The sequence below is a fragment of the Typopeltis vanoorti genome, chromosome 9 (genome assembly GCF_054136105.1).
Source record: "Typopeltis vanoorti isolate ZY-2024b chromosome 9, IOZ_Tvanoo_1.0, whole genome shotgun sequence".
Classification (NCBI taxonomy): domain Eukaryota; kingdom Metazoa; phylum Arthropoda; class Arachnida; order Uropygi; family Thelyphonidae; genus Typopeltis; species Typopeltis vanoorti.
The window spans coordinates 76,824,994-77,951,506 of record NC_143557.1 but is presented as its reverse complement, the minus strand read 5'-3'; the positions used below and the strand labels follow the sequence as shown (position 1 = coordinate 77,951,506).

Here is a 1,126,513-nt window from a genome sequence, read left to right as displayed (position 1 = left end):
GAGGCAGAGATACGTTTTTATCTGTTTCTGTGCTGCATCAGTCCATCCCAGTATGACCTTCCGAGATATTAAAGCTTCGGGTCGTAAATCGGCATGCATTTGACACGGGCGGAACCACTAGATCAGCCTCGTACATGGGTTTTCAACACACCAACTCTGCACTCGCTCCGCTAAATACAGAGAGAAGAGATGACAGCTTACACACAGGGAGAAAACATGGTGACAAAAAAAAGAAAAAGAGTAAAAAAACGCGGTTTCGTCGGAAGTATCTTTGCCTCGTGCACATCCCAATGCATATACGTAAAAAACTATCTTGATTTTTTTTTTCAAAAAAAAATGAAATTTTTGTGGGTTTCGCTCCGTAGTTAGGACTGAATCAATGATGTGATTACCGTTACATTGAACTTATAACATCTTGTAAAGAGATAGTGTGGAAGCTAAATATTAGTTGTTGTCATCTCCACGACTAACATGCGTGTCTTTACCACTATTTGAATCACAGAATGACATTAATGCAATTAATGTACTATATACAATAATTTCCATAAAATATTTAAATAACAATTGAAAGATTTAAAATATCTGATAGGTAACAAGAATTCTGCCGGATTCAAAAGTTGGATTATTGTATCCATTTAAAGATATCTGCGTGATATTTGATATCAGTGCTGACAATAATTACTCAGCTTAATGGCACTTTGTAAAAATACGGCTGTCATTTTTTCTTTTTATGATTGGCGGTGCTTTTGTTATACAAAGACCTCCGTTGGTAGTCTTGATGTGTACTAATACTTCGTCTTATCGTTATTTTCAAAATCCGTGATACAGATATGTACTAATAAAGCTAAACCAGTGACATCAAAATTATAATTAATATTCTGTTACTGCGTACTCATAACGCATTTAAAACATACACACGCGCGGACATATCTTAACAATGTGGAACGTGCAGGAGATGTTATCTTCAAGGAGTCGAAAACGAATATTTCAATAATGTGCAGCACGTTCAAGATACAATCTGAGAGTTCATTTTAAAACGTGCGTTGTACCAATGGGGTGCGTGATGGTAAAATCATCATGATATATATTTTGACAAACCAGGAAACGATAAATTGTTTGTCATTGTTTTCATATCGGTGGAAGGTTTAGAATTGAACATTCCGCAGAAATTTTCTTAAGTCGAGATACAGGAAATTGAAAAATATCCATTACATGGTCATAAGCAAGAAAATTTCGAAGTAGTGGTAATTTCTTAAAATTATGCACCCTTAGCGCTTTCCTTATATCCAGGTAATATGGAGTACATTGAGTCAGGCGAGTGTGTTATGTTTGTCAATTGCGTATATTCTCTGGCCGGTTAACAAATTTGAAGAAAATAAAACCTCGGCAGTTCTGTATGAGACGGATAAGTCACCATTAAGTTGAAAATACTTACAAATGTACTCTTCATGCAACAACGGGGATTGAACCCAGGTTTTTTCCAATCAAAAGGGGTATCGTCGTTACCGCCTGAACTACGACCCTTTTAGACAAGGGTAATGAGAGCCCCATAAATTGGTGTTAAAAATCGAAAACTTCTCCATCTTGAAAGCTTTTACTTGAAACAGACGCACGCGATCGTAAATCTCCCTGATGCATCTATCGTCCCTAGACGCCCTACAATCAAGAAAAGGGAAAAAATAGAGCATCTCTCATTTTCTGTCTGTCTCTCTTTCTCCCCCCCCCCTTTCCGATCTTTTACTAGACTGTTCTCTGGTAACCCTTTCGCCACTCTCTCTCTCTCTCTCTGTGTATATGTGTGTGCGCGCGTGTACCCTCATCTTTTGGGACTCTGCGTCTCTTCCCGCATCGTCGCCGATAATTAATGCATAGCAAGGGAGTAGTTGGGTCGGTCGAGCCGTAATTACGGGGCCCGACTGTTACACCTGCTGTTGCCATTAGCCGACTCCCAGGCGGCAGTCGCCATTCACCGCCGAGACCCACCGCCACTGCTGTGGAGAAAAAGCGTTATTACCGTCGCCTCTCAAGGGAAGCGGTTCTCCAACAGCTACGGCGGCTCTACTTTATTAGAATCCTTTTCAGCAGTTCTTTTAGCTCGTGCAGCTCGAGATGGGCCGCTACCTCGTTGCCATGAGCTCCAAGGGCCCATACCCTGGGGTGCTAGGCAGTTTTGCAACGCGAACTTCTCGGTTGAACGTCTTAATTTGCGTCCCTAAACTTGAGTACAGCCGACTTGGGATTTGGTGTATGCTACAGAAATAGACGGTGGCGCCCCAATGCGGTAGGTAAAGGAATTACAGCGAACCGAATTTTATTTGTTTTATGGTTGGAAGCAACGTGAGCAGTTTATGCGTTTCATTGTTCATGTGTTTTTATTAGTTTCTTCTGTTTTATAGCATAATTTACGTAAAATTAGTTTTTTAGGTGACTGTTCTAAAAGGAAATACCTAGTAATTAGACTTGTTCGCCGCAATATTTATACAAGATCTATTATGAATCTGTAGGGAAAATTATATGAATTTATGTCAAAATTAATAAAGATATAATTGAAACTTGCTAAGTGAGATTCCTTACTTATGACATGTTATAACTTTCGTTTTCTTGAGGCTTTCGATATAGAAGTACAGTACAGTACACTGAACTTGGGTGATAATTAGAGCTGTTCTATCTACTGACGTGTGCAAAAGTTCACTCCGGTTAATTGTACACATGTTTCTAGTTAAGTGGTGGTTTTATTTATTCAATTAATGAACGAATGATGTATTAAAAGAAAAAAAATACTACGTATTCGCGATAAATGCTTTCATTTCAGAAAAAACTAGAATACGAAGCAAGTTAATTGACAATTCTTCAAAAAATCAGAGTCGCGATTCTGTTATCGACTATCGTGAACTAGTTTATTCAACTTCTTGACAGTTTTTATTACAATTAAAAAAAAAAAAAAACGTGTACATTTATTGGGACGCAAATGAAAAGAATCACAGAATAACTTAATTTTAAAATTAAGGTGGATACTATTTAAGAAATTGTGAAAAAAATGTTATGACGATTTGTGTGTCCAAATATCTCAAATATCCAGGTGAAAATTCTTACTTGATGGAAGAACAGACAATAAACAAAGGGCAAGATATACTACTAGAACTGAGCCAACTGCGGATTCGAACCTAATTCAAAGAAATTTAACGCATTAATCAAAAAGTTGTTTCGCCTGTGGCAAGTGTTCAGAGAAGTATAATTAATCAATAATTAATTAATGTTTTGGATTAAATTTTTCAAACAATTTCATATAAATGCAACTGCAGTGATGTGTGGCTTCTTCGATACTCTTAATTGTAAACCAAAAAGAAAATAAACAGCGAAAGAATGTTTTAATTAAGAAGCAATTTTAAACTTGAGTTCTACAAACTTTCCACGTATAAAGCAAGAAAAAATTGTAGACGAAGCATGTAGAATCTGATGATTGTATCATCTTCCCTACAGCATTCATATGATATAATAAATTATTTCTTTCTGAGAGAGAAAGACTTGTGATGAGTCAGACTCGTAAAGGAGAGGGAAGCTGAGTATCAAGCAACTGAACGTTGGCAATTTTAAACAACTTTAGGCTGTGGAACCTCAACTTTGTCCTTCGAAATTCCCGTCATTTATAAAATAAATTCTAACTCTTGTTTTTTTTTTCCCTCTCCTCCCCAATAGTAACAGTTGCCGGTCTAGTTGACCGTGCGGTTAACGTACCCGCTCTCCAACAAACAGGCTGCGGTTTCGAATCCCGCCGCGAGAATGGATGTTAGTAATCGTCTTTAAGTGGGAGATGAATTTCATCGCCTGGTCTCTTATTGGAGGTCTGAAGTGGCTTAAAGTTCCATGTTTGGTCTCTAGAACAGGGTTTCCGGACTAAGTAAAAAAATAAATTAAAAATACAAAAAATATATAAAATTTGATTTAAAAAAATGCAAATATGCTTAGCTCACCCATGGTACTAAATGTACTATCGGTTTGCAAATAACCGTTCGCCGGTAGGAGCAACATCAGAAAAAAGTCATTATGAATCTAAGATACCTCTGTTGAAAGAAATATAGATTAAACAAGGAGCTCGCATCATCTGAAAAATGGAATTAGAAAGAGTGCTTTTTTTCTAAAATTTTTTTTGTCATTAGCTATTCCAAATGCGAGAAGATGTTCTAGCTTATAGTGCACAGAGTATAGTAAAAGGATGGAAAAACTGAAGAAAGAATAAAATAAAATAATGAGGGATTTATTATCCCCTTAACTGAAAAAAGAATAGTGATTTGGATATTATAAAAAGCAGATGGATGGGTGGGGCAAATGTCCTAAAAATTTACTTTTGCTAATTGAAGTTAACGGGGTTATCAGAATCCCACTGATGAACTGTCTGGAATCAGTATTCAAAGAAATATGAAGTATATATATATTCTAGAAATTTTATTTATGTATCGCGAAACCAAACTAAATTTGCAGTCAAACTGAAAAAGATGCAAATAAATACAAGAAGCAATGAATATGCAAACTAATTTATAAACCTACTATAAATTAGTACTGTTGTACTAAAAACAGTAATCTGAAAATTCTCCGCAATCTAAATAGGTTTTTTTTTTTTTAATTACTTCAGGGTCCTAAATAAGTAGGATGGTGGTCTCACTCTGGATAATGACCTAAAGATATTCACAAACATCCATACACAAGATGGTTTCAAAGCCACATTCTCTTAATTGAAGAGCAGGTACGACATCCACTAGGCTAAGCAGGCCGGCAAAGAATACACCAGTGGGACAGTGATATAAATTCATGCGAAAGAATGAGGCAGAGATTTTTAGCCAGACTGAGGAGATTCTTCCAGATTAGACAAGAACGGCTAATGCACAAAATGCCACTCTGGAGATGAAAATATTCGAAGAGTGTAGTTGGGAAACGTGAGATGAGTAGCGACTGAACAAGTTTCTAGAATGTGTATAAGGTAAAAAAATGGGCAAAATCAGAAAATCTTAGCAGAGAGAGATTAGTAAAATATATGCAGATTCAGAAATTAATGCAAAATTCATTGCAGTGAGTGGAAATGATAAATTTTGGCATACCAAAGGAATCTGTATGGTTTCAACATGCAAGGAAAAAAAAAAAAAAAAAGAGTCAAAATTGACGAATTTAATGCATCTTCTGCATCCCACACTGACCATGTCATCAATATTTAGATAAGGATTTAAAATGGCGTGCATAGACGAAGAACCCTATGACTCGGCCGTCCTCCTTGAAACATGCAGTGATCGTTTTAGAACGAACTGTTATCCAGTGGACATTAATACTCGTAAAAACATGCTTAGGCTTAGTTGCATATTGTTAAGTATCCTTAACCTAGGAGATCTAGGGCGCGGGGGGATAGGTTTTCGCTTTTCTTATCAATTCTAAAGTTGTGTGTCTTCTTACTGGAATAAAAAAAGTCAAACTTTTGTTGCATCTACCTCCAACAAGAAATGGATAAGCCAGTAAAGTAGTTTTTGTTAGAGCACTAAAGGGCAATTGGGGTTAATTGACGATGAACTTCGTAGGTATCTCCAACGATCTAGATTCGTTTTGAATATGTGAATCAAAGGGGGGGGGAAGAGAGAGAGAATATAACAAAGCTTGCAAAATGGATGATTGAAAGAATAACAGATTTTAGACGGATAGACAATACTGATTCCCCACTATGATGACTACCTCGTGACATCGTAAAGATGGATTTTCTTGGATAGTTTCAGCTGCTTGATATATCAATAATAATAAAAACAGTTTCTTTAGAATATGTGACCAAAGAGAACAAAGAAACGAAGATTTCTTTTATATCCAAACTTGGTCTTGATATAGAAAAAAAAATGCAAATGGTGCAATAGAATAATAATTTTTTTTAAGGCAATAACATTAATATAAAACTAATGACAAGAACAACAAATAGTTTAATTAAAAAGGCTGAGGGTAAAGTGCGAAATACCATCAAATGCCAAAACCTCAAGAATGCATGTGATGCGTAGATAGCAGCAGGGTTTCTAAGAGCAAACATTTGATGACAGGTATGGTGTTTTAGGTGAATGTTTTTTCAGAGTCTAGAACATGTTCACAAATGACACATGAGCTCGTGCGAACTGGGAATGAAATAAAATCACAACCACCAGTGACAATTTTTTACCATCGAGAATTATTTTACTGAAGAAAGCTCTCATTTGCTCTGCGGGAAAAGCGAATGATCAAAGTATCATACTGCTGTTCACTCATTTAGAATCATCTGCGAATTAAATTACATGGTAATTTAAGTAATACTTCGTGCTCAATAAATGTTTGTTCTACAGAACAGACATGTGTTGGACAGTTTATCCACTCTATTCAGTGGTACCGCAATAAATCACACAGGTTCACAAGTCACTGGATATATTTCGAAATGACAGGATTAAGAAATACGACTATAGCGTACTTTCCCAACGTAAGTCCATGTAATTTCATACTCTGACACACACACACACACACACACACACACACACACACTACAATGAGAGCGCATCTCCTTTGGAGGTAAACCGTTTTAAGCACAAACAATGTATGGTATGTTCCTTTAAATCGGTTCCTTGCAGTTATTCAAAAACTAAATTTAACGATGGAATTTCCGGGTAAGTACAATGGCCGACAATTATAAGAATGGCAGCATATATAATAAAATAAAACTTGCTGCTACTAATTCCCCCATCCCCCGATTTTCGTCCAAAATGAAAAAGTTCTCTAACATGGGAAGAGTTTAACCAGTTTGTATTCCTTCATATTACATTAGTTTCGAGAATTCTCTTAGAAAAATTGTAGTATCAAGGATCTGAATCCGTTAATATTTTCAACGTGAGTCTCGAGCTCAGTCGATACCGACCATGTCCTCTGAATGGAAGAACCAGGATTCGAACAAACTTCAAGACACGTTTGTTCGAACCCAGAATTTTCATACCGACTAACTCATCTTCAAGCGAAGATGAGTGATCCCATCTTACATGAAGGTGGAGTGTTTTCCTTTCCTAAAATTCGGTTATTAAGCAAAACAGACAAACTGGCCGAAACAACCAAAGGCATAATACACTGGTTTCATAGCTTTAATTGCTTCGGCCGTAAGTAATAAAAATAGTCTCGACTATTCACAGATAATTGTTCCAACTACATTGTACTAATAGTAAAATATAGACACTAAGTACTACTAATAACTCTCTAAGAAAAAACCAACTTTCGATTTATTTACTGGACCACTTTTACACCAGGGTGTCCACCCCACCCCTCTTAATTTTTCCCAATTTTTTTTTTTTTTTTATGATAATCGTCTTTCAGGAGGACATCATTATTTAAGATAATAAAGAGAGGGTCATCATTTATTTTTTTAAAAAAAGCACGGCAATAGGTTATAAACTATTATCCTGGAATATATTTGCATAGTAGCGTGTTTAAGTAATTTGTTAAGTTGCAGTTTTGCAGTTCTGTCGCTTGGAAAGACTTTGGTAAATAACATGGAATTTTGGAGGCCTTTGAAGCGAGAACGTATCAGCTTATATCCGAAGCATGGTTCCCCCCACCCTCCTCACAAAACGGATAAGCCAACCTTTGGAACACTCACGATTGCAATTCCATGCGGTATTAATCCAACTACAGTACTACTATGCATAATATCATGAATAAAATAATATTTCCAGCTCGCAACAAATGGAAACGTAAATCTAATATATCCTCTATGCAGTTATCTGTCAAAGATATTTGCAAATTTATGTATCGATCAAACTTCTCACTCCTGATAAAGACTGAGCAGTGTGTTAGGGCATTTATTATTGAAGGATAAAGTTGTTTTATATTTTGCCTTTTCTTAGAAACATTTCTACAATAGTGCAGATTTTTATTTTCTGCTGGAGGGTTACAGAAGATGGCTAGAATTACAAGTCGCATCTCTTTAGTCTACCTTTTCAGTTCCCACATTTAGATAGAACTGATAAAATAAACGAGGAAAAAAAGAAGTTTACTTTTTTTATTTATTTTATTTTTTTCGGTCTGACCACACAGAAATAGCTGTGTTGAGATAAAGGGATTCAAAACGATCCCCTGGGGATATGCTGGTCTCATACTTGCTATATGCAATTACTGGGAGGCAACAGGTCAACAATTGATATTTCAAGATATCGAAACGAGCCAAATTTTTGAAGTTTTTGCCATAAATACCAGTAGTTGAATGATAACTTTAATGTCATTTGCGATAGAGAATGATAACAAATGCATACGTTCTACTGGTATAGCTCATTGAAAAACTTTAAAAAATATTTCTTTTCAATTGATCTTAAAAGATCTTACTTGTGAACAAGGACAGACAGACAGACACACACACACACACACAATACGGTTCACTTTTCTTTGAAATTGTTTTTCGTGTTGTAATGGATTTTGAGATAGGAGTAAATATCATTGTAAAAATTAGGACTTCTGTGAGGAGTATTATGCCTTCTAGTATTCTGTGAGGTACCGCTCTTAAATTATTAAATTCCGCAAAATTATGTCAACGGGTTGAAAGTTGAAACAAGCAACGAAAAGGTTTTTAAAATTTCTCAGACAAGTTTCTAGTTTTGTAATTTCCATAGATAATACTACAATATATTTATTTATTTTGAAGTTAGAAAATGGAGGGGACGATAACAGGTGGTTACGCATTTTGAGAAAAGCACTTATTAGATTCGGTTTGTCAGTCTGTGTGCAAGTTATTCCGAGATTTCAAACACTAGATTTCAATAGAATCTGGTATTTGAAATCTTTCTTGTTTCAGTTGGTCCACTAAGAACAAAAAAATGGATCTATATTATATATATTGGTAATAACTCCACTATGGCTACCTGGCTTTCAATTCCATCCACGAAACACTATAAATCTATCGTGTTAATACCGTAAGGGAGCTAAGGTTAGATGATCCGACAATTCTATTTTAGAGACCAAAACATGGGATACATTTTTTAAAATTCTTTTTCAAAACATTTAAGGCTTTAAATGTATAGAATAGTGGACTTTCTCTTAGGATGAATACCAGGATGTGTTAATGTGGTTCAATTTTGGTTTCAACCGGATGATTTTATTAACGAAATTTGGCTCGACAGATCAATTCGAATAGATTTTTAAAAATTCCGTACTAGCTAGATGAAATTTATTGAAAAATGGTATATTTCGAATTCTTTAAAATAAATGTTTCAACTGATCATTTGTAATAGGAGCTCGTACCAAAATTCATAAAAAAGGGTCGACGAGTCGATAAATGCTACAGATCACTGCATTTTTAGAAAATGCGCCACCAAGCGATAGAGCTCTCTGAATAGCGAAAAACTGTCATGAACATCAAGAAAATGTGAAGAACTAGAACTTCAACGCTAAACAATTCGAATTGCATGTAAAAACTGCACCGTATGCATAAGAAAGCATGCTAGCGAGATGCGTATTTGGCCATACGTTTACGCTGCAGTACAGTACTGCAATTATCGTGAACCAGTCATTGATGCAAGACCAGATGAAGCATCCCCCCCTCCCGTACTAATTCCATTTTATTGAAAAAAAAATTGGATTTAGAGTGATAATACTGTCTACCGCCTTGATGAAGTTGAATGAAAACATTAGAAAAACAAAATTATATTAAAAGGTAAATTTGCTCCAAACGCCTCAGTTGCTATCAACCATTCCCTTTGATTGGAAAGATCGTAGTTCGAATTCGACTAGAATGGAATTAAATTAATAAATATACCATAGGTAAATAACTACTTACTGGAATCCAATTTTTTCCAACGTTTCATAGGCATTCCCGGTATCAAACGAAGAGAAAACATGAATAATTAAACAGAAAAATTTAGCAATGTGACACTAATGATTTAGTGAGGTAATAATCGTCAATTATTCCAATCTAAATTTAAAAAAAAAAAAATCAAATAGGGAAAAGAAATTTGCAAGACAAAAGAATACAAAAGGCAGCTTGAAGTACTATTTCACATAAAGGAGATCATGTAAGCAATTAAACTTAAGTGGTTTGAGCGATTTAAGAATGCTTCAGAGTTTTCTTTGTACAGCCTTTGTGTAAGCCTACCATTCAAAGAATCCATGTTTAGAGTATATAGCATGCTTCGCAAGACCAAACTGCTTAGTTTCATGTATGTTTGTAATTGTTATGGTTTTGCAACGAAGAGAGGGGGAGGATTATCTGGACTGACCAAAATATAATCAATCACAACAGCAATGAAAGTCCAACGGGGGAAGCTTGTCTTTGGGTGATGGAATTTAAGAGGACATTTTGCGAATATCAGGGAACGCTACTTTACTTTCAAGTGGCCTGATAATTTTAAAAAAAGGTTCAGATCCTCCTTTGACATATAGGATTGAAATATGATCAATTTCTTCTTAAAAAGGAAGATGGAATCCCATCACTGTTAACTGCTTGGTTAATAAAGACTCATTAAGTCATTATTGACTTCATTAATGAAGAGACTTAATGTGATGTAATAACGACCACAAATATGCTCACGATAAATTAGAAATTTAATTTTTTTTTTTTTTTTTTTTTTTTTTGAGGTTATAGCCTTTCGGCTATTTAGGGGCAGCTATATACGCCATCATTTAGGGAAAATACTGAGCAAGATGGTTTCCCGTTGCCTTCCTTGCCATACTATATCCTATGACTGTAGCCTGTGTGCTCACGGGGCCGGTTTGCCTGCTTGCGGAACGAGCTGTCCAAGACCAGCTAACTTGGCTATGGCTGAGAAAAATCCTTCAGCTCCTCACGCCGTCGACGGGAATCGAACCTAGGACACTCCTCCCACAGGCATATGGGTGTGAAGCGCATAACCACTAGGCTAACCGCGCGGACGGGAATTCAATAGCGTTTCTTTTTTTGTGGGGGGGGGGGCTCACGCGCGATAAGTATGATGGTTCGATTGTGCATGGATGTAGTGTCCAAAAGAAAACTGAAGCTCTCATCTGGTTGACAAAGAATCAGGACATCTAATAACAGTAACTGACGATTTCCTCCATTTCTATTCCATTATATCAGCGCTATTTTTTTCTGGGATGGGGCTGACCTGCAAGCGTAGGGGAAAGAGGACTTCACATATAGCATTCCCCCTCTGTTTGTTGATCCTAACCAGCAAAATATCCAGAATATAAGTCCGAGTTGGACATCCCCACTATATGATTTCAGATCCACAAATTAGGTGTTCCTTTAAAGCTAGTAGTTGAGTGCACCGGCTGTTCGACCTTCTAAACTCTAATAACTTTCTATCTTTTACTACTTTTATAGAAAAGTCATCCTGGCATATTAAGAACAGTATAGATCTCAAAGACAAGATCAGTAGATTTCACCTGGACATCTGATATGATGATCAGTTTGGATACAGTTCCCATATGTTTAGATATCTTTAGAGCAGTGGTCGATATAACATTGTTAGGGGTAGATTCGGGCTCAGGGGTCGATAGAAAAATATAAGACATCATTGTACGGGTAATATTTAATTCGGTTAACTTGAATTATCTCCATTCTGAATGACAACGCAATTAAGAGTGAATCGTGGGAGTGACACGAATAGGACCTGTAAGGTTATGAAAATAGTTACGGAGGCCAATCAAGTAGGCCAAAATGACGTATTTACCAATAAACGGATGTCGGTGGTTCCCGACATATAAGGAAGATTGTATTATTGTTGTTATCTAAATTAAATTTTATTATATTATTTATTCTCCTACCAAATATGTAATGTTAAGAAGGACATCAAAAACAAAAACGTATCCCTTTGACGTTAAGCCAATATAATAATATATATTATATTATACATACAAGAAACACTAACTATAAAATAAACAATCTAAAAACTCACATAAGCGTCTTTTTTGCTTGTCCTATTATAATTACGTAATAGTAAAATAGAAGGGGTCGATAAAAAGTCAAGAAACTCTTGAAGGGGTCGACGGTCAAAGAAGTTTGGCGACCCCTGCTTTAGAGGATACTATGGATTTATTCAAACTAAATTTTTTAAAAACTAGTCTTAAACAGGAACAGATTTCTTATGAAAATACTTTACAAAAAGAACCCTAAACTAGTATTAAATTACTATCTCAGCAGCTCCGATGGTTTGCGTTTACCTCCCGAATGGCAAATAATACTCAACTCTGCTCGCCTTTAATTTTATTTTAAGAATCTCATTAAGAAAAAAGTAAACCCCGGGAATAATTGCCTGTTGTTACCTTACTAAAGCATTAATGTCACATTGCTGAATTTGCCATCATGCGTGCATATCACTCTCTTTTATTCATTTCATGTCTAGGATTCCATGGAACAAGAACAAATTTTTTTATCACTAAATGGTGAATTCAGGGATTTTTTTTAATTTATTTAATTTAGTTTAATAAATTGCAACTAAGTTGCAAATTCTTGCAACTAAATTTAGTTTAATAAATTTAGTTGCAAGAAAACTATCAAAAACAACTTTCAAAGCTAAAAGCATGGCGGCCATGCATTCTGATCTCTAGCAAAAACTATTGGCGAAACTTCTGCCCAATACTACTCGCACCACTATTGCATCATCATCACCCACAGAAAAAGGCAATCTTCCGGCTACCGACTTCTCCTGTACTGTTGATTTTGGAGAATGTTCCCCCAACCATCCCACGTACTCTATGCTCAATGCGTTCTTTCTCGAAAAAGAAATCAGAAGAATATTGCTCAAATTGGATAGCAAAAAAATCTGACGCCGATGGCATTCCTCTAACTGTTCTAAAAGGTCTATGCTCCAGAGTTGCCTTTCATTCTGTGTCGTCTTTGTTTGCACTTATGAACTTTAACGGTATGAACCTTGCAATATGGAAATTAACTTATATTCAACCTATCCCTAAAAAAAGGGAGACAAATCGATACTGTCCAATTTCTCTTACTCCAGTTCTTGCCAAAGTAACGGAAAGAGCCATTAACATCGAGCTCTGCTATCAGCTGATAAATGACCACCAATATGGGTTCCGTCACTGTCGGTCAACAGGTGATCTTACTTATGTCATCCACATCTGGACAAATACCATGGAAAAGTTTCGCAAGTCCCCTGATATCTCCAAGGCCTTTGACCGGATCTGGAACAAAGACTTGTTAAGCAAACTCCCATCATTTGGTTTACCACCCCACCCCCGACTTCTGTACTTCAACTTCCAGCTTTCTGACTGGACGCTCTTATCTTCTAAGTATATAACCAGTGCAGGGAGGAGGTCCACAAGGCCTTGTTCTTTCACTCAACCTATTTTTTCTATATACAAATGACTACTCCGGCAGATCACCAACTCAATTCATAGTTTTGCTGATTAAAGCACATTACATTCCTCCCTTTCATTTGACAAACCCGGCAATGCACAAATCACCACAATCTCCAGAGCCCTAACCACAACCTTAAATACAGATCTCCAAAACATTCAGTAGGGTTTGGATAATATGTATTTAACAAAACACACCTCCCTCTTATATCACATAAAAAAGAACATTACTTTTGACAACACCCAAATCCCCATGTATGATGAGATTTATCTTCTTGGGATAACCCTAACTTCAAATCTCTCTTGGCACAAACATATTACAAATATTGCCTTCGCTGCTTCCAAAAAATTAAGTTTTCTTTTTTGCTCGAAGCGTTACTTAAACTCCAAAAAACTTCTAACTTTATACAAATCACAATTCCTTCCGACCACTGAATATTGCTTCCATATATGGGTGGCCTCCAAGACCTCCCTAAAGAAGATACTATGTACAGAAAAGGGCAGTCAGACTGATCAATGATCCCTTACTCACTGATATACACTTCACTCACTTTCTGCTGATTGCATCTTCTACGGCCACTGTTCATCAAACTGGCATCAATAATACTCTGTCAAATCAGTTCAAACGAGTGCAGCAACAAACCAACACTCCCTCACGATGCATCTGCAAACTCGCAGAACAAATTTGAACAAAATTTCTCCTCCTCTTCGTTCATCCCTTTCACTGCTGCCCTCTGGAACAATCTACGATGTTGTGTTTTTCAAGGAAAACAATTCACAGCTTTTAAAAAAAAATGTGAACAAGTTCCTTCTTGCCCATCCACGGTACTATAGTGGATCAACCTCTCGTGGATGGGTTTCTCCATAAAATATATAATTTTATGTACGTAAGTTGTTCGTATTAATTTAACTCAATTCATGTGTACTTACGTTTCCATTCTGAAATAAATCTCGTCTAGGATGCAACAACCTTCAAAATTTCAAGTCTCGACTAAAGGTAAGTAAACCAAGCACGGACAGAAAGTGGAAGATGTCTCTCTCTTGAAACAGTAATTCAGGTTTTTCTTCATCGCTTCATCAGAAGAACATGCACTTTACAGGATTTATTAATACATTGGCCTCCCAGCTTTAGTTGCTTTGGCTATAAATTCAGTTGTCATGATTATGAATGTCGTTGTTAATATATTTGATGCGTTCGAATGAAAACAGGTTCTCAAATATATGGCAAAGATGTCTCCATAACGGAACATTAAATCTCTATACATTAAAAAGAATAGGAAAATAAAATAGAAAGATTAAAGATATCGAAAGTGGAAGAAAAAAACATTTAAGGGAAAAAAAAAAGCTTCCTGAAGAATTAAGTAGGATTTAAAAAAAATTCAGAAGAAATGAGATAAGGTAGTGAAAGAGGAAAGTGTAATTTTTTTGATCCCGGAATAGGAAAATGATAGAACGTTCTGGCAGAAAATCCGGATTGTTAGTCTCATGCATAATTATCAGCCTATAAAATCTTTCCGAGGCCGAGCTCTATTGCTAGTATTTCGGCTATTCAACATAATGTGATGTTTCAAGAGCCTAGAAGATAAGCAAAAGGGATAAAGACTCCGACAAAAATTATAACGAAAACTTTGTCTGCTACTTAGTTAAAGGGCTGACATTAAATGGATGAAATCGTAAAGGTTGGTAAGAGAAGACCAGCCTACCAGGCATTTTCTCCACTGCACTCGAAATGTTATGGAGACAGTAGTACTCCAAAGAGATCGCTACTAGCCGATAATGAAATATCTTGTTTTTAAAGACTATACATCAGTTTAACCTTTAAAAATAAGGCAGCTCAGGCCAATGTACTGCCCATGCATTTGTATGTGTGTGAGAGAGAGCCAGCCATCTAGCTTATTTGTTTTATCAGGAGGCGACCCCACTTCAGTCGGTTAAATCTCAGGTGGAAAGGTGTAAACAATGTTATTCCTCACGCTATAAGGGATTCGAACCTGGTATTTCTGACTAGGCCTAGTAGTGGTATAGTTTTTTACTCCATCCACCCCTTGCCATCCACAAAAGTTTAATGTTCATTTACATTAGGAAACTGAAATTCCCCATCCAGACTCGCTATGATTGTTTAAAAAAAAAAAAAAAAAACGTGATCTTACGTTGTTCAGATCGCCGAGCACTTTTTTTTTTTTATAAACATTCATAGTGCCGCCTCCCAACAGCGAATTGCCTTAAATGTGGGTGAACGATATCGACTTTATGCATGACTTGTTTTTTTTTTAAGAGGTATTTCACTATCAACTAAAGGAGAGCTATCCGAACTATCACAGGGGATTATTAAATAAAAACGTATACCGTTGATATGATAAAAACAGGAAAACATTTCGCTTGAAAACTCTTAATATTTAATCAACTTAAATTAATACAGTAGTCAATACTGTCAGTAGTTGATAGTAAGTTTATCCAAGGTGCAATTGTGAACAATCAATCGCTGCCGAAATTGGGCATCAGGTGATTCCAAAAAATGCACAATGAATTAAATCAAAGTTCTTTTTTTTTTTTTTAAGCCATACTTGCGATAACATTTTATTCTATACAGTTAGGTACCAAACATTAAGATACATTACGTATCTTAATGCTATTCTTCCTTGCCATTTTGTTGTCTTTTTTAATTAAAAATATTACCACGTGCATTTTTCAATGGTCAAACGATGGACCACGATATCTTCGACCACTTCTATAAAATTTCCGACTTATATCGCCAAAATGAACTCGCTCTCTACTCAATCGTGCCTTTGATTAGATTTAGGCCCTTATAGATAAGAGGACGATGATATTTTCTTCTTCTTTTTATCGATCCCACACTATACACGAATCCAGGACTTTGACAGCAGCTTTTCTTAGACAACTTCGTTCATCAAAGAATGTTCAGTCCGATTAAAGTGGCTGCCAGCCTGGTTAGCATATCTACTCTCGAATATGCTAGTCACTCAACTCACTGTGGTATGTTAGATGGTCCCATACAACCATTCTCGCCTATTAGGATGTGTTCATTTATCGTCTTCCCCTCCGTGGAAGGATCTTTTAATTATGAGGAATTTTCCATAACGTACTTGGTTGTGATGATGGTCATTGGTTGATTATGAGAAGAACGAACTTCTCCCAGGGCTTTTTCAAATGAATGTAAATTAACTGGTCGCAAACAGAGATGGCAAGGTTTTTGTCTTCCACAAACAGAAACCGATCCTGAAAGAAAAAAAAAAAATCACAGCACCTTCCACTGTCAGTCAGTGAGTAAATAGAATTTACATGTAGCCAAAATATACAAGAACTGGGAAAAGCGAAATCTGCAGTGATTTAGATGAAATGTAAATATAATCTACTTCCAATCATTGGTCTACCCATTATACTAGTATACCACATATTTTGAACCTTTGCGGAAAGTGCTGCTAAAAACAAGATCTTTAAAAAACCAATATCTTTAAGTCGAATAACACTGAATACATTATTACAAACAGCTTTACCGAAGAGTTCTAAGAGTGAATGTCATCTGGGTGCAAACTAATTTTCTTGCCCTTTACGCATGAGATTAAATCAAATGCCTTGAATCGTAGTTGCTAGTCATTTTGCAATCTGAAAGACATATCCTGCTTTTCTTTTTTCTGAACTGTACAATGACGTGCGAGTTTACGACAAAAGTTGTGAGCACTGTACCAATTGGCAACAATCATGATCATTCCGCTCATGATTGCGCAGCAAGTCATGATTTCGGGTTCTGACAATTAAAAAACAGTTACAAACAAGCTGACTAAAGAATAATTAAAAACATCCAACATCCAGTAAGGGAAACATTTTTAATTAATAATTAAAAGTAACTTAACTCATTAATAACTGACTAAATACACCCGTGTCCAAAACCTAAGGACGTTATTTCTGAAAATGACAACCAAAATTCAGACGAATCAGCTTGTGGCAATTTGTATACTTGACAATTTCGAGTAGAATTTTCGGGTACACATTCCAATTTTCGAATCGCACGTAAAGGGGTCACGTGGTAGCGTTCAACAGAATAAAAGGCAAAAGGCTATGTTAAGCGAATTGTGTTTGAAAGAAGCTCTTTTCATGAAGGAATAAAGTTGCGAATTTGGATGTCTTGAAACGTCTCAAAGACATCACTAGATGATTTCACGCGGGAAAAGAATTATCGGAAAGCACATGAAGGCCACAGAATTATACTGATATTGCCTGAGAGTTTGGAATCCCACACAGCATTGAATCCAGCCTCTGAGCAGCGTTTCAAAGCAATGGAATGTGTTCCAGATGTTTGCTTAGAGGTCGCCCGCGCTCTACCACGGAGCATGAAGACAGATTTTTGGTTATAACGGCAAAACGTAATCGACGCACCTCGGCAGGTCAGTTTGCAAGTCGGCTACATTCAAGCACAGATATGCGGATATTTTGACAAACTGTGGCAAGACGTTCTGCTACAAGAGGCCTATATCCCCGCAGGCCTGTAGTCTGCGTCCCTTTATCCACAGCTCATCATAGCGCACGTTTTCAGTGGTGTTGTATCTATAAAAATTGGATGAACACCAATGGATAAATGTACTCTTTACAGATGAGAGTCGTTTTAGTCTTTCCTCGACACTTGATCTGGCGTGAAAGTGATACTGCTTACCATCGCGAGAACATTCTTGAAAGGAATTGATACAGCAATGCTGAGGTCGTGATGTGGGGAGACATTATGCTTAATCGACGCACCGAGCTACAAGTGCTGGAAAAAAAAAAAAAAACTACAACCGGTGAACGACATCGAAACGAATTCTTCCACGTCATAGTCGATTGTTCCTTGGTGGCGTAGGCAAAGAATTTATTTTTATGGATAATATCAACGCCACATCGTACATGAGCAGTGGAGATACTTCTGGGGACTGAGGATATCAATAATCGAGTGACCAGCACGTTCTCGAGATCTGAACCCTATAGAACACGTTTAGGAACGCAATAGGGAGATGCACTGCTGCTAGAAAATCTTCTCCAGAAAACAAATAAAGCCTTATTTTGTTCTGAAGAAGGAGTGAGCCAGTTTGCTTCAAGAACTTCTGAATCACTTAGTGCTAAGCATTATGAGAGCTACATCGCAGTTTGGGGTGGACATATTCCATATTGAAATGTCTCTCCACATAGTTTTCTGTAAGCACTACATTAATTCCTTAACTACGTCCTTAGGGAATTTGTAACTTTTGCCAAAAACGTATTACAATTTAATTTGTACGAAATTTATAACACATTTTTGTGTAATATAGTTTATGCTGGCATTTCATGACTACAGCCACTTTTTCTGTAACGAATTCATGAAATTTATTTCATATAAAAGCAAAAATGCAATTCGTTCTTAACTATTGGACAGCAGTGTATATATGATAGATAATTTAAGTTTCATCTTTAGAAATTTCTCACTTTGAAAAATATAAGAAATTGGCAAGGTTCGAAGGGGAAAGATATCCTTCCAAGGGAGATGATCTGATTTCTCTCCACTCCTACTCTCACCTCCAGGTGATGAACTCCGGAACTTGTGGAACCGAGTACTAACTACAGTGCAAAGCTTGATCAGGTACAAAACAATAGATCAGGGTGACTTAAGGGAGTTGGAGCCCTTAAGGTGCAGATGCACCACCAAAATAGGCTGCCAATGTCCGGTAAACAACCTAGTTGAAGATGTTCTTACTCCAACATCTCAAGGATAAAAGAAATCGAACTGTCACATCGGTGTGACAAGAACAGGTTAATGGATATTAGGTCAAGGAAAGGAAAGGGAATGAAATAAACGAGAGTATTTGGAAAGTTGAAGTTTGAAATGGAAGATGTATTCATCCCAAATACAAAATGTTAACAAAACGATAACAGAAGGAAATATCAAATGAATAGCAGAAACAAAACACATTCAGATGAAACATATCCAGAGTGGAGTTAAATGAGAAAGAGCAAAAACTGGAGTAATGATTTTTATTAATAAATTAAGGTAAACATCCCGCATTATAAATATGGGATGTTTTTATGCCTCTATGTCCATAGAGGAAGGAAGGAAGAGAAGACGATAACAGTGCCTTCTATTCAGACTCACAAAAAGTAAAATAAACTGGCATGACTATTCAATGTCAAATTAGGAAACATCCCACGTGGTACAAATGCAGGAACGAATGGTGAAGTCACATGAAATAGAAATGGATAAAGACTTCAATTTCTCCATATAATGACTTAACAATTACTAACACGTTTATCAAGCATAAAGATATGCCATAAATTCACGTATATGTTTGAGTTTCTTATGAGATACGAAACTCAAAAAAGCATAAAAGACTATATGCTTACTAATAGGAAAACATCTAACATAATACCAGATAGCGGCATCTTCATATGAGTAGAAGGAAAATCAATCAGATCATTATATATTACAAGGAAAATTGAGAAGATCCTCAAAGATGGTTTAAAATGAACCAAATCAAAGCAAAGAAAAATCACCAGGAACTTTTTTGTCTTCAGAGTTTAACTTTTGGATTACAAAAGTATTAATTATCTCTATAGACAAAAAATAAAGGAAAAACTAGAACAAATAAAATAAAGTGAAGGCACAAAAAAATTTTTTAAGACAAACTTTATAAACCCAAGGAACTATACAAGTTCGTCTAGAACAGGCTTTAACAAACATTCATGCCCATAGAGGAATTCGAATCCACAATTTGTTGTAGAGCGGATATGATAACAACTCCGGCAAACAGACTGGCATATTGAATAACTTAAAAACCATATTAATAAGTGCAGCCACAGAATGCCTTAAAATAAAGAATAAAGCCATTAATTATAAAGACAAAAGAACAATGAAAAAAAAAAAAAACATTGGATCACTTAATAGTTGAACTGGAAAGAGGTCATATAGTATGTATGATTATATAGTGGGTGCCGAAGTAAAAGAAAAGTTAAACTTGAAACAAAAAGAAAACCTTGGCTTTACTTCTTCCAAAACTTATGACAAAGTAGTAATGAAACTAAAACTGATACAGTGCAAACTACTAACCATACCGCTAAATAAATAAGATTCACCTATTGCTTGTTTGATTTCTTGCAAATTAAATCAGGAAAATCTCCATGAGAAGATGTAATAAATATAGAACTTTTTTTTACATATGCAGGCATCCTGTTCATCAGACGATTGTTATTAGAATTAAGAATATCTGGCAGCGAGAAAAAAGAACAAAACGCTGGAATTAGGCTATTATAATTTCAATATATAAAGAAGGCGATAAGTATAACTGAAATCTATACAGGAATAAACATCCCAAATGCGAATAACTTCAAAACTTAAATCACGCATAGAATATCAACTTTGTGAAGAACAAAATGGTTTCGAAAAGGACGATCATGTACTGACACGATACACGACGCCCTAGCATCTAGGGCGATTAAAAGATTATTCGAACACTGACCACCAGACCTAAATCCCTGAAGGTATAATTGGTGGTTTGAAATCAGCCTAAATGATAAAGTGGAATAAAGGATGAAAGATTAGGGAGCGCAGCAGAAGATGTATTCTCTCCCTCCCTCCCTCCACTCCATTTGAAACGTTAAGAGAAAAGTGTGCGATACAACTGGGAATGTTTGAGGAGATATAAAAAAATATAAAAAATAAGAAGGCTGTACTGGAATAGATAAATTATAGGTGAAATCCATGGCTAAAATTTTCCCATAAGATGTTTGCTATTCAACTGATTTCAGTAACCACACATTGTGAAAAGAGGAGCATATCGATCTTAAACATCTGTCAATTCACAGAATGACCAAATAGAAGTGTCGATTTTGATAAGAAAAAAAAAAGTTCTTTAGAATGATGGTTTTGCATTTTTCGAAATGCTAGTGTACATCGTGTGTGTTAATTCTGGCGTATTTTTAAGAAACGTTTATGTAATTGCAAAGAAGAAACATATGGCCACTGTAGGAGACCAACTAATTCAGATTTCTGGAAATCTGGGAAAGTCCGAGAAAATCCTCTTGTTCGTTGCAGAGTTCGAACCCAATTTTTTCAACCTATGAGGATGTATCCTACTGAAAATACCAGGAATCACTAAAATAATCACGGCTAGAATGAATGCAAAAGGGAGGGGGGGTAATTAAGCCATCGATTAAACACAAAAATTCCACGCGATAATTGTTGAGTATGAAACGGATATTAAGAAGACGGCACTGATAAAAATTTCTAACTTGTTACTAAGTTACAATATTCGATAGGCTTAATACCTGAAAGTGTGTTAATACATTATGACTTTGAGTAGTCAAGTTATTTGTTCGTAAAACACACTCGGTCTGAGCGGAGATTTTTTATTATTATGTTGAAATTCTTGTGAGTTCCGGTATAAATACCACATCATATTGAAATAAAAATATTAGTTTCACAATTCTCCACTAGGTTTCCAGTATATTTTGTACACTTCTTTTGAAGAGTGTTAAGATACAGCTAAATGACAAGGGATCTAAATTTAATGTATTAAAGCCGGAATGGAATCAAGACTAAACAATGGACGCGTGATGGCCTCTTAAACCTGTTTTCAACCGTTGATTCCACTGCAGCTTTGGTACGCTAAACTCTTTCGTCGTTTAACTGATATCTAAAAACTCTCCCGACAATGTATAAAAAGATATACGAAACTAGTTGAGAGGTGCAAAAACTAATAAAGTTTTATCACAAAATGACGTGGTCTTTATACTGGAACTTGGAAAGAAACCCAACAACTGTCTCATAACTTCTATCTATACGTACAGAAGTTATGGGGGACAGATACATATCATACGAAGCATATCGAACAGCAAAGCTCTTCGATCTGCTTTTGCATTTAATAATTTCAAATCGAGGCGAAGAAGTGCTGGCTATCACCCCATCCGTTTCGATGACCTTTAGTCAAGTTGCTGGACAAGCGAAACTGAACTAACAAGATGACAGATGAGAAATAATTAGTATTGCCGGAATTAGAGATGAAGCAACTAAGGCTATGAGATTAGTGTATCTATTAAGAATGCATATTCTCTGGTCGATTTGTTGTCTCGTTTTGCAAGAGGAAACCATACACCTTCATAAAAGTTGAAATGCATAAAAGAGAGAATATAAAGAGAGAATGCAGAACAGTTTACTTGAAAAATTACGAAGCATGTCACAAAGAAAGGTCTGTGTGAAGGGATGACGTAAAAAGACCACAGGTGCAGTAAATGGAGACCAGCAAGTAATTAAAGCGTTTAAGATAGCACAATTGAAAATAAAATGCAAATTACAATTTAGTATTAAAATATCTAATTGAACAGACATGACCACTGAAGATGAAAGGAGGGAAAAAATGAGGAAGGAGTGAGAATGTAAAATGAGTATTAAATGTGTGGCCACATTTTAGTGAGTTAATGTGCTTTTCTAACGATGCAATATAAATGGAAAGAACTTTTCACAGGTAATTGCGAGATTATTTAGATCGATGGCTTTCCTTTTTGTCATTTCATTAAGTCGTTTATTCATTTCAAATGAAAACTACGATGCTGTCCGAAAGGCTACTAAGAATTTCGTCCCGCAAGCAAAAGTGTACATCGGTTCTTCGTGGGTTCTCTGACCTGTTTTGTGGATACAAAGCCTGAGTTTCTTGAAGAAATCTTTTTCACCGTCGCCTGTGACCAACTAAATCAACATCGGCTGAAAAGAGTAAGAAAAATGTTATTTCCACCACAAGTTAGAAAAACGACACTCCTATGCCCACCTTGATATCTTGTTTGAATACGGAAGAGTATTTCGCCTAAAGTCAACTTTAAAGTCCACAGAACAAAACGTGAACATATCTAGGACTAATAGACTGTACTGTCTGCAATGATTCTAAACAGCCCAAATAAAGTACGCTCACTGTTAAAGCACTGATCAGACCATACGAACTATTGTGATCAGATTTGATCACCTCGTACGCTCACTGTTAAAGCACTGATCAGACCACACGAACTATTGTGATCAGATTTGATCACCTCGTTTTCATTGTGATGCGGAAACATTGGAGAGGGTTCAGAGACGAGTGACTAAGACAATATCAGGAGTCTGCAATATTGGCTAAAGAGAAAGGTTGAAGGAATGTGGATTACAGAGTTTGGTGGATAGGAGGAAAAGAGTGATACAGACGTTTTAATGAAAGGGAGGTTTATCGTATTAATGCAGAGGGGAATTATAACAAGAGGAGAAGAACCAGAGACCATCCCTGGTTGACCAGGGATGACCTCTAGTTCTTGAGTGAATGGAACGCATTACGGAATATGTTGTTAATGCTGGGAGTGTTAAGGATTTTAAGATTCAGCACGATAAATACGTTGTCAGTTGAATGAAACTCCTACGATGAGTCTACCAATTCCATGGAGGGTGTTAATAATAATATTTCAATAAGTTGGAGACAGTGATCATGTAAAATGCTCTACGACTGCTGCATATACCGACAAATTAAGAAAGGAACAAACAGACTCGTTAATGAGCAGCAATCCAGGAAATGAGCAAAGGAGCAATTTCAAACAACCGGGAGTTTGAAATTGCTCCTTTCAAATTGCTCCTTTGTGTGGAACTCACTAGGAGGTCCACACAAGACTATATACGGAACTGTCGACGAGCACGAAGTTCTATTTCATGCAAACGGCGAGTTTCTGATGGTATGGGTGCTCTGTTACATTACACTCCCTGCAGATTGGTATGCATCTGTCGTGATGTGGATGTACGATGCCGACGTGTGCTGTCAGAGTGATAAAACGGTGTTGCCAGGAGTGGTTTTGTTCGTCCACGTCCGCATGCCATACAAAACGTTCCCGGTATTTCTGTAGCGCAGTCAAAATCGACTAACGTTACTTTGAGCCGTGTTGACTTTCACGTGCAACATCCTTCACTCCGTCATATCCCATCTTTTCTGACGTTAAATGATGTTTCTCCTCCGACAGTGACCACACGCGATTCAGACATTCGAACTATTTTCCACAGGGAAGACATGCTGTGGTCTTATACAGGCTCGTTGCCGTTTGGTTTTCTATTCTCTATTCAAATTCTTGACTTCAACAGAGCGATATCATTACTATTAGATCTAATCAAGCAACAACTAAACAAACACGCAAATGAATAGTCCTTTGGCCAAAGTCTTTTTCTCGTCTTATGGACAAATATAGGTTAAGAAATTCTCCATTAGCGATGGAATGATATTTATGATTAATACCTGCAAAGTATTATTTTTAGGTGCTTTCTCGGAATGCATAAACGTCTATTAGGATCGCTTGTGGGTGTCGGTTTGTTCCCATGCAACAAGTGGACCGAATGCAATTAATTCAAGTTGTTTATTTTAAATTGGAGATGGCGCAAAAAGTATTTTTATGATGCTCCAATCATTTCTACAGAGCTGTATTGTTATTGGTAAAACTGCCTATCTACTAGTTACTAAGAAATAATGGAGAGAAATATGAATATTTCTCAAGACACACGAATCATGTGTCTTTCTGTCTAAAATTTCTTACCTGCGATCTTACATTCATCGTGCCCAGATCATTATTACAATTAGCAGTTCAGAAAATGGATTTATAGACCAAGTGACTTTAGATGAGAAAAATATTAAGAACTTGCAACCACAAAACTGCAGTTAGAAAAGTAAATCAGAGTGAAAAATAGCGCTGACAAAGGAAAATAAAATTAAATTAAAGCTAGACAAGGTAGTCCGACATAATCAGAAAAATACGAATAAAAGCGTTATGAAGGAAAATTTTAAAGCAGGTGCAGTGGGAGAGTTTCAGAAAGAATAGAAAGGAAAATGCAGAAATCCGTTCAGGATAATGATGCATTTCGAGTGTAGCACTACTTCAGTTTCTTGAAAAAGCAAACTCAGGCCATGTTATATATCCTGAAGGTCGGTTTCTGATAGGTTTTGTGTCTGTGTTGAGGAATGAAGGTGAAATATACCATCTTCAAGACTGATTAAGATAGTACCGGGTGAAAAACCCTTGAAAAGGATCCTTCACCAATCGAAATCAAACAAGGTTCTTTACGCATTACAAGTATACATATCTTCACTGACTAAGAACTGAAGAATCCAAGTACCAACCAATAGGATCTATGAAGAATATGATCATTAGCTTTCGGTAGAAGTGGAAAAAATAACTCATTACCTCTTCTCGGAGAGCAACCCATTTTAAACTTTGTTTTTCAATAAAGGTTAAAATTGTTATTGATAAGTCATTTAAAGTTTGAGGATAACTAGCACGCATGTCTGTGGCTACTATGAGCAGAAACAACCAATACCTAGCAGTAATAGGTTTCTATACCGTTCACTCACTCAAAAGGAATAAGCACTGAAGCTTTTAGGCATTATCCATTCATTGGCACATTAAAAGATTTGTAAAGACGCTCTATTCTATTGCTACGTCCGTCATATCGCCTCCGACATCTACGTCTTACTACTACACGCACAATAGCCAAGCCAAGAATACATAACCGCCGCTCACCATCACGGCCAGAGCTTGCCGTAAACATATGTCTACCTTGCCATCAAATGACTTTCATTAGCTTCATTAACTCTCCATTAGGCCTCATTATGTAAGAGCGCTAGCTGGAGATAATTACCACTGTACCTTATGTATGTGGTGCACCTTCCCCACCTCTGCCTCACCCAGCTAAGATGATAGATTTTTCTCTGCTACTGACACAGTAACTACTGACAAGTGTTAAAACACATACACACACAAAAAAAAAAACCCTCTTCAAAAGAAGTGACAGTCTTTAAAAGGAGTGGCAATACACCCCTTTGAATAATTGACTGGGGAATTTTCAGCAAGCCGGACACATCATTTGTCACTTAGTACAAGCAGAGTTATGTTGAACTTTAGTCAAACATCAGATAACATACAATTTATGGAATTTTGAATTGTTATTTTCGATGAATCCTTACACTTTCTTAAACAGAAATACCCGCCCACTTTAGTCAAAAAATCTGAATAGTCTTAACTGGCTAATTGATAATATCGGCGAAATTAAGATACTTATAAATTTTTTCAAAAACAACTCCCCTCCCCCAGTTAAGAAGTAGAACTTTTTCCCCTTCTTCTATTAGAGTTTACAGCATGCATAAATAAGGAATCCAGTAATTCCAGATTAATAGATAGTTTACACGAAACAAGTGTCATCACGCAATAAATTTTTACTGTAAATGAAGATTAAGCATAAGAAAAGAATCAATTAGCAATCGTGAATTCATTTGACAAGTTTTTGATGTAATATCAGGTTTTAAATATTAAATTTGAACTGTCAGAAAAATGGAGTCAACAGCAACCTGGACAAGTGTTGTCCGGTTCAAAACGTTACAAAATACTGTCTGTAAAATATTCTTGTATTAAACGTGTCCTGTTTTAACGGGGGAAAAAACTGGTTGATTAATTTGAAAACTGTCGAAAAAAGAAATAATGTGAAAAGTTTCAATTATCAGTTCTTTCTATTGGCAAATATAAAGAAGCAATGCTATTAGACACAATAGTTATTGGAATGCAAATGAACGAGAAAAAAAAATCGTACGAATAAAATACACAAAAAACAATTCTGGCTATAATAATGCCTTTGCAATTCTTTTGTATAGCAGTAATGAGTTTTGTTCCCGTAGTTAATTTTTCTTCACAACAGGCGGATGGCAGAGCTAGGGAAATGAACGAAATCCAAGTAAGCGTCGACATTAATGCCGGCTGGCACAACCTTTATTACTCTAAAAAGACAGTGTCGCCAAAGGCAGTTTAAAACTGGAGTTTTCAACACAGCAGCAGATGGCGTAGTGTCTTGTAAAACGGGAAGCTCAAAGAATTATGGGAATACTCGATTTTTTAGGACAAGTATGCATACAAACGAAGATAGGACCTGCGTGGAAAGATGCAGCCTCGCTCCCAGGGGACTAATGGGTCCGCATTACATCCGAGGCGCGTCGTTGAAATATTCATGCCTTTCCCAGAGGGCGTGAGTCGCATACGTGCTTCATAAAAGTTTTCACATCAGTTTTTTTTTTCATTTCATACCCCCCAAACGCTCCCCCCCTTATCCTCTCCCAACACGAGATGAAGTTGGTTCTTTAACAACACTGCAGAGTACGACCATCTATTTTGCTCGCGATGTCTGTCATTAAGAATTTGTCTTTTCATTACTTTTATGGCCTCCGACGTTTTAATGGACACTGCCGTCATTTTCCGGCCTCGCCTAACTACGGGAGTTATATCAAGTCCAACTTTCTCGTTCGGTTGCTGCGGCACAGGCAGGCAGGCGCGCAAGCTTTCAGTAATGAACGCCAAAAAAGGTGAAAATTATGCAGCCTCGACTCTTACGCTAGGTTCACATGGGAATTTATCTATTAAATATATATCTCAAGGAAATAGATGGGTGGCGGTTGTGGGAGTCCGGTTGCCAAGGCAACGTCGGAGACCCTTAAGGCATGCAAATTACATGATGACTTCGAGGAGCGGGTTGTGCGGAAAGCTGGCTCAGGCTAACCGATGGTCGGATTAGGCCAACTGTCATGGCATGTGTGAGGCGCACTCGGCTAGCAGCAGATGAGCCCCGTAATGAAAGAGGAGTCATTTCGGGGTATTAAAAACACGCCTTTGGGTCGGAAAGTAAGAGGTAAATATGGCGAAGGACTGATGAATACAGATAACCTGCTGTGGACCATGTCTGATGAGACTCCGCAGTCTCTCATGGCAAGGAGCAGCGCAGTACATGTCGTTTCACATATATTTTTTTGCTCTTTCTTTTCATAAATACCTTAAAAAACATGTCAGCGAACGAAGTGGGGATGCATTTAATATATTCTCCACACCTGTAATTAGTATCGGATGCCAAGTAATGCAAAGAAGTCGTTCTCTTTCTCTAGAGTGATTGTTAATATTGTTATCATTACAGCGGGCGATCTCATTGTCAGAGAGGGATGAAAAGCTGAAAATGTTCCTCCACCCCTCACTTAATATTTTTGTCAGCACAGGTAGGAAAAAAAACAACTATGAATCAAAAAGTCAACTGAAACATATTCGGTGCGATAAGAATGAACAGTGTCATTACGGAATCACAAAGGATTAATAGAATTCGTTGCCATAACAACTGGTAAGTTGCTGTGTTCGGCGAGCTAAACACCTTGTTTACAATGGAGTATTTTGGTGATACAGCAATTGCTCAATGAGGGAAAGACAGCGAGGTAAAGAAAGAATGAAACGAATAAAAGAACATGTTGGCATAAATGTAATTTTAAAATTACCATTGGACTATGTAATAAACAGCAGCTTGGAACATTTCTTTTTGTTCAGAATAAATCAAAGCTAGAAGTCTTTTGTTTTTTTTAAATTCCTATTCAAATTAAATCATGAGGTCTTGGTACCCCCCCTCTCTCTCACACACACAGACGAGCACTTTGTATGACGTGTGGGCATCAATATTGTTTCCCCACTGTACTAATACCGATCACATGATTGGAGTGTATAGCACGCACAGTTACACAGAGAAACGGAGAGTCATTTGAATTCATTCCGTTTGTCTGCTGAGTTGATATCTGAACTATCAGCTGACCATGACAGACGCTTAAGTGTCCATCGGCAAACCAGTGTATTCAAGTCTTGCTTGATGCGTAACACTGTCATATTCGAAGCTTGTTCACGATCATATCAACCAAAATTCTTTCATAACTTCTGAAACAATTTCTGCAATAAACTAGCGATAGTTCAACTCAGATTTCATGATGCACAAAACACTCCCAAAAATTTTGCCAGATAAATTATTCTTGAAAGATATATTTATGAAACAATATATACTGCGATAAGACTTTTTCTTAAAGAGGGCGCTTGTTAGTTTTGAAAAATCCACACTTGTTTGCTAAATCGGTTCTGGTCACTGAAATCAAAGCATCACCGTTTTGCTTTTATTTACAATGTCAGTGAATCATGCCAGAATGTGTTCTATCAATATTGCATGCGTTTGCGGGGAAAAAACAAGTTAATAAATAAATAAAAAATGAAAAAAGGTTGGACGTTCTACATTTCTGAGAGAGCCCGTTGTCACCAGATCCTTATGGATCATTACATGGTATCATTATAACAGCGACATTCAGTTATTTAAGAGTCGAGAATCCACATCATTTGTGGATTTTCGACAAATTATGCCATTGCCAAAAAAACTTCTAAGTTCTTTTGGAAACGGCTCTTATATTTCATAAGTTACTGAATGGCTTAAAAATAGCTAGATGTTACAAAGCAAAAGTTCAAAAGAATGTTTTGATTTGTGTGAAAACGAAACACAAGAGAGACAAATCATCGGACATTTTGTTTTCATCCACTCTTACTAAAGTGAACGAAGTAGTGGTGATTCAGCAATGGAAAATCAATGGAGTTCATGACTAAATCTATATTATAGTACTCAAATACCCCGAGAAGAGCAATTGTTAATCTTCTTTATTAGCAGCACTATTTCGTTCAAACAAATTAAGTGATATACCGTTATTCAGTCTCATCACGTTTTAAGGTCTAACTTTATGCAAAACAAAGCAACGTTGTACTAGAATACAGATATAAACCTACAGTTTGTCGTTCGTTAATTTAGGAAGGCTTCGCCGCCGTAATGTAACATGCGACACTTATTAGTGAAAAGGAGGCCGAATGGATTATGATCTGAAGGATTAAAATGGGCAAAAGACTTAAGGATTTCGCACGCGATTTGGCAGAAATATGTAGATATGCCCACGTATTCCACAAGACCAATAATCATATGCAATTCCGATAATACTGTTTGAATTATTCAAAGAAAGAAGAGTGGGTAGTCTGTGTTATATATGACCCAAATGATAGAAATTACGAGTGCTTAATACTTCGCAAAAAAACAATAGTCTCTGTTAGTAACGAACTTTATGGACATTGTTAAGGCATTTCATCTAAAACTTGTTCAGATAGCGAAGGTTGTAATCGTTAATGAATCAAAAAGAAGCGACATTTGGCCTCTTTGAAGAGATGCGTATACCTGCTTGAAATTAATGTACCAAACGAAAATTTGTGCAGCGTGAAATTTCTATTTGTGCTTATTCCAAGATGGAAGTGTTTTATGTTTGGATAACAAGAAGATATTAGACATTTTATACGAAATACGCTATCAATGAGTGTTCTGCATCTGGATATGTAATATCCAAATGTACGACATCTTGTACCACAGATGGAGCTTCCAACCCATTCCTCAGAAATGCCTGAGCATGTTCATATCTATAATTTGCACGCAAAAGTGAACTGGATGAAGATTATTTGCTTCTCTGGACTTCAAATTTCAACCTGTTGGATTTCAAGTGTGGTAGGAGCGAGGAATCATCATGGAAGAACTTTATTATCAACGAATGGAAAATAATTTTCTTTATTTTCTCATTTTAGACAGAGGTCTACAGTCTCTGCTGATATTCATACTGAGTTGTTGCAATCGGACGAACCGAACTGTTTCAAGCTGTTATCAGTTTTGAAATTATGAAGTTAATTCTGATTAACCACATGGAATAGCTACAATGACAGTTTCTGGAAGAAATGCTTCTTACAGTAAGCAATTTGGCACAGAAGGCATGCAATGAAGATATGAACGTATCTGAATCATTTCTTTTTTAGACAGTTTATTCCTTATGTGCAAAGCTGAGAAAAAACCTTAGATAACAGAACTGCTATAAATATGAAGACAATCCAATGACTTTTAGGGGGGAAAAAAATTAAATTTCCTGTTTTAAGGGAAACTTCTAATATATGCATGTATGAATGAATGACACTAATTGCCGAGTTATTTGAGAAGGGAATTTATTCGAGAAAACCTAAAGAATTTTGACGGTAGTCTAGAACGTGTGCCCTTTTCCGCATACTTGATCACTTAACTACAGAATATATTTTGAATCCGTTAGAGGAAGTGGATTCAAAATTAAATCTACAATTGCTTCAGTGCCCTGTCCAAACTTTATATTAAGTTCCCTATAGTAAAAAAATCTTTTCCCCTACCCCAAAATGAAACCTTTTGGGGTAGGGGAGAAGAGAAGCGTTTGAGGATCGTGAAATTCAATATAATGAACTGATATCACTGTCGCGTAGCCAGCAGCAGTCGCACAGGATTATGAAGATTGCTTCATATCCTGCTGGAATACCCTACGAATACAGCCCTGAATAAAAGTGGAGGCTATGCAAATAACCAGGTTTTAATTTAAAAAAATGTCAACAGAACAGAAAGAGCCAAAAAATGACAGATGGAAAGTAATAGTAAAGTAATAGTTGGCCGAGGGGATAGCTTCAACCTACATGTTCAGGCTTTCAAGTTTCAATTCTATGCGACGCGAATGCCTTTTAGATGTTAGATTTTCATTGCTCGATAAGACTCGCTCCTTAGTGGCTTAAATAAACTGTTGGCGTTCATTATTGAAATCCTTAGCTCATGCATGGAACTAATGTTCGTGTGGAACGTGTGGAACATTTTGTCGTGGACCACCATAAAAAAAAAAATAATAAATTTTCCACTAATAAATATCATGCACCATCCTCCAGCGAAGCTAAGTAGCAGCAGAACACAATCGCTTGCTTATAATATAAACCCTAAATTCCATTTTTTTTTTTAAATAACTAGCCAATTTGATCCACATTTTAGTTTAAATGGAGTATTTATTTTAAAAAAAATGCCTATTTCACTACATGAATATTTCTGTCAGAAAAAAATTCAACTAAATGATTCGGTACAAAGCACACGTCTCCAGAAAATTGCAAGGACCAGTTATCCATAAGCTGTTTTTATGTATTAGTGTTAGTTGGTTGGTCAGTCAGTTGTTATAAGGAGAAGAAGTACTGGTCTTAACAACACGCACTTTTCAGGTCGATCCCTAGTTCGTTATCACAACTTTCTTTTCAAAGTTTTGATACTTTAACGGCTCTTTAAATCCGGTTCCTGATTTTAGCAGCTCCTAGATCAGATTCCCGATGAGCCCGTAGCTTAGTCAGTTTTGACGATGATTTTGGTTGGAAAGACCTAGGTTTGAATCCCATCTAGGAAGCGAAGAACCTTTATCAGGGCTTTTCAAATGAGGGCGAGTCAGTCGGTCTCCTATAGAAGATTTTTGTCACTAAAAACAGGCCACAACGCACACAATTAAAGAGTAGTTACTTCGGTAGTAAATCCAAACAAAGTAGATTCACGATATTCGTTGATTTCCAAATCCAGTTTTCACCTTAGAACCCCCCCCCCCCCTTCCCACACACACAGATTGAGTTCTTTGATTTCTCAGACTGGCTTTACATCAATACTTCATATTCTGAACTTAAAGTCTCTTGCTGGCCTACGTTTTTCACCCCGGTGTTCTTGTCAGACGTTGGCTGTATATGTTTTTTAGCTTAATCTGTTTGTAGGATGAAAAATCAGGTTATCCGAGAAGAAAATTCCTCTACTTCCGTAAAAGTCTGACTAATTTTCAGTTGAATATGTCCTTACCGATATTTCCCACATTATGATGATAATGCGGGAAACTATCATCATAATCGCTATATGCGCCAAAGGGTGCATGTAGTCCATTTGGTAACTGCATCAGCCTTTTAGTTATGCAGTTACCAAATTATATGTTAGCCTGATCAGAGATTAACATAATGAATATAATACAATGCTTCTCAGTAGTAGAGACTTGCGATTGTATTTTAGAGTTTTGACCTCGGGATTAAATAAATCCGACCTAAGGTTAAATAAAACTTGAAATGGAGAATTTAAAAAAAATTAATTCAAGTTATGCATTATATTTATGACGTACGCTTTCCGATCTCATTTTATTTCTGCACAGGAGGTACTAAACGTAAATAGCAAGGTACTAATATTTTAAAAGAATGCTACGTTTTAGTTTTAAAATCGGAAACGTGGCCTTCACAAACAAGACAAAAGCTTCTGATCACTATTAAATGTATCTCCAGAGATCCACAAACTTCCTCTAAAGAAAACACCAAGCTTTTTTCTCCTTTTATCAAACTTTTTTTTATATTATTTATTCTTCTGTCGAAAGAGCACTGAAACAAGAAGGGACTTGAAATGTGTTAAAAAGGTATTCATCGCGGATACCGCGAAATCTCCGGAACCACCACACAGAAATAAGACCTTATTTTTAAATTGAGCTAATTAAAATATAATTAGTTCAACAGGGTATTGAATTGAGAAGGAACCACGTTTTTTTTTAGCCCCCCCCCTCTCTTTTGTATTTAATTTGTTTTTGACACAGTTTCAAGTTTTGCTCTGAGAACTGTCTTGTATTGTTTCTAGCTTTTTTCTACAAAAAAAAAAAAAAAAAAAGAAATTAAAAGCCGAGATCAGCTATTCTCCATAGGAAAGGAAGCAAATATTACCAAATGAGGAAAGAGAGAAAAAATAAACACACACAGGAATGAAATTCTTGACAGCGGGACGACAATTTATTTGCATTGGGAGGAATGTCCTTCGACGCAGAACTATTGGAATTTAAAAATGAAAATATGTCCAACAATGAAAAAAAATTCTAATCTGAGATGATGGTAAAGAGCAATGTCGAAATCCTATTAGCTGGATGTGGCTACAAATCGAGTTTTTCTTTCTTTGTCTCTTTATTTTTGATGGCAAGATGCAAATCTAGTTGACAGAAAGAAGAAAAGATGCAAAACAACATATTTTCCTCTCAAGGTCTCTAAAATAGAACATGTAATGTTGACTTCTTGATCCTTATCTAATGCTATTAACCAATCAAAACAGGAGTAATTATACATGCTCAGAAGTGGTGAAAAATTAGACATTGATGATAATTACTCAAGTGTACTGCGTGCACTCTTGCAATAGGATTTGTTGCTTATTTTCCTAAACTGACCAATTCAGTGTGAATAACGTGATATATACTTCATAGTCTGCGTTTCTTAAACAAATGGAAACGGCCAATTAATACTACGCAAATATTCAGCAGGAAAAAAAAACAAAAAAAAAAAAACTTTTTTTTCTGAGAAAAAAATAATAATAATAATGCTACACGAACAAGTTTTTTTTTTTTGTCCTTGCATGAACTCTGATTTTTGTGCATTTTAGCAAGCTGATTACGAATAAATATTTATCTATCACCCAGCATTTTGTCAGAAAATCACATTAACGTTGCACTACGATTGTTCCAATATCATATTAACAATTTTAATTTAAAATCCGCCATTATGTTTGTCAAGATCTGCTAGGCAGAATTTTGCTCATGGAGAGAATTTATATTTTACGAAATAAATAAATAAAACAGTGCATTTCTTCCTCTCTCATACTGTTTTCTAGACTCTGTAGTATATATTTTTTCTTTTAGATGAAATAACTTTTACAAATAAAATCTCAGATGTTGATTATATCATCTCACGTGTATTTTACATAAATATACGCAGTTTTGTTCACATTTTACTAGTTTATTTTTAACTAACATACTCTTACAAATACAATAAATGTCCTCTTCGCCTTCACAGTATTTTTGAATAAAATTGTATTTACAGTTTGCTTGTATAGGAAAAAAACAAAACATATCCTTAAACTATGGCTAACGGCGCTATGTAATTTTTGTTTGTAAAGGTATGCAATCTGAAACTATTTAACACGTGTTGTGTTAAACAAAATGTAAAGGTTGCGAGATTTAATTGTTTTAGCCGCTGTCACCATTGGAAGTTGATTTTTCAACTTTTCTACGCCTGTCCCCGTTCTAAATCCAAAAGAACAGTGGTGCTACACCCTTTGAAAGGCTCCACAAACTACAAATAGCTTTTTTTTTTTTATTCGTAAGCCTTTGAAGTAAGCTACAGAGAAGCCGAATGCTATCGCCATGGCAACAGTGAAAGTAATATACTTGGGAGAGATGAAAGCCCATTATGCAAACGAGGACAGCCAGGCTGGCAGATGTGCGAGATGGAAGTACAGATTTCTCAGTGGTCACAAGTTATTGTTCTTGAGAAGGGCTAGGAGAAGAAATTTCAAACGCTCCTACACTTGAGTAAGGTAGGGATGGTAGAGATTATTTCCTTTTTATATCGACGCATTTGTAGTAATGCTGGAAGCTAGATAGTGCCGTACGCTGGGGTTGAAATAGTCGTAGACGTTTACTTAGATGGGTGAAATGGGTCTCCATAGGCGGCGCTGATGTCGCAGAGTGTCTAAAGTTTTGTAGTTCTGTGCGATCAGAGGTATTTCACTGGCAAACGGAAACATACAGTTAGCTAATCTCTCTATCCATCCCTTTTTACAGTATGTATAGACAGATGGAGGGAAAAAATTCTCATTTCTTACAAATTTAATGTCTATGCTTAAATTTTATAATTCGTAAATTCTCAATACAGAATCAGCACAAATTCATCTTCTTTTGATGAATTTCTTTACAGTATTTGATAAATATTTACTTATAATGCGAGGTTTTCAGGTGAAAATTATAAAATCAGCCCATTAGTTGTATTACGCTGATTGTATGATGGAATCCGCCATTGCTTTAACTGAATACCTGCTATTATATCTCATTGAGCCATTAATATTACCGGCTTCAGAAAGATGCATAAGTACCTGTAAAGTATCCTGTGTTCTTATCCTACAATTATTTTGTGTTGGCTTCACAGTAACAGCGATTTTCACGGAATGAAGTTGTCATTTCAAAATAATCATATTCCGTGAAAATCTGCGTTTCATTCCGTGAAAAACTATTTATGGACATAAATCAGGTATTCTAAGGAACAGTTTGTCTGTTTTCTAAGCTGGAAAAGTTTACTCCCACCCAAGCTTGGCCTGAGCTTGAGGGATCCATGGTGCACGTTAAAAGCGAAAACCTCCATGGATGCTACAGTTTAACTGAAACCGGAGAAGTTACAGAGCCTGTATACTTTTTTTTTCCCGGTCAACTAAAGCATGGGCCTAAGGCCCCTTGATTTAAGATTGAGCCACTTAATTCGAAACCAATTAAAAATCCAGTTTCATTTTGTTACACATGAAATCTGAGCACAGGCTTCTGTGTTCAATAATACATAGTTATTTACCGAGTCCACTAGAAACGCACAGTAGCAATTCTCCATATGAAAGGCGGAGCTATATTAGTATTCCGAATAGTCATGGCTAAGGTGATTATTTAATGAACAATATGTTATAGCTGTGCGTAAAATGGATAGTAATCGCTAATTGCAGAGTCTCTCTCTGACCACACGTCCATTCCTTAGAAATTAAAGGATTATGTAATATACCATAATTCTTAAAATGAAGAAGGAAAGAAAGGCAATGTTTGGAATAAATTTTCCTCAACCATTTAGGAACGGTTAAATCAAAATAGTGAATACACCGCATCCATTAGTACACAATACCTTTCTGAAGAAAAAAAAAAAGAAAAAGAAAAAAACGCCTTAGTGTTATTACTTAAATAGAAAACACTGGCTTTCTAGCACGCCTGTTTTAAAAAGGTTCATATATGAATATTCACATGCCATCTTCGTACAAGAGACGCTACCGAAGCGTTTTTTTGTGTACACTTCGACACGGAGGTTAAAGGCGAACTAGTCTAATTTCTGTATTTAGCAGCAAAGTACAACGTCTCTGGAGTTACGTTACATTAATCAATTTTGCAGCAAACGGATGAGAAGCCAATGGAACCAGTTCAATAGTAGAGAAAGGGAATATGTCATCTATGTGCCTTTGCTTTCGCCCTTAGGGAAATTTCCTCGCTTGTCACCTGCTGTGCGAATTCACCATCATCTGCTGAGGTCACTGCTAGCAAGACAACAAGTCACCCCTCCGCTACATTACCAGGCAAAAGGTCTATCACTTGTGGCTACGAGAGGTTCTAGTAGTACACTACAAAGATACTATTAACACTCTGCAGGATGTGCGTTATGCTGGACACGAAGAACAGTAAACGAGCCAATCAACCATCCTGACAGCTTTCATTTTTAATACTTGCACGGGAAGTGGAAGCATCAGTCTCTTTCTTCATCTCGGATCTCTTTCTCTTCTCAGTACCTCCCTCTCTTGTGATGTCATCACCCAATGAACGCTAATACAGTGAAAGAATCTCAACATCATGTTCATGTGCTATGCTTAGTGGTCAAAACTATTGCGGGAATTTGAGGAGAAAAATTCGGTTAAGGTTCGTTCGGATTTTTAAGCCTCCCTTTCTCTTATTTGTCACAAAAAAATAAATCCTCCAGAAATATTCCATAATAAACTGAATTCCTATAAACCACAACTCACAAAAATCGCCTATTATTTTATCCATAAAATAAAAACTATATTAAATAATAAAATTTATGTTTATGTAATTCTCACCTACAAAAAGTTGGGTGGCCAAGTTTTTGTTTTAAATATTTATTTTTTTGTTCACATAATCAAGAGACCAAACATGGAATTTTCTGACGTCCCTCCAATAAAGGGAGCAGTGATCTCACACCGAATGAAAATTCATCTCCCACATAAAGGCAATTACAAACATCCACGGCTATGGCGGGTTTTGAACTGCAGCTTGTTGGGAGAAGAATGGATAGCATGCTAACTAGTGGGGCAACCAGGTCAGCATTATTATTAATAAAATGTTATCGTATTTTTATTAAAATACATATATAATATTAGGGCATTTTAACCGTGTCAATTATTAAATAGTTACTAAAATTCTTTATTTTAATAACCGTTAGTTTACTATTCTTGTGGATCTGTCCATTAATACGTTTACATGTAATGTGCTTTATAATGTGCATTACAACCAGCAAAATAGGCTTGCATCATAGACCAGGTTGTTTTGGGGTATCTATTCAACCGACCGGCTAGGACCAAACGGAAAGCATATTTTGAAATGCGTTGCAATTAGAGTATTCCTCGGGATGTTGGGATTAGTTGCAACAAGAGTTACAGTGCCAGCAAGTAACGGATTCTAATGTTTTGGTTGCAAATGATCTAGAACATAACATCTAAAGAAACTCAGGAAAGTATATTTCACCATTTCTTTTTTCCCATACCAAAAACTAGTAGGAGAAAACTGAATAATTCAGAGTAACGGGTGTTCAGTACTTTGTACTGGATGGTAATATTGTTAGCAGTGTTCCTGAACTGGTCAGCAAATAAAAGTCCCAGAGCATCGTTTACTGGAGTGGTTATAGCCTAGTTTAAGAAAATCAATGAGTCGAACTGCCTTTAACCTTTATCTCTAAAGAGATGCTCCAAGTACTGTTGCAATTTATTCAGATAGATTCAAGACCTCCCTTTCAACAACATGCACTGCAAGCGCAAATATCTAGATTCATTGCGGACAGGTATTTTTTTCGTTCCATGTTATCTGCTTTGCCTTCTCTTAGAGATCTTCCTAAAAGAAGAACTTCTTTATCGCATCAGAGAACTCTATTTTCAGGACATCTTGAATTTCGCCATCTTGTTCCCTTGGTATGGATGAGCAGATAGATATGCCTGAGGTTATACGACCATCAAGAGAAGCTTGAATTGTAGAAACAACACATGCCAGTTTCAAATTTTAATGTGGTCGTTGCCAAACTTTTCTACACTTAATCATGGATTAATAGGAATTTCAATTCACTGGAACCCATAACCTTTGCCAGTGATCAGTAATACAAATTCTGCGTCTATAGTACTACTTAACAGAGTTTATTTGTTTCTTTCGTTTATTACTGCGAGAAATTAGAGAGATTTTTGAATGCAGTTCGCGATTTATTGGGATGCTTCGTAACCTTGGGGGTTACGACGGTTGCTGAACGGCCTGAATCTCCACCCAATTTTGGATGCCGATCATTATGACCAAACATTTCTCATTGGTTGGCCCCTACAAAACGGCATTTAGTACAAATTTTCGTTTTATCTGGCCTCTAACAAGGATGATGGAGGGTGATAGTATGACCATAACTATGACAGAGAACTCGCTTTCACAATTAAAAGCATGCGAGTGGATATCTTATGAATGAATATGAAATTTAACCGAGACTGCAAGCTTGATTTGTTTGCAACAAATAAGAAATCACGTGCAAAATAATATTTTTATGGCGAAAAAAAGCAATAAAAGAGGTATGTTTGCCGGAAACCAAATATTTATTCCTAAAAAAGCAAGAAACTTTTTTTTCCCCTCATGAACTTGAGTTGCGGCTTGGATTGATACTATAATTGTCGTTAACTGGAAATAATGTTAATCTAGTGCGTGCAGCCTCAATATTTTGTTTATTTTTTTTAAATCTATGACACTGCAATTTGCACATTGATGAATATTAATCTGATTTCTTTTTGAAATTCTAAAATGAAAGAAAGAAAAAGAACAAAACGAGAGCATTTATCATTTCGTCATGCTAATGAGGATGTAAATAATAAAAGAGGGATGCTATGTATAATTAATATGTCAAACCTATCAGAATATATTATTGACGATATGTCGTTCACGCTTATATAAGTTCATAATTAAACACTGAGTGTTCTAATAGCATTCTTTAATTTCTAATAATTTGTTACATTTTATGTAGACAAATTTTTTTAGGTGGTATATGCAAGTCGTCGCACAGCACGAGATCACTATTGACTCTCCTTATTGAAATGTTTATAGTTTAAAGTTTTCCACGTTTATTCTCTACAGCAGGGTACCTAGATTACCAACTTTTAACCCATCCAACTAATATCAATGTGCTATAGGTTTACAACTTTTTGTGGACGAAATAAAAAAGAAAAAACAAACTAATATATACATCATTATATTTCCATATATCAAAAGTATTCAAGGAACTAATAAAGTTAATCAACTTTATTCTACTTAATATTGAAAATTTTGTCCCGATTCCACAGTAGTGAATCGTGACAACTCACAGAAATGATTCTACCAATTTTATGATTATAAAATACTCATCTCAATATCCCAAGTTGATTAATCTTTAGAGAAATATACTAAACCAATGTAGTGCATAACGAGGATAACTAAATTTATTTTCGTCTTTATTTATGAAGGTAATATTTATTTTCTATGTGGTTATTGTATTATGTTACACGCCGTGGAACATTATGCAACCAACAGGTTGTGAGTTAGGGTTCTGCCGTGGCGTGAATGTTTATGAATATATTCAAGGTGGGAATAGAAAGGTCATCCCCGGTGTGGGACCACTATCCTGATTACTAGAGGCCTGGAGTAGCTTGAAAACGTTTCATGTTTAGTCTAACAGCAGAGTTTCTGAATTATGTAAAAAATGGAATATATATAATTAATAAAAAAAAGTACTTAGTCCACCCACGGTACTTGGAATGTACTATAGGTTTACAAGCTTTCATCGCCGGGAATTACATAAGACATCGATGTGCTGCCTTCACATCTTGATCGCTGGCATCTCCCCCCCCTCCCCAAGTGTCAATCCGATGGAGCGAAAAGTATGGACTGTGCATGAAGGATGTTACAGAACTTCAAACTGTAATGTTTGAGCGTGTGTCAGCAGAGAGACAAATGTTTGAGTAGTAATTCAGCAGTCAAGATTAAAATTTCACTTAAATAACAATGAGATTTCATGTTACTGTTGCACGCGCACTTTTCAGTGGAAAACAATTAAAAATGCTGAAGATACTTTCTTGCACGCACGTATATACGTGCTACACTTACAAGTTATTATTATAGGCTACTCCAAGGAGTCTTTAGACTCACTGATAGAGGCCCTAATCATCATGTCAAGAACTATCCAACATGTGCGCAGTATCTATCATCCTTTACTTTGAACTCATTCACAGTCATGGCACCCACAACAGACTCTGGCAGCTTATTCAACTCATTCATCACTCTCCAAGCAAAAAACCTAGTTCTAACACCCTTGCCAACCACACTCTCACTCAGTCTCCATCCATGGAGACTGAGTGAGAGTGTGGTTGGCAAGGGTGTGGTTACTAGTTCTCCCACCACCAGACCTGTTCTGAAAAATTTCCTCTGAATTAATTTTGTAAAAACCTCTCAGTAATTTGTATGTCTCAATCATATCACCCCTTTTCTGCCTATCAACCAGTTTCTGTAGCCCACAAATCTTCACCCTGTTCCACAGGCCTGCTACCATCTTGGCTACCCTCCTCTGGATTCTCCCAACCTCCTCCTCATTGGCAAGAAACCCTGGCGCCCAGATTCTGAGCGCAGTAGTCAAGATGGGATCTTATCAAGGCTCGATAACCTGCTGCTCTGCTCCTCAAAGTATTCTTCTGTAACCAAGTACGAGTAATCTGATGAGCTGCTTTAGCCACTTTTGCTATGTTCCCCCCTAAACTTTAACTCCTTATCCACTTATACTCCCAATTCTCGGACTTCGTCCGTTTTCTGGAGGGCATTTCCTGTATATCACCAATGTGGTATACAGCTAGTAATCTTTCACCCCAAAATGCATTACACTTTACCACATTAAATTGACATCCATTCTCCTTTGCCCAGTCTGCGAATCTATTCAAATCAACCTGCAGAATTTTGACATCATCTGTATTAACTATTGCTCTACTCAACTTTGCATAATTGGCAAACAACTGAACAGTTCCTTTCCTATATTGTTAATGTACAAATTAAACAGTAGCATCCTAGAACAGAACCCTGCGGCACACCACTAGTTACAGACCTTCTTTTGGCCTCTACGCCTGAATAAACTACTCTCTGATATCTCTCCATCAACCACCCTCCTATCCACTCTGATGTGCTGCAGTTTACTGACCAGAATTCCATGTGGTATCTCAAAGGCCTTTGCAAAGTCTAGCAGACTATCACTATAAATCCATTACCCTTATCCAATTCAGCAGTCACTGTATTGTACAGTGAGCAAGTTACTGAGGCATGATCTACTCTTCAAAAAACCATGCTGTCCCTCCCCAACAGTAGCCCATCTATCCATTCCTGTATTTTGCTCTTGACCAACTTCTCCAATACTTCGACAACGACTCCTGATATGCTGATCGGTCGGTAATTTTCTACCTAAGTTTTGGAGCTTGCTCTATGATGCAATGGAACTATTTTTCCCCTCTTTCTACTCCCTCGGGACTAACCCAGAGCTGAGACTTACGTTAAACAATAAGGTCAAGGGGCACTGACAACTCCCTCGCCTCGAGTAAAACTCGAGCTGGTATACCATCCAATCCTACAACTGTATTCACATTAAGGTTCTGTAATATGCTATGCACCTCCATTTCACTTACCTTAGTTCCCATATAAGTCTTTACCTCTCTCGTTCCTGCAATATCACCACCTGGATGATACTCTTGCAAAATGTTTACTTAGTAATTCTACTATTTTAGTTGATTTGGTTACCTACCCACCATCGGCATTCCTTAAAATCATTCTGCCGTATGCATTCTTTCTTTTACTTGCAACATATCGAAAAAACTATTTGGGATTCTCTTTGGCCTGCATTAACTTCCTTTCATGCTCTGCTTCTGCCTTTCTTACCATCGTGCATTAATACTTAACTTCAGCGGTTGATGATAGCAGAAGCACCCTGCAGTTAACTTGGTGTACGGAGTATCTTAAATTTTATGCAAATAGTTCACCCAATGCACTTCGAGAGAGAGAGAGAGAGATATGAATTTGAGAAACTGAAATGTTATGCTAGCTTGTATTACATGTATATCAAATTTCTATGCAGTACTAAAAGAGGAAACAACGAAATGTCTTCAGTATTTTTAATGCATGAACGACAATATAAATGATTGTGAATTTCTGAATAATTAAGTGATAAAATTATTTAATGAGGTCAGTCAAAATTGTGCATATTAGTATAAACAAGCAATTCTTTTGTTACACAAAACTATAAAATAGTGAATCTTAACTGAGAATATTAAGCTTTTTTTTTAAATAAAAATACATTCATATCTTAAAAACATTACATACGTTTTTAATTTATTTTCAATTATGAAGAAATGGTGAAAAGCTAATAATTCGCACTGCTTTATGAAATATTTAGTTGCTTGGCAAACATAAGCCATTCAGCAAATAACTTTTTCTCAGAAGAAAGATGTGAAGAAGTGCACAAATTATTTGTTTTCGCATATTCAACAATTAAGAACCCCAGTACTCAAATGGTCATGAAAATGCTAAGAAATTCATTACAGGAAATAGCAACTACGAGAAGGAAGGAAATGTTTAGAAAAATGTGATGAATTTTCTAACATCTCAGAATGGAGCGCATAAAACCTTCACTTAGCCATCGAGGCTGTTCGCTTACAAACGCATGTTAGCGATGATTTTCATTGTCCGATGTTAGACTACGACCTTGCCTAATGAAGGTCTGAAGCGGTATATATAGATATATTTAAATAAATCTGCAAAATAGGATTTTCGACATGTGTAATTCTTTAGCGCTATTTCACAATATTTTCTAGATTGCCATTTAAAAATAAAAAAAAATAAAATAAAAATCCAATCTTTATCAAGTTGAACAGCTGAGATAATACAGAAGTATGCGTAGGTGACGATTTTAGACAACTAAATATAGAGAATATAATAATATAATAAATTAATTTAATTTAATTAAATAAATTAAATATAATAATAGAGAAGTATTTTAGTCGATTTAGGGCAAAAAAAAAAAAAGAATATAATGAAGAAGCCTTTCCAAGTTATAAAAGGAGGACGTTTTAAACAGCCATTTCCAAGTGATAATAGAGGATGGAAAATCTAAAATCCGAAAAACTAGGCAATAAAAAGGAACCATTAACACAACTATTATTTATGTACGGTACGTGTTTCTGTTGTAAAAAAAAATGCGCCTCATCCAACAGACTCCAACAATGGAACGTGATCATTCACGTATGACTTTATTTTCATGTCAATTCAACTGTGAAGTCTGAACAATGAATGCCTTAAATCTAACATTAGGATTTCAACTATCTTCAGGAGCATCATTTCCATCTCCCCCCCCCCCTCCTCGCTCCCCTAGTTGAACGAGATTCACTCTATGCTGTTAGCAGTGACCGGTTGAAAAGGGAAAGAATCTCCGGCACCCACCCGGTAGGCGACCAACGACGTCTCACTTGTATGCGTGCCATATTTCAATCTTATTTCCTTGTCTTTCACTGCTGAATATCCTGGTCGACGCGCGGTACGACGATAAATCTCTTGCTGTTCCACTCACTCTCGTCCTCCACACTTACTCTAGGGGGTCTGTCGCCACAGGAGACGCGGAGGCCAGGGTTACTCCACACTGGGTCAAACATGCAGAATTAAGTCCTCAACGCCTCGACAACTCTGCGTTGGCGAAGAGTGTGGGGGGGGAGGAGTGGACATCTATGACCTCCGGACTCCCTACCGGCTTATGTACTTGCGGGAGGTGGTCAGACCACTTCGGCACCCCCATTGGATTCTTCCTGTAGTAGCGTGGTTTGCAAGCAAACGCTTTTGACTGCCCATTAATCGCTGGGGGGAAGAGACAGAAGGTTATTTCTGGTAGAAAGGTCTTGTTAGGTGCAGGGGGAGGGGTTGAGCTGTCCTTGAACGTCGTTGTGGAGGATGTCTTCATTGTACAGAGGGAGAGACAGTAGAGGGTGGCTAAAGACGCAAGGCGAAGCATCACAAAAGGCCGGTAACAATGAAATAGGCAGGAGGGACCTTAGGGTGAATCGACTTGGGAACTAGGTAGCCAAGTTTGTCTAATAAACCGCTCCGAATCACAGCGTGGGGGACAATGAAGAAAGTTTCGGAACCTACTAGCACATGCATGCTTTCTCTAACACGTGTATTTTTCTTTTACCAGCATTTGAATTTGCTTCAAGCTGGGGAGCGATTTTCCCCCTACTCCTTGTGTGAAATGCCTTACGTCATTCTATAGGCATAACAATGAACGACGATGAGTGTGGCACGCGTTGATCAGTGGCTCGTGAATTTATTGAATGTGGCGTTTTCATCAGAATAATCCAAAAAGGAATGACCAACTTGTAGAAAATTTGACTTGATCATTCTTTCAGGGCAATTCCATTCGCTCGAAGATTTAACGATCCGTTAGATTCGATTAAAACAAGCGATGTCACTTAGCAGTTTCCACCAACAAATTTAGATAGTCTAACCTAACATCAGTACCTCTCTCTCCAGCAAAAAAAAAAAAAAAGTAAGTCTTCTCGGGGAGTTGGTAAACAAAGGGTATAGTTAGTTAAGTGCATTACTTCACAGCATTTTTATCATTAAATAATATGCTCCTGACTAAAGACGTCTAGAATTACTCCTACTGCTCATTGATTGTCACTTGTGGTTCGTAATTAAGGGCAAGGTTTTTCTAAATAAAATACTTCTATTCCCCACAAACACTTGCCCTTACAAAACTAGGCTAAATAATATGAATTTTTAAACCATGGCTTTTTACATTATTCCCCCCCCCCCTTTTCCCTACCAATACAAATTGTGCAACACCTGTTAACGATTTTTAAGTTGCTGTTAGAGCAAAGAGAATCCAAGGGTGTGGCATAATCTAGAGGAAACGACGTAAGCGTCCTCCAGTGGCAAAAGCGATAACTACTCATGTAAAGGTCTTCTAGTGCGCCTCGAGGTTACCAGTGTTTAAACTCGTACGGTTGTAAAAGTCAAGTGAGTTTTACGATTAAATTTATCAGCCAAAGACGTTCGTCACTTTTATTACGTACTTATTGTTGAAGCCGGCGCGTGAGATGCATGTAGCGCGCTAGGCGAGAGGTAGCATATGCTCATGTAAATGCTGGTTTCAGAATCTCTTTGAAAGTTCGGCCCCGATAAATTGAATTAAATCGAGGTTAATATGTTAGTAAAGTTAAAAAAATTCACCTTTTAGCTAAACAGGACTCAGCAGATAAGAATTTGTTTTTCCGTTTCCTTTTTTTTCTCCAATTCCCGCTTCCTTTCAGCTGAGAATTAAATACACGAGATGAACAGGATAGCGAAAATTTAAATATTTGAAAATAAAATCCTGTTAAGTTCTCCACAAAGAGAAAACAATAAAAAGATTTGCTGAAGCCTAACAAATATCCGGAAGTTTTTTTTTCATTTTTTTTTTTTTCAAAGAAGGAATTTAATGTTAAAACAAGAAATGCTATTTTCTGAGCCGTGTAAAATATTACAATATAATTAAAAATAAATTATTATAAATTATTCTTATATAACATTTATGAAATCGACCACCCTTTTCGCGACTTCCACATCTTTGGTTTTTTTTCTGAAACAGGAGTTCCAAAATGACACTGAAGTGGAATGGACAGCGCGATTAGTTTTAGCAGATTTCCTTTTAGCGAAAGATTTTCTTCAAGCTGAATCTGTCCACTGCTGGACGAAGGTCTCCCCCAGTTTTCTCCATTCCATTCTCTTTTCAGCTTTTTTTCATCCGATGCGTTCTAGCAATCCTAACAATTTTCTCCTCTTTCCCTTTGACTACTACCATTCACAGGGCTCCCACTTTATTAATAATTAAGGCCATCTTGTGTTGTTAATGTTACAGCCCGCAATATATCTTGCGATGTGTCCGGCCTACCCTCCATTTTGAATGCATGACGTATATGACGTAAAACATTTACCGCTGGTAAATTAACGGGATAAATGTATCAATACTCACTAAAGTTAGCGAGTGGATCGAATAGCGCTCCTGTATTCGCACTTGGACAGATTCCGCCCTCCCCCGTTTAACTACAATCTTTTTTTTATTTTAATCCCGAATCAGCAAAGTCCACAGCAATTCAACCGAAAAGAAACAGCATTTAGCAGCAACTTTTCAAGTTAATTTAGTTTACAGTGCATTATGTTCTGAAGAATTTCGGAATGCGGTACTGTTTAGCGTTCAAAGCCATTTTGTTGTATGGAATTATTGAAGGAAATAGTAGAGGACTCAGTTTAAAATAGAAATGGGCACTATAAACAAGACTTTCAAAAAAACATTTTTAGAAATGGAACCAAAATTGTCAAAGTACAAATAATACGTAATGTCGAAATATGTCCATTTCGACGTAATGACATTTTCCAAATATCAATGAAAGTCATCAATATAATTAAGTCAGATATAGATTATACCACTAGTTATATGCTAATCTTAGAATCAAAAAAGCATAGACGTGATCCATGACACGTAGAAATGATGATGCTACCGATATCTAAATTGAAACAGCTGGAAAATCTAGATTAAGGCCAAAATCTCACCAAAAGGCAGGCAGGCAGATCCGTACCGATTTTGGATATTAAGGCCAGTAGTCACTTTTAGGCATTTTGGGAAAGGGATGTTACAGTAAAAGGAGATAATAGGTTCGAATATGTAGTACGTAATACGACTTTTGAAACCTAGCAATGGAACTCGATGATTCGGTAATAACTCACTAATCCCGAATTCATAAACTAATAATCAGTAGTTAATAAGAATAATATAATAAGAAAAGATGAAACGAATTATGCGCAAGGAATGAAAAACAGAGCGTGACAATGTCACAATCTATCGTAAAGAATTTTGTGATCTCATCATTAAGACCTAAAGATGCCAGTCAATGCTAAATATGAAATGCCGTTAAACCTGTTATTCTGTAAAAAGGAATATACAGAAATAATTTTTTAAGCAACAAATGTTATCCAGGACATTGGTGCAATCCAATCAACAGCCACTCGCAATTCAAAGGAGTTACAGAATCTTCACTATGTTGATCAGCAAACTCGCATAACAATAGAATAAAATTTCAACTTCCGAAGTATAATCATGTTTAAAATTAATGCCAAGATAAGGTCATGCAGTAGGCATATTATGTATGTAAATTATCTTTGCTCGTTTGTCAGTTTTTCACGAGGGGGGGGGGGGAGAAGATCTATGAGAGTAGAATCTTCAGCTCAAGGATGAAATGCAAAACACGTTACAGATATTTTACCTAATGTCAAACTTTCCAATATCAAAAGAATTGAATTTAAGAATTATTTTAAAGGATCCCAAATTATAATCAAAATCTCACTTCCATGGTATTAAATTGATGGTTTATTGGCTCAAGGACAGCAAATGATATTAAGTGGAGAAAAAGAGAATTTCACAATATTCTTATAAGGGAAAAGAGAAGTTTAAGAACTCGTGATGTATATAAAGGGAACAGCTAATTCTAGATATCAACAGGAAAAAAAAAAAAAAAAGAATTACAAGACGCCGTAATAAGATTTGCAGATTAATTCTGATCTCTCTCTCTCAGTATTAAACACTTTACAAATAGCGCAAGGTTGTGCTGGGGATAGGTCGTTCTATAAATTGAAGTTGTCCAAGAATCCAAAAATATTTTAAAAGCAAGATTATTCGGAATTGTGTATGGAGTCTCCTCCCCCAGATTTAATTAACTGAACTTTAAACAAACGAAAGAGCTAAAAAATGAATATATCACAGCAATTACGACTTTGCACTATCCTAAAATTGGCATTTTTCCTTTCATATTGTCATTAAATCAACTACATAGATTACCGAACTCACAGACAACACTTCAGTCTGGGAGACGCAAACCAATGCAATCATAATAAGAATACCTAAGTGCTGAAAAAGAAAAACGAATATAGTAAGTGATCATTATGCTGTTGCCAAATATTCGAAACTTATCTAAATACAAACATGAGATGCAACGAAATGAGTGTGTTTGGGGGAGTGTGTGTGTGGGGGGAAACAACAAACTAATGACGAAAATGTTAAGCACATCCAGAAAATTCGATGTAGTGCGATTGAAATTAATAACTTAGTATCCATATGAGTTCAATGGCAGCAGAATTCAAATAATGCGACGAAGAACAAAGTTCTGTTTCTATTTCTTTATTTTTACCAAACTGAGTCGATAAAAACAGAGATCGGCTAAAGCAATTGAGGCTCTGAGACTTCTGGGTACTCATGTGTATCTTCATGAAACAAAAGTCGGTTTGTCTATTTCGTTGAACTGAATGAAAACAAGAGTTTCCTGATAGAAAAATACTATTTCAGAGATTTCATTAGTGGAATTAGTTTGCGTTCTTAATCTTTTACGGTTGAGTTAAGAGTGCTAACCACGAAACGAGTAAGAAAAAAATTCTTGTATGAGGATCCTGCTCTTTATCGTATACTTATTACTAGTAGCATAATAATAAAAAAAAAGGGCTTTTTAAAGTGATCTTCCGACTGTTTACAACGCCCTTCATGTGTAATTTAGTTATCAGAGCTGCAAGGTAAAGGCTGACTGCAATCCAAACAACTGTTAATATTTAAAAGACTTTTGGAAAAAAATAAAATAAAAAAAGAAAGAAGCACGTGACTGGAAAGTAATTTCAAACAGTCTCCCGACAGATGCCAACAGCCAGTCTTTTATCCAGTAAGGAATTACAAGAATATTTGTGTTCAGTCCCCGCTCCTTCACCCCGGCTTGATGCGAGATTGTTCCAAGACAGCAGCGAATGTTAAGAAGTTGAAGCGATGAGACATGGGGTTACAGGTTCTCCCTTTGATGCTGCGAGGTTTAGCATCGCCTCGTGAAGTAACAGTCTCCCAGTGGCGGACATTCTTTCCTTTCGCAATTCGCGATTATTCGATTAGTGCTCGGACGGTGAACAAAAATCGCTAAATGTAATCACGATTGTACCCCCCACTGAGGATGAAATAACGAGAGAGGGGCTAATAAAAGTTCGAATGCACTGCCCCAAGTGCTTATCAACGGAGCACAGTCACTCCCAAGGGAAATGATTTTGCCTCTCCGTCACTATCGAGGCTTTCAACGATATGCAAGAGTTCTAGCTTGCTGCGCCAGGGAAATATATTTTTTTTCTTTTTTAAGAGCAGAAAGAGAGAAGACAGGGAAGGAGAGGGAGAGAGATCTGCAGGTTTGTGAATACCTAATTCCTTGCTGCTTCCGGGCTGCTGACTTCTTTCATTTACTGTTGATTAGCAAAGAGGTCTGTCGGGAATTTGGATGTACCAGTTGGGGAGAGAAGAGCTGCTGGAATATGAAGTAGAAATTACATTTTAACCCGACATGTGTGCGCGTGCACATACCGTCGGTAGCTTTCAGGGGAGTCCAAAGAACCTAAAAAAAAAGAAAAAAAAAGCAAGAAAAAAGAAAACGCAGGGAGAAATGTTACAGGGATTAGGACGTCATTAGAAGATGAGAGGAATTGCTGATAAGACAACCAAGAGATGCCAAAATGATTTCCCTCCTCATTTTTATTTTAGGATCTGTTCAGAAGTAAAATACTTGTACGTTTCCAACTGGTTGTAAGCGGCCTGTGCGATGTCCATTCAACCAAATTTTCTCTGCTTGACAACAGTGCTCTCTATTTACAGATCGACGACGCTCTACTTCACGTTATAAGTCGCGCATCTGTCTCTCTCTTCCCCCTTCCATCTTCGCTCCCCTTTTTTTTCACCCGCCACCTGAAGAAGCTAATCATCCTTTCAGTTGAGAGGGCTTGCTCCGTTTACTTAACATGCACGCACACGACCACCTCGCACACCCTTAGCTTCGGAGAAGATTCAGTGCAACAAAATCGGTGGTAGGTTTGATGCTAAGCCTGATTAATGAATGGATTGTTCTCAATTTATGTCTTTTGGATTTTTTTTAATTAGGAGACATATGGATAGCCTTATATTCAGCTAAAGAATACAGAGAGGAGGGAGGGAGGGAGGGGAGGCGTGCATTTTGATTAAAGTACACGAGTTTAAAAATAGTACAAAATCAATAATTACTAATACAGGGGCCATCCACGTATTATCCGTTACATCTTTGAGTCATAAGCAATGTCTAGGATAACGACAAATCATCTATAAGTGAAAGCTAGTCACGCAAACCTTTACCACACTCCTCAGTCACCTCTGACCTCTCTACATAACGGTCCCCATACTTCATTATAAGTGCGTTCCAGTGTTGCGGAAGGCGATGACTGATTTACATCATAGTGTATTGTTGATTAGAAAACATTATGCCATCGACAAATAATGCATTTATTAGTATGCAATCTAAATATGTAGTTATATTATATATATAAATTATTATTATTTATTATTATTTTGGTTATTTAAGATGCAGACTAAAGAGACTTCCCCACCTCCACGCACATACTCCTAAAGAGATATGATGCATCTTAGATAACAAAAGAAAAATGCTTTCACTTTTGGATTTTTTTTTTAGTGACGCACACGAGTATGTGCTGAACACGGGTTATTCAATCTCACAGCATTCTAACAGGAGTTACTGCCAAAATAGACAGTGCGTTAGTGATTTTAACTACATATTTAGATTACACATTTTTAAACAGGCATTATTTACCACAGAACAATAAATGCTGGAAGCAGACGTGTACACGCGCAACACACGAATCACAATTCCAAATCAAGCGTCCCTGAAATACGTCACAAATACCAGAGTTGCTTGGTGACGGTGCTATGACAAATGCCAATACATACAGATCACGTGATTTGAGGTGCACTTAATAGTTTCGTAATCTGGATGTCTATTTAATGATTACCTCTTCATTTGAACCCTTTAAAATAGATGCAATTAAGACATCATATCTAAGAAACGAACGTAATTATAACTAAGCTCCTTAAAGGTAAAAGAAGAAAAAAAAAAGGTAATTATAAACAGCATGCGGAAAACGCAGCGCCCAAATGAAGTCTACATGGCTTTTGCCTTCCTTGCCACCATTCGACTGGATGCTGCGTTCTGTCAGGTTGTGACATCTAAACATTATTAACGATCCCGACTCCGACTTTGCCAACGATTATTAATGATTAAATTATGCCAGAGATAAAGTCGCCATCTTTTGTGTGGTTCTGCCAGCTAAAATTACCTTCTACACTTTTCTAATGTATTCAAAATGGTGTTGCTATTAAGTCTAAGGCCAATCCACTAGCATCACATTGAAATAGTGTACCCCCTAAAAAAAAAAGGTGGAACCCGCTTAATACCCCACAATCTTCCCTTTATTTAATCGCCTATCTGTAATGCAATGGGTCGTTACGTTTGGATCTGTCCTCTTATGATAAATTAACCATTGACATATTATAGAGTTTTTACCGTTTGCTCATGCAACTATTACTACTTTACACCTCCATCAATTATGGGGATCACAGGATAATTGTTTCCCTCTATTAATCACTGTCCGAAGATAGAAAATGAACCTGTCACCCAAGCCTTTTCCTTCGCAATCACAAGGTGCAGGGGTAAAGGGGAGAAAAAAAAATGAGTCCATTAAAGTCAGAAGCTGTTAAAGATCAAAAAGGTTGATGGTAAGGACGATTTAAGTTTTTGTGACAAACTTCGTTCATTTTTCTCCCAAAGAAATCTGTTCATTCACTAACTGGAAAAGCAGTCCCACTTTCGATATATTATAATCAGTGTGACATTGTATAGAGAAATGAATGGTACTTCGCCTCTAATTAATTTCTCTCTCTCTCTAATCACTGCCAAGCTTGCAACCCCTTTTCACCCTTTACGTTTCCGCCTCTTAAACCTCAAGACAACAACGAGCAGAAACTGCAGTCTTTGTAATCAAAAGCTTCTATTCCACTGATCCCTTTCCACGTTGTGTCGAGCAAGCTGAAAAATGAACACATCATGTATGGATCATAAAGAGAGAGACAGCCCAGGTCGATGACTCCATTATGAGCTAATTATCGTCTGTTAATTTGCTTGTAACAAGACGACACGCCATTTATCCGGGCTAGTTATGGCTAACCTTAACAAAGGAATCAACATGACACTGTATCAAAGACGCCCTGAGAATGCAGTTTTAAGACTCACATAAGGTGAGACAACGTTCCGGTTAGTTGACCACATTTTTTTTTTTTTTAAGTAAAAAAACAACTTATTTAGTCAATTCAATTATCCAGGAGGCTGTTTACTTTATCTACTTTGATTAACGTGATTATTTGCAACGTTGCAATCAAAATCAGCCATTTTGAAACGTCTGAATAGCAACGTAGTCGTTTAAATTCACCGTGAACTTATTCAGCCCATCCTGTCAAATTCCAGCAACATTATATTCTCTCCTAACCGAGAAGACTTGTTTCCTAAAGGTAACCAAAACATAGTGCTTCTACTCCCAATCATGGGTAGATAATTGAAGGCTGATCTTGTATAATCAATCAAAATTTGCAAGCGAGAACAGGGGGAAGTATTATTTAACAAAAAAAACACTCCAAGACTGATCAGTTGTTGGAAATTTCCTGGCAGGTCAGTCGTGCTCCTTAATCTCTATACCACTATGAGTGTTAGCTTGACCTCTGCTGCACAACATCTAGACAAGGGTTTTAATAGATGGAGCGCAGGGGAAATATTAATGAAAATGGAATCGAACAGCAAACGCGATAAATGATCCTCTAAGTCGATCCAGTGCACAGGAATTTGAAATACCAAGAAGATTCAGGTTGTTCATATGAGTGAGGATACATGTGAGAAGCAAAATTAGGAGTTTAATTATAAAGAGAAAATTACGAATAAAAATTGAGGATCAGAACGACGTTTGGAAGCTAAGTACGTACCGAGGTCAACGCTACCAAGGAGTGGGAGAGTGGGGAGATGGCCCAGAGCGCTAGACCAGTGGGAGCGTTGAACTGGTTCACACTAACTTGATTACAGATTTTAATCATGTGCGGTTTTAAACAGAAATCCAGTTTTATCATTAATTTAAAGCAATTTTATTACATCAAGAACTGAGCTACTACTGAAAGTGATATACTTAAATGATATATTATAATACGCATGTTTGACACCTGGCTCAGTATTTTAAAATTCAATATTTGTCAGTTAGCATATAGATATTTCCTTTAATGTATAATGAGTGGTTAATTCCAGAATTTGCTGAAGACTGATCTAAAGATCAGTTAAAAATTGAGAGTAGCTTATGAATTCAACGCGATGCCAGTAAAGTGTGAGGAATATTTTGTTGTTTTTCAAGTGGCTGATTGTTTCATTAACTGATTGCTTTTGGTTCCACTAAAAAACCAAATCGACTTCTAACATACCCTAGTAGTATTACGCTTATTTCCATAGGCTGTATAACAGAAATTGTGTAATTAGTAGAAGTCTTGCAGATGCAGACCTAGAGGACTTGTCTCCTAGCGACAGGTTAAGAGAATAATAGACTGAAAACTGTCAGCATTAAATTAGAACTGACGACGGATTCCCCCTCCTGCACCATTAATTGTCGGTCTCCTGAATCAGCATCCGAATTGAACAATAAAGATATTTTGGTTTCAATAAAACTTTAGCATAGATATGCGGGATGTTATTGGATGCTGCAAAACCGTCTATTACACTAATTTTTTTACTTTTACGGATTTATTTTTGTCACTTATTTTCAACACAGTGTCTCTTCCTTATGCAGCCGATATAGATATTCGACCAAATATCTATAAAATCCACATCTTAAACAGTTTAAGTACAATTTAGTTTTGCTGTCTAATAAACTTTTAACAAACAAGATAAGTTCGTCTTCCGATTTTTATCTATCTGTAATTCTGAAAAACAGATTCGATGAAGAACAATATATGTGCTGTTCTCAAGAAAAGCAAGGTATGGTGAGAAGAGAGAGAGAAGAAAACCTACACACAGATGGCGCTACACGTTAATGCGTTACACGCGTGTGTGTGTTTATCTAAGACTAAATAACACAACCTGTGACAGAAATAGAAAGAAATCCTGCCTACAATAAAAATTATAAGACGAAACAAATCTCTTTAGATAAGACAGGTGTGAAAAAATATCTTGGAAGAAAGAGGGGGGGAAGTCAACGTTCGCAGTCAATATCAAATAGACAGAAGGTTGTTGAACTATCATTGTGCCCCACCTGCTCGCCACTGCAGTGAGATGCGAAGCATATCGAACAGACACGGAGGAGAAGGGGGAGGGAGGAGAGAGAGAAGGGAAAAAAAAGGGAAAAAAGTTATAAAATTTAAAACTCCATCAAGTGCAGTACCTTCAGGGCCCAAGCTCTACATGTCGGTGTAAATCTACCAGTAATTGGGAGGAGGTGCGTTCGCTTGCCCTCTCGGCAAGTTAATTGGTTCAAGCCCGTCATGGTCCAACTACAGCTGTCCGTTGCTACAGATATTGTCATCCTCTAATCAACAGATGGAGGCCATCACGTACAAGAGTGATTGTCAGTGTTGCTCCTGGAGAGCTCAAAAGGCACTGTGGAGGGGAGCACGATAGCTGTCTCTCACGAGCGCGCGAGCTCCTGCTTTATTAGTCCGAATAAATGTGATAACGAACTTGGTGGACAGAGCGTTATTTACAGCCATTCCTTGTTATTTCGTCACACAGTAGCTCAGAGTTATTTGTCAGCTTCCGCTATCACGGACATCAATCCAGACGTCTCCATGGTTACACACTGATTTATGCCACCTAATAGCACGACGTTTTTCACAGTCCAAACAGATATCGTACCAGAACAGAATCGACCTTAGCGTATAGGATTATAACACCTTATAAAAAACAAACAAAAAAATCTTGCTGTCTGTATAGTCAACACTTATGCAAGGAAAATCAACGTCTTTTATTCCTTTTCTCACCAATGTTTCTCTGGTGTTCTTTTCTTTTCTTTGGAGGTTTTTATTGTAGCACTGTCATCAATTTAATTTGTGTTTTCTTCGCGAAGAACGACATGGACACGATTTTATTGTTTACACGTGGCTGTAACAAATTTAACTCTTGGTAGCATGCGATAGAGGTTATGCGTGCAGATCAGCAAAGGTATGTTTGCGTGCAGTACTGTGAGAAGCGTGAAACGAGATGATGACGGCCAATATATGACCACACGATAAATATTTGTGTTGCTAGTGTCAAAGAAAAGCTGCACGGATGGAATGGCCATTCCGTGTAACTACGGCTAAATTTTCAGTTTTTTTTTTAATGAAGATTATAACAATAGAGTTAAAACCATAAATACATTTTCAGGTACGTTTTACTAATGCCAACGTGTAATGTAAAAGGAGAAAAAAAAGGAGTTAAATTCCTACCTGTTTTTATAGGCATGAATGAAGGATAAATATACAAACGCGGAGGAATTTTCCGTAAGACAGTATGGCATCTAGCTTTGGGCTTTAAGTTATTGCCAAGATTATTTTAAGTTTAATAACCTTGTCCATCAAGACTGTGTCGTGTCCTGTTTCTGGGCTGCGTCTATATGAGAGAAAGGGTCAAAACCTATTTAACTTTTTACTTCTGAGAATGTTAGTGAGTGTGGCCCGGATATTTGCAACTGCGTACAGCCCACCCGATATAAAAGGCCTTCTCAGTTGTACCAGGTAGCGCCTAAGGCTGACCACCTTGGTTTTCTAATATTCATTACACTTTGGCACTAACAACCTTCCGGGAAACCAAAGTTGAATAAAAATAATCTTACTCCTCGCCAATTACAGGCAGACAAATGATAAATAGCTGGTGCGCCTACTGCTGTTGCCGCCAGCCAAAGGGTGCTTTAACAGGTTGAACCACCAACTGAACCTTAGCTAAGCCTACAAAAGAAGAACAATTTTGTTTTGCTTAGAATGACAAGAGCGAAATACGACACCCTAGGCATTCTCTTTTTCTCCCACCAAAGTGTTTTAAATGGTACTGGGTGTGTCTAAACAGTATACTAATCCAGTTGGTTTCCATTATGCGAGCAGAGGGTCGGAGTCTTAATAGCAGACAAATGTACAAATCACTATCATTAGAGAGTCTTATTATGGGCACGTTGAATATCAAGCCAATTTAGGCACAGAAATCTTCGCGAACGAACTAAGCTAATGATGCCGCCGTACACATATCGTATCTTACTCCTTTGGAATACTCAATGACAAGAAAACTATCTGAGGGACAGGTTTCTATCGGAAAACGAGATATGCGCTATCACCGTTCGCATGCACGTGAGTGTGTGTTCTCCAGCTCGTTGGGTTCGGGTTACACGAGATAAAACAGAAACACGATTACGCTTTTAAACTATTCTGGTGGCAAGCTAGTAGGAGTGGATATATTGGGACGGGTATAACATTCGCAAGAGAAAAATGAGCAAAAAAAAAAAAAAATTAAAAATTGTTTGCACAATGTAAGAACGTGTTATGTTTAAATTTATTCTTCTGTGAGTTATCATTGGATAACGAGTGAGAATAGAATCTCATCTTTTGAATTAACGAAAATCATTAACCTAATCCTGAACATGAGATCGTAAAACACTCACCTCATCTTTGAATTAACGAAAATCATTAACCTAATCCTGAACATGAGATCATAAAACACTCACCTGTTGCCGGGAGAGAACGCTCAAAATCACCAGCGGAAGGATTGCTGTGCGAAGGGCAACGACGCCTGTCTAAATATGGCAGCAAAACACTACAGCGACACTGAACTGATCGCGACCTCCGGAGCAAGAAATAATTGGATTACTGTCGGTTGAATGATCAAAATACGTTAGTGTTGATGACAAGTGTGACCTTGCATAAGAAGTGTAATTTCATGGGCGAACGATCCCCGATAAGTAGGAAGCACTCCCCTCCAGTCCATCCTCCTTCACAAACAATGTCATTTCTTTCATCCGAATTCGCTCAAATATTATTGGAATGTCAAGTCTGGCTGTATTTTCTCCCCCTCCCCAAGTGTTCATTACAGGTCGCACGCAATTCCATATCCTCCCCCCCCCTCTCAGAGAACATACCTGTTCCCTTTGATGACATCTTTATTGGCTAGACAGCTGGGTTTTTGTGGTTATGAATCTTTTGTGTAGGAAAAGATTTCTCAATTCCACCAACACTATTAAATAGAGAAAGATTCGATAAAGGCGCATACCAACCGCTTCCTTCGCCCCCGCTGTCTATGCATGAGCGGCTCTATATCAACATAAGCCCGAGGATTTCTGTTCCTGTCAGTCAGTGGAACCCAAGTCCTGCTTCATTCGTACATCTCTCTGGATTTCTTTTTTTTTCCCCCGTCCCTCTCTCTTGATCGCATTGATAGCAGTCTAGCACATCATTAATCACTGCCGTAGTCAATTCATGCCGACACTGTTTGTTGCTAGAGTTTACCGAACTGATAAAGCGGCAAGTGACGCTAAAACTAGCAAGTTTACGGAGTAGCCTTCCATTCCAGTTTTTCATAGAGTGACTGTCAAGATCGAGACTTAACCAGTAATCAGGTTGTTTTTTTAAAAACTTTATTGTTGATTTTATTGCTTTTCTGATAGCAATCTAAACGAAAGAAAGCATACGTTTTGAAGAAAGTTCGGCTAATTGACGTTCCATTAAATCCCATATAGGTATCGCAAAGTTACTGTCAATATGCACATTTTTGACGCAATCCTAGCAAAGAGGATTGGCTGATTATAGAACATTGATGCTGCTGCTGCTGCAAAAACAGCTACTGTTCAAAGGTTTCACTGTTCACACACGAGGTGGCAGATGAACTTAATACAATGTAATGATTGTATCGAACAAAAACCTGCGCTTCAAGTATATTAAAATGACATTTTAAATATTCTACAATGCATACTCTTTCATCGAGAACTTTGTCTTAAAATGAATAATCAATGCCACTGTCGATATATTTACAGAATTCATCAGCGAAGAGTTTCAGTCACTTACTGAATTATGTGTCGCATTTAAGCATATTTTCAGATTCATGTTCAGTGTTATTTATTGGTAATAATGAAGTTCTTCAAGCTGGGATTCTTTTTGATCTCATGACGTTTGATTCTCAATCTATTTATGCGGAAAAAAGATGCAAGCAGATTTAAGTCGGAAAGCACCGCAGATGTTTTTATGTCACCAACAACTAACCGCTAATTCTATCCGAGTATGATGCATATCCCGTTAATGAAAACGCCGAACTAATGGTTAATTCCTAATATAAGTGAAGACCACACAGCATAATCCTCAAATCTACCATATGAACGTAGCACTTTGAAGAGAAGCTCTTAACTGGATGTGTTTATTTCTGTTTGAAAAAGATAGCTAGTCTTCCTTGTAATGTTGTTCGGGTATTTTCTAGTTGCAGAAGAAGCAATCAAGAGGTATTTTGAAAGTTCCATTCCTTATATTAGTGCTTTGAAGATCGTGGTTGACAGTTAACATCCCTCCTTTAACAACTCTGCAATTTGTTAGTCAATGAGGATATTACAGGAAATTTTTCAATGATCTGTATTAATTTGTTATGTCAATAACTATTTTTTAGTCTAAGCTCAATCCAACCTTAATTTTCTGCTGTTTAAACTATACCCTAAGTTAATGTAATATGATCAGACTTAATTCTTTAATAGATGGACGCGATTCCTAGTTTGGCTCTATTTATCAATCATTAATGTAATAAATTAACCCAAAGCAACAGTTTTAGTACTGTTGGTGGAATTGTAAGCAACTTCTGAAAGCATTTAACAGAAAGTCAAATTAATTGAAAATGTTTTCTAACTAACGAACATTTTTTCCCCTGCTTAAATGCAGTTTAAGAGCTGGAGCTTTTTATTAGTGCTAAAGTATGCATAAACACTTCAAATTTCGCTCAAGTTTTGTTGTTCCGAAAGTTTTATTGCCTCTCAGTGTTTTTGCTGCCGTCGTAATTAATCCTAAATTGAATATTTAATCCTTGCACAAGAGTCCTTAAGTAGTTCTTTCTTGGTGTTCCCATGGAACACGAAGCAACAAGAAAATTAAGAGAAATATCGAGAGAGAAAGAAAACTAGCTATTTCTGAAGGTACCTAACAGTTATTCAGATATGTAAAAAACAGTATGAAATACAAGACAATTGTAAAGGAATTTGCATCAGAAATGCTGTAAGAGCACACGTAACAGCACTGTGATAGGACAGTGAAAAAAAAAAAAATTTAATTACCGCAAGAACTTTCCAAAGCAGCCTTTCTTAATTTTTTTTTTTTTACCCTGGAGGAATATTTTTCAGATCTCAAAGAAACCCTGCATAAAAAATAATTATTATAATATATATACATACTGGGGGGTTCCTCCCCCCCACCCCGAGTTCCGGACTGGTAGGCCGGTTCTCATTGAATTCTGATGACTCGAATTTTGAAAACTCGACACTCACGGTAGCCCCCGAGTTTCAAAACGTTACAAAAAAGCTTATCATTTTATATTATAGAGTAGATATTATAACACACACAATATTATTTATACGATATTTATTTATTTTCAATCATGAGCTTTCGCAAAACCCCGGTTGAGAAACCATAGTCTAAAGGCCAGGGACTCTTCAAAGACGTTATTAAACTGGTGGTTAGTGAATTCAAAGCTTCTCTTAATTCAAGTAAATAGCAAAACATTATTATTACTTCCGAACCTTTTTTTTTTTCGTAAAAATGTATTTAATAACATATAATGTTTAATATATATATATATATATATATATTAGGATATTAGGATAACCAAGCAATTTTATATGCTTGGTTATTTTAGCTCCTAATCCCAAGTATGCAAACAATTAAGTTTGCGCCTGAAACAAAGTTCAAGTCTAAAGATGGTACAACACCAGGGCAACTCATTGTAAAGGTGGTTAAAGCTTTGATCACTATTCTTAGTATTTTCCCATAATGTAAAGCACATCTCACTAGAAGATGTATACTGCAATGCATTATGGGTGGGGTCACTACCCAGACCGGTTTCGACCTTTTTTGAGGTCTCCTCAGTGAGTAGCTAGACCCTAAATACCAAGGTTTTAGTAATACAAAGCCTTATCAACTTTACCTATATAAGTTGCAACAAGGTGTACCATCTTTAGACTTGAACTTTGTTTCAGGCGCAAACTTAATTGTTTGCATACTTGGGATTAGGAGCTAAAATAACCAAGCATATAAAATTGCTTGGTTATCCTAATATACAATATACCCAAGTTAAAAATTTATTCCCATCAATATCTCCTCCAGAGATTTTTATTAAAACTTAATACACCTTGTTGCAACTTATATAGGTAAAGTTGATAAGGCTTTGTATTACTAAAACCTTGGTATTTAGGGTCTAGCTACTCACTGAGGAGACCTCAAAAAAGGTCGAAACCGGTCTGGGTAGTGACCCCACCCATAATGCATTGCAGTATACATCTTCTAGTGAGATGTGCTTTACATTATGGGAAAATACTAAGAATAGTGATCAAAGCTTTAACCACCTTTACAATGAGTTGCCCTGGTGTTGTACCATCTTTAGACTTGAACTTTGTTTCAGGCGCAAACTTAATTGTTTGCATACTTGGGATTAGGAGCTAAAATAACCAAGCATATAAAATTGCTTGGTTATCCTAATATACAATATACCCAAGTTAAAAATTTATTCCCATATATATATATATATATATATATATATATATATATATATATATATATATAAGGTGTAAAGAGCAATAAACAAATAAGCAATATATATATATTACTGAATTTTAGATAAGACCAATTTCCTTAGGAAAATTAGCACATACTATCAGACCTTACTGTTAGTATAAGCCAGTGCCGCATGCAGAATTTTCTAAGGAGAGTGACTTTAAAATTAAGGGGATAAAAATCCCTTGTTTAAAACAACAAGGGATTTTTATCCCCTTAATTTTAATTAAGGTCGCCAGAAAAAGAGCCGTTTGGCTTTTCATCTTAGAGAGTGACTTTGTTTACTTTTTCTACGACACACCGAATGGTAGAGGGGGTTCATTTCGGTGTATTGATATTTCGGCTGAGAGGTATACGCACATCCATCATAAGGTCCAAAGGGAAATCCAGATCACCATTGTTGTTATGATATAAATTTTCATGTCTATTGAGGCAAATGACAGATGTAGAAAGACATCTAGAAAAGAGCAGAAAAATGACAAAAGAAAAACATAGGAAGAAGAGACAAAAGAAAAAAAACGAAAAAAAGGTTAATGACGTACTTCATGAAGATATGAACAGGTAATCTGTAAACCAGTTGTTCAAAAGTTTAGTTCATGTTACAAAATAGTTTCGGAGACAAAAGTATATTCACTCTGAATGCGATTTCGAACATTCTATCCTTTATATATTATATTTATTTCTCAATAGCATTCAATTAGCATATAAAAAACATTACGAACTTATAATACAAGTAATTGTCAGAACGAATCTTTCGAGAGATTCTTTTAAAACTTCTTTATATTTTCTTTCCAGCTTTTCCCCTTCTGGACATCCGTATACTTATAATGGGTAATGTATAGGGATGGTCCATAAGTCACGAAGGGGTTTAACATGTGAATAACTCATAACTAATTAAAAAAAATCTCCTTTGTATTTCATTGTAACAAAATAATAATAAGTACGCATCTACCAAATACGATTAAATTTTTTAATCGAAGAAACTTGATGTTACTATAAGCAACATCACTACATCCTATCTTACCAATATTGATGATAAAAACCCAAACTGTCACTCTGCACAAAATTCAGCTTTGGAATCTATCCTAGGAAGGGGTTGCATGCAAAACATAGTCACTGAGCTGGGAGGGGAAATGGGAATAAAGAGACGATGAAAATAAAATAATTAGACAGACGCAGGAGCAATGAGAGAGAGAGAGAGAGAGAGAGAATGCAACACACGAAGAAAGATCACTTTTAAATAAATAAACGACACAAAAAAAAAATGGCAGATATATTAAACACATCTAATGTCGCAACATGTTAATTGCAGTTGCGTCTCAGGAGACCATCCCCCTACCCCATTACCACCCCTGTCTAAGAATGGATTTTCTAGGGAATTAAGACCATGCTGTAGGCTAAGGATCAAGTTGACATTTCATAGCTTTTCATCTGTAACCTTTGCACGGAAGGCAACATAAAAATACCTGACAAAACAGCGGGCAATTTTCTTGATTGCCGCAGCCTTCAGCGGCAAACTATAAAATATTAGAAAGTGAGCGAAGAAGCAACATTGCCATGCAGGTGCGTGTTCCCAGCACATGTAACAGCCGATTATTAATACGTACACCTTATATTACGGCATTAATTAAAATCCCACATAACCGATTTGGACTCATTTCCAACGTCCGATCTCATTTATTTTCCTGTCCCATCGAAACATACTTCCACCTCTCGGTTGTCCCCTTGCTTGGGAGCGCGTGCTCGAGCTTCCCCTCCCCTCAATCCTGTGAAAATTTCCTTCCTCCCAGTTACTACAATCTTAAGATATTGTGATAAGAAAGCTTAATAAATATTTCAACTGCTACGATTGAAGGGTTGGAAATCTAATAATTCAAAGCTAATATATGCCTTCGGTGCCGTCTGAAGATAAATTCCCAAAGAATATAGCTAATGTACGATTGAAAGGCGGGGAGGGAGGAGAAAAAGACATTTATACATCCTTTATAAGCGGCATCTTCATTTTCTTTGTTAACTACTGCCACCTGGTGATCACAAACCTCAATTTCTCTAGTAGGGATGCAAAGGGCTAATTATGCCATACGGAGTGGAGGAAAACAGCTAAACAAACCAAGCGTATGATATCCAGAAAAATGAATGAAATCGATTTTCTTTTACACCAGTGGAAAGAACTAAAACACTGCAGACACTAGGGTATAATTTTAAAATTATTTACAGCAGATTTCTTAAAATGAATCTGCGCAAAGTAAACTTTGAAGAAAAATTACATATTAAAAAAAAAATAATAAGAAGAAAGATGGAAAGTATCTTAACCGGCAGTGCTAAGAGAACGAGGAAAGCACAAAAGGGCTCTTGGATCAATATTTCTCAGGAGACCTCAGGAAAAAGTACGGAATAAAAACAGTTAATCCCTCCCCAGTTTACTAGTGTGCGCACTTAAAAACATTTAAGAATAAAAATTTGATTAGTAATTATAATGAACAGAGGAGGAGAGAATAATATTGTGAATCGTAGCGTTACCCCAAGGGGTAAAACAACAGAAGACTTGTGTAGTGAGATACTCCAGTTAGGAGAAACAATGACATCAACTTGGAAACACACATGAAAAAAAAAAAAATTAACACCAGGGAGTCACTTTAGCGAATGCGTTTTTGTGCTAAGTCGATATTTTAATACCGAAACGAAACTATGAAGTGAGGAAAATACATAAAGTCTAGTTAGCAGAGGCTAAATACATTTCCATTAGAAGAAAAAAAAAAAAAACGATAACTGAGTGCTTTTTTTTGCCTGCTTTTCTTTAGAATGATATCCTTTATAAAGAACAATTGTAATCAGTTGGCTTCGGTTTAGTTGATTGAACATTAGTACACTTGATAAAACGGTTCATGTTTTCAACATTTAATTCTAAGGGAACGAAAGTAAAAGAAGAAATGGGTGCAGAAAGTATACAGTAAACATAAATGATTGACAACTGAAAATTTTGAGAAGTCTGGCGAATTAGGTGAAGAGTGACATATCATCAACATTCATAAATATAAGTAACAATGAATTTTAGGTAACAGTCAGTGATGTACTCGAGTCGTGTTTAACTGTCTACCATGCTCTTTTATCACTGCTGGGGACAAAAGGGTTGGAAAGAATGGATATTCAAAGAAGACGGGGGTTGAGAATTACTCCCACATTTCTATTATCCATGGATATTTCTTTCCAGGCGAAAGACGACCAATTAAAAATGAATGATTTGGTAGCAATTTCGGAGAGCAAGTTGTAGACAATACCAGAAAGGGTCTGTCATCTTTGAGTGTCTATTTATTCCGCCTGTTTTCGAGGGTAATAACCGTTGAAGGAGATAAAAGCTGTGGGGCAACTGTATTCAAGAGAGTCTTCACAACTATAGAGAAGTCTTCTTGTTTTACCAAAGGCTAATATGTTGTTGTCAAAGTGATCGATTCCCACTAGTCAACTGCTTCTACTCCTCTATTTATTAAGCTTTTTTTTCTTTTCTTCCAGTCCATCCGAACTCGTTTAACCTCAAAAAGTAGAAATGATCTCCGATTTATGTGTACAAAATTCCTGATTTGCGATTCTACAAGCTAAGTGTGTGTGTGTGTGTGTGTGTGTGTGTGTGTGTGTGTACACACACAAATAAGTTTCCACAATCCGGTATTAACTCCAAAGTTATTTTTTTATTAATCTGGTAGACATTTTTTTTTTAATTTGGAACCTTAACCGACTCGTATTAAGCAATCTCACAATTCCATAACTTGTGCTATGCAAAGAGCCTTACCAGGAGCTCTTTAGCCCTTTATAATGCTTTCAAAATGAGATGAGGATTTTAAGTATATATTACATAACAGAAAAATGTTCCTTTGTTTGTTTTCCAAAAAACATTCCAGTATGACATGAATGGATCCTCACTTTGTGTTTCATTACAAAAATGAGCTATATTAAGCGAACATTTGTATAGTATATTGATTTAAACTGACTTTTTTTTTTTGCTAGAATTTGTAATGAATTTTGAAGCCTATTTTCAGATCAATATTCGACTGATAAATTTAATTATTAGAAATCGAAAGCCGATTCTTATTGAAATTAAGTAAATATAGGAAATATTTAAGCATTTCACTTCACCTACTGTTTAAAGGAGACACGTTCAATTTTCTAAATATCAACCTAAAAAGTTAAGGCCAGACACTACTGAAAGAAGACAAAAGATTTCATTGTAATTATTCAAGAGGACAATTAAGATATAGAGTGGCATCAGCAAGGATGAATATACATTTCTTTAGTAGAAATGAAAAGATTTCAAACAATAAAGGCAACACATATTCCCATGTGAAGGGCTTTATCCTAGCACGGATGCCTATAAGTCAGTCGTCTGTGTGGAAAATTATTTATACCAAAGACACCAAAATATGTTCATGCAACTGTCCGAGCGTGACACCAAGGCATCTAATTTATCCAAATTTCTTTAATGCCTAGAGCTATAGAAGAAATACGTCGTGATTAAACTGGAAACAACAGCGTTCCGTAACTAGCTTGGCAGCCAGGTACTCCTGCAGTGGTCACACTTTCAGCTAGCGCCTTATGAGATGCCTGTCCCATTCACTTCGACCAAATGGTCGAAGAATTGTTGCCTAAATGGTACCCTTAACACGCAGAAATATGATCAAGCGCATCCCTCTAAGCATGCCCACGTTTCAGGTTATCCTCCCATCTCGCAAATCACGGCTGGGATGTGCGAATATCACGAGATGTCGTTTGAGGAAAGAGACAATGGAAAAGCTCTCTTATTCAACTCTCCTACGAAGCGATGGAAGTCACATGATGTGCTGTTGCTATATTTTTTTTTTAAAAATATCCTTATTATAGTGCAATAATATATTCTTTAATAAAACGATATTAAATAAAAGTAATCATTTTATGAGACCGAGCTGTTAAAGTAAAGATTTATTTTTTATAAAATGTATGCTTCAGAGGATAGGTTGTGGATTTGTTATAATCTGAAAGGGAAGGGAAAAGAGTTAATTAAAAAAAAAAACTGAAGTAAAAAGTGAAGGAGTCTAAAATACGAAAAAGTGTTACATAATTTGTGATATAGTTGCAACTGACTGTTGTAGTCAGGAGCCACTATTTTTATGATAACTTACAGTGGCCTAGAAAATGCAGTTAATGGATCACTGATTCAAAGGATTCATATATTTTTTTTAGTGATGTTTCTTTCCAACGGGCAGTAAGAAGTTTAGTTTCTTACACGTGAATTTCAGGAGTAATTTAAGATGCATAAAAAGACCATAGAAACTTTTTATTTCAGCTCAGAAGTTGGCATTTAGATGGTGGTTTTATAGTCCTCAATAATGATAATTATTTTAAAAAAGAAACAATTGTTTTAATTTAAAAAAAAAATCATATTCTAACTTCCTGTATTGCTTCTTGTTTGTTTTAGTGTTTTTTTAATCGCTTATTTCGTGCGGAGCCATTCAAGGTAAGGTAAGTCTCCTGAAAATCTAATCAGTGTTCATTCATTCATCTGTTAACTAGAACGAAGAGTTTGGGTTCGGTTCTTTATGAATCACCTCGTTTGGTAGTTAAATGCAATACAATGTTTTGTAATTATACATTATAGCGCCAGCATAAAGAATGCTATTTCTTTCAGATACAGAGACACAAGATCGAACAAAAAATAGAAAATTCAGTTAAATAATGCAGATTTAATCACCGATTTTAAGTTCTGATTTATTCTAAAATAGGAGTTCCTAATTTTGAAAGTTTTATTGGGAACAGTGGTATAAATGACATTAAATTTAGGCTTAACAATAAAAATATTTGTAAGAATAGAAATAAAAGCTGCAAATGTTTTTAATCACACACTATCAAAATCACACACACACATAGAAAGAGTTCATAATATCTATAATTAACATATTCAAAATAGCTCAAACTAGAATTCTATAGAAAGAGGTAGAACATTTCGGTATTTAGGCACAACTTTTAGTCAAGATGGCATATTATATATGGAAACAGATCAAGTGAATAAACTTATATGGAATAAGAGAAATTAGCCAAACACTAAAGTAGCTTATACAGGAGACAGCGTTCAAGCTTAAGGATCTGAGAGCTGGGTTAGATATAAAACAGTTGATCAGAGACAGAAGACCGCAGATTGTTTTGAGAAAAATAGAGGGGATGAATAGATGGCATGAGTAACAAAATAATCTTTAAGATTAAGATATTAGGTAGGAACTCGACATTGTTAGCTCTACTCACATTCTTGAATGCCAGTAATTCAACACAAAAAACAAAGATGAACAATTAATCTGCAGTATGTTTGGAAGGATGATGGAAAGAAAGAATGATTTTGATCTTTCAAAGCAGAGATTATGACATTACATCACATTATTCAAATAAGGTTAGGAAAAATCACTGATTTTTCACAGACAGATACAGCAGAGTTGGGTGCAAACTAATGTGTTAAAGATGTTATGGGGACTGAAATGTAGATTATGAAAACAGATTGAGAGCGTGTGGACTGCAGACACTAGTAGACAAGGAAAAAAAAAGAGAGATGATATAACTGAGACCTATTTCTGAAAGGGCCATACAGGATACCAGTAGATCGAATTTTTTCTTTAATGGATTGGAATGGACTGACTTCGGAGGTGATAAGTGCAGATAGTGTGAATGAATTCAAGAAAAGCATGGCAGCTGATGTGTGTGTTGGGGGAGGGGTCAATGAGTCGAACTTCCTGTAGGTCTCTGATGGTCGTAATGATAAAGTAAGATACAAAATACACTTATGGCTTACTATAATGCAAAGGCTTAAATTTTGGTCAAAAAGGCACGACTCATACTGACTGTTATGATATCCGTTCGTAAATTTGGGAAAATGTTCAGTAAAGAGAATAAAGCATTCTGAAAGTTGTCTGCTTGCCTCCTTAATGACTTTTGGAGGCAAACTTTCAAAAACTGAAGACAATACAAAACCAATGCTGGATGAACAATGACGGAAGTCTTTGAGTAGAGTCAGGTCTTGCAACCGGTTACAGTACACGTAAGTCCAATGACTACTTCAGCCAAATGAAAACATCTTATACAGGCTGCATAACAATAGAGAAAAACATACGTCATTATCACGGATATTCCCTTCGAAAGTAAGAACGTAGAAGGAAGAGCAGCTTGACTGCTTTGCTTTACAAAGTACATTTCATATATGTTTAACCAAGACGCACCTGTTATTTGCTAAGGAATAAGTGATGAATGACCCAATGCTAACAGGTGCGTTATGAAACACATCTGTCTTCATTACAAAACAAGGACGAAAAAGAAAATTGTTTTCACCTGCCTGTGATATCAAACTAAGCATAAAGAAAGCAGTTTATAACATTTCTACAAAGACTTAAAACTATTTTTGCCTTCTGGTGAGTACACAAGTGGTTTATTTTTCACAGACAGATAACAGCAAAGAACCAAACTATTTTGGAAAAGATGTACAGGATGTCATGCTAAGTATCGATACTAACATGAGATTTGTTGTTCCGTTAAGATTTAAATTACCCAGGCTTCAAAACATGCTGATATTATCTTCTACATAAATAATGCTGAAAAATATAACACGAGCGAGAATTTCGCCCTGCCTGGGAAGTCGCCCAGTTCTCATATCCTTTTTTTTTATGCTGCTGTCAGTTAAATGTTAGTCGCATCGGTTTATTTTTAGATCATAAGATAGAAAAGTGAGCTAAAATGCATCGAATACTTCAAGGAGGTGAGAGGAAGGGCAGCTGGTGAGTTGTTTTGAAGAATTCCGGACAAAGCAATTAAGGCCAGTGTATTATGTCAGTTAAATGAGTAAAGCGGGTTTGCGTATGAGACGAGCTAACTCGCCTTCGATCACGAAAAGTGCAGCGAAAGCATCTTATTCTGCTAATAATGATTCTTGAATATCATCTCAGTTAACTCTCTCTCTCACTCACACACACCTGGCCAGAAAATACACACGTCCATATATTGCTGACTGGTTGGCTGGATAGCGCACCTGTTCTCCAACCAATGGCGTGAGTATTTGAATCACACTGTAGCATGGATGAGTCTTTAGGTGGTAGACGATTTTCTTCGCCCGGTGTGAGATTGCCGGATACCAAATGCCTGAAGTTGCTTGAAAAAACTCTAGAGCAAGATTTCCGGGTTATCTAATCCTTAACCCACTCACTGCACTAACGCACTATACATTTGAGCCTTGTGTCAGTGGGATTCATAAACAGTAGCTTGAATGCGGCATGGCATGGATTCTATTGGTGTCTGAAAATTTCCAAGGTAATTTAAAATGCTTGTTTTATAGCGATAAATAGATCTGGAATTGGAATGACAAGCGAAGATGACCGATTTCGCCATCATATTCCCCGAATAATGGCAAAAATTTGGTCCCCTGAATAGGTGCAATATCATCTTAAAAATGGTCATCGCTTTCAAGGCAGCAGTACTGTGCTATGCAATGCAATTAAGCTGAACTATTACTTTAAATGCATAGCAGCAAGTAGTTATTCCTTGATTAGTAGTTCCAAGTCGTATCATTCGAAGATTTGTCTTGCTCGTAAAACAAATATGGGACTGATGTCTCCACGGTATCTTTTTCGAATCTTAAGTCAACTCTTGCTGCTGTTGAAGCATCGTTGTTTCTTTTTATAACGAGTAATATCAATAGGATAACGTGAAATGAAAACTTATTTAGGTAATATGACTAACCTAAGATCCACTAATTTATCTAGCTTTCATTTGAGAGCTTGATATAAAAGAAAGCAGGGGGGGGGGGATCTCTTATTATTCAAGCATCAACAACTACATAAGTACACCCATCTTATGCTTTTCATTCCTTTCTTCTGATTAGGTATTGCATGTTTTCCCGTAACTTCCTAACTTTGTTTATATCTCCCTTCTTTCTGTATAGTTTCAGTATTATGCTTATTATTTTTTTTTCCCCTCCGCTCCACGTCGTTTTCTAATTTTCGGCATTACTATTTCTTTATTTCTACAACAAAACCAATAAAATAAGTTTTAACATTAATGCCCAATAGTAAACAATCAGTCGAACCAAGTGTTTCGCATTAAACGATAAAAAAAAAAAAGCAGTCGTATTTATTAGTTGCTATTTTAGTAATGAAATCTGTATTCATCACCAAACTGGTTGCGAAGATGTCTGTCATTATTAAATCTCATTATCAGTAACTAATGATGTACATCATTAGGTCACTGATAAATGGTTATATTCACTCACATAAAAATTAACTACATAATGCGAAGCATAATGATAACAATTAATCCATAGGTTTTAATTAATTAAAGTTGCATAAGATAGTGTGAAGCTCGTGATATTATTTACTCTGTCCATGCTCCTGTGTTGAAGTAAACGCAAAAAACCAACAATGTAAACTGAGCTCTAAAATATTACATCAAGATTGTCTCCAGTCACGTTAAGATGTCTATCATTCAGTTGACTACGGGTTAATAATTTAACAAGGTCACACTCTACCAAAATTCATTAAAATCTCAGGTGGTTTAGGAGGATCAGTTAGTAGTCATAAGACGTTCTTTTGTATCGAGTGTCATCATTAGAGAACGTAAAAACGAGCGTATTACATAAAGCATTTGTCGCTACTTATTTTTCTCGCATAAATCTTTTTTAATTGATGGAATCAATTACCAGACGTATTACAATACATATTCAACGAGGAAGAAAAAAAGCCTGAAGCCCATAACACGCCATATAAGGAGTGTATTCCAATATTCAGTGAAGTATTCAAGTTGAACTGATTCGCTTAATATTCCTCATGATATCGAAACAGCTGTAGGCATAAGCAGACATTGCACATCATGGTTTTTAAGGCACTGTGCAAGTACATGCCGAGTTTTAACCACATTGACGCCAAGAGCTGCTACCACGCCCTTGCCGTAAGCCACAAGTATAGCATAGGATTCTCCTAAAAGGACCGAATGCTGTAGAGAGAGAAAAAGGCTTAATTTCAGTGCACACATCGACTCTAAGAAGCTTTCTTACATCCATGAATGCAACGTTTGGTCACAGGCGCATACAATGGTTTCGTATATGCAAGGCACGAACGGTCAAGTAAAGAGATTGATTTAGTTATGGAGCACAAGACAACGTTGAATCTCACCAGAGACACCAGAGTAATGGACCGTATTCATAGAGGAATGAATACGGTCCATTAATAATAATTGTTTTTATGGCGTTAATTCTATTGGGATGTTGTTTCAACTGTGCGACAAATATCTGGAATAAAGAATTATTATCAAATATTTAGCGATATTCGAAAAATAAACCCTTCTAAAATTAGTGAAATAATAAAGACCAGAAGAACATAAATGGATGGTTTATTTTTTAAACACAAGGCCAAGAAAATTCAGTGAAAAGGCGTGAAAGGTTGCAAACCTATAGTACGTTAGTATGATGGATGGTGGTGGTCTCACACAGGAATATGAAATCCATCTACCACCTAAAAATACAAAGACGATTCTAATAAAATTTTGGATAAGGAATTTTTTGGGGTTCTCTCTCTCTCTCTCCCTCCCCCTCCCTTCAGTCACTAGCACTAATAATGCCCAGGCTGTAAGTCACGAACTCCCATAGGGAAAACAGCGGTTTATAACAAGCCAAGTAAGATGACTCGACAGTGCCAGCAATTCAACCAAAAGGTGTGGTTCCATGGTAGATGAACGCCGTCCGATGCGAGGCCGCCATCCTACTTACTAGAAGCCTGAAATGGTTTAAAAAAAAAAAAGTTATGTTTGAACCTTTCCAGATCAGCTTCCGGATTTTAGCTAATCCGTATTGCTGGTATTAATGTGCCATTAGGTCGACAAACATTTGTGGTTGGGATTAACATAGAGATTACGAACACTTGCACAGTATTCTCAAGTGCTTTAAGGACCGAGTTTGAAAAACACCTGAAAGGTGAGAAAATAAAAAAAAAGATGGAAAAGACAGGGTGAAATTCAGCATAGCTCAACAAGGAAACGACTTGAAAGATCTCACTCACACACACACTTCATTTACAAAAAATTTGTTAGAACAGCTCAGTCGTTTCTTGTTATTGGACCTAATTCTTATTTTCAGTATACAGTATTCAAAAAAGAGATTTAAACATATAAATCGTGTTTGGATTCTGACCCATCCGAACATCCCAAACTCAGTCAAATTCAATTCAAGTCAACCTTTATTTAAATGTAATGGTTGGAATAATGGCTCAGATACCTAAGGTCAGTCAGTACATTATGTCTATCAACTGCGTGTGTTTTCAGTTTTGCGAAGTAAAAACGCCGCCTCTGTATGAGAAAGGCTAACCCGCCTTCGTTGGAAAACTCCTTATAATGGTCGCATCCCGGACGGAATTCATCAAATCAGTCTTCCCAACCAAAGGGTAAACTTTGCGACTGCACTAGAGACGCACTTATCAAGTAAATATTTTTGAACCTCACCGACTGTGTCACAGCTGTTAATCAGACAAATTTTCTCCCCTGATTGACGTTCTTGCAGTTCCTGAGCCGAGGAATCTTTGTAAGTGCATTTTCAACTGAAGATGAGTTAGGCGGTATGATATGTTGAGGGGATATGAAAAAAGAGAATCTCGGTTTTTGTTCCCATGAAATACACAATAACAGCATTAATACATCGGCTTCATAGCCTCATTAGTTTCTGCAATTCAACTCTTGATTCCATTTATCTTCGGACTAAATTCTTGATAGATATGTCAGTGTTTCAGAAAATTCCTATATTTCAAGTAAAAAAAAAAAATTTTACTTCTGATCAATCAGTATATGAAAACCAATAGAAACTAGTCTCGTGCTCGACGTAAAATATTCTTAAAGCATAACCAAGAAGTTTCTTATAAATTGACTATTGTTGAATCTGCAGCTTATCCAGGACCTGATACCAGACGATCCTTAACTCGGTTTCGAATCTGAACTTGTAATCCATGACATTTGCAAATGTGAAGGGAGCACAGCTTTGCTGTCAATATTTCTCTGATAAAGAACGATATTCCAATATTAAAAAAAAACAAAAAAACTGACCGTCTATCAATATTTAACTCTTTAAATCCATCTACACACAAACTCTACTTTAAGCTTAATTAAAATGGGAGTGGCAAAAGCCAGAAACTCCAACAACTGAAAGTGAGTCAGCAGATCTCATGCGGCTATGGTAGGGTATTTCCTCTCAGAAACTCTGGTTTTTATCCTGTAAAACAAACAAACCAATTAGAGAAACACATGCAATTAACAAACACAACTCTAGCTTCATAGATTTGTAGCTGCATTGACCATTACTGCACACTTCTACCTCACATTGATTACACAATGAATCTAATCTAAAATATCAAATAATGATATCGAAGATTTTTTTTTCAGTTACAGAGAACAGACCACGATGAAAGAAATGCTGATCAAGTATTAGTGTTCACAGAGAGAGAATTTCAGATTTTTCTAGTCCTATTTTTAGCTTTAATCAGCTAATCGCATTAAATAATTAATTGTATAACTAATATTTATTTTTCGAGAGTAAAAGATTTAAACAAAAATCTTTTGTTTAGTCTTTTTCAAATACTGTAATTATTAAATATCAATCAAACTAGTTAACTTTCTAATTAACTAATGTTCACGTTACATGGCATACCCACATTTTCGTAGCCTGGTGTTTATTTAGGAAGGAAAAACAAAATTGAATACGAATTTACATTCACTTTGATTTAGTAATAATGAAAACCTTTCAAAACATAACAACTTTTTAGGCTACTGGGAGGTACTTTTTTGGGTGAAAAATTTAAAACTTCGCCAGGATGGCCACTCCTGTCTATTTATTGATAAGCAATTTCATAAATGGATTCATTACCAAGTGGTAGATTCGGATCTGCAATGCAAACGAAAACTTCTTGCTAATTACTGATTGTGATCAATTTTTTAAGTGAGGCCAATCTGTTGCCTGTAAATTGCGCATGTTTTTTGGGAGGAAAACCCTTCCATCTCTGCATGAAACTGGCTAACTTGCCTTCAGATGGAAAAAAAAATCTTCATATATTAATTCGATTCGATCCTAGGTATTATCAACCAAAGAGCATCATCGATTGTCAAATGAGCCTACGGAGGTTCTCGCGGCCATTGTAACTGTTAAAGACTTGTGCATATCTTGTAACATCACTTCTGTATGTCTTTTGTGATTATTTCATAGGCATTTGCTATTCAGTTAAAAAACACTAGGTTGATTGCTTGTATTTAAAAATTGCAAACAAACTGATTTTGAATTCTTGTATAGCTTGTACATTTCATCTGTTAAGAACGAAAACACAACTTCCCAACAGTTATAGTTCGTTTTCTTGACAATCGCTTATTAAACCACTAAAAAGAGGCATACAAATTCATTTTTGATCATATGTAGATTGGATTGACCATCCTGTCTTAGGAGCATCAAGTTTTTAAGAAGCCAAGTTACTTAGGCATAACACAGGTAGAGAAAGACGAGATAAGAACTTATTTTTTATATCGATCAAAAGGTTATTTATTGACATCTACCGAGAGATGTTTAATCTGTTGCAAGTTCAAAACACGAAGAACTTTAAAATGATTCAACTGTTTTATAAATGGCACTTTATAGTATAATGAATTTAATAAGAAAAATGTTTGATAAATACGTTTGTATTTATAAGGAAATTCCGAATCAAAATGAAAACTAATCCATGAAATTCGTCCCAATTTCTCATTAATCCTCAGACGGTTAACCCTAATTATGAGTTTCAGACAATTTAATGCAACCGGCATACCATTCCTCTGTTGCATCCCTCTAAGGGTAATTTATGCATGCAGTACGTGTTCACCAAGCCGGTTTTTGTCTTGTTTTTAGAGATTAAAAACCTTCTACCACCGTATGAGACCGGCTAATTCACCTTTAACTTAAAGCTCTAATAAAGATTTCTCAGACGGGATCGAATCTGGGTCTTTCGATTAAAGACCCGATGATTTATACAACAATGAAGCTCTGTCGGTAGCTTCATTGTTGTATAAATTATGCTGAAAATCGGCAACAGCAGTAAGATTGTCTACATAATATTCAATAGTAGTCAATTCATCAGTTTTCGTCAATGTACCATATGATGGCGAACTAATGCATACGCAGAGCTACTTGTCTGTCATTTAGATAAATAGCTGTCAGTTGGACATAAGAATACGATATTATCAAGATGATTAAAGTTTTGAATACATTCCTTTTAATACATATTGCATAATTTTGACTCTCTTAACACATTATTCGTTAGAAAATAACCATAATTTTTGATTAAGATAAATACAGAAATGAAGCACATGTTTGAAATATTTGACTTATTATCGTAATTATTTGAATCCAAAAAATTGTATTCCCAATCAAGTTTGGGAATAAAGCACGCCTCAGTTTTTGAAAAATTATCTTTTCTATGGTGTTATAAAATTATTAACTATAAAAATAACAAATGAATGGCTAATTAATATTATTAAAAGGTGCTCCTATTAAGTTAGGCAAATCTATAAAATGGCAGTTGACCATTTTGGTCACCCAGTGTGAGGTTATCCAAGAAAGGTAAATTCACGTGTTTACCCATTCGTGGGTGACATTCTTGTGAAAAGAGCGAGTATCATGGGGGGGGGGGAGTTAGTACCGATATCATTAGGTGGGTTTCTACAGTAAAATCTTAAGAGAATAAAAATTGTCAGTTTAAAATCAAAATTGAATTACTTTGCAAATTTTATCCCAAACGTTAAACTGCATTAAAATCTATCAACCAAGCAAAGATGTTTATATATGAAAATAAAGTGACACTAACAGGCACATGACTCATCGTAACTAAATGACGCACCTCAAAATGAAGACATGAATTGTCTCCGCTTTGAAGATACCGCCGAAATGTGAATATACCATTATGGTTTTTGTTAGTGCCGTATGGGTTCCAAAATAACGTTTCTTCTCAAGAACCATAAAAATCTTAAAAAGGACATTTTTGGATAGGATAAAAAAAAGAAAGGTGATTATTTTTTCAGAATCAGCTTGGTACCTGTGTGTACGTTATAGATAGAATACAAAACTAAAAAAATAAAATAAACAAAATCAGAATTTCATTGACGACGAGCTTTGAGTATATCAAAGAGAGAAGTACTGAAAATAAAACGATGCAGAGAAAGTGCTGAACTCGTCAAAAATTTCAGTGCTTAAGGGTGGACTTAAGCATAATTTCAAATGAAGACAGACAGTACACAACAAAAACATTAAATAGGATTTGTAATTGCTATTCGAATAACACGAAATGGAATTCTTACAGTGTTTATGTTCACTATAGTCATAAATTATATTCCAGCTCTAAAAGATTTTATGGCCAACTAATAATACAGTCTGGCAATCGCATGTAAAAAAAATAATAAATGAAAATAAAAGTAACATCGAATGCGCACCGTCGAGATTCTGCTATTGAGACACCCGTAGCTTAAAAGAGTTGCAACGGTTTCACATATGAAATTAAAGTTTAGCGTTTAATTATTAGTTTTGTGTCTTAAAGGTCCATGTAATAAGATCAATGCAGCAAACATGTAATGTTTAGTGTCGAGACTCCCTTCCATTTGCCTGGCAGAGCAACATCAATTAATTCGTCATCATTATTAGTCCAACTTCCTCCATTCTCCGAACCCTTGAGGAATGGTGCTCCAACCACCTGATTTAAGGGATTTAACTACTGGGCGGAGGGAAAGGGCAGACTGGTCACGAATTTATCTCCTTGACGGCTGGTTCGGGACTTCTTTCTCGTCCTGGCAAAGCACTAATTTATACCACAAGTTGGGCTATAATCAAAATAGAATTATGGCTAACAGTAGAGGCTATTGCATCCATCCAAAAGAATGCACTGACTTCTTTTTTTTTTTTTTTTTTGCACCTGACAATTGATAGCTCGTTTCGGCTTGGGTGTTATCCAGTTTTCATACTGTGTGATGACGGGAATATCCGCATGACCTCTAACAGGATGGGTCGCAAAATAACCAAGGAAATGGAACGAAGAAAATGACGCAGTGAGCAGTTATTTCAATTTTTGAAATGAAATTATTTTGCACTATACAATGTTCAACTGGATTCGGGAAGCTAATTGCTGAACATCAGAACTAGAAAATATTTTGAATCCTAATATTTTAGGACTCGAATATTGAAGTTTACCGATATCAAAATTTCTTCTTCTAGGTATAGGAGGTATTAAAATAGCGATTAGAACTGTTTGTTTACATTTTTAATATGCTATAATGCATTAAGTCTATAAATGTCAAGATTGATTAAGTATAGAAAATTTAACTATCCCCTCAGTATTCTTTTATGGCGAATAAAAATGCGCTACTGAAAATTTAACTAGTCATTGAAAAGTAGTCAATCTCCCTTAAAGTGTGAAATCGCTCCTTTATTCCTCTTCCCCTTAGATAAGGAAAAACCAGATTAGCTTAGGTACACGACAAGGCCATTTACGACGGATAAATTTAACGGCTCACGTGCAGTTCTTAAATCCTGCTAGCTAAGCAAACTGGAAATACCAACCATCTCACACGCGAGTCATTGTCACGCGATATTCATCCCCGTGACGTCACAATTAACACTCGAAATCTGCACCATCCCATGCTGAATAGTACAGTGATTTTAAGTCACCATGACATCCCAGGAAATCAAAGCCTAGAACGACAAAAATCCAGTTTAAGGTTGCTTTTTCGTTCTTTCTAAATGTGTTTTCTACAATTCCAAAAGGACTCGTGATACCTTATTGTAGTTTAACACTCTACAGGATCCATTTTATTTTTTCACCTTTTGTAGAAATACGATCTTTTTAAGCCACTAGAAGTATGTTAGGTTTATCTTTAAAGGAATAGTAAATATTTTCTGTAATTGAACACTTCCATATATTAGTTTGCTGGACACATTACCAAAGTGGGAGGTCAGATAACATCTACAATATTTTCCTTCCCTTTTTTTATCGATGCTATTAAGGGTAGATAACTTTTCCTAAAGTTATTAAGCCCTTCATCTCTATTAATGAAGTTAATGAGGAGACAATGGCTATGAAACAGTCATTTTCCAAGTTAATTGATCGACTGCTTTCTACAACGGAGACATAGATGGGAAAGCTGATAGCAGATGAAATAGATAACGATGCACTTCATCAACGAAAGACGTCAATGAAGCCTACTTCGTTTTGTACTTGGGTTCACAGGGGTAGAGGATAGATCGAGTAGATAAATCCAGAAGCAATTTATCGCTCTATTGAAAACAGCCACATGATATGACAAGTTTCCTGTCACCAGAAAAGCTGCCATATTTTGCTACTATCTTCATAAATAAAAAAAAACAACTTCTGCTCGTTCAGGGGGTAGGAAACTAATCCCCGAGGGTTTTCTCACAGTACCGCAAGTCAGTTTATAAAAATTACTGGCCATGTAGCAATCATAGTAGGAAGGGGGAAAATGATAACAAAGAAGTGTTGTCATGTTGAGTTCCAGAGATTCATTGACTTAATCCCACCCCTTAATCTATCCCCTCGCCAAAGAAAGGTGAGAAATTACCTCTACAAAATTCTTAAATCTTGTTCCGTTATTGCTTTCATAATTGGTTTTCATATAAGGCATGCAATTTATGTTTACAATAGCTTGACTTATTAAGGAATTTGTTGTTATTTGTTTTCTATATTATAAAATGGGGTTACTTTGGCAGGTTTTAAGGCGTTTTGACAACAAATTCTAAATTCTACAGAGAAAACAAAAATAGCATTATAATAAGTCGCTGAAATAGGACATATCACGCAAGACATTTAACAGTGAATGATATGGTACATGATGTTTTTTTTATGATGCCGAAGTAACCCAGTAAATTTGAGGTTACACTGAATTAGTAAAAATTCGAAGCCTAAATAAACATACTCACATTAGCATCCAAATCAGTATAAAGTCACTTTCGAGTAGCAATTTAACTTTGTAGACTAATTAAATGTCAGGATTTTGGTTGAATTTTTACGTCAGAAACTTCACATAAAATTCTTATAATTTTCATAATTGTATGAAATATAGATTGTAGATTGGTATAGCAAACTCTCGAAGCAAAGAAATTATTGAATTCGATTCTGGGTTCTAAAACATCATTTAGGCTAAATCTCCACCATTCTTGAGGATGGCCTAGAGATTTGCTGTGAGCAGTAATCAGTTTAAAGAATTCTACGCAATATTTGGAGCCAACACCTGGTTTTTTACTTGAGACCTTCCTCTCCCTCCTAGTAGCAACAATAGTTGCTTCTGCTAGAATATCCAGGTATGGTCACCTACGAGTTTTTGTGAAAATATCGTTATAACTTATGTCAGTTTAAATCTATAAATCAAATGAATAAACGCGAAATAAATAAAAATTTTGATAAGCTATCTACCAAAAGAATTCCGTTTTCCTGCACATATGGATTAAACTGTCCGTTCTGAGTACAGATCGTTTAATACGACACTGAAAATTCTTGATTTACGTTTGTTTTTCTGCAATTGAAAAATGAAATTAAATTTGTCAAATTGATTTATATAATTGATGACTAGCGCTTCACCTATCTGATTTTATATACTTATAATTAAATTTGGCCGTAATCTCATTTAATTCACATGCGATAATTAATCAGTTGAGATGGTTTTATTTTCATTTTTTAAAGATTACGAACGGAGGAGCTCCAAATACTTTTTATTTCCTGTCTAACAAAACGAAACTATTTTATACTCTGTGCACGTCATCAAGTTTTCAATTTATTTCTGGCCATTTCAGGTAAATGTGTAGATCCGGTTAGATCGGTGTTGAACCCGAAGTATGTCTTAGCGGTCATATAGGATTTAGGTCGGGGCTATGTCCACACCCAACGTTTCAGGAGGCGGAGGAAGGTGTACATAGTAAACTACTCCCATGGCTACTTATATGGACGCAACAGGCCTCGCCACAAAATGATGTGAAACTGCATTAAAAAGGGCGACTACGTATGCACTTTACACAGAGCAGAGCAACAACTTCGGGCTACCGAATTAATGAATCACTCTTAAAAAAAAAAATCACCTTTTTCCCCCACAGATGGAAACTTTAAACCATTAAGTAATTGGTTTAATGGCCTACATTTCAGCCACGTTTCTTCATCAGCAAGTTAAATAGAAGAGTATATTGAAGGATTAAAAGTTCCCAGCTTCTAAATGAAGTTCGAAGGAAGATAAGATGGCCATTGAAAATAATCAGTGATTAAAACAAAAAAATATAAACAGGAGGAAGAAAGAGATGCAACATAAAGAGGAATGAAAAAGAAGGATGTAATGGGGGGAGGGGAAAGCAGAATAAAAAAAAACGAATAATAAAGGGGAAAATATATTAAAAAAAGCAACACAAACAAAAATCAACAGGAAGTAATTAGGATCAAATAATAAAGTAATAAGATTTATCTTATTGAAATAAGAGAGAAATGATAGAAAACAAAAAGGGAAAAAAAAAGAAATGTACAAAGAAAAAAATTCAAGATAAACTGTAGCAAAATGTAAATATTTAAAATTAATCAAAATAAAACATTTGTACTGCTTGGTTTAAGCTCATTTACAAACTTTTTTTTTTATTAATTTACTCTTCCTCTGATTAACTAAGTATTCTTATCTAAATTGGGCTATCCTTATTTTTTTAATCCTTTATTCTGTTCATTCTCTCCCCTTGATATTAACACCTTTTGTTAATCCACTGTATTGCTCTGTTCAAAACTGCAATTTATGACATCACTTCAGCGTTGCCTATAGTATTAGAGAAAGGTCTGTTGGGATAACGAGAGCAGGTCACCATCCCTTGCACTTTAAATGACAATTTTAAGATGTACATTAAACCGAGTTGGTGTTGCGATTTTACACAAGGTTCAAACAGAAGATTTCTATTCTCACTGCGCTTTCTTTATCCCTTCCTTAAAACGCTAATGTTAGTCCACTTAAAGTGCTCTGTAACCTCTCCTGATCCACATGTTCCTGTCAGGTGACATTTCGTACACCTGTCCTCAAATTCAAGTCCTGAATTTCCTGTTTTTCCAGCCAAAAAACGAGTCACGTTCTAGCTATTTTTTTCCTCTTTTTACGCCACTTGTGAAGATGTAACCTTGGCTACGGAAAGCCCAAACGATACACGAGATTGGGATAATCAACACGTTAATTGTGTGATTTAAAAGGTGGTCTTCCGATGCGCGTTCTAGTTATCTCTACATAGTGTAGAATGAGCCTGTCGGCCGTTAAAAAAAAAAAAAAAAAAAAAAAAAAAAAAAAAAGAAAAATGCAACAGATTATTGATTTAATTTTCACCCCCCAGCGTCTTTAGAAGATAATGCATCGAAGATTTTTTTTTTTTTATGACGTTCCCGGACCAATGACCAATTTTAATTCCTTAGGTAACAAGAAGCATATTAAACATGAAAAATAAAAACAATACGAATAAATTGCGATGCTTATTTAGCTGTTAATACTGTCTTTGTTAATTAGCTAAGTATGCACAATGATTATGTTTCGATTTTTAATTAGCAACTTCGTCAATTATGTTTCGAGGGATCCTTGGAAATTCACGAGATTGACGAATGAAATCGCTTAATTTAACCATCACTCTATAAAGCCGTTTCTAAGATTATTCTAATAACTATTCAGCTTTCAAATAAAACCTATTTCTCACATTATTTCTATTTTTGCACTTGACGTTTGTCTACGTCCGATGTGTATCCGAAGAGCTCACTGTACGAAGTAAATATTGGTCAATATTTGCTAATATTAAAGTGGTGACATTTTTCCGGATAGTAATTTAAACTATAATCGCCTTCGACGACAACAGCGAGCATATTTCCCATCTTTTCCTTAATTTTTCCACACTCAATCAAAGCCGTTAATGAAAATCTGTGTAAAAATGGTTTGATATAGGAACAGAAGTAGCAACACAGTTTTATTTGTTCCGCTCCGTCTTCTAACTACATTCCCCTCTCTTCTTCCCCACACCCGACCATGCATCAGGTCAACTACGTTAAATCACGGGTGACAACGACCGCTTACCGTTAAATCATGGGTGACAGATCGATTGGTGGGTCGAGAGCCGCCACACAACCTGATACTAGAGGGCAGTAATGAGGTCTGCTTCGGCTGGCAAGCACAAGTAGCCAACGTGATAACGACACGATGGTTACGGGGAGGGGGGGGGAGGAAACTCTCCCATTGGTGAAAAGTCGGAGACTTCCAGAAACATTTGGGATTTACTCAAACACTTCATTAAATGGTGCGAAACCACACACACTTAAATTGGTGGCACACCACACCACACTGGTGTTCTTCACAGAGGTCATTTACACTAAGTATGTTTGAAGCTGGAAAACAGAAGACACGCACGCGACACAACATTAAAAGAAAGAGGATAAAAAAAAAAGCAATATCTCCCCTTCCCGTCGTGTTAGGTCGATTTTACCCTTCCGCTATTATTACAGAACGCGTTGCTACCTGACTTCCGGAAGGCTACAGGTGTTTCTCTGTCCATCTGAATGTTTGATAACAAGTCTTGATAGCTCTATTGCTAACTGAGATTATGTAGCAGTCTGGAATGCCCCACCAGTGGTGACCTTAGGGTAGGGATGTGCATTGTTTGGAATATCAAGCAAGGAAGTGGATTCCCTCCCACTTAATGACGAATATGAAACATCCTATCAATAACAGGATGTAGGGACGAGTTTTTTCCTCCCCCGAACACAAATTAAGATCGGTTTGTATTCCTGAACTTTGTGAGAGATCAATAACTTCTCTTCTACACTCTTTCTTCCGCATTTCTTTTGCTTTCACCTTCCACAAAGACAACCGTGGTTTCTTTAAAAGTTCCAGAAAATGGATATATTTAAATAGTTATTTATACAGGAAATGGTATATTGATCAACGAACTAAGTGGCATTACTATAATAAATAAATACATTTTTGTCAGTTGCATTTTCTTGCAGATAGTAGCGGCAATTATACACCGAATTTCCTCCCCGTTAATAGAATTACTCTGTAGCTTCATTAAATGTAGAAACTTTTAAGAAAACACACATGATAAATAAAATTACAGCTCTTAATTCGTCAGATATATTTTACCAATTTTCTATTATATCATAAATTTAAGGTTAAGTTACGTGATATTTTTTGACAATTTTACAAATGGATAATATAAATAACTGTTGCCAAATTTTATATACACGTTTCCATGAATATGTTAGTTGCTTTAATAATTTGATATAAATACCTATTAGCACCTTACTTCACTTCGCTCTCGAAGATTTTAGCATGCTTGCTTTGAAAAGCAGATTATTGAGGTGGTTTCAAAACTTTAATGCACTTGATAATCAGATGATGGCACAAATGTTGATGTGGTAAAAATTACGTAGCGGTATTTACAGTTTCAAACTTTCCTTTCTAGAGAAAATGAAGTAAGTTTCAGCTTCAAAATCAGGCAAGTTTGAAATTACTTTCAGCGAGCGTTGTCCCCCCCCCCCCCCGAAATATAGAGGAAACAACATTCTATATGTTCCTTTACTTCCACTCAGACTATTGCACTATCAATCACGATTCATTTGTGGTCGTGAATAACAAGTAAACAATAAATACACGCACACACACACACACACACACACAAAAAAAAAAAAAAAAAACAGTGTTTATAGATTTCCTTTTCTCCCACAAACATTCATCCACCTATTATTCATAGAATGCTGCTTAAATAAAACATGTAAAGTTGTTACTTTTTAGTTTTCTACCTGTTGAGAAATTCCTTCTTCCTATAGCTCTACAAACAAATCAAGCCTCGGCTTCCATTCCTACCTATCCTATTACCGTACTTTTTCTATTCGGAAAATGCATTACTATCTTCACTAATGGCATACTTATCCATCGTTTTTTTGGTTTTCATTTTAATGAAAAAAAAAAAAAATACTATTTAGAGTTTCTCAGGAATACTTTTTTCCTGAAAACCAAGTAGTGCCCACTACAACTTCGAACTGGATTAAACTAGATATCGTGGGTTCTTTGTCGAGTTGGTTTAGCTCATGGTTGTATCATCCTCTTCTTAGAGACCCTTATCATTCACTGGATCAAATATTTTTCTAAGAATTTTTCTTTTCAAAGTTGAAATCAGATCCTCCACCCTTGCTGCAAATATCCAGGTTTCATATCTAATAGGTAGCAATTGGACGAATTATACATTTGTATATTTGTATCTTAGTTTTCCAATAAATATCTCTTGACGTGAATACAGATGAGAGAGAAAAGGACTGGTTACTCTTATCTTCTTTATTCTGCACTTTTCTATTGACAAAATTTAGCTGTGTATTTACGAAATTTCATCTTAGAGGGCAAAGAGCGGATTATGTACGTTTATTTTTTTTTTTACAGTAAATACCCGCAATCAATATTTAGCGTTTGTTATCCATAAGAGAGAATAAAATGAAGAGCTCTCCCTGAGCAGTGGAATAATAAAATAAAAAAACACGAAAAAAAAATCATTGCACGACTTCACAGGATTGGTGAAGACCGAGCATTTCAGTGTGTGATGTCTTAACATATTAGAAGCGGACAGCATGAGACCTCAAAGTTAAAACAAATTTCGTTTGCAGTATTTTAAAAACAAAGATGCTTCCTGAATGCTTAATTTATCGAAGTAAACAACAACAAAAAAAAAAAAGTTTATCGCATAGATTTGGAATTACGGCCAAAGCAAGTAAGGCCAAGATGGCTAGGCCGTGTATTATTCCTGAAGGAACAGATGTAAAGTAGTAAAAATAATAAAACCTGACTGAAAAGAAACACGTTCGCATTAAACGCCGATAAACCTTAAAGCCAGTGATGTGGGGAAGAATTAACGTGAATCATTGGCGGGAGTCACAGAAAAAAAAAAAAAAAAATACAGGCATCTGGATAGCGCAAGAAGCTCTTTTGGTGGAAACAATAAATGGTTTCGAATTCGTCTAGGATGCGAGGGGCCTTTATATGGACCAGCTAAAATAGAGGAAGCGAGTCTCATATGAAAGTAGCAGGATTTTACATCCATTTAAAATATGCAAATATTTCCTGACTGTCACCAAATTAAATGGTGTCAATAGGTACTCTTTAATTCGATCTTGCTTGCTTGAAGAGGCATGAAATGGAGCTAAAGTCTAAAAGCTCATCAGTTATTCCTTGAATTATATGACAATAAAACTTCGAATACAGAAACCTGTTTCAGTCTTACGAAATATTTCTTGAAGAATGCAGCAGGAGGGAGAATGATTCAATCCGAGAGTAATATAAAGATGGGTGAACAACAGTGTGTCAACTAGTTTGATTAGAATAATATGAAGAAACCTTAGCGATGCGTTAAACATCCGTCTGTTAAATGCAGATGGATGTGGGGAAGAAAGAACAACGGTATACCCTTAGGCAATGCGGTGACTCATAACACACTCCTTTAGGTTGTTTGTACAATAGCTCGATTATAAGCAGACCTTCCACTTAGATCACATGCTGAGCGAGCGACTACTTCTTTACGAATGCCAGCCATCACTCTGGTGGGCTACATCAAACCATTCTTTTGATACTTAACAGTTGTATTTATAAACGTGCAAGAAGGAAGAAAAAAAAAAAAAAGAAGCAAACCATCAACTTTGACTCTCACTTAAGTTGTATTATTACTTAAGTACGAAATTAATTTCGTTATTATGCAAATTGATCAATCGAATATATCGTACTTTAATAAAGCATAACGTTAATACACAAAGTTCTAAGCTATATACCTAAATAAATTTGGTTTCTCTTTGATAGTAAAATTAAATTCACAAAATATTCCTTACAAGCGTGTTAACATAACCGAAGAAAAGATAAGAGTGGTGATCACATTTAAAATTTTCCTTTATAACAAGAAAATTAAATGAAAATAACAACAGCGTATGATAACTCTGTGATGAGCATTACTATGATGTTACAATAATTATCGCAATATTTACTATAGCATGCAATGGGCATTTTTTTTTATTCGTTCGCCCATTTACGAATATTTATTATTAAATGTGTGAATAGTTACATTATATGTAAATTTCAATTAAAGCAGCATGTTTAATTATAGAATTGCATGCTTTATTAAATAATTTACGAGTATTATTAAATCAGGATTCGCTTCTGTGTGAATATAAAATTTAGTACTTAAAATTTTTTTAAAAAAGGGGAAAAATGTAATGTATTTGCAGTATGATTGGGAGGCGATAACATTAATTAGGAATCTTCAAATTCTGATTCCTGAATGGCCATTCTGGGAGAAAGAGCGCATGCGCGCCCACAAAAAACAAGTGGATATGGGCGATGGATAAATTTCATAAGTTCTAATCATTAAATGTGCATCATAACAGAGAAAAAATATTTCAGAAGTTTTTCATAAACGTCAATAACAAGCCAATTAACCCATATATCAGGAAACTGATGATTATAATATTACAAAGCATTTAAAAATTTTATATAACCATGCATACTACTCCTAAACGTTACCCTGTAAGGTCTCACCTTGGGTAATTATCTTCAAGTTATTGAAGTGTACCATATTGAGAGCCAAGACTGTCAAGTGTTTGTGGATGAAGTCAGAATTTTTCTGAGTTGGAGCTAAGACTAGCAGATGACCATCGTAGGCTTTTATTGTTCCCATTCTTCAATTATTTTTTTCGCAATCACTGAACACAAGATGCAAATACCTATACTTCCACGCAGTGTTTAAAAAGGGATTGTCACAAAATTAGAATGCAACTGAAAAATTCATATATATCTTAATAATTCTCTAATCAATAAAATTTAACCGTGGAATTTCTAATTAAATATTTTCGATGTTTGGGTGCGTTTCGCAACAAGCAGTAAGTATCTGGGTAGATACTTTGTTAGCAAGTATATATATATCGAATGTTCTCGTTGGATTAATTTTAATGCGATTTGGTATCAAGATCTCTACTTAAAATATCACGGTTATTCTTTACGAAGATGGCATCTACAGAATGGATCGTAATGTATGAATCGATTAAAGACTTGCAGTATTTTTGCTTCTTAGCAAGATATCCCAGAATGTAAATTTTTGAATGGTACTAACTCTTTATCGCCATTTTTTTTTTTTTTTTTTGCAATATCGTTGTTTTATTATTTATTTATTTTGTTATGAGAAAATTGAGTTTCTGTAGGATTTAAGCAGTATGGTGATAGTTGAGATACTCATCTCAACTATTTCATTTCCTTGAATCCTATGGCACATCAGTAATTCGTTGTCGCGTCTGAATCTTCCAAAATTAACAGCAGCCGAAATTGTGAAAGCAACGAGGATGACACAGTTAAAAAAAAAAAAAAAAAACTATTACCATCGATGTTCTAATCTGAATCTTATAAGAGTAATGAAAAGAGCTGAAACATCTAAAAAAAAAAAATGGTACAAGATCAAAAGAAAAATGTTTCACGGTGAATTCTTGTTATCATTTATGTCAAAAAAGTAGTCATATCGTTGTAAAATTCTGGCTAAAAACCAAAATTTAAATTAACATTATTGCTGTTCTAATATGTCAGAATCTCGTCTACCAATGAAGGAATCAAAAGATTGTTTTATGTTTTTCGTCTCGTTATGTGAAGCCAAAAAAAAAAAATGGCTACGCATTAAGGGCTACCCAATTTCCTGATAAAAGTGTACCGATCGTTTTTTCCAAAACGATCGGTACACTTATACAGAATATATTTTTCATGTATTCTATTAGCCACGTTTAAAGCCTACTAGAATCACGTATCGCAAGATCACACGGTATTTAATTAGAGGTGTGACACCGTACATTGCGTGATGCATTTACATGTAACTTACAAGTGTTCGCTTTTATTACGGTGCGTGCTTTTTTTTTTTTTTTTGGTTGTTTGTTCGTGTATTCAATGATCATTATGGAGAGGAGAGCGTGTTATTTGCATGCGGGAAAAAAAAATCTTTCTCTGAAACTATTTCAGAAACTGTTAATTGATTTAAACCAATGCCTGAGTGTTTTTTTATGCATCCAACGATCAAACATGCTGATTTCAATGTAGTTGTCCATTGTTGGACTACAGAAATGCACCAGAAAATAAAATTAAAAAAGGAGAAAGACAGACATATAATCAGCAAGGGGCCATGTGAAAGAGAAAGGAGAGGGCGATAATGATTATAATCTATATACAGTAGTTTCTCTCTCTTCCTCTGATAGAGGAATGTTTTTGTCGTGTTGACGACAAGAGTAATAAGCACATAGGCACACCATCAATAAATCTAAATTACCCGAGAGCTTTACGTGTTTGTGGTTGTAAAGGGTGACATTTACAGAAGTAAGTAAGTGAAAATTACCCCTGTCACCCCGTAATTCTGCCGTCCTTGAGTGACGCACCCCTTATTACCACCTGTTTGGAGACTGAGATTACAGTTGTGTCTTGGACTGGCGGTTTTTGCATCTCGGTTCCTATATCAGCATTTCTTTTTCTCTTCCTTTTTGGAGGCCCTTTGGTTGATCACGGCAGATGAAATAAATTCTCCGGTATGAATACAAATATGCTCCGACTAATAAATTTCAACTGTATCCGGATTCTGTGAGGTCTATTGCTGACCTGGGACTGCTACCGACTCGGATTCTCATTCTTGGGCAGCGAGTGAATAACGATGTGAGAAATGCTTTGTTGCTGGGCTGGTTTTGTTCGAGTTTTTTTTCTTCTTCTTCTTCTTCCCACCCAGGAATCCGTTGTTTAGCTGACATAAACCGTGGGAATTATTTGTTTTTGAACGTGGTGGGGATTATTAAGCAACTGTGCATTCAGACCACCCAGTACATTAGACACTTGACGAATAACCCGTAAGTGGAATGAACTTATTAGCAATGAACTCCGAAGGCAAACTGTGATAAGCTTCATGCTGATTTAATCTTCTCCAGTTCCACAACAAACAATACATCAACTATTGTTGATGCATTATTAGACGTTTCCTTGGTGACAGCTCGAACGTAAGGCGATTGTCAAAAACTGTTTTCTTCATATTTAATTCGAGGATTTGGAAATTATGCAATTATGAACAACAGACAGTACGAAACTGAAATTTGACAACTGAAGCGATATCTATTTTCAATGCTGGCATGGTTATGAATTTCAAATGAAGCTGTACCCAACCAGCGTTTATTATACAAGAATATTAACATACCACTAATCAAGATTTAAAACCATTCTACTTACTAAATCCACCCGAGAAATCATATCTAATAATAAACATGACAAAAAGGGATAAATGATAAATAAAATTTTGCCACAATAATAAGAAATAGGTTCACTGCATGTCAATGAAGTTCACTGACTAACCAAAAGACCAGATAACCTTAATTTTGCAACAATCGCACGAGGATTTTGCAGTAGACTAGAATACCACCGCGACTTTAGGCCAAGTCACTTAGGAAGTTGCACTTATCAGACACTGAATAGCAAGTAATCACCGATCACAGTTCATATTAACTTTTGCTTAAGGATATGAAGCAATTTGTGATTCTTACAAGGTTTGTTTTTTCATTACGAAATGCTAAGCCAGAGAAGGTTTCTGAACATCTACTTGTTGCAGCCAAAATATATCTTCATGCCATGCGTTATCTATTTCAAATGCAAGATCCTGCTCTAATTCTGGCCAATAATCCCACACACACAAGTACTGCGATACTTGTACATTTTTCTATACCTTTCCCAAGTTAATAAATTAAACAAAGCATCTAAAAATCTCAAACTTTTTTTTCTATGTACTCAAATACAGTTTTTGTAATCAATGAGTTTTTAATCAAAATTTCACTGTAGAAAAAAGTTGGGCGTCGAATTTTTTTAAAAGCGATTACACATATGAAATGTTAGGAAACTATAGAACATTTAATGCGCCAAAAGTCGGATAGGTTGGCATTACCAGCACATCATGGTTACAGTATTTGGGTATCGAGTTCATTAAAACTGAGGGTGCCGGGGCTTACGACTCGCAAAGTAAAGTGAAGAAAATAAATAAATGAACGAATACTTATTTCGAAGCAGTTTCTTGCCACGAAATTCTGTTAGCATTTGGCAAGATTCAAGTTTTTTTTTTTTTTTTTTTTAATGCTACTCGAGATTTCCTATAAGCAAAAGTCGTGTCATTCCAGAAGATGAAAATTAGGATCTGAATCCAAGGTTTATAGGTAACAAAAAAGGGAGTGAAGGGATTATAGGTTCGTTCCATAACATTGATATATATATATATATATATATATATATATATATATATACATACACACACACACACACACACACCAAATCATTGATATAAAGTGGGGGGGGGGATTTTGCAATGATACACCAGATGTCCTGACGTGCAGATGTATACGATAAAATCACAAAGAACCTTAGCTCAAATTTAAGCCAGTTAATCCATATCTTCAGTTTCAGAAATAAATTTCCTAAGTTATTCATTTTTATGCGATAAAAGTGTATTGATGTTAACGATATTTATATGTCAATATAAAAAAAAAAAAAAAAAAAACAAGTTTATAAAGATGTTGCTATGCATTCTGGCGATACACTTAATCGCTAAAATTAGATGCAATGTTAAGTAAAATCTGAATGTCTAATAATCTTATGGCAAAAAGTAAAGTGTTCCCCGGTCACTGATGCTACTAATTCACGCTTAAGGAAGATTAACATATTTATCGCGAAAAGCTTGCTACACTACACTTTGCACACAAGAACTGGCAGTAAATATGACTGTATGATGGTATCTAAAGAGATACAGCACTTATTGGAATTGTACTGCAAGTTGATTTAGCAAGTAAGCAAGCTGAATGCACCGACTAAAAAAGAATTTGCTTCGCTTGAGAATTAGCACTTTCGCTATGAATTAAGAACTATCCAGAGATGAAACCAGAGTGATGTTTATAAGTAAACTTTCCGTGTCGTAACAGAAAGATCTATGTTCAAGTATAATAATACTACCTAATCATAATGGTTTCTTCATTTGTACATTACCAATGACACTCCTGCTTGCGATGTTGAGATGCTTTCAAAATCCTTTCAAAATCTTAGGTTTTTATCGAACACGGCATGCAAACTTGCCACAATCATTTCGATTACTATTTTTTGCTTTCTTTGGATTTTAAGGAGACAATCTTCTTGAATGTGGTATTGCGCCTTAGATCTTATTGCGGCTATTTTCAATCCAAATTAAAAAAAAAAAACTAATCAAAGAAACCTTAATCAAAAACTAATATAAGGCGAATACACGGGCTTTTGATCGTGTCTTGTAAGTAGTGCAATACTAAGGCAACTCTTACTGAAGGTTATATTTTAGTGAACTATCAATTTTGAGTCAAAGCATAAACCGTATTAGCTGTTTTGGTTCAATTTCAGCCCAGCATTGAGAGAAACATTAATAAAGGGTTTAAAACTAACAATTAGTTTGAGAAATTTCATACTGAAATGGCAGATTTATTCCTATCAAAATCTTAGGTTTGTATCGAACACGCCACGCAAACCTGCCACAAGTCAAAAATGTAATGTCTTTGATAATCATGCAGTAATTATTTAATTACCGCAAGATATTTTATATGTATAATACTATATATTCCTCTCGGAGGCTCGATTCATGCAATTTTCCAACAGACAGCCTGGTTAACTTCAGCATGTATTTATGATCACCTCGAATAATAGTCCTAATGAAATCTCTTTCACCATTTGAAATAAGTGACGTCGGAAGAAAGGTAATCTTTGGTTGGGAAGACCTGGATGTTTGTATCCCATCCGGATCGAGATCTTTCAAACTGAGGTCACCATTATACGACAAAAGTATAATGGGTCTTTCAGATTAATAGGCCGAAGAACACACACACACACAATTTATAGACAGTCCTTTTATTACCCAAATTATCTCGATATAAAAACTTTTTTTTTTTTTACCGCGCAACCAATCCTCGGTATAAATACTCTGTACAGCTTTCTTGTACAGAGTATTTATGATAAATGTATTTTTATATTTTCAAAGCATTCTCTCTCTCTTTCAAGTACCGTTTATTATAAAAGTCTTCAATCCATCTCACTCCGAGTACCACTCTCACCTTTGGATTCGTAATCCTAATACACACGTTTTAAGATATTTTCATGGTTGCCCAACAAGTTAGCCATAATTCGACTACTTCCCTCAAAATTTGTTAATTACGATCATGAGTTCGTTACCATCCGCGCTGATACCCAACGTTTCATCGATGTCTACTGTACAAATAAGTAATTTATGTAACTAATCCAATAACCTTTATTTTTCCTAGTTTCCCCAGTCTAAAAAAATTACTATTAAGAGTAAGTAAAAGATGTTCTAATAAGAGATATGAATAGTGGAACATTTTATTATATCTAGAAACAATCTTGATTCCTATCCAAGAAATAATGGAGGCAGCGTATATAGCTGCGATTTAATATAGAAAAACAGTTGTATATAAAATAGTTCGGAGTGAATCTATTTTGACTGACGACATGAGGAAAAAAAAGAAAAAATCAGAAATATAAAGTTCAACGAGAATCGTAATATTATTCAAGGGAGCTGAACTGAAGGCACACACAACTTAGTAAAAGATTGTGTGATTCGTATCTCCCTTTCCCTTCAGTTAATTTAATTTATTAAAACAGGCTTGACAATCTTCATCAAAACAAGGTTATTTAGACCAGCAGAATGACAATGCTCATTGGTCAGCCTATATAAGTCGTCAAAGCATGAAAAGAAAAGATTGACGTACAGCAGGTGCATTGAAAGTCATTCTAAATATAAAAATATCGGTCATTTTTCTAAAATAATGAATTCTCATAATGTACATTAAGTTAAATTAATCGAGTAAATCGCGACAGTGAAAATAATTTCTCACAATCAGTCAATTCACTTTCTGCCTTCAAAAATCGAAGAATCATAAGAGGAGGGCAGAAAATAAGAGCTACGCGGCAATTGAGCGTTCAAAACGTTCCATGTATTTTTAACATAACATCTTCCACGAAAATTAAATCAAAATTATTCTAGAAAACAGTAATCGAATAGTTTTAGAATGCCTAATATAAACTTGCAAGTGTGTGAACAAATCATCGTGACTAATTTAGAACTATCATGACGATTTGACTTCCATCTTGGTGGTTTCAGACCACAAAAAACTATCCAGTAAATAGGCCTAATAGAGCACATTTACAACCATTAAGAAGGTTCGACGACAGAGGCACCCCCACATGGATCATTTACGAAATTAAAATTATCCAGGAAACATATCTTTTGTACTAGGCCTGATCTTTAACACACAGTATCAGTAAAAACTACAATTTACTAAGAACTAAGTACAGTGAGCGGTCCATTTTCGCTACATGTCTTGTTCTCATAGAAAATAAATGGTGTTTTCTTCCTCTGATGACAATATAATTTAAGACTGCTGGAGTTTAGTATTCCTAATGGCTGCACATCCGAACACCTCTTTCTTGCACACTCATACATATACAAATATGTGATGTTGCGTTTCTTCATATATCATGCAGTCTGATGATAGAGGCTGTCGCCTAAACCCCCGATTAGTGTTCTGCAGTTTCTTGGTGGGCTCTCCGTGTGGCCTTTGACGTCACAGACTAGACTCCTGTTTGGTTACTTCATCATGACACCTAGACCAAGGTTAGTCATTGTTATATCTTCTCGTAACCATTTATTCTTTGGTAATTTGAATATTGCATTTGAGTTTTGGTCTAGCCATTAAAAACGTTTTCAAAATAATATCAGTATTTCGAAAACGTTTTTAATGGCTAGATACGAAATATATCAAGCCAATAATAATACTATATAAGCTTGATATATTTCGGATCAGGATATTTTCTATAGTCAAATGCTCTTCGCTGTTAAAATTTATTTTGGGCTTACAAAAGGAGTATCACCCTATCTTCTTCCACCCACGTCCCCTAGGCATATAATTTGGGCAAGCAGAAACCATATTTAGCCTGTGTGTTCTCGATCAAGATGTTTTTTTAATATGAAACATGTAGAATAGATCACTCACATATTCGCTTCGCAACAACATAAAAAACGGCATCTCTTACTTCCCTTTATTGATTCAAGCACTTCTTTATTTCTCATTCAAGAGGATGGTGTACCTAAACGGCAAAAAAAAAGGGGGGGGGAGAGAACCAGGCCTTTTCTGGAATAACCGAGTTCGATTTTATTTTCAGATACCCATGTGAGAAGACGGAAGTGCATATATATTAATATTCAAAAAGGTTTTGTATATTTTATTGATGTTATCTTTTGGACTCAAGTTATGGGGGAGGAGAGGGGGGTGGACCAACAGTGAGCGATGAATAGACAGATAGTATAGTAAAATTCAAATTCTAAAATTCATTTAAAAGACATTTCATTAGTGAACAAAAAAAATTATTATAAACAGATCTTGTTCCCACCACCCACCCCAAAAAATAAGTACTTTTATTTATTTTAATTTGATTTCAAAAGTGGCACTCACCTTGTCCAGCCACCCCATCTTGAGTGCCACAATCTTCGGTTGTACATAAACCCTCCTGATCCACAACGCTATCCTCATCAAAACCATCATCCATTTCGTCACCTGCAACAAAATTATTTTATCTGTAAGTTTGAAATTGTTACCTGAATAAGTAATAAATATTTTCTCTATGGAAGGGGGAAAAAAAACACTAAAAAAAGTTAAAATAGTAGGATTACATTACTAAATTGGAAAATAGGTTTCAACAATATTATCTTAATTATCCTGTAATTATTAGAAATGAACTGCAATTAGCACGGCGACACATATATAGCTCAAACACCAAGTTACAAGAACATGAAAAAAAAAGTGTGTAAAGACGACATTCACGTTTAAAGCAAATATTTATTTCCTCTGTTTTATCCCTCCCAAGCCCTGATTTTGAAAAAACTTTCCGCATTAAAATGTATTATAAGTCTTTCTTTTAATTCGTGGATTATTACATAAATCTCAATAGAAATTACTTAAGTTTTGTTGACGTAATTTATGAATGTAAAACACACTGCTGGGTGAAGTTTGAATTCATAGCAATTTTATTATCAGTTGCATTTTCATATAATTAGATAACATAATCAAATATTTCTTCCTTATATAGTAAAAAAGCCCTCCTCTGTTCTGGCAGACAAAAAAAAATTCATATTTTATTTTAGCTTCTGTGGAGAAAAGAATTCATTCTAAGTTTTCAACTCATATTTTCTCTCTCTCTTTTTTTTTTTGGGGGGGGGGGTTAAGTCCCTCTCTTTCTGACTTAGCTATTTCTTCCAAGCAAGAGATCAGGTATTTCATCGTGAGAATATTGATAGATCAGCTCTAATAACATCTATTAACTTTCTGAAATTTAGTCCTTATATAAACTGAGTCTGCATATTATCTCTTCAGTTACCTACCCTGTTGCGATTAGGATAACAGCATGCAGCGAAATAATCAGGTTCTACTGTTATTTAACAAGTATGATACTAACTTGGATTTACTCCTACATTTCAGAACAATATGTATGAAGGGAGAAAAATAACATACTACAAGTTGTGTTAGTGATATTTATCAGCCAGGACTTTACATCTAAGTTTGATTAACTGCGAAAAAAAAAAAGAAATCCGAGGCACAGGCCAAATATGATATCAAAGTTCAATGCATAAAAAATAAATTCACACACTGGATGTAAATCTCGAAAAATCAAAGTACTGGAGTAAATGAAGATAATAGCACACATTTATTTCAACAGGTGTACAGCAGGCACTTCAAGCCTACAATAAACGATTAAGCCTGCAGACCATACATTTCCTACCCTCCCTTCTTAACAAAAAAGCAAAAAAAAACAAAAAAAACTTGCTTCATTCTGAGTTCCTATTGCAATTCGCTATTCTCACCATGTAACATTCGTTGCTCACAACCTTTGGACTTTCCCGAATGCGCGCGCGAGGGAACATCCTCAGAAATGACACCACAGAAGTGGACACGTGTCTGGCTCTAAAACGAAAATCCCTTTTGCGCTCTTTCCAGGGAAGGAGGAAGGTGGACCCGCCTCAGCCGCTACTTGGTTGCAATCATAGCAGTGACGGTCGACTGTGATTTAATGATCATTTCGCCGACCCCGCATCGTGCGTCGTTTCGTCCCTTCCTCTAACGCCCCATCAAATCAATAACATGGGCGTGCGGTTAACACTGTTAGAGCAGCATTAACCGTCGACCGCGCCGTCACCGTGCAGTCGGGAGAGGTAACGGACCGCCATTACATTGTCGCAATTTTGGTCAGCTCGGTGACGACTCACAAAACAGGTCAGGAGGGTTTTTTGTTATCTTAGTTTGCGATTCGAGTTCCTTACGGGCGAAACGTCGGGGGCGAATCCGGGAGATTCTTCCGCACATTGGATACACTCACAGAGAGCGTAGTTGCGATGAACGTGGACAGAATGGGTGCCGGCTGTGACCACGAGGTCGTTTCGAACGTACCTTTAGTGAACAAACTCAGCCGGTTTTCAGTTTCACCTCGCCACCTGAGCCGCAGGGAAGGGGTGGGGGGGGGAGGAGAGATGGTTACAGGTAAGCAACCTGTGCAATACGATCTACCCCTATTCAACGTACCGACACACGTATACAAGGGAATGGTGCAGTAGCGAGTTTTCCCCCCAACGAAACAGCCTATGCTCAAGGATGCTCCGACAGAGCGAGTGCGTCCCCCTCCTTCCACCCCTCCATTATCTCATTAATGACTAAAGGTAGGATAGAAATAATAGAAGTATTCACTCACGTTTAACAGCTCTGGGCTTGGCTTGCTTCCTCCGTGACATGGCACAACAAACCACCCTGGCTACACGGGACTACCACCACAACACCGTCCTCCGAGTGCGGGCTGTCGTCGCCGACTGCTACCGATCCGTAGAAGAAGGTAATACACACCAACACACGCACATAAACTGTTGACTGGCGGAGAGTCCGCCCCTACCTTCGGCCGAGTGAGTGAAGGGAGAAGGGGACTGGTATTCAATATAAACTAGGATCCAAGCATGTGGGCTTGCTACGTCATGACGACAGCGTCTCAGCGGGGCACGGCATCCCCGCAGGAAATGAGCGCACGCGTGTGTGCTGACTGCAAGCGCGAGAGAGAGGAAGGCAGAGGAACTGGGCGCCCTGGGAATTGCCGAGCAATCGAACGTATACCACGCTTGGACTGCACTCTACCGTAGTGTGTGTGTGTGTGTGTGTTGGAGGAGGATTTTTTTTCTTCCTTCTCTCTGTATTAATTGTTTGTCCCGTGTCGTCACGGTGACCTCTCTGGGGTCACCATGAGGTCAACAATAACAGGAGATTAATTTAACGTTCGTGAAATTTAAAAAAAAAAAAAATCAAACCCAAGGGCGAAAGAGACACAGGAGGGAGGTGATCGGTAAACTACTAAGACACACACGTGTCTCCCCTCAGTATTTTTCTCTTCCTTTGGTCCGGGCTTGCGCACTTGGCTGTCGTGTGGTGAAAGACTGGCCTGTCATTGGACGAGAAACTCAGGTGTGCAGTGTATTGGCTGGTAAACGGGTTGATGCGAGCGTGGTTTAACAACACCTAGAGAGGGTGGGGATCTCTCTGTCACCGTTCACTAAGCATAAAATAAACACAAGAATAGATCTGCCGTGAAGGATTATGGGTAACAACTGCAGTTTTGCAACGTCCGGGGACGTGTTATCCTCCCCCATTTCCACAACAAAGCGAAAGGCATTTCTTGTCATTACCGCGTACATTAAAGCACGTGCCTGTGGACAACACTTTCCTATAACAGTAATTATTAGAGAGATGAGTGCCTTAACTGTTCTATCACGTTATTACAACAAAACAACGCTAGCCAAATACGTCATTTTATTGATTAAAACTACTCGCATATACAGTCTTATTTTTACTGAATAATGTCGATTTCGCGTTTCCATGACTACGCACGTGAAAATGTCTGCGTTGTGATTGTGATGTCATTGCTGTTTTTCAATGGTTATCTTGTACAAGTAAAGATCAAATTTCACGTTGTGTTTTCAGAAGGCAGCAACACAATGGTGTAGAGTTTTTGGAATACAGTCTCTGAATTTTTTTTTCCTCTTTATTTTTTAATAGCTAAAAAAGAAGCATTCCCCGTATTTTAGATTGACAAATTGGCAATTTATTTTCAGTTATCAAAGAAATAACCTGACTAGTATGCGAATTCCTGTGCAATACGAAAACACGAAACGCCATTTCTGTCCTCTCCTTTTTATCCATTCGAAAGGATGAGGGTTTTTAATTAATAATTTTGCTCATTTCCAGATTATGACAAACTTCACAAAGAAAATATTCTGTTGTTACGACTGCCGCGGTCCAAACCACTGATGGATAAATTCTTTCTCGCAAGATACCAAATAACTGTATTTTGTTTATTACAGTATATCCAAACGATATATATATATATATATATATATATATAATTTCGATGTGTAATATATAGCTTTATACACCAAATAACCCAGTGATAGCGCGCGCACACACACCCACTCAAAGCTGGACTATGTGCTTTTCACAATTTAAAATCCCTATTCTAATATATCTCAATTTCATGGGTTTTACACCTGGGACTGCTAATACTCTGGTTTGTCACAAGAGCGTATAATACACCTATCCTCCCTCTCTCTTGATAACGCTACTCGCCGAGGTCAGGAACTCAATAGCTCTGTTTAAGCCAGCCATCGTGCCTTCCCAAATTAACGAACAGAACTTACGGCCTTCAGCTACAGGTAATAAACTAGACGTGCAAAATACTGATATTTGCCTGTGTACCTACACTACTGGTCAAAAATATTGTCTGATTCCTCATTCTGTATTTCAGTATGAAAATATGCAGACAAAGCCATTCTTAAAAGAAGGGATGGGTTGGAATTACGGAAAGAGTTTTGTTTCTGTCAATCAGTATATTTTCTGGCCGGTTTATCTGTTTTGCAAGAGGGGAACTTTTCGTCTGAATGAGACTGACTAACCAATTGAAAACTTCGTATGGATATTCTTCGTTTTTTTTTTTTTTTGTTGTTGTTGTTGTTGTAGCGAAGACAGAATACAAGGCATCTCTACAGTCTGCTGTTTCTATGTGTAATAATTGCACTTCTTGATAGAAAGCATTCTTAACCGAGGAAGGTTTCGATATTTTTCACCAGTGTTTATTATATGCAGACATAAATTATTAATGCTCATATATCTTGCGATATTGGTCTGCATTTTAACAATTGTAAATATTGATTTTAATTTCTTGTATCATAACAAGCGGTGCGTGGAAAGGGGGAAAACCACATAGTTGAATTTATGTGGACCGTATTCTAAAGTCAAGATATACAGTTGCTCTTTAGGGTACTTGAATTAAACTTTTTTTTTTTTTTGAATCATTCCTCCTCTATTAATGTCCTTTTCGATGTATGTGATCACTATGGAGATTATTCAATTTATATACGTTTGCCAGCCATTCCTACATGCCATGTATTTTACATGATCATCCACTTTATTCATGCAGGGGGGGGGGGGACTTTAATCCATGTAAAAAACGAGTGCAGAGTAATTTATGGAAATCAGCAGTATCACCAGCGAACAGAGATTCACTTTTCGGTAATCTGAGGGCCTGGGAGGAAGGGAGGGACATGACAATGTCAAAAACATATTTAGCATACAGCATATTTAGCATACTGGTTCTCTGGAAAATAGCCAGGCATCTGGCTATTTTCCAGAGAACCAGATATCACACGGACTCATAATGAACAGTGGGGAAGATAGGAGAATAAATGCAATTATGAATTAAGATTTGATGCAACTATAAGGAGTATTATATCTTTCTTTTCAGAAGAAAGAATAGATGAAAACGCTTCATGGAATTATTGCAGTACAACTATGAAAAGGAGAGGAGGACAGAAAACCAAGAACTCATTTTCGAGTAATTCTTTAGTGAAATTCCTTAATGAAAATCTTTGGGTCTTTAATCTGTGTAAAGACCCAAAGATTTTCATTCTTAATCTCGATCGCGCATGATGTTCAAAGACTATACCAAACATGCGCAAAAATCAATTGTCATTCTTCGTTCCCAGGGAAAAAAAAAATCCTTATACGATCCTAAGTGGATTTTTTCATTCCCAAATTGCATATAATTGCTTTTCCTTTAAAAAAAATCATAAAAGAAGAAATCATTAGAAATAGCTCGAAGAAAAACACAGAGGGGTTATCAAAGACTACGTGATCGTCCTTGGTCGTTAATTCGCAAATCGTGTGATTTTTTTCTCCCCCCGTCGGATGTTTGTGAATTAGAAACGAACACCATTTTTTTTTCTCTTATTTTTTTTACAGTGTGTTACGAAGGCGGACCTCAAATTTCTTTTCTTAGTCGCTCTTCTATTCTGTTCACAGCGATTATCAAACGGTCATTGGGTGCAGACAGGCAGAGTTTTCAGTCAGCTTGCTGTTCAAGTGTTGGTGACAGTTGGAATGATGGATGTACACAACCGGATCTTTCATTATGATAATTCGTCTGAATACAGACACAAAAACATCTGCCGGATTGTTATCAGTATGCTGTCAAGAATCTACACTAAGAACGTTATCTATCTATCTCTCTATCCATCTATCGATTTATCTATCTGGTGTAGTTTAATTTCATCATTCCGTGCGTGGGCCCCCAACTCCACCCCTTCACTTACATGTTCTTGACATCTCCTACAAAAGGTCAACTGGATTTCTTGAAGTAATTCTTATCTTAAGTTCGTATAATCAATTGAATACAGCATCGTTCGTTAGAAATTAAACCTTATCTTTTGTTTTTCTGGCAAGATTATTATTGGAAACCAAAAACTCTTAAGTATGTAAAGGTGTTGTCTGTAGATCAAGGGGTGTTTCGTCTTCAACTATAGAAAACAATGTCAGAAGTGCAGCAAGTAAGAAGACTTTTAATATTGGATACACCCAAACCAATCAGATTTGAGTGACTAATCATAAACCTCCCAGACCTGCTTTCATGTACACCAAGGTTTTTTTTTTTTCGATCTAATTTTTTTATTGTATTTATTATGGGTGAAGTCGAATTGAATTAAGTTTATTTAATTACTAACACTACAACATTAAAATAATTCACTGACTGATTAAATGGCGGAATAAATATTGTCAATAATTAGATTTTAACATAAAAACAACCAAACAAATTCTCGAAATATACCACACATTCTTCGTTTTAATACTTCATGTAATGACCAAGTTGGCTCGAGACCAACTGTTGATCGCGTAGCACGTTCTGTGCATTTCAAGTTTATTTAATTCTACATAGTTTTATGAAATGAACTAGATGTGTGCTCGCGCAACCTATTGTTATTCACATAATACGCTGAGCGCACGTTTCAACAAACGTGGGGTTTCCACGAGGCAACGCACGCGATTAACACCTGTACGAGTCACGATTATGTCGTTTGTCAGCACATAGGCTATTAAAAAAGCTATAGAAGATCATGGAAGTATAATGAAATAAAGGCTTCTCACAGTTGTCTTGATAATGAATCCAATTTATGTAGAGAAAGCAAGTCTATGATGGAATCACGGAACTTCCTTTTAAGTTGTAAATTAAATTAATCTGTTATCCTTGTTAGCTTCATAATTTATATATGGATATAGAAAAACCTTTCTGGGATAGCAATGGCATTAAAGAATAGCAAGAAAGAGTTGCGTGTTTGGTAGCTAATACGAAGAATTCATTGCTTTCACGGTCGCTTCAAATATTCTCAAGGCAGCAGGAATATTGGAGCGAATCGTGGCTGACGATAATTCGTTTACAGAACACAACAATTTCCTGTTGGGTCCAACGTTGGCTGTAATCAAAAATAAAGTAAATAAATAAATAATAATAAAAAAAAAAGGCAGCAGAAACGCAGAGTTAGTTTCGGAATGCTTTCAATCGGTTATAAGCAGATTAATTCTTCCTTCGGAGAACACCGAGGTATATTTAAATTTTCTGAAACAGAATTTTCTCGACATTTTTTCCCGTCCCAATCTTGGGAGACATTTTAATCAGCATTTTTCAAACGACAGTCCCACTCGTACACAATTTCCCTAATAAAATTAGTACATTACTGCACTAGACAAGAATATAAGCTACAAATTGATCTGCGATAAGACAAAAAAAAAGAAGAAAAAAAGGTTGAATTCTTGGAATAATTATACGGGGAATTTCCATTGCGATTAAAAATCCTGATGTGTCCAGTGGTAGTAATGGAAAGTTCAAACGTCATGCGGTGTTTGATGGTTCTGCTAGATTATTTCCGTGATAGTTATTCCTGTCAAGTACGTACCTGTGATTTTGCTTATCAGCTCCACATTCTTAGAAGTGTAAGCAATTAAAAGGGTAATTATCGATCATTATTAATTAGCAGCTATAATTACTGTAACCTATATCCACTTACTGGTCGCTTTCTTGGAAATTAGGGTTGGTTTAGACCTGCCTTGCTATGAAAGTATGTTTCTTATCTCAATGATAAGCATTCCCCCCCCCCTTTCAGTATAGACCACCCTAAATATCTAATGGAATGATGTGACAATGCATGATTATGAACCCGGTTATAATATTAATGTTATTAATTACTACTTATCGACAATAATTTGCTTTATATGTTGAATCTCCAAGGATTTTATTTATCTGTTAATAAAAGGAGATTAAAAGAAACGGGACATATAAAAATGAACTTGCAGTTAACTTTTTATTTGACAAAGACTGGCATGAAGATACAATACACTGAACCATCTAAATACGCTTTGCTATCATCTTCCACCACACTTTTTTCACCGTGTAACCTCATTGCATCCAAGCTTACGGATTGTGCAGTGAACAACAGGGCAAAGGTAGAGTCAACAAGCAAGAAAGGTTATGACGCTAAACTAAGATGGTTCTGGGCTTCTATGAAAAAAGCCTTTGAGACTGCTGAGCTATGGAGAACATTTGGAGAGAATGACTAATAGAGATAACAGAATTCATAAGCATGTCAGAAAATACCAGCAACAATTGAGATGAGACAGAGAAATGAAATTGGTATGGTAAGTTGCTTTAACTTGCTATAAAGTACAGTAAAATTACTTTTCCTTGGGTAAAAGTGAGTCTCCGAATATATAATTTTATTCATCAACTCTAGGATTGTCGAAAACATGTTATCTTAAACTTAAGGATGAAAGTTTTTTTGGGTTTTTTTATAAAAATAAATCCATAATCTTTTTTTATTTCAAATCTGCAGTAACAGCTGTTGTGTGTAGATGCATTTTGGAAACTGCGTTAAGCATCTCTTTATTATTATTATTATTTTTTTTTTTATATCTGATCAACACACGAAAGGCCATAACACCTACAGCACTATTAAGTGTCGTGTGTGGGGGCAAGTTACAATTGTTAATTCGTCCATTCTTATGTAAGTTTTGCTGGGACTGAATTTTATGGAAATTTCGTTCTTTAGATCTTTACAAATATTTTTTTGTTTCTAATCCGACCATTTCTACCAGAGAAAAAGTATGTGAGAATTATAGCTTTGGATGGTGAAATGGGAACTACGCAATGGCAGGATGAAATTATTAAAATTTGTATTAACATATGTATAATATTTCAATCCGACAATTTTTTGTGGCAAGATTTGGCAAAACAAAGAATATTTTTTCTATACATACGCTAAAAACGGGACAATGATAAGCCATTGAGCCTAACAAGCAAGAGAAAGATGACATTAATTATTATTACGTGACACCTCCAGGGAGTACAAAGACTCATCGATGGAGAGCACCTATTCTACAACTCTCCGTCTCCACCACTCAATCCACCAACTACAGCGAACCTCATCAACTACACCAATGCCATCTACATCTATCTATCTATCTATCTATATATATATATATATATATATATATATATATGACTCAGTGGCAAAAATATTAGCAATATTCCCTTCCACTCTAGTCCCAATACTAAATACAATCCACCAGAAAATACATCAACATGCAGATGTGTCTCGAGTGTACTGAGAATGGTATGATAAACAGAAAAGATTAACTCAATATCGGCCATGTGGCCACAAACAGATGGTCGATGAGAGAAGCCAACGAAAAGCGTCAGGAAAGCAGACATGCTACAATTAGTCAAATGACTGCTCGGCATAAGCAAAGATATGACAGCAAGCGACGATGTCATTCCTGTCTAGGAAAAACATGCACGTAAAGTAGATTGAATAATGTCTATTTAAACATTGCGATGCATGTGAGGAACACTTCTCACAGGATAATATGCTACGCGTTACAGGATATGTATTATTCAAGAACAGCTAGAGAAACATAACAGCGACTTCATCTTAATGGATTTAATGAGATTCCCAAATCTCAATCCCATTGAGCACCTTTCGGATATGGAGGCAAGAGATGTTTGTGATAGAAACACGTTGCTAGCTAATATGATGACATGGCAGAATTAATCAAGTTCAACTGAAGTGTTTCCGGAACTTCCTAAGATCGATGCTTAGTGTATCGACACTTTTCTGAAGGGTCCTGGAAATCCAATCAACTATTAGGTGGCAATCTGTAATAAACGGGCAACTCAGTGTATGTGATGGGTTTTGGGTATTTGAAATTACGGCATAAGCCTAAGTTTATGAAGCCAGTGGGTTATGTCTGTAATTACGTTTGTTTTTCTGTCCGATTTGTCTGTTTAGTTGGATGAAAAATGTGAATTTCCGAGGACAAAAATCATTCTACATCCATGTGAGATTAGTTAACTAACCTTTGGATGCAAAAAAAAACAAAAAAACAACCTTATGATGTTCTTCATAACTTAATTCGGAATTCGAACCAAGTTTTTCCGATCAAATTCCATTGATAGTAACTGAGTTACAGACACTCACACAGTGTCCGCATTTTAGTAAACAATTATAAAATATTAAGAATATGTATGAGAAAATTCTATGCTTTGCTAAGTATTACTATGTCAGCCATGGAAACCGAATTAAAAATCAAATCCTGCAAGACTGGATTTGACACCCACTGTGGCACAGAGATATTCAAAAATTCAAACATGGTTTGAAAGCAAGCCATGTTTGATTTCTAGGAAGACAATTCCCAGTTTATAAAACTTTCAGCACCGACACTACTAGTGTATTATAGGTTTTAGGCTTGTCAAAAGGGCTCCTCGGATCTCTCTTGACCATAGAGGTATACTTGATTGATTGATTCATCTCATCCATCCCTTTAGGACGGGTAGAGTCTCCTAATGAGGGGTTCACTACGAATTTTCAATACAGCCGGTTCGTCATTCCTTGCTGCATCCCCTAAGGGCAATATAATCATGACTGTAATCCGTGTGTGTGAGTGTTCACGGGGCCGGTTTCCTGTTCTGGGTGGGGTGGGGGGAGAGAAAAATCCCCTGCCTCCGTATGTGACCGGCTAACTCACCTTTCATAGAAAGAGACCAGATACATTCCCGTTCCTGACGGGAATCGAACCCAGCCCTTTCCGACCAAAGGGCTTCGTCTATACCGACTGAGCTATGGAGGCTCGAGGTACTTCCCATTCCATAATAAAATGTTTAATTTAATTTTTTTCACTTCCTTATATATTACATATATAAAGAAGTAACCTTACATATATTTGACAACAGTCCATAATACTTGTACTTCATCTTGGATTAATCTACATTATCTCTCTCCTCCCCGTATGCAGATATACATATTCCATGGTTTCTTGTATTTTTTTGAAATTGCATATACTACTACTACTTATCTTCATTTTTTTGTAAACAGAAGTAGAAAAAGTATTTTCATGTAGAAAAGATATTTTCATGTTTCGTAAGTGTTACATCGTGAAGTAGACGAGAAGGATCACTTTTCAAGAGTCCGGATCTTCTCCCAAGTGTTCGGATGCTGGTAGTGTATTTTATTTTCCATAAGTATGAATGTTTATAATACAATTTTAGTTTTTTTTCTCCCTAAACTGATATATAAATGATAAATTGTCTTTTATAATTCCGATTGAATATTACGCAAGTGTACACATTTTTAAAAAATCAAAAGTGTGTTCGAAAGTAAAGACAATTTACCTCATTTCAATAGTAGTGATTTCTAAAATAATTTAAATCAAGTATTACGCCGAAATTTTTTTGCGAAAATACAAAAATCGTTTTATTCGAGAGATAAAAATGATTTATATACTATAAAAACTGAGGAACCCAAACAACATTAAACATATCAAATAGAGAAGAAATTTAAAGGAAAAAAAAATGATGGTCTATTTGCTGATTGTCATTCTAATAATAATCGTCATCAACAAATTACAACTACTACTACTCTCTCTCAGCGGTTTGAAATTTTTATGATGTATTCGAATTATTAGATTTCTTAAGAATGCAAAATCGTTTTTATCTTTGAAATTTCAGATGGTTCTGGCTAGAAATATAGTCAAATTATTTTAACGTGGTTCATCGTGTGTACGGTTTTCATTTAATTTTGAATTTAAGATCATTTATCTCGTTTTTCAAAATAAATTTCCAAAATTCCATCAACCTCAGTTAGGGACTATATGATAGTTGTCTGTTGTACTCTCCTCCCCAGAGCTATCTGAGATTGGTTAAAGATGGAGATTGAATGCACAGCAGTTTTCAACGTTAGTTCGCACTAAACGGAGCTGCCTGCATCTTTTGGAGAATAAAAGGAGTTAGAGGATTTATTTATTTTCAATTATTATTTATCAGATTATGCAATTAAAGATTTTAAAGATATGTTTTTAATATATATTTAAGAATTAATGCAGAAAAAAAAGATCAGTTTGAAATAAATAGGAATTATTCATTGTAATAGATGCTTGCTACTTTTTTATTATTGGAAATTGAAAATTACGAATTCATGAGTGCAGTATCTTTTAATTTGTAAACATATACTTTCTTTTAATTTACCTGACTCCCGAAAAATTCCTTAATTAACCTTAATATCTCGGAATTGAGGGAAAAAATGAAGAAATCACAAACTCTGATATATTTCCAACCTGTTATGGACTGAAAAGTCGTAAAATAAAATTAATATATATAAAATAAATGCATAATTGACTAGTGTACTGTAGTAATCAGCAATTTTTCATCAAACATACACATTCAAGTAAAGTGGGAATAACCAGGTTTTTTTCGACATCCGGAATAAACTGATTGTTGGGCTCGTTGAGAAATTAAAGTTAAAATTTGTAACGCTTTTCGTAAACTGTTGCTTTCCTCACATGTTTAGGAGTATAGTAATTGCACCACTTCAGGACCTTTTTTTTTTAATGTGACTCCCATTCACGAAAGTTTTAAACCTTCATGCCTTCTATTTTTATTAATTTTATATTTTTATTCATCTTATAATTTTTTTCCATAATGCTGAAATCCGGCTCTAGAGATCCAACATGAGGGCGGTTGAAGAGCGGACATGCTCTTACCACTTAACAAACCAGACCGGCCAGGGATAAACCATAATTCTATTTGGAAAACGAACTGTCATATTTAGGCATGTTTACGGAAGTATAAACATCGCATGAGCACGATGACGATACCCTTTGCATGCAATGAGGTGAACGGAGTCAGAGAGTATAATGATCTTTTCACTAATAACAGTCTGTCCCCACGGAACGAGGAGAACTGAGTCAAGTAAAGGACCCCGAACTTGCAAGAGCAGAGCACGGAGTTTAAAGTGCAGTAGGAGAAAGAAAAAAATAAAGAAAGAAAAGAAGCACGTACCAAACTTAAGAAATCTAATATCAACTGCATCAATCGAATGACCTTCGAATAGAATCGTCACAAGCTCTTTGAAAGTTTCTGTGACGAACGGGTTACTAATATGCCATTAAAATATAACCCAAAGGATACCGAAAGGGTATAATACCCCATAAGAGTGTATTCTTCAATACTTTCTTCCGGTTGTCACATCCTGATTGTGGTGCTCTGTTTTAATTCCATTAAGTATTGCTCAAAGGTCCGAGGCCTTCCATTATTACTTATTTCAATTCGTTCCACGACTCTATCGTTCTAATGATGAAAAATGGATTGTCTCGTCATTAAACCCATCTCCAAACAAAACACGTCCAGAATGGGGTCGTAAGTTGAAGTACAGCCACTTCGAGGATGTCTGAAAATTGAGAACATGACAAAGCACAGCTACTTGGTTCTGTCTTTCCCTTTTAATTCCACTAAAACATACATGACAGGCCTGTCATCGTTTGATAATACTCTGGTAACATTCCTTTTGTAAGAATACGTAAAACACACTTCACAGGACTGTTTTTGCAATGAGCTCATCAAAGGAAGGTCAGACAGTGAGAAATCGGCCTTAGGATTTATTTATTTAGGGTCTGCGTTTAATGCACTTTAAATTACCTGTTAGATTACCATGTTTAAAAGTACTCATTGAAAAATAAGACATTAAATGGTGTTTTCTTATTCACTACTCCCAATTTAATGTCTCATTCTCTTCGTGACTAAATTCTCTCTATTGTTCTATGCTGTTTAATGCCACTTGGGTCATTATTTTTTAATAGAGTACCAAGTAAATATTAATTACTTACACTTAGTAGGTTAGTAGATCATACATACAACGTGGATTGTGTTAGGACACACGGCCCAGAGAAGTTACATCAGCCAGAAAGCTAAGGAATACTTTTACAGGTTACATGATACCTTACGTGTCCTTCTCTTTGAACACATGATAACAGTAACACATCCTATAACCATTTAAAGACAACTTACATTAAAAACGAAGCAAACGTCATATTAAAAAAAAAAAGTGTTCGTTTATCTGTACAATTATAGAGAGCAGACAACAAACAAGGATTAAAACCTTAATTGTTAAAATCTCACGAAGATAATTAACACCTTGCACTGTTTTATTGCTATTAAAAAATGACAAAAAAATTGCATACGATCATGCAACGTTAAGTGTTATGCCGCCTCCCCCCCTTCCCAATCGCATCATTCCAAAACGTTTGAATACCATGTAAGTTGAGTTCAGCCCAGATAGAGATAATTAAAATAGGAGATAGACACTTAATCAAGTCGAAGTGGATAGGCAGTGATAAATGTGTTAGGTCTTTGTCATTCAAGATACCAAAGAAAATCTACTTTGAGAATGTCGTGTGTATACGCTAATACAGTTAGTTTATTAAAGAGAGAGAGAGAGAAGGAAAAGAAAATTAATAGCAAAGGGAAGGCAGATAGTTCAGTGTAAACAAAGACAGGCAACAAATTAAGGCTGTCTACAAGTTGTCACTGTCATGAGCGATGTGTGCGTTGATTATATCTGGTGATAGCGATTCTTCTATTAGACTATTAAGAGGTTTTAAAAACTTATTGAAGTAATTGCCTATGAGTAAATTTGTGTGGTTTTTTGGCGGTTCGTTTGATCTAAGATTGTTATTCACTGCTTATAAGAAGAATCTGTCGCATGTGTGTTTTTATGTATTGCTCATACCTAGTTTTTCGAGGCTGAAAACAAAATCAGATGTTTAATGATTTTAAACTTTTTCAATCTGATGCTTTTTTTACTTACTATAAGTGGATGTGAAACGTCATTGAAGAAGCCAATGAATGCTAATGATATAAATATATATCTGACGCATGCAAAAGCATGTGTTTCTAGATGATTTTCTGCTTGTAATCATGAGCGAGTTACTTTATGCTAACGTCATCTTGCGTATATTTCTAGCTGATGTTTCGTGATGCTCGGATCGTGTTAATGAAGTGTTGTGTGAGTTAATACATAAAACATTGATGGTTTGTCGCTACTGGCATAGAAAAAGAAAAAAAAAATCTAGGCGCAATTTAGAGCAAGTAAAAAAGAGGGAAATAATATCGCTTAATTTCTTTTTTCTTTTTATTTTTATATACTACATATAATGCGAACCTCAGTTTACGGAGATATACAACCCATAAAAATTTAAACAAAACAAAAACGCTGTTTAATGGGTTTATTAACGAGGGTAAATCATTAATTAATAACTGTCCTTTCAGGCCCACTTAGGACTTTGTCGCTTGCACTTATCGACACACGTGCCTATCAGATCAAGTTCTCAGGGGAAGGTGATAAAGAGAGCATAGTAGGAACGCCAGCACCTTGTTGCTGGTAGGCTAAAGTGGCACTGGGTACGCGGCCTACTTGCTCTGTTAAGAAGATGTTTTTTTTTATTTTTTTTATTTTTACTTATTGGGAAACTAGGACATGAATTGGCTTCTGCAGTATCGTATAAGCAACATTCACATCTAATTATAGTTAATAAGACAGGGAATAATGTGACTCTCATTAAACAGCCACTATCTGGAGTTGGTTCTTCGAATATTTTCGAAACAGCAGATAAATTCCCCCCCTCCTCTCTCGCTTATCTTTTTTATCACATAAGAATGAGCAAAATTATTGAAATTTCGAAGTGCCATTTGGGAGGTTTAAAGTTCAAATTTCAGGTCCTCGAGTGGAAATAACAATTACAGAAGTATCAAATGAAATACGTCATCATAAATGTGAAAAGAAAATAGGAACAATGATATCTATAACAACCTTGACTACCTTTCTTAAATAGACTTAATCATGCCCTGTTGACCCAAGTCCGGTAACGAGGGGTGAGGAGGATGAATTTTTATGCTTATGATGTCAATTATTAAATGCAAAAGACCGAGTCAAAGTATTAATATTATTTTTAAAAAAATAATAAAAACATAGGAAATAAACTTATTGTTGGAAGAATGCGTTTTCAGTCAAGAACTAAGAAACTGAATGTTGCTTCCACGAGGTACCAAGTTTTTATTCATTAATTATTGAATTAATGAATAAAATTGACTACCTTTCTTAAATAGACTTAATCATGCCCTGTTGACCCAAGTCCAGTAACGAGGGGTGAGGAGGATGAATTTTTATGCTTTTAATTTTGACTCGGTCTCTTGCATTTAATAATTGCAAGAGACCGAGTCAAAGTATTAATATTATTTTTTAAAAAATAATAAAAACATAGGAAATAAACTTATTGTTGGAAGAATGCGTTTTTTCAGTCAAGAACTAAGAAACTAAATGTTGCTTCCACGAGGTACCAAGTTTTTATTCATTAATTATTTAAGTTTCTTCAGACACCAACTGAGAATACCACTGGATCCAAAATGGATGGCAGCGATTATACTTGTACATGCTATTAACTGGAGCTTCCCCTTGGTCCAAATTATCGTTATCTAAAGAATCTAAACTTGAATTGCTATAAATAAACCAAAGTAGAGACATTAAGGCAAAACAGCCTGATTTTCTAACCTTAAAAGCTACACCCCCTTAAAGTTCCAAAAGGGTTAAGCAATCGTATCGCCACACCCGTCACAAATGCGTGACACTCTGCGATCGGTATGACACTTAATTGGTGTATTCAGACAGGTCTGGAGAGAAGGGGACAGCCAATCTCCATAGAAATTACTAGAACTCTTGAACAAACAAAGCTTACACGCATATGGAGACACACCCATGTCACAGACAACTTTATGTCAGAGGGGGACCTGTCCGGGAGCACAACAAAACTAAAGTAGATGGATTATTCTATAACTCAACAGTCGGATCTCTTTAGTAGGAACCGCCACGTCCAACTATTACATACTGCGAGACGTTTTTCTTCTTCGCACACCATTAAAACTGTGAAAAATTAAATATCCCCTAATAGATATTCCCTTTCGTCATTTTAATCAACTCCATATAAAGAAGTTAAGCCTATCTCACGCCATCAACCTTATCTCTATCGTTTACTCACCTCAGATCTTAAAACTCGTTTTATTAGCACTACCATCATTTCGCCCTTTAATCTCGAACCCCACGAAGCTCATTATTCGCTGGGTTTACGTATTTCAATGAGATAACCGAATCTTCCCAAACACGCACCCGCCTCTCTATTGATATGCAAGTCATGCTTGGACGTCAAGTGTGAAACACTCCAAGTCCTCTAGAGATCTTGCACCTGTAGCCTGAAGCCTCTTCAGCTTCCTCTATTTATGTCTGCAAATGAGATTTTCAAATTTTTCCTAGATGAGACTGAATTTTGTTTTTAAATTCTTCTGTAGGCTAAACGGAAGAATTAGAAAAGCAAGAAATGGAAGACTGGTAATCTTTAAGCAAACAAAACAATAGATAAGGCTAATCTGCATATTTGTTCTAAAGATGTGAGAAGAAAAAAAAAATCAATTTCCCTACTGGGGAGCCCAACAGAGAAGATTTGCTGTTGTGGTCATATATGCAATCCATTTATATTATAAATTCTGAAAGTATAAAAAAAAAAACGAAATATATAAATCACTGAGTTAATATGAATATTGCACAACTGCATTATAAAGTACACTATGTTGCCAAAAGTATTGGGACACCCGAACTTAAGCACATCATTATCGGGCATGTATGTGCATGTCATTTGCTTAAGTTGAGGTGTCCTAATACTGTTAGAAACATGGTATACTTTATAATGTAGATATGGTCGAATAGTACAACAAGGTATTCTATAAATAGGAGTGGAGACTGCAGTATGTTTATTTACATGCAAAATTTCAGAAGTGGAACTCACGTGGCGTATTCACGTTTGAGATTTTAAAATTCGTGGAATTTTAAAAGCATTTTTTTTTTTCAAAGTACTGAACATTATACATGTAAATTAAAGTAAAAGGTATGGTGACTATCTCCCCCCCCCCCCCCTAATCTTGCCGAACAAATTGCTCCAACTGCAGCAGAATAACCGTAGAGTTCTAAGCATATACAAGACAAAAAAACCAGTGAAGTAAGATCAAAAATTTTCAGGTTGATCTGATACCACTACTGCAATTGGTCGCTACTTTATCTCCGTACGTAGAGTAGCTTCTAGACGTCCTACTCGTTGTTTATTTTCAAGTTTTAACCTGCGTTATTCAGAAAAAGTAATTATATTGTGTCCTTTGCGATGATGATTACATACAGAGGGTGCGCAAATACAGTACAAAAAATACAGTATTATACATTATACTGTAACATACGCTTTATTGTCTGTGTGTTTGTTGCAAGAGTGAAAAATCACCGTTTCGGAGAGAACACCCTATCTTCGAATGAGACCGATGGTTCAAGGTCTTGGCGATTTCTGCTCTAAACAGAAAGAAAAAGATGAACGAGAGAGAGGACAACGAGAACTTAAATATATGATTTTTGTTTTTTCAGTTTCAAAATGTTGATCACTTTTATTTATGCAACTACGCAGTATGAATTAATTTTCAATGGTCAACTATTGTGAGAAAATATTCAGATTTTGTATGAAAGATGAGCAGCAAAAATAATTCTCGAAGTGGTACGTAGGGGATTGATTTATCCATTATCAAATGCTCCCAATCGCTGTGCATTATAATGTCGAACTTTCTCGCCAAAAATGGCATGATGGTTGTTGCATTTTTCTTACTTCCCACATCAGGCATCGTGCGACTTTTTTCTTTTTCAAAAACTGAGGGAAGGAAAGTTTAAAACATCATAAATAAGTGGAAATAATCTCAAGTCAACTGTATTATGCCAAGTTTAAAACACGTGACTCTTACAATTATCAACAATACAGAGTCAATGTTAGGCTCCCTATATGAAGGAAAGGAACTACTTGAAGGGAGAAGCGGGGGAAAGTACTCGTTATCTTACAGATAAAATGAAATACAATCCTGAAACGGTCTGTTCAGCTAAACCGTCATCAGAAATTTAAGAAGAAGAAGAAAGAGAAAGAAATCTGGAGAAACAGAAAGGCATTCCGCAGAGCCGATTTCTACCAGCTGACTTTATTCAATGGGAGAAATTGGAATTTGGTGACAACCCTGAATGCATTAAAAAAATGTACTACATTCTTCGAGCTGTGAAGCATGGTTATACTCTGATATCAAGGATAATACTTCATTAACTACGTTATCCAGCGTGTGTGTTAAAATTTGGCATCGCCAAAGCAAAACAGATTATCAGAAAAATTATTTGATTGGAAGTGTTTATTTTGATTTAGAATTTCAGGTACAAAAAAAAATTCGTCTTTATTTATACAAGTTTTTATAACGCGAAACTTGTTTTAAAAAAAAAATCTTCGTTTAAAAAAAAAAAAAAAATCGGCAAACCTTCCGACTTCTAGAGGCGCGGAATTCTATGTTACACACCTAACCGAATTCAACACTCAGTTACATGAAGTTGATATGGACAAGCAACTCCCATACTAAAATAGAAGCACTTCTACGCCTGTACAGTACAGTATGTCCATTGTCATAATGGAAATGAGTGTCATTTGTAGCGTGGACACTTCCCTGTAATTTGTATCCGTGTAACATTCACAGATGTTAGTCAAAGTTTACCCACGCTAGCAGACCATAGAAATGTGTTATTACACAGATTTCTTCAGTGAAGCACATCAGAAAACAACACAGCAACGAAACACGAACAAAATTTCCAACCCTAACTAACCCTAGCAGAATAAAAAGAAGAATAGAGAAAGTGGGGATGGAAAAGGGGAAAGTTGCACCTGCTACAATTTGCAGTAATCATTTCATCCTTCTTCTTTCTCCCTTCACTATGTTATCAAGGGTACTGTTTAAGCCGGGATGAAACCACCTATTTCCTTAGGCATAAGTAGCTGGCGAGTTAAGCCTAATGGGATGGCGACAGCAAAGACGCCAATTTACTGGCATCCCCTCCCCGCCTGATCATTTTGCGTTAGCTATTTAGAGTTTATTGGGGGTAGTCAGGCTACCGCAGCATCTGTAAGAATGGTGTCGGCTTCCTTTGATCTTCCCCCTGTTTTACATCGAGATTTCACCACGGAACCAAACGCAATGAACACACAGACTTACACATGGAACTGCAGCGACATCTAACGATAAGATCTCAGGGCGCCTATAACAAATGCGAGCTGTCATTTTTAGATATAATAATTATTGTTTATGTATACGGCATGCACTGTTTCTTTCTCTCTATCCGCATGTTCTGCAAGTTTTTCTAAGGGGGCCAACAAACTGGGGGGATCCATTTGGGTGCGGGCTGTCATTCTCCAGCTGTCAAGTACCTGAATGCTTATCGCTGCCGCTTGTACACCTTCCATGTAAGCCACCCTGTAGATCTTGCGTTGTGATGCTTCGGAAAACAGGATTGTCCACCAGGAATGAGCTATTCTGAGCACGTTTTACATAATTTAACAAGAAGTCGGGGGAAAATGCTTATTGTGTTGTTGACAATATTGGTGTTACTCTCTGCTTTCCGCGAGATGGCCATAGAAAGTTTTGCTTCATGTATTCATCCTTGTTTAAAAGACTGCGCAGACATTCTTGAAACTTGTTTGTGATTAAGACAGATATGTTGTAACTTAGCAACGCCTCAGGTGAAACGTTTTATGTTGCTTTTTTAACTGAAAAATGCGTCTGACGTGGCAGCGCCATCTAGTTGCAAAATTTAACACACGAGTAATAGCTTAAAGTGCTCCAATAATGAGACATTTTCGCAAAAAAAAAAAAAAAAGAATCAACTTCAAGGATGGAAATTTAAAATAATTTCAATATGAAGGGAATAAAATGGCACTGAACTACTTTGCTGATATCCAATTCGTTACTATGAAGCCATTTAGGTAACTAAATCGTCAATAGGCATTTTGGCGATTAGAACTATTATATCATGCCGATTCACCATTCCAGTTATTTTGGAATGGTGAATCGGCATGATATAAAATGGCGAACTTAAGTTTCCTCTTGACCTTTGTTGATCATAACTTCAATATTGTAATGACGCAACGCACTGGACAAACATTCCATTCGGCTAAGTCCTGAAAACAAATTAAAATAAAAAAATTTGAGAAGAAACAAAAGAATAGTTTGGACAAAGAAACGAGGAATGCGCCTGCAGCAGTGAGTGATTTTTTTTTTCTTAAATGAACAAGTGTGGACACAATATGCTTTTATAATAGGCAACAAGAAATATATTTAGAGAAATGAAAGAGAGAGAGAAGGGGGGGGGGTATTTTAGAAACAACCAACATTTTATCAAAATATAACTTCGTAATAGGAACAGAAAATGCGTTTGGAGCAGACAATGCAGAAAATCATTCTAAGTAAAGAGCAATGATTATACTGAAATATGCTTGAACAAATGAGGAAAATTATCTTAACAAGAAGAAAATAATAACTTCCATGAAAAATAAGAAACAAAAATGAAACTGTGTCCGATATGGGTAACGTTTATCATACAATCTTTTTGACTTCTTTCAAGAATTAAATGAGTTAGTCAAGTCTCATCAGTTATTCCCAGAAACTGAGATTTTTGTCCCGCAAACAGACAAATTGGCAAGAAGAACACTCGCAATTTACAGACCAAATATACTGGTTTTAGGTACTTCAGCCGGAATTCTAATTAAAAGCAACCTAAGAAACTAAGACAGAAATAATAAGTACGTTAGAAACAAGAAGCACTAATAAAAAAACACGAAAATAACAGCCTACAAAGCAAGTTGTTTGAGTTATATGAAGATAAGAGGTTAGTTAATTGTTAAGAATTTGTAAGAAGCGTTTGGGATTATCGCAGTCCGGTTTTCCAGCATTTTATTACTACACAATCGAGAATTATACCGTCATTTCTATTTAAGTTTGATAAAATTCTTAAGACTTCCAAAAATAATATGACTCAGAAAAAAATAAAAGACATTAGAAGAGAATACTCTTCTAATGTCTTTTATAATGTTTTTCATTCTCAAAGGGAGTAAGCAGTATATTCACTCTTTTAGCCACACTTTCTTGGCAATCGGTAGGCAGTCATTCTCCATCTCTCTCTTATCATCGCGTCGAATGCATTCCGACGGAGCCTAAATGTAAAAGGGTGTATAATACTACTTAGTATTTATTTGTACGAAGTCGTGCATATTCTCGGATGATTTTGCTGAGTTTTGGGATTAAAAACTGCGGTTTCTTCATTTCTTCACGAAGGGGTGGGGGGGACTCTACTTGCCTATTCCAATGGTCAACAACTTCTGAATTCGGCTATTCTACTAGCTAGTAACTGGAATCGAAGATTCTATAATTCTTCCTTCAGCAAACCTAACGTCATTAAAGTTATCATGAGACAACGTAGGCATGAGTTTCCCTTTATTTATTTTTTAATGATAATCTCACACACATAAAAGTTATTCAACCTATAGTAAATTAGTACTAAGAAGGGTAAACATTTGAAGAGAGAAAGAAACCTGTTGACACTGGAAAACTCTTACAAAGAATAACAGCGGAGGAAATGAACGAAGAAAAAGAAATTTTAAAAACAATGAATTGTCGCTGTGTATGTCTTTACAGATTTAGAGCAAAGTGTGGGAAAATCCACTGACGTCAATTTTCGATGAACAGTGACCACAGAAATATCCGTGGAAAACACACACAGCAGAAGCGAAAGTCTGTGTGAATGAGAATAGCTTGAAGTAGTGACAAGCGTCGTTATCAACCTAACTGCTTACTTCTGCAATAATGAGTCAATCATATTTAGGCAGCTCTTAGAAGCACCAAACCACAAGTTAGTAATTATATTCAACATATAAATAAATTTATAATTGAATGGATTACTTAACCGTTCAGAAGTAGAAATGGAATGAAAAGAGAAAACCTGATTTTGTCTATACTTATTATACTGTATATTTATGACAAGGAAGACTTGAGAAGTATCCCAAAAAGTGAAATATATTGCTCTCTAGTTGTATAAAACAAGTCTTAACTCAGGAACGATTCCACGGAATGGAAAGAATGAATGATAATCCCCTTGTGCATGGGTGGTGCAAAAATTGATCTTCCGAGCTATCAGTATATCTGGAGGAGGTGATGAAAATTTTAGAAAAGATGATAAGAACTAGCACACAAGAATAAATTGACAGATAAGCTACACTTGGCAATAAACATCATGGATTTACTAAGTGGAGGTCATGTCTAAGTAATCTGGTCATGTTTTATAATAATATTATGGCTGAGTTGGATGACCATGGATACGCTACGATACTGTTGGACTTTTTGCTAAGGCATTCTCATACTGCCTAATTTATGCAATAAACAATGAAAGGTTGTTGCATAAATTAGAGGGTATAGAATTGAATTATAAACTGTTCACTTAGATAAATGGTAGCTTTTCGGATGGTGGAGTGTAGATTATGAGGAGAGATTGAGAGTATATGGATTAGGTACACTGGTAAGCAGGAGGAGTGATAAGATACATCCCTATAAATTTTCAGAAATTTAAGAAGGATGGCAAGAGGACAAAGGGACATCCTTGGAAGTTGAGCTTGTGTGCGGTATTAAAGGTGTGACAACTAGATTTTTCTTTCCTAGCTCACTCACTCACTCACTGCTCTAGTGAAACAGCTTATCTCTTGAAGTGGTGAGAACATCTAGCGTGAATGAGTTTAAGGGAAGGTATGACAACTGGTTTAGGTGATTGTGTGGTCTATCTTGATGAGTCCATGACTCTCTGGAGATCTCTGATGATGATGATGATGATGATGATGAAAATGCAATTATTACTTTGTCCAAAATTTGGTTATTGTCAAAGTAAGAACGGAAGTCTTCCGTCTTAGAAATAATGAGTGGGCTGGTTTCTCTAAAATGGAAGTTAACGAGGTTATCAGAACTTGGTCGGTAGTGATGGAGATCAGAATTTAGAGTTATAGACGTGCAGTATATATTCTAGAATTAATGCTGATTTGTGTATGTCAAGGTTTGTCAAATGAGAAACGAAGCATACTGTGCTGTCATAAAAAAAGGGAGTAATCGATCAATCGATTACAGACTATGCACGTTATAGAACCCGTGCACATGAATGCACCATGTGGGGGTACATTTGGCGGTTCAGAAAGCAGTTTATTAACATTTTTCTTGAAGAGTTGGAGGTTGTAGTTGATCAGGAACATTTCTCAAGGAAGGCTGTTCCAGAGAACAGAGGTAGATGGAATAAATGAAGAAGAGAAAGCAGTTTTGTCGTGTTTGAAGTTGTACTGTAAATGGATGTTGGAAAGCTGCTGCTCTTGTATTAACAGGCCAAACACAAAATGGAGGAATGACGAATGCCAGTTCAGTGGAGCAGTGTCCATTGAAATATCTGCACACAAGACACAGTTAAAATGGCACGTCTGTGAGACAAAGGTTGATGTGAATCATTGAAGGAAGGAAGGAAAGATCATCTATGAGCAAATCGCTCTCCTCTGGACTGTATCGAGAATTTTAGAGAAGGTTTTAGTGCACTATTCCAAAAGTGAGAACAGCATTCTAAACATAAGTGGAGTTAGAATCTGTATTGAGTTAGTAGCTAGATCGATAAAAAAATGTCTTGAGTGGCAAAGAATTCCTTGTTTTTTTAAAGACTGAAGAATCTATTAATGTGATGTGTTTATGCACAGAAAGAGACTAGAGGTGACAAAGGAGACAAAGGTTCAAGGAGACAAAGATTGATTCTGTTTAATAATTTGTGTGTTACTGGGAGTAAGGAATGAGCGGAGTTCCTTTTATGAAAAAAAAAAAAAAGGCAGAACTGTGTTTTGGTAGTAATGAAGGCGGTAAGGGTATCCTCGCCCGATTAAAAGATAACATAACGATCAGTGTTGACAGCAATAGTTGCAGATATTCTTGAAGATTGGAATATCTGAGAACTGCATGGTTTGTCGAATGAGTAGGATAAATGGGGATTTACTATCATTATCAAAACTATGGAGAGGATCAGTGGTGACTGAGAGTAGGCCATTTATGATAAGAGAATAGATGATAAAACAGAGCCTGAGGCACTCCTTTAGTGCTAAAGCTCGAAAACACGGATCAATCCACTATGATGCGCAGTGAAAACCAAAGAGAAAGCCTGCTTCCCAGCTACAGAGGACGGCAAGGATACCAAAGTGAAGACACTGAGAGGGCCTTGATGCTAGATACAACCGAAAGTTCCGGAAATGTCAAGAACGAAGAGCATATGTTTTTCCGAATCTTTCCATGGAGACTGACGTAAGCTAAAAGCTTGGCCATGAATAGGTTGTTGGCTGAATCCATACTGGCGGATGTTGATTGTCTGATAGGCCTGTAGGTAGTGGAGATGACTGCTGATGACTTTATCCATTATTTTGGAGAGGAGTGAGGTGATGATAATCGCTCGGTAGGTTTATGGCAGACTTTTTATCTCCCATTTTTTGGAATATGTTGGATGTATGCTTGCTTCCACGCATTTGGATAGATGCCAGCTAAGTACAAAAGATTGTAGGGACGATATAGGACAGTTGCTAGCTCTCGAGTGCAACGTTTGCGTACAGTTATAGATACCATAGTAAACACCTGAATAGGCGCCTTAGTTATCTACGCTTGAGATGGAGAAGAATGATGCTGGGGGTCTTTATCTTTAGGTATTGTAACACTCAGGATGTGTGTGAGAGAGAGAGAGAGAGAGAGAGAGAGAGAGAGAGAGAGAGAGAGAGAGAGAGAGAGAGAGAGAGAGAGAGAGAGAGAGGGTACAACAGGTAATATTTGGAGAAGACATTGAAGACATGCGTTTTCTGCTATTAGCCGCTACGAAGTCTGATCTGAATTTGCTGATGACTGTTTTGCATTTATTAGGTACTTAGCAAGGTATGAAGGGCTTCTTGTTGCAAGCTACCCAGAGTAAGTTATGTTTCTTTTCTTCAACGCTTTAGAGCACCTTCTGTTGAAGCAAGACTTGAAAGGTGGACGAGAATTTTGAGTACAATGGAGAAATGAAAGCCTTTATATGCCGATAAGGATAATCTCCTCGCTCAGAACATGTGTTTGGGTCAGAACAGTGGCGGAAGAGGTCGTTTTGTAGGTCGTCCCACTTGGTACCTTTGTAGAACCAAAGGACACGAGGTTGAGAGTGGTTGGATGAAAGACGTTCTGTGTGACAGGAAATTTGCACAAGACTGTGATATGAGTAACCGAAAGACCGACATCTACCGTATATCTGGAAGGAGAACTGGTTAAAAAGAGGTCGAGGGTGTAGCGTGGAGAGGATTATCAGGAATTCGGAATGGTAGAAGTACGACTTACGTTAAGTCATCGCTTACAGGTATTGGAAAAGGGAAGACAGTTGGAGTTGTGGACATCAAGGTCACCTTTAGGAAGACGATTTCTCTATTTGGATAGCTGCGTGGCAGAAAGTCGAGAATCGTGGACGGTGAAGACACGAAAATAGTTTTCAGAATTTAGAGAGGGCCAATACAAAAGACTGATTGGAAAAAGGAAATCTTAAGCCACAGAAGGTCAAAAGAAGGGGATTGGAAATTAGACATTCTATGGTAAGCAATGTCGGGTCTCACAAAGGCATCGGTATCACTCGATGCAATTTGGGTTTCTGTCAAGAGAAGATGTCTGGTTCGGATGACATTATGTTGGCGTTTATTCCACAAATGTTGGTGAAATAGATGTATTTTTTTTTTTTTTAAGGGATCCGCATGTTGTGCTTGGTTTGGCATTTTGTTGAAATATATTTTCAACATAACTTTGAAATAAGTTATAAAAGTCAGTAATTTATTTTTCTTATATCATCCATAAGGCAGATACTTAAGGAAAACATTTCCTCTTGATAGACAATGGAGGAATCCATGACTTGCGATTACTTATTAATTGAGATGTTTCTAAGTGGTATACTTGTTAATGGATTTTTCCTTTTGGATGAAATGAAGCCAGAGCGATGAGATGGCAGTTTTCCAATAGAAATTTGTCATCCTTCTTAGGAACAGGTTGGATATAGGCTAATTTCCAACCTGCACGATAAATATCAGTAGAATGGAAGAGCATAAATACGTGACAAAAAGACCTTTGGAGGAAACTTTATTGTACCATAGAAAAAATACCATCAGGGCAAGAAGACGTTTTAGTATTCGGATTGGACAAGATTCTTCTGATCTCTTTCTAAATAAAAATCAAATGAGGGACGTTGGATGTTGAGTTCGTTCGGAATCATAGGAGGACATTTACCAAGAACAATCTTGCAAGAATTGGAAGAGGCTAGGATATTATTATTATTATCGTGTATAACGATACAATAGAACCATCGAAGAAAGAGGTAGAAACAAGGTGGGACAAAGTTACGGCTAATAGTTTTGCCAAGCGACAAGAAATCACGCTTTTCAGTTGCGAAACATAGGCAGAAAAGGAAGAAGATTTCGATGTTTCTAGAATAGACTTGACGTACTTTTGGAAACAGAAAGCTTAAGTGGAATGAAAAATAAATGTTTCCTTGACTATAAGAATTGCTTTAGTGATGAATCTCGGTGCAAATTTTTGTCTCAGAAGAAAGACAATGAACAATAATCCAACCAAAAATGAAATTTCATGTGCTCTGCATTCTTATGAATGTTAGAAACCTGGGGATCCAAGAAGTTCTGTAAGTGTTGTGCGATGGAAGGAAAAATGAACACTCAGTGGTAATCTGAATGGCCTTACAGAGAAAACGACATCCATAAGAATGACGAAGGGATCAAGAGTATTAGGAGAGTTGTTTATCTGGTTTAAGTAGACATGTGAACAACTTGTATGAAATCATTGGTGAGGGCAAATGCCCCCGGATTCTCTAATGCTAAGCCAGTGAAGTTGTTGAAAAGGTAGGCCAGTTGGAGTTGGGAATGTTAAAATCTCGCAGGAAAAATTATTTCGCTATTAGGAAAATTGGAGTGAAGAAAACAGAAATAAAAAACAATAAGGAAATCAAAATTTATAACCATTCGTGCCATTAGTAAAGCGATAGACAGAACAAACGAATTTTACAGAATAAAGTAAAGAGATTTTTAGTGAATGAATAACAAAAAGAGGAATTAAGTTAAATGCTCGCTAACATGGAATTCAGAAGAAGATTTGATAATTACACTACACCACATTGTCTGTTAGAAATCCGTAGTTTCAAGAAGGTTCTTTGGTCAGATTTCGATTCCCGTCTAGAACGCGAAGAATCTTTATTGGGGCTTCTCAAGTGAAGTTCAGATCGCATAAGGTGACAGAGTTTTCCTCTCGGAAATCAGGAGTTACTCTGATAGTTAATAAATTCCATGCAGATCAGGAACTGCTTAATTTCTAATTTTTAGATCTCAAAAGATTCTCTAATATAAACAGGAAATGTATCAAGTAAAACAGAAATAAGAAGCTAAACAGTTCATGTGGGTGTGAGTAAAGGAAAAAGAGAAAGAGAGATGGAAAATAAAAATAAAAAGTTTTGGCAATGAAAATAAAAAACAGAAGTACATAAGTCGTTACTTTTTCTCTCTCTCTTAGCAAATATGAAAAATACGTTCGGAGAGTTAGTTAAAGTGGTGTCTGTTAGGAATGTGACCGTAGATTCTCAACTTTAGACGACGGCGGAACTGAAAAATACCATCTTGGTTGACCTGCATCTTCCTAAAGCCAACGGGATCGGTTATGTGTGCGTGTGTTTTTGGCATCTTCCGTATGACTAATGATTTCCAATTTCGAAAGCATCAAGTCCACACAGCACAGGGTCCTTTATGTGTATACGCAGATCGGTGTAGTAGCTGAGGGGGAAAGGAAAGGAACCCCCCTTGATAAATGGGGGTGCACAGCAATAGGTTGGTGACTTTGCTATCATTAGAAGTGCTTCCATTCTGGAAAAGGAGCCTGGTGGTGATACTTAAAGTCTTTATAATGATCATCATTAATCACAGTTTATCAAGACTCCGTCAACCACCGCCCGACTGCTGTTGTCGGCAGGCGACGGCAATGAAAGAAAATTACACAGTTAACCTCCCTCTTCGCACAGACCGGTAGCTCTTGTCAGGAGATGCGGGCAGCCACGGAACTTTCAGATCGAGGTTAATCTTCTTTGTTTGAACTCCCCCTCATCGCAACCCCCCTAAAAATATTTTTATGACGACGAAAATATCGGAAGTGTCACCACTTTGTCCAAGCTGTCTCGGGTTGGGTCCTGAAGGATGAAAGGAGATAAATGTTTTGGAACTAGGGCAGAGTCAGTCTTTACACGCACGGTGTTTCCTGTTCGGTGTTCTTTGTACTGCATCGCTTGCATCGTCATCCACTATAAATACTTGTATAGAATTTTATCTGTAAACAAATTAAAAAAACAAAAATAAACTAGAGCAAGACTGGATGTTTTCTGTATTCTCTAGTAGAGGGCGTTCTACTATTGAATTGCAAATATCTTCTGAAAGATGACAGTTATGTTTATTAATATGAAATGAACCGAAGATTAAAAATTACACTAAAATTATCATAGTAACCTTATATTAAAAAAATAGATTTTTTTCCTTTACTAAGTATGGCTATAAAATGACAGTTTACTGATATTTTGTTCTGTGTTTGGAATTAATTCAGCAACCCTGTCAATATGTGCCGATCATTGACATTCTTAAATTATTTTCTTCAGTCGATGCTTCAGCCAAGGAAATGAAACTTCTGGGGTATTTTGAATCCCTTTCGAATTCTCCGTGTCATTATTGTACACAAACAAATATACCTAAAATGAATAAGACAGACAGACAGATCTCTCGACAGGCAGATAGACTGATGACAGAAGAACATAATTACATTTATGTACACAACGGGGAAGGGAGAGTTCAAACTACTGTCACCATATAATTTCCTTAGAAATTTGTACTAACAATGCATTACCATGGTAACATACGCCAGTGCATCGAACGTCGCCCTTGCTGATGACACCCAAGGGTGTTCAGGGGTATGTCACGAGCGAGCTCTAATTACTAATGCAGATGTTGCGGACTTTGAGGACGGCTCTACTGCAGAGATTTTCCCCAACAGTAAGGCTTAGCTTGTGAATGAGTAGGTGGAAGGGGGGGGGGGAGATTTGAATGAAGAGAAAGAAGAAACAACCATCAAAACAATGCCACTAGGTTCTTAAAATGTCTTAAATGGACCAATTATACACTAACATACTAACATAAATACAAACGTTACAGATGAAATTTGAAATAATTGCAGATGCAACTAGACGATCTCAACGTTATGATGTTTATGAGCATTTATAACGGTGTGGGTTGGAACTAGCGGAAATGCTGGGAAAAAAACTTGGCAAAAATCTGTTTATTACTCATTTGCAGTGTATGAATGACATAGGGAAGACGTATCATTTTGCATCCCAATAATCAAATCCTACAATACAACGTAATGATGCAAATACACGAGAATACAATAATTTCGCAGATTTTTTATATTTATAGAAAAATAATAATTAAAAAATAATAATAATAAAAAATTCATTCTAACAATTGAAAACCAATACTGACACTTTTAAAAATCAAAGCTTAAGACGCCATTGTGGGATAGCGAAATGTTCTATTTCTCATCGAGGAAGATCGGGCGTATAAGTTGAAACCGATGGTTCACAATAGACTCGGTTAACTGAGCGTATCGGGGTTACCAATTAACAGAACCAATCTCCTTACCCATAATCCATTGGGAAATATCTGACCAACGGGGATGGCTTGGGAGATGTTTAGAGGTTAGTTCACGATACGAAGATCGCTGACGAAGTTCGAAGAGGTCATGCAGTAAATTACGGCCATTAGACGGAGTCCTACCTCAGTTGCTAATTAATAAAGTAGAGCAATTTCGGATAGGAAGGACACTTCGACGGACAAGACGACGTCGATCGTCTCGCTCTCTGTTACCACATGCTCTGTCCTAATTGCTGATATTCTCTTACTCTCCTAATCAATGCATCGTGATAATTAATGTTTAAAACGCGTAGCAAAGATTATATAATTTATTAAAGCCCGCATCAACTCTATAAATTTCAATCCTGTCGTATACGCCCTTATAATTTATTTTTTTTCCCTTAAAAACACCCCCCAAAGAAACTTCCTGTCAAACTCACCTCTCATACGGGAGATTACGAACTGCATACAAATTACCAAGTGGTGTCACTGTCTGATGTCACAGCACCAGCTTTCCCACGTGCGTGGAGCATCATCCTGACGATAGCTGCAAGTGGAAAAGGGAAGAGGAGGGGTCACTGAGTTCATATGTATCCACAAAAAAAAAAAGATAGCGTTGTGCGATTATTTTTAGTTAATCGATAACCTCGATTGATTTCATCTCAACATCGTTTGATCTTTTGCGGTAGATGGATCGGTCTTAATTAAAATTTCTTTGTTGATTATTTCTGTTTATTTCGTATTTATATCAAAGAAATTAATAGTCGCTCAATAGAACTGTGTTTACATCACTCGTTTAAAAGAGAGAGACCATTCCATATATAGATTTGATCATTGAGTTCAATACGGTGTTCCACTACTAATTAACGGTTCAGTAATTATTCAGCAATTATAATCTCTCTCTCTCTCTCTCTCTCTCTCTCTCTCTCTCTCTCTCTGTTATTAGTGAATACAATGGTAAATTCACATAGGCTTAGTAATCCGCTTTGTAAATGAGCATGGCTAGGATTAATTTGTGCGATTTTAGACATATTTGAAATGCGGAATCTTCTTGTTCTCCTACCCCCAATACCTGCATAATGTTCCGTCTGGAACACACCAAAGATACTCGACACTAATCATCTCCTCCTCAAACCTACGCACGTACACACAATGATATTGCAATATTTCTTGCTGGGAAAACAGACCTACGTTAGTAGCGCACACAAGTTCCTCTCAAGAACTCAAGTCTGGCAGCCAGATTTCAGTTAGTCCCTTGAGTTCTTTCATTGGATCAACTGAGCTTTCGCTTCCACCATTATGGAGTTTCGTAACATGATATTTATACCATAAATTGACACTTACACGTGACTGAAATGATTCCGTATATTTTTATATATTTAAACAAAGTAGAATAAGTAATCCTACGAGAAAGACAATAAAAGTTATCGTTCGCATTATTAAAAATTAATGTTTTATGCAGAGGTTCTCAATAGTAATAAGAGTTCAACCGCACAACGATTTCCCCTGGCACCCGCTTCTGTTGTCATAAAGATGTATTACGTCTTTCGCTATAGTGTTTTAAGAAGCGGCTTTGGAGATTAGTAGATCACTGTCGGCTTAAGGACAAAGACCCCTTGAGACAAAGGAATTTAAAGAAGGTTTCAGAATTTAACGAATGTGTGTTTTCAGAATTTCACTGTTTTGCAAACTTCTATTGTTTTAGAAATTATATATGATTAAAGCAAGACAAAAACATTGGGCCTGAAAAACCAGTGATTGTGTGTGGTTTCATCTAGGTAGGGCTTACTGTATTAAAAAACCGTCTGTTTCTTCGATCTTAGAGCAAATGAATGCCTCAAAGTAAAACATGGGGAACTTTGATGCTATGTGTGTGTGTGTGTGGAGGTTACATTTCTGTTTTCTCAGTATATCGAATATAGCAGATTGAAATATAACCTCAATACAAAGAACATGGAGATAATAATATTAAACAACAAATCTCATTAAAAACAAAGAAGATGTATGGCCATCGATATTATTTTTTCTCACAAACCACAAAAACTGAAGTGTATTTATAGAGAGGTACTTCACTGGTTCTGTAAAGGCTGTTTCTCACACAGAATAGCTACGACTCCAAAAATATTCAGAACATCCTACGATGTAAGCTTATATGTAAATGCTCAAATATTAAACAGTCTCAAAACGCACCTACCTTTCTACACATTATAATTCGACACATTTAGTTACTATGCACCATATTTCACTCGAAATGAAAACGAAAATAATGCAAAACATAACAGAACGTACTACAAAAATTTCTATTATTATTGATCTACATAAGTCAGATGAGCCTCCGTAACTCAATCAGTATAGACTAAGTCCTTTGGTCGGAAAGACCTGGGTTCGATCCCCGTCAGTGGCGTGAGGAACCTTTATCTGGTCTCTTTCGGTAAAAAGTGAGTTAGCCGGTCTCCTACGGAGGTAGGGGAGGGTTCACCCGGAAAACTCTGGTTTTTCTTCCCTCAGAACAGGCAAACCGTCCCCGTGAACAAACACACAAGCCTACAAAGACACCTACGCTCGGAAACGACTGAAGGGATAAATCACCATCATCACATAAGTCAGAAAAGTAACCTTTATTCTTTTATCAAAACGACCCGAGTTCCAATTCCATAAGGATGCGAGGAATAGTTCGAGGCCTTTTTTTAAACCAAAGCTCAGTTAGGCGGACTCAGACGGTGGCGATAGGTTGCGTTTTATCTCTCGCAAAACAGATAAACCGTCGCTAAACACCGCAGTGATATCTGAGACATATCTTATGTAATATAATGTAATATACACTGGTGTCCAAAAGCTAAGGACGAACTACCTTCTTACCTCTATATGAAAAAAGCTTCATGACTACAGCCAAATGTGGACACAAATTTATTGTCAACATACTAATAAATTATATTACACAAAAAAAGTGTTATAAATTTCGTACAAATTAAATTGCAATATTTTTGGCAAAATTGACCAATTTCCTAAGGACATGGTTAAGGAATTACAGTGCTTAGAGAAAGCTATGCGGAGAGACATTTTAATATGGAATATGTCCACCCGAACAGCTCTCACAATGTCGTACCATGATTAGCACCAAGTGATTCAGGCGTCCTTCAAGCCCACTGGCCCACTCCTCCTTCAGAACAAGGATAAGGTCTTGTTTGTTTTCTGAAGGGGGGGGGGGATTTCGAGCAGCAATGCATCTCCCTATTGCGTCCAAAACGTGTTCTATGGGGTTGAGATCTGGGGGAGCGTGCTGGCAACTCGATTCGATTATCGTCGGTCTTCAGAAGTATCTCCACTGCTCGTGTACGATGTGGTGTGGCATTGTCATCCATATAAATGAATTCCTTGCCTACAGCACCACAGAACAATGAACATGACGTTGAACTTCGTTGCAATTTCGTTCACCCGTTATAGTCCCCTTTTCGCAACAGTTGTAGCTCGGTGCGTCCATTAAGCATAATGTCTCCTCACACTATCCTCGCAGCACCTCCGGATCTATCCCTTTCAAGATCATTCTCGAGATGGTAAGCAGTACCACTTTCACGCCAGATCAAGTGTCATCTAGAATCGACAACGCATATGTAAAAAATAAATTAGCCCATTGGCGTCTTCACCAATTTTTATGGACACAACATCACTAAAAAAACGTGCTCTATGATGAGCTGTGAATAAAGGGACGCAGACTACAAGCCTTCGGACGTATAGGCCTACTGTTACGGACATGTCACAATTTGACGAGATATCCGCGTACCTGTGCTTGAGTGGAGACGACTTGAAAGCTGACCTGCCGTGGTAAGCCGATTACGCTTTGCTGTTATAACCAAAAATCTGTCTTTATGCTCTGTGGTAGAGCGATTCAAACAGCTGGAACACATTGCAATGGTTTGAAACGCTACCCCAAGCCTGGTTACAATGTTATGTGAGATTCCAAACTCTGTGGCAATATCAGTAATTCTGCGGCCTTCTTCAAGCTTTCCAATAATTCTTCCACGCGTGAAATCATTTAGTAATGTCTTGGAAACATTACAAGACATCCAAGGTTGCAACTTTATTCCTTGACGAAAAGAGCTTAGAACACAATTCGCTTAGCGTAGCCTTTTATCCTGCTGACTGCTATCACGTGATCCCTTTGTGTGCGATTCGAAAATTTGAATGTGTACCCGCTTTCTACTCGAAATCGTCAGTTATAGAAATTTCAATAAGCTGATTCGTCTGAATATGTGGTCTATTACGATCTATTACGAGGGAGGCAGCTGAGACCACGAGACGAATATCTTTTATCTCTTATGCAGTGTTCGTCCTTAGGTTTTGGACACCAGTGCTTAAGAGATAAAAGACATTCGTCTCGTGACCTCAGCTGCCTCGTTGTCGAAAATATAACAGACGTTTGACGTCATCAACCTCTTAATTTACTTTGTAAATCTTAATGAATACACCAATGTTAAACTTTACTGCAATTGACGATACTGATAAAATTATGGTTTCATTTTAGTTTTCAGGCATTGTAAAAATAATTAAATAAGTAAAAAAAGATGGATTTTCGGAGCTAAAATTACAATCCAAAGACTGCAATTTGGTATTGCGATAAGTATACTTAGTCATTTTTATAATATCTGAAGAGTACTATGGATCATATAATGGAACTATTCGGTTTTTGATTGTTTTATTTAGAATCATTGGTTAAAAATATAAGAGAAACCAGGTCAGTGATGCTTGCAGGGCCATCGTTAGGTTAGATCGTGCCCTGAGGCAAGCAATTAAATATCGTCCCTGATTGATTGTAAGACAAAAATATAAGAAAATCTCCAATTCCTATTTTGTTTTTATTACAAGAGAAACATTAATGCAAAACGATTACATAATAATATTAATTAAATGTTTGCTCTACGGGGATATCGCACAATAAAACTGTTTATAAGCTCTTCTAAATTTAAATTATAAACTATGTCCGCCTTTATCGATATACTTGCTAGACCAACCAATCTTTCTTGGGTCATTGCTGTTCGCAAATAATTTTTAATCAGTTTAAGCTTCGAAAAAAAACTTTCCGCACTTGCTATGCTAACATGAATTGTTAACACTTCATGAATTGTTAACCCTTAGGGCGGTGGTTACGTTGGGATATATATCTACAAGATTTTAGTTATATATATATAATAAAATTTGGTGAGGATCACTTTTCTTTTGTATTATTGTTGAGAGAATTTTTAATTCTTCAAATAAATCTATTGCATCTACATCAGGTGTAAAATATCTTGTTGCTGTATAATACGGTGCCTACCTCAATATGGCTGAACGAGCACCCTTATTAAGCGGCGCCGTGAGGCAGGTTGCCTCTATGCTACACCCTGTCGACGGTACTGGATACCTGCCATCTGTCAACAAGTTATGCCCACTCTCCTTTACTGTGATCGCAACTGTGGGACTCCTATGTTCTTTTCTTGAAAGTTCATAAAGAGTATTAATGCTCTATTCAAGGTGAAATCCAGAAAGAACTGAATTTTATAGGGATGTTCCCAAGTAGCCAGGACCTTCTAAACTAGGAAAAAATAGTAGATGTTATCTTCATGGTCAGTTATGTAGTGGTAAGTTTCTCAATACTATTGTGATCCTTTACTATCATTACAACTGAATATAGATCTGTTTGTAGTTTATGTAATGTAGACAGTTTTTACTGTTATTTGCATCATATATAATAATGAACTGCTTCAAATTGTTTTGTCAATTAAAAGAAAAATAGTGCCGGTGTAGGGCAGTCACCGCCCATCGACATATTTTTTCTTTGGTGAGAAAGTATGCGAATCCTGTCTACTGAAGTGAGAAACTTCAGTAGACAGGATTCGCATACTGTCTACTGTCTACTGAAGTGAGAAACTTTACGAGGACTTTACAATGACAGTGCTCGTAAAACAGCAAAACCAGACGAATAATATGAAATTAACATAATGCACTGCCTCCTATCATTTTAGTTGCTTGGCCGTAATTACAATAATCTCAACTCAAGCCACTAAACTGGTCGAGATTATCAAAACTGGAATAAATTCAAGTAAAGCTCCCAAACTGCTAACCAGTTGGCCCAGTGGATAGCGTCTCTCACCTCTCCAACTTATAGGTCGTGGATTCAAATCCTACTGCAGTATGGATATTAATGCATATTGCCTTGTACAAGACCACCACGCAGCGCTTACTGAAACTCGAAGCGGCTCGAAAAAAAATTCCATGTTTGGTCTCTAGAGAAGAGTTTTCAGGTGATCTAACGCTTACCTAACTTTAATGAATTGTGCCATATACGTTTTCAACGTTTTGTAGCATTTTGACTGATATTTAAAATTGACTGATATTTAAAAAATGTCATGTTGTCATGCCTAGTGTGAAGTTTATAAACTGAACACGGAAAGCGAACAAAACTTAAACATTTTTTTTACTAAAATAAAGAGCCAAAAGGCTTCAGTTCGGCGATGCAAAACTTATAAAAATCAAGTGGATATTAAATCCAGCATTATTTCAAAGCTGAATGCAAAAACTATGAAAGTTTCGTACGAAATTTGACCAGAGCTTACGGGAATACACTCGCTGGCATTTACGAGTTGCCCTAGCCGGACCTTATAGGAGACACGATCGCTTTGCCCAAGCGTCCACATATTCGGCTCCTATTGGTCCATTTGGATAAGGTTTCACTGGTCCGACAACTGTTTCGAACTCATTGGTTCTCCTCAGAAACCTGGCAGAAATCTTAAGAGAGCAAAAACTTTCTTTCAATACTAAGGAACTTGAAACGCCGGAGAGGTGTATATTTGACAGCTGTCAGCTGTTTCAGCCTGCAATATATGGACGCTTGGGACATGTTCGGCATGTCCTCATTCTGATTTTTATACTATCCACTGAAGGTCACGAACTAATGACAAAATGAGGACGCAGCATAGAATATATGTATTGTTTTTAAAAATAACCTTTTCGAAACCACAAAATTTCATTTAGATCTGTTGTAAAAATGCTATTTGGTATTACAGATAAAATTCCTTAGACCAGACAAAAATTTTTATGTGAACTATCAGAGAAACAGCATTTTCTAAACTATGAATTAAGCAATCGATGTGTCATCTTTGCATGGTGGTGGTCATAATGTGGACAGCCATATTAAGTACTAACTAGTTCGCTGTCCATAAAAAAAAAAAAAAACTTCTAATCCATTCCGACATAATCTGGAATAACTCTAAAACTAGTTTGATTGCAACAGATGAGAAGACCTACGGCACATCACGATGCGGTCTTAATCGAAAGCAAACCTTACGGTGGAATGAACAAATCAAACAAGCGGTCATTAGAAAAAAACACTTTGGAAACTATTTGTTCTCCAAGGACGTAGAAGATTATGAAAGATACAAAGCTCAGCGGAAAGTAATGAAAGATCGTTAAAGTAGATAAAAGTGAATCGTGGGAGGAATTTAGAAGATGTACGAAGGTAGACCATGATGAAATACCTTCGTACATCTTCCAGGAGTTTTATAAATTATTAAAGAAAGCGAGAAACCCATGTCCCATAAGCTTTATACAACTAAAGGTTGGAATACAGCTGAAAAATGCAAATAGAATCATGGAAAGGTCGAGTGAATATAACAGAAGTCAGCTAAATCTGAAATCTCACTAGTAATGCTACATCACAATGTTACAATAACTTTCAACTAAATGTAGATTCCTACACCGTCCAAGATTAGTGTGAGTGCAAAAACTAATGACTTGAACCGATTGACTAGCAAAAGTCTTTATTTAATGCTAGGAAGAGTTCACTTGCGGATCCGTTCACCTGGACTATGGCGTAAAGATTACCTCGCAGTTCACAACATATGAAACTCACTGCAGAAGAGAAAAGACTCCCAGCCAATGTATTCTCAATTATATTTTCGCAACATGCAAGGCTCATACCGGAGAACCCATCTGTACAAATTTTGACGTAATTTAGGAATATTTACTTGACGTTTATTGTAGAATCACACGATAAATTGGTTTGATCAATTTTGTTATTTAGAACATCTTTAATATTAATCATCTAAAGATTTCAATTGTAATTTAAAGGCTGTCAATACAAATTCAAATGACAGGCTTTGGACATGTTTCGTAGATCGAATGAGTTTTGATGGAATTCGGATTTGTGAGCTTATTAAAATTTATCGATAGATTTCGATTTAATCAGTCAAAAAGATAAGCAGATTTAGAACATACTTTGATATTATTATTATTATTATTATTATTATTAGATTATTTTCATACTTGTTTATCTGGAAATAATGTTTTATATGCGTAATTAATTGTCAAAGGAAAATACAAACATCGTAGTCCATGTGAGAAAATTTCGGTCTCTTTCCCGCGGGTGTTCATATTGTCCAATTTAAACTAAAATTGAATTCCAAACGGGAGATAGTTTCATCAGATCATTTCATCACTCGTTTATTCTTACTTGGGTAAAGACAACAGTTCTGGTTAGAAGTTTAAAGCTCTTGTGAGACGGGCTTGTGCTCATTCAGCAATATAATTCACTGAGACTATGATAATCATAAATCTGTGATCATAATAGTAGAACATATTCCGGGAAGTTTAACCTTGGAGTTCTTCAAAATCTTTACATAAATAATTCAGCAGCGTAGCACAATACATTTTAGCAAGCGATTGGTCCTTCAGAAGATAAGTCATCATCATCACAGTTCCACTGTATTCCACCACACACACACACACACACACACATACACACACACACGCACACACACACAACTTATGCATCGTTAAAAAAAACCTTTCAATTTACACAGAGATACTAATTTAAAATGAAAAAAATGTAAAAAAAAAAAAAAAAACCTTATAACAGCGCTAGATTTGATAAACAGGTGATAGAGCAACTTCACCTTTTCTCTTGGCGATCAAGGTTATTTTCACAAGAATCAAATCCAGTATTCTAGTTATTTATGTCACTGGTTATTCTAAAAATAAAAGCAAAGTCTGATTTAAGCTCTTATGTTTCTTTGCACCTTTCTCGGTGTCTGCTTGTTTGTTTTTAGATGAATTCTCCTATAATACCATCCTATTGGCTAATGTAAGCATCCTCCAAAATTTGCTTTTAATGCATATAATGCGGCCAAAAATTACTAATTTCAGGTTAAGGTTTCTTTGACCAGACGTTGCTATAGGTTCGCATTTCTTCGCAAATCAAAGCAATTGCTTTGATTTTATCTCAGGAACTTTTTCTTGAATTTTATGGGCTATATGACTGGTGAATTTATGCAAATAATTCACTAGAGAAGTTGCAGCATATGGTTGAAATACGTGTATACTTCAATAGTGACGTATTATGGACAGCAGGATCATCGACTGAACGTAGGATGGTATTATAATAAAACGCTTAATTTCTTGTCGCATTATCTAATCGTGATATCACTTGAAATGCTAAAGGGTTATTTAGGAACTTTGCAATTTTCTTGACAAAGCAATTCTCAAACATTTAAAATTCATCATTTATTAAGCCTTCCAGAAAGATATTTGTGTTTTTTTTTTTTGCGATAAAGCGCTTCAAATTCACTAGTGCAGTTTCTTGGCTGAGATTGCACTTGAAGCCACACACATAAAGTTATTTCACGAAAAAAGGGAAGTAAGACGATCATTGCATGGCTTTAACCCTGGGGCAGTGTGCTCTTCTTCGAAAATGTGGGTCCTGCCAGGTATCGTCTTCCAGAATAAACCGGTCTCGACAAATTAAACACTTGATCTATCTTTTTCAATGAATATGAGCAACACGTTCAACAGGATATCTTTAGTTATATCACGATTCACCAAGCCAGATTCCCCCCCCCCCCCACATTTTACAGTAACACACGCAAACGACAATGTCTTGAAGATAAGATACTCATATTAGATTGAAAACTGCCTTCACTATTATTTATGCTGCACTTATCTTCAGTTACCTTGAGATTATCATATAAACTAAGAAATCTGTTCCTTATTGCGACCTCCATAAGATATGACTTTTGACTCTATATCTAGTATTTAGGCGTTCAGCAACCCATTTTTTTCTCTTTTTTTTTATTAAAATGGATCACGCTTACTTATAAATGAGACTTTAATGCTAGAGGATTCAACAGAGCGAATGCTATCTCTTAAGTTTTTTTTTTTTGAACTTTTTTTTTCTTGATAAACTAGAGAAAAAAAATGTAAGAAATACTTGATTCGTTCTTGTCATAACCACAGGCTATGGTGACCACTCATGATTCGCTTTTTTAATTTGTACCATATTATAATCTTTGCTTCTAATGACAACTTCGATGATCTTTGCATAATTTTTACTTGTACGTTTAGACCTCGAAAATATGACGGATGATATTTTAGGGGATAAAAACTAAAACAGATGAAGTACTGAACACAGTGATCACTGAGCGGCGCTGGAAATGACATGTCTCAGTAAGCCAAGCAAGTTAATGAGGGAAGCAACACAGATAAGCGAAACAATGTCATGAACTGCCAAATTTGTAACGTGCAGGATTGCCGCAAATAGCGAACTTTTATTATGGATGACAGTAACTTTGACATATGGTATGGTTATGAATATGTACAAATTAAGGAGGAATCCTTGAAATATTGCACATGAAAACGTTTCTCTTAATAATAATAATAATAATAATAATAATAATAATAATAATAATAATAATAATAATAATAATAATCTCTAAACCTGATAAGATATCTATGTCCCATCGTTCTACAAATTTTGATACCTCTCTGGTCAAATGTGTCCTTCAACAGGCCAATCATCTAGAAGTATCTGGGGAGGGGTAGGATCAGAACTATAAGGAGGGTGATCACTCTTTCCCAATAATTTTGGTGTTGTTGAACAGGATCGACTGCGTGTGTGTGTGTGTGTGTGTGTGTGTGTGTGTGTGTGTGTGTGTGTGTGTGTGTGTGTGTGTGTGTGTGTGTGTGTGTGTGTGTGTGTGTGTGTGTGAGAGAGAGAGAGAGAGAGAGAGAGAGAATAAGTGTAGTAGGAAGAAACACTTCAGACTACACGCAAGAGTTGCAACGTGTCGTGATATGGTTCAGTACTGACAACGTGGCCTAATAAAGTTACGGAATTTCTTTGCTAACCCCCAGAGCATCGTTGATTTTTTTAGTGAGATTATCTTCTTTGACTTAAATGTTCATAATTAAACTGGCTTCCGTTCTCAAACTTATCAGATGGGAGATATCGAAATATTTGTTGTTAGTTGACACAAATTGTCTGCTGCCAAATAAAATACCGGATTATTCTGAATGCTGATCATTCTTCGAATATCCTAAAAACTTTTCTTAAGTAGTTTTCCCTCCAATATACTGCAGATTTTAGCTCTCTTCTCATGGTAACTTCGACTGTAATCTTGTTCATGTTTCCTTTTCTATAGATATACTTTCACCCAGCCAATCTGTGTCGTCTTTGATCATTTCCACTCAATTGGGATGATATACCCAATTTCTGCGCCTCTTTTCCATGGTCGGTCCAATCACTGTTTTTTCCTACTGCTCAAATTGCTTCCAATTAACTGAAATAATATTTGCTGGAATAAGGAGGCTTCATCCCTCCCTCTCCATACCTCTCGACCACTGTCCAAGTCTTGGTTCACCAAAAAGTCAAAGCAGTCCAAGATATCATACCTGAAAAACTCTAGCTTCGTACTGAGGCCACACTACAGCTTGCAACATCTGCAAAAACTATCAAACAATCCAAATTACTAGCCTGGTCGGATGGTGGTTAACGTATCCACTTTCCAACCAACAGGCCGTAGGTTCAAATCCTGCTAGGGGCATGGATGTTTGTGATTGTCTTTACGTGGGAGATGAACTTCATGGCAGGTGTGAGACCACCGACCCGCTTACTAGAGACCTGAATAAAAGTCCCATGTTTAGACTCTAGAGCAGGATTTCTGGACTGTGTAAAATACAAATAACGATACAAAAAGAATAAATGAAAATAACAGAAAGCAATAAAAATTTTGAGCCAGCCCATGATAGTGATGTGTCATAGGTTAATAACTTGTCGTGGGTCGGAGATATAAAAAATCTGATTTTCGAAGGGACAAATGCAGAAACCTTGCCTTCTACTCAAACGGTAGCCAGCCTTCTGGTCCGTTGTAAGGTTATTGGGGAGTAACTTCCATGTTAAAGAAAAAACACCCTCAGACAATCAAGTAAAATCACAAATAACCTCCAACTATATCGCGAACAACTCACTGCATGTTTCCTCCGGTTTTTAGCCAGAAAACATCAGAAAAATTTTACACTAGATTCCAGTAAGTCTTCATATCCTCATGCTTTCCCTAAAAGGTGCGCATAATTTACTCAACAATTTAGTTCAATCCTATATGGTCTATTTAAGCTGCCATGCTCTGGCATGTATATCCAGTCCATTCTGAAAGAGAGAACTTCTTTCGGAATGGACAGCCAACTTCTTCACTATCCGGAAGCTCATCAATTAATTATTAATCCAAATTGAGTTCTGCCACTCTTGTTCTATAGATCTCTTAACCAATCATACTCTCATTTTGACACAAACTTGAAAAAGGTTTGGAAAAATGGAGAAATTCATATGACTGATCTTGACATTTCCAGGGAATTCGATCGAATCTGACAAATATGCCTCCTTAGCAAGTACTATTTTATGGTCTTCTTTCCACTCAATGTAATTGAGTTACTACTTTCCTCTCTGGTTATTTCGGGACTCTGCTTTCGCCCACACGTTTCCTTTGATACATTAATGACCGCCACTCATTAATCTCAAATCCTTTCCACAGTTTTCCTGATGAGGATACAATGCATTCTTCATTGACATTGGCAAACGTTGTAGTGCTTAAATAATTCAAGCTTCACGATATTCCATAACTTAAACGCTGATCGCCTCACCATTCTCCAAACAGGGCGAAGGTAATCTAGTGAATTTCAATGTTATCAAAACAATCCTGTCTCGTTTCTAGTAAGAAATATTTCACTCTGATATTCAGATCTCCAGTAAAGATTACATTTGCTTTTTTGGCTGGTTTTGGCCTCAAGCATTTCTTGGAACAAACAAATATATCACATCCACAATATCCTCAGCTTAAAAAAAAAAAAAAACTTGGTGTGTTCTTATGTTCAAGACATTAGTTCTTACCTGCACAACTCCTACCCCTGACATTGTAAAAATCCTAAATCCAACAAACCTTAGAAAAATGTTCTCACATTTGAAGTGATGCACTAAAAACTTACCCAAGAATTCTTGATATTACCCAGAAGAGGATAATCCGTTTAATAGATTCTCTCTCTTCCATACAGCCTACCTCCAATCATTTCCCCATATAGATGCTACGTTTTCACATTGTCATTTCTATAGGTGTTTTCATGGGAGCTGCTCCATAGAACTGATCACCATGTTGTTCACTTTCCTCTTATCACACAAAAGCACGAATACTTGATGGTCAACATCCACATACAATTCAGCTTTAAACAAACCGAACCAACCCTCATCATCCTTTTTTTATTTCATGTAACTTTTTTTTTTTTTTTGTAACAGCCTATACCATATAATTTTCCCCAAGGATTCGTACATCCTTCGTCTGTTCAAGAAATACGTCAGCAGGTTCATTCTTTCCCCATAACAATTTATCCACACACATCGTTGCTATGCTATAGGTTTTGCCACCTCGCATGTGAGGCTGTGATATATACGTAATTTTTATTATCAAACAGTGCCTAGTTAAGCTAATGTTTTAGCATACTTGTAATAAAGAACTCTAACCAACCGGATCAAAAAAAAAAAAAAAAAAAAAATTCAGTTTGAAATTCTATGCCATGAAATACACAGAATCAGTATTTTTATTTGTATGAACAATTGGTTGTACCTCTAATTTACTGCCCGAAGTGATGAAATCTCTATCCATATAAAGGTCTCATATGGATGTGGCAGTGTTTTCCTCACGGAAATTCGTGCTTTTCAACCCGCACAACAGGCAAAGCAGCCAGAAGAACACACACGTCATTTACAGACATAACAGATTGTCCTCAAAGCTCTTAGTTGCTTTGGCCGTAAATAGAAAGGAATCATCTGCCAATAAACGCCACCTGATGTTACGTTCTGTGTCAGCCCAACATACTTATTCCTTTGGCACCGGGTACGCCATGTTTTGAATGCCGATACAGTATATCTGACTGCTTTTTTCATAAAATAAATACATAAAGATACGAAGAACATTAAGGATTTATCTTTTATTTGTATATGCTAATATGTTTGTAACTAACACTGTGATATATCAAATAAAAATATTGCCAATGACTTTTCAATTAGCCCTTGTATATAATTATATGAATAACAGGTTATAATTACGGCCGAAGCTAAGTCTATGAGGGCAGTTTGCCATTTTGAAAAATAAGGGATCCTGCCACCAGTGTGAAACCGAATAACACTTTCAGCCGTACATTGCAACATGCAAGTGGCGAAGCAATATAACATCGGCATCTGTATATTACAGGAGTGGCCAACATTCCCAAGTCCAAGATCCACATAGGACGTTTTTCAGGTGTTCGCAAGCTGCTAGATATTTTCTAAAAAAAAATTATTAAAAACATGATAATTATTGGACAAGCTAAGTTATGATCTACTGCTGGATAGTAGTAGTGTCACTCAGAACAATTGTCGTATGCATAAGGTATTTTGTTAATTCAAATTTTCTTAGTTTTTTATATTTATCTGTATTTTGCGAAAAAAATGAGTACAGTATATGCATTTATATGTATGTAATTTTATGTACGTTATTGTATGTATTGATATGTCGCAATTGCATAACATGAATGCAATTGCTATCTCAAATCGCAATTGCATTCATGTTGCACATTTGGTGTTCCTGCAGTTTAATAATGTGAAAATTAACTTGCATGTTTTCTGGGTGTTCCATATGTTAAGGAAAAAATGGATGACGATAAAACGGAAAATTTTTCATAAAACATTGTGTGTACTTTATTAAATCTGAGAGTGATCAACATCACACATATTAAGTACTTAGTTGCTGTTCAAGAAGTACTAAAGAAAAGGCGGAAGGACAAAAAACGATTAACAGAATTAATTTATTTAATGTATCATTAATGAAAAAAAAAAGTTGCCTGATCTTAAGTGATTGTTGAAAGAAAAAAAAAACTCCTAAAAGGGCGTGTGATAGGACAGAGAGAGAGAGAGACTAGAGTAAATCCATTGCTTTACTTCCTTATACATAAACTTCTCACTTCTTCAGCAAAGTGAGCTGGTTGTGACAACAGATTGATTAAGAATATCTGCTTCCAGTTCGCAGTGTACCCTCCCACTGGGTTTCTAAAGGGCATCTCATGCTGGGAGACAAGTAAGGGAGGAGGCTTACTTTTGTCACCTGTCGCTGGAACTGATTGCAGTCGAATTCTGTGCACGGAACACATCCAGGCATAATCCAGCAGAACACACACAGGCCATGATCAATAATTTCTGACGTTAATGAATGGCACTGATGGCATTAGGCCTAAGAAAGCTGTTCTATATGGGGGTGGTCCACTAAAGAACACATACACCAGAGAAACTGACAGATTTTAACGAATACGCATGCTAGGACATTGCAGTTCAGGATTCTAACGAAATAAAACCTGGAAAGGATTTCTGTATTATAAGCGCTGTGTATGTCTTTGTACCATGAGATCTAGAATTGTGAGGCAACGTTGGGAAGTTTGAGTCATTTCTCGTACTCCCCTACATTGTTAAAAACAATACAGGGAAGGAGGAGAAATCTGCTAACCTCTTTTCTCCAACCAGTAGTCTGCAGATTTCCGGATTGAATTTTGATAGAAAATTAAAGCTGTTCCCAAATATGAAACATGATGTAGCTGCAGACGTTTAGGAACAACAGTTGGAAATTATGAAGAAATGCAATTAAAGAATTGTAGAAACAGTTGCGTGGTTTATGTGTTCCTGAAGAGAGTATTTATTTTCCGGCTGAGGCTTTCCAAATTACTTATGCAGACTGAATCACTCAATCCTGAAATAAATCACATATAACTTCTAATTTTCTTGAAGAAAAGCTAATTTATTACTACGGAAATCTCACTCCCTTTTCTCCAAGAAGCTCTGAGAAAGAAAATTATATCTTCCCAACTGTATACGTTCTTTTATACTAAGCTGGCATGTATACCGATACATGAAAAAAAAAACAACTCATATTCATGCAATTATAAAAAAAAAAAAAAAAAAGTGACGTCTGCAATCAAGCTATTGACCTCAGCCTCACTTCAATCCTTTTCGAATGCAGATCACTAATATGAAACTTCTTTACTACCTCGAGTACCACTAATTAATCAAAGATATTACCGGTGTAGATTTTACCACACTAAATCCAATACAGTACAAATCGGTTGAATATTAGAATACTGTTCATATGTTGGGAGTGGTGCGCCAAAAACTTTCTTAATCCTCTTGATGCTATCCAGAGAGAGAGAGAGAGAGAGAGAGACTTGGGTTCAAATCCCGTTTGTAGTGAGAGGAATCAAGTAAAACAGACAAACGAGTAGGCGAATCCGAGTATTTTCAGAATTCTCATTAACTCACTTTGTTATTGCACGATAGATCACAGACGAAAGGAAGAAATAAAGAAAATAAAAGAAAACAAGTGAAGAAAATAAAAAAAAAAAAGGTTTGAGAACCGTTATTCTAACATACAGCTCCTAGGAACGGAACAATGAATTCGTAATAAAATATGACGCGGTTTGGGTGAATTCAGGGAAAGAAAGCCATGAAAAAAAAAATCTAAAGATAAAGCTCAAAAATATCGATAAAAATTAAAGTTAAGAGACCATCACATAATAAAACGCAAATGTGCTATGTTTGTGTGTCCGCGCGCAAGCGCCATGAGGTTTGCAGAGCGGTTCAGTCAAATATTCGGCAGCAGAATGGCGCTACTAGAAGAAGGTCCATCAATTTTGCGTGTGGCATAGTTGCTGGATGACAGCCGCTAATACGATGCTTAAAGGCGAATATTTTGAACTCATTAAGTGACCAACTCTATGACATCATAAATGCCGACTAATTAATGTGAGTGTGACGTGCCGGAGATGGGAAAACGCTGTAGAGTAATCGCCAGCCGTTTATCTCTCGCTATTCCTTGTAGAAGAGAGGAAGAGGTCATCACTTGGGTGTGAGACGGTGCAGAAAATACGATCCGTTTGAAACCTGCCGTTAAGCTGATATTTAACTACCGGAATTCCTTTATGAGAACTACTGGTTTCTCCCCTCTTCCCCTTTTATTCCGAAAATCTAGAGAAACCCTAACTGAGCAACAAGTGACATGAGGTACACTACGTTATCAAAAGTCAACGTAAAGTATGCCTTGCACTTGTGATTAAAACACTATATTATTATTACTACTATTACATGACGTCTCCAGGGAGGCCAAAGACTCATCGAGGGAGGTCATCCATTCTACAACTCTCTGTTGCCACCACTCAATCCACCATCTACAATGAAGCGCACCAACGCCATCTACCGCACACCACCACCACTAGTATTTTCACAGACAATCACAAACATCTATGCTCACGGCGGGATTCGAACCCGCAGCCTTTTGGCTGGAGAGCGGATACGCTAAACACTCAGCCAACCAGGCTGGCATATATGGGGGATACGAAAGAATGTATACAATAAAACTGTGTTTTTATTGTATACATTCCGAAGTATTGTATACATTTCGAAACTATGAATACTATAAAAGTTCTGAAATCGGTATTAATATTTTCACTAGGAGATGTGATTGTTCGCACATCATCATTCGTTTACCCTTGCGTATATGCCCACATCGCACCATGCCAGTTTTCGAAATCAAATCCGACTAGAATGGTAGTCCTTATTCCAGTAGTCTGCGCCGTCTGTTAATTCTGTATATTCTCTGGCTGGTTCGTCTTGTTGTTGTTATGTTCCATCGAGTCGTTTTCGATTCCTGGTGATTCTATGAACTTACATTCCCCATTCAGATCTGTCCCCGGCCATATCTTTCAGAATTTCCAAGCGCATTCCAGTTGCTTCTTTAACTCCATCCACCCATCTAATTCTTGGTCTTCCTCTTCTCCTGCTTCCATCAACTTTAGAAAGCATCATCATCTTCTCCAGACTGTTGTTTGCTCGCATAATATATCCGAAGTATGGCAATTTTGAGGTAAGAAAATTTCGAATTTTCGGAAGATGAAAAAAAAAAAAAAAAAAAAAAAAACCTCAGTTCCATTTTAAAAGTTCTCGCGTCCTAAACCGAATTAAAACTTTCTAGCTAAAGATTGACACTGAGCTATAGTTTTTGTCATAAAGTGTATTTTAAATCTCCAATTAGATTGCTGCTCCATAACCTCCCATGATATACAGATCCAAATTTCACTTATACACCCTCTGTCCAAAAAGAAACCTAACTTTTCGAAAATAGAAGAAACTAGTGGCGCCACCTGTTGTATCTTTTTGTTGTCGAAAGCGGCGACCTTCATTAATGTGGTGTCAACTGTTTATGACATTTGTTTCGTTAGAAGCCGAGTTATAGTGCCAATAGTGACAGTGTGTTTTGACGAACGGTCGGAAAATCAGTTTCAAACAGAGAGCTGAGATTGACTTTTGTGTTAAACTTGGTAAAAGTTTTACCGAAACGCATCAAATGCTTAAAAAAGCATACGGTGATGAATGCGATTTTAAAGTGGTCGTGAGATGCTTGAGGACGACGAAAAGCCGGGCCGTCCAAAAACTGGACTGAGCAAAGTTAACATCCAAAAAGTGCGTGATTTCATCAAAGAAAACCCGAAATCGTCTGTGAGATTGATTGAAGATGAATTGGGGATTCCAAAATCAACTGTGTACAACATTTTGACCGAGAGTTTGGGCCTTCGTAAATTGAATTCGCGATTTGTTCCCCACAAGTTGACCGACGACCAAAAAATGTATCGAATTGAACACTGCAAGGACCTCATTAAAACCGCTAGTAAGAACTCAAACTTCCTTGAAACGATCATTACTGGTGACGAAACGTGCTGTTTTGAGTATGAGCCCGAAACAAAGCGCCAGAGCTGAGTGGAGACCATCAGAAGAGGGCATCCGAAAAAAAAGTCGCTTGGATAAGTCAAAATAAAGACAATGCCGATTTGTTTCTACGATTCCAAGGGCATTAACCACAAAGAATTCGTTCCGCCTGGCCAAACGGTCAATGGTGAGATTTATCGAGAAGTTTTGAAGCGATTGATAGCGAGAATTCGTCGCGTACGACATGGATATCGTGACGACCGACCGTTCGTCAAAACACACTGTCACTCTTGGCACTATAACTCGGCTTCTAATGAAACAAATGTCATAAATAGTTGACACAACACTAATGAAGGTTGCCGCTTTCGACAACAAAAAGATAAAACAAGTGGTGCCACCAGTTTCTTCTATTTTCGAAAAGTTCGGTTTCTTTTTGGACAGAGGGTGTACGTAAATGATGTGATTATTGTGCAATGAATATGATCTGCAGGATTTCTCATAAAGCATTTTGCTTTCTGATTAATAGCAATAACTGTGAAGTAACTGCTACAGCCACCTAGTGGTAATTCATATTCACATGCAAAAAAAAAAAAAGTTTCAGGAACTTGCCCTACCTTACTGCTTTGCATAGCCTTTGACCCACTGGTAATTTACCCTGTAACCAATTTGAATTCAAGCAGAACATTGTGACCATAGGTCGAGCCGAGTGCGTTTGTAGAATATATTAAAGTGTGTCCCCATAGTCTCCATTTTCCTTATAAGAGAGTGGTTTTTCCTATCCGGATCCACGTGAGAGACCTTTTTTTCCCGTGACTGTGTCAATATTAAGTCTACTCTGCAAAGCCTCCATCATAATGGGACTGTTCCGAACTATTCCAGTGAACGTTATCGTATTTACTGAGTGCGAAACGAGGTGTTGAAAGACCATTACAGTACGCAGCTCACACCTACACACACAAGAGAGAAACGCCAAAGAGGTTGATAGCACAGACTGGGCTATGTACATAAACAAGTCTCTGCAAGAATAGCAGCATTAAGAATAGACACGTCCGCTGGGTGTCTGTAACAGGTAAGCGTTGTTAGGCCTAAACCTTCCATTTGGGTTACGATAATGCCCGTTACGTGTAGAAAATAACATGGAGCCCACTTTCGTGATAAGGAATATATCAATAATATTTGTCAATGCAATGTCGTTTTTCCTCTTTTCAATGGATTCGACATAATCGGAAAGCATTCTAATATTAATGATATACACGTTACGTAATCAGCAAAATAAAGAAACGACATTAAACGACATTTTAAAACCACATATTAAAAAAATAAATAAAGAGGAAATTCGTTATACGCAGGTGCGTATAGCGAATTCGTTGGAACAGTTCACTCATATGGAACTCTTAGTAAAACGTCTTAGAAGCGTTTCTAGATTCTTAATACTGACAACATCTCGGTATGTTTTCGAAAGGAACAATCGAATAAAACAAAATCTTTCTCCGACTGACTTAACACACTTGCGGTCACTGACTTCGGAAGTAGTGGGCTTGTCGCTTTCTCTAAAGTTTTCTTTTTTTTCTTTTTTTTCTGCATGCATAAAATTGTGATAAAAAGTGGACATAATTTTAGTATGGAACACCCTCAAGGGCTTAAATTGTTTATGTGCAGGGAAGCTCATCACTTCCATGTGCTATTCCTGACTGATTCATGATCGAGTAGATTGGCCTAAAGGCTTTCCCTTAGGTGTTTCCATATCCTGTCCGGTAATCTTTTGCTAGTTACATAAACACAATCTTCAACACGTGACCGCCATTAATCTATCGCTAATAGAGAGATTCTAAAATGATTATTATTTACGCTGATTGCATCGACATAACCGTAAGCTGAAATACCACATATAGATTCCAAGATCTAAAACGTTTCACTTGGTCTGTTCAAAAAAACCTTGTTCTGCATTGTAAACGCCTGATAGCAATGTAAGTATACTATTTGTTGTTCGGTTTGGATGTTTTATTAATTGTTAAAATGCTTTAGGAATAATGAAAATAACAAGAATAAATTTAGAGTTCAATGAATTCTAATCTGCAAAATGTCCACAAAAAATCAAGTACTTTTAAATGACAATTTCAACGCTACAGAAACAGTCCGTAGTGCAGAGTTAAACACCGTATATGTTGCTCTTCAGCGGTTCTTTGATATAAATATTAACAATAGGAAGAATTAGTTTTGAATTATTATTATTATTATTTGACACCTCCAGGGAGTCCAAGGCCTCATTGAGGGAGAGTGTGCCAACATCATCGAACGATTGGACCCCTTCCAACTACTAACCGCGCTCAAACTTACTTAACTGAGCAATTAGTAGCAGAGGCTCTACCAATCGACCAACCTTTGCCGGAATGGGAACGCATTTACAAAAGAATGTTTTTAACTATTGTAATTTTTTAAAAAAAATTAGAAATGTGGCAAAACACAAGACCTCCAGTAAATTTCGTTGTGGAGTGAACACAATGATTTAATAATAGTATCAATAATGTGTCTAAACAAGCAACGTTTTCTAAATCTCGATCATGACCCCCTCCGCCCCCACTGGAACTTAGAATTCAACAAGTCTATACTTCAAGAATAGGAATGATACTGTTTGAATGCTATATTCAGACATGAGGCAGATTCTCTCCAGAATAAATCGCATAGCTTTATTTTATATTTAGCACTATGCACAGATACGCAGCTTCAAAATAATCATAAGAATAAACGGATCCTCTTTTGATACTGTTAGTGTCAAACGCTATTATTCACCAAACCCATCATAAAGATTCTCATATAGGAGGACGGATGCTGATGGACTTCATCTTATCATGTTCTTTTCTTGTCAATATTCCAGAAAATAAAGCAAAGATCCTAGTTGAAGCTCAGAGCCATCTCCACCAGGGTACAGTTAGCAGTGTAATCAACCACAGAGACTGGGCTGTTCCAACCCAGCTCTAAAGCCACCAATTGACGGGATCTATTCCCCCCCTCTTCCCCAAGTGCCTGTACCGTACTCCTGGGGACTGACTGAAATCAGGGCTATCGATCACTACCGACACCCAGCCTATCCCTTTCCTACCCGTGGCGCTCGGCTACCCCCCCATGGGGTTTAGCATGGAAACGTGAGTGTCGGCCAGTACAGCAATACAAGCCTAGCTGGGAAGCTGTGTTACTCTGTGACCGCTTCATCCGGGGCTCTGGAGAGCTCAGCTATTGTTCGCATTATACCCCAGATTCCGCCTTGTAAATGGCATTTCTGTAATTAGAGGAGAAAGTGGCTAAAGAAAGTTTTTTTGTCAGGAGGTTTGCTTTGACGTTCAAACTGCCGCTTCCCGTGTGGGTGGTCGATTGTCTCGTTGCGTTAGCACACACCAGCGTGCTCCGGAGGAAAGAGAAAGAGAGAGAGAGAGAGAGACTACAACGAACGGAACAACGACAAACCATTATTTATAATATGAATACTCTTTTGTATAAGGTGAAGACCTCTTTTAAAAGAGGGAAACGCAACATTTCCACATATGCGCAGTAATTTTACGGTAAGTTAGAATCCTAGAATGCTAGGGGAGAAAATTATTTAAAAAAAAAAAGAGAAATAAAAATAGAGATGTGACGTCACTCAAATTCCTTAATATTCTCTCCTGTGAAAATTTTTACAGACGTTTAAGTTAAATGGAGAATCAAATAAAAAATTAAAACAAAAAACTACGTTTTTCAATTCAACAATGAGCAAAAATAGTATCCTATTCTATTGCGTGAGCGATGGTGGATTTTAGAATGAAGATTTCAACAATGCGTCGAGATTATGGAGACACGTTTATAGAAAATCCTAACAACGTATCATACAATCCTGTTTTTTAATTATTTTATTGCATAGAATTTCAATTAAGGTTTGCTATAATGCATTGTTTAAAAAAAAAGTCGCAATAACGCTAATTGTTTTATCCACTGATAAGTTTTATTAAACTATTCTTTAGTCTCCAAAAGGAAATCGCAAGTGATTTATGCTTCTAAGTTAATTATTTAAGCATATAAAGTAACTATATAATACAGTTACACTATTTGGAAACAATAATGATAAAGCACTCTATATATTGACACCAATTAGAAAACCAACCCATGGACTACAATCATTGCCCTTAATAGTGGCGAAGATCTTTTTACCATCGTCTATACGGAATCATTTTTTTTTCTGACGGCAGAGGTCACGGAATGCCCTTTAATTCATTCGTCACTTTTGTTCTTCTTCAGATTTTTTTTCCCCCTTAGAAAGAAAGGCTTAGAAAAAGACAAGCAGTTCTTTCTATCGACCTTGAACAATCAACTACCTTTCACATCACCTCGTAGGCAGTTTTATTTATTATTTTTTTTTTGTGTGTGTGTGTGTGTGTGTGTGTGTCGTAATTAAGAATGGAAATAATGAAAGTGAGACGCCCTAAAAAAAATTAATCTTAGAAAACGATACTCCGGATCGCAAAAAAGGGCTTCTAAGAAATGAAGCCTACAGGGTAATCTCACACAATGATGCTAATGATTTTTCCTAAAATATAATAATGATAGATCCGGAGAGAATGTAATGAAAGGACCACCTGTATCTTTCTGTCTCGACACGTCCAACTCGTTATACTTAAATGGTGACAAGTTTTCATTTTACTTGATTTTTTCTATGATCTCATGTTATCGGCTCCTTAGAAGGACACAATAAGAACATGAAGATCACGAAGCAAGTTTTAGGAGTAACATTTTCTTAGAGATTTTTTTTTCTTGTTTCATTTTTTTGCTTCTTTGTTCTGTATAATTATATCTTTTGGGTGAACTAGCAATAAGACTTGAAAATAGAATTATAGTGTTCGTCATCACGATGGAAACAGCTGTAGGAGTCGTTAATTTTGAATTCTTTTTTTTTTTTTTTTTATCTCCGTGACACTTGTGTATAATCAATTGGAAAAACTTTAACCTAATTTACTGAAGACTTTTCATCATTATACAAGACACTGTGACAATGCTAGTGATGGGTTAGGGGATCTGCAGCTGATTCTCGAGAAAGGATGGTAATTAGGCCACTCGACACCAAGCCACCCTGTATTTTGCGACGGAGTACATAGCTATTTAGAAATGAGACTAAAAGTCACCTATTTTTGTTCTTGAATATTTTCTTTCTGCTTTGCATGCGGCACGCAAGAGATGCTGACAACAATGGTACACATTTCATTATTGTTGCCACACTGTCTAGTAATGAAGGTAATACTGCACGCTTTACAACAGGAAAAGAATCGGATACAATGACAAAGCAAATAAATCACCGGAACGAATTAATTTTTAATGCCAAATGCCACTATCTAATGAACTATTTAACAAATTAGCAGATAGAGCTAATACTCGAACAATAGTTAAATAATCATACTTTCAAGTAAAGTAGGATCGCTCATCAAGGTAGATGTTTCTTCCCATTGCCTGCTTGCTAGAGGTCTAGAGAACAAAGATCAGGCAGAAGAAATAAAAAAGTGTATATGCTGACAAAGACCAGAGCCACATTTTTTATTTGTTTTCTATCTGTTATAGTGATCTCTAGACCAGTGATCATCCACCCGTTATTTTGCTCCGTTTCAGTACCTGTTTAGCTTTGTTAGCAACGGTCTTTCGGAAGAAAAGATGTTGTAAGTTGGATTGTAATCGCCGACTAGAGAAACTGTTATTTCTTTCTCTCTCTCTCTCTCTCTCTCTTTTCTTTCTTTTTTTTTTTTTTTAATGACTATAGAAGTCGCACTATTTCCGACAATAATAACAGTTGGGGGTTAGTAACACTAAATGGCAGAAGTTGATTTTTGTATCTTTTCAACCAGAAGTCTACAAATCAGTGGTAGACGTGAACTCAGCTATCTGTTAAGGGTGGACGCCGACTGTCTACTGATTTCCAAAGTTAGAACCAAACGCGTTCCGGCCAATCTCTTTGAGAAATAAAATGACGTCAGAGACTTCATTTTATTTCTCAAATATTTTTTGGTCTCTTATTCTTATTCTCTGTAGCATCTTGAAGGAAAACTGAGTATTTCTATATGCATATTGCATAGGGTGCACATATGCATATCGATTAGATGGAATGTATTTAGCCTTATATTTAAAATATAAATTAAAAAATATAATTTGTGCCACGTTTGGGTGTAAATAAGTTATCAGCCAGGTTATCCCAAGAGGATTCCAATTTTTTTTTAATTATAATTTTTTTAAATTATTTTCCAAAATCAACCACCGGATAATCAGTGGTAGATTTTACTGTAAGTTATAGAATGGGACTAAATTATGGATGTGGATATTCTTATTTAGTATAAAAAGTCAATGTCATCAATTGTCCCAGGAGCATAGTCATTAGCAACAATGTCCTTTGATCGGAAATACCCCAGTTTGGCGTGAGTTTAGTTGTGGTATTTACCAGCGTTTCAGTTGATAAACGTTTAGCCAAATTGAAACAGCTTTTTAATTAAAGGTGAGTTAGATGGTCAGGCTTGATACTTTTCCATCAGACTGTATTAATTTCACTTAGATGGTATTAAGAGAAATCTGCTCTTTTATGTTCTATTTATTTTTCTAGTTCCAACACGCATCAGATTTGTTACAAACCATCTACTAGGATCACGTGACTTGTTTGTTACAAATGTTCGTTTCACATATATTTGTCGCTACACTGAATAAATCCAAGTGTATTGTTTATGCGTGTGTGCAAAATCTCTTTGTTGTGGTCTCGATATTTATGAGGAAGTAATTTGTGTTATTACTGTGAAGAGGACGACGTACATCAGCGATGAATGAACTACTAATGAAATAGGAGGTGGGTTACTGTCAGACCAGATTCGACAAACCACCTTTGTTATGTATAATATTACTGTGCCCAGTAATTTTATTCTAAGTTTCGGGGATTGAGCTTCCCAGTCGACGATGCAGATAGTTTAGTGATATTGTTTTTTTTTTGTTTTTTTTTTGGGAGGGGACGATCACAGGTAGCAAAATCCTCTGTTATAAAAGGAATTAAAGCAAAACCAACCCTTCCTCCATTAGAGTAGCTATTGTCGACAGACTGAGGCTCGCCGAGGAGAATTAGGAGGGAGGGGCCAGAGTAGATGCGAAATGGGAAGGCGCTATTGACTTGATTATAGTGATGACAGATTCATACAAGTGATTTGCTACCATGACAACCCTTAACAATAACATCCTGAAAAATTAGATTCTTTACATAATATAGAAATTATGCAAGTAGACCTAGATAATTATGATGCTCTGAGTTCATGTAGGCAGTGGTAGTATGCTTAAGGGATGGGGTTTCATTCCCCACGCACATATCGCAGAGGTACGAATGGGCGTTTCATAATTTTGAACTTAAGTTGCTGATAAGATCTCCCAAATAGTGCTTTTAAACGGATTTTTTTTTTCTTTTTCGGACATGCTGTAAACGTTCGACGAACTCTTCTGATGATGGGAGAGATAAAAAATCATCCTTATTTTTCCAGGAAGCTTTAGAGACTTGTTTTGAACGAATAAAAACTATTTTATTTTCGACTATCTTAGAATAAAGTTGTTCTTCCTTTCAAAAACTTGCGCTTCAAATGTATATAAAGATTCAAATGAAAACACCAATACGTTTCCATAATTTTCTCACTTCATCGAGAAAGCCTGATTAAAAGTTCTTGAGAATGAAATAGACTTTCTATTTCATTCTCTACGTAAGTCAAGAATTATTGTTTCATCTTCCCAAGTTGTGATCAAGTTATATAAGCTATATTACAAGCTATATAAGGCGGAATCTTTACTAACTGTAGGTATTTTGAAAAGGATTTCTAATGTTCATGTTAGGCGAAAATCCAACTTATAAAATCATGATTACTTCTATGGTTGCTAAAAGGAAAAGATGCACTAAGCTGATTTTTAATGCAACGAGCAGGTCATAATAATTCTGTATATTTTGTTCCGCACTGTCCAACTTTGTTCGTAAAGACTCGCGTGAAAATATCCAGATGATTGCTTTGCATGCTACCGCATTCAATCGCTTAAAAAAAAGCACAAAATATAACAGAATTTATTATTTCGGGTCAGAATACCGCTGTGGTTGATTACGGGTCCAACTACAGCCGAAACTATTTCTACAGAATTACTTCCACAATAAATCAATTGGTCGATTATTAAATCATAAAATACCAAGAAGAACAGGACCCGCATATATTTGACAAATCTTAAGTCTAATCTCGCCAGCAATGGCAAAAACTTTCTTCCAATGGTTGTTATCAAGAGAAGCCTTAGTTGCCCCTCTCTCTCTCTCTCTTCTCAGTTTAAAACGTCCCAGCACAATTCTAAGCGAGCTCTTAGCATATGTTTCTTGAGAGAAGTTGTGTGGTATGCTGTGTGGTATTCAAGAAACTGTGTGGTACACATGCAGTTTTTCGTCGCTTTTTCACAGTGCCAGGATTTTAAATGCAAATATTTTTCGAACCAAATTTCTGATGGTTAACCATCAACAATTTGAGATTTTTGAAAGACTTTTTTGAGCATGTGCCCGATCATGTCACTCGAATCAGCAGATATCAAGATGGCGACAGTTCAATAAAAAGCTCACTGTATTTTATGGTGTACGCATAATTTGAGTCGGTGATTTGTGTCCAACTCAAAACTCGACCTGGGCTAATCTGCGATAATAAATGTATCAAGTGTTATCATAATCAACTTAAAAAATCTCGAGAAATGTGTGTAGATATTCTAGAGAGTTGTTTCTTAGACAGATAGCTAGGAAGGAGACAGGCAATTAACTGGCATAATTCATGGCCTCATAGCATTGATTACGTCGGCTGTAATTCCAAACATCCATTCTTTAGATTTTTTTTTTTTCCGGAGTTGTGCAAAAGATGAAGTGTACGCATCAAGAACATTTTAGTACAAAATCAAGTGAAAGACAAATATAGAAACATCGTTGGAACACATGTAAGAAGAGATGAAAGAAAACAAACTGAAAATGTCGGCTCAAGAAATTTAATAATACGCATAATAAAAGATCACCTTCAGTGAACAAACAGTTCAAACACTATAGAATGACATGGAATTTCAAAATATAAGAACTACGTACTAGTGAAATGCAGTACAATAGACTGTGGGATGCCATTAAAAAAAAGCATTACTGCTTGCAACTAACAACTATAACATGGTCTCTAATTGAAGGTAAAGAAAGACAGTAATTGCGGTTTAAGTTGGGCCATGTACTAGCAGCCTCTTTCAACAAGCGCTCAAATCTGAAGTGAAAACAGTATGGTAGACGAGTCTTAGACCAGAAGATTCTGTAATCAGTGTGTACTCCATGCTGTGCTAGACCGGATTTCTCAGGCTTATTATAGATGATATAAGAGTGGTATTCCTGTAATCATTTCTCAACAGAAAACATCCTCTGACCAAAGTAAAAAAGAGAGCAACCACAAGGAACTTGGTAAACATCTGAGAGGGAAAGAGAAGACCATTTATCCATGGTGGGAGAGTTGGTTGACAGGAAAAAGAGATGGGCACTAGATTACACTCCTTGAAGATCTTCGAAATGGGTTCAGCATTTCCAGCAAAACATACAGGTTCAGGGGTTCTTAAGAATAGATCTGAAAGAGACGAAATGCGTTGAATCTTCTGTGGAAAGAAGCCATTCTGTTGCACTGCATTGCCTTGTATCTTATTTTGAAATCCATTGTTATTTCTACCTTGTTTGGATTGTGAGCTCGCTGAAGACGACCTGTTAGGTTCCGAATGAAATATTTTTATTCGATTTAATAAATGTTATTAAACTTCACGTGTCTACGTGTTTCAGTTTCATTATGCTAGAACTGCCACAAAAGGCAACCCACTCCATTAATTAGTACTTGTCTTGTTTTTTTTTTTTCTTCAAAATTAAGATAACATTTTTGCTGGTATTTAAAATGCAAATATTTCCATTTAAAATAGCAATTTTTTGTTGGACTTGCTTTCCCCCCTCCCCACTGGTGTTAGGCACAACGGCTTGAAACGACAAATAACACAAGTGTGTGTTCTTCTGGTTTACCTGTTTTGCGGGATGAAAATCCCGAGATACCAGGAGTTCGTTTATACTGACTGAGCTACAGAGGCTCTTCTCTGATCACACTTTGTAATTCACTCTAACTCCAGCAATGATTTCTCAAATGCACTACACCGCATAAAATGTAAATTAAAACTATACAAGGCAAAGGCAAAAATACTTAATATAAGGCAAGTAAATAATATGTTTCAATATAAAAATCAGTAGTAACATATTAATTTGTCGATAGTTAACAATGATTAGCAAAGGCTACTGCTTCAGGCAAATTTAAATATGATATTTCACTAGTCTAAGAAACAGTAATTCTAAGTTTTGAGAGCTTGAAATACAAAGTCATTAATTTGACTTGTAGACAACACGGCAAAGATAAGGTAAAAACAATGGAAGATTTTTGGAACCTAAAAATAGTAACAAGGGCTCCTTTATAGGAAGTGTAGACTGAAACAATGACGTTATCATTCTTTTAAATAGTTAATAATTCATTTATAGAAAATAAACATAAAGCTGACTTTGAACACATTTCATAGCAGTTATACGTACTGAAAAAGAATAAAGTATGAATTAGTAATTCATAGAGTTCGCGCTGTGTCATCCTAGATGGACACAGGCATGTGGAAGACCAATAATAATAAACAGTCAAGTGTCACAGCAATGACAAGCGAAGTACTGTAAAAAGTCCCAACTATTCTTATTACAACAATTATTAGGACTGGAATTCGACCTGCTGTAACTTTGATTCAAAGGTGGAAAGTGTATCCGTCATTTTTTTATTCAATAGAAGTCATCAACTGGATACAGCCTGCCAAATTTCAAATAAAATAATAATAAAAAACAGCATTTAAAAATGCCTGAAAACCTCTTCTTCTCTTCAACCTCCTCCTCCTACTCCGCAGAAACCTTTCCAGGTTGCATCGTTCGAATTCTGGATTATATTTAGTTGTGTCTTACCTTGTTCGTGGTTCTATGAGAATTTCAGCTCAAACAGAAATGGAGAAATGTAAAGGGTGGGGGAGGGGGAGGGTAAAGTATAAAAGATACTTCTACAAACTCCCATTACGATCGAATCTGGAATATAGCTATTTCCAATCTAAATGATTAAGGTCTTCTGAAAAATTCAGCCAAACTAAAATAAGGGAAGAATGAAAACGAGATCACGTGCTATGCAGACACCTCCCCAACTCGCACTGTTCAACTGATTTCCACTAAATTTAGAATATGGCTGTTTCCGACATGCATAAAACCTCTTCAGAAATTCACATAACCGAACTAAAGGTAGCATATGGTTGTTTTTTTTATGTCTCTTATGATCCACAACCTTTTCACACAGCAAGATCGAAATGGATGGCCAAGGACGAAACAAAATGCTATAGACAATACTGGTCGCATTTTTCAACCGATTCCAACCAATTATTAGTTATTTGCTTCACCTAAAATTAAATTATATCTCATAAAAACATCTCATATGTAAAATTTGAGACAAACTGTTAAGTAAACGGAAGCTGGCTACGGGTAGGGCTACTTGGCTGATATTATTGTTTTAATTTGCAAATGTAAACTCTTCCATGAAATTCGAGAGAAGTATAAGAACAGAAGCGAAACAATGCTATTAATTACTGAAAATAATGTCAATAAAGTAGCCATATTTGAGTTGCAGCCACCTGCTGCTGCTTTCTGCATACTCCTCTCTTTTTTTTTCTCACCATATGAGATAATGTTCCAATCGTAGACTGATGCTGCGGCTGGAAGTTGAGCATCCATGAGTTGGGCAATAAGCATATTCCTCGATAGAAGGTGCAATTCGAAGGAAAAAGGCCAAATCCTTGGACTTCGCGATCTTCTTAATGTCTGAGATGACGGCAACAATTTACATTTCACCATTATCAAGAGCAAGAAATGAATCGAAAGAAAGTATTCGCAAAGCCAACGCATCAATGAATTCGAATATGATAAGTAGGGCCTAGAAGGAGTTAAGACAGTCAGGACGACTGTTGTATAAGTAGTGATATGTAACACCTGAACTTACAACTTGGGATTTGTTCCTGATAAAAGGCACATAATGCTTTACTGGCGAGCCTCAGTAGCTCAACTGGTACAGACCATAGGTTCTTAAACTTTTTTATCCGCGACCCCTTTTCATAAGACGAAATTGTTGGCTATTCGAAATTGTTAGTTTAGTTTATTATTATTATTATACCGTGTTTAGTTTATTATTATACCGCAGACGGTATAATAGTAAACTAAACAAATATACGAGAATGAAAGGTTATAATGCATAATCATTTCAACCATTTTGTAATAAGTATTCAATTTGCTCGCGTTTGTTAATGTTTGTTGCGACTGACCCACAGTTTAAGAACGGTTGTTATAGACCAGGGATCGGCAACCTGTGGCTCCGGAGCCGCATGCGGCTCTTTGAATGAATAATTGCGACTCTTCGTTATTAAACAATCTATTTTTGAATAATGCAAAATGAATGTTATTTATTAAATTAGAAACTAAAAAACCTAAATTTAGCATTTGCAATAAATTAAGGACATTTTACATTAAGTCAAGGATATTTTACAATTGAAAATAGTACATGCGATGCTGAAAAATGTAATACTTTCATGTTTGAACTCTTTGAAATCATACGCGATAATCCTTCTTTACATTCTATTTACATTTTACAAAAATTCTACTTTATGGTGGATATGACTTCCCGTTTAAACGCACAAAACTGCAAATACAGCAGTTTTGCTTTTAGAAGTGATTTCGTTTGAACAAAAATTATATTTATTTGCGACAGACTTAGAGAAAGGCACATTATTACATTTTTCTACGTTGAAGAAATATCAACAATAACAAGCTGATAATAATTCCATAAATTTAACCTTTTTCAAAGAAATTGTGGCAAATATGCGATCTCCATTTAATGGGAGATTTGAGGAATTTAGAAAGAACAAGGCAACTATGTCATTTTTATTGCGACCACTTGAAATTAATCCTGCCGCATTAAATTTTTCACCTTTTGCTGGAATTGATGAGGCCGCATTTCAACTTCAGTTAGAGGACCTGAAAACCAAGGATTTGTGGAATTCAAAATTTAGAAATCTTAAAGCTGACCTGGAGGAGTTGGAAAGACAAAAATCTACTCTTGCAATACAAAAAAATGGTCTGAAATAGAAAATCTTAAAAAGCAAGATCAGATTGTATTTGACACGTGGAATTGTTTACCGGACACTTACATTCGGTGATTTCAAACATACGCATTTGGCCTTCTATCGATTTTCGGATTGACATATTTCTGTGAGCAAATATTTTCTAATATGAATTTTATTAAAGTAAGTTGAGAAACCTACTAAACAACGTGAGTCTTTCGTCATGTTTGAAAATGAAAATTACGGCGTATTCGCCGCATATTGAGAAACTCCCAAGAAGTTCAACAGCAAAAGTCGTACTAAGAAGATATTTTAAATTTAAAAAAATTAAAAAAATATGTTATTGGATTTTATATATATGTTTTTGTAAAGAGGAGCAAATCTTTGTCTTATTATTTAATATTTAAAAATATCATATAATTTCGTGTGACATGCCACTCCTGTGTTTTAAAAGTATGATAACGTGTTACTATAAAAAAAAAAGCTGAATAAATAATTTAATTATAATATTTTTCAATGTAGTTCCTAAATTTGAAGCAGTGATGGGTAATTAAATAGTAAATCAAATACTCGGTTCAATCCGCATAAAGAATATTTTCTTTTTCTTTGATAAGAAAGTATTAATTTATTTTCCATTATTTAGCTATATTTTAATTTTTTAACCTGCACAAATAAATCCACATGTAAAAATCAACATTCATAAAATAGATTTTTAATTAAAATATACTAATTCTGCCGTACAAAACGAACACCGTGGACCACACAAAAAACCGGAGAGGGCCGCATGCAACCCGCGGACCACTGGTTGCTCATCACTGCGTGCGGCTCCCTAAATTTTTTTTTAACAGATATAATTTTAAAAATGACTCTTCAATCCAAAAAAGTTGCCCCGTTATAGACGAACCTTTAGTTTGAAGGACGCCGGTTCGCTTCCCGTCTATGACGTGAACTTTTATCAGATCTTTTCAGTCAAAGGGTGAGTTAGCGTCTCATACAGATGTAAACTGTTTTCGCACAGAAACTCGGGGTTTTGGTCCCTCAAAACAAGCAAACTGGCCCCGTGAATCCACAGATCTACAGGCATAAATACTTATTCTTAGGGGATGCAACAAATGAGTGGCGTGCCAGCTTCTTTAATTCGCTGTGACCCCTAATCAGCGGACTCTACCCGTCCTAAGGGATGGATGAGTTGAAGAAGAATAAGAATGGTTTACTGTGTATAAAGTAGCTCCATAAATAAAAACATTTATAATTGGCCAGCTTTATATTAAACTCTGCATTTAAACACTAACTTATTTCACGCGACTATGGACCCAAGAAGAAACTGAAAACTTCTATGAACACCTACGAGAAACATTACAGAAAAAAACAACGTACACTATAGTGTGTGGGGATTTCAATGCAAAGATTGGTACAGGATTTATTGAAGAACATTGGACCGTGGGGGAAAGGGGAAAGAAATGAACGAGGTGAACTCCCAGCAGAATTTGTAGAAGCAGAAAGGCTGTACATTATGATTTTTTTTTTTAAAAAAAAAAAAAAAGAGAACTGGAAAAAGATGGACTTGGCAATCTCCAAATGGAGAGACAAGAAATTAGATTGATTTCATTCTAACAGATTGCAAAAGAATAATAAAAAATGTCGAAGTCATTGGGAAAACCTACTGCGACATTCATTCAGATCACCGTCCAATAAGAGCCACCCTCAAAATACAAAGAAAAAATGAAGAACGCATACGAGCACAGTTCAAACATAAAAAACGCTCAAAACAGATAAACCCAGAAGAATTTAGAAAAAATGTGGAAGAAACTGACTGGAAATTAAAAAATGACATCGACGAAGATTTAACAAACTTTAATAATCAGTTAATGAACTGCAAAGAAAGAGCCTCCTGTGAACTTCCTCCTAAGACCAGGGAACGCCTATCAGCAAGAACGATAGAACTATTGAAGATTAATAGCATAAAATAGTATAAAAAGAAGAATATTGAAAGATACAGGAAAAGACCACTTAGAATATAAAATTATCTGTAAACACTGAGGCAGAATATCAAAGACGACTATAACATATATAGAACGACAAAATTAGCAGAAGCAGCTGGGCTCCGCAGTAGTTTAAAAAAGTAGAAAATTAAATAAATCTAAAGCAACTACTACCATCAGTCTTCATAGACAATCAAGGAAACAGACATACAAACAGAGATGAAATGGAAAAAATAGCAAAATCGTTTTATGAGAACCTTTACTCATCTAAACAAGTAATCACAGCTCCGGTTCCGAAACTGGAGCTATGATTACTTGTTTATCGAAAATTTTGAAAATTTGAAAATACCATCTGTCCTACCTGAAGAAGCGAAAATGGCTATCCACCATATAAAAAATGACCGATCACCAGGAATTGACGGTATAAAATCTGATGAATTTAAAATTGGTGGACAAATACTCTTTAAAGCTCTAGCAAAAAGATTTACCCGATATATACAATTAAGGAAAGTACCTACTGAATGGAAAACATCAAAAACCATAATTCTGCATAAAAAAAGGTAATACAGAAGACATCAGTAACTATAGACCCATCTGTCTATTAGCACACACATATAAAATATTCGGCAGAGTCATCCTAAACAGAATACAAACCTCCATCAACGAAAATAGCTGCAAAGAACAGGCCGGTTTCAAAAAAGGCTTTTCGACAATAGACCACCTTCAAACAATTACTCAGCTAACAGAAAGATGCAGAGAATACCAGATTCCACTTTGTCTTCTTTTTATAGATTTTAAAAAGGCATTTGACACTGTCGAACATAACGCAGTATTCCAAGCTTTAATAGAACCATGTATAGAAAAATCGTACATACAACTCATAAAAGATATCTACAAAGAAGGCACAACAAATATCACTCTTTTCAATCACCCGATTAAAATTAACTTAATTAGAGGAGTATCTTATCACCTAATCTCTTCACATCTACTCTGGACAGCATCATTCGAAAAATTGACATGAAAGGTGGAATAAACATTGATGGTGAAATGTTAAATATCCCACTATTCGCCGATGATGTGGTATTAATATCTCACGCACCCAAACTCTTAGAATCAACGCTGAATGACATAAGCCAAATCTGTCAAAAATTGGATTGGAAATACATACGGATAAAAGATAGATAGATAGATGAACAACAAATACTGTAAAGATTATATAATCACTGTAGAATCCCATACCACTGAAAAAGTTGAAGATTACATCTACCTCGGTCAGTCCATAAAAATAAATAATGACATATCAGATGAAATAGCAAAGAGAAAAAGAGCTGCTTGAATAGCCTTCAAGGAGCTCTTTTTCGTCAAGGACAAAATAAAATCAACAATTACCAACCAAAACATAGATATAGAAATAAGAGTCCATCTTTTCAATAGTCACATCTTACCAGCATTAACTTACGCAGTGAAATATGGAACACAACTTTAAAAGAACAAAGCTTAATAACAACTCAACGTGCAATAGAAAGAAGAATGTGCAATATAAACAAAATAGACCACGTAAGACACACAGAAATCAGGAAGAAGTCTGGACTCACAGATGTAATAAAAGCAATCTACAACAGCAAAAGAAGATGGGCAGGACATCTCGCCAGAATGAGAGACAACAGATGGATAGTCAGAGTTACAAACTGGTATCCGAGAGATACCAAAAGGAAACCTGGAAGGCCGACCTTAAAGCGAAAAGATCCAATGATCAAGAAAGTAGGAAGAAAATGGAGAAGAAAGGCACAAGACAGGAACAGCTGGACTCTTTACGACCTGCAGTCATGGAGAAATCCTGACTGAAATCACATCAAGGTAATGGATCCGAAAGACTCACGGCATTGTCCATCGAACCATCGCTAAGTCGTCCCTGCTTGCCAGTTAGTTTTTGGGAAGTTATATTATTTATTGAAATTATACTATTTAAATTTATACTATTAATACTATCTAAAATTAACTATTTTGTACATTCGCGGGCACATTACGCCATTTATTACATGTAAATTGGGATGTTGTATAAAAAAAAAATTCTTTCTGTTTCTTTCCTGGTCAGTGCTTCGGGACTGACCAGGAAACTCTTTCCATTTCTCAGTTAAATAATGTGTTTATCTAATATTCTTTCCTTCAAAAATATTTTAAAAAATAAAATAAAATCACGTTCTTATTACTATCATTATGTTGAAACGAGCAATTCGGATCGCATACAAATTTGATGGAAATTCCATCTTGAAGTTAATGACTCCTCACTTCGCAGATGAAATTGAGACCTTTGCTTATATAAGTCAGGACTCTTTTTTGTCCTCTCTGTTTGTATATTCTCTGCTAGATACAAGCAGCAGCTGTACGTCTTCACTTAAGGATGCTTTGTATACTAAGCACGTGTGCCGCTTTTATATTTGTTGTCGTCGGGAGCAATTCCCTAAATATATTCATAGCATAACAATAGATACGAGGGTCAGAGAGTTTAAATGAACGCAATAATGAAGATACAGCAATGTGGTGGAACTAAAATCTTTCCATTATGTCTTCTAAATATCTTTTGGATTTATCTGTTTGCTTATTCGTGTTTCTTGTTTGTTGAACATTCTTTATCGAGGTATAACTTATTATCTATTTAGCTATAGCTGATTTTAATTTAAAATTACTAAAAGAAGAAAAGCTACTTCATAAGTCGAATTTTAAGCCTATTTATGGATTTCCCTAACCAGTAGCTAACGTTTTAAGAACGCTCGCTGATTGTCACGAACGTGGTCAGCGTGTCTCGTGTATGTTTTGTGCTGCGCCCATTTCACTAAAGACATTCAAATACACTGAAAATAACTATGTTCAGGATTAAATATTAAATATGGTGTTTTAAAATACATTAACGTTGCGAAATAAAATGTGTAATCATCGAATGAAGCCAAGAATGCAAAGCAAATGTTTAATAACTTGTTTATCGAGAATTAACGCTACTTGGCAATATCAGATGTTTGTAAAAGTCATCTATCAAGATATGTTAATGTGTCAGATAATAATCTATAGACACTCTTAGGTTACTTAAAGTAATATCGGAGTACATTATAAAACTTCCGTCCACTTTTATGATATAAAAAAAGAAGGGACGATCTGTTTAATTAATGTTCGCAGCAAAGCACGCAAAGCTGCTCCCATTATATACAATCGATCGAAATGTCTATAGCAAAAATAGGAGAATTAATATTTATTGAGGACAGGTAATCGCTCTCTCTTTCTCTGTTCGTCACTTACCAAGTCGGGCGATCAAGACGTACGATGCAGAAATTATGAACAAGTGGACATCTTCAACGTGACTTCCTTTCCAAAGTCCACAGACAGGGCAGGAATGGTTCGCTATCATGCGTCTTTAAGTCTTCCCCTTCGCTTTTTTTTTAACCTTCTTCCGGTGACAAGAGAAAGATTTTATCAGTGGTCGATGTCCCGAGTGTAATAGTCACTAGGTGTCACCACCAGCTAAGCGGTATTCACAGATGCTGTGTGTGCTAGTGAGTTAAGGTGATTAGTATCGCTCAGAAAATATGGGGATGGTCGTGAGTGGAAATCGTAATGGGGCAAATGTTAAGGAACTCTTGAAGTGAAATTATGTCCAGTAACATCTATAGAAGGTCGCCTTATCAATAAAACTTCACTTGGAGAAGAAATAGGAACAGTTCAAATGTTAATTAAACTAGTAATTTTTTTTTCTTTCACACGACTTTCTCACTGTATCAGAAAGCGTGTGTTAGATGAGTCTTTATAATGGAGAACTTTTAAGAATTATGGGGTTCATACCGTTGGTGTTATGCTAGAAAAAAAAGTAACATCAAACTTCAAATGTAGTTTAGCTGGAAAGGAATGTTAATAACTCATTCGAAGAACAAATTTAATAAAGGCGAACCTCAAAACAGTAAATTCACTTGACGAGGATTTGCTAAACGATAGTTTGTGCGTTTTTTTTTTTTTTTTTTTTTTGTTTGGAGGAGGATCAGTTGATTAGCTGGTGAAATCAATCTGCTTCGAGGCTTGAGGAATGAAGAGTGATCGAAGCAAGTCAGGAAGAAAGTTCGTGTGGTAGATTATTTTTGACATTAATACGATTTAGGTGTTTGCATTCTGCATTCCGGTTGAGTGTAATTAAAACACAACTGCAACACGGAACTGAAAACTGATAGCGCCTCACCTTCACTTTTCAAGCAAACGATTTTTCTTGACTATTTTGACAAAAACGTCAGCATCTACCGCAGCTAATTATCATATAAATGGCCTTCATGGGTGGGAAAAGGCACCTTTACGTGTAACCTATCAATATGCGCATGTCAGACGAAATGAAGACACGCATACGTGGTAGGATATTCTATCTTGGGTGGCAATTAAAATTCGTGCGAGGGACTGATAAATGATATACTGCAGACTATAGAAATGCAAGGAATAGTGCGGCTGCTAGCAACAGATCAAACTGATGGAAGGGGCATTAAGATTTATGAAACATAAACAAAAACAGAAATGCATACATTCGGAACTGATTAAAATGAATGAAGAAATCCCGTACTCAGAAGCAATTTAAATCGCTTTATACAAAGACCAGTTCAGGTACATCGGAAGTAGCAGTTATTAAATGAAGATCTGATGAAGGCCAACTGACTGGGACTAGAATAATGTGACATCAGCGAAGCAAACATAATAATCAGATTCTGTTTTGCGTTTATAGCTTTGTCATGCTATCTACGTACTTCTCGCGAATCTCCTCCCCATTTATTTTATTATTGTGTTTTACTGCTCCGTTTTGGTAGGTGTTGATCCCCCCCCCTCTCCAACCTCCCCTTGAACTTTCATTATCTCCAATACTGCTGTTTTATCTTTTTATTTGTCGTTATTGGGCTTTATAGTTTCATTTTTGTTGGTGTTGATTTTTTTCTCTCGAATTTCCTGTGGAAAGTTCATTATGTCGAACACTGCTTTCCTGTCGACACAGCTTTCTTTATTTTCATATCGCCTTCTATTTGATGGTACACTTTCCTGCCAGTCATGGCTAACATTGCAACGAAGTCTTCACGTACAAGGAATAAGACAAAAACAGAATGAAATAATTGACAAAGTATGCTGCGCATTAGCTTCTCCTTGGAAAAATGGTTCATACCCCGAACCCCTATATCTTGACCCATTGGATTGGCATCCCAAAACACAAAGAAGCATTAGTCCCCGGGGGGAAGATTCATCCCAACGGATGCTCTTGACATCAAATGTTTCCGCCTCCATTGTTTTCGCCTTTCGACAATGACCAAGAGAGAAAAAAAGGAACGAAAGCACCTTCTACATACACGAGTGTCCACTAACCCTATATCCAATCATTAACTCTTCGCTCTCTCCCAACACCTGGGGTGTCTAGCTAGCCGTGAAAATTCCCGCGGCTCTGAAAGAAAGCAGTGATGGGTTATCTTTTCTTGAAGGGTATTAGAAAAAATACCTCCCTTGTCTCCGACGCCATAAGCGTTTTTCTCTCCTTTTTTCGAGGAACCTGGAGGACATGCACGTGCGAATACATCATCCACTTACTCCATCTGTCACTATCATATGTTACGACTTGGGACTAATGAGGCTGATATGGAGCAATCATAATCTACCTGTGACCAACTCTGGTCTCCCCCCCCCTCCCATGCCCAACAGAAGGGTTAATGATAATTATCCCTCTCTGGTCCGTCAGACAGCGGGGATAATGAAGCCCGTATTAGGTTCGTTGCTCCGCCAGCTAATGATAGTGTTGTACTTACTAAACCGCACGTGTGTTAGCACCATCCCGGTGTTCGCGCGGTTTTTGTCAAACATTACAAAGGAGGCGACGAGGTAATCGCTCGCGTGGCTCGGGCGCGAGGAAAAACGTCTACTGAAGTTACCGTAGTCGATGCCGCTTCTGTGAATAGCAGAGAAGTTCATCGAATCACTTTCGGATTCGAAACAAACTCAAAAATGCTCGATTGAAGATTGTTCCCAATCACAGCACTTTTCTGGGATCATTATATAAAAATAAAATAACATAAATCAGCTGAAACTAGTTTCCGCTAGAGACTGATAGTACAAGCTCCATCGAAAACTGTCTATAATGATGTTGGTGACTACATATTGAGTTTCACGTGACTCGTAGATACCCCACGATAGCAATTACCACGTCCAGAAATTCTACCAACACGGCGGCTGGTAATAGCGACCCAGTATTTATAACGTAACATTTGACACCAAGAAAACCTGCTTTTCTTCAAGTGTGACCGCTGAGCACTTCAATGAATGGAAACTGCTGTTTCCTAGAACAAACATTTCAAATCCCCTTTTGCAGACTAGTTAATAACGTTTAATAGCTAACAGCGTCTAGAGTTTAACGATCTAACTGTAGGCACAATTTATACGTCGCAAGATACGTTAGATAAACGTTTTTATGATAATAACATTTGTTGAGTTTTTTTTTTCCCTTGTAAAATGCACGGAACACTTAAAAAAGCATAAATACAATTTAGTGATAAGTTGAAATATTAATAACTCAAAATTTAATTAAAGCGTAGTGCTCCGGCGTGAAAAATAAGTTGATCACCTTTGCAAATAACATGTTTACAAATGAGATCAAATCTAGCTAAAAGGGGGGGTGTCTTGTTTGCTTCAATTAAAGTCTCATTTAACTACAAGAAACATTTTGCCTAATTTGATTGATTGGTGTTGGATTTAAATGGATTGGAAAGCAGAGTTGATTTCTTTTATTAACGCTTTTTTTTGGGACGGTAGAGCATTAATACTCTGCAAGTAACGTTCTGTCATAATTCCTTTCTAACATTTTTTATGTAGGGGTTTGGTAGTCTTAAAAAAGGTTTAAGAAATGCTGTATTGTTATAAATAGACTACCTAAAAAGGCGAGCCTTCGTCTATACCTACTTCTCCGTAGCTCAGTCGAAGTATAGACGAAGTCCTTTGGTCGAAAAGAGCTGGGTTCGATTTCCGTCAGTGACGTGAGGAAACTTTATCTGGTCACGTTCGACTAAAGGTGAGTTAGCTAGTCTCATACGGAGGTAGAGGATTTTTTCACCCCGAAACTCGGGATTTTCGTCCCTCAGAACAGGCAAACCTGCCCGTGAGCACACACAGATTTACAGTCAAAAAATACATACTTAAAATACCTCATTGGAGGACTTAACCACTCCTAAGGGACGGATGAGGAAAACTGGGGAATCCCACACGATAACAACAACCTAAAAAGTCATATTTTATAACAATTTGTAAAATGTAAATATGGAATTTGAGTTAGGTAAGAATATTAAAGGTAACATCTGTTACAAGTGATCGTGTAAGACTGCTGTCTGGTGCTTTTCAAATTATGTGTAATTTGAAATGTGTAACTAAAGAATGGATTTTTTAAAAAATTGTTGTTGAGTTACACATAATTTGTTCATAATGTCAAAACAATTATGTATTAATCTCATCTCATCTTCCTTATACCCTCTTTTACCTTGCGGTGTCGAGGGTCCATTGATCATCGGACATCAATCCGTTTACAGGATAAGGTGGTCAGTCCTATGCCCCGGTATATCCTATGGCCTGTAGTGTTAAGTTCTCAAGGCCAGTTTGCCTGCTTTGCGGGATGAAAAACCCCAGAATAAACTGAGGAAGAAACCCTGCTGTCCACGCCCAAGACTGGCTAACTTGGCTATGGCTGAGGAAGATCCTTCAGCTCCTCACGTCACAGACGGGAATCGAACCTAGGACACTCCTTCCGCAGGCATATGGTTGCGAAGCGCATAGCCACTAGGCTAACCGCGCGGACTTATGTACTAATTAGTGCCCAAATAAAAAAAAACTCTATATAAATTTTTCTCTACGCTTATAAGATACAGTAAGGTTGCTGGTTGCATAGTTTATATAAACCAATATTTTGTTTCTTCGTTTTTCTATTTCACTTCCTATTTTTGCGAGATGCCAAAGTATCATTATATTACCTTTAAACAGAAGAATGTGCACAATGTTACAGATAACGTTCACGTGATTAGATTTAATGACATATGATTAATGGAGAAGTATTTTACAGGATATAATATTCATATTTTGTTCTGCGTTACAAAATGCTACATATGTAATTAAAATAGGTTATGCGTTACGACTGCCATGTTCAAGCTAAAGGCTAATTATGTAATCTTGCTGGCCGATTCATTCTGCATAACGATGCTACTTAGATTTCGTTATAGATGAATGCGTGTGAAAACCTCCGATTAAGTGAAAACTGAGGTTTGACTTAATCGGAGCGAAAAACCAATGCGTTAAGAGGACCTGAAGATACTTGAATGAGATCTTAAGTGTAAGGTGTGTGTTGCGCGTTTTTTCGGTGCAGTCAGGGCTCGCCGCAAGTCAGCTTAATGACTGAGAATTCCCTGTGTTGTGTCAAAAATTAAATCATTAAGAAGCCTTAATAAGAACGTCGCAAGGACCCAGAACGTCATAAAAATTAATCTCGAAGTAAAAAGCTGTCATAATTAGTGTCGTAAAGCGAACGCTAGTGGTGCACTGGTCCATCGTAAAATTAATCCCGACATAAATACTTGTGGCTTAATTAGCTTCATAAAATTTAATTTTCACCTGTTTATAAAGATTGCTAGCTTAATTTATGCAGCAAAAATAAGAGAAAAATCGCCATTGTGTCCACTCCATACGCCTATGCAATGCATGGACAAAATGCGATTTCCTTTGTAGTTTTACTATTCGAAATTTTGGCAGCTAAAAGAAAAATATTGTTCCGATGTGTTGAAATTTTAACGCTTACGAATATGCGCAACTATTTGCTCCATCCCGTAATTCACAACATAATAAACAACAGTGAAAAGTACACTGCTTTATCAAAAGGAACGACATTATAATTAATATATATTTAATAAGTACTGTGCTCCTGAAACGACGCACAAAAAAGTGATGATTCAGGAAGCTTTTAATATCATAATTCAATATGATGCAAGTGATACCAAGAGGTACTATAAACGATTATCCTACAGATTTTTAATAGAAGAGATTGGGCAAAAATAGAAACTAAATATTTTGCATCTTGGAACTATATATCTTATTCAAGACCTGGCAGATATGAAAAATGAAGATAAATAATAAATGATGTAAGTCCAAACGAGCCCTAAGATATGTTGAAAATGATAATAGCAAGTATGATACTTAGCTACGATCTAATTCTACATGTGTAAGTCACCAAGTTAACAAGAAAGGCAATATACTCGTATACAACTATCACAGACAACGTTATTATCTAAAATTATTATGTGTTATCAGCAATAAGTTTTTAAATTTTATTTGTTTATTTACAAGGATTAAGTTATATTTATAAAAGTGTCAAGGATCTGATTCTTATATGCGTATTATTTAAGTATCAGAGAGCCTTGACAAGTTTGTTACGGGCAGAAAAAGAAGTGATTGAGTCCTGCTCTCTTTCTTTCCAGCCCATCGCAGTTTAGCAACAGAACGGAACTAAATATGTGATAACAACGTTTTGGGAAAATTAAGAATGTCAAGAATCCATTATATTTTTATAGGCCTCACTGATAAATCTGTAACCGTTTCCGATCAGGTTTCACATTAACCTATTTTAATACGTTTACATAACAAATGCATCCACCGTAAATAAGAAAACAACATCAACAACACCAAAATCCACTATTCACCATTACTATAACTACTGTAACTTATTTTAATAAAGCTTTATAGATGTATGCTTTTAGATCGATTATCTGAGATATTGATCTCATTCTTAAAACTCCACTAGCCACAAAAGAATACGAGAAATAGTAAAATAGTTCAAAAAAAAAAAAAACGTTGATATATAATAATAATAATAGCTGAAATAGCAAGACCTTCGGATATATGTAGACATTAAATAGTAGATAATAATAAGAATAAACCACAATAGTGAATTACATATGAAACCTAAGTAATCGTGAAATCGATATTGAAAAAAAAAAAAAAATTCATCTAATTATAATCAGAGAATATACTAAAGTGGATTGCTTTTATCTGTTAATAAAAGAGCGGGGGGGGGGGGAAGGACACCAGATAATGTCTGAAGAAAGCTTTATTTGAATAATCTGGGATATTACTGAATGACAAAATGTCAGGAAGATATTCTATCTGGAACACACACGGATCAGAGGCTGTTCTTGTAAATTATGATTACCCCAATGCAACTCAAGCAAGTAATATTATGCTTGTGAATTGTGTTTCCGGCCGGCTTGCCGATTTTGGAAGGAAAAAAAAAAAGACTTTCGGAGAAAACACCATCATCCCCGTTTGGGAATAGTTAAATCTGCTTCAGAATAGAGTTGAAGAGAGAGTTTATATAGAGCTCGTATAAAGTTTCCTGGAATCCCAGGCGGAATTCGAATGTAAGGCTTTCCAGATAAATTCTCTATGGAAGTACTCGTGACAGAGAGGTTAACGCTAGGAGTAAAGGATCTGATAGAAATATTCACCTAGAGTAATAATTTGGAAAGACTGTTTCGTGCTTGAAACAAGAGAAAAGCATCACACAGAATAATGTAACAGATCGTGTTACATTATTCTGTGTCATTTTTTACATTATTACGATATGACAATCTTTGTAGGTTTTTATTTTATTTTATAGTTAGCTCTTTTATTACGGTGAATCTCTCTTGACCAAAAGTCATATCTTAACGCTACAGTTTAGACAACGAAGTACTACCAGCTTGTACCGTATAAACCAGTGATGCCCAACGTGTACCTTCGCGGGCTGTATGTTTCCAGTAACTCAAAATTTTCACACGAATTCAATGGAAGTGGGGGGGGGGGGTCTATTTTATTTGTTTTGAAGTCCTACAATTTTTCTATTTACTTCGAATTAATTTCTTGACTGAAAAAATTTCAACAATTCTTACTTGCACTGCGTACTTAAAAATAATTAAAAAAAACATGACATATTGCATTTAAAATTCATACATAGCAATAATAATAATGATAAGCTTTCGAATTCTTGCAGATAACATTAGAACTCATATTATTCACGGAGGGACAGCATTTCTTATATATTTTCTCAAATACGTAATTTCTGGATATTATATTCCTGAACACACATCTGGTTACAGGAATTATTTAAGTCTTAACGGGCTGAGTAAAAAAAATTGGTCTGGATTTGGTCCACAAACTTTGCACTGGGTGCCAGTAGTCTAAACACTCTTGACATCACAATGGAACAGCAGTCAATGCCCAACGTGAAACAACAGAATCAAAATCGCCATACTCATATTCACCACCTAACTTGATTACGCTCTCCAAGAAAAAGATGGAATATTACAATTCATTATCTATCAAAATCTAGTCCGAACTGTTAGTAACTTAACTAGTGATGTAAATGCTACTAAACAGAAAAGATTTATGGGGACTTACCCTGCATTTGTGCTTCCGCAACACTTTTGGTAATATAGTGTGCGTTAATACTCTATTAACAGAAGAGATCCGTGACAAGATTTTCCTTTGCAGATGATTAGCTCTGATCAATGTCGAAGATAAGACACAGACGCTTCATAAGAAAAATAAATGAACGTAAGGAAAGTACTTGCGATACTGGTTCAACCACAATAACATAAAGAAAAACAAGCAAAAAATGCATAGTTTCAATAAAAAATGGGAGGTGACAAACTCAAGCGAATGAGGATTTATCGGAACGATGAACTGCAGATGACTTCCCGGCCCCTTTGCTCAACAAAGAGGAAAACCATACAACAAACTCAAGGGGGATTTACCTTCACTTTTTAGTGAAGAGTAACTTTTAACTGAGGTTTCGACTTGAAACATCACTATTGTGCATTATATGGATCGAAGCACGATAATACAGAATTATGTGCAATTAACTTAAAATCCAAAAGTGTAGCCAAAATTTGGGATTTATCGAAAAGAATTTTCGAGTAACAGGTACTACTTTTGTACACCAAAACATGGTCAGTACAACTAATATATCATATTTAAAATGAGCCACAACATGAGAAACTTTTAAAAAATACTGTTAAATATCCTTTCAGTGCATAGAAATTGTAATGAACCGAAACAAAGTCAAGCATGCACCTCAGAGCTAAGTTCATAACCCTGTATGCCAATAATTTAGCTATAAAGCAATTAACAATTTATTCACACTAAGATGAAACGTTTACATAGTTAGCTGTTGATACTATTTAAGTAGTATCAACAGCTTAAATAGTATCAAGCTGTTGATACTACTTAAATAGTATCAACAATTTAAGTAGTATCAACAGCTTTATTAGCTTCATCTAAACCCTACACTAAGAACTGCCATCATGAAAATAAAACTAATGAGAAGCATCTTCCTTAAGCAATCAGCAGCAACATCACACTTGACGATTTTTTCTGTCAGTCTTACCTACAAAGAGGTTAATTAACTTATAGCATATTTACTGTTTTAAGGATACTTGTGACATAGGACTGAATGATATATGCACGTAAACACAAGAAAGATATTTAATTAACCATATATTTCGATCTGGAAATAGCAGCCCATCCTCATTGGTATTACAAGAACAGTTTAAAAAAAAATACAAGCTAGAATACTGACAATAGATCTTTAAAAATAGAACACGCCGCGTAATGTTATATCACTAAGTATTAAGTATAAAACGGAATATTTTGAAGTAGAGACATGATTGGGAAAAAAAAATTAATGAGTAATCTTGATTAGACTTTCCCGGATTTTTGATATAGATATACAGTCATTACGATTCAGGTTGGGACGATGGAGCAAGGCCTCCACGCTTTCCTTGAACAAACATTCGAACCTATAACGGGATCTATGTAAGAGGCGAGTCCTGGACCAAAAGATGCTGTGGTCAGTTTCAATCCGTGTTGAGCAAATCCAGACTTTTCAGGTTTGTTGTGAAGAATGGAGGATTCATGTTCTTGGATTCTTTTTTTTTCAAGAGAACGTCCAGTCTGTCCAAAATAGGACAGACTGGACGTTCTCCTTGCATCATCGTATAAAGTTTACTATGGAAATAGAAGAAAACAACCAGTTATCTTTTTTAGACGTTCTCCTCATCCGGTCATCTTCAAATATTCTTACAACTACAGTATACAGGAAACCAACGTTCACAGGTCGTTATATTCTTAAAGAATCAGCCCATCATTCATATAAAAAAACAGGAATTATAAAATGCCTCATCAGAAGAGCCAAAACTAATTGTTCTACTTTTGATTATCTACAGAAAGAACTTTCTACTATCCAACAACACATGAAACTCAATGGCTTTTCTAAAAAAAGTACTCAACATCTTCTCAATTCTTATAATCCTCCACAAAACAACAAAGTTTCAATACGTCGCGTGCCTATTCCTTATATCTCCGGTATTTCAGAACATATCGCAAAAATTTTAAAGAAATATGATTTAACAACTACGTATTCACCTATTAACAAATTGTCTTCTCATTTTCCTTCTCCTAAAGACAAACGCTCAACTTTATCTCTTCCTGGAGTTTATCAAATTCCTTGCAACTGTGATCTCTCCTATTTTGGACTGGACGTTCTCTTGAAGAAAAAAGAATCCAAGAACATCAATCCTCCATTCTTCACAACAAACCTGAAAAGTCTGGATTGGCTCAACACGGGATTGAAACTGACCACATCATCTTTTGGTCCAGGACTCGCAACTTACATAGATCCCGTTATAGGTTCGAATGTTTGTTCAAGGAAAGTGTGGAGGCCTTGCTCCATCGTCCCAACCTGAATCGTAATAACTGTATATCTATATCTATATCAAATATCTGGGAAAGTCTAATCAAGATTACTCATTAATTTTTTTTTTCCAATCATGTCTCTATTTCAAAATATTCCGTTTTATACTTAATATTTTGTGATATAACATCACGCGGCGTGTTCTATTTTTAACGATCTATTGTTAGTATTCTGGCTTGTATTTTTTTAAAAACTGTTCTTGTAATACCACTGAGGATGGGCTGCTATTTCCAGACCGAAATATTTGATTAAATAAATATCTTTCTTGTGTTTACGTGCATATATCATTCAGTTCTATAGCATATTTGATTTTGTTGGGAAAGATATAATCCCGAAATCCTCCTCCCCTGCTTACTGGAGGCCTGAAGTGGAAAAGGTTCGATGTTTCGTCTCTAGAACAGGGTTCGGATTATGAAATAAATAATAAATATACATACAATTAATAAAAATAGAAAAAATCCGTCCACGGTACTAATGATACTGTAGGTTTAGAACTTTTCGTGGGTGAGTGTTACATAAATATATATATTCCATTTTCTCTATTTGTATTGCTAAGCTCATGGTCTGTCAAGACTAAATAACATGTCTTCTTGGAAAAAATTAGTGCTCTGATAGGATGGTAAATTCTATGTAAACAGTGTACTTATGCCTATCAACTGCGTGTGTTGTTATGGTCGATTTGCCTGTTTTTCGAAAAACCCGAATTTCCGAAAGAAAAAATTATGCGACATCCATACGAGACTGGCTAACTCATATTCAACTGAAAAGCACTGATAAAAGTTATTCGCGACCTAAACGGATTTAGAATCCAATTCTTTCCAACCTAATGGCGTCATCGAAACTGACTATATCTTCAACCGAAGAAGAAGAAAACACCAATCATGCAAATGCCTGGACTAGTTACAACAAATTCAAAATAAGTGTTTCCATTGAGGAAACTTGCCGATGGCTACTAAGACATGAAAAGACAATAATGTGCCTAAATCATTGACGTGCATGATGATGATTATGATGAAATAACTTATAACTTTCAAAGGAACGCCTTCTCAATTGCCTTATTATGTAGTTATCATTACGACAGCAGTACGTGTCTGTAGCAGGTGGGAAATGTTTTCTAAGGCAAGATTAATTTAAAATTAGCGAAGAAAATCTAGAAGGCCTATCATTAACAATAGTAAAAAAAAAAAAAAAAAAAAAAAAAATTGACATTTTAATTGTTGATTTAATTTTGTTAAATGTTTGTACAGTTTTGCATTTTGCTGAAATTTTGCTAAAATTATTTCTTTACACGTAAGTAAATAGTTTTAGCAAAGTAAAGTACTGCATTTCAAAGTATGTTTTTTTTTTTTAAGGGGAAAAAAGCTCAATGCAAAGCGAAGCAATGTAAAGCGAATATGTGTACACAAACAATAAGTTTTATTTTAAAAAAAGCAGGAGAGAAAAAAACAAAACAAAACTTCACATTAGTGACTGCTGGCGATTTCACGTCAAAGTTGCATTACTGACATCAATAAGTGATCATCGAATTGTTAGGAATGAGCGAGTGAGAGACAGCTTCTTAGTATAGAAAAATATATTATATTAATGACGGCTTACTGAAGTCACGATAGCACAAACGTCCACATTTTCCTGTTCCTATTCTGACACCTCAATTTTTTATTTCTCTTCCCACTGCTTAACGGCGATCTCCCGGTAGTTTATAAACTTCCCGGAGATCACGCTCTTCTATTTCTTGCAGCTACTTCGCAAAAGACTTTCCAAGCGAACACCTATGCGTGTTCGTTTTCCGCTGCGACGGACACCGAGTCTTATGAGGTTTTCTACAGGTCTCTTTGGACCTCCCTCATCGCCTGTCACCACTCGATACTGCCTCCAGGGAGGGTGAAGTCGTTCTTAGGAGTTGTTCGTCCAGATTCACCTCCTGGCGTTTGTCGGTCGGCATTAGACCATTCCAGAGTTGGATGTAGTGATAACCTCTATCCGTATTCTAGCGTGTCGCGATCTGCGGAATCACATGTTCCCTTGTGAAATGCTTCCTCTGCACTGACGTGACGTCATCGCAGGAATGACGTCATATACGAATGTTTCATTACAAAAGGAATTCCAACCACCTACCTCACTCTCTCTTTTTGCATTTAATACTCAATTATATGGATTAAAATAAGAGTAAATAACCATTCTGCACACTGGTCAATTGTATCATTTTGTATCCTTAACTGTTAACTTTACTGATGAAAAGAGCTGAAAAAGGTTTTATCTTGGCATTAAAAGAAAGGATAATTAATATATGTAACCTATCGATTAATTATCTAAATTATAGATTCTTCATTTCTGAACGTTTGTGCTTTAAATTGTAAAAGTTTCCTTACTTGGTATATAACGACAAATATTTATTCTTTCTGAAAATATTTACGGATAAATATCCTTTCTTATAATTATTATCTTTACTAAGCTGCATTTATATCTCTGAAAAAAAAAAGTGAACTGTGACAAAGGAAAATTTCATAGTTAAACCTTCTTAAAATACTGTTGTTAAAATCTGAATCATTACGTAAACAACATTTATCCAAATATGTGCAACAACTGATTGGATGTTGAATTCCTTATCAAAGTAAGTTATGGTGGTGCTGAAATTGAAACGACTCAAGCCTTTGAAATAGTTCATATAGATCAGTTATTTTCAGCCTGTGCGTAGCGACAAAAACATGTCACAGAGAAATAAAGAAAGAGAAAAAGGGACGAACAAGAACCGATAAATATAGCGTAGTGGAATTTAAACCAACATTCAAATATAAGAAAAAAAATAGAATTAGTCTAATTTACATCAGATTTACGTAATTTAATGGATCTAATGTAAAACAAAATTTAATTTTTATTGAACTTTTGACTAAATATCAAATTTCGAAATCCCTCCGATGAAAGCAGGTTTTTACATGCATATAAAATAGCGCAGAGAATAAAGAAACGTTAAAAAGCATAATTGAAAGCAGAAGTGGAGCAACAAGTTTTAGTTAAGATCCATATACCATTTCATGGAGATTCCATAAGGATTTTTTTTCTATGAAATTTCATCATAATAGTTGTGTATATATTCTGTGAAACGCACCCAAAAACGAGTTATTGTAAACTTGCTATCCCTATTTAATTATTATTAGGGATGTTAGCCTGGATGGACGAATAGTTGGCGTGTCTGCTCTCCACGAATCCTGCGGTTGGCATGGATGTTGGTGATTATCTTTATGGGATCGAGAGATGAATTTCATCGCTCGGTGAGAAGAACACTTCCCCGCTATTCAGAATTGAAAAAAAGATATTATAGGAAATGTTTCTGGATTGCATTAAAATATATAAAATTCATTTAGAAAATAGAAAAATCAGGATATAGCAAGATATTGCTATGTCTTGCAGGAACTGTATTGAAAAAGAGTAAAAACTATAAAAACTTTTAAAAAAATGAAATTATCGTTTGACGTTAATATACTCTCTCTCCCTCTCTCTCTCTCTCTCTCTCTCTCTCTTATTCACTCACTCCTGTTTCTCAAAAATGCCACATTTTTGAAAACTGTATGAACATAAATCTATAAAGTGATAATTCCAGCATAAGCTGCAGCCAGGATTGTAAAATGCAAGTTATTTATTTCTTCAACGTACTGTTCAGCAGTAAGATTTTGAAGAAACATTCATATAATTTATACACTATAAGTTGTTGATTTGTGCTAACATGCAGTGGGTTTCCTTCTGTTAAATTGAGGAAGCAGAAGAACGTTTAAATGGAATGTTCTTCGTTCCCCAACACCAATCCCACGTCATATAATATGAAATCCGCTAGGAAGACCATTACAACTTCTAGCAAATAGAACAGCGCGTTCTGAATACCAAGTATTGTACGTAGATTATATTACAGCCTTACAGTACATTAATCTTAGCTGTTAGGATCGCCAATCCTTGAAAAAGCCATCAGTTCTTCAAAATCACGCTTTGCCACGTATGATTAATAGTCTGTAGTAATTAATAGCTGCACAATCAACATCTAAATTGAGAGCGAGAAGGAAAGCTCGTTATTAGACTCGCTATTACCATAGTAACTGTAGAGGTGTTGACACTGTTGCAGTCCTACGTTTATTTGATATGTAATACATCGCATATCCAAATGTCCGATGACAATCTTCACAGTCTTAAGAATATCCCCAAAAGGGAGTTAACATCTTGACGGTAGAGTTTCTCGCAGACTATCAACCCCCTCAAAACAGTAGATGCCGTAAGCAGCATTAGATTAAAATGTAGCTCCGAAAACGTGACCTTCGTTATAAACACAGAGATATTTTCACCCATCTTCATTAATTACTTCTTAGATAATTAAATGTCGAAAGTTAATCCACCAAAATTACTTGCATGATAGTGTCCACCCATTGAGTGTAGGTCCTGGTGCAGTCCTGTGTGTACAATAATGGACTAGAACTCCCTCCAACAATAGAAAACTCCATCGCGACTTCAGTAACGATGTATAACATATATTCTCCGAGTATACAATTAAACGACGGTATATTATGCACCGTGCTACTTAAAAACTAACAGAACAATAGCGATTTCATTATAGTTGGAAGAAAATAATCTATTAACCTGCTGTGTGCTATAATTACTGTTCTAGTTAAAATTGAGCTCGTGGTTAAGAAAGTTTAAATCTTTAATCAGAAACAGTCTCCATAATTTGCAACGAGTGGAAGCGTTAAACGAATGGAATATAGGAGTGTTATCGAAATGCTTTAAAGTATAATACAGGGGTTACTAAAAACGAAAGCAACGCTGCAACTTTATTGCAATGAAAATATACACAATAGATTCCAACTCCTACTTACTTGATGCATTTATTTTCAACTTTTTAGTACAGGTAATAAACTTCAGATCTGCAAAACCACATACTATTCTACTAAAAGTTATAAGACATCCGTTAGAGTATAAAAAATCGATGCGATTATTCAATATGTCCATTTTCGCATCTAATAAAGGACATCTATATAAAGTACATCTACGAGTATATGTGCTTAATTGTGACAAAATTAAACATTCTCAAATCTACAGTTGGCAATGTGTTCATAATGAAAGTCCAAAGAATACAGTGAGAGAAGGATGCGACCCAGCAGGCTTAATGTTCCTTCTCAGGGAATATCGGCTACTGACTGACAGGAACTGATGTTCTTTGAGAAGACTGCTTACCTCATCTCAACATGAAATCTGTGTACAGAGAATCTCTCTCTCTCTCTCTCTCTCTCTTTTTCTTTCTTTCTCAGTGTGTATGTGTGAAGATGCGAGCAACCATTAGCAATCCCATTTGAGTGTCCTCGGCATGGCTGCATGCCTTGAACTTGAACACCGAAGAGCTGCAGTCCATAAGCCTTCGTGTATAGGCCAAAGCATACAAAACCTGAATTGTGGAGAAATGGAAATCAAACCTTTGGAGTGATGGATCTTGCTGCATTCTTTTCCAGTCTCATGAACATTCCAATATGTAGCAGATGCCTTGATAACCTTTTACTTAAGTACGTCTCAACGATGAAGCTGGAAGTAGTTGTGTTGTGATGCGAATATTCTTCTCGTATTACTGATCTGGTCCATTGGTTGCAGTGCATAGTAGTTAGCATTTTACTAATGCTTTAAAGGAGGTAAGCACCACCACCAACCTACCAGTCTTCTACCAGAAATTAGTAAAAAATCTTTCCCAACGCATTAAAGCATTTATTGTGCCAAAGGAGGGACAACACACTACTAGTTTCTGTCGATGAAGACATGTTTCGTTTATATCTATGTGTGTTTCGTGGCTTTTGGTAGGAGAATGTATCTGAGTCTAACTCTATAATTGGAGTCTGCATAAGAACCCTATGTGAAGCAGTATTTCTCGCAACATGGAACCGTTTTAAATATTCTTAGGTGGTCTGTGCGTAGCTGTTTGTTCAGAAGTTTTTCTAGAATATCATATCTAACATGATTCCCTATTTTCATTATTTGCTCCTGAGCATTTCCAGTTTGAGTATTTCTATTTATTAATTCATTAAATTTCATACCTGTCATAAGCTGGGCTAATGAATTCCAATTCTTAAAAGATTTAGTGTTGAAGACCTGGGTACTGAATTTCAAGAAGAGTATCTTTTTCTTCGGGACGCGAATGAATGTCTAAATAATGAACACCAGACATCTAACTTTATATGTGGACTTGGTAAGCAGAATAAATAAGTTAAGTGGTGAGATAAAGAAGCCTTTTGGGATTCTCCATGGAGCACGTGGTAGGTCGCGTGTCTTTTGGTTAGAAAGGCCTAGATTCTACACATACCGGCCACTGAATTAGAAACACCTTTTGCAGATGTACGTTAACGTCACTTACGTAGCATATATGCAAAATACTTGGTCACGTGCGTCATCACATGTTCTAGGCAACTATTTAAGAATGATGCTGGTCGGTAATTGTCAACAGTGTTGATCACAATAAAAAAAAAAAAAGGCTCTTTCGGAGTTCGATAAATGGCTTATTGTGGAAGCCAGTCTGGCTGATGCCGCGATTTTGAAAACAGCAGAGCTGACTGGTTTTTCAAAAGGTGAAATATCCCGGGTGTTTAATGAGTGGAAAAATAACCCGCATTGCTTGTCTAAAAGGCATAACTATGGTCCTAAGACAGTCTTCAGGAATGAGATCGCCGTCATCTCAGAAGGGTTATACGGACAAACAGAACTTCCTGTGTGCAGCAATCGATCGAAGCATTTAATGAAGGCTCTTCCCGACTCATATCTCACCGCAGAGAATTGATATGGATCGGTATTGGAATCACGTGCCTATATGGAAGTCACTGATTTCTGCGAAGAACCGGAAAGTTCGTCTACAGTGGTGTCAGGAAGGAACACTAGAAAAAAATCATGTGGTCCGACGAGTAACGGTATACCTTGTTCTGTACGACGGTAGTCAGAGAGTTTGGAAGGAGCTCCATGAAGCATGAACCGTCCAAGGAATATTTGAACATTGTTGCCGATCAAGTCCATCCTGAAATGTTGATTTTTTTATCCAATAGGTGACTGTTGTTTCATGGACAACAATGCAATGTCCATCTCCCAAGAATTGTTCAGCAGTGGTTCAGCGAGGCATGACAGTGACTTCCACCATTTTCCTTGGCCACCACGAAGCCCGGATCTGAACCTCATTAAGAATGTATGGGACATATTAAAAAAACACATCAGAGCGCAAAGTCCTCTCCGTCAAATCTGAGACAGTAAAAGAACTGTCTGGTGAACGTCTGGTATGCTGTAGACGTAGATGCAATCCGACACCTTGTAGAATCTCTGCAAAACCTCATATTTACTGTAATTTGGGCTAATGGGAGTCGAACACTGTATTAAACCAACGTTTCTAATTCATTAGCCGGTGTGTGCAATACTACAAGAATAAGAAAGGATATCGAAATTCGAAGATATGCAGAAGGTGTTACGAATTCGTAACAGAATACATTACCAAATGATGGGATAAGTACTGTATCTCATCAGTTGGTAATGAACTCATTGGTTTCGGCTTCTCAATTAAAGGGACAGGGTAAGAAGCAGACAGTACTGACTGCAGATGAACGGCGAAGCACAATATGGGATAAAATACAAAAACGTCAGAAAGAAATAACCGTTTGCGATAATATTTCCATGCTAAATAAAAGTCTTAAGTGTGGCCATATTTGTGTCACCTGATAAGTGGTTAGATGCAGACTTAGTTTTGATAGTTCGTACCGGAAAAATGTTAAACGTTTTTTTTAATGTACTTTTTTTTTAGCATGTATGCAAGCATATCATTCGTTTTACTTGTTTGTCAAAACTGCTAGCATTTTTCTTTGCATCACTTCATTGTCTTATCATAAGTGGGGAGAGGAAAATGCAAGTGCTACATGGTTTTACTGTACGGATGGTTTCGTATATTTCTTTCTTTCTTATAGTTTTGCCATTACAAGAATAAGAAAAGATTTGTCAAATATGCCACATTGTTCTTGAGTTATCTTACATTATTCCTGTTACACCACTGAAATGACTTAGGTGCAATATAATTTTAAAAGAGAATTCTGCAATTTGGTTAGAGCAATAGGTGGCGATGACATCCTTCCTTTAGTTGGAAAGACTTAAATTTCAAATCCATCTAGAATACGAGGAATATTTCAACTAAATGTCAGTTAGCCGATCTCATAAGGCGATAGCAGTTTTTTCCCTCTGGATAGGCCAGAAAACACACGGAATTAGAAGACATAATACACTGTCCTAATTTTATGGCCATAGTTGGTTCCGAATTATCATTCATCCGCAATAGAAAAATAATCTCAATCACGATGTCTGATATTTGAAACGAAAGATAGGTTGATTAAGCACACAACCAATTTGAGATAAGTCTTGTATAAATAAGTAGAAGGATGCTTGACTATAAATGGGAAATAAGAAGGAGTTATATACAAATAATTATCCTTAAGAAATTAAGTTTTAGATATTACTAAAATTTTTCTGGTGAACGCCTGAGTACAGAATGGCAGGATGAGAACCGCTGCAGGAGAACATATCTAAGTTCCAGAAATGAGTTATTAGGCTACTCACGTTCGCGGAAATCCTTCACGCACCCTAGCTGCTTACACGGTTATCTCCCACAGTTATCAGCATTATCTATCTCTGTTGATAGAAACCACTGTTTAGATATATAAAGTTAGCTTTAATGTAATTGAATTAGCTACGATTAAAGCTAACTTTATATATCAAGTAAAAATTTATACATCAAACGTTGATTCATCCAACATATTTGTAATTTTCCACTGTTATTTTTTAAGATTATTTATAAATAATGCACGACGTTTATGTAAATAATGGGAATAAGTGTAGTACACTATTTTGAAAAATGGAGCAGCCAGAGGATTGAGGATTCAATCAGTGTGGCTAGGAAGTCAAGAATATCATTTGCGAATATACGAACATTACTTAAAGAACAAAACTTTCGTTTCTAGACGTTTTCTTAATTACAAAAAAAAATCATTTATAGTTTCCTCCATACAATCAATTTTAAATTTCATTAATTTAAACAAAATTCTTATTTATGTTTCTTTAAAGCTGATTTTTTACTATACTTTACTTAATCCTCTCTCTTCTACCTTTCACGGTGTCGAGGTTATTCTCAGACTTTTCAACCGCAACCGCTTCGAGGATAAGATAGACCTATGCCTCCCGGTGTGTCCCATGTCTGTAGAAGTGTGTGTTCACGGGGACGATTTGCTTCTTCTGGGGGACGAAACACCCAAGTTTCCGGGTGAAAAAACCCTACTTCTGTGAGACCGGCTAACTCACTTTTAGTCGAAAGAGACCAGATAAAGGTTCCTTGCATCATAGACGGGAATCGAACCCAGGTCTTCTTTCAACCAAAGGGCTTTGTCTACACCAACTGAGCTACGGAGGATCAAGCTGATTTTTTAATTATTAAAAATTAAAATTAGGTTCTAAGAAATATATCTGATAAGACTGTCATGCAAATTTTCATCCCTTCCCCTTAGACAAAATTCTTGTTGAAAACAACACTTTTCTACTCTTATTCCCTCCCCCCCTCGGAAATATGGAATTTTTCCTCTTCCTCCTTCTTGTTCTAAATCCTAGGCTCATCCCTATAATGTATTTAGCGATCTGGTCCAACTCTTTTCTGAATGAAAGAAACGTTTTTGTCTTATTTCAAAATGCTAGTTTTCACCATATTCAACTATTTTCAGAGTTTGCCATAGTTTGATGCCTTGACTTAAAAATTTAAAAATTACTGATGATTGGCGACAACTGCTGCTTAAATAAAGAATGTAACAAGAAATTATTCCCCCCCCACACACACATGAGCACTTTTAGTATATCAAGAAAGTGTAAAATTATACAAAATATTCTCCCAACAAACCAGGATTATCGCGTAACCCGAGTTCTTGGGAACCAGTTGTTATAACTTGTCATAACTAGTTCTCAGGAGCTACTGAGAACTAGTTATGATTTACACTTTTCTAAAAATGTAAGGGTATGATATGCTTATCAGATATCCCTCTGTTTGCTTTTTAATAGCTTGTGAAATCCTTAGTGATTCCTTCTGGAGAACGCAATGGGTATTCGAAGCGAAGTTATACTAGTACTCGTACAAATGCATTTAAATACATTACATCAATGAAAGAATTGAATCAAACACTTATTACATATTAAAATAACTAAGTTGAAATCTAGTTCTTATCAAACGACACCTGTTCTTCAGCTATCCGCAGAATTATTCTGGAATTTGAAACAACGCCATTTTAAAAGATTTTTACATTTCTGGTCACCAACTTAAGTTTTGTTATGTATATATAACAAGGTTTCTTTCTTACTTTCAACTAGTAGCATCATAAAAGTGACGAATGTATTCTTATTATTTCTTCTTCTCCCTTCTACGTGTTAGGCCTACTGGCCTGTTACAGAGCTATCTTAAGCCCTTCTAAGTCGTACCCGTCCCGAGGATACGGTGATTAGCCCTATGCTTCTCGGTATTTTTATGGCTGTAGCTGCGTGTGTTCATAGGGCCGGTTTGCCTGTTTGCGGGATTAAAATCCCCAGATAACTGGGGTGAAAAACCTTGCTGTCCATGCCCAAGACCGGCTAACTTGGCTATGTCTGAGAAGGATCCTTAAGCTCCTCACGTCAACGTCGGGAATCGAATCCAGGACACTCCTTTCCCCTGGCATATGGTTGCGAAGCGCATAGCCACTAGGCTAACAGCGTGGACTCAACTCTTATGTATGGATTTTAATATATTTGTATATATATTTTGATATAAAGCACAAAGAAAGTTTATACATAAGAATATCATGTTGCAAATAATTATTATACTGTGTACAACATATTATTAAAATAATAGCTAACGTGCGTGTATTTTTACACATTAAAAGGTTTTTAATAGTAATACAGGGTAATACACTCGTATAGAACCAAATCCAAAAATTCTGTTAAAGACCAGAAACAGCGGTATGGATTCATCTAGAAGCACTTGTGAATTGTCGAGCCACTCAAAGTCAGGTTAGTGTCCTGAACCTGATCAGTTTTCATTCATTCGTTTGCGAACGCAAACTTTGGGTTCGGGTCTACATGAATCACGCCGTACTCTTCAGAAGAGGTTGTTCAATCAAATGAACAGTAATATCGTAAAGAAGCAGAAGTTGATAAGAAAGAAGAAACTTATTAACATTAGATTTGAAAACTGTAATCTTTAGGAAATATATTACAGAGGAGACTATATAACAAAGACAGCAGTTGAATGAGTAAATGAAGATGGAAAAAAAAGTATTCTGTGAGTTTGAAATTGAATTATAGGCGTAGTGAATAACTATTGCATACGTGTTAAGAAATTTCGAGGAGAGTGAGGAAATTACAGATGCCGTTTCTGATCAACAGTGACTATGGAAATTTTTGTAAAATACTCAAGCAGCAGAAACTGAGCAATTGTGTGAAAGAGAGTGTATTTGCGGAAGACCGGTCGTTAATTAACCTAACTGCTCTCTTCTGCGAATGAAGTATTTTAAGGAGCTCCTAAAGGTACCAGCCGAAATGGGGGGATAACATTCGATGGTTAGATGGTTTTGTGATTTTTATGAAGTAGCTGTTTAGAGATTGAGGAATATCTTGAGTGAAAGAGAAAACCTAATTTATCAGATGTTTATATACATTGTATTGAAACAAGTATTTGAACAACCCGCATTTTCTAGTTAGAAGTTATAGACATAGCACTATGAGAATAATTTACGGGCTTCGATAGAAGTACTATATCATAGGAAATACCCAAGATGACTCAGAAAGCTGACATCCAAGGACTAAAAAACCGGAATGAAAATCTCAGTAAACCGATTTAAAAATGATCAACCACAGTACAAGAATCTACAGGGATTTAGGTTAGCAGCAGCTACACTTTCGGGTACTATGAAAGGTAGCTACATCAACCTTGGCAATCAACAGCGCATGCTACATTGGTGTAAAGAATATCGTGTCTAGTCCATAGAGCGTTGAAAGTCTGTGATATGGAGCAACGATTTATGCAACCGCCTTTTCTCGGTCGGATGATTAAGTGTGCGAATGCTACGAATGCCTGGGGGTCAAGTTCATCCTAATTGCGAAGTTTAGCAGAAGAGAAGTAATGGTTTAGAGATATTTCTCTAGTATAGACTGAGATGAATTATACCGCACTATATATGTTATTGCGACATTCTGAAGAAAATGATGGGAAAAACTTGAATTGCAAAGCACCAATCTCAACTCAATGGAATACGCCTTTGAGATAAACTGATACGTCTGGTGCTGCCCAAATCAGTGAGTCCAACAACGATATATGCACTAATGTTTATGTTGAAGAAAGAATAGTGCCAAAATACCTGACTAGTATTATCATAACGAAACTGGTGGAGAATATTATACTTAGAAGGAAGAAACGTGTCAGCAGGGCGAGGAGGGCCCATACGCTATCGAGATGCTTCAATTTAAGTTACTCTGAAATGTAGTGTTATCGTAATACTTATGTGTGTGTGTGTGTGTGTGTGTGTGTGTGTGTGTGTGTGTGTGTGTGTGTGTGTGTGTGTGTGTGTGTGTGTGTGTGTGTGTGTGAGAGAGAGAGAGAGAGAGAGAGAGAGATCCAGCATTGAACTTTTCAACTGCGTTAACATCAGAATCAGAATGCATTTCTTTGGGTTTCTATGGAAAGTTATTTCAGGTTGTCTTTTTGAATCTTTTTTTTTCGTAATTAATGGAGGGTTTCGATTTTCAATACTGTTATCTTTATAAAACGATTACAATGTTAAACGTGTAGAAAGGCTTATGCTGTTTTATTTTTGACGGTATATATCGTCGTCGTCCGGTAGCATCCTCTAGCAAGAGGGTTGCAGCAGATGAGCAGCTCTTCTCCATTTCTCTCTGTCTGTTGCTTCCATCATTCTTAAACCAGTCCATTCCACGATGTCGTTAAACCACTCTCTAGTTGGTCTTCCACGTCTTCTCTTCCCCTCAACTTTCCCTTGTAATATAGTTCTTGTCAGGTGTCCCGAAGAACCTCTCAGAAGATGTCCTGCAAATCTAGTCTTTCTTTGCATAATATTCTTTAACAGTGTTCTTTCCATCCCAACTCGTCTTAAAACTTCTTGATTTGATATTCTTTCTGTATAGCTAATCTTTTCCATCTTTCTATAACACCACATTTCCAATGCATTAATTCTTTCCATATCTCTCTTTCTTAGTGTCCATGACTCACTTCCATAACTTGCAATACTCCAAACTGTTGCTTTAACTATTCCAATTCTAACGCCTATTTTAGTGTTCTTATTTATTAAAATTCTCTTCATTTCCATAAATGCCGATTTAGCTTTGCCTATTTTATTTCTAAGTAAATAATAATTTATTAACTTATTGCTGATATTTCGCTGGTGTTATAACCAGCATCTTCAGAGCACAAAAACACGGTTTGTCACAATACGCGAGACTACAACAACATGGTGTAATCAACGGACTAGTTAGGCACCCTCTATCTGAAAAAAAATTGCAGTTACTATACAAAGACTAAAGTCCTAAAAAACAGAGAGAAAAAGCCGGTACTAGTTCTGTTTTAAGATGACTGTCTCCCAGATCTTAGGCAAATTTATACAGCCATATTTGTTGAGATTTGGAGTATGTTTCAAAGCTTCTATTGCTTCTAAGAACAATCTCTCCGATTTGTAAGGCCCGACTTGCTATAGTGATAGTGCCGGATGTAAGTCCGTAGTAAGCTTCATCACACGAGCAGGGTACTTCGTAGACTCCTGGATGTGATAAAGGAGGATTGCTGTCCTTGGGTGAACGGACGAGAGTTGCTAATTTGACACACGGTCTGAATACTGTGCGTAGTTCATGCTTATTAAGAATTCTAGATATCTTTTCTGATGTGCCTTTAATGTATGGGATGGTGACTGTTTTGTTGTAGTTCACTGTGGTGGATAGTGGAAGGGGTTTCTTAGGAGCATTTAGTATTTTGTTTAATCTATGCGGATTATATCCATTGGCCAAGAAGGTGTGGCGTAAGTGAGTCAGTTCAGCAGTAAGAGCATTGTCATTGGAACAGATTGCTCTCTCTCTGTGGGTTAGCATTTTTAAGACACCATACTGTTAAGAAGGGTGATGGTGTGATTGTTTGTGTAAATATTTCCCTGTATGTGTGGGTTTTCTAAAAACTGAGAATGATAAGGAATCATCTGGAAGACGTGTGATAAGTGTATCCAGGAAGGGCAGACAGTGATTAGCTTCCAGTTCCATTGTAAAGTGGATTTTAGGGTGCTGGCTATTTGAATACGCTAAGAATGTATCCAATGTCCCTGGGCCGTGTGGCCAAATAGCAAGCACATCGTCAACGTAGCGTAGCCAAAGTGTTTGTTTGAGAGTAGCTGTATTGATAGCTAGTTTTTCCAGGTGTTCTATGTAGAAGTTGGCTAAAGGGGGGGGGCATAGCTGTTCCATGTAATTGTTTGTATATTTTCCCTTTCCATGCCCTTTCCCTTTCCAAATAATTCAAATATATCAGGGGGAAAGTGTGACTTTAGTAGATTAAGGTTGATATATACCGTCAAAAAAAAACAAAAAACGATTACAATGTTAATTAACCTGAAAAATGCCATCACAACAGAAATGAATTTTTAAAGGAGCATAAACAGTGAGTTCCCTCCCAATGCACTAACGCCAACATTCCACTAATGAAATATATTTATTGAGCAGCATTTACAAAATATCGCTGTAATTACTCTGATGTACTCATCTTTTGTGCGTTATTCCGCTAATATTGTGATAATAGTGGGAAATGAAATCAAAGAAAAGCTTCTACAGCAGAGGTAATAGAAAACTTCATTTGTACAAGCATAGATCCAATCTCCCTACACCTTCCTCTGGACACATTATTTACCACTCTATATCTCCCCGCCCTCATAAATGCAATGGATGGAACTCATAAAAGAAACTTGCTTAGAAAGCAGGAATTAATATTGGGACACAAACTTAAAAGGGACATTCTTTCCCACTTGCATTTCCACAAATTTCTGCAGTGACAGAGCATATATCCTTCCCTGATCCTACATTGAATTTTTCAACTGTGCAGCTAATATCAGAATATATTTCTTAGGGTTTCTGTTAAAACTTACTTCAGGTTATCTTTCTGATTTTTTTCCCAGTATGGATTTAATACCGTTTTCGATTTTCTGTTAGCTTTTAGATCTGATATGAAAATCGCGAGTGCATTGCTCTGCAAAACTTCTGATCGTTTCATCAAAATCTCTTTAAACTGCAAGGCGATTTTTACATCACTATAGGAACACTCAAAAGTAACTTTCATTGAATAGGTGATATTATTGCTATTTTTTGTGATAGTATACATATATGCTCGTATATACTGTAGACAGTATATTGTGTGAGATGGTAGAGAAATGGGAGAACACAATAATGCAAAAATACTGAACAAACATACGCATTAAAAAAATATAAAAAATCAATAATCCCAAACTTGATAATCCCATCACGGAGCGTCACGAGGCCACTGCAAGTTACTTGCCACTGCTATTAATTTTTCAGTACTCTCTGTCAGAAATCACTAGAATCATCTTACACACATCGGTAATATTCTTGGTCAATGAGTGGGCACAGGTTTCCTGGTCAGTGAGAGCGTGCCGAACGTCAAGTCTTCAAAGAAACTATAATCTAGAAATGTATTTTGATTAAGTCAGTTGCAAAGACGTGCTCAGATCCCTGGTGCGGACCAATTTATCAAAATGCTTTTGTACGCTTCCTTTCTTGCGAAAAAGTAGTTTGTATTATTCACTTGTCATACAAAAGCTCTGTCTTCCTTCTTGCAAATCAACCTATTTTTTTTTTTTTCTTTTTTCTTTTTTTTTTTCATACGGCGTGTTCGTTTTTCACGCTTGTCATTTCGAACGCTAACAGAGAGGGCGCTGTTTTCTTATGTCTAAAAACGAGGCGTTTCTAGTTTAACCCTTTCAAGTTTTCGGAGATGGGATTGTTACAACAATTTCTAATCAGCCTTCTCAACTGCTAAGTGACTGCTTGACCTGGTCCGATGATGGCATTAGTTTGATTAAACGATGGGGTAAAAGCGTCTCAGAACATACTTAGACACCCCATTCTTTCCTGTTCTGCGATGCTTTGACAGAACAGGCTTTCATCTAAGTGAGGAGCTACAAACAAGTTTAAACGTCCCTTTTGATCACCCAAAAAAGGTTTGGATTTTTTTTCCCCTAGCCAATCTTGACTGTTCTAAGTGAGTAGGTATTTAGTTTTAACATGTTGTGACGGCGAATCCATTAACCTAAGACGTGAAGAGAGTTTTTTTCTTTTTTGTGCCTACGTTCTACATTCTGTTCACCTGATTCGTTATCTAATGCAAGTAGTTGTTCTTGAATCGCTAACAGCAAATTCTTAAAATATTTTGCAATGAACAATATTCACAAATCGAACTGGATTGCATTGGAGACAACATCGGAGATTACTTTCTAAACTTGTTTCAACATCTCAACAGTAAAGACACGCTATCTCTTTCGTTCTCTTTTTCTTCACTAACGCGTTCCTTACGAAACTTTGATTTCTCTAAATATCATTCTTAGACATTTGGGAGGATATTCCCAATCTGCAGAAGTTGTCCACGTAAAGTTCATTTCTCACTCCATTTTCAAACCACCCCTCTCTCCCTCTTCAATAAAAATAAATTTACGTCGAATTTTAAATTCGCTGAAACTTATAAAGAATCCCAAATGACTGCTGGTGATGAAATATACAAGGAAATGAAGGGGTACACCCGTTAAATATTTTCCTATGTGTGAGGTCACCTTCTATGCGATAAGGAGATACCATGATAAGCATGAATTCCCTGTCCGTCCCCCAAGCTCTTTTGCTATCCTTTCAAAGGCAGCCAGGTATCATTTATCTTCCAGAGTGTCATTTGTTTATGTGCACTAATCGGCCGTTGTTATGCCGTGGATGGTGCGATCAAGTTTGGTGATCGGATCCCGTAGTCGTGATTCGGATAACAATCTGCCATTACTGTATGGCAGCCCGACGTATCATCAACCCTTCACATTAGTGAACTTTAACGTAAAAGCAGCGGGAGGAGGAGGATATGATACTGTATTATCATTCCTGACAGCCAGATTTATAGAATACTCATTTAATTCCAAAAAAAGTAGCCGTAATTTCCATGTAAATGAGGTTATTTGGTAGATAAGGGCGGAGTTAGGAGTATAAAACAACAGTTTCCTCCCATATCATCAACGGCGAGTGTTGAAAGTGTTTTATAGCATTCTGGTGAGTAAGAAATGGTCATTCACACTACGATTTTTTTTTTTTTTGCGTAAACGCTCTCAAATGGCTCACGTACACCTATTCTTTTTGTAGTGCAGTGTATGTTATAAAAGCAGGTCTACTGATTCTTTTTTTACAAACTCCTGCCTAATCATTTTCTCTGTAAGACCAAATATCGCATCTTCAAATAAGACATTACGTTTTCCCTGTAAATTTTAGAGGAATATAGTATAATCCTTTGCATCTAATGCGGTGTTTAATCCCGTAGGAATTCGACTACCCTATCTTATTTGGCACTTTTCCCTATTGGTTTCTGCAACTGCGTCACTACATAATCTGCTTTTGCTAAACAAACCTATTTTACACCATAGTGCTTGAATAAACTTTTAAATGACGTCAATAATGTTATTCCCTTACTATTTCGCTTTGGGGGAAGGAAGCACTGAAGGTTAACTTCCCCCATAACCAAACAAGAACTGGGTTATTCAAAGTCATGGTTTAATTTCAAGAACTAAATCATCTTTAACAAGAGGCTTATCTGTATTGATACATCGGCAGTGTGTCCGTTTGAGATACGAAGGGTCGACACGCACATCTTAGCGAACCGCACACATTGTGCATCGGTAGAGGACGAGATGACAGTTTTGTGGGAACTGGCAACTCTTTTATGGTCTGGACAAATGATCGGTGGGCGCCAAGAAAGCCACCAGCGGGCCTTTCTATTCTTAGGTGGATAGCTAACGTCAGTCAGTCAAGAGCGTGCAGCAAAGATACACATCACAAGACACTGTTACGACTTCCTTAAATATATCCAGCAAGCGGGCTCGAGAATCGCAGAGGAGGATGACAAACAGTATGGTTTGATGTGTTAACCACGAACTTTGCTGAGATGAATGAAGTAAGAATTATGGTCTTGTCGTAAATTGCACAGCGATTATAGAAATATACTACGCGAAAATGTTAAAACGTAACATAGCCTATTACGGATCGTGAACAAATGCTAGGAGTTTCAAATATATATTTGCGAACGTACATAGCAAACAAAAATAATAGTACTGGACTTTATTGTTAAAATATTATGAGTTGACACTGTTCGAATATTGCTAAAATTCAAAGTATTGTTAAAATATTGTCCACTGAAATTTATTTTATAGATGTCGTTGTTTAAATAGCATTGCATACCGCTTCAGTTATCGTAAAATTTCACTGTCAAGTGAAATATAGAATAGTTCAAATGATCATGTGACCTGCTTTCTGACCAGTTGAAATGGAATAAAATGTACAATAGATTTTAGTTAAACACGTGACTAAGCTCAGAGATGCATTTATTAGATTTGTAGTTCCACCAGTTGCGCTTTTATCCCATTAGCGTAGACGTGGAAGTGTCAAATTGTTGAGCCCAAGGAACGGTCAGCGATGAGATTCCATGTGGGGTTTGCTCTTTCCCATGGGCAGGGACCTATTAGAGCTATTTATATCCTGCCTTACGCCTTTGCACGCTGCTGACGGATTGCTTCGGATGAAAGTGTTTTTATGAAATCCCCTGGAGTCAACCGGTTGCTGTTGAACGCGATCGGTACCTTTGATAAAGCAAAGATAAATGTTCTTCGATATTTATCACCTGCGATTTTAATGGACGAAAGCTCTTCGCACAATTGGCTTTCACATGATGCATGAAGTTTTAAAGGATAAATGTACTTCTAAAAACTGAATGAAAAAGATGCCACCATGGAGAACACATAAAACGTCTCTTATGTTTCAATTTTCCAACTTTAGTTGATTTTAAAGGCTTTACTGCTGCTGCTGATTATCAATATCAAATCAACGTAAAGAAAAAAAATGGATTAAAACGTAAATAGTTGAAAATCCACATTAAGCAGAGAAATCTGATGTTACATAAGGGGAATTGGGAACTAACAATTGAAGTGGGGAGTAGCAATTGTGACTAATTGGTCAGTTCTTTCTGATAATGATATCGAGCATTAATAATGGTAGAAAGGAAACGTCGTTAGTACTTTTGAATTAGTATTATATATAGTATCACCCGAGCAATTTTAGGTGAAAGAATTCCATGGCTCACTTTAATAATCAGTCGATATTTCAATTATTCCTGGTCTATAGCATTCGCAATGTGACATCCATTTCTGGCAAACCTGAGCTAAACTATTTCCTGATATTTAGTTTCTGGAGATGCTGAGATCACACAATAATCTCACAGCTGGTGGCTTTATAATAGCCACTGGCTGTGTGTGTGTGTGTGTGTGTGTGTGTGTGTGTGTGTGTGTGTGTGTGTGTGTGTGTGTGTGTGTGTGTGTGTGTGTGTGTGTGTGTGTGTGTGTGTGTGTGTGTGTGTGTGTGTGTGTGTGTGTGTGCCAATGGCCGTCGCCACAAATAGGTTGCCTTTCTCACTTCCGGTGAAGCCCAAGTGTTATTTTATTCCTTAAAACTATAATCAATCACGCTGAAAAGGCGTTTCCCCTATTTCTATTTCTTTTTTTCCCCTTGCTCGCATCTCATATTACAAGCAACTATTATTTACCTGCCATGACAGAAACTAGAAACTCTTTTTTATTTTTATTTCCCCCTCTGACCAGGATACAGTCTTTACAATGTATAGACAGTTAAATTATTGTAGTTCGATAATCAGAAGAAACAAATTACGTACATTATTTTCTTCTTTTTTTTCCCCACTGGTTGGAAGAAGAGCGATCGTATCGATAGTCATTCTATATGGTTAAGAAAGATACGCTGCGATGCTTTATTTCCCGTGTTTGATTACAATTCGCAGCTATAGGAAATCCAAAAGGAGGCGGAGTACAAATTCCAGTGCTGAATTCAATACGAGGTTATTCACTCAAAAAACGATGTATGCAGGTTGCAATGCAACTAAAACAGCCACTGGCTACTTCGTTCTGCTGTAACCCTTTATTCACCAAAAGTCTTCGACAGAAACTTGTTGACGTTCAGTGACCGCCGCATATCATCTTAATCAGGGTTCTTTTATACTTTTTTGTGTAATTAGTAACTTAACGTTGTGTTGCCATCGTAAACTGTTTCGTTAGTAATTTATAGTTGACTTTATGTTCGTGTCATTATGGGTGATGGATCATCATTGGGTCTGCTTTGATCACCTGTAAATGAGGATCAGGAATATCAAAGAAGGTGTTCCCTGTCACTCAACTGCATTATCAAGAAACTTGCTCTATGGGTACTGAGAAATTCAACTGGTTTGCTGAGCGGTGGTCAGTCTATGCCTCCTTTTAGAAGCCTACTGGAGTGGAAAAAAGACCAGTCTGCAACCAAACTTTGCGAAAAGCTCAGTTTTTATGTTCTTCTCTATTGCTCATGCTAATTAGAGTCGACATTTTATTCAGAAAAATTGCTAACACTTTCAACCACTTTAAGTAATTTCTCTGGTTCTCTAGGTAGAGGTCACAAGAACACAGTGGGGATATTCAATAATACATTCGTCATTTCTGCGATGTTTTCTATTTTTTCTCTCTCTCTCTCTTCTCTTCCTCCAATGCTATTAAAGGCTTTCTTCCCTCTCATTTTCTTTTATCTCTCTATTTCTCCTTCTGATTACACTTTCAATTTGTGGTTCTTTCGATATTTTATATGAATTTCTTATTTTCTGTCTGAATACTTTTTTTCCTAATTGTATATTTATTTATACTTCGCCTTCTTATTTTCTTTCTTTCTTTTTTCGCTCCTTCATTCTTTCTTTTCTTCACTTCTTTATTCTCTCTCTCTTTCTCTTCGCGTATCATTTTAATTTTCTCAGAGATTTTTGTCACTGCATCTTTTTCCATTGAACATTATCTTTCTTTTCATTATATTTTTTTCAATCGTTTTTTTTTTAGAAAAACTTAAAACTATTTTATTCCTTTTTCCCTTCTGAAAAAAAAACAAGGCCAACAGTATCTGATGATCTTGTTCACCCTTTCTTCCCAAAGACCTCTTTGTGTAATTAATAACCAAACCGTTGGTAACGCTGCCTGTCCTCACCTTCTATATGAATTTCTAAGCCCAGATAAAGGCATAGATATTACTGTATAATCCGATGACTTATCGAGGTGGTCATCAGATTATGTAGTAATGTCCTTATTTAGGAGAGAATAGGGTAAATTTTGACTACATACAGCAAACGGATGCCTAGGTAATAGGTATTAATACCAAAGATTCATACCTTTTAGCTATGCCGGTAGAATGAAAGCGGCCAAAGAAGAGATTAACATTACTACTCTTTGACGATGTTAATGACCTAAGTGCAGCAACTCCATTGATCTTGTTCCAACTATCCATTGATAGACAGAGAGAAATTTCCGACTATACAACATTATCCTCTTTGAATTCGGAGCATTAAATGAGGGAGCTCCAAAATTTAATTCTATTAAAAATGGTACCTCGAGTAAGAAAAAAAAAACATTCTTTTCATTCCTTAAACAGGCGAAATCAGGTAATACTGTAGGAACTGAGCTCTCCGATTCGATTTTCTTTTTTCTAGATGTTGTTCGGGTATATGTGGTGACAGTGAAATGTGCAATAACTGACAGCCCCTAACAAGAGCCTACACATGCATCTCGTTCACTAACACAGCATGCCTACTTATGAACGTGCATCACCTTGACAACCAACGTATATCAGATCATATTTCATTATTACAGAGGACCCGTGTTAATGTATAAGCGATCTGTTCTACCCTTCTGGATGTATGTGATAACCCCCATACTCGTGTGTAAGCAACCGTTGGTGACGTTGCCCTAAGGCCGCGAGATGGAAGGAAACGGTACTCTGATAAATGGTTGGTAGAAAGAGATTAGGTTGATGGAAACTTGTTAGCAGTGGATCACGTGGGATGGAAACTGTTATTTCAAAATGATACTTGTGTATGTGTCTGGAATGGGTTGGTTGTGTGTGTGTGCGTGTGTGTGTTCATGCGAGAGTAGGCTCCTATGCAAGAAAAGGTGACTTGGGAATTATCTGGGCGTCCTGTTAAGACCACAACAGTTTGACAGTAGATTTGAGCGTCTGATAAAGCAGCAGGACGTGGAAAGAGGGAGCTGGCGGAGTAGCTAAATGATAGATGATGATATGCACAAGTAGGAGTAACGCGTTTTTACAAGAACTCGCAACACACAGTTACGAAGATCGATAGGGAAAAGAAAGTGTCCTGAATTTTCTTTACTATATCCTCCTGCATACCTCTCTGGATGCTTCGTTAAATAATCTTCAAAATGACGCCTTAGAAGGAACTGAAGATTATTTGGTGAAGGTCATATAACGAATATTTGACTTTCAGATACTACTCACGCCAATGCAGCCTTCGGAATTGTGATCGACCAAAGCATCTTCTGTTCAATCCAACGAATTTCGGTCGAAACAGAAGCTGAATATCTTGGCTGTGCTTTATCATGACCTAAACAACCTTATTCTTCATAATTCTTTAAAGACACTTCCATTTTTATGCCAAAGTATCGGATGATATCAAATTTTGTTTTCGTTAGTATTTTTTTAAAATTATTATTATAGGAATGAACTTACGTGTCATTATTTATACATTAAGAGCAGAAGTTTCCAAATGTTTCGGTCGGTGGTACAGTTTTAGAAAATAGCATGTCTTTTATTTCCATCTTTGAGACAACCCAAAATTGTGTTCTGCATCTTTGAACAATCGCTGCAATCATAACGTCTGAGAGAACTATGCGATGACGAAAATGCGTTAGCACAACTGGTAAATCAAGATTGAATGATCAGATGCTAGTAATCATTCTCAATTTGCTGTACACTCCTTTCCATCGAAGTTAAGGTACCACTTTGAACTGTCTAAGAGTTAACAATTTCTGAATTTTGAAACAGCTTTTACAGTCTTTGAGTGCGAGCATTTTCGTTTTGGAAACTACTTACAGACGACTCCCCCCCCCCCCCATTCCCCCAGAAAGTATCCTGATCCAGTAACGTAGTGGGAGTAGTATTTAATTCAGATAATTAAAATTTCATTTTATTCAAGTTCTTGATAATTATAAACGCAAATTTTTATTTTTATTTTTTAAATAAAAATAGCATGTGAAGTTGAAATATGGCACCCAAAGTTGAAATACTTACAAGTAAAATTATACTTAAAACCGTAAAATTTTTATTAAATCGGTGTAAAAAAAAAGTTATCGAAAACACTAAATTTGTGTTGGAAAAAAAAAAAAAAACTTCCGCTAGCAGAATGAACTAAGCTTCGACACGTCTGGTGTCCCCAGAATTACAAAGAGGACTTCTTGTTGCGAAACATTGGTTTTTAAGAAATTTTTTTAAGTTTTGTCCAAAATAGAGCTTGAACATTAAGAGCTAAAATATTTTAGAACCTAAATTAAGAATCCGTGAAAATATTTATTTATTTTTACTGAAAAGTTTTTGGTAACCCGATTTATTTCAACTATATTTCGAATTTGAGATATACCAAATGCAAGCTTTGCTGTAAATGACAGCTTTAAATTCGTTAACATTTAAAACAAATATGGAAATAACTGGAGACAATTATAAAAGTTACGCAACAGAATTCTAAGCGTTATTATCATTCCTTACCAGAGAAGCTGAATCTAGATCAGTTTTTAGTATCATGTTCTAGATTATTTATTATTATTTGTAACAAGTAATTTAATGTCATTTCGAATTGGTTTGCTGTTAAAAATAGTCCAATTGAAACGATACTGAACTGTTTGTTGTTATTGTTTAGAATAATTACTACGAAACAACTAAGGCTATGAGACTGGCGATTTTGTCTGTAAATTGAGTGTGTTCCTGGCAACAAAAATGGAGATGCAGCAAATCTCAGTGGCGAACTTAATAACAAATGTCTTTAAATCTAGTCTAACCAGAGTGGAATAATTACTTCGTATATTTTCGAAACGTTCTGCTTAATTTTGCTGTTGCAAATAGTCTGATTTAAAGAAAAATCGACACGGTCAAAAAATTATCATAAGGATTCCAAACACCCAAGTTTATTAACGTTATTCTATCTACTACTGAGTTATAATCTGACAAATCGAATATATTAAGTGCTTATGCATTTTTCGAAATACGCCTAAAAATAAGTAAAATGTTGTTTTGCAGTATGCACAAAATCTCAAAAAGTGTGAGCCGTATTTCTGTCTACGACGTTTGAATCTCTAATAAGAAAAATTTTCCGGAAACTCCTTTTACAGTTTTATTTAAATATTCGTCATATATGAAACTGCTAACTAACACAAAGATTTCTGAGGTGGTGTAAAACACGAATGCCATTTCTTATCTACTGCTTGAAGTCTCAAACAAAGCTGCGACTTCAAGTGGTAGAAAATAGGAGAGATTCAGATTCCACAAGATGCAGTCGACAAATTTACTGCCACACCTGGAAATAAAAATGATAATAAAATATCGTAATGAGCTGCACTGTATTTAAATATATTAATCTCATGTATGTTTATTTTCTTTCTGTATTTTTTATGTGAATCTCACCCAAGAAAGGTTGACTATAATCGAACTACGATTCGAGACAGCAAATATCAAATCAAGAGATGGCGCTCTGTTCTCACACTAAGCGATACGTGGTTCTTAGAATTCACACCTAGTTCGTTATCGTAAATACAGAAGGCATCTTGCTTTTTTTTTTCTCCTGATTTTTAGTCGCCTCACTAATAGCAAAAACTCCTTTCCTCACTTTTTTATTTTTATTTTTTTATCCGTTCAACCCTACGCTCATTCATATGTATAATAGGCGGAATTTCCATAACTATAAGCAAAAAGCCTGTCATTGTAAGCTTTTATTTATCACTGAGAGATTCTTAAATTGGACCTAATTTTTGACCAAAAAAAATGCCTCGTGGTTATAAACCTTAAGCCTAATTGCAGGTTATCGTTCAGGTAATTTCTGTACGTGGTGATTGCCTACATAAAAATTATCAGTAAAAAAAACCAAAAAGGCGTGGACGTACTGAGAAGATTAATATTTTTACTCTCTAGAATTTAGTATTTTACAAGCACAAAAACCGTGTAAGTGTGTCGTAATAGTTTATGCGCACTTTGGAGTGTAGGACTAAATTAATTTCCTCGATATTATACGCTAATTACCATTCTTGTTTGTTGTTGGGAATGCAGGTGCTCCGATTATGGGCTATTAACATTAGGATAGCTTTCGGTTCCCTCATGATGAGTGGCTATTGGACTACAAATGTAAGGGGAGGGAAGTCGCATTTATGTGCAGTTGTCATTAAAGATCCACCACTACAAGAGAGAGCCGACAGAAGCCTGTCATTACATAATTGCCGACAAAGAGCTACTTACACAATAGCCACTGGCTCTAATACATAACGCTGATCCATTTTTATCTCTTACTGCACTTACTGCGTAGTATTATTAATTTCTCCCCCCCTTTTTCCCCTTTCCCCTCTTTCGAGTGCTGTTAGCGATTGTTATTGACAGTCATTTGAAGCTCCACTAATCTGATGGCGTTTCACCTTGACCAGCGCGTGCCTGTTGGTCAGTGTCACAGAAGAGCATCTTAATTGTTGGTGTGAAATCGCCATGGAAACATGACTCTGCTCAACAGTTGAATGAAGCGTTGTACAGTAATGGCAATATTGGACTTTTGGTTGTTGGCTTGTGCGCATGTTAAAACAATTGTTTCGTGCTATGTTAGAACATTACTGCTTAATGAACATTCGATGGGAATTTCCAGTTGGAGAACAATGGAAATAAGAGCGTGCAACTTTCAATTAAACGACAAACAAATTTTAAGAGTTCATTACGAACAAATTACTCGCCCTATTAAGCGAACTTTTGAAATATTCAAATTTATATTTTAAAAAACTTCTACTAGTTTTGATTCTCCAGTTATCTTATACAGTAGTTATTTTACATATAGGTGTAAGCATGAATTTTTTAATTTTATAAGGCAATAAGATGCTCGGTAATATGGAAAAAATAAAATGGTAATTATCCTTTTTTTTTTTTTTTTTTTTGCTTTGAAGAACAAGAAAAAAACTCGAGTTAAATACGAGTGTGTCAGATTAAAATCCCAAAAAATTTGTAAAGTTATGCAATTATGTAATCACCTTACATTTGGAAATGACTTTATAAATTGAATAGTTAATCAACTATTCAACGATTTGATCTTTAAATATAAGGAAAGAATTTTTTTTTTTTTTTTTTTTTGCGGATTTGTTCCACCAACCTTAAATTCTTCGCTAGCGATGTATCAAAGAATGGTTCGTTGAATAATTCGTGAACTTCTACACCAACATGAAATGGGTTGAGGATTTATTTTTCAACATAATGAGAAGAAAGCACGGTTGTAGGCATGTCAGTCGTGAGGAACATCTTAACGATTCTTTATGGTAAAAACAATGCAATAATAAACGACTAATCATGCGAAATTCCATTTGCTATTATCACATACACACACAAAAATAGTCAAATAGGGCACGACAAATTATACAAAATCCTACTCGCCACGAAAAAATGTGCTTACTCGCTCAAGATCTACTCCCCCCCCCATTTGTGAAATAATATATCCCAATAAGTCAATAGGAATACCATAAAGTGATTAGTGGTGCTGTATCATTGTTTGGGGAACATTTCCATTGTGTGAGAACCAATCCAAGAAGGAGAAGTCAATATGAAGAGAAAGAAGAATAAAAACAACACTTTTTTTTTTTTTTTAAAGTATAATTTTCTACGTTAATTTTTGTTACTAGAATGGCCATTTGTGTTACACACATTCCTTTGTGTTTGTTAAAGCTAAAAAATCTTGTTTAGAAAGTTTTTTTTTTCTTAAATAAAAATATCTATTCTGTCTACTGTGTAGCAACTACTCGCCAGCTGGTAAAATCTACGCGAGAGTATTTGTTGAGCCCTGCTTATCACATATTCCACTGAAAAGTCAATGAAACAAACAGTTAATTTTTTCTATCGTCTCAATCCCAAAGAGGGCGAAGTGTTTAATTTGAAAATTGTACAGTTTTGGAGATCTAAGCTGTAGTACGAGTTTCCTGGCTACAGTCAACAGGTTCAATACTGTTATTGGTTACAACGAGTGCATTAAATGGCATGGTTGGTGATGTGGAGCCTATTAATCATTAATTCAATCAAGTATGCACCTTTCGTGAGAAAAAACAAAAATAAATGGTTGTCTTCCAATAGCTGAATTCGCAGTTTATTCTTCTAGAAGTAGTTATACACCGTGTAACTGTCGGTCCATGTGATCTAAGAAAATCCATCATTAATGAGAAATGCTCCGGGTGGGGTGGAAAGAGAAAGTAGACTCTTTGCTTTCCTTCCTAGTAATAAGACCACAACATCGCCAAGTTCCGTGTAAGTTCTCACAGTTCGTAGTTACCGTAGCTATTATTTCCGCTTGTCTCCTTTATCTGTTTGTAAGCTCATTAAGCGTGCTCTTGACCGCACACATACATTCACAGGCGGGAGGATTACTCGAGGAAGCTCGAGTGGCCCCCCCCCCCCCTTTCCCTCTCAATGACTGGCGCGTGCTCACGTTCCAGCCAGATAAAGAATGTCCATCTCTCTCTCTCCGGCTGATATGGAGTTCTGATAAGGTGCGTAATTAAGGTCATTAAATTGAAAATGGACGGAAGATCTTTCATCCTACAACATGTCTGTCACGTGCATCTTCTCACCATCTTTCAGATAGCCCCATGCTCAATGACCTCCCCAACAACTTGAGTAGGTTTCACTGTTTCTACAGCGCACATTTTATTGCTAATTGTGTTTTGACCCGTCCCGGGCGACTGATGATAGTAATTGTTATGTAAATAACACAATAATACTACTTAAACCGCATTAATTACTCCAAACAGTGGCAGATAATAGAACCTGTAGACATTGATTGACGCCTGACCCCGGCCGAGATGGCGCTACTTATGACCCTCCCACCTGAGGTATTTTTGTACTAAAGAGGTCATATCATTTTCCCAAGAGAGTTGAACGACAGATTGATGAATGTGTCTATTTGACCTTCCTCACACGTAAGCCGCACAGATACCAGTTTCTCTCTCTCTCTCTCGTTTGTCTATTAGCTATCTTTTCTACTAGCGGCTCTGACGGGTGTCTATTGTAGCTAAGCGGTAAATTAATAAGATATTGTACTGTTAGAACGCACGTTATATAATTGTTGGCTCGGAGTATTAGCTGGAGCCATTGATTACGCACTTTGATAGACTGGGAATCAAAACAGCGTCATGTATTGTCATCTTTGCACTAAAATGTGTTATGTCCAATGGACACTTTGGATACACAAACCTGCATCAAGTTTACTACGAAATATCCGGGACTTGCCAGCACGTTTCTATAGTATAGTCCTTTGTTTATAATACATTCGTAAACATACGGATATTTACTTATTTCCTGTGGCTATTAAGTGCACGTTTTAAGATTATGTTTGTATAATTAATGCTGAACATTTCTCGTCTAAATGTCCACTTATTTCATTTGATTTGGAGACGATTTTGAAAATTAACAAATATACTGCTGAGCGATAGAAGAATTGCGAAAATTACCGTCAAAAAGAACAATCATTTTACTGAATACTGAATGATTACTTTGAATATTGATATGGATGATAATACTATGAGATGATATGAATAATACTACTGAATAGTAGTCATTTTACTGATAACCTTTACTATTCATTAAAGCGACTAGCTTCATTGTTTTTTAATAACCTCGATGCACTTACAGAAATATGTCAAGATTCTGACGTGAATAGTGTACACGATGTGATTTACAATTATGTCTTAATATTATATATATATATATATATATATATGTTAAAGATACCAAGTTATTTTAAATATAAACCTGGTTTTTTACTCCATTTCCCAAGTAAGCAAACAGACAAGTCAATCAAGTTTACGCCTGCAAGTGTTGCAAGTCTAGCTGATCCTGCACGTAGTGCAAGACCAAGGCAACTCGTGGTAAAGGTAGAATTAAGCTCTGATCACTATTCTTAATATTTACCCTTAATGCAGAGCACATCTCCTGGAGGAGATGTATGATGCTATGTATTAAAGGCAAGGGGCCACTACCCAGACCGGTTTCGACCTTTACTGAAGTCTCATCAGTGGGAGCCAGGCTAAGAAATACTAAGTTTTAAGTAATACAGAGCTTATAAATATTTTGCCAACACAAGTTACTATAAGGTGCTTTGACCTTATTAAATAAAAATCTCAGGATGAGAGGTAGATGTCGAAAGTTTTTTACTTTGAGTATAATATATATATACTGTATATATATAAACGTTTCTACTTCTTAAAAAACACGCAAATAAGGTAAGGAGATGGGGTGGAAAAGATAATAGGAATAAGGATGAAGAAAGAGAATGCTTTGATGACTCATCTGTTGTCATCCACGTAGGCCGACAGGAATTTGCGTACTCGTTAACGTTCCAGCGTACCAGGACATCGGCCTCTCACATATGGCCTATTCAATAGCATAGTTAAATAAATAAATAAATAAATAAAAGATAAGGTTAACCCGTTTTTCTGCAAGGCGTTACCTTGTTTAATTTAGGATAAGGCGAAGATTGGCTGTTTTACCCCTCATAACCTTCCTAGCGATCTGGCTCGGTCGTAATGAAATAAGCTTATATCATTAAACCCTCATGGATTATTTCTGTCATGTCCGCTCATGCAGCGACTGAGTAAATAAAGTGACCTCTTATCTAGACCGCACTAAGATCTCCTGTAGTCCACTGCGTCAGGCATGTGTTCGGTGTGCTGTGGGTAGCCTACACGATTCATCCCCTTCTTGAAAAATATCCAGGAACAAACCCACCTTCGTGACATTCTCATTTTTAGTGACATGTTTTGGACAAAGTATCTTGCAGGTAATTAACAGAAATGTTCTTCTTAACTCCTCCGTCTTTTCTGGTTTCCTTTATGCGTTTTATAACAGATTATGTTATGAAACTTTTCCTCGAAATTCGTCAGAAACAGGTCAGCAGAAATTGTCGGGAAAAGAAGAACTGAATCATTTGATTTTTCGGGAACTTTCGGCGATCAACTGAGCAGAGAGAAAGTTTCTTATATTTAAACGTTTTATTTGTTTGTGGCTTCGAAAATCATACCATTTATCTCGTTTTTCTTCATGTTGCTCGGTGACCTGAATAACGAAGGTTGTCCTATAACTGGCAGACATTTTTGGAGTTAAGTTTCTTAAAGGAGGTAATCTGGGTTAGAGGTAAGGGTTATTTTATCGTGCAAGTTTATTGTCCTTCGACGAGATTTACAATCCTTCGGACAGCTTTTACAGCCTTCGAAACAGATTTACACCCATTCGAAATGTGCCTGCACGGTTTAACACATATTCAACGGCTCGAGAAAGTTATCGATAATAATGAAAGTTGAGTATAAAAAACGCATTCACTCGGAAATCGATAAGCATGGAGAATTTTTTCCATGAGACTTTTTTTTTTTTTTTTTTCATTCATTACTAAGTTAGCCGGTATAAATACATGCTGTGAATGCTGTGAGGGAAGAATGCTTTCAGGTAGTTTCGTAACACAACAGGCTAACTGACCGTTAGACTCAGTTGAAGCGTGTATATTATCAAATTCTAAGTACAAATAATGGTGGTCATTGCTTATTTACAATTTATGTCTAATCTGTACTGGAAAGCGTATCAAACAGTTGAAAAAACAATGATTAACTATGTACAAAGTTAATTATTGGAGCAAGCATGGATAGCTCGGAAATTTGAGTGTCATGTCTATTTCAGAAGCAATGAAATGGTATTTACAATTCAAAGTATCAAACTTCTTTATATATATAAGAGAGGATCACTCCACATCGAAATTGGTGATATGATGGAAAACAGTATTACAAAAAGAAAAACAGTTAATTGATTTCTGTCGAATAGAGAATTCACCCAAATGACGGTTTGAAAGATATACATAGCTGCTAATTCTATTTATTTTTTAAATGTTGATCACACCCAAGCCTCTAGTATTAACGGTGCGATGGTATACCAGGTGCACTCTTTTATCTCGAGAGTTTATTTAACACCAAGAGAAGGTAATAACTAATCGTCAGCCATTGAGTTGAATTCATTCCTCACTAGAAGGTAATGATAAAGGTTTGCGGGCATTAGCATTCTCATTATGTGTGCAACAATTAGCCCTTTCAAACTTTCCAAACTATTCCCTTTGCAATTAGCAGTCTACAAGTCTTTGAGCAGTTTAAGTTCAAAGTACACTTGATCCGCAACCTATTTGTCTTATTTTTCATTCTGTCCGTTCGCGTTGATCCCTATTGCAATCCGTAGTCCACGAATGTAGTTTACAGCGTGCACTTCGTTATTTGCTGACTAGAGCTATGTTTTTGTATTGTTTCATTACCCTATCTTCGTTTTCAGCAACTGTTGCACTCAGCTCGCGCCTTTAATTTTATCGCGCATTCTAAATAGTGACATTTACCGAGTTATTTACAGAGATAATAAGAGAGTATAAATAGTAAATTATTATATTTTCTTAATATAGTCAATAGGCATTTTGTTATTAAGTTCGAAACGGACTTTCATTGCATTATTACTTGCATGTGTTCTTTAAGAAATAAAAAGCACAGTTCTTTGGAGATCATATCTGCATTTCTGTCCATCTGTGGCTCAGTACGATCTCGAAATATGGATTTTGGTGAAATTTAGTATTTTTGATGATTAATAAAATTCATTAAGAACACACAAGGTTAACGTGACAGATATCACGTGTGTACGCTTAACCAAGTGCTGTAGCATCGCTACATACATTATCGTGAATCCGACCACGTGGTGGCAAGTAGGATATTTATTTAGATCCATTTTAAAGAAAAAAGACAACCTAAACTGCGTGGGCCATATCATACTTTTCTACGTGCTCAATACTCCGTTTCAGTAATTTAGTATAGCAGCATAAATCATTTAATGGATTTTAATAAAACTTCATATGGAAGGTTATCCATTAAAATTCATTACGCATATAATTTAATACTGATCGTTTAATTAATTTATTAGCTATGTCCTTAAATCTCCGTTGTAAGTCTGTAAGTCATTATTTGAATCTTTCTGAAAGATTAAATTTTAGTTTTTATCCAAATTTTTTTCCGTTTTTTTTTATTTTTTTTTTATAATCTTCATCTGCAAATGAAATTTTGATCCCTACGTACTCATAACAAACAAGGGAGATGATCCGAAGGAATCGTTGGAACGCACATTTTTAGGTTCGTTTCAAAATAGCTGCTTTGTTGTCGAGTCATTCATTATACACAACAAATGAACTTTTAGATACTGCTTGGCTTAATTCATGAATTTAACTATTGACATAATTTCGTATTGATTAGGATATGTTTGCATAATTTTACTTCTACAAATGGTCCGCTTTAAGCAAAAACGGAAATATTCGAAAACCAGTGCTTAATCTATTTCTCGCCAGAGGGTAGTTTTAATATGAGTAAGGATGGTCAAATTGAATTAAACGGTGCTATACATATTGCGAAACACACCTAAAAATATTATTACAATTATATCAAATGCTTTCTAAGACTGAAACGCGTGATATAACTGATTGGAGAGGATTATATCCAAAATGTAGAAATCACCAGATGATTAAAAGTTAATATTATACAAGAAAGTGTTTTCCCCTGCCTAAATAGTGAGCAGTAGTATTATTACCCTATTCATCCATTAGAAATAAACTCAAACTGATCGGGAATAGATCTACAAAGTGACGAAAGCATCAGAGTCGAAGCAGACTCTATCCCATCTTCAAGCTACCTCAGAATGGACTGTAGCGTAACTCTGTTGGGAACAGAGTTGTGCTGTCATTCCAAGCTGAGTGCAAGGGTAATCTCTGCCAAAGGAGGTCCAACAGGATATTAGGTAGGTAGTCATAATGTTTGGCTCATGAGTGTATTTAAATGTTTTATGCTACATATATCCTACAATGTCACATTTCTCAATGAAGTCGATACGTAATTTTAAGGATGCTATAGCACTATCGCTACAATGATGCTAAATCAAAAGCTTTAAATTATCCTAAATACTTTTTTAAGGCTAGCAGAATCAATTTCACTCGAACTCAAGCCGCTACTAAGACACACATGGAAATTTTACAATTCCGAGTCACAGTTCTAATAATCTACCTGTGTGTGTGTGTGTGTGCGCGCGCGCGCGTGCATTGTTTTTCCAAAAGTTCTAGGATACCCGAGAACAAACACATGATATGCAAACACAGCAGGATAACCAATTACACCTCTTTCAACAGAGGACAGCGACTCGATGTGACATTAGAGGTCTTAGTGCTCAACAGGTTTAGTAAGATTCTCATCTTCCCTGTATATGGAGCATCATACGTAAATGCGAGGTCAAAGGCCATAACAATGTCAAACTGACATTGTTATGGCCTTTGATCAGACTGTATTTTTACACAAACTGCATTAGAGGTTACAAGTTTTGTAAAAAGTTTCTCCTGCAAAGGATATTATAATACACAATGCCTCATATCCTATCAGGGGTGGGAGTGCACCACCAAACGCTCTTCCTCGAGTTCTAATCTTTTCAACAATAAACAAACAGCTACAGTACAGAGAGTACAAGAACAATGACACTAGATACATAACGATTGGAAAAGATTGCCGCTTTCCCAAATTTCAGTTTTCCAGCTGTCCAACGCTCATTGCAGGCAAAGGAAACAGCATTATGAATCGATGTCCCATCGTGTCGGATGGCAACACCGTAACATACGGTTAGTGTGATGAGTGGATCTCATGATCATGTTGGCTGTTCAATATCTGAACCCCGTTGTCGACAAGATGCACCTTCTTCACATTCGCAGTTTATCCATCTGGTAATGATTACTTTAGATGACTAGCATTCCAGAATAGTTACCATTCTGGAATGCTAGTCATCTTCATGTATACCAGAAGCTGACTGTGACTTTATTAGCCTGTTAAGTCACCAGATCAGAAGCTATTTGAGCATATGTGAGATATACTCAAAGATATACTGCAGCACATTCCAAAGCAGTTTGCGGAGTAAGATCGAGTCTATAGGGTCAACATCCCTGTAAAAGGCAGGCTCTCAGCATCTGGAGTCCATGTCCCAACAACTTGTAGCAGTTCTAAGGAATATAAAAATGTTACTTTATGTTCTCTTAAAGATCACTTGAAATTTAGTATAATAGCATTCAGATAAACTGCAACCACAACATTATACCAATGGTATATGAAAGAGAAAAATGGTATTAGTGGCGTCACTAAGATATTGTTAATAACTATAAACAAGGCATCATTAACAAAAACGGTAATACGAACAATTCATAAGGTGTTATTACTAACAGTTTTCATGACTTACATTCTCCCAAGGATCTATGAGAGTGATATAACCAGAGGAAGAAAGAAACTGAATGAAGAAAAGAAAAAAAAATCCAGAGAAAAGAACCATGAATTAAGTCGGCAGAAATCAGACTACCATCTTGTGAAATTCACTATGGGATAAGGAATGAAAGTCATCAGTAAAAGCACCTAAGGAGCTGTAATAACTTGGTGTTTGGAATGAAGTAACAAGGTGGGTATAAATAAGTTTATCTTATAAACAGTAGTCGACACTCCTACCGCACCGGTACATAGAAAAGAATAATTATACGCATGAAATATTTTACAAATCATAAATTTATCCTGCTAATCTGAAATGCAAGAAGAGTATAGGGTCTTGGTCACGAATCCGATAAATCCTTCACGTCTTGTGAACACAATTCGAGTTGGGAAGGGTTTTGTGTGAAAGGAATTGTACTTCTCTTTAAATACGAAACAAAGGAGACTACTATAGTGTAACTAAGCATAGTTGCTGATCAAGAGTCCCCATAAAGGTACTTCTTCCTCAAAGAATGTACTGTTTCAAGACGATTATATTACAGTTGACAGGCTCGAATAATGATGCAGCTAGGAATTTAACTCATTTTTTCTGTGTGATTTCGTTTTCACATTTAAATTTAATTTGACTGGAGAATCAGAGTGATGTCAGAGAAGTGTTTACTCAAAGAGCATTTGACAAAATAGGTGTACAGCGAATTAAAATATGGTTGAGAAACTACTTTAGTGCCAAGTACCTACAGATCAATATAACTGGTATAACTCACAGCCGAGTTATTCCAATTTAATTGAAAAAAGAAAACAAAACTTCGCTCCTATACCATTAAAACTTTAGAAAAAATAGTGCATGCTATTTTTTAATTTATACATTTATTTTAATATGACTCTGGGTCGAAGCATATATATTATTAATAAGTAAAAAAATTACAGGAATTATTGAGACTGATATATTTGACAGATAACACATATTCACTGATTTGTATGAAGACTAAGTAAAGCCTGAAACTAATTTACTGCTGAATATGTAAATACACAGATGCACAATGTCATATCTCAACAAATACAAAAGCAAGGTTTAAAAAAATATTCTGAAATCCATAGAAAGATCTGAGATCTCAAACAATACAAAAGGAAAGCTTAAAAATGCGTGTTAATCCGGGGTTGTCTACGATTCTGAACGAGACTAGGAGCAATTTGGCATTGTTATTTTTTGCGTGACGAACTCCCAATATTATAATTTAGGGGATAATTCATACGTTTTAAATGAGATTCTCATTGCAATAGGTGTCGTTACGTTAATCCATGTAACGACACCTATAATAACAGTATTTTATTACAAGTTATGTACGTTCAAATAATGACATTTTATTATATCTTTTTATATTCAATAACTATTTTTAAAGGTCTTTTTTTTCTCATCTCCAGATCGCAAGCACATTTCATGTTCTCTTTATGATCAACAGGAAGATGTTAGTGATGGATTTCGGTAATTCCCCTTCCAAAACTGCTAGACAAACAAACAAAAAGAAAATGAGTCACGAAAATAACAAAATAAGCACCTTATATCCAGAGAAATGAAAGTAAAAAAAAGAAAAAAAAAAACCGAACTCAGCTAGCAAATGTGAAACTTTAACCGCTCGTCCAATCATTTGACGAGTTTTTAGAATTATGTCCAAGATCTCCGGCATCACGCATCTACCTGACAAAACTAAAAAGACGGAATCATAATTAAATCCGCTAATTGGTTCCTTCGGTATTGAACTCTAAGAAGAGACCAGAAACCAAGTTTTTTTTTTTTTTTTTTTTTTTTTTTTACCCTCAGAAACGCAAGCTGCTATTTGAATGATGACATGCCTAGCAGAAGTCCCTAACGGTAGGCAAATGTATCTGGAGGAAAGTGTCAAATGTAACTCAAGCACTGCTTGATAGATAGATGAGACAGACCAGAAAGATAAAAGTCCTAACAAAGGACAAGCGAAGCCGTTCTTAGTGATCCATCATTTATCTGAGAAGGCTGGCTTTGTTCTTATCCGGTAGCTATTACCTTGACGCCAGCCTTCACCTTCCCCCATCGTTCATTTTCTTAGTGCTGAAGATGACGCCATAATTAGGAGGTTTATCGATGTCTATCCCCCCCTTACCATTTCTTCCCCTCCGCCATCCTCAGCAGTTTCACTGTGACAATCAGGGCCCAGCAATGTTTTTCCAAACAACAAAAAAAAAAGTTATCGTTTTTTATTATGTAGATTTGTATGCGTCTGCACGCCACATATCTAACACATTCGGATACATGGGTAATGTATGAAGAGAAATGATGTGCGCAGTTGGGAATGTAATACCTATAAATTGGAGTAATTGTGCGATGATTGTTATATCTTATTTAGAGGCTTTACAAATTCGCTCATCAGTCAGACCTCTGCATTAGAAAGAAATGGACTTGCAGATACCTTGCAACAATAAACGAGTGTTTCAATAAATTACCATTGTTGAATGTGCGGCAATGTTTAAATAGAATAATGAAACGTGTCCACTACAAAGACTTTAGGGACGACTGTGAATTGCCCTTTCATTTTAGCCTAATATACAGAATCTATTTTTCCTCTTCTAAGACCACCAGTTCTAGAACTCAAAGCAGAAAAATGTGTTCATGTTTTCCGCATTTTTTCCTCTGAACAAACAAACCTAACTTACCTGTCTGATAGGTGATATTTAACATCACGTGCTACGACAGAAGGTGGCAAATTTTTACACGGCAATTCCCCCCTTTTAAAAGCGAGATAGTTTCTTGTCCTATGCCACGGGTTCGGTGGAAGATTAAGGAATAGATGACAGCACTGTCGCGCATGGTCGCCCAACCACGACCTGTCGCCAAAAAAGAGAGCGGAAATTGATGCTGATACGAAGAAGTGCAGAACACGCATCTCCCCCATCTATAAAGCATGACTGTTTGTAGTTTACGTTACTGGCAAAGCATTTTTACGAGTGTCACCGTTGAGGAGTAGCAGCACTGACTGGGTAGTCGCAAAGAAAGCAGACAGGACATAAATTATAATCTCTGGAGGTTCGAACCAACACTTCTGACCTCCGCCATCTCCTCCTGCAGTACCGGTGTAAGAAATTGACTGCATTATAAAGGCGGTGGGGCTGCCTGTATGCATTTGGCAGCTGAAGTTGACACCACACTCTGTCTTCGTCCGCTTCTTTTTTTACCAAGGTAGTTGGGTCGACGGCAAATGTTACGACTATCCCTCTGTCGACACACTATTGAGGTTAACTGTTGATGGAATCGAACCAAACTACCCCGATCTTTCTGAAGTACGGCTACACAGTGTCGGTTCTCGGCAAGCTATCGGTAATTCTTATTCCGTGCAACGCTAGCGATAGATCAATCGACCATCTGTAACAATTCGTTAGTAGGGCAGATAAATAAAAGTACCTGATTGTTTAAAGGAAATGCGATTGTTGTCCAATTATGCAATTAAGATAAGGTTGCCTGTTTGTTGCACCAAATATTTGTTACACCGAATTAAATAATGTGTTGTATGCTTTTCACGTGACACTTAGAATGTTCTTTTTATCGTTTTCGTCGCTAAACGACCAAATGTTAAGTTCCTCATTCCCTCCCGGACAATCTATTGTTATGAATGTGAGGCCATAATCTTTCCCAGATTAAAAGAGCATATAATGTTTTGAATTTGCTGATATACACTTAATTGAAATAGTTTTCTTGTTGAGATATAAATCAGACGACTGTTGCTTAAGATGAGAGCTGATACGTGTGGAATTTATCAACGAACAACTACTGATTACAGTAACTAATAATATCTTTTGGCCTCCTAACGACCAGTAGATATACCAAGCAATGGACTACCCTACGCTAAGCATACATAACTAGACAAACTCGCTGCTATTCATCCAAGCCCCCTTTACCCCTGCTGTTATGTATTCACAGCCTTTACCTGTCATGAATATTTAGTAGACAGAGAGATCATAAAAGTGTCTGTCTCAGTGATATACTCCTCCTGGTGGTTAAGGGAGAGAGGACATTCAGAGTCTACCGTCCGGAAGTCTCTAAAGGTTGATGGAAGGGGGGGGGGAACACCTGCACGCTCCCTCAGCGGACAGTATGAAAGGCATGGACTTAGTAGAGCCTGTGGGTTTTGCTAATGGTTTAGGAAGTATAAATATCTTTCTTCCATCTTGAGATTTTTTTCTCTGCATAAAAAAAGATCGAAACAGAGCAGTCTTAAGAACTGAATTTTATGGATGATTTCAACAGTGCTTATTAATTACAAATTCCAGAGAACCCAGAAATAGTTCGTACTTTCCTGTGATATTTCATACGGACATTAATTCTTTCCTCCATCCTTATTCATTCCTTTGTCTCATATGAGCTTTTGAAGAAGAAGAAAAAAAAAAGCGCTACCAATTGTGTAACACCACAATATTAAGACTGGACCATCTTAAACATATAAGAATGTAATTCTTCTTAGAAGCTATTCTCGTTGCCAAAGAAATGTCAAGCGCATATGCTTAATCTACATTTTAAATAAAATGTAAATCAAAACTTTATTTATTATTTTAATTCACTTTCAATTTTAAGCAAAAAGCTTTAATCATATGTAAATTATTCGTGCTGGCAAATTGATTCATCAACTTTTAACAGAATAAAATTAAAATTGGTGAGAATATGATTAAGTCCCCATGAATACGAACTCCTCCCGAAAGTTCGACGGATAGCTTAATTAAAATTAGACAGCTGCCAGTTTCAGGATGGCACACTTCTGGAAGAATAGCACGATATTTAGTTAGAAATACCTGGATTCGAATCCCATCCAATTATAGCCAGCCTCATAAGGATGTGGAAGAATTTTTGTTCTTCCGAAAACAAGGATATCCCTTCCTCCTGTACAAAAACACGAACATTTCTCACAGACAGAGAAATGTTTGTGAGAGAACACGTGCAATTAACAAACATATCTCGCAGTGTATACGACAGCTTTACTCAGGGGAAGAAAAAGGAAGTGCATTCTGTTAAAGAATCAGCTTACATGGGTAAAAAGATGTGGAATATTTTACACACAGAGAAGACAAGACTTTTTTTTTTTTTGTCACTGTCTACCTATACACTTGTGAGCCAAACCTTGATCACACTGAGGATCTATTTACAAAGACCAGAAAACAGTTTGACATGCAGAGGCTGATTCATAAGTGTCTTTTGCCTAGTCGGTGCCTGCTGCGGTAGATCTATAAAACAGGATGTACTGGTTTCCGGGATGCCTTAATGCATGAGTCAGAATTGGAGCAGCATCCAATGTTTAAGCGAATGTCCCTTTCTTTCCCTTGGTATAACACGTAACTTAAAAGCCAAAACTATGTACTAAAAAAAAAAACATATGTAAATTCCTCAATTACAAGTGATGTCAGGGTATTTTTAGTGCCTGCTGAGCCCTTCGGGAATTTTGCACTACTTGATATTCTAAACTAACCAAGCTCATTACAAAAGACATCCACGTACGACTAAGAAATGAATATGTCTAAATAAATATCTATGAAACTTAAGGTTCTATGCAAATATTTAGACCGTTGCTATGACTTATGGAGCAACATTTATTTCCTCTTTCATTCTTCATTTCAGATACCAAGTGATTGTTTCTATAGTTGACAATGCGGACACTCGAAACAAAATCCCAACAAATATACATTCGCTAAATAGCTACAGTAATAAACTGATCAATGGCAATAGTGGTTCGCAAAATAAGATATTTTAAGGATCAAAAAAAAAAAAAAAACGATGCAGTTGCATGTGTGTCGATAAGGTATAAACAATAGTTTGATCACAAAAAAAAAAAAAAACCTGAAGGTATTACTGATTTAATATACTGCTGTTTAGGAAGAAGAAAAATCATCGCAAAAAGCGACATGCACGCATCCACATTTAGGAAGATTCCGATCAATGAAATTAGGTACGACGTGTTAAGCGCACCATCATATATTATTAGAAGTGGTAGGGGTTAGGTGGCGCTGCGTCATTTCTAATAAAAATCAGAAGATAATGCACTAGAAAACTGATGCTGTTGCTATGAAAGGGGAAGAAATTATCGTTATATTTACTCTCCCAGAGAATACACTTGTCATTCTCTTCAGCGAATGCTGCTGTATATTGGTAAAGCAAAACAATGGGATATTATTTTTATCAGCACTATTTCTTAAATCGGCGAGGTGTCTGTGTGTTGTCACCAGAGTTTTTTTTTTTTTTTTTAATACACAATTTAGTGATTGAGAGATCGCACTTAGACTTTTGTCCTGAAAAACCCTTTTTTAAGGCACATGAAAACGTTCCTTAAAGTACCTATTGTGTTCAGGTCCTTGTAACTTAATGTGCTGGAGACGTTAATGCTATACTGGCAGTAATGTCAGTGAAAACTCAGACTACTATAATCAGGACAACGCTATAAATTAATCTTTGTTATATTTTCCTGCACCATATGCATTAGGAATGTGATACTTTAATTTTAAAACTGCTACTTAAACAACGGCTAAATATTTTTTTTTCATAGTAATATACCATTCTAAGGTGTAAAATTAATTTTCCTTAAGAATTGTTGAGTACTTAAGGTTAAACTCCTCAACGTTTTTTTTATGAAAACTATAATCTAGACAGAGCATCCAGGAAGAGTTTCCACAAGTTATTTTGAAGTATATGCTTCCATTAAATGGAAAAAATAAGCCCGTCTTCTGAAATTTCACATAATTTGCATAAAACAGTTTTTTTCCCAATAATTAAATCACTGGAAATGCTACAAAAGTTTTCGACCACTCATTTTAAAGCTTGTCTTAAATTGCAAAGTCAATGTCGGATTTTTCCGACATCGGGGTGGGGAGGGGTATTTAAGAGGAAATTTGCAATAATTTGCACACATACAAAGTCCGGTTGTAATGCAATACTTCTATAAGGTTGAGCTCATTAATGAGAATTGTACTGTTTCCAGTAACGTGATTTTGTGAATGAACTGTGGTCACTGTCAAGCTTTTAATTGGAAAAAAAAAGTCTAGTGCTGGAGATTTAAATTTTTTTTTTTTTTTTTTGCTACTACAGGAAGCGTTTTCATAGCACAGGAGCGAAAACGAAGCTACTAATTCCTTTCCATTATAATGCTCTAGGTTCGAATTCTGTTTACCACTAGCCCGCGAGAAAGTTTCTATTAAAAAAAAAAACTTTTTTAAGCGAAGGTAAGTTAGCAAATCTTTTACGAAGCCGGCAGGATTTTTATATTCTGCAAAACAAGGCGGAAAGCATACACAATTAACAGGTGTAATATACGCTAGCTTCTCAGCTTAGTTGCTTCGACCGTAATCCTAATCAACACAATCCAACTCTAGGCACCGCAACAATTCGATTTATTTATCTCTGCCTCAAGTTAGTAAGCTGCTGAAGAATTCAAAGTTAAATTATTACCAATACTGGCCAGGTTCAAAATTAAAACTATTAGGAATTTATACTGCCCACACCCAAGTATATTAATGAAGTTTTATGTTCAAGAATTTGAAACACGATAACCTTTGTTACCATAAGCCACATGTTTTATTATATTTATTTTCTTTTGTGACGCACCTATACCGAAATATCCAATATTTCATAAATGTATTTTTTTTTGAAATCAAGTTTCATGAATTTAAAGTATCAGTATCATACAATAAATATTGAAAGAATAATCAGGGGAGGGAGGGAGGGAGGGAGGGTTAAAGAAGCGAACTGTTTTAGGAGAGAAATACATAAATAATTATTCGAAAATATGTTTCGGTATAATGAAATTGAAAAAGAAACAATTATCTTATAAACACCCAATTCAGCAAGTGTTCTTCCAGTTGCAAAAAAAATTGAAAATCTAAATTAAATATTTTAATCGATACCAGTTATAGAACCTATACCATCAGTAAGTTATTCGAGTTAAGGCAACCTCCCCATTCCTCAAGGATTTTTGCTATTTTTATATTATGAAGAGCAGAAATAATATACTATTAAGTAATTAAAAGTACTACAATCACTGTGTAATGTTCTGAAACTATTTTAGAGTATTAACGAAATTTTAATTCCATCCCATAAGTCTTCCTTTATTGCCAGACAACAATACTCGATTTTATATATATTTTTATTATATACAATTATAGGCATATTTTTGCATCAAGAATTAATGAAAGAAAATTGAAATAATACTTTAAACTCCATAAACAGTTTTTCTAATAAAACAGAAGCGAGCAGAAGGACGGGTTATAGAGGTTCCTATAAAGACGCAAGGTCTGCGGAGCAATGATTTACGGTTGAGAGTTTACAGTGAGACAGACGTCTATGGGTCTGGCAGTCACTATATTGATTGGTATGTACTACACCGCACATTCCTCCTCTGGGAATCCTTACAGCCGATAAACGGTGCGAAAAGGGAGTTTGACCACAAGAGGCGCTGAGAGATGTCACAAGAAAATGGAATAGTACTAAAGCAACGTTCCGGAAAACAGCAGCTCCACCTGCCAGCTTGTGTGCACGCTTCGGAAAGCGAAGTAGTGGAGCCCACCTAGCGACAAAGAGCAGCAGTAATACTGTTACGGCAACCGACAGTGGAGGTAGATTTGGACATCAGTGAATCATCGTGGGACAGAAAAGGAAATTTATACGCACGTGTTTATACAGAAGTTTACGTCATAAGTAGATACCACTCCTGAACGTACGAGAAGTAGTTCGAATTTATTCTCGGGGACAAGGAAAATTGTATCTTGATAGCAGATGGTCGCCGTTAGGGTGCGCGACTATAAAAGAAACGGAATAGGATTCGTATAGAACTTTATCCTAAAATTAGACTTTGTTGATGCACAAAGATCATTTGATATCAGGAATGGAAGAAAAGACGAAAAGGATATTTACACAAAGAAATGCGTATAAGTCACTTCGATTTTGAAGAGATACCACCTGCTGAAAAACTTCACCTGTTGACTGCTTTATACGGAGCAAATCAAATTCGCTTTATTTTTGTTTCTTTGTTATAAAAGAAATGGCAGGAAAGTTTAGTTTCATTTTTGTGCAAACTTGTGTTTGGCTTACTTTACTTAGAATTAAGGACGATTGTGCTAAGCTGCGATAATTTCTAGGAATTTTGACACCCATCTTCAAATTCTTGAATAAGTGCTTCTGTAGTCGGAAAGACTTGGATTTTAATCCTGTTTAGGAGGACAGGAACCCTTCTAGAGGATCTTCGAGAGAGAGAGAGAGAGAGAGAGAGAGATTACCGGCAAACAAACCGGCTGAAGAATATGGACGCAATTAACCAACACAATGCGCCTGCTCAGAGTTAGGTGCCTCATGTAATTTTAACCGATCCCAATTTCTAACAATTTGATGTATTTGTCAAAATAGACACGTTATCAATGCAAAAATAAAATAATGGCAGTGTAACAGTAAAATTATAATAAACAGTCGGTTCCGTAATTAGCTACGTCCAGACATTCCACTATAATTAGTGAGACCTGTTGCACAAATATTCAAACATATTTATTCAATTGCTGCTCGAATTTTCATACAAGTGATAGATAAAGAAAAGAGTTTAAAACTTGCATAATGTACAAGTAAAGAATATATTCTCCAATGATTAACTATATGTAAATAGCATTATTCTGGAATCAGATTTCATTAAACTTAATTGAATACAGACTATCTCTATGAAAACAGGATAATATTAGAAGCCGCATGTGTGTACTAACTTCAAAATAAATAATCAGAACGGCGATATACATAGTATAAAAAGCAATCATTACTAAGGCTAGACAAAATTTATCATTTCTTTAAAGGCGAATGCATCGCATGTGGAATAAACATCGATACATAATAGTTTGAAATATATATCGATTAATTAAAATTCGATTAATTCACCTTTTTATAAAAATTATTTAAAATAATAACCTGAAATTCTATACGCCGTAATTACCATGTATTGGTAGTCTGTCTATTATTTTTATTTACATATACGAGATTAAATCAAATGCTCCGAAAGATATGATGGGAAGTTATATATGATATATAAATACTGAAATATTATACTAATTAAGATAATGACTAATACTATAATCACTTTTGATATTACAGTTTGTCTGTTAATGTAGCCTTTGCAATACTGTTCTCAAAAGAGTTTATAATAAGTCACATTAATTAATTCTCTATTTTATATTTTATTTTATCTAATTAATTTCATATTTTAAATTATCATGTATTGGGCTTGGACATATCCAGTTATAAAAAATCCAAATGCATTTTTTAAATTATATATATATATATACGTATATATAATCTTCATATGTATTTGACTAACATATTTTCACAGGTAAAAAGACATTTGTAAATCATAACAGGCAATTAGAATCTTAATATTAGAAGGTACACATTACACAACTGTGGACACTAATACTCCAAAATGCCCTTGGGTTTTGGAGATAACAGAATAAAAAGATTTACGTACAAAGTCATTACTGCTAACTTGATAAAACCTCTATGAATCAACTGCGTGGTTATGATATAGATTCTTTAGTCAACGTGCTATAGTTAAAAGAAAGAAAGAAAAAAAAAAGGTCACAGATAACCTAGTGGAGCAGTTTTTATGGATGAAGGGCAAGACGTGATCCCAGATCTTAAATTCTCGCTTGTAGATCATCCAAACATCTAATCTTCTATTAAGCATTCTTTTCACACGTCACTACGAATGGCCAGAGAGCAACTGATGGATTCTACTTCCATGGAATGCGACTGAGAAACCTGCAGGATATGAACTGCACCAGGAATTACTTTGTTTTATTCCCACTGTGTGTTACTTAGTAATAAGACGGATTCAGCTGACTCCTGGCATACGAATGGTCTTGACGCGCTAGATTTACGGGTACAACCAGGTAAAATATCCAGTTTTGAGCGAGCAGTTTCTGGATATCAAAACACCCGCTAAGCTGGGGTGGGGGGGGGGGGAAAGAGAAGTAGAGGAGGTTCTTTCATTATTGTTCTGCTTATTCTGTCAGGTTTGCCGCAGGTATAACCTGTGTTTGAAAGTTGCAACATGAATTTTCCAGGTACACTGAAGAAGAGGAACTAACGTACGAAGTTATATGTCAGATATTCATGGGGAAACGGCGTTCTTTCATTTGGAATACTGGAAAGAGAACTCACGCTACTATGCAATGAGAGAAAGAGAGAGATAATATAAATGTAAATATATTTGTTGCTAAACAAACGTAGCGGAACAAACTATATAAATAGAATCTGAATAGAATCCATGCATACCAAAATGCACGTTCTTCTCTGTAGACAGGAGTAATTAGTCAGTACATTTGGTATTTTTGGGAACTATGGAATAGATTCCGAGATCTGCTGAGAATCTCAAGTTCATTCAAGGTGTGATTAAAAAGCTTGACTTAGAAAAATTTAGCTCTTGATGTGGCCACAAAGAGACAAGAATAAAGTGGATTCATCAAGCCTGCAGAGACAGTCCACTGAATTGAATTTAGTTAAAGTTATTGTTCATTAAGTAGTTGTGAGAGTCCATTTCGTATACCATATTCGTAAATAATAACATGAAAAGGGGAATGCATTGTTCAAAGTATAAATTTCATACAGAGGCTATGCTATAAATGGAGATTACGTTCGAAGAATTTCAGAATCGCCTATATATAAATTTTATTTCCCTGTGTGTGTGTGTGTGTGTGTGTGTGTGTGTGTGTGTGTGTGTGTGTGTGTGTGTGGAAATAAAAGAAAGTTTATAAACACGTAAATATATATTCAGAATCGATAATGTTTTGTTCGCTGTCTTTAAATAACAGTTAAGTGGTGCATCAACACTTGTTCGTTTACAAATACCAAAAGTAATCTGTCGATATTCCGCCATCCCTGGTACCTCCTTTCTATCTCTTTTATATTCTGCAATATCATTCAATCTGCTTTTTGTTCATTGCATAAACCTTTTCAGGAAAATAATCTAAATTATTATGTTTTGAATTTCTCAAAAATCTTCGTTCTTGAGAAATTATACCGTTATATTTTTGAAAATCAATCCATGATTCCTTTTCGGTCGTTGTTTTCTTCCTTCAGACGGTTCATCCGCAGTTAATTTTCTTATGCCCTGCTTCATAAAAATGGAAATGAAAACATGAAAATATGCAGCACAGATACTCAAAACAGCACTAGTTAGGCAAAAATAGTCACCTTTTCCATGAATTATTGGTTCACTGCGCGCTACTGAAATTAAAAAAACAAACAAAAAAAAAACGAGAAGAATTCTTATAACTTTGAGTCCTCAATTGCTCAAATGTATGGCCAACTTTTAATATTAGGTGCTCACGATTTAAATTGATTCTGAAGTATGTATCCATAATACGCACTGTAATGGACCAACGCATGTCTGACCAATTGTGTAATATTTTGAAGTTTTCTTTTTCAGCATAACATGCAACTAAAAATTAAACACACAAAATGAAACAAGATGATGTGCGCCAACAGAAAGGAGTTATCACAAGAGTACTAAGACTAGCGATATTCTGATTATATATACAGATAGTTTAAACTTTTCGTTATGTCTAGAAGGTTGTATTGAGAACATGCTAGACACTGTCATCATACATGGTTCTGAAACTTTGACACTATAAAAATAAATAAATAAACTATTAATTTACGACTGTATTTTTTGAATATGCGAAAGCTTCTACATTTCGTGAGGGAATCTATCATGTGATAGAGGAAAAAACAATGATTTCTGTAATCAGCATGTTCGAATTACTAAAAGATAAACTTTTTCAGATCTTATATCATGCAGCGTTTGTTATAAGAAGTACAGAATAACAATTTTGTTATTTTTTAATTCTTCAACAAAAAACACATAATCTGTTTAGATCATGCCTCCCAGATTTTATCGGCAGAATTGTCTGCCATGTTCCCCGTGGTAGGCGCAATCCTTACTATTTTTAACGGTGTCAGCTACAATTTTTAAATATTGTAATTGTTATTTCTAGAACAGTGGTGTATATAGTTCACACAAGTCAGGGATTAACACAGACATCTTATACACCTCCGTGATATCCGGTCGTTGATGGGATTAAGGTCAGAAGCCAGTGGTATATTCCATTATTCGACTCTTCAAATTATCCAGCTCCACCATGAGTTTGTGAGGTTATATAAACATCAAGAAATACCGTGGCACATTGTTCCCCCCCCCCCCTCAAAAAAAAAAGTTTTCCCAGATCACAACAGATCCCCCACCAGCTTAAGCCATAGAGCAACACATGTTAGTTCTAAATTCTCATGCACTCATTTTTAAACCCCCGAACGAGGTTTGAACGTGCATAACTCAATCGGCCCTTAGGCTGGAAACAACTGGATTTAGAATGGATGCGGAGAACCCTAATCAGAACTTTTCAACTGAAGGTCAGTTAGCCGGTCTCATACGGAGGAGGAAAGGTTTTCCTTCCAGGAAACCGGATGCGTATGAGGTGGAATTGTAAAGGTGTTACTAGAAATTTCAGCAGTTAAAATGAAAGCATTTTTAGGTTCCACTCCCTCCACACACAAATATAAATACTTGCTTTTATCTACTATACATGCTTCCAATGAGCACTTTTATTTCGGAGTTATAATTTGCTAATCTGGAGAAGATAATATAGTGAGTGTACTACCGGTTAGATAATCCGAGAACCCTGTGCTAGGAACGAACCTGGTATTTTTAAAGCATGTCTAAGCCTCCAATAAACGCGGTTCTTTTCTCACCCTGGAGGAGGAAAATTATTTAAAATAAATCTAAATCCAAACTTCCAGTCTTTTTACTTAGGCTATCCAATCGACCAGTCAAGCCTACAGATAGTGAAAGGAAAGGCTCTCACATTTCTCGAATTTCGATCCTTCAACAAGATGAAGAGCACGCGCGCGCGCGCGCGCGCGTGTGTGTGTGTGTGTGGAGAGAGAGAGAGAGAGAATCCATAACGAAACAGATCATTATGGATTATCAGAATCCAGGAAGCGAAGACTTTTCTGTCTGCAGGCTACTTTTCAAGGAAGGCTGAATTAATCAGTCTTGGACGGTGGGAGAGAGAGAGAGAGAGAGAGAGAGAGACCAACTGACAGAAGATAGGTAACTTTACAGAAAACACCAATGAACAACTGCCCAGACGCTGTTTAAAAATATCACCCCTACAATAATCATCTGTAGTATATTTCGCTCTATTACGATAACTAAACGAAACCACCAGATTGAATTTTAGAGTGAAGATTTACTTAACACAAATATAATCCTCTCTGGTGGTGTCTGAAACATGGAAAGAAATTGTCATTTTCTTTTGAGTTAACAGTTTACTGCAATAAATAGGAAGAATTACTGAATATACAGTACTTATTTGATGCATCTATCAAATGAAAACAGGATAAACTTTATGTTATGTGAAAATCTAGGTTAAAAAAGCACAAGGGAGAACAGAAAAAAAGAAAACTAAATTTTACACTAATAGCAATTTGCATTGATGCATACAAGAAGAAGAAGGAGGGGAGAGACCGCGACTTTGAAAATATTAAATTTAAGGTTAGAATGAACAGCAATCCTTTGAGATACAAATTGCATACTTCTCTAGATTTGATAGCTCAAGTAATGGCATGCAGAAGATTTTAGTGCAAGTCTATTTACGCGAAAGGAGGTGAAAGAGATGTGGGAAGTCTGTATCACACATGTTTCAGGAACTAATTGAGGACGAAGTTAAAATATAAGAATGGAGCAACTGGCGAAAATATCATTACGACTTAGCAGGAGGTAAGACAGAAAATTGTCCTTCATTGATGACACACCTCCTGCGGTGCAATAATCCGATGAACATTTCAGTTATCAATAAACAGTGACAACCATTAGTATATATCTCTGAAATCGTATTCAGTGTATTTATTGCTATACTATTTAATATTCTCAGAACAACTGTAAAGAAATCATTCACATTCTTCTTAAGAAAATAATCCTAACGTTATCATCGCCATTCAAAACATTTTATGCTTTCTTCCGGGTAAGTCTCACTGAATTCAGTCTTTTACATCAAAAAGTATAAGTGTTAAAAATGAGGATATCTAAGTAAGACAAGTTTAAAGTTTTTGACATCTTAAAAGTTAATTTTTTCTTTTAGCAGTTAATGAATGCTTAACCTACTTAATACAAGGATGAGTTAGATCACCTACTGGCTGGTTGTAGCAGAAACAACGTGATATAAGTATTATAAATAGAGTAGTAGTATTGAAAAAACATGCATTGCAAAATCAATAGTAGTGACACCTCGTGGAAGGTTTAGCAATCACTTTCTTTTATTCTAGGTTTTTTGCGAAATTTTCAAAATTTAATTCCTTGCATGCTGTACTTAGATGTGAATTCAATTTAAACAATTTTAATCAGCATATTTTAAAAAACAAGTAAAAAAAAGAACACTCATTTTCTTTGCTGACTGCTAAAGATGGGAGAAAGGATGGTAAAAGAATACATAAAACCCAGTGAAATATGAACAGCAAACATGATATTATTCCTGATATTTTCCCAAAGCAATGTTAAAAACGCTTCTAGGACATATAAGACATCAATACGTTTCTTCCTTCCACTTTCAAATAAATCCTTTTTATGCGGCAAACATTCCCAACCACTGAATCATAATGCAGATATGAAAGTATTGCATCCAGATTTATTCCAAAAAATATTTTTTTCCCCTTTACGCTTCTGTGATAAGATAGGGTGCATTTATCGAGAGTAGATACTTAACTTGATGAAGTCCAGCGTCTGTCCACGAGAAACGTATCGCGTTGTTCTCAGAGAGAGAATAAACCATTCCAGGATATTCAAAGCAGTAGACAGAACGACATTTTAGAAACGTGAGAGCTGAGTTAAACAACAGTAGCAATTTAGTTACAATTCCACTTAAACTTCATTGTTAGATTTACACACAGTAACAGTTTAATCAAAGCTTTAAATTACTTTTCACGTACTTAACAATGCTCTCTCTCAAGCTTTCTTTAGTTTTCAATTCTGAGCGCCTAATTGACGCTCACAATAAAGTTTCAACACAAAGCAGTAATTATTCTAATTACTGTTGAAAAGTTCGTCCATCTTTCTTTATAACGTTTTAATTCTATAAGTGCAGGCCTAATATTACTTTTAAAGATTTTTTTATGCTTTCTTTGAAGTGCTTTAAAAAGATTTAAGTTATATTTCAATTATTTTGCGAATTAGTCTCATTGATCAGCATGAAAAGTGAACTTTTGCGAGATTTGAATTTATTTTATGGTCAGCAAGCAATACACGCAATCAACTTAAATCAAAAATGGCGGCACAGTTACTTTCTTTCTTTTGCTTGCAAAGCACGTGTCATTTGGAAGCCAGGAGAACTAATTCTATCTACACCACCCTTGAGATAGAGAGATAGAGAAACAAGTGTTTGACGTTGTCGGAAGAAGTCGCTCATCGCTTAGGACTAATGACAGACCGCAGACTCTATAAAGGTACAGTTATCTCATCATTAAACTCTGACAGTGTAATTCTATGATTTATAAAAACGAATTACTCTAGGGGTCCCCTTCTAATTAAAGTTTTCTTCTGATGGGTGTAAATTATTCCCCCGTCTCCTCCCCTTCTACAGCCGAATCTCCAAAGTATTTAGCACTCCGGATATCTCTTTCCGTCTCTCATCGGCAATTAAGGTGCTAACGTCCGCTGGGAACCTGTTTTTTAAAGAAAAATTTCTAATTATCATCCCGATGGGTCAGCGAAAGGTGTTAAAAACGGTAAAGGTAATCACCTTAGTTTCAGATAAAGTCTGCAAGTTTTTATAGCTTCATCATCCGTGACGTCATTTCCAAAACAGATTTTAACTATAATCTCAATTTTCATCGGGAGTAATAAAATTTGTTCCCAGTATCAGTTTCTTGCCTTTTGAATGAATATTTACTCTTTATTCAATATCCACATCCTCCAGGATCCTCAGAAAACCGTATATTGCGTGAATTTCCAATAGTCATCTTTCCCGCCTATAGATGTCGCTAAAGGAAGAATTTTCTTTCGTTCTACTTTTTTTTTTTTTTGCCTTAGGATTGATATACTTTTTGTGATATGCATTATAGATGCATATCACAAAAGCAGTGAGAAAAAAAAAAGCAAAATGACTGACACCAGAAAGAAAGAGAAGTATACAGAATCAAACGAAGTGAAAAACACAAACAAGAATTGAACGTCGACTAACTTACGAATTATGCAAGGATCGTCCCCCTCCCACCAACTGTAACAGACCTAAGGTATTGTAAAACGATCATTTAAAACTGTACTGGCTATTTTAGTTCCCATACTAGTTACTGTTACCAAGACCTTCTCGTGAGGAACAAGGCCAAACGATTTTGCTTTGACACATCATCTCCTCAAGCGGACTGAGGTCAGGCAAAGGTCAATCGAGTGATAAATACAAGCGACTATAATTAGATGCAAAATAATTAAGTTTCTTCCCTTAGGCTTCGTAGATCTAACGATGAAGACTGCACCGTCAAAAGCTGGCTTTGATTCTGTCTACAAACCCTTAATTCTGCACGTGAGAATTACAGTTGCCGTCTCGTATACAAAGGCCCTTAACTATAGGGCTCTGCAGTGTAATAATAACCCTTCACAGAAAGGTATAAGATGACTAAGTAATGACTTTCCTCTAGTCAAACATATTCTGCAAGAATGTATTCGACAACTATATCAAAAATTAAGCGAAAATAACAAAATGACAAACACATATTTGTTTCATTCTTCGCATTTGCATGAATAAAACTATTTATTGCCTTCTTGACCACTGCTTAAACTTTACTGACTTTGTTGCAATGGATTCATGCGTACTGGTATTTCTTAACTTTTTTTTTTTTTTTTTTAAACCGACTTCCCTGTTTGGTTAAATTGAATTCTTTACGCTTAATCCTTTACGATTATTGGCAGGACATTCAAACCTATCCTGCCAATAATCTTATTTGAATTTAAAAATGCATTAAATAACACATATCGACAAAAAATAAAAGCAATATAACTTTAAGAAAAATATTTATTTGAATCTTATTTTTATTTTATTTTTTTTTTTTTTACATCACACATACATTATTTGCTTGAAGTGCTATCAATGCTATCATTATATCATGTTATCATTAAGGCAGCTTGCTTGTCAAAAGTTTTAGGATTCTGAGCAAATGTGAAAGATAACGTAGGTAAAAAAAAAAAAAAAAGGCAACAGGTATAATCCATTTCTAATATTTTTTTATTTATTTTCCAAATAGAAAATTATAATGAGGAATATGCTTTTAAACTATTCGCTCCGCTCTGGCTCTCGACACACCTTCCTAGGAGACATGCTCCACCAGTGACGAAACCACCAATGTATACCACAGCAAAAGTAAAGGAATGTTGTTCTCAATACTGCAAATGAGAATTTATTCTAATCGTATTGGTTGTGTCTTTAACTAAATGGCATCTTATACTGCCCAAACAAGTAAATGTCAGCGTTATAATCCCGAAGATTCAGATTTTCTTTTCAATGATTTAGAACCAATGACCAGAATGAAAAAGCCAATTCCTCTATACATTCGGTGGCACCGTCATGCTTATTACTTAAGTACGGAAAATAGCAACGTTATCAGTCGGTAATTTTATAATGTACTACCAACTGAATGAGTGCACAGTGTATATGAAAAACAGGGAGGATTCAATCTGAGATATGCTGGTTCGAATACAACTTAGAATACAACAGCGCAACAGCACACTTATGAAGTGTTGCTACTTTGTCCACAGAAGAGTCACAGCGGTATTTTGTAGAAATAATTCAACAAGAGAAAGAACCAACCGTAAAGATTTCGCACATTATTAAAACCAGGCCGGTTATAAGAGATTAATGGCAATCAATAGCACGACTTCTACGATCTACACGGCAACAAAATATTATTTTTGCATTATGAGTGTTCTATAACCCTTCCGACTCTGATACGCAGGAGACGAGAGAAATCGGCAAATTACCGGCCCCGGAATCTGACTGTGTAACATATATTTTTGTCTTTCTCAAAGCCGGTCCATACGTGCTGTAGAAGGGTGCAATTATTATTATTTTTTCTTTTTCTTGCACCGAGTCCGAACCTCTCTCGTTGTTCCTGCTAGTACATATAAGCTTTCCATCATCAAACATTTGAAAGTACTTAGACTAAATATTTTAAGTATTTCTAGTTTTGCAGTTTAGAAATACCTCCGCTGAATTTGTTGGCTAGCAGAAGGCTTACGAAAACCCTGTATTTGTGAGAATTCTTCTCTTGACAAAGCATTTCCAACAAACTTTTACTGCCTCAATCCATCCTTGGAGAGCGAGAGCTAGAGAAAGAAAGAGAGAGAGAATATTTTTAGTTCGATCTCGCGAACTATCTAAACCTCAAAATATCTTAATCTTATTGGAAAGCAATGACGTTAGAGAAGATCGAATGACTCGATTGAATGGGTTTGGTATGCATGTAAATCGGATGTAAAAGCCGTTTCGAGGCAATAAATCCTGCTTCAGAGGTAATCCAAAAGATAAAAAAAAAAAGAAAAGAAAAGAAAACTGAAAAATAAGAAATTCTACAAACACAGTACCAAGTTTGCTTGTTAAGCTGATACAAGCGCCACCTTACGACACTAGACGATAACAGAAAAGTGAATTTTACTTTGGCCATTCGGTAAATGTTTTTTCCGTGTAGAATTAGATCTGCAAATGTAAATATTTGAAAACGTGGCTGTGGGTTCACTGGTGAATTTGCAAAATCTATTGGTAGTAAGGAAGAACCAAAGGAGAAAGAATCCTCAGGGGTATTTTACTGGTCCAAGGGTATCGGTTCGAAAAGACTTTATTGTCATCCGTTTTCTAAGTGAAACACGATTCCGCCAATCCCTCCCACCTTTGCCTTCCCCCTTCATCTCTCTCTCACTCTCTCTCTTTCTCTCTCTCTCTCTCTCGAATACCAGAAGACCAATTCTTCCAGAACTTTGGCGGGTATCACCTGCAAACGGAGTGAGGTTATGCCCTCTAGCGGGCACGTGCCGCAGTGTCCTTCGGTCAGAAGTGACATGTTTATTCCCACCCACCGACACCCGGCAGATAGTACTTCACTGCACGGCTGTCAAGAATCACTGCGATGGGCATACTTTATTCATAAAACTAGAAAGCATCTGTCTAGGAAGCATGTTACCGAGAAAAGGCAATCTCCCGTAAAACCCCCACCTTCTTCCCCCTACACTCTCTTTCGTAGCCCGAAGGCCTAGGGGGCAAGTGCCCCTCGGACTGTACCGGCATCAACGTGATAACATGTCCGGCTCTCTCTGGAGGTAGCTCGCAAGACGGTGGCAGTCGCTATGGTAAGTCTAGGCAGACGATATTGCCATCTCATACTTTCATTTATAAACAGTTTTGCGTAAAAATTCCGCCAACAGAAATCCCTTGGCAGAAGACGATCCATCACTGCCAAGCCAACTTTGCATGTGCCATCGGCGCAAGTAATTCTACGTTTATGTCTGCAAGGATGCGGCGTTTGCGGCATAGGGCCCCAAGGGACCCGTCACGGCTGCGAGAGGAGAAGACGGACTGCGCCCTCTGGGGGGGAGTCTGCTTCAGTATGCAGATGTGAGGAGCCGTATCAGCTGTTTTGCAGGCGGCTAGATCTCGCGGCAGTCGACCGCCCTGCGTGCTAATAAAAAGAGCTAAAAAAACTGCAATCCTTTTTTATCTTCTTCAAAGTGTGCGGTGTATCAGGGAGAGAGCGAGCATTACCACTCTTAGTACATGATTGACTTAGAGACCCCCCTTCTTTCAGCGTTCCATTGCAAACAACCGCTACCTCGTCCTCCCTGAAGAACTAGTCCTAATCTTCTTAACGCACGGATGCCCTGCGTTCACTAAAATATTACAATATCATTTATTTTATCTTATGGTTATGTCTTACCGGAGAGCCTGGTGTCTTTCCCGTTGCCACGCATTTTTTTCTCTCGTTTTTTTTTTTTGTTTGTTTTTTTGTTTTGGCCTGATGAAACATTTTCTACTTGAAATTTGAGTTTTCAACTCTTGGCCAACAAGATGTCTTCAAAATCTCTTTAAAATGTCACCTCTCAGAAAACCAAATTATTTTTTTAAATATTAACTAGTTTACTTCTGTTCACACTAATTCCGATATGGAATTATTATTCATAATAATTCTAAAGAAAAGTAACTAAATTCCCGTAGTTTAAAACATTGAACTTGGAAGTAAACAGAATAGTACATTATACTGAGAAGTTCTGTTTCTTTTTCATTCCACTCCTGCTTTACGTCTTTCATTCCCTATACAAAACGTATTATTGATTATTTGAAATATAAGAGGCCTAACAACAAAGCAACGAGATCATCCTAATAAATATGCTGTAAATGAAAAAGTGCCTTTAATTACTGCGATTACCTTCAAAGCAGTTCCATTCTGCAGAGCTTTTACAGCTTCCAAGCTTCCAAATAAACATGGAAATCACTGCCAATTTTTTAAAAACTATCTTATTTTTCTGAATATCTACAATGAGTTGAAGTTGTGATCCTTAGAAGGAGTTTTCTAATTCTGAGAACAGAACGAAGAACTGGACGGAACCGGATCCTGTGAATTATGGTGGATATTCTATAGCCATGTTGAAAATGTTAATGTTTAGTAAAAATGAACATTATGGTTTTCTCTTAGGGATCTTTTGTTCTTCTTACATCATTTCATCAGTAAAAATGTCTACATTTCGTTAACAAACCTCTATTTTGTTAATATCTTCATCGCAAGGTGATGTTGTCGGGCGTCCATCTTATCTTGGCATCATATTAACGCCTTCTCTGCCATGAAGAAAGCATTTTGCTCATTCAGAAACATGGCGTCTGGATACTAAATTTCAGTAAAAATATTATGCTGATTCTCTGTTTCGAATATCTGTCATCGATTTCATATTTTAATGCATTTCCCCGAAGCATTAAGGTAAATTTGACTGTTAAACAGCATTCGAACCGATCTCAACTTCTGTCAGTCTTGTTACTTCATTGTTAGACTTCGACTATGCATGCAAATTTATAGAGAATTTGAATCTAAACTTTACATGCTCTCTCTCTCTCTCTTGAGAAAATTGATATAGGACTGTGTTTTAGAATTAGAATTAGAGTTCACAAGTTGTTCTTCCCCATTGAGAATTGCAAGGAGATCTCGATTTAAGAAACTGGTTATGGAAGATCATAAAGTGGGAATGCTATATATACCCTGTAAGGTTTGTCAAATGAAGAAAAAAAATGGAGATTATCACAAAAGTTATGGACAGAATTTATGGTTATCGATGGTGGGGAAAAAACTGAGGAGAGAGAGCATCCGCCATGATACGTAATTGTGAATGAAGAGTGAAAAGTACCAACCCACCTCAAAGGGCAAACGCAGTCCCTAATATAATAGTTTTGTCCACAGGCTTTAGTGCCAGCCCCATCGAATGCCACGAAATGTCAATAGCGGCTATTTTCTGTTTCCGAGACTCGAGACATTTTTTTCTTCTTCTAAGTCCTAGGGCTACATAATTTTACTCATGGAAATTATTTTTTAAGTATATATGTTATTTATCATTTATTATATTTTTATAAAATGCGTCAATAAAGAAAGAAAAAAGCTGCCAACCTCCTTCAGGGAAGACACTTGAAGAAGAAGAAGGAGTCAAAAATTAACTTTGATATCTGATTGGTTCTTTGGTGATACATAAGTTGCTATGAAATTGATTCACGTATAAAAGAACTATTGGCAGTTATTCGAATTAAGATTCCAGCTTCGAAAGCCATCTATATACAATCTGACTTAACTTTCTTGTTTTACAGAAGTTTAAAACTGATTGATCAGTCTTAATTCTTTTTAAGCTACTTAAAGGTTCCCGCAGCACTTCTTTTAAAGCGTGATTCGTGCACACGTTCTAAATGCGTCATCAATTTCACTATAAAACATGAAATTTGCTTTGGACAATAATTGCATTGAGTCACTTCCTCATTTATAAATTTCTTGAGTGTTTCTAAACTTCAGATTTTATTTTCATTTTGAAACTAATGTGAAGATACTAAACTTATAAAATTAATAAAAATTAACATTTATAAATAATTTGTTTTTTTATCTTATCAAGTTATCAAATGTGATCCAAATTTAAAAGTAGAAATGAAAAATAATAACTTCAACAACAGTATGAAAGTCCGTTGGCTACTGGTACTGATATTTTGTTTTTGTTTAACTAACGAATCGCCTGAATACAGTGATATTATTCCGTGCACGGACCGCCTTAGAGCGGATAAGTGTAATAAAAATATTTATTTACATGTGACTGTTTTATAGTCATATCAGTCGCATAATGATATGATTGTATCATATTTAAATTAAACACAAATAGATGAATAAAATAACGAATAACACTGTATTCATTGCAGTCCATAAATGTTATAATTCGATACAATACTCATTTTCCTAAAATTAAAAATCAGAATAAATTCAACATCTTTCTGTTTCAGATTTGTACATTGAAATTTGTGAAATATCTCGAGCCAAGAAAGATTCGACAGATTTCCTGGGATAGAAACCATGGTGCTGATGATCATTAATTAGATTGGCTGTGGATTGAGAGTGACGGAATATCTGTATTGCTAATAGCTGGTAGACTTCCAGGTGATGAAAAAATTAGCCGTTGATACCATCTCCATGATTTTCAAGATCTCTCTCTCTCTCTCTCTCTCCACACACACACACACACACACACACACACAAAGTTGATGAAATAAATACACACCTGCAGTTTTAGAACGAAATACGCTGATATGTATATATCTAGCTTCCCCCATGGCTGTACGCCTATGTAAGCATTCCAGAGGACCACTGTACATTTGTTAATGTCACATGGAGCAGTACTTAGGGACTTCGAAAGACATGTTTAGGAGGATGCAATATATGTGGCCTATCTGTTTCTGATGCAGACTTGGATGGCCGAATGGAGAGGGCGTACGCTATCCATTGTCCAATGAGGTAAGGGAGTGACCATACGGCATCAAGGAAGATATGGCAATGTGACAAAAATTGATCCTGATAGTGGTATCATAAAAGATTTCAGCACCAAACCAAATCAGACCAGTGCGTTCAACAGGCAACATTATCAGTCAATGGAAATACAAGGGTGCTACCATGAAACCCAAATAGGAAGATACAAGGAGCTACGTCAAGAGAAGATCAAAAAGCACTGGGAAGGATGGTACTGAAAAGTTGGAAATCCAATGTGGAAACGATCAGTCAACAATTCAAAGAGTGCACTAGGATTCAGGTTAGCAGTAGGCGATTACAAGAGTTGAAAAGTCTCTTGTAATCTCCTACTCTATAAGTACAGTTCTTGCAGTAACATGCGGTCACAATATAGAAAATGTTTATTAATCAGCACAGAGTTCGATTTCAAGAAAGCAGAATACCTTTCAACAGGTGTGGGTCAGACCAGTGCGTTCAACAACAGTACACAAACTAATGAATAAATATTTGGTCATACTAAAGAAATAAATGTTCAAAAAACCTGGCTCGTATTATTAGAAATTGGTAGAGGATGCCTCGAATGGTGGAAATTGTGATAAGGTTCAAACGGAGAGGGAACACGCTAATGAGGTGTCTGCAATTTAAGTTTATCTGAAATAGAGTACTGTAAGAAATACAGTGTTTAAATTAGCAGAGCATAATTAATTTAATATATATATATATACATAATTAATATATATATATATATATAATCCCAAGTAAGAAAACAGTTAAGTTTGTGCCTGAACGTAGTTCAAGTCTAAAGGTGGTGCAACACTAGGGCAACTCATTGTAAAGGTGGGTAAAGCTCTGATCACTATTCTTAGTATTTTCCATAATGTAAAGTACATCTCACTAAGAGACGTATACTGCAAAACATTATGGGTGGGGTCACTACCCAGACCGTTTTCAACCTTTTTTGAGGTCTCCTCAGTGAAAGCTAGACCCTAAATACCAAGGTTTTAGTAATACAGAGCCTTATCAACTTTATCTATATAAGTTGCAACAAGGTGTTTTAATTTTTAATAAAAATATCTGGAGGAGATATAGATGTAAATTAGTTTTTTACCTTGGATAATGTATATTAGGCTCTGTATTACTAAAACCTTGGTATTTAGGGTCTAGCTACTCACTGAGGAGACCTCAAAAAAGGTTGAAACCGGTCTGGGTAGTGACCCCACCCATAATGTATTGAAGTATACATCTCTTAATGAGATGTGCTTTACATTATGGAAAATACTAAGAATAGTGATCAGAGCTTTACCCACCTTTACTATGAGTTGCACCACCTTTAGACTTGAACTACGTTCAGGCGCAAACTTAACTGCTTTCTTACTAGGATTACGAGTAAAATAACTAAGTTTATAAAATTACTTAGTAACCCTAATATATATATAAGTCTAATTGAGGACTTATTGTTTTCTATCCTAAATATTATACGCATGCCTTTTATCTGTCATTTTAATTCTACATTACTTTCTTCTATCTAGACATTATTTTGATTTTTAGTTTATACAGAACCGTCTCTCCATGACAACAAATCACGTAGGAATAGAATATACTGTACGGCAGTTATCAGAGACAGATTATTACCCTTTAGCTAATGATAAATATTTGCTATTCCGAAAAATCATTCCCGATGAAGAAAAGGCTATCATGTGTTTAATGGCACTTTTCTAATTCACTGGCAAGGGATGGGGGGGTAACTTTTTTCAAGTTCTCAATTACCCAACCTCATCTTCTGTTCTGAAGACTTTAAACCAAACTCACCTTTAATAGCTGAACGCAGAAGACTGGGCGTGATCTCATCACGTTCTTAGTTGAGTAGCCTGGATTTAATTTATAACAGTGCACAGCCCATCACTGTTACTGCGGTCCTGCGGAATTACTGACTTCCAGGAAGAGGTTATCAGTTGATATAAATGGTTCTAATTTAATAACCAGTTGTAATCCGAAAGTTACATAGCAAATTAAGGAGTTAGGGATGTGCGCCTATCTATAACGTCATACAGGAAGTGAATCGCTATTTCCTGGTATTTTACAACCTAACTATACTTCTATGGAACATGTTCTGTTTCTTGTTCATATTTATTTGAGAGCCGCTTGAAGATGACGCACATTGACTGTGCGTCATCTTCAAGTAAAGGACGTTCTACTACGGTTATTCTTCTGTTTACACAACTTATAAAAAATCTAAGCCAAGTAATCGTCTAGCACAGACAATCACATTTCAGAAACGCCCGATTTTCAATATCTTTGCCACTTTATTGTCATTGAGGCGTCAAATATCAATACGACAAGTTTAGGCGAGAGAAGAAACGCGTGATTCGTCTTGTTTTCCAGTAGTGATTCGAAGCTGACTGTACGTCTTTCTGCAATATTTCTATTTATTGTAGCGATTTCTTTTTTCGCCGGTAAAATAGACCCGTAGATTTGGTGCTCCTACCAGTTATGACTTGAAAACATACGCATAAAATAAAAAAAAATAAATAAAAAAAAAACATTTACGTCCAGGAGAGGCAGAAAGTGAATAGTTCTGTTTATGCGAATGCTATAATTTTCTAATAAAAATTAATCGAAAATGATCTAAGTACAAATTTTTGATATTTAATTTATGATAAACACCTATTGCAGTAATTTGAAATTCTAATTTAAATTATAGCATTCATGGCTTTCCGGAAACTCAGAGTTGTTCATTCCGCAAAATAGGCAAACAAGCCAAAGCACAATTTAACAGATACATGCAGGCATTCAAAATAACAACAGTTTGCCATGGAAACACTATCAGACATAAATCTTATTGGGTGAACAAACTGTTAACAATTCACATGTTATAGATGATGGCAGTTAGCGATTTATGGATGTCTCTTAACGAATAGAGTACTGGCAGCCATTTCGAAAATTCCACACTTTTATACCTTTAACTTTCTACGTGGAGGGGCTGACTGATGAAACTAAAGGGCGATTTTCTATGTAGTCGTCATTTACACGTGTCTGATGCCAGAAATTCCAGCATGAAGGCGTTATCCAGAAATTTCCTTTAAAGATAGATCAGATAAATCGCATATTATTACAGGATATGTCAGGTTTTATAACACGGATGAATACATCTTAATTATGTGGTCCTAATCAGTTTTCCCCAAATTACTAGCTTGCGAGCAACCAGCTGATGGCTTTGCCTTGGACATCTCAGAAATACATCACTAATCGTTTAGCCATTGTCACATCAAGAGTGATCTTCGTATTGCGTGGGAATTGCTGTGAGAACCTGGTTCTAAAGTGTACGGCACACACACACGCACACACACACACGTGAGTTATACACCTTTTTATTTTATTTTTATATACCTCTTGTGAAGGGAAACTTTACAACTAATTACACCCTATTTCATTTTTTTCCCTTTTTGCATATGCTAATTTTCATTACTAAATTAATTAAATCACACCTCATGATTTCACTTAACTGGTGTTTTAACTTTTATTTTTCATGTGGTTTTTAAAGTGCTTCATATCGTCCGGATGTGGAACCGTCCTTGAATATAAAAAGACAAGCAAAGTGGTATGAATAAATAAATGGATATCAGTTACTTTAATCATTAATTTATTAATGTAAACAATGAGAGAGATAATTAGGACCCTTATAACACAAAGATAATTTATGATGACGTCACTTCGAAAATACTGATTAAAAATCGCTAGGAAAGAAATGACTGAATGTAAAACTATGGAATCACCGTCATCAAACGATGAATCAGTAACATTAACAAGGTAGTAGAGAAAAAAAGGCGTTCACACCCTACTTCTTAGGTATGTATGTCTATGTCACGTATGTGATTCTGAAACATAATTGCCTGTGGTGGAAGAACAAACCAATAAACTCATCAGAGCGTTTCGAATATCTGAATCGGTGTCGAAATATAGGCGCAGCATTGTTCATACTTAACTCAGACGATATTCTTGAGCTTGTATATGCTATAATAATAAGCAAAGACATTTATACACGCAATCGAAATAAGAGAAATATTCAGTTCAAATTTCTGGACGAATATGGAGTCACCAGGAAGTTTTTGTAGGATACTAAGACACTGTCGTTTAATGTCGAGAACTCTACTGCGAAATAAGAAAATAATAAATACTTAATTGGTATAAGCTAGACTCACTTAAAAAGTTACTCAACACAAAAGTCATGGAACTAGGAAAGCTGTATGAAAATGTCTCGGAACTATACAATTTTAATGTGCTGACACCACTGAAGTATTATCTCGTTACATACAAAGGAGTATTCTAGTTTTTATTAGAGCAGCAGACACCTTGAAATGTCCCATAATATCTTAAAAATCTTATGACGTGGTATTTTAAAGATTAACCTATTTTAATTTTTTCGAAAAAAAAAAAAAAGAAATACTACAAGTTTAAACAGTAATAATCGATCCAGAAATACGTTTTTTTGGAAGACAGGTTCAAGTAAAGGAACTTTACTTGAACCTTGAACCTTACTTGAACTTGAACTTTACCTCATAACAGAATTACGGGCTCATTTAAGATTTAAGTGTGAATCTTACATATCAATGATGCGAGTTTAGCAAGTAATTAGAACGTTTGTGTGCGTGTGTGAAGAGGGGGAGGATAAAACGAAATGAATGTATTACATTTCATTTAAACGAAAAAAACACACACATTTATATTTAAATGAATTACAGTGATTTCATTTTATTAAAAATAAAATGAGATTACCGTAATCGCATTGAAAAGTATTTAAATATTGCGATATGGAAGTGTTCAAGAAGTTAATCAAGAAATTTAAGGAAACAAGGGGCATAAAATCTCTCAGCAGCAGTAATATTAGTTGATACCACTGATACCAGTTTGAGCATTATGTACAAGACAGTCACTGAACAAATTAGTATTGGCACGCGGGCTTCTGCAGTATGGATATACCGAGTACAGCAGCTCCATCAGGTTAATAATAATTATAACAATACTGAAATAATGAAATCCTAATATCATCGTGTTCAGGCAGTGAAAGAAGGAAATGTCACCGGTCGTTTTTGGCATGTCCGGTAGTTGTACATGTGATTAGCATTAAATCAAAATATGATGAGACTTAATCTATTATTTTGGTTCATTGTGCGTTCTGAAACTAGCTAACTCGCTTGAATATAACGACACAGAAAAGACTTTTCGCATCCCTGAAGAGACTGGAACTTAAGTCTTTCCAGTTGAGATATGCATCCTCGCAAAAGTGAGATATCGGCAAATCTGGAAGGGATTGATAAATTGCAGCTGCTAGGGTTACGTGGATCCTAGTAAGGATTGCACTTCCTTTTAAGGAGACATAAACACACGGATTGTTATATCATAAACAAATGATCAGTGACCATAGCTGTCAACTAAAGCATTAAGGAACCTATGGGGTTTTTAGATGGAAACCTATGGGTACGAACAACACCACGGTACCATTTCCGTTTTACTGTGCAAAATATAATTTCTGGGACAGCTAATTAAACTTGTGAAGTATTTATTTTGAAATCACCTTCGGCATACCTGGTATGATAAAATAATCAAATATTCTGACTGATATATTTTTTTTGTGGCTGTCACGGATTTAATGAGATGGCGCGTGTTGAAAATTGTCATATGCAATAAGATCATTTGCTTTACGTTTGTTTTGCAGTAGAGGTGTTCTGCATCTAATGACATTTTATTTTAAAAAGTATACGTAGCATAGCTTTAATTAAAAAACGAATTTAGTTAGAAAAATAATAAATATGTAAATATACAACTGCACCCTCTTTAACGATACAGCAGTAAGTGCAATATTATCTATTCTGAATCCACGTGGTTGACTAGCGATTCATTCTTAGCACTTCCTATTTATGAAGTACAGTTTAAAGACGCGCACAACATTTGGTTACTTATAATGATGTAATTTTAAATTAGGATAGGATACCATTTCGGATTTTTCGGTGTCTGTTATGACTTTTGACCGTGGCAATATTTAAGCAGGGAATAGATATACGAGAAATAGTCAGAGTACATGCCGAATGTTTACATTTCAAATCCGTAATTTAGAAATTGTCGGCGATTTGAAGAAACAACTCGCAGACCACTCTCGTAAGCAACGCGATATCGGTTGTGAGGAAAAAGTTGTAATATCATTTGATATGCGTTTCCATCACATTTGATAAGATGTGATGGAAATCTTCATTAAATGTTCATTAAAACTTGTGGAAGATTTGAGACATCTGAGAAAAACTCGCCCTCTATTTTAATCCGAGCAGATTTAAATCTGCTCGGATTAAAATCTTGTTCTGCATTGCTAAGTAATTTGTCTTTTCTTACTTTTCTGTCGTTATTTTCAGTGAACTCAAAGAAAAAAAAATTCACATTTGACGTCGTTATGGTCACTGCCGTACCTGATATGGTTTTGGCAATGATGTCTTCTGCTAGAATAAGTGGTAGGGTCGCAGATTCTCTTTCCACACAAAGTTTGTAGGACAATCACAAACATCCATGCCCACGGCGGAATTCGAATCCGCAACCTCTTGGGTGGAGATCGGACATGCTAACCACTCGGCCAACCAGGCCGTGAAATGCAAGAAAAGATTTAACTCCAAGGATTTGTGTAAATGCTTAAAAAGAAAAGCTAAGCAAAGAAAAGAGATCTTCAGCTTCATTTTCTAGTATTTAATCTCTGAGAATCAAGTTGATTCGTTTATTATAAGTCAAAAGCGATTAAAATTATTATCGTGGTTTTAATAGGCACTTAAGTGCCCACGACCTTCCAAGTATCGCTGGATTTAATATCCGTAATTAGAGGATTAGGCGACTAGTTTTATGCCTACAAGAGTATTCTTTTGTCCGTAAATTGACTGTCTTCTACTGGCCGGTTTGCCGGACGAAAAACCTTTCCCGAAGGAAAACCCCCGCCAACCCCGTATAAGACTGCCTTACTCACCTCCAGCTGAAAAGCCCTGATAAAGGTTCTTCGCGTCCTAAACGGGATTCGAACCCATGTCTTTCCAACCAAAGGGATTCGTCTATACCGACTGAGGTACGGAGGCTCTGATAAGACTATACAATATCATATTAATATATTAAATGAGAGTAAACTTATCCACAAAAGAGATCTTATGGCTATCAGCATCAGAAAAATCCCAGAAAAAAAAAAGGATTCGAATCCTAAATATTTATATTCAGCAAGCAGGCCGTTACCAAAGCAGAGAAAGAGAGAGAGAGAAAAAAATGTCTAAGAAATTAATGTACTCTTAATTTTCAACGGTTTAGTAAATAGCCCCCTTTTTTTTATGAGTGCTTTCTAAATATAAACTTTCGGGAATAATTCTTCCGTTCGCTAACAATTATCCCAGCAAGTATGTAATTTACAGTAATTTATAAGGCATTAGCAACCCCTCTCGTCAGAATAAAAACAACCTAATTACACACAACTTCAGTAAGTGTCTAATTAGATCCTACTAGAGTTTGGAATTAATTTAAATTTCCGGTATAGGGTGATCAATTTTAGACCGAATAGCCTAATAATTGATAACCCTAAAGTTTAATATCACATTTGATCAGATATCGTTTATCAGATTTACTCGCCCCTAACTGTATTACCAACTCAATAGACCCCACCCTTCGGTGGTGTTAATGATATGAGCTGAACACAGAATCTATCTTCTTCTTTTCCACCTATTAAAACATTACCTTGGATGTTAAAGGCGTCAAACGGTCCATTCTGTAGCACTCACCAAAGAGTATTATGAATGGTTTGTAATTGCCCATTTTCTATAACAATCTGTGGTAATTAATATCAAAATTATGAATACGGACATAACTTATTAAGTTGAGTTAATAATAACTCCTCTGAACCTTCCGAGAAAAACTGAAACTATTATAAAAAAAATAAATAAAATAAAATTACGCAAACAAATAAGTGTGCAGATTTAAAAGACAATTATCCAGTAAAGAGGGCGTGGTATTTTATAAACAATAAAAAAGCAAAGTACTAGAAGGACGTCAAGTGATGACAGGTGTAAACAATAACTATCGCAGTGTCGCTGACAAATAAATGGGTGGATTGTAAATGAATTAATGACAGAATTGTTAACTACTAAAAAAAAAGAAAAAATAGATTAAAAATTTACATACATATCTAAAGTACATATCTTGATTCAAAGTTTAAAAATATTCAGTATTTTATAAAATACTGAATATTTTATATTCAATTTTCCTTAAGTTGGCTTCCTGCAAACCTCATTAATGATAATGAGATTAATCCTATGACAGTTAACGCGCGTGCTCTCCGGCTGGCATGTCTGGTTTTCAGACGGAAAAACCAGAGTTTGTTGTTATTATTAAGTGGGACCTCCATGAGAATATCAGAACTAATCACAGGAGGCGCTCGATCTACACTTCACTCTCCAATCGTCACATACGAAAGTGGTAGGGTTTTTTTTTCTTATCCCTTCCGAATGCGAAGGAAAAGCCGTAGCTCCAACTAATACTATCTAATCCATTCTATCCATTAGATAATTTTTGTTATTAACTGCCTAAATTCCCCTGATGGGTTGCCTGTTTTGCGAAACGAAAAACCATAATTTTCAGTAGAAAAAAACCTGTTATTTCTGCATCAAACCGAATAAATGACCTGTTAAAAAGTCCTCATAAATGTTCAAAAGGAGTTGTCATTTCTCTGGAAATTGTTAGGATCAGCCACTATTAACAAATTTTTCTACATTATATATATATATATATATATATATATATATATATATATATTACTGAGTTATTAAACCACACATATAGACACAGATGATTACAATGAGGAAATCAATACTATAAAAGGTGCACAACAGGCAAAGCTTTCGCATTCGCTGGGAAAAACTGTTAACTCCGTTCTTAACTTTGGTAGCTAGCTAGCTTAGCGCGTCAGCAAACTATTTTTGTAGGAAACTCGAAAACTTCAATATTTCTATGGCAACAAAGCATCGTTTTTACCAGTTAATTAATCATAGCTCTAGAAGTGGGCAGAACGTCCAAAGGGTTGATGCCAAGACACTCGAAAGAACCATCTTTAGGGGATTCTCACAGCGTGCTGGGAACACTAATGGCACTTTATCGCAACTTTGTCTGAGCTGGTTATAAGCCCATTTTGTCTTCATTAGGTTAAGGCGACACTTGTGCAGTCTGTAGCCCAAGGTTGCTATTGGACTTGGAGATTAACCCCATCTACCGACATATAAAAATTGCTACTTATTAATTATGTTGACTATATGTTTTAACAAGCAGAGACAGGTTACACCTATGTACCTGGGTCAAGTCTTCGCACGTGTCTGTGTATCACAATGACATCAAAGTCAACCGCTTGCGTATTAGCATTAGCAACAACCAAAGTGTTTATCTCTCCAAATTAAGGTGTTCCTCTAACTATGTTTAAATGTCATGCTGTAAGATGACATATTATTCATTAATTTTGATAACCCACACATTTCTTAGCCTTATCGACTTTCCTGGCCTCCGATGATTTTATTCATCGATTCACTGCTGAATGGAAGAGTTGCAGTTGTTAAAATAATTTGCCGATATTTATAGAATTCTACTGTATAAACTGGAGGTGAATGAATTCTTGACACAAACGACTCCCTGCCCATTTCTTTAACCTTGTAAAGGACAAAAAAAAAAAAAAAAAAGTGATCATAACATTTGTACTTTTGTATTCTTAACCAAATCGCGTTTAACATTTTCTTTTTTCTCTTTTATTTTTTTAATGATATCCCGATTCCAATTGGTTGTAAATCTTTCGTGAGTTGGGGCAGCACTTAGAACTGTAGGTGGATTAGAAACCCTACTCTAAACACCACGATGGAACTTTTCAAGCCACTTCTAGGCTACATAAGTAGGATGGTAATCTCGTACAGAACGAGATTATAATCCTATTTCATCAGCCACCTAAAAACATTCACAAAAATGTCGGGACTGGAACCTAAATTCTTAGATCACAGAGAGCAGAGACTAATAATTCAGCCAACTAAGCCCTGGAAGTAGGAGGAGAACATTTCCGATGTCTCACCAGCTTGAACAATGAATGGCTATTTTGCTAACTTTTCACTACATTGTTTGGCTTTTATTCCCGTGGACAATTTCGCCACGAGAATCTCAATGCAAAAAAAGCTTCCATATTTGACTGATATCCTGAAGTTTTTCTATATACTCTAATTATTTAGCAATCAAGTGAAATTAAATATTTAAAATCACAATGACCGTGGAGACAGTGCAAAGCTCATGTTTGTAATATATATGGTATGCAAAATCGGAACTTAACTCTGGTATAACGTGTGCCTGGAGAAGGCAATGTGACTGCTCCTCGAATCATATCATGATCTCTTTTATTCTCACTATTTATTTATTTATTATCATTTTATTTTATTTTATATTATATTTTTGCTTTGTCTTTCAATTCATCGAAAATCATATTCATCATATCGAAAATACCTATCATGCAAGTAAAACATTGAGAAATACAATTCCATTTTGTACATGCGCAATAGTTGTGACAACATTTAGCGATATGTTAGGGAATGACCGACTAGTTAAGTGCCTCCAGGACAACGCTATACATAGGGAGAGGTGAACCACACCCCTCAGTGGCTGCTAATGTTTTTGCCTTAATTCTTTACACATATGTCAATTTGATTAATGAACAGTGAGTCGTTGCTACACTTTTTTTCACGTACAGTTAATATAACAACAATAAAAAAAGACACTTTCAATGTGTCTTGTTGCTGGATAGGTGATACTCGGCACTTGTTGGGGTTCCCACTGACAGGACATCGTTCATAAGCAAACTATAGTCGTTGACAAGATGCATGTTTGTCGACCGACCCACCTTGACTTTTTTTTATTTTATTTTTTATGGAAGTGCACAACTTGGAGTTGTTCATAGTCATTCATTCGTGAAAACTCTTTAACATCTCTCCCAAATGTAATTATACATCAGTTTTTCTTCTCAAAAGTTCATTCATAGACTTTTCATAGACTTAATATAAGTTTCTATTTGTAACTCTTCCAAGTTTCGGTACTTTCGAACAGTGCATGCATCACCACCATCCGGTTATTGTTTATAAAGTTTAAAGGAACAAATAATGAAAACATGAGAAGTTTACCACATTTTACCGAAGCAGCTCGGTTAAAGTTCCCAATGAGTAAAGTTCTTGCCAGATGTTGAACTGTGGTTAAGTAGACGCTCAATTTCCTGAGAATCGTTTTGTCCACAAGACGTACAGCTAACTGCAAGATTGATGCGACTTCTATAGTGTGACACCTAGATGGGCGCCACATGAGGTGGGGTCAGGACGTGATGGGTTTTAATCAATGCTGCGGACAGTAGAAGTTTATTAAAAGACAGGTGAATAATTCGACTAGGAGATTTTATCATTGAGTTAATGAGCACTTACACGTTGTCTATAATGCTACCCTCATATTTTACTCGCTTTGCACGGCAAAAATACTGCGATACTAAACGGACGTCTTTAGGCTTCATCCAATTGCAGATGGATACTACTATTCCCTCCCATCATTACCGAATTTCTTGTTTGTAAACCACCCTTTCTTATCCCTGTCGTTTGGCCAATTATTTATGATTCAATGACCGAACTCCTTTAACTAAATGACTTTGTTTCTGACCTCCCCTTCTATCCCTTTCCTTTGAAAGGATGTCCTTATTATCTGCTCCATAGACATGACTTGACTAATTTCAGGTCTATCTGTACTTTTAAGTTCTTCAGCTGAGGAGCAACAACAATGATCAAATAGGAGAGAGAGAGAGAGAGAGAGAGAGAAGTGCCACATAAGTATTATTGAATGGAAATTTATTTTTTATATTATTTTTACTCTTTCAAGTCGCAAACCCATCCACCACTACACACGAAACAAGCTAACTCACCTTCAACTGAAAAAAAGTTCCTAGGATTTTTTATGTCCTAAACGGGATTCGAGCTTAGGACTTACTAGTCAAAGGCATTTTCGAAACCGACTAAGCTACGAAGATATATATATATATATATATATAATATAGTAAATCTGCCTGTTCATCCTTTTTTCAGATGAAAAATTACATCTGCCAGACGATCTGCCAATTTATGCAGAATTCGTAGTGTGCAGTGGAACTGCATGAACAACTGCTCCGTCAACAGCTCTCTCTCTCTCTCTCTCTCTCCACCACACGCATGCGCGCGCGCGCGCGCACGCACACACACACACACACACACACACACACACACACACACACACACACACACACACACACACACATATACATGTGCACTTTGGCCATTTATATAAACATGCTATTTTTATGTGAATTTCACCCACAAAAGATCGTAGATTTAGATAGGTAGGATAAGGTTAGATAATCCGATTTTCCAGCTTTAGACGAAACATAGTACCTTTTGTAAAGCCACTTTATGCTTCCAATAAGCAGTGAAGTGGTGGTTTCAAACTGGGGGTAATGAAATTCATCTACCATCACCTAAGACATTTCGCAAAAATCCATGTTCGCTGCAGGATTTGAAGCCATAACCTGTTAAATAACCTGTTGAAGCCATAACCTGAAGGACATCGTTAATGGCTATATATAACTATTAAATGCTTTCTGCTAAAATATTTGAACAACGTAATCTGGGTTGCTTTTCTGAAGTACTTTCTGGCTTTCTTGGCGAGGCGATAGTCTTCGACTTCAAATGGAAAGTTGGAGACGATGTTCAAATATTTTAGAAGAAGGCATTCGTTATAGATGTGGAAAACGTTATACTGTGGAAAACAACGATGGTTTTCAATTTTACAAGAGACAGAGGGATGAATAGATGAAGTATTCGGAATTAAAGCCCGAGGAATCCAAGGAGAAGATTAGATTTATATCTTCGATTGTGTGCATGCGTGTGTTTGCTCACTTATTCCACTATTTGATTTGTGTGGAGAAAACTGGAGTTTCCAGGAGTAAAACAACTATCATCAGAAATAATGCGGAGCCTCCACAGCTCAATAGGTATCGACGATGTGCTCTGGTTGTAATTAGTTATATCTAGCGATGTCTCCACTTCTTGGGTGGTTTAAAAATCCTCAGATTTTCCCAGCAAAAGGGCATAAGAAGATGAAACATTATGAATCCGAGTAATTGTAGTAGAAAGTATACTACGGGTCAAAGAGTTTTTATAGAAAACAGTGACATTTTCACTGTTGCCATTCTGTTGTCTAGCAATCAGTGCTGGATCCAAAGGGATGGGGGATAGCGATTTCTTCCTATCAAGAAACAAAAGAGAAAAACAATATCGTGAATCTTTAGTTAAATAACGAAAACCTAGGAGGTATACACTTTTACGATTAAAAAAAAACAACAACGCCTTATACACTCAATGGACAAAACATCAGAGATTCATCAGACTACAAGACTCTGGTCCACTCTACAGAGGTCCAATTTTGATGGTCCCGACACCAGGCGAGGCGCAATGCCGATGACGAGCTGTCAACAGTGGTATACGATTGAAGCATCGGCTCCTGTAGCCCATAGTATGCAGGGTATGCCATATCATTCGAATGCTGACGCTGCTTAGACCTCCGACACTGAAACAGAATGCGATTTGTGCCGCCGTTGTCCTGCGGTTGGTCTGTACGAGCCTGTCCAGTCATCAATGGTGTGTGGTCGGACACCACTTGCTCGCTGGAACGTCCGTTGATGGTATATTCGCGGTAGACCCTTGATATACGGTTGCCCTCGAGAACCCTAGGGTTCTTACCACTTGGGCGATAGAATGACCCATCTATCTTCCGCCGATAATACGTTCACGATCAAAGTCGCTAGGATCGACACATTTATTCATGTTCGTCGATTGCGATACACTATTGGGAAGCCCGATGTCTGCCTATTTACGGCGTGCGTTCGGTTTGGGTACGTTTCACTCTGCGCGGAGGATACAAGTACCAACTTCCCATCATCCTTATCTCTAATGTTTTGTCCATTGAGTCTAAACTTTAAGCTATCCCACTTATACAGAGCAAATTATTTTAAAACATTCATGTCTTATGTTGGATTCTAACGGAGAGCTTTGTCTGTAAACAAGCAGTGGCTTATATCAGCTGAATACCGAAGCAAGCGGAGTAAAAATTAAATATCTGAAATAAATGTCATTAGTAAAAAAATTGAAGTAAATTATCAGATCCAAGCCATCGACAGTCCCTATGCAGGAAAAAAAAAAAAAAAAAAAAAACTTCATTTTCGATAATTGTTTTCTTAAACGCTGAAAATTTTCTTGGATTGATTCTTTCAGTTTGTCGTTTCCCCTTCCCCTTTCGAATATCGGATTCCCTTTGCAAGTGGGAATATAATTCTAATTAGCTCAATCCGGAATAACATGAATCTATTAGATTCATGTTATAAGCTTGAATCGATAATCTCATCGAAGTTTTTGAGAGTATGTAAACCAGTGCTAAGTAATGAATTGGTAGACGAAAAGCGATAAACAGGCTTTCCTATTAAAATGTATACATGGTTTCTTAGCAGCGTCAGGAATGTTCACATAGGATGAATCGGACCTACTGATATCTCTGTAGGGAAGAAAAAAAAGAATGTTCATAAATAATACTTAATATCACACAATATTTAATCAACTACAATCTAATATTTCGACGCTGCAAGCAATTATAACGTACCTAAATCTGCTTGTCAAAATGTGCAGAATATTATAGTCAAATGAATCATGCTCCGGTCCCCAAAATTCAACCGACCAGAAGACAGGTGCAATGAATAGTATAAGAATACAGAATCGGTAGTAGTCATTATTGAGGAACCTAGATGCATTATTGCTACAGAAGAGCCCAACAACCGAACACCTTTCAGATACCAGCAGAATCCGCGCCCAGTTGGATCAAGACATATAAAGCATGTGAAGGTTTGACACAGTACTCATCACGTAGGTTCCTAATGTTCTGCCCAGGATGTGCACCCAGACAGAATGAAGGGGAAGAGAGATAGATAGATAGATAGATATATAAAGAGAGAGAGAGAGAGAGAGAGTGACAATGGAGTACATTTCTTCTTCTTCTTCATGTAGCTTCCTCAGTGAGAGGATGCAGCACCATGTCCTTCCAGTTCTCTCTGTTGGTGGCTTTCCTTTTTGTTTCTGCATAGCCATGTGATCCTGTCCATGATCTTATGTCCTTCGTTTTTTTTTTTGCCTCTTGATCCTTTTCCTATAATTTTTCATTCTAAAACTGTTAGTATCCTCTGTCTTGCTGAACCTCTCAGTATATGTCCTGCCATTCACATCTTTCTTTGGATCATTTCCTGTAATAAAGAGATCTCTGTGTTCTCATTCTCTGTAGGACATCTGCATTTGTCACATGTTCTGTCCATGGAGTACACTGAGAAAATAATAACTAAAAGCGCTCTTTTTCACCGATCTATTTCAGTGTTCACAGTTCATTGATCAACAAATATGTCAAATACTTCAAGTGTTTTTTTTTTTTTCATTTCAATTAGATGTACACAATCTTTATGAATTAGAATACAATTTTAATACTTCTGCTTATTTCCATTGTTTTTCAGCCATCTGTTGTAGTTCTATGCTATTATTAATCAATGATTACACCGATTATTAGGTGATATAATGCTTTTCGGAGTTCGTTAATTCTAAAAACTTTCTTGATTCTAAGGACAGCACTCTGGTACTTGAGATGTGAACCTTTGTCAGTTAATATTCACTGCATTATTTTCAGACAGTTCGCTTAAAACATGAAAACAGTCCGGAATGAAGTGACTGCATCTGTGGCTGGGTTGTTCCATTTATTTCTAGGTTGATCTTATTTGAAAGATACCTAGGTGTAGTCGCTAGACCATGAAACCCGAAGTTTGCGATTGAAAATTAAGTACTGTCATTCTCAATTTTGAAATACTGAAGGCAGCTAGTTACGTTTATCTACGACATGAAGAGGCCATTTTTCATTGGAACAGCAGAGCGACCATGCACAACATTCAAACGACTGAAATCTGACATTACATATGTTGCATAGTGTGGACTCAAATCAGTGTCGTGCTGAGAGTTCTCGGGCATCCATTATAATAATAAACAAGTAAGAAATGTAAGGAAATAATAGCAGACAATCAAACGTTGCGTTTCGTAAATGAATTCTTGATTAAATGGCATTTATCAAAATAGTTGGAGCATAAACATACGCCAAATTTTGTCATTCAATGGTCCTATTGATATTTAAACTGAAAAATGATTCAATAAATTTTAACAGAGATCCTAAAATACCAAATCTCATTAAATTCCATTCAGTGCCACACGTTCTAAACAGTTCAATTATAACGGGAAAAATTAATTGTTCGTAAACCATTTCTTGGACCTAAGACTAAAAAAAAAAAGATCCATCAACGACTCTTGGACCTACGACTAAAAATCACTGTACTACAGGGTACGCTTGTGACTAAATACTCCAGAGTTACAGAAGGTTAAAATAATGTTAAAAAACTGTCGATATTTCTGTCGTTTTCGCAAGAACTATCATACTGCCTGTGTCAGTCTAGATCAATAAGAGCAATAAACTGGCAGCACTTTTATAAAAAATTAATTAATTAATTAATTAATTAAAAAATATTGCCGAATTTTGCCACTACAAATAGTCGGAATGAAATCAAAATCAAAGCTCAATAAATTTTAAGAGAGGTCCTAAACACCAATTTCATTAAACTCTATCCAGTTAGGACGGAATTATCAATATGTCCGACTTTTTTTACCAATTAAAATAATGTGAACAAAACCAAAGACAAACTACATGGATATATTCTCCGTTATCATAAATCTCAAATATTTTTCAAAATTCTTTTCTTGTGGCCATAACACAAGACAGTTTTTGCCCCTTTCTGTCCCTGCAAATGGTCAGATTGCAACAAAATTAAGTTGGCTCTCCACAAAGTTTTCTAAGGATTGTGAATAACCGAATATCAACAAAATCCATTTATAAAGATTCTAAGAATAACCAGCTTATACGGACAAAACATATACATATACGGACAAAACGTATCTAATAACTACTTCCATGTTTATTTAACGCACCTAATGAGCATGTCTGTGTATTTCCATATGCATCTGTGGTGCATATAGAAATGCACCACAGATGCATTTTATAGCAACCATAATTGTTATAGTTGTTTATAACATAAATATTATAATTGTTATAGCAACCATAACCCATCAGAAAATATAAGCAGGAGCTTCAAATTTTGGCAGCAGCATAAAACTGCCCATAAGAATTGCAGTGCTAAAACCAATAAAAATTGGGACCCATCTGGGGAAGATATAAAGAGGGAAAAGTTTATCCTACAACATTAACTAATGAACATTTTAAAAGATATTTCTTATTGATCTGAAAATTGTGTTTCGCACATACGTTGCACCCATAGCAGCTGTTGCGCAGCCATCGAATGTTATAAAATAGCTCATCTCCAATCCCATTATCCCTTGAGTGTTAGGTTCAATGGTCCGTCATGGCCAAATAAGATGGCTTCTTTGAACCCTAATTAAATGCGCTTTCTTATAGGGTGGTTAATCATATCGGCATAGTTTGATGTCTGTCAATTGCGTGTGTGTGTGTTCTTCTAAGCGGTTTGCCCCTTTTGCGGGATAATAAACCCTTTTGTTTCCGCAGGAAACTAGGGTGTCCATAAGTTTCTTCGCGTCAACAGGATTCGAACCTAGGTCTTTCCAACCAATGGCCATTATAGAAACTAACTGAGCTACGAAGACTCTTATAAAATAGAAGTAAATTTTACAACTGTGCCATTTAACTTAAGAATCTGAGGAAAAATTGCTTATGGATCGCCATTTCGTTTATCATATTTCAGAGTTTTCTTGTTATAGCTACAATATTTCTATCTTTTGTAAGAAGTGAGCAAAACAGAATATTGGGCTATGTCTGGTTGGCCGAGTGGTTATCCGCTCCCCCCCCCCCCCCCCAACCAACCAAGAGGCTGTGGCCACGAGCATATGAATGTTCCATGTTTGGTCTCCAGAGCAGGAATTGCGGACTATATAAAAATAAATTTTAAAAATGCCAATATTTATATATATATATATATATATATATATATACGTGAGCTGTTCAATAAGTAATAAGACTAATTTTACTGTGGCGAAACCACTCATCACAATATTAATTTCTGTGGAATAAAGAAATGTTGCTGTCTGTATTAACAAAAGAGGTTGATAGATGGTGCATACGGGCTGATGTGCAAGAGTGTCACGTGACTAAACGCAAGTGCTCATCGGCGCGCCTACGAGGTGCGACCAGTCTTCGAAATGGAAGCGTCCTTGGAATAGCGTTATGCGATTAAATTTTGTGTGCGTTTGCAAATCGGCATCGGACAGTTGTAACATGATACGCGAAGCTTTCCACGATGAAGCAATGTCGAGGGCAAGTGTTTTTCGCTGGCATAAAACTTTTAAGGAAGGAAGACAAAATGTGGAAGATCTTGAATGTGAGGGAAGACCTTCAACATCCATCACAGAGACAATGATCAACACAGCAGCGATTATCATCAAGCACGTCAAAAGGAAGCGTCCATTGCTGAAGAATGGCTTCTTACTGCACCACGATAATGCAAGGCCACATATTGCTGGTTGTGTAGTGGACGTTTTGCAGAAGAACAACACAGATATCCTACCACATCCTCCATACAGTCCTGATCTCGCACCGTGCGATTTCTGGCTGTTTCCACAGCTCAAGAAACCACTAACAGGCCGCCATTTCGAAAGCAACAAAGCATGTGCAAAAGTAGCGGAGGCGGTTTTGAAAGAACTCTCAAAAAACGGACTCTCACATGTGTTTAAGAAGTGGACGCAACGTTGGGACAAATGCATCGCGTCTCACAGTAGTTACTTCGAAAAAGACCATGTAAATGATGACGATTAAAGATAATCTGTTTTCTGTATAAATATAGTCTTATTACTTATTGAACAGCCTAGGTATATATCAAATTGATAAAAATGGAAAAGAAAAATCCACAGCCCACCCACGGCACTAAGGTTTACACAAAAACCTTTCCTGGGTGGGAACCACATAAAAAGATAAACAAATACATAGCATGCAATTTAAGTAATGGGTGCAGCCGAAAAGGCTCTGTTTCTGTTAATTCAATTTAAACAAATTTATACCAAGAAAATAGCATGTCTGTGGCAGAGAGCCATAATTCAGTAAAAAATAAAGGCAGGAGTTTCAAGTTTGATCAGAATTAGAATGCAAATATATCAAAATCGGACTAGAAGGTTTGGGTTGTAAAGAAAAATGTATAACGGGGCCTCGAGTCTTATGCATTACTCTTAACAGTTATTTATCTTACGTCTCTCTCTCTCTCTCTCTCTGTGTGTGTGTGTGTGTGTGTGTGTGTGTGTGTGTGTGTGTGTGTGTGTGTGTGTGTGTGTGTGTGTGTGTGTGTGTGTGTGTGTGTGTGTGTGTGTGTGTGTGTGTGTGTGTGTGTGTGTGTGTGTGTGTGTGTGTGTGTGTGTGTGTGTGTGTGTGTGTGTGTGTGTGTGTGTGTGTGTGTGTGTGTGTGTGTGTGTGTGTGTGTGTTACTGATTTAAATTCTCTACCTGTTGGGAACTTTGATCAAAGCAACCAGGATCTTGATTCAGCAAGTATAACAATAAAGCAGGCGGATTTAATATATCTAGGAAAGTAGAGTTTTAGAAATATTATAAGAGATTAGTAAACGCCATTAACAGCAAATGCTCGACGTATGCTGTTTCGCTAATTATAGGCACATAACAAGAATTCCATCAATACTTATAAGTGACAAGTATCTTACAGTCATTTAGTTTGAGAGCTTGAAGCATTAGAGAGGGATGAGTGTCTCGGATACGATATTATTATTTTCATTTTAACATAAAAAGCTCTCATATTTTATCATGTCGATAATTTTCTGTCTTTTCAAAATTTACAAAAATATCCAATAAACGATTCTCGTATTTGTTGGAGAAGGTTTTTATTCCCTCTCTCTCTATGGAGAAAAATGTTATTAGATCATCTGATGCTAGATCAGATTATCACCCAACAATTGGATCCAAGCGGTAATTTATTCGAAAAAAAAATAAACAGGGAAAAGTTAATAGACACAAATTTGATATTTCTAAATTACAAAATGCTGTAAGGAATTTAAAATAAAGGAAAGTATTATTATTTTTTTTTTACCAGAGACTTCCAGGGAATCAGGGACTCATCCATGGAGGGCACATATCACCCACACCAGCGTTGAATTCATTCACACTACCTGAACTCACCCACCTCCCAAGGCAATCAATTCCAATCATGCACCGCTCTCAGAGAGAAAAATCTAGCTCTCATCTCTTTCTTGACTGCACTGATTCTTAACTTCCATGAATGTCCTCTCGTCCTCTCCCTACCCGCCATAAATGAAAAATTTCATCTACTGATATCCTATATAGCCCTTTCAGAAGTTTGAACTTCCCTATCATACGGCCCTTCTTTCTATTGTCTACAGTCCAAAAATTTTGAATCTGTCCTCATAATATACATTTCAGTTCCGATATCTTTAACACCTTCCTTTGTACTCTCTCCACTGTATCTCATCTCAGAAACCAGAAGATCGGAATTGCATAGTCCATGTGAATCTTATGAAGGCTTTGGAAAGAAGTAAAATGACTTCCTCACATGTCAATGTTCGTTTCAACATTGCACTTATCATCTGAGTTGCACATTTGCAATCTTTGTTGTATGGCCCCTTAACTCCAGCCTCTTATCAACTAAAACTCCAAGATCCTTAGCCTCATCAGTTACTTCTAGCATAATATATCTCATTAAACCACATGTATAACTTTACATTTACTGACATTGAAATAGTCATTTTCAAATGCCTACAATTCAGTCTATTCAAATAATTATGCAAACACTGCATGTCAGTCGCATTCTTAATTACACTGCCTATCTTTGCATCATCAGAAACAGCTATATGTTTCCTGGCAAATCCTTCCAGACGTCATTAATGCAAAGACAATTAATTCTTGCGGACTCATCCCCACCATACATCACTTTTTGATATCTATCAGTCAGCCATTCCATTCTTTTATCCATGCTAATAATTTATAATCCAATAAACGGAAACAAGTAAAAAAAAAGTCCTTATACAGTGAAACATGTTGCAGGATATGCTGAAAAAAAAAAGAACGGTTATCAATGGAAACCTGGAGAGTAATTGATAAAAAGAAGAAGAAGATAAGCTGAAATTATGAGCAAAAATCACATCTAGAAGAAACCGAAACGAAATATTTTGAACAAAAAAAAGTTAAAAGAAATACTAGGAAAATAAACACCAGTGGTGTGAAGAACTGGCAATGAAGGCGCAACAAGCTGCAAACAAACTCGTATAATAGTAGAGCGTTATACAGTTATTATAAGAATTATTTCTGGAGACGCTGCGCAAAAGAATTTCCCAGCGGAGGATCTAAATTGAAAAATTCTGGTATTAAAGAAGAATAATTAGAAAGGTGGAGACAATACTTCATTTAAATCTTAAGTAAACAGAAGTAAAAAAAAATTAATAAATAAAAAGGAGTAGATTAGTGACTTGGTTGGCCGAGTGGTTAGCGTATCTACTCTCCAAAACAGGCTGCAGGTTCGAATCCCGCTGTGGGCATGAATGTTTGTATTGTCTTTGGGTGGTAGATGAATTTCATCGCCCGGTGTGAGACCACCACTCTGCTTATTGGAGGTCTGAAATGGCTAAAACTATTCAATGTTCGGTCTCTAGAGTAGGGTTTCCAGAGAACAAGTAAAAATTACAAGAATTAATAAAAATACAAAAAAAAAAAAAATTTCCTTTCCCCTCCCACGGTACTCATGTACTATACGTTTACAACCTTTAGTGGAGAAAGTCACATAAAAAAGATGAATTAAAAACACATACCAGTCCATCACATTCAGTGGTGATAAAAAGGATCATTAAAGAAATAAAAAATGGGAAATGATCTTTGGGAAAAAGAGACATTTCATAGAGACTGGAATACAGGCATAATAGTAACAATTCCCCCCCCCCCCAAAAAAAAGAGATTTAGGATTAATAATTAGATGGACATAACCTGCTATGTGTTATTAAGTAAGCATTTTTTGCAAGATTATCCTATCATTTCAAGAATTTTAAATATTTTACATGAAGGCATTAACACATAAATATAATAACTAAACAGTGGTAAATTTAATTATTTTTTATATTTATTATAAAAAGGTCTCCGATTCCTTTGCTAAAGGGTGCATGTGGAGGCTACTTCAAAATGAAGGAATGCCACAGAAGATAATAAACCTCATAGAGGAGGGTGATAATAAATTCCAATGCCGGGTGCCGCATGATGGATATTTATCACAACCATTCCAAACTTTATCTGGAGTACGACAAGGATGTCTGATATCTCCCTTATTATTATTATTATTATTATTATTATTATACTGGAACTAAATCATGTTTTAAAATAGAAAAATGACGCATACCAGAGGAATATCATGGATATCCGAAATAAACTAACCACATTAACAGAAGAATAGCTGAAAGTTCATTTGAAAATAAATACAAATAAAACGAAAGAAGTGAGAATAAATGTGGATAATAATGTACCGAGTACAACAGCAAATGAAAAAAAAAAAAATCAAATTTAACATATCTCGGTAGTGGTTATCCACAGATGGCGGAGCTGCTAGAATACAAAAAGCAAGAGGTACATATGCTAAACTTGATGGATTTTATGGAAAATGAAAAATATTCAGACACATACCAAAATAAAAATATTCAATTTATGTATTAAATCAGTCGTTTATGTCGATGTGAAACATGATTCGTTTCACAGAAAATACAAAAAAAGCTATAAGCATTCATTAACTGATGTCTGTGATATACTTCGAATATGGTGACCTCGAATTATTACAATTAGGGTTTCTGGAAAAAAAAAAAGAAAAAAAACGAATCATCAAAAAAGTCAAAGTGGAAATAAGAAAATGAAAATTCAGGTGGATTAGACATACAATTAGGAAAGATAATCAAGAAATCTGCCATGTGGTGCTGGAATAGAATCCACAAGAGAAGCGAACCGATCTTTTCTAAAAACATGGACGAGACTGATTTGAACAGAATGTGAGAATCAGAATTCTGCTAAACTAAAACCAAAGAGCGATGATAATAGGACGATGAAAAGTATTTACGGATGCTGATAAAAGCTGGGATGGGGGGGAAGAAGAGAAAGAAAACATGTTAACAGGGTTCGAACATATTAGACAATACGTCACACTGCTTCTCAAACATTAATTTATTTTTATAGTATTCAATTCATTTCAAATGCAATATTCATCTGCAAAAAATGACACGAAAGCAACATTTTCTGGTCAATTATAGGAATCAACGCCGCGTAAAACCGCATTAAAAGGAGATTTTCCCATGATAGGAAATATCCGTCATCCAAAAACGTGATTCACCATCTGTTAAATATCTGAAATTTCGGTTTATTTATTAGAATTTCAAATGGGTTATGGCGAAGCATACTAATAACTAATTTGCTAATATACTAAAATAACTAATAAAGCATACTAAAAAAACTAATTTGCAAATTAACAGAAATTACAAAATCAAAAGTCAAAATGAGAAAAAATTTCATAACTCTTCCCTTATTTTGACTCTGTTACGTAGTGGATACTGCCTGACAGCGCTAAGCACACGCTGTCAATAAATCATGTTTCCGTTCTTACCGATAGGTGACGCTAGATGTCGATACAAAAAAATTACATTATAATTAAATTAAAACAATCCGGATTTTAATATTTACCTTTTATAATATGAAAAGTTATATGTTAACAGCATTTGTTGCTCTAAAACTATCTCTAAAAGCTAGTGATGATTGATGAGGATCTGTTTTCTATCTTCATTTGAATGCATATTAAGACATCTGGTACATCTATCTTGACTTTGTCATTTTCTTCGCTTTTTGACAATCCAAAACAAAGGTTGGACAAACAGTGAACTTAATTCACCATACAAACTTTCCTATCGGTGGGAAATTCTCCAAGGGAAAAATTTTATCCCAGGCACAAAAGGGGAGGGAAGACAGGGGAAGAACGGAAGATTTAGCCTAATAACCGAAGATTGTTTCGAAAAATACTTTTCACCAAACTTTGGCAATGACTCTTGCACATTTCCCTCTGGAAAGAACGAAAGAAGATATTGGCCTATCAGTGCAAGTAAAGTTCTTCCAAAAGTGCCTGTAGTGTAAGGGAGATTCCGTATTGTTCTAGAAATACCGACAGACAGCCTTAGATATCGGCCTCACTAGCCCCGAACACACATTTATTGGTGATAAGCTATGTCGTGTGAGAAGTTAATAAATCTTGCGTCTGTCACACTCAGGCTATCGCCCCTTTTATCTGTGTTCCCTGCCTCGCGGTTACAGATAGTGAACGCCAGCTCTCTCTCTCTCTCTCCCGCGCGCGCTACCAGGAGTCCCCCAAGCTGAGACCGACGGCATAGACGGGGTTCGAAACGTGAAAAGATACAAATTAAAAGGGGCTGAGTTCCCTTAATTATGTCACGTGTCACCAATGCTAAAAGTTCATTATGGAACGCCGCGCATTTCTTTGATTGGAAAGGATAATTATTGACAGGTGTGATTGGTCTTCGCGGTGCTTTCACTAAATTTTACTGTGATTCTTTTACCCCCCTACCCATCCCAAGCTATTGGGAAAGCACGTACTAAATTTGGGTTGTAGCCTAGGGTATTACGGAATGCATGCATAGTTGCTTACAAAACAAAAGACAACACTGAGTCTGTGTTTTATGCTAATGGACAACACTTTGGGCGGAGCAAGTATTTTGCTTCGGGGCTGGGTGGAGACAATTTCAGTGCTTTAGAGGGTCAGCCGTTGCTGATTTCCACCTCTTTTTTCTGGGTAGACCGGGAGTTAATATCTCTCGTCTTCGAGTTGGTTGTGAACGCAACATGTGCTGAGTATTAATTGCTTCTAGGACAAATATACATTAAATAGCTGCCATTATACATAGTTCTTTTATGCTGTATTTTCTTCCTCCACCCTAGTCTCTATCTTTCACTCTTTTCTCAACAAACGTCACACCTATCATTAATACCTCACCTAACGACCATTGGTCTGTGGATAATTTATTGTTGCTCTGACATACATCTTTATTGACGTATCGTAGTTCCGATGTCAACACTTATTTCAATCAATTAAAAGCTATGTCTTTATTTCCAAACGACACAACTCTTAATAGAAAAGTGCTTGCTTGAAGCTAATATCATGACAATGCACACTTGATATAGGGAGAGAATAAAAAGAAAATAATATTTAATAAACTTCTCTGTGTATGAAAATAAATATTAAAACAATACGCACTTTGCTCAAATATGTCGATATCGAGAGAAGAAATAAGAAAAATACTAGAAAAATCTTAAAAGTGGTTGTTCTGATTACACTTTATTAACGTATCGAAACAAATGGGGGGGGGAGAAATATTTCATATTCATCTTGCCAATGAGAGAGAGAATATGCAATCACCACTATTATCAAGTGCATTGAACCCAAATCGCTGAGTTATAGACTTTGCTTACCCCCCCCCCCATCCCAACACACATCCCACAAACATCTTATCAAAGACACTCCTTTCTTTTTTTGCTTCCTGCTTACCTCTCGAACAGCTCATCTATATTATTTCCATTATTACAATTCTGGAAGACGACAACGCATAAAGAAGCTGGTTGATCCTTTCATTAGACCACTGCTACTGCGATGCTTGGCTGCGGTCATGCAGTTCGGATTAGACACATACAATCACGGGGCGTACTCACTTCATAAATCTACATTTCTAAATGAGCACTTTTGGTACAGGCCGTAATTCTTGCAGAAGATGACGCATGTTGAACTTGGTCGACAGCAGAGTCTATGAATACTTTTGATGTCGATGAGATATTACACTCTGATCCATTTAGGTGTGCAGGCAAGTGTGCTATAATTGGAAGTCCGCCGTACTAGGGAGAGGTCAAGGAAGAAAGAAAAGAAAATAAAGAAGCTTTTTGTTTAGCAGTAGGGTGAACAACATCAGTTCCACCGAAGAAATATTTCTATACGATCAATTACCACAGCAATATTAACATGTTCAGCCCACGAAGCCCTTTTCCAAATAAAAATCAATCTTCCCTTTGAGACGTACTACTTAAGCAATATATATATTAAGAACATAAGCTCTGACAACAACAACAGCAAGTTATATGAGATCAGCAATTCCCAGATTATTTTAAAACCGGTAGACAATGTGGATTAATGCATAAACAACCCAATGAAGAAATTACAGCAAGAATAACTGAAGCAATTACCGTAAATGAAGTAATACAGTACAAGCTATGAAAGCTTGTAGCTTTATTGAAGAGATTCTAGTGTGGTTAGTGGGTTATTCCTACCAAATGTAGTTGACTCAATATAAAATACAGAAACCACGTAATGGAGCTGTTTGCTATTCCCTTCACCACACACACACATACCTGGAAAACATGAATATTCTGGAGATGCTCCAAAAACTTCTAAGTGGGATTCATAAACTTTGCATGGTTACAAAAGATAATGGGGGACTGTATACTAAAAATCAAGTAAGGCTGTCTTCCATAGGAAAACAGTTGAACTGATGTCCAAAATTTTTATTTTGAGAGCAATAGGATTTTAAAATATTTTTATAAAAACCTTTAACAAAAAAAAGGAATTGCATCTAGGATTAACGAAAACAATATACTTAAATGGGTGTATGCACTTCGGTTAATATTTTTTAAACCGAATTTTTTTTAATATGTAAATTTATATATAGGCTCATCGGAAGATTCGACCATACGAGATATTATTATTACAGTTTTCGTAAAGTAGCCCCCCACCCCCCGTTGAATGATTTTAGAAAGTCAACAAACTTCTGTAAGCAGCAACGATATACTTTTTCACATTCACTACGTAATTATTTTTGACTATGATAAAGCTTGGCATAGAAGATATTCGTTAATATTCATTACGATAAAATAAATTTAAGCTACAAATGTCACATAATGGCTCCCTCTGTGATCAAATATAAGGCCCTAAGCTACTTGATGAAATTCGGTTATAGGAGACAGTTATTCTTACTAAAATTCATAACAAAAACAAACTTTAAGTACATAGTTATCACAGCCGGCTCCACCTGAGTATCAGGTTCTCCATTTTGTTTTATCGTTTCTATTTTCTTGATGGGTATTATCTAGGCTGATCACTCATGATATATGTCATGTGTAAGAGAAAGCCAACTTCAAGGATTCAAGAAACATCTGATTCATTTGTTTTCTTTTAATTTCATACTGCCCTACTTTTAAGTTGCTAACAACAACCATGACCTTTGATTACCCATGTATTATGCATTCTGTAATAAGGGCCTAGTTTATTTAGATTGCATGTTACACGTTGATTTTAATTTATGTTTGAATAAAATTAATATTAAATTCTATCTCTCTCTCTCTCGCTCCTCTGTGGAAACACTGAGGAGAATAAAACAAAGTAGCAGGAGCGTCTGAAAGGAAGCTCTTGCTATCTTGTTTAATAGAATCTCAATTGACTATTATGCATGTACCGATACAATAGATATTTATCGCAAAAAAGGAGCATTTTGTGGAACAACATTTTCAGCTACTGCCAAGAATTTTTCTACATCTCAGATTTTAATTCGAATAATATGTAATTTCGAGATCTAGGTAAATGTCACTGTTCTGCAATAATAATAATAATAATAATAAATAAATAAATAAATAAAAATAGAGGATATTAAATACCCAACCTTATTTTAAAACTGAATATATATATATATATAGAAACTGAAAGTTTCGCAAATTTGACCAGGGAGCTTATGAGAATACAATCCTCGGCATCGGAATTGCTTTACCTTGCCACCACTTAAAAGACACGAGCACTGCCCACACGTCCGTATATTCGCCTTTTACTATTTAACAAAGGTTTCGCAGGCTAGCTGTTTCAAACTAGTTGGTTCTCTTCAGAGACCACGCAGAAATCTTAAGAGAGCAAGCACTCTCATCCAATACCAAAACAATCCTATGATTCAAACCAACTTCGAAACAGCTGTTAGTTGTATATAAAAATAACCGAAATGAAGCCCGTATGGCTCTTTCGTTGATTAATAATAATAATAATAAATCTTGGTGAAGACTTAATAGTTAATGATGGCAATAACGGACTGTGTATCTAAATCCATAAGTGTAAATACAGTAGGCATCAAATGGATGAATAGGGAAAATAAGCAAGTATTATGGAAGAAGAGAAGTTTAAGGAGAAAATACAAACTTGGAAGAAGTGAACAGTAGTGACAAGTATAATAAGAAAGAGGAAGTTACAATATGCGAAAATACTAGAGAAACAGCTACCAAAAATCTGGGGGAGTTTTTCCGTTATGCGACTGGCAAGAGAAAAAATGACTACGAGAGGATAATTCTGTTGGATAGAAAGGGGAAGTTATAGCGGAACTATTTAATGATAATTTTTGTCAAATATTTTCAAACTGATGGAAAATATAGTCTTGTAAGGGACAGAAAGTTGAGGGATCAGTCCCTCAACTTAGTCCCCTAAAGGTAAATGAGGTGGAAGTCTAATTTGTAAGGTAATCTCGATGTGAATAAGGCAGTTGGACTGGATGAGATTTCGCCAAGTGTTATGAAAGAATGTGCTAAGGAATTGCCATTGATTTAGTTGTTTAATGACAGTCTTGCGGCTGAAAGGATCTCCACCGACCGAAAAGCCAAGATTGATTTACTGCATAAGGGTATTCAATTACAGATCTGTTGCATTTCTGGAGCGGTTGTTAAACATTTCAGGATAGATTGGTCACAAAGAAGGCAGGGGACTTGGAAATTCTGTATACAGGTTCACATCGGTTTGTTAAAGAGAGATCTTGTTTCAACAACCTATAGCTACTTTTTATAATGAGGTGACTACAGTTGTGAATAAGGGTAATTCAGATAGGAGATATTTCTTGATTTGCAAGGCATTTAACAGACTACCATGTCGTAAATTAGAGTATAAGTTACGACAAATTTTCATTTAGTTGAAATGATAGAAAACTGGCTCTCGCAGATATCAAAAGTTGAGTATAGAGGCGTTGTGAAACTTCCACAGACACACATCTGTGGTAAGTTCCACAGGAATCTGTCCTGGAATTTGTATGTTATTGATATTGCGAGTGCTTTGAAAGATTATATATAACTGTTTGCATACGATGTAAAGTTGGACAAAAGTATGGGGAATGATGTTAATGTATCGGCGGTTAAGAACGATTTGAACAGACTGGTTATATGGGTAGATGAGTGCGAAAAATACAGTTGTTCAACTTCAATAAATGTAAGGTCCAGTACTTGCGAACTAGGAAATGTAACGCTATATATCACATTGGTGGCGGTGTTGCATTACAAGAAGCGAAGGAAGTGAGGAATCTTGGGATAGAGCGTTGAAGTTCAAAGGACATACTGCACAATCGATTAAAACAGAGGCAATGCTACATGTAGTAAGAGGAAAAATTTAACAAGTAAAGATAAGAAGATGGTCACAGTACAAGGCTCTGATTAGAGCCTTGTACTGTGGGAGAGCCTTATAGACCACACCTGGACTACTACTGCTATTATTAATAATAATAATTATTATTATTATATTAACACTGTCTTTAATAATAATATTTATAAATGATAGTAAAGCTTAATCAGCTGCAAGCATCGAATAAAACGAAAGGCAGTGGAATATACTAAACATGGTACATTTTCGTTAAGGAGCTATATTTCCTATTCCTTAACGACAATCATCCACTACATAAAAACGTTCACAAACAATCCATGCGGCAGTGTGGGATACGAACCCATAGCCCATAGGTTGGAAAGAGGAAACGCTAATTCACTAGGCCAATGAGGCGGAAAACTGGTATCGAAAAACAGATTGACTTATCTGAAATTAAGGTCAACGTAAATTAATATTCACGATATCGATAAGTGATAGGGAATTGAATCCCTCCTCTTTGCAGACAGAAGAAGCCGCTGGCACAGTTGAATGACATTGCTTTCCCCCTCCCTTAGCCGGAAAAAGCTGGGTTCGAGTTCCGTTAACAACGCTGGAACATTTTTATAGGTTACATCTAAAGATGCTTTGGTTGGTCTCGCCGTCGCACAATAATTTTTTTCCTCGTGAAAAACAGAAGCTCAATCGATAAACACATGATTGTAATAGACAGAATACATTCACCTTGTGGCCTTAGCTTCGTCTACATTAATACTAAATCACTATGAATAAATCCTTCAGATAAAGCTGCCACTTAATAACTTTTACGATACTTCAGAGCAGAAGCATAATGAGTGTCTATGAAAGGTTATAGGATGCTACAAGCGCTATTATAAAATGACCAAGACCAGCTGCAGATAATGGCACCCGTCTATTGAAGGTTTCGTTTCTTCCTCGGAATATATGTTAATATTTTGTTATTAGAATTACAAAAAAAAAATATTTTTGAAGTTTTTTGATATTACATTCACTATCTCACCTGAGAGATAAAAAAATCTGTATAATTCCTTAATATTCTTTATCACAAAAGAGCACTTTAATACTTATTATTCTTTCTGATTATTAGGAAATTCTATGGATTTTTTTTCTTTCGGGTGAGCAATAAATGTAATTGCACATTGAAACGATGTGTATCACACTAGTTGAGTTGTATTACAATAGGTGGAGAAAGCAAGGGATATTGAAATACCGTTGAATAGGAAGTTGGAACAATATGTTTTAATGATGGGTTAATATCATTAAAATGACATTTTGATAATATCTTGCTAGGAACTTATATACTAAGAGTTATATGAAAATATGGATCTTCTGCTGCGCCAACTTTTGAAAGAAACTGTGCAAATAGAATAGCTGTACAAATCTCATATAATATTATAAGACTGGATACTTCGCTAGAGTTTTTTTTTATTTTTTTATTTATTGAACAGGAGAATTTGTAATGACATGGAAGAACTAGGACTAACTGTTGACAAGGTTAACAAGATCAGTAATAACAGAGGACTTCAACTCAATTCTAGCAAGACAAAGATCATGGTTCTCAAAGGAAAAACAAACAGAGAAGCTCTTGAGAAACAAGTGTATCTTAATGGAGAAAGAATTGAGGAAGTCAGCAAGTTTGAGTACCTGGGATGCATTATTAATACGAAGAATTGCTGTTCAGAAGATGTCAGAAAAAAGGTTAGGAATGGCTAAAACAACAGTCAGAGACCTGTCTAAAATCTGGAAGGATAGATCTATCTCCATGGGAACAAAGTTGAGGATTTTAGATGCAGTTGTTATTCCAACAGCGACTTATGGATGCGAGACTTGGAACCTAAAGAAGTCAGATAAGAAACGGATATCTGCTTTTGAGATGTGGTGTTACAGAAGGCTGTTGAGGATATCATATACTGAAAGGCGTACAAATGAATGGGTGGTAGAAAAGATTAGTAGAACTTTAAGGCTCCTTTAAGGATATTGACAGAAGAAAGTTAAAATATTTTGGACACATAGAAAGGATGGAAGGAGGACTTCTCAGAACAGTAATAGAAGGTAAAGTTCCTGGAAAAAGAGGCAGGGGTAAACCATCAATGAGATGGATGGATGGCGTGTGTGGAGTGACTGATCTTCAGAGAGTTGAGGCTGCCAGAAAAGCAAACAACAGGACTACATGGCGAGGCCTGGTGTGGAACATCACCTAGCATCGGAGTGACCATATGGCATCTATAGATGCCCAGTGAACATAGAGAGAGAGAACAGGAGAATGCTATGCTTATCATTGCCTATCAGTTATTCAAAGAATGATACTTGAAATCGCTTAATATCAACGGGAATTGGTGAATTGACGACATGGCAAGAGAGAGAGAGAGAGAGAGAGATCTTTGGAACAATATTACCAGAATTACTGAAGTTAAAAAAAAATCAGAAAATGAAGAATGATAGTCTAAAATAACACACACACACACACACACACACACACACACACACACACACACACACACACACACACACACACACACACACACACACACACACACACAGAGGAAACTACATCCAAGGGTCTGTCCTGAATAAAATGGGAAGACAACGTGCAACTTGAGGTGTAATCTACGAGAAATAGGAACAAAGCGAGAATGCATTAAGAGAATGGCACAAGACAGGACTCGGACAAGTTCTCTGTAAAACATCTACAGTTCTGGTCGGCGAAATCTCAGATTCTTACTCTCTTGTAAATCGGATAAACCGGCCACACAAATACAAAGCGGACTACAGCAATAGGATTAACCACCCTCTCATAACATAAATTAGATTTATGACGCCAAGTTACTTACATATGGCAGACTATTGGGTCTCACGTTACCGGAAGGTGGGATCGTATTGGATATACCACACATATATAACTATTCCCTAGAATAATCCAAACAGTACTACTAAAGAAGCCTTATTAAAGCTGGTTAAACTGAAGGTAAATCTTTACTAGTATTTTAAAAATAGCTTTCCAACTTAAAGACTCCTTTTACTTGGTGAATTTTGAACTTTTGTAATGATCGTAGAAAAAAGGAAAAACTATTCTGAAAAAAAAAAATCAAAATAGAATGTTCTTAACAGTATGCTTATAAACTGATGATTTATCTCATTAATACACTATTATGTTTTACTATAGCAGACGTACGCATGTGTGTGTGTGTAGTGTAGTGTCTATCCTTTCCCATTTTTTAATCTATCTATGTATTTGTATACTGAAAGCGAGAGAGCAAAGTATTCTGAATGTATTCATGATCACTCCATGCAAATAGACTGTGCTAAATTCCTTATTCGTCATGGCAACCAGTGATTTAAAAAGAAGTCTCGTTCACATCTTAATCCTTTATTGACATGGGACATAGCTACTTATTTCTTATATTCAGCACTGAAACCAACCGGTCCTAACATCCCCCGATGACTAAGTATCAGTAAAGAGTAAAAAAAAAAAAATAATAATAAAAAAAATGGCAAAGATAGTAATAGTCTCTCTCTCTCTTTCTCTCTCAGATCCTGCTCTTCTCCTCTTTAATACTCCAATAACACCAGTTCTAATAGTAGCAGGAACACCCTTGTGGTTTATGTCGCTGTGCGCACTCTCTCTCTCACTCCTCGGTGCAGAGATTTTACATGCATTTCAACGCTATCCTTTCCCGTACTTTATTGAGCCACTGTGGACCACCTTGTGAGCCGAAGTATCCCTCTGAAGTTCATCTGCATCTGGTATTAGCAGCAGACGGGAATCTGACTACTCATCTAGGTTTATAAGATGGCAAGATTACACCGAGACACTTTGAAGTCTTGATAGCCCTGCGCCGGTAAATGGAAGGGTGATGAATTCTTCGCCAGCTACGATGCTGCCTATATGCAAGGATAGGCATATTAAATGGATAGAGTGATGTTGCATTTTAGTCACGAACTAAAAAAAAAAAAAAATCATCATAACAGTTTCTGAAATGAGATAAAATTAAAAATATGCTTATCAAGATTTTATTTATAATTATCGCCTTACGTTGTTTAAGCAAAGTTTGAGATTAATAGAAATAACTATGGCAAAGTTATTTTTATTAATATACATATGCACGTAAGCTTGGCTAACATCCGCAATCTTCTATAATAATACAAGTTTTAACACAGTGTGAACTTGTGCATGATCGGGATTCTCGTATTAAATTTGATCGTTTATCGCTAGGTGGTGCTAGAGTCAATGAAGAAGAAATTTACAAAGTATTTCGTAGTAATTTTTTTAGCGTGTTTTAATTAAAAACACTACAAATTAGCCTAACAAAAACACCTGTTAAGTGACAGGTTCCTAATAATTTTCGTGAAATGGAGCGCAGTTGTTTGTCTAGATATCTAGAAACATCCTTATTATTCTTCTATCGAGTTACATCAAACGCGGCGCGTGACCTATTTGTTACCTCGAGGACCCGACAACCCTATAATATTTACGTAACAATCTTCCGAGGTCAAATTAATGAAATTTCCAGCAGATAATAAGGTCGATAGAGAAGGCCGTCAAGGAGAGAAGCTAAATTACTAAGCTCACAGAAATATATTGAAAGAACTCGATACAGCTGCTGGTGATGGCGAGACAGACTGGTAATTACATAGAAAGATTGTCACTTCAAATACAGATTTATGGCTATGTTTATCTCTTCGCCATCTGGGAGGACCACATGGACCTAAGATGACACGTTCCCACAGGGAAAGCTGTCTGTGAATACAAAATCACAAGTCGCTCTCTCTGGTGCGAGAATGACTACGTCTTTATTCAGGTTATACGTGTGTGCCTTCGCTCAGCACGTGGATCGAGAGAAGTGTACGTTACAAGAGATCCATTCCCTTAGTGAGACTATTAAACAGGTCTGCTCAGTCATCTATTCAGCGACTCCCCCCCCCAACCCCCATAAGAGAGTGTCCTACTGGTGGACATTGTTCCGATCATATGAATATAACTATTGGTTACAAAATTCTTTTATATTTTAATTCTTTCTCTTGACATGAGAACACCACTTATCACTAACCCTGTTATTTAACAAAGGATGTTGTAAAACAGTTAGTCCTGAAAAATATGACTTTAACTGCAATATCAGAAACAAAAAATGTAGTATCATATATTTCACGGACACCTTCGAGAGGAACTGATCAATAATTATTCAGTGAGAGTATCGACTAACTACTGGACTTTAAATCTCATTCTTATAACCGTAAGAACAGTTAATAATGATTAAGATATTAAATTTTCCTAGGTTCATTAATTGTTCCTATTAATTATGAACATTATAAAGAGGCTCGGAATGCCTCGATTGATCTTCAGTGTATTATAGAGTAAATCTGTCCTTGTAATACGAATAATCTGTATTATCTGGACAATAATGTGTAATTCGAATTCAGTTTATTAAAATTTACTTTAATTAGTGCAATTTCAATTACACTTTTCTGTTTATCAAATAACTCACATATCATTTCTCGATCTATCAATTAATAAATGATTAGATCTGTTTTTCATTTGGTAATTCTTTTAATCCTGTTTTTCTTGAAGTCTTTGGTTATCCCATTTTCTTTGTCTATTCCCCATCCCCCCAAGTGTCTCGGTAGCTGAGTCGAAAAAAAAAAAAAAAAGGACAATGCGAAATTTGCCCGTCGGTTAAAAAGAAGAACTCAGTTCGAACACCGTCTAGGACGCAAAAAACCTTCACATGTACTTCTCAACTGAAGCGAATTAGTCAGCATCATTTGGGATTTTCATTCCCCACAAAAAACAAACAAATCAGCCGGACATAATATACTGGCTTTGGCCTTAGTTGAATTATCAGTAATTCCAATAAAACTCCCTCCGTGTCTCTCTCTCTCTCTCTCTATGGTTCTTGCGATCGGACAGTAGTCAAGCGTAATGTACAAATAAGGAGTCATTTTTCTTTCTCTCTCTCTCTCATAAACGGTATCTGTCTATATTATATCTACTGCGAATCACAAGAAATACTTTTATAGCGAAACACATATAAACTGTGTCCTGACACGGAACATTACTACAGATTATTCACTTGACCTACTGATCACAAAATGAAAGCCCACACCGAGGCAATTCTCAGAAAAGGTGAAAACTCATTCCAGAGAAGGATTGTTTAGGCGTGGTCCAGACTTATGCATCCAAAACAGGTAGTGCATAACGTGAGAGGAGGCAATAAGTTGTCCTGAACATCACCCTACGCCACACGATCAGTTCGTAACGGGGAAACTAATCTGAGTGCGTGAGTGCGTGCATGTGGGTATGCGCGCGCGCGCACTTTTCTGCTGATTGAAACAGTTAGTGAGAAGCACACAAATCTATCTATAAGTATGCAAATCAGATTAGCTGACGACTAGCGTCAAAAAGCAAACCAAATGATTATAACAACAGCACTTTCTTCTTGAAATTTGACATTGAAACTTTTGGAAAAATAAGAAAATTCTGTAACTAAGTAAACGAAACAGAATGCAACAAGTCACCTCCACGGGCAGATTTATGTCCGCACACAATGACCTATAACCTTCAGTGGTTCTCTGTGTATCGGCGGGAATGAAGTAATTCTGCAACACACACACATGAGAACGAATCATCACTATCAGTGAAATTATGATTCGTCAAGTAAGAGTGTCTGCGCGAATCTCAAGAGCCCGATAATTGAAGTATAAATAATATCATTGGAACTGTTAGCGATTCCACCTTCCGTATGCACCAATTACTCTTCCATAAATCTTGTTAGTGGTGTCAGGCGGGGGTAGGGCCCTGAAGTCGTGGCTCGTCAACGGTATCTCTAAACTCATTTGGCCACTTGTGTCTCAATGAAGTTGAATTATGTGGCTATTAGTTACTTACAGACACTGACAGAAAAACTAATTGGTTCATTAAGTTTCATAGCCTTAAGGGAGAGTGACGTCACCCTACCTATACCTAAAGACCATGAATATATCGAAGGAGTTAATTAATTCTTTCCCTCTCTCCTTCGCAAGACACCACTAAATGGCCATGAGGGGAGAAAGATGGAGATGACTGATATTGCCAATATTTGTATCTGCCATTCTTTATTTGGACAGTAGGAAGCCCGCATGGCCGTCAAGCTGCGGAATGTATTTTGAGATTCAGAAAAAAAAGCGAAAAGAATAAAACAATTAAGAAGAATCGCCAGAATATTTCCTGCTATTGATATATGTAAACTTCATAGCACGTAATCGCTTTTCTACAACATCCCATTGTAATTGAATTCTACACTGACTCAGTGGATGGCAGCGATGAGAACAGTCTTTATTGTGTAGTTGAATGCATAATTTGTTCATATTAGTTCATATTACTTACCCGAGCATGGACAGCAACATGCTGAACTACTGCAGGTACCGTATCAGGGTCAAAACAGCCTTCGAAACTTGCTGGCGGGTTTGACTGACATGCCAGCTGAGATAAGTTGTGTTAGTGAGGCGTGTTGGACGCGATACATCACAGGTGACAACACAACTAACACTCTCTACTCAGTGACCTGTCCTTTAGAGTGCTTCGGGGAGCTGCACAGTCCCTATGCTTTAAAATTCTATGCCAAAGCCAAACTCTAAAATATAGTTTCTTAGTTCAGTTACTTCTCTGATTTATTTAGCGATTTATCGTACCTCATAACTCAACCTTCCAGAACTGTGATGGTGGTCATTATAAATTAGACACAAGAACTGCCCAACTCTGTCCTTCGAATCCAGGTAACCCAATTTCTGTGTGCTTGGAAACACATGAATGGAATTAGCTCTCTCTCCTTCATTCTCGCTCAGATAGACAGATAAAGAGAGAGCAATAAAGGAGAAGATATAAGCCAGAAACACAATAGGAATCGGAATGACTAGATCGATCGATCGATAACACACACACACACACACACACACACACACACACACACACACACACACACACACACACACACACACACACACACAGAAAAAATTAATTGCTGACAGAAGGACATACAATAGGCAAAAGGAATGTTAGACAAAAATATAAAAACTGAAGAGTGACATATGATGATACTTCTATGTCCAAAAAAGAACGACTTAAATGCTATTGTTAAAGTGAATCTGATACCAGCAGCAGCATGTTTCGTGGACACGCGTCGCAAATTTCAACACTTAAATGACTCGATGGCTTGTGATGAACTAAAGTGTAAGGATTCCTTACTAACACATACTGCATATTCCACAGCATCAGTTCAGATTTGATCGAACAATTTAAATATGCTCTTTCATATCCACGTTATCCGTGCAGTTAGCCTAGTGGTTATGCGCTTCCCAACCATATGCCTGAGGAAGGAGTGTCCTAGGTTCGATTCCCGTCGACGATGTGAAGGTTTTAAGGATCTTTCTCAGCCATAGCCAAGTTAGCCGGTCTTAGGCGAAGAGAGCAGAGTCCCCCCCCCCCAGTTTTTGCCTGCATTGTGAACACATAGGATATAGTACTTAATCCCTCATTAGGAGAGCTCAACTAGTCCTCAGGAGCGGTTGAGGAACGGGGGGTGGAACCCCACACGAATAAATAAAATATCCACGTTGGCCTTTCCTGTCAATTAAGCTGTCCATTTAATAGTAATCACATTTTTATCATAGCCGTTTTTTACTTTTGTTAGAATTATGCCAAAGTGTAATTATACAAGATGAGGTGAAACCACTAAATATTTCAGTACTAGCTAAGAGCGAAAATATTTGTATGTCTGCTTAAACTGCATATTTTATATACACTGCTTAGAAAGAAGTTAACGGAGACACCACAGTGTGTGAACAACAGCCATGGCGCCCACCTTAATTAAGATGTGGGACCTCCTTTCGCTGCGATGACTGCAGCAATCCTACGAGCATTACTTTCCACAAGCATACGATAGCGATCAATAGGAATTTTGGGCCATTCTTCCTGCAGGCATTTGAAGCGGACGTCCCTTGACCTCACCTGACGCTTAGTTCATCCTACAGATATTCAATAGAGTTAAGATCAGGACTATGTGGAGGCCATTCGTGTGTGGTGGCGTTCATGTCCACAAACCACCACCACCACCACCACTGGCAGTTACAGCAGCAGTCTGAACGGTGCATTGTCTTGCTGAAAGAGACAATGGTCAGTTCTAAAAAAAATGCCAACAAGTTGCATTGTTCAGATACCTCTTGGAGTTCGATGTTCGTGGCACCACAAACAGAAGTCTGAGGCCAAACCAGGAAAAACAGGACCATACCATCACACTGTCACTTCTGAATTTCATAGTTAGGGTTATGCACCCTAGTAAGAGACGTTTACCGGGCATCCGAAACACCCATCTAATCTGCTCGGTAGAGGGTGTAGCGTGATTCGTCGCTCCATAGCACAGGCTTTCCAAGCTTTTATGTCACTCTATACAAGCTCTTTGCACCAAATAAGACGACGTTGCATGTTAATTCGGGTAATGTGGGGCTTGCATATTGCGGTCCTACCATGGAAACCCATGTAGTGAGCCTCGGTTCTGAATGTTTTTTTGTGCAGATTCGTGTTCCAGTCGATGTCAGGAACTCCGCATTCAATATGTTGGCCGACAAATGGCGGTTTGCATATTATCTTTCGTAATAGCACTTTCCCTACGATCACTTTTGGTGAGAGTGATGGGTCATCATTAGGGGTAACAGTTGCAATCGACTTCCTGCGCTTCCATCTGAGTATGGTATCATTGATTGTTGACTTAGGATGGCCCAATTTGTCAACAATTTGGCGAACAGATAGCCCTGTAGCATGGCATCCTATCAAATCGCCTCTTTCAAACTTCGTCAGTTCCCTTTTGGTAGCCATTTCGCTCGGACACAGTTGCACAACTTGGAGCATCATATTCCTCCGCTTTATACCGACTACAAAACGTGACTCGTTGCATGGCACGATGCACCTTGCCCGTGGGGGGATGTCCGTTGACTTCTTTCCAAGCAGTGTACGTCCTGTATATTAAAATTTTACATTTGGGATTCTTGCAATTACATGTCAATTAAGTGGAGAAGACAATGTAATAGGACTATTATAAAGATTATGAAACACGTGATGTTACCACTAAGATAATCTGAGATCTGATTCAATTAAAGAAAAAGATAATTCTTTCCTTCTGCTGATTAAAGATGAAATGAATTTGGTTAATCAAATTTTGATCATTCAAGTTGATCTACAGAACAGATGAAACGGTACTGAAGAGAAGTTCCTATAAAAGCAGCGATTTTAAAGTAAGCATTATTAGAGAAAACCTACTGCACTCATAATAGCCAGCGGATGTGTATTAGATGATTTTTCGTTGTCTGGTGTTTCACTTTGCTCAATCATGACTGCAGTAGAGTTTGAAATCCATCTTTCCTTTTTCTTTACTTAACCTTTTCGCCAGTAACGTAGGTTGTTGGGAGTGATGTCCTTGAAGACCTGATGGGATTATGCGGAAATCCCACATCTAGACAGTACATTAATAGACAAAGCAGTCCGCGCGGTTAGCCTAGTAGCTTTGCGCTTCGCAACCATATGCCTGGGGAAGGAGTGTCCTAGGTTCGATTCCCGTCGACGACACGAGGAACTTAAGGATCTTCCTCAGCCATAGCCAAGTTAGCCGGTCTTGAGCGTGGACAGCAGGGTTTTTTCCGCCAGTTTATCTGGGATTTTTCATCCCGCAAGCAGGCAAACCGGCCACGTAAACACACACACACACACACACACGGATTACAGTCAGGAATACTGACCGAACCATAGGCCTGATTCGTCAGCTATGCCGGTTCCGGAGCCCGGATAAAATTTGGGGGGACTGAGATGGTGCCGTACCTCCCTATAAAGGGGACTCACGGCCATTGTACACATACAATAATTATTATTATTAGGCTATGCAACTCGAGCAATGTTTCTCGCCTACTTTGAACGTTCACATTTAGTCCAACAACTGACCACGAAATATCAAAATTAAGTATTGAGTCTAAGTCAATTCTTCTTTGGCCGTAATGATTCTTGCAATTTTATTACAAGAGTCATCACGGCCAAAATCCACATGTGTAACTCTTGAGAACTGGAATTGCACATGTTGCATATTATCGATTTGACACTTTTAATTGATAGAGGTATTTAACAGAACATAGTTTATCAAATGTGAACTGGTGAATCCAACTAATATAAAATCTATAACACTTTGAAAATATTGAAAAATGCCCCCGAAGAGACGGTTTTACGTGGGTTCTGGAAAAACCAGTTGAGTCGTTTTATCCGTTTTTATGCAAGTTATTCTGGAATTACGACTGGATGGATTTTACCGAAATTTATTATTTGGAAGCTTTCAAAAAATTGTCAAGCTATTCCTGTTTTTGTTTCATTCAGGACATTTTCAGAGATATAAATTGGAAATATATCGACATTATACATTACAATAATTCCGCTCTGATTGGATGGAATGAATAAAATTTGTAATTTAAGATGCACATGCGTGTTGTTCAAATCTGGTTTTAATTGGCTCATTTTTAATGGCAAAACCTTTAGAACTAATATTAATAATTCGCACCGGCTAGATGGAATTTAGTGAAATTTGGTATTTAGGATCAATTTATTATTATTTTTTAAATGTCACTTCCAACAAGAGAGGTTACAGATCCTATAGCAAATCGATGTCGTGTACGGACAGAAATTAAGAAAGAAGGATTCTGTTGATGTCCTTTTCTTTGATGTCCTTTGTGGAAGGCTGCTCTAGAGAACAGATGTGGATGGAATGAAGCATGAATGGAGTGGCCACTTCGATGGGTTAGCAGTTAACTGTAAATGGATGTTAGACAACAACTGTTACTCATGATGTTATGTAGGTTTAATAGAAACGGTAGGGGGGGTGATGGGAATGCCAGTTCTGCTGAACAGTGCCCATATATTATACCTAGAAAAGGCGCAATGCAAAAACAGGCCGTCTATAACTAGCTGGAAAGAATTTGTGAGAGAGAAGTTGTTATAATCGCCATTAAAATCGGATCTTTCAAATGGACCATTTTAATGACAAAATTATATATACTCTATATATAATTTTGATAAAATTACGATCAACTGTTATTGTGATAATGGATGATATCACTGCACAAGAATGCAATTACGAAAAGCATCTTTTCACGATTTTGTGAAACAGATAAGGAAATGGTGAAAAGCACCTTTTCACCATTTCCTTTCCTGTTTTCTTCTTCTCCTTCCCCTTCTCCGGATATACCTCTATAGGTGGAATGTTCAACCGTTTCTGAAAATCTCCTGATAAATTCAGTTTAATTGGGACTCAAATGAAAGGAGGATGAGGTCGAGGTGCGCTTTCTCCATGAACACCTTTTCTTGTCCTCTAGTTAAACCAAATTCAGTTAATTTTGGAATACAGACTTTTCTTCACATTACTGTCACTCTAAAAAAAATTCAACTAAATCGTACTAAAGTGAATACGTGACGGAGGTAGAAGATAGTATCCTCCGCAGATACACGTAAGTAATCATTCAACCGTTTTTGACTAAATTAGGAATGCTGCTTGTTTCTTACGTTGCTAAAGACCTGCTTTGTTGTACAACTAGACCAAAGTTGAAGGCAGGGTTGAAAAGGAGAGAAAGAGAGTCAATGTCGCAGATTAAGTCATGTCGCATGGTTCTACCAAATTCGACAATTTATTCCTGATTGTTTTATCTTCATCTAAATAAACAAGGTTCTATTTCATAAAAAATCTCATATATAAAAAAATATATATTTATGGTGGAAGCAGGAGGTTAGCTATTTTTTAAAACGTGGCTACTTAGAATATAAATGTCACTCTGAAATCGAGCAATAGAACAACAGCAACAAAAACGACACTAATTTAAGTTAAGGGGATAATAAATCATTCATTATTTTAAAGCCGGATACGAAACTTGGAGATCGAAATCTATCGAAATCTATCGAAATCGAAGAGTTTTATGCCGAAAAACTATCGGCAAGTCCAAGTAAGTCAACACCTGGGTGGTACAACACTAAGGCAACTCGGAGCAAAAGTGGAGTAAGCTCCATCACTATCCTTAATATTTTCTCATAATGTAAAACGCAGCTCCTAGGAGATGTATTACTGTTTTACATTATGAGGAGAGGTCACTACTCAGACTGGTTTCGACCTTTATTGAGGTCTCATCAGTGAATATGTAGACCTGAAAATACCAAGGTTTAAGTGAACCGAACTTACATATACCCCTACTAACGAATTGCCAGACCGGTGTACCCATATATTATTATTATTACTACGATCAAGAGCCAAGAAATTGCCTCTTGGCTCTTTATCGTAGTAACGACACTAATTATTAATAATAATTCCAGGATAGCTGCTTTTCTAAAATTTAGCCAGCCTTTCTATGCTTTTTTTTTTCTATGCTTCGCTTTCTATGCTTTTTAATGTAAATCACACCCCGCGAAACCACAGCACATTAGTACGAGGCTAAGGGTAAGTAATCTGAAAATCCTGCTGCAGAGATCAAATTGTTTAAGTCACTTTAGTTACCATCCAGAAATTCATCTACCATCTCAAGACATTTACAGATATCCACGCCCACGGTGAGATTCGAACCAACAATCACGGAAGGGTGGAAGGCCGGTACAAATTACCAGGGCTCGACTATGTTGAGTCCCGGGCTCAAGGGAGGCAACAGTAGGGAGATGAGGAGGTTGAATTTTTTCCACCAAGGTCCGAACTCTCACTCGTCGGCTCTGCCCAAACCTTTGGTTGGAGAGCGGAACGCTATCATACTTGCATTGCTTTTTTCCCCTTACGTATGAGGTATGTTTTTACGAGGCAACATATTATTCCGTCAAGAAAAATAAAGGACTTGTAAATTAATATCGTTGACGTCCACTATCCTTTACTTACTACTAAGTGGACCTCAATCAGTGGCTTTCATGGTCACTATCTATTCATCCAACGTGGAGTCCTTAAAGTCTTCCTGTCTTAAAATAATTTTGACATGTGCACCAATAATATCCTATAGCAGATATCAGAGAGCCCGGAAACCACTATGGCAGAATATTTTGGCCATTTCGATAACCATTAAGTCATTTTTCTTAATAACTTTAATGATCATAACTCCAAATGTTTTCTCCTTCCCTATCTATTCCAATATTGACTGGATAAGCTAGCACAGATGCCAAAACAGTTATTGTCACTGAATTTACTTTGACTTTCTTCAGGATGTATTTTTAGTTATTCTGAAAGGTAGCTAGCGCTTAAAACAACTTTGTGCCTCTTTGTAATATCGAAGTATCATTTTACTCTCACATTCACTAGGTACCTGAGATTGTTCCATTCTTTTAGTCCCACACAGGCTTCCTTTCTTCACTTCATATCTGAAACTGGAAATGGAAACACATCCGTGCTGTAGTCATTTAACATACTTGACCGTTTGATGCGAAATTGAGATTCTTATTTCTGTGTTGACTTTCACATCAGTTACAGCTAAATTCTATAAAGAAAAAAATCCTTTCCTTTTTTTTAAAAGAACTACTTATGCATTAAGTGCTATGCGAGTGAAACACCACGAGCTTTGTTTTTTTCTTTTTGCACATTTAGACTAAGTAATCCTAAAAAATAAATAAGGTTACTTTTTATTGTCAAATAATAATAAAATATATTTCAACATGGGCGAGCTAATAAAATGCTAAAATGTCAAAAAAAAAGCATCTTTATCATCCACCTTCTAGCATTTTTTGTCTGTTTAAGTTGAAACCAAGTTTGCATTTGCGGATTTACAATTATGAAACATATCTGCATGTATTTTTCTGAAATAAGCAAGTCATCTGTAGAGACAAGCAAGCAAGTCTCTGAAATATTTGAATATACTTATTTATGAATCCATTTATATTTAAATTGAACCAAATCGCATCAATATTAAAGTCTTCATCCTATCAAAAGTCTGAACTCCTTAGACTTTTTATTAAAATGCTGTGTGTGTGTGTATATATATATATATATATATATATATATATATATATATATATATATATTCACGAACTCTGAAAAGTTCGTGAATAAATTTATTCACATTAAATTAAAATAGTAGGAATAATTACAAAAAATCTATCGACTTTCTTCCTGTTTTTTATTTGTTATGAGAATATGGTTACTAGTTTTATGTAAATTTTACAACCTATTATTCGCGGAAGCTACACACAATCTCTCTATATATCTATCTATCTTTCCTTTTCTCTCAGATCAATAGGCACAGTACGTTCAAGAATCTCTGTGGCTGAATCGTTTTTCCTTCAAGAGATTCAGAGACAAAATCTGTTTGCTAGCCATCTAATTTCTATCTGTTCCCAAAAAGTGAAGTAATATTTAAGTGAACATGCTTCATGTCGGATGATGAAAGAAGTCCAAATGACGGTGGATGTGTGTGATTCCATCAACCCAGTAGTACCCCCCTGAGCTCTGTCGTGGGGAGACCACACACACACACACACACACACACACACACACACACACACACACACACACGCACACACGCACGCAAAATCAACCGTAAAAGTCACACAGTTGCAGACAATAATACAAGTATTAGGGTTTAGAGCCACGAGATGGCGCCAAATGTCTGCCATACTTTCTTCCGAAAGCCTTGGTTCGTTGATAGCTTGAGCGAGCTCACTATCAGTGACGGCTAAAGGATGGAGCTTGACTATTCATCTGTACGTAAAAAAAAGTTAGTTAGGGCTAAAGGAGCTCCACCTATTCCTTTGAGGAATAAAATGCGTTAAAAGATTTATTTTGTTATCTTATTCTTCATATATCATTAGCATCATGGGTAGGCTAAGGAGTTAGAATCCGGAAATTCTGATGTGGCGATCAAACATTTTTTTTTATGCCTGCAATAAACAGGGTGATGGTCTTACACCGATAGATGAAAACTGTCTCCCACCTTAAGACTTTCACAGTCATCCAAAACACCGTGGGATTCGAACGAATCGCCTGTTGTCTGGATAGCGGATACAATAACCAATTAGCAAATCAGACCGGCTAATTTTTTCTTAAAATAAAAAAAAAGACAAGCTTTATAAACTCATTGAGCTGCCATACTCATCTAGAGCAGACCTTTTCACACATCATACACTATTAATATTATATTAAATATATATCAGTTTTAAATTCGCTTATCTCAATCGGTAGAAAGGATTTTTCAAACATAAAAACCTTGTATGTATGCATATCTATTTCAAAATTAAAAATAACCGAATTCAAAAATTCAGAAATGAACCTTGTTCTCAGACATTTACAGCGTTTCGGGTATGCTAGTTAAGTACAGTAAAATATAACCGAATCTATCTCTGTGGGCTACTCATAGAAACCAGGGACAAATTCGGTTATTGTTGAGTTTGCTTACTTTTTCCTAGATAATAACCGAATTTGTTCCTACGTTCTATGAGTAGATGAAGAGTGAAGTAAAAGCTGCTCGTGTTCTTACAATCTAGGAAGATAATAGAGGAATGATAGCGGCTTGATAAGCGAAGCACTGTCCAGGAAAATACCTAATGGAAAAGGCAGAAACAGAACGTTATGAGACACACAAGCGTAAGAATGTTTTAGCGTTAGGGCAGTTGCCAAGGGTTCCGGAGCGTTAGTGGCAAGATATTTTACCGATTATCGAAATTGTTCCACAACAAAAGGTGCTTAGCTGCGAATTTGCCAAAGAGCGCTAAAAGCCTAGCTACGACGCTGAGTGATTGGAGAATCCGTGAGAAGCGAGTCATCAATTAATCCTACTCTGGATAGCATAAATCATTCTTAGGAACTAAATTATAATTAGAATAACCATTATGAATACCTGACGTCATTAAAATATGGAAATGGTGAAAAGAAACTGCGAAAACAGTGAGCAGGCCAAAAGACCTGCGAGAGCGATAGAGGAGGAGGAAGAAATAGAGAGAGCTGGAAACGGTTGTGCATTTCTCTTTTATCAGTGGATTCTCTCACAAATCTTTGCTGCGTGCGTGCGTGTGTGTGTGTACACTAATATACACATAAAATATTTAACTCGTACGCAAATTAAGTGTACTAGCTCTTATTATATAGGTATAATCCATTACGAGTTGGGTTGATCCTAAATACGCTAATTAAGATGTAACAATACGACCCAGACGAACACATAATTCTTCGTATATTATTTCTTATTTTTGAAATTATATTCGCTTAATGTGGTTTCGCTTTAATACGATTATTTTCAAAAATGCACCTATTACGTTAAGTAAGGCGTCGCTACTGTTCAGCTCCCGCTGCTGAATATGGAGGAGGAGGAGGAGGGGGGGGGTAAGATAAAACACTAGCATACACACAGAAAGAATAAGAATGAGAGAGGAGGAGGAGTGGAACCCCTTTAGAAAGATAACTCTGCGTTCAAGAACACGTCATTACGAATCTTTTTTTTTTTTTTTCCCTTCTTCATTACTCCACCCTGATAACAAACAGTGAAGGGATGCAAAGAGTTTTACATCAAATTACTTCACAGATCGTAGCACACCGTGGGAGAAAGTGGGAAAGTCGAAAAGCTAATTAACAAAATTTATGGAAATGTCCAGACAAGATTTGTAAAGTGCTACTGAAGGAACAGTTTCGATAATAAGACAACGAGAAAGAGACTTGTTTGTAATAGCAAAAGAACGATGTTGATAGTAACTGAATACAGGCATGCTAAGAACATTTACATTGCAACAGGTTCTGGGGAATTCATTCGTTAAAAAACAGCCATCATTAATTCATCATCGTTCATCATACTTCATTATCGGCTTGATAATCTCGAAACGGGGCTCTCATAAATAAAGAGTCACGGAATTCGCTTGTGTCGAAAGCCATGTACAATGAGTGTCGTGTGCAGATGTAAGCAAACACAGCTTTATACAGAGCTCACGATTCATTCCGATAAACGCACACACACCGAACAATGTTATGACAGTTCGATATGCACACCGAATTGGGTGTCATTTCGCGTCTGCAATATTTCCATTGTTCCTGTTAAGGCACAATTAAAATTCAATTTAAATTCAAATAATAGACAGCTAATTAGGCTGTAATAAACACAGAGCCTGACAGATGTTCCTGTTGTCTGTTTACGTTTGCACAAAAGGAAAGTTAAAAAGGGGAATTGAGTCGCAAGGCTTATGATTAATAACTGAAGTGGAAGTAAACGCTGCACGTTAAAAAGAAATACCGCTCTTAGCAGAGTCAAAATTCGGTACGTCAAATGCTTAATGAATTAAAATTTAGACAACAAGACGAAGTCAATAAAACAGAATGTCTTTTAAAGATCACAGGTCAGATTTATGTCGTGGGTCTATGTCACACTTAAAGGATATTAAAATTACGGGGTTAAGAAAAACTAATTTTTAAATGCTACAGCGATGGCCCTGAAACTTCAGCTGACGACTTAATTCTGATCCTATTTCATTTGTTTTTATTATAATAATAAGGCTCAGTAGTCTGGAATATGCATAAATATGAGTATATCCAAAGCAGTAGCTCAGTCATTAGCTATATTTAAAGTTACTGAGAATTGCGAATGGAGCGTTATATCAACATATCTCTAACATTTCAAAGAAATAGGAAAAAATTAACTTTTGAAAGCAGCATTTGTTAGCATCCAATCGGTCGGCTGTTTCATTTAGAATGTTATCTAAAAAGAAAAAAAAATCATCGAAGTATGTGAAAATCACTGAGCGTACAGATGGTTATTCGTGTCAGATAACATTAGTGAAGTACGAGAGATCAGTAAGTGTAGCAAACAAACAATGCAAATATCTTTTCAAAATTGGGCGTGCCAACAAAAAATAAAATAAAATAAATAAACAAAAACAAGTAAAAAAAATTGGAAAATATTTTTAATCAAATACAGTACGGGTTTGTTTCCTTGTATCTGTGCTGTTTGCCAGTTGAGAAACTTAAAACGCGAAGAGAATCAGCAGTGCGAACACTCGCGCGCAAATAGCAATTTCTGACGACTATCTCCTTAGAGAATATGCCTTTTCGTAAGCCTAATGGTGTCGGATCAAATTATGTTCATCGCCTCCTTCACACCTCCATTTGGCGCTCGGTGTTCACTTACAATCCAGACTAAGTTTGTGTATCTGGCATCTCTCTTCGTGAATATTTGCGAATTTGTAGCTGATTTTCTTCGGACGCTTTCGTATTAAGTAAAGTCGGCATAGGAAAACGAAAGAGATGAGAGAATGAAATTACATCGCGAGAGAACAAATAATACTTGGCATCACCTCAAGTCGTAAACAACTGATTCTAAAAAAATAAAAGAAAAAAAAAGAAAAGAAAAAAAAGATAAAAAAAAAGAACCAATGACAATTCAGAGATGAGTTTAGATGATGATCTTCATTTCATATAAAAAAAAAGTACACTTTCTGACTCTTATTTAGAAATGAAAGCCTGCGAGAGCAATTTTTTTTCCCCTTTCGGGTACCTCCCCTTTCCCACCCCTCAGCTCCATGTCTACTTAAAGTGCGTGCAATCAGATTACCTTGTCATAAATTCATGAACTCCAAGGACTTTTGTACGACGAATTGTTTTTGTCTTTTCTTTTCCTACTTTGCCTAATAAACAGCAAGATATTATGGACACAAAACATCGCTCTCTGTCGCTTGCCTTAATTCTTCTTTAATCCTTATTCATACCGGCGCGAAGCACCTTAAAAAAAGAAACGAAAGAGTGCAATCTCACGCGGATATGAAATGTTTAAAACATGGGCTGAAGAGAAACATTATTCAACTGATTATCAGAGAAAATAAGAATAAAACATCGTCCCCCACGTATTTATACAAAGGGCAGTTATTGGTGGATTTGGGCTTGACTGGTTGTGAGCCGAACATGGCAATGCAGAGGCGTGAAAAAGTAATTATTTACGAAATCTCATTAGCACATTTAAAACATTAACAATCCAAATTGAAAAACCATCATAAGGGGTAATTTTAGTACTGCCCCATTACTAAAGGACATGAGAGATAAAAGGGTTTACAGAACAGGAGTTATCGCCCTCCATTTTTATTTTGTTGAGCAGCTATCATTTAAAACGAAATAACAATCCTCTTAACACGGTAACATTGCATTAATCTCGACATGAGTAAATCTTACATAACGCAAATCACAGCTTTAAGGTCAGACTTTATTTCGCTTGCTCAGGCAATCTTGTATTGTAATGATTCTTGAACATATCGGTGTACTTTGTCATAACCGTAGAAATGTCATCTTGCCTTAAAGATGAAATTTTGGTTTAGAAAACGGAACGAGATCAAATTATTTAGGTTTTTTTTTTTTTTTTTTCCTACCCGAAGTTACTGTGGATATTACAATATGAGGAACATTCATTATTCATGGTGTCCAACGCTGTTTTAGCCCTCCACTTGTATGTCCATTTGTGTAAGACTTCTACTCGCAATTGTTGCTGTTGAACTCAGGTGGAGAGCCTGATGAACCTTTTGACCACAGAGAAAAAAAAATTAATGGCGTCTAATTCTTCATGATCATGATGCTCATGGTTACTCTTATTTGTCTTAGTCTCTTTTACAAGATAATTTCGCGTTCTCCTTAATTTTGTAGGCTACCTTCCCGATCATCCATAATCTCAAGACCTGGAAGATTTTTTTAAGAAACTCAAGGTCGCTCGCAAAAATATTTTTAAGATGCTGATAATTTAATGATACGATTCTGATTTTATTTATTTAATGTTAATTTTTTTAGCAATGTTGATACATCTGCCCATTATATGTTAATGTTTAAATTAAGCAACAATTTCTTGCCAAGTCATAAGACATAAATCACTTCAGTTCGTTATTTTCCAATAATAGCTCTTTTGGTGTTCTTTTAAACTAAAAAAAAAAAAGCCTCCTACACGCTTAACGGAATTTCCTTCACGTAGGGAACTAGCATCGATTACTTTATATCATCAATGCAATTTTTTTAATGTCTCAATCTTTAAAAAACTAAATAAATGGGGACTTCCTTGTGTAATACTGGTTGGTATCAATACTCAATAGTCTTCTACACTCAACAGCAATATTCTCAGTGCACACCCGAACGGCTGTGCAACATGAAATGCACCAAACACTTTGTATACTATAATAATAATATATTATGAACAAAATATCACTAAGTTATTTTGTTTCATATGGTTTCTCTATTTCGCGTGGCAATGCACTACGTGAAAGACTACAAGTGCTTCGCACTCGAAAAACGCTCATCCCCGTAAAAAAACAAAACAACAAAAAAATAAATAAAATGAATAAAAAAAATGTGCAAAATGTAGTTCGGAAATCAAAGGGGTGGTTACGATAATTTAAAGACCACACTCTGTACAGTGATCATAACTTGTTTTTCGAATTCTCCTTGACCTGCGTTCCATCCTTTTACCCTAAGAAAGACAGAATAAGATAGACAGGCTGTCAGAGATAGCAACAACGCAAATGTAAATGACACGAAAAGAAACAACCGAATCCTCGAGACTGGCGATGCCATGAAGAAGTTCCTCCAAACATCCTTCCGATCCCTGCAGATTGTAGGTAAACAGTACCAAAACTTGCAAGAAGCTGTAATTTTCTTGTCATAGCAGATAAAAGGTGAAGAGAAAGGTGGGTCAAGATTTAAAGCGTGCGCCAAGCCACTCTTCTCCTAGCAAACGGTAATTGTGTTCAAGATTTATATCTAAATAACACGTGTAGTGACGGGATGACTAAACATCCTCTCGACTTTGCTTACAACCCCCTGTATTTTGCTTACATTCTATTTTGCTTAGATTCCTCTGATTTGCTTACATCCGCTTATCTGTTTTTTTTTTCCTTTCACTTCTTCCATTAATTTCGTAATTGCTCTATCACTTCAATTAACGAATGAGAATTGCAGCCACATAATAATAACCTGGGTATGAGATTATCACTTTCTGTTACAGTGAGCAGATGTTTCCTGTTCATTACAACCTTTGCTCGGCTCAGTGTAAATAGAGAGGTCTGTAAAATTACTTCAGAAATGATTGGCGAAAAATTCCTAACATACGTTTAAGTGTTGAATAGTTCTGCTGATCGGAATCGCATACCAATCTTAAATTATACTCCCTATAATGCGTCTGTTAACGTTTGGATTTCGCAAATATTTAACTACTGAATAACGATTTTAATGGAGTATTAAGTGGTGCGAGGTTTGATCAAAACGTTCATGGCCTCGTGTTAAAATATCAAAACTTCGACTGTAAGTGCTTAAGCCCTTTTTTTTTTTTTTTTTTTTAGAAATTATCTCTTCCATGCGACTGCATCATCATAAAAAAATTAGTTGGGATATTTATAGGATATTTTTGATTTTTATTTTTGGATAATTTAGTTGAGAATCAAAGGACTGCAAATTCATTTAAAAATTATTTTAATTTAAATTCAAAATTTTATGCATATCTCAATGGAAATGAATTTCCATTCAATTTGTCTTGCTCGAGTACCTTCTTGATCAAGTAGTAACGCTAAGTATTCAGCCAGCACACCTCATCCTGAGTTGATTACGTGGCGCTATAGAGAAACTTAAGCGTCTCGGTTATTATTATGATTTCAACATGCCAATCATTCAAAATCATATCATGGCTGTGGCTATTTTCTAGAGTCACGAAGTGACCGGTCATCCTGATCGATGTTCGTCTTCACATACCTTTCCCGTTCCCTTTTAAGAGCATCACAGCCCTCTTTTTATAATCTTAAGAGAAAGAAGACTAATAAGACGTTGCTAAAATCTTATTTGATTTTCGGCTGGTTTCATGTTATGAATAAAGGAATATTTACTGGCCGAATAAAGTTCTCTCTTTTCTTTTCTTCACCGCCCCCCCCCCCCTCCCCCCGCCAAATATTATATGCTTCTCACATTTCAGTTCCCGGAAGAAAAAACAATAAAGAATACTCGAGATTTTATAATGAATTTCGCAGTCATGCATTTGAAGGTTTAAAGCTATAAAAAATATAATAATAATAATAAAGAATCAGGATGTGTAAATGATCTCGATCTCAAGGCTCAATTTTAATGACCTTCCTTAATATCGCAAAATTTTAAAAATTGAGACGATATCAAATAAAAACAAATTCGAGTATTATCTTCTTAACTATATAGTCAAGTGGCAAATCTTGCTGACGTATATTCTCCTAAATGATTACAGCATTTTCTTCTTTATCAAGAAGCTAGTGGTTTAAAATTCACGTGGCATCAAATGAACTCTTACAACGACCAAAACAAACGCAAAAAAAAAAAAAAACCGTACTAGGAAAAAGTTCGGCTTTCTGAATCTATAATAATTCTTCTGTTTTATTCTTCTTCAATGAATAAGAATTCACTTTCTGTAATTGTTGCAAGTGGATTGACTGATCGGATAACGTGAGTAATAACGAGCTCAAAAATCTGGATATCACAAACATGCTCTCTCCATTTTTGATCTACGAAAAAAAAAAAAAGAAAAAAAAAAGCAGTCTATTTGACGGATAGCATTTTCTTCTGGCCAGTGGTTATAAATTAAAGATGGCAAAATCTCAACTTGCAGAATTTCCATTTAGCCTCTGAGTAGTAGAGTGCCAGTTGGATATAATTGAACAATTTAGCCAACAGAAGTCCAAAATAAACAGCTTTCTTTCAGAGATGCTTCTTAACTGAAACTAAGCATATTTGGATGTTTATGATAGATCTTTAAAACATTTATGTTGTAATTTATGTAAAGGAACTACAGTAATGAGAAAATTCGAAAACAGAACACACAAAATACACGCTAGTTTCTATATCTAACATATATCCTCTAGAGGAGCACACATTGATGACTGATTTGTGCATCAGTGGTAAACGTTTTACCACTGATGCACAAAAAAAAAGTTTTATTTTTATTTTTTTAAAAGAGTGTCTGAAGAAAGTACGATCCCCATTCCTTCAATGGTTGATAAATGCGTACACTCCCGCGATATAGGATCCGAATTGTGAAGAAGTGGCCCCACCAGTGGTTAGTAATGCATAGGGTATGGTGGGTCACTAACATGCGACCAAGTAACCTAATATGACATCGATGGAATTTTTGCCTGTGGACAGGGATATGCTATAATACCACAATGATCTAAAACTTCTGAGGCTATTTATGTTGCTATTTATTTAGTTTTTATAGTTTCTTTGTCTTATTCTTAGAAAAAGAAATCAAACAGCCAAAGTGATGAGCAGTCATCTGAAGTCCCCCCCCCTTTTTTTTAAATAGTTTTCCTTTACACAAATAAACTAATCTCTTGCTGTATTTCTTTCTCGTGTCGTAATTAATAAAAATCATTTCTTCTGCGCTTAATCTATTCCTTTTTTTGTCTTTTCTATTTTTATTTTAGCAATTTTAATTTCATATTAGCATTTAAATGTGTCGTAATTAAGTTATAATTTTAATTTAAGCACTCTAAATTAATTTGCATATTAATTCAGAAACAAATTATATTAAACCGTAAAGATGATTCTAAAGTTGCTTTTTTTTTTTTTTTTTTTTAGAATTAGAAGTGAATTAGTCATTTGGAATCAATGACAGTAGATTAAGCAATAGTGTGAATTATTCTCGGATTGACATTAAACACACAAAACTGAATCGCTAACACATTCTCTGATCACAAGTGACATGTATACTTCCTCTCTTACGCTTCAGACATCCTCCGAGGTTAAAAAAAAAGAGAGAGTATAATGATAAAAATTTTAGTTTTTGCATATTTTAATTAATTTTTTTTTTAAATGAGGGATTGGTGAGTGGAAGTCTGAGGAATCAAATGAAGTTTTCGCCCCTCGTTGACCACCCAGAAGTGGCCCACTGGTGGCTGAATATGGGTGTGGCGTTTTGCGCATGCAAGTCTTACATCTATAGTGCTATAATCTGTGTCAAATGAAAGAGCAGCCAATTAACTGGCGTAATGAAGGGCGCCAGTAAAATACAGGAAAAAAAATCCTAGTACATACCAAATATAAAAAAGCGGTGGGAATGGATTCAACTTTTTTTGTGTGTGTGTTTCCCAACTTGTTTATCGCGCTGCATAATATTAAAATAAACGATGATTTTGTATCGCTCTAAAGGATATTTCACACATTATTATTATTATCATCGAGCGATAAAAGTATATACCAGCACTTAAAAATCCTTTTAGTTGTAATGTGTGTATATGAACTACTAGTGCCATCTAGGGGCTCTTTTTGGAAAACTACAGTGTCGCTCTCTTCCACTTAGCTTATTCGATAATTCAACTTTCTAGAAGAAAAATAAAGGCTAAATAAGGCATTCGGCACCAAAATTCTATTCTGTGTATGATCTTTAAAACACCGAAATGATGTTTAAATTAGGTGAGATGAAGACGGTGCCTTTCCATAATACATAACATAAAAAAAAACCCGGATATATCGTAATGGGAATCAACAGATAACAAGAAAGTCCTTGTTGTGGTCTTGACATAAGTTTGCGCTGAGTTTAATATGAACATGGTCAGTTGTAGATAAAGAGCAGAAATGGCACTCAAATTCTCCCAGTGCTAGTGGATGTGCTACTTCTGAGGGGGGCGATGAGGGGGACTTTTAGGGTTTTTTTTTTTTTTTTTTCATTGTGGTTTTAATCAGTGTTATGTTATAATTCAAAAAATAGCATTCTTTTTGTTTAAAATTCACATCAAATTTTTAACTTTTATTTAGAATTTATAATATTATTTTCGTCTGATTGCTTGAAGGGAGAAGAGCGCACTTTGCCACATCCCCTCAAAATTATCCACAGCCCTCGCGTGAATTGGCTAAATCATGAGAATCGTATTTTAATACGTTCAATATTCGGCACAGAAAGTAGAAGCGGTCATAATTTCTCGTGCTAGCATCCATATAATGGATTTTCCTATTTTTAGGGTAATCTGTTAAAAACATAATAAGCTTAGTGAATCCTCTGAGAATTTTCCAACATCCCTTTAGGGATCTGCATCCCCCATTTGAGAACATCTGCCATAAGGAATTTTTTATGCTTTAGAAATATGATATAATTACTCCTTCCCTATCATTCTGGCGTTTTCCTTCACATTCCCCCCCCCCCCCCCCCTTCAAAGTACTGACTTGACTTGGAAGAGAGGGATAAGAGTGGAGGAAAATCAGCTAAGGGAATTTTTTTTTTTTTTTTTTTTTTTTTCTTACGGAGCAACGTTCTGCTTTACACGTTTGAGTATCACCGACTGCAGTCATGGGCCAAAAGGAGAAATCATGCTCAGTAAACAGAAAAGAGAAATGCAAGAATTATGAAAATTTAAATCTTCTTAACACAAAAACAAAATTCTCCAAAAAAAAAAAACCGCGTACAAAATTGCAAGTTAGAAACACCCAAAATAACTCATATTAAGTTAAGCGACAAAGAATTGGCTTTGAAAGATTCAAATCGTTAGTGTATCGCATAACGATAATTTTACTGATCGCATTCAACGTACGAAATCTCTTTTAAACTCTGTTAAGTTCTTGTTACCGCATTTATTTGGTCCTCGAGTTCACACGAATCAGTCGAAAGTTTTGGAAACCAATGCACGTTCTTCGATACGTATCCTTGAACTTTATCGATCCATTTTGTTAATACTAAAGTTAATTAAGTGACTGAACATGTAAAGTTATGTAAGGAAAAAAATAACATATTTCGAGATGATTATCTTATCCCATCTTCAGGGTGAACATCTAATGATTGAACCATTACATGAAGCAAGAATGAAATGAAAGCAAACGTTGCAAATACAAGTCATATATATTAATTATTTTAAATGCTCTGTGGCCAGCAGTGTAATACTATAAGAAAACTAAGGAATAAATTAAACAAAGCCAACAGACAGTAAGGTACAAAGGTTCGGTACACACACACACACACACACACACACATATATATATGTGTGTGTGTGTGTGTGTGTTAAAGATACCAAGCAATTTTATAAACTTGGTTTTAATCCTATTTTCACAAGTAAGCAAAAAAGCAGGTAAGTCAAGTTTGCATACTTGAGACCTGAAGTATTTTCAGGTCTGAGGCAACTCGTGGTAAAGGTGGAGTAAGATCCCATCACTACTTGTCTTAGTATCTCCACTAATGCAAAGCACATCTCCTTGCAGACATGATGCTATGCATTAAGGTAAGGGCCACTACCCAGACCGGTTTCTACCTTTACTGAGGTCTCGTCAGTGGGAGCCAGACCCTGAGATGCCAAGGTTGAAGTAATGCAGAATTCTTAAATTTTACCTATACAAGTTGCCACAAGGTGCTATGACCTTATACCAAGGAAAGTGATCAGAGCCTACTCCACCTTTTACCACGAGTTGCTCAGACCTGAAAATACTTCAGGCGCAAACTTGACTAACCTGATTGTTTGCTTACTTGGGAAAAAGGATTAAAACCAAGGTTATAAAATTACTTGGTACCTTTAACGTATAGTATACCCAAGCTCTATATATATATATATGAAAAAAATTGTAGGGTAGTGGTAGCAGTTTAAAGGTATCACCTCTCAAAATTTTGAGAGGTGATACCTTTAAACCATCACTGCGATTCAAATTAGATTGATTACGAGCTTCATAACATTTTTTTTTTAATGTCGCTCAACTTGGTAAGAGTTGGTATGCAGAACTTTTGTTCCAAAGAATTCTGTGGCTAGCAGAGACTCCATGTTCAGCACTCACCTCTAGAATTCTAAAAGAACTGATAAACTCTGGAATGTTCCAGAAAAGGAATTTAACCTTTAATGATAGGAAGGATAAAAGAGATCTTATTCAGTGGCTTGAAGGTTGTCTGGAAATGAGATATTTTTGGAAATCCAATGCTTCCTATTTCAGTAGACTGGTCTTAGAGTGTATCCGTCTGATGATCCGAACTCATGAATTACATCCGTTTTCATATCTTGAAAAATCATTCCATCTTTAGAGCGAAGATATAGTTCACTATAAAGATGGGATGAGATGCTCCTCACGAATGTAATTTTACTTGTATAATTTATTCGTTAAGACTATTAATGCAACATTAACACATTTTGTTTTCCATAACTATGGTTTCTCTGCAGCTGCAGGCATGAGTCGAAAATATTGTGTTTGCTAACTGCGTATGCTCACTCGCCAGTTTATTTTGCGAAAAGAAAGATCCGAGAATAAGGAAAGCAACAGACTTCCCATCTCCATCTGGACCAACTAACTTAACATCTGTTGAAAAAGTAAAGAAAAATGTTTCTCAGATCCTAGAGAATTCAAACCTCTTCAAAGTAAAGATTATATTATCATTCTTCCAAGTGCGCTACTCAGGGGTGAGAACCGAACCCCCCCCCCCAATAAAAAGCCTCTAATTTCTGCTGCCTATCGATTAAAAAAAAAAGCCATTCGAAATTAAACAACAGATTTAGGAAATTTCATTTCTAAATATAACCGTATGAGAACAATGTGACCAGAACCGGAAGTACGTCATTGATGAAAATCGGCTTATTAATTTTAATATTATTAGTTACCGTTTGTCCCACAAGATGAGATACGGTGAGTATAAAAGAATATATTTTACTCGTTCAAAACAACTTGTTCTAGTAAATGCATTTTACTCTTCTGTCTTTTTCCTTTTAAACGATATCCGAGACTTGATTTTACATCAGAAGTCTTTTCAAATTAGCTCGAACACAGCATCAGACGTCATTTTGCAGTTAGAAGCTATGAACTTTATAGGCTTACAAAGTGAGTCTAGATAATCACGTGCACGTATTCGCCCTTTGCCATTTGTTACTACAATAGTTACCTCATTTATTCGCAAAGCTCATCTGTCTTATATAAAAAAAAAAAAAGTAAATAAATAAAAGCTCATAAATATGCTACCGAACAAATTACCTTCGAAGACTCCGACCCCTCCACCCCTTTACATATTCCGACACTTTGGACACACTCTTTACAAAGCAATCTTAGTCTCCAGCGATTCCCTGAGGGTGTCTGGAAATCAGAACGCTCCTAATTGACAATCCACAAAGAGCATCTCTTGTAAGGAACTAACCGAATCGAACTTTAACATGACAGAGGATGGAGGAGACAACGAAATTAGCTCCCGATCTTAGTGAACAGTGTCTTTCAGTTCCCGAAAGTGTTGATTAGTCCGAGTTTCCGTCTTGACACAGGCATTAGGTCTTATCATATTTCTTGTTATGGTAATCCCGCTGGCTGTACCTGGCGCGCGCGCGCGTACACACACTTTACGGTAGGAAACGGTTGCAGGTGGGATAGTAGCAACTCTAATAAGGTGTTGAGCTCGCTCCATGTAACTAGCCGTTCGCCTCGCGAGAGGTTTCTTGCAATCATATCCTAACTCCATCTCATATTGTAAATGCAAGAGAATAGAAAAGGCTCATTTGGCTCTTCGAATGCTGATGGCGAGAGAGAGAGAGAGAGAGAGAGAAAGAATGCTTGCCGCTACAGATAATAATCGTTACGAAAATAATCAGGTGTCAATGTACATTGTTATAGTGAAGCACCTTTAGTTTTTCAGGATTACTTCGACGCGCATACCCGAGCTCATTAGGAAGGTGTTTTCGTATAGTCGTCGTTCCGTTCGCTCTATTATTACGATACTTCAATTCGTTTCCGTTCAAAAGTCGAAGTTTTTGTTTCTTCAACCTCCACCGTTCGACTATGGCTCTGATTGAAATATTCCTGTGATTATGTATCGTTTCTTTGCATTTTGTGTTTTCTAAATTTATAGAGTTTTTCATCTCATTTGAATAAAATATTTATATTCACATATTCTCTCTCTCTCCTCCGCATCGCTTTTGGATCTCACTTTCATTCATTATTTGTTTTTCTCCTTCAATTTTTTATTATTATTTTTTACATTCGTTCTTATTGTTCATGATTTTCTTACATCATTCTTCCAAATTCTCTTTCTTTCTGTTTCCGTTTGGTCACATATATATTTTTTTTTCTTTCTTTTTTCCCCTGTCTGCTTACACACATATATATATATATACTCTTTTTTAAACTATCATTCACTGCCTTTGTCAACTAAAATTTTCCAATTTATCTTCACATCAGCTAAATATATTTAACTCGATAGCCCTTCACGATGAAGTTGTTGTAAATCTAAATTAGCAGACATAATTATCTACTTAGTTTTAATTATCTACTTGTTTTAATGATCGGCTCTTTTTAATTATCCAATTGTGTTTAATCACCGAAGCGGTTAGAGCTTGCATATTATGCGTACGCAATTTAACATGCGAAGAACACGACTCGGACCTAAAACTGCCCAAGATAATTAAAGGGCATTCGTTCGTCCGACGATGGAATGTCCAGTTAAATCCAAGAAGGCAATGGAACAAGGTAACGACAATATCAAAGTCCACGTGACCATACAGAGATCTATTGAACGTAGGTCAAAGTATCAAAAATAAGAAGCATGGGAGTGAAAGGTACTTGAACTGTTAACACAGAAATTCCGACAGTTAATGATATCGGATTACAAGTTTTTAAATAAGATAACTAAATTATTATCAACAGGAAGGGGACTACTGTTTTCTCTCTCTCTTTAGCACATTAAAACCAACTAATTAAAATGTCTTTTTTCGTGGTGCTGAAATTAATTTTACGTGATTATCGTATAATTCGATATATTAAATCAAAATCCGCAATCAAAAAGAACAAAAACAAAAACAAATCCAATGACTTTGAACACGTCTGAATCTATCTTATATCAATTAATACTGTAACAGTAACTAAAGATCTGCAAGAGTTACCACTTGCGTTTAGACGTGTTTAAATTCTCTTGTTTCTTTAATATACTACCATGCCGCATTCAAAAATTAAGACGCTGAAACACCAGTACTGATTGCCTTCGTGATGTGTGGCATATTTAAAAACTACATGCATCAATATCACTTGCATGCAAGAAGTAGGTGCTTCGATTACTATGGATGAGAAATGGAAGACCTAGCATTTAAAAAAAAATAAAATAAAATAAAAAAAGTAGGTTTTTCATTATTGCTGCACGTCTTGTAAAGATGATCTGAATGAATTCAAGAAGAAAAGGGCAGTCTAAGACGTTCTGGGGTGCTAATGATGTGGAGAAAACCCAAAAAAATACAATAAATTGTTACTTCTGTTTAACTAATTCTTAGGGATTTTCTATAAACTTTGTCTTTTTCTATGTCTTTGTACTTATGCGACAGCAGAACAACAAAGTTATGTCAAGAAAATACAATCTCTGCAAATAAAGATTTTACACCATAAAGAAAGCGAACATAAAACAGGGTCCTCTCGTTAAACTCAAATATTTCTGCTACTATTTCATATTAAACCGAGTTTTATGAAAGAGCTTGGTTAAAGCAGGAGACAAAAATGGACCAATTATAATACCTAAGTGCAACGTTTTCAAAAATTTCAGACCCAAACTGGTGGACTACCGAATTACGGAAGTATTAAAAGATGAAGAAATGGAAGTCTCACTAAAACAGAACTGGAAGTCTGAGAGATTCTCACCTAGAGTTTTTTGTTTTCTTTCCTTCCTATAATCCTTGGTGTGGTGAATGAAAAGCTGGGTGACCATAATATCAAGATAACGAAGCAACCATATCACGACAAATGGAATGCCAGTGTGATGGAAAATTATCGTTAGTTTCTTCACAGAGAGCAATGTAAAAGTGCTTACAAGAAGAAACAAAGTATTTATAAGCCTATTTAAATGTGTGCATTTAAAACTTTTTTTGGTGGAGAGGGGGTTGTTTCTCGTGCTTATTGTATAGTCAAACATGGAAGAGCTTTGGGCGTTTATATGAAATTTCAAAATGCACTTTTTTCTAATTATTAAGTATGTTTTTTAAATCACTGAACCGTACTTATAAAAAAAAAGGACCCAAAGTCTTACTATAGCTGAGACACCCCCCCTCCAAACTCTAGTTTTAAAGTCTATACATAGAATCGATCGGATTCGCCCTAGTGTTGTTACGCAGTCTTTCAATACGGCAATGACAATGACTAAAACCTTGATTTACGTAATCTTTGCGAATTATCCATTTAAGTGTGTGATGAAATTCGAACTTTTTATTTATTTATTATTTTTTTTTTTTTATCATCGAACCGTCTTTGACAAAATTCGCACCTGCTTTCTTATCTCAGGTGGCTACAAAAAAAGTAAACATTAAAAGAACTTATCTAATTAAAAAAGCTATCTAAACCCATGTTCAGATCATTATTCACTTCAGTCTACCGTAGCCACCTTTGTAAGGAGTATCTCGAATCTTGCCCAACCTGTGTAATTAAGGATCGTTAAATTACGTTTTCTAGTAAATCGTGAATATTTAAGAGCCTTGTCTATGCATCTATATATTCCCTGTGTCACCTCCCATGGCCTCCAGCACGTATCCTTGTTTGTCGTTCGGCCTATAGACTGATATAATCTGAATGAGAAGACCTGTCGATTTCCAAAATTATCACTAAAGGCTTAAGTCATTGGAAATTATATCTCAGAAATGTCGGAAAAAAAGACAGGTATCGGTTATTATATTATTCAGTTTCGTATATAAAATGAATCTCTCATTCATGAATTATCTAATGTGGAATGTCCAAGAGAGAGAGAGAAAAAAAAAAAAAGGGGAAAAAATACTTCGAAATTTGTCGCACATAATATTTTTTTAATATATTTTTTTTATTCATTCGAGGAGAATTTTTCTTAATATTCAGTGGGACGGGATATGTGCAAAGAGGTCTTCAAAGAGCGGGAGACATTCAAAGTTTTGGAAATATAATATCTACCTAAATGTCTTAGTAAATGCAGAAACGAACGTCAGTTTGCATTAAACGACTCTATTCTTCATTAAAATAAATTTGAAGCAACCTCAAGTTATTCACACATTTAACTACTTCAATGAATTTTTGTGCCGAACAACTACGTTTCTATTATTATTATTTTTTTTTAAATTTTTTTTTTATTATTTATTATTTTTTTTTTTTTCGTAGAGAATCTCTTTTGTTTGTTAATGAGCCTGGTTAGAGATGCTAACCGTTTTTCATTTCGCAGAATATTCACTCTTTTAATAATATTTTCCAAAACACAAAAACCTAAAAGTTTTGATATCTTAAAATAATAAATTATTTTCATTATTCAACATAAAATGTTGTAAATAAACTATGTCGTATTTTCTAAATATGTCTAGCGCAACACCCAGCACTATCTTGTTTAAAAACAAGCTTTAAGTTCAAGATGAAATACAGGGCAAAGTTTCCAGTTTGTTTAACTTTTGGCGACTTACAAAATTCCAAACCTTTCATAGAGATAACATAAAAAAAAAAATACAAATTACAACGAAAATTATGCTAATATGAGATAAATTATGAGACATGTGATAAATTTTTAATACGAGGTATCTTTTCAGTTTAGCCAAAGTAACACTGGCTAAATTGGATATTAAAAATAATACAATAAAAACTCCGTTCCATTTAACATTATGGGTAACATTTTTGCCTATTACAGACATAATATATATACTATTGTTCGTAAACGCGTGTTCTAGAACAGTTTGCCTGTAATAAAAAAAAAGTCTCCGCCTTAGTCCTGTTAAGTCAGCCTTTCTCGAAAGTTTTTTTAGAAAGCTACATTTATTACATATGACATTTAACTTCTTGTCTCTTCGCCAGCAAAATAAAGTAAAACTATTTTTACCACAACGATGAGGTTTGTATATTGCGAATTTTGTATTTATTTATTATTATTTATTTTTATTTTTATTTTCGATGAACTGAACCAGAAACGAAGATGTAAAAGACTTGGTAATATTAATATAATAAATAACCTTCATATAAATAAGTATATTATTATGCACTTATATAAATCCTCCGCCCTAACAAAGATATGTCCTTCTTTGCAAACAAGTATAGCTGACAACCGTAATCCTCATGTGGAATTTGGTAGTCTAATTTTCAAACGAACTATTCCTGTGTATACACACACACACACACACATATATGAAGATACAAATTTTTTAGATTTTAGGGAACCTCGTTAACCACCTTCCTGAATATGCGTACATTTACGACACCTTTCCGAGTAAAATTTGGTGAATGGAGTATGAAGCATGTTAATTATTATCCTCAATATTTAACCTATCCAAAGTTTTTTTAAGTTAACAAATCTGCGTGAATTACCTAATGATAAGAACAAAGTTACATTTACTTCTGAAATCAATGTTTCTTTGTTTTTTCCATTCTGTACAGATTTTATGCATATTCTGCAGAAAATAGTACATGGTATATTTTCTCGCTATTTTTATAATTATTTTTATTATGTACTTTGGTAGTCTAATATTTATTATCACTTTGATCTTCTTTCAACTTGTATCAAGTAAATAAAACAGTAATAAGAAATCAACAAACACAAATTAAATCAAATATTATAGCGACTGATCACAAATCACAGCCCAACAGAATCGCAAATTAAGCCCAGCAGAATATTCAAGTTTCCATCTCTTTAATTATCTAACTTTAAAATTAGAAATCCTGATAAACAAAATCAGCCAATCCATCTATCTTTCTATCGTATTCAATATTTGTTATTGGCGCAAATTCTACATGCGTTGTAAGGTAAAAAAAAAAAAGAAGGAAATAAAAGTAAAGAAAACACACCACACATCCGCAATCTCGATATGATAAAAATGCGGCAGTCAACAGATGAATAGAGTAAGAAGCCTCTACCAGATTTCCTCTCTCTCTCTCGTCAGTAGCTGGTTGTTTTGGCAGCCGAATATTGAACTTGTTAAATTATGCATGGACAAGCAGTCCTTCGACGTAAAAGAACGCTGCCATTTGCATGTGGGGACTGTCGGAAGGTATCAAGAGACGGGGATGTTTCAAAAGCATCACGTTGGTTGTACTTGGATATTCGAGAAGCTTATTTTTCTTTCTGTCTTGATATTTTGACTTACAATATTTACATACAGGATTAGCTCTCAACGTTTCCTTTTAATAAAACATCAACCTTACTTGGGAAAAATCGTTGTGTGCAGATCTGTCTTTATCCGTAACCGGGTTTGCTATTTGCATCTTGTATCTTCCTTAAGCAGATCAGAAGTAATGTGGACATATCTGTAAGCCAGAAAAATGATGAAAATAAAGTTTAAAAGTAAATTACAGATTTTGCCAAGAAACGCTATTTAACTGCATACACAGGCTAAAAAGTTGGAATTAAAATTAACACTAAACTTTTATTTTCTAATTATACTTAACTCTTCACCATATTGATTATTCACATTTAAATTGCACATTTTTTGTTCATATTAGCACAATATTTATAGACAAACAGCAATACTGAAGCGAAGTTTTTACTTTGTTGATCACAGCTACAGTAGCGAATTACAAACACTGCCAAACGACAATACTGAACATCTTGGTAAGCGAAAATATTCAGTTTACATAGTTTAAGTAACTCAACACGATTCAAGCTATATATAAATAAATATCAAAATTCCATATTTTAGGATTCTTTTATTATTTAGTTTACGTACTATAATTAATAATTTATTTATGGAATATACGTATCAAAATCAATAAATAAATGCATATATATAAAAGAATTTATGTATTAAAATTAATCTTTAAAAGTTTTTATTACTTATTAAGAAGAAAAGTGCTTTTGCATGTTTCTGTGAGGCATTTCTAATATAGTACGCAAATATATTACGATAAAGAGTTGTATTAATTTCAGAAATATAACATAAACAAATAATTACCGTTACTCAACTAACGACTTACTACTACAGACTAACGCCATTACGCATAAAGTTGTCAAGTTCCTGAGACTTCAGCGCCACATCACACATACAGGCAAGAAACTAATATTTATTATTTATTATTAAATTAATTATTATTATTATTATTATTATTCCTAGCACCTCCAAGGAGTCCAAAGACTCATCGCGGGAGGACACCTACAACTGTCTCAACCACTACACCGAACCTCTCTCTCTTTATATATATAGAGGTTCGGAATATATAGATTATATCGAATCTCTCTCTCTCTCTCTCTCTCTCTCTCTCTCTCTCTATATATATATATATATATATATATATATATAATTTCGCAGCGGTCTCGAAATCATTCTAAATGAAGCCGTGTTTCTTTAATTACTTTAATTTTTTTAATAATTAAAAAAAAATTTGCACACAAATTTTTTCAGCACATTGTCCAAGAACAATGTTTATAGTGCGACGAAGTGCAAGAACGCCTGTTTCATAAAAGGTAACAGTCCCAATGAGGTGTACTTTTTTTTTCTTCTGACTTTCTTAACATCTGTTGGAAATAAATATCTGAAGAATAAGAACCTGCAACGAACTAATCTTCAATAGTTCTTCTTGCATAGAACGACAATGAACAATCAGCAATGATTCTGAGATTACTTCTTTTTTGTTTCAATTATATCTCTGATTTCGGTAGCATTTTATCTGCGTAAATAGCTAAACTGCGAGGTATAAGTTTAAAGGTCTAATAATATTTCAATGAATAAATATTTCAATATAATATAAGTAGCATGTTGGAACTTTTACGTGTATGTAATTATTTAAGGAAGAATAAATTTATCCCTACGTTATAGCCAAAAGTCAAACTAATCTCCATATTGAGCATTGCCAGTATTGTTAAGCAGAGTGGATAGCGTACCTGCTCTCCAATCAACAGGCAGCAGGTCCTAATCTTGTCGTGCGCATAAATGTTTTTGCATATCATTGATGTACGAAATAAAGGCACTGTGTATGAGAACGTGTGATTCATCTTGAAAAAGAAAAAGTGTCATGTGTGGTCCATATTTGAGCAGAGTTTGCGGGATATATAAAATAATAATAATAAATGAATCCGCTAATGTCTTCTATTCCCCGAAGGGAGTAAGCTAGGCCGCTTAGTCCTAATTGATTTTTGTAGACTAGATGATTAGACAATCCCCATCCTTAGCCAATCTTATATAGCTGCCGCAATAATTTTAATAGGCATCCGGAGATGAGATGACGATAGTTGTCTTCCTCCATCTCGTGGTCTCGAATCCTGACACTATAAAAATAATATAAAAACAACTTCCTTAGCTTACCCTCCCCCCTTGTGGTTTATAACTTTTCGTGGGTGGCAGACACACTAAAAGAAAAAGTATCTAAGCTTTGAGAACCCGCTAGTGTAGAATAAAGAAATCCCATTTCGAATGCAAACCCTATATATCCATAAGTTTCCTTGAAAATGCATGAAATAAATTCTTCACTCTGCAGTCACCGAATCTAGTGGAAGGTATATTTTCCTCCCTTCACTAATTAAGATGTGGAATAATTAATTATTGATATTTTGTATTTTGTAACCTGCTAGCAGCAGTAAGTGCTCTTTCTGAGGCTTCTCTGCAACAGCTTATATGGGTTGATGAAAGCTTGAGTGCTTTCAATGGATCAAATGATTAATAATGAAGGGGATACAAATCCTTTGATGTTTATCTGCCAGTAAGCGAAACTCTAAGAACTAGGACTAAGATCTATGAATTTCATACCGAAAAACTATCGGCAAATCCAAGTATAAGTAACCACTTGGTAGTACACACCAAGGCAACTCGTATCAAAGGTGGAGCAAGCTCCCTCACTATCCTTGATATTTTCTCATAATGTAAAAACACAGCCCCTAGGGGATGTAATACTGTAATTACATTATGAGGAGAGGTCACTACCCAGACCGGTTTCAACCTTCTTTTCACTTAAACCTTGTTATCTTCCAGGTCTACCTACTCACTGATGAGACCTCAAAAAAGGTTGAAACCGGTCTGGGTAGTGACCTCTCTACATAATGTAATTATAGTATTACATCCCCTAGGGGCTGTGTTTTTACATTATGAGAAAATATCAAGGATAGTGAGGGAGCTTGCCCCACCTTTGATACGAGTTGCCTTGGTGTTGTACTACCAAGTGGTTACTTACACTTGGATAGTTTTTCGTATGAAACTCATAGATCTTAGTCCTAGTTCTTAGAGTTTCGCTTACTGGCAGATAAACATCAAAGGATTTGTATCCCCTTCATTATTATTAAGGTTGCCAGAAAAATAGCCTTTTGGCTTTCATTCTATGGATTAAATGATTGTTTGAGCCTTACGCTGTGCATAAGGTACTAATATTAATATAAGAGAATACTTTAAACGAAGCATCTAATCAAAGACAGATTTTCACCTTCTAATTTTGGAAATTTATTTCTGAATGATCTTATTTGTGTCAGGTTTATCAGAACTATTTAAACTATTTAATTACAAGCTTTATCTTATATCTTATATACCTAGACTACACACACGGGACACACGCTTTTGCTTACGGTAAGTTGAAATTATAAATAATTAACTATTTAATAACAGCAAAAATCTACCTTAAAAATTGCAACATTTGCCAACGGAAATTTTGAATCCAATTTAAAGATAATTAATATCAATGAAGAAAACATGCAGAACATTTTTAAAAAAAAATTCTGAAATAACTAGCACTTATACTACTTATTATTTTTAATACTAGTTTTTATAAATGATATAATTGTTTTCCAATTTTATACAAATAATTAAGTTTGTTAAATATATTATGAATTATGAAACATGCTGTAGAAAACACACGAAAACCTTTTACTGTAATTGCTTAAAGATGCTCTAGAGTAGTATTTCTGAGACGGAAAATATGACATTTTTCGAATATCCATATTGAGCAAGTAAATAAAATTGCAGAAAGACTTGAAAATTACGTGGACTTGTACTGCCATCTGCTAACAAATGTCATAACTAAAATTATATGTATTTATCAGATACAGTATACGAATTGTTCCAATCGAAAGGAATACATTTGGGTTGGACCACTTTTTTTTGGTCATTTTTTTTTTTTTTTTCAGGAAAGATTTACAGCAATAAATCCCTAACGATATGTCTTTTTTTGAAAAAAAAGTTAAAATATAAAGAGATAAGAAGTAATAAAAATATAACCTATAAATACTATGTTGGATATATTTCATTATAATCGCATTCCCACGTATCTTTCAGATGTCCATTTTATTATGTTCCTGATGTACTATTCCCGCAAATTTTATATGTATTATTTGCCGCACCTTAAGGTAATATTTAGCAAATTTAAAATAGAATAAACATTTGTCTTTACGTTTCTATTTGTTCTTACTAGATGGCATCACATTATACCCATGAATGCTAGATTTGTGCAAAATATATTATTTTGTATTTTCGAAGGTCCTGTATAGTTAATTGTTGTACATTAATTACGCATTCTCCAAAGTAGTGGGCGAAGCTATTTATCAGTAACTAACCTTTTGAGGGCTAGTAGACAGTCAATCTCCATTTTTAGTCGTTTCTAAACAGCTGATCCGAACGCTATCACTCAATTTAATAGTCTTAGGATATATTTTGGTCGCTTACCCCAATACTATGTATAATTGTCTGAAATACCGAGTTTTAGAAGTCTGAATTCCCTTTACTAACCATTCTGAACACGATCTTTGACGCTGCAAAAGCAGGCTGACCATATGTACCGTTTTGAATTTTTTTTTTTTTCTTGGCCGTCCCCTTGTTTTAATAAAAATGCCAATTTTGTCCTGTTTTTTAATAAAAACCATAAATATACTTTAATATTGGGCAATCATAAATTATTATTCATAACCTATAATCATATATCGATATCATGGATACCAGTAATTTGTATAACCATGGAGTGGCATTGTTCGATACTAAATATCGATATCAGCAGTGATTTATTCAGAGAAAATAAACAAAATACATGTTGGCAACACTTGCGAGTCTCAGATGCGGCGTCTGTTCTGCTGTAGCGTTAGTTTTTGTTTTGCCTGTATGCTAACCGGTGGCATTGTTATTCAATACCGGTGGTTTAAATTTCATATCTTTTTAGTTTTAAGTCTCATTTTTTAAAGCTTTAAGTCTATTGCAATTTCAAAGAGGCGAAACTGAAGTTTTAATGACGATCTCCAGAAAGAATTCAAATTTATTAAACTGGACAAGCTAAATGAAAAGAAATACCGGATGGCCTGAGAATATTTTCTGTTATGAACAGCATGGGATCAAAGGAGAGATCTAGATTAAGTGTTGAGACAATGAGTGCTATGTTAGTTGTAAGAGTAATGGACTGTGAGAAATTTTATGATAAGGTGCTGAAAGACCGAAATTTGCTGCGTACGATCACTTCATCGGAGAAATATTCATGGTATGATCGTGGTGAAATACAGTCCTCCTCTACGTCTACATTTTTGCATGGGTCCTAGTTCTGTTACTGAAGAATAATGGTAAGCTCAATATGTTTATGTAATAATTTTTTTTTATCGTCTTAATTTTTTATGAATACTGATTATTACATAAACCCCGTCCCGTTTTGGCTATTCCAATGACCCGTTTTTGTCTCAAAGAAAGTCTATGCAAAAGGTACCTCGTGGAAGACCTCCAGAACTTGGAACTCTTCCTTTCGGTAGCCTGACTAATGCTTCTGATCTTATGACCAAAACACCTGTTCTGAGAAAGTCGCAGAATTATCCTAGCTAGTATGAAAGCCTTCATTTTTGATTCTTCCCAAAATTCACAGTTTTGCTGATGATAATATTATTTATTCATCACAGCGGCAGTGCTAGGCTTTTAGCGCCCTCGGCAAATTCGTATTTAATCGCCTTTTATACAGTGCAACAATTTTGATAATTGATAAAATATCCTCAAACCCTTGTCAACTACAACAATGTCAAAGTGTTTCTATGCCTCTAATTCATCCTACTCGTTTGAGCATTGCACAAAGCTGTGCAACTCAGACATCCAAAATTCTGATTACCTGAACCAATGCCTTAATCTCCTTCAAAAATCCTTCAATGAGGACAAGGATAATCTGGTCGCCTTCACTGTTAACAAAATTCGCAGTCTTTCCTTTTCTCTCATTAAAGGGATCTCATCTTACCTATCCTCATTAATATGCAGGTCACAACAGGATAATGATTGACTTGGACTAACGTTTTTCTCTTTAGCTTCTCCTGACATAAATTCATCATATCAATAACTTCCTCAGCATATAGATAAGGGGTTCAAGGTTATATCGTAATGTGTAGTGTTCTTGCAAGCTCCTGATAAGTATTTTCAGTTATCGTTGATAAAATTACTTAATATTGCTTGGTTTTGTTTCCCTTGCGTATTTTAGTGCGTCTATTTGTGTGTTTTTGGTGTGTTATAATTTATTATTTGATAAAACACGTTGCAATAATTATGGCACCTGTACGAAGGAAAATGGCGGCCAGTAATGAAGGTTCGCCATCGTTATCAAAGAAAGGTAGCATAAAAGAAATGAGTCAGTGTACTAGCTGTGAAATGTACGCTTTGAGGAGTGCGGTCGGAGTGTGGTTAGATGATAATAAAGGATTGAATGTATGTAGAAAATGTAGGGAGAATGAGGAATTGAAGTGTATTTCGGATCGTGAGTGTGATATTTTTGTCAACCTTCAGAATGAAGGAAATAGGGATATGACAAGAAACGGCAAGGTTGTACATGAAAATTGTGAGAGTGTGAATGTAGAAAGTGTGAATGATAGTATAAATGGTTTCTCAGAGAACAAAAAAGATGAGATAGATGCATTGAGTGAGATCGCGTTGTTGAATGGTGCTATAGAAAGGGCAAAACAGCAGCTAGAGTGCATGAACAAAAGTCGACTGAATGAACCAACCAGTAATAAAAGGTATGACAGGAAAAATAGACGTATGAATGTGAACATGAACAAAATGAAGGATAGAGTGCTGTATGGAGACTCGTTAGTACGAGGTGTGTTAGTAGAGGATTTGACAAAATCGTACCAACTTGGTGCGACCATAAAGGATGTAACTGAGTCTATTAGAGAGCAAAAGTAAAGGGTGAAAGAAATGATTGTTGTGGCAGGTACGAATGATTTGAAAGGAGATAAAATGGAAATGATAGAAGACCTGAATGAATTGTTTGAGGTTGCAAAAGAAAAGAGTGAGAGAGTTAGAATGATTAGTCTTTTGCCACGGTATGACAGTGAAATGTTTAAAAGGAGGGTCATAATTGCGAATGACTTTATGCGTGGGTTATGTATGACGAGTGGTGTGGAATTTGTGGACGTGTGGAGTGAGTTTGATGGGCGAAAGGATCTATATAAGATGGATGGCCTGCATTTGAATGGTTACGGTGTAAGAAGACTTGAGAGAGTTGCTGAATGTAGTGGATGTGCAAATTCAGGGAAACTAGATTTGTTAATGGGAGGAGTAGATATACAGTCCTTAGGGAGGCAGTTGAATGTAAGAATGAATATAATATGCTAGAGCAAATAAGGACAACAAACCAGAGTGGAATAGTTAATATAAGGCATCAAAGTAGGGTTGGGGCTAATGGGAGTCTTAAATTCATGTACACTAATACTAGGAGTATTAGAAGCAAGAAGGAAGAGTTTTTGGCCATGGTTGGCACTTCCAGACCACAGGTTATTGGTATTAGTGAAACCTGGCTGACTGTAGATGATATAGCTAGTGGGATTGAATGTGATGGGTATAGTGTGTTCAGGAATGACAGAGAGAATAAAATGGGGGGAGGAGTATTGTTGATGATAACTGATGAGCTACAGCCAAGGAGAATAGAAATTGAATTGCGGGATAGAGAAAAGAGCACATTTGAGGCCATTTGGTGTGAGATTGTGGCTAGCAGAACTAAATATACAATTGGGTGCTGCTATAGACCAGGTGATGGAAAAGATGGTGGTGACAATATGCACAAGCAAATAAAAGAAATGAGTGGAAGGAGGGTGATTATTATGGGAGATTTCAACTATGGTCGCATTGATTGGAGTGAGGAGAGGACACACGGGAGGAAGGAATTGGATTTTATGCGGTTATTAAGGGATAACTATCTGTGACAGCATGTAATGGAAAATACTAGGGGTCAGAGAGTGCTTGACCTAGTAATTACATCTGAGGATTTGGCTGTAACAAATATGACCACATTGCCACCAATCGGTGAGAGTGATCACAGGGTCTTGACTTGGGAGGTGGCTAAAGGTGTAGAATTTTCAATTAAGACAGGGTACATGTGGAATTATCAGGTGGGAAAGTATGACAAGCTTAGGAGTTTGATTGGCTCAGTGCCATGGCATGTACAACTGCAAGGACTAGAAGTTGATAGTGCATGGGAGGTAGTTATGAAGTGCTTGCATGAAGCAATGGCTGACTGTATACCTACAGTCCGAATAATAAATCAAGTAGGGGTTAAATGGATGAATAACACCATTAAGCTTGATCTGCAAAAAAAGAAACAACTATGGAGGGAATTTAAGGAGAAAGGTGACCGGCAGGCACATGAACGGTATAAAGCGCAGGCCAGAAGGGTGACGAGTGTGAGTGATAAGAAAAGCAAAAAAGGATTACAAAAGAACATTGGCCATGCAGGCTAAAGATAATCCTAAACAGTTTTTTAGATATGTAGCAAGTAAAAGGAAAAATGTACATGGCAGAATGATTTTAAAGAATGCTGATGGTAGGGAGGTAACTGAATCAGTTGAGATAGCTGAGTTACTGAGTGAACACTTTGCAAGAATATATCATCCAGGTGGTGACATTGCAGAAACGAATAAACCAGTAGATTATACGGGAATTGTGGTGAATGAAGTGGAGGTGAGTAGTCTATTGCATAACCTCAATGTCAATACATCTGTGGGATTGGATGGTATACCAGCTCGTGTAGTACGAGAAGCAGCTAAAGAATTGTCAATACCCTTGACCATTTTGTTTAATTTGAGTCTCGGGTCCTGGTTAGTGCCGAGCGGGTGGAAGGAGGGGAAAATAGTTCCGCTGCATAAAGGTGGTTCCAAGACTGCTGTTGTAAATTACCGACCGATTAGCATATCAGGAATCATTGTCAAGGTCTTAGAGAAATTAGTCAAGAAAAGAATACAGGATTGGATAGATGAAAATGGGATATTGTATGGGAGACAACATGGTTTTGTGAAGGGTAGATCATGCCTCAGTAACTTGCTCACGTTTTATAACACAGTGACGGTTGAACTGGATAGGGGTAATGGGTTTACAGTGATACTACTGGACCTTGCCAAGGCCTTTGACAGGATACCACATGGAACCCTAATCAGTAAACTGGAGCAGATGGGGATAGATATAGGGTTGGTAAGATGGAGAGGAGGGTGGTTGAAGGAGAGATACCAGAGAGTGGTTTATTCAGGAGTGGAGTCAAAAAGACGTCTTGTGACTAGTGGAGTGCCGCAGGGCTCTGTTCTTGGACCACTGCTTTTCAATTTGTTCATCAATGATATTGGAAAGGATTTGAGAGGAAGTGTTCACTTGTTTGCTGATGATGCAAAGTTGGGTAGAGCAATTGTAAGTGCACAGGATGTCAAAATTTTAAGGATGATTTGGATAGTTTGGAGGACTGGGCTAGGAAAAATGGATGTCAGTTTAATGTGGCAAAGTGTAAGGTTATGCACTTTGGGGCGAAAAGAACAGCAGCAGTATATCGCATTGGTGGAACCGTACTCCAGGAGATTGATGAGGCCAGGGATTTGGGAGTGCTGGTGGATAGGGAGTTGAAGTTTAGGGGGCACATTGCAAAAGTGACTAAAACAGCTCACCAAATGACTTGGCTTATGAAAAATACTTTAACATGCAGAGACAAACAAGTTGTTGTTCCTCTGTATCGAGCCTTGATAAGACCCCATCTGGACTTCTGTGCCCAGTTTTGGGCACCAGGGTTTCTTCGTGATGGGGAGGAAGTGGAGAGGGTCCAGAGACGAGTGACCAAGATGATAGCAGGTCTGTGGAATGAACCTTATGAGAATAGGTTGAGGATTTGTGGGTTGCAGAAATTGGACGATAGGCGAAGGAGGGGTGATATGATTGAGACATTCAAATTACTGAAGGGTTTTTATAAGATTGATCCAGAAGATATTTTTGAAAATATGACTGGTGGTGGGAGGACTAGGGGCCATGCATGGAAGCTGGGCAAGAGCGTGGTTGACAAGGGTGTTAGAGCTAAGTTTTTTTACTTGGAGAGTGGTGAATGAGTGGAATAAGCTTCCAGAGTCTGTTGTGGGTGCTACAACCGTGAATGAGTTCAAGGCAAGATATGATAGATACTGTGTGAATGTTGAATAGTTGTTCCAGACATGATGTTAGGGCCTCCCTCGATGAGTCTGTCGACTCCTTGGAGTTTCCCGGAACAATAATAATTAAATAATAATATAAAAATCTAGGCATTTTCTCTCTTTCTTTTCTACTCACGACAATATTTCCACCCTCACCTAGCTAATAATTCCATACAAATCCATCTATTCTTAGAATACTGTTGTTTGGTGTAGTGCACCAAAAATCTCCCTAAAATTCTTGATGCAGTTTGGAGGAGAGCAGCTTGGTTCAAGAATGATCCACCCCTTTCTTCAACCTTTATCTCGCAGGTGTAATATTTCTGCACTGTAATTCAATAATACAGCTAATTCAATGGTTACTGTGCCACTGAACTGGCAACCATTCCTCTGCTTTCTGTTAGGCCTTTTAAGAGCATCAGCAGCTGCACTGAAAAGGGATGTCTAGCATCCCTTTTCATTGCCACTGCAGACCGTTGTTCTTCTACCTCTTGTGCATGAGATCAATATATAAATAAATATTCCCACTATCCCTTGCCTGATAGGCTCAATGACCTCTGGGCCAACTAACTGGACTTGTTTGAAACCTAATTAATGCTTTCATAGGGAGGTTATTCTGTCTGCACAGTGTATGGAGACTGTCAATTGGGTGTTCTGGCAGGATTGCCAATTTTGTGGGATAAAAGGGTAGAGTTTCTGAAAAGGGGAGGGCCTGCTTCCTCCATCAGAGACTGACAGTCACTCTGAGTTAAAAAAAATCCTGATAAAGGTCCTTCGCATCTTAGATAGCATCCAAATCCAGATCTTCCCAACTTTCTTCGGGTGACATCGTTAGGCCACCCGAAGAAAGAGCGTCGTGAGTTCGATTCTACTCGCTGACTAGAGGAACTTTATCTAAACCCTTTTTCGAGTGATTCGATCTCTGGCACTGGCAAGTTGGTTTCTTATCCCGGAAACTCAACAAAATCGACTGTAGAACCCACACTATTTCAGAACATTAAAATATTGGGTCAGGGACCACTAGATGGCGGCACTTGTTAGCCATCTCTTCACTGTATGCCTGCTTAAATTAGTGATAACCTTGGGCTAACTATCTCTGATTGCAGGCTCGAATTATTCCATGCTTGCTGCGCAAGCTCATTACTTGAGAAAGAAGTAATATTTATTTGTTAATAAATGTATGCATTTATAAGAATTCCATTTAGGCTTTTATTTTTGTAGACAGAAGACGTCTTATGCTTGCTTATATCGAAGGCCGATGCTTGCTCGTCTAGTCAAAGCTACTTTGGCTTGCTCGGTTGTTGGAGCTTCCAGGTCCTCGCTGCAGCACTGTGATTTCATGCGCGCGCATAGCCATTTCCGCTCCCTTCACGTCGTCTTAAACAGGCAATACGCAGTCAAAGTAGCTCTAGCCAGTGAGCTTCAGCAAGCCTTTACAAGTGTATATTTTCATAAATATACCCAAGTTCATAAAGAAGAACCGTAGGGTAGAATTTGTATTCAAGTAGCAAAATTGAAAAAGATAGAATATCATTTAGTAAAATGAATGTTGTATTTGTATGATTAAATGTACATAAATTTCTAAATACAGTATATATAGTTTTAAATAATCAGTAATTCATTATTCCCTAATCAGGCTTCAATCACACCTCTCACTCCTTGAATGATAACAAGAGCAAGTGTGAATTTCAAGACCAGCATTCGCCCATGCTGATTGGCTACCAATGGAGATAGAACTGCCCACTCAGTCTCCTAAAGTTAGATAGGGCTTGAACGACCTCGCCTATTGCCTATAAGGGAATAAAAGGCATTAGCTGATTGTAAAAAAATTTCATGACAAGAAATAGTGTTATCAGCATTCCATTATTTCTTTCAGGATTGGTTCACAGATGCATATTGCCCTGATTCCGATCAATCTGTGATCACATATAAGTCATCTAATTTTTATTTCCAAAAGAAACTATAATACCTTATCAAATAATTCGGGAGCACAATGGGAAAAGGTCTAGAAAAAATGCATTACTTTATTTAGTTGAAAATATTATTAGTAGGTTTTGAAGTCTTGTTGTAACGTTCGACTAAATTAATCCTCCTTTGATTGGATCGTTATTAGAATAGTTAATTCATTACACAAAGCCAAATTTTTATATGCATTTATGCATCTTGTTGTCTACAGTCCTAAATTGGGAATTTCCCCAAAAGTGAAAAATTAAAATTAAAAATTCACGCGCTCTGTAGCTTAATGGATCTGGGGCTTGCTGGAGGCTTAGAACTTTTTCCAAGCCTTATTCCCGAGTTAGTCAATCTCTGGAATGAGCAAGCGTTTTTTCTTCCAGAAACTGTTTTTTTTTTTTTTGTCTCGTAAACTCAAGAAAATCGACCGTAGAACCCACGCTATTTTAGACAAGAACAAATCCTGTTAGGTACCAAGAAATGGCAGCATTTGTGTTTGTTCAGCCCTTTTAGTTGGAAAGACCTGCATTCGAATCCCGTCAATCACACAAAGAACTTTTGAGCTTTCAATTGAAAGTTAAGCTAGCCTATCTTATACAGAGGTGGATGGTGTTTTGTCCCACAGAATCAAGCAAACCAACGACATGAACACACATCTCTAGTTCATGTTTACTGTTGGACAAGGAAGGCAATGGGAAACCACCTTATCCTTAGTAAAGTGCTTTGCTATTCCAACGAATCTTTGAAATTGATGCAACTGAGAATCTGGTAATGATGGGGAAGTTAATCATATCTGCAATGCCTTCCAGGAATAAACTAGTTTATATCGTTCATAGATTGTTTGCATCCTAGATTGTACATGGAGGAACTCAGTACATTCAGGTTTAATTCACATCCTAGATGTGAATTAAACCTGAATGTACTGAGCAACTAAAGAGGAATTTGGACAGTCAGCTACAAAATGCAGAAGGAAGTGCCTCAAGAGTCTGACAACGGCCTTTGTATGCACGACTTGATCAAGAGCTTAGAGATGCTAATGCAGAGCATCAGCCATGACTGTCATGAGTTTATCCACTGCACTCATCAAGATAAGTATTGAGGAACTAATATTGTTAATGAAGTAGTAATGGTTCTAATAGAGGTTGATCCTTAATGAATGAAAGCAATGGATTAGCTGCTGGATGCATTCTGATATGTGAAGATAGCATTATGATGTGCGGTTTTTCTCAGTGTCAGGTCCACAGGTAATATAACACTGGACAAGACACAATTTGCCTCTGAAATGAAAATAGCGATTCTTTACTAATTTCGACGTGCTGAACGCAAAAATGACAATGCAGACAAATCGGCCCTTCATAACACACGCAATTTACAGACAAAAAAAAAAAAAAAATCTAGTGGTGGTGGGCAGTAGATGGCTTTGATGTATATGATGTTAGTGGTGGAGAGTTATAGAGTAAGTGTCCTCCCTCGATCTCCTTGGAAGTGTCTACTACTAATAATAATAAATGTTGATTGGCTTTTGTTCAGGAGAGACTCAGACCACATTGCACACATAGGTATCATTTGGCAACGCCATAATTCAATCTCCTGATTACAATATTGCATCAATCAATCATACATAGCACCTCCTAGGAGCTATTTCATTATTGGCTGATGTAATGCAGTTGAGTCATGACATTAAGATGATGCCATCATTGATATAAAGTGAAGTCTCATAGGGTGAGCGTTTGTGCGATACTCCCATTTACTCCTACGTCATTACTACAAATCACTACACAAGCGATCCGTGCAGCGTAAATCCAGTAATCCTTGGAAGTGTCTACTACTAATAATAATAAATGTTGATTGGCTTTTGTTCAGGAGAGACTCAGACCACATTGCACACATAGGTATCATTTGGCAACGCCATAATTCAATCTCCTGATTACAATATTGCATCAATCAATCATACATAGCACCTCCTAGGAGCTATTTCATTATTGGCTGATGTAATGCAGTTGAGTCATGACATTAAGATGATGCCATCATTGATATAAAGTGAAGTCTCATAGGGTGAGCGTTTGTGCGATACTCCCATTTACTCCTACGTCATTACTACAAATCACTACACAAGCGATCCGTGCAGCGTAAATCCAGTAATAATGATGTCTCGTACTTGTATTGATATTAATAATGCAAATAACTTTTGTTACATTTGCAGGGAAGTGACGTTTGCAAGCCAGAAAAAGGCCATCACTCTATTAATGAAAACGTCGTATGAGCTTTACTTCGAATATAGGATTGGGGACCAGGACCAGGCCTGGTCCCTACACATATACTGTGGTATGTGTGCTAGAAATCTTCCAAAGTAGCTGAAAAATAAAGTGTCGATGCCATTTGCTGTTCCTATGGTTTGGAGGGCGCCAAGCAAGTATCGTGCAAATGACTGCCACTTCTGCATGGTACCACCTGTTTTCAGGAGACATCACGAGGAAAAAGAAGTGGACAATAGTGTATCTGAATATGGCATCTACTTTCCAACCAGTTCCGAATGGCGAGACTTTCCGTTCCCAAATCCCCAAAAGAATTTTCCATTGATTGAGGATGATGGGGAACGGATGATGGTTTCTCCTGAGCCTTCGGTGTCTAATGATCCATGTCAGTTAGATTGTGTCACATATTATTACACAAGAACTGAACGATCCTGTTTGCGATATGGAGCTGTTCAAGGTTAAAGTGAAGTTCCTGGGATCAAGACTTCTACAATGGATTTCCTGGCCTGCGAGGAAATCTCTGAAGGTTGAAGAGAAGAACACGAAACACCCAACACTGGCAGAAACACAAAATTCTGCTATCACCACTAGACATCAAACTCGATCTGATAAAAAAAACTTTGTAAAAGTCATGAACAGGAATGGATCAGCTTCCAAGTACCTGGCTGACAAATTCCCTCAACTCAGCAAAGTGAAAATTAAATTAAAGAGGAAGAGCTTTTGTGGGTTCTCAGATCTGAGCTCTTTATTGACAAGATATTCAACAACCTGCTACAGGGTGATGAGAAAAAAAAGCTTGGGATGTACTTCATCTGGTGTCAACCAACTTCCTTGGAAATATCAGGGCAGAAAACTCCAAGTAACTGGTTGTGGACTTGTCACAAACTTGGCTGCAGAGGATTCATTTCAATCTACTTAAAAAATACACTTGCTCCATCCCCACTTGGATTTTTTCCCTGACAACTGCGGCATGGTTAGTGATAAGCACAACGAACATTTCCATCAGGAAACTGTAATGGCAGAAAAAACAATACCAGGGGAAAGTGATCCACTTCCATGTTGGCTGCTTGCTAGAGACTATTCTGAGCAGCTATACAAACATCAGACATAGAAGCAGACATTTAACAATATATGTGATGAGTATACACATTAATCTATCATATAAGAAACTATTGCAGATCTCTCACAAACTGTAGCCAATTTTGCATTTCCATTGTCATATTCATGTTCAGTACCTTGAAATCTACAAGAAATGACCAAATTAATCTGGGGGGGAACACGACTTTATTAAAATTTTGTTGTCCAGTGTGATCATGACTTAAGCTCGCTCTTTTTTTTTTTTTTTTTTGATCATTTGAGCAACTGAGTATTTTTTAAAACTTAAATCTTACAAGAGGTTATAAATCTATAGCCCATTATAGCTATAGATGGGTTAAGGGTTACTATGGTAATTTTAAAATATTCTCCCTCACAGCTTCTACATAATGCTCCATGTTATAAAGCAATGATTATAAAGACATGGTCTGAAAGGAATAACCTAGCTTTGTAGTGACCAGCAGTGATCTCCAATCTGAATCAAAATAACATCCGTGAGACAAACTGGAATGCTGAATTATGACATGGTCAAAGAGAAAGCAGAAAGAGAATAATACCCAAAGCTTTGTAATAAAAGTTAGTTAAATGAGTTATGGCCTGAGGCAGGGAAACACCATTTGTTTCTGTGCAGCATAGATTGGTTATATGCTTCCCATAATGTTTGAATATATATTCCAAATTAGTCTTGTTAGGTACAAGACTAATTTGGAATATTTTTCTTATGACAAAATCCCTCCACACACACAGCGAATCATCTGTGAATACCCTCAATTTTCTAAGAACACATTAAAAATCTAGAGCCAAAGTAGAGCGAGCTATAATTCAATATTGGCCTGATAAGTGAATTATTTAAGAAAATCATAACGTCTTCTACAAGTGAAGCTTCTTTTAATTAAACCATTAATCATCTTAACTTTACTGGTTGTGTTGACTTAGAATGATTTCTCACTTAAATTCACTATCAACCAAAATACAAAAAACCTTCTATACTCTTTCTGGAGCCCCTCTCATTTGCATCCATCTCTGATTACCTTGTTAACCATATCACATATTATATTTATACCCCCCCCCCCCACACACAATTAAATTTTATTCCCTGTTTCATTGTCTATTTTTACAAATTTTTAAGATAATCTTGAAGAAAAGGTCATCTAGACAATTTACTAATATGAACTATGATTGCTGTTGTATTATGAATCATATTAATATAGGGAGAGATTTTTGCTCTTAATATTTGAACCTAAATTACTGATGAATATACTAAACAATAACTTCCCTAAAACTAAAAACCTTGTTGGTACTCTGTGCATAACCATCTCAATCGTGAATATCTTTTCTAAACATTCCTTATCCCCTGCCCTGTCAAATCAATTTAACTATTTCACTAAATAATTGTCAATACCCATTTGGTGCATTTTAATCAGCAGGTTCATATAAGGAATACTATGGAAGGTGTGCTGAAGTTTGAATAAATTACATCACACTCTTACCATATTTCTCTCATTACTTCTACAAAAAAGAAATTTAGCATTTTTCAAAAGCACTTTACCATCTTGTATCAAAAGGAAGGCCATGACTTGCTCATTAAGGGATCATGATCAAGGATATTCTGGATCTAAATTTTAATTTTTTTTACAATATTTTGTAAATGGGAACAATTTAAAGTCATGACCAGCTTATTCTAACGATTTATTATTTTTAATAATCTTAATGTGCATCACATGTACACCTACTTGCTATACAGGAATAAAAAGGCATTAGCTGATTTTTTTTTTTTTTTTTTAATGTGCATCACACTTCGTACTTTTCAATCTTTTGGCTTTCTTTCTTGTACATTAACACAATGTAATTATTAAATTCCACCACTGTTACAGCAGAATCTTTCGTAGTCATATGCAGAAAGCTTTGTTGATACTTTTTTTTCCATCACATATTTATAAAAACATTATGATCAGTGTTAGCTTTCTTAGCTGTTGTTCAAATTTAGATCATTATGACAACAAATTGATTTAGTGAATAACAAATGTTTGCATTTGGCACATTTATAAGAGCTGATTTTTTCACATCATACCCATTCCAAAGTTTTCTCTTATGGGCATTTCTTTGAGAATTTGACTATTCATCCAGCATACTTTAAATGCGTCATTCACTACTGGTGTTCCTACCATTAAATTATGTTTTCAAAGTTCCTTTGTCATACCATCAAAACTAGCTTTTGTAAAATTCTAACCTTGTTGCTTTCTTGTCATTGTGCTCTCACTCTCCTTTTAATTTCAAATTCAGTACAATAGTTAAATAATCACACTGGTTTTAGGTAATTGTACTACAGATAGTACAATTACCTAAAGGTGCGAGTTGTGAATCAGAGGAATTGTGAATTTAGTCTATTTGCAAGCAGCCTTTATTGTCTTAGTTGCTTCAAACATATATTGCTTTAATGAGCTATCACAAATTAACTGTAGAAAAATTGTTGCATATTCTATTTTTAGCTGTTTTTTTTCTTCCAGTCAGTGGCATAAATATTAAAATTATGCATTAGCAATATACTTAATTCTCATGTCTCATTGATAAATGTTCCTTAATGTTAACTGCTAGATTCTCCTGTGATAAACACACACACGTCCTTACACTATGAAATACCAACCTCTCAAACTCTTCCTCCTCTCTTTCTTAGCTGATAACATTATAATTAAGATAACAAAAAATGCCACCTTTTTTGATGGAAAATTTATAGCAGTTTTCAGGGGGAAAAAATTCCTCAGGAAATTGGATTGTAATTACAACATTAATTCCTGACTTGAAAGATACAATTAGCACAAAAAATTAAAAAAATAAGTTTCTGCAATTTCATTTAGAAAATAGAGACATTAAGCTGCATATTGCAGGAGTTTTTGAACTTCACTCTTAAACCAAGTTCAGGTCTTGCTCATGTGATTTCTTCCAGACACAATTCACAAGAAGAAAAAATGCTGTTACTCTTTTACACCAATCAAACTTAAATAAGAATGATTGTCCCAAACTCCCAGTTTTGGAAAGGTAATCTTACCAAACATCCCACAGAGTTGTAATTATATATATAATTGCATTATCCTGTTATAGACAGGGGTGTAGTCGGGCCAGGGCAATGCCCTGGTACTTTTTTAAAATTATCAAAATTTTTAAATTCATTATAATAAATTATAAGAATTATAATAATGATGCTTATAATGCATTTCCAGCTTTTGGTCAAAAAATAGCAGCTTGCCACTCTTGTCATTTTCGTTTCAGAAAACAAGGCATTCTCTCTGCCATATGGCTGTTGCAATAATAATAATGCCACACTTCATGCTCTGGATTTTTGTTTCCAAGGTCAAAAAATAGCAGCTTGCCGCTCGTCATTTTCGTTTCAGAAAACAAGTTAATCTCTCTGCCATATGGCCGTTGCAATAATAATAATGCCACACTTCGTGCTCTGGATTTTTGTTTCTAAGGTACTATTTCTTTCAGGACTACATCCCTGGTTATAGACTAAGTAATATTGACCAGCTCTCCTAATGATTTATGATAGGTATTCTATTTTGTAACATTTATTTTTATGAGTTACTTTTTGACTGAGGAATAAATACCCAGACGAATAGAGATAAGCAGGTTATTATACCTCTTAATGGAGCCTTGGTAAAATCCCATCTTGACTACTATGCACATATCTGGGTTTCTTGGAGATGAGGAGGCAAAGGGAAGGGACCAAGATGGTAGCAGGTCTATGGAATGAGGATAGGCTGAAGATTTATCAATTACAGAAACTGGTTGACAAGCAGAAAAGGGGTGATATGATTGAGACATATAAATTACTCAAGGGTTTTTACAAGATTAATACAGATGAAATTTTTCTGAACAAGTCTAGTGGTCAGAGAACTAGAGGCCATCCTTGGAAACTGAGCAAGAGTGTAGTTAGTAGGGGTGTCAGGACTAGATTTTTTGCTTGTGGAGAGTGATGAATGAGTGGAACAGGTTATCAGAGTCTATTGTGGGTGCCATGATCATGAATGAGTTCAAAGCAAAGTATGATAGATACTGCATGAATGTTGGATAGTGCTTGGCATGATGTTTAGGACTTCCCTCAATGGGGGAAAGCCCTAAATGAGAAAAGAAAATGTCCAGGAAGGCTAATTTTTCCATCATTTTCTTTTTCCCATGGTGAAGTTGATACATGAGTGTAGGTGTTGATTTTGGTCTGAATGTCAGCAGAGATGCATAGGCCAGATGGCAAACACATCATCTACATATTGTACCCAAAAGAAAGGTTCAGGGTTGTCTTGAAGAGAACAGGGAGTTTTTCAAGATGTTCTAAGTAGAAATTGGCAAGTGCAGGTGATAAAGGACTTCCTATAGCGATTTCTTCAGTCTATAGAATTGGTTTCCACACATGAAACAGTCTGAGTGCATGACAAAGTAGAACAGTTTGACTATGACTGAGGGAACTCCTCTGATAACATCAAGAGTGTCAGCCAGAGGTACACTGCTAAATAAAGACTGGATGCCAAAACTGACCATGATAGGCTGAAATGTTAGGTTTTGTATTTTTGTCAGAAATTCTGATGAATTTTTCTGAGGTTTATGTGTGGCCTGTACAGGAGCTTAAAAGATGAGCTAGAAATCTGGCTAAGTGACAAGTGTGTGTGGGGGGGTCTATGCAGTCAACTATGGGTCTGAGTGGGACTTCTTCCTTATGGATTTTTGGTAGGTCATAGAAACATGGAGTTCTACCAAAATCGTTCTTCCATTTTTTGATAGTGTCTTCATCCCAACTGATCATTTTGTTGAGTAAGGAATAAGTTTGTTGATATGGCTATTGGTAGGGTTCTGAATAACCTCCTGGTAAGTGGTTTGATCTTGTAATAGAAGAAAATGTTTGTTGTACTTGGTAATGTCCATGATTACTATAGCTTTTCCTTTGTTTAATATGTGTAAACATTACACAGATGATGTGTGTTTATGATGTGGAAAAATGGGCTTGTGCATAGTTGACAGTGGTCAAAAACACATGACACCTTTGATTTCATCAACAAAAAGAAGGCACACTGAAAAATAAATTATATAACAAACCTATGTTGAGTAGCACCAACATACATAAAATGGGTCATGATCAATCATTAGTTTCAGTTCAGTTGCTCCTGCTGATAAGACCAACAAAATCAATGAGGATAATTAACTCCAGAAGTAAAAATCTGAAACTATTGAAGATGCTTTGGTCCTAAATGCTACTGCTGACAACTTTTCTATATCGAGAGGACAAAACAGAATGAATATTAAACAAAATCATCATGCATTAGAAACACACTATTATTTTGTCTTTCGTTAGTATCCATCATTTGGTAATGCAAATATGCTATGCCATTATGTAAAATATATATTAGGAAACTTAGTAAAAATAAAAATGAAGTGTGTTTCCAGATCACTATAGTAGAAGAGCTTAGGTATTCTACTTTAAAATACTGTAATATATAATAAAATGTAAGATTTAATAAAATAATTTTTCTGACATAAAAATATTGGATGATCAGGTTCTGTGACATGAAAACTTAAATGTTATTTGGATCAGATATAGTCACACTATCACCATCATCATAAATGAAGCTAATTTTATAATACTCAGTATACTGCTACTTTTTTTTAATACATCACCTTAGTTTTTGATGAAAGTATTACACTTAACAAAAATTAATAAACATAACACAAATATATATCATATTCTACATAATGTTTTCACTTATGAAACATAATTTCCCCAAGAAAATGCCTGTAAATATCCTACACACTTACATGCAGCGATGGTACACAGATAGGTGCTCCTCAGCAAATAGTAAATTTAGTGGCATACCTACTACAAATTAAGTGACAATGATGTCAGTTCATGAGAAACAATTAACTATTAGTTTGAGTGTCCATTTTGGAGTTGTATAAAAATAAATGACACATTTTTCAAGACTTAAACATATTTAATAAAATATAATTAAAGCCCATAACAGCATTTTTATGTACAAATATCATTATTATATAAAATAAATACATTACAAAAATACACATTTTTAAAGCTTACTAAATAACATCTAAGTACAATTCAAGTCTTCATTTACTTAATCAACAGTATTTAAATTCATATCAAAGAGAAATTTACAGCATTCATAGAATATTTATACAGTTTTCACATTTGTAAATCATAAGTAAAGGTAAACTGATAATCATTTTTTCCCCCCAATATTTCTTAAATTGTTATTTAATGATGAAAATCATACTGTTAACACATTTAAATTTCACTATGAGCCCCAGAACTTGTTTAGTATCTTGATTACGTAGATATGTTCATATTTTGTTTACCAAATAAAAATGTAGTCAAACTTTTTTTTAAGTGCAAAAAACACTGAATAAAAATAAACAAAATATACTGCATGATATATGAACCCAAGAACGTTTCACTGTGCATTTATATATATTTTTTAATCCTTAATTTTTATTTAGTTTGCATGCATTTTGTTTCCAAGAAGTCAATAATGATCATATACATCAGTAATCATCACTTGAATATTAGAGTTCAGAAACACGTTTTCCATGATTTACATTTTCATTGAGGTATTGAATTTTAATGAATATTCAGATAATGCCAACAAAAATACAGAAATCTACCATTATAATTTTAGGCTTATCCAAATAAGCAAATAATTTTAATTTGATGGTAATACATACATTAACAGAGATTGACTTCCAGCAATTTTGAGAAATTCCTTAATTTAAATTATAACAGACAAGAAATTATATTATTGGTTTTAATCCTATACGTAAGCAGAAGTAAACAAAGTTTGCAGATGACGTACTTTCATAACTAGGTTACTTGTATATAGAGACCACTGACTTCACAGCAATTAGCCTTAGTATCCCAGAATGCAAAGCACACTTTGTTTTGGATATATTGTTATTCATCATGGGAAGCATCCCTTGTCAAAAGGTCAAAACTAGTCTAGCACCTAGACCAGTTTTGACCTTTATTGAGGTTCTTCATTATGAATAAATTTAACCTCTCCTAAGGTTAAATTGATGCACAAATCATATTTTCCATACAAGTAGTAAAATGGTGTAGCACCATTTTTAAAATACTCTGGATCACAGAGTATTATCAGAGAATGGATTATCCCATAATTTCTTGGACACCATTAGTCACAGTCAACCAGTTACAATACTGGCAATGGTCTTCATTAATACCAGTACAATTAATAAAGTTATAGTGGAAGTAAAGGATATTATCAATAATTTGTGTGCCAAGGAACTTTTCTTATACATTATTATTTTGTGTATATTTAAATACTATTTTTGCTTTCTATAAATTGCAATTTCAAGCTGACGATATTTTAAGATTAGTCCATATAAGGAGAAACTATTTTATGATTTGAACAAGATGATTTTATATATATATATATATATATATATATATAGATAGATAGATATTTAAAAAAAATTTTTTTCCAGTTCATAATGTGAAAGCCTAATTAATTTCATTATAGTCTATACTGGAAAACATTTTGATGCAGAAGACAAAATGCATTCACAGAACTTGTTTGGCAGAAATGGACATTTATTACAAATGAAAATACCTGAAAGTTCAGATCATAAAACAAAGAAAATAACTATATACACGTAGTGGCTCTACTAATGAAGTACTAGTGAAAAACACAAGTAACTGTTACAGCCCAACCTAAAAAAAAATTTCTACATGCTATAGAAATTTAAAATTTAAGTCATATTTTAGCCAAAATTTACCAAGGATTCAATCACCTTGATCACTTCTTGTATCCCACTTGGCTCTTCATCATGTATAGTTGCTGCAATATCATGCACAAATTCTGATTTTGCTCTTATGTCCTGTGTGTCAAACTCAAATTATAAATAATCTTTTATGCTTGTAGTCCAATGCATGAACTGCCTTTTGTAAAGATGACAAATAAGATGAGATGAGTAATATAGACCCACAATTGAAATGTCCTGAGAGTGACAACTGTATATGTACAGAAGTGAAATAATTTGGTTTATTTTAAAATCACTGCAAGCTCAAATGCTTTGTTATATGATCTCAACTTCTAGGCATTTTTTTAAAGTCTCAAACTGTTATTTACCCCTAAAGCATGGGTAAATGTAGTTAGTGAAGTGTGTGTACTAGTTCTTTATGTCTAGCTACTTTCTGTATGCAAGATACCAGAAACTAGTCTTTGAGAAAATACTGGAGCTCACAGTACACATTTCTTAAACTATGCCACATGAACTACTACCACCACCACACACTTCAGCACCTATGACCTTTCCAAGTATTCTTGAACTTCTCAACTGTAACTCGAGGATAAGGTGGTTAGTCCTATGCCTCCCAGTGTGTGTCCTATGTCTGTAGATGCATGTGTTCACTGGGCCAGTTTGCCTGTTCTGGGGGGGTGGGGGTGGGGGTGGAACCTCGAGTTTCTGGGAAGAAACCTCCTCCCTTTGTATGAGACCAGCTAACTTCACCTTTTATTGAAAGAGATCAGATAAAGGTTCTTCACGTCACTGACGGAAATCGAAAACTCAGGTCTTTCCAACCAAAGGGCTTTGTCTATAATGGCTGAGCTACGGAGGCTCATCAATAGGGATTTCAAAACTACAGTCTGCAAAGCCTTTGGAATTGCCTGCCCATTAGTAAGGGGGGGGGAATAATTACAGTGAGCTGCATACAATCTGACCTCCTTGATCTTCCCCAAGGAATTGTTTTGTCTTTGAATTGGAGCTCAGCCATTGGTCACACTTTAGTCATGACAATCCCATTATTCAAATCAACCAGCCAGCCCTAGAAATGAAAGTGTTTGTGTGTGTGTGTGTGGGGGGGATTTGATGTTATGTAGCTCACCATACAGCACAATCATGTTTCAGTGTATTATAGATGTATGATAGTTTATAAGGCAGTGAACTAGAGTTATTCAGAAATAATTAGTTTATCAAAAGACAGTATCAAAAGACAATATCAAAAGTCCTATATAAGTAAGACAAAGGCCTTGCTAAGGCCTTTATCTTACTTATATAGGACTTCAAGTGTAAAAAGAGAAGATAAACAGTAAAAGAATAATAAGGTGACAACCACCATAACAGACCATTTTGTTTAATTTGAGCTTCAGGTCTGGGTCAGTCCCAAGGGGGTGGAAAGAAGGGAAAATAGTTCCGCTGCACAAAGGTGGTTCCAAGGCTGCTGTTGAAAATTACCGGCCAATCAGCATAACAGGAATCATTAACAAGGTCTTAGAGAAAATAGTCGAGAGAAAAATACAAGATTGGATAGAAGAAAATGGGATACTGTATCGGGGACAGCATGGTTTTGTGAAGGGTAGGTCATGCCTCAGTAACTTGCTCATGTATTATAACACAGTGATGGCTGAACTGTATAAGGGTAATGGGTTTACAGTGATTCTACTGGACCTTGCTAAGGCCTTTGACAGGATACCACATGGAATTCTAATCAGTAAATTGCAGCATATGGGGATGGACATAGGGTTGGCGAGATGGATAGGAGGGTGGTTGACGGAGAGATATCAGAGAGTGGTTTACTCAGGAGTAGAGTCCACAAGACGGCCTGTGACTAGTGGTGTGCCACAAGGATCTGTTCTTGGACCACTGCTGTTTAATTTGTTCATTAATGATATAAGAAAGGATCTGAGAGGAACAGTTCATTTGTTTGCAGATAATGCGAAGTTGAGTAGGGCAATAGTGAATGCAGATGACGTCAAAATTTTGCAGGATGATTTGGATAGATTGGAGGTCTGGGCTAAGGAGAATGGATGTCAATTTAATGTGGCAAAATGTAAGGTTATGCATTTTGGGGTGAAAAGATTGGCGGCAGTTTACTGCATTGGTGGAACTGTGCTCCAGGAAATAGATGAGGTACGAGATTTAGGAGTGTTGGTGGATAAGGAATTTAAACTTAGGGGACACATTGCAAAAGTGGCCAAATCAGCTCATCAAATCACTTGGTTGCTGAAGAATACGTTGACAAGCAGAGACAAGCGAGTTATTGTTCCTCTGTATCGAGCCTTGATAAAACCCCATCTCGACTACTGTGCCCAGCTTTGGTCACCTAGGTTTCTTCTTGATGGGGAGGAGGTGGAGAGGATCCAGAGGCGAGTGACCAAGATGATAGCAGGTCTGTGGAATGAACCTTATGAGAACAGGTTGAGGACTTGTGGGTTGCAAAAATTGGTTGATAGGCAGAGGAGGGGAGATATGATTGAGACATTCAAATTACTGAAGGGTTTCTATAAAATTAATTCAGAAGATATTTTTGAGAACAGGGCTGGTTGTGGGAGGACTAGGGGACTTCCATGGAAACTGGACAAAAGTGTGGTTAGTAAAGGTGTTAGAGCTGGGTTCTTTACTTTTAGAGTAGTGAATGAGTAGAATGCACTCCCTGAGTCTGTGGTGGATGCTGTGACGGTGAATGAGTTTAAGGCGAGGTATGATAGATACTGTATGAATGACGAATAGTTGTGATGAATATGATCTGGGGCCTCCCTCGCTGAGTCTAATGACTCCCTGGAGTTGCCTGTAATAATAGTAATAATAAAGTTATGACATTTCTAAAAATACCCAGAATTCTCTTTCTGGTTTTGCCATAACAATGGTGTAACAGTTTTAGATTCATTCAAAGACACTTGATGTCTCTGTCAAAGTATCTTATGGATCAGCTGAAGATAGCAAATGTGATGGAGTTGAGGTCTCACTTCTTTGGTATTTGATATCTGTAATATGCTCTTCAGTGCTTTGTTCAAAGACAGACTGAGAAGTCTATCTTTGAACTTTGAAAGATGCCATAGCATGGCATCTTTCAGTCACACTATAATTAGTAAACTTCTTGATATTTCAGGGATTGTGTCATTTTACAGATCAAAGAAGTGATCTCATTCTGATGATAGGAATAAATACTGTTCTAATTTTATATTTTACTGATTTTATATTTTTGTGAATTTCATTGAAATAGAGCTAATTTAGTGAAGAGTAATAAAACATTCAATTTCTTCATCACTTGAAGTACATTGTGTGGTGGTTAATTTCTAAGAAGTCTTGAGATGTTATGCTCATTGTAGCCAATCTGAAAAAAATGTGTTTCTTAGAAACTAGAGTCTTTTGGCTAGGCTCCTACTTGCCAGTCATGAGAAGTTCTTGCTCCCAGTATTGAAATGATGCCCAGTTTTTTTAGGTCTATAATTGTGGACAGAGGTACAGTAGAGATTGGAATTTGAAAGATTGACATTTTAAATTTACAAGATTCTTTGGTCAGCTTTAGATTAAAAAAAAAAAAAAAATATTGGCCTCCAAGTTCGTAGATAAATTTAATGGTAGAATGTTAGTTGTTAAGGAAATTCATGGCTCTAGGTCAAGAAGATACCACCAACACATATTTTCCATATTTTTGGAATGGTATTCTTCCAGGATCATTTTCTCAAATGTGTCCATGTAAAGATCCACTAAAAAACAGGACTTCCCATGGCTAATCCTGAGTTTTGTTTATATAAGGAATCATTATACTTAAAGTGCTTGATAAGATAGTGTTTAAAGAGCATCATGATTTTCTTGGAAAGATTTATCTTGTAGTAGTATACGAAGTTCATCAGTTGGGATGTTGGTAAACAAACTGACTATATTGAAGTTAGCTAAAATGTCCTGTTTATCAAGACCAATGTTACTGATAGTGGAGATAAATTGTTCAGTTTCAACAAAAGGCAGCAACTGTCCTGCCAGTGCCTTTAATAGTTTTGCTAGATATTTGGCAAAGAATGTAGGAGAATTTATGGCTTTAATTATTCTTTAACTAATCTTTAGTAGTATCATTATCTATGTTTGAATTATGTATATATGTTAAGGAGCTATGTGATTTTGTTGTCATACTCTTCTATATTGAGAATAATTGTAGCATTGCCTTGATCCATAGGAAATCCTACCATTTCCTAGTGGGAAATAGTAATGGAAATTACTATTTCCATATTGTTTTTAAACTTTTTATAGCAGTCCTTTCTAGATGTGTGAGACTGTTCACTGGCAGTTTCACATCATCTCCAATTTCTAAGAATCACCCTTCTGCAGAATGGATACAATGGGTGCAACAACTGAAGACTTCTTAAAGACCAACACCATATGATGCACCTCCAGTGATGAAGAAATCAAAGGTTTTATTACTCTTCCCTATATCTGTTTGATTTCCATGAAACAAAAATCTTTGGAGAATATAAAATCAAAAAAAGGATTTACTTCTTTCATCAGAATGAGATTGCTACTTCTATCTGTCAAGCCTATATAACCTCTTGAAATATCAAAGAGTTTACCAACTGTGGTATAATTGCAAGATGCCACACTATGGACAGACTGAGAAATCTATTGAACAAAGCATCAAAGAGCATATTGGAGATAACGAATACCAAAGGCATGAGACATCAGCTCTGTCATCACATTTATTCTCTTAAGCCGATCCATAAGATACCCTGACAGATAGATATTAAGTTTTTGGAATGAATCTGAACTGTTACACCATTGTTGTGACAAAACTGAACAAAAAAAAAAAAATCTGGGAATCTTAGAAATATCAGCAGATCTGAACACTTAAATATAAATCCTAGTTGTCCTGGTTGGCTGAGTGGTTAGCATATCTACTCTCCAGTCAAAAGGCTGTGGGTTCAAATTCCACTGTGGACATATGTTTGTGATTGTCTGTGGAAATACTAGTGGTGGTGGACGGTAGATGACGTTGGTGTAGTTGCGGTTAGAAAGAATGAGCTGTAGAGTAGGTGCCCTCTCTCGATGAGTCCATGTATTATCACCTAGCTAATCAAACACACGAGTGTGAACAAACATGCACAACAACGAATGCATGTTTAGACATAATTTTAAATCATTAGAATTCTATGTAACTCTATGATAGTAGTCACCTTACTAATCTTTTAGTGTTAGTCTATTAGTTTTCCTGGTTGGCTGAGTGGGCAGCATATCCGCTCTCCAGCCAAAAAAGGCTGCAGACTCAAATCCCCCCCCCCCCCCCCCATGGGAATGGATGTTTGTGATTGTCTGTGGAAATACCAGTGCTGGTTGCCCGTAGATGGAGTTAGCATAGTTGCAGTCAGTTGGTGATTGAGTGTTGGAGACAGAGTTGTAGAGCTGGTGCCCCCCCCCCCCCCCAAAATGAGTCTTTGGACTCCCTGGAGGTGTCAAATAATAATAATATATAACAAGAAATATACAAAAAAAAAAAATATATATATATATATATATTTGAATATATATTTTTTTGTATATCATTTTCAAATAGAAATTTAAATGAATCAGCATCTCAGTAGTGCCATTGGCAGTGCTGATATTTTGAATGGAGACCAGATCTGGGTTTGGTACACACACACACACACACACACACACACACACACACAGGCTTTTCAACTGAAGGTGAGTTAGCAGAAATGGCAGACAAGGTTTTTCCACCTAGAAACTTGGTTGCCCATGTACAGAATAGAAACTAACCAGAGAATACATGCACTAACATTGCAAACTTCTATCTTGATAGAAGACATTAGAGAAAACAGAATTAAACACTCATTATCAAAATAATGCGACAAAAAAAAAGTGTTATTTGGCTATAACACACCACATATAAAGGAATATAGGATGGGTGTTGGTATGTTCCTTTATGTGTGGTATAACGGCACATAAGATGAATGAGATGCAGGAGAACCAAGCTTCCACTGAGAGTAGAAACTAGGATGCATTTAATAATGACATTACTATTATAGTCAGCAGTGGATTTGCACAGGTTAAAAGTAATTAGTCACAATCATGTACAAAGATCAAAAGGAATTGCCTACCTAGTCTATACAAGGAAATTTCCATCTCCAATTTTATTGTTGAAGGTGGCAGGGAAGCAGCATAAGTAAAATAGTTATATCACATGTAGATATGAAGATGATTTAGAAAGTGCTCCTAAATTTAATTTCCTGAGGTAGCAAATAAAGACTTGTGAAAAAAATGATAGAAGAACTTCCTTAAAATATAATAATATCAAATGGCAGTGTAGCAGCAAATGAGACACCTGCCTAATCTTATACACATAGAGCAGTTACAGAACTGATAGTAAAGGTGAAACTAAAATTTATCTGCAGTTAAAGAAAAAATGCTACTACTAGTAATGCAGTTATACTGGCAAAACTAAATTATAGTAGTTATGCCCTACTACTAGTAATGTAGTTATACTGGCAAAACTAAATTATAGTAGTTATGCCAGTATAACTCAATTGAGAAAGAGACTTAAGTTCAAATCTGTGACAAAAAACTTTTCTAGGCCTTTCTCAAACAAAACTAAGCTAGTTTAAGTTGGTCTTATATAGCAAATATTAAAAAATTGTGCATATATTACACAAATAATGCACAAGAACATTGCTGAAAGTTTGAACAACAATTGGGCTTAACTAATAGATAAAAAAGTTTGGGTATTATTGTGCCATTTTCTGTCTAGTCCTGATTAGAATCCTGACTAATCAAATCAACTTGTTAACAAATACTGAAAAAAAAAATTTAGAATATGGGTATTGCCTGAGCAAATCAAGAACTTTGTATTTTTCTTCACAAAATTATACATCCAAAGTAAAGTATTGTGAATTCAGTGCACAATTTTTTTAATAAGATAGTACAACTCTTATTTATTTTAAAATAGAATATCACAAAGTAGCAATTAGGAGCTAGGCTTCATTAGAATTTGTATTATAATAATAATAGAAGGGCATACCCCCTTCCCATACATTTACCAACTATTTCCAATGTACAAGAGAGGTTCTCTACATTGAAGGCAAAGCACAGTGAAGTCAAGGATATTATAAGCCTTTTTAGGTTTGCAATTCTTGGCTTTGCCAAGAATATCAATCATTCTGTGATGGTGTCATCTGTATATTTATCACCCTTTGATCTACTACAATTTTATAATATATAGAAAAACAAATTTTATCTATATTGCTACATTCAATATTAAGCGAAACAATCCTCCTCCTGTTTTTTGGTTGATTGCTTATAAATTTTTAGGAGCACTTCTATAACAAGATACCATTAAATCAACAGTTCAAAAATTCTTCTAACATTAACTTTTGTTTCATAAAAATTGTACATATCAGATTTTTTTTTTTTTTTTACATATAAGTTAGGCTTAATAAGCACAATTTCTGAACACAAAATGAAATTCCTGAATATTGTGACTTGCCACATTAAAATTTCCCAAACTGTGCACCATTAAATAAACAAATTACTATTCAGCATATTAGGTTTAAAGAACAAATAGCAATTCCAGATTGGCAGTGCATTTTTTATTTATTTTTTTTTGAATCCCAGTGAGTTATGGTGATGAAATATATCAACCATCATAAACTTCATATCTATGTTATTTCAATTGTATCTTAATCTACACTGGTGTCCAAAACCTAAAAAACACTATTTCTGAGATACAATTGCAAATTCAGATGAATCAACTTGTGGCATGTATAACTGACAATTTCGAGTAAAAAGTGGGTACACATTCAAATTTTCAAATTGCATGCAAAGGGGTCACATGGTGGCACTCAATAGAATAAAAGGCAAAAGGCTGCACTAAGTGAACTGTATTTGAAGGAAGCTTTTTTCATGAAGGAATAAATTTGCAAACTTGGATGTCTTGTAATGTCTCAAAGACATCATCTAGATGACTTCACGCATGGAAAAATTATTGGAAAGCTGCAGAATTGCTGATATTGCCAGAGAGTTTGGAATCTCACATAGCATTGTATCCAGGCTGTGGGTGGCATTTCAAAGCAATGGAATGTGTTCTTCTAGATGGTTGCCTCACTCTAACATGGAGCATGAAGACAGATTTTTGGTTATAACAGCAAAATGTAACTGATGCAATATGGCAGGTCAGCTCTATTCAAGCACAGGTATGGATATCTTCATAAACTGTGGCAAGACATCTGTGACAAGTAGGCCTATATGCCCCAAAGCCTATAGTCTGTGTCCTTTTATCCACAGCTGATTGTAGAGCACATTTTCAGTGCTGTTGTATCCATGAAAACTGGATAAGACACCAACGAGCTAATGTACTCTTTACAGATGGGAGTTGTATTATTTTCTCCTCCGATTCTAGACGACAACTGATCTGGTAAGAAAGTGGTACTGCTTACTATTGCAAGAATGTTCTTAAAAGTATAGATACTGTGGTGCTGGGGTCATGATGTGGGGAGGCATTATGCTTAATGGATGCACTGAGCTACAAGTGCTGGAAACAGGGACTATGACTGGTGAATGATATTGCAACGAAGTTCTTCAACATCACATTCAACTGTTCCATGGTGCTGTAGGTGAAGAATTCATTTTTATGAACAACAATGCCACACCACATTGTACATGAGTGGTGGAGATGTTTCTGGAGACTGAGGATATTAATTGAATCAAGTAGCCAGCAAGCTCTCTCCAGATCTCAATCCCACAGAGAGACACAAATGGGTCACATTGCTGCTCAAAATTCCTCCTCAGAAAACAAACTAGACCTTATCCTTGCTCTGAAGGAGGCGTAGGCCAGTTTTCCTCAAGAACTCCTGAATCACTTGGTATTAAGCATGGTACGATGTTGTGAGGGCTGCACTGCAGTTTGGGGTGAACATATTTTATACTGAAATATCTCTCTGCATAAATTTCTGTAAGCACTGTACATTAATTCCTTAACTATGTCCTTAGGAAATCCTTAACTATGTTCTTAAGAAATTTGTAACTTTTGCTAAAAACGTATTTAAAATTTAATTTGTACAAAATTTAATAATACATTTTTTGTGTAATATAATTTATTAGTATGCAGGCAATAAATTTATGTCCACATTTGGCTGTAGTCATGAAAATGTTTTCATATGCAGGTAAAAATGTAGTTCGTCCTTAGCTTTTGGACACCAGCATATTTGCTATTTCAATTTCAGTAGTATACTTTGCATCCATGTTTTGCATGATGGAAAATCATGGCCGATAGGGTAATTAATGCAATGGTTTTGAGTCAAAAAAAGTGCTGTAACATGTACACTTATTTCTATCATTAAATGAAAGTTCAAAAGAAAAGAGAAGAGAGAAAAAAAACATACTTTTTAATTTCTTGGGTTCCATCCAAAAAATGAAATTACATGACAGTGCATATACATAAATATGAATTCTAGACTTAATTCCATAAAAGTTATAAAAAAGTATCATGGCATCTATACATGGAATAATATTAACAGATCATGAATTAGAGTATTATTAAATGGTGAATGATTTCAATTTACCTACAGATTCTTACATTAAAAAAATATTCACTATAAAAATAATATGACTAGAATAGAAATGTTAAACCTAATTATGGCTTTGTTACTCTATAAGTGCATTTTTTTTTATTCTTTAAGATAGGAAAAATGTTACATGAATCAAACTTTCAAACTTTAAACTGCTGTTACATAACTCAATAATTTTAAATAGCAAGCATGAGAAAGCTTCATTTCATTTACATCATAATAAATTAAAAGATGGTTTTTCAAATAAAATAAAACATTTGAGACAGACTACAGACATGCATTATCCTCCATGTAAAATAATTATGATAATTACTAACTCCTGAAAACTTTCACCCAATCTGAAACTGTGCATCACTAGGAAAATCCAGTTTACTAGCTTCTAAAGTACACTATTCATAAAGTCATGCATGTAAGTGACTGATATTTCATTTTCTGACTCATTGCAGAAGCTGTCATTGAACCTAAAAAATGGTGTATTTAATTCCTAAATGACACATTTCAGTAGAAAGAATGATATTTCAAGAATGGAAGTAATAACTATGTTCATGCACTTTGCCATTAAAGCAAGGTGAGTTCAAACCAAAAACCCTCCTTAAATCATAAGCAAACTGTGTTATTTTCTCACAAAAGAAAATTCTTAGAGCACTGTTCACTATACTGAAGTGAACATGAAATAAATTCAAATCTCCTTTAGGAATCTTATAGGCTTTTTTTCAGTTAAAGTTAAGTAAGTCAATCTCAATGGAAATAGAATCTAAATAAGTTTTATCAGAAACAACTGTTTTACACTTGCAAAAAAAGTTTACAGCATACAGATTATGCTCTTAGGACTGACTGCTTTATCCCATTAAAATTAGGACAGATATCAAAAAAACTTCTCCATACCTTGGCAAATAGGTACAAGAAGCTGAAAAGTAGGTATTACAAAACAGATATACAAATGCATATTACAATGCTCTCTGATGCAAGTTTTTTTAATTTTTTTGCAGAATATTTAACTCTTAGTCCATCCACAGGACTAATATACTATAGGTTGCAAACCTACTACAGGTTTGCAACCTTCTGAGGGTAGAACACAGTATAAAACAACTCGACACACTGATGTAAAAAATAGTCTAACACACCTTTTGAAAAAACATAGACATGCTCTTGCCACTAGTTGACAAATTCAAAATAACTAGTTCACTGATTCAATGAATCAGTACTTCAAAGAAATGCTAATATTTTCAATGTAATAGAGAAGACAGACATACTTTTACGTAATGTCATGATTTCCTCTGACAGATTATGTAAATTTCCAGATTAGACATTAGTTATCAAATAACTCATGTGTATGGAAACATCTCACAAGCGATGTTTGGATATGGCTATTCATTCTTTGGCTTCACTGAATGAGAAAATTAAAAGATCTAGCTTTTCAGTCGTATAATGCATTTATGCAATACATGATCCAGTAGTAATTTTTTGTGGATCAAATTTATTATCAGAAAGGACCTCTTTAGAATTTGTAAATGTATTTTGTATCTTTCTTGTTTCAATCACATACATATATTTACACTCTGCACTTATGACTTTATGAATGTCCTAGTCTACTTCTGTGAATGTATTACAACTTCAGTCACCTGAGGAATTATGTAACAAAATAATTTATTTTCTTCAGTATGGAAGAAAACAATGCCAGCTCTGAAACTTTAAAGTGATGATCAGTTTTAGATGTGATGAAACTTTCAGGAAGGTTGCTTGCTCTCGTGCTACTCCTAATATAATGAACATAAGGTTTTTTGAATCTCTGAAATATAAGAATAACTAGTTTTAGTGGTTTTAATAATTTCAAATTTAATTTATTGGTTATTTATCTAATACTTTCCTCAGAATGTAAGGGAAAAATGAATAGAACATCATTTTTTTATGGTCAGATTTTTCATTTTGACCCTCTCATCATCAGTTGATGTCTCCAAACTGTCTGTGTCAGGCAAGGAATAAGTGTGGGAATGAAAGCGTCTACGTTTCCGCCACTGTGTAGATTGCTTTGTACGGCAGGAACAAGATAGAGTGCAACACGTAAGAAGTATGTTACCAGCAATGCTAAGTGTAAGCATCACAATTAAAGTAATAAGAATTCCTAAAAATATCCTGAAATATATAATTACACTGTATCAGTACAAAACTGATTAAATAAATGATATCGCATATAGCATATTCTTAAAACCAAGCTGGTAAATATAAAGGTAGTTTTATGCAATATAATGAATAGTCATGCAAAAATTAAAACTTAGCATTCATCAATACAAATTAAGATACTTCACTTTATAAATAATCAGTTACATACAGATAAAATCAATGAAAGATATTTATTATAAGTTTGGCATGAAATAAAGCAACCTACTCTGATGTTTGAGAATTATTTCTACAACACATAAGGAGACTACTACCTGTGTAATGTATTTCTATTCACTATTCAATTCACTATTTCTATTCAAATTGCATAAGCAATATTACTACTGTAAATTACTAAAACGTTCAGAAGTAAGCATCCTCATGAAATTCCTGATATGCAAACTCTCAAGGGATGCACAAATACTGTGATAGCATTACATAATAAATTTACATTACTACTAACTTCCTTATCAACAATTTTTCTCCAAATTAGTCTGTTATCCTACAGTGTTGTCAGATCTTGTATTTTGAATCTTTGAAGTTATCCAGGCAGAGAATGTGAGTCATACCATGTGCTAGAAATTAATATTAAAAATACATAATATAAATTATCTTTAATATTTATATAAGATGAAAATTTCTCAAACTTTTAGAAGAGAGAGAGAGAGACAATCATTCTGATTCAGGTTAGGCCTATGTAAAAGGGCTTTACAACTTTCTTTGAAAAAGCATTTGTATTTAAAACTGCTTCTATGGAGAAGACAAGCTTCAGTCCCCAGGATACTGTGTTGGTGTCAATCCTAAGGTGCCAGACGAGATGTTTGAGGTTTCACATATTCAATGTAGTACTGATGTTCATTAATTCTTTTTTTCCCATAGAACAGACTACTTGCCCAAAGTGTGTCAAATTATATTGACAATGGATCTGGTAAACATCATCTAAAGACAGAGACAACAGTTGTCTTCTCTTTGATCTATTTCCTGCCATTTCCTTTGTTCACTGACCTAGGGCACAGTTTTCTTTTGAAATTTATCACCTTTCAATAGAAATTCATCTTGTCTTAACTGTACAATACCTGGTATATATTATCCTTTATTTTATTATTGTTATTATTATAATTTCTTTTTACTTCTTTAAGTAACAGTGTGCATTGTATTCGTTAAGTGTGGTAGTCAAAATTCTGTATGCATTGCATGCTAGTTTTTCTTGATTAATGTCCACTTAATCACCCCCCCCCCCCGTTTTACTAAAAGCTAATAAAATTCGTTGTTTTCATAAATGTCTTTACAGATGATTCATGATATGAATTTGATTTAGCTTCTGTCAATGCAAACATCAAAAACAAAGATAAATTTTGACTTATTTATTTGTATTTATTTATTTATTTTTTAATGTAATAAGACAACTGTACATCCTCTTGAGGGTATATCAGGAAATTTATGATGATGATGTAGTAATAGAATGAGAATTAACAAACTGAGATTTGCAGATGACATTGTTATTATTGAAGAAGATGAAAGAGAACTACAAAAAACACCGAAACTGTTAAATGAGGAAGGGAAGAGATTAGGACTTGTTATGAACTTGGAAAAAACAAAGACAATGGTATTTGGTGAGAAGAACATGAAACAAAAGATACAAGTGGCTGGAATTGATACAGAAAATGTAGAACAATTCACATATTTGGGAAGTAAACTGACATATGACTTGGACTGTAAAAAAGAAATAAAGATCAGGATTGCAAAGGGAAGAACAAATCTGAAGGCCATGGATAACATCTGGAAAAGTAAAGTGATCAGTCTGCAAACAAAACTAAGAGTACTAGAAACATGCATCTTCAGCAGTGTACTGTACGGATCTGAAACGTGGGTAATAAATAAGGAATCAAGAAAAAGAATTTTGGCATTTGAAAGAACTTGTTACAGGAAGATTCTAAGAATAGGATGGGTACAGAAAATCGCCAATGAAGAGCTCTATCAAAAGATACAACCAAAACAGAATCCAATGCAGAAGATTATAAAATTGAAGCTGCAATTATTTGGACACATCTGTAGAATGAGTGAGGACCGGAAGATAAAGATATTTATGTTTGGTATTTTGGATGGTTTAAACAGAAGAGGTAGACCATACAGGGAATGGATAGATGATATAAAAGACTGGTGTGGAATGGGTGTACAAAAACTGCGACATTGTGCACTGGACAAAGAAAGGTGGAAGAAGATAGTGAAACAGGCATCAGACATCAACTGGAAGTGAGCCCATTGTTCGTGATGGTGATGTAGTAATACCAAATATAAAATTACTGTTTAAAAACTAGAATGTATCCTTTTTTTTATTTTCCAGTTTTAATACAAAACACAAATAATTCTATGCAGTACTTCTCACAGCATTTTAACAGCTGTATTTTGTGATATCACATTTGAAGAAATTCAGTTCACTACCATGAAGGCTTTGTGCTTTTACTGTTTGCAATTTGCAATAGCTTAGAATAGCATTGGTCCTTGTCGGGGATCTAAATAGCAAAGTAGGAAATGATTGTCAGACATACAACAATATTTTGAGAAAATTTGGAGAAAAGAGCAAAGCTAATAATAATGGCAAACACCTGTTGGATTTCTGGTCAGGACATGGACTGGTTATTACTAACACCATGTTCCAACAACAATGTGCACAAATTCACATGGAGAGAAGAGGCAAGGAATAAGAACAGTCTCATTCACTATGTTACTGTTGATAGTGATTTTTCTCTCTGGTCAGGACACTAGAGTGTACAGAGGATTTTAAATTGGAAGTGATCACCATTAGTCTACAGCAGCATAAAATTGAATGTCATATTGAAAAGAAAAACATGTAAGAAAGTTTTAAAGCAAATAAAAGTTAAACAGATCTCAGATGTGAACTGCAGACTAAAATACACAAAGATTATTGAAGAAAAAAAGAAAGAGTTTTAGAACAGGAATCAAACCTTGGAGATTCAGTGGCAAGCCTGAAGCAAGTCCATTGATTGATTCAACCAGAGAGGCATGTGGTCAGGTTGTCTGCAAGGACAGAAAAATCAGAACTTCATGGTGGTCACAGGAAGTTAAACAGGCAGTGAATGAAAAGAACAAAAGCATATCAAAAGTTCCTAGCAAATAAGTCAGCTTGTGCTCTTAGAGAATACAGAGACAAATGTCATCATCAAATTCCTAGCATGTACCCTCAAGGGGTGTACAGGATATGATAGTACTACATGAAAAATTTACATCATTACTAACTTCCTATCTACAATTTTCCTCCATCTACAATTTTCCTCCAAATCAGTCTGTTACTTGTCAAGACTCCAACATTATCAGATCTTATATTTCTATCGTCTAAGGTACTTTGTACTGTATCAATCCACCTATATTTTGGTCTTCCTCTGGGTCGTTTTCCTGCCAACCTGGCAGAGAACACTTGTTTTGCTAATCTTTCCCATTCTGTTTAAGTGACCATACCACCTGAGATTAGCTCTGCTAACGCATTCCCGGATGCTGACAATGTCAAGTTCTTTCCTAATATACTCATTTTTAATATGATATTGCCATTGATTCCATCTGTTCATGCCTCTAATCTTTCTCAGGACTCTCATATCTGTGGTCTCTAGTCTTTGGTTAAGTGTTTTACTTCTGACCCAGCTCTCAGATCCGTAAGTTAAAACTGGTTTGAACACTGTCTTGTATACAGCTAATTTAGTGTTCCGACTAATTTCTCTCTTATTCCATATGAATTTATTCAATTGACTGCCTACCATACCAGCTTTGTTGATTCTGCTGTCTATTTCCAAATTTAATTTGCCATCTTCAGTAAAAATCATGCCTAAGTAGCAGAAATGTTTTACTTGTTCCACAGGTTCCCCATTCACAGTTGACATTTTCAACAATTCTACCAATTTTCATTCTCTTTGTCTTTTTAATGCTGACCTTCACACCATATCTATTACAACAGTTATTCAATTTAGTCAGGGAATCTTGCAAACTTGTAGCGGATTTATTTAGAAGTGCAACATCGTCTGCATAAAGCACAGAGCTGACATTAACACCTCCAATTCTGATATCATGTTTAATACCACTTTCCTTCATAATGTGATCTATATAGATAATGACAGAGGGGATAATGTACACCCTTGTCTCACACCAGATTTAACATTAAACCATCTTCCTGTACTTCCTTCAATTCTAACTGCTGACTTACAACTCAAATAAAGACTAAGTATTGCTTGATATAATGCCCCATTGACACCATATAACTGCAGTGTATTGAATAGCTTCTCTCTTGGCACCTTGTCATATGCCTTTTCCAAATTGACAAAACTTAAATACAGATCTTTGTTATATTCCCATGGTTTCTCAACTGTTTGTCGTAAAGTGAAGATCTGATTCTGACAGCCTCTATTTGGCCTGAATCCAGCTTGTTCTTCACCAAGCTTTTCTTCCACAATTCTTCTCCACCGTTTCTCAAGTATACTTGCATAGATCTTACCAGGAACACTCAGTAGGGAAATACCTCTGTAATTCTCACATTCAGTTTTATTTCCATTTTTATATATTGTTACTATTACAGCTCTACTAGTATCATTGGGAATTTGTCCCTCTGTCCAGCCCTTCTGAACTATGCAGTGCAGCCACTGTAAGACTTTTATACCACCATACTTCAGCATTTCTGGTCGAATATCATCTACTCTTGCTGCCTTTCCACATTTCAAGCCTTTGATGGCTTTTTCTACTTCAAGTATGGATGTGTATTCCTGATTGTATATCTGTTGAGAGTTTTTTTTACCACTGTGCTCTCACTGCTTGTTTCATTTAGCAATTTTTCGAAGTAATTACTCCATACTTCAAGGATATCTTTTTCTCCTGTTTTCATGTCACCTTTATCATCTCTAACTCCTTTTACAGCACTCTTTCCTCCATTTCTAAGCTTCTTCAACAAGAAGATAACAGAATATCTTACCACCCTCTTGATATTTATTTTCTATGTTCTTGCCAAAGTCCTACCATGACTTTTGTTTAGCTAGTTTTACACAGTGTTTTGTTTTCTTACATTTGTCTCTGTATTCTCTAAGAGCAAAAGCTGACTTATTTGCCAGGAACATTTGATATGCTTTCTTCTTTTCCTTCACTGCCTCTCTAACTTCCTGTGTCCACCATGGAGTTCTGATTTTTCTATCCTTGAAGACAACCTTACCACGTACCTCTCTGGCTGAATCAATCAGGATTTTCTTGAAGGCTTGCCACTGGATCTCCAAGGTTTGGTTCCTGTTCTCAAACTCTTTCATTTTTTTTTTCCCAATAATCTTTGTGTATTTTAGTCTACAGTTCACATCTGAGAGCTGCTCAACTTTTATTCGCTTTAAAACTTTCTTACATGTTATTCTTTTCAATATGAAATTCAATTTTATCCTGCTCAAGACTAAAAAATAGTGGTCACTTCCAATTTCAAGTCCTCTGTACACTGGTGTCCTGCACCAGGGAGAGAACATCATTATCAACAATAACATAGTCAATGAGATTTTTCTTATTCCTTGCCTCCATGTGAATTTGTGCACATTTTTATGTTGGAACATGGTGTTAGTAATAACCAGTCCATGTCCTGAGCAGAAATCCAACAAGTATTTGCCATTATTATTAGCTTTGCCCTTTTCTCCAAATTTTCCCAAAATAATTTTATATGTCTGACAATCATTTCCTATTCTGCTATTTAGATCCCCAACAAGGACCAACTTTTCCTTTTTCATTGTGTCAGTTGCTTTTTCTAAAGCCTCAAAAAATTCCTCCACTTCTACCTTAGAAGAACCTTCTGTCAGACCATAGACACAAATAAGTCTCAGTGTCCAATTCCCATTCTGATATTTGCCCACATCACTCTACTTGAGACTGCCTGCCATTCAAGAAGATTAGCCTCGTATTTTGTGTTCAATACTATGTCTACTCATTCTTTTCCTTGATTGTCATTTCCTGAATATAACATTTTGTATTTATTGCTCCGAAAGATCTAACTAGTTTTTGTCTTTTTTGGTTTCAGTCACTCCTATTATGTCGATCTGGTACTTATCTAATTCTTCAGCTAGCTCCATTTCTTTGCCATCCATTCAGGTTTCTTATGTTGATATTACCGATCTTTAACTCTGGTGATGTTGAGTTGGGGGCATGCTTTTAGATTTGTTCCAGTAGCTGACTTTTCGAATTTCACCCTGGTTCCCTGGCGAAAACAACGGGGGCCTTGTTTAACCGAGCGATGCCCCAGCTGGCATGAAATTTTGTCATGTTGTACCATCATTTTCTATATTGGTTTAACCCAATAAGAATACAATTTGGTCGGCTAAATCCCAAATTGCCAGCCCATCCTCGTTCGTTCAGTATCCAGGTAGATACCCAACAGGGTGCACCACAAGAAGGTGAGGATTGGACATTAGGTCAGAAGCCCTGGTCGGTTCTTTGCATTCCTTTAAAGGTTATGTGGAGGTCTCCTCTCAGTTATACAGCTTTGACCCTTAAGCATCCTAGAGACAAATGTAAGAAAGCTAAACACTGTGTAAAACTAGCCAAACAAAAGTCATGGGAAGACTTTGGTAAGAACATAGAAAATAAATATCAAGAAGGTGGTAAGATATTCTGGAGGTTGTTGAAGAAGCTCAGAAATGGAGGAAAGAGTGCTGTAAAAGGAATTAGAGATGATGATAAAGGTGATATTATTATTATTAAGAGAGACCTCCAGGGAATCAGAGACTCATCGAGGGAGGCCACATACTACACGCACACCAGCTATCATACTTATTCTTGAATTCATTCACACCGCTTGCACTCGTAACATCCAATGTAATCCATTCCAATCATGCACTATCCTCTGAATGAAAAATACAGCCCTCACACCCTTCTTGGAGGCCTTCATTCTAAGCTTCCAAGGATGCCCTCTCGTTTTCTTTCTCCACCCTCCATAAATTGAAAAATTCCCTCAATTGAAATCTTGTATGATCCTTTCAGAAGTATGTAAGTCTCAATCATATCACCCATCTTTCTCCTGTTTGCTAGTGTTTGCAGTCTACAAATTCTCAATCTGTCTTCATAATCAATATTCCACAATCCTGATATCATTTTTTACACTCTCATTTGTACTATCCCCAATATATCAGAATCACAATGGAAACCAGACCTGTGCATAATATTGAGTAGTATTTACAATCTTTGCCACATGGCCCTTAAACTTCAACTTCTTATCTATTAACACTCCAAGATCCCTAGTCTCATCAGTTTCTTCTAGCCTAATCCCACCAATATAATACAACACTGAATATCTAATCATGCCGAAGTGAATGACTTTACATTTACTCACATTGAACTGACACCCATTTTCCCATGCCCATAATTCCAGCCTATTCAAATCATTCTGCAAGTACTGCATATCAGTAACATTCCTGATTAGCCTACCTATCTTTGCATCATCAGCAAATAGCTGTATGTCGCTTGTCAAATCCTTCCCAATATCATTAATGTACAGATTGAATAACAGGACCAAGCACTGATCATTGTGGTACATCACTTACCTTAAACCTTTCAGACTCAGATCTCCCGTATGCTCCTTTTTGATATCCGTCAGTCAGCCATCCTCTTATCCATTCTATTATTGTATAACCCAAACTCATTTTCTCAAATTTATGCAACAGTCTACCATGCTGTATTCTGTCAAAAGCCTTATCAAAATCCAAAAGTATCATGGTGTATCCATTCCCCTTGTCTAGTTCAATGATAACATTGTTATAGAATGTGAGCAAGTTGCTAAGACATTACCTTCCCTTAGTAAACCCATGTTGTTCATTGCAAAGTAGAGATAACTGTCAACCCGTTTCTGAATGTGAGCCCTAACCAATTTTTCCAAAATCTTCACCACCACTCCTGAGATACTAACTGGTCGATAGTTGGATACATCGATCTTTGCACCACCCTTGTGCAATGGAATTACCATACATTTCTTCCATTCCTGCAGAATCTTGCCTGTTCCGAGACTCATATTAAACAGCCTGGTCAAAGGGGGGCCAGTTCAGCTGAACTCTTTTAGCACATGTGCTGAGAGTCCATCAGTCCCTATTACTGAATTCTTATTCAATTTGTGCAACAGCTCTAAAACCTCAGCCTCACACACCTGCATTTCTTCATCTAACGAAGAGGTAACAATGAGCTCAATGGTGCATTCACCAGGTTGACAGCTTTTAAAAAATGGGTACTCATTAACTGAATAACCTCTTCTGCATCTGTAACCATCACGCCATCTGGATTTATAAGAGTTATTCTTTCATATTCATTCTTTCTTTTACTTGCAGCATATCGATAGAATTCTTGTGGATTGTCTTTAGCATGCAGAGCCAGGTTCTTTTCATACTCAGACTTTGCTTTATGTACAACACTTGCGACTATTCTAACCTGCTGCTTATGATGTTCATAACGGACGTCATCGTTATGCAAATGGTATTCCTTCCACAACATCCTTTTCTTATGAATTTCTTGCTTAATAAGATTACATATCCATTTGATTCCTACTCTATTTAATTTTTCGAACTCTCGGGACACATTCTGATATAGCATCATTTAAGTATTGTTTAAATGCTTCCCATGCACTGTCGATATTCTTTCCATCCAGCAACTGATCCCATTCCACTGAACTCAGTATACTCCTCAGTTGGTCATAATTTACTGCTTTGCAGTTCAGCACGTAACCTTTTCCGAATGGAACATTCATAAACTTAGTCACTTCCCATGGATCCACACAGTTAACCTGTTGACTTTGCGCTTCGCAACCATATGCCTGGGGAAGGAGTGTCCTAGGTTCGATTCCTGTCACCGATGTGAGGAGCTAAAGGATCTTCCTCAGCCATAGCCAAGTTAGTCAGTCTTGGCGTAGACAGCAGGGTTTTTTTATGCCTGTTTGTCTGGGATTTTTCATCCCGCAAGCAGGCAAACCGGCCCCTTGAACACACAGGGATACAGCCAAGAATACTCAGAGGCATAGGGGTGACCATCCTATCCTTGTATTTCGGTTATGAAATCCAAGCATGCTTGGAAGGTTGTGGGCCTTAAAGGCCTGTTAAAGCCATTGAGATAGATAGATAGATTAGTCACTTCCCATGTGAGTACAGCATGATCACTGTCACCAACCAGAGGCAGAATAGTTATGTCTTTAACTGAAATGCCCTCTGACATTAAGCTTCTCAACTACTAGAGATGAATTTAATACCAGTCTTGAATGTTAAAAATCAAGTTCTGACACTATATAATCAAATCTAACACTCTTTGATATCAAGTTCCTTCTCTCCATATGAAAACTGGAGAAAAAGATATTCTTGAAGTATGCAGTAATTACTTTGAAAAAGTGCTAAATGATACTAGTAGTGATGACAGCACAGTGATAAAAAAAAACACTGACCAGGCATGCATTCAGGAATACATATCCATACTTGAAGTAGAAAAAGCCATCAAAAGTCTGAAATGTGGAAAGGCAGCTGGAGTAGATGATATTCAACCAAAAATGCTCATGTATGGAAGTATAAAAGTCTTACAGTGGCTGCACTGCATAATTCAGAGGGCCTGGACAGAGGGACGAATTCCAAATGAATGGAGTAGAGCTCTCATAGTACACATATATAAAAAGGGAAATAAAACTGAATGTGAGAATTACAGAGGTATTTCCCTATTGAGTGTTCCTGGTAAGATTTACACAAGTATACTTGAGAAATGATTGAGAAGATTGTGGAAGAGAAGCTTGGTGAAGAACAAGCTGGATTCAGGCCAAATAGAGGTTGTCAGGATCAGCTTTTCACTTTACGACAAATAGTTGAGAAATCATGGGAGTATAACAAAGATCTATATTTAAGTTTTGTAGATCTGGAAAAAGCATATGACAAGGTGCCAAGAGAGAGAAGCTATTCAAAATGCCACAGTTGTATGGTGTCAGTGGAGCATTATATCAAGCAATACTTAGTCTTTATTTTTTTTGAGTTATAAGTCAGCAGTTAAAATTGAAATACAGGAAGATGGTTTAATGTTAAATCTCGTGTCAGAGAAGGATACACATTATCCCTCTGTTATTCATTATCTACATGGATCACATTATGAAGGAGAGTGGTATTAAACCGGATATCAAAATTGGAGATGTTAATGTCAGCTCTTTGCTTTATGCGGATGATGTTATACTTCTAAATAAATCCGCTACAAGTCTGCAAGATTCCCTGACTAAATTGAATAACTGTTGTAATAGATATGGCATGAAAGTCGGCAATAAGAAGACAAAGACAATGAGAATAGGCAGAAGCATAAAAAATATCAACTGCATTGTGAATGGAAAACCAATAGAACAAGTAAAACATTTCGGCTACTTAGACACGATTTTTAGTGAAGATGGTAAATTAAATATGGAAATAGACAACAGGATCAACAAAGCTGGTATGGTAGGAAGTCAACTGAATAAATTTATATGGAATAAGAGAGAAATTAGTCAAAAAAACTAAATTAGCTATATACAAGACAGTGTTCAAACCAGTTTTAACTTATGGATCTGAGAGCTGGGTTACAAGTAAAACGCTTAACCAAAGACTAGAGACCGCAGATATGAGAGTCCTGAGAAAGATTAGGGGCATGAACAGATGGCATCAATGGCAATATCATATTAAAAATGTGGATATTAGGAAAGAACTTGGCATTGTTAGCATCCAGGAATGTGTTAGCAGAGTTAATATCAAGTGTATAGTCACTTAAACAGAATGGGAGAGGAAAGATTAGCAAAACAAGTGTTCTTGGCAGGAAAAAGACCTAGAGGAAGACCCATATGTATAGGTGGATTGATATGGTAAAAAGTGCCTTAGAAGATAGAAATATAATATCTAACAATGTTTGAGCCTTGACAGGTAATAGATTGATTTGGAGAAAAATTGTAGATAGGATGTTAGTAATGATGTAAATTTTTCATGTAGTATTATCATATCCTGTACACTCCTTGAGGGTACATGTCAGGAATTTGATGATGATGATAGAATAGTATTAGTTCTATGGGACTTTAAGACAAGGATATATTTTCTGTAGTTTGTTATAATGCATATCTAATGTACAAACAGAAACTATGGAAGTCTAAGTTAGATTATTACAAGATTATATACGACAATTGTATAGCTAACTCCCTCAACTTTAGCAAACTTGTAGGGACCATAGGAATAATTTGCCATAGGAGATAGTTTGCTGTTGTGAATTTGTTTTGTATAGCATTTTATTTATTTAGCTTACTTACTTATGTATCCTGTTTGTGCCCCATGGAATATAAGATAGAGATGCATTTCTTCCCAATATCTGTCCTGAGTCACCGGTTTGGCTTCTCTCCAGCTACTTCAGCCAACCATTCTTCTTTCCTTTTCTGTCATTCTCTGCCAAGTTAATTTAGGCCTTTCCATTTTCCTTCTGCTGTCAAAGCAATTCTGCAATCTCTCATCTCTCTGCTGTCCATTCTCAGTATGTGTCCAATCCATTTCCATCTGTTTTTTTTTTTCTTTCATCAGTGATACTTTTATTTTTTGCTCGGTCAGCTTACATTAGTCTTTGTCGGTCATCAGTCTGCTTATAAAAGTCATTTATTTAGCACATGAGTAAAAATACAGAATGTTAATGAAAAACTGAAAGTTCAGTTAACTAATCATTGGCACTATTTGGAAGTAAATGCAAGTTCCTAAGGCCTCCAAGGGAAGGAATGTGTGAGGCAGTCAGTGGCACACTTACTACATCTGTAAGTTGCCTGGTCCTAAACCTGTTTAGCTGGTTGGTGTAAAGGTAGATTGAATCTTGGAAGTTTTTGATATTTGGATCTGTGATCAAATACTGTTTTTAGTTTATTCCTGAGTCCTCTCTACATGTCCTGGGTATCATCAGCTGGTATTTCACAAGCAAGATGGAAGATCTGGAGATAGCAGCCAACTGGAAGTGGAGAGGTATCTTAATGTATAGGAAGGTTCATGTTATTTCTGATTTTTATTTACTTCTTTGATGGTAGCTTCTTTTCTTGTCTTGTGAAGCATGGAGGAGTGATGTGGGGAAGAACATGCAATCATGGAAGAGGAGTAGATCTTAAGGTATCAAAGATGGTTCTCATCGTTATGCTGAATTGTGTCCACAAGAATCACATGGTAACTTCAGATCCAAACTGGCAAGCAACACTGTTGCTGGGAAGACCAGAGCTACGGCTGCTGTTCTAAGAATAGAAGCATTACAACTCCAAGTTACATCTGTGAGTTTGTTTATGATGTTGCTCCTGGCAGATATCTTTAACTTACTTTTTTTCATAAATTAAAGATTAAATTAAAAATTTAATCCTTTATCCAAGCGTAAGAGAAACCAGTTTGCACCTGAACTATTTTCAGGAGCAACTCATATAAAGAAGCTAACAAATTCACATCACTTACCTTAGTTTCACATAATGCAAAGCACATATCCTTACAGATATGTATAACTGGTTTGCTTACACTTAGATAAAGGATTAAACCAAGAATATCATTTCTTGGTATCTTTAATTTACAGTATAACCAAGTGGAAAAATTTACAACAATTACTTTTTTTTCAAATGTTGTTGGTATGTGAAGCTGCGATCAAGTGTGACCCCATGATAGCAAGGGTACCTTCATTGAATAAAAGTACAGCATTGTATCTATGGAACATTGGCCAGAACTTTTCAGTACCTTGTTGTAGTGAGCAAGCTTTTTGCTGTAGTGAAAGCCAGCTATATATCTCGTTAAGGATTAAACTAAGATTTCGGTTTTTATTATAAACTGTGATTAACAGAAAGACTAGTTTTCACAATCTGTTTACCTATCATATAACATTTTTATTTATGCAAAATTTACCTTTCTTGTTGTGGATCACTTTCTTTTAAGTGTTTTTCTTTGATAGTTTTTTGGATTAAACACTGTGCAGCTACAAACAAACAGAAATATGAAGTTAGCATTGCTTTTTCCATGTTTATATTAACAAAAAAATATGTTAATATAAATCAAAATACTATTTCACACTAACTTTAATGAATAAGAACAAAACTTAATAAAAAATATGACTTGAAAAGTGCTTGAAGAAAAGAAGAAAATTAAAAGATTCATAAACCAACAAATAACACTTTATTCAGAAAAATAATCACCTTTGCAACCAATGATCTTTTTCCTAATGAGATACAATTTTATACCACCACCCTCATAACAAATATTAAAAAAAAATATTGTTGGAACTGAAAAAACATTCAATTTCATATCAATGGGTCTTGGTTTCAGAACTGTCAGAGTTGTGCATATGATTTGCCAGCAATAAGAAAAGGTGATAATCACATAGTGAAATGTCTACAGATGGAAGGTGTGATAGAATTTCCAACTAAGGTTGTAGAACTTGTGAGACTTCACATTACCCAGTGCAACTGTTTATGGTATGTTTATTGAAAGATAACTGTGTATCATTCATTCTGTATAAATAACATGTAGACATCCTGATTTACGCTCGTGCATAGACCCACACATTTCCGTGTAGGCATTCAAAACCAAAATCCTATGGAACAGGTTGGTTACTCATTATTCCAGGAGTGTCTTATGCCTGTAGAAGGGTGTATTCATGGGGCTAGTTTACTTGTTCTGAGGGATGAAAAACCTGAGTTTCCAGGTGAAAAAACCCTCTACCTCCATATGAGACTGGCTAACTCACCTTTAGTTGAAAGAGACCAGATAAAGGTTCCTCACGTTATGGATGGGAATCAAACCCTGGTCTTTCTGACCAAAGGGCTTCATCTATACTGACTGAGCTACAAAGGCTCTAACACAGACACAATTGAAAAATATTTAATACTTAATCTATCTTATTTAAATATTTCTTAACTGTGTTTAAGTGTTACTTATACAGAACTTTTTTGAGCAGCATATCATGAATCTGTTGATGCACTGCAACGATGAGCAATTACTCAGCATATGCTGAGGAAATGCCCATTTGGAAAATACCAGCTGATTACAACAGACATGCAACAAATTTTTGGTGATTTTTGGGGTTCAGTCTGTGCACAGGTTTTATTTGATAATAACCACTGATTGTTTGGTGTGTTGTATGTGAGCTATTTTTGTGTCAGACATTAGTAATCAGTCTAAAAATAATTCATCATTGTGACAAGATCAGAAAACATTAACTTACTACATAAATATTGGGTGACCAAAAAAGTTTACGTGGTAAGCACTATAGCAGTGAAGGCATGATATTATGTTAAACAAAATACTGCATGGATAAATCAAAACATTTATTTTTAAACATAACCCATTTTAGCCAGAAATTAACAATCCATATTAGAAAAAGAAATTTATGCTAATTAGTAACTTCTGACATTTCGCTCATTTACTTTATTAAAACAATAGTTACATACCCTACTTTCTTAAACATATTGTTTGGTATTATGGCCAAAGCAGCTAAGGCTATGAGGCTAGTGTGTTTTGTGTAGACTGTCTTCTGGCTCAATTGCTTGGGTTCTTCTTCTAGCCTGTTTGTCAGTTTTGCAGGATAAAAAATCGGAGTTTCCAGGAGGGCAAAAACCCAGTCACTCCCATATGAGACTGACAAGCTCACAGTCAATTGAAAAGGTTTATAAAGATTCCTTGCATCCTAGACAGGAATCAAATGTAGGTCCTTCTTATCCAAGTACCATAATCACTATCAAATGAACTCTTCAAAATGTGACCTATGTGAGAACAGGAACACCATGTTTAATTAAGAAAGTTATAGTGACAAAAAAAAATGTCTATCTCTCTCTCTTGCCCCCCACCTCTCCATATATACACAGATCCCATCCTATTCCCTCTTGCCTATAATCAATGACCTGTTATAGCCAAGTAACTTTGCTTCTTTAACCTAATTAATGCTCAGATAAGGTGGTTCAATCCTATCTGCATAGTTTCATGACTATTTACTGCATGTGTTCTATCTGGTGTGTCTGCTTTGCAAGAAGAAAAAAAGTCACCACCTCAACATGAGAATGGCTTCCTCATCATCAGCTGAAAAAATCTGACAAATATTCTTTGCATCCTAGATGGGATTCAAACCCATATCTTATTTCCAACTAAAGGACATTGCTGAAATTGACTGTGCTATGGAGACTCATATATATATCCTTCATAGTTCAGTCAGGTAAGACAATGTTGGAAAGTTGGAAAGACATGGAGCTGAGCCTCATCTAAGGATGAAAAGAACCTTTATAAGGGCTTTTCAACTGAAGATGAGTTAGCCAGTCTCATCCACAGGTGGAAAGATTTTTTCCTAATGGAAACAGGTTTTTATTCTGCAAAACAGGTAACTCAATGCAGTTAACAGACAAAGCAAAGTATATAGATAGTATTAACTACTCTATCAAAGTAAATTAGGTTTCCACAAAACATTACCTGCATGATAGACCACTGAGCCTAACACATAAGAGGAAGATGAAGGTGCATACATGTGCACACACACAAAGCAAAGAGTTCAAAAAATAATGAAATAATGTTATAGCACCTGAAGTGTAAGTGGCCTTGGAAAACATGTAGTCTTATAATCGAGTCTTTTACAAGTTTTTAGTATGTAAGAGATGCAGTAATTGAATTTTTGAGGCAATAAAAATGTGAGAGCTACTGAAATTCCCCACCAATTATAAGGTTTTTTATGGTGAAACAACTGAGGATGCTAGCACTAGATATCAGTAAACATAAAGAACAATAAACAGGAATGGCAGAGTTGATATTAATGACTATTCACAAAGTGAGTGTATGTACTAATTCTTATGCAAACAATAGAACTCAAAGTGTTTCAGCATGTTGAAACAAGGCTTCAAGCTTTCTATAACAAATCACTCAATTTCTAGGCCAGTTAAATTAGGTATTGCACATACATAAATTCTGAACAAAACTAGACCTAAATTTAAGCAACTAATTAGATCATTTTCCGGTTACAATAAATTAAGACTCCAGATTTAAGTCAGCAATGTAAAAACTGTATTTTTCTTATAAGTTTTTCTATAAACCAGAACAGTATAATTATAGTTTAATATAATTTTCTATATCATTAAACTGGGCCACTAATAGGCAGGGATATACAACCTCTCCCTGTCAAGTCAACCCCACCTTCAAGTGGTGTAGCATGTTTCCAAAAAAGGGCTCTGGCATTTCCAGTGAGCATTCCTGCAGCAAAAAGATATCTTCCTAGTTGGAGGAAATGCCAACTAGACTACTAAGTGGTAGATGACTTTCATCTCCAAGTGAAACACTACCACCCTGCTTATTGGGGGCCTGAAGTGGTGAATGCTATGTTTGGCCTCCAGAGGGGGGGGGGAATTCCACCCCTCCATGAACTGTCAGTGATACCCATGACTAACATACTTAGAGACCCAGACCCCCCCCCCCTCCATTATGAGGTCACTACAGTTAGAATGGTGGTAATGCAGGCTGGTCACTAGATAGCATATGGGCCCAAATCAGTCAGTAATGAGTCAGGAGGCTTCCCAGTCAACTGGTACATATTCCTGCTGTCACATACTCTGCCAGGTCATGCCTAGTGAGGGAGTGTGAGTAGTCATATATGGGAGGAATTGTTGAGACCATGGAGACTACTTGCTGTCTGTATGGGTGTCATGTTCACGAGTCTATCCCCACTCTTTCCTTTCATCTAATAACAAACCATAAATGAAAAATGAAACAAAGACAGCAACACTATGAACATAATAAATCACCCTCAACAACCAGTTAATCCAAACAATTCAAACCAAACACAATATTCCAAACTTACCAGGAACCCTAAAAAAATCATTACTACTTATAGACCATCTAAGCCAGACACCCTCCCTTCTTTTAACAGAAATTCAAATTACACTACATCAACAACGGTTCACCTTCATTGCCCAAATTATACACTTCATGATTCATTTTGCCACAAAGATGGCACCTGTGCCTTTGTACACTCTAACACTGCTTGCCAGAGAATGCCAAATTTATTATAATCTCCTGCTTTCAGTCTCCTATGGCTGAAGGTTTCCTTGTCCTACTTAGTAACATTCATCTGCTGCATTTACTGGTCTCCAAACTCTGAAAACCACAAAGACCTCTTCGCTTTCCTCTCCAAGAAACTTGACCATCTACAATCCAGCTAACCAAACAGCAAAGTCATCATCCTATGCGATTTTAATGTCCACAACTCCAAATGGCCCCCTTCTCCAACACAAGCAGACATGATGTGGAAGTTTTGGCTATAAGCAACAATCTAACGCAAATCGTGCAGCTACCTACCTGAATTCCAGATAATCCCCTCCATCCACCAAATATCCTTTATCTTTTTTTTTAACTAGTTCTTCCAGATACACTGTAGAAGTTACCTCTCCACTTGGCAACTCAGATCTCACAGAACACCCCTCCTCTGACCACACCCAATCTTGTGTCTTCTGGCACTACAAAGGTACAAAGTGGAATGATCTCTGAACTACTACTCTTCTTTTCCCTGGCATGACTATTGCTTCTGATCCAGACTCCTGCACTGGGTGAGTCACAGAAATCATCCTCAGTGACATGAAGGCATTCATTCCTCATTCCATCCACTTTCCAAGCCCTGATTCAAGATGTATAAAAGCAGTCAAAGAGAAAAACTCAGCTTACTGCAGATGGCTTGCATCAAGAACCCAAGCTTCATACTCAGCCTATGCAGAAGCATGCAATAAATGTAAATCAACTATCAGCAAATCCAAATCCAACTTCATAAAAGTCACTAGCAGACAACTTATCTCTTGTCGAAATGGTAGCCATGCCTTCTGGTTTCTTGCAAAACCCATTGGATGAAACTTCTGCTCACATGTGCTCTCACCTCTCTCCCATTCAAATGGCACCACTGTTACAGCACCCAAAGAAAAAGCAGACAACCTAGCATCACTTTTCTCATCTAACTCATGCATAGATGACAAAGTCAAATCACCTCCTTCCATACCAGCAACTGAGCACCATATGTCTCCTGTAGCCTTTTGGCAGAAAGACATAAGAAGAATATTAAACAACCTGAAACTACAAAGCCTGGTCATGATGGCATCTCTCCTACTGAATTCAAACATTGTGCTCCAGAGGTAATACCTGTCCTCTCTGCAATCTTCTATTCTCAGCTGGCACCTGTCCCATCTCATGGAAACTAACATATATCCATGAGATGGGATAGGTCCATTTCAAAAAAGCCTACTGTTCAACTACTGACCAATTGCAATCACCTAAATCCTCTACAAAATAATGAAGAAAGTTATCAATAGTCCACTTTACTACCTAGGAGCTCACCAGTTAATCAGTGACCACCAATATGGATTCTGCCAATCCAGATCCACAGCTGATATCTTAGCCTATATCACCCACTGCTGGACATATGCGATGAAAAGGTTTGGTGAAATGTGTGCTGTTTTTCCTTGACATTTCCAAGGCTTTTGATTGTGTTTAGCAGCAAAGCCTGCTTTGCAAACTGCCTCCCTTCGGTCTACCTGCCACTGTAACTGTTGGCCTGGTTTCTCGTTGGTTGCTCACTGCATGTCATAGTGGATGCCACCCTCTCTTCGAGCTTTCCCACCAATGCAGAGTACTATCTCAGGGCTCTATTCTCTCACCTGCCCTCTTTCTCTTATACATAAATTACCATCCTTCAGTGTGGTAATGATAACTTAGTCACCTTCAATGGGACTAAAATGTAGTCCTGAATTTTCTCTTGCAAAAAAAGGATCTCAGCTCACCTTCCCTCATCCTGAGTAACACACGACAAACAGACAGGATGAAATCTCTTTCTTTGGACTGACATTTACCTCCAACTTCTTTTGGCACAAACACATCATCATATCAATAGCTTCCTCAGGTTCGATAAAATTAGGCATTCTTTTCTGCTTAAGAAACTACTTTACACACACTCAGCTGCTAAACTTATAAATCCCGAATCTGCCATCATTAGAATAATGTACACATATTTGGGTGGAGCACCTAAAACCTCCTTAAAAATTGATGCTGTCCAGAGGAGACAATTTGGCTCATAGCTGGCCCTTCCCTCACAGACTCACTTCGACCTCTAGCTCACAGATGCAATGTTTCAGCTGCATGTCTCTTCTACAGGTACTTCCATGGTCACTGCTCCATTGAATTGGCAAACATCATTCCTCCACTTACTTTTAGGTCTGTTAAAACAAGAGTAGCTGCTGTCCAACATCCCTTTACAGTACAACTGCAAACTCACTGAACCTGTCACTCCTCTTCCTCATTTATTCCATCTACCTCTGTCATCTGGAACAGAATTCCTCATGAGGTGTTTCCCAACAATTTCAACCCACAGCTCTTTCAGAAGAATGTCAATAGGTTTCTTCTTTCTCAACCCTCATCTACACCTTACACACACTTATGTGCTATAGGTTCTTGTACCTCTTGTGCGTGGAATAAAAAATAAAAGAAAATACATACATACCTTTATATAAAAGAGAAACAGAGATTGAAAATGAACTTAATTTACTAAAAAAGGAATTTTGTCAACAATGGTTTCTCTCTTATGAAGATTGATAAATTTATCTCTCACCGTCGTTCACCTACTATTGAAGATTCTTCTTCCCCAAGAGAATTTATATCTTTGCCATACATCAGCTCTCTCTCCCAAAAACTGGCAAACATTCTTAAGAAATTCAACATTAGAACTTGTTTCACTACGTTTCCAAAACTTCGCTCCATACTAAGTAGACCTAAAGTAAAACATCTCCCTCTTCAGTATCCAGGAGTCTACAAGATCATGTGTGAATGTGGCAAACCATATTATGGTCAGATGGCTAAATCTATCCTTTTACGTATTGAGGAAGAGACATATCCCACAATAGGACCAGAGCTAGCACTCTTTCAAGCCACGTTCTCTTCTCTATTAACTCGGATGAAGCGGATGAAGGCCACCAACACCTCGTAGACTGGCTGCAAACTTTTAATATACATGTGTTATGATGAGCTCAAAAGAAAGATAATCAAATCTAAAGAAATATCCCTCTATTCATCCCATATAAACAACATCCTTAGCTACAATCTTTCTGATGTACACATTGCCACAATCCAGTACTGGTGCTCTCGTGATAACTCACGCACGTAGTCAACTTCAATTGGAACTCCAGCACACATTCCTGTTTAAACTGTACTACAGTCTTTTATATTAGATCTGTTGATACAATTTTATAATGTCTCTGTTATTTTTTATATAATTCTTTGTCTTTGATACCTGAAGAAGTTGATTTTTTTAACGAAACTAGTGGTATCTCAGCATTAAACTTTATTCTTTTTTTATTCTCGGTATTATAGTCATTCAAACTAACTTATTTTTCATAACATTATCTACTGAGTAAATATGAACGCCGATATACCTTTATATATATGTGTGTGTGTGTGTGTGTGTGTGTGTGTGTATATATATATATATATATATATATACAGGGTGTTCGGGATAAATTTGACATATTTATAATTAATTATATTTTTCCGTAAGTTACATGTATTAACACACACTTCTCTTCATTTAAAAGTTTGGACCCTTCTTCATTCATATACAAGATGTCAGAAAGGATGGATAGCTGGAACCCACCTGAATCATGGAAGAGAATAACTTGTATCATGATGATTCGTGCCCGCCATCAAAATAAGGATATTACGACTGCTGCCCAATGCTCCCTGAATACAGTAAAAACAATCAGGCATGAACTAGAGACTTGCAATGGTGACTACGAGGATGTAGCAAGAAGAAAGATCCCTAGCAGACGATCTGATTGCGTTCGTACAGCAGAATTCCTCGCAAATCTGCAGGAACAGGTGTTGAAGAACCCTGGCATTGGAATTCGGGCTTTGTTCGTGGAGTTGCTAACTGTAGTCAAGCCCTGGATAACAAGGGTAGCCAATGGTAGGCCGTATGTATGGCAACAGGATTCGGCCCCTTGCCACACCTCTGGGAAAAGTCAAAAATGGTTGTCTGAAAATTTCTACGACTTCACCAGTCCAAATGTTTGGCCTCCAAACTCCCCAGACCTTAACCCCATGGATTATTTTGTATGGGGCGCAGTTGAAAAAGACACCAATCGCACTTCCAGTAATACAAAAGCCCAGTTAATGGATAAAATTAAAACAGTTTTTGCGGCCCTTCCCAGGGAGACTGTAGCATCAGCTTGTTCGAGGTTCCGAAGCAGAATTGAAGCTGTGATCGATGCTAATGGTGGTTATTTTGAGTAAATCTTGTTGATAGTATTGTAATTAACTCTGCCTGTAATGTTTTTTTGTTAATTCATTAAATTTAATAGATACAAAGAAGATTTTCTTTTTCCTTACGAAACTGTCAAATTTATCCCGAACACCCTGTATATATATATAATATTGCTGCTATTCTTATATTTTAAGGAAGGTATGACAGTACTAGGTTCAGAACATATTAGTTTCTGTTTCATTGGGCAATATTCAGTTTAAATAAGTTCTCCTGAAAAAAAAAAGATACTGTAGAGCAGGGTTTCCCAAACTGTGTTCTGAGGAAAGCGAATAAGTGTTCCACGAAAAATTATCAAAATTAATATGAGCCTGAAATGGTTTTAAATGCTGACAAGTTCAACCATGTTTGAGGATCAGGTGCTGCTCATTTTGTGGGTGGGTTGTGCTATTAAGGCCGGCATGCACTGGCCTTGACTCAGCCGCAATCAGTTGTCGACACCTACGCGCACGAGTGAAGTATGGAGGTACTATTCTAGGAAGTATTCGGTCACAAGCAAGGTCTATGCAATGCACTGCTGCCTGGCACACCTGTAGTGTACGCTGTCATATTTTTGCGATGCGATACAGCCTGCTTCAGCGATAGTGTGTGCTTAGCTTTGCATTGAATACGAGACCGATAATACTCGACTCTAACCAAGGTGTTCCATTAAAATTTCAGGATTTGTGAAGTGTTCCGTCATAGGAAAAATTTGGGAAATGCTGCCATAGAGAAACTGACAGAAGGTTACAGTCATTTTAAGTTATTTTATCTACACTATTTGTTTTAACTGTTTGCATAATTCAAGTTTGGCACACAGCACTATTATGTAAACTTTCATCTTATGATCTGTCTTCTGACTTCTGCAGCTAGGTTATCAGCTTTCTATGGTAACAAGTGTTCTGATCTTTCACCTATTCTTTTCCTTCTAGATATCAAGCCTTCTTAGGAAATCCAATCTGCAGTTCTTCACATGATAGTACAATGCATTCTTCTATCTCATTTGACAAATTAAATCATTCTTCAATGCAGTGCTGATAACTTAACATCAGTGATAACAAGCTCAATCTTGTCTTATCTCACTAAAAAATAACTCTTAATTCCAGTCTTCTTTTTAACAATATCCATATCTCAAGAGAAGAAGAGTTTTCTCTTCTTGGGAGAACTCTAACTTTTTCTTGGTTTAAACACATCAAAAGGTACTGCCTCATCAGCATATGAGATATTAGGTTTTCTTGTTCACATCAGATGTTATGTTACTACTGCACTACAACTATTAAACACTACACAAATCCATCGACCAAGTGAATACTATTCCCTCATTAGGATGATGTTACTAAGAGCTTGTGCCTTTACAGCATACAATCATGAGCATGATCCCTGGTGTCTTGATGAGCCATTAAGGTTTTTCATTAGGGCAAGTTAGTCCAGTTTCATGTGAAAGTTGCAGGGATATTTTTTCCCTTTATGGAAACTTGGGTTTTAATCCTATGAAACAGGCAAACTAGCCAGAAAACAGTCAACTCCCACTACTACAGTTGAATGCTGATATAGAAAACTCAATTTCTAGCATCAATGTCATGCTGAAATGAACTTTATTACAGCAAAATGGTCCCATGAGTTCACTATAGTGAGAGCCAGCATTGGCTTCATAACCTTAGCTGTTGTTATTATTATTATTAAAAACTTCAATGGAGTCAAAAGACTCATTGTAGGAGGTTCCACTGTTGCACACACACACACAGTTTATTGTACTGTGCCTTAAATATGTTCACTATCTCCATGCTCATCACACTCTTGGGCAATGAATTTGCCATAATTCCAATTAAACCACATCAAACCAACAAATTCATAAAAAATACTTCAGTCTGTATAGACATTAATGAATCACCTGTCTTTAATTCCCTTTACTCTCTAAGAAATGAAAAAAGAAAAAAAAAAGATGATATATAATTAAATATATAAATGCAGGCCTGGTTGGCCGAGTGGTTAGCGTGTCCACTCTCCAGCCAAAAGGTTGCGGGTTCGAATCCTGCATAGGCATGGATGTTTGTGATTGTCTTCCACCTTCATACATTCATTCACCCAAGTATAGATACACTCTTCCAATATGGACTGGGTCACCATGAGAGTAGTAGACCCAAACATCCCTCAATGGGAGAGACCTTCACCCTGCAGTGGATAGAAAAATAGGCTGTTCATCATTATCATATATATATATATATATATATATATATATATATATATATATAATTTGTTTTCCTATAAAAATTTCAAAATTTTCATGACAAATAATTCATCTTCCAAACTATGAAAGATGCACAAAATTTTTTTTTGGTGTTCAGTGTTTTTTATACAGACTTCAAACTTTAAAAACCACACTCTTTTAGGAGGATTGGCAATGGAATCCTATGGATTGAAGCATCAAATAGCACAAACGTTGAAATTTTCTGTCTGGCTTCATGTAAAATGTGAAGTATGCAATTAGTTCCATATTTTATAAAAATGATTTTAATGCTTCCAAATTCTGCATGCTTTCTGCACTGATTTCCATAAATTAAGGAACAAAGAGAAAAACTGAGATAACTCGGGGAAGGGGGTATATGAAAATCAGGTATACTATAGTATGGTTATAGTATACTTATAATATACAAATGAGTGCACAGTTAGCAGTATATGCAAATGACCATGCCATATACGGGCATTTGGGAGTGGGTTTCCATTTTGTGTCTAGAGTAAGAACACGATTCATGTGTTAAGCCTTAAGTGCTGGGAAAAACTCATGATAAAAGTTGAATAGAGTGAAGCAGTACTATGAAATGATTAAAAACAGAATTTAATGCCTCCAATATCCATTATCTCAGTGACACAGATCTCCATAATAGGCCAATTTGCAAGAACAAGGAACTCTATATACACTTGTAACTGAGAGAGGAGGGAGTTTGTCTTTAGTGAAGCAGATAAGTGTAGCTAGTTTTAAGTGTCAGTGAGTCAAAGCTTCTATTTTTGTTTTATTATATGCTGTGTTGTCCATCATGGCACTGATGCGTAAAATGATGGGAAGTGTCAATGTATACATTTTTTTTGTTGCAACATGTGGTAAATGTATTCACTTTGTAGAACCATTAATAGTGCAATGATTGTATTTCTTTAAGATTCTGGATATTTTTTCTGATGTGCCTCTTATTATTTTTCTCTTTATTCCTTAATTTATGGAAACTGGTACAGTTGCATTTTCATCTAAATGAAATCCTATTGATATGCAGAAATATTAATAGGACAACTTTATGCTTTCATTTAAGGAAAGCACAAAGTTGCTTTATGTATATTTTTAGTTGCATTTTTCCTAAATGCCTAGTTGTCTAATTGTAATGGTTGTGTGCTTAATTGTATGATTTCAAAGCTTTTATTATATGATGTGTTGTACATCATGGTATTGATGTGTAAAACAAGGGTGGGAAATGTGCACAATTTTTTTGTTGCAGCATTTTTGGGAAGGAGAACAAGTTTGTTGTAAGTGTTTTGAGAGCAAATGCCAGAAGTGTGAGGTGAGCAAGAAGAATGACATTGTCGAAGCGAAAGATAAAATGCATGAAAATGCGATTGTGAGGTTGATGTTGTAAGTGGTGTGAGTGACTGCAAGAATGAAATGGTGGAAAATGAAGAGAATGAACAGATGGTAATGAAAACATGGCATACTTAAGTTAAAGTTCTCCAAAGAACAAAACATGAAATTGAGTGAGATTGAGAAAAGCCACTAGGCTTTTCTCCAACCATTCAATGAAAGCATGAAAGAGCAAAAAAATCAGGAAAGGATTTGAGTTATATATGCCGATTCATTGATAAGAGGAGTACTTAAGAAGAGTGTGATGAAATCATGTTTTCCTGGTGCCAAGATTAAAGATGCTAGTGATGATGTAATGATACAGAGAGTAAAGCTGAAAGATGTTTCTTTTTCCTGGTACAAATGATTTAACAGTGCATTCAAAAATAAGAAGAGTGATCAAGTAAAAGTGGTGAGTTTGTTGCCATGGTATAATAGAGGTGAACTGAGACAGAGAGCTTTAACCTACCTACTGGCCGCGGTGGATGAAATAGTGAGACCAAATTGCACTTCTTATCGATGTTATTCAATGGGTGTCACAGAATTGTATCCAGATTTAGCTGGACGTCATGGCTGGTTGGGGGATTAATCGTGAATGAGTCAGTGCAGATTGCGCAGGAGGAATGGTGTGGAGTGAGTTTGGTGGAAGGAAGGATTTATATAAGGGATTCATTAAATAATTACTTGACTTGCAGGATGAATGCAGGTTGAGTAATTATTATAGGGGATTTCAACTATGGGGACATAGAGAGATGGCTAAGAGTGCTGGATCTGGTAATAGTAACAGAGAACTTGACAGTAATCAATGTAGCTATGTTGCCTCCACTTCAGGGAAATTGATAATGTAGTCTTGACCTGGGAGATTGTCAGACATAGAATTTTCTGTAAATAACAAATATACATGGTATTACAAAACAGGTGATTATGACAAGCTGAGGGGTTGGCTTTCAGCAGTGTTTTGGCATAAGAATTTGGAGAGGAGAGTTGTTGGTGGTGCATGGAAGATGGCCAAGGGAGTGTTTGAAAAAAGCAGTATCAGACTGTATACCCAGAATCAGAAGGATAAATCAGGTAGGAGTCGATGGATGAATAGCATCATTAAGCAGGAGTTACAGACAAAGGAAAAGTTATGTAGGGAACATTAAGAAAGAGATTATAAGAATGCTCATGAGCAGTACAATGTACAGGCAAGAAATCAAGAAAGGTCATAACTAATTATGAGAGGAAGCTGGCTGATGAGGCCCAAAGAGTTATTTCACTAAGTGGTAAGTAAAAGGAAGATTAATTATGGAAGGATGACTTTAAAAAATACTAATGGTGGGGGAGGTAAAAGAAGCAAACCAAACTGTTGAATTATGAGTGATCATTTTGCAAGGGTGTACCATCTAGGTGGTGATGCTGCAATGTCAGACATGACTGACTAATGGGAGACTAGCAGCTGAAGAAATGGAGGTGCTCAGAATATTGTAGAACTTCAAACCTCAACCATTGAATTAGATGGCATACTGGCCCCTATGCAAGAGAATTATCAGCTCTTCTGACCAAACTGTTTAGGCCTAGTACTGAAAGGCACCAATGGAATGGAAAGTGGGCAAAACAGGCTACATAAAGGAGGCTCCAAGTAGCAAATTATACATTAATTAGTATCTCAGGAGTGTTGGTTAAGGGATTGGAGAAATTGGTAAAACAACAGGAATAGATACTTTAGATAGGAATAAGATACTTTATAAAGGACAACATGATTTTGTGAAGAGTATGTCTTGACTTGGTAATCTGCTTACTTTTTATAATAAAGTAACAATGGAGTTGGATAAGGAAAATGGCCACTCAGTGATATTGCTAGATTTTACAAAACCATTTGACAAGATTTCACATAGAATTGTGTTGTATAAATTGGAGCAAATGGTAATGGATATGAATCTGATGAGATCTAGATTAGAGGGTATCTGATGGACAGATATCAAAGAGTGGAGGAATGGAGTCTAGGAGAAGTGAAGTAACTAGTGGCATACTGAAAGGATCAATACTGTTGTTTAATTTGTGCATTAATGAAATAGGATATGATTTGAAGGAGAAATATTTGCTGATGATGCAAAACTGTGAAGCGCAATAGTAAATGGCTGCCAGTTTAACATGGCCAAGTGTAAGGTGATACACTTTGAGAAGAAGAGATCACACACTGTGTACTATATTGATGGAATTGAACGGCAAGAAACTAATGAGGCCAGCAAATTGGGGTGATTGTTCACAGGGAATTGAAGTTTAGAGGGCATGCAAAGATACCCAAAACAGCACATTACATTATGTGCTTTTTGAAGAACACACTAACAAGCAAGGATAGAACATTATTGCTTCTCTTTATAAAGCTTCAATAAGGCCGCATCTGAACTACTGCATGCAAATCTGGTCACCTGATTCTGTGAGATGAAGTGGTGAAGATCCAGAGGTGAGTGACTATGAGAGATCTACGAAATGCTCCTAATGAGAATTAATGTCTGTGGGCTTCAACAACTGGCTGACAGGTAAAAATGAGAAGACAATGAAAGGGACATATAAATTATTGAAGGTATAAATTAAAGATAGCAAGAAATTATATTCTTAGTTTCATCCTTTATCCAAGTGTAAGCAAACAAAGTTTGCACATAGAGTCACTTGTATATTGAGGCTAATGACTTACCAATTGCCTTACTATCCCATAATGCAAGGCACGTATCCTTATGGATATATATAACGGGAAAGGGTTTTACAGGATTGATAATGAAGACTTTTTTTTTTTTTTCACATGGCAAGAATGAGAGATCACTCAAGGAAATTGTGTAAGTGTGGTTAGCAAAGGTGTTAGGACTAGATTTTTTGCTTGGAGGATGGTGAATGGGCTGCCAGAAGAAGTATGATAGCTGTGTAAATAATGGCTCTCCTAATATGTCTTCTTACTTCATGAAGATACACATATAATAATAATAATATTCCCTTGTAAAAAATACAGAAACTAGTTTCATGCTTTCTAACTGCATTTTTCTGTAAATGATTATCCATATTGCCTTGTAACAAATGTGGAACTAATTGAACACTTCACATTTTACATGTAGCCAAAAATAGATTTTCAACCTCCAGGCAGCACAATACCACTCAAGTGGAGGAAAATGACTATTCCATAGTATTCTATGGCCAATCAACACTTAAAAGAATACAGTTTTCAAAGTTCAATATCTTTACATTGTTAACTGTAAAAGAATGCAAAACAAAATTATTTATTGTTAGTCACCTTCCAATTAACACCCAGTGGCAACTAACATATCGTCATTATTTGAATAATACATACGTTTGACTATTTGATAAAAAATGATGCAATTACATTGAAAAGCATTATGAGGCAAGAATGCTCTGACAAGCATTTTGGAATATTTTCCTTCTAAAAAAGAAGCTTAAATACAATGAGTCGAATGTTAGCATCAATGAAGAGAATATAAAATATTTCTATGACATTGACATTAAAGTCATCATACAGGAGAGGTTAATGTTGGATTTGTAAATATGTCAAGTCACATCATAGTATACTTACTTTCGAATAATGGCATTTTATTAACATTTTGACAAATACCAGAAACTGGATCACATGTACACTCATGTTCACAAGAACATCTTTCTGTGCAGTCTTGACCATAGGATCCAAGAGGGCATTCTGCAAATAAATCAGGATAAATATACAATCTTGCCCAAATATGATTAACACTTCCAGTACAATAGAATAATATACTTTGACAAAACACACTGCAGTAGTAAAAAACATTTCTTTTATATTAAATTCTAAGCGCAGTGAAAGAGATAAGTATCCCAAATATCTTACAGAATCATTTGTTAAACAGACTTATCTTCATAGGTACTAAAACCTTAAGATATCAGTCGCAAAGTAATGATAAACCGAGTCAAGAATTCCCCCCCCCCCCTTCTATTTTGTCTGATGTGTCTTCTTAATTTAGAATGGATATAAAGAGTCAAGTAATTTTGTTGGTGTCACAGATTAGACATATCCAATATTTTTTTTTTTTTTAGAAAGAGTAATGCTGAAATTTTCAAAGACTGCTAGACATAGGAAATGTTTTGTGGTTTCTCAAAATGAGTCTTGTTGATATCACAGAGGATGACAAAAAAATATCAAAATGCACTTGATAAAAAGTGGTAATATGAACACGAATAAAAAAAAAAATTCTGAAACATACAGGAAAATCTAAGGAGATGATGAAATAACAGTGATCATCGTTTTATTCTTGATTTTTCAATTCTAACTTCTAATTTTCAGTGAGTGAGCACATGAGCATTTTAGGGATAGGCAAGATTAACTGTATTTTAATAGGATGTGCTCTATAATTACTGGTAGTTCAATTTCTATTAAGCTAAGAAAAAAAAACAATGATGGTACAACATGACAAAATTTCATGCTGGCTGGGGCGTCGCCCAGTTAAACAAGTCCCCCGTTGTTCTAGCCAGGGAACGAGGGTGAACATCGAAAAGTCAGCTACTGAAACAAATCTGAAAAGCACACTCCAACTCAACATCACCAGAGTTAAAGATCGGTACTATCAACATAATAAGCCCAAATGGCAAAGAAATGGAACTAGCTGAGGAATTAGATAAGTACCAGATCAACATAATAGGGGTGACTGAAACAAAAAAGACAAAAACTGGTGAGATCTTTCTGGGCAATAAATACAAAATGCTATATTCAGGCAATGACAATCAAGGAAAAGAAGGAGTAGTCATAGTCTTGAACACAAAATACGAGGCTAATCTTCTTGAATGGCAGGCAGTGTCAAGTAGAGTGATTTGGGCAAATATCAGAATGGGGAACTGGACAATGAGACTTATTTGTGCTTATGGTCCCACAGAAGGCTCTACTAAGGTAGAAGTGGAGGAATTTTTTGAGGCTTTAGAAAAAGCAACTGACACAATGAAAAAGGAAAAGTTGGTCCTTGTTGGGGATCTAAATAGCAGAGTAGAAAATGATTGCGAGACATACAAAAATATTTTGGGAAAATTTGGAGAAAAGAGCAAAGCTAATAATAATGGCAAATATTTGTTGGATTTCTGCTCAGGACATGGACTGGTTATTACTAACACCATGTTCCAACATAAAAATGTGCACAAATTCACATGGAGAGAAGAGGCAAGGAATAAGAAAAGTCTCATTGACTATGTTATTGTTGATAGCGATGTTTTCTTGCTAGTGCAGGACACCAGAGTCTACAGAGGATTTGAAATTGGAAGTGATCACTATTTAGTCTTGAGCAGCATAAAATTGAATTTCATATTGAAAAGAATAACATGTAAGAAAGTTTTAAAGTGAACAAAAGTTGAGCAGCTCTCAGATGTGAACTGTGGACTAAAATACACAAAGATTATTGAAGAAAAAATGAAAGAGTTTGAGAACAGGAATCAAAAATTGGAGATTCAGTGGCAAAACTTGAAGAAAGACCTGACTGATTCAGCTAGAGAGGCATGTGGTGAAGTTGTCTGCAAGGATAGAAAAATTAGAACTCCATGGTGGACACAGGAAGTCAAAGAGGCAGTGAAGGAAAAGAAGAAAGCCTATCAAAAGTTCCTGGCAAATAAGTCAGCTTGTTCTCTTAGAGAATACAGAGACAAAATGCAAGAATGCTAAACACTGTGTAAAATAAAACTAGCTAAACAAAAGTCACGGGAGGACTTTGGCAAGAATATACAAAATAAATATCAAGAAGGTGGCAAAATATTCTGGAGGTTGTTGAAGAACTTAGGAATGGAGTTAAGAGTACTGTAAAAGGAGATAGAGATGATAAAGGTGACATGAAAATGGGAGAAAAAGATATCCTTGAAGTATGGAGTAATTACTTTGAAAAACTGCTAAATGAAACAAGCAGTGATGACAGCAAAGTGGTAAAAAACACTGACCAGGCACACAGTCAGGAATACATATCCATACTTGAAGTAGAAAAAGCCATCAGAGGCTTGAAATGTGGAAAGGCCGCAGGAGTAAATGATATTAGACCAGAAATGATGAAGTATGGTGGTATAAGTCTTGCAGTGCTGCATTGCGTAGTGCAGAAAGCCTGGACAGAGGGACGAATTCACGATGATTGGAGTAGAGCTCTCATAGTACCCATATATAAAAAGGGAAATAAAACTGAATGTGAGAATTACAGAGGTATTTCCCTACTGAGTGTTCCTAGTAAGATTTACACAAGTATACTTGAGAAATGATTGAGAAGATTGTGGAAGAAAAGCTTGGTGAAGAACAAGCTGGATTCAGGCCTAATAGAGGCTGTCAGGATCAGATCTTCACTTTACGTCAAATAGCGGAGAAATCATGGGAATATAACAAAGATCTGTATTTAAGTTTTGTTGATCTGGAAAAGGCATATGACAAGGTGCCAAGAGAGAAGTTCAAAATGCTACAGTTATATGGTGTCAATAGGGCATTATATCAAGCAGTACTTAGTCTTTATTTGAGTTGTACGTCAGCAGTTAGAATTGAAGGAAGTACAGGAAGATGGTTTAATGTTAAATCTGGTATGAGACAAGGATGTACATTATCTATATGGATCACATTATGAAGGAAATTGGTTTTAAGCATGTTATCAAAATTGGAGATGTTAATGTCAGCTCTTTGCTTTATGCGGACGATGTTATACTTATCAATAAATCCGCCACAAGTCTGTAAGATTCTCTGACTAAATTGAATAACTGTTGTAATTGATATGGTATGAAGGTCAGCAATAAAAAGACAAAGGCTATGAAAATAGGCAGAATCATTGAAAATGTCAACTGCGTTGTGAACAGAGAACCTGTGGAACAAGTAAATCATTTCAGCTACTTAGGCACGATTTTTAGTGAAGATGGTAAATTAAATATATGGAAATAGAGAACAGAATCATCAAAGTTGGTATGGTAGGAAGTCAATTGAATAAATTCGTATGGAATAAGAGAGAAATTAGTCGGAACACTAAATTAGCTGTATACAAGACAGTGTTCAAACCAGTTTTAACTTATGGATCTGATAGCTGGGTCAGAAGTAAAACACTTGACCAAAGACTAGAGACCACAAATATGAGATTCCTGAGAAAGATTATAGGTATGAACAGATGGCATCAATGGCAACATCATATTAAAAACAAGGATATTAGGAAAGAATTTGACATTGTCAGCATCCAGGAATGTGGTAGCAGAGCTAATCTCAGGTGGTATGGTCACTTAAACAGAACGGGCAAAGAAAGATAAACAAAACAAGTGCTCTCTGCCAGGTTGGCAGCAAAACGACCCAGAGGAAGACCAAGAGATAGGTGGATTGATACGGTACAAAGTGCCGTAGACGATGGAAATATAAGATCTGATAATGTTGGTGTCTTGACAAGTAACAGACTGATTTGGAGGAAAATTGTAGATAGGAAGTTAGTGATGATGTATTTTTTTTTCATGTAGTACTATCATATACTGTACACCCCTTGAGGGTACATGGCAGGAATTTGATGATGATGACAATTCAGCCAAATGACAAAATAATTTATATGTGGATACAGAAAAAAGGATTTCCTTAGAGAATGTAGATGTTTTAATTGCAAATATTTATTGAAAAAAATTAAAATACAGACGTAATAAGATGTGAATGACAGCTTGGAGTATATATTTTTTTTTATTTTTTATTTAAAAAAATTTTTTTTTTTATTTGGGGTGAACAGGTTCAAGAAGAGCTTCTTTTTTTTTTTTTCATGCATCCCACCTAACTCAGCTTTTGCCAAGTGCTATATGGATTGCATTGGTTAGAATTACAGCTGAGTTTCCAGCTGTAATTGTAACCAAAAAAAATAAATAAATAAAATAAAATAAAATAATAATAGAAAAAAAAAGGTATTCTCCAACTATTTGGGAAATGTGCACCCAAAGTTTATTGCACAATGTTTCCAAAATGCAGGGAAAATTTCCACCGAACTGGTGGAAAATAATAAAATATCTCCCAACTGGAAGAATAAAATTTTCTAACACATCCAAAACAAACTCCAGTACTACTTGTTTCCTCTGAAAAAAAAAAAAAAAATGACTTAACACTTCAATGAACACTGCACATTCACTTTGGGAGAATCTCTTTCTAGTCATACCTAGAATGGTAAATTTGAAAACTGTGCCTGTCCACATTTTCTGAAATGAAACATGCTTCACCTGAAAATATGAGTGATGAGGAAACTGCCATCAGTCTTTTCACAGGAAAAAATGAATTCAAAATCTTTCAATAATCAGGAAAGATAATACCGCCATTTATGACCGATCATAAAAATTGCCTGCAAGCCGATTACAACAATGGGCGGTGTGTTCTCAAAACTGAACGAAATAACATCTGTGTTGCAAATGTTAGTGACCAATCAGCAAGGAAGTATAAAGAAAATTTTTCTGCTGAAATTGAAGATCAAGGTAGTCTGTATCCGGTTCTCAAATCTATTACTACTGAATACTTTCTTCGCAAGTTCGTATTGCAGTGTGCAAGTACTTGTTCTGAAACCGGAGTGCCGTGATTTTTTTTAAAAGTAATAGGAATACAGAGTTAAAATCTAATATGAATAAGAGACAAGGCACTTTGTTTAATTTATAATAATTATAATAATATTATAAATATATTTGGTGATCAGAATGGGATATGTCAATGAAAATCAGCACAAATTAATTTAATGATGTTTGCCTGAAGAAACTACGACATGCTACAATATTTCATTAGTCCAGTGATTGATAACTAATTTAAATGTAATTTATATTTGTCAACATGCCACACCCTATACATAAGTGTACTAATACTCTTTATGATTATGCCATAATTAATTATTAATACTTATGTTAATGTATGAACTTTAAAAAAATTTTGGAAAGTATTTACGAGTAAATTTGTTTGGGCCGGGCCCTCGGAAAAAAAGAAATCAGCTAATGCCTTTTTATTCCCGTATATAGGGAGTAGGTGAGGCGGCTTTTAAAAAAAGAATTCTTCTTACTCTTTTAACTAATTTTATAATTAATATCTGATTTATTTCGAACTGTTTAATTTTTGTTACTGAACATTTTATCAAATCATTCTTATTACAATTGCTTTTACGTTATTTGATACGGTTTAGTACTTTTCTTACAGGTATTGTTACAATTCATATTTACTTTTGTGTGTTGCAGTCTTTTTTTACTATTTTGCATTATTAATTTACTTTTATATTATTCGACATTTCTTATTTATAATCTTATTGTTTTTCATACTAAAGTTACCTTTACAACACAATTCTATTTGTTTTTATTATAGCTCTGATAATATTCAAATATTGGAATTTGAATATTATTGAAAAAATACCCATGGATCCTTGTTTAAAGACAGAAACTTTAACACAAGGAGGAGCGAGTACTTCTGCTGACACATCTACTCGTATGATTGGAGAAGATATGGAATTGCAAACTGTGGTTTCTTCAAAAGTTAATATTAAAGAACAAGAGTCATCTAAGAACAGACCAAAATGGAAGTACCATGAAAGTTATTTAAATTATGGATTTATGTGTATTGGCAATACACATACTCCTGATGCAATGTGTGTTTTATGTAATAAAATACTAGTAAACAGTTCTTTGGCTCCAGCTAAACTTCGTAGGCACTTCGAAATGAAACACACTGATTACAAAGGAAAAGATATACATTTTTTTTAAGAGACAACGTGACTCGCTAGAAAAATCTAAACTTCAAATGGCTACAATTGCTACAACTGAAAATGCAACAGAGGTGTCTTTTCGCATGAGTTACCACATTGCACTTCATGGTGAGGCTCATACAATTGGTGAGACGCTCAATAAGCCTTGTGTGAAAGTCACTGTATCATGCATGTTAAACGAGCAGGTTGCTAAAAAAAATAGATGCAGTACAATTATCAATTAGAGTTTGCTATAGTTGACCATATTTATTCTCTTAAACCATTGTGAATTCTACAAAAAGAATTTTACTATAGATGTAATTAGTATCAAATTTCATTCATTTATTTTTTTAAAGCAAAATTCAAATAAGGAGAGAGCTATTACAGTCCATTCTCAACTAAAGAAAACATCATTAAATTCAATCACTATAACAATCTACTGAAATTCTCATTCCGAGTCCTTTAACAACAATGTTATTTATGTTAACAGAAATTCACTGGAGCAAACTTGCCAGTGTAAAAAAGCTTTTAGTCACTAAAAGTTTGCTATAGTGAGAATCAACTGTATTAGAATTAATGATATGGTTGTAGTATCACAGATATTACAATGTAATTTACCCTGATGGCAGAACTGTCCTCTATAGCCAGGCTTACAAAAACACCATCCTGTAACTGGATCACATGTACTATTGTTAATGCAATGACACTGCCTCTTACACCCATCTCCAAACGAACCAACTGGACATACTAAGAGAAAAGCATATATCAAAAGCATTACAAATATTCTGAATTTTAAGACTATCAATAAAACTAAAAGTATACATTATATGGTCTTCTAATACTATAATAACTGAAGTAAAGTCCTAATTCTCATAAACGAGTCTTTCCCCTTGCTATTTTGATAGCAAATGTTTAAGTAGGCCTATTTTCTAAACATGTTGAGTCCTAGGTGGCAATTGAAATACAGATACATTACCAATTTGCCATGACCTTTAGTTCCAGAGCCTTACTGGATTAGATGCTTTCCCAGACCAATGGAGGTCACATCATAATAATTCACCGATACACCTCTGACCCACTAATTATACCCTTACCATGTTTCTAAAGCACCATGGCTCATCACAAAGTTAAATATTAAATATAAATTAAATATGAATTAAATGAAATATATACATCCAATACAATAGAAATTATACAGATTTATTAATGGTTGTACTTGCAAAAAGTGTTGCAAGAGTACCACTTTCATAGTGGTATAATTTATAATTTTACTGGGATTGTAGAGCTAATAAAAAGGTCTAGAAATTGAACACTGCAGACTACTGTTTCATAATAGATCCTTGATGGTGCAGGGAGATCATCTGCTATAATTTAAGTTGAAGCCATAGAGTATCAGATGAAAGCCTACTGTTCTGACATACATTCTTATTGGCTGTGTTTTTAAACATTTATCCAAGCAAGCAAAGTTGTTTCATGGGCTTTAATCTTTCTCTGTGTAATTTTTCATATGTCAAACAAAAATTCATTAGCTCTTGTTCCATTAATAAGATGCAGTGTTCTAGCTCTTTGATTAATTCATCCATTTTCATCACTGTCATCTTCATGATTTTTTTTTTTTTTTAAAGATTCAAAACAATATAATTTCAGAGTTAGTATAGCAATGAACAACATGTGTTTGTTCATCAATATTCATTCACTTGGCCAAATTTTCTCAATTAAGCCTACTTGCTACCCTCAACTCCATTAACTCTTTTTCCTACTCATAAACAACACAACTTTTTTCTCATTTTAAATTAAAGAAGTCTAGAAATTACATTCTTGGTTTCATCCTTTATCCAAGTGTAAGCAAACAAAGTTTGTGCAATGAAGTAATTTCATGACAGGTCAACTTGTATATAGAAGCTAATGACTTGATATCACTTCTGGGTCTAGTATCTCAAAATGCAACACATATCCTATGCATAATGGGAAGGGCCACTACCCAGAACGGTTTCGACCTTTAATGAGGTGAAAAAGTAAAGGGGTGGTCATCATAGGCCTAGAGCAGTTAGTATAGGGGTGCAAGAGAGCCTGATAGTATTAGGAGAGAGAAAAGACAGACAGATAGTATGAGAGACAGAGAAAAGGCATCAGCTCATTTATATCATCACTAGCATGATACCTGTGCTTCGCTACGGTATTTACCTACTGTAAATCCATTTCAACTCCAAAAAACTTTCCTTTGATTGCAAGGAACAATTTAATATAGCAATACCCTGTACAGCTTTCCCTTGCTTAATGCGGATTTGATTATCACGTCGAAATTAATTGCGGCAATCCCTTGATATACGCGGCAAGAGTTTTGATTAATGCGCCTTTAACCCTGAGGAGCTCTCAGCTGATCTGACAGATACAAGCAAAATGTTTAATAGAAATATTCTTACACAATTCATTGTATAGCTTGGAAGTCATGAGTAGCTGTGCATTCACATGTTACGAGTGATATTCAGCACTGTTTTTTGCTGTCAGTTTGGTTTAACACGTTATGTAAAGGTTTGTGATATTTGAGAGTAAACTGTATCTGAGAGATACCACGACCTCCGATGTCAGTATAGTATGGTTAGTTTTTTTTTTTTTTTTTTTTTTTTAAATTCTTTGTTCAATAATTTTTTGATTGTAACTGAAAATAAATAAATCATCATGTATTAACACAGAGAGCCAAAGATTTATTTATCATGCATGTCCTCTAGGAGACGTGCTTTACATTTATGGAAAATACTAAGCAAAGTGATCTGGAGCTTACTCCATCTTTACTATGGTTATTTATGCTTGCATCTGCCGAAACTTTTAGTTTCTATATATTTGGCACAAAATTCTAGTAGTTTTTCTATTTGGCTTTGAAATAATGTTGGATTCAATATCCACTTAATTTGTACCATCATGTATTATATTTGCAGTGTTTTTTTCTTTATGTTTCATTACTTGTTTGCCGAAGTATGGAGAGTCATTTTGCTTGTTATCGTAGAATTTATGCCGATAAGAAAAAAACTAAAACTGCTCAAAACGACTCTTGATAACTTCTTTTGATAAAAAAATTGCAGTAAATAATGTAGGTACAAGCATTTATTAAACATTTACTTTGCATTCATTTTTTATCTTTCCTAAAAGAGTACCACATAAAACGAATTATTAATACGGTAATCGATCATGGACAAATTGTAATTTTTACAATTGATTGTTAGATTTGATTAACGCGATTTTGATATACGCGGTAACATTGAGGGATTAATTAGCCGCGTTAATTGAGGGATACCTGTAATTATTAAAAGTCATGGTTCCAAAGAATGACATGACCAATACCACATTCATGTTCAAGTTGAAATCCCCTTTAATTTGATACCTTACATTATATTTTTAGACATTTGTACATAGAATTTGATATTTATAGATGTTTGTTATTTAAAAACAATCAAATTATAATATTTCTGGATATATAACATTTTTTGTTTTATAAATTGTTATAATAGAGCCCTGTGTAGCTCAGTGGATGTGGCGTTTGCACACCACCGCACTTGGCCGCACGAAGGAAGACTTCATTTCGAGTCTAGTCGGCGACTAGAGGAAATTTTTCTAAGCCTTTTTTTGACCGGTTCCCGAGTTAGTCGATCTCTGGCACGGGCAAGCAGGTTTTTCCTCCCGGAAACTCGGGTTTTTCGTCCTGTAAACTCAAGAAAATCGACCGTAGAACCCACATTATTTTCAGACATTAAATATATTGTGTTAGGGTTAGGGACCACGAGATGGCGGCACATTTGAGCCGTCTCTCTTCACTGCGTACCGCTTAATTAGTGATAGCTTTGGGCCATCTGTCTCTGATTGGGTACCAGTGGAGATTGAACTGCCCACTCAGTCTCCAAAAGTTAGATAGGGCTAAAATGGCCTCGCCTACTCTCGTATACGGGAATAAAAAGGCGTTAGCTGATTTTTTTTTTTTTTTTAAATTGTTATTTTTTAATTGGATTTGTGATATAATAGCTGTGATATAATTAAACTTTCTCCTAACGACTGCTAAACTGCTCAAAACGAACTCTTGATAACTTCTTTTGATAAAAAAATTGCAGTAAATAATGTAGGTACAAGCATTTATTAAACATTTACTTTGCATTCATTTTTTATCTTTCCTAAAAGAGTACCACATAAAACGAATTATTAATACGGTAATCGATCATGGACGAATTGTAATTTTTACAATTGATTATTAGATTTGATTAATGCGATTTTGATATACGCGGTAACATTGAGGGATTAATTAGCCGCGTTAATTGAGGGATACCTGTAATTATTAAAAGTCATGGTTCCAGAGAATGACATGACCAATACCACATTCATGTTCAAGTTGAAATCCCCTTTAATTTGATACCTCACATTATATTTTTAGACATTTGTACAAAGAATTTGAAATTTATAGATGTTTGTTATTTAAAAACAATCAAATTATAATATTTCTGGATATATAACATTTTTTGTATTATAAATTATTATTTTTTAATTGGATTTGTGATATAATAGCTGCGTTATAATTAAACTTTCTCCTACAGTAAACTTAAACACTCTCCTCTTTGCCGACAACCAAATAATAATTACAAATTCTGAAGATAAACTACAGAAAGCTATTTTAGATCTAAATGAGATATCCAAAGATTATGGTATGATAATATCAACAGAAAAATCAAAAACTATGGCCTTTAAAGGACAAGATCCAGCAAGAATTAAAATAGTAATAGATAACAAGATCTTAGAACAGGTGAATTCATTTAACTACCTAGGATGTACGATCACATATGAAAATGAAAAAGTTATAAACGTAAAAATTGCAAAATATTTAAAAATAACAGGTGTAATTAACTCTATATTTAAACCAAACCTAGTTCAAAAACAAACCAAACTGAAAGTATACAATACATTAGCCCTACCAGTCTTAATGTATGGAAGCGAAATCTGGACAATAAAACAAAAAAGACAAACAAAGATTAACAACAGCAGAAATGAAGTTTATGAGAAAAACTGCAAAGTATACCCTATTTGATCACAAAAGAAATGAAGAAATTATGAAAGAATTAAACCAAGAACCAGTAATAGAAAAAATTTAAAAATATAAACATAAATGGATGGAACACGGTCAAAGAATGAAAACAGAAAGATTACCAAAACAAGCCTTAAATACAAGCCATTAGGAAAAAGAAAACCAGGACATCCTCTTAATGACTTCTAAGGCCAGAACAGGCTATGCTAGGCCTAAATCCTTGATATGTATGATGATGATGATGATGATGATGATGATATAATAGCACAGTATCCGTGCTTTGCAAAAGTAAATGAAAACTAATAAAGTATATATGGTTTGAATAAAGTGAAACATGTTGATGCAGAAAAATGATAAAGTGAAATTCGAAATATAACATTTGATGAAAAAATAACAAAGGATTATAGTGAAAAAAAATAATGTGAAAAATACCTAAGAAAAAAGGGAGAACCACCAATGTGGTCTACAAAGAGGTCCTTAAGTAGAGCACATTGGTGGTTCTCCCTTCAGGGGCTAGAATCACCAGGCTGCTGGGTGAGCTCACTCTGAAGCACTCCACATAGAACTGCCCATGTGAGAAGCAGTCGTCCTTCAAGTCAATCCCTGCCATCTTCAGCCACTGCCCCTGAGACTTGTTGATGGTCACAGCAAAGCAGACCTTGAGGGGGAAACTGCAGCCTCTTGAACTTGAATTGGTACTTTGATGATATGAGTGGTATGAACACCGACTACCCTGAGCATAGCCAGTGAACACTGTGGTCTCAATGATGTTCCCATGGAGGGCCTTCACTTGCAGCCTGGTGCCATTGCAGAGTTTGGCCAGGTCAAGGTTCCATAGCAACATCACTGAAGGCCCCCACTTTCAGGAGAAGCTTGCGTGCTGGGAAGGCAGAAGAGTTGAGGAACTCGACAGGGTAGTGGACTGTGTCATCCACGTCATGGGCTTGTTTTTCTTCTTCTAGATGTTGAACTTGAGTCTGTTCCAGTAGCTGACTTTCACTGCTCACCCTCGTTCCTTGAAGAAAACAGCAGAGACCTTGTTTAATTAAGGGCAATGCCCCAGCCAGCATGAAATCTCACTGTACCATCATATATATTTCTGGTTTAGAAATACATATGAAAGTACAATTTGGTCAGCTAAGTCCCAAACTATCTCATCCTCAACATCTAGACGAAGAAAAACAAGCCACATGTTAGAAGAAACAAAGATATGAACCATCAACATATAGAGTATTAATGGAAACAAAACCAGAGTCTTTTTTTTTTCTTCTTATTTCTAGCATTATGTCACGCTTGGTGCAGGATCTGCTGATTAATTAGTTGGGGAGTGGAGAGTGTGTGTTGGAGACTGTATGTGTGTATATATATGTGTGTGTGTGTGTGGTGTGTGTGTGTGTGTGTGTGTGTAGTTGTATACATGAATGTATGAAGGTGAAAGACGATCACAAACATCCATGCCCATGGTGAGATTCGAACCCTCAGTCTTTTGGCTGGAGAGCAGATATGCTAACCACTTAGCCAACCAGGCCAAGGTTAGCTGAACAACTGAATAGAAATTAGAAGACAACTTACAAGAAAAAAAAAAAAAAGTATTTATATATATCAATATTTGACATAGAAAAAAGTCATCAGAAACCCAAAATATATAAAGGTGGATAAGAGTACACGATGTTCAACCAGAAATGATCAAACACAGGTATAAAGTTTTACAGTTGCTACTCTGTATAATTCAGATGGTTTAATGTAAAATCTGGATAAGATAATGGTGCACAATACCTCCTGCTCTTATTAATCATCTCTATGGAACACATTATGCAGGAAAGTGGCATTAAACTTGATATCAAAATTGAAGATGTTATATTCTTCCATAAATCCAGTACGAGACTTCAGTCTTATTTAAATTGAATAAGAGAAAAAATTTGGCATAACAATCAGCAATAAAAAATAAAAATAAAATGAAAAAAGGCAGAAACATGAAAATAACTGCATCCTGAATGGAGAACCTACAGATCAAGGAAATATTTCAGCTTTTTAGCATGATTTTTAGTAAAAATGACAAAATTAAATATGGACACAAACAACAGAATAAGCAAAACTAGTATGGTGAGAAAGCGAATTGATTAGCAGTGATGAGTGGAATGGGTTGATGGAAGTAAATGTGATGACTATCAGTTTTAAGAAGTATGATTATGATAGGCATTATGTGAATATTAGTGTGGGCCTCCAATGACAGGAATTCATAGAAATGTCCAGTTAATAATTACAATAAATCAGTCATATGACAAATAATATACTAATTAAAGAAAACTACTGATAACAAAATAATCAAGAAATATTAATTTTGTTGGACTCATAATATCTGAATACTCCTTTAGCACATATATCAGTATATACTCAGGAACACCTGAGGTCTATTATGTGTTAAAGCTAGACAACTGAGAAGAGATCACCACATAGCCTATAAGGTATGCAGAGAACTGATCTGATAGCAATAATGGTGGTGTAATTTTGGACTGGAATGGAAGTTGTCCAATTGAATTTCCAAGCATGAACAGAAGTTCATGCTTGGAAATTGAATAGCATTTTCCAGTATATGAAAAATTAATCTCTTCAGAAATTAGAGACAAGTTAGAAATGGAAGACAGAGAGGATATCTTTTAAAAGAGAAATAAGTTTTAGTAGTCATTAATCCATTTATTTCAGTTAAAGCTGAAGGGAATTTTATTGAGATTTCCAATTCATATAGAAATGGGCCCAGTAAAGTTAGTTTATTTAGGATTCTCAGTCTGAAAAGTGATTCAAAGTTAGTTAGTTATTTCTTTAATGAAGTGTTGAAGCTTTCATATAGAAAATTAATTCATTCTTAAGTGATGATATGATTGCTAAAGTTTTAGTGAACTGAAACTAAAACTGTTATCTTTTATCGATAAGGATAACTTGAAACTCCTTTTCAAGTTATCCTTTTCGATAACTTGAAAAGGAGTTTCAAGTTATCGAAGTGTCTTGGAAAAAGACACAAGAGAAAGACTAACACAAAAACTCTATATGACAGCAGCATAAGTTAAACTTTCCCTTGTGTGAACTGAAGAAGGAACAAAAAGTTTCTGTAGGAGGCAAGAGACTAAAGTTCCAGAAGTTTTGTCCATATACAGGATAACTATTAGATTATGTGATTGAAAAGAAGTCATGTACATTAGAATATTTTTCTTGCTGTGATCTGAAGAAAATATTGACATTTGCATAGTTAAGTTATACTAATTTGATGTTGTTGTGTGTGTGTTTTCCTTTTGTAAATTAAACATTTTTATTTTGGTTATAAGGTGTGGGAAGACTCGATCTCTTAATGAGTTTCAATGGTTATTAAGTGGTTAACTTATATATGAGATATCCTAGGATATGGAATCAATGTGCAAGTTGGATTTGGAGTTTATTATCTAGTATTTCCTTTTTATTTTGAATTTGAGAGTTAAAACTACTCAGAGTGGAGGATTTTACTAAGGGTGCAAGTTGATAGCATTACATGCATGAAAGAAAGAAAGAATAAATTTTTTGAATGGCAAGCAATTTCAAGTAGAGTGATGTGGAAAATTTCAAAATGAGACAGACTTGTGTGCCTATAGTCACACAGAAGGATCTACTAAGAAAGAAGTAATGCATGTTTTTTAAGAAAGGGCATTGAAGAAGATAACTGACTTTAAAGAAAAGGGAAAAGCCAGTGTCTCAATGGAGATCTAAACAGCAGAGCAGGAAATTAATACAGAGAGAAATATTGTTTGAAAATCTGGAGAAAAGAGCAAAAGCTAATAATAAACACCAAAGTGCTTAGTAGATTTCTGTTCAGGAAGTAAACTGGTCATTGCAAACACCACCTTCCAACATAAAAATGTGCATGAAATCACATGGAAAAGACACACAAAACATTATATGATTCATCCAGGGAGGTATGTAGTGAAGGTCTACAAAGATGGAAAAATCAGAACTTCATACCAGACTGAAAAAGTTAAGGAGGCATTGCAGGAAAAGAAGAAATCAAATTGAAAGTTCTAGGCAAGTAAGTTAGCATGTATTCTAAGATAATACAGAAAAAAATGTAAGACATCTAAGCAGCATAAATGTAGCTACACAAAAGCCACAGGAAAATTTGATAAGAAGATAGATATCAGGAAGTTGACAAAATGTTCTGGGGCCAATGAAAATGATAAGGAATGGAGGAAAGAGTTTCCCATGCATTTGACCATGGGCATCTACAGATGCCGTATGGTCACTCCGATGCTCGGTGATGTTCCACACCAGGCCTCGCCATGTAGTCCTGTTGTTTGCTTTTCTGGCAGCCTCAACTCTCTGAAGATCAGTCACTCCACACACATACGCCATCCATCCATCTCATTGATGGTGTACCCCTGCCTCTTTTTCCAGGACCTTTACCTTCTATTAGTGTTCTGAGAAGTCCTCCTTCCATCCTTTCTATGTGTCCAAAATATTTTAACTTTCTTCTGTCAATATCCTTAAGGAGCCTTAAAGTTCTACTAATCTTTTCAAACACCCATTCATTTGTACGCCTTTCAGTATATGATATCCTCAACAGCCTTCTGTAACACCACATCTCAAAAGCAGATATCCGTTTCTTATCTGACTTCTTTAGGTTCCAAGTCTCGCATCCATAAGTCGCTGTTGGAATAACAACTGCATCTAAAATCCTCAACTTTGTTCCCATGGAAATAGATCCATCCTTCCAGATTTTAGACAAGTCTCTGACTGTTGTTTTAGCCATTCCTAATCTTCTTCTGATGTCTTCCTCAATTCTTTCTCCATTAATGTACACTTGTTTCTCAAGAACTTCCCTGTTTGTATTTCCTCTGAGAACCATAATTTTTGTCTTGTTAGGATTGAGTTGAAGTCCACTGTTATTACTGATCTTGTATGTCCATGCGGTTAGCCTAATGGCTATGCGCTTCACAACCATATGCCTGGGGAAGGAGTGTCCTAGGTTCGATTCCTGTCGACGGCACGAGGAGCTTAAGGGACTTTCCTCAGCCATAGCCAAGTTAGCCGGTCTTGGGTGTGGACAGCAGGGTTTCCCCCCCAGTTTATCTGGGGTTTTTCATCCTGCAAATGGGCAAACCAGCTCCGTGAACACACATGGATACAGTCAGGAATACTTAAGACAATCCCTCCAGCCATAGGTCTGAATTTTCAGCTATGCCGGTCCCGAGCCCAGATAAAAATAGAGGGGATTGAGGTGGTGCGTACCTCCCCATAAAAGGAGCTCACAGCCGTTGAATCACCACACAAAATGAATGAATGACTGATCTTGTTAACTTAATTAAGAATTTGTCCTAGTTCTTCCTTGTCATTACAGAGGAGTACAGTATCATCAGCATACCTCAGATTACTGATCAATCTACCACCTATCCTAATTCCTGTCTTGAGCTCATCCAATGCTTCACGCATGATATCCTCAGCATATATATATACTAAACAAGTGAGGAAAAAGTGAACATTCTTGCCTAATTCCCTTTCCAATCTGAAGGCTTCTTGTTCCCTGTAGAAGTTAGCTATCAACCTGATATTGTGTTGAGGAAAACCCATTCTTTTCATTACTTCCCACAGTTTTCCATGCTGAACACAGTCAAAACTTTAGAGCAGTCTAAGAAACACATCATCAGTGGGAGTCTAAATTCTTTATATTTTTCTATGATCTGTCATAGAAGGCAAAGTATCTGATCTCTGGTGCCCTTACCTTTCCTAAAACCTGCTTGTTCCTCAGACATCTCTGCCTCAATCCTATTTATCATGATCTTCAATAAAAATCTTGCTTGCCCTACACACACACACACACAGGGTGATTACAATTAAAGTTCGCATTTCGAAAGGCTGTAACTGAGTAACTACTCAATGGAACAATTTAATATTTAACATGATGATGTGTGTGGCGATGGAATTTTATTCTGCGCAAAAACCAATGTTAGTTCTAAAAGTTGCCACTAGGGTGATACATGGTGCTGCAATACCATAGTGGGTAATTCAAAACATGGGTACATATGCTGTGTGTTACGTAGTTACACAACAACGTGTTTGATATGCTGTCCTCTGTTGTCAGTAACATGCTGAAATTGCAAAATCACATGCTCAACCACAGAACATAGTTTCAGTCAAAATGTTGTGGATATGGCACGTAATGCCAGTTTTAAGGTCAACTAAATTGGTTATGTGTCCATGATAGACAACATCTTTGAGATGTCCTCAGTCACAAGTCGTAGGGATTCAGATCTGGCGAGCACACTGGCCACATTATACAAAAATGGAAGCTGATGATTCTGTTCTTGGTAAAATGTGTCTGAAGCAACTGCTTGAGAGAGGTGGCAATGTGAGGAGGAGCACCATCTTGCATAAAAACTGTTGAATCCAGGCACTGATGCTGTTAGAGTGTTGGAATCACCCAATTGGCTAAGTTGTCGATAAAATGCATATCGATGGCCATTAACAGTGCAGGTAATGAGATAAGCAGGACCGAGCTCCCTGAAACAAAAAGGTTTGATAATGAATTCTGCTATAAAACCAACCAAAAGGCGATCTTCGGTGAATGAAGCAGAATATGTCACACAATGTGTGGGTTTATGGTTGCCGGAATTCTGCAGATGTGCATATTCACAGCAGTGTCCAGATGGAAGTGAGGTTCATCAATCCAGAAAATGTCCCACAGCCAGTTGTTGTCCAGTTCAGTCCAAGCAAGAAACTGTAAATGTCTCTTGTGCACCCTGGTCAGGATTAAGCAATTGCTGAACGTGGGAAATCTTGTAAAGATAACAGCGCAGAGGCTTACAACTTTGTGTGCTGTGCTTACAGGTTTCTAAAGACTGTGCAATATGCTGTGTGCTGCTGCTTCCTATGACATTTGCCATCCTTTCTTTCTCTAATGCTATGGCTACTTCCTCCACTGACTGCCATTGGATGGGCTTCCGTAATCTGCCAGGATTGACATCTAAGGAATCTGTCTCTTCAAATTTCTGAATCATTTTGCATACACCATTTGCAGTCATTGGACCCATTTTTAATCCCTTTAATATTCTCAACTTTCACAATGCTGTCAAGGCACAGTTGTTATTTTGGTAAAACAATTTCACGAGAAGTGTTCAATCCTTTGGTAATGGTGACATTGTGCTTTAACACAATGTCTACTAACAGACAATGAACTGACACATTCTGTAGCTAACTGCTTTTATAGCAGCTTCTTTCAAAGCATACATCATCAGGGACATTCGTCATTTGCATAAATGGTGTGGTTGCAGCATTTCACTGCATACCAGAAGTGTCATACATAATTCATATGTATTGAGCACCATAGTGGCAACTTTTAAAACTAACGTTTTTGCACAAAATAAAATTTCATTACTGCATGCATCATCATCATCATCATGTCAAATATTAAATCTTTCCGCTGAGTATTTACCCAGTTACAGCTTTTCGAAATGTGAACTTTAATTATAATCACCCTGTATATGTTTTGAGGGTAGATATCAGGAATTGGATGATGACTTGAATAACATTGGCCTGCTTTTGTCTTAATAAGTTATATAATTTTTTTTCTCTGATCTATGCTAGACTGAAAATAAATAATTTAATGAGGGATAGGATACTGTAGTCTTTTTCTGTTTATATACAATAGTTTTGCAACACCACTAACAAGAACATTATTAAGACTACCAGTACAGAGTTAAGAATATGACATATTGCAGTTAAGAAAATAATTCTGACATAATAAAAATCAATTACTTCTTACTTTGCATACAGTTTTTCCCTGTCCATCCTGTGTCACAAATACAACCCTGCTCACTACACTGTCCATGTTGTGAGCATTCCTGATCACAAAAGAGTTGATCACATTTTGGGGATTTCCAATGAACATGGCATTCACAACTTCCTTTGACACAGTGACCATGTCCACTGCAGTTTTGTGGATCACAGTAGGGTTCACGAACACATAAGATGGTGGAAACTTTGCGAGCACATGCAAACCTCTCATCTGGACTAAAACACGAACACATTAAAATATTTTATTATAAGCAGCTTTTAAAGATGAAAACAAATAGAAGGTATGTAAAATTAAATTACAAAATTCTGTAATAAACTACCATTTCTTAATATGAATTTAGCATTTGCCTGAAGGGCAGCACTTCCCATTTGTAAATATAATTTTGTTCACTTTATACAGTGAATTCATTATACTCATGTTGATGTTTAGTGGAGCAAACACATGTCTAAAGATAATTACTAACTAAATTTATTTTGCTAATAAATTATTAAAGCAATATTTCACCTTAGTTATCAAGGCATCTTCATGGACACAAAGAAATACAACTAAGCATGCACATGCAGGCAGCACAAAGACAAACACAGACTGAGTATGAAAGGCGAGATTCTACCATCCTGACTGGCATCCTCCTGCTGAAGGTCTCAAGATAATGGTTTCACAGATTGTAATAAATTGAGGCAATGAAATTTGTTCAGATCTGACAAATGTAATAAAAAATTGCAAGGTGCTGCAACACCAGAAATAATATACTTCATTGCTGGAACCTTTCAAATGGACTAAAATGTCATACTTATGTGTTTACAAAAAAACCTAAGTAATGTTCTTTCCAAGAATTCAATGGTCAGTGTTGACCATGCTAACCCAGAATTATGTGATTTGCATTTTAGATGCAGTTTGTGTTTGCTATTAATACTCTATGGTTAAGCCAAGTGGGCTGAAGTAAGCATGTATTCGGCTGTGTATTCCAGTTTAATACACAGCCGAAATGTTTGGGGCGAACTGGAACTTAATATTCTGATGACATATTTGGAAATACTAGATATATATAAGGAATTGGAACATTTTTCTTGGTGTGCTATCAGGGGGTAGATAGCATGTAATTATCTACAACTCCTTGGATAAAATGAGAACTACACCCATTTTGCTGCATCAGTGAACAAAGTGGGAGAGCTCTGCTGAATAGCATTTTTATGATACTCTATTTGTCTTTAGGATGATGAGGTGAGTTCTTTCAAGAAGGTAGGCTTGCAGTACACAGAACTGAGAGCATATCCTCTGCTGTTCAGGTAAGTTGAATATCCAGAAAGGATAATATTTCATCATCATCATAACACTAATTACAGGTACAGGCCACATTGGTCTGTTCCGGTCTCATTATCCATAATATTTCTTCTTTTCATTTTTTGCTACAAAAGTATTTGGACACCTTACATGCCATGCAAATCTTGGTCTGTGTAAGTCTAGTAATAAAAGGTGGGATGTGCTGCATGTTTTGCACTGTACTCTATGTCAAGATGCCATGTTCAGCTGAACTGATAGACTTCTAATGCAAAATAGTAGTTGGCTGTCACATCAGTGGTCTTTCTGTCTGAGACATTGCTACCTGTCTCAGTTTAGCAAAATCCACCATCGTTTATGTTAATTGTAGATGGAAAGTTGATGGTACTACCACAGCATGAAAATGCCCTGGAAGGCTACTGACATTCACTGAACTAGATCAAACTCTGTCTCGGAATGTTTGAGCATTTTGCACAGCATCAGTAATGGACCTTGCACTCAACCTGCAAAATGCTGCAGGGGCATCTGCCAGCACTAAAACCATCTGCAGAGAGTTGCATGCCTTGAGTTACCATGGCAGAGCTGCTGCAAACAAGTCCCCCCCCCATGCCAAATGATGCCTAGACTGGTGCCTTTCACACTGTTCTTGGACCATAGATGATTGGAAAGCAGTTCTGTGGAGTGACAAATCATGCTTCCAAATGTTTCACTCTGATGATCATGTTTGGATTTGAAGATTACCCAGGGAATGGTTCCAGAAGACTGCATCATTCCAATTGTCACATTTAGTGGAGATTCAGTAATGGTATGGAAGTGTTTCAGTTGGTGAACATGCCCAAAACTGATGTCTGATAGCTACCTGAACATCCTAGACAACTTCATGCTTCCAACACTGTGGAAGTACTTCAGCAGTGACCCTTGCATGTTTCAGCACAACAATGCCCCATGCCACCTGCACTGTGTGTCCAAAACTGGTTTCCACAAAACAATGTTGAAGTGTTGGCCTGCTGGCTCAGTGCCAAATTCACCCCAGACTAAGTGGCTGTCATTAGCATCGGCAATGAGGGTAGTTTTGCACAAGGAATGGAAGAACATCCCTGTTGCAATATATCAGAAACTGAAAGCATGCCCTGAAGGGTAGTTACTGTCATTCAGGCCAAAGGTAGTCCCACTCGGTACCAGAAATGTAATTTAAGCACATTTTTGTGACCACAACCACGTGTTCAAATACTTTTGTCAACACAGTGTATAATTTGGTTGTGAAAATTATCGATTTTTCACAACCTTGATTTAATTTCATCAAAAATTCTGTCCTTTTTCTTTTTTGACAAAGTTAAAGAAATTGCTTGATAGTCAAGATTTGATAACTAATTTTATTCATATTCCTTTACCAGCAGATCATCCCAAGTGCAACTGAAAATGTTTTCTCTTCAAAATGTTCTAAATAGCAGTTGGCTGGGGGAGGGGGACTCCCCACTGCACCCTTTGCAGTGCCTTCAGTCTGTTTTCGGATCTTATTTTTCAGCTAAAATAACCATAAAATATCAAAAAGTCAAACACATCAATTATACTTGAGGAAAATCTTCGTAAAAAAGTTATATCTCTCCATTTGGAGACTGTTGGTAGACAGGAATATGGCATCATAATTAATTATCAAATCTTAGCCATAAAGTAATTTCTCTAACTTTGTCAAAAAAAAAAAAAAAAAATTGATGAAGTTAAAATGGCTTATACTCATATGTCCCATATGTGCACTTAGAAGATGTGACAAAAACCTTACTGTTTCATAGGGGAAGTAACACAATTCATGGCCAGTTTTACATGGTCAGGCACACTGAAGAACCAAGAGGCTCTTCTGTGATGTATACTGTTCTCCTGATATAGTTGGAATCTTTGCCTTTGTGATAGATTCTGGTTATTTTAGTTGGAAAAAATGAGCTCTTCAAACAGATCAAAGGCACTGCAATGAGAGGTCCACCACCCAACTCCTTGGTTAACTATAATTGGAACATGAAGTTTTCAATCTCAGCCATTGCTCTGGATCCACAGCTTTGATGTTTCTGTCATATGCCTTCATTCAGAATCAGAACTAATCAACTTCCTTGAGAAAAAAAAAAAATAATAATTCCACTTTCAGATTAAATTTATCATGAAAAAAGAAAAGAAAAAAACTCAGTTCATCATTCTTAGTAGTAGAAATCTGGTGTCAGAAAAACACTACTCGGCAGTGCTCACACTCTGTTTCATTAACATAGCCGAATGGCTACAACCCTCACATCATTCAAACAGTTACAGATAATTTTCTACTACTGCTGAGAGAGAGAAAGAGAATTCAATATTCTTCAATATTCTGATGATTCATTCAGGAATGAATCATTAGAATATTGAAGAAGTTCCAGTTTAACTATCATATTTAAACCACACAATTTTTTCTCTTTTTTTACCTAAAACAAGCTCCTCTTTTTTTTTACTCAGCATATTGTACTGCTTCATAGAAAAGAGGTAAGCAAACACCAGGATGATATCTGATATTGTTATTCTGGTCTAGCTTAACATGGTGTCAATAATGAACATAAACTCCCTGAAAGGACATCAAGGTCATTCAAAAAAGCAGTTTTTAGGCATGAACATGATGTTCTCTTATGCTACCCCAATTGGAATCAGAATAATGGTTTATGCATGTCAAAGGCATACAAAATTCTAAACTTAAATGGCATTGATTAAGGGTTTGTTTTTCAGTTCACAAATGTTTTTTTAATACCATAAATACATGTTCAAGAAGGTAAAGTATAAGTTTTGAAATTTGATAGGCAAAGATGAGATGCAAAGTATAAAATTGATGGGGAAATTTTGAAGGAGGTGGAAGAGAAGAGATCTAGGAATGGTGGTAAACAGGAACCTGAAGTTTGGAATCACCTTGCTTTAGTTGTGAAATCATCACACTGGACTGTGGCAATGATAAAGAGAACCTTACATACAGAAGCAGAGGTTATGGTTCTACTGAATACATACAGATTTGATCACCTTGGATTTTACGGAGATAAGGATATACTGAAAAGGATCGAGAAAAGATTGATGGTACAGAGATTATCTAAGGTGGTCTCTAATATGTGAAATGTGGAGTATGAGGACAGACTGAAGAAATGCCATTTGCATTGCCTCATAAATAGGAGGAGGAAACATGACTCTACATTAAGGTTAATGTGGAAAAGATTTGCATGAGAGAGAGAGAGTTAGAACAAGAGATCATCCCTGTAAACTATATAAAGAGGATGTGAGCAAGGGGAAGGGGGGGTGAGGAGCAGGTTCTTTGCAAGAAAAGTGGCATGCATTACTTGAGAGTGGTGAGCAGAGCAGTTAATGAGTTTAAGGTGCAGTGTGAAGAACTTAGCGACAGCGGGCCTCCCATGATGTCTTTTGACTGCATGGATGTCTGGTGCTAATAATAATAATAAAATCTGGCATTTTTCCACTTGAAAGATTCCCAACAATGAATTTATTTCTAGTATGCAGCACTTGCTTTGAATAGTTAACCAACTGTTGTATGCTCTTATCTTTTCATACTAGTTACTTTATATATCTTTGTATCACTAAAGATGGACTGAGCTATTTACCCTGAAATATTTGTTTAATTTTAGCAATAAAGAAATATTTTTAAAGTGCATTTATACCAGGAATGTAAGCACAAGCTCTTTTATGATTTATTTTTCAAATGGCAAAAATGCTCAAAGCACTAAAACTGTATAGTGTGAAATGGAACCTAATACAGAGAGAGAGAGTATCCTGCCAAAATTGATGGGACACATGCAGATAAATATGTCTTTATTGATGGATACATAATGTGTTAGTCCATCAATAAAAACATACTTATTTATCAGCATGTGTCCACTGAAGCATAATAAATGCTTCAATACATATTGGAAGACTTTCTATTCATTTCTGACAGAAAATGATAATGTTCTATTCCTACATCAAAGCATTAATCAAGTTCTACTGATAAGGACTATCTTGTCTGTGTCCCCTTTTATCCTACAGATGTTCTTCTGGGTCCAGGTCAGGCTCTATGCTGGCCACTGCAATATTCTGCAAATGGAAGGAATTAAGAGTGATACCACAGAATTTCCACAATGCATGTATAATTGTACAGAACACTGCTGGAGAAATTAGTACTCATGATTCCATGCACTATGGACAAGTGGATTCAATCCATAATCCTGTTAAATTGTGAATGAAACTATGTAGTGTAATTTTTTTTCATTCACATTTAACATTGCTTATTATGTATTAATCATGATTTGTATAAAAATTATTTATTATTCCTTAATTAAGGATTACTATTTAAATATTTATTCTAAACTTAACCTACTATTAATTTATTAAACAATAATATGTGTAGAATTTATGATAACTAAAATATATATATAATGTAAGGAAAGGTATTATTATAATTAATTGTATACGTAATGAAAGAGCTGATTAAGTAGCTCAAATATTCTGTTTATTCTTATTTGTGAAAATTTAACGTTATGTAATCACTCATGTAGTAGTAGAGCATTGTATTACATTAGCGAAATGTTTGCATTCATTTGTTGTCATGGAGACGCATGAAATAAACAAGCACGAGTCGAAGAGAGCGTGACCTTCGGACTGAAAGGAGAAGAAAAAATATATGAGATTTTTAATTAGAGAGAAGAGAGGAAGTTTTTGCGGAGCGGGAAGGAAGGTAGGATACAAGCAAAGGAAGTGGAAGAAAATTATAAGTTCTCTAGGGCAGAAATTCATGAGAATAGTGTTTAGAAGTGAGCCAAAACATAGTGAATCATATACTTAGTTGCAAGTGTAGTCAGCTGTGTTGTAAAAGAAAATTAATGCCGTAACCGGATAAATAAAGAACTGGACATTCAATGGAAAATTCTGATTAGTTCCAGTTAGTCTAGGATTACGTCTTAATTCTATGTTGCCCTGAGAAGAATTATATTGAAATTAACTAGTTTGAGAAAAATAAACAAAGAAAGATATCAGTGCCTTATTGATGTGTTTATTAGAGTAGTGAAGCGCGATTAACAGTAGTTCAGTTAAATCATCGGAGAATTTTTATTAATGTGTTCTGCTAATGTAAATAAGTTAATTCATAAGTGTGCTCACAATTAATTGATGTACTGAAGATTGTATTTGGTAAGAGTAGTCATACTTGTTTATTCTAACATTAACATATCTTCGAAGTTCAAAGTCCGAAATAAGATTGCTTGGAATATTGTCTACCTTGATTAGTGCTTGCTGTGAATTTAAACATTAAGTACAGCTGATAGATATGTGGAGACTGATTAAATAAAAAGTTTTGTTTTATTAACTTGAGTTAAGAAGGCTTGTGATTTTGAAGCTGTGAATTGTATGTGAAAGTTTAGAACATTGAATTGCCATGAGTGACTTAGCAAGATGTATTAAGTTGATTGTATTGTTTCATTTTAAAGCAGAATTCTTGTATTTGTTATATATATCATATATTAAATGTCTTATTTTGTTAATCTAATTATTGTGTTTGCCTGAATTCCTTTTTATTGCACCGTTCATAAATATTCGAATCTTGCAGGAACCCTGAGTGGAATTATTATTATTATTATTATTATTACCACGGGCTACTCCAGGAGTCCTTAGACTCATCGAGGGAGGCCCTAAACATCATGTTCACGCAGCTGTTCAACATTCTCAAAGTATCTATCATACCTTGCCTTGAACTCGCTCACTGTCATAGCACCCACAACAGACTCTGGCAGCTTATTCCACTCGTTTACCACTCTAAAAGTAAAGAACCCAGCTCTAACACCCCTGCTAACCACGCTCTTGCCCAGCTTCCATGGGTGTCCCCTAGTTCTCCCACCACCAGTCCTGATCTCAAAAATATCATCTGAATTAATCCTATAGAATCCTTTTAGCAATTTGAATGTCTCAATCATGTCTCCCCTTTTCCGCCTATCAACTAGTTTCTGCAACCCACAAATCTTCAACCTGTTCTCATATGGTTCATTCCATAGACCTGCTATCATCTTAGTCACTCGCCTCTGGATCCTCTCAACCTCCTCCCCATCAAGAAGGAACCGAGGTGACCAAATCTGGGCACAGTAGTCGAGATGAGGTCTTATCAGGGCTCGGTACAGAGGTACAATAACTTGTTTTTCTCTGCTCGTCAAGGTATTTTTCAACAACCAAGTGAGTTGATGAGCTGATTTAGCTACTTTCGCAATGTGCCCCCTAAACTTCATCTCCCTATCCACCAACACTCCCAAGTCCCTGGCCTCATCAATCTCTTGGAGTACAGTTCCACCAATGTGGTATACTGCTGCTAATCTTTTCACTCCGAAATGCATAACCTTACATTTTGTCACATTAAATTGACATCCATTCTCCTTAGTCCAGAACTCCAATCTATCTAAGTCATCTTGCAAGACTTTGACATCTTCTGCATTCACTATCGCCCTACCCAACTTTGCATCATCAGCGAACAAATGAACTGTCCCACTTAGACCCTTCCCTATATTGTTAATGAACAGATTAAACAGCAGTGGTCCAAGAACAGAACCCTGTGGCACACCACTAGTCACAGGCCGTTTTTTGGACTCTACTCCTGAATAAACTACTCTTTGATATCTCTCCATCAACCACCCAGCTATCCATCTCACCAACCCTATATCCATTCCCATATGTTGTAGTTTACGGATTAGAATTCCATGTGGTATCCTGTCAAACGCCTTTGCCAGGTCCAGCAGTATCACTGTAAACCCATTTCCCTTATCCAGTTCAGCCGTCACCTTGTTATAAAACTTGAGCAAGTTACTGAGGCATGATCTACCCTTCACAAAGTCATGCTGTCCTCTGTACAGTATCTCATTTTCATCAATCCACTCCTGTATTTTTCCCTTGACTACTTTCTCCAAGACTTTGACAACGACTCCTGATATGCTGATCGGTCGGTAATTTGCAACCATAGTCTTGGATCCTCCTTTATGCAGTGAAACTATTTTCCCCTCTTTCCACGCCTTCGGGACTAAGCCAGACCTGAGACTCAGATTAAACAACATGGTCAAGGGCACTGATAATTCATTAGCCGCTTCATGCAAGACCCGTGCCGGTATACCATCCAATCCCACAGATGTATTCACATTAAGGTTCTGTAATAGACTATTCACCTCCACTTCATTCATCACAATTCCCATATAAACTAATGGTTCCTTCATTTTTTCAACGTCACCACCTGGATGATATACTTTTGCAAAGTGCGCGCTCAGTAACTCCACTATATCGACTGGTTCAGTGAACTCTTTACCATCGTCATTCCTTAAAATCATTTTGCCATGTACAGTTTTTTCTTGCTTGCAGCATATTGAAAGAACTGTTTGGGATTTTCTTTTGCTTGCATAGCTAGTTTCCTTTCATAATCGGCTTTTGCTGTTTTTACCACACTCGTTACCCTTCTGGCCTGTACTTTATACCGTTCGTGTGCCTGCAGGTCACCCCTTTCTTTAAATTCCCTCCATAGTTGTTTCTTTTTTTTGTAGCTCAAGCTTAATGGTGTTATTCATCCATTTAACCCCTCCTTGTTTCACTATTCGGACCTTAGGTATACAATCAGCCATAACCTCCTGTAAATGCTCTTTGATCACTTCCCATGCTCTATCGACGTCCAGCCCTTGCAGTTGTACATGCCATGGCACTGATCCAAGCAATCTCCTAAGCTTGTCATACTTGCCAGCACGGTAATTCCACATATACCCTGTCTTAATCACAAATTTCACACCTTTAGCCACCTCCCAGGTCAAGACCTTATGATCACTCTCACCAATAGGTGGCAACATGGTCATATTCATTACAGTCAAATTCTCAGATACTATTACCAGGTCAAGCACTCTCACACCCCTAGTATTTTCAATTACATGCTGTTTCAGATAGTTATCCCTTAATAATTGAATAAAATCCATTTCCTTCCTCACATGTGTCCTCTTCTCCTTCCAATCAATGTTACCATAGTTGAAATCCCCCATAATAATTACCCTCCTTCCACTCATTTCATCAATTTGTTTATGCATACCATCTCCACCATCTATTCCATCACCTGGTCTATAGCAGCACCCAACTGTATATTTTATTCTGCCAGTATCAATCTCACACCAAATAGCCTCAAATGAACTCCTTTCACTATCCTGCAATACTTCAATTCTCCTTGGCTGCAGTTCATCAGCTATCATCAATAACACCCCTCCCCCAATTTTATTCTCTCTGTCCCTCCTAAACATACTATAACCTACACATTCTATCCCACTAACTATATCATCTTCCGTCAGCCATGTTTCACTAATGCCAATAACCTGTGGCCAGGAAGAGCCAATCAAGGCCAAAAATTCTTCCTTCTTGTTCCTAATACTCCTGGCATTAGTATACATGAATTGCAGTGTTCCCTTTGTCCCACCCCTATCTTGATGCGTTATTCTAAATATCCCATTCCCATTTTTTGTCCTTATTGCTGGCTCAGGTACATTATATACATTTTTACACTCAACTGTCTCACTGATGTCTGGATATCCACTTCCCCCCTCCTTGGTAGTTCTAGTTTCCCTGGTTCTGCACATCCATTTTCACTTCATTCAGCAACACTTTTTCCAGTCTCCGCACACCATTCAAAGTCCATTCAAATGCAGGCCAAGTCCATTCAAATGCAGGCCATCCATCTTGTATAAGTCCTTTCGCCCATCAAACTCATTCCACACCACACCACACCGTCCGCATAACCTGCGCATAATATCATTTGCGATTATGGCCCTCCTTCTAAACTCCTCTCTGTCATACCGCGGTAACAGACTCACCATTCTAACTCTGTCACTCTTTTCTTTCGCTACCTTTAACAATACTTTCAAGTCCTCTCTCATAAAAAATTTATCACCTTTCAATTCATTCGTACCAGCCACAATTGTTATTTCTTTCACCCTCTGTTTTTGCACTCTAATGCTCTCACTTACATCCTTAAATTTCGCACCCGGTAAGTACGATTTAGTTACACTCCCATTTATTACTCCTCTTAATAACGAGTCACCATACCACACTCTCTCCTTCATTTCGGAAACTCGCCCACGCTGTTTATTTACGTTAGCCGAATCACTCTGGAAAGAGTTTTGCAGGTGCTCTAATTGCCGCTGCGCATCTTGTATCACTGCGTGCAGCCTAGCGATCTCACTTCCTACAAATAATTCCTCATTTTTTTTATCATTCAAACCATTTTCTCTTTCTGTATAATTGCTCTCGCTCTTTCTTAGATCACCGCTCACATTGCCATCTTGTACACCGCAATTCCCTATCGATCCACTATTTTCACTCGCATTCTGGCTTTCTTCAACCATAACTGTCTCACAACCTGACACATACTTCGACTCCTCACTTTGCATACACTTTCTACACATTCTCCCACCACTATCACTTTCAATCCATACTCCAGCCTCATTCGGGAATGCATACATTCCACACACATCACATTGGACTAATTCTCTCACATTATAGTTTTTGAACAATGGCGTTGTATTTTTGGAAGCCATTATCTTACGTCGCATTGGCGCCATTTTCAAATATATGAAACGTATCGTTAAAGACTAAATTAATTTACGGAATTTACACCAAAATCACACAGACACACAACAAGCTACCAAATTTAGACAATATTACGTTATGATTTTTAACATATATTCTAATTTCCATTCAAAATTGTACTTAGCTTTCGGGAGCTCCCTGAAAACACGACCGTTCCCCTGGCCCTCTAGCGGCGAATAGTAAATAATTCGGCCTAAATAAATGAGGAGACTGCTAACTTAATTAAAATTTGATCCTACTATTTTATATAGACTAATCTAAGAATAGGGTGGCGCAGTATAATTATAAATTTCCCTACTTTTGGATCGGTGATCAATTTGCAATTAGTTGTTATATTGATAAGAGTGACTTGAACCAAGATGGCGGATTTAGAACATAACATGAAAATAGAACGTCACGACAATCCTACATCATTACACTTCACTCTCTCTCTCTCTCCAGGCATCTTTCATACCCAAACCTGTCCATCAAACCATAAGAGCAGTTATTCCACAGTCCAGGGTTCTGTGTGACTTGGTCCATGCCAATTCAACATGCATTTGTTATTAACAAAGGTTTGTGGATTTCAGGTCTTCTTTGAAAAATTCACTATCTCTACATGTATATTGTGGCAACAGACAGAAAGCTGCATGTCCGGAGTTGCTAGCTAAAACCACTCTGGAATTGACTGTGGCTGCTTCTTCATGGCTGAGATCAGTTAGTATTTTAAGCCTACCTGAACCTACTTGTGCTTAGCATTACATGTGGATTTGGGGTGCTTATAGTAAATAGACATTTTCTCCAAATGATATTGATGATCATTCCTTCTCTGAAACCTATTAACTCTGTTTTTGTGTAATCACTATTTTGGCATACAAGATCAAAATGACTTCTGAATGAATGTAAGTATCTCTTTTTAGGTTAAACTCTACATGTGGCATAGTTATCTATTTTCATACAACTGGAGAGATGTCATGTGACTTTTTTTTTTTGTAAGAGACTACAAATTATATTTAAGCTGACAATGGCAAATGTCCCCATCCCCCAAGTCATTCCAACTACCCACATACAATGCCCCTTTTGCCAGAAAGAGATCAGAAACTTATTGTCTAAATTAGACACAAAAAAAAAATCTCCTAGTCCTGATGACATTCCTCCAATTGTCCTGAAGGGCTGTGCACCAGAAATGACTCCTATCCTATGCCACCTGTACATACCTCTTACTCCACTGGTATATATATATATATATCCTAAAGCCTGAAAAATGTCCTATCTTCAACCCATTCCTAAGAAGGGTGACAAATCACTGCCATCTAACTACCGCCTATCTCACTCACCTCAATCCTATCTAAAGTGATGGAGAAAGTCATCAATTCTCAACTCCTATGCTACCTCGAAGTCACCCAGCTATTAAGCGACCACCAGTACAGATTCTGTCACTGCTAATCAAAAGGAGATCTACTCTCATATATCACCCATTGGTGAATCTCAAGTGTTAGCACTTGATATCTCCAAAGCTTTTGACTGGGTCAGGCACAAAGGCTTACTAAGTAAACTTCTATCATTTGGACTGTCTCAGGACTTCTGCAGTTGGATTGCCAGCTTACTGTCTGGAAGCATACTGAGTGATGGTAGACGGTTCCCTATCTTCTCACCATCCGACTAATGCTGGAGTCCCACAAGGTTCTGTTTTCTCTCGCCAACCATCTTCCTTCTGAATATCAATAACCTACTTCAGTTGACCTCCAACCCAATACCCAGTTTTGCAGATGACAGTACACTGCACTCCTCCCTTTCATTTGACAAACCTTACTCTGCACAACTCACTTCAACCTACAGAACATCAACAGAACACCACTACCCTCAATTCTGAACTCCAAGCCATCCTTCAATGGGGCTCAGATAACCTAATCAACTTCAATGCTAGTAAAACCCAGTTCTGTCTTATTTCTCACAAAAAAGAACCATTTTCTCCCAATATTATTTTTGATAATACTCAAATTTCCAGACAAGATGAGATTTCTCTTCTTGGAATTACCCTGACCTCAGGCCTCTCCTGGCATAAACACATCACAACCATTGCATCCTCACAGCTTCCAAAAAACTAGGATTTCTCTTTTGCCCAAGACATTACTTCACCTCTAAACAGCTGTTAACCTTATACAAATCACTGTTCTCACATTTGGAGTGGGGCTCCTAAAAGCTCCCTCAAAATGCTTGACTCAATACAGAGGAGAGCAGTTAAGTTGATAAATGACCCATCTCTTACCAACTCACTTTCACATAGACGTTTGGTCTCTGCAATTTGTGTATTGCACAAATATTTCAATGGCAAATGCTCATCTGAAATAGTATCAATAATTCCCCCACTTAGTACTAAGCCCATTGGAACACGTATAGCTAGGCCACTCAACATCCTTTCAAAATACACCTTAAAACCCACAGAACAAGTTTTAAATGCAGATAACATTATCTGCATTTATGCAGATAATGTTATCTCCTTAGAACATTCACAGTGATTTGTGTTCTATACGTTGCCCATCTAGTGAGCACATTTTTATGCATCTGTCAATATATTGGCATACTTTCAAGTTCTTTTTTTTTTGGTAGAATTTTCTTGTAAAACTAATATTTATGAACTTATAAGAGTTATTTAGCTGTATGGGTTAATATGCAGTGCCTGTTATTTTCAACATGCTAAATGACAGTAGGCTCGCACCCCAGGTCATCAGTTAGTACATCATTCTCTGCAAAACGTTCATCTCTTGTGACATTACTTTCTCTGTTCTCGCAGGATTGCAGCAGAGGAGTGCCTTCACATCTCTCACAAGCTGTTGCACCCTAACGCAGCATGGCTGACCTGTTGTTTGGCAGTGAGATATATCTTATCATTATATCTCATTATAACAGTTAATAATCTGATATAATGAGATATAATGATAAGATATATCTCACTGCCAAACAACAGGTCAGCACTGTTTTAAGCACTCTTTGGCAACCCAAAGAGTGCTTAAAATTCTACCAATTTTAAGAAGTTGAAGTTCTAGAGTCGCTGCACATTCCTGTAGTTCCCTAGCATTCTTAGGTGAAGCATGATAAGTCACATAGAGTTTGTCCATGAAATTCTTAAAGCGATTCACTCCTGCCACATTGTTCACTGTGTCACTAACAGACAATTCAAGGCAATGGCTAGCACAATGTCAGAAAATAACACTAGGAAACGTTTTTTGCATTAGCCTCCTTACACCATTACACACACCAAACAACACGGCTGCACCATCACGAGTTACAGACAATAAATACTCCTTTAAGTAATCTTTAGATAATCCTAAACACTCGCGATGACTAATTAAAGAGTTTAGAATTCCTCTAGCAGTTACATCTGATAATTCGATCAAATCTAGGAAAGGACTCACAGGAGCCGAAAGTTCAGTAAGAACTACATGAACAATAACAATCAATGTTGTTGTGTTACTCACAGTTGTCGATTCATCAATAAGTAACAATATTTTGTTCTTGGAGTTCACTATATTGTCTATTAATGTTTTTCTCATTTCATTTGCGATATGGCTCAAAATGTTAAAGTAAGCATTTGCAGAACGAAGAATACATCCCATGTCTAGGCCATTAAGTTCCTGTAAATTTATTTCGTATTCAAAGTTGTTAAATGATTGATTTCTCCTCGCAACTTTGTAAGCAGTTAGAAACACTTTTCCTGTTACGTCTTTATTATGAGACAAAGTATTTAGGAAAACTTTCTCAAATGTTTCGTTTTTTTCTTCATATTTTATTTTTTGGCATGCTTTATGTGCTGCACTCTCCTTATGATCGTAAAATTTTTTTCTTAATGACATTAACTGTTGTTTGCGAGATTCTCCAACTGCCCATCTGCCAATTCTCCATTTGCCCACTCTGCCGAAATTTTCGTTCCCATGTGTTTATCGACGGCAAGACTTCCGACATTACGACACACTTTACAGTCAAACATTTTATTCTTGACGTACAGCCACTCGTTTCTCTCGCAGAAGTCATTTTTCTGCAAACGTGTCCAACATTCAGGCCAATCATTATCAGAATCTGCTTCCTTTTGACCACGTTGATCTTCGGTCTTGGTTTTGTGATCTTCTTCACCAAGTGTATTTTCGGTGCTAGTTTTCTGTTTTACAGGCTCACAAGTAGATTCAACAATTTCTCCTTCTTCAGCCTTCCTTTTTTTTTACTCATTGACATAAAGTAACTACTTATTTTACTCATTTTTGAACAACGTCTGCACTGATTTAACTTAGATTAATTCAAAACTCACGTGAACACCTGCCTGTTGCAGAGTGAATATAGAATTGATCAACTGATATTGGAAGCAATCGAAAGTGAACACAACTTCCTGTTTCCAGTTGCGTACCAACCTATGAAACAGGAAAGCAGGGTATCAACTTATGAGTAATCAAAACTGATTACTCATAAGTAATCAGTTTTGATTGCTTATTCAATTCGTGAACACAATACCATCTACCGGAATATTTATAATACATTTTGCTGTAAATAAATCGCAAATTTTTAAAAACTTAAGAAAAAAGGTGCCGGTACTGTGTACCGTTGAGTACCGCCAGAAAAAAAGCACTGGTTCCATTACATACAGTTGGTTCCATAGGTAGCCAATTATATATCTATCAATATCTCAGGGAGTGTGGTTAAAGGCAGAATTTAGGAATGGGTGAATAGTAATATGATGCTCTTGGGAGGTCTTGCCCTAGTAATTTATTCACCTTCTATAATCAAACGTCAGCTGAGTTGGATAAAGGAAACAACAACATCATGATACTACTCAACTCTGCAAAGGCATTTGACAAAATACCATATGGAACCTCTATGAACCCATACGAAGCATGGATAGGAATAATATATTTGTTTAAAGTAACCGAAAAGATTGCTTCAAGAAAACAAGAGCAGAAATCAGTTACTAAATAAACAGCAACATGTAGCATACGGCTGTTTAAGCTACTAAATAAAAAGCACATGTTTTAATACTCACCACAAATCTGAAGGATAGTTAGCAACCGATCCATTTACAACAAAAGTTGCAGAACCACCTCCATCTAAATTAATAGCATTTACAACACCCAATTCTTTCATAAAATTTGTCATTTCCCACAAGGAAGCTCTAAAGTGAAAAAAAAAGAAATATATTTTACATGCAAAATTTGAAAATTATGGAAATTGTAATTCAAATTATATTTATCAATGCAAATAAGAAACACATGAATATATAATACTAAAATCTTAAATGATTGTTCTTACTATACTTATTTGTCCTTTTGTAGCTGTTATGACTCTCAAACATGTATCAATCAATACTTTGAAACAAACATAAGCACTCATTTAAACTACTTTTTCATGATATCGCAAGCTGTGATGCAAGAGTGTAGCAAAAGCTCAGTCTGTTCGAGCTCTCACTTATGCTCAGTCTTTTTTGAATTTCTCATTACTTTAAGGTATTATGTAAAAGCATGGAGATATAAAACAAGAGCAATCTGCTTACAGCAGTGACACAACAATATCACATACAGCAAGGACTGCATACTTTCATTGCTTTGATAGTGAAAAAAAGGAACCAATATAATAATAAAAAGTAGGCTTCTCATTACCAATACACATCATGTAAAGTTAATTTGATTCAATGACTTCTGGGAAATTCCATTGTAAATCTAAAATATCTGGATTTACTATGAAATTTTTAATAAATCTAGATACTTCAAGAAAACAAGAGTAGAAACTCAGTTACTAAACCATCAGCATCATGCAGCCTAATGCTGATTATCTTCAAGTGTTGATGTCATAATACCCACACCTCACTCTTTAGATTTTTAAGCACCTATTCCACCATCATTGTAAGATATTTTTTCCCATAATGAAAAATGTCAGCAATGTATGGGAATCTTTGAAAAAATGCTTAAATGAGGCAGTATCTGAATGTATCCCTAGTGGTTTAAGAATAAATAAGTTTCGGGTGAAATGGATGTGCAACCTTATTAAGCAAGAGATCTACAAGAAGAAGATGTGGAAAGAATATCATGAGACTAAGAGTGAGAGAAGTTATGAAATATATAAAGCTCAGGCCAGAAAAGTAACAGTATTGTGCAGAAAGCTAAATCGGAGTATGAAAAGAAATTGGCCATGCAAGCTAAAGGCAATCCAAAAGAATTTTATCATTATGCCACAAGCAAAAGAAAGAATGAATGTGAAAGAATAACTTATTGAATGCAGATGTTACTCTAGTGTCGGAAACTAATGAGATGGTTCAGTTAATGACAGTTATTTCTTTGCTAGATATATCAAACAGGTGTATGTAATATGGTGCACAGTGCTACTGCTGCACTGGATGCAGAGTTAGAGGTTCATGAAAATAAAATGAAGAGCTGTTGCATAACCTGGATAAGAATTTATCAATAGGGACAGATGGAATATCAGCCTGTTTGCTAAAGAAATGTTCAGCTGAATTGGCTAACCCATTCACATGTTTGTATAACTTGAGTCTCAGCTCAGGAATGGAAAGAATGTATGATAGTTCCATTGTACAAGGGTGGTGCAAAAACTGATGTGTCTAACTACCGACCTATCTGTATCTCTGGTGTGGTAGTGAAGATTTTAGAGAAGTGGATAAGAACTCACATACAGAAATGCTATACTCTGCAAAAAGCAGCATGGGTTTACTAAAGGAAGGTCAAGTTTTAGCAATTTGCTCATATTTTATAACAATGTTACAGCTGAATTGGATAAAGGGAATGGATACACTACGATAATGTTGAATTTTCTTAGGCATTTGATAGGATAGCACATGAAGGGTTGTTGCATAAATTGGAGAATATGGGATTGGAATATAAACTCTTGACTTGGAGCAGAGGATGGTTGACAGACAGATATCAGAACGTGGTATACAGTGGGTGTGAATCTGCCAGATTTAAGATGGCCAGTGGTGTACCTCGGGGTTTAGTCCTTAGGCCATTATTGTTCAATTTATACATCAATGACATCAGGCAGGGTCTAACATCAGATGTGCAATTGTTTGCAGATGATGCAAAGATAGGCAGGGCAATCAGGATGCTACTGATATTCAGCACTTACAAAATGATTTTAATAGGCTGGAAAACGAAAATGGCTATCAGTTTAATGTTAGTAAATGTAAAGTTATGCATTTTAGTGTGATTAGAGTTCCAGCAGCATATTATATTAGCAGGGTTATGCTTCAAGAAATGGAGGAGATAGGGATCCTTATGCATTGATGGATAGGAATTTACAGTTCAGAGGTCACATAGCAAAAGTAACAAATACAACTCGGAGAATAATTGCGATGCTGAAGCGAACCTCGACATCTAAGGATAAGGAAGTCATTTTGTCTCTTTATAAGGCTTTGATAAGATCACACCCAGATTATGGTGTGCAGATTTGGTCACCCAGGTTCCAAAGGGATAAAGAAGCTGTGGAAAGGGTGCAAAGAAGAGTTACAAAGATTATATTTGGATTAAGGATTTAGATTTAGATTATGAGGACAGATTGAGAGTATGTGGATTATGGATTCCAGTTAACAGGAGAAAGAGGCATGATAGAAGTCTATAAACCTTTGAATGGGTGTTATAGGATATTGTCTGATGAAATTTTTCGTTATATGGAAGATTGTCGAGGGAACATGGGGGCATCCATGGAAGTTTGTTCACAGTCAAGAAAGGGGATAATAGTTAGGTTTTTCTCCTAGATTGCAGTGAGTGAATGGATTAGTTTGCCTTTAGGGATCATGAGTGCATCTAGTGTATATGAATTTAAGGGAAGGTACGACAGATGGTTTGGGCGATTTATAGCCTCCCTCAATGAGTCCTTGACTCTCTGGAGGTCTTAGATAATAATAATATTAAAGAAGAGATGGAATTTATTACAAAAAATACAACTTTTAGTGACTACAAAATTTTCAGTCAAGTTTCTTAACCATTCTAAATGCTATATCAGAAAGAAAATAAAAATAGAATAAAATTAAAAATAATAGTGAGCACATGTAAGAATATACAATGTGTAAAAATATGTTATATGGAAAAGAAGGACCCAATCAGTAAAGCCAATTCCAACAATTCATACATTAATAACTCTCAAGATTTCTGGGAATAATTTGTTGCCAACTGGCTTTTTGATCAGCTTACATGTAATTATTAAATATCCTTCTGGCTGATACATTAGAATTATAATGGAATGATTTTCTTATCCTCCATCTATTCATTGGACACAGATGCCGTATGGTCACTCAGATGCTCAGTGATGAACCACACCAGTCGGTCCTGCTATGTGCTTTTCTGGAGGCATCAATTCTGAAGATCAGTCACTCCAGACACATCCACCCATCTCAATGACAATCATAACTTTCCTCTTTTTCCAGGAACTTTACCTTCTATTTACTGTTTCAAGAAGTCCTCCTTCCATCCTTTCAATGTGTCCAAAGTATGGAATTCTTAATTTCTTTTACTGGAGGGAAAAAGAAAAAAAACCCTAATAGACATCTTAGATTTGAACTTAACTTATGGGCAATAAATAAAGTTGCTGAGTCTATTAATTTTCCACTTTGTAAGCCTGAAGAATTTTTAGTCACTTTACATGTTACTTTACAGTTTAGAGCTTAATGATGGCTATACAATCAGATGCCTTTGAGAAAGGAAGATTTTGTCTTTTCTACAACTTGGTCCATATACAAATTAACCAGATTATCACAGAGTGCAAAGAGCTCAGTGAAGTCATTTCGGGCACTAATGCAATTAACATAATCTGAATTTTTAGGAACCAGTGTTCTAGTATTTCAAGAATTTACTGCTATATTCTCCAGATTTTAAATAACATGCAAAACTACTGAAGACAGTAGTTAAGAAGATTAATGAGGCAAAACTAAAATGAAAGACCTCAAAATTTGAACTATTTCTTGAGAAAGTGACATTCCATCTTTTTGAATTGTTAGTTACATTGAAGATGATCTGTAAATTTCAGATCAAAATATTTAGATTAGTAATAAGCTTTATTATGTCTATGTGTTCATAGCCTGTCATAATATATATTACACCTCAAGAGTACTTTTTTTATAGGTATCTAAATCCACCAAAATTACTTTAGGAACATTATAGCTTAGGAAGGTATAAACCATGATAATGAGAACATTAAGGAAACTTTCCCTAAGTAACAATAAGCAAATTAGAAGGTAGGTAGAAGGTAGGTAGGTATAGTAAACTATTATAGGTGTTTTATCCCAAATTATTCACAGCCTACCTTAGTCTACTTACTGATCTTACAAAAAAGGGAGTAGTGCATCAGAAGGCCTTTGAATAGTCTTAGGTCTATTTTGAAAAATCCATCTATTTTGATGTACTCTAAGTTAGGATCTAAGTTTTATATTATATTTCCACTGATGATTCATGAAGTTGCATAGCAGCAGTTGATCAATTTGAAGAAGATAAACTGAAGCTGGTAGCATTCCCTGTAGGAATGCTTAGCAGATCAGAGAGGAATTGTTCCATGACGGGGGGGAAGAAGCACTGACCCTAAAAGCTAAGAGGATAATTACTTAAAGCCTCCAAATAAGCAGTTGGATAGTAGTCTCACAATGGGTGATGAAAATCATCTACCAGCTAAAGACTTTCCCAAACTTCCATGCCATTGTGAGATTTGAACTTGCAGCCTATTAGAAAGCGAGTATGCTACCCTCTCGACCAACAAGGTCAGTCATGAAATTTTGTTAGCCAGTCAGAATGTTGAATTTTAAGTGGTATACTTGTGGCAGAGATATAGACTATATGAACTATATAGACTATACTTTCTTTTGTCTTCTGAAGACAAAAGAAAGTTTATTACTAATTATATAACCAGATATTTAGTTGTGAAACTTACAGATCTTTGGTGTAAGTAACAATTCAAAAGAGGTAGAATAATGACAATGGACTTCATAAGTGAGCAACAAGACGTGCTAAAGTAGTCACATTACCACAGATGTGAAGCTGATACACATACAAAAAATATTATGATTCATAATTAATAAGGATAACATTTTCCAAAATTTCTCATAAGAGAACACAGATATTTACAGTTCAAGCAGTGATGATGACTGTTTCCCTATCAAAAATTTGGGAAAGTCTTATCTTTATTTATTTTATTTATTATTATTATTTGAATATGTACTGGTTTCATATTTGCTGTACTGTAAACTCTCTTACAAGGCTTGTTTCTCCCTTATGAAATACATTATTATTACATTCTACATTTCTGAATTGTCAGTTACACTAAAGATGATCTGTATGTTTTAAATCAAAATATCTGATTATTTAGATTAGTAATATTTTTTTCTTATTTTTTATAGGTATCCATTCCACCAAAAAGTTGTAAACCTGTTGTGCATTAATACAGTCTAAGCATCATATAATTCAGGAACTCTGCTCTAGAGATCAAATATCCAACTTTTTTTTTTCAAGACACTTCATTGAGCAACACAGTGGTCCTACATTGAACGTTGATGAAATCCATTACCTAAACACATTCATAAACATCCATGCTTGCAGCAGGATTCTCTCTCTCACACACACACACAACCTACCGGTTGAATAGCAGAAGTGCTACTAACTTGGCTAACCAGACAGGTATACATCCGAGGATATAACCTTCCACCACCACGACAATGAGTTTTACTTTCACTAGCTCAGTGTTAGGGGTATACATTATTACATATTCCAAATGTTCTGCATTTGAGTGCAATTTACACCACAATTCTTTATTATTATTATTTTTAATTATTTCAGTATGATGTGTGTACTAAGTTCTCATACAGCGACACTGCATCTTTTCTAGTTTATGTTATTATTTTATAATTAACAAAATAAATAATAAAATAACATTTAATTAAAAAAATAGATTTTTTAAATTTCAGACTGGTTTATTAAGTCTTATTCAGTTACTTTTTAAAAAACTAGAATTCTATTATAAACTCTCTCTCTCTCCTTATTCAATTAAAAAAGTAGATTCTTAACTGTGCACAAATTCACATGGAGAGAAGAGAAAAGGAATAAGAGAAGTTTCAGTGACTATGTTATTGCTGTTAGTGATGTTTTCTCACTGGTGCAGAACACTAGAGTGTATGTACAGAGAATTTGACATTGGAAGTGATCACCATTAGTCTTGAGCAGGATAAAATTGAATTTCATATTGAAAAGAAAAACATGTAAGAAAGTTTTAAAGCAAATAAAAAGTTGAGCAGTTCTCAGATGTGAACTGTAGAGTAAAATACACAAACATTATTTAAAAAAAACAAAAAAAAAAAAACAATGGAGTTTGAGAACAGGAACCAAACCTTAGAGAGTGAGTGGCAAGCCCTGAAGAAATCATCGACTGATTCAGCCAGTGAGGCATGTGGTGAGGTTGTCTGCAAGGATAGAAAAATCAGAACTCCATGGTGGACACAGGAAGAGGCAGTGGAGGAAAAGAAGAAAGCATATCAGAAGTTCCTGGCGAATAAATCATCTTCTGCTCTTAGAGAATATAGAGACAAATGTAAGAAGGCTAAGCACTATGTAAAACTAGCTAAACAAAAGTCATGGGAAGACTTTAGTAAGAAGATAGAAAATAAATATCAGGAAGGTGGCAAAATATTCTGGAGGCTGTTGAAAAAAGCACAGAAATGGAGGAAAGAGTGCTGTAAAAGGAATAATAATAATAATAATTATTATTATTATTATCTGAGACCTCCAGGGAGTTAAGGATAGAGGATTTTTAGATGGAGTATTAGAAGTGAGGAGTATATGTAATAACAGATAACTAAATTAAGAAATTTAAATAGTAAGCTCAGATAGGTTGCCTTGAAGCATATTATAATGTGAATATGAGTAGGTTATTACTCATCGAGGGAGGCTATAAATCACCAATCATCTAGCGTGTGGGTGCAACACACTAGATGCACTCACTACCCTTAAAGACAAACTATTCCACTCACTGCCCTCTGGGAGAAAAAAACCTAGCTCTTACCTCTGTCTTGACTGTGAACAAACTTAACTTCCAAGGATGCCCCCCATGTTCTCTTGACAACCTTCCATATATCGAAAAATTTCAGATGATTCCCTATAACATCCATTCAAAAGTTTATAGACCTCTATCATATCACCCATCTTTCTCCTGTTAACCAGAGTCTGTAATCCACATACTCGCAATTTCTCCTCATAATCTAAATCCCTTAATCCAGATATAATCTTTGTAACTCTTCTTTGCACCTTTTCCAAAGCTTCTTTATACCCTTGGAACACAGGAGAGCAAATCTGTGCACAATAATCTAGGCGTGGCCTTATAAAGAGGCAAAATGGCTTCCTTATTCTTAGATGTCAAGGTTTGCTACAACATCGCAATTATCCTCCGAGTTGTATTTTGCTATGCAACTTTTGCAATGTGATCCCTGAATTGCAAATTCCTATCCACCAATATGTAAGGATCCCTTAACTCCTCCATTTCTTGTAGCATAATATGCTGCTGGAACTCTAATCACACCAAAATGCATAACTTTACACTTACTAACATTAAACTGATAGCCATTTTCGTTTGCCCAAATAAAATTCAACCGAAGGATTGAAACTTTGTGTAAGTTAGCCTGCTTGTGCGACGTATGTAATAGCAGTACACATTAACTAGAAGTTCCGTCGGAATGATAAACAGTCAAAACACTACCCCATTGTGAACGTGTGAAAACTAAAAAATATATAGTAAATGTTGTTATGGCAGTTTCAGATATTATGAAATTTGGTTGAAGAGAATTAGCATTTCAACTCAACAATTGTCAACTTGCCTTTGTCATTGGGTTGCGCGATCTTTTGTTAATACCGCCCCAATCATATGCACATCTTCACAGCTGCTTTATCTCTACTGGTCTACCACTGCTGTCTGTTTTGCGCTCTGCTTTCACTTCTCATTAGTCATTCATAAAGGATTGTTCATTACGTATCTCAAGTCTTGTAAATTACTGGTAATTTTTGCTTGAAATAATGGGAAAGAAGATGATGCTATTTGGATAGATGACTTCGATGGTGTTTTGACAATGGGGGTGGTGTTTTGACTGTCTATCATTCCGACAATTGTCGGAATGATAGACAGTCAAAACACCTGGGAATCTTCTCAGGATTCCCAGGTTATCTGACTCTTAGTCCATCCACCCACTGTATTATAATCTACTATAGACAACAAACCTTAAAAATATCCATGTAGAGTAACACCTTTAATTATCACAACAGTTATACATGGATATTTTTAAGTTTTGTTATTTTATGTTTGTTGGATTATAGTACAGTGGGTGGATGAACTAAGAGTCAGATAACTTGGGAATCCTGTTCTAGACACCAAACATGGAACTTTTAAAACCATCACTACCTCAGTCTTCAATAAGCATGTGACAAACATCCATGCTATAGTGGGATTAACAGATGCTATTTGCATGAGTAAACTAGGCAGGCAAAAAAAGAGATTCATACACAATGTGAAACAATTTTTTTGGTTTCCCTCATTCTGCTATTAAAATGATCCTACTGAAACTAAACTTGAAATAACTAAATGATTTTAACAGAAATCCTAAATACCAAATTTCATTAGCTTTGATCTGGCAAGGGAGAAATTATTATCATTTCAAATCATTCTGCCAATAAAACAGCTCAATTATAGTGGAATTGGTGATAGGAGGGGGGGGGAGGGAGGCAGAGTTCATCAATGAATCTTGAAAGAACACCTCAAAATCACCATTGAAGCATATCCATGACCAGATAGACTTCATCGTCAGACTTCATAACTATATGCACAATACAGTGTGATACTGTTCACAGTCGAATTTTTAATTGTCAATCAAACAGGGGTACTGAATAGTAGTATGCTAAATATTAAATAAACTAATATTCATATTTGAGTGCAAAACATAACAAAACTTCAAACTGTTAGTGACTAATTTTGCCACCATAACTGGACTGACTTAAACTGAAAAAAATGTCATAAATTTAAATAGAGAACCCAATAACCAAATTTCACAAAATTCTGTCCATCTAGTGTGTAATTACTGCTATTAGTTTGAATCACTTTGTTAAATTTCATCAATAATAATGATCCAACAAATCAAATTAAACCAAGTCGACATATTCTAGTGTACATTCTCAATACCAAATTTTATTAACACATTGATTGCCATTAACTTAACTTGTAAACTTGCTGCCAGTGCCAATACGTTGGTAGTATTTTTTCTTTAAAAATATATAATTGTTGATATATTTTTCACTTTGTCACTGTAACTATGTACTTTTCTTTTGAAAATGTATTTTCTAAACTTGTCTGGTTATATTACTAGTTGAAAGTTCCTAGTCCCTCATGGATAGAGAGTGTGAGACTAGTATACTAATATTCAGTATGAAACATATGATACAAGATAACTTGTAGGGCAGTCAACATGTTAAATTCCATCCAACCAGAGTGGCATTATGGCAATAAAATCCACCTGGCAAGAGTCCAGGAATGACTTGTACATGGATGGACAAAATGTATCTACTAAGTGCTGTACATCTAAAAATATTGTCATTTATCAATGTTCATTTGAATCTTCTCAGCCAGATTTAAATCTAGAATGCATTTTGAGAACTTAAACTACACCAATGCTTTCAAACTATCATCTGATAATTTGTTCTGTACTTATTTTTAATGAAACTCATTAAAAAAAAAGTTCATACAATAACTTGTTAAAATTAAAAAAAAAATACTGTACGCAGTTACACTAAGAAATTTGTATTACAAATGTTGCCTTGCTACCTATAGTACACATGAACATTCAAGTAGTACACTTCATAAAGCATTTGCATTTCATATGCCAATTGGTCAAGCTTATATTTGATTATATTGATTATATACTGATTATATTTGATGTTTTGTATTTTACTTTTCTTTGTTGTTTTACAATTTTCTTATGGAAAAACATATTAAAAATAAATAAAGATTTATCTTTATTTACTTAACGCGTGTTCATGAACAATATCTGATATTTTTTAAGCCAATCTAAAAAATGAGAGCAGAGTTTTGGCATGCTCAGAGCTATATATAGTTCTACAGCCACTAGGTCCAAACCTCTGTGTTAACATGACTTCTGTTAAAATCTTTACAGGATAAATGAGTGCTTACCCTTCAATTCCTGTCTTTCCTTCTACCTGTAAAATAACAATTCTTCCCTCTGAATCATGTCCAACTGCTGTTCTAGCAGAAATAACATCTACAAATCTATCCATAGCACCTATAGTATAAATGAGTTGTATTTAAAAATAGTTTATTCTCTACATTATTAAAAAAAATCACTGTATTCAACAATTGGTTAAAAATATTGATATAATACAGTCTCAATTACTTTACCATAATTAGAAAACTAATGGAATAAAATCAAATTTCTGAATATGGAATAGTGTTACCCCCCCCCCCAATCCATCAATGGGGAAGGGAAAAGCATTGCAAGTACAATGCTTTTATTTTATTATTATTTTTAAAATTTTGAGAGGACTATAACTGCTTGTAATGAAATTGGATTTTATAGTTTTTAGTTGTATTATGTCCTTCCCCCTCCAAAAGAATAACGTTGAGCTTTTGCACTTTAGGCATATTTTTGTGATGTTTACTAATAAAGCAGAATGAATTTGTTATTATGTCATGCTGTTGAACTAGGTGATTGTGGCACTAATAGTGGATGTTCCTTTATCTGACCTAATGTCCAATCCTCACCTTCTCGTGGTACACCCCAACAGGGTGTACCACGAGAAGGTGAGGATTGGACATTAGGTCAGAAGCCCTGGTCAGTTCTCCGCATTCCTTTAAAGGCTATGTGGAGGTCTCCTCTCAGTTATACAGCTTTGACCCTTAAGCACCCCATATTTAGATTTATATTTTTATATATACATATATTAACACTATACAGTATAATTCACATAATATCAGTATTTATGTTAGATCACAAGGACTGGAAGTTGATTTTATTAACAAATTTAATTAATTCTATGTTATACTTTTCGATAACTTTCTGTTTTGACACTGGCCACTTGTCTCCGGAAGTGATGATGATGATGTGCTGTATTAGGGGCATCCGGATGGAGTCCAATAGCTGACAGTCGTAAAGTATGTGGTCAACAGGCTGTTGAAAGTGTGGACTGCAGATGCATAATGGTGATTCCAGGATATGAAATCTGTGTAGATAGTGTCATAGTTTTCCATGTCCCGTTAGTAGCATTGTGAAACCTGGAGAAATGGCGTTGTTATTTCAGCCAGAGTCTGCTTCCGATGTTAGGAAAAAATTCTTTTGTTGTTGATCCGTTTTTTGATGTTTTCCATTCTTTTTCCCGTGTCTAGGCTTTTCTCTTCTGCAAGTGTTTTTATAGCATATTTCAAGAATTTCTGATAACTTGTTTCTAGCCATTCGTTTCTAGCTGCTTCTTTAGCTAACTGATCTGCTCTCTCTTTTCCTGCTATTCCAGTATGCACTTTCACCCAGCAGAACTTGATTTCTTGTCTGTTCTATTAATGCAATATGGTTGTTCTGGTTTTTTATGCAGTCTATAGTGCTTCTACTATCACTATAAATTGTTGCCGTCTTTTGCTGAGAGGTGTTTAGTTCTAATTCCTGGAGATATGTATGTGACTGAACTATAGCAAGTTGTTCTGCTTGGTTGTTGGAACAGAGAAAATGCAGTCTGTAGCAGCATTCTTGTATAATGGACTGTCTGTTGTATGCAGTGAAGGAACAACCAACATTCCTTTCGGTTTTGCTTCCGTCAGTGTATATTTGGAACTCGTCACTTTCAGAGCTTTCCTTCTCCTTAATATTTGTTTTCTTTGCTGGGTGAGGCCACTTACTGCAGTGAAGCGGACGTTCGTAGCTATTTGGATCTATGTTGTAACTTTCGATATATCTTCCGGGAGTGACTTCATATATATAAGAGATAATTCTTGTATTTTCAGGCAGATCGGTGTTAGAGCTGCAATAACGCAAGTTGCCTCGAAACATATCGTCCTGTATCCTTTAATTATGTGTATGGCTATAAGGCATTGAACGCTGTTTAGTTTTTGTCGGTTTATCTTTGATTTTAGTGTATGTTTCCAGGCAGATGCAGCATAAGATATCAGTGGTAGTATAGGACCGGTATATATCATTTTTAGTGCTCGTGGCCTAATCCCCACTTAATCCTTGCCGACTTAACTAGGAGGTTTACTATTTGTAAGCTTTTTTCAGCAACATATGAGATGTGCTTATTGAAGATGAATTTTTCGTCTATTGTTACTCCTAGGTATTTTAGTTCACTGGCTACCTCAAGAACTTCTCCGTTTAGGAAGACTGTTACAGATTGTTTTGATTTTTTTCCTGAGATGTGGGGCACTTTAGACTTGGTGCTATTGAAGGTCACTTTCTTCTCGTGTGCCCACTCTGCAATTTTAAAGAGTTCTTCGTTGGCTGTTACTTCTAACTGTAAGCAGCAGCGTCCCCGAATCATTATCATTACATCATCAGCGAAGGCTATGACTTTTGTTTCAGCAGTGACAGGAAGTCTTAAAGGCAGTACTGGATGTTCCAGAAACCTGGCCCACAGCAGGAACCTTGAGGACAGCCTCGTTTGACTTTTTTAGTGTCATAGTTGCTCTTATGTTTGAAAAATAATTTTTTGTAAAGGTAGAGCAAGTTTTTAGGGCATTTTAAATCTATTAATTGATTGATTATGGCTGGCCACCACGCAGCATCGAAGGCTCCTTGTACGTCGAGTGAAATCAGTAGTACGTCGTTTTTTTTGCTGTAGACTGTGTTCTGCGAACTCTTTCACCTCCATAATCGCGTCTACTGTGCTGGACTGAGGTCTGAATGCACATTGATTGCTGTTTAATAAGTTTCTTGAGTAGACGTAGTGCATTATTCGGTTTATTAGAAGTTTTTCTAGTACCTTACCAGCGACGTTTATGAGGCTGATTGATCTGTATTTGTTAATTTCATCAGATTTTTTTTTTTCCCGGTTTGATTATAGGTATAATTTTTGAGTGTTTCCATATTGAAGGAAATCGTCCTCTTTTTACGCATTTGTTGTAAACTGTTGTTATGAATTCGGGGAATTCGAGAAACGCTGTTAAGAGTATGTCACTGATTATTCTGTCTTCTCCAGGAGTTTTTTTTGGATCCATTGATCTTAATATTGACTCGATTTCATTAGTTGCAAATGAGTCATCATCAGGAAAGTCTATATCTGTTTCCATTCTTTGTCTGTAAGTTTTGTGGATTTCTTCATCTGTTGATTCATCGTCATCAGGAATAAACTTCTCTATCATAATAGCTGCAGTTTCTGCAAAGTTTTTAGTGTAGGTGCCATCTGTTTTCTTGATAGTATAGGTGTTGTCTTGTTCTTGCTAATTTATATATGCAATTCCAAGGATTTGATAAGGTTGACACTGTACAAAATTTTTTCTATGATTCTGGTGTGCGTGTGTGTGTGTAGTAGGTGGGTAAATGCACATGTGCAAGTTTTCAACAGACTTTAAGGAAGAAGAGTATTCTTACATTCTTGTAAAGGATATTCAGGAAAGGAAGATTTATTTTTTAACATTACAACTAAAAAAAATTCTTAGCCTACCTATGGTACAAATGTACTGTAGATTTACCTTTCGTGGGTGGGAACCACAAAAAAGAGCTCAGCTTATTATAAACAAGTTACACTAAAAGTAGGGAAGCCCCCCCCCCCCCACCACCACCACCACCAAAAAAGATATATGGTATTTAAATTATACTACCACACAAATGACTACTATGGAGGGAGAGGAAACCAAGTTAACATATTATATGTGTGCATACAGACACACACATACATGTGTGTGTGTTTTGCTAATCTTTCCTCAAATAATGTTGGAGTCTTAACAGGTAACAGATTGATTTGGAAGAAAATTGTAGATAGGAAGTTAGTAATGATGTAAATTTTTCATGTGGTACTATCATATCCTGTACACCCCTTGAGGGCATGTCAGGAATTTGATGATGTGTGTATATATATATATTTTTTTAATGTGAATCTCACTAACTTAAAGCAATTAGTCAGTCTATACTATATTAATTAATTAGTACTACAGGCAGGTTAAGGGTTAGATAATAAAATAAACTGATCCAGAGACCAAACATTGGAACTTTTCAAGGTGATGACTTAATGCCTCTAGTAAGCAAGGAGGTAGTCCTATATTAAGTGATGAAATTCATCTTCCATCTAAAGACATTATGTAAATGTCTTTAGATGGAAGGGATATTCTATGATGATATTTGAACCCACCCTGCTGGTTAGAAAGCAGACATGCAAACCAGTACAGTGAATACTACACCTTTTTTTTTTAAAACAAAATGTGTTGATTTTCATAAGCCTGTGAGCATGAAATTTGATATCAATCTATCATCCACTATTTTTAAGGAAAGCAAAATAAAAACCTGATATACTAATAAAATTTTAATTAAAAAAAATTTTTAAATTGAACAATGTAAAAATTTGTGCTGTTTTTTTTTTCATCTGTAAGTACTCTTCTGGAGTCTGCCCCCTGAAAGCAATCAAAAACCTAAAATGTGGAAAACATTTTACGTTTTTGATTTCTGATCAAATATCATCTAAGTAGATGATATCTGATCAGAAATGCTCAAATATGGCGGTATAAAAGTTCCACAGTGGTTACACCATAATTCAGAATGCTTGGTCAGATGGTCGAATTCCAGATGATTGGAGTAGAGCTCTCATAATGCTTATCTATAAAAAGGGAAATAACACTGAATGTGAAACTTAACTGAGGAATTTATTCAAGTTACTTGAGAAAATGCTAAGAAAAATGTGGAAGGGAATCTTGGAGAAGAACATGCTGGGTTCAGGCAAAACAGAGGATCAGATTTTCACTTTAAGACAAATAGTTGAGAAATCATGGGAATATAACATGGACCTGTATTTAAGTTTTGCAGATATGGAAAAGGCCATGACAAGGTACCAAGAGAAAAGCTGTTCACAGCACTACAGTTATATGGCATAAATGGGATATTATATTGAGCAATACACAGCCTATATTTGTATTGTAAATCAGCAGTTAGAATTGAAAGAAGTAAAGGAAGATGGCTTGATGTTAAATCAGGTAAGACAAGGGTGCAGCTTACCTCTGCTGTTATTCATCATTTATATGGATCAGATTATGAAGTAGTATTAAACCTGATACCAAAATTGGAGATGTTAATCAGGTTTTTACTTTATGCAGATTTTATACTTCTAAATAAAGTCTGCAGGATTCCCTATCTAAACTGAATAGTTGCTGTAATAAATTTGGTATGAAAATCAGCAGTAAAAGATAAAGACAATGAAAACATGCAGAAAAATTGAAAAACTCAACTGCAACTTTCACTAAACTTTTTTTAGTAAAGATGACAAATAAAATATTGAAATACACAACAGACTTAGCAAAGCTAGTATGGTAGTAAGTCAAATGAATAACTTTATATGGAATAAGAGAGAAATTAGTCAAAATACTAAATTAATTGCCCATTTTAACTTATGAATCTCAGAGCTGGGTTAGAAATAAAACACCTGACCCAAACACTAGACTACAGATACGAGATTCCGAGACAGATTTGGGGTATAACAGATGAAATCAATGGCAGTATCCTATTATAAATGAAGGATTAAAACACCTGACCAAACACTAGAGACTACAGATATGAGATTCTGAGAAAGATTTGGGGTATAAACAGATGAAATCAATGTTGAGAGTTTATTTTTCACTTGGTTAGACTATAATAAGTTTAGTTTAATCCTTTATCCAAGTGTGAGCAAACAAAGTTTGCGCCTGAAAGTATCTTCAGGACTGGGGTAAGGTAGTGCAACACCAGGCAACTCATTGCAAAGGTGGAGAAAGCTCTCTCATCACTCCTATGAATACGGAGTAATTTAATAATAAGGTTGCACACCCTTTGTCAACTCCTATAGGTTAGGATGACCTCTCATTGCTTCTGCCTTTGTATCTCCACTACTGGGCCTGGCTCCCACTGACGAGACCTCAATAAAGGTCGAAACCGTTATGGGTAGTGGCCCTTGCCTTAATGCATAGTGTTACACATATCTGCAAGGAGATGTGCTTTGCAAGGAGTGATGAGATCTTTCTCCACCTTTGCAACGAGTTGCCTGGTGTTTCACTACCTTACCCCAGTCCTGAAGATACTTTCAGGCGCAAACTTTGTTTGCTCACACTTGGATAAAGGATTAAACTAAACTTATTATAGATGAAATCAATGGCAGTATCCTATTATAAATGAAGGGTTAATAAAACAAGGGTTCTCTGTCAGAATGGCAGGAAAAAGACCCAAAGGAGGAGCAAGATCTAGGTGGATTGATACAATAAGAAATGCCTTAGAAGACAGAAATATAAGATCTGATAAAATATTGGAGTTTTGACAAATAACAGATTAATCTGGAGGAAAATTGTTGATAGGAAGTTGGCAATGATGTAACTTTTTCATGAAGTACTATCATAACATCCTTTTCACCTCCCAAGGGTACATTTCAGGAATTTGATAATTATGGCATTATGTTCATTTTACAAGAATAGACTATTAACTGTATGTAGTCTATGTGCATTTTAACTTAGTAAATTTTTCTTTTTAAATTTTCTCTTTACATATACATTTAGATCTGTGTACTGTATTGTTTAAGTTTGTTTATAGCTGTGTTAATGACTATGTTTGCAGTTCCCCCTAAGCATAACTGGCTGAAGAGCAGCAGACAAAGCATTCTGTAATATCTATTGCCTCCTTTACGATTCATTTAATTGTCCATTATTTTTTGTGTGTTCACTCTAATGATGCGATGAGATACTCATCACAAAATATGTGTTTTATTCATGACTGCTATACCTATTTATCACTACTTTTAGTGCATCATATGTACCCCTTATAAATAGTATAACCTCTAAATAGGATTTTCAATTTTCTGTTGCTATCTGGTTACTACTGCTTTGCCTTTATCAAGCCTTGTAATGGGGATGTTATTGTTTTCTCTCCTCTCTAATCTTCCCTTAAGGGAAGACAGCCTGAAGAGCTGAAGGAAAAACATTAAGCACCGGCTGTTTGGTTTTATAAAGTATATGTGCAATTTGAACTTGACAGCTTCATGAGGTAAGGACTATAAGGAATGGTTAACATTAATTATAAAATCAAGAATATGAGTGAATCCTTTTGAGGAAGAGTGAAAGAATTCATTCATGGAATGCTGAATTTATCATCTATTAGATGATGCTTTGAAAGATTAAAAGGTCATTTAATTATGTATCAGAAAATGAAAAACTGCTATTTTTGCAAATTCTGCAGTAAACCATTAAACTTCTGGATTAGCATCTGGCTAAAAGATCACCAGTGGATTTTAGAGAAATGAAAATGACATCACATAGACCAGATGTCTTAATTCAGCATCTAAGGCTTTCTTTTATTAGCACAGCATAGTCAGTTTTAAAAGTAATTGTTCACACTCATAAAGATGATGGACTTTGATACATCTGAATTGTTTCAATTACCTAAAATCTCAGATTAAATGTTCTATGAAGAAATGTTGCTTCATCAAAGATTCCATCAATTTTAGGAACAAACTGCATAACTTGATAGGTTAATTTAACAGAATAAGACAACTGAAACAACTTATTTTTAATCACCATGCTAATATTTTGCTAATAATCTCACTAGCATCAATAGAACAAGATTGACATACTCCTAAAACCATTATAAGACAATACACAACAATGTGATGATCAAAGCTGGAAAATATAAGGGTTTACAGATAAACATATCTCCATGCACATAGTGATTGCTGAAAAAACACTTCATTACTCATAACTCTCTATATCAATACTCAAGACCAAATCATTCTTATTTAAGTTTGGTTAATGTATAAAGATTCTCATGATGATTTAAACAACATGCAAACTGAACTGTAAATTTTTCAAATTTGTACATTAGTTCAAAGAATTTCACAAGACTTCCTATAATCAGCTAAACCTAATCAAGAATGATTTGATATCCTTCTTAAGTACACGAGGGAAGTCAATATCTACAGCAGGAACACACACACATTCTTTTTCTTTTCTTCAACAAATGTTCATCAACAATTCATATTTTTCAGCTGGTCATCCCATTGTAAATTGCTTAATTAATTTTATATTATTTTCTGATAGTTAAAAAATTATGATGATGACATGAAATTACTAGTGAAATAGCATAATTTTATTTTTGTGTGCACCTCATTCAAAAAAGATGTAATCCTATTGTACATCAGCATCATAAATAAGCTAAGGGTTAGAAATCTAGAAATTCTGTTTTAGAGACCAAACACAGTCTTTTCAGTGACAATGTCATACAAAAAATTTTCCACTCACATTTGTTTCAGATTCTTGAATACTCACTGAAGAACTATTACATACTTCTGACATATGATATTAGCAATTGTCTCACTCAAAACAGTTTTGTTTATTATCACCTGCTACAATACATGATAATTTTTTTTCTTTCTTTCTCTCTCTCTTTGATCACATTTCAACATGATTGTGATTGATTGTGCTTGGTGCTGTTCAATGCCTGCTCTTCACCACTGGTCATAAGGCTCAGGCTAAATAACCAGCTAAATAACTTGCATCTGCAGTTTGCTTGTAGGCATACAGGCCAAAATTGATCAGTAGCGAGCATATACTCATTTCCTACAATCTTTTCTACACTGATAAAAGCCAATCGTGGATATTTCTACAATGAGAAAGTGAATCAGTGCATACTGTTCATCTATAGAAACAGTCTCCTCTTACTGAATCATTTTCATTTGATGTGTATAGATATGTATCTGAAAGGAAGTATGCCTTGCATCAGTGGATACAGAGGCAAATGACATCAGTCTAGTTGTGAAGATGTGCCATGAACAATATAATTTCAAGGCAAGTATAATCAATTCATAGATCATATGAATAATAGTGATCTTATGAATTTATTTTACCAGAAAATGAATTAACGCTATGGCTAAGACTAGGTATGTTATAATGAGCAAATGTTATAGTATGTAACACTGAGTGAATTCACCACAGTGCTGTTTGCTGTTGTAAGAGCTGATTGTATTCAAAAGTTATAATCTATTTCAAAGAAAAATGAATACTGAACTACCTTTACTATGAGTTATAGATACAGGGTAGGCCAGAAGTAACAGGAAAGTTGCCAGAACAATAATCACTACAGTTGTGGATTCTCTGACTGCTCTGTTAATTCTGGGCAACACTGTATATTAACTAATCAAGATCAACAAAGTGAATTTTTTTTTAAATTCAGTTATTCACTTACCAGTGTCTTCTGTTTTTTCATATTCTAAATACTTGCTACTATTCACAAATGATTCCCCCTGTCTTAATAACCAAACCACACCTCCAACTAACTGGAGAAAATTCCCATGTTTCACTTCTTCTTCTGATAAATAACTGAAAAGGTTTTATTATTATTATTATTATTCAAAATTTTATAATGAATTAAAATAAACAGCATATGCACAAAATGATAGAATTTATTAATTCCTACATATTTCCTCCCTTGTTACATGGATATTGTGAGGGAGAAAAGATTGGCTAATAACATTCAAAATTGACATGTCACACAGTATGTGTTTACTTACTTGTGTCTCAATCACAACTCAATAAACAGGAGAACATCCAAAGAAAACAATGTTTATTTTTTGTAAGTTAACAGTGGGTTACATAAATCATTCATTAAAAAAAATAAATAAAACTATGAACAGTTCATTGCGATTGCTTCCCAAAGCATGCAATCAGAATGGTTTATATCTGGTGTCCTAGAGTTTCATGTGTTTCAAGGAACAGATGATGAAATTTAAATCTCACTGAAGAATCTTGGTGCAGTTCCAGAGAATGTCTAGTATCAGTGGTAGAAGCAAGGCTAGACTCATGATATTCCAAGAATCTGATGTAGTCCAGCTATTCCTAGACTAATCTCAGCAAAATGGCTCATCTGTCCAAAATAGCATATGAAAGGAAAAGAATACTTGATAAACATCAGACAAGAGAGAGAGAGAGAGAGAGATGGTAAGTTATCCATGGTGGATGGTAGAAAATAAAGCAGTTGTTTCCAAAATGGTTTGAAAGTGGTGCATTCAAACCTGTGAAGAACCTCTGTACTATTTGTCCTGATATTCTTTTAAGGAAGGGTACGGTAACTCTTTTTACATCTGACTGAAGTCAGGGTGAGGAATGATATTTATAAATTTTCTGGATGGCAGCATGTATCATATCTATTAACATTTATGGTGGTTTTAGTTTACTTTTTCCAACAGAAGAAAATCAGTAGAACAGATGAAGTGAACCTCATGTATAAGTTTCGATAATACCGGTCTTCTCTAGTGGATGATTATTAAAGGACACTTCAACAATAAAATCTTCCTTTAATTACAGATTAATAGGTTCATCAAACCTGTTACTCCCAGCGATCTTTTATTTCCTCCACCTCAGTTCTGTGGAACAGTCTTCCTTACAAAGCATTTCTCTTCCAGCTCTTCTTGAAGAGCTGGAAGTTGCTGAATATCAACAGATTGCTCTTGACCCCAGCCCTCAAAGAGCATTTATTTGCTATAGGTCTTGTGGCTTCTCGTGTATGGGAATGATGCGCGTGCACACACACACACACACACACTAGGAGGCTCTGCCCCTGGCACCCCCCTCCCCATGTTCCAGACTGGTAGGCCATTTCTCCTTGAATTCTGATGACTCGAATTTTCTCGAAGACTCAAAAGGGGTTTTGCCCCCCCCGGGAGTGTCTTAAACCGCTGAGGAGTGTCTAGGTGAGCTAAAATTTTGAGCTTACTCAGCACCTAGCAGATTGGTTATTGTGTCAACCAATCCAATTGAATGTTGTCACAATAACAGATGGCTTTATTACAAACAGTTGTTACATGTTTTCTGGAACTGAAAATTTGAACGTGGATGTTAGGAGAAAAATGCTAATTGTTTTTTCTTTTGCTTGTGCAGTATAGCATCTGTTGAGGTTGCAAAGTTTTTTTAATGGTATAGAGACATTTTTATTCTAGTCTTCAGAAACAACAGACAGTAAAAAATATCTATTCCTGAATAAATATGAACATTGTGTGTATTATAAGACGTTGATCTAAACAAAATACCAGCATATGTGAGAGTGATAAGACAGAAGAACCGCTGATACTAATAAAAAAAAAAAAAAAAAAACTAAATAAATAAAAAAACCTTATGAATTTAGGATTCCCGAAAGTGTGGATAATTCCAATAACGATCGGATGTTATGCATATTGAGTCTCAGTAAACAAAACAAAATTCTTGGAAAACGGAGCGAAATACACAACATGTGCAACAAATTTTACGAGATGATGTGCTGCTCCATCAAACTATATTTATTCCTGCAATACTCTCTCTCTCTCATAAGCTTTTTTTTTTAAATTATGCCATCATAAATTCACTTATTCATGTTTAGAATTTATAGGATCGTGCTATTCGCTCTACTCAGCAACTTATAGGGCACACATATCACAAATGATAATTATTCTTTACCATTAATGAAAGTGTTTCTACTCGCACTTATTCTTTCCTATTCTCACATGTCTTATAAATGATGGTTCACACATTTTCATCGTTGAGTATTTCAAATATACCAATCAAATACAGCATTCTCCTTCATTGTTGTTTTCTAATAAATCCTAAAACAAACAGATTGTTCCTCCCTACTCTATGCAGAAGTATTCAAAGTTATCCTGCAATTAATTGCATTGGATCAATTAAGATGAGTGCTGATGCACTATGCCCTTTCAAAACTTTCACACATCGATAAATGAAATCAAACGGTCATGTGCGTCCAAGAGGTGGGGGGGGAATTCCCATCGGGATCGATTAAAAAATTCCACAAATTATAACCGTAAAACCAACCCTGGGAACACTTTGTCTGTCTTAAAATTTTATTATGGGTTGGCCTGTTGCAGGGTAGCCATAGAATACGTGTTTTATTGCAGCAATAAAACACATCTTCCTGTTTTTGGTTCAGCTTTTTCTGATTTTGAACGGTTACCAGTTAGTTTGTCCTGTGTCTAGTGAGTTACAGAGTGACAAAAAATACATTTTTAAAAGTGTACCATCATCATCAAATTCCTACCAATGTACCCTCAAGAAGTGTACAGGATATGATAGTACTACATGAAAAATTTTCATCATTACTAACTTCCTATCTACAATTTTCCTCCAAATCAGCCTGTTACTCGTCAAGACTCTAACATTATCAGATCTTATATTTCTATCGTTTAAGGCACTTTGTACTGTATCAATCCGCCTATATCTTGGTCTTCCTCTGGGTCATTTTCCTACTAAGCTGGCAGAGAACACTTGTTTTGCTAATCTTTCCTCGCCCATTCTGTTTAAGTGACCATACCACCTGAGATTAGCTGTCCTAACGCAATCCTGGATGATGACAATGTCAAGTTCTTTCCTAATATCCTCGTTTTTAATATGATATTGCCATTGATGCCATCTGTTCACGCCTCTAATCTTTCTCAGGATTCTCATATCTGCGGTTTCTAGTCTTTGGTCAAGAATTTTACTTCTGATCTAGCTCTCAGATCCATAAGTTAAATTAAAACTGGTTTGAACACTGTCTCGTATACAGCTAATTTAGTGTTTTGACTAATTTCTCTCTTATTCCATATGAATTTATTCAATTGACTGCCTACTATACCAGCTTTGTTGATTCTGCTATCTATTTCCATATTTAATTTACCATCTTCACTAAAAATCATGCCTAAGTAGGTGAAATGTTTTACTTGTTCCACAGGTTCTCCGTTCACAATGCAGTTGACATTTGACATTTTCAACGATTCTGCCTATTTTCATTGCCTTTGTCTTTTTATTGCTGACCTTCATAGCATATCTATTACAACAGTCATTCAATTTAGTCAAGGAATCTTGCAGACTTGTTGCGGATTTATTTAGAAGTATAACATCGTCCACATAAAGCAAAGAGCTGACATTAACATCTCTATTTTTGATATCATGTTTAATACCGCTTTCCTTCATAATGTGGTCCATATAGATAATGAATAACAGAGGGGACAATGTACATCCTTGTCTCACACCAGATTCAACATTAAACCATCTTCCTGTACTTCCTTCAATTCTAACTGCTAATTCTAACTTACAACTCAAATAAAGACTAAGTTGCTTGATATAACGTCCCATTGAGACCATATAACTGTAGTGTATTGAATAGCTTCTCTCTTGGCACCTTCTCATATGCCCTTTCCAGATCTACAAAACTCAAATAGAGATCTTTGTTATATTCCCATGATTTCTCAACTATTTGTCGTAAAGTGAAGATCTGATCCTGACAGCCTCTATTTGGCCTGAATCCAGCTTGTTCTTCACCAAGTTTTTCTTCCACAATTCTTCTCAACTGTTTCTCAAGTATACTTACATAGATCTTGCCAGGAACACTCAGTAGGGAAATACTTCTGTAATTCTCACGCTCAGTTTTATTTCCCTTGTTATATATGGATGCTCATGAGGGCTCTACTCCAATCATCGGGAATTTGTCCCTCTGTCCAGCCCTTCAGAACTATGCAGTGAAGCCACTGCAAGACTTTTATACCACCATACTTCAGCATTTTTGGTCGAATATTATCTACTCTTGCTGCCTTTCCACATTTCAAGCCTTTGATGGCTACTTCAAGAATGGAAATGTATTCCTGACTGTATGTTGAATGTTTTTTACCACTGTGATATCACTGCTTGTTTCATTTAGCAATTTCTCTTAAGTAATTACTCCACACTTCAAGGATATCTTTCTCTCCTGTTTTCATGTCACCTTTATCATCTCTAACTCCTTTTACAGTACTCTTTCCTCCATTTCTATGCTTCTTCAACAACCTCCAAAATATTTTGCCACCTTCTTGATATTTATTTTCTATGTTCTTGCCAAAGTCCTCCCATGACTTTTGTTTAGCTAGTTTTACACAGTGTTTAGATTTCTTACATTTGTGTGTATATTCTCTAAGAGTACAAGCTGACTTATTTGCCAGGAACTTTTGATATGCTTTCTTCTTTTCCTTCACTGCCTCTTTAACTTCCTGTTTCCACCATGGAGTTCTGATTTTTCTATCCTTGCAGACAACCTCTCCACATGCCTCGCTGGCTGAATCAATCAAGGTTTTCATGAAGGCTTGCTACTGAATCTCCAAGGTTTGGTTCCTGTTCTCAAACTCTTTCATTTTTTTTTTTTTTTATAATCTTTGTGTATTTTAGTCCACAGTTCACATCTGAGAGCTACTCAACTTTTATTAGCTTTAAAACTTTCTTACATGTCATTCTTTTCAATATGAAATTCAATTTTATCCTGCTCAAGACTAAATAGTGATCACTTCCAATTTCAAATCCTCTGTAGACTCTGGTGTCCTGCACCAGGGAGAAAACATCACTATCAACAATAACACATTCAATGAGACTTTTCTTATTTCTTGCCTATTCTCTCCATGTGAATTTGTGCACATTTTTATGTTGGAACATGGTGTTAGTAATAACCAATCCATGTCCTGAGCAGAAATCCAACAGGTATTTGCCATTATTATTAGCTTTGCTCTTTCCTCCAAATTTTCCCAATATATTTTTGTATGTCTGACAATCATTTCTTACTCTGCTATTTAGATCCCCAACAAGGACCAATTTTTCCTTTTTCATTGTGTCAGATGCTTTCTCTAAAGCCTCAAAAAATTCCTCCACTTCTACCTTAGTCGAGCCTTCTGTGGGACCATAGGCACAAATAAGTCTCATTGTCCAGTTCCCCATTCTGATATTTGCCCACATCACTCTACTTGAGACTGCCTGCCATTCAGGAAGATTAGCCCTGTATTTAATGTTGAATACTATGGCTATTCCTTCTTTTCTTTGATTGTCATTGCCTGAATATAACATTTTGTATTTATTGCTCAGAAAGATCTCACCAGTTTTTGTCTTTTTTGTTTCAGTCACCACTATAATGTCGATCTGGTACTTATTTAATTCCTCAGCTAGCTCCATTTCTTTGCCATTCAGGCTTCTTATGTTGGTAGTATCGATCTTTAACTCTGGTGATGTTGAGTTGGGGTGTTTTTTAAGATTTGTTCCAGTAGCTGCCTTTTTGCTATTCACTCTGGTTCCCTGGTGAAAACAATGGGGACCTTGTTTAACCGGGCAAGCCCAAGCCGGCATGAAATTTTGTCATGTTGTACCATCATTTTGTATTTTGGTTTAAGCCAATAAGAATTACAATTTGGTCTGCTAAATCCCAGCCCATCCTCGTTCATTCAGTATCCAGGTAGATACCCAACAGGGTGCACTACGAGAAGGTGAGGATTGTAAGGTCAGAAGCCCTGGTCGGTTCTCATTAGGTCAGAAGGGCTGGTCGGTTCTCTGCATTCCTTTGAAGGCTATGTGGAGGTCTCCTCTCAGTTATACAGCTTTGACCCTTAAGCACCCTAGGTAAGTGTATGTAATTACACTTACCTGAGGTGCTTTATGATTTTTTTTGCTTTTAAACTGAAATAATTTAATTTAGGATTAATTAATTAGTTGATTTTTAATAAAATATGCCGGTCAATTTTTTAATATATGAAATTGTGCTAAAAACTATTAATTCTGAATACCTTTTTTTCCCCCAAGAATTAAAGATCATTAAAATCTCTGCAAAATGAAAATAATGTATACATAGTTTACATCGACAAATAATTACATCAAAAAAAAGCTAAAAGACATTTATTGATGTAATTATTTAATTAAATCAATAATTATAAAAATTTATTGATGCAATTATTTGTCTTCAAGCTCACCCTCCCGGAAAATTTTCTGTGAATGGATGCTCATGCATACGGTCATATTGACGTGAAATTTGTAGCGCGGGTTGCATAACCCACATGACAGCACACCCAACTGAAATGGGTACGCGACGCCACTGATATATATTATATATATAAGATACAACCATCCGTCCTCAAACTCACTGCATCTGCTCTACTGATTCCCTGCTAAGAAGAAGAAAAAAAAAATCAATGACTACTAATGGACATAACACATAACTATGCCACCATCCAGAATATTATCAATAAATTTTATTCCTTGACCAGACTACAACTGGAAGTAAAAAGAGTTCCCATACATCAGAACAAATAGCATGAGTTGTCTGCAAATTTAGTCTATACACCACCCTTTCATTTTGGAAAATGAACCACTTTTTCTATCATTCACCAAAGATACCGACCATCTCTCTCTCACCTGGTATTTATTGAGTACCTTTTCCCTGCTGACTTTGTTTTGCAGACAGTATCATCCATCTGTCCACAACATAAAGTGAGAAGAAAATAAAAAAAATGAGAAGACAGGAATCAGAATGATACTGAATTCATGAAATCTTATCAGTTTGGTCTTGCTTACTATGCCAGTGACACTAAACAGTTTCTAATTAAGCCAAGATTCAGCACTACATATATTTCAATTTGATCATCCGTTCCTTAAAACATGGAGCTACAATACCCTCTGAATCTTAATCATTCTGATTGTATTCTTTAAGTTGTGGGACATCATGATTAACTGCTCATAGTGTTTTATTTTTTAATGAATGATTTATATAACCCTATAGAGAATTACATAAAAGTAACCCCACCCCCCTTTTTTTTTTGCACATTAAAAGTGTACCTCCTTGTTTACTCAGGTGTGAACCAGAGACGAGCAAATAAACACATGCTATAAAACATGTCATTGAATGTCGACTCATCGATTGTTTGAAACATGACAGCTTTGAATGTTGTTAATCTTTTCTTCTCTCCTTGATAATGTTCTTCTAACAAGGAAGAAATGTATATGAGTTAATAAAGTCTACAATTTTTTGCATGATAATTGTTATTTAATTCATTATAATGTCTATCATATGTTCCCTTAAAATGTCTAATTATTCAACTGTTACATATGATAATGTTTAAGCATAATATTCTAGTGTACAGTTCAGTGAAATCTGTAATAATAAATCTAAGAGTGAATATCAGTAAAAAAAAAAGGCAAAAGGTTTGTAAATAAAATAACACTCTCCATATGAACTTGCAGGGAACAATGGAATATTTTGGTAGTGCCAGGTTCACTTTGCTATAGTGAAGATCATTGCATATTATTATATTAATGATCCTTAAAAGCTGTTAGGTGATGTATAGGTAATTCATGTTGTGTACCACATGAAAGACAACATAAAATATCTTCACACCACACTGCAACAGAGAGAAATTATTTTAAGCCAAAGCTGAGCATTCTAATCCAATATTATCACACTATAAATATGAGCTATCAATGCAGCCATAATATAGTTCAATAATGAACTGCATATGCGAAATTAAAGTATGTTCCAAAGTATGTTATGAGATCAGCAAGCTTGAATTTCTGAAGCTACCCCTTAATTGAAATCTTCAATAGTTTAAAATATTAAAAGCAATTAAAATGTAAAAAAATACCTGTTTTTTTAGATGTGATTCTTTAATTTTTCATTTATCAGACACCCATTTAATAGTAATCCCATCCACAAGAGGTTGCTAACTTATAATACATTAGTAGCATGATGGGAAGGCACTGAAATGGCTACTGGGGAAGAGAGGAACTTAAACTGGATCAAAGCCTTCTGGAAGTTCAACTTCTGATAGAGTTAATCTCAGAAGAAGACTTCTCTTCTTTACTGATTTACATAAAATAGGAACATGGGATGTAAGACGCATGTATCAAGGAAACCTGGAACTAGTAAAGAAAGAAGAACTCTAGTTCAGATTTTAGGAATCAGTGAACTGAGATGGACAAATGGGTGTCTGATAGAATAATTCCAATCAATATAAAGTCATATCCAGTGAATGTTACACTCATATAGGTATATGCACCCAGATTCGAGTGAAGATGAGGTCAAAGAATTTTACAGCAGCATTCAACAAGTAGTGCACAGAAGAACAACAAGGCATTACTGGAAACTTTGGTTTAGGACTGAAAGAGTGGAGCAGGAGAAAGGATGTTGAAGTTTTTTGAGAGCAGTTGCTTTATTGCAAAAACTTGCTTTCAACAACATAAAAGAAAATTGTACACATGGACTTTGCCAAATGGAGAATATAGAAATCAGATAGATTATATTGTTGCCAGCAGAAGGTAGAGAAGTGCTATCCAATCAGCAAAAACACTATCTGGTGCAGACTGAGGGACAGATCATGAATTATTGATAGCTGAAGTTAAACTGAAATTAAGGGCTAAGAAGAAACAAAAGGCCAGTATCAGATTTGATTTAAATCACATAAATAAAGCATTTAAAGTAGAAGTTAGAAAAAAATTAAAAAGTTTGGGGAAGAGAATTAGAAGAATTGTGGGAAGAAACAAAATGTGCAGTCATAAAAGCAGCAAAGAAGACTAAGTAAAGCAAAAAGAAAGAAAGACGGTAAATGGTTGTCAGAAGCTATTCAAATGGCAGAGGAAAGAAGAAAAATAAACAAAACTTCAGAGAAAAAAAGAAAGAGACAACTGAGTGCAGATTTCTAGAGAAAGCCAAGAAAGATAAGGAAAACATCTAAACAAAAGGTGCAAGGAAATTGAAGAAAGCAATATTATGGGTAGATAAGAGATCTGTTTCTAAAATAAACGATGTTACAGGGAAGTTTATTCATAGATTAGTAGTTGTAAAAAGTAATTCGGGAAAGTGTCTGATGGAAGAAGAAACAGTGAAAAAAAGACGGAAAGAGTATGTAGAGGATTTGTACAAAAAGATAATAATATTGAAGGAGAATTTGAAAGGATAGAGTTTGTTGAGGAACCCATGATAATGAAAAGTGAAGTTATATCAGCAACGGAACAGCTGCCAATAGGAAAAGCTCCTGGAGCTGATGGAGTGTCAGTGGAATTATTGAAAGCAACTGGGGATGAAGAAGTGAATATATTGACTAAAATTTGTCAAAAGGTTAGGAAGAAAATATAGTGGCCTAGAGATTGGAAAACATCAGCATTCATCCCAATTCCAAAAAAATCAAATCCCAGAGATTGTGAGAATTACAGAACCATCACTTTAATTTCATATACAAGTAAAGTGATGCTGAAAGTGATCCAACAAAGGTTACAGCCATGTGTGAATAGAGAAATGCCAAAAGAACAGGCAGGCTTTAGAAGAGGTAGAGGAACTAGAGACCAAAAAGCAAAACATGAGATGGATTATGGAAAGAACAAAAGAATTTCAGAAGGAAGTATTCATCTGTTGTAGTGAATATAAGAAAGCTTTTGACTGCATGGATCACAACAGACTATGGATTGTAATGAGATCAATGAATGGGAATTTATGAACATCTAATTCTTGATAAGAGAGCTGTATGACAACCAAGAAGCTTCAGTAAAAACAGTCTTTGGAGAAACAGTGTTCGAGTGGAAAAAGGGATGTGGCAGGGTTGTAAACTGTTGCCATACTTTTTTATTATTTACAGTGAATATATCATCAGAATGGCTAATTTAGACAAAGATCCAGCTAGAATTAAGATTGGTGGCAGAAAAAAAAATAATTTAAGACAATACAACCCTCATAAGTAGAAAGTAAGAAGATCTGGAGTTGATTCTATTGGTTAAGAGGGAAAGTAACAAAAGCTGGGCTTAATTTAAACATCAGCAAAACACAAGTGACAAAACATAGTTCTCAAACTCTGTCATTTTTTTTGGAATAATGTTTGTGTATTTTAGTCTGCAGTTCACATCTGAATGCTGCTTGACTTAACTCACTTTAAAACTTTCTTACATGTTCCTTTCTTTTAGGCTTACACGGTGATCCAAATGCATTTTTGAAAATTATGGAGACAACTACCGTGTTTGAATAAAAACTTTAGTTTAATATAACTAAAATCTACATTCGACGTTTCGACCTTTATGTCAAGGTCATCTTCTGGAGCATACAACTATACACAGGAAACAAGCTACACTACAATCAAACTGGTTTGTTAAAGACACTGACCAACCTCTACAACAATTGTTGGCCTGACCTCTGGTGGAAAAAAAAAAATTATACATCAATGCTAGAGTCCTATTATTAGTGTTATCTGTTGGTTGTAGAAATACATTGGGCACAACAACAATTATCTATCTATATACATATATTAACATCATGTACACATTCCAGCCAGTTGGTATGGAATGGTTTCTAATACTAGCTGAGGATTGGCTAGTACAATTTGAGTTCTGACTTATGCTGGATCTTACATATTAGGTAGGCTGAATGTGTGTGCCATCCAGATCCTTGGAATTTTCATGCCATCTTTGTTGTTGATATTTGGATGGTTTATCAGGATTTCGCAGATTCCTTAAATTTCCTTTTGTACCAGGTTTTTGTGCAGTGTAAAGAGCAGGTGCTTTTCCAGTTGATTTGGTGTAAGGTGTTGAGTGGGTGGTCTGAGAGGCCTGCTTCACCATAATGGTTATATTTAATGTGTCTAATGTGTTCTTTCTTGTGTATAGGGATTGTCCGTCCTGTTTCACCAATGTACGGTAAGTTACAGGTGCAGCGGATGCAATAGACTCCAGGATGTGCTAATGGGAGGAGGGGATCCTTAGAGAAGTTGAATATGGTTTTAAGTTTAGTGAGTGGTTTAAAGGTGGCATTGAGGTTATAATGTTGTAGGATTCTGTTGATTTTTTCCAATAACCCTTTAATGTATGGGATGGCTATGGTTTTACTGTAATCTAGATTAGTTTTTGTTGTAGTTTTATGGAGTTTTTTTTATTAACAGTATTTTTATTATAGCCATTATTTATGAATGTGTCGCTGATGATTTTTAGTTCTTGTTTCAGGGCTTGCTGGTTAGAGCAAATTGTTGTAGCTCTGTTTTTAAGGGTGTTAATGACTCCATATTTTTGTGATGGGTGGTGGTATGAATTAGCATGTATGTATTGACCAGTGTATGTCGGTTTTCGGTAGACCATGAAGGAAGACATGTGACTAGTGTGTCTAGGAACGGGAGCGAATTTTGGTTTTTGATGTCGATGGTAAATTGTATGCATTCGTGTTGTTTGTTCAGGTGGCTAAGGAATGTGTTTAGCGTTTCTTACACGTTCTTCTTTTCAGTATGAAATTCAATTTTATCCTGCTCAAGACCAAATGGTGATCACTTCCAATTTCAAATCCTCTGTACACAGGGGCGTGCCAGTAGTGTCCGGTGGCTGTGTGCAAAACTTTAGTTGGTAACCCTATACACAGTAGCACGCCAGTAGTGTCCTGCGCCTGTGTGCAAAACTTTAGTTGGCGCCCCTATCCCTACCCTCCAATAAAAAAATTACTTTAAAAAAACGTTTTTTTTTAAAGTATTTCCTCCTCTTTGGCACCTTTACTATCCTGGCACCTGTTTGCGTCGCACACATTGCACATATGACCGGCGTGCCCCTGTCTGTACACTACAGTGTCTTGCAGTAGTGAGAAAAACATCACTATCAACAATAATATAGTCAAAGAGACTTTTTTTATTCCTTGCCTCTTCTCTCCATGTGAATTTGTGCCCATTTTTATGTTGAAACATGGTGTTAGTAATAACCAGTCCATGTCCTGAGCAGAAATCCAACAGGTATTTGCCATTATTTGCTTTGCTCTTTTCTCCAAATTTTCCCAAAATATTTCTGTAAATATTTGTGTGATGACAAAATATGTGTGTGATGACATATTGTGAAATATTACATCATCATCAAATACTTGACATGTACCCTCAAGGGGTGTACAGGATATGATATATATGAAAAATTTACATCATTACTACCTTCCTATCTACAATTTTCTTCCAAATCAATCTGTTACCTGTCAAGACTCCAACACTGTCAGATCTTATATTTCAATCTTCTAATGCACTTTTTACCGTATCAATCCACCTATATATATATTGGTCTTCCTCTAGGTCTTTTTCCTGCCAACCTAGCAGAGAACACTTGTTTTGCTAATCTTTCCTCTCCCATTCTGTTTAAGTGACTATACACTTGATATTAGCTCTGCTAACACATTCCTGGATGCTAACAATGCCAAGTTCTTTCCTAATATCCTCATTTTTAATATGATATTGCCATTGATGCCATCTGTTCATGCCTCTAATTTTTCTCTGGACTCTCATATCTGCAGTCTCCAGTCTTTGGTCAAGTGTTTTATTTCTAACCCAGCTCTCAGATCCATAAGTTAAAATTGGATTCAACACTGTCTTGTATACAGCTAATTTAGTGTTTTGACTCATTTCTCTCTTATTCCATATAAATTTATTTAGTTGACTTCCTACCATACAAGCTTTGTTGATTCTGTTGTCTATTTCCATATTTAATTTACCATCTTCATTAAAAATCGTGCCCAAGTAGCTGAAATGTTTTACTTGTTCTATGGGTTCTCCATTAAAATGCAATTGATATTTTCAATGCTTCTGCCTACTTTCATTGTCTTTGTCTTGTTGTTGCCCTTCATACCATATCTATTACAACAGTTATTCAATTCAGTCAGGGAATCTTGCAGATTTATGAGGGTGGTTTGAAAAGTTCTCGTCCTAACAATGAAAAAACGAATTTATAATTTCAAAATTATTTTTATTTTTCAACATAATCTCCCTTAAAACTAATACATTTATTCCGGCGATACTTCAGCACCATTATCCTGACCCTGTAGAGGTTCTCAATAAGATTTGCAAAATACCCCTCTACAACTGCAATCACATCTTGCTTCAGAGAAAAACACTGACTAGCAAGGAAGTTTTAGTTTTGAGAAGAGATAAAAGTCAGGGGAGCCAAATCTGGGGAATAGGGTGAATGTTCCAACAATTTATAGTGCAGATCCCTTAATTTTCCCATTGCCAAAACACCTTTGTGGGCAGGTGCATTGTCCTGATGAAAGATGATTTTTTTCTTCTGCAAACAATGTTTTTCCTCATGAATTTTTTCGTCTAGTCTGGTTAAAAGATCGAAATAACATTCCCTGGTTACTGTTTTACCTTTTCAAGATAATTAATAAACAAAATGCCTTTAGCATCCCAAAACACCGATGCCATGACCATTCCTGCTGATGGAACTGACTTTGTCTTCTTTGGCACTTAACAACCAGCTTATGTCCACTGTTTTGACTGCTGTTTGGATTCTGGTCTATAATGGCAATTCCAAGTCTCATCCATAGTAATAAATCAATGCACAAAATCAGTTTTATTCTTGTTAAAATAGTCCAAGCACTGCTCAGAGATTTTCATGCGAGTGTGTTTTTGATCTACTGTGAGCAAGTGCAGCACCCATCTTGAGCAAAACGTTTTCATTTGCAATTCTTCACGCGAAATATATGCTGAACATTCTTTTGAAATGCTTATAGTCTCAAAAATTTCTTGCACTTTGACTTGCCAGTCATCCAATACCATATCATGCACTTGATCAATGATTTCTGGTTGTTACACTTTTTGGACATCCTTCACATGGATCATCTTAAAGGCTGGTACAGCCAAGTTTAAACTCGGCAGCCTATTTCTTAACTGTCGGAAACGAAGGAGAAGAGTGCCTATGTTTATGAACTTCTAATGAATTTCTTTCAGCGTTAAACCTTCTTATACAAATAATTTTATAACCACATGATACTCAATTTTATTCATTTCAAGGAATACAGACAACACTTTTGCTTTAGACAGCTCTATAAAACAAACTACTTGATAGAATGACTTGCAACTTCACATGGATGTTTACGACAGATTTACCAACTTAGAAAAAAAAAATCTTGCCGATAGTGTTGCTATCTTTGATCAAGGCCGAGAACCTTTCAGACCACCCTCATGTTTAGAAGTATAACATCATCCACATAAAGCAAAGAGCTGACATTAGCATCTCCAATTTGGATATCAGGTTTAATACCACTTTCCTTCATAATGTAATCCATATAGATAATGAATAACAGAGGGGACAATGTACATCCTTGTCTGACACCAGATTTAGCATGAAACCATCTTACTGTACTTCCTTCAATTCTAACTGCTGACTTGCAACTCAAATAAAGACTAAGTATTGCTTGATATAATACTCCACTGACACCATACAACTGTAGTGTTTTGAATAGCTTCTCTCTCTTGGCACCTTGTCATATGCTTTTTCCAGATCTCCAAAACTTAAATACAGATCTTTATTATATTTCCATGACTTCTCAACTATTTGTCGTAAAGTCAAAATCTGATCCTGACAGCCTCTATTTGGCCTGAATCCAGCTTGTACTTCACCAAGCTTCTCTTCCACAATCCTTCTCAACTGTTTCGAAAGTATACTGGAATAAATCTTACCAGGAACACTCAGTAGAGAAATACCTCTATAATTCTCATAATCAGTTTTATTTCCCTTTTTATATATATGAGTACCATGAGAGCTCTACTCCAATCATCTGGAATTCGTCCCTCTAAACTATGCAGTGCAGCCACTATAAGACTTTTATACCTCCATACTTGAGCACTTCTACTGGTTGAATATCATCTACTCCAGCTGCCTTTCCACATTTCAGGCTTTTAATAGCTTTTTCTACTTTAAGTATGGATATGTATTCCTGATGGCATGCCTAGTAAGTGTTATTTTTACCACTGTGCTGTCCACTGCTTATTTCATTTAGCAATTTTTCAAAAGAATTACTCCATACTTCAAGGATATCTTTTTCTCCAGTTTTCATGTCACCTTTATCATCTCTAATTCCTTTTACAGCACTCTTTCCTCCATTTCTGAGCTTCATCAACAACCTCCAGAATATCTTGCACCTTCTTGATATTTATTTTCTAGTTCTTACCAAAGTCTACCCATGACTTTTGTTTAGCTAGTTTTACATAGTGTTTAGCTTTCTTACATTTGTTTCTGTATTCTCTAAGAGCACAAGCTGACTTATTTGCCAGGAACTTTTGATATGCTTTCTTCTTTTCCCTCACTGCCTCTTTAACATCCTACGTCCACCATGGAGTTCTGATTTTTCTATCCTTGCAGATAACCTCACTACATGCCTCTCTGGCTGAATCAATCAATGTTTTCTTCAAGGCTTGTCACTGAATCTCCAAGGTTTGGTTACTATTCCCAAAACTCTTTCATTTTTGTTTGAATAATATTTGTGTATTTTAGTCTATAGTTCACATCTGAGAGCTGCTAAACTTTTATTCGCTTTAAAACTTTCTTACATGTTATTCTTTTCAATATGAAATTCAATTTTAACCTGCTCAAGACTAAATGGTGATCACTTCCAATTTCAAATTATCTGTACACTCTAGTGTCCTGCACCAGAAAGAAAACATCACTATCAACAATAACACAGTCAATGACACTTTTCTTATTCCTTACCTCTTCTCTCCATGTGAATTTGTGCACATTTTTATGTTGGAACATGGTGTTAGTAATAACCAGTCCATGTCCTGAGCAGAAATCCAACAGGTTTTTGCTATTATTATTATTAGCTTTGCTCTTTTCTCCAAATTATCTCAAAATAATTTTGTATGTCTGACATTTCCCACTCTGCTATTTAGATCCACAACAAGGATCAACTTTTCATTTTTCATTGTGTCAGTAACTTTCTAAAGTTAGTAGCTTTCTCTAAAGCCTCTGTTGGATTCTGAATGAAGAGAAATTGAAATTATTAATACTCCCTTCAGAATCCAACATAATCCACCATTTCAAAGGCTAAACTTGTAAATAAAAGCCATCAAAGGCTTGAAATGTGGAAAGGCAGCAGGAGTAGATGATATTCGACCAGAAATGCTGAAGTATGGTGGTATAAGAGTCTTACAGTGGCTCCACTGCATAGTTCAGAAGGCCAGAGGGACGAATTCCCGATGATTGGAGTAGAGCTCTCATAGTACCCATATATAAAAAGGGAAATAAAACTGAATGTGAGAATTACAGAGGTATTTCCCTACTGAGTGTTCCTGGCAAGATCTATGCAAGTATACTTGAGAAACAGTTGAGAAGAATTGTGGAAGAAAAGCTTGGTGAAAAACAAGCTGGATTCAGGCCAAATAGAGGCTGTCAGGATCAGATCTTCACTTTACGACAAATAGTCGAGAAAGCATGGGAATATAACAAAGATCTGTATTTAAGTTTTGTCAATTTGGAAAAGGCATATGACAAGGTGCCAAGAGAGAAGCTATTCAATACGCTGCAGTTATATGGTGTCAATGGGGCATTATATCAAGCAATACTTAGTCTTTATTTGAGTTGTAAGTCAGCAGTTAGAATTGAAGGAAGTACAGGAAGATGGTTTAATGTTAAATCTGGTGTGAGACAAGGATGCACATTATCCCCTCTGTTATTCATTATCTATATGGATCACATTATGAAGGAAAGTGGTATTAAACATGATATCAAAATTGGAGATGTTAATGTCAGCTCTTTGCTTTATGCGGATGATGTTATACTTCTAAATAAATCCGCTACAAGTCTGCAAGATTCTCTGACTAAATTGAATAGCTGTTGTAATAGATATGGTATGAAGGTCAGCAAAAAAAAGACAAAGACAATGAAAATAGGCAGAATCATTGAAAATGTCAACTGTGTTGTGAATGGAGAACCTGTGGAACAAGTAAAACATTTCAGCTATTTAGGCACGATTTTTACTGAAGATGGTAAATTAAATATAGAAATAGACAACAGAATCAGCAAAGCTGGTATGGTGGGAAGTCAATTGAATAAATTCATATGGAATAAGAGAGAAATTAGTCGGAACACTAAATTAGCTGTATACAAGACAGTGTTCAAACCAGTTTTAACTTATGGATCTGAGAGCTGGGTCAGAAGTAAAACACTTGACCAAAGACTAGAGACCACAGATATGAGAGTCCTGAGAAAGATTATAGGCGTGAACAGATGGCATCAATGGCAATATCATATTAAAAACGAGGATATTAGGAAAGAACTTGACATTGTCAGCATCCAGGAATGTGTTAGTAGAGCTAATCTCAGGTGGTATGGTCACTTAAACAGAATGGGCGAGGAAAGATTAGCAAAACAAGTGTTCTCTGCCATGTTGGCAGCAAAACGACCCAGAGGAAGACCAAGATATAGGTGAATTGATACGGTACAAAGTGCCTTAGACGATAGAAATATAAGATCTGATAATGTTGGAGTCTTGACAAGTAACAGACTGATTTGGAGGAAAATTGTAGATAGGAAATTAATAATGATGTAAATTTTTCATGTAGTACTATCATATCCTGTACACCCCTTGAAGGTACATAGAAGGAATTTGATGATGATGAACTTGTAAATATTATTTAATGTAAATCTCTTGTTATAAACTATTATTCATATAAATACCTTTGAGTTTTTATTTTTATTATTTAATCTAGGATATGTATTAATAATAGAAAGGACTGTGTAAAAATAAAGTTCAGATTATTTTAATTATTCCTATATTGATAGTAGAAGAATTTGTGTTCATTATAATTAATTATATATTAATTGAGTTGAAAAATATCCTTTTATTTAGTTTCTGTATATAAAGGTATAATGTTATGTAATGCTTATGTACTGCTCTAATTGTTGTCATGGAGACGGAGTTAAAAATAGAAAGCGCAAGCGTGTAGCGTGTGAGTTATGGACGTGAGATGGAATTGATATGAGCTGGACGGTGAGAACAAGTTTTGATGGGAAAACAGAGTGAAAATATATAAACGGAAAGCGAGAATAAACAAGAGCAGTTGGTCAGTAGTCGGTCGCAGTCAGTCAGCACTAGAGACTAGGGACTGAGTACAATTGGAGCACTCAGCACAGTAATGGCACTGAGAACAGTACAATAGAGATGAAGAAATAATTTGTTAGCAGTACGGAGTTAAGTAAGAGGCTGTAGTACAAAGAATTAAGTGCTGTAATCAGATTACGAAGGATCGAAATGTAAATTGACAACTCAGAATATTGATATGGAATTCTGAAGTTAATGTTGTATTCCAGTGCTTTCAAGGAAGATTAGTGGAAAGCTGATTCTATTGCAAAGTAATATGTGAGGAATAAGTGAATTTTCTAGTGCAAGTGTGTCTGCATATGTGATGTGCTGAAATTAAAGATTAAGTTAGTTTAAAGAAGATTACTTTAGAATTGTGTAGCTCCAGTGTAGTAGTTAACCAAATGTTTCAAGTGTACCTCAGTGAATAATATGTGCAAGGATTTATTCCAGTAAAAACAGATGTACTTTATTGCATTTTAGAGTGAAGTTATAAGAGTTATCTCCTTCTGTTAAATCCTAACATTAACTGTGGTGTTTATGCTGAAATTAGCCGAAGCTAAAAGATTAACAGTCTTCCCCCCTTAAAGTGATAGCTATCTCTTGACTGAGCTATGTGATTACTGACTAAGGGATAGATAAAGAATACTATTGTAAAAATATTTGCTGTGAATTTCAGTGGTAAAGAACTTTAGAACTATCTTTGCCTATTAGGGAGAAATTAGATTTTAAAGCTCAGTGTTGAATACCAAAAGTTAAGTGAATGTTATGTGTAGTTGAACAGAGTTAATTTTGCATTATCTTGTATCCAAAGTATGCTTATGTATATATTATATAACCTTGCATTAAATGTTTTGTTTTATTGATTTCAATTTGTTGTTAGCCTGATTCTTTTCCACTGCGCCGTTCATAAAATTATCGGACCTAGCGGGAACCTTAAATGTTAATGTAAAATTCAGCCTATATGTAAACATTAGACTGCTAAAGTTAATTAATATTTGATTACACTATTTTGCATAGACTAATCTGAATATAGGGTGGTGCAGTATAATAGAAATTTCCCTATATTTGGATTAGTAATCTACATACAATTAATTAACCTTAATAAGAACAACGTTAAAGCAAGATGGTGGATCAAAAGACAGGAAGGACGATCCAACACCTCAAAATATTCCTCCACTTCTATCTTAGGAGAACAGAACCTTCTGTGAGACCATAATCAGCACAAATAAGTCTCATTGTCCAGTTCTTCATTCTGATATTTGCCCACATCACTCTACTTGATATCCCCTGCCATTCAAGAAGATTTACCTCATATTTAGTGTTGAATACTATGGCTACTCCTGCTTTTCCTTGATTGGTCATTGCCCGAGTATAACATTTTGTATTTATTGCTCAGAAAGATCTCATCAGTTTTTGTCTTTTTTGTTTCAGTCACCCCTATTATATCGATCAGGTACTTATCTAATTCCTCAGCTAGCTCCATGTCTTTGTCATTCAGGGTTCTTATGTTGATAGTACTAATCTTGAACTCTAGTGATGTTGAGTTGGGGCATGTTTTAGGATTTATTCTAGTAGCTGACTTTTTGCTGTTCACCCTGGTTGCCTGGCAAAAACAACGGGGGCCTTGTTTAAATGGGCGAAGGCACAGCCGGCATGAAATTCTGTCATGTTGTACCGTCATTTTGAATTGTGGTTTAAGCCAATAAGAATACATTTGGTCAGCTAAATCCCAAATTGCCAGCCCATCCTCGTTCGTTCAGTATCCAGGTAGATACCTAACATGGTGCACCACGAGAAGGTGAGATTGGATATTAGGCCAGAAGCCCCATGTCGATTCTCCACATTCCTTTAAAGGCTATGTAGAGGTCTCCTCTCAGTTATATAGCTTTGACTCTTATGTCAACATCCTAATTTTAATCAAACAGACTATATGCCTATTTCATGTTTTGAGAGGTAATGGCCATAAACTGTTCATAATCTTTATTATTTATATATCTTTAATTATTTATTTTTGTTATTAATTTTTTTTAAATTACAAAACTATACCTGATCTGATTCCTTTAATATGTTATCTCCTGTCCACTCAGTGCAACCAAAACAAATTATGGCATGACTCATTGTTTTGTTAATATTTGCATGGTGTAACCAATTCCTTGGCTCTGTTCGTGAATGATGCCTGTGTTACAGTGAGCAAAATATATAGGAGTGGTAAATAGATTCTAAGTTTATTTCCATGTGTTAAACCATTTTTTAAAAAATGGATCTTTAAGTATTTAAACATTATAAGAAATTTCACTGCAGCTTGTATTCTATTTACATCTTTTTTTTTTCCTCTCTCTCTCTCTATCCACCTTTTCAAACCATATAATATTGATCTCCTTTATGCAACAGAACTCCCCACCCCCATTTCTACTCACTTGGGACCCACCAGAGCTAATGCCTATGTATCTACGATATCACCTCTTACACCTGTTGTTTTAAGGATACTTGCGACATAAGACTGAATGATATAATCACGTAATCACAAGAAAGATATTTATTTAACCAAATATTTCGGTCTGGAAATAGCAGACCATCGTCGGTGGTATTACAAGAACAGTTTAAAAAAATATACAAGCTAGAATACTAACAATAGATCGTTGAAATTAGAACATGCCGCGTGATGTTATATCACTAAGTATGAAACGAAATATTTTGAAGTAGAAACATGATTGAATTTGCTATAAAAAAAAAAAAAAAAAAAAAAAAAAAATTAATGAGTAATCTTGATTAGGCTTTCCCAGATTTTTGATATAGATATGCAGTCATTACGATTCAGGTTGGGATGATGGAGCAAGGCCTCCACGCTTTCCTTGAACAAACGTTCGAACCTATAACGGGATCTATGTAAGAGGCGCGTTTTGGACCAAAGGATGCTGTGGTCAGTTTCAATCCCGTGTTGAGCCAAACCAGACTTTTCAGGTTTATTGTGAAGAATGGATGATTGATGTTCTTGGATTCTTTTTTCAAGAGAACGTCCAGTCTGTCCAAAGTAAGAGAGATCACAGTTGCAAGGAATTTGATAAACTCCAGGAAGAGATAAAGTTGAGCGTTTGTCTTTAGGAGAAGGAAAATGAGAAGACAATTTGTTAATAGGAGAATACGTAGCTGTTAAATCATATTTCTTCAAAATTCTTGCGATAGGTTCTGAAATACCGGAGATATAAGGAATAGGTACTCGACGTATTGAATCTTTGTTGTTTTGTGGAGGATTATAAGATGTAAGAAGACGTTGAATACTTTTTTCAGAAAAGCCATTGAGTTTCATGTGTTGCTGGATAGTAGAAAGTTCTTTCTGTAGATAATCAAAAGTAGAACAATTAGTTTTGGCTCTTTTGATGAGACATTTTATAATTCCTGTTTTTTGACATGGATGATGGGCTGATTCTTTCAGAATATAACGACCTGTGAATGTTGGTTTCCTGTATACTGTAGTTGTAAGAATATTTGAAGATGATCGGATGAGGAGAACGTCTAAAAAAGATAACTGGTTGTTTTCTTCTAATTCCATAGTAAACTTTATGCGATGATGTAAGGAATTAATACTGTTTAAAAAGGAAGATAAAGTGTTTTTACTGTGAGGCCAAATAGCAAATATGTCATCTATATATCTTACCCAAAAAGATGGTAGAGGGAAACTAGATGTGAAGAGGACTTTTTCTAAATGTTCTAAATAAAAGTTGGCTAAAGCTGGAGAAAGAGGACTTCCCATGGCTGTTCCTTCTACTTGGCTATAAAATTTGTTTTGACATATGAAATAACCAGAATGTATAACGAAATCGAATAGTTTTATAATATCTTGAGGAAAGATGTCAGCAAGTAGTTTTAAAGTTTCCTTAAGAGGTACATTGGTGTATAAAGATTCTATATCAAAACTAACCATAAGATCTGTAGGTTGTAAGGAGACATCTTTTAATTTTTCTAAGAAATCTGAGGAGTTTTTTAAAAAAGAACTCGAGTTGCCAATGTAAGATTTCAGTAATTTAGCTAGATATTTGGCTATACGGTAAGTAGGAGAATCAATGCAATCTACTATTGGACGAAGAGGATAGTCAATCTTATGGATTTTTGGAAGGCCATAAAATCTAGGAGGTCTTGCAAAATGAGTTTTAAGTCTTTCAATTGTGTCTTTATCCAAACTGATGACTTCATCAAGGAGAGAATTTAATTTCTTTAGTTGTCTGTTGGTTGGATTATAATCAATTTCTTGATATGTGGAGCGATCTCGAAGCAAAAGAGAAAGTTTTCTTCTGTAATTTACTGAGTCCATAACTACTGTTGCTTTTCCCTTGTCAGCTTTAGTGATAATGAGGTGATTATTTTTTCTCAAGGACTGTAAAGATTTCATTTCAGAAGGAGATATGTTAGAAGGAGGAAGTTTAGCCTTAAGTAGAGAAGAAGCGACTTCTAGGCGAAGAGCATTAGCTTTATCGCTGGTTAGATGATTAAGATTCCTTTCAATGTTAACTAGGAAATCTAGATATGGTATTTTATTTGGAACAATAGAAAAATCATGTCCTTTTGAAAGGATGAGGGTTTCGCTTTTAGTCAAAGGACGTCCGGATATATTTACAATCCAATTATCTGGAGTTATGAATGGCTTGGATTGTTTAGACGAAAGAGCCTCATATTTACGGTTAAGATGTTGACTTAGTTTATTATAAGCACGTTGAGTAGAACGTTTAGCTACATTTAGAACTATGTGAGAAAGATGTGGATCCAAATTTGTGGATATATAGGTGCGTAAATCAGAAGTCTGATGACTGTGAATAGCAAGATCACGTTTAGCAGCTTTAAGTTGATTACGGATTAGAGATAAACTTGTGTTCCGGTAAATATTATGAGCTCCAGGAGATTTTATTGTTTCTTTAATCTTAGCGAAATTGGGAATAATCTTGTTGTCGCGGCACTTTTTTAAGAAATTAATCTTTGCTCGTAACCTACCTTGTATAACTGAAAGTTTTCCTAATTTACCAGTTATTTTGGTAGCATTTTCCCCGTGAAGGATAAGAATTTGTTGTTTTAAGGATACTTGCGACATAAGACTGAATGATATAATCACGTAATCACAAGAAAGATATTTATTTAACCAAATATTTCGGTCTGGAAATAGCAGACCATCGTCGGTGGTATTACAAGAACAGTTTAAAAAAATATACAAGCTAGAATACTAACAATAGATCGTTGAAATTAGAACATGTCGCGTGATGTTATATCACTAAGTATGAAACGAAATATTTTGAAGTAGAAACATGATTGAATTTGCTATAAAAAAAAAAAAAAAAAAAAAAAAAAAATTAATGAGTAATCTTGATTAGGCTTTCCCAGATTTTTGATATAGATATGCAGTCATTACGATTCAGGTTGGGATGATGGAGCAAGGCCTCCACGCTTTCCTTGAACAAACGTTCGAACCTATAACGGGATCTATGTAAGAGGCGAGTTTTGGACCAAAGGATGCTGTGGTCAGTTTCAATCCCGTGTTGAGCCAAACCAGACTTTTCAGGTTTATTGTGAAGAATGGATGATTGATGTTCTTGGATTCTTTTTTCAAGAGAACGTCCAGTCTGTCCAAAGTAAGAGAGATCACAGTTGCAAGGAATTTGATAAACTCCAGGAAGAGATAAAGTTGAGCGTTTGTCTTTAGGAGAAGGAAAATGAGAAGACAATTTGTTAATAGGAGAATACGTAGCTGTTAAATCATATTTCTTCAAAATTCTTGCGATAGGTTCTGAAATACCGGAGATATAAGGAATAGGTACTCGACGTATTGAATCTTTGTTGTTTTGTGGAGGATTATAAGATGTAAGAAGACGTTGAATACTTTTTTCAGAAAAGCCATTGAGTTTCATGTGTTGCTGGATAGTAGAAAGGGTAAGAGTCATCTATATATCTTTTTGGGTAAGATATATAGATGACATATTTGCTATTTGGCCTCACAGTAAAAACACTTTATCTTCCTTTTTAAACAGTATTAATTCCTTACATCATCGCATAAAGTTTACTATGGAATTAGAAGAAAACAACCAGTTATCTTTTTTAGACGTTCTCCTCATCCGATCATCTTCAAATATTCTTACAACTACAGTATACAGGAAACCAACATTCACAGGTCGTTATATTCTGAAAGAATCAGCCCATCATCCATGTCAAAAAACAGGAATTATAAAATGTCTCATCAAAAGAGCCAAAACTAATTGTTCTACTTTTGATTATCTACAGAAAGAACTTTCTACTATCCAGCAACACATGAAACTCAATGGCTTTTCTGAAAAAAGTATTCAACGTCTTCTTACATCTTATAATCCTCCACAAAACAACAAAGATTCAATACGTCGAGTACCTATTCCTTATATCTCCGGTATTTCAGAACCTATCGCAAGAATTTTGAAGAAATATGATTTAACAGCTACGTATTCTCCTATTAACAAATTGTCTTCTCGTTTTCCTTCTCCTAAAGACAAACGCTCAACTTTATCTCTTCCTGGAGTTTATCAAATTCCTTGCAACTGTGATCTCTCTTACTTTGGACAGACTGGACGTTCTCTTGAAAAAAGAATCCAAGAACATCAATCATCCATTCTTCACAATAAACCTGAAAAGTCTGGTTTGGCTCAACACGGGATTGAAACTGACCACAGCATCCTTTGGTCCAAAACGCGCCTCTTACATAGATCCCGTTATAGGTTCGAACGTTTGTTCAAGGAAAGCGTGGAGGCCTTGCTCCATCATCCCAACCTGAATCGTAATGACTGCATATCTATATCAAAAATCTGGGAAAGCCTAATCAAGATTACTCATTAATTTTTTTTTTTTTTTTTTTTTTATAGCAAATTCAATCATGTTTCTACTTCAAAATATTTCGTTTCATACTTAGTGATATAACATCACGCGGCATGTTCTAATTTCAACGATCTATTGTTAGTATTCTAGCTTGTATATTTTTTTAAACTGTTCTTGTAATACCACCGACGATGGTCTGCTATTTCCAGACCGAAATATTTGGTTAAATAAATATCTTTCTTGTGATTACGTGATTATATCATTCAGTCTTATGTCGCAAGTATCCTTAAAACAACAAATTCTTATCCTTCACGGGGAAAATGCTACCAAAATAACTGGTAAATTAGGAAAACTTTCAGTTATACAAGGTAGGTTACGAGCAAAGATTAATTTCTTAAAAAAGTGCCGCGACAACAAGATTATTCCCAATTTCGCTAAGATTAAAGAAACAATAAAATCTCCTGGAGCTCATAATATTTACCGGAACACAAGTTTATCTCTAATCCGTAATCAACTTAAAGCTGCTAAACGTGATCTTGCTATTCACAGTCATCAGACTTCTGATTTACGCACCTATATATCCACAAATTTGGATCCACATCTTTCTCACATAGTTCTAAATGTAGCTAAACGTTCTACTCAACGTGCTTATAATAAACTAAGTCAACATCTTAACCGTAAATATGAGGCTCTTTCGTCTAAACAATCCAAGCCATTCATAACTCCAGATAATTGGATTGTAAATATATCCGGACGTCCTTTGACTAAAAGCGAAACCCTCATCCTTTCAAAAGGACATGATTTTTCTATTGTTCCAAATAAAATACCATATCTAGATTTCCTAGTTAACATTGAAAGGAATCTTAATCATCTAACCAGCGATAAAGCTAATGCTCTTCGCCTAGAAGTCGCTTCTTCTCTACTTAAGGCTAAACTTCCTCCTTCTAACATATCTCCTTCTGAAATGAAATCTTTACAGTCCTTGATAAAAAATAATCACCTCATTATCACTAAAGCTGACAAGGGAAAAGCAACAGTAGTTATGGACTCAGTAAATTACAGAAGAAAACTTTCTCTTTTGCTTCGAGATCGCTCCACATATCAAGAAATTGATTATAATCCAACCAACAGACAACTAAAGAAATTAAATTCTCTCCTTGATGAAGTCATCAGTTTGGATAAAGACACAATTGAAAGACTTAAAACTCATTTTGCAAGACCTCCTAGATTTTATGGCCTTCCAAAAATCCATAAGATTGACTATCCTCTTCGTCCAATAGTAGATTGCATTGATTCTCCTACTTACCGTATAGCCAAATATCTAGCTAAATTACTGAAATCTTACATTGGCAACTCGAGTTCTTTTTTAAAAAACTCCTCAGATTTCTTAGAAAAATTAAAAGATGTCTCATTACAACCTACAGATCTTATGGTTAGTTTTGATATAGAATCTTTATACACCAATGTACCTCTTAAGGAAACTTTAAAACTACTTGCTGACATCTTTCCTCAAGATATTATAAAACTATTCGATTTCGTTATACATTCTGGTTATTTCATATGTCAAAACAAATTTTATAGCCAAGTAGAAGGAACAGCCATGGGAAGTCCTCTTTCTCCAGCTTTAGCCAACTTTTATTTAGAACATTTAGAAAAAGTCCTCTTCACATCTAGTTTCCCTCTACCATCTTTTTGGGTAAGATATATAGATGACATATTTGCTATTTGGCCTCACAGTAAAAACACTTTATCTTCCTTTTTAAACAGTATTAATTCCTTACATCATCGCATAAAGTTTACTATGGAATTAGAAGAAAACAACCAGTTATCTTTTTTAGACGTTCTCCTCATCCGATCATCTTCAAATATTCTTACAACTACAGTATACAGGAAACCAACATTCACAGGTCGTTATATTCTGAAAGAATCAGCCCATCATCCATGTCAAAAAACAGGAATTATAAAATGTCTCATCAAAAGAGCCAAAACTAATTGTTCTACTTTTGATTATCTACAGAAAGAACTTTCTACTATCCAGCAACACATGAAACTCAATGGCTTTTCTGAAAAAAGTATTCAACGTCTTCTTACATCTTATAATCCTCCACAAAACAACAAAGATTCAATACGTCGAGTACCTATTCCTTATATCTCCGGTATTTCAGAACCTATCGCAAGAATTTTGAAGAAATATGATTTAACAGCTACGTATTCTCCTATTAACAAATTGTCTTCTCATTTTCCTTCTCCTAAAGACAAACGCTCAACTTTATCTCTTCCTGGAGTTTATCAAATTCCTTGCAACTGTGATCTCTCTTACTTTGGACAGACTGGACGTTCTCTTGAAAAAAGAATCCAAGAACATCAATCATCCATTCTTCACAATAAACCTGAAAAGTCTGGTTTGGCTCAACACGGGATTGAAACTGACCACAGCATCCTTTGGTCCAAAACGCGCCTCTTACATAGATCCCGTTATAGGTTCGAACGTTTGTTCAAGGAAAGCGTGGAGGCCTTGCTCCATCATCCCAACCTGAATCGTAATGACTGCATATCTATATCAAAAATCTGGGAAAGCCTAATCAAGATTACTCATTAATTTTTTTTTTTTTTTTTTTTTTTTTATAGCAAATTCAATCATGTTTCTACTTCAAAATATTTCGTTTCATACTTAGTGATATAACATCACGCGGCATGTTCTAATTTCAACGATCTATTGTTAGTATTCTAGCTTGTATATTTTTTTAAACTATTCTTGTAATACCACCGACGATGGTCTGCTATTTCCAGACCGAAATATTTGGTTAAATAAATATCTTTCTTGTGATTACGTGATTATATCATTCACCTCTTACACCTGATGTCAAGGTTGCAACAAAAAGATTATATAGACCATTTTACATCTTCTAATGCATCTACAGTTTTGTCTATTTTATTTGACTCATATAAAAAACAATATGTCAATGGCACTTCCAATTCCATAGCATCTTCTTGCAATACACACTGATATCCCATCTAATGCCATAGTTGTATTCATATCAAGGGCCTGTAATATCCTATTCATCTCCAGCTCACCTACTCTATTTCCAATCAACTCCTGCTATCACGCTGGTTACTGCAATATCTCAACCTGGATGATATACTCTTGCAAAGTGATCTCTCAAGTAACTCAACTATTTTGTCTGCTTCAGTCAACTCCCTAGAATCAGCATTCATTACAATTACTTTATTATAATTGTAATTCACCTTATAAAAGAATGCTGTCAGGTGAATCTATATTTACCAGCATGATGTCCCTTCCAGTTTCTGATGCTTCAAGCAATACTCACATGCCATTCAAAACCTTAGGTACTGATGATAATCCTTTATTTTTTAGTTTTGAAAACTCATCAGAACCTACCATTTCTTTTGTAGTTACAATATAAGTCAGTCCAGATTACTTAACATCTTCATCATCCTATGTATCTATGATATCACCTCTTATACTTGACACCAAGGTTGCAACAAAAGATAATGTGTAGACCATTTTACATCTTGTAATGTATCTACAGTTTTGATTTTTTTATTTGACTCATATAAACACCAAAGCATTTGTAAGATATATGATGACACATCTGTTTGTCTATAGTTTCAAGTTTAAGTGAGCATCAAGCCTTCACAGTTCAGTGTGATCAGTTTCATAGGAAGCATGCTTTCTTTACACAACCATACCCAAATGTAACTGATAGTCATGTGGAGTAAACTGTGCTGTACAGGTTCTCCTGGGACACAGAAACTGACATTTTTAAATAACTGAAATGTATTTTATAATTTTGAAATTCTAACCACTTTGTAGAGCTTATCTAGCAGCATTCGAATATGGTGCGATGTCTCTTGGCCTTTGGAGCCTATAGACTGAAGGTCTATGGGCTCCAAAAACTAGTTGATAGGCATAAGAGAGGAGATATGATAGAAGCATTTAAGTTATTATAGGGGTGTTAGAGGATTGCCACTGATGACTTTTTTTTTTTTTTTTGGTATAGCACAGGAGAAGAGAGAGAACTAGGGATCGCTCCTGAAAATTGTGTAAGTGTACAGTTAACAAAGGCATTAGGACTAGATTTTTTGCTTGGAGGGTGGTGGTATGTATTGCCATTAGTGTTATGAGTGCTTCATCTGAGAATGAATTTAAGGAGAGGTATGACAAGTATTGTGTGAATAATGGCTGGTGAGTCAATATAGGGTCTTTTGACTCCATGGAGACACTCATATATAATAATCACTCTTCCTTTTACTTGCCACAACAACAACAAAAAAAAAAAAAACCTCTTTAGAATCATCTTTGGTTTGCACAGCTAATTTCCTTTCTCATTCTTATTTTGTCTTCCAGTACAAAGACACAGGCCAAAAGGCCTATGTTTTGGTACTGCTTATGTACTTGCTGATCATTTTTCTCTTTCAACTCTCTCCACAAACTTTCTTTTTCTTTGCGGCTCCTGCTTAATAGTGTTACATCCATATGATTTATCCTTCTGACTATAGGTATGGTGTGTGCTACTACTATCAAACACCTCTTTACCATTTCCCATACATTATGAATGTCTTATCCCTTGGTGTTTTGTGCCATGGCATTGTTTCAAGCAGTCTTCTCATATATTACCACCTCTATAAATCCACAATTACACCTTCTTGTAGAAAGTTTTTTTCACTTAGTTACAAAGTAAATTATACTTGCAAAGAAAGTATATTCTTCTTTAATTCTTTGCCCAACTGTAAGCAAACTAAGTTTGTGCATGAAGTATTTCCATGACTAAGCCACTTGCATATAAAGTAGAAGCTGTTGACCTTGGCATCTTTCTGAATCTGGCTCCCACTGATGAGACCTCAATAAAGTTTGAAAATGGTCAGAATAGTGACCTTCCCAGAATGCATAGCAATAAACACATCTGAAGAGGAAGTGTGTTTTGCATTATGAGAAAATGAGGCAATTGATGTGAAGCTAACAGCCTTCCTAAAAAAAATACTACTATACCCTCACAATCAATGCCACTAACTATATCATCTTTCTATCAGCAATGTCTCACTAATGCCAATAACTTTTGCCCAAGAAGAACCAACACATTACCCCCCCCCCCCCCAATGTTCTGAATGTACAAGCACCCCTTCTATTTTTACCTGCAGTAATATCTTCAGCATTTTTTGTTCATTCTCACACTATCTCATTGATACCTGCACACTCATTCACCTGGTCCCCCCCCCCCCCAATAACTCTAGTTTCAGTCATTTTGCACCTCTAATCTCACTCCATTTGGCATTATTTTTTCCAACACCAAATTCATTCAAAGAAAAATTATTCACCTTATATAAGTCCTTTTGTCCATCAAACTCACTCCACACATCCACGAACTCTGCATTATTCCTTCTTATGATCTATACATTGATTTACTTGCAATCATGACTTTAATTCTCAACTTGCTGCTATCATACCATGGCAACTGACTCAATATCTTTACTCTCTCACTCTTCTCTTTTGCTATTTTCAGTAACTTTTTTATATCATCCCTAGCAAAACAATCAGGATGCTTTTCTGCATTCTAATAGCCTCACTAACATTGTTAATCTTCACAACTGAGAGTGTCACACTCATGTTAAGCACTCCTATCATGGAATCATTGAACCTCTTCCCCCCCCCCCCTCTCTGTCATGCATTCTTTTCTTTCCCTTCTTTTTTTTTTCTTTCTCAGCTTTTCTCTTTTCTTCCCCTCTTTATTTCTCAGCTATACCACTTAACAAACACTTCTACAATCTCTGAAGGCCATGCTTTGTTATGTGAAGGACTCTACATGAGCATATTATCTTCCCTTGTCTCCATTCTTCTCTCAATACTATTGAGAAGCTGTTGCTCAGATTTTATGTATTCTCTGCCATGTCTATAACTTCATTTTACTATTTCAACTTAACCTGCACTTATAGCACAACTCTCAAAACACTCATCAACATTCTCCCACCAACTCTCACTTTCAAACTCACTCTTGGTATAAAATACATTTCATGGCCATTATGTCACACGAAGTCTCTCAGGTTGAACTCTTTGAATGAGAAGGACATGGGAGCCATTGTTCTAGTTCGCATAAATGCTATGTGTTGCACAATGCAACATACTGTACAGAATAAGTTATGCATCTAAAACAAAAACTAATCAAAATTTAATTGAAACCACATACCAACTACAACTAATAAAATTTATAAGAAATATTGCTAATTTTTTAGAACTTGATTTTCCAGAGCATATGTAAATAGAAAGTAATCAAATTATCACTGAGAATGAATACCTTTAATGCTCTACATTAGTTTTTAAAATATGCAGTGAATAGAAGTGATACCATGCACATGCATAATGCTTTGATAGGTATTGGATTGGATTACAGTTAAAACAACTAATTAGTGAGACTTTTATAATATGTCTGAAAAGTATACATTCTCAGGCTGTATGTTTATTTTGTAGGAGTGAATCTTTATAAGCTTCCTCACTTTGTTTGAAGCTTTTATAGGAATCATTAATGATATTCAATGTTACCTGATCATTATTTGTATGTAGCTATTATTATTAATAGACTACTATTAAATTTCTAGTGTTTGATTTCAATCAAGAAAGAAGCAGATTTTTTTTTTATATATACTTTATGATATTCTGAATCCCATAATCTACCATTTATCCAACCCTTTAATTCCACCAGAAGTCAGTTGATGTGCAAGGATTGATTAATTGAGGGGTCATTGTTTTGAAGGTCGAATAAACAATAGATTACTGTTAAGATCTCACCATTAAGAATATTAGAGCTGTACTAGTTTGATATGATATTTATGATTTGTGAGATTAAAACTCATCACCTCCTATATTATTGGAAAGTGGACTATTAAGAAGCTAGTGGATTTCAATTTTTCTAACTCATGTAAGTGGACAGACAAACAAATATAAACTGACTCTGAAATGCCTATTGAAAGAATAGTAATCCTTGCTACCTATATTACAGTAAATTGGATATTAAGCAGTCAGTGAATTAAAAAAAAAAAAAACTGTGGCATTAATGTACATGCGTGTACATACACATACAAAATGACTGTGTGAAGAAAAGTATTCAAACATGTAATGAGCTTTAATGAAGACTCACCCTATAAAGGCATTACCATTCCTTTTTAATCCAAAATGGGCATTTTGAATTCCACCTGAATTTTGGACCTCACGTCCATCACTTACAATATTTCCTAAAATAGAAAGAAGAAACTGTAAATGTTTAAAAAAATGCAATGTACTATTTTCCGAGAGGCATACCTCTTTATTGAATTAGATAATTATTTTATTCAAGCAAAATTTTCCTTTGACAAATTTGCCTGAAATATATGGTTGCATTGAAGTCTCTACTTGAATGTATTCATATATTTCAATAATCAATATTTCGATGGAACAATAATCAAATTAGCATTACAACATTGATGTGTGTTTCAAATGCAGAATTATCACTAAACACCAGTGCAAGAATATTTCCCAGAAGGAAAATTTAAGACAGTCATTCCTATTTAGGATCATTTTGTTTAATGGAGATTCACTATTTTCTTTTTATAGTCTTTCTAGTACTTATGAAGAAATTCAGTTTTGGTCTAACAAATCCTGTTATGGGAAGAAATTACATTCTGGTTAAGACCTGATATGGTAGACTCGTGATATTTACATTCATACAATCTTGATATTCTTCTAAGTAGGCAACTGCTACTTCTGTTTGAACCATATATATTCAGTCAATGTAAAATTTTCCATTCAAAGACATCTTCAGTATACGAGTAATAGAACACAATTAAAATGCAACAGAAGAATTTTTAAAAAAATACCATCATAGCTCAGTGGACAAGTAAGACAACAACTGGTCAATAAAATTCATAATTAAATTTTAAAAAATGTATAAATATAACAAAAATTAGCAATTAAAGGAGTGATAAGTAAAATTTCTCATAGGGAGAACTGAAGGTCATTGAATATGTTCAAATCGGAATGTTGTAAAAAGGTCTCAAAAGTTATATATATGACATTCCATAATGAATCAACTCTTATGTAGGAGTTTGGTTTCAGCCAAGCTGGATTGCTTGGCTGAACATGCTTATGGAAATATTAGTATCAGGTTCATGGTATACTGGTTATATGATTTATGTTTTTGTGATAGCAGCAGATTTACTTGACTGGCTGAAATAAGATAAGCCACAAGGGCAAGGAATCTGGTAGATACCTGGAAAGTTGAGTGGAGGAAGTTATCCTTGGATGAAGAAAGGAATGTTGACATTTTTCTAACAGAACATGAAGATTTGAGAGGCCTCAGAACTCCTGCAATAAGTTCTAATATTCCTTTAACATAAGTGAAAGAAATACAAGAGATTTCTTCCTGAGACACTTTCTTTCTACCTCTGTCTCAAAAGTTATATATATAACTTTTGAGACAGAAGCAGGGAGCCTAAAACTGTTGGATGCTTTGGTTCTTAAGTAATAAAGGACTCACTGAAATCGTTTGTTTAAAAAGCTGATTTCATATAATCCAACTCTTGAAATAATAAGTCCTCTGTAGAACATATGGTATGAGCATGATGTAATAAGGTCTTCATAGTTCTGATTTTTTGAGTGGTCAAATGAAAAGTTGATGCGTAAGCAAGGAGATTAGGATGGATAACAGACTGGTCAGACAGATAGGCAATGGACTGCTGAACAATGCCAGCAAGTTAGGAGCAGGCAGTGACAGAAAGGGAATGCAACCAGTGACATTTCACAAAGTTCTGCTCCCGAGTAGTCACTATGTTCAACTTATTTGTTAATAATATTTCATGTGGATCAACAGGGGATATTAAGTTGTTTGCTGCTGATGTCAAGTACCTATGGAAAGATTTACATTGAGACTTGAAGCGACATTTAGCTTTGCCAGCATTGGCCACTGGAAAAAGCTCCAACTCAACATCTAGAAGAAGAATAAGCCCAACAACATCAGAAGAACTGAAGATAGGAACCATCAATATAAGGAGTATTGATGGAAAGGAAATTGAACTTGCAGAAGAATTGGAAAAGTACCACATAAACATAATTGGCATTACTGGGACAAAGAAGACAAAAAAAACATGTGAGATCTTACTAAATAATAAGTATAGGATGTTAATTTCAGGGAAAGGAAAGAGTAGCAATAGCATTCAATACCAAACATGAAGATAAACTTCTTGATTGGAAGGCAGTTTCAAGTAGAGTTATGTGGGAAAACTTGAAAATGGAGACATGAATAATGAAACTTATTTGTGCCTATGGTCCCACAGAAGGTTCTTCCAAGGAAGAAGTGAAGGAATTTTTTGAGTCATTAGAACAGGCAGCTGATATAAAGAAAACAGAAAAAGTGGTCCTTGTTGGAGATCTGAACAGCAGAGTAGGAAATGAATCCCATCAGGAATATAGAAACATTATGGGAAAATTCAGAAAAAAGTGCAAAGTTAATAATAATGGTAAGTATTTACTAGACTTCTGCTCAGGACATGGCTAATCATTACTCACACCATGTTTCAACATAAAGATGTGCACAAGTTCACATGGAGAGAAGACACAAGAAATGTCTCAATGATCACGTCATTGTTGATAGTGATATCTTCGTGTTTGTTCAAGATACAAGAGTGTGCAGAGGATTTGAAAGTGACCATTACTTAGTACTAAGTAGGATAAAAGTGGATATGAAAAAAAATCACACTAAAAAGAATTAAAGTCGAGCAGCTTTTACAGGTAAATTGTAGACAACTATACACACATTATTAAAGAAAAAATGAAACAAATTGAAAACAAGAACCAAACCTTGTAGTCTCAGTGGCAAACTCTGAAGAAGACATTGATTCATTCAGCTAGGGAGGAATGTGGGGAAGTTGTTTGCAAGGATAGAAAAATAAGAACACCATAGTGGACACAAGAAGTTAATGAAGCAGGCCTGGAAAAGAAAAAAAGCATAACCAAAGTTCCTAGCAAATAAGTCAGCAGATGCCCTAAAAGAATACAGAAAAAAAAATGTAAGAGCTAAGCTGTGTATAAAAGTAGCTAAACAAAAGTTATGCAGAGACTTGGGTAAGAATATAGAAAATAAATATCAGGAAGGTGGCAAAAGCTCTGGAGGCTATTGAAGAAGCTTAGAAATGAATGAAGGAGTACTGTAAAAGGAATCAAAGATGATAAAGGTGACATAAAAACTGAAGATAAAGATATACTAGATGTCTGGAGTAATTACTTTGAAAAACTGTTAAACAAATCAAGCAGTGACAGAACCATACTAGAAAATTTTCCAGAGGAATGCAAAGAGGAGTACATATCAAAACTTGAGGTATAAAAAAAGCCATCAAAATCTTTAAATGTGGATAGGCAGTTGGAGTACATGTTATTTGACCAGAAATGCTTAAGTGGGAGTTAAAAGTTTTGCAGTAGAGATACGAGGATTCTGAGAAATATTAGGAGAGTGAATTGATGGCATTAATGCCAGAATCATTAAAAATGAAGACATTAGAAAGGAACTTAGCATTATCATTATTCAAGAATGTGTCAGGAGAGCTAATCTAAGGTACTATGGCCACTTAAATAGAATGGGTGAAGAAAAATTAGCAAAACAGGCATTTGATGGCTGCAGATCAATCAGTATTCACCACAGAATACTGATTCCATGGTGAATCAGTATTCCACAATCTTGGTATCATTTTTGACACTCTCCACCAAGAAAACCAGGTTCATTTCTAGGTTTGTTTCAGCACTGGATTTATTCTTCGAATTGTATTTACAGTCTTTGATATATGACACCCTTGAACTTTAACTTCCTGCTGAATAAAACTTCAAGGTTCCAAGTCATCAGTTTCTTCTAGCATAATCCCACCAATATAATACGACATTGGATATCTAATCACACCAAAGTGCATGAACTTACATTTATTAACATTCAACTGACAGGCATTTTCACATGCCCATAATTCCAACCTACTGAAATCATTCTGCAAGTACTGTATATCAGCAGCATTCCTGATTACCCAACCTATCTTCACATTATCAGCAAATAGCTGCATGTCACATGTCAAATCCTTCCCAACATCATTAATGTATAGAATGAATAACAATAGACCAAGGACTGATCCTTGAGGCACACCACTGGTTACTTTGAATCTTGCAGATTCACACTTCCCATATACCACTTTTTGATATCTATCAGCCAGCGATCTTCTTATCCACGACAATAATTTATAATCCAGTATTCTCCAATTTATGCAACAATCTTCCATGCTGTATTCTATCAAAAGCTTTAGCAAAATTCAAAAGTATCATGGTGTATTCATTCCCCTTGTCTAGTTCAATGGTAACATTATTACAGAATGTGAGCAAGTTGCTAAAACATGACCTTCCCTTAGTAAACCCATGCTGTTTGTTGCAAAGTAGAGATTCTCTGTCAACCCATTTGAGAATGCAAGCCTTACCCAACTTTTCCAAAATCTTCACCACCACTCCTGAGACACTGATCTTTGTTGGTATAATCCTTGTGCAATGAGATTACCATACATTCTTTCCACTCCTGTGGAATTTTACTTGTTCTGAGATTCAAATTATATAGACTGGTCAAAGGAATAGCCAGTTCAGCTGAACACTCTTAGCATCTGTGCTGATATCCCATCAGTTTCTATTGCAGAATTCTTATTCAGTTTGTGCAACAGCTCTAGTACTTCTTCCTCATACACATGAGTTTCTTCATACAATGAAGAGGTAGCAGTGAGTTCAATATTGCTGCATATACCAGGTTGATAGCTTTCAGCAAAATGACTACTCATTAGTTGAACAATCTCTTCTGCATCAGTTACCTACATACCATGTAATGTTATGTAATGGATAGCAGAGTAATTGCACTCAGTAGTTATTCTTTCAAATTCATTCTTTCTTTAACTTGCAGCATAATGATAGAATTCTTTTGAGTTGTCTTTAACTTGCAGAGCCAGTTTCTTTTACAATAGTTGTGATTCTTCTGGCCAGCTGCTTATAATTATCATAACCAGCATCATCCTTATACACACACGGTATTCCTTCCACATCTTTTTCTTATGAATTTTTTGCTTAATTAGATTACACATCCATTTCACTTCTACTCTATTTATTCTTTGAACTCTAGGGACACATTCTCATATCACATCATTTAAGTATTTTTAAACACTTCCCACACACACTGTTGATAACCTTCCCATCCAACAACTGATACCATGGCACAGAACCCAGCATACATTTCAGGTGGTCATAATTTCCTATTTTGTAGTTCGGCATGTAACCTTTTCTGAATGGATTCATAAACTTAGCCACTTCCCAAGTGAGTACTACATGATCACTGTCACCAACCAGAAACAGAATAGTTACATCTTTAACTGAAACTCCCTCTGACACTATAAGCAGATCTAACACTATTTAACCACAAGCTCCTTCTGTCACATACTGCTTGAGGAAGTTGTCTCGCAACAGCTCAATAAATTCAGTTTCATTCTTCTCATGCGATTTTGCAGCTTCCCAATCAATGTTCAGATAATTAGGATTACTCTTTATTCCTTAGTCTTTTTAGTCCCCCATTATGATTACTCTTTTTTCACCCATTGTCTTTATTTGGTGATGGATTTCTTTGTCACTAGCAACTTATCCACCAAGTCTGTAACAATACTCCACTATGTATTTGATCTTGTTAGTCTCCACTCCACACCAGATGGCTTTAAACTCATTGCCACATGAGAAACTGTTATTATTATTGCAGTCACAGGTCTCCAACTCCAACTGGATTCAAGTCATTTGATATCATTAGCAAATCCCTTCCCCTTTTCTAAAAATACTATACCATTTGAACTCGATACCAGTTAATGTCTGCTTCTGATAGACAGGTAAATGCCTACAATATGAGGTCCCATATATTAACCAAGGTAACAATATATTAACCAAGGTAACATACATAAGTTACCTGCATGCTTTTTTGTACTCTTATCTGTGGTCTGTGTGACACAGTTCAACAACTTGCAGATCTGTTCTTATCTAGTTCCTTACTTATGCAGACATCTTTACACATGCTTGATAGGTCCAAACTGGATAAAAACACAGAATCATTCTCTCTTCATAATCATTTCCATCATTAACACAATTACCTAACATTGCCATTCTTACACACAGATTCTCATGATTCCTCCCATCAGAATTCAGATTCTCTGTGTTAGGTCTCATATCAATTAATAATTTTTCAAGACTCTTGATGCCAAACGCATTCAATTGTAGGCCGTCCCTCTTGTACAAATCCACACATCCAAAAATTCGCATCCATTCCTTCTACACAGCCTATGCATCAAATCATTAGCCTTCATATCTAGGTAATATACTAATGAATTTTACTTCCTCATTCATTACTCTCACTTTCAATGCAACAACCTTTTCATATATCCTCTCTAAATGAATTTATTGCTAGTTAAGTCATTGGTGCCTACCAGAATTATGACCTCTTTTGCTTTTCTTTTTGAATTGCTTATGCTATTTTTTTCATTTCTGTTCCAGGAAAACTTATAACCCACTCATCAATGGCATGTTTAATGATAGAGTCACCATACCAAATAACATCCTTCTTTTTACAAAAACTTTGCTTACCCAGTTTTTATCATGATGCGCTAACTTACCCGATTTTGTGCTTTGTTATTTTCTATTTTGCTGCTGAACTTTTTTTTATTCTCCGTGTGTTCCTCTAAACACCATTCAACTTTCTGTAATTCCTTCATCATCTGTCTAATAATCTGCTTTAACCTAGTGATTTTGGAGGTTAAATATTTTTCAATATCCTCCTCAATATCATCTTTAGTGGAGAAAACTTTCTTGTTCAATACTACACTGTTCTTGTTAGCATTCCATTTCTTCTGCATTTTTAATGCCATTTTACAGCTGTATTTAATCTTACAATACCACAATAAAAAAATGTTATAGAGACGAAATTTTAAAAAACATCTACACCTTCTCCACCTTCAAAAGTAAGTACATATGCCTACCTCATCCTCAAAAACATGCCAATGTACAACACCACATTCATCATAAAAAATAAACTCCAATTTCTAAGAAACATGAACATGCATGAATTGTAGAAAAAAGAAAATTAACATGCCATAACTACAAACAGTATTACAATAACATTATAACAAACTCATTTCAAGAAACACTGCTAAGAAAAACCATGAAAAGGCAACTTCACTGTGTGTGTGTACCTGTATAATGGTTCTAGTTGTCTGTATGGCACATCACTTGACTGACAGCTTTCTGGTGATATCAGTCAAGTAACACCCACTAGATCATGTGGTTTTGCTTATGAGTCAGTTATCAGGAAGTGCGTAGCTGTTGTAAAGTTTATAAAAATAACAATGAAACATGAAAGTAATTTCTTGGCTGGCAAATAAATCAAATGCAGCATGTACAATAGTTTTTTTTTCACCCTCCTGCAAAACAGATCCACACAATTGGCAGATAACAAACACTACAGATACAGGATTAACAACCCGATTACTCAAAAATTTGGTTTATAAGAAGCCAAGTTAAAGTTGAGTGTAAAGGCTGAGGTAAATTCATGAATTACACCCAGTGTAAAGGCCACTAGGCCTAATTCATAAAGATGGAATATATTTGGGGAGGGGGGGGGGGAGAATGCACTAAAAGCAAATTTATTGATTCAGATAAATCCACATCTGATATGTGGATTTCATGAAACTGAGAATATTAAGCATTCAAAGTGAATGGTCGTACAGAGTGATGCAATTCATCTCCCACCTAAAAACATTCACAAACATCATGATGAGTTATGTAGATTTTTTGACAAAAAAATGAATGTGCCAAATGATAACTAACACCGAGTTTAATAGGCTCCCTTGAAAGATTACAACAAATGATATATATCAGCAAAAGTTTCATCACATAGAAACTACTTTCCTACTTTATCTAAATTAGTAGAGACCATATGTTATAGTTATTTCTATTTTAAGATTTGCAAAAGATAATTTGGATTAATTAAAGAAAAATATTTACAATGTAAAGTATAGTTTAAAGGGATCTAATGATTATCTGAATCAATTTCCACGAGAGAATCGGATAACAAATAATTAGTGAGAAGTGGTACTTCACTGCCACGCGAGATGAAACCAAATATTTTGATGTGTAACTTTCCCCTGTGAAAGGTTATAAATCTACAGCACATTAATAGAGTGGATTAACTAAGATTTTTTTTTAGTTCAGAAGCCCTAACTCTAGAGACCAAACATGGAACTTTGTCATGGTCTTACAGAGAGCGATGCAATTCATCCACCTAAAAAACATTCACAAACATCATGATGAGTTATGTAAATTTTTTGACCAAAAAATGAATGTGACAAATGATAACTAATACTGGATTTAATAGGTTCCCTCCTGACATCTCCCAACTATTTAGACATTGTCTCAACATCTTATCTCAACTCAAATTATTTCCGATGGAATGGGAAAAGCTACAAACAACTACCTGGCCTTGAAATGGGAAGTCCTCTATTCCCTCCATGTGCTGACTTATTCAGAGACAACTTTGATAAAGATTTCCTGCTATCTACAAATCCAAAACAGTCATTTTGGTGGAGATACATAGATCACATATTTATAATCTGAAAACACAGTGTGGTGGCATTACACAATTATCTTTCATCTATTAACTCCTTCTATCATAATAAATTCACTTTAGAACTTGAAAATGAAGGAAAATTACTTTTCCTAGATGTTTTAATTTCGAAAAAAGCAGAAGGAGGCTTCTCTCTTAGCATATACCATAAGCCTACTCATACAAGTCATTATCTACATTTCTCTTCATTGCGCCATGTATCGCAAAAATTAGGTATTGTACGTATGCTGCAAAAAAAAAAAAGAGGGGCGATCTCTATTACAGGAGATGAAGAAACACTAAAAGAAGAATTACATTATTTTCTCTAACCATTGGTGAACAATGAATATTCTAAGAAAATGGAATACTTTTGCAACAAAGCCTTGGTGTCCATCCCTTATATTGGCAGACTTTCTCTCAAAATTGACAATCTCCTGAAATCTCATGGCATAAGAGTGGCTTTCAAGTTCATTGTGATTATATGAGCTCTTTTACATTCACCTAAGGACCACAACCCTTTCAAAACGCTCTGGAGTTCACGATATTCCATGTTCTTGTAGCCTTATTTACATAAGGCAAACATCTAGAAGTTTGGAAATTAGACAAAAAGAGCATATAGAGTATCCTATTCGTATCCACCCATTCCTGAATTCTGATTTTGACCAACTTTTCCAGTACTTTTATCACCACTCCTGAGATATTGATTGATCTATAATTTGCTACCGCAGACTTAGATCCTCCTTTATGCGAAGGAATTGCTTTGCCCTCCTTCCACTCTCTTGACCCACAATGAACAACTGGAGAGGCAATCCACTCATAAAGGGTAGGAGGAATACTATAAAAAAGCAGCTTGATAAAAAGGCCACAATACTAATCACGATCAAATGCATTGGAAATATCTGGTGCACCCACTCGAGTTTCTCCAAACTTTTCCATAGCTTGAGTAAGACTGCTGTGAAGGAAGAATGGCAGAATCTATATTGGTAATTGCTACCTAACTGGCGAGTCTCCAGGTAGTGAGGAAGTTGGCCGTTGTTGACTTTTTCCATTATATTTGAGAGTTGAGTTACCATATATGTCGGGGTATGGGACTACTCTCAAATACTACAGAAAACCCCTCAAAATCATGAGTCGTCTTATATGACAAGTATAAAAAGGGAAGCTTAATTTCTTGGATGAATATTTAGGTAGTTACAATACATCATTATATAAGAAAATAGGCAGTGTTTATAAACAAATCAGATTAATTTTTTGTTACATAAATTTATTTAAAATATTACAAGAGATGTAAGTCTTAAAAAACAAATAATAATAATTATTAACCCCAATTTTCATGTTCTTCAGATTCATTGTTTAAATAATCATCATATGGATCCCAGTTTGAATCCAGTGAATTGATTTCGTTTTGATCATCATCATCTGTGTCCCACAACAGATCGTCTTCCTTACCATCCATTAGATTAGAGATACCACACTTTTTTAAATGATTTTATTACAGTCTACTTTTACTTTATTCCATGCTTTGATCACAAAATTTCACAACATATCAAGTGATGTAGCGTGCATAGATCCACCATTTGTAAATGATTTTTCACCAGTCAACATCCAATTATTCCACTCTTCTAGTGTGATCTTTAAATGATTTGTTCAAGCAGATGTTTGTGGTTAAGATCTGATGGTAGTTTTTGAGCAATTTTTTTTTTTTTGTTGTATTAGCAGATTTTGCTGTTCATAAAACAGTTATACCATCCTGAAGTAGCTTGAAATTCTATACTTTCATCCGAATTCAAGAATTCAATCTTGACCGTTTTAGTGCATAAGCTTTAATCATATTTCTTGTAACAAGATAGCCATTCTGCCTTTGTTCGAATACCCATTCTGCAACGTGATTTTCCAGTTGCACCATCAGGTGACCCCCGTTCTCATCGCACATATTTTCTTTGGCAATTTTTTAAAAATATCTTCTTTCTTCCTCCATTCTCTTACCATCCTCTCGGTTATGTCAAACTTTCTTGCAGCAGCACAGTAATTAGTTTGCTTTGCCATTTCAATTACCCTTATTTTAAATCGAGCTTCATACTTTCTTCATTTTGTTGCTGATTCCATGATTTTAAATAACAATTTTAATAATCCTAAATTGGGACTAATCACTTTTAATTAGGGTAATTCATGTAAATACTAAATCTATGCTATGCAAAAAAATAACGGACATGCATAGATATAAAAATAATGGATATAACAACAATACCTAACGTTGCATTAATGCAAGAAAGAAGAAATTGGGGGTCATTTTATATACAACCGACATAAGCATAAAACCTAAAAATAGCCTAAAATTTAGGCCTCGTCTTATACGTCGGTCATCCTATACGCCAACATATATGGTATTTGCTTCCAAGCTGTTGAACAGATGCCAGATGAGTATGACAGCCAGTACAAGGAAATACAAGAATGTACAAGATGGAGCAAAAGCTTTTAGTACAAATACAGGCACCTCAATGATTAGGAGACTTGTATTAAGGCTATTGAGTATTTTTCTGATGCCTTTCTAACAAAAGATCAGAGGGTGCATACTGCAGCGAGTTGATGAAAAAGTGGGAGGAGGTTTGTCTTGGTCATCTAAAACAAGAGTTGGGGGAGGGAGAAGACTGATGCCAATAGGGCTGCCTCATTTTTAGGAGATGTTATCATTGTATCATCAGGATATGTGTGAGAGAGAGAGAGAGAGAGAGTGGAAGCATGGAAGGACAGAAGCTGTGTCCCATAGCTTTGCAGTGGGACACAATCCCAGCTGTTGAACATTCTGGTCCCTGTGGGATCAGAAGGTTTGAATGCCATTTGATTAGGAGGCAAGTTTTTTGCATTTGGTCCTTACAAAATCTGCTCTTTTTTCCTCCCAGCTGTTACCAGCTATAGTGAAGATGAGTGAGAATCTGGAGTTTTTGCCTTGAGCTATTGGATGTATGCTGAAGTTTTTTTAATGGACTGCTTCAGTACAATTGTTGGAAAAACAGAGTTTGAATAAGGATCAAGGGTTTTGAGTGGAGCGGGGAATAAAGGATCATCCCAGTGAGAATAATTTCAGATCAGAGCAAGTGCTAAGATCAGAAAAGTGGAAGCAATAATCAGACTATGGAAACAAGGCATATTATTAATAATCACCCTGCTTCACGCTAGTCTGTATTTGAAACGGGTCCGACAAGTCACCTTATGCTTTCACTCTTGCTCTCGAACCAGCCACACACACCTGCACCATTTTTTGAAGTTTTCGAGGAATTCCCAGTTCTTCTAACACCTGCCACATTTTTGGGCGTATAATTGAGTCATAGGCTTTAGAAGAGTCTATGAAGATATTATGGACTTCCAAGTTATATTCCCAGCACTTTTCAAAAACTTGGTGCAGCATGAAGAGTTGGTCTATTGTAGAACGGTTCCTCTTGAAGCCCATCTGGTAGTCACCAAGACACTCTTCTGCATATAGTGTGAAGCGCATTAACATGATGTTAGACAGCACCTTGTAGCCAGTCATCAACAGTGAGATACCCCTATAGTTGCAGCATTGAGACTTATCTCCTTTCTTATACAGAGGGGTGATCAACAACTCCTTCCACTTGTCCAGCAGCCGTTCTTCTCACCAGAGCAACAAGATGAGCAGGTGCAACTGCTCCAGCAGGATGTCCCTGCCATTCTTCAGAAGCTCTGCCGGAATGCAGTCTAATCCTGGAGCCTTATTATTTTTCAGCATGCGGACAGTATAAGTAATCTCACTAAGCGTCAGCTCTTCAACATGTGGTTCAGCAGTTTGGTAAGGAGTATGGTTCACCGGAATTGCCGTTCTAACATTGATGTTCAGCAAGTTCTAAAAATATCTATGCCACTGAGAGAGGGCATCGTTTGAGTTTGTTAGAAGATTTCCACTCTCATCTCTTATGGTTGCCACTTGTGTCTGTGCACCTTGCATGCCTTTGATCGCCCGACACATTTCCTGCCCATTATTCACCACCCTATTTCTCTCTATGCTGGCGACCTTCTCATTAAGATACTTTCGCTTTTCCCTGCATAGACATGTACACATGGGACGTCCCTTTGTTTTGCTATAGCTTCTTCACACTCTCTATTAAACCATGCCTTTCTTCTTCTTCTCTTTCCCACAGTTCTTGAGACAGCCGACACGACCGTATTTTTGATGGTATTCCACATCCCATTTGGATCACCCTCCTCCTGTAGCTCCTCAAAACAATTCTGCAGCTCTAGCTGGAAAGCCTACTTGCCTTCCGCTGTTTTCAACTTGTCCAAGTCCCATGTAGGTCGTGTAGTAGGACATGAAGGCTTCTGAACCGCGATTCTGTGCCTGAAATCGTAGGCTACCAGGTAGTGGTCGCTATCTCCGTCTATTCCTCTGAAACTCCTCACATCCGTGATGGAGCTGTGGTGACACCGATACACTAGCACATGGTCTATTTGGTTAGCTGTTCTACCGTCCAGCGATCTCCAGGTCTGCTTGTAGACGTCTTTGTGTGTGAACATAGTGCTCTTTACAAAGCATCCCGTGGCTGAGGCAAAACTCACAAGTCAGGTCCCGTTATCGCTGCACTCCTCATGTAGACTCTCACTACCCATGAAAGGGTGCCATGCACGCTCTCTCCCCAGCTTTGCATTGAAATCTCCTACCACTAACTTGACGTCATAAGATGGTAGATTAGCACAGGTACGCTCAAGAGCTTGATAAAAACAATCTTTAGCTTCCTCCGAGCTCTCTTCCATAGGTGCATAACAGTTCACAATAGATACATTTTGAAAATGTCCCTTAACTATAATAGCACACAGTTGATTGTTCACAGGTTTAAAATCTAAAATATTACACAAAAATTTATCACTAACTAAAAATGCACTTCCGAGGACTTTTCATCCTCTGTCGTCACCACTATAGCGTGTACCCCTGATTGTGGGTCGAGCCGTGGCCTGGCCAACGAGCCTCTTGTACAGCACACAGTCCAATTTTATACTGTCGTAAGATATTCGTCACATTAAAAAGAGCACCCTCTTTCATCAAACTGCACATGTTCCAGGTTCCAAAATGATTAGTAATCATTGTCACAAAAGCGTCCGAATTCTGAAGCTTCTGTGGTGCTTGTTTCGTAACCAGAGGTATTTTTACAGGAGGGGTGGTTGGCCTCTCGCTAATCCTCCCCATTTCTCTGGGCTTGGGACCAGCAAGGCTTCAAAACTGTGTCCTTTCTTGACTCCTCCACCTTAGAATTACAAATCCTATCATACCTCTCCTTGAATTCATTCATTGTCAGGAAACTTAACCAATTCTGGCAATCCATTCCACTCACTTACCACTCTCTCTCTCTCTCTCTCTCTCTCCACTCAAAAAATCTGCCCATACACCCTTACTAACCACACTTTCACACAACTTCCACGGATGGCAACTAGTTCTCTGACTATTTGTCATATATTGAAAAATTTTGCTTGCATTAATTTTATAAAACCCCTTTAATATCTTAAGTTTCTATCATGTTCCTTTTTTTCTGCCTATCAACTAAACTTTGTTGATAGGTCCCCAAAAAATCCAGGTGATCAAATCTGTGCACAGTAGTCAAGATATGGCCAATCATAGCCTTATAAAGAGGGATAATAACTTCCTATCTTTACTTGTTAGTGTGTTTTTCAACATCCAAGTAATTCGCTGAGCTATTTTACTATTTTGCAATATGCCCTCTGAACTAACTCTTTGTCTACCATTATCCCCAAGTCCCTAGCCTCATCAATTTCCTGCAATCCAATACCATCAATATGATACACCATATGCAACCTTTTCAACAAAAAAGTGCATAACCTTACATTTTGCAACATTAATGCCAATTTATTTAAATCATCCTGCAGTATATCTACATCACCTTTATCAACTATTGCTCTCCCCAGCTTTGCATCATTAACAAACAACTGAACATCCCCTCTTAAATCTTTCCCTGTCATTGATATACAAATTAAAGAGTAGTGGCTGTAGTACTGACCCCTGAGGTACTCCACTAGTCACCATCATTCTCCTAGACTCCACCCCACTGTTATGCAATAAAAATTGCTTTCAGACTTATTTTGGAAGATTCCACAAATAAGTGCAAATCATTTGGCTTATGAACTTTGTTCTGTAAAAAAAAAGCCATCTACATCATAGCAGCAACAAATTCCATTCTTTGTTTCATAATGCAAAGCCAGCATGTTGTTTATAATCAGAAAACAATCAAATTAGAAAGTTTTGTTCCTATAGCTAAGAAGTTCTATTACTGAAAATAATATCCAAGCAGTTCAGCTGTAGTTTAGATAAATTAATTGATGATGATAAACTGGAATTAGAATGTTAGTCAATATTGCAACATTTTGTAATAAAGATAGAGCAGGTGACAGAAGATCTAAAAAATGAAACATTGATCTTATAGCAGATTAACTGAGGTATGATATCAACTGTTTGCTTTTCAGCAAAGACATTTGTTAAACAGATGCAACATTCTGCAACATGATCTTTTGATTCTTTCCATATATCAATGACATCCCAAAAGTCTTTTTACTGAAGTAATTTACTGAATTACTGAAATAAATACAATATATTTAAAATTTTAGCATTATTACTAAATTGTTTTTGGAATATTAATTAATTTCATAATTCTCAAATTATATTAGTCACCTAAATTAATTTCTCTTAAAAAAAAAGAAAAGAAAAACAAATCAATTTGCTGATCAATTAATGAGTTAAAATAAGCAAACCTAGGCATTCGCCTGAATCCATTTTGAAAAATCCTGCATTTATTGCAATTAGACATTGTTTTTGTAAGGCAGAATGAGCCACTGTCTCTCTAATACTGTGGCTGCACCCTCCCTCTTGATTTGGTTCTAATACTGATAATGATAAAAGAGGATTATATATTATACTATAATGTCCTTTAATTAAAACAGTTTGCATAGCTCTTTCCATCTTCTTAACATATAATTTTGTTTCTACTAGCTGAGAAAATATTCCTGAGGTATGAAGGGGATATTCTTCATGTGGCATATCTCCAAATCTTTTAGGTTGACTCTCTCTAACTTGACGTATGTTTAGTCTGGAGCCATGATATTGAACATATGGTGTAAGTGAGTCTTCTGATGAGAAATCATTTCTTAAAAGAAAAGAAAAGAAACACAAAAGCATTAATTTTTTTTAAATAAAATTAATTATTATATATATATTCATTCATATAATCTTAATAATCATTAAGGTCATGTGAATATAAATATCCATGGAACTGGTTGAAAAGACAACAATCTTGCTACCTTTTTAATTGGAGATCCATAGGGTGTGGAAGCCTATAATGAAACTCCCTACCATAAAGTTCAAATATTATACATAATTTGTGTAATTTTTTATGAATGCAACTTCTGTGCATACTTAAAATAGCGATAGTGACCAGTGTCTTGGTTTGTCTCGAGGTTTCTCAACAATGAATATTAACTTGATACAAAGAGGAAGATGTTTTATTTATTTGGGAAATAAAAAATTAAACATAAGCTACACTACAAGTGCTGCTTTGTATCTCAGTGAAGTGAAACTGGCATTTAAGAAACACTGTTCCCTTTAATAAATTTAGTTTAATCCTTTATCCAAGTGTGAGCAAACAAAGTTTGCGCCTGAAAATATCTTCAGGACTGAATGTGGTGTTGTACTACCTTACCTCGGTAAGGTAGTACAACACCATATTCAGTCCTGAAGATATTTTCAAGCGCAAACTTTATTTGCTCACACTTGGCTAAAGGATTAAGCTAAATTATTATAGTCTAACCAAGTGAAAAATAAACTTTCAACATCTTTCTCTAAATCCAGAGTAATTTAATAAAAAAGGTGGCACACCTTTTGGCAACTCCTATAGGTAAAGATGACCTCGCTATTGCTTCTGCCTGGTATCTCCATCTCTGGACCTGGCTCCCACTGAAGAGACCTCAATAAAGGTCGAAACTAGTCTGGGTAGTGGCCAATCCCTTAATGCATAACATTATACATATCTGCAAGGAGATGTGTTTTGCATTATGGGAGATACTGGGATAGGAGTGTTGTTAGCTTGGTCCACCTTTGCTACGAGTTGCCCGGTGTTGTACTACCTTACCTTGGTAAGGTAGTACAACACCATATTCAGTCCTGAAGATATTTTCAGATGCAAACTTTGTTTGCTCACACTTGGAAAAAGGATTAAACTAAATTTATTATAGTCTAACCAAGTGAAAAATAAACTTTCAACTGTTCCCTTTAGGAAATTTAAGAACATTCTTCAAATTAGATTATTTGTTGTCAAAAAAAATTGGTTATTCAATTAAAATTAAACTCGTGCAATGAAACGTTTATTACACAATGCTAGTTAGCAAATTCTGAAAAATCAGAGAACTCTAGTTGTTGTGATAATCATGCTATGCTATGCTTGTCAAATCTAAAATACTCTAGATTGTTGCTGAGGTAATTATACACCAGCATAAACTTTTCTCACTGAACAAAACAGAGTTTATTATACATTTTTCTAAAGATTTATGTGAAATTCTATGCACTACCTTCAATATCTGATAATTCTAATATCTGATATAACATTCCTGCTTAAGCCAACTTAATCCAAAAACCAGTTGTCTAGAATGGCAATGTTTCAAGTAACAAAATCAGTAAACCCAAATGCAGCAGTCTATTATGTTCATGAACTACCTGATACAGGCCAAACAAAACACAATTTTATTGAGGTTATTGGAAGAAGGATTTTAGGAATGTGTCCCTTATGCAATTTTTCTTTTCTTTAATGGTGCTGATGTGCAGTTATGTTTCTGAACAGTTGTGCCACAAGGTTCACAAAAAAAAAAAAAAAAAAAAAAAAAAAAAAAAAAAAATACAATGCTAGATATTCAAGTCCTTATTCCCTGACAATGAAAATGATCTCACCAAAACAAAATAACATTCCAAAATAAATACGTGCATTCTTTAGGTAAGCAATTCATTAGCAAGGTAATCTTTACATGATAAGTTATCATGATACCCAGAAATACATTTTGTTATATCCTGACCCAAACTGCAGGTCACATTGCAACCAGTTTTTCTTTTAACATCATCATGATCATCAATTTCTGATATGAACCCTCAAGAGCAGGTGACATGATTAAATTCACATCATTAATCCCTTATCAACAATTTTCTTCCCAAATTAGCCTATTACTTGTCAGCACTTCAATATTAGTTAACATTTCATGCACCTAAGGCACTTCTGACTGAATCAATCCACCAAGACCTTGGTCATCCTCTGAGTCTCTTTCCTGTCATCAAGCCGGCCTGGTTGGCTGAGTGGTTAGCATACCCACTCTCCAATCAACAGCTTTAAAAAATTTAAAATATGAAAAAGGCAAAAATATGAAACAGGGTGTTAGGACAATGCATTTAGTTAGATAGTGTTTGGCACTACAATAAAACTTTGCCTGTTTGCAGTGTTTTTCCATTATGCTAGGTTGTTTTCTTTCCATTTGTCTCCAATTTCCACTGTCACTACATATAAAGTACACAGACTCTGTTTCTATACTGTATTTAGTAATATAATAAAGCTAGTTGTTTTTCTTGTATCTGCAATATAGCATGTATTGGGGTGGGAGGGTATGATCATCACTATAGAGGGACATTTAATCTAGAGGTAATCCAACAACAGTACAAGTCATGGTAAAGGTGGAGTAAACTCCAAGAATTCAACCTCTCATTTTTTTTTTTTTTATCATGGGTCATATCACAAAAGTTTGAAACACTGTCCTAGACAATATCACTAGTCCATGACTGATCATATATACTTAACACATCACTGCTAACTGAGTTGCAGATAAATAACTATAGATATGCATATATTATTAATGATATGATTATGTTGTATCATCACTAGGGGATGAAATACTTGTCATATTTTACATTAGGAGATATAACACACGAAATTCGTGAGAACCATCACTCTTTCATACTCATATCTAGAGTACAAAAAGTTGCATATTTTTTTTAATATAGAATTTATCTTAATTAAATGTATGTTGAAAGTTTTTCCACTTGGTTATACTATAAATTAAAGATACCAAGAAATTATATACTTGGTTTAATCCTTTATCCAAGTATATAATTTCTTGGTATCTTTAATTTATATTATAACCAAGTGGAAAAACTTTCAACAACTAACTATCTCTAATCCAGAGTATTTTAATAATAAGGTGTGACACCTTTTGGCAACTCGTATATGAAAAATATGACTTCTACATTACTTCAACCTTGGTATCAGCTCTGGGTCCAGCTCCCACTGATGAGATCCTCAATAAAGGTCGAAACCGGTCTGGGTAGTGACCATTCCCATAATGCATAGTATTATACATGTCTGCAAGGAGATGTGCTTTGCATTATGGGATACTAAGGCAAGTGATGTGAAGTCATACCACCTTTACTACAAGTTGCCCCAGTCCTGGAAAAAAAAAAAAAAAAAAAAAAAAAAAAAAAAAAAAAAAAAACTTCAGGTGCAAACTTTGTTTGACTACACTTGGATAAAGAATTAAACCAAGTATATAATTCCTTGGTATCTTTAATTTATAATTAAATGTATGTTTACTAGAATTTATTGGAAAACATAGTTTAATGCTTTATCAAGAGGATATTACTGAAAAAATAACATGATTTCTATCGAAATGTGAATGTAGGATAAATAGTTTAAATTTAAAACTACACAAGAAACAAATATTGATGACTGTTGCTGCATTCAGTTCGAACATTTTCCATGATATGAAAAATGTTCTAACTGAATAACAAGTAATCCTTGGCTGAATTTATGGAGCTTTATCTCACACAAAACCCTGATTTTTATGTTTTTTAAAATGCTTTTTGTTGAGGGCTTTCTTGTTTATTATTCAGATTTTTTTGTTAATTAAATTTTTATCGTTTTTTTAAAGATTTTATGATTTTTGTTGATATCTTGTTTTTGCTAACCAGCCTTTTGAATTTTTTAAAATAATTGGATTTTTGTTGATTTACTTTTGTTAACTGGATTGATTTTTGCAGCTTCATGTTAACTGAGTTCTTCTTGATTTGGGTTTTATTAACTTGATTTTTCTGGTTTTATTTTAACCAAGTTTTGGTTAACTCAATTTTTCTTCATTTCTTGTTTTGTCAGCTGGATTTTTGTGGTTTTTGTTAACTGGATTTCTTGTTTTACTATCTAGAGTTTTGTGATTCTTTATAGATTTCTTGGTTTGTTAGCTGGATTTTGCTTTTTGTCAAGAGGATTTCTGTTGATTTCTTGTTTTGTGATTCTTTGTTGATTTCTTGTTTTGTTAGCTTGCCTTTTATTGATTTCTTCTTTTGTTAGCTGGATTGTTGTGGTTTCATATCAAATATATTTTTTGTTGATTTCTTGTTTTGTTAGCTGGATTGTAGTGGTTTTATGTTAAATATATTTTTTTTTGATTTCTTGTTTTGTTAGCTCGATTTTTGTTGTTTTCTACTAAACAATTTTTGTTGATTTCTTTTGTTGGATTTTTGTAGTTTTCCACTAAATGGATTTTTATTGATTTGTTTTATTAGCTGAATTTTTGTAGTTTTCAATTAAATAATTTTTGATTTCTTGTTTTGTTAGCTGGATTTTTGTGGTTTTCCATTAAAAAAATTTTGATTTCTTGTTTTGTTCAGAGGATTATTGTAGATTTATAGAAACAACAGTAATAACCAACTAGTTACTGTTGTTTTTAGTTGGCTTTATGGTTTTTTGTTGATTGAATTTTTGTGATTACTGCTATTTCATTGATTAATTTTTTGTTGATTCTATTTTTGATATTTGGATATTTACTGTTGTTTTTGGTTAGATTTTTGCTATTTTTTCACAAAATGAATTTTTATTTTTGCTTTTTAATAGGAATGTTGGTTGTTGGCATTTTTTTTTTTTTTTTGTTAGAGTTTACATTTTTTTGTTTTTGCTTTATTTTTATTTTTTGCTTCTGAATTTTTCTTGCTTTTGTTTTATCTGAATTTTCTGTCATATGTATTCTTTGGTTTTTTATTAAATTTTATTTTGTTGTTTATATATATCTTTTGTTGAATTTGATTTCCAAATAGTCTACTATTTCTTCATTTTAAATTTTCACAAGTGATTTTATTTTTGGTCAGATTTATTATATATTATGAAAAAAAAATAACTGCCATTATTAAGCAAAAGCTTTGGAGATTTCTTTGCAACTGTAATAGTAAAGGCGCAAAGGAATGGGTAACATCAAGAACTACAGAACTAGAGACACCAAGTGCATCTGAGGATATCAGTGACAATACAATGTTGATTACAAGTGAAAGAAGACAAGTTATCACCACCTAAATATCCACTAAAAACTTACTGTTTAAATCTTTATCTATCATTGTCTTTATTTTCTTAGATCATAATCTAAGGAAGATAAAGTAAATGAAATAAAATCACCTCCATCAATGGCACAGATGATGACAACAGATATGCATCTTCTGATAATCTGCATTAAGGCATTGCATTAATTCCAGATAAGAATGAGCTGCCAATCCTAATCAGTATTAGTCAATACATGTCATCTCATAGTCAGGGTAATGTAAATAGTCAAACATTAGTTCTCTTTTCTATACTGAATTTCCCACATCTGTTCAGATTACTCAGATATTCAGTACAAGAAGATGAACCTAAGGTCCCCACCTTATCTGAATCACCTTAAGACAGCAGTAGTTTCATGATGTATAAAGATACATCTGAGATATCCTAATACTGGGTGAAGCAATCATCAATTACAAGGGCAGCATCTCAAATACATGGTTGGAATGTCATTCAGAAGGAGTTGCATGATTTGGTTCACCACCCTTGTTCACAATATCAGTGTGAGATTTGCTACAGATATATCACCAAATCCAGGCTGAATTATCAAAAAAGCTGCATGAATAAGTGAATCTGTCAGAAATCTAATTGGGATATTTCTTTATTTTCACTTTAATGCAACAGTGAAGAAAATTGCCATTTCTTCACCTTCTGGATTAGATTCAACAGACCTGGAGAATTTGAGAGGAAGTAATCAGACCTTATTTTCAAAAGGTTTTTGGAAGGAATCTGCACTGGTGAATCAACTGTTCAGTACTAATACATAAATTTTTATTATGGATCAGGAATCCTGTGTGCATGGCATGCTATTATTTTACGGCTATACACTGTCTACCTATCATTCCATGGAGAGAGAAACAGAAAGGTGTTGAAAGTTTTTTCATTTGGTAATACTATAAATTAAAGATGCCAAGATATTATATTCTTGGTTTAATCCTTCATACAGCCTCCATAGCTCAGTCGGTATAGACTAAGCCCTTTGGTCGGAAAGACCTGGGTTTGATTCCTGTCCATGATGTGAGGAACCTTTATCTGGTCTCTTTCCACTAAAGAAGGTGAGTTAGCCAGTCTCAATACAAAGGTAGAGGGTTTTTTCACCTACTGGAAACTCAGGTTTTTCGTCCCTCAGAACAGGCAAGCCAAGAACACATGCATCTACAGACATAGGACACTCCTGGAATAAGGATTGACCAACCTACTCCGTGGGATTTTCGGTTTCGAATTTGAAATGTGGGTCTACATGTGAGCATAAATCAGGAATCCTTTATCCAAGTGTAAGCAAACTTTGTTTGCTTACACATGTCTTCAATGAGAGAGAGAGAGAGAAAGAGAGTCAACAGAATGAGATAACAAAGGAGAGACTGGTTTGGAGAAGTAGTTGAGGGAAAGAAAGTGAAAGGATTAAAAGAAATTAGAAAGTTCCAAGAAAGTGTGAGGGTAAAGGAAGGAGAGATGAATGGAAGACAAGAATATGCAAGTAATTCATGAAAATATTACAGAAGAAAGGAGGGATAATAATATAAGCAAGAATAAAGTAAAATTGAGGGATTACAAAAACATCTAGCAAGTGGTACTACTGAGGGAAAAAAAAAAGATGTAAGAAAAGAAAAAAGAATTCATGACTAAGAAGGCAAAGAAAGGTGAGAATTTTATGGAGATTCCATGATAAAAGGAGTGCATACGAATGGGACAAAATCATGCTTCCCAGGTGCAACATTAATAGCACCTGGAAAGCATCTACAAAAAGTTAAAAGTATGGCACGAGGAAGACATGACAGTTGCTGGTAATAACAAATGAGAACAAAGGCTGACAGTTCACACTTGAATGAATTTGATGTTAGGAGTTTAGAAAAGTGCAGGTGACTAGAGTCTGGAAATGAAAAGGCAGAAAAACTAGAGCTATTAAGGAGAGATTTATGCACACTAATGCCAGAAGCATTTAGAACAAGAAGTTTTTTGCATTAGTTCTATTTGGCCAAAAATGTTTGGTATTAGTGAGATGATACAGTTATTGGTACACAATGTGAAGGCTATGGTATTTTCAGGGCAGATAGAACAAACAGTTTAGGGAAAAGGGTATTACTGATTACAAATGAATTGATCACAATTCATTTGTAATTATTTGTAATTTGTTAGAAAAGTGCAGGTGACTAGAGTCTGGAAATGAAAAGGCAGAAAAACTAGAGCTATTAAGGAGAGATTTATGCACACTAATGCCAGAAGCATTTAGAACAAGAAGAAGTTTTTTGCATTAGTTCTATTTGGCCAAAAATGTTTGGTATTAGTGAGATGATAACAGTTATTGGTACATGATTTGTTGGCTATGGTATTTTCAGGGCAGATAGAACAAACAGTTCAGGGAAAAGGGTATTACTGATTACAAATGAATTGATCGCAATTCATTTGTAATCAGTAATAGAGAGAGACCAATAGGACAAAATATACAGACTAAATATATAGCAGCTATGAGCCACAGAATGGAAAGGATGATGCGGATGGTATGCAATGGCAAAAAAAAAAAAAAAAAAAAACTCAGTGGAGGTGGGTAATTACTACAGGGGGGGACTTCAACTATGGAAACATACTGGAAGGACAAAGATCACATGAGCCAAGGAAATTAAATTTATGCAGCTATTAAGGAATAAATACCAAAGCAGGTAGATGTGAGGGGGAAACTACTAAGGCAATTGAATTTGTCTTGGAATCTGAAGATATTGATACAGTGCTTAAAAAGCTTTGCTGTCCAGAAAAAATAGATCTGAAAGAAACTGTACTAAATTGGTGTCAAAAACCTAAGAACAAACACTTTTCTGAAGATTACAACTGCTAATTCAGACGAATCAGCTTGTGGCAAATTTGTATAACTGACAATTCTGAGTAGAAAGCAGGTACACGTTCAAATTTTATAATCACGTGCAAAGGAACCAGGTAGTAGCACTCAACAGGATAAAAGGCAAAAGGCTGTGCTAAGCAAATTGTGTTTGAAGGAAGCTCTTTTTGTGAAGGAATATAGTTGCAAACTTGGATGTCTTGGAATCTCACATAGCATTGTATCTAGGCTCTAGGCAGTTTTTTAAACCAATGGAATGTGTTCCAGACGTTTGCAAAGAAGTCACCCTCACTCTACCATGGAGCACGAAGAAAGATTTTTTGGTAATAACAGCAAAACATAATCAATGCACGAAGGCAGGTCAGCTGGCAAGTCATCTCTATTCAAGCACAGGTATGTAGTTATCTCAAAAAACTGGGAAAGACACATGTTGAAAGTTTATTTTTCACTTGGTTAGACTATAATAAATTTAGTTTAATCCTTTATCCAAGTGTGAGCAAACAAAGTTTGCACCTGAAAGTATCTTCAGGACTGGGGTAAGGTGGTACAACACCGGGAAACTCGTTGCAAAGGTGGAGCAAGCTAACATCACCCCTATCTCAGTATCTCCCATAATGCAAAACACATCTCCTTGCAGATATGTATAATGTTATGCATTAAGGGAAGGGCCACTACCCAGACTAGTTTTGATCTTCACTGAGGTCTCTTCAGTGGGAGCCAGGCCCAAGTGGAGATACAAGGCAGAAGCATTAGCAAGGTCATCTCTACCTATAGGAGTTGCCAAACGGTGTGCCACATTTTTATTAAATTACTTTGGATTTAGAGAGAGATGTTGAAAGTTTATTTTTCACTTGGTTAGACTATAATAAATTTAGTTTAATCTTTTATCCAAGTGTGAGCAAACAAAGTTTGCACCTGAAAATATCTTCAGGACTGGGATAAGGTGGTACAACACCAGGCAACTCGTTGCAAAGGGGGAGCAAGCTTAACATCACCCCATAATGCAAAACACATCTCCTTGCGGATATGTATAATGTTCCACAAGGAGATGTGTTTTGCATTATGGGAGATACTGAGATAGGGGTGATGTTAGCTTGCTCCCCCTTTTCAACGAGTTGCCCGGTGTTGTACCACCTTATCCCAGTCCTGAAGATACTTTCAGGCGCAAACTTTGTTTGCTCACACTTGGATAAAGGATTAAACTAAATTTATTATGGGAAAGACACAGTTTGTTGAAATAGCCACTGTAATAACATGCATGCATTCCATAAAAACTGGACAAGACACCAATGGGTCAATGTACTCTTTACAGTCGTTTTCTTCTTTCCTCAAATTCTAGATGAGAACTGATCTGGTATGAAGGTGATATTGCTTACTATCACGAGAATGTTGTTGAAAGAGATAGATACAGCAGTGCTGGGGTCATGGTGTGGGAGGCATTAGCTTAATGGATGCACCGAGCTACAAGTGCTGGAAAAAGGGACTATGACTTGTGAACAACATTGCAATGAAGTTCTTCAATGTTATGTGTGATTGTTCCATGGTGCTGTAGGCAAAGAATTCATTTTTATGGATGACAATGCCACACCACATTGTACATGAGCAGTGGAGATACTTCTGGAGACCAAGGATATTAATGAAATCTAGTGACCAGCATGCTCTCCAGATCTCAATCCCATAGAATATATTTGGGATGCAATAACGGAGATGCAATGCTGCTCGAAAATCTCCTCCAGAAAACAAACAAGGCCTTATTCTTGCTCTGAAGGAGGAGTGGGCCAGTTTGTCCCAAGAACTTCTGAATCACTCAGTGCTAAGCATGATTCTAGTAGCAAGACTGGTATGACATTATGAGAGCTACAATGCAGTTTGGGGTAGACATATTCCATACTGAAATGTCTCTCCACAGTTTACTGTAAGAACTGAACATTAATTTCTTGACTATGTCCTTCAAAAATTTGTAATTTTTGCCAAAAAGTATTGCAATTTAATTTGTATGAAATTTATAACACATTTTTTGTGTCATATAATTTATTAGTATGTCCACAATTAGCTATAGTGATAACATTTTTTTTCATAGACAGGTAAAAATGTAGTTCCTTAGCTTTTGGATACCAATGTATTTCAGCACTAGGCACATTAGTGAACATATTAGTGCTGTCTGGACTTGTAAGCAGGTTGGATGGTTCGATTGTTAACTGTTTTCTGTTTTACATATTTGATAAAATGTGATATGTTTCTTATAGAGAGTGTTACCTATGCAAGGGCTTACCAGTTGTGCAAGATATCTGGTTAACAATGAAGTTGGAGAATATCTTACACTCTACAATATATCTTAGGCTTATATTTTTGGAGTTCCATAGATTTTTGGGATTGCAGAACGTGTAGATATGATACCTTTTTTTTTTTAGTGTTATCAGGCTTTCAAGTTACAAGGGATTAGAAGGCTTAACTGCCATTTCAGCATGAGGAAAGCTTAGTACAAAGTTTGGTTTAGATTTGTTTGTAATTATTATAGGCTGTAGTGTATACTAAGTGAAAAGCTAGTTAACAAAAAGTTTATTTGTAAACCTATAGTACAGGGGGTCGTCAACCTTTCAGACAATGCAGGCCACATTAAAAATTTCAATGAAGTCCACGGGCCACTAAGCTATGCTGCGATATTTAGAATTGTAAGATGCTTTCCAGATTCACAAGGAACGTTGTGCATTTGATACTTTACATAAAATCCTATAAAAATAAACAACCTCAGCTTTAAGAGCATAGGTAGGAGTCGGGTTTATGATAAGTAAATACAATCAATACTTGAAAAAAGATAATTTAATGAAGAAAATATTCATTTTTTACAATGTCAATAAGAAGCTTGGCAATGTTTTTCCTTGACCAGCTTGTCGATGTTGGAAGTCGCTATGCACAAAGTATTCTTGGGTCAAAAACTTTTGGAATTGATGATGATTCAATCCTCTTGCCTAATCACAATAACTTTCATGACATTCTCAAATCCAATAGTTTTCGCACACAAATTCTCTTGGTGGATTAAACAGTGGTAATGGACGAAATATTTTCTTTTTTGTTCCGGTTCTTTCTATAGCAGCGCAACAAACCATTCATTCTTTCCTACCATAGCACTTACCACACCCTTGAGGTTGGTTCAGCTGAGGTCGAAACGCTGGAGAATTTTCTTGGTGGCTTCAAGAATATCAGTGCCTTTCGTCATTCCCTTGATAAGTACGAGCGCTAGCAGTTCTACTGTCACATCAAATTGTTGATCAATGCCACGGACAAAGATAGCCAGTTGTGCTGTATCCTTCACATCTGTGCTCTCATCTAAAGCAAGTGAATATGATGTAAATTCAGACAACTCTTTTTTTAAAAGTTCCTTCAATGTCATTGGCAAGTTTTTCGACACGTTGTGCTACAGTTATCCCAGACAAACTCGTTTTTTTAAACACCATTATTTGGGCACAGAATATCCCCAGCAGTGATGAGACACTCTTTCACAAACTCGCCGTCCAAGAAGGCTTTTGATTTTTTAGCAATTTTTTCAGCTATTACATAACTTACTTTGATGCATGCTTTGCTCCCTTCTCCTCTAGCTTTTAAATGTACCCTGCTGGCTTTTTAAATCAATTTGGAGACTGTTCACTTTGTCCACACAAAGCTGCCCTTGAAGGTGATCGAAACTGGATGTATGCTTTGTCTCATGGTATCGTTTTATATTGTATTCTTTTGATACTGATATATGACAAATTAAACACACTGGCTTATCGTTGATCGGCACAAAAAAGTGCAAATTGGTCCACGTTTCATTAAAAACCTGACAAGAATCACTTGATTTATGCTTTTTACTCATAGATGCCATAGTGATGGAAGGTGAACCCAAAAAATTATCCAAAATTATTATTATTATATGGGTATCTCCATGGAGTCAGAAGACTCATCGCGGGAGACCCAAACTATCAAAACAATATCTATCATAACTCTTCTTGAACTCATTTACAGATGAAGTACTCACAATTGAGTCAGGCAATGCATTCCATTCATTTACCACTCTCCAAGCAAAAAATCTAGTTCTCACACCCTTGTTAACCACACTTTTCCTTAATTTCCAGGGATGATAGTTATGGTGATAGTTTCAGCTGTGTGATAGTTATGGTTCTTCCATAACTATCACACAGCTGAAATATTTCCTTGCATCAATCTTATAAAAACCTTTAAGTAATTTAAATTTTTCTATCATATCTCCTCTTCTCAGCCTATCAACCAACCTCTGCAATCCACAAGCTCTCAATCTATCAATGTAGGGAGCATTTTTTTTACGCCACTCACCAACTTAGTCACTCTCCTCTGAGCCCTCTCCACCAATTCCTCATCTCCAAGGAATCCAGGCAACCAGACTTGAGCACAGTAATCCAAATGTGGAAGTATCAATGCCTTATAAAGAGGAATAATAACCTCTTTATCTCTGGATGTTAGTGTGTTCTTCAATAACCAAGTAATACTATGTGCTATCTTGGACACCTTAGCAATGTGTCCTCTGAACTTCAACTCCATATCCACTAATACCCCCCCCCCAAGTCCCTAGCCTCATCAATCTCTTGGAGTACCGTTCCATCAACGTGGTACACAGCTGGCAATCTTTTAACCCCAAAATGCATAACTTCACACTTTTCCACATTGAACTGACATCCATTACCCTTTGCCCATTTTACCAGCTTATTTAAATCATCCTGCAAACTCTCAACATCAGCTTGATTTCTTATTGCACTTCCCAACTTTGCATCCATTTTTATATGAAAATATCGAAGTATCGAGAACCTTTGAGATGTATCTGGAAGGCACCAATTCTACCTCCCCGTGGTTCACCCTGGGGTGGTGGAAATCCTAACCATTATCGGACCTGGACCCAACATTACTAACAGAGCTCTGGCAAACACTTCAGAATTCAGGAGAAGTGTATATTGACCACAGCAAAGATGCCACTACAACAGAAACAGCCCCGAGTGCTGCGAAGCCCACACTCACCTTTCTACAGCAGCAGTAAGGCACCGAACGTGGCCAGGGGTGCTAAGAATCTTGCAGATGAAAACAGGCCGCCTCTTAAATCTATAAAAATGGCAATCGGTACCCTAAGTATTCGAACTTTGGCAAGAGACTGCAGAATAGATTTATTAATCAAATTACTAACCAATATCAACTTGGATATCCTGCTAGTGAATGAAACAAAAAGATTGAAAGAACTGACAGCAAGATGGTACAATGGCTCACAGATACTCCTCGGAGCATCTTCAAACAATGGCAAACAAGGCAGAGTGGGCTTCATTGTTAAATCTAAGCTCACCAAGTCGATCCTTTCTTGTAACATCATATCTGAAAGAATAGGTGTACTCTTACGACACCTTCCAAACCACGTCGCCAACGATATTAGACTGGATGAGGCTTGTGTTCTGACCAAAGCAAAACCACCAAAAACTAATTGCCCAGTAAAGAAATTAAATCTCTACTAGAACTAAAGAAAAACAAGGAAATAATAATCACCAAAGCGTATAAAGGGAATGACACAGTATTGCTTAACCAAAAAGATTACACAGGAAAGCTGAATGCTCTATTGTTAGATCGGGCTACTTACCTCCCAATCGAGTCCAATCCCACCAACTCACAAATTAGAAAACTCCACAGGCTCCTTAAGAAGGTCACTTCTTGGCCTGTGGAAGTCACTAACAAATTAAAACCATTTAAATCCATACCCCTTCCCCACGTATTTATGAACCCCCAAAAATACATAAAGAAAATGTGCCATTATGTATCATAGTGGATGGCACTGATTCCCCCACATACAAACTAGCTAAGCATTTGGCCAAAGCTCTCACACACTATACTGGCAACACACCTTCACACATAAAAAACTCAGCCCACTTCAAAGCCAGCATAGAAAACCTTACACTCAAACACACTGACATAATGATCAGTTTTGATGTCTCATCCTTATTCACAAATGTCCCACTCAAAGAATCCTTAGAGCTAATCCAAGATAAATTTCCTCCCGATATCACAGCCCTTTTTCAGTTCACAATGAACTCAGGCTATTTTGTTTGGCAGGGAAAATTCTACAAACAAATAGAGAGGACAGCCATGGGTTCACCACTCTCCCTACCCTTGGCTAATTTCTTTATGGAGACCTTTGAAGAAAAAGCCTTAGCCTCTTCCCCACAAAAACCAACCGTATGGCTTCGCTATGTTGATGATGTGTTCGCTATTTGGCCACATGGCTCCGATGCACTCCTCTCCTTCCTAACACACTTAAACAACCAACACCCCAGAATCAAATTTGTCCTGGAAGAAGAAAAAAACAACTGCTTTCCTTTCTTAGACACACTAGTCACACGCCAGCCTGATGGTACCTTGGTTTTCTCAGTCTATAGAAAACCCACCCATACAGGCAGATATATGCATCAACAATCCCCCCCCCCCACAACAATATGGTGTCATTAAGACACTACACAACAGGGCTAAACTTATCAGTTCAAATGACAATGCCCTAACCACAGAACTAAACCACATTCTCAACACTTTCTCAGCCAATGGCTACCCCCCCCTCCAAAAAAAATCCAAAACATATTGAAACCAATAACCCCCCCCTCACAACAAGGATTACTTTATATCCATCACCATATCCTATATCTGAGGCACCCCGGAAAAAATCACAAAAATCCTAAAAAAAAACATGACTTAACTTCTTGTTACAGACCATATAAAAAATTGGCATCCCTTATCCGCTCTACTAAAGACCAACCTCCCCCCCCCCAGACCTACCTGGTGTATACCAGGTCCCTTGCAGCTGTAAGCTGTCCTACTTTGGCCAAACAGGCAGGACAGCTAATATCAGAATTTCAGAACACAAGGACTTCATCTGGTTTCACCAGTACAACCACTCTGGTCTTGCATACCATGCATTGGATACCCTTCACAGAATACGGCGGAAGAAAGCCACGATAATACACCATAGTAAATTCAAATACGAAAAGCTTTTCATGGAATCAGCCTCAGTCCTAAGAAACAATCCAAATCTCAACAAATTTGGTTGCATGAGACCGCCCCAAATTTGGGAAACCTACATCAGAAGACCTTCAGCCCAATCGTCCAAGAATACCAACATTGCCTGATAGGAAGCACCATCAGGACTTTTAGGAGAAAGAATAGCTTCTTGCTTCGTCCTCATTTACTGTTTGTTGTGCTTGCGTGCATGTGTCTTGTTTTTAAGTTCTTGTGAAAATGGCAAAATTTATTTTAATGTATATCCTAGTATAAGTTGTAATTTCCTTAAGCTATTTAGTAAAAATGCATAACCAACGTCTAAGCCTTTCCACGAGGTGTACTCTTAATTGGAATAGAGAACAATATAACAATAAAATTAATATCCTGCTATGCTCCAACATCTGTAGCTGATAATCAAGAAATAGAAAATTTTTACATGAATCTTGGACAGGCATTAAATTACAAGTTAACATACACATTCGTTGGTGGTGACTATAATGCCAAAATAGGATGCGGAAAAGAAAACAAAAAGTTTATAGGACCACATGGCCTGGGAGAAAGAAATAGAAGAGGAGAGAGATTAGCTGAATTTGCTGCAGCTGAACAACTCTTTATCATGAACACTTTTTTCAACAAATGCCTTTGGCAATTACCGAATGGAGAGACAAAAAATGAAACTGACTACATTTTAAGACTGTAAAAGACTGGTACAAAATGTTGGTACAATAGGTGAAACATACTTCAACACAGATTCTGACCACAGACTCCTCAGAGCCATTATAAGAACAGACCACAAAAAAAAAAAAAAAAACATATCAGGGCAACATCAAACCATAAAAGACAACCCAAACAAATAGACTACCACAAGTTCAGGAAGTACATAGAAGAGACCGAATGGACTATTAAAAACTGTTACATAAATGATGACTATATTGACTTTATTAATAAATTCAATGAGTTCAAGAAAAAATCAGAAATTCCTGTGAAACAAAAGAAAAGAGAACGACTCTCACCTCAAACTATAGAACTACTGAAAAAGAGAAAAGAACTGAAGAAATCTGAAGAAAATTTTCTAGAATACAAAATTATCTGTAAGTTACTAATAAAAAGAATTCCAGAAGACTACAAAGCTTTCAGGATACAAAAATTAAGAGAAGCAGTGAAGGCAAAAACCAGCCTGAAAAAAATAGAGAAAGACTTAAATTTTAAAGTCAATTCCTCTGCTTTACAGGATCAAAATGGAGAAAAACATACTAATAGAAAAAGGATAGAAGAAATTGTGCAGAATTTTTATAATGATCTCTATGCAACTAAGTGCCAAGTTTCAGAACCTATCATTCCAAAACCAAGCAATATACCAGATGTACTTCCAGAAGAAATAGAACATGCCCTTAAGAAAATGAGTAAAGGTAAAGCCTCAGGACTTGATCATGTTAAGGCTGAAGAAATCCAACAAGGTGGACCAATTACAGTATTTTCAAAGCCTTGGCTGCCAGATTCACGTGGTACTTCAAAGAAAGAAAGATTCCAGAGGAATGGAAAACCTCAAAAACCATTCTTCTATTCAAAAAAGGGAACAAGACAGACATAAAAAACTATCGTCCAATCTGTCTACTCTCTCACATATATAAGATCATGAATAGAGTAATACTGAACAGAATCCAAAACACTCTCAAAGACAACTCCAGCAGAGAGCAGGCAGAATTCAGAAGAGGCTTCTCCACAATAGATCATATCGAGGTTATTTCACAACTAACAAAAAAATGCAGAGAACACCAATTCCCTCTATGTTTTCTCTTTATTGATTTAAAAAAAAAGCATTTGATACCATAGAACACAATGCAGTCATCAGTGCCTTACTAGAAATAAATGTGGACCCTACTTACATCCACATGATAAAAGAAATTAACAAAATTCAGACCACACAAATAACCCTATTTGATCAACCTATAAATATAGATATAAAGAGAGGGGTCCACCAAATGAAGGAATAAGCATAGATGGTGAAAAGCTACAAATCCTTATGTTTGTCGATGATCTAGTACTGATATGCCACAACCCAAAAGACCTAGAAGAAATGGGTGAAAAAGTATACACAAACAGCAGTAAGATAGGCTTAGAAATGAATCTAGAAAAAACAAAATGGATCAAAAACATCTACACAAGTGACAGTCACCTATGTATTGATAACATCCCTATAGAACAAGTTGATTCCTACAATTACTTAGGACAAACAATAGAAATGAATAACGATTTATCTGAAGAACTAGCAAAAAGAAAGAAAGCTGCATGGCTATCATTCAACAGACTAAAAGAAACACTTACTGATCCAAATCTTGACATCTCTGCAAAGGCAAAACTATTTAATAGTGATATTCTTCCATCACTCACATATGAATCAGAAACATGGAACACGACAAGAAAAGAAGAAGAGACTCTCAGAATAACTCAGCGTGCAACAGAATGCATGATTTGTAATATCAACAAAATGGAACTTTATGTTGGAGGCTTAATGGATTTTTTTACAACACTCAAAAAGAATTAAAATAGAATTTAATACTTCCTATATTTCGTCCTAGTCACTAGGACATCTACAGGGATTACATAAACAATTAATGTAACATATACACAAATAACAAACAATACTAAGCCCAACCACGTGGGTGACACTAAAGTCCTATCTAGGTAGAGCGCCCTCTAAGGGCAGTAGTAGGTGGCCTGGAATGTAAGGTGGGAACTCTGGTGATGAGTGTTTCCCAAATCTTCGGAAGCTTAATGCAACCGTATTTATTGAGATTTGGTTGGTTTTTGAGAGCTGCTGCTGCTTCTAAGAAAAGTCTCTCTTTCTTGAATTTGCTGTGGTGGAGCATGGTGGTTTTCTTCCATGATACCCTGTGGGTGGTGTCCAAAACATGGTCAGCCAAGCCTGAATGGCCACAGTTGTGTTTGAAGATGTACGACTTGTGTTCCTCTAGACGGATGGATGCTGATCTGCCTGTCTGTCCAAAGTCATCTCAATAGTCTACATCCAAGAATCCAGTTCACTATGGAAAAGGAAAAGAAGAATTGTTTACCCTTCCTAGACACCTTAGTCACACGCCTGCCTAATGATACACTTACCTTCACCGTATACAGAAAACCCACACACACAGGCAGATACATTCACAAACTCTCCCACCACCACCCCTCTCAACAATATGGCATTATTAAAACCCTTACCAAGAGAGCCCACAATCTTTGTTCCAGTGGAACCGCCCTCACTACTGAGCTTAACCACATACACAGCACTTTCCTCTCCAATGGCTACAGCGATCACAGTATCAAAAAAATAATCAACTCCTCCCCCATTCCCCGTCCTTCTCGTCAACAAGATTTTAAAAATGCCATCACCATACCCTACATCCGTGGCACATCCGAAAAAATAGCCAAGATACTAAAAAAGTACAACCTACACACAGCATATAAGCCCCACCGCAAACTTGCTACCCTTATCCGTTCTACGAAAGATCAGCTCCCTCCTCTCTCTCTGCCTGGAGTTTACAAAGTTCCCTGTTCCTGTAAGCTGGCGTACTTTGGACAGACAGGCAGATCAGCATCCATCCGTCTAGAGGAACACAAGTCGTACATCTTCAAACACAACTATGGCCATTCAGGCTTGGCTGACCATGTTTTGGACACCACCCACAGGGTATCATGGAAGAAAACCACCATGCTCCACCACAGCAAATTCAAGAAAGAGAGACTTTTCTTAGAAGCAGCAGCAGCTCTCAAAAACCAACCAAATCTCAATAAATACGGTTGCATTAAGCTTCCGAAGATTTGGGAAACACTCATCACCAGAGTTCCCACCTTACATTCCAGGCCACCTACTACTGCCCATAGAGGGCGCTCTACCTAGATAGGACTTTAGTGTCACCCACGTGGTTGGGCTTAGTATTGTTTGTTATTTGTGTATATGTTACATTAATTGTTTATGTAATCCCCGTAGATGTCCTAGTGACTAGGACAAAATATAGGAAGTATTAAATTCTATTTTAATTCTTTTTGAGTGTTGTAAAAAATCCATTAAGCCTCCAACATAATGTCCTCACAGCACTTAAGCCTCTACACACGTATAACAAAATGGAACATGTTAGAAACACGGAACTAAGAAAGAGATCAGGCATAAAAGATGTGGTAACTGCAGTATATGAAAGCAAGATGAGATGGGCAAGTCACATAGCCAGACTCAAGGATAACAGATGGATATATAGAATACTCAACTGGCAACCAAGAATAAAGAGAAAACCAGGAAGACCACCTACAAGATGGGAAGATCCACTAGTGAAATCTATGGGTATAACATGGAAGAGAGAGGCTCAAGATCGAGATTGTTGGAGGCATCTTTGTGATCTGCACAAAGATGGGCCAATCAAGATAATCAAATGCACAGCATTCTTTGTGAATCTGGAAAGCATGTTACAATTCTAAGTACCGCAGTATAGCTTAGTGGCCCGTGGGCTTCATTGAAATTATTTTTTATTTAATCATGTTTTAATGTTAAGTAGTTATTTTTTCAAAATGGCTGGTGGGCCACGCTATAGTACATACCATGGGTAGGCTAAGGATTTTTTTTTCTATTTTTGATTGATTTTTTTTAACCTAGCCAGAGAACCAGGCTCTAGAGACCAAACATGAAACTTTTTTAAACTACTTCAGGCCTCTAAGGGGTGGTGGTGGTCTCTTACCAAATGATGAAATTCATCTCCCTTCTAAAATGCTGCATGTTAAGTCTGGACTATTGTTGTTAGTACATTGTTGGAAAACCAAGGCTTGGATAAGAATGTGGGATTTTTACTGGAGTTAGGAATTAAGGTACTCAGCCCAACCAGAATAATTTCAGTTTTACATTAGAGCAAGTGATTGGATCAGGAAAGTGGGAAGCAATAATTAGACAATAGAAAAAAAAGACACAAAAATCCTCAAGGTCACTAACTGGTGTCATGATAGTGACATACAATATATGGCAAAGGATGATATACAGAAAAATAACCATGGTCAAGATTATGTTTCAAGTTAACAGGAGAGCTAACATTATATATAGAAAATGATATATATATAGGATGATATATAGAAAAAGGATGATATATAGACAAAGAACCATAGACAAGATTATGTTTCAAGTTAACAAGAGGAGAGCTAACATTAACAGTATACACAAAGGAAGAATTGGTTAAGAAAAGATCCAGGATGTTGGGAGAATAATCAGAATAATATGGATTCTAGTAGGTAGGTTAAAATTTTGTATTAGGTCATTACAATTCAGCTGCTTTTCTAGCTTGGTCTGTGAAATTAGAGATGGGAGGGCTATCAGAATTATGATTGTTGAAATCTAAGATTATCTATGAAGCCAATCTCCTGATAAAATTTTTTTTGCCTATATAACTGTTTTTAGTCAAATGCCCCACAACCATTCCAAATGCTCAACACTCAATGCGTTCTGTCCTTTCAGAAAAAAAGATGTCAGAAGAATCTTATCCAAATTAGAAACCATAAAGTCTCCTCATCCCAATGGTATTCTTTTGATGTACTCAGAGTTGACTCCTTTCCTATGTCGCCTTTTTATGCTCTTATTTCATTGGCATTCTAATACTTTCTTCTTATAATAGATATACTCTGTATACTTGTTCTATTTCTTGTTTTTACATTTATTTACTTTATTATTGTCATTTAATTTAATTTGTTACATTTATTAATAGAAGAAGATCTTAATGTCAGAGTTGGAAATAATCCAATCCCAAATGTCTCCGGAAAATATGGGAAAATTTGCATGAATAATAAATAATTAAGAACTATTAGACTTCTGTACTTGCAATAATTTTAAAATAACCAATACTTTTTTCTCTTTCTTTTTTTTTTTTAAAGAATATAAATAAATATACTTGGAATGGCTGAGGAACAAGATCTATAATTGATTATATCATTGCTAAAATTTTGGATTACTAAAAGCACTTCTGATTATATCAGAAACTATCTCCACGTGTGAGAGATGTACACATTTACAGAGAAAGTGAAATTTATTCAGATCACACAGAAATACTAACAAAATAGAGAAAGGAAATAAATAAGAAAAAAACAAGAAATAGAACAAGTATACAAATTATATCTATTACAAGAAGAAAGTATTAGAATGCTATATCAATCATGATTAACAGATCACCTTTTTAAAAGAAGCCCAAATCAGTGAAGATATGGAAAAATGGAAAAGTTTAATAAAGTTAATTCATAAAGCAGCTTCTGAAGTCCTTGGAAAGAAAAAATGTTAAAAAGAAAAACATTAAAAATCTGGAACACAGAAAATGCAATAAAAGAAAAACAAATGCATATAAAGGAAACAGAAGAAATATACAAAAACAAAAAAATATATAACTAAAACCTACAGAAAGCTCACCAAGACACTTCAGACAGATTTATTAATAAAATAGAAGAAGACATACATGGAAGACAAGGTATAGCCTACAAAATATTAAGGAAATTAAACAACAAAGAAAGAGATACAGCACAAATCAGCATATTACAAGAGAAACAATGGACAGCACATTATAAGAATTTATGGCATGACCCAAATTTAATAACAAAAAATAATAATGAAGAAATCAGTACTGATATAGAACCAATAAAATTGGAAGAATTAAAAGAAGCAATAAACGTATCAAAAAATAGAAAATCGATGAGATTAGATGGCATAAATACAGAGCTTTGGAAGTATGGTGGAGAATATTCACATCACAGATTCTTAAAATTAATAAATAATTGTTGGAGGAAATGTGAAGTTCCATCAGATTGGTTAAAAGCTAAGATTTTATCTATATTTAAGAAAGTAGACAGATGATTGTGGAAATTACAGAGGAATAAGTTTATTATATATGGGTTACAAAATTTACAGTCAAATCCTTGAATCTTAGTCAAATCCTGGTCAAGAAGTTAAAGCATATCGGAAGTTCCTGGAGAGTAAACAGGGCTAAACTAATCTGTTCGAATGACAAGGGCCTAAACACTGAACTAAATCACATCCTCAACACTTTCTCAGTCAATGGTTAACTCCCCCCACATAAAATCCAAAAAATATTGAAACCAACAAACCACAACCCCTCTCCCCCCACCTTCACAACAAGGAATACTCTAAATCCATCACCATTCTCTACATCCGAGGCACCTCTGAAAAAATTACAAAAATCTTAAAAAAAACATGACTTGACCTCCTGTTACAGACCATACAGAAAATTGGCATCCCTTATCCGTTCCACTTAAGACCAACCACTTCTCCTAGACTTACCTGGTGTATACCAGGTCCCTTGCAGCTGTAAACTGTCTTACTTTGGCCAAACAGGCAAGACAGCGAATATTAGAATTTTGGAACACAAGAACTACATCCGGTTTCACAAGTACAGCCACGCTGGTCTTGCAGACCATGCTCTGGATACACGCCACAGAATACGGTGGAAGAAAGCTACAATAATGTAAGTTATTGGGAGTGGTTGTAGACAAGTACCTAAAATTTTGGGGACAGCACAGCACATAATGGGAATAATGCAGCAAGAACTGACTTGTAGAAGTAAGGATATCATGGTTCCCTTGTATAAGGGCTTTGATCAGGCCACATATGGATTATTGTACGCAGATTTGGTCACCAAAAAAATTAAGATATGTGGGAAAAGTGGTCTAGAGACGACTGACTAAGGTGGTTCCTGGTCTCTGGAATGTTGAGAATGAAGACAGATTGAGAAAATGCAATTTGCAGAAATTGGTGGATAGAAGGAGAGGGGATATGATTGAGCCATATAAACTGTTAAGAGGTTATTACCAGATTAATGACGAGGGGGTTTTGCACAGAATGGGTGAAGATAGGAATAGAACAAGATGTCATCCCTGGAAGCGGTATAAGGGGAGTGTGAGCAAGGGAGTGAGGAGCAGGTTTTGTTTTGCATGGAGAGTCGTGAGTGATTGGAATGCATTGCCTGAGAGAATGGTGAATGCGGATAGTGAACATATTTAAGGCGCAGGGCGATAAATTGTGCGTGCATGTGTGTGTGTGTGTGTAAAACAGTGGACCTCCTGCGATGAGTCTTTTGACTTCATGGAGGTTTTCATAATAATAATAATAATAATACACCATTGCAAGTTCAAATTCGAAAGACTATTCATGGAATCAGCCTCGGCCCTAAGAAACTCTCCAAACCTCAACAAATTTGGGACTGCCCCAAATTTGTTGAGGCTTACATCAGCAGACCTTCAGCCCAACGGCCAAGAACACCTACATAGCCCGCTAGGGAGGCACCATCAGGACTTTTAGGATAACAATAGCTTCCTCACTTCATTCTCAGTTACTGTGTTGTAGTGCCTACGTGCACGCCTTTTTTTGTAAGTTCCTTTTGAAGATGGCAACATGACGTGTTTATGAAATATCAGAAATATTTCTTAAAGTGTAATTTAATTTATATATGTTGTCAATTTCTTAAGCGATTTAGTGATGCATAACCAACGTATAAGCTTGTCTACAAGAATTACCATCATCCACGGAGATTCCATCACACGGAAGGCTGCCAATACGGTAAAATGAAGTTGAAGTTATCAAGACAACTAAATCGTCTGACTTTCCTAAAATGCTGCCAGGATAATCAGGTAATCCCAAATTGTGTAAAATTCAAGCACCGTTTCATTTCACAAAAAGTTTTACATATCTATAACCACGCCAGCTACGCTTTGCTTCGGGAACAAATTGCCACCATGCGGTTTCTCTTAGCTGACATTAACAAAGCTATTCGTGCACTTTAAATCACAAGCTTTGGTCAATTTTGCATGACGTCTCGTGTACCGCAGCAGACAAAGAATTTGAGAAAATACTGGGTCGACATATCAAAAAATTCGAAAAATTAAAAACGAACTCTACTGTCAATCCAAAACTTCCTACAAACACGTTAATCAACCTCTCTTCAGTCACCCTGAAGCACTCAACACGCTTTCACGTAGCCACAATTTCGCCATTGCTCCCAGAAAAACATCTCGTGAAGATATTATGATCCAGATCGAACGCGGAATCTGCCACTTTCCGAATCAAATTGCCAACAGTGTAAGACTGGATGTAGCTTGTGTCCTCTCCAAAGCAAAACCACCAAAAACCAACATATCCAATAAGGAGTATAAAGCTCTGCAGGAAATGAGGAATAATAAAGAAATAATTATCACCAAAGCAGATAAGGGAAATGCAACTGTAGTACTTAAGCAAATGGACTAAACAGGAAAGCTTCAAGCTCTTCTATTAGATTGGGCTACTTACCTCCCTATCGAATACAATCCCACCAACTCACAAATCAAAAACTTCACAGGCTCCTTAAGAAGGTCACTTCTTGGCCTAGAAGTTATTAACAGATTAAAACCATTTAACTCTATACCCCCCCCCCGTATTTATGGACTCCCAAAAATACATAAAGAAAATGTGGCATTACGTCCCGTAGTGGATGGCATTGATTCCCCCACATACAAATTAGCTAAACACTTGGCCAAAGCACTCACACACTATACTGGCAAGTGTGAGTGCTTTGGCCAAGTGTTTAGCTAAACATAACAAACTCAGCCCACTTCAAAGCCACCACAGAAAACCTTACACTCCAACATACTGACATAATGGTCAGCTTTTGATGTCTCCTCCTTATTCACAAATCTTTCTCTCAAGAAAACTTGAGAGCTAATCCACGTTAAATTTCCTCCCGATATCTCAGCCCAATTTCAGTTCACAATGAACTCGGGCTATTTTGTTTGGCAGGGAAATTTCTACAAACAAATAGAGAGGACAGCCTTGGGTTCATCACCCGCCCCACCCTTGGCTAATTTCTTTATGGAGACCTTTGAAGAAAAAGCCTTAGCCTCTGAACCACAAAAACCAACCATATGGCTTCGCTATGTTGACGATATGTTCGCTATTTGGCCACATGGCTCCGATACACTCCTGTGGGTTTTCTATAAACAACCAACACCCCAGAATCAAGTTCACTCTGGAAAAAGAGGAAAACAACAGCCTCCCTTTCCTAGACACACTAGTCACCCATAAGCCCTGATGGAACCTTGGTTTTCTCAGTTTATAGAAAACCCACCCATACAGGCAGGTACATTCACCAACAATTCCCCCCCCCCTCACAACAATATGGAGTGGTGAAAACACTATACAATAAGGCTAAACTAATCTATTCAAATGACAAGGCCCTAAACACTGAACTAAAGCCTATGAGCCAAGACTTTTGTAAACACTTTGTAAACCACTGATAGTAGAGTGATGGATCAGTAGTTCGTCAAGTCTTCTACCTCACCCTTTTTTTTTTTTTTTTATGTATAAGAATTAGGGTAGCCTTCTTCTATGTTCATGGTACATTCTTTTCCTTTAGACATAAGGTAAATAGTTTTGCTAAGATTTTATAAATCATTTCTCCACCTGTTTTTAGAAGTTTGACTAAAACTCTATCCTCACCTGCAGCTTTTCCATTTTTCAAGCTCTGGATACTCCACATAACTTCTTCTGGTAGAATCTGTGGTACTTAAGCTATTTTATAGTTGTCTTCTTCATTTAATTCATCATCCTGATATAATACTGAGTAAAATTCTTCAAATCTTTTTGCTATAACATATCTATCTCTGGTTATGGTCCCATCTTGTAGTTTGACTGCAACTATCTGTTTATTGCTGTTTGGCTTTTTGATGCTACAATTGTTTTCAATTGTTGTATGAATTTACAATTGAATTTTCTTATTTCTTCGGGATAAATTTTCTGATCGTTTTGCACAATTCAGTGTATTCAATTTTATTTTGTAGATTATTTGATTGTTTCATTTCTCTTCATAAGCTGTTTTGTTTCTTCAGGAATTATGTCTTGTTTCTGTTCTGTGGTACCAGCTATTTCAAATGAGCATTGTAAAAGGTTTTGGGTAATAATGTCATTACTTTCTGATGGATCAGCATTGTCATCTATAATAAGATTTTGAAATCTGTTGTTTAGTTCATGTTTGAATATCTCTTTTTTAATGTTGAGTTTGTGTACATCTATGTTATGCTTTGATCTTCGAAACATTTATCTTCTTTCTTTTTGGTAGTTTATTTGAATCTTACTGCATACCATATGATGGTCACTTCAAACGTTGAAGGTGTTTATAACATCTTGAAAAATGTTTCTTATTGGTGAGGATAAAGTTAATTTCACTAGTTTTTCCATTTGGACTTTTCCATGTCCACTTCCTATGTGTTTTTTTTTTTATTTAAAAAAGAATTCATGATTTACAGGTTTTCTTTTTCTGCAAATTCTATTAACCTTGCTCCTCTATCATCTCTCATGCCATATCCAAAATTTCCCATGGATCTTTCATCTGATTGTTATATACCAATTCTACCATTAAAGTCTCCCATTACAATTCTAAAATGATCTTTTCCTTTATTGTAAAGTTGGGATACATCATGATAGAAGTCTTCAATTTCTTCATCAGTATGACTTATTTTTGGTGCATAGTTTGGATGATCTTAAGAGTATCTTTTTGAAATTTGAACAACATGTGTGTGTGTGTGTGTGTGTGTGTATATACACACACACACACACACACACACACACACACACACACACACACTCATTGCACGTCACCAGAAATTAATGGCTCAAATCATTACTCTAACCCTGTAACAAAAATGCTTAAGGTTGGGTTGCTTAAAATTGCAGCCAAAGCAATTAATCTATAAGGTCTGTGTATTTTGTCATTCTGGATTTGCAGAGTGATAAAGCCAGGCTTTTTGTTTGGGGATCTTTCATTACCAACTATAAAAGACACATGCAACTGCTAAACATCTACTAAACCAACTTCTTATCATCCAGATCAGTCCTCACCCCTCCTTTTAACCATTGTTTATATGATGGCCATAACCACAAGTTGTTTTGTTCAAGAAATGCTAATGCAAAACCTGTGGTATAGATTTTGCAACCTCTCACATGTATGGTGTTGTTAAAAGGTCAAATAAATTTTGGCCAGCTAAGATAACAGCTTACTCCAAACCAAAGGCTGTACAGGTGTTAGCAAGTAGTATTTGTGACACAGTGCATTTATTCTGAAGAACCAATTCACTGCCCGGTGGGGGGGGGGGTATTTTTTTGAAATGCTTCATATGATTTGTTTGTCCCTCTTTTGGCTGTATGCATTACTCTAATCTGGCTGGAAGGATTTTATTTCCAGTTTTTGCATTTGGTCCTTACTAAAATCCTTTTTAATAGTAAAATCTGGCAAAACGATACAAAGAATGAATTTTGATAATTATGATATATAACAATTTCTAGTATTCTCGATTTTAATAAGGGCATTGCTGGTTTGTGACAAAATAAAATTGCTGTGATAACGAGTGATGACACCAGTAAAGAAAAATTATACCACAAGACGCACATTTCTATTTCTTAGATGATTTACATTTCGATAGTACTTTTTCTTCTAGACATTACTCCCGGATATCATGCTCAGTTTCCAACCACATAATTAGGGAAATTTTAAGTTTTAAGACGAAAAATTCGGCTCCATTTTATCCAGACTACGATAAGCATTTCATTTAAATCATTTCTTACTCATTTCACAAATGTTTTTTTTTTTTTTTTAATAAAAAAAAAATAAGTTGTTAAACCGTCCGCGATACGTGTTCTGAGATAATCCCGGAAATAAAAATATACTAATTATTGAAGTGTCCACAACTTTATCTTTCTGATAAAGAGAACTTGAAACAAACGCATGACTTACCGATATACTGTTTGGTCCGCATTTGCATATGGAATATTAGTATTCAAGCAGAAGAAAATAACCGTAACAAAAATTAGCAAATTCAGGTTGAAAGATTTTAAATAACACAGAAAACACTTTGCCAAAAGTAACCAATTTCCTTCCGGTTTAGAACGCAGAAAATTCATTGCAGCTGTATCACGTGAGTAATGTAGTTCATCACAAGCGTCATCTAGTGTTATAATAAAATTTTCAGTTATTATGCGCAAATGTTGTGGTCAGTTGCTAATAATTCTTTACCTGCTAATAGAACACTAAATTTATTTCCTTCTCTAAATCTGTTTTCCAGCTACATTCTGTAGGCTGTTAGGTTCAATGACGTCAGCAAACGTCATTTCCTGTAGTACGTAGCAGTCTTGTGGTAATCGAAATTGCTCAGTGCGTGATTGTTAGTGTTCTGCAGCTATGTATTTTTCTGTGCATATTGTCTTTCATGCAAACATTGTTTTTTATTAATGAGTAAGAAAAGGCTGCATGTAGTGCGCATGATTCACTTTGAATCTCACGCTGAAATTATTAAAAGCGGTGTCTTGTCTTGTTTAGTGCCTCGTATTCAACTTAAGAACAGTTGGTGAGCTTCCGTGAAGACGTTTGGGATTACAGGCTTGTTAGTATTACCAGCGGGACTTGAAGGTATAGTGTTACAACGTTTAGTTCATGAGCGGCTTCTCACTGTAACATTTTTTATCGCTAACAGTGTTCTGGCTATTGTAAGTGTCATGCCGGAAAGCTTCTGCGTGACACTAAGTTGCATGTCTTGGGAATGAGGGCTAGAAGTGTTCAGTTTCTGAATGGGTTTTAAATCCTTTCCTAAATTCGTGATGTAGAAATCTTAAACACTTCGTCAGAAGAAAAGGGTGGTGTGCGTACGTGTCTGTATTATGTATGTTCACGTTTGCCACGCCTTGGGTATAGCTTTTTTCCATTGCCGCCTTGTGGATGATTGTTCTGCTAATAAAACTTTATTCCTATTTTTATTTCAACGGTCGCGAACTTAGATCGCGCATAAGCATACCCTGCACAAATGAGTATGGCTGGTAGCGAGGGCAATAACACAGAGAATATTTCAAAGAATCTTTCTGTATCAGTTAAACTTTTGCCCGAAAGTGGATCGGAAAATACAGAGATCACAAATCTAGATGATGGGTCGCACGAAGAAAATTGTATAAAACAAAATAATGCCCTGTGCCGAAATTCTACTTTGTGTTATGAAATTGCTGGCCCCAGCACTAACTGTTTGACATTAAGGAATAATGTTCATGATATGTATTCTTCATCATCTGAATCAAGTTCAAGACAAAATTCAGTCGATTCATCATCATCATCCAGCTCTAGCGATGGTTTAGCCGGTGGCGATATCTTAGGTTTCTTGTCATCATGTAGTTCTCCGTGCCGTTCCGTGCCTAGTAGTCCTACTGGTCCAAAATTCAAACTTATTCACGAAGGTGATATTCAAGTGTGTCGTTTAAACCACACTCGGACCGTTATAAGTAAAATTTTAAGCTCTAAGTTTTTAAGAAGATGGGAGACTCACCATTTGTACCTAACCGAATCAGAAATTTATTCAAAAACTGTAAGTACTGTTTGATTTCTTATCACATAATGCATTATATATGTTCGTTTAAATCAGACTTTGAAGTAATTGCGTAGATTTTGTGAATCTTAAAAATAATAATGAAACGGGTTTGTATTTCTCCCGACATTTCGCCAGTGGAAACTTTTTTTTTTTTTTTTTGGAGTACATTGATACTCGAAATCAAAGTAGCAGTAATACTTTGAAATTATCGGATGGCAACACTAAAACTTAACTTGGTAGAGTTAATGACAGATTTCAAAGCAGTGCTTAAGAAAACCATTATAGGAATCAGTACCGAACCTCCACATAAGTAGGTTACGGCATAGATCTCTCTCAAATGAGAAGTATCAAAAATAAAAGTAACGGTTCCATAATTCTACATGTCATTGAACCACGAGTTAAGTCGGATATTTTGAGAACGTTTTATTTATTTTTATTAATAATAATAATAATAATATTATTATTATTTGACAGCTCCAGGGAGTCCAAAAATAACGCTTTACTTTGATTTAATTAGATCTTCAGTTTATCTCCCCAACAGAGTTCTTCATAATCGCTCCCCCCCCCCATTATCGACGAAACGTTCAGACAGTAAGTGTAGGCAAATATGTCATTTGTGAAGTCATGCCTACGTACAGTTTTGTTATCAACATTTGTTTCAGGAATGGTAAGCATTTTTTTTCCCCAGTAGCACTTCATTTGTTTGATTTCCCACGAAATTCTTTGAAATTCCATCCATTTCTCGTCCCTCGAGATGGGTTGAGTTCCCTAATTAGGGGTTTTAGGCAATTAAGGCAGCCTGCTTGCCACTTCTAAGAGCGATCATTTTATGTCTGTAGATATAAAATGGGTCTTTCCAGTCCTTTTGGTTGGAATCCCGTGACGTAAGGAACTTTTATTACGTGTGTTCAATGATATTGTGAGTTAGCGGGTCGCATACAGAGGCAGAGAATTTTCTTCCGGAAACTCGGAGTTTTCATTCCTCAATACAGGCAAACTGGGTACTAGGACAATAAAGATTAACTACTCTGTTTCGTTGAATTTGGTTTCGAACACCTGCATGGTAAAGTATTGGTCTACACGTGACCATAAATCAGGAAGATGTGTTCACGGAGCAGGTTTGCCTTTTTTGAAGGATGCAAAACGTGAGTTCCTGGGAGAAAACTCTCTGCCTCCGTATAAGACATGCTAACTCACCTTCAGATAAAACTCCTTGATAAAAATTTTTCGAATCATAGAAGAGATTCGAACCCAGGTCTTTCCATCCAAAGGGCTCCATCGAAACCGAGCTAAGGAGGCTCTGTTTTGAAGCTAGGTATTCTCTATTGAACAAGAGAATGAGTTCGATCATAGAAATGTGAACCTTTGTCGCAAGACGCCAGTGGACTCCTGTATACTAGGCTTGATGAAAAGGTTTCCTAATTTGATTTTTCTGGATTATTAAACCTTTAGTTCACTCATGAACCTTTTTCTGGATTATTAAACCTTTAGTTCACTATGCGTCACAAAACATTGTGACGCATAGTATATTAGTACTATGCGTCACAATGTTTTGTTGGTGGGATTCTCATTAAAGGTCAATATTTTAAAGTTCACTTACGTTATTTTTGGTATACAGTAAAAGTTATGTTAATCGTTAATTGCAGGAAGTGGACATGCCCATTTTTATAAAGATGCTTTACTGAGATCTCTTCTCTGCCGATGTCATTGCTTCGAAATTTTTTGAAGAGGGAAGTTGATTGGAAGACATTTTTCCTCACAGTACTATGATTGGCGATGAATTTCTTCTGATACGTCTTCATTACAGAAATTACTTCATGCTGGTCATTTGTACGTGTGACCATGTTTCCAGTCCTGCGATGTTGCAATTGATGGTGCCTCCACGGTGCCATCTCATGGTCGTATGAAGAAACAGCCGATAGAAACACTTTCTTCACCTATTTACCTCCCCCACGTATCGCTATTCATAATCGTATAATTCACACTATTTCCAAGTTTCAATCACTCATCCTGCTTGGGCATGGATGTTTGGGACTGTCTTAAGGTAGAAGAAGTTTTTCATCGACAATTGTGAGACGCCTACTTTGCATATTGGAAGTCTGAAGTGACTGGAAAAGAGCTTTCTTGGTTTCTTTTGAAATAATACAGCCCTAATCTTTTATATAAGTCATGACGTCAGTTACTGTTCTTTCTACCCTCTCATCCAAAATGTTTGGATTTTCTGTCGAGATGCGCATTCCATTATTAACAAAAACGCTATAGACAGTTTGTTCAGATTTTCTGCACTTCGTATTAAATATATTTGAACATGATTATTACATACAATAAGCTGAAATGCATTTACTTTGAAGCACTGTTTTATTTATTTATTTATTTAAGCGCAATCTTTACTGACTCTCTTTGATTGTAAAAGACTTAATTCTTGTTGTAGTAAGAAATTAAAGTTCAAACGGGCTTTTCATCAATAGGTAAGTTAACCGGTCCCCGTACGGTATCGGAGTGTTTTTTATCCCGTACGCTGAACAATTAGGAGACAATATACTCGTGTCAATAGCCATAGTTGCTTTGGAGTAATCTAAACAGCCAACTATCTTTTGAAGTATGTATTGAGGTAATTTTAAGTATTTAGATTTTGAATCCTCATTAAATTCCCCCTCCCAAGTTTAATGGTAGTCGATTTATTGTAGCTGTCTGTAAACCTGTTTTGAACTTGCGTAGATGTTTCCGAAGTCCGTGATGTCTGTCAATAGTTAAGCATAAAGGTTTAGATAACACAATTTTTTTAAATTGTATAAATTACTTTGTGCTGTCTCATTATATTTAGCAGCGTAATATATTCAGTTTCTTCTGATTAATTTCGATGTGAAGTTATTGAGAAAACTCTTGTTTTTTAGAAATGTTTTAACAACTTAGTGGCTTTTGATCCATCCGATTCATACTTAATCACAGTACTTATGGTTACGCTGCTGGAAATGTAATAGTAAGAATAATCCATTTAAAAATGATTTTATTCTGTTGTATTGTTTGGGCGATTCGTGTATTCATCTTAAACATGTTTTTTTATGGTCTCGGGAATATTTTATTACAAAGAAAATGGAGCGTTCTTGGCATGATAACAATTCGAAAATTTGATTTTATGAACTGGAAAGTTAAGTATACTTTTGTGCTCTATAAATGCACTGATAGGAAGTAAAATATTTCATAAATATACATTATCTGAAAAAAAAAAAAAAGTTGAAATAACAATTTTCCACGTTTCTGGACACAATACGGTGCTGTTTAATCTTTCTTTCTCTCAGAAAGAATAAAAATTTAATTGATAAATGGACGGTTCGAATTGGTGCAGATAACTGCAAAATATAATGTTGTTATGCAGAGTGATATGTACTTCGTGAAAAACCATTCTAGAGTTCATGTTCCCAGAAGAACCATTTGAATGAGAGGTTGCAAGAAAAGAGATTGGGATCATTAAGTAGAAATAGATAGTCGGTACGAATTGCGCTTTGACAGGAGAGAGGTGGAGACATGGTAAATCATATGATTCCTTCGAAAGCTAAAGGAATCTGCGCTATTATCTGAAACTTCTTAAAGCGCAAGGCAGTTTAACTTCTGCAGTCAACAACAGTGATGCACTAGAATCATCTTCAGCAACTTTCTGTCCAGAAACTGCTGACCAAGGACTTTTCCTAAGTCCTCCACTCGATCTGTTTTGAGCTTTTCTGTGCCATTGACTTCCAGCCATCTCTTTAATGTCATCTTTCCACCGTCTCCTTGGTCTTAATGTAGCTCTTTCCATCTTTGGGATAGCCTTCAGATATAAACTTTGCCCATTTTCGACTACTCAAGTACCTGGTTATAGCATCGTCCTATGTGCTGCTAAGTTGGATATATTGCGTGCATCAAAATATTTGTAGCCCCCCCCCCCTCGCTGTAGTATTTATCTATAATATACCAACTACAAACTTTTCGACTTCTACATGCATGGAATTTAGTTTCATGATATTAATTCCACGATATTGGTGCGATGCTTGGTATTCCTGCCATCTGCACGTTAATTTCTTCTTTAATTCATTCTAGTATTTTATTTTTATTTCGTTTTCGTTATGCAGACGTACATATAGGTGTCGCTCTTCATTTTCTACACTTGCCGGTAATATTCTGAATGTAAGAAAATTAAACACGGAACACGCATCACGTGCTCGACTTCTTTTACATCGTGGTAGGCTATTATCTGGCTCCTTTTGATGCATGTAAAATATCTACCACCATCTTGTGGCTTCAGAAGCTGCAAAGGCCTTGTGAAGCTTTTCAGTTTTCTTTTTGTTCTTTACAGTTACCTTTAGTGGGTCGAAGTCCACAATGTCTGCACTCTGCTTATACCAACCCCGAATCTAAACTCCTACTCTGTTTCTGCATCATCGTGTTATTTTCCTGCTGGGACTTGGAGCTTGGCATTTTGCGAAGCGAAATGTTTTATATTGTTTGTAAAAGATTAAAAAAAAATATATTTTGATGCTCTTGGAATACTTTTAGGGAGGGCTCTCTCGATCTGCTGTTATTCATTACAGGCAATAAGGAGTGACATTAAGAGCGCTGGGTGTTCTGTCACGAAGACTCCAGTCGATCCTGCGTTGGGAGGGTTGACAAGAAATTGACAGCAGTGCAGATCCATGTCAAGCGATACGAGGAATGGAGAATGGAATTACTGAAAACAGAATAGTCAGTTTGGGATAACCTTAATGTGGTGAAAAAATATTGTGTTCAATCATAAGCATGTCTTGACTTCAAGATCGTGGATATAATGGTGCTATTAAGAACACCTGTGGGAATGGTTTTTCCGTTGACTAAACACTGCATTCTGTGACTAAGTAAAAGGAGGGTTATAATTATTTAGTTTGAGCCCCGGGTTCTGTAAGCCTCGCCATGTTTAGTTAAATTATCTTTTCAGATATATAAGATTTTACAGGTGTCAGTCTTGTTTTGGTGTTTTTCAAAAGTAGTAGGCTCGGTAAGCGCACCTGGATTTAAACAGGAGCTCAACGTGAACTTGCTGTATTATATCTCTGAGAGTATATCTTTTTTGAAGAAAACAGAAATAATGTACAGCGCAGCATTAAATTCGAACAAGGTGTTCTAACAAGCCGTATATGTCTCCCAAATCAGATGGCATGGTTTACCATTCAGCAAGACAAAACGCTTGGAAATATATTCTTTATGAACCAATATCAGTGCGGCTATGCCATCATTTAGCGTTTTCGCAACTATATCTTGCTAATGAAGTGGTATACTTAAACATTTCTGCAGTTCAACGACTTTTTTAAGATATGGCTAATACCCGTATTATAACCAAGGACGTTACAATACGGGTGTTCGCCCTATCTCCGACAACCACATTATGTCAAATGTACTATAAAAGTTTAAAAAAAACTGTATACGTGATAAAATGTAAAGTTTTTGTCTCTAGACAAGACCACATTGTGTTGTTTGGTTAGTAAGAGATAACATTGTTAGGTTAGATAAAATTTAACAGAGCAATAATTCACACAGCAATATTGTGATTTATTAAAATATTGTTACTATACTACTTTTGTTCTGTAGTTGGTTCGAGAAAAAAAATATTGCATGAAGATATTTGTCGAGGTTGTTTGCATATTATTTTATGAATTTTTATTTGTGAAAAATTTGCGAAAATCGCTTCTAAGTGTTTAGCCACTGAGAAATTCGCACATTTAATACATAATAGAACACACTCGTAAATCGTTACTTTTGCTTTGTTTTCAAACGAAACAGACTGTACTCACGACATGGATTACGCTAGTGCATCAAAAGAAATCGAAAGCCCATTATTCTTATAATGCTAGGAGTCTCCATAACTATGCTGGTATCGGCGATGTCTTTTGGGTGGGAAAGATGGCTTCGAATTGTTAGTTGGTCTGAGGTGACAGTTATTCCTGCTGGTAACAAGTTTTTCATCCATTAAACTGGTCAGAAGAATACCACATGTATTCAATGGATATAATAGACTGGTCTCACATCCTCAGCTATAATTCCATCTAATCCATCTCTTAAACACTACGAATATGGTCGATAACTATTTTGTTATCGACCATATGTCTAAAACATTGTTTAGACAACTTGTAAGATTCAACTCATTTAGCTAAGGGACATCTTTCAAGCGTGTCAGCAGAAAAAGGGAGATTGTATATTTAAAAATTACCTCATTGCAAGTGAAACCTCTACCTGTTGGCTTTGTTTTCACATCCCTAAATTTTGTAGCGTTCTTCATTATTTTCTATTTGAGTTTAAGCTGCATTATAATACTGCACAAATTATTCTATGCTAAATCTTCATTTTGTCGTCTGTTGATGCTCCTGTATATCAATAATTCTCGAACGTATTTAGTGAGATAAAGACTTCATTTGCTAATTCTGAATGGCCAATATACAGGGTGGTTCAAAATTCCACGTACAAACTTTGAGGGGAGGTAGAAAACATCAAAATCAACCATATTCATATAGGAAAGCATGACTGGAAACGCCACCCGAAAGTGATAGGTGGCGCTGTTCGCCAGAGCTCCAGATGAGCAATTGGAGCTTCCTCATTCAAGTTTTCGACGTCGTACGAAGAACATACGTCGTTTGACGAACGCTGAGATTGCAGACATGCACCTTGTTTACCATATTATGTATCCGACTACTATTGAACTGTTCAGTTACGCCTAATAAAGTTTTTTACACTACTTACTGCCTTGTGTTATTTCTGTATCTTTGTGTCTCTGTTAGTACCTTCCGGTCATTCTTTCCTATGTGAATATTGTTGATTTTGATGTTCTCTACCTCCCCTCAAAGTTTGTACGTGGAATTTTGAACCAACCTGTATACAATATTTAGCAATGAAATGTTAAAAATGTAAACTCATTTGTTTTGATGTTTTTTATGATTTGGCATAAGATTTCAAATAGAAAAGTAACATTACGATTAGAAAGAGAAATACTGCATCATTTTCTTTACAGAATGGAAAACTATTACTAAATTTTCTTCTGTAATACACAAATCAGTCAAACATTTTTGAACAAGATCATTGTTAAAATCTTGTTCTGTCTACAAGAGACTAGTTCGGCTAATCGGTGATTCCACTCATCTTCAGCCATCTCATAGACAACCTGTTTCAGCTTGTTTTTCTACATGTACTTTCATGAGCGTTATTTTTTCATTAAGCTAGCAAAAAAAAAAAAAGTAGTTAAACGAAGTGCATTGAACGTGGAGAGTTTCAGCGTATTTGCATCGTCGGATTTTCATTTGGTTCCGAGCTTTGTGGTGTCTGCAAAATTCCTCTTGTATATCCAACACATAGATATATACTGTATATATATTAAGGAAGATCACTTATAATGAAACCTTCTCCAACTTTACCTGATTTATTTTCACCATAAGTAATAAAATGTTTTATTATTTTATGGTGAAAATCAGGATTTAAACACACACATAGGAAGGTAAAATCTGAATTTTACCTTCCTGTGTGTGCGCTTTAGAATCCCTGTAGCTCAGTCGGTATACACGAAGCCCTTTGGTCGTAAAGACTTGTTCGATTCCCGTCCAAGTCGTCAGGAATATTTATCTGATCTCTTTCAACTAAAGGTGAGTTAGCCTATCTCATACGGAAGTAGGGTTTTTTTCCACCCGGAAACTATTTTTTCGTCCTCCAGAATACACAAACCGTCCCCGTGAACGCATACGGATCTACAGTCATAAAATACATACTTTATCCATCATTAAGAGGACTCAACCAGTCCTAAGGATCGGACGAGGAAAGGGGGAACTCCATACGAATAAAGTATATGTTCTTTGATATATAACTCCGAATATTCTAGATGATATTCCTACCTCCTATTGATATTTATTTCTTCATGAGGGAAGAAACAAACATCAGCGAAGAAGCTGTATTAACAAATATTTAATATTCTTTTCTCTAATAAATTTTTACGAATATTTTCATTGAAATCGAATGGGGTACAGTAATTATATCCTATTCAATTTCAACACAAAAATTATAGTATATCCTTCTGTGCAATTTTTTTCAACGATTAGTTCCAGTTTTTCATAGTATTCATCTTTTATTTTCCTCTTTTGCAGCTTCTGTGGGTACATGTACATTAATAAGTTATTTGGGACCATTTTGCTTATTTTTATTGATAATGAAACCTTCTCTAACTTTATCTGATTTGTTTTCACCATCAAATAATAAAACGGGTTTTTTTATTTTATTTTTTTATAAATTAGCTTTTTATTATCCGCTTCGTCTCTTGTATTACTACTATTCGATTTCATGCCTAATTTCTGGATAAGTTCCTGAAATGCTCCGGCTCTCTACAAACTTATCACGTTCCATGATCTTCTTCGGTATTTGTCTTTCCAGCGAACAAGTCATACTTTTTTTTTGTAAAAGAAGAGTATATCTTTTACGAAATGGTGTTGTTCAATCCCCAACCTGGAGGTCGCTCCAGGTTATCTTCGTTTGATCTCCTCCCTTCGTTCTGACTTTAACCTGCTTAACTTCGGAGAGTATGCTGGTAGCAGTGTATATCTTGCAGGTTTATAACCAAGTTATTTTATAAACTTGGTTATTTTAACTCCTAATCCCAAGTATGCAAACAATTAAGTTTGCGCCTGAAACAAAGTTCAAGTCTAAAGATGGTACAACACCAGGGCAACTCATTGTAAAGGTGGGTAAAGCTCTGATCACTATTCTTAGTATTTCCATAATGTAAAGCACATCTCACTAGAAGATGTATACTGCAATGCATTATGGGTGGGATCACTACCCAGATCGGTTTCAACCTTTTTTGAGGTCTCCTCAGTGAGTAGCTAGACCCTAAATACCAAGGTTATAGTAATACGGAGCCTTATCAACTTTACTTATAGAAGTTGCAACAAGGTGTTTTTATTTTTAATAAAAATCTCTGGAGGAGATATATATGTAATAAATTTTTTAACTTGGGGATATTGTATATTAGGATAACCAAGTTATTTTATTACATCTATATCTCCTCCGGAGATTTTTATAACCCCACCCATAATGCATTGCAGTATACATCTTCTAGTGAGATGTGCTTTACATTATGGAAAATACTAAGAATAGTGATCAGAGCTTTACCCACCTTTACAATGAGTTGCCCTGGTGTTGTACCATCTTTAGACTTGAACTTTGTTTCAGGCGCAAACTTAATTGTTTGCATACTTGGGATTAGGAGTTAAAATAACCAAGTTTATAAAATAACTTGGTTATCCTAATATACAATATCCCCAAGTTAAAAAATTTATTACATATATATACTATTTATGAACAGTATTGCTTACTAATGTAATATTACATCAAACTGTACAAAAACATAAATTATGCAAGGCCTTGCATCCTAAAGATCAAAATACCCTCGATACTCTAACCCAGGGGTCGCCAAAGTTATTTGCCCGTCGACCCCATCAAGAGTTTCTTGACTTTTTATCGAACCCCCTATATTTTACTATTACGTAATTATAATAGGACAAGCAAAAAAAAAAAAAAAAAAGCGCTTATGTGAGTTTTTAGATTGTTTATTTTTATAGTTAGTGTTTATTGTATGTATAATATAGTATATATATATATATATATTATTATATTACTACTACTATTACTATCACTAGTAATATCACTGGTATTACTAGTGATATTAATAAACTACTGGTATTACTACCAGCGCTGCTCAACTCTTCAACATAGAAAAGTTTAGTTCGTGAATGAATAACGATTGAATTATAATATGTATGTTGGTGAATTTTAGAACATTAACGCTCACTTGTATGTCGATGCGTAAAAATGAGACTGGGATCGAATACTTGTATCAGTAAATAAGAACCACGCACGTGTTGCAATCTCGCTCCCACTGCGCCGGCCGGCAGGAACCACCAACATCCGTTTATTGGTAAATACGTCATTTTGGCCTACTTGATTGGCCTCAGTAACTATTTTCATGACCTTACTCCATCTTACAGGTCCTATTCATGGACCTGTAAGATGGAGGTACTGATCCCACGATTCACTATTAATTGCGTTGTCATTTACCTCCATGTCTTTTGTCATGGAGGTAATCCCAGTTAAACGAATTAAATATTACCCATACAATGATGTCTTATATTTTTCTGTCGACCCCTTTGCTGACCACTGCTCTAACCCTTCATAATAAAATACCTAAAACCGACATTATTCACCCATTTACAAACGTGGTTCTCTTTGTTTTCTCAAATCAGTTGTGCATTTATAGTCGGAGACCTGGCGGAGTTTTCAGATTCAAGAAATTAGTCGAAAATTCGCAATCAACACCTTTATTTGCGTGCGATATCAATCCACGAAAGATTAGAGACCGGACTGAATGTACTAGGAGATTAGATTAACACTGCCGATCGGTTAAACATATTTCATCTTTCCTCCGGTAAGCAAGATTGTGGACAATGAAATAAGTCTTCATTCGTAGTGGTTATTAATAAGAATTGTTTTGGCTGCAATGGGGAACGGAATAACTGACGTTCTATTTCAATATGCATAACTGATCAAGAAAAAAAAAATTAACTGGTTTAGTAAAAAAAAAAAAAAAAATTCATTTTTTACAGTAACGATGTATCATGAGATTTCTCCCTTTCCTGTTTCAAAAACGCCCTTGTTATTTATTTGGCTCTTTTCCCAGAAAAAAATGGCACTTCTGATCCTTAGATGTTGACAGTGCTTATCTAGCTCTACGACAGTACTGCCTTAGAGATATGTTGATAGAAAAAGAGCAGGTATTTTCCTTATCAGTTACTTTTCTTTATTTCCGTGTGTGAGAGAGAGAAATGACGTTTTAGGATGAATTTGATTTGGCCTGAAAAATTGTCAGCGTATGTTCTTGCTGACACATCTACTTTATTATTGTAGTTGCTAACGTATAGTTGCTAATTTAGCTTACTACAAACAATTACTGTAATATGTATTACAACACTGATAGCATGAGCTTGACGGATGTGGCGAAGTATGACATCAGTTCTTCCTCCAAAAATGTGAGGATTGTATTTCATAAACACTTATTTAATGCTTGGAAGAGAGTCTGCATTAAAAAACTATGACGTAAGTCTAACTATTGCTCTCTCCTCTCGATATACACACACAATTCCAAGTAGCTTCAAATATCATTTATATATCCCTACATAGCCTCTTCACATTTAGTGTCAAGTGCAGTAGTCGACCCTTGTGGGGGGGGGGGGATTACGAGGTTATGACGAAGTTTGGCTGAAGGCCAGACTTCTTGAAGGGAATTAAGCAATTGTGAAAATAAAGAGAAAGATGATTAGCCACTATCCCACACACACAGCACACTTATTTCTGTTATTGGTTTTCCAACCATTCTGATTGAGATCCTTAAAAACAAAAACGTAATATGCTGAGTAACGACTGGTGGGAAATCCCATATTTTATTTTTTTTTAGTTAATACTATATTGTTATTCATTTTTATCCACTGAAAAGATAAGCTGTGTCTAGGAAATGCGAGTCTTTAATTAACATTACCTTCATTTTGGTATGCGTAGATATGCTGTTTTTATTATTTTTAGTTCTAATATGTTCCCACATAAAATTATTTCAATTTTAAACTGAACAGAATAGTAACAATAGTACATTGGAGATGGTTTAGTTCATTGACTATTGTGATGACAAAAAGAGTGATTTCTTTAACTGTGGAATTTTTATTTATTTTACTTGTTTTTGTATAACAAAAAGCGCTCTGGAGAATTTACGATTCCTCGGTGATGATTAGAGAAAGGCAGCTGCAATAGTTTTTTTTTTTTTTTTATATATATAAATAAATAAATAAAAAATTATATTTTTTTGTATGCTTCTAACGATGAGGCGCATTGTGACTGCTGTTAAGAATATGAGAGTACAGCTGTTCTTATACTTGCAATATATCTAAACTGTTTGTGTTTTTTAATAGCTAACTCTCCTTGTCAATCATGGAAAGTAACCTCATTTGCTTCCTGCTAACAACTAATAAGTTGCGAAGCGTGCTGATATAGTGACATTTTTATTATTGGAAGCGAATTGTGTTTTAAGCACTGTGAAGCAAAATCAGTCACGAGTGTTATGCTGACGAATGTGATGTATGCACAAATGGTTTTTTTTTTTTTGTTGTTGTTGTTTTCCCAAACATGTAATGCACTGATGGCTAAATGGTACCTGTAGAAAGATAAATGCATTTATAATCAGTACTATATCTACGGTTCTTAAGGCCTTGACACGCCCACAGAGGGTGCAGCGAAAAAAAATAAATTGATTTTTTACTTTGACTAATTTGCATTTTTATATTTTAGACAGTTTAGTATTTTATTTGAGCGGAATGCTTCTCATAAGACATACGAACTAAGCAAGTTGAGTTGCTCAAAAAAAAAAAAAAAAAACTATCCAGAATCATAACATATAAGGGACCAGACAATATGGTATTTTAACTTTTCATATCTTCAGAGATGAAATACGCAGAATGTATCAAACACAAATACCCATCATATTTATGAGCTCTTAATTTTAACTCTTGTGAATTAAGCCGTTCGGAAGAACCCGAAACAAAAATATTCAATTATTGAAGAAATAACTTGCATACTGGATACCGGGATGTGGATCTGGCTCGTCCTCTAGGACGATAATAAAAATCGAGTGCATAGTTATTTACAATCTTTTTTAAATGTATTAAGTTTCTTACAAATCTGTCAGTTTACACAACTACCTCTATGATAGTTTTGTCAGTGCCAGTAGATAGAGGTGATGTAAAGAAAAGAAATATATAAAAGCTCTAGAAAAATAAATATCTTGCATTCTTCAATTCATTCAGTCTTTGGTAAACTTTGACATGTGACTTCCTAATTTTACTCAACTTTCTCTCTTAATACAAAATTTCGACACACAGTTCGTAGGCGTTTATATAAAAATGTGACACCTCCATGGAGTACAAGGACCCTCTTCTGAGAGCACTTTATACCACTTATACAATCCACCACCACATATCTCCCAGTAATTATATTTTTGATTGCATGTGTTCTCCAGAGCTGCTTGTATGCGGGAGAAAAAATCGATCGTGTTATCTATATAAAAATTACTCTTGTCTTGACAAGAATCGAACCGAAGTCCTTTCCAAATTAAGGGCGCATTATCCTGTCAGCCTTCCATTCCACCTCCATTACGAAGAAAATGTAAACTATCTGGATATAAAAATATATCCTGATGTAATATATACGCATTTTACAGTCTTCGAGTGATAGTTTTTAATCAGAAAATTTACATCATATAACTTGAAAAGAAATTATTGTATTAGCTTGCTGGTGGTTCTTTTAGCATCATAAATTGATATACGACTCTTATTCAGTCTGTCAAACTGCGAATAACTTTAGCTGTTTTAACAGTAAAGTGATGACAATAACTGGTGGGTCAGTAAAATAAGTTATCGAAGCGATGTCTCACCCCTCCCTCCCCTTTTTGAATGGCGGTAACTTTTTTTAATATAACGTCAGTGATGGTAATTATTCGGTTTGTAATAGATGACGCTGCAGTTTGTTTGATAGCCAGACGGGAGTAGGGGAATTCATACATCAGTTCGATTGTCAGAACAGCACTAGTAGAGACAACGGTCAACCAGTCACTATGTTCTTGTTTACTGATGGAATGGATTGCCCTGGCGGCTGTGAAATATGACTCATGGATAAATTAGTGAAGATGACATATAAGGTATTTCGAAAATTTTGGGGAAATTTCTTCAGAAAAGTAAATTTCTGAGTCCTCACTAAAGAGATCTTGGTACTATTCAGTTAAACCTACATGACACCAAAATTTATAGCCTCACCAGTTTAACTTATGTTCAAACAGTAGTTAGCAATAATCGGTATTGTGCTAATATATTATTGTAACCTGCCTAGTCTGTTGACTTACTGGTTAGCGTGTTTTCAACTTAAGGTTTTAGATTCGAACTTACTGTGTCATGAATGTTTGCGAGTGTGTTTGGGTAGTAAATTATTTTCATCTCTTGGTATGAGGTCCCATGTTGTTTATTGGTTAAAAAAAAAAAAAAAAAAACTCGCTTTGCGGCATAAAGAATAATAGTTCTGTTTGAAATTAGAATTGCCTATTACCTTTTCTCCCTGCGATTTCAAATAAGAAAAAAAAAAAGGCACTCCTTAAATAAAATGCACTTTACTCCATTAAGGGATACAGGCTCATGCTGATAAGCATAATATATTGTTTATTTATTCCAAAATAAATAATGGTAGAATGACATCGCGTTTATAATGCTTTTAATTTCGGCACGAGTCACTTTGAATTGCACTTTTTGTTTTTGTTTTTTTGAAGACGCGATCTGTACAGGTCCGAACAGTTGCCAGCAGAATTTCGAACTTATTCCTTCTCCTCAAAAACCATGTAAAAACCTATCACTCATATCTAGTTTTAAAACGTTCGTGAAAGATCTACAAAAAAAGCATCATTGACAAGTTTATTTTGTTAGATTGATGTCTTAATAATTAAACAGAATATCAACTACGTGCACTTATCTTACTCTATACTTTTGCATTTAAAGTAAAAGCTGGATATATTCACGAAGAACTGTTAATCAGAAATGAAATGTATAATGAGCTTCCCAAAGCAGGAATGCTTTTCTACAGTTTATTGTAGCCTTCATGTAAAACAACTTCTAATTGTCTGCGACCGAAAGTCACGCTTGATGCATTTTAATGAGCGCCTTTTATACCTGGTTTAATCAATCCGTTGGTTATGAAAAGATGCAAAAGGATTATTGAATTTTTAGGATTTTGAAATAATGCAGCAGTGATGAAACACATGATAATACTGTATTGTGTAAAAAGACAACGATGCTTTTTATTATCTCTAAAAATAAAGCAGTTTTCACTTTCGGAAACACCCTTTCTTGAATGGAATGTTTTTTTTAAAAATCTTCTCACAATAAATTAAATATCATAACTATTACTACAGTATAACTTTGTCTTGAGGTTCCCGTCTACATTGTAAGAGATTCTGTAATATTGTAATTATCTCAATGGTTGATGCGAAGCTCGCATGGTGCAAAATATTTATTTTCCCTTGGCTTATTAAGTGATTACTTAAAATCTCATTTTCAGTAATCCAACTTTTGTAGGTTGCATACAACTGAAATGCTTATGTTATCGTAGTGAATTCCTTTGAATCCTGTTATTTGGAGGCTTATCACAGTTGGATTGAGTTGTTTAGTAGTCGCGGAAATCAAGGCAACGAGATCAAAGCATGTTTTTTTTTTTTTTTTCTTTCTCTGCAAGAAAAAAAAAAAAACTTCTTCGTCTGAAACCGGCTTCCAGTTCTTTCCAATCAAGTTGCAAATGATAATTCTACTGAGAATTTAAAACACAGGATTAACGAATTCAATATCCCCCCCCTTTTTTTTTTGTAGTTAACAAACGGTAAACGAATGAGTTGTCTAGGTTGGTGGAAATACATTTGTTCGTTTGGGTTCTTGACCAGTTGAAGTGGTGATAATAGCAAAATGCCTCGACAGGTCACATCTGTTTTGTTCATCTCTTGAACCATTTGAAGATCGATTAAATTGAGTATGAATCTTAAAATCCATCTTTTAACTATGATTTCAGATTTTTTTTAACTATTACAATCTTACTTTAAGAGTTGCTGACTCTTTAGTAATTTGATCCCACAACTAACTTCAAAAAATTAGTTCCCATTGCGATTCTCGAATTCGAATTTCGTCATTTTATCTGTGCGAGAATTCTTGATAAGCAGCAAAAAAAAAAAAAAAAAAAAATGTTATAACGAATACGTTGTAGATAATTTTCATCCTCAATAATGGATGAATTGAAACTCAATGATTTTTGAAAATGGCCGTCGAGTATTTGTGCATATCGAATATTAATTCTACGCAGGATGAACAAACGCTAGTAGCAAATCAGAATGAACTAATGCTATTAACGAATATATTTCCATATATCTTTTGTTTAATCGTCATTCAAAAATTTTTGCATTTCGTTCCGAACAGTTTGATTCATTATCTCATTCATTTCTGATCACGCTTGAAGCGTATAAATATTCTCCTTCTATTTTGTATATAAATTTCTGCTTTCTCCTTCCATTCCTACTGTACATATTTCTCATGAACTATGCCTAAAAACATATTCTCAAAAATAATTAGACCTCTCCTTATAGGCAGCCTTTATTACATAAGCCTTTACTATAGTAAAGTTCTGAAAGGCGTGTATGTTGCAGAATTATTCAGATCCTAGTAAACAGGACGTATGCTGATGCTTGTTCACTGTTGACAAAGTGAAATTAGTGACAGTAATTGATAAAGACATTGGTGGCTGTTTTTGGAAAAGAAGTTTGATATTTTGTTTATAGCAAACTGCGTTTCCTATCAATTTAATTTTCTTATTTAATTTATTTTCCGTTTCTTTATTCTCCCCCCCCCCCATTCATCCGTAAGATTTCAGTTTTGATATGTGAACATTGGTCGTCATTATGAAGTATTATTATTAGTATTACAAACACCAGAAACAGAAAACAACAGAGCTTTTTTATTCAGTCTGACAACTGGCGTGAAATGGGAACTATTACATATCCAACTTGCCACGCAAACAGAACTTCTGAAATGACTCGCGTGTTATTCACATAGTACCTGTCATGCTACCTCTTCATAACCTCATTCATCGACAAAGCACTCATTACCTCTCAATCTTTTCAACCCATTTCACCCATCCTCTATTCTTCAAGTAAAGAAAACGGAAAATTGTAAATACCCAATATTTACTGGAATGTGCGTCCTCTTCCTTCTCCTCCCGTCATGTAAAGAAAAATTCTTCTGTATGTAAACTATAAAACTTCATTATTATTTTATTTATGTGACTATCACTAACAAAAGGCTACAGACTCATAGTACGCTAGCAGCGGGAGATGCGGGGGGGGGTAGGATAATCCAGAACTCCAGAAACCAACCATAGAATTTTTTCAAACCACTTCAAACCTCCAATGAACAAAGTAGTAATACCTACTGGACGATGAACTTTACGAATGTGAATACCTAAAGACATTCACAAAAATCCATTTTCGCAATGTGATTCGAACCTACAGCCTGTGAGTTGGAGATCAGCAACGTTGTCTCCGCATGTTTCTATTATATTGTCTCTTTTATGGCTATCAAATTTTACATCACAAAGCCTTTAGTCTATCTTCATAGAATTAATTTTACAGACATATTACTTGTCTCTGGAACCAATTTCCCGCTTCCTCATCCCCAAGAAACCCAAGTAATCAAATCTCTGTACAGTAACCCAGATGTGGCTCAAAGCTCTATAAGGAAGAATTACTTCCTTATTTCTATTTGTTCTATTTTCAACATCCAAGTGATTCTTTTGCTCTATTTTTGTCCACTTTTTGTAATGTCCTTGAACATTCAACAACTACCTGTCCCTCCCTCATCGTCTCAAATCTCTATCCTGATTATTTTCTTTAAGTACATTCCCATTAATGTAATCAGTGGCGCACTCAGGATTTAATCTTTGGAGGGGGGGGGCGAGTTGAGTATGCGAATACACACTACACATCGCATGCGACCTATAACTGAGCATCTGCAGTGATCGCTAATTCATAAGTAGCACACAACATAAATAAAAAAAAATGAATTTTAATTAATAAAAGATTTTTGGAAATTTTTCTAGTGTTTTTTCCTTTTCTTTGGGGGGTGCCCAGGCCCCTTGCCCCCCCCCCTCTGGGTGCGCCACTGAATGTAATTCACATCTTTATACCTGGATGGCACACGGTACTGTTCTCCAAGTTATGGATAATTTAAAAACTGTCAAATTTATATGAAAAATTTTCTCAGATTCATGACTCTGTATTATTATTGACACCAGACCTCCATTAAGTCAAGACTTGTTGCTGGAGGTGTATACACAAAGCTCATCAAACTCTACTTTAAACTAATTCAACGTGTCCTTATTTATCACACTCATTGAATAGTGCATTTCACTCTTCACAATTTCTTCTACATTAACCTGGTAATAACCTCTCCCTAGCTAACTTTCATGAATGCTATTTAAATTTTCACTTAATTAAAATATAACAAATATCAAATAATTAAAGTAGCTAATGAAAGATTTACTCGTGATAGGCTCAAAACTTAAAAGTGTGTGTGTGTAACGATATTAATTGCAGTGTTCATTTCAATGGAATACGTGGCCTGGATCCAGATAATTTCAAATCTCAGTACATTTAACTGCAAACTAAAACAGTAAAAAGAAACGTAATGCATCTAAAGCATTAATTACAGTTTTTTACCCATATGTTTGGTCTGAAAATTATCAAAATGAGTCCTGTTTGGAATTTGCATTTATTATTTTTTTTTTTTTGTGGGTGTGTGTCTCTAGTTGAAGTCGCCACTTTTCCCTACCTTAAGAAAAACATGTCACTGATAGTTATACTTGGCGAAAGAGCGAGCACAACTAATAGTGCGATTTCCCATCGTCATAAGTCAATTAATGTTGCAGTTATAATTTGTAGTGTTTCCATTTAAAGGGGGTTTAATTGTAGGTTGTTCATCGTGTTTTGTTATTTTACGAAATGTGAGTGACTCGAAAGAGAACAACAAAAAAAATCTGGTTCAAAATTCTTTTCAAGTCTGTAAAATCTGTTTCAGAAACATTTTCGAATGTTATTAAACAACATTTAGAGATGAGGTAATAGAAAGTCAGATTTTGGGGCAGTTTTCTATATTTGAGAGTTGACGGATGCCATTTGATTCAGCGCGTTTAGGTCCCCTATCTTGGACGTTAATAAGAACGTTGGGAAAAGATACTGGAATTGAATTAATGCACGAATGTATGCTTCATATTATTCATTTAGTAGGGGAACATTTTCAAGTCTGTTTTAATCAAGAGTCTATCGCATTTCTCTTCAGTAGAAAATGCAATCTGACCTCTTGTAACTTTTTGTTCTCCAGGATAAAATTGCCGAGCAGAGGAGAGATTCTCGAGATCCAGACTGATCAGAAAGCGATGCTGGACTTGATCTCAAAGGAAAACTACAATCAATGCATTGAAATCATGGACACAACGTATGCATTCGCGATTGACAACTAAATTAAGTTTACATTTTATTTTTCAACCATCCCAGGAACTTTTAGGTAGCAACTCAGGTGTGTTTTCCATGGTAGGGGAAAAAGGGGGAGAGGGAGCTTAACGTATTCGTCTTTCTGGTTTGGCCTAGAATAGTGTCTCCGATCGCACAGGGTGTAGTTTCAAATCCCACTGCTTGAACAGGTATTTGTGTATGTCTTTAAAGTGGTAGATGGTTTCTTTCGACTACTGCCGTTGTTTTTGAAGGCCTCCAGAATACTATGAAAATATAATTTTGAAAAAGTACCATGTTAAGTCTCTAGATAGTCTTTTTATATTATCTGATCCCCACTCCTTAATATAGCACATTTATAGGCTATAGTATCTTACATTTATGAGCTATAAGTTTACAACCTACATTGGATGAGATTCATAGAAAATGAAACGGCAAAATAAAAATTAACCTTATCAAAATAAGACGTAAAAGTTTTATTTCGGCGATGTTAAATGGATAGAAATAGGGAATATTTCTAAATGTTTGCGGAAAACTGTTAATTTTTTTATAAACGAATCATCGTTAAAATGCGTATAAAAACAAAAATAAAATTTGGAAACGAACCTTATTTTGTGTGTGGGTGGAGAAAGTGTGCATCCAGTATGTTGAACATTGAATTTGGGAATGTATTTATATTTGGCATGGAATGCAGTTCTCGAAATGCTTTGCTCAAATTAAAAACAAAGGAGTGGTTCTTCTTTCCTGAACGTTCATTGACCTTTGCCATATGGCAAACATCAGTTTAAACTATGCAAGTCTTAAATACGAAGACTTTAAAAAAAACAACAACTTTTCCATTGATTTAAGGATGCTAGTTGTTAATGTACTGGTGTTATGATCAGTACTATAAAGAAAAGCTGACAATAATGACGTGGAAACTAAAAATTGACAACGTGTGTTTAAACAGCTGGAGCTTCCCAGCCCCATAAATGAAGCTACACATTCTATCACATTCTACACATTCTACACATTCTATCACATTCTATCTACACATTTTATAAAGAACACCTTAAAATTGAAACTAATATTGTTTAATACTGTCTATCTTATCATCATTAATATCATATAATTTATTTTTAAAAACTTGCATCTATCTTTTCTTATAAATAATACGAATCATTGTGTATCTTCGTCGTATGAGACATACGATTCCTTCTTCAATTTCTTAGTCTGAGGACGTTCAAACAAGAAACAAATGATTGACGTTTGTATAATAGATTTTGGAGTAGCCCACCAATTATATTACGAAGAAAGGCCCTGCCTGGGTAAAGCTTTCCTAGTGGGGGATGAATTCCTGAAGCTTTAATGTTTTACTGAGGAGATAGTGGAAATTATAGGTAAAATTACAGTTTAAAAGAAGAGAAATATCTATCTGTAAAAAAAAAAATTACTATTCAAGTTTTAAACTTTAGAAGTGGAAATAATGAAATGCTTTGAAATAGCTTCGTTATTACAGTAACGCGATTTGTATAATGTTCGCAAACTATTTCTGTGATTAGTTTTCCAAATGGCTGGCTATTGTAGGGAGTTTAGTCTTGGATCGTTTCTGGACTCATTCAGGATCTCTTAGATCAGTGATGGTCATTTGCCGCCCCTTTCAATACACACCAAAAATATTACAAAAAGTTAAAACGACGTATAGGGAAATAAATCAAAACACTGTTTATTTTTGAAGTAAACTTTAATTTCAAAATTCTAAAATGTTATTTTTCTTGCTTTTCTGTTAGCAAAATCGTCGATTACATTGGCGAAGTCTATTTCATAGTAATGTAGGTAATTCTTAATCAATTTTATTTAGAAAAACTCCTCTCACAACTAGCAACACTTACAGCAATTGTGAGGAAAATTCGCTGTAGTATTACATTAGTTGGAACTGAGTTCTCGAGACTGTATTTTAGAATTAACTGCGAAAGTTCAAAAATGTTCAAAGTGCCGCCCGTGAGATTCCGCCTCTCCCTAGCTACGCCTCTGGTGATGGTAAACTCAGTTACTAATGTCTGCTTTATTTCGTCCAAATGTCGGGATCGTAAATAAGATTTCAAACTGAACAGCGAGATTTTATTTTGGAGGGAGAGGGTTCAAAGATTTCTTTCTTTAACGTATTCGGCTTTATAACCTGTTACCATTTTATGATGGTTTCAACTCTGTTTTCTCACGGATCCTCTTCTCTTTAGGTTTATATTCAAAAATTCATTTCGTAATTCGTCATATCTCTATTCTTTACAGATGTTCAAGGCAGTCTTTTATAGGTGCTGATATATTGAATTGATTGTTCATTTTCCATGATTTATTTGAAAATATCTTCATCTTGCAGTTGTCATAAATATAATTTCAGATGCCTTAATTCTTCTTTCGTTTTGGTTTTTACTTGTCCAAGTCTCCCCTCCATATGTGAGTAGAGGTCTTGTTATCTTTGAAGCCTTTCTTTTTGTATGTTTTCAAATTAGTATTGAAATGCTTTTTTATTGGTTAGAAACATTTTCTTTATTTAAATTTAAAAAATGTTTATCCCAAATATTTAATCTGCCATTCTTATAAATTTTTATCAAAATGTTTGTCATGTTTATATGATATTTCAATACTGGCAGTCTCTTTTTAGTAATTAAGAAATTGCAAAAGTAACTTATCATCTTCGAATAATATGGTATTTGTAATAAAATTGTCTTTTATGGGATTAACGCAATGAAGTGTTGGTCGTCAATATCTAAAGTTTATCTAGATATTAAAAAAGTAGTAAGGAAAAGTTACTGCATCATTCTTTTGAGTTGCTTTTCAATCAGAAATTTCTCTTCCAATTATCATTCAGTTTTATTACTACTATAGATGTTTTGTACTGTTTGTATTTAATAATACATGTAAAAGTTTATTATGATAAATTTTTCATAAAACCAGCTGTACATTTTATGGGTTTCTGCATTATATTCTTTGTTTTTCTTATAGAATTAATAAAGTAAAATAACCATCTTCATATGAACGATCTTTCTGGCAAAAATTTTATTTCTCTATGCATTTTATATGTTAAATTTTTTTATATGTTAAATTTAACAAATTCATTTCTTTGTAATTTTTACAATTATTAATGTTTCTATTTTAATGGATCGTAGTTATTACTTGTCCGGTGGTAAAGAAAGTAAAATTTTATTTGATTAAATTCAGAAAACGCAATTTAAAATAACTACTTCAATTTATTTAATATTTTATACATTAAATTTCAAAAGATACGAGCCTTCCGCTAGGATAATACCGCACTAGGAGTGATATAAAACATAAAAAAAAAAAATAGGGCTTGTAAATAATAAGGATAAAACTCTCTCAGATTTTAGTTAAAGAAAGAGGACGCCATTACTTTTTAAGTTAAGGCGATGTAATAGTGTATATCAGCACTCTTTGAACAAATGCTCTAATTTAAACAGTAACGGTGTACTAAACAAGTCAGATCAGATAATTTTTGGATCAGCTTCATGCTGTGCTAGACAAGACTCGGTTTTTTTTATAGATGATATAAGATTGATATTCCTATAGTCCTTTCTCAACAGAATATTCTTTGTCCAAAGTAAGAGACGGCAATCACGAAGCACTTAGGTAAACACCTGGGACAGACAGAGAAGACTTTATTCTTGGCGGAAGGTAAATAAGGAAGAATTTGACAGAACAAACGTGGGCACTAAATTATATTTCTTGAGAATCTTCGAAATAGGTTCAGAGATTCCCCATATGGAATTGGACCTTTCCGTACAGCTTCAAGGTTCTTAAGAATAGGCTTTAAGAGTCCAGGATGCGCCGAATCTTCAGTGGGAAAAAGCCATTATGCAGCATAAATACAAGAGTTCTATTCAGCAAGTCCTGATGATGATGATGCCCATTTTTTTAAATGAATTATGTGCAGAATCTTTGCTATATTAAAGGTAGGTTTATGGTAACTGGAAGGAGAGGATGATGTCTAAAAAGGCTAATTTTCCGTCATTTACTATTCTCCTATCTTATATTGATACGGAGATTTTGCTGTCGATTTTGGTTAGGAACAAAGGCATGGCATCTTCAGGAATGAGGCCATACGATGAAAAACTTATCCACCTAGCGTACTCAAAATATAGGAGAATAAAGTGTCCTCTACACAAGGTAGAAATTGGCAGCGGTAGGGGAAAGAGGACTTAATGGCAACTCCTTTTAGATTTGCTTGTAAAATTTATTTTTTCCGATTGAATGACGAAATCGGGCAATTTGACTATGTTTGGAGGAAATGTGATAAAAACTGAAGAGTTTCGGCAAATGTTACAAATAAGGATTGAGTGTCAAAACTGACCATGATACAATCGTATCATGATCAGTTTTGATCTTATCTTTACACGTACAATCATGTAAAGATAAGTTTTTTTTTTTTTTTTTTAATTTTTTATTTTGGTCAATATTTTTCAAAATAGCGGAAATGAATAAGAGCAGAGAAAAAGGAATTAAGCCTTAGTATGAGAGTCAATTCATTCAATTATGGGTCTGAGAAGACATCCTCTTTATGGATTTTTGACAGACAATAGAAACCAGACATTCTACTAGAATGCGTCTTTTGTTTTTCGATAGCATTCTCATTCCGGCTTCTTTGTCCAATAGAAAATCAAATTTGTTTATTTGGCTATTAATGGGATTGTGATCGATCTTTGGTTAGTTGTATCGCATAATAAGAAATGATTTTTTTTTCTGTTATCAGAGGTATCTATAACAGCTGTTCTTTTGTCGGCTTTTGTAATAGTTAAATGACTCTTGCGGCTCAGATTTCAAGACTTTAACTTCAAATAGAGATAGGTTAGAAGTGGGTTATCCTTGAGCAGTACAGGAAAAACTTCTAGGCGGAGTTTATTGGCATCGTCACTTGAGAGAGTAGACAAGTTGCACTCGATGTTGTGGAGGAAATCTGGATAAGGAAGATCTGAGGAAGAAATATGATTAAAAAAATCAAGTTGTTGAATTTCGTCATTCAAACTGCTATTTTGCCTTCCAAAATAGTTATGCATTCAGCGAGAAGGTACTGTTAAAAAGCCCTCTTTCCCCTGCGTTTGTCAGTTTCTACCCTGAGCATCTGGAAGACTCTTTATTCTCCTCCATGTGACCTCCCCCATCATTTTGGATAGGATATAGGGATGATACCTTCGCTATATGATCTCATCCTGAAACGCTCTGCCCTTGATCCTAACAAAACCAACAGTGTAAAACTTCTGTTTTATCGTAAACCTACCTTCATTTTATATAAAAGCAAGATTCTGTTCATTATCCTTCTTAAAAAAAAAATGAGCATAATCAAAACTTTGCTGACTAGAGCTCACGTTGTTTGCTCCAATCTTTGTGATCTTCAACTAGAACTTGACAACATCGAATGTATTATTCAGCAGAATGGCTTCTTACGAAGCATTCAGCTTCTTCTGGGCTCCTACAATCCTATTCGTAAGACCTCTGAACCTATTTAGAAAATCCTCAATAAATGTAATTTAGTGCGGATTTTTTTTTTTGTGTGTGTGTGTGTGTGTGTGTGTGTGTGTGTGTGTGTGTGTAAGCGAACTCCTTTTTCCCCTTTCATCAAGGATAAATACTCCTCCTTTATCTCTCCCATGCGTTTATTTAAGTTCCTTGTGATTGCCGTCACTTTGGACAAACAGAATTCTGTTGTCTAAAACTCCTCGTTTTACTACATAGCATTGTCACTTTAAATTTGAGCATTTGTTCAAAGAATGCTTAAGTGATACTACATTGCCGTATCTTAAACCCTAGTGCCTGTCTTAATCACCACAAATTTTGGAACGTCTTATCCTTAATTGGTTACAAGTCCTGATTTTTTAAAAATATTGTAAATGGTATAAATCTCTTTCCTCCCCACCAGTCTTTGATTCCAAGAGTAACTATATTATTATTAATTTATTATTATATAATGTCCAATTTCTTTCCATTGCTGTCTTGTATATTTTCTCCATAAATTCCCAATGCATAATGTTAGGTATAGCACATTTCCCTACTCTTGCATTAAAATCTCCAAGCATAACCAATCGGTCTCATTTAAAATATCTTGTAATTGGCTATAAAATTCTTTTTCCCTATTTATCTTCATTTGTTGCAATTTTATATTTAAATAATTTTGATCCCACTCAGTTTATAATCTTTCATTATGAAAGTGTAATTTTTTAATATTTTCTTTAAGGAATTATGAATCATTAGCATCGTTCAACCGTTGTGGGTTCCTCCAAATACTCCATGTATACGTATTTTTTTTTTTTTTTTTTTTTTTTTTTTTTTTTTTTTTTTTTGCCTGTTATTGCGATTATCTTTTATATTCTGTTACACAGTCTAGTCTAATTATTCCTTGGACATTCTAAGTTGCAGTTTTAACAAGTTTTTCCATTTCTTCTCCTTAGTCCTGGCAGGTCGAAACTATGTACCTTTCCTTTTTTGATTTTTCTTCTTTTAGAGACTTGAAAACGAGTAAGGTTTCTAAATTGGTTGGTCGCTAGCCAAAATATATTTGGTTGCAGGGCTGCTATTTTAAAGCTTCTGAACTGGCGTGGAATATTATTGCCTGTGTTCCTAATGATATGGTTCTTAAGCCAATACTTGCCTTGTTAGGAACTCCGTTTGCAAAACTTGACTGCACCATTTTGGGGTGGGATTGAAATTCTTTCACGAGAGGCTATTTTTTGAGCGTCAATGACCTATTAGCAATCCCTTAAAAATTTTAGTGTTTAAAATACAACACTTATTTTTCTTATTTATTGCACCATATTTTAATTCTCGATACCACGCGCATATTTACTAATTTTATTGATGTTTTTCTTATTCAATAATTTTTTTAAAGAAAAACTTAACATGGGAAATAATAATTATATAAAATACATCGGTTTTTCTGCATAGACTAGCATGATCACTGATCTGTTCCGCAGGTTTCCTACTATTTACCGTTACTGTTGTAAATATCTGACGCTTAATATACAATATGTACGGAATATCTAGACAAGTTTCCCCCCAAACAAAAGATTCAAGCATAGCTTCATTGAATTTATCCTTCAGTTTTCTTTGATAATGCTACTGACTCGATCTTGACGAATAATCCCCATCGCTTTTACAATAATAATAACATTTATAACCAGTGGTGTGAAAAATAGTCTTTCAAAGTGGAAAAATCCCCCCCCCCCCCAATGTCAGGACAGTGTTCTTAGTGAAATGTTGTGATTAAAAGTTGCACTGTTAAAAAGCATTATTGCTATCATATAAATACTTACGAGAGTTGGCGCAAAGTAACAACTGTCCTAGTAAATAAGCATAAGCTCAAGCAGAAGTCTTATTTTTCTTAGTCTTAAGAAAAATAAGAGAGCTTGACAGGTATGATTTTAGTAGTTTTTTAGATATCTCCTGTGGAATGAATATTTCATCCCTTTTTGGAATCTTAGGTTATCGATGTATACCCTCCCTAGACATGTTGCTCATCCCCATAGTTGGAAAGTTAGTGTGTGCATTTTTCATAACTCTGAAATGGGTTATCACATACGTTGAATCATCCAGGTTGAGACTTTCTGTAATGCACTGAACGAAAGGGAAAACTGTGATGTGGGCGTGTGAGGTTTGACTCCTCACCTCCGCTCTTTCTCGCCTTCTCTGATAACGCCTTCAGTCAAACATTGACTCAAGGCGTTATCAGAGAATGAGATGTTTGGTTTATACGATAAAATAAGAAAAATGGAAACTTGGAGTTAAAAATATGACCATTTAAAGGAAATTGACAACGTAAAGAACATGCAGTCATTATAAGAGAATTAAAAATTGCCATCAGTTGAATAAGATCGCTAGCATAGATTATTATTGTACGAATTCAAGGACGAAAGAGAAGATAATGATCTGTTTACAGTCGTTTAAAGTAGATTTAAGTCGATTGAAGCAGGTTATTTTCTTTTCTTGATAAGAGTGCTATATAGAGTTGAAAGACGCAGTCGTATAGTGAGGGTGCAGATCCAGACTACTAGAAAGACACACCACAGCTACAAAAATAAACACATTGTTGTACAGTCCAAGAAGCGATTTTCTGTTTATACTATTTTTAATACTATTCTCATGATTGGTATAAAAAAAAAGTTGGACCTAATGTGGAAATTGGATCTGTAATACACTGATCGCGTGATAATGCCACTATCGTTATATACATAATGTTGAAAACAGATTAGAAAGTAGGAAATGAGACATTAAATGAATGAAAAGTTTCAAAGCGACACCGAGTTTCAAAAATGGATGAAGACTGCTCATTATTGTAGTGTGTTTGCAAAGTTTGAAGTGAGTAGCAGAATTATGGGAGAAAGCTCGGATGAATAAGTACTGTAGCTAACGACGATTCTCTTTAGTTAAAGATGCAGGTTCAGATCTCGTTTAGGTAGGAAAAGGCCTTTATAAGTGCACTTTTCAGCTGACTGGTCTCATATGGTAGTAACAAAACAGGAAAACTGGCTAGAAGAATACGCGCGGTCAGCAGACATACGATGACTTCATAATTTAAAACCATATAACAAAGACTGAAGACCATGAAATTGTCCGTGAAAAAGACACGGAGCACGTGTTTCATCTTCGCTTTCAGTTTCAAGTCTATCGAACTTGCGAGGATAACAACAGGCTTTTCTTTATAGAATGGCTTCTAAACTGATGGCGTAGGAGAGATTTATTATTATTATTATGGGGGTGATACGCATTTATTGGCTTGCCGCCGTACTGCCTTTAGTACGTTTTTTTTTTTTTTCATTCATCACATTATATTTTTAAATAATTTCAATTTTTTTATATCGATAAAAAATGCTGTTACAGGCATCTTCTTTCTCAGAATTTCTGTTAATATTCATATGTTTCTTCCTTTACTCTTGCATTTATTCTTGTCTCATTTGATATTTTTCAATCGATTTTTATTTTTTACTCATTCATCAAGCAGGCTATTACTAATGCATGCGAAGGCCTTGAACTGACAACCTGTGATCTAGTCATTCATCACTGTTGTAGTTTACAAGGCTGTCTAATATAAAAATTGTAGTTACGTTAATTTTCAGTTTACGTTTAGAGGTTATTTGTGTCTGAGTGTGAAACTAGAATGAAAGTTGTCTTTCTCAATTAGATATTAATATTACAAACTGGTAATGTGTAAAACGTAAACTTAAAAAATTAGCTTAATTGCATATTTCTAAATAGTGATTTTTTTTTTAATTCGAATTTTCCATTTGGAAAACATCTCATCTTTTTTTAAAGCAACACTGTTTGAAGTATGAAGTTTGTTTTTTATCCAGCGGGTATTCCAACCGTCTATGTAGGACTTCAGTTATTATAAGATGAAAAGGATGTCTCCTTTTTGTTTGATTTGAATTGCAATGATAAAAAAAAAAGTCTATAATTCAAAAAAAAAAAAAAAAAAAATCCTCCCATAAAGTTGTGAAAAGAATCACAATTTTAGAGTTGTGATTCTTTTCACAATTAGTGGGTTGCCTGTTAATTTTTTTTTTAAACTAATAAAATAATTATTATTTTAACAGCGTCCTAAATTTCTTTCAGATAGGTAAGAGTCAAAATCGCCGTATAATTGTTTTCATCGTCATTCCAACCAGTACCAATATCAGAGTGAAAAAGATAATTCATTTTATCGCTTATTGCTCACCAAAAACAAAGCGGGTATGGGAATTTACGTTACTTCCTCCTTTATGCGCCCTAGTTTTCTAGGTATACCACTACGTAAAAGTACATCCTGTCAAAATGGTTTATTCCGACAAAGTTCCTGTCTATCTCTCTCTCAAGGGGGAATGTCTAGATTTGCGGAAATTTAACACGCGGGAAATGTGATATGGGAGCATCAGTCTTTACGTCATCGATTAGGTTTGAATTTGTACCGACACGATATCGAGAGAGAAAAAAAAAAAGCGTGCAACAAGATTGAAAGGTTTTCTTTTTACAATTTACAATGTCTGTGCGTAATCTAAGATGGTTAATATTCCTGAATGGTAAGTTAACATTTCTGGAACCAGTACATGAAGTGATGCTTAGTACGGAGCAGAGGTTCCCAATCTTTTATATTTTGTGCCTCGCAGATTTGGAATAAAAATTAGCTACAAATGTACATAATATAAAGTATTGTCGCAAAAAGTCACGGCTTCTTTTTTGTTATGTTGTCGGGAAATTTAAATTTTAAAAATACATTTGAAGTGTTTATAAGAACGCATAGTGTTTATTTTATAAAATCGCCAACACTGAATTTGAATTCTACAGTACTGTATATAAGTAAACGTCTTCAGCCATCCAGAGAATTTGAAAATTTGTTTCTTCATATGTCCTTGGAAAAGTGGCATCAACAATATGCACCTCTTAGAAAACCGACCGTGCCTCCACTTGGGTAACCTCTGTAGTGGTATTGTTGCCGGAATTTTAGAAGGGCGTTAACAATTAAAACACTGTCAACTAAATAGCAGCTAACCTACTTTTCCAGTACTCAACTCTTTTTTTTAAAAAAAAAAACAAACATATGAAATGCTTATTTAGGATAAATTTATTTTTTATAGGAAAATAGACATTCAACGATGCGACTTCTAGGGTTGTTCTTGACATTTTTATTTATTATTTTTTTATTATTTCTGAAGTCCCTTGACAATCTTGAGTCTTCATTTAGTCCGATTTTGCCGAAATTCTTATGGGATCTTATAAAGAAAATATTTAAAATTTTCTGGAAATCGGTTGAGTGATGGACTAACAAAGATGTCAATCGAGGTGTTGAATAGAAATGAATTTTTTCGGATTACTCCAGTTCTTTTCTTTCATTAAAGCGACATGTCATTAAAAATGACTCGTCTCTTAAAATTCCGCACGCTGTTTCTTGTTGAATGAAAGTGTGCAGATCGTAATATTCAACCTGGCATAGGAGTTACAGTAGGTCGAGCTTGGTCCTCGTGATACTTGTTAAGAGAAATCGGCAACTGAGCAGTGCTCGAATTAAGAATTACACCATGACGCTTGATATGGAATTATGTTATAACGAAAATAGAAAGATTTAAAATCGAAATGTCAGCTCGCTCAATGTAATATAAGATGTATATTAGCCATTTTAAATCTGTAATTACACCGATTGTTAAAAACAGTCAGGAATTTAGAATAGGGATAATCCAAAGTATTGAGCATAGTGAACACCCACGAAGTACAGTTACCAAACGTCATTAACACCCCATGTTGTGGTAGTTCACGAAGGCAGTCGGTGCGAATGCATCAATAGTATCACTTGCAATGTAGGTTGCACTGAAAGAGGAATCGCAGTCGGTTGTAGAAAATCTTATAAAAGGTCCTCAGGTAAGACAGATTGCTGCCATCTTTTTTTTTTTTTTTTTTTAAATACAATGACAGTTAATACTATGAAGAGTGATACGTATACTGTACTGTCATATGTGTAAAGAACACATTTTCCAATACTTCACCTTGGGGATAAGGAGTTGTTCACTTTAAATGTGACAGTTTAGGGACGAATATAAGTTAAAAAAAAAAAATAGAACATAAGTCATGGTGTGACGGATCATAAATTGACGTTCATTTGATTACAGTATACTGAAACAACGGAGTCACTCACGTTATGATAGGTCACGTGACCTACCAGATCGTGAGTAGGTTACTGATTGACCATCAACTATTGACGATCGCTGGTGTCATAGATGTTTGCAAATAAAGAATGGCATCGCGATTTTTTTTTTCTTTTCATATTCTTTGATCATATTTTCTCACCGACAAAACAATGTTCAGCTGTTATGTAATAACGTCATGCATTAGCTAAGGACTTTTTTTATTATTTAGTTTTACAGTCTTGTGCAGCATGAGGCGCCGCAGTTATTAATACATTGCCCACTTTATTTCAGACTGCATCGCAAAATTTCCTCTCTGCTTAATATTTCATTCCAGTTTCTGTATGGTGTGGCTAATATGCATGCATATCATTTATGCATAAGTGGGTGTATGTTGTGGCCTGTTTCGGACTATTATATACAACGGTGCGTTAGCCTGCTGCCATTACAAGCAAGGTTTTCTTTTTGGGCGTAACATTTCGTAATGCTTGCCTTAATAACCATATTAATGAGTCTCAACATTCTGTGCAACACCCATAAACTAGGTGACCCGCCGCTCGAGATAATATTAAAATGTTTGTTCATCCTTTTTTTTAGTTTTTATTTTTGTTATTTATAATTTGCATACATTTTTGAAGTTGTAAACTTATATGGAAATAAAAATGTGTGCTGCAAAATAATTCACTAATTTATGCCACGATAGAATTTGAATCCATATTTTCCAGTAGGGTAGAGGTGGGAAAACTCGGCTCTTTTACAAAAATTATTTTGTGATATATAAATGATCTCGAAGGTGTAAATTACTGTTCTTTATTTTTGCGGCTAATGATGATTATGCTACATATAAAATAATATCTCGAGGACGTAAATTATTCTTCTGTATTTTTGTGGTTAATGATTATGTAGAAACAGAATTCATCAAACTCCTTAGAGAGTTATTTACAAACGGCAATGGGCATTATAGTCATAATAATCCACTGAACTCTGCTGTTTTGATGATTCCTCATAATAATAGAATAGAACTGCTATTCTAAATGTATTAAAACAAGTGATATTGAATTGTCAATCGCTATTTTTAAATTTTCGAAGCGCAGGTTTATGTTGAATCTAACAATACCATAGCTTACATTTATTGCCATAACTAGGCAGTAGGCCTGTCAAACATTGGTTGCATGCAGTCGGCAAATAGTTTTGTCCAAACTTGTTCACTTTTATATCATTTTGCTTAAATGTTTTGATTATTATTAGGCCCCTCCCCTTTTCTCTTCATATTTTCTGATCCCCAAGCCACCATTTCTTTCTTCGGTTTATCTAAAAGCTCCGTTCATGGTATGTTATCTTTCGTATTTATTTTTCTTAATATACTGCTACTTAATATACTTACTGCCCTTTTACTTTCCCGCATGTCATTTATTTAATCGTGATTTTAACTACATATTTAAAAATTTAATTTAAATTCAAAATTTTCAATTTATGAGTTAGGTTTCGTATGAATAATTCTCATCAAAGATACGAGGTTATCCTCATTATAGCTAGTAACATGAATTGCACTCCAGAATCCTATAAGTGCATTTATAACGCAGATAAGGGAGTTCCGGGTTTGAAGAACATGCTTAATGCATCTTCAGTCCTTTCAATCAAGCTGCAAGCCGCATAGGAATGAAAATCATGTACCTCGTAACTTATGTAAGAATAATAACTTTAATACATTTTCCGTGTTATCAGCTTATCTGGAAAGAGTGCAAACATTCATGCTAAAGCTGAATATGACACCCCCCCCCCCCCCCAGCTTTTCGGTGTCAGAGTGAATGCTTTATTCACTCGCTAATTGAAGTCGGATGTATCTTCTGCGAACATTTTTTCATGAAATAGCCTTTCATGTAGATGTTCTAACAAATTTTCTGTACACAATTTCAGTATAGGACTAGAAGACTTTCACAGATATTTATCCTTTTGATCATTTCGCTGTGAGAAGTATTGAAGATGTTTTGTTCTAAAGGAGCGGGGAGGGGGGTGGATACGTGTTGGACTGCGCTGCATCTGAATTTTCTGATAATTTTACTTGAAGCAATATGCTGAGCAGAGTTTGTTTATAAGCTGGTATACCATTTTTTAAATATAAAATGATGCCAATTTTGAACTTTTCATGACTGAATTATGAATTGAACCTGATCCTACTGCTTTAAGCATTTTTGAATAACAGCGTACTTGAGGCTGCATAAAATAATTTTACTTAAGCAGCAGTGCCAACACGATGCTGCATAGGCTTTCTGTACAGTAATTTGATATTCCGATCCTTTTGACCTTAAAGAACGGAAGATCTCTCAATAACTTTTTATTTTTAAAGCTGTACCTTATCGGATGTTTATGAAATGCCAAAACTTGATAAATTCAAGATTTCTTGTTTTTCATATTTTATAGTATAAATTGCACATTTTTAACGATGACCCTGATCATTTCCTCGAATAATTTCACAATATTAGTAGGTTTCGGTGATCGCACTTCATCATACACCTTTCTCCAATATGCACAGGATACTGTGAAATGAAACTGAACCTAAAGTATGGAAAACAATTTTTGTTTTCCATACTTTTACGATCACGAAATGTGTCGCGATCGTAAAAGATTTGCGAGGTAACCTTTCGACAAGATTTTAGTGGGAGATGAATTCCATCACCCATTTGAGACTACTAACTTGCTTATTGGAGGCCTGAAGTGGTTTGGGAAAAAGTTACATGCTTGGTCTCGACAGCAGGGTTTCCGAATTATATAAAAATCAATAAAAATGCAAAAAATATAAAATTAATAAAAAAAATCGAAGAAATCCTTAGCCTACTCACAATACTAAAGTACTATATATGATTTACGACCTTTTGTAAGTGGGAGTTGCATATAAAAAACAATGGACAGAAATGTATTGGATGACTTCTAGGGGCAGGGTAGATAATGGAGACTTCGGCTGGCTTATGAGTACAGTTTTGGAAACGGTTGATCTATTGCAGTGTCTGCATGGAAAATTGTATTGGATTATATGCCGAGGACGGTGTTGATAAACAGAAAGCATCGTCAACGATCGATGCAACAGGCTGACGAAGGATCGCAAAATCCAATAGACGTGTTATGATTGACCAAATGACTGCGAGTAAGTTGATCGGAAAGCACACCATGCATCGAACGCTCCTGAATACGAGTATAATAAAACGACCATCGAGGATACCGCACTTGCCCAATAATAATAAGAAATTGCAACTAAGATGGACTAAGGAACATCATTAGACACTAAAGGACTGAGAAAGGTTGAGTTGTGTGATGAATCTCAGTTCCATTTCATTCGTGAAACAAAGGCATGCCAATTCAAACAGGATAATATGTCGCCTGGGAATGGTTACAAGGAACATGATAGTGACTTAACCTGAATGGATCGAATCTGTCATTTACCGGATCTAAATTACATTCAGCATTTTTGGATCTCGCAGTGGAACTAGAAGGTAGTGCACAGGGACCAATCTCCAGCAAATTTGATGGGACTGCATTCATCATAACTGGAGGCGATTTCCCGGTATATCGAGGCCGTTTTGAAGGCTTAACGGTTCAGCACGCTATTAGTCGGATATTACAATCAACTGGCCACATAACTTATACATGTATCGCCAGGAATCTTGTTTCTCTCCTTTCTCAAAGAGGTATGTATTCATTTATAGAATATGGTCATCTGGCTTTAATGAGCACTCAAATATCTGATAGTGGTTGATGAGATCTAGGAAAGGCATTCCAGCACAAGCAGAAAAAGAAGTTTTCAATATGGCTGCGTGATTGAAGACAACGCATACGAAAAATGCTGTTCGATTTTTTTTCTACATGAAAAAGGCAAACCACTCTAAATTTATACTGAGCTAGGTGGCATGTATGTTCCATAGTGTTAAGGGGGGAAAAATTCTTTTTGGGTGATGCATTCTAAATCGGATATGTTGACCTGCATGACGAACTAGTGTCAGGAAGATTATACGCATAGTGGACATAGAGGCCCTTATCTGCAAGGATTGACGCTTGAAAATTCGAAAAAAATGCAGTTAAGTATTTTCACAAAGAGAATTCACAAGTAGTCCATGACAAGTTGAACACAGGAAGCGCCCAGGCTCTCCGGTATTACAAAAAAAAAAAAAAAAAACCCTCATTGTTCTTATTTTATCTACTGAGAAAAACTATTACAACGGTCCTCCGGTATGCACAGGTCCGGATGGTAGCCATTTTTTAGAGTTGAAACGGTCATTGCATAAACTTGTGGGGAAACTTAATTTGAAGAGAAGAATTGCTGACCTGTAGTGTGATCATGCTTTGCAGCTTATGTAACACACATCTTGGGATATGCACTGTTATTAGCAAAGGATTTTTTATTTTTACCTGGGCTTTCAAAAATTATTGTTGGTTTTCAGAGAATGATGCTGTAGTGAATGTACTCGTTTTTCCCCTGGTACGCAAGCCTCAACAGGTTGGCGATTTCTTAAAATATGCATCAACCATTGTATTGTAGTAGTCATCGTGCCATTTCAGTAACCTTCAGTTTTTTTTTTTTTTTTTTTTTAAATTTTCAACAGTTCTTTAGTTCTTTTAATTTGCGAACTAGTTACGTTATCGTCTGCAGAGAATTATCAATATACGAAAACAATTGTGTAGAACGTGACGATAGAGCTAAATATTGTTCAACGTACTGTAACTCGACTCATCGCTCCACAAAACCTCTGCTATTTCTGTTCGTTGCATTAAAAAAAACACGTCAAACATGAATGCGTCAAAATATACATCGGATGGCTAACAAAGCACAACATTATAAAAAAAAATTATTTTCAACAATGGTTTCCTAATTTCAAAGTTTTTCTTTTAAAATACTTTCATGATAGAAGTTACTTATTTTGCAGTATTACATTAGTAGTATACAATCCCATGTAAAGCGTTTTAAATATTTATTACGAGTTTTTATAAATTTATTGTGGAAAATTCCACTTTAAAAGTGGCGTGTATGTATTTGGAATTGCAGCTAAGATCATGTGGGCAGCATATTGTCTCGTAATCGGTTTGCCTGTTTTTGCGGGAGGGGAGAAACCCTTTACGAGTCCGGTTAACTCAGTGGAAAACCTTTTATAATGATTCCTAGACAGGATTTGAAGTGTCTTTCCAACTAAAGGGCAAATATCGCATCATACTCGGGACTTCTATGGAATCCCTAAGGGCATGCATTGCGTGCTTCTACAAATTGTATAGTACTAGACCTTGTCTTGATAACGAAATGCAGGGGAACTTGAACAAGCTGTTTCCTCTCTAAAGTACGTCATTATGGAAAACCCGTATCCAGAAAAGCATCTTCTTTCAAAAGAAGAGGGATGGGGGCAGCACCTATGTTTGTTTTTGCATCAAGAATCTTATACCCATAGATGATCCGAGATAAATCGTAATTAGATATTATTGTCGACGATACTGTAACTTAAAAAGTTCAACCATTAATGCTTTCATGATTTTTTTTCCTTTGTCAAGGCAAGTATTTTTTAAAATTTTTTTATTTTTTATCAAAATGCCCAGCAAAATTTGTACTTTAAGATAGCGTTCAATTAACTTCTGAAATCTTTAATTTACAGATGTCAGCTTATATCGCGTGGTTTTTGTATATGCTCATTGATATCTGTTCCTCGTTTAAAATTTATTTTGCAAGAGACGAAGTATATTACATCCAGAATTCGAACTAAATTTATGGTGGAGAGTTTAAAATTTAGCAACAGAAGTAGATACTAGCCTAAGTATGGAGCAGTTGTTGTACCGACATTGCTTCACAAAAAAATTTAAATAATTATAATTTTAATGCATTTGATTTTACAAATTCATAGTGCTAACGTAACTAGCTGATTCAGAACTGCGTTTAAGATGTAAACACGTGGTTTTCTTGGCCTGCTGTTTCCGGTGAGTGAAGCAGGGTGTTGGTGCTGAAATTTGTGCTGTGTGCTACCGTCTTTATTCCTGTAACTACCCCATCTGCTGATCCGCCCGTGCAGCAGTCTAATTGTGTGCATATAGCTAATGTGTATGTTTTTTTTTTCTTTCCCACCATTATTTCACTAAAACATTGAAATTTTCTTTGCTTGTTGTTTGGTTACACAATTCAATGACCACGCTCTCCCTTATGCCCATTGTCTTGTGATTTATATACCGCATAAACACAAAGATGGCATCCATTTCTGTCGGCGCACCAGTACGTTTGAATGCAGTTCATCTGGAAAAACTTGTTTTCAGCTATTGTGGCGACCAGTAGTTTGGTCGTCAACATTTTGCGAGCACATCGTTTTCACTTATCACCCAATTATATCATTCTCTTTTCTCTCTAACAAAGGTTATAAGATACTTGTGGCAAGTAAGGCCCACTTTGAGTAAAACATAATTGCAGATATAACGTTGACATTATCAGTGCTATTCGTGAAATTTTGGCGACCAGGGGTCCCTTGTTTGTTGGAGAAATTATTAGGTGCTATTTTAAAAATACGATCTTATTTTCCGTATTTATACTGAAAGTCTAAACTAGCTAACAGAGAAAAGAAACATAAGAACCTTATTTGATATGCATGTAAACAAGATCAGTTTGTTTAGAACCGTTTCGTTAAAGTCTTTTTTTTAAATCTAATCACAGTGCACATCTTTAGGGATACAAGTATACGGTACCATTGCCAACGTTGAACTGACACCTCAGCCAAGATTTTGAGCAATCATTTTGACAGACTTTAGTTAATCCTAAAACGGTGCGTTTATTTAATTGAGATCTAAGAACTATTTTTTTCAGTGTTGTTGCTATAAAAAATTATGGAAAAAATTGTAACACTGCAAGAGGTGAAGAAACAATGGATTTATTGTGGACAGGGGGATTGAAGTTCAACTGACACATAGTAAAGATATTGAAGATGATCCAGAGGATTGGTGGAATTATTAAGAGAACGCTAGGAAGTCCTGACAAAGAAATGGAGAGACCAATCTTTAAGCTTTCTTCATCCCTCTTTAAGAGGGATGAAGAAAGCTTAAAGGATTAAGTTTTTGCAAGTTAGTTATCCATGAAAGTTGTTACTATTATTTGATAGTTGTAAAATGTTGTTTTTGATTATGATGTTATACATAGGATTCCCCAAGATGAGTCTTATATTCCATGGAAGTGCCAGTGTAATAATAAACTGTCTTGCGAATAAATACTGGCCGCAGTTTGAGAAACACTATTTTGTGTGGCTGTTCAACAAACGTATATGAGATTTTACAAAATATTTCACATGCCTGATTGTCTATAATATTGGTTGATCACTATTAATGACGATGGTCCACCGGTCCTGATCATATTGTTTTCTGCTTTTCACCTCTGTACAGTATTTTCATCAATTGGTTCCGATAATCTGCTTTAAACTTCAGTCTTAGTAGCATATAAAAGTAGTTGGCATCATGCTACAACCATTAGGAATATTTTTGATGCATTGTTTGTCAACATTTACACAATTCGGAAGTTGTTTCATTAATGTCAATTATACCGGAACTAGACATCATGATCGTGTTTATTATGATCTGGATGATGATGATGATAATACATTTCTAAACTGATGTCAGAACAATAAAATGTCACATACAGAAGCGTGACTTATAACCAGTTAATTAAATATTAAAATATTATTAAACCAGTTTAAATACCCAGGTCAAAATACGCGTGTGTGAACGCCATATTTAAACCCGATACAGCATCACTGAACGAGAGGGACACAGCATTTTTATAAATAAAAAATAAATAAATCAGCTAACGCCTTGATACATTAAAACTTAATAGTTCTATCTGAAATAGATATCCGATCAATAAGTAGTTACATATATTTCAATTAGGATTTTAAAATAATTTGAAGTATTTTTTGTCTCTTTATCTTTCAAAAGTTTGTCCCACGTATTCTAAGTCCTTCGTGGATAAATAGAATGCCAGAAAATTTCTAGATTGTTAAGTCCATCAGTGTCAAACTTTATACCAAAGAACCCAGGAAATAAACATTTGTCTCTGTACATGAAATAACGAACGAATAGCAGTTGCTGTTCAGTACCCGACTTAAAATAATGTCAGTTCAAATAACACATTTGCGTTTTTTGTGTGTGCGCGGGGATTGTGTTTGAATGATAACGAATGTGCTCGGGTGCATTTTAGTAGCTGCATAGCCACGCAGCTGAAATAGAGTATTGGTGAACCAGCTGTAGGCTGTATATTAGACTAGAACAAAGCCAGGCAAACATTTTCCATTATTGGAGTGTTTGTATACTCATATCGACATTTTATGAAAAACAAGCGTTTACATTATTAAACAAGTCGTTGCAATATTTTGAGTACGAGACTTTTTTTAGTAATGACTTAATATTCACTTTACTAATCGGATTTACGATTACATTTATATGCAATTAATTTTCTCATGTAGTGAAAATTATGTTAATTTTTTTTACATAAAATCACGTTAATTTTCTTCTTCTCCAGAATGTTTTTAAATTTAGTTGGAAAGATTTTTCATATCGCCGAACGAGCGCTTAATTCCTAACTTCAAAGCTGGATTTAGCTTTAAAAAATAAAAGTGCACTTATAATTGAGCCTTTCGGATTTCCTAATTCGCTAAGTCCTTTAATGGCTAATTTAGAATCGTAACAGAAATTCTATGCGTACATCCTTGCTTTTTCTTGTGTCCTTGACTGGTTTGTCATTTAATTTCTATTACTCTTCGTTTTCTTTCTTTCTCTCTCTCTCTCTCTCTCTCTCTCTCTCTCTCTCTCTCGTTTGCTGACAACTGAGATGCTTCAGCAAGATACAAAGTTAGTTCCTGATAAATATCGAAATGCCATTTTATTTTCCGAGCAATTACCTTCGATCCGGTTGGAAATCCTGCATATTAACTGCTATCGAACAATCATCCGATGTTTGCACACGGTTCAGTACCTCGAGAAGTTGTTTCCGTGAATTTTACCCCATTTTTCAGATAGTCTTGTTTTCTCTTCGAAGAACTTGCCAATAAGCAGAAAGAAAATGCATTTATTGCTTCATCTGTCACGTTACCCTGACTCCGTTAATCACGTGGAGAATTCTCGATGCGTGCAGCAGCTGTGGGCCGATAGTTTGTGTCTAATGAAATTTGCATTCGATATTGGGAAAACTCTTTGTTGGTTGACATTACGGGCAGCAAACAAGTCTTGCTCCGCAAATGCTAGAGGACTTACTCGAACGATGGAGTTAATTCCTTCTCAAGTTTATTCGTGTGGTTGACAGTTTTCAATATGGTATACTAAATACACGACTCTGTGTCAGAGTAGCTCTTATCTTCAGATTATTTGCGATTTTTACCAAGTCATGAATTTTACCTTCACAAATTGCTTACTGAATTAATTTTCCAATAAAGTAATTAAATAGGTTTCACAGTATAGGCAGGTCCATAAATAATAACAGTGACCAGATTTTGACACTATCCCTCATGCAATTAAGTTTTTGGATCGATTCGATAAAAAAAAATGTTCCACATATCTTCCTGTCGGTTATTTTCTTGTAGAACCGACACATATCATCGATCGCTCATTTGAGGAGGTGGATCTGTCTTCATTCCCCACAAATGGAGAGCTTTTCAATGTTTCACTTACATCCTTTATTGCATCAGAATAGAGAATCCTTGGCATTAAGAACAAATGAACCAGAAAGAAAATGGTGATCTTTGATACAAGGATCGCTGTATTGTTTATCTTGACATCGGTGATTCAGACTCGCTGGTTCTGTAAACGCAGTACTCATTCAGTTGAACGAAGCGGTCTTAATAGACATGTGGTGTTTACTGTTCAGTTGAACTCATCTGTTATTTACGCCAGCTGCATTCATTAGGGTTAAAGTCAGTGGCGGCTCGTACATAAGCACTGCGACACTGCAGCACTCCCCAAGGAAAAAATGAAAAAATTAAATTTTGTTTGTGTTTATAAATAATAATGCTTACGACATTATATAAATGCAATACAACATGTTAAAGGTTACAGCTTATGTTTCGACAGTGATTGAATAATTAATAATTGGAATTGGTCGATTAACGCGTTAGATTACGAAACAAATGCACTGCGATCTAACGCAGTGTCGGAATTTCCACATTCGGCCAATTGCAGCTAGACTCGCCGATATTCGTTTACGCTTGTCATTGCACGTTACAAGTGATTCCGACACTACTCGTTTGGGCAGTGTATCGTATGCTTGTGCTTGTTATTTCTGTGAGATACGAAACTTTTATTATTGGTGTTTTGTTCGTGGTGAGGGTGAAATATTTTTAATAAAGCAATTTTTAATATGTAACTTTATTTATTATAAATTGATTACTGATTAGGAAAAAATAAAAAAAAATAAAATTTTTATTTTGTATATGCAGCGCCCCCACTTAAAATTTTCACCGGCCGCCACTGGTTAAAGTCATCCAAAATGACACCGAAAACTCCTTTGATCTATTATCCGAATGTTTAAAAAAGTGTTTTCCAAAACTTTTAATATCTTGTTCTTAATTGGATTTTATTGATATAGTGCAAAAATACAAATCTCGGCATTCGGATAATTGTTTTGGATAACATTTTGATAAATATTCTATGCATATATTTGCGCTTGCTTGCAATCATACGTGATGCAAAAATGCCAATTTATTTATCACATATTTAGCACAGTTTGTATTGTATTGCGAGTGCCAAATTTATGATCACTTGAACTTTGTAAGGCATTCTTCGTCTGATGTTGCATTACTTTTACACCCATTTCACCGTGCAGTATAGCGGAATATTATACAAATCACCCTAATACTTCTGCCAGAACACTGTGAAGAATTAATAACAGAGGTTTTTTAACCCAAACATTTTGAAATTCTACAATAAAGAGCACATCGTAGCAGAATTATCTTTTAAAAATGTCTGTTCATCTAACCTTCTGTGCAGAAAACTCCACGTTGCTATGGGTACGTGTTTCCTTAATTAGATTTAGCTGCTAGTTCTGGTACCAGAGTATGGTTATTCTTCATGGTTTGTTTGGGTGTGTCGTAGGTTGGAGGACATAACGTCCGACATAGATACTGATGGATCTCTTATCGACGTCGATGACTACTTCTATTACAACTTCTTTAGTTTCATCATTTACTCAGTCTTTGTGTTAGATACATACGGTAGCATGTGCGTCGAAATAATACATTTATCGGTCAATGACGTCTTTATTTTGTTTCATCGCAACGTACTTGTTGCTATGGTTACGGAACCGGTCTTCACTTGGCAATTTGCTCTTTGAAATATTATTTTTGACACATGCCGGAGGGGCATTTGACTCGGGCTGATGCATTTTTACTGGTGCATTTTATTTCACTCGACTCTATTTTTGTGCGACGTGGCTGAAGCTGTCGGTTTTTATTTTTCTACTTTAAAAGCTTTTTTCTGCCTTTTTTTTCTCCTTCGTTCTGACTTAATAACTTCCAAACGGTTTCATACTATTTTTGAGACCACTTTCATAACGGCAGATTGAACTGATTGTTTGCGGTCGCAATTCCAGTCGCACTTCCAACAATATTTAATCCTCCTGTAGTTTCACTGTAATTACTTGTTCTCAATTTATTTTAGGAGTGTCCTTTTTTTTTTTTTTTTTCACGATAAATAACACTACTTCATGAATTTAGCGTAGTGCACTTAGGTCACTGCAAGCAAATATATAAGTTATCTAAGAATTCAACTCTAACATTCCTATATTAAAGATTTTACTAAAACACCGTGCTTATAGGAATCGTCTTCATTATAATGCTTACCGCTGAGTTCACCGGCTTATCATTTATCTAGTCTACTCCAGTGCTATTTACTTCAGCTGCTTGTCATTTAGACACGCCCCAGACTCCGTCGAAGGTTTGGACTTCTTTTCTAGGCCATTGTTCATGAATTTGAAATTAGTGAGCCATTTTAGCTTTTCGTTTTTCAAAGTCGTCTAAAGACTGACAGTAGACAGACAATCCTTCAAGGCCTTTCGTGATGATTATTCTACCCACGAAAGTTTAAATCTGTCGTACTACGGATGGACAAAGGATTAGATAATCAGAAAATTCTACTCTACAGATCAAACACGGAACTTTTTCAAGTCGCTTTAGATCTCCATTAAGCATGGTAGTTGTCTCGCACTGGGGGACGAAAATTATCTATCTCCAGAGGCATCTACCATAATGGATTCGAACCAATAATCTCTTGGTTGGAAATCGAAGATTATATCCCCTCGACCAAGTTTGCTTCCAGCTGGGAAGCACAAATAACTAATGCGAGTTTTTGGATTTTTGTTATTTCAGTTTTTCACTAACTAATTAGATCAAGGAAGATGATGGATCATTTTCATCACCCTTTTTCTACGTCCCGTACTTGGGTATAATTTTTAACTAGGAGTGTAGATGTAATTTTATCCGCATTTTCGCATTCTGATGCCTTCATTTTTTTTTTTTTTTTATAATGGTTCTTTAAATCATGGTATTTTTTTTTTTTTTTCGTAGCTACCAGCTCTCACGTTTTGCGATTTTTAATAAATCGCATTGATTTACAAAACCGTTCAATTTGCTTGAATAGTAGAGTATGTGACAAGGATTTGTACGAGTAGGTGGAGTTGCTTTATTATCTGATCAGCGAGAGTCATGACCCCGACTCCATTAATTGAGCACATTTGAACGTACTACGTCATAAATGCGTGGACTATTGCGTTCCTTATACGAACGCTGTTCGTAATTCATTCCCTTCAGTTGGAGGGAATGAATTACTGACAGCGTGATGTCAGTAATTACTGATGTTTTTTGAAAGCAGTGCGCGCGCGCCATGAAGGCCTGGTTGACATTCTTTTAGTTAGTAATTTTCAAACGAAATATCTTTTGTAGCTATATTAACTACTTTTTAGATGTTTGTGGGCATTAATCATCGCAAATTTTTCATTGAGGTTTTATTCTATCCATTTAAAACCGATATTTAATGCTGAACATTTACTATATATAAGGTCTTGTCTGAAACAATCTTTTGTACTAGACGCTCAAGAAAACGATATTGACCCTGAATTAACAAACGAAATAAAATAATATAGTTGAATAATTATTAAAATAAAGATACAAAATGCTTCAGTTCGGCGATGCAAAATTATATAGGCAAAGTAGATATTAGATCCAGCATTATTTCAAAGCCGAATATAGAACTATGAAAGTTTCGTAAGGTAAGTTGACCAGAGAGCGAACTGGATTACACTCCCCGGCAATTCCCGAATTGTCTTAGCGCGGGCTACTTAAAAGACATAGGCGCCGTCCAAGCGTCTATATATTCGCCTTTTAGTAGTTCATTTTGATAAGGTTTCACTGACTTGACAGCTGTTTTGAACTAGTTGGTTCACTTCAGAAACCAGGTAGAAACCTTAAGAGAGCAAAAACTCTCGTGCAGTACTAAGGAATGTCAGAGAAATATATTTTTCGTAAACGAACTCTCTACTTTTACGCACCGACAGAGTTTATATTTACTTCATCAATACACTTATGGATTCATTACACCGATTTCCACTTTTGGGTTTAAGACTAGTAGATGAAAATTTTTATAAAAGTTTAACATATGATTAGGTTTTTATTGGAAATGATAATTCCTCTCTTTGGATAGGATTTATATTTAGGATAGTGATTTCAATTTCGGTTTGCAGTAGGACCAAACTGTATTATTGTAAAATAATACAGTTGCCAAACGAAAACAATTTTATGATTTGTCTACGATTCATTCCTTGTTTTAAATTCCTTTCCTTCTGGATCCATTGTGATGAACGGAGCATACAAGAATGTTCAGATACCTGTCGGAGTTCAATGTTCGCGGCACCACAAACAGAGATCCAAGGTCAAACCAGGATGTAATATGACGTTGGTTAAGTTTCTCGTGAAACTATCTGTTTTGTTAAACGTAGGCGTTTGGCAGAAGGGCGGAAAAACAAAACTTGCTATGCAACGTTGTGTACGAATAATGACCCAACATATCCACACTATTGGACAAAATTGAGAAACATTAAACAAATGTAGTTATATGTATTTACACATAACTACGTCATTGTCATGTGTGAAATAAAGGTGTTTTGCATTATAAAATGAGTCGTTTAGCACAAATGCTGTTTAATAAAATTCAGATACCGTTCGTATCTGAATTTTAGAAGAAGAGAGAGTCAAGAAGAAGAGTCAACATACACTATAGTGTGAGGAACCGACAGTCCACCTTAATAAGATGTAGGACCTCCTTTCGCTGCGATGACTGCACCAATCCTACTAGACATACTCTCCACAAGCGTCCGATAGCGATCAATGGGAATTTTGGATCATTCTTCCTAATGCCACAACAGTCTAAGGCAAGGGTCGCCAAACTTCTTTGACCGTCGACCCCTTGAAGAGTTTCTTGATGCTTTATCGACCCCCCCTCTATTTTACTATTACCTAATTATAATAGGACAAGCGAAAAAGACGCTTATGTGAGTTTTTAGATTGTTTATTTTATAGTTACAGTGTTTATTGTATGTATAATATAGTATATATTATTATATTACTACTACTATTACTATCACTGGTATTACTAGTGATATTAATAAACTACTGGTATTAATATCACTGGTATTACTACCAGCCCTTCTCAATTCTTCAACATAGAGACGTTTAGTTCGTGAATGAATAACGATTGAATATAATAGGTATGTTGGTGAATTTTAGAGCATTAACGCTCACTTGTATGTCGATGCGCAAAAATGAGACTGGGATCGAATACGTATAAGTAAATAAACAACCGCGCACGTGTTGCATCTCGCTCCCGCCGCGCCGACCGGGCAGGAACCACAGACATCCGTAGGCCAAAATACGTCATTTTGGCCTACATTATTGGCCTCTGTAACTATTTTCATGACCTTGCTCCATCTTACGGGTCTTATTCATGTCACTGTCACTGTTCCTACGATTCACTCTTAATTGAGTTGTCATTCAGGATGGAGGTAATCCAAGTTAACCGAATTAAATATTACCCGTACAATGATGTCTTATATTTTTCTATCGGCCCCTAACAATGTTATATCGACCCCTGGGGATCGATATCGACCACTTTTGCGACCACTGGTCTAAGGCGTTGTAATGAGGCCTTAGACTGTTGTGGGGAAGAGTCCATTGAGCTCACCCTGCGCTTCAGTTCATCCCAGATGTTTAGTTGGATTGAGATCAGGGCTCAGTGGAGTAAGTCAGTGTGGTGACGTTCATGTCCACAAACTACGCAGTTGCAGCAGCGTTATGATACAGTGCATTGTCTTGCTGAAAGAGACGATGGTCAATTCCGTAGAAACGCCACAAAGTAGGAAGCATTGGATTGTACAGAATGTTCAGATGGCTGTCGGAGTTCAATGTTCGCGGCACCACAAACGGAGATCCGAGGTCAAACCAGGAAGAACAGGACCATACCATCACACTGCCATCTCCGAATTTCATAGTTGGGGTTACGCACGTGAGAGAGAGAGAGAGACGTTCGATACCCTCACCGACCCATCTGCTCGATAGAGGGTGTGGCGTGATTCATCGCTCCATCACACAACTTTACAAGCTACCTCGTCCCACTGTACACTCTCTTTGCACCACTGAAGATGACGCTGCACGTTGGTTCGGGTAACGCGTGGCTTTCATATTGCGGTCCTACCATGGAAACTCATGTTATGAGCCTTGGTTTTGAATGCTTTTGCGCAGATTCATGTTCCAGTCGATGCCTGAAACTTTGCATTCAATGTGTCGGCCGATGAATATCGGTTTTTACATATTATGCTTCGTAGCACCCTACGGTCATGTTCGTGAGTGTGGCAGGTCGTCCACTGCGGGTACCACTTGCACTTTGTCTCCCTGCGTTTCCATTTCAGTATGATATCACTGATTGTTGATTTGGCATGGCCTAATTCGTCAAAATTTGCCGAACAGATAGGCCCAACATGGCATCCTATCACAACGCCTCTTTCAAACTTCGTCAGTTCCCTCCTAGCAGCCATTTCACCCGGCAGCCAGTTGCACTAATTTGGGAGCATCATAGTCCTCTAATTTATATGGACTACAAACACGTGACTCGTTACATAGCACGATGAGCCTTGTCATAGGTATGTCCATTTACTTCTTTCGAAGCAGTGTAGCTCCGACCCTACTAAACACTTCCATTGTTGCAATCATACATTCTAATATGTAACTTTTCTTTCATATGAAATATGAAAGAAAAGTTACATATTACTATACTGTCGGGTCAAAATCAGAGGACAAGGTAGGATCTTCTGCCTTCTTTCCAGACAAATGTATATCTGCACAAATTCTACTAGAATGTAACAACTTTACAACCGAGTTGTTGTACGCGATAGAAATTGCAGCAAAACACATGTATTCAGGACACAGTTTTCTTCAGGCATTAAGATCTAGAGCAGTGCTTCCCAAACTTCTGGATGTCAGGGGCCCCCCTTTGCAAAATAAAAATATTTCACGCCCCCCCCCTCCAAAAAATCGTAATAAAGAGATATATTATTATAATATTTATTGTATTTATATTCAATACAAAACATACACAGCGAATATTGCAAAAATCAAATGCAAATATTACATTTTTTGGCTCTTACCGTTTGGTTCTCAAGACGATGCAGGCTGTTCTGGTAAAATATGAAATACTGTCCTTTTTTTGAGTCTGTTTCTGCTTCTGTTTGTTCGCGTGATTTTTTTTTTATTTTTTATCAGCCACTTATCCATCTCAGGGTTAAATGTTTTAATGTAGGACAGATCAAATAATATCACCCCTTACCGATACTGGCACACCACAGACTGATAACATGAAATCAGTGAATATTACCTGAATAAGGAAATCCCCGGACCAGGAACATTTTTTCTCTTTTGTGACTTTTCTCCCTTTACGGTAATTAAGCCTAACGCGAAACAGACAGCAAAGGCAGGTTATTAAAACGTGCATATGATTGGTGCGATATTGACAAAAGATCGCGCAAAAAGATAAAAGCATAGCTGACAATTGAGTTGAAATGCTAACTTTCTTCAACGAATTCCATATGTGAAACTGCCACTTTTACGAATTTTAACACGTTCGGTTGAATTTTATTGCTGCCTTGGGAAATCGAACTCACACACATCTCATTAATAACAATAGGTTTTAGTTAGATACTGTGTTTGCCCATGCAACATATGGTTTTGTTTCAGTCTATATATACAGCATAGTTTCCATATGAGGGGACATGTGATTCATTAATTAGTGTTTTTATCCCAGTTGTCTCTAATTGCACTATTTGTTGAGAAATAATATATTACACAGACTCCTCATACCTTATTCACTAGCATAATAAAAGTACTTGTTTTTATTGCCTCTGCAGTATAGTGGCTGTTAGAGAGGGGTGTTGTTTACCACTGCAAGGGAGTTACTATCTCCCCACACGAATTTGTTTAAGCTTCTTTTCATGTGTGAGGTATATGCGAAACTTTTATTGGTGACAGAAAACTAGCTCGGATGACAGTGATAATATAAAACGAGTTTTGATATGGATATAAAGTCAATATCAACAGTCCCTGGTTACGAACGTGTGATGAAAGGGACAGGAAGATTTGGAGCTTCCCTGGAGAGCATTCGAAGTAAATACAATTAACTACTGCTTTGAGATGAAACATATGAATAAGCAATATCTACTAATATTCATTAAGCGCCGAAATACGAAGGAAGCAAAGTTTGTGAACCAACACCAATTGGTGAATTTTTCCATTAAAATATAAAAAATAACAAAAAAGAAATAATAAATAATAAAAATTAAATACGTTTCTTTTAAAATAAAAAAAATCTACTTAGTCTTAAAACATTTTAAATTTGTTTTCATTATTTCACGGCCCCCCTCAACAAAACCTATGGCTCCCAAGGGGGCCGCGGCCCACAGTTTGGGAAGTGCTGGTCTAGAGTACCAAAAACATCCATAGCTGAGAGAAGTGTTGAATTCGAGAAAGCACTGGAAATTAGACTTTGATGTGCACTTCTGTTGGATTCCAAGCCATGTTTGAATTAAGGGAAACGAGGCTGCAGATACTGCGGCTAGGTTAGCTCATTTCTCAAACATCCACCAGCTGTCCTGGAACAGGAGACTAATAATGAGCTCTGCCATATTAAGCCTGAAATTAAATTATGACAGTCTAGACTATGCAGGGTTCGAACAGGGGAAGCTGTTCTTACTCGGCTGTGCATAGGTCAGTCATCTTACGCACTCATTCCTGTTGAGGGGCGGGATGATGACATACCTATGTGTGAGTTTTGTGACGCCAAAATATCCATCACTCATATTTTAATCGACTGCCCTCGTTTCGCCAACGAGCTGTCATTATTCTAGCCACTTTTAAATCTGTCTGAGCCCTTATCCACTTAGATCTTATCAGACTCATCGACCATCACTCTAGTTTTTAAGGTTTTAGAGGGGTATTAATCTTTGCCAGCCCAATTTATATATTTATTAGTCAATTTTATTATAAACATCCTGAAAAACCTGTGTTTTATGAATTGTAATAATTTTTGATACTTCGTTTTACATCTGTTTTATGCACATCTTTTACATTTTTTTTTTTTTAATTTTTTACACTGACTTGAATATATAGCTTGTTGGCCCTGTATACGCTGTTTATTTAGTACTTGTGTTCTGGCTGGCGCAGCATGACCATACATGTTCTTGTGCTATCAATTCCGCTCCCCCCCCCCTAAAAAAAAAAAAACTGGTTTTGAGGATCATCACAGGCCTAAAAACTTTCTGCATCCGTGCCGTAGGTTTTGGACTTAAAGAAATAAAGCAACAACAAAAAAGTAATAAAATAAGTGTATATGCTTATTTAAACTTCTTGCAAGACTTGACTAGATTTTATTCAACATGGCCACATGTAGGATAGTATGATTTGAGCTAATAAACAAGAATTTACTAATTTTTATGTGTGTGTGTGTGTGAGAGAGAGAGATGACACTTTTCTGACTAATAGCTTCATTAATGTAAAAACTGCAAAGGAACATACCTAACGCACAAACAAGAAAGGTTACCATACAAATCATAGGAAAATATCTTGTGAGATCTTGATAGGTAGTTAATTTAATAGTTGCAACATTTAAGAGTGTAAAATTTTCTTGAAAAATTCTGCTATCGATGGTACCTTTTTCTCTCTCTCTCTCTCTCTCTCTCTCATATTTCATTAAACATCCACAGAAATCCTAATAAAGATAAAATATTTCAATTTAATGAACAGTATCATGCTCAGAATGATACTGATATACAGAGTAGGATTAAAAAAAAATAGGATAATATATTACCGAGACTCCATAGGATTGGAATGGTTCATTTCGTGATTGCTTATTTTACGCATAATGAATGTGTTCTGTTGAAGTGCCAGCTGTTCTTATTAGGACATGCAAACATAATTTTCTACCTCTTAGGAAATCAGTTACGGAAGCGCTGGTAATACCGAAGAAAGTGTATGGAGCATGTTTACTTTACGTTTTTAAGGTACTTGAGTGATACCGTCACTTGAAACAAATTTGTGAGTCTCCGGAGAACGATGAGAAGAGCTACGACCAGCAACATTACATTATATGTAGATCGTCATGAAACTATGGACTGGACTGCGGTTTCTCTCGATATACATTACTTAAGATAGATGCACACACTAGGAATGTTATTTTAGTCTCCGAAAAATTAAGATTGGCCTTGAGATGTCACATCTTTGCTCTCATCGAGTTCACTGCACTTTTTAAATTGGGTTTATTTTTAAAATTGGGATAGTAGCTTGTTGGTTCCTAGGTCAGTGGCGGAAGTGTTAGATTTTACATGAGATGCTCGCTGGGATAGAGCATGCAGTAGTTACGGGATTTGAAAGGAGAGGTCATTTAGTTTTTCTCTGTTTACAAGTGGCATCAGATCGTTAGTACAAGAATTTTCCGAATATTTTAGAATCAATCACTTTTTAAGAGTATAAGGAGCGAGGGGAATTGGAGTGTGGAATCGGAAGTGATATGTGTTGAGGAAATGCGTTTAAATGATCTTTTTGGAGATGTCACAAGAGTTACGAGATTAGTCCTGGAATTTTTAACTCGGGACAATTTCACATATCTCGAAATGATAAAGCATACTTACGTATGCTTTATCATTTCGAGATATGTGAAATTGTTTGTTAGTTTTTCTAGTCACACATCTTGTAAATATTCTGAGTACATTGAACATCTGTACCAGTCCTTGCATCAACTTGCTTGTTTATTATTATAAGCATCGCATTATATCAAGCCAGAATCGAATAAAAGAAATCAGTCATATATCCGATGATTGATTTTAAAAAAAATCAGGGATTTTTTTTTCATTGTGCCAAATAAAACGTTTATAAAATTGCTTATAAAACTGTTTCTGGTCATTGATTTTAAACTGACTTACAATAAAACAGATTCAAAAATATTGTCTATGAAAATCAGATTCTCACCTTCGTTGAGAATCTCTTTTTCATAGACTAATTTGATTTTTTGGGAAGTTTGGTGGCCTAAATGTTTTTTACTTGCTTGTAATAACAACAAAAAAGCACCAATTTTCACGCTTTGAATAATTCAAGTTAGTCATGATGGCATTCGTGACCAAATGGAAGACAATTTCAGAAATTCGACTGTTTTCAAGGATTTTGATTTTATTCATTTCCATAATTCGGATACTTTTCATTTCTTCCCTGGATGACTCTTAGCATTTCGGTGTCAGGGTATGTTCATTTTTTTTTTTTTTTTTTTTTTAGATTATTCGAGATGCAGTCCTTTAAGTACACATTACTCCACCACACAACCTTTAAGAAGAAATGAAGTACCATTTGAGGATGACGGATCTAGTTCAATAAAGCCATTAAGAGTAAATCACCACCTTTATTACCCATCAGGAAGCAAACTTTTTTTTTTTTTTCCCCAGGATATGCTCATTGTTCTTTAGTGGGCTATTAATTGCGGTTGTAACCGGCAACCCTACCTACCGTAACCTGATTACTTTTCGATATTGAATGTTTTTAATCTGCAGATCGTTTGATTTTTCTTACTATTGACTAGCTAATTGTTATCTCATCTTCATTTTTATTTCTGTAATTGGAATGAACGGCACACATACCTTTCTTTAAAACAGTTTAATGTAATGAAAATTAGCCGCACAGATGACTTCATTTCAGTTTATTCATTCATTTGTAAATTTTAACTCTAAAAGATTCTACAAAAGGGGAAAGAGGGGGGGGGATCAAGAATAGAGTTCATGCAAATATGCCTTACTTTCCAATCATCTGTTTCCGAACTTTTCTAGTTTGTCATTAGTCAATAAAACTTCGCTAATGGGGTGTTGGGGGTGAGGAGTTCATTGAGTACGTGAAGAAATAATTGCTCATAGCTGACACGAACTTCATGCCAGCACGTACTCATCATCCTCTCAATATCAAAGAAACATATCAGGTTTGTTGCTTGTTAAGGATTAGAGGAAGGAAAAGTGGAAGTTAATTATTAACGTAATTATAGTAAATTATCCCCAGCTCATAGACAACGTCAAGTCTTAATGAAAAATAATTACTTGAAGCTCTTTCATTCAGTACGTTTAGGCATCCCGGGATGATGTTACCCTAGAGATGGCATAGCATTTAGCACCCCAGTATTTTCAAACACGCAACAGAGGTGGCTATAAATATATTTAGATAAAGATAGGGAGAGTGCTTGCCTTTTAACTTTGTTGCTTACGTTATGTAAACCGGAGAGTTTCGGATTTCTCTTCCACCAAGAGAGAGAGGGGTATGAAAGGACATTTTTGAGCAGTGATTCGTTCAAAGGGTTAGATTTTAATCTCGAGTGAGTGTATCATTATACCGGATGTGTGTGGGTAGAAAACTTATAAAATAAGCGAACAAGAGCAGTTATATATGCAGCAGTCACTCACCCAATATTTGGGTGCCTCCGAAGCATAGTCGCTAGAATGGTACGATAATTTGCGGTTTCATTTCGTGTAGAACAAAGGAACCTTTTTATATAAAGGCTTTGCAGTTGAAGATGAGTTGAGTGAGCCAATCTCATAGGTTGCAGGATTTTCTTTCCTTAAACTAGTTTTTTTTTTTTTTCCCCATCTTTCAAAACTGGCGATGTTGATCTCATTGCTTAGTCGCTGACTGGAACTGACAAATGGTTTTCCTGTTGTTTTTAATGATTTCCACTACGAGACTTAACTGTTCATTAGAAATCAAACTTTCTGTTTTTCTTTGACCTCATTTTGGGCAAAGAATGTTCCCAACTTCATACGGTTATGTGTCTTAGATTAAAAGACAAACTTCAATTTTTTATCGATTGACTGCCATTTTTATTTTACATAATTTCTGTAGATAATTCTAGATAAATGCAACCATTAATATGCAGGAAAAATGTTTATTAATACCTCAATGTCAGAAGACATGTGGCAGGCCTTTACCGAACTTTCTCTTCTGTAAGAGGAGGGAACAGTGGATCGTTTATGCTAAATTTACAGAAGATATTGAGTTATTGATTGTGATTCAGGGAATTCAATTTCTAGTGAACTTCACTGAAATGAGCAGCTGCTCTTAGAATATAATATCCGTTTTTCACGAATGGAAATGAGCTTCATTTCTTTCATTAAAGTCTTTGAAATCAGTTTTTGCGAAATGTGTCCTGGAACCAGTCTGCTTAGATTAGATTAATATTTAAATCTTCAATTGAATATGTGGTATAAGTAGCTATTGATCTTGGTCTCTGGTTTATGTAACATTTCCATGGAAATGTTTGTCCATTTCACAAATTTAATTATGTATATCTGTTTGGAGTGTCTGCGCAGAGATATGTATTCGTTTATTTTTTATGTTTTATTTAAGTTTTAGAAAGTTGATTAAATATTTGTGTCACTGAATTCTTAACTTTAAACGTCGCTTTGACTAGCTTTATTACAGGAAATGATTAGTAGGTGTTTTGTCAGAAACGGGGTTAACGGTAAAGTATCGACTATGCCATTGTGAAGAACTAGTGTTCACTCCATGATCGTTTTGGCTGTGTATTTGGTGGGATATTCAAGACGTAGTTTAGTTCACACTGCTGCAATCCAATAAAGATATCAGTCAGCATACTTCTAGCAATTCTAAACATGTACTTCTCGGAGCTTGGTTCCCTTTGACTTCGTTTTTTTTTTTTTTTTTTCTCCAGGTCGAAAGTGCAGCTCAGATGATTGCGATTTTGGGACGTTTTAGAAATTAGACCGAATCACAGACGGTGCTTGACGCGATCTACAAGGCACGCTACCGCCCATGTTTCTAGCAGTGGAAGAAACCCTGGAAATATCGGTGTATAAATTTGCAACAGGAACTGCTCTGAAGGAAACAACAACAGTAGTAACTAAGTTAAGCCTACCCTTTGTTTTTGAGCCTGTTTCTCCCTGGAATTTTTAGGTAGCACTTCTTATATGGTGGTGCTTTGTTTAAAAAAAAATAAAAACTACTCTGGCGCTGATCGCAACGGTATTGTTTTACATCAGAACAAACCTCTTCATGTCACTCGAACCATGTGTGCCAGAATTGAGGATCTTGGATGAAAAAGAAAGAAAAAAAAATCTACATCTGCCATATCAGGTCTTGCCCGATAAGATTACCAACCACTCAAAGTCTACAACACACAGTCTCGATAAAAAACAATGTGTAAGTTTCGAGGTAGGCGAAAATGCTCTATTTGCACTTTTTCTTCTTTCGCAGTCAAAAGAATTCGGTGACATGGAGTTTGAAATGTTCGTAGGAAAGGGGCAAGTCGTACAAAGAATGCAGAACATTTTTTTCCTTTTATTTTTCTGTCCTTCGTATCTCTCTCTCTCTCTCTACACGCACATGAGGGGTGAATATTCCGTGTATGCTAGGTGTGCGGTGCTCATCCACGAAATATCAGTATTACCGATATATATTTTTTATTTATTCCGGTTAAAGACTCCCCCTGATTGTTTCCTGGCGTCAGGTGATTCCTGAAATTAAAAACAATATACTAATGCTTCACGAGGAGGGCACTTTTCGAACATTGCGTGAACGTTGCATCACATTCGCGTTAGTAGCCCGGGTGTGCTTTCAAAATACATACACCTTTGAGCCCTTTGAAAAGATGTAAAGAGGGCCCAGCGGGTCAAATTCTTAGCGTTCTGATAGTTTTAAACTGCTGAGAAGGCGAGGTATGGATGCATACAGTGATTAATGCTTAAAGTAAACTTAATTATTATTTTAAAAATATTCTTAGTACCCATTGAACATTCGAATATTGTTTCACGATTCTTTCTGTTTATTTAAAGAAGATAATTTTGAACGATTATTTCGTATTGGTATATATTCGTATGTGTACCTGTGTAAAAAAAAAAAAAAAAAAAAAAAATTCACACAAACTTCCTAGATAAAGGATGTCTTGGACCATGTTATAAATAATCCTTGATTGTTATGTAAACAATGAAAGTAAAACGGATTCTAGTTATTGTTGGCTCTGTCTTGCATAGGATCTCTATTCTTTCTATGACAGTTCCTTTTTCTCATATGATCTCTCTCCCAATAGCTCTTGCGTTTTGCAACACAGTAAAATCGATCTGCTTTATCAACGTCAACGAATCGAACATAAGTTATAGGATGACGTTTTCCACTGCTATCGGGTAAACCCGTTAAACTGCGAAGAAAATTGGTTGCATAGCAACACCATTTTCAATCTAAGAAGATGTTTCCAATATCGAGTTAGTATTATTAGACAGCAACAGTCGCGTCAGTGCCATTATAACTTTTTTGCAATTCCCGGGCATAGAGAGAGAAAACTAGAAACTTGTAATTTAAGACATGGTAGTTTGAACTTTCCTCGGTCGGCATTTATCCGGAGGATTTAAAAAAACGATTATATTTTCTCACTGTTTCATATTGCAAAGACACTTTCTTTTGGTCCAATTAAACCGCTGTTCCGCTTGTAAGCAGTTGATGTAAGTATATCACATGTATTTCTTTGTGATATGTAAAAAAAAAAGAGAGAACTAGTACTAAGGGAGCAGGAAATTGAATGAAATGTAGTTGTTCGCTCTTATGCTACAGCTCGAATTTTAGAGGGAAAAGTTCCATTCTCAATTATTAAACAATGTCAGCCAAGTAGCTGCTTTTAAATCGCAAACACTCTCCTGCTCTAGAGTTGATGTAGGTTTTTGATCTTAATGATCTTTGTAATAAGCCAATTACTCGCTCCATTGCTTGTTTTAAGTCACTGCAGTGATTTTTTTTAAAATTCATATTCGTGCATTTTTAATTCATTCGTTCATTTCTCAGGATGAGAACGAACTCCCCTACTCAGCATAAAAGATATATGCATATACATTGTTAAACAAACTATATTTTAAATTTCTAGTGCAAAATACTAAGTAGGTGTGTTTTCCATCACCTTCCCCCCTCCCCCCCCCCCAGGAGACGGCTGGAGGTTTTGCTCAGCCTCGGGAAAAATTATTAGTGGTATTAATATTTGCAAAAATTTTTTTATCGAAAAATCATATAATTTTAATAATTTAAAAACATTAGTATATAACTATTGTATTGAAAGTATTTCCCATATCAATACATCTATGAACCATCAAAAATTCTATTATCTAATGTTCTTAGAAATTTGAAAGTGCGGGGCCCTATAAACGGGACCTCGGTTTGAAGTCCGAAAAACTGACGTCTGAGCAGTCGACATCTGAGGTAGCGAGTATTCTGTATTTGCAAGATATATCTGTATAAATATTAGCTGAAAGTCTTTGCAATTGAAGGTCATATCGTTGAACCGTTTTTTATTGTTAAAAATGAGCAAACCGACTTAAAAAAACATGCAATTAAGTCACACACACACTGGCCTTTTAACCATACTTGCTTTGAATTTCATTTCCATTCAAACTAAAGCACACAAGTAAATATGTGATTCAGACTCTAAATCGCATATCACATGAACCAAAAATCAGTTATATTTTGCTGATGAACAAATTCATTTTAATCAAAATAGGAGTTTTACATAAACTTACGAAAGACTCTTGGCATGTCCTAATACATTTTATTAGAATCGAGTGCGTCCCGGAAGTGGCTTTTGGTTTTAGCCTTATTCCTGAAAAGAAAAACAATAACTTGAATTTGTAGATTCGAGAAGAGGAGGGATTTCCCTTTTGTTATTCACGAAAATATCTTAACCTGTTTTCCCAAAGAAATTCGAGATACGGCGAGCTTGTTATAATTATGAATACTATTAGTTGTTTTCACTGTGAATTGAAACGAACCAAACTTGAAGAGAAAAAAAAATCTGTTGCTAATAACTTACAATAAATATTGGCCACCATATAGTTAGTTTTTGAATGGAACTTTCTTCGTACACACGGTTTATTCTGGATTCTGGCTAGATAGATTTTATTGAAATTCAATATTTGGATCATATTTGTCAGTCTATCAGTTTTCGTTTAAACTTTGGATTTAGGATGGTCAGTAGAATATGACAACGTGACTGTTTTGGCTTCAGTAGGATCACTTATTAGCTTTAGTTTCTTTTGTGTGTGTAATTGAAGGAAGTATTATGCTGGTTAATTGCTTGTATTCTTTTGACTTGTTTACCTGTTTTTACAGAATGAAAAAAACAAGTTTCCATGAGGGGGGGGTTCACCTGCTATCCCTCTGTGAGACTGGCTAACTCATCTTCACTTGTCTATATTCTTCATGCTCTTATTGGTAAAAATGGTTTGAACTTATAATTCTGCACTGGCTGGATAAAATGTAATGAAATTTAATGTTATATATATATAAAATAAATACACGAAAATATGCAGAATTTATAGCAAATTGTTAAGAATCTATATTTGAATTTATCAACCAGTTCAATTTTGGTTTCAGTCAGACTATTTGTACTGTCAAAATTAGGTAATTAGGCAAAATAAAATTATGTATACGATACCTAAGCCAACGAGTTAGGAAGTGATCGTGGATGATATCGCATTCTTGTATTGTTGCAACAAATGACCTAGTACCGTTTTTGGCATAAGTAAGGTAATGTATAAAAATGTGTCGTATTCCCCTCTTCCCTCAGAAAATATAATTTATTCAACAATGGCATTCACATAGAATCCTTCGTCTTTCTCGAGTATTTTGTCATTTTTAAACAGTCTCCATTCTGTATACATTTTCGCTATCGCTGAGTGAGATCCTCTGTATATAAAGTGTTTACTCCGCTGTCGGAGCACTTCACAAACAGGTTGTTTCGGCTCTTCATGGTCCACAAAATGGCGTCCTCGTAGTGTATCTTTCAGAGGATCTAACAGGTGGTAGTCAGAAGGTGCCATATCCGGGATGATGGCCGGGATAGAAATCAATACAGCTAAATGTTTAAACAGCACTTTGGTTTCACCACTCTTAAACTGTCTGACCTAGTATCGGTACTCGCGTCTTTCATAGCACAGAAGAACTTCATCACCTACATCTCTAACACCATTTTGAGGTACTTGGATGCTGTAAGCTGCGATTGGTTATATAATGACCAATCGCAGCTCCTTCAGTGTAGCGAAGCTACCACACTGTATTTTTCGAATAGGGCGAAAAATACTGCGCTTTGTATTATAGATGCATTAATTTGCTTTCCTGAATTTCCATTAAAATGGTCCATTTGAACCCATTGGACCAATTTTGATTAAAATTTTAGCAATCCAGAGAGGAATTCGGATTTTGAATCGTACGTAGCTTTGAAAAAAAAAATCATTGTTTTGCGAATAAAAATGGAATTATAAATAATAAAATTTCACGTTATTCCTGGAACGCAGGAATGGTGTTCAACGCAAAAATACTCACCTAATGTACTGCATTATGATTTCAAATCGTTTTGTAAGTTAAAACGATACAGTTAGAGCAAATAATAATAAATTCAAGTATTTTCACTTGGAATTGTTTCGTTAGTAAAAATGAAATCATGACGCACAAAAATCCTTCAAGTATTTTTGAACTTAGGCTAGTTTAACAACGAAAACTACGTAAATGAGCATTAGTCATCCGACTATTAATGCCTGTTTACATACAATTGAGGTTGAAATCGTGATTGTCGATATTTCTTTTGTTTTTGAGAGAACTCTCATTGTCTGCGACATGTTTATTCAAAATTATCTGCTAGCGGTACTTTTGTTAGGAAAAAAATATCCAAAAAGTATGTCAAAAGTTATAACGAGTTTCATTGAATTTATACCTGTTTTGGTACAAATAGAGAGAGTAGAGTTATACTCTACTCCATTCATTCTATTCTACTCTACTCTATAGAGAGTAGAGCTCTACTCTGCTCTCGAGATGTAATTTTGTTTAGTCTAATTTTGCCGGTATTTGATACAAATTCTTAATATCAAATTGCATGCAATTCCAGGCAGCTCGGATGTAATTATCACCATGCCCAAACTTTTATTACCCTTTTAACAGAAGTACTGGTATTCGATGGCCCTATTGGATTATCTTAAAATTGTCTGGGATATTATGATTATTTCCTTCGAAGACGAGGAAATGTCGACACCCCGCAAATTCAGTCTGAACAATATCGCTCAGTCTTCTTTTAAAGTTATAAGACTGCTTTAAGTTCAGATGAATGATTCTTTTTCACTCTACAGGCGTACCGTTTCTAATGGCAGACGATTCGAAATGTTAATTTTCCCCCCTTTCGCCGGATGGAATTCTGAAAATTTTTCAATTTTGGTTTCAGTAGGGAACAGAATTTGTCTACAGTACAGTTATTGTGAAAATGAATGTCATTATATAGGAATGCGATTACGAAACGCATCTTTTGTATCGTTGTATGCGAGTAAAAGCAAAACCCAAATAATTGATATGCTAATGATAGTGATGCCATTTAATATTTAAAAAACTTTGGGTTTTAGAATAAGGAAAAGAGCAGAAATTCTGGGACTAATTGCTTTGTTGTTTCGCTAAATTTCGGAGTATCTCATTGCATTTTATATAGTGCTTGCAATCGAAAACTCCCATTTTGATTTGAAATGTTTATACTATTCCAGAGCTTATATAGGATGTTTGCATTTTTAGAGGAACAAATTTCGCGCTTATGAAGATCTAAGTTTTTTTTGTTGTTGTTATTGTTTAATTTATAAACTAGCTTGCCGCTGAGTGTAATTTTTAAGTCATTAAACTATTTATTTCTTTTGGGAAATGTTACAAAAGAAATAAATGCGAATGCAACTGTGAGCTTCAATCTAGAAGCATATCTGGTCTCGCTTGTATGTTAAAAAGCGCTAACTTTTATTTCCAAAAAAAAGAATTTATATGAAATAATTGGTTTAAAGTAACTTATTTTTATCTCATAATGATCACTTCTTTTCTTCTTTGTTGTAAAAAGGCTTCAAGATTGTGATTTCTCACGCTTCTGTGATGTTTGTATTAGCCACCGGTGGTCACGTACGATTCTTAATATGGCCATCGACGGTGACCAGCTGTCTCCATCACATCATTATGGCGTTCGTATCTAAGAATAATGTCCATAGCGTTGGATAAGAACTTGATCAGATAGATTTAATGTTCCGTTCACAAAGATAACGGTGTGCTTTTCAGCAAAAAAGAAAGAGTGCAAATAATATTAAGGATAATCTTTCTGTTTATCAGTTTGTAGTGCAGTGGAGTTAGTGTCCTCAACGGCACTTTATGGAACCCTGAAAAAATGTGACGCACGCTACCTTTTTAAAATAAACGTCATTTTTTGAGTTGTTATATACTACAGTGAAAATTTTGCATGTACAGAGCAAGGCCACACAAAAACTACATGGAGAAAACAAGCCAATTGAATTTAATTTACAAGTAGATTCCGATATTTTGACATCTTTGCTGAAAAATCAGTTTTTTAGCAAAGATGTCAAATATTTTTACTGCTGGCTTTTATTTATGTAATCTTTAAAGTAAATGAGGGGGAAAATACACTGTACTTCCAAAAATCGTGGAACACCTGAGAAATATAAAATGAAGCATATATTTGTCTGTTTCTCGAAATACAAATATATTCAAATTTGTTTACCATACCAAATATTTTTATGCTAAAAGTTACCTTTTTTTAAATAAAATGTAGGTCCCACGTTTCACCTTTATTATACCATATTCCACGTAGTAAGTTTTCCACGTACTTCTGTCAAGTTTTTTTGGGTGATTAGCCTCTATTTTCACTCGGATGGAACATTCTTGAGTTCTGCTAGTGATGTCGTCCTCTAGGGACGATTCTTGATATGTTCTAATTTGTTCGACAAATGTTCATCCGGATTTAGTGCCCGGGTATGAGCTGGCCTGTTACCCTTGTCAAGCCATATAGACTTTGCTGCATGACAGGGGATAGTTGAATTGTTTCGCTCGAATAGACATGGCTGTAGAATTTCAAATTAAAACCATGGGCCAATCCGACAATGAAAACACACCGCCACTTCCATCACCGTGCTTTACAGTTAGGGACAATGCAGTCCTGTTCCTAACATTTGTCTTGCTGCGCCAGGTCAGGTTTTTTGTTTAGTGAAAACAAATACCATTTTCTAATCGTCTAGTACTTGCAGTTTAGTCACTACTGCAATTGTCTCTGGACTCGGTTATTATATTTTGATATCGTTAGACTTTTTAATTCAAACTGAACGCGAAACTTGTTAGTATCTCTCATATAGTATCTCTCGTATCTTCCTAATACATTATCTTCATCTTTCATAGCCTCCGTTTACAGATTCTTTTATATCGTACTCGTATGCATTTCTGCTGATTTATTAAAACTTTTATAACGTAGTGTACGTGAAAGCATCGTTACAATTAATCTCTTTGTAACGACGCTTTCACTTCACCAACAGGTGAAGCTCATCTGATTCATCTTTGACGTTTTACTCTTCTACGTACAATATTCCTTGGTAGGAAAGAATATCGTTCTGTTTAAAGAGGTCAGTTGGCACCGAAGCATTCGTACAGTGGAGAAAGGATAACACTTTTTTTTTCCCCCTTGTTCGGCATTCTGCAGAGAAGGACAAGGAAAAACGGAATCCATGCGTTGATGAAAATACTAGAATGGATTGAGAATATTCATCTGTCCAGGCGCATTTCTTCAGCCTAGTGTACTTAAAATCAACTTTATGATCAGTTGATTAAACTAGCTCCAAGGACATCATCTGTCATTTTGGTTTTTCATTTGCTTTACTTATTGTTCCACAAAGACTTCATAGTAAAATAAATTTTAAACCCTTAAAATGTTCCAAGATGAGGATACACAAAACAGAAATTATAATTAATACATTGGCTTACTCATTTGTTCAATGATACAGTTTGCGCTAACTGTTCTTTATGTATTGCACATAGCAATTGTTTTAACTCTAACCGAAATTTTGAGAAATTAGAATAAAAATGACTGGTGGATCTGTACTCGCGCTCATTGTACAGCAAAGCATGTGGTAATTGTATTTCATTGCGATTTCTCATCGCACTTCCACGGGAGCAAACCGGTTTAGATATGTTAACATAATGTTTTTTTTTTTCTTTAAAATATTACATATTAAAATATACTTTGAAAATTACTCAGCGGTTTAGTTAATGCAAGTTCCGCTTCCATATTTCATAAGATAGTTTAAAAAAAGTAACATGAATCCATAATGTATGTTAACGTTCTCCTTTAATGTCTTGTCGCATCATCAATTTGAATTCTTCCCCATCCCACGCCTCCAAGTTACGTTAGCTTCCGCAGCGCATGAGCGTTTGTGAGTTGCGTGATGTTCGTCCATTAGATAAAAATCACAATTGCGTGTAGAGAAAATCATTGAGTAGTAAAATGATTCTTGTCTTCATGGCATGGATATATATGACAGTGAAAAAGTAACCTCTTTAACCGATGCATTTTAAATGGAATAATTCACTTAACCTCAAGGTTAATTGATTGAAATGTAGGTAAATAAAACAACCCTAACATGAAATTAAACGTGAAAGTGTACTGTTTATTTTCCATCCGAAAAAAAAAAAAAAGCTTTTTCCTAAGTCGAAAATTTCTAAATTTGTAAATTTAGAAAATTTATACATACGTCACATTATAATAATCTCATACCTTTTAATTAACTGCAGTATTTAAACCTCAAGATTTTCATAAGTCATCTCCTTGTCGTTTTGAATTGCTTAAGTTGCTCCGCTTAGCGGAGCAGAATATAGACGTTTTTAAAAACGTGTGGCTTTAATATCATAATTGCACTTTATAGATTATGTTTACACGTATGAGGATAGAAGTATGACTCCAAAAGGCATATTTACTTTTAAACATATTAGCGTTTCTTTCTTCTATCCATAAAGATATGCCCATCACTAATTAAGAATGAAGAATTTCACAATAGAAAACCATCAATGATCCCTGGCTAGGGAATGCTCCATCTAGGAACATCATCAGTGTTTCTCCAACAGTACCGCGGAAGTTTTAATAGCAATTTAGAATCCTCTTAGAAATGCTATCTTTGTCGTACTATGAAAAAAAAAGATTAACGAGGCTAATTCTTAGAGATATTGGGGTCCGATGTTCCAATATTATTGGCGTCAGTATCCAGTATACTACAATTCCACGTGCTGTAATTGATGCTCTTTACATAGTTACGATCCAATAATGTCATTTCGAAACTACCAGTGGTGCGATTGTCAGACGGTACGCTAGAAGTTGAAAAGATAATCAGGTGATTTCAGGCCACGTTACATCCAAGCAATTGTCAAATATCGTTTTCGACAAGTTCTAATTAAAAAAAAAAATTTTAATTAATCGAACCTACGATAGATTGTTAGCTTATAGTACATTAGTACCGTACATGGACTAAAATGAATATACTTGAATATAGATTTTCTAAATTCGACAGGAAAGTCGTCACCATAACCATTCAACTATCAGATATCGTTAACTCAACAAAAGAGGATCAATCTAATGCTACATTCAAAAACTCATATCTTTTGCGTATCTGTTTTGTATAGTACGTGAGTTTATATAGTACTAACAGCTTTGGGATTTTCGATATAAAGTTAATCTTTCTATATATTCTAAACATCTTTTACTATTATCTTGCTTATTTAAACTATGGTACAGATAATTTTTTGTCTTTCTTTGGCATAAAAAAAAAGTTAATGTCAAAGGAAGCCTTATAGGATTTTTAAATTATCATGTCAATAATAATTATCATTTGGATATTCGATTCTTCCCTATTGGGAAACGAATTTGAATAGTGAATAACAGTTGCTGTTATGATAGTTTATCTACTTAAAACAGACGAAATACGCGTGTTTAATTGTAATCGCAACTTCTTACTGATATCTGACGGATACGTGACAGATGTTTAAGGGCTAAAGAATATACACAGTTGGAGCTTAACTGTTTCATTTTTTTTTTTCTTGGTGTGTGTTACGCCATTTTCGCTTCTCAAAATAATCAGGTGTGCTTAGCGTGCAGTTCGAACACTCGTATAGGTCAAGCACTAATATAGCAACGACAGCTTCAACCGATTGCATTTTACCTTAAACCAGTGTTTCTTAACGTGGGGACAATTGGAATATTTTCGGGGGTAATTAGAAAATATGTTGCATTCGTCACCTCATATACTGATATATTCAACTATCAGCGTTGAGGTGGGGCATGATCCAAAAACGTTGGGAAACACTGCCTTAAACCCAGTGTATCGTGGTTAGTGGATTATTTGCCCAGTGGTTGGGGCGAGTTGTTTTCATAGTCAAAATTTTATCCTTTCATAATACTATGAAAGAAAATGCCAAAGTTTGAGACGAACGAAATAAAACATTTCTTTGCTTATTTTTAAAATAAAGTTTATCTCCAGTTTGTTTAGAGGAGCCAGTAAAAATATTTCGAATTTCACACGTAATCATGGTTTTCCTCTACTGTAGAGTAATACTTTGTTATAGAAATGAAATAAGATTTTCTGACTGACCTTCAGTCAGAAAATTCATGGACAGCATTTTCTACATTCATGAAGTAGTTGTAGCAGTTGAACAAGTACATTGTAGCACATGTTATATCTAACTGAATATGCAATAGGCGCATTTCTTTCTATTGTGATTGGTATGGATGCGTCATTATTTTTATATAACTGATAAAGATCCTGGTTTGCATGTATTCGAACTACAGAACAAAGACACCCTACTAGGGACCATCCATCTGTGCGATAAACATTACGACAGTTTGTTTTAATACATCACAGTGTTTCAGTGAGACGAGCGATTTCATAATCACGCTTCAATGCCGTGATGTAGGTTTAAAACTAAGTATTTCTGTCTTCTGTACTATGTTTTTTTTTTTGCTGATGTTTGACTTATGTAACAGCTGTCATGTGGAAACTGAGACTGTACAGATCTTTACGTAGTGTCTTGCCCGAACCGGTATTAGCTCCTGGTTGGTTTTCGTATTCGACTTCCGATATTTTTTTACTGCTTTTAGGAACATTCTTTATCGTTTTGGTATTAATTTCCTGGGTCTTATTGTTTCTTGGCTGAAGTGGTATCCACATTTCCATTTGTTGATGGTGTAGTTGATTATTTTGAGTTATACAGTCTAATACCATTGCCCCCTAATGGATGGGCAACTGTTATGTCGTTTCATAATAATATCCTTTTCGAAGTCTATTAGTTCTTCTCCACTAGCATGTAGAGTATATACAGACGCTGTTGACTTTAATGATATATCTTTCTTATTTAGCAGTCACATGTGACGATAGGAATACTTGTATGTAAAACTTTTTTTTTTTTTTAAGAGATCCCATATCCAAAGTTTTACTGTGGTTTAAAAGTTAGTACGCTGAGAACCATATTCTGAGTCCAGAATTATTTACATATTTCGATTAGGCACCAGCGAGCTCACATCATGGTGGACGCACTAATCTCGCGATAATTGTTCTAATTAGCAGTGAATTGTTTGTAAGTTAAGTAATTTAGCACAGCAAATAGTTTTTGTTATAATTCTTAATGGTGACCTACTTTTCAAATTGCAGTATGCTTTTCAGAGCAGTTATACTCCAATTAGCGGTTTCAGCCACTTATCTCCATGCAGAATTTCGCTGTCAGTTAGTCACTAACCTATCAGCATGCATATTATATAAAAGGTGTAACATGGATATAAGAAGACAGTTTATTGCAGTCTCGCTGTTATCGAAGTTGCAACATGTGCACGCAGATAACAAATTGGAATTTGGTAATTATATTAACATGACCATAATCACCATTTTCTCTCTACTTCTGGCGAAACATTAATTTTGAGAAACTTTATCAGTAATCTTTGCACTGGCATTAGTTACTTACTATAAGACGATTGACACGTTGCTGTTGATTGAATAATACTTTCTGCATCTAGCACACTAGTATGTGTGTGAGAGAGGTTAGACTCAGAATTACCTCAGTGCAAAATTTCACCTTCCTAGCCTTACTGCAAGTGGATAAAATTTCTGATTTGTTACTCAGGAGCGTGATTATATATTTCTCTCCCATGCTTTTTTTTTATTCTGATTTTTTTTGAAAATAGAAAAGGGGAAAAAATTATGCCTTTATAGATGCAGTACCATTTGGAACGAATCAGTATTTCATTATATGAGTAATTTATTTAACATCTGTATTACTTAGTGGTGGTTTTTGTTCCTCCCCACCCTTTAATTTTTTGTGCAATCTAGCTACACTAAGCACTTAGTGAACATGAATAATAAATTGCAGTTTTCTTTGGAATTAAGTGAACGTACATCACTTTGCTCTGTTTTTACTACTAGTTGGAGTAACACGAGTTATTTCTGTTTCGTTGTTAACAAATCGCGTGACCACCCATTTTAAGTTGTGCACGCTCTAAAATATGATTTTTTTTTGTGTGAGAAAGTTTTCTTTTATAAAGTAGTTACAAGGTTAGTACGGTTGTAAAATTTGGAAATCTATTTAATGTTTTTGTCTGGATCTGACATTCCGTGTGACATACTTTTTCTTAACTATTTTGTGTGTATGCACGGAGTTTTATCGTAATTTATTTTGTAGAGTACTTCCACCCACTCAAGGTTTGTAAACGTATGGTACATTAGCTTGAAGCATGGAACTGTTTCAAACCACTTCAGGCCTTAAGTAAACTGGACGATGGGAGGTTAATTTCATCTCCCATCGTCCAGTTTCACCTCTCGCCCCCAAGGTTGAAATAAATATCCGAACTATCCTCAGACATTTATTCCGGAGTGGAACGATTTTTTTAAAAAAATCTTTCTTATTCTGCTGAAACAACTGATGTTCAGGTTCTTCGATATCTGTCGTTGAGGATTTAATTCAGAGGAGCGAAAATTTCTTTTGTTCCGGGTCGGACCCCCCCCCCCCCCAAAAAAAAATAAATAAAATAAAAAAATTAATCTCAGAAAATAATGCTTATCTGAAAAAAATAAACATTTTTTTAAAAATCCATGACACAAACTTATATCTTCTCTATAAATAACTTTTATTTTATTTCCATTTCGTATTTTACTAAATTTCAATTATCAATATTCTTTTTCCTTGTTAATAGTAACACTAAACAAATACTATTTTTGCGTCATTTTTTTCACTACCATAATTTGTAAATTAATGCCGAATAGTCAATAGATAAATTTATTTTTATTTTATTTTATTTTTTCAGACTGAGCATTATTTTATGGGAGTTTATATATTTTCAGAGGAACAAGTAAATTGTTCCAATCCGGATAGATAAAAAAAATTCACGATAGCAACAACAAAATCTGTCTGGGATTATTAATTCGTGCGATTAGGAAGGAAAAAAGTTCCTTTTGAATTTTCCAAGAGGAACATTTTATTTTGGTTCAAAACCATTCCAATCCCTGCGCTCACCTAAAGACAAACATTCGTGCCCATGGTGGAATTTGAATCCGCAGGATAAAGTGCGGGTGCGTTAACAGCTCGATCAACTAGGCCAGGGAAAAAGAAACTGTCCAAGTTTCGAAATTTTGAGAAAAGCATGCCGAATTGCATGCTTTTCCCAAACACAACACGAGGCGTTGCAATGTCATGACTGCAATACTTGAGCGCTTGCGACCAAAAAGAATCGATTTTATTTTTATTTATTTATTTACACCTGCCAGGTCTGAGAGAACGGCTTAATTTTTGATAGTCAGCTGATTGGGTATTTATGTGAAGATTAAAAAAATCTAATCTGTGAGGTGTTTCTCAATCTTTCTAACCTTTCGATTCGAAGGTTAGAATCCCATCTATAGAGCGAGGAAAATTTATAGGGACCTGTCAGTTGCAGGTGAATTAACCACTCTCATAAGGAGAACATTTTTCTCTTTTCTACCATTGCATTTCGTATTCCATGATATCTGTCAACGCACGCATTGACAGATATCATGGAATACGTAATTGGATTTAACTATCCTTTCGGTACCAAAATGAAATCTATCAGGAAATTAGGATATGCTGCTATCATTAGGCTTACCGATACACACTTTAAACTATTACTTTAAAATTTAATGATAAAGTTAAACTGAAATAATAAAGTACTAAATTTATTATTTATTAATAAATATTTTAACAAATGAAAACAGAACAAATTTTAACAAAAATCATATAAGAGAAGGGTATAAATTTAATTTGTGTTTAATTTTTGATATTCCTTTCAGAAAAGAGTGATAGAAATAATTTAGCTTCTAATATAATGACTGTAGCAGCAATATAATCTCGCTAGACTGCAAGCTGATTACGAGAAACTGCTGCCTGCATCCTTTCAGGGTTTTAAGAAACGATTTTTTCTCTCCCTCTCTCGAGCTATTGTTTATTTAGAATGGTAGTGTCTGCATTCATCAATGGACCATGGGTTCGAATTTCACTTCGGACACAAATATTTGTGTGTCCGAAGGCAGTGCCGCACCGTGGGTAGGAGACGCCCTTGTACAAAACGTTTTTCAGCGCCCCCATAAAATAATTTCCATGAAAAATTTTATTTTGTTAAAAGTACAAAACAGTTTATACGCATATATGAAAATAAATTTAATTTAACAGTATTAGAACATTGTAATCACCGAAATTCATTAATAAGGAATTTTTAACAATAAACATTTTCAAAAATGTTTTTTCCTTAATATATAAATACAACAGAATATATATATATAAACAGAAATTACTTTTATTTTAATATAAAAAGAAACATTACATAACAAAGATAATTTGGAGATATGCTTTTAACTATATAATTAGTATAAATGTAGATTTATTTTACATATTTATCCGTCTTGCTTTAGCCGCTACAAAATATTTAATAATATCTTTAATGTCTAATGAATCCATAATATTATTTTCAATTGATATAATTGATAAATCCGTTAGACGCTCTCCAGACATTGTTGACCGCAAATATTTTTTTTTTATTAGTTCCAGTTTTGAAAAACTTCTTTCCCCTGATGCTACGGATATTGGTAATGTTAAATAAGTACGCATCACAATCGCAGTATTCGGAAACGTGTCGGTTAATTTATTTTCGTATATATAATTTAAAACATCCTGAGAAGCCGATTCTTTTTTAATAAAACATTGCAAAGTTTTTAATTCCTCAAATAAAGTCATACCATGAATATCGCGATTGTCGGAATCTTGATTTGTCGCTCAGTTTTAAGTGCAAATCTTTACAATGTTTCATTAAATTTTCATCGCTCCAATCTTTTAATTTGCTAATGTCTCTTATAACTTTAAAGTCCTCGCTATGTTGTTTTAAGAGTATGAATCTTTCCGTGACTGAAGTTGCCGTGTCTAAAATCGCGAAGAAAAAATTTATTTTAAAATTTTGTTTTGTTTAGGATCATGCGTTGTCTCATCTGATGCTTCGTAACCAAACATTTTTGTTTTTGTTCTTTTGCGAATGTCTGGAAAAATAGGATCAATATTAAGATTGCTTGCTACTTCTTTTGCAGTTCTAATAATATTTTCAAAATATTGGTCTGTTCGGCGAGTATTTAATTCTTGTATAACATAATCAAGATTTTCTGTAATTTTTCCTATATCAAATGTCTGATTCTGCATTATTTTGCTTGCAACATTTACGAGACTTAGATTTCGTACCAAACATGAACAGAGCAGATGAATTTAAACGAATAAATCTTTGAAATTAAGTTGTCTGCCTGAACTCTAGAATCGATATCTTTAGTTTCATCTTCCGTAATATCAAAAAGAGCCTGGTAAATTTCCTTGATATTATTTTTAACTGGCTTTATTGCTTCTACTCTACTTTCCCACCTAGTAGCAGGAAGTGGTTTCAAATTTAAAACACGAATATGTTTTTTTAATATAGCCGAACGTTTCACAGATATTGAAAAATAATTATATAATTCCTGCATCACCCCCAAACAATTTAGTTTCACAGGATATCTTAGCTGCATCATTAACTACCAAATTTAATGAATGAGCAGTACACGGAATAGAATAAAAAAAGCCCTTGAGTTTATTATAAGGATTTTTTTCTGCAGTCCATTATGTTTGCCTCGCATATTTGAACTGTTATCATAAGCTTGGCCGCGTAAATCCGAAATGTCAATATTCAATAATTTTAAATATTTTTTTATAAATTGAAAAGTCCTTGCCCAGTGGTATCTTCTACAGATTGAAAACTCAAAAAATGTTCATGAATTTCTGCTATATTTGTATATTTATTTTGATTAACAAATCTAATAACAATAGATAATTGTTCTGTGTGGCTCATGTCCGGAGTAGTGTCAAGAATTAATGAATAATATTTCGCCTCTTTAACCATTTCTAAAATTTTTTGTTTTATAGCTTCAGAAATTATACGGATGATTTCATTTTGCATTTTATCACCTAAATAATGAGCAATGTTCCTTTTTTGTGATGTTTGGATGCGATGCAAGTGTTCTGCCATTATCGAATCAAATTTAGCGACAGTTTCTACTAACTTTAAAAAAATTGCCGTTATCATTTTCAAAAAGTTTTTGTGAAGAACCTCTAAAAGCTATACACTGTCTTGATAAATATTGTATTATGTAGATTAACCGTTCTATAACAGATTGCCAATATTTTTTTCTCAAACGACATTTTAAGTTCGCTGTATTTTGAACAGTTTTTAATGTGCGTGGAACTTGTCTCGTGTATTTTAGTATATGACTCAAATGTTGCCAATCGTTACAACCGTATTCATTAGTAAGTTGGGAATTTTGACTACCAATATTTTGCAATAATAACAGAAAACCGAATGTCGCGATTCTGAATAAACTAAATAACTTCGTAAACGTTTTTCTCCATTTGCTAAAAGTTCGATAATAGTATGAATCGGAAAACTTGCGGCCAGATTCATCTTTGGGAAATTCTTTATTAACTACTTGACGTGGGCATTGCTCAACTAAACAATCTCTAACTTTGGTAGTTATATGATTCGGCCAAGTACCTGATCCTTAACATTAAAATTTGAAGTTTCGTGTTTCGCTGAATCGGCATCCAATATTTCTTCTGTAGACAGTCCAGTCAGGCCAGCTTCATTTTCACATATAACATTTGTTTCTTCATAGTTATCTTGTGTCCTCTCTTTTTCTGTAGTAGAGCTACACGGAGTACTTACTTCGTCAGAACTTTCTGTTCTTCGTTTTTTATGTGGTCCTGAAGTTAAAAATTTATTCAGCGATCCAGCCAGTTTAGGTTCCACTTGTACTCGCTGCAATTGTCTTTTCCTGTTTTGTGCACTAAATAACTTCTTTGGCTTTTTTTTCCCGACATCTAGGGGTTAACACACTTGGGTTAGAGTTTAAAATAAGAAGAGCGTTGAAAGTTGTCCACCAGAATAAATAATTTCTGAAAATTTCCCTTAAACTTATTTTTTAACCCCTTAACCGACTATTATTTTTAAGGTGAATGGCCCAAGACTATTTTTTTTATTACAGAATTTGATTTTTCAGATGTTTTAATAATAAATATGCTTACATTTTAGATATTTTTTGAAAATTAACATGTAGAGATATTAGCCACTGATTGATTTCTCAGTGATATTTATTTAATATTTTTTACATTCTGGTAATTGTTTAATAATTAAGAAATTTCTAGAATATTAAAATTATTTATTAAAGAAATTGGTAAAAGGACCCCAACCCCAATGTCTTCCGCCCAGAACAAGAACAAATATATAAATAAATCTCTTATTGAAAATTATTTATTTTCTAGACGTCTACCCAACATAAGATAAAAAATCTTTTGTTTTCAAAATAAGATAATTAACTAAAATGAAACAAATTTAACTGATTTTCAAATTTAGCAAAAATATAATAGACGTACTTACTCTACGTGAATAATAATCCAAATTCACGAAAAATTTACTAAACAACAATAAATATATTTTATGAAACAAAAGGCAACTGCACAGTAACACTAACGCACAATATTAAATGATGCAAAATACACCAAAAAAAGTATCAAGAAAGGGCCAATTGCAGTATGTGTAAACAAACTTAGATCATCTAAAGAGTTTTATAGCTCATAAATAACCTATGTTTATTAATTTAATTCGATCCGCGTCAGTCTGACGCGCAGATAGTCTACCCCACATATATACAGGATTTTTAGCTATGGTCCCTCAGCTGATTAATATGTTTATAATCTATAAACTATTATCTTTAAAATTTTACTTGTCTATCAAAAATCAAAAAATAAGTACACAATTAAAATCAAAGCCAAAAAATGGACCCAAGTCACTTAACACCGAATACACAATACACTCAATGTTTTACATTCAAAATTGAAATGACGCTGAAAAAAATGTAAGTTCATATTTGGATAGACGCTATTTCATCTATCCAAATTCTAAGCGGAATTTAAGAAAAGAACATCGTAATATACACCTGTGTTTCAGACTAAATATTTTTGGATAGATCAGTGTTTCTGAAACATCAGATATCCTTGTACCCCTTCTTTAACTTTCATTATTACCAAGTATCTTTTCAAAGTACCCTTATCAAAATAATAAAAATATATTTCATTGTAAATGTCTGTTTTATTTGAATTTAGATGTACATTTAAACAAAAAAATTATTTTTAATAGAACAAAATTTATAAAGATTCTATACATTTTTACTTAATATAAATAATTTTTCATCAATGAAAGGAGTGAAATTGTTTATTTCTATATCTGCTCTCTTTTGTGTGTTTTATAAATCCAGTCTTTAACCAATGATTCATACTTAACAATTTGAAAGCTAAAAAAATTACCGTATTTACTCGACTATAACTCGCACTTTTTTCCTAAAATTAAAGCTAAAAAATCGTGCCGCGAGATATATGTGGGGATTTTCGGAAACTAAAGTTTTCAAGAAAAAAAAAACAACTGAAAATGGGTATGACTTACCAAGAAGCTTCTATTCTCCATCACTTCTTCTGTCCTCCAGAGCGGTTTCCTTGTGTGCAATCAAAGTTATCTACCCAAATAGTCATCTTCTTTCCCATTATATCAAGCAAAAATTACCAGTAATTTAAGACTTCAGATACGTAATGAACAATCCTTGACAAATTACTAATGAGAAGTGAAAGATGTGCGCGATTGTAGGCTAATAGAGAAAAAGCAGCTATTAAGAAGTGCATATGATTGGTGCGGTGTTAACAAAAGATCGCGCTACCCAAACAAAACAAGCTGACAATTGAATTGAAATGCTAATTCTCTTAAACCGATTTCCATAATATCTGAAATGCATTTACTATATATTTCTTAGTTTTAACACGTTCATGATGGGGGGGGGGAGTATTGTGTCGAGCAAAACCGCTCGACACAATATTGTGTCGGGGGTATTGTGGTTTTCTTGAGTGTATATGGCAGTTTCTGTTGGAGGGAAGATGGGATTCATTATTATTATTTCTGACACCTCCAAGGAGTCCGAAGACTCATCACGGGAGGACATCTACAACTGTCTCAACCACTACACCGAACCTCTACTACGAATCAACGCCATCTACCACCCATCTCTACCACAACTGGTATTCTATGTCTGTAAATTGCGTGTGTTCTTAAGGGCCGATTTGCCTGTATGCGGGATGAAAAACCGGAGTTTCCGGGAGAAAAAACCCTGCTACCTCCGTCTGAGATCATTAGTTAGTGTTTATATTCCCAGTTGTCTGTAATTGCACTATTTGTTGAGAAATATATTACACAGTCTGCAAATGTCTGTGAACCTTATCTAGTACCTTATCTTACCTTATAAGACATGATAAAACTAATTGGTTTTCCTGTTTCTGCAGTGTAATGTTTGGGATGGCGTATTGTTTACTGCAGGGAGCGAATTATCGCTCCAATGTGAAATTCGGGGCGATAGAGACTCGCAATTTGAGTAGGAGAATTCATGCATAATATAATTTAATATATATATATATATATATATATATTTTTTTTTTTTAAAAAATAGATTTAATGACTTAAAAACCGAGATTACTTATAAAGATTTAATAAGATTAATACAACTAGTTTCGGCTTATAATAGCCTTCATCAGGTATTCTTAAAGGAAGAGAATGGTAGTAAACATTGAAGTATCTAAAAACTTGAAAATACAGGTAAAAAATCGCCACACATAATTGATACATAAAAAATACAACGTTTTTTATGTATCAATTATGTGTGGCGATTTTTTACCTGTATTTTCAAGTTTTTAGATACTTCAATGTTTACTACTATTCTCTTCCTTTAAGAATACCTGATGAAGGCTATTATAAGCCGAAACTAGTTGTATTAATCTTATTAAATCTTTATAAGTAATCTCGGTTTTTAAGTCATTAAATCTATTTTTAAAAATGTATCACAACAACCGAGTTGAAGCATATATATATATATATATATATATATATATATATATATATATATATATATATATATATAGACTATAAAAATTTATGAAATTCACATCGTATGATACTTTATGGGTTGTTTCCTTAAGTATCGAATAAGCGGGTTCTAAAATGTTTACTTTTAGTATGTATGACTATAATTTTTTTATTAATAAAATATAATAAGCATATATTTCACTGTCAATGGGAAATGGCGCCTTTTTTATTTGCTAACTAAACGCTGTATTTTTGTAAAATATCTTGTTGCCGTAATACGGCTGAACGAGCGCCCTTATTAAACAGCGCCGTGAGGCAGGCTGCCTCTATGCTACATCCTGTCGACGGTACTGGGCAAAGCACAGCGTAAGAATGAATTCACGGTCTGTCTTAAACTAACAATTTCCACTAAAAATATAATAAACAATGGAGAATATTTATAAAATTTTCGCTGAGTCGTTGCTTACTCTGTGAAATAAAATCTGTGGTAATATTGATAACGTTTCACTTTAAACAAATTATAATAAAACTGGTAATGTATTAAGTTAATAAATGTTAGATTATTAAGAATTCATAATAATTTGACTGATTTAAAATTTCATTTTTATTGCATTAACTATGATTTGTAATTGTGTAATTTATATAGTAAGATATAATTAAAGAATAAGAAAATTTAATATTTTTTTTATTATTTCCCGTGGTGAAATGGCGCCCCTATCTTCAAGCACCCTTGTGCGGCGCACAACCGCACGGCTCGGCCCTATCCGAAGGTGAGCAATAAATTTCATCACCTGGTATGGCACTACCACCCTGATGATTGGAGCTTGAAGTGATTTGAAAATCTTTCGTGTCTAGTCTTAGTAGAGGAACTGGATTATCGAATCCTTAATCCTCCCACACTGCTAATGTACGATAAGTTTGACTTTCCGTGGGTGAGAAACCACAAAAAAAACAAAAAAAAAACACGTGAAATAATATTTTTTATTATTGATATAACTATATTCATTGTACGTGAATTAAGTAAGCGACTTAATGTTACCCTTAGTAACATGATAAAAATAAGCTTGTTTTTTAGATTTTCTGGCATTCTAGTTTTGGAAACCCGCGGATTTACACTTTTAATTCATTTCGTTCTTAATGGCACACAAGTTAATAATCTTTCGCTCATTAATCTGCATAGGCTCTGACAAACTCTGTTTGCATCCATCTGAATAGGATCTTAAAAGGTCCACTTTGTAACATTCCTGTATGTCGTCATTGGTCCGTAACTGAGAAGGTTCCCGAGGCGTCAACATTATTTGCCGTAGGGTGTTTCTGCCAAAAAACGAACGTCACTGTTGAAGTGCATATTTTCTGACACCGCAGAAACGGATCTCCGCGACGAAGACGTCAGAGAACGTCATGCCTATCACCGCACATTCTTGAGAATGCGGATTTCGCTCTTGTAATACAAGACCAATGACACCGAGTATCCGGTTAAAATGAAAAATACCACACGTGTGAAACGACTATAGCGATTTATTTAATATTTGCAGTTTCATCTGTTTCTTCTATATCATAAGTGATTTACATGCACTGCCATGCCAGAAACTTCTGGTTGCCCAATCTAATGGGTTCTACCTATAATGCTATTGAAGCCTCTTTTTTTTTTTTTTGCTGTGAATAGTTTGCTAATTATTCATACGTTAAAGAATCGGCAGGCACTAGACACTCAAATTTGTTTACAGAAATTTTCAGTTCGATCAGCTTTGAAATGGAGCTGGACAGAAATTCGATATTTCAAATCCAATTCGAAATGTGTTTCCTGATTTTGCGTGATGATGATTCAGTTTACAATAATGTTTCGAATGATTTTCAGAATAATATTCAAGTTTTCACTGTGTGCATGTTCACACACGCTTGCATGCACTTACAAATAAGTTACAGAACACCACGGCTTAGCATTTTGTCTTACAGCCACTTCCTATTATCCCCGCCATCCACATACAGTGAATAACACAAGACAGCTAGTTCGCGAGCACTCTCCAGAATGACATCATACCAACTCGCTTTGGGACATTCGATATGTGGCTGTCATCACCACAAAGCAGGCTTGCTGGATTATAATCCCGACAGAGACGAGTTCATTCTCATTTATACAGCATTGATATATTAGGCAATCTTACTGGGGGGGGGGGGTGAAATGAATACAGCAAGGTTACATATAATGGAAGAGAAGTGTCAGCACGAATTTGCATTTTTTGATCTTCAGAATTTTTTCAGAATACTTATGAAGACATCAAGTGTACAAATCGTGTACAGCTTTGCTGAAGCACTTACAGTGTTATGATTCACATACGAATAATGGATTGAAAAGTAAGGTTTCGAATGTTTTAGTATCACGGAAAAACTTCAGATCTGTATACCAACAAACCAATGTTGTATAAAAGCAGAATAACTGAATTTATATACAGGATTGTGATAAATGAATATGATTTAAAAGTTAAAAACAAATCAGTCCAAAGAAGTAAAATGGAACTCTGCCAACTCAAGCTAAAACATAATCTCTTAAAGCTATTAGCGAAGCCACCGCTTAATGCGGAGACGATATACGAGCGACTAAACTCAATTTGCATGTTCTTGGAGAGAAACAACAACGATAATAATAACTCTTTAAAAACTGTTCTTGAATTTATTACGTCATTAATCGCATTTTTTTTGCATTTATTACAGAACAGTAGGATTTTATTGTTTAAAGAAACGAAAACAAATACGAAATAGTAAGTCTCAGCACTGGTATTCGCATGTATAAAATGATCGCCATGCCAATCGCTTGAGTGATAGGACATGATGTTCCTGTTCCTCGCGGAACCCTACAAGTATATATTAATTTTCAGTCATAGGATACATAAGAATATCACTTAAGGTTGATTACAAATAATCTAATGGTACACGTTGCTTGGTATTACGAAAGACATGTTAAATAGATATATAAGTTGGTTTCTTTACAGCTTTCCAGTTGTTGACAAACACATCTTGATTGGGTGCGCTAATAACCCCATACAACACGTACGTTATAGTCACAGACGCCATTGGAGTTTATATTTACATATGGTATTTGAGTCTCATTTTGGCTGTTTGCCATTTGGTGACTGTGTGTAGGTATTCCATTTAAATTCATATTCAAGGGGTTAGACGAGTAGATTTTTAAGTTACTTGTGTTTATGTAGAGGTTTATCTCATCACTTTGACATGTGATCTTTTATATGTTGTTTACTTCCTCTTTGGGAAATATGCCTTCTGTTTTCTTCCTATCGGGGAACATGTGTACAGGTATTTTGTCACCGAAGTATTGTCATCGTCGAGAACAATACACGTAGGACGTTCCATAGGAGTTGGTTATCTGCCGAAAATACTATAGTTCTTATAGCTACGCCGCGTAACGACTACTTTAAAATATTAAAGGCTTATACTGGCTTCATGATTATGCAGTTTTTATTTCATTTTTAACTGTTTAGCATGCTGCAAGTTGCTGATCTGACACTACAGCAATAATGTCAATCGGCTGCTTGCTAACGATTTTAATCTCTCCCTCAAGAATATATCGAGACGTTGATTTAAAAAAAAAAATAGTATATATAAAATCAATCATGACATCAGAGCCTGTATGCATTCAAGGAAGTTTTCTCTGTACACTTCAGTTATTTACTGATCAGTTTACATGTCCATCCTCAGATATACATTCCCATAAAGAAGACAACATTTATTCTCGAATCCGTTTACAGCTTTCGATGAGTGCACTTACAACTTGAACTCTTCGAACTTCAGGTTATGTCTTATCTGAATATTCGATTCAAGTACGCTGGAGGACAAACTACTTATTTTCTATAATATTCTCGATTTTTCATTTATAAGAGGTTACCGCTATAAAAACAGCCATCTGTATTAAATATCGATTTGTGATTTTTTTTTTTTTTTTAATATATATGTTTTCATATTTTACGAAACTTAAGAAATTTTTTTCGTGTAGCGTTTGATCAGTTTCATTTCGGATATCGAACGAAGCAGTCATGAATAGTAACATTGCAAACATTCCTTCATTTGAAATACTTGAACAAATAATGACATTTATCTTCAGAAGAACGTGTCAGAAAAACAACAACGCACTGCTGATAATCCACAAGTCACTGTCTCGAGCTTTAAGATATAAAAAACTGTACGCTATTTTATAAATATATAACAGTTAACAACTTTTACCTTGAAAAAAAAAAAGTACAATTCTGGAAAACAATGTTTAGATCAATAAAGCTAAGCTCGTTTCTCGAATAGTATTCTGTTGCGCAATCTTTTGTTGTGACATCATGATGATAATCGCTAGGCTGTATTTGTTAAATCCATTACATTTAGCGTCCAGTACCATTAGTTTGGTAATCCATTCTAGTTATTGACAAAATCCATTTACTATCAGCTCTGTGCACCATTTCAAATCCTATTTGCTTGCGTAAATAGGACTTGACTTACCGCCATTGATTTTAATATACCTCAATGACATACAGTTGTAAACATCATACATTTTTTTTCAGTCTATTTTTAGAAAGCAAATTAATTAATTTATTCAGAACACAGCTGTTTTAAATATGTAACCACCGACTTGTTTCAACAAATTATGAAATGGACATTTCATCAAACTTGTCCATTTCTTAATGACGCTTGCGGGCACCATTCGAAATGTTTTTTGGAGTCTGTCCAGAAATAATTCTTCGCGACCCTCGAATTTTATTTCTGCTCGCTTTCTCTTAAATGTAAAAAAAAAAAAAAAAAATGGTATTTATACCCAAATAGCATTTGTGTGTTCGCGTATTTCCTGGCACAGCAGCCGCAACTTGTGGCCTATTTTAAACACAAATGTCCTTGAATTGAGTGGGTCGTTGTACTACGGGAAGCAGTAACTCCCCTTTCTACTGGATGAGGGATAAACAAGGGAGCAAATGTTTGTACTATGTTCTATTAATTGCGTTGCTTATATCGATTATATAGAGTAATTTATATTCTTTCTTTATAATGAGAACTTACGTGAAACCTACAATTTTTCTAACTGCGTCAGTGACTCGTGTTGCTAAGCAACGTATTCTGTATATTTTGTAATTTTTCAAAAAATTTTACCAAAGGCAACGTCGAATATCACAGTGGTTAAATTGCTGGAGTGTCATTATTCAAACTTCCAGGTTTGTCGTAATTTGCGTATAATTACCAACTGAATAGAAATCAGAGAGCGTTCTTGGTCATAGGTTTAGATAACCAACTTGATAAATGAATCAGTCAGTATTAAAAATTACTGCCAACCTAAGTCTGCATTCATTCATCATTCTTGTTTATTATTTCACTGTAAGTTTTTTTTTCTCTTTTAAATGCTGTGATTTGTTGGGTTTTTTTTTTTTTTTTAGAGCACGTTATGTGTAATATCAATTTGCAGTCGCACACTGCGTTATTTTATTTCTCAGACTGAACCGAAAAGCGATTTTGTAGTTGAATTCATTTCCAGTTTATATTACTACTAGTAGAGCGAAGATCTTTCTGAGCCTCCATGGAATGTTTACAGTGTGGAATATTTTTAGAGAGCAGATGATTCTGTCTTTTATTGCCGTAACGTTCAAAATACTCTTCTTTCGCTGTGGAAGAGTACAACGGAAGTCATCTGTTCAGTATTACGCCTTTTACTCACCTCTCTTCCGTTTTCTTTTATAGCTTGACCTTTAAAAATCCTTATTTTTCCCGTATGTCTTCTGATTCGATCTTTGACCCGTTACATTTCCAATATGCGACTCGATCCATATTGAGTTGAATATTTGTGTGGGACAAGTTTGTATCTTCGAAATTGCTCTTAACTTTTTATAATATAAAGTAGGGGGCTCTGGCGCCTACGGCTCCCCCCCCCCCATGTTCCTGGCTGGCAGGCCGGTTCTTCTTGAATTCTCATGACTCGAATTTTAATTATTAAATAAAGGAGTCAAAATCACGAAATGAAAATAAAATATTTACCCTCTTATCAACTGGTATTTCTGTTAGATTGAAAGGTCCACGATGTTCGATGAGTATTTATAAGACAAAAAAAAAAAAAACCCGATTCATTTGTTTTAACTGACACTCTTATAGATAGCAGGCTTTATTTATAAAATGACTCATTTAAATAACAGGAAAAAGTAAGCGAAAACTAAAATCGAATGCAGTGAGTCATAAGTCGCTCGAGTACTTGACCTTCACCTAACTAAACACATTAAAACTACGACTTCCGTGTTATTTTTTAGTTTATAATTTTAAAAAGATATGATACAAAAAAAAAAAAGAATGATACCAAACATATATATGCAGGATTTTTTAAAATAGGCCCCATTTAAAACGTGACATAAAAACGTTTCAAATTTCGGCTTATCTTTATATATATATATATATATATATATATATATATATATATATATAGAATGGATATTAAATTTTAAGTATAATCGACATATTTAGATGAGTTTACACAGCAACCTACTATAGTTCGCCCACCGATTTGAGGGCCCTCGACACTTCTGCGCATGTCAGAAAAAGGAGAATCCATTCCGATAATAGGGTAATCAGTCTATCCTCTGGGATGTAATAATAAACAAACTGAGTTTTTTATTATTACAGGTCGGAAAATTTAGCTTTTCTTTTACGAACATTGCTGTTTTTAAAGTGTAACTATTTTGCTTGTATCACAGTTGGCAAAATGTACGTAGAGTGTTAATAAAATTAAAAAAGCTATAGCATAAAACAAAAATGTAACTAAGTTTATTTTTAAGAAAGTTTTCTATAAAATAAAAAGAATTATACAGAAAAACAGAAATTATTTCAAATGAACTTAGATATTCCAAACTTACAGTTGAGAGAACTGGGGCACTTTAATGTCCTAAACTGATTAATTATTTATGAGTTGTTGTGACTCTCAATAGCATGCAAAAAAATGTTGGAAAAAATACCATTGTCAAATTCTTTTACTCTTCAGAGTCATCTGAATCGGTGTCCGAATCGCCATCACTTTCACTTAAACTGATCATCAAAGGTTCGCACAATTCTTCGATAATTCCGTCTCTATCCCAATATATATTTTCCAATGAGGTGACATGAGAGCAATATTTTCCCCACTTTTTGAACTGTAATACTTTCAATCGCCTGTTCTGAAAGCTTAAAAAGTTTCGACATGTCAATATCCCCAGTTACGTTGCGATGGCGAATGAAACTTTTCACTTCTGCCCAAACATACTCAATAGCATTAATATCGCAATGATATGGTGGTAGCCTCAAAGCTAGAAATCCATGCTCTTTGAGCATCGTGTCGAATTTAAATAGTTTAGTTGTGGGCGAGTTTCTTTTGACCAAATTAAGCAATTCAATTTTTCGCATATCTGGGGAATGAGAAATGTTATTTGCAGAGAGCCAATCCATAAGAACTTGCTTCTTATTAGACCAATTTGGAACTTTGTTTAATCGAATAGAGTGATATGAAGCGTTATCAATTATAACAACAGCATTTTTAGGAAGGTTTGGAATCAGTTTTTCTTCTGCCCACTTTTCGAAAATCGTAGAATTCATTTGCCCATGGAAATCTCCAATAGTTGAATTGGCTTTGTATAGTAAGTTTGAATTCGCTAAAAAAACCCATTTCTCCACCCGCACACAAAATTATTATGCGCCGCGAGGCATTTCCGGTTTGTAGCACTCCACATTCTTCTTTAGACTGCCAACATTTTCCATAAGTTAAATTACTATCAATCCAAGTTTCATCTAGATATACAATCGGTCTTTTCTCCTCCCTGAAACGTCTTATTGCTCTCAAATACTGCGTTCTAGATAAAACAATGTCACTTCGCTCCATGATAAGTTTCCTTTTATTCTGGGACTTTTTAAAACAAAATCCGATTTCATGAAGTATTTTCCTTAAAGTTTCTCTTTTCCAAGAAAAATTAATTTTTTCTTTAAGCACAGGAATCAATTTCGGAACAGTTGTCACTCTTTTCTCGACCACGTAAAATTCGTGAATAGTTCTTCTTATAACGTCTACATCAAAATCATTCAAAGCTACGGTTTCGATGGTTTTCTTTCTCTGGCGCTTTTTTTTTAGGAGATTTAAATTTTGGCTTACCTTCACCTTTTGATTCCCTACGAATTCTTTTAACAGTCGACCCCGATACGCCCGCAATTGCACTTGCACGTTTTATGACTTGAGAAAGGGGAACAAGAAGACGGCCTTCTGACGATTCTTTTTCGCAGAATGTCAGCACATTATTCAATATTCTTTTGCAAGAGCTACTGAAACGTGTAACAATAGAACTTGTTGACTGCACTGGATCCATCATATACAAATTAATAATAAAAAAATAATGCAAAAAGAGAACAACAAAAATCAAGCTAGTACTAGTACAGCGACAGACAAGAAAGCACGTGATTTCGCATGTTGGCGACCAATTCGTACATCCTTCATTTCTTTCTCCCCTTCAGCATGAATCGACTATTCTTGGCACAAAGCCAAGAAGGGACCTAGAAGTGGTGGGCGAACTATACTACTGCTGGTGCCATTTTGCTCTGACTGTTTTTGTCCTTAAGTTGCATTTTCTTGTTTACACACTGGAAAGTATTGTGTTCATCCATTATTTGTAGTTTTGGATAGCTCTACATGATCGTTATTGAAAGTTCTTAAAAATTTAATCATTTTGAGAATAGATATGTTTGTATGTATATTCTCTATCACCCTCCGAAGGTTGTAATGCTAATTTCACGCTTGCAATTTTTACTAATTATGGGAATAGGCGAGTTTCACGTTCTTTTTTTTTTTTTTTTAATTTGGTTTAAACAACTGATTCGAGAATACCCAAGAGGATGGGTGCAACGCTGATAACTTGACTGGGTTTTCGATTGTGTTATGAAATACTTTTTATTTATTTATTTTTATTTTAACCGTCGACTTTTATTGCAGTCTCAACTGTCGGTTTTTTCAATGGAAATTTGTGTCTTATTTAAACGTTCAGAAATATTCCAAGGTAACCAAAGCCAATGAATCCATTGGCTTTAGTTAAAAAAAAAAAAAAATAGCCAAAGAAATTTCTGGAAAGAAATGGGGATTAATTCTATTCTTCTTTCGTTCTTCATTTATTTTTTTCTCCATATATTTTATATTAGTTGAAACTGTTGCCAACTAGCACGTATAAACCAACTCCCGGAGTTGGTTTATACGTGAATTTATAAAAAATACTGTTTAGTTAATTTATGGTCTAAAACAGAATACATCCTAACCTTTTATTGCTCATTTTTTGTCCATAAGAAATATATTTTCACAAATGAAAAATCTCTTATGTTATTTTATTCTCTTTGAGTTGACATTATCGAAATGACAAATCTTTCCCCACCCATCCCGATTTTAAACACTAGGATGAAATAGCAACTTAATTTCAAATAAACGCAGTGAGATGGACTATAGTTTTATTATTGGCAGTCAGCACATACTCTTAGTTGCAAACCATGTTCCTGTTGGTATTAAGCCCATCCATAGAACACGAAGAAACCGAAACGGAGTTTTTCCACTTAACTTCTGATTTTCATTCCGTAAAATAATTTAACTGGCGGACAAACACTTAACAGACGTTATTGTCCTTGTAGCCTTAGTTCCTTATCGTTGTAGTTCACTATCTTAATCGTTTAGCGTAAATTGGCATTGAGTCTCAAGTTGCAATTCTTATCACAACTGTTTCGTTATAGGAGATGTAGTTTAGTAGCTATGACTGTTTTTCATTGTCACCAGACTTCAGAAGAGTTAAGTGACAGCATAAGTTCTCTGAAGAGACGGTACTTACAGCGTCCGTAATGATTCGTCGAGATCGCGACAGATTTAGAAAATATAAGTCTGCTATGAGGAAGAGAAGGGGAAAAAATTCTTCAAAACAAATCCATCTACTCTACTACAAGAAGCTCTTGACACTTTTATTAGTATCAGAATTGATGACTGCAAAAACAAGTGCACTAGTCCTTACAGAGAGAATGAAATGCTGTGACATCTTCATCGATGTACTAGTTTGTTCATTCGTAGACACTAAATGGATAGTCAGATGGTTTTGAAGACAAGGACTTGTTTGAAATATCAGTTTGAAGATTAGGTTACTTGAATCACTACGCACTTAAAAATTTGCACCCGAATCAGACCACCTCTGTTTATACTGATTTATAAAATAAATGTGTAAAAGCATGGGTAGTTCTGATGATCTTAATTTTGGACAAATAATTTTTAGTTTACTAGTATGCAGTTAAGATAGTTATATGTGATAAATATATGAATAGGAATGTGATAAGCAAGTTGTAATAACTTAAATATAAAGAGCCAACAGGCTTCATTTCGGCAATATAAATATTAATTAGAACTTAGTACAAACATTGTTTGTACTACGTTCTAGGACTACTTGCATTCAGCTCACGCTAGTATTCGCTGATACTTTTATAGTTGTTTATACTTTATTCGGCATGAAACTCTGATTCCAATCTTTGAGTTTTTTATTCGGTTTTAAAACAATGTGGGATCTAATGTTCCCTTTATTTAATTAAAGTTGTAATAAGGTTGAAGTAAAGCACCATTAGAAAATTTGGCAGGTGTCCAGTCTTTCTAGCTATTGAAGGAAAATGTCAGAAAAAAAGTTCTGTATTTTAGAAATTCCTGGCTTTGATCTCGATGATTATGTGGTCTTCCGATAATAGAAAAAAAGATTGCTTGTAGAATTGAAAAAAAAAAAAATGAAATTAGAAAGAAAATTGTCCACAGGGAACAAAATGCTTTACCGTTATATATTTTCCATTGATAGAACTTTCTTCTTTACTTCACAAAACAAGTATAATATATCATGGTCTCCGTTGTGTTTGCACCGCAGATGTAGGCGACATCAAATGAATAACCTGGCTTCCTATTTTTAATTTTGGGGAAAGTAGACTATCTGTTTACACTTGCGCGTAGGCCCACACCGTATTATGCAGGTTTTCGAACCAAGATACAACGGAATAGGATGGTTAGTTCATATTTCCATTGTCTGCTCTGTCTGTTAATTGCTTATAACTCATCTTCAATTGAAAAACTTCCATAAAGGTTCTTCTCATCCTAGACGAGATTCGAACCCAGACGGAAAGTACACTTAAATTATAATATGCCTAAATTTGAGTTCCTTTTGCAAATAGTAAATGTCTAATTTAGACCATTTCCTTGAGAATATGGGCAGGTGAGCGAAAGAGTTCATAGGCACGTTACTTTTGATATTTAAAACTGCTTACTGGTGTATCACATAAAGACAGTAAAGTTGAAAAAATTTTCTTAACAAAGGTTGAACTTCTGATATAACATTTACTGTTTTATATAAATAGCATTTTTTTTTTTATGTTTTTAGTTCGTTTGCTTCACAATTTTAAAATGATTTGGTCGTTAAAATAGACAGATTCGAGCCAATGAAACACACCAATTATATTTCTTTTAGTTTATAAAAATTCTTTAGTAATCCGAAATTCGTTTGTGAATTAAGTGTAGCAAACTTAGGTGTAGGAAAGTTATTCAAATACAAAACACATTCTTCTAGTTTCGATTTACACGCCTGTATTATACATAAGCCCCCCCCCCAAAAAAAAATCCTTGTTCTGTGCAATACAGTTACATGAGTTGTTATGACTGTATACGAAGCAAGAGATATCTCTCGATTGGCATGTTGTCTCATATGTAATTCTGTAATTCATGAGCAGGTTGTCATCTACGTGGCAAGTAAATATATCACGATGATAAAATTAGCAACTAAAATCGACTTCCTAGTTTTCGTTTTTATCTTGAGTTATAGTATTGTTTCGTTTTGTGTATGATGAGTAAACAAGCAAGTTCATAACTATTATTTAGTACGTATATGGTAGAGCCTCCGTAGCTCAGTCGGTATAATATGCCTATATTATAGGCATATTATATGCCAGTATAATATGCCTATAGACGAAGCCCTTTGGTCGGAAAGACCTGGGCTCGATTCCCGTCCATGATGTGAGGAACCTTTATCTGGTCTCTTTCGACGAAAGGTGAGTTAGCTGGTCTCATACGGAGGTGGGGGATTTTTATCCGGAAACTCGGGTTTTTCGTCCCTCAGAACAAACCGGCCCCGTGAACACACACACGGATCTACAACCATAAATACTCAACCTTCATGAGGGTCTCAACTTGTCCCAATAGGGATGGGAGAGAAAAGGAAGGAAACTCCATACGAATAAATATTACTTATATGGTGATTAGTTGACTCAATATGGATGCAGCTGATAGCGACATCCACAACCACGATTTATTAGGCATTAATATCAGTGTTATAGTTCCTCATGCACATAATTTCGTACGCAATAATAAAGCTCGAAATATCCATTTTCATCATTCTGTTTGGGGTTGGCAACTAGGAGTAGATAACAGAAAAATTTTCAACAAAGTGGGGAAATTTTTTTTTTCCTGTTTCTACTGCCGGGGGGGGGGGGCTTATTTTAATCAGCAGTATCGTCCATTTACAGTAGGGCAGATTTTTTCGTTCCTGTTTTACTGCAAAATTGAAAACAAGCGGATTGAAAATTTATTTACAGCTTTTATTTCTTGAACAGGAAAGTGATAAACAAACACAAAGGAAATTTGTCATTGTACAGTCAAAGTTTTGTAAATGTTGCAAGCGAATTCATCCTTATTGCCCATGTCAATTCCCGTTGGTATCCGATTCACCATTCTTTGCCATTTCAGGACAATATTGCAAGCGAATTACGGGGGATAAAGACTGTCTGTTAACGGCTATTTTAATGAGATTTAGCTTCAATAAGCACACAAGTGTCATTTGTATTAGTAGCATTTACCTTCGCAAGACTAATCTAGATGCTGAAATTCTGATGTGGTGTGTGTGTGTCCGATCGCTTCCAAATATTCTCCCAAAAATATTTTTGGGAGAGTTCGGGAGTTTTCGGAAATGGCATCAAGAAGTAGCATCCTTTTTGTTAAAAAGAGAGAGATGCAGAATCAAACCAAGAATTTTAAAGGATTAGTTAAATAAAATGAACAATTTTTCGTTTCAGCATAAATTTAGTAAATTTAAAAAAAAAATGAAAAAATGAAACGGCCTAATTTATAAAGTGCAACGAAAGTTGCACTTTATAAATTAGGCTTGATTTGGAAACTTTTCTTTGTTAGAACGCATACGTAGCAAGTGACTCTCATGAAGGCTTTCAGGAAGCTTTTAATTATACAAAATTTTACTTTGTATCTAAATTTTATTTTCTAATTTCTGTTCCTATTGCGTTAACATTAGCGATATCTGAGTATGCTATCTCTACCATAATAGCCCACCTAACAAGAAAAAAAAAAAAGAATAAAAACTTACGTCATCACTGTGATCTTATTTTTCTTCGACCCAAATGGCATACTGCAAGTGCCAAAAACAGATGCGGACAAACTTCTTAGCGTACGATTCCACTAGGCAGGATTTTATGTTCGTTACATGTCTGGTTTTCATTCTCTTAATATTCTTCACCTGTTTGGATTGTTCTCTCTCTCCTTGCAAATATATATATATCAAGCCTGTGTAGCTCAGTGGATGTGGCGTTTGCACACCACCGCGCTAGGCCGCACGAAGGAAGTCTTGGTTTCGAGTCTAGTCGGCGACTAGAGGAAATTTTTCTAAGCCTTTTTTCGACCGGTTCCCGAGTTAATCGATCTCTGGCACGGGCAAGCAGGTTTTTCCTCCCGGAAACTCGGGTTTTTCGTCCTGTAAACTCAAGAAAATCGACCGTAGAACCCACATTATTTCAGACATTAAATATATTGTGTTAGGGTTAGAGACCACGAGATTGCGGCACATTTGAGCCGTCTCTCTTCACTGCGTACCGCTTAATTAGTGATAGCCTTGGGCCATCTGTCTCTGATTGGGTACCAGTGGAGATTGAACTGCCCACTCAGTCTCCAAAAGTTAGATAGGGCTAAATGGCCTCGCCTACTCCCGTATATACGGGAATAAAAAGGCGTTAGCTGATTTTTTTTTTTTTTTCTGATATATATATCAGTGTCTCCCACCCACGAAAAGTTTTCGTAAACCTATCGTACTTGGGTGAGCTAAGGAATTTTATTTCTATTTTTATTAATTTTATATATTTTTATTTATTTATTACATAGTCCGGAAACCCTACTCTAGAGACCAACCATTGAACTTTTTCAAGCAATTCCAGGACTCCAATAAGCCTGACACTAGTCTCCTGCTTAAAAATAGTCACAAGCATTTACGCCTATAGCGGGATTCGAACAAGTAGCCTATTATTTAGACATCGGAATATGTTAACTACTCTGCCAACGAGGGTGGGAAATTGAAAACTAAGTTTCGAAAGAAAAAATTATTAAATTATGATCCATCTATAAACCAAGTGTAAAGATTTATCTATAAAAATTGTATTACTTCCTGGTCGAATCAAGATAGTTGCTCTATCAGTGCAACCAAGGCAATATAAATAAGTCGACTAGAAGTTTTCTTTGACTGCTTAGCGGAAAGAGAAGTCGATCCATTAACATACATTTCCAGAAGTTAAGCTGTTGTTGTAAGCTACGAGGGCCACCGTTTGTCTTTACAAGTTGATTGGAAAGGGTTTAGGCAAATCTTTCTAATTACAGTAATTATCCACACTAATTAACTTAATGGAAGATGTTCATTCATTCATACTGAATGAGATGTTTGCCATGCGTTAAGAACTGTTAGTTGTGATGCAAGCCTCTGTTCGACCACCATCTTCTGGAAAATGTCTCAGACGTGCACTGTCACGAAATGACATATGAGGGAAGGTTGTAATAATCTTCCCTCTTTTGTCATTTTTTTTATTTTAAAATATTTATTTTGAAGGATCTAATTTTTATTTTAAGTTTTAAGAACACTAACAGCTCTGTTGGAAGATCGCTGAGCCCGGTCTAATTCAGTACTAGTTTGTTTGCTTCATGAACTTATTAATTTTACCTTTTTATTTCTTTTGAGCTTTAAACATGAAACCTCTTTGTTATTTAAGGTATTTGAGCCTTAATGAATTTGTTCTGTTGAATTAGTCATCCGACTTGTAGCCATATCTCTATGTACGTCAAATAAAATTATTATTAATATATGTAATAGAATTTCTTTATTTTTGTTGGGATGAAGGCATAGCAGGTGCAGAAAATTGATCGCAGATTTAGTTCATGCGCTAGATCAGTTAGCTGAAGCGAAATTCTGTGATTACAGCGTCTTTACTGTTGTCTTCAACCGACTAACATGTGTCATTGGCGATGAACGATTAGGGCGTCTATCCATCAGTGACTTATGAGAATGTTCAAAAATCCCACGCACTTAGTCACCCTCGATGGTTGAGTATCGATGAAGCGGCAGACCGAGTGCTAATTAGTCACTGTTACGCATACAAAATCCTTTTGAACTTTTAACGTTCAAAAGAGCGTGCGAGATTAAAATCGTAATCGGCTTACAGTGCAACTACTATTTTGTTAGAATTTTTATTCTAATTTATTCTAATTCTTAGTTTTTGTGGTTTATAATCCGTTACTGATTATATGCTTACCAACTATCACCACAGTGCTTCGAAATATAGAGGAATGTCATTAAAATTTTTGATCTTTCCGATTGGGCTCTGGCTGCTATATTAGAAAACGACCGTCCAAAGTAACTTATTGCATCATTCTGTAGTTTCTCCTGATGAAAGTCGTAATACCAAACTTTCAGAGCTAAAAAGAAGTGCTCACAGAATTCGTTTCGTTAGACTCATGTGGATCACGTTTCACTGTAAAATATAGATATTAAGGTACCTTTCCTAATTTATTCTCACCTCAACAGTCTCCTGGTGCAATCTTGAGGTCAACGAGGTGTGTTTCTTTCTTTGGGATCGACTCTCGTCGAGGACGACTTGATCGAAGCTCAGTTAACCGGTCGCACATAGAGATGACAGGATTTTTCCTTTTGGAAACTTGGCTTTTCATCCCGAGACGCAGTTCAAACCAACTGAAGAACGCATGCAATTAACAGTTATACTGACCTTCATAGACTTCGTTGCAACACAGCTGGAGACATTCCCAAACTTCAACACACAAAATGGGAGTAACGAAGAACTTTTAAAAACCTATTCTCTTCCAGTTACCTCTCACGTGCCTCGTTTTCATATAAAGAAAATTGGCGCTTTTTGCCGCATCCTTGTCAGAAATTGGAAATGTGCGATTGGATAATACAATCCAGAAATATATAGACCGAATGTTCAGTTGAAATTTAACATGTAAACTGTTGAAGGAAATGGCGATCACATCCACTTACAGTACGTCACAGCCAGCTGGTGATCCATACCTTCAGAAGATAATCGGGAAGTGTTCTTAAGTCTCAAAACAACTGAGGGTTTTGAGACGTAAGAACACTTCCATCCATCCATTTCTCATCCATCCGTGACGGGTTGCTTCAGGGGTTTTAGGCAGTGCGGCCTATTTGCCACTCCTCTGCTTCATCCCCTAAGGGCGAGTACAGTATTTTATATCTGTAGATGTGTTTAAGAACACTTATGAAGGGCTAAAGATTTAGCTACCAAAGGCCGATTCAATGTAGATCACTGTTTTGAGCTGGGAGAACATTCAGTTTGTATCGATTGGCATATACTTCATCTAAAATTGATGTCCTACTTTTACAGCGTAATAAAAAAACATCCACTTCTGTCTATTTCACAAGAAATAATCCAAAACTAAACTAAAAGTTCTGTTATCAACTGAAGCTACAACCACACAGGATTTGACAAGTCCCCTTTTTCTGGTAAAAAAAAACATAAGGCTCCCGATTCTTATGTCATTTCTTGCAGTTACTTCAATTAGTCATAACTTTGGCTGGTTTGCAGTATGTTCTGAAAACCGCCCACGAGAACACGCGCAAATAAAACATGCTGGCCTTGATAGTCTTAGTTGATCGTCCATAATTCGAAATAACAGCGTTTTGGCATATGTTGGCGTTGTCATAAACAGGTATGCCTCCACCTCTCCCCTATCCGTCCAACCTACTCAAAGATGTTTTAGGAAATAAAGGTGTGCTATGACAGCTAAAATCATGATTTTTACCAGGGTGGCCGAGGATTTAATAATTTTAAAACTTACGTAACGACCACGGTCTTTTCAAGCCACTTCAGTTCTCCATTAACACACGATGACTGTTTTCATCGTGGATACTGAAAGTCATTTGTCACTTAAGTTTTCACAAAATATCCATACTCTTCGTTTGCCTCTTTTTAAATTCATTTATTGGAAGGAGGGATGTAGACTGCATGCCAAAAACGCACTGAAACGATTGTCGTAAATTCTCTGCTCTGCAGTTTTGATAACATTTTTTCGCTAGAAAAATAGCACCTTTTTCCAAGATTTCGGTCGGTACTCCACTAAATGATTACTTTAAGTGTGTTATTCAATATGTCCAAACATTTCTGCTAAACGTGGGACATTTGTTTTATCTTACGTAATTTGGCTTGGCTAATGTACACTTCCAATTATTTTCATTGGCAAACACATCGTATCTTTCCAGCATAGATTACGCAGTCCTTGGCCTTGCTGTGCCCATCTATGGCTCGATTCATTTAGCCTTCTTAATGTCTTAGTATACCTTCTCACCTCAACCTGCTTCGACTTAAATTAACCAGATTGGCATAATATACAAGGCCCCTCCCCAAAATGCGGTATTAAAAAAAAAAAAATACTTCACTGCATTATTAACAAATCAGATACCGTAGTAATAAATATCGCGAATGACAGTTTGGGGTGTAAAGTTTCTATTTGGAATGAATAAGGCTGTATGTGCTCCATGCAGCTACAACATCACCTGTGTGCTCCCATATTTCTAAAGTAACTGTAGCTGCAGCGTCTCTAATTTTCTCTTTTAACTCGTCTAATGAAGTTGCTTTTGATGTATGCATTTGATCCTATTTATGTAACATCGTAGGTGTGTTTGTTTATGTGGAGTTATATCAAGTAAAACATCAGGTGGATTAACGTGATGGATTCTTCCAAATTCTTCTAAACGAATTCTGATTCAAATTTTCACAAAATACAGCTTAACTTTTTGTTAGCATCTTAACAAATTTATCTTACGTAAAATGCTTCTCGTTTTGGCACGGCTTCTCGTTAATTATAACAATATGGTTAACTATATTTGCATTTGAAATAACTATCTTTTTTTTTTACGATTTTGTAGAAATCGTGCATCTTAATTTCCTCCTGTATATCCTCAGCGTTTAATTTTGGAGGTATAATGGAGGAAATGTTTCCAATTCTGTTGCGATTAATGCTTTCACATAAACAAAAAAAAAAAAAAAAAAAATCATCCTTTCCATATAAAGCCTAATGTCCTTTATACGATATAATGAGCTTTCGAAATCTAATTTTGAATGATAATCTGGTTACCATTATAGCTGGAAAGAGAAGCTGTTTCCTGTTTAATCGAAGACCGAACTTAACGGTTCTTTTGATGAGTCTAGAAAATTCCACTTATTTTCTTCGCATTCCACAAGTGGAATGCGAAGAAAACCATTGCATCATTCAGGTTACATAAAAAAAATAATAAAAACTTGTCTCTGACTGGATATTTTTTTTCAGATATCTTCGGTTAGGTGTGTGTTCAACACTTATGATGTTCCTGATATATGAATCCGAACGCAGTTGTTTTAAATCAGAGTTCATTAAGCACCTGCAGCGAATTTTGTTGGGGTGGGGGGTGGACATTGTATCATCTCTCGTTATTTATTATTAGTCATCTCCATGGAGTCCAAAGACTTATCGAGGGAGGGGCATCTACTCCACCACTCATAATCCACCAACTGACTGCAACTACACCAACGCCATCTACCGCCGACCACCACCACTAGTATTTCCACAGACAATCACAAACATCCATGCTCACGGCGGGATTCGAACCCGCAACCCTTTGGCTGGTGGCGGATACGCTAACCACTCGGGCCATCCAGGTTGGAGTTTGTTTTTATCTCGTATGCTGAGTGTTTGATCTGTTGAGAAATTAGATCATTATTTCTAGAAATAATATATTAGTTTTTTTTTGTTTTTTTTTGCAGTAATTATAGGACTGAATCTTCCTTTGGCAGAGTAAGCCAAACCAGTTGAGATCGATTCAAGTGATGTGGTTAAATAAGCATGGCATTGTGCTCTTATTCTTGGAGTGGGTTAACTCTGTATTGCTTTCAAGTAATTGTTTTCTAATTCTAGTTTACCTTTTGCTTTCATCCATGCGGCTTTTAGCGGAGATGCTAGTAGAGTGAGTACCTTGTGAATGCGATGTTCCGTCTTGCATGAAGTGTTTAGTCTGCACACTTAACCATCGCTTTCAGAGATAAACGAATATCATTAGTTTAATGTCTGAGGGCACAGTACTGTTAAAGGGCACAGAAGACTTGACTAAAGCGCCACTCTATTATTCTTGCCATGAAAAATTTGGTGTTAGCACCGAAAATGTACGTATGTGTGTGTATTAGACTATATCAACCAAAAGGTGGGGAGAGGGGGAGAACGAACGATGTCCAAACATAGAAACATCATTTCACGAGTGCCGTAAACAGCACATGTACAAACGCCGATAAAGTGTTACTATAAACAGCAGCGTTGAAAAGGTCAAAGGACATACTCTTCCGTTCACGCCGTGTTTTCTCGGTCCGCTCGGGAAGCGGAGTAGCAAGGTTCAGTTGTAACGAAGATAATGAAATGCCAAGAATTTCTCTGCCAAATTAGGAATTTGTCCTTTTCGTGGTAGGGTTCGATGATGAATGGCTTTGTTCGAAGCGTGGATGTAGTTTTCTTGCAGGGAGAGTTCCTGTTACTTCTTTGACTGGCAATTTTGTTTGTACTGTGGCGACACAGAGCACTAGAATAATTGTATTGAGAACTTAACCTTCGCTACATGTGGTCTTTTGCGAAACTGAGCTGTCACAGACATATATTTCCCCAATATTTGTCCTGCAAGCTGACCACATAAATTTGTTAATTTGCAGGGAGATGAACTGCAGCCGATGCTTGAACTTTAAAGAAAAAGCCTTGCACTTCTTAAGCCTCTGTAGTTCAGTTGGTATCGGTAATATCCTTTAGTTGGAAAGAAACTGGTGCTAATCATGTCTGAAACGCGAAGAATATAAGGGATTTTCAGTTAGCGATGAGTTAGCTGATTTTATGCGGTGTGGAAGGGTTTTTATTAACTAATACAGACTAGTGGGCCAGAGAACACGCACTTAACTGTTGTAATTTAAAACAGGTATAATTGTCCTTTCAAAATAGACAATATACTAAAATTTGCACTCGCGGAAAAACATTTCACCTCTTGGCTGACTTTTTCCTCACATTATTCGGCTCAACCTAGTTGTGCTAAGAAAGTAGGAACTTGTCACTATTAATGACAATCTGAATGGCCTTTGTTGGAAAGGATTCTTATTTTGTCTCTGACGTGGGGAATCTTTAAAAGGATATATTCAGGTGAAGGTGAGTTCATTGGCTTTTTTACGGAGTTGGTAGTGATTTTCTTCTCCCCACACTCAGAACAGATAAACTGGCTGGAGAACAAATGCAATTGATTGACATAATGATTGTCTTAAACTGCTTCTGATAGTAATATTAAACAATCTACCATTTATCAAGGATAAAATAAAATCTATTTTCACAAGAGAATCCACTATTCGGCGGTGGGGGGACCTGAAAAAATAGTGCATTTGTTTTCTTGGGGTGAGCGAACGCGTTCGAAATTGCTTCGCTCCTAACTGGATATTCACGTTAGAGGAATTAACTGAAGTAGTATGATTAAAAAAAAAAAATCACTCGCCAGCGTTTTTGGAAAATTTTTGTTCTGCTTTCCAAACTTGTAGGCATTTTCATTCTGCCAAATTATCCTTAGCTTTGGATCTCGAAGGCGCTGCAGGTGATCTTTCGGATATTAATAGATAAGGTGGAAGTAGTCCAGGCTGCTGTCCCATAAGTATAATTCTTAAAACTGACAGTGGCATAGGCAGATCATACTTTTTTTTCTAATTTTGTTTAACACGAAGTTGGTTAATGTGCTGTCGCTAAATCATCTAACTTATACATCATAATGGTAGTTACTGTAAAAAGTTTTAACATGAGAAATAAACCATTCTTTTTATGCTTCTCTCATTTTCTAAAATTCTTAAATCTATTCTTATACCAATAGGAACGTAGTTTGATTCGAGACATTCTCTGTATTTTCCTTTTAGCATATCAAGTTCCTCTGAGACTTCCGTTATTGTACAATCATTTCCTTCAATGTTTCTGACTACTGCCTCAAATACTGATGCCTGACTATGAAGAAATGTTAACTACAACTGAGAGGTATTATCATTGAAAAACAGTTCAATTATTCTTGGACACTTATCAAGGGATAAAAAATATGACTTCAATGGACTATATAATTTCAGAATCCTCTCAATCACAGGCATTAAAGCTAGCCGTCTAGTTTTACTGTAGCCTAGTATTTTGTGATATTCAACTTCTGCTTCTTCACAGAGTTCTTTCAAAGATTCTACTCTGACAGATTAAATGTAAAAATGGCTATAAATTTTGTTACAATAGACTGTCTAGTGGTAAAAGATCAGCAGTAGTTTGAATGGCATTGTGAACTATATGAGCTGCACAACCTACTCCAATAATACTTTGCTCTAAACTTCTGTTCAGTATAGCGAAGACATTGTTAATACTCTTTCAATGCATGTAGTAGAGTTAATACATTCTTGATGATAGCTTCTGCTTTTGTCATTGCACATGTGAATTTGCTGTCGAATAATTTGCGGATCAGTTTGGATGTACAGTCCATGGATCTAAAAGTTTGATTGTGATATATGGTATGGAAAGAAAACACAGCCTCTGCAATCGCTAATTCTCTTTCTTTCGTCCCAAATTCAGTTTGACTGAGAAAATTGGTCATCTTTACAGATGAAGAAGCTGCTTGTACAGCTTTCTTATGCTTATCAGAAGCTAATTTCCTTGTGATATCGCGCTTTCCTCCAGAGGTCACAGAAATATTTCCCAAACAGATTGTACATGAAACATCACTCCTGTTCATACTCCTTAATAAATGGATATTCTCTTTTCAAATTATCTGTCAGTTTGCAATCCCTTCGTTTTCTTTTTACTGGCATGGTTTAAACCTGATTATTAAAAAATAATTAAATATTTTAAAATAATTATAAACTTTCCAATTTTTAAACATATAAAAAAAGATATAGCAAAGTATCACTTCTGCAAATACCTGGGATCTATGATATCAAAAACAACAATTGTAATACTATATCTACAGGTAAAACTTTGATTTTGAAACATACAACAAAATATCATTCTTTAAATTACCATTACTATAACCATGGTCAATATATCGCTTCGTGGTTTCCTTTGCTCCACAATCGATTTTGTATCGACATGAGTGAAGTACTGAAAGATCTCCAACTAACAATAACTTAAATTACCTTTATTATTAATAAAGGAAAATACAGCGTTTGCTGTCACGCGCGTAATTGTTTATTTTATGAATGAAATTTAAAAGCAACAGATATCATATCTAAACTTTGTTTTATGATAATAATAATCATAAAATAATACTAACGTTTATTACGGGCATTATCCCAGTTACAATTTGTTACAGATGGTTGTGAATTGTACAGTAAAAATAGGTAATAGTTTTACAAAACAGAATACAAATTGCATGCATTAAACATACATTATGTAAATTATAGTAGTAAAAAACAAAACAAAACATAAAACGTTGGTATTACATAAATTTAGATTACATTGATTGACGATGATAATTTTGTCGAACTTTAAAAGTTTGGCATATAATCAAAAAGTAATTTTGCATGAAAAAGTTCCTCAGAATAAACAACTAATGTATGTTCGTAGTTTACTCTTTCTGTTAAGGTGAATAAAATATTTCAAATGCTGTACGTTTTGTTGTACACATACCGATGCTGTACAATACAGCATAATGCTGTACATCTGGTCACATTCCTTCCGGGATGAGATATAAAACCTGACACATTTTGTATTTCCTTGGTCCTGCCTAAATCTTCCAAACCAATCATCTGACGACTTTTTTTTAATATGTTATATCGTACCGAACTAGTTTCAAATAGAGATTGTAGGATTTACATCTTAGAGAGTCAAAACTCTACAAACAAACTAACATTTGAAACAAGCAATTTTTTAAAAACATTAGTCTCTCCCTCTAACATTGAATAGTCATCCGGCTTCGGAATTCATCCCAATGAACAGCCATTAGATTGCAAGTGAAATCTGATAACGCTTTAGGAAGTTTAGGTCAGCCAGCGAATGGTCTCATTTGTACTGCCAAATCAAGTCCTGCAGAAGAGTTAGTTATTGCATGGAAACTGGAATAAATAGGGGGACTGTTAAGTCCATACTTTGTTGAAGAGTTCTATATATATATATATATGTGTGTGTGTGTGTCTGTTCTCTGTGTAGTCTAACAGTTTTATATAAAATTACCATTCATGATTTTTTTTCCTCCTCACTAAACCATGAAAAGTAAAAAATAACGGGTAACTTTCAAACCTCTGCAAAAAATGAAAATAATAAATAAATAAACCTCCCAATTTACATGATGAATATATAGTTTTCTGAATTCAGAAAGTTCATTTACAATTTCAGACCTTTCGTATTCTATTTTAACTAAATTCTGATATTAATTTTCTCAACTACCGTGCCTGTGTTCGGCTTGATATCTCGTATTGCAGTCTTAATTTTTCCTTCGATTAATTATTATTATTATTTTTTTTATCAGTCTACACACTGAAATTCTTGATCTTAATTCTTATGCTTATTAGTCGACTTTCTCTCAGCAAAATCATTGTTTTTGCCGACTTGAATAATGTTCATTACTTTTTTTCAAGTATATATTGATTCGACTCTTGGAGATGCTAAGGGATTTACTGTCACTATTGATTCAACGTAAATTGCTCTTTGACCAGTTAAACACCCAGATAATCCTAAATACCACAATTGAGTCGAACTTTTCCTCACCAGTTCAATCAATAAGTAATGTAGTGTTGAATTGTTTTCTCATGAAGCTCCATGAGAGAAGAATAATCCCCGTTTCTCACGGATTCTCTTTCATAAACCAATGTTTATTTTTAATAAAAATTATCAGCTTATTATTATATTGGTGATGTAACCATCACCAATACCTTTACCGATAATACTTATAAATTAAGAGAACTATAGCTCCACTTTTTTTTTTTTTTTTTCAGAAAGAGATCAGCGGAATCTTGACAAGTGAAAATTTCCTCAGTTCTTGTACATCTCTTGCAGTGTTATACTCGGCATTGGACTAACTCTTTACTTCTATTCTAGTGATTGTTATAGCCGAGAAATTTGACCTTGTTTACTCTGTTTTTAACATTTTCGTGGCTGAGCTTTCCTTTCCCATTGGTCGGAAAAACCCAGCTCGAATCTCATCAACGACGGGTGGAATATTTTTAGACTTTTTATAGCTGAAGAAAATATCTAATTTCGTTTGGAAAAACTTGGATTCATCCTACAAAACAGGAATAAGTCGTAGATTTGGTTAAACACCAGTGGTTATTGGCTTTGATTGCCTCGCCGCTAATACAAACACTTCGTCTGTTTCCATAAAAGAAGCTAAACCTTGACTACATGCTTCATTACTTTATTTAAAGGACCTTAATGTGTTTACAACCACGGATCACTTCCCTGCCGGGTATAGTTGATTAAATGAGTAATGTTATCAACGTATTCTTTTTTGCCACATCCGATCCGGCATTCTGTGGGTTCTGCAGTAAGACGGACGCATATAATAGGTATTATGTGATATCACACCACCCTGGGGATCAAAAATGGCATAAAAAAGCTTGGTCTGTCAATTAGAGTTCTCCACTTATCTAAGTAATCCTTCACTTCCTTACCATGCTACGTACTTTGGGTTTCCGACCTTAGTGATGACTAGGATAGATATTAAAAAAAAATGTTACATCAATTTTATCTTCCGTTTGATCAGTGACCACCAGTATGAATTCCTAGCGATTAAGAGATCCTCTCGTTTACATTAGTCCCTATGACACAATATGGCAGGACAATTTTAGAAACGGCTTCCACCTCGGTTTCCCTTTCTGTTTTTTCGCGCGCTGCGTGTGAATAGTTCTTACTTCTGTAACTAGTCGATAGGCGGAGAGTACCCTTATTCTGTTTTATTCTTTTATATTATTAGTAGGATTATTCTACAGCAAAACAAACATCTGGTGAAGAAAACACAGTTGTTGACACAAAATAGCGATGTCATGGCCTTGGTTGCTTAGTTACCAATCCACTAAGAACTTTCAGCGCAAGTTTAGTTGAATTACTCTTACACCATCTCGGACGAGAGTAACCTACTCGCCTTTCCCACATTTGAGTCTTTAACGACTGTCATACTCTTCTTCATTAGGGATATCGATAACCTGGGTAACTCCTCTGGTACTTTGTTACCCAGGTTATCAAATCCATCTTCTACTAAGGGTGACGGGAAAGAAAAAACGACTTATTCTTACCTTGCAGCAATGCCAAACTCTCTACACATATCAGATTTCTTTACTTAGTAAGACTTTAAACTTACTTATCATAAATATATATCATACCTATAGCTTAACACTGGCTGAGGTGATGACCTTTTATTACCGATTCTCTTTTTTTTATCATTATCGATCTTTACGTAGTTGATTTTGACGTTTTGAAATCCTTAATCATGTATTATTTTGTCATTTACATCGTACTAATATTTAAGGACGTAGTAATCTCTATTTATATAGAACCTTATGTCGCAACGAACTAAATACCAGGCCAGATAGTGCTAGGAATATTTTCTTTATAAAATTCGTTTTATTCAAGTTAGCAGTAGATGCCATTGTTTGTGATGTGGAAAGCAACAGGACATCGAATTATTTTTCCCCATGTAATGTTGTAATTTAAGTGATAGTGTTGTTCTGTATTCAAGAAGTTCTGTATGCGAACAACACTGTTCAACAAGTCTTCAGTCCAAAGTAGACACATTTAGTAATTTATGAATGCTTAACATTTGTGTTTAGTCTTTCTACAATTTTTTTTTTTTTTTTTTTTGCTATGTCTCGGGGATATAGTAAAGCAGAACAGAAAAGTATTTTATTTTTAATTAAATTTTGAAATTATTTTATATGCCATACATCTTAGGTTCATTTCTAATTCAGGTCTTCCTAATCAATGAAAAACCAATGAAAAGGTCTTGAATGAAAAACGATCAAGGCACTTTAAAAAATTAAAGTACCTTGATCGTTTTTCTTCCAAACACCATTGTTCTGTGGTCGGTGATGTAATACATTTACGTAGCCTCAATTAATTATTGACGATTGGTACCGAATTTGACGCTTATATTGGCATTTCTAATCATAGTACATGTGATGAAAGAGATTTTTCATTAATTTGTTATTTACTTCTGTTTCAAAGGGAAGTCTTCTTGAAATAATAAATTTCCATCATTCAAATAGTTCTCTTTTTTTCCCATACCATTAATCGTAGTCATTTTTTTACAGTTGTGTTTACGTGCATAGGCACGCGCACATGCATTTCTCATAATTGTTTCTTTTCAGTTATTCTCTTATGAAATATGTATTGTCATAAATCGCTAGTATATGCTGTCAAATTTCACTTCCTCGTGAAATGTTCCGCGACTTCAAATATTCTCACTAATAAAGTTAATGAGATTATTTCGGAACATTAAGAGGTACTGTTTTCGAGAAGTTAGATATGGTCAATGTTTATATACAAGTATAATCAGTAAACGGATATCTCGAAGCACTAGAGACATGATGCTTCGAGATATCCTTTTTATCACAGGGATGCCCTATAATAATAATAATCGTATGGAGTGTTCTCCCCCGTCCATTTGGATCGGGCAGGTTGAGCCTTCCTGATGAGGGATTAAATATATATATATATATTTTTATGATTGTAGATCTGTGTGTTCACGAGGCCTCTCTGAGGGACGAAAAACCCTGGTTTCCGGAAGAAGAAATCCTCTACCGCCGTATGAGACTGGCTAACTCACCTTTAATCGAAAGAGAAAGAAACAGATAAAGGTTCCTCACGTCACTGACGGGAATCGAACCCAGTTCTTTCTGATCAAAGGGCTTCGTCTATGTTGACTGAGCTACGAGGCTCTGGATGACTAATGAAACATGCACGAGACTAATTTTCCTGTCAATCTGTCTCCTCCCAACCTTTTAATCGTCATCGGTAATTCTTTTTATTTACATTTTCCGGTTCATTACAGCTTACTCCATTTCTGTTTATTTTTAAGTTATGCCACTTATTTCGTTGTTTGAAATCACGAGTTAGCATATCCTTCAGCTCGTGATTTAACACACGTATCCTGCGAGCGGATATGCAGCACTCTTGTACTTGAGCGACCAGTATGACATGTGCGTACGTATTTTTAGAATCGTAATATGATATGGCAAATTGTGAATCACGTTTGCAGTTTGCGACTGTCTCGTTTTCATTGTGACGTTACAAAGGATGTTACATTTATAATTGTGTCGTGTTTACTGGTATAGCAAAGAACATTTTTAAAAGTTCTTTACTGCAAATCTCCGCCTTTCTCTGGATCATGTAATAAATCCTGATATCTGTACCTGATTAATTGTTACTGTCTTAAGTTTTAAGCTAAGTATTTTGTCTTTTAATTATATCCAAGACGCCTGCGTTTCGATATGACTGTATTGCCCCCCCCCCCCCGAAGAAGTAAAGTATATATATGGGGTTCCGCGTATTTCAAAAAATTTGGACAGGTTTAAAAAAAACCAGTTCGGCCAATTCCGTTTCATCCGTATGTGTCTGCTTTGTCGGAACAAATTAAGAAATTTTGGTATCTTCGCTAAACTTTATCGAATTGTTTCAATTTAGATTTAAAATGAGATCATTTTTAATAGCGAAACATTTCGAAACAACACAAATGTTTCAATGGACAAATTGTGGATAGCATAAGCCAAAAATGGCTCTGATTTTGTTGCTGTGATAATCAATGACGTCACAAGACTGGTATTGGAGAACGGACTTGCATTTTAGTATCGGTATTTGATAATTTTCTTGAATATTACCATACTCGTTTATTCCAGAAGTTATCATGATTTTATATTTATGTAGTTGACATTTGTTTTAATTTTACTTTCGGTGTCAGTTGCAAGATAAGATAATTTACAATTCTAATTATTTTTTTATTTTATTTTACACACGAGTATCAATTACGTGCGCATCTTGCAGCTGTTCCCAACAGTATGCGGAACTATTTGCTCAAGATCCGTTTTTTTTTTTCTTTTCCCATACGTCAGCGGAATAGATTACAGTGAAAGTCTGGTACGCAAATCCTGTTGGACGATTTCTCCTTCCTCCCCGAAAGAATCTTTGCAATCTGTGATTTAAATTGGTTTTTTAGATTGAGAACATGTTGTTTTATTTATTTTCTTTTTAAATCGAAGTTCAGCTAAAAGGTGATGAATTTTATAAATAAATCTACATTACAGTTGATTTTACAAGTGGGAATTTAAAGCCTACTTTAATTTCTTTTGTATGAAAATGTAAATATATATATATATATATATATATTTTTTTTTTTATTTTATTTTATTTTATTTTTTTTTAAGAAACGGCTTTCTGAAATTCTATGGAGAAACTGCTTTCGTTGTTGGCATTAAAATATTATTTACTATGCAGATTTAGTCGTCTGAATGGAAGAAAGTTAAAACTTGGAATGCGCAATCTTGGAAGTTTCTTTCCATATTATGTTGGTTGGCTAATTGTTTAAATCATGTTAGAGCAACTGAGGCGAGCGTACATGTTTACTGTATGTATGTTCTCTCCCTATTTTTCGGCGAACACCTCTTATTAGCTTTCCTGTCTGCTTTCATTTGAAAGAAATCGAGAATAGACAACTGGTTTTGATAAATATTTAAGACTCCGCTGGAAAATATGGAGCAGTTATTATTGTCCGATTTTATATCTCGCGCTTTTATAAAGACCAAAACACATTTTTTTTCACTGCACCAATGATGCACGCACTGGAGATACCTTTGGACGCCAAGTGATTTTAATCTTTCCATGTGGGTAACAATCGGAAGCCTTGAATGTAACAACAAGACCCGTTAAGTACCACATCTTAATATTGCAAATACGCCTTCGATGTTACGTTGTACATTTCCAAATTTGCCGTTTTAAAATACAAATAAAAAATCAGGTTTCCGTACTGAAAAAATGCTTATGATGGAATAAATCACCAATTAAAAAACTTTTCTACAGGTTCTTCGCATCCTAGATAGGACTTGATCTTTCCAATCATCGGGTGCTACACAGACACTCCGCACTTATGCATACAATTGTTGATTTATTTCTAGCGTATTTTATTAAATTAACAACAAGAACATTTGAAGTACCTATTTTCCCACTCTTTTCGGCTTCTGGAGTGTATACTTTTGGTCGGGAAAACTGTAATTTCTTTGAAACTGTGTTCTAATCTTATAAGGATACTTGAATGTGGAAATATTAATGGGGAAAATATTAATATATATATATTTTTTTTTTCTTTTGACCTTTTTCTTGCCACCTGCATTTAGACAATGCAGAAGGAGAAAACTTAGGTTTTTTTCCCTCCACAAGCACACAAAATAACGCAGAAAAATCGACCTATATTGTAATCCATACCACAACCAGCTTCTTCATAACTTCCTGCAATTATCAAATCAACGGTTATTGTTGTTTAACAGTGACGTAAATGTTAATTACAAGAGACTGGTATTTCTCAACCGCCTGGTCTTGCATAGTTATCATCTTCCTCAGATCTGATATGAAGTCTACAGCAATTGTTTATTGTTAAATCGTAAGAGTGCAATAAAAATTGCAGAATCTACACGATTCATTTTTCATAATTCACCGCTCCTTGAAATAGATGGAGATAAAATACTCTGTAAAATCATTTTCAGACACACCAGCCTTGCAATTCAGATAATCATGTTTATTGCTGCGATGGAGGGAAGCATCCAGATATTTCAAATGGGGCAGCCTTTGCTATCATTCACATGTGAAAAAAAAAAAAAATGAAATTATCTTTATATTATTGCTGAAAGTAAAATACATTTGTTTTAAATATTTTGAACTTTAAGTCTGCTAGCAATATTTGAAGTGGATGGAATGTCAACGCATGCGGATGTTGTGCCTGAAAATGAATAATATTGTCAGTTGGGGACGCACCCCACAGTATGAAAACCATGTATGATTTTCAGTATTCACCGATGTATATGCTATAGTTAATCTCCCCGAAAATCAGGCAATGAATAGATATTAAGATCTTTGTAATAGTAGCGTGAAATGCCTTAGACAATAGCCTGACTGTTCAAGAGCCTCACATCTAAGGTCAATTTCATCAAAAGACGTGTATTCAAATATGCGATCTACAAATTGCGCCATCCTCCTATTCTAGTAATGTATTGTTGAATAGAGGAATAATAACAACAAAACTATTTTATTTTCAACTATTCAAAGATTGGAATGTCTGTATGTAATTGTTCTTAATTGACTCTACAACACATCCTGAATCCCAACTGATTGTGTACTCTGACAGAATGGTACCACTAATGTTTTCAGACTTCGCAACATGTTAACCATGAGAATGGTTTAACATGATTTCTAGCCATTGGAGTTATTTTAACAGTTACATCAGATGTTTTCGATACAGAACACGGACAGATGCGATGTAGATACCTATGGTTAAGCTTCACATTTGCTCTCTTTTCTTCGCGCCCAAGTGTTTGCTTTTCTTTGTTACGTCACATCCAACTGCGCACTGCAGTAGAACAGTTAGTGTTTTCTTTTCTGCTGCATCTCGCACGTCAACTCCCCTTGCCATTTTTTCCCCTTTATTTTTATTTTCATTTTGCATCCTCGCAATCAGTGATTTTCTTTGGCGTATTTATCGATTTGCGTTTTTCGGCAGTCAAAAAGTTTTCTGAAAGTTTCAGTAGTTTTTAGATAGCGATTGAAGCATCATGTTGCACAATGGACAGTAGCCGTAAGACGGACAGGGATATAGACAATGGGGCGTAACCAGGAAGGAAAAGTTCGACTTCACTTTGATCGATCACTTGTTTAAAACGAGGCCGATTTCTTCAGTTCAAAATGATTGCCAAAGTGACTGCAAAAGATCTAATTTTTATTCCTTAAAAATGCTAGACGATAAAAAAAAAAGATCTACTTTAATTGTGTAGAATTTTTTTTTTATTCGAAAACATAACTTATCAAATAGTAAGCAAAATCCATTTCCACATATATTATCAGATATAAGAGCTTGCGAACACATCAGTTAGTGTTATCCTAACTAAGACACGTTTGAGAAGGGGAATACGAAATTCTTACGAGTTATAGACGCATAAAATCTGACCTTCAGCAATTAAGACATATTCTTAAATCACATGTGAAAAACATAGTTTGGAAACTCAGAAAGAGAATGTTTTTATTCAAGTGCTACTCTTTTTATGAGTTAACTGTACTATTTTACACACGTTAAAAGCTAAATCCAGGAATTTATTTGAAGTAGAATCACTTTGAAAATGGTAACCATGCATGTTGATACTCGGAATCTTTAAATAGTATGCTAGAACGCATGATAGTGTTGAGTTTCAGCATCTGTTATGTCTCGTTCTGTATCACTAATTACATGATTACCTATTTTTTGATATTGTTATCGTATAATCTAGATAATGACTTAAAGCAGAAATTTATTTATGGAAAGTCATTCTGCAAAAAAAGAAAAAGAAAAAGTAGATCTTCGGAAGCGGACGTTTTAATTTTTAATACTATTTATTCAAATTTGTACACTTATTTATAGATCAGTCTGTTTGCCTTGATTTATGAAGACCGACCAAATTACATTAAAAAAATAGTTAGGAAAGGGAAAAAAAAGCTATTAGCAATTAGCTAGTTTGTTCCAGTTGTGCGAAATCACCATATGAAATCGACAAGCTTGTTCATACGAGCAGACTTGTCGCATTCATATAGTGACATTTTACTTCTGAAATGCTTTTTTTTTTTTTAACCTTATTAATAGTTGCTTAGAGATTAAATTTTCTGCTTTCGTTATCGATAGTTGACAATGAAGGCAGTTTTTTTTTTTTAAGTCTGTATATAGAACAAATTAAAGCTCTAAGATGTATCACGCTTCTGGTTGGCTCTCATTCACCATCTAAATCCTAATTACATGATTACACTACTTTTTGTAATCATGTAATGATTACACCACCAAAAAAAAACACGCCTGTTACAGCGCAACCAATTTTCCCATCTACTTGTTTATTGCATCTCTGGCTATTAATGTGTCGATGTATTTTTACTCTTGATAATGCTAGTTGTAGAAAGATAGCATTTTATTATTATTATTATTTATTTACCCACTTAGTAAATTACTTAAATTGATTCTACAGATGCGCTTTGTTTCTTTCCAGTTCCGGATATGTCTTCACCGCGAATGTTATATTTGAGATATAACGTAACTGAAATTTTTTTTTTGTATTCGATATTTAATTCTAATACGTAGTTTCACAGACTTGAGGTTTTTCTCTAAATAGCAACTCCGTTCATGTTTCTACATAATACTAATACAGTATTAAACTCCCCTTACCCGTGAAGACGGTGCTGTGAGCTCAATGGTAGAATCTGTTCTTACAAGCCAAAAATAAACTTCACACTGCTACAGCAGTCAACGAGAAAGATGAGCTCCCTTAGTGGTTTTGAAAATATAGTTATGTACGAATACCATATTTTCCAGATTTTTGTTTGAAAAAAAAATTAGCTGTCCCCCTACGTTCTGAGTTAAGTTCTGACGTATTTCAGAATTATTTCAGAAAATTCGGATATGTTTGAGATTTTCATTGCGAAATCACGAGTATCTTTTCTTGGTTTTTATGCTGAAGTAAAATGATCGCAATACAATATTTCTTTTCGTATATTTTTAAGAGAACTGCAAAAAATTTGTTTGTTTTTATATCAGTTGATATACAATAACGTCAGCGAAAAAGCATTTCTTGTGTTATAGTTTGTTTACCTTTTGTGGATTATCACGGAGATACCAGCCATATTCCTAAACCGCAAAAGGTAAGCATCTTGAACAGACATATAGGTGATGAGTTTTTCATACGAACACCCCATAGCATATAGTTTTGGTGACAAGAAATCTCTGTAACCTTACTGGATAGAGCATCAATCCATTATCTTAGCTCTCCTCATTAATTAATCATATGTATCTGTCGCAGAATTACGAATGATGGCAAGACAAAAACATCTTGGACGCCAAACTGCCAATACTGTTATGTAGCAATAACTGATTATGGTAATACAGGCATTATCTGAACGGTAATTTTGGTGTAGAAGCGTTAACTTTTCAATAGCTGTAGACATCTAATGAATTCTTTATAAGACGTGATTTATGAAATGATAAATGTATTCATGTTTAACAGCATTAAACTCAGAATATAGCGATTTTGTTGACAAATATAAATTACCCTTGTAGTTTTCCGGCCTTGGAACCTCACTAGTGGCTCTTTAAATTTTGCATTCAGGCGAATTCCATGGTTAATAGCAAAATTACCCGACATTACTCAATTATATATATATATATATATATATATATATATATAACCTAAGAACTATTTTGCAAACAAAAGAATATGTGGCCAAGAGCTATAACATTTTTTCAGCTTGTTCCCCTTTATTGTTAATATTAATAATGAGATTTTTATCACAATGAAGACAATATATAACAGAAAAAAAATACCAGTAGGTGAGATAATTACTGAGAATAACGTACACGAAGAAAGTTTGACTGTGACACCATAGAAACGTTTTATTTATAATAATTGTGGTTACATTTGTGTATTTTACCACGGTTATCAGTATAAATTCTTTTCCATTCCAACTTTGGATTGTAGCCGCTTGTAACTTCATGATTCGAGCAATGAAATCTCAAGTCAATAGTAATCATCTGAAATGTTTAAATATTTATTGAATGACTCAATGAATACTAAGTGAAGAGAGAGAATTGCAGTCTTTTGAATTTGGAAATTAGCATATCGGTTGATAATACTACAATTCTGGGTATGAGTCCTTTTTTTTGTCCTTGTTATTGCCATTCAAAATAGTTCCTGCAGTTTATCTCTACTGTAGCTAGTTGATGTATTCATGGTCTTGTTTTATTACTCAAGCTTGGTGTATCTAGATTTCTTAATGTCATATACAGTGAAACCTAAACATAATCCAATTAACGTTAAAAGCAATATAACAGTAAGCGGCCAAAAGGGAAAAAAAAAAACTTACCATGTTCAAACCCCCGTTTATTGGTGAAGATTCAGTTTGAATCTCTGGATAATAATTCGTCTAGTTTTTTACGTGTACTGCTCATTATATCAGGAGTCTCTTTACAGTTGTGAATATGAACTTCTGAATTGTTCGTGGACTTATAATTTGAGCAACGTGCACTTCTGTGTAATATATGTGAGCATTATTGGCTACTTTGTACCTTTCATAGCTACAAGCAGATTCTGGGTGAACAGCATGTGCACAAAATATTCTATTTAAATCATCGTGAAAAGCTCTTTAAAATCGTAACATCTATTATTATGTAATGCAAAAATATTCCCTTACAGGACCCAATGTAGAATTGAAAATCGTCCATTTCTTGTAAGTTTGGTTTCAGGAAGAACCAGACCAGGTTTCAAAACTATAGCGTAATAACGTTTAGGAGTATATTTCACTGAAGAATATGCATCGTGTTGATATAAGTTTTACTACAGCACTATATTGCAGATAAACCTAAATTGCACTTTAATAGTAGAATTTTGGTCCTCTTTTGACACCGATCGCACTTTCCTCTATTTTGGGATACTGTCTGCCAGTTTATCATATTTCCTTCGCTATGACCACCACCACTACTGCTGTTGGCTGCACTAGTCTGGCTGGTATCCGATTCAGTTTCGTCCCAGATGTGTTATTTTAGGTTGAGATCGGAATTCTATGTAGACTAGTCAAATTTTTCCGCATTTTCTTCAATTTTTTAGGAGAACTGTAGTGTGATGTATGTTTATGTCGAAAGAGAAATTTGATCTGCTTCGTAAAACTGCACAATGTAGAAAACATTGGATTATTCAGAGATGTTGCATAAGGCGGATCTCCTTCCTATACACCTGCACTCGCGACTGGAAAAGTGACGCGATTCGTTGTTCTATGGGCCAGTGACGATGATCCTTATACTAGTGTTGACGTTGGCTTATGTGCAACTCTTCACGTAATTCTGTACTACTTATCTGAATTTCGGTAGAATCTATGCAAACCTGGTTAATCGTTTCCTTATCGAATCGCCGAGATTTCTGTGCCGTCCTCTCAGATATTCTTTAGTCCCTTACTATTCGCTTCTTGGATTCTCCTATGCATTTTATTGGCTAAGATTTTACCCTGGCATTTTCATCGGCTGATGATGTTACCCATAGTTAAATAGATGATTGTCTTTCACCAGTATCATGTGGCTTCATAACCTTTGTTGCTTCGGCCGTATTTCCAAAAAAAAAAAAAAAAAAAAAAAACCAGTGCCGCGTCTCTGATATGCCATTCTATGATAACACTCCTGCCCAGTTCTTCTCCACGCGTCACTGATAGTACAGTATACAGATGTAAGTAGGTATGCATCTTTTCCTTATGTAGTATAAACCACTTGTAGATATATTCCTTTCTTCATTTCAGCCTATTTAATCGCTCTGAAATCAAATAATTCTTTGAGTTGGTGTTCTTTCTCATTAACTGTGGCCATGAAAAGGAATTGGCACAGGGTTTGAAGTGTTCTGATTTTAATCGTGGCGCAAAGGAAATTAAGGAAAGGCTTTACTTTTATGATTTTTAACAGCCTGCTTGTGTGTGTCTTAAAATAATGTAAACGCAGCACGTGGTGGGAAAAAAAGCGATACTATGCATTAGTCAATGGCAAACTTTTATACATTTCCTAGCTTATGTATATAAATAGGATTATAATCTATAATCACTTTTTTCGTTAATAATTATTGCAAGAATAATTTTATCAATTATGTGCAGGTTTTAAGTTTGTATTAAGATCTTGGAGTATTGAATAAATTTTAATGAAATGTTGATACCTTGAAAGAACACTTAACATTTTTTGTGACGATATATACGCTTTTATCCTTTTTATACACATACCCATTCTTCAATATCAAGACCTGAACCACTAGGAATTTTAACCAAGTATACGATTTAAGCTTTTCTAGTATGATCAGCCGAGTGGATAGGATACCCGGCGCCTAGCCAATAGGCTGTGAGTTCGAATCGCATTATAACCATGGGTATATATGTGAATGTGTTTTAGGTAGCAGGTGAATTTCGTCAATGTGCGTAAGATTGCTACGTGATAATTGGACGGCTTGGAAAAAAAGTACCATAGTTTGGGCAGATAAACTAGATTATTAACTTTAGACCACCCCTTAAGTATACGATGAGCTCACAATCCTTCATGGAATGAATTCACACAAAAAGGCGTAATTTAACTTATTGAAATGCTACTAGAATTACGGTGTATTCAAATGTATTATAATCTCGTTATAATAATGATCATTTATTTAGCATCAACGAAATATTTCATAGAAACGTTTTTCGAGACGTTTTTTCCTCCATGTTTTGTGCTGCTGCTGTTGTAGAATTTTCTGTCGTATCCGTGAAAACCCAATAGAATACCAGAACAAGACGTCACATGAAATTATGTATTCCCCTGTGTCACGCTAGGTTTTTTCATTCTCAGCGAATGAAATGCTTTTCGGATATCGAATATCCGACTGCTATGAATGCACTTACGAGACCATAAAATGGGACACGGTTTAATGTCAGCTTCATGATTTGCCTTCTTAGAACAAGGTAATTTCCGTTTTGCGAAGTGAACTTGAACTATCTCGACAAGCTACTTCGTCAGTTAGGCCTTGTTTATACGTGTTTAGCGCGGAGGACAGAATAGGCTGAAAGCAAGTTTCAAGTTGATTGACCACCTGCAGAAAATGCATAATCGCTTTAATGTTATGGATTAATCGACTTGAAACTTGCTCTGATACCCCTCTTCACAAAAACCGACAGAAGGAGAATAGATAACTCTCTTCCGAGCCGTCAGCTGCTTATTGACTTTTATATAAATTTGGAAGTTGCTGAAAAGAATGTAGTTGTAATTTATGAATAAACTGTTATTAAATACAGTATATGCACTAAATAGTATTAAAGGGGATCCCGAATTTTTATTTGGAAGCGCCTTAAATCATAAATTCATCTACTGATAAAGCTTAATTTAATTTCATGTTTCAAAAAAAAAAAAAAGAAAGATATGCTCAATCAACTGTTAAATATCATAATGTTAACTTTTTTTTTGGTCTTTATAATGACGTTTTATAGTTAAGATTTAAAGCAATAAGAATAAAATACTAATCAGTTATTCCTAGAAGTAGGTCCAACGTATTCCGATTACCTGAATTATAATAACAAAGCGATATTATTTTGGGGTAGTCTACCAAAGCACAACAAGATTGGAAACTTTCAGACCAGTGGATTTTTTTTTTTTAAATCAGGAGAAGAGACCTTATTGCTGTTCGTTGCCGGAGAATTGAGAAGGAAAAACAAGACGGAGTGGAAAATTTGGTGAGTTGATAACGAAGAAATCTCAGTAAAAGTGGACCGCACTTTTTCATCTATAACGTCTTGACTAAAGTCCACCCCTTTATTATCCATTTAATCTCGATCTTTCAGACTAACTTCTACTAACAACGGTTCCAGCAATGTGAAGTATCCCCCTCCTACACCAAGAAAAAGACTATCCGCACGTGAGTACTGCCCCTTCATGCATGCATCCTTTCAAATCTTGTGTTCTTGCAGACTATTCCGAAAGAAAATAGTATTACTAGTTTGTAACTCTCACTCAAGTAAGGTTGCAAACCCATAGTACATTAGTATCGTGGGTTAACTAAGCTTTTTTTTTTTTCGATTTTTATTATGTATATTCACAAACTTCATGCCTATGGTGGGATTCGAACCCACAACTGTTAGTAAAAGAGTGGGAAAGTGAGATGTCGCACACCTACGTGGCCCACAATATAATTAATAAACATTTCTGTAATTTTAAGCGAATATTATTTCTTAAAACGTTTTATTCAATGATAATTACGATTAATATTTATAATCATACTAATAAATATAATTTGGGTGCTTGTATAGTATTGTGCAACTGTTCTGATCCCATATTATTTGACACCTCCAGGGAGTCCAAAGACTCATCGAGGGAGGACACCTGTTCTACAGCTCTGTCTCAACCGCACCAACTGACCGCAACTACACCAACGCCATCTACCGCACTGGTATTTCCACAGACAACACAAACATCCATGCCCACGGCGGGATTCGAGCCTTCTGGCTGGAGAGTAGATGCGCTAACCACTCGGCCAGCCAGGCTGGCCAAGTGGAGGTACTTTAAGTACTTCCTTATCTTGAAGGAAGACTGCTATAGTTTCGATTAGATCTAGTTACCGACTAGAGGAACTTTCCCAGTTTTTTTTTTTTTTTCCCAAACGGTTTTTGTAAGATGGGGGGATTATAACCACACACTTCAGAAATTACTGTGAAAAACTGTTTCATATAATAATACAGGTGTTGGGGTTAAGAATTACGGGATGACAGTAGGTTGTCTTCCGTACTTTCGCTCTGATGCCTTTAAAATCATCGCTAGTTTCATCTCGGCTCAGCTTTCGGTGATGGTTAAGGGTGGAGACTCGTTAACTCCGATTTCATAGTTAGGATAAAAGAGCTCCACCTATTCCCACTGGGAAAGTACAAAGGCATTAGCTGATTTATTTTCGGTTATTAAAATAGGATTCCTAAAATAATGTTTGCATTATTTTATTTATATATGTTTACATTTGAATCATCCCCTCCCCCTCATTATTATTCTTCATACACCCTTGTAAACAAGGTATTATTAAAGCGTAGCGCAGAAGACCGAACGTTGCCTTCACACCCAGTAATATCAGATGACTCATTCTACAACAGCTGCAACTAATTCTTAGTGGTACGTCATTCTTCTCGCCTTGTAAAGTAAACCAGTTGTGATAACAACTCTCCGACTACTGATTATTTGTTGTCGAGACCAAAGTCAATGTTACGGATAAAATTCCAAAATGTATTTCCTAAGATCTCGCAGCCTTAGCAGTATCTGAAATGTCTGTATAATCTACTGCTGATGTCAATATTTGGTTTTGTCGTCACCCAAAATTAATCATGCGGCGGGAACATGCCATTTATCACTTTGCATTAGCTGATCGAGATCACAACATATATTCAGTCAAGTTGCTACTGTGTGTGCGTGCGTTTACACATTTTGCAAAATGTGTAAGCACATATAACAGTCGTTTTGTTTGTTCTTATAGTTGTCATCTGCGCTCGAGTTCATTCATATCCGATGGGTGACGAGAGTACGCCAGAGAATTGCCTTCATCTGATGTTAATAACTCTCAACGGTATTATCTGAAATAGTGCGTGTTCGATTTTCTGAGTTGCTCTGTTAAAAATTTGTGTTTCCGGAAATGGGTGACGGTCATTCACATAGTTTCGAAGCAATAGTCTATTGAAGATTTTGAAAGTGACTGCATTGTTCACCCCCCCCCCCCACACACACATGATGACACATTCCGAATTCCGACTATTTCTGGTTGTATTCAAAATCAGACAATTACGTTTTACTCTTTCCCACTTTTTTGCACTTTTCTTTGTATCCGTCAAAACGTATATACCTTGTTATTACAAATACTATGCACATACGCATAATAAACAGTAAACATGTGTGACTATATTATGATGCACAGTAGAAGAGACCATAAAAATTATGGATCCTCATTGTTTTATCTGTACCGTATTTTTATCTCTGTTTCAACTGGAAATTCCTTAAAGAACTGCTGTTCATACAGTGCTCATGTCATTTTTCAAGATTTATGAACTATAACGTTAAGATGAACTCAGGTGGTATGATATTGATGTTCATACGCCTTTCATGAAGATCGACTGAAAAGTTAGTGTATCCCCCCCTCGCCTTTTCGGAACGTGGGGAGAGGAAGGATACCCAGAAGCAAGCATGGTGAGTTGCTAAACTTACACTCCTTGCAGAAAGTTCTCCTGAAAAACGGACGACCATAACTAGGATTTTTATGTTCATCGTTCCTCGCATTAAATTAGTTTTCACACTCCCGGAGGTCAACCTGGAAAGATGATCACCAAAACGCGTCATTTTCTAATAAAACTTACTACAACACGGTACGTTTTTATAGCCAAGGGATACAATCAGACGTGACCACGCAAACAATTTCCTTTGCGATGGGCGCTCAGCGTTTGTCCACACAATGCAAAAATAGATCTATTCCGGTTATTGACTCCTGAAGGAATAAACGAAAGTATAGCGAAGGAAGTGGATACTAAGGGTAAGAAAATATACCATAGATACGGTAAAGTGAGTACACAGGAGAGCATAGCTTTCACAACTAAGATGCGTGGACATTTTCTTGTTTGAAATAAGTTTGTCTGTCGCAATCTACATTTAAAAGTGATAGATGACAATTAACAAGTTATTCAGACCGGAGATCTTTCTATAGTGTTACATTAGGAGATGTTTTACATTAATCTCTTTTCTCACGTTGCTTTCACCATCAATCTGTTAACGTACGGATGGCAAATTCACTTATCGCAAGACTTCTTGAAGAGGCCCCAACTGGGAATAGATTAAATTCATCTCGTGTCGAGAGAGAGACTTTTATTTTCCCTTCCAAGACATCCGTCTACGTCACGTGCAATAATGTCTCCCGACCGCTGTTAGGTACACGTTATTCACGTAGCGGCCCTTCTAGCTATAACAGCAAGTAAAGATTGGCGTGTGACCTCATTCTAGTGCACACTACAATTTGTCTTGCCCAAGGCTGGTGCATTAGTTATCAACCTTTATGCGAGGCAACATTGCTATGTTGCAGAGTCAATCAATGAAAGCTCGGCTTTCCTCCTTCCTTCATTCCTGTGTTGCGTTTGTGCTAGGGCGATTTGAAGGAAAGAAGATAAATGCATCTTCGTGACAAGGAAACGAGAGTTTCAACACCCTCACAAACTGACCCTCCCCCTCTTCACCGATAACAGTTACATAAGGCGCGCGCACTTTGTCTGTTATATAATAGAATATACTGCTCTGTTTTCTTTTAATGCACCTACTATTTCCTATTAATAATCAACAGATTGTTCAAATATAATGAAAATTTAGAAAACGACAATGCCCTGATGATCATTGTTACTACCTTGTTGTTCTATTGTTCCAATTATGAGATGAACTGGACGGTTGCCAAGCAATTAGCGCCAACTGCCACTGTTTTCTTTTGGAAAGAATTTGTGTCAGTTCCCAATCTGCAGTGTCATTCACGTGAAAGGGAAGTAGTCTTTCCTTATAAATCATACTTAAGACATGAATTTCTTGTTTTTATTATGTCAAACGTATAACGTTTCGTAAGCAACATGATGTGCTAGTCTTTGTTTACGTATACAATATTCTGAAACTTTTAAGTTATTATTGCTGTTTATAACCGGGACAGCATATTATACTGCATACCGAGATTACTACCTATCAGAAACTTCTAGATTTTACCTTATTCGTTACGTCACTAGTAGCTTAATTATTTGATGAGATTATTGTGTTGATCATTATTTCTCAAGCTCCATGGAGCTCTTTTTATGAGGCTTGACATTACCAATTGGCACGCTAAGAAGAAAATGTACACATTTCATGTTTATTATAGCCATTTTTACATTACTACTTGAATAAATAAATAATATCAATGACCTGTTTAAAAAAAGAGTTCAGGATTTGACTCCGTGTCACAAGTAATATACATTCAGCACTTTGGTAAGACCTAGATTCGAATCTCGTGTAGGACGCGAACCTTTTATGAAGGTTCGGCCATGGGCTCACCACTCCCCCCCCCAATAGCGAACTTTTATATGGAAGACTGAGCAACGAGCTCTAGAGTCGGCTTGCCTAAAACCCCAAATTTGGCTCAGATACGTCGGCGATGTTTTCGCCATTTGGCTCCACGGCCGCGACGCACTAAATACATTCCTTATAGCCACCTGAACAAACAACACAAACGCATCCAATTCACCATTGAAATAGAAAAAAACAACTCTCTTCCGTTCCTAGACATACTTGTCACACGTCTTCCTTCAGGCTGTCTCTCCTTCTCAGTTTACCGCAAACCTACACACACAGGCCAGTACCTACACAAAACTTCTTATCACCACCCAACACAAAAACTAGGGGTCATAAGCACCCTTAAACACAGAGCTCAAACTATTTGTTCAAATGAACAAGCTCTTAACCATGAATATGAGACCATCAAACATACCTTTATAAAAAAAAAAAAAATGGATACAGTATAAAAACCATTCACAAGATCCTCCACAAAGATACCACTAATAACAAAAAAGATTTCAAGAATGCTATTGCTATACCATATGTTAGAGGCATTTCCCAAAAAATAGAACACTACACAAATACATCAAAAACACCTTTAAACCCCCGACAAAATTAAGACACCTACTCAGTTCTTCCAAGAATCCTCTGCCACACCTAGCTCACCCAGGGGTTTACAAAATACAATGCACATGTAACATACCATACATAGGGGAAACAGGGCGAACCATCCCAATCAGGAAGGGTGAACACAAACGACACATAAAATACCTCCATTTTGGAAAAACCGGCCTTTCTGACCACGCACTCCAAACATACCACAGAATTGATTGGAAAGGTACCAAGTCCCTACACCGCACCAAAACCTGGTTCTAGCGGAAATTCAAGGTAGCATGTGAAATGCTCAAACATAATCTGAATAAAAATGATGGTCTAACCATTCCAAGAATGTGGAGGAGCCATCTGCAACCTTCATAGCAACCACAAAGAAAAATCTCAATACAAGAAGACTTGAAGTTTTTTTTTTTTTTTTCCTGAACATTCAATAGCAGCCTTACTGTACAAATCCAGAAGATAATCATAATATAACAAACTGTATAATTCCAGAAGAATCCTAGTACGTGAGGACTTGAGCAGAGTTTATTGTAGTTTTTTTTAATCACTAGAGGGCTGGCTGAGAAAAAAGATTAGTTAACAACGTAGATGTAATTTACCTGTATAGAGTGCAACAGCATGTTAGCTTGGTTCTTACACAGATGATGACCTCAATACATGGGTGGAAACGTCAAGTTATTATTTTATTATTAATCAGTACAATAATCTTTTCCACACGTGTGTTTTGTGTCCCTAAATTCATAAATATAAAAGAAAGACTTTTATGAAGGTGTTTCAACGGAAGCTGAGTTAGCCGGCGTCAGAGAATATACGCGATTAAAATACAATACATTGTCTTCATAACCCTAGTTATTTCGGTCGTAATTCAATTCGGCCTCACCCGGGATGTACTTCGGCCATTATTGGTCGAAAGCCGTTTGATTCCAAACATTTTTGAATTATGGACCAGATGGTTAGTTTCTTTCATCGTTCTTACAGTCGAATACTAATTGAAATAGATACTAGCTCTTGATTATTAAAATTAGTTTAGAAAGAAAATACTAGGCCTACTATGCCCTGTTCTTTATAATGTACACTGAAAATATAGAAATGCAGTTATACATAATTTTAAATACTTGTACTCATTGTTCGCGAATGAGTTTGCCTTTTTTTAAATTAGAACTTAAAATCTTTGGATTTGGGATTGTACTTGTAAATGGTTTGTGACATAAATTTCAGGAGACACTGAACAGTGTTTATTAAATTTGAAAAGCTGTGAAATATGATATGGTAAGATGCGCGAGTCGAAAAGCTGATAGAATATCAACTTCTTTCCCAGATACACTTGACTTTTAGAAATTATGAATAGCAGATCGAATTGCTAAGTGTGTAGTGGTGATACATGCCTTGATTGCTGAATACGTTTAGTTTACTGATTTTTTTTTCAGTGTTCATGATTTAATAATAATCGATGATACTGATTGCGAAAATTCTCATTAATTTTAATGAATATTCTAGGAATCTTTTTTTTGTTATTATGTGAATGATTGAACACCACTCAAGAACATATTCTTGATTTTTTCGCGTATTAATTTTGAGCAAGATCTAACCATTGTCCCCAAAAATATATTCTTGGGAATTCAAGAACTTGTATTGGTTGTGTTATAATATCTTGGTTAAATCACATTCTTTAATATTTTCGGATTGACACTGAGAAAAGGTGCCACTCACACTATTCCTTGAAGATATCCGGAATCAGTTTGGTGGAGACTTCCGGTTTACACAATTTCTTATAACAGCCAAACGGTGATCTCCATCTTCCAAAATGTCAAAATATTAATGTTTAAAAAAAAATAAAAATAAAATAATCTGATCTAGTTATCTGCGGTGACCTGTCTCAGGGACTTCTAGTCCAGATAGAATTTTGTCTATACCCTTGACCTTCTTGTCCCGGAGACTGCGAGTTCCTTGGATTGAGCACAACACTTGCTTGAATATTTCATTAGAACCCCGCGCACCATTTTTGGTGATACATGCCTTGATCCAATTAACAGAACATTTTAAATAAAGAACCCCTACTCATTCTTTCGTCACTGTTGTGATTCTAGAGAGTCTTGAAACGATAACAAGACACTGCCCGTTTCTTCTGATTTCGAAACGAGTAATAGGTTTGTGGTTTGATGCAGCAGCTGTTTTTCATGAGAATCCCAACCAGGTTGTAAAAAAAAATCTGTTGTATATTAGCGGGAATAGGGTTAGATAATTGGAGAAACCTTAATCATCTAGAGGCGAAAAATGGACACTTTTTAAGTCATTTCTGGTTTCCAATAAGCAAGGGGAGATCTTACAGGGAAAGAAAATTTTTCACATTTATACCACAATGGGGTTGGAAAGCGGGGATGCCATCGTCAATCCGACAAAGTTGAGTTCGTTAAATATTCCCTGGTTTCCGCGACTTTACTTTTCTTTTTATTATTGTTATGTTTTCCTTGTTTGACTCCTTAGTATCCACTGGACAGTTTCAAAATTCAGGATATATTAACTATCATGTATAACGAAATGTATGCTGAATTTATCAGCCTTTTACATCCGTTGAGGTGAATTACATGGACATTAGGTAACTAGTGAATGCTACAATTATTCGCACTGTTGTGACCATCGTCAGAGGAACGTGAGGTGAGAGTGGATGTAATCGCCACGTACATTGCGCCATTCTATTTTTAGTTGTTTCGTACAAATGCGCAGTACTTATTCGAATCGTTTTTTTTTTTTAATTCCAAACTTATAGTACACATGGGTAGACTAAAGATTTCTTTATCATTTTTTAGCAAGTCCAGAAACCCTGCTCTAGAGATCGAACATGGAAGCTTTTCAGGCCTCCAATAAGTGAGGCGGTGGTTTCACACTGGGCGAATAAATTCATCTCCCACCTAAACACAATCGCAAAACATCTATACCCACGGCGGGATTCGAACCCTTGACCTCTTGGTTAGCGAGCGGATACCACTCTGCCAACTAGGCCTGTTTTATCCATGAGCAAGTTATCTTCAGTTTAAGCTGTACATATATTATCGAAATTCTCTATTTACGATATATTCTAAATTTATATACAGCCAATTCGATTTTGATTTCAGTCGGCTTTGGTTAGCACGTTTCGAAATGAGAAAGCAATTTTTCTTTGACTGGTTGAAGTTGAGTATTAATTTTATCGCCCAGTATGAGACCATCATCCTGCTTATCGGAGGCTTGAAAAACTTTCTGCATTTGAAAGGTTATAAACTTTTTCATGAGTGAGATTCACATTATGAAAAAAAGTGATAACTTATATATTTGCTTAATCGAAGTATTTTTACTATGAGAGTTAATTTGCAAACAGTTTTTAAGTAATTTTTGTAGCATTATTGACATTCGAGATAACAGATGTCAATATAGCAAGCAGTATTTTTTGTCTTCTCCCAGCTGCTCTTCCTTGTCGATCGAACAATAACAAAACTATGTATTTTGATGAAACGATTATCGTGAAATAAACCAAAAACCGCATTTAAATCGGGGGATTTCTGGGTCCAAATATGGTCTCATATTCAAATAGTCAACGCAGCCGACATGCAAAAATCGGTTGTTTTGGCTGCCATGATGGAAAATTCTATACCGATAGACAGACACTAGTTATTCTCTACATGGTTTGCATTCTGCCCAAGTATTGATGATTCAGCACAAAAGCATTATAAATTTACGTTTAGAATAATTCAAAATTTTAAGTTTTAAAATAAAAAAAAAACTTTAAATGAACTATTTTTCATTATGCTTGCATTTAAGGAATATTATCCTACTTCTCCGTCCTTTTCATTTAAAATTTCGGTTAAAATTCGGTAGTTTTTAACGTAGGTATTAATGTCACTAGTCATTAATACCTATCTTAATGACTAGTGACATTAATACCTACGTTAAAAACTACCGAATATTTTGATTCTGCCTTGTGTTGAAAATTAATATTTGATGTTAAAATATGATTTGTTCATTTAAAATAATGATTCTTGATTAATATTTTTTATTAGAGAATTACTGAGTGGCTACTTTATTAGGAACGGCCTCCATTTAAAAAAATGGCGAGATGTCCCTAATAAAGTTGCCACTCAGTGTATACTGTAATGTTTTCCAAAGACTGCGGAAATATTCACACACTAAATTCTGTCTTTCTTTATCTAACCTCTAAGGACGTCATGGCTTAAAGTGTCATCTCAGCAGGACACGTTTCATTGGTCGCATTTCGTGTCATTAAGTTGATAAAGCGAAAATTAATCAACGACTACCTTGTAATTCGCTCTAGGATAAATATATTCCAATTACAATATCATTAATCTTGATCTCGGGCTCGCGTGTTTTTGACATTCGATACTCGGGTACTTTGTTGAGGTCCTCATAATATCGTACTCTCTCTCTTTCTTCCTTCTTCCTTACCCTCTTATTGGAACTCGTTCAGGTATAAGTCGAAGGGAAATCGATGAACGCAACTTTACCGAGAAAACAGTCTAAACGTGGTTCGCTGGAAGCGCTGTATTATCTGGCAAATCCCCCCTACTCTCGATAGCAACAAAGAATTACACAATTGATCATGCCGAACGAGGAACGCTGAAGGGGGGGGGGGATGCTGAAGACAACTGCAAACTCTTTAATTTATGCAATCTTATTACGACTTTCTGCTGTTTGCTTCGCAGGAGACCAATTAACGCAAACAGTCTGGACAGCGGTGATATAATGAATTGAAAAGATTCCATAAATAAACAGGAAAATACGTTCACTCTATTTTCAGTACTTCGTTGGTTAAAACACTTGAACGATTTTTTTTTTTCTGTTCTTCTGTTTATTGAACGGCTCACTAGAGAAGAAATCCTTGATTTTATTTTATTCTCATTTCTTAACTATCCAAAATAAAACCGTACAAGAACAAAGCTACTTATCTCGACAAGTTAATTTCAAGAAATAGTTCTTGTATTTCATATTTTTAATTCAGAGGTAACCGTAAAATATGTTTCCACGTGGAAGAAGGTTATAAATGTAAATAGGCACGCTGGTTGCGTCATCCTTTGTTTGGGTATAGTTTGGCTCATTTCTTTTAGTTTAATTGAATAAATTTTCTACATGTGTTTCATTCGTTACAGGGAAATTTTATTTCACATTTATATAATACAGCAGGTTTCATCAAGACCTGACTGGTTACAATTGCTTATATTGTAATTTTAAAAGTAGTAACAAATCAAATATCCCAAGGATCAAGCGCATTGTTCAAGTAGTAGTTCTTCTTCCAGCAGCTAGTTGACATTACATTTACGAGTTAAGGAAAATGATTATCCTTGAATAAAAGGTGAAGTCCTTAATTCCTTGATCTTCAAGGTTCCCGACCTTCGTCACTGGACTTCTACCCGAGAGAGGGAATGTCATAAAACTGGTTTACATTTTCACCACTACTAAAAACACTTAATAAACTGAATCAGTGAATGTAGATATGTTACTTCGGAAGTTGTAGGAGTTTGGATGTTTGCCATGCTGCTAGGAATACACGTGTGGAGTTCTTTTAGTTTACAACACTTGGAATGTTATTTCTTTTAAAGTATGAATAATTTTAGAGGTACTTGTGTCTGTTAATTGATGTTTTGATTGTTTATTGTCGGTAAAAGCACCTTTAGAAAGATCCAATATGTTTAATCAGTCAGATCGTTATGAACCATTCTCTCTCTCTCTGTTATTAGCCGTGTTGTTTTGATTGCTGTTCTTACTGTCATTGTCCCCAGTTTCTACTTTATATTGCTGATTTAATTTTGCGAATGTGCCTGTGAATGTCGGAAAGGTTGCTCTTATTTTGTTAGGGTCCTGTCCGATGAACAAGTAATCGAATAATTATTCCGGATATTTTCAATACAAGAAGTTAATTTCCAGATATGTAAAGATTTAGGTATCACCTCAGTATAATAGTAATTGGCTGAAAGATAGAGGATTTAATTTTCAAGAACTCCAGACTTCTTGTGATAGTTTGTAGGCCAGAAATTATAAGAAGTTTGGAATTTGATTTTTCTCTCTCTCTCTCTCTCTCTCTCTTTATTATTATTTTTTTAAAGTTTAATTAAGAGACTAACCTCTAGAGCATAGTGAAGCGAGAGAAAACTGCTTCAAGGATACCACTTGCCTGTTTGTTCATGACAAGGAAAGTTTAGGTTTGGTGATATACCCTTGTGTAATATATATATATATATATATCCAGACTTCTTGTGATAGTTTGTAGGCCAGAAATTATAAGAAGTTTGGAATTTGATTTTTCTCTCTCTCTCTCTCTCTCTCTCTTTATTATTATTTTTTTAAAGTTTAATTAAGAGACTAACCTCTAGAGCATAGTGAAGCGAGAGAAAACTGCTTCAAGGATACCACTTGCCTGTTTGTTCATGACAAGGAAAGTTTAGGTTTGGTGATATACCCTTGTGTAATATATATATATATATATATATATATATATATATATATATATAACAGAATGAACATTAACTCCGTTAACATACATAGTTTTATTAAGAATTGAATGACTAGAACCGAGATTTAAGTAAAAAAGGTTTTAATATAAAAACACTACTAGTTTCGCCTGTAACAGCCTTCTTCAGGTGACATTATAAAAGAAAGAAAAAACACTAAACATTGAAGGTTAAAAGACTATGAACAACATAGACAGTCTCTATACATAATTAGCATGAAAATGTTGTACTTGTATTTAAAGCTGTTCTTTCGTTTATTGCATTGTTGGGAGAGTGCGTGCTTGCAGCCTCACGTGAACGCCAGTACATGATTACAGCTGAATGACTATCTGGGAGGTTGTAGCTCAAGTTGTTATTTAGATGAACAGAATTGAAGATGATTTCTCTAGATTCCACGATTTTTCTCTCTAGTTCGTCACTGCAACGGAAGATGTTAGTAGATTTTTCCCAACAGACTTTGTGACTTTGGTTTTCATCATTAGGATTAGCCGAGAAAAGGATATGACTTGATAATGCACTCGCTCGCTGTCTCTTGTAAGTAATGTCCCTCACGAAAGAACAGCTTCAAATACAACTACAACGTTTTCATGCTAATTCTGTATAGAGACTGTCTATGTTGTTCATTAGTCTTTTAACCTTCAATGTTTAGTGTCTTTTCTTTCTTTTATAATGTCACCTGAAGTTACAGGTGACATTATAAAAGGCTGTTACAGGCCGAAACTAGTATTGTTTTTATATTAAAACCTTTTTACTTAACTCTCGGTTCTAGTCATTCAATTCTTAATAAAAAAAAAAAATATATATATATATATATATATATATATATATATATATTTTAGCGTGTTTATATATATATATATATATATATATATATATTTTAGCGTATATATTTTAGGAAGATTTTTTAGCGTGTGACTGTGTTAATAAAACTGAAGCCGTAAGTAATCTTGCGGATAATGCCTCTTCATGAGATGATTAGAAATTTAGCAGCTTTTTCAAAAATGGTCATAATGTTTACTTTTGAGATGTATCTTGGAGTGATCTTCGTTCAAAACTGAAGTTTCTATCTATATTAGAAAGATTATAGTTTGAAAAATTTAATACAAATTTATTAGAATTCTGAAAGGTTCTTTTTGTGAACGCTGTTGTATAAATACTGGAATTTTTCTGACAATCTATGTTTGCAATCTTTGTCTATTCTTGAGATCTTCGAATGTCTGCTATATATGACATTCCACGTATCTGGGGATATTGAATTAGTCTGATCTAGTCTTTTGTATTGCGGCTCATAAAAGAGCAAAACTTGCGCTTCTCTATATGTCGATAAGTCATCGTAAGAGCTCTAGAAACACACACACACACTTCGTAAAAGAGAATAGAGAGGAACACCGGTTGCCTTGACGATTTACACAATTTGCGAGGATGACTCTTTCATAACTCATCGAAGCAATAGAGTAATTTGCTCTTTTGCGAGCCGAAATACGAAAGACTAGATCAGACTTATTCTCAACTGAGTAAAACGCATATCGCCTACATTGTACTCTAGCTAATTCGATATCCCCAGATACATGGAATGTCATAGATGGCATACATGCGAAGGTCTTGAGAATAGACAGATTGTCAGAAAAATTCAAGCATTTATGCATCAGAGTTTACAAAAACGGAACCTTTCGGAATTCTAATAAATTTGTATTAAATTTTCCAAACTGTAATTTTTCTAATATAGAAATTTAAGTTTTGAACAAAGACTTTCATTATGTCATCAATCCAAGACACATCCCCAAAGTAGACATTATGATCAGTGTTGCAAAAGCTACTAAATTTCTGTAATCTCATGAAGAGGCATTAGCCAAAAGATTACCTACGGCTTCAGTTTTATTAACACAGTAGCACGCCAAAAAAGTGTTTATTAAACTCATAGATGCTTTATTTTTCAACAGCCTTGTATAATGCCGATCACTTCTAGATAATATACAGTATTACCTAAACGGAAATTCTATTATTTCGATGAGTTATGAAATAGTCTTCCTCGCAAATTGCTAAGACGTCAAGGCAACCGGTGTTCCTCTCTATTCTCTTTTACGAAGTGTGTTTTTAGATATCCTACGATGACTTATCGAGATTGTCAGTAAGTTTTTCAATATGATCAAATGTCCTGCTTCCTTTTTAGACAATGGCGATACTGATGAACAGTAGTTTATGGATTTATAGGACCTTAGGCTCAGAAATTAAATTGTATAGTATGAATAATTTACCCCAAACAAGATGCTTTTGTCTTGAACCTGTTGAATGCTTTAGTTTTCATGAGTTTGCTGATATCTGATTTCCTTTCGGACTGTTTGCCACTGTAAATCCTTAATTAAACTTCGTTTTTTAATTTTTTTCTTCTGTATGCAAAAGTTTTTCTTCCTTTGGAGAACTCATTCATTGATTGGATAGAAAAAACAAAAAGGAATTAATAGATGACTAATAAATCATGCGTAGATTAAACGGCCATATTGCACGATGACTTTTGCCATTTTTCATTCATTCATTCTTGTTCGTTGACCAAATTTACAGTTATAATGTAACCCTACAAAAAACATGGTTAAATCATTCGATCAATTTTTTTTTATATAACAATTGTATATTCGATCAATTAACATTCAATTAATCGAACCGTAGATATACATGGCGGTAATCGGTTGCCGTTTACTGCCATATATCAAAACTTATCATTTCCAATGTGGCTGGTGTTTACTATTGTCAACAGATCAGAGTTTGATTGTATCAGTTTATACTGTAAGCCGACCGTCAGTTATATGGGCGTGGTTAGCTGCACGTGACAAACGTGATTCAGAAGCAAGAAATGATCCGAGGCAGCAGTAATAATGCGTTTCGCAATACCCTTATTGTATACTAATAGGGGGGGGGGGGGGAATCTCCATAATCGTAGATATAACGCTCTTTGGTTGAAAAAACATGGGTTCGATTCCCGTCATTGAAGAGTCCTTTAAATTGTTGAAAAAAAATTAAAGAACTTTTCAACCATTATTCCCTTAAGACTTTTGGTTGAAAATTCCCAGGAAAAGTTTAAAAAAAAAACGTTCATTAGGTTTTGTATCTTTACTTAATCCGTCTCATTGCGGAAGTGGCAACGTTTTTCCACCGCGGCAATTTTGTTTTTTCCCCTCAACCTGGAAAGCAGCCAGAGAATACGCCTTATGTAGAGCCAGCAGACCAGTTGGGACTAAGTCATTACTGTCCATGTAACGCTCTCAATTTCCAATGAATTCATCATTTTCTTCACCACGAGGATGCTAACGATTTTGGGGAAGTATGGGATAAGAGACAGCAGGGATAGATATTTCTATAGTGATGTCATTTATTATCACTGCAATTAAATCTATAACGATCTAACATTTAATTAGCATATAACGCATTTGATATTTAAGCGTTTAAGACCATGATCCTTGATCACTTAAACCGGTATACTCGAAATCGTTATCCTAATTCATTACGTAATAATTTTGAACACACAGTTATATCATTTCTGTAGAAGAATGTAGAAAAATATCGAGAATAAATTTGGAAATATATCACGCTGCATAGCAAAAATGGACACGATAGCTGTCATGAAGTGACTTCATGACAGCTATCGTGAAGAAGACGGACTATTCAGAAGAGGGATGGGGTGGGGGAAGATGGTATTGTTAAAAATGGAGCAACCGAATGTCGTCGTTCGAGTGTTTATTTTTTTAAATGAGCATTATATGCAAAGATTAAAGCGATATTCGCTTGCTAACCAGGAAATCGCAATTCCCCTTCCGTCACTGCTTTCCTCGAATTTTTCCACCCAGTACTCAGAAAAGTGGTAGATGCTTTTTCTTCTCCAAGAATTCTTTGGTATTCTTCTCATAAAGAAGCCTTCATAGAACACACATAATATTGATTGAGAAATGCAGAAGCCAATCGGTTCTTTTAATCGACTGGCTTCCATAGCTGGAGTCTCGCAGGAGATTTTTGTAAATCACTTGTATACTACATACGTTTTACGCATTTTTAGACATCTCCTCACCCCAGTTACAAATTGTCATAAATAATCCTTTTAATAATAAAAATAAGCACTAATAAAATTATTAGTACTTATTATTATTCTATATTTCTTTAGTTTATCATTCTTTGGTTTGGAGTTCAATGCCAGAATTGTGGGATTAATTTTAGGAAAAGCATTTTAAGTACAGGGCGTCAATCTTTTTACTGAATATCAAAAAGTGTTCATGTTTTTATGACCGTCATAATGTGTTTTTTAATGACAATCCTATTAAACGAAAAGTAATATACCTGTAGTATTTTAATATCGTGGATTGGTTAAAGGTTAGTAATCCGAGCCCAACTCTGGAGACCAAACACGGTAATTTTTTCAAGCTACTTCAGGACACCAGTAAGCAAGGCAGGGGTAATCTCACTTGAGATTAAAATGGTGGTATTACACTGTTAGTAGGAAAGCGAAGACGCTGTATATTTATTATCGAGGTTGATAATGAAATAAAACCAGTAAAAATCACTAAACCTAGGTAATACCCCGCCTTACGACGACCCGCTCGTACGACGGTTTTTCAATTATAACTGATGCCCGTTTATACAACGCTGCATTCACTCAGACGACCCTTTAGCGACATGACGCGCCCTTGAATCAACCGATGCATAGTTTTTCGTTAACTGTTTAAGTCGTTGCTTGTTACATTTCTCAATTTAGATGTTTTACTGAATTATAAACTGTTAAGAACTATTATTTTATGATATTGTTCTGTTGCTTCCAGTGAAAAGAAGACGCTTAAACCTATTGCATGATAAGATTAAGATTGTTACATTAGTGACGATGGTATGTCGAACACTGAGATAGGCAGCGAACTGAACTTATCTCGCACTACTGTTGTTACAGTTGTTAAAAACAAAGATAAAGGGAAATGTGCTGCACTAGTTAATGCTACAGTTAACATGATAATCTTATTGCTGAAATGAAGAAACTTTATGATGGAGATTGACCAAATTGGTTGGAGTTTTCCCTTAAACCAGGATATTCAAATTACGTTAACGAAAATTCAAATTTTTTTGTTTGCGTAAATGACGTAAATCGATGCTTTATTTACGCACACATGATGAAACGCTCAAAAACACTATTAAACTAATACACGCATCTCTAAGTGAAGGGAGAAAAAAAAAAAGTAGTTATTCACTTATACGACGGTGGTCTGTAACCTAATGTGTCTTATGATCGGTGATATGCTTGTACTCATTTCATTTATGCAACTATTCATTTCTTGTTTATTGCGTCGATATGGATCTGAATGCCTAAATTTGAAACAATTCGTAACAGATTAAACTAGTCAAATTTGCCAAGAGTTAATTTCTTTACTTCACTGATCTTGTCTTAAGCTTTTTCACGAACCATTGAGGCTCTTTTAGCTGTGGACTTCACAACCGCGACCATCTCGAGGATAAGGTGGTTAGCCCTATGCCTCCCGAGTTTCCGGATGAAAAAAAACCTACCTCCGTAGGAGACCAGCTAACTCACCTTTCGTTGAAAGGTGACCAGATAAAGATTCCTCACGTCATGGACGGGAATCGAGCCCAGGTCTTTCCGACCAAAGGGTTTCGTCTATACCGACTGAGCTACGGAGGCTCCCCTTTACTTCACTGATTTAGAGTTTAAATAGGGAGCAAAACTAAAGATTCTTAGATTCGCTTACGATTCATATGCTCATCGGGCTATACTGTGCGAAAAGTAATTTTTTTGATTTGAACAAATTAACCAGAAAAGTATTTTTTTGCATGCCATATTTTCTATTCCCTCGCCTTTCTCTTGTCGCATATCTAACCCCTTTACAGACCATATGGGTTACAATCATGAATAGTAACATCAACAAGTTCTCGTAATTAAAGTGCTTATTTCGACTACATTTTAGTTTCCACAATTTCCAGCTGTATTGGTCGTTTTTCAGTAGTGAAGTAAATTCGAGTAAAGATGGTCACGAAAAATAAGTCAATTTAGTAATAACTTCAAATTAGCCTGGGTATTGACCCAAGCTAATTTGAAGTTATTACTAATGTGAGGCTAATTCACATATCGCATGTGAACCTTGCGTTTTAAACGGATTGTATGTCTTAATGCTAGAACAATGACTGGCAGTTGCTGACTTGGCCGGCGAGATGAATATCTTCTCGCTTTATGTAGTTGGATGTGGATTTGAATCCTATTGGGATGCTTATGTTTTTAGATGGCAGATGTGTTTTATTGCCTGAAGCGCTCTAAAAATGTTTCGTCTCTAGAAGTAGTATCACTGTGTTACTAGTGTAGTAGAGGTTCACGAGCTTTTGTGGGTGGAGTTATCATTAGGAATTCTATACTTTAAATAACTTAACCACTTCTACAGTACAGTGTTTTTCATGTACTTGTTTCTTGTACTTTATGCATCCACACAGCTGTTCTTTCTGCCATTTTATCTGTAATCATTCACACGTATTCTCAGCACGTTGCTAGTAATTTGTATGATATAAAGATATAACTTTGCAACATATTATATTTCTCAGCTTATTATATACATTTTATTAGAAGAGTAGTACTACCAGATATTAGTAGCGAATTTTCATTTATTTCCCCCCCCCCCCCCCCAATAAACTTTATTTTTAAATTAGGTATCAGAAATCGTGTATAAATTAAAATGGTAGGATGAGAGTACTCTCCAAGATCAGTTTACTGTAATGGAGTGAGTTCGGTTGTTTCTTAGAGTGACAGCCGAAGCGACTAAAGTTGTGAAGCTGGTGTATTGCGTGTATTCGCAGCCGATTTGTCTGTTTTTCAAGATGAAAAAAAAAAATCAGTTTATCGCATACAAAAAACGTTGCTATTCCCCTTATGATACCGTTTAACTCGCTTTTAGTTGAAAAGCTCTTGAGTTCGTTGCACCCGCCCCCAGAAACGATTCGAACTCGGAAACCGATGGTCTGCCACTGCTTGTACCCTTATGAACTGAACCTGTTTCTAAAAACTTTGTCTTCCATGACTTAATGAACTTGAGGTGGGTTCTTTCCATACTGTGCCCTAAACATTCGCTGCACTGTAACTGGAGATTTTGTTTCTGCTAGCCACAGAACACATTTGGCTTTTACCTGTACTGAAGCCATTTTTAAAGAAAATCAGCAGCAGCGCTCCTGGTGGCAAAAACAGTATATTGAAGATACCAGTATGGAAACTTTACGAGTGTCCAAGCTTACCTGAGCAAAATTTATTCAGTTAGTTTCATTGTTAAAATATTATAGCCAGTTGAAATCAGGGTAAACATTTGTGGGCGCCCTGTATAATTAGTTTACGGTTATTCTGTTTATGCAGTTTTTGTTCCAAAGAGAGAGGAGGGATCATATATATATATATATATATATATATATATATATATAACACACACACACACACACACACACACACACACACACACACACACACACACACACACACACACACAAGTATATATTCTCATCTTTCTTATTTCAGAAGCTTTCACAAGATCTAAAGAATATCTACATCCATCTGAGCAGTGACTTGGATCGCTCTCTCTTCTGATGAGTGGCTGATTTCCCTTGGTATCTGTTATTGACTCATCTGATTCCAGATGATCTATTCAGTGATTCTTGCACCATTCTGCTCAAAATCTGGTGTGACTCGCAAAAGTCACTCGCCATTTAGTTTTAGTTCGATTTCGAATTGCTGGAAAAAGTTTGTCTTGTGAAACGTATTTGCTCTAGCTGTATTTCACTAACTGCCATATAAAAATTTGTGCGTTTTATTTGACGGTGGTATTTTTCTTTTATGGTATTAAATATGGTGGTATTAAAATTTGTAATACGAGTGATGTTACATATTACAGTACTATCGTTTAATTAAAACCGTCAGGATGTTTGGTAACTGAGATGGAAGAGGCTCATTTAGGTGACTGTGGTGGCTTCCTTCCGAAAACTACGATAATTAGTAATGACAGCATGCAAGGCAACTATGGAAAGTTTAGCGGGTATTTTAAGGTCGCTATTAACCGTCGTATTCAATTTCAGGACACTGTGATACCACTCTCACCGATTCATGCTATCTCGACTTATTAAGCAGCTCTGGAGATTATCAAACATTTCATTAACTTTAATTTTCTATTAAAATTAGCATCTGAAACATTGTCAACCCTAAAGTCTTCTCACTTCCTAACAATCTCCAAACCAGCTCGGCAATGTTTACCTTCTCTACCATTTTGCACTGTGCTACTTGTAGCAGATGTTCTATGTCAACTAGTCTTCAAGTATCCTGTTAACTTTTTGACTTTAAAGTTGTAATTTTTGTAAAACGTAATATTAAATTTGTTTAATATGCATGGCATAATCTCAGTTATCGATTCTTTAGAGATTAACATGATTAACGAACATAGTATGATATACATAAAACATTTATGGCAGCTGTTTAAGATATTTTTGCATCATATTTACAAAGATATGCTGAAAACCTTCTGTATTTGAATAAAACACATGCATAAGGTAAGTAAATAAAATATGCAGATCTCATAGGATATTATACTAGTTAATACATCCGGTATCCGTCTTGACGTTGGACTCATATTTGCATCCAGCGTTGCATCTGGGGATTTTTTTTTTGGGGAAAAAAAAAGCATGATTTTTGAACCAGTCTTTATTATTATTAAATTCATCTTTGTTAAAGTAATACTTACGCAGGCGTCTTTTGGGAAAACAGATCACTTGGAGATAAAACTGGATATGTGGTGCTTTACCGCAACTTGGGAAGTTTGTGGCATGGGCCATCTGGTTAGCATGATGTAAGATTGTCTGATATTCGCCCTATGTATGAAGGTTTAGTCATAATGCAATCTTATCTGGTTTAAAGAAAATCTTTCATGATGTCTTTACTATCAGGATTGTTAAGAGTTTTAGACCTGTCCAATTCGCCTGTTTTTGCAGAATGGGAAAGAGTTTCGAGGAGGGAACACTTTCCGGGATCGTGGTGTTATTACTGGTTTCGTCACCAGTAATAACACCTTAAAAATGAAAAGGGATCATCTTGTTACATGCGGATATACATGATCTGTACATTGTTGAACCGCTTTAACAACAACAACAAAGTTTATTTTATAGAAAACAGTTTTTTAAAAAAAATTCATGGAACTATATAAAATCTTAACTGTTGTACACGACAGAGGTCATTGAAATGTCAATCTACCCTTGTTTATTACAAGTTTCATGTAAAATATTGGGAATGGAATAAAGAAAAACCGTTTCCACGTCAATACACTTAAAAAAAAAAACGCAAAATATCAACAGAGACCTCATTTGTATCTGATAAATTTTATATTTGGTCGTTGTGTAACTTGTACTGTTTCCGGCTAAAGAAATTTTGGATGTTTGATAGAGTACATTAAAACTTAACACGTTTCTTTGGATTTTTGCATAAGCACTGCTACTCAATAGGGTTATTTGAATGGTGTAATTGTGTTGAAGATATCATGATATTTCTGACAAAAACAACGGAAATATGGGCACTCGAAAATTTTGATCTGAACAGTTTAATTTGTTGTAGAATGTAACTTGGTAACAGTTTCGTTTCAACCAGAGCCGTATTCATGGGTGTGCGAACTGTGCGGTGGCACAGGGCCCCGCGCCACCGCACAGTTTTCATGTATTTTCTTGGTAAAATAAACACAGAATTTTTCATGAAAATACATTCAAATTAAACTGATAATGGCGCGTCGTTCTTTCATTGGCACTGCACCGCGTTACTGCTAGCCCAGTATCTCATGGCCGGAGCCATGAGATACTCGATGAAATAACATTAGGATTAACAGTAATTGGTATATTGAATAAATTTTAAGATCGTAGCGCCAGAGCGGTAGTATTTGAAACTACTCTAAGATATATAACAATATCGTACAACATAGTTAAGTAGGGAAAAGTGCATTTTAAAACAGGTGTTTTTAATAATTTTAAGGAGTTTTTTTGATTTTAGTATATGATTTTATGAACAAGTAAGTATATACACGTAATGTCATGGCAATTTTTTTATGTGACATTACTTGCAAAACATCTTAAAAAATATATTTTGTAAACTGGTTTTAGGTTATCCGACATCAAAATTTTTCTTCAATAGCAGTTTTCAATCTATATTAGATTTATTTATTTTCTAATATTATCTATTTTAGATATATTTTATTTATCAGGTAAGTAATTTTGTTTTAATTTATTAACTTATTTTATAATTAAATCTATCGTATTTAATTCTAGAGTATGACTAGTCGTGAGAGAGATTATTACGGAAAAAAAAATACCCAAGTGGGCATGAAAAACGAAAGCGAAAACAAGAAAAAGAAGCGGCTGAGGAACGCCAAAGAAATTCACTGTTTAAATTTATGAAGTTGAACTCGTATATTTGTTCAGATATATCAGTTGATAACGGGACTTCTGAAATAACTACAAACTGTTCTTCGGCTTCAACATTAATTAATAATGAGAGTTCTGAAATACTCCAAGGAAGCGGAAAACATGACGCGTTTGGTCAAACAATGAGTAAGATCCTAAAACTGAGACACCAGAGGAAGGTGAACTATTTACTATTGATGATCCAGCAACATGGCCCAAAATTTTGAACAATGCAACACTAACACAAATTGTACAACGTGGTCCACCGTCTCCTCCGACTGAAAATGATTTTACAAAAGATGACAACGAGAGGTGTTTTTCCACAACTCACTATGGTAGGACAATTGCAAACGGAGATAAGCAAAACAGAAGATGGCTTGTATATTCAAACTCTTCCAACTCTATTTTTTGTTTTTGTTGCAAATTATTTTCTTCTGATGATAATTTTTTTATCTAATAGATTTTCTGGCTGGCGACATGTAAGTGAAAGATTAAAGTCGCACGAATGAAATCCAGTGCACATGAAATGCATGTATTCATGGACACAAATGGAATGTAATTTAAAAATCACACAATTGATCAGGCAAATCAAAATGTCATAAAATTTGAAACAGAACGGTTAAGAAATGTTTTAAGACGAATAGTAGCAGCAATTCTTTATTTATCCGAACATAATTTAGCTTTTAAAGGTAATTTTGATACTTTGTACAGCCCATAATGGTAATTTTTTTAGGATTAATGGAATTAATTGTAGAATTTGATCCACTTTTAAAAGATCATTTAATGCGATGTTCTGGGAAAAAAATTATACATAAGAAACAAAATTGGTATCACCCATTGTGCAAAATGAATTAATTGTTGATATGGGAACCAAAATTCAACAAAATATTGTAAATATGATACGACAGGCAAAGTATATTCAGTAATTCTCGATTGTACTCCTGATGTTAGACATCAGGAGCAAATTTCAGCAATTTTTAGATTTTTACATATATTTGAAACAGATATTGAAATTCGTGAACACTTTTTAAGGTTTTAACAACTAATGACACTACTGGTAAAGGTATATATGAAAATATAAAATCACTTTTCAATAAATTAAATCTTAAATTGTCAGATTGTAGAGGGCAAGGATATGATAACGGAGCGAATATGAAAGGAGTATATAAGGGAGTCCGTGCTTATATTTTAAATGAAAACGAAAAGGCATTTTATACTCCTTGCGCCTGTCATAATTTAAATTTGATTTTAAGGGATGTCGCAAAATCATCAATTATAGCAATAATATTTTTTAATGTTATGCAAAATATATATACATTATTTGCTGCCTCAACTTCACGTTGGGACATATTAAAGAAATTTGTTAAACAATTAACTCCAAAACCGTTATGTGATACAAGATGGGAATGTAGAATAGAATCAGTTAGAGCTGTACGTTTTCAAATTCCAGAATTTTTAAATGCACTAAAAGAATTATCTATAAACTGCATCAGATAATACTATCAAAGTAGAAGTTGTTTCAATATATGAACAAATAGATTCATTTGAGTTTATACTAAGCCTTGTAATTTGATATGAGCTTTTGTCAAAAGTTAATTTAGTAAGTAAAGTATTACAAAATGCAAAAATTCCCATAGACGTAGCAACTAGGCATATTAAAGAGTTAGTGCAGTACAGAGAATATCAGGATTTGATAGCTGTTTTGAGATTGCTAAAGAACTGTCAAATATATTAGAAATAGAAATTAAATTTAAAGAAAGTCGAGTACGTAGAAGAAAAGTATTTTGTGATTATGAAACGCCTGATGAATCACACAGGTGATAACAAAGATAATTTTAGAATAAATTTATTTTTTGTAATTTTAGATACTGCTCTGCAATCTGTCAAAAAAAAGGTTTGAATTGTATGAAATTCACGAAAAATCATTTGGATTTCTTTATGATATGAAATTAATAAGAAAAATGACAGAAAATGAATTAAAATTTTGCTGCAAACAGCTGTATCTAAAATTAAATACAGATATTGATGAATCTGAATTTTACAATGAATTAATTATTTTTAGAAATATTGTTCCAGAAGATGCACCCATTAATATTTTAAAATTCATAATTGCAAATAATTGGTCGGATATTTATCCAAATGTTACTACGACATTTAAAATATTATTGACCAGTCCAGTTACGGTCACATCAGCAAAAGGTCATTTTCCAAATTAAAATTAATAAAAACCTATTTGTGATCTTTATGTCTCAAGAACGTTTGTCGTCCCTGGCAATAATATCCACAGAGCATGAAATTGCAAAAAATTTGAAATTTGATAGCGTTATAAATGATTTTATTGATAAGCGCATTAGGTTAAATAAAATTTAATATATTAAGATTTCTTTTAAATCTTATAAGTTGTTATACATATATTTCATTCTTTATAGTAAAAATTTAAAATTTTTTAAATATTTTTATGTTATTTATATTATTAAATAAATCATTGTTCTGGCGTATTTATATGATAATGTGTACTTACATAATAAAATAATATATCATGTACATACAAACACATTTATTTTTTAACTAATTTTTCCCTTTACTTAAATTGATGCTAAAGAGTATACTTATTTATTTATGTGCATAAATATTTTTCATATTTGATTTAATTAATTAACAAGATATTCTTCCATTTAAAATTTCCATAATATCCACAGAGCATGAACTTTACTAACTTTCAGGCACGCCGCTTTTCCATTTCGCACAGGGCTCCGCAAAATGTAGAACCGTCCTGGTTTCAACCTATATTAAGTTATAAGCTGCTGATTCTAATGTTCGTTCGTCATAGAGGGCAGGGCAGTAGCTCCGTTGAGAAAAGTAATGGGTTCAAGACTCCTTGAACGATTCCTCTTTCTATTCCACTCTTTTTTTGTATAATTCCGTTTTTATTGCCAAAGAATTTGGCATGTTAATTACCCCCCCCCCCCTCGTTTGGCTATAATTGGATTATTTTTATTCTCAAAATGATTCAGATTGATATACCGTATATATCAATCTGAATCTTTGGAAAGGGAAGAATAAAAAGCCCAGGGTTGTTATGCTGATTAACGTCACTATGCATACTCGTAAATGTGATCCTTCTAAGATTGTCTATCTTCATTTCTCTAATTGTTGGCTGATGTGTTCCGGACACCATTTCTATTTCCACAACAGATGGTCCGATTGAAACATGTTTCCACAAATTTTAATAGAAATCCTAAAGATCAAATTTCATTAAATTCCGCCCAAAAAGCACGGAATTGTTAATATCAGTTCAAAATAATTTAGCCAAATTTTGCCCATAACATTGCATTGCTCGAAATCAAAATTGAACCGCGGTGACATCTTTCTGTATGTCTTAAATTCCGTCTGTTTTATTTTCTTTTATTATAGCCAGGAAATGTGGAGTTATTGCAATGTATAATTAATCATTGAGCAAAAAAAAAAAAATATTATAAATCTCAAATACCAATTTTTTAAAAATAAATCCTTCTTCCAGTCATTTCGAATAAATTAAGTTTGGACTAACAATTTCTGTTACAGATGCTTACAGTTTTGCTAAAATGCATCGTAAAATGTTATTTTTCCATACTCTAAACTTCTTTCAAGCACTGATTGATGAAAAAAAAAAAACTTTCATAGCTGATTCACATTTGTACATTTTAATTAGCTAGCAAGGAGAGTTTACCGTTTATAAGTTGTATACATTTCTCATTGTGTTTTGTGCTTCTTTATTTAGAAACTTGTCTGGTTAATTCATGTGATTTTTACTGCGTATTATCATTTACGTAGCCACTTCATGTGATTATCGCTATTTATATTTATTATTCACGAATACAGTAGTTGTTTACGTTGTAGTTATGTGTTTTTAGATTAACCTCAACTCTGAGTGGCATTTTAACATTGTGCAATGTATTTTTATCTCCATAATGAAGGCCGTTTCAAATTTACCAGTCAGTTTTCCCCCCCTCTCTCTTTAATATACATACAATATATTCAGTCGTCAGTGAAAACAACACAGCAACTTCCTTGTATTTTACAACTACAGATACTATTTGTTAGTAGTGAACACGTTAAAAAGATGTCTACTCAACAGTGGTTTTATTTTTAGTTGTAGAGAAATAAAGTTGCTTTGTATTTGTCTTTTGGAAGTCTATAAAATGACTTGAAAGAGTTTCATGGTTGATCTCTAGAGCAGTATTTGCGGATTATTTATCGTTTAGCCAGCACATTCACAGTACTAATACCGTTCTATGGGTTTGCAGGCCTTTCGTGGTGGGATTCACATTGAAAACAAACAAAAAAAAATGATGCTTACTTTTGGTGCTTAGATAGGAAATTGTTTCCTATGAAACCATTTTCTCTTTATGGATCACCAAGAACTTTTGTGGGTATGAAGCAATAGATCTGGTTTCGGACTAGATTGCAAAACTTTCTTTGTTATTTATAAGTATCATCTCCCGTGTAGAGAAAACAGAAACCAATGAAATACAAGAGCAAACTATAAATCTCCTTTGCCTAGGGAAAGTTGTTTAGAAACTGATCCCTTAGCCGAAGCATTTATCTAAATTTTAAAATGCATTTTTATGCTAATAATAGCGTCTGGTACAATTAATGCTCGGTGAATTGCATAATATCCAGCATTCAAACATCATGTCAAATTAATGAAAAATCAAATTCTTTCATTCGGAAAGTAAAAAAAAAAAAACGAAGGTTTTTAGGTTTTTGTGAGTTTTCATTTTTTCTTTATTACGCAACGGTTCTAGGAAAATTCGTCGGAAACATTTTCGCCGTAAGACGTTCTGCATTAATTTTTGTAAATAATTAATGGATGATGAAGGACATTATAAAATCATTAAAAAGACAAATCTTTATTAAGATGAAGGTCAGTGATACATAACATAATGAAATCATTTAAAAATTGTGCAAATTAAAAGAGATGCTGCATAAATTAACTTTTTGCTGCGGATCGTTCAATTCAACAAACCCATCAATAACATCGCTCATTGGAAGAAATGCTAATACTGTACTGTGAAACATTTAATTTTCGTGTTGAATTCAGCATCTGTTTGATAGCGTAACTTCAAACCAATGGCGGCAATTTTGCTATATAGATTTTGTGCCATATGAAATAAACAGCCTGTTGTAGTTGTTGATGTAAATATGTTCTCGAAGTCAACCATTAATGTTTCGTGATCTAATGATGAACGTAAGCCCTTTAATGCACTGAATAATCTGCTGTAAGTTAATTCTGATTTGCCGGGAAGCAAAGCAAAAAGCCACTATGCAATCCTTAGGGGGATCTCATGCCAGTCCCAAGCCTGGATAAAGGAGGAGGGTCGGTCAGATGAGTGTCGATGCTCTGACCGTAAAGAAAAAACACGATTGTTATCTTATGCCTATACAATCGACAGCTACAACCTGCCGGTTCGGACGTAGCCCGGATCAAAAAGGTCCGCGATACCAATCGAGCGATCGGGGTTATTAATAGAAGGTGGCAACCCAAACAGACCACAGTTCAAGATGAAAAAGACAAAGTATTGATCAATAAAGATAAAATTGTACACCGATGGACAAGATACTGTAGTGAGTTATATGAAGAAAAACTAGATTTAGATAGCGTTGGGAAACTGACTGAAGAATTGAAGCAGATATCATCACCAGGTAATGAGTATGATATGGACATTTTAAGAGGATAGGTAGAAAAAGCAATAGAATGGCTAAAACACAAGTCTAGATAACGATATGTTACCTGGATTCTTGTTGTACATCACTGCAGAAATGATAAAATATGGTGGCGAAGGATGGTTACAGAAATGTACCAACTATGTAATATGGTATGGAAAGAAGGGAAAATTCCAGGAGTGGGTGAAATCGATATTAGTGGCATTATACAAGAAAGGAAATAAGCTAGAATGTAAAAATTATAGAACAATTGTTTTGACAAGTCATCTTGGTAAGGTGGTGATGATGATATTGACAGAAAGATTGAGAACACAACTGGAAGCATGCCTCGCAGACGAGCAAGCAGGATTTAGGAAAGATAGAATAACTACAATTCAACAGATTTTGACAATGCGGTTAATAGCAGAGAAAGTTAGGAGAAAAAACAAAAACACTTGCTTTGTTGATTTTCAAAAGGCATTTGACAGTGTCAAACAGAAAATGACATCAGCAGTGCTAGAATTCTATGGAATTGATAGAACACTAATAGCTATATTAAAAGATGCATTATCAGAATGCAGTTGCAGCAGTTAGAATAGGGGATGATTTGAGAAATGGCGTAAAACAAGCAGAGGTACTAGACAGGGCACCCAATATCACCAAGCATTTTCATCGCACATTTAGAAAGAGCATTGGATAAAATGAAGGATGATGTAAAAGGAATATCAGTGCATGGGATGAGAACTAACAGTCTGAGGTTTGCAGATGACATTGGTATTATTGAAGAAGACGAAAGAGAACTACAAAAAAAACAACAAAAAAACACTGAAACTATTAAATGAGGAAGAGAAGAGATTTGGACTTGTTATGAACTTGGAAAAACAAAGACAGTGGTATTTGGTGAGAAGAACATGAAATAAAAGATACAAGTGGATGGAATTGATATAGAAAATGTAGAAATTCACATATTTGGGAAGTAAGTGACGTATGATTTGGACTGTAAAAAAAAAGAAATAAAGATCAGGATTGCAAAGAGAATAACAAATCTGAAGGTCATGGATAACATCTGGAAAAGTAAAGCGAATAGCCTGCAAACAAAATTAAGAGTACTGGAAACATGCAGCTTTAGCGGTGTACTGTATGGATCTGAAATGTGGGTAATAAGGAAACAAGAAAAAGAATTTTGGCACTTGAAAGAACTTGTTATAGAAAGATTCTAAGAATAGGATAGGTACAGAAAATCAAAAATGAAGAGCTCTATCGGAAGATATAACCAAAACAGAATCTAATGCAGACGATTAATAAAACGGAAGCTGCAATTATTTGGACATATCTGTAGAATGAGTGAGGACCGGAAGATAGACATTTATATTTTGTATTATGGATGGTATAAACAAAAGAGGTAGATCATACAGAGAATGGATAGACGATATAAAGAACTGGTGTGGAGTGGGTGTACAGAAATTGCGACACCGTGCACTGGACAAAGAAAGGTGGAAGAAGATAGTGAAGGAAGCATCGGACACCAACGGGCATTGTCCATGGTTCGTGATGATGAAAGTAAAAAGATGTGGAATGCTAATGGTTGCATTTAAAAGTACCGTCGCATGCCCAATCCTTATTATTTTCATGGTCATCAAATTCAGCTTGTGTACCAAACACTAAAATTCTCTCTTCATCATCTTCACCACTATCGTATAATGAAAACTGCTCACCATTTTCTAGAAATTTATACTCATCTGAAATTATATATCCACTTCTTTCAGTTGTGATAGAGGATGTTTGGCCTTTCTTTTGCCTCCATTTAATATTACGACATAAATTTGCTAAAGACGATATCAGAGATGAAGTGTTATCTAAATTTGATTAAATACCGACAATTAAAGACCGATTAGAGATTTGTGAACTAGTAGCTGATGATTTTAAGTTTGGCATTGCTAGATAAACTTTAGATTTCCAGTGTTCAGAAGGGTGACAATATCACCGAATGATTTACATAACGGAGTTAGTGCATAGAAATATTTATCAAAGGAAGCAGACTGTCAGTTAGAAAGCATAATTTTAAAGAAATTACTTTTCCTTAACTAGTTGGTTGATAAGGTCACCAGATTGTTAGTTTAAATTTTTACGATGAAAACGTCTTACGGCGAATTTTCCTTTCACATACGCAGACATCTGTAGGTGACACGTTCGACGTCATTTCTCCCACTTGGCCTAAACATTGAGGGGGGACTTCTTGATGGGTCAGAAATCGAACAGATGTTTGTCTTTATAGTTGAAAAGAAAACAGTTCATGGCTGTGTGAAATGACTGTAGGAAGTAATTCCAGTTCAAATGACTTTTAATGTGAAATATATTTGCATATTTCGTTATTGACAAGGCTGCTCATCTTTTTAATAGCTCATCTACTTCAGCTTTTCTAAAAAAAATCATCTAAACTTTTTTTTCTTCTGATTTTATATATATATTAACATGGGGAATTATTTTGTAATACATAAGTGAAGCGGCTTCATTCATTGACGGTTTCTTATTGTCACTCTTAAGTAAAAAAAATTAAAAATAAATAAATAGTAATTCCGGCATTTTTGGTTAGGTGAAGATGAAAAGAGAAACTACAAGGGAAGACAAATACTGGCTTCTAACATGGCCTAGATTTTTTTTTTTAGCTGAGACAGAGAGAGAGAGAGAAAGAAAGAAAGAGGTTATGCAAAATATGGAGTCATAGATTCATTGATGCGAATATTAAATATCAGATAAATGTTTACTTATATGTACAAATAGCAATCCCATTGTCCTAATAGTTTCACATTTAGGATCAATACGTCAGTTTGGTCTTTTGAAAAGTGAGATGGCATTAGATTCTAAGAAGTACGACATTAACTGGGCATGTAGTATTTGCCATCTCATTCTCTTCTATAATAACACATGTCTAGCGGAAATTTCCTGTTTGCTGTTATGTTCCATCGAGTCGTTTTCGACTCCTGGTGATTCTATGAACATACATTCCCCATTCAGATCTGTCCCTGGCCATATCTTTCAAAATTTCCAAGAGCATTCCAGTTACTTCTTTAACTCCATCCACCCATCTAATTCTTGATCTTCCTCTTCTCTTGCTTCCATCTACTTTAGCAAACATCGCCATCTTCTCCAGACTGTCATTTTCTCGCATAATATGTCCGAAATATGACAATTTTTGCTTAATGATCATAGCTTCGAGGGAGCAATCTGGCCTTATTCTATCATTGATTTATTGGTTTGCTTTGCAGTCCATGGTATTCTTAGTAAGCATCACCAAACCCATAATTCAAATACATCTATCTTCCTTCTTTCACTCTTTCTCAGGATCCAACTTTCACATCCATACAGTACCACAGGGAATACCATTGCTTTCACGATTCTGATTTTTGTTGCGAGACTAAGATCTTTATCTTTAAAGATCTTGCTTAAATTTGTCATTGCTTTTTTCTGAGTAATAATCTTCTAACTTCTTCCGCACAATACCCATCTTTATTAATTCGGGATCTTAGGAGACAAAATTGTTAACTGCTTCCATTTTTTCTCCATCTACTTCAAAATCGTTAAGTTCACATGTTGCCATAACTTTTGTCTTTTTGAGGTTAAGTTTAAGACCATATTTAGCACTTTCGTCTTTAACTTTCATAATAAGTTCCTCCAAATCTTCTTTGCATTCTGCTAGCAAGGTGGTATCATCTGCATACCTTAAATTATTAATATTTCTTCCACCAATTTTAATTTCGACTGAAGACTCCTTCAGCCCTGCCATTCTTGAAATGCATTCGCTGTACAAGTACGGAGATAAAAACACATCCTTGTCGCACCCCTTTACCTATAGTTCAGTACTCAGTTTTTCCAAGATCTGTTCGGACAGTAGCTTCTTGTTCATAATAAAGATTCCTCAGAAGGATAATGAAATGCTCTGGTACTCCCATTGTTTTTAATACATTCCACAGTTTCACATGATCATCTGCAGAGTCAAAAGCTTTGCAGTCAAGGAAACAAAGGTAGACATTCTTTTGATATTCCTGTGCTCTTTCTATTATCCATCTCACATTGGCGATTTGATCTCTTGTTCCTCTGCCTTTTCGAAATCCTGCATGTTCATCTGTCATTTCTGTCATCATGAATGGTTCCAGTCTTTCCTGAATGATCTTAAGTAAGACTTTACTTGCATGAGAAATCAGTACTGTAGTTCTGTAATTTTTGCACTCTCTTGCATCGCCTTTCTTCAATAAATTTCCTGTTACTAAACGCTACATTTTCAAGCTTAGGACTTAATACCCAAAAGTTGTCTGACTGGTCTCAAAGGACTCAAGTTTTGTTCACCGTGAAAGCGTCAAAAATTAACAATTCATTCTAGTAAGCTGAACTGCTAATCAATGGTATTAGCTTAAAGAAATCGATAGATGTTCTTCAAAAATGATCAGAAAACTGGCACCATAATGCTTCAAAGAACATCAAAACCCCATAGTTTTGATCCTGCATTACCATACTCTCGACTTAGCGCCCCGTGACTTATTTTTGTGTCATAAAACGAAATTCCTGCTTAAAGAATGTGTGGATCTAGGCAATACTCCGTGCTGTCAGAACGAAAGAATTTCAGCCATGATACTAATCCTGGAACTGTTTTGATTATTCTTCGTATTTTGAAGGACACAATCTAATCCGACAAAACCAAATTTTGTACAGAACTGAACTACGAAGATCATTCAGAGTTGTCATATTTAATGCTATCATTCCATCATGTAATGTGGTTTCGATATATAGTAGCATCTTCTGGAATCTTTTCTCCCTTAACACTAATTTTTGGCCTCTGTAATCGTGAATATATTTCACTTGAGATCCTTTTGTCCTTTGAATATTTTAGCTTTTCTTTAAACACAGAAACTTAAAGGTGAATTATAAATTTTGTACCTCTTGCAGTTTACGAACACTTGCGACTGTATGCTCAGTCATAAAAGCTAATAAGACATCATCTGCGACAAATTAGACAGCATCCTTCCAAACTTTTTTTTTTTTTTTTCAGTGGTAGTCCGGAACAGGTATATATTAGCAACTATAACGGCAAATATGGAGAGAATTGTTCTAACGACCATTTCTTTCTACACCCTTCGAGTCTCTAGAAAGTCACGCCTGGCGTCTGCCAAGGTTAACATTTCTTGCCGATGTTGCATACACAAGAAAACATTAGTGATGGCTCGTTGACTGCAAAATGACGTAAACAAGGTATATAATTAGATAATAGCAGGCTAGAGGAACTCTCCCGCCTTAACTTAAGTTGAGCAATCAGGTTTATGAAGTGACTAAGATACCTGATTGTTATAGTGGAAAATATTACCCTATTTTTTTTGAAAAATAACGAACATTCTTCGAAGAACAACTTAGCGAAAACATGCATCGTAGCTTACGACAAAGTCTTGTTTAATGCATATAAACATGTCTTAAAATACATTTCATTCCTCGACAGACGTTTCAGTACATCTTTCGTATGGCACGAACATTAAATATTTTCATTTCCCAAGTCAGGAAAATATGTAATTAAAAATTAAACGTCATTGTTACTTACCAGGCGTGATGGTTGCTAAGCCAACAGATAAAAGCATCATTCCTTTAAGAAAAGCTAACGTGCAAAGAACACTCACTATACGTGAATGTTAACAACAACAAAAAAAACTCCTCGAGAATTTAATGAAGCCATTTCCTATACATGATTTTTTTTTCTCCGCGCCTTTTGCTTGAAATTTAATTTTAAAACGCGCACTCACTTTTTACTTTGCTTCTCCCAGTAAGTCACTTACAAACATTGGCTAAGGCACAGCGTTAAACATTTTATATTCCCGGTACCGTTCTCTTTATTTCGGAAGTTTTTATAAGCAAACCACATTGTAGGAGGTCTGGAAATGAGATTCGTAGTTTTACAAACCTCTTCTCTCTCAAAAAAAAAAAAAAGAAAAAAAGACAGAGAGAAAAAAAAAAGCATTCGGCATCGACTAAACTTTATATATATATATATATATATATATATATATATAGACTCATTCAAAAAGAAAAACGTAGATGCTAAACATAAAATGCTTTGTACATGGATGTTTGTATGTCTTAAATAGGCGATGTATTTCATCGAACAGTGAAAGAGACCACTTCCCCGTCATTATTGGAAGCCTGATGTGTAGGAAAAGTTCCGTATTTGGTTTCTAGAGCAGAGTTCTGGATTATATAAATCCTTATCTCATGCACGGTACTAAATGTGTACAATAGGTATATAACTTTTTTCTGGGTGGGATTCACATAAACAAAAACGAACAAAAAACATTATACCATTGAATCCCCCCCCCCCTTTTTATTTATTTATTTTTTTTAAGTGTGCAATTTGTGAAACAGCATGCCAGCAATTAAACTTCAACAAAATTATCTTTCTGGTTTACAAATATATATATATTCATTAATAACGCAAGGTATTGAGGTCCAAATGTATGCCATACGATCAACGAGCTGAAATCCGACCTGGTTTCATAACTTGAGATTTAAAAGTAATTAAAAAAATTACTAAATAAAACTTAATTTATTTAAAATGTTATATTCAATTAGATATTTCTATTTACTTTTTGGACGTGATAAAAAGAATATTTTATATGATACAAAATCGTAAACATTTGGCAACATAGTCTGCTGCTGAAAAAAAACTAATCTCAGATTTAGACTAAATTTAAACTTTTTCTCGGAAAATATGTATTAAGGTTTGAGTTTTATTGTATGTGCACGGCGCGCTGTAAGTTACATTGTACAACTGTTTTCTCAGAGAAGGCACGTTATAAAGCTATTGTTAGTCCCAAGACTGGTATTAACTGCCTACGTGGGAGTCAACTCCAGACACATACAGCCTGAAGACTATCTGGCTCAGGTGTAGAAGGAACATCATTGGAGGCACGCAAGTGTGAAATTGAAACTACTACATCCGAAGCGAAGTGTCCCAAGCGTTCATTAATCTTCTAACATTGTACACCGCGAGTCTGCAGGCAATTGCTAGCTGCCTGGTTTCTCACGCGTTATGTATACGGCCAAAGGACGGAGAAAAGCTTTGCGCTGAATATCGCCGAAGAATTTTATCTATATTGCATCTAAGAATGCTGTAATGGATCCCAGAAAGGCACCAGAATTTGCATAGAATTTAGGATTAAACCGTGGAGGCCGAAGCACCCACACATTGGAGCAAAGAAGAAAAAAATAGTGAAGAGTTCATACCAAGCTCTGTTTAATATTTGGTAGGAAAGGTAACCTTTAGTGAATATGAATTAGGCAGTCACATGGGAGATGTAACACTATTACAAAAAATATCACATACCAGCGAAAGCTTGAGGTTTATATTTGATCGGTTGGCAACATAGTTCAGTTGTTCATTTATTATCATAAATCTTTTACAACGGTTGACATCACCTGCTGGAAAATAGTTAGTTACGTTAATGGCTTCTTACCTAGTTACTGTGTTTTCGCCACTGAACACAAGGGATGCGAACGTTGCCGACAATCGCAATACGAGTAGCTGCGCTAACTGTCTGGAATGCTGCACGATTGTGATCTTGCAGTATGTCGATGTCATTGACCTCGTTCTCGCATGCTCGTTCATTCCCCTTCCAAAATGACAATTTAGTGCGTGTTGTGGGAAAGGGCCGACAGTTTCACCTTAAATCATGGCGGAGAAAACTGCTCAATCATGGACATCTCGCGAAAAGGCAAGCAGCTAAAAGAACACTGAATTTACAGACGTAAATTCAGAAACCACAAATCCTCCCCCCCCCCCGCCTCTTCACTGACAGGTGATGTCTGTAATCGGCACCACATTCAATGCGATCTATGCAAAAGACTGCTCACATCCGAAGCGAAGTGTCCCAAGCGTTCATTAATCTTCTAACATTGTACACCGCGAGTCTGCAGGCAAGGCCAGATTTCAAGTGAAAAGTTATTGAAACCGCGCTATCCACAATCATAATTTAAGTAGAGGCGTCGAAAATATATCTTAGATTCATCAAAGTTTTGTTAATAAGATGTCAAAATTATTATGAATTCTCCATGAAGTCTGGAGTGGGGGACTCATCGCCGGAGGCCATTCTACACTACGACAACACTATACGATCCTTACTATGGTGTTACAAAAATATCACATACCATCGAAAGCTTGAGGTTTATATTTGATCAGTTAGCAACAGTTTAGATGAGAGCCCGATAAACGTATTTTTAGCCTTGTTCATTTTCATACGAGAAGTTTCCTTGTAAATGTATGTCAATGCAAATACGATCATTCTCGTGGCGTAGTCTTATATTCGGAGGGGAAAAAAATCAGTCATCTGGAAGAGACTTATAGAAAATATGAACTGCTTGTTTTCCAAACTTCGAATCTAGTTTTCAGGCATGCGTAATTCGATGAGTTCAACTTGTAAGCGCTATTCTCGACAACAGCTGTGAACGGATGCGAGAACAATTTTATGTCCTCTTCGCAGGAACGTATATCGACATGTCGAGTTATCAATAAGTAAGTAATTACAGCATCAAATTAAAATTGTCTTTTAAAGGTGCGTGCACTAATTTCGTTTGTGATTTATGGGGATATTTTAAAACCAATTTCTCGAGGACCAGATTAAAATCGTTAGCGGTTACCACTACGTTATGATATTCAGTAAGCAACTATTTGTCCACGTAGCCGATCATAATCTACGACTGAAGTATTAAAACTCGTGGAACAATGAGACATACCCTGATTTTGACAGTGTCATATGGCAGATGTTGGTAAGGACCTGTTAGTTTAACTTTGTCTATTTTGGGGATTTATAATTTAACGGCAGGTTCTTAAGTCTTTGTTTTTCAATTGGGTTTGATTAGAAGACTGTGTTTCCTATTTCTGAGATAAGAGAGGGAGAAAAAACGAGTTATAGTGAGGAAGACGAAAAATAAAAACTGCTATATCCATCTTAAGCTTTGTCTACTTTGTCTTGCCTTGAAAAAAAAGTTATGAAGTTTCTCTCGTCATGGACAGAATTTCAACTCTGGTCTCTTTCTCAACATCCATTTGCTTGAGAAAGAGACCAGAGTTGAAATTCTGTCCATGACAAGAGAAGCTTTATAACTCCTTTTTTTTTTTTTTTTAAATCAGTGATCCAAAACCAAAGAATTCACGCAAAGTTATAAAAGAATTTTAAAAATCAGTATTTAAAAAAAAATAATTTCGGTAACTAAATCCCACCAGTAAGTTAAATCCTAATATTGTGGCACGGCTTCCTTTCAGTTTTATCCACTACTTCCATCATTTTTAATGTACCAATAGTTGGTATCTTCATTTTGGGAGATAATATATTATTTCCTAGACAGGTGCTGTACTTATGTCTGTCAGTTGTGTGTTCATCTGGCTCAATTAACCTTTTTAGCAGAAAGAAATAGTTGCCTGGTAGTTTATCAATGGTATCTCATAAACGTAACGTAATTTCATCCAACTGACGCATGAAATGAAGTTATTTGATCCAAATACTAGTAAGGCCTATTTTTCCCCCCCGTTGATCTGGAGACAAGATGCGATGTTATGAGTTAAGGATTGAGGTCGTAACAGCGAACTACAGAAAACATTTGTGTTTTTATTTATTCTTATGTAATCACTGCTATCTTAGTAAAGAAAAGTCGAATAGATCAAGTGTAACCTTTTAATTTGTATTTCTGTCATATTAAAATTCGGTATTGGTTACATCCCCATAAAGCTTTATATGAGCTCCACAAACGAGACTTTCCGAGACCCAATTTCAGCGAATTTTTAATTATTGTAATGATTCGCAGGCTTAACTTAGACATCAAACCTAAGTTATGTAAACTTCGATACGAAGAAGACAGTTTGTTTAGTAACACCGAATAGCAAGATTATTTTTATAGTGCCAAGATGTGGGTGGGAAGCTAAATTCTCCGCCTTTTAGAAAAATAAATTGTGCGTCTACAAAATTTGTCGTACTCATTCTTTAGTTTCTGCAACAACTAATGTACTTTTCTGCATTTCAGCTCTTTCCACTGACAAGAATTATTGCACATAATATTAAAATTTCCATTTTTTTTTCAGTGGAATAAATTGCATCGCCTATTTCAAAACTTAAAAGGAAATCTTTCATTACTCTCATTCTACACGAACATGTGCAGTTCTTAAGAAAATTTGATTGTCATCATCATGCGTATCAAGGATTTAGGCCTAGCATGGCCTGTTCGCCTTAGAAGTCATCGTTTAAGAGGACGTCCTGGTTTTCTTTTTCCTAATGGCTTGTTTTGGTAATCGTTCTGTTTTCATTCTTTGAACGTGTTCCATCCATTTATGTTTATATTTTTTAATTTTTTCTATTACTGGTTCTTGGTTTAATTCTTTCATAATTTCTTCATTTCTTTTGTGATCAAATAGGGTATACTTATATATTAAAATTTCCATTTTTTGGGTGTAGTTTGGATGTTTTTGGATGAGTCTAAGGACTCCTTGGAGTCGCCCGTAGTAATAATAATACTTTGCAGTTTTTCTCATAAATTTCATTTCTGCTGTTATTAATCTTTGTCTTTTTGTTGTATTGTCCAGATTTCGCTTCCATACATTAAGACTGGTAGGGCTAATGTATTGTATACTTTTAGTCTGGTTTGGTTTAAATATAGATTTAATTACACCTGTTATTTTTAAATATTTTGCAATTTTTACGTTTATATCTTTTTCATTTTCATATGTGATCATACAGCCTAGGTAGTTAAATGAATTCACCTGTTCTAAGATCTTGTTATCTATTACTATTTTAGTTCTTGCTGGATCTTGTCCTTTAAAGGCTATAGTTTTTGATTTTTCTGTTGACATTATCATACCATAATCTTTGGATATCTCATTTAGATCTAAAATAGCTTTCTGTAAGTAGTTATCTTCAGAATTTGTAATTATTATTTGGTCGTCGGCAAAAAGGAGAGTGTTTAAGTTCACTGTAGGAGAAAGTTTAATTCCTTGATGTAAATTTTTATTCCATTTTATTATTATTTAAGTAGATATTAAAAAGAGTTGCTGAGAGGGGACATCCCTGTCGGACCCCTTGGTTTATCTCTCTCGTATATGATAGCTCGTGATTTAATCTTATTTGTATTTGATTATTTTCATATATACTTGTGATAGCTTTTATGATATTATTTCGTATTTGTCTTTCTTTTAATATGTTAAATAATATGTTTCTTTTAACTTTGTCAAATGCTTTTTCAAAGTCAATAAATGCAATGTCTGTTTCTAAATTGTATTCTCTTCTTTTCTCTATTATTAATTTTAGGCAAAGGGTCGGGTCTATACATGATCGTCCTTTTTAAAGATAGGAATCTACTACCCTTTTTAAAGATAGGAATCACAATTGCTTTTTTTTCCCCATCTATTGGGGGGGGGATACCAGTTGAATAAATTTTATTTTAAAATAATAAGAGTCTTTCTTTGAATCTTTTTCCTGCGTATTTATACTTCTGAACCTAGCTTATCTTCTTCAGGTGATTTTCCGTTTCTTGTTTCTTTCAGGCTGATTTCTAATTCTTCTTTAGCTATTGCCTTTTCATTTTCGTTAATTGTTTACCAGTTGTCTTTTTTAAAATATTTCTGTCCACAATTCTGTGTAGTAATTTAGAAATTCTTCTAATTTCAATTCGGTGTTTAATTTTATGTTTTCTTTGGTATCTGCATTGAAGTGTTTCAAAATCTTATATACATTGATTTTTATTTTATATAAATCATATTCTAAATTAGAAACAAATTTGTTCCATGATTCTCTGTATTTTTCTGACTTCTCTTTTAGCTATGGTTCTTATTCTTTTATATTCTATTTCATCTTCTAATCTTTACTGCTTAACCATTTGTGATAGGCTTCTTTTTTCTTTTTGATTATTTCTTTGATTGTATCATCCCAGATCTTCAGATTTTTCCTTTTATTGAATTTTTTGATCTTTCCTAAGCTTTCATTTGCTGCTGCATTTAGTATCGTTTTTATATTAAGCCATTCTATTTCTATTTCTTCATTTTGTTTTATTTTATCTAGATATTTGTTAATTCTTTGTTCATATAGCCATTGTACATTTGTTTCATTCAGTAGTCTAGTTTTATGAACAAATGTTTCAAATTTTCTTTCTGTTGTTACTTGTAGCCATTTAGGTGGTAATCTTAATTTTATTTTAACAAGGAAGTGGTCACTGCTTGTTTCATATCCTCTGTGAACTCCTGAACTCTAACATCTAGTGAAAATTTTTGTCTTTTCATTTAATATAAAATAATCTAATATTGATGTCCATCCTCTTGTTGCCCAAGTATATTTATGTATGTCTTTATGTTTATAGAAGGAATTCATTATTTTTAGGTTATTATAAACTACAAAGTCAATCAATTTTTTACCATTCCTGTTTAGAATATGTTCTCCATGTATTCCTATATTATTAATTTTCGTGTTTCCAATTCTTGCATTTAAGTCTCCTGCTAAAATTACGTAATCATTTTTATTTATTTTATTATATATATTTTGTAGCGATTATAAAATTCAATATTATCCTGTTCTCTTCCTTCTTCTGGGGCATATAAACCAATTTTTGTTAAATAGCCTCTATCTATTTTTATTCTAGCTTCTATTATTCTTTCATTCCATAATTTATAATGTTTTAACTGTTTTGAAAGGGAGTTATGAATCCAAATCATTACTCCTGCTTGTGCTCTTTGGTCTCTGTCGACTCCACCGTATATCACATTAAAATTTTCGGTTCTCATAGTTCCTTTTAATTTCTTTTTTTTTAGTGATTACTGCTATTTTAAAATTTCTTCCATTTAATAGTTGGTCTAATTCTATTTATTTATATGCTATTCCTCTTACATTCCAGTTTACTATGTGTATTATATTTTGTCTTTTCCATTTTTGTTTTCCATAGATTCAATCCGATTATCTTTTTCTGTTCAGCTTAAAAGTAGAATTATGTTCTCCATGTCAGGGGACTAGCCTGACGATGAAATAGCTCAGTGGTAGGGCTGCTACCTTAAGGCTTCTGAACTAGCCTTCTTCCGAATTTAAACCCATAGGAGGAATAGGGTATATTGAAGGGGGAAAGAGTAGATTATAGAAGAATTATAGTAAGGTTTATAGAGAAGGCACAGTTGTAAGGCCTGAAATGAAAAGACCCCCATGGCCCTCGAGTACTCTAATAGCAGAAGGGTCATAAAATAAGAAGAGTTGGCTGATAAGGCCTTATAGGAAAGATTAAAGTAAGTGGATCTTCCTCAAAGTAGAAGAAGGAGAGGATAGATCCAGCTAGGGGTCCATAGGAGTGCCCGCTTCCCTTACAATCACGATGATTGCCATATACACCCACACACGGTGGGCTCCCCTAGCCGCCATCCAGGGGACGCGCTCTCTAGGGGTTACAGCCTTCCCCTCCCCCTCCCCGAGAAGAAATTTCATTGTGAAACACACAAACCGATGACACTAAATGAAAAAAATGTAAAGATAGCATGAATAAATAGCTCTCATCAACTAAAGATATTTGTTTTTAATATGAATCGTACCCAAGAAATGCTGTTAACCTGTGGTATATGTAGGACAATACTTGAACCCTTACTCCAAGTACAGTAGTAAATAATCCATTAGTCACTTTCGAAGCTCTAAGAGAATAAACATTTAACTTTTTTAAAACAAATAATCAGGGTGGTATTCTCACACAGGTCTGAAAATCATCTACAATCGTATGGACTTTCAAAAAAAAAAAAAAAAAACCATGCCACAGTGGGATTCGACCCCACAGCGTGTTGGATGGAGCATGCTATCCATTGCAGTCACGCCGGCAAGCATCAGCTGCTGTGGTAAAAAAAAAATAAAAAAAAACACATTTTATAAAAATGTTTTTTTTTTAATAAAATAGTTTCTCCTAATCACAACAGTATTAACGATAGACCTTGCAGATTTTTTTTTTTCCCAAGGACATTTCTTAAGTGAAGGATAAGATGGTTTCATCTCACTGAATATCACTGCTATTGAAGTGAAAAGAAAAATAAACTCAGGAACATATCAAATACGGATTGTATTGTAATTTGACACCTCCATAAAGCTTTATATGAACTCCACACACGAGACTTTCCAAGACTCAATGATACGGCAGTGTGATGTGGGCAAGTAGTTAAAAGACGAAGGGAATTTGTTGTGTTTCTTGATGACCTGAGAGTTGTAATCATTGGGAGATGATTACAACTCTCAGTTGTAATCATCTTGAAGAAATTCGTTCGATGAGCTTGGAGCTGAACTGTATATGGGTGTGAACCAGCAGCTACTCATGTTCGTACATGATTATAAGAAAGTGAAGGAATGGCAGTAGGTAGTTTGATGGCGATGCGACAACAGAGCGGGCAAGCGACTGGATAGAGTTGGCGAAATAGGAGAGTCATCAGTTAAGGTGCTAGGTATACCACCCAAAATATGGGAACAGTATTCCAAGGTCGGGGAATTTGAACTGAAGGTTTATAGTGTTGACAGGAGAACAGCGTCCGGAGCGAAACAGAGTACAAATCTTTTTTTGAGGAGAGGGGGGGGGGGGCAGAAAAGGTTATGAACCTGATGTATTTTTGCCGTGACATGGTGGATGTGAAAGTCAATCCAAGAAGAGAATACTGAACTCGGTTGGTGAGCATGAGCAGGTTATTGCCAAAAGAGGAAGAGTAAAGCATGATCTCTACTCTCCCTCTTATTTTATTTATGGCATAACCAATATTTGCCATCGAAAAGTGATTCCTTTATAATTAGATAGGCATATGTTCTATTGTTAACATTGATACAAACAGTGGATTACATTATTTACGTAATAGTTAATAAAATTATGTTTGTTTAAGATAAGGAACATAAGGTCATCATTTTTTAATATCTGAAATTGTATGTGTGTGTGTGTGGGGGGGGGGGTAATGTAAGAAATGAAATGGGAAAATTCATATTAAACTGACTTCAGTTCAGTAACTACAGTTAATAGATACCAACAAAAAATGAAGAGGAAAAAAATCAGTGCAGTCGCTGAGGAGAAAATAGATGAATGCTATTGATTCGCTCATCTCAACTCATACGTCTACTGTTCAGAACTAATAATGAAAGAAGGGGGGGGGGGGGAGAGCACGGCAAAAATTGCTTCTTGCAAACTGTCGAAACAACTGATGGTGAATGAAGAAAATAGTCTGACTCAGTATACTTCAACACAGTACAGTAACGAAAACGCAAATCAATTATTTAAAATATTTGATTTTTAGATATTTAAAAAAACTGACAATGGGAATGTAACGAATGATAATTATGGAGAAGAGGAGGAAGAAAAAGAAACGTTTTTTTTTTCCTTCAGAACCAAGATTCTAATAAATCATATTTAACTTCAACTACACTTTGAAAGAATTGTTATTTTCAGCAAAATGTAATAAAAAAAAACATTGGGGGGGGGGGATCCATCAATGGCCTCATAGCGATCGGTCCAAGTGCACTAATATAATATATCATCCGCTACTCCTTGGATAATAACACTCACTAGAATAATGTATTGTTATACAGATTACTACATTAATCATTGTAGGAAGAACAGGTGTGCATTTTTCATCCGAACTTGCCTCTTGTTCTATTGCATACGCATGCACATCCCTCGATTATTTGTAATGGAGGAAATTGGAAATACTAACACTGGATTAGCAAGAGCATCATTCAACGTCGTATTAAAAAGCACAAACATTCATTCAGCATCTTATTAAAACTACGATATAAGTTTAATGTATTCCTTTTCTGGGCGGAAGTTATATTAGCGTGGATTACACTGTTCATTAACATGCATCTACAACAGTGAACTGTTGACCGTTAAATATTAACCTATAGTATTGATAATTTCACCGCACTCATGCAACAATGAAAAAATGTTTTTTTCTTTTTTTGTATTAAATTCAACGCATCCTGCATATTCGGTGCCTTTTGAAACTATGCCATTTTTTATGATGTTTTTACATTATCATCATTACGCTAATATTAATACGCTGAAAACGATGCATGACAAGCACTTTACAGAAACATGATCATAATCTCCGTCTTTTATTCATAAGATTTTAGTAATGTGCTACATGGAAGAATGAGTTTCATTAACTAACCCTTTAAATATTTAAATCCACTTCTTGGGTACTTCAGAATTGCCTTTTAAATATCGCAAGATATTTGCCTTCGCCTCTTTATCCTTCCAACGGTGTTTACGGTGTCTTTTAGTTACGTAAGCTAGCTCGCTGCGGTGTAGTGTCTTGTATCAGCGACGACTAATGATCTAGAAGTGGAACCTTGGAGGAGCAACACGGGCCAGCGAAGTGAGGAAGTTAATTATAGAATTCTTTGTTGTCGAGTGACTCTTATTTCGTGGATCCCAGTGCGTAGCTGTTTGCTTTCGGCGCGATGCTACAATTTAAGACAAGCCTTGCCTTCCTGCTAAGGATTTAATTAGAACTTTGTTGTGGACAAGTTATGGATCGTTAGGTGTGATAAAGGAAGTTCAGACAGGCGAAAATTTTGGGGGTAGCATTAATGACGTGTTGTTTTTAAATACTAGTGGGAATTATTTTAAGTTTTTTTTTTTTTAAGAATAGCGGAGAATTTACTTTAGAACTTGAAAACCAGGAAAAATTATATTCAAATATTGTATATCTTTTCCATGGTTATAGAAAGGTATATGGTTAGACAAGTTTCCGAAATGTTTAACCAGCCTTCTACAAATGCTTTTAACTGATAAATGAATTGAAAAGGAAATCAACCGCAACAAAACACCAAATGGGAAGCTTGATATATGCTCAACATTTCACGATGGCTCTTCAACGAGAACTATCGTTTTCCCTGTGTTACATCTTTCGAGTGTGGGTGATGGAGATGCTAACTCGACTCCTCAATTAATGCAGCCCGATCTTGTTTCTGGCAATAAAATTCCTCTTCGTGTATCCTTAAGTATGGTAATATCCAGATTGTATTTTGGGGCTACTAATTAGTTTACTGTGTTCTGTATTAGTCACTGAGATCCCCGAATTCCAATGGATATATTGTGATTTGAATCTGAATGCGTTTCTTTCTCTTTACTAACATGCACAATTTTACATTTTTCTTTCTTATTTTCGTGTGCACTAAACTGCAAGATACCTCACCCCATTTATTTGTGTATATGTATATTATAAGCAAAAAAAAAAAAAATTAAACAAAAAAAAAAAGAATTAAACATCTGCATTTCTTTCTAATGATGGCCAGATGCGCTAGCGATTTATGATCTACCCTTCGGCATTTCTGTGATGACGTCAATGCATGATATTATTGTATTGGTAAAGTAAGATTGTTGACCTGGTTGGCAGTGGTTAACATACTTGCTCTCTCCACAGGCCACGCGATCGAATTCCTCCATGTGCATTGATGTTTGTGATCGTCTTTAGATGGGAGATGAATTTTGTCCGGTATGATATCTTTGTTCATTGAAGAAAGTTCTATGTTTGGTCTCCAGAGAGCAGGGATTCCGGAATGTATTTGTAAAAAATAGAAATATATAAAGTAATAAAACTCCTTAACCCATCCAAGGTATTAATGTACCATAGCTTTACATCCTTTCGCGGTTGAGTCGCATAAAAAATGTACATGATTTCGCTTATAACTTGATATAATATAGAGCATACAAAATACGAAAGTTTTTTTTTGTATTTGTCATATACTATTTTCTGTACCTTAAAAATACTGCGGTATGTTTTTATATATATATATATATATATATATATATATATATATATATATATATATCTATACACACACCTGATATTTTACTCTCCTTCCAAGATTGGGATAAGAATGTGAAAAACTGTGGACACGACAACGTGGATACCGAAGAAATGAAATCGATGTTCCATTTGGTTGATGGGGGGGTGGGAAGAGAGTTGAAAACATGGTTACTGAAAGTGGAACATCGACAACATTTTGAACGTATTCGGAATACAATTCAGAAACATTAAAGGTAATTGGAGATATCGAGCCAGTTTTACATGATGATAAGCCAAGTTTCTTGAGGTTTAGGTGGACCATGCCATTAAGATGGAAACGCTGATTACGATAATCGTATGCACGAGGATTTTGTTATCTTTTTTAATGTGCGTTGATACGCTAAAAACATCATTACTTTGCAAAACCCTGTTGTTAATCCAAGAGCTCGTTATTCTCTGTTATGGCAATTCACTTTTAAATATTCAACTTTCTGTTTAGGACTTCCAAAACACTAATTGTTCTTTCTGAATCCTTTTATAAAAAAAAAAAAAAAAAAAAAGTTATTGCACGAAGTTTTTAAGTGGTCTTTATTTTCGTCATTTTAATGACTTGAAATGTGAACGATCGCATTAGATTTGAAGTAAACAATGGATAATGAGGTAAGGAAACGAAGCGCTTTCTCCACGGAGAGAGCAGGAAATGCAAGTGCTCATTTTCGTAAGATTTTCCGAGCGCTCTCATTTCGTAAAGGAAATGAAGGATGTTTTAATCTCGTCGTCTATGTTATGGCGGATGAAAAGTTAAGTTCTCGTTACTGAGTTTTTATTCTTATGACATCGGCATGTAACGAGGTTTGGTTATGAGTTTCTCCCTTCTCTTCAACTCTTGGTGCTATCCTTGCTTTTAGCATTTCTTCTTCTTTTGCTGATAACATTATTTGAACTGCTTGGCTCAAAGCCATGGCCTGGTCTTTTATTATTGACAACCTTGCATCAAACATTTTAATTTGTGTGGAGATAGTTTTAAATAGCTGACATCAGGTGTGGAGAGTAGGAAAAGGATATCTCCTAAATAGCTTTTTGCCGTCCGTTCATTGCTGTTAAGTTTTCAATGTTTGTGTTCCGATTTCAAGCTTTCCGTAATGTTCATGCTTTCACCAAGATGTTTTTTTTTTCTAGTTTTTGGAACAAAAAACGTCAAAATCGAGTTTTTTATTTAGTCTGTAGTTTGTGTAAGCAAAAAAAAGTACAAGCCATGCTTTTCTGTATAGGAAAAACAGTTATTTCACGCCTACACTTTTGTTATTACTGGTGATGATGCCATCATGACTCCTGTACAAGATACAGGAATGCTCAAAAATTGTTTTTAATAGCACATGGTGCACTAAATGTCAGATTGTGAATAAAAGCAATATTTTAAAAGTAATAAATAATACCAGCATATCGGAACATTAAGCATCCAGTAACATGCTAATATAAGAATACAAGAATTCCCGGTGAAGAGTGGCGTTTTTTTTCTTTTCTTTGTTTCCTTAGTACTCCGCCCTACCTACTACTTTTTTTTTTTGTTGTTGTTGTTACTGAAGCACAATCTCTATGGTACGCTAGAAATCAGATCGCATACAACGTCCATACTGACTTTCAAATACTTTTCAATCGTATTTGCAAACAATATCTGAAAACTGTAAGCAGAGTATCTAGAATAAACTCAAGAGCATTAAAATCCATATTTAAGTGTGCTATCTGTAAGAAGCGAATAACGTTGACGATGCGCAGCATAAATCCATTGAGGTATCAAACAAGACTCTAACGAAAAATTCAACCAACATTTATGGAAAGAGACAAAATCAAAACAAGAAAGCCATGGGTTGCAAATAATGCGAAGTATATAACTCACACATAAGATCTGTTTAACCTTTAAACATCTTCATGATGAACAATGTTACTGTAAATTCACCATTATTAATAATAAAAACAATGTTGCTGGTATTGAAGACGTCACAAAAGCCGTTGAAATTTAAATAACTAAAGTGGTAAAGGTATCTGAGAGTCAACTCGTTCAAGACTTAACGGTGATAATAGCAATCGTAGACCTAATTTAACGGTTGTCCCATCGAATTCCTAACAAGATGTTTATAGTAAGTAAACATCGTGTGAAGAATGTTGATATCCCCGTTAGTAAATTGCACTTCCAAAGGAATCTTGTTTCATACTTATTTTCTGCTTTTACTGAAATGGGAAAAATTTAATGTGTTTAAACGTGAAAAATATCGCTACTCGATGGTTAGCACTGGTGCATGTAGCATCCAACAGCGTCGTTTCCTTAAACCGTTTATATTTTCAAGCTATCATTGACGATTGGCATGTTTCCAAGCGCGTTTAAGAAGGTTGTGATACCAGTTCGTAAAACAAGAGTCTTTAAAACTTTGCTCTTCATCTAGTTAGGAAAAATCTGAAAGGTAATCATCATCTGTAAAACCGAATTATAATTCGCTGATAATGCTGTAGATCAAAGTAAACTAACCATCTTCTAAAGGGGTAGAGGAATTTCTTCGTCCTGTTTGAAACTGCTATCCTATTTACCGAATGTCCGAAAATTCTTCTGAGATCAAACTTCAGATTGCTTAATTGCCTACCCACGGTATTAATTTTTATGTACTATAGCCTAATAGTCTTTCATGGATATAAAATCACATCGATATGAAAAACCTATAGAAATCTGAAGGAAAAAAACTATTGAAATTTATTAAGATTTCACATTATCCAAGGGATACCGTGAAAAATTTTAAGGAAATGGAGAGCCGTGGTCATAAGTAATTTTAACTCGTTTAAAAGCTGCTTAAAACGGCTAGATCACAAACAGAAAAAAAAGATAAATTACTGCAATTTTAAGATATATTACGTTTTGCACCCGTTTTGAACTATAAGTCTAATATTCGTAGAGCACCTCGCGATATTTTTAAAAAATTGACATTTATATGCTTTTAGAGGAATTACCCCCCCCCCCCCCTTTTGAAATTTCAGTAATGTCCGAAGTTGGTGAAGGCTAAACAAATCATCGTCCATCGGCTTGAAATATTTAGTTTCATGAATGAAGCAATGTTAAAAAAAATTTGGAATCGAGCGTCAAAAAAATATCATCCGATTTTATTAGCTTAGCCACTCCACTATGTTAATGTGTTATAGGTTTTTTAAGTCTTCGTGGGTTGAATTTGATTTATAGCCGGATTGTCAGTCTTACGGAATGAATAACATTTTCCGGTTTTTTTCGTTTTTCAAGACTCATACGTCTGAGATTGGATAACTTTCAGTTGTAAAAACCTTAATAGTCTGCATCACAGACTTCTTCGATTCCAGGTAATCATTAAGACCGGCTAACTGACCTCTGAATGCGAATTAGCCGGTCTCGTGCAGGGATGGGTTATTCACTCCACAAAACAGGTCAGCAGAACATAACTCAGTTAACAGACGTAACAGACTGACTTCAATATTGTTTCGGAATTAAAACAACCACAACCAGGTCTTTATATCCGCCTACATCACAAGAAGGGCGCTCCCCCCCCCCCCCCCACCTACACACACACAAAAGAGAGCTTAATCCCTATGGAACTCGTATCTACTACTTTTGCCATTGAGGAGGCACGCATTCCTCCTCAATGGCAAAAGTAGTATCTACTACTTTTGCCATTGAGGAGGAATGCGTGCCTGCATGTTGACTTGAACAGTTCGAAATAGATGTGAGAAAGTCTGATAATTTGAAAGTTTGATGTTCCTTAGGAACATAGCCAATGCTAACTGATCAGCCGATATAAATATTTGATTCCTTTTGTTTATAGGCACTCTCTGCCGATGTAATTTATTATGTGTATTCCCAGTTGGACATTTGTCAGAGTTTTTTTGCTCTCCAAAAATTCTCTCTCTCTCTCTCCCCCCCCCCCTCTTATTTACCCTAGAGTGGACAGGATCCAAATCAAATAAAATCTCCACACGGTTGTTTGCTAAATTGGGATATGATTGTACTTTATAAATAAACTGCTATGACAGCAACTCAGTGTATTTGTCGTGAACTTCTCATTAAAAAAACCTTTTGTCATATATTTTCCTTCCTTTACTCCATTAGAACATCAATTCAACGGATCGAAAGATTTATGAAGCTGTTTAACAACCTCTGCATTCGCTTAGTATTCGAATATAATACCATTAAAATGAGAATAAATTCCACTCCACTTGATTTATAAGCTCTGCGTTGTGAAATTTCGCTGCTATTATAGACGGATATGTTAGTTTCCCTAGAGAAATAAGTGTTCTCGGATTCCGAATTTCGGTGTTGTGTATGTTTCGGATACTGGCTTTTAAGACTCGGGCAATTTGCAACAGTGAAAGGACAAATGGAACTATTCTGTACCATGATTAGGTCGTATCGTTGCACGAGAATTAATGAACCAGAACGTTTCCTTGTAACAGGAAGTGCTTGGTGAATGGGTGGAGCAGGTCCGTTAAACACCCAAGTGCTTTGTGGTCGTAATCTCTTGAATACGGTTTGGTTACAAACGCTTCGAAATAGCATCTCTGAACATTACCGCTGATCGACATGGCTGTGTGGCATTTGAAATCCGCAAGGAGCAGATAGATAATGAGGCTAATCCTGGTCTTAATGGATAACAATGACTTCGCCGTGTGTTGTGCCCTTGAAGCTGCGAGATTACGGCCGCTATGTAAGGTTTCCTTAAGCTCACTCATTCCTTTTGTGCCTTTTACTGTTATTTCTAGGCAAAAGATGAATGGCTTGGCTTAGGAAGTATTGTACCACCTGCGTCTGAATAAATAGCAATTTGTTCCTGTTTGTTTTATATTTGAAAATTATCTGCATGCGTTAGCATTGTCTAGAATTGTTGCTAGGTGTCGCAGTTGGCATTTGCCATTTTATGTGGGGCTAATTATTCCTCAGTGTTCATTAAGTTGTCACCGTTTGCGTAGAACTTGAACTATTTCTTCGTTTTATTAGTGTTGACGGCAATGGGCTTTGTCAAGACTCGTGATAAATTATTTCCAATCTTGGCGCTGGTGATGAATTTACCAGTGTCACTGCGTCTAATAGCATGCGGTTAGAGGCGGTTGCACGACAGACTACCCTGGCTAACCACGAATTACAGCTTGACTTAGAGGAAATAAACTTCAGATTGATGCTCCAACTTGTTTTCGACTTTTTGCAGTTAAAAAAAAAATATATATCGTCTTAACTTACAGACCTTACTAAGATGTTTGGTAATTAATGCGATAGCATTCCTTATTGTTGTCTCTCCTGTTTATAACTGTCCAAAGTTGATTTTTAATGTGATTTGAGTTTACGAAATTTTGATATTGACCTGCCGATAACGATAATTTTCAAGTATACAAACATCACTCATTATAAACCATTAACGTTCATTTAAATTTTTACTTATCTCTTTAGCTTATTTTGCTTCTTTATTGTATAATTAACATATACAAATAGTTAAATTTATCTAACACGGATTAAGTGCTACAAAACATTTTCTGAAATGTATATGACGTTAACCCTTCTTCACGGAAAATTATAAAATAATTTACAGACATAACTCCATCTTGGAAGAATCTAATTGAGTTTTGAAGGCATGCAATAACTTTTTTTTAAAAAAAATTAATAAGTTGCATAAAAAAAGAACAAATAATAATTCCAGAAATGAACCTAGAGCCACATGTATTTTTAGTAGATGTATTGTAGACTTATTTTAGTAGGAGAGGAAGGAAGGAATCTAATTTTGCCATAAAAATCACCCATTTGAAACGACTCATTGATCCTAAAGAACGAATTTCATTTAATTTCACCAGACCCGAAAGGAATTGTTTTTGAATAGTTTTGTCAATACGTCTCGTTTCAGTTATATCGGAAAAGTAAAAAAGTATTTCTCATGTGCTAATATTTATTATATCAGGCAATAAAAAAATTCGTTTGCACTCTTTAAAGTATCACTTATGCGAAATCTAACCATACTAGTAAAAAAAAAAAAAAATGAATATTATGTAAACTAGCCCACAAGATGACTATTATTATCTCTTGATATTAATACTTATTTTTCAAGTTGTACTTTTAGAGGAATCTGTAACATATAGAGGTTAAACCCACGTAAACACAGATTTATTATATTCAAGCAAGAGAGATTTCATACCGAAATAATAGTACATTATCAGTGTAGTTAAAACAAGCAGTTCAAATAAGGCAGAATACGAATCGATTAACCGATAAAGGCAAGTATCGCATGTGTTTAGAAGGTTGACATCGTATACGATTGAAGAATCGTAAAAAAAATGAAAAGTAAATATATTTATCAAGGATGAGAATCTCTTAAACTTTAGGAATGGATATGCCATCATTACCATTAAAATTAGGACAATGTAACGAGCTCTTTGTGCAGACGTTCATATTTAGAACTACTTCTATATATACTTCCAGTCAATGCCCCACTGAATTGGCGACCACCATTCCTCCGCTTCCTGTTGGGACTGTTAAATAAAAAAAGAGCAGCTGCTACCCAAGATCCCTTTTCATTACAACTGCAAACACACCGAACTTGCATCTTTTTTATTTCATCTGTCTCTCTGCCTCTAGAACAGCCTTCATCATGAAGTGTTCTTAAACAATTGTAATTTTCAACTCTTCAAGAAAAAAAAAGTCTAACTTCTTTGCCAACCCTCATCTCTACCCCTCACTCACGGCATTGATGTGCTATAAGTTCTACCTTTTGTGTATGGGATCGATATATAAACTTTCAAGCGATTCTGTGTTCGGTGTTGACATCGTGCTGTATGAGCCTAGATAGGTCGTTATTCTGATTTAAATTATGACAATGTAGCAAAGTTTCAGGTTCTCATACACGGTATAATTCCGATCTGAGAGATTTTCCTTAACGGATAACATATTTGATGATCGCTAATTCTTTATTCCAGTGAGGAACCATGTTTTTCAAAATGCAACCGATAACATTCAGAACACGAAATTTAATAAACGCCAGGTAAATTTAGAGAGGAGAATTTATCCTCGAGTGGCTTGTAGGAACTAACTAGACTGATTGTTATTCAAGAAAAGATCAGTACTACATACGTTATTGTAAATCTCTCAAGTCCAGTCTCGCACAGCATATTGTCAATATCGAACATGTTCGGAATTATCCTATGGAAGGATACACGCTATGGTTCATAGTAGTTTTAATGTATTTTTATTTATTTTATTTTTATGATTATGCAATTGTATAATGTCACGCTTCTTGCATTTGCTGGCTAGCGATTTTTGTATTCTGCCTTATCCGAACTACTTATTAACTATACTGATGTATTACTTCAGTACGAAATATTTTTTCTTATTTTCAAAAAAATCGTAAGTTATAATAGCTAATAATTATTATATAATCTTAGATATTATAATAATTATAAAAATTATCATGGCAGAAAAGTAAATATAGATTTCTTACTTTTTATATTCACAGATTTTTTAGCTTCTATTTTACAAGTTTCTCAATTACGATAATGCCACCATAGACTTCTTAATATCAAAATTTAATAACGTATTTTTAGTTTTAAGGTGTTATCATGTGAAGGCTTTATTAAATTTATTTAGGTTTATAAATAGATTATTTAATTTATTGTAATGATAGCGTTCTCTTTTGCTTGATCCTATGAAAAGGATGTTGCTCCTAGGAATTGCTTCCATTGCATTCTTTCAAGCAAAGTTATTCCATAGAATAAGAATCGCTTTCTTTAGAGTAATTAAGAAATGCTGTTTGTATATATATTAATTGGTGGTTGCAAAATATGAAATTTTGATTTGGTTGAAGTGAATAGTAATGCCATTTCCACTTTTTTCCATAATTCAGCGCCGAGCTGGGAATGCCGAGCCACCGAAATGCAATTTCGGTGACTCGTAATCCACCGCCGTATGGAATTGGTGAACTCAGAAAAAAAACTATAATGATTTGAGTGAGCTTGTTATAGCATGCTGTTTCTGACAAGATCAGAGGATTTTATTTGACTATTCAGGGTCAATCGACCTGTGTGTTTCCTGCTTTGATAAAAATTCATGCTGCTACGGTCATAGCGATGCTTTGGTATTTCGGTCTCTCCTCCTGTTTATTGCTCTTGTATGGTGAATGTTTACTTTATAATGCGAGTTGATGAATGGGAATGACGAACCAACGAAATGCAATTTGAAATTCCTGTGATAAATCTTAATTTCCTTCTTGGATCTTTACCATATTGCACAGAGAGATATTGGATGATGAATCAGAGTTTACTTTAACAGCGAACATCTGGTACTAATACAAGCAATTCTTTTCATTCATTCCACAAGATAGGTCATAAGAAAACAATCAAAGGTCATAGTAACCTTTTATCCTAGCTGCTTCTACATGGCAAAATAGCAATTACGCAAATATCCTTTACCATCTCATAGAACACGAATTTATCTCGAGGTATTCTTATCTGAAGACATTATGCAGAATGGTAGACCGTGTATTACCTCTAAATAATTTGTCTTTGATTTCTGATGCTTTAATATCCGTATATAAACAAATAGTTTATATACGGAAATACAAACAAATAGTTTATATACGGAAACAAATAGTTAGATGAAAAATTTCATGTAACTGGTGGAATATTTCACCAGTTAGATCCCTAACTGAATGATAAATGCACTTTTATGCGATCTACATGGATTAAAAATAAATTAACTATTGAAAGTTATTTAGAAATACACTGTGTACATTTAAAAATAAGAATTTTGTCTATTGCATAACTGGACATAAAGGCACATGTGTCATAAATAGACACGTGCGTGTCTATTTATTTACTAACAGGAGTTAGTAAATAAGCTTACAATACGCGTAATTCTTCAATATAGTGAAATTTCGGAAAGGGAATGTCGAATTGGTATAATAAATTGTAAGTTCTTCGCTGTTATATCTCTTTGAAGTGTTTTGTAACGGAACTGAAATGGTATTTATTTATTTTATTTTTGTCCTTTCGAAGTCATGGTAAAGCTGAAACAAAATCCGCTTATGCCTGTCAGATTTGTTTTTTGTTAGTTGACTGTATCAAGACTATGTGTACTTTATAAAGGAATCTTTATATTAATATAATAATAGCGTATTTTTTTAATTCGTGCGTCATCCCAACTTCTCAAATATGCAATAAATATACTGTTTCTTTGACGCCGTAACGAACCTCCCTACAGGATATGTAAATTATAAAATCTTCTACATAACGAGCGCAATACTTTCTGCAACTTTCTCTATAGAAATTCACCGAACTGCGAATAAAAGCCAGCTATAAATTTCCACTGTATATTACAAACTACTCCCGTCAGGGCCTGCCTCATGTTAATTTTTCTTGCCTATGTTTTTTCCACCTTCAGCTTGATCATATCAATTCGGCCCCTTGTTCTTAGTTGTTGAACTGTATAGCTTTTTTTCAAACTGGGCTTTTTTTTTCTTTTTTTTTTAAACTAGTGAGACTGTCGAAATAGTTCTTTCACGTAATTTTATCACCTTTTTTTTCTCAGCAGTCCCACGATGAAAGGTTGAAAACCTTGCGGATGTGGTATGCTTATATATTGACAACACTCAATATTTTGGCTTTTTGCATACTAGTGGCTCAGGTGAATTATAACTGGTCCCAATAAATTGACAACACTCAATATTTTGGCTTTTTGCATACTAGTGGCTCAGGTGAATTATAACTGGTCCCAATAAAGACATGTTCCCACACAAAAAGAACTCTTGTGGTTCTAGATGCTAATAATATTGATTTTAATTTTTATATATTCTTACTTATTGATTGTAGGGATGTATTTTGTAAGTCTTCCCCCAACTAAAAACAGCACAAAATATATGTTAAACTGTATTCGGTTGAACTTTAAGGCCTTCTGGCTCGTATTAGTAATTTCTAAATGATAATGGACAATTTCCTTTGTTGAAACCATTTTCAAGAGTGAAAAACAATCACTTCTACACACGTAATACTTCAGTACTTAAGATATGAAAAGTCAAGATGACTTTGTTTGGATAAACTGCTATATTGTTTAGTCGATATTGGATAAAATATATGCGCAAACTGAGCAAATGAAAACAAAAGTTTGATTTAAGAAATTGAGGTTTCTGAAATTTAAAATTCATCATCATTTAGTAACTCATGAGTTGAGTCTCGCGGTTTGTCATATGTATTATTGTATTAAGCGACAAATTTTAATAGTGGTCCTTAAGTTAAATAAATCCTATCACGCCAGGAAGGAAATCATAATTAGTTTATTACCAATATAACCGGAATTATAATAAAAAAAAAAGAAATTTCATCAATCACTATTGAACCTAAAAGTGAAGAACGAAAATTATTGCATTGTAACGTCTCCTGCATACAACCAAATAAACTTTTAGAGTTTATATAGAACTCTAATAATTATATAAATTGCAATTTAAAATTGATCATAATTTTCTTTTGTCAATATTTCCTTCTTTTTTTTTCCCCCGTTAGCTCTATCATGATTTCTGTGACAAATTTATTTACAATACTGAAAGAACTCTGTCGAGTGGTAGTACTTTTTACAAAAATTCGACGGTATCAAAATTAATTACGCGTTTATGAAATGTTGATTTGTTCTGGCATATGAACTGTAGATTTTTTTCCCTAATTTTGCTTGTATAGGTTGGCCAATTGAAACAACTTAACAAATTTTAATAGAGATCCTAAATCAAATTTATTGAATTTCATCCACTGAGTACGGATTATCAGTTCTCGTTTTGAAAATAAAAATGACCGATCGCAACCAACACCGAACACTTCAGCATACATTCTAAATGTCACTTTAAGCTCCGTTCTGCTAGACCAGAGATATTGCCGTATACATAACTCTAGTAAGGCAGGCATTTCGACATTTTATTCCCTTTACCCCTCTATACATTTTTTGATTGAATTTATAAATTGATATTTCGAGAAAGTTTTGTAGGGATTCCGAATTTCAATAAAGGCCGTAATTCAGGAGTCCAGAAACTTCTGTGGAAGGAGGATTATTATCCTCCTTCCTTGTAACTCTTTCTTCAACTCCTCCTTCAACTTATAACTGGAGTTGCAACTGTTCAAATTTTGGCCTTAATAATTCTTTTAAGAAGAGTAATGACCAACACGCTACAATTATTGATTTGAACCACTGCCATGTTTCTACCTTAGAATATAACGTCATTCTCGCACTCAACTTATATTGTACCATCTGATCATGTGATATAGTTATAATACAGCATTCCTTACTAGAATCGCCGAAATAATACGTTTTATGAGCATTCTGTCCACCCAATTACCCATTCTTCACAGTCCTTGTCATAAAAGTCTGATATTCCGACACTTATAGCCACTTCGATCAGTAGCCTACTCGTGTAAAGTTGGCTCGCTGCATGAAGTCATATCAAGCCCATATTGCACACTTTGGTTGGCCGCTTTCCAGCTTACAGTCAAGTTATATTTCAATAGTTTTATGCAACTTCCGCATTTGTACCTTCTAAAATTTTCCTTCCCATAATATTGACGTAGCATTGAATTAAGTTTCTGTCCTTTTCTTTTGTCTGCTTCATTGTTTATTGCTTTGTTTACATTCATGTACAGAATTGTTTCTTTGAGTGATATAGTCCTCAATTCTTTTTAATATGTGCGACTATCCAAAAGACGCACAGTGCATAGAATACTTCACATAAATTGTCATTCTGTCTTATTTGTTTATTGTTAATAATATAAAAAAAAATCGTCAATGAGTTTGTCCTTAGCGTTTTCTTTCTGTAATCTTAAATTACCGCAGCCAAATATGTGGTTTGAAGTAATTTGATATTGTTACTAAAATTTCTCGACTTATTTCAATTTTGGTCTACAACAATATGAAATGTATACATTTTTAATGATTTCTGAAATTGCTTTTTCACAAAATGAGATGGAATTTTGTTAGCTAATACTTGCCGAAATGATAGAGACTTGAAATTAATGATTTCTGTAACTGTTTGATAGCTGAAGACAAGTACGTTTTTAGGCGTATAGTACTATAGTAGATTCGTTTCGTCTTGACATTGTCATGTCTCGACTTGACGGATTTTATTGAAATTAAAATTTGTTGATCGCGATATTCCGAGTTTGGATTTCAAATGAATCATTTTACTACGTTTGGCAGAACATTCCGAAATGACAATGCCACCATGGCAGGATGGAATTTAAATTTGGGATTTAGGATCTTTTAATGGAAAATTTTTCCTAATTAAAATTAAACAAAAAAAAGGAGAAGGGGGTTCTAGGTACTGTTGTGATAGAATGATGCCACTGTTTTTTATCATAGTCTCCTGTCATTTCCATACTTGTTCCATACTCATCTATAACATAAATCGATATTACTATTAACCAAGGAATGGTTAGGTTCATGGCATGGTAACAGTTACTGTACTGCTAAGTCAGCTTTAATTGCATAATAATGCCTCCGCTTAGTATTTTTTAAAATTTATTTATTATAATTTTTTAAATACTGGCAGTGTGCTGGTGTCATGTTTCTGTTCAGTGGTTCTTGAGCGGCACATCCAATACATGTTCGATAATATCACGGATATGGGGGGGGGGGGTTGTTAAAAAAAATACGGACCAGTCGATTATTTTCTAAAAGAAAAAATGGAACATTTAGAAATAGCTATGAATTCGCATGTACATTTAGCGAACAAATTAATCTGAATACACATTTAAAAAAAAAAAAAAATTTTTGCGAGAAAATAAGTACAAATATTAAAGTCTATCTTTACCTAATAATTTTTGTGCTGCTCTGTTCCTAATAAGTTCATTAATTCGCTTAGGCATGGACTCTACCAACTTAGAACACAATTTTCTTATTTCTGTATCTTGAAACAATACTTTTATAGTGGATTGTATTAAGTTATCCTTTGTATCGCAATTTAATTTTTAAGTCTTTCCACTATGACCCACACATTTTCTATGGGATCAATGTCAGCAAAGTTACATGAGAGTATTAATGTCAACATACAGAGTATTAATATTAATATATTAATACTCTGTATGTTGATTTTTGAGGAATTCGTTAAATTTTTTTAAGTGTAGCATGGAGCGAGATCCTGTTGGAAGATTTTTTTTTTTTTATCTGTACCACTCTTTTCTGCAACATGTTTATGTATTGGTCACTTTTCATTACACCCGTCAATAGACACAAGTGATCCTGGACCGCTATGTGTAAAACAACCCCAGAACATCTTGTTAGCTAGTTGTTCAGGAGTTTGTCGAAGGTGGGGGGGGGGGAGTCTTCCCAGCCACTGATTTGCAAACATAGGGTACTCGTCTGTTTAGATAAAGAAATGGCTCTCATCGGAGAATATGACGTCCTTCAACCTCTCAACAGTCCAACCCTTGTACACATCTTTTGCTCACTGGAGCCTCTGTTTTCTGCATAGCCTTCGCCAACAGTTTTTTTTTTTTTTTTTGGTCCTTTTTGCTTCCAACAATCTTCGATGGACTGCCATGTCAGAAACATTAATCCCACTAGCTGCCAAGTCTCTATTTAAGTCTACAGCAGACAATCTTGGATTCATTTTGCATTTTCTAACTACTAAATGATCTTGAGTAAGTGTAGTTTTCCTTTTTCGCCATTTTCCTTTTCTGTCAGGAGAAAAGGTACCTGTTTCCCTAAACTGCTTCAAAATCGTATTAGCCAACACCACACTCATTAGCCATTTATTTTTGGGTCATGGATGTGCGCTGAGGAAGAGTACATATTTTTGAACGCTTTCTTGGAGATGTATCCATTTTATACACAAAATGAATAAAACACTATGAATGTCAACTTGTTTACAGTATTAAACGCACAACACTAGTAATAAACATCGTAAACACAGCTAAAACACTCAGCACTCAACCAAAATAGTGAACCAAAATTATTGTAAACCAAAACCAAACCAAAAACGCGACGAAAATTCGGCTTGTTCGGATTAATTTGTTCGCTACTGTATACATTCATAATATGTGCAATCTTTTTATTTGCTAATATTTATTGGCAAAAATTTAAAACTTAAAAATTTGTTTTGCAGCCAACCGGCTTTATGGAGGATCCGGTGCTATATTCCCATATCGAAGATGTTTACGTTGTAGCCAGGTGGGATGTAAATCAGAAATTCTGCATCCGGGTTGTCATTCCAAGCGGTTCTCTGTTACTTCAAGTAAGTTTGTCTTTTACTTGGAAATAAAATGAAGCGTTACGTATATTAGCAACAGCAAACACAAAGAACTTCCTCTTTGTTCTTCACTATCATGTTTTTTATTTTATTTAAATATCGACTTCTCTGTGAATGCCGTTATATTTCCTCTTAGTTCAAGGTGTTTATCACACTGTTTTGCTAGTAAGATTAGTTTTTTCTCCCCTTCGCCATACGCACACACACACATACACACCATTGCTTTGATATAGCTACTAACTAGATTTATTTCACTTGTCATATCATGAGCTTAAGGTTTTATTGCTATAAATTTTTTTAGAGTACTTCATAGTATTAATACTCTGTATTTTTGCTGACGCGATTCAGACTGATAAGAGAAACCGTAGTAAATCTTATAAATGTCGAGCTAAGCGGTTTAATAGGTCAATGAATTTTAAATCTCTCTCATACACACAATCTTTTTGGAGAATCGTGACGACAGACTAACTTGATATTTTATGGGTTTTTATGTTATAGATGTTGAGATAAAGTGTGCACTCGCCATTTCATCGAAGGTAAGGGAACATATGCCCGGTCATATCCAACAGATATAAAAGCGCATGAAACGCCAGAGATTGTAGTCGGCATGGATCGGTAAAGAGCTTGATGCGCGAGTTCCAAAGAAGAAATAATTTGATGTTGCATGCTCCAGCAAACCATTAACTATTCTTGGCCTACTATTGGCTTCAGGCAATTCGTCAGGCTAAGAAAATTACTGTATGCCCACAGATGCGAGATCCTTCGACACTTCTGCGCATGTCAAAAGAAGGATAATCCATTCCGATATTAGGGTAATCACTGCGTTTCGTGGGATAAGTGTTTATTATTGTACGTCGGAAAATTAGCTTTTCTTTTATGAAAAGTCTAGTTCTTAAAGTGGTAACTATTTTGCTTGTACAACAGTTGGAAAATTTATGTATAAAGCACGTGACTCGCTTTTTTTTTTTGGTGGCCAATTCATACATCCTTTATTTCTTTCTCCCCTTCAGCATGAATTGACTATTCTTGGCCAAGGTCGGTTCTACGAAGTGTGGGCCTACAATAAACGTCCCAATAACGGCGACGAGATACCCTTTTGGGAAAGGGCTTTGTCATACGAACAGAGGAATGAACCATCTTATACGAAGATGGAAGGGTTTTTGCGTCTCAATTTTTTTTTTTAATCCCACAAAATAATCAATTCAACGAGAGAATGCATGCGCATTTTACAGCCATCATACTTGCCTTGTAGCATTAGTTGCTTTGACGTAATTTAAACGACCAACCATATGTCCAAGAGAACCTTGAAAATAAATGATTAAACTCTATACAAACGTGAGCGGGAGTTCGAAGTATCAATAGGATTTGATAGTGACACCATCGAACTTCAAGCTTTCGTTTGGAGTGGTGTATTGCTCATTATTCATAAATTCTGAAGTAATTGGAATGAGTTTTAAATGGTGACGTTGCACTATACGTGTCTACATTGAATGTTTAGAGTTGGAGATTGCCTAGAGAACATTCTACCGTAGCACATCAACCTAACATTAAAGTTCGGAGGAGAGGTGACCATAGTGCCATTATTAACATAGCGGCACTATGGTCACTAAAATGTGAACATTTTAGATATCTTCAAGGCTCTCTGCCAAGTCTTGAAGAATTCTATTGCGTATGCGTATACGTATTCAGGCACAAAGTGCTCCACTTAATTGTTTGCTAGTATCCTGTTTTAAAGGGGAAACTGATCTGAATTCCATAAATTCCTTTGGGATTGAGTAGCAATGCTGAATCAGGGTGAGGCTGGTACGCTTCACTTAGGCTATTGTGTAAGAGCAACTGCAGAAAAGGAGAAATGGTGTCAAATTCCAGTTGTGAAACTAGCATTTGTGAAAGAGTTGAAAGTAATATAGATAGAATCACTTTCATTCAAATCAGTAATACCCACGTGTTAAGAATTTCCTTGTTCTGAATCAATTATCTTCAACTTTCCGGATACGCAAGTACTTCTGATAGTTCAGTGTATGCCGTAGCCAGAAGTTTATCCTAAATGTTACAAACACACACGCGAGAAATTTTCACTTACCAAATAACTGCCCAACTACGCTCCTAAATTACTATATTAAATGGCATTCAACGCATTTTGAGATAAAAACTGTTTACCTTAGAAATTTGATAATAAATGAATCTTTAAGTTAAGGAACTCGCTATGTTTCTTGAATAGTACCTTTTGATATCGGAAATAGAATTAAAAGAGATATAAGGATGAAAAATAACAGAGAAAGGATACTGTTAAGATATAAAGCTGACAGATTTGCAATAAATTAATGCACTGCTTTGAATTGATAGCGGTGAGTCAAAGTGCCGAAGATATATACAGCGAACTGTAAGAAGGCGAAAATTTGGGGTTTCTCCCAGCAAATATACCGATACATTAATAATCTCACACATCCCAATGATATATTAAAAAGCTATAATAAAATTCTAAAAGAAAACGCTCCATGAATTTGGATCAAGTATACTGATGGACTTCTAATGGGGTGGTACGCGTTTGGCAACTATCAGTATCCCTACTATAAAAAAGTTTGTTTATAAATAAGTTTTCATAAACAAACTTTTTTGACAATAACGTAAACAATGACAATGTAGCAAGTACACAGAAAAATATGCATACTAAATTTAAATTTTTATTAAGGTCGGCAATTGTACCCACAAGTCCAACGTGGGCGGCCAAAATAAAACAGATTGAAGGAAGCCAAGAAAATCATTACATGCACACTACTCGTGATCTTTTTAAATTTCATTTAGTTCTATCAGTGCTTAACTACGCAACCTTTCTCTAACAGTCCTTTTGATTCTCGTGACGGCCACTTACGATGCGATATTGACAATATTATAAGAACCATGGAAGTAACCATGCGTTACAATAATGCTAATTTTGATCAACAAGAGACAGGGGCGCGATTTATTTTGTATACGCTTCTCATTTTGGTCATTAATGTCACTGCAAATATTTAGCAAGCTTTTAGCTGTTATATTTATTTATTATCAGATAGCTGAGGGTGTTAACGTTCTGGCACTTAATGCACGATTTTTATTTTTCCATTTTAAATTATACGTAAATGTTTCTTCAAAATGATATGCATTTTTTTTTTCTTGTCATGAAAAAATCTATTTTAAATAAGAGACTGTCTGCTTTCATTTATGCACGTGGCAGCTATTAATTATTAGCTAGCAGTCAGAGGCAAAATAGTATATGTCACCTTTTTCTCCACATAAAAAATGTGTTTTAAATTTAAAGCTAAGAATCATGACTGCGTCGTTTAAAAAAAAAAAAACACCATCACAGTACTTGACAAGATTGCCAGATTTCGTAACACTATCTCGTTCTTGAAAAGCTCTTTCAGGATACTCATACTAGCATGTATGACGAGAGTCGGGAAAATGGATGGCATGGGCAAGTGTATGGTTATTGTACACAACTTAATCCCAGTAACAGAAGACGTTTGAAATTTCCTAAAACAATGCATGCCAGCAACTAATTTTGTTTCTTTTTTTTTTGTCTGCGTTCAGCAAAAACTTGCTCACCGAGACTTTTTCAATAATATAAGAGCATGAGATAGTAGTTTCATACATCAGGCTTGGATGCACGGGATAAGCTGTGCTAGAATCTATTTAATACTTCGTGAAGATATGTATTTTTTCTGTGACTTAATACCTAAAACCGGATGATAGGTAAATCCGGCTGTCGGCTCACCCATTTCATTTATTTTTCCTTCCCAGTCGAGTTAATGTTCTTCTTGTATGTGTTAAAAGAGTACTTGTACAATCCCTATTGGTTGAAATCTTATATCACTGTACTGACTCAGTAAATCCGCCCCGCTGGTTTAAAAGCTGTTGATAGCAGGTGTCTGATATATATCACTAGAGCGAGTGGTAAATTATCTCTTATTATTCTTGCTCCAACGTCTTCTCGTCTGTGAGCCTCCTAAGTAGTTTGCCCTTTTACAAAGCATCCATTCATGCACGTCACGCAATAACATGGTTGACCTCTTCTGACAGGTCTGACAAAACGTGCTATCAGAGCTGTCCTTAATCTTCTCGTATCTCTTATGTGATCCGTCGGTTTCTCTCTTCCCTACCCGTCCTTTTTCTCCCCTTCTACTGGTACATGCATGTTCATCGCTGCATTTCCACCACCCTTTTCTTTAAAATGTGTTGACACACACCTTTAAAACAAGATGGATGCACATAATAGTGACTTGGGAATCATCTGTAATAAATTAAGTACGAGATTTAGCAGCATACTACTAATTTTGAGGACTTTATTATGCACACACAAGAGAAATATGCATTTACGCAATGCATTGTGCGAGAAATGATGTAGACTTTTGCTGATCACCGAATGATATGTTTCCTATATTATCTGTTAGCTGATTCGTTCTCCAGATTGTGGATTAACTGTCCTTTTGTTTTATTTACATTTTCCATTTTGCACTGAAAGATCGTGAATCTTATTCTCACTGTGGCAATATTATCTGTAAATTATTAATTATAATGAAGAGCCAAAGGCTTCAATTCGGCGACATGAACTTATTTATTTCAGTTAAGGGATATTATATCCCATATCACTAGAGCGAGTGATAAATTATCTCTTATTATTCTTGCTCCAACGTCTCTTTGAGTTTCTTATTCGGCTAAGAAACAATATGGGATATAATATCCCTTAACTTAAATAAGTTCATGTAGCCGAATTGAAGCCTTTGGCTCTTCATTATAATTAATAATTTAATAGGACACCTTGGCAATTCTCATAGAAGGGATGTAAGTTCTGTTCGCTACAAACTTGGTATTAACTAGGTCTACCTACTCACTGATGAAACCTCAAAAAAGGTCGAAACCGGTCTGGGTAGTGACCTCTCATAATGTTGAACAAAATACAGCTCCTAGGAGTTAAGTTCACATTATGGGTAAATATCAAGAATAGTGATCGGAGCTTGCTCCACCCTTTCTATGAGTTGCCTCAGCTTGCACTACCTTCAAGGGTCAGGTGCTGCACTATCCAGGTATTTGCTTACGTTTGGAATCGCCGAACCTTATATAGTTTCTATATTCGGCTTGAAACTCTTTGAGTTTCTTATTCGGCTAAGAAACAATATGGGATATATTATCTGTAAATGTTTTTAGGTAGTAGTAAGTGATTTTCTCATCGCCCTTACAACACTAAAACGAACTGTTTATGGATGAATTGCAATATATAATAATAAAATAAAAAGGGAGTCCATTGACAATTGAATACCGAAATTTGTTGCAGTGACGTTAACATGGAGAGCAGATTTTTCTTTCTGAAAAATAGCAAGGAAATCAAAATTAGGCACCCTAATTATGCTAACTATACTTTAAAAAAAATTAAAAAAAACACCCGAAAATTGTCACATGAAAAAAAAAAAAGGTTTGTTCAATTAAGATAATATTCACTGACTGCTCAAGTCGGTGCCATCGTAGCTGAAAATAGGTAAATACATATCGGGTGGAAAATAAATATGCGCAATACACAACGTAATGGCCACAGCTGGAACTGTGCAGTAATAAAACAAAATAAACAACAAAACGGTTTTATATTATATTATATCGTTATCGTCAATCTACTGCTGGATGAAGGCCTTTCTACGATTACTCGAAAACTGCCTGTTAATTGCCCTCCTTCCCCACGTCACTCCTGCAAATCTGACGAGATCAATCCGCCGTGATTTAGGTCGGCGTCATGGTCGTTTTTCTTCTCGTGGAATCCATTCCAGTACTACTTTGGTCCGCTGTTCATCTTGTATTTCAGCAATATGCCTAGTCCATTGCCTCTTAAGATGTTTCACTCTTCTTAAGGTGTCAGATTGTGGTTTGATTTCTTATTCACGTATTCCTTTTGTGATCCAGTCTTGTTGATACCAAGCGTACTTCTTTCCATACTAAATTGTGTTCTTAATATTTGAATTTCCTTTGCATAGTGGTCATGTTTCACAGCCATATTTCAATATAGGAATATTGTATTATATTTAAGAACTAAATTATATTATGTTTAATATAATTAGTTCTTAAAATCTCATGCATGTTTGGATTTCTTGGATGTGACGTCTCGCATCCAAGAAATACGAAAACAGTAGCTCTTTTTTAAAGTTAAGTTTAATGCAGTAAGAATTCACAGAATTCCTTGACAAACTGTCCAAATTTTAAGAAGTTTCGGTGGAATTATTTTGTGTTATCTGGCTATTTTTTCTCACTAATAGACAAAACTTGGGATTCAAGATCTTATTGAATCGATAGGAATAATGATATGCTCTATATGTTCCCTCTTCGCTTATAATATCGGATGATCTACTAATCTGTCGTTTTTTCATCCGGAATAACAGGTACCCTGACTGGAGAAAACACCATATCGTCGTCATCATTACTTCTAAAAGGCACTTCAGCGCCCACGACCTTCCAATATCCTTGGATATCGTAATAGTAATTGGAGGATAAGGTAGTTAGCTCTATGCCTATAAGTAATCCTTTTTGTCTGTAAATGAACACACACGCATATACAGACATACTAGCATCATAGCTTTAGTTGCGCCAGCTTTAATTCAATCTAAGCCAGCCTAATTTTACCAGTCCCCGAAGTAACTGAAGTTACAAGAGCAAGGAATTGATGCATATGTGGAAGCGACCATGAATGATGACTGTAAAATTAAGGAGTAGAAAAAACGTAAATTGGAACAGATCTCGTTTGGCGGAGGGGGCTGAAGTATTAAAACTACTATTTTAGAGTGAAAAATTATGATTCTTTAATGGATGTTGTAACGGATGAAGGTTGGCTTCGAGTAGACAAGCTTAGGAAACTGTTAAAGTTGGGGGGTGCTGAATGAGTAGGGAATCTAGAAAAGGACATTGAGTTGTCAGGTTCCATATCAGCTGCGAAATCACTTGAACCTGGGATGAATGTATTTATCTTCTCTAAGAATCACTGGAGATTCGGTTGAGGGAGCCACATCAGAGGCATTGGTAAGGAAATGCTTCACGTGGAGGTTGTGTAAAGTAATTATAACAAAATCCATGGCGATTCATATGGATATTATGTAGAGGAAATCTGTAATATATCTATAGTCTCATTAAGGCGGTTTATGTAAAGAGAGCTGTCATATCTGAGCTACCATAATCTCTTTGGTAAATGCAGATATTTACACCTTTCCAGAAATTCAGACGTATTCGCCATATAAGAGGTTGGTGGCCCGAGAATATTGGAAAGTCATCTATTTTCCAAGGAGGAAAACCGGTACAATTCACATTTGGATATAACGGGATGCCAGGTCGTGTTTCTTTGGTAGGCACCACTTTCTAGACGGCGTTATGAAATGTACGCTATTTTCAATTATGGTGGATTCCCATGATGAAACTTTGCCAAGCGATTTGTTTCATTTATTAAGTTGCATGCAGTAGGAGTCCTAATAATTATGCAACTACTTCAGTCTGGTCAAGAATCCAGCAGCTTTCTATTGTAATTGAAAAGCATTAGCGCCCTTCTAGATATGAGCTCTGATCTCCGGAGTAGTGATTGCTGTTGGGAATACCAATAGTTGAACATTGTAGAGCCTGACCTTCTAAGCGGAGATTTTGTTGGCAGTTTGGAAAAGAGCCCTCGAATCTCTGTTAATCAATTTGTATTTGCAAAATGGGCGCATTTACGAGCGAATGGAAAATGAGTTCTAGCTAAGATGCTAAATTCGTCAGAAATATGACCACCTATTTGGTGATGTGTACACGAAAGGTTATACTATTTTCCTGCAGATGACTGTAAAATTTCACGTTTCTGTTGAATTAATTTTGAGGCCTTTGGCGATAATTGTGATGGTATCGAATTAAAACCACAGTCAACATGTTTTCAAACCAACTGCCAGATCTTTCTTTGTGGAGTTAAACAAAAAATAGCGTGTTGCTGTTCAACAACGTTGCCACCTTGTAGAGTTTTAAGTATATAATGTCGACTGGACATGTTAACCTAAGAGCACACATTAAATTAACAATGTTAGCGGGTTTTTTTTTTTTTTTTTTTTTCAAATCACGCTGATTGCGCTGTTCTCTTACGCATAATACTATCGTTGAACGGTTAAACAATAAGATATTAAGCTTTTGTATCTTTCCTGTGCTAAAGCACTGATGATAATCAGAGAAAAAAAAGCCTGCTCTTTGAACATAGAAAAGCTATTTGTGTAAATTTTATGGACTAATTATGTGTTAAATTTTGCTAAATTTACAGATGCGACATAAATATCCTTATGTGTACAATATCAGATTAGATGGACTCATCACGTACAGTGTTTCTCATGTCTTGTAAATAAATTAAATTGCTGAAGAAAATCTTGTCATGCAAGTTGTCAACGTTCCATGCAAAATAATAAATAAATAAATATTAAAGGCGAGAAGAATTCCAAAGTAATAGCGAAAAATAAACTCAGTTCAAAGCTAGTAAGGACGTTCAAAATCATATGTATCTCCAATGGTATCTAAATACCGTAGAAATGATGTGAAATAGGATCTCTCCCTTGAACCTTGCGATCAGTTAGGGGAAAATTCTTTCAGCTGTGAGAGAGAGTATATTCTCAAATGGAGATCATAACTACCTAGTAGGAAGGGTTTTACGCCATCTATTGCGACAAAAACAATAGAAATCGCTTTGCAATGTGTTCTGCTGCCAATCATTCTTTAGTGATCAAGTACTTTTGCTATGGAATTGAATCTCACATTTCGAGTATGCTGTAAAGTACATCGCCAACCTTTACTGCGCCAAGAAAAATTCTAGAGGACTACATTATTATTGCTTTTTTTCCCATTCGAAACGGATATTCTGCGCCATCTCCGTGAAAAAAAAATAAATTTGTGCTTTCTTTTAGATGTTAGGAATAATGCGAGATTCGTATGCCAGCTGAGAATCCTTCCTCTCTCTCCCTCTCTCTGTTATTAGCCTTTGGCATTACAGCAGGCTTTCCAAAAATGCTCTTTCAATAATAGATGATGTAAGTGGTGTGTAGCAAGCAAATTGCTACACACCGAGGAATCTTAAAATGTAATTGCTACTACCAAGAAACACGCATTTTTCTTTCTTTCGAAAATATTTGTCTGCATTGTAACCAGCCGAACACGCAGATATCACACAACATGCAGTTAACTTCCTGATTAAATTATGTTTCCGTAAATTACCTCTTACGTGAAAAGCTCATTACTCAACCGATTGCTAATTAGTCGATTTCAGCTTATTTATTTGGTCAATTTTCAATTTGCTTTTTTTTATTATTTCCCTCTTGTCCTTGAGGTTAATTAGAAAATTAGAAATTAAAAAAACAGAAAATTAAAACGCTTACCTGTATTCATTTTGAATTAATGAATGTGTTAACTATTTCTGTGTATTCTTTAACGTTTAATAAATTACTGTAATATCTGTTTAAAGAAACGAAGCTTTCACAATTCCATGCTGTCATGTAAGCACCGATCCAAATTTCCGTTATTCATATTTGTGTTACAGAAAACGCAATCATTCCTCCGTAGCGCAGTCGGTATCAATGACGCCTGTTAGGAAGAGGCGATTCATTTTCCCTCATAATACGAAAAGGACCTTAATAAGGACTTTTGAACTAGGGAAAGGTGACAAGGAATTTCCTCAAACTTGCAAACCAGCCAGATGTTACACTCAATTTACAAACATAATTCAATCTCGTTATAGCTGTTATTATTATTGCATAATCTAAGCAATCAAACGACGAGTCCTTAAATTACAATCCAGTCTCCGTCCATTTGTTTACTACCTACCGAAAGATGATATAATCCGAAATGAAATATTGTGGTTCATCGTTACCTGTGATATATAATTAATTTCTAGAGGGATTCTATTTTCGGTCCATCGTAATGCTATCCATTAGAGTTTAATTCATTTCAGAACTCGTATGGCGTAGCTTACTTCAGATCTCTCTTTCTCTAAGCCCAATTAAATATATTCTATTATTTTGTTGTCTCCTCTATCCAGTATAATAAAAATCCTTTATAGCTCAACCTGTTCGGAATATCTGATTGCAGCATTCTATAAAGTGAGCTCTATCTCCCATCGTGGTGTTCTCTCATATGTATAATCTGTTGTCATGTACTGTTCAGTTGTATGAATAATAAGATTATGTCAGTTAGTTCTATATTTAGTTAGTTTGTCTCCCTCACTAAAACGATAATATTCCAATTTATTCATATAACGCATATTTGGAGCGTCTCTCTCTTGGACACTCTTGCGAAAATTAACAATATTTGATTGCTGTCTTCAATTTCATTGAAACATTTTCAAGATATTGAAAAATTCATATCGAATTTCTTTTTTCTAGATTCATCAAATGGAAATCTGTATCAGCATTCTCCATGTTCAGCTGTGAAGGAATTATTTGCTATAGCTTGTAAGCGTAGACCAGGGATGAGGAGGAAGGAAAAAAAATTATATCTTAAGTGTTCCGAATTTTATTTTCATCGTAAAACAACAACTTTGCATACTTGCAACGAGTTATCTTCATCCCTAACCACGGGAGTTTACATTCACTACATCATTCCAAATTTAATACGGGATAAAGTATAATCGTAATTTTGCGAATCTCATAAAACAAGGATCATTTCATGAGTCATTGGTGTAAATAATCTTCTTTTCCCAGCTCAACAGGAAAAACTTGTTTACACAGTTTATTCGAGAAGGACTTCTAAATTGAAGAATTAAAAAAAAAAAAACGCGAAATGAATTACAATAAATACTTAGTTGTTGGCATGCGCCACTGCATTCTAAGTTTCATTTACATTAAATATATTTACTCTTTGTATTCTCTTCGTACGAGAATCTAGATGAGATTATCAGAATATAGTGTTTAGCATGAAAGTTGCACTTTAAACGTGATTATTTGAATTGCTCGTATTAAGGACACGGTAACTCAGTGTCTAATGATGTAGTTTGTGCCATAGCAAAACTATAGTATCCCAAACTGCAGAGGAAAAGATTGGAAGCACAACAAAAGCGAGGGAGAACCTGTTATAGTTTAGATTGATTTTGTGTATTTTATCTGAAAACATCACAATCTAAAAACAGTCTTGTTTATTTTTGTAGGATGAAAAGTGCACTCTCTCGACTACAAGCAGGCTAAAGAGATAAGCCAACTTTTGGAACATGTCTAATTTATAGACGCATCACATTCTAAGTTTTCTTTGCATTTATATAATTTATATGTTTCCTTGAATTTGAAATGTTGAGTTTCGGTAGTATTAACAAGAACAAGATTATCGTATTGGGAATGAAAACGAGAGAGTATAGGAGAGAGTGAAGGGCGCCATTGGGATTAGAAACGAAGCTATTAGCGATATATACGTGGCGCTTCTGGTTCAGGATATGCAGAATAACATATTTGAAGAGTACTTGCTTGGTGGAGCAATGAAGAGGTGACTTTGGTGATGAAGAGAGGACGGAATGTAGAAAAGATAGTGATGGTTGGTACTAATGACCTGAGAGGCAGCGTTAATCAGTTGTCAATGGATTTGAGAACAATGTTTAGAGAACGTATAGCGGAAAGTATGAGGGAATAGGATAGTAAGCACCTTCTCGATTTGACAACGCGGAGTTGAAAAGAAGAGCGGTGATAATGAATGATCGCAGCAATGTGTAGGAAGATAGGTATATGTTGGAATTTGGAGTGCTTTTGATGGCACAAGAGCTGTATACAAAGATAGGTTGCATCTAAACATGGCAGGACATGACCATTTTTGCTGGATGAAAAGCTCCCCCCCCCCCGAAATTTGCTGTTCTCTGAGCAAGTGGAAATGTATGGGCACGAAAACTAAAATTGATAGGGTTGATAGCTGGTGGGGTGGCTTTATGCGGGAAAGGATAGTTCAGAAGACAAGGTAATGTGGAGTACATTGGAGACTAACAGAAAATAATAGATATGGGACCGAAAGTGCTGACTCAGATTTCATATTTGTAGAGGATGGGAATGCGCATATTTTTCTATATACAAATACCAGAAGCATTAGGAATAAAAGGAATGCGTTAGTAGTGTTCATTTGATTTCATCTCTAAGATTGTTGGTATCAATGAAACACTAACAGAGGATGATATCCTGACAGGAATAATGGTAGAAGAATACACTGTTTTCCAGCAGGAGATAGGAGAAACGGAGTGGCGTTGTGTTGCTTATGATAGCTGATGAGATCCATCCTCTCAGGATAGAGCTAGAACGGACATGATGTGTGTGGTGTTAATTGAAGGTGAGCATTACCAGATACACAGTATATAGTTGGATGTTTATATTTGCATATAGTTGGTATTCTATAGGCCAGATAATGCAGATGATGAACAGGAAATATTCAGGCAAATAGGTTTGGTGATTTCAATTATGGCAGTATAGATTGGATAGCGGAAGTAGCTAATGGTAATAAAACTCGGTTTTTCGAATTCTTGAGGGCACGTGTTAGAGGGGGATGCAAGGATGATCGAGTTTTGGATTTGATTGTGACTGAAATGTCATACTTTTTTTTTCTATGTGGCTCCCATCCCCGAAAGGTTTATTTGTAAACCTACATTCGTACCGTGAGTGGACTAAGGATTTTTTCTATTTTTATTGATTTTGTATACATATATTGTATTTTACTAATTTTTTACATGGTCCGGAAATTCGATTCTAAACTCCTACCTAAAAACAATCGCAAGCATCAGTGCTCACAGCGAGATTCAAAATCGTAGCCTGTTGGTTGGAGAGTGGATACCACATAGTGGATACCACATACCTCCAGTTTCTGAAAGTAACCATGTAGTGTGGACCTGGGAGATGCATATGCGTGCGAAAATCTTAAAGAGAAAGGAATTGATGAGGAATTACAAGGCAGATGATTTCAATAGTCTTTAGAAACAAATTTTGGATAGTGTGCCATTTGATGGAGAAATTGGAAGGTGAAGAGGTGAGTAGTGCATGTAAGCTAATTAAGGACCATTTATTAACAGAAATGGCAAAGTGTATACCACGAGCAAAAAAGAAAAGAAAATGAATTAGCGTAAAATTAATGCCTAACAATATCAAAAAAGAACTGCAGCTGAAAAAGATGTTATAGGAAAAGTATAAAAGTGAGTAGTTGCACGAGATGCACATTATACATGACTAGGATAATGAGGGGGAAATTAGCACTACATTCAAGGGACAGGCTAAGGAATTTTTTTCTTGGCTAGCAAGAGAAGGAATGGTAAAGTGACCAATGCGAATGCTATAATAAGCTCTTTAATGAATACTTTATTAGTGTTTCATTCTGGCGAGGTGGGTTTTATTCCAAAGGGGGATGGAGAGAAGTGAAGTGGTTGTATTTGCAACCACTTCATGTCTGGATGAAATTTCGCCATATGTTCTTAAGGGAATGTGCTAGAGAACAGTTCCATTTACTCGATGTTTAATGAAAGCCTCGCAATTAGTAGAGTCCCTGAGGAATAGGAGGGTACCACTTCATAAGAATGGTGGGGGAATGGAGGCATCAAAGTGTAGACCAATTTGTATTATTTTGGTTGTTAAGGTATTGGAGAAATTGTTAAGAGCTCACATAGAAACTTGGGCAGGTGAAAACATCTATGAAGATCGGCACGAATTTGTTAAGGGGCGTTCTTGTTTCAGTAATTGGTCAAATTTTATGATAAAGCAATAAGAATTATTGATGTGGGAAAATATATGCACTGTATTTTTTACTGAGAATTTCATTGAGAATAGGCAAAGACATTTTATAGGGGGCCATATAAAGTTTTTGGAGTGGATTGATCGTCTGATGACAGGGTTGGATACGAAGAAGCAATATCAGGGAAAAGAAAAATTACCAGTAGGGTTCCACAGGGCTCTGTGCTAGTACCATTACATTTTGGCCTTTATATCAATGATACTGTCAATGGAATTCAGGGAAATACTCAGTTGTTTGCGGGTGACGTGAATCTGGCGAAGGTTGAAAAGTTGAGTGTATTGCTGATGTTGGCTCTTCAGAAGATTCCGAATAAGCAGTAAATGGGCAGATGAATTAATATTTCAGTTTGACGTTGTAAGTGTAAAGTTTTGAGTTTTTTTGATCTGCAGATGGGATACTGTATAAGTGTAAATATACTGGAAGTGGAGGAAGCACGGGATATAAGATTATTGTGTATTGAAATATGAAATTTAAGGGGCATGTCAAAGTTAATAAAGTCTACTTAGACGATTGCTACAATATTAAAAGAACATTACTCAGCAAATAAAAAAAAATAGTAGCAATTCCATTGTATGAGAGCTGATCAGGCAATGTCTGGACTACTGTGCTCAAATCTGGTCACCGAAATTGGAGGGAATAAAGACACTTTGGAGACAGTGCAGAGGCTGTTGATAAAAATGATTTTAGGACTTAGCTAGGAAAATAGATTGAAGCAGTCAATATTGTGCAGTCTGCAGAGTTTCACAGTATGATTGAGAAATTTAAGCTCTTGAGAGGTATTTACCGGATGGATATGGGAGAGATTTTTCAGATAGTGAACAAAACGAAGGGGACAAGAACTAGATGTTAACCTTGGAAATTGCTCAGGGAAATAACAAATAAGGGGGAGAAGTATGTTTTTTACGTGGAAAGTGGTGGCTGAGTGGAGTTCATTGTCTGATTATGTTGTGAATGCTGAGTGTAAATGAGTTTAAGCTTCAGTATTATAAATATGTTGCAGGAAGTAGAGGTTTTCTGTGGACTTTTGTAATACACGTATACCGCTTGTGAAATGTATATAATTGTTAGTGGTATAAACTTCTGTCTTTCTCGATGAGTTTGACTTCAGGAGAGTTAAGATAATAATAATAAACGACTGAAAAGATTTATTTTCCTCCATATTCATCATGAAAATAAAACTTTTCATTGAGATCCAAAAGCATAGTTTGTTAGATAAACAAATTTTATTGCTTATTGAATGGAGCGTGCCTATCTTCAGCCCACGAGCTGGTTGCACATGGTTGATTGTGAATTGTCACGCAACAAGGCGTGCTTTTAGTCTATTCACTTTTTCATTGCGGTAAAAAGGAGCTTGGGTGCATTGTGAAGACAGCGATTACGGAAAGATCTGGAGATCAGCCTTTAACAATCTATCGGGAAAAGAGTAAAGTTTCTGTTGTTTGTGGAGAAAGTATGAATGAATAAAGCGAAGTACTGTTTATAATAAGAATACCATTTGCAGTCGCTGACGGGAAAAAAAAAAAAGTTGAATATCATTGATAACTATATTATTAACCTGCCCTTTCATCCTACCGGTTGGATTAACATTGAATGATTTTTCTAAATATTGTTTTTCAGGGTTGGAAAAACAATACATAAATATAATATATTTATAATATAATTATATATCAAACAGATACCCCATTTAAAACTAAGAAATGGGGGCGGCGTGTTAAATATTATTAGTGCATATAGTCCAGAGGAAGAGAAACCAAAACTAGAAATAGAACATTTTAGGAAGTTTACAAAATGTAATAGGCAAAATAAATTTTAAAAGGGGTGTGTAATAATAATTGGAGATTTAAATACAAGGATTGGAAATTGCAGGTGTACACCAAAGATTTAATGAAAAAAATAAATTAATGAAAATGGAACACATCTGCTATAATTTTGTGCGATTACGAATAAACAAGCCATTATTTATTTCTTCATAAAATATAACATCGGAGAATACAAGAGAGCAAAAATCTGTAATTGAATACGTTTTAAGTAACGGAGAGATCATACCATTAAGAAATTATTCATATAAAAGTTCTACGATCAGCAGATATAGGAAGTGACCATAAGTTAGTACTTTGAAGGAGAAAAGTATAAAATAAAACACAGAGAACAAGAAAATATAGGATATAATTTTTCCAGGAAGAAAGTAAGATACCTTTACCAGAAAAGATTGTTAAATAAACTGGAAGCATTAATACAAGACAAAAAAGAAGAAAAATGAAATGCTTTTTGAAGCGTTAAAAAATTAAAAAAACTTACTAGTAAAAAAGTATTAAAACTAATCTAAGATGGATGACATGGTATAAAAAAGTAGTAAAAAGTTTAGCGAAAGAAAAAAACCACATTTCACAGATAGTTACAAGATAAATACATCGGTGTATGAAGAATAGAGAAGTACGAAATAAAGTGAATAGTAAGAAAAGAAATATTAAACAGGAATAATTACTCCAAAGAATTAGAACATGATTTTTATGGTACTGAAAGAAGAATCTGGAGAAGAATATAAACCCAAAAGAAATAATTAAATGAACATATAAAACTAACAAAAATCGGATTCGATAAATGGAAAGAATTTCAAAATCTCTAAGCAGAAAAGGATAAAGATTATATAATCAAGGAAAATCTTGTTTATGAAGAGAGAAACACAAATTTTCAATAACAGTTAAAAGATGTTGAAACACCCTTAAAGAATCAAAGAAAAGAAAACTGAATTAGATAACTTACAAAAAAGTACTATTAAAATATGGAGGGGGAACATTTATCAAAAGAATTATGATATTGTATATAAATTATTTTAAAAAAGAAAAAAATATGCAATGGCTGACAAAGTAACTTGATACCAATTTCGAAAAAAGCAGATCCCTAGAACTAAGAGGAATAAATATGTTTTGCACAAAAAAAAAAATTAGAAATATAATAAATTATTTGATTTTCCGATCTGATTAGCATGCATTTATTAAAAAAAAAAAATCAACACTAGATGCGCAAATAATATAGAAATCGTTAGAATACAATTAATACTTCGAAAGTTTACAAATTTTATTTATTTAACTGTTATTTGATAGAATACAGTTAAAAGATATAATAACTACATGAAAACTAAGAATACCATCAAAACAAAATTCAGAACTAATTAAGTATACGAGTACACACACATAACAATTCTATAATAAATACAGAACAAGAACAGACTGGAGAAATGAAAATCACCAAATAAATTAGACAACCGTCCCACCTCGTTTAACTAAGTGATGGTTGAAATAATAAAAGAAGAAAAATAAAGTGGAAAAGTGTGGAATACCACTTAAAAATAAGAATACTTGGATATACCGATGATCTTAGTAGCAGAAAATAAAAATATGAAGATGTGAAAAGAAAAACAAATCCGACCATGACAGTTGCTAGAGAACCCATAATATGTCGATTAAAAATTAATGGAAAAATAATTGAATGCTAGCAAAATAAAATCCTCAGTAAGATAACAGCCTCGTCTGGAGTCAAGAAACAAAATAAGAATTTAGGAAGGAGTTGTTAGAACAGTATTAACATACGTAGAAAAAGCATGTTTAGTAACTACAAAAATTACATAAATCATCATATGAAACCACTGAGATGAAAAAATTAAGAAAAAAAAATTTTGAATGTATAACGAACAAAATTAAAAAAAAAAAAAATCGAAATCAGAGAAAATTGCAAAAAGCAGCCAACAAACGATTGGGACAAAACGGAAGAGAAAAAAATTCGTCTGGAAAGAGAGAGAATGGCGCATAACAGATGGGCAAATGAATATGAGAGGGGAAGGTAAGCAGAGGAAGACCAAGCCGATGATAGCGGACGGTCTTGAAAACAGCGGCGCTACAAGTAACTATGATTAATAGTAAAAGATCTATTTATTATAATAATAATACAAAGTTCTTCAGATACAAAGCTTTAAATTATGAAACCGGTAGGCAATATTGTACGAGCATACGTACGAATTAAAAATCTATGGTCAGTTTAACAATAAGTCTTATATTTTTTAATACAAAGCTTTTTTAAACATAAGGAAATAGTTATGTAATATACTGTTTTACTACACGAGAAAACTGCTGCATTTAACGAATAGGGTGCACCTAAATATAATATAGAGGCATGGCAGTTTTCGTTCTCTTTTGTTAGTGTTCGGGCTTCAGGAATTATATTCAAGCGAGCGACGATAACATAGTATCAATTAGTACATTGTTCTTTAATTGTAAATAACTATGAGATGACTTTGAGAGAGAGAGAGAGAATGATTTCCGAAACAGTGATTGAAATATCCAGCACATAAAAGTTTTTTTTTTTTATTATATTCCTTTTTCTTCTTTTTTTAATGTAATAAAAACTGTCCATCTGCTTCTGTTCGTATAGTAACAAGGAAATCCTCTGTTCCATTTATGGAGTATACTTTCTTGTTGGGAATAGACTGGAAAAATAACGTGATAGAAAATAGGAACTAATTTTGGAGTACATGCTCTTAAAAAAAACAACAAACAAAAAACTCCGTTAAAAGACCGTGAGGACCAGATGGCCCTGATGAGGAGACTTCATATGAAGATGTTTTAAGATTTTTTGGAACGGAAAACTAAAAAAAAGGCCGCATTGAGAATGATGCTGCAAGTGGCAGTGCTGTTAAGTACTGGATGAAAAGTAGAACGCAAACGAACGTGCAACCAATAGCGCAAAGCGAGCTTTGAGGAATCACCTCTGCCATTTCAGTACGGATCAAGTTTTCTACTTTTGGCCTTTCCACATCAGTTATGGATTTGTTGATAATTTGTTTACAGCCGAGCAAACCTGAGATTTCATATAAGTGAGTTGTGGCATGCTTTATTTTCTTTAAAATTCGTTAAGCTTTAGTTCATTCGCGAAAAATCCAAGGATTAGATAATTTTTAAAACTGTTTTACATTAGGCTTCACTCGAAAACTAAAACCAGTCGCCAAGCAACATTTTTATTTTTTGCATACTGCACACATGGGCTGCAAGAAATACTTGCGGTAAGTCCATTATCTTTCTCTCGAATATAAGCGAGCACACACGGCATTTCTCAATCGACTGTGGAATATTTTTTGTGCTTAATTTAGAAAGGTTAGAAGAAATACTCTCATTTCATAACAAGCGGCTACTCTGTTCAGTATTTCTATTTCTGTATTTCCTTCCCGTCACAAGGACCCACTACTCCAATATCATTTCAGGAATAAAGTGGTTTTAGTTTAAAGTAAAATTCGCTGAAATAAAAGGGATTTTTGTTACTACATTATGCAACACTCAGAATTTCGCACTTCAGAATTTCCTTCTTTCGATAAAAGCAAGTTCAAAGTGGAACCAAAATGAAATGCTTTCATTCATATGAGGTTTTATTTGATGCGGCTTAGGCAGTGTTAGTAAAGGAATATTAAAAATAAAAGCAAGGCGTGTGGGGGAGGGATATGAATTATGTCATATGTCAGTCACCTTGTTTTTGCATTTTCATGTTAACCAACGTGCACGGAGAATAATTGGAGGAAATGTGTATGTTGGGGGGGGGGGAGAAGATTTCCAAGAATATGCAATTTGAACTGCCTTTTGATTGGACTTGAATTATGAACTTAATCTAAATGGAAAGTTAAACATACACAAAAATATATGAATATAAGTATTATCAGTTAATTGAAAATATTAAAAATCAAATTATATATTCGTACTGAAAAAAGAAACTTATTATCCATTACGAATGGAACTGTTTGTGACCAGGCAGATATATAACTGCATTTTTTTCATCCACGTTATTACTAACACGTACTCTTTCTTCACGCCTTTCTTGTATACGCTTGAAGATCCCGTTTTTAGTAACCAATTTGATCGTATTGGAGTTTAATAATAATGAATGGTTATGCAGAAAATCGTTGTGCGTAATGAAGATCTGTCACATACTCTGATATCCTTCCGCGTATCGCATGTAGTGTTTGCTACTCTGACTTCGCAGGTGGGGAGAGAAAGAATAGGAGTAATATATTGTAAATGAAGTTCATCTAAATTAATCCAGAATCGAGATCATGAATATTGAAACTATGTCCCTGAACTATTTGTCGCTCTGAAATGAGAAAATGCTAAGTTTGTGCTACACTACTAATTAAACCGAAGAAAACTTACGAGTAGACGCTAACAGTTTGTTTTCCTTTTCTAGTGAAAATGCAGTTGCTGTAAAATATGGGGGCGGCGGGAAATCGTTATTTTTTTTTAAATTTGTCCTTTATAAGATAGTACTAACTGAATAAGAATTATTATTTAAATCAATATACTTGATGCGTCTGCTGCATTTGTGAAATAGAAACTGTAAATTTATAAATATATTTAAATATGTGTTTGGACCTTGTAACTAGATTAAGTTGTTTTTCTAATATTGATAAGGACTTTTTTGTAAGAATTTCTAGCTATTTTCCATTAGGGAAGAGAACCCGTCCCTAGTTTTCATCATATTATTGCCTCCTCCCACGTGAAGAAATATTTATTATTATTTATAAATGATAATCATTAATTCAAGCATTGTATTTCTTTTAATATTCTTCTAGAAATTATCAGCTGTTGGAAAGATGAAACTTTAGAAATTGAATGACATAAAGTGCTTTACGTGATAATTTTCCCATATTATTTCTTTAAATAAATAATAGAGAAATACCGATGTCTGTTCGTTCAATATTTTTTAAACCCTGCTTCCCTATAAACCAACTTATTTATTAGTTTGATTTTGCATAATTGATTTTTGATTTTTTGAGTTTGAGTTTGATTTTTGCATAAGTCAAAAAAGGAACATGAAGTTGGTGTTATGGTGAATTAAGGCCGAAACAACTAAGGATGTGTGGCCAGTGTATTATTTTCTCTAGAAAACGGGGGAGGGGATGCATTAGTGATTTTCGTATTATACTAGACCACAGTAATTGTTTCACGAATAGTGAAATTCAGGTCATATGAGAGCAGTTTTTTAAAGGTTACATTACTGATTACAAATCGGAAATTTCAATAAATGTTTCATTTAACGAACTTTTTTTTTCCTCCGCCATTCTTCCCTTTATGCAACCCCTTCCCCCACTAATCGATCTTCGAAATGATAGATTTAGTAAGACCCATCTGCTCCGAGTAAATCTCGGAGATAAATTCCCGTTTTATTTCAACATGATATAAGGTTCAAGCCTTCGTTATTGCTCGCTACGATCGCTCATTGCCAAAGATGATTCAGCAAGTTGACCGCTAGGCTCATTCTTGTTGTAAATCATTGTCACATAGGAGCATGCGCTGTCGTGACTTGTGTTAATAAATCAGTGATTGTTTCATAATATAAATGGACTTTTTCAATTGCGAATTTCTTCGAGGTTAGTAAATCTATCTGGGATTATTTACCATTCATTAAATGTTAATACTCGTATTTCTGGTTTTGGCCAGGCAGCGTTTTAACTACAATGTACTTTTTATTCCGGTTGTATGGTAATGCTATCCCCATTTCTAAGAATACTGAATAATTAATGAGGTACAGTGGGTTTAATTTCGTTAAATTTATAGATTGAAAAAATAATTTCGTGTTCCGGTTGATGTCCTCATGCGAAAAATCACCGAGAAGGAAATGCAATTAGCAAATAAATGAAACTTTTGTGAGAGTAGCAGTCTGACATTTGTTGCCTTTGAAATACAGCGACAAAGTAATGATTTCATTTGCTTTGTTTATTAATGAAGGGCTAATCGATTACATTCATTACATCGTTGCGTAGAGTAAGCATACTCTGAATCAAAGCTTCCACCGGAAATATGAACGACTTTGTTCCGAGTGGCAATTATTTCAATAAACGGATAGTTTGGAATATTTTTTTTAGAACTTTCCGACATTGATAACCGTACATTATTGTAATCTTTTCGTGATGTTGGCTTGTTCAGAAAAACATCAATAATTATTTTCCCCATATGTAATTTATTTGGTACGATATAATTTAATGGTAATTTACAATTTATTTCCACTTGCACATATAAAGCCTTATTCATGTAGTTATACATTTTAAACAGACTCTGATTAATAATAATCATATTTAAAAAAATTTGCACTATGGGCTGAAACATTTTGTTCCAGCTTTGCAATACAGCACTGAAATGTCTAAAGTGTAACTTCGTTCCGTAAAATGATTTTTTTTTCTCTTTAATTTATAAATGGAATAAAAAAAATGCTTGGTTTAAAGTGGAATAAAGGCAGTTATCCTAAAACTAAGCTTTAATGAAATTTAATCTTAAGCTTTGTTTCAATACTACTATCCTATCCTTCTCGTCCGACCTAGGACGGGTTGAGTCCCATCCTAATGAGGGGTTACTGGCGTAGTAATGCAGCCGGTTCGCTACTCCTCTGCTGCATTAATGACTGTAATCCGTGTGTGTGTTCACGGGGCCGGTTTGCCTGCTTTCGGGATGAAAAACCCCAGATACACTGGGGGAAAAACCCTGCTGTCCACGCCCAAGACCAGCTAACTTGGCTATGGTTGAGGAAGATCCGTGAGCTCCTCAGGTCTCTGATGGGAATCGAACCTAGGACACTTCTTCCCCAGGCATATGGTTGCGAAGCATAACCACTAGGCTAACCGCGCGGACTTCAGTACTACTACCGTGTTCAAATTGGAATTATTACGTTCACAATAAAGGTCGATTTACATATTGAAAAAAGAAAATAAAAACAGCCGCAGTTGTAAATTTCGAAGTTATGATTAATAACATTTTAAGTACAGGGATATTATTAGAAGAGAGAAGTACGACCTGCAGACCGAACCCAATCCGCATCTTATTTTATTTGCCCTCGAATTATTCCAAAAATGTATAAATGTATGTGCATTCAAAGAAGCAATAAGACAGATTTCTTAACTGTGAAGTTCTGATAATCGATTTTAGTTAGTTTATGCATTTATGGACGTCATTTACTCTCTCTTTATCTATCTATCCATCCGATAAGTCAGTGAAATTAAAAAAAAAAAAAAAAAAGATAATAGAGCCTATCAAGTTTTAGATTTATTTGTCATATATAATAATTAAAAAAAAAAACGTATTATGGACTTCTCTTCTTTCATTGCATGCAGGTTAGGTTCAATGGGCTGTCATGACCACGTAATTTGGCATCTTCGAAACCTGAATATTGCTGTGATGGGGGGGGGGGGGATAACCCTGTCCTGTCTGCATGGCTTTAATATATTATAGCTGTTAATTGTATTTGTGTTCCATCTGGTGAGATGAAACACCTCGAATCTCCGGAGAGGAAAACCTTGTCACCTCCATTATTACACCAGGTAACTCGCTTTTAATTGAAAAGCTAGAAGGGAAAAAAAAAATGATTCGCCTCCTAGATCGGACTTGAACTCTGGTCTTTCTACCTAAAGGGCAATGCCGAAACCGTATGGGCTACTGAGTCTCTTGTGAATATTCATATTCATGAGAAAAATGTGTTGAAAAGAAATAGTAATATCACGAACATAATTATATGTATATTTGATACTTAATATGTATATATGCTTCATATAATAGTGAAGTGGTGATGAGATTGTCCTGAAAAGAAAATACGCTATCGGCATCCAAGTTTGGTAAAGCGACATCCCCACTTCTTGTCGCCTCAAATCTTGTATTCCTGACAACGTAATTCTCAAAAGAATAGATTAAATAGCTTTCAACTTAAATAAACTGATAGTTTTTTGTCATAGTCCTCTTTCATATCATGTGACTCAATAAATTAGAGTATCACCGGATACAAGCTAATTATTTATAAAGCATAATAACGTGAATTTACTTAAAAACGATTTTTATTGGGGAGAGGGACAAGAAGATGGATGACCTTTATTGCTATCCTTACTCCAAACAAATATCAAATGGATGTTCCCCCCCCCATTTGATATAAACTTCCATACTCACGAACTGCAATTTTAACCATGAAATGAGGACACGTTTTGTTCTTGATTTCATATTACTTCAAATACTGGTCATTGTTGGTTTGCTTTATGATAAATTAATGTTTTATCCGTAGTTCGAAATAGTTTGTTGTTTTGAGTGGACTGCGAGATCTCGCCAGGATCTAATAGTATACCCGAACGGGCAAATTGCCACTTGTCCTCTTTCTGGCAAAATATCTCTCCAGGCCTTGATTTGAAATGGATTGCTTTCTGACGCTGTGATATGTATCGAAAGGAAACACTAGACTCTACTGCAGATGTTATTTTTCATCGTCTTTTCACAAAAGAAAACACCAACTAACTTTTTTTTTTTTTTTTTTTTTTTAAGTCGTCAGCAAACGAAAGTCTTCTGAAATGATGAAACACTACAAGTTCATTTCTATTTCGTATAATTTCTTCCATTTTGTTGTAGGAAAAGGTAGGCAATACGTCAGGGCTCGGGATTTGTCCCATTTGGTTACGGAAAGTTTAAAAAAAAAAAAAATGTTTTGCCAAAAATGTCTTCAGATCTGCGTCAGATAACTAATAGTGACATCGGTGTTGAGCTTTTCACCAGAAAATAACCAGAAATCACGTGGAATTTTCATTCACATTAAGTGAAATCATGCATTTATTATATAAGATAAATTTTCTTTTTCGGAGGAAAAAAAAAAGTAGCACTGCAACGATGGTACTCGTAGTAGTAAGGTTGTATATGAGTGCTATTTTTATTTATTTTATTTATATTATAATACCAACCACGAATTACCGCCTAATATGAATGGAGGTATTCACTTTTAGACTGTGACAGCAATGGTTGTTTTATTTTGGTTCAGGTCTCTTCGGTTTCTCCTGACAAATAATCTCGGCAATTGGCATCGAACCAAAGTTATATTCTACTTGTGATTTCATAAGTACATAAAAATGGAAATTCCACTTTCTTATGTTTCTTCCAACGAAATTACTGTTTAATTAGTAGATAGTTTTTTATTTGGCTACCCGATAAGTCTACATTCGCGAAGAAATTTTGTGTTACTATACATTGTGACAGCGCATCACTTAAGGTTGAAAATTCCGTTTGAAAGAAGGGTCGATCGACAAAAATAATAATAAAAGAAAGCAGAGCGTCGCCAGTAACATCGTGTGGAATATTAGATTGCACAGAGAGAGAGAGAGAAAGTTGAATACAGAGCAAATCTGAATGACGCGAGATTAAAGTTACTGGAAACTTCAGTATCATGCCACACACACACACAGAGTTCACGCATGCAACCCACATACACGCACAGTGCATGCCCTGTAGTCGTCATTTGTTAGCTCTCTTGCCTGCTGAAGAGGAGCTGATGTGTAAAAGTTCTCTGTGGAACTGCGATTGCTGCGTGTCTGGAGTGAAAAAGGCCAAAGAAAACTCCGTAGTTTTAGTGGTGTTCCGTCATCGTTGCAAACAGATGCGCTACGAAGTCGTTGAGGCATAAGTCGCATTGCGTGGTGAATACAAATGAGGGTGAATCGACTTAATGTGTTTTGATAGACGCGTTACTAGGCAAGGTAGTGTTCGTTTGTAAAAGTGCTTCGGTAGAAACTCCATCTTTTAACGTAGCGATGCATTGAGCAATACATCGTCTTCAAAATAAGGCTGCGCACACTGCTTGATGCTAATCATTGTCATAAAATCTTGCAGCAAACGTCTGGTCGCAATCCGAGTAGGACAAAAATCCTTAAAATTCCTGTAGAATAATCTCCTGTAGCGTATAAACTTCTAGCATTAAAACTATAAATATCGTCTTAAAAACGCGTAGTATTTGTTTAAGTAATTTATTTTTTAACGACTTAAAAGTGTCCCTCACTTGTGTGCGTCAGTCAGCTTTTCTTAAACAGTCATAATACGTTCATTGTGTCCGTATTTCGTTTCCCGCTGCGAAAGGTCATTTATCATCGCTTAGAAAATATACAATGTGACACAAAGACTCTTCCAGTGGGTCCTTTTTAATTTCGTTTTCTTATTTATAACATACAAATAATGGGAAAATAATTTAAAAATATTAACTGCAATAATATTTGTGTATGTATTAACTTTTAAATGAAATATTCATGCAAGAAAAAAATTATCGAAGACAAGATTGTTTTAAAAATTACTTCTAATGTAAACGAGTCTCAGAAACCTCCATAGTGTGGAAGATTCGAAGCCATCATTGCTCCTCTTTCACTTTGTTTATCGTGATGCTCTTCTTGGTAGGTGTTCCACCCTTTATGTAAACTGATGACGTCAGTGAACCACGGAACAAACATGTTCCCCAACTTCCGCGTGCAGTTTATGACCCCAAAAGTTGTTACCCATCTCTATTAGAAAAGTTTAGTCATAACAATTTTCATTAGGTTTTGTGTAATTTCAAGCTCTCTGTTTACTTAGCATCGCAAGGAAAATTGGATAGAAACGTTGTCCGCCAACCACACACGGTTTGCTGGATGAAATTCAAACAAACAACACGCTCATAAAGCCAACAAAACTGTCGCACTTCTCCCACTTTATTGTGCGCCTGGTCTGCTACCCAGACAACGATTAATGTTTTCATTTCATAATGAAAGCCCGACTTCGCAACCGAAATGAGTGATTGGTCAATTCATCATGTGCGCGTGGTCTAGGCTTATTTCGTCGTGTGTGTGAAAGAAAATAAATAGAACAAGCGTTTAGATTGGTCCATCTTTCATTGCCAGGATCCCGGGAATTATAATAGGGCACCTGCTAACAGGGCCATAAGCTTATATATTAATGTTTCTTTTACTCCCTTGGGGGACAGAAGGAGCGTCATCATATGTCCAGAATCGCTGGATGGTGACGTGCTTTTCGTATACACACACACCATCTATTCTACTTGCTGGTGTCAACATTGCAAGTTTTTTTTTTTTTTTTTAGACAAATGTGGTTGCTCGTTGCTTCTACGTGATCTCTCCTCTTTCCCACCCATTCTAATACACTAAACAATAACGAGTTGAAATATTCGAAATTTAAAGAAGGCAACAGAAAAATGTTGCTACATTTGTAAATGGTGCAATTTACAAATTTAATGATTTTATGTTATCGAGATATATTCAGTAAAACTTATTTTGGTTTTTTGTGATAATTTAAAATCTAAATGCGAACATTCTTCAAACCAATGTTCACATTGTTATATGAAGATATTAAAATGATGTACTATTCCAGCATCTTTCATGGCCGCCTTTGTGCAAATACCGCAGTTTGATTTGAATTATAACATCAGAACGAAATACGAACGTCGGATGAATCCCACTATCATTTACGTACAAATGTGTTTATTCTTCTGAATTTATACTTACCTTTCATCACTTTTACCAAAAAAAAAAAGAAAAAAAAGTGAGCTCAGTCATGAAAGCGTTGATCCAAAAAGCTTTTACTGATCAGGATAGCAACCATTTGACGTAGCTATTATACACCATCCGTGTCTTGGGAGGGGCTTTATTGCACTATATTTGTCTGCTATCAGATACAACACGGTAATGGAAAATGGATTACTCTACTGTACCTGCGAATTTCCGGGTTACCTAAGTCGTTTAGATAACCACCAGCTGTTGCTCTGTGACAGCTTGTCATCTGGAGCCTAAGATGAGAATGATTGGGACTTTCTGTAATATACAGAACAGAAATTGAAATCCCGGATGACTATAAATAATACTTATTTACACTTAGAGAAAACCCATTGTTTAACGACAGGAGGAAAAGGATTTTCCATTCCTTCTGGAATAAAACAAATATAAATGAGACTTCGTGTTTTACTGTAATAATTTTCTGACTTTTGATTGCGCTGTTCAATTTTTGTTGGAGTATATATTGCTGTGACACTGTTCATTTTCCAAATGGCCTTTATTTCTAGATCGACCTGTAAATATCCCACCTTGATCTGTTTCAGTCCGATATTGATGTTTTGTAACTACACATTATGAAATCCTGTTTTTGCTTCAGTAATCAGTCTTCTTCTTCGTCTCCCCCACGTAAAAGATAAATTCCGCCGCCCCCTACTCTTTAAGATATCAGAACTAAAAATATTCTGAATTTTCAGTTGAATAATAAGCAAACTTATCTGTGCGCATGCGTAGTCTTGTGGCAAACTTTTTGCTCCATAATGCTAAACGTGTAGAAGAAAGGTCGTTGTACGTTTGATTCTAGTTGCCAACTAGAGGAACTTTTCTTCCAGGCCATTTTTCAGCTGGTTTCCGACTTAGTCGATCTTTGGCGGAAAGTAGGTTATGCTCCAACACAGTTTTTGATCTTGCAACTCGGAAATATCTGTACATCTCGTGTGTTTCAAACAATAATATCTTTAGAGTTTAAAAAGAAAGATATCTACCATACTTTCTCACCGCGAAGTTTTCAAAGGCACTGATAGCTAGGAACTCAACTAGTAGTGATAACTAATGGCGACTGGTCTGGTTACCGAAATGGGGAATGAAAGGCGTTGGAAGATTTTTATTTTTTAAACCTGTTTGTATATATTTTTTAAAATAAATATTATGATTATTAAAAAAAATTAGAATTACTGTCGAAGCAAGTAAGGCTGGGAGTAGTGTATTATATCTGTCAGTTGTGTGTGTGTGCGCGCGCCCTGGACAGTTTGTCCGTTTTGTAGAATGAAAAACCGAAGTACAGGAGACAAAAAACATGCTGCTATGCTATTTATTATACCAAAGTAAGTGAAAAAAAAAAAGTAAAATATTTGTCAACCGATCCTCCCCTGAAATCGAAGCTTTGGATCTGCACCTGGTTCCAGACCAGGTGCCGATTTGTTACTGTTCTCGGCACTTCGCGTGTGTTACCGAAACCGAAATAATACTTAGAAGTGCACAGTTCCCATGACATATTTTTCTTTACTAAAAATTACTGCTATATATATATATATATATATGAGAGAGAGAGAGTTTGGGTTTAGTGTAGTGTGCGAAAATATTCAACTTTTCAAACGTTATCGCACTAATTGTAAAAAGCTAACGACCTCCGTGTTCCCTGAAACCCTGAAACACATCTACAGTTGCGTAGATCGCCGCATCATTTCACTGTGGCTGTTTGTTGTCATACTGTTCGCTAGGTTCTCCTAATCAGGGAATGCGTGCACAATGTTCAACACCTACGAAACGTGCACGCGAGTATACGTTACGATTTTAATATTCTAGTGATAGTTTAGCATAAGGCAGTTTGTCATGTGAAACTATTGAAGTACCGATAAATAAGTTGTTTTATATCGCACTGAAATAGTGCCTATTTCGTAACATCGATTTTTTGAGATAATAGATCTGCCACTTGATACTGAAGCATAATCCATTGTTGCCATAGAAACAGGGAAGCATAACGACATAATCTATTTTTATGAATAAAACAAACCAATTTTATTATATATAGAAATCGAAATGTATTAATACATAGACAACTTGGAAATGGCATTCCCCAAACGCCATGCGTCTCTTCCTGCGGTCCCAAAGGTGTCTTTTAGGAAAACTCAGAACCATTTGTTTTATCACCCTGCCACATTTTAGAAGCAGGACACCTGCTTACCTTGCTTTTCTTCACTGCGCTCGACAGGTCGTCAGTTGGGAACCAGCAAAGCGGGAGATGATTATGCAAGAAGGAGCTAGGAAAGACTGTTAACTGAAAACTGGCTTTTGCTGTATCATTTAACTTCATTTGTATTCGTTATTTAACTGATATACAGCATATTTACTGTTTTTGAGCCTGTTAGTACTGTCGCCATTTGATTGAAACTATACAGTTCTGATAAGATTACTGAATTCAGTTCTCTGTTAACATTTGACACATTTGTTAGTTTCTTTACTAAATGATGATGATTAATAATGATACTAAATGATGTTGATTTGAAGTAGAACCATAGGCGCATACAGTTGTCTGTTATCTTTCAACTTAAAGTTCGCTTCGCGTGATACCAGAATCTTGTCTTCCTGTGTTTATCAAAATCCAGTTGCTGGTGTTGCTCTTTATGAAGGTAATCTCCACGAAGCATCCCCTCTGGTTATAGAAATTGTCACGAAGATTGTTCCTAAAGTAATATTTTCATCTACTATGTCTGAACATAATAACCCCTCCCTTTCTATTTATTTTCTCCACTGTGCAAGAATATTTTCCACATCTGCCTGTTTCAATGGTTATGGAAGAGATCGAATTTCAAGTTGAGGAACTTCCTTTCTACAGCACAGACTTGGCTCCATCCTGCTGCTGGCTATTTCTTAAATTGAAGACAGATTCTCAAGGGTATCCATTTTAACGAACAGGTCAAAGCAGAGGTGACAAGATTGTTCCAAAAACAATGAAAAGTTTTACTAGAACAGCTTGGAATTTGTTGAAAAACGGTGTATGAAAATTGAGATTTCAAACGTTTTTTTGCTCTTTATTTCCCTGCCATCTCTTTTGGGTGGGGAGTTTTCACACGGGAGGCATTAGCTAGAATTCGTTTCATCGCTTCTAACCCAACGACAGTTCGGATTGTTTGCATCTCGATAATGAATGGCCTTCTCTTTACTTCTGAATGTGGGAGATGCGGTTACACGCTCGATTGTCTCCCGGTGTCCTTTTCTGTCTTGTGCTTTGTACAAATTTTTTTTCGGTCGTCAACCAGAACTGAGATCTTAACACATGAGTTCATTCCAGTGTGAAGCACCACTTGAACACTTGCCGTGCAAAATATAACTTCTTTGTCATATGTACACACTGATGTATCCGAACATTATTCTCGACATCCACATTCAAAAAGTTCCAATATTTTGATATTCATTATCTCTTCTCTTGGCTTTAATAGGATTTTTTTTTTCAGCTTTCGAGATATTTGTAGTTTGCTTATTGTTATTACGATTGATTCCTTAAATCTAGCTTCAAGAAACCTTTTTAAAGAGAGAAATTGCAGAAGTTGAATCCAGATTGTTAAATATGTGAGCAAAATAAATAAAAATTCTTTGAAAGGAGGAAACATTTGTCATTGAGATAAAGTTCTTATATCGGTTTCCTATTTGGAGTGTACGTGAACGCTTTTTTACGGCCTTTCGAAGGTTATTTTCTTAATACCAGAAGGCAAAATGAAGTTGTTTTTTTCTACACACCTGAGAGGCGTGTGTGTTGGGGAGGGGGTACGGTTTTAACGGGAATTTTTAAAATTATTTTTATTTAAGTTCAAACAGCAAAGCTGAATTAGCACGAAAAAGCTGCCCATTGAAAAACTGGCCTGCTTTATAGCGGGCCAATTATTTTTTCTCAGTTTCAAAATGTAATTATATTTAATGATATTTAAGTAATGGAGGATGTTGCTTTGCTAACGTGATCACTGATGTGAGTTTACAGATGTTAGTTTACAGTAGAAGGATGCAGCCTTAAGTTCGGTTCCGTGTTTATTTTGATGACTAATAACTTGCCGACTAATACCTTTTACGTTATTACAATGATATGCGATATGAAGCGTTATTCGAAATGCGAGATAATCAGATTTCAAACATAGCCAAAACCCTGTGGAATTATAATCAGTTGCAGAGATTATCGCTTGGTAACTTTACAAAGCTGTCTTGCTCAATAGAAATTAATATTGCTACAATATTCAAATTTGCATTGAATGAGTATCTAATCTACTTATTACTGGATTAGATTCCAAGATTATACTAATCTTCGACATTAATTTTTAATTACTGTAAATGTTGAATAAAAACATTTCTAAATTCTGTGGTGAGTTCATCATCGAACATTTCAAGGAAGTTGTTTGCGAAATTAACCAGCGTATTTCAAAATGCAATAAAAACACCTGAGATCATTGCCTGTCGCACACAAGTATACTATATATAGGAAATTCCATGGACGACCTTTAAAATTTGTCCAGCAAAATCCTGGCTGTTAAATGACTGTGTATACAGCAGTGATGCCATTTAATTGTTGAGAAGAGGATCTTGATCCAATCAACAAGGACGCTAGGTTTTTCTTACATTGTGACTCACCAATATTCCCTTTAATTTTTGCCGATCCATGTGCGCATGAAAAACATTTTGTGTGCAACTTTCCATTCTCAGATTCTGTGTGTGTGTGTGTGTGTGTGTTTGTCAGTGTCTGTGCTCACAACAGCGAAAATCACAAGCTACAAACCCCAAATTGAATATCAGTTTGCCCTCACAGCGCAAGCTAAAAGTCACTAATTAGGGTGTATTAAATTGGAATGGGTTGGAGTAAAACTGGAGTGGAGATGATATTGAAATTACTAAACAAAATAAGTGAAAAGTAGGATTAATCATATAATTCATTTTTATGTAACGTTCAAAAATTGACTGTAAATTAGAAATGCTGGAAGAAAAAAAAAATTTGTGAGTGCAATTACTAGGCGTGTGCGACCCCTTTTTGACCAGTGTGCGCGCGCAGCTTTGAGGAAGCATCGACTTGCACCAACGAAAGGTCGTAAAACCTTATTATATATTAATACTGTGGACGGCTTAAGGATTTTTTATTTTATCATTATTTTGTATTTTTAATATAATTTGGAAACTTTGATCTGGGGACCAAACATTGTATTTTTCAAGCCTCCAATAATTCGACCATTTCAGGCCTCCAATTAGCAATGCAGTTAATCTCCTACTTAAAGACAATCACAAACATCCTATCCACGGTGGAATTGGAATCTCAGGCTGTTGGAGAGCGGATGCATCACCCACTCAGCCAACCAACTCGGCAAAACTGCCTTTGTTAATTCTCTCACGTTTTGATTATTCATTGTTATCTGATGTTAAAAATTCAATGAAAATTTTAAATATAGCGTCAACAATAATGTGCGACTTGAATAGCAGGACAGAAAATCCTTTTTTAAAAAAAAGTACTCATTATCATACCGAATGAATGTAGACAGATTAATATATTCAATGCATTTGGGCTTTCATCAGATTATATGAGCAGTATATTTGGCTTCAGTTTTTTCCTCCATGATATTAATCGGCTTTTTACATTTGTGGGCACTTCTTCGACTCTAAATTGATCACATCATTTGATAGTGGAAAAATTAATTCAGATCATTTTGCAGCTTTATCTCCTAGCATAGGCACTGATCAATATTTTGACACAATGCACACTAACTCTTCTGCGGTGGTGAGTTCTACGTTTTACAATGAATAGCGATACTTGATAAGAAGCAAATATACTCCCCCCCCCCTGGTTACTGTAGCCAAGTCCCATTTTTTCAATAGATTTCGAACTCATGCGCAAACAATAAACGTCAAACAGCACGAATGCCCTGGTTTCATGACCTTAGTTCCTTCAGCCATGATTACAACCTGGTGTACTTCGTCTTACGAAAAATGGGAAGGACATCCTTGTCTCAGGCATTCGTTGTAGGAGATTATGATGTGTAGAATGCATTTCAGTACGGTCAAAGAAAAGGAATCGGGTGTAACGTCATTGGCAAAATCATTGATAGGATTTGAGGTTAGTGAAAGTATCCAAGAGAGAAAGAGCGACCGAAAATGCTGAATACAGAGTAGCACTGCCATTGAAAAACAGGCCATTACAAAAGCGGAGGTAGCATAAGATTGTTGGAACCCCATCAATAAGAATTGATGGGTTTCCAAGTGTGCTAATACCTACTTAGCAAACTAAGACGATAGTTTGCTAAGTAGGTATTTATTCCACAACTAATGTCAGGAACTCTGCCGAAACGACTACCGAAGTTTCTTCAAACCTTTCCATGTCCAGAGATTAATTATATGGGCTGGGATCCCACTCTGAATCAATAATAGGTGCTGAGATCCATAATGCTAGTCGCAGAAGAATTGATGGGTTTCCAAGGATTGAAAAAAAAGTTGACTGTTGATAACGTTTTATATTATTTTTGAGAGAACTGAGGTAAATGGGGAAAATTGTTTTTGTGGTAGATTATCTCCATTTTATTTTTTTGGAGTGGGCTAAATTATATACACTGCTTGGAAAAAAATCAATGAACCCCCCCACCCACAAAGGGAATCTTGCCATATAACGAGTCACGTGTTTGTTGCGAGGGGGTGTCCATTGATTTCTTTCCAAACAGTGTATATAATTTAATCCACTCCAAAAAATAAAATGGAGATAAATCTACCACAAAAAAACAATTTTCCCATACTGAGATGGAGGTGCAGGGAGTCAACTGCAAGTGCTACCCGCACTGAGCAAGTCACCACACTCACCGAACGTGACTGTAGATTGCTACGAAGGATAATATGCATAAACTGCCATTCTTCGACTGACGATGAATTCGGAGTTCCGGGTATCGACTGAAACACGAATCTGTAGAAAGACATTCAGAACCGCGGTCACAACATGGGTTTCCATAGTAGAACCGCGATACGCAAGCCCCCACATTATCCGAACCAACATGCATCATCATTTTCAATGGTGCAAAGAGCATGTACAGTGGAACGTGAAAGATAATTCATCACTATGGAGCGATAAATTATGCTACACCCTCTACCGAGTAGATGGACATTTGTCGGTGTGACAGATGCCTGGTGAACGTCTCTTACCAGTGTGTGTAACCCCCAGCTATGAAATCCGATGATTGCGGTGTGATGGTATGGTCCTGGTTTGGCCCGGACCTCTGTGGTGCGGCGAACATTGAACTCTGAGAAATATCTGAACATTCTGGACAATGCAGTGCTTTCCACTTTGTGACGTTTCTACGGAACTGATCATTGTTTCTTTCAGGAAGACCGTGTGCACCGTATCATAAGTCTGCTGCTGTAACTGCATGGGCATGAACGTCTCCACAGTTGACTGACCTCCACAGAGCCCTGATCTCAACCCTGTTGAACATCTGTGGATGAGCTGGAGCGTTAGGTGAGGTTAAGGGACGTCCGCTCCACAACAGTCCAGAACCTTATGACATGACTGCAGGAAGAATGGTCCAGAATTCTTATTGATCGCTATCGGACGTTTGTGGAAAGTATGCCCCGTAGGATTACTACAGTCATCGCAGCGAAAGGAGGTCGTGCATCTTATTAAGGTGAGTGCCCTGATCTCAACCCTGTTGAACATCTGTGGATGAGCTGGAGCGTTAGGTGAGGTCAAGGGAGGTCCGCCCCACAACAGTCCAGAACCTTATGACATGACTGCAGGAAGAATGGTCCAGAATTATTATTGATCGCTATCGGACGCTTGTGGAAAGTATGCCCCGTAGGATTACCACAGTCATCGCAGCGAAAGGCGGTCGTGCATCTTATTAAGGTGAGTGCCATGGCTGTTTGTTCCTCACATTGTTGTCTGTTGACTTCTATTCAAGCAGTGTATACCTCCTTCCCTAATGGAATACGGATGCCAGATGAGTGGAAAATATTGAGGGCAATGTACAATGGATGTCAGTTCCAGAACACATTTGGAGAAATACAATCAGGACCGTGTGCTTATCTTCTATTCAAGATTGTTGTGATGTCTTTCTCTGCAGGACCATAGGAAAATGCAGCGTAGGATTAGTATGGTAGTAGATGATTTGTAGATCTACATCTACTGCATGCATGACTTAATATATGCAGAAGAAATATGATGCCACGTGGTTTGCTCCGTTTTTTGTATTGTTAGGGCTAGGCCTCCCAAAGAAAGACCGTTGTCTAAGTTCGATTCCAATCTCCAATTGAAGGAACTTTTTTTTTTTCTGTTCTTCTTCGACTGGTTCCCAAGTTAGTCTATCTCTAGCACGGGCAGTCTCCCCCCCCCCCTCGCTATTTGCGTTTTTCCTCACGTAAACTCAAGAAAATCCTATAATATGTAGGATTTCTTGATTTCCTCAAGACCCACCCAATATATAGTATGGGTCCTGAGGTTATAATATATTGTATTAGGGTTAAGAACCGCGAGATGGCAGCAGGTGTCTGTCATACTCTCTTAACTGGATGCCATTTAATATCATTGATAATATAATTTAGGCCAGCTATCTCTGACTGGCTAAGGGTGGAGATTGACTGCCCTCACTCTCCAAAAGTTAGATATGCCAAAAACATCTTTGCCTACTCTCTTTGGGGAATAAAAGGCGTTAGTCGATTATTATTAAGATGTCGCCATCCGATTGTGAAAGAGACGGAAGCATGGCAGAACAGAAAGTTGGTCCAATAGTTTTGATGATGGACCAGAAAACACAAGCACAGTGCGACCAGGAGGAGAGTATTTCTGCATTGTAGCCTTTTAATTTCGGATTTTGACATATAATTATTTCAAACTGTCGGGAGTAAGATACTTCCGATATACTAATATTTTCTTATTTCTTTAATACATTTTGTTGAATAAAATCTTGGATTGGTGATTCAGAGTAGAAGAGGAAAGAATGTATTCATTTCAGCAAGAATTACTTTTAATTCAGTCGGGGAGGGGGGGGGGGTTGGAGTAAGAGAATGGAACACGGTAGTCCGACTATGTAAATTAGATAAGCGTCTTGGTGCAGTGGTAATGAGGACATGTGGCTGAGGAAAGGGGACGTTCAATAAAAATGGAACGCCTCGTTTTGAATGCGAGTTTGTTCTGTGGTATCAAAAGGAGACCTGACAGTATACCTGGAGGGAGAACCTGATAAATAAAGTCGTGTTGAGAGAATGATAAGGTCTAGAACTATTGAGAGTTGGTGATCGAATCATTTTAGGTTTATTTTATGATTTGCTAATAGTAAAAGCAGAAACTTGTTTTGTTTTAAATTGATTTTATGATATAGAATTCTGGATAATCATATGTGTAATTGAAGAGCAAGAGCTTGTAGGTTAGAATACGCATAAAGCTAGAGACATCTAATGTAATGCATCATCACACACACACAACAGAAATGTAACATGCTACTATATCCAGAAAAGAAAATAGTTAACTTCGAACAAAATAAAACAATTAATTAGCACCATTTAAATTTTACACATAGGCTGTATTCAAAGATTCGGTCTTATATGATATAAATCATTATCTAAATCTAATAATTTATACAATTTTTTTTAATAGAAAAATATTCTTTTATCGGTTTCTTGTTTCCCTTCATTTGTCTTTCTTCAGTACTTTTCAGTCTTTGCCATCTTTATCAGTAGAACTGAAAATGGAGGGTGGTTTTTGTGGCTGACAGTTCCCAAGTCGCAAATAAGATACTAATTCTAGATGTCTGTAAGTCACGATATACATAATTTTATGTTTGCATTTAGGGCACAAACTGTTGGTAAAGTAGCTGTGGAAATGTTTTTTTTTTTTCTTTTGATTTTTGCTGGAGGATTTTTTTAAATTTAATCCTTATTTTATCGCAAATATTTACCGTGTTTTTTACAGTACTGAAAACGTGCGTTAGAGAACATGGATGCGCATTGTGGTGTGATATTCACCGACATGGTCTTCTATACCCGAAAGCACGCAATCTGTTGGTCATAACGTGACCTCAAAGTTCTCTCCATATATCACTGTATTCCGGTTTCCTCCAAGCAAGACCTGAGAGTAAGTGGCAACAGCAGTATGCACCAGCTGATCGATAAGTTTACTGATGCATTACGAACGTCATGTTCGGTGGTGTGCACTATCTGGTAGGCAGTCTAAGGAACTACTTTACTGTTATATCCTTGAATGGACGAGTTCTGGGTCTCTATAGAATATTTGGCATATGATGTGAATTGTATGACAAATATACTGTGATGACATGCACTATAAATTGTATGTGAGAAGTGGGTCGGAAGTCCTCACTCTGGAGTTGAAATATGACATCAGTGACACCACTGCCTTCCTTAGTGGAGTCGCCGCCTCTACTTAGGAAGGCCGCGGTGTTTTACTGGCAGCACTAACCATGATCTTTAAAGTCCTGTTTGTGAAAACAGAGCACATCAATCGGAGGGCTTGGAGGTTAGTTTTTTTCTAGGAGAGGCGATTATTAAAAGTGACGGTATTAATGTTATCAGTTAGTTGTAGAATGTCAATACAAGAAAATTAAAATTGAACAAAAAGCGGGTTGCTTATTTAGTTGATAGATAGCAGAATATAAACTGCGAGGAAGAGGAATACATTGTTCTTTAAATAAGAGCAATCGACGAGTCAAAGAATACAGCTTTCCTTTTTGTTCAAAATTTTGAACAAAAAAAGGAAATATTGAACACGGTAATAATGCATTATTACCGTGTTATGTAAAGGATGAGATAATCTGGAAACCTTGTTCTAGAGATCAAACATGAAATTTTTACGCTGATATATAAGTATCGTTCTCCTCTTGGTCAAAATAGACATACCACTAGCCTACTTATGGCATGCTACATAATACTATGAAATTGTTGTCGATTTAAGTGAAGATCCAGTTTGGATAAATTAGGTTTTCAATTAACTCGACAAACATTGCAGTAGAATTACTGTCTAGCAGCTTCCCAAACTTACTGAAGACAGTTTTTCAGGTTAATTTTTGTGTCCTTCATATTTTCGATGCGCATGTTATTAAACTTGAATAAAGAGTAATTGACACTTTTTTTTAACTGTTGATAAGTTGAGTTTTCTCTATCGACAATTTACATGCCATATTTAAATTTCTACATTTTCCCAGGAGTGTCAGGTCGCCGACTACAATATGGGAAACGCTGGTGTATAGTATGTTTTTTTTTTTTTTTTTTCATCTGTTTTATTGGCATTACTGATAAGAAAATGTTTACTTCTTTTCGTAACGTTTTTCATCGATTTCATAAAGATTTTCTACAATTTCATAATATTTTCGTTTATAAGTATTTCAACTGTAAATTTTATTTTTTTAAAATAAAAATATTTCTAGTATCGTAGCATTTAAACAATACAGAACTTTTAAAATATCTGTATGTATTTGCATCCAGAAATTGCTGCTGTGTAAACCCACCATGTTTCCGGTTTAGGATATTTATGAGAGAGTTCTGCAGAATTAACGATTCCTCGTCAAGACACTTCGGTATCAAAAAGATTGAGGAATACTGATCTGGAAGGGCATTATTCGCTTTCATCGAAGTTATCTGTAAAAATAGCTCCTATCAAAGAATGTGGGTTAGGGATAATCAAGTGGTTGCTTAATCTATTTTGGCTCTGTCATTTATTATTACCTCTTCAAGGAGTCGGCGACTCATCAAGTCCCTGACTCATTCACACTGCTTGCCCTCACTACCTCAAATCTAGCTCTGACCCTCTTTCCTCCACTAAACTTAATTGCAAGGTCTACATTCTCTGTCAACCCATTTCTGTGTGCGAGCCCTCTCTCCAGCTTTTCCAGTATTTTTACTACCATTCCGGAGATACAGATTCTGTAGGTCGATTGTTAGATACAGCAGTCTTTTCTCCATCATTGTGCAACGGGATTATCATACATTATTTCCAATCCTGTGGAATGGTCCCTGTGCTGAGACTCAAGTTAAACAGTCACAGCTACTTCTGGTGAACACTTCATTAGCATCCATGCTGAAACTCGAACTTTATATGACTAGTTGAAATTCTGAAGATGTGCGAATATCCTGATAGAATTTGCATCGTCTCAGCTGGCTATGTTCGGTGTCCTCTAACGCATTTTTATTCTACAAAGGAATTAAGTGCAATTCCATTATTCCCTAACTTTGGAGAATCGGTGGAAAGCTATCTTCACCCTTTAGTCATCACCAGTAGTTGAGCTGGCCTCTACTGATGATTTGTAGACTTAGGGCTGGTGAGACTGTGACTGACAACTGTCGTCATCTCGTGTTCCTAATTGATATTATTGTCTGAATTAGCCGTTTGACAATTAGTTTGTTCGCTTTTTTTTTATTGCGTTCTGAGGTTAGATACCTGAGTTACTTGATGGAAGAAATAAATTCTAACTTGCCTGAGTCAAAGGTCAACTAACACAGAAATCGACCGAAAAGAAGTCTAGATAAAGTTCCTTTAATAGGCGATTAGAATGAAATCTGTGATGAACTTTTGTCTGCCATCTAGCGTTCATAAAAGTTACTAGGAGCTACACAGTCATCCTCTACCTTTATGATTTATCTGTCTGTTAATCGATTGATTAGTGTAGCGTAAGCAATCTAGGGTTCTTTTGTTTATGCTGTTAATATATTCCAGTATTAATCATGCTGGTTTGTCTAATTGAAAAACTGAAAAACCTTCAAATGTGGCTTAGACAACAGTCTTTCAGTTCAGTCTTCACTAGCGATTGTAATTGCCTTCCCGTTTCTTTCTAAAGTCAATATCTGGTAAAAGATTGAAAAATTGCTGTATATAAGGTCACAAGAAATCTTCTCGTTGACATGTAACCTTTCATTGTACTCAGATCGTTGTGCGGAAACGGTGGACAGTATCGTTATTTCATGAATGTGTTTGCACCAGTCGCTATAAGGATCTAATTATCATAATGGACAGTAAAAAATGCTGATGTGTTGATTCTTCTTTTTTTTTTGATTTTTGATATTTTCAGTACTATTTTTAAGAAATTAGTTATTATGTTAAATAATCCAATTGGATTTTTTTCGTATACGCGATTTAAGATAAGACCTGAAATCAGAGTATTTTAATACCCTTTTTACAAATTTGAAAACCGTATAAAACACTCACTCAGTTTTAAAAAAACAACGTGATAGCATTGCTAGTATGTAATGGAATGTGGAGAAATAAAAGAAGCCATGACATGTTTAAATGAAGCCGTGCAGAAGAAATTCTATCACGTATTTTACATTTACTTGATTTCCATTATTCGGTGGTTTGCACATAGTTAAAGTACAACCGATTTGATGATCCCCCCCCCCTTGATACCAAATTAGTTATAAAGTAATAACCACTTTGGTTTCGAAATTGTTATTTCTCACTCATAATTATTTTATTTTTTTTATAGTGAGGATTGCTTGCTTCAAGTGGATATTAGATCAGTAATCCTACCCCATACCGAAAATATAATATAGCAAAAATATTTAAATAGTATATTTTTTTTAAGAATATACAGAAGGCCATTTTTTTGTTTTTTAAACTTAGTTTCATATTCTAAAATCGCTTGTTAGGAAATAGAAAATATTTGTAAAAGTCGATTTCTCTGTATAGTTTTCTTATGAGATTATTCAAAGAAAATGCTTCCAGATAGTCGGTTGGAAGCATTTCACGTTATTGCAGCTCATAAGGAAGCTCGTCGCTTAAATTGAAGAATTATAGATCAGCGGATCTTAACAATATTATGGACAACAAAATCGAAAAATTAATTAGAAAGCGTATACAAGATGATATCTTTGGTGGGGATACATTGGTGAGCAGGAGAGCATGATTTTATTAAGGGAAGATTGATTTGGCAAATCTAATTTTTTTTCCCCACGATTTTTTATATAGTTGCAATTTTGCTTTGGATTTTAAAACGTTAAAAAAATTAAAGGTTAAAACCTAATTATCGAAATGTGTCAAATAGGTATAATGATCAGCTAGTGAGATGGTTTGGGAAATTAGTTGACATAATACAGGAAGTAATGTTTAGAGGGGGAGTCTTTCTAATAGGGGTTATTTTTAGCAGGATAAAATAATCTGAACAGATCATTTTACTTGGTTAAAAAATAACCTAATTAAAAGACTTGATGATACAGGTAAAATAAATGAATTAGATTCAAGACAAATTTTAGAAAGAATTTAACTATGGCAAGGATTTAGGTGTTTGGGTTGATAGGAATTTAAGTTTAGGAATTGCATTTTTAAGACAGGTAGATGATAGCTTTTACAAAAGTCTCCTTTGTAGGTAAAGGAAGTTATGATATTCTTATTTAGGTCTCTAGTTAGGTCAGATTATGGATTATGGCTCACAACTTTACTCACCAATATTTTTAATAGATGTCGAAAAAATCGAAGATATTTAAAGGGAGAGAGTGGTTAGAAAGATTGTATCATGATAGGCAGGGCTGGCGGAAGCGGGCATGCAAAGCATGCGGGCGCCGCCACCGGGGAATCATTCATAAGTTCATTTTTAAGAAACGAAATTTTTATCATGAAAACAAAAAAATCTTAGAATGATCAATATTAAAATAAATATTGGCCGGATACACCGATTAAAAATTTAAAAAAATTGTATATCGCCGCCTCTTTGATCAGCCGGCTGTTTACAATTTTGCAGCGAGAGCAGGCTAAATGCTTGCCTAAAGAATGTTGTGTCTACTGCAGTCTATCTAAAGTGAAATGGTGAACGGTTTTTAGGTGCAGAAACGAATTTTCGTACAAAACATTTGTTGCTAGTTAACCAGTCATATAGTACGCATCTCAGTAGGCTACTGACAGTAGCGCAGTGCGGACTATTATTTCGTCTCTGTGTCGTATTGTGTAATAATTTCTTGTGGGTATAAAATAGAAATGGAATCAAAAATTTAAAAAACGTTATCCAGTGCACAAAATCGTAAGCGTCATGCTGCGAAAGAAGCAAATATTAAGAAACAAACTGGGACTCTTAATAAATTTGTTAAAATATTAAAATATTCTGATGCAGATTATAACCATCTCGATACATCAGAAATCAGAGTTGAAGAACCGTGTACATCATCCAGTTTTCATGAAAGTACTATTGCAACTATTGAACAAGATAACAAGACTCATGATTTAAGTGAAAAATAGTTAGGAGAAGATTTAGTTGTAGTTGACACGAAACTAACACATTGTTAGTCTCTGTAAATTTAGAAGATCCAGGTGAATGGGAAAATATTGATGAAAAATTACGAGTTGTTTTAATTGAAATGGGGCCTGTTCAAAAGAAAAATATAATATATCCCAGAGATGCATAATAGTCATAAATTTGGCGACACGTATTATAATTGAAAAATGGAAAACGGTGACCTCGTGCAAAGAACATGGCTTATTTATTCCGAAACTTTAAATTCTGTTTTTTGCTTTTGTTGCAAACCTTTCGCACCTACCGAATCAAGTAGTCTTGTAGAAGGCTATAACGATTGGAGAAATGTAAGTACAACTTTGCATATACATGAGACTAGTTTAACTCACATGAAAAATTTCTTAAAATGGAAGGAAGTTGCTAAAAAATTTAAAAAACAAAACTACTATTGATTGCCAGACTCAAAGCGTGTATGAAATGGAAAAGAAAATTGTACGAGTGTTTTAGAACGCTTGATTGAAATTATAAAATTCCTTGGTAGCCAAAATTTAACTTTTCGCTGATCATCTGATAAATTATATGAAAGGAATAACGGCAATTTTTTAAAATTAGTCGAACTGTTTGCGAAGTTTGATCTAGTTATGGAAAATCATGTTGAAAGGACCCTACAACGAAACAATAGAGTACACTATTTGAGTAAAGACAGTCAAAATGAATTATTGGAAACTTTAAGTAACGCAGTCAGGGATACAATTTTATTATCAATTCGAAAATCTAAATATTATTCCATAATTTTAGACTGCACACCTGGTGTAAGTAAAACAGAACACATGACCATTATTATTCACTTTGTTTCCTGTGACAATGGAATTGTCAAGATCAGAGAAAACATTTTAGGTTTTGCAGATATATCAGATTCCACAGGACGTGATTTATGCGCAACAATAATGGAACAACTGGAAAAATGGGACATTCGCATTGAAGATATGCGAGGTCAAGGGTATGACAATAGGGCAAATATGAAAGGGAAAAAATATGGGCTCCAAAATTTGCTTTTAAACAAAAATCTTCGAGCTTTTTACGTGCTCATACTCTAAATTTAATCATTAACGACGCAGCCAAAGTGAATGCAGATACAATTAGTTTCTTTGCAATTATTCAAGAAATATACACTTTTTTTTCATTCTCTTACAAACGTTGGGCAATCCTTTTCAAGTTCGTAAAAAATATTAACATTGAAACAGCTATTAGATACGCGATGGGAAAGTAAAATTAATGCAATCCGCCCTCTACGATATCAGTTACGAGAAATTTACGCCGATAATGAAGATTTTAATAAAGAAACTCAGCATGAAGCACAAACATTATGTGCTAAAATAAAGGACTACAAATTTATTTGCTCTCTTATAACTTAGTTTGATTTACTTAACAGAATAAACCCTGTGAGTAAAATGCTTCAAGACAAAAATATGAACATTACACTTGCTTTAGAATCTATCGAAAACTTAAAAATATTCTTACAAGAGTATCGATCAGATACAAATTTTAAAGAAGTTCTAAAACGGCAAAAGAACTGAGTGAAGAGGTGGACGGAGAACAAGAATTTAAAACTGATACGAAAGTTCGACGACGAAAGAAGACACGACAATTTGACTACAAGCATCATGACAAAACGCCACAATCGCCAGAAGATAAATTTACAGTGAATGTATTTTATACACTTCTAGACGTTGCAATGTGTTCGTTAATAGAATGTTTTGAACAACTAAAAACATATGATAATTTCAATTTCTTGTATAGATTACTACAAATTAATAACGAAGATTTAGGAAAAAATTGTGACGATTTAGAGATTCTCTTGAAGGACGGCGACAATAAAGACGTGAATGCAATAGAACTATATGACGAGTTATGTGCTTTCCAGGATATTTTTCGGAAGGATAATTTAAATATTCAAAACTCTTTCGATATTCTTAATTTTATTGTGTCCAATGATTTATCTTTCCCTAACTTTTCAATTGCTTTAAGAATACTATTAACCGTACCTATTAGTGTGTAGCGAGCGGTGAACGTTCCTTTTCCAAGTTCAAATTGATTAAAACCTACTTAAGAACACGTATGTCACAAAAAAGCTTGTTAGTTTGGCGTTAATAGCTATTGAAAATGATATATGTGCGGAATTAGACGTTAACACCATTATTTCTAATTTTGTGAATATGAAATCAAAAACCCTAAAATTTAAATTAAAAAATTCCAAGTATATTTACGAATTTTATTTTATTTTCTGTTATTCTGTAAAGATGTTATTTTTTGAATACTTATATTAAATATTCTAATTATTTCTGAATTCTTTTCTTATTTTCTCATCTATCTTGAGTTTCTTTTATTTTCCTAAAAGATAGTTCCACTTATAAAAATTATTAAAAAAGTTTTACAAGTTACTAAGAATTTAGTTATTTGTAAAATGCAAGAATTTTTTAAACTTTAGTTCAAATAAATTTTAACTTTAATTAAAATTCATTTTAATTTTGTTAGCGATTCGGGTCGGTGAAAAGGCTATAATCCCTGTATCATTATATTCAACGACTAAAGTGAAGTGGCTTTATCAAAATTTGCTTTAACTTTTGAGAATTTTTTGAATATTCGGGTTTTTAACGATTATCTTGCTTAGTCAACACCCGCGGTTCTTTACATTTAGCGAACCAATGTGTGGCTGTTCTGTCAAAATTTATTTAAGAAATTTCAAATAATTTAAATTTTTATTATCGTAAAAGAACCACAAAAGCCCGGATCGTTACATGGGCGCTTATATAGACATTGCATGCTGGCGGCAAAGACCCCCTAGCGCCGGCTCTGATGATAGATATGAGAATCAGTTGATTAGTTGCATTGAATATGATTGCAGTATGTGGAATCAGGGTTTACTGTTCAGGTTGAAAACAAATCGAACCATCTTCGACACCGGATTATAGAAACGGGGAATTTATATAACTTGAAGAAAGATTAAATAGTTACGTCTGAAAGATAGTGGTTAAAATTTATGTATAATGATAATATAATTTAGCAATGTTGAGCAAGTCAGTATCGTTGCGCGCGCGTGTGTGTAATAAAATTAAATAAGAAAAAGGAGGCGAGAGAATTAAAGAAAGAACTGAGAAAAGCCATTAGTGAATGTACTGAAATCAACTCAAATCATAGAGCAAATCTCGTTTTACACATTGGTTTGACCACAGTGTTGATTACTCAGTGTGTTGTTCATCGGCTGTTCTTTTTTAGCATTAATCTATTATCAATCATAATAAAGAGTTCAACCACATTTGGTGGTAGTTCGTTACTTTGTAACATTACTGTATGTCTAATAAATATGAATAAGGGTAAGTCTTTGGGGTTTGTGTCATTCTAGATGGACTTAAATGTACTGATGTAAAGCTAATAATAAGTTTATCTCCATCTACAACATCAAGAAACCACTATTTCGACGACTCTTTAAATTTATCTGAATGCGAGTTAGTTGCTTTCATACGGAAGTGGAAGGATTTCTTCCTCCGGGAAAAAAAAAAAAAAAAAAAAAAAAAACGCAAACAAACAAACCGGTGAGAAGAACATATGCAATTAATTGACATAATGCTGGTCTTATAGCCTTAACTATTTTGCGGAAGTTGATTTTTTCTGTAATATGTTGGATAGCAAAAGCTCGCTATTTGAAGGTAAGTTACTGCTATGTTTAAGCACATTCACATTTTTGAATTTGATATTCCCATAGCGTAACCTTCTTTACATTTCCAGTGGTTTCCCATTCTAAGTAGATCAGAGCAGTGTATTGTTATTGAATGTTTAAATGCTTCACTCGAATTTATTTTTATTATTGTTAAGTAATCGTCGAAATACATGTTTTATCTTAGTAACTTCCTCCTCCACAATTTTACATATCATGTAAAGGACTACTGGCAATTTGCCAGGATCATTGTCTATTTTTATCTCCGCCAGCAAACAAGATAGGCCAGGAAGATTGAGGCGTCAGGAAGAAAACTAAATATGACACTTAGCAACGAACGGGATGTTGGACAGAAATGACAGTTCATCGCGGTTACATTTCTCAGTTGTTGGATCTTTGGAAAGCTCCTAACAATGCGGAGAAGTGTGTGTGTGTGGGGGGGGGGGGATTTGAAAGTAGTCAGCCAATTCCTGGATCATACAAAACAGACATTTGTATCGCGGACTTATCAGAGAAAGAGTGGGAATCCTGGAGATTTAGATGAAAAATTGACTATTTACTGCGACAGCAAGAGATAAAAATCTACTGAATTACTCTTTTCTTAAATCCTTCCTTGTTGCTCGGTTTTTCAGCCGACAGATGCTGTCTGTAACTATTTGAGAAAAAAAAAAAATCTGTGAAGTATTTAGTTTTTCATTATTTTATTTAGAAATGAACTTATTAAAATAATAAACAAAATACTTCATGGATAGGCGTGCCTACCGGTTAGTTTGTGTCGTAGCTGAAGAAATGCTCGACAACCGTACGAGACTAGCTAACCCACCTCCTTTCTTTACCTAATAACTGTTCCTGGCATCCTGATGTCTTTCCTACCAAAGAGCATCTTAGTTTTTTCCGACTATGCCACTTACTATATTGTACTATATGTTAAATAACCATGAAAAAAGTTACTTAAGTATAAAGAGCTAATAAGCTTCATTTCGGCAATGAAAACATTACTTAAATTATGGGAATATTAAATCCCGCATAGTTTTAAAACCGAATAAGAAACTCAAAGATCGGAATCAGAGAGTTTCTTGCCGAATATAGTAAACTATAAAGTATCGGCGACACTAGCGTTAGCCAATGCAAGTGATCCTAGTACGTAGTACAATACCGGGCAACTCGTTGCAAAGGTGGAGGAAGTTCAAGATCGCTATTCTTAGGTATTTTCCATAATGTAAAAACACATTTCCTAGGAAATGTATGCTGTTATTACATTATGGAGGGAGGTCACTACCCAGACCGGTTTCAGCCTTTTTTGAGGCTTCATCAGTGAGTAGCTAGACCTAATACCAAAGTGTATAGCGAAAACAACTTATGTACTCTGCGAACGAGTTTTCCAAACAGGTGCGACCATTAAGTTACTTACTACTCACTGATGAAGCCTCAAAAAAGGCTGAAGCCGGTCTGGGTAGTGACCTCCCTCCATAATGCAATAACAGCATACATTTCCTAGGAAATGTGTTTTTACATTATGGAAAATACCTAAGAATAGCGATCTGAACTTCCTCCACCTTTGCAACGAGTTGCCCGGTATTATACTACGTACTAGGATCACTTACATTGGCTAACGCTAATGTCGCCGATACTTTATAGTTTACTATATTCGGCAAGAAACTCTCTGATTCCGATCTTTGAGTTTCTTATTCGGTTTTAAAACTATGCGGGATTTAATATCCCCTTAATTTAAGTCATGAAAAAAGTAGCTGTTTGAATGTCTTTTGACAGATAATTGTAGAAATTAAATGCTCCAGTATATATTAAAGTAATATCTGTTTTGTAAGGCAGTCTTTCTCTCTCGCAGTGCGTGTGTAATATAGGATCTATATTAAAATGATGATAATGTGAAAGTTGACTCTCATTAATAAGTTTTTTTTAAAAAAAATTTTTAGCTTAATTCAAAGTAATTACACTTTTTGCTAGCATTTCTTATATAAAGAAATATGCTTTTAAAAATATAGACTTTAAAACTAGCTGAAATTAAAAAAATAAATAAATAAAAACGGACTGTTGGCATTCAACTTCTATTATTATATATTATCATTGTTTGAACATCTTTTTTTATGATAACGTTTCTTGTAAATGCCCATTGATCGTTCAACTTGTCTGACTGAATTTTCTTTTTGCATGAAAATAAAATATCTTAATGGAATTGGAACGTAAAATTCGTTGGTGTATTTCATCCGGAAGCCATTCTGCCAAATTTAAACTCAAACGTGAATTAAAAGAAAGAACAATAGATATCCATTATAAATATATACATGTTAGCACAAGAATAATGTTTAATAATGTCAAATAAATATCCATTATTATAGCCTAGTTGCAAAACTTTTTTTTTGAAACTTAAAAATCCCAAGTGACCAATAGCATTAACATGCGAGTTGCCTTAGTATTATACTACTTAAAAGTAACAAACTTGGCTTTTGGATTAAGAGCTGAGTTCATAAGCTTATGTTTTTTAAGAAAAAATTCTGAATATAAATATACGGGGCTCCTGCTGAATAAAGTGAGAGCCCGTACATTCGCCTTCACTTAATGAGCCGCCTTAAAAGGCAAATTCTGCGATCACTTTCGGAATTAGTAAACAATAATGGCTATTTATGAGCCATTTTTTAAATAGTTTTGATACTAAGATGAAGCCTTTTGGGCTACTTTATATTCAACCTTAAAAAAGAGGTAAAGCGTAATATGCAGCGTTAGAAAGTTGTCTGATTAGTGTGTTATGTGGTTTGATTTATGCCTATAAAACAGCGCAATCTGTGAGGGATTTTTTCAAGCCTTATAATCCTTCTGAAAGCTAGGATGTGATCGATAATTGAAGAAACTCGGAGAACGTTTCTCGTTGGAAACATACCAACTTTTAGAATGTCCGCAATTATTTACGGACCTAAGGTGCATTTTAGCTTTAAGCACTTTTCCCAAAACTCATCATCCAGCTTGACGATCCTATGCTATACTTTGCTGTTGCTCTAACAGCTCGACTTGGTCCTTAAGTTCAAGAGGAACGCATTAAAATGCGACAAGATGTCTGGCTTTGTTTGGATATGGAGATGGCTTGCGCTTCTTACAAGACAAAGCTTCTCTTTTCACACTATTATTCGACATAACTGAGGGAATCTAATCGATCTAATACAAAATGAGGAAGATAGCCTGCCTGCTATATAGCCAAACAACTTCTGGATCTTCATTTATTATAGTCTCTGCAAAGCATATGGGGCATTTTAGGTTGGATGTCACGTCTGCGTATCCGCCTGTGACCTGATATCGCCGCCTAATATTCTGGAACATAGTTTGAAAATTGATATAACGTATTGATTCAAAATTAATGAGAAAAAAATGTGTAGTTTTTGTGTACCTGTCCGATTAACAATGATCTAATGTGAGATCCTGAAATACTTGATGGATTTTAAATGTTTTGTATGAGAGACGTGCTAAAACTAATTATAAAAAGAAAAAATAAATAAATATTGCATTACATGCAATATTTATTTTTGTTTTATTTCTTCTAGCCTTTTATTGCAAGATTCCATAAGTAATTGTACATATTGTGTTAAGTACGTTTTTTTTCTCTTTTTTATCTCTTAAAGAAAATGGGCAAGGAAGAACTTGTGGATGTAGGAAATTGAAAGAAGTCAGAGTATTTCATATTTCCTCCAAATTATTATTAAATACTGAAAAGTGTCCTTTATTCTTACTTGCAATATGTTTTATGTTTTCACTATGCCATTTTTGATTACTAAAATATAACCACTATAATATGGTTGTAGTTCTTTGGAATTACGAAGACAACTGAGACATTGACGCCAGTGTATTATGTCTATAAAAACGTTCTCCTGGCCACTTCCTGTTTTGTGAGATGAAAAAAACCAAATTTTTGGGAGGGGGAAAAACTCGTCACCGTATTAAATGTAATAACTACGATTGAAATAAATAAATTCGCATTTCGTCAAGGACACGAGGAATAATTTATTGGTCACTTCAAGGAAAGCCAAGTGATTCTATTTCAGATGGAGGTAGAAGTGTTTTTATTTTCTTTCCTCTCAGTGAACAAACTGGCCAGTGAACGCACGCATTACATCTCGTGATCAGTGGTCTGTGCATCGAATCTAAACACTGCAATCTTTACTGCGCATATGTCATTTTCATTGTTTTGCCCTATTGATCGTTATTATTATTATTTTTTTTTGTAGTTTCATGATTTATTAGTAAGTTTATGTATACATTTCATTTCAGGTGAATAATGTGTATGTTCGAGACCAATGGCTTAATTCCTTACTCTGGAAGGTAAGTTCTATTTTGTATTCTTTGTCTTAAATCAATCTTTTCTTATTTTTTTTTTTTTTTATAGAAGTTACTTTTAATCTGCGGCTCATGTCGTGGTTAAAATAATCGTTTTCCTTTTCAAATATGTGTGTGTGTGTGTGTGTGTGTGTTTATTTATTTATTTATTTAATTCTGAAATAGAACTTTCTATCTGTCGTATTTCTTTATTTTGTATGGATTTCTCTTCTCCATTTATTCAAAAGGAACATTCTCTTCGCTAGATTTTTTTTTCCTTCTTTTTTTGGTTACTTGGTTTTGAGATTGAGGTACAATATTTCTTTTTCCTCCCTCGGAAACTTGGGTTTTTTCAAACCGTAAGAGACATCAATCTTTCTGAAGCTAACAGTCTCAGAAATGTTTGCGATTCTTATTTCTATACATTTCCGGATGTGAATGATTGCAGGTGACAAAGAAGGGCATGTAATGCTCTTGGTTGGCTCAGTTTTAAATGGGCATTGCTCTGTGATACGTAGATTCTTTTGCATTTCCCCTATTAAATCATTCGGTTCACTTTCTGGGCAAAAGTTGATGTGAATGGCAACGCATTTCATCCATTTTAGATTTATTTTGCCAAGAAGTTGTACTACTTCTATCTCCCCCGAATATTTTTATTTTTCATTCATCACTTAGATTGGTTTATTTCGCCATGAATTCTTAGAAACAGTTGTAGTTAGGTCTAAGAGAGAAAGAGAGAGATGCTTGCTTGTATACAATTGTCCTTATGATTGCAATACTAGTTTTTTGTTAATATTTCATAATTCTCTAATTTACACATTGCTCTTCTTAATTAGAATAAAAGAAAACGTCTTAGTATTAACACAGCTTAAGAATTATTAATGTCTGAATGAAAAGCATATTGTGAACCGAAATAGTTTTTCACGCAAATTAAGAAATGGTCATTGGAGACAACGCAGCGTAATATGGACTGTTCCAGAGGATTCCTAGAATCCAGTACGCATTTCTTTTGTTTTTATTTATGTCGGGAATTGCCTTTTCTCGTTTATCTTGACGATAAGAATGCAATAAAGAATTGAAAAAGCGAATCTGATACGTAAACCAATAATATAAGTGGTTACTTGAAGAGGTTATGCCAGCAGTGAATCTGTTGCGAGTTTCAGACTACATGGAAAATGGATCTGACTCAGCAAGGAATGAAAAGCACCGTTTCTTTCTATATAAAAAAAAAAAAAAAACGAAATCTGTGAAGTGAACTCCATGCCTTAAACTTCAGAATATTGTAATGTCACTTGTTAAACATTAATTAGCTATCAGTAGGTTTTCAACACAGTTACCCACAGTTACTTGCAGTGGGCTTGTATCACGCCTTTGCACGACATAATTTTCATTTTCAGATGCTTTTTTTTTTTCAGTTTTATATAATTTATGTTGATATATTCGTACATTTTACTGCAAGTTTATGTTGACCAAAATACTTTTTTTTTAAATAATTAAATATGTGTTTAGTAACAAAAATGAAAAAAACTCCCTCTTGTTTTAGTGTATCTGAATCCTTCACTCTAAATGAAAGAGCGAACTCCCAAATGGAGTGAGAGAAGAATAACTTTCTCACTTTTGAAACAGCATTATCGTATTTATTTTCTACACGGAGGAGCATTCAAGAAGAAAAACTTGCAAAGACAAATAGCACTGTCGCTCTACAGTTACAAAAGCCATTACAGGATAGGACTCCGGCGGAAATATTATACAAAGAGCGATTGATCAAAAGAAAGTCGCTTGGTCAGCCACTCGCTTTGTTGACTAAGCTACCCAACAGAAAGCTGACATCTCCCCAGGTCGCTGAAAAGAATGGACTGAGAGTTATCTAGTAGTGGAATATTTGTGACAGAAGATTAACCAGCTTTAGTTGTAGAAAGCGAGAAAAAGCCACAATGGGGGGGGGATTATCGTAATTAGTTTGCGGAATGAATGCCATCTTTGCTTTACAGGCCGTGGGTTTGAATCTATAATGACATTTGTTGCCAAGTGTGAGATTCCCACCCTGCTTCTCGGAGGCCTGAAGCGACTAGAAAAAAGTTTTGTTTGGTCTATAGAACAGGGTTCCTGAATTATTTAACTATTAGCACGCCCAAGGTCCTAAATGTACGATCGGTTTACAACGTTTTGTATGTGAGCTTACTATTTACATTTTTTATTTAGCGTCCAATCTATTCATGTTTATGAGAGAAAACATTCAAATGAAGAAGCCAGACAGTTATCAATCACGTACGAATACAAATGGTTTAAATTCAATTATAAATTATTGTTGGATCAAGGAATTTCGAATTTTTTGCAAACAGGTATGACTTGCTTCTTTAATAGCTTCGCCTTCTGAAATAGCAGTGCATAATACCATGAAGGGATTAAGTTGTGAACCAGTTATTTATAAGCGCCATATTATGCAACTTTCACTGGCGCTAGTTACAGTACATGAATTATATTCGATAGAAAATCTGTGGATGAAAGTATCAGTAAGTTGGTACTGAAGGCGTTGTATTAGCATAATTGAACTGATAGCAAGACTACGCATGCTTGATTTCGAACCATGCTTGCTTGTTTACGGATCAAGTTTGCTTGAGATGTTAAAAATAAAATGCCAAAGTATTCGATGTTAATGTTTTTTATTCAAGTACCATACATTTTCAACATTTTTCTTAATAAATTTTGCCCATTTATTGGAATGTGCTTGTCATCTATTAAAATATCGCATTAAGGCTGAACAATAGAAGTTGCTTACACACGGTTTTGCACTCTCTCGTGGTCGTGTGCTTTTCTGGAGCAGGGGGGGGGGGGAGGGGTTAGAAATTCATCTTTCTTCCAGCATGTGAGGCTCAATGGCCTGTCGCTGCCGAGTAATTTGCCTTCGTTAATGCTCTTATAGGGTGGTGAATTCTATCCACATAATCTGCTATAACAGCTAATTCCCATTGGTTGGAAAGACATTGGTATGAATCCCATCTAGGACATGAAAAGCGGCGTTTAGAACTTTTTAATTCGAGGTGAATCAGTATATGTCATAGGCAGGGTCTTCCCCCCCCCCAACAGCTCGACGAAAAGTAACCAAGCCGTCCAGAAGGACACACAATTCACAGGCATCATACGCTAGCCTCATAGTCGGAGTTACTTGCAAACTCCCAATCCAATCCAAAGCGTGTGTTCGCTGGACGTTTTTAATTTTTTTTTTTTTTATTTTATGAAACAACCTAGTTTCTGGGAGGGGAAAAACCGATGGTCGTTGCTGACTGGATTACGAAGTCTCTAAATCATTCCACCCTAGAAATATATTCGCAAACATCGATGCTACAGCGATATACGAATCTTCATCCTGTTGGTTTGAGAGTTTGATAATATTCACAAGGCACTCACATTTTTTTTGTAACATTTTATTCAATCAGTTGTATGAAAAGAGGATATATGAAATCGGTACAGAAGTTCCAATATTATAATTGTCCATATTTGAAACGTTATTATATTGTGAAAAAATGCATTTGAACACGAAAGTTATATCCAGCAGTAAAGTAATGCATGACGTTGAACACTTTCCACGCTGTATAATATCAATGCCGATCTTAAACATATCTATAATGTGTATACTTCGTGGTTTCGTATTTATATATTCCAAATTGTTTGCTGGGTGTCCAAACTGAATTTGGACATGTTTAGCAAGGATCTGCGAATATGGTGTTCCATTGAAATCCATTTAGGAAAGAAGAGATGCAGTTGTACAATTAAACCAATGTGTGACATGCATTGTGAAACACACCTAGAAGCATTCGGAAATTGTGTATCATAAAATTATAAATACATACCTTTCCACTTTCTATCGCGGTATTAAAAGCGACCTCTAGTGGTGAACCGGATTGTCTTTCATTCAACAATCTGTAAAGAGTGGTGAATATAATTATATAATTTAGTTTTTTCCACTGTGTGTATTTAATTCCGTATTTGAGATGTATATCCTTTTTATTTCATTACCCACCGAATATTTTAATGACCTTAGTCTCAAACCAAACAATTTTTAGTCGGCTACCATTCTTCCAATGACGAATCGTTTTCTGCACGCGGCAATGATTCCGTTAACTGTTGGACGTACCGCCTAATGATCGATGCATGAAGGTAACCCGGTGCTGACCGTACAGGTGAAGATTGCGCATGAAATAGGTCTCCCTTTCTCTCGCTCGCTCTGAAACCTTGTACGGCGAATGCAATTACCCGAAGAAAATGATGTTCAAGCCTACAGGTAAACAGAGGATCGAGGGAGGGAAAAAATCACTTCGATCCGAAAGTTTCATATGTAACGCAAACACGTGGACGCAAACATTCTTGTTGATATGCAAATTAAGGAGAGCTTATTGATTTTTTTGGCTTTTGCGTCACAGACCCGGGCGTTGCCAAGGAAACAGTAATCGTTATCGGAGAACTGTTTAGTGGTTCGGAGGGAATGTTCATCACTTTGTTCCTCTTTTTTTTTCCTTTTTTTTTTATGAGTTATATACCAGCATATGGCTGTTTGTGCACTCATGGACATCGATAGGTAGTCCTTTGGATATTAGGTGATCGCGAAAGGTGCCGACCTCCATTTTTCGCAATTCAACAGATGTGATGCCAACATCTTACCATATGCTTTATCACTTATAATGAAAAAAAAATAGTTCAAAAACATTTCACATCTTGTTTAGAAAGGTTATATCAATAGAAAAGTGACATCAATCAAGAGAACGAGAGACAGAATGAACTGTTGTATCTCTCTCTCTCTCTCTCTCTCCAGACAATAAGGGCTCTGTTGTTTTTCCTGGTGCATTGGTAACGATCATTTTCAGGTTTTTTATAATGAGAATGCATTGCAGATTTATTAAACATGTTTGACGCGCTATCGAATATCTCTTCGCATAACGATCAGGACACACAGAACCTTTTATGAGCTTTTCAGTTGAAGGTGAGTTAACACCAGTTTCATACAGAAGGGTTTCTTCCTTCTCGTCTTTGTTTTGCAGGGTGAAAAAAAAAACCTAACTGCTCAAAAGAACACATTCAATTAACAGAAGACTGGCCTTTCAGCCGTAGCTGCTTCGGCCATTATTTCAAACAACGATACAGCTTTTAGTGAAACCGCATATGCACTTAAACGCATTTATTCTTATCAGCAGAAATTTCTGTTTGATTAAGTGACGTTAAGTGGGGTAGCGGAACTTAATACATCAAATTTTACATCGCTCAGATCTTTCAAAAATACGTGAGAGGTTTAACTACTCGAAATAGTTAAACTAGTTTCTTCACACGTCGAACCTAAACATAAAGTAATCTCCATTTCCTACCAGTATTCCTGCATTTTTATAATACTGAAATTTTGTATTGCTGAACCGACACGCAGGTGATCGATTCAATTTTATAAAGGCCGTGACACGGAAATTGCAGATTTTGCTGGTCCTTTAATGGTCTCTTTGGCATTTAAAATATTTGTCCCAATTGTTCAGTGTTTACTGTCATCTCTTCATAGAATTGTCTACAGTTATTTGGTGCGCAGAAAACGTTGCAGATCTTTGCAAGACTGTGAGCCATATCAGATGAGGTAGCTAACAGAGGTCGAAATTATTGAAACCGAAGCTGAAATTGAATTTTGCACAACAGCTTTTATATACACTTGTTACTTCTGTCCCGTTTTATAATTCTTTTTCGCTCCCCACTAGTACCTCCGTGGCGGAGTCGGTTTCGACGATACTTTTTGGTTGAAAGATCTGCATTCGAATCCTGTCTACGACGTGAAGAACTTTTATCAGAGCTTTTTAACTGTTAGCTGGTGAGTTAGCCGATCTCATGTTGAAGTAGGAGGGTTTCTCCTCCCGGAAACTCGGGTTTTTTTTATTCTACAGAGCAGGCAAACATGCTCTCAGATGTTCAAGCCTACAAGTAACTACTACGGGACGCCCAGCTCCAACCGACCATCCATGCTCTTTCTTCAGAATGACAATCCACACTGGTATATATTGCCAACAGTCTGTTAATACCGAAATAAAGCCTCTTATTCAAGGGGAAGGTTACACAAAGGAGCAGCACACGACGAATGCGTCATAGAATAATGTTACAGCGATAAAGCGGAGTTATCGAGAGCTTCTTACTTGCTGGGTATGAATCTCATGGAGAATGCATGACCAAACTCCATAAATATGTGTAGGGAGATCAGCTTTTTATACAGTCACTAAGTCGATGTTTCCTAGTGGAAGACTGAAATAGCTTGTTAGAGGATGAACTCCGTTAAGTTAGTTTAGCATATCTCGGATACAATTCGACAACAGATGAGAGAACCCTGGACACTTCTGTGCATGGTAGAAAGCAAATCCATCCTGATAATAGGGTAATCAATCCGTTTCGTGGGATGAATGTTTATTATTACACGTCGGAAAATTAGCCTTTCTTTAAGGAACATTCTACGTATAATTTTACGTATAAAGAACGTGATTTCGCGTGTTTGTGACGAATTCGTACGTCTCTTATTGTTTTCTTTCCTTCAACATGAATTGATTCTTCTTGGCACATTGCCAGCTGAGGGTCTCGCATCTGTGGGCAGACTATACTGTCAGACGACGTTAATCAGGATCCTTCCAAAGACATAATGTTGAGTTGACATCAAACAGACCATGACATTGGCCAGTCTGTTCTGAAGGATGTATATTGTTATTATACGTCCGTACGAATGAAATGGCGATGACTTCATGAAATTTTGACTTGAGAAAGAAAATAGCTTTTATTTGGAAGTGTATATTCACAGTGCTTCCTTAATGTACTGTGCAGTATTGCTCTTACAGGTTTCATGAGTGCTCCCGGAGGGCAGGCATCAAAACAACACGACAACATTTAGAAAAAAATCTGGGTTCGAATTCTGTCTAGGATGCTAGAAACTTGTAGAAAGTGCCTAATTGAAGGCACTGCTTTCCAGAAAAACAGATAAGCAGGCCGGAAAATGTACGCAGTTAATAGATATGATATGGGGTCATGAGGTCAGTATTTGTCTCGTCATAATTTCAACCAATCACAGTCACTTGCAAATCTTCCATGTCGTGGTTTCATTCACAGGTATTGAAGAAGCGGAAATTTTTTAATAACTTAAGTTCAGAAAGTGAGCTTTTAAACACCCTCCTTCCTCCCTCTAGTTTTATCATAACTTTTAATCAGAGTAAATATAAAATTATTAACGATATTTATTTTCTGTTTCAGAGAAGCATCCTTAAATACAGGAAATTACTTGTAAATACACGACGACCGGAAGTGCTACTTAAAGAATTAAAGGTAAGGGACTTTGGAAATCAGACTAACTATAAGAACGAATGAGTTACCCATGGTCATGTTACATCCTTGATACGTTATAAAGAATGTTTCGTTATTTTTACCAAGAAATACGTCTTATTATAGCTATATCTGTGCGATTATGTTTATGCTTTTGGGATAAAACGAAGCATTGATTATTTGATTAGCAATAAGTTGTTTTATATATCGTAATGAACCAAAAGGAAATTTGCTCGTTTTCTTGCACGCTTGATATTTTATTACGAGTTGGTATACTCGAAAGTGATTTCCTGCACTAGCGAAGTTGCATTTATTTTAGCCGCGGGTATATAGTCCATCAAGATAACATTAACACGTGAGACAGGAATGCGGATGTTTCTTTTTCTTATCAGCCACGTTGTTCTGTACGTGGGTTAAAAGTGTACAAGTGATCTTAAATGTTATCTTATCAGGCAGCTGTCGTTAGCAAAAAAAAAAAAAAAAAAAAAAAAAAAAAAAGCAAACATGTATGGTATATTAAAATTTCCATTTATCGTTGGCTGATGGTGTCATTCCTAAGAGAAATAAACTCCTATCTTTCTTGGAAATAACGGAACGTGTTCGGGGAAAAGAGGGGGGCGGGGGGAAACGGATGCATATCGCAAAAGCACTTTCGGAAAGTGTGGTTACCATTTTGAGAGGGTACGTTACAGAACCTTTCAAATAAATGGATCGAACAAGAGCAATAAAAAAAAGTCATACATAAAAGGAAGGGAATAAAAAACGATAGCAAAAGAACGGATTTATATAAAGAGAAATAAATGAATAAATATTGTGTGTGCGCGCGCGCACTGCTCACGGGAAATAGTAGTGCAGATAGAAATGGGTAGCGAATAAAAAATATAAAATAGAGGGCGAACAAAGATAAATATCCGGAAAATTTTCAACAAATTTGCAGATTATTAAAGTGAAAAATCTTAAACATCCAGTATAGAGCTATGCAGTGTGTTTAAATAACTACAGTATTTTAAATACGTTTAGTTATTTAATGAAATTTTGCATTTTCTGTCTATTGGTAAGATAATTGTTATATGAAACTTTTATATATATATTTGCTATATAAAATTTTTATTAAAAATGATCGTACTTATTTTTATCTACTTCTACAATAAAGTTTTGCTTAAACTATGTGTTCGATATTTAATTTGCTATCCTTATTCCAAAAACGCTATCACGCTATGAAGTAAAAATATCAGTAAATTGTTATGAATATCTGAAATGAGAAATGTGTGTTCACTATGTTTTTTTCAACCCATTGCATTAATGTCAAGTTAAGCCGTAGTTGACCAAAGTATTCGTGATTTTCAGATGACTTGTATATAAAACATTTTTTTCTAGTTTAGTGCCGCTGAGTTTTCATGTTATCAGTATCACAGAACGATTCTATAGAAACAGTTACCCATGCAGCGCTGGAGATAATATCTTTATCTCCTGAAAAACATCTGATATCCTGTCCTTTAAAAAAAAAAAAAAAAAAAAAAAATTAAATACTGAGAAAGAAGGAAGTTAGCTGTAATTTTTCTACTTCGCTAAAATTATTTTATTTGCGTTTGCATGTTTCTGGAATTTCAGAGAGGAGTTTCTCTGAGCGGTTAAAACAACAAAGACTAAGCATCTAACTTCCTGCTTCCTCTATAATCCTTTTAGCACAGATAAAAACCAATCATCGAATGGCAGCGAAGTTGGTTAACCGATACATCTATGATTTTATTTTTCACCTTCTCTATTACAAACACCCAGTGGCGTCTCGTGGCTTGAAATCGTAGGGATGCTGCAACTTTCGAAATATACATACACACCGTAAATACAGTGTATACGTGTTTGGATAAAATATCAAAATTATAATAAAAATTTAAAAAAAAATTAAACATGAAAAAATGTTGTTTATTATCGATAAAATTGTACAGTTTAGTATAATTCAAAATTACTTAAAAATAAAATCCATTACTTTAATTGTAATTAAAGGAATGGAGTTGCAATATTTGGATATTACAATTCAATCCTTTAATTGTAATGTCCAAATATTTAAAGAGATGGAGTAAATACGATAAGCACTACGAACACTCTACTACTGGTGCAAACTACATATAAACAACAGTGGAACTGTGCGACAGACAGTGCCGCATTACGGTAATAGCTTGTATCTCACTATGACGCACATATGCTTGCGCGCGTAGCAATATGACACTGTGGTAAACACAGTGCTGCCAGCGTCCTTCGCCCTCCTAAGTGCTACAAGATGGATTTTTATTATTTTTTATACAAAATAAGAGAATTGTATAGGATTGTTGAGGATAAAATTAAATATTACAAGCAAATATGAATAAATATATTTATATATTGAGAAAAATCGGGGGTGCTACAGTTCCGCAGTGCCTAAGCACGAGCCGCCCCTGCAAACACCCTATCCCTCAAACACCTGTTTGCTAAACTTTCTTCACCATTCTGTTTAATTGACTATCCACCTGAAATCGGCTCTACTCACACATTCTTAAATGCCATATTTATTTATAATGTGATTCTTGCATTAATATCGTTGGTTCACAACTACATTGCCTTGATTTTCTGTCTCTCACATGAAGAGGGGAAGCGAAACATCATTTTAGAGTGCACAAAAACCTCGCTTTTCTATTCATTGTATTTTCAAACGTCGCTCTTATTTATTATCAGCCCCTGTTCTCTTTCTGTTATCTAACTTTCAGCCGAACATTAATAGAGTTACTAGTAAGAACAAGAAGGCAACGTTATGCTATAAAATCTATTCTTAAATTAATGGGAAATGATTTCTCCGCAATTCGTTTAACCAGTAGGGAGAAAATAAACGTCATTTATTTGCCAGTGAGTGTCTCCTAGGAGAAATTTCAGATGCAACTGTTCCTGTTAAGTCGTGTGTGTTTGTGTACCTATTTATTACGTTTGTCGGGTGATTTAATTTATTACTATTTTCACTCGCGTTTCTTTGAAAATAACGCACGATATTAAATCCTACGGAATGCTCATAAATCTTTTAGTTTGTAGCAATACTTTTTTTTTTTTTTACTGTGCAAAATGCATTTCACAATGCAAACTCTTGTGCATCGCAAGAGGCAATTTCTAATAAAAACCACTCTTCGTGGAGTCTCAGAATGTGCAGGTTCATTTCTCCTTGACGTAAACTGATTGCTTCCGGAGTTAAATGAAAAGATAAAAACGATTGCCGTCAACCGCGAACTCTGTTTTTGCCTTTAATTTATGCCGACTCCCGCCCATTTCATTTACGATCTTTCTATCGTTTTTTCTTTTTGCAGCGTCGGGTCATGTAGAAGTAACATGACCAAGGGTAAAGTGGATAATATATTGACAAAGAGAAAGAAAAAAGGCTCGCCCAAGCCTACGATTTCTAACCTCCCTAGAGAATGTTTTGACTGTCTTACCACAAAATATGCAAAGTCGAAAATATTTATATTGTTCTTAAGAATTTTGCTAGTAGCTGTTTGTTTTGTTTGAATTTTTTTTCTCATTTCCGAAGATATATTTTACAGTCTTGTTTACGTTCAAAATAGGATGCAGCAACAGTCAAGAAGTGGATAAGAAATGCAGTCGTTTATTGAAGGGAGAGAACCTATGTCTCGTAGAGATCACCTTGTTTTGTCCTCTAAGTAAGATTCGTTAGACAGTTGGACAGACATAACGAGACTTTATGGTGGAAACCTTGTAGAGATGTGTTTGTGCTATAAAGAGCGGTGGACGTAAATTGTAGCTGCAACTCACCACTTGCTACACGAACAGATTGATGAGGAGTTCTGGTGAGTGCATCGAGTGTGGCGTTGTTATTTTTCACGAGAGTGAGAAATGCTCTGTTAGACCCACCTGTCGATTTTAGGAAGAGCAACCGGTGTTTCACTCGGCTATAAGTGAAGGGAGCTGTCAGACGGAAAGAGAACATCTTGAACTAACTACAGCCTAAATCCGTTTAGCAATTCTTCGTCCTCTTGTGTGTATGTGAATCAACTGTGTTAAAGAGTATCCTATTTGAGTTGTATTAAATGGAGTGTTTTTAAGATAACTGAAGAGTATTTTGACGAGCTTCTAAAAGTTGAGTGTTTAATGATCCATCATAAAGTATCGATTTGTGTTTTTTGTTTAATTTTAAAATATTTAAAATTTTTAGAAAAACAATCAGCAAGAATAAACACAAAATTAAATGTAACTATTAATAAAATATTAATAATAGCCCTTCTTTTACGAAGAAAGGTACAAAAACTTTTTGTGGATAGTGTATCCGCTTTCCACCCGACAGACTGGGTTTAAATCCTTCCATGAGCTTAAATATTTATGAGCATTTACGAATGTCTTTAGGTGACACAATTTTTTTTTTTTTTTTTTTTTTTTTTTTTGTCGTCCGGTGTGAAATTACCACCGTTCTGCATACTGGAGATTTGACATGGCTTGAAAAAGTACCATGTTATCTGTAGAGCAGAGTTTCCTAATCATTTAACTCTTGCCCACCCACTGTACTAAGGTGCTATAAGTGTATACCGCTTTGTGGGTGGGATTTACATAAAAATAAAAGGAAAACACTACCCAAAGAAAAATCCATATTAGAGATATGGTCTCGTTTAGGAACAGTTTTGACAACACATTCATCGGACAGTTATGTTCCGTTATAAATGTAAATACGAAACAAATAAATACAAAATTCGAACATTGATATTATCATCTCAAACAGCAAAATCGTCCAAAAAAGAAATAAAATAGTACTTATTTAGGATGTACTTTTACTATTATTTTACTTATTATCCTAAATAAGTAAAAGTACTTTTAAAATAGTACTTTTACTTATTTAGGATGCATGATATCATATGAGGGAGAAAACATAAATACAAAAATTACAATACCTAAAAAAATAGGTTTAATGAATTCTGTGGTTAAACTCTACCTGGCGTGAAGACATTCTAGATTAACATTTTATAATACATTAGCAATATCAACATTTAGCCTTTACCAAAAAAGAAGTCCAAGCTATTATTTAAATAGACGGACCGACTTCTGAGGTCGTAATAGCAATAAAAAAATATAAATACAATGTAGAAAAAAAAAATTAACGGCGCCAATTTTTTCTACATGGTGGTTGATTATATTTTACATTTCCAAAAGTTACTCTTGAACCACCTTGTCACAACCATCAACGGATGGAAAAAGAGTAGCCAAACATGACGAGCACGCGACATTTGTTTTCAAACAGTTGTTGTTGAAGATAGAAACAATTAAATTCTCCTTCTAGCCACCCATGTATGGTATGAAGAAATTTGGAAATGACCATCGTATGCAAACACTGATAAAGCCGAGTTTTAAACTTGGTATTTACATGCTAAAATGTTTTCTTGTAGTTGAATTTAAAAATTAATAATAACTAAGCTTGATTAAGGAACACGTATTCTGACATGCCATTTTTTTTTTATATATATTTCTAGAGCCTCATCGAACTTTCTCTCACTACTCCATTACAAGATGAATATATCTACCAATCACCTCTGGATATCATTTCGGAGTTCATGCAGTCGGTAAGTGGATGTTATTATCTTTGCAACATGATTGAATGTAAAATAAAATGCAATTTCATGTGTCCTATTATATCGGGATTATTGTACATGATTTCATCTTCGCTGCTCGGCGGGTACACCTCATCGATTTTTGGGCTATCTTTTCGATATCACCTACCGAGATGCGCTTTTAGCGAAGATTATGAAACGGATTTAGTTACTCGAGAAGGTATTAGGTTTATCAAGTTTCTCCGTGCCTAAATATGAGCTGCCCGTCTCATCTCGCTTGGCGTTTCCTTGTTCGAACTAATGAATGATGACTCGAATAACCGCTCAGCTTAATGTAGTTTTATCCTTTTTAAGAATGTTGATACCGAGTGCAACGCGTCCTTGACCACCTGTCATAGGATATTATTTGTGCCTCGTTAATTTAACGGCATAATTACTGTGACTAATTTTCGCTCGCTTTTTCCACCTTACTCATTTTCATTTCATAAATCAATAATTCATCATCTCTCACATCTCGTAATGGAAGTAAATATGTTTTATGAGTGATGTCTTTTTTTTTTTCTCGCTGTTGCGTAGAGAATCTTCTCTTTAATTCCCTGATGTGAAATATGATGCCACAAGTTTGCAACTTTTTTCAAGCATTGAAATGCAGACTGAATTTATCTCAACTTGTTTACATTTTCTACTTCCAAGTACATTATTAACTTTGGAAAGGCAGATTAAAATGTTGATACATCGAATGTGTTATTTTGTTTAAATCTCTAGAACATTCAGGATTTTAAATATTCAGAGATGGTGTCTTCTGTTACAAATGTTTGCGACATGCAGTTTTTTTTTTTTTTTTAAACTTTCCTGTCTGCTTTAATCCGAGCTCTATAATTCACGACAGAAATGATGCGTGTGTTGCAGAATTGTCATCTGAGTATTGTATTAAATTAATATTTTCTTATGCCATCCGTTCTTTGTTGCTCTCTCTCTCCTTTTATCCCCCCCCATTTAATTAATAAACGTGTTAAATATCACTGAGTATTTCTGTGTTTGATCAGTTATGTTAGCATTTTCAGAACTTATAAAATTGGAATTTTACGAAAATTATTACGGCTAATCTTGTGCTGTATCTCACTTCAGAGTCGACGCAAGGGATGGGCTTAGACATTAAATTAAATAAGTAAAAAACACAGAACATCAACCTAACTAAGTTTGGAAAAACGATTCGAAATCACTGCATTTCCTTTTGAATATAATTTACATCTTTTAATTTCACTTTCATTTGCATACCACTTTTAATTAACTTTTAGATTCGTTTTGCAATATGCATAAGTACCTATCTCTATTCCTTTTGTCTGTTACTGTGTACGCATGTCATTCTGGACTGGGTAGATTTTTGTTGTTGAAATTCCATATACAAAATTATCAGAACGTTTCGAATCTAAATAGGTGCTTATGTATTTGGCGAAGCCCACTACTTACAGTGTCCCCTTCCTCTTATTATACACCTGAAATCGTAGTGGTTGTGCCTACCCTGCTTTTGAAACATGTAATTGAATTGATAAAGGAATTAATTATTGTGCGGTAACATGTGTTCTGTGTGTGTGTGTGTGTGTGTGTGTGTGTGTGTGTGTGTGTGTGTGTGTGTGTGTGTGTGTGTGTTATTAATGATGCAACTACAATTACTGAACATATCTGGTAATTTAACAAGAAACTACTTAAGATTATAGCTAATATAAAACATATCATAAATGCTTTAATTACTTTGAAAAAAAAAAAAAAACACGCCAAGATCTCGGTTTCTGATTACATATTCACACTCTACACATCATCTCTGACTACATGCCCACGAACTTGCAATTTGAATTCCGCATCCCGTTTTTTTTTTTTTTTTTTTTTTTTTCCGGAGAGGAATTTTGCTGATGTATGGGAGAATAAGCACCGCCCATGTTTGCAGCATCCACATGAACTCGTTCAATGAATTAATCGTCATTCTTCCGATTCCAGTGTTTTCTTATTTCGTGCCACTTGAGAAGCGCATTCGATAGCGTGGTTTGTTGCTCGTGTTTGTTTCATTTGCTGTTCGAAAATTCCAGACAGACTTCAAGAATGCATCGAAGGTTGTGCAAATAAGGAAACAAACGAACTGGCAGTCTGCCAGTAGCCCCAGCGCCGTGACGTCAATCGTTCACTGCACGTTCCGCACAAGGTTATTTAATGTACCGCCCATTCCGATTTTTCTTTCGTTCGCCTTGCTCTTTTTAATTTTCTTTCTTTTTTTTTTTTCTGTCTTGTATTTTTAATTGTATAATCCTACTTGCAGTTGCTGTCACTAACACATCCCGTGAGGTTACTGTAGACGTTTGTAATGAAAAATAAGAACCACTTCCTACTTCCTCATTTTTGCGAGTGCTGAAGCACTTCCGACTTGGTTTCGTTGGTGTGCATTAGTGCATCATAGTAAACACTAAGTAATGAAATCAATGCACTGACGCTACGTTGTATAACATCAGAATTGTTTTTGCAATATCATATACCGTATATAATATTCGCTTTACAATTTTAAGTATCCCGAGATTACTCGATATGCTTAACATTCTGTGAATATTTACATGAACATTTTCCATATTTTTATCTTTTAGGCTTATAATGCTTGTGTACTGTCTTATGATTATGATGTTACTGACAGTGGCTCCCTCCTACGGATTGCACTTTTCCTTTGGCATCGCTTTTGGGATTTTTTTTTTTTTTTTCTGTTTACGGTACGTGAGAAGTTGGATTTAATCCAAGATTTGTTTCAAAAAATTATATGACCTCTGAGAAATAGTTTTCTGTTTGAAACCATATGAAGTTACCAATTTTTCTTGGGGGGGGGGGAGAGCTTTAAAAACTTATTACCAAATGAGATCGATGTCTCTTAATAGTTTCCTGCTGATATTCTAATATTTGCAGTTTCATTTCAACCGAACTTAGCATATAAATTAAGTGGATATTAAATCCAACACCATTTCAAAGTTGAATACAGAAACTATAAAAGTTTCGTGCGAAAATTGACCAGAGAGTTTGCGGGAATACACCGCCGCCACTACGAGTTGCCCTAGCCGAATCTTATAGGAAGTGACGAACGCTCAAAGCCCCCGAAATTAAGTGGATATTTAATATCCACTTAATTTATATAATTTTGCTTCGCCGAAATGAAGCCTTTTGGCTCTTTATTTTAGTAAAAATGAACTTAACATGATTTTGTCTTTCAACCACATGAAGGTTGAGGGAGTACGCTTATCTTTAAAGTTTTTGCTTTTCTCCCCCAAATACTTCATTTAATAATTCTCTGTGACATAAAGAGAAGGAAACGCTGACTCTTCTCACTTTGGTTAAAATGACCCAGGTTTTGAATACTCCGTAGAATTTAGTTGAAAAGCCCTTATAAAGGTTCCGCAGATCCTTTATAAAGACTGAAGGTAAATTAGCCGATCTCATATGGAGTGGAAAGTTTTTTTTTTTTCATCCTGCAAAACTCGCCCAATTAAGACACACAATACACCTTCCTCTCAGCTTTAGTTGCTTCCACCATAATTCTAAACAAAAGCCGTAAGCCTCTTGGCTTTTATTCCGCTGTTGTATGGATGGTTTAATGCGACGATTAAATTTTATCTGTAAAGATTATTTCCGTTTCGCAATCTTTTGTTTATTGTAGGCTTCTAGAATTTAAAAAATACCGGAATTCTAAAATATATGCTCATCTGTGAATACAAAATAATAATAATAATAATATAATAAAATTGCACCAAGTTGCGACCTTGCTTACTGGAGGCATGGAGTGGCATGAAAATATTCCATTTTTGGTGTGTAATCTTTAACTCTTAGCCTGCTCACGATATTAATAGTAATATACGATAGGTTTACAAGCTTTCGTCGGTGGGATGCATAATGTAATAAACACTTCAATGAGTTCACATTTCCGGGATTTGAAATGCCTATAGTTATTTTGTCTGACTACCACCACGTCAGAAAGAAAAATATTTAATTACCAATTACGTACATCCTGTCGTGCACAACTTCGGATTAAATTCCGATTTCTAAATTACTAACTTATATATGGAATGAATATAAACCAGATGCTGAATACAGTATCGGAGATATCAGACGCATGGCTCGTTGTTGAGATGTGCGTGTACCCTTCTGTCATAGCCTAATCCGTAGCTGTGTAGATCTGATTATATACTGATCAAAGCTATTTGAAGATGAGACCTTCTTTTCATTATATAAGTTTGTACCTAGTATCCTTTAACATCTAAAACTAGTAATTTAATAAATATTTTTCTTTCTAATAAGTTGTACGTGGTGCGCGCTAGGCAAAATAACAATAAAACATTTTCTTAAAAGAGGGATGTGCTCGTTGCTATGGCAACGGCAAGTTCTGCTTACATCGACAAGAAAGAAATTTTATTTCTCTTAGTGCAAAAGTCTCATATCGTGAAATAAGACCATAAAATATTCCATATGAGATTCGAAGACCTGTGAAAACATCCAGCTTTTTTTTTACTTCGTAAAACGTCAAGTATCCATGTCTACGACTGCAAGGTTGCAGGACTAATAGCATCTTTTTTCACTTTATGCTTTGCATTTAAAGTAAAAAGTTGAATATTTCATGTATGATCTTGGGATTTCATATGAAATATTTTATTCTAAGCATGAAATAAATAAGCATCAGTAGTAGGTAAAATGCTTGCCTAGACTTCCAAACGGTTTGTGTTTGGGTCCAACTTTCCACAACTATCCTTGTGAATTTAATTATTTTGAATCAAAGAAAAAATAACAAAAGATATGCGATATTTTAGGGTGCACCAAGGATGAGTTTATTTCCTTATACCTTAAATTGCTAGGAAAGACAACTTGACGGCGCTTAAACAAAGTTAACGAGGACAAAGTAGTGACCGTCTAGAATGCTTTTCTACTAAAACTCAAACTATATCGTATACAATTTTAAATTTTGCGAATATTAAGGGCGTTGCTTGTAAAGTTCACGAGTTCTTTCTTACAGATGAAGCTAAATTTGTCCATCAATAAATGCAAGTGAACAATGAACAAGTTTGGTGGATAACTGATTTCTTTCAAACTTCGACAAGCTAGAGAACTGTAGATAAACTAATTGTATATATATTTAGAAGTTTTTGTACAGCTGCTTACTGTATTATAGCTTCATTCTTAAACAGTTTTACAGTTTCCGTGAAATTTGAGGTACTTGCTTGTCTTGAATGCGCAATCCAACTCCAGTGTCGAGTTAGACATTGGTTATTACAGTTTGTTGCATCAGTATGAGTTTTCTGGACATGCAACTGACTACAAGTTTCTTTCCCCCCATCGTATATTAAAATAGAATAAATTCATTTTTAAAATGTTATTTTAGCAAAAATAATGTTTTGAGCCATAATGACTATAACGTGTATTTCTGTTACTCATTCTGACTAGTTTTGCGCATCACGTTTGTATTGGTAGTTCGAACTCTGGTTATACTACAAACATCCATTTGGCGGTTTCGCCCTTGGAGTAGCATCGGATGCCTAATTAGCCTTCTCTCTCTCCTTTCATCAGTCACGTTCTCCGACTTCTTCGTTTTACCCTACGAACATAATAAAAACATTCAGATACAAGTAATCAGTGTCTCGCTTATTCGGTAAATCTTGGAAATGTTAGAAATTTATATCAGGTTCAGGATTATCTTGTCACATAACGAGCACTGGATCAAGCAACCTAAAATACACGTTAGTGTGATTACTGTTCAAGAATTGTAATCGTGACGATTTAATGAAAGAGCACAAAGGCATTAATTAAAATAGTCTGTTTAACTAAGATGAATGGCATCCGTTCTGTTTTGTACTCCTCCATCATTCCCTTGGAATCTGACATGGAACGTTGCCAGTATCGTGTCTGTGTGTGGGGGGGGAGTTTTCTTCATAGAACAAGGCAGCTCCATAACAGGTTGATCCGAAGCAGCGAGAGTAACAATTTAGAGGCAGTCAGTTTATTCAAACCATTTTGAATAGACACACTCACTAGATACATGCATTTATATTGTACTGCATGTAGTTTTATTTGTTTCGTTAAGATCGCATGGTTGGAATTGTTTGAACTTGTTATGCAGTGACTATCGCTGGAGGCAAGTTTTAATCGACGACCTTGTGTGGTGTTTTGTGCGCAGCGACTTATACATATTGGTGCGAACAGCGACTATTTGGAAGCGTGCTTGTTCGGGTCGGGGAAAGTTATTGTCGGTCTCCAAAACAAAATTAATATCTACTTTAAATGACAAACACAATAGGCACAAACTAATTTTTATTATTTTCATGTGCAAATAACAAAAATTTCTTATAAGACTCGCTAACTAATCGGTTATTTGTACTGACAGTTGGTTTCTTTGTTGACGTCAGTTTCTTGTAAAATTTACTTTGGTCATTTGAATTTAAGGCTGAAGCGACTAAGCTGCGAGGCCAGTATATTATGCCTGTTAATTACATTTGCGTGTTCTTGCCGGTTTGCCTCTTTTTTGAGATGAAAAAACGAAGTTTCCCGAGGTTAATAAAAACCTGTCGTTTTTTTTTGTAATATTTAATCTTATCAGATACTAGGTTTCAGATATATAATATTGTTTGGTGCCTTCATTATGATATTCCGTTGCTGCAGATGTCCGACATCTCCCAGAGCGTGGCAAACCTGAAAGCTACGTTCATCGTGGTCACGGGGATGGCATGTGTTAGAACACATCCTCGCAATAATGGTATGTATAACTTATTCTATCTCCTATCAAAAGCACTCCCAGAGGAGGCACATAAAGTTTCTCGATATTTTATTTCGGTATGGGAAGAAGATGCTACAGTCAGATCTTGAAAGATTTCTTCCAGCTGAAAAGACGTTTTGTACTTGAAGAGTTCACGTATTATAGTCAATGATAACAGCGCAGCGACAATCTTAATATACAGGTCATCATAATTGTGGTGAAGATGCAGTTCAGGCAAGCATATTCCCCTATAATTAGAGCAGATTATTACATCACCTTTCTTATGAATAGAACATACGATCCTTAAATTTCATTCCTCTAAGATTATTTCATTAATCCAAATCCTGGCTATAAGTTCGCACAGTTTGAACTGTGCCAACGAATTCTTAAATTAGTATATCTACTCATTTAAGATTTCTTTTTTTCAGTTGGCGCATGCAGATAATGTTATAATTAACGAAGTATCCACTAGTTCGTAATTTATTCATTATGTGATTTTGCTTTAAAGTACATGATAAGATGTTTTATCCTCCGGTTTACAATAAAGCCAAACATGTGATCTTTCTTTCACCAATTATAATTTTCAGTAAGGATTTCAGGTTGGAAGACAGAACCCTCCATGAGCCTATTCCCAAGTCTTTTGAACATTTGCCATTTCCCAGTTAGGGCCTTCAGTTGCTTCCTTAGATTTCGCGACAATATATTTTTTTCAGAGTGGGTCGTCAGCTCCAAGCCCAGCCCCCAGGAATCCTTACGGACTGATGTATTCTGTCGGAGTTGTCTCCCTTAACTGACTAGTCCCAATTTTAAAGCGTCAGGAACTCGCTTTTTAGCACCTTGCATATTTAGCGTGAAAATGTTACCCTGGAGCCATGGCAAGGTCATACATGCATTGCACTTAGCAGAAATAATGCCATTGTCCGAATTTTAAAGGCACACTTGGACATTTACGCGAGACTACATATTATTCCTTTCACTCAACAAAATAGTAATTAGAATCAAAGCAGTGCTATCTGACGAATGATGCGATTTCATCACCCGCTGTGAGACCACCATCTCCCCCTTCTTATTGGATGCTTGAAAAAGTTCAAGCAATCCAATAATTTGGTTTAGAGTAGGGTTCCCAGATTATGTAAAACGAAAATAAAGAACCTGATTGTAGCTCTCCCATGATACTAATTCTCTATGTTTGCAGCCTTTCCGGGGAGGGGCGTCACATTAAAAAAAAAAAAAAAAAAAAAGGAAAATTTTAAGTGATTTTTTTCTTCTGTTAACTACTTGAGTAGCAGCAGAAATAACTTCACTTCCGCAGAGTGAGCTATAAATTACACGCTATTAATAAATAAGGATTTTTTGTTGTTGTTGTTGCTTACTGTGCATACATATGAAGTTTCCATGGTGGACAATGCTCGTAACATGTTCATTTATCTTTCTGCTTGACACTCTCCCTGTTCTTTGTTGAATGAACGTCTTCAGGATAGTCAACTTATAGTACGTTAATACCGTGTAGGGGTAACTATTTGTACTATTTTTGCACCTACATCGCGGCTTAATTGTAAAGGCATCCTGTAGTCAACTTCTAAAATTTAGTATAATTTCAGTTCTTCTCTGTACGCTTCTTTGCACTTATTCAATGAATATAACGCAGAAAATATTACATTATAGGGAGTAATTTTCCAGTTCTTGACCCTTTTCATACGACAGATTCGCATAGACTAGAAACTTCCTTTTACCGAGTCCCGAATTGTCGTTTATCCTACTGAGTAGTTAAGTAATTCAGTTTTACCTTTTGTAATTGTGTTCACATGCTTTATTTTGGAATTATTTTAGCCTTTTTCTTTTAAATCGTATTCACGTTTTAACTTATTTTTAAACTTACTCGCACATTGGTGGGAACCCTTCCGCTTATTTTTACTCAACGTCATAAAAAAAAAAAAAGTATGCTCAGTTTAATATTCTCATTTTAATATTTAATCTGTTTTTTATGATAGCCTCGAATTATGTATGAGTTTGGTTTTTTTTTTTTTTCCTTTTTGTTAAAGCCTGCTTCCACACCAAGTTTATTCTGTTTATTGACCCAATTTAAATTTGATGTGGTGGAACTAGAATGATTAGCAGATTTTCATCATAAATGATGGGTGTGTCCGCTATCGTGCGGTGTCGGATGCCCGGTAAGTGCATAATTTCCCATTAAGCAGTTGACAGTTGTCTACTGCATTAAAATGTTCTGGCGAATAGAGTTGCATACCAGGGGGAGGGTATCAGACAAGATCGGTTGCAAGAGCGAATTTTTTTTTAAATTACGTTCATACTCCTAATCTTGTTTAATATTCCGTCATTTTAATGCATTGCTAATTTGTTTGTGCCAATTGCAGTAATAATATCGCGCATATCTTGAAATAAATCGAGCGCTCTGCTTTGTTCTTTAGTTAATTCGCACTTCGGTATTTCTTTTTTATATTGCGTCGTTTTCTTTTTCATGACTTATTAATGAAAACAATTAGTTGCAAATATTGGTCATAATTTTCAACTATATATATAAACTTCAATAAAGTCTGTATTTCACTGTGTTATCATAAAATTCAATGATTATACTATCAGAACTACGTGTGTACCAGTATGTAAATATTTCTTTATATGTAAATTCCTTTTGCGTATTATTTAAACATAAATAACCTACATGATTTTCACTTGATAACTATAAGTGTGATTTGTAGTTCTTTATGAAGGCGACTATTACTTAGTGATATTTACATTTCACTTTTGCCGTGAATTAACAGTTTAACAATGACTCAAATATGATTACCAGAATTGCCATCCATCTCAACTGTCTCCAAGTAGCACATCGTGTGGTTTATCCACCTGAAACGTAATACGTCCAGAGGTTCAACGATATAAAATATCTGGATTCCTTTATTTCTGGTCTTCTTTTGCTAAATTTTCTCTTCTCCATTTTCTATCTCTCATCAAACTCGGAATTTTTCTTTAACTTTTTTTTTGAATTCCTATCCTCGAATCTTTTTTTTTTTTTTTTTTTTAATGCTGTCAAATTTCCTTAACACTGAGCTCATCATCCGCGGTGCATTTAATAACTATTAACTCGAATTAGATTCCATTTTCCATTCTCACAAACGAAGCTGGAAGAGATGCTGGAGTATTGATTTATCCACGAGAACACCAGAATATCGTAGATGTCAGTTCCCCACTTGATAATCTCAGACCCTAATTCGGCGCAGATTTCCTCGCTTGTGTCTTATTGCCTCTCTTACTTAAGAGTCATTTGGCACTAATAGATGGGACGATCCCAATAATTTATACAGCTGTTACATTCAAAACGACAGGTTCTTTAGTTGGAAAGACCTGGGTTCGAATGTTTTCTCTGATGCAAGAAACCTTTAGAAGGGATTTTCAATTGAAGTTTTAACTGGTCTTATCTTGCAGTGTATTTTCTCCTTGAACTTAGATTTATTTTTCCTCTCGCAAAAAAAAACAAAAACAAAACAAAACACGTAAACCGCCGATGAACAACACGCGTAAATACTAGGCATAGTTCATGATCTGAACAATTACAACCATTCCTCTGTTTTGTTGTTGCCTTACGAGTAGCTCTTCCTGTATCAATTTTTCATCTATCAAAACAGGCAAACCAGCCAAAAGAACGCACGTCATTTAAGAGCAAAGTACTGTCAGCATAGTCTTAGTGCTTCGCCTATTTCAAAGCAACAGCAAACCTGTTGTTCTCGCTTTGATTATTTTAAAATAATGGAGAAATCCGCTAACGATTATATTTTCAAACCAACCATTTAATCAAAGGCGTCAAGCAATTTGGATTCTTCCGCGCTAGATCTACAAGAGTCCTTCTTCCTCTCTTGCCCTTCGCTAGAACATTCCATTGAAAGGATAGGAAAAACTGAAGTTTTTGTTCTCTTCAATCGGATTTTCAAGAAAATAACCGGCGTCTTATAGTCTTTTCCTCTGTCTTTTACAATTAGGTGGACTCTTTCCTTCCACACACACACACACACACAAGGGATTGGATACGGTACATGAAGTACCACAGACACAGAAAGATTCCTTGCTGCGGCATCGTATATGGACCATTATTCCCTGCGACAGCTTGAATCCGTTCCAGCTCTGAGGATTATTCGATATGCGACAGGTTGATACGTGATCTTTAACGAATATCCATAAAACATAATCATAACATGGTCAAGTCAGACTCTGTCCATATCAGTTCGTATATCGATTCGCCATTATGTGATAACGGAAACGTCCACAAAGAACTGAACACACATCAGTGTAGTGCAGCCATGCTTCCTGTTGATGGGGGAAGAATTTCTTTTAAAGTTATTTCTTATCTTTAAAGAATATCATACAATGCATACAAATTGTGTATTTATGAAGAAGAATAAGATTTTCATATATTGCTGTTGAGATGCACATACTAGAAATGCGTAATCTCAAAGCCGTTTATGAGTTCAAGCATATATATATATATATATATAAAAGCAACATGCGTCACGCTGAAATGTGAATCACATAATATCAGTTTCTAGGAGTTTACGCTAAGATAACAACCATTTTGGGAAAAAGATTCTTCTGATTGTGTTATGAAGTAAATAAGGTATGGACTCGTTTGATCGACGAATAATCATTAAAAAAAAAAAATAACTCGAATATTCTATAGAGAAATGCTTAACTTACCCCTTGCCGTCGCTTCAAATTTCTTTAAGAAATTGTTGGAGGGATGAGTAAATCCCGATGTTGACTTTCAGTACTGGCAATTACAGACGGAACAAACTAAAGTTAAGGTTAGCGACGCGTAATGACTTCAAGTTATCTATTAGTGGAAAATATTTCACAACTGTTAACTAGAATTCTTATTGTAAGAGTTGATTATACACCCCATCGATGTTTTCTGATCGTTACTATTTTTAAGTCTATGCGTTTGCTCATTCGCCTCGTTTCTAGCCGGTATTCCAGTAATTGGATTATGATATGTTGGGTGACGCAACACATGCCTGAACCATGACAACGATTTCCATTTAATGACATTTTGTTATGAATTTCTCCTCTTGTATGATGAACTTAATGATTCTTATGTTTCCCTGTGAGAGGATTTCAATGGTTAGGAGTCCGATCGAGCATTAGAGCGAAGTAGTTGCTTATTGGGTTCATTAGTGTGACGATCTCTTTTATACACTTGATTTCTTTCGTTAACTTTGATTATAACGGTGGTGTCAGAGCATTTACAAACCAAACTCAAAGATAACCGCTTCCTTCTAAGGATCTCATCTTTTATTAACTTCTGTTTCCACTATTTTGGTAATAACTTTCGCTGTTTAATCTTAATATTAATTTTTAATTTGTGTAATTGATTGGCAAATCTTTATTTTATAGGGTCAAAGCTGGATACCGAAGTCTTGGAATGAAGATATTATAGCTGCCATAACGCCCTTGTTGGATCGCACCACGCCTACATCCGAAATATGTGATTTTTTGTGCCGGGTAATTTATCTTTTGTCTTTGCTCTTTTCTATTCAACCAAATACATTTTCTTATATAGTTATTTCGTCGATAACTGAAAATTATTATTTTTTAATTTTTTTAATAGCACTGCCAGGAGAGCCCAAGGTCGAGAATAGTACTGGAAATGTTTACTCCTGTTGTTCAACGAATCTTGAAACACAATATGGTAAGTAATACCGCAGTTCATCACCAAAATTGCATATTCGATATTCTAAGTTTTTTATTTTTTTTATTTGAGAGAGAGAGAGAGAGAGAGAGGCTTAATTTGCTAAAGAAGGTGTGCTTTCTCTGGAGAAAAAAATGCAAGTTTTTTTTGTAGAAAAAAATATAAACTGTATCATCTCTGTATGAAACCTGCCTTTTCCACCTTTAATTAAAAAGTCATCGTAAACGTTTCTCTTAATATTAAAAGGAAATTGAACACTGTGGACTTTCGAAAACCCAAAAGTTAATTATTCTTTCAGCTGTCTTTATAGAAGCGTTGTGTATGGATGGGAGCGGAAAATAAACTAAGTACGGTGATACTAGTATTAATAATTATATTAAATCATAAAGTAAAAAAAAAAAAGTCACTCTTCCGTTTCCTTTATTTACATCTTCAAAGCAACGATACACTTTAGATGCTCTCGCTGCTAATTGCTACAACTTCCCTGATGGTAGAGAGCATTAAATATAAGAAATTCAAAGCTTTCATGTCATTTGACCAAAACGTAGGCCTTTATCTCACCAGAACACTGTCACCTCACTGACAGTGTTCTGGTGAGATAAAGGCAGCCAGAGTAGAAAGTACCTTCGGTAGCTCAGTCAGTATCGATGATGCCCTTTGCTTGGAAAGATCTGGGTTCGCATCCCTAGACAGCATTCGAATCCAGATCTGTCATAAGTTCTTTGGATTAGTCTTATTGTACAGGACATGTTTTTATTGGGAATGTCTTAATTTGTATTATTTTTGTCATCAGTTTTCTTTAGATATTATTAATACAACGTATTTAAAATTTGCTCTCAATCGTTTTTTAGGATTTTGGGAAATATCCCAAAACAAGAGTTTTTGTTCAGTACTATATTCAGGCTCTTAGCTTCCAGAACGAAGGGAGGAAAGTGGTCCAAAATTTCATCAGTAGGTAAGTAATCTGGGGAATAAACTTGTTTTTTTTTCTTTGTAAAAATGTTTTTCACTTGTTTTTATGTATATCTTAAAGAATTTTCGATTATCTTCAGAAGATTTTGTATGCAGAGGGAAAATGTTTAAGTTCGGACATCTTAAAAACGTTTTTTAAGATGTTGGAAATGCAGTCCCTTTTCTTGTTATTCTTTTAAAGCAGTTGTATTACTGAAGATTAAGATTTGTATTCGCAATGTTTTGATTTTTTTTTCTCCTCTAGCATGCATGGTCCAGCTAGCACATGTCCTCATCCTCGTGTCCTTCCAAATTTGGTTTCTATATGCCTTGCTGCCATCTATTCTCTTTTCGAAGAGCGAAGAAAGTAAGTAATAGTACAGTGCCTGTGTGTGAGAGAGAGATGAGAGAGTGAAAGAGATTTTGACTTGTGTGTTATTTGACATCATGTAATGATAATGACAACATGCTGGCTTATATATATATAATGTAAAACGCTAGTTTTTTCTCCCCAGTTGAGTGCGACCCCGGCTTTTGCGAAACTCACCTATTTGGTTCTGAGAAACTGTCTTAAATCGAACCTTAATTTCCCATAGGCTTCGTGTCACTAATTAGGGTTACCTTCTTGGAAATGGTTGGAACTATAATAACATAACAAAATATTCTTAAATGTTTATATTCGCACATTTACTTTTCCTCTTTCCAAACATCTTTGAAATCACAAACTGTTTAATTTTAAACAGTTTGCGATTTCATTTCATAATTCATTTATTACCAGTAAACTGGCAATAAATGAATTGCGATGCCAAAACCATTTACTCCAATCACAGGCTGTAAACTAATTTCCTGTGAAACAATCCCATCACGGCAACGGTAGTTATTCGATTAAAAAAAATTTAATCATGTTCAATCAGTTATTAGAAATCATTCATACTAATTTAAATGTTTTATTCTTGGTTGTACGCTGTGATCTGAGTCAGGTAAAAACTACCGTTAAGGTGCTAAGCACATTTTAAATATTTCAGTTTATTTTGGATTCTTAAAAACTATACTGGAGTGTTTGGAACCTGGATTTTTTAAAACCCACACTTTAATAAATGATTACTTACACGGTTTGGCGTTCTTCTGTAGATTTTCGGTTGACTTAAAATGCTTCCATCCCCCCTTTCAGCGAAGCTGATAAGCCTAAGAGATGACCTTAATAAAGCTTGAAATTGATCTTGGGATTGGCTCCTTCCATTAATGTAAAGCAGAATACATGTTCTGGAATAGATACTTGGTGCTGGTGAGGTTCACTGCTCTCAGGGTGGCTAACTGTGAAGCTACTTACACGTTAACTTATTGCTTGCAGACAATACGTTAAAATATGGATTAAAAGAATGTAATTTTTAAGTGTTATAAACAGCTTAGAGTTCTTTTGCTGTTGTTCATCTTCTGGCATTTTGCCAAGAGTGAAATGTACGAAGTGCGAGTGGAATTTTTCCTTTTGCATGAAATTGCATATTTTGTGATATTTATTTTGATTTAGTGAATAACTCTTGAATGAAATTTGCATTCAAAATGCTAACAAAACTCGAACAATCCAAAATTTACATTCTTAAAAATTTCCCATGGAGTAGGACTGTATGCGTATAAGGTTCACAGTTCGTTGTTAGGTGCTATGGAGTAGTTCCATCATTGTTATGGAATGTGGTAAAAGAAAAAAAACGTAAATAAAAAAACGCGATGTTCATCATTTTTCTGAACATCGCATTTTTTCAATGATATTTTGAAGAACAATGTAAACCGTATTGATTTCTTCATTATTTTATATTTTTATTTCATTTTACGTAGCGGTTGCTCTTGTACAATCTCAATACGTTTCTTCTCCTAGTAATCAAGATATAGTGGTCAAATATGAAGACGTATGTGGTAAACACACACACACACACACACACACACACACACACACACCACAAGGGGGGGGGGGATTTATTCTCTAAAAATGTTTTCGAAAATTTCCCTTCACTCTTACCAGTTTTTCTTTGTAAAGCAACTCGCAGCGCTGTAGATGGTTATTGGTTGGAGTTCTTTTTAAATAATTTAATACGTATACTATGAGCGCGTTAATATTTCTTTTATACATGTTGATATGCAAATTCCATTTTCATCCGTGCTGTGTCTAAATGGCTTTATTTCTTCCTCTTGCATTTCTCTTTTCAGTCTTAGTACGGAGGAACGTAATGACGTGAACCAGTCGAGTTCGGAATGGGACTCCAGATTAGATAGTTTCATCGCCATTTTCGAAAGCATGTAAGTAATTCCGTAGGTATGTGAAACAGAACTTTGGTATATGTGCAATGAAATGTTTTTGATTCGTCTTAATTTGCAGCTGTACCACTCTGAAATAAATTTGTTTCTTCCATTCCTGGCGCAGTGTATTCACATACCTTCAGGAGTGTGTACTCAGGACGATAATTATTTATTTTTTACATTGATCCCATACACGAGAGGTCGAAGGATCTATGAGCACATCAGTGCCGTGTGTGGGGGTGCAGACGAGGACCGAGATTGAAAGTTTATTGATTTTTGAAGAGTTGTAGTTTGGGAATACTTCATGAGGAAGGCTCTTCCAGAGGATGGAGGTGGACGGAATAAAAGATGATGAATAAAAACAGGTTCAGTGTGTTTACAGTTGCACAGTAAAGGGATGATTCTGGGCAGCAACTGCTCTTGTAATTCCTCTTAGTGGAGGAATGATGGTTGCCAATTCACTGGAATCGTAACTTTGGAAGTACCTGTAGAAGAGATAGTGCTGAAACATTGCATCTGTAAGAGAGGGATTGTAGAAAGCGATTCCTTACTAGGATCCATTCGATTGTTCCAGAAAATGTGAAGTTTGAAGTATTGACTATGCTAGTTTCTGGTTAAACCCATGTATCTTTGTAAACTTAACGTTTTTAGCCCTAAATTTTATACCTTTATTACGGTTAATATGCTATTCGTTTCCTTTATAAAGACCCCCCCCCCAAAGCAGAAACCCTCAGATTATGTTTAAAAAGTTATTCTAGTTTAACTAACCAGAGATGATCATTCTCAGTGTGCAGTGTGACATTTATCAACTGAAAAACGAGGGAAGCTGGTAAAATGTTGCAGGATATCATAGTATACGGTCAAACACCACCGACATTATCGACACGAGCAGTGTGGTTACGCTGTCACAAAAGGATTAATCGTTAAGCGAATGTTCACTTCGCTTTATGGTATGGACACATCCCTAACAGCGCAGTGTTCTCGGAGTCTTACGTTAAACAGTGGAGCTCCTGACCGGTCAACTTTCGCGCCATAGGAGTTCCAGTCTTGTGCCCATCCTTTGTAAAGTATGTGAAAAAATTTCACGATGTAAAAGCACCCCAACCGTATGAGAATAACGCAAGATTTAATTTCAGAATGTTGCAAAATAAATAACACTGTAATAAGACAGTGCACCAGTGGGAGATATGATTAGCTGCAGAGTTGTGTTAAATGCCTTAGAGAATGTTGAGTTCTTAGACATAAAAATATCATGTGCGGCATAAGACTCGGACTTAAGTCCGAGCTGTAGTGTTGCCATAAACTGGTCAAAGGGTAAGCATCCAAATAGAAATAGAAGTAGTGCTTACACTTTGAAAGTTCGCTCGCACCGGACATATTTTGCTTTCTTGTTATGCACTGATTCACTGGCATTGCTCACTGCGCACCTATAGTAGGCATATAATTAAAATAGGTATAAAATGTGCAACAGACAGGCTACTTGAAGCCCCTGGTTGGACTCAATAAGTAATAGCTTTACTTCACGCTACCCAGTTTAATATTTCGACATCTGTTTATCATAATATCTGCTTTCACTTTTACATCCTACGTAAATCCTCAAACCTGTTTACCTTACAAAGTCAGAACCTTTTCTGCCATTGTCATTCTGGTTACTACAACAATGTGTCGCGTTTTTTATATATTATTAGCTAAGGAAAGAAAAGGACGCACAGGACATATACCACTATCAGTAAAGCTACGGTATACATGTAGTTTGGAGTCAGTGGAGGAAAGTTAGGCGTACAGAACCAAAAGGATGGTCGCAATAACCAACTTTGGAATAATTCGGCATTAGTTACGAAGTCGAAATATATATATAAAAAAAAAAAACTCTCATTTCTCGCTGCAAAAGATAGAATTTAGGATGGGCGTTTCTTAGTATTTGTATGACTTCATGTGGATGTCTCTAAACCATGATGTGTATTCAAAAGGTGAGTAACATGAGCGAGCACTTTTATTCTACTTGAAAGCCTCCTACTAAGGATTTATCGCTACTGAGCCGTAACTTCTCGCTGAAAGAACGACAAATCCCCTTGATTAGAAAAATTTGGGTTTGGCATATTGTTCACGACTTTTATTCAACAAACCAATCTTACCTTTAAAGATCACCGAAGATGTTATTTTGTTATAAAAAGAAATCGCATCTGTATCCCAGTCGGAACTTTTTTACAACAACATTTGAACGTAAATACCTGAGTTCGAATTACTTCTCGTAAGGAACATTTATAAGATTTTCCACCTAGCGATCAGTTGGTAAGGTTGTTTTAAATAGGCAAACCAGTTAGCCAGAGAACATACATAATGTTGTAAGGCATATGGCAGTGTTCAACAAAACCTCTCGCCCACCGAAAAATCCCCAACCACGGTACCACACCCCTAATCGCTTTATGGACTTCTATTAAGTTTTTAGTACATATCATTTAAAGGAGAGGGGGGGGGGGATTCTTGGGCGAGTGAGGTGACAGTTTGTTAAGCCCTGAGCATATGTTTTTGTAAACCCTATTAAGTTCCCCATTATATAACCGCATTTAAATTTTAATAATTTTTGTTGTGTTCAATAATATTTAGGCCACTTAGCTTATACAATCCTTGTTGTATAATGCTAACCGTTATAAATATCACTTCCTGTTGAATGCCTTTTAGTGTTTTTATTATTACATAGATTTCCAAAGGTATGATTAATAATGCGTGGGCACACCCTGTGCACACGAAGCTAGCCGTCATGCTCAAACAAACGATTATGTAAACGAATTAACACAGCGCGCTATTTGGGTGCCGTCGAGTGTAGATTATTGTTTACGTTCTCCAATAGCATTTAATAACTTCCAATGATGAAGAGCCTGGCCCCGTGCATTAGGTTATCCCAGCGCCCCCCCCCCCCCCAAGCAGATATAGGAGGCTAATCGCATCCCTGCATTCGGTACAAATGCAGGGAACGCGATTAAAGTAACAACCAGCAATCTTCCGTAAGGCTGTGAAGAACGCATCCCACAGCTGCGTTTCTATTTTTAGCCATCCTATTCCAACAGCTTCAGCTGTGCGTGAACCGTACACTCTGCTACCTTCCCGCTTGACAAACCGGGCCAACACCTGACGTCACAGCTTAGCAACTGTACCGCCGGAAGTCTTAGTATACACTCATTTACGTGACCTTCTTTAAAAACAGAGATAACGTCAGGTTTCTATGTAGTAAGCTTATTGCTGGCTTGGATGTTAGGGTTAATTATACGCTTAAAATCCATACTAGAAAATCGCCACGTTGGGAAAATTTTCTAAGATTATTGTAATGACACTTTTTATTTATCATTTATTTCAGGCGTTAGTTTGAGTATTGGGGAAAAAAATGTTTAAATTATGTTCCGATCAATAGGCCTTATTTGTGTAGCTTCTTTTTTAAGTGGATCTCAGCACAGGCTTAAAAGATGCATGCGAAAAATAAAATATTAAATGAGACCGAGATAACGCGCGTGCTTGTAATGGAAAGACTTTGTTAACGTTCGGCTATAGGGTTTAATTTTTCAGATTTTATATTTCTTTTCTAAGAAATCATTTTTAACTGATTTCAGAAATGATATTCGTTTTAGGATGGGGGGAGGGGAGTTACATAATGTTTGCTTTTATTTTATATACAAATCTACGTAATTAGGCAGCATTTCTGACCAATAGAATGCTTTGTCATTTCTTTTTTTTTTTTCCAAAACGAAATATGTGTAAGCCACTTGTATATATGCTCTTATAACGAAACTTAAACGTGCAAAATAAACCAAATAAAACAGTGTTACTCGGGCTGACATATCCTAGCATTGCTCAGTTTATAATACTTCGTTGGGTTTATCTTTTTCATTTTATATAATCACTTTTAGGAAAAAGAAAACCAGGACGTCCTCTTAAACGATGACTTCTAAGGCCGGAACAGGCCATGCTAGGCCTAAATCCTTGATACGCATGATGATGATGACTTTTACTTTTAAATCTGGAATGTTCTATCGCAAACATACTAGATACGTCCTTAGTTCAAATATAAACATCATTGTAATAATTTTACTCGAATATTGCGTTCTCAGAGTTCTGAAATTGCTAAATAACAGGTAATTAATAATTGAATATTCCCCCCCCCCCCTAGACTGTGATCATATACAGTACATTAAACAGTATTGGGAAAGCAGCACACTTCAGAGAAACCTAAATTACACGCACAAACGTAACGTGTGGGTAATTTCTCCTATCACTTTTCTGGGCATCCTATGTGTTATTTATTATATTTTTTTTAATGTGTCTCCCACTCACTAAAGGCTGTTAACCTTTAGCACATATTGTAGCTATAAAAAAATAAACATTTTTAGAATCCCCACGATACTGGTTCTACTAAAAATGTTTTATTATTATTATTTTTTATATATAATCTTTCTTGAAACTCCAAAAACTAAACACGGAACTTTTCCAAGCCACTTCGGGCCTCCAATAAAAGCGGGATTCAAACCTGCAGCCCGTTGGCTGGAAAGCTGGTATGTATTTAGAGCACTCGTTTTTCATTATGGCCACCAGTCCGTCTTGCGTTTTTTGGACGCGCTCGTCAAGTTTTTCCATACATTTTCCTTGAACTTCGTCATTCATCCTTTCAACCAGAGCCGGCGCTAGGGTCTTTGCCGCCCGCATGCAATTTCTATCTAAGCGCCCTTGTAACGATCCGGGCGTGTGTGGTTCTTTTACGATAATAAAAATTTAAATTATTTGAAATTTCTTAAATAAATTTTGACATAACAGCCACACGTTGGTTCGCTAAATGTAACGAACCGGAAGTGTTGACTAGGCAGGATAATCGTTAAAAATCCGAATATTCAAAAAATTCTCAAAAGTTAAAAGCAAATTTTGATAAAACCACTTCACTTTAACAGGGATTATGGCCTTCTCACCGATCCGAATCGGTAACAAAATTAAAATGAATTTTAATTAAAGTTAAAATTTATTTGAACTAAAGTTTAAAAAATTCTTGCATTTTACTAAATTCTTAGTAACTTATAAAAATTATTAAAAATTTTTTTTACAAGTGGAACTATCTTTTAGGAAAATAAAAAACTCAAGATAGATGAGAAAATAAGAAAAGAATTCAGAAATAATTAGAATATTTAATATAAGTATTCAAAAAATAACATGTTTACAGAATAACAGAAAATAAAATAAAATTCGTAAATATACTTGAAATTTTTTTATTTAAATTTTAGGATTTTTGATTTCATATTTACAAAATTTGAAATAATGGTCTTAACGTCTAATTCCGCACATATATCATTTTCAATACAAACTAACAAGCATTTTTTGACATACTTGTTCTTAAGTAGGTTTTAATCAATTTCAACTTGGAAAAGGAACGTTCACCGCTCGCTACACTAACAAGAAAGGTTAATAATATTCTTAAAGCAATTGAAAAGTTAGGGAAAGACACTAACTTTTCTTTAATTATTGGACACAATAAAATTAAGAATATCGAAAGGGTTTTGAATATTTAAATTATCCATCCGAAAAATATCCCGGAAAGCACATAACTCGTCATATAGTTCTATTGCATTTATGTCTTTATTGTCATCGTCCTTCAAGAGAATCTTTAAATCGTCACAATTTTTTCCTAAATCTTTGTTATTAATTTGTAGTAATCTATACAAGAAATTGAAATTATCATATGTTTTTAGTTGTTCAAAACGTTCTATTAACTAACATATTGCAACGTCTAGAAGTGTATAAAACATATTCACTGTAAATTTATCTTCTGGCGATTGTGGCGTTTTGTCATGATGCTTGTAGTCAAATTGTCGTGTCTTCTTTCGTCGTCGAACTTTCGTATCAGTTTTAAATTCTTGTTCTCCATCCACCTCTTCACTCAGTTCTTTTGCCGTTTTTAGAACTTCTTTAAATTTGTATTTGATTGATATTCTTGTAAGAATATTTTTAAATTTTCGATGGATTCTTAAGCGAGTGTAATGTTCATATTTTTGTCTTGAAGCATTTTACTCACAGGGTTTATTCTGTTAAGTAAATCATGCCCAGTTATAAGAGAGCAAATAAATTTGTAGTCCTTTATTTTAGCACATAATGTTTGTGCTTCATGCTGAGTTTCTTTATTAAAATTTTCATTATTTAAAATTTCAAAAAGTGCATCGTAAATTTCTCCTAATTGATATCATAAAGGGCAGATACATTACTTTTACTTTCCCATCGCGTTTCTGATGGCTGTTTCAATGTTAATTTTTTTACGAACTTTAAAAGGATTGCCCAACGTCTGTAAGAGAATGAAAAAAAAGTGTATATTTCTTGAATAATTGCAAAGAAACTAATTGTATCTGCATTCACTTTGGCTGCGTCGTTAATGATTAAATTTAGAGTATGAGCAGCACATGGCACGTAAAAAGCTCGAGGATTTTTGTTCAAAAGCAAATTTTGGAGCCCATATTTTTTCCCTTTCATATTTGCCCCATTATCATACCCTTGACCTCGCATGTCTTCAATGGGAATGTTCCATTTTTCCAGTTGTTCCATTATTGTTGCACATAAACGACGTCCTGTGGAATCTGATATATCTGCAAAACCTAAAACGTTTTCCCTGATCGTGACAATTCTATTGTCACAGGAAAAAAAAGCGAATAATAATGGTCATGTGTTCTGTTTTACTTACACCAGGTGTGCAGTCTAAAATTATGGAATAATATTTAGATTTTCGAATTGATAATAAAATTGTATCCCTGATTGCGTTTCTCAAAGTTTCCAATATTTCATTTTGACTGTCTTTACTCAAATGTACTCTATTGTTTCGTTGTAGGGTTCATTCAACATGATTTTCCATAACTGGATCAAACTTCGCAAACAATTCGACTAATTTTAAAAAATTGCCGTTATTCCTTTCATATAATTTATCAGATGATCAGCGAAAAGTTAAATTTTGGCTACCAAGGAATTTTATAATTTCAATCAAGCGTTCTAAAACACTCGTCCAATGTTTCTTTTCCATTTCATACACGCTTTGAGTCTGGCAATCAATAGTAGTTTTGTTTTTTAAATTTTTATCAAGTTCCTTTCATTTTAAGAAATTTTTCATGTGACTTAAACTAGTATCATGTCTATGCAAAGTTGTACTTACATTTCTCCAATCGTTATGACCTTCTACAAGACTACTTGATTCAGTAGGTGCGAAAAGTTTGCAACAAAAGCAAAAAATAGCAGAAGGGATATATTATATTTTTCTTTTGAACAGGCCCCATTTCAATTAAAACAACTCGTAATTTTTCATCAATATTTCCCCATTCATCTGGATCTTCTAAATTTACAGAGACTAACAATGTGTTAGTTTCGTGGTCAACTACAACTAAATCTTCTCCTAACTGTTTTTCACTTAAGTCTTGTTATCTTGTTCAATAGTTGCAATAGTAGTTTCATGCAAACTGGATGATGTGCACGGTTCTTCAACATCTGATTTCTGATGTATCGAGTTGGTTACAATCTGCATCAGAATATTTTAATATTTTAACAAATTTATTAACAGCCCCAGTTTGTTTCTTAATAGCTGCTTCTTTCGAAGCATGACGCTTTGATTTTGTGCACCGGATAACTTTTTTTTTTAAATTTTTGATTCCATTTCTATTTTATACCCACAAGAAATTATTACACAACACGACACAGAGACGAAATAATGATCCGCACTGCGCTACTTCTCATCTCACATCTCAGTAGGCTACTGAGATGTGTACCATATGACTGGTGAACTAGCAACAAATGTTTTGTACGAAAATTCGTTTCTGCGCATAAAAACCGTTCACCGTTGCACTTTAGATAGACTGCAGTAGACACAACATTCTGGGCAAGTTTAGCCTGCTGTCGCTGCAAAATTGTAAACAGCCGACTGATCAAAGAGGCGGCAATATGCAATTTTTTTTTTATTTTTATTCGGTGCATCCGGCCTAATTTATTTTAATATTGATCATTCTAAGAATTTTTTTTTTTTGATAAAAAATTTGTTTCTTAAAAATGAACTTATGAACCGTGTCCCGGCGGCGGCGTCTGCATGCCCACTTCCGCCGGCCCTGCTTTCAACCACTAAAAGTGTAGGAGAAACAGGTATAGAACATTAATACATTAAACCGCTTCCGCCATACCATAAGTTGAGATGATACACCAATCCTTTCATCACACTCATCCATCTGATCCGAAAAGAGTAAAGCTGATTGATCGTTCAGTATTACAGAATTCCAACGAGTTTTTTATACCATTGTAGTCCGATGTTTGGTCTTATGCGCAGCTACTCTTCCGTACAAAGTAAGGTGTAGGCTCTACAGATTCCTTAAGCTCTTGATTGATCGTTTCAACATTGAATTGCCAAGATTCCCATACCATCCTTTCTCAGCACCCTTTGGTCCCTTGATGTTGGCTTTCTTGCATTTTTGGCTAAGGTAACATCCGATAATGTAGCCTACAGTTGATTTTGGACGATGTAGTCTTTTATCGTTGTCATTGAGGCATACGCCACCCCTTGTCATTGTACAGTCTCTACTCTAGGGATTTATCTGTTGGCCTTCTTTAACCCAAGTGTAGACCACGTATTACAATAGGAGCATAGATATTCAACATATTGAATATGTTGCATTCAGAAATATGGATGTACCAATATACTTATTTCAACGACAGAATATATAAGCAACCCACTTTCAAAATGTTATATATATATATATAATATAAGAAACTAGTGGCGCCACCTGTTGTATCTTTTTGTTGTCGAAACCGGCAACCTTCATTAGTGTTGTGTCAACTGTTTGATTAGAAGCCGAGTTATAGTGCCAAGAGTGACATTGTGTTTTGACGAACGGTCGGTCGTCACGATATTCATGCCAAGCGCGACGAATTCTCGCAATCAATCGCTTTAAAACGTCGAGATAAAACTCACCATTGACCGTTTTACCAGGCGTACGAATTCTTTGTGGATAATACCCCTGGAATCGTAGAAACAAATCGGCATTGTCTTTACTTTTGACTTCTCCAAGCGACTTTTTTTCGGATGCCCCTCTTCCTGTAGTCCCCCACTCAGCACTCTGAAGCTTTGTTTAGAGCTCATACTCAAAACACCACGTTTCGTCACCAGTAACGATCTTTTCAAGGAAGTTTGAATCCTTACGAGCGATTTTAATGAGGTCCTTGCAGTGTTCAATTCGATGCATTTTTTGTCGTTGGTCAACTTGTGGGGGAACAAATCGCGAATTCAATTTATGAAGGCCCAAACTCTCGGTCAAAATGTTGTGCACAGTTGATTTTGGAATCCCAAATTCATCTTCAATCAATCTCACGGACGGATTTTTCTTTGATGAAATCACGCACTTTTGGGATGTTAACTTCGCTCAGTCCAGTTTTTGGACGGCCCAGCTATTTGTCATCCTCAAGCGTCTCACGACCACTTTGAAATCGCTTAAACCACTCGTAAACTTAGAGTACGGGATAAGCATTCATCACCGTATGTTTTTTGAACCATTTGATGCTTTTCTTTAAAACTTTTACCAAGTTTAACAGAAAAGTCAATCGCAGCTCTCTGTTTGAAACTCATTTTCCGACCGTTCGTCAAAACACACTGTCACTCTTGGCACTATAACTCGGCTTCTAATGAAACAAATGTCATAAACAGTTGACACAAAACTAATGAAGGTTGCCACTTTCGACAACAAAAAGATGCAACAGGTGGCGCCACTAGTTTCTTCTATTTTCGAAAAGTTCGGTTTCTTTTTGGACAAATGGTGTATAAGTAGCAATACATCGCGTTTTCCATTATTCGTAGGCGAAAGTTTTTAGTTAACTGTACAGGAAGGATGTCACTCCTCTCCTTGTATAAACGTTCTTCATTTTTAGAACTGTCGATACAGTAATAGTTCGAAAGATCTGAGATAGTCTAAGACTCGAACTTTTAACAAGGGATGTTCACTGAGGGCAAATTAGCCGGTTTCATACGGAAATTGAAGTTTTCCCCCAAAATGCGAAATTTTCTCCCCCACAATTAAACAGACACAAAGCACTGACGTATTTAGCACAAAAGTGCTACTTCTAAGGGGACCAAATATATTGTATGATCACATTGTTCTTTACTTGCTAAAATCGAAGAGATCTTAATAGAGTATCCATTGTTTCTCAGCTCTTAAAGGAGTGTCTGAATCGCTGTCCATAAGTGAGAAGCCCAATTCCTGAATTGAGAACTGTGATGATTCCGCAAGTTGTTGGGTGTGGGTGTAAGGGGGAGGGGTATCCTGCGCTATCTAATTGAGAAAATCGTTGAATATTACAAGCTAGCGAACCTATTTCTGATTACAAAAGGCTTTCTTATAAAGTAAATAACATAATTTGTGCAAAAAATTAGATTTATTGCCACCTACGTTTTCATCCTTGTTACAAGGACATCGGCAGGAAGAATAAACGAGGGAAACGGTAAAACATTTAAATCGGCAGTTGTCACGTAACAAACGTTGATTCTTCGAGCCTCGGTTCATAGCTGTGGGAACAATAGAACACAATACTGGATTCAAAGGAAAAATAAACAGTAGCGTTAAACTGAATGCATATATCATTAAAAAGAATTATGGACAATTGATCGTAATTACTTCCCAGAACTTGGATGTAGACATGCAATTATAGCTGTTGATATTCGAACTGTGTAATAAGGCTGCATGTATTTCTAAGAAGAGAAATGTCCTTATAAAAATGCCCTCTACACGTTTTTGTAAGTACAGTTACCGAAGCTTTCACTAGGTCCTATATTGTGAGGTTCCGCGAAAAAAAAAAAAAAAAAATACTGTTTAGCTAAATTACTTGCATGTTTGCAATTAAGTATGTGTAATCCCTTATTGCTTTTTTTTTTCCCCCGGAGTTCCTGAAATTTATATACACGGCGTCATTGTAACCTTTTGAATCGGGATTTGAAATCCCGATTCGAAAATTTTCTATTAGCCAAGACCTAGCTCTGATTATAAATGACTCTGTGAAGTATTTTACATTCTACTATCGCGTATGTTCAGTAAGAAGTTTTAAGGAATATGAATACGAAACTGCACGTAGATTACAGTTCGTCTTGGCGTTATTACATCCTGGCAAAGGATAGTTTCGAAGTTATCTGTAGGAATGAAAACTTCACGTGAAAGGGTTGATCGTCGAGCATATCAGTAAACGTCTCGGTGGAGAGCAGAATTCAATATCCACGCTGGCATCATTCTTACGGAACTTCCCTCATGCAAATGAGAAAAGTTTACGCTCCAAATAACTCGTGCGTATCGGAAGTGAATATGTGACAAATTTCTAGTTGGAAATGACTGCTGTCATGTCCTCGATGTTACATTAGCGCAGGTATGTTCATATTTTGTTTTATAAAAAACGTGAGCAAGAAAGTAGAATTTAAAACTTAAAAAAAATCAGCAGCCTTTTTTTTGACGGCACTACTTTGAAGTTTGTTGTTGTGTGCGTCCAGTTTAAATTAACAGTAGATTTTGTTCCAGCATTTTTGACAGGTTAAGCGCATTGATCGAATTTTTGACCTTAACGAGTGTAAGGTCTTCTTCACCTTGAGCTGGTGATGACACGCAACGAAAGGATTTTCGGAATCCTAAAGAACACACGCAAGCATTTTCGAGAGCTTTTGTGTGGTGTTAGTTGATGAATATTTATGATGGGTTACGGCAAATGTCTATGCGTGTGCAGGGAAACGCTCGCTGGGCGCTTGAAGTGCGAAGAAGTAGGCGGCAGTTGCTAAGACAGAAACTGGCTTTTATAATGAGCTTAACTATAGGTAGTTGATTATGATTAATTAGAACTGGAATGCAGTTAGTAGCTGTCTTAAACACGCCTTTAAATCCGCGCTGATTTCCTTGAAATTGTTTTAAGTCATTATTATTAATCCTTTCGGTAAACAAAAGGATTAATATTAATTTTGCCCTACGAAAGTGCAAAATGGAAAGACCGCAAATTTTTTTGTGGGAGTTGGGGGGGGGGGGGGAGCGACAATTCAATTACCACCGGAAATAATCACCGAATAAATTGGTTCTGCAGCTGTCGTTGTAGTGTTAGTGGCAATTAATGTTATAATTGCTATTGCCAAATTTCAGATTGTTTATAGAGCCAAACTGCTGAAATTCTTAACCTTAAGTTCCCAAAGGGATCAACAAAGCTTTTAGGAAACCCAAAAGGGTTAGATGGCAAAATTGTAATCATCAACTGTACCACGTTACCGATATGCTAGTTTTATTATAATTAGTACACCCATTTTATATTTAGGGTTGGTATTTAGATACCAACCCTCGATTTATACGGTTGATTTATTCAGCAAAAGTACTGTGTAAATGAAAATCGTGTAAATTGAGATTATATGTATAGAAAATGAGAGGATAGGTTCCTTTTTCACTCAATTAAATATTTATATATATATATATTTTTTTTTTTTGGAAAGAAATTTAATTTCTTTTTATGCACAGATACACAAAAAAAACTAGAGGACAATAAAATGCAGTATTAAACAGTTCATGATTAGAGATACAGTGCAGACTATACTATAGCAGTGTTTGAAATTGGTCATATTTTCAAGCAATTTACGTTAATAAATAATATCGCAGTACTTACAATAGCTATATGCTTATAATAATAGACCATTTAAATCCACGCGGTAGAGAATATAATATTTTGAGCTTGATTATTACGTCTAAAAATTGTGCGCACGTGTCTGGCAGACTGATACCTCAGTGTATTGCATCGGGTAAACGAATAGCGTGACATAGTCAATAATTATACGCTACCAATGGATACAAAACTCCCATAATAATATGTATAACAATATGTATAGGGCACATAGCTTTTAATACAACACATTTTTTTTTTTTTAATCGTATTAAACCCAAATCGTACCACGTAAAAACGCAAATTTGTAACATTTTTTCGACCTTGCAGAACCGAAATCGTGCAACTCGATTACCGTCTACATCAAGGCTTAGGTGCATTGTAAATCCACCTTCGAAAATTTCTTCCAATTGCGCTACGGAGATGCATTTGTGCCTCCGTAGCGTACTTGGAAGAACGACTGTACATTGCGCCCTTCGAATGGAATAGGCCTAAGTTCGATTCTCGTCGCGACGGGAGGAATCTTTATCTGGACGATTTTAATCGAAGGTGAGTTAGCCGATCTCATACGGAAGTAGCAGGGTTTTTTCTCCCGGAAACTCGGGTTTTTCATCCCGAGTGGTGGTGGCGGAAATGGGCGGTAGATGGCGTTGATGGAGACTATTCGTAGTAGAGGTTCAGACAGTTGTAGGTGTCCTCCCGCGATGAATCCTTGGAGGTGTCAGGAATAATAATAATAATAAAATCATTATACAAACAATAACCGAAAAGTGATCATTGCAAAAGTTACTTTTACAGTTAAAAAATTTTGACAACGAAGAAAGAAGCTTAACTGTGAATTTATTTCATCTTAAATAAGTGTTCAAAAAATTTGAAATAGGATGTCGAAATAGTACTTTTTTTTTTTTTTAATTTGGAACAACAGCACATAGTGGTTTGCAACACGATTTCTATGCTAAAAAACTAATCTTACTAATCTTAACCTTCTCACATTTGAAATAAAGCATAAAAGTGGTCCCGTTGAAACTGTTTGCTGTTTGATTAGCTAGCTTGTTTGTTGCTGCTAACGTGCCATCAGCTGACTGTTTTTGTTGTTGGTCTGTTACTCATCCAGAGGCACCTGTCATGCATGATTTATCTGCTGCATTAGTTATTTTTCTAAATTCGAAATTCTTGTGTAAAATATATATACAGTATTTAGATACCATATAAATTCTACATTCAGAACATGTAATAACATACATCGGAACTTTTCTCTTTAATTCGGGACGAATTAGAAAGTGACTCATGTTTTAAAATTTTTGTACTTATGAAAAACTGTAGATTGAAAAAAAAAAACATTAAAAGACTAGATACGATATTTGAAGATTAGTTTTTGAATTTGCCTTTCAGGAAAAAAAGAAATTTAGTTTGCGAAACTCGTTTATTGTGTGTGTGAATGGTGAATTCGTGTTGGTAGAGTGCCCTTCCGCGATGGGTCATTGCATCGTGTCGCGGGAGGGCACTCCATACATTGGCAAGGACTCCTGCAACGAGTCTTTGACTAAAGTTTCTCAAAACATTTATTAAATCCTAATTGTTCTTTGACCGTATGCTGAAAGTTTATTTTTAGTATTATACTTTCAATATAATACTAAATGTATTATACTGAAAGTATAATACATTTAGTTTAATCCTTTATCCAAGTGTGAGCAAACAAAGTTTGCACCTGAAAGTATCTTCATGACTGGGGTAAGGTGGTATAACACCAGGGCACTCCTTGCAAAGGTGGAGCAAGTTACCAACACTCCTATCTCAGTATCTCCCATAATGCAAAACACATCTCCTTGCGGATATGTCTAATGTTAAGCATTAAGGCTTGCTCCACCTTTGCAAGGAGTGCCCTGGTGTTGTACCACCTTACCCCAGTCCTGAAGATACTTTCAGGCGCAAACTTTGTTTGCTCACACTTGGATAAAGGATTAAACTAAATTTATTATTTGACCGTATGCATTTGTTATTGGACACAAGTCGCCATGTGAGTTAAGATCTTTATCCGAAATGCAGTTATGTGGCTTTTCAGGTATTATTGCTAACCGAACCTTACATAGAGTAAGAGTCGACTATTATAAGTTGGTTCGAATCCTACGATGACAACGATGTTCGTGATAGTAGTGAGGTGGTAGCTGATTTTCGTCATTCGATGCGAGATCGCTACCCTATTTCTTGGATATCTAAAAGTAGCTTGAAAAAGTCCATGTTTGGTCTCTATAGCAGGGTTTCCAGATTAGTCCTTCTGTGCATCGTACTACTGTACCATAGGTTCTTAGACTTCTTGTCGATGGTGCTAACACATCTACATATTTGAGTATGAAACTGGAATTTTCTCACGTAGATGTTTTTCACCAGAAGGGGAGTTGATTGTGCAGAGTGGCCAAGTTTTTCATCCTCCAGAACATAAACTAGCCTAAACAGACGCAATCAACAGACAATACTTTCGCCCCATAGTGTTACTTGGATCAGTCATAATTCCAGGCAGTCTAACTCTTCACATGGGAGGAGGGAGAATATTTAACCATGAAGATTGATTTCTTTTTAGGTGAATTTCACCTAAAAAGAAATCAATCATTCTTATGTGCAAATAAAATATGCACATAAGAATTATTTCAGATTCAGTGCACAATGTCCATAGGCAAATTATTTCTAGATTATGGCTGGACAGCATAGTTATTTAATTGAAATTTTTTTATTTGAATTCCTCGTGAATTCACAAAGCTATATATTTCAGTTTTCGCTATAATTAAACTTGTAAGAGCACAAGGGCATAAAAGTTATTACTGAAATTTTATATTGCAAACTCTGTTTTGGGTGCATTGAGTTTAATAAAATTTGGGATTTGAGATAGGCGCTAAAAAATATGTCTACATGTTCAATTTTAGTTCGAATCTTTTTTTTTTTTTTTTCACAGTTGATGTCTGTAGATGCCGTATGGTCACTGCTGTACCTCACATGGTTTTGGCAATGATGTCTTCTGCTAGAATCAATGTAGGGTCGCAGATTCCCTTTCCACACAAAGTTCGTAGGACAATCACAAACATCCATGCCCACGGTGGGATTCGAACCCTCAGCCTCTTGGCTGGAGAGTGGACATGCTAACCATTCGGTCAACCAGTCCAGCATAGTTCGAATCAGATAATTTTTATTACAGAAAAATTTGTCAAAAAGATAATTCTGCAATGGCTGGCTGGAAATCTGATATTTTTCTCTATTAGAATTTATTGAGTCATTTTGATTCATAAGCCAACAAATATTAATGAACACTCCTATGAATAGGGCTCTTACAAATGGAGGTCAGTTATCCAATCTCAATAAATTCAGTTTTTCATACAGCACACCAGTCTCGGAATATACAACAAATTTCATTGAAAAACATCAGGATATAAAGCAAGAAGCACTGAGTGCAGGATATTAGTGTAACAGTAGTGTCTGAAGTACAGGGACACCTAAATTTAGAGGTCATGAAAATATCAGCATCTTCAATAAGGTGCCTGGAGAGTGAACTTGAATGCTAGGCCTGTATCCTTTCCTACAACCAACCAACCAAGCGCGCGCACACATCTTTTTATGATTGTTGACAAGCTTATACCATCTTAGTACATATGCTCCTTTCCTTCATGCTTGCACGGTAATCAGAATACATCATGAAAATTATGGAAAACTCTTGACATGGTAGTTGTTTCCCCACTCATATGTACTGTATACATAATTCTTTGCTTTAAAATGGTTGTTTTGAATTCACAGATTTTGAATATTACCTAAATGTAAAATTTCATTACATTTCATCATACTTGAGAAAAATAATTATCATTTGAGTCATTTTGAAAATAGAAACGGAATTATTTAACAAAATACAGTCTGAAATAGAATTAGATTTAAATATGAAAATTGCTATGACTTACACTATCGTCTGTGGAGAGACAGACACGAGACTTAATCCTATAATTATGTGTTTTACTTAAATATAGTTTGAAATTGCTCCAAGATGTTTGAAATTTCAGTGTTGATATTTCCATATTTTCATAACTGTCATGGTATGTGTCAAACTTCTTATTCAAAGAACTCCTAAAAATTCAGTGATTGTGTCAAAAGTTGAGTTCATTTATGACAGTGACATATTATATTGTTTTGCCTTTGTTACTATAAATGGTTTGGTTGAAATCACAATGGAAAATAAGTGACAAATTTTAAGAAATTTGAAATATCAAATTTCATTATATACCATCTAGCCATTTAATAATATGCATTTGTTTTACCGTCTGAAGTGATATGATTGAAACCCTCTATAGTTATCTTCTTGTGTGTTTTCTTCCCAAATCCCAAATTGTGTTAAATTTCATCCAACCAAGGCAGAGTTATTGAAGTATATAATTTCAAAACTTTTGTCACTTTGTTCCTCTGCAAATTGTCTCATTGAAACAAAAATTGTGATAGTGCAGGATTTTAAATAAATTTCAATAAAATCTGTCGAGTCAAATTTCTGAAATAGAGTACCTTCCATTTGGACACATGGAAAAAATAAATCCTTGTGTATTTTGGCAAATGACACTAGAAAAATGTTTCCCAATAGCAATCTCATAGTAGCACCACCATTCGTTTTCATGGTGATTGAGCTTAGAGCCATTTGGGACATGTGCATTGTGGGATATAATTTTCCCATTAATGTTTCAATTTGAAATAACTCTATAAAATTTCATAGCCATCCTAAATATCTATTTTTATTAAATTTCATCAATCCAGGGAAGAATTTAGTACCCAAGTTGGGATGAAATAAATCCAAACTGAATACGTATAGTCAGTTTAATGAAATAAATAGTTGCATCTCTTTCCTTTGTACACGTCTTTTACAAAATTTCTATAATTACTACTTTTAATAGACTCTGAAAAGTGGCAATATATTGCAGTTTGTTAATCCGTCTATGAAATGCAATAATTTCCTTGATGGTTTATACTTTGTTTGCTATGTAACTTTTTGGAAATGGAATTTGCTTCTATAGCAGTTGGATGATCAAAGAAAGACCATCATAGGTTTGACTGTGACTCACTAGAGAAACTCTTTCTTCAGCTAGTTCCAGTTATGGCATTTTAATCTGCATCCCAAATAACCTTGGCAAGCACAAAGAAGGTGTGCTTGCTAGGGTTATTTGATGTTTGGCACAGGCAAGCGGGATTTTTCCCATCTGGAAACTCGGGTAACTCTTTTCTGCAGTTGATCTCAAAAATCAACTGCAGAAGTCTTATTATTATAGACAATAATACAAATGTTAGGGTTTAAGGTCATGCAGTAACAGTTATCTGTCATAATTTCTCTTTGTTCATGGATTGTTTGATCTCACCATCAGACTGGCTGAAGGATGGAGACTAGCTGTCCACCTGTCTTCAGATAGTTAATTTAGGCTAAAAGAGATCCACTTACTTACTTTGGGAATAAAAGGCATTAGAAGATTTATTTATGTACTGTAGACATAATTTTGTTGGGTAATTTGCCACTACAAATGTTCCAACTGAAACCAAAATTGAAACAACTCTTCAAATTTTAATCGATATATTCTAAATACCAAATTTCATCCACATAGTCCAAAATAATCAGTTTGAATTATTTTGTGATAAAAATGGATTGACATCTAACTTTGGAACCAGAGTCACTTGCATTTCAGTAAAAAATCAATAAGTAAATGGGATCATTAAAATGTCAGCATTATTATTATTACACGACACCTCCAGGGAGTCCAAAGACTCATCGAGAGAGGGTACCTACTCTACAACTCTCCGTCTCCACCGCTTAATCCACCATCAACTACAACTAACTGCAACTACACCAACACCATCTACTGCCCACCACCACCACTAGTATTTCCACAGACAATCACAAACATCCATGCCCATGGCGGGATTCAAACCACAGCCTTTTTGGCTAGAGAGTAGATACGCTAACCACTTGTCCAACCATTATGCAAAACAAAAGTATGTTCACAGTACAGTTGCCACTGTACAGTGTGCAACCAAAAATTGATTAAAAGAGAGAGAGAGATAGCAAGAAGGAGCCAGAAATAAATTCAACTCCAGAGAGAAGTTTTATGTATTAACTTTTAATGTACTAATTGATACTCTTGAAGCAAAAATATGAAAAAAAGACATGGCATTTAAAGTAAACATTTGCATTTAACAGATCTGAATGCATCTTAAAAACAGTATTTGCAACATTCCTAAAATCTAGTGAAATTGCGTCCTGATGACCCAAATACTAATCTTTCTACAGACCTACAACAGTTTCATTGTTATGTAAGGGCAAAGTATACAGAAAAAAAGTTCTTACATTGATGTCTGACTGTAGCGTCAAAGATGGTATATAGTGTGTATCCTCCAAGTGTTGAGATTACTCTGTTCATTTTTAATGACACTAATTATCATCGATTGCTCTGCAGAACATTCTTTTTAACAATTAAAGAATGAAAAACTACTCGTAGAACAATACTGGGTGGCAGACAACTCGCTTGCTGTATGCTTTGTAGTACAGTGCTTTGATGACACAATCGGGGATTTCACTATTAGAAAATCAAGGAAGAGGTTATTTCAAATTACATATTCAATATACCGTATTCGCTAGCGTATAAGACTCACTTTTTTTCTTTGAAAATAGGTCTGAAAAACAGGGTGCATCTTATTTTCTCTGTTCTGAGTTGAGCGATTTTTTTCTTGCTTCCTTGTGGTGTGTGAGAGCATTCCAGTTCCAAGCTGGATGGATGGAGGAGGAATGAAGTTATGCATAGATAAAATTGGTCTAGTTGCCCTGGCAGACTGTTGAATGAAGCCTGCCCTGCTAGTACGGGATCAGTTTCATTCTCACAGAACAGAAGATGTTAAAAATAAACTCAAGGAATTGAAAACTCAGTTAGCTGTAATTCCAGGAGATCTAACTAGTCAGCTTCAACCTTTAGATGTCTGCATTAATAAACCATTTAAGGGATTTATGAAGGAGAACACTGGAACAGCTGATGTAGTCCTCATATTTTGAGGTTACTCCAGGTTACTCCATCAGGAAGAGGCCTAGCATTTCACACGTTTGTGAGTGGGTCAAAGCTTCATGGAATGCTGTGAAAACTGAGACAGTGGTTAAATCATTTAAGAAGTGTGGCATTAGTAATGCATTGGATGGTACAGAGGACAATTTGTTGTATGAGGATTCATATTCTGATTTAGAAGAGATTTTAAGTGTATCGTCATTTAGCTCTGGAGATGAATTTCTGGGTTTTGACGTAGAAGATTAAAAGGTGGGTACTCTTTCTTAGTTAGATTAGGTATTTGTTGAAAGTAGACCTACTTATTACTTTATATTTGAAATACTGTAAATTCATTATAATATTCAGCGATAAAGTTTTTTCCTAAAAAATGTGTACAAAAAAGGGGGTGCGTCTTATATGCCAGCAAATACGGTAATTATTTTTTTGTTATTTATAATAAAAATATTATTATTATTATTATTATTTGACACCTCCAGGGTGGCAAGGACTCATCGAGGGAGGGCACCTGCTCTTCAACTCTGTCACCACCGTTCAATCACCAACTGACCACAACTACACCAATGCCATCTGTCGACCACCACTGATATTTCCACAGACAATCGCAAACATCCATGCCCACGGCGGGATTCGAACCTGCAGCCTTTTGGCTGAAGAGCAGATATTCTATCCACTCAGCTAACCAGGCCGGCTATATACTTCTCGTCTAATATGTTGTTTTTAAATTTCACATTTTATAAGGTAGGGTAATTTGAGAGGCACCAAAATATTTTTAATGCTAGTGATACCACAATAAAAAATCAAATAAAAAAAAAAACAGTGGCTATTCACAGATTCACAGGTAGAATAGTAAACAACTTTAAGAAAATATTCTTCCAAGATCATCTTTATGCTCTGACAAAAATTGCTGGAGCTTTTGCCTTGCATGAAAATTGTTTTTTCTGAAATCTGATATTCTTACTTACTAATCAAGATGGCATCTTACTAGTATGGTAAAATGCCATCCTACTGTAATAGTGCAGATTTACTATGTGCAATTTTTTCATTAAAGAAATTCAATAAAGTCATAAAATTAACTGCTAGCTGCATCCACTCATTTTCTTTTCATGGAAAGAACTTTGTAATGTGACAAACATCTTGATACTAAATTTATTGAACACCAAATCTAGTGAGATTTGGTGTTCACACCACCTCTCACCTATTCATAGGATGTTGTTTGACCATTCCCTGTAAAACACTGAGTGATCTCACCTTCTACAAGAACTTTCATTTTACATACAATAATGGAAATATTTATAGTGTTTCTCAAAAGAACTTTTCATGCTGAAGGATGTTCAGTTCACTAAAACACCACATGTACTGTTTAGCATCAGAATGCATGTGGGCGATGCATCTCAAGATGTATATACACATATAGTAGCATGCATGTTGATATGTGGCAAGTGGATCTGTAACAAACCACAACTAGAATGCTCCTCTGTACATGCCAAAACAGTTTTGAAAGTTCTGATACCATTTAGCTGGATAATGAACCACAGGTTGAGGTTATGCATATGTTGATATATAGCCGATTCACTGACTTTCCATGTTGAACTCTTGTTAGCAGCATAGAGGAACCATGTGTGCAGGAACTACAGCATGTAGTAACTATATATACAATGTAAACTGGATGGTAGTCTTGAAAATATGAATATACTTTCCTTATCTAATCAAAATAGAACTGAGATTGAAAATTAATTACATTTGCATTTCTTTGTATTTGTGTTTATCATAAAATTTGGCAAGGGGGTAAACAGTGCTTAAAACAGTGTGCAACATTTTGTTTTATAATATAATATACAATTTATGCCTTTATTTATTCTCATTTATTTATTAAATTTATTAATTTATTTATAACAGATCAATGTTTGAAGATTGGATGCCAGGAATAGCTCAGCTTTTACAACCTATTCCATTTCCTGATGAGTAAGTACACATATTTCCAACAATTCTGCAGACAGAAATGTGTATGTTCCAAAAGATTGTTCTACTACATTAGTACAAAAGATTGTTCTAACAAATTAGTCCATCACTGCTGCTTATGTTATTTCCTCTTATTCAATTATCTATTACCATCCTAAAAATAAGCGCTTAGATATAATTAAACTATTGTGGTAGAGATTTATTATGGGGTCAAAACAGTGAATATGTATTCATAACTTATTTTAAAAGTATTACAACACCAAAAATTTTAACTTTCTGACATGATTGCTATGGTATTGAGAGGGTTTTTGCTCTGTTTCTCTCTCTCTGCATCGTCTCTTATGAGGACAAACATTTTTAAACAATTGCCTGGCCATTGAAACCTAATTTAAGCACTAAGGAAAGGCAAATACGAGCTCCTGGACAGAACTGTGTCTTTCAAGGGTCAAACTAAAGCAATTCGGATTCCAAAGCTTATATTTTCATAAGCTCTCTGATAAATTTTGAAACTTTTTTAAAGTTTCTATATTTGACTATAAAATATGAATGGATGCATAATATCCTCCATTGTTAAATCTTCGTCAGTGATGGTTCTAATGGGCAATTAAGTATGACATTCCAAGTATCTTTAGATTTAGTAACCATAATTCTAGCATAAGGTGGTCAGTCCTATACCTATATGTATTCTTTGTATGCAAATTGATGTATTCATGAATTTATTCTCATGGTCAATTTGCTTGATTGCAGGATGAAAAACTGAATTTCTTGGAGGAAAAACTCCTCCCACCTCAGTATGAGACCATCTCACTCACTTCAGTTGAAAAGCCCTGATAAAACTTTTTCTCATCCTAGATGGGATTGAAATGCAGGTCTTTCCAACCAAAGCACTTTGTCTATAGTGACTTAGCTATAGACTTTAGTTTTGTCTTGTTTATGCCAAATTGAAGCCTTTTAGCTCTATACTTCAGTAATTATAATTTTAACTTTAGCTTCAAAATAAAACTAAATCAATCCAAAATTTAGTAAAACTTTAAGAAATGTAAAAATGGGGAAGTACCAGTACAGTTATTGTCCAAAACATATTTCATGTAATGAATTGGACACTAGTGGACTGATAAGGTGTTTATAATGTATATTTAGAACATGAATCACATTTTTAAACAAGAGCTGAGGAAAATAAGGAACCTTCAAGTAACTTAAAAGAATTAAGGCTGATCAGTCAACTTTTGTAAAACAAGAAACTTAAGTGAGATTGGCCACCAAAGATGGAATCTCAATTTGAACAATTGTCATTAGTGCTCTTATATGCAAATAAATTTCAAAGTAGAATTATGTATTACTGAAAAAAACCGTCAGATATCTTGATTTTGGACATCTATAAACATAAAAAGAAGAGAAAATATCAAAAATTAGACTAAAAATTATATTTATGTTTAGATCAGTCGCTGAATGTTTTAATTCTGTGCTTCATGAAATGCATAATGCATTTAAATTACACCTGATTGCATTAAAATTGTTCTGATTTATAGCAACCAAGTTTATTATTATCCTAATCATGACAGACAGTTTAATTATAATATGAAAAATTTGAGTATATTATGTTGATGCTTCAGAAGCTCTGTTTTCTATCATCTTCCTGTTTTTCCCTCTCTGCTTTGCAAATGACAAACCAACCTATCATGGCACAAGAAATCGATAACTCTGTTATAACCAATAGTAACTCTTGTACAATGCACGGCTAATGCATGTTCGCTAAGTTCAAAATTGAAGTTCTTAGAGATTATAAGTCTGAATAGGTAATTTGATATCCTTTTGTATCATTGTCATTAGCAGAGGGATGTTACTGCTATCATCCTGCATGATGACAGCTCCCGCTTCCTCTTAACAGAGGCTTATAGAGGCAAAATGTGAAGACAAGAAATCTTCCAGTTATAGAGTATCCCTGTAAAGCAGGCTTTTAAGCATGTCTTTATTGCTTTGCTGAACTGCTGTGCAAAAGGATTTCACCATCTATAGTTCTTATGATTTCATGAAGTAAACTACAGATCAGCCATGAAGTGCAATATAGAACATCCATCAACATTACATATGGCTGTTCTAGTTTTGAACCATAAGGTTAGAAGTTATACAGGAAAATTCTCTTTTTTTACTCTCCCTCTTGATTGTAGGTTGCTTAATATATCTTTCATTCTAATCAAGAGTTTAGCAACCCTTTGTTAAGAAGAATTACATAGGAGAGGACAGCTACAGTATTGTGAATTGTGGTTCATGACTTCATTGCAAATTCTGTTATACTAAGAAGAAATTAAACAAGATTTACAGAATTTGCAATGAAGTCATGAACCACAGAGTGCTGCCACTTCATGACCACTATATCACATGTACTCATCTACATCATGAGTGAATCACCAGATTCTCTGAATAAGCATTGTTAACCTCCTGATTCAGTCTATTACACAACAAAAGCCAGACTTCATTTCCCTAAGAGTGCACATAACAAGTCACCTTCAACATAAATTAGACATTAGTGCTACTTCTGTTTCCTATTTATCTTCTGTATTTCCTGATAAATGAGAATGTTGCTTATGTACATGCTTCTTTTGCATCTCAGTTGGCCAACCAGAATTAATGCCATAAGTTGATTTGCTGTTATTTGAATGCTCAATAGTGAGTGTATGAGTAATACAATTAACTAATAATAAACTACTGTAATGTCTATGCCATTGTATGTATTTATATGTTTAAGTGCATGCCAAATCATACCATCTTGTCTTGCTTCTGTAATAAGCTGAGTTACATCATGATTTTTATAATAGTCTTGGCCATAAAATGTTAGTATCTGTCTTCTATTATTACTCATGATATTATTCTGTTAATAATATCATGAGTGAGTCAAAGTTTAAGGCTTTTTCTTCAAATTTTCTTTTTGTTTGAAGAACAAGCTTTAAACTCAGCCCCACAAAAACCCACTGTCTGGCTACTCTACATGGATGATGGGTTCTCTATTTGGAGAACTCCACTACTTACTAACACACTTAAACAATCAACACCCCAGAATCCAGTTCACCTTGAAAAAAGAAAACAACAACAGTCTTCCCTTTCTAGACACTCTAATTATGTGCCAGCCTGATTGATCCCTGGCTTTCTCTGTTTACAGAAAACCTACACATACAGGTACATACATATTCACCAGCAATCACTGCTCCCAACAATAAGGGATTATAAAAACCGTATATAACAGGTCAAAATTAATCAGTTCAGATTACAGTGCCCAGACTGACATAACTACTGACATAATCATATTCTTAACACCTAGCCAATGGCTTCAACTCCAAAAAAATCCAAAAATATTAAACCAATTACCTTCCCCCCCCCCCCCTGCATAACAGAGATTACTCTAAATCTATCACCATTCCTTATGTCTGGGGTACTTCTGAAAAGCTAACAAAAATCCTAAAAAATATGACCAGACAACTTGTTACAAACCATATAAAAAAAAATTGGCATCTCTTATCCACTTCACCAAAAACCATCCACTTCCCCCAGCCCTACCTGGAGTATACCAGATCCCTTGCAGCTGCAAACTGTCCTACTACGGCCAAATAGGCAGGACAGCTAATATCAGGATATCCAAACACAAAGACTACATCCGGTTTCGCCAATACAGCCATTCAGGACTTGCGGACCATGCACTAAATACCCACCACAGAATATGCTGGAAGAAAGCCACTTTACTACACCCTAGGAAATATAAATATGAAAGATTGTTCCTGGAATCAGCCTCAGCTCTAAAAAAAACTTCCCAAACTTCAACAAATTTGGGTGCATGAGACTGCCCCAAATTTGGGAAGCTTGCATCCTTAGATCATCAGCCCAACAACCAAGACAACCCAATTTAGCTCGCTAGGGGCAGTGTATGTGACTCTAGGACCAATGCCAGTTGCCTTCTCCAGCCTCATTTGCTCATTGTGAGTGTCTGTGTGCACGTCATAGTTTTGTTCCCAGAAGATGGCAATGTAACATTGCCGAAATATTGGAAAGTATCGATTAAAATTTTTTTAATTAATATTTTAGTATACGTTGACATTTCCTGAAAAATTTAAAGTCATATGTTAATTCTGTTGTATGTTTTCCTTGGATTGATACATATAATATATCATCTTGAATGACTGGGTAGATGTGTCTACTCTCCATTTCCAACAGGTGGTGGGTTTGAATCCCACTCTGGGAATCAGTAGTTTCCTGTGATTGTCTTTAGGTGGCAAATAAATTTCATTGCTCACTCTGAGACCACCACTTGATTTATTAGAGCCTCGAGATGGCTTGAAAAAGTTTCAATGTTAGTCTCCAGGACAGGATTCCCAGATTATCTAGCTCTTAATCCACTTATAATATCTATGTATTATAGATTTACAATCTTTTGTAGGTGAAATTCATATAAAAATATATAAGCCATTTTTGATATCCTTGTTTCTTTTATTTCATTCCTGGAGGGGGGGGGTACTATAGCTCATCAGTATTAGTACATGGATGTGTGAAAGACTAGATAATGGTTAGATGATTTATTCATTAATTTCTGTTGTTTTTAATGTTGTTAGTTATTATGATGTTAAAAATATTTGAATTTTCCTTGGCAGATCTAAAAAATTTCATTTCCATCACTTGCATGTTTTTTTTTTTTTTTTTTTTTTTTCCCCCCTTTGGTCATTATTCCCATCCATAAAAGTGTAAGATCTGCTATAGTCTTGTAAAACTTGAAATTTCATCTGTGGTTTTTTTCTTCTTTCTGTATTTATATAGTTTATTGTTCATATCATTAACAGAATTGTAACTTATGAAATTATTTGTTGTGCAAACTTTGCATGGGTTTGGCATCGCATTAAAAAAATTATCGATTGATTCAGTTTTTGTTATATTTATTTACAGCAAGTGGTTTTCTATAAATTATTTTTTTTATTCATATTTCAGATTGTATACCTTATATACTTTATAACAGTTAGCATACAGATCCCTTCAAGTTATTTTCTGTATTCTCTATAATCAGCTGGTTGTCTACAAATAAAGCATGTGTGTGTGTATTTTGTCTTAGGCTAAATACATCTTGCATTCTTATTTCATTTATCTCTGAGGATGTCATCAATATGCTATAATATTAAAAAAAATCTGTATGATAGATTTTACCATCTGTCATTGTACAATATGAATGAAGCATACATGCTCACAAAGGATTGTCTTTTTTAACATTTGTTAGTAGTAGTAGTAGTATACTGACCTCTATGTGATGATGTATCGCATCCTACTGCTGTAGTTTTCTCGGTAAAGTTGCAACTAATTTTAATTTCATATCTTATTTGCTTTCCCTGTTCCATTTATTCAACATCTTGTAAAGCTTGATTATTTGATTACATATTGAGATTAAGGCCTATTATGGTGCAAAATTTAATGATCACTTGTTAGAATATTTTATATATGTATTATCTGTATATACTGTAATAGGAATTAAATAATAATGATATTATAACTTTAAATTTATTATTTACAGCGCATTGGCTCATGGAAAATTCACTTCGTAAGTAAAATTTCCTTGGTTTCATATATATATATATATATATATATATATATGCATATATATATATATGCATTAACAAGTAATTATTGCATGAGGAAAATATTTCTTTTCTTTTGTTTCTGATGTTGATTAATATTTCACATGCTTGGGAAGGGGGGGGGTATAATAATTTATTCATCTTACTTAGGATTTTAGTAAGCTAAAGATTAACAGTATAATGGCTGATGGAAGGGGGGAAAAATCTGAAATGTGTGCATTCCTGATGCAAGCCAGTGAATGTTATTAATTAATTAATAGGATTATCAAGTTGGGATTCTCATTACTTGTAAAGTACTTTGAAGTAATTATTGTTACAATAATCTCCATGGAGTCAAACTCATCATGGGAGGCCCATTGCAACATGTCTGCCAACTCCATGGAGGGTGCAATAATAATATTGAACCTTGAAATCAACCCAACCACTCTCTATATAAAAAATCTACTCCTTACACCCTTCTTCACATCTTTACATAACTTATCATTCTTCCCATCTTACCTTCCACTCTTTTTATAATTTCTTCTATAGTAATCTGGTAAAATCCCTTAACTAACTTGAAGGTCTGTCACTCTTTTCCTCCTGTCCATCAAACTTTGCAATATATACTCCCTCAACTGCTCTGTAACCATCAATCCAAATTCTCTATATCATTTGGTTCATATTAAAATATCATGGAATTTAATCAACAAGATTCTTTATAACAATCCCCCCACAACAACAATAATCTACCATCACTCACTACACATCATCCATAGTTATTCCTTATGCAGTTACAATGTCGAAAAAGATCGCAAAAATTTTTAAGCCTTTCAACATCAGAGTTGCATTCAAACTGATCAAAACTCTGTCACGTTTTAAGATCACCAAAAGACAATTCTTTTTTCAAATACGCTGGAGTGTATAACATCCCATGTGCTTGTGGTCTAAACTATATAGGACAGATGTCAAGAAGCCTCGAAATCCAAAAAAAAAAAAAAAAAAAGGACATATAGGTGTTAATAACAACAGAATAGACAATTCAGGTCTAGCTCATCATTTCGTGATTACAAACTATGCCATTGATTGGGACAGCAGCTCCATGCCTTATATAGAAGAAGACTTCTGTTGTAGAAATTTCAAGGAAGCCGTAGTAGTCCTCCATTCTGGAGAAAATCTATCATTCTCTGGTTTATGTTAAGATACCAGAGAATGATAATAGCTGACATATGGAAAACCTTAATAAGATCGCTCAGTCTGTCAGAGTTTAATTTCACTCAAAACTACAGAGCATGCTCTCGCAACAGTGACTAACACAACATGTTCCATACATGTAATGTTAGGCATTCTGTTTTAGTTTTTAATTTATACAATAGTGTTACTCCATTTTCTCTGTACTAGCACTTTGAGTTTTCTCTTACTATTATAAGCCCTGAAGAAGCTGAACAGCCCCGTTGGTGAAACTTATTGGCATTAGATGTTTATAAATCAATGGCCAATTAAAGATCAATATATATTTCATTTTAATTATATGTTTGAATGACCAAATATAATCTCAACAACCCAAACCTTACATATTTCTGATTTCAATTTTTTTTACCATTCTTTGAAGCTAGGGAGGTCCAATGTGGAGGGAACCCCATATTCATGCAGAATTGCACCATCACTCTAGTCAAAACTTGGGCCATTAATGACCTTATTCTTCAGGATCTCCTTGGAGTCATAAGACTCATTGTGGAGAAAGTCCACCTTAGACAACAAGAAGTCTATCATATTGCTCCTTAAACCCTTTCATTGTGCACATTGACACCTTTCAGACAATTTATTCTCTGAACCAACCACCCTCCATGAAGTAACGCCACCTTCTCATTACCACTTCCTTTTGCAACTTCCAGGGATGGCCTCTTGTCCTTGTTCCTTCCCCTTTTTCTACTGTATGAAAAATCTCTCCAGCGTCAATCCTGTAATTACCTCTCAACAGTTTAAATGTCTTAATCATGGCAACACTTCGTCTTCCATCCACCAAACTCTGCAGTTGGCATGCTCTGTCTATCCTCATAATGGACATTGTATAGCCAATTGTACTCCTGATATCATTTTTGTTATCTGCCTCTGTACTGTTTCCAAAGTTACTTCATCTCTTTTCAAATCCTGGTAACCAGATTTGAGCTTGATAATCAAGGTGTGGTCCTATCGAGGATTTATATAATGGAATTACCACTCTTGTCTCTGCTAGATAGTCCTTAGTATTGCAGAAGTCCTCTGAGTTATCTTCATGACTTTCACAATATGTCCCCTAAACTTCAAATTTTTATTGACTATCAACCCAAGATCCCATGACTCCTCCATTTTCTCTAGAATGGTTCCACCAATAGCCTATGAAAACCCCCTCCCTCCATTGGTGGATTCTAAATTTCAAAGCCTTAAATTTAATTACATTGAACTGACATCCCTATTCATTTGCCAATATGTCCGGCTTATTGAAGTCCTCTTAGAGAATCTCCATGTGGACACTGTTAATAATAACCCTTCCAGGGTATCTCCCAACAACTAAACTAAATATCTTTCTTCAATCCAATGATATCATCATTGACATAAAGGTTAAACAGCAAAGATCTCAACACTGAGCTCTGTGGAACCACACTTCTGATCTTCCTTTTCTTTGATCCCACTCACCTGCACACAGTTGTCTGCTATCTATCAGACAGTCAATCTATTCACTAACCTTATTTCTTGGATAGAAACAGCTCATCGATGCACATCATGATCATAGAAGAATAGCAAGGATTATGAAACATGACAGGAGGGCTACAACCAGTCAAATCAGTACAACAGTGATGGTGGTGCAGTTCATTGCATGCTGTCACAGATGGGACACAGAAGCAAACAACCATCTCAGGTCCCAGTGCTGTCAACTAAGGCAGATGCAGCTTCATTGGGTATGATCACCAACACTGGACAGCTGATGACTGAAAAAATGTCACCTGGTCTGACAAGTTTTGGTTTGTACTGTATCATGCTGATGGCAGAACCAGAATATGGAAGTAGCAACATGAGTCCATGGACCCTTCCTGCCAACATATAACAACAGCAAAGGCTGGTGGGAGTTGATGTGGAGAATATTTTCTTGGTACACATTTCGTCCCCTTATACCAGTTGAACACTGCCTAAATGCTACAGCCTATTTTAACATTATTGCTAATCATGTTCACTCGTTGGCTGCAGTGTACCCATTGTCAAATGGGAACTTCTAGCAAGACAATGTGCCATGCCACAAAGCATTTATTGTGTTGAAGTGGTTTTGAGGAACATGACAGAGTTTCCAATAGAGCATCTCTGGGATGAGGTGGAACAAGCAGTTCATAGCAGCAATCTGATCTGCAAAAATTGGACACCACTGTGACAGCAAGGACAAACATCCCAGAGGAATGTTTTAGACACCTAGTTGAATCAACACCAGAGAGAGAGAATACAGGCAGTTCTTAAGGCAAAAGGGAATCCCACCCACTATTAAATGCTGTTCCTAATCAAGTGGCCACTGACTGACTGACTACCCCCCCCCCCTTCCTCCCCATCTTTTCCATGTTATACAGTAATCTCTCGAGTATATTCAATCATACCGAGAAATCCTTTGCTGGTCATTTAACTGTACAGTTACAGAGCATTGTATTTTTGATTTTAGCATACATGGTTCTGAACATAATAACCAAAATGTGTGTGTGTGTACATGTCCCCCTCCCAACACACATGCACACACACACACACACACACACATGGCTTGAGTATATGTGGATTGACAATAACATTATTGTTGAAAATTTGCAGTTTATGTATTAATTATTGAAAAAGGTTTTCCAATACAGCAGTTGATTTTTTTTATTATTATCCTTTTTTCAGAAGTTTTAAACCTGTGATCCATAATATCTGCACAGATTATCGTTGTGATGTTCACTTAATGGTGCTAGGAATCAGGGATGAAAAGGAAGGATGGTTTCATCTTTACTGTCCAGGAGGAGTTGCATGTGATGATGAAGGTGATCTCTGGAGCTTAATTGTGAGTTCCATTAAAATATTGATATTTTTAGTTTTTTGGATGAATTTTTAAAAATATAGGGTAGGTTACCTGTTCTGAGGCTAGTGACATTATGCTCTGTCAACACTAGTAATGAGGATTTAGATGATGATGATGAATTAGATTTAGATACCTTTTGGAGTTTCCTTTATACTATTAGACATTTGCCACCTAATAATGGTTGTTGAAAGTAGATTTATTATTTTTCTGATTATGTAATCTTGCATAGGATACGCTCTTTGCTTTAATTTTTCTCAGTTATTATTATTATCAACAGACCTCCATGGAGTCAGGAAACTCATCGTGGGAGGTCCCACTCTCACATGCACAGCTCATCGTATCTTGACTTAAATGCATTCAATATCTATACCACATTTAGGCAATACATTCCAATAACCCACCACTTTCCATTCAAAAAATCTACTTCTCCTCCACACTGACACCTGCCTTATACAGCTTCCAGGAATGCCTCTCATTCTCATCTCCAGATATTCTATGAAAAATCTCATCCACATTTTTATTTTTTTTGGATGATTTTTTAAACTATAGGGTAGGTTGCCTATTCTGAGGCTAGTGACATTATGCTCTGCCAGCACTAGTAATGTGGATGATGAATCTGGTAATTACCCCTTACCAACTTATATATCTTGATCATGTCTCCCCTCTTCCTTCTATCCACTAGGCTCCGTAATTTGCATTCTCTCTCAGTCTGTCCTCATATTCTACATTCAGAGACCAGAAACTGACTTAGTCAATCATCTCTGAACTCTCTCCAACAATTCATCATCCTGAAATGAATTGTTGGAGACAATTCATCATCAATGTACTGTACAAGGCGATCAAAGCCTTGTACAGTGGAACCATAACATACATCATTTAAAGATACCAAGAAATTATATACTTGGTTTAATCCTTTATCCAAGTGTAAGCAAACAAAGTTTGCGCCTGAAAAATACTCCTCTGAGTCTGGCTCCCACTGAAGAGACTTCAATAAAGGTCGAAACCAGTCTGGGTAGTGACCCTTCCCATAATGCATAGCATTATACATGTCTGCAAGGAGATGTGCTTCACATCACTTGCCTTAGTATCCCATAATGCAAAGCACATCTCCTTACAGACATGTATAATGCTATGCATTATGGGAAGGGTCACTACCCAGACTGGTTTCGACCTTTATTGAAGTCTCTTCAGTGGGAGCCAGACTCAGAGGTGATACTAAGGTTGAAGTAATGCAGAAGTTCATATTTTCATATATGAGTTGCCAAAAGGTGGCACCTTTTGGCAACTCGTATATGAAACCTCCATTCATGCCATATTGCTTCAAAACCACTGTCAGTATTTGCTCCTTGCATCTTCACCTCAGAGGGGGGGGGGACACAACTCCTCTTCCATCATCAAGAGCACGCCTCCCTTTTTGCCTTCTGTCTTTATGAAAGACTACATATCTCTCCATCTCTATTCCTGTCAGAATATCATCCTCGTTCAATTATGTCTCACTTATACCAACAAGTTTTGGGTGAATGAACTCTATCAATGCTACAGTTTCATTCCCCTTGTAGCGAATACTTCTAGCATTTGTAAACATACACGCTAGTATCCCATAATGCTTTGTGTGTGTGTACCTCCCACAATGAGTCTGACTCCATGGAAGCCAGATATTAATAATAATACAGAACTATAATTACACTGAACACTGCCTACCATTCACAGCTATCACTAGTTCATTTCTGTTTCTATAAGTCCCACTGACTCTACTTTTCAGATACAACTTATCACCCTGTCCATTTCTGTCTATCATCACTGATAGTATACCCCTCCCTCAGACCTAAATGTTGCTCCTACATCCTAGACTATCTTAATCCTTTCTTTCACATGGCTACTCCTGAAACCATCATCTACACTTTTCACGCAGTGTTTCCCTGTCCATCCTGACCTTCCCCATTTCCCTGTGTTCCTTCTTCTCATTCTCTTGTGCCACTCACCTCTCCATCACAAACTTGCCTACCTTACTCTCCTGCTCTTCCACAACATCTCTTGCTTCCTCAGGTTTTGCATTCACTTTGGTCATTTCTCTTGCAGCAACAGTTTTTCCAATTGACTCACACCAAACCCATTCAAGTGTAGCCCATCTTTTTTATACAGCTCTATCCACTCCTCAAATTCATCTCACACATTCACAAAATAAACTCCTTTTTCATCACAACTCTGCTAGCATGCCATTCATGATCTTTGCTTGCCTTCTCAACTCATCATTATAATACCCTGACAACACACTGTTATCTTTCACTATCCTTAACAGCTTCATGACATCCCTCCTTGCATTATTCTTGTTGCCAGTCAATTCATTTGTGCCAACTACCATTACTAAGTCTTTTTTCTCGCATGCTCCTCTTATGCAATGCTTCAATCATCCTGTGCTTTTTCTGCAATTCTACTCAGTTTATTTCTCATATGTTTAATCTCTTGCCCTATCTTTACCAATTTTACTTTCATCTCTTCAATTACTTTCTCATGGTCATTTACGCCAATTGCAATTTCACAACCTTGCATGTCTGCTGTATTACTACCAACTCACTGCCACTTCTGCCCACTGTTCTGAAAACTACATTGTTAAAGCACTTAGCCATACCATCAACTCTGCTTACTCTTGTAGCTACATCTATGATCACATTCAATGATATCTCATAATCCATAAGTATGCTACACTTCTTTATTCCTCCACGAAAAGAGCTTCCCTCAAACACAATTCACTTAGCACAGCCTTTTATCCTGTTGAGTGCTACCATATGACCCCCTTTGTATGTGATTTGAAAATCTGAATGTGTGCTTGTTTTCTACTTGAAATCATCAGTTATACAAATTGCAACAAGCCGATTCATCTGAATTTGTGGTTGTAATCTTCAAGAATAATGTTTGTCCTTAGGTTTTGGACACCAGTGTATCTTCAATCTCTCCCCAAGCATACATACTGCATTTGTGGCATGATGCCATTTTAAAAAAATCCATGTTACTTGCATTTGTCTTTCGAGTCATTCTACATTTCACCATTTTACCCATGCTCAAAGTTGCACACAAAAAATTTAATAAATACATGATATCTCCCTTACTAACTAACTTATGTACTATAATGTCTTGGACAAGGGAGATGCATATACAGTGATATGCTTAGATTTTGCAAAACTCTTGACAGACTACCATATGACAAGCTGTTAAATAAATTAAAATCAATGAGACTGAATAACAGACTTCTGAGTTGGATTAGTGACTGGCTGCCAGATAGGTATTAGAAAGTTGAAACTTTTTGCAGATGATGGAAAATTGGGGAGAGCAATGTAGAGTCGAGTAGATGTTATGGCCTTACAGGAGGACTTGAATAGATTGCATGAATTGACAGGTAAGTGAAACTGTCAGTTTAATGTTGCAAAGGGTAATGTTTTCAAATTTGGCAAGCAACAATGGGTTTCAAAGTATACACTTGGTGGAGAAACTTTAAAGAACATAGATCTAGGATTTAAAGGACATAGAGATCTAGGAGTGGTGGTGGACAATGACCTGAAATTCAGCAGCCACATTGCACAAGTTTTGAAGATGTGTCATATCAGATAATGGCAATGATGTGGAGGGCCATGACATGCAGAAATAAAGAGGTTATGATGCCATTATATAAGGCCTAGATCAGGCCTCATATGGATTATTGCATGCAGATTTGATCACTGGGGTTTCATGGTGATGAGGATATTGTTAGAACGGGTCCAGAGAAGATTCACAAAGGTGGTAGAGGTCTTTGGAATGTGGAGGACAAGGACAGATTGAGAGAATGTAAATTTCAAAACCTCATGAATAGGAGGAGGGAGGATGCGATTGAGACATAAGTTAGTCAGGGGTTGTTATCAGGTAGACATGAAAGAGATTTTTCATAGAATGGGAGGGGGGGGGAATAGAAGAAGAGGCCATCCTTGGATACGCTATAGAGTATCCAAGGATGGCCTCTTGTTCTATCTATAACGAGAGTATGAACAGATGAATGAGGAGAAGGGTCTTTACATAGAGAGTGGTTGGTGAGTGGAATGCATTGCCTGAGTGTGTTGTGAATGTAGACATGTTGAATCAGTTTAAAACATGGTTGAATGAGCTTTGTGTGTGTGTACCTCCCACAATGAGTCTGACTCCATGGAAGCCAGATATTAATAATAATACAGAACTATAATTACACTGAACACTGCCTACCATTCAGCTATCATACAACATATTTAAATAACTAATTATCACTATTGTCACACACAGTTTTAAAATTTAAACTTATTTTTTCACAGCAACTTCGATGAACACAGCTCTCTTCACCATCTAGTGGCCAACATTGAATTGGTATTGTTTGTTCTTCTTTTACACATTGAAATAAGCAAATGTTGATTGCAAATAAAACTTAGTTTGTCAAATGTGGTACACAGTGATATTAATTTCTAGATATCTCATGTCCATTATGATCTGTAAAGTGCAATTTTCATCAACCAAGAAGTGTGTGTGTGGGGGGGGGGCTTATAATCTTAAGGAGGTATACAAGCTCATTGAGAGCAAGGTTTCACAACCATCCATATTGTGAATAGAAATTTGATCTATAACAACCAAGTAGTGGCTTTGCCAACCGAGCGACCAAAGCAGACTCTTTTTGTGTGTGTTTATGACTTCTGAGATTTTTAATTTACTAATCTGGTATTAACAGCTGATGTAACTCAGTGAATGTTTTTTATGTGAAGCCCACCTACAAGAAGTTGAAAACCTATTGTGCACTAATGACTTGGCTAGGCTAAAGGTTTTTAGATAATCTGGAAATCCTAATTTAGAAACCAAACATGGAACTTTTTTTTCAAGCCACTTCAAGTCTTCAATAAGCAGGTCTCACAACAGACTATAAAATTCATTTGCCACCTGAAAATATTCACAAACATCTATTCCCACAGTCATATTTTAACCCACATGACCAAGTAATATTTGATGAGTGTTGTTTGTTTCTATTCTGTTTTCCAATATATAGGCCTAGCACCTAGATCTGTTATGATTAGGCAACTCAAATTTTCCATAAGCCTCACTTATGTACTCATAATGATAAGGTATTTAATTCTGTGGCACATTCCTGTGTCTGTCAGTGCACGTGTACTCTGGCTTATTTCTTTGTTTTTGTGGAGGAGGATTTGAGTTTTTAAAAGAAGAGCACTTCTTTTGCATGTAGCTAGCTAGTTAACTCATCTTCATTTGGAAGGTGCACTTTCTTCTCTTCAAGAGGATTTAAGTACACTGGTACTATGGACAAATGAGAATCTCTTGCTAGTTCAGTAGTAGATAAATGTTTCCATGCCTGTAAGAAGTTTCATTGTACTTAATTCAATCTAAATACAACACTTAGGTATATTTATATCAGATGACTGGAAACAGTAACCTAACCAAGGAAGTGAAGAATAATATAATCATATGTGGTCTCTTTCCAAAGCAGGACTGTATTTCAGTTCTGCAATAAAATGTTTACTTCAGTTAGTTTGGGACTATGCAGGATGGTGTTCATTCCAGATGTTTCAAATTACACTAAATACTTTAATTACTCTGTTTTTCATTAAATACAATATACATTGCCTGTGTGTTGTTTTTAGGACTACAATAAAAATTTAATTTGTTTTGTTTGTATCAGTGTAGTATGGTGCTTTTAGGGGGTGGGGACATGTTTCACTATATAGGATCATTTTCATTCTAAGACTAAACTGCTAATACATACTGGATACACAAACAGAAAGCACTGGACAAATTCCCTATCCTGCCTGAAGGTCCAGTACAATATGAGCCAATTTGTCTCTTTCCCCTCACCATCAGTGTTTAAATCATTTACTAGGTTTTTGTCCAATTTTCACAGATGTTCTGTTCATCTAAGAGGTAATACAAAAAAAAGTCTTGATCTGTAAAGTAAAAAAAAAAATGAACAGGATTACTAGTCTCTTTTCCTCCTCCTACAGTTAAGAAATTAAAAAGATGATGATAATTCCAAAGAATCAAGGGAAAGGTCTTATTTAGTCACTCATACATAAGTACTTGTCATCTCTTTCTCTCTTTGAACACTTTCACTGAAGATGCACTTACAACTTCTAATGGTAGCCCATTCTTCACTCAGTACGCACCATGCAAAGAACATGGACCTCACATGCTTCCTAACCACTTCTTAGTTTCTAAGGATGACCCTGTGTTCTATGTCCACCTGTAAAATACTGCAAAATGTCACTCATAATGGTTCTGTTAAATTATTAACCATAGTAAAAGCCAGTATCTTGCTTCACTTTTTTTCGGTTCTTACCTATCCCTGACACATTTCTACAGCTTTTAGGCTCCAGAGTTGACTTCTGTTTTATGTGTTGCATTTTCACTTTCATCTATTTTATTGGCATTTATTTTATAGCTTAAAGCACAAAAATTTTCAGATTATGCAAATGCGGAAACTTTCTGATATTCAGACTGGACAAGATTATTCTGCATCTTTTCGCAAAAAAAATCAGTGGTTGCATATTTATGTGCATGAATATAACTATATTCCTAAAAAGGGTGACATACTTTTCTAAACAAACTTCTGTTGCTCTCACTCTTCGGTTTTTGTCTCAAGGCCATTTTCAGGTAGTATAGGAAACATCTATACTACCTGGAAACCTTTTGAGTAATGAATGATGCCGATTGTTTAGGGTCATCCAGCTTTGGATAAATGCCATGGAAAAAGTTAGTAAAAGGAATGAAATTTTTTTTTTTTTTTTTAAATCTCTAAGGCAAGGCAATGGAAATCAGGAGTGGAAGAAAGATTTGTGCAATCTCCTGTTTTATGGTCTATCTTCTGTCATTTGCAATTGGATTGCAGCTTTCTCTTTGGTCACACAGTTGGAGAAATATACCAGTTGCAAATCCAATCCACAATTTTGCTGATTGCAGTGTATTGTACTCCTGTTTGTCATTTGACAAACTTTTCATAATATAAATGAACAAAATTTCTAAAGCATTCTACAACCTTAAATACTGATCTCCAAACCATTTTTCAGTGGAGAGATTTTGTGTAAATCTCACTCATAAAAGTTGTAAACCATATATTTAGTCATGTGTTAGATATGGGAAGCCTTGCTAAAATATAGTACTTTTTTTTTTATTCAAGCCACTGTGGTCGCTCACGGCGAAACAAAAGTCATCTAAAGACTTTTCCAAACATCCATACTATAGTATTATTTAAACCCATAGCACTCTTGGTTGGAGAGGAGAGAAAGCTATTCACATGTACTAGCTATTTACCTGTAACTGCATTTGTAGAAAATGTCAGTCCCATCTTATTTCTCAAAAAAAAAACTTTTGATAATGTAATACTCAAATCTCTAAAGAAGAAAGATTATTATTTTTCTTTAGGTAAAGGTTGGAGGTTAAGTTTTCCAAACATATTTCAGATATTGTTGCCACAGCATTTAGGAATCTAAGTTTTTTTCATTTGCTCGAAGCATTACTTTACTGTTAAAACTCTTTATAAGTTAAACATCTTGTAAAAGAAAACATCTATATCCAATTATTGAATATTGCTCTCACATCTAGGTCAGTACAGAAGAGAACAATTAGTTTGATCAGTAACCTATCTCTCACCTATTTTTTTTTCACTCTTTTTTAAACATAGTTGTTCAGTTTCTCTTGCATTACTAGCACTTGGAAAAGTGTATTCTTTTCATGTAGAGTGGTAGTTGTTTTTAACAAAAGTTGAAATTTCTGTGAAGTTTTCCTTGGAATCTTAAATATTAATTTTTATTAAAAGTAATTTTTCCATTCATCCATAGATGAATAAACATGTTAGAAGCTAATGAGTGCTATTTGCCTGCAGATGCAACTAAAAATGCTAGGTAGAAATAGTCATGGTGAGGTTTTGTGACACTGCAGAGGTCTAATGGTAGTAATAATTATTAAGTAGTCTGGTTCATTCCTCTTGCTTGCACATCTCTTGCTCTGTTACAGAAAACAATATAATAGCTCTCCTTATTACCAAATATGTTTAAAACCAATACATGCATTCTTTGTTTTTAAATTAATATATTGCTCATTTATAATGAATTTTTGAAATTGTATAAATGATTGATAATCACTTTACATAATTCTTGATTATTTATATAGATTTTTTTTTACATAATTGAAAACAAAGTATAATTTCTTCTGAGAGAATTATGAGATTAAAGTTATGAGTTGTGTTTTATTTAATGTCTCTGTGTTACAGTTGAAGAACCTTTTATCATGCTGCTGTAGAAGAAAAAGATTTTTAGAGAGCTTAAATAAATCTATAGGCCCTTGTATGTTGAGAGCTTTACGTGATGATGAAACATGTCAGCAAGCCCTTTGTGCCATGCTTGAGTTAGAAGTAGTTGAGAACAAAGACCTCCAGTTACAGATGATTACTACCTTGCAAAGTACAGCCACTGGGAAGCAACATTATGCTGCCCTCTGTCAAAGACAGAAGCATTTACGTGAACTGGTAAGTAAAAATTGGGGTAATATCTACTGTAAATTAATATGAAATTTCTTTCAGTCAAAAAGAATATGAGGAAGTTTGTGCAAAATTATGAGATCATGATAAACAAGATTTTACTCACTGAATAAAAGCTGATTATATTTTGATTTACAAAAAATAGCAGACAAGATAAAAATGTGCTCTCGTATGCACATTTCATTCGCAAAAAAGAAAATGAAATATTTCTGTAAAAAATTAGATGTTTTTTAATTATTTTATTTTTATTTTTTTTTTTGACATGGACAGAAACTTAGCATTCTTGAATTGTTGGCATTGTAAGATCTACCTCAATAGAGAAAGAAAATAGTAATAGGCTACCTTTCCTGCCTGAACATCCTGGTCTAATGGGATCATTAGAATCAATTAATCAGACTGCTAGTGTGACACAGTGTAAAAAAAAAGGAAGAAAGAAAAATCAGTATATTAAACATGTAATGGCAACAGATTTTATGACTGATGCTAATTAACTTAGAAGCAGCCCTGATATTTGACTTAGGGTGGCTTTTTTTTTTTTTTTATGCTAGATGTCATACTATCACCTTACTGTTTGATGTTGTAAACACCAAGAACAAAATAACTAAGATTATTTATTAAGCAATTATTTTTCTGGATTTCAAACCAGCACATGCACTAAGTCAAGCAGTATTATCCAATTCCTGATATGCACTCTTGAGAAGTGCACAGGATACTATGATGGTACTACAAGATTGTCTGCGCAGTTAGCCTAGTGGCTTTGCACTTCGCAACCATATGCCTGGGGAAGGAGTGTCCTAGGTTCGATTCCCGTCGACGATGCGAGGAGCTTAAGGATCTTCCTCAGCCATAGCCAAGTTAGCCGGTCTTGGGCGTGGACAGCAGGTTTTTTTTTTCATCAGTTTATCTGGTGTTTTTCATCCCACAAGCAGGCAAACCGGCCCTGTGAACACACACACACACACACACACACACACACACGGATTACAGTCAGGAATACTGACCCAGCCATAGGCCTGATTCGTCAGCTATGCCACTTCCGGAGCCTGGATAAAATTTGGGGGGGACTGAGATGGTGCCATACCTCCCCGTAAAGGGGACTCACGGCCATTGTACCATCATACGATTATTATTACTACAAGATTAAGTTTGTTTTATTATTAAGTATGTATCGACAATTTTCATCCAAATTAATCTGCTATTTATAATCATCAAATAAAATTGTTTTATTTAAAGGTCATAAATACAAAGATAATAGAGCATACTAGTTTCACTACTAATACTTATGGCTTCTTCTGGGTTAAAAATACATACAAATAATAAATGTTCATGTTTGCCTTCATTGAAGGCAAACATGAACTATAACATTACTAAAACAAACATATAGGAACCATTACAATAAGCTAAATAAATATAAGCTAAAATAAAACCACATTCCACATTGGAGATGGTACGAGTTAGCTGTTGGCTGAAAAGTTGAAGTCTGACAAGTAGAAAGATCTCATAAGTGATTTCCAAATATCACACAGGATTAATCCTTGGTTCCTATTAAGAGTATCATGTGAAAAGATGACCATAGATTCTTTTATGTTGTAAGCAGTAAGGTTGTCTGCTATGTATGCATGGAGCTATTATTCCACTCAATGTTGCGGTGTATGTATGGGAAAAATGAAAAGCCAAGCCTAAGTTGTCATCTCCAATGTGTTCTTTCTGTGTTATTTTAAAACTTCTAGATGTCTGGCATATGTAAGAAAAACCATAACACCAGAGTTTGCACATTTCCTCTATTACAGCTCTCCTCTCCCTCACTTCAGATTTTTCATATGCTTTTGCTAAGCTTTTATTTTTTTGCACTTCTATGTACGTTTTTTCATATCATTCACTAATCTGTTGTCATCCTTCCAGTTTTCACCCTTTATCCAGTTCATTTCATTTTTCAATTTTAGTTTTTTTTGTCATAACATGCTTATATTACATGCAGTGTCATTCAATACATTGAATGACATTCTGGCCATTCTTTTCATTCTGCTTTGTGCTCAGTATTTGTTTTCTACATTCACATGTCAATTGCTCTGCTTTGCCTATTTTTCTTTTAATTTCAAAATATACTTATGCATTTGCAAATATTAATGTCTGGAATGTACCAAAAGTAGTCCACCAGACAGAAATTACCCAGCTAATCACAGTCTTTTGGTGGTAGCATATTGATGTGAGAGGCTAATGAAGGATTACAAGAAATGTGCGATCTTAACCGAAACCACGATTGATCATGTGGTGGCATACAACAACAGTATACAAAGATGCATGTCTGTTTGTAACATTCCTGTCACAAACAGAATTTTTTTAAAAATGCATTTAATTTTATGGTGGTAAAAAATATTGGCTAATAAAGTTTAAGACGAAAAATTCAGTTTAAGCTATTCTGTTTCACTTTCTTGCATACCATTCATCAATCTCTTGTATGACTATATCTATATGGAAAAATGATATCAGAATTTTCTTCATGGTGTGGAAGAGTATTTTTGAACATATTCATAAAAGCATTACTGTTTGTTTTATCTCCAAAACAAAAAAAAGTAGTCAGTAGCAACACATCTGTATTTGTAAGTACACTACTTTAGGAGAATTGCTTTCAAGATCTAGATATTCAGTAAGTAAACTAGAACCCCAACTTAAATGGTCATGCCTGTTAATAACAATTCCAGAATTGCGGAAAATATAGTCCTTCGAGGAAATTTATTGTAGTATAAGCCTATAACTTACAAATCAGTCTGTTTTGAAGCATTGGGTAAATACTGGATCAAGGAAAGTTCAGCTACAATCTTGTATGCATGGTGGACTTCTTTGGACTTTGCAAAATGACATTACAGATATACTGAATGGTTTTTTGAGTTCTCAGGTATATCCTTTAAACTATATTTTTAAACACTGCTGGTTTCTTTAAACTGGTTATACTGCTGCATGAAATTTGATTAAGTGGACTAGCCTGGTAGATTCAGGTTTTGATAACTATCAAAAATTTAGTGTGAAACATACTTGCGTTTAAACTACAGGTTTTTCTTACTTTGGAAACCCTGTGTATATCAGTTAAATTTTCTATGAAAAATTAGGTGTGACTTCTAGACACAGATTATGGCTTGAAATCAGTTTAATATTCTTACAACAGATGAATTATGAAATTTTCAACAAGATAATTCTAGCAATAGTAAATTTGACTGAAGAATTTCCAAAAAAGTAGAGATTATTAGCAAAAAAAATGAAAAGCAGTTTGAAAAGTTACTTGAATATAGTTTTTGAGTGAAAATTTTAAATTTCTTTCATAGTGATTAGTTTCATTGCTTTTTTCCCGTTAAGAATGATTCAGCACAGTGCATTATCATAAACCACTCATCTTAAAGCCAGATGAATTATTAAAATCTGTAATGATTTGAATTTCAGTAATATTTAATAATATAAATATTACTGTAATTATAATTAAATAATATTTAATAAATTTTAGTTTCCAGAAAACTTTTTAAATAATTGCAGTAATATGTATTACATGTTATTTCAAGGAAGTAAGAATGTTTTTTAATTGTTCTTTTCAGCAACAGAAAGGAGGACCAAGAAAATTAACTTTGCCATCCAGATCAACAGTATGATTTTTTTTTTAATTTTTATTTTAATAAATGCATACATAGTTTAAGATCTATCAGAAAAATTAAGTAATTGTTAATAGAATTAGTAACCATTGCATCATTCTTTTGCAAATAATATAGCCTTTCACTTGAATTAAAAGAACACATGCTAATCATTAAAATGCTAAGCTGAAAATTAGTTAAATCAGATCTGTGCATGCTTTCAAATAACAGGTACAAAGACCAATATATGGGCATCAGTCATGATTTTTGCATAATGCGTCTCTGTAGCTCAATCATCATTTTGATCACTTGCCATTAGATCCAGTACCTAAATGAACAAATCTGTGCAGGGGGGTAGTTCAGATGTGGCAGTGTTGAAGACTCATAAGCAGGGAATAATAACATTCTTATCCCTCCTGACGTGTTTAACATTCAAGTGAGCCTTAGTTTGTCCACTGATATGTCTTGTGATCCTCAACTTTTTGTCCACCTTAAATCCCTAGCTTCATCAATTTCTTGCAGTGCAGTTCCATCTGCATAATACATGGTCTCTAGTTTCTTCATCCCAAAATACATAACTTTACACTTTGAGATGTTGAATTGCCCAAACTACCAGTCCATTTAGATCATCTTACAGGATCTGTACATAACATTTTTAATAATTGCTCTGCCCAGTTTAGCATCATTGGCAAACAATTGGAGATTCCTCCTGAAATCATTCTCAGTATCATTAATATAACAACTGAATAGTACAAAGTCCTGAGCATAAAGCCACTGGTCAGCTGTCTTCTCTTTGATACAACATTGCATACAGTAATCCCTCGATTAGTGCGTCATTTTTTTTCGATACCCAAATTTGATTAGTGCGCCTCTAAAATTTGATTAGTGTACCTATATACATCTTAAAAAATATTACAGATTTTAAAAATTAAGAAATTTTTTATCCATATATTTTTATGGCTAACTATTTTAAAAAATCACTCACTAGAATGAAATAATTTAGTTACTGATTTAAAACATTTTACAAAGTTATTTTTAATGGCATATTACACTACTTCCATGTATGCTATGTATACTATGTTCCAAATTTTTACCGCCAAAATTTATGTCGTCTGCTAATTACATAGCATTTTCCTGATCGTATCTTGTACCTCCTTTGCAATTATTTTCCTTACATTTTTTTATTTTAAAGTATTTTCCCAACCTTTTGTCATGAGCAAAAAAGTGAAAGTGTGAAAATGATTCGAAAAGTAATCTCATTGGAAGAAAAACTTGAAATGATAAAGAAAGGGAACAAGGCGAGTCCTGAGCAAAGATAAGACAAGAACGTGCACAAAGAAGAGAGACTTCTTTGTACACGAATCGAAGATTGTAACGAAAAACGGATCCTGCTAAGAACTGACCTTATTAAATCAAAAGCATTAAGTCTCTTTGCAACCTTGAAAGAAAGGGCTATCAATGACGGAAAAGAAGAATTCTACGTTAGTGCTGAGTGGTTTGAGAAATAGCCTACATAATGTTCTAATCACAGGCAAAGCTGCAAGTGCTGATAAAGAGGTGGCTGCAAATTATCCAGAGATTTGAAGAAAATTGTATAAGAAGGGGCTATTGTGACCAACAAATATTTAATGTCAATGAAACTGGTCTTTTTTTTGGAAGACAATGCCTTCTAAGACTTTTCTGGCTAAATCAGAGAAATCTCAGCCTGGTTATAAAGTCGCAAAGTCAAATGAAGTTACTGCTAGCAATATGCAAATCATTTGGAAGCACATTCTTCCACATTGTGCAAATGATTTTAGAGGCTTTTCAAATGAATCTTCATAATTAAATCTCATTCTGAGATTTAATTCCGACCTACTAAATTTAGATACACAGCGGGAAGATCCTTAAGAATATTTAATCACTGACAAGCCCAAAGAGATTTCACAGAAACAAATTTAAAATATACTCATATTTGTAAATTTAGGGACACAAAAACACTTGTTGAACAGATTATTTTATTAATTACTAATAAAATAAAACTTGACGTTTCGACCCCTGTATCTAGGTCACATCGGAAGAATACAAGTGTATAAGGAACCATAAGGAACCAAGCTACATGCTCATGCCCTGTATACCAGTAAACTAAATCTACATAGCTAATTAATCCTTTTCCCTAGTCTGACCTCTAGTGATAAATAAATAAAAAATAATAAATAAATAAATAAATACAACTACAATAAACTGCTCAAGTCCTCATGTATTAATATTCTTCTGGATAGTTCTGATTGTTATAATATGATTTCTTTCAGTTGCTGTCGAATGTTACAAATGCTTCACCAGTGGGATTTTTCTATGGCTAGTTTGTTATACAGGTTGTATAACATGTATACAACCTGTATACGTTATACAACCTGTATAACAGGTTGTAGATGGGTCCCCCACATTCTTGAAATGGTTAGGCCATCATTTTTGTTGAGATTTGGGTTGTGTTTGAGCATTTCACATGACTCTTTAAATTTTCTCTCAAACCAGGTTTTGGTGTAGTGTTAGGGACTTGGTATAACCTGTATAACAACCTAAACTAGCCATAGAAAAATCCCACTACAAGAAGACAACCTGGTGAAGTGTTTGTAACATTCAACAGCAACTGAAAGAAATCATATTATAGCAATCAGAACTATCCAGAAGAATAATACACGAGGACTTTAGCAGTTTATTGTAGTTGTATTTATTTATTTAGTTTTATTTTTTTATCACTAGAGGTCAGGCTAGGGAAAAGGATTAATTAACTACGTAGATTTAGTTTACCGGTATACAGGGCATGAGCATGTAGCTTAGTTCCTTATACACTTGTATTCTTCCAATGATGACCTCGATACGGGGGTCGAAACGTCAAGTTTTATTTTATTAGTAATTAATAAAATAGTCTGTTCAACATGTGTGTTTTTTGTGTCCCTAAATTTACAAATATGAGTGCTGATCACCATGTAACCTTAAAAGAAAAAAAAAAATTAAAATATTTTTCATGCAACCGAAACTTTTAAATAGCAATGCTGGGGTGCTTAAGGGTCAAAGCTGTATAACTGAGAGGAGACCTCCACATAGCCTTTAAAGGAATGCGGAGAACCGACCAGGGCTTCTGACCTAATGTCCAATCCTCACCTTCTCGTGGTGCACCCTGTTGGGTATCTACTTTGATACTGAACGAACGAGGATGGGCTGGCAATTTGGGATTTAGCCGACCAAATTGTATTCTTATTGGTTAAACCAAAATAAAAAATGATGGTACAACATGACAAAATTTCATGCCGGCTGGGGCGTCGCCCGGTTAAACAAGGCCCCCGTTGTTTTCGCCAGGGAACCAGGGCGAACAGCGAAAAGTCAGCTGCTGGAACAAATCTGAAAGCACAACTCAACTCAACATCACCAGAGTTAAAGATCAGTACTATCAACATAAGAGGCGTGAATGGCAAAGAAATGGAGCTAGCTGAGGAATTAGATAAGTACCAGATCGACATAATAGGGGTGACAAACAAAAAAAAAGACCAAAACTGGTGAGATCTTTCTGAGCAATAAATACAAAATGTTATATTCAGGCAATGACAATCAAGGAAAAGAAGGAGTAGCCATAGTATTCAACACAAAATACGAGGCTAATCTTCTTGAATGGCAGTCAGTCTCAAGTAGAGTAATGTGGGCAAATATGAGAATGGGGAACTGGACAATGAGACTTATTTGTGCCTATGGTCCCACAGAAGGTTCTACTAAGGTAGAAGTGGAGGAATTTTTTGAGGCTTTAGAAAAAGCAACTGACACAATGAAAAAGGAAAAGTTGGTCTTTGTTGGGGATCTAAATAGCAGAGTAGGAAATGATTGTGAGACATACAAAAATATTTTGGGAAAATTTGGAGAAAAGAGCAAAGCTAATAATAATGGCAAATATCTGTTGGATTTCTGCTCAGGACATGGACTGGTTATTACTAACACCATGTTCCAACATAAAAATGTGCACAAATTCACATGGAGAGAAGAGGCTAGGAATAAGAAAAGTCTCATTGACTATGTTATTGTTGATAGTGATGTTTTCTCCCTGGTGCAGGACACCAGAGTGTACAGAGGATTTGAAATTGGAAGTGATCACTATTTAGTCTTGAGCAGGATAAAATTGAATTTCATATTGAAAAGAATAACATGTAAGAAAGTTTTAAAGCGAATAAAAGTTGAGCAGCTCTCAGATGTGAACTGTAGACTAAAATACAGAAATATTATTGAAAAGAAAATGAAAGAGCTTGAGAACAGGAATCAAACCTTGGAGATTCAGTGGCAAACTCTGAAGGAAACATTGATTGATTCTGCCAGAGAGGCATGTGGTGAGGTTGTATGCAAGGATAAAAAAATCAGAACTCCCTGGTGGACACAGGAAGTTAGAGGCAGTGAAGGAAAAGAAGAAAGCATATCAAAAGTTCCTGGCAAATAAGTCAGCTTTTACTCTTACAGAATACAGAAACAAATGTAAGAAAGCTAAACAGTGTGTAAAACTAGCTAAACAAAAGTCATGGGAGGACTTTGGCAAGAATATAGAAAATAAATATCAAGAAGGTGGCAAAATATTCTGGAGGTTGTTGAAGAAGCTTAGGAATGGAGGAAAGAGTGCTGTAAAAGGAGTTAGAGATGATAAAGGTGACATGAAAATGGGAGAAAAAGATATCCTTGAAGTATGGAGTAATTACTTTGAAAAACTGCTAAATGAAACAAGCAGTGATGACAGCACAGTGATAAAAAACACTGACCAGGCATGCAGTCAGGAATACATATCCATACTTGAAGCAGAAAAAGCCATCAAAGGCTTGAAATGTGGAAAGGCAGCAGGAGTAGATGATATTCGACCAGAAATGCTGAAGTATGGTGGTATAAGAGTCTTACAGTGGCTGCACTGCATAGTTCAGAAAGCCTGGACAGAGGGACGAATTCCCAATGATTGGAGTAGAGCTCTCATAGTACCCATATATAAAAAGGGAAATAAAACTGAATGTGAGAATTACAGAGGTATTTCCCTACTGAGTGTTCCTGGCAAGATCTATGCAAGTATACTTGAGAAACGGTTGAGAAGAATTGTGGAAGAAAAGCTTGGTGAAGAACAAGCTGGATTCAGGCCAAATAGAGGCTGTCAGGATCAGATCTTCACTTTACTGCAAATAGTCGAGAAAGCATGGGAATATAACAAAGATCTGTATTTAAGTTTTGTCGATTTGGAAAAGGCATATGACAAGGTGCCAAGAGAGAAGCTATTCAATACGCTGCAGCTATATGGTGTCAATGGGGCATTATATCAAGCAATACTTAGTCTTTATTTGAGTTGTGAGTCAGCAGTTAGAATTGAAGGAAGTACAGGAAGATGGTTTAATGTTAAATCTGGTGTGAGACAAGGATGTACATTATCCCCTCTGTTATTCATTATCTATATGGATCACATTATGAAGGAATGTGGTATTAAACCTGATATCAAAATTGGAGATGTTAATGTCAGCTCTTTGCTTTATGCAGATGATGTTATACTTCTAAATAAATCCACTACAAGTCTGCAAGATTCTCTGACTAAATTGAATAGCTGTTGTAATAGATATGGTATGAAGGTCAGCAATAAAAAGACAAAGACAATGAAAATAGGCAGAATCATTGAAAATGTCAACTGTGTTGTGAATGGAGAACCTGTGGAACAAGTAAAACATTTCAGCTACTTAGGCACAATTTTTACTGAAGATGGTAAACTAAATATAGAAATAGACAACAGAATCAGCAAAGCTGGTATGGCGGGAAGTCAATTGAATAAATTCATATGGAATAAGAAAGAAATTAGTCGGAACACTAAATTAGCTGTATACAAGACAGTGTTCAAACCAATTTTAACTTATGGATCTGAGAGCTGGGTCAGAACTAAAACACTTGACCAAAGACTAGAGACCGCAGATATGAGAGTCCTGAGAAAGATTAGCGGCGTGAACAGATGGCATCAGTGGCAATATCATATTAAAAATGAGGATATTAGGAAAGAACTTGACATTGTCAGCATCCAGGAATTCATTAGCAGAGCTAATCTCAGATGGTATGGTCACTTAAATAGAATGGGAGAGGAAAGATTAGCAAAACAAGTGTTCTCTGCCAGGAACGCAGGAAAACGACCCAGAGGAAGACCAAGATATAGGTGGATTGATACGGTACAAAGTGCCTTAGACGATAGAAATATAAGATCTGATAATGTTGGAGTTTTGACAAGTAACAGACTGATTTGGAGGAAAATTGTAGATAGGAAGTTAGTAATGATGTAAATTTTTCATGTAGTACTGTCATATCCTGTACACCCCTTGAGGGTACATGGCAGGAATTTGATGATGATGATGATGCTTGGAGACTGGCCCTTGTGAAGAAAGAAGCAGGAAGATTTGCAGAAGAGTCATATGAAAAAAAGAAACAGAATGCCTGCCAGAATAATAGATTTATATTTTGAATATGTTTTATTGTCTTTCAGCTTCATAGTTTTCCTTTAACTAGGCCCTGAGACATACCCTAATTCTTTTATAAAAAAATCAAGGGTAAAAAAAGAAATTTGAAGAACGAATTATACTTTTTTCCATAGGTTATTATTTTCGATTAATGTGCCTGTTTTAAAGAACGCATTAGGTACACTAATCGAGGGATTGCTGTATTATGTTTATATCATTCTCTAATGTTTTTCCATCAGCTGCCTCTCTTATTCATGTCAATCACATTTGTTCCAACATATAATAGGCCTCTGTGGTATCCTGTTAAATGTTTTTGCAAAGTCTAGGAATAACAATAGTCATTTCCCTTATCCAGCTGAACTGTCCCTGTATTGTAGAAAGTGAACAAATTACTAAGACCAGACCTCCCTTCACAAAGTTATGTTGTCAGTCACAGAGTATTATATTCTTATGCACCTGTTCTGAATTTCCAGTATCGTAATCAACACTCCTGAAATATTAATATTAAGTGTTCTATAATTTTCTACCTCTGTCTTGAAGCTTTTATGTAACAGGAGACTGTCTTGCTCTCTTTCCATTCCTTTGGGACTGCTGGTGCTAAGACTTAAACAGCCAAGTTTAGGATGATATACTCTTGCAAAGTGATCACTCAGTAATTCAACTATTTTTTCTGGAGAATATTCATTCTACAAAACAAACCCAACCAGCTGGAGAACACATGCAGTTATCAGAAAGGATCTAAATTGACTTGTCATATCTTAAACAACACAGCACCTTCATATTGTAAACTCTCCTAAACTAAATAAATAAATTTCATTCTTAAATATTCTGGTAAATTGTTATTCTTAAGTATTATAGCTGAATATCTTTTATATTATTTTAGGATGCAGATGTAGCAAAATTACTCAGTTGTGGTTCCTTTGGTAACTTAGAGTGTCTGTCATTGGCATTCACTCAAGTGACCAGTGCCTGTGCAGAGCAGCTCATTAAGCTGCCATCTTTACGCTACCTCAATCTCTGGTCCACACAGGTAACTTTAAGTTTTATTACATAAAATATACTTTGAGCAAAAGTGTGAAAGGAAACAATTTGCAGCCTTTTCTTGCAGTGTATTTTTCAATGATTCCAATTTCATGACTGTGTGTTTGAGAGAGAGATTCTCTCTCTCCAATTCTGGTGTGAAGTTTGCCATATAAAGCAAGAGATTTTTGCTTTATATGGCATTGTATCTATCATTGTAGTTATACTTAGTATAAGAATGATTTGCTGTCTAGTGAATACCTTAGTGAGCATTTATGTTCTGTTTGCTCTAGCTGAGTCCCTTTAAGTTACTCCATTCAGTATTATAGCAAACTTTTAGGAATCGAAGGAATAATCTGTTACAGTGAGTGAAAAGTACCTGTAGCACTTTCGATCCACTGTAACTTTACTTTTGCATTGTTTACTTTTTTTTAACAAACTGTTTTAAAAGGACCTTAGCTGGAATTTCTTAATTCTTCTGTTCTGTTTGGTATGTTTACTATCATGAATGACTATAACAAGTCCACACATATAGACATAAAAATTTCTTTAATTTTACTCATCTCATCATCAAATTCCTGCCATGTACCCTCAAGGGGGTGTAAAGGATATGATAGTACTACATGAAAAATTTACATCATTACTAACTACCTATCTACAATTTTTCTCCAAATCAGTATGTTACCTGTCAAGACTCCAACATTATCAATTCGTATATGTCTATCTTCTAAGGCACTTTTTACCGTATCAATCCACCAATATCTTGATCTTCCTCTGGGTCGTTTTCCTACCAATCTGGCAGAGAACACTTGTTTTGCTAATCTTTCCTCCTCATTCTTTTAAGTGACCATACCACCCTGAGATTGGCTCTACTAATGCATTCCTGGATATATGATCTATTGTCAAGTTCTTATCTAATATCCTAGTTTTAAATATGATATTGCCATTGATGCCATCTATTTATGCCCCTAATCTTTCTCAGGACTCTCATATCTGTGGTCTCTAGTCTTTGGTCAAGTGTTTTACTTCTGACCCAGCTCTCAGATCCATAAGTTAAAATTGGTTTGAACATTGTCTTATATACAGCTAATTTAGAGTTTTCACTAATTTCTCTCTTATTCCATATAAATTTATTCAGTTGACTTCCTACCATACAAGCTTTGTTGATTCTCTTGTCTATTTCCATATTTAATTTACCATCTTGACTAAAAATCTTGCCTAAGTGGCTGAAATGTTTACTTGCTCTATAGGTTCTCCATTCACAATGCAGTTGACATTTTCAATGCTTCTGCCTATTTTCATTGTCTTGTTATTGCTGACCTTCATACCATATCTATTACAACAGTTATTCAATTTAGTCAAGGATTTACAAATAATGGGAATCTCTTTGAACATTAGTAGAAGCGCTAGTGAGAATACAGAGGCTTAATAAGTACATGTCCTGAGAAAACAGTGCATTCATTTCTCATTGAGATAAATGATGAAATGCTAATGTTCACAAACTTCAGGATTTTGGCTTAAAAGGTAATAACAGCAAATTTGTATGAGATATTATCCCACTTTGATTATGACCCTGTAATGCTGTGGTGCTTATGCAGTGTATATCAGACTTCTGAGTTTCATTACCAAAAATATCTTCTGTTATTAAAGTAAAATTCCAAACTTGTCAAACTGGGTTTGCATTTGAATAATTTATTACTATGCCAAAGTTTGCCATGCTGCTTCCAAAAATGAAGTACAAATTTTTTGTATTTTATTATTATTAACATCTGATCTTCATGGTTCCTTTGGTAACTTAGACTGTCTGTCATTGGCATTCACTCAGGTGACCAGTTCCTGTGCAGAGCAGCTCATTAAGCTGCTGTCTGGGAGGCACACTATCACACAAAATTCATCCACTTTGTGTGTTTGTCCACACAAAGTCCTTAAACTGATCCAATGTGTCTACATTCACAACACACACACACTCAGGCAATAGATTCCACTCACCATGTAAAGAACCTGCTGCTCACATCCTCCTTATACAGTCTCCACGGATGGCCTCTTGTTTTATCCCCCTCTCCCATGTCAACCTGATAACCCCTGACTAACTTATATGTCTCAATCATACCCCACATTCTAAAGACCACTGATCTTTGTGAATCTTCTCTGGATCCTAACATATCCTTGTCACCGTGAAAACCTGGTGTGATTGCTATTATCTGATGTCTTCACCACTTGTGCAATGTGGGCCCCCTGAATTTCAGGTCCTTGTCCACCATCACTCCCAGATCTCTCATCTACCTCCTTAAAAGTTTTGTCATACTTAACTGCTGATTCATGCAATCTATCCAAGTCATCCAGTAAGGCTATAACATCTGTATTGCTTTTTCCAATTTTGCATAATCTGCAAACAGCTGCAATATCACCAGTTAAATCCATCCCAATGCCATTGCCACTATTTTCCCTGAATAAGTGAAACATGGTTGAATCTTCATTCAACCGTGTTTCACTTATTCCAACGATTTTGGAGTAAAAAAACTAACTGAAACCATTTCATCTCTTATTTCTAATACTTTTGCCATTTGTAAATAAACACAGCAGTTCACTTTTAGGTCTATAACCAGTCTTACCCAAACCACTTGTTGCTTGTGATTTCCCCACACCTGCCCTTGCCCAATTACCTTTATCACCACCTACCACATATAATCTGCTGTCTCAACTTCCCCTCTCACATCCCAATCAATCTATTCCATTTCTATGCTGATCATCCCCACATACATACATATATATATATATATATATATATATATATATATATATATATATATTCACTTCTACTTCCACCATCCACTCTTCTTATGCCATGTCTCTCTTACATAAGGATTTTTCACCGACTCCATACAAAGTATGCATTTTTGACAGTCAATGTATATGTTTTGTCACCTATTTTTAACTACAAAACTACCACAGATATAGAAAAATATATCTGGACTATTTACACCACTAGCATTTAGGACACAGTATCTTGTTTATGTTTCAACAACTTATATACTCATTTCATCTATAATTTTATTTCTTAAGCAAAGAAAATTCTATCTGAATACTCTCAAAATGCAAGAAAAAAAATTGATGTTATTTGAATATATAAAATAAGAGTTTAATAAAAAAAATAAGCAATTAAAACCCAACAAGTTTCATAAGTCATACGACTTACATCATCAGGGGTATTGGTACCTAAAAGTTTTACACAATAAAAGCCTATTAACAATTAATTACACATATTAGATGTTTTTAATAATTTCACAACTGTAACATATATATAACTGATAAACCAGAATACAAATGGCAAATTCGTTACTGTATGCACGTTGGACCATTGCTAGTTGTTATCACGTTCTGTAGCATCATGCATGTTATATCTTAGGTGTCTGTGGCAGTTAAATTTTTGATGAAAGCAGACCATACTTGATGTAAAATTAAGCCTTGATTTTTATTGCATTGAGTAGGGATCCTAAGCATTTGTGAGGCTTCTTTAAATTTTCTTGTAAAACAGTTACAACCAATATATGACATTTTTGTTTGTTACCAAAATACTTGATGGCCAATAGTCATTGTGTGCAATGCTCTTATTTTTTCGATGTCTTTTACATGTTCAAACATGCGGATCTCTTTCTCTCTCTCTCTCTCGGCCTTCCTGTCTGGCCTACATAACAAATGCCACAAGATCAATGAATCTCATAGACACCTGGTTTTTTCATGGGGTGATGTGGATGTCAGAATCTTGATATTTGTTTGTAAAGGTAAAAAAGGCACTTTTATGTTGTACTCACGGAGCAATGCAGCCACTTTGTCTGTGACATTCTTTATGTAAGAAAATGTGATTACATTCTTGAAATCTTGTTTAAGTAAGAGAGTTGCAGGAGATGTATTAAGAATTTTTTTAATTGTCTTGGGTTCAAAACTATTAAGTACAAGGTTCTGTCTGAGGTAGTGCAGTTCTTCATTCATTTTAATCGAAGTGCTTGATGTCTTGTAAAGTTTTAATTATATCTATCTTTCGCAATGGATGGTGGTGTGAAGTGGTATTTAAAAATATTCCCATTGTGGTAGGTTTTCTGTATACGGAAAAGGATAACCTTTTTCCTCGTTTACTTCAGCAAGGATATCAAGGAATGGTAATTTATTAAGTTGTTCTAGTTCAAGAGTGAATTTTATATTGGGATACAAGTTGTTCAGATAATCTTTTGAAAGCAATCAGCTCATCCACCATTCCTGACCAAATGACAAAAATATCATCGATGCAATGTAACCAAATTTTTGGTTTCTTCTGATAATTTTTTTAATGCATTAGTTTTGAAATTTTCCATATACAGGTTGGCTAAGACTGGAGAAAGAGAGGAATCCATGTCTTGAAATATGAAAAAAGTGTTTTCCATGCAGTGTTTGAATAGTCCTACATTTAATGGTTTTGAACCCAAGATGATTAGAAAAATTCTTAATACATCAACTCCCTTAAACGAGATTTCAAGAATGCAATCACACTGCTTTACGTTAAGAATGTCACAGACAGACTGGCTGCGTTGCTCTGCGAGTACAATGTAAAAGTGGAGCACAACCTTGACAAAAAAAAAAAAAAATCAAGATTCCTACATCTACCAAAACCTCCACATCACCCCATAAAAAAAATTAGGTGTCCATGAGATTCATTGCTCTCATGGCATTTGATATGTAGGCCAGATAGGAAGGTAGGGAAAGATTCACATGTCTGAACACGTAAAAGACATCAAAAAAAGAAGAGAGCATAAATCAGGCCTGGCATTCCACACAACTACTACTGGCCATCAAGTACTTTGGCAACAAAACAAAAGGTCATATATTGACTGTAACTATTTTAAAGAAGCCTCACAAATGCTTAGGATCTCTACACAATGCAATAAAAATCAAGGCTTAATTTTACATCAAGTATGGTCTACTTTCATCAAAAATTTAACTGCCACAGACCTATGATATAACATGAATGATGCTACAGAACGTGATAACAGCTAGCAATGTTCCAACGTGCATACAGTAACAAATTTGCTAATTGTTTGTATTCTGGTTTATCAATTATATGTTACAGTTGTGAAGTTATCAAAAACATCTAATATGTGTAATTAATTGTTAACAGGCTTTTGTTGTGTAAAATGTTTAGTTGCCAGTATCCTGATGATGTAAGTCATATGACTTAAAAAACTTGTCCGTTTTTAATTGCTTTTTATTAAATTCTAATTATATAATAATGTGGTCCCAATACTAAAACGTTCCTGCAGAAACTCGCATTGGCAGTATAATATTTTGTCAAGAATTTGTATGTGATAAGGAAAATGTTATTTTCATGCTTAGCATACATGGATTAGTTAATGACATCCGCCATCTTCTCCTTATGTGCTACCAGCAAATAAGAAGATGGCACAATCTAATTTAGACCTAAATAATGTTTTGATAGGGAAGTTAATCCTTCTGCATTGTATGTGTGTAGCCAGCTGTCTGTGCAGGAGTTCCAAAAGAGGCCATTTAGCACTAGCTAAATGGCCTCACCTATTCCCTTTGAGGACAAGTCATTATTAACAGATATGTATAACCAAAGGGTATAATGCCAATATGACATTGTACAATATGTTAATTACAGTTAAAAACTGTAACAAGTAAATACGTTACCAGTCAGAGATACCTGGGTTTTTGCTCAGGAGCAGAGAATCCACTATATGAATTTTAGTCTTTTTTGGAAACTGTTTATTTGTAATAAAAATTATCTCAAATCTCTTAAACTGTATGATCTTCATGTATATTAATTTTTTTTGTTAAATGTGAAACCAACCATGAAAGGTTTGTGTAAACCCATAGTACAGTCATAATGTGGATGTCTGCACGGTTAGCCTAGTGGCTGTGCGCTTCGCAACCACATGCCTGAGGAATGAGTGTCCTAGGTTGATTCCTGTCGACAATGTGAGGAGCTTAAGGATCTTCCTCAGCTATAATAAATTTAGTTTAATCCTTTATCCAAGTGTGAGCAAACAAAGTTTGCGACTGAAAGTATCTTCAGGACTGGGGTAAGGTAGTATAACACTGGGCAACTCGTTGCAAAGGTGGAGCAAGCTTATATCACTCCTATCTCAGTATCTCCCATAATGCCAAACCCATCTCCTTGTGGATATGTATAATGTTATGCATTAAGGGAAGGGCCACTACCCAGACTAGTTTCGACCTTTATTGAGGTCTCTTCAGTGGGAGCCAGGCCCAGATATGGAGATACCAGGCATAAGCAATAGCAAGGCCATCTCTACCTATAGGAGTTGCCAAAAGGTGTGCCACCTTTTTTATTAAATTACTCTGGATTTAGAGAAAGATGTTGAAAGTTTATTTTTCACTTGGTTAGACTATAATAAATTTAGTTTAATCGCAACCATATGCCTGAGGAATGAGTGTCCTAGGTTGATTCCCGTAAGCTTGCTCCACCTTTGCAAGGAGTTGCCCAGTGTTGTTACTACCATACCCCAGTCCTGAAGATACTTTCAGGTGCAAACTTTGTTTGCTCACAATTGGATAAAGGATTAAACTAAATTTATTATAGTCTAACCAAGTGAAAAATAAACTTTCAAGATCTTCCTCAGCCATAGCCAAGTTAGCCGGTCTTGGGCGTGGACAGCAGGGTTCCCCCCCCCATGAAAACCCCCAGTTTATCTGGGGTTTTTCATCCCGCAAACTGGCCCAGTGAACACACACGGATACAGTCAGGAATACTTAAGACAATCCCTCCAGCCATAGGTCTGAATTGTCAGCTATGCCTATCCCAAGCTCGGATAAAATGGGGGGGGGGAGATTGAGGTGATGCCATACCTCCCCGTAAAAGGGGCTCACGGCCGTTGAATCACCATATGAATGAATAATACAGATGGGCTAAGGATTTTATTATTTTTTTAACATTAATTAAGTCCAGGAATCCTCCTGTAGCAACCAAATAAACTTTTTCAAGCTACTTCAGGTTTCCAGTAAATAGGGAAGTGGTCTCATGCTGGGTGATGAAATTCATCTTCTGCCTAAACTCACAGACATCCATGCTCAATGCAAAACTGCACCCTATTGATTGGAGAGCAGAAACATTCAACCAACCAACAAGCATACGGAAAAAGGCCTACCATACAGATAATGGTAGATTATACAATAAATCTATGAAAAGAACGTGTCAGTGTGTTCTTTGTCTCTTCTTTCTCTTCCTAGCTATCAGAACACATGCAACTTACAGACAATAAATACTGTTGGTGGTGACCAGTAGATGGCATTGATAGTAGTTATGTACAGTAGGGGAGACAGTGAGATGTGTGTGTGTGTGTGGCAGTGTCATCCCACAACAAGTCCTCAGACTCCTTGGAGGTGTCACATAATAATAACTAGGAATTATTTTTTTGCAGTCTGAATGTTTCACATGTTGGTTTTTGTTTTTACAACAGTTATAAAATGAAATTATTAATTCTGGAGTTCAGTGGAAACTAGATGCTGAAATTTCCTCACATACATTTGACATTATATATAAGTCCCACCTTCATATTCCTTCACTTGGGACTGTATATGTGTAATATAAGTTAATACAAGGCTGGGATTTTATACAATAGTGTAGTACCGTCATACTTTTTTTTAAATAATAAAAGTATTTCTAATAATTAAGTAATAACTCCCTTTTATTTTGTGATAATTGTTAATTTATTTTAATTACAAAATGTAAATATGATGCAATATTTCAGAGATATTTAAAGAATTGCTCTTTCCTGGGAGTCTGTCAGTTTTTCTGTACTGACAGACTATGTTTTTTCCACTTAAAAAACATGGAATATGATGTGACTGCTATATAAATGAAAGGAGAAAGATTTATTATCAAAAAATTCATTATTACGGTACTCATTTCTCTAGTCATATCTTTCTTTCTTAAATACTAATATCTCTTTCCTCCCTTTGAAAGATTTCACTATTATTATCATACTGTATTATCCTTGATATATATAGTAGTATATTTAATATAATGGTCTGATATCTATGTCAGAAGGAAATGTGTTATGAATAACATTTAATAGGCAAATTTTTAACTGCCTTATTGTAAATAGCTATCTTTTCATTTTATAGTTTGGAGATGTAGGACTCCAATTGATCTCTGAGCATCTACATAAGCTTCAGGTGCTGAATTTGTGTGAGACACCAGTGACAGATAAAGGATTGGTGTCTTTAGCTGGTAAGATTTATGTTAATAATTAAATTTTTACCTTTAAGCTTGATATCTTCAAAGACTTAAGAAGCTGGTGAATAGCACATATATCTTCTCCAAACACTCGTTTTTAAGTTCCTTATTGAGAATGTGACTTGCTAGTTGAAGCAACTGTTGCAGGGATAGTCATCCTGGTCAGCAGACTATGATCAAAATGTTATTTTTGCATGCTACACCATGAAGACCAATGAATAACCAAATGGTGATATACATTTTTCATAATTTATAGTATGAAAAATTGAAGTCACTTTCAGTTCATACCTACATTTTCTCCAGTCAACAAATGATCCAGTTTCTTGCCAACTACTAATGATACTCTTTATCTCTCATGCTGTTTACAAGTCCCACACGAGTAGGGATCCCATTTTTTGAAAACAAAAAACCGGGACACGATAAATTTTGTAGAATTAAGGGTTAAGAGAAATTTTATTCGTTAACATTATGTATTTTAAAATAAAAAAATTAAATATTTATTTGAATTTGAATTATTAATGTAGATAACAAATGTTTATACATATGTCAAATAAATAGAATCCTAATAACAACACTTAAATCAAACATTAATAAGTATATGAAATATAAACACATAGACGAAAATGAAAGGAAAAAGATCCTTCAATTTTTCATTGAAATTACACTTTCTTTTGGGCATTTTGTAATAAACAGTATAACTTTATGTATTTAAAAAATACAATATTCACAATTAATACAAGAATACGAAATGAACAGTTCAAGACTAGGTTATATCACATACCCTGTAGCGATATATAAAAACAATTTAGAGCCTGACGCGTGAAGTTTCGTTCGCATAGCGTACGATATCCGACAGTCCAAAATGTTTCTCATTGGTTGAAAGAAAATGAACTATCGTGGTGCATTAATATTCACAAACATTACGGACCGTCGGAAATCGTACGCTATACGAACTAAGCTTGAGACAAAAGATTGCTAAAAATTTACGGCCGACCAGACGAACGAAATAGATGCTGTGGTTGCGATTAGTTAAACATACAGTTGGGCGACTGTCTCCCTCATTCTGACATTCTTTTCTCCGGCTGAATGAAATGCATGGAACTAAATCGTTTTCCCAAAATTCTAACATTCTGGTAATTCACCGAACTACAAAATAAATGTCTCTGCTTTTTGTTTTGTAAACATACATTTTTAAAAGCACCCAAAAATATTACGACTTGTACTTATTCTTATTAGAAATGTTAATATTTTTATATTCTAAAAAATCCAGGACATTTAGCTTCCTGAACTAAACATATCAGAATGCCGGGACTGTCCCGGGCAAACCAGGATGCATGGGATCCCTACACATGAGTGTTATCTTATGTGAACAAACAGCATGAGAGATAAAGAGTGCTATGGTGGTTGGCATGTGACTGGAGAAAATGTAGAATTGAAAGAGACTTCAAAACTTAAAGGAACATTTGGGTAAAATATTCCATTGCAACAGCAATGATTTATGATTTATGAAAATAATTTCATAAAAATTGAGTTCACTTAACAATCCAAATGCACAAAATCGGTGGAGAAGAAACTTAGCAAACAACAAATACTATAATCTGCATAAGTCATGCAAAGCACACCATGTTGTTGACACATAATCTTGGAAGGACATATGTTTGTTTGTTTTTTTATATCACTAATGAAGGAATCGTTATTAACCTGAAATATTTGACTTTTATGATCAATAAAAGTAAATTACTCAACAAAATATAAAGTCATTATGTTTATGATCTTGATCAGCTCACTGCAAGCATTTGAATAAACTCTCTGCAGTATCAAGTCTGATACTTGGAGGTAGAAACTCTAGACATCCATTGTAAACTTCCCAACATTGAAGTGCTGGTCATAAGTCATACAGGAAGTAAATCATGGATTGGAACAAATGGTAATCAAATGGTGCCAAGTCTGAACTACATGTTGAAGAATTTCGATTACCGATCCTTTTTTTTATTGCATCCAAATTGCTGTGTGGGTGGGTGTACTTGTGGAATCGCAAATAGACACTATGCATTTGCTCTAGTTGTTGAGAATAGATTAGCAATGAAGATTTCTGGAAACAGCTCAAAGTGGACTGAACTGTTGAATTTTTACTAACTGCACAGCAGATGTTATTTTTAAACTGATCTGTTATGAAAGTAAAGTGTGGTTTCACTTCAATTGACTCACTGATTTTGTGCATTTGAATTTTTAAGTTTTGTAAACATTTTGCCCCGAAATTGGCAGACATTTTTCTAGATATCATTGCAACTAAGCTTGTTAGCTTGTTTTGGTACCAATTGATGCATTTCCACAAATTCTGCTGATCCTGCTATGTTGGTGAAGATAGTGTGCACATTATTCCCTTGGATAGATGAGGTTGGCTGATAATATCAATGTTTGTGGTGAATGACTTTGATGCTTAATGTACTGTCTTGGGATAAATTGAAAAGAGCTCTGGAATGAAATCGGTTTTCAAAAGTGTCAAAGTCATTTACCACAAACATTGATATTATCAACCAACCTCATATTCCAAGGGAATAATGTGCACACTATCTTCACCAACTTAGCACTTAGGTGTGTACTTTCTGAAATAATCAGAGTGTTCCACAAAATATTCTGATCTTTTTACTTTCCAGATGTTTTAGATTGCTTTAGCAGCCATGTGCTCAACTTTAAACTTGTAATTTCTCAAATTGGATGATTTTAGCTATTCATTCCAAACAAGGAGGGAGAGGAAAAAAAACTTTCGGTCACAACACTTATGTATGCAGTTGTTCATATAATCAAATTCTATTAGTAAACTTAAGGAAGCATGTTTTTTTTGTTTTTTTTTTTAGAGATATAAAGTTGAGTAAGTTACTGATTTTGTAGGAAATTTCTGAACAACTATTAGTTAACATCTGAATGAAAGAAGACTTACGTTGCTGCTCTTGTTTTTATTAGTTTTAAATTCTTAATCTTTCAAAATCTATAGTCCATTGATTCATGATTTTTTTTCCCCATTTTTGGCTATTGTATATGCATATTCAGTATATCTTCTCATATCTACCTTCTAAAATTAAATGACCAGGTATGTCTTAACTATTTTTAATATAATTTTTTTTTTTTTAAATTGAGATCTAATTTAGTCGTTGGCTGGAGAGCAGGATAGCTCCATCATCCAATGAGCTTTGCTGTTTTTTGTAATTATTTGAATTGGGAGTGACACGAAACAGCTTCAGGGAATTTATACATTAGTATTAAATTTCTTTAATGATATAGAAAGATTCGCACTTCTGATCTCAAAAGTGACTTAGTTAAGTTTTTAACTGGAAAGAAAATATCACTGTAGTTGAGCTATGAAACTGATACTTTAAAAAAATGTTATTTGAACAATTTGCCAATATCAATATAAATACCTTTTCTAAACTTCTTTATTTTAATAGCCATGAAAAATCTAAGGAAATTGAATCTTAATAGCACTAGTCTGTCTGCACAAACATTTGAAGGATTAAAGGTATTTAATAAAAATAAAATCTTGATTTATTAATTTTTATCTTGATAAAAACTGATCTGTTTCAGTTACATAAAAATGCTTTACTCATTTCTATTTTTTGTTTTCTTTAATCTGTTTGATACTTAAATAATCTTGTTACAGTAATGGTACCATAGACTAGGACAGAACTGTTATATGTTCATATTCAGTGTATATGCTGAATACTTTCAAATATTCTGTACTATCAGAAATATTTGGAACTTTATGTCCATATCTTATGTTGACATTCTAAACAATTCTGCTTTCATGCTACTAACATGATAATTCTGTCGAACTTTCCCTTCCATGCAACAAGATGTTCGGTATCTGAAAACAAAGTTTGTACCAAGCTGGTTTAAGAATAACAGTTATAATATTGCTGTCATGATTAGTATGGAACTGTACCGTACTGTGAATCTCACAATGTTTACAAGATAGTGGGCTTTTCCCATAAAGGGAAGTGATTGTCATTAAGACTGGTTAGCATATGGACATCAAACCTATGTATTGTTTATTCATAAATAAATCCATGCATACATTTGTGATATTCTATGCTTTTGATTGATGTCTTGTAATTATGAAAAGATAGAATTAGAAAATGTTTAGCACACAAGTCAGCTTCTGCTCCAAGAGAATAAAGAAAAAAGTAAGAAAGCAAAGAGTGTGTAAAAGTAGATAAACCAAAGTCAGGGGAAGACAAATATCAGGAAGATAGCAAAATGCTCTAGAGGCTGGCTATTGAAAAAAGCACTGTCAAAGGAATCAAAGATGATAAAAGTAATATGAAAACTGAATATCCAGATATCTGAAGCAACGAGTGACAGAAAATATTCAAGAGAAATGCAATCGGGAATACAATGATACTTGAAGTAACAAAAAAAACCTGAAATGTGGAAAGGCAGCTGGAGTAGATGATATTCACCAGAAATGTTCAAATATGGTAGTATAAAAGTTTTACAATGGTAACACTCCATAATTCAGAAGGCAATGGTCAAGAAGATTAAATTTCAGCTTTCATAATACCATCTGTATAGAGGAGTATTTTTACTCAATAAGATGTGTGTAAGTTTACTTGAGAAGAGGCCGAGAAATATTGTGAAATGAGAGAACAATTGGATTCAGTCCAAATGGAGGTTTTTTTTAGAATTATATTTTCATTTTAAGAGAAATAGTTGAAAATCAAGCAATATAACTAGGATTTGTGTTTTGTAGATCTAGATAAGGCATATGATAACTTACTAAGGGAAAAAAGCTGTTAAAAAAAAAACACTACAATTATATGAATTGATACAGTCTATATTTGACTTTCAAGTTAGTAGTTAGAGGTATGGAAAGATGGTTTGATGTTGAATCAGGTGTGAGACAAAGGGTACACATTATCTCCACTGTTCATCATCTGTATGGATCACGTTGAAGATGACAATTTCATCTCTTTACTTTATGCAGATGTTATACTCTTAAATAAATCCATTCCAAGTCGGCAAATTGATAACTACTGTAACAAATTTGGTATGAAAATCAGCAATAATAAAAACTTGAATATATTTAGTCAAAACACTAGCTGTTATGGATCTGAGAGTTGGAGTAGAAATAAAATAGTTCATTGAAGATTGAAGACCATAGATGATATTATTATTTGACACCTCCAGGGAGTCCAAGGACTCATCGAGGAGAGGGCACCTGCTCTACAACTCTGTCTCCACCAACTGACTGCAACCACACCAACACCCATGCCGGGAGAGCAGATACACTAACCACTCGACCAGCCAGGCCATGATATGATAGTGCTAAGAAAAATTAAGAGAGTGAACAGAACTAATCTTGGGTCTAATGGACAATTAAAATTTAAGAAAACAAGTGTTTTTGCCAGGATGCAGCTATAAGTGCCTTTGATGACTGAAACATAAGATTTGACTAACTTGGATTAAAACTGTAAATAAGAAGTTATTAGTAGTGTAAACTTTTTATGTAGTACAGTAAATTCAACAGACATAATTTGACAAATAAATACAGATAATGAAATAAATAATATGATGGTTAATCGGAAGCGATCAGCAGTGTTTATAAATTATGTCTTCGGATACATTCACGCATACTCATAATAGTTCGCGCGCGCGTGCATGTGCTTTGGGTTCAGTAGCATTGTTAGTGCAAAGCATGTGGTGTTTAGGCTGTTGCAGGAGTAATTTTTAGTTAAACTGTTATTAATATCAGTTAACATTTTTGGGGTTAAAAGAAAACAAGTAAACTTGACAATAGCACAGAAACTCGATGCTTTTTTCAAGCCCAATCCTTAGTAAAATGGTATTTACATAAAAAAATGTTAATACCGTACCACTGAAAGTGTTTTATTTTCAATACTATTCCTAAGATTCACGATTTAATGAACTTTCAATTTTACAGACAATCCTTATCCCCTAATAGTCCATTAAATCAAGAGTTTACTGTACTATCGTAATATCCTATAACCTTCCCTCCTCAAGGGTACATATCAGAGATTGATGATGAAATTAGGTGGAGGGGGGGGGGTACTGTAGTAGGTAGGTAGGTAGGTAGGTGTAATCAAGGCTCTTAACAGCTTCTTGCCGTGCAAATGAATATGGTATTCAAGGGAAGTCCTTGATTTTATGCCATCTGAGTATGAACATTGTCATCTTTTATTCACTTTTTGAAAATAAAATGGCTAATTATAGTAATAAAAACAGCATGGAAGGACTTAGGTAAGAGTTAGTGAAATGAAGCAAGATGGAGAAAGTGTCAAAAATGATTATACGGCATTGGAGATGTGGTGAAGAATAGGATGAATATTATCCAGGCACTGTGAGATAAATGACTTGGCAGATGGGGGGAAAAAATGGGCACAAAAATGAGAAGGATTTGAATAAAAATAGAGGTACAAGGACATGGGAGTAGAAGAAAAGAAATTTACAATAATAGCTAGTGATGATTTGGAATGACCTCAAAGAGAGTGACTGTTATGTTTGTATACTAATGCAATCAATATCAGGAATAAGGGAGCTCAGAGATGACTGAAGATAGTAGAAATTAAGGGATATAGTCTTTCAGAAAAAGAAAACATGAGGAGTACTATATAACAGAGGAATTTTGACAATACGAGTGGAAGTGAAAAAGAGAAATATGTGTCAGGTCTAGGAATATAGGGACATTAGTTGTGCAGTAAAGGGAAAGTGATCCTAGGGAAGATTTTAATTACTGGAATGTGGATTTAAAAGAGGAGGAGGTAGTGTATGGAAACAAGAAGAATGGAAGCATGAGGTTTCAACACTGCTTATGAGAATGATTGAAGTACTTGTTTGGCATGGGGGGGGGATTACTGTCAAGTGTGATTATGGAAAGCTAAGCAGTGAACTATGTGGAAAGAGGCCAACAGAGTATAGGAATTGTTTAGGATGCATCTGACACAAGCAATATATGTGGGTTGAGAAAGAAGAGAAGCAAGTTCGATGAGTTTGCAGTTGTACTATAAAGGGATGGATACAAATGGAGGAATATTTGTCAATTCACTGGGGCAGTGTTCATGGAAGTGTCTTTATAAGAGAGACAGAGCTGAAATATTGTGTCTGAGATAAAGGTTGAAGTGAGCCTGTGGGGAAAGGGTCATCTATGAACCGAAATGCTCTCCTCTGGACAGCATGAAGAATTTTTAAGGAGGTTTTAGATGCATCACTCCAATATGCACAGTATGCCAAGGATGGATTTAAATAGGGTTAATAGCTGGGCGGGTGTAAAATAGCTTCTTGCGCAGAAAAGAATGCCTATTTTTTAGAAGCTGACAAAGCTATTGCTGTGATGTGTTTGTCAATACAGGTTGCAGAAAAATGACATTCCAAGGAGAAAGAGTTCATCCTGTCTGGTGATGTGTGTTACTGAGAATGAGGGAAGAGTGCTATTGTTGGCAAAACTATGGATAGGATATTTAGTGATCGAGTGTAGAGAAAGAGGGTAGGTGAGAGAACACAGCCCTGGATACCATCCACTACAACATGCCATGAATGACCAGAGCGAGAAAAACCTGGATATTTACAGAGGATGGCAGGTGGACCAAAGGAAGGCAGTTTGCAAAGCAGACCTTGATGCCAAACATGATCGAAAGCCTTGGTAATGTCAAGGGCAACAGCACATTCCTCTGACCCTTTCCTTGGCACATGTCCAGCAGTGAATGATATGTGGCTGTAATATACAACTGGATATCAAGAATTAAGTAGTGCACACATGAAATCAAGCACACAGTGTGGAGAAGATCCAAGATAGTCAATAGGAATCAGATGTATGAGGAATATAAAATGCAAGTGCAAGAAGAGATTGGCTAGTCAGGCAAAAGAAGGAAAAAAAAAAAAATTCTTCCACTATGTGACATGCAGTAGGAAGAATAATAGATTACTACCATTACTACAGTAGTAATCTGTGCTTAGAATTTATCTAGCATTTCTTAACTTTTTTTTTTTACTAAAGATAACAGTATTTATCTAATTGTAGTTTAGAACATATAGCCAGATGCAATTCATTTATCCTTTCTTTTAAGCTTACACGGTGATCCGAATGCATTTTTGAAAATTATGGAGACAACTACCGTGTTTGAATAAAAACTTTAGTTTAATATAACTAAAATCTACATTCAACGTTTCGATCTTTATGTCAAGGTCATCTTCTGGAGCATACAACTATACACAGAAAACAAGCAACACTACAATCAAACTGGTTTGTTAAAGACACTGACCAACCGCTACAACAATTGTTGGCCTGACATCTGGTGGGGAAAAAAAAATTATACATCACCGCTAGAGTCCTATTATAAGTGTTATCTGTTGGTTGTAGAAATATATTGGGCACAACAACAATCTAAAAAATTTTACTGAAAAGCAGGTCTTTGTTGTAGTGAAGCATCTAACCATTGCAGGAAAATATTTGTTTCTGACATGTGGTCAAGGAGCCTGTGTTGCTCAATCAGTTTCAACTATACCTTTGGTTGGAAAGACCTGGGTTTGAATCCTGACATGATGACATGAAGAACTGTTATTAGATACATTGGGCACAACAACAAGTATCTGTATATAGATAGATACTTGTTGTTGTGCTCAACGTATTTCTACAACCAACAGATAACACTAATAATAGGACTCTAGCGTTGATGTATAAATTTTTTTTTTTTTTTCCACCAGAGGTCAGGCCAACAATTGTTGTAGCGGTTGGTCAGTGTCTTTAACAAATCAGTCTGATTGTAGTGTAGTTGTTTTCTGTGTATAGTTGTATGCTGCAGAAGATGACCTTGACATAAAGGTCGAATGTAGATTTTAGTTATATTAAACTAAAGTTTTTTTCAAACACGTTGTCTCCATAATTTTCAAAAATGCAATCTTTATAAAAAATAGTTGTGTTCTGAACACCTGTTGTGTACTTACACTGCACAGAATTCAAATGGTGATTAGGAGCTGTTCAGAGCATGCGCGAAAAAGATGCTGCCTCATTACTGGTCTCTCTCTGAATCAATAACAGAAATGCGAGTTACTAAAGAGAACAGAGATTGCAGGAGCAAAGAACTTTTTTTTTAGTCTCGTATGGAAAAATACGATTACTGCAAGTGCAACGAGAATGAACAGGAAATAAAGTACTTTTAAAGAAAAGCAACAATGTATTATTAAGAACTTTTGGAACATAGAGAACATTCCTAATATGTAAGCATATTAAAGAAAGATAAGATGGAAGGTTCATTAAGTGAAGTGGTTTTATTTCTAAAGGAAGTTAGATTGGATTACTCTTTTTTACTGCCTTCTGTTGCTTTAAGAGATAGCGGTAAGGATTGAGAGAGGGAAGGATACTTCAGTGTTAAACAGCAAAAGGCTATCTAAAGAATTTTACTGAAAAGCAGGTCTTTGTTGTAGTGAAGCATCTGACTATTGCAGGAAAATATTTGTTTCTGACATGTGGTCAAGGAGCCTGTGTTGCTCAGTCAGTTTCAACTATACCTTTGGTTGGAAAGACCTGGGTTTGAATCCTGACATGATGACATGAAGAACTGTTATTAGTGCTTTTTACAGTCTCACAGCAGTGGTTCCTGTTTTCCTCCTCCTCCTGGAAAACAGGAACCAACCAAAATAACACATATTGTTAACAACCATTATACACTATGCAGATAGGATTAACTGCCCTATCACTGCATTAAATTTCAAAAAAAAAAAAAAACCCTCTTACTTAGCTGACAGACCATTGAGTTTAACATGAAAGGAAAAAATGAGTTATTATGCATTTTTTGTGTTCTAAGGAGAGTTTGGTTGATTTTATGAAGGGAATAATGTTATTACCTTAAAAAGTGTCCCAGATGTGTTTATCAGTGGAGAAGCTAGTGTCGTCTGAGGAGATGGTTCTAATGCTTTCTGCAAAGGTTATGATAACACTGTACTGCTGAGAGGAATGATGATGGACATACCTTCCAATACAGGTAAATTTTCTGTAAACATATCTCAAGTGGGTGATAAGGAAATGTAGACAGTTATTGTTTTCTGTGTACAAAAAACAGTGTTATCAAAACCTTAGCAAATAGAGCTTGAACCATCTACACTGAAATCTAACACATCTGGGACATGTTTTTGGCCAATGGCTTCAGAGTCCCACAATCACCATCACCCCAAATCAGATTTCTTCTCCAGCAAAAAAAAAAAAAAAAAAAAAAAAAAAAAAAATCCACTACGTAAACCCTGAGGTATCTTGGAAAAGAATTCCATTTGTAATGTGAAAGGGTGTAATATGCAAACTTTCTTCAAGCCATACAAAAAGATATAAGCTATCCTTATCCACTTACCAAAAGATAACCTGCATTGTCAAAATCATTCATGTGCCATGGCATCCCTTAAATAGACTGGAAGAAACTAACATCTATCTGGAAGAATACAAACACTATTATCTGCACTACAGCTGTTCCAGATGCAAGACCATACACTGGATCCGGGGAAAAATCTCTCTTTTATACAGAAGTATAAATCTGAGAGAGACTATTTCTAGAATCTGCCATTGCTCTACATCAACCTGGTTACTTCATGTTGCACAGAGGGTGTTAATTAGGACTGTAGGATCTGCTGTTTTATGCTGTCTGTATTTGTCCTGCTGATGTGCACATGAAAATGCCTTGCTAGCCAAAGTGAAATATTGGTGTGATAATTTAATTAATTTGTAGTCTGTCTCTCTCTCTCTCTCAAGTGGGGGGGTCCAAACATAGAAACCCAGAACCCCCCCTCCATTTAAAGGGTACATAGGTAAAAATGGTGGTACTGCAGGCTGGCCACCAGATAGTATACAGGCCCAAAACCCATCAGCTGATATCTACTCTCCTAGGTTGGGCTTAGAGAGGGAATTTGAGTAGTTGTTATGTGGAAAAGCACTGTCAAGCACTAATCCATTCAAACATATCAAAATCCCTAAAAAATCACTTTCCCATCCACATTTACAAATATCTGTGGCATAAGATTGCAGTTACATCAATCCCCAAGTCCACTTTCAGTGATATCATGATTCATGTCAGATTGCACACAAATTTATGCAATCTGACAATTGCCTACCAGGGAATGTCAAATTTAGAATCTCCTGCTTTTGCCAGTCTCCAAACTCCGAGAACCACTTGGACCTCTTCACAAAGCTCGACTATCTGCAATCCAATCCAGCTATCCAAATACTGAAGTCATCTTCCTAGGTGACCTTAATGTCCACAACTCCAATCAAGCTGAATGCAATGTGCAAATTTTTGCTATAAGCAATGATCTGATGAAAATTATACATCTACTTACTCCAATTCCTGATATCCACTTTTCTGATATCCTTGACCTTTTCTGACCAGATACAATGCAGAGGTCATCTCTCAGCAATTTGCATCACAACCTTATGCAAGGTTCCACTCTCACAGGATGTCCCCCTTTGTATAGTGGTCGTTCCAAGGGGTCCTTTAGTACTACAATGGTACCAAGTGAATGACTTCTAGAACTACTATGCTTATGAAGTTAATTATCAAGAGAAGTTTGGCTATTACTTCTGCTCTTTTGAGTGAGTCACAGAAATTATCTTCATCCTCAAATTCTGCCCAAAACATCCAGCTTCATATTCACCTCTTGTCCTTCACAAAGGCCAACAGATGCAACTTCTACTCAAACATTGTGCTTCAGAACTAACACCACTCATATGTCATCTCTTCATTCTTCTATACTCAGCTAGCACCTATCCCAACACATAAAAGCAAGCATATATCCAACCCATTTCAAAAAAGAAAAGGAGGGGGATAAAAGCCTGCCATCACTCCAGTTCACTACCTAGAAGATCACCAATTATCAGTGACAATAGTTTGATATCTGTGTAACTGATTATGATTTATGAAACAATTTTAATCGTGCACACAAGTTCTACTACAGTAGTTTCTACAGATTTTGCTACATGTTTTAAGGAAGTGACTCAATTACCTGGTTGTTTAATGGACATCTTACAAACAATCACTTCTCCAAATCCCTAGAAAGTGGAACAATAGTGCAACTGCATAAAGGTGGCTAAAATAGAAACATCAAACTACAGACATTCATTGTAGAGGTCTGCACATACAGTTTTAACAATGTCACAAAGAAGGGAATGCATGTACTATGATATTTTTGGATTTTGCAAAAGCTTCTATCTGCTAAGTTAATATTTTAATTGCAAGCAGATATCTAAGCGTTGTGTATGAAAAAGCAATATCAAGGAAGGTAAACAAATGGAATTTTGCAGCACTTGGTGGTGGTGAGGGCTGTTAAAAATAGTGCTGTCGAAAAGGCTGAAAAAGTGAGGGGGGGGGATGTTACTTTAATGCAACTCTGAGATGAAAGGCTCTGTATTTTAGTGGTTGAGATATTTGAGGGGGGGGGGGATCTGGGATTTATTATTGCATTGACACCTCCATGGAGTCCTAAGACTCGTCGGACCCAAACTATCATACCTCTCCTTAAAACCATTAACAGACAAAGTACTGACATCTGACTCAGCAACCCATTCTATTCGTTCACCACTCTCCAAGCAAAAAAATGAGTCATCCCCTCCCCCTTGTTAACCACACTTTACCCAACTTCCAGGAATAACCTGTTGTTCTGCTCCCTCTAGCCAAGTGTAGAAATATTCTCCCCTGCATCACTCCTATAAAATCCTTTAAGTAACTTAAATGTTTCTATCATACCCTTTTCACCTAATAACTTTTGCAATTGCCAAATCCTCATAGGGAACAATCCACTAACCATCTTGGTCACTTGCCTCTGGATCTTCTACACCACTTCCTCATTCCCAAGAAACCCAGGGTGACCAGACCTGAGCACAGTAATTCAGATGTGGTTGTATCAAGGCTTTATAAAGAGGGATGATAACTTGCTTAATCTCTGCTTCTTAGTGTGTTCTTCAATAACCAAAGTAATCCTGTGAGCTACCCTGGCTACTTTAGCAATATGTTCTCTAAACTTAAGTTCTCTCAATATGATGCACAGCTTGTTATCTCAAAATACATACATTTACACTGTTTCACATTAAATTGACATCCATTATGTTTTGCCCATAATGTCAGCCTATTTAAATCATCTTGCAAGCTCTCTACATCACCATGATTAACTATTACCCTACCTAACTTTGCTGATGATGTAAAGAGCTGGTAAGTAATGTTTACATACATCAGCATAAAGGTTTCTAATTTGTGGTCTGGTATGTATATATATGAAGAAAAGATAATACAATTTTGTAGGTTTTTTTTTTTTTTTGGGGGGGGGATTAATGATATGATTAAGAACCTGTGTGAGATGTGCTTATAAAATAGGTACTAGGAAGATTTTCCAAAGAGGAGGGCAAGAGAAACCATGGAATAGGTTTACTAGATGTATGGACAGGGGTAGGATTTACAGTCGGTGATTTTAAGATGTAATATGGTCAACGTTGTTGGACATAGAGCATAATAAATCTCTTGGCTGTGACAATATTGACATAAAGTAATGAAGGGGGATTAGCTTGAAAAAGTAATCTGATTTATGTATATTAACATAGTTCATATTATACGAACTGACAGTTCAAAATTACAAGTATTTCATCTATTAATTATATAATATTGGGTAAAAAATAAAAAAAAACATTGTACAAATATCATTCAGCTAGTAGCCTGCCTATTCTGTGAGGAGACAATTCCAATTTATGCTTTTATGCACAGCACTTGGAGTGGCCTTTGTTAGACTCAACAAGTGAGTTTAAAAATTTAAAAAAAATTATTTTGATAAATTAAATTTATTGTAAAATTAATTCCAATCCATTTCATTTAATCATATTGTTTTTTACTGTGCTCTATTTAAACACACACACACACACACACACATATATATATATATATATATTCAATTTATTTGAATGCTGCACAATTAGAATAAAGACGGATATCTAAATTATCTAGAGCAGTGTTTCTCAACCTGTGATCTGCGACAATGGGACAGGTGGTCCTCAGGCAGACTTAAATTAATTAAATAAATATATATTTTTTAATTATCTAAACTAAGTAAAAATTATTGAAATAATGGAGACTTAAAAAATAACAAATAAGCCTCAGCATGTCAGAATGTTCAAAGGTGGAAGCAATAAAACTATATTGTTGTTCACTTTACCCTTTTTATTATTCGTCACTCTGCCGCTAAATTTGAAGTGGCAGAATGACAATAATAAAAGAGGGGTGAAGTGAACAATAATATAGTTTTATTGCTTCTGCCTTCCCTTGCTGTTTTGTCAGATTTCAAGTGAAATCTGACAAAACATGTGTTATCCACATTTCAACCAATGGCTTGTTGTTTATTGATTTTTATTATTGAAGGTTTCCCTCCTTCAACCAAGGCTCAGTATATCTTGCTAAGTGATACTTGGACAAAGTGTGTCCTGCGTTAACCCCAGTATTATATATTTATATATTTTTCGGAATCATTTTTAATAATGGAAAAGTGGCTTAGAACTTTTCTAAGCCACTTTTCCATTATTAAAAATAATGCTAACCCTAATTGTGATGCACGTGTTGTAACAGTGAGTAAATCTGATACTATTAAAGTAGAAGAAACGAGCAGTTCAAAGAAAAAATACAGTAGGAAATATAAGTTCATATTTGGAATTCGGTTTACTTGGTGTGGAGATGAAAGTGAACAGAAACCTCAATGCGTTTTGTGTTATGAAGTGTTGTCGAACGAGTGCATGAAACCTGCTCAACTCCGACATTTAGAAACTAAACATTGTGATGTGAAAAATAAGCCAATTGAATTTTTTCAGCGATGCTTAGGGACATTCAATCATGGGAAAGATATAGTTTTGGCCATGGGTTCCATTAATAGCAAGGCACTGGAAGCATCTCTTAAGTTTGCGCATAGTGAAAACAGGGAAACCTCATTCTATCAGGGAAAATTTGCTACTTCCAGCTATAAAAGATGAGGTAAAAACGATGTTTGGCTACAAGTTAATAAAAGATGTCGATTTGATTCCTCTTTCAAATGACACTGTTGGTAGCAGAATTAATGATATGGCAGGTAACATAGAATCTCAGTTAATCGAAAGAGCCCTTATTATGTGTTACAAATAGACGAGACTACTAATGGATGCGCAGTTAATATTCTACATAAGATATGTGCATGATAACAACATTCATGATGATATTCTGTTTTGTAGAACTTTGCCATCCCAAACAACTGGAGAAGAAATATTCCACACTCTCAATGATTACATAATACACAAAGGGATCGAGTGGGAAAAATATATAGGCTTCTGTTCGGATGGAGCTCGTGCCCTTACAGGCAGGCATAGTGGGGTTGTTTCTATGGTCAAGGAAGTAGCTCTGGATACGAATTGGGTACATTATTTCATACATAGGGAAGCGTTAGCTTCCAAAGGAATGCCACCAGAATTTAAAACTGCTTTATAACATAAAGCTAGTTAATTTTATTAAAGCTCGACCGTTAAATAACAGGTTATTTTCAATACTCTGCAATGAAATGGGCAGTGAATATATATACAACTTTTGCTTCATTTGGAAATTCACCTTTTCAGGAACAAAGTACTAACAAGGTTATTTCAATTAAGGCATGAAGTTTTGTTTGTAAATTAATGTAATTTTGATTTTGCATCACTCCTTCTTGACACTCGTGTTTTATCTTTCAGACATTTTTTTTAAATTAAATGTACTAAATCTCTCCCTTCGGGGAAATTCTTTAACTGTCCTTGATGCCTATGAGAAAATAAAGGCATTCGAGAAAAAACTGGTTTTATGGATTATGTAAAAGACAGACAATTTGCACCTTTTCCAACATTGGAATCCTTTTTAGTGGAAAATGATATTTTTGTTGATTCTGAGTTTCTGTACCTCAAAAATCTGAAACATATTTTCTGAATAACTTTTATAAGAAATTTCGGGTTCGCGATTTGGGCTTGCAGTCACGAGAACAACCTTTCGTTATCGAAAAAAGAACAGTTAATTGAGCTTTCAAGTGACAGTGGATTTAAAATGCAATTCCATGATCTTGGTTTAACTCGATTTTGGATCTCACCTTCAGTGACAAGTGAATTTCCCGAATTATCTGAAGAAGCATTGAAAATCGTCATGCAGTTCTCTACAACCTATCTTTGTGAGAAAGGATTTTCATTGCTCCTTCAAATTAATTAAAACAAAATACTGAAATCGTCTTTGTGTGTGTGTGCCTCAGCAACTCTGCAAAGGCCGAGAAGCTCAACCATCACGTTAAAAGTAAGTAGCAACATAATTAGATCATATTATTTATTTGTTTAATAAAAATGAAAACTTTGTTCAATGTTGATACACTTTTTTAATTGTTTATTTCCAATTTAATTATGTTCCATATGTATTCAAAACATGCTTTTATTATTATGTTTATCAATTTATTATGTTATAAATGGCATAGTTTTTCAGAAATGTTGGTAATTCCTACTTAGGTGTTTAAAAAAATTTCAAAAGTCAAAACGACATATAGGGAAATAAATTAAAAACATATTTATTTTTGAAGTAAAACTTTAATTCGAACATTCTAAAATGTTGCTTTTCTGTTAGCAAAATTGTCGAAATCTATTTCATCAGTCAGTTGCTGTTTTAGACAGTAAGGCAAGATTTCTTAAACGCCAAAAAAGTGCCACCTGGGGTGGATCGCTCCCCCCCCCCCCCCCCCCCCCCCGACTACACCACTGTAAGTTAGTGGTCCATAGAATTGTTTTAGGCATTTTACTGGTCCTTGGGCTTAGAAAGGTTGAGAAACGCTGATCTAGAGTATCATCAATATATATATATATATATATATATATATATACACACATCTGAAGTTTTGTCACAAAAGAAAGAAAAGTGAATTAGGACATGAGGTGGAATTGCATACAGTTGAAAGTAGTCAACTGCATCACAAACATTTTGAATATTTTCATTTAAATCATGAGACTTACTTAATTCAAAATTTCATGCACTTTCTACTAGAAAGTGCATGCTGGCATTCTTTTTGAGATAGGAAAGGTGTCCTCCACAGAATGGTAAAAGGGATGGCAAATTTGCAAAGCTATATTGAAGACCTTGAAAAGGAAACATTAACAATGTTCGTATCAAGGAACATGACATCACAAGGTTGCATGTTCATCATTTCACTAAGAGTTCAGATTTGAAGCCTCGATTTCTACTTATTTCCTAATCGAAAATAATAAACAGATTAAAGCAGAGATAAGAAAATTATTCTTAGAAACCTGGTCTTACTGCAACAGCTTTGCAAAATTTGTTCCAAATGTCATAGGAAACACAAGTAAAGTAGTGACTTCACTGCTTTTAATACATTTTTTTAAACCAATATTATTTCTTTTGTGGTGGGGAATTATCATATTACAATACAATTTGAATTAACTGCCTATCAGCAATCTACTTTTGGAGAATATTATTTCCACTGTGGCTATAAATGGATTACTTTAATCGAAATATGAAGAAATGTAGTCGACTCTAGTAACAAATTCATAGGAGCATTTGCTTTAAAATAGAACTGATGTTATGACACTTTAGCGAGGACATTCCCAGAGTTTATACATATAAAAGAAAACCTACTGATATGGCTACATTAAGAGTTAAGTAACAGTGAAGGTGATCAGTTGCTGGAAATCAATAATGGCTACGCTACAGTCATCAGTTTTAAATTCAAGAAAGAGGTGTATTGGTGTTTTGCTTCTCCAACAACCAGAACTTCATTATCCCGTTTTTTAAGAAAGTGATCTTGTTCTTAAAACATAAATCACCACAGATTTACTTGACATTTAGTTTCTGTGTGAAGACAAATAAGATGCTGCTTTCTGAGTACTCTACAGACAGCATGAAAGCATTCTTCTTCTGAGAGTTTTCCTTATCCATTGAGAGATGGAAGAGAATGTGATTGCATTATTAAAGATCAGTAGATTAAGGAATGAATACTGTTATGAATGTAGATTACCTATGGACCACCACCAGGAATTAACAATAGTGTTAATTCCTAGTGGTTATGCTGCAAATGAATGAATTTGAATCAAAGATCCATATGGATGTATTTTGCAGTTTATAAACAGCATTTGAATAAATATTTACAGACAGCTTACTATCTAGCTAACAAGCTGTTAGCTATTTTACAATCTTTGCCAAGTTTTATATTGTTCCTAATGAACTATACTAGAAAAATTTGTTGGCAAAAAATAAGCTAATTTTACAATGTGATTACACATAGAAAATTTGTTACATTTTAATAAAGGAATTTGGAATATACTGGTATTATTTTACTAAGCATTTTCTTCTCAGAGAAGTGTGAATTTTGGTTGGTAACCCACATAGTGGAATGCAGTAGTCTATTCTTGCCGCATACAGTACTTTTGTGAACTGGATGTTATTAAGTGAAACAATTTCTGCTTTTTATCCCCCCCCCTTCCAATTAAGAAACATATATTGAATAAAATTCAGGTATTCAAATCTGACTTGTCAGCTGGGGTATTTTGCATTTCACCTCATTTGCTGGTTTTGAACACAGCTTATTGATTTTTTTTGGGGGGGGGGGGAATTGAATCATACATCACATGGAAACTTCTTCAGGAGGTTGCACTGATGTCATTTCTTTGAAATTAATTTCTGATTCACTAAAAGGGTACAAGGAAAACTACTTCTAGAAACAACACAATTGCATGTATAAAACAACGAAATTGGAATAGTGAGATACACATTGTGTTGTGAAAGAATAAGTTCCCTAGATGAGTATTGTGAGAGGAACAAGTTAATACAATTCCAGTCCCATAACTTTTTTCTTATATATTATGACTTCACACATCTAGCATAACAGCAAACAATTATTAATATAAGATGTGGAAAAATTGCACTATTTTATGTGAATCACAAAATTATTTTGTATACATATTTTGGCAGTTTGTTCATGTGAATTGATAAGTATTTTTCTTTTTTAGCAAAAGCTGCCAGCACTACAAGAATGTGATATACGCTACACAGATGCTTGGTGACTATGGTGACTGAAGAATAAAGATGTGTTGAGCATTGTTTCTTTAACTGCACTTCATTCAAGGCCTCTGAAAGAACAGTTTACCTCAAATGGGAGCTTAATTGAGCAAAAGGACTCATCAAGATAGAAACTTTTCACAGACTTCTGAATGTTTATCACCTAGTCAGATTTTTTATTTATTTATTTTTGTTCGAGAAATCCAGAGGAATAAGTGAAGTGGCAGTTAAAGCTTGCTTGCAAAACACTGCAAGCTCAGTATAGTGATCAGTTGATTGAATCTGTGTCTTACTGTGACTGAACTAAGTTGGATTTACATGTATCTTTTTACTAGCATCACACTACCTTTTATCTCCATTCCACTTCAGTATACCATGTCCTAACATGGAAATGCGCTCTGTGCTGTAGTTACTTGTGTTCATCAGCTGCTTCAGCATATATTTCCATCCACAACAAAGGATGAGGCCTTTTATTAACAATACAAGGACTAATGTAATATTCTTCCATGCTTTCTTTTCACTTTGTATGCACAAATGATTCTGTGAAAGGGAGGCCATCATGGAAGAGATGCAATCCCAGTGAAACTGTTCACCACATTAAGAAAATTTTTGGTTTTGTTTATTGCTATTCACTCTTCATTTTGATGAACAGCAGTCCAAAGTTTAAAATTTCCTAAATGAATTTCAATCGCTAATAATACAAATTCATAACGTTAACAAATCTAAGAATAAAATTAATTTCTATATATATATATATATATATATATATATATATATATATTTTATCACTGCAGATGCAGGAAGTAGTAGATGTTTTGATTTACTGATTGTTATTAAAATAAGAGGGTCATACGTTGACATTACTACAATCCTGTATTAAGGTGTAAATTAAACATGGTTGGATTTTGTAACATTCCATTTTTAACATAAATCACATGTACATGCAAAAGTTTTTGTAAAAATGAAGGAAAAGTAGGTACAGAGTAATTTAGTCATTTGTTGTTTACTAGGTGGGATGTATTTTTGTAGAAAATGGTTATGCAGAATGCTTTGAAATACATATAGATATCCTAAAGTAGACAAATTCCTAAACCAGTGATTGTTCCATATTCTTATTCTGTTATTAGAAATAATATAATATTCTTTCATTTATCAAATATAAATCCTTGATTTTAAATTTAAACATGACAAAGAATAGTAAGAATTTCAAGCTGTAGTTTTTAAAAATATTAATAATTTAAACATTTTTAATTAGCTTACCCAAACTTGACATCTTTCACTACCACTCAACAAAAAAAAATTTTGGTACTTTTTAATTTAAAAAAAAACACAAAGCTTTATGTACTTCATCAGGCATATTATCCAGAAGATTTCCAAGTGCTCTTGAATAAGATAAATTATAACAGCAGCTTGAAAAACGTTTTTTTTTTTGTGTCCTTTAAGCAAAAATGCAATACAATCAGCATGTCCTTGTATGCTATTTCTTAATAACATATCACACTGCATGCTTTATGAAGGCAAATGAGCCCAAACAATAGTTCTTTTTTTTGCTGATGACAAAGCATTGCTCCTCTTGCCTTTCGCACATGATTTTTTTATGAACCTGTCTTTGATTAAAAGTATATTTTAACATTCATGAAGCACTCAAAAGGCTTATTAAATGAATAAGTAATCGATAAGATATTGATATCTAACTTGTACTACAAATTAGTCTTCACTACACATTGTAATTTTTGTTAAGCTTAGCCTATCAACAAGTGCCCAGCCAGAGACTTAAAGAGTTTGTGGTGTGTTATGCCTGGTTAGTGTTACTTACTGCATGTTTCAACATAGCCAACTCTTATGTCAGAATGAGCTGGACTGCATAACATGATCTGAAACAATAGTGCATACACTAATCATCTAGTGGTTAAAAGAAAATACAACCACCATAAAACCTATGGGGAAAAAAAAAAAATCTGGACCACATGTGGCACACGAATTTGATAATACTAATCATAGAGACATCAGTGAAATGGTGTAGGAATTTGATTTAAGATCAATACCTATATGATACTAAGCATGATTTATCATTTATAACTCTTCAAGTTATTACACATATAATCATTTGCTGTCTTTTTTTTTTTTCAGTACTTTAATAATTATCACTTTTTTTTGCTGATAGATTTTATGTCTCTAAAGCTTTTCTCAAACAGTACATAGTTGGAGGGAAAAAAAAAAAATATATATATATATATATAGGTATTCAGATTTCTAAGAATCTATGTATCCTTGGAGATCTGAATCCTTGCATTTGATAGATACAAATGGAGCTGGTTTGATAAAGAGAACGTGAGATATTTATTTAGATAGACTAGAGAGTACTTTGTTTAGTAAGATTATGTACAAATTAAAATGTTAATTAAGAGGAAAAAAAAACAATTAGTATCCAATGTTGTGCTATAAAATAAGCTCTGCAAAAAAGTGATACATCATATAGGGATTTGACAAGCCACTTAGTACAAATAATGATCTGCAATTTTGAAGGCTTTTTTTTTTTTTTAAGTTAATGACATTATAAAACAGTGATTAGAGAAATGCATTTACTGTAGAAAATTTTGAAAATGTTAACTGAAAACTTTCTATCCACAGAAAAATGTTTGTCTTAACAAAAAAAAAAAAAAAAAAAATCTAATAATACTGAAGTGTAAGATGTGGTGGACAGTTTTACTACAACAGTTTTGTGACATAGCCTATATACAAATTGTTTGTTACTTGAGAATCTGCACAAAGACAGTAGCTGTGATTGGAATATGTAAGAATGTTCCAGTGATGTGTGTAAAATGTGATATCACTCAAAGCACGTGTGCATTTATGAACTTTCTTGGCTCTGGGATTGCACAAGGTATTACAGAACAGTGACAGAAATGTGCTTTAATTTATATTAAAAGAGCAGAAATTTGTTTGAAGTAGTACATTTCTAAAGTTATAATAAATAAATGGAGTTTTAGACACAAAAAAATAAATTTGTTTTTGTAGAATATGTAATTTTCAAAATGGGTATCTTTCTTTTTAAGTTCACTGAATTTTTTTTTTTTTTTAAATCATGAGGATAAGAAAAAAATTGGCAAGTAATGTGCAATGTTTGTTTTTTACCAAATAACCTTCAACAACACTTTTGTCACAAGCTCCTGTTATTTTACAGGATGAAAGAGCAAATGGAGTTAAAAACTGATTTTTTATATCAATATATTTTAAACTAAAATCTGATCTGTAGAGACACATCATTAAATATTAATAAATTGAATGCAATGAAGAAACTCTTTTAAAAGTGAAATAAGTTATATTGGAACTTATCTTTGATCACTTAATGAAATACTGCTTTCACTAAGACAGACCAAGAATGTAGGTTATATTTGGTGATACTTAAGAATTTGTGTAACCCTTAGCTTCATTCAAAAATAAATAAGATAATCACAGTAAAAAAAAACTGAAATTATCCCCATCTACTGCTTTCCTCCTTACTACCCACCATATTATGGGCATGGTGAGACAGAACTGAAATGGCATTCATGATAATTTGTTATGCAAATTTTCAATACCTATATAATTATAGATATATGAAAAATCATTCCATGATATACAGCTAAATAAATTTGCCAAGTTTAGCCCCCACACTCGCCAAGGCCTATGGAAGTGACATTTGCATCCATATGCTAGACTGCCTGAAGAAAGTCATTCCAATCTGAATCTAGTTGCCACCTAGAGGAACTTTTTCTAACCCTTTCTTCGACTGATTCACAAGTTGTTGATCTCTGGCACAGGCAAGCGGATTTTTTCCTCCCAGAAATTCTGATTTTTTTTGTCCTGTAAACTCAAGAAAATTTAATATAACCTACACTATTTCAGACAATAAATATATTGTGTTAGGGACCATTTGTCTGCCATTTATAATTAGTGATGGTCTTGGGCCAGCTACCTCTGATTGGCCACTGGTGAAGATTTAACTGTCCCTTCAGTCTCCAAAAAGTTTTTGTTATCACTAGGCAAGTGATAACAAAAACTTTTTGTTATCACTATAAATTATCACTGGCCGTTGTCCAATACTAATAATTGGTAAATATTCGATAAAAGAAATATATACAAATATAAAATGCATTAATGTAATATGGATATGATTTAACCTAAGACTCTGAGCATGCTCATATAACGAAAACATAAGGCTGACAGGCATTTCTAATACTAAAAAAAACGCTTCCAATAAATGTTTTTCTTATAAAGGACATAAAATTGTGCCTGACACCTATGCAGAACCACTCTGCTGTAAGACTGGATAGAAAGTCTATAGCATTTAAATTAATGCAAACTTTATAGAATAATTTTATGTAGCTCTCACCCACAAAATGTTTAAATTAATTTTATTTTTTAAATTTATTTTTTACCTAGTCTGAAAACCCTGCACTAGAGACCAACCATGAAATTTTTCAAGCCACTTCAAGGCTTACACTCCAATAAGCAGCAGGGAAGAGGTCTCACATTGGGCAATGAAATATGTATCCACACCCAAGTGGTGACCCAAATAAAGTAGCAGTAGAGTTTCTTTTCTGCTAATATGGTGTAAATTATACTGTTTTAACTCTTTTTTACCTAAACATAAGCAAATTAAGTTTGCATGTGAAAAATCTTCACAACTACTTATGAACAGAGGCTGTTAATTTCACTAATTCCCTCAGTAAAGCATAAAAACATTCCTTATCTCTGATCCAGCATATTTTAATAATATGGTGATAGCTATTATCACTTTATTATTATCCCATGGAGTCAAAGACTCATCTAGAAGGTCCTTTTGTCATACATGCAGCTCATCGCACCCTTCTTATACAGCTTCCAGGGATGACATCTGGTTCTACCCTGATCTCCAACATTGATCCTATAACACCCCCTAACTTATAGGTCTTCATCATACCCCTCCCCCTCTTATCCACTAGACTAGAAAGTGCATCTTCTCAACCTTTCCTCATATTCGACATTCCAGAGATCAGAAACTACCTTAGTAAGCTGCCTCTGGATCCTTTCCAAAATCTGTCCTTTTGAAAACCAGATAACCAAATTTGGGCACAACAGCCCATGTGTGGCCTAATCAAAGCCTTATACAATGGAACAAGAATCTCCTTACTTCTACAAGTCAGTGTCCTCCATATCATTCCAAGAATTCTTTGTATTGTCCTCACAATTTTGGCAATGTATCCCCTAAATTTCAGATCCTTATCCACTATCACCCCAAGATCCTTTATTTCCTTCACCTCCAACAATATATCCCCACCATGCATAAATTCTACATTCCATCTTTGTTTCCCAAATTTTAAAAAATCATTTTGCAACATTGAACTCGCATTCCCATTTCTGTACCCATTCACTCAAGTCTTCTTTTAAGACCAGCAGGGCAGAGGTTGGTCTCCTCCCTATCATCTTCTCTACTCTTCATAGTTTGTCCCAACTTTGTATCATCTGCAGACAACTGAATATCCCCATCCAAATCTTTGCCAATATACATACAAGTTAAATAGCAATGACCCTTGAGGCACACCATTAGTGACTTTCCTCTTCCTGGATATTGCAACCCATACACAACTTGCTGATACTTATCAGATGGCCAGTCTCCAATCCAATATTCAACCCCATCTGCTCTAGTTTGACTATCAACTTATGTGGTAATCTAGGAAAAGCCTTTGCAAAATCTAAGTATACTACTGTGTATTCCTCTCCTCTGTTCAAAGAAGCCATCACCTTATTGTAATAAGTAAGTAGATTAAGCAAATCCATGCTGTCCATCAAAGACACCACTGTTCTCACCAGCTTCTCCAACCACCTGAGTTCTATTGCCTCCCTTATGAAGCGGCACAATCTTGTCCTTCTTCCACTCCTTTGGAACTTGACCCAGTGCAAGACTTGTATTAAACAATATGTCAAGGCAGATGTCAACTCCCTGGCACATTCCTTCAGAATACAAGGTGATATATTATCAAGTCTGCTCAATTCCCCATCCACCTCTTGCTCGCTTAGTCTCCTCCCTATCATCAACTGCTCTCAATCTCTTTATAATGTCACATTCATAAAAATGAAAGACCTTTATGAACTGCTCATTAAGTATCCCCACTATATCTTCAGCAGTAGTTGTCCTTATACCATTTTCTCCAATCAGTATAATCTTTCCATAATTTTTTTTTTTTTTTTTTTTTTTTTTTTTTTTTTTTTTTTTTTTTTTTTTGCTGGCTACATATCAAAAGAACTCCCTAGGATTCTTTTGGCTTCATTAGCTAACTGCTGCTCATGCTTCACTTTTACTACCTTTACCAACCAAGTCACCCTCCTTGCCTGGTCTTTGTAATCCTCATTTAATTGGTTATTACCACTTCTCATATGCTGCCTCCATAATGCCTTTTTTTTTTCTCTGTATCACATGCTTAATCTCTTCATCCATTTCACACCTACATTATTTAACCTTCTGAAATGGAATACATTTAGATATTGCTTCTACTAGATAGTTCTTGAATATCCTCCAAGCTGCACCGCTCTCTTTTCCAACTACACCTGCAAACTGTCTCTTGAGCTCTTCATGCAGGCGGTAGATAGCGTTGGTGGATTGAGTGGTGGAGACAGAGAGATGTAAAGTAGGTGTCTTCCCTCAATGAGTCTGAACTCCCTGGAGGTGTCACGTACTAATAAAAACAATCACCAGCCTTGTAGTTCCACATATGCCCCCAAGTTACACTGCTGGCAACCACCCAGGTAATCACTTCATGGTCACTCTCACCAACTGGAGGGTGATTTGACACCTTATAATTCCATTCTCTAATGAGGTGATCAAATCCAAGACCCTCAATCTTTGCATGCCCTCTGTTACATACTGTCTGAGGTAGTTGCCCCTCATTTGTTTATACATTTCATAGTCACTACCATCCACATTACCAGGTCTATAATATCCAACTAAGTCTTTCATTCTATTCACTTTTATCTCACACCATATTGCCTCAGAACTACTGGCAGAGACTCTACTTTGTATGGACTTAACTCTTTCTTTCTCATCAGTAGCACTCCCCCCCCCCCATTTTACCTTTTCTATCCTCACAAAATACATCATACCTTCCATGTCTATGCCTATCAGGATGTTGTCCTCCTCCAACCATGTCTCACTTATTCCAACAATTTTTGGGTGAGACTCAATTAATGCAGCCATTTCATTTGCATTGTTTCTTACACTTCTAGCATTTGTATACAAACAGAGCAGCTTATTCCTGGCTCTATAGCTAGTTCCACTGACACCACTTATTTGTTGCGACTTCTCCAAGCTCGAGCCATTTCTTTTTCTCCTTATTCATCTTTGAACCTTCTTCAGATCCAACGGTTTTCCCTTGATCCCAGGTCATCCCCTTCCCTTTTTGTCTACACGTGCATTCACATCTTATTTTTCTACCTTTCTCATGCTGTGTTCCTCTGTCCACCCTCAGCCTCTCTGTTTGTCTTGCACACCTGTTTTCTCATTCTCTATACTCACGCTGGTCACTTCTTCATTCAAATCCACCTCTTCAATCTCTCCAGTTCTTCCACATTGCTTACCACTTGATCAAATTCATTCTCTGCACTCACTTCTCTACCTTCCAGCAGCAGTCTCGCCAAGCAACTAACACCAAAACCACTCATTTAAATGCAGTCCATTATATATATGAAAAGTTGTTCTCATATAAGAAAAATATGACCTGCATTGATTTAATCTCAGTATCTTTCTGGATCAAATTCCACTGATGAGACATCAAATCAAGGTTGAAACTAGTTTGGGCGGTGACCCATTCCATAATGCATAAACATACACATCCAAAAGGAAGGGTGCTGTGCATTATGAGATACTGAAGCAAATGATGTGAAGTCAACAGTTTATATACACAAGTAACCTAATCATGAAGATGCTTCATGCCCAAACATGATTACCAAACGGCTGCTGCAGTACAATTAGAAGAACGATGGTACATTGTACTCCTCAAATGGAAAAGGACTGACTTCAGTTCTTGTTGTAACAAAAGGAATCTTTATATGGGCTTTTTTAATTGAAGGTGAGTTAGCTTATCTCATATGGAGGTAACAGGGTTTTTCATCCCACATACAGGCAAATCAGCCATCCTAACACATGCAATTTACATACAAAAAATACTGTTGGTGGTGGGCAGTAGATGACATTAATGGTAGTTTTGTGTAGTAAGAAAATTAAATAGTAAGGGAGAAATGAGATGTGTGTAGAAGATTAGAGTGTCCTCCATGATAAGTACTGAGGTGGGGGGGGTAATAATAATATTATTCACAGTTCTGGTTATAAGAGCCCATATACATGCCAGAAGGTACTTACATAAGCAATCACCATCACAATAGTATGGCATCCTCAAACATAAAGCAAGAGCTATTTTGTTCTAATGAGAGGTTCTAATAATCCTGCTTCCTATCCCTCCTGCAATCAGCACACAAAATCACAGCAAAACTATTCCCATTCCTTATATCTAGGGTACATAGTCCACTTTCAAACCACACATCCAATTAGCAACTTTCATCCATTCTCCTAAGGATCGAGCTTCATTCTCATGCCCATCTCAGAACATATAAAGTTTCTTGAGCCTGCAGCTTAACCTACTTTGATCACAGGTGTAGTTGTCAAGTTCTCCATTATTCCATATTAAATGGAATAATGGAAAACTGTACTGCATTGAAGTCATTATAGGTCTGAGAGACTATTTTTATAATCAGCTAAAAAGCACTCACCTAACCTTGACATGTATGACTGAATTAATTGCCAAAGAATTCTCTCAATTAGCTTTGGTTTTATCTGCTCCTAGAGAACATCTTGTTAGTTCCTTTTCATTAAAAATCTGAATTGTCTCTACAATAATTTATTTTGAGTGCTCTGAGTTACAATTTGTGCTCTGAAGATGTTGGCTGCTTAGAAATCCAGCAAAATATTAGGAAGTTCAATAAATTAATTATATTCTTCTGGAATTGTTTATACCAGGAAGCATTGTTATGAATAACCACTAAAACCTAGGCCTATCTCTACATATTGTGAAGTCAACAGCCCTCTACAAGTAACCTAAAACTAGGAAGCTACTTCACATGCAAACTGTTACTTATTAATAAAAGAAAGGGCTATAGGCTTAATTTTGGTGATGTAGAGTTACACAGACAAAGTGGATACTAGATCCAACATTATTTCAAAGCTGAATGTTTGTAGAACCTATGAAAGTTTTGTAAGTTGACCTGAGAGCTTACAAGAATACAATTCTCGGCATCCACGAGTTGCCTTAGCTTATACTATTTAAGACATGGATGCTGCCAAAGTACCCATATATTTGCCTATTAATAGTGCATTGATTTGTCATTTGAAGGCAAATATATGGACACTTGGGCAGCACCCACGTCTTTTAAGTAGTGCAAGCTAAGGCAACTCGGGGATGCTGAGGATTGCATTCTAGTAAGTTCTCAGGTCGACTTATAGTCATTATAAGTCGACCTGACTTATAATGACTATTATAATGAAATATAGACATTATTTCAAAGCCCAACAAACATTGGGCTTTGAAATAATGTTGCATCTAGTATCCACTTTGCCTGTGTTTACTTATGTTTATGTAAAAGATTAAAACGAGAATATATAATTTCCTGTGTAGTATAATGTAGAGCAGCTCTTTGACAACCAAGTACTAATTTGACTTCTTTTCAGTGCCTACTTCAACTATGGACATAAAAATTTTGTCTTGGGGGTGAGGATCAAAATGGCACCACAATAGTAATTATGCTACTTTCTTAGAAATGCTGGTTGTTCAAAAGATATACAATTTAGATGTTGCAGACTAATTTCAAACCAGTCATTGTTCAAAATAAGAGTTCATTTTGCAGTTTTTACACCAGGTATTTTAATTATGAGAAATGTTTTTTTGTTCATGTATATGTCAAATGCATACAGTGATAAAATTTGATATTTTGCACTAAGTTTTGAAATACTACATGAAGTAGTTAAACACTAAAACAAATGTAAACTTTCGAAACAAAGTCAGATAATCAAATGAAAATGGAGCATCACAAGTGGTACTACGATAGAAAAGCAAGGTAGCATATAAATAATCAAAAACAAATATCAAATGTTATTTTCTTTAAGAGAAAGAATAACCAGATATGCTTCAACTTACCTGGATATTACTACAGTATATATATATCCAGATAAGTTAATCCACATGTATTACTATATAATATTTGAGATAAGAGATCCAGTGGAGAGAGTGAAAAAGATAATTTTAGAGGTGATATTGAGAATGTGCATTACAAGGATAGATTGCAGACAGGAGAATGGTGGGGGTGATGACAGAGATCTATAAACTTTTCATGTATTGGTGTGCTATATGACCCTTTCTTTTGAAAGGGTCATAGCACACCATACATGAATTTTTTTTTCATTTTATGATGAGTGAAAAAAGGATGAGTGGGAATTCATGGAAGTTAAGAAAGGGGGTGAGAGCTAGATGTTTCTTTCATAGCATGGTGTGTGTGGTTGGAATAACTTACTTTGTGAGGTGGCAAGTGCAAGAAGTGAATGAATTCAAGCAAAAGATATGACTTATGAAAAAGTGATATATAGTCTCCTTCAATAAGTCCCTGACTCCCTGGAGTCGTTAATAATAATATGGCACTGTGTGTGTCACAATATATTTTTACCCTCTAGTATTACTAATGAAAATAATTTAATTCTCATGCTCAGCTAATATAATATATATGGCACATACAGAACTATGCACTAGAAGCTAATAATATAAACAATACTTTTTTTTATATACAGTATTCATTTTGAAATAATTTTTGATCAAATTAATACCACAATGCAACTACGAAATATTACTGTAATAATTTGATGGCTTTATACAACACAATAGATAAAAGAAAATAACCACTTTAATACCAATGTTTCACCTACTGAGGCAATCTAAGGACAAACAATACATGTCAGAGAAAAAAGAAAAAAAAAACAGTTATTATAGAGATGAAAATCATGACAATGTTATCTCATTTATCAATGAGACTATTTTAATTGAAGAATTTTCAAAGCAGGTTATATAAGAATTTATATAATGACCACACACAACAGGTTGCAAAACCTGTGGCAGATCAGTTTTGGGAGAGGGGGAGCAATTTAAATATCAATATTACACTTAAGTATTTCACCATAGAGAAAATATTAAATTACATTGATAGTCCTACCAGTTTCTGCGATCAGCTTCTACAGGATCGCGGTTACAATACTGATTAGTTATAAATGATAATAAATTCAGGAAATTACATATGAAATCACATCATTGAAAAAATGAATTTTAATCCTTGACAAATAACATGTCTTATTGATGGTAAGCTTGATGTGCATGATCCATTTCACCTGTGATAAATTATCTGATAGTTTTTTTATGTGAATTGCACTCATTGAAATGTGGATTAACTTATCTGAATATATACTGAAGTAATATCCAAGTAAGCCATACATTTTAGTACAATGGGTGGACAGGGTTATATAATCCAGAAACTCTACTCTAGAGAAGACCAAACATGGAACTTTTTCAAAGCTGCTTTCAGCTCCCAATAAGCAGGATGGTAGTTTTACATCAAAAGATATTCAAAAACATGGTGGATGCTCTATCCACATGCCTTGACTTCAAAATTACTGTCAGTGATCAGTGTGATATTCTAGAATTCCATAAAACAAGCACAATATTGTATCAAAAGAGACTAAAATACCCTAATTTCATAATATATAACAAGATTTAGAGATTATACAGTTTATGCTAATTAAGTAATTCCACAGATGAAATGAAAAACATGCAAAATAATACATCAAACTTACCAACATCACGTCTCATTATATGATATGATATATGGCATGTTTAATTATTAATGAAAGACTCGATTCATTCTTGTTTTCTAACTCACTTATATCTGTATGCCCTAGTTTTATGTATATAATTTCTGCAATTCACTGTATAACTTACTGATATTGTAACCATAGAAGCTAATCATAAAATCAGTGAAACTGGCATATTTATTCAATTAATTATTATTTATTCACATGGAGAAATATTATGTAGTATGATATAACTGTCAGCCTACTTTCAGCAGTACAATAAAAGAAACATTGCAACTGCTAGTAAAAATTTTGGAAGTCTTTAACATCGTTTTTTTTTTTTTTTTTTTTGCTTAAAGTTAAATCATCATTAATATACCACACTGAACCGAAGAAAATGTAAATATCACTAACTAAGAATTTCATTTTTGCAAGTAGAATCTCAATGTTATTATATTTACTTACAGAACCAGCGCTAGGGTCTTTGCCGCCCGCATGCAATTTCTATCTAAGCGCCCCTGTAACGATCCGGGCGTGTGTTTAAATTATTTGTAATTTCTTAAATAAATTTTGACAGAACAACCACACGTTGGTTGGCTAAATGTAACGAACTAGGGGTTTTGCCTAGGCAGGATAATCGTTAAAAACCAGAATATTCAAAAAAATTCTCAAAAGTTAAAGCAAATTTTGATAAAGCCACTTCACTTTAATCGTTGAATATAATGATACAGGGATTATAGCCTTCTCACCAACCCGAATCGCTAACAAAGTTAAAATTTATTTGAACTAAAGTAAAAAATTTTTTGCATTTTACAAGTTACTCAATTTTTAGTAACTTATAAAATTTTTTTAATAATTTTTATAAGTGTAACTCAATAATTCAGAAATAATTAGAACATTTAATATAAGTATTCAAAAAATAACATCTTTACAGAATAACAGAAAATAAATTAAATTACATAAATATACTTGAAATTTTTTAAATTAAAATTTTAGGGTTTTTGTTTTCATATTCACCACATTAGAAATAATGGTCTTAACGTCTAATTCCGCACATATATCATTTTCAATTGCTATTAACGCCAAACTAACAAGTCTTTTTTGTGACATACTTGTTCTTAAGTATTTTAATCAATTTCAACTTGGAAAAGTAACGTTCACCACTCGCTACACTAACAGGTAAGGTTAATAGTATTCTTAAAGCAATTGAAAAGTTAGGGAAAGATAAATTATTGGACACAATAAAATTAAGAATATCAAAAGGGTTTTGAATAGTTAAATTATCCTTCCGAAAAATATCCCGGAAAGCACATAACTCATCTTATAGTTCTGTTGCATTTACGTCTTTATTGTCACCGTCCTTCAAGAGAATCTCTAAATCATCACAATTTTTTCGTAAATCTTCATTATTAATTTGTAGTAATCTATACAAGAAATTGAAATTATCATGTGTTTTTAGTTGTTCAAAACGTTCTATTAACGAACTCTTGCAACGTCTAGAAGTGTAGAAAACACATTCACTCTAAGTGTATCTTCTGGCGATTGTGGTGTTTCGTCATGATGCTCGTAGTCAAATTGTCGTCGAACTTCTGTACCAGTTTTAAATTCTTGTTCTCCATCCACCTCTTCATTCAGTTCTTTTGCCGTTTTTAGAACTTCTTTAAAATTTGTATCTGATCGATACTCTTGTAAGAATATTTTTAAATTTTAGATAGATTCTAAAGCAAGTGTAATGTTCATATTTTGTCTTGAAGCATTTTACTCACAGGGTTTATTCTGTTAAGTAAATCATGCCAATTTATAAGAATGCAAATAAATTTGTAGTCCTTTATTTTAGCACATAATGTTTGCTTCATGTTGAGTTTCTTTATTAAAATTTTCATTATTTCAAAAAGTGCATCGTAAATTTCTCCTAACTGATATCGTAGAGAGCAGATTGCATTAATTTTACTTTTCCATCGCGTATCTAATAGCTGTTTCAGTGTTAATTATTTTTACGAACTTACAAACGTTGGGCAATCCTTTTCAAGAGAATGAAAAGAAATTGTATATTTCTTGAATAATTGCAAAGAAACTAATTGTATCTGCATTCACTTTGGCTGCATCGCTAAGGATTAAATTTAGAGTATGAGCAGCACGTGGCATGTAAAAAGCTCGAGGATTTTGGTTCAAAAGGAAATTTTGGAGCCCATATTTTTTCCCTTTCATATTTGCCCTATTGTCATACCCTTGACCTCACGTCTTCAATGGGAATGTTCCATTATTGTTGCACATAAACCACGGTGTGTGGAATCTGACATATCTGCAAAACATAAAAAGTTTTCCCTGATCTTGACAATTCCATTGTCACAGGAAACAAAATGAATAATAATGGTCATTTGTTCTGTTTTACTTGCATCAGGTGTGTACTCTAAAATTATGGAATAATATTTAGATTTTCGAATTGATAATAAAATTGTGTCCCTGACTGCGTTACTTAGTTTCCAACATTCCATTTTGACTGTCTTTCTCAAATAGTGTACTCTATTGTTTTGTTGTAGGGCCCTTTCAACGTGATTTTCAATTACGGGATCAAACTTCGCAAGTTCGACTAATTTTAAAAAATTGCAGTTATTCCTTTCATATAATTTATCAGATCTGCAAAAAGCTAAATTTTGGCTACCAAGGAATTTTATAATTTCAATCAAGTGTTCTAAAACACTCGTCAAATGTTTCTTTTCCATTTCATACATGCTTTGAGTCTGGCAATCAACAGTATTTTTGTTTTTTAAATTTTCATCAAGTTCTTCCATTTTAAGAAATTGTTCATGAGAGTTAAACTAGTCTCATGTCTATGCAAAGTTATACTTACATTTCTCCAATCGTTATAACCTTCTACAAGACTACTTGATTTTGTTGCAAACAAAAAGCTTGCAACAAAAGCAAAAAACAGGATTTAAAGTTTCGGAATAACTGAGCCATGTTCTTGGCACAAGCTCCCTGTTTTCCATTTTTCTATTATAATGCATGTTGCCAAATTTATAACCGTATGTATCTCTGGGATATACTATATTTTTCTTTTGAACAGGTCCCTTTTCAATTAAAACAACTCAAAAATTTTCATCAATATTTCCCTATTCACATGAATCTTCTAAATTTACGGAGACTAACAATGTGTTAGTTTCGTGGTCAACTACAACTAAATCTTCTCTTAACTGTTTTTCACTTAATCATGCGTCTTGGTATCTTGTTCAAATAGTTGCAATAGTACTTTCATGCAAACTGGATGATGTGCACGGTTCTTCAACTCTAATTTCTGATGTATCGAGTTGGTTACAATCTGCATTAGAATATTTTAATATTTTAACAAATTTATTAAGAGCCCCAGTTTGATTCTTTATATCTGCTTCTTTCGCAGCATGACGTTTTCGATTTTGTGCACCAGATAACTTTTTTTTTAAATTTTTGATTCCATTTCTATTTTATACCCACAAGAAATTATTACACAACACAACACAGAGACGAAATAATAGTCTGAGATGCATACAATATGACTGGTTAACTAGCAACAAATGTTTTGTACGAAAATTCGTTTCTGTGCATAAAAACCGTTCACTGTTTCACTTTTGATATACTGCAGTAGACACAACATTCTGCAGGCAAGCATTTAGCCTGCTCTCGCTGCAAAATTGTAAACAGCCGGCTGATCAAAGAGGTGGTAGCATACAGTTTTTTAAAATTTTTATTCTTTGTATCCGGCATTATTTATTTTAATATTGATCATTCTAAGAATTTTTGGTTCTTATGCTAAAAATTTTTTTCTTAAAAATGAACTTATGAACCGTGCTCAGGTGGCAGCGCCCGCTTCTACTGGCCCTGTTTACTTACATATTTTAATTTAGAGTATTTTATTACTAAATTGTATGGAATAAGAAGGATCATTCACCTGTTATAAAATGTACACTGCTGCACTGAACATGGTCATTTTTACTGTTAGCAGATATTCAGATACTTTTTGTTAATAATAAAAAAAAATATACTGTAAGCAGATCTATCAAATGTCACTTATTCCATGTTAAATACTACTGCTATTAAGTTAACAAAATTCAACACAAAGGTTTCTTGCAACTTATTTCAATATGCTTTTACAGTTATTATACTATTTTGCAAAAGGCATTTCCTGTTATTGTTCTTTTTAGATTCTCAAACTACTTTTTCAATTTTGAACTAAATAAGATTTGTTCTCAAACTATCTCCTATTTATTTTTTAGTTAATATAGTTATTTTAAATTATGTTACCTATATTTATGTCATGTTTTGTTTGCATATCAATGTATTTATAACTTAAATTGATACTTTTTTTCTAATGCCTTTTTTATCATATTAATTTTATGGATATATTAAAAAAATTCGCATATTTGCTGAATAAATCTGAAACAAAAATGGTGTATTTTACTGCATGAACAAAAAATAAAATAAAAATCGGTATTATATGTGACATAACTTATATTTGTTTTTTAGAAGTTTATAATATGCAGTTATGCAGATCACACACTAAGAGTGGCAAAGTCATTTTAATATGGTAGCTATTATGAATTTTACTGGGGGGAGGCTGCACTTCTCACAAGCAAAGTGGTAGGAACACTATTTTTTATCCTGATTATATTGAGGAAGGTTTCCTCCCATTTTTTCTGGACTTTGGTATTGAGGTATACTGTCAATTCAGGATAAGACACAATGATTAATAACAATTATTGTGCAAATGATATTATATATTACTATAAATATAAATGGCTAGTTTTCTAACTAGTTTTAAATTAATCTTAAAATAACAGACAGCTTGAAAATTTAATGTAGCTAATCACCTTAGAGTCTGGGCAAATAATCTAAAGCAACTGACCTCTATCATGTTAACATATAGTGATATGCTTTAAACTTCCTATTAAGTAAACTGGAACAGAGCACACTATCCATTAAATAATGCATGCACATTCATACACACTGGATTATTATTATGAGGAAAGTCAAGTTTGAGGTGCCATTGCAAATTTTTGCTTCTTCTTTGGTGCATCAATCCGAAAATTGGTAAATATAGCAGCACATCACAACATCCTGTCTTGTGACTTCCTTTTTATCTCTTCATAACTCTTAGCCAGTTAGCATCATGTTATTTATATATGAAATTCTTGGTCTGCCTCGTGGCCTCTTTCCTTCTACAGTCCCCTCCATTATTCTGTAATCAGTTCCCCATGCCTCAAATGGTGTCCAATTAGGCTTTTTCTTCTCTTGTTGATGTGTTTCATTAATGACTGCTCCTCATGAACTTTATTCAGAACTTCTTCATTTCTGTCCAACTAATTTTCATCATCTTTCTCCAGCACCAAATTTCAAATGCCTCTAACTTTTTCATGTCTTGTTTTGTTAGAGTCCAGGCCTCACAACCATATAATGCAATGCTCCATATGTATGTTTTCACTAGCCTTTTTTGAGCTGGATGCTAAGTTCTTTACTGGTAAAAATGTTTCTTCTGTTATAGAATGCTTTTTTGGCTAGGATTATTTGTGCTATAATATCTGATTGGTTTCTTCCATCTTCTGTGATAAGACTTCCAAGATATTTAAAAGAGGATACCTGTTGTAGTAGGTTATTATTTATTTCCAGGTTTATTTTCATTGGATTTGCTTTACTTGTATTAATAATTTTGTTTTCTTATAATTAATTTTTAGGCTGTACTGTGTGAAGATTTCTTCCATCTTTGTTAGGGTGGCTTTCAATTTGTTTTCGTTATCAGCTAAAACTGCTATATCATCCGCAAACCGTAGCCAGTTAATATCAATTCCATTTATCTTAATTGCGGTTTCAATTAGTTCTTTCAGTTTATTTATTGCATCTTCAATGTACAAATTAAACAATATGGGTGAAAGAGAACACCCCTGTCTTACACCTCTACGTATTTTTGCTATTGCAGTTTTTGTTGTATTGCTGGCTGCTTCTATTAGGGCTTCTTGATGCTTGTAAAGATTGAATATGAGCCTTCTATCTCTCCAATCTACCTTTATTGTTTTTAGGAGGTGAAACATTTGATTCCAGTCAATACTATCGAAGGCTTTCTCCAAGTCAAGAAAGACTATCAGAGTATTTTGATTCTTCTCCAATCTTCTTTATAACTGTTCTTAGAGCTAGGATTGCTTTTCTTGTTCCCTGCTGTTTCCTGAATCCAAACTGATCATTACCAACATATTTTCAACCTTCTTTGTTAGTCTTTTTTGTATAATTTTGAGTAGTATTTTCGAAGTATGTGATATTAAGCTTATTGTTCAATGATTTTCACACTTGTTTGCATTATTTACTTTAGGAATGAGTATGATAGAGCATTGTGTAAAATCTTTGGGGATGATCCCTGTTTCATAAATATCCTTTATGATCTTGAAAAAGTATGACTTAATTATGTTTCTTGAGTATTTTATTAATTCTGAGGGGATATTATCCATTCCTGGTGCCTTGTTAGCTGACAATTCATTCAGTGCCCATTCAAATTCATCTTTTAATATAGTTGGACCAATTTCTTCCATATCAAGTCTTGTTTTATCTTCTATAGTTTTGGCATCTAGATCTTCTAAGTACTCCTTCCTTATCTATAAGTATGTTCTCCTGTTTATTTTTGATAATTGTACTTCTTGTCTTGTTTTGCTGGCTTATTCCTTTTATAATGTTATAAACTTTATCGATTCTTCCAGTCTTTGTTAGGTCTTCTATTTCTTTACATTTCTCTGTATACCATTGTTCTTTTGCTTCTTTACACTTTCTATTTGTCTTTGCTTTCTTCCATCTATTAGATCTAGAATGTCCTGGGCGATCCATGTTTTTTTTTTATATTCTTCTTCCTTAATCCTATGCAGTCATTGGCAGACTTGATGTTTGTATCCTTCAAATGAGTCCACTTTTCCTCTATGTTTTTCTTTTCCCTCTCTCCAGTTTTAATGCTTTCATCAGTTTGCTGTTTATAGTTTCTATGATTTTCCTCTGTTTTCAGGTTACTTATGTTCCATTTGGGCCTTTTCCTTGGTTGTGACAACTTTTTAAATTTCAGATTACATTTCAATAAACCCAAATTGTGGTCACTATCAACATCAGCTCCCAGGTAACTTTTGCATGATTTTACTTGATTGTTAAATCTATTTCTTGTCATAATATAATCTATTTGGTACCTTTCTATATCCCCTGGCATTTTCCAAGTATATCTTCTTCTTTCAACAAGTCACATTTGCAACGTCAGTGAACTTATACAAAGGTATAATAATAACCATGTAATCCTATGAGCTATTTTAGAGACTTTTACAATATGTCCTCTGCACTCAGTCCACCAGCACTCCAAATCCCTAGTTCCACCAATATAGCACACAATTAGTAATCTTTTCATCCCAAAATGAATAAACTTATTTTTGCATTAAACTGACAGCATTCTCCTTTGCCTATACTGTCAGCCTATTTAAATCATTCTGCAAGATCTCTGCATCACCAGCAAACAACTGAATTTTCCTATTTCTATTGTACAAATTGAATAGCAGCCATAAGGCCTTCTACTCTGATGCCTATCCATCAGCTTTACATCCATCCCTATTCGCTTCAGTTTATGTAACAGAGGTCTATGTGCTATCCTGTAAAATGCATTTTCAAAGTCTAGAAGTATCAGTGTGTAATCCATTTCCATTATCTACCTCAGTTGTCACTTTATCATAAAAAGTAAATAAATTGCTAAGGCATGACCTATCCTTCACAAGACCATGCTATCTCCCACATAGTATAAGCTATTCCTATCCACACATTTCTGAATTTTGCCCTTAACCAACTTCTCCAATACCTTGACTTCCATTTCCAAGATGCTGATTGGTTTATGCTGCCTGAGTCTTGGAGCCTCTTTCATGTCATGGAACTATTTTCAGCTCTTTTCACTCCTATAGTCTCAGCTGTGGATTTGTCCCTCTGGGACAAATCCACAGCCGAGACTTAATCTGGTTAAAGGCACTATCAATTCCCTAGCATATTCTTGTAATACATGAACTGATATACCATACAATCCTGTAGCTGTATTATTTACATCTGTAAGGAAGTATTTACATCAAGGTTTTTATGAATAAAAATTGCTCAAATATTCAGAAATCCCACAATACATGCATTTATTTAACCCCTCCTTCCAGCTTATCCCTACTGGCCTCTCACCAGCTTTTTAAGGGACTTTTGCTATTGCATTTCTCTTTTGAGAATTAAGTGAAATTCTAAAGAGAATGAAAAACAAAAGACTAGGAAATGATGCAATACATATATGGAATTAATTTATTTACTATGAGTGCAATATCTTTACTGAGAGTGCCACTCAACAAGCAACCACAGAATGGTTTATTCTTTTCTCAGATCATATCTGCTGACACATTTTTTCATATCTATCTATCTACAAACAACCACTTCAGTGTTTTTTTTTCTTTTCAAGAAGCAGTAAAACTTCCTCCATTAGCTTAATGAAGCTTTCTGCATGCTTTGCTAGTCCTTACCAATGATAATGTCTTTCACACTTGCAACATCACTTGTTTCGCACATCTATTTGTATTCTGAGTACAACTTATTGACTGAATGTTTTATTGCACCTCTTTTTCAACAAACTGAAGATCTGTTCTTTCTCTCTGACTAACTGTAAACAAAAAGAAATTCAAGGAACCTTCATAATAACCAGAATTAGTTATCATACCAGCTGGGACAACATGAAAACTCAATAATACTGACGAGAGACACAGTCAACATATGAAGCATGAATGGAAAAAGAGACTGAGCTAGAAGGATAACAGAAATACTATGTTGACATAAATAGTGTTGAGAGTCGCCGTAGCACATGGCAGGGAATTTGACTGTGCTGAAGAAAGTGCTTATTAATTAGTGAATAGTCCGTTTTTTCTACGTTTTTGTAGTGCTAAATTGTTTTCTGGAATACGAGTGTCCGTCAGTGGTTGTTTTTTGAAGTTAGTTGTTGTCGTGATATTGCGTATTTTGGTTACCGAGAAGACTGGGTCAGAATCTAATGCATAACGGTGGAAGACAAGACGAAGGATAAGTTTTCATTATTTAATTATTTCATTTTATTTATTTATTATTTATATCTAGTGTACTTAAATGTTCTGTTTGAAATTGTTTGTAATTTTTCTTATAGTTATACTCCCTGATACTTATTTAGCATTTATTTTTTGACACTAATTAGCGACACTATTTTAAATAATGGTGGCAGCAGCAGTTAAAATTACGAATGGCGTATCGCAAAGTCTCCCCCCCCCCATTTAAGGACTCCATTTTGTGCCATATCATACAGGATTTTGTAGCATGCGGGACTTGCGGAATGTATGCGTCCCAGCGATTGTATACATGGCAGGAGAAAGAAGGGGGAAAATGTATATGCACAAAATGGGAGGAACTTGGTGATTTAGAAATGACCATAACTGACCTCGTTGAGTCAGAGACGGGAATGATAGAGGGCGAAAGAAGTATGAATAAAATAATAGAGGTGGAGAGTATGGAAAGGTTGAATGAGTCTGAAGTTTTAGGAGATAGATGAGCTGAAAGAGCAGGTGGAATGTCTGGGGAATGAGATGAGAAGTGTGAAAGATGAAATTAAGCGAATGGAAGAGACAAATGCAAGGCGAATCAGAGGAGGAGTGAGAGAGAGTTATGGGAATGAGAGAAGAGGAGAGAATAGGAACAATAGTAGAGGAAAGGGATTGAGAGAGAGTTATGGGAATGAGAGAAGAGGAGAGAATAGAAACAATAGTAGAGGAAAGGGATTGAGAGAGAGTTGTATGAATGATAGAAGAGGTGAGAATAGGATAAGTGGAAGAAAGGGAATGAGTGTCAGATATAGGAATGGAAACAGCAGGAGAGAAGGAATGCACAGGGACTAGAGATAGAGTGATGTCAGGACGGCAGGTAAGTAGGGGGAGCACAGAGAGAAAGTGTTACAAGAGAGTGAGGGATGCATATGAGCAATTGAGGAATATGGTGGTAAGAAGTGTAATGTATGGGGACTCAATGATCTGTGGTGTTCAAGATAGGATGTGTGGGGAGTGTTTGCCAGGAGGAAAGATAGAAAGTGTGGCTATGGCAATTAAGAGAAGTGAAAGGGTGGATGAGATGATTGTGATGGTGGGAACAAATGACTTGAGTGGTGGTGTAAACAGGGCAGCAGGAGATATGAGATTCTTATATGAGAGCTGAGCAAAAGAGCGGTGATATTAAATGGCATAATAGCGAGAATGTGTCAGAAGAGAGGATTCAAATATGTGGATGCTTGGAGTGCGTTTGAGAGCAGAGAGGAATTGTATGTGAGAGACTGCCTACATTTGAATGAGGAAGGATGTAGGCAATCTGGAGAGATTGCTGTTCTGAACGAGTCAGTATGTCCCAGTGTGGATGGTAGCAGGGGTGGCCTCTTGTGGGAATGGGTACTTGGGAAAAGGGGGATGACATCAGGTAACGCTGAGCCCAGTGGAGTCTAGAGGGGATAATGCTAGGTATAGAAACAGTGGCATTTTTATGCTTTATACCAATGCCAGGAATATTCGGAATAAGGGAGAGGAATTGGTGGCACTGATAGCATCAGCCTGGCCAAAGATTATTGGGATCACAGAGACGTGATTGACAGAAGATGATATAATAACAGGAATAGAAGTTGCTGGGTACAGCATTTTTCGGCAGGATAGGAAGGGAAAGCATGGTGGTGGAGCTGCTTATGATAAGTGACGACCTATGTCCTCTAAGAGTGAGGACTTTGGAAGGCTGTGACACTAATGATTTTGAAAGCATATGGTGTGAGGCAGCCAAGACAGGATATTCAGTGGAGTGTTGCTACAGACCAAGGAGCACAGAGGGTGGGGACCAGGAGATGTTGAGACAGTTGAGCATGGCAAGTGCAAGAAGAACGATTGTTATGGGAGATTTTAACTACAGCAGTATAGATTGGGGAAAGGAAGATGCATGTAGCAATAAGGGAATGGAATTTCTAGAATTCTTGAGGGACAAATGTCTTAGGCAACATGTAACAGAGGGAACAAGAGGTTCAAGAGTTTTGGATTTGTTTATAGCATCAGAAGAGTTGATAATAACCGAGTTGACATTTCTCCCACCAGTTGGAGAGAGTGACCATATGGTTTTGACTTGGAACATGAATAGACATGCAGGAGTATCAAAGAGACGGGAACTTCTGTGGAATTATAATGCAGGTGATTATAATAGTCTTAGACGTCAACTTCGGGAAGTTTCATGGAGGGAGAAATTGGAAGGCTGGGATATCACTAGTGCGTGGGAAATTGTGAAAGAATATTTGTTATCAGCAATGGTAAGTTGTACACCACGAGTGAAGAGGACGCAATTTGGAGTATAGTGGATGACAAACAATATTAAACAGGAGCTACATACGAAAAAGAGGCTATGGAAGAGATATAAGGAGACAGATGAAGAGAAGATGCATGAAGAACATAAGACACAGACTAGAAGAGTGACTAGTATGATAAGGAAGGCGAAACTGGAATATGAGAAAAGATTGGCCCTTAGATCCAAGGAAAATCCTAGGGAAATTTTTAGCTATGTGGCCAGTAGGAGGAGAAATTACTGTGAAAGAATGACATTGTGGGATAAAAATGGGAATAGAGGACATAGTGGAATTGTTCAATGAACACTTTATTGGAGTATTTCATCCTGGAGGAGTCAATTTGAATATTAGAGGGATAGAGCAGGTTTAGAGGTGCAGGAGGAGAGCGTGTTCCACATACTGAGTACTCTGGATGTTAGTAAAGCTGTGGGACTAGATGGTATTTCACGAGTTTTGAGAGAATGTGCTAAGGAACTGATAGTGCCCTTGACCTGGCTTTTCACTGAAAGTCTAGCTGTGGGAAAGGTGCCCATGGAATGGAAGGAAGTTAAGATAGTAAGATCTTGGAGAAAGTAGTGAGGGACCATATACAGCATTGGCAGATGATGGTAATGTTATCAGTGAGAGTCAACATTGATTTGTGAAGGGCCGCTCTTGTTTTAGCAATATGCTAGCCTTTTATGATAAAGTTACGAGAGCATTAGATGAAGGAAAGGCATATACTATCATTTCCTAGACTTAGCAAAGGCATTTGACAGGGTGCCAGATGATAAGCTGATATCTAAGTTGCAGTGCATAGGTCTGGATGTCAGATTGGTCAACTGGATTCAGGATTGGCTGTCCGATAGGTATCAAAGAGTTGTGTATGGTGGAGCAATATCAAAGAGGCAGAAGGTTACAAGTGGGGTTCCACAGGGCTCGGTACTGGGACCTATATTGTTTAACCTTTAAATCTTGCAATCCACGGATTGCAAGGGGATATTCGGTTGTTTGTGGATGATGCAAAGCTGGGAAAGGTTATTAGTAATAGTGCAGATGTGGTAGCCCTGCAAGAGGATTTGAATAAGCTAGATAGATGGGAAAATGAATGGGGGTGTCAGTTTCATACAGCAAAATGTAAGGTTTGAGACACATCAATGGGACGCTGCATACTCTATGGGAGGAGTTAAACTGGAGGAAGTAGGAGAGATAAGAGATCTGGGTTTGATGATTGATAGAAACCTGAAATTTAGGAGACATATTGCAAAGGTAGTGAAGGTAATGCAGAGGATTGCTGCAATAATGAGAAGGACACTGACCTGCAGAGATAAAATGGTTATCATTCCATTGTATAAGACTCTGATCAGACCACACTTAGACTATTGTTCTCAGATCTGGTCCCAGGATTTGAAGGGGATAAATTAACTGTGGAAAGGGTACGAAGGCAGATAACAAAGATGGTGTCGGGACTGTACAATGTTAGTTATGAGGATCGGCTGAGGGAGCGTGGACTGCAGAGTTTGGTGGATAGAAGAAGGAGGTGTGATATGATTGAGACTTTTAAACTGTTGAGAGATGGTTACAGGGTTGACACTGGGGAGTTCTTTCACTTGGTTGAACAGCGGGAAGGAGTCATGACAAGGGGCCATCCCTGGAAGTTACGAAAGGAAACTGTGAGAAAGAGGGTGAGGAGTGGTTTCTTTGCATGGAGGGTGGTTGAACCATGGAATGCATTGCCTGGAGTGGTGAGAGCGAGAACGGTCAATGCATTTAAGGAGTGGTATGATAGACTTTGTGTTTCTTAGAAAGGACCTCCCACGATGAGTCTTTTGACTCCATGTAGGCCTGAATAATAATAATAGTGTTGCTGATACAAAGGAGACTAAATATAAAAATAACATTCTGAATGAAAGGCAGTTTCAAAGTAGTCATGGGAAAAAATTTAAAAATGGGAAACTGGGCAGCAAGACTATTGTATCAATAAAGAAGCAGATGAATTTTTTAAGGAAATTAATTCCAGACCTATAAAATATCCTGGAAAATTTGAAAAATAAAGATCAGGTGAATGATTACATTAGTACTGTATATGGATAAAAGTTGCTGTGGTAGTTACTGTTGATAATGATATCTTCAGATTGTTCCAAAAAACAAAGAAAAATGATATTAAATATGAAGTCGAGTAATAAATTAAGCTCAGTTCTTTACTCTATGCAGATAGTTCCTAGTCAAAAACTTATTACAATATTTCTGCTACTGAGGTCCAATTTTTAATGAAGACGGCATACTGAATAATAGAATTGAAGATAGCTGAATACATGTTCCAGCAGTTTTAGCATATGGATATGAAAAGTAAATAAGAAGCAAAAAAAAACAGTTTATCAAAATACTGGAAACTATAGATATGAGATATGTCTGAGAAAAATTAGAGAACAAACAGATGGCATTAGTGAAAAAACAATATTGAAAATGAGGATACTAGAAAGGACCTTAACATTATTCATATTCAAATAAAAATTGCATGGGAGGTGTGAGATTAGGTTAACAAATGATTGATACAATTAGGTAGAAGACACAAAACTAAGAGCTGATCAAATCAGACATGATAAATATTAGACTAATCTGGAAGGAAACTGCTGACATGAAACAGTAAATTGCATTGGGCTATAATAATATGTGGTCTAATTTCAAGTCTAGGCTTCAGATCATTATTCCACTTACAGTTTAAAGATTAGTATTAGTAAACTGATATTTTTAACCTAAAATATGTACCTCTAAGATAATCCTATAAATTTATTTATTTACTAAATTTATATAAGATACTTACACAACATTCACATACAATTAATACTTTGAAATTCATGAAACAGGAAACATTTAAGGCATATTTTGATTCACCTGTATTACTTAAAAAAACATCTGTTGCCTAGAATCAATTATAAAATAAATATTATATATATTGCTGCAAGAAGAGAAAAAATTGCTAAGATAATATAGAATGGCGTTAACATGAAGAACATTGATAAAATATGACAAATCTGATAATACTTCTGTATATCTGCTGGATGACTGTTCAAGTTCTATGGACAGATCAACAAAAATTATAAATCACTTATTTATTAATTATTGTTAAATTACTCTTAATAACTGATTTTATAATTTAAAATCAGTTATTAACAGTTATTAAATAAAATATTTGCTTTTTTCTATAAAACTTGATTCATGAGGGAATTTTCTTCTAACAAAAAGAATCAAACACAAACTACAAAAATTGCTTAGTCATTGTTGTAGTGATTTGATTATGTGCAAAAGTAAATGAAGCTTATTTGAATCTAACTTTTGAAAGAATATTAATATTCAGTGATTGCTAGTTCAGCTTTAACATTAATTATGCCCTTTTAAAAAAAGCAAAAATAGATGGAAACCTTACTGTTACAGAGACAGTAACAAACAATAAAAATTGACATAATACATATAGGTTTTGAAATTTGGGAAGCAGAGATGGGATGCAAAGTACACAATCGATGCAAATATCTTGGAAGAGGTAGAGGAAATGAGAAATTTGGGAGTGATTGTAGACAAGGACCTAAAATTTCAGGGACATGTTACTAAAATAGTGAAGACAACACAGCGGATAATGGGAATGATGCAGAGGACATTGACTTGTAGAAGTAAGGATGTTATGGTTCCTTTGTATAAGGCTTTGATCAGGCCACATATGGATTACTGTGCACAGATCTGGTCACCTGGTTTTCAAAAAGATGAAATTGCATTGGAAAAAGTTCAGAGGCGATTGACTAAGGTGGTTTCTGGTCTGTGGAATGTAGAGTATGAAATCAGATTGACAAAATGCAATTTGCAGAAATTGGTGGATAGAAGGAGGAGGGGGGATATGATTGAGACATATAGGCTGTCAAATGGTTATTACCAGATTAACGTCGGGGAGGTTTTGCACAGAATGGGTGAGGATAGCAGGAGAACAAGAGGTCATTCCTGGAAGCTGTATAAGGAGGGTGTGAGCAAGGAGCAGGTTTTTTGCATGGAGAGTGGTGAGTGATTGGAATGCTTTGCCTGAGAGTGTGGTGTGTGCAGAGACAGTGAATATATTTAAGGCAGAGTATGATAAACTGTGTGTATAACAGTGGACCTCCCACGATGAGTCTTTGACTCCATGGAGGTTTTTATAATAATAATAATATTATTATTATATATATAGGAAGATTCTGAAAAGAATTTCATGTCACTCCAAAAAAGAAATAGCAAAGCCTATTTAACTGAAATGGAGCTGCCTTTTCTTTATCTAAATATAGACTGTGTTAATGGGTTATTACAGAATATAAAATGCCACAATGAAATAGTTATTAATTTGAATTTTAATAACTTATTAATTTTTTTATTTTTTTTTTAATTTATTAATATTATTAAGTCAGAACAAGCCTGTATTTTTGGAGATAAGGATGATGCCACATTTCATACTGAATTTGAAAATGGCACTGGAAATGATGAGAACTTATATCAAAATAGGCAATTGCATCCAAGTCATTGAATTTTTTCTTGATTTAGGTATAAAATCAATTTTCACCACATCGGGCATGCTGTTCAAATCATTCTGCAAGTATTGCATATGAATAGGTTGGTGAGCATGTGAAAACAGTGGTCATTTCAATGTTAATAAATGTAAAGTCATGCACCTTGGATTGGAGTTTTAGTAGACAGGAAGTTGAAGTTCAATGGTCATATAGCAAAAATTATAAATACAACTGAGAGAATAATCGCAATGCTGAAACGAACCTTGACATGTAAAGATAAGGAAGTTTTTTTGCCTCTTTACAAGGCCTGGATAAGACCTCACTTGGACAATTGACTGCAGGTCTGGTCTCCTGATTTCCATGGTGATTCTGATGCAGTGGAGAGAGAGAGAGAGTGCAAAACAGATGTCAAAAATTATATCAGGATTGTGGAATATTGATTATGAAGACAGACTGAGAACTTGTAGGCTGCAGACATTAACAAACAGCAGAAAGAGGGATGATATGATTGAGATTTACAAACTTCTGAAAGGGTTATATAGAATTTCAGTAGATGGGAATTTTTCATTTTATGGAGGATGGATGAAGCAAGGGCATCCATGGATGTTGAGAACGAATGCTGCCAAGAAGAGCATTAGGGCTAGATTTTTCTCTCATAGTGTAGTGCATGATTGGAATGTCATTGGATGTTGTGTGCGCAAGTAGCGTGAATGAATTCAAGAGGTATGACAGCTGGTGTGAATAGCATGGCTTCCCTTGATGAGTTCCTGACTTCCTAGAGGTCTCTCTTAATAATAATAATTTCAAACTTCCTTATTTTGAATTTTCATTTTGCAATAAATTCAATTAAATATATATGCATAGTGCATTATCATTATCCCAGTTATGACATGTGGATCAGAGCCCAATAATCAAACAAATACTGGACAAAATGAGGAAAACAGAGTACAGAATGGAGAGAGAGCCATGCAAAACATCAGACCACAAGACAAAATAAAGAATGAAGATATAAGAAAAGAAACAAACATGTTGGATATAGGGGGAAGAGATTTTAAAATTAAAATAGAGATGGCAGGACATGTTGCACAGATGAAGAAAGACAATCACCCAGTGGCATCCACATGAAGAAAGACAAATGCCTGGATGAGCTAAGCGAAGATGGAAGAATAACCTAGTGGAGATGGTTTAAAAAAGTGGGCACTGGGAAGCTTTCAACAGAGAAAGATGGAGACAAATGAGAAAGGTCTATAACCAAAAATAATTATTAAAAAGGCTTAAAAGAAGTATATAAATTAAAAATACAAAATAAAAGAAATTGTACAGATATATAACTATACCACTTAAGCAAAGGTCATTAATTTTTTTTTTTTTTTTTTGAACATAATTTTTTTTTTACCTTGGAAAATTTAGATAATGCTAATTACTGATTTCCAAAATTATTTCATGACTGCTGCTTTTCAGCAATTCTCATGCATCGAAATTTCATGCTTTCTAGAATGTAGAAAGAAATTTAACACAATTTGCAAGGAACAGAATTTTATTTACTCAAAGAATACATGATTTTTAATGGAATATAACTTTGGACGGCAGGCTTTATGAAAAAAGTGGATAAGTATACCGATCTGCTACCTGAGATTTTATAAATTTATGAAAATCTTGGTTTACATAATACAAGAGTAGTCAATATTTTTAAATTTCTATTTACATATTCTATTTAAAAAAAAAGTTAGTAGAATAGATTAAAAAAACTTAATGCATAAAATTCCAGTAGGTTAAAGTGCATTACATGTTTTTTTAGAATATGAAATTTCAAACAGGTTGATTAATAATCATTTTGAAGAAAGGAGAGTAATTAGCAAGTTATTGTTTAACAAGCACATCAAAATGAAGGTGTTGATTATAATTACAAGTCGCTACATAATGTCGCCTTCCTCAACTTTTTGGAATGAACGTGAAAGAGAATTTTTCTTTTGTTGCCAATATTATAAATTCATATACAAAGTATACATTAAAAACTTCAGGAAATGTCAAATCTTTAATGGAAATGGTTTTAACAATAACACTTGTCTTAATTTTTTGCATCTATAAAATGCTAGTAAGCTTGAATTACTGCAATTGTCTTTATTAAATAATCTTATGAAAAATATTTTTGAATCTATAATAATATTTTAAATAGTACTATCACATTTAGTTTCATTATCTATATACATATATATACCATTCTTCTTTGAACCAAAACTTTGCATTCTGCTTATTATAGTAATGTGCTTTACAGATTGGGAATGAAATATCATACTAAAATGCAATAGTTTCAATCCAAAGGAATATGGTAAATTAAAAGCAACTCACATTGTAAAGGGGCTATCTTTTAGATATAAATATGTGAGTAATAGATAAAAATTGGGACTCTATGTAAGAACAAGGCAATGTTTGATGTGTGTTTGGAATGAGGCAAATACTGGTTTTGATTGGCAGTAGTAAAGCTATCAAAAATAAGAATCAGAAAAGCCACAGCCAATGTAATATTCCAGTTTTCATATTAAAAATGATTGGTAATTCACAAATAAGTCCAAATGAATTATGAAAGCTAAGTCAAAAAGTCTTGCTATCTCATGAATTTTGAGGTAATGCAAATAGTAAATAATAGGTATCAGCACATCAAAGTAGCTTTCCAAAAGTGTAAAGTACATTAAAAGAAAAAAAATTACAACCATACGTACTTATAGAGACATACATAAACAGATGTACTATGTCACTAAAAAAACGGCATCTCTTATATCATATACTATCTCATCCTTCTCTTAACTGTGTCAGGCCCCATATACCTGCCATAACCTGGCTCCACCATTACATCATATTTTCTAAAAATTAACATTGGTATAGGAACTATACAAAAATTAATGGTGACAATATCATTACTGTCCTGCATTTCTGTCAACTTCATAAAGGCTGAAGATTAATCTTCAAAGTGATGTGATGGAACTTCCAGCATTATTATATGCATAGCCAATTACCGCACTGACCCACAAATGGCTCAATGCCAAATAGCACTTGTACCACGAAGCTAACAAGAATGCAGGAAGATGACAACAGGCTTTATCTTCTCTATAGTTCCTGTAATAACTGATTATTTTTCAGTATTTTGTCTAACTACAAAAAAAGATGCATGATATGTGGGAAGTTTTTCTTTATAATATCCCAAATGCATGCATCTGTGTGCTGATTCAGACAAATGATGCTTATAAAAAAAGTCACAATGTTTTGCCATTAATATATTAATAATTCTTGTAATACTTAATTCATGAGAAAGACTAACATATTTTAAGAATGTTAACATGAATTCTGATATTATGCAGCAATCATAAATATCTTAAATAATGATTATTTGTAAAGATGTAAAAAGAAAAAAGTTGATGTCTCAAATAGTGATGTTAATAGAGAATAAATCCCAGATGTAATTATATGCTGTTTTCTTTTACAAAAAAAAAAAAAAGACTAAGTAACATATGTTATATAAATACATAATATCAGCAGTATTATAACACACTCAGTATTATTTCAAGAAGTTTTATAACTGAATCAAATTGGCAAAAAAAAAAGGAGGATTATATTTCAACATTTAAAAATCCTTAAGAATGTATACAATAAAAATTCAGTTTCTAAAAATAAAACTTATGAATAACTTCATAAAAACATGCAGTGCATCAAAAATTATCTCATTTCACATGCAGATTTTATTGTCTTTTTTTTTTAAGTTGAGCTTTATCAAGCATTCTGAAGTATTCCATTTTAAAATATTTTAATTTATATTTCATATTTGTGAAAAAAAGTAGGTAACAATATGCAGATATGAAACATACTTGATAGACTTCAATGTCGTATCACAATAACACTATTTTTGAAAGTTGCTTAAAGAAATCACTGAAAAAATGGAACAAGAATTAGTCATATTGTTTTAATGTGGTGCAATATGAAGACCCAATTATAGACTAAAAATGGTGACACATATAATTTGGATTGTTTTTCAATATCAGCACTTATTTAGCCTTAAAATTGAACAAAGGCATTTAATAACTAATTTAAAATAAATAGATGACATTAAGGTGCATATAGAATTGCATAATTCATTTACTATTAAGCTGAAACATATGAACTTTGTGCTGCACAGTCTAAAGTATAAGCATCCTCCAGCGTACCATCTGGGAGAGATGTAAAAAATATATATGATGATTTGTTATATTAACTCGGAATTGGGATATGTTCATACTTTTATATACTGACTGAGATCTGAGAATTAGAATAAACAATTAAATTTATTAAATACGCAACATGTTTCATTGGAGTGGCCGACTTCTTCAGGCGTGAGAGGAACATAGAAAACCAATAAAAAACATTAAAACTATAAATTATAAAACTTCGAACAAAAGGCAATCTCCTCTTCTACATTTAAGCCAAAAATTTGGCTTAGATATGTTGATGACATATTCCTTATCTGGGAGCACGGTATTGACAATCTTCACACTTTTTTAAATCACATAAACAACTTCTACCAAGACATCAAATTGACCATGGAGATTGAAGAAAATGGATCTCTACCTTTTCTGGACATAAAACTTACTAAGACATCTGACTCCATAAAAATCTCCATCTTTAGAAAACCTATGCACACGGATAGATACCTGCATGTGTCCTCACATCACTATCCAACACAGAAGATGGGTATCATCTCAACTCTAGCACATCGTGCCAGATCTGTACTGTCAGATGAAGAACTAAAAAATGAACTACACCATCTTAAAAGGATCTTCAAAAACAATGGCTACTCTTCAAAAACTATCAATAAACAACTATACTGCCATCAACGAAACAACGTAGAAACACAGGACGACCCCAAAGGTTATATCTCCTTGCCATACATCAGCACGCTCTCCAAGAAACTAAGAAGAATTTTGGGCAAGTTTAACATAAAAACGTGCTTCTCTATTCTTTGCAAACTAAGATCACAACCATCTACAATTCCCAGGTGTGTACAAAATCACATGTGACTGCGGAAAACTATACTATGGCCAAACAGAAAAATCCATTCTCCTACATCTCGAAGAACATCGAAGAGACATTGCTTAAAAAGAATCAGAGCTAGTGCCCTCTCAAGCCATGTCCTGTTTTCAGTAAACACAAATAATGAAGGCCGCCAACATGAGATAAACTGGACAACAACTTCAAACCTTCACATATGCCATGACGAGGTGGAACGGCACACAGTCGAGTCTAAAGAAATTGTCATGGACCTTCTTCATATAAACAGTAACCTCAGCTACAATTTATCGGACTCATTCAGCTCTGCTGTCAGATGTTGGCGCACTTGTGAAGCCACACGTGCACTAACAATAGAACTTTAACATGGACTGTAGCTCCAGTTCGAAGTTAACTGTGGTCTATAGTCGAATTTATAGTATTATAATTTATAGTTTTATAGTGACTCAATTCTTTATAGTGTTTTTTATTGGCTTTCTATGTTCTCTCATGGCTGAAGAAGACAGCCACTCTGATGAAACATGTTGCATATTTAATAAATTTAATTGTTTGTTCTAATTCTTGGATCTCAGTCAGTATATAAAAGTATGAATATATATATTAACATCAATGCAGAACATGCTGTAAACAAATTCCTAAAACTGAGGCGATTTTAAGCAATCATCCCAATTTAGTATTAGTAAATCACTTAAGGAATTGACAACGTACATAAGAATATAAATTAAATTACACTTTAATAAATATTTCCGATATTTCGGCAACGTCACGTTGCCATCTTCAAAAGGAACTTACAAAAAAGACGCTTGCATGTAGGCACTACAACACAGTAACTGAGAATGAAGTGATGAAGCTATTGTTCTCCTAAAAGTCCTGATGGTGCCCTCGGCCATTGGGCTGAAGGCTTGCTGATGTAAGCCTCCCAAATTTGGGGCAGTCTCATGCAACCAAATTTGTTGAGGTTTGGGGGGGACAGCCATGGGTTCACCACTCTCCCCACCCTTGGCCACTTTCTTTATAGGGACCTCTGAAGAAAAAGCCTTAGCCTCTGCCCCACAAAAACCAACCATATGGCTTCACTATGTTGATGATGTGTTTGCTATTTGGCCACATGGCTCTGATACACTCCTCTCCTTCTTAACACACTTAAACAACCAACACCCTAGAATCGAGTTCACTCTGGAAAAAGAGGAAATCAACAGCCTCCCTTTCCTAGACACACAAGTCACCCACCAGCCTGATGGAACCTTGGTTTTCTCAGTTTATAGAAAACCCACCCATACAGGCAGGTACATTCACCACAATATGGAGTGGTGAAAACACTATACAACAGGGCTAAACTAATCTGTTCTAATGACAAGGCCCTAAACATTGAACTAAATCACATCCTTAACACTTTCTCAGCCAATGGCTACCCACCCAAAAAATCCAAAAAATATTGAAACCAACAAACCACAACCCCCCCCCCCTCCCTCCCTTCACAACAAGGATTTAAATCTAAATCCATCACCATTCCCTACATCCGAGGCACCTCTGAAAAAATTACCAAAATCTTAAAAAAAACATGACTTGACCTCTACAGACCAAACAGAAAATTGGCATCCCTTATCCGCTCCACTTAAGACCAAACACTTCCCCTAGACCTACCTGGTGTATACCAGGTCCCTTGCAGCTGTAAACTGTCTTACTTTGGCCAAACAGGCAGGACAGCGAATATCAGAATTTCGGAATACAAGGACTACATCCAGTTTCACAAGTACAGCCACTCTGGTCTTGCAGACCATGCTCTGGATACACGCCACAGAATATGGTGGAAGAAAGCTACAGTAATACACCATAAGTTCAAATTCGAAAGACTATTCATGGAATCAGCAGCAGCCTTAAGAAACTCTCCAAACCTCAACAAATTTGGAAGGATTACATCAGCAAACCTTTAGCCCAACGGCCAAGAACACCTACATAGCCCTCTAGGGGGCACCATCAGGACTTTTAGGAGAACGATAACTTCATTCTCAGTTACTGTGTTGTAGTGCCTACGTGCACTTGCCTCTTTTGTAAGTTCCTTTTGAAGATGGCAACATGACATTGCCAAAATGTTTGAAATATATTTATTAAAGTGTAATTAAATTTATATTCTAATGTACGTTGTCAATTCCTTAAGTAATTTAGTAATGCATAACCAACGTATAAGCTTCTCTACGAGAACATCCCAATTTAGATTTCATGATGGGATTAAGGCCTTAGATTTCTTTAAGTAGTCTTAACAAAATCACAAAGAGGGCAAAAAAATTTTGCAGTAGTTATACCATATTCCAATATCTCCACGGTTAATTTGAATGGTATGATCCACAATGCCTAATTTTTCTGGTTCCAGGTAGCAAAATGTTGTCTTGTCATCACTGCTTGGTATAATTGTAGATCTGCCACTCTGCAGTATGAGAGACTTAAGAAGTTGGGAAATTTCATAAACACCAGCATAAATTAAAGGATCTAGTTCATTCTTGATGCTGTCTTGTCCATTACTCTGTTGATATACAGGATGGTGACTCAAGAAATCTCTTCATAATAATATCCAATCCTATCATAAGAATATATCTATAGAATATAAATAATGCACTCCATGCAATATATATATATATTGTTATTAGAATTGACTCAGGATGTATACATTTAGAAAATTAATATTTATACTGACTAGAACACGAGAAAGTATAACACACACACAAAAAAAAAAAAAAAAAAAAAAAACTTTAATGAATCACGACTAGTTTCATTGGGGTCCTGACTTCTTCAAGTGAGCAAGAAATAACACAAAACTTATAAAACTAACAAGATAAAAAACATGGACTTTTCAGCTTAATAATAAGAAGAATAGCAACAGTCATATTTGAATTGGTGACCACGTGCTATTGTTAGCGTGAGTTAAATGTGAGTGACAGCTGATTTTAGAGTGCCAGTACTGGAATACTGCGCTATGGGAATCAGACAAACTGTAGCTCAGATTGTTGTTCATGTGTGAAGGGTCCAGAACTATTTCTTTGGATTCTACAATTCATCTTTCAAATTCATCATTGCACATATATAAATTGGTCATGCGGTCCCAATCAATTTAGTGTTGATGTTCTTCTAGGTTAGAGTTGGCAAAGAAAAGAACATGACCAAAAAGGACGCTTGCTCGTGTTCTTCTGTAGAAGATGTCACATCTATGTTCCTCAAGACGTAGTGAAATAGATTTATCTGTCTGACCAAAATAAGGTCGACCACAGTTGCATATAACTTTATAAACACCTGGAGAATGCAGTTGGTTGTGTTTTGGTTTTGGCCGACTCAGAAAAGAACAAAGTTTTGGCAGAGTGGTATAGTTGGTCTTTATGTTGAATTTCTTTATAATCCTAGCTAGTTTTGGGGTAAGAAAGCTAATAAATGGTAACTGGATGTGAGTGATAGGGTTGGATTCATCTTCTTGTCGAGGTTGTTGATGTGGTCTCAAACGTTTAGTGATGTTATGAGATGAATATCCATTATTTAAGAAGGTACTTTTCAGGAAGTTGAGTTCTGTTTGAAGGTCTTCTTCTGTGGAAGTAAGACATCTTGCACAATTGGCAAGAGTGGAGATGATGCCAAATTTTTGAGAAGAGAAGTGATGAGAAGAGGCATGCAAATATCTATCAGTGTGGGTGGTTTTTCGAAAAATCAAGACAGTCAGGTAATCTACTGATCTTTAGATCCAAAAACAGGGAGAACGCCATTAATCTCTAGTTCTGATGTTGATTACTTAAATGGTTTAGGAAGTTTTGTAGTTCCTCTAAGCCATGTTCCCAGATAAGGAAGACATCATCTATGTATCGTAACCACAGTTCAGGTTTTAACATAGCGATAGAAATAGCTCTCTCTTCAAAATCTTGTAAAAAGATGTTTGCTAAGACTGGGGATAGAGGGCTACCCATAGCTAACCCGTTTGCTTGTTTATATATTTTTTCTTTGTAGCAGAAATAGCCAGAATTAATGCAGTGCGAACATTTTCTTAGAAACCTTGTCCTTCAGAAGAGTCAGAACTTCATCTGTAGATACATTCGTAAAAAGAGACACGATGTCAAAACTCACCATTCTGTCAGTCTTTGAGATTTAAGTTTTTTATTTTTGAGATGAAATCCTCAGAGTTTTTGATAAAGGAGGAGGAATTGCCAACTAGATGTTTTAAAGAAGCTGCAAGATATTTAGACAGATTGTACGTAAGTGAGTCAATACCTTCCACAATAGGTCTTAAAGGAGTGTCAGCCTTGTGGATCTTAGGCAGGCCATACAAATGAGGGGATGCAGAGGGCAGAGAGATAGTCTTGTGTGTCTAGGAAGTTCAGATGATTGTTTGTACGGTTATGAAGTTCTCTTGTGGGATCACTTTCTAGGATAGAATGGGTATCAGAACTTAATAAGTCGTTATTAAGTTCTGATACCCATTCTAATCTGATTATTATTAACAACAATAATCAGATTTGTCCAAGATTACAGTTGCGTTCCCTTTATCAGCAGGTAAGATAATAATATCATTGTTGTTACAAAGCGGGTGGATTGCTTTTATTTCTGTCGAAGATAGATTATCTGTAGGACGACGACTGTTGTTTATAGTGAAGATAGCATTGATCCTAAGTAGATTTGCAGTTTGTTTTGGTAACTGCGCAGCAGCCTTTTCAACTTTTGTAAGAAAAGAGTTATTTAGGAATGGAGGTCGGAGAAGGAACGAAGTTAAGACCTTTTGAGAGCACACTAAGTTCTGCAAGAGAAAGTGTGTGAGGATTTGTGAATCACAACATTTTTTTAAATTTTGTAAATTGATATGAGGTTGGTGAGTTTGCTCCTGTTTAAGTTGATTGAATTTTCTGATAAGAATTAATTTGTTGGAGTGTTGAGATCTAGAAGCACGGAGAGAGCTCATAATTATTAAAAACATGAGCTCTCATGTTTTTAATATCAATCCAGGAACTGTTATCTAAAGATGAACTTAAGTTATTTTCTAAAGAATCTCTTTTAGAGAAAAAAGAAGCTAAAGTGAACTTGGTGTCTGCTATTCTTTCATTTAATAAATCAAGTTTAACCTTACGGTAGATATTATAAGTTCTTTTCTGAGTCAACCAAAACACAACCAACTGCATTTTCCAGGTGTTTAGAAAGTTATGCATGACTGGTCGACCTTATTTTGGTCAGGCAGATAAATCTATTTCACTACGTCTTGAGGAACATAGACGTGACATCTCCTACAGAAGAACACGAGCGAGCACTCTTTCCAGTCATGTTCTTTTCTCCGCCAACTCTAACCTAGAAGAACGTCAACACCAAATTGATTGGGATCGCACGACCAATTTATATATATGCAATGATGAATTTGAAAGACGAATTGTAGAATCCAAAGAAATAGTTCTGGACCCTTCACACATGAACAACAATCTGAGCTACAGTTTGTCTGATTCCCATAGCACAGTAATCCAGTACTGGTGCTCTAAAATCAGCTGTCACTCACATTTAACTCACGCTAACAATAGTACGTGGTCACCAATTCAAATATGACTGTTGCTATTCTTCTTCTTTTTATTAAGCTGAAAAGTCCATGTTTTTTATCTTGTTAGTTTTATAAGTGAAACTAGTCGTGATTTATTAAAGTTTTTTTATTTTTTTTGTGTTATACTTTTTCGGGTTCTAGTCAGATAAATATTAATTTTTTAAATATATATATATATTGCATGGGTAACATACCATTTAAATTAACTAGTGTGTGTGTGTGTGTGCATGCATATACACTTGTCTTTTTACAGACAGAACTGATTGTAGATTCAGTCCTCTCTGTGAACTGTATTTGGGGATGAGAACCAATTATTTTGTAAAAATACAATTCTAAATGATATCTATAGAACAGCACCATATAAAAGTGAAGTGATAATACCATGATAAGCGCAGTTCAAATTATCTTTCTGCACAGTAACTGGTTAAAGTTGGAGAAAGTGATATTCCTTTATTTATATTGCACTCTATTTCATTTGTATAGCATTCCATCTTATGATAAATAGCCAGTTAATGATATCACTATGTAGCAACCTAAGGAAATAACATCAAAGTTCACTTAAGTTTAGAATTGTGCAGTTTGCATACTGCTTAATTTATTCCTTAGGATTGGTGTGAGATGGTGAACGCATCTCATGACCATCAATAAGATTTTGGGATAATTGTTTAGCTATTAATTGGGAGAAATGACACAATTCACTCACTACAGGACACCTATCCTAGTTGTCATATTATGCACAACTTAATGTCATTTGACCTAATGATCTTTACTGTGATGAAAATACTGTTATTAAATAAACAGTCAATAAGTTTCACCATTTCTAGCTGGAATTAGTGACTGGATTTAATGTGATGTTCAAAGAGTAATATAATGTAGATCTCAATCATATTGGGTTAGAATAGGAAATTAAAAAGAATGAAACAAATTGAAAGTGTTTTGTAAGCAGCTAACCCCAGACTTGTTATTAGATAGCATTTTCAATGATGAAGCACAATTCCACTAATACATACATTTGGTGGAGTCAAAGAATGAGACCCTCTACTTAACTGATGAGATGTTGATTATATATAAGCCTAAGATTACAGCATAGTATATTATTCATTAAATACTTTGCTAAAATTTCTTTTTTATTTTTAAAAGAAATACTACAATAAATTCTAGTCACCAAGTAAACTGGCCTCCAAATTTCTGGATTTCATGCTACTGTATTTACTCCAACTCTTTTACAGACATATCTAAAATTTATGGTTGTTTTCAGAATCATAACCAAAAAATAGTGATGAGTTATAGAAGACTGCCAACTATTGAATGAAATTAATAGTAAAATCTGCCAATGAGTTTGAATTTTTGATACTTTGCATATAAATTTGGTCCTAATAAACAGATTAAATGAGAACCTTTTTTTAAAAAAATAAAGGTTACGAGAGCGATTTTCTACTTTTAGAATGTACATGTATAATCAAAAATATATTTGAGTTACATATTAAAGTAATAAAAATGTAGACAATGAGAAAGTTATCCTGTATATTTATTATATGATTTTTAAAAAAAATCAAATCTTATTTTGTTGAATCTTATTCTGTTGAATTAAAACAATTCTGTTGAATTGTTTTAATTCAACAGAATTAAAACAATCCAAGCCACTATAAAAACTCAAATATACATAATGAAAGAGTTAAACAAATGAGGCTCTAGAAATACATGATTCATATATTTAACAGGATTTTATAGAAAGATTTTTTTTTCTCTTAACTACATTAGAAGTTGTATAAGACTATCAGAAAAAGAGCTCGCATTCCTAGATTCACTTATTTTAAAAAGATTTAATATATTACAATGTACAAATGTAGTAAATGGCTTTTATTTATTCTATTTCCCATAATTCAAGAATTTTATGCAAAGATTCTATGTCAATGGTTACTATTTAAAAACTAATGCTAATTAAGGCTTATAAAACTTCAGCGGAAAGTACAGTAATATAAAAATACGTTTCCTTCTGCTGCCATTTATTCTTATGAGTTAACAACAAATTTAATGTGGGCATTTTTTGTTGTCAATCTCTAACAGCTCAGCTATTCACATATGTTAACAGTTTCATATTTTAAACTAAAAACTACTTAATTGTGGGAAATTTGTTCTACTAATCAACTTTCCTGAAGAGCTGATTATTATTTACTGCTGTTAGTGTATTACACTTTCAAATGCTTGATTTTATATTTATATAAAATATGAAAATTACTTAACAGATGTCAGAATTACATGTCCAAAATAGTGCTTTCTCAACTTCTAATTGAGCTATGCAGAATTTATGTTTATCAAGATTTGTTCCCCCTCTTCATTTTTCCATATTCTCTCTTACAAGCATTTTATGTTTTATAAAGAAATGCAGGCAGTCTCCACTTTCATATTAAGTAATGGATAATTAAACAATACTTCTAAAATGTAAAATAAAGCAACATTCATTTTTCATTTTAAAAAAATGATTATTACTCTCAAGATTGATGCTAAATGATCACAAGAACACATTCACACTGTCTTGTTCTTTGCCATTAATATGTTCTTAATGTTAATTTCAGCAATCTAAATAGGTTCTATTTGATAACATGCCAAATAGGTTTGGCAAACCTCTATTGTTTTTTAATTGCAACCAAATTCTTATTATAGCAAATACCACTATAATACTTGCCCATTTATAAAAAAATAAAAAAAAACCTGCTATGCCAAGGAAATTCACTATAGCAAACCTTACTATTCCTTTGATCCTGACAGGATTTGTTGTAGTGAGATTCAACTGTATTCTATAGAACTGCATTTGCTTTTGAAGTTTGTTTAAATTTAGTCTACAACATGATCAGTATACTAATATGCGCTATTGTTTAATTTGACAAAAAGCCTGTTTCCTGCATGAGATCAGTATATGTATATAAATGATCGTGTCATTCAACAAACTCTATTGTCCTTTCCCTCCTCTCTCAGTAATAACAGTGATATTATATTCATAATATTTACTTAAACAGAACTCAGTAAATAATCATCCAAACTATGATTCCTAAAATCAATTCTACTTTCCACTACCCCCATGATTTTTTTTCATTAAAATTTATTATTACTAGATGAAATGCTAATAAAACTTTTAAAATATAAAAAAGACTCATGTTTTCAGTTAATTTAATTGCTAACAATGTGGACTGCATTCTGTAAAGAAGGGAGGAGGAAAGAACAGCTTTAACAAGATCATTTTATTTCCTTAAATTTTATTATTTTTATCTTCTACAAGTTGGAAAGGCTCATACAAATTTTTATTGCAAAAAAAAGGCAATGCTGATAATTTTTTAATTTGATCTAAAATAACATTTGCCAGGTCTTTCTGATTTAAAGAGATAATGTTTCATAACTAAAGAGCATGCAGTAATAACAAAAAAATGTAGTCATTAAAATTTGAAAACTATATCTACTAGTTTCATCCCTACAAATCTTCATCAGGACTTAATAAGCATCAAAAATATATAAAGAGATAACAAAGTTGTCTAAATGTTAAAAAACCATTACAAGAAAAATAAATAAATTCATGCTAACAAACAAATATGAAGTTGTGTGGTATGCATTAGTTGTGTGCAGTTAACAACAGAAGGTAACTGTTAGCAAAGTTGAAGTCTATGATGTTAAAATATTTAATAAGCTATTTGCATATGTCACTTGGTTTTTGTGATCCGCAGGAATGCATGACCATAATTGATTCCTTCAGAAGTCTAGAATAAAAATTTTCTTCTACATAAGGTTGAAACATTCCAATCAACAGCATGGTTTGTATCAGAAGTATAGTTGGCCAGACCAGATCTTTTCTTTTATGTTTGACATCTGCGACATGTTCCTTCTTTCTCACTTCAAATTCATGGTTTGTCCTATGTAAGCTTAAGCTACAAGAGCATAGAATTCTATATATTCCTGAGTATTTGTAAATAGGAGACCTCAATAGACAGTGAACAGGTTTTGAAATGGTCTGATGTTGACTTTTTGATGCATGCCATGAGACTTTACGATTATTTCTTAGCATGAATTTATTTATTTTTCTTGTAACAGTTGTTCAGTGTTTAGACTACTTTGTTATCTATTTATGTATTTTTGATATTTATTAAGCTCTAATGAAGTCACCAGTTCTTTGTAGGTGCGTGAAACTAGTAGGTGCAATTTGCAAATTTTAACAGCTAATTAAGTTTCCTTGTTATGACTGTAAGATCTTTCTGATGTATGGTTTACAATATTTATAATACAGCAACCATAGGTATAATGCTTCACATATACCATGCATTAAGATATAATGCATATCAGAATGTCCTTCCCTCTCGCTTCTACGCTAGACTTGCAAAATCCTAATGATATGGTTAGAAACAAAACCCAATATCAAAAACTAATAAAAAAAGGGTTAACAAACAACAAAAAATATGGAGTTTTTTAAAAAAAGTTTACAAAATTTAAAAATAAAATATAATTAAATTAAGTGCATCTTTATATTTTAAAAATATGTTATATAGAAATGTTAAAGCTAATTAAAAATTATTTATGTAATATTAATCATGATGTTATTATAATATGCTATATTATTTTTAATCAATAAAGAAATATGTTAATTATGTTCATACAAATTTTCTAATTTTTACATGTATTTTTTTTTAATTCCTCATACTATATTTATATATCATAGATGCATAAAAGGTATGTGTTAATCCAATATTTTCTAGAATACACTACCATTAACTATAATTAGCAATCTGAGCCTGTAGAGAGACTGCTGTCAAGACTGCAGCATGATAATTATCATGCTGCTTTGCAAACAAAAATAATCTGTTTAAATTAATTATAATTAATTTAAACAGATTATTTTAGGATAATCAAAATGAAGTTTGGTGTTATCAAGGCAAACCTGGTCCCATGAACACACGTGGATTACAGTCAGAAATACTGTCCTTATGGGATGCAACAAGGAGTGGCAACCCGGCCACACTAATTAGCTGTAAGCCCCCTCGGTAAGGGGGGAACTCAACCCGTCCCGGGGGGGATATGATGATGTTTTTCTATATTTATTTCAAAAATTCCAAAACTACTACATCTATTGGTTCAAGCACGAAAAATTATACAAATGTAATTATTTCTGATTTTGTACATAATATATTTACAAATGTGTCTGATATCTCTCTCTCTCTCTCATCTTCCAACACCAAACAGATAGTCATTTAGTTCTAATTAAAACGATGAATATGAATGCTGTCCACAAAGTACAAAGTTGCTTATTCCAATTTAGAGATAAAAATTAAACAAAAATTGTAATCAGAATTAGACATTACACATCATGAATGTGAGACTAACCTTTTTCATAGTATAGTTAGCTACATATCCCTTTCCACCCATATTATAAGCAGAAAAGACCACCATATGATATAAACGTTATAATATGATGATGCATTTATTTTATCCATTCAACATAATAATGTAACCAAATGTAGCAAAACAATAAAACTGCTTCATCTGATATGCAAAGTTATCATATATTATACAGTACTGATTATTTGCATGTCCCACTTTTTTATGATAACTATATACTATTTTTTTTTCACTTTAATATTAATTCAGATAATAAAAACAGCAAACAGTGATGCTTGAATGCAACCACTAAAAATAACTAGTTATTATCATTCATGTGATTTTCTATCCTTCCAGGAATGAAGTGGCACTTTGTTTTTGAAACTTATTTACCGAATATGTATCAAGAAAATATTACTTGACTAAATGCTTAAAAATATGCCTTCACTACATCAAGTTTTTAAATAGAATTTGAAATTTTGGAATTTCAGTGAGAGCTTGAGTATACCAATTCATTTCTATGAAATAATATAACTATTATTTGGCACAAAAGTAAAATAAAGCATTGATTATCACTGTTCAAATAAAGAGAGACTCCTATCAAGACTGCAGCATAATAATTAATTTAAACAGATTATTTTAGGATAATCAAAATGAAGTTTGGTGTTATAAATATAAATTTGGTAGTTACAATTGATGCTTGTATTCCAGATTCCAGTAATTCTATCATGACACGTGTGAATCATGATAGAAAATATGGCTACCCTGATCTAAATAACAAGGTTGTCGAACTTTGTTCAACATAGCAAAAATGAATAGGAATAAAGAAATAACAGTAAAGATTAAAATGCAAATATTAACAATACAATTATGTATTAAAAATAATTATTTTATAAAAAAAAAACTTAGTGCTTCATTTTAGTTCACTGTGAACCACTTTCATAGAATACAACCAAAAGATTACTTTTTATACTCAAAATTATTATACTATATATTTATAGCCAAGATACATTACATATATATATATTCCATTTTATTTTCTGTCACTGCAGAGTGCTTAAGAAAGGTCAAGTTCCAACTTATAGCTAGACAATAATAGATTCTAAGCAGCAGAAAGTAAATTTCAAATTTGTTTTTAGATTAAAATAATTTAAGTTTGATTGACCTTGTATGAAGCTTAGAAATGTTTTAGTAGTAATGAAGCACATTAAAACCCATTTCTTTGAACTTTAATAATTATTTTATAAAAATAATTTTATATTATTTTTTGGGGAAAAAAAAGTATATATCTCCTTGTAAATATTAAGAGCACTGTTATATTTTACTTTGTAAAACTGTATGCTTTGTTTCTCATCATGAATCAAATGTTGATTCAAATATGAATCAACATTACAGTATACAACTGCAACACTGATTATATTCAGAGTTATATACATTCAATAGACAAAACATTATGGTAAGTTGACACTGGCATCCCCTGCACAGAGCGAAACATACCCAAACCAAATGCAGAAAGTAAATAGATAGACATTGGGGCTTCCCAACAGTGTATCACAATTGACAAACATGGGTAAATGTGGCGATCTTAGCAACTTTGATCATTGGGCAACATTCTATTGTCCAAGTGGGCAACTGTACCAAGAGTCAAGTATACCATCAATGGACACCAGTGAGCAAGTAGTGGCCAACCACGTGCCATTGATGACTGGAGTCAATGTTGACTGTCCTGGCTCAGTCAGACCAACTGCAGAGCAACGGCAGCACAAATCACATCCAATTTCAATGTCTGAGGTCCTAGTAGTGTCGGTGAATGAAGTGTATGGCATATCCTGCATACCATGGGCTACAGGAGCCTACCACCTAATTGTGTACCACTGTCAACAACTCGTGATTGAGCAATGCACCTCACCTGGTGTTGGGAGCATCAAAACTGGACCTCTGCAGAGTGGACCAGAGTCATGTGGGCTGATGAATCCCATTATCAGTTGTATAGAGCTGATGGGAGGGTGTGGCATCAACAGAATGAGGCCATGACTCCGTCGTGCCAGGTTGGCTCTGGTCAAGGGGGTGGTGGACCTAGTGTTTGGAGAGATCCTTAAATGCTGCAAGCAAACAAAATGTGCTGGCTGATCACCTACACACTTTCATAGTCTTCACGCATCTTGCAGCCAATGGTCTGTTTCAGCAGAACAATGCACCATCCCACTGGGCTGCAACCACCCAAGCATAGCTCAAGGAACACTCATCTGAGCTTGAGAGCATCCAGTGGCCCCAAAGTCCCTGGATTTAAATCCGATCAAATCTCTCTGGGATGCTGTAGAGCAAAACATCAGATTCATGTATCCAGGACCAACATCTAAGGTGCAGTTGTGGACAATGCTGCAACAGACATTGCTGGAATTACCTCTTGCATCTGGTGGAGTCAATGTCTCGGAGAGTACAGGCTGTTATTCAAGCTACCATTATCGCTAACGTTTTGTCCATGTTCAAAATTGTAGGTGCTTTACATAGAAGCATAGCACTATCCCCAAAGGATCATATAACAACACAGTGTTGTAATTCTGTGTTCTGCAAGAAGAGATTATGACACTTATTTAGTTCAATATAATTTATATTCAGAAATATGTGTTGCGATGGAGCAACTAGTCTGAATCAAATAGGATAAGTTGTAGTTACAAGGGATTTGTCCAGATAGCAACAGCAGTTACATTTTATCTCTTGAAGAAGATAAAAGGAACTTGATTTCATTTATGGGTTTGTACAGGAGACTGAAAGATGGAATTTCTTTAGTAACGCATTTAGAGGTTCTCTGAATCCAAGAAATAAATACTTATGGGAGTTGTTTCCTCTTGCAGAATTTGAGAGGGAAAAAATGGTTGATGATTTTGTCTATAATTCTTGGATTGTAGCCATTTAGAGCAGAAGCTTCCTTGATGATGGAGACTTCTGCTGCTAATGAAAAGGATGTTGCTTAAGAACAGACTATGTAGGATCATGATTTCTGTGAAGTATGGTGAGCTGATTCTGATAGATACAGCAGCCAGAGAAAGCAGGTTTGCAGTAGATAGAAGTTAGCAAACTATTTTCATCTTGGTTTATAGGGATATCAAAAAAAAAAAAAGTTTGGCTTGATTCTATTTCCAAGGTGAATTTGATCCTGAGGTGAATATTATTATTGATTTTCTGAAGGAAGACTTTTTAGTTTTTGATGCGAGTTCATCCAGATAGCAAAAATATCGCCATATATTGGATCTAGAGTGCAGGGTTGGGTCTTTGAGCACATAGTTTTCTTCTAAATGAAAGTTGCAGAGATGAGATAGTGGAGAATTCACTGCAAATCCCTATATTTGCAGAGTTTGCCATTCCAACTAAAATATCCAGAATTCATAACAAACTTAAAAAGATCTAGTCTGATGGGAATTTAGAACACAGAAAAATTCAAAGGTGTTGTTAAAAGGAACACTAATGAAGAGAGCTGAAGTCAAACTAACTATTAGTAACTATTTTGTATTGGTCCAAGAGGATACCATAATTATGTAGTTTGGTGAGACCATAAATTATGGGTGATATGGCATGTTAAGATTTAAAAGTTTTTGAATAGTATCTCAATCAAGGGAGATGACATTATCCAGTAAATCACTGAGTTTCCTAAGTTGGCTGTTGATAAGGTCCCATCTAATGGCCAATATAGGTATTATGATCCTGGAGGAGATTATCTATTTTACATTTATATGCAGTAGCTTCTAGAATTACTATGGCATTTTCTTTATTAGTTCTGGTAATGGTTAAACTTTTGTTATGCTTTAGTCTATGGAGGACCTTTAATTGTGAGAAGAACATCAAGCTTAGGTGTTTTAGAACTCTAACATCTGGTAACATTTGTGACTTCAAATCATAGTTTAATTTCTATCTTTATATTAAAGGTGACAGATATTGCATTTAAGATTATATGAAAATTCAAGTATCAAAGGGAAATTTTTGGAACTATTGTAAATGTAATCAGACTAAAAGATTAAGTTCATCCTGTGTTAGATGCCAATTTGAGAGATTTATTATTGAGGTAAGGAATAAGTTTCTAATAAGCTGGAAGGATCCCATAGCTAGTGCTATCAATTGTGGGTTCTGCAATGGTAGATTTATGAACCTTGTTTAGTTTAATACAGGATTGATGTTCAGCAACACAATCAAGGAATTTTTTCCTCCTTTCTTGACATACTTATAAAATTAAAAGAAAATGGTTCACTCATCACTTCTGTCTACTGCAAACCTACTTTCCTGGCCACTAATAGCTCACCATCCTACACAGAAATGTGATGTTATCAAATCAGTACTATCAAGAGTACATACAGTCAGTTCTTCAACAGCATCTTTTCAACAAGAAATCTTCAGCATCAAGGAAACCTCTTCTCCAAATGGACACAACCAAAGAATTATAGATAAAACCTTCAGAGGAGAGTGGCCATGCATTGTCCACACCAGTCAATTTCATTTACATTAGTTGCAATCACCACTTCAACAGACAAACTGTTATACAGTCCACATACTCAATCTGTTCTCATAATCTACATTCCATAATTCCAATATCATCTTTTTAACTTTTCTTTGTACACTTTCCACATCTTTCATCCTCTCAGAACCTAGGAGACCAAATATGCACAGACTGGTCCAGGTGCAGTTGTATCAAGGCTTTGTAAAGAGACAAAATTGAAACATTGAACTAAATAAGCAGAGCACAAAATTGATAACACTAGCCACAGGAACTTTTGGATAATGCTAAGCTTCTACATAGAAACACCTACAATTATGAGTGTCTTTTCAAAAGAAAGTACTGGAGTTCATAATCCAAATCTCAACCTCAATGGTACTCTTCCTATGCCAAAAATAGGGAAATCATCATTAAAAATTCACCATAATCAAATTCCTGACATGTACCCACCCTGGGTGTGTATTTAAATGTGTGTGTATACATACACACACACCTTAATAGTACAATATACAATACTTTTTAATGTAGCACTTTTGCATACAGAGAGAAATATCACTCTCCAAGTGCATCCAATGTTGTGTTTGAATTTTCAATCATTCATTCATTCAGATTAATGATGGCTTAAGAAACTTAAACCAAATTTGTATCTAATTTTTACCTTTTAATTTAACTTTTTTTTAATGCGAATGTGTTCTTATTCTAATAGATTTTACACAGTTATCACTCATTCAAAGAAGCCTAAAATAATGTTTAGAAATTTTTGGATGACATTTAGAAATATTTAAAAATGATTTACTAGCAACAAGTGGATTGAAAGCCTTTTTTTTTTTTTTTTGCAAATAACACATTTCTTATTTTTCCTACTTTTTTCTGGAAAATAGAATACTGTCCCTGTATTATTTAATGACATTCAGTAAACATTAATTCATGTAATTTGGTTTATCCAAAATTACATGATAACATGGCTAATGCAATCAATTTCATAACTTCAAAGCTTACTTATTTTAAGTTTTTTTTTCTTCATATTTCTTCTAGCATGTATGATAAAATAAAATCAAAAATTGTGAAATAAAAATCAACTTGCTTCCATAAGATTTAAAAATATTCAAAGAAATAGGAAATTATCTGATGATCAAGTAAACTGAATATATTACTTCAAAAAATAAATATTTAGATGCTTTATCCACTGTCATATTTCTACTTCTATGATTATAATAATCAAAGTTAAAAACAAACATCAAGTCACTGAAACCTGCGTGTTCCATTACTTCTGGTATCCCTCATACTGTTTTTTAGCCAAGGATAGTCACACTGTAGCACAGCGGCTTGTGGTTGATTAAGCAGCATGTTACTATACTGGTCAGTATTGAAGACTTGTGTGTGATGTTTCTCAAAACGGTGGCAATGATGGTTGCTAGAACAAAATACATGACAAAGTATTTAACTAGTATTGTTCTCAATAAAACTGAAAGATATAAAGTCAGCCTTGTAATTTTGTATTTCTAGTGAAGAAATATAAAACAGCAAATTTAGAATCTTGCTCACCCAAGATTTTTCTTTTAAATTTCCTTACTAGAAAAGGAATACATATTCATATTACAGATATCAGTGGTTTAGTAAATGCTTTTAAGGAGCACAAAGCCTAAGTTTTCAAAACTACAGAAATATTTACAAAAATTAAATTCTTATGTTCTAGACAGTACTAAAAAACTGCATGTCCCATTTTGGCTTCTGCTATGATTAGAAAGACAGTCTCACAGGGCAGAAAATGCAATTAATCCTCAACTTACAATGTACACAACTTATGATGACCACCCCATTAATATGTTCACCAAATAAAATAATAAATTACACAATAACCACAGTAATTAACTTTAATGAAATGAAAGTACAGATATTTCGTACTGAAAATAACAGTACATCATCAGTGTGTAGAAACAAGCAATCAAAGGAACCGGATTATGAAGTACATACCGCAGTTAGTGGTTTACCAATTAAGAACTATTGCTGCATGCTAGAAATTAGTATTAATAAATAATATTATTAAAAATATTATTAAACAACTATTTTTGATGGTTACATATGATAAGAATCTCCGAAACGTTTGGGAGAGAGAGAGAGAGACAATTGTTCTGATTTAGATTTGGCCAATGTAAAAGGGCTTCACAACTTTCTTTGAAAAGGTGTTCATATTTAAACCTACATCTATGGAGAAGACGAGCTTTATCCCACTGGATATTGTGTTTAGTGTCAATACTAAACAATACTCAAAACTCTGGTCTGTTATGCCAGACTAGACTTTTCAGGTTTCATATATTCCATATAATATTGATATTCATTAATTCTTATTTCTACAGAACAGCATGTTTATCCAAAGTATGTTAGATTATATTCACATGATATCTGGTAAACGCCAGCTGATAGAGTGCCAGTTTGTCTTTTGTAGATGGCAACAGATGAGAAATTTTGTTGATCAGAAAATATGTGGAAATGAGATGATACTTCTTCAAAATTCTACCAATCAGTTCCGAGATGCCAGAAATATAAGGGATTGGACCCCTGCGACCTGTTGAAGAATCCTGAGGTGTTAGAACATAGGAGTCAATTATCTGCTGGATTTGATTCAGTTGTAACCATTAAATTCCATTAACTTTTTGATAGTGAGAAATTCTTGTTGTAAGTTTGAGAGAGAGAGAAGCACATCTTATGTGCACTATTAATTAAATACTTGATAACACCAATTTTTTGAGAGGTGTGATGCGCAGACTTTTGATGGATGTATCTGCCAGTAAAGATAGGTTTTCGATAAACACTGGTTGATAAATTACCAGAGGCTATGCGTGTAAGGCGGATGTCCAAGAATGGTAAACTACCAGCCTTTTCCTTTTCCATGGTGAACTAAATGCGTGGGTGAAGGTTATTGATCTGTTTGCAGGAAAGTGTGGTCAGTTCATTTTCAGAACACTGAAATATATCAGTAATATCAATATAATAAATCAGTAGCCTTCACCCACGTTTTTAATTGATAAACTACTGACTGCTGTATATACTTTGTAATCTGGTTCCTTTTGCTTGTTTCTACACGCTGATGATGTACTGTTATTTTCAGTACGAAATATCTGTACTTTCATTTCATTAAAGTTAATTACTGTGGTTATCATGTAATTTATTATTTATAATCATGGCACAGGCACCTTTAAAGATGTTCACCAAATATCACTTCACACCTGTGACTCATAGAACAAGGAGTTATTGCTGCTTTTAAGGCATATTATTTAAGAAATAATATACTTATGATCACACTATGGCTACTATTTAAGGTGGGAAAACTATCAGACTTTTGGAAGGAATATATCTTGAACTGTACATAAAATGTAGATGCAGCATGTAGCAAGGTGATGACAGTTGATTGCATGAATGGTGTTTGGAAGAAGCAGCTTAAAATATATGTTCACACATTCACAGGATTCAAAGCCATACAAAAGAGTGGTGATAAAATGGTTCTGCCAGCAGAGTTGGAATTAGAGGTTGACAATGAAGATGTAGAGTAGTTGGTGGAAACTGTGGAAGAAAGGGGTTCTGAAATGAAGAAAGACTTACAAATCTAGAAACACAGAAAGTTGCAGGAGAGAGAAAAAAAAGCCGAATAAAAAAAAAGAAGCCAACCTTCAAACACAGTTTATAGTGGGAAAAAAAAAAATTGCCTTATTAACAGAGGCATTAAAAAAGGGTATATGTGGCACTACAAAGCTGGTGATTATGAGAAGCTCAGGAGAGAGAGCTCACAGGTGTAGCATGAAGTGTGGGGGTTGGGTGGAAAGGAGATCAATGCTGTTTGGGTGATATTCAAGAACTATCTAGTAGAAGCAATGTCTAAATATATTTATAATCATTTATAATGTCTATTCTAAGGGTTAAAATATTACATAAGGTAGGTGAAATGCATGAATGAAGCATGCAATACAAAGAAAGAAGGCATTATGGGGGCAACATAAGATGAAGACAACATAAAGAGAGTTCCTTTAGATATGTGGCAAGTAGAAGAAGGAATGATCATGGTAAGATGATATTAATGGATGAAAATGGTATAATGGCAACAGCTGCAGAAGATATTTTTGAGGTATTTAGTGATCAATTGATAAGGGTGTTTCATCATTATCAGGATGGAATTATGAGAAACTTAAGTATAGAGGACATAGGAAAGAATGGCTTAAATTAAACATATTTGGTCGTTTGAAAGTTAAGCATAAAAAACTTATTGTTTAACCTCCCAACCGGCTGGTGTGGATGATATAGTCAACTCTCCCTAGCTTTTTTCATGGATCAAAACTTCGTCGGCATTCTACCTTTTATCATGCCACCTTCCCCCGCCGTTAATCTCGTTATGGCTATTCTATAGCCATTAGTGGATTAACTGTTGCTGAGTGACCTTTGTGTCCCCCTGTCTTTACGTCTATTGTGCTGCTTAGAATTTCATTTACTGTCCTAAGTTATTTGACCTTTCTTGCCTCTAAAATGATTTATCATGTCTCTTCCCAAAAACTGAAACAAATTTCACATATGTGAAAAAAATCAATCCTAAAGTCCTAAGTTATTTGACCTTTCTTGCCTCTAAAATGATTTATTGTGTCTCTTCCCAAAAATTGAAAGGAATTTCACATATGCGAAAAAAATCAATCCTGAAATGACCACTGATCAGCTTTTGCAATGAATCTATTTAGTGATAGTAAATTTGGTGTATTTTATTCTACAAATCAGTACACCGGAAGAGTTGCACTGATTGTTCTTTCACTTTACGTATAATAATTGAATAATTTTTTTTTCGAATTTCAGAATTTTCAAATGTTTGCTTTGAAAATATTATCAAATATTTATATTTTTAAATAATATTTATTAAAATAAATATGTCCTTTGCTTTCGTTTCTAACCAAATAGTATTATATGGATCATCACATTTCAGTTTTAGAAATGATTTTTTGTTATTCATAAAGACAAAATAAAAAAAAAATGTTAAAATGCTACATTGCATTACTCGATTTCCGATTGTGTGTCTTTTTGGTATCAAAAATTTATATCCAATGATATTTTAGCAGTGATTTTTCGGCTTCGTCATTTATTTATTTATTTATTTGTATTATGCATATTACAATAATATCCAGTGCATATCCTCGTAGATATGTTGAAAATATAATGTGAAAAATATCATATACGGAATGATTCAAAATTTTTTGCTCATTTTGAAGATTTTCTAATGCTCCCCCCCCCCCCTCCTTATCCTCTCCTGGAACTGAATTGCATAACTACTCTAAATTTCTATACAGGTTTGAAAGCTTTTCTAGATATTCAAAATCAATTACTTCATTTTACCATTTTGACAAAAGATATACGGCAATCAGATTGTACCGTGAAGCTTCTAATTCTGTTCTATTTATTTGCAATCTAAAACCAGCTGTTCTACTGTCCGCTGAAATTATGTGAAATTTTAGAAATAATATGCTATATTTTCACCATGCAAAATTGTTTATATGCATACCACACAAAAGAAAGTTCAGTAGTATTATTTTTGTTTGTTTTTCTTTAAAAAAATCTAAATATTACTTCTGCTGCTGTTGGAAGCTATTTCTGAAATAATCTATGTCTTATAAATACTTGGTAATATCCTCTTAGCTGGAGGAAAAATTGAAGGCTTATTACTCTCAGTGCTATTGAGAAGAAAGGGGAGAACACTAAAGTCGCACTAAAGTGCCTCAGGCTGTAGTGCAGAATATGTCAAGAATGTCTTGTTTCCTTTTCGATTGTTGATTACCTATATCCTAACAGAAATACTGACATTTCGTTTACATGCTTATACATTATTTATGCCAAAATAATTGCTTAATTTATAATGATCGGTTTCACTTTTATTATCAAAAATTAGAAATTAAATCATACAATTATCTTGAAAAAGAGGATTTGAATTATTTTCAAAGAAAAGGTGCATATGCATTTCATAACCTTCTTTTTTTTGGGGGGGGTATTTACGTTTGTAACGCAAGACAGCTGTTACAAACGTAAATCACTTGGGGAACATACCCATTCGTTTTAGTGTAAAATAGTAGCAAAGGTTCAGTTACTTTAGATATGTAATCTAGAAGAAAATGTTATGTCTGCTGAGATTAGAATCTTACGTGAATAATTTTTCTGACATGATTTCTCTATTCGTTATAATGTAACCAATTTCCAGATTTTTTCCCTCATGCAGACTCCATGTTATATGCAGTGATTTCTTCTTTGTACTACAAGAAAAAAAAATCAGATAACAGAAGAAAAATATGTAGTATTTTCTTTTCCACTGGCTGAATTTACAATGTTCTTTCTTTGTGTTTTAAAGAGAAAGTGCAAATGACTTTTTTCTTACTATTTTTGCCATTATAACATCTCATATAATTATAAGAGTGACATTTTACCATTTTTTTCTCCCACACAAGAAACAGAAATAAGGTTGTAATAATATTGTTGATTATGTCAAACTTCATTGTAGCAGAAATTTTTATTACAAAACTTTGCAATATATATATATATCTCCGAAACAAGAAATTTAGAACCCATATCACATCAAATTTGAGTGTTGGCAAGGTGAAAATGTTCCCGTTATTATTTATATATTTCATTTATTAACTGGGGGGGGGGGAATGCTCAATCCCCCGTGTTCTGGTCTGGTAGGCCAGTTCTCCTTCAATTGTGATAACTCGAAAGGGGGGTTCTGCCCCTGAATTCTGATGACTTGAATTTTGAAGACTCGACACTCAGGGTAGCCCCTGAGTTTCAAAACATTTCAAAAAACATAACATAAAAAGGCTTAGCATTTTATATATATATAGGATAGATTTTACGTCATTATTTTTTATTGTTTTGGTGAAATACTTTACCTGGAATACTCTTTCCAGTTCCTCTGGAACTGGAAAGAGTATTCCAGTTCCTCTTATATTTTATTCCTTTGAAAATATCATTCTGTGTCATAAAAGGAACTTAAAAATTCACCTTCAAGATGAAAAGGAAACAGTTCATTCAGGTATCCCTCTATTAATATTTGTACTCCTGAAAAGGACTGTTTTGATGGCCTTGAAAACAAACATTTTTTATTTCATACTGTTCAGAATTTAAAATTCTTGAACAGTGTGGAACACCCTAAAGCAAGGGTAAACACACAAAGCAGTTTTACACTCAGGGCACCAGATTTTTGTTTCCTTTCTGATATTTTTTTTTATTACATACATAACATTTGCGTGCAGGTTTTTTTTTATTAGCCGTTGGTGGTAGATTTTTGGGATAATGGTTGGAGTTAGCCATGTTCAACCTCAGATGTCTGGCAGGATTTACTGTTTTTCTGCTTGCTGAAGAAGGCGAAATGTGCATGCAGCAATGCTTTCGCAATTTTTATTCTGTATTCTAGATATGTTATGGTAGACAAACGTTTTTTCTTGTGCAGGAGGAAACTGTTCCAAATAACAAAATTTAATACATGTCCAAACACTTTTTTGTAATATTTTTTATGGTGTTTCCTCATTACAGAGTAGAATGATAGCTGCTGATCGCACCTGTCGACTCCACCCATAGTGTCGTTGTATGCACACACAGCAATGGGTTTTTCTTTCTTCAAACCATGCTTCTCCACGGATTCCACTGATGGATTGTGCAGGGAAGACAGCAGAAAAAATCTTTTTTGTCTTTCCAACGTAGTGCAAAGACTTTCCCTTGCTGATAAGCTCGGATTTCCCCCTTCGATAGCCAAAACAGTATCCATTTTGTGATACCGTTTTGGCTATTAGTGAGATTTCAGTCTGTGTATCCTCCTCTTCTGATATAAACTTACATGCCCTATTTTTCAACATATGGATAATGCTTAGTTTGTGTGTCTTGTAGACATCCAGACATCTTGATAAAAAGACAATCAAATAGTGTCAATTTATCTATTTACAGAAAGCCGACAGACACTGTAAGATACCTTCATTATACTTCTAACCATCACAAGACACACAAACTAAGCATTATCCATATGTTGAAAAATAGGGCACGTAAGTTTATATCAGAAGAGGAGGATACACAGACTGAAATCTCACTAATAGCCCAAACAGTATCACAAAATGGATACCCTCCGAACATCATCAAAAAATATCTATATGGTGACAACCCCAGACAAGAAGAACCAAACTCCCAGCACATTTCTACTGTAGTGATTCCCTTCATCAAGTCAATTTCTTATCAAATAGCCAGAATACTAAAAGCCCACAACATCAGAGTGATCTTCAAACCAACCACCAGCATCAAACATTTTTTAGGATCACCAAAAGACAAGGTGCCATTCTACAAATATCCAGGAGTATATTGCATTCCTTGCTCCTGTGGTCTCGCCTACATCGGACAAACTTCACGAAGTTGGGAGATCAGACAGAGAGAGCACGTTGGTGATATAAACCACAACAGAAGTATTTCTTCCGGCTTAGCACATCATTTCTGTACGTCTAACCACACAATAGAGTGGCAAAATAGCTCCATGCCATATTTAGACGACGATTATAGACATCGTTTATTCAAGGAAGCCACTGTAGTGTTAAAAACTGGCGGAAACCTCAACAGAAACCAGGGTACTATTCTTAACAGTTCATGGAAAAACCTCATCCTCTCTCTAAATCCATCTGAACTACAGCTAGCTAGTAATCACATTATACGTTTACAACAAACACGCATGCGTGATAATAATTAAGAACAATAAGTCCATTCAGTCTCTGTCACACGAACGTGCAACCTTAGCTACTAGAGTGTTTACAACATTTTTATGTTCCTTTCAATTTGCATTTACTAGTATTTTTTATGCTTTTCTGTCAACGCCTTGAAAAAGCTAGACAGTTTGCTAGAGAAAATGGTAGGCAAAGAATGTTAAAATATTTGTATATGGTCAATATTAAACAATAAGTTTTTTATGCTTAAAGAATGGCTTAATTGTGAGTGAACAGAAAGTATCATCTTCATCAAATTCCTGATGACTAAGTATTGCTTGATATAATGCCCCATTTACACCATATAACATGTACCCTCAAGGCAGGGGGGGAACAGGATATTATTTACTACATGAAGATCTTACATCATTACTAACTTCCTATCAACAATTTTCCTTCAAATCAATCTGTTATCTATCAAGCCTCTCCAACATTATCAGATCTCATATTTCTGTCTTCTAAGGCAATTTTTACTGTATCAATCCTACTACATCTTGGTCTTCCTCTGGGTCTTTTTCCTGCCAACCTGTTTTGCTAATCTTTCTTCTCCCAATCTATTTAAGTGACCATACCACTTAAATAGCTCTGCTAACACATTCCTGGATGCTAACAATGTCAAGTTCTTTCCTAATATCCTCATTTTTAATATGATATTGCCATTATTACGATCTGTTCACACCCCTAATCTTTCTCAGGACTCTCATATCTGTGGTCTCTGATATTTCTAATCAGAGACCACAGATATGATACAGAAATGGGTTGATAACAGCAGTACTCTCTGTGGTTATCAGCATGGGTTTGTTAAAGGGAGATCATGTTTTACTAATTTACTTATGTTTTACAGGGGAAATGCATTTACAGTGATGTACTTGGATTTTGCAAACGCATTTGATAGACTGCCACACCACTTACTGTTAAATAAATTGAAATAGATGGGATTGGATAACAGACTTCTGAGTTGGATCAGTGACTGGCTCTCAGATAGGTATCAGAAAGTTGTATATGGGATGCAGTATCCCGAAAGAGGAAGGTCACTAGTAGTGTACTGCAAAGGTCAGTTTTGGAACCATTGTTGTTCAATTGTATGTTAATGATATTGGGATGAGTTTAACTAGTGATATGCCTAAGCTGTTTGCAGATGATATACAATTAGGAAGAGCAATGCAGAGTCGAGCAGATGTTATGGCCTTACAGGAGGACTTTTTAGATTGCATGAATGAACAGGTAAGTGGAAATGTCAGTTCAATGTTGCAAAGTGTAATGTTTTGAGATTTGGTAAGCAACGATGGGATGCAAAGTATACATTTGGTGGAGAAACTTTAAAAGAAGTAATGTAGAGGACCATCGTATAAATCCTTGATCAGGCCTCATATGGATTATTGTGTACAGATTTGCTTGCCAGGTTTTCATGGTGACAAGGATATGTTGGTAAGGGTCCAGAGAAGATTCACAAAGGTGATCAGTGGTCTTTGGAATGAGGAGTACAAGGATAGATTGAGAGAATGTTAGTTTCAAAGTCTCATGAATAGGAGGAAGAGAGGAGGGATATGATTGAGACATGTAAGCTAGTCAGGGTTTGTTATCAGATTGACATGGAAGAAATTTTTCATAGAATGGGAGAGGGGGGGGGGTAGAACAAGAGGCCATCGTTGGAAACTGTATAAGGAGGAGTGGAAGTCACTTTCATACAATAGCAGTTTAGCATCATAACAGTGTTGAGTAGGACAGCCTCCATAACTTCTATGCCTCATTCCAATGGTTGAGCTATTGTTTCCAGCATTCTAACCCAAACATGTACACCGAACATATCACTGAAGTAATCCTTACTGGCATGGAAATATACATTACCCACACTACTCTGAACTCCCATTCCCCTAAGTCTTGGTTCTCCAGAAGATGTGCCAAGGTTGTACAAACAAAAAATCAAGCATATCAGAGCTGGCTTATATCAAGAACTCCATCTGGCTTACATCAAGAACTCCATCCTCTTTTAGTACTTATACTCAAGCCCAAAATAGATGCAACAAAACTATCAATGCTTCCAAGAGTTCCAAAAAACAAAAAAGTGGGAATCCTATACTTGTCCAAACAGAAGCCAAGCCTTTTGTTCTCTTGCGAAAGCAAGAGATTAAACTTTCATAACTTTTGCCCAACTCTATCATACCTAGATGGCTCTATTGCATCATTGTGCACAGAAAAAAGCCATTCTCTTTGCCTCCAATGCATGCATAACTGACCATGATAAATTTCCTCCAACCATTCCACATGCAAGACTCAATGCCCCCCTTTGTCAGTTGTCAGAGCCAGGAGACAGTCTCCTGGCACTAATAACATCCCTCCAATTGTCCTGAATGTATGTGCACTAGAACTGACTCTTGTTCTATATTGCTTGTATATACTCTCTTACTCCACTGGTATCTACCCTACATAAACAGCCTGAAATTTAGCCTATGTTTAACCCATTCCTAAGAAGGGTGACAAATCACAGCCATCAAGCTACCATTCTAGCACACTCACCTTAGTCCTGTCTAAAGTAATAGAGAGAAATCAATTCCCAACTCATACACTACCTTGAAGGCACTCAACTAATAAATGACAACCAGTATGGATTTTGTCACTGCTGATCAAGAGGAAATCTACTCACATCACCCATCTCTGGACAAATGCCATGGAGAAATTTGGAAAATCTCAAGTGGTCGCACTTGATATCCTCAAAGCTTTTGCCAAAGTCTGGCACAAAAGCCTACTAAGCAAACTTCCATCATTTGGTCTGTCCTGTGATTTCTGCAATTGGATTGCCAGCTTTCTGGCTGAACACATACTATGTGTGATGGTGGATAGTTCCTTATCCTCTCACCATTCACCTAATGCTAGAATTCCACAAGGTTCTGTTCTCTCACCAATCCCCTTCCTTCTATATATTAACGACCTACTTCAGTTGACCTCCAACACAATACACAGCTTTGCAGATGACAGCACATTGCACTCCTCCTTTTCATTTGACAATCGTTACCCTACACAAATCACCTCAACCAACACAGAACATCAACCACCACTGCTCTAAATTCTGATCTTCAAGCCATCCTCCAATGGTATTCACAATACATTATCAATTTCAATGCTAGCAAAATTCAGTTCTGCCTTATTTCCCACAAAAAAGAACCATTTCCTTCCAGCATTATTCTTGACAACATTCAAGTTTCTAGACAAGATGAGATTTCTCCTCTTGGAATCACCCTGACATCCAGCCTCTCCTGGCATACACATATCACAACTATTGTTTCCTCAGCTTCCAAAAATACTAGGATTTTGTCTTTTGCTCAAGATGATGCACCTTCAAACAGCTGTTAATCTAATACAAATCACAAATCTGCCTAGCTTCCCTCAAAATGCTTGACTCAATATGGAGAAGGGCAATTAGATTGATTAATAACCCATCTCTTACCAACTCACTCCACCCACTCTTGCACAGGCATTTGGTTTCTGCAATATGTGTATTCTATAAATATTTCCATAGCAAATGTTCACATGAAAGAGTATCAATAATTCCCCCACTCAATACTAAGTCCACTGGAACTCGTACAGCTGCCACCCAACATCCTTTCACAGTACAACTTAAAACCCACAGAGCAAGTTTCTTTTCCTCCTCCTTTATCTCTGCTACTGCTGTATTGTGGAACAAGCTCTTCCCCCCCCCCCCCAGGTGTTTCCCAAGGAATACAATATACATGCTTTTAAATCAAATGTAAACAACTTTTTATTTTCCTAAACCAACACCTGCATGGTATTAACATACTATAGGCTGATTAACCAACCTCTTGTGTATGGGATGAACATAAAGATACTTACCATTATTATTAGCCTAGCCGTTTTCTACAAATTTTCCCCAAATATTTCTATATGCCTGGTGGAATTCATTTCCTACTCTGCTATTTAGATCTTCAACCAGGACCACTTTTTCCCATTTTCTTTATGCGAGCTGCATGCTCTAGTGACTTGGAAAATTCCTCTACTTCTTCCTTAGGAGAGCCTTCTGTGAGACAATAGGCACAAATAAGTTTCACTGCCCATTTTCCCATTGCCCACATAACTTGAAACTCACTTCCAATCATATCTTCATATTTGGTGTTGAATGCAAGTTTATATCAGCAATTTCTATCAACTATAAATGATTAATTTGGTTTGACTTGTAGATCTTTATTCATTAAAGATTGAATGTTACTCTAACATGTTTTGCCGACTTTATGGATGACAGCATCTTCGGGAAGATATTTAACACTAAGAAAAAAATTTCATGTTTCCAAAAGTTATTTCTATAAATTGAAAAAAACTGGATTGATAGTTTTAATCATGTGTATCATTAAGCACATAATACATGGTTGTATAAATTCTCTATGTGATTGCTGGGCATAAAAAAGGTTGCAAATGTTATATATATATATATGCTAATTAATGACATCCAGATGTCATGAAGTATAATTACTTGATTTCTATTTAGTGTGAAATGACCTCAGAAAACTCTTTGAACAATCTAATGAAAGTATTCTCTTCTAAGTAAGTCATGGAGGAAGCCTGCTAATCGACCATGTGATGCTCTGCAAGGATGCATGCTAATTCTCTCTTCTCTTCAATATTGCCTACATGTTTTTTTTTTTTTTTTTTTTTTTTAACAGATTGCAAAACTTCTTCTATTTTGACCTACATACACCTTTCAGCAAGAACAGGGAATCTTGTATACCCAAGGATATTTGTAGAACAGAATATTGTCTTTAGAGAAAGGTAGGTAACTTTGCAAAGTGTTTAACTAGCTAGAAGGCTGTTCTGACATTGATTTTAATAACCGAGCTATTCTTCTTGATGAGTTAACAACATATTGTAAGAAGACTGTGCCTTTGTAATTACTTTTCAAGTTAACATGGAATAGTTCATTGAATAACACTTTTTTTAGTAACTTCTTTGCATAGCCATTTGGAGGAAACTGACCAAATAGGATTTGAAGAAGTTCTTTTCTTTTAATTTCATCACTCTTACGTATACTGAAGCTCTATTTGAGCTCTATTTTTTAAGGTTCTGATAATACCTATTTTTTGTTGAGGGGTGATGGAAAGAGCCTGCATTCAAATACATACCTACCCATACATGTTTATTTCCTGTGAATGTTAATCCTCTGCATTCTTTTTGTTGACTAAAGATATCTAGGAATGGCAATTTACCATCCTTTTCTATTTCCAATGTGAATTTGATTTTTTGGATGGTGCTTCAGGAATTGTACAAAATCTTCATAGTCATTCTGAGTGTGCTTCCATATACTAAAAATATCATCAAATAAATACACTAGACATGTCACTATAGAAGTGTCTGTGCTATAGCTTCTTCCTGAAATTTTTCCATATATAAATTAGCAATGGAAAGTGATAAAGAGCCAACTGCCAGACCATATTTTTGTAGCAAAATCTCCCTTTCCAAGCAAATGTCAGAAGGAAATAGGTCTGCAAGGATATCTAATAATTCTTCCACAAAGGCATTTGTAAACAATAAAACTGCATCTAAACTAACTAATATATCTGGATGTATTTGAAAGTATTTGAAATATTTTTAAATTTTTCAAATACATTTGAAAAATTACAAGTGTATTTGAAAGTCTATACACAAAATGCACAGAATTTTTCAAGAAGAGTTTGAATGTCAAATATGAGGCTCTCCAACATATTTTCTTTCTAACCTCCTCAAGCCAGATAGAAAAGGATATCTGCTCTATGTACTTCAGGAACTACATACAATCTGGGAGTGATTTGGTGTCCTGAGTTGTTTTTTAAGAGCTTCCATAAAATCAGGTGTACTAGGGATCATTTCATGGTTTTTTGTGTGCAACAACAAAGTGGGAAAAGGGTCCATTTCTGAATTAATAATATTAACAATAATAATAATAGTGAGAGCTGACTGCAACATATTAATGAATCCATACACTTGTGAATTAGACTGTGATTGCTGCCTCCATTAAAACAGAAAAAAGTGCATGGAGTAGTTTGTTATTTTTCACTTCAAGGCAAAAAAACTCTTGCTGAGTGCTTCATTTCAGGAAGAGCTCAGCAAAACTTTTTTTTTTTCAAATTACTTTAAAATAATAAAAAAAATGCTAAACAATAGACTAATGAATATCAGTTAAAGTACTTACTCCAAGATAATCAAAGCAATGTAATAACAGAGGCTAAATCCTGTTACTATAATAACACCAATGATGATAAACAATAGCGTATGAAGGTGGCTGCCCTATAGATAAAATATTTTAAACTATAAAAATTTGATTACAGTTTTAGAATAAATAAAGTGATAAATTTTTCTGAGTAATAATAAAATCATTTAATGAAGAGAAATACATTTCCTACAGCATTTTACAGGGAATGCAATAGGAGATTTTCCTATAAAAGGCTGTAGGAAATGTCCAGTTCTACTGAGAAGATTCAGGCAAATAATCATAATTTATATGATAAAGTAACTTTATGGCTTACACATGTAGCAAAAATTATATAGAATTTTATTTAAAAACTCCAATATATTTCATCCAATGTTACGTGGTCTTCACCAGGAAGACAGACCATTAACAACACTCAAAAGAAGAATTACAATGATTCATGCACGTATTAGCTCATATTTCGGTCTCATCTGAAGTACATGATATCACACTCTTAGCATTCAAAGGAATAACTGTAAAAGTTGTGTAGATAAAAAAAAAAAGAAAAACTTATGAACAGTTAATAGTAATCACTTCCCAAAAACTTGATGGATATTGCATGCATTCTGATTAGTCCAAGTTTGGATGATTTTTTTTTAAAGGTTCATAAACTTTATATCTAGCATGTGAAGCAAGGCCAGACTTTTTTGGATTCCAAAAATCTAATATACTCTTTAAGTTCTTCTATTACAATCAAGGCAGAATGGACAGTCTGTCCAAAATAACAAAGATGGCATGAGCAGGGTACTTGATAGACATCTGGTAACAAAAGAGGTGGTAATGCATCCTTTATGGATGGTAGAAAGACAGTTTCTGAGCTGATTTGAAGGAAGTGTATAGATTGAATTTTATTTTCAAAGAATCCTTGATCTTGGTTTCGAGGTTCCTTTACGGTAGGGTAGTGAATGGTAACTTTGTTGCATCTCCATTACATATCACACTGCTTTTAATTTTATTCAGTTCATCTAACAAAAGGGAGATCAGAAGAACACATCATATGAGCTATATGTACAAGACTCTGGATAATAACCAATTATTTGTTGTAAATGATGGTGTGAGGATGAGTGAATGTATCATCCAGTAAAGCTTAGCTTATGATAAACTGAAAATTCAACATGACCTGTAGGATTATGAATAATTAATGTATCCAAAAAGGGTAGTTGGTTATTGGACTCATGTTCAATAGCACACACTTGATATGGGAGTACAAAGGGTTTATTTTCTCTAGGAAATGAAGTAATTCTGAATCGGTGTCGCACCAGATTGCGAATATATCATCGATAAAATGTAACCAGGCTGAGGAAATTTAGTATCAAAGAGTTCTTCTAGATGTTTTCCAGAAAATAATCTGCCAAGGCTGGTCAGAAAAGACTGTCCTTGATGTTCCTTCTATTTGCTAACTTATTATTCCAGTTAAAATAGATGGTGAATTTAAATAGCTTAATAATATCCTCTGGGAAATCAAATTCTAAAAACTGAAGAGTTTCTTGTTGCGGTATGTTGGTGAAAAGTGAGATTATATGAAAATCTTTTTTTTGTCTGCACGGTTAGCCTAGTGGCTATGCGCTTCGCAACCATATGTCTGGGAAAGGAGTGTCCTAGGTTTGATTCCTGTCGATGTGAGGAGCTTAAGGATCTTCCTCAGCCATACCCAAATTAGCTGGTCTTGGGCATGGACAGCAGGGTCCCCCCCCATTTTATCTGGGGTTTTTCATCCCGCAAGCAGGCAAAGTGGCCCTGTGAACACACACGGATACAGTCAGGAATACTTAAGACAATCCCTCCAGCCATAGGTCTGAATTGTCAGCTATGCTGGTCCCGAGCCCAGATAAAAATAGGGGAGGGTTTAAGGTGGTACCTACCTCCCCATAAAAGGGCTCATGGCCGTTGTTGAATCACTATACGAAATGAAAAATTTTTTTTAATATACGCAACTTTTTACAATTGTTCCTTTGAACTCTAATAGTGTAATATCATGTTGTGAACAATATTGTGAAGAATGACGTCAATGATACGCGTCTGGCTTCTTATCCAGGTGTTTTGCTTCTTATCTTTTAATGTGATACCTAGCATCAACCTCTCCATTTTTCTTTGAGTTGTTGCTAGTTTTTGTTACAGACCAAGTTTCACAACCATATGTGATGACTGGAAGTATACACTGGTTAAATGCCTTCCTTTTTAAACAGAGTGGGACATCATTGTTTTGAAAAATGCTTTTTAATTTTCTGAATACACTCTAGGAAGTTGAACTCTTCTATTTATTTCCTTTTGGAGTTCACAGTTTAGATCAATGAGATGACCTAAGTATATGAAGAGACTCTTTCCAAGAAATTGTTTTCTAATATTCTGTTTTTTGGTGTTACAAAATGATTAAACATGATTTTAGTTTTTTTCTCTGTTTATTTTTAGACAGACTTTTCTGCTTTCATGATATACAGGGTGTTCGGGATAAATTTGACATATTTATAATTAATTATATTTTTCCGTAAGTTACATGTATTAACACACACTTCTCTTCATTTAAAAGTTTGGACCCTTCTTCATTCATATACAAGATGTCAGAAAGGATGGATAGCTGGAACCCACCTGAATCATGGAAGAGAATAACTTGTATCATGATGATTCGTGCCCGCCATCAAAATAAGGATATTACGACTGCTGCCCAATGCTCCCTGAATACAGTAAAAACAATCAGGCATGAACTAGAGACTTGCAATGGTGACTACGAGGATGTAGCAAGAAGAAAGATCCCTAGCAGACGATCTGATTGCGTTCGTACAGCAGAATTCCTCGCAAATCTGCAGGAACAGGTGTTGAAGAACCCTGGCATTGGAATTCGGGCTTTGTTCGTGGAGTTGCTAACTGTAGTCAAGCCCTGGATAACAAGGGTAGCCAATGGTAGGCCGTATGTATGGCAGCAGGATTCGGCCCCTTGCCACACCTCTGGGAAAAGTCAAAAATGGTTGTCTGAAAATTTCTACGACTTCACCAGTCCAAATGTTTGGCCTCCAAACTCCCCAGACCTTAACCCCATGGATTATTTTGTATGGGGCGCAGTTGAAAAAGATACCAATCGCACTTCCAGTAATACAAAAGCCCAGTTAATGGATAAAATTAAAACAGTTTTTGCGGCCCTTCCCAGGGAGACTGTAGCATCAGCTTGTTCGAGGTTCCGAAGCAGAATTGAAGCTGTGATCGATGCTAATGGTGGTTATTTTGAGTAAATCTTGTTGATAGTATTGTAATTAACTCTGCCTGTAATGTTTTTTTGTCAATTCATTAAATTTAATAGATACAAAGAAGATTTTCTTTTTCCTTACGAAACTGTCAAATTTATCCCAAACACCCTGTAGGTCTTCTGGAGTGTTTGCAAAAATTATACCATCTGCATATCTTAGGCATGTTAAGTTTCTGTTATTAATTTTTATACCACGGTTTGTCCAGTTTATATTATTCAATATTTCTTGAAGGACTGCTGTAAATATTTTGGGTGATAGAGTCTCCTTGTCAGACCTTTTTCAATTGATATTTTATTGCTACTCATGTAAAGTTGGATTACTGCTGTTGCAGTGTGGTATATTTCCTGGAGGAGGTCCATATATTCTGAAGGAACTCACTGATTCTGGAGTGTTTTGATTATTGCATTAGTTCTGATGGAATCAAATGCTTTTCATAATCAATAAAGGCTAAACAGAAAGGCAATTGGTTTTCTTTTACTTTTTCTATTATTTGTTTTACTGTATGATTATGATCAATTGTGTTAAAGCCTTTATGGAATCCTGGTTGATTTGAGTCTAGAAGAGTGGTTAACCTGTTTATTATTACTTTTGTCAGAATTTTGTACAGATTAAAGAGAATACTAATTGGTCTATAGTTCTTTAATTCTTTTTTGTCTCCTTTTTTAAACAACAGTATCAGAGTAGCATTTTTCCAGTTTTATGGTATCTTCCCCTCTTCTAGGCATAGATTTAGTAAGTTTGTGACATGGTGAATTCTGTTGTTTCCTCCTCATTTAATTATGTGAATTAGGTCTTCACCAGGACATTTTCCATTTGTTTTAATGCTTGTTTTATTTCATCTGAAGTGAGTGAAGGGATGAATTCCATATGTGATGGGGAAGAGTTATTTATATTTGATTTATCTATTAAAGGATCACTATAGAGTTCTTTATAAAATTCTTCTAGTCTCCTTAGGATTTTTTCTTGGTTCCTTATCGCAGTTATCTGACTTTTACCAACTGGTAAATGTTTTCTTAGTATTTTTATATTTTTATTGTTTTCAATTGTTTCTTTTATTTTTGTAGTGTTATAAGATCTTATATCATTTCATTCAGTGGCTGCTGAGATTATAATTTCCGTTAGGATTTTGCTTTTATTTATGTCTTTACATTATGTATTCATAATGTAAAGCTTGTTACTGATAGAGAATTCTGTAAGAGCCATTCCTGAATTGCTGCTTCTCCATATATATGTATGATCCTATTATGTCTATTTGGTGAAAAGGAATGACCTAGTAATAGGCATTAAAATCGCCTATTACTATAGTAAAGTTTTGATTGCTATATTTTTTTTTTTTTTTGTCTAGAGTGTGCTGCAGTGCATCATCAAATGCTTCTATCTCTTCATTAGTGTGGGATAAGTTTGGAGTTTATTTTAAGTGTGATTTCTATTATTCTTTCATCTGTATAATTAAATTCTTCTATAAGGTGCTTAATTGTTTTCTTAATTAGAAATCCTACTCCATACTGTCCTTTAGTTTTTCCATAATAGTATAAGCAGTCTCCATTTTTTAGTTTTATTAAATATTCATCCTGCCTGCAAACTTCACTTAAGCCTATGATGTCCCATTTAATATTGTTGAAAGTTTTTCCACTTGGTTATACTATAAATTAAAGATACCAAGAAATTACTAAGGCAAGTATGGGATATTTGCATTAGTATCCCATAATACAAAGCACATATCCTTGTGGACATGTATAATGCTATGCATTATGGGAAGGGTCACTACCCAGACAGGTTTTGACCTTTATTGGGGTCTCATCAGTGGGAGACAGACCCAGAGGTGATATACTTGGTTAAATCCTTTATCCAAGTGTAAGCAAACAAGTTTGCGCCTGAACTATTTTCAGGACTGGGGCAACTTGTGGTAAAAGGTGGTATGACTTCACATCAGTTGCCTTAGTATCCCATAATGCATTATGGGATACTATCTTCTATCTCTAATTGGTCTATAGTTCCCATAGTATCCCTTAGTTGTTCCCTTAATATCCCATAATGCATTATGGGATACTAAGGCAAATGATGTGAAGTCATACCACCTTTACTACGAGTTGCCCCAGTCCTGAAAATAGTTAAGAGCAAACTTGTTTGCTTACAATAAAGGATTAAACCAAGTATATAATTTCTTGGTATCTTTAATTTATTCTATTTAATATGTTTTAGTTCTTGCTGTATGACGGTAAGGTCTTCCTCTTCTTTAAGTGTTCGACAATTAAATGTTCCTATATAGAGGAAAAGAGGATTGCATTGGTTACTATTATATTTATGAATTCTTTGGGCTATTCCAGTTTCCTAAATAATATTGCTTATTATTTAGGAAAGCTTCCCCACTGCATCATGCTCTGGCCTCCATAAATGGTTTCGATCAGAGTAGTCATATAGTTGGGGAAATTTAGTCACATCCAGTGTTTGCCCATTTTGGCCATTAGCTTTACGGCCTTTCTTTTTAATTCTTGGCATTGTAGTGGAGGGGTTGTGGCCTAATTAGAAAAAACTTAATACTTCCAATAGTATGGCAGAGTCAAATTACCACATCTTTCCGGAACAAAGAACAAATTGATATATATACACACAGGCACTACATAGGGTAAGTATAACTAAAGCAAAAAACAGCAAAAGTATGTCTAAAGTTCTAGACTAGTGCCTCATAGTAAGCTGAAATGCATATTCAGAGAACTCTAGCTGTTGGGCTGATATTCTCTGGATCAGTGCTTCCCAGATTTGTGGCAGTTTTATATGACAAAATTTATTGAGATTAGGGTAGTCTCTAAAGGCTGATTCCAGGAACAGTCTTTCGTATTTGAATTTCCTTGTGTGGAGTAAGGTGGTCTTTTCCATAGTGTATTGTGGTGGACGTCCAAAAGCATGGTCAGCAAGCCCTGAGTGACTGCAATGGTGAAATGGGATATAGCCTTTGTGTTCAGCAATTCTAATGTTGGCTGCTCTGCCTGTTTGACCATAATAGGACAGCTTGCAACTGCATGGAGCCTAGTAGACACCTAGAAGGTCTAGGGAGTGTTATTGATCTTTAGGGAAGTGAATAGGGACTCACTAATTTTTTATATGGTCTGTATGTGGTTATAAGGTTATATCCTTTTAGAATTTTTGTCAGTTATTCAGATGTGCCTCAGATATATGGGATGGTAGTAGACTTGGTGTAGTCTCTTGTGGGGAGTGTAGTCAGCCATTGGCTACAATCTCCACCAAATACAAAGAATATTAAAACCCCAAAACCACCCTCTCCCATCTCCAAAACAGAGACCACATCAAACTATTACCATCTCATACATCCAAGTCACATCTGAAAAACTGACAAAGATTCTGAAAAGAAAATTGGCAGCCCTTATTTGCTCTCCCAAAGATGTGCCATAGTCCTTAGCACCCTTCCAGGTATCTACTAGGTTCCATGCAGTTGCAAGCTGTCCTATTATAACCAAACAGGCAGACAGCCAACATTAGAATTGCTGAACACATACATTGCATCCGATTCCACCACTACAGTCACTCAGGGCTTGTCGACCATGCTTTGAACATCCACCATAAGACACTATGGAAAAAGGCCATCTTACTCCACAGATGCAAATTCAAATATGAAAGACTGTTCCTAGAATCAGCCTCAGCCTTAATGGACTACCCTAATCTCAATAAATATGGTTGTATAAAACTGCCTCAAATCTGGGAAGCAATGATCCTGAGAACTGTAGCCCAACAGCCAAGAACACCTATTTCAGCCCACTAAGGGACACTATTTTAGGACTTTAGACTTACCATTGTTGTTTCTTCTTCAGTTATACCTACTCTAAGTGTGCCTGCATGTATATATCAATTTGGTCTTTGTTCCCTGAAGATGGCAATTTGACTTTGTCAAAATATTTGGAATTATTAAGTTCTTTTCTAATTAATATATTGTATATATTCTTAATTTCCTTAAATAATACTCTTATGGAGTAAGCAAACAGTTTGTGCCTGAAGTATCTTCAGGACTGAGGCAACTCGTGGTAAAGGTGGACCAAGCTCTCATCACTCCTTGTCTTAGTATCTCCCATAATGCAAAACCTTGCAGACATGTATAATGCTATGCATTAAGGGAAGGGCCACTACTCAGAATGGTTTCGACCTTTATTGAGGTCTCGTCAGTGGGAGTCAGACCCAGAGGTAGTGATACTAAGGTGAAAGCAATGGAGAAGTCTTCTTTACCTATTATGAGACCTCAATAAAGGTCAAAACAGGTCTGGGTAGTGACCCTTCCATGAGTTGGTCCACCTTTACCATGAGTTGCCTCAGTCCTGAAGATACTTCAGGCACAAACTTTGTTTGCTTACACTTGGATAAAGGATTAAACTAAATTTATTATAGTCTAACCAAGTGGGAAAAAAAAAAAAAACTTCCAACATCTTTCTCTAAATCCAGAATAATTTAATAATAGGGTGAGACACCTTTTGGCAACTCGTATAGGTAAAGAAAACTTCTCCATTGTTTCCACCTTGGTATCACTATCTCTGGATCTGGCTCCCACTGACGAGACCTCAATAATCGAAACCGGTCTAGGTAGTGGCCTGTCCTTTAATGCATAGCATTATACATGTCTGCAAGGAGATGTGCTTTGCATTATGGGAGATACTAAGACAAGGAGTGATGAGCACGTGGTCCACCTTTACGACAAGTTGCCTCAGTCCTGAAGATACTTCAGGTGCAAACTTTGTTTGCTTACACTTGGATAAAGGATTAAACTAAATTTATTATAGTCTAATCAAGTGGAAAAAAAAAAACTTCCAATACTCTTATGGATGAAAAATGTATAAGCCTTTCCACCAGAACTACTTTCCTTCATAATGTGATCCATAAGAAAGAATAAATAATAGTTGAAAAATAGTAGTTAAGATAATGTGCACCCTTGTCTCACACCTGATTAAACATCATACCATCTTCCTGTATCTCCTTCAATTCTAACTGCTGAATTATAACTCAAATATAGAGTAAGTACTGTTTGATATAATGTCCCATTTACACAACATAACCATAGTACTTTGAACAGCCTTTTTCCGAATCTAAAAAACTCAAATACAGATTCTTCTTATATTCTTGTGACTTCCTATTTATTTGTCTTCAAGTGAAAATCTGATACTGACAATGATTATTTGGCTTCAAGGTTGTTATTCTCCAAGCTTCCTTTCCAGATTTTTTCTTGCTTTTTCTCAAGCATGCTTGCATAAAACTTAACTGGGACACTCAGTACAGAGATGCCCAATTCTTACGTTGTTTTATTTCCCTTTTTATATATGAGTACTATGACAGCTTTACTCCAGTCTTCTGGAATTTGACCTTCTTATCTTCTGAATTATGTAGTGTAGCCACGGTAAAACTTTTATACCTTCCTATTTGAGAATTTTAGGTTGTTACATAAAAAAAACATGTACTTCAACTGTCTTTAAACACTTGAAGTTTTTGACAGCTTTTTCTTGGTACATACTTCTCACTGCATTCATCTTGAATGTTTTCTACTTCTGCACCGTCACTGCTTGTTTCATTTAGCAATATTTATTTATAAGTAATTACTCCAGACAATCTAGGATATTTTTAATCTTCACTTTTCATGTCATCTTTATCATCTCTGAATTGTTTTCAGTGTTTCTTGCATGTCTAGTTTTCAATAACCTCCAGAATATTTTTGCTAAGTTTCTGATGTTTATTTTCTATCATCTTACGAAAGTCTTCCCATGACTTTTGTTCAGTTAGTTTCACATACTGCTCCACTTTCTTACATTTTTCTCTGTATTCTCTCAGAGAAAGACTTCTATCCTTGCAGACAACCTCACCACATCACCCTCTGGCCTGAACGAATCAATGTTTTCTTCAGGATATGCCACTGTATCTCTAATGTTTGGTTCTTGTTTTCAAACTCTTTCATTCTTTTTCTTGAACAATATTTTACAGATTTTTTAATATAATATTCAATTTTATCCTGCTCAAAACTATAATCACTTCTTATTAAAATCCTGGTAACTTGACCTATCAATGTTAGATATACAAGTGTGGGACTGATGTAAGTGGACTGATGCAGTAAAAAGTGCCATAAAATAGAAAAATATAACATCTGATAACATTAGAACTTTGACAGGTAACAGTTTAATTTGGAAGAAAATTGTCAATAGGAAGTTAGTAATGATGTAAATTTTTCATGTAGTACTATCATAATGTCTTGTACATCTCTCGAGGAAACATGTCAGGAATTGGATAATGATACCAACAACAACATTTTTCAATTTTTTCTAATAAGAAAGTAGAGGAATTTTTTTTTTGAGTCATTCAAAAGAACAGTTGACGTAAGGGAAAATTTTGCTAGTTCTTGTTGGGGGACCCAAATAGCTGTGTAAAAAATAAATCCCAGACATAAAAATGGTTTGAAAAATTTTGGAGAAAAGAACAGGTTGTAAAACTAATAGTTAAGTACCTGCTAAAAGTCTGTTCAGAATACAAGCAAGTTTACTGATATTGTGTTCCAACATAGACATAGCTTATAATTTAAATTTAGAAGAGCTTATAAACAGTTTTACTGTGCGATATCCCCATAGAGTAAACATTTAATTAATATTATTATGCAATTGTTTTGAATTAATGTTTCTGTTGTAATAAAAACAAAAGAGCAATTGGAGATTTTCTTATATTTTTGTCTTATAATCCATCAGGGGCAATATTTAATTGTTTGCCTCAGGACACGATCTAATCTGGCGACTGCCCTGAGTATAGGATAAAAAAAAAAGTTTGCACATTAATTTGAAACACAACGGACTACCATTGGTTGAGCAGGATAAAAATCCCACTGAAAAGAAAAATGGGTAGTACTGAAGTTTTGAAAAAAAAATAATAATAATAACTGTAGTTGCACAATTCTAAGCTAAGTACCACAAGTTTTAGTTATCAAAATCTTTCTGTGCCTATCAATGCAGGGTATTAAAAATAGTGGTTAATTTTACTACTTGTATATGGTAAATATTTGACAACTGCATTGAATTAACCTTGGTATCTTGTAGCTAGCTCCCCCTGAGGAGACGTCAATAAAGGTTGAAACTAGTCTGGGTAGTGACTCTTGCCATAATGTATAGCAATATACATATCTCTGAAAGGAAGTGTGATTTGCATTATGAAATACTAAAGCAATTGAGTAGCCTAGTTGTGAGGATAATTCTTGCACAAACTGTTTGCTTACACTTCAGTATAGAGTTAAAACACTAAACTACTCTTGGGCCTACAATAAAAGTCAACTGTATATATGGTAATAGCTACATTACAACCAACCAGTGTTACAAAATCGAAATTGTTCATTTATTAAATGATAGACATCTGATGAGTATCCAGACAAATTGAGGAATGGCTAATATTGTTCATGACCACTTGCTTCAGAACGTCAAGAAAAGTGAGTTTATTGCTATTCATTTTGAAATTAACATTTTCAGATATGCCATCATGTTAACTTTTCATGACTTGCATGAATGTATTAGAGAAGATATGTTCATTTTTAACCCAATAGCTGATTATACAATAGGAAAGTGTCTTTTTGATTATTTTCTTGAAGTTTACAAGATGCATTGTAATTCTGCAAATTTGAAGACAAGGAAGGAAAATGAACTGATTATAAGTTTTAAAATTCAACTACTATTTGGATAAATTGCTTCTTCCTTTGACAAGTTCTTGCTGCAAAACAAGAGCTTATCAATGCAAGAAGTTGCTAAACTACCCAGTATATACAGGGTGTTCGGGATAAATTTGACAGTTTCGTAAGGAAAAAGAAAATCTTCTTTGTATCTATTAAATTTAATGAATTGACAAAAAACATTACAGGCAGAGTTAATTACAATACTATCAACAAGATTTACTCAAAATAACCACCATTAGCATCGATCACAGCTTCAATTCTGCTTCGGAACCTCGAACAAGCTGATGCTACAGTCTCCCTGGGAAGGGCCGCAAAAACTGTTTTAATTTTATCCATTAACTGGGCTTTTGTATTACTGGAAGTGCGATTGGTGTCTTTTTCAACTGCGCCCCATACAAAATAATCCATGGGGTTAAGGTCTGGGGAGTTTGGAGGCCAAACATTTGGACTGGTGAAGTCGTAGAAATTTTCAGACAACCATTTTTGACTTTTCCCAGAGGTGTGGCAAGGGGCCGAATCCTGCTGCCATACATACGGCCTACCATTGGCTACCCTTGTTATCCAGGGCTTGACTACAGTTAGCAACTCCACGAACAAAGCCCGAATTCCAATGCCAGGGTTCTTCAACACCTGTTCCTGCAGATTTGCGAGGAATTCTGCTGTACGAACGCAATCAGATCGTCTGCTAGGGATCTTTCTTCTTGCTACATCCTCGTAGTCACCATTGCAAGTCTCTAGTTCATGCCTGATTGTTTTTACTGTATTCAGGGAGCATTGGGCAGCAGTCGTAATATCCTTATTTTGATGGCGGGCACGAATCATCATGATACAAGTTATTCTCTTCCATGATTCAGGTGGGTTCCAGCTATCCATCCTTTCTGACATCTTGTATATGAATGAAGAAGGGTCCAAACTTTTAAATGAAGAGAAGTGTGTGTTAATACATGTAACTTACGGAAAAATATAATTAATTATAAATATGTCAAATTTATCCCGAACACCCTGTATATATATATATTTTTTTTTTTGATGAAAGTTTATTTTTCACATGGTTAGAGTATAACAAAATTAGTTTAATCCTTTTTCCAAGTGTGAGCAAACAAAGTTTGCACCTGAAAGTATCTTCAGGACTGGGGTAAGGTGGTACAACACCAGGGCAACTCTTTGCAAAGGTGGAGCAAGCTACCAACACTCCTATCTCAGTATCTCCTATAATGCAAAACACATCTCCTTGCGGATATGCCTAATGTTATGCATTAAGGGAAGGGCCACTACCCAGACTAGTTTCAACCTTTATTGAGGTCTCTTCAGTGGGAGCCAGGCCCAAGTGGAGATACCGGGCAGAAGCATTAGCAGGTCATCTCTACCTATAGGAGTTGCCAATTGGTGTGCTACCCTTTTTTAATAAATTACTCTGGATTTAGAGAAAGATGTTGAAAGTTTATTTTTCACTTGGTTAGAGTATAATAAAATTAGTTTAATCCTTTTTCCAAGTGTGAGCAAACAAAGTTTGCGCCTGAAAGTATCTTCAGGACTGGGGTAAGGTGGTACAACACCAGGACAACTCTTTGCAAAGGTGGAGCAAGCTACCAACACTCCTATCTCAGTATCTCCTATAATTGGGCCTGGCTCCCACTGAAGAGACCTCAATAAAGGTCGAAACTAGTCTGGGTAGTGGCCCTTCCCTTAATGCATAACATTAGACATATCCGCAAGGAGATGTGTTTTGCATTATAGGAGATACTGAGATAGGAGTGTTGGTATCTTGCTCCACCTTTGCAACGAGTTGTCCTGGTGTTGTACAACCTTACCCCAGTCCTGAAGATACTTTCAGGTGCAAACTTTGTTTGCTCACACTTGGAAAAAGGATTAAACTAATTTTATTATACACAGTATATAGTGTAATTTAAATGTTGCCTAAATTACATAATATTTTAATGAAGCAGTAAAGATTGTTAAATTTATTAACCATCCACTACAGAGTACATAGGTCATTGCATTGTGTGATGTAAAGGGCAACAATCATACCTACTCTCTTATTACATAAGACTACAAGTATGATATTACTTGTATCTTATGATATTGATATTATTACAGGTATGATAGTTATTAAAAGATTGATTAATGATAATGTACACATTATCTCTACTTTTTTCATCATCCATATAGATCACATCAGAAAGAAAAGTACTATCATGTCAGTCTACTTGAAATTAACTGCCTGTCAAGATGTTCAGTGTTGAAACTATAGTTACTCCACTCCTTTTTCTGATCTCTAGTACCCGAACAAGTCATATTTAAAAGGATCTCCCTATATTTTTCTTAATCTCAAGTAAGCCACTTATGAGAATATGGTCTTTGTATTATTTACTATTGACCTTTTTTCCACTGATTCCTCTGTAGCTGATGTTTCTTACCTTGAATTCTCTTGCATTTCACAGGCAGTTCTATTAGTATAAATTTTCATTGTACAAAAGTAATTCTCTGATAATAATAATAATAAAAAGTGAAAACCATGTATACTCAAGTAATACCTCAGTCAACATGTAGCCAATTATGTTATACCACCTTTATTATCACACTGGCATGTGTTCTGATAAATTCAAACATGCTGCAAAGGGACATGTAATGGTCAGAAAAAATTATCATCAAGTCCAAACGCTTGCATTTTTTATGCAAAAACTATTCTATATTACACAAATAAGCATTAATATAAATAATGAGTGGATGAATCACAGGGATAAAAACTTACTGGAAGATTGGATAATAGAATGACTGGCTGTTAGGAATCATACCATGAAACTTATTATATTCATTATAGAAAGATGTGTGGTATCCATAATAATAGTTTGAAAAAATGGTTTGACACATGTAATGGAAATATGAATTTATTAAAAACTCCTAAATATTTTGCTCACTGTAACATGAGCATTATTCAAGGAGAAAGCAAAAGAATTGCTTACAATTCAAAATATGAACACCACAATGAATCAAACAGAAGAAAACACTATTACAGTTCCAGAAAACCAGGTATAGTTGATTAATTCAAAATGAATTTTTAAAAATTATTATGAACAATTTGCAAAAATTATTTCCCAAACTTGGATTGAATAGACAATCAAATTTAAATCTACTTGAGTGCAAAATCTTTGTCTGAGCCCAGTGAATTCTATGTCTAGCATCAATGGTATGAGAAGCAAGGAATGATAAACACCAGATAAGGATAGAAGTAGCAATTTATCCTTAGTAGATTCATAGTGAAGAATTTGTGGAAACAAAAACACATGTTGGAGTAATTACTTTACTTATAATTAAGAAAATAACACTCAACATTTCAATCCCTGAGTTGAGGTCATCATCAGGAAAGCATACATATGCACAGGACACAAAATACATGAAACTACTATAAGGTCATGTGGCTTGTGTCCTGTACATATGTATGTTTACCTGATAATGACCTTGACACAGAGGTCAAAATGTCAAGTGTTATTTTCTTAATTATAAGTAAAGTAATTACTCTAACATGCGTTTTTGTCTCCATAAATTCTTTACTATGAATACTGACTACTGTGTAACCTTAAAAAGAAAGACATATCCTTAGCAGATGTACTTGCAAAGAGTCCTTGCTGTTCGTTCAGAAGTCCTTTTTAAGGTGGGATATGGAAATTCCCCTTCACATCAGATCGTAGTCTGGTGACGACTGTGTAACCTTAAAAGAAAGAAGTATCCTTAGTAGATGGCAGGAAAGAAGATAACTTCTGTGCTGGTTTGAAAGCAGTGTACAGATTGTATTTGCAAAGAATCCTTGCTGTTTGTTCAGAAGTCTCTTTAAGGTAGGTATGGAAATTCCCTTCACATCAGATTGTAGTCTGGCTAAAGGATGATAATTATAAATTTTCTATATGGTGGTTTCTTTATATTTATATTAAATAACATGATTCTTATTTTTTTTTAATTCTTCCAACAGAAGGGAGTCCAAAGAACAAATTGCTGCATAATCTGTATACAAGATTTTTGATAATAACTGTCTTATGTGATGGACATACTTGCCAGTGAAGGAAGGGCTTCATGTAAATGGAAAAATTCAATAGTGCCTAATCAGTTACAGATTATTAAGGTATCCAGAAAGAAAAAAACTTATTAGAGTCGCATTCAATAGTGAACTTGATGTGGGTGTATAAGGAAATTTATTCTGCCCAAAAACAGAAGTAATTCTGTTTCAGAATGGGATTAGACTGCAAAGATATCCTCAACAAATTGTAGCCAGAGTTTGAGAAAATTGGTGTTAAAAAGTTGGCTTTCCAAATGTTCCATGAAATAATCAGCTAAAGCAGGTGAGATAGGATTGTCCATTGCTGTGCATTCTTTTTGAATGCTTGAAGAAATTCTGAAACAGAATTACTTCTGTTTCCCATCTACTAAGGATAAATTGCCACTTCTATCCTTATCGCATGTTAATCAAGTATCTTGTTCTTGTTGAATTTGCTATTTAGGACAGACTGGCTGTTATGCTAAGATCAGAATCCAAGAACCTGAAGATTACATAAGATTTCTAGAATCAGAGTTCAGAATTTGCTTCTCATGTCATCAACACTAGACAGTTCACTAGGATCAAACAAAGATTTTGCACTACAGTAGATTCAAATTCAATCATTTATCCCTTGAAATGTGCATGATGTTTCATTGCCTTAATCTTAATAAAACAGACTGCATGCCTATACTAAGTTTTGAAAAGTAAGTACTGTATTTATTATTTTTGTTTTTAATTTAATAATTGTAATCAACTATACCTGGTTCCCTGGAACTTTAATAGTGTTTTCTTCTGTTCACTCAGCTGAAACTAAGATAGGCAAAAGTATACTCATCCTGTTTGACTAATTCTTGTGTTCATATTTTGAATATTGTAGGCAATTCTTTTACTCAATATTTCTCAATCTCAATCCATGCTATTGTGGGATTCAAGCTTGCAACCTGTGGGCTGGAGATTGACAATATTATGCATACTCAAGCCAACCAAACCAGTGAAACCAGGCTTGCTTATTGACATCCATTTTTAGAAAAAAGTTCAGAAAATCAACTATACCTGGTTCCCTGGAACTTTAATAGTGTTTTCTTGTTCAAAAAACATAGCTGATTTCTTGATATCTCTAAGGCATCTATCTCTAAGGTCAATCATCAAACTTTTCTAGGATACTCTCTCAATCTCATAGTTTGTCTTATGTTGTTTGTAATAGATGCTAGTTTCCTTTCTAGATGTATGCTGTAATGGATCATAATCGACACACTTAAGGCTGGGGAATTGCAAGTATTCAACAATGGTTGCTCTGTTCTTTCTTATATATCAATGATCTTCTCTAATCGAATGCAACATCAATTCCTTGTATTGCTGATGGAGTACATCATACTCAGTCATCACAGTAAATTATGCTTTGCAACATGTAGAAGAAGCAAATATTGTTTGAATTAAAGGCGAAAAAATCAGGTATATCAAGTGTTGCTTGGGTTAGAAGTTAATAAGGCAGTGAAAATAAATTATATATCACCCAGTGACCTGGTTATTTGATGAAAGTCTTGCAGTGGGAAAGTTTCCTAGGGAGTGGAAAGAAAACAAAATACTATCACTTTACAAGCATGGTTCTAGAACAGAAGTTTCCAATTTAGACCTGTCTGTATATCTCCAGTTTATACTCAAGGTATTGAAAAAACTGGTTAGGGATAGATTATATGATTTGGTTGAAGGACATAGGATTCTCTATGATGGTCAGCATGGATTTGTGAAGGGCAAGTTTTTGATTTAGCAATCTGCTCACATTTAATGATAAGGTGATGAATGTGTTTGATAAGTGAGATTCGTGCATATAATAATATTCTTGGACTTTGCAAAGGCATTTGATAGATTACAATATCACAAGTTGGTGCAGAAGATGGGATCAGCTAACAGACTGGTTAGATAGATTAAAGATTGCATTCTGAATGGTACCAGCAAGTTGGGTGTAACCAAATAGCATCTCAGAAAAGGAAGGTTATCAGTGGCATGCCTCAGGGTTCTGTTCCTGAGCTACTATTTAACTTACTTGTTAATGATATTTCATGTGGAGTGATTGAGGATCTTCAAATGATGAGACTTTTGAACAGACTTTTGGTTTTGCCAGAGTGAGGTTGTAGTTTTAATATAGGTAAATGTAAGGTTCTGCACTTTGGGATGCAGAGATATAAGGCTGCATACCGTATTGGTAGAGCTATGCTTCGTGAAGTAGATGAGATTCAGGATCGTGAGTTGATGGTAAACAGTCAATTAAAGTTCTGAGGGCATATTGGAAGTACTGCAAAGACTGCACATTATGTTGGTGCTATGATAGAAAATACACTGAGATGTAGGGACAAGAAGGTGGTGGTGCCTCTGTATAAGGCATTGATCAGACCACACATGGAATATTGTGCTCAAATTTGGTCACCTAGTTTTCATTGTGGTGTGGAAACACTAGACAGGATCCAGAGACAAATGAACAAAATGATATCAAGCTCTGCAGTGTTGGTTATATAGAGCCATTGACAGAATATAGCAGGATTTAGTGGACAACAGAAAAGTGATCTAATAAAGAACTTCAAGTTAGTTAAAGAATTTTACTGGATTAATACAGAGGGGATTATAAAAAGAGCAGAGGGTAAGATGGGAAGAATCGGAGGTCATCCCTGTATGTTGTTAAAGATGTAGTGAAGAAGGGTGCACGTATATTTTTAAAATGGAAAGTAGCTGGTGAGTGAAACGCATTGTCAGAATATGTTGTGAATGCAGTGAGTGTAAATGATTTCATGATTCAATATGATAAACATGTTGCTAGTTAAATGGGCCTCCCACAATGAGTCTACTGACTCCATAGAGGTTCCTATAATGATAATACTAATATCTTAACTACACAAACGAACCATCTGGAATATCTAGCTTTGCAGCCTTAATTACCAATCTTCCAAAAATTCTTTTGTAGGGATCCAATGAACTTTTTAAATTCGGTATAACCAAACTTATTCTAGTTTTCCAAAAAGAATTCTTTTCCCATGATCTTACTAATGAAGTTATCATCTTCAAATTTCTCAAAAATGTGAGATTTCTTTGATAATTTCCAATCTTTCTTGACACACATAGTGTGTGTCAAGAAAATACACATCCAAGAAAATAGGTTCTCTCTTCTTTGCTCTGGATATTTGACCTGATTTCTGAACTTCTGATTCCATCCATCCATTTCTCAACATCCAAGAAGGGTTAAGTTCCCTAATTAGGGGCTTTAGACAATTTAATGCAACCAGCTTGCATTCCTCTGTTATATCCCTCTAAGTGTAAGTATTTTGTCTGTAAAACTGTGTTCACAGTGCTGGTTTGTCTGTTCTGAAGGGCAAAAAACCCCCGAGTTTTTGAGAGAAAAAATCCTCTATCTCCATATGAGACTAGCTAACTCACCTTGCATTAACTTGACACAAATAGCAAATCCATTCACCTATACAATTCTGTTCTGATATCTATGTGGTGTCCTTATGACCTCAAAAAAATTCTAGATTTCATTCAAGATAGAATTAATCCATGGTTCACTGCTTCCTACTGCTCCTGTTCTATAGACATTCAGTTTCTATTGCATTCATTCTATAAATATTCCATATTCCATAGTTACTTTTAATAAGAATCAGCATCAGCAATTTTTTTTTCTGCTGATTTGCATATCCCCGCCCCACAATTCTCACACTGTCAGTATAATAATTATGCCAAGTTGAATTATATTTACATATATTACATAGAGCCTCCGTATCTCAGTCGGTATAAACGAAGCCCATTAGTCTGAAAGACCTGGGTTCAATTCCTGTCAGTAATGTGAGGAACCTTTATCTCCTTCTAGTCTCTTTCGACTAAAGGTGAGTTAACCAGTCTCATATGGAGGTAGGGGGTTTCTCACCTGGAAACTCGAGTTTTTCATCCCACTGACCCCATGAACACATGCATCTACAGACATAGGACACCCACAGGAATAAGGAGTAACCAACCTATTCCGTAAGATTTCGGTTCCAAATGCCTATCCGGTAAAATGTGTAGGTCTATGCATGAGCATAAATTAGGATAGGATAGGATATTATATAATTTCAGTCAACAGTTGTAACAGGAAAATACATATGATCATAATGTGATATTTGGGATGCTTAAATAATAAAGAAAACTAAAATGTTAAAATGGCTACTTTATCAACCTTCCTACAATACCAAAAGCCTGACATGCATAATAAACTCTGTGTGAACCTAATTTATAATTTGACATGAAAGCTAAATTTCTTCAAAAACTATATCTCTTACCTTGAAGTCAAAATCATCCCAGAATCTGTCACATGTTAGGTATGAGCATATTGCATCATTAAGATCATCTAATTAAAAAAACATTCCCTTTGAAATAATATTTCTTTGAACTACAATAAGTTTTCACATGCTAAAGAATAAAATTATGTGAAAATGGAATGCAACAGTTCTATCTATCAACTAACTATGGAGAACTCATAAGGACCACAGGAATCATTATGAATAATAATGAAACACAATTATGGAATTATATTAAAATAAAATCTAATGTTTCATCCTGAAGAATATATATATATATATCAATACATATACACTGGATCAAAAGATACGTTGGTCCATACTACAGTGGACTGAGTATAACTGCTTTTGTTAACTACTGATCACCGCATGACCTCTGGTGGAAAAAATAATAATAAATTTAAAAAAATTAAAATTAAAATAATAATCAACAATTCATCAAAGCACAACCTGGATAAAAACAAAGAGAACCTTATAACCAAGTTCAAAAGGCTTAAACAACAGGAAATCAACAAACAACATAGAAACAATGGACCAAGAAGCAACCCACCACAAATATACAGCAATTGCATTGTAAACTAGATCTTATTTATAACATAGAAATAGGCCTAAAATCCCTTCATGCCAATATAGCCAAAAAATATAGTTAGAAACTTCCAGCATCCTAAACAACGATAACCTGTTGTTTAGGATTCTGGAACACTAAAGAACAATCTCAACCTCCCTACCAGCTGAGGTGGAGAAATAGTGAGACCAAATTGCACTTCTTATCTATGTTATTCAATAAGTGTTACAGAATCGTATCCAGATTTAGCTGGACATCTATAGACGTCCTGACTGGTTGGGGGGGAATTAATAAAGAAGAAATGGCAGCCATGAAATACCTTAAAATAAATAAAGATATCGTGATTATCAAAGCCTACAAAGATAATGATGCTAGTCATTCTTAACAGAACAGCTTACCCTGAAAACATGAACCAACTGATATCCATCAGTAACACATGCCGACCAATGAACTATAATTCCATCAGAACATTAAAAAGAAACAAACAGGCTTGCTTAAGTCAATAACCACATAGCCAACAGAAACCATTAAAAATTTGATATTGCACTATGCATGCTCTCCCAGAATTTACAGCCTTCCTAAAAATACATAAAAATAACATATCACTACAGCCAACAGATGAAAGAATTGATAGCCCTAATTATCATCTAGCAAAGAAACTAGTAATGGAACTTAAGGAGTTGGTAGACCATTACCTCTAAATATGTGTTCGTTTATGTAGGTCATTCATACATAAAAAACACACAACACTTCATAAACAAAATTAAGGACATCGCAGTCAACAACAAAGATTTATTAGTCAGTTCTGACAAAACTGACTATTTCACCTGCCATTACCTTTCATCCCCCATAGGGAGTAGGAGAGGCTGTTTTAGCACTATCCAACTTTTTGAAGACTGAGGGGGCAGTTCAATTTCACTAGTAGCCAATCAGAAATAGCTGGCCCAAGACTACCACTAATTATACACAGACCAGTGAAGAGAAGCAGTTGACAAGTGCTACCATCTCACAGTCCCTAATCCTAACACTATGTTTATACTGTTGGAAATAGTGTGGGTTCTATGGTCGATTTTCTTGAGTTTTTTCATGTGGCAAAACCATTTCTATCTATAAGAAGAAGAAGGTGAAGCCATGCCTCCCCCCCCCCAAGCTAACTTTTATGTAGAACATTGAGCAACGAGAACCTTAAAACTTAAAGTTTAGCTAAGATATATTGACAAAATATATTTGGTCCCATCAGCTAACCTAAACAAACAACACATCTGCATTCAATACACTACTGAAATTGAAAACCATAACACTTCCTTTGCTGGATATGCTTGTTACGTCTTTCCTCAGGATGTCTGTCCTTCGCTGTTTACCGTAAATCCACATGCAGAGGCCAACAGATACACAAAGACTCATGCCATCACCATACACAGAAACTAGGTGTTATTAGCACCCTCAAAAACAGAGCTTGTTAAGGCAAGGTTTTTGAGGATGTTTCTGTAAGCAGGCTCTGAAAAATGAATTTGAAATAACGAACAAAATGTTTGTTTATATAAACGTTTTGAACACCAAAATAAAAGAAATTTAACTGGATAATCACACAGTAACACTCAAACAACACTCAGAAATTTAAAATAACAAAACTAAAAGAGAATAGTAACTGATGATGTAGTTTTACCATGTAATTATAAATTTTTTATTTTATTATTTATTTTATCTTTTATTTTCTGACCAGAGGTCGGGCTATGGTCAAAAGCTGGCCAAACTAGTTAATCTCAGCCCACTGTAGTATGCAGCAATGTAGCTTGTAACCCAGTGTGTGTGTGTGTACATATTCCTCAAGATGACCATGATATAAGGGTTGAAATGCCAAATTTTATTTTAATATAATTAAAGTAAGTTCTCCATAATTACTCATAATGATTGTCGATCACTGTGTAACCCTGAAAAAAATGAAAGATCACTGCAATAATCTGTTACAGTGCACAGGCTGCTAGTTTTTTTTTGGACTAGCATTGTGCCTATGAGACCTCAGTTAGCAGTAGTTTTAGTGTTATACTGGAGTTTGCTATGGTGAGAAATGAGTGCAAATGAATGGTATGTTAATTTTGATTCATAATCAAAAATAAAGTATCAGATCAACAGAACAACAATGTTATTGCTGAAAAAAGCAGGTGAGATATTTCTAAGCAATGAATACAAGATGTTAGAGTATTGAATACAAGTAGCTAGAATATTCAACACTAAATACGAGGATAATCTTGAATGGCAGGCAATATCAAAATGAAGAACTGGACAACGATGAGATTTATTTGCTTATGGTCCTATGGAAGGCTTTACAAGGGAAGAAGTGGAGGAATTTTTCAAGGCACTAGGGAAGGCAGCTGGCACAGAGAAAAAGAAAACTTTGGTCCTTCTTGAAGATTTACATAGCAGAGTAGAAAATTATTACCCGACATAGAAATTTTTTGGGAAGGTTTGGAGAAAAGAGCAAAGATAATAATAATTATAAGCACCTGTTGGACTTCCAGACATAGACTAATTATTACTGTCACCATATTTCAACGTAGAAATATGCACAAATTCACATGAAAGAAGAGACAAGAAATTAAAAAAAATCTCGATGACTACGCTATTGTTGATTCTGTTGTTTTCCTAAAAGTAAGAGTTGAACAGCTTTCAGAGAATTGTAAATTCAAATATACAAACATTACTAAAGAAAAACTGAAACAGTTTGAAAATAAGAAACATGCTGCAGATTTGTTGGCAGACCTGAAGAAAAATTGATTCATTCAGCTAGAGAGAGAGAGAGAGAGGAATGTGGTGAGGTTGTCTGCAAGGATAGAAAAATCAAACTCCAGAAAGTTAAAGAGGCAGCGAAAGATAAGAAGATGTATCAAAAGTTCCTGGCAAGTCGACTGATGCTCATAGAGAATACAGATAACAATGTAAGAAAGTGAAGCATCATGTAAAACTGGCTAAACAAAGTCATGGAAAGACTTTTGTAAGAATACAGAAAATAAATATAAAGAATGTGGCAAATATTCTGGAAACTATTGAAAAAGCATAGAAATGAAGGAAAGAGTACTGTAAGAGGAATTGGAAATAATAAATGAGACATAAAAACTGAAGACATTCTAGATGTCTGCAGTAATTGCTTTTGAATTGCTAAATAGAACAAAGTAACAGGTGGATGTAGAAAACATTCAAGATGAATGTAGTCAGGAACACATATCAATACTTGATATGTACTCCTGATTGCACAACATATGGAGGATAGAAAAAGCCAAAATTGAAATGTGGGAAGGCAGCTGGATTACATAATATTTAACCTGAAATAGTAAGGTATAAATTTTATAGTGGTTGCACTGTGTAATAATTCAGAAGGCATGATCAGATCCAATTGCAGATAACTGGAGTAGGCCTCTCATAATACTGATCTGTAAATAGGGAAATAAAACACTGTGAGAATTATAGAAAATTTCTCTAGAGATTGTTACTAATTGTTACTGGTTGTTAGAGATTGGTAATATTTATGCAAGCAAACTTGAGAAAATGCTAATAAAATTGTGGAAAGGAAATTGAAGAACATGCTGGTTCAGGCCAAACAGAGGTTGTCAGGATCAGATTTCACTTTGAAGGAATATATCAAAGATGGATATTATACATACATGGTACATCACATAAAAAAAAAAAAAAAGCACTGAATAACTACAACGATATATGTTATGATTATTAATACGTTCCCCATGGAGATGGCAGACTCATTGTGGGAGGTTCATTCAACTGACAACATATTTATCATATAGAATCTTAAAATCCTTAACACATCTTGCATTTACAATGCATTCTGGTAGTGTGTTCCATTCACTGACAATTCTCCATGTAAAAAATATACTCCTCACACCCCTCTTCACCGCACTTTTACATAACTTCCAGGGATGACCTCTGGTTCTTCAGCTCTCACCTTCTACTCTTTTCAAAATCCCCTCTGGATTAATCTGATAAAATCCTCTCACTAACTTAAATGTCTCTATCATATCATCTCTCTTCTTCCTATCCACCAAACTCAGTAATCCACAACTGGTAATTAGTTTACGGAATTAACAACGCATATAAAGTATATTAATTAAAGATAACTTTAATGAATAACTTCTATATTTCGGCAATGTCACATTGCCATCTTCGGGAACATAAAGATATGGTATGTGCACTCAGGAACTAACACAAAGCAAATGAGGAAGAAAGCAAGAAACTAATATCGTTCCTAAAGTCCTAATGGTGCCCTCTTGCGGGCTAATTTGGTAGTCTTGGCAGTTGGGCTGAAGTTCTCATAATGAAAGTCTCCCAAATTTGGGGCAGTTTCATGCACCCAAATTTGTTGAGGTTAGGAACGTTTTTTTAGAGCTGCTGAAGATTCTTTGAATAATCTTTCGTATTTAAACTTGCTGCGATGGATTATTTTTGTTTTCTTCCAATGGATTTTATGGTGGGTATCTAAGGCATGGTCTGCCAGCCCAGAGCGGCTGTACTGGTGAAACCGGATGTAGTCTTGGTGTTCTGAAATCCTGATATTTGTTGTTCTGCCTGTTTGGCCAAAGTAGGACAATTTGCAGCTGCAAGGGACCTGGTATACACCAGGTCCCTTGCAATAATTCTTCCCAACTTTGAATCATCAGCAAACAACTGAAGATCCCCAGTCAGTCCACATTCCACATGATATATCGTTTGCAAACAAGTTAAACAGCAAAGGCCCAAGAACAGAACCCTGGGGCATGCCACTGGTTACTCTCCTTTTTTGAGACACTGCTCCATCATACACAACCTGCTGGTATCATTCAGAGAGCCAATCTCTGATCCATCTAATATACTATCTATTCCCATCCTCTGCAGCTTGTACGCCAACTTATCATGTGGTAATCTATCAAATGCTTTTGCAAAGTCTAAAAATATCACTGTATATGATTCTCCCTTATCTAACACACTTGTCACCTTATCATAAAATGCAAGTCAATTACTAAAACAGGACTGACCCTTTACAAATCCATGCTGACCATCATAAAGAATGCTATGTCCATCAACCCAATCCTGTATTCTATTCCTTACCAATCTCTCCAACACCTTCCACAACTGCAGTTATCCAACTGGGCTATAGTTGGAAGTCTTAGAACCATGCTTGTGGAGTGGTACTATTTTGCCTTCTTTCCACTCCTTAGGAACCCTACCCACTGAAAGACTTTCATATAAATCAGGGCATAGCCAATTGTGATGCACATACCTTAAGAATATGTGGTAATATGTCATCCACTCCCACAGCCTTATTCACATTGTTTCTTTCACTTCCAATTCTCCTAATACTTGCCTCTCTTCTATATATTGCATGGCATCATTTACACCAGTATGATATATACTGATAAAGTGCTTGTTCAATAATTCCACTATATCCTTTGCAGCTATTAGTCTGCTACCATGATTACCCACCAACGTTAATCTGCCATAATTATTCTTCCTCTTGCTTACCATGCAGCAGAAAAATTCCCTTTAGTTAACCTTGGCCTGACCAGCCAATCTCCATTCATGCTGCACCTTTTCTTTCTTTACCATGCTCTTCATGGATCTGATCACCATCAACTTTCTTGTATCTCTTCCATAACATTTTCTTTTCCGGCACAGTATGCTTGATTTCACTGTTCATCATTTCACTCCTACTCTACTTACTCGCTTAAACCTTGATATGCAATTATACGTTGCTTTTGTCAGATACTGCCTTGTGAGTTTTCATACATTGTCAACATCTTTTCTGCATAGCTCATCTACCCAAAGTTCTGATGCTAACTGACTACAGAGCCTCCTATTATCACCTGCTTTATATTTCCACATGTATCCATTTTGGCAATAACCATTTCTTGTTTCATCACTTCCCAAACAGGTGCATCATGATCACTCTCACCAACCAGTGGCAGTGTCAACACTTCATTAACAGCATCATGATGTTATCACCAAATCCAAAACATTAAAGCCTCTAGTTGCTTCGATCACATGCTGCTTAAGATACTTATCTCTCAGAAACTCCACAAACCCGCTCTCCCTGTTCCCATAAACCATCTCTTCCTTCCAATCTTCTTCTTCATCAATTTCCTCATGCCTGAGGACTCGTGACCTTGGCAATAATGTTTCTCCATCTACTTCTATCTCTTGACAAGGCAGCTACTTCTTCCAAGGAAAGTCTTGAAATCTTTTGGATTTGTTCTTTTCATATTGCTCTTGGTCTTCCTTTTCTGCATTTCCCTTCTACTTTTCCTTGCATAATTTCCTTCTCGATGTTATCACCATCTCGTTCTGATATGATGTGTTGTAAATGTATTGAAGTATCTTCGTCTTGAGTATGTCACTCAGTCTCTTTTTGATGTTTAATTGATTGAGAATACTGACATTGGTTCTTTTATCCATCCATGGGATAATCAGCATCCTTCTCCAGTACTATATTTCAAAGCTGTCAAGTGTCCTTTACCAAGTCTCCATAATTCTGCACCACAGAGAATGATTGAGAAAACAAGGGTATTCATAGTTTATATTTTGCAGTGTTAGAAATATTTCTATCTTTCCATATCATTTTTAGTTGTGTCATGGCATTCCTTCCCATAACAATTCTTTTTATTTCGGTATTACAACCGCCTTTATCATCTATCAGGGCTCCAAAATATATGAACTGCTCTACTTTTTCTAAGTTGATGTTTCTTCTTTTCCTATCATCATATACTTAGTCTTACTTCTGTTAATTTTAAGTCCATATTTAATGCTCTCCCATTCTACTCTCCCAATAAGTGACATCAGTTCTCTTTCATTGCTGGCTATAAGCACAGTGTCATCTGCATACCTGAGGTTGTTTATCTTCCTACCTGCAATTGAGATTCCACCTTTCCATCCATCAAGAGCTTTTCTTATTATGAATTCACTATAGAAGTTGAACAGGTTGGAAGATAGAAAAGGGGATTAGGTAGGGATGTATCCTATCTTAAACCATTATGAAATATTTTGGCCTATCTTCACTGTTGCTGTGTTCCTGTCATATAATTGTTCTATATTCCTGTAATTAAAGTCTCCCATCAGGATCACCTTCTTTTACATGCCCAACTAATTTGCCTAAACATTTCACAATCAGTATTCTCTGTATTCCCTGGCCTATAACAGCATCCTAATCAGATATACTAAACTGTTTATTTCAACTTCACACCACACAGATTCAAAATCTGTGATGCACTATCAACTTCCATACTTTGCAGACACATAGCACAATAGACTTTCTAAATGCCCAACACCAAACCCATTCAAATGTAATTCACCAACTTTAAACCATTCCAACTTTCCTTCAAATTCACCTCATAGATTTACAAACTAAATCCTCTTTGCCTCACACAACTCAGACATTTTACTATTCATTATCTCTGCTCTCCTTTGTCATATCACCAATGTCATATCCGGACAACACTTTCAATGGATTGGATTGTATTTCATAATAATGAAATGAAATGCAATCCAATCCTGCCTTTCATTTATCAAAATTCATTCATTTTAGTATCAGTTAAAACTAATACTAATATCAGTGTTTGAAATATTTTTTAAATAATGTAAATATTTAAATAAATATTTACATTATTTATATAATGTAAATATTGTAAATATTTTAAATAATGTAAATATTTATTTATATAAAAATTTATATAAATAAATAAATAATGACAAAATATTTTGTCATTTTTTGACGTGACAAAATATTTTGTCATGTTTTGGTTCCATTGCCCATATATTTAATAAAGCTGCTTACCTTCGATATCCTGAAAATCTTTTGAAGACAAGTTGGCAAGAAGTCCCACTGTACACTGTCTTATAAGAGACTGCAATAAGCATGATAATTTTTTAGTTGGCAATAAAATACATCATGAACTTATTACAGATAATAACAACACTATATTAAATTTAAAAAAAATAATAATAACTAGAGAATAACATGTATGCCACAAATAATGACACTCCATATAATGCACCTGTGTCATCATATAAGAAAGTTTTTTAAAAATATGCATATATATATATATATACACACACACGCGCGCGCGCGCACATATCCTTACGGACATGTATAATATCCATAAGGATATGATGTGCAACCAGTTTTTTTCCATCAAAACTGGAAAAACTGGTTGGAAAAACTTCCAACATCTATCTCTAATCCAGAGTATTTTAATAATAAGGTGCGACACCTTTTGGCTATTCATATATGGAAATATGACTTCTACATTACTGCAACCTTGGTATCACTTCTTTGTCTGCCTCTCACTGATGAGACCTCCATAAAGGTCAAAATCGGTCTGGGTAGTGACCCTTCCCATAATGCATAGCATTATACATGTCAATAAGGATATGTGCTTTTCATTATGAGATACTAAGGCAAGTGATGTGAAGTCGGCTACATTATTTTAATGATGCAAACTTTGTTTGCTTACACTTGGATAAAGAATTAAACCAATAATATAATTTCTTGGCATCTTTAATTTATAGGAAGAGTAGATTGTTGTTACTTTCTATTTCTGTAGTGAATTGGATCCTTGGATGGATGTTAGCTATTCAAATGGGATAGGAAAGTGTGTAAGGTGTCCTGACAATGTGGCCAAATTGTGAACACATCATCCACACAGCATAGCCAAATGGGGGGGGGGGGGAATTGAGGGGGGGGGGAATTGAGGGGGGGGGGATTTGAAAAGAAAGAAAGGCTTTCTTTTCAAATGTTTCCATGAAAAAAGTTAGCCAAAGGGGGAGAAAGAGAGGTGCCCATGACTATATCCTCTAGTTGTTTGTAGAATTTTCCTTGTCAACAAAATAGTCCGAGTTCATAGTGAACTGAAACAGTTCACTGTGAACTCGGTTGAGATATCGGGAAGAAATTCTGCTTGGATAAGATCCAAGGCATCCTTAAGTGGGACATTGACAAGGAGACATTGAAACCGAGAATAAAGTCACTATTGCAGAGTGTGATGGCTTGTATACTGGACTTCAATTTTTTTTTTTTTATAATTTCCAAGATGTAGAAGAGCTTAATATTCACTACTGGGCAGATTGCTTGCAGGAGGTTTCACCTGTTATAGCAAATTGGCTACATCAAGCCTAATATTGTTAGCCTCACTGGCAGAAAGTTGTAGATTCCACACTCGATCTGGATCATGAAATCTTTTGTTGTTGTTGTCGATATGCGTCTGGGCACGATGATAAAATTTTGGCTGGGACTGAGTGCACTGATGGTGTCTGCTTCGAGAATAGTGGTGGATAGATTAACCACATTGTTTTTGGAAGGTCATGGAGGCATGGGTGAATTTTTGGTTAGGTTTCTGAAATTTTTATTATGCCAACTTTTAAAGAGGATCATCCAAAGGTTAGCATTCGCCGTAGTGGAGAGCTTCGTTGATGTCAGCAAACAGAGCATGTCTTGTCAATTTGATCCCAGAGTAGGGTGAGAACCTAGTGTAAATGTGGAGCATCTTGTTTGAATGGAACCAGTTTTAATTTTACACAATTGAGAATGACTTTGTCATACCTACGCTATTTAAAGAAGGCTAACCTGAGTTCTCTCGCTAGTTTCAGTTTTAACTTACTGAACTTATTTTCATGGATATATATATATATATATATATATATATATATATATATACACACACACACACACACACTATGTTGACAAAAGTGTTTGGATACATAGTTGTGGTCAAAAAAAATTTTAATTAAAATTACATTATTTTTTAATTACATTTCTAGTACTGAGTAGACTGAATGACAGCAATTACCTTCTGGGCATGCTTTCAACCAATTTTTGATACATCACAACAGGAATATTCTTCTTCCTCATGCAAAGCTACCCCCCCCCCCCATGCTGAAGCTGATGATGATGGCTGCTGTGAATTCCGCATTCTATTTCATCCCAAAGATGTTCGATGGGATTGAGGTCTGGACTGTGAGCTGGCCAGTCCAACACCTCAACGTTGTTTCGTGGAAACCAGTCTCAGACATGCAGTGCAGTATGGCATGGAGCAATGTCATGTTGAAACATGCAAGAGCACATCACCAATGGATAAAGCTCCATCCAGTGAAACACCTCCCACCAAACTTGACAATTGGAATGATGTAGTTCTACTGGCACTATTCCCCAGGTAATCACCAGATTCAAATATGACCATCAGAGTGAAACATTTGGAAGCATGATTCGTTGCTCCACAGAACCCTTTTCCATCATCTACGTTCTAGGAATGGTGTGAAAACACCAGTTCAAACGTTATTTGATTGGGGGGGGGGGGCAAGTTCACAGCAGCTCTGCCATGATACCCTAAGACATGCAATTCTGTGCAAAACATTGTACTTGCTGACAGATGCCCCTGCAGCATTTTCCAGGTTCACTGCAAGGTCTGCCACTGATGATGTGTGAGATGCTCCAATACTTCAAGACAGAGCTCATCAATCTTGGTCAATGAGTGTTGGTCACCTCCCAGGGCATTTTCCTGGTGTGGTAGCACCATTAACTTTCCATCTATGAATGACATAAGCAATGGTGTATTTCAGTATATTGAGACGGGTAGCGATGTCACGGACACAAAGACCACTGATGATGACACATTGAAAGTCTGTTAGTTCAGTTGAAAGTGGCATCATGACATTGAGTAAAGAGCAAAACAAGCAGCCAAACTCACCTTATATTAACAGACTTATGCAGACTCCCTGAATATTTGCATGTGATAGGATATGAAATTTGCATGGCATGTAAGGTGTCCAAATACTTTAGTCAACATAGTGTATATGTGTATAACTGTTCTTTAGTATTTTCAAAATCCATGTTATTCAATTTATTCATTTGGTCCAACTAAGAATTTATTCATTTAGTCTAACTACAGGGAATCCCTCTCCCTGACAAACAGAGATAATAGTACTTGGAAAGTTATACAAGATGCAGTCAAAATAGTCACACATCACCATTTCCCACTATCTCTCTACTATAACCAAACATCTCTGATCACAAAATGATCGATTATGATCATAAATTGATCATGATAAAATGATCTGTCCAGGAAATATATGATAATATATTTCCTGGACAGAACAATTAATATATCCTATAATACTAATTAAAAGGACAAGATATATGAGCTTTGATATCAAAAAGTATCTGTATATTGGATGTGTAAATTTGATGTCATATTCGTGACAATGTAGAACACATTTTGAAGGCTTTAGGCATGTCAGGCTACATAATACTGGTACCATGTAGTATTAACTTGCTGCAAGAGCTAATAAAGCTAAATGTGTTTTGTTCATGCATATATGAATATATACGCTATCAGTAAATCATGCAACTTGAATGACTTTTTGAATCATTTTACTGATTTAAAGGAGTCATAACCTTAACTGAAAGTGACCACACTATGGATATGGCCATCAAGAAATGATGCAGCTCCAGAAAAAAGTGAAAAGTTTAGATGGACTTAACTGTATGCAAGATGGCAGAAGTTGGAATCACCACAGGCTCATGCAATTCAATTTTATCTGAATATATGAACATGAAATGAGCTTGGTTATCAAGTGAGCTGTTTTCATATTCAGCTGGAAGCAAGTTGCTTAACAACAACCTAATTCCAGCATATACTTGTAATGTCTTAATCATCTTTCATTCTTGTAAATATGACATTACGAGAGCTTGAGAGCAGCTGATGATGAGGAGAGACTGACTGTAAATGAGCAATATATTGATAATATATCACCACATATTTTGAAGGAATATGAATGACAGAACTCAAGCATCAAATTATAGGCCTATCTGTGTGTCAGTTGTTGTGGTTAAAGTATTGGAGAGGCTGGTGAAAACCAGGATCCAGAATTCAGTCGACAACAATGGTATTATCTTTGATGGACAGCATGGATTTGCTAAAGGGAGGTCATGTTTTAGTAATCTACTTACTTATTACAATAAGGAGATGGCTTCATTGAACAAAGGAGATGAATACACAGTAACACACTTAGATTTTGCAAAGGCTTTTGATAGATTACTGCATGATAAGTTGATAGTCAAACTAGAGCAGATGGGGTTGGATATTGGACTAGTGCATTGGACCAGAGATTGGCTACCTGATAGGAGTCAGCAAGTTGTGTATGGGGAAGCAATATTTCAGAAGAGGAAAGTCACTAGTGGCGTGCCTCAGGGGGTCTGTTTTAGGGCTATTGCTGTTTAACCTGTATGTTAATGATATTGGGAAAGATTTGGATGGAGATATTCAGTTGTTTGCAGATGATGCAAAGTTGGGGCAAATTATGAGGAGTACAGCAGATGTTGTAACCTTACAAGAAGACTTGAATAGACTGAGTGAATGGGCATGGGAGTGAGGATGCCAGTTAAATGTTGCAAAATTATAAGGTTTTAAAATTTGGGAAAAAAGATGGGATGTAAAATTTACTCTTGGTGAGGATATATTGTTGGAGGTGGAGGAAATAAGAAATTTTGGAGTGATGGTAGATTAGCATCTGTAATTTAGAGGACACATTGCCAAAACTGTGAGGACAACACAATGAATTCTGGGAATGATGCAGAGGACACTGACTTGTAGAAGTAAGGAGATTCTAATTCCATTGTATAAGGCTCTGATTAGGCCACACACATGGACTACTGTGCTCAGATTTGGTCATTTGATTTTCAAAAGGATGAAGAGATGTTGTAAAGGGTCCAGAGGTGGCTAAGGTAGTTTCTTTGGAATGCTGAATATGAGGAAAGGTTGAGAAGATGCAATTTAGTCCAGTGGATAGGAGGAAGAGGGGGTAAATATGACAGAGACAAGTTGGTAAGGGGTTGTAATAGGATCAATGTTGAAGAGGTTTTTAATAAAATGGCAGGGGAGATCAGGCAAGAAGTCATCATCCCTGGAAGCTGTCTAAGGAGGGTGTCAACAGGTGAGTGAGAAACAGGTTTTTTTGCATGCAGAGCTGTGAATGATTGGAATGCCTTGCCTGAGAGTGTGGTGTCTGCAGAGAATTTGAATGTGTTTACGGTGCAGTATGATGAGCTATATGTATGATAGAGGACTTCCCAGATGAGTCTTTAACAGCATGGGGTTTTAGGGTAATAATAATCTTAGTTCAACCAAAGCGGAAATGGAATTCATATGAATAAGTTCTAAAACTCATCTGATCAAACGAAGAAGAGGAAAAAAAAAGATATCTAAAGTTGCAAAGGATCATGGAACACTACGAACTACAATGGGAATCTTTGTTTATAATAAGAAAAATATTTTGATGTTTTTTTACTCTTCCTTTAAAGCAGCTAGTGTACTAGCTGCTTTAAAGGAAGAAGCAAACTTACCAAACATTATTTTAATGTTTGGTATGATGCTGCTTTGGGCATATAGACATATGAAAGCAAAATCATCTAATTTGATGTCCTGTCTAAAATAAGTTCAATGTAGTGCTCATCTCAGGATATTATATTATAAATCATTATGAATTGCAACTGGTTGTTGTGTTAACCTTTTATATCCTGAACTGTAAAATATTTAAGAATCACTTTATATTGTCTTTGAACTTATAGTTCACATGCTCTTTTTTTATAATCTTTGATATAAAGAGATAAGCAAAACTTTTATGTTATGAAGTACCCTACATCAGAATGTGTCTTTTGACTGCAACCTGTATGTTAATGATATTAGGGAAGACTTGAATGGGGATATTAAATTGTTTGCTGATGATGCAAAGTTAGAAAGAACTATGAGGAGTAGAGCAGATGTTGTGACCTTCCTAGAAGATGTGAACAGACTGAGTGAATGCGCACATGAGTGGGGATACCAGTTAAATGTTACAAAATGTAAGGCTTTAAAATTTGGAAAACAGAGATGGGAGGTAGAATTTACTCTTGGTGAGGATATATTGTTGGAGGTGGAGGAAATAAATCTTGGAGTCATGGTAGATAAACATCTAAAATTTAGAGGACACATTGCCAAAATTGTGAGAACAGTACAACGAATTCTGGAATGATGCAGAGAACACAGAAGTAAAGAGATTCTTATTCTATTGTATAAGGCCTTGATTAGGCCACTAATGTGCACAGATTTGGTCACCTAGTTTTGAAAAGGATAAAGAGATATTAGAAAGGGTTCAGAGGTGATTGACTTAAGTAGTTTCTGTTCTCTGGAATCTTCAGTATGGAGAAAGGTTGAGAAGATGCAATTTACAAAGTCTAGTGGATAGGAGAAAGATGGGATTATATGATAAGATACATACAAGTTGGTAAGCAGTTGTTATAGGATTAATGCTGAAGTTTTTCATAAAATGGTGGGATGGAGGGGGGAAACAAAGATCATCCCTGGAAGCTGTATAAGGAGGATGTGAACAAGGGAGCAATAAGCAGGTTTCGTGCATGGAGAGTTGTGAATGATTTGAATACATTGCCTGAGAGAATGTGGTGTCTGCACAAAATATGAATGTATTTAAGGCATGATATGAGTTGTGTGTGTATGCCAAAGAGACATGCAATGAGTCTTTGACTTCACAGGGGTCTTGGGATAACAATAATAATCAATTATAAATTTTTGCATAATAATAATTATGAAAAATCCATCCTTTTTAGTATGTGTAATCATCCATTTAATTCTCTTTTTCAGATAAGACTAAATCATCAGTGCCAATTTATAAAAAAATCCTCATATCAGATCATATTTACTGTTGGAATATTCTGAGTGGAATTACATGTTGGACATGAAAAGTGTGTCAAAATACCAAAATCATTAAAACATTGAAATTTATGCTTACTCAAAAATTAAATCTGCTGAATTATACTGATATTAAATATTATGGGAAAATACTACATTATCAAATAAATGTAAAATATTATTTACTGGTCTTTCTTATATTTAAATGTATACAAAGTAGGAATTCAAATTCAAAAAACAAATTAAAACCTACTTTGTTAATATGCAAGTTGAAAATATGTTCTCTCTCTTTCTTTCTCTCTCACACACACACACAGTCAAAAGGTTATGATTTTTTATGACATCCTATTTTATGTAGCTTATTAAGAATCTTCTTATAACATACATACCTCCTTTATATATCAGGTGATTATAAAATAATGTCAAGTGTTCAGAGCCCTCTAGCGAGTAATGTTGGAAGACACACACCAATATTCGGTAGACGAACACAGTAGAACATGGAAATTCGATTTAACGAAAAAAAAAAAAAAAGTACCAAAAGTCACCAACAGGGGGAATTTTGACGCTACCAAATTAATTTTAGTAGGTGTGACTAATGAATGACTAAATGGCAAATGAGAGATAGCACACATCAATTTCATGACGTTTATTGTTAATTACAAATGAGGTTCAATATGACCACCATTTTGATGTTCCAGGAACTGCATACAGTGCACGACATTTTCCACAGTGGCTCGCAACATATCTGAATTGATTTGTCTCACGTGTAACATTATTCGATCTTTCAAAGTTGGAATATCAGGTACATGTCCTTGATATACAATGCTTTTAAGAAATCCCCACAGCCAAAAGTCACAAGGATTGAGATCAGGCGATCTTGGTGGCCATAGCATGGGAAATGCACGACTAATGATTCTTCTGTCAGAGAAATGTTGTCGCAAAACACGCTGTACCTGAAGTTTGATATGGGGTGGTGCACCATCCTGCATGAAGATGGTCAAATAGAGACATCCTCTTTGCTGCAGTTGTGGAACCACAAAGTTCTGTAGCATGTTGGCATACCTGTTAGCATTGACGGAACAGGTCACTGGTCCATTTTGGTGATTTTCCTCGTAAAAGTATGGACCGATGATAAAAGATGTCGTAAATTCGCACCACACTGTGACTTTGGGCGAGTGGATAGGCATCTGCAGACACGTGCGGATTAGTTGCAACCCAAATGCCACAGTTTTGTGTGTGTTAATATTGCCGTTCAAATAAAAGTGCACTTCATCACTCCATAAAATCTGCCATGGCCATGCATCATCCACTTCCATGCGCGCTAAGAATCTCAAAGATAAGTCGATTCATGAGGTCGCATCACCAGGGCGTAATTCTTGAACATGACTGAATTTATAGGGATAAAACTTCAACATCTGATGTAGGATTTTCCACACTATTGTGTATGCGATATCCATTTGCTGGGATATTGCTCGTGCACTGCTAGTACCCTGCACATTCGTCATCTCCTGTTCCACAATAGCAGTTGCAACTTGTTCAACTTACTGGTGATCGATTGGTTTGCATCCCCCTGCCTACCTGCACTGCTAGAGTTCCAGTAGTTTCAAATCGCCGAATCAGTTTTCGTAAGTTTGTTACGCTAATCGGTCCTTTTCATAAATTTCTCATACATCGAAAATCATGAAGATAAGCACTGGCATTATCATTCCGCTGATAATAGAGTTTGAATAACAAAGCACGCTCACGTAAGGTAAGAGGCATTGAAAAGCAGTTCGTCTATGAATGATAAGAAATCTCAAAGGCTTTCCTTTTATTGCATGGTTGCTCACAAGAAACCCGATAATACAAATTAATGCATTTTACTCGGTAAACAGCGCCAAAATTTCCCCTGTTGGCAACTTTTGGTACTTTTTCCCCGTTAAATTGAATCCCCATGTTCCACTGTGTACGCCTGCCGAATATTGGTGTGTTTCGTCCAATACATTACTCGCTAGAGAGCTCTGAACACTTGACGTTATTTTATAATCACCCAGTATATATTTAAAAAAAAATGCAGTATCTAAACAAGAAGGAAACAAACTTTATTATGGAAAAACTCTGTCTGCATATAGCAAATGACATTGCCTTTTATAACAAATACAGTGAAACTATGCTTAAAAAGTTTTCTTACCTACTCATCTAGCTTCCTTAACTGATTTCAATTATTGGCTTATCATCAAAGGATGCTAACCTAAATTATAACAGGGCCATCAATAATCAACTTAAAAGAAAGGAAAAAATCAAACAAAGAAATAAAATACTTGTGACATCATTATACACCACTGTTTCATTTTCAGAAACTAATTTTTTTCAGTTTAATTTACAGAAAATAAACAGAAATAATATATTTGCAATTTCAAGACTAGATTTTTCTCAAATGAATAGCAATTAACTAAACATAAAATAAAATAACTAAAATAATCAAAAACAAATCACATAAGCATTATCTTACTAGAAAGAGGAATAAACTGACTAAATAAATCAAAATTAAGCATAGTTCCACAAAATAATGACTATGAATCATATAGCAGTGAATAGATAAACTTTTTTTTCTTATTCTTCAGTGCAAAGTACCAAACTATGACCACTATTCACATTCACCCAATTTTTACCAATCCTTAACATGTTAATCATAAAATTAGATGCAATGGCCAGAATTTCCTAGTTTTTCTATGTCAGCTTCCTACAGTTCCTCAGTATCACTTTATGAGCACAACATTCATAATTTAAAATATAAGAAATGTATTCTGAAAAATAAATAGTAGTATATCTTATTCATTATCTGACAAAACATTTTTCTTTTGAAAAATATTTTGAGTCTGAATAATGAATCTGAAAGAAGCACCACAAAAACCTCTTGTGTGTATTTGCAGGAAAGTGCCATTCTAGTAAAGTATAAATTGTTATAAAACATAAAAAAATTAGTTATCTGGCATACTCTTAAACTCCTAGTTCTCAAGTTCCTGGGAATTTTGTAGCTTTATGCCATATTGAAATTTTGTGTCTGCAAACAAGTAACTTGATTATTATTATTATTATTACATAGCACCTCCAGGGGGTCTAGGCTCATCGAGGGAGGGCACCTACTCCACGATTCTCCGTCTCCACCACTCAAATCCACCAATTATAACTACATTCATCATCTACACCAATGCCATCTACCGCCGACCACCACTAGTATTTTCACAGACAATCACAAACATCCATGCCTGTGGCAGGATTCAAACCCCCAACCTTTTGGCTGGAGAGCGGATACACTGACCACTCAGCCAACCTGGCTGGCAAAAATTAAACCTGCCAGGGATCAAACCCTGGAACTTCCACGTGTTAGGCAGACGTGATAACCACTACACCACAAGCACCCCTAAAGTGACTATTCTGTATAATTCAGAGGGCCAGGTCAGAAGATCGAATTCCTGATGATTGGAGTAGAGCTCTCATATAGTACCCATCTATAAAAATAAAAGAATAAAGCTGAATGTGAGAATTAGAGAGGAATTTCTCTGCTAAGTGTTCCAGGTAAGATTTATGCAAGTATACTTGAAAAGAGGTTGAGAAAGATTGTGGAAGAGAAATAAACCTTTTGATTTCATTTCTTTTCCTCTCTGCATTCAGTTATAAAATATCTTGGCCTGATTGACCAGGTAAAGAGTACTTGCTAATTAACAGCTTGTTGATTTGAATCATACTGCAGGCATGAAGGTTTATGAATGCTTTTAGGTAGTAGTGAATTCCATCCCAGTGAGAGACTACTACATTGTTTACTGGAGGAAGGCCTCAAATGGCTTGCAGAGGGAGTTCCATATCTGATTCTAAAGTATGGTTTCTAAATTATCTAACCTTTTAACCTATCCATGACACTAAATGCACAATAAGTTTAAAACCTTTGATAAGTGGGATAATAAATAACAATTTTAGGTCATATTTTCACAATATTAATATTTTGAAATTTACCTAATCATCCTTGTCTTACCCCAGATTTCACATGAAACCATCATCCTGTATTTCCTTTAATTCTAACTGCTGACTGACAACTTAAATATAGTTTATGTATTGCTCTGTATAATGTTCCATTCATCCCATATAATTGCAGTGCTTTGAAAAGCTTCTCTATGGGCACCTTGTGGTATGCATTTTTCAGATCTACAAAACTTAAGTCATATTCTCACGATTTCTCAACTATTTGTCATTAAGTAAAAATCTGATCTTGGCAACCTTTATTTGGCCTGAATCCAGCTTGCTCTTCTCCAAATTTCTCTTCCACCACAATCTTTTTCAACCTCTTTTCAAGTATACTTGCATAAATCTTACCTGGAACACTTAGCAGAGAAATTCCTCTGTAATTCTCACATTCAGCTTTATTCCTTTTTTTTATAGATGGACTATATGAGAGCTCTACTCCAATCATCAGGAATTTGATCTTCTGACCAGGCCCTCTGAATTATGCAGTAGTCACTGCAAAACTTTTATACCTCCATATTAAAGCATTTCTGGTTAAATATCATCTACTCCAGCTGCCTTTCCACATATCAAGTTTTTGATGGCTTTTTCTACCTCAAGTAATAATATGTACTCCTCTTTGCATTCCTCTTGAAAATTTTCTAGTATGATTTTGTCTGACAGCTAGTCTCCATCCGTTGCCAATCACACAACAGTTGACTCAACTATCAGTAATTTTAACTGGTATTAAGGAAAAGGTGTGGCAGACAATTGCTGCCATCTCGTGGCCCCTGACTTTTCTGCCATATATTATTATATGAAATAGTGAGAATTCTAGTCTATTTTTTTTAGTGTTACAGAATCAAAAAGTCCAAATTTCTGGGAGAAATAACCCGCTTGCCTACCATGCTAACGATTGTCTAACTCAGAAAATGCTAAGAAAGGCTTAGAAAAAGTTCCTCTAGAAACTCAGAGACTTCAGTGACTAGAATCAAACTTAGAAGTCTTTCTTTGCATGGCCTAGCACTAAGGATGTAAATACCATTTCCAAAGGGCTACGCAAGCTTTACTCATAAGATATAAATTAAAAATCAAAGGAGAAATAATTAAACAAGTTAGTAAGATGTCAGTCTGGTTGGTCGAGTGGTTAGCATACCCACTCTCCAACAGGTCATGAATTCGAATCCTGCCATGAGCATGGATGTTATTGTCTTTAGGTAGGAGATGAATTTCATTGCCTGGTGTAAGACCACCACCATGCTTATTCAAGGCCTGAAGTGGTTTTAAAAAGTTCCATGTTTACTTAAGGATAGAATTAAATTACTACTATGGCATCACAAAAAGTGTGATGTTGTAGTAGAGACTGGAAACAAGAAATCCAGAAAACAACAAGAATAAATTTTCTTTGCAGAACATTAAAATTATATACAAAAATAACTGGAAATATGACAAATAATTTGATTGAATTATTTGATGAGCAATAAGGATTTAGAAAAAACAGATCAACAGATTCTTGCTATTTTAAAGGCAAGAACAAAAGCAACTAGAATATCTGTCTTTACAGGCTTATCTGTAATTAAAAAAAAAAAAGTAAAGAAACAAACAATCTATCATCATGTTGTTTAAAGAAATTAACAATTTAGACTAGATAATAACCAAAAATATTTAATTATTACTTCCAATATTTTGCCAAAGTTAACAAACATCTTCAGGGATTATACTGGTATTAAACACATGCACACTGGCACACTTCAGTAACAAAGATAGAGCAGGAGAGACACAGGAAGACCAAAGATTCTATAATTATGCCATCTATTGGTTTTGTTTGGATATATTTGGATGTTGGGCTCACTGTATGCCGATGAGGGTTTATGTTTTGATACACTGTATGAAAATCCTTTCACACATTGTATCATAACGTATTTTTGTATCAAACTGCCTCTCATATACGAAACCATCAGCAGACAGTCAGCCCAATAGCCAAGAATATCCAAAAAAAAGTCAATAGTGGCATAATTATTATTATTACCCCAAGACCTCACAGAGTCAAAGACTCATCTGGGAGGTCCTTTTATCACACACACACACACACACACATCTCATCATACCGTGTCTTAAACACACTCAAACTCCTTGCAGACACCACACTCTCAGGCAAGGCATTCCAATCATTCACAACTCTGCATGGAAAAAACCTGCCTCTCACCCTCTTTATACAGTTTCCAGGGATGACCTCTGGTTCTCCCCTGATCTCCCACTATTCTCTGTAGAACTTCTCCACCATTGATCCTATAACAACCCCTTACCAACTTATAGGTCTCTATCATATCTCCCCTCTTCCTCCTGTCCACCAGACTCTGCAAATTACATCTTCTCAATCTTTCCTCATACTCGACATTCCAGAGGTCAGAAACTACCTTAATCAGTCGCCTTTGGACCCTTTCCAACATCTCTTCATCCTTCTGAAAACCTTGTGATCAAATCTGGGCACAATAGTCCATGTGTGGCCTGATCAAAGCCTTATACAATGGAAAAAGAATCTCCCTACTTCTACACGTCAGTGTCCTCCGCATCATTCCCAGAAGCCTTTGTGTTGTCTTCACAATTTTGGCGATGTTTCCCCTAAATTTTAGATCCTTATCCACTATCACCCCCAGATCTCTTATTTCCTCTACCTCCAACAATATATTCTCACCAAGCATAAATTATGCATCCTATATTTGTTTTCCAAATTTTAAAACCTTACATTTTGCAACATTGAACTCATATCCCCATTTCCATGCCCAATCACTCAATTTATTCAAGTCTTCTTGCAAGGCCACAACATCTTCACTACTCTTTGTGGTTCGTCCCAACTTTGCATCATCTGCATACAATTGAATATCTCCATCCAAATCTTCGCTAATATCATTAATATACAATTTAAAGTAATGGCCCTAAAACAGACCCCTGAGGCACTCCACTAGTGACTTTCCTTTTCCTGGATATTGCACCCCCATACACAACTTATTGATACCTATCAGATAGCCAGTCTCCAATCCAATGCACTAATCTAATATCAAACCCCATCTGCTCTAGTTTGACTGTCAACTTATCATGAGGTACTCTATCAAAAGCCTTTGCGAAATCTAATTATATTACTGTGTATCCTTCTCCTCTGTCCAAGGAAGTGGTCACTTTATTGTAATATGTAAGTAGATTACTAAAACATGACCTCCCTTTAGCAAATCCATGCTGTCCATCAAAGATAATACCATTGTTGTCGACTGAATTCTGGATCCTGGTTTTCACCAGCCTCTCCAATACTTTAACCACAACAACTGACACACAGATAGGCCTATAGTTTGATGCTTGAGTTCGATCACCTTCTTTACGAAGTGGCACAATCTTGTCCTCGTTCCAATCCCTAGGAACTTGACCGAGTGCAAGACGCATATTAAAAACATATGTCAAGGCAGATGTCAACTCCCTGGCACATTCCTTCAGAATACGCAGTGATATATTATCAAGTTCCACAGTCTTATTAACATCTTATTAACATTATTTACTCAACTCCCCAAACACCTCTTGCTCACTTACAGTCAGTCTCTCCTCCCCATCATCAACTGCTCTCAATCTCTCCATGAAGTCACATTCACAAGATTGAAAGATCTTTATGAACTGCTCATTAAGCATCTCCACCACACATTCTCCAACAGCTGTCTTTATATCATTTTCTCCAATCAATGTCATCCTTCCATAATCATTCTTTCTTTTGCTGGCTACATATCGAAAGAACTCCCTAGAATTCTTTTTGGCTTCATTAGCTAACTGCTGTTTATACCTCTCTCTTTAGCTACTCTCACCAACCAAGTCACCCTCCTTGTCTGGTCTTTGTAGACCTCATGAAATTGGTTATTTTCACTTCTCTTATGCTGCCTCCACAATACCCTTTTTCTCTGTATCGCATGCTTAATCTCTTTCATCCATCTCACGCCTATCTTATTTAACTTTCTCACCCTTTGGAATACATTTAGACATTGCATCTACTAGATAGTTTTTGAAAATCCCACAAGCTGCATTGATCTCTTTTCCAGCTAACTCCTCATTCCATGCTACATCCGCAAGCTGTCTCCTGAGCTCTTCATAATCACCCCCCTTGTAGTTCCACATATACCCTTTTCTCACAGGGGTCCTCGCACTGCTGGCAACCACCCAGGTAATCACCTCATGGTCACTCTCACCAATTGGTGGATGATTTGACACCTCATTTATAATTATATCCTCTGATGAGATGACCAAATCCAAGACCCTTAATCCTCATGTGCCCTCTGTTACATACTGTCTGAGGTAGTTATCCCTCAAAAACTCAAGAAATTCATTTTCTTTACTTCCAGTTGCTATCTCATCATTCCAGTCTATATTGCCATAATTAAAATCACCCATAATGATCACACTTTTCTTATTTGCTTGGCTAATTTGACTATACATTTCACTATCCCCACCATCCACATTACCTGGTCTATAACAACATCCCACCAAGTATTTGATTCCATTCACCTCTATCTCACACCATACTGCCTCAAAACCACTGGCACTATTTCCGTCTTGCATCTCTACTTTGTAAGGACATAACTCTTTCTCTATCATCAATTATAGGACCTTAGGTCTTCCAGTATCTCTCTTGTTGACATCTTTGTATTACTGAAGTGTTTAACCAGTATATTAATCCCTGAAGATGCCAATTTAACTTTGTGAAAATATAGGAAGTAATAATTAAATATCTTTAGTTATTATTTAGTCTACATTGTTAATTTCTTTAACATGCTGCTGGAGAATCAATGTATAAGCCTAAACACCAGGAAACAATCTCTAAAAGAGCTGTCAGATCAGGCCTAACATAGGTAGCAGAAATTAGACAAATTGACCAAATTTCTGAAATGAAAAAATTAGGAAAAACTGAGGCATAAATAAAATTAGGAATACACAAATCTAAGAAAACTCTCAAATACAGCCAGTCATTTAACTTATTTGAAAATGAGCTGTATTTGAAAAGATAAAGAATGAAAAAAATCATTTAGAAATAATGCAAGTTAACTGATTGACAAAACTTCTGAAATGAAAAAATTAAGAAAAACTGAGGCATAAACAAAATTAGGAATACACAAACCTAACAAAACTGTCAAATACAGCCAGTCATTTAATGGTTGTATTTGAAAAGATAAAAATGAAAAAATCATATAGAAATAATGCAAATTAACTTACTAACAAAAAAATTTATATGAAACAGTTTCATAATATTTCATATTATGAAACTGCTAAACAAAAATGCAAAATATATGTTTGTTTTGCATTCAGTGTTTATTCACTGGATGCACAGTAAAAAAAAAAAAAAATATTATGAAACAGTTAAAAAGGAAAGATAGCCCAAGGAAAACCTAACTGAAAATGGTCTTGAAAATGGCAACACTACAAGCAACTAAGCTTAATCGTGTGGACAGACTTATGTCTTCGTCGAACATGCTGTTTATTATTTTAACGGTATAATAGAACACAGAAACTAAGTAAATAATTAATTTATTAACTTGATGCTGATATTTCGCTGGTATTATAAGCAGCATCTTCAGAGCACAAAAACACTTTGTCACAATACGCGAGACTAAAACAACATGGTGTACTTAAACAAAATTGTAGCAGCAACACAAAGACTAAAGTCCTGATTTTGGCGCCCTCTATCTGAAAAAAAAAAAAAAAAAACTATCATATATTACTAGAGTCCTAAAAAAAGTGCTAGTTTTTTCTTAATATGACTGTCTCCCAGATCTTCGGCAAGTTAATACAGCCATATTTGTTGAGATTTGGAGTGTGTTTTAGGGCTTCTGTCGCCTCTAAGAACAATCTCTCTGATTTATACGGGTTTCTGTGTAGTACTTTTGTGTTTTTCCAGTTGATCCTGTGTGCAGGGGTATCCAGAGCATGGTCTGCTAGGCCCGACTTCCCATAATGATAATTCTGGACGTATCGTTTATGTTCGCTGATGCGGATATTCACAGTTCTTCCTGTTTGACCATAGTAGGCTTGATTGCATGAACAGGGTACTTGGTAGACTCCTGGATGTGATAAAGGCGGAATGCTGTCCTTGGGTGAGCAGATGAGGGTGGCTAATTTGCTACATGGTCTGAATGTAGTGCGTAGTTTATGTTTATTGAGAATTCTTGAAATCTTTTCGGATGTGCCTTTAATGTAAGGGATGGTGACTGTTTTGTTGTAGTTCTCTGTGGTGGATGGTGGGAGGGGTTTCTTAGGAGTGTTTAGTATTTTGTTTATTTTATGTGGATTGTAGCCGTTGGCCAAGAAGGTGTGGCGTAAGTGAGTCAGTTCAGCAGTAAGAGCCTTGTCATTGGAACAGATTGCTCTCGCTCTATGGGTTAGCGTTTTTAATATGCCATATTGTTGAGAAGGATGATGGTGTGATTGTTTGTGTAAGTATCTGCCTGTATGTATGGGATTTCTAAAAACTGAAAATGATAAGGAAGGGCAGACAGTTGTTGGCTTCCAGTTCCATAGTAAAGTGGATTTTTGGATGTTGGTTATTTAAATGTGCTAAGAATGTTTTTAATGTCTCAGGGCCATGTGGCCAAATAGCAAGCACATCATCAACATAGCGTAGACAAAGTGTTGGTTTGAGAGTGGCTGTATTGATTGCTTGTTTTTCCAGGTGTTCTATGTAAAAGTTGGCTGGGGGGGAGGGGGGGAGCCCATGGCTGTCCCATCAATTTGTTTGTATATTTTCCCTTTCCATGTGAAATATCCTGCATGTATTGTGAATTTGAATAGTTCAAATATATCAGGGGGAAGTGTGACTTCAGTAGATTGAGGGTTTCTATTAGTGGTACATTTGTGAATAGTGAAGTGATGTCAAAGCTTACTATTAAGTCTGAGCTTTTTAGGGTAAGGTGTTGTAAGATGCTTTTTTTAGGTGTGCTGAATTTTTGACAAAGGAGGGAGAATTGTTAGTGAGAGTGGCTATTAGCTTCGCTAAATGTCTAGTCAGTTTGTATGTGTGACTATTTATACTGTCCACAATTGGGCGTAGGGGTGTGCCTGGTTTGTGAATTTTTGGCGATCCATAGATCCTCGGTGTTTTAACATGGAAGGGTTTGAGTTTGTTAACTGTGTCTTTGGGCCAGGAAGTGACTTTTTTTAATAATTTTCGTGCCTTATTCTTTTGTGTGTCATATTAAGAAAAAACTAGCACTTTTCTAGGACTCTAGTAATATATGATAGTTTTTTTTTTTTCAGATAGAGGGCGCCAAAATCAGGACTTTAGTCTTTGTGTTGCTGCTACAATTTTGTTTAAGTACACCATGTTGTTTTAGTCTCGCGTATTGTGACAAAGTGTTTTTTGTGCTCTGAAGATGCTGGTTATAATACCAGCGAAATATTAGCATCAAGTTAATAAATTAATTATTTACTTAGTTTCTGTGTTCTATTATACCGTTAAAATAATAAACAACTAAGCTTAATGATGAAAAGAAGAAAAATGTGCTATGTGATGAATGGTCCTTACTTTTAAGTTACTGCTCACCTACTTCAATAACACAGTTATTCTAATTTTGTTGAAATTAAAAAAAAAAAAAAACAGTTAATGGAATGTGAAAAAAACTGCACAATATATGCCAAATAAAATTTTCCACCAATATCAGAAAATACCAATTTATAATCTTGTTGAAAGAATTAATATTCTCCATTAGTTTCATCCTTTCAATAACTAATGTTTCTTCATTCTCACATACTCATAACTTCATGTTTTCAAATTCTTTTTCTTTTATTTACAAAGTAAAATAAACTATAAATATCTGCAAAATATATGCTACTATAAAAAATGTTAAAAACAAAACATTACTCATTTGGTTCTCATTATAGTAATGCCCATTATATAAAATTTGCTCACACAACAAATTACCAGAAAGTTCCAACCAACAATCCCACAGCCACAACAGTGAACCATTACCTATGTGTATTAACTATCAAATAAATGCTTCTTTGCCAGTGTGACTTGTGCAAAAAGACCTTAGTTTCAAGGAAAAAAACTACACCTCTCCAAACAAAGAATGGCTAATATGCCCTTCATGCGAAATGCTGTACACATGACTAAATGTACCTTTAATAATAACTTAAAATGTGTCATATTTACCATTACTGATAAAATAAAAAGTTATTCTATTTATTCATTAAATTTAACTTTCGTAAATATTTGAGAGAAGACAACGAAAAAATAAAAATAAAAATTAAATAATACAATAATAAATATGAAATATTTAAATAACAAGCAAAAAGAATATCATAGGAGAAAGAAGTGGTAATTTATCAGTAGCTATTGTTTGCATCTACATATCTGATAATTGATGTACTTTATGTGCAAAATCTTGATGTTTCAAAATAAATTTATATAATATCAGATGCAAAAAGGCAGAATCAGAAAAATGAAAGCCAATCACCAAAGCTTTATCCAATCAACATAGTTATCAGATATATATAACTGATTAGAAAGCTGAACTGTACATCAACTCACTGGACTCAGAGTAAAGTCAAAGAACTCAGAGCTAGCAAACAGATACATAGTACACCATTATGGAATCATTAAACTTTAAACAGGAGAAACAGTTGTCACAAAAATGTTTAAAATATAAAAAATATATAAACGAAAATGTAAAATATATTTTTGTTTTGCATTCAGTGTTTATTCACTGGATGCACAGTAAAAAAATAAAAGCCACAATCAACCTCCCTTTAGAATAATTTTTTAATCCTCCTCCCTCTCTCTGTATGGCTGATATCTCTCTCTCTCTATGGAATGTGTGGCTGAGCTCTCTGCTCCTAAGAAACATGCAATCAATGAAGATTGATAAGCTGAGTGCAGCAGCTACCTGTCACTATTAATGATAGCCATTATTCTGTGAACATTCATTAAATATTATTAAAACACCATTTGAAGTGAAAGAGACTGTTTGTCAAAAAGAAAATATCCAAGACACGAAGCAGAATTCTTACTCCCGTTGTTTGGATCAGCTTTAATTTAAATATTGGTTTTTAATCTGAAGAAAAGTAATCACAGAAAAGTGTCTCTTTTGCTCATATGTGACACATTTAATCTTTCAGGCTTTTATATTATACTATGATTTAACACTTTTTTTTTTAGCAGAGATAATGACAGCACCATTCTCTTTTATTTTTAATTTGCAGATTGCTCTCCTGCACTATCATCAGTTGACACAGCATAAATCCACTTCTGAAAGAAAATCATTTATCCTCTTCATCTATACTAATTTTAAAACAAGATTCTGAACAGCTTTTAAGAAAATGAACACAAAGAAAGAAAAATGACCCCTGCTTAACAAAAAATAAAAATAAAAAATGGAAAAGCATTATAATTTATGTGTGCTGAAATTGAGATGAAGAATGCAAAATGTCTTCAATAAATGCATTATTCTTCTCTGGATCCTTAAAAAGAGGAGAAAGGTTCATGCAAAAAAAAAAAAAAAAAGGTGAAATGCTAAAATTCTTCAGTAGTGTTATGAAAAATCTATTTTAATTGGGGTGGGGGGGCAGAAAACTAATTTTGGGGCCTTAATTAATAAATATTAAGAAGGTGTCACCAAGTTTAAAAGATCATCAAACAAGTTCAACTTTTAAGTTGAAAAAAATGTAGCTTATTAATTGTCTCAAGGGCAGTTTCATAGAAGAAATACACTGAATGTAAATGAATGTTAATGCAATGAAGTAACATAATGAAATGGAGAAACTTCATAAAAATAGCATTGCAGAATATTAAAAAAAAAAAAAGTTAAAAATGAGAGCATTTATGTTTAACATGAGGAAAATGCATTATGTCCTTTCAAAAATATCCATTCTCCAGCTAGTTTGTCTGTTTTTACAACAAAAACATGAACTCACACATTGAAAAATCCTGCTTCATCAGAATAGGACTAGCTAACTCATCTCTAGCTGAAAAGTGTTTATAAATGTTCCTCATAACCTAGACGAAATCAAACTAAGGCATTTCAAACCATAGAAAATGTCATTCTTCCCATCTTTGGTAGGATGACAAGCAGACAAAAACAAAGGTAGAAAGAATCAAAGTTTATAAAAATAAAAGAAAACAAAGAACTACTTCATGAAAAAAATATTAAAAAAAAAAAGGATTGAGATCCTGAGACAGAAAGATTCAAACGAAAGCTAGAAGAATGGACCTTGCACACATTAAACTCATACATTACATTCACTTATCTTTATCTCTAAAATAAGACAAGAGAAATTTTAATACAAAAGAAAGAATGTTTAATTAAATAACTAAAACATAATTATTTACATAAAGAAAATTGTAAAAGAATACTTTCTCTCAGAGTCACCCACTCAAAATTTAAATTCCTGAATTAAAAATTCCAACAAAAGCAAAACAAAGGAAACAAATTCCTTTACCAATTCCCTCCAGGATTAGATGACTACAGCTTTTTATTACTACAGTCAGTAACCAGCAAACAAAAGAAACAAATTCCTTTAGTAATCCTCTCTAGGATTAACAACCACTACATTTTAATACAATCAGTTCTAAGAAGAAATCATCTCACTCTGGCCCAAAGTTAACGCTAATCACAAAATAAAGAGCACCCTACCTCTATAACTTAAGAACAAATTATTCTCAGAAGTATTTACCTCGCCCCAGAAAGTTAAGCATGAAAACTGTTTGCCTTACAGTTTTCTAAACACAATCTTCATTATATGAATTCAGTTCTAATCCTTAAATGAATAATAGTTTTCTTCTTGTCTTTAGTATTCTGTAATATGCTATCATGAAGAAATACTGTTTAGAAGAAACACACAAACTTTCTGTGTGAGAGGTTTTTGAATATATTCCTATAACTCTTTCTCCCATCAATAATGGCTCCCCATAACAATACATTACTCAGCCATGTTTCTACCTCTCTCCACTTTCTATCTTAAATCTGTGTGCCAGCTTCAAATTTGCTGGTATTGGCCAAAAGTAGTACAGTACTTGAAAACTATGAATGTTTTCAAGTCCATGTGTTTGTCTTTTTCACCAATATGTAATGTTAATAAAATGAACAATACTTGACAACATAAATTAAAGTTACAATTAATTTTAATAACAATATTTTCAAAATGAATCACATAACATTAATTATTTCTTTGTAGAGAAGTGAATTTAATTACAACACTAAATTAAATTTTACAACAGAGTATTAAAAGATATTATTACATTATGGTAAATAGAGGGGAGGAGAGATATCTGTTTAATTAACTCAACTATTTTTATTAACACTGCATTATAGATAAGTGACTTAATAAAAAACTAAAAATGTAATGTATCTGAATGAAACTCATTAGATATGCGATGGAACATGATTTGGTGTAAAGTGGGCGACTAATATCAAATGGAAACTGCAGATGAAAAAGAGGTTATTGAAAAAGTATAAGGAGAGGAGTGGATAGCAGTTGTATGATGAATATGAGTTAGGCCAGGAAAGTTACTAGCATGGTAAGGAAGACAAAACTTGAATATGAGAAAAGATTAGCTCTGAGATCCAAGGAATTATTTTGTTATATGGCCAATGGAAGGAGAAATGATTGTGGCAGAATGACACTGTCACACAAAAATGGGAGTAGAGTGACTACTACAGAAGACTTATTTAATGATTGCTTTATTGGAGTATTCCATCCTGTAAAAGAAGATTTTATTTCTGGACAGTTGGAGAGGGTTCTAGGTTTGGAATTGTATAAGAGCGTTTCAAATACTAAGTACTCTAGATATCGATAAGGCAATGGGACTCAATGAGTTTTGCCATGTGTTTTAAGAGAATGTGCTAAGAAACTGGCAGATCCATTGACTTTGCTTTTCAATGAGTCTGGCTATGGGAAGGGAGCCCAAGGAATAAGAGCCCTATTCCTTTGCATTAATGACCCCTAGTTTTTGTGTTGGGTGGTGGTAGGAGTTTTTGTGTATATATTAGCCAGTTATGTGTTGGTTTCCAGTAAACAGTGAAGGAAAGACTACCTGAAGGAAGATGTGTGACAAGTGTATCTAGAAATGGAAGTGTGTTCTGCTTTTCAATCTTGATTGTGAATTATATGCGTTTGTGTTATTTGTTTAGAAGGCTGAGGAAAGTGTCTAGCAGTCATGGGGCCAAATAGCGAAAACAATGTCAACGCATCTAAGTCAGACTTTGGGTTTTAAAGGAGAGGAATCTAGAGCACATTGCTCAAAATGTTCCATGTAAAAGTTAACAATAGTAGGGGATAATGGTAAGCCCATGGCTGTGCCTTCTTTTTGCAAGTAGAAAGTGTTTTGCCACACAAAATAGCCAGAATTTAAGAGAATGTGCTAAGAAACTGTACATGTACATACACAAAGAGCGCTGTGATGTCGGGAGGGAATTTGTCCTGTAATAAAAGGATTGTGTCATTGATTGGGACATTTGTGAAGGAGGCAAAGACGTCAAAACTGACTAAATCATCTTTTTCCAGTGTGATGTCCTTGATTTTGTTTACAAAGTGTTGTGTGTTTTTAATATGGGGGGGGGGGGGGGGGAAGACCTACCAACTCATTGAGTGTTGATGCTAGTTTCTTGGCTAGGTGATAATTGGGGCTGTCTATACCTTCACTATTAGCCGGAATGGTGTGTTTTGTTTGTGAATCTTCGGCAGACCATAAATTCTTGGGGAATTCATGGAGATTCAATGCACAAGTGATGCAATCACTATTGTAAGTTGAAAATTCATTTTTCCATTTTGATTAACCAACACTGGCATTTTTAAAATGATGTAGAGACAGCAATATCATTCCAAACTGCATCAAACTGAAAAGAAAATTTATCTCAATGAAAGTACTATGAATATACCCCTGCATGGAGAGAGCGTTACTCACAGAACAGATCCAGACTACAAGAAAGAACTTAGCTTATGCTCAAAACCAGGTCATAAATTTAAAATCTAAAAAGGTGGATGGGCAATCAAATGCATTGCCAGATAGGGTAGTGAGTGCATGAATTTTGGAATGAGTTGAAGGAGTGGCATGATTGACTGTGTTGTTTAAAATGGACCTCCCACGATAAGTCTTATCTTATGACTCCATGGAGGCAGAGAATTTATCAGAAATTTCTATAAATTTCCAAGTTATTAATTTTAGAGCTTTTCATCAGAAATGCAAAAAGTAAATTCAAGTTTTGTCGATCTGGAAAAGGCATATGACAAGGTGCCAAGAGAGAAGCTATTCAATACACTACAGTTATATGGTGTCAGTGGGGCATTATATCAAGCAATACTTAGTCTTTATTCGAGTTGCAAGTCAGCAGTTAGAATTGAAGGAAGTACAGGAAGATGGTTTAATGTTAAATCTGGTGTGAGACAAGGATGTACATTATCCCCTCTGTTATTCATTATCTATATGGATCACATTATGAAGGAGAGTGGTATTAAACATGATATCAAAATTGAAGATGTTAATGTCAGCTCTTTGCTTTATGCGGACGATGTTATACTTCTAAATAAATCCGTTACAAGTCTGCTAGATTCTCTGACTAAATTGAATAACTGTTGTAATAGATATGGTATGAAGGTTCAGCAATAAAATGACAAAGGCAATAAAAATAGGCAGAATCATTGAAAATGTCAACTGTGTTGTGAGTGGAAAACCTGTGGAATAAGTAAAACATTTCAACTACTTAGGCATGATTTTTAGTGAAGATGGTAAATTAAATATAGAAATAGACAACAGAATCAACAAAGCTGGTATGGTAGGAAGTCAACTGAATAAATTCATATGGAATAAGAGAGAAATTAGTCGGAACACTAAATTAGCTGTATACAAGACAGTGTTCAAAACAGTTTTAACTTATGGATCTGAGAGCTGGGTCAGAAGTAAAACACTTGACCAAAGACTAGAAACCGCAGATATGAGTCCTGAGAAAGATTAGAGGCATGAACAGATGGCATCATTGGCAATATCATATTAAAAACGAGGATATTAGGAAAGAACTTGACATCATCGGCATCCAGGAATGCGTTAGCAGAGCTAATCTCAGGTGGTATGGTCACTTAAACAGAATGGGCGAGGAAAGATTAGCAAAACAAGTGTTCTCTGCCAGGTTGGCAGGAAAACGACCCAGAGGAAGACCAAGAAATAGGTGGATTGATACGGTACAATGTGCCTTTGACAATAGAAATATAAAATCTGATAATGTTGGAGGCTTGACAGGTAACAGACTGATTTGGAGGAAAATTGTAGATAGGAAGTTAGTAATGATGTAAATTTTTCATGTAGTACTATCATATTCTATATATCCCTTGAGGGTACATGGCAGGAATTTGATGATGATGTAATGGGTCCTTTCTTATGTTGTCTTAAATTGCTGCTTCAGATTTCATCTTATGATTGGTTGAGTGAATACAAACTGCTTCTTAGAGCAGGCTAAACACAACACATTGCTAATATCCTGTGGCAGCTCATGATACTTCAAACTAGATTATGTGTATAAGATTCCTCTGTGTAACTAAAGCTAGTCACAAAAACTTAAGCAATTTATAATTTTTGATTAAGACATCTTATACATCCTTACTAATTTACCAGAAAAAGCTTTGCCAAATATTTAAATAGTGTATTGGTCTTCCTCTAATTAATTTCAACTTTTCATTTAATATCTAAACATGCAGAAATTTATATTTAGCAAATGCAGTGATTTATCATTTATCCTAAAAGACAATGACATTAGTGCCCAGAGCTATAGTCAAAAATTTGAAGCATTAAGATGCCTACAAATGCTTTCATAATCTAAACAGAGCAAAGATACTCAGTCTCCCTATTCATTTAGCTAATAGCATTGAGCTAAACATAATCTTTGTCAAAGAATTCATAGCCTTAAAAGAGTTATGAAACAATTAAAAAAAAATCACAACAAAAGCTGATAAAGATAATCACAATCATCTTAAATCCCTATGATTATTTTATGCTAAAAAGTTAGTTCTTTCTCCCTAAGAGTCCTTAGCATTTACCCGTAACTCTCTAAATATATGGAGGAATTAGATCTATCCTCTTCTTCCTCTATTCTGAGGAAGATCCACTCACTTTAATCTTTCCTATACGGTATTATCTGCCAACTCTTCTTATTTTATGACCCTTATGCTATTACAGTACTCGAAGGCTAGGGGGGTCTTTCCATTTCTGGCTATATCTCCTCTTTAATCTGCTCTTTCTTCTTCGGTATACCCTATTTCTCATATGGGTTTAAATTTGGAAGAAGGCTAGTTCAGAAGCCTTAAGGTAGCAGCCCTCCCACTAGGCTATCCATCGCCAGGCTAATCACCTGACATGGAGAACATTAATCTACTTTTAAGCCAACTAATCGAAATGAATCTATGGAAAACAACCATGAAATGGAAAAGGTAAAATGAAAATGGAAATGACAAAATATAAAACATATAGTAAACTGGAGCATAAGACAAATAGCATATAAAAAATAGAATTAGATCAAATATTAAATGAAAGAAATTTTCAAATAGCAGTAATCACCGAAACAAAAAAAGAAATTAAAAGGAACCATGAGAACTGAAAATTTTAATGCAATAGATAATGAAGTTGACAGAGACCAAAGAGCACAAGCAGGTGTTATGATTTGGATTCATAATTCCCTTTCAAAACAGTTAAAATATTATAAATTATGGAATGAACAAATAATAGAAGCTAGAATAAAAATAGATAGATGTTACTTAACAATAATTGGTTTATATGCCCCAGAAAAAGGAAGAGATGATAATATTGAATTTTATAATCAGTTATGTTACAAAAAATATATATAATAAAATAAATAAAAATGATTATGTAATATTAACAGGAGACTTAAATGCAAGAATTGGAAACACAAAAATAAATACTAATATAGGAATATATGGAGAACATACTCTAAACAGGAATGGTAAAAAAATTGATCGACTTTGTAGTTTATAACAACCTTAAAATAATGAATTCTTTATATAAACATAAAAACATGCATAAATATACTCGGGCAGAAAGAGGATAAATCAATATTAGATCACTTTATCTTAAATGAAAAGACATCAAAGTTCTCTTTAAATGTTAGAGTTCACAGAGGATATGAAATAAGTAGTGACCACTTTCTCATTAAAATAAAATTAAGATTACCACCTAAATGGCTACAAATAACAAGAACAGAAAGAAAATTTTAAATATTTGTTTATAAAACTAGATTATTAAATGACACAAATATACAATAGCTATATGAACAAAAAATTAACCAATATTTAGATAAAATGAAACGAAATGAAGAAATAGAATGGCTTAATATAAAAATTATACCAAATACAGCAGCAAATGAAAGCTTAGGAAAGACCAAAAAAATTCGGCAAAAAGAAAAAACTGAAGATATGGGATGATACAATCAAAAAAATCATCAAAATGAAGAAAGAAATATATCATAAATGGTTAAGTAAAAGATTAGAAGATGAAATAGAATATAAAAGAATAAGAGCCATAGCTAAAAGAGAAGTCAGAAAAAGTCATAGAGAATCATGGAACAAATTTGTTTCTAATTTAGAACATGATTTGCTCACAGCTTCCATTCGTAACTTCCAGGGAAGTGAAAGAACTCCCCAGTGTCAACTCTGTAACTACCTCTCAACAGGTTAAAAGCCTCGATCATATCACCTCTCCTTCTTCTATCCAACAAACTCTGCAGTCCACATTCCCTCAGCCGATCCTCATAACTACCATTGTACAGTCCGTAACCCTCTTTGTTATCGGCCTCTGTTCCCTTTCCACAGTTAATTTATCCCCTTCAAATCCTGCGGACCAAATTTGAGAACAATAGTCTAAGTGTGGTCTGATAAATATTTTAAAAAAAGATAACTGGTAAACATTTAATGAAAATGAAAAGGAAATAACTGAAGAAGAATTAGAAATCAGCCTGAAAGAAACGAGAAATGGAAAATCACCTGGAAAAGATAAGTTAGGTTCAGAATTATATAAATATGCAGGAATAAGATTCAAAGAAAGACTATTATTATTTTTAAATAAAATCTAATAAAAAAAAAGCAATTGTGATCCCTATCTTTAAAAAAAGATAGTAGAGATGACCCTAAAAATTATAGCGTTATAAGTATTCTAAATTCCTGTTGCAAAATATATAGCAGAATTTTAAATAACAAACTAATAAAATATTCTGAAAACTTTATTTTAGAAGTACAGTATGGATTTAGAAAAGGACGATCATGTGGAGACTTGCCCTTTTGTCTAAAAATTAATAACAAAGAAAAGAAGAGAATACAGTTTAGAAACACATATTACATTTATTGACATTGAAAAAGCATTTAACAAAGTTAAAAGAAGCATTTTATTTAACATATTAAAAGAAAGACAAATACTAAATAATGTTCTAAAAGCTATCATAAGTATATATATGAAAATAATCAAATACAAATAAGATTAAATTATGAATTATCATGTATGAAAGAGATAAAGCAAGGAGTCCAACAGGTATGTCCCCTTTCAGCAATTCTTTTTAATCTTTATTTAAATGAAATAATAATAAAATAGAATAAAAATTTCCATCAAGGCGTTAAACTTAACTTTCTCCTACTGTGAACTTTAAACACTCTCCTTTTTGCTAATGACCAAATAATAATTGCAAATTCTGAAGATAACATACAGAAAGATATTTTAAATTTAAACGAGATAGCCAAAGATTATGGAACGATAATATCAACAGAAAAAAATCAAAAATTATTATTATTATTATTACTACTACGGGCAACTCCAAAGAGTCCTTAGACTCATCGAGGGAGGCCCTGAACATCATATCCATCACAACTATTTGACATTCACACAGTATCTATCATACTTTGCCTTTAACTTATTCACAGTCATAGCACCCACAACAGACTCTGGCAGCTTATTCCACTCATTTACCACTCTAAAAGTAAAAAACCTAGCTCTAACAACCTTACTAACCACACTCTTGCCCAGCTTCCATGGATGGCCCCTAGTCCTCCCACCACCAGTCCTGTTCTCAAAAATATCCTCTGAATTAATCTTATAGAAACCCTTCAGTAATTTGAATGTCTCAATCATATCCTCCCTTTTCTGCCTATCAACCAATTTCTGCAACCCACAAATCTTCAACCTGTTCTCATAAGGTTCATTCCATAGACCTGTTATCATCTTGGTCACTTGCTTCTGGATCCTCTCCACCTCCTCCCCATCTAGAAGAAACCCAGGCAACCAAATCTGGGCACAGTTCGAGATGGGGCCTTATCAAGGCTCAATACAGAGGAACAATAACTTGCTTGTCTCTGCTCGTCAATGTATTCTTCAGCAACCAAGTGATTTGATGAGCTGATTTAGCCACTTTTGCAATGTTTCCCCTAAACTTCAACTCCCTATCCACCAACATTCCCAAATCCCTGGCATTTTGCCACATTAAATTGATATTCATTCTCCTTAGCCCAGTCCTTCAATCTATCCAAATCATCCTGCAAAATTTTGACATCATCTGCATTCACTATTGCCCTATCCGACTTGGCATCATCAGCAAACAAATGAACCGTTCCTCTCAGATCCTTTCCTATATCGTTAATGAACAAATTAAAAATGATGGCCTTTAAAGGACAAGATCCAGTAAGAACTAAACTAGTAATAGATAAAAAGATATTAGAACAGGTGGATTCATTTAACTACCTAGGATGTATGATTACATATGAAAATGAAAAAAATATAAACCTAAAAATTGTGACATATTTAAAAATAAGAGGTGTAATTAACTCTACATTTAAACCTAACCTAGTTCAAAAACAAACCAGACTAAAAGTATACAATACATTAGCCCTCACAGGCTTATTGTATGGAAGTGAAATCTGGACAATAAAGCAAAAAGACAAACAAAGATTAATAACAGCTGAAATTAAGTTTATGAGAAAAAATGCAAAGTATACTCTATTCAATCATAAAAGAAATGAAGGAATTATGAAAGAATTAAACCAGGAATCAATAACAGAAAAAATTTAAAAATATAAACATAAATGGATGGAACACATTGAAAGAATGAAACAGAAAGATTACCAAAACAAACCTTAAATTACAAACCATTAGGGAAAAGAAAACCAGGACATCCTCTTAAGAGATTCAACACTGACTTCTAAGGCCAAAACAGGCCGCTCTAGGCCTAAATCTTTGACAAGCACGATGATGATGATGATTATGATATTGAGTCCAGCATAAGGCAGTTGATTAGTAGTGTACTACAGAGCTCAGTACTGGTTCTCTGCTGTTTAATTTGCATACATTAATGATATATAAAATGATTTTTATGGGAAATGCTTAGTTGTTTGCTGATGATGCAAATCTGGGAAAAGTAATAGTTAATGAAGATGATATAGAGACCCTGCAGATGATTTAAATAGACTGACAGTATGGTAAGCTAAACAACGGCTGTCAGTTTAACATGACCAAATGTAAAGTAATGCAGTTTTGGGAACAAGAGGTTCACAAGCTGTAAACTATACTAATGGAACTGAACTTGATGAACCTGGAATTTTGGGTTTATTATGGACAGGGGAGCTGAAGTTTACAGGACATATTGCAAAAGTGGACATCATCACATCAGATTATGTGGTTGTTGAAGAGAATTGAGAGACAGGGATAGGGAGGTGATTTTTCTCCTTTATAAGGCTTTAATAAGGCCATGTGTGGACTGTGCATCTTGTCAACTGGATTCTGTGGGAATGAAAAAGTGGTGAGAGGATCCAAAAGCAATGAAAAGATCATGGCAGTCTGCAGAATGAGAATAGGTTGAAAGTCTGTGGACTTCAAAAACTAGCTGACATGCAAAAAAAGAGAGGACATGATAGAAGCATATAAGTTATAAAAGGAGTTTTTTAAGAATTGACACTGAAGACTTTATCAGTACTTGGCAGGAAGGGAGAGAACAAGGGATCACCCACAGAAATTGTATAAAAGCATGGTTAACAAAGGTGTTAAGACTAATTTTTTTTTTTTTTTTTTTTTTTTATTGGAGAGAGTCATGAATTTATGGAAGGGATTGCCAGAGGTGGTTGTGAGTGTGTCATCAATGAATGAATTTAAGGGAGGTAGGATATGCACTGGGCAAATAATGGTTAGTGTATGAATGATGGGTCTCCTGCGATGCATTTTTTGACTCCATGGAGATACCATATAATAATACTATTTTAGGCAGGAGATGAATTTCATCTCGCAGTGTGAGACAACTGTCCTGCTTATGAGGTGCAAGTGGCTTGAAAAGGTTCCATGTTTGGTGTCTAGAGAAGTGTTTCTGGACTGCAAAAAATAAATAAAATATAAAATGTGCATACACACACACACACACACACACACACACACACACACACACACACACACACACACACAAAGGACTGGTTTCCGAAGTGGTTAACATACCTGCTTTCCAACCAACAGGTAGCAGGCTCGAATCCCGCTGTGAGTATAGATGTTTGTGATTGTCTTTAGGTGGAAGATGAATTTCATCGCCCAGTGTGAGACCACCTCCCCATTAATTGGAGACCTGAAATGGCTGAAAAAGTTCCATGTTTGGTCTCTAGAGCAGGGTTTCCAGACAATGTAAAAATAAATAAAAAAAATTACAAAAAAATTGACAAAAATGGAAAAAAAAAAATCCTTGCCCACCCATAGTACAAATGTACTATACGTTTAGTAATAATCTTTTGTGGATGGTAACCACGTTTAAAAAAATAAAATAAATAAATGAAACAGTATATGTACATAAAATTAATAACAATAAGAAAAAATCTTTTGTCTACCCATGATACTAATGTACTATTATGTTTAAAAAAATCTTTTGCGGTGAGAGTCGTAAAGAAATAATATTCACAGACCTCTAACAAATGTAACTTCCTGATCTATGGAAGTCACAGAAGTCATCCCCAACACAAACACATTGTTAAATCAGTTGTTCAAAATTAACAAACCACATTTCAAATACTATTGTTCACAGTACTGATTCTCCTACTAGTAAATTAGTTAAGCATTTATCCAAAACATGCTTTATTATTATTGGTAATAATAATGGCTGGCCTAATTGGCCAAGTGGGCCTTAACCTACTCATGCTCCAACCTACAGGTTTAACTCCTACCATGGATGTTTGTGAATTGCCTTTAGGTGGAAGATAAATTTCATCTCTAGAGAAGAATTTCCAGATTATGTAAAAAATAAATTAAAAATAATAAAAAAAATACCTGACCAACTACCAGTATTAATGCATTACAGATTTATAACCTTTCATAAGTAGAAACCACATACACAGAAATCCTCTCTCTTATATAAATTATAAGAAAATTGCACTCTCACCAGTTATGAAATAATTATCAATTTTATCAGCATCATTAAATTCCTGATATATATATATATATCCTCAGGGGATGTATTCCTCCTCCTTGTCAGATGTTATAGACCCAGTAATGTGGGTGATAGTGAACAGGAAATATATAATCAAATTACCCAAACAAATAAGAAAAATGTGAGAATTATGGGCACTTTTAATTATGGCAATATAGATTGGGATGATGAGAAAGCAACTGGAAGTAAAGAAAATTAGTTTCTTGAATTTTTGAGGGACAACTACCTCAGGCAGTATGTAACAGAGGACATGCAAGGATTGAGGGTCTTGAATTTGGTTATCTCATTAGAGGATGTTATTATAAATGAGGTGTCAAATCACCCTCCAGTTGGTGAGAGTGACCATGAAGTGATTACCTGGGTGGTTGCCGGCAGCGTGAGGACCTCTGTGAAGAAAGGGTATAAGTGGAACTACAAGGCTAGTGATTAAGAGAAGCCCAGGAAACAGCTTACAGGTGTAGCATGGAACGAGGAGTTGGCTGGAAAGGAGATCAATGCAGCATGGGTAATATTCAAGAACTATCTAGTAGAAGCAATATCTAAATGTATTCTAAAGGTCAGAAGGTTAAATAAGGTAAGTGTGAAATGGATGAATGAAGAAATTAAGCACGCAATACAGAGGAAAAAGGCATTATGGAGGCATCATAAGAGGAGTGGTAATAATCAATTCCAGAACTTTTGCTACCCTTACCAACCGAGAGTGACTCAGTTGATAACGGTAGCAAAAGTTCACTATGAGCAGCAGTTAGCTAATGAAGCCAAAAAGAATCCTAGGGAATTCTTTCAATATGTAGCTAGCAAAAAAAAAAAAGGACTGATTACATAAGGATAACATTGATTGGAGAAAATGGTATAAGAACAACTGCGGCAGAAGATATAGTCGAGATTTTAATGAGCAGTTCATAAAGGTCTTGAAGAGTTTGAGAACAGTTGATGATGAGGATGAGAGACTGACTATAAGTGAACAAGAGATATATGGGAAATTGAGCTAATGATGTTAATAAGGCTGTGGGGCTTGATAATATATTACCACGTATTTTGGAGGAATGTGCAGGAAGTTAGCATCTGCCTTGACATATTTGTTTAATATGAGTCTTGCATTGGGTCAAGTACCAAATGAATGGAAGGAAGGCAAAATTGTGCCACTTCATAAGGGAAGTGACAGAACTCAAGCATTAAATTATAGGCCTATTTGTGTGTCAGTTGTTGTGGTTAAAGTGTTGGAGAGGCTGGTGAGAACCAGGATCCAGAATTGGATTGACAACAATGGTATATTATCTTTGATGGGCAGAAGAGATTTACTAAAGGGAGGTCATGTTTCAATAATCTACTTATTGCAATAAGGTGATGGCTTCATTGGACAAAGTACATGGAAAATACACAGTAGTATACCTCAAGTTTTTTTACTTTGGTTCTACTATACATTAAAGATACCAAAAAATCATATACTTGGTTTTAATCTTTTACCCAAGGAAGCAAAACAATGTAGCATGTCTGAGCTACTTGTGTATAGAGGCTAATGACTTCACATCACTTGCCTTAGTATATATCCCATAATTTAGATGGGATACATACTGGTTTCCACGTTTATTAAGGTCTCATCAGTGGGTGCTAGACCCTAGAAAGATACTAAGGTAATGCAGAAGTCATAAGTAGCCAAAAGGTGCTAAACCTTATTAATAAAAATCTCAGGATGAGAGAAAGATGTTGAAAGTTTTTTTAATCTTGGTTCTGCTATACATTTAAAGATGACAAGAAATTATATACTTTGTTTTAATTCTTTACCGAAAGAAGCAAAACACTGTTTTGCACATAAATATATTCACATCTGAGCTACATCCCATAATACAACACACACACACACACACACACACTTTTGGAAATGTAAAATGCTTTGCATAATGGGAAGGGCCACTACCCAAACCAGTTTCAACTTTTATTGAGGTCTCATCAGTGGGCACCAGACTTGGGGGGGGGGGGATACCAAGGTAATGCAGAAGTCATATATATGTATATGATACATACACAGAACTCTACAAAAGTCATATACATGTATATGTATGTATATGACATAAATCTCTTCCAGGTCATACTTGCCTCCAGCTGGTAAGTGTTCATGTAGTCCTGACTTGGAGGATGAATAAGCATGTAGAATTATCAAGGGAAAGAATTTATGTGGAATTATAAGGGCAGGCAGTTATCACAGAAATCAGTTTGCAGCAGTAAACTGGGTGTAAGAATTTAAAATGTATGGGAGATACTCAAGAAAAGATTGATTGCAATGGAGGATTGTATACCTTGAGTGAAGAAAATAATGCGAAGTTGAATAGATGACTATAGAAATTAAACAGGAATTATAGATGAAAGAGATTATGGAAGGCACACATAGAGAGAGAGAGAGAGAGATTGGTTGGTTGGTTTATAGTTTATTTGGTGCAAAAACTACAAAGGTCATACTGTGCCATACTAAGGTTACAACTATACATAAGCAGTTAAAGAAAATTGTAAACAATATGCCTGCACAAAAATTAGGTTCAACAAAGCAGCATCTACGTAGAAACAGAATTGCTGCAGAGGGCACAGCAACACACAAGGTAAAAGGTTACAGTAGTACAAAAATTGTCAACAATACAAGTTAAATAAACAAAAAGCGTGTACAAGACACCAAGCCAAGGAATGCAGTATCTACATATAGTTAAAATTATAACAGGTGTTTTTACAGCCATACATAAATAGGCAAAAAGGAATTATTATACAATATACATGCATGAATAAGAATAAAATTTGGCAATGTGGTATCTACATATAAACAAAATTACAAGGCTACACAAATATATAAGGTATCCTACAGCAATACATAATTAGTCAAAAAAAAAATGTTGCATTGCCCAGTGTAACTTTTGTGCATACACAAAAGTTACACTGGGCAATGCAACATCTACATATAAGCAAAATTACTACAGCATTTAAGGCAGTACATAATTAGACAACAATACAAGTTAATGAACAAAATGCATGTACAACACCAAGGAATGCAGTATCTACATATAAGATTATTACAATAAGATTACAACAAATATTATTACAGTGATAGATAGAGTTAAAGAGGAATTATTATACAATATATATATGCATAAAAATTAAGTTTAGCAGTGTGGTATTTACATATTAACGAAATTACTACAAGGTAACACAAGGCTACAGAGATACATGATTAGTCAGAAATTAAATTAATGAATAATATATACATTAGTACTCAACTCCTGCACAAACACATCACAAAACATTATATATTTTGTAATATATATGTACAAAAGTTAAGTGAAGCAATACAGTATTTACATATAAACAAAATTACAGTCAAATGTGTTTGTATAAATTAATTCTTCATAAAAAATTAAAAACATCGTGCAATCTGCCCGAGTCTGTCAGCATCTGCCTGAGTGTAGATGGTCTGGCCAGGTAGGTAAAAATTTCATTCCTCTCTCATGCAAAGTGCTGGCATTCTACCGGTATATGATAAATAGTGAGATGTGTATTGCATTCTTCACACGTGGGAGTGTCATTAGCTCTCAGTAAATAAGAATGTGTAAGATGACTGTGACCTATGTGGGGCCTAGTGAGAACAACTTCCTTTCTTCTCTTTATTCATCGACTAGAATGCCAATGCTTAATTTCAGGTTTAACATATAATGTGTTTGTTAATGCTTCCTGCCATTGAGCAATTAGCTTTGATTGTATAAACTGTCTGTAGTCTGTATATGGTACTGTCAAACAGTACATGGAGAAAGTTTGAGCTGATTTAGCAGCTACATCTGCAGCCTAATTTCCCTTAATTCCAATGTGGCTGGGAATCCAGCACAACTGAACATCAAAATTAAGGATTTTCATTTTGTGAAACAGGTGTAACACCTCATAAAGTACTGGATGTGGATTATACATAGGAGAGGAGATAGCCTGTAAAGAGTTCAATGAGTCTGTATAAATTATACACTTTTGGTAGCAGTTTTCTTTCATATGAACAAGTGCAAGCTGAATGGCATGTAACTGCTGTATAATGACTGCAATCAGGTGGGATCTGGTTGGAGATAATAATGTCAGAAAACACAGCAGCACAGCCAACAGAGATATTAGTTCTTGAACCATCAGTATAGATAGGCAAGAAATCAGAGTGTGCTGCTCTGTGCGCATGAAACATTTGGAGATAGACAGATGATAGAGTATGAGATTTCTGTAGCTGACAAAGTGAGAGGTTGCAGGATAGTGTGCAAACCTGCCATGGAGGGATGCTGTTATGTTTAGTGTAGGCAATGTTGTCAACATTTATACCAAGAGCCTTTTATACCATAGTCTCTTTAACATGCATATATGGCAGTTTGAAGTGTATGGTATTGAGCTTCCCAGTGCAGAGAAAAGAAACTAATCCATGTAGGATGGACTAGTCTCTGGGAGATACTTTATCTTTAGGGCATAATTAAGAGACAACTGTTTCCGTCAAAATGATAGAGCTGGTTAGACCTATAATCCAGCTTTGAGCATATAAGTGCACAATAAAGATGGAGCAATGAAGCTCGATCAGCACCCCACTCAGTAGAGGTTAGAGTGTGAAGAAGGTTCAACGCTCTCTTGCACTTTTCTCTTAGTTGACGAATGTGTGCTAGAAATGTAAGTTTACTGTCAAAGATCAGTCCCAAGAACTTGGCTTCTGTAGCTACTGGAATAATAGTGCATCCCATTCTTAATTCAGGATCTGGGTGAAGAGTGCGTCTTCGACAGAAGTGTACACAGATACTTTTTTCTGTTGAAAACCTAAACCTATTACTAAGAGTCCACAGCGAAACATGATCGACTGTTTGCTGAAGTTGTCTTTCAATTACCCTCATGTTATGGGAATGGCAGTAAATTGTGCAGTCATCAACATATAGAGCATTATCTACAATGGGAGGAAGCTGTTTGGTGATTGAGTTAATTTTAATAGCAAAAAGTGTCACACTTAAGACACAGCCTTGGGGAACACCCTGTTCTTGATGATATGATCGAGATAGTGTATTTCCCACCCTGACTTGGAAAATTTGCTTGGAAAGAAAGTTTTTAATAAATATAGGAAGGTGTCCTTTAAGACCCAGGTTATAGATGCCTTTTAATATGCCATATCTCCAGGCTGTGTCATAAGCTTTTTCCATGTTAAAAAATACTGAAACAAGGTGTTCTTGCTTCAGAAATGCATCATTTATACAAGTTTCTAAATGAACCAAATGGTCTAAAGTTGAGCGATGTCTACGGAACCCACAATGTGTATTGGAGAGAAGACTGTTGCTTTCTAAATACCAGAGAAGTCTGGCATTAACCATTTTCTCTAGTGTCTTAAAAAGACTGGTCAGAGCAATGAGTCGATAATTATTTACTTCTGTTGGATCTTTTCCTGGTTTTAGGATAGCAATGACAATTAACTTATGCCAAGAATTTGGAAACTCTTCCTCTGCAAGTATTCTATTGTATAGTAAGAGAAGGAGATCCATAGAGGATGATGACAGATGTTTTATCATTTCATAACAGATGTCATCAGACTCTATTACACTAGGGTGAGATAGTAGGAGAGTTCTTTTTAGTTCCTTCTTAACAAATGACTGATTGTATGGCTCAAGAACATTGGTAGAAAAATTTAGCCCATGTTTCTCTTGCTGTTTTTTTAGAATTAAAAATTCAGGAGGATATGAAGCTGTTGCTGGGATTCTGGCAAAATTTTCTCCCAGAGTGTCTGCAATGGCTTTGGGATCAGCAATAACACTTCCATTATGGTCTAAGGTAGACAAAGAATGTGTTCTATATCTGCCTTTCATTTTCTGGATTTCATCCCATACAATTTTTGGACTGGTCATTTGATTAATTGATGTAGTAAATTGGACTCTGAAGCTTCACATAGCATGCTTTGGCTGGAGCACGCTTGAAAGCTATAAGGTTTGATGTGGTGGGATATCTACGAAATATATCCCATGCTCTGTGTTGATCTTTTTTGGTTGTCTGACATTCTGGGTTCCACCAAGGCTTTGGATAGAGTGGAAATTTAATGCTGATGCCATCAGTCAAACGGTAGGCAGCAACAGCCTCCATCCCAAAAACATAGATTATGTTTTTGGGATGGAAGCTGTTGCTGCCTACCGTTTGACTGATGGCATCAGCATTAAATTTTGCAAGATGAAAGTGTTCCAGTCAACCTGGTCCATTTTCCATATAGGTATCCGCGTGGATGAACATGGTTCTTGTGAAGATATTATGCAGAGAACAGGAAAGTGATCACTTCCATATATGTTCTCTTCAACATCCCACGTGAGCAGTGGAAGAATGGAAGGGGAGCAGATTGTAAGATCAATTGCAGGATATGAACAGGTAGGCATATGGAAGAAAGTATTGAGTTTATTATTTAAAAGGAAGAAGTTATTATTATCAAGAATTCTTTCAATGATTCGACCTCGTCTATTAGTGTTGGCACTACCCCAAAGCACTGTGACCATTAAAGCACCCATCAAAAGTATGGGTTCAGGCAGTTGTGAGATAAGGTTATCTAGATCAATTTCATTTAACTCAGCATTTGGTGGTAAATAAATTGAACATAATGTAATAAGAAATCCCACGGAGAAGCAAATCACTACTGCTTCCAGAGAAGTATTAAGTTGGACCTGATGGAAAGGAATATGACTGCCCACTAGGATAGCTACTCCTCCATGAGAGGACCACCTCTAGTTCTATCCTTCGTACAACAGTGAAATTCCTAAAGGTAGGGTCCTCGTTGGGTCTTAAGTACGTTTCCTGTAGACAGAAACAGAAAGGTTTGCGTTTCTGCAACAAAATCTTGATATCATCGATATTCTGGCGAAATCCACAACAGTTCCATCGTACAAATTTTCCTATTGTTTTGGTTTCATAGACTTGTCTGGTTTTTGGGAGGTTGAGAGCTTACCTCTGTCATATTTATCAATTGTTTTGGGGAAGTATGGACGGCCAGTGTCCATCTCTTCCTGTAGAGTATTCAATACGCCTGATGTGTTAGGGTCAGTTGGTAAGTTTAGTTTACTTTCACTGGGTACTGAAGTATCCATTTTTTCTGTGAGAGTATCTGGTGGTTTATCTTCAAGTGATATCTTTGCCATAATTTTTTTGACAAGTGGGTTTTCATCGAGTGGGATCATTTTTAGAGTTGTCTCAGGAGTAAGGTCATGTGATTGATGCTGTAAAATCTTGTATAGAAGGAATTTTAGTACAAAATTCTTATATACCAATTTTACTTGAGAAAGAAAGTCATAGTTTAATTAACAATTTTAATAAGTGTTTCATGTAATCTGGTAAAATATTAGAATGTATTGCTAAATAATTTGACCGCCAATATTGTACAACAAAGAGATAGCCCAGACAGGATTAGAAATGTGGACCTGAGGCAATCGCCAGGCGCGAAGTTACGGGATTTTCTCATCATGACTCAGCAATTTCGTAGGAGGGAAGGAACCCCTGGCAAAACATCCAGGGAACTCGATCTGAAGAAGTCCCAAGGTCATGAAGGCAGAATAAAAATTTATTCATACTAAGACATGGAATTTACAAAATAAGAGGAAAAAGATTTCACACATATCAGATTTATCTGGTTCCTATTAATTCTACTAAGTAACAATGCAACGCACGTATCTGGTTTATCAAAATACTTAAATCAGCACTTCTGGCCTTTAGCTTAAAGATAAATATCAATATATATTAAGTATAATTTCTGGGAAATTCCCATGCTACTCCTCTAAAACACTATTAATATAATTAACGGCTATTTTAGCCTGTTTTTGTTTAGGAGTATCCCTTATGTTTAATACATTGGCTAACATAACTCAAAAGGGGTATGTATATATTTTAGGGCATTACGGGCGAGTGTAGAAGGCAATTATGGCAGGATAAAAAATGTGGAAAAATTATGTACATACCTTGACTTTGGTTTAAAGATGCCTTCTAAATCCAAGCTTTTGTTGAAAGTGGGGGGAAGAGAGGGAAAGAACATGGGGATGTACTTGAGACACGGGAAATAAGTTTGGGAACCCGGGTTACTATTAATAATATATATATAAATATATATATATATTATTTTGTTGTGGGGGGGGGGGGGGGGGGGGGGGAAGAAGGGGAAGGGTATCCTTATGTGGAGAACTGGGGCAAGGGTTTACGGGGTGTGGACCGTTTCGGTCATCGTCTGACCATCGTCGGAACTTTGTGGGAATGACTGTAGGGCTATATCAAGGCTGTAAGATGTATCTGCCAAATATGGACATTTGTTGTCGCTAAATGGCCGGAGGCGTGGCTTAATTTGTAAGTTTTGGAACGTCCAACATTCAGAAATTAGGTAGGGGCGGTGGACGTTGATAGAATTACCATCGCATTTTATGGCAATAGATTCGGATATTCTAAGCATCGTTTCGTTTTCTTGTTTGTCAATGATTATGGCTTTGTCAATTTGGGGAATGTGTTTTAGTTCAAGGGAGTGAGCTGCAATTTCAGTCTTCCCTGTATTCTGTGGTTTGTTTTTCTTTTTGATGTTGCGATGCTTTTTCGTGTTCAGATATTCTGGAATGGGAATATTGCAATCCCTGAAGTGCTCTTGTAGTCTAGTCCATAACGACCTAATTGTAGAGCCCGTGTAGGTGACGTCACAGTCTTTTTGACAGGGAAATTTGTAGACTACATTGTGGTGTTCGAATAATTCTTTATGAGTGAGAGGTTTAGTAGGTTTTAGGAGAGTTCCTAATTTATGGTTTGTGGTGAATACTAGCTTATAGTCCGTGTTTTTGAAAATGTATTTGTAAGCCTTGTATGTATTTTGGATGTATGGCAATTTGATGACCATACGTGTCGGGAAGTCTGCTTTTGTTGTATTATTGTTAAGACGGCATTTTGCCGTAAAGTTCACGTGATTTATTAGATGCGTGGGGTAGTTGCGATTTTTGAAAACCTGTGTTAAATACTTGAGTTCAATGTTAAGAAAATTGCTGTTGGTGGAGAATTTGTAAGTATTGATAAATTGTGATAGGATGACAGATTTTTTAACGGAATATGGGTGGTATGAATTGAAATGGAGGTAGTTTCCTTAAAGTTAAAGTTAACCACGACTGACTAATAGTAAGTTTCAAATTTGGCAGATACATCTTACAGCCTTGACATAGCCCTACAGTCATTCCCACAAAGTTCCGACGATGGTCAGACGATGACCGAAACGGTTCACACCCCGTAAACCCTTGCCCCAGTTCTCCACATAAGGATACCTTTCCCCTTCTTTCCTCCCCCCACAACAAAATAATATATATATATATTTATATATATATTATTAATAGTAACCTGGGTTCCCAAACTTATTTCCCGTGTCTCAAGTACATCCCCATGTTCTTTCCCTCTCTTCCCTCCCCCTTTCAACAAGAGCTTGGATTTAGAAGGCATCTTTAAACCAAAGTCAAGGTATGTACATAATTTTTCCACATTTTTTATCCTGCCATAATTGCCTTCTACACTCACCCGTAATGCCCTAAAATATATACATATCCCTTTTGAGTTATGTTAGCCAATGTATTAAATATAAGGGACACTCCTAAACAAAAACAGGCTAAAATAGCCGTTAATTATATTAATAGTGTTTTAGAGGAGTAGCATGGGAATTTCCCAGAAATTATACTTAATATATATTGATATTTATCTTTAAGCTAAAGGCCAGAAGTGCTGATTTAAGTATTTTGATAAACCAGACACGTGCGTTGCATTGTTACTTAGTAGAATTAATAGGAACCAGATAAATTTGATATGTGTGAAATCTTTTTCCTCTTATTTTGTAAATTCCATGTCTTAGTATGAATAAATTGTCTTGTTTGTTAATAACTTGCCTGATTTCGACTTACCAAATGCACTTCTCATAAAAATATAGAACCTGTGTGTCCTTAAAGTTAAAGTTAACCACGACTGACTAATAGTAAGTTTCAAACGTTGCTTGATTTAGAACTGAGTTTTAGAGATAATTCTGTGTTCTGCTGAGCATTTTTCTTACATGTATAGTTGGAAAGACAAATAATTCCTGTGCGCGATCTTTAATGGCACAGTTGTTATACAAATAAATTTTTAAAGAGCAGCGTAAGAGAAGGTCAGCTAGTCAGACAAGGAAATTGGTTCCTGCCAGAGGCAATTCCCGAATCTATACTCCACACACGTGAAAGTAGCATAGTTATGACCTTGAGAGAAGGGGCGGGGATGAAATTGTAGACTAAAAGATTAAAGGTGATAATAATAGCTCAAGCAATGATTACAACTCGGAATTACGACTGACAAGAAAATAAATAATATAGATATTTTTACAAAGGCACAGTTCAACATAAATGAACTGAAATAAAAGGGTTAAAAAATAAAAATAATAAATAACAATAAAATATTACAATGCGCTCAACAGAGAAGTACTTATGATCATAAGGTGCAGGTATGGTGGAACAGACATACAAGTTTGAGTTGCTAGTGTCACTTTCTTAATTGTTACCTTCTCAGCATAAGAGGATCTCAGAGCAGGTGTGATAGCGGCTAGCTTTCTTTATGCATCCTGGTATGTTCTGTTTTCATTCTTTGTATTTCTTTTTCATCTTTCCATTTCTGACATGCACGAGAGTAAGCTGGATGAGCCTCCTGACAGTTGACACATTTAGTCTTTTTTTCGCAGCAAGATTTGTTATCATGATCTTTACTACCACATCGAGCACAGGTAGTAGAACCACGGCAGGCAGTATGGACATGTCCATATCTCTGACATCTAAAGCATCTCAGTGGGTTAGGGATGTACATTCTAACAGGACAGCTGAGATACCCTGCTTTTACAGATGTTGAAGGCCTAGGTGTATCAAAAAGTAAGGAATTAGGCGATCATCCCTATGTATCAGGATGCACCTCACACCTGTTACTCCTTGATCTTTAAGTTCTGAACATATCTCATCAGGAACATCAAGGAGATCCCATTCTGATATCACTCCTCTACAGGAGTTAAGTGTTTTATGAGGTGTTACTGTAATTTCTATTCCACCTATTGTTTTTGCTCTCAGTAGTTTCTCAGAATGTTGCTGACACAATGTTTCCACAAGGACCAGGATGCAATTTCTTAACAGTTTTGGGAGGTCCTGCCAGTCCTTCTAAACCTTTTTGAATAAAGAAGGGTGACATTTTCCCTATTGGTTTTTCGCCTGTAGCATGAATGATTAAAAATGTTGGTACATTTATGTTAGCATTATATATCTTTTGTTTCTTACTTCTGTTTCCATATGCTGTATCTATGGTATCAGTATTTGGTTGGGACTTTGTTAGGGCCCCTGAAACATTTGAGGATGAAGCATTCAGGAACATGGGGTGAGGGACTTACTGCAACACCGTTGACCCTTGCAGGCAAGCCCACTAGCCGACTGATCCTGGCTGGGCCATCCAGAACTACCAGTCTTGCTGAAGCAGGGGCCAAAGTAGTGCAAGACTACCAGGATCCCCTTTTCCGGATGTCCACGGGTTGCACCACACGACAAACACAGTGGAAGGGCGTTGGATCCCAGTGATGGTGGTCTGGAAAAAAGGACAGTGAAAAAGACTCAGGAGAAGTAGAGTGAAGAATACAGGAAGAAAAGCAAAGAAAAAGAATGAAAAGGGCCAGTAGCATCACTGGGAGGTCCCCTCCACCATGAACAGGTGACCCACATGGAGGGGAGAGAGAGAGAGAAAGAGAACAGCTGCTTGAGGAATATAAGGCTCATGCTATGAATGACTAGTATAGCAAAAAGAGAAAAATTAGAATATGAAAGGAAACTAGTGCTGCATCCAAAGAGAATCCAAAAGGTTTTTTCACTATGTGGCCAGTGGGAGGAAAAATAATTGTGCGTGAATTACCCTACAGGAGGGAGATGGGACTTGTGTGACAAACACAAATGACATCGTTGAGCTATTTAGTGATCATTTTATTAAAGTAGGCTTTATTCCTAGAGGTGAAGTGTTAGAAGTGGATGAATAGGAAATATTCTGAATACAGCATATGGTAGATGTCAGTAAGGCTGGAGTATTAGACAGAATTTTGCCACGTGTTTTGGAAATACTGTGCCATTAACCTGGCTGATTAATGTCTTGCAACAGGGAAAGTTCCTGGATAGTGGAAAATCTGGTGGTAGAATGGAGGTATCAAACTATAAGCCAGTTTGTATTTCTTCTGTAGTTATGAAGATTGATTCTGGAGAAGTTGGTGAGAACTCATACAGAGAATTGGGCAGATAAGGGCAATATTATTGATGCAGATCAGCATGAATTTGTTAAGGGATGCTCATTTTATTAATCGGATCACTTTTTACAATAGTGTAACAAGAGCGGTAAAGCAAACACAATCTTTTTTTAAATTTTATTTTGCAAAGGCATTTGCCACATGAGAAGTTGGTTTTTAAGTTACAACATAAGGGTTTGGATATCAGGTTAGTGAATTGGTAACCAACTTTCTGATAGATACCAGAGAGTTGTATATGGGGTAGCAGAATCAGGGAAAAGGTCACAAGTGAAGTTCCACAGGTTCAGTACTGGAACCATTATTGTTCAATCTTTATGTCAATGATACTAATGATACTACAGGGAAATAATCAGTTGTTTGCAGATGATGTGAAGCTTGGGAAGATTATTAGTAATAGAGGTGATGCTTTGGCTCTTCAAGATTTGAATAAGCTTGAAACGTGGACAAATGAATGGGGATATCAGTTTAATACAACTAAATGTAGGGTTTGAAATTTGGGGTCTGCAAATGGGATGCTTCATACTCACTTGGTAGAGTTATACTGGAAGAAACAGAGCAAGAAAGGAATACTAGGTGATTGTAGATAGTAATTTGAAGTTCAGTGCACATATTGCATATCAACTGAGAGAAGTGCTATAATATTATCGTATTGGAGGCTTAATGGATTGTATAGAGCACTCAGAAAGGATTAAAATGGAATTTAATACTTCCTATATATTTCGTCTCTTTGTAATCCCTGAAGATGTAAATGAGACATCTTCAGGGATTACAAAAAAACTAATGTAACATCAAAAACAAATAACACACAATACTAAGCCCAACCATGTGGGTGACACTAAAGCCCTATCTAGGTGAAGCGCCTTCTAAGGGTGGTTGTAGGTGGTCTGGAATGTAAAGTGGGACCTCTGGTGATAAGCATTTCCCAAATCTTAGGAAGCTTAATGCAACCATATTTGTTGAGATTTGGTTGAAAGCTGCAGCTGATTCTAAGAATAGTCTCTCTTTTTTGAATTTGCTGTGGTGGAACATGGTGGTTTTTTCCCATGAGATCCTGTGGGTTGTATCCAAGACATGGTCAGCCAAGCCTGACTGACCATAGTTGTGTTTGCGGATGTATGACTTATGTTCCTCCAGGCGGATAGTGGCTGATCTGCCTGTCTGTCCAAAGTATGCGAGTTTACATGAACAGTGTACTTTATAGACTCCAGGTACTGAGAGAGGAGGGAGCTGATCTTTTGTAGAGCAGATAAGGGTAGCAAGTTTGTGGTGTGGCTTAAATGCTGTGTGTAGGTTGTACTTTTTTAATCTTGGCTATTTTTTTTTGGATGTGCCACGGATGTAGGGTATGGTGATAGCATTTCTAAACTCTTTCTGAAGAGAAGACCGAGGAGAGGGGGGAGGACCTGATTATTTTTTTAATACTGTGATCGTTGTAGCCACTGAAGAAGAAAGTGTTGTGTATGTGGTCAAGCTCGGTTGTAAGGGCAGTTCCACTGGAACAAAGATTGTGGGCTCTCTTGGTAAGAGTTTTAATAATGCCATATTGTTGAGCGGAGTGGTGGTGGGAGAGTTTGTGAATGTATCTGCCTGTGTGTGTGGGTTTTCTATATACAGCGAAGGAAAGTGTACCATTGGGAAGGCGTGTAACTAAGGTGTCTAGGAAGGGTAAACAATTGTTCTTTTCCTTTTCCATTGTAAACTGGATTCTTGGATGTAGGCTGTTGAGGTGACTGAGGAAAGAGTCTAATGTGTCTGGGCCATGAGGCCAAATAGAGAACACAACGTCTACATATCTTAGCCAGATAGAAGGTTTGAGAGGGGCTGAGTCTATGGCTCGTTTTTCAAATTCTTCCATATAAAAATTGGCAAGAGGGGATGAGAGGGGGAAAAACCCATGGCAGTTCCCTCTATCTGCTTGTAGATTTTGTTTTTCCAAAATCTGGAATATGGAATCCTTTCTGTCTCATTTACTGAGACAAAATATATAGGAAGTATTAAATTCCATTTTAATCCTTTCTGAGTGCTGTATACAATCCATTAAGCCTCCAATATGATGTCCTCACAGCACTTAAGCCTCTACACATGATGCTATAATATTAAGGACACTGACCACAACAAATAAAAGGATCAATGGTCACTAAAATTTGAAGAAGATGAAATAACCTTGGAGATGGTGCATCTTTATCTTTACATGTGAAAGTTCATTTCAGCATTCCAATAATCTTTTGAGTTATATTTGTAATCTTTACTGCATGGCCCCTGAGCTTCAACTTGCTATCTATTATTCTTTCTTTTACTTGCAGTATATCGAAATAATTCTTGTAGGGTTGTCTTTAGCTTGCAGAACCAGTTTCTTTTCGTACAACACTTGCGACTATTCTAGCCTGCTGCTAATAATTTTCATAATGGAGAACCATCCTTATGTACACGGAATTCCTTCCATGTCATCCGTTTCTTACGAATCTCGTGCTTAATAAGATTATACATCCATTTGACTCGCATCCTATTTATTCTTTGAACTCTCAGGACACATTCTGATATTGCATGACTTAAATATTTTTTAAATGCTTCCCATCCAGCAACATACCATTCACACTCCTCAGTTAGTCATAATTTCCTGTTTTGCAGTTCAGCACGTAACCTTTTCTGAAAGGAACATTCATAAACTTAGTCACTTTCCAAGTGTGTACAGCATGATCAATGTCACCAATTGGAGACAGAATAGTTATGTCTTTAACTGTTACAATCTCTGACACTATAATCAAATTTAACACTCTTTGACCTCGAGTTCCTTCTGTCACATGCTGCTTGAGGAAGTTCTCCTGCAGCAGCTCAATAAATGCATTTTCATTCTTCTCATGAGATTCTACTGCTACCCAATCAATATTTGCATAATCAAAGTCTCCCATTACGATCACTCTTTTTGCACTCATCTTGTCTATTTGGTGATGCATTTCTTCATCACTAGCAACTGATCTACCAGGTCGATACCAACACCCCACTATGTAATTGATCTTGTTAGATTCCAACTCACACTAGATGGCTTCAGACTCACTGCCACATGAAATACTATTAGTAGTAGTACAATCATAGGTCCCAACTCTAGCTGGATTCAAGTTATCCGATATTAGCAGCCACACCCCCTCCTCTCCTATCCTTCCTAAAAATAGTGTACCCTTTACACTCGATACCAGTTAATATGTCTGATGGTTTGAGGTCCCAACATATTGACCAGATATAGTGCAAACATTTTTTTTGTTAAACAAAAAATTTCTGATACTTCTAGCATTTGTGTACAGACATAATAATCTGCCTGCATGTTCTTTAGTATACTCTTGTCTGCAGTCTGCATGACACAGTTGGACAACTTGCAGATCTCTATTCTTCTATAGTGCCTTATATATGTAGTCATCTTTGCACGTTTGACAGGTCCGAACCGGATGAACACAAGGTCAAAATTGTTCTCTCCTTGTGAACATTTCCATGACAAAGCCCATTCTCATCATTAACACAGTTATATAACATTGTCACTCTTACACTCATATTCTCACAATTGCTCCCTTTATAATTTAGTTTTCCTGACTCTCTGTGTTAGGTCTCATGCCAGTTATTAGTTTTTCTAGACTCCTGATATCAAACGCATTCAGGTGAAGGCTATCCCTCTTATACAAATCCAATCTTTCCTCAAACTCACTCCACACATCCAAAAACTCGCATCCATTCCTTCTTCACAGCCTACACATCGAATTGTTTGCCATAATAGCCCTTCTTATTTCATTTTTATCATATTTAGGTAAAATATTGATGACTGTCACTTTCTCACTCCTCACTCTCACCGCTTCCAAAAACCCTTTCATGTCCTCTCTTATACTGAACTTATCACATTAAGCTGTTAGTAACTACTACAATTATGATCTCATTTATTTTTAGTTTCTGTTTTTGAAATGCTTGCATCATATTTTTAACTTTTGTTCCTGGAAAACTAAGTTATAACCTGCTCATCAACAGCATGGTTTTTATTATAGTCACCATGCCAAATAATATCCTTATTTTTACAAACATTACTTACCTGATTTTATTTACTTACCAACTTACCCGATTCAGTGTTTTGTTGCTTTTTATTTTGCTGCTTAATTTTCTTTTCCTCCCTATGTTTATTCAAAGGCCTCTCGATTTTCTGCAATTCCAGCATCATCTCTTTGATCATCTGCTTTAAGTAATTCTTAAGGAATGGCCTAATGCAATGTATATTCATAAGCAATGGCCTAATGCAATGTATATTCATAAGCAATGGCCTAATGCAATGTATATTCATAAGCAATGGCCTAATGAAAACTGTTCACTACAAACCAGAATACTCAACAATCCTCTCCACTCACTGCACACTCTTGATCTCACATGACCATGTTTTTATGACTTCATGGAAGTCAGGAAAAAAAAAAAAAAAAAGAAAGAAAGAAAGAAAGGAAATTCGAAATGAGTAAACATCCAGTTAGAAATTCCAAAATTAGTAGTAGACATTACTCAATAATTCAGATCATAATTTCCTACAAGCTTCATCTAGTGGGATTACAATCTTGAGTCATTTGGCATTATAACACCAAATATAAAAATCTCCATAACTTTTTCACCACCTCTTCATGGTCAGTTTAGTGTTTTTGTTCTCCAGATACTTATTGTGATTGTGTTACAGTAATTATATATAGAAATCCCAAATGCACCCTATTGGAATATTGCTGTCACATCTGGTGTTGTATACCAAAAACTTCTAAAAGTTCTTAATGCAGTTCAAGAGGGCAATTTGACTAATTGATTTATTTAGGATTACAGTTGCATTTCCTTTGTCGGCAGGAAGGATAATAATATCTTTATTGTTTTTTAATCGCTTCAGAGCCTGTCGTTCACAAGGTAGAATATTGTCTGTAGGAGGTCTGGCACTGTAATCCTAAATAAATCCGGCTACCGCAGAAAAATCTTGGAATTATTAAACTCGGACACTTACTCTCTGCTGGATAGGAATCCCACTAGGGAGACCCACACCTGCACAAATAACCTACTAAGAACTACATCTGAAGTTTGGCTGGTATATAAGTATATGCCTAGGCATATATGCCTTTCTCTCTGCTCCCTTCACCCACTTATCCCTCGTCTTTATGGCCTTTCTAAAATACATAAGGAAAATATCCCTTTAAAACCTATAGTCGAAGGCATCAATTCACCTACCCACAACTTATCAAAATACCTCACATCCTCTCTGAAATGCTTCACAAGAAAATCTTCTTTCTTCATTAAAAACTCATTAGACTTTATTTCCAAGATTAAAGACTTCAAATTTTCCAACTTGGATATCATGGCAAGCTTTGACATTGTGTCCCTTTTACTGAAGAGGTTCTTGCTCTTGTAAAGGACAAGGTTTTTTCAAAAAAAGATCTTTGCACTAACACACTGTGTCAAATCAGGATTTTTTAAATTCGAAAACTTTATTTATAAACAGAACTACGTTTTAGCAATGGGAAGTCCATTATCTCCAGTCCTTGCAAACATCTATCTTGAAAACTTCGAAGAAAAAGCAATTTATTCCTCTCCATTAAAATCCACTACATAGATGACGTATTCTTGATTTGGCCACATGGCCTAGATAACCTCAAAATATTTCAAAATCATTTAAACGATATTCATCCAAATATTAAATTCACGTATGAACTAGAAGTGAAGAGCTTTCTTTCCGTCTTGGATATTCTACTAACCAAGTCAGCTGAACATATTAAATTCTCCATTTTTAGGAAGCCCACACATACCGATAGGCATTCACGCTGACTCACACCATTATCCACCACAGAAGTTCAGCATCCTCTCAACTGTTGGTCACTGAGCAAGATCTTTATTGTCAGATGAACAAACTTCAAAATGAACTCAGACGCCTTCAAAATACTTTCAAAAACAATGGATACTCTAGGAGTATTATAAATAGCATACTGTTTAACCATCACCATCAACAACACAACGAAGATACAACTAATTCCAAAGGATGCATTTCCTTACCTTATATTAGATCTCTATCTCCAGTTTTAACAAAAATTTTAAGGAAATACAATATCAAGACTTTTTTTCACTACTTCCAAAACCTCACTCAATCTTAAGCCATCCAAAGGATAGACATAATAATCTCCAATATCCTGATGTCTACAGAGCCCTCTGCGATTGCGGCAAACCGTACTATGGTCAAACAAAAAATACATCGAACTCCGTCTAGAAGAGCATAAAAGAGACATTCCCTACAACAGAACTCGGGCCAGCACCTTGTATTATTTTCAGCAAACTCTAGTGAAGAAGGACTACAACATCAAATACACTGGGATTTAATTAACAACGATCACAGATCTTATGACGAATTAGAGAGAAGGATTCTAAAATCTAAGGAAATCATTCTTAATCTCGTCCATATCAATAGCAACCTGAGCTATAGTTTTCCAGACTCTCACAGCTCTACCATTCAATACTGGAGACCACAAGACCTTACACGCATGCATGGCCATGTTGCTACAGCCAGAGTTCTTTCTTCCATTTAAATGTTAACCTCTGTTGTTTTATACGTTCTGCTGTGTAGAAATCCAGTATTCGAATGGTTTTTCTCTGATATTTTTTATGTCCTTTTTGCTTACACCTGAAGTCTGTTCTCAGATGAAACTAGTCGTGTGTATTAATAAAGTTTTTAACTCAAAACCTCGGTTTTTAGTCATTAAATAAATTTTAATATGTTATCAAACCGAGTAAACCTTCAATTTAATGATAATTATATATTATATATATATACATACATACATATATATATTAAATAAAAAAGCCTTAATGTTTTCTTTTATAGCGAAAAGATATAACTGTCTTTTCAGTGCATGAAGAAAATACAAAACAGGATTGCATTTTCAAGGACTACATTATTTTTTTAAATCCTGCCTATAAAGATAGCAGATAAGTGTTGCAGTTAAGTTATAGTTAACCTAACTGCAACACTAACCTGAAATCCCTGCTCTAGGAAAGACCAAATTTAGTAGTTCAAGCCACTTCAGGTCACCAATAAGTAGGGTGTGTGTGTGGCTTTGATCACAATACCTTAACATGAATAGCCAGCCATTCAGATAACAGCTCAAATGCATGAAATATGAGATGCCACAAATAAATCAAATACTGAGCCTTTCTTAACTGGTATTCATGTATCAATTACCTTTCACTTTCTTGTATGCATCCTAACTACTAATTCAAGTCACTGAAAAAATTACTACTGAAATATTGGAAAATAAGCTGTATAAAAAATAATATTAAACGAATCAAGACTGTTTTGTTTAACATTAAACATAAGGTGAAAGGATGGCTGATAGGTATCAGAAGATAATGTATGGAGGTCATAAGAGCATTTCTGATACGGAATTCATGCAAGCTGATCTAGACCCATTGGTTCTATGGGTAAATGATAATGAATATTAGTTCAATGTTGCTATGTGCAAGATTATGCATCATGGAATGAGGACAATGCAAGTAGAGAATTTGGTACATGTGGTCAATGAAGCTAAAGACATTGGGCTGATGGCAGACAAGAGTTAAAGTTTAGCAGCCACATTGCATGGTTAAGTCACATTGAAGAGCCAAATTGAATAACTACAATACTGAAAAGAAAACTAAAAAAAATTTTAGAATTGTATTTCATTATTCAGGCTTCTATGAAATAAATTAATTATTTTAAAAATAATTAAAATAATTAAAATAATTTTTACAAATTTAAAATAATTAATTATGAATTAATTATTTTTAAAAAATCAGATTACACACAGACATTATCTATGAATGTATTTGAAAACAGGAATAAAAATGGAAAGCATGCACATGCTACAAATATTTGCTGGTTTGCGATTGTCTGCAATCACAAACCAGCAATGATGCCATGTACGCGTCATGTTTAATGAGAGAAGACCACACTTGATGAAAATTATCCCTTGTTTCTTGTTGCACTGTTGAAGGTGTTTTATCATTTTAGCTGATTCCTTGAATGCTCTTGAGAAGAATCTATAATCTGTGGAGCATTTCAGTTTGCCATAGCACTTGGTATTTAGTTTCAGTTGTATGTGCTGCCAGTTCTGATTTATATTCTCTTCCGTTCTTCACACCCTTGTATCTCCCAATCTACTTGTCTGTCCAATGTAGCACAACTCACAGGTACAGTTGATCTTGTCGATATCAAGTTTTTTTAAGTGGGGAGCTTCTGGAGGTTTCAGGAGAGTAGAAATATTTGCTGACGATTTCTAGAAGGGATAGAAGGCAACCTTTATGCTCTGTTGTTGTAGACTGTATATAGGGGAGAATTACTATTCCTCTGAAATCTTGTATTTCATGTTCATCCGACTGACTGTAGATTGATTGATGGAGAATTTTGTTGACCAATATTCTGGTAATCATTCTTTGGCAGGATAGTAATAAGGTAATCAAGCTCTTGGTTTCTCTTTCTCTTATCTATATTAGTAGAGACTTTGAGCTCTGTCACATGGAGTTCAAATAATGCCTGTATTTCACCAGGTAGTGATGGGAAGTGATGTGCAAGTGATGTCTGGTGCTGCTGGTTGGCTTCTTGTAAAGTGAGAAACTGAATGTGTTCTGCTTGGATTTCTACAAGTGTGTCTAAAAAACAATAAAGACCTGCTGACTTCAAAATATTCAATTCAATGAGGGTGAATATTATTAAGGTACATGACAAATTCTTCTGAGTAGTAGAGCAGGGCCAAATGATAAATATGTCAATGATATATCTAAACCAAACTATGTTGTTTTCCATAGTACTGTAAGGCTTCAAAACACTCCATAAACAAATTTGCTAACAGAGAAAAAAGGAAAGAATACATTGCTGGCTCTTAATCCTGTTCAAAATATTCCTCTTGGAATTTGAAAAAAAATGCTATTAAGTTTTTACATCATGTCTGATCTTCTCTCATTAAACACAACATGCACACAGCTGACAATAGCTCATAGAAGACTCAAACCAGCAAATACCTTCATAGCACATGTGCAATTTCCAGTGTTATTCCTGTTTTCAAATATTTCATAGTAAATGTTACCTGTACATAATCTGATTCACTTATTTCTCCAGATGATATGAAACATGAATTTTACAAAACTAGTTGCATAGTCAATAAACCGTTTCAAAATTGTAGCTATTTTATATGGTAGGAATACCGGCAACACAACAGTAAAAAATTGGTAGGAATAAGGAAGTTGTTCTTCCACTGTACAAAGCTTTGATAAGACCATATCTGGACTACTGTGGTCAGATACAGTCATCTAAGTCGGCGCTTCCCAAACTGTGGGCCGCGCCCCCCTTGGGGGGCCGTAGGTTTTGTTCAGGGGGGCCGTGAAATAATGAAAACAAATTTAAAATGTTTTAAGACTAAGTAGATTTTTTTTTATTTTAAAAGAAATGTATTTAACTTTTATTATTTATTATTTCTTTTTTGTTATTTTTTTATATTTTAATGCAAAAATTCACACATTGGTGTTGGTTCACAAACTTTGCTTCCTGCGTATTTCGGCACTTAATGAATATTAGTAAATATTGTTTATTCATATGTTTCATTTCAAAGCAGTGGTTAATTGTATTTACTTCGAACGTTCTCCAGGGAAGCTCCACATCTTCCTGTCCTTTTCATCACATGTTCATAATCAGGGACTGTTGATATTGACTTTATATACATATCAAAACTCGTTTTATATTATCACTGTCATCGAAGCTAGTTTTCTATTACCAATAAAAGTTTCGCATATACTTCACACATGAAAAAAAAGCTTAAACAAGTTCATGTGGGGAGATAGTAACTTGCATCCAGTGGTAAACAACACCCCTAACAGCCACTATACTGCAGAGGCAATAAAAACAAGTACTTTTATTATGCCAGTGAATAAAGTATGAGGAGTCTGTGTAATGTATTTCTCAACAAATAGTGCAATTACAGACAACTGGGATAAAAACACACTAATTAATCAATCACATTTCCCCTCATACAGAAATTATGCTGTATGAGGAGAAATGTGATTGATAGACTGAAACAAAACCATATGTTGCATGGGCAAACACAGTATCTAACTAAAAACTATTGTTATTAATTAGATGTGTGTGAGTTCGATTTCCCAAGGCAACAATAAAATTCAACCGAACATGTTAAAATTCCTAAGAGTGTTAAAACTAAGTAATATATATATATAATGAATGTTATGGCAGTTTCACACATGGAATTCGGTTGAAGAGAGTTAGCATTTCAACTCAATTGTCAGCTATGCTTTTATCTTTCGGTTGCGCAATCTTTTGTTAATACCGCACCAATCATATGCACGTTTTAATAACCTGCCTTTGCTGTCTGTTTAGTGTTAGGATTAATTACCTTAAAGGGAGAAAATTCACAAAAGAGAAAAATGTTCCTGGTCCGGGAATTCCCTTATTCAGATAATATTCACTAATTTCATGTTATCAGTCTGTGGTGTGCCAGTATCGGTAAGTGGTGATATTATTTGACCTATTCTAAGTTAAAAAATTTAACCCTGAGATGGAGAAGTGGCTGATAAAAAATAAAAAAAACATTCCCGTGAACAATCAGAAGAAGCAGAAATAGACTCAAAAAAAAAAAAAAAAAGGACAGTATTTCATATTTTACCAGAGAACAGCCCGCATCATCTTCAGAACCAAACGGTAAGAGGCAAAAAATGTAATACGTGCATTTGATTTTTGCAATATTCGCTGTGTATGTTTTGTATTGAATATAAATACAATAAATATTATAATAATATATCTCTCTATTACGATTTTTTTTCAAGGGGGGGGGGGGGCGTGAAATATTTTAATTTTTGTAAAGGGGGGCCCTGACATCCAGAAGTTTGGGAAGCACTGATCTAAGTAACCAAGTAATAACTGACCTATGAACTGTGCCGATGAAGACAGAATAAACAAATACAGTCTTCAAATGAGTAATGGACAAAAGAGAGAAAATATAAGATAAACATAAATTGGGAAGGGAATCTTACATATATAGACACAGATGAGATTTTACAGCTCGTGGCAGGTGGGAAGAATGAGGAAACATCCTTAGAAAGTGACTAAAGAGAGGAAATATAAGAGAAACAAGTTGGAAAGGGAATCTTAGTTTATAGACACTGATAAGATTTTATAGCTTGTGGTAAGTGGGAAGAACTGGTGGGGTGGGGGCACCTGGAAAGTGATTAAGGATATGATAAGTGTATGGAAAGCATTGCTAATTATGTTCACTATGCAAGCCATAATTTAAACTTAGACCTAAACAACTATAAAAAATGTACTTGGTCTAGAATCTATTTTTGACTTTTTTTAACAACTGCAAGAAACATTTTATCTGAAATCGGAAACTCAAAAATAAATTTAGTATGATTATGCACAACATAATTATGCCCAGTTAATTAAAGCAATTTTCAATATATATAACAACAACCAAATTAAAATAAAGATAGCTGCACAAAAATCTGAATCACAGAACATAAATGCAAGGACCCAACAAGGATGTAGTCTGTTGCCACTCCTCTTTAATATCTATATTAATAATATTATAAGAGAGTGGAGGGAAACAACCAGTTCTGGCATTCACATAAATGATTACACCAACATCGATACAATTTTATCTGCTGACAATCAGGTTCTAATTGAAGATAATGAAGATTCACTACAGTGAGCAGCCTTTTCATTAAATGAAATAGCAAAAACAAGCAATATGGAAATCTCCACTTTCAAAACCAAACTCATGGCATTTAAAGACTGAGACCCAATTAGAAGCAAAATTTGCATTAACGATGATATTACAGAACAGGTTAATACATTACATTCAACTATCTAGGCTACCACTTGTGAAAGAGAGAAAGACATGAAACAATATATAATTGATAAAATAAAGAATTATATAGGCATAACAAAAACTATTAATCAGATATTCAATCCAAATTTAATAAGCAAGAAAACAAGAATAAGAATTAATAACTCATGGGGAACTGGACAATGACACATTATTTGTGCCTATGGTCCCACAGAAGGTTCTACTAAGGTAGAAGTGGAGGAATTTTTTTGAGGCTTTAGAAAAAGCAACTGACACAATGAAAAAGGAAAAGTTGGCCCTTGTTGGGGATCTAAACAGCAGAGTAGGAAATGATTGTCAGACATACAAAAATATTTTGGGAAAATTTGGAGAAAAGAGCAAAGCTAATAATAATGGCAAATATCTCTTGGATTTCTGCTCAGGACATGGACTGGTTATTACTAACACCATGTTCCAACATAAAAATGTGCACAAATTCACATGGAGAGAAGAGGCAAGGAATAAGAAAAGTCTCATTGACTATGTTATTTGATAGTGATGTTTTCTCCCTGGTGCAGGACACCAGAGTGTACAGAGGATTTGAAATTGGAAGTGATCACTATTTAGTCTTGAGCAGGATAAAATTGAATTTCATATTGAAAAGAATAACATGTAAGAAAGTTTTAAAGCGAATAAAAGTTGAGCAGCTCTCAGATGTGAACTGTAGACTAAAATACACAAAGATTATTCAAGAAAAAATGAAAGAGTTTGACAACAGCAATCAAACCTTGGAGATTCAGTGGCAAACGCTGAGGAAAACATTAATTGATTCAGCCAGAGAGGCATGGGGTGAGGTTGTCTACAAGGATAAAAAAAAAAAGAACTCCCTGGTGGAAAGCATATCAAAAGTTCCTGGCAAATAAGTCAGCTTGTGCTCTTAGAGAATATAGAGACAAATGCAAGAATGCTAAACACTGTGTAAAACTAGCTAAACAAAAGTCATGGGAGGACTTTGGCAAGAATATAGAAAATAAATATCAAGAAGGTGGCAAAATATTCTGGAGGTTGTTGAAGAAGCTTGGAAATGGCGGAAAGAGTGCTGTAAAAGGAGTTAGAGATGATAAAGATGACATGAAAATGGGAGAAAAAGATATCCTTGAAGTATGGAGTAATTACTTCGAAAAATTGCTAAATGAAACAAGCAGTGAGAGCACAGTGGTAAAAAAAACTCTAAACAGGCATACAATCAGGAATACATATCCATACTTGAAGTAGAAAAAGCCATCAAAGGCTTGAAATGTGGAAAGGCAGCAGGAGTAGATGATATTCAACCAGAAATGCTGAAGTATGGTGGTATAAAAGTCTTACAGTGGCTGCACTGCATAGTTCAGAATGCCTGGACAGTGGGACGAATTCCCAATGATTGGAGTAGAGCTCTCATAGTACCAATATATAAAAAGGGAAATAAAACTGAATGTGAGAATTACAGAGGTATTTCCCTACTGAGTGTTCCTAGCAAGATCTATGCAAGTATACTTGAGAAACGGTTGAGAAAAATTGTGGAAGAAAAGCTTGGTGAAGAACAAGCTGGATTCAGGCCAAACAGAGGCTGTCAGGACCAGATCTTCACTTGACGACAAATAGTTGAGAAAGCATGGGAATATAACAAAGATCTGTATTTAAGTTTTGTCGATTTGGAAAAGGCATACGACAAGGTGCCAAGAGAGAAGCTATTCAGTACGCTGCAGTTATATGGTGTCAATGGGGCATTATATCAAGCAATACTTAGTCTTTATTTGAGTTGTAAGTCAGCAGTTAGAATTGAAGGAAGTACAGGAAGATGGTTTAATGTTAAATCTGGTGTGAGACAAGGATGTACATTATCCCCTCTGTTATTCATTATCTATATGGATCACATTATGAAGGAAAGTGGTATTAAACATTATATCAAAATTGGAGATGTTAATGTCAGCTCTTTGCTTTATGTGGATGATGTTATACTTCTAAATAAATCCGCTACAAGTCTGCAAGATTCTCTGACTAAATTGAATAGCTGTTGTAATAGAAATGATATGAAGGTCAGCAATAAAAAGACAAAGACAATGAAAATAGGCAGAATCATTGAAAATGTCAACTGTGTTGTGAATGGAAAACCTGTGGAACAAGTAAAACATTTCAGCTACTTAGGCATGATTTTTACTGAAGATGGTAAATTAAATATAGAAATAGACAACAGATTCAGCAAAGCTGGTAGGTGGGAAGTCAATTGAATAAATTCATATGGAATAAGAGAGAAATTAGTCAGAACACTAAATTAGCTGTATACAAGACAATGTTCAAACCAGTTTTAACTTATATACCTGAGAGCTGGGTCAGAAGTAAAACACTTGACCAAAGACTAGAGACCGCAGATATGAGAGTCCTGAGAAAGATTATAGATGTGAACAGATGGCATCAATGGCAATATCATATTAAAAATGAGGATATCACATTAAAAACATTGTCAGCATCCAGGAATGCGTTAGCAGAGCTAATCTCGGGTGGTATGGTCACTTAAACAGAATGGGCAAGGAAAGATTAGCAAAACAAGTGTTCTCTGCCAGGTTGGCAGCAAAATGACCCAGAGGAAGACCAAGATATAGGTGGATTGATGCGGTACAAAGTGCCTTAGACGATAGAAATATAAGATCTGATAATGTTGGAGTCTTGACAAGTAACAGACTGATTTGGAGGAAAATTGTAGATAGGAAGTTAGTAATGATGTAATTTTTGTCATGTAGTACTATCATATCCTGTACACCCCCTTGAGTGTACATGGCAGGAATTTGATGATGATGAACTCAATAGCAAGACCTATCCTAACATATGGTTCAAAAGGCTGGACCATAACTCAAGCAGATAAAAAAAGACTGATAAACTCTGAAATGAGATTCATGTGCAAAACTGCTGGATATAATAGACTAGACTTGAAAAGAGATATCTTAAAAGAACTGGAGGTGATATTTGTCTTAGACCATGACATTTATAGAGTGAGATGGAGACAACATACAGAAAGAATGATTGAAAGAAGTCTCTCTAGGTAGTCTTGGGGTCAATATTTCTATATTGACCTCAAGAGAGAAGAAATAGAGGACAGCCTTTGAAAAGACGAGAACAGACTGTAACAAGCCACTAGACCTATTACTGGAAATTCAACAAACATGACTATGAATGTTTAAAAGAGTAGTTCTTGTTGTTCTCAGAAGGAAAATTTTTGAAAATAACAAAATTTCAAAATAACTTAAAATTTCAAAAACATACCTTAGTGTGACAAAAATAATGCTAGTAAATTGTTATGAAAATGTGACAGAACTACAAAACAAATAAGAGAATTTAAAAAATCAGCTATTCAAATGGTTATAGGCTGGAGAGCTAAAATAAATTTTGTATCATAAAATGTCATTTTGATGAACTTAATGCAAACAAACATCTGATCTTGAACTCAATCTTAAATACTCAATATTCTACATGTGACAATAATTGCGACTTAAAAAGATTTATGCTTTGCAAAATGTAATTGATGTTTTTTGTCTTCTATCAACAGTATCTTTTTATGAAGAACAGTTGTTTCAATGTAGTATGGCATTGGTAAAATTGGAGGATACATTGTGGTTGGTCGGTGAATTTAGTGCTAGCGTAAAATTGGTGATTTTTGTCTGTTTTATTGTGTTTTTCCTTAGAAAATTAGTTTTTATAGTATATTACTGCATATTTTAATGTTTTAATATACTTAGTATTTTATAATATATTTTTAATAAGATATTTCAACAATAAGTATAAAATGCACAAGAAAATTAAAGCTAAAAAGAGCACTGCAGGCGAGAACAAAAAGGCTAGCCCTGCTAATGAGGTTATTGAAGAATAAAAATGAATTAACCTCCAAAAAAGCAAAATTAAAGAAGATCATCAGAGAGAGACAACATGGAAATTACAAAAAGTCAAGAGGTATTTAAATGAGCATAGGGAGGAAAAGAAAATTAAGCAGCATATAATGAAACAACAAAGCACAGAAACAAGCAAGTTAGGAAGTAATAGAAATCAGGTAAGTGGCATTGTTTGTAAAAATAAAGATGTTATTTCATATGGTGACTCTATAATAAAACATGCTATTGATGAGCGTGTTATAACTTTGAGTTTTCTTGGAACGAGAATTAAAAATATAAAGGAAGCAATTCAAAAACGGAAAAGAAAAGTAAACAAAATCGTAATTATAGTAGGTACTAACGACTTAACTAACAATAAGTTCAGTATGAGAGAGGACATGAAAGGATTGTTAGAAGAGATGAGAGTAAAGTGTAAGAAAGTGAAAATTACCAGTATTTTACCTCGATATGATAAAAATGAATTAAGAAGAAGGACTATGATGGCAACTATTCGATGCATAGGCCGTAAAGGAATAGATATGAGTTTTCGGATGTGTGGAGTGAGTCTGAGGGAAGATTAGATTTGTTTAAGAGTGATGGCCTAGACCTGAATGCATGTGATATCAGTATTCCAGAAAAATTAACACAGAGAGTCAGGGAAACTAAATTATAAAGGAAGGAATGGTGAAAATGCGAGTGCAAGAGTAAAATGTTATATAACAGCGTTAATTACAAGAATTGGCTTTGTTATGGAAATGTTGACAAAGAGAGGAAGATTTTGACTTTGTGTTCATCAAAACCAACAAACATCTGCAAAGATGTCCATATGTATAAGGCACTAGAGAAGAATAGAGATCTGCAAGTTGTCCAACTGTGTCATGCAGACTGCAGACAAGAGTATACAAAAGAACATGCAGGTAGATTATTATGTCTGTACACATATGCTACGAGTATCAGAAACAAAGGGGTAAACTCTATTTCCTTAATCAATATGTTGGGACCTCAGATTGTAGGCATTAGTGAGACCTGTCTATTAGAATCAGACCTACTAACTGGTATCGAGTGTAAAGGGTACACTACTTTTAGGAAGGACAGGAAGGATAGGAGAGGAGGGAGCATGCTGCTAATGATATCGGATGACTTGAATCCAGTTAGAGTTGGGGCCTATGATTGTAGTACTCCTACTAACAGTATTTCATGTGGCAGTGAGTCTGAAGCCATCAAGTGTTAGGTGGAATCTAACAAGATCAAATACATAGTGGGGTGTTGGTACAAACCTGGTGGATTGGTTGCTAGTGATGAAGAACTACATCACCAAATAAACAAGATGAGTGCGAAAAGAGTACTCATAATGGGAGACTTTAATTTTCCAAATATTGATTAGGTAGCAGTAGAATTTCACGAGAAGAATGAAAATGCATTTATTGAGCTGTTGAAAACTTCCTCAAACATCATGTGACAGAAGGAACTGAAGGTCAATGGGTATTAGATCTGATTAAAGTGTCAGAGGGCGTAACGTTTAAAGATGTAACTATTCTGCCTCCAGTTGGTGACAGTGATCATGGGTTAGACACTTAGGAAGTGACTGAGTTTATGAATGTTCCATTCAGAAAAGGTTACATGTTGAACTACAAAGCAGGAAATTATGATCAACTGAGGTTCAATGGAATTGGATCACTTGATGGATGGGAAGAATATCGACAGTGCATGGGAAGCATTTAAACAGTACTTAAATGATGCGGTATCCGAGTGTGTCCAGAGAGTTCGAAGAATAAATAGGGTAGGAATCAAATGGATGTGTAATCTTATTAAGCAACAGATTCATAAGAAACAAATGACGTGAGAGAAATACCGTTTGCATAAGGATGATGTGCATTATGAAAACCATAAGCAACAGGCTAGAATAGTCACAACTGTTGTACAGAAAGCAAAGTCTGAGTATGAAAAGAAACTGGCTCTGTCTGCTAAAGACAACCCACGAGAATTCTATCAGTATGCTGCAAGTAAAAGAAAGAATGACTATGAAAGAATAACTCTTCTAAATGCAGATGACATGAGGGTTATAGATGAAGTTGAGGTTGTTCAACTAATGAGTGCCCATTTTGTTAAAAGCTATCAACCTGTGTATGAGACATTGAGCTCACTGCTACCTCTTCACTGGATGAAGAATCTCAGGTGTATGAGGATGGGGTATTAGAGCTGTTGCACAAACTGAATAAGAATTCAGAAATGGGGACTGATGGGATATCAGTACATGTGCTAAAAGAGTGCTCAGCTGAACTGGCTATTCCTTTGACGAGGCTGTTTAATATGAGTCTCAGAACAGGGAAGATTCCGCAGGAATGGAAAGAATGTATCAAGATTCCATTGAACAAGGGTGGTGCAAAGACTGATGTATCCAGCTATCAACCAATTAGTATTTCATGAGTGAAATACTAATTGGTTGTGAAGATTTTGGAAAAATTGGTCAGGGCTCGCATTCAGAAATGATAATGAAATTGATAGTGAATCTCTACTTTGCAATGAGAAACATGGGTTTACTAAGGGAAGGTCATGTTTTAGCAACTTGCTCACATTCTATAACAATGTTACCATTGAACTAGACAAGGAGAATGAATGGATACAGCATGATACTTTTGGATTCTGCTAAGGCTTTTGACAGAATACCACATGGTAGACTGTTGCATAAATTGGAGAATATGGGTTTGGATTATAAAATATTAGCGTGAATAAGTGGACGGATGGCTGCCTGACAGATATCAAAAAGTGGTATATGAGGGATGCGAGTCTGCAAGATTTAACGTAACCAGTGGTGTACCACAAGAATCAGTGCTTGGTCCACTGTTATTCAATCTGTACATTAATGATATTGGGAAGGATTTGACATATATACTATTTGCTGATGATGCAAAGATAAGGGGGTAATCAGGAATGCATGCTGTGATATGCAGTACTTGCAGAATGATTTGAATAGGCTGGAATTGTGGGCATGGGAAAATGGATGTCAGTAAATGTAAAGTCACTTCAGTGTGATTAGATATCCGATGTTGTATTATATTTGTAGGATTATGTCTGAAGAAACTGATGAGACTAGGGATCTTAGAGTGTTAGTAGATAGGAAGCTGAAGCTCAGGGAGTCATGTGGCAAAGATTGCAAATATAACTCAAAAGATAATTGCAATGCTGAAACGGACGTTCTCAAGTAAAGATAAGGATGTTATTTTGCCTCTTTACAAGGCCTTGATAAGACCTCACTTAGACTATTGTGCGCAGATCTACGCTCAACAGTCCAAGTGAGGTCTTATTGTGCGCAGATCTGCGCACTCTCTCCAATATATCAGAATCACAACTGAAACCATAGAGATTCTGATTGGAGATAGTACAAAGGAGAGTGTTAAAAATGATATCAGGATTGTGGAATACTGATTATGAAGACAGACTGAGAATTTGTAGACTGCAGACACTAGCAAACAGGAAAAAGATAAGACATATGATTGAGACTTACAAACTTCCAAAAGGGTCATACAGGATTTCAATTGATGGAATTTTTCAATTTATGGAGGTGGGGAAAGGACAAGAGGGCATCCTTGGAAGCTGAGAATGAATGCCACTAAGAAGGGGGTGAGGGCTAGATTTTTCTCTCATAGGGTGATGTATGATTGGAATGGATTGCCACTGTGAGTATAAGCAGTGTGAATGAATTCAAGAATAAATATGATAGCTGGTGTGTGTAGTATGTGGCCTCTCTCGATGAGTCCCTGACTCCCTAAAGGTCTCTCTTAATAATAATAATAATAAAAGAATATCCAGACATTTCTAAATCAGTTAATATCTTTTCAAAATATTAAAACTAAACTTTGAAATTAAGAAATCTGCAACAAGTGAACTTGTCCATATGTTAATTATAAATTATTCCATATTATGACTACATGTTCTGATAAATACACATCCTGTCTTATTTTTAACTATATGTGTGACTATCACCAGTTGTGCAAGTGTGAAAGATTATTTTCTGAAAATTATTTCTTGAAAATTAATCAAGAATCGTTTAAGAAAATATGACATTTTAAATTAAATATGACAATAATCATTATCCCAATAGTTAGGAATCACAGAGATCTGAGATAAATTCTGTTGAGGTTAGAATTTTGGTTCTATGTTGGTGAAATAGGTTTACAATTTTGAACCCCCCCCCTCCATGCAGAAGATCTATTCATATTTGTTTTAATTACTATTACTATGCTTCATTTTGAGATAATATGAAGACTGAACAAATGGGTGCACCTGAATCCAGTGGGTTTTTTTTGGGGGAGGGGGGATGAGGTAGGGGATGCTGTTGTTGGAATTATGGTCAAAGCAACCGAGGCTAGTTATTTATGTCTGTTAACTGTGTTTTTCTGCTAGTTTGCCTATGACCTCCATATGAGACTGGTAACTTTCCCTTCAAATGAAAAGCTCTTATAACAGTATTTTTCAAACTGTGGGGGGGGGGGGGTTGCAATTTCTTAGTGGACCATGAAATCAGTTTAGCAGATCACAAGCAACATTTTTTTTAAATGAAATATAACAGAAAATATCACTGTGTATCTCACCAGTTTCATAGCATTAACACATTCATGGAAATTGGTGTGACACCCCCACATTTCCCTTCAAAAGGAAACTAGCTTGATGGTATAATCTGTCCCTTGCATGTCAAGTGGGCACATTTTTACAATGTTTTATGTATATACAGCATGCTAGTTTGAATGTTATCAAATAAATTTTAACTGTAAAATTAGCATTGTCTTAACATATAGTGTGGGAGGGAAAATGTTTATCATTATGCAGAGTCCAAACGTTTTTCATTCTAGATATCTCCATTTTAAACTAATTGTTGCTACAAATAGCAGACCATTTGTAGACTATTTTACAACTTGTGGCAGGTGATATAAAACTACTTGTTTTTCTTGTATTTGCAGTAGTGTCTGTTGGAGTGGTGATATTTATCTCAATACAGGGACATTTTCATTCATTTTCAGAAAGAACAAGCATAGTGAGCAAAAATCTGGTAATTCCTATTAATAAAAATTAATACTTCTATTTATGGCATTCGCAGCTGTGACATTAAATAAAATGTTACCTAATTTTGTTGTTGTTTATTTTGAGTTGGTTTGTTTTCTATGCTGTATTTAAATATTAATAAAATTCATGTTTGATATTAACTTTATGTTTTTATTTTATATATGCATTAAGGACATGCAATGTTTTGTGAAACTTTTGTTTTGGTTTAGTATATGTTTTTAATTTTTCCCTCATGGAAAAAGCTGACTGCGAAGCTAGTACAATCAGGACAATTTGCAACAAAGGTGGAGTAAACTACACACTTCTCTGCCTACCAAAAATCAGTTTAATATCTCGATGGCCAATGGAGCCCATATCAGATATTGAACGAATTTTTGCAAGGTAGCAAAGTACTTAGGGCTTGCTCCACCTTTGCCATGAGTTGTACAACCTCATGACAAAGGCATCATTTCCCAGCCACTTACACACACACACACACACACACATGCACCACCACAGAATGAGAAACCTTTATGCTGATGTATGTAAACATCACTTACAAGTGTATATGCAAAATAGTTGGTTCCATGTGTCACCACATGCTCTAAGCAACTATTTAAGAATACTGCTGGTCAGTAATCATCAAAAGTGCTTATCACAATGGGAAAAAGAAAGGATTTTTCAGACTTCTATAAAGGGCTTATTGTGGGTGCCCATCTGGCTGGAGCCATGATCTTGAAAACAGCAGAGCTGACTGGTTTCTCTAAAGGTGTGATATCCCAAGTGTCTAATCAGTGGAAAAATAACGAACACTGCTTGTCTAAGAGGTGAAACCATAGTCCTAAGAACGAAATCAGCATTGTTTGAGAAAGTTTGTACAGACAAACAGAACTTCCTGTGTACAGCAACTGACCAAAGCATTTAATGAAATGCTGTTGATGACCCATATCTCACTGAACTATACACACAGAGAAATGAAGATGATTGGTATTTGCAGTTGCATGCCTATATGGAAATCACTGACTGCAAAGATCTGGAAAATTCATCTACAGTAGTCTCAGGAACACAGTGACCAGGCACTGGAAAAGTCATACGGTCCAAAAAGTCACAGTACACCTTGATCTGTACCGACGGTAGGCAGCAGAGAGTTCGGCAGGAGCCCACATGAAGCAATGAACCTTGTAAATACTACTCAAGGTTCTGGAGGTAGTACCATGCTGTGACAGACTTTCACCCTCTTCCCTGGCCATCATATAGAACAGATCTGAACCCTACTGAGAATGAATGGGACATGTAAGAAAAACAGATCTGGGAGCAAAGTCTTCCTCCGTCAAATATGATGAACACTTGGTATGTTGTAGACATAGATGCATTCCAACACCTGGAATCTATGCCAAACCGCATATGTTTTGTAATTTGGATTAGAGAAGATCCAAAACAGTATTAAATAAAAGTTTCTAATTCAGTGTATATACAGGGTGATAAAAATTAAAGTATCTCCATATCCCAGTGATCCAAATGCTATGAAACTTTGCAGGAATATTTACTAAAATAAAGAGCCAAAGGCTTCATTTTGGCGATGCAAAATTATATAAATTAAGTGGATATTAAATCCAACATCATTTCACCACCGAATACAGAAACTATAAAAGTTTTGTGCAGAACCTATAAAAGTTTCGTGCAAAAATTGACCAGAGAGCTTGCGGGAATACACCACCACCATACTACAAGTTGCCCCAGGCGAACCTAATAGGGAAAAGCATAAACGCTAAAGCCGCCCGTATATTGCCTTCTATTGGTCCATTTTGATAGGTTTCACTAGTCTGACAGCTGTTTCAAACTCATTGGTTTTCATCAGAGACTATGCAGAAATCTAAGAGAGCAAAAACTCTCAGTACTAGGGAACTTGAAGTGTTGGAGAGGTGTATTTTCCGTAAGCAAACTCTCAGTCAGTGCATAAAGTATTTCTAAAATAAAGAGCCAAAGGCTTCATTTTGGCGATGCAAAATTATATAATTAAGTGGACTTTGTTGTACCACAGCTACAGTAGTGCCTGTGCATGGATTCAGTCATTTTCATGGAGGATGTGGTGCCTCCACACATCAGTCAATCCATTTCAAAAACATTTTGCAAAAGCCAGAGTGATCACCCATGAATTACCCACTGCATGGCCACTTCATTCACCTGATCTGACCCCCTGTGACTTCTGGCTCTGGGGATTTCTCAAAGACAGGGTTTATCGTAATCATCCTGATAACCTACTAACACTGAAAGACAGCATAACATAGCATGCACACAACATCAGTCTTGACCACCTGCATTATGCTGTTGAACACACTGTGCAAAGGATAAAGTTCGTGGCATATCGAGAAAGGCAGCACAATGAACAGTCAAGCCCATGAATACATAATAGAAGTGAATAAAAATGTACTATTTATTTGCAGCATTTGGATTACTGAGTGGTGCTCTACCAGACCTTAAACAGGGATACTTTAATTTTGATCATCCTATATATCTATATATAGAGTGTGCGTGTGTGTGTGTATGCGCTAAGTCAAGATGGTAAAATTTATTTTTTAACATGAATCGCAGTCAGAAAAGTTTGAAAAACACTGCCTTTTAACATTTTTTTTCATCTTAGGTGGGATCTGATTCAAAGTCTTTCCAAACTAAGGGGGTTGGAGGAATAAAAATTATACACATGTAATCTTTGTATACTCAGAAGCTATGTGAATATAAACCAAGAAAACAGGTGCAATGGTTATGGATTAAAACTTTTAGTAGTCTGCGAGGCAATTTCCAGATTGAAAGCTGATCCTGACAGAAAGGAGTTTGAAACCCCACCCCTTGCTGTAAAAATGAAATGAATCTATCTATAGTATATGTACTATTATCTTTTACAGCATGCTGAAGCAAACCATTGTGTTTCTAAGAAAATATGGGATGAACCTAGCTATAAGCTGTCTAAGTTCCTCATAAGAAACCTGTTTACATTTATACAAGCCATTAGGGAATGACTGATCCAAAATTCAAAAAAAAATAATCTCTGGGTTTAGCTGTGTATTTTAATTCTATCAATTCAGCTGTGGAGAAAGAGGATAACAAAGCCAATGATGGATCTGATAGTTTAAAATTCTAAACAAGTAGAATGAGCTATACAGTGGTACCTCGCAATTAACACCCCACAATTCGACTTGAATTTTGTGGGCCGGTGCATGAACGTGCATGGAATTGTGTGATGTCATTTGTTATTTCTTGTTGGGCTGCGTTGGTGTTTGCTCGTGCTGTTTGTGCTAATTTTCAATTCTGCATTTTTCAGAAAGTAAAAATTTGTGCATCTGCAGTTATTATTTTTTTGAGTGAAATTTAAGAATGGGTCCAAAGAGAAGTGAACAGAAGAATAATTCAGGAAAGAAGCATACTTCGTTGAGCATAGAGAAGAAGAAAGAAATTGTACATAAAGTGCAGAAAGGTAGAACAATTACAGATGTAGCTCAAGAGTATGGCATTCCTAGGTCAACTGTGGCAACAGAGAGAGAAAATTATGGGTGCTAGGTGTCTGCTGGTGCAATGAAGATTTCTGACAAGAATAGATCTTCAATCAATGAAGCGATGGAAAGGCTGCTTATCACCTGGATTAGAGAAAGACAGAAGAAGAGAGATCCAAAACTCAGGCAATGATCTCTGAGAAGGTTAGGTTAATTTTTGAAGAATTGCAGAAGAAAACTCCAGGATGTACCTCAGATCAAACTGAGGAATTCAAAGCAAGTCGAGGCTGGTTTCACAGATTCCAAAGTAGAACAGGCATCCACAGTGTTCTCAGACAGGGGGAAGCTGCTAGTGAAGAAAAAGAGGCTGCAGAAAAGTTTGTAAAAAAATTTGAAGATATAATCAGGAAGGAAGGCTGCCTGCTACAGCAAATTTTTAATGGGGATGAAACTGGGTTATTCTGGAAGTGCTTGCCAAATCAAACTTACATCACACAAGAAGAAGTGAAGCTCCCAGGACATAAGCCTATGAAAGATAGGCTTATCATATTATTGGCAGCAAATGCAAGCAGAGACTGTAAACTAAAGCCACTTCTGAGGTCTACCACTCAAATCCTCTGTGCTTTGGGAATAAAATGCCAGTGATGTGGAACTCCAATGCAAAAGCCTGCGTAGACCAGCAAGTTTCAAAGATTGGATTTTTGAGGTGTTTGCCCCCGAGCGTGAAGAAGTTCCTCACTGACAACAATTTGCCTTTGAAAGCACTGCTGATCCTTGACAATGCTAGTGCCCACCCTCAAGACTTAGAGGACATTCTTGAAATTGACTTTGACTTCAAAGTCCAGTTCTTGCCTGCAAATATGACGTCACTGATCCAACCCATGGATCAAGAAGTGATTGTGTATTTTAAAAAAACTTTACACCAAGGCTTTTCAACATGACTCACTCTTCTGACAAGACACTGAAGGACTTCTGGAAGACCGAGTTGAACATTCTCCCCGCCATTTCCTTTATTAAAACTGCCTGGGATGGAGTGACACAGAGACCCCTTCATGCATCATGGAAGAAATTCATTCCTAATTTTTCTCAGGATGACAACAGTGCAGACCAAGCAGCTGGAGAATCAGAAGCAGCTGCAGCCATGTGAGAGATCATTTCGACAGCGAAGAATCTCGATATAGAAGAACTTGTGGAGGATCACAATGACAAACTGACCATGAAAGAAAGATAACACTCAGCAAACAAAGGAAAGAGAAAGAGGAATTTCACCTGAAGAGGATGGCAGGGAAAAAGGGCCGATGCCAACAGCTACCATTAAAGAAGTTTTATTCCATTGGGAGAAGGTGCAGTCTATTTGTTTGGAATGGCACCCAACACCACTGATGTGAGTAGAATGGCAGACTTGTTCACCACACCATCATGCATCACTTCAAAACCATCTTGAAAAAGAAAGAGAGAGACAATCCACCCTTGATCAGTTCCTCATCCTTGTTCAAGCAAAGAGGAGACGAGAAGAGGTAGAACAGGATAAAGAAGACTCCCTTTCAACATCTGAGGCTCAATAGATTGTATGTATTGTGTATACAATAGTGTATTTTGTAATTTGGTGTGTTATACAATAGTAAAATACGTAAAGTAAAAGTAAATAACATAGTGTATTTCTTTCCCACTCCCCCATTAGGGGGGGGTGTGGGATGGGGGTCCGACAACAAATGAATCTATTTTCCATAGACTTATGTGGGAAATATTCTCCTGCAATTCGACATTAGTGTCGAATTGCAGGAGAATATTTCCCACATAGACGGATTAGTGTCGAATTACAAGGCACCACTGTATAAGTGGAATATACTAAGTTATAATATCATCGCATTTTCTGAAAGCAAATGCATAAAAAGAATAATTGTTAGTTTCTAATATGTTGAATGTTTAAACTACACCTGGTCGTCGACTTATGACCTATGCGACTTACGACTGTCCACACTTACGAACACAAAAAAAAAGTAATTAATTAATTAATAATCAATAGGCAGCTGCACGTATGATAACTATGGGATATGATAGTTATCATACGATAATCAGCTCTCACATACACTCAGTCGCTTTCAAGCATCTGTTGCGTGTCATGTATTAATTAAAATTCGACTGAAATACTGCCCATAAAATGTCTAGTAAAAGGAAAATGTCTTCATCTACAGATACACCAGCTAAGAAGTCAAGGAAAACTATTGATTTAGAGTGTAAAATGAAAGTTATCCAGAAGTATGAAGGTGGAAAGAAAGTGAATACGATAGCACGTGACTTGAAGTTATCACATTCCACAGTATCGATGATACTTAAGGACAAAGAAAGAATTCGGGGAGCTGTGAAAGGTTCTGCACCTATGAAGTCTACAATTTTAACCAAACAACAAGAACCCATCCATGAAATGGAGAAATTGTTGTTTATGTGGATGGAAGATTTAATACAGAAAAATTCACCCATGAGTCTTTGCACTGTGCAAGCGAAGGCTAGAAGTCTGTTTCAGAGTTTAAAATCACATGCCGGAGATGATTACGCAGAAGATTTTCAGGCTAGTACTAGATGGTTTAAGCATTTTAAAAAAAATATTTGCTTTGCATAATGTACATGTCACAGGAGAAGCAGGAAGTGCAGATGAAGATAAAGCCCAAAAATTCGCTGATAGTTTTGACTCTTTAATCAAAGAAGGAAGATTATCTACCGGAACAAATATTTAACGTAGATGAAACTGGCTGGCAATGGAAACGCATGCCTAATCGTATGTACATACACCAAGAAGCCAAAAGGATGCCAGGATTCAAAGCTTTTAAGGATCGGTTTTTTTTTGTTGATGGTGGGAATACCGCGGGTTTTAAGCTGAAGCCTTTTCTCATTTGTTGTTCAGAAAACCCTCACGCATTTAAGCACATCAACAAGCACACTGCCCGTTTACTACCGTTCAAATTCTAAAGCTTGGATGACTCAAGCACTGTTCGAAGACTGGTTCATGAACTGCTTTATTCCCCAGGCTCGTGAATATTGTGAGGAGAGAGGTATCCCTTTCAAGATTTTATTGATTATGGACAATGCTCCTGGGCCACCTTCCTCATCTGGACAACCTTCAACATGATGTTAGAGTGGTTTTTATGCTACCTAACACAACCGCTCTCATTCAACCTATGGATGAGGGCGCTATTTCAGCATTCAAGGCTCACTACCTCAGAACAACATTCGCACAAGCCATCGAAGCGATAGATTCTGCTGCTGATTTATCTTTGTGAGACTTTTGGAAGCAGTACAACATTCTTCAGTGTATCAAGAATATTTCGACCGCATGGGAATGTGTAACAAAGAATTGTATGTCAGGAATTTGGAAAAAGTGTCTAATATGTTATGCGAATACATTTGAAGGATTTGAAAAAGGAGAGGAACTGGAAGTGATTACAGAAAAAATGGTTAAACTTGCAAAAAATTTTAAATTAGAATGTGAAATAGAAGACGTAGAGGAGTTGCTAGATTGTGAAATAAAAGAACTTTCAGATGAAGAGTTGATTGAATAGGAAGCATAGAGAGTGTCAGAAGAGAAAGAAGAAGAGGAGACAGAAAAGAAATTCACTGTGAAGAGTTTAACAGATTCTTTTTCACAACTGAATAAAGCTCTCGCCAGTCTCGAAGCAATGGACCCTAATGTCGAACAATTCACAAAGGTTGAACGTATTACTCAAGATGCTGTGCGTTGTTATGGTGAAATATATGAAATATGGTGAAATATATAAAAAAAAGAAACAAACTGTTCAAACAAAGCTCAGCATGTTCCTCATCAACAGAACATCTCCTACCTCATCCCAAGAACATGACCCTGATGATCCACAACCCAGCACAAGCAAAAATTAAAAATTGATTTTGTAAATTTCATTTGTATTAATTTTAACATTAATTTTAGATTGTATTTTTGTGTCTGCTCAGGACATGGACTGGTTATTACTAACACCATGTTCCAACATAAAAATGTGCACAAATTCACATGGAGAGAAGAGGCTAGGAATAAGAAAAGTCTCATTGACTATGTTATTGTTGATAGTGATGTTTTCTCCCTGGCGCAGGACACAAGAGTGTACAGAGGGTTTGAAATTGATAGCGATCACTATTTAGTCTTGAGCAGGATAAAATTGAATATCATATTCAAAAGAATAACATGTAAGAAAGTTTTAAAGCGTATAAAAGTTGAGCAGATCTCAGATGTGAACTGTAGACTAAAATACACAAACATGATTGAAGAAAAAATGAAAGAGTTTGAGAACAGGAACCAAACCTTGGAGATTCAGTGGCAAGCCTTGAAGAAAACCCTGATTGATTCAACCACTGAGGCATGCGTTGAGGTTGTCTGCAAGGATAGAAAAATCAGAACTCCATGGTGCACAGGAAGTTAAAGAGGTAGTGAAGGAAAAGAAGAAAGCATATCAAAAATTCCTGGTCAATAAGCCAGCTTTTGCTCTTAGAGAATACAGAGACAAATGTAAGAAAGCGAAACACTGTGTAAAACTAGCTAAACAAAAGTCATGGGAGGACTTTGGCAAGAATATAGAAAATAAATATCAAGGTGGTAAGGTATTCTGAAGGTTGTTGAAGAAGCTTAGAAATGGAGGAAAGAGTGCTGTAAAAGGAGTTAGAGATGATAAAGCTGACATGAAATAAGGAGAAAAAAATATCCCTGAAGTATGGAGTAATTACTTCAAAAAATTGCTAAATGAAACAAGCAGTGATAGCACAGTGATAAAAAATACTCAAAAGGCATACAATCAGGAATACATATCCATACTTGAAGTAGAAAAAGCCATCAAAGGCTTGAAATGTGGAAAAGTAGCAGGAGTAGATGATATTCGACCAGAAATGCTGAAGTATGGTGGTATAAAAGTCTTACAGTGGCTGCACTGCATAGTTAAGAAAGCTTGGAACGAATTCCCGAAGATTAGAGTAGAGCTCTAATAGTACCCATATATAAAAAGGGAAATAAAACAATGTGAGAATTACGGAGGTATTTCGCTACTGAGTGTTCCTGGCCAGATCTATGCAAGTATACTTGAGAAACGGTTGAGAAGAATTGTGGAAGAAAAGCTTGGTGAAGAACAAGCTGGATTCAGGCGAAATAGAGACTGTCAGGATCAGATCTTCACTTTACGACAAATAGTTGAGAAAGCATGGGAATATAACAAAGATCTGTATTTAAGTTTTGTCGATTTGGAAAAGGCATACGACAAGGTGCCAAGAGAGAAGCTATTCAATATGCTACAGTTATATGGTGTCAATGGGGCATTATATCAAGCAATACTTAGTCTTTATTTGAGTTGTAAGTCAGCAGTTAGAGTTGAAGGAAGTACAGGAAGTTGGTTTAATGTTAAATCTGGTGTGAGACAAGGATGTACATTGTCCCCCTCTGTTATTCATTATCTATATAGATCACATTATGAAGGAAAGTGGTATTAAACATGATATCAGAATTGGAGATGTTAATGTCAGCTCTTTGCTTTATGCGGACAATGTTATACTTCTAAATAAATCCAATACAAGTTTGCAATATTCCCAGACTAATTTGAATAACTGTTGTAATAGATATGGTATGAAGGTCAGCATTAAAAAGACAAAGACAATGAAAATAGGTAGAATTGTTGAAAATGTCAACTGTGTTGTGAATGGGGAACCTGTGGAACAATTAAAACATTTCAGCTACTTAGGCACGATTTTTAGTGAAAATGGTAAATTAAATATGGAAATAAACAACCGAATCAACAAAGCCGTATGGTAGGAAGTCAACTGAATAAATTCATATGGAATAAGAGAGAAATTAGTCAGAACACTAAATTAGCTGTATACAAGACAGTGTTCAAACCAGTTTTAACTTATGGATCTGAGAGCTGGGTCAGAAGTAAAACACTTGACCAAAGACTAGAGACTGCAGATATGAGAATCCTGAGAAAGATTAGAGGCGTGAACAGATGGCATCAATGGCAATATCATATTAAAAATGAGGATATTAGGAAAGAACTTGACATTGTCAGCATCCAGGAATGCATTAGCAGAGCTAATCTCAGGTGGTATGGTCACTTAAACAGAATGGGCAAGGAAAGATTAGCAAAACACTCTGCCAGGTTGGCAGGAAAACGACCCAGAGGAAGATCAAGATATAGGTGGATTGATATGGTACAATGTGCCTGAGACAATAGAAATATAAGATCTGATAATGATAATATTGGAGTCTTGACAAGCAACAGACTGATTTGGAGGAAAACTGTAGATAGGAAGTTAGTAATGATGTAAATTTTTCTTGTAGTACTATCATATCCTGAACACCCCTTGAGGGTACATGTCAGGAATTTGATGATGATGATAAAAATAAATTATAAAGATGATAAAAAGATTAGAAAGGTTAAAGAATACTGTTAATAAATATATGGCCGACATACGACCAGATCGGCTTATGACCTGTCAGCCAGAACGGAAGTCTGTCGTAAGTCAAGAACCAAGTGTATTTTGTTCTGAAATAATATCTACATACATGGTCCATAAAAAAAAAATTTGTTTAATTGTAAGATGGTGTTGATGGTATTAGTGTTGTAGTAGGAGAATTAAGTAGTAGTGGAGAAGGTGAGATGTATTTAGTGAGTCAGAGTAGACTGCCCTCCCATGATGAGTACTTGGATTCCCTGAAGGTGTCACGTAATAATAATAATAGTATTATTTGAACTCATATAAAATCTGATAAAGAAATTATACTACTCACTCTGCATTTATTACTCAGTGGCAGCAACTTTCTTTCATCACAATGATGTAAACACTGAGATGGCATTTCTTCAACATAAAGAGAATGAAAAACATAGTCACACTTTCTCCCAAGTTTTCCTGATGCCCCATTAATCTTTTCATTTCTTGCTTTGGCAATTAACACATCACATCGAAATACATCACAGTAATCAGCAAGGCACACAGCATCCTCTGCCTGAAATAAAAAAAAAAAAGTTATCATTATGTAACAATTGTATAACTTATAATTTCACTCCCTTTCCTTTTCCAACTGCATGAACAAATAATTTCAGTTATCATTTGGTTAACATCAGGTTATCTTTTGGTCTTCTTTACAGTAATAACATCAATTACCTCATTGTGTTTTCATAGTTTCTCTACTTATTGGCATTGATCTGTGTAATTAAAAATTCAGCCTGATGGCCTAATCTAGCTTCAATCATTTAGTTTTAATCTTAGGACCTGCATCAGCTGTCCAACAACAAAATTGTTAATTTCTCCGTCTTAAAACGCATTAAATATCCTTCAAATATATGGAGAATAAAAAGAACCAGAACAAAGAAATTATGAAACAAAATATTATTATTATTAAGAGAGACCTCCAGGGAATCAGGAACTCATTGAGGGAAGCCACATTTCACCTACACTAGCTGTCACAGCTTTTCTTGAATTCATTCCTGCATTCCCCACTTCCAAAGGCAATCCATTCCAATCATGCACTATTCTGAGAGTAAAATCTAGCTCTCACCTCTTCTTGGCTGCATTCATTCTCAATATTCTGAACTACTGTATGTCTGCAACATCATCATTGGCAGCAGAAGCAGCAGCAGCAGCAGAGCTTTATGTTACCTGTCAAAATCTTCCCAATTGTCATTAATATAAAGATTGAATAAGAAAGGATTGATCCCAGTGGTACACTACTGGTCATCGTAAATTTTGCAGACTCACATCTCCCATACACCACTTTTTGATATTTGTCAGCAGCCATCCTCTTATCCATGTTAAAACTTCATAATCCAATCCCATATTCTCCAATTCATGCAACAGTCTTCCAACTGTATCCTATCAAAAGTCTTAGCCAAGTCCAAAACTATCAAAGTATGTGTGTGTATGTGTATATATATATATATATATATATATATATATATTCTAATTATATAAATGAACAATAACATTATAAAATGTGAACAAGTTGCTCAAACATGACTTCCCTGAATTAATGTAAGCTGTTCATATAAAACCAAAAAAAATTTTTTTCCCCCATAAATCTAACCTAGCATGTAGTGAAATTCTACTGGAAATATGCTCTAATTCTTTAAATACACTTGAATGTATATAAGTTCAATGATTTTTGTAAAAGATGTTATGCTTGGACCATCAAAACTGATTACTAAAATAAAGACTTGATTTATATAAATATACACTGCCTTCACTCTACCAAATATTGTACATTTAGATTTACAGTATTTTATAAACTATTCATTTTTCTATTATAGACATTTATCTTCTTGCACATTTCAGTTTATTTGTTATTACTGACACTAAGGTCACAAAGACCTATAATACAGGAATGCTTAGGAAGGAGGGGCAAGTGATTAAGGGAAAAGAAGGAATGCATTAACAAGTTTTTTTGAAAAACTGGTTGTATGTATTGGGTAAAACAGTATGGAGAAGGCTGTTCCAAAGACCATAAGTAGATGCAATGAAGGAAGATGATGAAAAGTTGGTTCTATTATGTATGAACCATGTATGTTGACCAATGGCTGTTTTTCATGATTAGAAGAATGGTAGACCAGTTCACTCAAGAAATGCACATGAAAGTATCTATAAAAAAAAAGCATAATGCAGAAACAGCATGCCTCTGAAAGAGATAGGTCATTTATTGGATAGACTGCTCTTTTCAGTATATGATCAAGAATTTTTAGGAAGGTTTTTGGTGCACCATCCCAAACATAAGAACAGTATTCTACAGTCAGTAAGATTGGGGATTTATGAAGTTTTTAGAAGCTGAGCAAGAAAGAAGTAATGTCTTGATTGAACAATGAACAAAAAAGAATACTAAGTTTTTTAGAGGTGAGGAAGCTGCGGATGTGATATGTTGTTTATATTAGGATAAGCTAGATGTGAGTTAGTCCAAAAAGGGAGAAAACTGATCTTGAGTAGAAACTGGAACATATCAGAAGCAAGCAGAGAGCAATATAAGATCTTTCTTCAACACAGAACTTTTTTTGATAGCAATGAAATTCACACATTCTCACTCCACTTGAGAATGATGAGGAAATCAATGTTTAAGACATTGGTTATAAAAGACCTTAGAGCTTCCAGAGCTCAGTCGGTATAGACGAAGCCATTTGGTTGGAAAGACCTGGGTTTGATTCCTGTCCATGACGTGAGGAACCTTTATCTGGTCTCTTTCGATTAAAGGTGAGTTAACCAGTCTCATACAGAGATAGAGGGTTTTTATCTCCCAGAAACTCAGGTTTTTTTTCCCTCAGAACAGGCAAACCAGCCCCATGAATACATGCAGTCAAAAAATACATATTTTATACCTCATGAGGAGGGCTCAACCAGTCCTAAGGGGTGGTCAAGGATTGGGAGAACCCCACACGAATAAAATAAAATAAAATAAATAGAAGATCTTGAGTCCTGAATCATTTGCATACTACAAGGGTTTTTCACAAACAGAGAAGAGGAATGAAGAGTACTATCATCAGCAAAACCATGAACAAAATTTGAAGTTAGAGACAGAAGATCATTGACGCAGAAGGAAGAGTGTGGGTAAGAGACCCACGCTTAACATGATAATGTTGTTACAGTAATGTGATAACATTGTTATACCTTTATATGCCTGCTGCTGTATGTTCTAGTTTTAAACAGATTACAGAGCAATATGAAGTCCTGAATTCATTCTGTGTATATGTTAAGACATTATCACCTGGCATATATTTATACTACACAAACAAAATGGCTATATGTTTATATATATGAAAATTACACTTTTCATCGCTTACCACATTTGCAAACTCTGCATGTGTTTCGTCCCAGTGATTGATAAGCATATGCTCACAATGAAATATCTGTCCACATACTGGGCATTTCCAAAAATGTGGCTCCTCCAAATCTTTCTTAAGCCACCAAAAGACATCTCTCTGGGGGTGAAATGGACAATCAAGAGGAAGAGATACTCGATATCTTTCTAAAACAGGCAGGAATTTCTGAAATGTAGAAATTATTTTTTTCTGTAAATATAATCACAGAAATGCATTAACTATTTAAAATAATTATCTAGAAAGGTGTGTTGTGATACATAAATGCAAAACTTCAATGTAAGTGAAAAGTATGAAAAGGATTTGTAAACCAAAGGTGCATTTCTTGTCTTATTCTGAACTGTTATTGGTCTTTATAGAAGAATACCTTACAGCTAAGCTCTGGCCTTAACAGAAAATATACAACTGACAGCATAATAGATGCCTTGGCTACTACTATCCCATTCACAATAAGGCTGTTTATAATCAATTATGACTCATGAAATATTACATACTGCTGTCCAATGAACTGATTATTTTCAACATTCATTATCTCAACTGCTGTACTTTCAGCTGCATAAAGAATCTCTCACAAATGGAGTTAGCTTATACAATGAACTGCACATTCTAATCTTCTGGGTATGCAACATTGTGTCTAAGATTATTTTTAGCCTCTATTAGGCACAGTCTTCTTTCAGGACAGTAGAAATTATATATATATTGTGTCTATGATTATTTTTAGCCTCTATTAGACACAGTCTTCTTTCAGGACAGTAGAAATTATATATACAGTATAAAAAACAAACTGCATTTTGCATATGTACCAAAAGAAACAAAAAAAAAAAATCCATTATTTCACTCAAAATAAAATTATTTTCAAGTATACAATAAAAACTAAGCAATATTTAACATAAAACTCGAAATATAAATTAGTGAAATTCTTTTTATAATTTTTTTTTCAAATTAATATTTCATAAATTTACTTCTTAGAAAGTTAAATCATTTTTCTTTTTGTATTTTATGGCTTCCAAATCATAAAATATATATATTAGTGTCCAAAAGCTAAGACTGAACTACATTTTTACCTGGATATGACAAAATTTTCATGACCACAGCCAAATATGGGTATAAATTTATTTCCAGCATACTAACAAATTATGTTACACAAAAAATGTGTTATAAATTTCATACAAATTAAATTGCAATATGGTTTGGCAAAAGTTACAAATTTCCGAAGGAATTAAGGAATTAATGTATGTACAGTGCTAACAGAAAACTATGTGGAGAGACATTTCGGTATTGAATATGTCTACCCCGAATTGCAATACAGCTCTCACAACATCATACCATGCTTAGCCAAGTGATGAAGGAGTTCTTCAGGTAAACTGGCCCATTCAGAGCAAGGATAAGGCCTCCTTTATTTTCTGGAGGGGAGAATTTCGAGCAGCAATGCATCTCCCTATTGCATCCCATACATGTTCTATGGGGTTGAGATCTGGGGAACATGCTGGCCACTTGATTCGATTAATATTCTTGGTCTCCAGAAGTATCTCCACTGCTCATGTACGATGTGGAGTGGCATTGTCATTCATAAAAATGAACCTACAGCACCACGGAACAATTGAACATGATGTTAAATAACTTTGTTGCAATATCATTCGCCAGTCATAGTCCCTTTTTCCAGCACCTGTAGCTCAGTGCATCCATTAAGCAAAATGCCTTCCTACACCATGACCCCACGTTCACACCAGTTAATCTAGAACTGGAGGAAAGACTAAATCAACTCTGATCTGTAAAGAGTACATTAGCCCATTGGTGTCATGTTTAATTTTTATGGATACAACACCACTGAACACATGCTCTAGGATGAGCTGTGGACAAAGGAACGCAGACTACATGCCTTCAGACATATAGGCCTACTTGTCACAGATATTTTGCTACAGTTTGTCGAGATATCTGCACATACCTGTGCTTGAATGGAGTTGACTTGCAAGCTGACTTATCATGATGCATCAATTACATTTTGCTGTTATAACCACAAATCTGTCTTCATGCTCCATGGTAGAGTGAAAACAACCTCTTAGCAAACATCTGGAACACATTCCATTGGTTTCAAACCCTGCCCATAGAATGGATTCAATGCTGTATGAGATTCCAAACTGCCAATATCCATAATTCTGTGGCCTTCTTCAAGCTTTCCAATAATTTTTCCCCATATGAAATGATCTAAATGATGTCCTTAAGACATTACAAGACATCCAAGTTTGCAACTTTATTCCTTCATGTAAAGAGCTTGGTTCAAACACAATTTGCTTAACACAGCCTTTTATCCTGTTGAGTGCTGTCATGTGACCACTTTGTGTGCGATTTGAAAATCTTAATGTGTGCCTACTTTCTACTCAAAATTGTCAGGTATACAAATTGCCACAAGCTGATCCATCCAAATTCGCAGTTGTAATCTTCAGAAAAATTGTTCGTCCTTAAGATTTGGATACCATAAAAGGGTTATAAATCAAAAACATAGCCATTTTATGTCTGTTTAGATGAGCACACAAAAAGGGGTGCACTCAGAGTCACAACAGGCTGCATGTTGTCTTGGTGTGAAAGCTATGTTAAAACACTCAAGTTTGGCATTATACAAATTGCATTGTATGGTATTTCCACAGGGGCAAGATGCAACAAGTTATTTCATTCTGATGGTTCACATATCTGGTGAAAAGTTACATGTCTTTTCCAGAGAAATCAAAGCCATGTACAAGGGAATAGATATTTTGCATTTGGGAAATAGAATAACCAATAATTAAGAGATATTCTATATTTGTTTAGTACATTTAAATTTCTAAAAGGCATAAATAATATTGGAACCTACATAATCAGACATGAACCATTTGAGCATGCATGTGCATCTGAGGAAAAGAATAAACAAAAATACAAATAGATTTGTTACAGACAAATAAATATGCAATAATATACAGTGTGGAAACCAATAATTTAAAATATTATAATTTACAGTAGTGGTAATCAACGGTAATAATAGTAGTAATTGATTACAAGGATATGGGAGACAGGATTATGGCCTAGAGACTGAAAGAAGTCGGTTTACATAAAACCACTACATAAAAAGGTGATATAAAGGTGTGCAAGAATTATAGAACTATTAGTTTAATATCTCATGCAAGCAAAATTTTACTACAATTTTGCTTGCAATAATACAAGTTGACTTCACTTATGGAGATCAATAATGATCTCCATAAGTGAAGATGAGAACAACCTTGTCAACTTTAATGTTACCAACCAGGGCCGCCAAGAGGGGGTGACATCTGAGACTTTTGTCACGGGCCCGGCATCGAAAAGGACCCGACCGTCAGGCCCCGACGTGTCACATAACTGTGTTTATTATGCATGGTTTTAATTCTCGTAATAATACAACAATGATAAAGGATAATGATACTGTGTTTTGTTTTAGACAGACGGCTATGCTCTTTAGCTCGCCATGAGTGTCCAGAAGACACTGATTCTCTTGGCACGGATCGCTGTAGTTATAGCTGGTGATGACGTCAATAGGCGTTCGTGCAAGGTTGTTGCAGTCGGCTACGTTAGCTAGTAATTGCATTCACAGTAATGTTCCCTGCCAGAACGCTTTGTTCTTGTTAGTATTTTGATAGATGAAGGTTTTCAGGTAATTTTAAGTAAATTTCAAGTAAACAATGTGCTAATAGTTTAACTGCTGACAAAAGTAATAAAGAATCTTCTTCACCTGGACTGCAGTAGCTAACTCTGCTGGGGGGGGGGGCCTGGACCACAGACTTCTCACGGGCACAAAAATTTCTCTCTGGGCCCTGCTACCAAAACACAATTTTGTCATTCTCACAAGAAAAATCTCAACTCTGATAATACCCGGATCTAAGACAAGGTCACAATTCTTTTTCTGGACAAACACATCTAGCCTCTCCTGGCACAAACACATCACATCCATAACCTCTTCAGTTTCCAAAAATCATGTATTCTTTTCTACTCATTTTATAAATACTATATTTGAAAGGCCTTAGGATACTGTTTTCACATTTCAGCTGGTGCAATGAAAACTCTTCCAAAAGATTCTTAATAATGTCTAGAAAAGAGCAATCCAGTCACTTTTCATACACATTCTGTCTCATGCTTTTTTTTTTTTTTTTGCAAATATTTTCTTGGGCACCCATTCTATTGTAGTTGCTTCCATTATTTCTCCAAGCCTATAAAAATACTTCTTGGTCAATATCCATTCACAGTCCAGTTTCAAACTTAAACCAAATTCTCAGCTTCCTTTTTCATTCTATCTATCACTGCCTGAAACAACCTTCCTCACTACTGACTGCAACCTTCACAATTGTGCAATCACCTGTCCATATGTGGACAATGACGTGGTACAGGTTTTGCAACATGCCATGTGTAGAATTATTCATCATTATAATTTTCTTATATATATATATATATATATATATATATATATATATATATATACACTACCTTCAAAGATGTGTTCAGGATACTTGGATAGCAGTTGTACAAAATTAAGTTCAAATTAACAGGAATTATCAAATTACTGATAGCTACATATCAATAATTTTCTTCAGAATTATTCTAGTATTTGTCAAATCTGCAAAATAAGATCTATGTAAGATCAACTGTATGAGCTTACATTTCATTCTAAGGAACTACTAAATGCATCAATTCACCTAGATCTTGGTCTTTATCTTTCCATTCTAGTTTTAATAACCTTTCTATTCCCATTTCTACTCTGATGTGATTATCTGTATGCATAACTGTATCATCTGAATTACCTCTCCTGATTCTTGAATGCTAATAATGTTGAGTTCCTTTCAGTTATCTTCATTTTTAATATGATTCTACCATTAATACCACCTGTTCACTCTCTTAATTTTCACTCTTTGATTAATCATTTCATTTCTAATCCAATGCCCGGATACAATAACATAATACTGGTTTAGAAACTGTCCTGTATATTGCTAGTTTAGTGTTAGCTAATTTTTCTCTAATTCCATATAAATTTATTCAACTAGCACTTCTACAATACCAGCTTTGTTTATTTTATTACATATTTCCAAATTTAATTTGCTACTTCACTAAACATCGTACCTGAATAGTTAAATGGTTTCACTTGTTTAAATTGTATAAATTCTTATAAAAAATCTCTGTATATTTTCTCCATTAAGAATGGTGTTGGGGGTGCTTAAGGGTCAAAGCTGTATAACTGAGAGGTGACCTCCACATAGCCTTTAAAGGAATGCGGAGAACCGACCAGGGCTTCTGACCTAATGTCCAATCCTCACCTTCTCGTGGTGCACCCTGTTGGGTATCTACTTTGATACTGAACGAACGAGGATGGGCTGGCAATTTGGGATTTAGCCGACCAAATTGTATTCTTACTGGTTAAACCAAAATAAAAAATGATGGTACAACATGACAAAATTTTACGCGTCGCCGGGTTAAACAAGGCCCCCGTTGTTTTCGCCAGGGAACCAGGGAGAACAGCGAAAAGTCAGCTACTGGAACAAATCTGAAAACAAACCCCAACTCAACATCACCAGAGTTAAAGATCGGTACTATCAACGTAAGAAGCCTGAATGGCAAAGAAATGGAGCTAGCTGAGGAATTAGATAAGTACCAGATCGACATAATAGGGGTGACTGAAACAAAAAAGACCAAAACTGGTGAGATCTTTCTAAGCAATAAATACAAAATGTTATATTCAGGCAATGACAATCAAGGAAAAGAAGGAGTAGCCATAGTATTCAACACAAAATACGAGGCTAATCTTCGTGAATGGCAGTCAGTCTCAAGTAGAGTAATGTGGGCAAATATGAGAATGGGGAACTGGACAATGAGACTTATTTGTGCCTATGGTCCCACAGAAGGTTCTACTAAGGTAGAAGTGGAGGAATTTTTTGACGCTCTAGAAAAAGCAACTGACACAATGAAAAAGGAAAAGTTGGTCCTTGTTGGGGATCTAAATAGTAGAGTAGGAAATGATTGTCAGACATACAAAAATATTTTGGGAAAATTTGGAGAAAAGAGCAAAGCTAATAATAATGGCAAATATCTGTTGGATTTCTGCTCAGGACATGGACTAGTTATTACTAACACCATGTTCCAACATAAAATGTGCACAAATTCACATGGAGAGAAGAGGCTAGGAATAAGAAAAGTCTCATTGACTATGTTATTGTTGATAGTGATGTGTTCTCCCTGGTGCAGGACACCAGAGTGTACAGAGGATTTGACATTGGAAGTGATCACTATTTAGTCTTGAGCAGGATAAAATTGAATTTTATCCTGCTCAAGACTAAAAGTCGAATAAAAGTTGAGCAGCTCTCAGATGTGAACTGTAGACTAAAATACAGAAAGATTATTGAAAAGAAAATGAAAGAGTTTGAGAACAGGAATCAAACCTTGGAGATTCAGTGGCAAACTCTGAAGAAAACATTGATTGATTCTGCCAGAGAGGCATGTGGTGAGGTTGTGTGCAAGGATAAAAAAATCAGAACTCCCTGGTGGAAACAGGAAGTTAAAGAGGCAGTGAAGAAAAAGAAGAAAGCATATCAAACGTTCCTGGCAAATAAGTCAGCTTTTACTCTTACAGAATACAGAAACAAATGTAAGAAAGCTAAACAGTGTGTAAAACTAGCTAAACAAAAGTCATGGGAGGACTTTAGCAAGAATATAGAAAATAAATATCAAGAAGGTGGCAAAATATTCTGGAGGTTGTTGAAGAAGATTAGGAATGGAGGAAAGAGTGCTGTAAAAGGAGTTAGAGATGATAAAGGTGACATGAAAACAGGAGAAAAAGATATCCTTGAAGTATGGAGTAATTACTTTGAAAAATTGCTAAATGAAACAAGCAGTGATAACAGCACAGTGATAAAAAACACTGACCAGGCATACAGTGAGGAATACATATCCATACTTGAAGTAGAAAAAGCCATCAAAGGCTTGAAATGTGGAAAGGCAGCAGGAGTAGATGATATTCGGCCAGAAATGCTGAAGTATGGTGGTATAAAAGTCTTACAGTGGCTGCACTGCATAGTTCAGAAAGCCTGGACAGAGGGACGAATTCCTGATGACTGGAGTAGAGCTCTCATAGTGCCCATATATAAAAAGGGAAATAAAACCGAATGTGAGAATTACGGAGGTATTTCGCTACTGAGTGTTCCTGGCAAGATCTATGCAAGTATACTTGAGAAACGGTTGAGAAGAATTGTGGAAGAAAAGCTTGCTGAAGAACAAGCTGGATTCAGGCCAAATAGAGGCTGTCAGGATCAGATCTTCACTTTACGACAAATAGTCGAGAAAGCATGGGAATATAACAAAGATCTGTATTTAAGTTTTGTCGATTTGGAAAAGACATATGACAAGGTGCCAAGAGAGAAGCTATTCAATACGCTGCAGTTAAATGGTGTCAATGGGGCATTATATCAAGCAATACTTAGTCTTTATTTGAGTTGTAAGTCAGCAGTTAGAATTGAAGGAAGTACAGGAAGATGGTTTAATGTTAAAACTGGTGTGAGACAAGGATGTACATTATCCCCTCTGTTATTCATTATCTATATGGATCACATTATGAAGGAAAGTGGTATTAAACATTATATCAAAATTGGAGATGTTAATGTCAGCTCTTTGCTTTATGCGGATGATGTTATACTTCTAAATAAATCCTCTACAAGTCTGCAAGATTCTCTGACTAAATTGAACAGCTGTTGTAATAGATATGGTATGAAGGTCAGCAATAAAAAGACAAAGACAATGAAAATAGGCAGAATCATTGAAAATGTCAACTGGGTTGTGAATGGAGAACCTGTGGAACAAGTAAAACATTTCAGCTACTTAGGCACAATTTTTACTGAAGATGGTAAATTAAATATAGAAATAGACAACAGAATCAGCAAAGCTGGTATGGTGGGAAGTCAATTGAATAAATTCATATGGAATAAGAGAGAAATTAGTCAGAATACTAAATTAGCTGTATACAAGACAGTGTTCAAACCAGTTTTAACTTATGGATCTGAGAGCTGGGTCAGAAGTAAAACACTTGACCAAAGACTAGAGACCGCAGATATGAGAATCCTGAGAAAGATTAGAGGCGTGAACAGATGGCATCAATGGCAATATCATATTAAAAATGAGGATATTAGGAAAGAACTTGACATTGTCAGCATCCAGGAATGCGTTAGCAGAGCTAATCTCAGGTGGTATGGTCACTTAAATAGAATGGGAGAGGAAAGATTAGCAAAACAAGTGTTCTCTGCCAGGTTGGCAGGAAAACGACCTAGAGGAAGACCAAGATATAGGTGTATTGATACGGCACAAAGTGCCTTAGACGATAGTAATATAAGATCTGATAATGTTGGAGTCTTGACAAGTAAGAGACTGATTTGGAGGAAAATTGTAGATAGGAAGTTAGTAATGATATAATTTTTTCACGTAGTACTGTCATATCCTGTACACCCCTTGAGGGTACATCATCAGGAATTTGATGATGATGATGATGAGTATGGTGTTTATTTCCATGATCCTGCGTATGCATATTTTTTCTTTTTTTAGTGTTGATTTTATACCAAACTTATTATAACAGTTATTCGATGTTAGTTAAAGAATCCTGAGCAGATATACTCGATTTATTTAGGAGTATAACATCATCTACATCAAATAAACAGATTTAAATCTAATTTTAAAATCATATTTAATCACTTTTCTTCATAATTTGATTCATATACACTTCTTGGAAAGAAGTCGTTGAACATGCCCATGAGCAAAGTGCATCATGCCATGTAACAAGCATAAATTGGAGGAATGTGACCCCCCCCCAAGTCAGTGCAATTGTGTCTGGGTGAAATGGCTTTGAGAAAACTGATGGAATTTGAAAGAGACATTGTAATAGGATGCCATGTTGTAAGCTTATCTGTTTAGCAAACTGCTGACAAATTGGACCATCCCAGATCAATAATCAGTGATACCATACTGAGATGCACAGAGAGTCAACTGCAAGTGCTACCCTACTTGCAGTGGACAATCCACCACACTCACTGAATGTGGCCATAGGGTTTTACAAAGGATAATATGTAAAAACTGGCAATCATCGGCCAACACGCTGAATACGAAGTTCCAGACAACGACTAGAACACGAATCTGCATAAAATCATTCAGAACCGAGGTTCACAACATAAGTTTCTATGGTATGACTGCCAATATTCAAGCTTCACATTACCTAAACCAACATGCAGTGTCATCTTGAGTGGTAAAAAAAGAATGCGTATAATGGGACATGGAAGCTTGGAAAGCTGCGTTATGGAGCAATGAATCACACTATACCCTCTACTGAGCAGATTGATGGGAGTGGGTGTGGAAATGCCCAATGAACGTCTCCTACCAGAGTGAGTAACCTCAACTATGAAATTTGGACAGTGTGTGGCATGGTCCTGTTTTTCCTGGTTTGGCTTTGGACCTCTATTGGTGGTGCCATGAACAGTGAACTCCAAAAGGTATCTGAACATTCTGGATAATGCAATGTTTCCTACTTTGTGGCATTTCTATGTAACTGACCATAGTCCCTTTCAGCAAAACAATGCAACATGTCATAATGCTGTTGCTGTAACGGTGTAGTTTGTGGACATGAACATCACCACAATTGACTGACATCTGTAGGATGAACTGGAGCATTGGGTGAAGTCAATGGACGTCCATCCCACAAATGTCCAGGACCTTATTACATGCCCATAGGAAGAGTGATCCAAAATTCCCATTGATCGCTATCATACACCTGTGGAAAGTATGTCCCATAGGATTGTTGCAGTCATTGCAGCAAAAAGAGGTCCTACATCTTATTAAGGTGGGTGCCATGGCTGTTTGTTCCTCACACTATGGTGTCCGTTGATTTCTTTCCAAGCAGCATAGATAATCCTTATGTTTATCTATCTATCCATATATTAAAATAGTTATAAAAAAAAATAGTTATCTATCTGTTCATATAGATAATGACTAACAGTAGAGCTTAAATTTGGATTTTACATTAAATCATCTTCTTATACATCCTTCAATTCTAATTGCTGACTTATGTATAGAATATATTGCTATGCATGATTGTGTTTTAAACAGCATTTCTCTTAGCATCTTACCATATGCATTTTCCAGTAATTATTTTCAACTAATTATTTTCAAATAAATATATAGTCTTGTCAACTCCTATTTGGACTGAACTCAGGCTTGTTCTTTACCCCAGTTACTCTTAAATTATTTTTCTTAACCTCTTTCTCAAATATACTTATATAAATCTTACCTAAAACACTTAGAAAAATTCCTCTATAAATCTTAGATTCAGTTTCATTTCTTGTTTCATAGATGGATACCATGAGACCTCTACAGAAATGAGCTGGGATTCGACCTTGCAACAAACTCTGAACCTTTCATGGCATATTTAAACATTTCTGGTCAAATATCATCTACTACAATACATGTTGCTTTTTCTACTTTAAGTATTAATATGTACTCCTTGCTTGAATATCACTATTCTGTTACTATATCATTTAACAATCTTTCAAAGTAATTACTCCATACTTCTAGAATAATCTTATCTTCAAATTTATATCTTTCAAATCTTGGATTCCTTCTGTGGAATTTTAAATCCTTTTGATTTTTTTTAGCAGCTCTTCCAAAATATTTTCTCTCCCTCATTTATTTTCTATATTCTTCCTAATGTCTTCCCATGACTTTTGTTTAGTTAATTGGTTTCGTTTCATTTCATTACATGTAACTTAGTTTTTTTACATGTCTCTCTATATTCACTAAGATGCATGCTCACTTGGAAAGAACGTTGACAGCATTTCTTCTAAGATTACTTACTTGGTTTTTGTTTTCAAATGCTTTCACTTCTTATCCAATAATTCATGCGAGTCTACAGTTCACATATGAAAATTGCTCAACTTTTATTCTTAGTAAAACTTTCATATAGATTTATAATTCTGTGTGATGATACTCTTTTTAATCCTGTTGAAAACCTAAATCATGATCAGTTCTATTCCAAATCCCCCCCCCCCACTACATACTCCTATATTTTGAACCAGTCTAAAGATATAACTATAATATTTTTTATTTTAAAAGTTATGTGCTAAGTGTTCAGTACAACATTAACCTAATACTCCAACAATGCATGGATTACAAAGGAAGTTTCACTCCCAGCTTAGCAGAATTCTTTTGAGTTTTCTATAGCCCAAATGAAACAGCTGCACTTATTAACCTTACCAATGAAAAGTCCTTTTGTCATTAAACATCAACTTATACACAAGTTTCATCAGTTGCTATCATTTCCACAAAATCCACAAAAGGTGAAATGAAATTTTCACTGTTGTGAACATGAAGAATAGGCAATCTTCAGGACAAATGTAGATACCATCTGCAATTGTCAATTAGTTTGATGAACAGAATGCATGTGAAAATTTTCCTTATGTATCTGCATCTTGGTTGCCCTTTCACCCCTTCTTGCAGAGTAAATGCACTCAATAAGATTTCAATACCATTCCTTAATGGAATTCTTGGATTCTATATCCTTCCCAAATTTTATTTAATCCTTTCATGACTGCCAATTCTGTACTGTAGTACTGCACCAGAAAAAATACTGTACCTTCTTTTAAGCAGTGACCATTTTTTCTTAATTCATAGTTGCAAGACCAATCTGCGAGTAAAAGGAGAATAGCTGCTTTAGAAAGAAACTTAAATTCCCTCTGCTATATGATATTTGATCTGTTAATCATGCTAAATAACATCAGAGACAAAATCATTTTAATCAGTCATGTCTTTATGATACATCCTATATTAATAAAATACACTGACACCATAGTGCTGACCTTAATAAGATGTAGGACCTCCTTTCATAATGATGACTGCAGCAATCCTATGGGGCATTACTTACCACAGGCATACGATGGCGATCAATGGGAATTTTGGACTATTCTTCCTATAGGCATGTAATGAATTCCTGGACTGTTGTGGGTGGACATCCCTTGCCTTCATCCAATGCTCCAGTTCATCCCACAGACGCTCAACAGGGTTGAGATCAGGGCTCTGTGGATGCCAGTCAAGTATGGTGACTTTCATGTCCACAATTACAGCAGCAGCCTTATGACACAGTGCATTGTCTTTCTGAAAGAAACAATGTGGGGAGCAAGTCAGTTCTCTAGAAATGCAACAAAGTAGGAAGCATTGCATTGTCCAGAATGTTCAGATACCTCTTGGAGTTCAACATTCGTGGCACCACAAACAGAGGTCATATGGCAAACCAGGAAAAAACAGGACCGTACCATCACACCGCGACCCCTGAATTTCACAGCTGGAATTATGCATTCTGATAAGAGATGTTCACTGGGCATCTGCCACACCCATTCATCTCCTTGGCAGCAGGTGTTGCATATTGCAGTCATACCATGGAAATCCATGTTGTGAGCCTCAGTTCTGAATGTTTTTGCGCAGATTCATCTTCCAGTCAATGCCCAGAACTCCTTATTCAACATGTTTGCCGATAAATGATGATTTTTACATATTATACATCATAGCATCCTGCAGTCAGGTTCGTTCAGTGTGGTGGATTGTCCACTGCGAGTAGCACTTACAGCTGACTCCCTACACCTCCATCTTAATATGGTATCGATGATTGTTAACCTGGGATGGCCAAATTTGTCAAACACAAGGGCCTGCAACACGTCTTTCAAACTCCATCAGTTCCGTTCTCGCAGCTATTTCACCCTGAAACAGTTGCACTGATATATATACCGACTATAAACATGAATCGATACATGGCAAAATGCACCTTACCCATGGGAGTGTCCGTTGACTTCTTTCCAAGCAGTGTATAATTAAATCACCATTTTTGTATTTTCCTAATATCTAATATGTATTTTTGCACCACAGTTTAATATTAAAAATAAAATATAGCACTCTCTCTCTCTCTTACTGAGAGCCCCAAGGACTCATCAAAAGAGAGCTCTTTTAGTCACTCATAACTAAATACCCATCATATGCCTCCTAGAATACATTCACCAAAGATATATTCACAATTTCTAATTGTAGTTCATTTCACACATTTGCCATATGGCATAAGAACCTAGACTATGCATATTTCATAACCACACCCTTAGTCAACTTAGAATGATTCCCTGAGTTTTAGCACTCCCTACACCCATACATCCAGCCATAAGCTTCAAAATCTCACTTGTTTCTATACTTTATTACTAAATTTTATACTAGTTATTAACCTTTACTAACTTATGTTTCTCTTCCCTGTCTATTCCTGAAACTTAAGGATCACAGTTACTCAGTCTATCCTCATATGCAGTTTCTACAGGCCAGTATATAGTTAGTATCAATGTGGTTACCCACATGTGATCTTTTCAACCATCTCCTGATCTCTTCAGAAACACAGGTAAGTTCTATTTCATTTTTCTCGGATATATAAATTATGGAAGACTTACAGATTCATAATGGTAACAAAGGTTATTAGGGAATAAAAACTCAGAAACACAAATCAGTTATTACTGCATTTTTCTGTTTAATTAATTTATTTATTTTTCAAACGTCACTAATGAATTCTAATGGTTGCAGCTTACTTTGTGGATAATATTTTGGACAAATTTGGATTTCTCTGAATTGCAAGAAAGAAAAGTTACAGATGGTCCATTCCACCCCACATGAGATAGAAGCAGCAGGATGACTACCTAATGGAAAATAATATAATATTTATAAAAGAGATCAACTTTCACAAATGCAAAGATAATATAAAATATATATACAGTAATTCAAGATTGAGTGGACCAGCATTCCATCTCATAGTGTCATAATGCAAAAAAAGTAGTCACAATGCCATTATGACCACCTTTTTTTGCCTCATGACACCATGAAAATGACAACACAGTTTTTTAATATTTTAGATCTCGTGAAAAAAAATGATTAAATGTTTACATTTTTTTTTAATAAAGTGGCTATTCATAAATATTTTTCTATAGTGCAATGCAACATTTAGGAGGGAAAAAAAAGCTAAAAGCTTGTAATGACTAAAATTTGAGATTGATACAATCTGCAAATAATTACTAAGTTGTGACAGTTTTAAAATGGAATTTGTAATCCAGTGTCTTTGCACTTTCTGCTTAATTTTGAGTAACAAGTATAATAGTCATTAAAATTGCATAATTTATTTTTTTTTTTATCAGATGTGAATGCATTTTGTATGTCATTACTTGTATTTCAGTTATGGATGTACTACAAATGAAACCAAGAGTTCTGCTGATGAGAAAGCATGCATAACTATAGTAATAAATTAGTTTCTTGGAATATTATGAGATGAGGATATGGAAATTTTTGCAGCTAGAAGAAGCATTAGCAAGAAAAATCATGATTTATTAAAAAAAAAAAAAAAAAAAAAAAAAAAATCAGCTAATGCCTTTTTATTCCCGTATATGGGAGTAGGCAAGGCAATTTAGCCCTATCTAACTTTTGGAGACTGAGTGGGCAGTTCAATCTCCACTGGTACCAATCAGAGATAGATGGCCCAAGGCTATCACTAATTAGGCGGTACACAGTGAAGAGAGACGGCTCAAATGTGCTGCCAGCTGCCATCTCGTGGTCCCTAACACAATATATTTAATGTATGAAATAATGTGGTTCTATGCTCGATTTTCTTGAGTTTACGGGACGAGAAACCCGAGTTTCCGGGAGGAAAAACCCGCTTGCCCGTGCCAGAGATTGGCTAACTCAGGAACCGGTTGAAAAAAGGCTTAGAAAAATTTCCTCTAGTCGCCGACTAGATTCGAAACCAAGTCTTCCTTCGTGCGGCCAAGCGCCATGGTGTGCAAATGCCACGCCACTTGGCCTGCTGCCTTTCCACTTTTCAAGCCTTTGATGGCTTTTTCTACTTATGTATTGGATATGTATTCCTGACTGTATGCCTGTTGAGTTTTTTTACCACTGTATACTATCACTGCTTGTTTCATTTAGCAATTTTTCGAATCTTTTTCTACGGTTTTCATGTCACCTTTATCATCTCTAACTCCTTTTACAGCACTCTTTCCTCCATTTCTAATATTCTTCAACAACCTTCAGAATATTTTGCCACCTTCTTGATATTTATTTTCTATGTTCTTGCCAAAGTCCTCCATGACTTTTGTTTAGCTCTCTTACATTTGTTTCTGTATTCTCTAGGAGCACAAGCTGATTTATTTGCCAGAAACTTTTGATATACTTTCTTGTTTTCCTTCACCGCCTCTTTAACTTCCTAGGTCCACCATGGAGTTCTGATTTTTCTATCCTTGCAGACAACCTCACCGCATGCCTCAGTGGCTGAATCAATCAAGATTTTCTTCAAGGCTTGCCACTGAATCTCCAAGGTTTGGTTCCTGTTCTCAAATTCTTTTATTTTTTATTCACTAATCTTTGTGTATTTTAGTCTACAGTTCACATTTGAGAGCTGCTCAACTTTTATTCGCTTTAAAACTTTATTACATGTCATTCTTTTCAATATGAAATTCAATTTTATCCTGCTCAAGACTAAATAGTGATCACTTCCAATTTCAAATCCTCTGTACACTCTGGTGTCCTGCACCAGGGAGAACACATCACTATCAAATAACATAGTCAATGAGACTTTTCTTATTCCTTGCCTCTTCTCTCCATGTGAATTTGTGCACATTTTTATGTTGGAACATGGTGTTAGTAATAACCAGTCCATGTCCTGAGCAGAAATCCAACAGGTGTTTGCCATTATTATTAGCTTTGCTCTTTTCTCCAAATTTTCCCAAAATATTTTTGTATGTCTGACAATCATTTCCTACTCTGCTATTTAGATCCCCAACAAGGACCAACTTTTCCTTTTTCATTGTGTCAGTTGCTTTTTCTAAAGACTCAAAAAAAATTCCTCCACTTCTACCTTAGTAGAACCTCTGTGGGACCATAGGCACAAATAAGTCTCATTGTCCAGTTCCCTGTTCTGATATTTGTCCACATCACTCTACTTGAGACTGCCTGCCATTCAAGAAGATTAGCCTCGTATTTAGTGTTGAATACTATGGCTACTCCTTCTTTTCCTTGATTGTCATTGCCTGAATATAACATTTTATATTTATTGCTTAAAAAGATCTCACCAGTTTTTGTCTTTTTTTTTTCAGTCACCCCTATTATGTCGATCTGGTACTTATCTAATTCCTCAGCTAGCTCCATTTCTTTGCCATTCAGGCTTCTATGTTGATAGTACGATCTTTAACTCTGGTGCTGTTGAGTTGGGGTGTGTTTTCAGATTTCTTCCAGTAGCTGACTTTTCACTTTTCCCTGGCAAAAACAACGGGAGCCATGTTTAACTGGGCGATGCCCCAAGCGGCATGAAATCTTGTCATGTTGTATCATCATTTTGTATTTTGGTTTAAGCCAATAAGACTATAATTTGGTCGGCTAAATCCTAAATTACCAGCCCATCCTCGTTCGTTCAGTATCCAGGTAGATACTCAACAGGGTGCACCACAAGAAGGTGAGGATTGGACATCAGATCAGAAGCCCTGGTTGGTTCTCCGCATTCCTTTAAAGGCTATGTGGAGGTCTCCTCTCAGTTATAGAGCTTTGACCCTTAAGCATCCCCTGAATTTAAGTAGGAAAATTATTCATTAGCTTCAAATTGGCATCCTTGGAGCATAGAAGCACTTATCAGAAAATAAAATTACAGTCAACTATGTAGCAGAAACAATTCAGAATGTAATGGGGAAAAATGCAAGAAATTATTTTTTTGTTTTTTTATTTTTACATGGTCTTTTTTAAGTCACTTCAGGCCTCCAAAAAGCAGGGTAGGGGCTGGTAAGATTGGAACTCATAACCGAGAGCGAGCATGTTAACCACTCAACAAAATGTAATCATATATGAGACTGAGTAAATATAGTGTCAAAGAGTTCTTTTTTCTAGATGCTTCATAAAATAATCAGCTAAGGCTAGTAAGATGGGACTGCCCACTGCTGTTCCTTCTACAAGGGTGTCTGAAAAATTCTCGGCCTCGACCCTGGATAACAACACTATTGGCAAGATGTTTTTTTTTTCTTAAGTTGGTGCATCTGTCATAAATATCCATGTGAAATTGCAAGTCATTCTATCAAGTAGTTTGTTTTATACAGCTGTCTGAAGCAAAAGTGTTGTCTGTATCCTTGAAATGGATAAAATTGAGTATCGTGTGGTTATAAAATTCTTTGTAAAAGAAGGTTTAATGCCAAAAAAATTAATTCGAAGTTCATAAAAGTTTATGGACACTCTTCTCCTTCATTTTCGACAATTAAGAAATGGGATGCTGAGTTTAAACGTGGCCGTATCAGTCTTGAAGATGATCCATGTGAAGGACGTCCAAAAAGTATAACATCACCAGAAATCATTAAGTACACAATATAGTATTAGATGACTGGTGAGTCAAAGTGCGTGAAATTGCTGAGACTATAGACATTGCAAAAGAATGTGTAGGATATATTTTGCATGAAGAATTGTAAATGAAAAAGCTTTGTGCAAGATAGGTGCCACGCTCAGGGTCAGTCCAAGAATATCTGATGCCCCTAGACAAAGAAAATTTAGGCACCCCTATACATTGTCTCTAAACATTTTTTCTCCAAACTATGTAGCAAAATCTGGTGCCCCGAAGCTTAGCACCACTAGGCGATTGCCTAGGTTCACCTAATGATAAAACCGGCCCTGGCCAAGCTTTCTCACAGCAGATCAAAAACGCATTCGCATGAAAATCTCTGAACAATGCTTGGAGCATTTTAACAAGAATAAAACTGATTTTGTGCATCGATTTATTATTATGGATGAGACTTGGATTCACCATTACACACCAGAATCCAAACAGCAGTCAAAACAGTGGATAGAAGCCGGATGTTCAGTGTCAAAGAAGACAAAGTCGGTTCCATCAGCAAGAAAGGTCATGGCATCAGTGTTTTGGGATGCTAAAGGTATTTTGTTTATTAATTATCTTGAAAAGGGTAAAACAATAACCAGGGAATATTATTCTGATTTTTTAACCACACTAAATGAAAAAATTCATGAGAAAAGACCCAGTTTGCAGAAGGAAAAAAATCATCTTTCATCAGGACAATGCACCTACCCACAAAGGTGTTTTGGCAATGGGAAAATTAAGGGATATGCACTATGAATTGTTGGAACATCCACCTTGTTCACCAGGTTTGGCTCTCTCTCTGACTTCTATCTCTTCCCAAAACTAAAAACTCTTCCTCACTGGTCAGTGTTTTTCTTCGAATCAGAGGTGATTGCAGCTGTAAAGGGGTATTTTTCAGATCTTAGAGAACCACTACAGGGATGGAATAATGGTGCTGGAGCATTGCTGGAATAAATGTATTAGTCTTAAGGGAGATTATGTTGAAAAATAAAAATAATTTTGAAATTATAAATTTGTTTTTTCATTATTAGGCCGAGAACTTTTCAGACCACCCTCGTATTTATTTGAACAACTTATTATGTCAGGAAAAACAGTCTGCACTGATAGTGAATTTAAATAGATTAACAATGTCTTCTGGGAAATCAGAAGACATCTTGTTTATATATCCTGAATTATTGGCTTTTATTGCTTATTCTTGTACTTCATTTTGTGTCATGCCATAGTTATTTATACCAATTCCTAAATATTTTTATCTTACCAACTTGCTCAGTTATTTTCCTTTTGATTTCTAATCTGCATTTTATGGGTTTTCCTTGACTGTCATTGTTTTAGTTTTTTTGGATGATGTCTTCATATGTTTCTTCTTTTACTGCATCCGTCACTAAATTAAATAAGGTGGAAATTGCTCAAAGAAACCAAAATTTAAAATTTTCATTTCAACCTAACTGGACTAAAATAAAAGGAAGTTAGGTGACAGCTTCCTCTGTAGAGAACTACAGATACTATTATTTAACCAATTTTGACAAAATTTGGAATATGTCTGCTTCTGATATTGCTTAAGGTTCTCTGAAAAATTCAGTCCAATATCAGAATAAAATAGAGGAGGGGGAGGTTGTGAGGGGAGATACCCATAAGCATTTCTACAAGTCACATCATTTCTACAAGTTACTGATTTTAACCATATATAAAATATAGTTGTTTCTTAATTTGCTAACGGTTTCCTGAAAAATTCAACTTAATCAGAAATGAAAGGCAGAGAAAAGTCTCACATATATATTGACTAATTATATTCAACAAATCTGGAAAATAGCCGTTTCTTATGTTGTTTATAGGAGTTGCGAAATTTGGCCCAATTTAACTAAAATGGGGAGAGGCGGGTTGCTTCCTTTTCAGCCACTTTTATTTACATCAAGTAAACCATGGTAGAACATATTACAGGGAAAAGATGTTAGCAGTGCATGGGATAAAATCAGTGGGTATCTGAGGAAGGCAATATCAGAATGTATTCCCATTGTCAGGAAGACAAACAAGGTAGGCGTTAAACGGATGAGTAGTAGTATCAGGCTTGATCTGCAAAAAAAGAAAATGTTATGGAGAATTTACAAGGAGAAAGAGACGATCAGTACACCCATGAGCAGTACAAGGCTCAAGCTAGGAAGGTTATCAGCATAGTAAAAAGAAAAGCTAAATCAGATTATAAGAAGACCTTAGCCAAGGAGATCAAGGTAATCCCAAAGAGTTCTTCTGCTATGTGGCAAGTAAAAGGAAGAATGACTTTGGAAGGATAACCTTAGTGGGTGCTAATGATATTGAGGTGACCAATTCAGATGTAATAGTCGAGTTACTGAGTGATCACTTTTCAAAAGTCTATCACCCAAGTGAGGATAACTCTGTACCTGTAGCAATAACTAATGTGAGAACTGAAGTTAATAAATCAGAGGTACTTAGTAGAATTTAAATGCAAATACTGCCGTAGGTTAAGATGGAATATCAGCTCGGGTGTTGTGTGAATGTGCAAAGGAATTGTGAACGCCTCTTACATTGTTATTTAACTTAAGTTTGAACTCTGGTATGGTCCCTAGGGAGTGGAAGGAAGGCAAAGTAGTTCTTTTACATAAAGGTGGCTCTAAGACTGCAGTAGTTAATTACAGACCAATCACCATCTCAGGTATGGTGGTAAAAGTATTGGAAAAGTTGGTTAAAGACAGAATTCAAGAATGGATCAGAATATGATACTCTATAGGGGCCAACGTGGTTTTGTTAAAGGTCGATCCTGCCTTAGCAATTTATTAACTTTTTATAATAGAATGACATCTGAGTTGGACAAAGGAAATAGCTACACAGTGGTACTTCTGGATTTTGCTAAGGCCTTTTGACAGGATACCCCAAGGAATACTGTTGCACAAATTGGAGCAGATGGGGATGGATAGGAAAATGGCTCAGGGAGAGATACTAGAAAGTGGTGTATGGAGGAGCAGAGTCCAGGATGAGGCAGGTGACCAGTGGTGTGTCTTAGGGCTCTGTGCTTGGGCCGTTATTGTTTAATATGTACATAAATGATATAGGAAATGGCTTGAAGGGAGATATTCAGTTGTTTGCTGATGATGCAAAGTTGGGTAGCGCAATAAAAAATCAAGCTGATGTTGAGAGTTTGCAGGACGATTTAAATAAATTGGCAAAATGGGCAAAAGGTAATGGATGTCAGTTCAATGTGGAAAAGTGTAAAGTTATGCATTTTGGGATTAAAAGATTACCAGCTATGTACTACACTGATGGAACAGTACTCCAAGAGATTGATGAGGCTAGGGACTTGGGGGATGTTGGTGGATAGGGAGATGAAGTTCAGAGGACACATTGCTAAGGTGTCTAAGATTGCACAAAGGATTACTTGGTTATTGAAAAACATACTAACATCCAGAGATAAAGAGGTTATTATTCCCCTTTATAAGGTGTTGATACTTCCACGTTTGAATTACTGTGCTCAAGTCTGGTGACCTGGATTCCTTGGAGATAATGAGGTTGTGGAGAGGGTTCAGAGGAGAGTGACTAAGTGGGTGAGTGATGTAAAAAATGCTCCCTACATTGATAGATACAGAGAGCTTATGGATTACAAAGGTTGGTTGATAAGTGGAGAAGAGTGGATATGATAGAAACATTTAAATTACTAAAAGGTTTTAATAAGATTGATGCAGGGAAAATATTTCAGCTGTGTGATAGTGATGGAAGAACAAACAGTCATCCCTGGAAATTAAGGAAAAGTGTGGTTAACAAGGGTGTGAGAATGAGGTTTTTGCCTGGAGGGTGGTGAATGAGTGGAATGCATTGCCTGACTCAGTTGTGAGTTCTTCGTCTGTGAATGAATTCAAGAGGAGATATGATAGATATTGTTTTGATAGTTTGGATCTTCCGCAATGAGTATATCTCACTCCATGGAGATACCCGTAATAATAATAATAATAAGTGGGGATATAACAGAAGTTAAAAGGATTTTACAGAATGGTCACAAAACAATTTTTCAATACATGGAAGGAGGGGGGGGGACAATGGGTCACTTCTGTGTAAGCATATAGTTATTATGGGTATAAGGACTACATTTTTTTTTTCTTTTTTGGTTGGAGGGTGGTGAATAGGTGGAATAAGTTGCTTGAGTCAGTCATGAATGCTTTGCAATGAATGAGTTCAAGGAAAAATATGAGTGTTATTGTATGAATAACAGTTAGTGCAGAAACTCTCGCAATAAGGCCAGGGAGTGCAGAGAATACCGATTGTGAAATGTTTAGTCAAATTAGTTGGGAATGTAAAAAGAAGGTGATCCTGATGGGAGACTTTAATTACAGGAATATAGACTGGAAGGAGGAAATGGTTTACTGGAACAAGGAAAGCAAGTTTGTGGAATTTAGATAAGTATCTTAAGTAGCATGTGACTGAAGCAACTAGAAGCTTTAATGTTTTGGATTTGGTGATAACTTCAGAAGATTTAGTTATTAACGAAATGTTGACAATGCCACTGGTTGGTGAGAGTGATCATGAGGTACTTGTTTGGGAAGTGATAAAACAAGGTCACTGCCAAAAACAGATACATGTGGAAATATAAAGCAGGTGATTACAGGAAGCTCTGTAGTCAGTTAGCATCAGTATGTTGGGTAGATGAGCTGAGTGGAAAAGATGTCGACAATGCATGGAAACTCACAAAGCAGTATCTGACAAAAGCAATGTATGACTGTATACCATGAGTTAAGAGCAAGTAAATAGAGTAGGAGTGATATGGATGAACAGTGAAATCAAACAAGCTGTGCTGGAAAAGAAAATGTTATGGAGGGGGTACAAGACAGTTGATGGTGATCGGATCCATGAAGAGTATAAAGTGCAGGCTAGAAAGGTGATGAGCGTGGTAAAGAAAGAAAAGGTGCACTATGAGAGGAGATTGGCTGGTCAGGCCAAGGTTAACTCAAGAGAATTTTTCTGTTACTTTGCAAGCAAGAGGAAGAATAATTATGGTAGGTTAACATTGGTGGATAGTCATGGCATGAGGCTAACAGCTGCAAAGAATATAGAGGAATTATTGAACAAACACTTTATCAGCATATATCATACTAGTGTAAATGATGCCATGAAATATATAGAAAGAAGGCAAGTATTAGGAGAAATGGAAATGAAAGAAAGAGAGGTGTATCAGATTTTGGTTGGGTTAGATGTGAATAAGGCTGTGGGAATGGATGACATATCAGCACATATTCTTAAGGAATGTGCACCACAGTTGGCTATGCCCTTGACCTGGTTGTTTAATGAAAGTCTTTCAGTGGGTAGGGTTCCTAAGGAGCGGAAAGAAGGCAAAATAGTACCACTCCACAAGCATGGTTCTAAGACAGAAGTCTCCAACCATAGCCCAGTTAGATAATTGCAGCTGTGGAAGGTGTTGGGGAGATTGGTAAGGAATAGAATACAGGATTGAGTTGATAGAAATAGCATTCTTTATGATGGTCAGCATGAATTTGTATAGGGTCAGTCCTGTTTTAATAATTGACTTGTATTTTATGATAAGGTGACAAGTGTGTTAGATAAGGGAGACTCATATACAGTGATATTCTTAGACTTTGCAAAAGTGTTAGATTACCACATGATAAGTTGGTGTTCAAGCTGCAGAGGATGGGAATAGATAGTATATTGGTTAGATGAACCAGAGAATGGCTCTCTGAACGATATCAGCAAGTTGTATATGATGGAATAGTGTCTCAAAAATGGAGGGTAACTAGTGGCAAGCCCCAGGGTTCTGTTCTTGGGGCCCCTGCTGTTTAACTTGTTTGTAAACGAAATATCATGTAGACTGAGTATGGATCTTCAGTTGTTCATTAATGATGCAAAGTTGGGAAGAATTATAAGTAGCACTGATGATGTTAAATCCCTTCAGGAAGATTTGAATAGACTTTTTACTTGGACAAAGGAGTGGGGTTGTAGTTTTAATATCAATAAGTGTAGGGTGTTGCATTTTAGAGTGCAAAAATATAAGGCTGTGCATGCTATATCAGCAGCACCATACTGCAGGAAGTGGATGAGATTCAAGATTTTGAAGTAATGGTTGACAGTAGACTGAAGTTTAGAGGGCATATTGTTAGGGTTGCAAATGTTGCACATCGTAGTAAGAAGTACTCTAACATGTAGGGATAAGAAAGTGGTTGTGCACTGTATAAGGCAGTGGTCAGGCTGCACTTTGAACTATTGTGCTCAGATCTGGTTTTTGATGTGATGTGATGTGGAAACATTCAAGAGGGTTCAAAGGCAAGTGATTAAGATGATGTCAGGACTTTGGAATGCTGGCTATGGAGAGAGGTTGAAGAAATGTGGATTGCACAGTTTGGTGGATAGGGGGAAGAGAGGTGATATGATAGAGACATTTGAGTTAGTGAGAGGATTTTATCAGATTAATCCAGAGGGGATTATAAAAAGAGTAGCAGGTGAGAGGGGAAGAACCAAAGATCATCCCTGGAAGTTATGTAAAAGTGTGGTGAAGAGGATTGTGAGGAGTAGATTTTTTTTACATGGAGAGTCAGTGAATGGAACACATTACCAGAATGTGGTGTTAATGCAAAGAGTGTTAAGGATTTTAAGATTCTATATGATAAATATGTTGTCAATTGAATGAACCTCCCACTATGAGTCTGCCAACTCTATGGAGGGTGTAATAATGACAATAATAATAAGTCTTTGACTTCCAGGAGATATCTAAAAAAATAATACAATCCTATTGTGATCATAGGTGTTTGTGAATGTCTTTAGGTAGTAAAAAAATTTCATTGCCCAGTGTGAGACTACCACCATATAGGCCTGAAGCGGTTTGAAAAAGATCCATCTTTGGTCTCTAGAACAGGGTTTCAGATTATCTAATTTATAGCATTAATGTAAGGCTACACCCTTTTGTGAGTTAGATTGGCATAAAAAAAGAAGTAAAAATGAAGAAAGCAGGCAGCCATTGTTTTAAATGTGCATTTCTTCTTGGAAATTTGCATAGTACCACAACAACAGCAACCACGATACCACTAATTAAAAAAAACAATGTCAGTAAAGTAGATGTTTTCAAAATTGCAGCTAACCTTTTGCATGCTCTTTATGTTGAGATAAAGTATTATGCAGTTATTACATCTGTCAATTAATAAAAGAACATGCTCCCCCCTCACACAAAGTGATTTGTGTAATTGCTAAAAATTATATCTATCACTATTCACAGTTCTCTGTTTAATTTTTTTAAGTTGAGTACAGTATTACTGATAATTTTAGAAAATACGAGAGTGACAAGAGAGAGAGAGAGTGTGTGTGTGTGTGTGTGTGTGTGTGTGTGTGAGTGAGTGAGATAAACCCCTCATGGAGGTGTTATTGCATGACACCTTCATGAGGTTTTGATGATTCATCATAGAGGGATACTAATGGGTGAAATAAAGAATAAACAATATATCCATTACCAAATTGTAGGCTGTTATATTCCATATATGTAGAAGTCAGGAAGTTGGTATTTGTATTACAACAATTAATTTAAAGAGAAGAGGAAAGAAGACATTCCTTCCAACCCACTCCAGTTGCAAATTTAGCCTTTCTTCACCAGCCTTAATCACCAATCTTTCAAGATTGGTGATTAAGGTATTAGAAAAGTTGTAGAATTCAGGGATGGATGGACAGGATTGAAATGGATTCTATGGTGAAAGACTGCTGAACTGGATAAGGGAAATGACTGCACCCATTGATACTGCTGGATTTTGCTTAAGTATCTGAAAGAATACCACACAAAAAAACTATAAGCTGGTCAAATGGGAATGAATATTAAGTAGTGGCATGGAGAGGGATGGGTGACATAGACACCGGAGAATAGTATATAATGGAGTAGAATCCAAGAGAATGAGAGCAACTAGTGAAGTGCCTCAGGACTCTGTACTAGGATGACTACTTTATATATTATGACACAGACAAAGATCTGAGAGGAGTATTCAGTTGTTTGCTGATGATGCAAACTGTGGAGTACAATAGTTAATAAAGGTGATGTAGAGTCTGCAGGATGACTGAAATAAACTGACAGGCAAAGGATAATGGTAGCTCGTTTAATGTAACAAAGTGGAAGGTTATGAACTTTACAATAAAAAGATTACATACTGTGTGTTACATTGGCAATGGACTGCAAGAAATGGATGGGGCTAGGGATAGTAGGAGCAGAGGGTGATGGCAGACATGGAGTTTAAGTTCAGAGGGCATATGACAAAAGTTTGCAAAATAGCTCAATGGATTACTTGGATGTTGAAAAACATACTGAGAAGTTATCATCCCCTCTTTATAAGGCTATGATATAGCTGCATATCATAGCATATGCAGCTGACAATTGTACACAGATTTGGGCAGTTGGGTTTCTTAAGAACGAGGAAGTTGTGGAGAGAATCTGGAGATGGGTGATTAAGATGTTGAATGCTTCCTATGAGGCAAGGCTGAAGGCATGTGCATCATAAAGTTTACCTGACAGGCAGAAAAGAGAGAGCCATGACAATAACTTATAAAGATATTCTATAAGATTGATAAAAGAAATTTGTAAATGGACTTATGCACTTAGAAGCTCCTTTCTACAAATAGTACAACCATACTAATGGCTCAGTTAAGTAAGTTTGAACGTGGTTATTAGTTGGAAGGGGAACAATCGTTCGATGCTGTTGGCACACTCTCCCTCCATGGGTCTTTGGGCTCCCTGGAGGTGTCTAATAATAATAATAATAATAATACTGAGTAATATTTTTGAATAACCAGAAATTTATCTTGGACATTATCATTACATTTTCAAAAAGGACAGTAATATCGGCAATCAAAAATTTAACTGTGAATAATTTTTAACTATACTGCCATGTCTCTGTTTATTTGATTCTATGCATGGGTGATGAGCAGAAGTTTCTCAATGCGCAATATCGAAAATTACATGTTTGGAAAGGCCTCAATGTGTTAAATCCCTCATCTCCCAAGGCACTATTCAAAATGATTCAAAACAATACAAAATGCTAACAGTATGGCTGAGGACATTTAAAAAAAAAAAAGTATTTTTCAACTCTATTAAAGTTTGAATCATTAATTTTAGACTATTTTAATGTCAAAACCGAGCAAAACAAAATTGTGTCTACGCTATATTTGCTGTCACTCAGCATAAATGTTATCATGAAACGCTTCATTATAGCATTGTCTAATAACATTTCTTGCTGATGCTTTAATGATTTTCTCACTTGACATTAAGCGCCGTTTGTGCTAAGCCTGTATTACATCATAAGCTAATTCTGAAGCTTCAAGATGTAAGGAAAAAAGAAAAGTGGTTTCATTCGTTTTCACTTCGGATCCAGGACAGTTTTAACATTGCAAAACAATCTACGTATAGGACACAAATTAATTTTATTAATAGAGAACATTGATAGCATATGAAAATTAAAAATAAAACTTTACACATTAATACACAAATAGATACTAGCCTCAGGATAATATTTCCGATACATTTATATGCTCAACCTACATCTTGCATTGTTAATGCTTTCCCTTCGGCATCGCCGTACGTCCACTTCCCCAGTACAACAATACTATAGCGACGTCTTGCTTTCAAATCACATCATGAAACGGATTATTGTAATAGTTTTTAACGTAAACATCAAGCTTTCAGGCTCTTCATTCAATAAATATGATTTACGCCGAATGACGCAGTTGGTTATGAAAAATACATAGTTTTCCCATAAGGGCCGCCACAGTATTCGGAGTCTCTGATGTAAACCAACAAGTCAAAACAATTCAGGACAGTGAAGTTTTGTATTTAACATCTAATGCTTTCGATTCCTTTAAATCCACATGTTTGCTTCTTGGCTACTATTACTAACATAATAATGGACTGATTTAATGCTAGAAAGTTTTTGAAGGCCTAAATATTCTGTGAGAATTAAACTGGTAGTAAAGCTATGATTTTTCTGAGTAGTTTGCACTTTACAATGAATTACTTAAGATGGGTCTCTATCTTTAGATTAGAGTCAGAATAAAGACTTACGATAGAATCATTATTATAGAGACACCTGGCTCTCATATCTGAAGAACAGGGACATCGTAACCCACTAAGCATCTAGGGGAATACCCAGGAGTGACAAGTTTAGAGAGCTGCTAAAACCCGAAATTGTATATCAAACATGAAAACATCAGTTTCTTTTTTCTTATAATTTTGCACATTTTCTGATGTTCGATTGGAGTTGAGCCGGCCAGTCCAACACTTCAACGTTGTTTTGTGGAAACCAGTCTCAGACGCGATGTGGAGTACTTCCACAGTCACCTTTGTTTCAGCACAATAATGCTCCATGCCATACTACACTGCAGTATGAAATCTGTCCAGGGTGGTCAAGTAGCCATCATACGTCATGGTTTGGGGCACGTCCATCAAGACCCATTCAAATGAAACATCTCCATACCATTACCGAACCTCTACTAAACTTGCCAATGATGCAGTCCTGCCGAAACTGTTCCCCTGGAAATTCCAGATCCGAACATGACCATCAGAGTGAAACATTTGGAAGTATCATTCGTCGCTCCACAGAACCTTTTCCGAATCATCTACAGTCCAGGAAGAGTGTGCAAGACACCAGTCCAAACGTCGTTTGATGTTGAGGGGGGGGAAATGATGTATGACCTATTCACAACAGCTCTGCTATGGTAACCTAAGGCATGCAACTCTCTGCAACAGTTCTAGTGCTGACAAATATCCCTGCGGTATTTTCCGAAATAACTGCGAAATCCGCCATTGATGATTTGCTGGATTCTTGAACATTCCGAGACAGAGGTTATCGATCTTAGTCAGTGAGTATATATATATATATATATATATATATATATATATATATTGGGAACTACAAAACCGCACAAACAATTTATTGAAGAAAACAACTGAACTATCTCGCAATATTCGGCTTTCTCTACGCTCTCTACATCCACTTATCCCACATATTTATGGAGTTCCACAGCATCGATCTCTGGCACGGACAAACGTGTTTTTTCTCCCTGAAACTCCGGTTTATCATCCCGTAAACTCAAGAAAATCGACCGTAGAACCCACACTGTTTCAGACACTAAATATATTGTGTTAGGGCAGCACGAGATGGCAGCACTTGTTGAGCCATTCTCTTCACTGCGTCCCGCTTAATTAGTGATAGCCTTGAGCCAGCTATCTCTGATTGGGTACCAGTGGGGATTGAACTGCCCACTCAGTCTACAAAAGTTAGATAGGGCTAAACGGCCTTGCCTTTTCCCTATACGGGAAAGCGGAAGATCAATTCTGGTCACTGACTAGAGGAACTTCTTCTGAGCTTTTCTTCAATAGGTTCCTGAGATACTCAATCTATGGTACTGGCAAGGGGTTTCGCCTTCAGGAATTTAGGGTTTTTAAACTCCACATTTCAAGAAAACTGACTATAGAACTCACACAGTGATAGACAATAATACAGATGTTAGGGGGTTGGGGATCAAAAGATGGTGGCAAATATTTCCTTTCTTTGTGTGTGTGTGTGTGTGTGTGTGTGTGTGTGTGTGTGTGTGTGTGTGTGTGTGTGTGTGTGTGTGTGTGTGTGTGTGTGTGTGTGTGTGTGTGTGTGTGTGTGTGTGTGTGTGTGTGTGTGTGTGTGTGTGTGTGTGTGTGTGTGTGTGTGTGTGTGTGTGTGTGTGTGTGTGTGTGTGTGTGTGTGTGTGTGTGTGTGTGTGTGTGTGTGTGTGACCTGAACTATTTTTTAATAGTTCAGGTCATATCAGTAAATGCGTCAGTAATTAGTGAATGAAGACTAGTTCTTCATTCACTAAACAAAACTAAACAAAAACTCATAGTAGCTAGTGTGCCAATGATGCTTTGTTAACAATTTCATACTTCCAATACTTGTAGTACCTTTTCACTACAGTGGTTTTCCTGACATACAAAGGATTTTCATAAACAGTACATTCTTGACATGTTGCAAACTTGTCATCCAATCTAAATTGTCGCCAACATTATATTATCTCTCCCCTCAAGAGATAACATAACAGAACCTTTCCTTTTCCAAAATACTTCCATCATCATCAAGCAACTCAATCTTCCCTTCCAAAGCTTTTGAAATATCACTGATATACAATTAAGCTTCAGTTGCTCATTAAAAATAAACTTTGAAAGTTCGGTTTTCATGCTTTTCTTTGAGGCACTGCTTTTACATCCAGGGTCTAATATCCAATGGATAGCCATTCTCTTAATTAGATGACTAGATATTTATTCATGCCACTGACCTTAACTTATAGTATAAATTCAAGGTTAGCCTGGCAATACAGATAATGTTTACATCCGTATTGCCAGCTCATTCAAAGAAAGGCGGTTATTTATAAGTTCGATTATTATCATCAAACAGAGCGATTTTTCTAATCCTTTATTGAGCCGTTTTCTTGTTTGGTGGTTTTTGAAATAGGTAAGTAGGATTTTTTTCCTTCAAAAAGGTTTTAATTCCTGAATTTCAAGAAAATCGACCAAAGAACTTATACCAAACATATTCATTCAAAACCTGTATGGTGAATTTTTATGTAATTCAGTGAAAAGCTGTATAATATGAGATGCGATAGAAACGTCCACAAATCTGGAAATAAATAGTTTAATTCCCTACAAATGGATACATGAAAACAATGGTCAACCGAGGGAATCAAAATGAGAATGTAAAAGCGCCCCAATAAAGAATGTGGTCATCTTTCACATGGACAGCGCTAAAATGTTTCATACTGTTTATAATAGTGTCCAGGAGTTTAGTTGTCAATAACAACCATTGCTGCTGAAAAGGTCTCTTAAGTCATTCAAGCTTTTAGGGAGAGGGACTGACAGTTGCAATAAATCTACCTAGACTGTCCCAGACATATTCAATCGGATAAAGGTCAGGAGATCTGGCTGATCATACTATACGTATCTCTTTTCATGGACCCGATGTCTTCTAAAAATGGTCCACGAGCCTTGCTCAATGAGGACGAGCATTATCGTCTTGTAGGACAAATGTCTCTCCTAATACCGGCCTGGTTGGTCGAGTGGTTAGCGTATCCGCTCTCGAGCCAAAAGGCTGGGGGATGAAATCCCGCTCCGGGCATGGATGTTTGTGATTGGCTGTATAAATACTAGTGGTGGTGTGAATAGTTGGTGGTCTGAGTGTTGGAGGCGGAGGTTGTAGAGTGCGTTTCCTCTAGATGAGTCTTTGGACTCCTTGGCGGTGTTACATAATAATAATAATAGTTTAAACCCAACAGGTACATGTTTGCATCGTTACAGCATATGCAGTTGTAATTATCTGCATGTGAATTTATTGCCGGCTAGGTTGTCCGAGTGGTTAGCATAACCACTTTCCAGCCAAAAGACTGCGGGTACGAATCCCGTCGTGGGCATGGATGTTTGTGATTGTCTGTGAAAATAGTGGTGGTGATGGTGGTTGGCGTTGATGCACATGATGAAGGCAGTAGCGGTTGGTGGAGAAGGAGAGTTGTAGAGCAGGTGCTCTCCCTCTATGAGCCTTTGGTCTCCCTGGATAATACCCACTTACGGATGAACACAGCGATCAAGGACCTCGTCTCCATATTATTATTATTATTATTATTTGAGGAGTCGAAGGACTCATCTGGGAGTCCAAGGGCTCATCAAGGGAGGGCACCTGCTCTACAGCTCCGTCTTCACCATTCAATACTTGTTTTTATTATTTTTTTATTTTATAAAAAAAAATTACCTTTATATTATTGCTGTTACATAACACCTCCAGGGAGTGCAGAGACTCATCGAGGGAGGGCACCCATTCAACAACTCTCTGTATCCACGCTCAGTCCACCAACTACAATGAACCACAACTACCATCATCATCTACACCAACGCCACCTACCATCACTAGTATTTTCACAGACAATCACAAACATCCAAACATTAATCGGCTATATGATTTCTGGCAGCCATATCCAAGGCTTTGATATAAGATATCTTGTTCTCACTCCTGACACGAGTGAGAATTGAAAACGAAATGAAAAACCACTCCGCAATGTGCCTTTTATGCCCTGGCTAATTTCCATGTTCCTCTCACAGCATCATTCATTCGTATATGATAATCAGACTTAGCATCACTTTTTGCATAATGTAGCTGACTTTCATGTGTTTGTTTCCTTTTCTCCAAATTATCACACTTTTTTATGCTCCTTAATTTATGGAAACCAGTTCATGTAGTGTTGGTTTTAGAAACCTGGAAAGTACAGAGACCATAAGGATGCAGTTGTCTACCATACTGTATTTCCTAGATGACTTTTTAATCATTGAGAGACTTGGTCCAGCTATGTATGAGTGAGGCATGGTAGTGATTTGGCTTCCCATTCCCCAGTGTTAAAATTTTAAGCAAAACCGCATGGCTTGCTTCGTTTGGGGAAACAAAGGCATTCGGATTTATTTTATTATTTACTGTTAAATGATTTTTGCAAAATTTAAAAATATCACTGTGTAAATTGTGAGTAAGTTTTTACAAATAAGATCTCCCTTAACATTATCCATGCTGATTTTCACAGAGATTCATATCTTGTTCATTAATTTTTAATCCTAAAATTCAACGACTAGTCGGCGACTAGAGGAAATTTTTCTAAGCCTTTTTTCGACCGGTTCCCGAGTTAGTCGATCTCTGGCACGGGCAAGCGGGTTTTTCCTCCCGGAAACTCGGGTGTTTCGTCCCGTAAACTCAAGAAAATCGACCGTAGAACCCACATTATTTCAGACATTAAATATATCGTGTTAGGGTTAGGGACCACGAGATGGCGGCACATTTGAGCCGTCTCTCTTCACTGAGTACCGCTTAATTAGTGATAGCCTTGGGGCATCTATCTTTGATTGGTACCAGTGGAGAGTGAACTGCCCACTTAGTCTCCAAAAGTTAGATAGGGCTAAATAGCCTCGCCTACTCCCCGTATACGGGAATAAAAAGGCGTTAGATGATTTTTTTTTGATGAAATTCAACAACAATTCTTACTCTTCGAGATGAAGTGAATGTTCAATATCTACATATAGATTATCAGATATAAATGACCTAAAATTGTCACTAATTATATACAGCATCCAGTGAAGAGAGGCAGGAATATGATACCTTATCTTGGTTTTTAACTATAATGCAGTATAATATTGTCTGAGATAGCATCAATTCTATGGTCGATTTTCTTGATTTTATTGGACAAAAAATACGAATTTCTGCATGCATGAGTCATCCGCATGCCCATAGCAGAGATCAACTAACTTGGAAACCAGTCGGTCTAAGAAAGGATTAGAAATATTCCTCTTGTTAGAGACTAGATTCGAACTCAAAACACCTTTTGTCTGCGCCAGAGCGTTAGGGATTCAAATGTCACTGGCTTTCTTTATTTCAAAAAGTGCAAGTAGCATTTCGCTGTTTAGTAAAAATTAAATTTAAAATATTAAAACCAGACGAAATATACATTGATACATTTTCGATTATCATTTGTATGAAAAGCCCGCCAATATTAAGTGATTATTCACTGGGATTGCATACTGTGTTTCACGAAAGCTATTTACAACGAGAAACTTCGAAATGCTTCGTAATAATAATAACTAACCCCTTTTATTCCTCAAACGAAGTCTGCGATCCAAAGGAAGTACTACAATCGATTTTCTTCAGTCCATGGAATGAAAATCTCTAGTTTCTCGGAGAAAAAATCTGCATCACTGTGCGAAAGATCGCCTAAGTCGGGAAACGGTCGCAGAAAGGCTTAGAAAGGATACCCCTAGTCAGTGAATGAATCGAATTTAGAACGATCTTTCGTTTTGAAGCCTAGGGCTATACATGCAAACGCTATTTCCACAAGGCTTAACGTTCTCCATATTAAATCCAAATTTCTCTTGAATACTTATATAATGCTTCACCTCTTACAGACTTCGAAGGATTGTTGTTTATATGCTGAAATTGCGATATTTCCTGTAGAGCAGTGTTTCCAAAAGTACGGTATGCAAACCACATTTTAAAAGTTTCAAATTTCTAGAAGAAATGCTTAAATTTTAAAAAAATTAAAAAAAACCTACAGGGGGAAATTGTACGAAGTACTTTATTTAAAATTTTGATTACGTTTTTAAACTTTTATAGTTTTGTTTTCATGGCTTGTGTAGCTCAGTTGAAGTGGCGTTTGCACTCTACAACGCTTGACCCCACGAAGAAAGACCTGTAAGTTCGAGTCTAGTCGCCGACTGGAGGAACATTTTGCTAAGCCTTTTTTTCGACCGTGTTCCCGAGTTAGTCGATCTCTGGAATAAGTAAGCTGGATTTTTCCCTAGGAAACTCGGGTTTTCATTCCGTAAACTCAAGAAAATCGGCCGTCGAACCCACACTATTTTCAGACATTAAAAGTATTGTGTTAGGGTTAGGGACCACGAGATGGCGGAACTTGCTGGCCGCCTTCTTCACTGCGCACCGATTAATTAGTGATAGCCTTGGGCCCAGCTATCTCTGATTGGCTACCAGTAGAGATTGAACAGGCCACTCAGTCTCTGAAAGTTAGATAGGGCTAAAACAGCCTTGCTTACTCCCTATACGGGAACAAAAAAGCGTTAGCTGATTTTTTGATATTTTTGTTTCTATGTTGTTGTGAATAAGTGTAGGACTGAACTGTAATTCATTTTCAATATCTAAAACATTTATAGGAATTTTTAAATGAAATAAGTCTTGGCGTGTTTTTAATGTCGTCTGTTAAGGTCGCGTTTGATTAAACGGCACAATTACGTTCCAACGCGTGTTCGAACTGTTTCCATTAAAAATTTATTAAAGCAAAATAAACCAACTAATGCCTTTTATTCCCTTTTAGGTAATAGGTGATGCCTATAAACCCTATCTAGCTTTTGGAGAATAAGTTCCATCTCCAATGAGACAGCTGGCCCATGTCTGTCACTAATTATAGGCAACACCAACGAAGAGACAAGTAAACAAGTGCTGCCATCTCTTGGTACCTTACCCTAACAGGATATATTATTCTCTGAAATAATGTGGGTTCTATGGTCGATTTTGCTAAGTTTAAGGGAAGAAAAACCCGAGTTTCTAGAAGATAAAATCCGAGTTTCTTTCCGGAAAATAAAACCCACTTGCCCGTTCCAGAGAACGACTAACTTGAGAACTGGTCGAAGGTAGGCTTAGAAAAATTCCTCCAATCGGCGATTAGACTTGAAAGTAAGTTTAAATTCGGGCGGCCATAGCACAGGGATAGAAGCGCCACTTGCACTGAATTACTGAAGCTGTCTATCAAAAAATTGAATTCAAGTAGTTTGAACCGTGAATTCGGAACTTTTCGGTAAATTTCTGATCTAAAATTAAAATAAGAAATATAGAACAGGTTTTACCAAACTAACCTCTTCCCAAATGAAACCATTTCATTCCATTGATTAAACTTTTTTATTACTAAAAATTTAAATTTCATAATTTTTGTTTCTATTCAACATGCATTGGATTTGTATAAATAAAGATGTATTTAATAATTTTAAAAAAATGTTTCACACGTTTGTCATTTATTATAATGGAAATGTTACAAAAAATCAATACCTTATAATTATTCGTGTTTGAATACCATAATACCATAACTTTTCCCAAACTGCCTCTTCCTGAGAAGGGATACGTGATGTTACTAAAAAAATTTTAGGGTACTGGGGTAATGACATTTTGAGAATCACTACTCTAGAAGGCTTAGATTTATCTTTAGGTTTTAGCAGTGTCAAGGGTTTAGTTGAGACGATCCAGGCTTCTTTGGATTATTATTATTATTAATACCTCACACCTCCAGGGAGTCCAAAGACTCATTGAGGGAGGGCACCTACTCCAACTATTTATCTTCACCAACTACAACCTTTAAACCTTTAAGATTCCATTTGGCAGGAATTTTAGATATTTTAGATGTTTTAGATATTTCTATGATCATCTACGAAACATATAATTCTCTCTCCCTCTCTCTCTCTCTCATCTAGGAGTTATCAAGTTCCTTATTCTTGTGATCTTTGATAGTATGGTGAGATCTGCGATGGTGGTCCTATAAAACTAATAGAATGATATATTTACCCTAAGAGAGTAGCACAAATCAGATCTTGTGAATCGTGCTATACCAAGCACAAATAATGCTAATAGAAAGTCGTCTTTTATTAGAAACATTGAAAAAAATTGTACAGAATTGAACGGAATTGAAAGAGAATTGTACAAATCTGATTCATCATGTAATGTAAATATGAATGATATCCTCAAACTTTTCCAATATTTGCAAAGTTTTTCCCCCCTTTCGACTGTAATATTTTCCGTGTGGTTAGCCTAGTGGCTTTGCGCTTCGCAACCTGGGGAAGGAGTGTCCTAGGTTCGATTCCCTTCAACGACGTGAGGAGCTTAATGATCTTCCTCAGCCATAGCCTAGCCAAGTTAGCCGGTCTTGGACTTAGACAGGCTATTTTTTTTCTGCCAGTTTATCATTTGGGGTTTTTCATCCCGCAAGCAGGCAAACCTGCCCCGTGAATGCACTCACGGATTACAGTCAGGAATACTGACCCACTCATAGGCCTGATTCGTCAGCTATGCCAGTCCTGAGCCCAGGTAAAATTTGAGGGGGGGGGGGACTGAGATGGTGCCATACCTTCTCGTAAAAGGGACGCACGACCGTTGTATCATCATATAAAACTACTACTGTAATATTTATTTCGAAGAACTTCTTTCTAGGCCTTTTATCAGCGGTTCTTGATTTAGTTGATCTCTGAAATATATAAATAAGATTTTTTTTTCTTCTTTCAGGACACTCACGTTTCTAACTCGCATCTCAAAAATCTTCCAGAGAATTCATATTGTTTTAGAGAACAAAGTCCAGAGTTAGGATTTAGAATTGCGAGATATGGCAGTTCTCTGCCATATTCACACTTCAAATCACAGCTCAAATTCACAAACTCCTTGACAGCATGGGACCAGCTTTTGTGATGGCTAAGGATGGAGGCCAGCTCTCTTTCGATTTCCAAAATTTAGTCAGGACTAAAAGACAGAAGATTTATTTTATTCATTTATAAAAACAGAATAACTCTGTTAATATCTTTTATTTATGCTCGCATTTATCCAGATGGAGCAAGAAGAGCTTTTGAAGTCTTCTAAGTAACATTTGGAAATAGGAGGAAATTTAATTTATTTAATACATATGGTGTTCATTCTGTGGCATGCAGATCACGTTCATGAAAATGGTTAAGTTCATAAAGTTGCGGGAGAGCTTGAATTCTGTTAACAATAAAGCAAAAAAAGCAAAATGTTATATGATTTCCTTCTTTTAATATTTGTAATATTAAAATATCTCTAATATCTGCAACTCATGTCTTGGAATTTCATTTTATTAAAAATTCAGCCATGTTTAATACAATGAATTTCTGAGTAATACCTAATAAAATCACTTTCGAAACGCAAATTTAAGATTATCGATTTTTTGATACTACGTTATGTCTACTACGTTATGGAATGAAAGGTGTTAAGAGTTTTAAACTGATTTTTTTTTTAATATTAAAAGGTTAGGTTTTTAAGAAGAGCCTGTGTAGCTCAGTGGAAGTGGTGTTTATACTCCTCAGCGCTAAACCGCTCGAAGATAGACTTCGAGTTCAAGTCTGGTCACCAACTAGAGAAACGTTTACTGACATCGACTAATCGATCTCTGATATCTGAGATGACTTGCTCGGGACAGAGATCGACTAGTCGAGGGTCAATCGACTGTCACTGGCAAGCGTTTTTTTTCCCTGGAACTCGAGTTTTTCGTCCCATAAACTAAAGGAAATCGACCGTAGAACAAATGCTATTTCATACATTACAAATATATTGTGCTAGGGTTAGGGCCTACAAGATGGTGGCACTTGTTGAGCCGTATCTTCACTGTGGACTGCTTAATTAGTGATAGCCTTGGGCCAGCTATCTCTGATTGGCTACTAGCGGAGATTGAACTGCCCACTCAGTCTCCAAAAGTTAGATAGGGCTAAAACAGCCTCGCCTACTCCCTGTATGGGAATAAAAATATAAATATAAAAAAGGCATTAGCTGATTTAGCTGAGGTTTTTTTAAATCAAGTATCACTTTCAATTAGGTGGATACATATCCCCCTGAAAATGGCATGCTATGGCCATAGCCCGAGAAAATTCAAGACTCTTTGCAGTCTACATATGTGATGACAGTGTGAATCGAAATCATTGCGATGTTAAATACTGTTCCTCGAAGTGGAAGCTGGTGACCTAAGCCTAATAAAAATAGATCTAAAAACATTGATAAACCAAGTCATAACTGAAAAAAAAAAAGCACGCAATATCATATAACAACACAATTGCCTTTCTATAAAAATGCCTTTCAAATGAATGCATTTCCTAAAATGCCTTCATCTTTCACTCTCTGCGATTAAACAAAGCCTGTCTAGAACGTTCGCTGAAATAGCCGAGGAATACCAGTGTGTAGAAAAAACATTAGTCCATAGAGAATTAAGTAAACATCAAGTTTACTTATTTCTCGGAGCCTACCAGATTCTCATTTCCTATACCCAGTGGTGAGCATAAAGGGCTCGCGGGGGCTCTCCCGAGCCCTTCGTTAAATTTTTCTCAAATTTGCAAGCCCCTTGTTCTTCTTGTTTACTTTTTATTTTTTCAAAAAAAAAAAAAAACATTTTTTGAAATATATTCAGCAACAAACTCATACCTAACAAAGTGATTTTATTAAATAAAATAATATAGTTACTACCATTTTACATATAAGAATTGGTAATCGTATATAAATAAATAGGAGTATAAAATAATGCCCCTTGATTTGCACCGTTGATTATCACTTGAAGTATAAAAACAAAAGAGAAATTTAACGTACTTCAATATTATTGTGTTTAGATAATGTTTATTTATTATTTATAGATTGTTTGTCATAAAAACTTCTATCGCAAACAAAAAAATTTATTTTGTTTATAAAAAATGCGGACTATTTCATAGGTGCGATTATAAAAGATTTTATTCTTATTATATTTTGATAGTTAAAAAAATGTTTTATATATTTTTCTTATTATGTAAGATAACCCAGATGATTGTGTGCAAATATTTCATGTTTAGATCATGAAAGATTTGTTTAAAAATGATAGCCTTTACAGGTTGATTGTCCCCCCTCATACTTTTTGATTGGCATTTGTACACAAGCTGTATTAATAAATGTTTTTGTGTGGAATACGGCTTTTTTTTTTTTTTTTTTTGCTCGACGATGCGAGCCCTTTGTTAAAATTTCCAAAGCTCACCATTGCCTCTATCCAAGCACAAAAATCTAAAAATTCTAAAACTCGACATTTCACAAAAAATGTGAAATGTCGAGAACTAGTCATTTATCTTCCTTTGATTAGTCATCTTGACTAACCATTGTGATTAACCTGTCATAATTCCCTGCCCTATAATAACATGTTAAGTTGCAAATTATATGATAAGCTGTATTTTAACTTCAATACAGCTTTCAATTTTTTGTTTTGTTTTGTTTTTTAGGTATCGCGTTACTTCATAGACTTTCCACTACATGCCATCAAATGGTATATTTTCCCATTCTTCCAATAAAATGAGAATCGGTTTCCGTAGGGAAGTTGGATATATTGGTCTCATCCTCAGCTAATCATAGGAGCTAAAAGGTGATAATTGAAACAAGAGATTTGGCACACATATAATGCTATCTTTTTTCAAGCATTCGAAAGTTACTGGTAAATCATCTTTGATTTTAATCTTTCTTCCTTAAATCATCTCTAGTACAGAGACATTGATCTTTTTTTTTTTAATTTTCTAGAATTTATATGAAAATTCTAATACACCACTCGACAACGTAAATGGAAATCAAGACAGATACCAATTTCAACTCATTTGCACAAATTAAAAAAAAAAATGACTGCAGAACTCACACTATTTTAGGGGAAAAAAACCTGTGTATTAGTGTTTTCAGATCAAGAGATGGCAACAAGTACCTGCCATAGTCTTTCCCCTATGAAAAAGCATAAAATAGTCTTAAGCTAAGCTGTTGGTAATGGTTAAAGATAGAGTCAAGCTGCCCACTGATTTCCAACAGAATAAAAGATGTTCAACGGCGATCTTTTTCATGTTTTTATAGAATAAGAAGTTAATTTATTCAACTAGGGGGGGAAAGCAGGAAACCATTTTATCACTTCTTTGGCAAGAACAATAAATGGTTATTCTAATTATTCTTATTATAAAAATAATGTTGCTGGAATAAAGGTAATAAAAGTGCAGTAATATCACCTGGTAAAGCATATTTAAATTATATTTGTAATTTTCAAGGCCATTAACAAGTACTTCATTTACTCACCATTCCTTGATAATGGCTTGAAAATTACAAATATAATTTAAATATGCTTTACCAGGTGATATTACTGCACTTTTATTACCTTTATTCCAGCAACATTATTTTTATAATAAGAATAATTAGAATAACCATTTATTGTTCTTGCCAAAGAAGTGATAAAATGGTTTCCTGCTTTCTCCCCTAGTTGAATAAATTAACTTCTTATTCTATAAAAACATGAAAAAGATCGCCGTTGAACATCTTTTATTCTGTTGGAAATCAGTGGGCAGCTTGACTCTATCTTTAACCATTACCAACAGCTTAGCTTAAGACTATTTTATGCTTTTTCATAGGGGAAAGACTATGTCAGGTACTTGTTGCCACATCTTGATCTGAAAACACTAATACACAGGTTTTTTTTCTCCCCAAAATAGTGTGAGTTTTGCAATCATTTTTTTCCTCATATATGCAGTTAAAAACGATATCCAGTTAAAAAAAAATTACTAGTTACTCGTACCCGAAATCAAACTCCAAATGGCTGAAAAAGCCTAGAAAAGGTTCCTCTAGTCGACAAGTAGAATGAAATCTATAACTTTCGTTCTCTTGCAGTCTAGCATTATCAGGGCCGCCCCTAGGAATTTTGTCGCCCCGTGCAGTAGCATATTTTGCCGCCCCTTCGCTCTTATTTTTCGTATAGTTTATGCCAATTTTTGTCGCCCCATGCAAATGCACGTCTTGCACCGTCGGTAGAGCCGTCCCTGAGCATTATAGTATAAAAATGTTGCCAAAAGCTTCAAAGTATTATGTTATTTTGAATTATATCAAGAGGATGAACAATATATATCAGAAGAAATATATACCAACTATGCTTTCTATAAATTTCTTTAAACAATACATGCACACGTTTCTTTGCTTTTTTTTAATTGTTCATGCATTCATTGTAGGAATTTGGGAAATTTAAGGAATCGTTCAAGAGAGGACTGAAAATGGCTGCTGAAAAATGAGAATGATCCATTATCATAAGGATGAATTTTGTGCAGCATTTCGAACACACAAAATTGAAAATATCTCTGACTCACTGAAGAAATATAGCAGTATTATGTTGTTTTTTAACCCGCCTATCAGTTCAGTGCTGAGAACAGTTTATATGCATGACGCACATTTAGGAATTTCACTGTTTCGAATAACTTGTAGGCTTAGCAATGGTCCAACGTATTGCAAGATAGGTTACGTGATCTCTATAAGTCATACAGAATAAGATCTTTGTTTCCGTTCAAGCTGTTGTGCCAGAGGAAAATGTTGGTAGACTCCTTGAAGGGATAAGATATATCATTTGCAAGATTAAGAATTGTAACAGAGGACCCAAGTAACCTTGCCATAAGAATAGCAAATTGTATTTCCTGGCCATTTCTGGAAAAGAGTTTTGTTTTTACAAAAGTAATGAGAGTATGTCTGTTATTTGTACATGCAATAAGACATATGACTCTTTAATTATAATTCCTTATAAGCCCAGAATGATTCCTTCGTAATTTAATTACGCGCCTCTACATTGTAAATTCATGTTCGTTACATAAAATCCAGTAATGATTTGCTCTGATTAGAAGAATATGCATTACTATTCAGTAGCACTTTTTTCGTCAAATATGAATATGATTCAGTGAATAAATAAAGTCTAACTATTGATGAGAATGCAGCACTACATCAGGCAACTTGTAAGGAAGAAACGAATACTTTATTGAAAAATAAATAAAATACAATTCATATCTTCTAACGCCTTTTAAAATCCAAGGGAATAAAAATTTTAGAGAATTTATATTATATTAGGGCTGAAAGAGCCCAGCCGTAACGTTTTGAAGACAGTGGGCAGCCAGTCTCCATTCTTCAGCCTTCATCGATGGTGCACTCAAGCTAGAAATGAATCAAAGGTTTGTAAGAGAATGAGGAGGAAAGGATGACTTCCGCCATCTCGTGGGTCATAAATTCTAACACTCGTACTATCGTTTCGTTTTTTTTTCCCGTTTTTTTTAAGGTGTGGAGTTAAAAAATTAGTTTTAGGGAGAAAAAATCCTACTTGGATTAACTCGCCAACCGGTCAAAAAAAAGGCCTACAAATTTTTCTCTGGTCGGTGACTAAAATCGAATCGTTATGGTTCGATTCTACGAGCACCCTCTAGTTCATTTAAACATATAAAGACTTTATAGTTAAATAAATAAATAAAAACAAAAAATTCCTAGTTTTTGTTGGGCACTGCATTGGAATTGAGTCTGTGAATATGCTATAAGTTATTGGAATGTTTTGCTAAGTTGGCATAAACATGAGTAAATGGAGATGTAATAATTGTATCGCAAGTAAAATGCATGTAAAATGTAAAGACCAGTGTGCATTCTTTTGTGCTTTAAGATTTTAGAGAAATTATTACAGATGATATCCTGACTTCACTAGATGAGGACATCATGACTTCCTAGAGATTTTCAGAAATAATAAAATTAAAAAAATAAATCCCCTAATACTAATAATGCATATGAAATTATTCTGTTGATTCCATATTTTCGTGGCAATGAATATAATGAATACTGTGTGGCGCCATCTTTCGAACAACTTTATTACTATCTGTAAAGTTGTCAGTTTTCTCTTCATTCAGTTAAAGTTAGTTAGCGAAAGAATCGTTTTCGTTGCTTTTTTTTTTCTTCTTCTTCTTTTGTTATCCATTTTAATGAATTACTCAAAATTATATGAACTCTGCGTTTATGTAATTTCATAAATGTAAATTTTATTTAAGAAATAAAATGCTTACGACAGCAAAACAGGTAAAATACAAACCGGTGTGCTCAAAAAATCAATTAGTATGACGACCAGACTAAAGGCATTGCCGTCGCCTCCACTTTGTGTTTTTTATGAAGTAATAATAGGAGCACATGTCAGTAGAATATGATGTGTTCGGTGAGACAGTGTGTAGGTGGGGGGGAGGTGCTATTGTGGAACGTACAGTAGTTGTGATAAAGTAGTGGTAATAATAATAATAATAAGAAGAAGAAGAAGAAGAAGAAGAAAAATATGGCAAAAATTCGTAAAATCATTGATTCAAATTGCGTGCGTGTGTGTGTCTGTGTGTGTGTGCGCTCGCTGACGTTCGATTCCGTTAAATATTGCAACTCACACCTGTTTCAAAATTACATTTTAATGATGAATCAATATTCTTCTTGATGCATCTGGAAAGGAAGAAAAACTAATAATTTCTCCCAATCAAGAGCCCTTTGAACATTTTCTAGGTTTTTTTTTTTTTTTTTCAGTCGAAGCTGAATTAGAAGCTTTAGCTAGTAGCGGTAGTAGGCAGAAGCAGTAGAGACTTAAAAAAAAAAAAAAAAACTGGAAATGGAGAGTTTTTCTGTATATAGCCGATAAATATAATACATTCATATCAAGGCTCTTGCATTAACCCCGAGGAGGTCACGGTCGAAAAAATTGCAGCGTAGGTCGCGTGTATCTCAGAGATACATTCATTATTAGTAGGTGCTAAAATGTGATAAAACTTAAAAAAAACACTGCAAATATAATACATGATGGTCTGTTTATTTTAAGTTACAATCTAGAAATTATTGAACAAAGAAACAAAGAAAAAAACAACAACCCATACTATACTGACATTGGAGTTCGTGGTATCTCCCAGATACAATTTACCATCAAATATCTCTTTCACTTTCGCATTCGACTCTATCATTCTCATCATCGGACTCGAGTAACAAACTCGCTGAATCTCTTCAACATCTGATGGATTATCCAATCGATATATTTTTCCAGCCATTTTCAATGGTAAATAAAAAAAAATAAAAGAAAACTAAACCAATACTATACTGACATGGGAGGTCGCGGTATCTCTCAGATACAATTTACTATGAAATATCACACATCTTTACATAACACGTATTAAACCAAAACTGACCGCATAAACTGTGTGGAATATCACTCGTAATATATGCATGCGCAGCTACTCATGACCTGCAAGCTATACACTAGATATGTGTAAGAATATTTATATTAAACAATTTGTTTGTATCTGTCAGATCAGCTGCGACCTCCGCAGGGTTAATACGGGCTTAACTGGCATCAAAAAGTACACTCACACATAAGTCGACTGACTTAACAGTCAGAATACGAAACTTAGCTTATATATGAGTATTAGTACCTTGGGAAAACAGTTTGATGCAATTCAACAGTTAATTGTATTTCTTCGGTCTGTATTTCATCTGTCCTTTGCGATATGTTTCTTTTGACATGTGTTGAAAAAAAAAAAAAAAAAAGACGACAATTTTTTCATTTGAAACAAAAGTTCAAGTGCTTACAAAGTTTAGTGATTTAACTATAGAAACAATCTGCAATAATATTTAAAAAAATCCAATCACGGATATTATTGCTACCAAAATCGGTAAATCATGAGCGGATGCTTCAGATAAAGAGAACGAGAGAGAGAGAGAGAGAGAGAATGGAAAGTTTATGTTCACATGGTATCAATACAGAGCTCACCTTAATGCCTTTGAAGTGTACTATTTGTCAGTATATGTTAAAATATTAATGAATAATGAAAAGCCGAATGACCACCAATGACGATATAAATATAAGATAAATAGAGAATTGAGTTTTCGCTTTTATATTATGTTTAGGAGAAACTCGGGCATGTAAAATATGGTTAAGTTCCTCCTCGCAATAATGTGAACGATGAATAATGAAATCAGTAAAATCTTCAGTGAAAATATAAAATAAAATATATTTATTTTAATAATTTCTAATAAAAGTTTTATACAACGTTGATGCAACAACTACATCGATTAAATTTAATGCTAAATTAATATTGAAATACATATTTTAGATAAAATATCTTAAACAGACACGCACACACTCAAATTATGCTACTTTTAGGTATAAATAGTTCTCAAATTACTTGTCAAAAATTTCAGTATTATTTGGAGACTGGCGTGCATTGTTTTAACTGGCAAACAGTGAACTCTAGCGATCGTTCTGAAAGTTACAAAAGTCTGCAAGTCAATTATGCCAATGAACTGTTATCTTCTTATTTTACTTTCCCCTGGCTTAATTTTTTTGGTTAATAAGAATATCGATTTCTATAAAGAATGCACCTTGATTTTCTGGTTGCAATCAACGCTGAGCGAAGATTATAACACACACACACCATAGTCCGATGCCATTGTATCATAGAAAATTACTTCAGATCTATCATAAGCAGCTGGCTGCTGGAGCGTCCTGTCGGATACAGATGTTCAGTCATCAGGATGAATCTTTTTATAATAATAAAGATGAAAATGACGTTATTAATCTAGCGAACATCGAAATAAAGCATGTCGGGCTACAAAACATTTTTAGGTTGAGTTTTGCTGTAGATATCAGAAGGGGGAGCTTAGATAATGTCTAATAATTAAATAAAACGAACTGGAAATCTATTCCTTCATTTATTACAAAATAACTCAAGACAATCTACTCTTAACCAACTTCCAAACATGCTTTTGCTTAAATATTTACGCTAACGAAGAAATCCATGGAATTATGGGATAGTTCCTGATAAGTAAGATCCATATTGCACTGATATAAAAGTGGCCTCTTACATTGTTGGAAAAATTTCAAATTTATGCATTTCTAAAAATAAAATTCAAGCTTCTTTCATTCCTTGAATATCTGCTAGAACTTATCCATGTACAGTTTCACGATCAAATTCATATCCAACCTAAAGACAATCACAAACATCTATATCCGTGGTGGAATTTGAACCGCGACTTACTGGTTGAAAAGCGGATAACCAGCCAGGCTAACTAATTAATTGATTAATCTATCGATTTGTAAAAAAATGTAAAAAGACTACCAAACTCCTGTTATAAGTTTATTATTATTATTTAGTGATACCTCCATTGGAAGCATTCTATACCACACAAGCCATTGTCTGCACAACTTGATCACCATCCACACTTTGCTATCTACCGACCACTAGTAGTACTTTTGTCTATTAATTGCGTGTGTTCTCTAGCCGATTTCTGATATGACAGATAAAAAACTCGTTTTTCGGTGAGAAAAATCCTGATACTTCCGTAGGTGATCGGTCAGCCCACCTCTTATAGAAAAAAAATCCACATTTTTTTAATATTTTTTTTTATACTGCACTACTCGATAACTCGAATTATCAAGTAGTGCAGTATGATCCATACTTGCTATTAAATATTAGCAAAAGTATTATATGTATTAGATCTTGATTCTTAAATGAATCTTTAAATACCTGAAAAAAAAAAGACGTTCGCATATGAGTATGAACGTAGCAAGTGAACATATTTTCATTATGGGCGTAGTCTTTTTTAGCAAAATAGATAAAGTATTTCTTTCTTCCTGTCTTTTTTTTTTTTCATTTTTATTATTTATTATTTATTTTTTCTATTCACATTGTCGTTCTCGGAGCCTTTAAGAGTTTCATTATTTTGTTATTTTTTTCGTTCTTAAATAGTACGGTTTTTTTAATATTATATAACACCACACGAAATAATATTGCCCATGATAAGATTCTTATTTTGAAATACAGAGTAAGTAAAAAGTAATCGTCATATAATAGTTTGTCGCTTGTACGATAGATGGTGCTGTTCTTTTTTTTTTTTTTTTTTTTTTTACACATTTCATTTTCTTATTATCAAAAAACCGAAATTGAGAAAAGCTATTATATCCCTTTTGTTATTCTGGTTAAATTTACAATAAAAATACAAAGCTACAGATTCTTCAAATTCAGCTGTATATAATTATAATTAGTTATATTCATTCACAGACTATCCAAATGTCCACTGTGGACTAGATGAGGGACAGCTTTCGATTTCGAAAAATCAAAAGCTTTCCCGGTAGTATTTCAATTTCCCTCTAGATATCGAAATACAGATGAAACAAAAGATAGCTGACTTTTCTATGTTATTAACTAATCCCTCGGAGAAATTTTACAGATATAGAATATAGATATGTTTTACGTATAAACATATTTCCGTATACAAGATATACTTTCTGTTATTCTTTTATTTGCAAGCTTAATTTTGTTGTGGAATGCGATGGTGTGAAGCTTACTAATATCAGCATTCATGTCAAGGATTTATGCCTAGAGTGGCCTGTTCCGGCCTTAAAAATAATCGTTGAATCTCTTAAGACGAAGCTCTAGTTTTCATTTTCCTAGTGGTTTGTACTTTAAGGCTTGTTTTGGTAATCTTTCTGCTTTCATTCTTTCAACGTTTCCATCCATTTGTGTTTATATTTTTTATTTTTCTCTCTTACTGATTCCTGGTTAGTAGTATAGCAGGCACTCTGAACAAGATCAAGATCAAGATAAGATAGGGAATCGTGACGTTCTTGGGTGATAAGATGATTGACGTCATAGTGAGGGAGGCGTGGCGTGACGTCATGAGATTGGAATGTTTGGAATTTTTCTGGGGAAGATATGTGTCAGTGACATCACTAGTGTATTTTTGTTTACGTATGGTTTTGTGGTGATGGTTAGAGATAAGATATCTTGGAATTTCCCAGGGTGACACACATCCGCCATTGACGTCACTGTGTTTTCGCTTGTCTATAGTTGGCAATAAATAAATAAATTGTGTGTGAATTCACTGTGATTTTGAAAAAAAAAAAGAAAAAAGTGATCTTACTTAAATTTGCATAACACATCAACGAGATCATTGGTTCATTTAAGTTGACACATTTTATTTCACAGATATTATTTACAATGTTATCTTTCTGAATGTAACATACAGAAATAGGAATTTTTTGACATCACCACAGTCTGTGGTGTTTTTCTTGTCGTAATATTTCTCTGATGAGACACGTGCGATTGGGTGATATTGATACTGCTTCCCATATTAATATAGAAATTTCAAAACTCACAAGTAAATGGTACTGCTATTAAAGCAATCATCTGCCGCTTTTGCGATGGTTCTTGAGTTTCACCTGAAAAGAAAAAATCTTACTGTTAGTGATGGAAAAGTTAGCAGATTACTATAATCCTCATACAGTACTTAGTTTTGGAGGTATCAAAGCTTTACAGAAACATACAAATTTGCCACATGAAACCATAGCAACACAGCCTATTTATGTGAGACATAAGCCCATTAGAAAAAAGTTCAAACGCAATCAAATCAAATTCCCAACACTTTTACACACTTTTCAATGTGATTTAGCAGTTATATCATCCCATGCAAAAGAGAATAGGGGAGTGTGTCTTCATCTTGTATGCATTGATTGTTTTCCCCGATTTGCGTGGGTTCGAACACTGAAGAAGAATACAGCGTGGGTACGGATTAGGTAGCATTTTCAGAAGTGCCTTCTCCTTTCTAAGTCCACTTTTAAAACCTGCAGCTCAATTTGTCGGTCGTCAAGCCTTAAAAGCCGGTCAGCATATGATAGGAGATGTATTGGAAGGGGTACCTGTGCGTCGAGCTTTTATAAACAGAGCATCAGAAGCTGGGAAAATCATTGCTGAAAAAGCTCAGAGCCGATTACTTCAGAGAGGTCAAGGAAGCAAAAAGAAGAAAACGAATACCAAAAAGCGCAAGCGAAATGACATCTTTTGCTGAGGATATAATGTCAGAGTTAGATCTTTTTTCCCACCCTCGTGTCAACTTGTGTGTGGAAAGAAGTTCTTATGTCACCTACCAACCTATCCAGTACTGACAGTGGGGGTCCCGTGGAATTTTGCATACCAGGTACATCTGAAGAATACTTGAATTTGGGAAAAGCATACCTACGCGTTCGTGTGCACGTCACTGACAATGATGGTGAGCCTATTGAAGATTCTTCAGTTGGTGTCGTGAACAATTTTTTCCATTCCCTATTCAGTCAAAATGACTTTTTTCTCCAAGATTAACTAGTGAATCTTGGAGAAAAAAAACTAGTGAAACTAGCATCAGACACGTATTCTTATAGGGCTTATATTGAAAACCTGCTTGATTATGACAGAGATGCTAAAAACAGTCAACTGACAAATGAACTATAAGTTAAAGATGATGTGGCTAATGTTAGTGATATGTTTACCAAAACTGAATGTGGGTTGCGTAGACGACAAGCTCGAATTAACCAATCGAAAAGTGTCGAGATGCTTGGGCGAATACACGCTGACATCATGCATCAAGACCAGTACTTGATCAACAATACTTGTTCGTTTGGTTCGCAGTTCTCCCGAATTTTGTTTACTGACTGCAAATGCTGATGCTAAGTCTAAAGTGCAAATTGGAATGGCTACACTTTTTGTCCGCAAAGTCAAAATAAACCCAAAGATTCAACTTGCTCACCTGCCTGTGTTAGACAAGTCAAACATGGTATATCCCATCAATCGAGTGCAAGTGTCTTATTTTCGATTCCCAAGGGTATGTCAGATGCCACACAAGACAATCTGTAGCTAAGTGAAATACCATCTAGATTAATTATTGGACTGGTCACTAGTGATGGATTTAATGGCACTTTCAACGGAAATCCATTTAATTTTCATCATTTCAATCGGAATTTTCTTGTGTTGACAGCTGACGGTATTCAGTATCCCTCGCAACCTTTGACTCCGAACTTCAAAGAAAGGCATTATAGAAGATGTTACATGTCACTGTTCACATCGCTATGCAAATGGAACAGAGACTGTGGTAATGACATATCTTATGAGGAATACGTAAAGGGAAACGTTCTCTATGGATTTGACTTATCGCCAGATCAAAATGCCGTTCTCCCCATGTCAGCCTGTTAAGAAGAAGAAGTGTGCGACTCGAAGTTAAATTTGCTCAACCTTAGAAAAAAACGTGCTCTAAAGACCAAACACGGATTATTTTCAAGCTACTTCAGGTTTTTAATAAGCAGAGTGATAGTCTCACACACACACAAAAAAAAAAAACGTTTTTTTTTTTGCTCCGATGTTATCAGTATCAGTTGGAAGTGACATCGCTAATAGATATCCGCAATGACGAGCTCTCTCATCTCCACTAGGGTGAGCGGACATCTTCTGAAGGAGGGGATGGGATGGGGGAGGGAGAGAGGGAGGGAGGAAGGGGGGGAGCATTGCAGGGAAGACCAGTGTCACCCTCTCGACTACCTTTTACCAACACCAACACCTAATGGTATAATTTCTTTTCCATCCTAACAATTTCGGACATATGAGTGAGAGAACTAGTCACATGCGCTAACATCAAAAACACTATTTGGGGATAAAATACTTAACATAATAAGGACAAATATGGAATACCCTTCGAAAAACAAAGATAAGGTTTTCCCAATGATGTCACAAAGTAAGATAATCTCACATCAACATCATATCCAACAGCATGTGGAAACATGTCTGTGAGTCATCTGCGTGAAAGTTTTATTTTAGAAGGAACGGTCACATAAACAGTACTATAAGGAAAAACAATCGAGTCGAGTGCCTTTTCAGTTACGGCATTTCGTGGTGTTTTGTGTTCAGTAAAGTAAAGTCTGTTTTTACATGATCTCTGATTATATAAAAATAATCACAGTCTAATTATATTATCATTTTCGATATGTTCATACACCCATTTACATGTATAATTTCGGGAGCTACTCAGTCAGGAAAAATAACATTCGTGTTGTCTCTCATAGAACATTGTAATCAACTAATCAAACCACCACCGGAGCGAATCGTTTACTGTTACAGTGAAAATCAGGATAAATTTAAAAAATTTTCCAACATAGAATTCGTGAATGGTTTGAAGTTACCTGAATTTGATTCTAATGTGAGAAATTTACTCATAATCGATGATTTGGTTCACCAGGCTAAGGACAGCACAGAAATAGCTGATGTTTTCATAAAAGGTTCACATCACCGTAACCTCAGTGTCATTCTACTGACACAAACTTTATTCTGTAAAGGTACACATTTTCGGACAATTTCTCTCAGTAGCCATTATGTTATTGCATTTAATCCCCGAGACTCTTTGCAGTTTTCTCATTTAGCTTCCCAAGTATTTCCAGGACATACGAACGTGTTAGTTCATATTTATAAAAATGCAACACCGGAACCCCCCACTCATATTTAATTTTAGACTTTAGACAAGAAACACCTGATATTTTACGCTTAAGGTCGCGGATCTTGCCAGGAGAAGAATCCAACACAGTGTTTATTCCTGAATGGCTGAGAGACTCAAACGATATGAATATCTCATCAAATACATATCTCATTCCTCTCCCAAAGAAGCAAATGATAACACTGCACACCTCCAGCCAAATCACGACGGTGTGAAATCTGCAAAAATGTTATATCCGGATATTCCACTAAATAACCACCAGAAGTCACGCCTACGAAGGAAAAAAATAATAATAAGAGCACTAAGCAACAAATCGGTTCCCTTCATTACTAGAAGAAAACTTGTTTTACAGCAAGGCGGAGCACTGTTCCCATTAATAGGCAATATCATTGTTCCTTTATTGAGTTCACTTATTAGAAAATGAATCGTATGTTTAAAAAATTTACGCTCCTCCAATCACCAGAGGAGCGTGCACTGTACACACTAGATGATGAGATGAGTGCCATTTTAAAAATGAGAAATAAACATCCAGATGAAAAAGTAAAGGAGAGTTAAGTACTTTGCAAAAGTATTTAGGTTTGAAAAACTAATTGGTTCACACAGAAGGAGAGCAACAGGGGCACAGATTGTCACATCCGGAACCTACACTAAGCAAACCGAATACCCAGACCCTTTCCCGTCAGCCAACAACATCAGCCAGTGCCAGTGAGGAAAATGCTTCCAGTTTGGGTTTATTTTGACTTTGCCGACAAAAAGTGTAGCCTCTTCAATTTGCACTTTGGCCTTAGCATCAGCATTTGCAGTCAGTAAACAAAATTCGGGAGAACTGCGAAACCAAACGAACACTGACAGAAACATTGTCGATCAAGTACCAGTCTTGATGCATGATGACAACGTGTATTCGGCCAACCATCTCGACACTTTTCGATTGGTTAATTCGAGCTTGTCGTCTACGCATCCCACATCATCTTTAACAAATAGTTCATTTGTCAGTTGACTGTTTTTAGCATCTCTGTCATAATTCAGCAGGTTTCCGATATAAGCCCTATAAGGATACGTGTCTGATGTTACATTCACTAATTAACCTTGGAGAAAAAAGTCAATTTGACTGAATAGGGAATGGAAAAAATTGTTCACCACACCAACTGAAGAATCTTCAATAGGCTTACCATCATTGTAAGTGATGCACACACGAACGCGTAGGTATGCTTTTCCCAAATCCAAGTATTCTTCAGATGTACCAGGTATGCAAAATTCCACGGGACCCCCACTGTCAGTACTGGATATTGGTTGGTAGGTGACATAAGAACTTCTTTCCACACACAAGTTGACACGAGGGTGGGAAAAAAGATCTAACTCTGACATTATATCCTCAGCAAAAGATGTCATCTCGCTTGCGCTTTTTGGTATTCGTTTTCTTCTTTTTGCTTCCTTAACCTCTCTGAAGTAATCGGCTCTGAGCTTTTTCAGCAATGGTTTTCCCAGCTTCTGATGCTCTGTTTATAAAGGCTCGACGTACAGGTACCGCTTCCAATACATCTCCTATCATATGCTGACCGGCTTTTAAGGCTTGACGACCGACAAATTGAGCTGCAGGTTTTAAAAGTGGACTTAGAAAGGAGAAGGCACTTCTGAAAATGCTACCTAATCCGTACCCACGCTGTATTGGGGGCCCCGTAAACACTTGAGCCCCACCTGCCTGCAGTGTGTAATATCTGAGATAATCAGTCATCCTTCACTTGTCAGAAGTGTAATTTAACTATTTTCTTGCCGCCACGAAAGTGGAACAACTCGCCGCTGTCAGAACGAGTTTCAATGCTAATTGACTGAAATGTTTGTTTTCGTAACGGATAATAGTCAGGGTAGCAAGAACGAAAGAACACTTGGTGCTGCACCGAACAACTCGTAACAATGGTGCACATGTATCACTAACTATCTGTTCTTGGATTAAATCAGAATAAACAAAATATGCAGCTACACCCCTCTTTATATCAACTGGATATTTCCCTGATTGTACCTTTCAGTTTAACTCCAATCTGATTATAACTGAGTAGAAGCCCTAACCCCTGCTGACTGGTTTGAAAACAACAGGTTGTAATCTTTTGGGACTGTCAGAGAAATGATGTTGTTCTGGTTCTTTTTTCCACTAATCACAGAACTCACATCAAATACTGCTTGAAGAAGTTCAGAGGGTGAATTGTAACTGCCATGAGGAATTTTGTACACTTTGTAAAATCCTTCTTTAGGCTTTTCGAAAACATTGTTTCCTGTGATGTTGTTGTCGTCGATAGTGTTGACTCCTCCTACTCCACCACCTCCACGTAACATATGAAACTCATCGTAGCCGGAATCGATGTTATTAAATTCTCCCTGAAGATGAATTTCGGCAAGAGCAACTTAAGTCTGATCCCGTGTGGTAATTGCACTTGAAATTTCGTTTCCGTGTTAGTAGGGAACATTTTCATACTGGCCTTACTGGGAAGGGTTAAGTAAAACATCGTCGCTACGAACCCAAGAATTATACGATGAGGGATAACCGAGCCACTTAACAAAATACTGAAGCTTTCCTTTCTGTTTGCGGTGTTTAGGTACTCTTTCAATTAGATTCACGTCTTCTGGAAGTTCATTGGGTATATCAGCCTTTTGCAGTTGGGGTTCATAGAAAGTTCCCTCCACTATCTCACCGTCTCGTGCGCGAACTCTATATACTACAGGGTTTCTATTAATAACATGAGCAATAGTGAACAATTCTCGTGTCCAGTTACCCCAAAACCCTTTTCTAAATTTGTGGGTATCATCACTTAAAACCACACTATCGCCTACGTGAAAGTTTGGTTTGCTAGCCTCCTCTTGGGTTCCGTAGAAATATTTCCAAACACGATCCTCGTTGTGAAGGTTAACTTCCGAAGGAGCCATACCGATAGTGCGGTGTGGTGTGAAATTATAAATATATACAATTATTGGCAAAACTTCCGTATAACTTTTAGTATACGTCATCCATTTGTAGATCTTTGTTTTCAATGTTCTGATAAATCTTTCTGCAATCGGTGCTTTCATTTCGCTCCTGGTCGTGTAGACATGAATATTATGATTCCTAAATAATACACGAACTTTCTTGTTGCAAAACTCTTTTCCTTGATCTGTGTTTATGTCACATGGCACTTATTCTTTAAAAATAGACTCGAAAGAGTTAACAGCCGCGTCTGCTAATTTCTTCTTCGGTGTTCGAACCCACGCAAATCGGGGAAAACAATCAATGCATACAAGAAGAAAACACACTCCCCTATTCTCTTTTGCATGGGATGATATAACTGCTAAATCACATTGAAAAGTGTGTAAAAGTGTTGGGAATTTGATTTGATTGCGTTTGAACTTTTTTCTAATGGGCTTATGTCTCACATAAATAGGCTGTGTTGCTAACCAACTTTTCACGGTTTCATGTGGCAAATTTGTATGTTTCTGTAAAGCTTTGATACCTCCAAAACTAAGTACTGTATGAGGATTATAGTAATCTGCTAACTTTTCCATCACTAACAGTAAGATTTTTTTCTTTTCAGGTGAAACTCAAGAACCATCGCAAAAGCGGCAGATGATTGCTTTAATAGCAGTACCATTTATACTTGTGAATTTTGAAATTTCTATATTAATATGGGAAGCAGTATCAATATCACCCAATCGCACGTGTCTCATCAGAGAAATATTACGACAAGAAAAACACCACAGACTGTGGTGATGTCAGAAAATTCCTATTTCTGTATGTTACATTCAGAAAGATAACATTGTAAATAATAACTGTGAAAACTTAAATGAACCAATGATCTCGTTGATGTGTTATGCAAATTTAAGTAAGATCACTTTTTTTTTCTTTCAAAATCACAGTGAATTCACACACAATTTATTTATTTATTTATTGCCAACTATAGACAAGCGAAAACACAAAGTGACGTCATGGCGGATGTGTGTGTCACTCTGGGAAATTCCAAGATATCTTATCTCTAACCATCACCACAAAACCATACGTAAACAAAAATACACTAGTGATGTCACTGACACATATCTTCCCCAGAAAAATTCCAAACATTCCAATCTCATGACGTCACGCCACGCCTCCCTCACAATGACGTCAATCATCTTATCACCCAAGAACGTCACGATTCCCTATCTTATCTTGATCTTGATCTTGTTCAGAGTGCCTGGTATACTACTACTACTACTCTAGTTTAATTCATTCATAACTTCTTCATTTCCTTTGTGATTGAATAGAGTATACTTTGTAGTTAAACTTCATTTCAGCTGTTATACTCTTCGTTTGTCTTTTTTTTTTTGTTTTATTGTTGTCCAGATTTCACTTTTATACAATATGATTGGTAGGGCTAATGCATTTGTATACTTTTAGCCTGGTTTGTTTTTGAACTAGGCTTGCTTTAAATATAGAGTTAATTAAACCTATTATTTTTAAATATTTTGCAATTTTTAAGTTTATATCTTTTTTGGTCCGCGCGGTTAGCCTAGTGGCTATGCGCTTCGCAACCATATGCTTGGGGAAGGAGTGTCCTAGGTTCGATTCCCGTCGGTGACGTGAGGAGCTCAAGGATCTTCCTCAACCATAGCCAAGTTAGCCAGTCTTGGGCGTGGACAGCAGGGTTTTTCCCCCGGTTTATTCTGGGGTTTTTCATCCCGCAAAGCAGGCAAACTGGCCTTAAGACCTCAACACTACAGGCTATAGGATACACCAGGGCATAAGGCTGACCACCTTATCCTGTAAACGGAGTGAGGTCCGATGATCAATGGACCCTCGACACCGCAAGGTAAAAGAGGGTATAATGAAGATGAGATTAAATGAGATATCTTTTTAAAATGAAAAATTGCATCCTAGATAGTTAAATGAATTCACCTACAAATATAATAATGGAAACTCTCTCTCTCTCTCTCTCTCTCTCTCTCTCTCTCTCTCTCTCTCTCTCTCTCTCTCTCTCTCTCTCTCTCTCTTCCCTGTAGGTATTCCACAGGCCTTCTACTCCTCCACTAGAAACCTGTATGATTATAGATTCCAGAAACTGGAATCTATAATCATACAGGTACGATAAAGAAAATCGTACCTGTATGATTATCTTTATCGTACCTTACGATAAAGTACGATAGAGTACTTTATCGTAAGGTACATAGCACGATAAAGAAAATATTCCTAATCTATTTTATTTCTTGGGTGTCTTACTATTACTTTGCAAAAGTATGCGCGAGTTATTGTAGAGACACTTTTTTTATTTATTTATTAAAGGTTAAATTTTAACATCTAAGCTAGAAGCATGTCGCTTGGATGGAAGTGCCTAAGTGTAAATGTCCTCACCTTTTGTAGGCTTTTTTAAATGTGGATTGGAAGAGAGTCCTAGAGTTCCTTCTAGGACTTGAAGATAGGACTTTTTCAGGATTATTACTGAATTATTATTATTAAATGAAAGCAGACAACGCACATTTGAGAACTCGCTTGAGAATTATCACACAAACATCTGATGACCTTAGAGTCTATTAGCTTCATGTTGATTGAAAATTATACTTCATATTCGATCTCTTCTTCCTTTCAATCCCAGTGGTCTCTTGATTAAGATCAATAGTTTTGATTATTGTTCATAAATAATTATTGTTTCTTGCTGAGAATTAATTATACAGTTTTGACAACATAGGAAGAAATATCGTACTTAATTTATTGCATCATTCTACAGAAATTCCTTCCTGATCCGGGGAATTTTCTGTTTACTGCATGTTTTCGATCAAGCCTATTGTTAACTGGCCAAGGAATCGGGCCTCTTTCTTAACATTCTTTATAATTTCCCGAAGATTGTAAAGTAAACCCCAAAACTCATTCAGCGAATATAATTTCCTCAGAAGAAATAATGTGGAATGGGGAGACTGCATGGAAATTCAGAAATTTTAATCCATTTTTAAATAAGCGATGTTTCGGCCACTTTTAACGAGCACCTTACGTTTCGAAAGAGGCAGACACAACGCATTACTTTTTGTACTGTATTATGTTGCGTGTGAGACATCTTTAAATGTAGTACTTAGTACGTAGTACTGCATTCTGCGTGAGTGAACGTAATTATATATACTTGTTTACAGAAGCGGGAATTCACATCTAAAAAAAAAAAGTAACGCTGAGAAAACTATTTAAAACGGTTACTCGATTGGAATTATCTTTGGTATTTCTGTTGCTACTGTTATCGTGATGCTCCAATTCAATTATTATTTTAATTGTACAGTTAAAGGTTAAATAAAACAATAATGTAAGCCAAGTAGCCGCAACTACTGCTTGCCTTCGCAGCTCTAAAACATGATATATATATATATATATATATAATGTTAGAACAGTATTCTAAGGCTTTGCAGCTGTACAAGTGAGCATTTACTGTTATGGGCGGGAAGGGGGGGGATTTTGGGAAATTATGAGGCCACGAATATGATGCGTTTCTATCAGGAATGGCTAGAAGTCTACCAAAGAAGATTAGTTATCCGGCCATCTAGGTAATATTAAAGACAAAAGGAAGTCAAATAACATCTTTCTTGAGAATGGTCGTCCTATTGGAAAATGACCATAGTGTTGAGTGCATTGGGTGTTGTTCTTTGTTTGAGCACTAAAATCTGTTTTAATGAAAGACAGGAATAGATTGCACTGTCATTAGCAAAACTATAGACAGGATCTGAGATCGCTGAGAGAAGATCTGGTCATTTAGGAATAGGATGGAAAGTGAAGGCAAAAGCATGGATCCATCCTGGAGCTTCGACATTGGTGAAAAATCTGTAACCATCCGCAAAAGATTAAAGAGGAAATTAGTTAAAAAAATGCAAAGAAATGAAGGCAGACCATAAAGTGGTAGTTTGCTTAGCAATCCTTCCAAACTACAGCAAATGCTTTGGAAATATCATTAATATCAAGAGCCACCACTCTAGTTTCTCCACCTTACCATTATCTGTACCGAAATCTAGATAATATTGGCTAGAAAATTCGCTCTGGATCGATGGCGGAATTAACGTTCTTTGTATCAATGGTATAATATTTGTATCACGTGCACTTTTTTATTTTTTATTTTTTTATATAAAAAATGCCACCTACAAATAGTATTAAGATAGTATTGTAGTCAGATTGCAACATAGTAAGAGTTTCTATATGAATATCAAACACTTTTTATAATGTGTTATTAGTTTAAAAATATGAAATATTACTACTACTACAAAACTACATTGCAAAGATTTCCGAAAATCAAAAAAATCAAAAAAAAAAATATTTTGAATAAAATTCAACCAAAGAATTTTAATTTTAAAATAATATTTTTCGTTTTATTTTCTAGTTGTTGTTGTTTTTTTTCTAGTTTCTGGTTTGTTTGTTTTTATTATTATTTCCAAATATTGTTTAGAATTTTTTACAATATCTGTTAGTTTTTACATACCTCTCAATTAATACAAATTAGTTAAATTAAAATTAGAATCTAATTTATGAAATATGTTACCTCATCCCAAGCATCACTCGAACACAAAAACCGATATTCAAATTTAGTATCGAAATCAGTACTCAATAATCGTTAAACTTTTTTTTTTATAAGTTCGTTAAGATTACGTTGAGTTAATTTTAAAGCCTCGAGCCGCCTTAACTGTATGTGTTCTCCTGCCTACTTGGCAGTTTGCGATGGAGAAGAAACTCAAATTTGAGACCGATTGTACTAGCCTTAATTTAAAAAGCCTTTTTAAATACTTCATATATCATCTGCAGCCTAGGCTTTTAAAATCTAAACACAGTGTTCTATTAACGAAAGTTTATAATTCGAATGTAATTTGGATATCGCAAAAAAAATCAAGAAATTCATTTGGAATTTACTGTGTTATGAAAAACTGGGTTTTATCTTCAGAGTGAAAACAATAGTCATGGTTATATTTCCAATCCAATAACTCTAAAGTTTTAGTTTAAACATGCTCACAGTCAATCCAATTTTTTGTTGAAATTATACTTATCTAAAGAACGTGCAGTGGGTGCATGTCTTTTGATCCAGTACGTCCAGTCAGTAGGTCAAAACTATGAAAAGTTTTATTGGATGATAAAATGACCTATAGGAGTCCACCGTGTTAAATTAAACAAATTAAAATTTAAAAGATTGGTTTAATTTGAAAATTTAATTTAAAATTTATTTTTAAAAATGGTTTAAAGGCTGTAAAAGATATTCGAGCTTGAGATGTTTATGCTATGGGATGAAAAACCTGAACATCTAGGAAGGAAAACAGTTCTCCCATATGAGACCGAATAATTCACCTTCAGTTGAAAAGTCGTCATGAAAGATCTTCGAGCTCTAGATCTGAGGTTTGTAGACTGAAAGGGTTGTCAGACTAGATGAAAAGAACAGAGATTTGGATTATTTGTGCATTAGTAGACGGATTTATGAGAAATTTGTTGGATATTTTTTATGAAGAGAGAAAGCCGTCCATCATGACGAACGTAGTACTCTTTGAGGAAAAGTTACTACGTGTCATGGTAGACGAATACTGAGAATAGAAGTGATACCAAAGGATGGCAAATTACCTGAGCAGACCCCGGGAAATGACAAGATCAACAGCGCATGTTTTTTCAAAACTAATTATGTAATTTCAAGACTAATTATACTAAGTGTGTGTGTGTGTGTGTGTGTGTGTGTGTGTGTGTGTGTGTGTGTGTGTGTGTGTGTGTGTGTGTGTGTGTGTGTGTGTGTGTGTGCGTGCGCGTGCGCGTGCGCGTGCGAGTGCGAGTGCGCGCGCACACGCACGCACACTATTAGGTAATTTTTTTGTAATGTTAGTAATTTATTCTATTCTTGAATTTTTAATATCCTTAACAATACATTCCCTATAGGATATATACTAATTGATTAATTAAAATACAGTATTGTTTGGTCTGTAGCCGGTAGCTAATTATGAAAATGAGATGTGGTCGGTATGTACACTTCACCATAGAATGATTATCGAACGGCTTCCGTTTCAACTGCGCTTCGTTTTCTTTCTCGAAAATCAAAGCTCCCATTAATCAGCTGCGCCGTAATGCATGCTCAGAGTACGATTAAGGAAGCACAGAGGAGAGTATTAACATTATGAGATGCACTGAGGGCTTTTGCGTTGTCCAATTAAATCCTTGCAAAGAACGTTCGTTTTACGTGACTTTAGCATTGCTATGGAAACACATTGCAATTACTTCAGGCTGAGTTCTTTCGATTGTAGACTAGGTGACTTTCCACTCCAATTTAAATACTGCGCTGGCTAGAATACGAACATGTCATTACATCTTGAAATAATCGATGTCTTACGGTTGAAAAGAAAACTAATAAAGAATTATTATTTTTTCTCTAAAGCTTTGAAATGCAGTAATATGTACATATTTCTTTTATGATAGTTAGATACATTGTTTCTGTCTGGTAAATCATTTATCGTTTTGCTACTATTTTAAGACCATTTCTATTTTTGACTTGGCACTTTAAAAATTCGATAGGCACGTGCATTTTTTTGCCTGTTATATTTTCTCGTAATGTGCAAGTCATTAGTTCCAATCTAAACTATGACAAGGTGATACCAGAGCCATTCAGCATTTAGTATAGTTAAAAACTGTGTTTTATAATGAGAACTTTGTCGTATGTAAAGCTGGGGGGGGAAAAATGTTCGGCGGTTGTTTGAGTTTAAATTTTGACCTGAAAAAAAATTTCGATAGCGTATTTCGTATTTTAGATTTAACACAAGATGTATCTATAAAGTAATATTATATTATTAATAATATATAAAATAATACAACAAATGTAGTTTAATAAAATACATCAGTGAGATGAGGAATGTTTTTCTTCTGAAAATTCGGATTTTTCTCCACAAGACAAATAAATTTGTGGGTTGCTGAACAGCCACAACTGAGAGATATAATACATTTTCCTCATTTTCACAAGCTTTATGATAAACGGAGCATTTTGGATGGGCTACATGCATTGATATTTTGCAAATATGAACGTTATTTAAATATATGTTTGGTGGCTACTTTAAAAAATTAAAAGAAAAATAGTACTTAATTTTTACTATTAATTCTTGAAATATTAAATCTTAAAATTAATTTTAAAATGGTGTTTAATTTTAATTAAACGGTATTGTTAGTTGGGAAGTGAAAGAAAAAAAATGAGATATTTGAGAAGCTACTGCAATTTAATGAAGTATTTTCCAGAGCTTCTCCTTTTCTGAGCTTATTGAGACCTGTTTAAAATATTTTAAAAAAATAATAATTGGCTACTCTAATATGAGATATTTTCCCTTTCGTTCGAAAGGTAACATTTATTAACACACGTGACGTGATATGCATTCATAACTACTATGATCAAGTTTGAGAAGAGTTAAAGTTAAAAATAATATTTAAATCATGTATCAAACTTAAATATTGCTAATATTAAATGTTTAATTATCCATATATAAAAAAGAGAAAGAGAAAAAATGTAAATAATTATTAAAATTTCTTAAATTTTATAATGTTTCAGAAATGATTTTTAGAAATATTTTATAATAACAAAAATGTAAATAATATTGCAAGTTTTCAAACTACACCTTTTTGGTTTTTTAAAATAAAATATAGAAGTAGAGGCACGCGAATCGTCCATGAGATGCGGTGATTAATACCCTTGGAGGGTAATGGATGGCAATGCTGCAGCCAATGAAGTTCTAACTGAGGCTTGGCTATTGCTGTTATCCTCCTGCCATGATCAGAGCTTTAATAGCTCAGTAACACCTTATCTCTACACTGTCCTCTACAGATAACGGGGAAGATGAAAAGCATTCTTGCTTCGCCACTTTAAGCCAGTCCTTATAAGGACTATAAGGAGAAGTTAGGTTCATTGAATTTTGGAACTTTATTTCCAGATAATTTCTTTTGTAGACGAATGTTTGCAGTATCATGAAGTAATATAATATATTACTGATAGCAAAGTCAATTGACCGTCAATGAGTCTTACCATTTACTATACTATCAAAAAAATTTGATTGCATGGTTAAAGTTAATGTTTTCAGAGTTGTATACGAAGATATGTTTTTGAAACATCGAAGCTGTATCAGATTCCAAATTTCTCTTTGAAATCAGTGATGTTTTGGTCTGTAATGTCTAGTTCGTGTGATTGTATAATAGACCCTGTTGTACTGTACAATTGTGGAACAGAATCTGCAAGTTTGCCTTCATCCCCTTCGCATTGCTAAAAACAAAAGCGTCGAGTATAGTGTGATTAATAAATTTAAAGCATTAAACAAAAATGAATTTTATTTAGTACAACTTATAAAATATATATATATATACAAAGTAATATTAAGGAATATATCTTGCCGTACCAGCTCCTTAACTGCATTTCAAGGTGTTTGGTTGAAAAGAAGATACAAACTTTATTTCATCATCCGGTGTAAGACTATCACCCTACTTATTACAAACCTGAAGTAGCTTGAAAACAATCCGTGTTTGGTCTTTAGAGCACGTTTTTATCTAAATACAGGAATGAATTACATAGATCTGTTGCTGAAAATTCGGAAACATCTATATTGCAATATTTAAAACTATACAAGTAGGAAAGATATTTTGTTTTTGTTATTTCTACATTATAATATATAGAATTCTAAAGACTATAAAATACCAAAAATGCTTAATGATAAGAGTATAATGACATTTAAATTACATTAAATTTAAAATTTAATTTTAATTAAATTAAAATACATCATTTCTATGAATGAATTTAAAAACTCCTTCCTTGTATTAGTGAAATCTTTAAACCGAACACCAGATCATGCTATTCTGAGAGAAGTATATGATGTTAAATCTCTCCCTCTCTTCCAGATATGTTCATGTTTTAAGGATAGATCCAAAATCAATTTAATAATTATTTTGTCCACAAGTGAGTACCTCAGTAAAGATCTCATTGAGACTACTTTGCTATTCGCAGTTCACATAGTTTCTCCATCTTATGATTTTACTGCTGGCAAATTTTCGTGCACACTTTTGTGAAAGAGAGCACACTTCAGAGCCATACAACGACTACTGGCCTTTATTTTATTAAAAAAAAAAAAAAACTACTAAAAATTACTCAAAGCCAACTAGGCATACCTTCTTGTAAAAATGACATGTACAGAAGATATCTGTTGTTGTTTTTTTTAAGCAAATGCAGAATACATTACTTTTTTATAATAGTATACAAAGTTTTCCAATTAAAATAATACATGCTGTTTCATAACAAAAATAATGGATTCGTCGAACATAAGATTGCATATAAAATATATGAAATATTGCTATTAAATAATAACATATTAATATTAAAATATAAGGCTATATAAAATATTAAACTATTGTATTGTGTATTTATTTACCGATATAATTAAAATATATAAAATTAATAATATAAAACAGTGCATGAAAGGTTGTTTATGATAAAAGTGCATAAAATATCTTGTAATTTAAATGATTTTGCAATATAAATCAGTTTATAATATGTTTAAAAAATTGCTCACATTACGATTTTATGCATCACTGTTAAGTATGCTAATTACGGCATTTTATATCTGAATTACTATGGTGATAATTAATTAACTTATTATTTATATTTTAATATCGCCCCTATTCACAAGTTTACAAAACCTAATGCATATTAGTGCTTTGTTTGGCAAGTGGAAGAAAGTAGAAACCTTGTTAATGTGTTCACATCTTGAACAGTTGCAGGTTGCAGTCCTTGAGAAAAACAATGTGAGAAAGGATCTTCCAACAGAAGTAACAGAACAGAACAGAAGTAAACAGAATAAAGAGAAATTGATTCGATAAGTATACAGCTGGAGACGGTGAACGAATGTTGACCAACAAGTGTATGTGTTTTTATATGCTTAGAGAAAGTGGAGGAGTAGAGGTGGCCAGTTCTGCGAATCCCATGAAAATAATCCTACTTACGAGAAACTGAGTGGAGTCAGTCTGCGAGAGAAGGAAGGAGGTAATCTATTAAGCCGACTGCTCTCTCTTGGATATTAGCATCTAGCATTTTTGAAGGCTTTTATTGCACTTAAATATGAGAATATTTAAATATAGAAATTGGACGACAAGGCTGGCAAAATTCCTGTCTCTTTGGATGAGCTGAATATAGGCATGTCAGTTTTCACACTCTAAGCTAGATATGAATAAGTAGGATGATGAAGACGATCTGGAAGATGTTGTCTGAGTTTTCAAGAAGTACACACACATCTATCCCGTATTAACACAGCTAGATAAAAAACGGTACATTGCGTTGGGAGGATGGTGAAAATTATCTGATATTTTACTTCTTTTATTCTAATGCTGTTAGCAATGATCGTTTACCAATACACAGTTGGTAAACGATCATTGCTAATAGCAAATAGCTGACATTTCTACAAGAATGATCAGTGGATTTAGAGAAAAGGAATTAGTCTGACTTATCAATATTGAAGTTCCTAAGGAATATGCTCTTGTCTTTTAGATATGTGAACTGCATGATATCAAGCTTAAATGATAAATAATCAAAAAGGTCAGAAGTGGTTATCAGAATTTGGAATTTGTGGAGATAGCACAGGGACTTGTACTATTTGCCCAACTACAAATTTAGGTAGTGTTATAATGCATGGAGAAGCTTTTCTGACCAACAAGGAATGATTTTTCTGCCATTTGAGTAGTCCAATTGTGATGTTACATCATTGCAAAGATATGGCAACAACAATAACACAAAGTTATGGACACATTGTGCTGGCATTAACAGTGGAAAGCTCTGGCAGCGGAGTGATGATTCGGAATTGTTTTCCTGGCACTCCCTCTTGGTACCAGACGAACAAGAGCTGAATTGTGTGGTCTATCTGGTACGCTATAGTTCCCCAATTTGGAGTGTTGTAGAACAAGATATTCGTGAAACCCGTTTCAAGAAATAACATGGAACTGTAGGAACTCACCATGTCCTGCTTGGATGCAATACCTAAAGTATTTCTGGAAATCTGCACTCGCTGAAGGCAGGATGAATACTCAGGATGATTCAACAGGCTATTATATAGATATGTCTTAAAAACTAGGCGTGTAAAAATCATATAATTTAAATAATTATTATAATAAATTATAAATATAAATATACATAATTTGTAATGGAAACATAAAAATATAAGCTCGAGAAAGCTGATGTCTTAGATATTTATCAATCAATATGAAATTTTTAGGAGCATCTGAAGGTCTTTTAATGATTCTATAGAACAGAATGAAATATTATTTTACCAAATTTGTCTGAAAACTTTTTTTAAAGTTTTATAATCAAAATGTTAGCTTTTTTAGCACATTCATTATTCTCGTTAGAAAAGCATATTTATATCCATGAAGCCTAAGAAATTCCATATAAAAATATCATGACTATAAGACCCAATGCTGTTTTATACATGAAATAGATGTATAATAATGTCTTAGAAGTTTATTGTAATATTCTATCTCCTATTTTTTTGTTTTAATATTATGATTAAACCCACATCATACCATGTAAGCTTTCAAAACCAAATCCGACTGAATAGGGAGGATGGCTAAATCTTATCCCAGCAGTTTCCCATGTCTATAAATTGCGTTGTTCTAGCCAGTTTCTGGATGAAAAAAAAAACGGGTTTCTGTTAGAAAAGCCCTGATATCCTCCCCAGAATGAGATCAGCCAACTCACCTTCTGATGAAAAGCCTGTCCTGATAAAGATTCTTGGCGCTCTAGACGGGTGTCGAACCCACGTTTTTTTTTTTTTATCCTGACGACATAGTCGAAACCAACTGAGGCAGGGAGGTTTATGTTACTTATATATTTTTTATTATTTAGAATCATTATGTTTTGTTTTTGTATTTAAAGTGATTTAAACAAATAAAAAAATGCGATGATTTAATAATTGTTTGATAAATCTCAAATACCAAATTGGATAAAATCATTGCTAAAATGAGATTTTATATACAAATAGATGTCTATTTACTATTTTTAAATACTTATACGCACTCATGATGAAATTATCTATATATTTATATTATATGATTTATTTGATAATTAATGGAATGAAAGTGATGTCAGATGATTACTAAATTACTTAATATTGATCGATTATGATCAGAAGCTGGAAGAGCCTTAACATTCTTATTTAGTTTTAAGCAGTTTCAAAAAAAAAAAAAACGATGCTGAATAGCAACATAAAGAAATACGATGATGATGTTCGTAATTATTTATATCCCCAATTTCATATCCATTGTTTGTAGATGGAAAACCAGAGTACCCGGAGATAAATGACACTCGTAGAATCCTATTAATAAAATAAAAGAAAGACATTGAGTTACGCCACGTGCATGTTTTGAATCATGCGAAAAAATATTTAAGTACGTTTTACATTAAAGCAACATTAAGGAAAATAAATATCTCGTCAAATAATCACCCGGGAACGTTGATGGAGAAAATCATTCGAAGCTTTTTTTTTTCTTTTTCCCGAATGGTATGAATACTTGGGCATCATTTTGGAATAAGTACATCACTAAAGACAGCAATCACTTTGAAAACTTCCATGTTTTTCTTACTTCTTTCAAATACATAAACATTTAGGACGCCACAGGTGTAATTCAAGGTTTTACTTGAACTCACATAACATAAACACTGTACGTTTGGAAGTAAGTAGTCTGAGAGATCTAAAAATTCCCATTAGCTTCGCTGTTTTTCTTTCTCTCTCTCTTTTTTTTTTTTATTATATCTAAGCGAGAGCAGAAAAACTAAAAGAAATAAAGGTGAAAAGGGAAGAGATTTAAGGCAATGGTAAGCTTTACATTAAAGAGGTTTTTTGAGAAGGAAGCTTCCAGAATAAATTATCGTTCGCCACGTACATGGGGACTCATCTTTGTTCCATAGCCCACACCTGGTTTTACAGTGGCTGCCCTTCTCTGCCCCTTCTACCTCTACCTCGTGCCGATAAACATCACCATGGAAACTCATCTCTTGCATGTGTTGGGGACCAAAGCGCCTTCATTAATTCTCATTTTACCCGGTTGTGGGAGCGGAGGCTGTGAAGATCTAATGCCGCAACCATTATAGAACCCCAGGAAGAGACTGGTAGTAATGGGACAGCTGCATGCCTTCATTGCCTAATGGGAATCAAGTTGGTAACGTTTATGTCGGGCTGCATCAAGAAGTGACACGTGCCTCGGCGTTCCCTGCTTCTTGGAGCGGCGCTCCGACGCAGGTCACATTTCTCCGGAGACCTGGCGCATTAAATTGTAATATAAGAATTGACTTATGACTTATCGGCTGCTTTCTTCTCTCTCTCTCTCTCTCTGCAATCGGGGCTAACGTCTCACCGTGATTTGTTCACGAAATATTGAAATGCACGAGCTTCTACTGCTCCCAGTACCATCAGTAGCAACGAAGATTGCCAGTGGTACTGTAAATTTCTCCTCCCTGAGTAGCCCGACTCCAAAAACCTCTCCCTGGACACTACGGACTACGAACGAAAGAGACCTTTATAATTCTTACAGGCGGTTGCCATAGAATGGGGGAAAGGAAGTGCCCTTTCTTTCTCCTCCCTCATTCCGTCGTACTGAGTGAAGTATCACCGGAATGGCGTCTAATGTACCCCCTACAAAATACCCTCTGCATGTGAGCGATAAAGTCCTTTTTCTTGCCATTTTATTACCGTTGTTGTCTCGCGGGGCTGGCCCCAAAGCACGAGCCCGCAGACGTTACGACATGCGGCTAGGTGATGGACAGCACTCCCGTGGCAGGACCGACGTCATCTCGACGACTTCTGTGTCTGATGGGCTGAGCACCTGTGGCCGATATCATTTGTATTTCTGGTGCCATTGTTTCGTTTTCGAAATGGAGGAGACGAAGAGAATAGACAGAGGAGATTTGTAAACCCTAATACAACTTTGGACTCTTTTGTTTCTGAAGCCCTTCATTGTTCTCATTTGTTTGGTTTTTCTTTCAGAGATAGCAGTGTGTGTTTGGAGTCCTAAGGAAAAGACGGTTTCTTTCAAATGACATAACGCGATCAGTCACCAGGTTATCACCACTAGGTGTCACTATTATCGAATATAATTTTTCTTTTATCTTTGGGAAAAGTAATTAGGAATGCATTTAATATAGAGCATTTCTTCAAAAATCAAAAGAAATAAACTTTTCCTATTCGATATTATAGTAATAGATAATTTCTTTATTTATAATAAATTTAAATTAACTAAATTTAAAATACTTAATTAATTATAAAATTTTAAAGACACCTTATTTATATTTTAATATAATTTCTATATATTTTATTTCTGTAAAATTTAATGCTGACTAGTTGGAAACAGAAATATTAGTTTCAATGCAGTGTTTAATAGTTTAATTTATATAATTAATTAATTTAAAGAAATTACATTAAAGGAATAAATAAATAAATTTCATATACATTAAAGGAATATTTGGTTTTCTAAATGTAATTAATGAATATAGAGAACTTGATTCTTCGGTTCCACCCGACAATGACTTCTGATTTCAGAAATTATGACATTTGTTCAAGTGAGTGCACAAGAAGAGGTAGGATAACTGTCCACGAGATTGATTTATTTCTTTCACCTATGCACACATCTTTAAAATGGAAGCAAGGATTATTTCAAAAAGAGTGCATACCCAGTACGCACGAGGGGCTAAGGTCCTAAGCGTACAATCCTCATCCTTTAAGATGACTGAGTATACAGGCAGTCCACATGAAGAGGTCCAAAAGGACTGTTTAGGAGACCACGGAAGGTCAATCCGTATCGACCACTTGAAGGTCTTATCGACTTATAATAAAATAATTACTAATTACATATTACTTTATTTTCATCAGAAGTGTCGGTGTGATTTTATAAATATTGATCAGTTGGTGATTTTGCAGAATAACACCATATTTCAAAACTCCAGTTCTTGAACACCAGATCACAAAACCTCAATTGAGTTGCCGTCTTTAATTTGAAGCCACTAAATTGAATAAAGATAGCGGGGATCATGTGACCCATAAGCTAGAATATTCGAATTCTACGCTTGAATCTAAATAGGAGATTCGCCGATAACTTACCAACATGCTTGTAGCCACGTACATCGCATTATTGAGTTATTATAACTTGAATCAAAGATATTTAACTTCTGTTCCTGACAGTTACCCAAGCTCAAGGGGCTGACAGTAAAAATATTGTGTTACGCAGTAAATTTCAATGTACTATGGCAAATCAAACAAATTATTATTATTATTATTATTATTTTAAAAGGTAAAATCTACAAATTTTCTGTATTATTTTCAACGCAGTTCCTTGCTTTTCCCGATTTGTGAAATTGGTTCAGACGCGCCTTAATGCCATCTTTGAAGATCGTTTTCTGTTCTTGGAGAGATCTAGATCTTAGGCTGAGATAAAGAATAATTTCAGATTTAAGTTCTTGAATTGCTTTAATGATTCCATCGACTGAATGGCATGGAACATTGTCGCTATGCAAATGAACGCTATTTGACAGCAATTTTCTGTACTTACTGTGAATAGCAAGTTGAAGTCTCTTTTGCATTACAGTCTCGAAGAATATAGCCCCCCCCCACGAAGAACAGCAGCATATTATTCATTCATTAACGACACAATCAGAAATCGGAGCCGATTTATCAAACAACTTCACGACACATAAGATGAATCGGCTACTGGGAAAACCTATTTGCACTTGGTGTGTTATTCTTACAAGTAAATTGCCTTTATTTTAATTCCCTCAAAAATTCACTAAGCATGAATATTTCAAAAAAAATTATTTACATTTGATTACTGGTTTTTATTATTTTAACTAATAATAAAATTATTTTCGTTGTTTTGTTAATTATTACATAATTCAGTTAGAGACTTTACCATTCCACGTTATTATATATATGTTATTTAAAATAAAATTTAAATCTATATAAATTCTGCATTACTTTTAATTAAATTAGTTCAATTTTAATTAAATTTAATTCTTTGTAATGTTATGCCTATCTTTGTTAGCATTAAATTGGCTGACCGATAATGCTAAAAAGAACTGCTTTTATCTGCACTTTCTTTTCTTTATAGCCTATTTAAATTGATTATATCTGAATTATTTATTTTTTTGTTTCTTCATAAACTAATTCAAGATGAAGACGTTATTCATTTAGTATTATTTTAGGATATAAAATTATTTACAACCGCCAGAGGGACAGAGAGTTGCGATTAATACAGCAATAAAATTTCATCGTTGTTTTCAAGAATTTAACGACTAAAGGAGCGTAAATTTCAGCACATCAAAAACTAGCAATATATTTAAGCGTCATTATTTATTCAAAGTGTCATAAATGTCTCATTCGAGGTATAGAGTTACAACCTCATTTGCATTTCAACATCTATGAATTTATTTAAAGGTAATGCCATTATTTGTGTTATTTTTCTTTCTTCTCGAGTTGCTAAACAATGGCTTATTACACCTTGAAGAATGAAAATAATAATTTATAATATTTTCTTTCTAACATACATATAAAAAATCTTCAGGTCCACAGTCATGAAAAGGAGTATTAACTAGTTTATCTGCTTCATTACTACCTCTCAACTCTACACAATGTTAAATTATCCCAGATTTTTAAAGACAAAAAAAATTTAAATAAAAATTAAAATTCATTATTAAAATGCATTTATGAGATTTTTAAAAATAACTACAAAGCTGTACAAAATTTAGAACATCAAATGAAAGTGCTATAAAACTTCAAAAATAATGGGATAAACCGGTGAAAAATGCTAACAATAAAATTTATATGCACTTAAAATTTGGCATTATCCAAATGATAGCTAAAATTTGTTAAAGTTATTTTACCATCGCGATGAGATGTTATTGGGTTTGAAAATGAAAATTTGAAGAGATAACGGACACAAGAATTGACGTGATAATGGTCAAGGTATCAGGCTAATTATACTTAAGGATTTTTTCCCCAGAAATAATATCCATACTTAAGGATATTATATTTTATAAGAATCTTGAGATAGATTAAAGTGTGTGTGTGTGTGTGTGTGTGTGTGTGTGTGTGTGTGTGTGTGTGTGTGTGTGTGTGTGTGTGTGTGTGTGTGTGTGTGTGTGTGTGTGTGTGTGTGTGTGTGTGTGAAGAAAGAGAATAGCAGGGGTATTTTTCACCAATGAAACTGGGAAGAGTCAGCCAGCAAAGATCTACTAGTGAATACATGGGCAGTCAGAGTTGCTTTCAAGGAAGAAGTTTTTAGATGCAATTATCGTTCAAACTTAGCAAACTTCACTATCGACCCCTTCCCATCTGTCGCCAATAACCAGCCATATATTATGGCTGTTGTCACATCCTGGTCGTTTGACCAACGTCTTGTGTCCAATTTGTGACGATATCTATAATCCACCATCTCGAGGTGATCTATATATAACCCTCATGGCCCACACATCCGATGAAATACTAGGTCTTTCGGTGCGGTCGGGTGTTCAAGCGAGTTTTCTACGGCCCCTCAGAACGTTCTTAACCCGGTCTCTTTAGTAACCAGTGTAGCGGAAGCTAGGGAAGTTATGAGGCACATTCTACTAAGCACGCCTGTTATTTGCCGTCTATTTTTCCAAGTCATAATCCTAACTAGCGAAGCTATGGTGGAGACATCTGGAGGTCGTACGTCATAGATCTGATAATCGCAAGGGCCATTATACGCACCTGCACACTTTCGCTTGCATTCCTATGTAGAGCTGCGTCTCTGATAGAGGGTGGGACGAAGAGAGGGGGGAAGAAGATTGGAGGGGAACAACAAAAAAACTTTGCTTCTTTGATGGCAACAAATTTGTTGGAATTGCAGAATAAAATTTTAATGCTTGGCTTCAATGCAAGGTGGTGCTGCAATCTATTTCTCGGAATACATGACCAACGAAAACTAAGGATGCAATGAAAAAACTAATTAGAGAAACGTATACGGGAAAAAGGAAGTACTTTTGTAAAGCTGGTGCCAAAGTGACGAATATTTTCTGTAGAAATGTCTTTTTTTTTTCTTTTTTCTTTTTTTTTCAGCATAGATATATGAAATGCTATGCTATTAAAGAACGTGGTAACTTAAAGATAATTTTAGGTATAAATTATCTTTATGAATTCCTTATTTGTTTATATTTTGCCTTAAGATTCTGTCAGGCAATTATAATGCCGTTTTTAGTTATCTCTTTGTTAAATTAAATTTTGGTAGATATCTTAAATTTCTGTGATATATTTAATGTCAGCCAAGGTATTCCTGAGTGAAGAGAACTTGAAATACTACTCTGAGACTTAACTTGCATTATTTATTTTTTTCTTTTATTTATTCTACTATATTTTAGTTATTTTTCATTTATTTATTCTACTAGTGACGAAAACCAGACTAAGTATACTTAAGTAGAAGACTACGTAAAATATTTTGATTATTTGATGATAATGATACATATCTAAAAATCGCGTAAAATAATAGCATTGGGTATCCCAACAGTGCAATTTAAATTGTTATCTAGTGCTAAACATTAAAACAATAATGGACACCTAGTATTTTTATTAGCGACGGTTCTCGTCGTTTTGTTATGTAAATATAAACTCATTTTTATTCCCTGATAGTACTGTGTGGTAAATTATCTATCTAAACTCTGGGATAGAAGAAACGAATACAGGTTCACTCACTGAAAAAACATTGCTACACCCAATCATAAATGAGACCTTTGAACTGAAGTTTGAAAAAGCATGCACATTGTTTCTAATTATGATTTGACTTATTACAAAACAAGCGCAAATTGATCTTACTGAAAGACTAAGCCCACCGAAATTGGTCTAACCTACTATTGTCCTTGAAGAGATTTTTATACTAAGATGTCAGCGCCCTCTGTATTATGCTAATCTATGTTTTAAGCGTGACTAAAAACTCCCATTTAATTGCCTGTACTTCGTGCTATGAATGTGATTTCATATTTATTTTTCAAGATTATTTGTATTCCTTAGTTCTGTGATTAGCATGCAGTCTCCTGTTTGTTTTCATTTATCAGAAATCTACAGCCTTTTTCTTTTTTTTGAAATGAGGAATTCGTCATTTTTTATACGGAACTATAATTTCTAATAGATGTTTGCGCATGCGCAGTGCTGCTGTGCTATGTAATAATCAAACTTCCCTCAAATTGAAATCACTGTACATTCACGCCACAAAAATATTTATTTTGCTTTTGCATTTGAAAAGGGATTCGTTTTTTTTTTATTCAGGTGTGCTTGGTTTCTAGCTTCGTAACATTGGTAAGTTTTAAATTTCGGCATTTCTACGTATTTATCTTTAACTCGATTAATTAAGAATTCAAGTATTAGTTTTTTTCTGAACATTGAAAATACCTTAATGCGCCCTCTATCGATAACTCGGTGAACTAAATTAGTAAAACCAGGGAGATGGAAAGATAAAAAAAAATCTTATATATTCTATTACTTACTTGATTTCCCACAGGTAATAACCACATGAAACAGGAATGCCTGGAGAATAAGCTTAAAGATATCTGTCTTAAACCCAGCACAAATCTTACTTTTGAGGATATCTGAATTGCACGTAGAATAAGAAATTTTGATTTTAAAAATTGTTAGTAGTAAAAACTGCAATGGTACGAATACTGTAACTTTATTTTTAGAATAATTAATATAATAATAATGAACTTTTGGTTATCACAAGTTCATGCAATTGACGTCTTTAAAATACATATGAAAATGGGATTGCGTAAAGAATATCTTTATAAAAACGAAAAATTATAAACGTAAGAGATTCCTAGAGATCTCCAAATATCTTCCATTACGTCGGAATAAAATTTCAGTTTAAAAATCTTCATTTTCTATTTTTTCCCCCTTTTCTGAACACTTTAATCGAAATTAAATCCTATCAAGGCTATCATACAAAGAGGCTTAACTTCACAACAAGCTGTTTTGTGTAAAAGTAAGTCACTCATTACATTTTTATGAACAGAACAGCTTTCTATAACTAGAAAACTGGTCTATTTGAATAATAGTTTGACTAAAATAGAATATATAATATATATAAAATAAAATAAAAATATAAAAATAAACTTTCAAATTGAAATTATTACATAATGTTTTGCAAAATTCCATACTGTAAAAAATGAAAAAAAAAATACAAAAAAATATATAAAATCAATAGAAAAAATCCTTATCCCACTCACAGTATGAATGTACTATGTTTTCTTTACAAATAAACCTTTCGTGCATGGGAGTCACATTAACAAAAATACTGATTCACAGACTTTAGGCAGATTGCAGTGCGATACATCCATTGCACACTTCCATGCTGTAGTGCTGTTCTTCTTTGCATCTTCCTCTCATCTTTCTTCATATGTACATTAAGCCCAACCTGTTACTCCAACCAATTTTGCTTATTTTAAGCTTAATTTTTGTTAATGATAGACAGGTTAATCTAATATCCATAGTATTTTTTGTCTGTCAATTATATATATTCTATGGCCAGTTGACCTTTTCGGAGGAGAAAAATCTCTTAGTCTAGTGTAACCAAGAGAGCAGCATCAAAGTTCATTGAGTAATATTTCCTTCTGTGGTTTAAAGGGGAAGGAATGTCTTTCTCTAAAGTAATACAGACTGCGGACTTCATGAAGTCCTTATAAGAGGATAAACTTATATTAAAAATTCTGTAAACTTTATCTGACTGTTCCATTTTTCTATGGATAATACTCTTCCAAGAAAGCAATACAGACTTTGGTGATAAAAAAAAATAATGCTCTCAGGTTTTTTGTTGTTAATGCTCGTAATTTATCCTTAGAACAGTGCTTTCAAAAATCAACAGACTCGTCAAAGGTCAACGAATGTCTGACCACCAACTAATCAGCTTAAATGTGCTGTAAACTAATTAGTTGGGTATATAAAAATGAATACTATTTTTGGTTTTGAAATAAAATTAAATCCTAAAGTTAAATCCTTAAAATGAAATCCCAATTACATTATATTTATATTCAATTGATCTTTAAAAAAGATGACTGACAATCAAGGAAGAATGTATATCATGAAATACGTAACTAAGCTAACTTTACGAGTCTAAACGCTGATTGAATTAGTGTTTAAGCCATTCCGAATTTCGTTTGTACTAAACTGACCTAGCCGCATTCTCGGCTGGCTCCACAACTTTTTTTTTCACCGAGTAGATAGGATTTTATGTGGTGAAACAAGCATCAGACACCAAGGAGCATTGGACCCACGGGCAATGATGGTGATGATGATTCCATACTATAACCCTTTAAAAACTTAATTCTCTAGCAACCAGGCACAGTGATCCCATTTCGTACGTCATTATATAGCTTGCAGTTTTTTTTATTCGTTATGATGTCATCAAGTGCCGAATTTAGTTTTGAAGAAAAAAAAACTTGCATGGTTATAGATCCACACCTTATCTCACGGACCAATAAGACGTTAATCTTCATGCTTGAGATCATGTCCATCAGAGAAAACTCCAAGCTGCTGGTGCCAGACACTCCTTATTGGTGGATGTATTCATCACTCAATGAGACATTATCTCATTATCTCTTTGCTTAACAGTAGCCTGATGTGATCAAAACCATATGTGAACTCTGGATCAATGTGGCCATCTTCTTTTCGGCACCAAATTTCTTTTAATAATCATTTGATTAGTAATATGAGCATTGTCTTTAGGATTAAGAAGGGTATCATGGGAAAATCCAACACTCTTTCTCTTTCGAAGACATCTTTAAAAGATCTGGTCTACAGAATGGTTGATAAACAGTAGACCAATAAGAGAAAACGAAAGATGATGTTTTCAGGGAATTCCTGATTGATAGAATAATTTCTGTCAGGTTTGCCTATGAAGACTTAACCAAGATATGTACCAAAAGGCGCATCACTACATGACCACAGGTTATTGACGAGTGTGGTAAATTGTCGTCATGTGCCATGTTGTTAAAGAATTCAAATCATCGCTACAGTTGAGCACAGTGCTATTCAGCACTGTGCTCAACTGCAATCATATAAAATAATCATAGGGTTAAACCAATCATATTCGATTACATACAAAGAAAAAATAAATAAAAAATACCCCAAACCTTCCAGATCAACTACCCCATCATCTTCAGCCTCACTGTAAATCTCTACGATATCACTTTTTCTTCCCAATATTAAAAACAACACTTACTTTTTCTAACAGCAACTTAACTATCCGTTTCTTCTATCATCGTTTGTTTCACTTTTCTTATTTAGATGTCTTAAAACACATGCTGTTTTTGAATGTCCATGTCTGAAACTGAACTAACTTATAACACAATCTCTTCTTGATTTTCTCTAAATAAATTCTTGTTAAATCATTCTGTGAAATTCATTATTGTTTGTATCTTTTTATTGATGATCATTTCGAACCTTTTAAATCTTTCTTTGAATTATGACGTTTTTATAATCTAACTTTCCTAATAGCGAAGTCATCCGAGACTGTAAAGCATACAGATATACTGAAAAATTTCTATTACCAACAATATTTCAAACTGATCACATGCCTATCTGAATACCACAACTTTAATCTCTTGTTTACGAATAATACTGTTTATACTATAGATACTGCTTGTTTTCTAAACAATTAAGACAATAACTAAGAGTGATTACTTTTCCCATGAAACAACACTACAGCGATCATTCTCGACTACCTATTGCTGACATAAGAATACCAAGTGAGATAATCTCTGTAATTTCTGTTCTTTATCTTCGCTGCTTTTTTGTCTCCTAATCAAAATATTTTCACAGAAAGCATCGTCAAAATAAATGTTTTCTTTGAAAACTTTCGCATCTCTTCTTTTTCTACTTACATTTTAGCTTGAGATGGGTGTGAGCAAATTATGAACATGTTGAAAGATAATTTTTAAAAGGTCAAAGTAGGAAACTTGCATCATGGATAAAATGACAGGCGTGATTCCTCTTTTTTGATAAGTTATTAGTCATACCATTTTGTCCACATTTGTTCCAACTATTTCACATTTACATCACTCCTCTGCAACTCAATACACACAGTGATAACGTTCTACCTTTTCCATCTACCTTTATCGAGGTAAATCGCTTCATCCTTCCAGCTACGTCGCATTTAATACTGCCTTTGATTTTTATTCACATAGAGATCACAAGAATATTATGCAATCTGTATACCAAAAAAAATTCATCATCCTGTTGGCTTTTTTCCCAGTTGTTCTCAAGCTTAGCTTTATGCTCCAGAACTGATTCATGCTTTATATTAGCTTTTTTTGCTCCCCTATTCCACTAGATTTTAACCTACTGCTTAAAAATTATCTCATTTTCAATATATTTAGATCCACTTTACCTTTATATTCCAGTCATTGCGGGAATATGATAGCAAAGGAGATCTCTCTTTTCCACTATATTCGATCCTTTCTATTATCATTGAGAAATTTGTGACTATTACAAACAAATCTTTGCATACTTTATGGAAATGACTACTCATCTAATAAGTAACTGAGAATAATATTATCCACTGTGATTCCCCAATCGCAGTCAAGCTAATGGCAATGTTCTAATGTTACCGTAAACACCTTTTCACAAATATTGCCATTTGCCAAATTTTGTCAATAAAAAGACTGCAGAAATTGATCTGTTTGCATTTATATTATTATTATTATTATTATTATTATTATTATTATTATTATTATTATTATCTGAGACCTCCAGGGAGTAAAGGACTCATCGAGGGAGGCTGTAAATTACCCAACTCAGCTATCATGCCTTCCCTTAAATTCATTTACACTAGATGCACTCACTACCCCTAAGGGTAAATTATTCCACTCACTCACTGCTCTCTGAGAGAAAAACCTAGCTCTTACCCCTTTCTTGACTGAGAACAACCTTAACTTCTATGGATGCCCCCGTGTTCTCTCCTGCCTTTCATATAACGAAAAATTTCATCATTTGAAATGCTATAACACCCATTCGAACGTTTATAGACCTCTATCATATGACCCCTCTTTCTCCTGTTAACCAGAGTCAATAATCCACATACTCGCAATCTGTCCTCATAATCTAAATCCCATAATCCGGATATAATCTTTGTAACTCTTCTTTGCACCCTTTCCACGGCTTCTTTATCCCCTTGGAACCCGGGAGACCAAATCTGCGCACAGTAATCCAAGTGTGGTTTATCAAAGCCTTATAAAGAGGCAAAAATACTTCCTTATCCTTACATGTCAAGGTTTGCTTCAGCATAGAAATTATTCTCTGAGTTGTATTTGCAACTTTTGCTATGTGACCTTTGAACTTTAAATTGTTATCCACCAATACACCAAGATCCCTTGCCTCTTAAGTTTCTTGTAGCATAACCCCACTAATATAATATGCCGCTGGATCTCTAATCACGCCAAATTGCTAACATTAAACTGATAGCCATTATCGTTTGCCCAGATTTCCAGTATATTCAAATCATTTTGTAATTTCTGAATATTAGTAGCATCCCTGATTGCCCTGCCTATCTTCACATCATCGGCAAACAATTGCAAATCTGATGATAGACCCTGCTTGAAGTCATTAGTGTACAGATTGAACAGTAATGACCCAAGGACTGAACCCTGAGGTACACCACTGGTTACCTTAAATCTGGCAGATTCACACCCACTGTATACCACTTTTTGATATCTGTCTGTTAACCATCCCCTGATCCAAGTCAATAGATTATGTTCCAATCCCATATTCTCCAGTTTACGCAATAGCCTATCGTGTGGTCTGAATGTGCTTCCATCTGATGGTCTCTCTTCTACCTTTTAAATTTTAACTGAGAGTTCAGTTCCTCCTCCCCCTTTGGATACATATTAGGTGTGTGAACTGGATTGGTATTTATCCTGAAATAAAAGCACCAAAAACACAGCTTTCAGGAGAATCCCAGAGTGCAGTTCTTTCATCTGTACTTTTAGCAATAACTTTCTTTAAATTACAAATTTGAATCACAGTTTGCGACAATAGTGGTATTATCATTGCGATAATACTTTATCGCAATAAAATACTACGATAAAGTAGTATCTTACTATATTATGGTACTAAGATAATAGAATACCGCATAATGTTGTCTTATTTTTATTTTTTAATGGGAATTCTATCTACAAAAGGTAAAATTATAGCACATTAGTATTAATACGATTAGCTGTTAAGGGTTATATAACCATGGAATTTTTCAAGCCACTTCAACCTTCCGTTGGTCTGATACATGGCTATGATGGTTACCTATTACTAAAGACATTCATAAGCATCTTAATTCGCAGTAGGATTCGATCCACTGGCCAATTGATGGTGGAAAGCAGAGATGCTATCCAAATGGTCAGCTAGACCGGCAAAGTTTGGCTACACAAATGAACAAAACCTCTTCATCTACAATCATAAATGTTGGTATATAATTTATTCTTTAATGAGATCCGATGAACTTGTTTAACTTCGATGCTTAAAAAAACTGAATCCCTGTCTACTTCTCGTAAAAAAAGAACCTTTCAACTGCACTATTATCTTCAATAATACCAAACATTCTAAGCACGATGAAAATCTTCTCAATGGAATAATTATAACCTCCACTCTTATGTTATAAACAAACTAGAGGTATCAGTTCTTAACTAGAGAATTAGTGCGTCTGTTTTCATTTCTGGAATGGAAGGTGGAAAATGTGTTTAGAAATTCTTTATAGAGAAAATAGGAATTCAATTAATTCATAACGCCATCTCTCATAGATTCACCTTATTCTTTTTCACGTAGATGTTCGGCTATATGCAGAGGAAAGTTTTGGCTTTTGAAAAGGAAAGGCTTCAGGAATATAAACAAAACTTATTGAACAGAACATAAGACTAATGCACATGTGCTGCAAGATTTGAATATCTCTAACTTAACAAATCTTAACACAGTTAAAAAAATAAAAAAAAAAAAGCATCAACTTCGTCGTGCGAATCGAACTGGACAGACTTTCTTGCTTCGTATTTGAGGGCATTCTGGAGTATACAAGACCAAGGAGAAGACCAAACTTAACATGGCATAACGCCCTTAGAAACTATTTGGACTTTCCAAACTGTTGGCGTATGAGAGAGCTTGCTTTGGACAAAGAAGGGTGGAAAGCTTTTATCCATGAAGGACTCAACTCTTCTTGATGATTCTAGATGATTTTGAAGCTTAGCCGCCATCTTTGCTGATGGAGGACTGACGTGGCTTGAAAAATAGTATGTTTAGTCTCTACGATAAAGTTCTCAAACTAATTAGATTTGAAATCCATATATATGATACTAATGCGTTACAGGTTTTCAGTTTTCCATGGGGAAAATTATTATGTACAAGATATTAAATCAGTTAAAAGCTATTATTATTAAATAAAAAGAAAAAAAAACATTTCGTATTATTTGTGGCGCTGCAAATATTTTAATAAAATATTAAGAAAAGATTTTTTTTGGAGGATATAACAAGTAATTTGAAGATATAATGTTAATTGAGATTAATTTATTTACGAAAGTGAAAGTCTAAATTCCGTTTTAAAATGAAATATTCCAGCAATTAATTTTGTCCATATTTCAAAATTGGATTTGATTTCTGTAATTTGATAACGCCGTTTTAATTGAAATTATTTCTCCTTTAAAGGTAAAACATTAAAAAATGTAACTAAACATAAGCACTTATAATTTGTTTCTCTCATTTCTGTAATACGAATTTAAACATTATTTTTAAGGCAATATCTACATTGCAATCTATTAAACTGACACTAGATGGCGCTACAGCCCTAATCCCAAAGAAGAGTGGACGCTTAAACCGAACGCCAATTTCAGTTCGTATTTTGGTCTAAAGTACATTTGATAATGCAAGAGGTAATTTCATATAAACTGTAACACTTTTAAAGTAATCACGTGTTTTACACCACTTTTGCATTTTGACTAGTTAAAAGAATGATCGGTACATGAAACAGACATTTTTACTCATGCGATGTTTATACTAAAGTAATATACTAGATACTCTACATTAATTTCTATTAGTGCTCTTGTCTATGATTAAATATAATTAAGTCAGCTATTCACAAATTTTGCTAACTGTTTTAATGTATTTGCAAGTATTTTTATTGGAATATTTGCTGTCAAATGCTAGTTCATATTCTGAACGAAAACTAACTTTAATTGCAAATTTACTTGACGAATATACTGTCCACAAATAATTCAATTTAAAAAAAAAAATGAAGATTGAGTAGTTAAAATATTTTGATTTACAATAAAGCTCAAAATCATGCAGATATATAAAAATCATTTGTATTGGGATACTGTTTTTTTATTTAAATGATTAAATTCGCCATTAATAACTATCTATCGTCTTATTATTATGAAATTGCATAAGCAGATATCACAAAATGGCATGAATCAAAAAAATTAATATATAAATAATTATTTTTAATTTAAAAGATTAGTAAATAATATATTTAGCTAAAAATTTTAGAAAATATTTTAAATATTTTAAATTACTTAAAAGCATAAGAAGCTTTTTGAAACACCTTTTCTTGTTTTGTATTATATATCCTGAAATTATACGTGGAGAAAAAGTTTTGTGTGAGAAAGCTCCTGAACTTTCTTTGTAGTCTTAGGAAAATATAGCTTTTTTGAAGGGAAAAAATCGCATAGTGGGAGTAAAACTATATCTCTTAGCCCAAAGCTATAGTGTTATAGAATTTTGATATTATTCCAAGTGAACAATTTCTCATCTTTCTGTTTGACTACAGTATGCAAATCACGCACGAATAAGGTACGTGGATAGATTTCTGCATGGGATAGTGGATCAAATTATCTTTAGGTGAGTATAGGAAAGCATGAGAAACGTGTCTAATGTTTCTGATAAACCCTGATCTCGCAAAATGGAATGTCATGTCCTTACATTACATATCTATTAATTTTTGAATTTTACTTTTAAGTATTACTTCCAAATCAATCTCTTTCAAAATTTATTCTTTACCTTAAGAGTTTCTGATACACAGAGAAAAAAATCATCCGCATCCAAGTCGCAAACAATTCCTAACGAACCAGCTTGTCTTAAGTATCGAAATGAACAAATGGCTCTTTTACTATGAGTGGATCATTGTTAGTCCCACAACTCTCGAAAACCCATACAGGGATCTTCTGGTAGAAACTGATGTAACGATAGATGTAAACAAATTGTTTTACTCGCCACTAAGTTTAGCAGCTCTAGCAACAGTACATGAGATACGACAATTACCTTGATGTAAAAGGCCAAGTATCATATACTGATCTTATTCCTGAAGTTCAAATCCAGTTCCAGGTCTGCTAAGAGAACCAACGTTCTCTTAGTATCCTAATCTCAAAGCAATGGTGAGGTTTGGGCCTTCTTCTTCACACTACCCTCCCTTTTCCTTGATTTTGATCAAATGTAAGGAAAGAAAGCGAGAAACATGAAAACTTCGTGAAATATCATCATCCTATTTCTAAAACGGCAATCTAAAAGACGAAATTTTAACTAAAGCTAAACCATGTACCCAAATTCCTGCTATAATGGATGACGATCACCTGAAACCGCTTAGGTTCAATGTCATATGAAACTCAGCGTGATCATTTAATTGATTCTATGTATCTTTAAGCCTGAACTTCCCGATAGCAAATTAGAAGATCTACCTGTTTCTCAAGTAGAGCTTCTCATTTGCTATGGTGAAGTTCAGGCTTAAAGATGCATAGAATCAATTAAATGATCACACTGAGTTTCATGTAACATAGGAATATCAGTTGATAAGTTTATTTTTATTGATTTGTGTTGTTTCTTTGGATGTTAATATTGTGTTATAGCTGTTAATTCTAATTTTGTGTGTGTGTGTGTGTGTGTGTGTGTGTGTGTGTGTGTGTGTGTGTGTGTGTGTGTGTGTGTGTGTGTGTGTGTGTGTGTGTGTGTGTGTGTGTGTGTGTGTGTGTGTGTGTGTGTGTGTGTGTGTGTGTGTGTGTGTGAGAGAGAGAGAGAGAGAGAGAGAGTTTTTCTCAGCAACAACATTCCGTGCCTAATTAAAGTTTTTTTTTCTTGCTGTTGTAATAAGTACAAACACTCAGATTTCTTAAAAGAAGTTCCTTTGAAGGGACTATAGGGAGCTCATGGGGGGGGGGGGGGGAGTTGGTAAAATGTTGGTGAACAGTGGCTCTGTGTAGGTTAGGCTCCTGATGTAATCAGTAGACCTCCAGTTGTTCTGATCATCCACGTGAATCTCTGTTGAGATTACACGATTTTGCAGTTGACAAAATCGTCTACATACACTACAAATTATTCTGATTCATACATAAAACTAAGTATTAATGTATAAATATAATATTTTTTGTAATTCTATAAAAAATCATCGTTGGAATTCAACTCCAAACCGTACCATTTTATTCAAATGGCGTTGACGTTTTGTGTGTGTTGTGTGTGTGTGTGTGTGTGTGTGTGTGCGTGCGTGCGCGCGCGTGTATAAGACTATTAATGCATGAATTACTACCATATTGTTATTTTTTGTTATTATACAGCTTTTTATTCTGATTTTAATACAGGTCAAATTAATATATTCTTAACCGGTGTCTTATTTTTGCTTTTAAAATATCTGTCGCTGTTTCGATGTCTTACATATATTTTAAAAACAAAAGACTAAAAAAGAAAGAAAGCTATAGGTTTAAAGTATGTAGACACTGTTAATTCTGAGATACTTTAGAAATCACAAGTGGAGGAAAGAAAACTGAAGGAGAGCGGGAAAAGAGCATCAAGTCAGTGTAGCATAACTACACTGACTTGATGAACCCCAATTAAGATACGGAACGTAGAGAGGCAATTTTTCTTGAAAAAGAAATGAAATTCGCAGTACCTTGACACTTAAACTGAAAACTGGAATTTGTTGTAGACTTCTGATTGAGTATCTGTTCCGGTTCCTTTCATTCTTCACCCTTGGAAGACCGAAATAATATTCACATTGAAACCGATCCTTCTGCTCAAGTAACACTCCAACTTCTGATTTTTTTCATCCGACTTAGTCGGAGGTTATTTCTCCTTTTTGCCAGAGCAGAATTGTTTTTCATGTTTTTCTATTTAACTTGTGCTGTATTTTCCCACTGATTTTGATGTATTATCTGCCTATTAATACATCCAGTATCCCCTGGAGACATAATGTTTCGGTGCTCAAATCTCTCTGAGCTTCATTTTTTCTCGTTTTATCCCAATAAAAATGGTTTTCATTTATTCCTTTTCAAAAAGAGAATGCTTAACGTTTTTGTTTCTTATGATAAAAAGCATATCATAATGTTCTATTTGGCTGTATATTCTTCAATTTAGGATTAGAAATCAGATCTCATCTTTTTCTTCCCTACTCATTTTTTTTTTCTCAGGACGCCCTTCTCTTTGTGTTTCCTCCAAGCAGTTATAATTTTATAACTTCTTAAAATACAAACATATTTCATACTTTCCACTGCTGCGTGTATTTCTCCACTGGTATGAATTACTACCATATGCTTTTTTTTTTGTTATTGCGCAGCTGTTTATTCTGATTTTTTTTCTGTCTTCAACACTAACTTCTTTAACCCTCTTATTTTCTGACAAACCTTTATAACCACCATACTTACACTGATTGCGGTGTATCCGCATCTCTTTACTTATTTCACATAAAAAAATGGTTATTCTCAATATATTCACTACCAGATACAGTTGGATTTGCTGCATTCTTTTGTTGAAGCAAAATAGCATCGTTTGATACAAATGAAATCTCATTCCAACATTTTGAATATTGCTCTGTTATTCCACGAGTGCAAGCGTAGAATTCTGTTGTAAGCCGTATCTGTTGTAAGCCGTATATATATATATATATATATATATATATATATATAAGTCATCTAAAGTTTTGTACATATGTATGAGTGGTATCACAATGAAAATTTTCTGGATCTAGGCTTTCTAAATGAGAAAAATATTAAATCATAAATATTATTTTATTGCTTCTCGAATCCAAGGTTCAAAGTCTCACGACCGATGCAACGTTATTATGCTAGTAACATCATCGATCGTACCTAAGTCCATTAACTAATTCATTCAGAGAACACGGTGGACTCATTCAGGCTTTGTTTACCATATTCCATATATTCGAGATGTGTTCACCTCAATCTCATGCTGATTTTGTTATTTGCATCGTTGTCAGGAGACATTCTTGGCTTATGAATTTTATGGCAATGCAATGAAAAAGTATCATCTTCTGTTTTCTTCAAAGAGTCCTTGACAGTTGTCAATAAAGAAGTTCTATTCTTGACAGCATTATGTTCTGTCTTCTACTAATATTTTCAGGAGTTCATTTAAAATTACCCACTTACACTTCAGTTTTGTGGACAAAATTGCACTCAAGTATAACATCTCTTGTGAACAGTTTCTACTACTCATCTTGTTTCGAATCTGCCCTGAGGTTGAAGTGTTCAGCGCCTCCGTAGTAGTAGTCGGAAGGATGACAACATGGGACCTTTGCAGAAGACCTTGAATAGGTTCTTGTCATTGATGTGAGGGACATTTCTCTGCAGTAGAAAAGGTTTCTACAACTGTTAGTCAACCAGTCTCGTGGGAGAGAAGGTTTTTCTCCCTGATAACGTGGGTTTTGCACCTTGCAAAGACAAACTGACTCACAGCTTACACACACAGCGAAATAAGACAATAACATCGGAAAGTAGAATGTATTATATATATAGTAATAGAATTACTACAGAATCCGTTATTCACAATACTGATCTGGCGATGCATTTCTTGATCAAATCGGTTCTGGTTGTGACTTTCTAAAAGACAACTTTTCTATTTCTCCATGAGTAATATAAGGGGAAACAATACAAAACAGACATTTATCTATACCTACGAATATATACGCGCACACAGCCAAGTGATGGCTACCTCCCTATATGACGGGCCCATAAAAGAGAAACATGGAGACATCCAGAGACTCATAAATTATAGTGACAAGAAATACGACGGTCAGCGACCTTGAAATGATCTATCGGACCGAAGCCAGCTCATAGAGTAACACCCAAACCACTTGGTCTTTCTTACCGAAGGTATACACAACTCCATTTGCCATCGCTAGCAAATGCGGCTTGCAAGATTAAGAAAAGCGACTTTTGACAGGCTGACTTTACTATGAATTTCAGAGGGCATCAAGAGAAGCCAAAATTTATTATACCTCATACGTATCGATCTTATCAGTCTGATAGTTCGTTTCGAACTACTTCTCCAAGAAAATAGCATTCCGTTTTATTTATTTATTTACTTCTTGTTGGTCTTCTATTTGTTTTATAAATAGCGGCAAATATATTCGGAAGAATTTGTTGCTTTCATTTTGTAGTGGATGGACAGAAAAATCTCGGTAGTAATACAGGTAATATTGGGGAACTGTGGACTAAAATTATCGTGCTGATGAGATTTTTGTTGTTGTTGTTGTTGTTGTTGCTATGAACGCCAGTCAACTTACTACGAATCAAACAGGCTCTGCCTGTTAACAGCAGTGGATACAGTGAGTACACTCACACTCATGTTGACTGTATATTCGTGTTTTTTAACGATTAATGAATAAATATTAAATATTATGAATCCTTCACAGGGATTGCAAGATTTAAATAAGTGCCTGCTGCATTAAAAAAAAAAAAAAAACACTTCTTTCGCATCTCAAGAAAGATCGAACGAATGCTCAAGTCTCCATCTCACTACCTAAAACTAAAGCAATGTCTTCAAAATATAATTTTTGGAATGGTCTCTAGGTATGGTGAGAGAGAGAAACGTGAAGTCCGAATACGTTACTGTCACAGATAAATAAAGGTTTCCAGAAATAGTGTGGTTAGTATAGTGTCATATTTGATGAATAACGAAGGTTTTACATTTTTAGTGTTGAAAGCAGATGCCAATTTTCAGTAAAATGAAATGTCTTAATTTAAATTTGTCTGAAGCAATACACTTGGCTCCAAATTGAACGACATTTCACATTTTCGTGACTTTGCAAATTTAGGTATTATTACACTTCGTGAAATTCAGGATTGGATCTGTGAATCTATAGATGATAACAAAATTTGAATAACAGCAAATCCCTCTTGTAAGAGGGATTTGTTTGCTGTTAAGTAAGTCCAGCCTCTCTCTCTCTCTCTCTCTCTCTCTCTCTGTTACTTACTCAGCATTAAATCTCTACCACAATCACCATTTTTAGTTTGGGTTATCCAAAATTCCGGTTAATTGATATAAAGATCATGGCATCAAATAAAAATACACAGCACCAAGAAGGTGTGTATGTGTGGGGGAAGAACCGTAATCTTTTTGTGACTGCACGTGTTTATTTATCTTGCACTACAACAGTGGCAGCTCGTACATAAGCACTGCGACACTGCAGCACCCCCAAGGAAAAAAAGAAAAAAATAAATTTTGTTTATGTTTATAAATAATAACAATGCTTACAACATTATATAAATGCAATACAACATGTTAAAGGTTACAGTTCATGTTTTGACATTGACTGAGTAGTTAATAATTGGAATTGTTCGATTAACGCTTTAGATTACGAAACAAATGCACTGCGATCTAACGCCGATATTCGTTTGCGCTTGTCATTGCACGTTACGTCATTCCCAACTGTAACTGCTCACGCTGCAGTGTATTTTTAGTATGCTTACGCACCTTATTTCTGTGAGATACGAAACGTTTATTATTGGTGCGTGTGAGTGGCGAACTATTTTTTGTAAATCTTATTTTATTTTGTTAAAATAACATATAATTATTTATTTATTATAGATACAAGGCTGAATTATGACACGTGTCACTGTTGAAAATATGAAAATAATTATATTTTTTCAATTATCGTTACACGAAACAAATGCACTGCGATCTAACGCCGATATTCGTTTGCTGTCGTTGCACATTACGTCATCAGATACACTGCTGCTTGGGCAGTGTATCTTATGCCTGCGCTCATTATTTCTGTGAGATATGAAACATTTATTATTGGCGCGTGTTCGTGGTGAGGATGAAATATTTTTAATAAAGCAATTTTTAATATGTAAATTTATTTAATAATAAATTCGTTACTGATTAGGAAAAAAAAAGTTTTTTTTTTTTTTTTTTTTTTTTTTTTTTTTTTTTTTTGTATATGCAACAACCCCACTTAAAATTTTCACCGGCCGCCACTGCACTACATACTATTTACGTTCGTATTCGCTTTAATATACACAGCTGAATAGAAATGCTGAAAATAGAACAAGAAGACTTCGTTAAATATTCATACAAATTATGCTTGCTAGTGTCTGTGTGAGAGAAGGACAGCATTTTGTGTACCTAACTGCACCAGTTCGGGAGTGTGAATTCGTTACAAATGGCCTCAAAGTGAAAATCGGTTAGTCAACTGATTATTAAAGTCATAATCAATTTAAGCAGAAGATGAATTTAATCCCGCTTATTGGAAGCCTCTGAAAAAAAACAAGGGGGGAAAAAGTCCTATGTTTGGTTTCCAGCCCATGGTTTCCGGATTATGTAAAAAAATAAATAAAAAATATGAAAAAGTTAAATTAAAATATTTTTCAACCCACCCACTGGTCACAACATTTCTTGAGTGAAAATAACATTAAAAAAAAATAAAGATAACGAGATAGTCTTTTAATATTCAGAGATACAACTTCCCACTGCAACCAAAGTTTTCGTATTTAGATCTTCGTTTAGACAAGTTACGAAAAACAGCAGAATTGGACGGGTAATAATTCTTACAAACCTGTCTTGGAACATCCGAATGATTTTTCGGGCCTGCTCATAAACCGTGTATAAATAATGCACCATATAAACTGCCTAATTGAGAAGATAAATACTGGATTACGCCTTTGATGATAAATTGCTTTTAATCGGTTGGGGTAGGTCATAATTTTCTGCTACTATTCTCGGCTCTCAACAGAACACCTCCTTTAATTAAAAAAAAAAGGGGGTAAAGTTATATCAACTTTCTCAATTTAAGTGTTCAAGCATTGTGAAATTTTAAATAAATTCAAACCATTTTAGCGGCTTATTGCAGCCATATTTTGTCTGGGGAAGTGCTATTTTTCACGAGAAATTCCACTTCGATTCACAGAAGTTGCTGCTGTGGCCATAAAAGTGCACTGTATTTCTACTGGAGCGGTAACTCTATAGCTCAGCTAATAAGCCATAGTTTGTCGCCATTAGCCCATCTAAGCTAGCTCTGGACGCCACATTACCGCCTCGGAGGGCAGTGATTTGTTTGTATGTCGTCTGCTGCATAAATCTTTCGGTGGCATGCATTATTTAATTACGTCACTGTGGTAGCCATAATCCACGTCGCCCGAGCGAAAGAAGTTCACTATAGCTCACCCCAAAAACATCCTCCACCCCCTTCTTTATTGTCCCCCCCCCTTTTTTTACCCTCCCCTCTAGTTCCTTCAGTATCAGCCACCGACCTGTTTGGTATGCACAAGACGTCTCGCCTTATCGCAACTGCCGGCCTTGTTGAAGTAACAAAAGAGAAAGAAGAAGAAAGAGAGACCGGGTGATCATTTTTATGCCGCTCTCCCTTCGCTTTACAACCCTTCTGGCCCAATTACCCGTGTCGAACAGGAGTAATCACGTGAGAAATTCCCTTTTGTGAGACTCTCTCTCTCTCTCTCTCTCTCTCTCTCTCTCTCTCTCTCTCTCTACTGCATGTTCTCCGCCTATATAGTCAAAAATAGGCTTTTCAATAACTGCTACATTTCATCACACCGCAAGGGGGAAGCACTTAGAGGATGCCAGCTACCATAGGGTGCATTGTGCCCACTAGTGGTAAGCCAAGAAAGGGGTAAATAGCGATGCGGGAGTATACTGAGTGATGAAAAGGAAGCGGGGGGGGGGATAATAATAGCTGCGGTCGGGAAAAAAAGGACAATTTGACCAACAAGGCGTTAAACGATCGTGATATGGTCTGTTAATTCGATTAATACACGCTTCCTTTGTTTCAAAAATACTCCGAAACACTGGTGACATCTGGCGGATTCATATAAAAGACCAGCAGTTGTAGAAATGTTAAGCGGTCAAGCAGAATTTTAATTTTGTTAATTAAAAATCCACTTTAATCCTATAAATTAAGATGCATTCGCTTACTGACTATTTTTTTTTATTAAAACAAACATAATAATAATTACGCTTTGATACTTTTCAATGATGCCGACAGATGGCGTGACTTGAGTGAAAATGTCCTGAACGTCTCCATGTGCGATTGTTTCCTATATAGCATCAGTAATAATTCCTGTGAGCGCATTTTTCAATACCTGTTCGATCCTCGTAATCCTTTCAATATTTTCTTTAATGGTATAAACGTTAAAAATATTTTTGATGTCTACACTTCCTTTTGCGAATTTTACAATAACACGTAAGAAATTTTAGAAGGCAAACATGCAACTGTAGAAAGTCAAGACTATCTATTCGCCAAATGTCTCATGAGTCAACACCATGAAATAATGACATCAGCTATCAAAACTTCCTCGATCTTGTTGACTTGTGGAACATTTCAGTTAAGCCATTTTGCTTACACGATAACCCTTGTAACAATAGCTTTTCGTAATGTTTCTTCCAGAAATAAGATTTTACTTGTGCGACAAACACATGGCTTAGTGGAAAACAAACGTTTATTTACTGACTGAAAATAGACAAAAGTGGTCTGTAAGAAACACCGAAGACTTTTTTTTTTATTTGTCTAGCTAGTGTACAGGTGACATTTCTCAGGCTTCGTGATAATATCATGATTCGACTCTAGCTAAGCAATTTGATATGTGAGTGTGTTATCTTGGAACAATCTGATAGAAACTTTATCTTCTAAATATTGACAGAAGAAAAAAACACGAACACATTCAGGTACACCGATTTAAGTTCACAAATATATTTTTTATAAGGTCATTTAAATCATTTTAGAACAAAAAAATTTAAAAATTACAGCCATGGAAAGATTGGCATCAATTTGTTTTCTAGTGAAATTCATTGTTATTTGAATTTGTTACAAATTATTGTAGTCAGTGTTTTATCTATATACCTAAAACAATAACCTAAAGCTAGTTTATTATTTCTTCCTTTGGTTTGTGGTCATAAAACACTTATGGAATTTCATTGTTTGATCTCTAAGCATTAAGAATAACAAAAAAAAAACCAGTTTATGAACTTTCATTGTTTAGTTTGTAAGAAACAATTATATAAAAAGGCAGTTTATGAGATTTCATTGTTTAGTTTGTAATAAATAATGATATAAAAAGCAATTATGAACTTTTGTTGTTTAGTTTGTAAGAAACAATAATATAAAAAGCAGTTTATGAATTCTTTCATTGTTTAGTTTGTAAGAAACAATTGCATAAAAAGGCAGTTTATGAACTTTTGTTTGTAAATGTAAAAAAGGCAGTTTGTGAGCTTTCATTATTAAGTTTGTAATAAATAATGATATAAAAAGGCAATTATGAACTTTCGTTGCTTAGTTTGCAAGCAACAATAATGTAAAAAACAGTTTATGAATTCTTTCATTGTTTAGTTTGTAAGAAACATTATGTAAACAGGCAGTTTATGAACTTTCATTGTTTCGTTTGCAATAAACAACAATATAAAAGGGGAAGTTTATGAATTTACATTGCTTTGTTTGTAGACATAAACAGTGACATAAAATATCGGGTTTTTTTTTTGTAATTTCATTATTTGATTTCTAGATATTAAGCGTAATATAAAAATCAGTTTACGAACTTCATTGTTTTGTGTATAGACATAAACAACGAACTAAATGCCAGTATGGAAGTATCATTGTTTAGTTTGAGTTTAGATTGGTATAGTTTGGGTTTAGATTGGTTTAGATTGATGATCACAGAAAGCAGGAAGGAAAGTAAAATACATTTCGACTATTTCATCATTTTTATCTCCCCCCCAGAGAGACTTCCGTAAACAAATATCCCATAGCATATGTAGCTGAGCTTATATCGAGAATGTACCGCACAGTGCTTATTTTTCGAAATAGTTGTGGCCTACCGTACCACATAATGTAAAAGTGCTTTTGTGCAGGAAAAAACGCACGAGTAAAAACGTGGGATGTAAATTAGTTTACTGGCTGTGTTTGTAAGAACAGACATGACGTATTATTCCCAGCATGCTTAACGCGTTTCAACTTTTCCCCTACTCATTGCAGTGACATTATAATGCACTATTAGGTGTGAAGTGGACGCGCGAGACGCTTGAGCCATTAAGCGCACGGTGTACTTAGCAGTTTTGACATCCAACACACTGATTCCTTGTGACTGCTAAACTCTAACTACAAGTACAACCTTACAGATATCCCGAGGACATTCGAAGCCATTACTTTAAAATTCTGTCAGCACTTGCTGGAGTTATTGGTCGATTTTTCTAAGTTTTTTTTTTTTTTTTTCCCTTGTCTAGGCAATGGAGAAGCATCACTCAGCGAAAATGAAATTTAGCTCTAAAGAAGGAGATACTCTCTCTCTCTCTCTCTCTCTCTCTCTCTCACTCTTTTCACTCTTCGGCTGTCATGACAACCGGACTATTTTTTTCTTTCTTTTTTTTGGGGGGGGGGGATAAAGGGCGCCAATAAGGGAGATGGCAGGAAGTTAGGGAATACCAAGAGAGATTATATCATTCTAGAAGTTGGGAGGTGGAAAAGGGGGAATGGGGGGGGGGGGTTGGGAGGGTTGTCATTAGATGTATCGACGGTCACTTTTGTCTCCAGAGTCGGCACTGTGTGTTATGTTTGTGACTGAAAGGTTTTGAATATTGCGAATACATTCGGCAAGCGAACACGCCGGGGAAATTCTACCAATTGAGAGGCGGTCTGGTGATTTCCATTAGATTTAATGCGGAATATCCGAAATATGTCTTTGTGACTACGAACAAGAATTAGAAGGAGAAAGGGCAAAGAGAAAAAGAGATCAAAGAGAAGGTATTTGCTTCGCATACGCCATTGATAAGAAGCGCAGAATGCTATTATTTGGCTGAAAAATGAATATTTTCGATCTCTCTCTCTCTCTCTCTCTCTCTCTGAAGATTTCATTTGCCTAGTGTTTGCTACACCGAAGATCCTATCTCTTGGTGCAATCATGCCGTTCACATCATATTCGAAAATGTACTTTTTTTTTTCATTTTCATCCCTAACTATCTAATACGGAGTGTCGCAAGCTTTCCGACTCTTTCCTTTATCATACTAGCATCGAAATTAGCTATTGAAGTGAGAAAATTATGTGTGCAGTCAGCAACAGAAATAAAGGTGGAAACTTAATATATAAACAGAAGAAAATATTTTATCAATGGTGGGAAATGACAAACCTGAGAACTTTGGTTATTGGCATGATGATGAGAATCTTTGTAGTGAGGGGAAAAAAAAAAAAGAAATGCAAACCTGGAAATGTTAGAGGGTAGTTTTAATGCTTCTGTCGGAGAAATTTAGTAGCAGACAAAGAAATGCAAAATAAAAAACGAATTTCCGCGAAAATGCATTGATCATTTTCACTTTAAATGAAGAAATCGAATTTATATTCCAATATAAAATTTGAATTTTCTTTAAACTTTCATATTCCAATCACTTTTTAACTAGAAAGTTTAAATGAAACTGTTTATATGTATTCTGTTTAATGACACCGTTTAATAATTCAATACATTCATATGGAATAAATAAATTAATAATTAAAAATCATTATAAAAAATAAATCAATCTTCTAATATTCCACCTTTCTTGGAAATAGGTTGTCAGGTCTTCATTTTTAACCATCGCAGTAGTTGAGTGTGCTGTCGGCGGAGGGAAAAAATCGAATGGCGACGAAATCGGCAACTATTGCCATCTCGTGTTACTAATGCTAACTAATATTATATATGTGTAATCATGTGTATTGTACGATCGATTTTACTGAATTTGCTGGGTTTACTGTTGTGTTTCCTGACTTAGACTATTCAAATGCACCACAGATCGAATGACTCAGAAATAAACTGCAAAGAAAAGGCCGAGTCTAAAATCGAATTTATTATTATTATTATTATTATTATTATTATTATTATTATTATTATTATTATAAAAACCTCCATGGAGTAAAAGACTCATCGTGGAAGGTCCACTGTTATACACACAGTTTATCATACCGCGACTTAAATATATTCACTGTCTCTGCGCTCACCACACTCTCGGGCAATGCATTCCAATCACTCACCACTCTCCATGCAAAAAACCTGCTCCTCACTCCCTTGCTCACACCCTCCTTATACAGCTTCCAGGAATGACCTCTTGTTCTCTTGCTATTGTCACCCATTCTGTGCAAAACCTTATAGATCTTTCAGCGGAAGTTTATATGAGATTGCTCAGGTACCCGTATAGTTATTATTTTAAAATAAAAGTGAAAATGTTAATAAGAATATTTTATATCTTTAACGACAATATTTTCATTCTTAAGTGCAATATGAGTTTCATTTCTCGCCGGCTGTGAGACTCATCCTGCTTACTGGAGTGCAAAGCAGCTTGAGAAAAATTCTGGGTTTGATCTCTAAAGTATGGTTCTCGGATTATCCTAACACGTAATCCCAACAACGGCACTAATGTACGATAGGCTTTGGCTATTTGTATGTGGAATTCGTATAAAACTATCCCTATTAATTATTTAAACTATTTTTAAATCGTATTTCAAAGCTTGTAATGCAGTTTGAACTTAAAAATCCTGTATACCATTGATACGCGTGATTTTTCCCTGTGATGGGTATCCATGGTGATTTTCCCGAGAGGGAGGGGGTTGGGTAGTTACTCTCATTTCCTTGGAAGGGGGGGGGGGAGTCTAAGTTCATTTAATCATTTTTTCTGTTGTTATCTCCAATGTGCTACCGCTAAAGAACATTCCATACAATGACGAAATTTGTCAAAATAACAGTAAAATTTTATTCATAAATTTTCATTGGTGTACCGATCTTTGCCTCAGAAACAGAGCGAGATATAAAAAAAACATTCTACGTCTTATATTTCATGTTCTGTTGATATTATTATTAGCCTCCAGAGACTCCAAAGACTCATCGAGGGAGAGTGTGTCAACAGCATCGAACGATTCACTCCTTTCAACTACTAACCGCGCTCAAGCTTGCTTAACTTTTTGAGTGAGCCATTAGTAGCAGAGGCTCTACCAATCGACCAACCTTTGCTGGCTATGAAGTACAGTATTGCCAAATTTTCTATAATTCTTGTTTCTGTCCATTAACAGTTAGGTAGAGATTCCCGAATAGTAATTAACTCCATCATCCATAATGTAGCTGTATTTATCGCTTGCATGTTGTTCACTTCGGAGTCCTATGGATTTTTCTATTTATTCATCACAGCAGTTAGTCTTCTGGAAACAGCTTCGACCAGTTCTCCATAGAAGATGGCGGATATTTGGACTTCAGATTTGAAGCATATTGAAATTATTGCAATCGCGGTTCTAGCTAGCGCCAATGGTTTCATAATTCAGATCAGAATTCTGAAGTAATGGGACCCAAGTTTATATTTCATTCCTTCCTCCTTCACGTTTAAAACCCTGGCTTTATTCAAGAGAACATGTTTAAACAGAAAAAGCTGTAAAATCAGAGTGTATGAATATCGTGGAGTTTTAAAAATGTCAATGCATACGATGATGAAAGTGTTAAGTTCTTGGATATTCTTAAAACTCAATACTCGATTCAGATCTGAAATGGTGCTTTGCGACCGATTAAATACTCCAAAGATAGCTGACAGAGTTCAAAAACGATGACTAATGATACTCCAAGACTACATATCTCCAAGGAAGGAAAGTATACGAAGTGCTAGGATCCTGTTGATAATCTGGCGTTTCTATTTAATATCTAAAGAACATTTTTAGGAATAAAGAAACCACTATTTTCAGGTTTTCTGGTTCTCCCACATCTTTCTGGCCTACTAGATCAATTCTTAACTGTTACATCAACCGGAACTAAGCGATAGGAATGTTTCAAGTGCTTCTCCCAAAATACTCGAAACGTTACCGGGTGAGTTGCAAAGTGTTTTTCCTGGAAATTCCTGAATTTCTTTCTCTTTTCTTCCCCTGCAGAAAATTATTGTTAATATAGAAACGTCTACTTGGCATTTATAATTAGTTTGATAGAATAAAGTGATTTTTTTTCAGACTCTATTTATATTTTTAAGTATTTCACAATTTTTTTAAATAACTTGAAATATACTCTTAAAACCAAGTAACTTTCGTTTTCTTATAAACCTAATTAACTGTTTATGAGAAGTCAGTTAATCCTATCTGCAATTTCAGTGTGTTTTTCGAGCCGTTTTGCAGAATGGAAAACCCGAGTTTCCAGGACGGGGACTCCGGACCACCTCCCTATAAGACCGACTAACTCCCCTTTGAGTGAAAAGTCCTCGTAAAGCCTTTGCGTCGTAGACGAGATTCGAACTGAAGTTTTTCTAACCAAAAGGGCATCGTCGATAACAACTAAGCTAGACCATCTCTGAAATAATTATTGACTTTTAAATTTTTCAAGTCTAAAATATTTGTGCTTTTTTTTTTCAGGAATCTTGCACTCAGAAACATCAATCAGAAAAATAGATTGTTGACGAGTGAATAAAATTAAATACTAATTAGGATGTGTGTGTGTGTGTGTGTGTGTGTGTGTGTGTGTGTGTGTGTGTGTGTGTGTGTGTGTGTGTGTGTGTGTGTGTGTGTGTGTGTGTGTGTGTGTGTGTGTGTGTGTGTTCTGAACATTTTTTCTGGTTTGTTTTCAGGAGAAAAAAAAAAGCAAAACTTCTTGGAGAAAAAAAAACTCTGCCACCTTTACAACCGGCTAACTTACTTTTAGCTGAAAAGCTCTTTTAAAAGTTTTTTTGCATACTAAACGGGATTCGAACCCAAATCTCCCCAAAGGTCATCTTCGTTTTAGTTAGACTAACTTGATAAGTATGCTTCTATATTTGTGTGAATATTTTATGCAAGAAGTTTTCACTAGAAAAAATATTGAAGAGAAGTTGAATTCTACTACTGATTGTCACAATGATGGAGTCAGCGTATTTTCTCCAGTTGGTTCACTTTTCTTTCTTTAAAATATCAATTTTAATGCGAAATTAGCAATTCGGACAGCAGAGAAAAATGCGAAGAAGAAAAGTAAAACAAAAATACCACGAATTAGACATAATTTTTGATACTATATCCAGTTCACACTAGGTGGTAATTCTTCTCGTTTCAGTATCTTAGTGTTCAACGAACATGGAGGAGCTATCATTTTGGGACTCATCTGATCACATTACATTTTGCATTGGTTAAAGCCTAAGCATGCACCTTAACATTGAAACAGAATTATAGTTGATTCCATTTTGAATGAAAATTAATCTAATGAGATGGCATCAATCTCAACCGAACTGATGTGTACGAATCATAAAGAAGAAGAAAAATTACACTTGGGATTACCAGAGGATCTAATATGCCACGTTGACATAATTGGTATTACCGAAACCACTATAACAAGTGAAATGGTTCAAAATGAAACAGAAGTTTGGTTTTGGGGTTGTGAGTTCACTGTATTGTGTCTGTAAATTGCGTGTGTTCTTTTTCCCTAATAGACTGTTTTAGTGGATGAAAAAAAAAACCTGTTGGATGACACTTGCTAAATGACCTTCCGTTAAAAAAAGCCGTTATAAAAGTCGTAATATAACTGAATTCGAGCAAATGTCTTGCTAAATTTCTGTCTTGGACAAGAAAATACGGTTTCCTAACGTCATGTTCTTATATAAATATGATTAACATGTGCGAGAGAGAGAGAGAGAGAGAGAGAGATTAAAACAAACACGAAAAGAATGATGTATTGTTTTAATCGTTGATCATAATCTCTTCAGGTTGGTCTACAACGTAAGAGATTTGAAACAGGAAGAAATCACTTGTCTAGTTCTGCGCAGGATAAAAATAAAGGTCACTTAGAAAATATTAACAAACCGTAAGAAAATGAAAGTTGAGCAGCCTTCAGATACGGACTGCAGTCCTAAAATATACAAAAAAGAGTACTAAATTAAACAAAAAATTGGAAGAGAGAGTATATCAATAGTGCAATGGAGCTCGTGGTAATGTTGCTCGCAGAAAGATTCATATAAAACAATGATTGAAAATATCCAGGACGAATATAGTCACGAGTGTATTTCAGCAACATAATTAGAAAATAAATGCAAATAATCAAAACTAGAGATTCGTCATTATGCTTAAATACAGATGTACAAAGATGTTATAGTCAGCTTCAGATACTGAGAATATCACAAGAGATTTTTCTACAAGGTCAAATCCCAGGTGATTGGAGTAGACTCCCATTCTAATAACGTTCAAGAAATGGAAAGAAAATTGAATGTGAGAATTACAGAGGAATTTTCCACTGAATGTCCCAAGCAAGATTTATGTGAGTGTGCTTAACAAGAGGCTAACGAAAATCGTTGAATGAAAGCTTGTTAAAAACAGATCAAGTTTAGGCAGAATGGCGTTTGGGAGAACGAAAGTTTATTATGATTTCTTTCTAGCTAACATTGAAGACAGTTGATCGAGAGATCTGGAAATATATCACGTGATCGTTATTTAAGTTTTGTAGATTTAAGGCATATATTATGAATAAAACTGTTGAACATATTATGGGATTTAATTCTGGCTTTCTTCGAGAAGATAGCAAATTTTCAGATTATTTCCTTTGAATCAAACTTTTAGCTCTTAAGTATACGCTACTAATATCAAAAGAAAAGGAAATACATTTAGAACTAGAAATGGTTATAATCTGTAAACGAAATTATTGTTACTATAGAAACGAATATTGAAATATTGAACCTTTTAGAGAGTAATTCATAAATCAAGGAATTAAAGGAAAGTGATCTTGAATCAAGTATAATAGTACTCATCTCCACTGTTATTTATAATCTAAATCGTATTTAGATAAATACCATTTAGTATTTTTTAAATATTTAGTATTTAGTTAAATACTAAACAAATAGCGGTGCTCAAACTAATGTTGACGTGTGAAGTTGGAATTGAATTCGAAATAAAGCTGTTGATGAAACACTGGAGAGACTACAGACTTCAGATATTGGAAGATAACGAGGGGGGGGGAGGATGAACAGACGAGTTCAATGGTAGAATGTGTATTCACAATGAATATATGAGAAAAAGAAAACGGACATTACTAGGTTATAGGCGTGTGTAAGTTCAGCTACTTTAATCAGTCGACTTGGAGACGCGATTGACAAAATAGGCGTTTTAGCAAGAATGGTAGGGAAAAAGATTCAAAGAAAGACCAAATTGGAGATAGACTGATGCATTTGCAACAAGCTAATTTGTAATTGCTGGTCTGGTTGGCCGAATGGCTAACGTACCCGCTCTCCAACCGATAAACTGCGAGTTTGAGTTCCGCCGTGGACATGGATGTTTGTGGAGTCTTTAGATGGGGGATAAGTTTCATCGTCTGATGTAAGACCACATTCCCGCTTACTGGGGGATCTAGAGCAGGGTTTCCAGACTATATAAAAAAAAATATAATAATAAAATAAAAAATACTGATTATAGGCTTAAAACCTTTCGTCAGTAGGAGACACATAAAAATAAATAAATAAAATTCTTCTGTAAAAAATTTTAATCAAGATCTTGGAGATTATTTTTAAACACTGTACAGCATTAGTCATTAAATCAATCACTCATTTTACTCGCAGTGATTTCCACGTTGAAAAACGAAACAGAAAAGCATTGCTTCGCTGTTAACTGCGGAGTAGCATTTAATCCATTCTATGCTTATACTGGAGAAAATATTCATCATCATCATCCTTATCCGCCTAACAGGAGTTGAAGGTATTATAAGAAACAGCACTCCAGTCCTGTCTATCTGTAGCCAGGATTGGAGTGCTGTTTAAATTTCAAAAATAATTACTGAAAAATAATTACTGAACTCTTACTGAAATTTTATAAATTTCAGTAAGAGTTCAGACTACTCATACTTTTGTGTTTTCCATCCGTTTCTTTCTTGGTTTTCCCAGCAGTACATTTACTTCCATTTTGTATTGAGGAAATCTTTCAGTGGACTTTCTGTACACCATGTCACTGTTTTCTTTGATTCTTGCTATTATTAGAACATATATTAGTATAATTCTTCTCTGATCTCCTGGATGTTTTCAAAGCCTGTCAATCCTATTCTTCCTTCGGTTCGATAACCCAAACCTTATCGCTATAAAGAACTGTGGGAGATAGGATTGAACTATTATTTTGTTCTCTGGAGGGATGTGTATTTTTCCATATATTGTAAGTTTGGTCATAGTAGATCACCCTAGATTTATTCTGTGTTTAACAGTTTCTTTATAATTTAACCTTTCTATAATTAACACGTCGAAATAATTAACTTTTAACCCGTTTCATTTTATTTCTTTACACTTCTAACTTCTTCTCTGCTTCTTCCCATTGTTTTGGTTTTGGTAAACTTCATATGCATTGCGTAGTGTTTACTATTTTTATGTAGGTTTTCAATCATCCGATCCTATCCCCTCAGCCATGCGGCTGGTCGGAGTAGCTATATGCGACCATACTAGGGCGATGATTACGAACAAGGTGGTTTCCCCTTGCTTTCCTTGCTGTAGTATATTTTATGACCGTAGCCGTGTGTGTTCACGGGACCGGTTTGTCTGTTTCAGGGGATGAAAAACCCGAGTTACCGGGAGAGAAAATACTCCTCCCCCTCCGTATGAGACCGACTAACTCACCTTTCGTCGAAAGAAACCAGATAAAGGTTTCTCACGTCACCGACGGGAATCGAACCGAGGTCTTTCCGACCAAAGGGCTTCATCTATACTGTCCATTCACAGTTATTCCCATTTCTAGGATAGAATTTTATTCCAGGCATAGATTAACTAAATGTGGTGAAAAAAGGACATCCCTGCATGATTCTCTCTCTCTCTCTCTCTCTCTCTCTCGACTGGTATTTTAGAAATTTCAACTGCTCCAAATTTTATGGTATTTTTACAGTACTGAAGTATGCCAGTGAGCATCCCCCCCCTTCTTTTTTGTTTTACAATTTTATATTTTCCCCTCAGCTAACTTAAACTCTATAAAGAAACAATAAAGATATCTGTCTCCACACACACACGCACACACACACACACAACGCACACATAAGTTCAGATAATTGCAAAAGACTACATCTGTTGTGGTTGTTCCTCGCTATAAATCATTTGCTTCCCCCCACAAAAAAGGGCTCGTATTCTTATAAATAATTTGTATGTGTGACTTAATAAGATTATTGGTCTACAGTTTGCACGTACATAAATAACTACACTAAATGATGCTTTGCTCTTTCTCCTCCATATTGCTAGAATTCTCTCAGTATATCATTTGGATATTTTAATATGTTCTGCTGCAAGTGTAATAATTATAATTACCTAATTCCTTTGCATCATCCATCGCTGATGTTCTCTTGTAGGCTTATACTAATAGCAACAAGCATAATTAGCAAGATCATATTCTAAGTTTAATGCTTCTAACCGGAAGTTGACTCAAATATCCTGTTTTCCAAATAACCGTTTTCTTTTCCATATATTACTGCAAATGAATAATGTTGAATTTCAATATGAATTGATTGGCGTTCTGAAAACAACGTTTGTAATTGTTGAATAATAGTTCAGTTGAAGTGGCAACTGAAGAAGATATTTTCCACTCATAGTATATACATAAATTCATTGTACGCATCTCATTAGCATCGGCAAACACTTGGTTGTCAATTTAATAGTCCAAGTGGGCGTGTTTTTTCGACTGAACCCATCGTTTTAGTTGCTCAATGCACACACTATCAGCAAGTCCTCCTCTTGTCGCCTTTCCAGAAGCGATGCTGGCTGATTAAAAATTCCACTAAGACAACACGCATGGCGGATTTTTACTGTTTCATATAACAAAGTAAATAAAATTCGGAGAGCGCCTTTATAGCGTTTCTTGACTGTAGATCGCGCTAGTAATTCTTAAATTTGTCAGCTCGCTTTCGGGGAGAAAACTTCACTGACTGGACAATGTGTTGGAGTCTCTCCAGAAATGACGCTTTACTGGGAGGCGTTAAAAGTGGTCAAGATTAATGATCCGTGTTTTTCCAAATGAAATAAAACTTCGTATTATATCTAATGGTAATGTTTATCTGCACGAGCAGGGAGAGAAACAAGAGCTCAGGGAGAACTCGACACTTCACAAGAATGAAAAGTTTCATTTGTCTTGTTGTAACGACTGCCTTCTAGAAACTGGAACTTGTCCATATCCAATGGTCTGGAGACAATCCCGGTTGAAACGGGCGGGGGGGGGAGATAGAAGAAAGAGAGAGTTAAACACAGAGAATGAAAACAGGGATATATATATAAACTTTATGAAATTATGTTTTTTCTTTGGGAAAATATTTCCAAAAATAGCTAACAATTGCAACTATTTTTTTCTCTTCAATGTTAAATAAATGGCTTTATTGTTATTACGTCTCACGCGACTGATGCACGTAATAATATGATAGTGGAGAATCAGTTGGCATCTGCAACATTATTATTTTGAGATTGTGTCAGGTGGTGATAACTTTTTGGCTGTTCAATTTATTGTCAATCTCTTCATAAAATTTATGACATAAAAAAGGCACTAAAACAGAAATTGTTCGGTAGGAATTTTTTTAGATATACATAAATATATATACAAGAAGTAAAGAGAGATATAGAACATCTGTAGAGAGAGAGGATCATGTTTAAATGCAAGGAATAAACCAAACCAAAATAAGTTAGCATTATAGGTTATCAGACCAAACTGGATTTTTACAGCGCATGCGTGATTAAAGTTTTTTTTTTTTTTTTTTTTTTTTTTTTTTTTTTTTTTTTTTTTACAGACAAATGTTAAGGAATTTTGATAAACAACTGAAATATCAACCCTTTGATAAAGATAGTGTCCTAGCCAGGGCGGAACAAATAAAGTACTTACCACTGATGCAGAATGTGTGTGTGTGTGGGGGGGGGGGGAGGTGCATAGTGAAAACAAAAGAAAGATAATTTTTTGTGGCGTTTTATAAAAAAAAAGCCATCTTTAAATTCTCATTAGAAACCATAATTATCAATTTGGTCTTATACAAAAATAGTTAGCTAATGATGCTGATTTATAAGAAGCTAGATAGTAGTTGTGGATGTGAAATAAAAGAGACCGAAGCCTCACATAAAAAAGTGCTTTCGAAGATCATTTCTATGTTGAAATCTGTTAACTTAAAAAAAAATTTTTTTAAAAGATATCGGAGTCTATATTGATATTTAGAAATGAAAAAAATCGTCGAATACTCAGGAAGTTTTAAAACTGCTAAAAACGTTTCCACAATATCTTGAATATCTTTATTATTAAATCAGAAGTTGTGATGCAGGATAGAGAACGAAACGAATTTGCTGAAGAGATTAAATTATGCGAGAGAATGTTGGATATAAAATAAACAAGAGTAAAATGGATAGAGGAAGAAGAATTGGTAAAATATTCATTACCGGATTTATGTGAAGGAGTGCAAGCATATATAGGAAAGAAAATACAATCTTGAGGGAAGAAATATTGATAAACGACAGAATTGAAATATTATGCAACACTGATTCATTTTGTCAATGGGTTTCACTCTCCGGTAAATCAAATTTCATTTATTTATTTTTATTTTATCATTATTTATTTAACTTTTTTTTTTTTTTTGGAAGAAACTGAATAATAAAATATTTAGAACTGCTGTCATCATTTAGGAAATTATAGTTTTTTTTCCCCTCTAGCAAGATTTTATTTATACGATGATATTAAATGAAAGAAAATTATATATTACAATATATAATATTGTAAAAATATATTTTAGAAATATTTAATAGTTCGAAGAGGTTCTGGTATGCAATACCATTTCAGTTAATGTAGCTCAGGGAGTATGTAAACTCAGTTTATGCTCAGTTTTGTGGCGCGTTTGGTCTTCTAATGCTTTAAATTTCATTCAAGATTAAGAAATCAAGCGAAAAGAATAAAATACTTTTAGGTTTGAACAAGCAGATGTTATTGGAACAGTCTCATGTGTAAGGGAAGTTCTTATAGTCCTTATCAGGACTGGCTTAAAGGGGCGAAGCAAGAATGCTTTTCATCTTCCCCGTTATCTGTAGAGGACAGTGTAGGGATAAGGTGTTATTGAGCTATTAAAGCTCTGATCATGGCAAGAGGGTAACAGCAATAGCCGAGCCACATTTAGAACTTCATTGGTACAGCATTGCCATCCATTACCCTCCCTGGGTACCAATTTTAGTCGCCTCGTACGATATGCATGAGCTACGTTGAGGCTATTCTTATCCCGGCAACCACACGGGGAAAGTATGCTGTCAATCGCCTGTATATGTCCTGCTATATACGAATACATATGGTATGTTGATCTAGTATTCGGAATTTCCAATACTTTTGCTTATCTTGTAATTTTTTTACAGCTCCTGTAACTTTTTTTTACTGCTCTGTAATTTTTAGATTTTTTGGTATATTTTAGCTTTTCCAGTAATTTTTAGCTGCTCTTCCTTTAATTTCACTTCCTCTTTTAACCACCATAGTGTCAATTATTTCTAAATTTACATTATTTCTCAGAACACAGTTTTCACTACCATTTCCAATACAAAATTTCAGTACCATTTTAATTTATCGTTATTCTACCGACTGGAATAAAAACCAAAGGTATGTCAAGGAAGAACTTTGAATTACTTTCCGAAGAAACTAATCGCACGAGGGATTTTCGGGGACTGTAAAGAATACTTCTTATTGTCCCCATTTTCTTTTCCCGTACACTGATTCTTAATCTCTCTGCTAGAGTCACATTTCTCACCATTTCTCTCTCCGATTGTTCTTGGTCGTGCTTTTACAGCCAAATGGTGCCCTTTTGCTATGGAAATAAAAGCAAGTAGCCCACAGCTGTGATGGTCGCTAACTGCTTTCTCCGTACACCTAAGGGGAGCAGGCAGAAAGAAGCGGTGAGAAACCCAGCGCTGTCTCCTTTCGGTAATGGGCAGCCAAAGCAGGAATTCCAATAACTGCAGCCAATTGATTGGAGAAATATATGACAAGCAATACCCCGGAAGCGCTGGTGCACGTAAAAAGTCCTACGATGGACAAAATTGGACTATAAAACATGGAGAATGCTTTTCGAACCGAGTCCCATTTGGCTGGGTGGGTCACAGCACTGTGTGTCTGAGGATGCTGTTCCTTTTCTCTCTCTTTTCTCTTTCTTTCTTTTTTTGACCAATAATAACTCTCTCCCTTTTATATATAAAAAAAGAAGATGAACTCATCCACAACGAGTTTATTTCAATGACCTTTTTATTAAAACCTAACGATTTCTAAGTTTCAAAACGTGATGAACGATTACGTACCAACCACGGTCCATAAGGAGTTCGTTCAAGGAGAGAGAGAGAGAGAGAGAGAGAGACTGCGTTAAAATGTGTAGGTTGAGATTCGGAACTTCACTTGATTTACGATTGCCCTGTGATCGAGGCTATGGGATCTGAAGAACTCCGTCTGGCCTGCATACATGAAGATTATCTTAAGCCTTCTTACCTTTTTCTCCTAGCTCTTTTGCATTGTGTTCGGTGTTCAGGGAGACAGCCTATATACACTGAAATCGTTCGGCACGCGCGCGCGCGCACACACACACGAGAAGCGCGCCGCTCCCCGGACGGTGAGAGAGCACACTGGATAGACAGCATCCCCTGTCAACATGTGAAGGTGATCGCTCAAAGAATAATAGGCTTTATTCTGCTTCTTTTTAAGGCAAGGGTCATGAGCTGAACGCTTAAGAAAACGCTTTGCGATACTTGAGTCTCCCATTCCTTCATACTCTTGTGTAAATAGCACAGTTTGAGTGTGTGTGTGTTTTTTTTTTTTTTTTGCCTTGACTTGCTACTGTCCTTTCTTAATTGAGTTTTGTGTTGAGCTCAATTGCTTTTCGGTTTGAAACTCTTTCATATCTTTCCACAAACACATGAAAGTTTTAAAAACACGCATACAACAAATCTGCATTTATGTTCTTTACTATCCCTTAATCGCTTTTGTTGATTTAAGACGATAAAACTATTTTTTGTAGTAATTGGCTAAAGTTAAAAGTGTATTCTTTTGACAGTCATTGTAATCTTTAGCATTCACTGTAGTTGATGGATTTCTCCGGAAGATGGCGCTGGACATCAAACGATATACAAAGCTTCCTTACTATTTTCAAAATGGCGCTTTGCATTGTAAAATTTCAGGTTATTACTGTTTCATTTTTTTTAAATCCCGGAACGAATCAGTTTTAAGGACACTAAAATTGAAGTTCTGTTTCAGGATTTAATAGTGGACATTGTTCAAATGTTGCCCATTCTCTTATACCGCCCACACTAGACAATTGACGTCTGGAAAATTGACATTGTGTTTAGATCTTATGGACTTTCGGTGATGCTGTTATGTTCAATTGGCGTGCAAAGTGTATCTCACTAGACTTTACTTTCGGAACCCCATCTTTTTCTAAAATGGGTGTTAAAGTGTTTCCGATCTTCAAAGCACACTTTTGGTTTGATGATAAAATGCATCTCAGGTGATGTCATGTGACAATTTTCCCATCCTCTAAAAGAATTCTTTTTGTTTATTAGCTTTGCCTCAAAAGTTTATTAGCCTCAAAAATTCCAAACGTCTTAAAACATATTTTTCTAACTTAGGATTGCATTCAACAGCAAAATTTACTAAATTAATTATTAAGAATGTTTTAAAAAAAGGGAAGGGTTGCTTTTATTATTCCAGTATGTGTAGCATCACATGGATTCACAATCGTTTTATCCAAGTCAACATAATTTATTCGGAAAAATTGGAATAATCATCAAAGTTAATCTTTTGACTTCTTTTCTTAGAGAATATATTACGAGATTTCCAAAATAAAAGAACATGTAAACGGAGACTATATAGACTCCGTATGATTAACTGTAACTATACAAAGAAAGATACAATAATTCTCAATAAAGTATAAATTCTCTCTGCGAACAAAAGAACAAAAGAAGAAATCTTTCAATAAATATTCGAATAGCTTCAATTATCATATGAACTCGAAATTGTTGATTGCAATTAACACATGGTTTAAATATCATTACGTCATACAGAGAAATAAACAGGGAAGTGAACAGTAGATGAGCAAGAATGATAAACAAAGGAGAAAGAGGTCGGACAGGTAAAGATGGATAGCAAAAAATAGAGAGAAAGAGAAAGAGAATTATATACATGGAATGATGAAAATAATAGTGCGAATGATAACAAGAATAAATAGTCAAAATAGAAAAGATAAATTAATAGATGAATAGAGAGACAAAGAGGAGAAATGAGATGGACAGATTAATAGAAAAAAAAAGGCGGAAGAGATAGAAAGAGAAGGTTAAAGGAACAGATAGATGAGTATAGAGATAGGTCGAAATAGATTAATAAAAGAGAGAAACAGAAAAAGAAAGACCAGAGAGAGAGAGAGACTGCCACTGACGTACACTGGTGGGATAGTGGATTCCCGTCCATCACTGGTTGACATGAAAAATATTTCCAAATGATTTATGCTGTCAAATACTTTTTTCAAACTATTAGAATTAAAAATAAAAAGACGAACGAAATTCAGCTGCTACCCCGCGATAGCTTCGAAGAAAGTACTACCGATCTATCGAATATCATTCCTTGACAAAGTCGGGTTGCTTTTATTCTAGAGCAACTTGGTCCCCTTCGCGTGTCCCCTCCCCATTCACCATCTTCCATGGGCTATTCTTTTGAAAATAATTTTACAGAACATTTCTCCGATACTGATTGCCACGTAATCCCCTTGCTCCGGACAAGTCCTCCGCTTTAGGGATTTTTGCAATAACTCATTTTTCTATTGGTTCGAAAATATTTCTTCCTTGCAGAACTTGTTACAAAGATGAAGGGAGTCAATAACTTACCTGTCACTGCCCCCTCATCGCTCCTTGGCCCTTCTCTCCACCCGATTTACTTTTAAATTATCTAATATTCGAAGAAAGAACTCCTTAAACTTTGAATTTATCGTTATCGCGTTATTAACCCGATTGGGGAGTTGTTTATTAGGATTCATTCAGCGTAATTTTTTTTTTACTTTAGTTGTGTTTGATATACAGCCGTTATTAGATCCTATCGATGAAAAAGTGTTTCATAGTAAACGAAGGCTTATGCGATCAACAAAATCCATCGTAGATAATAAGTTACACTGGTAGAAATGATTTAAAGCAACCCAAACATTAGGTTCAGTGTTACGCTTTTAAGTCTGAAATCTTTATTCCACACGTTCCGATTGACTTCCGATCTATCTGTACAACCGGAAGTAAGAAAGAATGTTCTCTCCGCCTTAGAAAAATATTCTCTTTTCTATTTTTCTTAAAAAAATTATTTAAAATAAAATAAAAAGAATGGAAGTAAAATAATTAAAATAATTAAATGACTAATTTTAGTTTAGTTATAGAAAATATAATGTACTTGGATTTTTTTTTTATTTTACCAATTATAAAATTTCATATGTTTCTTTTATTAAATGTTATTTTCAGCTCGTTGAATATATGAATAAAGACTAACTGAAAAATTAATATATTTTGCGATTAATTGCCTTTTTCCAATGATTTAAATAATTGAATGTTTGCAATGTTCATTCTGTTAAAAAAACTAATTAAACATTTCTGTTCAGCAGTTATGTCTATGAGGATATTCCTTAATCAATATTTAAATATGTTCCATTCCAGAAGAATATTGAAAATAATCGTTTCCCATCGCTGACTGGTCCAGTGATAATTTTAAAACATTCTTAAGATATTTTTTGAAAAAAAAATTTCATTAATCATGCAATATTTTTGCAATGTATTAAAGTAGGATCAAGCTAATAATGACGTTGACTTGGCATACGTCATAATATGGATTGTTGAAATCAACAATCGTTGATTCAAATCATCGTTGAAATCAACAACAGACATCTGTTATAAAGAATGTTCAAGCCATTGAATCCTTTTCCCATTGCAAATATTGCAGCGTCTTAAAATTGCGAATTTGCTCCTCTCTCGACGTACAGTGGCGAACATGCCCAATAACGCTCTGTCACTTCCACCAATTAAATGACGGGAAAGGAGAGTTGAGGGAATGGGATGACGACCTAAATTCCGTTCAATGTGTTACGGAAGCAACGAAAATGTTTGCCTCTCTTTCTCGTCATTTTTAGCGGTGATGTGTACAGGAGCGACCGTAAGAGGATGGAAGGGGGGGGGGAGGACGTGGCCATTTGCAAATCCCAGTGGTCAGAAAAGGGCGCCGAACAAGCTTCTGTGTGTGAGAGTGTAGTAAAAAAAAAAAAAAAAAACGAAGGGGGGGGGGGGTAAGAAGGAGGAAACTGGATGATTCGTGGGGGAGACATTTGTCACAGGAGGAGGCCGTAACTTGGGCTCGGTGTTATGTAAATGACCGCTCTGCCATTAGTCCTTAAGCTGGCACAGGAAACTTTCGTTCCTTACTCTGCATAATGGACGCTACTTGGCAGGACCAAGGTGATCCCAGGAGAAAAGCATTGGCAAGAATGGTGCGACACATATCACGGCAGCCATTACTTCAAACCCGCGACGCGGGAATTGGAAGGCACGTGTTTGGCGTGCAATACCTGGCGTGCCGGTAGTGCGAGGCCTGTTGGAAAATGCTTAGCGCAGTTGCAGGTAGACGAACTGATCTTGGGGTAAAATGGGATGTATGAGGGGAGGCAGGTGCGTAAGGGGAGAGGCTGAGGTTCAGTCAAATGGCTATTTTTATTGTCAGGGATCTGGGCGTTGTTATGTGAAGGCTATGTCGTCATTTTTTTTTTTTTTTTTTGTAATACGATGAGTTATTTTTGTCATACAAGGCGTGACAATTAGGTTAAGTTCCCATGGCAACCACTTGGTGGATCGTGCAAGGAACCGAACAATGGAATGTAGAAGGAATGATGTTATATGAACACATGACTTCGCCAATTCCTGCTGCATTTTTTCCTTATTACGGATCAGAATTCCTACGAGGTGTTAAAAAAAAAACGACACCGAATTACTCAATAAATTAACTTTGGGATTTGTACTTTGGGTTCGAAATGTGTTAGTTCCTTTCCGATATACGAAAAATATTGAATTCACGATTGCAGAGTTTTCACTCTTTAATCAGGCAAAGACTTCATCATCATAGAGATGCATTAAGAATTACGCAATTCGAATTTTTCAACGGCTGAAGTGAATTTAGCCTTTTATAATGCAAGACACACAGAAATTACCAAATAAAAATAAATCATTAAATACAGCGGGTTTACTTTCTTTCTTAGGATAGAAAGTGAAGTACTGGATTCGGACAAGTACATTCTGGTGATTACCTAAATGATAGCCCAACTCAGAAGAGCAGTTAAAATTCCATTGGAATTGAACCAGGAATTTTAAATTAGCATAGATAAAATAAATAACATTTCATTAAGCTTGATATGTTTGCAATTCCTTGACTTAAATCGATTTCTTCTTATTATTATTACCTTCATTAATTTTGGGTTACTCTGCATTACTTTACAAAAAGGAGAAAAATCGGTGGTCGTTCTCCACTTTCTCTACTTGAAGAAGAGGGAGAAAAAGCTTCCCCCTCTTCTCCAAATAAACAAGAGAACCTTTCTTTAAAAATTGACAAATGAACGTGCCAACTAGTACGTTAAAAATTTTGGCAGCACATCACATGAATAGAATGAAAAAGAAAAATGATAACTGGGTTGTGGAATATGCTAAACGGAGTGGTTGGGCTCCTAGGGTTTGATTAAGATTAGATTTAAACTTCATGGCGTTCATGATAAAGAGCATACCCGTCTTTAATGAAAATACAAATATTCCCAAACAAAAATCAAAACCCCAACGTCATCTAGGTCAGTCTGTGAATTTTCATACATATCCCTAATTATATAACATTCTATTTTTTTAAAAAGAACAAGAGCACTTTTCTCTCATCCATCTCTAGCCCAAAAGTGGTTCTGCAGCTTGTGAAATAAGGTACCAGACGTTTATACAATTATCCTTCTCATGTGAGTGAGAAGGATAGGCAAGAAATGTAGCGAATGTATACAGGAAAATCCAGTAATTAAATAAAGTAAAAGATTTAAAAAATCATATTGTTGTCCACAATGAAACTGACCATTATGGTCAATGAGCAAGTAAATCAATTTCCTAGTTTATAGGGATCAGTTGGAAATATGCTATAAGACTCCAATTATTGGCTTTCAGAGAGCTTTAGCATGCTTTTTATAAAAGCAAACTGTTCCAAACCGTTTCCATATTCCAATCAGCTCTACATGATTTCAGTTCCAAAGGTCAGTATAGTTCATCTTTTCGTGGAAAAGATGACCTATATCACATCGTAGAAAGCGGCATCCCCTCCAATCACACACACACACACACACTCGTATATTTAATATTCATCGTGAATACAAAATAAATTATTTTCCTTAGTATTGAAAATAACAATTTTATATTCAAGAGGCAAGCAAAAAAGTATAGTTTACCTTTTTCTTTTGCAATGTCCGGTTTCTTGTTTCTTTATCCTTGCTACTTTAATCGAATTTTCAGTGAATTCAGACTCCCACCATGGCATAATATTCTGCGACATTTTATCATCAATTGCAACCCTAAGCATACCTTCCTACATGAAAGGTATGCTTAGGGTTGCTTAGCTGGACTACTGAATTTTTATTTTTTTATTTTATTTATTTATTTATTTTTTTTTTTTTTGCGTGTGTCACAGTTACCAATGTCCTCATAGGATTGTCAAAGCCATTGGATAAAAATCACTATTATTTCCTTTTTTTATATATAAATGCAAGAATTCAGTTTAGTAATAAAAATTATTTACTAACGTAAAGTCCTAGATTAATATTAGGCCAAATAGATTCCATAATTAAGACTGTTATTAAATTCATATACGGATGATATATCACAACTTGATTACACTTACGTACCATAATACCAATTAAGACTAATTATTCGCGTAAGAACACTATCGACATAATGATAAAAACTGAGGGCTGGTGCTGTGTAGATCACAAACATCCTGAGCTTTATATTTCTGATTTTTTTTCAAAAAAAAAATAAGAAGAAGAAGAAGAAACGGAGAAGTGAAAACAACGTGTCATATATCTGTTTTCATTGTCTTCAAAATCGTTCTTTCTCAATTGCTCACGGCGCTTCTGCACAGTTGTATGCTAAAACCTAAATTCTAGTGGCTTATTGTTATTATTGTTTAAAAGCAAAAACCGATGGAAGATTCAATTTCTGTGTGATCCATTTTTCATAATTAATCTCTCTCTCTCTCTCTCTCTCTCTCTCTCTCTCTGTTACAATAAAATCATTTTCAGACACACTGTATACTGTAATCTAATAACAGTTCTGTGATTACAATTATGGTATTAGGTCTAACAAGAACAAAAAGGTTCCTGTTTCATGCAGGAATATTTCTGCAAATTTCAGTCTTTTCAATCCCGCAACGTCGACTAGACTGCGATGGGTTGAAAGAACACTATTGTATGGGCAACTCGAAACTTCTCCCATTATTGATACGTAGTGACTTTATTTTAGGAGGAAGTAAAAGTACCATCATAGGCAGCAATGTCTTTGTAGTTAGTCATCTCTCCACTTTACTAAAGCTCAAAGAGTAGCACCACGGATACCTCCGTCTAAAAACGTATAAACTAAAGTAACAAAAAAAAACGATTATAAACATGTTGATTATATTTTGCTCAACAACCCGCTGCTTTAAATTTCATCAGAGTTTTCATTGTAATTGTACCATCAAAATTATTCTCTTCGAAATAAAACTTGAGTGTTTTTTTCTCCCAGTTTGCCCACGTGCTGTATGGTTTGCAGACTTTCGTGTGTGTAATTGATGTAGAAAAAAATACACTTTCTCGTCTTTTATCGGATATCATAATGGTGATGTCGCACCAGATGATGATAATCATCTACTTATAATAATTAAGCATGCTTGGAAGCTGTCGTTTTCAACCAATACAGAAACCATCACGACTAATGTATTTCGAAACTTCTACTTTGTTTTTGTTGTTGTTGTTCTAAAGCCTCCGATATATTTGCAATTCAAATTATCAACAGAGAAATCTAAAATATTTTTATTTTTCTGTTAAAATTTGGGTTCATGATTAAAAGCCTCTACATTTAATTATTTCACCTGACGAATAAAACATTCATCATCCTGTTTTACTGTTTTCGATGTCGTAGTGTAATAAATGCTTCCGCTTTCCTATTGGCTAGCATACGGGGGCGTCTAAATATTGCAATGGTGAGTAGGCGTTTGTAAAAACTCTTATTTAGTTTTGGAGGCTTATTAGAAGTGTCCTTAAAGAGTAGTTAACTCTGCAGCTTCTTAAATATATGAGATATATGACTTTCACAACATCCACACCAGGTTTCTTTTCTTATGATAAAATGTAAAAGGCTTAGTTGCATATTTCGCTTGCTGGCAAAAGTATAAAAAATCATTGCACAGCTTTACCCTCTTATCAACAGGAATAGCAAGCTGGATACCAAAATAAAACTGCTCCTTTATCAGTTGATGATTCGACCCATTATTACTTATGCATCCCCAGCCTGGAGCCACACCTCAAGTACAAATATCCTCAAACTACAGAAAGTGCAAAACAAATGTCTCCGCATGATCTTGAACGCACCATGGTATGTCAGAAATGTCCAACTCCACCGGGATACAAATATCCCCTACATCTAGTCTTTCCTGCAGTCTTCAGCAGTTAAGTTCTTCTCAACATCCTCTTCACATCCCAACGAATTAGTGCAACAAGCAGCAAATTATGATGAAACAGGCTTCTCCAAATATAGGAGACCCAAGGCCATCCTACTTCCAAATGAAGATCTTTAAATCGCACCCACTCAGGAAGAGCACTTAGCTCATAAACTTTTCCCTACACAGCAACCTTATCAGATAGCAGGGATTATAAAAGCATTTTGCTTCACCCTTATAGTCAGCAACGTCTTGCGTTTCTTGCGTCGCTTGCTGGCGAATGGAGTCATGAAAAGTTTGTGATGGCGGCTCGCGTGTTAGTGTTTTGTGTATTATTGATGGTGAATTGTGAATTTGATTGATATGTTTTTTTAGCGATTTATGCTTATTCATTAGTAATAGTAGTTAACTGCTTGCTACCATAAACAGACACTTTATTTTTCCATAGTGGTTTATCCAGGTAAGTCAATTGAAATTACAAGGGCGATACGCTAGGCCTACTGCCGCTAGTATCGCCATTCTTTCATATCTTGTAATCATAAGCAACTGTCTATTTGCTATCGTGACAAGGACAAGGCGTGTCCTGCCCTACAGAACAGACTGGGGCCAATCATGGAGCACCATATGAAGGACTAAATTTCAAAGAACGTCTGGCTATCTTCAAGCATGTAGGCAATCTACTGCACACTAAATGGCCAGGTAAAGTCGTAATTCATCAAATAAAAGAGGTTGATTCAGATGACCCTCAGCTCTCTGAACTTCTTCCCAGTATCGATCAAGATAGCACCAGCGTAATAGAAACAACTGCTGATGACAATTCCATTGCAGATCACAGCGATTATCAGGAGGTTCGCGCTCGCAAAAAACACAAAACTGCAGCCTCTGAACCACCCAAAGTGGATCGAATGGAAGAAGACGGTCCTGACCCGGACTCTCCTACCTCCTCAAGGGAAAAGATACCTCCGATTATTCTGCGAGAAAAGAAAAAATGGATGTCCCTAAGGACTATGATGTCCAATTTAAAGATTTCATACAGTCAAACAAAGAATGTCACAGCAGGTATTAAAATACAGTCCTGCTCAGTGATGGATTATCGAAGGTTGACTGGTGAATTGGATGCCAAAGGTATACAGTATCACACCTTTTCACTAAGATCAGAAAGAAACCTCAAGGTAGTAATCAGAGGTGTCTCGGAAGACGTATCCATAGAAGAAGTGGTTGCGGATCTACACCAACAAGACCTACCACCCGTTAAGGTCAGTATAATGACCAAAAAAGACAAGAGTCCAATGCCACTGGTTCTAATTGAGATCACTCAAGCTTATAAGCATATATATGATCTGGCATCCATCTGTGGACTAAACGTTACTATAGAACCACTAAGAAAAAGAGCTTCAAAGATTTAGCCACGCCCAGAAGATGTGCAGAGCTGAATTCAGATGTCTAAAATGTGGGGTCGCCCACCCAACAAATACATGCACTAAACCAAAATCTACCCCCGCTAAATGTGCCAATTGTGGCGGACCTCACACTTCCAATTACAAAGGATGCGCTCACAATCCAAGAAATAGAAAATCAGAGCAGAAACATATTCTTCCTCACTCAGCACACCTACGTCAGAGATTACTTCACAGTTTCCTGAAGTTCAATATAAAAGGAAACTGTTTAATAAGACGCCCTTCAGACGAAGCCAGAGGTTCCGAAAAGAGTAGCTCCGCAACAACAATCTAGGACATAAGCGGATGTAACTCGTTCTAAACAGTCATCCCGTGAACAGACAACTCCACACACAAATCTGACAGCTATCATTACCTCTTCTCTCGCAAATATGCTGTTGGATTTTAGCAGATCCAACCCTTCACAAAGTTCTACTAACAGATTTCTAAAGGACACACAAGCTATTATTTCAGCGCTCACTAATGAACAGTAACAAATTAAAACCAGAATCTCTAGCGATCATTGCGTCGAACGCGAAAGGCCTGAGGAGTAAGATTTTAGAACTTCAAAATTTCGTCCAAAGACATCAGTCAGATGTCCTTTTACTAAATGAGACGCACCTAAGACCTTCACACAACCCCAAAAGTTGTGGATACCAACTGTACAGAGCTGATAGACTACCCCACAGAGGAGGAGGCCTGGCCATTTTCATTAAAAATTTCATCTCTCATCACTCCATAAACATCCTTCCTACCATCAACCTCGAGGTCACCGGCATTGAGATTCTCACGAGTTCTGTCGGCAAATTAAAAATCTTCGCAGCATATCATCCTCCACAAATATCATTACTGTTCTCGGATTTGAACGCCTTATTCGATACCGGAGAGCCTATCACTGTGGCAGGTGATTTAAATGCCAAGCATTCAACCTGGAATAGCCGTTCCACCAACAGATACTACAAAACTATGCTGGTTTCAACAACCTTTATGTAATAGGCCCCACTGACCCCACCCATCACAACACTTATGGTCGGGCTGATGTGTTGGACATAGCCATATTGCAGCACACCAGACTCCAATACAATTTAATGACGATTAACGATCTGTCATCAGACCATAACCCAATACGGTTAAAATTAGGAAACCCTGAAAAATTATCCCTCCCCTCACTCATTCATTCCTTGGGAAAGGCTCTCCACGGTACTTCCAAAATATATTGGTCCTGTTCCCATCATTAAATCAAAAGAGGAAATTGAAACAGCCGTTAAAAATCTAACAGAACAGATTAAAGCAGCCTGTGCAGCAGTTACTATCCCTGCAACTACCCGCAAATCCAACCACTTGCCAGAAGATATTATGAATCTGATTAGAGAAAAAAATAAGGCAAGAAAAAGATACCACAACACCAGGGCGCCGAAAGACAAACGGATCTTGAACAGGTTCAACTCTGCAGTGAGAGATGCCCTCGCAGCCCATAGAACTCAACTCTGGGAAGAAAATGTGACCTCCATCTCTACTGATAACCACTCCATATGGAATCTCATCCGAAAGATTAAAAACAGAAATAAACTCTCCCCTCCCCCTTCCAAACAGATTCAGGTCTCATCCACACTGATGCTGACAAAGCTGAAGCAATAGCAAATCATCTTGAAAAACAATGTAAACCTGCATACGATCACCTCGATTTTAACCATATATACAAGATCCACCATAACGTCAGATATTCACTCAATTCTGCTCTCACATATTCCACTCAAATTGCGCTCACCTCACCTGCTGAAATATATGATATTATTAAGAAGTTCAAGAACAAAAAGGCTCCTGGACCTAATGGTATCTCTAACAAAGTAATAAAGCTTCTACCACATAGAGCTATTGTCCATCTGACAAATATAATTAACTCCATCCTTCACTACAAACATTTCCCTTCCTACTGGAAACTGGCGGACATAATACCAATCCATAAACCTGGAAAAGATTCCAGATTGCCTCAAAATTACAGACCAATCAGCCTCATCTCAAATCTCGGCAAAATTGCCGAGAAGGTAATTCTTACCAGACTCCAAGATTCAGTACTCCGACTAAATATCCTGCCTGAGGAGTAGTTTGGCTTCCGACAATCGCATAGCACCACGCAACAAATACACAGATTAGTGGAACACATCATCACGGGTTTTAACTGGCGTCAATGCAGTGGGGCTGTTTTCCTTGACATAGCCAGTGCATTTGACAAGGTTTGGCATTATGGTTTGCTATACAAACTGATATCATCTGGTGTACCAATCAGAATCATTCAAGTTTTAAAGACATACCTCTACGATAGGCGCATGCAAGTCAGGATGTGTGGGGTAGTCTCGACACAAAAACGCATCATCTTGGCTGGAGTTCCACAAGGATCCTTACTAGCACCAATCCTATTCTCCTTATACTTGTATGAGATACCGCACAACCCATTATCTTCAATTAAAGCTCTATATGCTGATGATACAGCGATATTGGCCAGATCTTTAAAGTCTCACCTAGCCATCAAGAAACTGCAAGGAAACCTACTGCTAATCGAACAATATTTCTCCAAATGGCGACTTCAAGTGAATCCCCCTGAAGAGCATAGCCGTCCTATTCTCTATAAGATCAGTGCTTCCTAAAGAAGTTATTCTCCTTTTCAACTAAAATTCCGTGGAAAACTGAGATAAAATATCTTGGTGTAATATTAGACAGAAAACTGACTTTCAGCTCCCATATCAAGACTCTCTGTGCAAACACATCAAAAACCATAGCCCAGCTCTACCCACTAATTAACAGAAACATAAGCTGGGCAACCAGAATCAAACTTCTCATATACAAACTGATGATTCGTCCAATACTCATCTACGCTTCACCGGCCTGGAGTCATACTTCAAATACTAATATTCTCAAATCACAACGTATCCAGAATAAATGTCTCAGAATGATCCTGGGCGCCCCATGGTTCATCCGAACTGTCCAGATACATCGGGACACAAATGTCCCCTATGTTGACACTTTCATGCAGACTATAGCAATCAAATTCTTCTCAAAAGCATCTGTGCACCCTAAAAAACTGATCCAACTGGCTGCAGATTATGACGCAATGGATTATTTCAAACATAAAAGACCTAGAGCCATCCTAAACTTCAACACTCAGGACTAATCTCCTAGCCCACTCAGGCCGAGCAATTAGCTCATAAACTTTCTCCACTCACAGTTTCTCTCAAGATAGCGGGGAATATGAAAAGCTTTTGCTTCACCCTTTATGTCAGTAAAGTTGATAGTTGATAGTTCGCTTGCTGGCTTGGTTTGGCAGAGTCTTCACTAAATATTTGGGTGATAGACGAATTTCGTGCAAGACCACTGTCCACCTTTATTGGAGGCTTCAAGTGTATTGATTTTTTTTTTTTAAAGTTTCTAGAGTAGAATATTAGGATTATCCGGCCAGAACTCACCGTACAAATGTATCTTTTCCGAACCTGGAATTTACATAAAAATATCTTTTATGCAGATATTTGCTACGATTTTCAATGCTATATTTGTTATGATTGTTTAATCTTATACAAGAAAGTGATGATTAGCCCGAGCTTGAAGAGCTTGTCCTCCTATATTAAACATAACTTATGGATACATTTAGTCCCTTTAGAGAAATACTTGGTTACAACAAATCGCAAAAGCAGACAGCAAAACTGAGTAAACATCTTTAGTGCCGATAGGGTTCTGGCACATGCCATTGGTTAACAGCAAGTTTAAGGTCTAAGCTATTTTGGAAGTAAGTACACGCCGTGATATTCGTTGAACTATTCTATTCTATCTTTCCCAAGGGAAGGTAGTCAGCAGAACACTTCGACAGAAGGTGTATTTTGTCAAACAATATGAAGTTTAGGATTTTACATGAAATATAAAATATATGAAAAAATAAACAACAAAAATACGAAATATATGATTTTACGAAATAGTGCTTCAAGTTGTTATTTTTATCAGAGGATGTTCCACATCACCGTTGTCCTGATACCTTTCCGAAGAGAACGGTAAAGACAGCTCATACAGTTTCTGCAGAATTGCATGCGGTCATCTTGACCTCTTTGGTCCTACCGAATGATTCAAGTTTCGTCTTTCTTCTCATGGGCGACACTAAAATAGATAGTCGTATACTGTGAAGAATCGTTGTAAAAATCATCCTTAATCTTGGTTTGACTCGTATTTGGTTCACCATGGATTTATAAACGAATACATGACACTTTAAGTTTCTCAATAGGCGATTTTAGTAGACTTCGAATGCTCACGTTCGTTGTTGACTTCTTCAGCTACTATACGTCACGCCAATTAGCAACCATCATGCATGGACATGTCTCAAGTTGGTAGTTCCTGGCCTGGTATTTCAGCTCGTAAGTCAAATGTTTTCTTGTTGTTTTTAGCACTTTTTTTGTTTTCTTTATACTTTTGATTTAAATAAATCTAGTACATTATATCGAGTGATATTCATCTGTAATATTCCGCTGTTTGCAACGATTGCCATGGGAAATAATAGCAACTATAGCTGTTCAGTTCCAATGTCAAAGATTCCTGTCAGTCCCTCCACGATTCGGAAATATTTTAGGTACAATACCCCTCATCTTCGTTAGTACATAACGAATCTCTCCTATTAACAATCAAATTTGAATTACAAGTAATCTGTGAATTACAGGCTACTTAACTATCATACTGAAACAGATAATGATTGTATTGTTGTCAGGTTGCCTAGCAGCACAAAAAAAAAAAAAAAAAAGAATTCCTCTTCTGCACTCAATAAAATTGTTCTCAACAGCAATTTAGCCTCAGTAATTGATAATAACGAGACAACAAACTCCATCCATTTTTTGTCATTTCTTTTATGTTTCTCTCATTATAAACATTTTTATTATTCACAGTTCAACACGAAAATGGCTCCCAATTTTGCTATCATCAGGATTATTTCTTTAAATTCAATATTTTTATTTTCTTAATTAAATCATTGCTCGGTTTTTCTCAAAACACGATAACCGATTCTCCAGAAGGGTTGTTATAACTGTAGACTAGACTTTCCAATTCGATTTATTTTTTTAATTACTTTATTTTTTAAAAATAAGTGAATTCTTTTATCTGTTAGTGAACAGTTAGTAAACCAAATCCTTGTAACACCTCTTAACACAATGCAATCATCTATTTCATTTACTATTTTACTCAAAATAGTAAACTTTTGAGTAAAATTCTCATATATTTTTAAGGATAAGCATACTTCGTTTGTTCTTAATGTTGTCATTAAGGAAAAAATGAAATAATATCACAATCAGGTGGGAAAATATTAAATTCTAAATGCAGACACATTTAATAGTCAATTTTTGAATCTTTATAGTATTTCTTTTATTAGTCTGGAATTTATTTATTAAAATAAATGCATATTTCAAAAATTTTTCAATTTTTTTATTATCTGAAACGTTTCAGCATAAATCATAATAAATTTGCATAAATTATGAAAATATTTGCATGATTTTCTTTCAATTACGGATTCTAAAGATAAGTTTGTGTTGCCATTATCGAAACCGATCCAGTTAATGGTAATTATTATTAGCAGTTCTAAGATGCACCAAAATTATAATTTTAAAAGTATTTAATAACTGTTATGATTAAAATAATTTACAAAATGTAAATGAATAGAACCAAAAAAAAAAAGGATTTTGGAGAAGGTCAACCCTTGTCAAGGTCGGAAGTTTGGGACGGTAGTTCACTGCCCTTTACAACTAGCAGTTGGGATTTATTTCAGCGAAGAATTATGCCCTTTATTCGTCTCCCTTATCGAACTTCAAACGGGGGGGGGTATAAATTCTTTCTTTTCCTTCCTTTTTTTTTTTTTTCTTTACTTCTCGGCCTTCCCCTAAACAAAGGTAGTAGTGTAAAGAAAAGCTTGTTAGGATTCTTCAATGACTGAGGCTGCTTCTACGGATGAGAGGAGGGGTCGGATAGGGGATAGTCTCCCTATTCCGGAAGATTTTTTTTTTCTATACGTGTGCCGGCGAGAGGTTTACTTCCGTATCTCTTAAGGTGCTTTCATAAACGTGTTAAGATTCCTCAAGACGTATTTGTATTCATGATCCGAGATTTGTATTCCTATTCGCTTCATTCTTTCCTTCAGAAATGCAACGACAGTGCAAAGAGACAGAGAGACATCACACTTTGATAGATTTCATTCAATTATAAAAAATATTTCTGAAATATGTTTTTTCTTCCTCTCTCTCTAGATTTAAGTAATATCTTCTATTCATGAAGCAGTACTGTTTATCATGCACCACCCGTTGCCTTCTTTCCAAAATTGGTACGCAACCTTGCCGAGAGATGGCAGCAGAGAAAACACTTATCTTCTGTTTACTAAGCAATAATACGTCATAGTGGCGGACACTGGCCTGACAAAATTGAACAGCACCAGGAGAATAAGGTAGCCACCTTTTGTTTTGGTTTTTTTTTAATAAAAACTGTGTATATCATTATTTGCAATTAAATACCAACACGTTTAGGTTTCCACTGTAATATCTATGAAGCACTGTAAAACAGATAGGCATGTCGGAAATATTTGAAATATATGCGCGTGGAATATACTGTAATCGTAAAATGTCCACCTTTGGTGCTGGACGAAGCTGACCGTGTGTTCACAAAGTCTGTATTAAAATCTTACTATAGGTTTCTGTCTGCTTTCTTTCTCTTCCTATACCAATGTTCTACTGCTTATCTGCATATCTTTAGAATGGTCAGTCTACTGACAACAACCTTCAGCAGCATCCATCGATTGCTATTCAATTATCCGAAAGAAAAGCGTAGACCACAGTTTGCATTAAAAAACAGAATTCAATTTTAGTCATTAAAAGACAAAAGTCTAAAAATCTTAATTTATTTTAGTTTTTTTCTTAAACTTTACTACGATAAATATAAATATTTTAACTATATATCGAACGTTGGCTAGTTAAATAAATTACAAAAATAAAGTGCCCAACGATTTGGATTTATTCTCTCTTAGATCTATATCACACGATGGTATCATTTCATATCATCGTGTAATATGAATATAGTTCTGTGTATGAATTCATGTTTATACTTATGACCCCCCCCCCATACACTCTCACGCTAGTATATAAGGAATATATACGGGCACATAACATTTGAAAACTAACCTTCATGACATACGTTTATGATCGGTAATAGTACTTATGTATTAGAATACCAACAAAGCATTTGAAAATGTCCAGAGACAAAAATAAAATAAAAATATAATTTTAATTGTTTGGATTTGGAGCCATTTCGCCAACAAAAAGGTCTCAATTAACTACATGCTTATAGCTGTTGCTTATCCTAAAAATAAAGAAGTTTGATTTTTTTTTTAAACTTTAGCCAATGTCATGCCTATTCTTTATTTTTTGTTTTATTTATGTTGTGATGAAAGGATGTCTAGAGTGTCCCTTTGATATGAATTCAAACTTAACTGTTTCTTTTTTTTTTACATATTTTGTTGTCATTTTTACGAATATTGTCTTTTTGTTTTATCAATCTGCATCTCTTAGATGTATTTTTGTTAGCTTACGTTGTCTTTCGTTGCGAATGTTGGGTTTTGATATTGAACTGGTTAGGTTGTGTTTATTTTATATTTTAATTTGAAAATATTGTTTTCCATTCCTCACTTTTATGATTTGTAAATATTGCAATCTGATATCGAAACGGTTTTATGATTTATATTTTAATATATACAAATAACATCGTTTGCTACTCTGTTTCGCTTACGATATTTGCTACAAAGGTAAGAATATACTTCAATTTTCATTCTGTTGGAAGCTGCACAAGTATGCATAAATAACTATAATTATAATTAATAAAATAATCAGACACGATCCCCTCGAAAAGAATTATGCCAGAAAAAGTTGTTGTTTTTTCTGAGCTATAACGCTTCACCACTGGTCTCGGTAATTAATTATAATATTCATACGATATAAAAACAACGAAATATTTTGTATTTCTATGCATTTTATATGAATCCTAGTGTAGATATTAATGTAATAGGTACCAAAGTTAGATAATTCGGGATCTCTGAAGTAGAACCTAAGGTGGTGATCTCACACACGGAGTAAAAAATCACTTACAACCTAAAAATAAAAACACAAAATCTTGCAATGCTTCTTTATATTCTCTCTCTCAAACTCAAAAAGGTTGCATCAGCAAATAACTTGAAGGTAAGTTATTTTCACGCCAGCATAGCTGCCCAAGTATTTTATACCAGAGGTAGAAATGCTATTTAACCCAAGTTTAAAAAAAAAAATGTGATGCATGATTTATTTTTGCTATTCATGCATGAGGTTAAAAAAAAAGGCAGATAAAAGAAAAGTAAATTATGATAATAAGAATGCAAATTTCATTTCAGTATATTGAATATTTTTCAGAGATTTAAAATTCGATTTAAAGACAATTTCAAGAATTGAATATAATAAATATTATTAAGATAAAATTATAAAAATTAAAATACCATTTAAGATGAATATTGAGTATTGTCACTGTTATCCTATTATGCCTTCAACAACACGACTGTATCATATTTTCTTGAGTGATTTTTGTTCACGAGTGCGACATTTTTGCTCTGGACTAATACTATAAATGTACGATATAATTTATCGAAAATAGTAAAAAACAAAATAACGGAAATTGATTATGCAAATGCTGTTATTTACCGAGTAAACAGTCTTAAAATTACTCTGTATGATTGGAAATGGTTGATGCTACCTGTCAAGTGATACGTCTCGAGTTGGAATTCTACCCATAACTAGAATTTTTTATATCTGCTTGTGTTTTTAAAGGAAAAACACCACCTTGGTTGGAAATAAAAAATTATTTCCATCCCCCTTGACTAAAACATTAAATTAATAGGTCACGTACCAGATCATATCAGTTCTTCAAAGCTATTTATTTAAGGGTAATGTTAGCTAAAGAACCCTTTATTTTCTTAAGTCCAGTTCTCGAGCGACGAAGCCACCCTCATGATATATAACACCTATTAATCTTTATAACGAGACCAATGATCTGCTACCGTATAGTTTAGTCCCTAAATGTAAGGGCATTGCTCAGTATATGTCACTCCCTTTACCTCCCCACCCCCTGTCCAGGGGTCATTGACATTTTCTCCTTACTTTATACAGGAAATGTTCCCGAAGTTTTTTTTTTTTCTTTCATCTTTTCTATTGTCTTCTTGTTTGGGGAGGGACAAAAAAAAAAGCCCTCAACACAGTTATGAATAGGACGCAGGAAAAGAACGGAAGGTGGCGGTGATAGACCACTCAAGGTATGTACCCACATCTCTACTAGACGCTTCGGAGATTAGATGTTTATCACGTTAGGCTTAACGCCGCTCGAAGCCTAAGGAAAAGAGGCCGAACTTTGGTTCTTAGAACGGACCTGGTGGCTGCTGTACACCATGAATAAACCATTCTTTCTCCAAGTGTTTCAGATTTTTGCTTTACAGTTTTAAATTTATAAATATTTGGCTCTTCTGCTTGACGATCGATATTTAAATTTTTACCTGTTTTTTCGCAGATGATGCCACCCCAAGAATCTTGTAATTGTTGACGTTGTCAAGGGGGAAGGCCATGTTGCACGTGCTGAGAGACTTAATAGTGAAGCGCAATATCAGTAAAGTATAATACCTGGTCTAGATGATTGACGACACTTGTCTATTCGTTTTCTTTTTAATCTCTTTCTTTTTATCTTTATACCTTTTCATAATTAAAGGCGTCTAGAGAATCGAACTCTACACTTAATGCTTTTGAAGAAGTTCAACCAGTGACCTTTTTTTTTTTTTGGTTCAGTTTCGTTTTATATTAGCCTTGTATGTTGTGGAATAGTCTTTCATATGCTAATCTCTCATCACACTTATTCTATACTAGTCTGACATCAATAGACGAAAGCTCCTCATCCCAACTAAGTCTGCTTTGCCTTAATCCAGTAAAGGATATACAAAGATATGTATTTATTTCTTGTTTGTACCAAAGTTTGTTTAGATAAGCATCTCTATTCATTCATAGCATTCATAAGCCACTCATAGCGAGGGTTCGGATGTTCATAATAACTTTGCAATTCGATACAACAAACCGAGCAGCCAAATATATGACTTATGTGTATATAAAGATACACCCATTTTTTTTTTATTTTTATTTATTTCTTCATTCATATGGTTTTAATTCATTGACGTAACAATTAAATTAACTGCAACAATTAAATGAATGTTGCAGTTATAAACTGTATTACTGTAGAAAAAAATAAACACAATATGTTCGATCATTTAATTATTTTATAAACTAGGATAAATTTATATATTGTTATTCATTCATATATTTATTAATATTTATTATTTACTAAACAATGGATAGTCTTTCATGTTCTTTTGCTTATTCAATACTGAATAATAATAGCAAGAATATAGATTCGTAGTTAATAATTATTCTTGTATGCAAGTACTCCTGTATGATAGAATTATATTAAGGTGGTTTGATTCTAGTAGAGAGGTTTCCAATGTATGTGTGTGAGGGGGTGCGTGTTATTGATAAGAAATACTGTACTTTAAAAAAAAAAAAATATGGAGCTGTAGAATTCAAACTCACAAAGCCTTAGAAAGTAAATGACAATATACGTTCTTATAAACACTTCCAATAATAATTTTAAATTTAAATTTAAATTCGCCAGCATTATAACATGTAATACTGTTATACTTTGCATCAATACTTTGCATTTGAAAAAAAAATATTTATCTTTATATTGTAAAAAGAGTATTAATATTAATCACTAATTTTCATATCAAATCTGTTATTTGCACACTTCTGGGAAAGGGTGGGGGGTAAAATTTATGAAATATTTTAAAGGAAGGAAGATATAAAAGCTTGTCAATTTCTGTCATTCAGATTGTATTAAATTAATTATTGATCTATTGAATAGTTTAGAAGGCAGCCAAGTGTAAGCTGTAGTGAATTTCTCGTTTTATTTTTATTACCAAATAAAATGTCCAAAATGTTTTCCCAATATTTGCATAATATTTTCGCTGGTTCTAAACTGATTCCTATAGATATCACTCGACTATTTTTTAGCTATAAAAAGCAAGAAGACAATACGAAAACTTTATTAATCTGATGAATAAACCATCATCACAATCACCACCCTGTTTGTGCGTGGAAGAAAAATCCCTTCACATTGATAATGACTTCACCGAATATGTCTTGACCTTGTACACTACCAAGAAGGGCTTAACGGACATGCCTCGCGACGCAACTTGCCCGCCGCGGACAACTCCAACTCCCTATGGCGTCCCATCTATCACTCTCAGTACAGTCTTGAGTTGGCGTTCGTTCTCCAATCACCTGCACACACTTATAACGGGACTGCGGAGGACATACGAAATCACCTTCTTAGACTTAACAGCGGAGAGGTCAGGACGGGTCAACTACCCCACCAACAGAACCATAATTAGTGTCCCTGCTGGTTAATGGACATGTCCGGCTAATTTGTTCATAACCAACCTCCCCCCTTGTACCCAACCCTCAATAATGAACTACGCAGGAGAACAATATTTTACCAATTGTCAACTTCATTCGAGGCCGACCTAATGAGTCGACGGCAGAAGATCTGACCTTTGGCGCGGGGGGGTGGGAGATTAAGGAGGGAAAGCAGAGTGCGAACAATAATGGCAGTAATGAGCAGAATTGTGAGGCATTCCTATCGTCAGCTGGTTGGGGGATGTGAAGAAATGCTGATTTTTTATTGATGGGTTTGGCTCTGGGGGACAGACAGGCCTTCTTTCAGAAAGGTTAGCAGATACGGGAGGGGGCGAAAGGGGGTGGGAGGGAAAGAAGCTTTAAACTTCACGCTCGGAATGATGGTGACGAATGTAAGATGCTCTTAGAAGAGTGGCAGACGAAGAGAGAGAGAAAGAGAGAGAGAGAGAGAGAGAAAAAGATCGGTAGGGTCTCTGAGGAAAGTATCACAACCACGCTGGCGACAAAAAGCTCGAAGCTATAAGAGGATAAAAAAAAAAAAGAAAGAAAGAAAAAGTTGAACAGGAGAGACAAAGACGCACGAGCAAGAGACGCTAATGGCCAGTGAGAGACGCAAGCAGACCGTGAATTGGTAAGCATGAAGTTGATGATAATGACTTGGCTCAGCGGGAAACTCTGCCACCAGGGGAAGGCGTGTCATTAGTAGAGTTAGATCGTAAGGAATGTCTCACACTGGTGCGAGATTAAGGTCTCAAAAATGGTTTCTCCTATAGAATACTTGGAGGTGAACGGAGATGTAAAGATGTTGCTGTTTTGTTGTAGTTATTGTAAGAATGTTGCGCTAGAACAAATGAAAAAGTCGAAAGTTTGACGTATTTCACATCCCTCCCCCTTTATAAAAGAGCTTTTATGGCTTTTGTAAAGCCAAAGTTTTGCACAAAAAACCGAAATGTGTTGTCTTTTGCTGAAGGTGTGTATTTATGTACAAAGATCCGCAAAAGATGAGTTGAAAATTACACTTTACAATTTTAGTAATACTGCTGGGAAAAAAAAAATGCTCAAAAATAAAATCTGCGTTTTGCATAAATTATGCATATTAATTAACATTTGTTATAATATTTGACTAAATTCAAACTTCAACAATTATGATCACTTTTTATTCAATTAACAGCAAAAATAATTAAAAATGAATTCCTGATTCTTATTAAAAATCTATCATCATTAAGACTGGTGTGAAGATCATATTAGATCCGGTAACATTTATACCAATCATTAACTATCCATTTATTAAAGGAACAGTAATATTAGGTATGAATTATTAAGTTTAACATTAGCGAATATGAAACAAGTGCTAAACAGGCATTCATATCAATTTCTTAGATCATATTCTTATATTTTATATTTAAACATTATTCTACTTAGTTTCTGTTTCATCAAAGTTCATCTCCATTGAAACGAAATCAATTTATTCTTTATTAAATTACGCTTACTCTCCACTGTGTGTCGAGATAACTTCTATTAAGTATTTATCTTCACATTTTAACTTATCTAAAGCTAATCGGAAATATCATTATTGTAAGTTATTACACGATAATGAAGGCCTATAATGACCAACGCACCATTTACTGAGTACCACCTGCAATTCATGGGACGCTTTGTGTGCACACATAGACACAGGTGAAAAGGGCCATGGGAACGTTCGACTCGCTGCTACTACTATTGTCAATTTTGTATTACATGGGGGGGAAAGGTGGGTTACAAGACGCCGTTGGAAAAAAAAAAAACAGGTACTACAGTACCAGGAACGTTTTCTTATCCCCCCTCCACCCCCCATCCCCAATGTAATGAGTTAAAATTGTCCACATTGAGACTAATACCGTTAGGCATAACAGCATGTAACGAATCTGTTTTTTTTTTTTTTTTCGAATGGTCTACAATATTGCGTGATGTTAGGTATGTCGAGTGACCCATTAGTATACAATAAAACTGATGGCTTCCACATTTCCGTTTTAGAATCCATCTGTTTCAATCCCTTTTCCCCCCACACACAAAATAAAGAAAACTCAATAAACCTGTCTGAAAAAAAGAGTTCTTTTATTCCCATTCATAAAAGAGCCATCTGTAATGTATGATTTGTGGAGACTTTGAAAATTATTTAGTGTTGTAGAAGCGTGTGTTAGGTAGATCTGTGCCGTTTGCTTTATCTGTAATCAGGCCTTTTACTTAGGAGTTACATATTCACAAAGCACCTGGTCTAAAAGCGAGGGTTGAGTCATTACTTTGTCCTGAATGGTTGCTGTTTTAATGTTTCCGAGAGAAAACAGAGAAAGGGGGTAAGTAAGTAAGCCGAAACAATTCTCTCTCTATCTATCTCTTGCGTGTCTTGTCCAAAGTTCTTTTCCCAGTTCCTACCCCTATGATCAAGTAAGTAGAAATCTCGTGATGCACACCTCACCCTAACAGGCGTCCAACATAATTAGCTTTCTTCCCAATATCTGCACAAATACACGAACATTCTTCTTTTATATGCGTCAGACAATATTTTTTTCTTTCTTTTCTTTTCTTTATTGCCCAGCTATTTGGAATTGTCCAAGCATTGTCTATTTCGTTATGGGAGCTTTAAAAAAGGTTTCAGACAGTTGAATCACTGTTGACATTGGTTTCTTTGTCCAGGACACGAAACAAAGTCTTTATTAGTTAATTTATTCCATTCATTGGACTTTTAGTGCTATTCACTGTTAATACAAGATAAACTGACCGTAAATGCACACGGTGTATAGATTCATAGAAAAGCGAAAGAGAAAAGAAGAGAATAATAAGCAAAATATCAAAAGATATCTAAAAATAGAAGACAATAAGCAAAATGAATATTGTTGATGTAAAATGAGTATTGTTGATGAGTATTGTTGGTGTAAAATGAATACTATAAATAGTTTCATTTCTTAGCACTTTCATAAAAATATTTGTAATTTTTTTTAATAAGTTAAATACGTGCATGCCTGTAAATAGGTATATGTAATTAGAATATAGGGACACAAACTGGAAAACAGACAGAGGGGAGGGAGATGAAATAAGAAATAATGAGTGAATAAATGAAATAATAAGCTGAGATGGAAAGAAATTGAAAAGAGAAATATGAAAATAGAAAAGTACACCAAAATTTCATCAAGTTTTGAACCAAAAGCGAGAGAATAATGGAAATAGATTGAAGAAAGAAAAAGAACGAATAGAGGAAAAACGTATTTATGTGAAGGAGGAGAGAAATTTAAGTACGACTTGCAGAGAGAGAGAGAGAGAGAGAGAGAGAGAGAGAGAGGAGCATTCATAGAAGGGAGAGCAGCATCTTATACGTTTCTAAAATCATGGTTAAGAATATCATAATCCCTATGGTTAGCTCTCCCGGAAAGTTGGGTTTTTAACCCACAAAGCATGCAAATCGACCAAAGAATGCGAGAGTAATATAGGCATAAATACTGGTGGTTGTTTGGGCTGTAACTGCAAATAAAACAATTACTCTTTTAATAGGAAAGACTTGGGTCACATACGGTTTACGATGCAAACTTTTATAGTGGTTTTTCACTTGAAGATGAGTTCAGCGAAGTTTTAGTCCGAAGACTCGAAGATGGTTTTTATCTTTTAATAAAACAAACAGATCAGCCAGTTTAAGTAGTATTAGATATGGCAGATAACCGAGAAGGAGTTAACTCTCCTATGATTGCCAAAATTAAATATATATGAAACCAAATTACATAGCCATATCAGATCCGTTTGGGATCATGAATAAAGAAAGGAGAAGCGGATCGAAATTATAAAGAAAACTTACGTTATTAAAGATAAAACCTCAAATATGTTTTGTTATGTAAAAGAAAATCATTATGTTTATTTTTTTCTAAAGAAAACACTTTTTTTTTCTATTTTATTTCATACTTTTTTTTAAAAAAAAATCAACAGTTATCAAACGAGCATTCTTCTTTGAGTTTTTCGATGACCATTCAAAAAAAAAAAAAAAATGAAAATGAAAAGAAAACTGCAAGCAGAGCAGCAAATAGAAAATGTCGGTGTGCACCTTTATGTATTCTATTAAATAACATTCCTGTTAAAACACAATGAACAATTTAAATTAAACTTCTGATAAACAACAAGATGCAAAAAAATGTTGTTAATAATGGAAAAAAATAGGGAGGATCAGACATTGAACTTTCACGAGTAGATGTCAACTCATCGTTTCGTTTTCTTTTATATCACAGTAATTCACGCATTAAATTTATAAATTAACAAGTTCGAATTAGTCTAGAGGATCACATTCGATATTATGTGGAAAACGTTTCATTGACAGGTCAAATAATATTCGACGGTGAGCTCGAAAAAAAAAAAAGAGAGAAAATGAGAAAAAGAAAAAAAAACTGAACAGACGGGAAAGATAGAGTTCTCCTAGAGAAAGAAAGAAAAAGAGAGAGAGAGAGAGAGAGAGAATGAGAGAAGAAATATACATAGAAAACAGGAATAGAAATAAGAAGAATTTGGAATGATAAAGGAGGAAAGATAGGAAGATTTAAAATAAAGAAGACAGACAAAGAGAGAGAAAGAGTAAATGTTGAGTGCAAAGAAGTGATGAAATAGAAAAACGTATTCGTGCATTTATTTCTTGTCATCCATAACTGCCAAGATGAATTTCTCATGTAAACCTAATCACAAGTTAATGGACCGTCTTCTTGCTATTGTGTACCAAGTTCGAATTATGGCTCTTTTTATCTCAATGTTTATTAGAGCAGAGCATATGATGCCAACGGATGTCGCAGATAAGTTGGCACAGATATTTGTTTTGTAATAAATAAATGCTAGTCTGACATCGAACGGATTGCTGATAGAGGGGGTTTTAATCAATGTCATCATCTGACATGTGATCGTCATTGCTGTGGGGGTGAAACTCTTAAAACCAACAGAGGGAATGAAGTTGTATGTTTGCAAAACGTTAATAATATTAATAAAATGTCATTGGCTTTGGTACGAACATCTCCTATTGGTCTGGTTACAATTATGCCTGGCTGTATAGCGATAAAGTATCTTCCATCCACAATTATCTTTTGTCCGTATTTTGTAAATTTATCTAAGTAAGCGGTAGTTGTACAAACATCATCTGATTGGCGAGCTTAAAAATATTGCCGTAATCTAACGCAAACACAAAAAAGGTTTTCAGTAAAAAAACTATGTAGAGGTTTCCATATTGAAACAACAAAAAACAAACGATGCCAACATGGATTAGATATCAAGGTACAAAGATTCGGTTAGAAATGATCCATATATTTATATTTCATTAAAGCAAGAACTGTGAAGAATGGATAATTTGAAAGGTTTGATATAGAACAAAATCAAACGACTATTCTATTGTTGATTAAGTGATTAAAATGCAATATAAGTATTGTTTAATTTGTTGACATGTAATAGAACTAAAGATGGATCTATTGTTAAACAATTATTAGCACAGATTGAAACAAAACTAATTGTTAATTCATTATTACTGCTTATATTCAATAGAATTGATAAAAATGATAATTTATTATTTATTAGCTAGTAAAATATAACGAAAGAGGAGATATTTACTGACTGTTACTGCTTCTATTCCTGAATTAAAACATAATCTATTTACATAGTGAAATATCACTGAAATATTTTAATTCCTTTTACTCTTTGGCTCTGATTTCCTATATCTATTACCAGCAATGAAAATTCCATGTCTGACCTTAACGTAAACCTTCAAAAAAATTTTTTTTGAATCAAATAGAGAGTCAGTCTATAACCATGTACTTTAAGCAGTCATCGCAATATTGGTTTACCTCACCTTTTTATACTTCCTAGCTTCATTCTTTGGAACCCTCCCGGAAGAAATGCAACGTCTAACGTGTATTTAACAAAGATTCAAGTGAGTAGCCTTCTACCTGAATAGGCAAACTTTTTTTTCCCCCTTCGCTTCCTGGTCTCGTGTTTGAAAGGGCAACCGTTCATAATAACCATAAGGGCTTCATAAAAAAAAATAAAAAAACCAAGGGGAAAAAAAAGAAGTCGTTGGCCTTGTACCTATGATCAGAAGGTTAGACACCTAAGGAAGACGCACTGGCTTAAGGGCAGTCTTTCCGTGTTCCCCAGACCCACTCTACAGAGGCAGGAAAACAGCTATATGGACTGGATAGTTAATTATAATGCTTACGACTTACGAGGATGATTAGGGGGGGGGGCTATAAGGAATACTGAGCCAATCCAATTAAGATAATGCTTAACCTTTGCAGATAGATTAGATGCCCTTTCATCACAAGGTTATTTTAACTAAAATATCGTCATTTAATTAGAAAAATTAAACCCTTGATTCTCCATAATAATGTTAACCATCTTTCCTACCTTATATTGATGTTCTATACAATATTTTCCTATCATATTCAACCCAATATACTGTAATAAATCTATATTAAGCAAATATATGTAAAGCTGTATATGAGACTGAATATATAGAAATAAAATCGACAATTTTGATCTTAATGTGCAATTAATGTTTTCAATATATTGTGACGTAATGTATACGTAATAATATAGTCATACATTTCAACGTACTGTCGTTAGGAGCATCATGTTAAGAATTGTTAAGAATATTATGTTATCAGTATCACCAATTAGTTTAAGAGATTAATCAAAACTTGTTGAAGTAGTCAATTGATTATGGATTGCTCAAGAAATGCAATTGAGCATCTTTTGCATTTTAATCTCACACGTGCATTTGCGCATAGGGTAATAATATGCAAAACTTATTCATGTATATGCTGAAAGAAATGCCTACAAAATATTATAACTTCGTATTTTCTAAATTAGTTCTGAATAGAATTCTTTTAACATTGGAATCGAAGTGCTATTCAGATAACATTTGAAATCAGAGTTGCAACATAATTAAACAAATCTTGAAGGGTGAGGTCATTTTGGAAAAAAAAAATATGAAATCAATGTTGAACCATACAAAGAGCTTATGATTGATATATTACATCCAAACTACTAACTCTTTACATGTAGGTACATAAATCGATTATAGCCATCTAGAATTCTGTCAGTTTGCCAGGTTGTGAGTGGGTATAATAGTGAACGGTCTGTGAGATTATAGGCAGTAGCAAAATGGAGCGCCTACAACCAAGTTTGTGTGGAACATGTCTATTAAATAGTGGTAACACTTAACTGATTTTATTTGAAGAATTCCATTAATTTATTTGACTTGGAGGTAAGTAATTAACCGTAAGAACAGGTCTGTGTGAATGTTTCTAAAATGTGTTTAGTGGGAGTTACTGAAAGGGATGCATCGATAAAGAAAGTCAGCTTAAAAATCTTTGGCTGGTTAAGGTTTTAAAAATCTGCACAATCATACGTTTATTTATTTAGTTAATTAAATATTGTTCAAGCTTCCTGAGGACATAAAAAGATTGTCTATCCATCCTATTAACATGTAAGACAACAGCTAGTATAAGTTCTCATTTATAAACCCCAAAATTACAGAGCTACGTAATTATGAAATGTTATTAGTAATTCATTAGTCACTTTATGTGATATGTTATTAAGATAATATCATAAAATTCAATACGAATACAAAATAAAGGTAGTACAAATATTTAGCCGCATTTCCATTGTTCAGAGGTGTTGAGTTTGACATCATTGTTAAAATGCATCATTAGTAACAATAAATAAATCCAAGTCGGTTTGTATAACGCTCAGTGATAAATAAACAAAGTTGGTTTGTGTTGACAAGCAACAATAAATAAGT

At 35.3% G+C, this 1,126,513-nt stretch overlaps 2 protein-coding genes across 2 annotated transcripts; one reads left to right on the top strand and one right to left on the bottom strand.

Moving 5' to 3' along the window:
* Nucleotides 1-330,395: 330,395 nt before the first annotated feature.
* Nucleotides 330,396-491,641, bottom strand: LOC150103170 (N-acetylglucosamine-1-phosphodiester alpha-N-acetylglucosaminidase-like). The gene is made up of 11 exons (XM_090397524.1): nucleotides 491,469-491,641; nucleotides 463,180-463,571; nucleotides 447,877-447,970; nucleotides 415,490-415,623; nucleotides 406,279-406,387; nucleotides 396,113-396,241; nucleotides 380,164-380,411; nucleotides 367,940-368,068; nucleotides 361,204-361,323; nucleotides 345,643-345,712; nucleotides 330,396-332,728 (listed from the first exon to the last, which is right to left on the bottom strand). Exons 1-11 carry the CDS (start codon nucleotides 491,633-491,635, stop codon nucleotides 332,494-332,496), a joined length of 1,827 nt encoding a protein of 608 aa, XP_090253650.1. The 5' UTR covers nucleotides 491,636-491,641; the 3' UTR covers nucleotides 330,396-332,493.
* Nucleotides 491,642-491,922: 281 nt separating this feature from the next.
* LOC150103169 (C-Maf-inducing protein-like) lies at nucleotides 491,923-825,483 on the top strand. The gene is made up of 19 exons (XM_090397523.1): nucleotides 491,923-493,080; nucleotides 665,117-665,245; nucleotides 715,536-715,586; nucleotides 722,835-722,906; nucleotides 728,396-728,485; nucleotides 740,640-740,747; nucleotides 740,854-740,934; nucleotides 741,786-741,889; nucleotides 742,151-742,252; nucleotides 744,088-744,177; nucleotides 765,789-765,854; nucleotides 771,394-771,420; nucleotides 775,331-775,487; nucleotides 783,769-784,023; nucleotides 787,620-787,667; nucleotides 795,018-795,164; nucleotides 803,291-803,396; nucleotides 806,849-806,919; nucleotides 822,415-825,483. Exons 1-19 carry the CDS (start codon nucleotides 492,532-492,534, stop codon nucleotides 822,466-822,468), a joined length of 2,307 nt encoding a protein of 768 aa, XP_090253649.1. The 5' UTR covers nucleotides 491,923-492,531; the 3' UTR covers nucleotides 822,469-825,483.
* The last annotated feature ends 301,030 nt before the right edge of the window (nucleotides 825,484-1,126,513 follow it).

Excerpts from the sequence above, each read along its gene's own strand:
- LOC150103170 (XM_090397524.1), bottom strand. The coding sequence starts at position 491,635 with ATGAATTTTCTGCGTTCTAAACCGGAAGGAAATTGGTTACTTTTGGCA. Across the intron at positions 463,572-491,468 it reads GCGGACCAAACAGTATATCG|AAATGATTTCTCATCAGAAG; the intron begins GTAAGTCATGCG and ends TTTTCTTTTAAG. Across the intron at positions 368,069-380,163 it reads AGGGAAAAACTGTATGCAAA|TATGTCCAGTTGGTTCGTTT; the intron begins GTAAGAAGTAAT and ends CTTTTCTCTTAG.
- LOC150103169 (XM_090397523.1), top strand. The coding sequence starts at position 492,532 with ATGAGTATGGCTGGTAGCGAGGGCAATAACACAGAGAATATTTCAAAG. Across the intron at positions 665,246-715,535 it reads GCGGTTCTCTGTTACTTCAA|GTGAATAATGTGTATGTTCG; the intron begins GTAAGTTTGTCT and ends ATTTCATTTCAG. Across the intron at positions 795,165-803,290 it reads TCAATCTCTGGTCCACACAG|TTTGGAGATGTAGGACTCCA; the intron begins GTAACTTTAAGT and ends TTCATTTTATAG.